General features: G+C 39.2%; 1 protein-coding gene across 1 annotated transcript; it reads right to left on the reverse strand.

The window, feature by feature from the left end:
* Nucleotides 1-342100: 342100 nt before the first annotated feature.
* Nucleotides 342101-346087, reverse strand: SOX11 (SRY-box transcription factor 11). The gene has a single exon (XM_075148022.1). The coding sequence runs from the start codon at nt 346085-346087 to the stop codon at nt 344876-344878; it is 1212 nt and encodes a 403-aa protein (XP_075004123.1). The 3' UTR covers nt 342101-344875.
* Between the last annotated feature and the right edge of the window lie 807346 nt (nt 346088-1153433).

Genomic DNA, 1153433 nt, shown 5'->3' on the forward strand with positions numbered 1-1153433 from the left:
AAAACTTCTCTACAGAGAAGTACCTTGGGATCCTGGTGGACAACAAGCTGACCATGAGCCAGCAATGTGCCCTCGCAGCAGAGGAGGCTAGCAACATCCTGGCTGCATTAGGCAGAGCATTGCCAGCAGGTCAAGGGAGGTGATCCTTCCCCTCTACTCAGCACTGTTGAGACAATTCTGGAGTGCAGTGTACAGTTCTGGGCTCCCCAGTACAAGAGACAGATGGGCATACTGGAGTAAGCCCAGTGAAGAGCCGTGAAGATGATGAAAGAACTGGAACTTTGTTCATATGAAGATAGGCTGAGAGAGCTGGGACTGTTCATACTGGAGAAGCAAAGGGTTAGGGTGGATCTTACTGATGTGTATACATTCCCGATGGGAGAGAATGAAGATGCGGGCCCTTCTCAGTAGAGCCCACTGGCAGGACAAGAGGCAATGGACACAAATTAGAACACATCACATTCCATCCGAACACAAGAAAATATTTTTTTACTGTGAGGGTGATTGAACACTGGAACAGGTTGCCCAGAGAGGTTGTGAATATCTCCATCTATGGAGATACTGGATATGGTCCTGGGCAACCTGCTCCAGCTGACCCTTCTTGAGCAGGGTGCTTGGACTAGATGATCTCAAGAAGTCCTTGCAAACCTCAACCATTCTGTGATTCTATGAATATATAGCATGCACCTATTTCTGCTGTAATCTGTTCTGTACTAATGCCTTTTGGATTTTATTAATTTCCTTTTTAAGTGAAGCAGAGATTTCAAGACTTAATTGAAAACTGGTCATGAAAAAAATAAACGTGAGTAAGAAAGGAGAGTGTGACTGAATTCCTCCTGTCAATAAATAAGAAATGACATCTTTAAACAAGCATCCTTGGACTTGTAACTGGGCAGGTGGCCGGCCTGGTTACCAGGTAGTCCATTGGAAGGAAGTCCATAATTAGATGATATTCAGATGCTTTTTTTTCCCCCAGATTGTTTCCTTTCCAGGTGGTGCCTGTAGTAAGGCTCTCTTCACACACAGGATGAAGCATATAGAGAGGGATGGATGACGGAAAAACGAAGTTCAAACGACTCTTGTTTCAGAATTGTAACAGTACTCTAATTCAATATGAAAAAGAATTATGGTGTCCCAGCAGATAGATTGTTCCAGTCACATCCGATCACCAGGGAATCAATTGCATAATCAAAGACCCTATTCATTTTCTCTGGCATTTAGCCACAGCCATCCATTGGACTCACCCTATGAAGCCCATCAGGAAATACACAGACACAATTGCATATTAGTAATATACAAGCCTATATGTCTCTAGTGTTTCAGACTATTCTAGGAGCAAGTTCCTTAAATGTATTTTCCTTAAAAAATCAAGGATCAAAATCTGGAATTTTACACAGACCGATATTTTATTTTGGTTTTCAAAGGATTCTGATTCATAAAGGGTCAAAACTTACTTGGAATTAGCTAAAGTTAATCCTGTCCTCAGGTGTCTGCCCTATACCTCTGCTGGAGGTCTATGCTCACATACCAAAAAGACAGCTCCTGAATCAGCAGTTCTGGATTGCCATTATTTTCAGATGGGAATATTAAATAAAAAAGCCATTGCAGTTTCTTATTTATTTTGTGGAAGTTATAATTTGGTGGCTGCTATGCAGGCATCTGAGCTGGAGGAGAAATGTGGTGGGCAGCTGGAAAAAGGATATGCTAGGGTCTTCACAAGGTACACCATCCCTGCTTGTAAATCAGAGACTGAAGTCAATGCTGAATGAAAGCTAGCAGGAGGAAAAATGAACGGCATGTCAAAAAAAAATGTCAGGCTCTACTCTGAATAAATAGGTGTTTCTGTAGTTTGGCTGCAGTGCAAGAGACATGTTTTGGAGAAGGCAGTTCCCTATTGGAAATAGGTGCTATGTCAAATCACATTCAGTTCTGAGCAGAAAGGATGAGCAAAGAGAGAAAACAAATGATCCATAAAGCTTTATCATATTACTGTTAATTGGAGGAGATGAGCTTGGAAGAATTTGCTGATTCTTTTTCCACCTAGGCAGAGCTTATTATTATTTGCAGTCACTGAATAATGGATTCCATTTTCAGACGTTGTCTCAAGAAGTGTTTTGATGTGATGTACGCTTGCATGATTTAAACCCTGGACTCTGTCAGGCTATGATAAAAGCTGCCATCACCTCACCAGGAATTTCCTGTAATGTATAAACACTTGACTTCACGCTAACCTTCCCTCCTGCCTCTCCCACATCCTTGCATGCATATCAATGACTGCTGAAAAGGGCACTGCTGTGTACCAAGTCCTAGTCAACAGCCCAAATTGATCAAGGCCTAAGGATTACTGCAGCACTGACTGCTAATCAATAGATATTGAGTGCAATCCCCTGCTCTAAATTCAACAGGGTTAATAAGTGTCTACAGAAAACAATGGTCTGAAACACAATCTCCCATTCAGTGAGGGAGGGGAGGTAGAAATGTTTGCTTCAGCAGCTGCAGATAAAACCTGTGGGAGGCAAAGCTTTAGCTTTTACCCAAATTTGGCCTGAAGCATTCTTGATTTGCTAAGTGTGCTGTGCATTAGAGACAGCTTTGCTGCTGACAAGAGAAATACCACATATGATGACATGTTTCTGAGCTCCTGAAAGTCTTTGTTTGATCTCTTTTACTCAGAGATGGCATGTGAAGCTCCTTATGGTCCCATCTATTAGACCTTTGGTTTTGCCTTTTATGCTTCATATGCAAGACTAAGCACATGCAGGATGGAGGAAAGGAATTCAGTTTAATAGCTGGCCAAATGCCCTTTTCTCTTTTAAATAGGCAGCAATGCTATCTTGAGATGAAAGGTGAGACTTAAGCAGAGAAGCAAAACTGCTTGTAAAAGGTCTGAATTTCTAATAACTTTGCTTGATGGTGAAAAATGAAGCCAATCCCATCCCCCAGTTTTACATGATTTACGGAGTGAACTTTTAGCACAATTTAAGATCCTGAGTGAAAAAGCTAGTGCTGAGAGACAGTGTGCCAAACTATCTGACTAAGCTGGGGTAGTCAGCCAAGTTCAGTATCTGCTAGCTGATGATGAATGGTGATGTCTCAGTGCTTGCTCAACATCTGCCTGCCTACTTTGCTTCTAATTGCACACCTGTGGATAACTGGGAAGAGGGGTACGCTAGATCGCACCGGAGAAGTATAACGTGACCTATGCATGAGTGTGAAGGATTAGGTAGGTATGTCTCTGCTGTGTATTCAAACACACCTTCAACAGATATCCGGCTTGCTACAGGTGGGCATGCCCGGTTCAGGATTATTGTCTGTCTAAACCTCTTTGCGGTAATACATGAGGGTATGCTTTTGCCTGTCACTGTGGTTTTACTGAATTACTCAGTGGGAGGAGTCAGCAGAAATGCTTCTTCTTATCAGCCAGAAGAGCTGCACTTGCTAACAGATAATGGAATATGAAGATAGGTGTACCATGACATGTCTTCCACAGATACCACTCTTCCGCAGATTAAGACAAATATATCACACTATCTGCTGACATATGTAACTGTCACACAACACTTTAAAGCAGAGAAACAACCTTTATTTATTTTTCTTTAGAGTTGTCTGTCATTTTCCTTTTCTGTTATTTTGCCTGTTTTTTGTAACTTGTTGGGTATTCAGTTAATGCTACTTTTAAATGACTACTTCTGTATTACTTAGGTAGAAATCAATTCCCCTGTGTTGGCCTAAAACTAGAGAACACACTTGGTATTCCCTTATTTCTGCTGTGCTGTACTTTTTCCAGCAGTATAGTAGCATTAACAGCCTCAAAATACAGGCAAGGTAAATGTGTAGTATGAAATGGGGTCTGCTAAAACAAGACCCGCTATTATCTGTTACAAAATCATAGGAAACAGAGTAAAGGGACTTCAAGAGGTCATTTAGGACCCTCCCCTTCGCCTCTTGTGCCTTTCATCTCATCCCTTTCCTTCAGCCTTTTACCCCTTCTTTTTTTACCTGTTACCTCTTTCTTTATTTGCTTTGTCTGATCCTCTGCTGTATCTTATTTAAGCTTTGGGCTGTACATATCAAAACAGGCACACAAGAAATCCTGACTCAAAGAGGTAGCCCCTCTGACTGTAATGGTAGCAGACAACTGTGTCTCTAGTTTGTAAATTAATGGGGAGAGGCTTCATCTATGCTTTATTCCCAATGCATAATCCACACTGTGGAGTTATAGCAACGTGGAGTTACAATAAAACAATGATGACAGATTTATAATACTGGTTTTAAGATTTTTGGTTTGCCAGTGTAACTCTGAGTCTGTAAGAACACAGTTTGGTACTATGGGGAATTGGGGCCTTTGTACCCTAAGACAAATGACTTCCAAATTGGAAGACAGCTATGGACTCAGGCTCCATTGTGAGGGTTAATTTTGTTTCACTCAGAAATAATTATTGCTGGCTTATCTAAAGTAGCAGAAGCTTGGAACAGGAGAGTACTTCACTCCTCCTGGCACAAAGACAGTTGTGATAATGTAAGTTATATAAAAGGTGCCAAGCTAAAACAGGGGAGGAAATAAAACCATCAACAGAACAGTGACTTTAGCCAACTTCCCACTGTCCAGATTATGCTTCCTAATTTATTACATTTATATTGACTTTCTATTCTAACCAGTAGCTTGCAGGAAATCTTGCATTGCAGCTCCCCACCAGAGAAGAAACCAGTGACCTAAAAGTGTGGTATGTTTTTTATGACAATTATTAAAATTGCATGAAATGTGCTAGTCCTTGAACAGCAGAAATGGCCTGCAGCAAGGAATCCTCCTTCAGGGAACTCAACCCAAAAGCTAATACCCAGTTCCCAGTCAGCATTAATACAGATTCTTCCCATTTGCCTCAGAAATTCCTTGCTTAAAATTACATGAAAACATCACACACATGAAGAACATGGTAATGTTTATGGAAGGAGTAAATGCTGAGATGCTGGGATACACTCCTGTGTGTGTCTGTGCCATCAGTCAGCTCCTGCACTGTTGTGCGTACCTCGCAATCCCACCTGGAGCTCAGAACTTCCTGGCACTGGCTGATTAACAGGCAGGGGTAAGGACTGAATCATTACATGATTAAAGAGATGACATTATAAAGCAGGATTTAGAAGGGGTACAAAGTGTTCCTGGGAGATAAATGGTCCAGAGCCCTTCATCTGGGTATCAGGAAGCGAGGGAAGAGGATGGTAGTGGAAATTTGGGACAGCCCATCAGCGACCAGTTTAGTCCTAAGCATCTTGCTCAGGAAGGCAAATGGTTGTCAACACACGGAGGAATCAAGTCCCAGTGAAACTATATTGAACAGTTTGGCAGATCAACCAGGATCTGAAGGATAATATTATCATCTTGCCGAGCCAGGTTTACCTCCACTAGCCACTCTCAGTCTACTCTTTGTAAAACACCCACAACCACATCAATCAATCACTGAAAAAAAAAAAAAGCAAGGCAAGCCGGCATCTTTGGAGGTTTGGTCTTATCTTTCCACTCTAAGCAGACTGGAAGCTATTGTGTGGGTCCTCACATTTCCATTCCACATTGAAGCACTGGCTTAAGATGATTACCCCCAAGATTTGCTCTTTCTTCTTTGTTTAACCCCTTTGCTACCTTTCTGATACACCTGTACTCATGAATATAGGGTTTTGGAGTTTTACCAGGTGGTGGCAGTGATGAACTGATGTTATCTAGCTCTACAAATCCTGTTGATATAACAATAATAATAAAGAATGTAGGCAAACAGGTTAGTCCTTCAGGGCTCAATTTTTAAAGCTGTGCATAGGGATTTAGTATGATATTAATTGGAACTGCTTGGTCAAATCCCTCAGCAATGCTTTGACAGTTTATCCTGGACTAGTGATGGTTCAGCTCCAGTCCTGAACTTTGCATAATTTTTAGACAGGTTATAGCAAAGGAGATTGGAATATGTTCTGAATATGTCACGGGTGTATCATAGTCACAGTGAAGGCTGCCCTTGTGCATTTCTCAGTCACTTCCCTCAAGATGTGAAAACAGTTTCAAAAGAAAAAAATGTTACACCAACCATGTAAATGGACAATTTAGTGTATGTTCTGTGTATACTTTGCATAAATAGTAATTACATATAGAAAATTTTGTCATTATTTTGATTCCAGAAATTAATTTGTCAGCTGAGTTGGAGAATAATAGCTCTATTCAAATAATGGATACCTGCAATTTTCTTTGAATACCTTATCTTGCAACTAAAGCACAAAATGTGTAGAATAGAAGTGTCAGTGTAGAAGATGGAGTTCCTCAAGACTTCCACATAATATGTTACACTCTCCTGAATTTAAAACGAATTTAAAATCTTTGGGTTTATTTCTAATTATCAATAAGATTATTTCATTAACCTGACACTACAAAATGCTGACCATTTCACACATTAATGTTGTTATCCCACCTTGACAAATCATTCATAGCGTTGTGTGCAGCAAATGAGAAACACCCCACTTGCATGAAACCATGATTATTTGCTTGCAGAGACAGATATGAGATGTTCAGTGGGATGAAATCAGCACACAACCCCCAGCAGGGCAGCTTGTTGGGCTGCTATCAGCTCCCATTCCAGCTGCCAGTGATCTGGGGCAGCGTCCCATATCCCTCTGAAGGTCTGCCAGTGTGGGGGACCGCAGTCTGTAGGCCTTTCATGTAATTTAATATGAAAGATGTGAATAATATTTTTAGTCTCCATCTAGGAGAGCTAAGTTGCAAGGTGTTCTTGTTGCTGCTGTCTCCAAAGCAACCTACTCGTCCTCCCCAGCTCAATGCTTTTGTCGTGCGCTGGGATAAAATACTGCTTGTAGTTCACTTGGAGCTGCACTACTGTAGATGCAAAAGTGTGACCCTCCCATATTGGCATGTTGGTGACAACCGGACAGACATTTCCTTCACAGCTTAGAAGAAAGATGTGCAGGAACTTCTAGAATACCACGAAGTCTTTAGGCAGGACTTGACAGGTAGAGCTTGAAACATGAACAAATTTCTCTCTGGAAAAAGTAAATTATTGTGAGTTTTCTTTTCCTTTTATTCTAGCAGGGAAAGTATTTTCACTGAAATAAAAAAAAAAAGCAAACCTAAATAAATAAAATAAATTACAAAAAGACAAGCCTCTGGGTAAACACCAGCAAGCTTTAAGAAGATGTGGATCTGGACCACATTGTGCCACATAGCTTTGCAGCTTTCCTCTTTGTCCTGCCCAGGCACAGCAACATCTCCGTTTTTTTTTTCCCCATAAGGGCAAAACACTGACAGAAACAAAGTGCCATGTGACTTAAAAGATGAAATGCTTGTCTTCCTCTCCGCCCCCTCATTTTGGTAGTAGTTAACTTGTCCTATAACCACTGTAATGAGAGACTAGTTACACAGTTCTGCTGATACAGAATATTGCTGGACTTGGAGCGAAGAATTGATTTTTAAGTCCCCAGAGACTTCAGTTATTGGATACAAACTCTGCTGACACCAAGACTAGCACTTTTTCTGTAGGTGGAAACAACACAAGTGAAGGCTGTTTCGGGTCCGTGAGTGAGCACAGAGCAGAGAGGCAGCGTGCCTGGCCACCAGGGCTAGCAAGGACCCTAGGTTTCTTTACCAGCTCACCTTAAAATACATACTTAAAAGTGGTGCAAGGGGGATACTGTATGATGTTTACACCCATCTGCTCTTTGATCATGTCCAAACCTAAGCGGTGGTTTCAAAATCTATGCTCCATTTTGCTTTTTTATGGGTAAACCCCGTCATCCACACAGCATGAGGAGTAACACTGTAGATCTATAGTTTTAAGAGAGGCAAGTTTTTCAGGGGAAGGTAGTTTCTGGAAAAAGCAGACAAGCTTTTGGGCACAGACAGTCAAAATTACACCAGTTAGCCTGAAGCCCTAAGGACTTTTTTTCTAAATCCTACCTGCTGCCCCTCACGCCAGCTGCACCCGCAAGAGGTGATTTCAAGGTGGGTCCCCATCCTACCCACTGGGAGACACAAGAACTGGTCTCCCAGAGCCACCAGGAGGAATTCTGTGGCTTTTACTGCTGCAGGGGGAAATGTGATCCCCTGACCCTTCCCAGAGATTTGGTAAAAATACACAAAAGGCTGACTGGATCCACCTGTCTGTTTAGCACTTAGCCTATTTTTCCACAGTGCAATTGACTGAAACTAATTTACTTGAACCACCTTTCACATAAACACGGCTGTGAACAATTTCATAAAGAGTAAATCATTGTACCCCTCTGCCTTGATCAGGTTGACATATGTCATTCACGTGAAAACCCAAGGCAGATATGGCAGGGTGTGTTTGTATATTTGCCTACTTAATGCCTTTTAAGCTCTCATTTGCTAGTTATCTGGTTCAAATATCTGGACAAATGTAAAAAGAAAACAATAAACCAAGTCAAAAGTGCAAAATTGTTAATCAAGTTGAGCAAACAAATAAATCTTAGTCTGGTGGTTGCCCACAGACACATTTCTAGGACTTGTGCAAATGAAGCCAAGGAGATATATAAGCTCTGTTCCTTATCAGCGCAGTTTATCTCAGCTTATTGTTTACTCTTCATTAGCTCAGCAAAAGATTAAATTGGATTGCAAAGGATGCACTAGGCCCGTCGTGTGCTTTGCTTTTAATTGTTAACACCATTCATTAATCAAACAAAGGATAGCTATGCTTAGAGGTATTGCTGGGGAGCTAGCAGGTTTAGGCCTACCTAGCTGAGTATGCTGATGCCGACCGGCAACTTAATATGCCAGTCAAAGCCACTTCCCCTAATCTGTTGTAAGCAGTTGTGACAGTCAGAACGTAGGGTGACAGCTGGGAAGCCGGCGTGCCGCGTCCCGCTCGCAGGGGCGCGAGGCTTCCCTGGCCTCTCCTGGGGAGCCTGGACACATGGCGGATGGAGTCTGGGAACCCTGCAGCCTGTGCGCTCTCACACCCGGCCAGGTTATGGATTTCAATCAATACTCAGTGGCACGGGGGGGGGAGAAAAAAAAAGGAAAAAGTAAAAAAAGCCTATTTGGGAGTCAGAAGAGCAAGAAATAATTTATGCTATGACTTAATATGCATAATGAACAAAATTGCCAATTTTATGCATGATCTTTAGAAACAAGGAAATAATCTGTACTTAAAATATGAATTATTATTTAAGCTCAGTCATGTCATAGCTCCTTTATCACCCCTCACAGCGTATTCCAAGAACCTCCTAGAAAGAGTACAATTGCTTAAGTGGGCTTATATTTTCTGAAACATTAGTATTTGGTATCTTTGCACATAATACCCATTAGTGTTAATGGAGGGTATGGAGCATTTGCAGTAGCATAAGACTCAAACTGTGGCTAACCTATGACCTTTGCATGTTGGCTCTAGGGATGGCCAAGGTTAGCACACCCTGCTGATGAAAGACCCCCTCCACAAGGTCTTCCCTGGGTAGTGCATTGCTCTTCTAGCACACCCCCAGTCCTACAGGAGCGTGGTGCACTACCAAAGGAATAGCCAGGACCAGGTTACAAAATGATTCAGGTACTTTAGTCTGCTCCAGTTGTTGATAGGTGCCAAGGCCAGAAATTTATTGCAGCCTTCATGACACTACATTAAACTGTAGCTTACATTAGGGATGATGCTGAAACCCAACATCTCCAGGCTTTTGACCATCTCCAAACAGAACAAGAGCATTTAAAAGAAGTTATATGAACATTCCTACTCTAAAAGCCTGGCAAATATATGACTTAATGTATTTGAGCATTAGCTGATGAGTTGCATGGGACTTCTGCACTCTGAGCTGCCTGGACTGCCATCTTAGAAACAGATCCAGCCTATGGATTATTAGGAAAGTTCATTTATTAATAATTCTTTGCTTGAAAACACATCGATCCGTATATAAGCCCTTTTGGGGAAGAGTGGGAGCAGTATCAAATTAGGAGACTTTTTCTTTTTCTTTAGCTATCCCTACCTACCTGTTATCTGGGGGGAGGAAAAATGTTATTTCTTTATTTCATCAAAAAGATATTTCTGAAAGACAGGGAATAAATGGTTGAAATTACTGCATTTTACATTATAAAAGCTGAGCTCCATCATATGATCCATGAAGGCAAGCATTAATTTTTTTCTGTGAATACCTTTGTAAGGCAGGATGGAGGAAACAGGTGCTTTCCTCACTCTTTTCCTATACAGTCTGGTATTACAGAAAAGTCCAGAGGAAAGGGGTTCAACTTGCATGTAACAAATGGAGTACAACTTAGAGTTTTTCAACCTCTAACATTGAGATGCTTATAGGCACAGACTGTATGCTCTTCTGCCTCCCTGCTTCTATTGTAAATTAGGTTTAATCAGGAAAGAGAAGCAAACCTAGTTTTCTATCAGTTTAACTCACATTCTACGACAGCCAAATCACTCCTTCCTCTGCTAGTTTTCTTGCTTTTTCCAGCAGAAAAAATCTGAGGGTTACTGCTGTTACAAGGTACTGGTGTCACTAGCAATCCATATAACAGTGATATGTACTTAAACTCTTCTCCAACATACACTATTGGTATTGACCTGGTAACTGAGGCAGAGCCTGCATTGTTAACATCCTTCTCATTATTTTTCTGTCTTTTAGAGTGGTCTGAAATAAAGAAAGAGAAAATTTAGAAACAAAAGTTACAGTTTTATTTTTACTTCATGATTTGCAGGGACAGAATCAGATTTAGTATGTAAAAAGTTTCCCACCTGAACAGCCAGCTTCTTAAGCTCTATTTACAGAGTCCCTCACATTCTTTCAAGGTCCAGACTCATTTTTAAATAGCTGCGTTCCTATGCAACACCTGGGAGCACTCACTTTTCAAAGGGCAGCGGGAGGTCATTTGTTAGGTAGAAGAGCGATAGCTGGCCTGGAAATCTGGGTTGGCAAGTGATACTTGTCATTTGCAAACAGACCTGCTAAAACGGCAATGGGCAACCAGGAGTATATTTTACAGTGTCATTCTTGCAACTGAGAGCATAGGTGTTTTGCTGCAATGGGAGATCATCCTCTTTGGAAACTCATCAGCTGCAGAGGCTGTACCCATCTATCTGTCCCAAAAAGTCACTTGCTGCTCTTGCACCTCTTCCAGGAGGTGTCACCTGCCCTATCCTTTTCTTTCTTGCTTCCATCATGAGCTCTTAGAAAGCTGGGAACCTAGTCCGATAAGGGTAGATCTGATCAGACGACCTGATGCACTCATACCATCTGAATGCCTTCCTGTGGTATTTGTTGCCCGTGCTCTGGAAGCGAGTGCCCACCACATTGCGTGCCCACCTCTCCCCAGTTTCCCCAGGATGGAGGGCTCCCTGCCTGTGCATGCTGGTGTCAGGGTGCCCACAGGAGACACCCCGGGAGGCCCCTGAGCCACAGCGGAGTAGCATGGTGGTGGCCGACCCAAGCGAAGGAGGCTGGCAGAGGGTGCCCATGTGGCCGCCACAGCCCCTCGTGGGTCAAGTACTCCCCCAGGAGGGAGCTGGCAGCTCTTTGCCCAGTTGCACAAAGCTGGAAGCCTTCAAACTCTCGTCCTGTCACCGTAGTCAGGTCTGTATAATTTCTTTCTTACTTCTGTCTGCCAACCTATCTCTTGCTGTCTTGGTGGTGCCTGTTGCCTTGTTACTGCTATTGGCACTGGTGGTTTATTTCTTATCAGTGCTAGGAGCTGCCTGTTTTCTTTCTGGTTTTATACAGATCTAAATCCTACATTTATCTTTCTTTTATCAGCAGCAAAGCTTGCAGATACTTCTGCCATCAACCTACACTGAATTTGGCTCCATATTCACTTGTCCTCCATTTTTAACCCATGTTTAACTTACTCTAGTATTTTAAAGCAACAACACTGAGAAAATTGACTTTTGAAGTTTTCACAATAGAGCTAGTTTTTCCCTATAATTTTTCCTTGCTTTTTACTTTGGGAGGAAAAAAAAGATATATCATTAGTGGGATAATTATGAAAACCCCTAATTTTTCAAAAGTAATATGATAAAAGTGATATAATAAGATATCAATAACTGTTAAAACCATTTTATTTTATTTTATAAAAATAGTCAAAACATAGAAGAAAAATACCAAAATGATTGCTATACAAATGTGCAAACAATAGTTTAGGAAAAATGCATTTTAAAAATCATATTTATAGCTCTCCATTTCAGTAAAAAATCTTTTCATTGTCATTCTGGGGATGCTCTTTTTGCTGAACAGTTTGCAGGACAAGAAACTCACCTTTCTTGGCAGCTGCCTGAAGACAGATTGAACGTTGAGGGATGCTTACATAAAGAGAAAGCAAGCACTGGCACAGTGACTGATAAATCTACTCCTGCCTCCTAAAAACTGCTGAGCTGAGGGAAAAACCGCCACCAGAACTGCAGTCCTCAAGAAGTAAAGACAGGTCCTAAATACATAAGACCGTATTCTTTCACCACCTCTACCTATGGGCTCCAGAATGCCTGTATGACAGCTGATATTAATGACTCTTCTTTAGCTCATTTCAGTTCACTTTTCATAAACACTTGCCAAGTCTCTCTGCCTTATATAGAAAAAAAAAAATCTGTCTCTTATCTAACTTGTTTCTGCAGTCCCTGCCACATGACTGTGTCCACATTGATTTCAACCACAGGTGTGATTCTAGTAAGAAAACAATGACTTTCTCCCTTGTTTTGGTGTCAGTGCTTCATCGTCACCCATGTGAAATCATTATAATGAGTACATATTTTCTGGAACATGGGTATGAATCAGCTAAGCAAAATGTTTTAAAGAGATTGCATGGACCAAAGCCGACTCCTTTCCTTCTGAGCCGTTACTCACTTACAGAGTGGATACCTGAGGGAGGCCTCCATCTAGCAGGTTACAAATGGAGAAATCTCTCTCCACTGACAGATTCTGCAGTGAGGAGACATCCAACAATATATTCTCTGGTCAAATTCTGTTAATTATTGGACAAGCATCCCAGAAATATCCCGCTCCTCCACAGTGAGCCAAGGACCTGAGTTTGATGTGGCATTCCTTGGGGATGTGTGTCTTCTTGTTCTGCAAGAACTGTAGGGGACTTTAAAGTCCTGACTTGTAAATGGAACATCGTGTTCAGTTTCTTTTCAACTATTTGTTGGCTAAAGAATTCTTATTTATCATAGATAATGCTCATCTGAATTCCAGTTGTAATCTTTCAGACAACTTTTAGACTTTCTTTTAAAAAATTATCTGTTCCTCTTTAGTTAATGTGGTTACTGGAGTATCTTTCATACTGCCTGATTTAGTTTTCCTTTAATGTACCTAGAAAAGAAGTTGGGGTTTCAGTCTCTCTTAGGGGATCTAAGATTAACTGATTAACAGATAATGCCAGTAAATGGAATTTTAAATCCAGCCAGAGGCAATCCAGGCAGGAAAATTTTGATATTTTTATTTGGTTTCATATTTATTTAATCTTTGGTTTTGTTTTTCTTCCTTCTTTTTAAGAAGGTTATCAATGAAGTGGTAACTGGGAAGAAGAACTTGTTCAAAGCACCACTGATGTGCCTAAAGAAGCACAACATTCTCAATAAGTTCTCTGTATAAGGGAACAAGTGTCTGGAGTTCATCAGCATATGGGTGTTCAGTGTTACTGCCAAGATTAGCACCCACACACATACAGGCTATGTCTGCTCTCGTCAGGATATGTCTATTCAAAGAGGCAGGATATATTAACTCCAGGAAAATTTCATGAGGAGGCGTCAAAACAGCTTCTGTATTGATTTACCTCTTGTTGACTTAGAGCAGAGACAGCGTGAACTCATAGTGTTCTGCACCTACGTGGGTAGGTGTGTTTATAGACAGCCTGGTCATCAGCAGGGAATGAATGTAACTGTGTCACCACCAGACATATGAACCTTTTAATGGGTTTCAACACAATGTTAATAATCTGGACAATAAAAAAAATGAATAGAGACATAATTATAGGAGCAGTCAATAAATAGGAATTTTATCAGTATTCCCATAATACCCATTATACTTTGAGGTAGAAATCTATGCATTTCTAAATTCTTTAACACAGCCCCAATTCAGGAAAGTACTTAAATCCATTAAACTTAAAAGCAGCTCAGTTTCACGATTAACTTTGTTAAAGCTCAGTACTGAACTTGAGCACTAACCTGAATGGGATAGAGGATCCTCAATTTAATTATCTCACAATATCTATCGCACTTTAAACCCATGCTTAGTTTAGGATGCTGCTTCACTTGACAACAGGGCATGATGGTGACAAATCAGTCCCCTGCATAGTGCCTCTGTTCTATACAGCAAAGAAACAGAATATGCCTTAAAGCCGATGTTTTACAAGTGACCACATATCATCTGTCAGACACAGGTAAAGAGACGTGGAAGGACCCACTTGAAATATAAACTCCCTATTATGTAAAATTTCCCTTTCAAAACCTAGCTTTGATGAAAACACACTTAGAGTCATATTACACAATGTACTGCAACATAGATGCTGGTTGGAGGTGACAGTTTACTGATCAATGTTGTAATGTCAGCAAAATATATTTCTAAAGGTATTAGTGGAGGCTATAGTTTGGCAGCTCTTTGTGGTGTTGTGTCATAAACCAGATTCTGCGTCCAGGTTTCTCTCCTTTGTACCAGCCCAGCACTGCAAAGCCAGAAGGTGGCTGCCTGCAGTGCACCACTGCTGCAGCCTTTGGGCCAGGGGACCACGATGTTTATACGTGGACTGTGATATTCATTGCTCCTAGACAGACAGAGGCCATCAGGAGTAGGGAGAGTGTGCGCTGATCCCAGAGTGCACATCTGCCTTCCTGATTCCAATCTTCAATCAGGTGAACAAACAAAGAAATAAAAACCAAAGAAATAAAAAACAAAGAATAAAAGAACAACAAAAAGACATGGCATTGCTTCAACATAATATTTTTAGGGTTTTTTTTTTTTGACAAATGAATGAAACTAATGAACTAGACACAATTGGGAGAATGTGTGTTGTTGATTTTAATTAAAAAGGACACCTAGCCTTAAGAGGGAACACAAAGTCAAATCTGATAACCAAAGGCTAGTTCTGAATTATGAACATTTTTTTTAAGACTAAAGATATCAATATTTCTACAGTTAAAGCAAATAGTAATGTCTAAATCTTCAAAGTGTCTTAGGAGGCTTAGGAGGCTGATCCAGTTAAAGGTCATATGAATTGCGCAGCTGAAATCCTGGACCTGACTTTGAAAATATGATTGGGTCAAGGGAGAATGGTGCAGGTAAAAGGAACACTTACACTGAGCTGTTCCTTTTAAAAGTCACTAGAAGTTTTTTTTTTACACCCCCACCTCTTGTCTTCCTACTATGTTTCACTCCCTTGTACACTTCTCCCTCTCAAATAGTAAACATCTTGAAGATGTTCTGGCAAGAAAACTTGAGGCAGAGAAACTATCCATTAAAATTAAGTGGAATGCTTTGATTTTCGCCTAGAGGGGAGGAGGAATCAAGCTCTTTTCTGTATCAGAAAAAGGTTTACAGGTAAAAAAGAAAATTAATAAGGATGCCGCTGGCTACCCAGCCTGTCATTTCAGGTACCTTCCAACACCCACGCATTTTGGTCCTCACAAGTGAAGCAGTAAGCTTTTTCCTCAGACAGAAGCCCCCACCCTTCTAGCACAGATAGTCATCTGGCTAAAGTTATAAAGAACAGCACAATTACCCCTTCTTTTGGGCCCCAGCTATATTTTACAGGCATGCACTTAGGCTAGAAACAGTCCAGCAGGCACACATGATATCAATGCTGGTCGTTGTGTTCCTCTTGTAAATGTGAAAACTAACTACTTGTAAACAAATATGAAATGAAGTCTCAGGGTCTAGAGGGAAGAATGAAAGTAGACTTTAAAAAAAAATGTTTTCTGTGTTCTAGGACAGACTTAGGTGAAAAATTTTCCAGTCTATATCTATGCTTTGCACCAGCTACGTGTTTTTGTTTTCTTGGCTGCAATAATTATCCTTGGTCTGGTGTTTTCTATTCAGGATTAATTTGATTAATTTGTGCTACTGGTGGGAAAGTAGGAGTTGATGACATAATATAAATCTTTTTTACATTGTATAATCTTTTTTAAATTATTTTGTATAGCTGTACATGTGTGTGTGAGAATATACATAAAAAACATTGAAAAGTTTTTCAGGGGAGGAATGAAGACTACACTAGCACTGTGATAAACTCAACTTTCTAGAAATTGCCTAGATTGCAGTTGTCTGAAGGTAGCTCACGTTTGTAACAACAGCAAATTGCAATCATCTGATTGTTCTCAGGTGCTCTTTAGGGATTACATTTGGAGTTCTTGGGCCTATTGCCAGTGGATATATGCCATATCCAAGAGCTTGAAAAAATATAAGCTACAGAAATAGCTCGTTGGCTCACTGGCTGACCCAAGACATAAACCCAAGGGAAAATCATAATGTGCCTAGTTAACTCTTTGATCACAAGACTGTGGGTGCCTCTCAACTTAAAGTCTGATTTGAAGCCCATTGACATCAAAACTGAAGCAGCCAGGCTTTGCATAACCAAATAATGGCACACCGTGAGAAGCCAGAACTGGGGGGGGGGGTTAATTATTTTCATGGAGCAGGAAAAGGGGCTCCCCAAGGACCTGTTGACAGCACCGAGCCAAGTGTGAGCTGCACCTGGAATGGCTGGAGTCTGAAATCAGGTGCTGTTTACTAGCGTTGCCTCACCAAAAAGAGCTTACAGGAGAGTCATTTATTTTGTTTATATTAAACAGTCAACAAGGAAAAGAAGAAAACGTGCTGTTCTGCAGGTCAAAATATTACTTATTACTCTAATTAACTCTTTTTGAGAGAGCAGCATGGGCAGACAAGGGATTTTTTTCTGCAGTGCTTTAAGTCATTCACTTGATTTGTTGCCGTTTACTGCAGTTGTGTAATGGCTATAAAACTGGAAAAAACATAAAACATAAAAGAAAGGTGTTGAAGTCAGCCTTAAGGTACTAAATTCCTGACAGCGGCTTGTAAAGCAGTGGAGATTTAGGTGCTGTAAGATGATGCTGGAGGTTGTGGTAGGTGACGGAAGGTGCTGAAGTGATGAGGCTATGACAAACTGGAATTATGTAACTCTGAAAAGAGGACCTGGCCACCTCCTGATCCCTCCTCATTCCTGGGGGCACCAGTGCTTCACAGAAGCTGTTCATCTGGCACAAGTGTTCTTCAAACATCTAAAAGTCCTGGTTCGGGAATGCGCAGAACTACACCTAAATTCAGTATGAGGCCTGATCTGATAGGCATTTACAGAGCACTCCTGTCAGAGACTGAAAGCATTAAAAGCCACACAAAATATAGATGGGCTCTTTAAATATAAAAAATAATAATAAAAAAGAATTGGTGATGTCCTTTCATGTAGTTTTTCAGTGCGGTCTTACTGCCAGGGCCCCTGAGGCTGAGTCGCATCTGTTGTGTAGACAGCAAGGAGCTGAGCTGTGCATCAGGAAAGGACTCTGCATAACACGTGTTTTAAAATGCCTGGTACCTCCCATGTTCAGTAGTTACATTCCAGTGAGGCATATGTTGAGGAAGCAGGAGATCTTGGTTCAGTCCCTCTCCTTCAGACAGAAGAGACTCAGAGTTTGCATTTCATCTCTCAGGAAGATTTTTCTGCCCACCTGGCTAGAGGCCACAGAGCAACAAAATGCTCTTACTATTGGATCTAATCCACCACAGACTAGCCAATTTAAAATGCACGGCTCCAAAGAATGAGCTTCACTCTTAAGGCTGGTGTATTCAGGTGTATTCAGAGTAGTGCTCATTTTGTGTTCCCAAGAGTCCCTGCTCCATGGATTATTTTGATATGAAAAGTCTGAGATTGCTTGTTAGAGATTCAAGACAAAACTATATCTACATATATAGCTAAAATACACCTAAGGAAGATGTCAGAAACTGTCTCTCCCTTCTGAATGACAGGGAAAAATGGGAATGATTAGTGACATTGAAGTGGAAAAAATCAAAAGGGGCAATAAGAAATAGTTTTCACAGCATGAGGGTTAGACTGCCAAGTCTGTTGCTAACCACAGAAATTGGGATCAAAACTTGGTTATCACAACACTCTCGGAAGGGAAATGAACTCTTGTGCACTGGGATGCAATCTAGAGTTCAGACCAGATTAGCTGAAGGCCCTCATTACTGGATTCCAGTACCTTAAAGTATGTTGTTTGCCACCGTAAGAGGCTGGATGCTAGGCTAGGTAGGACTGTGATTGTAATGCAGGGTGGTCGTGCCTCTACTCCATTAAAATTCCGTCTATTGCTATTATTATAATTCACTGGTGGGCTATATATTTATATACTACACATATTTATACATATATACATATATATTTAAACATATAAATGGAATAGATTAGTTTTATTGTGTCTTGATACTTGATTTCATGAAAAGCACAAGGCAGGCTGTGGTCAGATGCCAGGAATGAGGGGAGTGGGAGTTATAACATGTATATGAAGTGGGCTAAGAAGGATATAAACTTTCCCCTTCCTCCCAGTAGCATATATGAATGCGGTTAGTGATTTCTGTTTCACTACTAGGAGCTACTATGCAACCTTGGCTTTAACTAGCCCTGTCAAAGTCACTCCTTCCACAGGTTGCTCCCCTTCCTACTGCACAGGAGCTCAAGGCAATGCCACATTCTGTCTGATCCTGCATGGCCCCTGCCTGGTCAAGTCAAAAAAGAGTGGGATAGAAATAGAGCTCTAACCGAAACTCCTAGTCAATAAGGGCTAATGTATGTGCCACATCTTTTTTAAATGAAAGTAGATGTGTCTTACACTGCTTTAACTCTCAGCAGTGAGTGTAGCAACTCATCTGCCCAGATGGAGCTCCATGTCCTGTAGGCAGAAGCGAGATTCAGAAGTTTTTGCGTGATTCAACCTTGCATTTTGGTCATTTGAACATAGAATGAATTTCCCTCAGTCCCACTTACTGGATGTTGTTTATATTCCTTGGCTGTGTCAAGTTTCTACATTTATTTACGTCACTATTTTCAACTGCCGTTAACTGACAATTCATTATTAGCAATGCCTCGTAATATGCTTGTTCAGATCAAAGGACATGATGTTATTTACATGAGTGAAAAAACACTGGAACTTCAGGACAGCTTCTTTTTGTAGGACCGTGTCCATCTACCATTGAATTCGATCCTAGTGCTGATACATATACCCATGAATAAGGAACTAATGCACACAGCATTGCTTAAGAGCCTGCTCTAAAGCCTACCAAAGTCAGTGATAGTCTCTCCTGTGGCTTTAGTGGGCTGTGGATTGAGTTTCAAGTGCCAGCAGTTACTCAAGTTACATATAAGTGCTGGAGCAGGGTCTTTAATAATATGAATTTGGTTATTGAGGCCAGAGTTAGGTCTCAGGCTGCCTGCTGAATAACTGAGGTAGAAAAGTGAACTGAAGTCAAGGAGCAAACTTCTGCTTAAAGGACATTACAGTGGGAGAATGGGAGAGTGAAACTGGAAGTCTGCACAGTATTTTCACTATTAGAGACTGCTGTTTGACTGTCCACATTGTTTACAGGCAGTTTGTCATGCAGTATCTAAAACCAAATCTCTTTTCCATAGACTAAGCAAAATGAGAGCATCAGCAATGCAATGTATCCATTAGTGCTACTCATTGCATTCAGTTTACTAAATCTTTCAGGAAAACCTGTGTGACAAAATCCAGTCTGTAATAACCAGCCTCTTGAAATATTATATTTACTGTATAGCAATACTAGGAGAACAATTTAATAATAAAAATTATACTGAGAATGATGGTCAGTTTTAGCTGCTATCTCTAAATCCAAAGACATTTTATCACCATTTTAATTTGTGATTATGGAGTGGCTTAAGAAACTAAACCTAATTAATGATCTGGGTGAGAATTACTACAAATATATTCCATTACTCTCTATCACCTGTGGTCATACTGGTGTTCATAATATGTCATTTTTTTAAAAAAGCACAAAGTCCTCCCTATCCTGAAGTATTGTAGTGGTTCAGCTAAAAGCCAGAAGACCCTAGAAGTGCAGAATTAAGACAAACATAACTGGATGACCTCAGTGGCATCTCAGATGATTCAGTATTATAGTGAAGATAAGAAAATAATGTTTTGTGTAACAACATCAGAACATGGAGTAAAACAGTGAATCATTTCTTGGGTAGATGAGCTCACACTCTAGAGAGGGTCTTTGTTACTAATTTTTCTTTTAAATTAATACCTGCTTCTTTTGGCTTTTGCAGTGATGTGTACAGCACTTAGAAAACTATATCCATCCACATCAATAAACTCTTTAGGTTCAGACAATTGAAGCAGTATAGGAGGTAGGGAATGGAGAGGATCAATTCCAAAGCCAGCAAGGCTCAGAGAGCAGAGATAAGTGAATCTAAGTTACTTATCCTGGCTGAAGTAAATTAGCCCAGACGAAGAGATTCATGCTGAATTGAAGAGGGCAGTGTGCAATGGTGGGACCAGCAGGGAGCAATTTTAAGTCTCCATCCTGCCAGCTGCTTTACATGGGTGGTCCCTAAGCATGCCTGGTATGTAATTAACCTGAATCCCTGGGTAGCATCTGTGGCATACACACTGGTATTGCATGCTACTGTTTCACCCCAGCTTCCCTGCAGGTCTGACAAATGAATGTTGTGTTACAGTTACAGCAGCCTGAAACCAGTCCTACATTTTTCTGCCTCTCTTTAAAAATAAGGAACACTCTTTTCCATTAGCTGCCAATTAAAACAAAATTTACTTTAGAATTACAAAAAAAAAAAAAGACCAGCTCCAGCTGTAAAACACTTGCCTCTATCCCTGAACAGCAGTGTCTAGAGCGGAGGGAGCACAGATTTGCACCCACCGATGCTTGTTATGTAGAACATATTTTCATCACATTCTTAGAAATCTATTAGGTCTTTGATCTGGCAGATTTCTTAACTGATGATCAGTTTTCACTATATAACTAGTGTTACTGTACTCAGGTGCTTCTAGTTAAGTGCTTAACTAGACCAGGATGTTAGTCTTGCCACACACAGTGCGGGAAAACACTTGCGTTTGCATGAAGTCCCAATGACTGCAGTCAATGGTCAATGGGGATTAGAGTCCGTTGACTTGGGACTGAGCAGGACCTAACGTTACGCACAGACAATTGTTTGCAAAAAACCCCAAGCCCCTTACCTTTCAAGATGAAACAGATTTCCTAAGCCAGCAGGGTTATTTTACTGGTCATTAGCTGTCATAAGACATTCTCTCAAGCTGAAAGCACACTGTATATACTGTACAATGTTGACTTTATTATGTTCTGGCTCCACTGGTTGTATTACCATTTTAACTACATTTACCATCTTTTCTTAATTTAAAAAGAATCTGTTTCTCATAGAAATGCTGACAGATTGGTTGGCATCATGAAAGTGTTTGATATGTTATCATAAAATCCTGTGACTTGTGAAATTATGTGATTTAACTAACAGTTACCTATGCCAATTTCAGTGAGGTCTGATTGACAACAGGCACTTGTGCAAAAAATGAGATACTTCTAATTAGAAGCACTGTAAAAACGGCAAAACAATGACAGTGGGCGCTGTGCTATCACCTTCACTGTTTTGGCTTGGTCCTTTTAATATCTAAGTTACTGGAAAAGTTACTCCTTTGTCAGGGAAAACTCATGAGGCGTATCATGTCAGTAAACTCCTCTTTTTCCAAAACATGCTTTGTAGTACAATTAATGTGTCTTGGCTGTGCAGCATGGGATAATAGGATTTTCTTGATGGGAATTCAGGAGGAGTGTTCCTGGAGGACTCTAAGACTATACAGGGAAGAGTACAGCTCTGCAGACTAAGGCTTGTTGTCTAGTAATGCTTTGTCTAATGTTGGCTTGAATCTTTTTGGCTGGAATCAGACTCACAGAGACAATTTCCAGATGCTGGGCCAGAATTTTTTCTACTACTCCAAAGATAGGAGAAAGGGGAATCCACCTATCTGCATCCCACTGATTGCTTAAGCCAAGCACTGAGCAAGAAAGGTCAGCCCTCTGGATCTTCCCAAATTTCCTCAGGGACTTAAGCATGTGCTTTGGCACAGGAAGAGCAGGGTCTGTTTGCCCATGGCCTGAAGGACTCATTCCTGACTGAAGCTGAAGTGTTCTGGCATGCTGTGGCTGCCTGGGAGAGAAACAAAGTCCACCTCAAAGCATGAGCTTGCCTACACTGCTTTTGCTTGCCCTTTCCAAACTTTGAGGGTTTGCAAGCTATTATGTGCATATTTTTGTAATTTTCTGGTCAGCATGTGGATTTACATTCTATGGTGTGTGTACTACATGCTGTCCCTGATGTTGGCTAAGATCACAGCCTTCCCACTGGAGGCATCGCCCATGCTGCAGCATGCATGCAAAGTGCCTGCCTGCATGTATAGTCTGTTGGCCCTGGTGAAGGTAAGTCATGGGGATAGCACAGCACAGAGCTTTCTCCAAGGATTGACTTTTCTTCTTAAAGATGATAGTGGGATATCTCCATGGCGGTGGCAGTGCAGTGTCAGGGGGCTGGAGCTAGCTTCAAATGAGTTCACTTTGGTACTGACAATAGCTCCGTGTGACACTTCTCTCCTGGGTAAATTATGCAGCTGTCTGCAATATATACGTACTCTGTAGAACTGGGGCTGTCTGTTTGCCCTGTTTTGTCTTATTAATATTCCTCCTGCAATAATTCCTTCCCCTTACCCCCCTCTAAAGTATATTTCCTTTTGCTTTTTTTTCTGAAGGAAGAAACATTTTGTCCAATTTTGTACTGTTAGAAAATGGAGCAGGCTTCATTTTCCAAAACCTCTTCTTTTTCTCTTCCTCTCCCAGGATATTCAATTCACTCTTTAAGAAAGATTCATGTCTTCTGAGATAGAAATGATTGGAGTTTGAGTTTTTTTCCACCATTTTTTCTTTTAGTCTTTCAAGGTGGGGAAAAGAGTGGTCCTATAAAGTAAGCATATCCCATTATGGCTAGCTGAAATGCATATTTGTTTCCTAATAGTTTAAGAAGCTGAAATAAAAACCTCAAGAATCCTTGTCTGGCTTTTATTACAATATCTTTTTCTTAAGAAACTGTGGAAATACTCTATTTTAAATCACATCCCTAATGAAAGAGACGATATCAAGTACAAGCTTTTGTATTTTTGTAGAATCTGCACATCAAAACCAATTCTGCATTGGTTCTTTTTTATAATAAGCTTTTTTTTTTCCTCCCACCATAGCCATTTGCTGTTATGATGTGACTCTTTCCATGGCTGTTTTGCATGTTGATTTAGTTGAAAATGACTGTTGCTCTCTTGGATGCTGTCCGCATAATTAATGCCTCCTATAAGTCTCTAGCAGAAGGAAGAAAATCTTTTCTATCTCTGATGGAAATGGTTGAGTGGCCCTCTGGGGCCAATTAGATCACCAAATGGCAGTGACATCCTGGAAGAAACCACCATGATGCATTTTCATCATTCTTTTCAGCTGAGCAGGTTGGAAGATAGGAGGGAGGGAGAGGGAAGGAAAATGTCAGAGTCTCTGATCAGAGCGATAAACTGGCATATAGACCACATCTTATTTCCCAGTTGGAGGTGCTGACATGACATCTCTCACTTTTTCAACCTCATTTCTTTCTGGCTAAGTAAATACATTTCACCACTGTTTTGAAAGCGCAGTGTCTCGATGACAATCTGAATCTATACCATTTAATTCTAGCGTTTCCTGTGTCTCTTGACAGCAAGCAGACAGAAAATACAGCTTGGGGTAAATGACATTTCTGGCCAATTCCAGTTGTAGTGTTTTTTAATCAGAATATTTGAGACAGCATTCAGGGCTATAGTCAAATTGTTTAGGATTTTCTTTTCTCATTCAATTGTGTAAGTGTGTGATGCTTTTTATGACGTTACTGTTATTCCTGGTCCTAGTGATAAGACATTTAGTAGAATTATCAGTTATTTCAACAAAGCCTTAGAATTCAAAGCCATTTAAAATTTTAAGTTGGATCCTGAAATCATCTGTATAGTGTAGTGGTAATAATCTTTAAGTGCAATAAGTTTATAAGTGATACGCATGTCATGCTGTTAAAATGAATGTCTGTGTTGCCTTGACATTTATAAATGCTAAAACCTTTACTTTACCTTGCTATTCAATTCACAGCAGGAGACATTATTTAAAACTGTAACCTTCTCATGCTTATAGATTATTGCTTAATTTTATTAGTCTTCTTTTTATAAAAAGAACCTCACAGTCATCACCATTTCTCCAGTGTCAAGGAGCACAATTGTAAGTTGATGTATGATTGTAAGTTATAAGGAGAGCTAGCATGGAAGAATTAAGCTTATAAACACATACTTCTGATGCTGTTCTTAAATATCAGCTTAGGAAGTGTGTCAATAGGAAAGTGAGATGACATTTCATTAAGAGGACGATCCCAGTGTTGTAAGTAACAATCATTTGATTAATTTCATATTAATTCCTCTTAACTAACACAAATTATCAAGCTGTACTTTTTCCCAAGATTTTCTCCAGATAGGTAGGCCAAAAATGACTCTCCATATAGCAACTTCACATGCTGAAGACCAGATTGTTTTTGTATATAAAGTGCTACTCCTCACACACATGTTGTGCACATGTGTGCTCATCATACAAGGAAGCATTATACTGAAAGTTAACTCTACTTAACAGTCTACTGGGACACATGGGACATCCTTCACCTCAGGGACTGGGTTCAATGGAAGACCCCAAACAGTCTGTGTGGATGTGTCAGTACTGAGGTCATAGATGCAGCTTGAATCCAAAGTAATGAGACAAGTGAGTATACGATAGACCTCATATGCTCAGGACATAGGAACCCACAGGGACCTGAGCAAGCTACTGAGGTCACTTGCTCCTGTCACTCCATCCTCACTCCGTTTCCTACCTGTGAAGCTCTCAGGTATCTGCCCTCTGGGGTTGCAAATTCTGGGGTGCAACCTTATAGTTCGCCCACTCTTGTCCCTCTTTATCATTCACTTTGCAGGCTAGCTTCAAGTCAGCAAATTCTGGAGTTTTTCCTACGAAAAGGGCCAAATGTGGCAGAACTGCCATGTGGCAGGAACGTGCTTCAGCTTACAGAGGGAAAAAGATACTGTGGTTAATTGACAAGACAGTCTTAAATACCAAATCAATGGATTTTGTACATGATGGTTGCTCCTCAGGCTCCCCGTCCCCAGCTGCCCAGACTGAGGAACCAGCAGGAAGGTACCTGCTCCCTTCTCACCGAGTCCCCTCAGAGGTGGCCGCGTGTGCCCAGCTCCCATCCCTGCACAAAGCTGCACCATCCAGGCTGCGCGTGGAGGGGCCAGGGCTGCAGGATGCGCAGCAGAGCGTAATCACAGCTGTACATATTTTATTCCAGGCTAGGGCCCCAAATAAGACAGCCTCTGCAAGTTAAGACAATCTCTGCAAGTTTCAACATTTGCAACTGTCTGTTGATGGGAATTAAAAAGTTGAGAGAAGCTCAAAGAGAAACCTTAAAAGGACTCTTGGATACAGATACAGCTCTTAGAGGCCGTGGGGTCTTGATAACCCTCAGTAAAATCTCTCTTCTTTTTCCCTTGCACTGAATGCAAACAGCACATATGCTAGGACCTCGCCTGGCACCACAACACACAGAAAGCGTCCTTTACAGTAGCCCACAGTGGAGATTTCACTGGCTATCCTCAAAGCTGCAGAGACACACTTGTGGCAACTCTGCATAAGCACAGAAGACAGCACACAGGAGAAAATTAGACGGTCCTGACACCCCAGATGTCCTGACATTTCATTCACGAGCTGAGTGGTGAGAAATCATGGAATAAGTTTGTGGTTTTGCACTCCTTTTAATGATGAAGTTGAAAAAAATAGGGGTTTTTTTTGTGCTGAAAAACATAGAATCATAGAATCATAGAATCATTAAGGTTGGAAAAGACCTCTAAGATCATCAAGTCCAACCGTCAACCCAACACTACCATGCTCACTACACCATGTTCCTAAGCACCTCATCTACATGTCTTTTAAATACTTCCAGGGATGGTGACTCAACCACTTCCCTGGGCAGCCTGTTCCAAGGCTTGACCACTCTTTCAGTAAAGAAATTTCTCCTAATGTCCGGTCTAAACCTCCCTTGACGCAACTTGAGGCCATTTCCTCTTGTCAGAACTCTGACATTCAGGGACCTGCACAGTCACCTCCAGTGGGTTTTTGCTGGCTGTGCCCAAGCTCACAAGCTGATGCCTGGCAGCTTGGGGTGTGTGAAAAGTGGTCATATTGGAGCAAGTGACGGGATCAGTCCATTTTCTCTGTTTTTCAATAGGCAGCAGCTATATATTCTCATCTTGTTAGTATTACCTATATAATGAATAACTTATACTGCTCTTGCCTTGTAAGATATTGTTCTCTCAAATTTCCATTCTGTTACACAGGTATGCACAAAACCACACTCCTACAACAGAATTTTCAGTCTGGATCTCCCCAAAGACAAAATGCATCAGATCCACCATTGCTTAGATAATTTGTTGTGGATATAAACCTTAAGAATAATCACCTTCAAAATTGCAATCTGTTTCATTAAAAAAACCCTTTTTTCCATGTTGACTGCTCTTGAAATAGATAGAAATATCACTGAAATAGTTAATCCTGGTATGATTTTTTTCTAGTGTAATAGTTTTGGGGTCACTTAAAAATCACTGGAAATGTAACCTCTTGCACTTCCTGTAAAACACTGAACTCCGGATGATAATCAAGACCTCCAGAAAATTGTGGGCTGCATAAAAATTGCAGATTTTGCAATTTTCTGACTGCTGTGTAATTTTCTGGCACATTTAAATGTGTGTTTGGTTCAGTGCCAGGCTCCTTCCTCCCCCAGACACCCTAAAATTAACTAGGCGCTTTGGGAATTTCATCTGTCAGAGACAGAAGTGTCCAATCAGCCTGGAGGAAGCATGGCTGACCAGGACTGACCCAAATCCCTTCTGAAAGAAGCAAGGAAGGAGACAGAGACAGATGAGGAAAAGTCTAGCAGAGAAAGGAGAGGGAGGACGAGATCAGAAGAGGAGCAAGAAAAGCTTTGGAGAAAGGCTGAAAACGCAACCTTGTAAGAGAAGGAAAGCAGCAGAAACACTTGGAAGAATGGCTTTCGCTTAGAAAGTTTTTTTGTGCAAGTTCAGTTGGAGATTGGGAATGGGAAAATTTGTGTGCTGAAAAACCCTAGGGTTTCTTCTCAGAAAATTAAAGTGGAGTCCACACTTTTTCTGGCTGGGTTAAGGAAGTGCTGAGATGCTTCAGAAATGTATGAAGCATTGAATTTGCACAGTGAATGTTGAGGCCACAGTGAATATAGAGCTGAACTCAACAAAACTGATGAAAGCTGGGAGAGGATGCCTGGATCAGGGACAGCCTTCATGCCGCGTCATGGAACAGGAAGAGAGCCAGGGCATCCCATGCCAGTGCAGCATCTTAATCACCACATCACCTGACTGCACAGCTCATTGTCTTTCTATTCTCATTTTCTTACTATTCTCTAAGACCTTTAGGTGTTGTGAAGCAACACAAAATGGTTTATACAGCCTGCATTTGTCTCATACATCTACCTAACTTCCTCCTGTTTGATATACCATCATTCTTAGCAATGGTGCCTCAGTGAAAACCAAAAAATCATCAGTCCTTGAAGGTCGGCTCAGCACTCACTGGAGAAATAACACCTCACAGGATGTATTACTGTGACTAATCAGCACCAGCGGTACCAGGCTTACAGTCTTCAGAAGCAACTTTTTGAAAGTCCTGAAGAACAGGGAAGTATTTTAAATAGGAAAGCAAAAGGGTTAAAAGTTAGGAGCAGTAGTTTATTGGAAAGGGTCAAGGAAGAAATTACAGACTCCAGACATATTATGTGACTCTGTATGTAGCCTGTGGTCTTGGGATTGGGCACTTCGACCAGGACACTGTCAGGAGTGTTTCTTGTTATATCGATACAGTAGTTTTGTACTTGGTATTTGGCTTTAGACATTTAATCTCACATCGGTAGAAACTTTATGTAGAGTCACTCTATTCTCAGGTTGAGAAATCACAACCAGGTTTTGGAAAATATACTTTATGATTACAGGCACAAGTGATTTTGAGATTGCTCCAAAAACTGACTCATTCCTAGTTTAAATAAAGGTTAGTAGGCTGAACAAAACATGGAAGATATTCTCTAATAATGTGTGGATAAATCCTCAATTCTCTAGGAATTCTTTCTGTTAGGACTAGTATGTTCTGAATCAAAAGTGCTGTCCTTGTTTAAAAAACATGATTAGAAGCTGTACACCAAATACACCACATAATCACTGTACACATGCAATTATGCACTGCCTCGTATTACAAACTTTCTGACCTCAATGGTGGCATGAAAAGCAGTTCTAAATAGCTTCACAGAAATATAACATTGAAAACAAACCTAAAAAAAATTAAAACACTTTGAGGTCATGTTGTGGTTTAACCCCAACCAACAATTAAACCCCACACAGCCGCTCACTCACTCCCCCCCGGTGGGATGGGGGAGAGAATCAGAAAAATAAAAGTGAGAAAACTCGTGGGTTGAGATAAAGACAGATTAATAGGTAAAGCAAAAGCCACGCACGCAAGCAAAGCAAAACAAGGAATTCATTCACTACTTCCCATCGGCAGGCAGGTGTTCAGCCATCGCCAGGAAAGCAGGGCTCCATCACACATAACCGTTACCTGGGAAGACGAACACCATCACTCTGAACGTCCCCCCTTCCTTCATCTTCCCCCAGCTTTATATGCTGAGCATGACATCATATGGTATGGAATATCCCTTTGGTCAGTTGGGGTCAGCTGTCCCAGCCATGTCCCCTCCCAACATCTTGTGTACCCCCAGCCTACTCACTGGTCGGTTGGGGTGAGGAGCAGAAAAGGCCTTGACTCTGTGCAAGCACTGCTCAGCAGTAATGAAAACATCCCTGTGTTATCAACACTGCTTTCAGCACAAATCCAAAACATAGCCCTATACTAGCTACTATAAAGAAAATTAATTCTATCTATTAACAGCCAAAACCGGCACATTCTCCACCCCTTATTCCATACCATTTATGTCATGCTCAGGTCCCACACTATCCAATACATCCTCATTATCCACCACTCCCCTTCCCATCCTTCGATGTAACACACAGATATCATTCCCTTAGTCTATGGACCACCCTTGTGAAATGTCCATAAAATGTCCACAAATGTCCACAAAATGTCCATTGAGTTCATTCAGTCCATGACTTTGTGCTCCGTCTGTTATGGTGGTCACTCAGGACAGGAGAGGTGGTGTGTTGCGTGGAGTTATTGAGCACCAAAGCCAGCTCAGGTCGGGTCACTGCTGCACTTGCACTAGCCCAGGCTCATGACCATTGCTGTTATCAAAATGTTCCCAGGGACAGCAGAGTAAGGTGATCAGCAGTGCAGCAGTACAGCAAGCAGCGAAGGCAAAAAGCAACCACTAACGAGCACTAGACTCTAATACACAGTAAGGCAAGCGAGCCCCATGGCAGGCACAGGAGCCTGTCAATTAATAGCTAAACAGCAACAACAGCTATAAATTCGATCTAGCACATTCCAATCAAACCTGTTGTTATCTTGAACCCTTCGAGCCCCACGTTGGATGCCCAAAAGGACTGCCATGGTTTAACCCCAGCCGGCAACTAAGCCCCACACAGCCGCTCGCTCACTCGCCCCTGGTGGGATGAGGGAGAGAATCGGAAGAGTAAAAGTGAGAAAACTTGTGGGTTGAGATAAAGACAGTTTAATAGGTAAAGCAAAACCACGCGCACAAGCAAAACCACACAGGTCATAACAAAGTAGACTCAAACATATGTTAGAAACAACAGGCAAGCTTCAAATCCTTTGAGATTTTGAGATTAGAGCCCTCGTGGTTTCATATACTTATCTTAACACTTTCTCAAATTTGTAAATCTCATGAGGACAAGATCTCATGAGATATTCTGTTATTATGTTTCCAGTTTGGTTAGACATATGGCACAGCATGAACAGCTTTCCTTCCAGTGTTTGGTTTCTGTTACTCAGCCATGAAATACACAGTAAAATGACACTTTCTCCAAACTGTAATGCTTAAAAAAGGTTTTATTCTGATTCCAGTTGTGCTTTGGGTCTGATATGATTTTATTTTCAAGATGAGGAGACTAATGAATTGTAGTATGTGATGTACATAATCTGAGACATTTCATCTTTAAAAAAATATCTATCATTGAAAGTCACTGATGCTACACATTTGCAGAAGATGAAGATTTGTCCCTATGCAAAACAGTTCCTTTATTTTCCTTCACAAGGTCTTACTTCTACCTCTGTTGTTTTTAACCAAATTGTTAAAGTTCAACAGCATGCCTCAGGCTCCTCGCTTCCTTCTTTCCTTCCTTAAGTTTCAAATGGCTGAGTGATTTCCAAGAATGAAGCAAGGAAAAGAATGATTGACCCATTCTTTCAGTTTGTGCAGTTGTTTGGTTGAGGTCAGTGAAGATACAATATTCTGCACCTTGCTTTGCTCCTGCCGCAGCGGTGGGGAAAGGAATCTGCCCGCCTGATGCCTGCAGCCGGGAAAGGCACATGCACACTTGCTTTGGAGGCATGGTGTCTGAAGAGTTAAACTGTAAATCTACACGTTTAGTACAGATAGTATACACTGAATTTAGCTGCAAACTTCAACAAGTCCATGCATAAAATTATATCTTTGACATCCGCACAACATATACATCCTTTGCCAATTTTTGGGTCCATCCTTCAAAGCATTGTATTGATAGAGCTTCTCAATAAAACGGTTGTAAGAATTTCTTAGCGTGGATACAACTATATGTATTACCTTTATCCTAGTCTCAAAACCATTATCTACAGCATTTTGTCAAAATTAAAAAATAAGTTAAATAAGCCTAAGGCAGACCTCTAATATGGGAAATTTCATCTTGGATTATTAAAATTTAACAAAATTATGAATAATTGAAACATGGTTGTCTAATCGACAGTGTTGAACAAACATGACTATAGTTGAAGATATTGTTATGGCTGCTAATGCCAGAATACGTATACAAAAACCTATACAGCATCTAAATTTAATACTTTCATAGCAAAAAGCATCAAACATCTCCTAACTAACAGTGATTTCACTTATGCATATCAAGTAAGGTAAGATCTTTCATACCACACCAGCCAGGAAAATCTTTCTCAAATCTTTTTCATGAAAGTAAATTTTTTATTTAGAAGGTCCGAAAAGAGTACTTTTTTTTCTGAAAATATTCTTATGAAAATAATAGAAGAGTAAAAATAAAAATACCCTTGAATATTTCCTTTCATGTAAACTTGGGTTCAGTTTTACTAGCACAGGTTTCTGGCACCACTGCCTATTCTTGGCCTCACCTTGAGAAACTGTCAGATTCTTACTTGCTAAATATTCTCGGAGGTCTCTCAGCTTGTTAGCTGTGTTGTGTGACTTCACAGGTCTAGCTTTGCAGTGACTACAGACATGACAGTGGCTGTAAATCCCATGTCATACTAAAATACTTAGAGAGTATCCATGCACTGCTGAACTTGTGTTTACAGCTTTTTCCTTCATCCAGAAATTGTCTATTAGAAAGCTTATATTTGGCCTATCTATGCTAGAACGGTGGAACGCAACCCACAAAGGCTCTGCTTCAAAGCTCTTTCTAAACAGAGGAATCCTCCTTTCTCTAGTATGGCATCTCCAAGTACATTTTCCTGGAGTCAGTTTAAACTATACTCCGAGGAGTTCCTGCACTAATGGAAACTCTGCATATGTCTCCCTGGCCTACACTGGATGTATGTTTCTATGTTATGTAAATGTATTTTATTCCAAAGGACCAAAAAGAGGCTTGGAAGCATTTATTTGAGCTGTCTGGGAGCAGATGAAAAGAAAATTATTAGCAGGAATGGGGGGGGGATGGTCAGATGGAGGCACTTTGTATGAAGGGTACCACTGTGTTTCGAGCCATGTGTAAAAAAAGGGACATGTTGGGGTCTCTGCAAGGTTTAATTTATACAAAACATGGAGGATAAGAGAGAGATTTCTCGATCTTGCCACTCAGTGGGTCTACCTTCAAGGATCATAGTTTGTCTGTAAAGGAGTCATATACCCCTAACAGAGAAAAAAATAAGACCTAGATTAAACGTAATTTGGATGCAGTCCTATAAACTATTCGCATAAACACATGCGGAGATGTAGGACTCTCAACCTTTTCTGTCTCACTTAGTTTCACTGTTCTTTCCTCTTTTGAAAGAAGAACCCACCTTTCCAGAGGTTCAGGAAGGTCTAGAGAATGCTCATTTTCAGTTACATTTAAATAAAATGAAGATTTATGTAACAGACAGCAAGATATAGTTTCAAAAGTAGGCATATTCCTCTCTAGTCTCATATGAATTAAGATGCACAGAATAATGTATAATAATTCTATATTTATTACAGAAGCTATATACCTTGTATTTTCAAGGTACTTTCCAGATCATCTCTGCGTTGATTCCTATTCATTTGATAAGGGTGTTATTACTGTGAATAGAAAAACTGAACATAAGATTAAAAAAACCAAACTAAACCAAAACCAGGTGAAACACAGACATATAACTTTTTTGGACTTATATCTATCCATGTTTCTGAGGCCCATAACCTGGAACATTTTCTGCTATAAAGTTCTCTTTTTTTTTTCCCTTTATCCTGGCCCCCAATACTTCTTTTCCCGAAAGACCTAAGTGAACTTACATTTTCTGCCTTACATTAAATTTCATAAAACCTTCCCCATTGTTAAATGAACTGTAAGCCATCAAGGTACTGAGTTGGAGACTGCTTTTTCCTGGCAGAGCAGACAATATAGTGTTCAGCATACAATTAGCATACATTCTTTGATTAAATAACTAAATAAGGCTGCCTTGTAGGTCTGCAACCTTCTTACTGCCTATTAAAACTTGGAATGAACTGGAATGGCCAATCTCTGAAGTAATATCTTCCAACAATGAGAATGAGGGGAAAAAAAGAATATTTAGAGATAAAAATAACATTTTTTTTACAATGGTGTAATCATATTTTGGTCACAGTTGTGATTAATATCAGCAACTTTGCTGGGGACATTCAAAGCAAACTCAGGGAAAAAATAAACATAGATAAAAATGCTATGCATTACTTTGTGATACAGAGCTATACATCATTCATGATATCTTTATAATGCAATACTATTTGGATGTTTCAGTCTGGAAAGAAGCCCAAGTGTTTCCAGGCACTCTAAAAGCATATGAAATTATGATCGGGAACCATATTTAAACCACCTACTCTAAATGCCTAATTTAGGCATTGCTACTAATACAGTGTTCAAATTTAAGAGTGAGATGAGTGATCCCGGCTACACAGGCCTGCCAGATCTTGCCTCCACTACAGCTGTCGGGAAAGAAATAGCTGTGACTCCTAATTCAAGCACTGGAGGTGGGATTCATCTCACCTAACTTCTCACACATAAAAAATAGTCATTTAAATCTGGGCTGGCAGCCCTTCTTTCAGTGGAGAGAGGGAGACACCTCCGCAGTGTCTCTCCTGCTGCCACCTGTTTCAGAAGGGCGTGAATTTTTCTCTAGCGGTCCCTGTTTCTATTTGGTAAGCTCAGATTTAGGCAAGTCACTTCTGGATACATGAGATGACTACTCTTTTGGTGGTCAGTCTAAGTGAGAAGTCATGGGTACATCCTGCCACCAGCTCCACAGGGTGCCAGGCCAGTGCCTGGGAGCAGCAAGGTCTGGCCCACAGGGACATGAGAGCCAGGAGTTAGAGTGACAGCCAGGCTGGACGGGCAGGACCTTGCTGTTCCCGGACAATTTGAAAAGTTGATGAGAATTCAGCTTAATGAGTAGATCCGAGAATTTTAAATGACACTTTTAAACCAGTCATTCACGTTTGCATTTAAGGAGTATTTGCAGCATTAATTTGATACTTCCACTGGAAGTCCTGCCACTTTCGCCAAGTATTAGGAAAACTCCTGCCTCTGTGAAGCGTTTGTGACCTTGTCATCAACTTATATCACGAGATAAAAGTGCAGGGAAGTAAGAAGTCTGCCAAAGCTAACAAACTTTCCTCGGAGATGTTATGACCAAGATGCACACTAAATAAATAACATCATCTGTTTGTGACCTGCTCGGCCTCGGGCCAGCATCTGGGCTCTGGCCCCACCTCTGCTCCCAGACAGCGCTGCTTGGCTGCGAGCAAGCAGGGACGCGAGGCCAGCTTCCCTTTTCCAACAAAGCCAGCTGTGGTTAGAAACCTGTGGTGAAGGGACCGATCGAACAATCTGCTTACATTCCCAAGTGTTGTTTGATCTCAGCCACATGTGGATAAAGTTTTTGGCAAACAAGATTTTAGAGAAAAGCAAATAATTGTGTATTCTCTCTGATTACCAGGCTTGCTATCTCTTATGGCAAATGCAAACAGGCAGGTCCTGGATAACAATTTCTTCCTCCTTCAATCTCATATGGGTTTCCTTTGCTCTTGCTGGTTCCCAGTGTTTAGGCTCCACTTTGGACAAACTAGTTAAAGTATTGAAGTTTGCTGGAGCCCACAGTTTTTACATCTAATTGTATCAGTCATACATGAATCAAAAATTTTAATAAAAATAATAAATTCAATAAAAATAAAAATATAAATGTTAGTAAACAAAGTGTAAAACAGTAAACTGGAGCCAAATAAATAAGCAGTAAAGAAGAAGAATGTCAGAGCAGAAAAGAACAATATCCAAAATCCATAAATCACAAATTAGCTTGATGTCTATTACATTTGTGCTTTAATGCTCACTTGAACTAGATTTTGAACTCCTGGAAAGAGAGAGTGGGGGCAATAATCTGTCTTATCTCAGGGAAGAACTCAATATAATTGTCCATGTTATGAGTGGGTTGTGGCCACACTTCTTTCCTCCAAGCTGCTGAAATAACATCTCACAATTACTTGATAACAAAAAAGAATAAAAAAACAATTAGGAAGGAAGGTGTTGAGACCCACATTTTACAAATCACATTATGGATTTCTGGCATGTCTCTTTTTTGTTCTTCCAAGTATTTCAATGGCCAATGAGATTATGGCTTTTAATTTGAGAGGTTTTACAATCATCTTCTTATTTCCATCTCTAACATACTCCTTAATCAGATATTTTCTCTTGACTGGTGAATATTCCCCTTCTCATTTGAGTATAAACTTGTGGCTGGATAACTAAAAGAAGTTCTTATTTTAGTGCTCTATGGAAATGATGGATTGAAAACTTTTATAGCCAAGAGACTCTCCATTTCTGTTGGTTTTATAACCTTTTGGTCTATTATTTTCTAACAGTTTTTTGTAACGTACATGTGAATATTTAAGATGTGCTAACACTAACTTATGCACCTCAATGTGTTATACTTCTGTACATTCAATACTTCATTAACATTACAACTGAAAAGGCTAGCTATAAAAATTTACAAAGTAGTTGACTTCAGTTGCCCTATTTTGCTCATATAGCACCAACAAATGTACTGTCTGTAAATCGCCTCCTCCCCGAGCAACTATGACAGTCACTTAAAATCTGGATCCTTCGTTGGCAGATTTTGAGTAAAGTTCATATTTTGTTCTGAGTGATGTCACTAATAGTATTTTGTGCTAAGAGACAGCTTCTGAAAACATGTTTTGATTAGCTATAGTTGACATTTTCTCCTGTTATAAATGTATGGGTGGCAGTGATTTAAGTAAAATCTGAAGGCTCAGTCTGGTCCTGTCTCATCACTGAAGCTGTCACTCACATGTACGATGGAGGAACCACACTCTCCAGGTGCAGAATGATTGTGAATTGCTGAGATTCCTTGTTTTGGTGGAGGTAAAGCAACTTACGCCAACTGCGGTTCCTTGATCCCACTGTCTCTGACCGTAAGGTGGAAACATTTAACCTTGGAATTGCAATAGCATATTTAAAGCTAAAAAACTATGTGGAGCCTCGTTTAACTTTGGGAAGATCAACACAAGCACAGCTGTCAGATCTGATGGCTGTAGCTTCTGAAGATGGTCTGAAGAAGGTCCCTTTTCAGCAACTTAATCTATTGTAAGTCAGAGTAGTCAGAAAAAAATAACCTGATGGCTGAACTTAGCTTATACTGAATGACACTGAACATCCTACCTCTGGAGCCATAGCTAAGAGGTAACAAATGGATGCAGCAGTTTGTGCAGCAGCTTCTGGTTTCTGCTCTGAGATCTTCTCGGAATTTCTCCCAGGAGCTCTTTGAGGAACACTGAGGTGACTGATGCCACTGGGAAAGGATGGCTACAGTGGGCTGGGATGTCTAGCAAGGTCTAGCGGCTTCAAACAAGCTCTGTCAGCTGTTCTTGATCAAATGGTGCTTTCAGTTTTCTGTTTCCAGCTGACTCCTGATTTTGGAGGGCCAAACACCCTTCCATTAGGTGCTAAGGAGAGTCCTATATAACTATTTATGCAGAAGTACAGAAGGGTATCAGAGGCTCTGCTGTGCACAGTGTACATGTGTGGTGATGGTGACTGTCGTGGTTTAACCTGGCAGGCAGCCAAATACCACGCAGCCGCTCACTCAATCCCCCCACCCCCAGCGGGACGGGGAGAGAATCGGAAGGGTAGGAGTGAGAAAAACTCGTGGGTTGAGATAAAGACAGTTTAATAGAACAGAAAAAGGGAAAATAATAATGATAATGATAAAATATACAACATGAGTGATGCACAATGCAATTGCTCACCACCCGCGCTGACCGATAACCAAGCAGCGATCGGTACTTCCTGGATCACGCCTACCATTCATATACTGAGCATGACGTCACATGGTATGGAATACCCCATTAGCCAGCTGGGCTGGCTGTCCTGATCATGTTCCCTCCTGTCTTGTGTACCTAGCTCAGTCAGTAGGCACGGGAGCTGTCCTTGGACTAGGAGGGCACTTAGCAACAACTGAAAACATCAGTGTGTTATCAACATTCTCCTCATACTAAATCCAAAACACAGCACTAGGAAGAAATTTAACCCTATCCCAGCCGAAACTAGGACAGTGATGAAGGTGAAGGACTACAGAGCATGGTCCCCACCATCCACTGGAGCAGCTCTCCCTGGTGTGCCAAAGAGCTCAACTCAAACGGAGCTCCTGAGGGAGGATGCAGATCTGTGGCCTGGGAGTGCAGGGATGACTGGGTCTTCTTTCTGGGACTGAGGGAGATGGGCTTCTTGCCTGCAGCAGGCGTGCACTGAGGAAGGGTCTGTGTAGTCAAGCAAAGCAGCTGTGGGAGAAGATCAGCAGACAGTGCAGCAACAGGGATGTTGAGAAAGACACTGATTGACTCTTCTTCAAGAGCCTGAACCCCTAACTGCAATGAGTGAGGGGCAGACAAAGTCTGTGCTTACCAAAGACTGCCATGATGGTGAAGGCTGGGATCCTGTGACTTCTTGCACTCCTGGTCCATCTGCAAGTCTGCAACTACAGAGGAGGTTCAGTGCCCAGGTAGCAGATGAGGGGCTAGGAGCTGTGTCCAACGAAGCGTCTGAGCTGGCTGAGCTTAAGCCTTGCAGCAGCATTAGGAAGAAGCAGAAGTATTAGCTGCGGGAGACTCCCTGCTGCAGGGGACAGAGGCCACCATCTGCTGGTCTGACCTGCTGTCTAAGGATGTTTGCTGCTTGCTAGGCTTTTGGAGGAGGTTGCCAAAGTTTGTACGGTCCTCAGACTATTTCCCCCTGCTGCTTTTCCATGTGGGCACCAATGACACTGGCAGGGGAAACCTGGAGTGTAGCAAGCGTGACTACATCCCATTGGAGGTGAAGATCAAGGGCATGGGGGCCCAGGTGGCACCTCCTTGATGAAAAATTGATGGATTCTGTGGGTCAACAAACAGTTGTACAGTCAGTTTTAACAACAGGGGTTTGGCTTTTACAACCAACCTTGGGACCGTCTCTGAGGATTGAGGAAAAGATGGCATCCACCTGACCAAGTGGAGTAAATGCCAGGTGGCAAAGGATCTTTGCCAACAGGCTCGCCAACCTAGAGAGCAGAGCTTTAAACTAGGGATGAAGGGGCAGGGAGGGAAGATGATGATGACCCACAATCAATTGAAGAGGTTGTGGACTGAATTGGTAAGAAAGTGCAGGGTGACGACAGGAGAGACCTTGAAAAAAAGGGTGGAAAGGGCCCCACCTCAAGCAAAGACAGAAGCCCTAAGAGGACGACAGAGCGGGGAAGCTCCCGTACCCTTTACAGGGAATCAACACAACTAGAAGCCCCTCTGAAGTAGCTGTGCAGTAATTCCCACAGCATGGGGAAGAAACAGGAGGAATTAGAGGTCTGTGTGAGGTTACAGGGCTATGGTCTCACTGAGGTCACAGACAAGTGGTGGGATAGCTCACATGACTGCAGTGCTGCAATGGAAGGGTACAGGCTCTTTAGGAAGGACAGGGCAGGACAGTGATGAGGAGGAGTTGTCTTCAATACAGGGATGCATGGAGCTCTTCCTGGGCAGAGATGATGACCCAGCTGAGAGCTTATGGATCAGGATTAGCAAGCAGAAATATGGGTGATGTTGTGATGGACATCTGCTACAAATTGCCTAATCAGGAAGAAGAAATAGACAAATCCTTCTTCAGAAAACTGGAAGAAGCCTCACGTTCACAGGCACTGGTCCTCATAGGGGACTTTAACCACCCCAGTATCTGCTGGAGGTACAATACAGTAAGGCACAAGCAATCCAGGAGGCTTCTGGAGTGCTTTGACAGCTTCCTGACAGGTGTCTGAGGAGCTGGTGAGAGCAGATGTTCTGCTGAATCTCCTACTTACAAACAAGGAAGAACTGGTCTTGAGCGTAAAGGTCAGGAATAGCCTTGGCTGTGGTGACCATAAGATGATGGAGTTCTAAGAACAGAGCAAAAAGGATCACAACCCTGGTCTCCAGGAGAGCAGACTTTTGCCTGTCCCGGGATCTGTTTAGAAGAATCCCATGGGGAACAGCCCTGGAGAGAAGAGGGGTCCGAAAGAGATGGTTGATTTTCAAGCAAAGGTGGCAGGAGACCTGCATGGATGAGCAAGGAGCTCCTCACTAAATTTAAACATAAAAAGGAAGTGAACAGAAGGTGGAAGCAAGGACAGTGCTTCCCTGGAGGAATATGACCCAGGAGGAATACAGAGACACTGTCTGAGCATGCAGGGGTGACGTTAGAAAGCCAAAGCCCATCTGAATCTGGCAAGGGCCATAGAGTAGTGATACTCAAGGGACTAGTCAGACTGGATCTCACTGTGGTAGGTACTGCAAAAACAGAAAGTGCATGCTCTTGAACCTAGGATTGAACAATCTTGAAAAGTTATGGAGAGGTAGGAAAGAAAGAGCTGTAAAAAATATATTCTACTTGGTCATGTGTTGTGTATAGTCCCAGATTCCTTGCATATAAACTCAGACTCACCCAGCCCTGGATGCATTTAAATTAGGGGTTGCCTTAAGCTCCCGCTATGGTCAGCATGCAGTGGTACACAGATATTTTCAGAAGGTGGCTCACATTTTGCATAGACTGAATGGCCATTTTATCCATTGACAACTGGCAGAGCCAACGATGCTTAGACTCCTATCCCTGATGCCTCTGTTAATTTACAAAAGTTAGAGTGGATGTATGTGGTCCTGACTGTATTTCTTTAACAAAGAAAGGTAAATAATAATATCTCTTGGTATTTTCCTTCTGCTATTTTCAGAAAAATTCATAGGGTTTTGGTCATCCTTCACCCACAGAAGGATGTTCACAGAAAAATGAGGAAAAGTACAGCAGCAAGACTGAGTACAAAAGGGATTCGGGGCGGGAGGGGAGGGGGGGAGAAGAAAAAACCAGAAAATTAGTTCTAGGTAGATGCTGCCAGAGGGAATAGAAAATAGGGTTTCTGTGGCCTCAGTCACCTGCAAAAGTATAATGCCATCTAAATCATCCTCCATCTATATCTTCCACAGGGAAATGGAAAGCACTTGCCTCCCTCAGAGAGGATTATGTGTTAAAGGGATGGCAAAGGCGATGATTTCTTCTGCTTTCTCCCACCAGTTAAATCTTGGATTGCACAGCAATAGTCATATTTTACTTGCAGGTTTCTGGATAGTCTGGTTTTGTCTGTCTTCTGCAGCTCAGCATTTCAGAGACATTCTGGAATATCCATGAGACCCCAAAATGTAGGACTCCCAATGTGAGCAGAAGGTTTGGCATGTCGAAAAGTCTAAGAACAAAGCAGCCAACATCCTTTCTCCAGAGACAAAACACATTTTGTCTGTGACATGCTTAGTCTCCATCTGCTCAGGAGAGGGCAAGTTTCCCATATGGCACTGTAGTGGGCTAGTGAGTCACTCCATTGACTCACTCCACAAAATGCACAATTGAATGTTAAGTAACTTAAGTCGGCTTTAATGGGTACAGCATATGTATACTTCATGAATGCAAAATATGTAAACTATTATTATGCCACCCCTTTTTGTGCTGATGGTACTAATTGTGCATTGGTTACTCATTGATTCCTAATTGTTTATTAATTGGAGTTATCATTCTCTGAAAAACTTGCATTTTGAATTATCAGTTTAAAATCAAAATTAGAAGTGCATCCGTTTCTCCCATGTCACCCTCTGGCCAGGCTGGTCCTGCCTGCTCCTGCGGACAGGCTCCAGCTGTACTCACGGCCTTGCTGAGGCAGGAGGGGTCCTGGCCATTTCTGGAGCACCCAAGCAGTCAGCCTAGACACCTGCATTGCAAGAAATCTGACTAATCATGCACAATTTCAGCAGGCGAGGTAAACAAAACAACAACCTGATTCAAGTCTGGAAATTTCCCTCCTCCTGTCACTAAATCGTCTGCAAGCAATGGAGCAGACAGGCAAAACATCGCCTAACACAGGTACTGCGTCCAGCTCTGGAGCCCTCAGCACAAGAAGGACATGGACCTGTTAGAGTGGGTCCAGAAGAGGGCCACAAAAATGATCAGGGGGATGGAACACCTCTCCTAAGAAGAAAGGCTGAGAGAGCTGGGGTTGTTCAGCCTGGAGAAGGCTCCGGAGAGACCTTATTGCAGCCTTTCAGTACTTAAAGGGGGCTCATAAGAAAGATGGGGACAAATTTTTTAGCAGGGCCTGTAGTGATAGGACAAGGGGGAATGGTTTTAAACTAAAAGAGGGTAGATTCAGACTAGCTATAAGGAAGACATTTTTTACAATGAGGGTGGTGAAACACTGGCACAGGTTGCCCAGGGAGGTGGTAGATGCCCCATCCCTGGGAACACTCAAGGTCAGGTTGGATGGGGCTCTGAGCAACCCGATCTAGTTGAAGATGTCCCTGCCCATAGCAGGGGGGTTGGACTAGATGACCTTTAAAGGTCCCTTCCAACTCAAACTATTCTATGATTCTATGATCTGCCTTTGACACCACAGGTCATGAAAACACTTGATGTATACTACCTGACTTGGAAAGTTTTTTTTTTTTTCTTTTTACAAAGAAGCTACAGACGTTGCTTTGAAGGGCAAAGCCTGTCCCCATGCAGAGGTGTGCAGAGGGCTCTGTTGTTCACTCTGGATCAAAAGAAGCCGTGAGGCACTGCTGGGGAAATCAAGAAGGTTATTTGGGTTGTGAGGGCATCTGCATTTAGTTGATGTTTTGCTGTAGCTTTTTAGTAACAAAATGGTCACAGAATTGGGGCTGGGTCAGTGTTTTAGAGAATGGTTGGTTAGTTCAAACGTGAGACAAAAATCTGGTGTCATACAACCAGTTTCAAGAATGATATCTGGAGTATTGAGAAGCAGTAGCTGGGGGAAACTTGGGGAAGGAGGGAACAGACTACTTTTGCCCTGACTCAAGGCCTGACAGTAAATAAGGGAATTTAGCAAAAAACAAAAAAAAATTGTCCTTTTTTTATTAAATGAGCTGAAAGATTTTTTTAGAATAGCTGTTGCACTTCAGTCATTCAAAACACCTTTTTAATTTATATAAGATGTGAAATAATTTCATTTAAAATCTTTGATATTAAGCAGCTGTAATTTCACTAGACCTACAGTGTACACTATATGTATCTGTAATCCTCTTGGGCTACATTATAATGAATATATATACAGGGATGACCTTTTTGTTTTCCTATTTTTCCCCTGGAAATGCTTTTCTTTAATAACTGCATTACAAAATTTGAAGCCTTTCTGATCTCAAAGTCAGAATCTTCTTTTTTGTTTACAAGTCAACAATATTGAAGCTTTCTACTTTCAACTTTTTCCCTTTTTAGAAATAGTAGTAATATATATGTATGTATATGTATAAATACTTTAGAGTGCAGGACAACTCCATTTATAATACAGATATACCTGTCATTCAAAAGTGAAGAATTTGTACTTTGGTTCATAAGCACGTCTAACAGTGCTTCCTTTGTAACGAAAATTATACACAATGTAGTTCTTAAGGAAATAAATAAATTTAGTTTTGATGAACAAATAACTACAACAAATAACAAAATTTTTCTAGGTTTTTTTTTTTGGAATGGACAGGAGACACAAGAACACCTTTCCCCCGCCCTGTCCCCCCCTTAAGTTTCAACATTTCCAGGAGCTGTACTTCTTTAAGAATATGCAGTAGTTTCTCTAAGCATCACTGGTGGGTCCTTTTAGGATTTCTCCTAAGCACCTGGATTCTTGGTAATGTAGTAACGTGAGGTTTCGTGTTTGTGAGCTTGTGCCCGTGTGTGCTCATTTGGGCTGTTGCACACATGAGTACAGCTTGATGGTGGTGGATCAGTTGACCTGGCTCCCACCAACACCAGGGGCTCCTGTAGAGTTGGCTGGAAATCACGCGGTGCTGCCCCTCAGCCACGGGCTCATGGCTCCCTGCTATGGCTGAGGCCAGGAACCCCCCTTATCCCCACTGCACTGGTCCCCCTGGATCTGGGAGCCTCCTCACCCGCCCTTCCTCTCTCTCCTCCAAGAAGAGGATTTAAAACATCTCAAGGAAATGACAGAATACTGTGGACAAAGCATCCAGATTTCACCAGCCCCCGCCCTCTCCTTACCAGTGTCATTTATTGCTGTTGTATTTGTTTCTGCTGAAAAAAGTGTCACACTATGGCTTTTTTTTTGTTGTTCCTTAGTTTAAGCTCCATACACAGATTTTATTGCCACCAGTGGTGGATTCCTATCTATATGTATAAAAAATTTTTGTTCAGAATATCTGGCACTCGTCCTCCCACACTCCTCACTGCAGTCAGATTTTGTTGGGCTCCAAAGTGCTGGTCAGCATTGGAAGGTGCTTACAATTTCACACTCCTATCAATTTATATAAGGTTCAAGTCAGAAAAATCAAATAAAATAATGAAAGCTGTTTAATTCACAAAATCCACTATGTTCCAGAAAGTTAGTTATAAGAGTTCTACCTTATATTCTTAAAAAAATAAAAGCATAGAATAACAAAAAAAACCCCAAACCCTGACCCCTCCTGCTAAACGACAACTACCAGCCCATCGATTTTAACCTGCTGTGTCTCTCTGGGTACAAATGGGTAGAGATAATGGAGGATACGGTTCCTCCAGTATCCCTCAGGCTCATGCTTTGGTGACATTTAAGCTATGCAAAATTATGAGCAGAGCTTTAGAGAATTAAAGGAAAATTAATGCTTGAAAGTTGTCTCTTTAAAATAGCAAACCCTTTGCTTATGTTCTGATGAGCTTTTAGGCTCTGCATCTTGTGTACGAGATGTGGATACTTTTTGTTTGCTTATTTCTGGTCATTTTTTTTTCTATTTTCCTAACTGGCTTCAGGTTTCTGATGCAACAACCTTTGGTCTCCACTTAAAAAAAATCCAAACACCTGACCCAGGCTACACTTTAGGAGGCCTGTTTTGTGGGAAGTGAGTGCTGGAATGTTTCAGCTTTCAAAACTGTAAAGATTCAGATTTATAGTCAGTCTGTTTATACTCTATCATATCATGTGTGGTAGCATAGGATATCAAAGCAAGAAAGCCTACGGGGCTACCACCATTTCAAATGAAAAATAGTTCTTATGTATGGCATAATGCAGCACAGATGGAAAGTTGTGCTTTTCTGTTTTACTGTTTCTGTACATTACTCAGGCAATAAATACTGGACAAATCAAGCAGTCATTTCTAAGGCTCCATATAACCCATTTTACCAGCATCAGCTGCTATAGTTTTATATTCCCTAGAGAAAAGCTGCCTAGGTTCCCAAGTTTTATAAGTCATTTCAAGGAGACCTCACAAATAAAAACGGATGGAAAATATGGCCTGGCTTTTAATAACCATATAGTTAACTCTGCATTTTCACGAGACAGTCAAAGTTCTCGCTAGTGTTCTGCAGCATTTTCATTCTTGAAAGCAGCATTTATTTAATGGCTATTACTTGCTCATTTAATCTGAGGTATTCTAGTGAACTTGGCGTTTTTATTTCAAGGCCACAGCACAACAGAAATATGCTGTAACCGTGTCACTTCAGGTCTGTGCTTCACAAACTGAGAAGCCAAGAAGGGTTACCTAGCTTCAAGTGTAGCAGACGTGCTCCGACACCATTTCTGCAAAGGTGGCCGCCAAGGATTCCCAAAGCAGGTTTGCAAAGCCAAGTAGCCTAATAATAATTAAAGCAGTGCCTGGGAAGTGAGGGACATGGGTTTTAGGAGCACTTTCAGCCTTCACTCTGACCCAAATTCCTAAGGTATGATGTGCTTTAGGATAGGAAAGTCTCCTGCCCTCTCTCCATCACCTCCCCTTTAAGTTAGAGACCACAGACAAGGGGCCAGATCCCCCGCAACCGGGGCTCAGCACCTGCCCTGACCACCGGGCTGTTGTGCTGGCAACAGGCAGGTTACAGTTTTGATGGATGTTTGTCTATTGCTGAACTGCAAAAAGTTGTAGGTGAAAGAAAATCACCTGTTTCTCTAGAGCAGGCACATCTGACTATGGAAAAGTCTTTAAAATTAAGGGCTAAGATATTTTTCAGGAAAATTGACACCCCCAAAATAAATGCTGAGCAAGCTGCTGCTCTCCAGAATGAGACTCGTCACACATGCTCACAGCCACAACACTTTGCACAGCAGGGGGAAGCAGTAGTACCATCTCTTTTGCTGTTTATACTGTAACCTACCAATTGAATACTGGACGCACAATATGGAAAATCAGCTTTCTCCAAGCCTTTTAGGAGTTCAGATCACATCATCCATATCATGCAAGGTAGTTACCAAATTTTTTCTTCTTTTTGGAAATACCAGAGATGGAGTTGTAATAACAAGAAGATAATAAAAATAAAAAGAAAAAGAATTCCTTAGCAATATTCGTTTAAACAGAAGAAACGATTACATAAGGGACTCTGTGCTGCAAGATTTTGTTTGTAGGCTGGGGGAAGAAAACCCTAGATATTTGTAAAGACAAAGTCAGAGCACCTTTAGGCACATCAAGCCTCCTCTTTCGTGATACAAGCTGACCTCTGTCCACCTGGGGTTGTCCACCTCCCCATTTAGCAGTTGTCATATCACTGCTGAAGCCAATTCTGGGGATGAGGATGAAGGAGCATTTTCAGCATCTGATAACAATCACTCCCCTAAAAATAGTTTTTGGTGAGACAGAAAGTAGTTCTTATGTCATTGCTATATTCCTATGTGATAATTTAAACATTTTTTTAACGAATAGAACTTACAGTGACTCAGTTCGGAGTGGTCAAAGGCTAATCAGTGACTAAATATGCATCTTTAGATTTGTTTGTTTGTTAACATGCTTCATATAATAGATTTTTTTTCCTGATTTCCTCCTTTCCTGTTTCAAAACTATGCATTCCTTATGGATCAATTGCCATTTATGATTTTAATTAATGGATTTTTTTAGAATGCTTGGATTCTTCTTTTAAAACGATTTCCAATATTTAAAATTTAAAACATTTAAGCCACAAGACAAGAAGTTCAGAAAAAAAAAACAAAACACTTTAATTACATATTTAGGCAAGTTGCCTTGTGGTTTTTTTTTTTAAAGATAGACTGCAGGATTGTACTTCAGGTAACTTCACATCCAAAGCTGGGTATATAAAACCAACCTTACTTAAAGTCAATGAGCAGCCTATGGAGAATTGGATGTGACCACAATGTTTACAGGTAAACTAATAAACTAACCAAGGTCAGCACATGGGCCTGAGCACAGTATGAATACAGCCATTCATACTGGGAAATTTTTGGCGCAGTTTTGGTCTCAGCCAATTAGTGCTATCATGGGGACAATCCAGGAGCCAGCTCAGGCCAGGAAACACTCTCTGTGGGCATTTTGAGGAAGGGTTAAGAGAGTTAAGCTGTATAGACATGAGCCTTTCTGTACTATTTGTCCTTAGGGCCAGTGGAGCAGCCCCAGCAGCTTTTATTTACCATTACAAATGCAGTCAGTGGCGACAGGGGTGATGGGAGTTTCGGGAAGGGGGAGGTTTGGTAGGAAACTGCTGTGCCAGAGAAACCTAATGTGCTCTGAGGTCCACCAAACGCATCGCTGGCTTAAGGTTAAAATACCAGGCACCATTTTGAAAATGTAAAAATCCAGGAAATTCAGATACGCTTCTTGTTCGAAGTTGGAGAGGTTTTGAAAAAGGTTCTGGTTCCCCAGCAGAAAGGATTAACTCAGTCTCAGTCAGCTCATGTGACTAAGGCATTTTCAACCCTAGCTTTAAATTCCCCTTTTTCCCATGTTTGAATCAGAGCATTACTGTTTTGCTTTAATTTAATTAATGTAGAAGAGTGGTTTTATTGTTGTGGTCTGCTATTTTTATTACAATAGCAAAAAAATTAAAAAAAAACAGTTATTGTTTCCAAGCTCCTGTAGTTTTTACAAGTAAAAAAACCTATAAATGGTGTCTGACTAAAAAACTTGACATGAATAAGGGAGTCTGAGACCCTGCCCAGAGAGGTATTGAGCAGCCTTGTGAAAGTTGGGCCAGATGGCTTTGTTAGGGATAAACAAAAAGAGTGAAGAGAGAGCAAGCAGTAAGAACCATTTAAGGACTACAGAGACAGGAGAGACTTTGACCTCTGGACTACCTCAAACTGAAGAAAAAATATTTTTTTTGTCAGGAATCATTCCGTGACTCAGAAGAAGAAACGATCATAAGAGATACTCTTACCTAGGGCCTTACTACGCCTTTGTGACTTTTAAAGGTTTCTCACAACAAGAAAACCCTTTTTTTTTTCCTTCTGTGTCTCAACTCCTTCTTTGGGAAAAAATCTGTTTCAGCCTCATCCTTACATCATCCTGTCCTAATGCATCCCAGCTGGAGGGACTTCCCCTTCATAATCATAATTTTCCCTTGTTTGAGGCAGATCCATTACCCCTTCTTGACCTGCTTTTCTCCTGCTTTAGTTGAGGTTGGAGTCAGCATAGGATTTTGGCACCTCCCACCATGTCAATGCTATAATGCTTACCTTCTGAGCATCCTGAGGCCCCAGAACAGCATCCAGAGCTCTGAATTACTTAAAAGGTAAACCAACAAAAAACAGCAATAGAAATTCTGCACACTCAATGAAGGTGACTTAACTGCTGACAAAGATAAATATTCAGCACAGAAAGATAAAATTCCTCTTCTTTCCAGTGCTTGAATACCCCATGTAAGGGTTTTAGGCGGGCGTTTGTATCCCCTCTAGTTCAAAACCTTGTTTTGAGGGAAGACACCTACAGCTGCCACAGAGCACAGATCAGTGTTTCCAAAACTACTGCTCTGCATCCTTGTTTCTGCAGTTTACACAGAAAAGCCATCAGACAACACATATCAGCATCCCCTGCAGCAGAGACCAGATATCTGGATTACTTCTTCCAATTCAGTCTCCTAAGCTTGAGTGCTAGCCTTGGCTGCGGCTCACTTCTGGCCCCTTCCACATGCTGTGGATGTTTTGCTGCTTGGAGGTGCAGTCCCACCAGAAGATTGGGGAGATGTCCTACAATCAAAAGTGTAAATTTTCTCCTGGGAATGAGGATGCAAGCATCAGCCCCTTCTTAAAAAGAAATTTTAAAAAGCTATGCAGAAGGTGACTCCTACAAATACCTGTTGTAATTTGGAATCAAAATTTTTGCTCAAAACCAGGCAGAAAATGGTTTTGCATGCAGGTCATGATTCTCTCAGGTGCATTTTTTACTTCCTGATGTAAGAGGAAAAGATCTCCCAGCTGTTTTTTGTTGGGGGTGAGCTATGCTGTGAGCACAGCTGAGGAGGAAAGGCAAGGATGTATCTAGCTGGGGAACATGGTGTATTATCAGTGCATCAGCTCCGCCAAGTATGTGAGTATTGGCATATAAGCAAGGTGCTGCAATATGATTGTCGACACATGGTCAAATATTTCTCTGTAGCCCACACTGATGTTTAAATAACCATTTGTGGCTAACTTCTAGTAAGAGGATACATTGTTTGGCTAGAGCAAAGAGCGTTACCCTACAGACAGAAATGGTACACCTCCAAGTAGCTACATATGTGGTGCTGTACAGAGCAGCATCTCTCTTAAGTCTATGCCATTTTCCTTTGTAGGGCAAGAGACTTTTCCTGACACAGGGGTTGCAGTAAACTAGGCGGACAATGGCGTAGCAGAGGGGATCTACTGTAAAGATTTGGCTAAGCTTTGGGCTGTGAAAATGGCTTAGTTGGGCTTAGGGCATGTTTCATTCCCTGCAGTGGGTCTTGTGCCAGCCTTGTTACTGCACTGCCTTGTGGAAAATATTGGAAATAAACAGACAGATCCTTTGAAAAATGCTTTAGTCACCTTGATGAGATAGAAGAAAAGAAGGGGCAAGTTATGATGGATAGGGATAAGGGGTGCTTGCTGACTGCCTGCAGGTCATTCCCAAATCAGTTAGAACAGCTGCAGAGGGAAAAAAAGCAGGTTAAAAATAAACAAAACAGATTTTCACCCACTGCAATCACTGCCTTTGCCAGGCTTAGCACTGGAGACTGGCTTCCCGGAGTGAAAGAAGAAAGACTTCAGATTGCACAAAGGAATATTAATAGAAGTAATGGATGAACTTAAGAAAGAAAAAGGACTAAGATGAATATAACTTCCTTTTGGTGAGAACAGATGGGTCATGGAATAGTCTGAGGGGTAACTAATGGGACATTGATGCTAAATTGAACAAAATAGACAATTAGCAGCTGTAGCAAAATCTGGGGAACAGTAAATAATGCTAATAGCAGGCCGGTTCTACAAAGTGATCTGAGATTCATTATAAATAGTACTTAGCAACTCACACTTTAATATATTCAACTACAAGGAAATGGGTCACATTTATAGGATAAGATTCTATTTTCACAATCGGTAACGCTGAAGATGATGCAGGGTCACAGTAATCAAACAACTGAGCAGCCATTTTCAGCACTATTAAGTGTGGAAAGAACTTGTGGGAATTTTTGAGTGGAAACAAGGAAAATTATAAAGCAGTAGTAGTGTGGCTCTCCTTGGCATTAATGAGAGCATTACTGTCAGTTCTGGTGTCTGTGCTAAAGGATATTAGAAAAGGCTGACAAGAGTTATATGAACCAGTCACGTTCAGGAAAAACATGTTTTCAGCTAGAGGATAAAGAAATGTGTGATTTCTTTAGTGTATCCAAGGGAGGGCTAAGAGGTGACTTGTTCACAGTGTACAAGGACCAGCTTTGAAAGATTGTTTTCGAGTGAAGAAGGCTCTTTATCCGAACAGACAACACAAAATTTAGTAGCTTGAATTAACATGAAATTTTACATAAAAATAACTTCTTACAGTGGTTAATTACCTAGGCATTTCATGCATTTCTTATCATTTAAGGTCTTCAAATAAAGACTGGATGGCTTTCTAAAGGGCAGCTGCTCTATCTCAACCAGGAGTTATGTGTGTGCTTTATTCAGGTATTACCAAGCAATATTCTCCAGTCTGTGTTGTGTTGGAGGACAGAGGTAGCAGGGATATCTGGCCTTAAAACATGGATCAGCACTGGGAAAGCTCCAAATGCATTGCAAACATACAAGTGGTAGCAATTTCTAAGAATCCTCATTACAATGTCAGTCGTGCATAATAAGCATCTGCCTCCATTGGGTTCTAATAACTTTTCAAGGGCTTAATTTTCATTATTTTGCACCTCAGAGATACAGGATGAGAATCCAGATTTATTTTATACTGAATAGTTCTTCTCTGTTAAAAAGAAAGTGACCCGTGCTTTACTTTTCTGCACAGAATGACACAAGTTTTGTATCAAGTACATTTCTCACATTATTACATGAAATCCCTTGACTAGCCCTTGCAGGTTCAGGAACGAAGCAGTCTTAAAAACCCTTAGAAAAAAAGGAAACCTGGATCCCTATCCTTTGTATTTAGTTGGAAGGGAAAAGCATTCTCTTGTCAAACCATCAAGAACCATGATTTAAGCATTAGCTGTTAAACCAAGTAATGACATGAGCTGAGGTGATTATATACTTGCAGGTACCAAATGCTTATTGTTAAATGTAAGGACATACCTAAGGAGCTGTGTAATCTAAATAACATCAAGTCCTTATGACCATCCACCTGCCCTATTTTTTTCACATTTGATTTTATTTTTTTAATAAAGCTGATGCCGGAGGTGCTACTTAAGAAGGGAGGCAGGAGCTGTGAGTTCCGTCAGCTTTATAATAAATGGGTGTGTAAGAGGAAACCAGCCATAGGGCAAGCATTTGGAGGTGAGATATTGAGAACACCTGCTCATCCCTCAGCACGCTCATGATTAAACATTTTACTTAGCGCGTGAACTCAAATGTGTTATGTTAAACTGGGGTCAGAAGGCACAATGTAATTACGGTTGTTATTAATATTACAGAGGCCACAATGGAAAGAAATCATATTGGGCATGACTATGCGTGAGTGTAAGAGAGAGTAAATCTCCTTGGGGAAGGAATTACATATTGGGTGGAGATTATAAAGAATGTTTTACTGGAATTCTCCAATTCTATAATAGTTACGTTTCTCTTTAGAAAAAAAATATTAATCTCTGTTTCTCTTCTAACTTCTGTCAGTAAAACACAAAAATACATAAAAAAAGAAACTCAGTTCAAATCAACATTCTTCAATGTATTCTGATTTCTTGACATGATCTGAATATTTTTGTGTGAGGCAGCTCAATGCTGAAATATTCCTGCATCTTCCTAAGAAGTTTTGCACCTTTTCTTGAGAAATACCTACAAAGTATTTCTCACATCAGGGCTGGATCACCCATGACTGCTTGTGTCTGAAGAGGAATCATAGAACACACACACACAGAGGCTCCGAGTTGTGCAACTGGCCTGTGCTTGAGCATCTTTAATAAGCCTCAGTCATTTCATTATGCAAAGTTAAAGTTCCAGTCCACTATTTTTAAAGCAATTCATGGAACAAGAATTAAAGATGAAATTTCACGCATTTTTTACCACAACAGCTGCACAACTTGGAGCCAGTGCTGCTCACAAAGCCAAGAAGAAGATTGGGAATTAATGTTCTGGTGTAGTGTTGTGGTTTAACCCTGGCGAGCAGCTAAGCACAACACAGACACTCGCTCAATTTCACATAAGTGTGAAAATTTGTGGGTTGAGATAAAGACAGTTTAATAGGTAAAGCAAAAGCCGTGCACGCAAGCAAAGCAAAACAAGGAATTCATTCGCTATTTCTCAACGGCAGGCAGTTGTTCAGCCATCTCCAGGAAAGCATCATGCATAATGGTTATTTGGAAGACAAATGCCATGACTCCCCCCTTCCTTCTTCTTCCCCCAGCTTTATATGCTGAGTGTGACATCATACAGTATCGAATATCCTTTTGGTCAGTCGGAATCAGCTGTTCCAGCCATGTCCCCTCCCAACATCTTGTGCACCTCCAGCCTACTAGCTGATGGGGTGGAGTGAGAAGCAGAAAAGGCCTTGACTCTATGTAAGCACTGCTCAGCAATAACTAAAACATCCCTGTGTTATCAACACTGCTTTCAGCACAAATCCAAAACATAGCCCTATACTAGCTACTATAAAGAAAATTAACTCTATCTATTAACAGCCAAAACCAGCACATTTTCCACCCCTTATTCCATACCATTTATGTCATGCTCAGGTCCCACACTATCCAATACATCCTCGTTACCCACCACCCCCCTTCCCATCCTCTGATATAATATGCAGATATCATCCCCTTAGTCTATGGACCACCCTTGTGAAATGTCCATAAAATGTCCACAAATGTCCACAAAATGTCCACAAATGTCCACAAAATGTCCATTGAGTTCATTCCGTCCATGACTTTGTGCTCCGTCTGTTATGGTGGTCACTCACGACAAGAGAGGTGGTGTGTTGCGTGGAGTTGTTGGGCACCAAAGCCAGCTCAGGTCGGGTCATTGCTGCACTTGCACTGCTTCTTGTAAGGCTTGTCCTCCACTGGTTCAGGTGGTTCCTGCTACAGTAATTCCTATAACATGCAACTCAAATCATGGGTTACAACAATTTAAAGGTATATATCCATTATAACTTCCATCCCTGGTCCCTTTGGACCAGACCATCGGGTTTAACATTGCAATTAATTCCTTCCCTTGCCCCTGCTCTGGCTTGGATTTATCCATAGACCACAGTTGCTTAGTGTTGTACCTGCTCCAGTGTGGCCTTATCTGAGTCAGATTAGCAAAATGAAACAAATACATTAATTTCATGAATATATTTTTTTTCCCTTAACAAATAAAATAGCAAAATACAGTAATTGTGTCTTCAGTGCTGATATGTTTGTACACTTTTGAACCTATTGGGAAAAATTCCATGTAACATTTCCTGTCTTGATTCAAGACAGGAAATAGATGGGTTTTTTCACAGACTTTCATCAACTTCTAAAGATCCATTTCTAATTCAATCACAGTTTCTACAGACAAATAATTCCTCCACTGAGCCACCTTCCACCAGCTGTTGTGAGAATGGCACCACAGTGTTAAACACATCCTGCAAGGAGTTTCACAAAATACGTATCACTTGGAATTTTTTTTTATATTAGATGAATATTATGTACAAACTCTTAATATTTATAGGGATACTAAACTCTTAAAGTAAATAAAATACAATAAGAAGTAATAAATAAAGCTCTCCATAGATAAGGCAGATAAGTGCAGCTGCTCCCAGCACAACAGTCGAGTGCATCTAAGTGAAGCTAGCAATTCTGGTTCCTTCCCAGAAACTTTCATCAAAGTTCAGGGACAGACACTGAGTACATTTGTATTCTGCTGCCCTTATTTATCTTGAGCAGCACTTTACACCACAGAATTATTCTACAGGACAATTACTGTAAGAGGTGAGATGCCATGTCCCTTTTATCCTGTAATCTGTTTCTGACCGTAATCAGTAGCAATTATTATACAGAAAGGCAGGTATAAAATATGGTACGTATTAGACTCCATCCTGAAATTCTCAAGTCCTGAATCTTTCTATGCCTGACTTAAAAAAAAAGGACATTATAATTAATTTTGCGTGTTGAGCAGTCTTGTTATTGGAATCAGAAAAGGAATTTGTTTCTAAATCTTACCTAAGCTTGACTTTAACAATTCCCCATGGTGATGAGTTACCGAGTCTAATTCCACAATTTATAATTTAAAAAATCTTTGTTTTGAAGCTTAGCCTTTTAAAATTAATTAAAAGGTCACTTACTCCTATATTATAAGATAGGTTGTGATGTCTACAATCAGTCCCATATGCTGTTGATTGAAAGGCTTAGGTTGCTTAAAATTTTTTGACCTTATCTGTTTGCGATGAAAATTTTCCCTGCCAGATATCTGCCACAGTTCGATTTTCCAACAACAAAAAAAAAATCAGTTAAAACAGGGAAGCTGTTTCTTCCAGTGACAACAGAGAAAAATACCCTATTTTTTTATATGAAGTTATTCAAATGACTCTTCAAACTGAAAAGCCTGCATATTGCTCGGCTTTTGAGCAGGAACTGGAAAACTGAAAGGCTGTTGTCTTGGTGTCAAAGGTGTGCCTTTATCCCTCCTGCCATAATTATTCCAGCTATGATCAGGTTTTGAATTTCAAGTTTTAAACCAGCTCTGTAGAGCATAGTAGCTGAATTCTTAACATTCTATCCAGAATTAAGAATTTAAGTACAGAAAGTTGCAATCCAAGGTCATATTTGCAAAAATTCCAAATATACAGGAGTTATGCAATGCCAGAATTGAGATCACACATAGAGTTAACAGTCTCCTTGTGCTTATGTAATAGTCTTTCGTTCTATAACACTCCAGGGTTTTTTTTGGTAACCTTTAAAACATGGAGGAAAAGTAAATCAAAACAGAGTAAACATTTAGCTTGTCTTTTCATTCTTTCAAAGCAAAGACCTTTTGTATGAGTCCCCTACAATCTTCACTCACACTCCCACCATACAAACTTTTTACCGGCTCCTCAGATTTCATAAGGAAGTAGAACTAGGACAGTCTATTACATATAATTACATAGTGATATCCTCACTAAAGAAAATTCATAGACCCATCCTGGCCTGTAGAAGGCCTGACTAATCTAGTGGCCTTCTATGATGGAGTGACTGTGTCAGTGGACAAGAGGTGTCATCTACATAGACTTCTACAGATGTCATCTACATAGACTTCTGTAAGGCCTTTGATACAGTCCCCCACAACATTCTTACCCCTAAATTGGAGAGATATGGGTTTAATGGATGGACTGTTAGATGGATAAGGAACTGGCTAGATGGCCGTGTCCAAACAGTTACAGTCAATGGCTCAATAAACAAGTGAAAACCAGTAGTGAGTGGTGTCCCTCAAGGGTCCATACTGGGACAAATACTATTTAATATCTTCATCAACTACATAGACAGTGGGATTGAGTGCACCCTCAACCAGTTTGCAGATAACACCAAGCTGAGTGGCGCAGCTGATATAGTAGAGGGAAAGGTTCCCATCCAGAGGGACCTCGACAGGCTTGAGGAGTGCACTCATGTGAACCTAATGAAGCTCAACAAGACCAAGTGCAAGGTCCTGCACCTGGCTTGGGGCAATCCCCAATAACAATACAGACTGGGGGATGAATTGATTGAGAGCAGGCCTCACTCCATCATGTAACTGTTTCCATGATCCACTTGAAACAGGTCTTTTTCCTGTAACCAAAACTATGCTGTTCTTATGATGCGTCTGAACTCCAAACTAGGGTTTTGGAGTTAATTTCATCAAGAATTCAGTAGATACCACTAGTGTTCCATCAACATTAGACTGCTAGACTCTGCAATAAATACAGAAAAAAATAACCTATCATATACAACTAACATGTTCAAAAAATCCACAGATCAACACACTTACTGCCAGAAAGCTAGCAATCCTCTAAATAAAACCAATATTCTCTGGCATTTAGTTGAGCTTTCAGATAATGCTGCATCTGTTTTTAGAACAGTCACAACACCCAATTTACCAAGACAAAAAAAACCTCTTAGCAGGGGGATGCTCCTCTTCTGAAATAAATTTTAATTTAGTACGAGATGCTCATGTCATCATATAAGTTTATTGCTAGGAAAGAAAAACTTTAATAACTGTACACATCTGTGGATGATATAACAGCACATAGTGCTGAAATTCACACAGAAAATAATTAAGCAATTTTAATTTACACTGGAGGAAGATTATACCTTCAAAATAATATTATCACAAGTTCCCTTCTAAAATATCTAAATTTAAATAAGGTTCTTATCTAAAATCTCTAAAATCATTGTCACCAGAACTTCTAGTAAAATATCAGGTAGAACCAAGTCTTGCCTAAAATGCTATCACCCTCTATGGTTGAAAACTGAACAGGCCTTCTTGTGGCTGTTGGAGTGAATTCTCATAGACAATGAATAAAGGACATCAGTGCCCAGTTGCAAGCAGGTAAATATGTTTCAGAAAACATCTACTACATCCTTGACCTCTCCGTCATGCTCTTCCAGGGAGACTCACAGAAAGCAGGCACAAGGTGGGTCTGGAAGCTCGAATTCTTAGCTCGACAGTCTGCAAAAGATCTGGACTCAATAGGGACATTGTTCTTTAGATCCACTATCACCAAAGAATACAGTTTCATGATCTATTCAAGCCAATCTGTAACTGTGCAGTGTTGAAAGGGTCAGGCCTATCCCCAACTCTTGTCCAAGCCACATGTTCCTGCTCCTCTTTTGCAGTCAAGCATCAGGATTGTATAGCTGTGGATCAGAGTCTTTTGCAGAATTAATTTTCAGTATTCCCATGAGGTGATTTGAAAATATGTGCCTGTATATTTTTGGGTACTGTTCTGTAGTGTAGGGATGAACCATGTATCTGTGGGCCAGAAGGGAGGGTGGAACCAGCAGCCGGAGGAGTTTAGGTTGTTACAGGCCTCTGTTGCTTCCAACAATGTCATTGCTTCTAACCTGTAGAATTTGCTGTTTCTTCATCCAACGTGGCAAAGGGAACATATGCCCCAAAGCACATCTGCTGTTGCCAGCAATATCAGCTGGAAATTCTTTCTTCCTGCAGAATGGCCAATATTGTACACAGCAAAACAGATGAAACCATGCTGTTTGCTTCTGTGAAGGTATTATCTTATTTTCACCCTCCTATTCCTGTTCCAGATACCATATAAACATCTTGTTTGGCTATTTTTGTGCTGCTCTTGTATCTGGGTATGCACCTAAGTCCAGAAGTGCACCAAAGATGCCTTCCCGACTTGGATTTGTGTTATATCAGAACATTACAAGGTTCTTAAAATGTTTAAAAGAAGGATGTAACCTCCAAGAAGAAACACAATGTCATATTCCGTTGTGGGGAACTTTTTCTATCATTCCACAAATAATTTAAATACTTCTTTCTTTTTCATTATTTGATCAAGTATAGTCACAGGTTTTGGGGCATTTTGTTTTCAGATTAGTCTTACGAATTGCAAGGATGAAATAATGGTCCCATTGGAGCCTAAGAGAATTTTGTCTTTGACACTTAGATTTAACCCTCACATTCTTTTTAATGTGTATAATGATGGCTAGTGTTAAGCAAATTGTAGATGCTTAACAAATACATAGATAATAGTAGCTCGCAATAGTTATAATTAGGGATCCTGAATGCATGGTTCAACGATGCTTATTTTTATAGCTGGTGAACTACTCTACTCAAATGAATAATCTCATTGAATCCAGCGGGACTTGGAGGGGGTTAAATTTAGCATATCACACATGTCTCTGTAGAACTGGAGCCACAGCTTGTATAATAGAACATTCCTAATGTTCCCCAGGACCAGCATGGAAAAGTGACTTGAACAAAACATTAGATGGCCACAGAAAAATGACTTAAGGATGTGACCCTCACAGACCTGATTTCCTGCAGGCTGCAGATGAACAGCAGTGCAAGCACTTAGAATAAAAGCTGTCTGTTTCTCTGGCCTTTGGAAAAAAGTTTGGGACAATTTTATTTTCTTTTGCTTGCATTTTTTACTGGAAGAGGTAGTGCTGAAGGATAATTCTCACAAAAATATCCGTAGGCTTAAACATTTAAAACACTATTTTGGTGATTTTTATAAGGTCTAGTTACTAGAGTAGGATATGAATAGAGAAACAAGGCTTGCAGCTAGTTTCATTTAGTCCTGTTAATGATTTGAAGACTGTGCTGTATAGAAAATACACTGGTGATAAGTCAGTGTCCTTGTAATATTCATAAAGGTGCTGGCTAGGTTCAGCTGTAGTCTGGTATTTGTACCCAGGAGCTATTTTTTCTCCCTTACTGTTATTTTTGCAACTCTAATGTATGAATCATGAAGAGAGTCTTTTTACAGAAGCACATTATTATCCACCAACAGCAGCTCCTTACATTTGCCATAACATTCCCTCAAACCACGTATTGTTATGAGGGCGCTGGTTAAATGCTATTATACAAATAACATTAATCATATGTGCCTGCAGTTAATGTTAATTACCATGCTCTCTGCTTCTCTTCTCCTTTCCCCTATCTTTCCTCCAGTAACTCTCAGCGAGAGGAACTGAAGACCCACTGTTTCTGTGCCCTTCCTGAAGACCAAAGGAGGAACAGAGCAATCCCTCTGCAAGCAGCGGCACCAGCTAAAATGCAAAAAATGTGCTTTCAAGTAAGAGAAACGAGAATCCCTGATAAAAATGTTTTGGGGTTGGATTTACAGCAGGAGCAATATTTGAAGCAGTGTCTTAATTCATTAAAGCACCAAAGCTCACATGAGAGCAGCTGCTGACAATGGCAACACACTGCCCAGTTGGGACTGACTGATGGGTTCAAAGGGTATTGCTGGGGATGTGGGGAAAGGGAACGCTGATAAGCTGCACCATCACACTAAGCCCCATTCTCTCCAGAAATCAGGCTAGAAGTGGTCTCATTGCTCACATTTCCTGATGGTGGTCAGGAGTTGGAGTCCTTGGGCTCACAGCATCACAAATGCCTCTTTTGAATAAAAGAGGACAATCAGACAAAAAGGCAAGTAGTAACTCTACACACCTATGCAGCACGAGGCAAATGCCTATGCAGAATCAGGCTCCAGTATCACCAGGGGTACACACATCCTCCACTTTCTTCCTTGGTGAATGATCTACTGTATCCTTTTCCAAAATTAGACACTACTGCAATCTTTGGCCTATTTTTTTAATTGAGAGTGAGCACACTTCCTGTTCCTTGTGTCCAGATGAGCGCTTTCCACATGAGTTAAGTAAATTCTGAGTAGATCTACTGGATCTGACGCTCTTGGGAAACCCAGGCACACAGACATTGATGGTATGATTCACTGTCTCTGAGTCAAGGAGTCTGCCAGTGTTGTGAGAGACAACAAAAAATATTTTTATAAATATATTAATGACAAAAAGAGAGCCAAGGAGAATTTCCATCCTTTATTGGATGTGGGGGCAACATTGTCACCGAGGACAAGGAAAAGGCTGAGGTACTTAATGCCTTCTTTGCCTCAGTCTTTAATAGTCAGAGCAGTTATCCTCAGGGTATTCAGCCCCCTGAGCTGGAAGACAGGGACGGCGAGAAGGATAAACCCCCCATAATCCAAGAGGAAGAAGTTAACAACCTGCTACGCCACCTGGACACTCACAAGTCTATGGGGCCGGATGGGATCCACCCGAGGGTACTGAGGGAGCTGGCGGAGGAGCTTGCCGAGCCGCTCTCCATCATTTACCAGCAGTCCTGGTTAACGGGGGAGGTCCCAGACGACTGGAGGCTTGCCAATGTGACGCCCATCTACAAGAAGGGTAGGAAGGAGGATCCAGGGAACTACAGGCTGGTCAGCCTGACCGTGGTGCCGGGGAAGATTATGGAGCGGTTCATCTTGAGGGCGGTCACAAGCCATGTGCAGGACAACCAGGGGATCAGGCCCAGCCAGCACGGGTTCATGGAAGGCAGGTCCTGCTTGACCAACCTGATCTCCTTCTATGACCAGGTGACCTGCCTAGTGGATGAGGGAAAGGCTGAGATGTGGTCTACCTGGACTTCAGTAAAGACTTTGACACTGTCTCCTACGAGAAGCTGGCGGCTCACGGCCTAGACAGGTGCACTCTTTGCTGGGTAAAAAACTGGCTGGACAGCCGAGCCCAGAGAGTTGTGGTGAATGGAGTTAAATCCAGTTGGTGGCCAGTCACGAGCGGTGTTGCCCAGGGCTCGGTTTTGGGGCCAGTCTTGTTCAGTATCTTTATCAACAATCTGGATGAGGGGATCGAGTGCTCCCTCAGTAAGTTTGCAGACGACACCAAGCTGGACGGGAGTGTTGATCTGCTGGAGGGTAGGAAGGCTCTGCAGAGGGACCTGGACAGGCTGGATCGATGGGCTGAGGCCAATTGTATGAGGTTCAACAAGGCCAAGTGCCGGGTCCAGCACCCTGGGCTATCGTTATCGTCTGGGATTTAAGCATTTATAACAGCAGTGAGTGCCATCAATTTATTGCCTAGCCTTACAATATTACTGATATTGTCCTCTCTCACACTCTTGACACATCCTCTGCTTGTTTCTTGGACACTGAGAAGTTGTTTTCAGCATGTTGACCACCGTGACATCTGACCAAGGGGTCAGAATGAAATCAGGGATCAGTTCCATGCAGAGTGTTGTTTCTTGTGGGAAGACAGCTTTCTGAGGATCACACCGAGGACAAAGCTTTGTCCTGTGCTTTGTTTCTTGCTGAAGCCTGTGCCTGTGCATGCCCATTTCCCATGCTGAACGTTTGCTCTAAGTTCACTCTTTGGTTAGAGTGTTCATAAAAAAGTGAGGCTTGACAAGGGGGAGATTTAAGGACACAACGAGCTACCTTAATTTGCTTTCTGAAGACAGTTCAGAGCTACAGTTTCACCCTGTCCCTCCTGCCAGGTCTGTAAGGTTTTCTCTCCATCTTTCTGCTCAGTATTTCAGGGGAGGTGGCTGAGGAGCGAGAGACGCATCACAGCCTGAGGACGACATTTATTCCTGCGTGTCCGTGTCGCGTACAGATGGTGAGCTCAGGCTGCTTGTAGCTCTGGTAATCTAGATGGCTCCTTAACTCCATTCTTAAAGGTGAGGGATGATGCCAGTTTTCTGGAGGAGAACTTCCCCCCAAATGATCAAGGTGGATTTTAAAAGCTTGGCTTTTTTTGAATAAGAAGCATTTATTAGCTGTCTGGGTGTTAAGATATGATTAGGCAACAGCAGTGCATACTAGAACCAAACTGATAAGATTCTGATTTTTCAAGCATAGAAGGGAATATTTATTGCTAGCATATAGCTGAGTTGACATAACTGTGGATGAATTAAGGGAAGAGAAGAAACAGAGCTGCTTTTTTCGAAGGTCATCCATCCTCACACTCATTTTTCCCACTTCTTAATTAGTGTGAGGACCTGCTGTGTGAGGACCCCATCTCAATTTCCTTCACCTACTGTACTGAGATCTATTCCACTCCTAGCTATCCTGCATCCATTTCCGCAAGTGTCTGCATAATCGGAAACAGGCATCCCTCCAACCAAAATGTTCTCTGAAATCATTGTGGTTGTGCCAAGAAAATGTTTGGCACAGAATTTTCACAATGTCTTTTTACAGACAAGAAGACATGCTGATAATTTCTTCAGATGATCTAGTCTATTAATACCTGAGGTTGATATTTATATCTGGAAATGGAATATAACCTGTCTGTACATACACAGTCCCTTCTCTAGATAAGGACAAAAGTCAGCTAGCTCCCACCTTCCTCCCAAAATTCCCTGGTTCCAAAGAGTCTGTTGAAAGTACTGGAAGCCAAACAGGTAATTATTTATTTTACAACCTCCCTTCTCTTCACCTCAAATCCACAAAATTTTTAAACTGATTTTTAACAGATAATCAATCTATCAATAAGGTGCTGCTCTCCCAAACAATCGGCTGCAAGAAGCAAAATTGTCCGATAAAAACACACCTTCTTCTGTTACAATTGTATTCTTCTACAGCTTCTTTATGTTTATTAGAAATTATGTTTCTAATATTGCTCCATTTTATATAGGCAGACAACATTTTTTTAATAATTTATTGTATATTCAAGCAAAAATGTTGATCAACAACTCAAATTGTGCATCAAAGTAATTTAAATATCCCATAAACTTTCAAAGGCTGGAATGGTCAGATGTGATTTAGAGCTGTGCCCTTATTATTGCACTCCCGATATTCAAGTTTTGATTTATCAAGATAGAAGAATCTTGACTTACTGTCACAAATATCTGTTCTGCTCAGAGTGGCTTCACTTCGGAAAGTTTCAGCCTAACCTGATCCTGGGGAAAGTGCAGGATGACTTAATGCATATAAGCACTTTCAGCTAGGTGAGATAAAGTCACCAGCATGTCATGCGCCACTGTCAAATCTCCATGTTCAATGAAATGCTTAACTTTTCCAACAAGACAGGTGGCCTTCCCCTGGCTGGTCGTCTCCAGCCCTTGAACAGCGCTAGTCCCTTGTAAAGGGTTCAGCGTGAACCCTCCATCTCTGCTGCTTTGTCTCATCAGCCGGCGTGGCAGGCAGTGAATATTAAAGGACAAAGCTGTGGTGTTAAGGAGTAAGCAAGGAAAAAGGAAGCTAATCTCTTTGTATGCACACTAGTGATCCTGTGGGTTTTGCATGTGGGCTTGATTATTCTGGTTTGATCCATGCTGGTATAAATATTGTTGTTGGCCCACTGAAGTCCTTGGTGGGCTTCATCAGAAAATGAAATGCTCTGATGCTAGGTTCATATTTCTGTCCAAAGCTGGATGCTCTTAGAGATATATCTGCTAGAGAAATTACTCAGGAACCTATGCATGAGGTCGGACAGCAGCTCTGACTAGCGCAGTCCCTCACCACCAGCTGCGGCCAAAAGGACCATGAAGTCCTGGTTAGCACAGATAAACTCTTGCCCAAAGTATTTCCCCATCATCCCACAATGTGAGACTCGCAGGATTTCTGAACTAGAGGTGGTGTCTCCGTTTAACAGTCCTGATCTGACTTAGCTGGCTTAGGAAGCCATGGAGTGGGGCTGTGGCATTGCTGAAGCATTGTCTGAAGGACCCACCTCAAGTCTTTGGTGAGTGCCTGACCGACTGGCCCACACTGAACTCTGATGTTATTTGCAGTAAATTAGTGAGATTCAGGTTGGCTATCTCCGCACAAGCTACAAACACAGTCATACCTCATGTGAGGCTGTGCCAAGGTCCAGAGACAGGTGACTTTGAATAGCAATTTTTGAAGAAATGCAGCTGGAATTGTTGGCTTCAATAGCTCATTAACTTACAGACCTAATTATGACCATTTAAGGTCAGTGTTAACTATCTTTTTGCAGGTTCTTTCAGCAGAAATATCCTGTAATTTGGGGGATGTGGGAAGGGCACAGACAGGATTAGTTTTTTTTCTTTTTCCTTATTACCGCTCATCACTACAAATTTACGTCATACAAAGAGATGCCACTTCATAGCCAAGCACTAACCTAGAATTAGCGTAAGGCAGATGACTCAGTGCTCCCCCACCCCAGATGCCCAGTTAGAGGAAGCGATGGCTTTCCTGAGTACGAATTTGGCTGGGGCAGGCAGGCACCCGCCGGCTGCTGGGTCAGGTTGCCCGGGAGCACCCCGGGCCTCTTACGCTGCCGACTGCCCAGGCTGATGGCCTGCTGGCTGATCACTGCTCTCCTGGCTTTTTAATGAAAAGGTTGAACGCTCTTTGCCTTACGCTACAAAATGAAAACACAGTCTGAAATATTGACATTTTTAGCAAAACGAAATTCTTGTTTCTGAGCCAGGCCTGGGCAGGAGGCCTCACAGTTAATACAACGCTAACCTGAAACTTTACATTTCTACCTTGTGCCATGAAATGTAATTTATATGTCTTTTTATCTTTAACTAATGATTAAGAAAATAATACTTAGAAAAGGAGACACATTTGTTATTAGGAAAGAGCCGTACATTGTGGGTGGCACTTCTGGTTAAAATGGCATAAACCATTTTTTTTCAAGTGGTGATCAACAGAAAAATTAGGAAGTAATGTTCTGGCAAAAAAAAAAAAATTGACTTAATTTCTAAATTAAAGTTAATTAAAAAAAAAAGTTTTCATTTAGAATATTTTAATAAGATATGTTAAAATAAAATGCTAAAATGAAACTTTTCCAAAATTCTCTTCCCCTTTGGATTTTTCCACTCACCGTAGAGTAGGTTCATGAACAGTTGCTGACACCATCATACTTTCAGTTGGTACAACACTAATCTGAAACATTTCACCGAGCTCTCTTCATGACATTTTTACAGGCACAAAAAATCAGAGTAACCTGTCCTGGGGCATTGCAATTTTTGTGCACAACTTGAAACGTGATTTACTTGCATTCGTTTACATAAGTGCAGACTTGATATATCTAAATCAAACTAAACAATGATTTTCAGGAGTGAAGATGATTGGTTTTGAATCTGGAGCATGTGGAGTCAACGTTGTGTAGAAGTGACAGCTTAGTACCTCAAATATACTTATTTTATTTTAGGAACTAACTAATAGCCTCTCTCAGGGTAATTGCAATGTATTTGTCATGTATCAGTGTCAATTTGTCTGGCCAGTTTAGAAATCCGATCCTTTTATTTATCACTGGAAACCTAACATTTGTAATGCTCAAGCTGCTCATATATCATAATCCAATGATAAATAAAGGGGGAAAAAAAATCTTTCCTTTCCTTTTTTAAGGGTTAGAAAATTAAATACTTTAGTATTCATATTTTATTTATACTCTTTGAACAGAATATCAGCAAGAAAATTGCAGTGTTACGTCTTACGATTGAAAATCTTTTCTCCTTTTCCAAGGGCTGTCAGTTATCTATTACTGACTAAGAGCATGTGAATTCCATGTTCATCTTGAAAATACAACATAAAATATTTCACTTCTACTGTGCTTGGATTTCAACAATTAGCTTCTTTCAAAGACACCCTGACAATTCAAATGGTGAATTATTAAGTCTGGGTAACAAGGACAGCATTCACTTTCTTTGTACTGCTCCAGCTAGAGTAGAAGTATCTATTAATTATCAGACCAGAAATGGGCTGGGATTTGCTTTGTACACTGGTAAGCAGTTTAACTGGAAGAGATGGGTTATATATGGCACTAAATGACCTTTCTAAAAGCTTGTTTTTCCACTAACTACTTGTGTTGAAACCAATTGCAGAAGTCATTCAAAATGAGCTGTTTATTGCTTCCTAAATGCATTTACTGCATGCCAGATGTCCATTTCAAAACATTCTGCTGTGTGCCTTTTAACTGACCCTACACTGAGACGCAACTGCCCATATCCATTACTCTGGAAATGTTGCTCACTTAGCAGCGGGCTGCCAGCCCAGCAAGCACTGGGGGAGACCTTCTTCGGTACCACAGAGATTAGGAGGAGCAAAAGCAACTCCTTAGAGGAGATGGGTCGACGTCCCACTCAGAAGGGTGATTACAGCCTGGAGTAAACCAAATTGTCAGTGTTATCTAACGAGCTGGCTGACAATAACAGTGAACACATGGCAACGCAAACTCCCAGCGTGGGATGCTTGAGGAGTCCCTGCAATTGCCTCCTCTCATGTGCTGTAGAGATACTTTTTAACTGAGCTGTGTTTTCTAGCGAGCCTGTTGCCCTGGACACTTTTATTCTGGCTCCTTAAACTACTGCTGCCATGTGTGTCCCTGGCATTTCTCCTCCTGGCCTGCAGTAGCCACCAGTGGCAAGGCTTAAACACATTAGCCCCCACTTGGTGCACACCTTTAGGTGTGTGCTCTCCAGGATGGCATCATCCTTGCAAACACTGTGCTTGGTAGATGTTGGCCAGAAGAGCTTCCTGAGAATGATGAACATGTTGGACCCAGTTCCCCACTTACTTGCATCAATGGACCTTAAGTACAGCAATGTTAGCAGGATCAAGGCAATTTCTGCCTTTAATGTTCCTCAGCAATTTTGTAGGTTCAACACACCTTGAGAACACGCTAAAACTTTCCTTAAATCTTACCTTAAAACGTTCACTTGGTCCTTCAATAAGGTATGATTTGCACATGGAAGTTAGGTGGTTAGTTTGGTCAGTTTTCTTCACTCTTAAATATTTTTGTTTATTGGCAAATCCAGAAGAATTATTTTATTGTTCTCTCCTTGCAGGCAGTTATATATTAACCCCGTCTGCTAACATTGTCTGAGATTTCTTATTGTAAATGTTCTTGTTCCCTTCACAGTACCCTGCAAGTGAGACCTGGATGAAAATGAAAAATAGATGAAATGAAAATAAAATTTCAACCTAAATTAAGATTTTAAAAAAAAAAGAGGTAAATGTTTCCACAGTACAATAGCAAGGAAATTAAAGTCATACTAATCAAAACCTATTAACTTATTTTGAGTAACTTCAACATATAGCACTCAGCAAGAGAAATTACTTTTATGTAACTGATTTCAATTCCATGTTGAAATGAGTATTTTTTTTTCTATAACTGAATGTAAGTACATAACAAGTCAATTTGAAATTATAAAATAGAACATCTTTATCAAATGAGAGGTAATTTAACAAATATGAAAAAAAAAAAAACCTATCATGCTTTTTCTTTAAGGCTGAAAAACCTTGAAATTCAATCCATGATGAAAACAGTTTTGGTTTTGATGAGTGGGAATTTTCAGCAAAGCTTTCAGCCCTACTCCAACTAGTGTTTGTTTAATTTCAGATCAGCCATACTGCAAAGCAAGGAAGCCATCTCCTACTGCCTTAGGAACATAGAGCTCGGATTTGGCATAGCAAAGCCACAAAGAGCAGCTCTGCAAACCTATAAGGTACCTAACGTAACATTTGTTTACACATTTCAAAATATCGCTATATCCTTTGCCACACCTTCCTTGCTCCTGACAAAACACAAAGCAACCTGAAATAAAGCATATGAAAGTAATTAACTACCTCTGCATTTCTCCTGTTTTTCTTCAATGTAAATTCAGTTAAATCCTGAATTTGAAATTAATCCTGGGCTAACTGCAAATACTTTGTTTTTAATTCAGTTTCATTTGTAGTTGTATAGAATGAAGAAGAATGAGAAAAGCAATCATAAAAGACACATGCAGGAAATTATTGCTATATTATTGATTTTTCCATGAACATTAGATATATGTCAGAGGTGGATTTTTTTTAATTTAGTTAGAAATAAAAATGGATACCCATCTGTATCAAATATACCTTAGCTAATGGTAGCACATGGAGCCTAGTTTGCAAAGATAAAAAACAGTTTAAGTGAAATATTCAGAATAAGTTTGCAACTGATTTACATAATTTTAACTTCCAATTTCTGTTAATCTCAGTAAATGTGCAAGAACACAATTCATTTGGTAAATTAGCAGTGTCAGAAAGAAAGCAGTTACACCCACAGTGGTAAATCAGTTGTTCCAGACTGCTAAAAGGAACTAAAATTGTCAATCACTCAAATCAGGCTGAAAGGGCTTAACATTGTGCTGGCATGCAAATAAGAGGAGCCGTCTGCGAGAGTAGATCTGTACTGAAAGATTAACAAAAGTACAGGAAACAGTTTGGAGCTATCATTAAAGTAAAAGCCTTGGAAAGTATATCAAAAGAACAGGGAAAAAAGCACAATGGGAAAAAGCAATGATTCCATGTGCTTCACATTGGTTTCACCATGGCAGGTAAGAGAAGAGGGATATACGATGGATAGAGTGACAGGGAAAGGTCTCATGTAGAGTGAAAATGCAACTGGAAATGTCCTTCAAAATAGTTGCTATCAATAAGCACTTTGACAGTCTGATGAGGTCTCAAAAGAGCTGTTCCCTGACGCACCCTTAAGACACCCAAAATCCAGTTCCGTGGCAGGCAGTGCTTGTGTTTACCTTCAAACGTACTGAAGATTTTGCAAAGTGACTAGTCTTAACATTAAGTGGGCAAAAACCTCTTTACAGCTCAGAACTAGACTGTAATCTCTCTGCATGTTTGAACTACTGAGGTTCCAGTTGAGACTGGAGGGTTTTATCACTTGATCATCACTTTGTTTTCATTCAGTGTAACCTATTCTGAGGTCTGATCATCACTTCAGCTGCCCATGGTTCTCCCACTTTCAGGGCAGACCTGGAGTTTGAAATCCTACGTACACTGACAGCAATTACCCTAGCACCTCTGGCATATCCACCATCTAGATGTTTCCTTACGCTGGGAGCAATAGCAATTACAGCCAGAGATGAAATAATCTCTTTAAAGCAACATATTTGGAACAGAAACATTTTGAAAAAATAAAAAAGTGTTAAAATAATAACAATCTAACTTGTTAGATATCTAACTATATTCCAGGGAGATGCTGGTAGTGCTGAGGTTTTAAAGACCCTTGAAATCTCAGCTGGTATATGCTATTCTTTCAACTCATGAATCTGTTCTCACTTCCAGCATGTATGGATGAGGCTTCTAAAGGTCACCTTCTTTTTATCATGTTCATACTTTCTTTGCCAAGACAAAGTCACTGTTTTAATACCCTGACTGCTTCTGATCCCCAGCTTTAGCAATGAGGCTAGTAATCCATTGGAAATGGAAAGTAAGAGCCTTACAGAAGGTGCTTCTTTGGAGTGGTTTTTTTGAGCACTTCTATGTGAAACCATTTTCTTCCCTTTTGTTTTTACAGCAGTACCCCACAGTCCAATAGATGCTAATTTTACCTCACAAGCCTGGTCACGTGAAGTGGGATTTTCCTCACCTAATTTTAGCTGCCTACAAGTTAATTGTCTAACTTAGTCACACAAGACTTCCTTTTATCATGGACAGAAAGAAGTAGATGTCAACAGAGGATAAATTTCCCCAACCTTTGGAATTTACTTTAGGCTTGGACAACTTAACTTTTAAGTACCTAATGTGGTTGAGATCCATCCGACCTGTAGTATTAATGAATTCTGTTCCATTTTCATAGCCTTTTACCTACTATTTACACATATCATATCTTTAGACGCTTCAGTAATAATAAAGTAACAAAATGCAACTCAGATTCGAGACAAAGTCCTACAGGCCTGCTGGAAATTTAATTATTACTTAATTATTAAACTAATTTTTTGCTGGTGTAACGATTAACATTGTTACTTTGTGATACACGTAGGTCTCAGTCCAGCTAGGTGCCGTGCACTTGCAGCTTATTCATTCAGCTGCATTTTACAGTGAGCAGGGCACATGCCTTCATTGGTCACAAATGCCTTGTAAACCAGACGATTAATTTTAAGATGGTCCTTTGTGAATCAGCTCCGATTTGTAAAACCCTCAACTGTTCAGATAGCTCATTTACTCAAGACATTCCCCAGGTTCTTAACCTAGTAGGTGTACATCTTCTGACACCAGCTGGTACTTTTCTAATTTCTTCTTCAGATAACAGGTCAGCAGGCTGCTACCCCTTTCTGTTGTTGTAAATCTGGAAAACTGGCAAACACTGGCAATTGCATTTGGCCCTCGGGTATATGATGCATTTTGAGAAGCTGAGACTGCGGCAGCCAAGAGTAATCCCCCCAAAACAGGGTATGTAACGCTCCTGTGTGGAACTTGAATCCATTGCAGAAGCTTTATGTCTTCATCATGAGTCTGAAATCTTACCTGAAAAATAGGATTGGTTGGGTTTATCTTCTTTCTTTTCTGTTTCACTTACTTAAAGGATGAGCATGCATGTGGATGTATTAGAATAATCTAATAAGTAGAAATACCAAACAAAACTGTCACATTACTGCCATTAAAGTACAAGGAAGTGCAAGGTGGAATTTTACCTCCATATTCAAATTCCCCCAGAATTCAAATATGTTTCAAAGTGCTTAATTAGATATCATCCATTGAAAAGAAGCTGTTACTGGAGTTGATGGTTGAATACACAAGCTGTGGAGGTGACTGGGTGAAAGTGTCAGGAGGGGGGATTTCCAGTATATTGCTGTCAAGCCTCCAGCATTTCTTTTTTTAACTCAGAGACCTTTTTTCCACTTTCTCTGCACTTCAAACTAATTAAATGTCTGAAGTGACAGCTCCTGCAACACTTCTGTCTTTAATCCTCTGCTGGTCTATGTATTCTAGTCTATGGACGTAAGGTGAGAATACGCAGGTATAGGAAGCCCAAGGCAGCTATTGCAAATACTAGGGTAAAAATATTAGCCACATGGTGGATCATTTAATTGCTTCTTTGCAATATAATCAGGAAATTATAGCGGTAATTTGGGAATGCAATGAATATTTTTAATATTTTTCTACTGGAACTGCAGATCGTCATATCTGTCAGCAAATTGCTGAGAGATTGTGGGACTATTTATAAGGAAAAGAGCTGGTTTCTGCTGCAAACTACCTGAGCATGTGTTTCCTTAAAGCAGCAGAAGCCATGCAAGTGGTGCTGCTCCAAGGGAGGTTGCTGTTAACTCCCTATGACCGCTCGTACTTTGGCAGAAACTCGCATTGGTTGGTTGAGGAAGTGAGAGGGAACAATGGAAAAATAAGCAAACATTCTAGGAGTCGCAGGACTGAAATATAGAAATATAACTTTTCTGGTAAAGTAAGTGCAAACGGCTGAAGATTTATTGATTGCAACCCATATTGCAATGGTCCCTGAGCTAACACTTTAATAAAACCAGGGAAAATGACAGCCCAAAGGAGCCCCAGAAATCATAAATCTCAGTATGTGCTGAATGGTGTGGAGAAAATAATCAGCAAAACCCAATCAACTCCATCTCAATTTGGAAGCACAGAAAGTGCCATTTGGGGAGGACAGAGGGGCAGAAATCCTTGGCTTATTCAGTCCCGCCTGTTTCAGATGGCAGCCAGCACCAGATGCTTTGGAAAAACATGCAGGAAATTCCACAGCAGGCACATGGGGGATAATCTGTCCCCATCTCCTTGCCAGGAAGATCTCATGCTAATCCTTAAAATTTAAGAATATTTTTACAACTTGAAACATCAGGTTTTATATTACTCCCAAAGTTCCATTTAAGTGTTAACCAGTATAACTGGATAGTCAAATTCTTGTCTGAAACCTGCTAAACCTAATTTTTCTTGGATTTTTTTGCAATGCATTAAATGTCCACTTAGTTTTAAGAAATATTCCAGATTTATTACTCTTACTTTTGTAACGACCTGAGCTAATCAAGTTTTATCCAAGCAGCCATTTCTGTGTTCAAAATACCATGTACAAGAATTATAAAAAGAAAACACTCCCCTCATTTTTCGGGTTGCAGCCTACACGTCTTACTCTTGTCTTCTCTCTGTTGCCAGAAAGAGAGTATCCATTTCAGAGATGTGGCTAGGTTTGTGCCTGGGGTAGACCTTCTGCGTAGGATCCAGTTTGCCTAACTTGCCCCTGGGTTTTGAAGATGTAGGCTACATCTATGCTAGTAAGTTAAAAAGTCTGGGACAGGAACTGAGCACTGGGACTTAATTATTTATAGAGTTTAATTGCTGGAATGATCCTAGAAACATTTTCCTCCAGTAAGTAGCACTTTTCCAAACAGCTCCCAGGAAGAGTGTGCATGACAGCACAGCCTACGTGAGAGAAACCTTTGCCATCCGTGTTTTAAAGGAAGCTACCCATTTTGGAGAGTAAGAGAGCTGACTGCAGCATGCACACAGGCTGTGCTCTGTCAGTCAGCCCTAGTGACAGAGAATTGTCCCAAACACATCTAATAAACTGGTACATATGTAGCCTTGAGAACCCATCCTCCACAGGTAAGTACATCCTATATAGTCAATGGAGGCAAGTGCTTTTGAACTCCCCCCAGAGGGGTTGTCTTGTCTAAATTGTGCCAACAGATCTTTCTCTTGGGGATAGCTACTGATCAGACACAGACCTTCATCTGTTTTAGCCCTGACACTTTGTTAGCCCCTGAAATTACAGTGTAAGTCCAGTTAGACAGTGCGGATCTCATGCTTTTTTGATTAGCTCCAATAAACTGGGGATCAGGAACTCTACTGTTATATTTTCCTTTCATTTTCAACCACTTTATATTGAAAGGAATAGGGAAAAAGTAAAAACTAAACCTGAATTCACAGACTTCTATCTAAGCAAAAATGGAAGAATGCTTTTTAAATTAATTTCCTATTTTAAAAAGAACCAACACCAGTGCATTTGTGTTGTGGTAATACCTACAGGTCTCAGTCAGAATTCAAGTACTCCTTTCAAATTCAGATGCCTCTGAGCAAACATGTACAATAAGAGAGTTCCTGTCCCATAGAGTTTATCCTGGAAATGAACCAAATAGCCAAAGAGGGAAGAATAAAACGAAGGCATGGAAACACAGTGATGTGCTTGAGATTAAGAAACTGACTAAAATGTGCTTAAAATTAAGAGATTTAGAGCAACAGAAGACTTCAATTAATCAGACTGTCAGAACTAACTGCCAGGTAAAATATATCTGCTGATAAATGTCTAACTGCTGGTAAAATACATCATTTCAGCAGCAGCAAAGGAAAAGTAAAGGAAGCTCTGGAGGAGCAATGGCTGAGATGTGCTCTTAATTATGCTGCTCAGGCACTGACAGTTGCATATCATATGCTGTACACCAGCGTCACCAATGAGCAACAACTATTTAATTAATATTTGGGAGGATGCATATTCATGTTAATCCTACTCCCTTTGTAGGGGGAAACAAAAGCTACAGTATACTTAATGGTTTCCTTGCCACTGCTGCAAGACACCGCTACAATGTATACCATGCTTGTGCCCATGCATAAAATCTCACCCAGCTACCATCTTTCTGCATCACCTGTTTTTTAATTTGTTGGTTTTGCTTATTTCCATTTTATCTAAAGATCTATTAGGATTTTGAAGGCTGTATTCCTCTTACTCTGAGACTTCGCTGACTGTTTTCACCTGAGGTTTTATTTTGGTTGTCTTTTGTATTCAGAGGCTTTCATGCATGGGTAACCATGTGGCAAAGTTTGTTATTAATTAATCAATATTTTTTTAAAAAAGCACACAGTGGCATATCTGAAATTGAAAAGTAGCACAATCTGGAGTGCACTTTTTTGCTTTTCTTAGAAGCAATATTTTACACTTTTATAGCAACTTGTCTTTGGACAGAATCTGAGGATTCTGCAATAGTACTGAAATTAAGAGTCAATCAATCAAACAATAATTACTTAAAAATGCTTAAGACAGAGAAAGCAAAAAGATCTCAGGCTTAGACCTATACAAGAGGAAAATTTGCTTTGACTAGCAGTTAATGCAGAGAGCAACCTTATCTGAAAAAGCTAAGAAGTTGTCTGTTCCTGAAAAAACTCACACTATATTTTTTTAGCCCCTTTCATACATGGATTTCACAGCCACAATGAGGAATAAAGTTAGCTTCTCAATATTTCCACTGTATATGCAATTGATGTTGATCATAAATCCACTGACTATAAAGTCTGAAAGGACCACGAGGATCACTGTTTGACTTCATGAATAAAAGAGGCTGAAGAATAGACGACACTTCTTTTTGAAAAATTGTTGATCTTGAATTTGAAATTGGCAGCAAATATTATCAAATATCTCTTTTTCCATACAAGTATTTCTTAGAGATGAACAACCTTTTCTTATTAAGACTAAATTCATTAAATCTTCCGTTACAAGTCCAGTTGTCTGATCATTCTCAAAGTTCTTCTCTGAATCTTCTCCAATTTTTCAAGGTGTTATTCCAGTTTTAGCCAGTGTTCCCATAGATTATTCCAGTTTTAGCCAGTGCTTCCATACACAAGTTATCTTCTTGTCCAAGTACCTTTCTCTACACCTTCAAGAGTTGCTTGATGTGCAGCGTTACATGGGGAGCTGATGTGATGACTCACAGCTGGCTCCTCACCAACAAGTCCATGTCCTTTTCAGAAGCACTACTTCCTAGGGCAGAGTTTCTTCGTACAGTGGTGGTCTATATGTTTTACCAGGTACTGAAACAGCTTTTAAGGCTTTAATTGGGGAGGTCAGCAGAGACAAAGCTTTATCTCTTGCTCCTTGGGCAGTGCATTCTCACTATACAATCAACAACCAACAAATGGAAATATATGTCGGAGCGGGATTTGGAGATTCAGGTCTCCTTCCAGCTCAGAAATCTTGCCACTGATCTGTGGATCTGGGCTAACTTTTATTTGTCCTTTTTTCTGCACCCATGAATTTTCTATTCCTCTTCTAACAGCTCAGCTTCAGGATGAGAGATGATGGGTGCTTAGATCTAGATTTACACATACTTTATGGTTAGGAAAATATCCTGTAACAAGGATGTGATTCCCTCTATTTTTAAATACACTCTTAACTGTTACCAAATGTTGGCTACATTTAACAAAAGCAGGTCACAATTAGGGTCACAAATTATGTGAATTGCTTGAAAAACATCAGTGTATGTTGTATTCAGTCCAGCTTATTATTTGAAAAAGATGAAACACCTGTAAGAGAAGTAGAAGATGATGATAATTACCTGAGATGAACAGCAAATCATGGAAAGTTTCTGCAAAAACTGCAATACTCTTCAGCTTGGAGAATGCTTCCCATAAGAATAAATTTGAATCCAGACTACAGAGACATCGGTATCAACATCTGCATATCTTTAAGTGTCTGAATGTTCTGAAGCTTTTAATGAGATCTTATTGCCGAATATCAGAACTGGGAGGGAAAGAAAGAGAGTGAAAAAGAAAATAAAACTGAGAAAAGACTTAAAGCAATGAATTTCTGTCCTGCAAGTTTCCCTGCAATATCTCAGACAACTTAAGTGGATTAAACTATACACTGATTGACTGTAAATAAAATCAGATCCTGCTTCTCCAAGAAAACTCCAGCACCAATAACTTGAAATGAAAATGACTTTTAATTAATTCATGATAAAATATGAAAACAATGAAATCATTATATAATAACAAATTATGATTGTTTACTCATTCAGAAAACTTTTTTCAAGGGAAGCACAGTATTCCTGAAGTTAACTGTAAAGGTATACATATCAGATAAAAGTGATTGCAAAACAAATGCAGAGAAAGGCTGTGTCTGCAACTAGAGGCACAGGGATGCAGTCCCCTGGTCAGAGCTCCCGCTGTCTGTGCTGCTGCAGGGCAGCAGGGTTAAAGTGAACTGCGGAGGGCAGGCAGGATGGGAGCTGAGCTCACAGGGCTGCCATTGTTTGTAGCTGGAGAAGTTTGAAGTGTCCTTTTCCGGCTGTCAACCAGCAGAGTTTCCTACCTGGAGAGAAAGAGTTTAGGGGTCTGATAGATGGGCTCCTGCAAATTTCTCTGCCGTGGTTTATATCTCCATCTGATTGTTTCGCTGGCTTGCCAGAAGTTGCCATCCCTGTCACCATGGTAGCTTAAGAGGATTAGAGTTCACGGCAACTCAAGAAGAGTACAGGGATCTCGTTAGGTCGTGCAGAGAGGAAATTAGAAAGGCAAAAGCCTGGCTAGAGCTCAACCTGGCCACTGTCGTGAGAGACAACAAAAAATGCTTTTACAAGTATATTAATGACAAAAGGAGAGCCAAGGAGAATCTCCATCCTCTATTGGATGCGGGGGGGAACGTTGCCACCAAGGATGAGGATAAGGCTGAGGTACTCAACGCCTTCTTTGCCTCAGTCTTTAATAATCAGAGCAGTTATCCTCAGGGTACTCAGCCCCCTGAGCTGGAAGACAGGGACGGCGAGCAGGATAAACCCCCCATAATTCAAGAGGAAGAAGTTAATGACCTGCTACGCCACCTGGACACTCACAAGTCTATGGGGCCGGATGGGATCCACCCGAGGGTACTGAGGGAGCTGACGGAGGAGCTTGCCGAGCCGCTCTCCATCATTTACCAGCAGTCCTGGTTAACTGGGGAGGTCCCGGACGACTGGAGGCTTGCCAATGTGACACCCATCTATAAGAAGGGCCGGAAGGAGGATTCGGGGAACTACAGGCAAGTCAGCCTGACCTCGGTGCCGGGGAAGATCATGGTGCGGTTCATTTTGAGGGTGCTCACAAGCCATGTGTGGGACAACCAGGGGTTCATGGAAGGCAGGTCCTGCTTGACCAACCTGATCTCCTTCTATGACCAGGTGACCTGCCTAGTGGATGAGGGAAAGGCTGCGGATGTGGTCTACCTGGACTTCAGTAAAGCCTTTGACACTGTCTCCCACAGCATTCTCCTAGAGAAGCTGGCGGCTCATGGCCTAGACAGGTGCACTCTTTGCTGGGTAAAAAACTGGCTGGACGGCCGAGCCCAGAGAGTTGTGGTGAACGCAGTTAAATCCAGTTGGCGGCCGGTCACGAGTGGTGTTCCCCAGGGCTCAGTACTGGGGCCAGTCCTGTTCAATATCTTTATCAACGACCTGGATGAGGGGATCGAGTGCTCTCTCAGTAAGTTTGCAGACGACACCAAGTTGGGCGGGAGTGTTGATCTGCTGGAGGATAGGAAGGCTCTGCAGAGGGACCTGGACAGGCTGGATCGATGGGCTGAGGCCAACTGTATGAAGTTCAACAAGGCCAAGTGCCAGGTCCTGCACTTGGACCACAACAACCCCAGGCAACGCTACAGGCTTGGGGAAGAGTGGCTGGAAAGCTGCCCAGAAGAAAAGGACCTGGGGGTGCTGATTGAGCACCTGGGGGTGCTGGGGGGCTGAATATGAGCCGGCAGTGTGCTCAGGTGGCCAAGAAGGCCAACGGCATCCTGGCCTGTATCAGAAATAGTGTGGCCAGCAGGAGTAGGGAGGTGATCATGCCCCTGTATTCGGCACTGGTGAGGCCGCACCTCGAATCCTGTGTTCAGTTTTGGGCCCCTCACTACAAGAAGGACATGGAGGTGCTGGAGCGTGTCCAGAGAAGGGCAACGAAGCTGGTGAAGGGCCTGAAGCACAAGTCTTATGAGGAGCGGCTGAGGGAACTAGGGTTGTTTAGTCTGGAGAAGAGGAGGCTGAGGGGAGACCTCATCGCGCTCTACAACTACCTGAAAGGAGGTTGTAGCGAGGTGGGTGTTGGTCTCTTCTCCCAAGTAACTAGCGATAGGACGAGAGGAAATGGCCTCAAGTTGCGCCAAGGGAGGTTTAGACTGGACATTAGGAGAAATTTCTTTACTGAAAGGGTGGTCAGGCCTTGGAACAGGCTGCCCAGGGAAGTGGTGGAGTCACCATCCCTGGAAGTATTTAAAAGACGTGTAGATGTGGCGCTTAGGGACATGGTGTAGTGGGCATGGTTGTGTTGGGTTGACGGTTGGACACGATGATCTTAGAGGTCTTTTCCAACCTTAATGATTCTATGATTCTATGATTCTATGTAGCAAGTCCTGTTTGTATTCTGTGTCTTTGTCCAGACTGACTTCCCCAGGCAATGTAAGTTCAGATATTAGCTTGGGAATCGGTGTGGTTGGTGCTGCTACCCCTCAAAAGCCTGAGATAACCTCTGACACACAGGTGGGATGGGCAGAAACATCTAAAACAAGTCCTCAGAGCTCGTTTTTCAGCTTGTTTCAAGGCAATTCTCCTTCCTCTAAGCAATCTCCAGCTCTGACAACCATCAAGAGAACAGTTTCAGACCAGTTCCTGAAGCTGATATGACAGCCTTGCTTGTACTGCAATTGTCTTTGCTCTTTAATACTTATTTATGCATTGCAGGAGAATGTTGCTTACGCACTGATAATAGATTGCTGTGATTCACAAAGGCAAATATTATAGAAGTAGGCAAAAGTTTTGAAAATGAATGAATGCAATAGATGTCAATTCTCAATGCATCACTTAAAAGACGGTGACATTGATTTTTGCTATGTATATCCCATTAGGAGTAATTGGGTCAGGAAGACATTTATGCATCTAATATACATGTATGACTTTCAGTGATGAAACTGGGAGTTGGGTTCAGATTAGAGTGTTATTGGAAGTGCCTCTCCACCAGTTCAACTTCTAAGAACAGCAGAATAAATGTGGATTAATGCTTTGCAGTAAATCTCATGACATCTTTTTATTGATTCTAAAATTCTAATGACATCCAGGAAATGCAGATTGAGAAAAACTGCTGTGATGTAACAAAACCTCTTTCTGTAAACATTATGGAACACATATGCATTAGTATTTCTAAAGTTTTTTTGTTATAACAAAGACACAGAAATTTTTATATTCTCTAAATAGATTTTAATGGACCTTTGAAATTCATTAGAGTGTTTTAGACCTCCAGTCAAATTACAATCTGCTTGAGGAACTAAATCCTGGTGGTGGTTCATATTGCAGTAAGAGTGTGTGTCGTGGTTTAACCCCAGACGGCAACTAAACACCACAGCTGCTCTCTCACTCCCCGCTACAGTAGGATGGGGGAGAGAATCAGAAGAGTAAAAGTGAGAACACTTATGGGTTGAGATAAAAACAGTTTAATAATTGAAATAAAATAACAGAATACTAATAATACTAATACTGATAATAATGATACTAAATTGAAATGAAAAGGAAAATAACAAAAAGAGTGAGAAATCAAACCCAAGAAAGACAAGTGATGCAAATGAAAAACAATTGCTGACCGCCAACTGACCAATGCCCAGCCTGTCCCCGACCAGCGGCCAGCTTTCCCCTAGTTTATATACTGAGCACAACGCTATATGGTATGGAATATCCCTTTGGCCAGTTTGGTTGTGCCCCCTCCCAGCTTCTTGTGTATCTCCAGCCTTCTCAATCAGTAGAGCACGAGAAGCTGAGAAGGCCTTGACTCTGTGTAGGCACTACTTAACAACAACTAAAACATCATTGTGTTATCAACGTTATTCTCACACTAAATCCAAAACACAGCACTATACCAGTTACTAGGAAGAAAATTAACTATCCCAGCCGAAACCAGGACAGTGTGGTAGGTCTTTCAGCTATGTAAACCATCTGTGCCCTGAGTTCAGCGATACAAGAGACTGTTGACCAGATGCAGAAAGGAGCCAGACATACTGCTTGACCGTGGTAGCCTTGGTTTCCAATTTCCAGAATGGTGGTGTGTCAAAAATGCCAGCAACAAAAGGTGAAAGGCAGGAGGCTTTAAGGGGGAAGTGAGACCTGGTGAAAGGAGTTGTCTTTCCCCAGACGGTCCTGTACTGATCATGATGTTATCTTTTTCTTCAGGTGAAGGTATTCCCTGAGAGTCAAGCCCTCGCCACAGCTCTCATGCATCTGGGCTTTGCCCTAGAGCAGGATAAAATGCTTTCAAATGTAATAAATTAAGAAAAAAAGTAGTTTCAGAGTAATTAACAACTGCCCATCAACAGGTAAGAATCAGACCTTCAAAATTTTCTCTCTTTTTATAAACATTTTTAAGAAAAAAAGAACAGAAGAAAGTTTTGAAAATATTGGAGTGTTTTGGAGAAATGCTTTCAAGAGAAAGATCTCTCCTTTGGGTGAGATATTTTGTTTCAGCTTTTCACGAATATTAAAAACAGTGTTTGCATTTTGAAAGTGAAGAGCTTTAAAAATAGAATAAAGAACTCTAAATAATCCACAAATCAAAGTTATTCAATCTGAAGCAAAAATGGGATTTTTTTCATCTCAGTCACTAAATATATCGATAATAACTATAAAACTATTGCTACTACTACTACTACTACTACTATATTGTTAAATAACTAAAATTCTTTTTTAATTACTTGGCCCTAAATCTGGAGGGTCCTAGATAAAAATATTCTGTTTTACTCAGGTCCTACACAGAAGACCTCATAAGAGTACTGCTTCAGCTTGTTCCCAAACATAAGAAAGAACATGTATTTTAGAAGTTTCTGCTCCTCTTCCAAGTAAAGTAGATAACAGGATGTGTTGGCCCAAATCTTATGCTTCCACACATGGCCTGTTAATATCTGCTTCAACTCTTCCATCTAGTGGAATTTTACCTCTATTGTCTTCTCCAAACTGAAATGTCATTAGCACTCTGGGGATTACTTGTTATTCATGTGCTAGTGCTTCAGGGTGGGATTTCTATTGTGTAATCCCATACATCCTGCTCAATCTACAAGAGCTGTCCCACAGCTCCTAGGCTAAACCCGTCCAACTTTTTCTTTCTGTAAGGCAAAAATGAAAAAAATTACAGATTTATGTATCTGTTATTTTGATACATCTGTTTGTTTGTCAGGGTTTGTGACTTTTATCTTCACATGTGATACCCCATCCAGGTAACAGCTGAATGGCAGTAGAGGTGATTACAGCCAGGAATTGCCTTCCTACTGGTGACTCTTATCTTTCTGCAGAACTTAAAAGTGCCATCTGAGGGTGCAGCCTTCCAATTCTTTCTTACCCTTGTGTCCAAACTCCTCTGAATTAATAGGTATCCATTTCCAAATGTAGTGTTAAAGAAAGTGTAAAACTAGAGAATAGAGTAATATTGAGTGCCATTTTAATACTTCTGGGTCAGCAGCTCATTTGTGATACAGAGCAGAATCCCCTTAGACCAGTCCTCTCATAGTCTCAGTCTCCTCCCTGATGCTGTTAGTATCTCACCTCCTTCTTCTTCTGTTGTCAGTCTTTCTTCCTCTCATTTCAATGCTTTTGTTCAGACTGCATCCATGTTTTGGACCCTTTTCCCATCTTGCAATGAATCATCCACTCTCTTTTCACCTGTCTTAGGAGAGTCAGCTGGGTTCTTAATTCAATGACCACACACAGCCTCTGTCAATGAGAAAACCCTGGGCTTGTGGTCTGCTCCTCAGGGCAGAGGTTGCAGCCTCTGTGAGTCATCAGCATTACAACCATCTGAGGGCATTAATAATAATAAATTCCCAATATTGAGTAATTTCTATTAAGAAGGAGGCTGTTTTTTTTCTTTTCTGGAAATGTGTTAACATATTATTGCTGTTAGCATGCAGAAGACAACTTGTTTATTGCTAATTAACCACCTACAGAGAAGATGCTTAACCTGAACGGCACCTTTCAAGGGAATATCCAGAGGCTGAATTTACTGGACATCTTTATAGGTATTAAGTACCTATGTTTACTACTGAGAAGTAGCAAATTATTTCAGAAATGCCCTGGGTGAAGGAAAATAATTTGGGGAAACAAAATGTTAATTAGAGTCAGGAAGTTCAGGGCCGGATGTTTCATGGCAGGGAATCGTGCTGTGTACACGGTAAGGTATGGGAGCTGTGCGCTGTGAATCTGTTTGTGTAAATGGAAGGATCCGGAGGCTCGTAGAGGTGGTCTACTACCCCAGCAACAATGGCAAATTCATTGTCCTTAGCTTTGCAAGTTGCAGAGTGTTTAGGTTGTCATTCAGATGAAGTGACCATACATTGGGGATGTTGACAAAGGCGTTTCTTCTTTTTTTGCCATTTCTTGAGGTTTTGACATTGAATGAAGACACTGAACTTATAACCTCTATAATATCTTATTGGAAGAGCGGCTGGTATTGATATTCAGGAACATGATTGTTAATGTCAAGGCCCAACATTCATTTTTTCTCTATAGCTACAGAATATTAGTGATCCTCATAATTAGGACGATTTCTCATAATCAAAGGATTTATAGTTCAGTGTTGTCCTACAACACTGTTGTATCTCACTCTTGTACCCAAGTGAAATCTTTTACACCTGCTCTCTTTGTCTGTAAGGGTCATAATTTAGATGGCAGAATGCAAAATAACCCTGCAAACAGCACTACTCTTCAGTGCTCTTTTACAAAAGAGAAGAATCTTTTTCCAACAACAAGGCTCAGTGTCTTGAGTTATATTTGCATGTGTAATTTTGTGCTTCATTGCCCCTAATGTGCACTTACAAGGTATTATTTTTGAACACAACTATAACTGATTGGAACACAAACCACTGGGTTTATCACTTCTTGGCCTTGGATTTGTGTCTTATTCTTAGACAAATGCATATGGAAAGCTTTGCTCACTGCATTGCATATTGCAGCTTACTCCCCAAATGTACAATACATAATTCAACAGAGTCTGGTGTAGTTGTCAGCTTTTCCTCAGAAAGAAGCCAGCTGTTTAGAAGGCTGAAGCAATAAAGCATTTTTGGAAGAGCTTCCCCGCATGGATTTCTACAGCTCCTCTCAGCTCATATTACTAAGACAGATACAATAACATATTTACAGAAAATCTGGACTTAAAGCCAAATGAGGGTTTCTGCCTCCACTGACTTTCCCCACTCTTTGACTTATGGCTATACATGTGAAATGGGGGAGAAAGAGGGCAGCCTAGTGCTTCTTATGCTAATGTACACTTTTTGTGTCTAGGGCAGTTCCTGTTTTCTCAAGGACCTCTGTGTGATGCTGCGAGTCACTGAGACACAGACCTAAAAAAGGCATTTCATACATCCATAATGTGTATACCTAGAAGGCGCTTAGGGTATACCTTCACTATCATACCAGAAAGGAAGCCCTGGTCCCCAGGACAGAGTGTCTCATGTCTGTACTGTTCAATGACATTACCTTCTGGAAAGGACTAGCTTTGTTCATGTGGCGTATTAATGACACAAATTTTTGTTTGATGGCTATAGCACAACCCTTTTGTGTCTCTTTGTGCATAAGCCTTCCCAGCTCACATAATTTTCCACATTTGTGTCCTATCACAGTGTGTGGTGGTGCAGTGTCCCATGTATGTGTTCCATGCTGGGATGTCCTGTATTAGGGCACTTCATGCCACACATGCTGAAAGGCTTTCTTTAGTGCTCTTCAGTGTTAAAGTATGACTTTAGTACAGGGCTAGCAAAGCGCAGCCAGAAGCACATTGCTCTAACCTTCACGGCCATCAAATCAGCTGTTAAACACAATGTACGCAAATATGACATATAAGATATAAACAAGCCCTTCTGAAATCTTCCTCACAAAGACAAAGTCTAAAATACTGATACAATTCTTTACCCTCCAACTCCTCCTCCTCCATAAAAAATACAGAAATATGAATTACGTTTCTACTGAGTCTTCCTCTCTCATCTCCCTATTATAAAATACCACACAGATAAAGTGTAAATTAGTTCTCCCAATTCTCACAGCTATTAAAAAATAAATACATGAATTCACATCTCTCTTCCCTCACACACCTATGCAATAAACCATGATATGTCTTTAAAGCATCCATTACATTTGTGAGCCCAGTCTTTCTCATCTATAATATCTGTGGAGTTACAACAGGGTCAGGCATGCAAAATGAAAACCCCCTATAGGCCAAACAGTTAAATTCCCTATGCAGGCAGCCAGTACCTTTCAGCAATTGCTTGCCTCCCATATCTTTATTACCTAGATATGAAACACTAAGATAGTCTGTCCCCTCCACACTGTGTCTGTGAGAGAGAAAAATATGCAAAGAACCCAACCTCTCATGGGCAGATCATTTAGAATGACTAAATTATCATCAAACATAAATATATTTTAGAATACATATATTGGAAAAATTTAAATGAGAGGCCAGTCTGATGTAGAAATAGGTAAATGATCAGCCTGACCATAGTTTAAAGAAAGGCCTTCTCCTGCTCACTACTGTGTGAAGAGGTGTCTTGTTGACACAAAAGAAGGAAAAAAAAAGAGGTACATATGCCTCTACCTGCTCTGGTCAAATAGCCTTACTGGTAAGTTGATCTATGGGGTAAAGAGATAGCATCTTCTTTGGTGGTAGCAGTGGTTGAAGAGAACTCTTCTGGGAAAGTAGGGACTGGGAAAAGAAGGACTTAACATAAGAAAGGCTGTTGGCTCCTTCTGTAGCTTCCTACTTGAGGTGTAAAAACAAATAATAGGAAAGGAAGACCATAGACTATAAACACCAACTGCCAGTCCATGGCTCCTTCTGCTTCTTTTAAAATGGGGTAGTGACATGCATCCTCTCCGCACAGCTTGCGTTTTGGCACCTGAGCTATGCGTCGATGAGCTTTTGGGATACATGTACCTTGTGGAGTACATCCTCCAGAAGAATTTGCCTGGATGATGGTGGCCATACTGTTTGGGACTGGGTAACAACTAGCAATGGAAATGGCAGTCAGGGTCAGGATTTCACCTTCAGATATATCTGTGAAATTACTAAAAACAAGTACATCAGCACCTAGAGACACACAAGATGTTGCACTGTTGTCCATACCGAGCCTTTCAGCAGAATTTCTTCCTTTAGCTCTACAGTAAAACTGTAACTTTGTGCATGGGTACCTGAACTAGATTATTTATTCAGCAATCCTAGGAGGACTGGTTAGGGAAAGGCCACTGCTACTGGTCAATGCCTCTAAATATATTGGTAATAGCAACACCTCATATCTGACAGACCCTCTGGCTATTTCTGGAGACCATGTCTGGGAAGAAAGCTCATGGAGAAGACCTGGAGGAGGATTTATTGATTGTATCCATCTTTCCTTGCTTGAAGACTGAGTAAGCTGAGATAGCAGGAAGCTGCCAGAATCTGTGAGCCTGGTGAGAAGCCCTGGCTCCCAATCATTGGGGTGACAAGCAGAGGGGCTCCATTGTCATCTGTAGTCTCAGAAATCAGACATCCATTGTAACCTGGCATAATGCAGACATGTGCTAATCTGTTCCAGGTCAACAATTAGCACTGTTTGTCATATATGCAGACTTCCTTTTCTTAAATTTAAAGCAGCTTCACTAAATAACAGGATGACTGAAAGCTGCAGAACTGGCTTTTTATTTGTCTTCCTTGGCTTGATCCTGACCTGGCCCCCGTGAGCAGAGAAAAATACCCCATAATCTTGGTTCTTGATCCTGTGTTATTTAATCAACAGGGCCTCTCAACAGTGAAAGTCAAGGTGGCTGAATAAGGCAAAGACAGCTTAGCAACCCACTAGAATTGTGTTTTTAAATCACGGAATGTGTCATAAGTGTATGGGTCCATGGGGTATAGTTTTTTGGGAGCACAGGAGAGTTCAGGGTTTTTAGGGTTAGAATTAGAAGACTCTGAATAGAAGGATGTGAAATCTAGTGACATCTGTATCTAAGTTGTCTCTAGGAATTGGTCTTCAGAGTAATTATTCTCTCTTCTGTACCCTGTTTTTCCTCAGGGAGATAACTACTTTGTTTTCCTCCATGTCATATTGGGAGTGAATAAGGATATCTGTCATGTAGGTGATGGGAGGGAGCAAGACACCAAATGGGAACACAGAATGAGCTAAATGGAGGTTTAGGCTCAGCATTACCCTCCTGGATGTGGTGGTACAGAAGGTACCAAACCATTGGAAGTATCTTCACCCCTTGATTATAGTCTACTGTTTATAACATTCATATAGAACATAGAAAATGAAGTTTTAATCCCCAGCAGAAGGAACTGAACCCAAGTCTACCACATACTGTATGAGAAATCTGGCATCAGTGAGCCTTTCCTTGAAATAAGAGCCCAGTTGTAATTTTGTTCAGAATAGCAGTTGCTCTCTGTCATGGAGTACCAGGTGAATCGTCCGGGGCAACACAGGCAGGGAAGACCCTGACACAACCTAGGTACTAAACGATCTGTTTGGCATTATTAGGGTTTGTATGTACATGTTTGTATGTACATGCACTTCATGCACGTGGTGAGTCATAAGTCAGAAAACTAAGAAACCTACAGACTTCATATTAGACAACAAGGTCAGAAGACAGTAATGTCACAAATGCGCCTTATGACTGTCTCAGGCACCTACATGGAAAGGTAGACAGGACTGAGGGTGTAGTTGCATGAACTCCTCTCTTCCATGCTCCAGATGAACTTGCAGCAAATCCAGCCTCAAATCCAGCCTCAAATCCATTGCTGTGGCATGGGGGTGAACGATATCAAGACCTTTCATCCAGAGATAATGTAAAAATGCAATGCTGGGCATAATATATGGTTTGTTTGTGTTTTGCTTTTCTCAGCTATAAAAATGCAAATACAGTTGAAAACTAAATGTATAGGACTTACCAAGCTGTAACATCACTGCAATGGTTAATTAGTTAATGTTTGTGCAATGTTTTGACTGAAGATTTAAAATATCAAACATTATTGTTGTTAAGATACATTGTTCTAATCTTTACCCACACCCACTTACAGTGATTAGTTTTTATCGGTCTTCAATAAAAGATAACCCATTCTGAGATATTGCTGCCAGTTTTAATATATCAGTAGTCAGACAGGCTCATCAATTACCTCAAAATCAAACAGCTTAACAGAAAAAAATAGAAGTTGCAAGATTTGATCTGAATCCATCCAACCAGGCCCTACCTGGAAAAGACATCCAGCTTTAATCTTTGCCGGGACTTCATCTCTGCTGCTGGCTAGGTTGCTCCTGGAGGGATATATAAGGACAAATTTTGTTTTTCGTTGCTTCATGCAATTCCATTGACTTTAATGGGATTGGAAAGATTACTTAAGAAGAGAATGTGGTTTCCAACTTTACCTTGTTTCCATTAGCAGGCCATATGACTTCAATAAAATATAGGGTGAAAGTTCTTTGAGAATGACAAAGCACCTGGACATTCTCAAACTGTTTTCTCTACCTGGCTGATTTGTTAGCCATTCTCTTCACGCAAATAATACAAATGGTGATGGGATGAATGTGGCATAGTCTGTGTTCTCATGATCTGCCATGTCTACTACTAACTGTTCATGTTAGAATTATCACTTTCTGTTAAACCAACAATTTAATGGTGGTTTTTATCACATCTCTTTTACATCCATCAACATGATACTGCCAATTTCCACTCTTAAATTCAATTTTTGAGATCATTGCTGCATTTCTTCTAGTTCAGATTCATAATTTGCTCGTTTCCTGTATGTATATACAAATTTTTGTTCTCCTTTGTATTGTGTATGAGGCATGAAATACCCTCCATAGCTCTGGAGAATAGCTTGTACACCTTACTATCCACTTGCTAACATTTCTTTTTCATTAAGGCCAGATTAAACATGGATCCTGTGAAATAAAATTCAGTATCAGAGCATAGCTTGTATATAAAGCTATTCTAAATCAAATCTACAGCAAGGATACCATGTTAATACAGATGCACTGAGGAATTATTAATACTGAAAACTGAAATATGCATTTGTAGTGCAAAGTTTCTCTCTCTCTTTCTCATTTTTCCCCTCCTCTCTGCTCCCTGCTCTGCTTTAAAGAAAAATGCCACAGAAGACTTTTCAGCATTCGGTTTGTAGAATCTCATAAAAATTATGTGATTGAAATTCTCCAGACACAGCTTGGCTTCAAGATGTAAATAATGTTCTGATACTGATTTCCAGAAGCTCACTAAAAGCATTAAAATTGCAACTTAACTATTCTTTGACCAAAAAAAAAAAAAAAAAAAAAAAGGAAAAAATAAAGAAATAAAAGAAAAAAAAAGGTGGAAATATAATTCAAGAAGGGATGAACATTATTACTGCCAGCAAGTTCAATCTTGTAAAGCTTCTTCCCTGAAAGACAAGCTTAAGCTTGCCTGAGCATTTCCCCAACTATGATTTATGTTTGAATTTACTACGTGTTGGCAAGATTTTGCAGTCCATTCAGCCCAAGCTCAGGCTCAACTACCAATGAAAGCAAAATAAATACTGCAGGGTGAACCCTATATTTACTGGAGGTCAAAGTAGTGTGAAAAAATAAGAACAAATTTGTTATGTAATTATTTGTTATATAATTACTATTTTTCCTTACACTTGCTGACCATTTAAATAAAAAGGTATCCATTTGTACAGCTGATGCACAAAAGGAGGCTACATGGCTTCAAATATCTGACAATTCTAGGGATTAAGAGAATAATTTGGTTTATTATGACTGTCTGGGTTGCTTGACCTAGCTGACATGTGAAGAAGTATGTGTCAGGTATTTTATTTTCCATAGAAATTACTCTATGTAGGCCAACAGTGCAGCAAGTGTGACTCAGTAAGAACATTCACCACCATTCTCTGGAGCAGCGGGAAAAGGAGAATAGTGAGGAGAGAAAAATGAAAAAAAAAAAAAAACACCAACCCTGTTTTTAAGAGAACTGCATATTTCCTCTGTAATAGATCTCCAGGCACTGACCAAATCTTTTCTGAATGTTTTCAGAGTCAGTGTGGTTACCTATAGAGTTACCCACATCTGTCACCCAGCAGCTGAGATTTTCTTGCTTTGTACGTATAAGCTTATACTGGTATAACTCATTCATTTCACTAATAAGGAAGAAGTTAGGATCACATAAGTGCTTTTTTTCTTGTAGTGGCTCTGTCCTCTCTATGGTGGTAGTACCTGTAGTTCTGTGTGAAGAGGTACACATTTTATATGCAGCCATGCCTTGAGTCAGGAGCAACTTTTAAACTTGGAGAAAAAAAGGTAAAATGACTGTTTACTAAAACAGGTAACAATTATTGCCATATTATATTAGACCCATTTAGGAAGCTGAATCTTTTGTGAAAACATCTCTGCTTATAAGAAAGACCATGGGCACTCCCACAGGTTTATTCTGTGCCAAACACCTCCCCCATCTGTAGAGGAATCTCCCCTTATAGAAATATAAGTGGTGCTGGGGAAGCTCTCTATGCAAATAAATATAGATGTTTACCAATTTGTCTGAATACCTGGGGACTTTGCCCATTATGAGCTTGCCTGTTTTCTCTGGTCTTTCCTGCAGCCCAACTATCTCTAAAGAAGGGACAGGTCAACATCATCCAAAACAGCTCTCTATAGCAGGTTAAGAGTTACCACAGTTCAGCTGTCCACAACTGTCCTTCAGTTAAAATGTAGGAACTGGTGATAGGAGTGTTGACAGTCCATTCCTGTGTGAAATAAGACAAATTTTGTTCAACCACTGCTGCAGAACTGATTGTGTCTGTCTATGGATGTTCCTGTCTTACTCTGGTACTCTTGTTTTACAGGTAAACTGATCCAGCTTTTCATACTATGTCTTTCCTGAACAGTGGAAACCTTCGGTGAATTTTCTCCTTCCTTTTATCCCCTTTCATACTTCTGATTGTTCCATGTAACTCAAGGGAGCACCAAGAGAGAACTATGTGTAATGACATATTAAGACTCTTTTCAAATACGGGGTATTCTGACAGTCAGTGGGATCTGGGATGCACTGAGCCTAGTGCTTGACTCTGAGGTCCCAATTTTCTGTCACATACAATCTTGTTTTATTATTTTCACCAGCGCAGTTGAACATCAGTCACTTGCTTTCTTGCCTGGGAGCTTTCTGGATCCTGTTTTCACTTGCTGTGTAATGACTAACATCACTGATGGGACAGCAATGAACCATGCACAGAGACATTACACTGTTAAACCTCTCTCAGTCTGTGTTTCTACGTCTGTTCCTTAAACTGGGAGGTAAATCTCTGGGATTGGCTACATCTACATTTGGTGAAGATATGAATTCTGGGTTCCTCCTGAAGCCCAGCTTCTTGTGTAGGATTCATCTGACCAATGATTAAAATCTACAATGTTGATATTAATGTCTTGACAAAACCTCCTTACAATACCTTCAGAGTATAGTATTTCCATAGTGATTCACTTCATCTTAACTTACACATCTAAAATAGGTCAGATGAGTCAGTTTTTCTCCACTGCTCAAACAAAAGCCTTCTGCTACGAGCTCATCCTTTTTGCAAGAGTTCAAAGTTAGGCTGCTACAAATCCCACCAGATGTGTTTGCATCTCCTGTATAGGAAGGCTGAACAAAGATTTCCAGAAACTCTGCCTGTCCTTTGGTAGGTAACTGGGACCTTTCTAAGGGGGAATTCAGACCAACTTGTGATGAGCAGGTGATAGAACTGCCATCAGATCTGGCACAGAATTGCAGGGTGCACTCACAGGGTAAGTAGGTGTTGCTCAAAGTGCTCTACAGGGGACAGACTGCCCCTGAATTTTTCCCTTGGGACCATGAATGAATCATCATGGGAGTTGTCCCAGGAGGTAGGTAGCATGAAGGGCCTCCATCTGGCCTTTGTTCAGCAGTGTGGACCCGGGTGTCGCTCCCAGGCAGGGGTCTGCTATTGTGTAGGTTCTTCCTATGCAAGCGTAATGAAGAGATTGAACACAGCAGACGTTACTAGGGATAAGCAATGTTAATACAGAGTTTCTTATCTTAGAACTGTGTATCCCATAAAACTAATGTGTTTAGAAGTTAAGAAGCAGATATCATACTGCAAACAAATTGGTTTAATTTACTCCAGAAATTTTTTTTTGGGGGTAATATTAGCAGAGTGGAAACTTTCATTCACAGTAGAAACTGGAACAAGGTCTATGGTTTTATTTTTTGAAGCAGGTATGTTTTACAATTAATTCCTTCTGAAAGCAAACATCACTCTAATTAAAGAAGAGAAAAAGGATTAAAAGTTGCCTTGCAACTGCTCTTGACATTTGCTCATTGTAAAGGAAGAGAAGAATAAAAGATGGGTCTTGTTCTCTCAATATCCTTCAGTTACATCATTGATATTATTTTTCTTCCTGCCATTGCTCTAATATTAACATGTGTTCATTGCTTGTTATCACCGTATCAATACAAAAGCAACAGGCTTCACCATATGCTTCAGTCCCTAATAGCACTGAAAACAAATAAACCTTGAAAACTTAAGATAATAACAGGAAAAGTGTACATATCAGTTGAATGTGTTTATTGTGAGGGTACTAACTTTTCTTTTTTTTACTAGTCTGTATTTGCAGTTTCTGCACTGGACCACCAGCATGATTCCTCTTTGTTTTACTTAAACTTTCTTTCCCCTTCCAGTGGGCCCAAACATAATTCTTTTCAAGAATCTTCAAGCACAATTCTTCTGCAGTCTGAAATTCAGTATCTGAGTTATATCCTGGGGATTGCAGTGGTATTATATTGTCAACAGGCCTGCAGCTGTTACTATCATGTATAACATATGTTTAAAGTCCTTTTGGTGGGTTTTTTTTCTTCTCCCAGTTTTTTTGTTTCTTTTTTTTATCTTTTAATGGCTTCTTGGGAGAAAAAAAAAAAAGAGGCATTAACTGGAGTCCCCAAAACACTGAAAATAGAGATACGCGGCCTTCAGATGAAAATAAATGGTACTTCAGTCCAGCTCTCAGTGGGCAAAGCTCCATGTTAAAAAAATCCCACCATCACGATAGTAGCCCTACTGAGAAAATGTAAGAAAGATTGAATGAGCCTGGAGATGAACTGTGGACGTATCATTAAGGAGTTCAGCTGAAATGCTCAAGCTGGAAGCATGTTACAGCACTTGGATGTTCATACTTCAGCTCTGTCCACCTTTGAGTTTGTCCCCTCCTGCTTTTCAGTCCAGCGCAGTCAGCATGCAAGCGCTGCCCACGCCGTGCCACCGACCAGCGCTCCTGTGGCAAAGAGTTTGTACCTGGGAACTCGCTCACTTTCAAATGAGAACTAGTACAAATGGAAGTGTCTGCGAAGCCAAGAGAAGGCTCCATTAAAATACTAAGCACGTGCAAAACAGGGACTAGAGGATGACTTAAGATAAAGACAGTGAAATTCTCAAACAGCAACACACTGCTGCTGAAGCGTCCTTATCTTTCTTACTGCGAAGTAGTTTTCAATGTGTGGACTACTAGCAGTCTGGGATTGATTTCTTGAGAGATGTGAGAAGTAACTAAGAAAAGAAAAGGACATTATCAGAAAGCTTACATTGGTTTTTCAGGGATTCATGCTTCAAAAAAAAAGCGTCTGTTAGTTGAAAAAGGCTGAAAATGACTGTTACTCAGAAAAGAAAAGCATAGAGTAGATGAAGTATTGTTATTGTGATGCACTGAAATAAAGTCTCTGGTCAAATTTCCTTTGATTTTCTGATGTGTTTAGTTCTGGCGGCAAGAAATTTCTTCCTGTCATGGAGAACACTTTAGCAGAACTGGTCTGTGACTGGTGAAACAGGCAAGGAATAGATTATTATTTTGCAGAAAAGTGATAACAAACTTGAAATCCTAAGATCAAGTGACTGAACAATAATAAAACAGTAGTGGGGATGTGACTGTTTGTAAAAAAACAAACACAAACTAAAAGAACATCTACCCTTCCAAATTCTGTTTTTGTTTAAACCAGGGTAAAACCAAAATAATTGTTTTATCACAAGTCGTGTTGGATCTCAATCTAAGTGTACAAAACCAGAGTCTATCTCCCTGTATCGGCAAAAATACAGATTAGAATAGAAACACTGTAACATCTGATCTCCTATTTTTTTTCTCACTCTTAGGTAAAATGGCTGAAATTCCAGAAGGCAGTGCAAGAGTTCTGTTGTGATCCCTGAATTTCCAAACAATATCATTTCACTAAGGAGGCTATGAGGAGGAAGACTTTAATAAGCACTAAATTAGTTTTTAAAAGGCTTAAAATAGAGCAACAGTTCCGAGGCATTTAGAATTATAAGAAGAGACTTAGCAGAAGCAGTTATTTTCAAGCGATGCAGATGGATGAGCGAAACTGCACAAATGTAGCTTTATTTTAAAGAAAAGATCTAACCACAGATCTAATCCAGAAGTCCACTGCTCTGTTTGGATTCCCCCAGAACACAGTTCACCTGCAGTGTCCACCAATGCACCACAGAAGAACAACACCTAGGGATAACAAAGCATGTACTTATCTATTAAAACAAATGAACAAACAACCAAACAAAACCAAAACCAAAACCCTAATATTATTTGAACCATCAAGTTGCATACGAAATTAACATACTTAACCATAGGACTGTATTTTTGCTGCTCTCCTTCTCCATCATCTTGAAAACTCACCTTCTATTTATGGACCCCATCTGTCCCAAACTTTTGCATTTCACACCAGTTTGTAACATCCTTGGGAGAGAGATTGTGCCTTTGTCTTTGCTGAGATGGATTAAAAATCCCACAGACTGGGACTCTGATGGGGCTTTTGTGGTCAACAATAGCATGGGTAATAATAATGTATAAGTTACAGGAACTGCCTTGGAAGTTAAACTCTTTTTTTAGCACTTCCTTTTAAAAGAAAAACTGGAATAGTTAGGAACCTTGAAACAGTGTAATGACATATATTCACAAAAGCCACGTAGAAGAATACTTAGGAAAATGGACATGTTGTAATCAGTCAGTAATTGGTATGCATTTTACTTTCATTGAAATACTGGCGATGCCAAAATTGGACAAGGACACTCTTTCAGACAGCAGACTATGTCTCCTTATGGCTCTGAAAGTTGGAGTCAGGAAAAAGAAGTTCATGGTTCAGCAGACTGAGCTGTCTTAGTCTGCGTCCACTTCTCAGCTTTTCCAAAGAATTCTCTTGCCAAATAGGTAAGATAAAACTAGTATTTCTAAACCCACTAACAACTAATGTTTTAATGTAAGTATAGTAACAGATTCAAGCACTTTATTTTTTTCTTTCACACTTTACTTTCTCCATGCAAAGTAGTTCACTGGAGAAATGGTTGAAACAATGGAAAATGAACATCAAGGAGCAATCCTACACTGACCCTGCCTTGCAGCCAAAAACGTAATTGGTCTTTTCCATCTCTGATTCTTTGAAACTTGGCGCTGTCTAAGCGCAATCTGTGATTTTTCCTTGCAATTAATATAATTTCTGCAAACATGGTAATACAGGAGGTGTGTCTTTCTTCCAAGCATGATACCTCAAAGTATTGTTCATATCTTTATGGACATACCTAGCAAATAATCTTTCCAATCAACTTAGGCTAGAGCTTGTATGTAAAAACTTCAATGAACAGACTGTAAAATGACAATAAAGGGGGAACTGGTAGATTGGAATAAGTCTGATACATATTGTACCTGTGAGGTGTTTTCTGCACAGGTTTAAACCCACAAGGGTCTGTCTGGAAAAATAGACAGAAAAGGAAAGGGTAGCCATATTTCATCAAACACTTAAGAGACTCAAGAAAATAAGACTGGCCATGCTAAGCCAGAACAAGAACCCATCCACTCCAGGAAGCTGCTGTTGACTGTCATCAGTAGTGCTCAAGGAAAGGTCAAATCTGACCCTTGCATTCAGTAGCCACAGATAAATCTGTCCTCCATAAATTTGCCTAGTTCCTTTTTAAAAACATTTATTCACTGGGCTTTCACCACATCCTCCGGCAATAAGTTCCACAATTTAATTATGCACTGTGTGAAAAAGTACTTCCTTTGGTTTGTTTTCAACCTGCTACCTGATAATTTCATTGACTGTACCTGTTTTTTTGACAATGCCAAAACTATTAGCTTTGACAATTTTTTGCTGATGTCAGCAGTTTAGGCCTGGGCAGGAAAGGTGTTTCAACACAGACAAAGAAAAGAATCCTGCCTGAATTGGAAAAAGTGCTTTTTCAGATAGATAACTATTTGGGAGAGGAAGGGAGAGGAAAGCCAGAGGTACCTGGACTAATAATCGGGATAGTATGGAAGGAATTTGGCAAGACAGAAATGCATTCCAGTTGCCATTTTGAATTCCTCATCTTGTTGCATTTTGCTTTAAGAAGTTAATTCTTGTTAGTTGACATGAACAATGCTTTAGTTTCACAGACACTGTCTGATCACTACGTACCATTGCTACAGAATTCTGAAGAGCTGCCTGATACCTGAAAGCACATGACTGAACATCATGGTTTCATATCTGATACGGGTCCAGTCTAAAGGAGAGAATTCAAATGTTTTGACTGCCACAGCATGTCCTGGCATTTGACAAGATTTATGGAGAGGAACAAAAGGAGAGAGAGAGAGAGAGCAGCTAGATTTGTTAGCAGAGTAACAACATGCAATGAAGTGTAGTGTAGACTTACATCTGTCCTGTGATAGAGGAAATTTTTATCTCCACTGTGGGTGTCGTGGTTTAACTCCAGCCAGCAACAATAAACCCCACGCAGCTGCTCGCTCACCCCCGCCTCTGGTGGGATGGGGGAGAGAATCGGGAGGGCACAAGTAGGAAAGCTCCCAGGTTGAGATAAAAACAGTTTAATAATTAAAATAAAACGAAGTAGAACAGTAATAATAACAATGAGAACAACAACAATAACAGAATACACAAAGAAGTCGATGCACAATGCAACTGCTCACCGACCGCCGACCGCGTGTCACGAACGGGGGCGAGCCCCCCCCCCACACCTGCTTTTTATACTGAGCATGATGTCACATGGTATAGAATACCCCACTGGCCAGCTGGGTCCACCACCCCGGCTGTGCTCCCCCCTCCCTGGTGCAAGCACCACCCAGCAACAGCCAAAGAATCAATGGGCCATCAACGCTCCTTTCACACCAAACCCAAAACACAGCACACCCCCAAGCTACTGGGAAGAAAGTTAACTCTGTCCCAGCTGGAACCAGGACAGTGGGTTACTATGAACCTGAATACAGTTAGACTTTCAACTGACTCCTGTTTCCTGAGATACAGTAAGGAAGAAGTATCAGACTCTAATGAATTTGCTGCTGACACATGTTGAGATCATAGAATCATAGAATCATAGAATCATTAAGGTTGGAAAGACCTCTAAGATCATCGAGTCCAACTGCCAACCCAACACCACCATGCCCACTACACCATGTCCCTAAGTGCCTCATCTACACGTCTTTTAAATACTTCCAGGGATGGTGACTCAACCACTTCCCTGGGCAGCCTGTTCCAAGGCCTGATCACTCTTTCAGTAAAGAAATTTCTCCTAATGTCCAGTCTAAACCTCCCTTGGCGCAACTTGAGGCCATTTGCTCTCGTCCTATCGCTAGTTACTTGGGAGAAGAGACCAACACCCACCTCGCTACAACCTCCTTTCAGGTAGTTGTAGAGCGCGATGAGGTCTCCCCTCAGCTTCCTCTTCTCCAGGCTAAACAACCCCAGTTCCCTCAGCCGCTCCTCATAAGACTTGTGTTCCAGGCCCTTCACCAGCTTCGTTGCCCTTCTCTGGACACGCTCCAGCACCTCCATGTCCTTCTTGTAGTGAGGGGCCCAAAACTGAACACAGTATTCGAGGTGTGGCCTCACCAGTGCCGAGTACAGGGACATGATCACCTCCCTGCTCCTGCTGGCCACACTATTTCTGATACAGGCCGGGATGCCGTTGGCCTTCTTGGCCACCTGAGCACACTGCCGGCTCATGTTCAGCCGGCTGTCAACCAGCACCCCCAGGTCTTTTTCCTCTGGGCAGCTTTCCAGCCACTCTTGCCCAAGCCTGTAGCGTTGCCTGGGGTTGTTGTGGCTGAAGTGCAGGACCCGGCACTTGGCCTTGTTGAACCTCATACAGTTGGCCTCGGCCCATCGATCCAGCCTGTCCAGGTCCCTCTGCAGAGCCTTCCTACCCTCCAGCAGATCAACACTCCCGCCCAGCTTGGTGTCGTCTGCAAACTTACTGAGAGAGCACTCGATCCCCTCACCCAGATCATTGATAAAGATATTGAACAGGACCGGCCCCAGTACTGAGCCCTGGGGAACACCGCTTGTGGCCGGCCGCCAACTGGATTTAACTCCGTTCACCACAACTCTCTGGGCTCGGCCGTCCAACCAGTTTTTTACCCAGCGAAGAGTGTACTTGTCTAGGCCGTGAGCCGCCAGCTTCTCTAGGAGAATGCCGTGGGAGACAGATGTAACATATGAAGGGATTTTTCATACTTACTTTTTTCTTTTATAGTCCCGAAGACCATGTGTATTGAAATGAACTGCTGAATACAGCAAATGCTGCTCAGAGAGCTGTTCTGTTTAAAACAGAGCTTTCGGATTTTGCTCAGTCTGCTTTTTAAAATAATTTTGAAAATAATTTTTTTGCAACATTTGGTAATTTTTGTTTTTTTTCTGTTTGGGATACTTTTCAAAGGACTTCACAGACATTCACTGAGAGATCTTTATGCTTATTATGGTCTCAGGAATATATAAATGTCAGTGATATGAGTACTTGGGTACAGACAGGCCAGCTAAATTTCAACACTGCTTCTCACTTGGGAAAGGCTCACCACATGTAAAATTATCTGCTGAAAAGTTACGTATTTAATATATGCTTCTTATACAAGATGCACACAGTAATCCTTGCAGAAAGACAGGCATCTTTAGAAGCAAATTCATTCATCTGTTTTAGGCATGTATTTTAAGATGGGATGAACTGTTCTTTGAAAGGGCCCTTTTCTCTTCACCGGCAGTATGGTGAACCCAGGCCACCAGCTTTGGCTGCAGTTAAACAGCTGAAGGTAGTTAAGGTGACTCTTGCCCCTTACTCTAATTTCTCCCAGCTTTGATTTTCCTTACCAAGGCCTCTTAGAATGAGATGTTGAAATCAAACCAGTGAAACAAATAATGAATTAGATTAGTATACAAGTCCCATGCCAACTGCCTTTAAAAATGTCTTTTATATTAAGTGTCTTTTATATCATGAGCTCTAAAGGTTAGGAAGAAATCCACAGACAAAGAACTGGATACTGACTTATTTTGCATGTTACACAAGGTGAAATTAAACAAGCGAAGGAGTTTCAGTTCTGTCCTTGTGCTTAAAATCATGACATGTACCACTTCAAAATCTGTAATCTCTTCTGAGGAGTTCACATGTGAGGTTTTGAAAGGCCTGAATGATCTTTGACTCATAAAATAGGTGACCTCTGCATGTCATGATGGAGATCATTGTAGAAGCCTTCAAGGAGAGTATTGATGATATAGATCTATCTGTAAGAATCTCTACCTGGTTCCATCGCTGGAGGACAGACTTTCTCTCAATAGTCCATGGAAAAGGCTAAATCAAAGTCTTAAAATACTGAAGCAATACCCTTATTAAATATGTTTCTCATGTGTTCTGTTTGGGTGTAGCTTTCTTCTTTTTAAAAAGAAATCTCTTAGAGATGTTACAAGCACAGCAATGTCAATGAGTCCGCCCAACGCAGGCGTACCTCTGTAAAAATATAAGAAAGGACCATTATTATGGAAACATTGCATCTGTGTTTGGCTCTACTCACAAGTCAGAATTCTAGGAAACTAATGCAGTATCCTGAAAGAATCTTTTTATATCTAATGACAAGGCGATGTACCTCGAGAGTAGCCTTTATATATTTTTCATCACAGTTCTGAAATGGTTTCTCTTCTATTTCTGTAATTCCATCTCTCGAGTGGAAGGCACAGACTCATTTCCAGGGAAAGCAGTGTAGTCATGTAATCTATGCAATTATTTATATTTGATTTCTGTCAGCTCAGGCATGATACCCTCCCAGACAAAAGCCGGTGTAGGGCTCCTGCTGCTTCCCTTCTAGGGGAGCAGAGGCTGCCGCACGGACACCGCCACCGAGCCGTCTCCTCTGCATCGCCCATCCTTGGCAAATTCTAGGAAACTGCAGATTGGAAATGTCTGGAAATGTGCACTGTGTGCTATTAAGAGCAGGACTTTTAATCATCTTAGCATTAAAAATGGATTCTGCAAAGCAATCCCAAAGGGAATTTGTTGTATACATTTTGTTCATCGCTTTGAAGACAGGAATATCATTACTGTAAGCAGCCCTTCACGAACAGTCAAGCAGGAAAAGAGGGGGTGGGGACAGAAAGAAGCTATACGAAGTGTGATAGTTACAGACTCGAAGAGACTATCAACAGCTGCAAGGTTAATTACAGATCTTACCAAAATATATTAATAAAAAAAAAAGAAAATGAAAAGAAGGGAAAATCTAAGCTTCAGAAATAAAAGATAAGAAATTCTTTAGAGTAATTATAGGCTGCTGAGGCCTTATGGTAATAATAAAGAAAAACATCTGACTGGATTGATGCTGGAAGAGACAGTGACAAGAAGAACACAGGTTGAAAAAAATAATTAAAATCAGCTATCTCGGGTAAGCTGTCATTCAGTCTCAAGAAGAAAAGAAATGCTAATAAAATATTAATAGGATCTGTTTAAGATTTTTTTAATAACATTCTTTTATACACAGGTAGCACTCCAGTTTGTCAGTCAAGAGCATCAGACACAGAAGTACCAGACAAACAAATGCAGTAAAAGTGGGGAGAAAAGAAAAGCTTTTGGGCAATAGTGTTTGACCTCAGAAAGAAACCACCAAGGCATTCAGGCAGGAGTTGTTTGGAGTAAGCTTTGTGGAAAGTCATTGACTCTGCTTTGTTTTTTGGAGGAAATTATATCAAGGAGGAAAAGTTATTTCAGACTGACAGACACCAAATGTCAGCAATCATGATATAATCAGCGCAGGCTTTATTATATTTAAGTGGTTTGAATGTCTGCAGATTTCAGACAGCTTCAAAATCTAGAGGAAGAATGCGTCTAAAAGACAGTCTTATGAATATTACATATACAAACTCTGTGTAGCATCGCACATATTTTTTTGTGCTAAATTCTCTTGCAACTGTCTCTGCAGCTTCTTCTTCAGTGGCCCCTTTGCATTTAATGCCTTTCTTGAGCTGGCTTGCAAACCCTCTGCCCTCTCTTGTTTCAAGTCTTTACATAAAGCCACTTCTTTGTTTCTGACACAACCCAGCTCTGTAATGAGCTCCAGAGAAAATATACTTTGTCAGTCCAGAAAATCACGGAAGTCACTGTGGTCAGACAAGTTCAAGGCAACTGCTAAATATTAAAGAAATGTTTGGGTTTTTTTTTCGTCCTTGTAATGTAAACTAGACTTTGCTACAAAACTGTATTACTTTAGGGGTAGTTCTCAATCCTATCTGCCTTAAGCCAGGACAGGCTTACTGTCAGCCCTTTTTCTCTCCACAGATAAAGGTTGCTGAGGATGACGCACACCCTGGGCATGTGATGTGGGGTAACTGCACCGCTATGTAATATGTAGCCACGCTACATCTGTCACAGCTATCACAGCTACTGCACACCTCAGTGCAGATGCCATTAATTTTAACTCTACACCCGCAGCGCGCCCAATATCTTAAAAGACCCTTTAACAAGCTCTTTCCTTCCAAATCAGCAGACGTCCAACTCATCCAAAACTGATTATATTGGCAAGTGTTCTAAGAAGATATGAGGGGAAACTGAGGGAAATAATTAAGGTCCTGCCCACAGGAATGTGTCGCATAGTTTGTGATAGTCACTAATGGCAGGTGTGTATCTGTGGGTGGAAAGAGAACGGATACTTATTCATTACTGGAGTAAGTTGCCTTGGATATAATGGCTGTTGATAATAATGCCTGTTTTAGGGTTGTTTGACAGTTCCCATCAAGCACAGAAAACGGTAAAGTCCACTAGGTTGTTTTATTGGGAATGAGCAGGGTGAGGGAGGAGTGAATGTCAGAGCCTGAGAACAAGGCTGGGGGGAAATTGTGTTCCCCATGTTGAAAATCATTGGTAAGCATCTTTTACACCATTGTGATTCAGAAATTTGACAAAGAGGCCATCTTTGTAAAAGAAAAGTGACCTTTACTGTCATCTTGAGAAGCCAATCAAATATTTGCAAATCCTAAAAGCCTATAAAAACTCTCAGGTCAGTTATGATCTGGAGCTAAATATTTCTGAAAATGATACCTTCATTCAGCATGCTTGACTGGTCTGCTTCAGTGGTGACCAGAACATGTCACTGTGCGAACGTGGACTCCCCCTGCACAAACGTGGGCTACGCACATGTACCATCCCACAGCTCCTGCTGAGAACAGCTGACTGTGTGCCCTCCTCCCTAAAAGGTGGAATATATTCCCCTTTTAACCAAGAACTACAAGTATGGCTGGATAGGAAAAAGCTGATGAAAAAAAGCCTTGTCATTATCTATTTTTTTTAAATTGAACCATTTTGCAGAGCTCACTGCAGTCAGTGGAACTGGTCCACCATGTGGCTGTCAAGACCTGTTCTATTCTGATCTCCAGCTTGTTTGTCTCTCTCTGGCATGTGAAGGACAATGCCATCTGACCGCCCTCTCCTCTCCAGCCAGGGAAGATGCAGAGGGCTGCAGTTGGGCTGTGACCCTCCTCCCCTGACTGGTAGCATCTTCCCTCTTCCCAGCCAGGCCCAGAAAGCGAGGCCATACACGTGGAGATCAAAGAGTCCTGGGGGACAAGTAGGTGAGAGAGGGGCTGCAGTGAAAGCAGGCATTGCATGCTGCAGAACAGAGAAGAAGACAGTTCCAGAGGCCCCACAATAATTTTGCATATTTGGGTCCTCTGTGGATGGGGTCACATCTGCCAGGGCCATATGCAAGACCCCAGGGAGAGTAAATCCTCTGGGGAGCAGGCGCTCGGTGTGGTGATAAACCCCTTCCAGTCTGTGGCTCCCAAGAGGGATTAGTGAGTCCTTGTCCCGAAGGCTGAGCAGTGAAGTGGCAGTTGATGGTATTGTGCTACATTTATTTTGGTATTTATATCATCACTTGTTCAAATCATGTTGACCATTGCTTTTGGCTGGCCTGTTGCTGTAATGGTTGTCCTGGGCTGGACAAGGATCCACTGCCCCAGCTTCCTCCTCCCCTGAGACTTCACGGTGCTGAATGAAGGTATCATTTTCAGAAATATATAGCTCCAGATCATAACTGACCTGAGAGTTTTACAGGCTTTTAGGATTCACAAATATTTGATTGGTTTCTCCAGATGACAGTAAAGGTCACTTTTATTTTACAAAGATGGCTTCTTTGTCAAATTTCTGAATCATGTTTGTAGTCTTTACCCCATAACTCATAGTGATCATAAAGGTGATCACAGCTGTGTTTTCCTCCTTAGTCCCTGATTTGTGGGCTGGTGTGCTCTCAGACCTGGAATTAAAGTCAACAGGAGCTGTGCTTTGAACATCTGGAGTGCTGCTATCCCATGCTGAACCTGCTGGGAAAAAAATTCATGTCCTCATCATCTCTGGACACCAAAATTCATGTAAAACCTGTGCTCCAATCTCTATGACTCGCTTCCTCACTCTGTAAAATGAGACTAATAGCATCCTTTACTGCACAACTCAACAGCTATCATGGCGTACTCAGGTTGTATAGGGTAGCAATAACTTTGCACTTTTGGAAACCCCAGGAGAAAACGAGGAAGGCCTAAATTCACAGCTGGAGAACATGCAACAATATGATATTGAGTCATTGCACACTGAAGGATGAGATAGTAATTTCAAGAATATATTGATAACATATTGACAAAAGATTCTATAGAATTTGACAAAAATTTATATGACTTTTTGGAAATGTTGATTAAATGAACCCCGGTTATTCTTACAGGTAAAAAATTACTGTTTGAAACACAACACGCAATAAAAAGGCTTCAAGGCAGCTAAGCACAGGTTGAAGGACCAAGTATTCACATGCAGGCAGCGGGGGAGCAGGCGGTGGGGCTGAGAAACAGCCCCCACAGCTGCTCTCCCAGGCTGGATGCCAACGCAGCAGACCCCCAGTCCCTGTGCGGAGGCAGCTCTTGGCACCTGAACTGCTTCAAATGGCTCCTCCAGCTGTGGTCACACACTGCGCCAGTCTATTTGGAGTTGACACACGGTTCTTCCTCATAATACGGTGAGGGAATGGAATGGCCATCTGTCTGCAGGCGGCTGACAGCGAACTGGCCTTCTGCAGAGGGGTTTGTGGTGCACAAAAAGCAACCTGTGCATAACAGACCCATGTCTACTGATTAGAGGTAACAAAAAAATATTAATAAAGGGGGGGACCAATTTTGGAAAAGACAGTACTGAAAAATATTTTCTTCCTGAACTATCACATGTCTTAAAGATGAATAATGATGGAAAACTATTCCAAATGCAGATGGTAGTTTGGTCAAATTAGATGTCAAGCTGTCATTGCTTTGATTTCTGAAGCCTATGATGTGCTGAAGGTCTACACGCCAACCGCCAGACTGAATCAAACCAGTTCAATGTCTTACTCAGGGTCCTTCCAGTAATCCAGGCCATTTTCTCTTGTTTCATATGGGTGCTAAAAAAAAAAAAAATCAAGTAAGAGATTCTGTGAGAAGCTGCTACCAGGGTCGGGCTCTCCAATACCTCTTATTGGACATTACCCTTTGAAGCTTAGAAGATTAAATATTTTCCAGAATTAGTAGATTTTAAATAACATTTACTGTAACAGTCAATGATGATAAACAAATAACTGACACAATACTTAGTCTTAGATAAGCATATCTAAGATTTTTTAAATGACAGTTGTAAAACAGTATTTATGCTACTGGATGAGCTGACATCCAGGAATAACCTGTGCTGTAGACAAAGCTCTAAAATATTCTTGTCAATTTTTGTAAATGTACCTCTATAATTTAGAATTCTGCTCAACTTAATTGTTATAGCTATGAGAAGCTCAGATGTTGCTTCACAATAATTTACAGTGATGTTTGGAAAGATCACAATAAAGCATAGCATTACTATGATTATCTAAGCAATTAAGAGAGATGATGTTTTGAAACCACCTCGTAAATAGTGTACATATATCATCTAAGTACCCACATCTCATAGTTATTTTTCCATGAATGTGATTAACAAGATGCGCTGGACTCTGCAGTGAGGATTCATCTCTCCATGTGTAGACATTTACAGGGTATACATCTACATCTTAACTATTCACCCTTGGCCACTTTTGAAGCAATGGAAAGGAATTAAAGAATGACTGACCTCATCCTTAAGCAGGTATCTACAGTAGACCAAATTAATTGGTCCCTCAAAATACTTATTTTTTCTTCCATGAATATAAAGGAAGCCTAGGAAATATAGCTCAGATGTCATCATGTACATTGCACGTGTACATCAGACAGTGACCATCTGAAAATAGCCAACACTTATCCCACCTCTGTTCCCCATATACTTCCACAGCTATGAGGTTCATGGTTGTAAGCTCTATGAAAGTTCACAGTTGCTCATGGGATTGGGTCTGAGAGATATCTATAAAAACATGCTTTACAATGTGCAAATGAATGCAGAATGCGATATTTACTTAGTTAATCTCACAAAAGCAGTACTTGGCAGACATTGAACCTGCAGCAATGATCGCACTAGCTGAAAGTAGAAACCCGCTCCAAGTCAGGAGAGGTTCTAATAAAAATGAAACATGTCAAAGCTCAGTACTACCTGGTGAACTAAGGTGTGCATGATGGCTTGAGGTTGCTTGAGAATAGAGACTATGTGGTTTTGTAATGTCTTACCTTTCATAACATAAAATATGATGGTGGGTCTTCTTACTTAGGTGAACCTACAATGTCAGCTATGTAATTACTGAAAACATCTATGGATCTAGGAAATTTCTGTTGCAGGAAGTGGACAGCAATCTCTGAAGCTTTTCACAGCAGGAAGACCCCAGAACCCCTGATTTGCACCCTGGGAAGATTCTCTTCAATATAAAAGGGAAAAAAGCCTTCCAGCCCTCTATGGTAGATGCAGTGCTTGGTAACCTCATGATGAAACACATGATGACCATGCAGAGCAAGCCCCCTGTGGCTGCCAGCTATGTTTTATTCATGAACAGATTCTCTTTCAATTCAGTTAAAATGGAATTTAGGCAAAGCGGTTACAGGTTTTTAACACTTCTTTTTCTTACATGCTTCTGTCTAAATAGTGATCTAAGAGGAACGATGAGGACAGTGAAATACAGTGGACACAGCATATTGCCCTCAGGATACAAAGCATTTCTCCATCAAATAAACTATAAATTTTTTTTTTAACCTCTTCTATGCTTTTTATCCAAAATTCTCAAAGCTTTATAAGGGATAAATCAATTTTTCATTTATAGCGGGAAAATGAGTCACAGATTTAGTGACGAGGTCAACAGCAGTACCTGAGTCTTCACAACTTTTGATCCATCTTGTTTACTTCCACACTGTTGTGCTGTCTTGATCCTCTGCTCATTTAGGCTGGTGAACTTGCCGGAGTGCCTCCAGGCTCCTGAGTGGGAATGGCTGGGCCTCATCCTGCTGCAGAGTCTCAGTGCAGACCCAGCCAAGACCCAGCTCCAGTGTACAACTAAGTAACTGCACCCTCTATAAATCAAGGTGATCCCAAGACTCAAGCCTGGCAGAGCACAAGAGATCCTGATATAATATTCTCTGCTGTTCTTGTGTGGAAGAAAATTCTTCTACTCAGATATATTTTTAAAATATCAGTCAAATTGACAGATTAATCACCACCACAGTTATCTTCAGACTTCTACTGAACTCTCGATCAGAGGAGGTTTTACAAATATATGCGAACAAATTCTGGTGTAACTAAATTCAATGGCATTTCTGTCCTTTTTGATGAGGACGAGTTTCCAGCTGTGATCCAGAGAGGAATTAAAACACCACAGGTAGTTGTGGTATTCGTATAGCACAGAGAACTTGCACACATAAGACATGTCAGAAGAGATGCCACCCATCTGTTTTATAGCTGCTTAGATATTACAAACGACTCTAACAGAATTTAGAAAGATGTATGTTCAAAATGTCAGTTATGCTTTTATCCCTGTTAATAATTATCTCTTGTAAGATTCTTTCACACAGTGTAGAGTTTAAGTTTAAACAGAAGCGAGCTCACTTTATAGAAGTTATTCATGTAACATATTTGTAAGGCTTAACATGTACAGAAGCTATAACAATCCATGCATGAATTTCACCACTTCCCTAATTTTCCATCACTCATTGCAAGTATTGATTGTCCCTACTTTAAGTTGTGCACTTTATTTTCAAATGGAAAGATATTTATATGCAGTGTGGCATTTCATTTCTTAAACAGACAATCAATGTGTGATTCTAAATTGTATATTCTGGATGTGGTAACAAAGCTACAAATCTTAATAAATCTGAGGCACAGAACTCCGAAAGCAAACTGGAGAAAGGAAAACCTTATGTAGACAAAAGTGGAGGAAGCAGATGTGAGAGAAGAAAACTTTCTAAGGATTATCTCCTCAACACATATCTCTGGAAAACTGGGGACTGCAACCTAAGAGGAAAAAATCTTAAACCATCTACAGAACCAGGAGGTTTCCAATGCCACCTATGAGGTTCCTGAGCTATGGCATTGTTGTGGTTTAACCCTGGTAGGCAGCTCAGCCCCACACAGCCACTCGTTGACTCCCCCCACAGTGGGATGAGCAAGACAATCAGAAGGGCAAAAGTACAAAAACTCGTGGGTTGGGATAAAGACAGTTTAACAGGTAAAGCAAAAGCCACGCATGCAAGCAAAGCAAAACAAGGAATTCATTCACTACTTCGCATTGGCAGGCAGGTGTTCAGCCATCTCCAGGAAAGTAGGGCTCCATCACGTGTAGCGGTGACTTGGGAAGACAAACGCCATCACTCCGAACGTGCCCCCTTCCTTCTTCTTCCCCCAGCTTTATATGCTGAGCGTGATGTCATATGGTATGGAATATCCCTTTGGTCAGTTGGGGTCAGCTGTTCCAGCTGTATCCTCTCCCAAATCCTTGTGCATCCCAGCCTACTTGCTTGCAGGGCAGTGTGAGGAGCAGAAAAGTTCTTGACGCTGTGTAATCACTGCTCAGCAATAACTAAAGCATCCCTGCGTTATCAACACTGTTTTCAGAACAAATCCAAAACATAGCCCCATAGTAGCTACTATGAAGAAAATTAACTCCATCCCAGCCAAAACCAGTACAGGCATAAAGACCCTGTGATTTACCAGTCATATTTCCTAGCTCTCATGAGACAGTCATTGAGGACAAATAATACTAATCACACTTTTTGTAAAGCCAGATGGGAGATGATGTGATCCTGCCCTGTCCCCACCTGCCTCAATGTCTCTTTACCTAAGATGTAGACACAAGGTATATCTACAGTACAGTACAACCCTGTATGGAGGAAGTTTGCAATAGGATAGTGTGGATACCTTTCAAATTAGTACCCTTCACCAGACAATTTCATTTAACTAAGAATAGGGTTTATCAGCCTGGCAGGAGGGCTCTGCTTTGGAAATCACTCTCTCTGGAGGACTGGAGCGAACTCTTGCAGCCTGCAGAGCTGAGCTGTGGAGGTCCGCCTTTCTAACATGCCTCAGTGGAGAGCACACCTCTCACCTCACCATCCAAGAGTAAGAAAGACAACAGTGGTTTTTTCTTTTTGTTGTAGTTTATAAAGAGTATTCCCTCCTATATGGCTTTTTGATGGCAATTTCTCTCCCTCCAACAGGAGATACGTTTCGCCTCAGAAATCAATGCCATTACTCTATTGATGGTGGATGTTTTAAGTTTCTCCTTAAGGGATTGATAGAGAAAATCCCTGCTTTGTTCCCTTGTGAATTAAAGGGCTAGAGGATTTCAGGATATTTGTGTCCAAGCCAAGACACTTGCCAAGACACCTTGAACGCTTTTTAACTCATGTTTGATCTCAAAAGAAAATTGTGTGGTGGACTGGTATGTGTGTGCACTTTTGTGTGGGGATTTTTTTCTGTGTGCCAGAGCATATAATGCAACATGTTTAAGAGAACAATATTGTACAACGCAAGAACAGTGTAAGCTATTCATTATCAAGATAATACTAAAAAATGTGAATATGTAGTTCTGTTACCTTATAAAACATTAAAAACTGCCAATACCTTGTAAAGGGCCTTGTACTTTCTCTTATGCACCCCTTTTTAATGCTTGACCTTGCCTATCGCTGCATTCCTGAGTCAGCCAGTTGCTGCAAAGTGCTGCTGTGTAGGCACACAAATGCACAAGAGCTCTGTAGAGCATTCAGGTGAAAGTTAGTGGGGAAAAAACCACAACAGTTGAACTTCATTATGAGTTTTTACATGTTACCTTCCAGTTACATGTTACCTTCTAGTAACCCTATAGGTTGCCTCTCTAGTGTTATAGCATTACTGTATGTCACTGTTCAAACAGACAGTAAAGAAAGATTTTAGCAAGTTTTGTAAAGTTCTGGTAGGGACAGATTCCACTAATCCCAAAGTAAGGACTGCCCCTGCTTATGTGGAGCCATGTTGGTAATATATTTACACTCTTTGTTCTGCTTATAGAAGTGTTCAAGGAGGGAAAAAGGAGATTTCTAAGTTTTTCAGCCAACACTAGCTGTGCCAGTTTTGATTAGATCCAACATCTGTATATTTTCCTCACCAGCAAATCTCTTGGTACATGAGGTCTTCATGATGGTGTTCCTGGTGTTTTCGCAGCCTGATGTCTCCAACCCTTTTATTGATGACCCAGACTGACATTATGTCAGAATAGATGGCAAAGAGCACAAATATTTTGCCGAGGATCTCATCTGAAACACCCCAAACACAGCTGAGACTGAAGTACATTTAATTTGCAGGCTCTGTAGGAAGGGATTGGAAAACTGCCCATAGTGATGCCAGAAGGAGAGGTTGGGGCCATTGCTGCCTTCTCAGCAATTGCATGACAATTATGTCAAGCAGGGATGAAGTACTGGCACTTTTCCTTGCTCCTCCCAGTGCACCTACATGAGAAGCTGGTACCAATGACAGAAAACTGGACAGTGGGGCAAAGCTTTGGAGGGGCAGGGTGCCCACAGCTCCTCTGGCACTAGACTTCTGCAAGAGAGTCTCCTACACACAACAGTTGCACACGTGGAGGAGGAGGAAATACTGGAGCTGCCTCATTTCTGTTCTTACAGTTTTCACTATACACATACTGACTGGCCAGCACATCTCTAGTTTCTTCTTTCCCAGTACTGGGAACATGTGAGGCACAAGCTCATTTGGGGAAAGCATGAGGCAGGACCACACGTATCATCCTCGCAGTCCCTATGGGAGATTTAACAAATTTTCTGGTCTTCTTTATCAAATAGTGACACATACAAGCCATCTCCTGCCTGTGGTCTGCCTGTTTCAGTAATGAAGTTGTCTGAAAGGGCCTATGAGATAACACCTTAGTTCTTGGAATGGAAACAATGTCAAAAAGACACCTACTTTTAAGTGGATGAACTGACACCCTGCTCAAAATGCTTGCCACTGTCACTCAGACAACGTGATTTTTACTCCTAAAATCTATAAGCATATCAATTCTTGCAAAGAAAATAGGTAAAAGCAGCAACTGTTTATTAAATTTCTAAAGATGGAACTGTCTAATTCTATCAGTGAATCCTTACTATTCTGTGATGAGTTTATTGCAGATTATATAGAGTAGCTGAAGTATTCCCACTCTCCCTCACCAACTCTAAACCATGCTTCTGTCCAAAAGATGGCAAGGGAATTAATTTAGGTGCCTTTCTTAGAAATGCTTCAGGAGATGGAGTTTCAGGTTCGTTCTTATTTGAATAAGATTGCTATTTTCTTTTAAAATAACACTTCTTATTTTTGAAACTCCTCAAAGTGCCAGTCATGTCTATCACTTGTCTGTCCCTGCTCAGAGCTTAATGCAAAAGTCTAGAAACTCTTTGTATGAAAATTTCATGCCTCCAGGTGCTCCATTGATTATTCATGAAGCTTTTGGAGCTGTCACCATGGGAGCCAATTGGCTACAACTTATTTAGCATATTAATGACCTATATGAGTTAGTGCATGAGGAGACATATCACGCCACCTGGAATGCAAGTGGCAAGCTGCTGCTGACTCAATCAGCTTTGCAATGGGAAATAAGAAATTGGAAACATTTTACACAGAAACAGCAAAGCTCTTACATGTCCAAATGCATTCGCTCAAATTAGCATGCATGCCTTCAATAGCTTGTTTTCATAATATGTTCCTTTTATCCTCTGTGAGTTTGGCCTCATTACAAGCTCTCTCCTACTGCCAGAGCACATGCCCCTGAAAAGGTTTAATAGGTGAGTCATGTGGTTTGTTAGACATTACATCAGAATGATTTAATACATCAAGGGCAAGACTGTATGTCAGGTCCAGCTGCTGTTACTGCTGCTACAGTTTGTGCAGCAGGTAAGTTGATGGTCTCCAGAAAGCAGCTAGATAATGATAACAATTAATTTTACGGCAGCCAGAGAGAGAGTTCAGCTGAGCTAAGCACCTTTTTTATTTTTCCCCATTCACTGCAGCACTGTTAAACCCGGTCAGCAGGTGAAGCGCTGCCTTAATGTTTTGGCAAAATTGAAATGTTAAAACCAAACAAGGAAATCACTGAGGGGGAGCCGGGAAGCAATGGTGTAAAGAAGCTCTGGCTAAAACAGAGGCAGCTCCATTAAATCTGCAGCGTGCTCGGGCAGGGCTGTGCTGGAGCTTGGGGGCAAGGTGCCTCCTCTCCCCTGGGCACTGCGAACCAAGCGTGGCTGGGGAGGCAGCAACCATTGCCTGGCACCAGCAGAAGGACCTCCTGGTCTTGAACAGCCAGGCTGTGCCTCTCCCGGTCACAACTGCTGTATATTACTCCCCGAGCAGTCCTGCTGCAGTCACAGAGGGAACAGCTACAGGTCAGGGTCAGTCAGAATAGCACTGTCTGACCTTTACGTATTTGAGATACAGAAGATACATTGCTAAAGATTTATTAAAATTGTTTGAGGCCACCTTTGGGGACGTAAGAAATTTGTTATACAGTGCACGGCTTCGCCTGGCTGACAGGGATTTAGGGTTCTTATTCTTATTCTGGAGGACCCTGAATCCCTGGGCGAGGACAGGGTGATGAATGAGAGTGATATGCATGTGTAGCTGTGAAAAATCAGTCTCAGCAAAAGTGGCAAAACACTTAAGCACATGCTCAACTTATTTTCACTTCCTTCATACTTTCTGAATATTTTCTCTGATCTGGTACATTGATTGCTTGAAGATATTGCTTTATATTCACAGTTAATTTATTTAGTAATTAAAACAAGTAAGAAGCAAGGCTGTGGCTCATGGGGATGTGTTACATTCCCACACAACATGTATAACTTGCCAAGAAAATGCATGACCTAATACCCACGTAGGTTCTTCCTTATGACTCCAGCACAGTTATAGTAATCATTTTGCCATGGAAGACCAGTATAGAGAACCACACGTTAAAGTACAACTACAGCTGGGAGACAAACAGGAGGAGGCAAATACAGAGCTGTTCAGACTGATAAAAATACATGTGGGGGAAAAATCCACCACCCGTCGGAGCTCTGTGCTGCCCCAGCCGTGCTATTGCCAGCCAGACTCACCACGTCTCTCTTGCACTAAATTGTGCTGGACCCTTTCAGGGGGTGGGGAGGAACCTGTTGCACAGAACCCCCAAAGGGGAAAAGGGGCATAACTTCTTCCTCCCCATATGAACTAGTAACCAGAGGCTTTACTTATAGGCACTGGGGAGAAAAGCTTACTTCCAGAGATTTGCCAGATTTAGTTGGACACCTGTTTCCTAACCTTGGGGAATATCAGTTTTTCTACAATGACTTAAGTGAGCTTTGTGTGATTAGTTCACACTTTGGTATCTAGTTTTTAGATGCCTACATTTGTCATAGGCATAGGTCCCTTTTAGGGACCCAATACAAATTGACATTTTGGATTTCAAATTTTCCTTATACAAAACTAGGCAGCTACATACCTTTGCAGACAAAAAGTCACTGATTTATTAAGCACAGACGACCCTCAGAGAGGAAGGAATGCACACAGACACCATAGAGGCTCTTGGGTTCTCATGCATCTAAATTTTCTCACACACATCTTTGTGAAACAAGAGAAAGATTATAATTAAAAGCTCCCTTCTGGACTTTTAAGGTTTTATACCATTGTCGAGGATTCTGGATACCTGCTATCCCAGCAGATGGGGTGTGTGCAGCCAGGCTGCCCGCAGGTACAGCAGACCTGCTGTCCCTGCTGCCCACGTGCACTGTGCTCTGCAGTCACACACATTTAATCCAAAACCACTGTGAAAACGTCCGTCACTGTAAACCAATTGCCCATCTAATCTGCCACCATTTCTTCAAAACAACAGGGTTACTTGCACAGAGAAAGAAGTTCAGGGGCAAAGAAGAGACACAGCAACAAGAAGAACCCACAATCCGTCACCCTCAGCCCTTTGTTTTACCAACTAACATCACCACTACCCTGCCAGATAGGAAACATTTGCTGGGAATACTGGAAAAGCATCACTGCAATGAGCTATTGGTGGCCCACCTAAAGATTAGCTGATGGAATTGAAGTGCAAAATTATTTGGGTGTCAGAAGGCATATGGATTAGGAATTTGAACGGATGTAACTATACACATTTTGTAGCTATTTTAAATGAACCAATGCTGGATTATTTGGTGTTCTTAATTGCTGTTGTTTGAGCTTATGTAAAGCCTGCATGTAATCATATTGTTGAATGTCCAGAACTGACTTTGTTCCAGGAGAATAAAAGCTTCCATTTTAATGCTTATTCAGACCTGAGGGAAGATGAGTTAATTTTATATATTATCCAAAGAAGGACCATTTTGTCTTTTTGTGGTGTTCTTTCATGCAGTGATAGCTACAGGTACAGTGTACACCAAACAGAGGCGATGTAATGACATAAGAACTGAAAATAACTGCATAAAATGGTCTACGATGGTACTGATAGCAGTATGCAGTTCAATATTGAAATATTAGCCTGGCAAATAACCCTTTACATCCAAATAAATTCTGATTGCCTATTCACAGCTTAGATTTACATGAGGCCTACTTCATTATAAAATGAATAGCTGCTAATTTATTGCATCTCTAAGTAAAGTTCCAGTAAATTATATTTAAAGGAGTGGAAAAAAGGGCCTTGTTATGAAACAGTCACCAGCTGGCCATATCATTGCAAGTGCTATTTTCTTCTCCTTTTTGAAATTCTAATTTCTTGTAAGTAAGAATTCAACTCTGAGCTTGTAGTGATGCGTATAAAGAAATATGGATGCTGCACTCCCATATACGTGGATTTGCATAGTCAGGGCTTTGGGCTGAGGCTGTCTACAGCAGAGATAGTCTTCCTGAATTTGTACAATGTATTTCATAACAGAATCCTCATTGTGAATATTGTTGCAATATTACCATAAAAGTAATAATTAAGATGAAAATATTTAGAAACAAAACACCTTGAGACCAAATATTGCCCTGTACTGAGGCCTTGTTGACTCTGAATGTTTTTCTGTTCAAGTTTCTCTATCCAAATTTCCACATTATGACAGTATACCTTGGTGCCTGATTCAACAGTAGAGAGAGCTGTTGAAAGGGGCTGCCTGCTCCCCATCACCCTGTGCCTGCAGCCCTCCTTGCCCTGCTCTTATGCTGGAAAGGTGGGCTCCCATCCCTCCTTTGTGCCAGTTCTGTTATCTGTAAGACCTTTTACTGAGTTGATTCAATTCACTAATTTAGCAGAAAACAGCTCAACACATAGAACCAAGAGAAAGTTTTTCTGTGGCACTGAACCACTCAGCTATTACTGAACTATCCCTCAGAAAACTCACCTTGGCACTGAAATAAAATCATCATGATCTTACCTCCTTAATCCTGTTCGAATATACTTATGTCATGTTATCAAGTGATGGAGTTGCCACATGGTGTATGTTTGCTATCAAATATGTTGGTTTATTTACTTGTCTAAGTATCTTCTGTTATCTCTGTTAGAGAGACAAAACCATAATGCATGCTTCAGCCTGCAGCTGCTAAAATGGCTTGGATCTCAGTTGACAGTAGGGTTTCTTCAAGATTCAATTGCCTGTATGTTCCAGTAAATATCTGGTCTGAAGTCCTAGAGATGGGGAACAGGGAAGTATCTAGGCCTCAGACGAGCAAAGACGTTGGGAATAGAAGTGAACATGAGACTTGGATTCAGTTGAGGACATTAGCTACAAATGCTTAACTCATTAGTCAAGGAGGCCACTTAACTGTGCAGTCTGTAGTAGGTGTCCCATCTAGAAAGGTCTTGTCTTCAAAGAAGTTCTTTTAAGTAATACATTTTAGAATCATAGAATCATAGAATAGTTTGGATTGGAATGACCTTTAAAGGTCATCTACTCCAACCCCCCTGCCATGGGCAGGGACATCTTCAACTAGATCAGGTTGCTCAAACCTGACCTTGAATGTTTCCAGGGATGGGGCATGTACCACCTCTCTGGGCAACCTGTGCCAGTGTTTCACCACCCTCATTGTAAAGTATTTCTTCCTTATATCTAGTCTAAATCTATCCTTTTTTAGTTTAAAACCATTCCCCCTTGTACTGTCGCAAGAGACCCTGATAAAAAGTTTGCCGCCATCTTTCTTATAAGCCCCCTTTAAGGACTGAAAGGCATCAATAAAGTCTCCCTGGAGTCTTCTCTTCTCCAGGCTGAACAATCACAACTCTCTCAGCCTTTCTTCATAGGAGAGGCGTTCCATCCCCCTGATCATTTTTGTGGCCCTCCTCTGGACCTGCTCCAACAGGTCCATGTCTTTCTTGTGCTGAGGGCTCCAGAGCTGGATGCAGGACTCCAGGTGGGGTCTCAGCAGTGCAGAGTAGAGGGGCCGAATCACCTCCCTCGACCTGCTGGCCACACTTCTTTTGATGCAGCCCAGGATACGGTTGACCTTCTGGGCTGTGAGCACACATTGCTGACTCATGTCCAGCTTTTCATCCACCAGTATCCCCAAGTCCTTCTCGGCAGGGCTGCTCTCAATCCCTTCATCCCCCAGCCTATATTGGTACTGGGGGTTGCCCTGACCCAGGTGCAGGACCTTGCACTTGGCCTTGTTGAACCTCTTGAGGTTCACACGGGCCCACTTCTTGAGCTTGTCCAGGTGCCTCTGGATGGCATCCCGTCCCTCAGGTGTGTTGACCGCACCACTCAGCTTGGTGTCGTCTGTAAACTTGCTGAGGGTGCACTTGATCCCACTGCCTATGTCGTTGATGAAGATATTAAACAGTACTGGCCCCAGTACAGATCCCTGAGGGATACCGCTTGTCACTGGTCTCCATCTGGACATTGAGCCGTTGACCACTACCCTCTGGATGTGACCATCCAACCAATTCTTCATCCATCGGAGAGTCCACCCATCAAATCCATATCTCTCCAATTTAGAGAGAAGGATGTTATGGGGGACTGTGTCAAAGGCGTTACGGAAGTCCAGGTAGACGACATCTGTAGCTCTTCCCACGTCCACTGATGTAGTCACTCCACCAAATGGAGTTTTTCTAGATGCAGATTTATGTCCTTTCTTGCAGTATGTGTTCTTCTCATGTCATCCTACAGGTGCTAGAGAGATGGAGGGAAAGATCTTCATCACTAGGAGGTGAGAATTTTTTGAAACCTCTATAGCAAAAGCTGTTGCAAGAAATCCTTTTCATCATTCAGCTGGGTTGTTACAGGTGGCAATTTCTTGCCAGGCTAATGGAAAAATGCATCTTGAGTAAAGGATCTCAAGAGGGTGTGTGGTTATTTTCTGGGAAAAATAGATTAATACAGAAGACCGTAGGAGAAACAGGATGTTGGCCTGAACAAGGTGGGCATGGTGGTGGGGCCAAACAGCACTTTCATAAGCAAGGTCGTAGGAAGGAAAGGTCTCCCCCAGACTGTGCACCTAAGGAGGGCTGGTAGGGACATCTGTGGGAAGGGCAGGGAGGGAAGACAGGAATTCATGCTCTGCCTCTGGAATTTAGGTGTTAACAAGGAAATGTCAGAAACCAGCTTGAGAACCTGGACTGGTTAACAAGAATAGGTAGGGATTTGTAAGTTGTGGGACTGAAGATAATAGTTGAAACTATGCGACTGTCTAAGCTCACCCTTTGAAAGGGGGAGATGGAAGAGAGGAGTGTGCCAAGATCATCATTTATGTGCGCAGAAGTTTTATAGTTTGCAATTTTGCTGACAGTGATAGAAAGCCTTGTGTCAGCCTCACCGTACTAGGCCTCTTCTGTAATGAGTTTATCACCCATACCAGGTTTATCACTATAATGAGTTTATCACCCATAATGAATTTATCACCCGCACTGTTTGGTCAAAGCATTCATAAAACCTGGTAAAGATACATCAAAGGGTATCAATTTAATCCTTTTAAAACAATCACACACATTCATCTTTAGAGGAAAATGCGAACATGCTCAAAACATTTTTTCCCTGAGGAATGTCTCTTGGCAATTATATGAGGTGTCCTATCAACCTGTACTCCCCACCAATAACACCCAACACCTTAAGCAGGAGAAATAAAATGTCCTTCAAGATAAATAATAATACCAGACATTATGGCAGGTTTTCTGATAAAAAAGGGCAGAAACCTTAACTGCCCAGTTCCTGCCTCTCTGCTCCTGGTCTGTGCCAGCCCCATTTCGTTCAACTGTCTCATAGGTGCTGTCAAATAGTTTCACTGATCATTGTCCACCTTTGAGAAAATATCTTGAGCACAGCTGCTAATGGTAAGCTCTGATGACCGCATGCTAGAAGCCTGACATCATGTCGTCTGTGGCAGCAGATGATGTTTGTTTGATGTACCCTGGCTGAGGCGCATGTACCTGTTCCATAGGAGTCGTCTTTGCCCAGCTGGGCGTCGTGGATACCTTTGCACAACCAAAGCAGCATGGAGACTTAATACAGGTGGCAATGTTGCCTACTACATCAAGTCTCAAGAGCTGCTCTTAAGGCCATTACAACTTGCAATAGCCAATCTTTGTTTTATTACCTACTTGTATTTGTTAGGGTTTGGAAGCTTTATGAACACAGGTGGCCAAATTCATCTGTTGTATAACTCCCTGGATCCCAATTTGGCCCATAAAGTTGTGTATATTAAAATTTCTTAGCTGAACTTCTTTTGCTGAAACCATTTTTACCTATAAATACTGAGCATAAAAATAAAGCTAGTTCATCATTTCATCTACTATAGCCTCCGCAGTGCCATTTTTCTGAAAACAGAGGGTCTCAGCAATGCATTCCCTTTCTTAGATAAAGAACAATTAAAAGGCAACACAATGTGCTTTTATGATTTTTATTGCTTAGCTAATATCTAAACTGCACTGGCAACTGATTTTTCTTCTTCAAAAAACTGCATACTCATAAATAATTCTATAAAACCCGATCCTTTCATAATATAAAATACAACTATATGAATATACATGCCATCCTTCTTGGTCTGGTTTGTGGGCTAGGTGTTAGAAACTGTAATGGATCTGTCTTTGGTTATTCCAGGGCTGTATTTGACTTAGGAACTAACATCTAACTGTAATTCCTCAATTGTAAGCTTTTATTACAAGGTCTGTGGTGCCACCCAAAATTGCTTGCTAACTTTACCAAGGACACTACGTTTTTTCACATTTTTACATTCTATCACTTTTAATAAAGAACAGTGCACTATAGGTGTAATTTCATAGAGGGAATTTGCACAAAAACTTTAACATACTTGGGACGCCCAGCATGCAAGAATTCAGAGTAAATAGGTTACCCAAACAGCTGTTTTGTAATTTGGGCCCCCCAATATGAAATCATTTACATCTCACCCATCTATCACCAATTTTCAGCTGGCATTTTCTCTGCAAGTAATAACCTGCAAGTGATGTTCGCAGCAGATAAAAACAGCTGAAAAAAAGTGAAAGAAAGAGCAAAAATGAAAATAATAGTTAGTAGAAATGAGAGAAAATAGTATAATTACTTGTATTTCCACAGCATCATGTCTTCCCAGAATTCAAGCTGTGCATAATAGCTTTAGTGCAAGGACAAAACAGAGAAGCCCCTAGGAAAAGGGCTGCAGATAGTATTTTTTTAACCTTCCTGGGGAGCGTTACTCCATGAAGATTTAAAGCTTTATAATCTTCAGCAGGACGTGTTGGCTGGAAAGTAGTGCATTTCAAAATGAAAATGCATTAATTAATGTCTCTTGGAAGAGGACAATCTGAAATATCTTTCTCTGTGGGAGTAACTTGCAAGCTGATTATGTGGGCTGATAGATATTCCATCAGAGAACGCTCAGGGAATGTTAAGGTTGTACCATTAAGCACACAGAATTTAGGAAATGCCACATTACAGGGTTCATGTGCATTCTTAACTCTGCCTCTGGTGTGTATGTGGTATAATATATTCATTACATATAATCTCCCAGACACTGCTATAAATACACATTGTGTTCGCTGATCTTAGATTTTACACACATCATAGCATGCATTAAGTACTGTGTACAACCCTCCGCCATAACCGATTAAAACCTTGTATAAGAAAAGTACATAATAAAATTTGTCGTGAGCAACTAGTGCAGATTAAATATTGTATTTATAATGTAGAAAATGGCAGGCATTTGTTTCAATAAATTATCCTGTAAGCTTGAAAGACTGCATGCTAGATGGGTGTATGCAAATTGGTCATGTAGTTAGTTCCTTCATTTCCTGCAAAGCTCAGGAGGGCTGGCTATGTTTCTGCTTGAAAAGGCACAGCACAGGTACGGCAGCAGACTGAAGCTTTGGCCATCCCCACATCAAGCAGGAAAAATAATGGGAAGGACTCCCTATGTCCCTTCACAGCCAGTCAACCCATCATGGTTTTCTTCCTGATCCAACAGGGCTTCGTCTAATAAGAGCAAGAAAAAATTACTGGTTTAATGTGACCAAAGTTGGAGCAAGGGATGGTTTGAAGAACTAACAGTGGGACATTTGCACACATATGTTACATGACATTGGACATGATGGCATAAAGGGAGTTTGCAAAGTTTAAATGGTATTCGTAATGAACACAAAGCCCATAATTAGTAAGGTTAAGGATCAGAGAATCCAGAGAGAGTTGAGGTTTTACAAAACCCTCAAAATTTATAAAAAACATGTTTTTTTCCATTTAATTGACTCAGAATGCAATGAAAGCATGTTTTTCTAATTAAATAAATGTCTTGTGGTATGCAGAAATAAATACCAATGATTCTTAAATCATGGCCTTTGAGTCTGGACAGAATAGGTTTTTTATTTGGATTTTAAGGGATTTTTTTTAACATTGTTTTTATTTTAGTGAGTATTTCACTTTGTTCTGCTCTTCATCTCTCTCTCCATTCAAGTTAAGTCTAGGTGATTTTCTTCCAAAATTAATCCTGTTCTGCCCTTTTTCTTGCTGGCACAATGAAGGATCAGTTCTTTTCTCCATATCTGCCTGTTGTCCTTTCTCTCAGAAAGCAGACCTCCTCCACAGGTCCCTCTAGTTGAAAGATCAGTTGCCTGTTTGGCACACCCCTCTTCTGTGTGAATCTGCTATTATTTCATCTTCTGGACAGTGCAGGGAAGCTTAACAGACTCTTCTCTGTTTAAGGAAAGATGGTTGTACTCAACAGATCCAATAAGTTTTATCCCAAGATGCGATAGTATTTTTCTTTGCAGAACTTGCCAGCTCTGTGATCAGTGCAGGAGTACGATGGAAGTCACTGCCTTTACATCACATTTCCCCTCCTTCACCATTTCCTACGGAAGAGCTAGAAACAATTTTAATTTTTTTCTGAAGAATATCTTTTTATTCAGAGGAGTACCTAAGTGCAATACTGGAAGGGTCTGCTGTCATTGTTGAATGGTGTTCCCAATAAACACAGGCTGCTATGTAATGCACATTAAGGCCAGAAAGGTGCTCTAAAGTTGCTCCGTTTTGCACATCACTATCTCCAAGCACCTTCACTTCAAAAGAATAAGATTTAGATTCATTTGACTGAAAGTGAAAGTCTGGAATATTTTAGTAATCTTCCTACTACTCCCTTTGAGTACCACAATGTGAGGTGTCATTCATTTCAGCATCTGCAATGGAGATGCCTGAATCTACACTGGTCACCTTATCTGTCTCTGCAGTCAGTGGAGGGAGGTAATGGCTTTCAGGGTGTCATTCATCTCAGTCTGAGCAACTGTAAAGTAGAAAGGTTCACATCTGTCTGATCATCTCAGAGTTACACAGTTAACATCATAGAAAAATTGGGTCAGGTACAAGTCACTAGTTTTCACAGAATTTGAACAACTGCTACAGTAATAGCTAAATTAGAAATAGTGAAATGCAAGCTGCAAGTTACCAGAAATGTCACTTTAACCTCGGCTTTAGAATCTAATTGAGTTTGACTCGGACTTTTTTCCTTGCTTGTTCACTGGTGTTCTTGGAGATTTTAATTGCTCATTGGTTGATATTGTTCCAGTTTACATAAAAAACATGCTTGAGGACTAGATATATTGCAATGTAGGGCAGAGATATTTTTTTTTTATCTTTACTCCAGGATATCAGAACCAAAGATCTGCATAATTTTCAGTACATGCACTGAGAATACACATTTTAACACAGATAAAAAAAATCCAATTTATCAAATGAATTTTAAGGAACGCTAATGAAACATAGGAAAGAAAAAAATTTTCTTTGAGGTAAACCTTTGCTGACTTAGTAGTGTTCAGAGACATCATTTGGATTTTCTTTGCCCTTGCGGTTCTCATACATATGTTAGGTATCCATTAAAAGGATTGCTGCCAGTAATGATCTTAGATCCCAACGGTGGTCTTCTTTATAGATCCATCCTCCATACATATTATAAAAGCTCTGTTTGTAGTAACTCACTCTATAGTCTCTCGTTGCACTTATTACAGACAAGTTCTCCCAGCCTATGCTCAAACAGATACTCTTTTAGATCGACAGAAGTCCAAGTAAAATGCAGTAGAGAAAAAAAGATATAATTAGCTACAATACTTTCAATTTATCAGTTTAATATTTAAATGCTAACCTTAATGGACTACTGTTTGTCAGTTCCTTTTCCCCTTTAATGGAGAAAGTTCTTTAGCTTAAAATAAAACACTATCCTATTGACCTCACTTCTCTAGCCACCTTTAATGTCCAGAAAGCATTCTTTATTTATTATTAAATGCAGGTTTTCCTCAGGATCTAGAAAACCAAGCATTATTTCCATCCCAACCACAGAATATACAAGTCATTGTATTTTCTATTATTAATAGAGATACTGCTCTTCAAATAATGCCTGAAAAGCAGTTGTGACAAAGAGACTCCATTCTTTCAATAGCAAGATGGAAAAATGTTAGAATTTATATCTAATGGAAGCTAGAAAAAAACAATGTCGAAAGACCTAGTAGATGAAGTCAATTCTTAAGAAATGACAGTGAAACAGTAATATGACAGTTTCAGAATTTGTGTCAAAAACGTAGCATATTTGTCTAATATTTTAATTATACTTTATCACAGTAAAAGAAATGACTAAAATAAAAAGCTGTGCAATTGTTGTTACTGCAAACCTTGACCAGTTTCCACCCCAAGCTGCTATGTTAAACTCAGATTGAAATTCCTTTGGTGCCTTTGGTTTTGCTGGGCTCTGATAAATTTTAGATACTGGCTGGGAGAATCTGGACCTGTTAACATAGCAAACCCCATACTTGGCATGCTTGCTGACCTTTGTTGCTGATTCTTTGTTGTTTCTTGATGACAATTGTGGTATGTGCACACAGACATGCACAGGGCGCACTTAAACAGCTCAAGATATATTTAGATCTGCTGGGGTGGAGTGGGTGGGGGGACCAAAACCAGCACTAAAACTCTTGCCTGAGTTTCTACATTGTTCAGATAAACTTTTATGAGTTTTAAGTGTCTTCTCAGTGATTCCAAGATATTTCTGTTTCTCAGCATGCTTCGTCTCAGTCTCAATCCCATATTCTCCAAACATTCATAAAGAAATCCTCTTTCTGATACAATTTCTACAGATGGTCTTTCTCAGATGATTCTCCATTATGATTTCAACCTCATTGTCAAGTATTCCATACCTAAGTTAAAAGCTTATCTTTGTTAAATGGTTCCTCACACTGGAGGTGGCACCTTGTACAGGCCTCCTGGCACCTTGTGGGAGAAAATCCACCTCTTGCTCCTGAGCTTTCACTATTTGGACTGGTGACATTTTTTTTTTTGCAGTATATGACAATTTCTGGAAGATTGAACAAAAAGACAAATGTGTAAGGACCCTCCAGGATAACAATACAATAAAAACAGTGTAGCTAAGGAAAATAGAGGTTATGGTTTGATACAGATACATATAGAAATAGATCAATTTTCAATTTTAGGTTGTTTTACAAAAAGCTTAAGCAGAAACTCTGAAGTGTGGCATCTTCTAAAGTGTCCATTCTGTGGCTTTTTAGGCTTAAGTAGTTCAGAATACAAAACCACAAAAAAACCCTGTTTACTTTAAAAAAAGAAAGCTTCTGGGGAATTTTATGACCAATTCTAGCACAGAAATAATGAGGGACGAAGAGGTGATATTTGACAGTTTAATAGCTGCATTGTGACCACTGTGGAGCTAGGAGGGGAGGGGACAAGGCAGTATATGCACTCAATTTCTGATCTGGTTTGGTTTTGTCTTTTTTAATAGTCCCCCCACAATTCTTTTGTCACTGGAGACGGTAAACCTCCATGCCACTGGTTAACACCTACCCTGTGGGCCCTTTGGGCCCATTTATCTGGCAGGAGGATGGATCAGGTGCTATACGGTCACTCAGCGCCTTTTGATATTTCAGTACTTATAATTTGCTCTAGTTTCCTTCTTTAGGAAGTGATATGATTTTGATATTCACTTAGCGTCCCACTCTAAATAGGCTGTTTACAATCAGTATAAGTTTGTTACACATAACAATTAGACATTAAATTTCTCAGTGGAAAAAGAATGAAGAACTGATTTGACTTTTCTTTCAATCTTTTGTTCTCAATATACATGTTGATCTGTCACTAACAATATAAATGGCTGGATCTGAAAACCATTACTCGTTCGTTATCTTTTGGTTCAACTTGTAACTTCCAAGAGTTATATTTTTCATATGTTATGACCTTGATTCTCACTTGAGATCTACTTGCTGCTGAAGGATGTGGAGACTGCCAGGCAATGAAGCAAATCTCTGTAATTCTCATGGTGCCATGTTCTGCCCATTGTCAACACCAAAAATTACTAAGGTGATTTAGGGGTTGTCCTAGATATTGCTGTTTTAGTTCTATGGGATCTGCTCTGTACCCCACCACATTGCCTCACCTTCTGGTGAGAGATAAAGACAGCTGATGTACAGTCTTGTTGACTAGCTTTATCCCATGGATATTTTCTTATTTTTTATGAATTTTCAGTTGAAAATTTTGCAGTGGTTTGTGCCAGACAATTGAAAGGGAATCTAACTCCATATTCCTTTTTCCTTTCCTTCTAAAATGTTATTCATTATGTCACTAAGAAGAAAATTTTCTGAAGTTAGGAGCATAGCACAACTTGTGGAGATTAACTTGTGCTACCTTAAAGTAGTTGGCATGGGTACCGGGGCAGCCTTGGTATGTGCCTGGTGGACAGGTACATCCTGAGCTCGGCACTGGAGTCACTGCACCAATGGAGGAATTCAGACACTCAAATTTATATCCAACTTGAGTCCATCTCCATGAGCTGCAGTCATACCACTGACAACAGTATGGATATTACCTCCGATGTACATTTCCAGCTCTTTCCCCTCTCCCTGTACATATAACCATGTCTTTCTGAAAATTAACATCCAACAAAGAAGTGGGAAACAACAAAGAAGTACAAACAAGGCTCTGTATGTCTGCAGTTCCTCACAGAATAACTTATTGGAAAAGGATATGTGTGTCAAAAACATCCATATAAACATTTTTCTCTCTTGTTAAAAAAATAAGTCTCAGAAGGCAGTGAGAACTAGAAAGAAATAATGCATCTTTTTTCTTTGCATCTTTTTGTCTCCTCATTTTCCCCATGCAAGATTTTTTCTAAATGGTTTTATCTCTAATGATAATATCATTTTTGCAAGGCTTTTAGCACATCCCCTGCTTAAGCACCTCAGTGGCTGATGAAGTTAGCCAATCAGAAGAACTGATTTGCTTAAAGTCAGAGATACTGTTTTTGATCTAGTGCCACCATCTATTTATAAAGTGATGTGGAAAATGTCACAATAAACTTAAAGACATTTTTTCCCTCTCAAATGTTTGTAGGATGATTAAATAGGACTTACTTTGTGAAAGTGGTCAGAAGGTAATGTTTCCTCTCAAAATTAACTTTTCAAGGCCTCTCTCTGTTTTCTCACAGAAAGAGATACATAAGAATTCCCTTCATCTGGGCTGCAGGTATATACATTTTCTCCTTTGAATAGGAAAACTGCAGAGAATCAACGCAAATATTAAATTCCTCAGGGATCTCCCCTTGCAAATAGAAAGGTGCCCACTGTCCCTGAAATAGTTTGAATAGGGAGAATTTTGCCTCAGTGGATCATGTCTGCAGGCCAATGGTATATGTCCATAGATTTTTGTTTAAGGATGATACATGCATGTTTCATGTTGGCTTCACAAGGTCAGGCCATGGAGGAAAATTCATTCTCTCCGGCTCTGTAAGGGTGCTAAAGAGGGGTGCAGGGAGAGTTGTATGGAGTGTTCCTCTCTTAGAGTCCTGCTCTTCTCTAAAGCTGGCATTCTGCCTTTTAAAGGAAGAGAAACAATAATGAACTTCTGGACTAGTTAGACTTCTCTGCCAGGTAAATTATTACAGACTTAATAATTACTAAAAACAACTCTGGCAAGGACTATCAGGAGCTTATAGTTCAATTTTCCAAGCGAGAAGATCAGAAGGTCAGAAGACACCATGTATAAGCCAACTATGAACTTGGTGATGTGATCTCACCATGTGTATGTAAGAGGAAATTGACTTATAAACCTATAAGCATCACTCCAAGAACAAAACAAAAGGTCACAAAGACCTTTCAGGTCTATCGTATTTCCCCTAGGGGAAATATCAGGGAACAATCCCGCTGTGAGGAGAGATTCTAATCAAAGAGCAAAGGAAAAAAAAAGCTTTCATCAAATAACTCCTTCTACTACAGACCGCTCCAAACACAAACAACAGCACCAGCTGACACTTCCCAGTGCTCAACAGTTTATCACAATGTAGGAAGAAGAAAGAATTAAAAAAAAAAAGACAGGGGATCTTGATGACATCTGCCAAACAAGGTTTTCATAATTGTTGTGGTATTTTATTTGTTATTTATGATTATATTTTACTGGAATAGCTGTAAGAGTCACAGCTGAGCTCAGGCCTCAGTGTGCTGCAGGCTAACGCAATGCATAAAATGGTCAAGGGCTGCTTGAAGATCTCACCTGTCTGAATGAGTTGTTGCTGGACTCTGACTCTGACGGTAATGTTTTATGTGCTCTTGGTCTTCCACCAGTTCAATGCGAAACGTTTTGCATGTGGCGAGAGAAGAAGTAATAAAGATAGGAAAACATATTCTAAACAAATAGGGAAATTCAGAAAAAAAGTCAGAAGAGAAAGGAAAACAGAGAAGTAAAGTGAGTTGCCCCATATCACAGTGACAGTGGGAGCTAGAAGTAAAAATCCCTTTCCCTTCTCTGTGAATCAACCCAGAGCATTGCCAGAGTCCTGGACAGGTATAGCAGAAAGCTCCACATAAAGTGGATAAAGCAGAAAGCTCCATTTCTCTCTCTTTTTATATGTGCTTTGTTAAAGGCACCTAGGCCTAGGTGCATTGGTTTGTAAAGGCTCATCTCTCATTGATACATAAAGCTAATACAGTAGCTCAAGAAAGGCTACACACAGAAACATAAACGAAGCTGGTTCACCTCAGCCTTGAGTCAGGTGGCATACAGTGTTCTGCATTACGTCTTTCCTGTTTGAGAAGTACAGAGGCCCATTAGGCTGCAAGTAAAAGCTGTAGAGCAGTAAAAATTTATTTTAATTAAAAGCTTGAAATTCAGGTCGATAGAAGGATGTGTGTAGAAACTGAAAAGAACAAGGACACCTTTATCTATGGTGCAATTTCACTAAAGCCCAAAGACATACACTGAAGGTAAATTGGACCCAAAACATTTGCATATGGAAACTTGTGGCTTATTTTATTTTTGCAAGAAAAAAGCATTCAGTGAATTGTAAAACAATTTTTATTTTAATAAGACTGAGGTAAACGGTAGCAGTAGCTTTCTCTTGCCAGTCTGCAGCTCTTTACTCGGAGTTTCTCAAAATCTTCAAAGAGATATATTAGGTGCTTTTACAACCTCTTTGTTCTCTTATGGGAAAATAATTATGGTACAATTTCTTCTCATTCAGATTTTAAATCCTGATTAGAGTCATGCAATCTGGCCTTCAAATAAAATATAGAATTTTGTGCATCACATTCATCTTTCTAAATTACAGCAAATTGTCCAATTTTTATTTTGTGGACTGTGTAGTTACAGCAATCAGCTTATCTGCTCTTCACCTCAGCATATGCTATAGCAACCTAAGTGATGAATGTCATTTTAATCAAAAGGCTTGGAGAAATCTTCCGATCTAACAGAACACTTCATCTTAGAAAACATGTTGCCTCAAGAAAGCAATAAGGATTCAGAGACTTTCTTTTAGGAATTTTCCAAATCAGGTTCTAGTTGAGGGGGGAGGGGAAAAGAAGAAAACAAAAGGCTTGACATTTTTTGGACCAAGACAAACCTAGAAAACCTCAAACTAGGTTAAAGTTGAGATCGTAACTTTGATTTTTTTTTTCTTCATGATGACATGAACCCTCAAAAATACCAATACTGCCCCCATCCAAAAAAAAAAATGGAAATTAAAGTTAAGATCTATGTATGATCATTCATTTCTGACCCCACAGAAGGAGGTTTGGATACAAAATTAATGCCATTTAAAAAAAAAAAAAAACGAATTAGTTAATATTTAGTACATTTTTGGTAATATGCACTTTCTCAGACCTCAGTTCTGAAGGCAGAAGAAGGAAAAGGGGAGTGCAGGGGAACAGCCTCCAGCCCTTACTGTCTGAACATCTGGAGATGGCTAAATGGGACTGTGCCGTACTGAAAGAAGAGTTTATTTATATACAAAGGTAAAGTCTAAGAAAGTAAAAAACAAGGAGTTTTGAGAGTATAATGACGGATAAAGAGTTTCGAGAGTATATTGTAGCAATGGAGGTAAACCCAATTAAAGTCACGGTGTGGCAAAGTTGGCCCAATATACAGAAGACAGTGAACCACTGGGATGGTAAACTCCTCTGAAAATTTTGGAAAACCCAAGTTGTTGGTAGAAGCCACAAACTCTTTCAGCCATGCAGTGTTGATGTGTTTTCCTCCCTTTCTTGCCTTTAAAATAATGTCTAAGAAGTTAAATGTAACAGAGTATTTTAAAACAAGGTGGAAGTTGCGGTGTGAAGCACTGAGGACCATATTTTCTGCTGACACGATCCCACTGAAACCAGTTGAATTATACCAACAGATTTTGGCTCTGAAAGTCAGGAAATGCCAAAGTTAGGCTGAATGTAGGGCAACGTGACAGTATTTTTGCAATACAGAAAGAACACTTGTTTTCATTCTCAAATAGCTTGAGTAAGCTGTTGAGGAATTGGAAAGGGTCTCAGCAGTACTTCCAGCTCTCAAGATAGCCAGGGAATATCTCATGATAATGCAAAAGTCACCAGTGTGCATGTACTTAAGTGAGTACAACGTTAAAGGATGAAAATAGATTTATACTATCTAAGAAGAATGCACTGAGAAAACAATATCTGGGTTTCCTACAGGTGTATATATATATATATGTATCAGTATCTGTCTGCAGCTAATTCGTATCTCCATTTCATGAACTGGTGTCATTGCCTCTAAGTCAGTAACCTTAAGCTCAGGGGTTTCCAGCTGGTTGGAAATCAACATGTTGTAGCTACATAAAAGATGTCTTTGTAATAACAGCTTTTTAGAAACGGGAAACTGCTAGAAATATAAAAATAATTAAAACAGATCTTTAGAGGTTTAGGCAGTGTCCAATGGTATCTGTGAAAACCAGTACAAGCATTACTTCCTTCTGTTGTTTCCAGTTCTTTTCTTTGTTTTTGATATTTGGATATTTTTTCTTCTTTTTTTTTTTTTCCACAAGATCATCCCTGAGACAAAATGTCATCAATAAAAGCTACTGAGCCCTTCTAAAGCAATAAGGTTTTTACTGTTGATGCATTCAGTTATGACTGTATATAATAGTTTGTCTTGAAGTGTGTCTACCCTGCTATCCAAAACCATGCCTGTACTCATGGCTGAGGTGGCCGTAAACAAAAAACTTCCAATAGCAGAACAATATAGCTGTGATGCTTCAGGCAGCATAAGCCTCTTGAACTTGCTCTGTGAAAGGGATCATGAAACCAAAATCTGAAGCAGAAAGGCACATTTTCAGACACAGGCTCCTGATGTGCTGTGCACTTCGCCTACATTCAGGAAAAGACGCTCCCTGCGCCTAAGAACATACAAAGGACATGGGCAGGAGAAAACCTCGCTTCTAGCACAAAAGCACTCCATTGAGATACTGAAAAGCAAGGAATGAGAATTTCTTCCTCACCATAATATGCGTGAAGGAGAAAGCACTAATGTATGTTTCTGAAAAGACTAAATGGTGGTTAAGGCCTTATTGTTCGACTGGAGATGAAAGTCATCATCTTACTGCTGAGGATGGAAAGTAGGATGGAAACTGATTGAAGGACACCGAAAGCTCAGACAGTTGCCCATGATTTATGTGATAAAGGTGACATGACAGGGGGCTTTACCTCGAGGATTTGTCCAGAAATGTCTCTTTGTTTTAAGATGAGCTCTGCTTTGTGCCTTTGTGTCATGTTTACATTGCCCTTCCTCATTCTGGCTGTTTGTATTCATTTCTTATGCGAGCTGTAATATTTTTCATAAAGCCTATCACAAAGAAGAATAAAATTTGCCTGGAAAACCTAATCCCAAGAATTTCCATTGTTAATTAAAATGTCATCTTTCTAGCAATTAATTAAACAATTTTTATTGAGAATGTAGAGGGACAGCAGATCTCATGTGAGTAAGGAGACATTGTTTTATAACAGCATTTTAAATTACCTAGGGCAAAATCAGGTGAGCTGCTCAGCGAAGAACCCTTGATTTTTTTAGTATTGCAAGTAAAACCCTTGTCCTCAGTGAAAATTCTTGTTTATAAGGATGTGTCAAGACTTTCTTTATGTTTCCTGCTCAGAATTTTTCCCCAGTCTAGTGTGAAATCGGTTTTCTTCGTTCGCGATCATCCCTGCTGTTATCCTTTCATCTATGTGAGCCTGAACATAATTAGAAGAATAAATTTATTCATGTCATTTAATAATATACGTAATTTAATTGCATTCCCACTTTAGTTTCTTTTTATTTAGAATTTATATTTACAGTAGCTAGCTAGCAGTATCTGTTTCTCATCTTTGTCCTACTGATACACAGGCACCTACTGCCAACTGATACTATTATATCGCTATAAAATAGCCTGTGGAAGCAAGCAGTAGCTAGCTGTAGTAATAAAAGTATAGGTCTTTTCAAGAGCACAATAATGTGGATCATCATTGTTAGATGTGTGTTAGATGGCCAGGAAAAACCTTCCATTTCTTTCTAATCTCTCTCTACTCCTTAACAATCTATGTAATTAAGGGAATTGGTATCAGTAATTAGTAATTAGCATTCTGAAATTCACAAAATTCATACACCTGAATATAAACCAAAAACATATTCCTGGTTGACTGGGAGTTTTCAGCTCCAACTAATAGTTTGCTTGTCTCTGAAGACTGGAACCAGTTTTGTTCTTCCTTCCAGATGAGCTGTGACTTATAACCCGACTTGGTGTTTGGCAGGGTATGGGCCCCAGGCTCTCCTTTTACCAATGTATACAGGTCCTTTCCCTGGTAGCCCACTTAGTCTGATGGGATTTTTGAGGGTTGGGAACCTGGACAATTACTTTGGATGCTCATCCCTAGACTACCTTTGCTCATAGTTTCCTGCTCTTCCTGACAGTTGATTTAGCATTTTGTAACTAATTATAATTTTCACTCATTGTTCGTATCAAATTTTCTGAAATGAGTTTAATATTGGCAAAGGAAAGAGAGAGAGCAGTAACAGAATGAAGGAAAAAACATATTTCTCTCAAGTTTTAATAGTCACATATTTTCCTGTACAATCAAAATGTCAACTGGCGGTTTAAGTCAGCAATCTAAAAATCTAACTTTGCTACAAAATTCCTTGGGTTCAGACCCTTGCAAAAAAAAACCAATCCGAAACAAACAAAAAAAACCAAACCAGGACTTCTATTCCCGCAAGTTCTTCCCATCGGAAGGCTAGTAGGAGTTCTGCCTGTGGAGCACCAAATAAAAGCTGGCAATTTTCAAGTCATTACTTGAGAGACTCGTGGAAGTCTTGGGGAGTACTTATAGCTGCAGATTCTTGACATCTAACATTTTGAAGGCTATTCTACCTCAGCTTCCCATAAGGGCAAAAGAGAGAAACAGAGGGGTCCACATTAAGTTTAACAAGGTGAATGTCCTTTGGTTTCCTCCATAGTCAAAGGGGAAAGAGAAGCCACTGTTGAGGTGCTTCTGGGAAGAAACTTAACTAATACTTGGAATCGCTCTTTGGAGGAGTCTTTCCCATTCACAACATAGAAAATCTTGGACAAACAGTCTCTTTTTTAAAGTATCTTTTTATAATTAAACTGATGTGGTGAGAATGCCCACAATTTGATCCTCCCTATTCTTTTTCGTGGGCTTTCATTTTTATAAAAACATACTTTTTGCTCAGAATTATGATTTAAAGGGCAGGGGAAGACACCCAGGAATTCTTCTGGTTGGAATTTTGTTACACATTGGAATCTGTATGTATAAATATTTTTATTCTATTCTGTGTTTGTAACCAATGACAGAAAATCCCAGTATAATAACTATAGGCCTTGATTCTTAACTGGTTTTCAGCATCTTAAGCCAGAAGAATTTTTTCCCCTAAATTTAATAAAGCTTCACTGGTGCTGAGCCACTATTAATTATATCAAAAACAAATCAGTGGTCTGTCAAAGTAATAGAGATAAAACTATTTCCTATTTTTTTTCCAATGGACAAACCAGATAGATAGCCAAAAAAAATCTTCTGTCAGGGTCTCTGCTAGTCACTGAGAATAACCATATTACCGATATTTTGTCAAAACATCCAGTTTAAGATGTCTCCTAGGAACAGCTGATGAATTGTGACTGAACTGTTCGTTTCACTCTTGAAGGACAGCATTTATAACTGCTTTTTAACATCACTTTATCATAATTGTATCATATTATCACATTCATCACATTTTATCATAATCTTTCAGTCACTGTTTTGCATGTGCAGTTAATGTCCTCAGCCCAAGTCTCAGCTCACATAGGCCCCAATAGTCTCCGAGGGGTTTCAGTGTGGAAGCCTAGAACATGCCAACGTCCTTTCTGTACTAAGGCCAGAATCAGGTCAGAGCAGCAGATGGACATCCACACCATGGACCTCACTGTCTTCTGGGAGAAATTAGAGCACCGGGAGATGAGGTAGATATCCTCTTGGGTTTCATTCTGAGATGGATTTGGGCTTGGAAAGAGTCCATACCTAGAGGAAAGGGCTTGGAAGACTCTTTAATATCCTATCTTATTTAATAGAGCTGGCCAAAATATGTTCCCACCTATGGCATTGTCTAAAGTACCTCAAAATTAGAGAAAAAAACCTAAAAAACTTATGTGAATAATAGTTTGCGAATAAAAATAAACCAGATCAAATGGAAAGTTTTGTCATCCTTCATCATTAATTTAAAAAAAAATTCTAGTTTTATCTTTTTGATAGTTTTATTCCTTTAGAACAATAACAAAACTAGACACAGGAAATTATTTTGAATTGAGAATAAGAAACTTTTCATTTTAATGTGTAGCGCTTAGACAATTTACAAGCTTTGTTTACAAAATTTGGATTTGCAACTTTATTAAAACTGCCAAATTTTGCTTTCAATCGGTTCACTAAAGTGACTTTCTCCAGCAGAAAAACATGCGAACAAAAATTCCCAAGTTCACAGAAGTGCCAGAAGGAGCTATCAGCTAAGAAAAGGCACCAGACAAGAAAGTGCCCACCTCTTCATGGCTTTCCAGCTTCCTGGAAAACACCAGTGACTCTGTAGCGAGATGTCCCCTGCCTTCAGGAGATTGTTCTGGCAGGGCAAACTGGGAAGCACTAAGGGAAGAAGAGTTCCTCAGGACATTGGGGAACGATGTTACACCACCCCTTAAGGTTTCAGTATATGGCTTGTAGCCCAGCTGCGGACAAGAGAGACAATGGAGAAGAGCTCTGTCCTCCCTCACTCCCTTGCGGTCACCAGGCACGCTGGGGCATTGCGGCTCGGGAAGCACCAACAGCAGGATGCTGACAGCCTCTTTTGCAAGCATCCAGGCTTGGGGGGAGATAGGAGGCTTCTCTACTGTCCCTTTGCCCCCTCAGCAGAGGCCAGGATTTGCCCGTTACAATGCTGCATGTTGGACAATAAGCCCTGTGCCTGTAAACGTGAGTTTTCCCATTATCTTTACATTATCTCTGCACTCACGTTTGCTCCGCTGAGAATCACCTCCTTTTGCTGTAGCAAGCACAGAGTAAATACATCCATAATTTCAGTTCCGTGAAAGAAATAGAGCATTGCAGAAAGTGCGTTTCCATGAGATAACTGCATTTCTCCACTAGATTAAATTGTTCTGACTTCAGATTTAAACCTTATACGCTGGCACAACCTAAAACCCAAAGATAAAAGTTGCTCTGTAAAAGATAAGTGTTATTCTTATTCTTATTTTTACTCTTATTCCTATTGTTACTGATTATATAATTATCCAGAAATGCACTACCACAAAGTCCTAAAGGTTTAATCTCTGCCACATCAGAGCTTTATTACTATTGCAGTCACTCTGTGGTACAGTCAGACTGAGTAAGCATTTAATCAGAAAATGATATCTAGTTTCACAGCGGGGTAGGTTTGTGAGTGTGCATGTAAGTGTGAAAGTTTTTTCATTTGGCTTAAGGGGGCCAAATGTTGCTCTTGGATATGTACATGCTGCTTCTACTAATATCTGCATTTTTGCATATATCGAACGTTTCTCTGAAGGGCTCTAAAGAGATTGATTTTCAAGACCTAAATGCTTAAATTATTGCGTTACATCATAAATAGTTCTTTAGAAATACTAGCTTTCTAAGCTTCAAAGCCATCCATTGCATAAGCTGTTGAAATAATGAGCTTCTGGAAAAAAAAAAACAAAACACAACAACAACAAAAAACCAGAAGGGTAACTGAGAAGTTAAGTAGCTTGATCAAGGTAAACAGTGATAGGCAGAGACATAGAAGCAGGATATTTAGGGTTTGGAGGGTGCGTGTGTTTTGTTTTGCTTTTTGTTGTTGTGGGGGGGAGCTAATTGCAAGTTCTTTTTCTTCCCATGTTTATTATTTTCAGCCAATCAGTAGTTACAATCTCTTTTTTAAGCCCTCACAGCAATTTGTAGAGAATTGCGGAGCCAAAACAGCAGTTCAAGGAATCAAAACAGTTGCTACCAGTTCTAGTTTTCGGTTTTGGACAACACAACCTTTCTGGTTTTCTAGACATGAGCAGCCATGGGTGTAGATGATCCCTTCCCACAAGACTCAGTCCTGTGACTCATTCTCCTGTTACCAGATCAAGTTGGGCAGCCAGCCCTTTGCTTGCTTGATTAGGGACAAGTAGTAGGCAGGTAAATAACTAAGACAACTGGAAGAGTTGGTTGGGACTGTCACAGCAAATGCCTCAAAGGCAGTGAAGGGTCTGAATGAAGGGGAACTACCCAGAGATGCCATTCAACTCCAGAATAGACAAGGGACTATGCAGGAGAGTGAAAGCCACCTAGCTTGACACATCAACGTGAAGATGTGAGCTGAGTAGTGCAATGCAGGAGAAAGTGGACTGATTCTGTGATGGAAAAAGGTTTACAAAGAATAGGTGGGTTCATAAATGCATCTCCTCATTTTAAGTCTTGGCTTGAAAAAAGGAAGAAGTGTGAATTAGAGCTGAAGCTTGTAGAGTAGAGGTGCTTATATCAATTAATAGAGATCGTTTTGCTTTATTATCATTTTCTACCTAAATGTGCAAATGGAATTTGGTTGGAGAAACATTTGAAGAAGTCTGGGAGTTCACAGTTGCTGTAGTGTCTTTCTGATGTGTGTTCTCAAAAAAGAATCAGTTTTGCTTTATAAGAAAGGAGGTTTTTTACATTGTGCCCAGTGTGAAATTCAGGAAATTCAGTGCTGTACTTAGTAAAGCTGTCAGTAAGGGAAATGGTACCATTGATACAAGAGCAGCACCAAGAACTGGAGTAAAGAAGCATTAGTGACACCTCCAATCACCAAAAACATACAAGAAGAAATCCAATTTGTACAGGCAGGAAAAAAAAAGAAAAAAACAAATACTGAGGCCACATAAAGGTAACCCTGGGGATAAATAAGAGAAAAAAATAGCAAAAATTTCTAATGGAAATAAAAAGGGAAAGGGGTAAAAGACGTGCCCCTGCTATAAGCACTGCAACAGAGGAGACGAGTACTTAATGCTGTTATGTTGTTTGTCAACTTTTGCCAGAAATGAAGAAATACAAGAGGAAAGATCCTTCAGGTACAGGGTGAATAAGGGTGCCAATATGTCATGTCATAGACCAAGGAAAAAGAACATTTGTACAATTCTGATCTACAGCTGGAGCAAAAGCAAAATAGGAAGCTGAGCAGAAATGGGCAGATAAAGATCGTGATGGGCATCATAATTCCTAGCCTGCAAAGAGGCTGCTTTGAAACCACTGAATCAGCAGCCAAGCATTAGTAAGAAAACATCTGGACAAACTGAGCATTTGAACTGGTTCCAAATAATCAAAAAAGACCCTGAGAAAACACTCATTACAAGAGACTCCTGCTTTATATCTTAACTTTATCTTTCAACGTTTACCTACTTTTAAGGTCTATCTGCTATATCCATGGCAAAAGTATTCTTTTGTTCATGACGTCAGGGTGAACAGGATGGACCATTTAACCCCGATAATATTTGTCATACCGTTGGTCAGGTACCATTTGGCTTGGATGCTTATCCCCCCCCAAAAATCTATAATAACCTGAATAAGGCACTAAAAGGATTCCCAAATATCAAAGTGGTAATGCTGAGGAGACAAGCCCTTTTTTGTTAGAAAGCAAAAACTCATCAAAAGTTATTGTGTCCTGGGAATTAACTGCTGTCACTGGGTTCCTAATCAGTCAGTAGCCAGATTTCATCATGAGCCTCTCCTGGTGTTGCCTGCGCGGTGCCTGGACTCCTCATGGTGTGGTCCACCTCTGGGTGCCTCCAGCATGGGTGGTTCATGCAAATCATGGGCAGTCCTCTCTCGGCTCTCACAGGCTGCTACCCCAGAGCAAACATAAAAAAGGCTCTGTGCCACGAAGCGGCTGGGCCAAATTGTTCACTGCAAAATGACCCAGCCATCTAGAAGCCTCAGTGACTAGAGCAGAAATAAAGAACAGCATTCATTTCATATGTAACCTTTAGGAGCCAAATATGGTGTATTTCTCCCTGATTCCCCTTCTGAAAGAAATCTTAAAAAAGTGTACTACTATCTTAAAAAAATGTTTATCCTACATTTTCCCCAGAATACAAAACCAGGTTTCTTCATCTCTTAAACGACTTCCTTCAGATCCTGTGCCTCCCTACCAGTATCATAACAGCATGCAGTGATATAGCCTTAAAGGTTCGGAGACTGAAATAATAGAAAAGCAAACTGTAAGTGAGGCACCACCTTCAAGCTTCACTGTCTGGACACTAAGGCCTGAGGGCTGGAGAGGAAGCCTCAGCGCAGCATTGATGTGAAGCCATCAGCCCACAGCATTTGCTAGTGCAAGCGTGACCAGGGAAAATTTTAGGCAGAAAGGAGCTGCCGAGCGTGCTCTTTGGGATGGAGCAACTCCATCAGTTCCCCTTCAGGGGAGAGGCGCAGTGCAGGAGCCACCGTCAGACAGCATTAGGGAGAAGCCATCGCTGGCTGCACCTGAGTGACTTCAATTCCAGTTCGTGAGGCTCCAGTGCTGTGAGATGAGGATGAGAAAGCACCCAAGGAAGTCACTGCCAGTGATAAATACACAGAGCAGGTGACATGTCGAAGTGCAGTATAGGTGGCTCAGTGGAACAGAAAACAAACTTTATCAACATGGCACCATCCCGTTGCATTGTTCATGGGAGGCTTGAGGTGGTACAACAAGGGAAAGAGCTGGGTTGCTCTGAGATTTCCAGGAAGGTGTATTCAAAGAGATTACCCCCTGCATCATTCTGTGTGTCATATGTTTTCCTTTTCAGTTAGCCCAACAGATTTAAAAAAAAAAAGTGTGCCATGCCATAGAAGGACGGGTCAAAGAAGACAGGAAATGCATTATTTTGTATTTGTATTATAAATTACACAATGATGAATATCTAACCAAAAACATCCTTGGTACAATGAGAATATGCAAGGAGTATGGGACTAGATAGCAAGGACACTAAACATATTGTCAATCTGTGAAGCAGGGATTTTTCATTTATTTCACACATGTATGACGAGTTCTGTTGAGGAAACACTCTGTTTCATTGTTCAAATGTGTGTAAGCTTAGCAGTGAAATGCAAAAAGTTTCATATATGAGTAGTTTGCATATTTTGGGTAGAAATGTGTGCTTTCCCCCAGTGTCTCGGGGATACTGGAGTGAAAGGAGCTGTTCTCTTCAAAATCCACCTGAGTTTTCTTAATGACATGGTAGAATGTCTTATTTTCCACACTTTTTACTCCAGTATATTAATCTCTGAATTTCAGGCTGCATTTCAGTTTGAAAAAGTCTGCTGCAATCAAGACGTAAAATTAATTACTTCATAAAAGTACTACTCTCCATTCCAGGTTTGGGGCAGTAGTTACATGGTATTCACCCCTCCCCATTGCATTTATGGCTACCTCACTTTGAAAGAAGTACTGCAAGAATGTGCTTCAGGCAATTCTGAAAAAAAGATGTGTTGCAGAGTGTTTGAAGAAACTTAAAATTGAGTAAAATAATGAAGAGATTTTGTAGTCCATCTCTTCATCTTCCCACACAGAACAGAGGATATTATATTTCATTATAAAATAGAAGCGCTCTTTACAATAAAATTTTAATATGCTACTGTAAATGTGGGTAAATAAAAACAAGAGGTATATAAATAAATGTTCCATAAAAGAATAAAGTAGGTGTACACATTCTGTAGCAGGCTACAGCCACATGGTAACCTTGCCTTAAGCCATCACTGCTGTTGTATAAGCAGAGAAGATTTTCCGGGTAATCCTATAAAATATAGCTACTATACTTAGTCAAAAAGTGCTATATATTTTCTCTGAAATGTTGGAATAGACTAAAAAGTAGGTATGATTCCATCTTGTAAGCATTCTTGTGTCTTTTAGTATTTTATTAAAAAAAAACAAAAATATTTTCTGCGGGGAAAATACATTTTTTTCTATTATTCCTCTATGTACTTTATTCTCACTTGAAGAATACAATACAAAAACAACTACAGAAGCTGTTTTATATTTCCAATTACTTTTTGTTTAAAAATAACTATTCAACTAGGTCAAAATATTTTTTCCCAGTTTAGTCAATTTTTTTTTTTTAGAAACTAACTCCAGACATTCCAGTTTTCTACAAAACAATCCATTTTATGTAAAAACCTTGCATATAAATACCCTTCAGTGAAAAAAATGTCAATCAGCCCCAAAGTACATTGTTTGTACTACATCTTTACAGCACAAATGGAAGCTGTTTAAACCTAGAACACAGAAAATCATGAGAACATGTGATCCCATTGCACAATAATGTCATTCTGAAACAAGCAGAAAGATCACCTCATAGAAAGGAAAATCTGATAGTCTTTCCTTGGTCACAAAATGAGCATATTATGAGAAAAATCCTTAAGAATATGAGGTATTATAGAACAAAATCTTTATAACTTCACATTAATAACATCGGCCATGCTTTATGCAGTCTGTCTACTGAGAATATGTAGAGAATCAGAATTTGGAAATGAGTTGAAATAACCACAGGAGTAGCTTTCAGTTTGTTAGAGAAGTAGCTATGAAGATTTATATTATGTATATTGTTATGATGATGTCTAACCAGAGTTCACTGTTCTAGCATATGATAATTCGGACACAGTATAATCAAGGCACTTTTCCTCACTGCAGCAAAAATCAAATTTTCAATGGACCATCATGAAGGACTGACAGTGAGGATTCTCTATGACCAGTGGTAGCATTTACAAGCTTTACTTCTCAGCAATCTCCATTTTTCTTTCTGTGCATTTCCCTTCTAAGTCTGTGTGATGTTTGATGTTCAGCATGTGGAAAGATTTCAAAATATTTTTTTTTCTCACATGATTGTTTTTCTTTCTAGACAGTATTTAATTCTGTGCCTTCCAGGCCAGCTTTTAACTTTACCCCCATCTGCCTAGCAATGTTTAAGTTTCTTCTGCAATAGATGGCTGACAATTTCTCTGTTCATAATTACTTTCATGATGGCCAGAACATGGAAAATATATAAATATCAATGCTATGTTTCCATTCACAGGTAATATGGGTAGTGGAAAGATGGTTTCTATGCTTATGAACTGCTGGCTCACACATTACATGTTTATCCTTGCCCTGTCTATATTAGCAAGGGAATAATCTCTGTTTTATTCTACTGCTCTATTCCTCTTTCCTAATGTTAGATAATTGGTTGTAGGAATGATAGAGGTTGATAAGATGTTATCTGGCCTTTTAGGCCTTTTCTCAAATTTTGGATAATTAAATTAACCTTTTGCCTTGAAATTTGTCATTACCCTTTTCTGTAAAATATAGCATTTTGCAATGCATTATGCATTTTCCCAGCTCTCACCTGAACATGCTTATTATCAGCCTTGCCTGTGTCTGCTTGGGGCCATTTCAGCAGTTCTTGCTCTGAGCAGCTGATCCCGATCCTACAGCGAGTCCTTTGACTGCTCAGGGGCTCAGGGATGCTCAGGGATGTAACTCCCCAGCACCAGCTGCCTAACCCCATCCCGGCCGTACCTTCCCTTGGGCAGTGATCCACTACCTAAAGCTCAGCCGTACCTATGCTGCTGCCTCAATAAGATGTAAAGATCCGATCTGAGAGGTCACTTTGTGCAAATGCCCTTCAAGTGTTCAAAACCTTAAAGCCAACCTTGCAGGGCAGCACAAGGAAATAAAATGAAGTTACCCAGAGGTTGTTTGGTGGTGCTTTTGACAATGTGGCAGGGCTGAATTTTCAGTGCCCATCCACCCACTACAATTCTGACTTCATTCAAATAGCACAGGCCAAGAGAGTGCAGGTCTCAGAGCGTAATTATCCCTTGAGCCACTGAAGAAAATGAGGAAAACATTTTTCTTTTAAACTGCAGCTTTAAAGATGGAAAGCATTTTCAGTGTATGGAAATGTCTTTTAACCTGGCTCTGCTGGGTATAAAATGAACTTTATTTTGAGTGACAGTCTGCTATTTTCTTCTCAGAATCTTCAGTCTAACTCTATTTCATGGTGTGTCGACTCTTTATATGATTACTCCAATATTCAGGTGCAGAGAAGTAAATGTTTCATGAAAGTGATGTCCCTGTCAGTAGCGTGCATATCATCTGGCCCCCTGAGCTGTCAGTGAACAGATTGTAGAATTACCATTAGAATACAGGAGCCCATAGCTGCAGGCAGTAAATGGAGAGCCGGTAAGCATATGTCACCAGCGTGATATTTTAGCTTCGTATGAATTTGTAAAGTGGAAATAAGCCAGCAGTACCACAGCAACTGCTAACTGTTCTGACTATCCATGTTTCCACATTACACCATATGTTCTCAAAATTTGCAGCAAAAAGGAATAAAAACTGCTTTCCACTTTTGTGAAATATAACTTTATGGGATGGGGTTTAAAATTTCATTAGTCTAATGCTTTAGATCTGTGTTTCGCCTGATGAAATTTACTTTTTAAGATGTCACAGGATTTCTATGGATGTCTACCTAGGAAATTACGTTTAGCTGCCAGCAGGATAAAAACAAGGCACATCTGGCTTGGTCCTCTAGGGAGGAAGGTGCTAGATACATTTGGATTTCAAAGTCAAATTATATTTTTAATTGTATTCAAGATGCGGTTGGATAGCAGTCCATCCATGCAGACAGATGCAGAGTTCAGTGTTGGCTATCATTTTTTGTCATTAACCTTGGTGAATTTTGTCTCTCAAATTTTATACTATTACTTTAAATCAAAGGCAAAGGCCCCGGGTCAGTGAAAGAGGTACTTTTACGTTAAATGTCAATCCTTTATATTTAAATGGTCATTTTACAAATTATAGGAAGACACAGTAACGCCACCAGGTCTTAACCCACCATAAAAAATGATAAACTTGTTACATTACTTTCTGTGGCACATATTATACTTTTTCTTATTAGTGGTAACATTTATATTGAAGAAAACCAAGACTCCTCTCTGTAACTCTCAGTACGTAGTGTAAAACAGTAATTGACCAAAATCCTGGTATTTGGACACATATTAAGCCTGAATTACATTCTGCACATATCTGTGCCTAACCAACTACTATGGGGTAGAGAGAGTGAAATGGGAGGGACGCCGCATCTGGAGAACATTATGCTTTTAAGAGCTGCAGGACAGTTAGACCCTAAAATGAGATGGGGTAAGTTTGGGATCTAGAGACCAACCAGATCAGGGTCCCGTTTCTTAGATGAATAAAGCAAATGATAGTCCCTTCAACCCAAGAGCTTATCTGGGGCTATGACAAGCCCCAGAGAGTGAGAAAAAATTTTTTGCACTGTGCTTTGCCACAGAACATTAGCCTTTGGTCACTCATTCCCAGTTGCAATATGCAATTACTCATCACCCATTGTCCTGTAGAGGTTAACAGGTAACATTAACACAACTGTAATTTTTAATAACGACTCAACCAATTAATAAATTTGATTATTTTCTTAGCTGGAACATGATAAATAGAAGTAGTGACATCAGAGAACTTTCAGTCTTGATAGCTGACAATGTCATACCCACTGGGACACATAACACACACAAAAAATAGATATGTGTTTAATTATTCTCTTTATAGCAAAAAAAAGCCCAAACCAAAAAAAAAAAAAACCAAAACCAAAACCCAAAACCCACCCACTCAAATGTTATGACATTCTGAGCATCCTAGAAAAGTCATTTATTTGATAAAGCATTTGGACAAGTTCTCTTTCTTGGAGGTGAAAAAGAAAACACAGTTCTCTGTTGTTCTGATTTATTGGCTAGCTGAGTTAATTTGTTCTCTCTATGGGATTATTGTTATGCTGTTTGATGGCCATCATTTGGAATTGTAAATCTAATTAATTTTATGGGCACCTAGAGTTTTTCTATGGGTGTTTTTATATTGCATAAGTATAGATAAATACATGTATAATAATAAAGCAGGGCTAGGGTGAGCTTACAAAATAAGACGCACTGAAAGACTAAAAAGATGAAATGGAAAACAAAATCGTCAGTCATTGACTGCCCTGTAAGGGAATATTCTCCTTGAAATCTGGATTTTCTTTCTTTTTTTTTTAATTTTGTGTGTGTGTGTGCGCACTCAGGTCCATGATCTATGACTGCACCAAATTTCAAGGTTCTACTCAATGGCATTGTGAAAAATCACCAATGTGCCTGCAGCATACTTGCTTGCTTTCAGCAATTTTCTTGGCTACAATCAAATAAAGAGATCTGGTGACCTTTATTCACCTTAATTTTTCCAAACTGAAGGCTTGCTGCACCTTAGTATAGATAGAAGGGAACTGGTTCACATACCATGGCTAATAAGTTGATGGTTCAGATTTGATGAAAAGAACTGGAAGGTCAGCTTTCAATGTCAGGATAGTTTACCCCTTCTCAGCTCATAATGATTGCATAAATGAATATACCAGATCTCAAGATCCTAACTTGGAATATGGAAACTAATCACCATGAATCATCCCCTACAAACATCTATATTGTATAGATAATAAATAATGTGTGTTTGTTTGCGGTTACATTCTCGGTTACAGTTTCAAAGTAAGCACTAGCAACTTTGATTATAGTCTCAAGAACATAGTTGTGCTTTGTTTGCTCTTCTTGAGCTAATCAGAGCAAATTTGTGGTGTTGGTTTTAGTTAAAATGCATTAGTCCTAGATTTCTCATGCTATATGACAGGAAAACTGTCCATTCAAAAAATCTTGTAATACAAGAGGAGATCAGTGCCTTCCACCCCTTCTTTTCAATTAAACCTTAATGAAGAAAGAGAGGTTTTCAGTGCATTAGATGGCATGAAGGAAACTCTCTATAAAATCTACATTTTGAATCTTAAAATATTCTGTTATTATTACATTTATATATAACGTGGTTATATGACAGCTGATTTTTTGATTTTTTTTTTTATCCTTTTGAGTGTGTATATATATATTTATGGTAAAGAATCACAAGGTTTTTGTGTTACCCTCGTGTTTGAAGTATTCATCATATAGACATTCCACAAAACCCTGGTTGCTGTTGGACTATTGGTTTATCACTCGGTAAACCATCCATTGTCATCAGTACCAAAAGTGACAATAACATGCCAGTCTCAAAGGCCCTTGTTTACATACAACTGCAGTTTAAAATATGAGCTCGCTGATATAATGCTTCTCTCTGTATAGATAATCACATGTAAAGAGGGTAGAAATCTTGACAATACTTTTAGATCAGCCTGACAATAGCCACGTGTAGCTTTGCATTATCTTTTTTGACATATTTCTATTGCCTTTTTCCTTTTTAGACCTTTTTATCCACATTGAGAATAAAAATTATATTTAGTTAAAGCTCATTGGGTTCAAACTTCAACTGTCCTAAGTATGAACATGATGTAATTTTTTTCACCAGAACTTTTGAGGTGGAACTTTTTTTTTCTTGCTCAAAGATATTTGAGGAACTTGATATGAATCTTCATATGTATTAAGTTTAACAATGTTTTTTTTTCCTCACTAAGAAATTCAACTAGCAAAATCGTTCATTTTCACCGTTTCAAAATGAAAATTGTGATTTTCTTCATTTTGAAGTCATAGAATAGTTTGGGCTGCAAGGGACCTTTGAAGATCATCTAGTCCAACCCCCCTGCCATGAAACAGACATCTTTCACTAGATTAGGTTGCTCAAAGCCCCATCCAACTTAACTTTGAACAATTCCAGGGATAGGGCATCTACAACTTCTCTGGGCAACTTGTCCCCAGTGTCTCACCACCCTCATCATAAAGAATTGCTTCCTTATGTCCAATCTAAACCTACCCTCTTTCAGTCTAAAATCATTGCCCCTTGTCCTGTCACTGCAAGCCATAGTAAAAAGTCTCTCTCCATCTTTCTTACAGGCCCCCTTTAAGTACTGAAAGGCTGCAATAAGGTCCCCCCAAAGCCTTCTCTTCTCCAGGCTGAACAGCCCCAACTCCCTCAGCCCTTCCTCATAGGAGAGGTGTTCCAGCCCTCTACCCATTTTTGTGGCCCTCCTCTGGACGCTCTCTAACAGGTCAATGTCTTTCTTTTAGAATAAACTTGATTCATCTACCTTTATTTTAGGTGAAATAGAAATTTCCCCTGTAATATTTTTAGAAGAGATAGGTCATTTTGGTGTATCTATAACTTAATTGCAACTGATTTTTTTTTTTTTAAATCTAGTAAATAATCCCAAAAATCAACTATCTATCTAACTTTGCAAGTGAGAAAAATAAGTGAGAATAAAACCATCACTAAGTAGCCCTACAGCCTCGTACTGGAGCAATGGGTGGTGGTGGTAGGGTGTCTGAGAGGAGGATAGAAAGAGTTGAAGTGAGGTTTGCTGTGAATGACACTGGCCTAGAAGGTGGAAGGAAGCAGAACTTGTTTATTTGAACTTCCCATTATGACCGTGCAATGTTTCTGGCTGTCCCTAAAGCAATGGTTTGGATAATTTCTTTCAGTGGCTCTGCAATTGGACAAGCTCTTTGTATGCAACATGACATCAAGAGCTTCTGGTTCTGCCTAACCTCCCAAACCATGCCTGAAAAGCCTGAGAGCATCTGGATACTTCTTTCCTCTCCAAATGTATACGCAACTCCTTATGTTGAACTAAGCAATGGGATCAGAGGTGTCTTTCTGAGTAGGTTAAATCTTCTTCTCCTTCAGAGTACAGGAAACCATGAAGAACTGGGTGTCCACCAACAGGTCCTTGTCTTTGCACGCCTGCAGAACCAGGGTTAAAGGGGACTCTATGGAGCTCATCTGCCCTGCAGTTCAGCCCATCTCAGTGGAAAGCAGGGCTGAACTGTCCCGCCATGGCATAGCTAGTGCTCAGAAAGCTATTCTCTATATCCTTCCGCTTGCTCTGAGCTGAAAGTGAAGCAACTGTCAAAATGGGAAGACAAACCTTCATCTAAAATTCATCAGAGAAGAGTTCTCCTACTGGGCGAAACTCTTCCACAGGCCATCTCCAGTTGAATGAGGGTCTTTCCACAAGCTATGGGAACACCAGAATAAAACAGAATCTGAGCATATAAACAAGAGTTCCAACAGCAACAAGTCATATTCCCTGCAATGTCTGCAAAGTGTTGAGATATTCATGAAACCAGATTGCTCACGCAACTCCGGCATCTCTGAGGCTTGCAGTGCTTCAGCTGGCGTGCGGTTCTCTGTCCCCTGGAAGCCTGAAACAGAGTCCCATGCTCGAGCCAACTGAAGGAGAGAACAGTAGACCTGATATTTCCTCACTATCATCAGAAAAACATCTGAAACTGAAAAGAAGCAGACTATGCTGGGCAAGACGAGCGGTTTCTTTTTTTTTCCCCCACTTTGGTTTTTTTTGTTTGTTTGTTTTTTTAAATTCAGCATTTCTCTGAGGTGAACTTCAGCTTAAACCTGTGCTTGTTTTTAATTACACCAGCACAAATAAAAACTTTGCAAACATCTGTTTCTGTTTGTGTTTGTATACATTATGAAACATTTCTTTGAAAAAAAAATCTGTAGAAGAATTTGCTACCCAGGCTGAGGCCTCATTTGCCAAATTCTATCTGGGATCTAATCCTATAGCTGTGTAATAAATCCTGAAAATGATGTTTATACTGGAAATGCTGACAGAACTTTCGCCATAATTACAGCATGTTACTATAAATATACATGTCTCTGCAGCATATACATGTAACGTATCCACATACATATGCTGTATGTGGTGTTTTTATTAGTCATGAGGCATTTCATGTTTGACATTTTTTTAGAAGTAGAGATGTTGCAGCCCTGAACATATTCTAACAACAGAGACAATACTAAAATTATTGCTATATTTATTGTGAGGGCTTCACACAGCTGTCACCTTTGATGATGATGTATTGATACAATACATTGCAAAAATAAGCAAATGGCCAATGTATATTGCAAAAGATAAACCTGTGCCAGTAGGAATTTTGCTTTAATTAAGAAAAAATGTTAAAGGAGAAAAAAAGAAATGTGCAGGTGACAGAACTATCTCAATTACACTTTTTCTAGCATCTCACAGCAATCTTTCCAATGCAGGTTTTAACAACCTTTGTGCTTTCTAGAAACTTGGAGGAACAGAAGAAAAAAAACCCAAAAGTTATTTGGAAAGAAAGGAGCATCCACCCAGGTGCCTCAACACACACTACTCCTGTTCTGTGTGCAAAGAAAGCAGTAGCTCCCTTATGGTATGATGCACAATCCCTTAGGGGTATTGTTACTGTTGTCAATCAAAACAAGTTTTTCCCAAACACATTTACTAAGAAAACCTTGTCTTTTTATAAAGGGACACTGTTGAGACTTGTTAAGAGTAAAGAAGGCAAGACTGCTCCCATTTACATTCGACATCAGAAGGATGCACATTTAGCTGTTTCTCAGGCTCAGCCTCTCCAGTGGGCAGAATACTGGAATATGCTGAAACAGAAAAGCCTGATCTGTAAGGACAGGCTTGGAGCGAGTCAGTGAAACATAAAGAGACCATACAGGATAAGGAAACCACAATTAGTGGGGATAGGCAAGCAAGGGGGCTTATTTGTGAAGTTTTCTGAAATACTAATTGCAGTTTCTTTCATGAAGATGAAGACATTTCAAAAGATATGCTAAATAATTCTATATATGCAAAACCATAATAATTCCTACTAGCTAATATTCAGCTTACTGGGCTTATTTCTGTATCTCTAGAAGGGCAGGGTTGATTCCAAATCAGCAGGATTTTTTTTATCTTGAGTTCTAGTAATAATCAGTGCTTAGTCTTAAAGACTAAATCCTCAGAGTCACGAGTTTCTAAGATAATCTCAGGCTTTATTACAGTAAAAAGCAGGATTTTTGTTGTCATGGTCAAAAATTAGCCTTAGAGTTTCCCCAGGGCTCTATAATAAGAAGGCAAGTAAAAAGTGCCGGAAAGCCTCTTGCAGTTTTAAGCAAAATAATAACTTTTCTCATCTTTTTGAATAGGAAAAAAAAAATCATAACTCAGACAGCAAAAACAGAAGAGAAAACTAGCAGAAAGCTATGGGAAAAATATGAAATTGAAGTAATTTTTTTAACTATCCTACCTGTAGAAAAACAAGAGAGATGAGAATGACATTGCTGTCATAGGTAATGCCTGAAGCATGGAACAGCTGAGCATGAAGCATGGAACAGCTGAGCAAGATTTTTGATAACTCCAGACAGAATGAGACTACAGAAATATTGACTAATCAATTTCTTACTGAATCAACTTGCTGCCTTAGATGACAGCATGGTTATTTACAAGGTCTGACCTCTTGATCTCATTCTTATTACCTATGCAGATATCTACAGATTTTCCCCTCTTAACAATACTATTTCATGGAAGAATACAGGGAGGATTATCATCATAGATGTAGAAAACATATAAATGCAGAACAGAAGAAAAATCAGTGCTATAAACCTAATCTTACATGTATGTTCTTCCAAATTCATACTCCTGATTTTATAAAAGGGGTCATATCATCAATAACTACTATACTTCACCTTCAGAGAAACCACCCCTCATAAATATTATCCTTATTCTTTTTTTAAGCATACCTACATTGGAAGTACTTCCAATACTTTACTTAATTATGTAGATCATTATATCTTTGTGTGCAAAGATGGCAAACTGTATTTACTTAAATCTGCATTGATCTTATATCAGTAGATAGCTAAGGCACTATTGCGCCATTGTGGTTGTAACAATTATTATCGATTCTGCATTTCTTGCAAAATTACTTCAGATGCTTGTATCTCATCATTAGAATTAGTAAATGGGAATTGTATTTGTTGGTTACAGTAAACCTAGTACCTTTCTATCCCAGCTATCCTATGAAGATACACTAAAAGATACAACCAGTCTGAGGTCTGGTTATCTTCTATTTGTATTACAAAAAGTTTTACCACAAGTAGATAAGAATAGAGAGCTACTGGGATATTTTTGCTTTGCTTTGGTGGTTTTTTTTCATTTTATCCAGAAATTTGAAAATCAGAATAAGGACTGAACACATATTGAGAACTGAAAACAATATGTGTAACTTTATAGACATTAAAGATTCCATAATTGAACTTAGGATTGTCTCTGGGACAAAAGAGTCCAGTTTGCAGGAGGCATCCTTGAGGGAGACAGATCTGGAGAAATGCCTCCAAACAGCAAGGACAGTTGAATTGTTCAAGGAAAAAAGGGCCAACATAATAATAGCCATTAGCACAGAGCAAGTACACTACTGGTTTGAACTGAAGTGGCAATGCTGACATGGTTCTGTATTGCAGAAAACTACAAAAATCAGAAAGCTTCATACGTAGTCTATGGGGGACGGGGAAGAGAATTCTTTATAGCCTAATCCTATAATATTTCTGAAAGAAATTCTTTAAAACACAGGTTATATCTATGCTGTTAAACAAAAAAGTGCCAGGCAATGAATTTGAGCACTGGACGGGACCGCTAGTCTTCTGTAGTGCATAATTGTTAGCATACTCCCTGGCAGGGTTTTTGCCTGTCCCAGTTAAAGTTCTCCAAGACAATGCCTGGGCACGGTTCAGGGGATAACATGTGCCAGGACCATTCCCAAAAGGCCACTTAGAGAAGAATGCAGCGGTTTGGGTGTCCCCCACCCTACACACTCTTAACTTTGCAGCAGTCAGCACTGTACCCTCAAACACTCCTCATGCCGCAAGACACTCTACGCAACACATGCCAGCAGCTTCATGCTATGAAAATATCACTCCGGTAGATAACAGTCTTCATGTCATCTTAGACCCTACAAGCAAAAAAAGAAATGAAAAACAAAAATAATAATCAAAAAACAGCCCAGAAAAGTTACAGGGGCCAGAGGATACCCCTAGGACCCTCGGGCCCTAGGACTATGCAGTGTGAATGCAATCAATTTATCCTATTTGGCCTTTTGGCCGGACGGTAGTCTCTGGCCTTGTTTTATTTATCAGTATAGACAGGCCAAAGAAACTTTCACTGATATCTATAATGTGTGCTACCAGATACCAGAGCTTTCAATACACATGCAGGACTGAAGATACTGCCAGATATTTTATTTTCATATTTGCAACTGTGCAATTGCATCAGTAGTGAATCCAATAAGACAAATCAGCAATATTTGATGGGAGAAATTTGACAAATATCAATTAAATGCAAAAAGACATTCTGCCACAAGCTTTTAGTAAGAATCCCACAAAGTTCAAGCCATTATCACCCGAGGTCCCTGGCAGCTGACAGATGTAAGGCCATCTCTTCAAGACAGCATGGTGATAAAATCAATACACAGACTCATAGTGATGGCTGTATGTTCACCTGAGGCTACATGACCTGCTGTGTTATGCATAAGATTTCTAATTTCAGTAGCCACTGGCACATAAAAGAACAATGTGGCTAGCAAAAAATTCAATCCTCTTTGATTCCCCAGCTCAAATGAAGAAGAAAGCTTTTCCCAGCTGGTTCAGTTAGGGAAAAGGAAGCAAAAACTCATAACAAGAACTCAAAGAGAGCAAGCCGCAGACTGACATTGCTGAATCTATTGCAAATTTCCTTAACAACTTAGCTACAGCATCTCATTTTACTGCAACACAGTACCAAGCTATTTTCAGCATAAGAAATGCAGGAGAACTAGCACCATGGGTCTTCTTCAGCGTTGTAACAAAGCATACTGATGTGTAAAAAGAAAATAGATACTGCTGAGGAAATATTCACATTGTCTAACTTTAAGTACACTTTAAGTGTACATTTTCTGACTTTTGTACTCTGGAAATTTATATAAACTATCTGGAATATCCAGGGTCCTGAGACAGCTCTCTACAATAAAGCAAAATACTTCCCTTTGGCATCACCTGAGATTAGAAGACAACTTCACCTGCAGCCTGCAAAACTGCAGGAACACAACTCTATTATCTCTGACAGAATATCTTGTGGCAAAGATTAATACTGCAGCAGAATTAACACATTTTTTTCAGCTATTTCCTGAACATCAAAAGAATAGGGAGTTATCTAATAAGAGTTAGGGATTTTTATGTCCATTTGTATTGGGTTTGTGTGGCAAGGTTTTGGTAGTGGGGGGGCTGCAGAGGTGGCTTCTGTGAGTGTCCTGGTTTCGGCTGCTAGAAGCTGCTAGAAGCTTCCCCCATGTCTGATAGAGCCAATGCCAGCCGGCTCCAAGATGGACCCACCGCTGGCCAAGGTTGAGCCAGTCAGAGACGGTGGTAGCGCCTCTGGGATAACGTATTTAAGAAGGGGGGAAAAAAAACCCTGCAACTGCAGCCAAAGAGAGGAGTAAGAATATGTGAGAGAAACAGTCCTGCAGACACCAAGGTCAGTGAAGAAGGAGGGGGAGGAGGTGCTCCAGGCGCTGGAGCAGAGATTCCCCTGCAGCCCATGATGAAGGCGATGGTGAGGCAGGCTGTCCCCCTGCAGCCCATGGAGGTTAACAGAGGAGCAGATATCCACCTGCAGCCCGTGGAGGACCCCACACTGGAGCATCTGGATGTGCCTGAAGGAGGCTGTGACCCCGTGAAGAGCCCGCGCTGGAGCAAGCTCCTGGCCAGGACTTGTGGAACTGTGGGGAACCCACACTGGAGCAGTTCGTTCCTGAAGGACTGCACCCCATGGAAGGGACCCATGCTGGAGCGGTTCGTGAAAAACTGCAGCCTGTGGGAAGGACTCACGCTGGAGAATTTCGTGGAGGACTGTCTCCCGTGGGAGCGACCCCACGCTGGAGCAGAAGAAGAGTGTGAGGAGGAAGGAGCGGCAGAGAAAACATGTGATGAACTGACCACAACCCCCATTCCCCACCCCCTGCACTGCTCGGGAGGAGGAGGTACAGAAATCGGGAGTGAAGTTGAGCCCAGGAAGAAGGGAGGGATGGGGGGACGGTGTTTTAAGATTTAGTTTTTATTTCTCATTACCCTACTCTGATTTGATTGGTAATAAATTAAATTAATTTCCCCATGTTGAGTATGTTTTGCCCATGACAGTAACTGGTGAGTGATCTCTCCCTGTCCTCATCTCGACCCATGAGCCTTTTGTTACATTTTCTCTCCCCTGTCCAGCTGAGGAGGGGAGTGATAGAGCAGCTTTGGTGGGCACCTGGCATCCAGCCAGGGTCAACCCACGACACCATTGCAGGATCTGGACAAGAGTGTCTACTGCTTATAAACTTTCCTGTCACTGTTACTTGGGGCTTTTGGCATTACCTCCCTGAATTTCTGTAGCTCTGACCTTTGCTCTGTTGCTTGCACCTGTCTGCCCTTGCTTCTGCCTTTGGGCAACTGCTGCTCCTGCATCACTGCATGCATCCTTCTTCCAAGCTCCGGTTCCTAATTCTGCTCCTTGCCTTAGTCTCTTACTACTTTCTTTTCCTTTTCTTCCCTTTCCCATCCTTACCTCTGCAACACTGCTCACGTGCCCAAGGGCACTGTGGGCCCTGCTTTCGAGAAAGTCTTATTCAGGCTCAGAAACGCTGGGTGGTTGCAGGGCAGGGATGATCCAGGGACAATCCCCACACACACCAGGAGTAGGTGCATGCTCAGGGGGGACAGAAACCTCAGGAGACATAGCTGTCAGCTTCAGGATATCTTTAAAGATCATCAACAAGCCAAAGTATTTTAGTGGCTTATGATTGGGGCATACTTGAGCAGAGAGCACACAGAGACAGCATAAGGCATAGTTCTGGTGCTGTGAGCAGCTTTCAGTCAACAGCGAAGGCAGTGTTTTCCAGCACCGAGGATTTCTCAGTGAAAAGACTGTGAGAACTGCTTTAATGTGGGTGTTGGAGTGAGGAACAGAGCCAGTCTTACTGCGAAAGCGGGGGATGTACCCTTTCTCCCTGACGTGAGTCACATGGTGGGAGTGCAGCAGGTTGCTCAGAGCTGAAATCCAGGATGGGCAGGAGCACCCAAAACCATGCTCCAACCCCTCCCACCGCACACTACCTCCAGCTCCTATCTATTGGGATGCCTGATCCCCTGCTGCTGTTTGGGGAATCAAGCCTCTGCCCTACCTCCTATGTCCTTCTGTCCCAATGAACCACTGCTCCACAGGCTGTGCTGACATTGCTGCCACAGCCTGGTAAGAGAGCACAACATGGAAGTTAATGAAAGTGAAAAAGACTGCTAAAATTTTCCTAACACTACTTTCTTCATCTTCCCCTTCTCATAAAAAACCACTGCACTCCAGTAACATGTTTGCATAGTAGTGGGTTCACAAATAACTGAAATACTTTAGAAAACATTTTCCATCTTAAGGCAAAGCATGGAAATTTTTAGTGTAAACTGTTAAAAGTTTGAGGAAATTATATGGGGATGCATAATGGAAAGTTTCTGGTTGCTTTAGTCTACAATATACATATATATCACAGAATCACAGCATGGCTGAGGTTGGAAGGGACCTCTGGAGGTCATCTGGTCCAACCCCCATGCTCAAGGAAGGCCACCCAGAGCCAATTGCCCTGAACTGCGTCTAGATGGCTTTTGAGTATCTGCAAGGATGGAGACTCGACAACATCTCTGGGCAACCTGTGCCTGTGCTGGGTCACCCTCACAGTAACAAAGTGTTTCCTGCTGCTCAGGCGGTACCTCCTGTGTTTCTGTTTGTGCCCGCTGCCTCTGGTCCTGTCAATTAAAGAGGATATAATGATCTGCAGTGAACCAAGCAGATGGAAGGTAATTTATGGATTTTGTTCTAGTGCCCAACCGAACTGTGTAGCACAGGACAGTCCCTGGCAAAATCTTCAGTTCATTTTGGGAAAGAAAGACACAAGTCTTGCAGTTCACGCTGAAACATCCTGAGACATGTCAGCCACTCATGGGTTCAGGGTTTGGCATTGGACATCTTTAATTCCAAAGCTGTGAAATATTACCTTTAGTCAATTCAACGAGCGATTTTCTTCCAGAATTAACCTTCATACTCACACATCTCAGCATGAATTACCACAAAAAACTTTAAAATTGGGTAGTGGGTAAGACCTGCAGCTTTTAATTCTCTTTAACCTTTGCTGAGCTGCTGTTCTTTAAATTGGTGTTACAGATATCTAATTTCCCTCCCCAGCATTACCAGTTGTTATTTTTTGTGTTGGTTTTATTAATATTTTTATTTGTTTCTTCTTGCTTGAACAGTGGAAGATAATACTGTGTCACAGTGCTGTAGCACTAACTGTGGGCACCAGCCCTGGTGCTGTCACGGCCGTGGTGGTAGGCAGCCACCAGCTCCTGGCGCCAGCCCTTGGGATGTCATGGATGTGTCACAGCGGGCAGAATGTTGGTGGTGCCCAGGATGGGTAAAAAAAGGCCAGCCCAGTCTGGCAGTGGAGGAAGCAGGTGAACTCAGGAAGGGCTGAGAGGAGAGGGCAGGGAGGGAAGGGCAGGGAGGCAGGGGCTGCCCATGGTAATGGAGAAGGGCTGCTCCTCTGTTGCTTCTCCTGTGTATTGCAGATGGACATGCAAAGAGGGATGAGACCAGACCACAGCACGCTCCTGTCTTCTTCCTCCTCTGCCACTCAGTCGGAGAGTTGTCAGCGCTCTACAGGGCAGGTAAGATAGCACCCAGTCGTGGTCTTACAGGGAGCTGGAAGCTCCCCACAGCCGTAGGCAAAGGCAACTCCACACCCTTTTTCCCTGGGTGGCCAAGAGCTGGCCCCACATGAGCTCCTGGCACCAGCCCTAGCAATGTAGTGGCCATGTCACAGTGGGCAGAACGCTGGTGGTGGCCTTTGTACACTGAGTTTGGTGACATGATTGGCCCAGGATGGATGTCTCCTGGCTGTCAGGGAGACATGGGATGGATAGTTGGCATGAAGCTGGGAGAGCCCCAGGCAGGGAGGAAGGGGCTGCCCATGGTGACAGAGCATGGCTGCTCTGTTTGTTGATTCTCCTGTCTTTGACAGCCGCAGCCCCCGACAGAGACACAACCAGATCATGGCACAATCTGGTCCTCTCCTTCCTCCACCACTCAGCTGGAGAGTGTTGCAACTTGTACAAGGACATCAACCTAAGCTTAAGGAAACACACATAGCTCCATCCTGTACCACATCGTGGTCCTACAGGCAGCTGGAAGTCCCCACAGCTAAGGACGAAGGGAGCTCTGCAGCACCCACCATCTCTGTACCATGTTGTGGTCCTAGAGGCAGCTGGAAGGTCACCAGAGCCATGGACAAAGGGAGCTCCACACTACCCCCCTTTTCTGTGTGAAACTTCTCTGTGTCTAACCTCCTTACAAGCAAGGGAAAACTGGAATTCACTTCATGAAAAAGACAAGTTCTGAACTTCATCAGCATTATTTGTCTGAATAAAAGTTTGTAATGAAAGCCTCTATGAACTACATACTAGCACTAAAATATCTGTCTTAGCTATTTCTTGCTGATTTCCTAGATGTTTGTTTTCCCAGAGAGAGCAATGGCAATTTATTAATATTATTGTTCAGCCCTGAGGACATATTTACACTTCCCAGGAGGGAATGTATGTATATGTATATGTGTGTGTGTGTGTGTGTGTGTGTATACATTTGCATATATATGTTAGGTGCATATTGCATAAAGGGAAAGTCACTATATGGAAACAACGTCAGATTTTGAAAGTAACTCACCTAACAGTTACGAAATTATTGTCCCTGCAGCCTTAACACTCCCCGCTGTGTATGTGGATCCGTTAGCTAAAAGCATGCACAGAATGAGAAAGACTCCATGGTGGAGATCAGTTGTGTCTGTTTATTGAAAGAGAAGATTTCTTTTTCTTTTACTCTTTAATTTTTACCTTATTGATTTTTTGCTTTTTCTATTTGATGAATATTGATTGTACTCATGCAGAGTCGCACTCATACTGGCTGCTTTATTTCTTCCTTTCTTGTTTATTCATTGTGGTAATTTACTTGGGGATATGAAAACTGCTGAGTGTCACAGAATCACAGAATCACTGAAGTTGGAAGGGACCTCTGGAGATCATCTAATCCCTGCCCAGAGGAGGGTCAAATACATCAGATTGCTAAGGGCCATGTCCAGACATGTTTTGAGTATCTCCAAGGATGGAGACTCCATAGCCTCTCTGGGCAACATGTTCAAGTATTTGACCACCCTCAAAGGAAAGAAAAAAAAAAAAAGAGTATATTTAAACAGAATTTACTGTATTTCAACTTGTGCCTCTTGTCCTGCCACTGGATATCACTGAGAAGTTACTGATCCCATCTTCTTTACTCCCCACATCTCTCAGTATCTCCTCATATAATTAGATGCTCTAAGTATTTAATCATCTTTGTGCTGGGCACACTCTGGTATGTTCATGTTTTTCCTGTACTGGGGATCCCAGCACTGGACACAGCATGCAGATATGTCTCACCAGTGCTGAGCAGAGGTCAGCACTCAACCTCCTTGTAATGTTTACTAATACTGCCCGGGACAGCATTGACCTTCTTTGCTGTGAGGGTGCATTGTTGGCTCATGGTCAACCTTTTGTGCACCAGGACCCCCAGGGCCTTCTCTGCAAAGCTGTTTTCCAGCTGGTTGGCACCCAGCATGTACTGATGTCTGCAGTTATTTCTCAAAATGGCTTTGCATTTCCCTTTGTTGAATTTCATGAGGTTCCTTTCGGCTCATTTCTCCAATCTGTTGAGGTTCCTCTGAATGGCAGCACAATCAGAACCCTAAAAAGTCAAGATAAACAACATCCCCTGCTCTCCCCTGGTCCTTTAAGCCAGACATTTTGTTGAGAAAGCTATCAGGTTGGTCAGGCATGATTTCCCCATTATAAATCTATGCGAGTACTCCCAGTCACCTTCTTGTCCTTCATGCTTCTGGAAATGGTTTCCAGGATTAGTTGTTCCATGCATTTCCCAGGAATCGAGATGAGGCCTTTAGTTTCCTATATCCCTCTTCTTGCTCTCTTGAAGGTTGGAGTGACATCTACTTTCTTCCAATTCTCAGGAACCTCCCCAAATTGCCATGAGCTTTCAAATAAAATGGAGAGTGACCTTGCAATGACATGAGCCAGCACCAGCTCCTTCTGCACTCATAGGTGCATCCCATCAGGGCACATGGACTTGTATATGTCCAGTTAGTTTAAATGTTCCCTAATCTGATCCTCTTTCACCAAGGGCAAGTCTTCCTTATGCCAGACTTTCCTATGTCTCAGGGACCAGGTAGTCCAAACTTACCAGTGAAGACCGAGGTGAAGAAGGTATTGAGTACCTTGGCCTTTTGGTGTCCTTTGTCACCAGGTCACTAGCCCTACTCCGCAGTGGGCCCACATTTTCCCTAGTCTTCCCTTTGCTGTTGATACACTTGTAGAAACCCTTCTTGTCATCCTTCACATCCCTTGCCAGATTTGACCTCAGATAGGCTTTGGCTTTCCTAACCTCACCCCTGCATGCTCAGAGAGTGTCTCTTTATTCCTCCTGGGTCATATTCTTCCTAGGGAAGCACTGTCCTTGCTTCCACCTTCTGTTCACTTCCTTTTTATGTTTAAATTTAGTGAGGAGCTCCATGCTCATCCATGCAGGTCTCCTGCTACCTTTGCTTGAACAGTCATCAGGATGCATGAATCTTGAGCATGGAACAAGTCATCCTTGAAAAACAACCAGATCTTCTGTACCCCTCTTTGCTCCAGGGTTGTACCCCATGGGACTGAGAATTTGTTGATGTATGGGCCGGATGACCAGACAGTGACGTGGATTGAAAACTGTTTGAATGGCTGGGCCCAGAGGGTGGTGATCAGTGGCACAAGGTCTGTTTGGATGCCAATGACTAGAGGTCTACCCAAGGGATCAATACTGGGTCCAGTCGTCTTCAACATCTTCATTACTGATCTGGATGATGGGGCAGAGTGTACCCTCAGCCATTCTGCAGATGACACTAAACTGGGAGGAGTGGCTGATATGCCAGAGGGTTGTGCTGCCATCCAGAGGGACCTCCACAGGCTGGAGAAATGGGCTGACAGGAACGTCATGAAGTGCAAAGTCCTGCACCTGGGGAAAAACAACCCCACGCACCAGTATGTGCTGAGGGCCCCCCAGCTAGAAAGCAGCATGGCAGAAAAGGACCTGGGGGTCCTGGTAGACACCAAGTTGAACATGAGCCAGGGATGTGCCCCTGCAGCAAAGGAGGATAAAGGTATCCTGGGCTGCATTAGGCAAAGCATTGCCAGCAGGTCTAGGGAGGTGATCCTTCCCCTTTATTCAGCGCTGGTGAGGCCTCACCTGGAGTACTGTGTCCAGTTCCGTGCTCCTCAGTACAAAGGAAACATAGACATACCGGAGACAGTCCAACAAAGGGCCACAAAGATTATGAAGAGACTGGAGTATGCCTCCTATGAGGAAAGGCTGAGAGAGCTGGTACTGTTTAGCCTGGAGAAGAGAAGGCTCCAGGGGGATCTCATCAATGTATATAAATACCTGAAGGGAGGGTGTAAAAAAAATGGAGCCAGGTTCTTTTTAGTGGTGTCCAGTGACAGGACCAGAGGCAATGGGCACAAACTGAAACACAGAAGGCTCTGTCTGAACATCAGGAAACACTTTGTTACTGTGAGGGTGACCAAGCACTGGCACAGGTTGCCCGGGAACACTGTGGAGTCTCCCTCCTTGGAGATACTCAAAAGCCATCTAGACATGGTTCTGGGCAACTGGTTCTAGATGGCCCTGCTTGAGCAGGGGGGTTGGACCTGAAGACTTCCAGAGGTCTTTTCCAACCTCAACCATTCTGTGATTCTTCCAAACGTATCCCTAAACAGGCCAAAGTCTGCTCTCCTGAAGGTCAGGCTTGTGATCCTGTTTTCTGCCCTGCTCCCTCCTTGTAGGGTCTTGAAGTCAACCATCTCATGGTCACTGCTGCCAAGGCTGCAACTTACCTTTGCATCCCCTTCCTTGTTTGTAAGTAGGAGATCCAGCAGAGCATCTTCCTTCACCAGCTCCTCAATCACCCATGTCAGGAAGTCATCATCAAAACACTCCAGAAACTTCGTAGATTGCTTGTGCCCTACTGTATTGTCCCTTCAGCAGATAACAGGGTGTCTAACATCTCCCATGAGGACTAGGTACTGCAAACTTGAGGCTTCTTCCAATTGTCTGAAGAAGGTTCTGAGCTGGGTCATCACCTGTCCCCAGGCAGACCTCTGTGCATCCCTACTGCTCCCATAAACGGCAACTCTTCCTCTTCACCATCCCAGCCTGTCCTTCCTAAGAGCCTGTACCCCTCCATTGCAGCACTCCAGTTGCGTGAGCTACCCCACCACTTCTCTGTGATCGCAGTGACACCATTAGCCCTGCAACTGCAGAGACACCTCCCGTTCCTCTTGCTTGCTCCCCATGCTGCAGGTGTTGCTGTGGGGGCACGCCAGAGGGGCCCCCACTTGTGCTGATTCCCCATAAAGGGTACGAGAGCTTCCCCCATGTGCCACCCTCTCAGCACATATGTGTATACGCTGCAGGTTGGGCCCTTTCTGCCCTGTTTCATTGTTTCCAAGTTCTTTCCTGCCCACGTCACCCTGCACCCTTTGCTTACAAAGCCGATCCACAACCTCTGCAATTGTTGGTCTTCTCTTCCCCATCTTCACCTTCCCCATCATTCCTAGTTGAAAGCCCTCCACACCAGCTTGGCCAGCCTGTAGGCAAAGGCGGTTTTGCTGCCCCGTCCAGGTGGATCCCGTCTCTGCCTGGCAGTCCTCCGTCCCGGGGACCACCCCACCGCCTCAGCAGCCGAATCCCCGTCGTCGACACCGGCTGCGCGCCGGGCTGTCGAACCGCAGGCTGCCTCCGCTGCCCCCCGAGCCCTTCCCCTCGCCGGCGGGACTGAGGGGACCCCGCCGGCACCCGCCGCTCCCGGGCCTCGCACCCCGGCCCGCGGAGCCGCCCTTGGCACCGGGCGGTGCGGCGGCTGCCGGCGGCCGCGGGGACGGGCGCGCCCGGGCCGGGGCTACGGGGGCCGCCGGCTCCCTCTTCTGGCCCTGCGGCGGCACGGCGGCCGGGGGCGGCCGGCGGGGTACACAGCAGCGGCACCGGGGGCCGTGCTGGTGCCAAAAGACGAAAAAAAAAAACAAACCTGATTTTTTTTTTTTACGAGGAATTCGTATATCCCGTTAATCCCCGGCTTCCCTTCGGTGTGTCTCGCCAAAACAGAGCGCATTTTCTTTGCGTGTATTAATTCACCATAGAGATACTTGGTGTTGAATATATGCTAATATCTGAAGGGAAAAAAAATCTGCTGAGTTGGGCACTCTGAGCAAGTAGAAAAATTGGGTTCAAAACCTCTTGTGAGAAAAAACCAAATGATTCCTCACCCTATGTTTTCTTGATATGTGCGCTAAATGCTAAGCTCCAACAGGAATGTAAACGGCTCCTGCATTTAAAAAGGCTGAACCCTGTTTCATTACGACTGGCCTGAGATTAAGCTCCTGCTTCTAGATCGTAAGTGGGGAGAAGTGATATCCAGTCTTAAGGAACTGTCGGAGGTACAGAGAGGGCTGGCAATTCAGAAAAAAAAATATATAGCTTTCTTTTTTTTAATCAAACCATTGAAAAGATATAGAGAATCAAATTGTGACAAAAGTTTGCAAACTGTCAAAAAAATGTCAGCAATGTTCTCACCCAGCTCTAGTGTAACTAAGCAGCAGATAGTGGGCATTATTTGGTGCATTGAACCCATGAGCTTTATAAAATTTACGCAAGCAAGAAGAGTAATAGTGAATTTATGACAAAAGATTAGGGGTGTGTCCACAGGGAAAACTCAAGAAAGATTCACTTCTTTAAGTGGATTAGCAAAACCTCATTAAGCTCCTTTGAGGATCCCCTTATTCAGTATTATATTGTCTTTACACTTACACTAAAAGTGAGTTTTAACACTTTAAATTTATACCTTTAGTTAATTTGGATTGATTTTCCTCACTGTCTCTGTTTAGGAATGTCCCAAGCAATTGGATTTTAGGCAGTTTGCAGCAGCACAAAAGAGATGTTAAAGACATTAAGACTCATCCTCTCAATCCAGGACCAAGGTCATTACTGCCACTGTGGTGAGGAACCTTCCCTGCACTACCTGCATCGTAATATCAGGTCCTGTCTAGAGACGCAGACTCGAAAGCTGGCTTTCTCTTGGCTGTATGAGTCCTTAGACCACTACAAGACAGGCAAGTGCCATGATTGTTGAAGTTAGTCACTGTCCTGAACTTCTTTGGAAATATAGGAGAATGCAGTTCAAAATTAAGACACCTGGTATAGAAGTCTATAGGGACACACACTATTTATGGTTGTACTGACTGCCTGAGCCTCCACTGTAGTTGCTGGAGCCTCCATAGAGATTCAGACTCTGAGGACTCAGTCCAGGCCTGAACGTGGGGTGTCTCACAAGACAGTCGATTTTGAGACTTATCAATATATGCACGTGAGAACAGCAGGTATGACTGACACATGCTGTATGAACAAACAACATGAGGGCACCCCAGATGGAAATAGATACCTATGTTTAGGTAAGTAAAATGTACTCTAAGTCTTCTATGCTAGAAATAGAAGAAGGTGCTGTTTCGCCTTTATTGACCATGATGGGAAGTTAGACACATTCTGTGCCTTCAAACAAATACATTTACAGGCCTTAGTTTTGAACATAGTCATAAACCTAAAATTAGTGTTGCTGGTTTTTTTTTTATTATTCCTGATCTGAGTCAAATATTTGATATGTGTTCAGCTGAATTTCATGTATAGCAGAGTTTTAGGTAAGACATATGCACCCATGTCCCCTGAACTTGTGTGACCAAGTATGGCAGTCTCAGTCGTGAGGAAGAATCTTATGAATTTTGTGTCTGCAGAGCTAAGCAATTTGTAACCCTATTCTGAACATGAACTAATTTTAGGCACTAACATCCCAGTATAGATGGGATTGCAGTGGGCTGGATCCTCTCCAGTATATGTGTCTTTCAGATTGGCACACAGGACATAGGACTGCTCATGACAGTCCCTGCTCCAACATTCATTTTGCCATTGCTAGAATTTTGGGGATAAATAGAGGCTTCTAAGCACTTCTAAGCACAAAAAGAAATTGTTGAGTGATTTTTTACTGGCCTGTTGTTCAGTTACACTCATATCCTACATAAGCAAATTCCTACATGGACAATAACTGTGAGACAAAAGCCAAAATAGACTTTCTGAAAGGACCTTCTCTTCCTGTGAGTTCTTATTGGATTTCAGATAACTCAGCCTTTTCTTCAGAGACAAAACCAAATATGCTGCATGTCCCTGAATGGTTTTGGGAACAACTTACAACAGTGGAAAACTAGTGGAAGGGAGGGACACTCTCTCGTCTTGTAACTTCCAACACTGCCTTGATTTTGTGACAAGCTACAAAACACGAAAGTGCTGTTATTTTTCTGGTCTGGGGGAAAAAAACTAAGTAAAAGCAAGAAAAATGCCCTTTTTCGGAGTTGTCCTGGCTTCTGTGAACTCGTCCGAGCAAGCAGCAGCTCCCGGCGGGGCAGGGCGGGAGCGGGTGCCCGCCGCGGGGGCGGGCGGACGGGCGCGGCCCCGGCGGCGGGGGCGGTAGGTGGCGCACGGCCCCGGAGCATCGCTCGGGGGGCTCCCGCTCCCCTCCCAGCACCTGGGGGCTCCACCGAGGATGCAATCCTAGAAAGCTGGATGCTGGACAAATCTGCGAGCGTCTTAGCCCGGAACAGTTGCAATCGTTGGCTGCCATCCCGCAAGCTTTTCCTTGCAGGCAGACTTTCACTTCAGCCCCTGGAGCTGCCGAACGGCGCTCACGCAGATCAGGTTTCAAAATTAGGGTCTAATTTTAAATGAGATGTCAAAAACCGGGACTGACAAACGGTGGGAAAGACTGGAAGGAGGCAAACCACAGGTAATCTATGTGAACAGCTCGGCAGCCATGCTGACAGCTGGGAACGGGAACCCCGGAGCGCTAACGTGGGCTTTCAGACTGGCTCCCCTGACCTCGGACAAGCCACTCATGGCTTGTTCCTTCAGGTGTTGAGCTCCTCCTGCAACGCTGCTGGATAGTTTGACAAGGATCAGTGAAGCTGGGAATGTTATTCCGTTCTTGTGAAGCACTCGGTTATTTATGGGACCCATTTCCCTGCCTCAGTTTCTCTGTGTATGAAAGAAAGTACCTCATGGAATAAAAACAGGACTAAAGAGCAAAGTATTGCAGTACTCCCTCACAGAATAAGGCACTTCAGTAGCATCGCTGCACTTGACTGGGGCTTTTGTGTTTTCTTTTCCTTGCTCTCTTTGGAACATTACAAACCCTTGGGAAAGTCTCCAAGCCAGAAGCAGAGAAGTCTGGCGATGCAGAAAGAAAAAAAGTGGCTAAAACCAGCCAGACAGCCACTGTCTTGGAAATACAAAAAGTATTTATAAAAGCATTGACTTAAAATAAGCAGTGTCCAGTATGTTTTATGGGATTAAATAATTTGGACAAATGCAACCACTGGACAGATGTAACTGCACCAGCTCAGAGGAAGCCAAATCATCTGCTGGTTAGAAACTCATCTAGCAACCTTCAGATGGGCAGCTGTGCAGCAAAAAAAGGAAAGCTCTTTTGTCAAGGATGAACCAAGGACTTCTCTTTACTCACCTTTTTCTTTTTTCTTTTTCTTTTTTTTTAGAAATGGAGTTAGAAAAAAGTATGACAGCAGGGACAGTCTGCTTTGCCTGACTACCTGGAGAATGGTTGCCTGAATGCTTCTACTTGAGTGCTAGAGCAGGGAAGGTGAGAGCAGAGTACTACGGGGAGTAGTTTTTTGACAGGGAAGTACCTCTTCTTGGATATTGCCTCATCCATGAATTTTTTCCATAGGCAGTGCTTTTAAAAATAAAAAACCCTGAATGTTTTGTTTTCTGTCTTACTGAAGAAGATGCAGACATCTTAGAAGATACTAAGAAGACCCAGTTAAGAACCAATTTCCTCTGCATCCTCAGCTCATTTCAAATTGCCAGTGTCAGCGCGTCCTTCCTCACCTCACCCCCTCGTAGACATGAGACCAAAAACCAAACTTCTTTCACACATAATTTCCCACAGCACATTCAACTCCATTTTGGTCCACTTTCTACCACCAGACTATTGGGTTATGTCTGATCCATCTTCGTTGTTTTTCTTGTTCTTTGTCTTTGTGTAGGATGAGCGTTTCCATTACATTGGATGCCTAAAGTGGAAGCTGACTTCCAAACCATTCCACAAACCAGGGAATAGAAATCTGGGCTCAGACTGCAATCCGAGAAGGACTCTTTAAGCATACAGGTTTTCCCATTGTCTTCATCTGTAACACTATACAGCATCAACACACCACAGGCACAACCAACTCACAGGTTTTAAGATCACACATGTTAGGGCGACTTGCTGAATCAGAGATCAAAGTATTTGACATTTTATAGGTTATTAGGGTATCTAGAGGTAGAAGCTGTTAGCAAATAGTTAAAAAGAAAAGATTATTGACGATGCTTTCATTAGAGAGAGAAAAAAACAGAGAGAAGCTGTTATCAGTGCCAATCAACATTGGAGACTGAAATCTTGGGCAATTCTGAAGAGAGGAATTTGTTTTCAATCCATTCCTTCTAGCAGTATTATAGAGATAGAAATCCAGGTCCCTGATTAACCCCTGCGTAAAGAATAACCTTCACCTAGAGAGCTCTGCTTTCAAAAGAGTTGGCCCCTGTAACTAGAGCCTGTTCAATTATTCTTCTTCAAAGAGAGCAGGCAACCAAGAATGTCAGCTTCATAGAAGGAGCTATAATTTTGAAGCAACTTCCTGTTTGTCAATTTATTTTTTTGATCTCATGGTGTTGTAAATGGTAGGAAATGGCACAAGGGAGATTTTTCCCTTTTTTTTTTTTGTTCCATGTTACCTTTTGCAATTGCATAGGTTTACAAATGAAGGCTGTTTTCTGTCTTTGTTTATAGGTTAAAAGTGAGCAGACTCTCCATACACATGTAGCTACCAAATACTGGATGAATTTAAATGTGCCAGGTAACATATTACAATCTTCCTGCCCAAAATCAAATAATGACCTTCACTTAAAAAAAAACCAAAAAAAAACAAAAAACAAAGCCAAAACCAAAAAAAACAACCCAAAGTCGCACACTAGCTACTACTCAGAAGGAAAAGACACATAGCTGAAGCTGGGTTTAGACATGAAGTATCTCCCTGGAAGAAGTCAGCCTGTCAAAATCTCTCTTTCTTGGCGAGGTCCCAGAAGGGGAGTATTTTCATAAAGATGAAAAGAGTGTTAAATGCTAACATTCTTCCAGATTGGATATGCATTCCTCCTTATACATATTTTTCTTATGAAACAAATGCATTTTGGTAAATTTAGGGAAGTGTTTCTGTGTTTCCTCCTCTACCGTATATTTTGTGTGATAACATGGCACTGATTTCCTAGCTAATTTAAAACAGTTTAAAATAACTGGTAACATCTAGTAGCTTTCTGTTCTTCCAACCTTTATTTTCTCTTCTGCATATTTTAATGTGGAGCAGGGAGTTGGCTGGGGTTATTTACTTTTTGTTACTTTTCTGTTTTAGAATAATACGACACAGGCTTTGACCTTCTCCCTTCTGTTCCTGACTGCCTCACCATCACTAAGCTTTTCTGTTCAGTGTCCCAAATTACATGGCGGAAAGAAATGTTTGGATTTAAACTCTGATGTTTTACAGTCTGAGATTCAGTTCTCGAAGGACAATACAAATCTTTATCAAATGATACGCTGGTTCCTTTCAAACATTCCTCCAGTATTTGGAAGCCAGAAGATACATGTACTCTGTTCTCTTTGTCACAGTCCCTTATATTTCACAGTGTTATATGTCTGACTTGAAAGGGGCAAAATTAGTGTTTGCCTATGGTCTCCAAAACAAAACAAAAGCAACAACAACAAAAAAAAAGAAGGGAAAAAAAAGAAAAACAAATCTATAATCTTCTCCAAAAATACATGTTCTGTGTAATCTCAGGCCAAATGAGTAGGTTAATGGTATCTACATGGACAGACACTTTCACAAATATCCCTATAAACCTAATGCATGCTCTGGGGTGTACGGGAGCTGTGCAGTATAGGCAGGCTTAATCTCAGAGGCTGAAAAGCTGCAGCCTGATAACCTTCAACATACTCAGATGGTGCTGGATGCATGTAATATATAGGTATCAAATGCTACTCCTATCTCATTAGGAGATTGGACCTTTGTCTCATCTTTTAAACTAGGTTTTTTCTTTCTAGCGGAATACCCTTTGTCAAATGCTTATGCTTCCCAGGGAAATAGGCTGTTTTATTCAGCTTGTATCTTCATGTGTGTTTTCCTAATCCCTCTTTTCCCTACATGGTTATTGCCATTTTAAATAAAGTAATCTTCACAAAATAGTGTCAATGAGACACATCGAGCTTTCACAGATCACAAATATTAAGATACAGAAATAGGTAGGTGGAAGTGAAGGTGAAGGGAAGGGAAGGTGAAGTCTTACCTTCTGGTCTCTGTCTAGAAAACAAGATATGTGCTTTGTTGTAAACAAATTCTAACATTCAATTCCTAATCTGGGAAGGGAAACCCAGCCTCTACCGTGGGTAAGCTTCCACTCCAAGCAAAGCCTCCACCAAGGCAATTGTAGCTGACATCCCCTCAGGATCACGTCTAGCATGTGCAGCCTGCGAGTTTCCTTGGAAACTGCCATGCAGCAAGCATGAGATTATGGCACATGACTGCTAAGCTGTATAGCTTTACCCAGGAAAATAAAGGAATCCAAGAATGGGGACCAGGACTGCAATCCACTTCCCAAGGGTGGTAGCTCCTGATTTTCAACCTGAGACTTCTAATGGCCAATAGATTACTTCTATGCAGTCACAAAAGATAATGAACTAAAGCAAATCTGTTGTTTATAAGCTTATGTTCATTCCATAACAGCCTGCTTTTCTGCTGGGAGGCGGGCAAAACTGAAAAGCAAGTCTGAAAATCACCACACCTCCAAAGAGCTTTTGCAACAAGTCAGCTGTGAGGCCTTATGACATTTTCCTTAGACAGAACTAATCTGGATAAACTACCACATAGGGACCCTTTTTAAAAAAACCCACAGATTTCTGTGGTTATACAATGCTGAAGGTGAGAACTTGAGAATGGCTGTAATGGCACAGCCAAGTATCGACCAAGCTCACCAGCCTGCACCTGACAGAGCCTGTAATAAACAACCTGGAGAAGAATATAAGTACAAAGGAAGCACGCCATTCTTTGTGTTCAGGCACCCTCGACAGATTTGCCTGCCATGGACTTATCCACTTTTGAATGCTCGTAAACCTTCAGACCCAGCCCCATCCTGCGGCAAGCAGTCCCACGGGTTACCTCCGCACCGGGTGAGGGAGTTTTTCCTTTTGTTTATTATGAATCTGGGTCCTGCTGGTTTCCTTTGATGACTCTCAGCTCTTGTATCGAAAAGACAGTGACCAATAGTTCCCTATTCAGCTTCTCCTTCCTACTAATGATTTTATAGCTCCTCTATCACATCCCCCTCCAGTCGTCCCAGTTTGAGGCTGGAGAGCACTAGACTCATTGTTTTACAGTGCACTTTTACATGCAGTGTGTCTGTGGTGATGTCAGCTCGGAGCATGCATTTTCTTGTAGTTTTATTAGGCGAGACTGATTAGCTGTGTCCTCAAATATATAATTTAGCCTGTGGGCTTTGTAGTCTCCATATGAATTTGACCCAGGATATACAGGTCACAGGAAAGCTTAATGATTTGGGTATTTAGATGTTCTGCGGGAGCCTAACTTTGCTGCTGCCATCCCCTCGCAGCAGTAATAATTATACTCGGCCTTAAATTCGTTCATATTAACTTGTATTGCCTTCAAAGGTTCTGATTTAAATCCCACCTCCCCTGGCCGATAACTTTCTGGGAATCTGCTGCATCCCCCCAGACCCTGCCAGCAGCCCGTGGCCCTGGGGCAGCCGGAGCACCCACCCGCAGCCATCTGGCGTCTGCCCGCCGTCCTCCGGGGCACCGGCTTGCTGAAGGACAGCTGCCCAAAACAAATGGCGACCTCTGTCATCTGGGCCATCAATTGTTCCAACATCTGGCAACTGGCTTTCTTATGAGAGCTGACATTTGGCTGCTTTGGATCCAGGATTTTAGGATCCATGGGCCAGAGCAGAAAATGGGACAGATCCCAATTTTTATGTCACCAGAATCCAAATTAGTTGGGTTTTGGTTTTGTTGGGTTTTTTTGTATGTACTTCAAATGGCTTGCAGTGACTTGGAATAACAACATAAAGAACTCGAAGCAAATAATCAAATTATCACAGTGAGAGAATCCCTTTGGCAAATTTTGGCTGGTCTTATCCCATTCCTGCATTGAGTTAATGCCTTACTGCAGCTGCAACAACTTCTTTAAATTCTCTTACAGAGACTTTCCTACACCTTAATGGTGCATTTAACCAAATATAGTTACTAGCGTTATTGCAGTTGTCTCCACTGAACTTAGGTTCTTGGCCAGGTGAGTTTTTATCCAACCTTGTATATGCACCCATGTGTACAATAACAGCTAGCTGGTCTAACTCCCTGCGTTCACTCTCTCTTTTCATAACTTTTCTCCACAAACCAAATGCACCAAAGATAGATGTCAGAGTGCCTCTAAATTTGAAACATTTCAATGTGCTAAAAGTGTGTTTGGTCTTTAACTGCATTCATAAAACAATTTGAAAAAAAAAAAAACCAAAAGAAGAGGAGTGAAAACCTTGAAATCTTGGCAAAGCTAATAGTGGACTCTTGAAACTGCAGACAGGTATTGTATACGTTTTTATTGTGTTACCTCAGTCTCATGGATGGCTACAAATAAAATAAATGTTTAACATGTAATATTTATTTAAGCTACAAAAACCGTCTTTAAAAGATTCTGTCCTTAAACTCCAGACAGATTTGACATAAAACAGAAGGGGAAAAAAAACAAATAACTAACAAATAAACAACTAAAATAAACTTTCAAAATGAAGAAATAAATGTTATCAACCACTAAAACCCAGAAATCCAAATAAAATATAAACGTGACAAACATGTTGGTATAAAGAAACACAGTCATTAAAATGCATAGGACCAAATGTATTATTTAAAATCTACTAACTACGATATCTAATGCAGACTTTTAGATCTAATTGAACTAATCAGCATGAGCAGATACTAAGGTACAGTGGCTGCACTGATTTATCAAAACACCAAACCTTCAAATAGTTGACTCCAGAGGAAGAAAAAAAAAATCTGAGTGGAAATACTTATTTTTCTCTGTGTTGAGGTTTCATCTGGGCTCCCTGTGAAAAATGGAGACGGAAAACAATACTGTCGAGCTACACAGCCCCATTTCAAGCACCTCGCTGCAGCAGTCAATGACGGATTCTGAAATGGAGTTAGGCTTGTTTAGCATGCCTGCAGGGTCACGCGGAGTGACCCATTCCCCTCTGGTTTCACTTAAAACTCAGATTTTCTCCATGAAGATAACATGTTCCTCTGATATTTAGTTACCTGGTCTCCAGAAAGATCTCATTTTTCATAGTGTAATTTTTAACCTTTGCTTAAGATGTCTTTTTTAACATAAACTCTTTTAACCTGATATATTTCCTCAAAGAACATGTGCTTGGAAGGAAAATGTTTGGTTATTGAAATATCTTAACAAATCAAAGTTCACTGTGGTTTTAGCTTGCTAGGTTATAAAGGGGTGTTAAGGCAATCATTGAGTGTTCTTGCTTTTATTTCTTTTGATATTGTGTGCTATAAACATATGACTATTCATATAGATAAACTGATTCTGAACATGCTTATACTGAGAGCTTTTGTACTGAAATAAATCATGAGCTAGCACTTCCATGGCTTGCTTTTTAATTCAGAAACACATGCAATTCATGATATACATGCAAATACCAAAAAAAAAAAAATATGATTTAAAAATAGATAAAATTATGACAGAAATTTTCATGAAAAATGCCAACAAACAGCTCAACCACCTTCTGAGTGTGAAATGCTCCAAAGTATTGCTTTTGTACTGAAGGCTTTCTGAGGCAACTGGAAAAATATCTGGCCAGATCCTGCCTGATGTAAACTGGTATCAGGTGAGGTATGGACTGGCACTGGGAGAAGACCTGGCTGAGGGTATTCAGTTGAGAATGTGCTGCTGTTTGTCTGACAGCTATATTGGATACAATATTGGGTACAATATCTGTGCAAGTACTTTCTGCTTATCGCACAGGGGAATGGCAAGTCACAGACCACCTCCCTCCCCAAGTGCCCCCTTAAGAGGCCTGATTGGCATGTGAGGAATGTGAGGATTAGTGATGTAAACTGCAGCAAATCCGGAGGGCAGAACCTATTTAAATATGTCACTCGGAGCTTGCATTTTCCTATTTTGCTTTCTCCAGTCTTCGGTTCTTAAACCTCCTGACTTCTACTTTGAAAACTCTGTTTGCTGTCCCAGTCGCGGGAACAACCTCCCCTACACTGCTCGTTAACGTCCCCTCTTTGTCCATCCTTCTATGCTCTATCTCTCAACCTGTTTGTTTATTTTTATTTTTAAGAAGGGTAGAGTATAGTGTGTTGTTTATGTGGCAAAGCAGATGTTTCACGCAGTGCGCCTATCCCTGAGAAATCACAAACAATTCAGATCATCATTGCTTGCACAAATATAAAGCCTTTCAACCCAGGACCCCCCCACCCAAATCCCTCCCACCTGCAGAATCCCTCCCTGAGAAAAGCACAACTGATGAAATCAGTGCAGCTACTCATCACCTCTGAGACCATGGTTTCACATGAGGATTTTTGCTGGTGGAAAGCCAATTTAAGAAGTTTCATTCTCTTTTTGCTCTCACCTGCTCATTCCTTTCTCTGCTTCCCCACCTCTGGTGGCGGAAGCTTATCAGTCCTTCAGCAAGGCTAATTCATTCATTGGTATTGCTGCTGACAGCTGGAGTGATGCAGGTTAATAAACAAAGAAAAGCAACACTTGAGGAAGGGTGGGAGAGAGTGTCAGTTAGCTTAGATCATTTCACTGAACCAGTTTTAAGTATGGTCACCCAGACGGTTGAATTGCCACATATGAGTACCAACACAGAGGGGAAGATTGCTCTTAAACTAGCTTTGCAACTTGAAAAATTATAATGTGGAATCTCAGCCTGGTTTCTTGGGTGTGTGGAGTAATATACATTCAGGAATCATGTTACACCTGACTGAAAGGCAACCAAATCTGTTGCACAACTACTGCTTTTGGGAACATAAGATAAGAAATTCTGATAGAACCTGTATGAAGATGTTGGGACTTGTGCAAGGGCTGATTCCTCGCTTTCTGTTCTCAGGAACATTGAGACATGGCAGATTTTATATCCTCCTTACACAGGCAGTTCTGATCCTCCCCATCTCAAAACAGGTGCCAGAAAACTAGAAAAAGTTTAGAGAGGAGCAACAAGGACAACCGAAGGAGTGCAAAGGCTTCCACAGAGGCAAGAACTAAATAAACCAGTTGACATTGCTGTGGAAAGGGAACAATTCTAGAGGGGTAGGAGAAATGCCTATGAAATTATGAGTGGTGTTGAGATGGTATATAAGGATGGTTTGCTCACCATTTGATCCCAATATAAAAATAGTGGCTCGCTAAAATGAGCAAGATGTAAGCTGAATACAAACAAAAGGAAGTATTTTTTCACACTGTGTGTAACTAAGGTGGGGAATTTGCTGCTACAGGATGTTATGGGTGCTCAAAGCTCACTTAGATTCAAGGGGACAATGAACAAAGAAGATAATTCTATAAATGGAAACACTTAGAAGGCAAACTTGGCACAGAAGGCTCCTGAGGTTCAACTAGTGGAGGCTGTTTGGGGAAATATCAATGTATGCCTCCACCTTCCTCTATACTTCCCCAGGCCCTCACCTTGTCACTGCCAGAGACAGGATATCAGACTGGATGGGCTTGGACCTGATCCAAAGCATCTGTTCTGATGTTCTGCAACACTATAAGACTGTATAAATTTGGAGATGGCCTTGTGTTCCTACATGTTGTTATGTTCATAAATCATAGAATCATAGAATGGTTTGGGTTGGAAGGGACCTTAAAGATCATCTGGTTCCAACCCCCCTGCCATAGGCAGGGACACCTTCCACTAGATCAGGTTGCTCAAAGCCCCATCCATCCTGGCCTTGAACACTTCCAGGGATGGGGCATCCACAACTTCTCTGGGCAACCTGTTCCAGTGCCTCACCACCCTCCTAGTGAAGAATTTCTTCCTTATATCTAATCTAAATCTACCCTCTTTCTATTTAAAGCCATTACCCCTTGTCCTATCACTACCTGCCCTTGTAAGAAGTCCCTCTCCAGCTTTCTTGTAGACCCCCTTCAGGTACTGGAAGGCTGCTATAAGGTCTTCCCAGAGCCTTTTCTTCTCCAGGCTGAACAACCCCAACTCTCTCAGCCTGTCTTCATAGGAGAGGTGCTCCAGCCCTCTGATCATCTTCATGACCCTCCTCTGGACTCACTCCAACAGGTCCATGTCCTTCTTATGTTGGTGCCCCCAGAGGTGAAGGCAGTACTCCAGGTGGGGTCTCATGAGAGTGGAGTAGAGGGGGAGAATCATCTCCCTCGACCTGCTAGTCACACTTCTTTTGATGCAGCCCGTGCTGCACACTTCTTTTGATGCAGGATATGGTTGGCTTTCTGGGCTGCAAGCGCACATTACCAGGTCACGTTGAGCTTCTCATCAAGCAACACCCCCAAGTCCTTCTCTTCAGAGCTGCTTTCAATCCATTCTCCACCCAGCCTGTATTTGTGCTTGGGATTGCTCCGACCCATGTGCAGGACCTTGCACTTGGCCTTCTTGACCTTCATGAGGTTTGCAGGGGCCCACCTTTCAAGCCTGTCAAGGTCCCTCTGGATGACATCCCTTCCCTCTAGGTGTCAACTGCACCACAAAGCTTGATGTCGTCGGCAAACTTGCTGAGGGTGCACTCAATCCCACTGTCCTTGTCACTGACAAAGATGTTCTTACATGGGCAAGGCAGCAAAACAACCCTTCGTTGTATCTGCAAAAGAGTGGTGCGGAACTGTGTCCACATCCCAAATTGGGGAGCAGAGAGGAGTGTTCCCTTAATCCTGGAGCCAGGATAGATGGTAACCAGTGAATCTGGCAGTCTGATCCTCATCCTGCCCCATAAAGGAAGGACTTTTAGGGCTTAAGATAACAATCCAGGGCTCAGTTTTGTGACTGATTGGGAGCTAAGGGCATTTGGTGCTTGTTAGGACATACCACACATGCCAGTTAATACATCCAAACAACTGATAGTTCTGGTGTGGTTGGTTCCAGCTATAAACCCTCCAGTGCTTGAGCACTTGTGTTTACAAAATACAGATCCTTTAGAGCTTATTTGAAAAGACAATTTCTCATGAAGAACATTTTGTGACCTAAAAATCAATGTATTTAATAAATGTACAGAGACACTAATTGTCTTAGTCTACTGAGACTGGTAAAGTAATGAAGAAATGGATATATGCAGGTATTTGACTAAACCTTCGGTTCAACCTCCTATAAAAGAAAGTATTAGAAGAAAAGGCTTATGTTCATCTGTATTTTCCTTTTAATAATCTCATCATGTTTAATGTTGCACTATTACATAGTTCTTATTTTGCATAAATACATGATGATTATAGCTGTATAACCTTGGCAACATAGTGTCCTCTTGAGGCAGCCTGAAATAGAAGAGAAATGCAGATTATACTACACAACTGCCCTTTTGGGAACAATATTTTATTATGTTTTATTTCCTTTCCATAAAATTCAAAGAAAATGAAGGTAATTTGGGTTCTACAAAAACCAATGATAAGCTGGTGGAGGGAATTCCTAAATCACCCTCAGGCACAGCCTACAAGTGTAGGCAAAGATGGGTGAGAAGATCAGGCTGTACTCATGAACACCTTGAACACGACCTTCTGAACCTAGAGGTCTGAGATTTCAAGCAGGAACTTGTATAAAAATGATTAATTGTATTAAAATTGTGAGGCCAGAAGTCAGACACAGGAAACAATTGTGTGCTGTAGCCTACTACTGGGTGGAAAATGACACATAGGGGAAAGGAAGTACTAAAAACGGAGGGTCCGGTTGTTCATTAGTTTATACAGCCTGAGAATGTGGCCCAGGGAGTCTCTCAGGCTGGCCATTAGGGCCATTGTAAAAGCCATTAGGACTAGTCTGTGATGTCAGTGATAAGCTCAGCTTTCATTTAATAACACAAAATAAAGGCCTTTTTCATGGTGGAGATAGAATCTCAGTCAGCTTGCCTACCATTGAAAGAAAACAAAACCAAAAACCTTTCATATATACAGGCAATTTGCTATTTTTTGACACTAAATTGACTCTTGGTGTATTATCTGGGGCAGACTGAAATGTCACTTCTTATAACCAAGCCAGTACTCATTTGTTTAGAAGAAGTGTTTTCTGTTTAGTGCCTCATCAGGAGCAGGCTGAAAATGCTTCACAGAGCAATGGTACTGTATACCCTAGACATGCAAATTATGAGTTTTGCCTATGCGAGGAGAAAAGGGCTAAGCCCTTTACTATAGCATGAAAAGGATAAAGCTAAAAAGATTGTTTGATGAATCAGTGAAATAATCTCTGAAGAATCCTACAGGAATAAACCTTTACAGCTAAGGAAGGATGTATCTTCAGCTTCACCACTGAAGAGCTGGTGCTTTTATTCTCTGGCATGGAAAGTGAAAGAGTGCTTCATTAGCATGTGAGTCCATTAATCTTGCATTTGGCATACCAATTCCCATGTGATTTGAACATCTGCCTGGAAGGTACCACTCTAATTAGAACAGATATGTTATTATGGAATTAAAATAAATATCAAAACATATTTCTGTCTTTCAGCTTGCTTTCTTCATACTACCTGTGCTGAAGTAATCATGGATGAAACTTGTCAAGTCCCAAGGGTGCTAATGTTTCATTAAGAAAGCACACGGTAGTAGGGTAATTCAATACTTGTCTATGGGCTGGGTCTCTACAGGGTTATATTGCTGCTAGATCATGGCAACACCAGATATGGCTGGCAAAACCCTTGTCTGTAGCTTACAACGTGGGTGTCTTTAAAATTAAACTTCTGTTTGATGCCGTGCTGTTTAGCACAACAGTTCCTTCAGTGCTGTTAAAGACAACACTTCTAGCCTAAAAAGTGGTGATCGAGTTGTGGGAGGATTTCCCTCTGCCGGCTAGCCTTGAATGGTTCCAAATCAGACATCCAGATTCTGTCTGGAGCTGGTTTGTCTCATCAAAGGACAAATAAGAGACCACCAGATCTCCCATGAATGAGTCCTGGCAACTTCAGTGGGCATCTTCTGTTTGCGCATGAATTTACTGAATGGTTGTTAGCAATCTCCTTGCAAAGACAGAGACTAACTGGAGCCCATATGAGACTGCAGTGCTTGGCAGAGATAAAAATGACACCGCCTCCTGTTTCCAGAGTGGCTTCCTGCACGCACAAGTTTTTGTGGAAATTGCTGTCCTTTATTACAGTTTGTGAGGACTTTAAGTGCAAATATAGGCAAAGATGGGACTCCAGAAAGAGTGAAGGCATTTCTCTGCGATGTCTTTTTGAACAGAAGCAGCATGACCTCATACAGGAAAATCATCTAAGGGGAAGGTTGTGTCAGAAGCTGCAGTCACAGCCACACTAGCAGACCAGAGGTGAGGCTGAATCATGGAATAAAACTTCTGTTTTGTGCACATAAGCCTGAACTGTCATCTGCACACCCACCAAGCTTGAGTCATCCATCCCCAGATAGACATTGACACTATCTGTTCAAGAGGACAAGGATACTAACAGTGACAGTGTGCTAATATTTTCTACCCCCTATATTCCACATATAGTACATTCAATTTCTCTCCCTCTCTAAGGGTCATAGTTTCCCAGATGTGGAAGCATCCTCAGATGAGACAGACACAGGATTCAAGGGGCATCTGCAAGATGCTTTTGTAGAGCAGGACAGAAGAGAGTGCAAAAGGGACTGTACTGTGCTTTCAGGCTTTTGTGCCTGTCCTACCACAGAAAAAGGAGATGAGGGACACAAATTAGAGAAAAGGAGGAAATATACTTCTTGCACTTCCACATGCAAACTCATAGTTGTTGGCCTTATGAGTGACAAGAAGGAAAAACTATTATTTGTAGGATTTTAGTATGTCATTTAATAGGTATATGAGTCTATGCATTTTATTGGCAGTATGAGAATCCATCACTCATCCTGGACATGGTTTGAAATGGACTCATACAGGAATTTTTTATTCTAGAAGTAGAGTGAAGAAAAATACCATTATTGGTGCACAAAATGAGAAAATAAGATGATCAAGCTTAAAAGTAAAACCAGATATCAGTGGTCTCCTGTTCCCTCAAGGAAAAAAGGAAATAAGATATGTGAAGCCTAGCACACCACATACCTTTTGGTTCAGACATGATTCAAATTTCAGAAGGACCGCAGGCAGGTATGCCTGTTCCCCCTGATGTTTCTGACGAAATACACCTAATTCTATGGAGTGACTGGGCTACAGTATTTCCAGCCAGGGGAGGAAGGTGTCAAACATCCAGTCTATTCAAATTTCTGACTCTTTTTTAGCGAGTGGGAAGGAGAGAGGATGTCCTGTATTTTCTACTCATTGTATTAATTCAGAAATTCACTTAGTCCTAAGGATCTTAAAATTTCTTCTTCTCTTTTGGAGGATTTCTGCAGAATTAGAATGCACTCGGAGGTGAAGGACATGTTCTCCATATGGTTCAGTTACAATTTTAGAGCCTCACATAGTGCATGAAATAATACACATTAAATAATGTGCACTCCTAGGTGCAGAACTAAGTTCTGCTCACTTGCCAGATGGGACACTTGGCCACCTCAACAATTTTCAGCAGTATTGGTATTGGTATCAACAGTATACTTCAAATCACAAACACAGCAAAAGGTCCCACTGATGACAGTCAAAACATATGCCTCACTTTCTGAATGAAGGACACCCAATTTGTCTTGCCACCGTTTGGAGTTAATATTAATAACAACAATACTAATAATAATTCAAAGTGTCAGCACAGTGCTAATTGCTTTAGAAGCATATGGAGACAAGCAGTTTATAGTCTGAAGAAATCAGAGATACGGATAGCTAATATTATTGAACAAAGTTTAATAGTATAAGCAGAGCTATATTCTTGTCTGACTCCCATTTCTCTCCTATGCACAAAAACCTCATCTTTTTTTAGGGAGGTATTTCAGGCTGTAGTGTTCCAAGATTGGATGTCCCAGAAACAGAATCTGGGTCAATTATGATAATTTTCTTTATCTGTATTTAAAATTAATTTAAAGGAAATGGTGACACTTAAACACACCTGGCTGATTAAAGCATAGTCTGTAGCCGACTGAAGTTAGCAGAAAGTCTTTTATTGATTTCAGTGGAGTTCAGACCATGCTATTTAATCCATTTTGCTTATCAGTCTCATTTATCCCATGAGTGAACACAAGTTGAAAAAAGAGATTGAATATAAGTGAAAAAGAGCCCAGTGAAATTGTATCTCAGATTCTTTGGGAAAGAAAAAATATGTCTAAGTAGCAGTAGAGCTATCTAAGAATGAGGAAAATATCTCCCTCTATCTCCTTCATCTTCTCTTTTCTTAGACCTTTCCCTTTTTTAGGTAAGGACTGAATTTTCACCTGTACTGTAGAAGCATTTAGCACATTGTGGATTCTTCTGAAATCTAAATAATAAGTAATGATGATGCATCATCCTGAAGACTTATAAGTAGCTACAAAGAGCTAGTAAAGGGACCACAGAACATTATTATGACATCATTTTTCTGGTGGCTATTAGAGCTTTTAGAGTTACTCTGAGATTTGATAATGAGCTCCAAAGGACATTTAGCTTCATTTTCTTTTAGGATTTCTTTCACACAACCATTGCTGCAATCTGGCAATTCTAAAAACATGTAGGAATCAATGAACGTGTTGATTTAATAAGTGTTAGTAGATGAGTTGAACAGTTAATTACAGACTGGACAGGCAGAGCAACGCAGTGTATGAGCTATACCTTCCTGTGAGGTTCTTCAATACCAGACACATACTAACCTAGAATTGTTCTCAGTTTATGCATAAAAATCTAGTCCTTTTATGAATCCCACTGTATATACCGTATCTCAAGAACCGAGCTTCAGTGAAGAAAATACTTGAAACTGTTCAAGAAATTGAACTTCTTACATAGCATTTCAAACTCATAACATCTTCAGGTCTTTTAGGCAAGCAGAATATTTCCCTATTACTTATCAAACGTTTCAAAACACAGCTCCACAAGGCAGAGTGCACCTCTCAGCTCCTCAGCCCTCTGCTGCTCAGCCTTCCCCAATGCTCTTGACAGACAGATTAGACCATGCAGAGCACCACGTTATAGAGCTAGATGGTTTCCAGACCTGGACAGACTTGCTTTGAGTTAGTGTTCCTCTCTGTTTTATGCAGTTTTTGTTTTGTTTGATTCTACATGGAGTTAGAAATGAGATATTGCCATGATTTCAGCATAGCACTAGAAGATACATAGGTCACAGGGATGGTTTTGGAAGGAGACTGGGGGTCAACCTGGGATATATGTGGATCCTAATCACCACCTAGTGCCTACACAGGTGATTGATAAAACTCCCACTGTTTTCATTGGTACAGGACTGAGCTATTGATTTTACTCTGGCTGTTAAAGCTAGAGCAGGCAACAGCGCCTTTTGCATCTGCCATCACAGGAAAGGGGATAAATTTTATCTGATTCTGATCTGCAGTCTGAGTTAAGGCAAGGAAACAGAAAGGATTTGAGAATCACTAAAGCACGCAGACGTTGTTCACAATAGCATGTGATTAAAATATAAGGGAAACAAGATAATTTTCATTTTTAAAAAGTGATCTCTTTCACTCACTTTCTTTTCTCAAAAGTAAATGCCACAGGTTATTCCCCCAAAAGCAGAAATTTCAGAGTTGCCAATAAACATACAGATCCGATACAATTTCAGTAGAAGTTAGCAATCATAATATGTGTCTGTCTGAAGAAAGTAATGTCTCGTAATCTCATTAGCAAAAAACACAACTCTCCACAAGCTCTATTTTTTAAGTTATTTTTATTTTAGTTCAGAATTACTTGGTTAGAAAGTTTGAGAGTTTCTTTTGCTTTTAATTTAGGAAAAATCACCTTTTTCAAAAGGATGTAAATTGATTGGGTTTCCCTAAACTTCTTTCAACACTGCCACTTCACTGGTTCGTTGACCTTCTGGCATTGGGGATAACATACAGGTGGTTTTAGAAAGCTGTCAATCCAGAAAGAATGGACAGATTATAATATGGAGCTCTCTTGTTTGGGGGGACTGGAATCCATTCAAAGCTTTGTTTGCTTTTCTTGTGTTTAACGTTAGACACTTAACTGATGTTCCCCACTCACCCCACAGAGGCAAAGTGAAAGAGAAAAGCACTTACAAGAGACCAATGCAGAACGCAAGATCTCCAGCTGCCTACTTCCCTCCGCTGACTCTTCAGTGAGCCCAAAGCAGTTCCATTCCTCACTTGGGTGCCTCAGACAGGTGCTGAAGGTAAGGTTGAAAGATTCCAGGTTTAGGAACAACAGACCATTGCAACACTTCTCAGGCGACAATGCCACCTTCCTCATCTTTGTGAAAAAGTTTCTGAAGCAACAGAGTTCAGGGATTAGAGAAGGATATATTATCACCTATGTACTGCAATGACTTTGTATCTCTTCTGAGACCTTGCAGACATATTAGCCTTGAGCTCACTGCTCAAAACGTATGCATTTTTCACGTGGAGTAGCTAACATGTTACCTTGCTCTAAAGCAAAACTGCTGGGAAGACATGGTAGAATTTTTTTTACAATCAGTCAGGCAACATGAGTTTGAAGTATAGTGTAACATTGGTTATCTTGTCTTGTGGTGAAACTGCAGTGTCTCATCTTCACAGTGTCTTTATCCTGGGACAGTTCAAGCTTGTTAATGGCTCTCGAATGAAAACCCACCTGTCTTTGACAGTAAAGTCCATGCCTTTGCATATAACAGTCAGCAATAATGACAGCTAACAACTGTTGATTCCCAGATTCTTTGAAACCTAGCAATATTTCACTGGCAATGTTACTCAGGTAAAAAAGACATTTAAAAAGTCATTGCATAAAACTAAAATTTATTATCCTTAGGAAACCTGCAGGAATGGTGATAAGAAGCATAGGAACAGAGTTATCTTGAATTATATCTCAAAACAGTTCCTCTGCAATCTTTCTCTTTCATACCATTTTGCTGCCTCAGTCATACACCCCGCAGGATGTTGGGCGGGAGTGTTGATCTGCTGGAGGGTAGGAAGGCTCTGCAGAGGGACCTGGACAGGCTGGATCAATGGGCTGAGGCCAACTGTATGAGATTCAACAAGGCCAAATGCTGGGTCCTGCACTTGGGCCACAACAACCCCAGGCAACGCTACAGGCTTGGGCAAGAGTGGCTGGAAAGCTGCCCAGAGGAAAAGGACCTGGGGGTGCTGGTTGACAGCCGGCTGAACATGAGCCGGCAGTGTGCCCAGGTGGCCAAAAAGGCCAACGGCATCCCGGCCTGTATCAGAAATAGTGTGGCCAGCAGGAGCAGGGAGGTGATTGTGCCTGGGTACTCGGCACTGGTGAGGCCGCACCTCGAATCCTGTGTTCAGTTTTGGGCCCCTCACTACAAGAAGGACATTGAGGTGCTGGAGCATTTCCAGAGAAGGGCAACGAAGCTGGTGAAGGGTCTGCAGAACAAGTCTTATGAGGAGCGGCTGAGGGAACTGGGGTTGTTTAGTCTGGAGAAGAGGAGGCTGAGGGGAGACCTCATCGCGCTCTACAACTACCTGAAAGGAGGTTGTAGTGAGGTGAGTGTTGGTCTCTTCTCCCAAGTAACTAGCAATAGGACAAAAGGAAATGGCCTCAAGTTGCACCAAGGGAGGTTTAGACTGGACATTAGGAGAAATTTCTTTACTGAAAGAGTGGTCAGGCTTTGGAACAGGCTGCCCAGGGAAGTGGTTAAGTCACCATCCCTGGAAGTATTTAAAAGACGTGTAGATGACATGTCTTAGGGACATGATGTAGTGGGCATGGTGGTGTTGGGTTGGCGGTTGGACTCGATGATCTTAGAGGTCTTTTCCAACCTTAATGATTCTATGATTCTATGATTCTATGTGCCAGTTTACGCAAAGGACATTATCCTCATCCTGTTTAGGTCTGGTCTTCCCTAGCAGAATACAAGGGGATCCCCTTGGCTTCGGCAAGAATTACTACCCTCATAAGAGAAAAATGCCAAATCTCAAAGCTTTCTTGACATCTAATATTTCTACAGTCCTTGATCCCCAGCTATGTGATTCTGAATGGCTCAGGTCCATGTAGATTAGAGCTAACTGCTTCAAGAGCAAACTGGTTGCATCTGAACTGTGTACTACTTGAGCCAGATTTCCGCTAGCACACCTGTGGGGCTTTTGTTTGTTTGTTTTGGTTGATTAGTTGTCTGGCTTGTTTGTTTGTTTGTTTGTTTTCCCAGTTCAAAATGCTTGAAATAATGTGAGAAGGGTTTTACAGCCCACCAGAGCAAATGTTCTCAGAATTGCAAACAAATTTCATCCCAGAAAGGTCTATCTGCTTTACTCTGAAAGAGAGCTTGGGTGTGAAGTTGTACATGCACAGAATGTATGATGAAGAGATTGGGACTTGGAGTAAACAAGGGAGCTGACTTTTATGATAGTATAGACACGCATACACTTAGAAAACATTATAATGGACCTTGTAGAAATATCTAAAAAACCCTAAGAAGATATTTGGATCGAATCACAGATATGATTATAGTTTTCCTTTTACAAACTTCTTATATCTTAGTCCAAAAAATACTTCCTCTTAGACTACAGTCTTTCTACATTCCTTATTCTATTGGACTATCTCAAATACAACTATTGGGCACAAGCTGTCATACAGGAAATTCCATTTAAATGTAAGAAAAAGTTTTTTTACTGCGAGTATGGTCAAACACTGGCACACGTTGCCCGAAGAGGCTGTGGAGTTTCCATCCTTGGGGATATTCCAAACCTAACTGGACACAGTCCTGAGCAACCTGCTATAGGTGACCCTGCTTTTAGCAGGGGGATGATACTGTCATTCTATGTTTTTTTTCTGGAGAAAATTCAGGTTTTTCATACCCTAAGGCTCATAAACTTCTTAATGTAAATAGTGGTCAAAATGTGTCGGTTTATGCCTTTATGCTATGCTGGGATTCAAAGAGATCAATACTTAACACAGCAGAAAAAGAACAAAACTGGGTGGCATATTGGGTCTTTTTCCATCTTCTTTCAGATACTTATTAACTTCCATATTTTGTATTCAGAAAAGTAATTCACCAATTAAGCTACACTTAGTCTAGATGGTCTATGTCAATGTTTCTACTAATGGAAATAAAACAATGAAATTACATTACTAATCGTACACATGGATCACAGTTCTTCTCTAAATTCTGCCCTGCAGTACCGGTAAACATCCCTGAATGTTCCTGTGTTATGCACTGGTTTGCCCTCTGGTGAACCAAGAGTGAACATGGACTGTCAAATGCTGCATGAAATATTTTAATCGCCATAAATAGCTATTCAATTTTTTTTCCTTCTTATAAACTCTGGGATAACATTGATGTTATGCAGTGGACTTGTGGTATTTGTAACATATTGGAAAACTTTCATTTCTGAAAAACTTCTATATATGACTTATTTATTTAATTTCTCTAAGATGCATGTGTTGTGTCTACAAATTATAGATTTGGCAAATAATCAAGAAGTATTTTGTATTGATCTAGATGGATTGAAAAACTCATAACAGAAATAGAAGAGTACTTTTAATTTTCCCAGAATTTTAGAGACATTCAGATGCTAATTCAGATTTTATGGACCTAAAACCACATGAATTCATTGTTAATTAAAAAATATTTAAAATAGCTTCAGTTAAATAAACTGGAAAATTTAAAGAGCATAAAACCAGACTAGTGATATTAGAAAACAAAATTTAATAGTTTAAAACTATCTTCTTAACTTCATACAGGTAGCCGTCCCAAAGGGCAAAAGTTCTTTCCTGCTGACAATGATTTTGTGATCCATATGCAATATAAGGAACTTTCCTTAATTTTGCATTGATTTGAAAACAAATCTTCTTCAAACTCTAGATTCACCAGGAACTTGGAATATCTTCATTATAACAATATGTCCCAGATTTTAAAAACAACACAGGATAATGATATGTAGTGTCCTGGCCTCTGCAGTTGCATTCTGCTTACAAAATATGAGAAGTGTTATTTCAAGGGTCCAGGTCACAACTCTGTCTAAGAAGATCTGTATGGCCCGAGGATCAGATTGTCGCAATTGCACCACCACACAGGTCCACCCCAGCATGTGGAGCATGGCAAAGCTAGACCACAGTAAGTGGTGTAGATAGAATGAGCAGAAGGACAAGCCTTTCCTCACAGGAAGAAAAACAAGTTGACAGGAGAAGTAACAGCTAAAGATAATTGAATTTATTTACTGCTTAAATATTCTTTCACAGAGTCTATTAGTATATTGCAGACTAATTGCAAAATCAAAGCCTTATTTTAACTCTGAATTCCGGGAAACATGTCTTTTTCTCATTCCCACCTGATCCTTTGAAACAGTTTGATTGCTGTCCAGTGGTGAAAGCTCCCAGTGGTGGGATCATCATTTCATATGATGTCTTTGGGATGCAGAGAAACACTTAAGTATTAATCACCCTTTTCTTTTAGACAGGGGTTGAGTGTCTTCTGCTAATGGCTTAGTAAGTTCAAAGGCACTTATTTTCCACAGCAATTAAGTGAAATGAATAATGAACTACATTTATTGGGGTTCTTTCTGCTCTCATACTTATTTTTCATAAGTGTAACTTCATTGATTTCCACAAAGATATTCCTGATTTATTTAGTCTTTGCTCTGATTGTTGACCCTGCTAAAAAGAGAATTAATTAATGTCAGATACAGTGGAGAATCACGGCCTATCAAATGGGATTGACGTCAGCAGCTCCTTTCACCTTGAGTGCAAAACTGTCAAAGAATCAAAATAAATTTTGAGCACTTTCAAGCAGCTCCATTTTCAAAGCAGTGACCTTTTCTGAATCCAGACCAGAGCAATCTATTTTACTTTTTATCATGTTTTGGTTTGTTTTGGTTTGGTTTTTTTAAGTATTTTCATTTCTAAAACCTCTTCTTTAAAAATTAAAATGACAGTATGATATGGCAGGCAAAACTAATCCTTGTATTATATTTATGTCTGAAAGTTTTAAACTTGCTGCCATTCTGATAGAAAATCGATGAAAAATGATGGCTACTTACTTATATTGCTTTGATTGCAGCAAAATATAGTTTCTGTTTCTAAAACTTTTTCACTAGGTACATAACTGATGTGACACATTCATAGTCAGCACTCACATTCTCTGGAGAAAAACCTATAAATTCTTAGTGTCTTTAAACAATGCAACTGGATTTCTCTTTAGAGTTAAGTACAGACACCCTGAATGATTAACATTTTTAATATGCCATAATAGGGAATCATGTGTTCATAAAACCTTATTGACAAATCTTGATGGTTGCATGGTTGTCGGAATCCCCTTATTGGATTTTTAAAAAGAAAAATGGCAAGGCAACCCTTTCAAAATCCTTCAGAGCCTTCATTAATGATGTATGCTTTTTTTTCCTGTGAGAGTCTCTTCTTTTTTTTTTTTTTTTTTGTGCTGCAGCATGTGCAGAATACTGGATGACAAATAATTCCCATCTAGTGTTTTGTTAGCAGTCACCAGCCTTAAAGCAAGGCACAAATTCTGCACCTGTGCTGAGCAGTAAAAACCTCATTTGTAAAGGGAGAACTGGGATGAAGCATGATTTAAAGCTCAGTGAGCAACGTGAGATTAAAATAATGGGAAATACAGTTCCAAAGGGACAGCTTCTGTGTATGCAGATTATCCCCTAATAGATGAAGGAGTGTAATTTGAATTTTTTGCTTGGAAAAACTGGAAGGAGAAGGTGGTAAAAAACAAAAGGGCTGACCTCTGCTGAAAATGTCTATGCAGTGACCACTGCTTGTTATACCGATTGAGAGCTTTACTTCACTTTTTCATTCTGATCCTATTTTGCTCTTGCACCTACTTATTCAATATGCCTGGTATGTAGCTTGTTGCACACTTCACCGCATATAGCCCAGTGGAAGACTTTTTTTAAAACCTAAGCAAATTCCCAGATGAAAGCCTTGATGAGGCAGATTTTAAAGTTAAGAAATATTTTTTTATTTCTTTCAACTAAAAAAAAATAAAAATAATATAGCCATTTCCTTTATAAAAATTGCCTGTAAATTTTACCAAAATTTGCCTGTAAATTTAGCTGGTCACCTTTGACAAAAAAAAAAAAAAAAAGAAGATCAAATTAAGCACACTCCTTTCAAATTTTAAAAACATCTTAATATATAGTAGTTCTCACACAAAAAGCTTTCAGTCTGTCCTCAGTGCAATAATATGGGATCATCCAGAAATGGAGAAATGTTTGTGTCCACTAACGTTACTTCATTTTGTTAGTGACATTTTGACATAATCGTAATATGTCAGTGCACCCTCTCAGAATTTCTGCCTAAGCTTTAGATAGTGGAAGGAATAGCATTAACATTGTTGGAGTGAGCACTGCAGCTAGTCACTGGTGAAAAATAATGTTAATCATAAATATCTTCATATAAGTTTATGTAAAAATTACTTTTTTGCTCAAAGAATCATTTAACAGTTGTTTGTTTTTTCCTTTTTTTTTCCCCTTCATCTATTCTGGGTTATTTATCTTTCTTTAGTTGGCCCATTTTAACAACATTTTTATTAGAACTAGGTGAAGATAAAATTTGCATATCAGAAATTATTTACGAAAAGCTTGAAAAAATCTTAGTCTTACTTAATTTTACATAAACATCAGGCCAGACCCCAAATATTTTCAACCTAGAAATTCTGTCTCAAAAAACATGTAAAGTAGATGGTTTATATTTCTGTTTTCCAGACAGGTCAGGCTCTTTGGTCAGATCTTTCATGTAATCTCAGGATTTTGGAGGGTAAAAAGTACCTCATGGAGGTCAAGATCCTGCAGCCCCACTGCATGCTGTAGTTGGCCATGACCCACGGGGAAGAGAAAAAAAGTAGATCATAACTGCATCCTCAAGCCTCTGAAGCAGAACAGATGAAAACATATAACACACAAAGAACATGCTAGGAAAAAATTACAAATTCTCCATTTGTTTTTCAGTGTAAAAACTTGTTATACAGAACTAACGCTCACTTTGAAACTTAGTCAGCAAACGGCTTAACACCGAAACAGAACGTCGACAAAGTGTTTTCAGACAAAAATCCACAAGTGTATCTAATATTAATCTTTGCTTAAACCCCTTCTAGAGCCTGATTCCTTCTTGGTGCTGACTGCACTGTGGGGTGGTGCTGGATATTGTGCCTGACACCATGATCTTCTCACACAGAAATGAGAGTACTGATAACCAAGCTGTATTTTGTAGGCCAAATGGAAGTAAGTACTGCCTACAGTTTATTCAAGAAACTTATAATAATAAGATAAAATTTTGTCAATGAAAAGAAATCCACATTCCAAAACCAGTTCAACAGCCTGCTTGTTTCTTTGGGACCATATTAGTCATTACAATTTTATCTCACCTCATTTCTGGGACTGAAAATTGCAGTAAGAACAGAAAGAAATAAAAATGGGAATACATGAATTTATTCCCAAAATAAAGATTAAAGGACATGGATTACATCATTTTGGCAGATTATTAAAGATCAAAATGGTTAATTCCTTTCCTTATCATTACCCTTAGAGTAGATTCTGCAATTTTCCAGTTTTTGGCAGCCCCCTCTTTTAATACATATTTGAGCAAATGCCAGCTTGTTCCTCCTCCCCAAAGTCTGCCTGGGATCATGGTACTTCATGTCCACAGAGACAAGAGGGCCACTGCTTCCTAACCTAATGAATTTTTGTGCTCTAACAGGAAATTTCAAAGAGAAAAAAAAACAGTCAGCCTCCTTTAAATTTTCCCTTATTTTTAGGGTTGGTTTGTTGTTTATTTGAAACAAATTTAAACAGGAATTAGAGGAACACTAGGAATATGATTCAGCACTCTTCAAAATGCCGAGGTAGGTTTTGAATCGGAGGTAAAATTTGTCTGAAGATATTAGGCTCTTGGAGATCAATTTTATCATTCAGCCAAGCATCAGCTTGACATATATCCTGCAAACATCAAAAAAAAAGATACAGTGCACTCCCAAAGTCAAAATCAATTTTTCGTTACTCAATGCCGATTCACTGACAATTTAAAAAAAATTAAAAAAAAAAACAAAACAAACTCTTTGATTAGAAATAGTTCTACAATTGGAATTTCTGGGTCAAACCTAGAATAAAGAAATATCAGAGAAAACTTGTCACTAAACTGCTGAACTATCAACTTTCTTGTCAGAAAGTTAAGCTTCAAATCACTGGTATGAATTAGGTTGAACTAGTCTTGGCGTTTCATTCCCACAGATCAGCTCCACCAAGCATCTGATCTGCGGGGCTACTGGCTATTTTGTCACAGCAGCTTTCTCGTTTTCTCTACAGAAAAGTTCTGCAAGGAACTTGTTTTTTGTGCTGAGAACATGAAAAACAATAACAGTTTAAAACAATTTTTCAAGCTGAGTAAACCCAATTCTGTTAGCCCAGCTCCAAGCAAATTGTCTCATATTTAATCTTGCATAAGTGAAAAACCACAGCAGAAAAATCTACAGGAGAGACAAGTAAGAGATCAAAGGAACTGTGAACTAGGACCAATACTACACCTATTCTTACAAAATGACAAGGGGAAGCATAAAGAGTTGATGAAAGAGAAGAAAATGAGATCAAGAGATAGAAAGGGCACAGTTGTGGAAGACTTTAATACGTGAAGACAAGAGTCGAGATAAAAAATTAAAAAAAGGAAAAGTGCAGCCTTTTGGATTTGTGCTTTTAGCTTGTGTAATCAGGTATTTCTCTTCAGGTGTTTGAACAGAACTGCTGTGAGAACAATTATATGTTATTATCACTATCAATTATAATAATTCATGAGAGATGGTAGAGAGTTGGAAGGGACATTACACTTTCTTCTCCTACATGAAATAATAGCAGAAAGCAGTTAAGAAAACAGGAGTACAAAAGAGGCTTATTCCTGAGAATTTTCACTCACAACTCTTCTTCATGGGGAAGATAGGGAGAATGAAAGAGATGTGGTGAAAATAAATAACTTTTAATGTATGCATGTGAGTATGGGTTTGCATTATAAGACCTGGAAGCATTTCTTTTTGCCAGACTTTTTAAAAAAGGCTGATTTGTGGAATCAATAAATACTTTAGCCACTACCTTTCTGCATTTGCTCTGAGAGTTCTGTGCAATTTTCAGCCATAAATGGGCCTTAATCCCACAATTTTCCTAGCAATTTCCTAGTCCCTTTACTCATTACAGCCAGAAAATTGTTATCTCATCACCTTCATCAGATTCTTTTACACAGACACTAACATATGGCAGGACAGAACAATTGCAAGCTTCAATCATCTTAACGTTTAAGCTGACAACTAGCAAATGATTCTTATAATGTTTTCGCCTCCCTGATCTTTTACCAAATGCCTCTTTATTCACTCTATTAAAAAAAAAAAAGACAGAGAATAAGACCCAAAACAGAAAACTTGCTTTAATGTGAGCTGTTACATTTCAAAATCTTTTTTTTTCTGTCTCCATCTTTTCCATCTCAAATTTGAAGATTACCTTTTTACTTAAGTATTTTGTCCAATATCCACATTTTCAGTTCTGTATAAAGTGAGGTTATTTGGTGGTTTGCTTTGTTTTCTTCTGCTGCTGCACTTTAAAGTTTCTTGACCCACTTTATTTGAATTCAGATAATTAATTTCTAGGTGTTTTTTAATTGTCATCATTACAGCATGTTGACATATGAGGAGCATGTGTACATATATATGTGTGATTGTGTGTGGCATTGGAGGTACAGAGAGGGGCTTACAACAGGGGGTCAAGCCACTATTTTCAGCCATCTTAGTCCACAAGGATGTTGCAGGAGGTCGGAAAGCTGTAACATTGCAAGATATTACATTCTTCGTTAAGGCAGTAGCTGCTTTGTTATGCAAACTGAAGGTTGAGAGATTTCAATTAATGATGATTGTGAGGTCTACTAATATCGACTGCTGTCTCCACTATTGATCTGGAGTGCTAGTAAAATTCTCCTAGCCTACAATGCAGGTTTTTGAGAAGTGGCTACATTCTCCTCCTCCTGCTGAACTGCATACTCCCACACATCATTAAAATTAATGATGATTGTGTGTCCAATGATGGCAGGTTGACTTGCAGTTTTGCTGGCTTTGTGGGTAATTTTCGTTACCATGCCTCCTGCAATTATTTCTTAGCTAAGTAATTCACAGCAATCTTACAAAAGTAATAAGCATACTTATTTCTTTTTAACTGGTTTTACAAAAGGAAAAGTAAAAATAAAAAAAAAAAGAAGAAGAAAAAGGAGAAAGGGAAAAGCAGTGTTTTGTGCTTATGTAGGGTCTTTTGGTCTTTCACATCACAAAGACTGGGTTGTTGCTGGGTTGCTTGTGTTAGTCTTGAACACGTCACGAACTGTCTCCTCCCCCGACATTACTACACATCTGTAGATTTCATGAAGGGAAGGATTTTGGATGTCCAGTATTGACAGCCCTGTGTGAGTTATTTTGTAGTTTGAAGCAGATGACTGAAATTAAGTAACTCTGGAATTTTGGAAGTCTTGAGAGGGATTAACAAAAATAAACACATTCAAATAAAAAGACATTTGTAACAGAGTGAGCCAAAAAGCCCTTGGAAAAAAAAGAAATATATATATATTTCCATTTTTATAAATACATTTTTATATATGTAAATGGAAAGCATTCACACAGAACAGATATGCTGTAGGCATGACCTGCAACTCTTGGGAGTAATTTTTCAGATTCCAGTAGTCCTTGGATCTGACTCAACTGATTCTTTAGAAAGAAAAAGATGAACCTAAAATTTCTGCCTTTGTTTTACAGTTCTTTCAAAATTTACCTAATCTAACTGCTCACCTACACATGCACGTGCACCTATGCAGAATCCTACCTTTTTTTTAAGTCATTTGCACAAGACATGGCTGGTCTTTCCACAGGAGACCGTGACCACACAGGGGGACATCAGTGATGGTACTAGAGGTATCAGAGAATAACTGAGCAGGGACATTCTCAGGGACTGTCCCTCCCATCCCTTCATCGTGCTCCTCCCAGTCCCCAGCATTCTCTGCAAGGAAGCTCTCAAAGCCTGCAGGTACAGGATTTCCCTGGCTCACAGCTAAATATCAAAAGCCGAGCAGAGAGAAGGTCTGTGTAGAACATGTTCTCTAAAGATAAGCTGCCTTTTTTCAACCGCAAAAGACAGCCAGGTACGGAGTGGATGATTCTTCAGAGTAATCTTCAGCAGAAACAGCTTTGGAGGTTTCCCATCTTTAGACACTGATAGAACAGATGTTATTTCTCCTCAGCACAGAAGTAAGTCCTGTACTTATCAGGCAAAAAGACTTGTCTTTTTCATAGACATCAAGGAATCCACTAGGCTAGGAATTACACAGTCCTTTAATCATACAGTGGGAGGAATTCTCCAGATATGTGTTTCCTGTAGATATTACACATTTGGATGGAAGCTACCTGGCCTCATTCTCCTACCTTCTTCAGCTAATTCCAAGAACAATGCTCCAGAGCCTTAAAGTGGAATTTCTCTTGGCTTCGGTGGGAATTTCATGAGTACGAAGAGCAATCTGTATAGGAGTCTATTATCAGACCATCCTCAGCAGTGACACCACTGTAATGGGAAGAAAAATGGATTAAGAGCAGAGAGCCAGAGAATACAAGTAAAAGCTTTTTCATAATTTATCTTCCTTTCTTTGACAACTTTAGAACTCCCCAACTTGATTGTGAGATCTTGGAACTATGTTTTTTTCTGAATTCTGTGTTAAGTTATATTTTTTCTTTTTCTTTTGCTGAAAATCCCGTTGTCTTTTGTCATTTTGGCTCCAAAGATTGTATCTGGATCTAAACTATTGTTTTCTGAAATTTTGCAACAATAAGTTTGATCTAGGTCCCAAAATTTGGAACTTAAAATTTGCTGAGCTTAAATCTGGAATAGATTTTTGCAGCTGAGAGGTTGAAAACAAAAGCCTAGACAGTCAAGATTTTACAATGGAAATATAGCTAGAAGCGCTACATGGTGCACAAACAGGAAGATCTGAACCCGTTTATTAATTTTAACAAACCCAGTGACTCACACATTAATTATAAAGGACACATTCCTTTACAAGATTCTTCAGTGTCTGTATCTGATTTAGACAGAAAGGTAATCGTCTTATTTCTTCAAGACACAGAAAGAGTATTTGGCAGAAGTTGAGCAGAAACAGCTCAGAAAGTTTGTTTTTTATATTAAGTTCCTTTCTGTTCCCATTCCAATTAGGGCACATGAGAATTTTGCAAGCTCTGGAAGTTAAAATAGCTTTGTCAAGAAGTACATCTGTTAAGGTTCTCTCATTTTGAAGACCATAATTATTATTTCAAACATTCCTTGGAAAATTGTCTTCCAGGTTTAATTGGGAAGCAAACTACTTAACTCATTACATTAATCTTTTAAGAAATGATACTTCTATATCTGCCCTTCTTCTTACTCATAATTCTCATGGCAGTGACTTTCCTCTGGAAGCCAGTGAAACAAGAAATGTTTGTTGTTAAAGACCTGTATGAAGTTTGTCTCTCAAGGACTTATATTTTGCCCTTTTGTAGTCTATTCACATAAGTATGTGAATGTATGTATGAATGTTCTGCAGAGGTCTCCATGGCTTAAAGAGATGCATAATTTATCTGACCAGCCTTCTTTTTTTTGCCAAAGCTAGAAGTGTATGGCTCTTCTCTGGAGAGGTTCTTTGACTTTTAAGGTTTTTCTGACTGACATCCTCCAGAGTCCCTTCCTCAGATGGGATCCACAGGAGTCCCTCACTCCTGGAGAAAGATGGTAGTCTCTACAGCAATGGTTTCCTTTGCACCTTGCAGCAGAACCTTGAAGCCAATATCGATGAACAAAATGTGAATTTTCCAGGCAACTTCTCTTTGCATATCTTCCAGCATTTTTGTATGGTGATTCAGGAAAAGATTAGTTTAACTGGGCACCAAGAAGGAATTCCTGCCAAAGTAAATAGGTGCTCCTAGAGGAGCTCTGTGGCCAGAGAGGCAGCTCAGGTGGAGGAGCCATCTCTGCAGAAAGCTCTTGTTCCACAGATCTGTTTATGTCTTGCCCTCCAGATAGGATACACCCAAGAAATCCTGAATGTCTGTATCACCTTCATCTCTGGTGGATTATGGCTGATTTCAATGTAGTTGCATAAGAAATTAATGTGGCCTTAACAGATCACTTTTCTAGATTCACGTGCCTTACATTGGTTTAGAAAATGACCATGAATTTTAAAAGTTATTCGATAGATGCTTTCTAAGCTGAAGGAAGAAGACAGTGGATTCTCAAAGCAGTACTTAGATATCCTTGCACTCCTCGTCTGTCCCTTACCAGGCAAGCTGTGCTGTGATTATTAGTGAGTGCTGACATTGTACTGATGGTGTAATTACAACACAGGAAATGCAGGTCAACAACTGACTTCAGAGGAAAATGTCAATGATCAAAATTGCTTTAATCTTATGTAACAGTTTTGTTGTATGTACATTGATTAAATACAAGCAAGTACCGATATCGATTTCTTATCTGATAATGATTACCTCATTAATATCTACTTGGGGTTTTAGAGTGGAATGTTTGTAATAGCATTTATAATCATAGTACCTCCTTAAGAATTAATTGCAATTTCATTTTACAGAAGGAGTTTCACCTTATTTTTTTGTACACAAAGTAAAATATAAGCTGCAGTAGATACGTTATTTTAATCAATTCATGTGGAATTTAGGAAACACAGACCTAGTGCCTTTGTTACAGTAAAGTCACTTTTTGTTGCTGAAGCACAAAGGCATAGAAAGGAAATTTTATTGTGGTGACCAGACTTTTGTGAGAGAAATGATGGAAGGGGGTAGAGAGGCACTGCACTGAATGTAGTGTTGAGTATCACTGAGTGTCACTTGCTTTGCTTTCAGAAAACATAAGCAATTTATTGAAGATTTCCCATTCTTTATTGTGTTGAAGGGTATAAAGTATCTCCCACAGCAAGACAGGTAGGAGATGAGAAATTGCTAGATTTTTCTTTTGCCTTTTAGATCTTCCCATTCAGAAATTAACAATGTAATAATCTTCATAACAAAGAGACTGACCCTGCAGTGCTCTTTAATTCACCCCTCGTTTCCAGAGCTACTCAGAAAACTGTGGAAAATATGTTCTTTCCTTATCAACCACTTTTCATAGAGGAAGGTAACAGCACCTTGCCATCAAAACTTCATGGTTGAAAGCATGTTGATAATCCCATTCTTTCCTTTTCCAACAGGGAAATAAGTACCCATTCCTCCAAGGTGAGTTTTTGCAACCTGACAGGACAGCACTATGAACTTTTTTTTCGCTTTTCATTCAGAAGTCCCACTGTGTTTTGTAGACATTAGCAAACTCTATCTCAGAAGACCCCTAAATCATATAGGGGCTGTATATTTGTGCTGTTTTCAGATGTGAAAGCTGAGACACTGATATTACTTGATCATCTTCTGCCACTTATAAAGGATTTGTAATGCAACTGACTGAGATGCCTGTCTCCCAAGCCTGTTATTCAACCTCGATGTGGAAACTGTTCCCCAAACACCACGAGCAGCGTATTTTAAATCTGAATTATTTCATATGCCACCTCATCTAGGCAAGAGTTTTCTAGCAGCCTTTCAGGAATGGTGTGCCAGATGCATTTCGTTTTCCAGAATTTCATTTGCAGAAACTCGAGAAGGGGAGATACCACCTGATTGTCAACAGGGCACATCATGGATGCCAATCTCCACATTTGGATTATGCCAATTTGCAAGGTGAGAAGACATTCACCATATAGCGGATGACAGAATGGATTAATGGTGGGCTAAAGTCCCACAGTCCTTTTTGCAAGTGCCTGACAAACACAGGGCTACCCATTGAAAGGGAAGATAGTGCAACAGACCTGTGCTGCTATGTACTGTCCTAAAGCTGTCGGGATGTAAATTGTCAGCCCCAGACAAAGGCATCTTTGCCGTACTCAAGCCTCTTAATCAGTAATGCTTTCTGAAATGATAGTAATTAGGAAGAAGTTTTCCCAGGAAACAATACTGTCTCAGATGAGGTACATGATTTTATTTTCTTCAGCAATTTGGTCGGCTAGATGAATAACTGCAGATTCCCACATGAAAGAAAAACAAATTGCTACATAAAAATCTTAAGTTCCTAAGCAAAGGTGAAGAGATTCGATACTGCCCTCTTTTTTTTTTTTTTTCTTTCAAGGGAGAAAATTCTGTGCAAGATCAACAGCCATCCTGTATATTCAGGCAAGCTAGGAAGGAGCAATTGCCCTGTCACACATTTGGTGGTAAATTCTGCAATATTATTTTCCCCAAGATTAGGTCAAAGCCATCTTTCATTCCAATTTCATTTGGTTTATTTGTGAGGCTGTTTTATGTGTTTCTTTGTTTTGCTTCTTTAAAAAAAAAAGAAAGAAAAAAGAAAAAAAAAAGAAACCTCAAAAACCTTAGGACTAGGTTGCTTAGTTTAAAAAAATAAACAGACTGCCATGAGCACCTCAATATCCACCATGAATTAGCTGCTGTGCTGATACACCCTTGAAGGTTTTTTCCAGCTCCCCGGGAAGGGCTCTCCTTTGCCACCTCTCTGAGAAGCACCGCAGCCCTGGCCGTCGGATGCATAGAAGGTGGAGAAAATCTTCACACTCGGAGCTGGTACATGAAATACACTTTTGGTCTGGTCTGTCAAAAAATGTAAGCAGATAATGTGGGTAATAGGCTAATGTCAGTTCAGCCCAGCACTGCAATGGTTCATGGTTTTAACTGCATATGATAACAAATGATCCCCAAACTCTTTGGCTCTGAGAAGATCACTCTGGTGTTGCAGTACCCAGGGCAGTGAGACACTGTCCCATCCCGGCCTTATCCAGGCCACAAATTGCCTGTCTCTGCTGCCCTTATCTGAGTCAATGTTACCTGCATGGTCTCCTTGATCTATGAATAGGACAGTGGAGAAACTGGAGAGAGGATCATTCCCCTCCTTTCCTCCCCAAACAGAGCCAGGATGAAGGATACACAGGATCTGCAGGGAGAGGAATGGTGTGGTGAGGGAGAGCTAAGGTAGAGTCACTGCAGGATGAAAAAGGACACCACCTTCCTACAGCTAGCTGTACCACCCTCCTTTATGTTTCTACCATGTGCTGAAGTCCTTCAGGGAGAACTTCGAGCCCCAAGGGCTACGCCTATACAGGTAAACAAAACAAGGCTGGGATGGAGGTTTGAGCAGTGGTGAATAATTTTCTGTAACTCTTTAATTTTAAGCATATTCCCTTACGTGATTTTAACCCATACCAACAAGCACTGTCCTAGACATTGCTTGGTCATGGGTCACATTATAGTTCAGGCTATAAGAAAGAGAAAGAATTTTACCAGGAGGATGAGAACTAGAGAAGCCTTACTGGGAAGAGTTACTGAACTTTCTATGGCATACCCTTAAACCATAGTTGCCTGCCATGAAAGTTGTGAATTTAGCATCAATAAATCTGTATAGTTCCCATTCAGGAGTTCTGAAAGAGTTGACCCAGCCCTCTCTAGGACACTAAAATTATTTTAAAATAAGTTTTGAAACAGTAATCCAGATGCTTGGAACAAACCCAGTGATGTGTGAATAACTCAAAAAGGATAAATGAGCAGATCCAGGTAATTACAGGTCTGTCAATCTAGGATTGACCTTTGGCAAAATAATGAAAAATCTGCTATGGGGATTGATTCATAAAGAATTAATGCAAGGAAATACAACTAACTCCAATAAAGATGGGAAGCAGATGCGATCAAACTCACTTGATGACTTTTTCAGATCAGACAGGAAGTGTGGTTTGTAGAGGTAAAAAAGGCTGATAGAATAGACTTACGTCCAGGATTGGTATTGCATGACATTTTATTTGCCAATAAACTCAGAATTATATAAAATTGAGTTGGCATGCACCATATAGATTGGAAACAAGCTATTGATCAGTCTTAAATTGTAATCTTACATGAAGAATTATCATTAAGCAATTATGTTTCTTCTGGGAGATCTACACTGCTTAAAACATTTGTCAACACAGTCTGTGTAATAACTTTAAAAATCATTACTAACGAAGTTTGCAAATGTCATCAAAATAAGGGTAGTAAAATAGAAAAAAAGGAAGAAAGGAAACCAATGATTGTTTAGCCAGTGAAGTGCAAACCATTTATGTAAGAATAACTCTGAAAGAACTTGGGAGTCACCAAGGACAACAAGGTGAACATGACCTCTGGAAGTAACACCCTGACCAAAAATGTTAGCACTGTCCTTGGATGAAACTGGGGAGTATCCACTAGGATTATTCAGCATTGGAGCAATATCTGTGGAAAAATGTGTCAGTAATTCATGAAATGGGAAAGGTTTGAAAAGGTATCACTAGAATGATATAATAGATTGGAAAGCTCACCTCCTTTTTAATGCCATGTAAGCTCGTCTAATAACTGCTTCCTCTCATGAACATTTCTTCAGTATATAGTGAGACCGTCACAGCACTAACACTACTTTATGACTTATAGTTAAAACTCAGAGTTCAATCTGCTTAGTTTATCAAAGAAATGTAGTTAACCCAAGAGAAGGATGAGATGTGATGTCTTTAGTCCAGAAACACCTCTGTGGGGAACAAAACTTCAACAATGTTGAGAAAGGAAAGGTTAACCAAATCCAATGTGTGGGAGGCAAAACCAGACAAATTGAGAGCAGCCCTTGTTGCCTGCATTGTGGTTGTTGGAAGAGATGACTGCAGTGGTCCTTCAGACCTTAAGCTTTATCAATCTATACAGACCTTTGGTTTCAGTGTAACAGGGATGCCGAGAGGCCAAATTCTGACATAATTGCTGCTAGTCTTAATGAAATGCAACATATGGTTTCTCCGTAAACAAGAATTTATATTCCTGCTCTTGGATTATTATTCTTCAGACCCTGTTACATTGTCATGGTATGTCATACTATAATGTCACTGTCTACTGTGGCTCTTCTCTCTAAAAATACTGTTAATATGTTACTTACACTATTCTAAGTAAGTGATGAACAGAGAGATTTAGTTTATTTAAGCCAATCTTTATTCACACTCTCCTAGACCTAGCCTGAGATATTGGTGACCCACCGATGATATTTCAATAGCTTTTAAAAAAAGTTTTAATATGAGCTGATAGCTTATTTTTTGTAATATGAAGTGCTATGTTGTTGGGGGAAAAAAATTGCCGGCTATTAACTCTGCATACTTGAAAAAGAACCTGCCTACATAATTCAACTCTCTTTGGAAATGTAACTAAAACCAATAAAGTTGCTGTCCTCACTGATTGTCTTTCAGTGCAATTTCTAGAATACATGTAGCGTGTTTGTACATAAACAGTTGTGTTGGGCAAACTAATACTCTGTCTAGCAGTCAATCCAGGTTATTATCATACAATCATTACTTGTTTGTACTATGGCACCTAGAGATTTCACCTGAAATCAGAGAATCATTGTCGTAGGAGCTGCCTTTGACCAGACAGCTTATGGCTTAACAGTTGAGACAGATGAATGCACTTCATCTCTAGTAAAGAGAATTTTGCAGAGCAATTTACTTTCTGTTACGCTTGATTAAACCTATTATGCCTTTACTGACACTTGTGCAACGCCATTACCCTTCGTAGGTTTACACAGGTATAACAGGTTGGACCTCTAACAGGAATTAATTCTGTGATTTCTGCATAAGAACAAGTAGGGTTCAACTCACTCTCTCTTAGCTGTATTAGCTCAGCAGGATAGACAACAGTGAAAATTACCTGCAGAGAAAATGTATTTTTGGTTCTAAATTATAGGGATGTGACTGGATATGTGCAGAGAGAAGAGGTCTCTGCTGAACTGAACAATGTTTTGCTATACCTTTAAAAATAAAAACAGATTTCAAATAAGAGGAGAATGCTTCAAAAATCTAAAATAGTTTCATTGAGTATCATAAAGTGTAAGCAAAAATTGCTTCTAGTAGACTAAGGAGTGAACCAGTTGGTAAATCTGAGTAGGTAGAACTGGTGTTACAGGCATGGTTTAAACTACAGGATCTATTAAATCTAAAAATAGATATTTCAAGATCTATTTTGTTACTGAAACTGAGAAAGCTATTTTCTTCCTTGCCAAGACACTTGCCATAGCTAGGGAATATATATTTAATTCACTGCCTATTTCTGCTCACACAAACGTCAAATGCAAAACCTTCGACTGTCTTCTATGGGACGAATAACAAGTGGGCAATGTTTAATTATGTGGGATTATATAGGTAAGAATAAATGTGGATTTTTTCAATCTGTACCTCACACTCCCAAATCCTTGTGTGCAAGAACTTAGTAAACAAATCTCAGTGCATCATCACCCTAAGGCAAATGTTTAACCAAATTACTTGACCTATATTAGCTTTGTTAAGAAAATTGGCTTTTGAGCTGTTGTTGTAAATAATCACGTGTCCTACTTTGGAATAGGCTTAGGAACAATACACTAACACTGGGAAACATAGTAATATGTATCCATTTAAAGTTTATTCAATGGAAACAGTACAAAAATTCCCAAGTTCATACTGAATTTTACTGGAAAGGTCAATGTTACTTATCTATGCCTCTTCTTTGCGCAAAATTAGCAGCATATATAATGAAAAGAGCTTTTCAATGGAGAAACAACTGACATGAATAGGTATTTTGCTATTGAATACAGTATGAATAAAATTTCTGCCATGATATTTTGTTGCCCATTCAATACAATTGGTATCATACGGAGGCTACATCTGCCTTAGCAAGCAGAGTGATATGGAGCAGACTGTAGACAAGTATATAGTTTTTGGGACCTAACATTCACATTTTAAGAGCTTTTTATTTACTATTAGACTAGCTCTACTCTGGTCCCAGAGCCTGAATACTTATTTGTGGCTGGAGTGCAGTAGGTGTGCCTCTGGAGCACATTTTCTGGTTTAATTTCATGCAAAATGAATTCAGTTTGGCACTCAGAAACCTCTGCACGCTGTGAACCAGAGCAGGGACTACAGGGAGATGTACTTCAAAAGTACTTTCCTTAGCTGAACTAAACCACTAACATGTACGCAGAGCACCTCTACCCCAAGAACATTTCTGGTCTGAATCAGAATGAGAACGTGAAGGAACACACAAAAAGTGAAAAATAAAAAACCACTCAGACATCAAAGAATACTAAAATGAGCTATTCAGGTTCATCTCAAGTTTTGAAACTGAGGAATTAGTTCTTGTTTATCAAAACTTGTATGTCAGTTGTTGCGGGAGAAACATAGCTGAAAAAATAATCTTTGCTTCACTCACATGTCAGTTCAAATTGATCAAAAGCATTCAGAAAAGAACACTTGAAATTTATAACATGTTTTAGGAAAGAAAGCTGAAAAGAATTAAAGAGTATAAGCATTTAATTTTAAAACTTTACATAGTGAAATTGTTAAAAGTGTGTTCTAAAAAATGAAATTTTGTTTTGAAATGTATCTATACCACCTTTCAAACAGCTATTAAAAATGTTTTGGGTCTGATACAACAAATATTTTCTTAGATCTGTAAGAATTTTTACTTTTTTTAGAAGGATTTATTATTTCAAATACCAGCCTTTTAGTTTAGCTTAAAAAACAACCACAAATTAGAAGATCTTTCTGTCATTTTTCATTGTGCTAATTCATGCTGCTTAGTAAAACCAAGAGTTGGAAACACATAAATAACTCAGAAAGAAAAATATGGAATGGTTGTGGTAAAGCAGCAGTTATAACAGTGTTTTGATTGTGTACAACAATTTTGCTATGAGGAAAAAAAATCCAGGTAAGAAATAAAGTTAATCAAAATAATGTTTTTTTTATGGTATTGTTAAAAGATTTCCGGTTTAACCCTTGATATTAATGTGCACATCACTGTATATTATAAAAAAGGCAAAATATTCTCCAGGATACCTGAGTAAACCAGGGCAGCTTTTGGCAAATAGACATGTCTTATTTGTTTTTCTTTTTCCAACATTTTTTGATTAGAGGAACTTACTATTAGACAAATCACATTGCCTGTTATCTGGTCCCTCTTATCCTATATCAATGATTCATTCTGGCAGGGGAAGTTTAAAGCAACAAGTGAAATATGATAAACAATGTCCATCACCATACAGGGAGCTTGGCTAAAAGCTTTCTGTCACCATTAATAATACTGTTGGGTTTTCAGCCTCCCCATTTATTGCATTAGTGGAAGATGTAAAACACTGCAAGAAGTAAACAACTTTCAGTAGATGCTACCTGTGAAAATTTGGCCTCTAAATGAGGATACTTTAAACTTCCTCTAGATAGTTATGTGCACAGTCTGATGAACAGACCTCAGAGGGAGTGCATATGCAAAAAATATTCATGTAACTAATTCACAGTTTCTATTGTGTTATGTTGTACGACAAGATGCCTCACACTATACCATCAACACAAGAAAATACCACTTTTTTACCTCCTAAGTTTATATCATTTGTCCAGAAGTAGCTATTTTATGCATTACTATTTCATCTTACAGAGGCCTTGAGCCACATACAGTTAAAAAGTTTTCAGCTACAGATTCAAAAATTATAAACAAGTACAGAAGATATTATTATTCACAAGCTAACCTGGATTCAGGAAAAAAAGAAAACAATATGCTTAATTTTAGGCAAATAAACAGGCCCATTGTGGTATATTCATTTTTTAAGTGAAGCACATACTAATGTGCTCTGGTGGAGTGGGACCAGTCTGAGTCCCACAGACGTGTAAAATAACTAGAATCCACATTCTGCACTAACACAAAATTTCTAGAAAATTTCTACACAAACAGTCTTTGGCCATTTTTTACCAAGCTGTAAATGCAATAGTGCAAATAACTAGATTTTTTTTCATTTGTTGGTATATATGAAAAACTTCACATGACTTCTAACACATTTTTCTACAATTATCTAAGAAAAAAATGATAACTATAAGAGAAAAATAAATACATTTTTAAATTAACTGAAATGTATAGATAAACTTCTTTATATAGTGTTAGATAACCCAAAAAATTATTTAAATTTATTTTACTGGTTTTAAACTATAGTAGAAATTTACATTTACACAAATTTCGGGGGAAAAAGTTTGATTTTTCAAAGGTTAAAAACAATTCAAGCAAACTAATGACTGAATTTCATGGATAAGTTTAGTACCTCCACAACCATATTTTTTTTGCAAATGAGCTAGGCATCTAGTAAAATATGCTCCTCTATGAATAGACCTCCAAATTTCCAAAATGTGTTGCTATGTCACTACATAGCTTAAGAGTTATTTTATAATTCTTTCATATCTTTTATAGATAGAAGGTATGTTTCCTATGAATATGACTACTTTCTCTTAAATCCATATGGCTGAATGGGAGAAAAAAACAAACCAAACCAAACCAAAACATAAGCCATTCCTATAATATCTAAAACTGTAGATATTCTTAATTTGTCTTGAAAGAGATCATAATAAACTAAAGATAATTTTAATATCCTGCTACTTCTTTCCTGTGGAAACTTTCATTGGTAATTAATATTAATTTATTATCAAGTATTTTGGGAAATTACATGTCCATTTTAATTAGCAGTCACAGGACTATTCCTGGCTATTTTAATCTGGAGCATTAATGCTGGACCACTTTCACACCGTGTTTTCAGCAGTCTCTTTCTTTCCCTCTCTCTCTCTCAAACACTCATGTGTACATGCACGTGTATAAAGCTAAAAAGACGCGCCAAAATTAATTCCTTTCTACAATTTAACTGAATTTAAACCATCAATGTGTCTTTTGAGAGCACATGTTAGCACTAACCCAGGAGTGAGTGGGGATGGTGCCACTAACATTTCCCCTAGTATGTATATATGTTTATGTATGTGTGTGTGTGTTTTTGAATGTATATCGGTATAGAGAAGTAGAATTGAGACAAGCATTTTAATTTATACATAAATGCTTATGCATAAAGCAAACCTGGAGTCACAGAAACTGTACTACTGCAGAATTCCTCAATTATTTCAGGATTAGTGACATTGCTTAAAATTTGACTTGTTAGGTTTTGTTTTGTTTCCTACAGTAACAAATTGTTTCACCATATTAGCGGAGTCTGTGTTTTAGCTAACAGCTAGACTTCCCTTTGGATGTTAAATTAACACTAAGTGCTTTAAGTCCATCAGTAAAACTCATATCATGAGCCTAAAGCCTGGGTCTGGTAGTGCAATCCTACGGTAAAGTATGAGTGAATGTGGAGAAAAAAATAGGTATGCCCTTGTCTTGGAGCCAGGACGGCTTCTTATCCAATGTTTTGTGTTGTTTAACAATGCCATTTCTTCCGTATCATCTTTGTGATACACACTCTTCGTGTATGGACGCAAAAAAATAGGTCATATAGACTCCCCTTAGCTAATACTTCACATTTCTTCATTCCCAGTTACACAGGGAGATGTAGAGATCCACACTGTAATTTGAAGATATAACGGTGTGTATTTGATAAGAAATATATCTGCCAGTCTGGTGTAAAATTTAATTCTTCATTAGGCCATGGCTGGCCTTAGAAGATGGAGAGTAATTTACAAATGTAAATAGGTGTTTCTGCAAACTCTCAACACCTCCCAACAGTGAAGGAATTCCGACTGGGAATCCCCTTCACGAGGTGCAGGAGCACTATTTCTTCATGTTACCTACACAACAGTGGAGGTCTTGACTCCTTAGTCAAGAGAAATATAAGCGGCTGGATACAGTTGGTAGAAAAACTGTGCCGAGTCCAATTTAGGTATAGAATTAGGTGCAGTTGGTAAAACGCTCTTACTCTAACGGAGAAATCTGGGCAACAACATGGAGGAACTTGAATTTTTGAAGCACTGAATGAAACTTCAGTAATGATGACTGTAGTGGTGGTCATAATATGCTGAAAAAAGATAACATCAAAATAAAAGTGGTTCTCCAAAAATGTATATCCATAATGTGTAAAGAAACAAGAGACAATAAAATGAAACAACACTTTTTTGAGTAAAAACACCTGGGGAGGTAGGATGAAATAAATTCTGGGAATACTGGAAAACTGGTAGGAGTCTATTATTCATCCCAGAATCAAATCTGGACGCTAATAAAGACTATTGCGCTGTCGTTGCAAAGATACATATAACAGAGAATTATCCTGTTGTGAGGAAAAAGAGTACTACTGACTCAAATAGTATTGATCCTTCTGTCTGAAGAAGTATTTTTGTCAACGAGCAGTGCCTTCAGTGTGCGGCATTTAATTTGTTTTAACTGAAAAAAAGAATGCAGTTAAAACTCATTAAAGTTCCTTATTTCAAAAAGACAGATCTTCATCTAAACTAACGACAGCCGGGAGTACTTCTGAGCTCCCGAATCTGGAAATAGGCCTTGGCCATCTCCCAAGCATATGAGGGCAAAACCTTGGCACACACCTGCTCCCTTCCTTTGCTGAACTTTGATTTCCATCAGAAGGAAATCTGGGCACATGAGTCAGGAGGGAGAGGCACCTCGCTCTGACACCGTGCACTATCTGGGGGTCAAGCAACTGTGGCTGCAGGCACTGCGCCGGGTGCGCAAGCTGCTGAGTTTGGATGCAACCCAAGGTAACTATTTAGGGAGGCCGACTGAACTAAGGAACTCGGGGATTTGATTTTGGAGGCAGCCTGGAATGTCTCCACATCAAACCTGCTAAAGCTATCTGGAATCTGTATGCCAGGCAAGGAGAAAAAAATGTTGTACAAGAACTTTCCAGAGCTAACTGGAAGAATAACCATCTTGAAAATGACATTAAGCATAAGTAGGGAGCCTACAAGGAATGGAAAAAAGGACTGATCACCAAAGAAAACTATGAATTTGAAGTCAAGAAATGCAGGTCTAAAGTGAGACTTGGCAAAAACAGGACTTGCTAAAAGTCAAACTGAATCTGACCTCATAAAGGAAATCAGACTAAATAGTTAAAGTTTTCCTCAGGTATGTGTTTAGATGGAGAAAAAGGCAGGAAGTTGAAAGACTTTGCAATGAAGATGAGATACACATGAAGGCTCCACATTTGATTTGGGTCAGTTTATATTTGGCCAAAAAAATCTAAACATTATTTTCAGTTTTCAGTAAGATTCATGTTTTTGAATATGAGATTACACACTGGGAAGCAAATAGAAAAGGAGACATCCACAAGCAAAGTGAACATTATACACAAATAGTTTATTAAACTCAAATTAAGGGTACTCAGATAACCTGCAGTCTCACAAATTTAAAAGAATGGGTGCGTGAAACCCACATTCCCATAGCAATTGGCTGGAATAAACCTATCAACCTGATGACAGTCCTCATAACGGGAATACACAAATGCAGTGTCTGCATTAAGAAAAGTCATCCTAGCACCTGCAGGATCCTTTAGCCTGACCTCAGCAGTGCAAATTTCAGTGAAATTAGGCCTGAAGACTTCAAAGACCATGTAATATGGTTTTGTCATAGGTAAATTATGCCACACTCAATACTGACGTCTGTTTTGGACTTTTTTTAAACAGGTAATGTGAACCTCAGCACAGCAATTGGTACACTACCACTGCAAAAACAGGGTTTACCAAAGGGACTGGGATCAGCAGGGGAATAGCACGGTACACAACGGACTGCCTATAAGGTTACCAACCCTGAGAGATGGAGTGTGGGGCTAGAGGAAAGCTACTGCAGAATCGCCTAAAGTGTGTGTAGGGGGGAATTAATCCTGTTTAATGTTTCCGGAACGACTAAGAAACAAACAATATGAGTATACTGATAAAGAAAGTAAATTAAAGAAATGTTGGGGGTATTCACAAAGACTGACTTAACTCCAGTGGAACTAATTTCTCTGGGGTCTTCCTATGGCAAATGATAGATGAACTCCACCAAGCACAATTCATAGCACGTAATGAGGCTCTTGCTCCAACTAGACTTCTAGATAAGCTCCTCTCCTTCCCTTGGTTACAGAGGCAGCCTGGGAAGACTAACCTTGATAGACTAAAGCTGGTCTCTGCACACACTTCCTCTGTTGCTACACTTTCTTTTTGTGCCCTCCACTTGCACTGTCAATACATTATTAGATTATTATACAGGAAAAACAAAATGACCTTGAAGACTAAAGTAATAGAAATAGGATGAAATTCAATAGCGCAAAATTCAATAACTACATTGCTTTTATAAACTAGGAGACCACTTTTAAACAACCAAGGGGAGGAAGACCTGGGAGACCAGCAGGAAGGCAGCCTAGCAGATGTAATCTTGAGGTATATAGGTAAAAGTATTTACACAGCAGCAGACACTTATGAGATGTCCTCCAAGCCACTGTGTACAATTCTGGACACTCACATTAAGAAAGAAAAATTTAAATAGAAACAACCTAAGGCTGGCTTATGGGAAAATCAAGAAGACAGAGAAGTAGCCATGTGAAAAGAGCCTAAAATTTTGGCTTATTTAGCCTAGCAAAACAAAGTTTGAGACAAGAAGTGATTGCCATGTTAGACATGTTAGGGAAGTAAACAGCAACGAAGAGAAGGCATTGTTCAAACTAAGAGACATCACTGGCAAAGGAACTGATGGGTATAGACCAGCCATTAATAGCTTTAGGATGGAAATTAAAAGGCATCTGACCATTAGAGCACTGAGATTCAGGAGCCAAATTCTGATAGGGGTAAAGGAAAGAAAACATAACAGCTATTTCTGAGAGGGCAGCTGGACACTTCGTGAAATGGTGGCATGTGGTAACTCCCATGATAAAGGTCCAACTCAAGGATGTGGGGTGTCTCACCCAGCCCAAAGTTGCTCTTCACTCCTAGACATCCTCTCTGTTTTAAAGGTAAGATGTGACTTACTCCAGCTGAGACAGGAAATTTGGTGTAACCAGAAATGACACCTGGGCTTGAGACCCTCATTCCCTGATATAAAAGAGATTTGAAAGAACTAGCGTGGGACATCCCAAGTGTTACTGAGAAACTTGCTGGGTCTGCAGTGCCCTTCAGCAATGGAGAGCACAGCTACAGTGCTCCAAGCCCCCTTGGCAAATCCATCCATGCTATGGCTTTCAACCTATCTGTAGCGCTTACTCGCTATGCTTTATTTTATCAATAAGTTCTCTAATCCATTAAAGGATCAGTCTGGGTGCGCATAAATTTTGTGGTTGTTGTACCAAGAATTTCCCAGAACTGAATGCTCCCATAATAGACATGATGTGTACTAACAAAGCAGTGAACTAAGAAAGCTACAGGCCTTAAATAACTTGAACTGGAGCATTTTTCTCACTTCAGCCTTGAAAGAAAACGGAGAAAGAATCATTCAAAATAATTAAGCTTTATAATTTTGGTTTCATTTTAATTAATTAAAATTAAGACATAAAATCCCTAAGGCCTTTGAAGAATTTTTTATTATTATGTCAGAAATTATCTTTAATTGTTCCAGGTGAATAATACCACAATTGTCTCCTTTTCTTATGGTTGTAGACTGCTAGGCAAATTGGCTTCTAGCCAATAGCAAGTATTTTTATATTACTCCAGTCTCAGAGTGGTAGAACAAATCAAGCTTCAAATTTTAATGTTACTCTGCTGTTTCGATTTAAATTTCGTGTACTGCATGGGTTTTTTTCCTTGACTACATTTTTGGCAACTCTTAGAAGTAATGCAGGTCTTTTTTTACCTTATAAGATACGTTGGCATAAATACCACATACAATATATGCCTCTATAATGCATACAAGAGGCACGTAGAATAAGATTTGAAAATTTGAAATATTTGCAAAGGAAAAAAAGAAGAAAATCACAAAAATGTATTAATTATATCTCCCCTAAGACTGTTTTCTTATGTAACTATTATCCCATAGCCTAGCTTGATTTCTTATCCTTCATTGACCTATTCAGTGAATTCGCAGACAAACTTTGGCAGAGGTGTAACTTGATAATTAAAAAGTATGTTATCTCTTGCCAGCTTGTTATAGCCAAGTGTAAGCTGAACGCTAGCTTTCCCTAATCCCATCAACCCAGCCTGTAGGAAGGGTCAGGGGTCAGTAACTGCTTCTAAAAACACTGTTCAATTGAATCCAAACAAGCTCTTACCTACTAAGCAGCTGCTCACAAACAATTCAGAATCTGTCCTCATTACCAATTGTTAGGGGCTCCTGTTGCAAGAAAAGCCCTGTTTTGAATAGGCCTCTAATGCACCAGTAAGTCTTCATCTGATAGGCTAAGATCTAAAGTCAGCAAATTTTTTTACTTTTTTTTTTTTCCCTCCTAGCACAAAGAGAAAAAAATTAGAAACCAGCTAATACTGGCTGGCATATCTACTGGCTCTGGCAGGAAGCAAAATGTTGATTTTCAAAACACAGTGTTGTACATCAAGGAGGACTTCTAGGAACTGGAAAAAAAGGAGTAAATATAACAAAATACGGAATACTGAGAGAGGCATGAACTGTTTTTCAGTGACTGATATAACAAAAAAATTGTCTGTGTTAGGAGAAAGAACTTTAGAATACCACGCAAGGAAAATTGTATTCAAATATTTTAGTCACTATTGAAGGTGAGAGCAACATCATTATGTCCTGTGGACAGATCTAGTTTTGCTAATTATTGACGGGATGCTGGTCCTGGTGCTAGGACTTGTAGACTTTTTTATTTTGTTCTGCTGTGTCATACATCTAGTAAGCAAGAAATGGCTTTGGAAGGAACAGGTGAAGATATTAGATATCTGAAAACTTGTAGAAGGGGAAATATTTTCTTACAGTATAGCTTGCTGCCATGTACAAAAGCAGATATGTGTCCGGACCTGAACATGCACAGATTTATTCCTGGGAGTTTGGTAAAGCATGTATCTTCCTTTATTAAAAATGCAAAAAGTTTGCATCAGTGACCAGCTATTGCAACAGATGGTCACATCCTGAGACTGTGGTACATAGGGTACCTCCACAGCTGTAAATCGGGAGCCTTGTAGTAGTCTCACTAGTTTCAGTGGGGGCAGAATCAAACCCTCTCTGACTGCTCTTATTTTTTATCTTTTAAATACAGTTTTTTGGTTTTGAAATCTTTTTTAGACAGACATGAAAAATATTTACAGGACCATCAGAAGCTTACAAATGAGGGGCTGTAGAGGGGTATCTCATCAGAACCAAACCTCTAGTACAACCCAGTCCCAACACCAGCTTGGTGAAAATGCCTGCAGGCTGGTGACTCAGAGAATGAGGTTGTGGTCCTAGACTCCTGATATTTTTCAGTCTGCTCCTCTTATTCCTGAGGTCAGTAGCTTTTACAAGCCTGATTTGTGGAGCATCTTATCTCTCTTTCCCTGAGGTTGACCGTCTGTCTTGTCCAGGAAAGTGAAGTGCACAGCAAGATAAAAATTAAGGAAGCTTTCCTAACTCAGGTGCAGGGTTCCATTACAGCAACACATGCAGAGAGCTTAGGTGCCTTACACCCCTTTACGTCCCTGTGAAATTGCATTCTAGTTCTCCTAATTTTATATCGCAGTTCTGGAAGCTGTGAAGATCATGTTTCTTTTTCTGTGCTGTTTCTTTTTTTGCTTTCTGCTGTGAAGGTCACAGTTTTTCATCGGAGCAGTTGATTTTCATTATTGTCATTGTTTCAGATGGAGAAACAAATATTTTAGGTAACTTTACCAAGACAGTGCTAAGAAAAGAGACTTGGTCTGTGAAGCAACAGAACAAATCTTGTGAATATTCTTGCAGAAGTTTCTGCACAAATTTATATTGCACATCAGACACTAATACATGCAACTTATTAAATGATAAGTGAAATTGCCATAGAAATAGACATTATTAGAAATACACCACTGAACTGTATTTTTAGTTTTATTTGAAGCCTTAAGGATATACAAATTCCATTTAAGTGGTATAAAATTCTCTGACGTCCAGAGACAGTAGTCATATGCAGTACATAAGAGGACTCAGTATATTAGGAAAATATAGCTAATAATTTAATTAGCAAAAACCGAAGAGGAAGATGAGATTCACTGGTTTCCAGCAGCTATGGCTATGCACGTATGCACTACTGGGTTGGTTGTCTCCGCACCTTCAAATTCCCCCAGCCTCCACAGAACCCTTTCTATGGGTTCATTCTATGGGACTCATTAAAGGCTATTTTTCTAAGGGCTTTGGATGTTGTCTTTTTTATACACTCCCTCAAGAGCAGAGATGAGAGTGATGCCAAGGTCTGAGCTTCCCTCTATGCTGTTTTATCACTGTCCAGCCTCCCTTGCTGACTCTCCTCTGACTCACTGGCGATACGCTCATTATCCACTTTGGCAGGCAGACATTCAGCTATTCCTTCAGAAATTAATTTGTGCAGTGGACTCTGCTTCCAGAATAAGAATACCATAATGCAATCCAAACGATCCCTCTGCTAACTTTGAAAACATCAGCGCTAGCAGTCAGTCTTTGTGGAGCAAGTTCATAGTCTCAGCGCTTTTCTCAAGGGTAGGTATTTACATACCCAAAATGCCATCCAAAATTGGCAGGCTTTTGAGGCTGAGGATGAAGGAGCTGGGACTACCCTCTCCCCCTGCCAGGAAAGACACTGTGGAGCCAGGTTCACTTCTGCTCCCCACTTGGTTACCTGCTGGTATGCAGAGTGATGGGAAAGGGGTTCAGCCACGGGGGCTGCAGCCCCACAGGGTCTGTCAGGGGCAATTCCACAGCAACGTCGCTTTTATGAACTGGTTCCTGCTTGCGTTCTCCCTCGAAAGGACAAGCGCTGCAGAGAGTGCAGATTTTGGATGTGGCTTAAGATACACATTTTCAATTGATCTTGCCTACTTAAAAAAAATTTGCAGGACATTTCATTTTTGCTGTTGGCCATGAAAGTGTCTGAAAGTCAAGAATTCATGGGATTATTTTCTAAAAAAGATTCTTGGGATTTCTTTCCTTTTTTTTCTTTTTCTTTTTTTTCATTTTCTTCCTTTTTCTTTTTCTTTTTCCCTTGGGTTTCTAAACACAACTGCATTCTCTATTCTTAATTATCCCCCTGGAAATGTTTAGCCAAATTATGCTTTCAGCCACTGTGGTATATATCCAGAGTAGCTGCAATGAGTTCAGAGGAAGAAGGCCAGATTTATGTCAGTACAACTAAGAAGAAAATTTTACTTAGGGCTCTGGTATACTGTTCCGCTGTTTATAGGACAGTTCTGATCAAAATACAAGTCAGAGCTTTCAAAGAGATTTTCTGCATAAATCAATATCCTAGCAAGTCTACTCAGTTTAAAAAAAGATTAAAAAAAAAAAAAAAAAAACCTACCCCACTTTATTTTCCTGGTTCTGTTAATCTCTCTTCTTTGAATGTTTCTCTTTGTTTGGTTTTGAGTCCTAAATAACAGCAACTTGCTAACAGCATGGACTTGATTTAAAACTAACAATGACAGTCTAAGGCCCCCTGAAAAAGGGTTAACCATAGACCGTACACTAAAGTATCTGCTTAAAAAAATAAGTCTTTAAATCATTTTATGCTTAAGGAAATTTCTTTGCACCCTTCCCCCTTTCAAAAAAAAAAAAAAGTGAGACCATCTTAACTGTAAGAGCAAGTTTATTCAGGTGGTATGAATCACACAGGGCTCACTGATGCAAACTATAGCCTCAGAAAGCACAGCAGGCTCTGAGTCTCACAGGGCTGCCCCACGAAAAGAAGCATAACAAAAACCAGAGAAGAACAGGCCTGCAGTAATCTCCTTGCCCTGGCTAGAAAACAGGGGTGAAGGAAAGCTGCCCTCTCATTATGGTTTTGGTCTCAAGGTTAGAATTAGACCCTTAGGGTAAGCAGCTGTCAATTAGAGATAACTCCAACCAATGCTGTCTGAAATCTTGGACTTATCTCCTAGCAACTCCCCTTCTTTCAGGGCAGCAACCCTCCGCCCTGCCTTCAGCTCAAGAGTCATCCTGAAGACAGCGAAATAACCTTTTCAATTTGGGCAGATGCATAAAAAATCTAGCTTCCAGAGCCTGCGTGAAGCCTGCGTGACATTTGACTGAAGCCATTTGGGTTTTAATCTAGGTTAATTATATATTTTCTTTGTTTTCCACGCTGCAGATGTTAAGAGTTAGGTGATCGTGCTAAAAGAGTGTTCTCAGATAATACTTAGAAATTCGGCAGGTTTTAGGCACATGGTCGTTTGCTCAGAGAGACACAGGGCTATCGTGTTTGTGCATCTGCTGGTGCATCTTTTGCTCACGCTGCCTTTTACACAGGGAGAAATTTGCCAAGAGTTGAGAATTAGGAGTGGCCATGGTTACAGCAGCAGCTCTGGAGTCCTCTATCTAGCGTGGCAGGGTATACAGAGAGCCGACAAGCATAAATCCTATTAAGAAAAGCATGAGGTTACGCACCATTTGTGTAGGAAACATGACAGAATTTGAGGGGGAAGTTTAAAAGACACCAAAAGCCACCTCTACCTCTATTTCCAGGGTTTCCCATTCATTAGATTTTTTTTAGATCTGTAGCAGCCCCTTTTCCTAACCTGGTGAAGGGGCTGAAAGGAGAGAGGGAGAGGGGGATCAGAGAGAGGAGAAGCAGGGAAAGAGAAGAGGGGTGCTTGTGGAAAAAAGGGGGGGGGGGGAAGGAGCTTATCTTTGATTCAGCTGGGGTCCATATTTACAAAGAGATCGCTCAGAAATTTTGTACAAATGGCAGGAGCAGAATGTGAGCGCAATGAGGGGCCTAATGCAGGCACTTGTCCTGTAATCAAAGATTCAGCTCAACATGAGTCCTTTGTGAGACAACAGCATCATTCTCCACCAGGGCTAACCCCTGAATGCAGAGCAGCTCTCTCAAGCAAGGCAGGCAGGACGAGCCTCGCATTTCTTTGTCTTGTTTGGAAAATATGATTTTTTTTTCCCCCTATTCCTTAGTTGTTTCTCTTCTAAAGAAAACATTTTTCGATATGCCTGTAGTAAGCCAGAGGATGTTTGCGTGAGTGGAGGCACTCTCGGGGCGAGGAGAGAAGCAGCTGGGCTGACATGGTGGAGCGAGGGCAGCTCCAGCCTGCGCTTGGTGAGAGTGCAGAAAAATGGCTGACATTTCCACGCTAGCGAATGCATGATGGGCGGCTTCCTCTGCGTAAGCACAATTCCCCCTTCCTCAGGCTTTACCAGCCCTACATAGATGAAACGTACAGGGATTCCTTTTTTCCTGCTTAAAGCCATTTGGCAGTAGAATTTCTCAACCTTTTGAAACATTTTTCTTTAAAAAAAAAAATTGTTTTAATGTTTTATTAAAATGTAACAGAGAATTTCAATCTGGGTAAATAGACTTTTCAACTGGGTTGTATTAGAAATCCCTTTTCTGAGTTTCAAATGGTGTTTCTGTATATATATATTTAATGTCACTGTAGAAAATTATTTTTAAGTGAAATAGAAAATTTAAAGCAATGTTTATCCGCTTCCTGATACTTTTGCTCAGTCCGAACATTACCTGATGTGATGGGTATAATCTATTCTTTTCAGAATTTGGCTCTGGAAAACTGGAAACAATATGTAGAAAGTAAATCAGATTTGCAATCCTTAAAGCTTTGCACAGAAACAAGACAAAGGAATACAATTAAAGAATTGCCATGTGGAAAGTGAACGTAAAACTAAGCAGCCCAGTTGAACATTTTATTATTCTGAGGCTACATCAGCGTAAACCAGCGTGGCATTGTGGCAAGGAGGCAGGTCCCAAATTCTTAGGAATCCCATTAATTCTTTGTTTTCTTCATTTGCTGAGTGCTTATCTCTATAGAGAATTGACTGCTACCTCTAGCATTGCTAGAGGTATTTGTTGAAAAGGCTACCCAGCAATGGGCTCAAGCCTACATTCCTCACTGATATCACAGGGAGTCTTGGAAGAAAAAGGCCGAATGTTTAAATTTCAAACAGGCTTATTTTAGACACAAACCTGATATGAAATAATCAGAAATGCAATATTACTATTTTAGCATACAACGTAATGTTTAAAATGTTGCTGAACACCCTGGGGTCAAAGGAAAAAGGGAAAACATAGTTTCAAATAATAGACTTTTTGGTATGAACTTAAATGTAAAAGATCGAAAATGTTACTGATAAAATAATCTTATTGTTCATTTAACTGAAAATGTATTTGTGATACCTGTTTGATATGTAGCATAATCTTTTTGCTTGATTCTCCAAGAGACTACTGCAATTCACCTGTGTGCTGTAAGCGTGTGAGTGTGTGTGTATATTTGTTTGGGCATATATCCCTCAGGTACCTTGCAGCTGAAGATTTTGGAAGCCTAAATTGTGTACTTTTCTGTCTGGCTGTGTATGTAATTATGTTTACCTATATTTTCACATCCCATCTATCCAAAATACAGCGAAAGTCTAGTTGCATAGTTATAGCGTAAGGTTCTACCAGATTATTATTTACTATTTGTACACACATTCAAATTTATACTTGTCAAAATGAGCAAATATAAATCCCCAATGGATTCTTTTTTTTTTCATATGGCAGACGTGTGTTTTCAATTTCGTCGTATAAATTTGCGACATTAGATAGGATTGCAAAAAGTTTTGCGTTTTCAAACTAGGCCTGGCTTTAATTCTTGGCGTGATGTAATCACCACCATACCCCTTCTTGCTGGGGAACGAAAACAGAGCGAGCCCTGCAGGCTTTGTGGCCTGCCAGGCTGCCCGGGGCTCCGCCGTGAGAGCTTCCAGTGCGACTCAGCACCCCGCCCCTATTCAGGGACCGAGTAAGAATGTGCTTAAGTGCTTTGTGCTTCGAAAACATGCTTAAACGCTTTGTTGAATTGGGAACTAATTAAATGACTGAAAGTTCAAACTTAATATCTCGGTGTGAGGAATGTGTGAATTTTCCCACAGGAAAGAATAGCATGCTCTGAAAATATGACCAAAAAGATTTTGTTTGTTTCCTTGGTTTTGTTGTGTTTTTCCTTAGGAAATAGGGTATCATTAATTTTCAGGGCCTTCCCTTCTAAATAATTTAAAATACTTTGTAAAATGTGCGCAAGAAAAATTGAAAGCAAAACAAAAAATTACAATTTTACCGAATTAAGTTTGTAGTTAAAGTTGTGTTTTATTTCTGAAATCTACAAATGCTACTTTGTGGCTTTTTTTATTTCTCTTTTCTCAGATGTTAATTTTTACATTTTTTTTTCAAGTGCCTCACAGAAGGTTGGCAAAGTTTCAGAATAACAGCTGGAAGTGAGAAAGAATGAAAAAGTATATCATAGAAATTCAAATGAGAAATAGGATATACATTTTTAATGGGTATGGTTATCACTCATTTGAACAAATTATAAAGCAGGGATTGTTTTTTAGATTTGCAGTTGTCTTCAGTTCAACGTTGGATGCCTTTCCAATAGACAAATTCAAACGATTAACTTCACAGAACCTCTGTGGGTTGAAATTCAGGCAAAGATAAAATGCTACTTTCTGGCCTTCAGAGCTCAAAGCACCGGAGAGAGGAAATTCTGGAATCCTGGACGTAATCTCGTTTGGGGTATGTCCAGAAAAAGGTACTTCATTTCATGTTCTGAAGAGCGACTGCTTTTTTTTCAAATGTGTTTTCTTTTTTTTCTGTTGGCTATGTCCAAGAAAACATACACAGAACATCAGAAAAGGTGGCTGTTAAGATCAGATCTATTGACATAATTAACTTATTTGCAAACAGTTTCATGTATTTTTGTCTGAGTCTGCCTTCTTGCACGCACCAAAACTACCCTGATTCAGCTCCTTGTGAATTAGGGTGTACAGCAAATAAAGGAACAATCATCTAGTCCAAACATATTTGCATTCTTAATATGGTGCACACATTCAGGCAAGCGGCAATTTGCATGAAGACCATGAGCCAAATTCAGTTCTGACAGTAGCAGGCATAACTTTATTCAAATCAGACAAGCAGCAGGCATTTACAAGGGACAAGAATAGGTGCTGTGTACTTGCTGCATGTCCATGCTCCAGCATAATGCATTGCTGTTGCTCAAAACTTCACATTTTCCTTAGATGGACCAGAGCTTATCAAAACTAAATGCAAGTTTCAGCTGCAAGTTTGGCTATATATGCAGTAGCTGGCAAGATATGTAGCTTGCTTGTGTACCTAGGTTTCAGTGTGAATAGTAAACGTACTTTTAAAAATTATTCTCTTTGCAAGCTTTCATAACAGGGACTAGCTGAGAAGCAACATGCCAGGATGCCTCTGGCCACCTTCAAAGCATCCTTATAAACTCAGTCACAAGCAGAATCAACTTCATTTTGTCCAAAGTATTAGCATTTTTTTCAGCGCTCATTTTCTAAGTGTTCTTACTACTAATTTAATGGTGGTTGTATACCCCAGTGCTGTGAAGCTGGCTGATGTGTCTTGCTGTGTTTCAGCGAATGTTGTGAGGAATCTACAGCAATTAGCTGTTCATGCCTCTGCTTTCCTGTTTTGTGCCTTCCCTTTCATGTATCAGATGTTTGTAAGTTTTCCATTAGACATTTCCTGCTTCTAATAGATGTTTGTGAGGCTTTTGCTTTGAGCTATCAAGGCTCCAATTTGTGCTGAGATGTTTGGTTTTGTTTTAGGGCTGAGGGGTCTTTGTACTCCTTTCTTCCTAGAAAACATTATAATCTGGAAAAAATAAATAAATTGTACTTTGCAAAAAGTGAATATGACTCCTTCATCTAAATGGCATGGTTTGCACATGTGTCTTTTGTCAGCAGATCACTCCTAAAATAAAAACACTTAAACTGCAGTTTCTGCCAACTTATCAGACACCAATTGGTGACAACATATATGTATTGCAGTTTCTAAAGGCAGCTTTGTACTCCAGTGTTTTCATCTTCTTTGCCCTGTTTTTTTTCTCTTTTTAATTTGAAACGGTGACTGATTCCTTTTTCTGTTTCCACCAGCTTGATGTGCTGTACTTAACAAGTAAGTAGCTTTAGCTGCTTTTGAAAGAAGAAAATACCTCTTAAAAAGTGTTTCAAATGAGCATTGCCCACTGTGAAGTGGCTGTCAAAATTAGCAGGAAAGGCATAATTGATTCCCTGAGAGTCATACATGAAAACTAGCTTAAATTTTACAAACCCGGAGAGTCATACACGAAAACTAGCTTAAATTTTACAAACCCGCTTCTGACGTGTTTAAATACTTGAAGAAATGTGGTGCTGATCTTTTAATCCCCTCTTCCATGTTTTAACAGCGGAGCAGCATACCCAGGCACCAAGGCAGCCCCAGCCTCTGGGAGGGTGTTTCTGCAGCGAGGCGCTATCTATCATCCCTCCATTCACGTGGTACCAAGGTTTCTGGACCTGTATTTTGCTTATCGAGTCACCAAACCAATGAATCATCAAAGGAAGCTGTCAATTCACAGCACATCACCCGCGCTTTGAACTTAGAAATGAATCGAACATTTCGGAGTTTTATTTATTAAGGTCAAGACTGGATTTGAATTGGCAATGAGGGAAGGGGAGTGGTGAGGGGAGCGGAGGATGGCTGCTGACTCAAGAAACCTGCTGGGACTTTGTGGCCTACTGCTAGGCAACAGCCCATCCCCACCACAGCAAACATATGACCACAAAATGAATGACCTCATCTACAAATCAGCTATTTGATATGCAGATCGGACTGCAGTCCTCTTCAATAATACAACGCTGCACAGGCAGCAGGTGCAGCAGAAAAAAAGTACATGGACTTTCCACGATTTAAAAGGCAGGGCTGGTTTGTGCTCGCTCGCTCCCTCTGGCCCTTTGCAATTCCTGAAGCTCTATTACCTTCATTTTTTATTTAGACCCTCCGTTTAAAGAAAACATGGCTTCTCCTTTCTGTTCCTCGCCGCGCCCAGTCTTAGGCCAAGAGAAGAAGAGGCAGGATTAAGAAGCTGCGCCAGCAGCGTTTATGATTCCTTCAGTATCTGAATACACAGCCTGAATAAACAAGGGGCATTTTAGGAAGGAATTGCGATTTCTGAGGTTTTTCCCCTCTCAGATGTCAAGTCTTTGCAAATGATTATCAAAGTGTGGTTTGTTTGGTTTTTTTTTTTTTCAAAATGGAGCTCCTCTTTGTGCAGAGAGCAGTGCATGCAGAAGGCGGCATTTCTCTCTGTGCACGCGTACTCTCCTGTAATTGTATGGGAAGGGCTGTTTGCATTGTACGGTAGGTGAACTACATGCAGTTTTGAGGGCAGACTCGCAAAAAACAAACACACCGTTTTGTAACAGAATTAAAGTATTTTTCAGCTGTGTGTTAAAAAGAATAAAGAGCTGCTACTCTGGACTATGAAACAGCACTGAGCCTCTTAGTGGGCCTCAAAGAGCAATAAAACACAGTGTAATATAATTTGTATTGTCTGTGGTTGCAGGTTATGTCCTGAAAGTCGTAAACTATTACAGCTTTATAGCTATGCTGCTGGTATTAACTAAATGAAAGGGTTATTTGTTCTAAATCTGTAGTCTGTATGATAGCGAATATTAAATTCATCAAGAGCAATTGATGAAAAAGAAGGTAAAAATGCTGCAGAGCCAATAGAGACAAAGCTATAGCGCAAAGAGGCAAACAACAAAATAAAGGTATGGTGTGGTGTCTGACCCCTCCGAGCTTCTGCCACGTTCTGGGGGGCAGAATTGATCATCCCTGAGACTACAAGATAGATTCAGCTGATGGGCCTGAAGGAAGCCTCGGGCTGCTTGTTACAGGAAGGTGTGAAAAATTCGATGTTTACAATATTGTGTTTAGATCATTCTGAGACTCTAAAGAAAGATCCTGGTTTTGCTGAAACGTAAGAGCTCCTTCTTTTTCCCCCTTAAGAGAGTTTTTATTGAAAAATGCACCTATGACTAGTAAAGACAATGATTTAGAGAGCCAATCTAACACCACCGTGTCTTTTTCCTGAAAGCTGTGAAAATGTCTAGAAGGTTTTTGTCTGAAACCTTGGAAGTTCCTGTTAAAGTGGAATTGTTGTTTTCCACTTGAATCCAGTTATAATGCTTTAGCTTTATTCATTCAGATGTGAGTTTAAACACGGATGAAATGTGTGTCATTAAACTTGCTCAGGACCATGAATTATTTGTCAGATAATTCTGCAGCTGGTTCCTCATAACCTTCCGCTCCTGCATAAGCCATTTGTGCTGGTACCAGGGATAGAGGGTCTGGCTGATCACGAAGGTCACAGGCTATGCTGCTAGTCTTCGCCACTATGAACTCCTTCTGTCAGGCTTACATGGGACAAACAATTTTAATTTGAGTTCGGAATGCACATCAAGTTAACGGTCTCAAATATTTGCTTAAAACTGACCAACCTGTAAATTGGTTTTGACTGTAAACTAACCTACAAGAATGCTCACGGAAAATGAATGCTAATAGGAAGGATGCAACAGCAGTCAAAGGAAATGGGCTTGGACGCTCAAATAAACGTTGATGACACAATTGTGATACTGTCCCATTTCTTTCAAATGGGCTTTACTGCTAGAAGACATTTTAGATGTCTGACTTTTGAACTGATGCCTCAGGGTCCCCAAGATGTTGTCTTCAGGACTTCGTCCAGGATAGAGCCAAAGTGCTGCCAACCTCCACATCTGTCCCCTGCCTGACAGAGAACAAAGGCGGCAGTTCAAAACACTTTGGTCTTTGTTACCAGGGAGCTTGAACAGGCTCTTGAAGACTGACTAGGCCCAAAAGAGGACTGCCCTCCTGATGCAGTGCAGGTGAGCAGCAGGTGAGGGAAGGGGGGAGCAGGACTGTCCCCCGCCCTGCCGCAGCGGTGCTGCGTTGGTGCAGTTTTGTGAGGTGTTACAGTGATGCACCTGCTTTCTTCTGCTTCTCTGAGGACAACTCATGTTGCTTAGCTGGGAGGGTGTGAGCCATTTTAGGGGCCAACACCACTGTCTTCTTCCCAAGGGTTCGAGGCAACTTTTGTTATGCTGGGGGCATGAATGTGAAAATTGCCTGATAGTCTGTTTCCTCAAAGCGAGCTCCCAAAATCTCCTCAACTTTGCAAACCTCCATGTACTTTAAAGTCCTTAACCACTTTCCTTTGCAACACTCCCAGATGCTTGGCCGGATGGTTACTTGAATGTATTTCAAGTTTTTAAAGTATTTGCTTTTGAGAGCGTTAACTTCCGTGCTCCGTTGGTGACCACACCAGCAGAGCGGGGCTGGGGAGCCGGGGAGCCCCTCCAGAACCCCAGCCACGTGCCGACACCCCTGAGGCCTTGGGGCATATCCCAGGCACCTTCCACTCCCAGCTATGGCTCAGCTCACCAATAGCTGCTCCGCAGACAGCATCCTATGTCTGGCATGGGTGCAAAGGTACCCTTAACTCCTAGATTTTTAAGGACATACCATAAGACAGGGAGATTTCCAACTCAAGGCAATATGTTCTGGGTGATAAACATCAGAAAACTTTTGACTACTGTAAACACGGGGATCTCTGGTTGTGGTTTTAATAGCAAATGTAAGTGTCAAGAAGCTAGAGTGGGTGCGAGCAATCTCGGTGTGACCATCCAGGTCTGGGGCTGGCAGAGCTTGGTGGCACAGCTGCAGGACCCAGTGCCAGAGAATGGGAAAATTTTCATGTAATATTTCAATGAAGATTTAAATAAAGATGCCAATAGTGTGTACAGATCACAAAAGGCAAAGCCGTTGGTATGAAAGTGATTTGGGATGAGCACTGGATGCTTGGACAGACTCCCCGGGCAATAGCAAGGAACTGAAGAGCCATTTCTGAGCCAGCTAAGTGGCATCTGTTCAGATTTCTTGCCGAGCGTAGGCTTCCCTCCCCTGTGACAAGGCGAGGCACATTCTCCCTGTCCCGCCTGACGGCACAGAAGCGGCGGTGGCTGCTGCTGTCCCCAAGCCGAGCCGGGGCCCCGCAGGCGCAGACTCTACTGATGTGGAGCTGCTGCTGGGACAACGTGAAAGAGTGAGATTGTTCCTGCCTGGCCGAAATGCAAACAGGGAGTGAGCTGAAGCCCCGCTGCCTTGAAGTCAGGGAGGAGAGCGAGGACGCTGGTGGAAGGAGGACAACAGATCCCACAGTGTTAATGCTGCTCTTGCTGAATGCATCCCACTAAAAAACAAAGCAAGGAGAGCGAGCTCTTGCAAGAATTTGATCCACCGAGCAAGGCAGCTACAGCGTTAACCCCTTCGTGGCGACCCATTTGGGATGTAATTTAGCTGGAATGCCATTGGAAAGCGGCAGACTGCAGGGCTTTACAGGTGAGCGATGCCACAAGCACTGGAAAGGGATCACTGGCTCTAACAAGTAGGCCTTTGCTTTTGCACTTGATTTTTTGATGGGAGGTGCAATTGTGGCAGGCCTGTGGCATTGAAAGAGTTATTACAAACCAGAGGATAAAATGTCAATGATGCCTGGTGCAGAGAAATGTGCAGCGTTAGCAGATATATGCTGCTGATGTGGTAGCAGCTAGCCTTCTCCCCTCAACAATGTGATATTTCTGGGTTTCAGTAACCAGCCCCATAGGAGGTCTTCCTTGATACTTTGAACCAAATTGTGGCATTTGGCTCCTGGCCAGTGAAAGGAAGTGAACAGAGCTACTGGCCTTCAGGAAGGGTTTGGGGAGGGATTGCATCTAAACTGGCGAGCACACAAGGGCCAGCGCACAGGCTCCATCAGGCACTGGTGGGACGTGTTAGCCTTTCTTGCCAAGGCAGCCCTTCTACACATTTTCTAATCCCACTAGAGCAGACAGATTGCACTCAGGAAAGAAATCATTTCCATATCCTTTGAGTGTGAGCGGTGTGATTGTGCGAAGTCAAGCGCCGTGTTTTCTACCGTGTCTATGGGACTCCATTCAGAAAAATAGCAGTGTTTCACGTTTCCCCCGTGCTCACCCTCCCCTGAGCTGCTCTCCCCCACTGCGGATACTCTGCTGCCAGTTCCAGCTTCCTTGAGCTGATAAACTCAGGAGACTGCAGCCACGGTCCTGGCTTGTTTCCGCAGCCGCAGGGTCACAGGCAGAGGTGCAGAAATCTCCAGCCTAGCCCTGCACAAGTCACAGCCAAAATTTTTGCTGGGGTACTTGTACTGAGCTTTGCCAGTCGAGTGTGACTTTGGGATTAGAAATCACTGGACTATAACTGCCTTGCATCATGCTCTGCACTCATCCACGGTGATAGTCCTGCTGCTTGTGGCATCCTTGTTTCTGATTCTTAACTAAAAAGGTCACTCCAAGGCTCCATCTGTGTTGGATGTGATTTGCTCCTATTGCAATAGTGTTCGCAAGCACATAGTACTGACAAGCCATGCTGGTAAACATCAGGTTTATACCAGCAAGACACCTCCCCAAGCGAATAAGCGCTATTACAGGAGCGTCTATGTTTATACTGGAGGTTTTGCCAGTCATCCCCCTGACAAACAAGGGGGTGGTTTCTCTTTCATTTCATTCTCACACACAAAACTTTTAAGAATAAACTAGATTTACGCTGTAGCTGACCAACTGCAGACAACAATACAAAAATTTGCTTCCAGGCCTGAAAGTACTTGAATTTCTTTTTGTAATGCTCTTTCTGCAGATTGTATTGCTCTTTTTTTTCTTTTTCTTTTTTTTTTTTTTTCCCCAGAAAGACCCATATTGTAACACTTTAACAGAGGAAAGTCACTCTGCCTCTGCTTTCCTGCTTGGTGTATATTTAAATAATTGCTGCATTTTAACAAGCTAAATTGCATTCCCACCAGCTGTCCCTCAGACCAAACCCTCAAGGATATGCTAAACAATAATGACTGCAACAACAGTAAACTCGAAAGGCCTCGAGATCTCTTCAAAGATAAGATGTCTTGCTGTTTCGCTTCCATACCCAGGCACTTTCATGCAGATTAACAAGACAGTATGCATATAGCCTACATAGGCAGAGCAGGGCTAAGAATGGCGTGAGTTTGGCCCTCTGCGAATGTAGGGAGGGAAAACATCATAAAAAGCAGGGGATAATGCTCCAGTGCAGAGCCAGGATAACTCTGCTGAAGCCAGGGTGCGCCGCGTCGCCCATGACCTGGCAGGCATTAGCATTTTAAATATTTCTCCCTCGACCACAAATCGCAAGATAGATGTTCTTCTCCACATGTCATCTTTTGTCCTGCAGAGCTCTGACCTATGACTTTCCCGCGTCGGTGGCTTGGTGCCAGGCATTGTCCAGGTGCGCGGGGGCAGACAGCGGGGGCAGGCAGCGGGGACAGGCAGCGGGGCAAGCAGCGGGGACAGGCAGTGGGGCAAGCAGCGGCCGCAGGCAGCGCGGGCAGGCAGCGCGGGCAGGCAGCGCGGGCAGGCAGCGGGGCAGGCAGCGGGGGCAGGCAGCGCGGGCGGGCAGCGGGGCAGGCAGCAGCAGCAGGCAGCGGGGACAGCAGGCAGCAGGGCAGGCAGCGCGGGCAGGCAGCGGGGGCGGGCAGCGGGAGCAGGCAGCGGCAGCTCGCCCAGCGCCCGAGCTGGCTGGCGGCAGATGGGGAGGGCAGGAGCCGGGATTAGCAATTCCTCTTTACCTACCCACCCCTTACCCGGCCCCAGCTGGCTGTTTAAAAAGGCAGCCATAAACCCATTAGTAGAAAGACAAATGAATCTCATACCCTGAGGCATTCCTTCACTCAGAACTGGCCTTAAATACTTTTCCAACCTTCCTCCCTTCAAACCCTCCGTCTTTGAGGTTTTCTTATTGTATAATAGCAGAGATCGGCAAAATGCTCGACAATACAGTCGGGTAGGAGATTTTTAGTAAAACTCTATAATCTCACTTTGTACGTATGCAGGCATATACTCATATATGCATGTGTGTTCAAATAGCTGTACAAATCTCTGTCAGCATGTGTATGTCCAAATATATGCTCAGATATGTCTTCTACATTATTTATATATATATTTTTAAATACAATATAAGTTAGGCACATATAGTGTCAATTAACATTGGAAACTGACTGCATATTATAGCTAAGTTTAATAGGATATGATTTTATGTGTCCTTGATTTTACGTTAATGCTAAGCACATGTGAGCCTGTGGATCTGCAGCCAATGTGAATTATTTCCCCTTGCAGCTACACGGGATGTAGCAAATAATGTAGCAATACTGTGGTAACTATAAAGGACTTGCCACAGCAGCATGGTGGGAAGAGCTTTGAGGAAATTGCAAGTGAAAATAAAAATAAGGCTTTATGGAGTTTTGTTTGTTTTTTTTGTTTGTTTGTTTGTTTTCCAGTAAAAGAAACTGTCAAAGATATAGATGAGATCGTACAAAGTACTGTCTGCTGAATTATATGTATGGTAATCCATTTAGAAGATGCAAATAAATAAAGTTGTTTAAAGGTGAATCCAACTGAATTAAATATGTCTGAACTATACTTCAGGTCTTTTGGAACTGTGCACGTTTGAATGTACTACTAAACCATGAAAAATAAGGCAAAGGGACACTATTTAAGTAACTTCTTTTTTAACTTTCTGTCACGATCAACTACTTCCTATTCAGCTGTAATTTGCAATTTCCTGCTGTTGATTATATACATATATACATAAATGTGTTAACTAGCCCATAGTTTAAAAAAAAATGTATTTAAACTGAGTGAAAGACTTAAGCTTCTTTTGTATAAATTTCATCTGACTTACTCTTGGCAACTCACACCTCTTCCCACTAGTTTTACCACCTTTTGATTTTTCAGAGTTTTTCTTGGAGTTTTTTACTTTCCACATGTAGATAAAATTATGTCCTGCATGTGGTAGATAGTGTTCATGAATCACACGCAAGACTTTCAATCAAAATCATATGGATTATAGTTTAAAACACTTTTAAACTAGTAGGCCCCTTTAGTACACTCCGACCACTGAAGTTGAGCAGCCATCAGCATGACCGCAGGGTCTATCCCTTCAGGGCAGGCGGCAGAATCAAGGGCTAACGCTTGATAGTGACTGGTTGGGTTTTATGAATATGGCCATCTACTCCATTAAAATCAAATGTAGCCACAGAGACTTCCTTATATCACAGCTCTTTCTTAATCAAGGCTCACATCATAGTCAATGAAGTTATAGATTAGTAAAGATTTTGCCCTTAAGTGAAAGTCCTTGTATTTGGTTTATGTAATCTATAAAAATCTGGCCGTACTAGAACACATTAAGTACTCTTCTCCTATGTGAAACCCATCCAAACTCAGGGTAGATTAAGTTAGTTTTGCCTGATATCATGTTGCTTGTCATGAATAATCCTGAAGTCAAGGGTGATAGACACATGACATACCGTTAAACATGACTTGAGGCTTTCCAAGCAGCTGGTGGACCAAGAGGCACAATTGCTGTTAAGGTTAAACGGAGTTCTCTGAGTAAGGATGTGATTTGCCAACACAGCTAAGTAATCTAGGAGCCTAAGTCTTGATGAAAGACTTCTAAATCTTTTCTGTACTTTGGAAAATTATTCCCTATATCCTTTAGTCTTCTACGGATGTCTCCAGCTGCATGTTTGAAACACAGGGTATGCCAAGTTGATTATGTTTTCTAAAACAACCTAGCTTTTCACTGTAAAAGAGGCCAAAGAGGGCAGTGCAGCACAAGGTGACAAGCTTCAAGCCTCAGAATAGTCACAGATTAGCACAAATTGCTTTTGTAAACAGGATTTTGCAGAGACTGGAGCTGTTAATTGTTATTGTAATGCACAACATTTTAATTGAGTTAATCGGCACAAAATGTTTATCTCTATTGACTGAGATAAAATGTCAAAAGCTCTTTGATGGCAATTGGAATTACAGTAGGCAACCTTGACAATAGAAGTCAATGTTTCACAACGTGCTGCTGTTTAGATGTGTTTGCTGGAAATGAAACATAACATTGCTTATCTCCAAGGTATCCATTTTGCCTGGAGAAAGAGTGTCCTAAACCACCACTGCAGATTTTTTTGAAGTTCCAACCGGCTGTAGAGAGAGGTGAAAGATAGGCTGACTTAGGTTAATTCCGCTTCTCCAGGGAAGCCCCATTTACACACTCTTAGCACAGGCCTAAGCTTTCACAAGAACATGCAGGGCTTTGCTTTGTGTATCACCCATAGCTGTGTGCTCTCTCCAAGGGGACAAACAGCTCAGGGGAGCAGCAGAATGGGCAGCAAACAGCCAGGTCCATTCCTCCTCTCACTGCTAAGGCATTGCCTTGTGGTGCTGGGAAGCCACTGAAGAGTTGTGAAAGCGGAAAAAAAAAGTTTAAGCGCCATGCCAGAGACACTCTGCAGGTGGGATCCAAAACCGAGAGTCCTAAGGCCAACGGGAATTTAGCCAGAGACCGTGACGCGCTGCCTGGCTCCCAAGTCTCAGGGCTGCTGAGAAAAGTCTGACTGCTCTTTTTGGAGGTGTGCGATGTCTTCCAGCTCCCAGCTCCCTCCCACTGAGGTTGAAGGAAGTTGTTATGGTCATTTTAGCCCAGCTGCTACATATTAATCCAATGAAGGTCCCCAAGTGAAAAATAAGCCAACTCAATCTGCAGCAAATAGGAGGGCAGCTCCTGACCCCCCAGCAGAACCCGGTTCCTGAACTGTGCAGTGAAGACTCAGGCGGCTTCAGGTGCTGGTGCTGAGTGCAGGTGCTTAGTGCAGGTGCTGCCCTGCGCACCAGGCCAGCACCGGCAGGCGGGCAGGGGAAGGCACGTGTGAAGAGCAGGCAAGGGCACACCTCCTCCTCCTCCTCCTCCTCCAGACAGCACTCACGGCTGCTGGTGCCCACCGGCACCAGCGACACACACAGCCTCTGCTAACGGCGGGCGAGCACACCAAGTCTGGGAAGCTCAAGCCAAAATGTAGCTGTGTCTTTCCCTTTTTATTACGGCATATTGTTTCATCAGCCCAGGGGGTTTCAGTTCTCTTCAAAGTTATAGTTATAATTTAACTTCCAGGAACGCAGCCCCCACTTTGTTCAGAGACAGACGCTTCTCAGCAGTCCTTCGGTATCGGAGAGCACTGGAACGCAGCCACGGGTCAGAAAACGCTGCCCAGGAAAGAGGGTGATGAAAGTACCGACACTTTTGTTTAAACAATTTGCCTTCCTTTTCCCCTTGAGGAATAGTTTATAAATCGTATACCTGTCAAAGCAGTGCCAACACACTACTCAGACAAATTTCTATTTTTGACATGAGCATGTGTTTGGCTGCACTTCCGATAGCTGGCTGAAGCTGGTTATTATGCGATACATCCAGACGGAGCATCTCTGCGTTCCAGCGACCACCGTCTGTGACTGGGCAGGTCACCCACTCAAACTAGAAGTGCTGAGGCCTGATTCTCAGTCCCTTGTTAATTAAACATTAGGAAGCAGCTGAAGGTTTTTTTTTTTTTCTGCTGACAGCTTGCAAAAACTCTTCCAGCAGACTGGAGGGAAGGAATGGACCTGAGAATCAAATGAGGCTGACGTTGCTGCAAACAACAAGCACAAGATGGGTCTATGCGGCCAGGCAGTCCGGCTCCTTTCACTGATGGTGAGGTGGAGAAGCTCTGAGGGTATTCTCATTATATTTGTTTCTGGAGCACCTGCTTTTCTTTATGTATTTTTCATACAGACCACCTAAGGTCATATCTGTTGGTTTGGACACTACCATCTTTCAGGAGTAAGAAGAAAGGAACAGAAGGGTGCCATAAAGCCATCAAAACCCTATTTTCGGGAACCAAAATCCCCATAAAAATATTTTCATAAGGTTGTCTGAATCACTTGCATCTGTTCTACCTATTATTCATTCTTCTATCCTAGGGTGAACTTTTCTGAAAGAGAGGTGCCTGGTGACATATTTCACTGTGTTAGCTAATATAGCATCCGATAAACGAAGTGGTTTAGTAAGCAGAGTGCCAACCAGGCCATCAGTAGTAAATCCACAAAAGGTTAATGAAGCCTGAAACTACCATCATTTTTGTGTAATGGCCTCTCTGCAACTTCTTTGAAGGAGACATCTCTGTGGTGTGAGCTGCAGAGAAACCACTCCAATGGAAACGAGCTATGGCTGGGGAGCAGGGGCAAGCGGGAAGAAGTGATGGTGGGAGCAAAAGCAGGATGGAGCTCCAGGATTTCTTTTGTGGGGTGTTGACCTCCTCTGTTCTGCAAAACCCTGTCTTCCCACAGCAATCCAGCATGGAGAACTTCAGTATGCTTTTGTTCTTTCTCGCTTTTAAGTTTGATTCACATGTTTATCTGTCCCTTGGAAAAGGTCTGGTCTTTCAGTATTTTTTTTAATGTCTGGGAATTAAGGTGGAATGGTTTTTCCACCAGCGAAGTAAAAGGCAGCTCCTTAGGCAGTTTCCTAGGAAGCTTGTGCTTCGGGGTTACACCAGAGAAACAAGATGTGTATACAGTTGGCTTTCACTCATATTGTAGGATATCATGTAGGTGCAAAAGGATGGGTCTGCGTGACCAGGTCAGCTGTAAAACTCAATACAGATACAAGCTCAGTTTTTTATACAGATTTCATGGCCATTTTCAATTATTCTTCTCTCAACCAATACTTTTTATGCTGACTATACAGTGTTCCTTTTTTTTTTTTTAGTATTCTGTGTTGCTAAATGATTGCAATGATTCCTTATTGCACATTACTACAGAGGAGAAAAAAAAGGTTTACATGTAGTTAATTGTACAGGACAGAGCATCACCACGAAGCTTTGCAAAAATTAAATTGATCTGACATCATAGCAGGACAGTCACTTGAGAGTACTCGAACGTTAAAGGCTAGCACAGAAAGCAGGATGGCAGGCAGTTATCCAGGTGAACTTACATTGGCAAAGGGAGGTGAGAGAAAGAAGAGATGGTTTTGCAAATATGTGACAGGAACATACAACAGAGAAAAATATGTTAAATTGTAAAAAAACAGGAGGTGATAAGATTTTGTCAGCTGAGACTTAGAGCTCTTTGGAACAGAGGCTGTCTTCACATGTTACATTTTTATGTATTTATAAAGCAGGCTCTGACCTCAGACAAAGGTCTTTTCAAAGTCTCACCTATCTGCATCTTTGGTTATCTAAATACCTTTCATAAAATGACCCAAAGTCATGTGGATTTAAAACCACCTCAGGTCTATAAATAAAAAATGATGATAGATGGCAGAAAAATGATCCATGGCAGGTAGATGTGCTGTGACCAGAGGGACTGGTTTGTTCTTATTTTGCATCTGCATTAATTAACTAGAAGTGGGAGTAAATAGCATCTTAATAGAGAAATATTACAAAGGGACCTGGAGAAGTTGTAGGGATTAATTAGATAATCTTCATAAGGCATTTCGAATATGAGTACTTCTTTGTATACTTTCACTTAATTAAACATTTATTTCATCTAACAAAAGCTGGCTATAAAGAATTGGTATTTTTGTCAGTCAAATAAGCATGCAAAAATTTAATTTATACCGATGAAAATTTTTCTTTCATTCTCAATGTGCGTACAGGATGTATCTCTGTGGGTATATATCTGTCTGTACATACGGGTGTATATGGGAGTAATAAAATATGTGTGGAAGTATATGCACTCACACAACATCCCTATTGGGACAGAACTAAGAACAGTTTTCTTAGAAAACCAAGAGTTTCCATCATTTATTTTTTATATTCACAGAAGTAGTAAGAGAAATGAAGACTGGACACGTACAGGTGAAAACATTTTCCATTTTACAGTGCTAACTCCTCTTTATTAGAATCTGGATTGGAAAGACGAAAATAAAAATCTATTGTTCATTTTCACTTTGATCATCATACCCATAATTTTATATACCACGTGCTTTCCTCTTCCAAGGGCATATATTATATTTATTCTGCAGCTGCAGTATATTGATTTTGGGCTACTGAGTTCAGTGCAGATGAGTGACAAACTAAATAAGCTGCTGGGTGACTGATAAGTAACCGTGTTTAATCTCTTGGCTCCAAAATGAAATCCCATAACTCATTTCAACAATTTTATTTTTGGTACTCAGTCAAGAGCATACAATCATATTAATTTTTTTCTTATGAAAGTAAAGACCAGTAGTAGAATAGAAGCTTTTATGGAAACTGCTGCAATTCTGCATTCTACCTCTACCAAAGTATACACAGAATTATTCCAGATTTACACTAATGTATCTGTATAATTTCAACTGATAGTTTTAATTAGAGGTAAAGATTAGTCTGCATTTCTTTTGCATTGTATTTATTGTTCAGTAACTGAATAGATTATTACTCTTTTTTAACAGCTGTGGTGTTTCCTAAGCCTTCACCCACTGAATAAACAACAGACTACACAACTTCCTAATGCAGTACTCTGGATTTTAAAATATAGATGTCAGATGTGCCTTCTTGAAGTAACTTATTATTAGTAGTAATAGTAGTGATAATAATTTATCGATATATTTTCTATAAATATGATTATTTTATACTGATATATACATATATTTCTTTTTATTTTTGTATTATTATTTTCTTAAGTCTCCTATCAATAGTAACAATCCAGTTACCTGTAAGTAGTGGTAAACAGTGTAAATCTTACAACAAGCACACTGAAAACTTGAGGCAGTAAAAGTGAGTCTTTTTGAAATGTCAGCTACAATATTTAACCCAAAACTTCATTGAGAGGAAAGCATTATAAGGCTGGAAAGTTCTCCTCTTTCTTGGCACAGCTGGGCAACACGCCCAAGGAGAGCTTCCAAACCGTAACACAGCACAACAGTATCAAATGAATTGTGGCATACGTACTCCAAGGCAACTGAGAGCAGAATATGTTCCATAAAATCACAGCTTGTGCAAGCTCATGCGTTGCAAACCATTAGACTGCTTGAAGCCAGGCTGTGTCTGCAGGGGAGGTGTGACTGCTACGTGGCCAGGCATACTCAAGCTCATTTTTCCCTAACTGTGGTGGCTACGGCACCAGTGAAGTCCTCCAAGAACATGACATCTCTGATACAACAGATTTATTACTGTCAAAACCTGCACTGGCTGAAGTATGGTTAGAGCTGCCCATGGGCACTGGACTCACCCTTGAGTTGCAGCAGAGGCGGACTCATTGCCAGCCGACCTTTTTTTGCTGAAGAGGCACAATCGTAGATCTCCTGCTTGTAGGTGTTTGTATAAATAACCATTTTTAACGTCTTTTTTAACATGATAACAGTTTTGGAATATTGCTGAGAACTTTCATACAGAAATATCTGAATGCCTATAAAATTACCTAAAAAAATAAAAATTTCCTAAAAAAATTGCCTAAGAAAAATAAAAATTTCCACCTGCAGTTGGGAATAGGAATATGTGCAATCCAATAACGTGGCTGTCACCTGACTGAATGGCATGGGGTACAAAGAGGAGAAAGTGTATGCTTCTGAATGACTTATTGAACAAAATCCAGTAAAATGGGTTTGATAAAACTTTAGCTGAAGAGTAATTAGCCAGGGTTTGTTCCCACTTTATGTGTTAATGGAAAAGCATGTTTGAGCACGGAATGGCTCCCTGAAAACCTCTCATTAGGCAAACGTGCAGGGTTTTTTAGCATTTTCTGGTTAGGCAGTCTGTAGGTTATGTAAGCTGAGGCAATAGTAAGCATGTTAAAAAATTATCAAGCATTCCAATAACCTCGGGGTAAACTTGAGTTTGTTCCTAAAGAAGGAGACTGTGATAACAGCACAGTTCAGACAATTAAAATCCACTAAGGTTCACAGCAGAGGTGACTGGCTGTTTGAAAAGTGCTGCAGCACACAATTTATGACATCCTTTATTTTAAGACTGCTCAGTATATCCTGTAAATGCTTTAATGTGCTTAAGCCAGTTTATTCCTTTGTTAATGGTCCGTGATTACAATCAGGCATGCCCCATAGACAGCTTCACACTTCCGTGTAAGGTATTATTTGATAAAAACCCTAATCAATAAATCTAATTTCTTCTCTTGCCAGATACAGTTACATAATGTGTTTCCAATTTGGGCCTGGATCAGTTTCCTGGAATGCTGAATAACCTGTGAGAATTTTTAAGCTTTATACCAAGTTGACATTCAAAATCATTACGACGGGACTCTAGACCTTGTTTTGTAAAAAGAAAATAGGACTGCCCTTGAAACAATCTCATCTTTCCACAATATGTTAAGGATAATTGAAAAGGTTATAGAATTAAATGAGGATAGCATTTGTAATGCGGAGTGTAGTTTCCACAGTTTCCTTTCTAACCACGTTTTTAATATGTCGTCAAATATTATGGAGCTACAGAATCGTAATCTAAATAAATACTATGTTTTGGTCTAAGATTGAGTGGCTACTAGAAGCTGCACAGCTGGATGGCACATTATTTCAAACAGTATGGATTCTGATAAAAAACTTTTCTTACAAAAAGTATTACTGTAAATCTTATGAATCTTCCAAGCTTTGGGGAAATGCCTAGATTAGCCCAGATCTTCATAGGCTAGATACACTGTAGAAATGAAAGCTGCTAAAACCTGAAAATTCCATCCCATGGGACTTGCTTCTATTTGAAAGTTTCATTATTTTATTCATTGTTTTCACAAAATGGAAATTTCATTAAAATGTGTTTGGAAACAAGTTCTTTCAATAAATGTGTTGAACTGAAGTCAACCCTTTAGGTTCATCTTCTGCTCAGTATTGCATCACTTCTGTGTCACAGGATCTTCTATAAATTGCACTTCACTTTCCTTTCCAGCTGCATGACAGGAGTCATGCTGGCAGAGGGCAGTGGCAAAAGGGTATTTCCTTTTTATAACATTACATTTAGAGTCCAGCCATAAGGATTCTGAGTGCTACCCAAGGAAAGAGTAGGATTCCTCATTTTCAGCGCATACATCTGGGCCTGTTCTTGTAGTTTTTTCTAATGACTGCCTACTGTAAAAATACAGAAATAGTCTTTTTGCTGGACAGATCTGATGCTGGCAGCCCCTGGGGGACCCAGGGCTAGCAGCCCACACTGGGCTCCTCATACCGGGTCTCAGTTCTGATTCAGGGACTAGATTTCTAAAAATTGGATATTTCATCAGCTCACCTGAGAAAGAAATGAAAATAAATAAATATCAGAAAAGGGTGATTCATCTTACACTTAAATAGGTACCTCAGGTGGGATTAGTGAATGTCCAGGGATGCCTGTTCTGTCTTAGCTGGCTGTCGGGGGAGTTCAGCCTGGATTTAGGTAAGTAATTTTTAATCTTTCCAGGTAGGCAAAACCTCATTCATCTATCTTAATCTTCATTCCAGCAAACAGCACAAGGGGAAATGCTGAAAGAGGTTTTTTTAAAATTGTTGTTGTAGTAGTACTAGTACTACTAGTAGTAGTAGTAGTATTAGTAATTGTCGCTATTGCTGTTACGTGCACATTTTTACAGGCTGTTACTGTCATAATCGCATACAGAGATTAATACTAAACTCCATAAAAGATGAACAAAAATCATCACTGCTGTGCCCAGGGCTAAAGAAAACTCGTATCTGTGGTACTATTTGAAGCGTTCTGTGCTTTGCTTTTCAAAATTACTCAAATGAGGTTTTAGGTAACACTATTGGACAAACAATTACACGGTGAAGGACCATCAAGACCAACATTTGGTTACAACTGTGTTCCAACCACAGGTGTACAGCAGATCAGAGTGTGTTCAACACACAGCAGATACCCATGTTCAGGGCATGCAAATGAAGTGCAAAACCCTACACAAAGCTGTTTCCATCTGTGATCTTAGTGGTTGGCCAGAAGTTTGAAGGTCTTACAGGTTATTCCCATTGGAGGAAGATATTGATGTTATTCTATCAACAAAAATGTACACAGCCCTGTTTTCTGCAAAAACGTACAGTTTCAAATAACTAGAGGCCATTTCCTGGCCAATGGTATCAGACCTCTTTTCTGCCTGAACCCTCCAAAGACTCTTTCAGGGTCCTTCTTGGGGTCAATGTTATCGTGGATTATCAGGGTATCTTGGTGATTCCTCTGGAGGCTATTTCTGAGCTGAGATTTGCAACTTGATTTTTCTCTCTTGCATGCACATATTTACACACACACATCTATTTATCCTGCTGGAGAGTTTAAAATCCCAGGGAAATACAGTATTTTTTTTCTGCCTGAGGTAAAGATCTGAGTCAATACTTTAAATTTAGAAAATACTGTTATTTCAGCCACCTGCATCCATAAAAGAACTTAGTGGAACTTAAGTGAAAGGTAGTGAAGACTCCTTCAATTAGATTTAAGCCATTCTATAGCAATATTAAACGTATTTCTTCGTAGCAGTCTTCAGAGGCCATTCCAGCGGAATGAGTCATTATTTTGGGCTATATTTGCTCCTACATCATTCTCAGAAGACAAACTGCACCTTTGGGTGATGAATGCTTGCTTATTAGAGAGAAACAATGCTGTAAAGCTCCAACAGCTAGCCATTTAAATATCACATGGGGATGGAATTTTTCTAGATGAAAGCCTGAGATTTTCTGTGGATAATAAGTGTGTGTCCTTGGGAGGTTCAAATATACTCGGAAGAGTTTCTATCCAGCATGATAAAGATCAGAATTAATAAAGATCAAGGGTCACCTCAGAAATTTTGTATTTCAAGATATGGAAAGCACCATGGTTAAATTCACTCAGTAGATATCATCACTAGTCTCAAAAGACTTAAAACAGGAGAAAAAGCATCCCTCAGCAGTCACGTAAATTACCAGTATAATCCAATTAAGCACACTATTTTGCAACAAAACTAGTCTATTTTAAAGAAAAAAAATAACCTTCTGGTGCTTATGCATGTGATTTTATATCCAAACTGCCAATCCTTAGACCATTGTACAAATCATAGAATCAGAGAATACCAGGTTGGAAGGGACCTCAAGGATCATCTGGTCCAACCTTTCGTGGCAAACGCATGGTCTAGACAAGATGGCCCAGCATCAATGATATAGAATGAAAAAATATATTGCTACAACAAGGTTTATTTTTTGCTGACCTTTTTAATTAAGACTGAGTTTCTATTCAGAATTATTTTTTACTGATAGATTTTTTGCAAGTCCAAATTACTTACAGCTTGTCCATCATGGAAAACTTTGTTTTCTGATTCAGTTCAATTCTATTTTATATTGATCCTTATACCACCCTCATTTCATAATATTATGCAACTCCGTCATACCACTGCCAAATATATCCATAGAATGCTATAGATATATAACCCTCTAAGCATAGTTCAGATATTCAGTATGATTTTCTATTTATATAAAATTTTGGAGTAATCTCTTTCTCTTCAAAAACACTATTGATTTCCAGGTATCTATTGATTTCTTTGGGACCTTTCCACAGTGGGCATTTGCTTAGTAAGGTATAAAAGGTGGAGTACAAAAAATAGTTAGGTTTGTAGTGTGAAAGAATGGCATACAGAGAGATGCACTTTGACTTAAAGTGATGACATTAGAGTTAGATCTTTCCAGAGCAATCGAACTTTTGTCATTGCTCGTATAAACTCAGTGTATATGCTAACAGTTCTCCACTTTAGCAAGACTGACAGGAAAAAAGCTATTTCTTGTCAAACATTTTGGGGGGAAGTTAGTTTGCATGACCAATATATAATCAGGATGCATAGACACGCTTTGCCAGCAAATGACATTTCTGAGAGCAAAGACCCTTACAATGAATGTCATACACCATGATATCAAGTTAAACATAATTTCAGGATACTTAATTCTCCCTTACAAAGGCTGATGCATATTATAAGCAAAGTTGCTTGTATGATATAATTTAGTTGCAAGCACACACATACATCAAGCATGGGAACAGGCTGCCCAGGGAAGTGGTTGAGTCACCATCCCTGAAGGTATTTAAAAGACAGGTAGATGTGGCATTTAGGGACATGGCTTAGTGGTGGACTGGGCAGTGTTAGGTTTATGGTTGGACTCGATGATCTTAAAGGTCTTTTCCAACCTAAATGATTCTATGATTCTATATTGTATATCTTCCCACAGTATGGTATGTACTTCTGGCCAGTCTCAGAAGCCTCAGAGACAGAGATAAGAGAACTGGACCTTCAGTGAAGTTTTTGAACCATATTAGGGTGACGCGTGTTGATAAAGAGAAGCTAATTTATGGGCAAGTGGTACCATCCAGTCTCGGAAGCGAAGACAGATAAGAATCTTATCAGTCATGTGATCAACCTCAGACTTCCTTGCACAATCACTCTTATTTGCTCTGTACTTTCCCAGATGCCAAACGTATCACAAAATATCTCATGTAGCAATGAGGTTTTCCCAAATTGCTAGGGCCATAGCTGAACTGCAGAACTTAGGTCCCAAACTATTCACTCTACAGTATGTCTTGGATATAGTATTGCTGCACTCCAATGATCAAGAGGAAAATAGGAGGAAATCTGGTTAAAAGCCCAAGCCTTGTGCTTGTTAAGTCTTTTCTTTCTATTAATTTATTACATTTTCAGTTATATCCTAGTAAAATAATAATATATAATATGTATAACATATTGTCTATATAATATATAGAAGTATAAATATATACATATATAAAAGTATAAACATATAAATATGTATATATATATATACATATCAGATTAAAAATTGTATCGTCTATGAAAACCAAACCCCAAATGTTTTATATTCCACTTAGTGAGAAATTAATTCGCCTAGGTATTGTGTTGTTTGTCTTGCCAATAATTTGATTGGTACCCAGTGTCAGTGTATCTAACTGTTTTATTGGAAAATTATTTCTATAAATCAATTTTACTTGCAGTTCTTTGGCTTTCTAGACACGCGGGCCTTGCATAGAAGTCATTAACATCCTTGACAAATATTTTTCTATTGCTTGTTGTCCTCTGCTTGGTAAATTGAGAGCTCGCTTTTAAGTTACTTGATGCTTACAGTAACATGAGACAATCAGCATCCATCTAGCAGCAGGACTTCAAAGAGAAATCACTATTTCCCCTGCCAGTCCTGCCCCATGCACAGCAGCTCCTGTAAGCAGCTGGGTTGCTTTGAACTCAACTTTAACTTTACTTCAGAGCTAACTTGGGGCTCTGATATAGGAAGTAAATTGGTGTAGCAAGGTGGTGTAACCCACTGGTGAGTGGGTGTTAGAGGCCCCCTCTGTGCAGACCCATAGCATGTGTGAGTTGCTATAATCCCTGACCACAGCTACCTACTTCTTTAGTTCATGCTGGAGTAACTTATGCTTTTGCTTCTGCCCATTCCCAGCTGAACCTCAATAAATAATTCTTACTACAAGCTGCTGGGCCACCTGGGGCTCAGATTTGGGGGAGCCTCACTGATCAAATGAAAGTCCTTTGAGCTGAGAAAATGCACAAGTATGAATACCTGTGGCAAATAATTTCCTTCCTTGTGTTTTTTCCCCATGGGTGCCAGTCCCCTGACCATCCGTGCTCTACGTCTATTGATTCATGCTCCTCTTGAGCTATATTTAGGATTAAACCAGCTCGTTCCTTCTGAGACAAGACTGGCTGTGGTTATATAGATTATTGCCCTGGGGGCTGTAATGCAGTCTTCACCTTACTTCAAGCACTTTGAACTGAGGAAACAGATGGGTGCCAAATGGTAACCAAAAGCGGTCTGGGTCAAGTGATGTGGTGGAGATGCAGCCAGTCCAGTCTCAATGGGGACAGCCATGGGCAGAGCCAGTGCAGACCTCCCATGGTCAGGAGACCAGAGGTCTCTCGAGAGAAGACCTTTAGCAGCACATATATTCAGAGTATCCTGATAATTCATATGGAATCCATATCGTTATGAGGCACGGCTCCTCAGTTTCTCGTGTGAATGCCCCAGGGCCAACCTTTCCTTGTCAGCTGTGCCTGGTCCTTTTAAAGCAAGAAGCCTTTGAAAGCATCCATATGGGATACAGTGAGGGGGAGGGGCAAGGACAGACCTGACTGGACTGATAAATATCAGTTCATAGGAGATCATGAGGAAAAAACACATGTTTTATTTGCTTCTGAGGTCTATAATTAAATTCTTTACAAGTGAGACAATGAGAATTTTCAGCCAGATCCTTGCACAGAATTTTAAACTGGGTATAGCGGCCCAGAGCTCATGGTCTTCTTATCAGCTCCGCCTTTTTCACCTTGTTAATGAGTGCATACCTTCTTTACTAAGTCCGAAAGTAGATAGCTATATTTTAGGCTATAATTGCCAGCAAAAAATACGTTCATCTGACTAATCAGAATATGATTTTAACAGATTTGTTCACAGGCATAATATGATACTGGAAGAAAGGTCCCTTTCTAGCAGAAAATGCTATACATGTTTTATATGCTGTACATATGTAACTCTTACTATCTATTCCCACCAGCCCAGTAAGTGGAAATCACCGCATGGATCTTTAACAAAAAAGATAGCGTTGCTATCTGACCGAAACCCCTCGGGATTTGTTTGTGTAGGAGCTCCAGATGCTAACTAACACCTCCTGGAGGCCCCGCTAAGACAATACAGGACTGTTGCGTAATTTAGCTGAAAAAGAGAGAGACTTTTTCTTAAACAAAGAAAATAATGTTTTAAACTAGAGAAACCTTAGAAAAACAAGTTAAGTCCTTTTCTGTATGTCAGCTGAAATGAACACCTGCTCCCTTAGACAATTGAGTGGGAGAAAACCAACTTGCAGGAAGCATCAGGCAGCTTCCCCGGGGCTCAGGCTGCGCCAGGGCTGACTGAGACACCCAGCAGCAGCGAAGGAGGTGCTTGGGGGGGATTACCCACTTTGCAAAGCCCCCCAAAAACACCAGCTCAGAATTTGGATTCAGACAAACGACTAACAAAGAAGAAACCATCACGTTTCAGCAAATTAATGTCAAGCAGGAAGACCCACACGTTGCTGAGAATCAAGAAATGGAGGTCAGCTCTTCAGGCAAACCTGAATTTGCTCAGTGACTTGAATGCAAGTTCAGGGGGAGCAGGGCATAAACAGAAGTATGAGTAAATACAAAAATAAAGAGGTAGAAAGCCCAGAGCTGAAAGGATCTAGAAAACTAAACTAAGGTCTCCAGTGCACATGGGATGTTTGATTTGATAATTGATCAATTTACTTTTACCTTCACAAGGAAAGCATTACTATTTCTCACATTGTGGACACAATCATACCTAGGCAAAGATCCCATGGGCAAATTGAACTTTTCATAAGCCCCTTATGAAATATTGCTATCATTATTTATATACCATTCAAACAGATCTATCAGATCAAACTGATCTCCCTGAACATGCAACCTCTGTAGCATCTCCCATCTAATATTTCTTGTAATGATGACCATAATTTCTACATTTGCAGTGTATGCCTGGTTTTTGAGGCCCTTTAGTCTGCCAGGCAGCAGCTTGCCATGGGGGGTCAGAGAGCAATGAAGATGCTGCGGTGCTGCAGGGCAGCCCGGTGGGATGCACCTACCAGGGCCCCAAAGGTCCTGCTCCACCCTGTGACCCAAAGGGTTGGATTTGGTGCTGTCACACCAGGCAGCACAGCATGATCCAACACAGGGAAGCGGGAAACGCTGGAGATTCGGCTAAAATGGTACAACTTCTGTGGGTTGACAGGATCTTAGTTGCTTAGATGAAAAGTAATTAAATAAATCGCAATCATGAAAAAGGAAATCTGTCATCTAGTTTTTATTGCTTAACCCAGTTAGGGAAGTGGAATGGCTACGTTGGTGCAGCTACATCATTTTACATGGACTGAGGATCTGGCCATGCGGTAAAATTTAGCAATTTTCCAACCTCTTATTCAGCAGAATGTAGTCTGAGGTGACCTTTTGCGCGAACCTCCAAAGGCCACAGAAACTGAATACTTCCCAAGCTGACCATCTGACTTATCCTTGTGAAAAGTTACTCTGTATTAGAAGGTCAAAAGAAAAAGGAAAGAAAAGGCTCCTCAGCAGGGAGCTGCCCTTTGGGATGTTAGGTAATTTAAATTAACTGGCATCATGCTGAGTAGCTTACATTTCTATATCTGTATGTGAGTGGGAACAGCTAAGGTCAAAGGGTCAGCCTCTTCTTCAGCGGGAAGGCATCCCTTTGCTGCTCCTTCCTCGGTGAGCACGATGCGGAACGTCAGCAGTTTCTTTTGGGGTCTACTCCTGCATTCTGCACGTCATGGCAGGATAAATGGAAATGTTAATGTGACAACAAAAGTCAAAATAGATTTCTATTCCCCCTGATTGTTACTTTCCAGGATTCCTTGTCAGAGGTGCTCAGCATCCTCACATTTCCACTAAGGCTGTAATGCCTAGTCCCTAGAGGTGGGAGATTTTGTAGGAAAACTAGTATTAACTCGTGCAACTACTTGAATAGGGAAGTTTGTAATAAATTGATAGAACAGAAGCTATTAGGAATCTGTTTAATATGATCTCTAGCTATTAAATTAGAAAAAAAATTGCAAAAAGTGAAATAAGCTTTCTGCTAAGAGCACAGTGGGAGTTTAAATGGTCTTGTAGCCTATCCTCCCAGGTCTAGGAGCCAGAGTCTCTGGCACTATGTCAGGCTTTCTCTGTAACGCTGAGTTTCTGCAGGCTCTGCCCATTATAAGTAAAATGGAAGAAATAATAATTCAAAGGGATTTTGCAAAAATCCACTCATTTATTTTTGGAAAAGTACTTTGACGCTCATGTATAAAATCAGCATATTGCTTCAGGAGTATAAGAACCAGTTCCAAAGCTTTTGTTCTCACTCAGATGCAGACATTATTTTCTTTTGATTTGATTCAGTCTGATTCAACTTGATCCAGTTCTGTTCCCATCAGTACATTATTCCCTGCCTAGAACAGATTTTTTGCATGTGCTTTTTCCTTACATCTCTTCTTTCCTGTGGGAGAGGAGGGGGGAGAGTTTGTATGAGTTTTTGAGATTTGGGGATTTGTTTGTTTTTCATTTAGTGTATGAATGATATGCTATGCATTTTGCTAAGGACAATGAAGCTACAGAAAAACATCTTTCACCTGGAAGGAAGGACAGGTTGATATTCAAAGCCAGTATCAGTGAAGTTTGTGATGCTTCATTCCCCATTCATTCATTCATTGAAATTACCATTGAAAGATACACAAAAATGACTAAAACATACAGCTCATGAGTTAGCTACAAAATAACTCAGTAGCCTCTTTACATAGATTTTGCAATTTTAAAAATTTCCTTTAAAGGTTTCTCAAATTATTCTTGTTTCAATGCACTGCCCAAGATCACACAATGTAATATTGCAACTCAGCATACTTTTCAGGCTTTTGAAGTTACTTAGTTCCACTTGGTGTTTCACACCACGTCAGAGGTGTGCATTATCTCACTGTAACACAGTCTTGCCATGTCTCGTTGCATAATTAAGCTCCTGCATACCAACTAAATCAGTTAATAGATTTATTACTGATCAGTTTATTCATAGAAGAACAGGTCAAACTGATTCAGAGGCGTTAGCATATCTCTAAACAGACGATTGTGTTAGAGACTGAAGTCCGGACTGTTTATTTGTGTAATTGCCCTACCACTGAACTATTGACTAGTGCTGTTTTGTAACTCAAGAAATCTTCATATTATTCTTGCCAAACCGAAGACGAGGAAATGTACCATAGACTTCAAAATGCTATATAAATTAGGATTCCAGCCAGTAACCAACTGCAATTGGAACTGGAGCATAGGGAAGTGAGGTTTGAGGCACACCAGAAATGAAATTTATGCCACAATTTTAAATATCTAAAGCGGCTTGTGCCAATCATCTATGTTACCCTTATAGTCGATAAATTGAAGGGTGAGTCATGTCACCTGTTTCTGACACCTATTGTGGAGATGAGGTGAACCACCTTCCAGGGTTGCCTGTTTCTTTCTATCAATGATTAGATGAGTCTTGAGTGGCTAGTTTAGATTTAGACAAATAACATGTAGGTATCGCCATCCTGTAGGTAAATTCCACCTTGTATAGCAGGAAATTATCCACTAAACGTGCTTCTTCCCCATAGTCAATGGTCTACATAGAGTAGGGAGAGGCAGACCTAGGCTGGCTTTCACCCGTAGGCTGAGCCACAGCAGAGAAGGCATGTCAGCACAACTACAGCTTAGTTGGGACACCCTGGACAATTAGGTGTGCGTTTGCTTTATTAGCCTGACCTGAAATCCATGCCACAATTTCTTCACTGCCATTGTTATCCACTCTTGCTGGATTAGCAAGATGCACCCCCATGCTTCAGTCATGTCTTCCCCTTACAGATTAGATGGAACCTAAATTTGTGGCTCACCAGATCTACATGTGTCAGGGAGCGTGGAAAGCTGCTTCGTCTTCCAGTGATCATTACTGATTTTGGTCTTGTCAGATTATAATTTCTTTCCAAACCAAAATGTACTGAAATGGAAAAAAATCTACTGAAATGGAAAACAGCCTACTTAACAAATTGTGCATGAGGATGTCATTCCCACCAGGCTCCCCAGCCATGGGGAGATAGACCTGCTGTTTTCCTAAGTTGTGTGACAACCAGCCCTTGAGAGGAGAGAAGTTCAAACCTCCATTGAACATGTGGCCTCTTCGCCAAAGAAGATGACTGATTTCATTTTTCTGTGATGTTAGACCAGTTTACTTGAAGACTAAGATGAAGCCTGAGACGGACAATAACTCAGTTCAAATAATGCCATCACAGACTAAACAGCTGCCAGCAATTGCCAGATGATTTTACTGAAGTTCCTATCTTGATTTGTAGATGAAAAGAGCTAAGATAAGCGTCTGAAATGTTTATGTAAACCATCACAGGGATCTAAGAGTAAATCTGATAGCCAGACTGCGCTGAGACATTGTGCTAACAGCCCATCTGAAGCCATTAGCAGATTACATTTACCTGATCATTGCATCATTGTATTAAAATACAATTAATCAAACTTCTAACACCTTTTTTTTTTTGGCAGGAGGACAACACTTTTACTAGAAGTTTATCCAAAACCTAGCATGATGGTATTCTAAGTTTCAGCCATCCAGCCATCAGTAAGGCGCACTCTCAGAAAGTAGGTCTGTGTATTTTTCTGTAATTGTCACGCACGTGGTAGCAGAAATTAGGTTGCAGAGCCATTGCATTCACACTGTGGCCTGAAGGAGTACCATTAATGTCAACCATTAATGAAGGGGCTTACTGTTCACCTCATCTTGCTGTCTCACACTACCTCTCCCTTGGGATTTCATAGACAGATGGTTAATATGTATTAATTATCTTGCTATAAATGCCCTCTCACTTTTCTTGCCATTTTTCAAGTGAGTCCAGAAAACACTTCGAAAAGCTTGGGTGAAATCTAAATGAATCTGAACATTGGAGGAAAATCTTCCATTTTTCTCTATTACCAACTTTTAAAGGTTATTTAATTTATGTTGTTGTAAATAAAATAAAGTCAATGAAAATTAATTTCTCCAAAGCAAAAATGGTAGGAGTGAGCCTTCCATTACACTGTCTGTATGGGATATTGAAATAATCTGTTCATATAAGCTGTGACGATTGTGGAAAACTAAACAAGAAAAAGCACACATGATGATGAATGGTAATAACTTCTTATCACTGATTCTAATTTTAGACAATTTTTATGCATTACTATGGGGCACATGCAACTTTTCCATTTACTGTGAATGAGTCCTATAATACTAAACCACAAAACTACATACATGCAAAAGGGGCACACATGTTACATAGCCACCTAAACTTCATTCATATTTACACTCAACTAATTAAAATCCCAATTCCAGGATGTAGCGATTTCTTTATCCCTTTTCCATCATTTGTGATATTAGCTGTGCTATTCATTACATAGAGTAGGATTTCTTGACATGCAAGTGGAGTCAAATACGATCTAGAACAGCAGACAGATTGTCACATATACAAGAGATTGTATGTCCACTGAATTTGAAGGAATTACACTCCCCGGTAGAGAACGAGGTCTTCGAATACATTTTGAATAGATTTTTCTTTCCAATTTGATCTGCAATAGGAAAGGTTTGATCCTTTCAGAACTTGAAAACACACCTTATTCTTATAAAAATGGAATCACTGCATGTGTTTTGCATCCTTTCACTGCCAACGGGAATGCAGCTCTTCTGTACAACTGTGCTTACCTGAAGAGTTCTTGGTTCATTACGAGGTACTGACATGAATAATATTCTCTGAAGGAAGATGTGGATGGTATGTCCATGAATGTACATATGACTCCATATATAAAGGGAGAGACATACAGACAGATTGCAAAGGCTTTGCAGTTACACTGACCTGCATGTTGATTTAAGACATGCTTGCTGAGGAAGCAAAACCAAATGTGCATGTAAGTTAAAGCTAATTTATAACCCACAAAAGATGTAGCCCCACAAGCCCATATGGAGATGTGCTGACCATGAAAACCTTTTCCCTAATAGTGAACATTTTGCTACGTTCTTAGAGAGGAAATGGTGGTACATAGAGGTAATAAGTACTTCTGTAATCTACTGAGTATTCATCTGTGCCTAAAGTCTCAGCTGTGATATTCCCAGAAATGTTACACTGTTCTTTACTTTTCCTATTAAAAAATACCAAACCCCAAAAACCTAAACACAGAGGATGAAAAATGTGCAAAAGACATTATTAAAGATAGTGTCATAATTGGGAAATTATATTTTGAAGAAGGTGCTTTGTATCAGATGTGAAATATATCCCAAATGGCAGTATGGTTTGAAATATTCTTCCCCTCTCCTGTCTGTGAAAATGTCCATCAGTCATTGCAAATTGGTGTAAATGCGAGGAGAATATGCAAGCTTTTTTTTTCAGGCAGTCTGGATCTGTATAGGACTGAAGAGGCTGATGGATTTTTCGACGGGCAGTTTATGTTTTGTATTTTTGAAGATCTTTGTCCATGTATGTCTGTCTCCTCATCTGACCCTTTTTCTCGTTCTGATTCATTCAGAAATGACTGGTCTTTGGAGGCCAGTCCTCCTAGGACAGATCCTGTCCCCTCCCTTCTTTCCTCCCAAGAACGTTCCTACCAAATAAAAGACACTTCTCTTAACTTTGATGTGTTTCCTGGAAGTGCAAGGGTCTGCAGTGAGACTTTCTCCTGTCTTTTTCACATGTGTGTGACTTGGGGGGTGTGTGTGTGTTTTATTGAACATATGGGGGTTTGAGAGATCAGGGACACTTTTCCCCACTGTGTATTCATGAGCAAATTACTCCAGCAAAAATTACAGGCAGGGAGAGATGAAGGAGAGGGTAGGAGAAATAGAAGTGCAGCAGGAGTTAGTTTGGTAGCATGCACGTGTGTGGGGTGTGGGTGTATGTGTTACAGCACAGATTTACTTGTACCACCTCTGGGTGAACCATCAGCTTCAGCAGGAATTGCACATGCAGACGAACTCAGTTCTGCAGAAGGCATGTATTGCCTCTTCAAGGAGATTAGAGCCTTTTGGCATAAAATGTAAAATTTGGCTTTTCTTTACAGAAAGCGATCAGTTGGAAAAACTGAATGCTAATGGTATTTTGAGAATTAAGCCATGGATGGAGACTTGTTCTGAATGAGAATGAAATGTGCCGTCAATGTTTTATACAGACACCCAGGATTCCTGCTTGGTGTCCTCTGTCAACAAGGTTTCTGCAAAGCTGCATTGGTCTGCAGACTTTGTTGGTGTTGGTCACCATGTGTGACGTGTTTCTGCAGTAAAAGCAGTTTAAAATTAAAAATAGTTCATTTGCCTGAAGCAGCAGCCAAAATGGAAATACAAGAGAAGACCTGATTTTTTTGAAAATAGTTGGGGTATTCTGTAATCCACCCGCCTGAGTGTTGTAATGGTCTGATAACTGTGGGGAAACATGTCTGGATCCCAACCCTCACACCTCACCAGCCCATTGCAAATTGAATTAGGTAAATGATAGTTAGCTTAAGCAGATATTGTGGTTGGAGCTAAGTGAGTGACTGACTATATTCAGATGAAATAAAAGAAGATCCACTCCTCTCTAAATTTCTCCTAGTGATACTTATTTTCCTAATAAATGTGTAATGGAAATTCTGAGCCTTCAGGAAAAAGGAAAGAAGGCCTAAATGGAGAAAGTGAGGAGAAAGGAAAAGGAAACCTAAATTTGGGAACCCTGAAGATGCAGAGTTATGATTCAATTCTTGGACACCTCTTGTGCTATATAACCTGAGGATATAATACATTATTGCAGGGGTGAAAATAAGTTTAGAAATCCAGTGGATAGGTGGAAAAATTTTGCTGCAGATTTCACAGATCTAAAACTAAATTCATATCATATCTATACTCATGCAACTCAAAGTAACAAAGTTACATAGTTGTAAGTGTACCAGTATCTAAATTAAAATAAGAATTATATTCCAGTTGTGTCACTGATTTTCAAACAGGTTCTTCTGTTTAGAAAAGGACTGTTTCATATTGCCTGCTATTTTCGCAGTAAGCATAGTAAACTAATTTCTACATATTAGAATTATAGAATCATAGAATCATTCAGCTGGGAAAAGACCTCTAAGATCATCGAGTCCAACCGTCAACCCAACACCACCATGCCCACTAAACCATGTCCCTAAGCGCCTCATCTACACGTCTTTTAAATACCTCCAGGGATGGTGACTCCACCACTTCCCTGGGCAGCTTGTTCCAAGGCCTGACCACTCTTTCAGTAAAGAAATTTCTCCTAATGACCAATCTAAACCTTCCCTGGTGCAACTTGAGGCCATTTCCTCTCGTCCTATTGCTAGTTACTTGGGAGAAGAGACCAACACCCACCTCGCTACAACCTCCTTTCAGGTAGTTGTAGAGTGCTATGAGGTCTCCCCTCAGCCTCCTCTTCCCCAGGCTAAACAACCCCAGTTCCCTCAGTTGCTCCTCATAAGACTTGTTCTGTAGACCCTTCACCAGCTTCGTTGCCCTTCTCTGGACACGCTCCAGCACCTCAATGTCCTTCTTGGAGTGAGGGGCCCAAAACTGAACACAGTATTCGAGGTGCAGCCTCACCAGTGCCGAGTACAGGGGCACGATCACCTCCCTGCTCCTGCTGGCCACACTATTCCTGATACAGGCCAGGATGCCGTTGGCCTTTTTGGCCACCTGGGCACACTGCCGGCTCATGTTCAGCCGGCTGTCAATCAGCACCCCCAGGTCCTTTTCCTCTGGGCACCTTTCCAGCCACTCTTCCCCAAGCCTGTAGCGTTGCATGGGGTTGTTGTGGCTGAAGCGCAGGACCCGGCACTTGGTCTTGTTAAACCTCATACAGTTGGCCTCAGCCCATCGATCCAGCCTGTCCAGGTCCCTCTGCAGAGCCTTCCTACCCTCCAGCAGATCAACATTCCCGCCCAACTTGGTGTTGTCTCTGCAAACTTACTGAGGGAGCACTCGATCCCCTCATCCAGATCATTGATAAAGATATTGAACAGGACCGGCCCCAGCACTGAGCCCTGGGGAACACTGCTTGTGACCGGCCGCCAACTGGATTTAACTCCATTCACCACAACGCTCTGGGCTCGGCCGTCCAGCCAGATTTTTACCCAGCAAGGAGTGTACCTGTCTAGGCCGTGAGCCGCCAGCTTCTCTAGGAGAATGCTGTGGGAGACAGTGTCAAAGGCTTTACTGAAGTCCAGGTAGACCACACCCACAGCCTTTCCCTCATATATAATAATCTGGGCATGTATAGCTCAAAGACACAAATATTTGCAGTTATAAATTCATTAATCTACCTGAGGCAAAAATCCATAAAGTTGTGAAACATCTTCTTTCCTAACATTTGCACTGAACTACGCTGTGGAGAGGAGTGTCAGGAATGTGGATGGGTCAATTTGGAAACTTTATTGTATGGCCCATGTAAAAGAGTAAGACTCCGCTGACATATCAGAAGGCGTACGGCCTTCTATACCCATAGATCACTCCCAAATCTCAGGAGACATATCCTGAGAAACAAACTGGAGTATTTCTTTTTCGTTCCCATCAAGGTGGTCAGTTTTGTAATCTTTAGCTACCAGGGTAAATCCTTGGCTCATATATTTTATCTGAGCATCTCAAATGCATTGCAGAATCTTACTGCTACAGCAGCCTATGAAGCTGGTAAGCATCACCTCTATTCTATAGAGGCATGGGGTGACAAAATAAGTGAATCTCATAAATATGCATAAGAACTTGGAGATAAAGCTCAGAGTAATTCTGGATTTCTTGTACCCGAATTTAGTGTCTTACTCTACCTAGTTCAACTCCATACTTGAACCAGAACCTCAGGCAGTGAAAGCTGGAAATGGTAAGTTTGGTTTTGTTGAGCTGGCCTCTCCTGATCAAAGAGCACTTCAGTGGAAACCCCCAACCAGCCACTCAGGTGGAACTGCACTCCGGCAGGCACGCCAGCTCTGATCCAGCCAGCACATCCCTGGTTCATAGCTGATTCCTTCCGTCTTCCCATCTGAGCTTGAGGGAAGAACATTTCTATTCCTGTCATTTCAAGTCCTCTCCTGGTGGTTATTTCACTGCTAAGAACCATCATTACGGTACTAACATATTTAAAAATCAGAATGGATTTAGTTCATATGGGTCTGAGATTATTAGGGTTATTCTTAAAGCACTTTTTTGAAAATCAAATAACATATGATGTAATATGATAAAGTGAAATAATCTAGGTGACAACTTGGCAAAGAAATAAATAGCAAAGTACATGAACTTCCCAAAGGATTTCACATGTAAAAATTTAAGAGCATGAAAAGGTGGAAAGACAGACCTGCAAAGGACATGACATCAGTAATAACGTCCATAGTTTTGTACATGTACTGTGTAGTATCTTTCAAATTTCTCCAATCTTGCTTAAGTAAGGCAAGAAGCAGTGCTCTCCTAAAGCACTGCCATGATTTTATGAGATTTAGAGGATGAAGTATTTCTTAATACAGTTAAGAACCCAGATCACAATTTGTCATCAAAGCAGAATAAAAGTTATGCACCCAATGCCTTGATTTACCCATAGAAAATTCCCATTTACTTCACCTGGGGTAAGGGTAAAAAGAAGCATGAACTGGACCAAGTAATTTACTTTGGGAAAAGTTGTCTGTTTAAATGGTCAGCTTAGACAAGACACAATTAGAATTATATTGGTCTTTTCTCTTTACTTCCAGTCTCCCATGAGTGTATTTATGAATCTCAAGAGGGATGCTTTTTGTCCTGTTAGCCTTAATTGCATTTTGTTTAGCTCGATGTTTTAAACAAAAAGCTGTCTCCAGCATGGTTGAATTTATGGATCTCAAGTTTCTGTAAGGATGCACAGTTCTTGCTCTAAATCGTCTCTTTATACATGTGAACTTTATTGGATCGGCTACATTTTAACCTATCAATGGGAAATCTGACCTTGCAACTAAGGGGAAAATAACCCAAGTGATCACTCCAAAAAAGTAGGAAAATGTTTTAAAGCTACAGAAGTAGAATCCAAGCTTAAGTAACATTTTCTATCACTTTAATTTCATAATTCAGCCTAAATATGATTCATAAATTAAAGTAATAAAAAGCAGGACAACATCTGTTCCACACTATGTGAATAGGAGGGAATTTGGACATTCGAGAAGTTGTTATGCAGACATTACATTCTACATGGGAACATACAAAGACTGTTTACAGTAAAAATAACTTCTGATGCCTACTTGTATTTCTTTTTAAATGTACACATATGCCTTAAGATTTTAGTACACAAGTACTCACCTTTTATTCTAAATTTAATTTTGAAATTAGACTAAAATAAATGGATGAAGTCATGAAAAAAGACCCAGGTGTATCCTTTTATTTTTTAAATACTTTCATGTATCCTATTTAATGAAATAGCTTTTGCATATCCCCCCTGTACCTCCCCGATTAAAAACCCAGGCTTCCTCTGTGTAATTCAGCTAATATATGTGAGAAATATGTCCCACCCTGGCACTGGTTTTTAAAGCTTCCCAACCTTGTATTCATTGCAATGTTAACCACTAATCATTGCTACTAATAAAATCCCATGGTACATTGATTTATAAGTAGGGATTGCTTAATTCGAGATCAAAGCCAAACCTTTTTATTCATATCTTAAGAGATGAAGGATGTAATTGAGTTCATATATGGGCTGTTAAGTAACTTGCCTATTTACCTCATACTTAAAACTGCTTCCTGAGCTGGTGTGCTAGCCCTTTTATCCAGGGGTATGAAGTTCAAACAGTAACACTACTGAAAGAGAGCTATAAAGAGGGATAGATTGGGAATCCCTGCATCCTGATTACCCAAGATAAGAAGGTACTTGGGAGTGGAAGCAAAGGTGGTGAGAGCTAAATTAGCTGTCTTTGAGATAAAAAGTTAATTTCCTTAAGAGAAGAGCCCAGCTAAGCAACTGTCCTTTTTAAAACTAAATGTTCACAGGTAAGGCAGCAGACAACTTTTACGTTTATTGGAGATAATAATTTATGATTCTGGTGGTGGCTTCTACAGAGAGGATGGCAAGCGGTGGTATATACAAACACTGTAAGAGATAAACATCTGCAGAAGAGTGCAGTCCTTCTCTAAAGCAGTGGGTACTGAAACAGAAAAAGAAAAAAAAAAAAATAATATATGCAAAAAAGTGCTTTTACCATGAAGCTAAAAATATGCAGGATTTTCTTATGGAGCTCCAGAAATTATTATAGCTGATCAGAGCAGTAGCTCAGAGAAATGCCAATTAGTTGCTTCCCAGATTGCTCAGCATAAGTGATCAAGTGCATGCGCAGCTGATAGATCTGCATAGAAACGTTTCGCACACATGCTGCAAAATTCAGACCTTGAATATTGAGACCTATTTGTAAATATTTTGCTCTGATTTAAACAATGCATTTGTCTTTGGAAGCAGCTGGTGTTTTACTGTTATACTGATTTCAATGTTGAGAGAGAAAACAATTTATGATTGATGTTAGCAGTAGTTAGCTATGCAGCCTCGTGCGTGCTTAAAAAGCCCTTCATGGTATTTCTTCATATACAGTATGAGAAAGGAAAAGGCAAGGAGACTTGCAAGTATTTGTGTCAGATAGGATTTTTCTTTGGACGTTGCCCTTTCTTTCTGGTCTGAAATGCCTCTGTATGGATGGAGCCAGCAGGAAGGCTAAGGGAGGATCCCGGGAACAACACAAGGCATTTATGCATGCTTGCTTTCATTTAGAAATGACTTGAGCCTTGAGCAACTCAAGTATTGGAGGCTGGTTTCAAACACCATTACATCCTGCGTCCTCCCTAGCTTCTCTGCCATCTCCAGCTCCTCCAAAGAATCTCAAACCCCTTACCCATCCTAGTTTTCTCCAGTTCTTCCAGCAGGACCTGCCCGGTGGCTGTGCTGGGAGCATCCTGGGGCGCGGTCGGCTCCCCCCTGCCCTGCCAGCCTGGCTAGAGCCCACTGGGGTGCCTGGGGAGCTCTCATGGTGGACTGGCCCTTGGCTGGAGTGCTAGCTCTAGTGCCTCTCTGTCCTTTGGTCATTCAAGTTATTTGTGGGGTTTTTCACCTAGTTCAGAGGCAAATGCATTGCTCAATGTTTACAGACCTATATCTAGGGAAAGGTGCTCATAAGCTTACTTCCAAAGTTGCAGAGATACTTGAAGAGCTTAATTTATAAACAAAAGTATAAGAAAGACCCTATAATTTTCTTTATGTTTGATTAAAAAAAAAGCACGTTAATCTGGGTTGAAACTCAACATTTTCACATTGCCATTTTAGTCTTGGCTGGGATGCTGTTCCCCTTGCAAACACCCCAGTGTACCTCTATGGGCATTTGCCTGAATAGAGACTTCAGTTTGTGCCCTGTCATGTTTTAGAACATATTTTTTTCTATCATCTAATTAAGCAAACTGGTTCATTATAAGCAACGCTAAGGTGTTAATTCAATTCCTGCTTGTGATTTTTTTTTTCAAGCTTGTTTACCTGTGAAGCCATGTGTAACTAAAGAAAATCCCCACAGCAAGTGGTGGAAGATCGAGGGAGAAGAGGCCTCACTACTGCATTTCTTTAAGCTTTAGTCCAAAATCTCCAAGCCCCCAAGGTTTAATTATCGTGTGCAGTCTAGTGTTGAATAGGAAAAAGGGACTGTAGCACGAAGGAAAGATTTTCACACTGATACTCACAAAAGAACAGAAGCATTAAATGAAAAAAAAAATGTTCTGAGGTCCTAAATGTATTTGAAGTGAATAAAAGGGAAATAACTCGCAAGGACCAAGCAAATTATGAATGGAATTATAAATATTGAGTATTTATACATCTCTCCAGCATGAAATGCATCTTTGGGCTTATTGCAGCAGAATAAATAAGCCAGAAGTGTACAAGTTAGAATTTTTCAAGCTTTCTTATGCCTTTTCTTTAACTCATTTCAAGTTAGGTTACTGGCTTAAAAGAACTCAAAAGGTGAAAAAGACCTCACACTATTATTCACTTTAGCACATGTGTGACCTGAAGAGGATTAAAGGTTTGTTCAATCTCTATTCATAGTATTCTTAAAGAGTTTTCAAAGGACCTTTTAAACAAAGGTTGCCAAACAAAGCACTTCTTTTGTTGCTACTTAGCTGAGGCCTATTGTCAATTAATAAGCAGGCTTTCACTGCAGTGTAATTGGGGCTTTCAATTCTAATTATGTTGCATACATATAGAAAATGTGAACATAATATTAATAACAAAATAAAATTGCACATATATGTGTGTGTGTGTGTATACATACATACACATCCTCCACACACACAAGCACACAAATCCCCACGTAACACTATACAATGCACTGTTACAACAGGTGCTATGTTCCACCACAGACTTGGCTGCATTTCAATAGTACCTTTAGTCTCTATCTCCAGAAAATGCTTTGATGTTTTACAAATAGCCTGTATAAATAATAACTTATATTTACTTTATTCCAACCACCAATATATTTTAAACATTTTTAACTAATTAAATTTAATTTTCTAGACCGAAATTTTATTGAGGATTGACTTTCTGGAAAAGCTTGAATTAAAGATGTTCCACTCCATTTTGATGACTTGAAAATTAATGTGTTTACTATCTTTTCAATCTTTTCCTGAATAAGCATGTCTTAAGCTTATAATAAATAGCCTTGATCATAATAAAACAGTCGTCTTTTAGGGTGGGAAGGAAATTACATTTTGATATGACCACATTATGAGATTTTGAAAAATCACATGTTGTACTTATATAATCACACCAGACATCTGGAACTCAACATAAACACACTAATTTTTATGCACTCACACATATGTATGCTTTTATATATATATATATATATATACACACACACACACACAAAATATACATATGTGCATATGCACTATTGTATGCGGAGATAAGTAGACATAGAGGCAGATGTGGATATATAGATCGAACACTCACAAGGGTTCTTGTGGGATTTTGACCCCATTAAATAGAAATAGAAATTATTTATTATCAGAGGAGATATATATGTGATACAGAAGATTATATCCTTATTTGCATAATTAATTTAGCTCAAAAGGGAAGAGCATAGAGGAAGTGGAATAAACTGACTGCCAATGGAAGCAAAAGTACCATGTGCAAGCGTACGAGATTGTCCCGAGCTACAGCCTCACCGTAAAGCAGGGGGGCTGCTTATCTACCAGATGTGGTGAAAGGTACGCCTGCACTTCTTAAGCATTTACAAGAACCAAGCCAATGATCTGCAGGTACTCTGGAGCATTGAAGGCTTAGGGAGGGTGAACTGTAGAGAACTCCACGCAGACGTGGCCTCAGTCTGGGTGGAGAGTATGTACATTTTCTTGGCTATGGCCACAGCATACGGCACCAGATTGGCCTTCACTAGCGGAGGGAAAGGAAACTTTCTCACCATGTGCCTTTTTTCCCCTTCAGAAAATCTGCCTATGAAAATTAAGGTTGGAGGATGGGTTTTTTCCTGTCTCATTCTAGACTCCATAGTATGAATCTCATTCTTCAATTTTTAACCAACTCTTTCTAAGCTGTGGAACTGAATCCTTATTTATATCCCTAATTGTTATTCTTAATTTATTGTGAGCTAGAAGAATTTATAAATCTTTGAAAAGCAAACTCATTACAGAAATCTTTACTCTTTCTTTCTTTCTTTAAAATCTCTAAGAAGTCATGTGTATTCTTGGGATCACTGTATATGGGTAGATATAGAGGTTTTTATGCACACATATGCCATTACTGATATATGTGTGTGTGTAATTCCTGTATTACATGCATAGATATACAATGTGCTGATGTGGGACTTTTTCAGAAGTCCATAACTCGATGACATAAAAACAGAACATATTTGTCATATACAGCTTCTATATTAGAAGGAAGATGTTTATATTTGAGTGGTCCATACAGATTAAAATTACGTGAATGGAGCCCTGTGTTTATATAGTTAGCCTAAAGGATTTCTTAACATTTAAAAGAAATACCAGTATATAATTCTGTTTGACTTCTTTGGTATGATGCAGCTCTCATAAATTGTAGCTTTGGACAAAACGCAACTTTGCCCTGAAGGTTTTGAACCCATTAGAAGAGCACTGTTTTTGTATAATACTCTTGCTGAATATACCAAAGTACTTGAACTGAGTATAAACCTGACAGAAATCCATAGTGCATGTTTGGAGGCAGGCTTGCCCAACAGATCACATGCTTCTTCCATAAAAATTCACCTTTCCATAAAAATTCATCTGCTTTTGTTAACATTGAACTTCAAATATATTTTCTGCCTTAAGGATGGACTGATTTTCCTCTAGGTCTGCACAGGTTCTAGTGTTAGGACTATCCCTGACAAATATCAATAGCAATAAGTAACATGCGGTCATTTGCATTAAAAGATTACAATATACTCTGGATATAGCTCCCACATCAGACCCAGAACTGAAACAGCTCCTACTCAAGAATTCATGGTACAACAGGTAGTAACAATGCCTTATAGCTACTCTTTAGGATGAAATGGCTTGAGTTAAAAATGTGTCAGCTTTTGGGGCACTGAGAGTGTGTACTTTTGTTTGTGCTGTATTGACTTAAAATAATCGTTTCTGACAGAAGATAAAAAATATAAGTGCTGAAAGTTATTTTCCCCCATGTGGTGTCTACAGATCTTGCCCAAGAATGCCAGATGAAGCTTCTAAAAGTTACAAATGTGATATAGTGCATGACATTTAAGCTAAAAAACTAAAAAATGAGGTTAATGACTTCTTCAGTATGAGAAAGAAATGGTGTATGATGAGCTGATGTTTTTTATGGAAGACATATCTGTAAAACAGGCACTTCCTTTGCCTTGGATTTTCTCTGGGATCCTCCTTGCATGGCGAGGAATGCCACCAGGGAAAGAATATCACTGCTGCAGACCTTTTCTGAAGTCCTCAGACCTTGCCTGCAAACCTTTGGTTTTGAAATTCAGAAAAACATTCGAAATTCTGTGTATTCCTTTTCAATACGATCTAAAGCTTGTTGTTTCAATGGGTCTGTAATCATATAAATCAGCTATGTCTAATGACCTGCAGAAGGAGAGATTTGTATTCATACAACCTGTGAGAATGTGTGAGTCATTAAGAACTGCAACATAGGTCAGGGAAAGGTCCAATTAGCCCAACATACTCTATACAGAAGCATAAAAGACAGAGGACTAAAAAAAGAGGAGCTGTAGACTGATTCTTAGTAAATTGGATTTTGAGAATCAGCATGTCCAGGAATTTTTGAACCAGAAGCTGTATCTAGACCTTCATTTAAGAAGTCTGTGGAAGATCTATCTTCTGTGACATTTTCTTGCCTTTTTCCCCTCTGTTTGTACTTTTGAACCCTGCAACATCATGCCACAGTTTGTTCCATAATTCAGTGCATTTCCTTTTCTTTCCTTTGTTTTCAACCTGCCACCTGGGAGCCCCTTAGTTTCTTGTACCACTGCTCTCCAGTCACAGTCTTCATAATGTCAGGATTTTATTTAGCTATAATATGTCTCCCAGTCACCTTTTTCCGACACCTTCTAGCCTTTTCTCCTATAGAAATCACTGCATATCTTTGATCATCTTTGTTGCTTTTCCAACTGCTCCAATGTCCTTTCTGAAAGAGAATGTCTGGAGACACACACAGTGTGTGAGACAGGCAAAAGAGTGTATAAGGCAGTACAATGATGTTTTCTGTTTTTTTTTCTTTAAATGGCCAAGTTTGTATTTGCCTTTTTGGCTACAGCTGAATACTGAGTCAATGCTTTCAGAGATTTGTGCATCCCTGTCCTAGGCTAATTTACAGCAGTCATTGTATTTCTATAAGGAGGGTTATTCCGTTCTCCTGCATACATACATGTATTTGTCTGCTATTTTGTTATTTAACCAACTGTTGTTTTGTTATTTGTTTTGTTTTATTAACTGCTTTGTTATTTAACTGCAGCTGTTTACAATCAGCTTCATGTTTGACCATTCCAAGCAAGTTTATATAATTTACAGTTTTATTGGCTCCTTATATACTGTTTTTTCCATACCATTTGCAAATACACTGAATGGCGTAGATCACAGAAGAGATGACGTTCCTGAAAGTGTAAAGCAAATGTCCAAGGAGAATTCCTCTTTTCTGTGATGTTTTTTTTTCTCTGTTGTAGCTCAAAGATGGAAAGTCAAAGATAGAATCCAGCAAATCCATTGTCCTTTAAGACTTTAATCCTACAGAATCTGAAAAGAAAACAGTGCTTTGAAAATCCAAAATATGGGAAAATGTGACTATGTGGAGTATCTTCAGTCTGTTTTCTGGGAAAAACAACAAACTTTGAGACAACTGTCTCTATTCATGGGGAAATACTTATGTGTTTAGTGATTGGTTGGGGTTTTTTTTTTGTGCATTATATATTATAGATATGCAATTATTAAATAGTTTGTAGCGATCAGGAGGATTAATCTGCCCAGCTATCTAAACTTAGATCTAAGGTAGCAGTTTTCCTATTTGTGTTTAGTCACTTTAAACTCAGGTGTATAGCCAAGCCCTGCAGAGAGGTTCTGTCTGTAGTCAGAGGAGAGATGCACATCCAAAGGATGTTTCAGCCCATCCTAAAACAGGTGTCCCAGAACAGCAGGATGAGTCACCATCTGGAATAGTGCTCATCTTTCTCCACTGACTACAGAGCACACTTAAACAACCAGCTAGGCCAGACACCTGACTTTTAAATGATAACAGATAATTGATATGAGATAATTGAGATGAATCTTACCCCACATAACCTGATTCGTTTAATCCTCCATATAGCTACAGACTGAATTTTTGCAAGTACGAGTAGCGGGGTTGGTGGCTATGGTAAAAGACATCTGCAGAATTTCTTATTTCAGATAGGACCATTTCCTCTGAAAAGGTTTCCAACAAGTCCTGGATCTTAAAGACTCACTTACAGGGAAAAGTAAGTGCATTTGACAACTTTTCCATGTAAGTGGAAATGATGCCAGTTTAATTACACTGATAAACTCCATGTGGAAATTCTTATTTTAAAATGAGAAGGGCTTTTAAACGTCAACTTTTTCCAGAGAAACATTACCAAAATAAGGAAAAAACCCTTAAGCAAATAAATCACCTTTTACAACTTAGTGAAGATGTTTGCTGTTACAACTAGAGCATTTTGATTTATCATCTTACTTTAGACAGCTGCTGTAGCCAAAATAAATAAAAAGAGACATAGAAGTGTAGTACTGTAAATACGTATAACAAATTCAAGGATTTTTTTGCGAACTTGATAGAAATTTCCGTCTTTTTTTTTTCCCTGTGAATCAGAGTACTTCACAATAAAACCACAGTTGTGAATTTTTGACTTTTGGATGACTGATTTCATCCTTCTAGCAACCAACTTATAAGATTATTTTATCTTAGCATGATACTTTTTAATCCTTAACAATATAGAGAGAGTCTTAAGTTTACCTCTGACTTAATAAATTTGTCTCCCCATTAGAAGAAGTTGGGAAGCATTGACAGCTGTTGTTGCAAGCAGCATGCATGCCAGTTTAATTGCTACTCTGTCATTAGACTCTGGTACTCCAAAATGTTTAGGAATACAAACACCTTCTATTTCATGAGATGTACTTCCATGGCCAGATGCCTGGGAAAAAATTAAGGGGAATGGAGAAAGGAGATGGGTATCGCTACTGCCTCAAGCCTTCTGTTTATGAAAACAGCCTTCCAACTGTCTGCAGCATGTCAGTGTATAGTCAAAGTCATTTTTTTCCAATCTGCCCTTGCGATATGTGTTGGACATCAGCGCCAACATACACATGCTTTTCAAACAGGGCTTCTATATGTTATAGAGGGTACCTCTGAGTTGCTGCCAGTTGTTTTTCTTTCCTGCAGCTGCCTTTCAGTTAATCATAACAATAAAAAAAGCCACCTCCAAACCAAATATTTCACATACTAAAAAAACAGAGTTGTAGATACCTTCAAAATGGTAATAATACCTGTTCCTGGCAGTGGAATAACCATTTCAAGAGGAAAGAGGACGGTTCCAAGCTGGCAGTAAGGCTGCAGTGAGTGGAGGTGAGGACAGCAGCAGCCTTTCCCGTCTCACCTTTCCTGAGCTCTCACGTGCTGCTCACGGCTCTTGCAGGAGCCTGGGAAGTGCATGGCAATAAGCTTGAGCCAAACGCTGGACAAATTGTTTACTATCTGCAGCTGCAAAAGGGATTTTCAGGGCCCTGTCAGAAATGCCAGCATCAAGGGCAAGCCACATGTTACCTCTAAAACACTGCAGATGTTTCTCTGAGAGTTCAGACGGAGAAAAGCTTTGCTTCCAGTTAAAACCCTCACTGCCTCTGCTTCTCCTGCTACAGCATCTGGCCAAACCTGTACTGGGGGTACTGTAGCCTGAGAGTGGCTGCTGTGATAAATCAAATCATGGATGCTGTGTTTGGTTTTTTGAAGCAAATCAATCTAAATACATATTATTTCTCATGAAGTCAACTCATAAACTATACGCTGGAATGGTCTAAATGTAGCCAACTGGCCAGCTCCCCTGGAAAATGTCAACTATATATCCTTACATCTGCTCAATTACTCTCAAAGAAAGGATTGATGCCTATTAAAAAACAATCATATTAGCATGCAAGTGATCTAAGATGCCAATATACCATCAGGCACTCATGTGAGCAGTCTCCCCATGCACTGTTGTGCAAATTCCAGGAGGAAATGGATTCCAGGAGGCGAAATTCTGCCCTTGGAGGTTTGCAGGAATTACCCACTGACAAGTAGGCATTTGTTTAGCTCTTTCATTAGATAGTGTGCCACTTCAATGAATCATTTTCCTTGTCTTCCACATAACCTTCCCCTTGCGCAAGCCAAATTCTGAGTCATCATTGGTTGTGCATGCAGAGGTCCAAGTCCTTAGCCAGTAAAGAATAGTTCCTTACACTGGAGCATTAATCTGCTTCCTGAGGTTTATCTCTTGTCCCTTGGCACAGTCACTTTCAGTGCTGTATATGTCACTATTTTATTATTATTCTCTTTTATTTAGTTTGTCAGCTTTCATTCTTATATTCACCATTTTATTAATTGTGTTTTCCATTAATTTATTGTTATTCCTTCACTCCGTCAGTAAAAATAATCTGCTTTCACTCTTCAACCTGTCCCAAATATCCCATGGTTGAAGAAAATCTAAATTCTTTTGCACTACTTTCTTGGTCACGTAGGAAAGATGGTAAGAACCCAGTGGCTTAATCTCCTTTCCACTCTATTTATTGCAAAGAAGTAGCAATCACTGCAAAGAAGTCCTGCAGGACCCATTTTAGCAGTACTAATTATTTCAGCAGAGGACAAAGAAGTCCTAATCAAAGATCAGGGATGGAATATTTTAAGGGGAACAGAAGAGTATGGATGGAGGAAGTCCATGGGAGATTTTATAGCTTGAGCATTATATTGGAAGGAACAGGAGAGAGAAACCTGAGGACGATGTTGAGGCACAGAAATGGGGTGGGATGGGGAGAAGTAAAGCCCCTTCCCTCCTGTCTCTCTTTTCCTTCTACTCCCTGTGGTGCATCTTCTGCTAGCAAATAGATAAAACATTATCAAAATTTGAATTGAAGTAGTTGGAACAGCAATAATGGTATTTAGAAACCTGGATAAGACATTTTCCAGGGTTAAAAAATTTTGGATTTGACAACAGGCAGTCAAGGCTTGAGGAAATGGTATATAGAAAAGGAGAGGTATCTGGTTAAAAATAAAGAAGAGTAATCATAATGTTCTGCTTTTAAACCCTTGTAACTTTGTTTTACCTAAAAGTCATAACATTTTTCTCTAATTTTTTATTTAATTGTGTAATAGAATAAAAAATGTAAAGTGTTTTTTTCACCCAAATTCAAATTCTGTCATGGTTTAAGAAAACTTAAGAAAATAAAAATTCTGAAAGTTTATTCAAAATACACATTTCACCCCGACAAGAGAGAAACTACAGAAATCCTCTAGGTGCTCCATTATTTTTAATAAGTTGGACGTGGAAAGCACTCAGATAATACTGTTTTGAACTGTAGTATAAAAATGAAAAACAAAAATAGAAATAAACACAGGGAGACAGCCTTTTTACTTCCCCTTGTTACAGGAGCAAATAGACATTCAACTGAAACTTAAAGGTGACATATCCAAAACTGATAAAAGAATCATTTCTCCTCTTGACAAGAAGTGCTGTTAACTTGCAGTTTTTGTTACCACAAAAATACAATTAAGACTAAGGCCTTGGGAGGCCTGAATCTGAAAACAGATTGAGAAAAAAGCCACATTAAAGATCTGCCTGGAGAATTTGATTCATTCTGAGCATGAGCAGAAAGAAATTACCAGTGGCTCTATTTATGATTGAAGTGGAATCTGATGAAGTGAACCCCCTAAGTGGTTGCTCACACTGGAGATCAGGAGGAATGGCTAAGAGAATAACAAATATGAGATCTTTCCTGAAACGCTCTTTTTTTAAAAATAGTAAAAGCAATGGAATTTGCGTGGCTGACTCCCAAGTTAGTTTGGAAAGCCTTAATTAGTGGCTATAAAGAATATTATTTTCCTAAGTAGGAAGAACATCAGTTGTTCAGCATTAATAGAAAATCACTTCTTCTGTGATTCTTTACCACTGCCATATTAAAATCCAAGTTTATTGGAAGTGTTTTGCTCCAGCTGTTTATAATGAACGGAGACAGAATATGTGGATCTTGCAAAACTGCCAGTGAATTGCCATGGGTTCATTTTTAAAGAATCCATCAAACCACTAGGTAAGGAGCAACAGTGCTGTCAGCTGCTATCTGAGTTGGAGAAATACATTGAAGGACAGAAGCCATATAGTATAGTCATAGTGTGATGCACAGAAAATCATTATTTGCCTTCCCAGTAGCAACCACTTGCACCTTTTTCCAGGGCTCCTAATACACAATCCCTTCAACAGATCCTAAACATACTGATGTAATGAGTGCAGAAAAAGCAGACACTATTGGTACAAATTCATCACAGGGAAAATGTCCCACAGGAACTCTGTAGTGCATAGCCTCTTCTTACTTTCTTTCCCTCAAGGTTTACATTTTGTGTTTACACAGACTGGGGACCAAAGAGGATTTTTATCTCCCCTAATTTTAACCACATGGAAATTAGACATCTAATTTCGTGCTTTGTGGTCAAAGGAGACCAACATCACTAGAGCATAGTTTATCCCAGCTGTCTTTGACATATGTCTTTGGATGGGACAAATACCCCTTTGTAGGTACCTGTGTCTGCTCATTAATTATAGAGGGAGCCTTGATGAGTAATTTAGACTAGACATATAACTTTTAGAAGATAAAACTAGGTGAGATGGGTGGAACTCTGGCTTCAGTGATCAAGACCCTGTTCCATGTGCAAGCTTTCTATTAGTAACAAGATTCCTAGGAGTCCTTCTGTGCTATCCAGGAGGGTGCACATTGTGGGAATTCAGCCATTTTGGGTATCAATAGGCAATGATAGAGAAGACAGCTAATAAAAATATTCTTACAGGTTATAAATAAATCACACTCCATAAGGTTAGATAGAGTTGAACAAAGAGAAACATTTTCATGTACTTACTAGAATGCTATTCAGTTTTCTAAAACTGCCAATCTATAATTATACTTTAAGAGACTTGATTTATCTCATCTTATACTTTATGGAAATACAGACTTGCTATATTAGAATTGCTCTGAATAAACTCATGAACATTTTTCCCATTAGAATATTTCCATGGTTTTTCCCCTAGAGAAAAATGTATGTGTGAGCAAAAAGTTAGTATTTTCTTATGAGGAGAGTCAAAATAAAATCTTGCAAATATTTCATAACAAAATTTCATAGGGAAGCTTTTTGCTCTTTTCTTTAAGCCTTGACTTAGAATTACCTTTCTGTACTTCAGCGCATCTATTTAGACTGACAAGAAGAAGGTTTGGAATATTATTTCAGAATGTCCGATGATTTGGGTTGCAAATACATTATTTGACATTTCTAAACTGAAACTTAAAGAATATTTCTTCAGTGAGAAATCTATGCTCTTTGACTTCTCGTCCCCTCTCAGAATTCAGAAAGCAATTGCAAAGTGTCAGACGACTTCCTGCGAGAGGGAAGGTCCATTTTTAGAACAGAGGGTCTTAGTATGTTACAACAGGGTTTAGAGTCCCTCATTACAATCAAGGCCCCATTATATTGCTTGCTACAATAGGAGAAGACAGTCCCTACCCAGACAGATTACGTGGAAGAGGATCGTGGGCTCCCCCATTACTTAGACATAGGGTGCAGAGAATACCTGGCTGCTCAAGGTCACACAGGACATATGTGGCATCCCCAGAGCAATGCTCCGCTGCTTCTACCACAAGATCATTTTAGGGTTATGTGGACTGCAAATCACAGTAGAATTTGGACTTAAATACTATTATTATGTTTTAAGTTGTTTATTGTGTTTGATTGCACAACCGTAAGTGGTTACTTGTTTTCTAAGAAGGGCCAGTTCCTTGGACCGCTATGAACAGAAACTTCCGAACTCATGGTTAAATGCAAGATGCCGAATGAGGTAATTTCTAGATGCTTTCTACCACCTGATGACAGTCTTTAGAAATACATGCTTTCAGAAACCTCAGGGTCCTTTCTGGTGGTTCCCTGCTTTAGGAATATTTTCTTGCTGATAAATTAGACGCTGACTCAGGGCACCAGAAAGTTGTTTACCACTTCTTGTAGACAGATATATATTTTTATATATCTATATGTTTTAAAATGATATATATAGTTAGGTCTTTGGTTATATATTTAGAGTTTTTTATATATATATACACATATATATATATTTAGCAAACATATTTTTCAAGTTCTATAATAGTCTAGGAAAGACATCTGGCTAGGTTTTTCCCATAAAAACAGTGGTGCTTGGCAGTGCTGGGTGTGGGAAACCACATCTTAACTTGAAATCCAAAATGCTGACCTGACACCATTAGGGTGTAGCTTGTGCTTGGTTGCTGGCTTCTTTCACATGCAGATTTTAACTCTATCCCTCCTGACATCATACTGGAACATAACCCGACTTGCTTACTCAAGGCCAGGTTTCGCCTTCCTGACTCACATCGGCTTCAGCTGGGCAAAGCCCTTAACTTTAAACACATGCTTGGAAACTCAAGCTTACAGTTAAAGTTCACCACATGCTTATGCAGGTCTCCAGATAGGCCACTGAGAAATGTCGTACTCGTTTTTCTTTTTCCTCGTTCTTTTTTTCTGTTTTTAACAGACTGGATTGGGCCACTCACCAACAGTGAGATATGCTTTACCTGGGACTAGTATATCCCGCTCAGGTGAAATTTCGAAGGAATGCAGTGCATTTACATGACAAAGGTGTAAATTCATCACACATAAATACACTGGAAGTAGATATATTACAATCACTAATATTGCAGTCGCGGCAGGATTTTTCTATGGGCTTTTGAAGGTCCCTTGGGATCCTGAATATGCCTCGGAAGCCCAGATTTTGGCTTCACTGTAGTCCACAGCCAGATGAACTAGCGAAAGCTATCCAAGGTGTATTTATCCCACTTCAGTGACTGCACTGTGAGACATTGCTGCAGAGAGCTTGCTGAACCAACTGCTAAGAAGGATTTAAACATTTTCTTTCATCCTTCTGTCATATTCAAAGTGATATTGCTGGTCTCTTCACCTTTAGGAAGGTTAATGTTCCTGCAAGAAGTTTAGATAATACATAAACCAACAATTTTAGATTCTAAAAGTATTTCCTAATGTATTTTGTATTTTCAAATCACTGTCCAAACTAATCCACACAATCTTTCTCTCAAGTACAAATATGTTATTAGCAAACCCTCATGATTTTAACATGCTGAACTGTTGCATAAATGCATTAGCAAAAATATTTAAAATACAATTTCACCCTCTCTTCCCCTTCCCTTCCCTTCTCTCACAAATTTTTATTGGGTAAAACACAGAGATTTACAAAGTCCCATTAAAGAGGGACCATACAGGTAACCCTGTAATTATATACAGAAGAAAAAAGAAAAAAACAGGTGGGTGAGAGGGATATCTTTATTTTAAAAACAACAGTCAAAATTGCTTTTTCATTTAAGATATTCATATTTTAATTGTTATTTTTGTTTCAATTAAAAAAAAAACAACAAATACCAATAATACTTGTAAAAAGTACTTCTAAAAAGCTAGTATGCTAAAAAGGATGAGGGAGGTGTTCGAGTCGCGGATGATGAACCGGTGAACAGGGAGACGGAGTGACGCAAACAAGGTCACACCAAATTTCTGTGGCAGGGCTCTAAGTCCATCACAGCTCCCAGAATAAGACCAGTTTTAACCAGAAGGCCATACACCTTCCCTTGTGACAATCACTCCCTTCATGCTATGTAATGCATTTCTTCCATTTAAAATATTTGAATTTGATATTCTCTGTGGACCTGAGCTTGCAGCTGCTCTGTTCATGGAAATATATTTGAATTCAAGATTCAAAATTCACTTCATGTTAATAAATGAACTCTGTTTCTCTTGCAATGTTTAATTTAATATTGAAGTCAAAGTATTTTCTGTAGTCTTTCACACTCACACACACACACTCATTGGAGTTCTCAGCTGCCCCATACAGGTTTGCAGGGATCAAAAGGGAACTCCTGGGCTCTGGTGAGGGACTTTGCAGACTCTTAGACAAAGAGACAGAGGAAAATCGTTAGGATTGTGGGGTAAGCACAGGACCTAGAGAATTTTGCTTAAATGGTCAGCAACAACATTAGAATATTGTTATTTCAGGCCTGAAGGGACAGTAGAGGATACACTTAGGAAACTCTTCCTGAGCTGTATGTAAGCTCAAGAGATCATTCCACCCTGGCGAAAGCAGATCACATATTCTCAAAGTAGTTAAATCTGGAATCTACAGTAAATGCCATGACTGTACATTACATCAGCTGTGGATATGAGTAACACTAACAATATTCATATTTTATGTTATCTAAAAGCTCTTTGTTTCTGGACTGCAAGACAAATGGACATTGGGCAAATGGCATTATATATACAGAATTACAGAAATCTAACCTAAGTAGTGTTACATGATTTGTATACAGTTTAAAGATCTACCAATATTATTGGCTGCAATGTCTAATGGAAGATTTTAAAAATAAACATTTCGTGTAAAACTTTAGCATGCCAAAATTTATTGTATTGGCGCCACTAAACTTAACAATATTCTGGCTGCTGACTTCCCTGGGTCCCAAACTTCCCTGTCATACAAATAAGGGGACCTGTCCGCCGCAGGAGTGCAACTTGCAGACTCGGCTGTGCCGTTCCAGCATCCCTTGACCTGGGTTAGGCTGTCTTGGGCTAACTCTGATTAATATCATTTTATGACAGTGAAAGAAGCACAGTTGCACAGAGCTGTGATGTGTCTTTTTTCAAAGCTCCTTTTCATGCTTATAGGAATCAAGACAACGTTAGGAATGACCCAGCCACTCAGCAACAATCACATGTCATTCTGGTTTTGATTTTACAGCACACCAAACTAATTTCTTCTGACAAAATTCATGCAGGATCTTTTCTTAGAATATCCTCTAATTCACCACAGATGGGAGCTGCTATGCTAGCTGCAAAGGAAGGCTACTCATTACTTGCTAAATATATTTTCTCCTATGTGATCTTCTTTGCAGAAGGCAGATGTGTTGCGTGTAAGTTGTATGCATGCGCTTGTTTGCTTACAAATACAGCAATGTGTACAGGAGGCATGCAATAAGCATGTACACGCTTGTCTTTTTTAATGATGTTTTATCTTTGCTTGTGTCTATAAAATTGGGTACTTGAGAAAAGTACTTGGGGCAAGGATGACTGAAGGATCTGGCAGACCCCAAAAATTGTTTGTCTGTGTGAAGATAATTTACAATAAAACTGTTCAGATGCTAAATTTAAGTTTGTGAAATGTGCATGAGAATTTTTTTTTAAGTATAACAAAGATAAAACACAGGGTTAATTAGAACCAAATGTTGCTTAGATTGGCACCTTAATGTTCTCTGATCAGTGTGACGATTAGCCTCAGATATTTTGAACAACAGTTACTCAAAAGATATTACATTACCTTCCATGTCTAAAGGGGCTTAGTAACAATAAATATTCTCTTCAAGATGCTATTATTTTCAGTGCAGATAGGAAGGCTTGACTGGACAACAACTGCAGGAGTGTATCTAATTCCTTGTGCACAGAAGTAAATTTTACAGGGACACATACACATTTAATTTAACATAGCACTCCATTCTCTTGTAAAAAACTAACAGATTATGATGCACAGGAATTCAATCTTATGAATAGTCCAGTTTCTTGAGGATTAACCTACCATCAAATATCAAAATGGGGCAAAAATAATCCTCCATGAAACAAATCCTCTAAAAATTAAGTGAAGTTATGATGATAGTTACCTTGACACTTATGAAAAGAAAAGGATACCTTGTTTTTTAACCTGATGGAAGCTGCCTATTAGCCACTGACACCTCCTAGTTGGTTCAGGTGGGCTCTTCATCCTGGACATCAGAGACAGTGTCCGACCAACACTCACTGCAGGTTAGCACTCACAGCAGTGACAGGATCCTCTGCTGTCAAACTGTGTTTCTTTTAATTGAATTAATTTGTTTGTAAAATGAGTTTGTTTTCAGGGCTACAGCGAGACATAACCACTATAAAAATAGCTCCAGACTAGCCTCTCGGCTGCCTGTAGCTTTACTAGTAAACTAAGAAGCAGGGATTTAGCAAGTGGAAGGCCTGGGCAGAGAGGTGTGGCTTGCAGCTCTTTTAAAAGTAGCCAAGTACATATTTAATTGCATTTCTGCAGGGAATACATTCCAGAAATGTGGGCTTGCTACCAAGAAAAGTCTGTCAGCAATAGAACCGGCTTGTGGTTAAGGCACTGGACTGTGACTCAGGATATCTGGGTGCTAGTCACAGCTCAGCCACAGGCTTCCTCTTGACTCAGAGCCAATTATTTAATCTTATTTTCCCACAGGTAAATCAAGCAATAACTCTCTCCTTTCTTGCAGAGAGGTTGTGAGAAGAAAAAATCATTAGTGTGTGCAAGGTATTCAGAGTCTACTTCTTAGATAAGCATTTTGGGAGAGGGATCGTACAACATCTAGCAAAATGAAGGACTCTATGGGGTCTCAAAGAGTTTCCATAAAATTAGATTCTATTCAAATCATGGTAAGTGGACCAGAAAAGCCAATAAATAAATAATGCTTCATTTAATCTCATGCTAGTTGGAAGATCAAACTTCTCTAAATCATGTTGCTACTGTTTTGCTATCTGCTGGATTACTGTGTTTCGGGGTTTTTTTTTGTTTGAAGAGGGCAAAGAATTTGCTAGGTGTATCAGTGTTGATCTTCAACCTCAAAAAAAAAATCCAAGAATACTTTCTAATGTGAAAATTACCTTCAGAGGTGAATAATATCTTTTTTACGTAATTTTCATAGATGAAAAGTAGAGCAAAGGAAAGTTCTAGGTACACACCAGGAAATGATTGGTAGAAATCATGGTATCCAGCTTTATCATAACCACATCTCTTTGTAAAGTGGTGGTGGAGAACAAAAATCACTTATTAGAGTGAGTTTTCAACACCTTATTTTGTGTCTTGGACTGCAAAAAATGACTAGTTGCCTGTCCTAGCCTGCTGTGCTGGGCTATATCTAGCCAACACCCTGGTCTGCATACACATAGAGCCCATTCTAGGTAAATTGGGACAGAGCCATGGCTTGTGGCAGATTGAGTAAGCTCCCCACCAGCTATCTTGTAGTGCACGTTTCTTATCCAGATAGATATGCAGCACTTGTGTAAGACAAATTCACTCTGATATGAGTAGCCAGTGCCAAACAGAAGGATAAATCACAACAACACAAACTCTATTTTACACCCCTTCTGAAGGTCTCCACCAGACATTTGCTCAGGTTGTAACTCCATCAATGCAGACAGGGTGATGGAAACTTCCTTTGTCCAGAAAGACTGTGACACCCCAGCTGATGGCAGAGGAGGGGAGTTTGTGACTATCAATACTTATCTTTTACCTAATATTTCATTTTGATAGTTGTATCATCAGATGCTGCCCTATTGCTGTGTCCTCCTCAGGCTGCTGGCGGAAAAGGCAGGGAAAAGGAGAGGGTTAGCAGTGACTCTGTGAGGAGAGCATTGATTGAGGACATGGAGCTAATGTGCCAACTCCTGGGCAGGCAGCAAGTGCCTAGGGAACAGTAAAGGACAATGAATTTCAGGGACCCAGATGGAGATGGTGATTCAAACCATAAAGCTTAGGCAGGGTACCAACTTGAAGGTTAAAGTCTTCAAACCAAACCAAACCAAACCAAACCAAGCCAAACCAAGCCAAAACAAATCTACTTTTGTTCCTTCTGCTTTTCTGATTTCTTAGTTTCAGAAACTGAGTGTGGATCTTGTCTTGTAAAGCCTTACTTAGATCTGCTTTGCTCACATCAATAAATCCAGAGAGCCAAATGCTACAGAGCTGAACTGCTATAGGAGGAAAATGATCTGGGTTCGGTGTATTCAGAGGAGGGTGTGAAATTATTGGTGTACATTTCATTCTCAGCAACAGAAATAAAGCTTTCCTAAAACTATATTGCACTCTAATAACTCTAAGAGGCCTGGCTGTGTTTCAGTTCTAATACTCTTCATTCAAAGTCTATGTTTTTCTACAGCATGCCCCTTAAACCAAATCTGCCGTTCTTGTGAACCAGCAGTGAACATCTGTTCCACGCCACACACCTTCCTGTACTGGCTTCCTTGTTCTTTCCTTTTGCATAACCAGAAAGGGCCAAGTTCTGACCCCCCACTCCCACCCCCGCACTGCATGTCCCAACTCCTCAAAAGAAAAATAAAAGCACTATTTTGATTTTATTGCAATTACTTGAATAGGAATATGCTACCCTATCAAAGTTTGCCAGGATCTTAGCTTAGGAGAACAAAGCCAACAAAACTTTGATGAAAATTTCCTGCTCTAATATCTTTTCTGTTCCTAATGGGATATGTAGAGAAACAGAAGACACCAACTAATATTGCTTTTATTACCCTTATTTTTGCTGGTTAACTGATTGTAAGGCCACAGTGCCTGGGACACCCAGCAGGATTCCACTAAAATTCCTTTACTTTTTTTAATAAAACTTGGAATAGAAAACCCTGACTCAAAGGACAAATTCATGCCTACCCAGGCATCTATGGAGGGATTCTTCTATGTCTAAGAAACAGAGTGGGGAAGGACTTCAAGGTGTGTGTTTGAGAGCTTCACAGGGGATATTGGCAGGTCCAGGACAGAGTACCAGGGAAGCTGGCTCAAAAGCAGCGATGAAAGATAAGGAGGTGATAGGTAGCACAGAGCCTTGAAAATTAAGATACTACAGTGTGGTGGAAAAGCAGGAGACCGAAGAGAAAGGAAGGATGGGGAGACACAGGTAATAGAAGACTAGTAAAACTAATAGCCTGAAAAAATACAGTTCAGCCAGAATATAATCAGTGCAGGACAGCAAGAGGAGAGAAACTCTCTCCCTTACAAGTTTGTTTTGAATGGGAGCATTAAACTACCTAGTGTGGCATGTTAATTAATTTTTACATTGTTATTTCATTCTATATTACTGTGCTATTATTCAGGCCTGTATATAAAAAACTGTAAAGAAATATGACTGATTGTGTGTTTGAACTTTCAAACACCTTGTTTGTTTGGTTTTGATTGTTTCTTGCCAGATGGTTAAGCATATGTTTAGCAGTTTTACAGGGGGAGAAAAAAACAACAAAAACCCAACACATGTAGTATACAGTTAAGAGTTTAAAAGGTACTGGCAACTCTTATTAGCTTCTAATGCAAAACTAATGTTAAAAATAGTCATACTGACAAGATACAGTTTAGGGCTGTGAAGACCTACATTTAGTTCCCTCTACCTCTAGAGATACAGGATCCACAGACTTGGAAAAGAATTACCTTGCTTAACTTCAGCAATCTAAAATTTAGCTGTGTAGTCTGAAGTAGTTGCATGAGATAACTTTCTTATCCAGTGACGACAGAGTTATCTCTGAGTTTATTTGCCTGCCCTGTCTGAAACACCTACCTTCAAATGGGAAAAATCACCTTGGGGAGGTGTCTGTTTCTCTTCTTTGATTACTGACAGCGCTAAGCCCTTAAATTGGACTTGACACCCACCTTTTAGATGACTAAATTTAGGTGTAATCTAAACAATCCTATCTCATTTTATAACACTGTCCAGGATGATTGCCAGATATTGCACAATTAAAGCAGAGGAGAACAGAAGCATTCCCTTGTCAGGAGTGAGACACTGGAGTAGATCCTGTTGCTTGTGTTCCCCTTCTTGATGTGTTTTTCTTCTGTCTTTTCAACTTTTTACATTCATTTCCAGCTAGAAACCATGGCCTAGATTAATCCCACCTCATTATAGACACTTAAGCGAGGTATCTAAATTAGGAGCCTGGTTGCCCTTGCTTCCTGTGCAGATGATCAAAAGAAAGAGGCAGACGCTCACGTGCAGAGGGCAACTGGAGGTGCCAGGCTTGCTTTACAGGCTACGGGGGGATCCCAAAGTGATCCCTGCAGCTCGGGTGCTGCAGGTAATTGTTTGAGGTTAAATAGGAAAATATGAGCTTAAGTGACAGTTGCTTGTAGCAACGGGAATTCATCCTCCTCTAAAGGTCTACTCTAATGCAGGTGAGCAGTGAAAGAAGGCTTTTAATCCTTGAAAGAATTAGACCTTTCCTTTAAACTCTGTCTATAAATAGTGAATTAATTATTTCCCAAAGGGAGACATGGTAGTTCATGCTTGACTATGATAACTCAAGGTAATCATCCTGATTTTGCCCTACAGTGTCTAATAGGGACATTTCGAAGTGTAAAGTGATGAAAGAAGAAAAAAATCAATAATACCGCAGAACACAACTTGTCCCTCCTCCACTACAAAATGCAGATGTTTGTATTCAAAATGTACAAGACACGGCAGCTAGGTTGCTATTGGCTATTTCTTTCCTAGGAGAGTTCAAAAAGGGGTGAGGATGCTCGAGGATGAGGAGATTTGTTTGATAGATGTGTGTGTGAACTTGATCTTCCAGTGGAATCATCAGGAATTAAAGTGCACTTTGAGGCAGGCTGTTGCAAAGGAAATAGGTGCCTGGTGTTTGCTAACCCAAATGAAACCTTTCCCTTTTGGTGCAGAGATAAAAGTCAGAGTTTCATACCAACACTCAGCTATCAGGAATGTGCCTTTCATGACTGATAAGTGATGGTTTCTACAAGCAACATACTGCAGGAGAGCTCAGCTTACCCTCTTTCAACTCTTGTGGTTTTGAATCTGTAATGAAGCACTTGCAAATTGCTCCACAAAACTGCACAGGGGTGAGAATTATGGAAACACCTGGACAGTGTTCAAAAAACTGGCTTTGCCAGGCAACCAATACAACCAATACAGTGTATTTTAAGAGAGAAAGAAAAGGACAGGGGAGGAAAGAGGGAGAAAAAGGCTTTCAAAACATATCAAATGAAGCTTGTTTGATAATAATCACTGCAGGTGGGGAAGCTGATTTTAAGTGTGAAAATATTTAACATTTTATTGCACACAAATGCTTTCATAAAGTAGTCGTTTGTGCATGTGTGTGTATGTGTGTGTGTGTGCACGCGCACGCACATGCAGCGAACAGAAATCTATTGAGTTCCACCAGACCAGACGTCTGCATTCTGGAGGGCTCATTGCAGCCAATAAATTTGACTAAAACTTTTTTTTTTTTATTTTATGAATTCTGCTATAAAAGCTAATCCTCCTTTCTAGACTTAGCATAATTACAAGACACTATTCTGAGTGCCAAAAATGTCAACTGTAGGTTGCAAACATGGACATGTTTAAGCAGAACCATATGTTAGAATGCAAGGCAAGACCTGAAGTAAGCGAATCAGTTTACTTTTTTCTGAAGAGTCAATTTATAATGCAACCTTAGCTCTAAGAAATAATAATACAGCCAGTGATAAATTACATTGCTCAATCATTTATTAATAAGCTTCATTGGAAAGAAAGATTTTATCGGTGCTCAAAATTCACTAAGTTACAAGATCACAGATGTTCAGGGTTCTGGAGCCAGAAACTTAATATTAATGAACTCTCATTAATACCTAATCAACTTGCGATATTTTGATCCTGTGAGAAAATTGATGGCCAACAAAAATAAACTCAAGATGTCTTCCTACCAAAAAAAAAAAAGTTATAAACCCAGGAATGCACACAGTAACCAAGATGCAGTAACTAAGGTTAAGCAGCTGGAGGTTAAATTTTAACTTTTTTTTGTACAGGATGGATTTATTCTGTCACCTAGGCAATTTCAGAGTCTTACTTTGTAGGATTTATATAGGCATTCAGACTTAACAGATGTATTCACGTGCAGTACATTAACTATGCAAAACTACTTTCCAGGCTATTCTGGATTAGGGTCTTAAAAACAGACCTCTCTGGAAATGAAATCCTTCCAAAAAAAAATCCCTGTTCATCTCTGAACGTGATTCTGCTGCACTTCAAGTGTGAAATCTACTTAAACACATATGGCATTTGAAATGATATCATATGCATTTCTGTGTAAGAAGAATGTGCTGCGTTTTAACCCCGCAGTGATGACAAAATGAGGAATGCAAGTGTATTTTGGACTTGAACTAGGAACACAGAAATTGTCACAGTAGATCAGAGCAATGATCCATCTGGTCTACTATTCTTCCTCAAAGGTGACCAGCATCAGGTGCTTCAGGGAAAGGCACACCAATAGGTAGAATCAACAAATAGGAAAAAAAATCATACTTAGAGCAAATGTATTTTTAAATAAAATAAATGTATGACCTGGGCCTACATCTTTTGTGAAATTCTAAGCCATATAACATAAACATGCAGAATTGCACCATATTTGTAGTTATCTAATATGATTTTAAACCCCTTTTTGTTTCTCCTAAACTCTGAGACATTTAGAGAAAGGCCTTGTGGCAGCGGGTCCACAGGATATTTACCCGCAATACAAGAAAAACAAAATCCTTTATTCCCTTTCATGTGAGGTAACCATCAGATTCCCTGAGCATCCTCATCTTCGTACAGGTAAATAGAAGTATTGGATCCGCTGCATATTATATTCTTATTATACGTCATTAATTTCCTCTCTGTGGGTTTCGTTCTTTCTGCCTGTTGATAATTTCTTCACCAATCTTTCTTTAGGTATATCCCATTCATGATCCCTTTTCCCCTGCTTTGTTGGGAATCCCTCGGGGAATTACCTGGAGAGAAGACAATAGCCACACTTTGGCATTTTGTGATGTGGTGGTGGCCACATGGATGCTCAGTCCCATCTCTCCTGGGCTTGCCCTTCTCCACCTCAAGCAGTTTAGGGCTGCGATTGCCCCGCTACACCCTCACCTCCCAGGACAACATTCACCCTGTGGTGAACACCATTGCTGCTGTGATGGTTTTTAACCACTTTTGTCTCTCAAGTAGAGTTTTCACCAGTGTCACCACAGCAACAGCTGTCTCTTTCTCCCAAACACTTGCAAGAAACCGGTAGTTGTGAACAGTAGGATTTTTCTCTCTCTGATATCTCGGTGAAATAAGTTCCACATAAACATATGCCTGAGCTTCCACGCAGAGTTGCATAGCTGAAACGATCACGTACACTGAGTGCAGAGCTATAAAAGTGGAAGATTAACATCTTCTTTCATTAGGATAAAGGGAAGTGGCAAAGGCTACCTTTGCAGTTGAATTAGAAGATGATGCTGTGACTACTGGTCTACAAAAAATGATAATAAGTTTCATGAATTTTATAATAACCTGTATCAATTTCAGGTGTTCATGGATAGGGACAAGACATTTTCTCAGGATGTTGACCTTGGAATATTATATTAAATCAATAGACTCATTTTCCAGGTACCTCTAATAATTGAAGAGAAAACTTGTTCTGAATAACTGGACAAATGGAGTTTGTGACCTGTAAGAGTTTGAGAAACAGAGAAAGAGAGAAAGAGATATGAATACAGAGAGAGAGAGAGATGAATCTTACAATTTTTACTAACTTGGACATAAATAGCTCTTTCTGAAGATGGTATAGAATCAAATTATTGAATTAAAGTATTGAAATAAAGAGTTGACTTAGATTGTACAAAGCTCTGTATGGAAGTCTACTATCATGCCGTTAAGAGCACTATTTCATCTCTAAAATAAAAGCCAAATGTAGTAAATAATATGGATATCACTACAGTAGAGGAAAAATCAACTTTAACTTTATTCTAGCTTTGTATCATCAGTCCATTGCCCACCATTAGAGAGGAACTGGCTGCCACCATGCACACATGGCAATGTCAGAAATCTTTCTCAGTTCTGCCTATATGTACCTATATACAAACCTAGACTAGTCCCATTTAATAGGGGAAATCTGCCTTTAAAGATGACAATCCTTTGCAACAGCTTAGTGAAGCCACATCTAGGCACAGCAGAGGCTGAGCACTGATTGCAGCCTGTACGAGAGGAATTTGCCCTACTGCATCTCTGGGCCACCTCCAGAATGAGGTGCAGAAATGCACCTACCTGGCACGAAGGGGTGAAAGAAACTGTATCATGCCTTTACTAGTAATGCATACTATCCTGACATGTACTTGCTATAGAAAATAGGCAGGTGTGTCAACAGCAAAGGCCCTGGAAATTACACAGATGCAATACAAGGTAACATCATAATACACCTTAGACTTCTCCATTTTGCATTTAAATGTACTAAGTGAATAAGATGATTATTCAGCTAAATTGTTGCCTGTTGCAGTTGAACCTCTGTCTGTTTATCAGGTGAGATCCTGGTGGTTTTGTCAGTATAGCTGGTAGAGCTTCAAATCTCTTTCGCCATACTCTTTGGAGTGCCTCCAACGAATATGAACCATTCTGATGTTTTACAACAGTGCAGCAGCTTGTCAGTGCTTTTGTTTCTGAACAGTGTGAGAGGAGTGCCAAATGATGCTATTGTAAAATATAAAAGTGCTTCAGCATGTTGAGGAACACGGAGTGGCTGTCGATGTGACATTGATTAATGACTGTGAAGTGTCAAAATGAGATATTGCACATTCAGTCTTGGATTTTGCATTAATCCAACCAAAAAACTATGCCTTACAGGGTAGTCCCAAATTCCAACCAGCTGCAAAATGGTATCATGTTTAGGTGTCTGGTATTTTGTTAACTAATTCTGGCCTGGTTTTTACTAAAGAAAAAGAAAAAAAATTAAAATTTAACAAAGCACACAAAAGAAAGCCAAGATGGCCTATTGATATGGAGATGGAAACAAAAGTCATAGCTCATGTGATATACTTCTGACTTTTCTGTTTAAGTGAGCTAGATATTTCTTCTATCTGTGTCATCATCTTCCAAATTATAGCACTAAAATTTTATTTACCCATTAGACAAACAAAATGCAATGACACATTATAATCTAATGTTTGAAAGGCTCTGGGAAGATACCGTATCTGATTATATTTATTAAAATATAACCTAGAGAAAAATGGACCCAATGGCACTTTTAAAACTGAAGACTGGAGATGGAAACAGAGAACAAGGAGTGGCAAAACAGAATATTTTATCTGATGCATGTACGAAGATTTTCAAATGTACACAAAATAGCATCATGCGCTTCCAAATCAGTTTGAAATTTGCATACTTAACTGTAAAGATATTGAAAAACATATTTCTTTTCCTTCCAAAACACCTTAAAAAAGCCCAACACAAAACCCAATTCTTGAAAATGCTGGTTCAGTGTGGAAACAGTTCATTTCAGTGCCATAACAAGATATTGTTTTGATAGTGTTGCTTAATTTTGTTTTGAATATTCAAATATCATACATTTTACAGTATATAAGTGATACACCCAAACATTTACAGCAAATATCATATTTTAAAACTCTAAAGGAATTAATCAAAATTATAAAATAGCTGCACAATATTTAATTTCTGCATGTTGGTATCATCGGAATGAAATAAGAATGTCAAATTAATTCATTTTTACTTTGTCCCACTGAATGATTTATTGACATAGATGCCTCCTCATGGATTATATGGTCATTATGCAATTTCCATGGCCAGCAACAACCCCAGACACAAATGCTGCTACCACTACCGTTACTGTCAGCCCCAACTAAGACCAATGTCCTTTTGTGCTAGTTACTGGGCATACAGGCACACCTTATTCCAAAAATGTGGTACATTATGAAAGTAGAAAATGATGAAAAAAGCAAACATCACTGTCCCTTTTCCTTATATGTAAACTAAAGTTAAAGGATTATTAAATTGTTTCACCTAGATCTTTTAGAAATTTTGTGCCAGAACTAAGAATTCATATTACATCTCAGTTGCAAACCAATTGACACTTTCCTTTTCTTCTGCAGGGGAAATATAGAAGTGTAAGATCAATTTAAATATGATGAAATGGTACATTTTTAGATTTGCATGCAGAAAGCACAAGGTTTGCACAGAACCAGCCTTCTATAAGCAGAAGTGAAAACTGTTTAGTAGATACCCAGCTGAAGCTACAGCCATTTATCTATGTTCTTAAAAAAAGTTAATACAGTTAATCTGGCTATAGTCTGGCAGGTCTGTGAAATCTGGAATTTCTGTTAGATAATTGTCACTGTCATCAAGAACTTGACATAACAGTAGTTACCAACTTAGTTTTCATTTATTGATTCGGTCCTTCCTTTTGTCTTCCTGACTCAAAAAATAAAATGCACAGGACTGAGAATTTTAGGAGAGATCAATTTTTATAGGCAAATAAGCACACTTCAGTTCAAGAAAAAATATTGAGTTAGCAAACATGTTTCTGGCAGTAATTAATACGTGTATAAGGCTGAGAGCCTCTTCCAATGATCAGTGAAATATAAACTGTTAATTACTGTCCAAGTTAAGCATATTAATTTTCTTCTCCAACTTGCTTAGTTGTTTTAACATGCTATTCAGAACAGTAAAAAGTTTTAGGAAAAAATGTTTAGAACAGTAAAAGCTTCATAGGCCCCAGAGCCTATCACTGGATTCAATAAAGCTGTGAAGTTAATTTGGATGATGAGAAAAATAAAAAGATGATTAATTTGAAAGTCTCTGATGAGATGAGAAACAACATAAATTATTTGGCATGAGTTAATTTAGAAAAAGAATACTTCCCATAAACATTTGGATAATAAAGTAGGAATTAAACTATCACTTTTCTGAAAGACATTTTTAGAACGCAGAGAAAAAATAGTAATGATTTTGTAGATTAACTAAGGGAGGTCTTTTGCAGAATAGCTTGCATGTCACTGTGAGCTGAGAAGAAATTGGATCATATGTGTACCAAGTAACTAGCTATTAGGTTGGACCTTAACATCATAGATGAAATTACAGGTGTAAAAGAATGCTAGAAAGGAAATTCTTTGCATTGCCTAGGAAAACAAAACAGAAAAAAATATTTCCTCCTTGTCATCTGAGCTTAACTGTGGCAAAACTCTGACAAAACTCTGATTAGGATGATGCAGTCAGCTATGGTGAGGAGCACGGCACCGGGTCTATTCCAGTAAACTCAAAGCATTCAGGTAATTACCAAGATCATTCCTGTTGTTCAGTTGTCAGTCTTGTCATGAGCTACCCAAGCGATGCCCTGGGATAGGTCAGGGGCTGCCAGGGGTTAGCGATCACTCCCAATACCTTGTCTGGACACAACACTCCCTGGTCCCTCTCATTTGCTTTTATGGGGAAAGCCTGAAAGACACAGTAGAGGTATTGGGAAACGTAAGCAGTTTCAAAAGTTAGAGACAGAGAAAAAAGGCTGATGTAGGAGAAGCGACACAGACAGGGAAAGATGAAGAAATGAGGTCGAAAAACTATTCTGGGGGAGATTTCGGAGAAGAAATATTGGAAAATGAAGGAAAACAGCTGAAGGTTTTGGAAGGTTAAAATGACATATTTCTCTCTTCTTGGTTTCTGTAAGGTATTCTATAGTAAATACCATATAGGTGGAATTATATGCCTCTAAGAATTTATGCTGTATAGTCTACTGCTTTCAATGAGTACTGCTTTGTTAAGAAAATATATTGACCCTGGAACAACACAGAGAAGTGGCAATAAGGCATTTTAAAAACCTTTCTGCTGAGAACCAGTTGGACTGAATGGATTACCTTGGACCTGAGCTTAAAAGTGTTCATAAAAGATCCCATAGCTATAAATAACAAAATACCGAATTTTGCTTTCTATAGGCAAAATGTTAGAGAGCTGTGCTGCAAAGGAAAGAAGACGACATTCATGTATGTGCTGTGTCTGCACACTGCATTTTCGTAGCAGCACCTGAGGCAGATGAGAATTTAGATCCAGCACAGAGAGTCTCTATTGTAGCCGGCTACAGAAACGCTGGCAGCAGAGGCCACAGGGCCTATCTAGCTCTGGGCCTTCTGGGCTCTCTGTCCAGGCCTTCGCCCTCATTAGTAATGAACTGGCTGCTTAAAAACGTATTTGGTTTCAGTGAGTTTGAAAAACTGCAAAACATTACAAAATCCTAAAGAAAAACATAAACTCAAATCCCTCTGAAACATAATTTACTTTTTCTGCCAAATCTCCACTAAAGGCACAAACTGCAAACTGATGGATTGACAGATTTATCCCCACAATTCATTTCTGCTCCATGGCTTAAGAAGAATTAGTATGTCTTAGCCAATCAAACAACCTGTAATAATTGTTTCTGTTTCAGATCTGGTTTAGCTTTCATTTTTCTTAAATAGCAGCATTTGCAGCAGTATCTTTTAAAGTCACTTCCACTCAACAAGTATTTCTTGGCAAACAGGATCTTTGTTTCTTTGTTATTGTTGTTTTCTTTAACGAGTATTTAAAATCTGATTTTGAATTCCAAATAGATCTTTAACCAGTAACTTCTGTTTTCAATTTAAAGTTGGTTTCAGTTTGTAGATGGTCCTATTCACATTCTATGTTGTAAAGATATGGAGTAAGTTTTCGTTTAAATTATCTCCACAAAAAATAAGGAAAAGATACCTTTCAAAAGGCAAAATGGCATAGAAGAACTAGCTCATTGCATCACCTGAAATGGGTTTGAATTACCCCTGCCATTCACACTCTCACAGTACTGACCATCTGCGTAAAACATCTCTCTTTTGGCAGTAGTAGACTCCTTGGTTTGGTAACCTCTGCCATTCACCTGATGTAGCTAAAAGAAACTGTTAGTGCTGCTGCAGCAGGTGGCTGGGATGTTCGGGCTCCACACCAAGGAGCCGTCGCTTACGTACAGATGGATGTGGGGAGAAGTGCCAGCTTGTCCAGGCCCTTCGGCAAGGGAGATTTCCAGCCACCTCCCTGTTTCATACTACCCGTCAAAACAGCCCAGGAATTAAAAGATCAAAATTAATTATCGGAACAGCAGAGGAATGTTTGTTTGCTGTTGCACATCTGCTCCTCTGCCAGGTAAGACCTACATTTTGTCAAAGAAAGGAAGCAAATGTTTTCTTTCTCCATATGTCCTTCAAACTTGAAAATTTTCATCTGATATGTACAAGTTTCACAACAGTGAAACTTTGAGGAAAGAAAGAGAAATTTAAAATAGTTTCAATTACTAAAAGCTCCTGGTCACAAATTCTCCATTTCTCTCTACGGTGGTGTTTCAGTCGGCATCAGATTGTGCCAAGAAAGGTTATTGGATTTCCTTGATGCATAGATAAACTTCCCCTCCCTGGCTTGCAAAATCATAATCCTCTTTTTCTTCCATAAAGTTTTTGTGAAATACACACATAAAAAAACCCTACCAAGTGCAGAGAAACAGTAAACATTTCTTATGTTTATTTGTGTTTAAAAACATTTATGTATGTTTCATGATTCAGAAACATTGGAGGCGTTGGAGAAGCCCTCATGACTTCAGTGGGCTTTGGCTCAGTGCCATGGCTTGCTTGTGTAAAGACACATTCATGCTACTTGTCCCCATTTTGATCTCAGATGGGAAAGGGACTATTCGTAGGGTGTCATAGACACTATGGTGACTGCAGCTGAGGTGTGAGATGAGTCTGAACGACGTTCATGGAGAGAGAATGCTTGGAGAAGGAGAAATACATGAGAAGAAAAGACTATGAGAGATGAAGTTAGAATAAATGCATTTTTAATGAGAAAATGCAAAAGCGGGGAGGGAGGTACCAAGGGCAGTAGCAGTAGTCAGGGAGATGAAAAAGATGCAAATTTCTTGATGGATGGAGAAGGTTTCTGTTTGCTGCAGTCGTTCAACACTCAGACCAAATGAGATCAACAGTGAGAGAAGAGCCCTGCTCAGCTGTCTGGTAGAGGAGAGAAGAGAGCTCTTCCAAATCCCTTCCTGTTACAGCACATTGTAGTGGAGACAGGACTGACCTTCAAATAGAAAGCTTTGCTTAGTTTTACCCAGAGAATCTCTCCAAAGCCAGGGCTTTTGATTCCGTATTACCAGTTTAGAAATATCAGAAAAATGGGAGGATGGAGATAGGGGCTGCTTTATTCCAGGTATTTTCTGTGGGGGTTATAATAGATTATTATTTATGATTTTTCCAAAACCCATATTGTGTTTCCTGCAGAAATAAAGAAAATACAATGTTGAAAACAGCCTTTCTCTTGTGCTTCCACTGCTAGTCAGGGATTAAATATTAACTCCCTCAAATAATGCTCCCCCCAGCCGTTCTATTACAATTTAGTTACACCCCAAGTATGATTTTACATTTCCCTTGTTATATGAAACTCTCACTCTGCAGATTCTATATGCTATATTTGGCAATATAATTACTGTTGCCTTAAGCACTTTTTTCCCCATAGAATATTTCCCCCTCATTTATATTATTACATTCCAAGAGAGTTTTCAGGAGCCATAGTGAGTTTCCTTGTATTGCCTCCAAAAAAAGCCTCGCTTAGGCTACAGCTTCTGGACTATAATAGTGACAAGCCACAGATGTTTCAGAATTGTGTTTAGGCAACATATAAGTGTAATTATTGTTGTTGTTGTTCCTATTGAGCCTCTTGGCTACAGTTAGGAACAAGGTCCTATTGTGTTAGACTCTGTATTCGCATGTAATAAAAAAGACAAGTATACAATCCCAGACTAATTAATTTAGGGACTGCTCCTGGCAGGTGCTGAGCAGTCATGCTAGCTAGATGGAGCATTAAGAACCACCTTACACAGCAATAGCAAAGACACGTGCCACCTACAGCAACCAGGGTTACCCAGTGTTCTCCTGTGCTGATGGTATCTAGCATGTATGTGTACACTACTAACAAGTAGTTTTGTAAAGAGAAAAGTCCGTTACTTTTTAGAGTTATTCTTTGATGTATTATTCACTGGGAGCTGACAATATCCTTGGCTCTGCCCAGAACAAAAATTCTGAACACATGCAGAGCCCTCGAAGAGGACGTGACATCTCACCAGGTTGGGATGGGGGTTGCAAGACCCAGATGGCGTATTTCCATTCTACTCTTTCATCTCTCTCTGGGAAGATATGTGCACCCAGTTGGCCACTTTTCTAAGTTTGCATGCAACATATTATATGAACAGTTGATACACTTTTTCTTTGGCATTGGAATATCAAAATGAGAAATGGTTGACAGTCAACTCTTTTATTTGTAAAATAGACCCACATGGCTACCCAGTGTTTCCTGCTTAAGGGATAATGCTCTTCCTTGGTGTCATGTCTACGCTTTCCAACAAAGAAGGTCTCAGATTAACTTTTTGGCCCTAGATCAGCAATGTACTTGAAAACGTGCTTAACTTTAAGCACTTCCTCAAGTTCCATTGAAGTGTACTGTCAGCACTCAACAAATAATAAATCGTAACAACATTTGAAGCTAATCCACTTTCCTTTCAGAAAGCTACATGATAATGCCATAGAGCAAATATTATATGCAAAGAATATTTCTTTGTGAAGTCACTCAGTGGTACTTCAGCAAGGGCTTAAATGATTTGCTGAACCAGGGTTTCAAATGGGTTTATATAATACAACAAGATCAAATTGCAATGTGTGTTTTTCAAAATGTCGGCCTGATCCTGAAAATTACTAGGTGAGTAATTTAATCAGTGTTTTCAGAGTATAAGTGTAGACTCCAGCTGAAGCCAGAAGGCAAAGGTGTCAAATCCCATTAACAAGTATAATAAGTAGTATAGGTGATTACGGTAGCTTGCTGAGTACCTGCTGAGAGATGCTGACCTCGAGGGATTGAATGCTCTGTACTTCCCAGAAGATACTTGCACTAGGCAGAATAAGAATAATACAAAGACGTATCCTAGTCACTAGTCAAATAGATGTTTATTGTTTGTGAAGCTTATAAGGCAAAACTGCAGTTGCGGCTCTTTGCCTCAGTAGGAGCTGAAGTTCCCAATATGCTGCCATGCTGGAAGTTTGGCTGAACAGCCAAGAGTCTGCATTTTTTTCATTTAACATAGTCAGATGACATTTTTAAGGAATGCCTATACTACATAACATCGCCATTGAGAAGCAGGCTGAATTAGCTCATCTTTTGCTCCTGCTGGTACAGCTGAATTGCTAATGGCTCCCAAGCTCACTAGTCTAAAACTAGACCAGGAAAAAAACCCCAACAAACCTCGCACTGTGATGTAGAGTTTTCCTCATTCTTCAGTCTGAAGGACACTGGTGCGTGTGCTGTGAAGCTCACTCTGGGAAGCCGATCCAAGAAGCAGCACTGGCTGCTGCCTGCGAAGAACGTTTGCTTGGCTGCCTGCGCTGCCCAGCTGTGCGGGGCGTGTGGGGGTCCCTCGCTGTGTCTGTGCAGGCGCTGCTCGGGGCGCTGGCGAAACAGCAACCTGCAAAGCACGGTAATGAGAAGTTTTGAACCTTGCTGGGTTATGTTTCCTAGGGAAAGCTCTCTTTGCTGAGTTTCGAGCACTTTTGCCACACAAGACCACGTGTCCCTGTGGGACTGGGAGTTGAGCAGGAGAAGAAAGGGAGGGAGGAGGGATAGGAACAAGGCAAGGGAGGGGAAAAAAAATCAAACTCTCTTGTGGTTTTCTTACACGGTAATTATTTACTTGTTAACAGCAATATGAAAAGCATGCACGGCTGGAGGTTTGGCACTTCCAATAGTATTCAGGGGCCACTTTGGGTTCCTCGGCTTTCCTGGAGCATGTAGAAGAAAAGATGCAAGAAGCCTGTGGGCAAAAGGCCTCCCTCCTGATCTCCGAGCCCTTTCCCTGCAGCAGGCTAAGCGCAGTCCCTGTACGCTCTCCGGGGCAGGGCTATCCAATATAAAACTCCCTGCTGTGCAGGCAGGCTGACGAGGACCACAGCACACTCCTTGCCCTGCACGCCAGTCGGCCGCATCAGCTGAAACAACGCTGTGTGACACAGTCACCTCAGCTCCTGAAAAAAAAGAAGGCTTGCTGGATTCTTTTACATTTCTAATAAGGCATAAGAGAGCCAAGCGACGTTAAACTATCTGCCTCAAGTCTCCGCTGTGCCGGGGGTGGTAGCCATTCCTAGCTCCAGAGTATAATCTGGGAATGCAGCTGCACCCTTCCTCCAAGTAAGTGTTACGACATGCTCTGTCAGCTGTGTCCCAGCTCTGTCCCTTTATTTAGCATTAGAGCATTGTCTGATAGCTCCCAGACATGGTTATGGATGCCCAAGAAAGGCTTTGGGGAAGGCAGGGTACTCTGGTAATCCATAGACATTGCCGGGAGTATAGGTAGGGCTATGCCAGACACCGCTGAGTATAGGTTAGGAAATAAAAGGAGCACAGATGTAGAAAGAGCAGAGCTCAGCTGCTTTGCAGGGGCTGAATATGGAGATTTGGGGAATATTAGGAATTATGAGCCATCCAAAATTCATTGTTACTGAGGATGAACCCTCTGGATACTTAGCTGATAAAAAATATATTATTTCAAAGATGTGATTTGCCATGTTGTGTTGGGTTTCTATAAGGAGGCAAAAGCCAAGCTGTACAGAAAATGGCACCTTTTGGTTAATTTGGTTCTCTTGTCCAAAGCCGGGAAACCCTAACATTGTTTGAAGAATATTGTGTTCAGAATTTTTACTATCAGCTAAAAGCATTTTTTCCTTTGGATTTCTTCTCAGAAAAGTTAAACTTTTGGGGCTGAAGAACAATATAGTAATTTTTAAAAGTTAAAAGGTCGGCTTGAAGAAAATGCCTGGTATGTAAAGGCTCAGTCTAATTAATCAAATTTTTATTATAAGCAAGTTTAGTTATCAGCAACACATAGAAAACTCAGATGAACAAACAATGGATGTTTTGGCTTAGTAGTAATGTCAAAATATTTAAACACATAGTCACTTTGAGTGAAATGAAATAGTTTGCTGGAAAATGTATAATTTAACCTCTACTGAAATATATTAATAAGAATTTGAGCAACTGCACTTCATTTTAAAGAAAGAAAATAGAAGTATTAAGATTTCTTAAATTCTAAAAAATAAAAGACTTTCAAAAAGAATTTCAAAATAACAGTTAATCTTTTCTGTTTAAAATCATGCTCAGTCCTTCTTCCTTCTCTTCCCTTTCCCCTTCCCTCTCCCAAATTAAGAAAATTAACATGAGTTTGTGGAAAGGCTCATTGCCGCTGAATATATGTTTTCCTCTCACATGAAATCCAGTAAAAACTCTTGCCCATCTCTAGGTAAAAAGAGTATCTTTTTTAGAGCATGTCAGAGGAAGCAGCTGAGCCTGCAGGAATTCCCCTCCAGCCTGGGTGCAATCAATAGACCGAGGGGCAACTGCCTTGCAATTTTGGCTCTGGGTAACTCTCTGCCCACTAGTTATTCATGCACGTCTACTTTTAACAAGTAGAGAGAATCTAAAATATGACCCTCAGATCAATTCAGAAGCCAGAAGAGCCTGTGCTGACACATATAGAGCAGGGCAAGGCCAAAGGCTCTTATTGTTGCAGCAAAGCTTCCAGTCTCTCATCCTTACTTGTTATGGAAAAATCAGCACAGATTTAGATTTCCCAACCCAGCATTACAGGGTGGGAGGGATATTGTATGAACACAGATTCACTCTCAACACAATGAGATAGGACCGCACTTTAAGACAGAACTATCTTTTTATTCTGCATCTGTATAGTCCCTTGCACAGTGGGAGTCCCTGGCTGACTCCAGGCCCTACTGTTTTGTGAATAATATCAACAACAATAACCATTCTGGCTATTTCTAGTAGGAGCTGGGAATGTAATTGCCAGTTGCACATTTGATAGCACAAAACTGTTTTGAAAAAGCATAAGAAAAAACAAAAAAAACCCACAAAGCAAATAGAATAAACTCGATTAAAATCAGCTCTGCACCCTCCTGGATAGGTTCTTACCCATCGCTGGCTGTCTTCCTCTGCACGATTCCTCCATCTGTCTGACAATTCTGCATTTACTTTCAGTCTTTATTGAGATTCTTTCTAGTAAAATGCTTTAGCACTTTTGTCAAGAAGATGAAGTCTTAGAAGCAGGCATCTTTAACAGATTTTTATTCTGATAAATCTCTGTATCATGCTGAGATATGATGAAGAGGCCACCATTTAATTTACACGGGTGCATAACTTAGCGAAGTGTGAACAAATACATTTTTATTCTATACTCATGAGCATGCATTAGCTTTGAATACATAATTTATAAGACAGAACCTAGATTTCTTGTAATTTCTATACCTTTTCATAAAACAAAGTGAAATATTTTATTTTGTTAACTTGTGCTGGAAATCTTATTCGCTACCCTTCATTCACAGTCTTCAACTGCAAATTAGTAACAGTTGCGGTGTTACCTTCCTGGGCCATTTTGGGGAGTTTTGAAGTCACTTGTGTGAGATGTTCTGTGTCCCCACCACAGACTCAAGCTGCAGTGTGAAGAAATGCACTGCAGATGAAAACTAAATATTCACCTAATTCCTCTGATTCAAGGGAATTAGATTACTTACCTGAGTAATTAATATGAATGTTTAATTAATACTTTTGCTTTCACATTAGTTATTTTTATTATTTTTTTTTCCTTCAGGAAATGAAGAACTTTAGCAATATTTTCAGACAAACCAAAATGATATTACTTTAAACCTATGCTTTCTCAAAGGATATGCTGATTTAAGGGTCTCTCGCTGACCTCTCATTGACTTTCTCCAATGTTATATTGTTATGTCTAATAGAAGATAAAGACAGATTAATAATAACCAATCACTGGAGTACTGAGTCAGGACCAAAAATAGCAAGTGCCCTATGCAGGTCATGTCATATATAGTGTATGCAAACTGCGAGGAGACAAAGAAGATTAGAGAGCTTAGATAATAAATAAAGAGGAAATGGATCCAGTCCTCTACTTTTAAAGCTGGATTCATATGAAAACTCAAATGTACCAAAAATTTGAAGCAAATCAGATATGGATAGTTGAAATAATCCCAGGTTAGTTCAGGATGGGGTTCAGGGTTAGTTCAGAGAGAGTTCAGAGGAGTTTCCAAGCATAAATTCCCTTTTCCCTTTATCCAGATACTCCCAGCAGGGAGCTCGTGAGCAGGAAGGTCACCAGTCCTAGTCAGAGCCCAGATGAATCTGGTGAAAACTCAGTTCACCTCCTCCGTGAAGGTGATACCACTTTCTCATAAACAAGATGAACAAAGTGTCCATGTCGCTGCACTGAAATGCCCCTTGAGAAAACACAACATTATTCTTACAAATACTTTTTATATGAGATTCAAATTAAGACATGTTGCCTGAAAGGCTTCCCAGCAATTTTCAGCAGCCAAGGGGCTCCTGTGAAAACACTGCGGAGCTGCTATGAATTTCTGCAAGGGGCTGGTGTTGGCTCCCTGGCAGGGAGGCAGGTTCAGGGCTGGTTAGCGAGTCCCTTAGGTCCGCTACCACCAGCACCCCATAACTGCCTCTGTGCAGAGCACAATAGCTTCTTTTTCCCATTCACGTATACAGTTAGCATATGCAGAGTGTCAGCTGTATTTCTGAGTCTGTCAGCTGGAGTTTCTCTGCTGAGAGGGCTCTAACCAGAGCACTATGGTATCTGTAGATACGCCTGCAGTGACAGACCCGTAGGCTGCTTGAGATCAAATCCTAAAATGTGATTTATTTCCCCTGGTGGGTTTGGCATGTGCATTTCAATGTCTGGGATACATACTACATTATTATTAGTGCTCAACTGTGTGTTTTAATAATCTCCTAGGAAACAAGGAAAAGGGGGTGTGTGAAATAACCATAATTGTCTAAAGACAAGTATATACAAATTACAAAGTATTTTATTAACAGGGTGCAAGCAGCTCTAATTATAATGAAGCATAAATTCAATGCTAGGGCTGTCAGGCCTCTAGGAAATAACAGGGTTTTGACTTCCCAAGAAAGAGTTTTGCTCAGTAGTTTCTGATCCTTATACTTACTTGGGTTGTGTGCAGGAAGTGCATGAACAAATCCCATTCATAAATAAAAGGATTTGTGTGCCCGCCTGCTTCCCTTCCCCCCTCCCCTGCAGATGCCCCTTATTCAGACTGTGCTCTTTAAAGTTTAGCAAACATGAAAGGAAATTGTTAAACTCTGGTAATTACCCAAGGATAAAAGTGATGTATCGTTTCAAACAGGATTTCACTCAGCATTAATAATGACAACCCGTGTCATTATTAATGGATATGAGAATGGACTGGGAAAAAGAAGGGTTTTTTTCCTTAGCCATTGTAAGTTTTTATCACTTTCCAAAAAGAAAAAGGAAGTAAGGAAATAGGGAAATACATCTACATTTGTGGAAGCGTTCTCACCAGTCCACGCTCCCCTCTGTCTGAAATAAGGGAAGTCAATCTATTTTTTCCAAAATTGCCAAACTAATTTAAACTCATTTCAGGGGTCATAAATGAGACCATCAATGACTAAAATACCTACATATTGATCACAAAACCCAAAGGTAAAATAAGACAAAAATTGTGTGTAAGTCACTAACAAGGTTACTCAAAATATGCTGGAGCAGTGCAGAACCATTGTAGGTAACAAGAGCTAGTCTCTGCTGAGAGGTAGGAGTTTCAATAATGTCTAGAAAATTTGGGTCTCCTATTCTTATTTGTGTCCAGTGATGAAGTACCATCCTAATCATTGAAATTGCTTTGAAAATACTGACCAGAAGAATAGTAGTTGAATAACTCTGTAGGTGAGGGCAGCAGAGTCTGATGTATAACATATAGGGCTCTGATCCAGGAAAGAGCATAAGCAAGTGCTTAAATCCATTCCTTTTCAGGAAAAAATTTCGGCACATGCTACATTTTAAGCATCTGCCTAAAGTTAAAGTTAAGCATATGGTTAAATGTTTTCTTGAATGGAGGCTTTCCTGATTCAAGGCTTTATAGGGCAACGTATGGCATTTTTGAGGAAACCTAAAACATTCACACTCTTCGCAGAAAGACAGAGAAACTGTATGAATCTTTTTTGAAATACCTGATTTATTGAATTCTATCAAGGAAGGATAAGGGTTTAACATAAAACCTATGAAGTGCAAGAACAACAAAAACAAAATATTAATCTAGTAGGTTCATTCAATAAGCAGTCCCAGATCCCCAGAGTTTTCAAAGAAGAGAAATTAGTCCCTAATGCACTCATCAAAGAGAACAGCAACGTTACCTAGTGTGTTTTGTATTAGTCTTTCACTTTATCTCCTTTACTAGAATTTTTTCGTCTTACCTTTTTTTATGTTTGGTGAGAAATTAGGTCATGGCTGCAGACAGGGTGCACACAAGACATGTAAGTCATAAATCTCTCTACTGCAAGCCATTTTCCATCCTGTTCTTAATTTATTTCTGTTTTGTTAATAATAAGCCTAATTCAGTGAAGTAATGCAGTGCTTGACTGTGACTAGCCTTGAGTGACACATGTGATAAGCTTCTTAGGAAGTGGAAGGAGCCCTTCCTTCCAGCTTCTTCCAGTTGCCGGTGCTGGAGGCTAGCGCAGGTTTACTCAGGAGCACACGTGTTGCTAGACTAGGAGCCACGTACACAGATGCTCATGTGTGCAGGTCAGGCTGTAGCTCCTACCCTGCTGACCAAGCATTGCGACCAAGCCAGTCATTCTCCAGAAATCTCCCTAATGGAGGGGAAAAAGGAGGAAGGGATAGGGGAGTGGTGAGGCAGAGCAGAAGCAGACAGGATCTGCATCACTACAAGCCCTCATAGCTATAGGCTTACTATTATGTCTGATCCTTCCTTTTTTCTCCCTCACAAATCTTTTGGGCATGGCCTTCATATGTCCTTATCCAGAAGATTTGGTTATTGTTAGCATTTTTACATGCTGTTAGATTCCCTTTCAAGCTGAGTCCTATTCAGATAATAATAACTTGGCTATAAGTCATGTGGGTGACTGCGTTTTGGTTTGGTTGAAGAAAACAATCATCTCGTAAAATGTCAGTCCCACTGGATTATTCAAGAGGGCACAAGTTTGTTATTATTCTGTTCATGGCCACTCCAGCTAGCAGAAGGATGCTGTAGTTTACAAGTCAGACACCTCACTTCCGAGTTGGCTTTTTGATTCATCCCAGCTCAAGACAAAAAGGACCACTGAGGAAAGCAGGGAGCTTCTCTAATTATTATCATTATAGCATAAGTCTAACAAGAGACTTAATTTTATTACTAAAAATACTTCTTTTTGACTTGGCCCTTGCAGACTTCAGCTGAGCCATTCTTAAAAACTGGTTATTCAGGCTGACTCTCACCGTATTTATTTGTTGACTCTTTCTTTCTTTTGTCCCCCTCAGGAGATCTACGGAGGTCCTGGGGAGCCCGAGGGATTCAGAGCCAAAGATGACTCAGGGTGTTGTGGGTGGAAGAGGAAGAGAGGAGAAACATGCATCAGGTTTCTGAAATATGCCTTTCAGGACATATTTGTGTAATAATGAAGTTTTTCCCTGTCCCCTGAAACTTATCAACATAAAAAATAAATCTTAAATCCTCACCAATGTAAAATCAAGGCCCACTATGAAGATGAGAACTGTTACCTCACTAAAGACAAATCAGTACTGTTGTAACAGAGGCATCTACCTGAGTTATTAAATATGCAGATTCAAATCAATGTCTCAATTAGAAAAAAGGAGTTGAAGCAATTACCTCTGAAACCTCTAACCAAAATAATGATTATACTGGAGCAGGATGTACTTTTTGAGGGTTTTGGACAAGAATCCCAACCTAGACTGGAAAAGCTTTCCCAATAAAAATGTGTTAGAAATTGATATATTCCTATGAAAACCTCTGGTTTTGCTCCCACCTGTTAGCATTTTCTGATGAAAACAGGAAAACATTTAATCAAAAAACACCCTGTCAGCTTCAGATAATAATTAACATCAATAAATTAATGTTCATCCCTCTCTAATATCGCTCTACCGCCTTCAAATCCGCAGAGCAAAGCACTGCCTGCAGAACAAGCGTATGAATACAAAATACACCCAGCAGTATGTCCTCTCCCACTTCCATTAGTGTGTCGAGAAACAAATTGGCCATAATTTCTGATCACCATTTCACTCACCCTCTTTCAAGCCTGTTGTCTGAGCTCCCTCAGGCAGTGGTAAGGATGCACTGATACCCGAGGTACTTTTTCCTTGAGGAAGAGGGAACTATAGCAGGAAGTGCGGACCTGAGGCCAAAGCAGAAAGAGGAAGACACCGAAAATCATTGTCACCGTCATTCTTCCTCTGCCAGCACTGACTCACAGGAAAAAGACACTGCTCTTCCTTTCCTTTCTCTATCTGAACTGTGGGCTAGTCCTGTTAATGTAAATGGTGGGGTTTGTTGTTGTTGTTCGAGTTTTTTTTTTAATGTTCAACTGCTATCCAACTCTACCTGCTTTGCTGCAGCTTGGGGTACCTGATTATGCTAAAATGAGGCAGGCCAAGTTGCTTAGAGATAAGGAATAGGGTAAAAGGAGATTGCGAGCAAAGGAAAGAGGGAAAAACACCACTGAGACAAGCACGATGATAAAAAAAAAACAGGGCCAGGGCAACTCCATGGTCATCCTGGGGTCAGAAGGACAGAGATGTAATCAGGGGAAGGAACAATCTGAGGAAAATGGAGGCCAGGCAGAAAGAGGCAGAGAAAACTGCACTGAGAGGGCTGTGAGGGGCAGGAAGGGTAGCAGAGAGAGACAAAAGAGAGAATTAGGCAGGGAAGGAGGTCTGAGACTGAGGGAGGCTGCTGGGGGAGCAAAAGCTTGGTGGTCCTAGGATGATCTCCCCAAACCTGTGGGTGCAAAGTGAGGGATGTACATAGAGAGAAATTGGTACAGTAAAGAAATGCCTAGTGCTTTTCTATGCCTTTCCAGCCTATAAACAACTTCTCCACTGCCACAGCCCTTCAATACTCTTTATTACTAGTATAAATAATTTTCACACCAGAATGGGCAGAAGATGACTTTGAAACCAAATATGGCATATTTCTCAAAAGAGGGATGCTTCCTGGGACGTGAAGAAAAGGGAGGGGAGGCTAGGAAGACTCTGTAAAAGAAAAACAGTTACAGGAGAAAGAAAGTAAATACTAAGAGGGACAGATAAAGATAAAGGGAAAAAGATGAAAAAGATAAAAGTGATGGATGAGAGGAAGAAAGGAAATAGAAGGAGCTGAAATAATGAGAACAAAGAAAAAGAATAAGAAGGAAGCAGAGAGGAGAAAAACACACATCTAAATGAATACCTGGAGGTCTTCATGATTAATATCTTTTCTTTTACTGAGAATAAATTTATACTGCACTTAAATAGTACAGTGAGTCACCATTTACACCTTTTCAGAGGAAGATGCCAAATTTGAGCTTTTTAGGGTTAAAGTCTTCAGACTGATTAAGGTCCATTCTCAACAGGGTAGCTATAACCCAGCCTTAAAATTAATACTTCCCTCCACTTCAGTGTACATAAGCAGACATTAAAGTGAGTGGAAGGAAACAAATCTGCTCTCAGTTGTACCTCTATTTTTCAATTTGATTTTCAGAATAATTAATACCCTGGTATTGTTTCACAGGTATAACTAGATTACAGAATTTGAGGGAATCTAACCAGTTTTACATTTGACTCTTTCCCGTTAAGCAGAAGGAAAAAAAAAAGGAAAGAAAAAATACAGGAAAGGAATTAATTATGTGGTATCTTCAGCTATCTATATTGCCCATGGCATGGCTATCAGTCATGAACAATGTATTCCCACTTTATAACCTGAATGTTCTCCAAACAAGTAACACCTTAAAACAGCAAACCAAACAATAGAACAAGCTTTATTCTGTCCTTTCCTTTTCAGCAGTGTGCACAGCAAAGGAGACATAGGAGGAAATCAACTGTAAATGGCATCTTCAGTAATGAAGGAAAAAGCTGGATATCCACAAGTCTGTTTCCTAGGCAACTGAATGGAGGGACAATCAGAATCTCTCAATTGCACCCCATTATAGATATTTTCTACACAGACCAGTAAAAGGAAGAAAAAGGTGATTGGAAAATCTTCAGCAAAAATCCTCTGGAGCACTTTGAAAGCATGGGGGAAGTGAACAGATAATACACAAAATGGCTGCCTACGTGGGGCTCCTGATTGCAATCATCTTCAGAGCAATAAGAAGAGGGATGACAGGAAAATCACTCTTTTAAACATTGCATTCCCAAAGGTCCCAGATTTCATCCCTGACTCCAGAGATGGGGCTGCACTGACAATTATATTTTATAGGAATATCTCACAAACAGACTTTGACGCTGTGTAGAGAAGGATTATTCTGAAAATCTGCATTGTAAATTCACTCTCTATGTTATTCTTTGGCATCTTACCAACCTAATGGTCCAAGATTGTTAATATGACCTGATGAACCAGAGCTGTTGTTGATCCACTAATATCACTTCTCTGAATAATTTATAGAATGCACAAACTTAGGCAAATGAAATAAGCATATGCCAAGGGAGTTAACTTTTTTCTGCACTGGGTAATCTCTTAATACCAAAAGTAGCAGTATATGCTTTATTCAGGAACATACTGGGGGAAAAAAAATAGATATGCAAGCACTTAGAGGATAAAAGTTTTACGAGTTATCAAAGCTAGACAGATAAATGAATGAATCTAGATGAGCCATATGGACTTCTTCCATTCCTAAATGTTAATTTTACAATACTAAGTATCACAGCTACCCTGGCCATCCAAGGAAATACTCTGTGTATAGCCCAGATAAGGAAAGCTTAAGTTGCTTGTTACCATGTGTGCCCTCCCTCTTCTTTTTTGCCCTGTCTCAGTAGATTTTCTGTTTTCACTTCTTTATGTTTTTTTAAAAAATTTATTCATTTATTGTTACTCTGAGCCAGAGGCCTAGTAAGCATCAAAGCAGTTTGCTAAGGCTGACCACATCAGCACAAAGTCTTCATTTCAACACAGATGATAGAATGAATAAGTGCAGCGCACTGAGCTGAGGTGCACCCTATCATCTAACCTGCCAACCTCTTCCTCACTCAATATGTTCTAAGAAACAAAAAAAAGGAGAAGAAAACCACTGCTTCATTTATAAACAAAAGCATTATATTTTCTGATTTGGGCTAAGCGAGACCAAAATACATCTTTTACATTGCAGCAAATATTAGCAGAGTAAGCACAGGAAAAACATTGTCAATCCTGACTGTGTTCCTTTACCAGGAACAGCAACTAGTCCAGCAGAACAAAAGGGCAGAGGTGGGAGGAAAACGCTATCAGACAGGGCTTCTGGATAGTGGGAGGATTCCAGGTTTTCTAGAATTTCAGGGGTTTATACATTTGTGCTCATTTCCTGTCTGACCTGATTTCTCACAGACGTATGGTCTATTTGGCAAGGGACCAAGTTAAATCTCTTTACCCATAGCTTGTCTGAGGCTCTTCAGTTGCAGAGGAGATACATTTTGGTTCATTTCCAGGGATTTTTTATTGCTCTGTAATTGATTGGTCTGCTTTACTGGGTGGGGTTCAAAATATTCATATGTATTAGAAACTTCGTGAGAAGATGGGGACGGCAATTGCAGAATACAAAATTGTCGAGGAAGAACTTATTAAAACTATGTACAGGAAGAGCTCTGAAGGAAACAAATTAGAAGGTATTCGGGGAAGATATTATATATAGACAGTAGCTACATACATTCTTTTGGTGTGGGGAATGGGAAAACTTCCTTAAAAGTATCAATTTTTAGCCACAGCTAGAAATGAACACCAGTTTTAATGAATAATTCTGTATTATTATTTTCTCTAGGATGGCAAATCCATTGGATGGGTAGATGAATTCTGGCAAAATAGCCATCTTCTGAAATGAATAAAAAAATCTTTGTGTGAGAAACTTTTAGTCTGAAAAACTATTCCAAAACAGAAGTACCCAACAGTAGGATTGTAGCTCAACTGATGTACAAAACTTCCACTACTTTCTATCTTCACTACTGAAAAAAAACCCTTATTTAATCTGAAACAGGTGGTAGAAAAACTGGCATTTTGGCAGCAGTTCTATCAGCAACAGCGTCATATCATACCCTAAAAATAGAGAAAAACAACTGATTGAATGAAAACTGAAGCTCTCCTCTCGCAGGTAGACAGACCTTCTCTTGAGTTCTCTGGAACAGCAAAATCCTCTGTATTTAATTATCTTCTCTCAGTAACTGCTATCTTAGTTTCTTTTTCATCTTGTCTAAAAATCCCAAATGTGTTTCTGTTTAGCAGTTTGATATAGTTTTCCAACATCGATAAGCCAGTATTGGTACAGCTTAGACATGTTAGTGATATCCCCATGAAGATTTTCCCCTTTATCCTCATGGAGAGAAAATTCATGCTTAGGGAAGTCCTTCAGCTTTTATTATTTCCTGTTCTTTCTTGTTATGGCACAAACTGGATGAAATCTTGAAGGTGAAGGGAACAATATTTATCCTTCATTTGTGGGGCAGGGGGAGTAATTAAGCTTATGTTTGGAAGTAAAATAGGTGAAAAAACAGAAGTCCATACTCTAAACATGGCTGTGGAGCATGGAGGAGGCTGGCAAAACCAGTCACAGCTCTGTGAGTGGATGAATTTTCTGTAGGTTGTCTCCAGAAGCACAGGGCAGAATAATGTTCATGGAGGTGTGGAAGCATCCAGCGACAATGTAGGTGGAATAATCCAAAAAGCCATCTAGAAAACACTTGTGCCGTGTTCCTGAGAGAAAGCCAACAGAGGAAGTTTTTGGACAGTGAGGTAGCTGGAAAGAAGTTTCAGAAGCAAAGCAAGAGTTTTCAAACGCTAAGGGTGAAAGGGACGTTATGTACATTATTCATAAATAAATAGCTTTGCAGCATGCACGTCACTGATTCACTGAAATCATCAATAGATTTCCCTTAAAAACCCCTTCCAAGCTCCTCGAAGCTGGCTAGGGCTCTGCTCGGGAAGGATAGTGTTATTAGTATGGCAGGGAATGGATTTGTTTCCAGTGTACCTGGCAGGCATTCGTACAGACACACGATGACATCAGTCACAGCCAGGACCACACATGTATATTGACATGTAGATGTAAGTCTGTTGGACAGCCAATACATATGGTTTATACCCTTCTCCCTCTTAGTCAGGAAGGAATCCAGCTATTTTTAAGTCTGGATATGCGTATGGCCAAATATAATGATATTCCTTGTGCAAAGGAAGAAAAGGAGAGACTTAAATTTTTCAACATGCTCTCCTTATTTCTGGCAGTTTTCCCTTCCCATTGTGCTTACTCACTCTTTCCCTGGAAGAAAGAAGGGTCCTCCAGGAACTTCTGTTCTTGTAAAGCTTAGATTAACACCCACAAAGTCACAAAGTTTATTCATTCACGTAAACTGCTGTGGAGTCACCAGCTGGGACAGCTGGATTGCATACATGCAGTGGTGCACACCTCTCAGGTTGGCAACCCCTGCTTAGATAGAGCAATTGGAGGACAATGCCTACAACAAGTAACAAATGTTTGCACCAGACAGATTGCAAACAACCTTCAGACTACTATTCACTCACCCAAGAATTAAGCAGTAATGAAGACTGTGTAAATTTGTAATTCTCACAGTTGTCTTGAAGCTAACTTCTAGAATAGAAAAAATGGCTAATCTTCTGCATAAATTATTACCAATTGTCCATCTAGCTTTTGTTACAATAGGAACTGTGACAAAGACCTTGGAAACCATGATTCATGAATTTTCCAGGAGCAGCCAAGTGCATCATCCTCTGAAAAGAATATAAAGGAGGAAAGCTTACGTTTGTCAAATATTCTGGCCGTTAGCATGCACTTTTCTCACTTCTTTGTAGAAAAGTAGTGGTAAAGCAAAAAGTATCTACATTGAGGAGACAGTGACTGTCAGTCATCAAATGGCTGCCTCTGGTTGTGTCAATCTCATTACAGTATATGACTTTGAGCACCAAAAGAAACCAGTGACAGTTTCAGCATAAACTCTCCTTTAACAAGATATAATTGTACGATATGGAAATCCAGGGTTTGACTGCTTTTTTTTAAATTATTTTTTTAAATAAAGTTGAAAAAGGAGAAGAGTGTGGAAATCATTTAGCTTCACCCTGGATACCCTCCTGATACTTTCTAAATTCCTGAGAAATTTTTAGAACCAAATATGAGCATGCAGAAAGGAGAGTACCAGCTGGTTATATTTCCCATTTCCCATTCTCAAGCAAAACCACAGTGCTTCTAGGCCACCTATTTTAATTCAGATTCGCTTGTTGCATTACCTCAGGGTTTGTTTTTTTTTAATAAAGTGTTTTCATACAGTGATATGGAGTTGTGGCTCTGTATTTGTCACAAGACAGCTTGATTTATATCTCTACAGTTCTCCAGTGATTTTGAAAAGACAATCGTATGACACAAAAAGTGAAATTACCTGTTGATAAAACCTACTCTTCTATTCTGGCACCAGTCAAACGACATAGGCTAGATTAAAAAGAAGGTCACATGGTGACCCGCTTACTGAATCTGTGACTGTTTCTCTTCGAACCACATACTCGTAGATTTCTGTTGCAGGCGAGGTCCTTCAGGCTGGGTCCTGTACAGGTGCTTTTGAAGCTTTTAAGAAAGCTCAGAAATCTTACCACCACAATGACACCGGTGAGAGTCACCCTCAGAGATACGTAATCATATTCCAAACTGCATTTTGTTTGTGCTTCCCCCCAGCAATTAATGGCTGGGTAACTTCTTCTAATTTCTAACTTCTAATGTTCCAGAAACTGAATATCTTTAGAACAGCTGTTATTGTTTCATTTTACTACAGTGTGGTAACTGGTTTTAAATGCCATTATTATTTATAGGGAAATGGGTTTAGATATTTTATCTATCTATAAAAGTGCATTGATTTTTTCATTCCCTTCCTTCCACCAGCCCTCATTGTTTTGCTGCTAACTGTTAAGATATTTAACTTCCCCCCAACACATTCTACTCCATAGACCCTATAAATTAATGAACATTAGAAACTTTCCAGAAGTGAGTCTGATTTTTCTTTCCCAAGAAGTCTTAAGCTAGTCTTGTATTTTATTTGCCTGTATTTCTAGGTTGCTGCTTTAATACACGCTACACATACTCAAACACGCTAGGTGAACACTCCTCCAAATGAAATAAATTGGCAGCTGCTGTTTCTACATTCAGGGGCTTAGTCTTTTTATGTACATTTAAGACTGCTGTCTTAGCAGTTTTCAGGACGAGCAGCCATTCACCTCCAGAGACCATGAATGGATATGCACAGTGTTACGTGGCTGCACAGTGCGTCGGGGGTTATGTCAGCGCTGTAATGTGTGCACACATCATCTGCCAGGCAAGGCAGCTCTGCCAGTATCTGTCTTCGGCATCAGCGCACGCTGCTCTGTATTTGTTCATGAAGCTGGAGCTCTCGTGCATCGCTAAACCTTTTGCCAGATGGATGTGCAATAGCTCCGACAGATCCCAGGGCAGAGCTATTACACAAACACTGGCAGAATCAGCGGCTTCTCCAGTGAGTGGCAAGACTAATAAAACCAGCTGGCTGCTCTGAGCCCAGCAGAGCAGCATGTTATGGGTTTATGCACATCAGTTTGTTGTTCTGCAGTACAAGTCTTCCTATTACGGAAAGCTATCTTGGTGTTTTATATGAAATTAAGATATAGGTTATTCATATATCTCATTGTGATCCTTTACAGAGCAGATTTCCTGAAAGTTCATCCAGATCTGGGGTGGTATGTATGTGATTGCAAATCATTCTATAGCTTTGTTAGCGAATATACCTCTGAACCACAGACAAATATAGTCAGGACAGAAATGAAGCATTTGACTAGCTGGAGCCCAGTGTGCCAGAATTGTATAACACTCTATGAAATACTGCCAGAGGAGGCTTCTGAAACATAAAAAAAAAATTGGGTAGAGTAGTGAATAAAAAGAGTGGCAAAATTAACCTTTAAACACAGAACTGGAAATCAGATACGTAAGATATAACCAGCTGAGAAGCAGAGTCCTCCAACAAGATTGGGTTTTAATCATGTCATGCTTTTAATTATAGTGCTGTGGAACAAAAGCTATAAAAGCAAATCCTGCCTTAGAAGTTACCCACTTTGAAATGTTTCTCCTGAAGATCTTAGTGTATTGGTATCTCATTTGATATGGATTCTGTAACTGTATCTAGGTCTAAGCTGAATCCATCATAATGATTAAAAGGAATCTATATGACATAATTATTACTATGCCAGCTGAGGGTAGAAGTTTATTTAAGCTAAAGCCATATATGCAACTATGGTAATTTGTATAAATTTTAAAACAAAAATTGCCAAATTATCATCCTTACATCATTGATAGTTTGCAAAACCATGATAGGTGAACTGTAGCTGATTCACACAGTGATTTGAAAGAGTATGTCATTTACACAGACAGCTATATTCAGTACAATGATGATGCAGGCAGATGACATTGCCTGAGAACAGAAAATTTGGGAACCGCTGTTTGGGATGTAAAACTCCAAGACTGAAAAAATCACCTTTTCTAAAAGATTAAGGTTTAACCCTAACTAGATTTTTAGTCCTGAAGTTAACCCAGCTTAGAGAAGAAATCTGGTTGAGGTGACCTCTAGAGGTCCCTTCCAAATGAAATCCTTCTGTGGTTTGATCCTGTGAATGATCCTGTGAATGCAAGAGCTCTACCACTTAGTCTGCTGAACATGGTGAAGCTGCAAGAACATGATTGAAGGCCAGATGTATTAGGTGCCAAAATAACTGCTGCACAGCTTTGGAAAATGAAACCTAGAATATGAACCCTGCAGCTGTTTCCAAGGTATGCCTACCATTTAAAAACAAAACCATAAAACTTACCTAGCCGTGTGTACATACCCAGAGCATTCCTGCTCTTGCCTGGTCACTGTCACTTCCATTCTCTATGAGAGAGGTAAGCAAGGGACCCTGCTCTGACCCCAACGAGTGCCCCACAGAGAAAAAGCATCAACATCTGCACACAGTTCCAGGCTAAAAAAGGTTCCTTGGGGATCCCGACATAATGCGTGAGTTACTAACCAGATCACTTTATGCAACTTTTTTTTCATTAATTGAGAAGTTTGAAAAGGACTGACTTGAATATATTTCTCAAAATGTATTAACTGGAATCTGTTTGCTTTTCTTCATGGTCATTCTCAAACTTGTGGAGTTATCTTTGTTTGCAGGTCATGTTTCTAGCATATTTTTATTTGGATGCTGCAATCAACCATTAGATAAATTATGTGGCTTTAAGGCCTGGTCAGTTTCTAGTGAAAATCCTTGAAAAGTGCATTTTTTAACACAAGTGGATTTACCTGAAGGGTAAGGATTGAAGCCCAGAAGCCTCTAGGTCCCTGTTAGTACCTCCTGGCACAGAGCGTGCAGATCCATGACATGGCTGCAGCCTATGACCTGTAACTCTTCTTACATGAAGGCAGTGTCCACTCCTGAATCTCATGTGACTTGAGCATCCCAATCTGGCTGCCACTTGTTCTTCCATTAAAAACTGAAGTGTTTCATCTGTTATTTTTGAACATATGTAACTTCACAACCCTTCTTCATATATAACTTCGCAACCTTGAATACTGTGTTCAGGTTTGGGCCCCTCACTACAAGAAGGACATGGAGGTGCTGGAGCGTGTCCAGAGAAGGGCAATGAAGCTGGTGAAGAGTCTGGAGAACAAGTCTTATGAGGAGTAGCTAAGGGAACTGGGACTATTTAGCCTGGGGAAGAGGAGGCTGAGGGGAGACCTCATAGCGCTCTACAACTACCTGAAAGGAGGTTGTAGTGAGGTGGGTGTTGGTCTCTTCTGCCTAGTAAGAAGCGATAGGACAAGAGGAAATGGCCTCAAGTTGCGCCAAGGGAGGTTTAGACTGGACATTAGGAGAAATTTCTTTACTGAAAGAGTGGTCAGGCCTTGGAACAGGCTGCCCAGGGAAGTGGTTGAGTCACCATCCCTGGAAGTATTTAAAAAACATGTAGATGAGGCGCTTAGGGACATGGTTTAGTGGGCATGGTGGTGTCAGGTTGATGGTTGGACTCGATGATCTTAGAGGTCTTTTCCAACCTTAATGATTCTATGATTCTATGATTCTGTAACTCTTGTTCTTCAGTTGGTTCAAATAAACATCTTTTACATGGGTCTCATTCGATTGTTATTTACTCCTCTTGTTGTTCTCAGTTAGCACATTTCTAAAATTAAAAACAAAAGAATTTACGTATGAAGTGATTGTAATCTCAAATAATCTCAACAGGCAATCATCTCAAATGTAAGTATTCAAATCTGCTGTTCATACCCGACTGTTTAGGTACAAAACTATCCTTGTAGGACTGGCGTTTGTAGATGTATTGTATTCTCTCAAACCAGTAATAGGAAACATCAAAGTTTTGATTTTTTTTTCTGCTGCTTTCAGCTGATCTCTATGGTTTCTCTATTCTATGGTAACAGCTCTTTTTTCACTTTTCTTATACTTTTATTATTTTCAGGGGTAAGAATACTGCCATTGTTACATTTTTCATTGCTCTCCAAGGCTAAAATGCATACCTAGGTTTCATGATACTATATCTAGGCTTCATTGATACTGTATTTATTTGTTGAATTATGTTTTATGTCTTTAAGAAAAACCAGACATGTTCTAACTAACCTGGAAAATAGAGACTTCCTGCAGTAATTCCTAGATGTCATTCAGTAGTCTGCAATCCCTCATTCTGAAATTAAAATTTCTGGCTGCCCTCCCAAAACACTAATCATCACCCAAAAAGTGGGATCAGAAATCAAGGCATGCCAGAGGGTTCAAGAAGAGAATCATAGAATCATGGAATCATACAGGTTGGAAAAGACCTCTAAGATCATCGTGTCCAACCGTCAACCCAACACCACCATGCCCACTACACCATGTCCCTAAGCGCCTCATCTACACGTCTTTTAAATACCTCCAGGGATGGTGACTCAACCACTTCCCTGGGCAGCCTGTTCCAAGGCCTGACCACTCTTTCAGTAAAGAAATTTCTCCTAATGTTCAATCTAAACCTCCCTTGGCGCAACTTGAGGCCATTTCCTCTTGTCCTATCGCTAGTTACTTGGGAGAAGAGACCAACACCCACCTCGCTACAACCTCCTTTCAGGTAGTTGTAGAGCGCGATAAGGTCTCCTCTCAGCCTCCTCTTCTCCAGGCTAAACAACCCCAGTTCCCTCAGCCGCTCCTCATAAGACTTGTGCTCCAGGCCCTTCACCAGCTTCGTTGCCCTCCTCTGGACACGCTCCAGCACCTCCATGTCCTTCTTGTAGTGAGGGGCCCAAAACTGAACACAGGATTCGAGGTGCGGCCTCACCAGTGCCGAGTACAGGGGCACGATCACCTCCCTGCTCCTGCTGGCCACACTATTCCTGATACAGGCCAGGATGCCGTTGGCCTTCTTGGCCACCTGAGCACACTGCCGGCTCATGTTCAGCCGGCTGTCAATCAGCACCCCCAGGTCCTTTTCCTCTGAGCAGCTTTCCAGCCACTCTTCCCCAAGCCTGTAGCGTTGCCTGGGGTTGTTGTGGCCGAAGTGCAGGACCCGGCACTTGGTCTTGTTAAACCTCATACAGTTGGCCTCAGCCCATCGATCCAGCCTGTCCAGGTCCCTCTGCAGAGCCTTCCTACCCTCGAGCAGATCAACACTCCTGCCCAGCTTGGTGTCGTCTGCAAACTTACTGAGGGAGCACTCGATCCCCTCGTCCAGATCATTGATAAAGATATTGAACAGGACCGGCCCCAGTACTGAGCCCTGGGGAACACCGCTCGTGACCGGCCGCCAACTGGATTTAACTCCGTTCACCACAACTCTCTGGGCTCGGCCATCCAGACAGTTTTTTACCCAGCAAGGAGTATACCTGTCTAGGCCGTGAGCCGCCAGCTTCTCTAGGAGAATGCTGTGGGAGACAGTGTCAAAGGCCTTACTGAAGTCCAAGTAGACCACATCCACAGCCTTTCCCTCATCCACTAGGCGGGTCACCTGGTCATAGAAGGAGATCAGGTTGGTCAAGCAGGAAGATCAGATTGGTCAAGCAGGAGAGAAGCAGTGCTGTGGACACTGGTAACCCTAGCTGTATAGATACTGACATTATTGGCTCCTGCAACCATTTTGTTTCTGAAGAGTATTGACTATACCCCTTGTTTTTGCTCCTGTCTCTAGTAAAGTCATAATAATCATTTTACAGGATGGATTATTTCTCCACAGAAATAAAACTGACAGAAGGGGAATGAAAATATGCTGGTTTTTAAAGGAAAAAAAATATTCAGCAAAGTGTGCAGCTCTTGGCCCTTCATTTGGTCATCTGTCACTCAGGGAAGTCAAGGTTGTTAAGCAGCACCAAGGGATTCATGTTCAGTGGGATCCTTTTGACTTTGTAGCCTCTCCACTTGCACTGACACCACACTCCTCCTGTCACTATCAAAGGCATGAGCTATAGAAGAATTTGTTGTCTGACAGTAACATCTCTTAGATGAAAAGACCCCATGTTAACCTTTAAAATGTCGGTCTTGGTAGCCCATGTGTCTTGATGGCTGCTAGGATTGTGAGTAGCACTGGAAGCTGTAGCTAAAACCCTTCTTCTCCACTAAAAGCCAGACTAACATGGTTTCCTTCCCCCTGACAGCGCCCTTCTTTGCTCACTGAGGGTGGGTGAGAGCTGGGCTTTCCGTGGGCAGAGTATACAAATGCACTCCTGCTGAAGAAAGTAGGGAGCAAGAAAAGAATTTAGCCTGAATCACAGTTCATTTCCTGGCCAGCTCCTGGGGCAGCGCTCACACATGCTACATTTTATTTAAGAGAGACTTCAGCATTACATGTTAGTCCTTTATTCAGAATGGCAAGATCACAGCCAAAAGTAGTATGAGATAATAACAGGTATCACACACTGCTTGTGGTTTCATAGTATCCAGATTCTGCCAGACTAGTTGGATTATGGGCAGTTTTAAGTTAATAAAACCAATTTGTTTAAAAAGAAATTACCCATTTGGCTCTTGTTGATCATCCAGTTGGTCTTATTTTTCCAAGAGGCAGAACACATCTGCATCCAATTAGTATATTAGTTGGAGTGCCTCTGCACTGCTACGTTACAGTTCCTGTGCGTGGCTTGAAAAAATATGTAGGATGTAAACTCTTCTCTCATCCTGTTGCAAATCAGGAGAGGCTTTAATGGAGCTATGGAACCCGGGGGGTGAGGGGAGAAAGAGGGGAAGGAGCAGGGCAGTGAATACCGACAGCATTTAGCTCAGCTCCTTGAGCTCCATGAGTTTTTTTTGCATTAAAGGTAGATCTTACACTTGGTTTCTGACATATCAAAATAAAAAGAAAACCTCTGTTTATTTTAATGGAAGTTAGTTTAGGCTTCGCATGATCATAAATAGAGCACCATTAGTGCACTGGCTCTGTGCTTACGTCTGTTTCTCTTCGTCCCTCCTAATCCTGCTGTGGTAATCAGAAAGACATAAATATCAATTAAAGATACAATTAATACAATGAAACCAATGCACAAGCTACTTCAATGATAGTTTGTATTTAACTCTCTTATTTATTGTACAACCACACTCTCTCTTTCCAAATGTCCTGGCCAGCCTGTGAGCAGTCGTTGCAACTGCTCTGGGCTGAAGGTGGGGTTTAACAGGAGTCAGACATCTCATAGCTGTACTAAGGGATGAGCAGCATAATAATAACAACGGAAGTTAAGAGTTGTAGGATGAGGTAAGCTTCAGGCTTCAGAGCGTGTTTGAAATGGAGGAGGTTGAAATGATAGCCCCCGGGGGTTTGGCAGGGGATGAGAAAGAGTTGGAGAGGGGGGCAGCTTCCTCGTGTCGGGTGGGTCTGTCTTCCTTTGCCCAGCAGTAAGCTATGAGCTCTGGTCTTTACAGGGCACATAAAGAGACTGGCGGAGCTGGCTGTAGTGAGTCAACCTGCTTTTACACAGGCAGGGTCTGGGTGCCTCCTTGGACTGGGTGAGGACTTGACAGAAATGCCATTCCCCCACTCTACTTCCCTCCTCCAGCCTCTCAGTTTGGTGAATCCCCTTCAGTGGTTCTCTCTGACACACTGCCCTACCTGCCCTAAGATAAAGATAAATCATTGAATAAACTAAAGAGCAGAGTTCAGTTGTTGCCTGACAGGCACTGCTCCTCCTCGTGTGCTCAGGGAAGGAGGGCGAGGGTTGGAGTCATCACCTCTGCTCTGGTGGACGCCTGTCTGCATCCCGCAGGTGCACAGCGCCAGGAGGGCAGTCCCTGGCAGAGCCTGGCAGTGCAACTCGCCTGTGGAAGCCTGTAAACACTCGACTTCCACGCACACAGAGCATATGGGCTTTTATTGGCAAAGGTCTAATGAAGGCAGCCTCCTTCAGTATGTGGCAAAGAGAAGCCACATCCTTAAGAGGCTCTAACTCAGTTTTTGTGTTAGGCAAAGGCTGGTGTTGCTCAATGCACAACACCTAAAATTCAGATGCTGAATAAAGCGTCTCTCAGACTTCTTGGCTCTCAGTGGTTGTGGAACAACATGCTTTGTCAGGAATAAAAAAAGCACTGGGATGATGCCCTGAATGGTTGAGATTTCTAGGAATGTGGAGATGGAAACACTTAAACAGCGTTACACTCTGATTGTGCAATCTGGATGCATATGCAAAAAAAAAGTACCAGAAGGTAATGCTTTTTCTGACAACAGCTGGTGCTACAAAACTTTGGGAGCAATTCAGATGCTTACACATGGGTGCTTTGTGCTATTTTAGACACTATAGGGTATCCAAGAGTGATCATTCCACGCTGAATCACTCCCTTGGTATTTTTAATATGTTTCGCTTAATATTGGTGAAGGACACCAAGAATGAAACTGCCGGTGCAGTTACAAGCCCAGTGCTAAGCCATACATCATGCGCTAAAAATTACTACATTGCTTTACATACCCAGTCTAGCTCCTTCAGAAGTTATCATGGAAACCCGGAAAGTAGTTCTTTCTTCAAAGCCCAGAGAGAAGGGGTGTAAGAGCATCTGTCCGCAACAGATGAACCCCAGAAAGAACAGATTTACCTGCTGCTCACTAGAAGACCAAGAGAAACACTGGGATGCACATAGCAGCATGGGGCAGCAGAGATAAAGAGCATGTATTTTTGGATGGCGATAAGTCTGAAGATGGTGATCTTCCTCTAGTGACTGCAGACAGGCCTACAATAACAGGCTAATGCTAAAAGGTCTGACTTTTAGATGGTTGACGGTGCGCAACAACTCTCCCACCAAATGAGCACCACTGTACTTTAAATTCTAGATATCAGAGAGGCCACACAGTTTTAGCATTGTTCATTTTTTCCTGTTTCTACCTGAAAGAAGATGATGTGAAAGGCTGTAACTTTGAAGGGCTCCGGCGTGAGGCAGCCGGACCAGCTGTGCTCCACAGAGGCTCGTGTTCTCCAGGGCTGGCTGGAAAGCCGCCACTGCAGGAAGCTGATCTCCATCAGGCTCCTCGCCTCTGAACGGTTACTGAATATGAAAAATGAAACTGAAATCTTGCTTCCTTTTGGTTAGATGAATTTCCTGATAGGTGTCAGGAAATGTCTGAAATGTAAAGTAAACTGTTGCCCTTTCTTTTCTTATAGTTTTCATAACGGACTCTAGCAGACAAGGATATTTAAATATTTTTATAATTACTTTCTTTTCTTTCTTTCAGTTCCCACAGGTATTCACATAGAAACAGGGCCAAAAATTCATTTGAACAAGTCTTCCTGTTCTTTACATGCCACCTGACATGCATTAAATTGTGCAAAGTAGCTCATGTTTAATTCCGTATCTAACCAAATTGTGTTAAGTGTTGGGTCATGCATGCCAGAGTCTATTAAACGCGGTGGTTTGTTTCTTCCTAAATTAAGGCAGTCTGGGAAGATTGAACATAAGAAAAGTAAACTGATTCTTGTGACTCGCTGTAGGCATTTCCACAGAAATCCACCTAACCTACATCTCTGGATTCATCTAATGAATTCTAAAATTACAAACACCCATTAAGTAAGATGGTGAAGAAAAAACATTGAAAATGAAAAGCCGAAAAGGAACATTTCAGCTGCTAGTTAAAAATAGCACCTGCCCCAATCAGCAGCTATTTGTTTGATGGGAGAAATAGGTGAGGCAAAAGCCAAAAGGAGAAATTTTCCAAGGCTAAAATATAATTATTCACTCAGTTTTTACTGTAAGAATATGAAGATTTGACACATGTACCTCAATTGTGCATATACATCTCTTGCCTGAAGTGGACAAGATGCAGGCCAAGGGGAGAGAGAAGGATAGGGGTGGCATGAGCCATGGCACGAGCCATGGCACTAAATCACACCGGGTGTTGTTGCACAGTTTCACAGCCTCTTCTAAAGATCATTGTTTTCTCCAGTCCTAGGAGGGTGAAATAGCTACTGAAAGGTCTAACTAAGCTGTTCTTGGGGCAGAGACCTCGAGGAGGGTGGTCGTTCCCTCTCTGTCCACTCAGAAGATGGCAAGGAGTACTACACAGTACTAGGATTATAGCCAGGTCCCTTGTGATAAGATTTTTAGCAGTCTGTAAGAGATGTAAGGTACAAAGAATACGAATATCTTCTGTACCTTTCCGTACCTTGGTGGCTCCCTTTCCGGTAACTGAAGGAGAAATAAAGGTGCAGAAGAACCATTGTTTCATATCTACAGCTCTGTTGTACAGAGATGTGATGCTTCCATCAAATTCCAAGATTATTCCTGAATCTAGAGAAAACCTATCTTGGCCTTATTAATAAAACACACATCACAAAAATAAATACAGATAAACAAACAAGTAAATAAAAACAAAATTATGTTTCAGAATTTTATTTTATTCTACAAAACTTTATTCTGTATTCTTCCTTTTTAATCACATGAGACTGCATTGTGTTTTTAAAAACTGTCTGGCAGGACATTAGCAGAAAATTGTAGTTTGCAGTTCTACATTTAAAATTTAATATCTTAAAATTATACCATCTTTTTGCTGTTGAATTCTTCCTAACTTCAGAGGAATCTATCTAATCAGAAAGAATGGTTTTAATTAGTTTTAATAGCACTGGAATTTGTACATAGCTTTATTAATAGTATATGGAGATTGTATTGAAATTCCCTGGACATAAAAGTAAAATTAGGAAGTACAAACCAGAGGTTAAAAATAAGTTAAAAGTGCCTGTGTAGAGGCCCGATTTGTTTTCTGTTAGCACCAATGATTCTTCAAATATAAGCATTTTCCTATTAATTGAAGCACCTGAAAAATGCATGAAATTAAAGAGCAATATTGATTTTCTTGTCCAGTGGTCCTCTGAAGGAAAAGTTGTTATGATAACCTACCATCGACCAAAACACATACCCTTAGTGGAAAAAAAAAGAAAAAAAAAAGTCAAATCCAGGCTTTCAGAATGTATAGAAAAGGAAGGTCTATTTGACCTGGTCAAATACCTTCTTGATATCTAAGAAGCAGATCAGTGACTTTAACTGCATCAAGGTGGACAAGTGGATTTCATTACATTTTGCTTTCATCATTATCAGAAAAGCTTCACCCTTTAATAAAAACACTGTGATCTCATTTTATTATTTCCAGGAGCTACTTCTTTTCTAGTTGCCAAATTTAGGGGCAGAATTTGAAATCTGTTTTTAAGTGAAAAATTTGGCTAGCATATCTAGCTGCACAAAATGTTTGTAATGTTCATATATATCCTGGGCTGCCTGGCTGCTCTCTAGAAAATGTTCTCATTATTTGGCTGTTTTATCTTTGCCTACAGATGCTCTGAGTGGTGGAGCGTTATTACATTCTAAAGAAAGGATCTTTAGGAGGTGCAATCAATGTAATATGACTTTGAGGGCTATTCTAGTTTTTAACCATGGAGGATATTGTTCAGAATATGGACCCTTATTAAAAAAAAAAAAAAAAAGAAACTTTTATGATTAAAAGATCAGTGTTTATTTTCTTTCCTGGTGACTACTGTATCTGATGGTTGATCATCCAAGTAGACCATCCATACAGATCTGCTCTTTAGCAGGGTGGTTGCAATTATTGTTGTGGTTGTTATTATTGTGTTGTTGTTGTTATCCACAAGGATTATAATCCAAGGCTCCCTAACAAATGCAAGCACTAGAGAAGCTTACAGTTGTTTGCACATTTCCTGAATTTACTATTATTTGGAACAAAATAGAACTGAACAAACTTCTGTCATAGTCTAGTAATTACAGTAGTCTCTTAGAAAACAAAAAATATGGCTTAAAATCATTGCTCTACAGAAGACTTGAATGTGAGTCTCCAGGTGTGTGTTATAAACATTGTAGCTGGGGGAGCCAGTCCCGTCTCCTTCTTCCTTCAGTGCTGCGCATAACTAGTGGGGTTTAGTTGCCTAATTGCCAAAGGCTCTGAAACCAAACAGACACCAGACTGTTTAGCTGTTGCTCAGAGTTATCCAAGAATTTCGTAGATTTGTTTTAATGGCAGGAAGGTTAAAATCATAAAAATCCTCAGACATGACCAAAGCTGTCTGTCCTGCTTCTGGAATATTGCAGACTGCCCCAGCTGGGCAAGTGGATGGCTTAGTTCTGATGGCTTGTAGCAACATCAGGAATTTCACATTAAGTAGCTTATAGATACAGATGTAGATATATATGTATCCATATATATACACACATATACTTATATATACACATATATATGTATTTACGTATCAGAGGAGAGAGCATTACTTACCTCTGATAACCTGGCTGGAGAGCATCCCCCCAATGTGCAGGTGTATTCTATGCCTGATGTAGATGCAGAGTGTTCAAGCTCACTTTCCAAGAATACTGTAATTATGCACCTTCAATTCAGAGTGGGCAGGGATAACTTCCATCCTATGAATCCTATGACATCTTAGATGTTCCTGCCCATGGCGGGGCATTGGACGAGATGATCTTCAAAGGTCCCTTCCAATCCAAGCCATTCTATGATTGATTCTATTATCCATCCGTTATGCAGCCTGAAATGTGAAAGTCAGGGCTAAGACAGAAAAATGGAGAAAGTTTGCATCTGCTGCCAAGTTGTTAAAGCAGTTGCCCGGATTTGGTGCATGTTGAGTTCAAGCATCTTCTCCTTGTATTTGGTGTGATGGTGCTGTGATGCTGCCTGAGGCGTAATACCATAGCTTAATGTCAAGGTATTCACTCCCAGTAACCCTTGCTCCACATGTAAGCTCTCTCTTACCTTTCTGACACAGCCAGTTCTCCCAGGTGGATTAAATCTGGGTTGTTGGTTTCTCACTGGGGACACACTCTTCTCATATCAGGAACTAGAGTTTCAAACTCAGGCTGGGGAGTCCAGGAGGCAGCGCTTTTGTCCATGGCAACACAGAAGCGAAATTCTCTTGGTGGATCCAGAAGAAGAATTTCAAATGTGAAAATGTCAGTTCTTTATCAGCTCCAACTGAAAGTCTGCCTTTGAGATGCCCTATTATGAAACATTTTCCATTAACAAAAATAAAAAGACCACATAAAAAAGATTTTATTCCTAGTAGTAACTTTCAGATACTGAACATGTTTCTACCCAGTTTAGTCAGTGGGGAGCTATTTCCAGTGGTCTTATAAGATTGAATTAAGTGACCATCAAGACTAGGGCAAAGGGTTCCTAAACACCTTTAATCCTCTGCATAGTTTTATGGGATACCACCACTTGGGTTCTAACAGTGAGGACCACTATCAGCCTGAGAGAAGAGTTCGACAGCAAACTGATAGTTCATCGCAGTTGCACAGTCTGTTTTCCACCCTGCTGACAGAAGTCTCTTAGTCTTCTGAAGTGCTGATATATAATGCAACTGCCTTATTACTGAATATACCAGCAATTTTACACTAATTTTCCTGAATTTCAATATTTCAGCTAGTATTTTCCAAAAAGTTATGTTATATGCACTGTTCTATAATTTTATGATCTGTATGGGAAATGTTAGTCCCTACATGTCCATATATAAACTTACTAATCTCTGTCCTTGCATGTTTTGGTGCAGAAAGCATTTTGTCTCTGAGTAAACAAGCCAGGGAGTTAGGATAGTGCTTACAGTTTCAGATGCCAAAACAGTCAGTTCTCCAAAGGACAATAAAGTCCCAAAAGATGATACTGGCTGGATGATATTTTTGTGCTTCTTGGATATTGCTTTGTGGGATAATGATGGCTGCTAATAACAAACCAGTGTTTCTTCTCAGCCTTTAGTGATTCTTCAAAAGCATCTAGGAAAAAGCCTGGGGAACACATTTGCCATTTTTGAGGCTGGTGCATAAAATCAAAACTTTTGTGGTGATAGTTCTTTCTTTTCTTACATATTCTTATTTCCAAAACAGTTTAACAAGCACCTTGTAACTCTTCAAATGCACTCACTAAATCCCAGCAAATGCCAAAGCTACTCAACCAACTCCAAAGTCCCTCATGTTTGTAATTAACCCTTCCATGACTTGCTTCAGCTCAAAAAGGGAGACACATAGGAAAAGGACATCATCTGTCATTCATCTGTCCATGTAAACAGTGTGTGCATACACCATAGCAAGGAACTATTAAATATGTTAAACAGTGCAATCTTCAAAAGTGGCTGACAGAGTCATCTTGACAACAAAATTCTGAAAGAGTTACCCTTTCCCAGGCCAATGGCTAACAGCCAGTTCCTCATTCAGACTACCTGGTGTTTTCTGATTTGCTGTTATCTACTAGCGCTGATTTGCTTGTGTCTTTATCTGTTATATATCGACATTAGGACCCAATCTTATAGGAATTATGAAGTTTAGTGACAGATTTAGGAGAGTGCTTAAATCCTTGCCTAACTTTAAGCTCATCAGTTCTAAGCGTTCAAGTGCTTAGGAGCAGACATATATTCAAGAACTCTACTGATTCTTGGTGATAAAGCCTACAAGACTTAGCAGCTAAGTTGACTTTTAGCTTAGCTTCAATAGGACTGTGTAAAAGAGTTCTAGAACAACAGAGTCAGATTTCTGTTCTGTATTCTGCCCAAAGTTACCCTGGGTAAGGTGTGACACCTCTGTTTCTCCATCCTTTAAGGAGAGCTAAGATTATATATACATATATAGATAATGTGTACATTACTTAGTATTTGTAATTAAATCAATAACACATTTGATTAATCCTCTGTTGTACTGAGCAGAAGCAAATCTGATTAGAAGTACATACCTCTGAGACTAAAATGAGTTGTTCCTTTCTTTCATTTATCGTCTATTACTGATAAAATATAGTTGTTCCATACTAAAGTAAGGATTATCTGTAGATGATAAAGAATATTACAATTATGGATAATAATTAGAACTGGCATTTTGCTGTTCAAGCTGGCAGCAGAAATTTGAAGTGCCATTATCACTAAGGAATTTAGCAGCAAGGAATGGATACATCCACTTATAAATACTTGAGGCCATGGAATACTTCAGTCAATCTTGAGTCACATACCAAATCTTGGAACATTATCTTTACACATTACAGCCAAAGTCACAGTTGAAGTTGATGCCGCTCTGCTAGATAAATGAGCTAAAATTTCATTGATATTATTTTATTTAGTGAGATTTGCTTTTCAGGAATCTAATTCAAAGAGAAGTGGACATTTGAAATATGCCCTTCTCTACCACCCTTGTTACTATAATTGCTGCAGATTGAATTAGAGCTCCAATCTTATCAAAACACTCCCAACAGCTCCTATTGTGATATGAACATTGAACAAAGTTACTACAGAATCATTGCATCTTGGCAGGAATATTAAAAATAAATCTGTTCTTTCTGTCATGTGTGACCTTGATATTGAACAATGAAAATGTGCTAAGTGACTGACCAGAATATCAGTGTGCTATCTCTTGGCAATATATGAGGGACAGAAAAATATTTCTGTCTGTGTATAAAGTGGTTTTTTAACTACTTCTGAATCAGATGGATAACATTTGTGCCAAAAGGTTTGATATGTCAGCATGGATATGGCTGAAAATGAAAATGTAATGCTAATAACTGCATAATGCTCGCCAAAATATTATTTAGAAGAGACAGAAGCAAAGGCAATGCTCTTTAAGAAAAGTCAGAAAAGCTTTACAACTGCAATGGAAGCTAGAGCAAGACTCGACTTCAGAAAGAAAAGTGGAACATGTTTCTTGTCATGATCACAAGTATTGACAAAGGGGAAGAAAGTGGCACTGAATGGTATTCAAGGTACATATTGGGCTTAGTTTCATGTAAAAAAAACACATTAGGGTAGTATTAACAGCAAGAGGAAAATGAACTCCCTTTATTGTTTCAAATGTTGTTGTTGGGTCACTCTCCCACATTGTATACTGTGTTATTTTCTTCCTCTTTGATCTTGATTCAGCTTCTATTAAAGATAATGCAAACCAATGAAAACTGGATCAGGCTGGGGTGGATAGCAGGGTGTTATTAGCACCAAATTTCCTCCTTCATTTGCAGCTCCCATCACGTGTATACTGAATGTTTCCTTGTCGCTTTGTAATTTGAGGGCACCCGTCTGTTAATTTGCTCCCCAGATGCTGTTTCAGGATGTTATTGCTGTTGCATGCAGCCTGTCATTTCAGAGATGCTCAGACTTCATTTTGGCATCTAAGGAGCTGGAGGAGCCTCTGGAAGCTGTGGAGGTTCACAAACAGAAAAGAGCCTGAGGGCAGGGAGCGTGGTTTCTGGGCAAGCTGGAGGCAGTCAAAGGATGTGGTTTTGTGGATGGAAAAGAAGCTGGATGGAGCTCAGGAGATGGTCCTTCATAAAGAGCTCTGACAAAACCCAGAGCCATGGCTATTGATAGTGCTCCAGTTTTGATGTTATCGCAAATTTAGGCATAGTGGTGCTGGTTTTGTGCTGAAGGAATTGCTTAGTAAAAAAGGAAGAAATAGTAGTAGCAGAGGGATCCTCTCATGAAATAATGAATAGAATAAGTTGGCCCAAAATATTTCTGAAAAAAATCAGGCTTTCTGGGATCTCAGAAAGCTTAATAAAATCACTGTTTGAAATTTGTGTTGCATTAGAAGCATCAAGTAAAATGAATCCTATGCAGAAACTGCAATAGAACTTAAAAAACTCACAGATGTCTAAAAAATGCTGTATCAAAAGCAAACTAGCTCTTTCAACAATAGGATAACTTTCCTAAGCCTTGGCGTAAGCAATAAACATGCACTTCTTTCCACCTTTTTATATGCTAAAGCCACCTGTCTAGCTTTAAAATCTGTTTTAAATCTTCAGTTTCAACAATAGAGCAATGTATTTTCTTTAGAGAAGACATGGTGCTTGAAAAAGAAATGAAAGTATTAAAAAATGAACAGCATTTGTATGTCCTCCCTTGGTCGTTCGCATTAAATTGCATGTATGTGTATTAGAATCAATTAAATGAAGGCATGCCTTCCTTCCAACACAGAAAAGAATTAGGTAATATATTAAAAGTAGATAACCTTGTTTGCCTCCCACTCAACCTTTCTTCATCATTCTTTATAGCAAACATCTAGCTATTGATTAGTTCATTTTAAATGCTACTAAGGTAAATGCCATACTGCTTTGAACTGATGAAAGAATTGAACAAAGACAAATCATAGTAATTGTGGCATGTTGAGGAATGCAGATCACAAGAACTGAATACACAAAAATGCCTAATGTAACCTTTTCTTTCATGTAAAATCTTACAAAGGAAAGAAAACGCATGTTAGGGCAGTCAGAGAAATTTAACTTAACTCAAGGCAGATTCCTCTCATCTCCTTCATTCTGCCTTTGTAGTAAGGACTGCAACTTCATTCTAATCAATACATTTTCTCAGGCAACGTGATTCCATCATAAATCATCATTTGCACAACGTGTTTCTGCTAATAAATCTGCAGCTAGAAGGGATAAAGAGGAAACTGGTTAACAATAAACTGTGCTGTTAAACTAGGGCAGAAACAATATAAAACACAAAGTTATTATTGACACCTGTATCTACAATATGCTCTCTATCTATGTCAACTGTAGAGGAATTAAATGTATTTTGTCCTGCAAATAGCTGTCTATAAAGTTCAAGCTGATGCTCAAGACAATGAAAATGCTGAACCCAAACTATTCATGACGAGATGAGGTTGAATGTGTATAATTTAGCTGCAAACCTGGCCAACTGCATTTCGAGCAGATTTTTCAACAGCTTCTCATAGCAAGGCAAAATTTGACACAAATACATATTTTGTGGCTTGGATGTAAACCTAAGGAACTGATTACCCAATAGACTAAAAATTTCCTTTGAAACCTCAAATGCATGCTCAATATAATCAGTTATAAAACTAAAAACACCAAACTGGGTTAAAAAAAAAAAGGCTCATGGAAGTATGAACTATCGATAGCCCATGGAATCTGGAAGTTTGGGGGTTATACATTTCTATCTGGGGCAGAAACAGGCTTTTCAAATATGTTTACATCTTGTCAATTCCCCCCCCCCCCCCCCCCCCAAATTAGGAATCCAAAATAAAATTGTTAAATCTTAATTTAGGAAAAGATTGTCAAAGACACAACTGAAAATTATGCTCCACTGGCTTTTAGTGACAGCTGAACACCAAATTGCTGGCAAAAACCTGTAGAAATCTGTGCCATTGGACAGGATGGCTCAGAAACCCAGAAAATGGGAAGAGGTAGGTACAAGTCCTTAGACTACACTAACTTCTCTTTTTGCCTTTGAAAACCTGCCTTGTGAGCTAATGTGTGCCGAACAACTTTGCTCCATGCCTCCTCTCCAAAATAAATTCCCCCTCTGACACCTTCCTTCCTGATTATTACCACCCTCACACACTTCCCTGCTTCCAGAACTGTGAGCAAAATTATGCATCAACCATGTACTCCAAAGCAGAAAATATAACTTCTAAATAAGTGGGTCCATTTTCCAACAAGTTCAGCATCTTTCAACCCTAAATTAGTAGAGACATTTCTTGCTTGTGAATCTGAATAAAGACTTGGGAGGTTGTGTTTTATTTAAATCTTGGAAAAAATCTTCTGTCTTGGTCTTTTGATCTGTCAGTTATAAAACAGTGCACATTATAAAGTGGGTGTTCCTTAAGAAAAGACCAGATTCTGCCAAATTTATCCATTTAGGGGGATGGTATTGCACAAGTAAACAGAATGTATTCAGTTTTCTTCATTAAGACTTCTTCTATAGTAGTCAGCGAACAGCGTTCCTAGATTTATTTATTAGTGTTAACATCTCTATTCAGCACATTTCTGTTTTGTTCAAACATTAGGAAAACTGATACTTTTGTGTCTACTGTTACCGTGTCTGCCTGAAAAATCTCTGTGTCAAGGAAATTCTGTGCAGCCCCTACAAACAGTTTCTTTTTCCTTATTCAGGAACCAAACAACAGAAGTCCAGTCCTGGGCCCAATATTGTCCTCACTTGATAAATTTGTTAATCACCTCTCACATCTTGTTGATTCAGTGTCAATCAAAGGCAATACTACTGCTCACATACTTACAGATGAATTGTAGCTCTAAGCGTATGCGTAAGTGCTTTTTTGGATGGATGCCAGAGTTGCTTGGGTCCTTGCCACATCAGGCCCCTTGTGAATATATTTTTCTCATGTGAGCCATATTTTCAGGACCAGACTTGCATCTTTCAGCACACTGACAGCTATGCAACTCAGGGCACAGGTGAGTAGGGGCTCTCCTGTGCCGAGCACCTTTGACTTCTTCCTGTGCACAATGTTGTGGCAGGACCTACAGCTGTTTCAGGATTCAAAGGTCAGTAAGACTGAAGAATCTATCCCCAAGAGAATACAACTGTCTATGTTACCACTAAACATCCCACAGATGCAAAAGAAAATGTATCTGAGCACTTAGAGGAAGAAGCTAAACATGGAGATATTAAAATGAAGAAAAAATGTGCAAAAAGTACTTTGATTAATAATTTAAAAATTGTCTGGGTTACAAAATTTATTAGGCTAATATCAGGTTAAATCTTATCCCTATACTCAGACCATCCTACTGTGTCTGTTTTGGCAATAAATTACAAATTTATCAATTATCTACAATCTTACAGGTTTTGCCTCATGTTTTCTAACTATTTTTGAAGGTCTGGCAGCCTTGTCTGAGCTTCTGACCAAACCAGCCCAGATCACTTCCACATCGTGTGCGGTGCGGCTGCACTGGCCTCCTTGTGCATACGGTATACAGTTGCCAGCAAGTCTGATATACCACAGAGCTGATCTGCACATGCCCGTAAGAGATATTCAGGACACGCCCAAACACTTAGTCATGTCAGGTGTCCCCAGCCACCAGCCCTATATGTTTGGGGAATCACATCTATGGGCAACACCATGCAAATCTGTGTAAATAATGGAAGGGACAATTAAATCTCAAGTTTCAGATCTAGCCCCTGTGGAACAGGGTCTTCGAGCTTCTGGCAAAATATTCTTTCGTATATATATTTTTTTAATGCAATCTGCAAACTTAAGGCTTTTTATATGGAGAAAGCTTGGGGGATTGCCTTTGGTACTAAATCCTAGGCAGTGGGTAGTACAAACCATACCATCTGGTGGAAGAAGAGCCCAACTGAGTCTCCACCTGAGGCATGAATATTGTGTTTTCTTGGAGGGAAGACCCATGTGACATGAAAAATGCAGAAGAAATGGCTTTGGGGTTTGAATGATTACCAAAGAAAAAGCATATTAACATCTTGCCAAATATTCTCCTCCTAGTATGCTCAACTTTTACTCAAAATGGAATATTCTGTAAAATATTTAAACTACTTTCTTTGAGCTGAGGGAGTGATGGTTTACTAATAATGCATTAATTAAGAGACAGGAATGCTATTGCAATACCTTATGGAAATAACACTTATTTTTAGAAAAAGGTCAATATAACTAAGCCAGTAGTATTTCTTAGAGTTTAGGAAGATAAATTTATCCAAATATTGACTGTAATCTTCTTATAAAACATAAAATGTATATTAAGTTGTTTTGCCTACTAATATGTAGGCATTTGTTTCAAGCCAAATTTCTTCAGTGTGCTTTGGACTCATAGGATTCCCTGGTTATTCTGCTTACTCATGAAGAGTTAACAATGCTAGCATTGTCTGGCACAAATCATAATGCTTGTTCTTTATAGTAGAATAGTATCATGAAAGCAAAGAGTGCTGGAGGGCTCTGGAGCTTAGAAAAATAACACCTCACAATAATCTCATTTTTTATTTATTAATAAAATTTTAATTTTAATCATGGTGATGTAAAAAATGACATATATCAGATTAAAAAGAGGATTAGAATGCAGAATATTTCATTTTCAGGATTACAAAATACTCACTAGCTTCAACATGCTGTTGTAAAAGTACAGCAGATACATATGTACTGTAAAGGCATCTATGTGTTTATAGAGTCTAGTGTATAAAAGTTACGGCATCAGAACCCATCCAGATATGCAATGGTGACAATTCCTTCCCACAGGGGTAAATGCAGCTCTAATGTGAATGAGAGGAAGGCAGAACTGCTTGACCAATGCTCTGTCACATGCCATACAGTAAATATGCCACTTCAAAGCTCACCTAAGCTTCCTTCTTCACTGTATCTGTATCTCTGCTGTCTGCTGAAACTGGTGGTTAACAGACTGTGAAGTCTGGGAGTGAAGACTTGCTATTTAAAGAAAAAAGGTTTAAGGTACATTATTAGCATGTGTTAGGTAACAGTAACTTTTGTAGGAGTCTGAGCTCTGACTCCATGTCCTCTGTGCTAGGAAACTGGCATTCCTTCACAACTGGAAGTAACATGTTTGGCAGACTCGTGGCAAGTTGAGTGAACCGTTCAAACCCTCTTACTGGTCATGTTTCATCAGGGCAGAAACATGTTGGGAAGATAACGTGGCAAAGTCTGCCATGCTTCTCCCTCTGATCTGTAGAGGACCTTGACCTATCAGCCATGTCAACTGGGCAACCCTTCTGAAGGTTTGATCTGAAATTTTTGTTTAATCTTTGATATATTTTGTCTCATCTTTGACAATAATGGTCATACACAATACTAGTCGGGATAGGGTGGGGATTTTTTAAGTGTCAAAAGAAAACTTATATTTGAAACACCTCAAAATTGTTTCAGCATTTTAAGGAAGTCCCTTTTGCCCTCTTCATCCCTTGAATCAAAGTTACTTTCCAGGAATTTTCTGCTTTACAGGCAATGACATCCCACATATTTTTAATCAACTTCCAAGGTCAAAACTGAAGTAGAACAAGGCTTCAACAAGCATGAATTAAATATTATGAATTTATTTAAATTAGCTGTAGATCTGTTAAATGAAACAGAAAAAAACATGTTCATTTGTGTCTTAGCAGGAGGGAGAAAAGCTAAGACAATGTGGGATTTAACAATGTTCCTTTGATAGAATGAAATATATGTTAATTTCTCTGAGCTTTTATGTATTTTTCATTGCTCTGCTGGATTTTAATAGGGATTTTCTTTCTTTGTCACTTGTACTGGACAGTGATATGCAGCATATAACTTCATTCAACAAGCCAATGATTCAAGACTATTGAGTTTTATTTTGTGATTGCATTAGATCAGACACAAATTTTCGTTTATTGTATATTTTCTTCTTTTGACTAGCTCTTCTCTTTTTGACAGCACTGCTGTACAGGAGACTTCCACAAAAATTGTCTTCCAGGTTCATGCAGATTAACTATAACGAAGGAGCCTCCCTGACAGGTGCTGGCCCTCCACCCTATTCAGAAAGTTATTTATCTCTTTCTGGTATAACACACCCATAGTGAGGGGTCTGAACCACAGCCATGAATCCAAATACTCCCTAGTTTGGGGTGAACTTGGATCCAAACCAAGATTTGCAGCTGGGACCCATCTGTAGTTCCAACACAATATTGAACAAGTCTGCAGTGGTGTAAATTGGCACAGTTTCATGGACTTCAAAGGAAGCGTGCCAGTTTGCAGGAGCAGAGGGTATGGATAATCTTACCTCTGTGAAGAACAAAATAAAAGAGGCTGAGGAAATCAAAGTAGATAGAGGAAGTATGAAAATCCAGACCAAACCAAAAAACAAAAGCAGGCCTTGAAAGTTAGAAGGCTTAGTATGATGCATTGATACGTACATGTTTGGGATGCATTTGTGGCTTCTAAGTACTTGGCCTTGCCTGCCCTGTTGTATTTTATGCCAAGGAGTCCTCAAGAAGCAAAGAACCCACCATTTCTCTTACTAAAATTCCCACAAAATTATTGCTTTAACCATCATCTTTCCTTGAACAAGAAAAAAGTTCCAAAGCTTCTTTGAGAATCGGTCAATGGTATTCCCTTTCCAGATTAATAATTTAGTCACTGCTTCAGTCTTAGAGCTGGAGTGCATGCTAATACTGTGATCCCCTCCTGTTGTAGGGCACCACAACACTTAGCAATTCTCATCCTTCAAGTAGTTTTGAAAATATTGACTAAATTCCTATAAAATTCTTAGAAAGAAGATGAATTATCTTACCCACATTTTTACAGTCACAAAGCCTGACCAAGGTTAAATAACGTGACTGAATTGAGAGAAACAAAACAGTTCCCCATCAGGGATGGAACTCGGAGGTTTTGTCTCTTACATCTCTTCTGACACCACTGAATTATAGTTTTCACCCTATAAGCCTGAATCTGCATACATATTTTTGTGGTTGAAGACGGATATGTTTAATTATTTGATTTTAAAGTCTTGAATTTAGATTTGGAACATTAAAAAAAATATTTACAGGAATTTGATGTCTCCTTTGCAACAGAATTAAATCTTTATAGGGATAAAGGAAACTGTGTATAATTTTCACACATGCTATTTTACCATGTTATTCATCCTGTGTTGTTTGAAATGAGTAGGCATGCCTTGGTTGTCCCACTATCTCTTAGGACGTGCTTGGATACAAATACTTTATTTCGTGGGAGTCCCTTAGTAAAATTTGTTAATATAAATGAAATCATTTTAATATAAACAAGCCTCTTTCTATTTTTTACAGTATTTTTAAAGTCCTACTCTAAAAGATTTTAGTTGTCTCTTAAATCTTTTCTCTTAGTTTGCCAATTTTAATTTTAATGAAAAATAAGGGAAAAAAAAGGAAACCTAAAACCCAAAAAATGCTTTGGAGTCCCATTAAACCAACAAGGAAGGGACATAAAGTGCAAATATAAACAGTAGCTATATTAAGCCTGACAGGGTTTTTTTTTCCAAGCTTTTTTAGAGCTTTGCTAAATATGAGCTCTCTTATTTCCTCAGTTAAACACTGCCTGCTTGGTTCTTTACATGACTTCTGCCTTGTACGCTGCACCCAGCTGCCATCCCCCTGCCTGAACCATTGCATGTGCTCTGCACCACAGTAAAGTTCACGTGTTGCGGGAATGCCTCGGGAAACACTCATGCCTGCTGCTCACACAGCATCGGTCCTGGTGAGGTCCCAAAGCACACCTTTCACGCACTCGTTTCCTTAAGGGGTGATCCCGGCCATCATGAGAATGCAGCCATATTTTGGCAAGAAAAAAATGTAAACGGCAAAATGATCCATGCTCAGGTGCCTGTGCGCTCATGGCTGAGAGGAATTGTCTAGAGAATCATTTAAAGTTAGACTTGGGTTAAAGGTTTCATCCAAGCACTGTTCAGACACAGTGATATTTAGAAGACGGTTGCTGCTAGAAGATCACAAACAAGCTGGCAAGCGTGTTGGCGGGTGTCAGTGACAGTAGGCAAAATAAGCATGTTCTGCTGAAATAAGTCAATTATAACCTTTTCCTTGTCATAAAACTGCCAGTTGATCTAATTAGGTAGAGACAATGAAAATGCAAAGCTGGGACCATAGATCTATAACAATATATGCCATAGCCTATGTGTCATATCTTCTCTCTTTATAAGGGCTTGATTTGAACAATTTAAGTCTTGGCAAGGACTGGTTTGCACAAAGAGTAAGAAAACATGCTTACGCATCTTAAAATGTCATTTTGCTGTGAATAAAATGTAAAAAAAATCATAAATGATGCTTTCTTGCTCTATAATATCTGCTTTCAGAAAAAAAAAAAAGAAAAAAAGTTTCTGTTGAACTATTGAACTGTTTCCCAAACACTCCTTGAAATGTGGAGACGACTTCTCCCGTTCATTCCTCTTAAGTACATCCAGTCTGGCAGCATAGATAACCTCTGTGCACCTGCTCAAAGCTTAGCTTTTCAGGTTACACTTTTCAGCCTACTTTCCTGGGTATGTGTCTGAAGCGGTGTGCAATGTATGCATGTGCATGCAGGAGGGTTCCAGGCAGCAGTCTTGTGACACAGGTCTACCCTAAATCAGGAGGAAAAATAAGCATTACTTCATTTGTGGCATAAACCAAACTGAATAGGGTGCTGTAACACAGCCCATGGAGTCAAGGCTGGGTAGGGAAAGATGAACTGGATTTTTTCCCTTGTTATGTACCGTCTAGACAGTTTTTCAGCAAGGGCTAGATCCACACACACAAAAAAAAAAAGCTGGAGACATACAGCATCCATAGCTATAACAAATACATTTTAGCTGCCAATTCTGTTTTAAAAATAAACTAATTTTAGACTCCCAAAGAGTCTTAGACATCTAGTTGTCACTTCATCTGCCATTAGAAACTCACATATATATATATAATCATGTCTACAATTACATAAGAAAAATACAGACATCAGCCTACAGCATATTCTGGAAACAAAACTCTCACTCTGCTCTATTGAGGCTGTTCTAGTTTGTGTATCAGAAGGAAGTATCCCCTGGTCTGCCGAATGTTTAGGTGAATTTATCTTAAGGATTCTTTGTAGCTGGGACTAACATGGAGAGATAAGCACGTAAGAAGCCAGTAAGCGAAATGGGTTTGTAAGAACAGTCCCTGCCCCTGCAGAAAGCAGGACTGCCCCTTTGAAGGAAATGGGTAATTCTGGAAGACTACTGGGTGCACTGAGAGTACAAGCACAAAAATATTCCAGTCTTTTCAGTAAATTATCTAGCTAAAGCAGAAGTGGTGCCATATGAATGGTACTGTATTAAGAAAGAGGAAAAAGTGATGTGGCTACAGGACTTGTGAGTCACCTAACTGATATGCAGGGTTTAAGAAAACCAACATTGAGGAAAAAAGGAAAAAAAAATTAAATTCTATATAACCATGTAGAGATAGATGATAGATGATTGCTACATAGATAGATGCATACAGTTAGATCTATATATCTGTTAATTTCATGTATGTTGCCTGTCTTTGAAAAGGCAGCTTTCTCCTTAGAAAAATGTATGTAGCGCAGCTACTTTGTCTTGATCTCAGTTAACCATGTGATACTGTAATTAACTGTGTGATACTATGTTATATGAGAAATTTTTGGTTGAACTGGAGAAAACAGTGATCGCTGACAGAACAAGGGCATAAAAGGGAACCAGCCAAGTTTTGGTGCCGCCATCTTAACTAAGCGTGGGGTGGAAAGTATTTAACTACAGGGAGGTTCCTACTGCTCTTCCCAGGCTGGATTCTTGGCACTGATTCTGTGTGCAGTTTTTAATGCCCTTGGTAAAAAAGAGTCGGTGTGGTGCTGATATTTCCTAGTGATACAGTGTTGGGAGGGAATATGACCCTAAAGGATGTCTGGGAAGAAGCACACAGGAAGAACTGCGTGACGTTATAGGTTGGAGTAACTGAAATTCAATACTACAAAATGCAAGGTCATGCACTTACAGACTAATAACGAAAGCCTCTGCTACAGGCTAAGCGCTCATTTGTTAGAAATGACTGAGGAAGAGAAAAACCTGGGTATATTAGCAAGTCACAGGATAACTATTAACTATCAAAGTAATGCAGTTGCAAAAAGGCCATTGTTAACTGGAGCAGTATTTCTAGTATGGATAAGGAAAAATTAGTGCCATTGAACAAATGGAGATACGGTCAGTTCTGACCTGGGAATACTGCATACAGGTCTGATCAACTCTAAGAGATAAACTAGAACCAAAACTTGGGCACAAAGATGCTGTGGTAGGGGGAAGAGCTCGTGGCTATGTGCAATGGGGAGCAGTGAGCAGGTTCATGCAGTAGGGAACTGGCTCCAGCTCAAAGACAGTGGCAATACAAAAAAGCAGTAGCACACATAACTTTAGGTTACAATTAAAATATACTTAAAATCAGTAGATCAGTGAAGCGCTCAAACAATTTCTGTCAGTAGCGGGATCTGCTGAGATAGAATTTGACCAAATAATGGAAAGATTTATGTAATATGTATAAATAAGGTCATTTGTAGTATGAGGCACCCGGACCTGATAGCCCAGCAAGCCTTTTCCAGCCTTCAGCTCGGAAGGATTTCTTTTTCTGCAGCCCTCATGAGACCTGCAGTAGCTGCCTTCCTTTCCCGTGTTCCTGAGACAGGGTGCACTGAGAAGCAGTGTTGGTGTAACATGATGCAGACCTCCATGGCTCCGTGCCCAGCGCTCTCCCAGGACAAACCCACAAGTCGTCTGTGGCGGCTGCAGCCAGAAGGCTCAGTGCCACAGAGGTGCAGACTCCTGCTGCAACGGCGGGGGGAAAGGTCCTAACACAAGAGGAATCCTCTGCATGTGGGATGCAGATGGAGAGACTCCCCACAGCTGAAAAGAAATGTTCATTTCTGCAAAGTGCTTGCAAAGGTGTGAATGAGATCTCTCTGCTGGCTACTTTACATATATACTTAGTTTACAAGTAATTTATAACATCAAAACAATTATAATTGTATATTAATGTGATTCTGGTCTCTGGTCACAATATTTTCAGAGGAATACTTTACTGCTGCTTTCAGTGTTTCCATTCCTTCTTCATATTTACTGCTATATGTATATTTATATATATATATACACACACATATTTTTTCCTCTTACCACAAGCAGCTCAACTGAAAAATTGTTAGTATATAAGACTGAACATGTTACTGAATTTCTTGCAAAATAATAAGCATTCATTTTAGGTTGGGTATGAGTATGCAGACCTAATTCTCTTGAGTGAGTGTCATGAGTTTTCATGGGATTAAATGTATAAGAAAGTACCGTTCAGAGTAGGTGAGGGTTTTAGACTGGAAGTCATGATGTGAAGTTTGACAAACATCAGCAAAATAAAAGTGATTCCTCTGATACAGGATAATGTTAGATGCCAGACACTGTGAAACATGATTATACTGCCAAGGCATTCAGTGTAAGGTATGGTTTATATGCCTCCAAAGGCAGTTTGTCAGGAAGTGACTGGGTGGGATTAGTGAAAGGATATGGAACATTTTAGCTGTAAGTCACTAGTTCAAATCCTCTCCAGGGCAGAAGTGAATAAGGACCTAAAGCACTGGAATTGATGGAGTTGGGGCTATGGCAGGTCTTAAAGTTATGTATGTGCTTAACAGCTTTGTTGGACTGAGGCTGGAAAGTCAATGTTATTTGTTGGCCCGTGTGAAATAAGTTGATGTCCCTGATTCAATCCCACTAAGTCAGCACCAAAGGATTAAACAGCAATGAAGTGCTTTTGCACATCTGGTGCTTCTCCCACTGGAGCATGGCTGAGTGACAGGCGGGGAAAAGCTGTACCTGCCTTGGGTAGAGATTTTAGACTCTAGTGCTGTAAATCTGGCACCTGTCACAAGCACTAAAGCTCACATTACATAGGACAAACCTGGAGCTTTGTTTTTTCTTAAATGTTTTCACAGCTACATCTAATCAATATAGTCTTCTCTTTGTTGTAGGAAGAAGTAGTAATTAACTTTCTGTCTAACACAAGCACACTCTCAAACTGGCATAAAAGTCTGAAGAAGAGGAAAAACAGTTTTGCCTAAACTAATCAGTGTCCTTTGCCAAACTCATGCAATTACTGAGATTACAAAAAAATCAATGTAGCATATCTTCGTTTTATTACAAAGAAATACTAAGGCAGTAACAGAAAGTCCAGAGAGACCCTGGTCAAGCATTCATCAAGGTAACACTTTCAGGATTACATGGGTGGAAGTATGTTCTCACTGTAGGATTAAACAGCAATGTCACAGTTTTGTGATTTGCCTCTGGAGAAGGAAAGGAGATCAAGAGCTTTATCGTGTTCAGGTGCAAGCCACAGGAAATTAGGCTTGCTTTATAGACCATGATTTCCTGACTACACAAGCATAACAATAATTAGAAATCTTACAGAGGAGATTATATACTGCAAATGTAGTTGTTTACCTCTACATCCCTATTGTGAGATGAGTTTTCCAATACCATTAGTTACCCTGTATATTTTCCCTAGGTGAAACAGGAAGAAAAAAGTCTATGCGTTATGAGACTTCATACTTCTAAAGCTGTATGGTTCATGAAGCAAAATAGATGTCATAGAGCAAGAAAGGAAATTAATTTCCATATAGGCTGGAAAAATCAGCCTATAACTTAATGAAAGTTCAGAAAACTATCATTTGTATGGATATGCCATATATATATAGATATATCTCACTTGTATCTTTGTACCATTTTCTGTAGCTGTTTGACTGGAAAGTTCCTACGGACCAGAGTCACCATAACATCCCAAACTCATGCTGTCCTTGGAAGACAAATCCATAGACATTAAAAAAAATCCCGTAAAAGTCAAAGAAGATATATATGTGAAATTATACTTGGGTTATAAAAAGAAAAAGACTGGGCATGCAGTGGATTTTAAGGTGATGTTATTTGGTTGTGAAGCATCTGAAAAGCTTTTTAGTGACAACCAGAAATATTTTTTAGAGCTGAAGAGATAAAGCAAGCTATGTAGCACCAAACTTGAAGAGATCATGCAAATCATTCACAGATAACTGAAAGGTAAAAGTGCCAAAGGCACATTTCCTGTTTAAGTAGTAGCTACCAAAAGTTTATTGATGACCATAACACTCATGTGTTGTGCCTACCACACGTGGGTATTTTCCGATTTTCATGCTCTGTGTGGCATTGTGTTTTGAAAATATGCAAATACAAAATATCCTTACTGCAATATATCGTGTCCAACAAATTAAGACAGCCTGACAGATTCCCATGTGTTACCTTGCAAGCTTGCTTTAATTCAGCTGAGCCATTAGATTGTTTTAGAAACACACTGTGTATATTATTTAGACACATGCCACCAGCAATAAGACACTTAAGCATAATTGACAGCTGCCTTATCATACAATGGCAAGGTGTGTGTCAGAGACAGACAGTCTTCAACAAACAGAAGTCATTGTACAGAGTAATGATAAGAAGATTTCTACAGAATAAAGGGTATAGTCGTATCAAAATTCTACCTGATTAGATTAATCAGTGATTTTAAATTGAGAAGGTAAGCTCTAATAGTTTCCGTTCTTTTGATTAAGATATCATTAGTTATTTATCAGCCTTGGGTTTGGTATTTCAGAATACAGGTCTCATTGCTCACTATATTTTTCTTGGTTTTAATATTAATTATGAGCTAATCATGATATATATAAGATGGGATTCATCTCACCTTCTTTAATGATCTAATATCTAGACATCCACTCGTGTCACCCCAGTGTTCATTATCACTCTCCAGAGGACAATTTAGGCTATTCACTTTAGGTATCATTTTCTCACATGAAGCAACCCGAGTGATGCACTTTGACAGACCCCTAACTTTTAAATGACTAAAGTGAGACGAATGCTACCCATAGGGACAACCCCTTCATCCTTTGAAGGCAAAGATGAGGTCACCTCTACAAAAAGAACTCATCAGAGTGGTTTAAAGAATAAGGATGAAATAAATACTGGTACCTTCCAAACCATTGGGAGTTTTACTACCATCCTCACTGGAGACAGGAGGTTACCCCGAGCCTCTGTATGAAATCAATGCAGTTTCTATGTGTTATTTCCTCAACTGGATGACCACTTGTAGAAGGCTATCACACACTCCCCATCTTTTCTGATAACAGCATCAGACGTGAAGAGGAATGTGACCGTTGAATCCATTACATTATCTTGGAATAAAATTTTTGATCCCTTTTCGACAACAACAGTTTGTAATGAATGTGGAAGTTGGGCTGCATGGTGGAATTAGCAGTGGTAAGGACTGAGACCTCCCTGAGCCTAAGAGCTTTCATGTGCCCTCCATCTGTAAACAAAGATACATTCATGATATCAAAACTACACAGAGGGTATACTGAACACTGCATTACTGGGAGAAAATGAGGGAAAAGCATAAGCTCTTATAGTGTGTGTTAGTAGATGACAAAGTTTCATGCTGGACTTGATCTGGAATTTATTTGGGGGGGGTGAAAAGAATGCAAATGATGCCTTGTGAACTCATAATATTTTAGGATGAAATACATAAATAAATAAGCTCTGCATTTTGGGATTACATTTTTGTTTTCTTTTGATAGTTCCCAAATCATCTTTCTATGCTTCACAAGAAATAAAATTATTTTCACGTTGGTCCATACTGCAAGCTGAGAGGCTCAAAAATACTGACCGCTGTGATGTACCTGCCTATTCCCTCTGCTGGAAGGAGATCTCTTTCAGTGACAAATTAAATTAATTCAGCTGATTTTTTGCTGGATAAGACAAGGAATACTAAAATGATCTCTGGCAATATTGTTGTAGTGGAGGTGGTAATCTTCACGTGAGGGACAGTAATGAGCAGACAGGTCAACTTTTTAACAGCTGTGAGTAGATCCACAAAAATTCTTTGTCCTTGCCTTGAATTCCCAGAGGAGATTTCCAGCTGTCATATGAGCAAGTTGTGGAAATACTGCACGTTCAGGACCCATTTTCCTGAGAAGCCTTGAACAGAAGAATTAAAAGTCGTGTGAGCAGGACCCTGTTGTGGCGGCTCTGCATAGAGCACTGTGGAGCACTCAGCGCCTATAAAAAGCTGTTTAGCTCTTACGGCTAGGGAAACCATACCTACTTATAAGGAAATTCATAAATCACATTCATTTTAGTGAAAATCTGAAAGTCTCTTTCATCCAATTGTGTAAGGAGTTTTGTACCAGCAGTTTGGTGTCCCAGGAAAGAAAGAAAGGACAAGCATTACTGCTTATTCAGTTAACCTGAGGTCTGAAGCATACCTATAATTATTGTGTTACGTGTGTTTAATTTATTGTCATGATTTTTCATTTGGGTACAACATGTCCGGTTTGGAATAGATTAATTCTTAGCTAAGACAGAAGGATAGAGAGATTAAAAGGGAAGGAAGGATTATCATATTGTCATCACTATCAGTGGTTTTAGTCATTAGATTAAATTTGGTATATTAAAGTTTGTTTTAAGTAGAAAGAGAAATTAGTGATGAAGACAATAATAGTTACAAAAAATGTACATAAACCTGTTTCCTCAAGCATGACAAATCGGAACACAAATTTCACCATTCACAGTCGTTATGGGTTTTAGCCAGCTTCCTACTAAAAGCCCTTACCCTACATCCTATCTGTGCAAGTGGCCCCTAGGGCCACAGAGCAGTGACCATTCAAGCTGTGCCAACCTCTCTTCCCTGCCTCTGTCTGTGCATTTCTCCTGACTTTTCAAAATCCAAACACACCAATTCAGATAAAGCAGATTCCTGAGTCGCCTTGTGTTTGCCTCCAGCTTGGGCAGAGTTTTCTGTCTATGTTTTGCTCTTGGATATTTCTACTACTTCAACTTCCTTCTTCTATAACAGAGGTTAATGACTTTTTAAAGTTATCTTAAATGAAAGGTAGTGGTTAAACCTAATAGTTCCACTGAATTTTAATCCAGGCTATAACAATGTTTTAAAACTTTCTGAAAGTAAGTTTAAAGTTTTACAGAGCTATTAAATGTTAACCTGGCCTTTGACAGCAATAGTGTGGTTTCATCAGCTCACACTGTGAAGAACTAAGGAAGCTGGAGCGCAGCATGAACTTCCCATTCCCACTCACATCCACCAGTACTCCATTTAGGATTTAAATACTGCTTACATATTACTGTGAGATCACTGGAAACCACAGGGAATCCCACTAGCAATCCTGCTGACCCCCAGCATCTCTTCCCCTGCTCTAAAAAAATTGGTAGCAAATGTTTCCTTGTCTTTCTGATAACCTTGACAGATTCATTACCCCTCTTCAGTTCGCTAAAACTCAGAATAAAAGTAGTCATATAAAATTCTTAAGCAGACCATTCAATCTCATTCATACTACCATACAGTACTATGTTAACACACATAGTATTGCACAAATATGCTAACATTTTTTCAACTTGAACTGTTGAAATTAAAGCAAAGAGATGTATTTGGACATGGTTCATGCCAGTAGAGAATGTTCTCCTAGAATAGTTCTCTGTCAAACCCAGCTTTTAATAGAAGTGGTTGTGGAGCTCCCTTCATCTAGTAGGTTGACAGGGCTGGTGTTAAGTTTCATCCTGTCATGCTTACTTATAATCCTTGTGCCAAAATAAACCATTCCTTTCAGTCATGGTATTTCCGTTTTGCAAATAATTGTGATCTGTTACCATACCCATCTTAAATCTCATTTGCTCAATCTAAATATATCTAGATTTCTTCACCTCTTTCCTTGTAAAGCAATTTTTCCAGTTTCTTTTTCCTCTGTATTACATTTTTCTGAATTATTTACAATTCACCACTATCATTCTAGTTTTAATTTTGCCCAAGGGTTTACACAGTTTTTATTAATGGCATACCTAGTAGAGATCTCCACAAATTGTTCATATGTCAAGTAGAATGAGAATTGTTTGTATGTAACATATATGAGCGTATAATACAAATGATCATGGAAAAGCATTAAATTTTATCCTAGTTCAATAATTTATCCCAGAATAGGTAGATAAGGTCATTTTCTTGAGTATGATACAAGAAAAATGTTTATGTCTGTCCAAGTCAGTGATTCTCAAACTATAGGTCACAGCTGTGAGCAATTAGGATTAGCAGGTTCATGAGCCCCACGGAAATGTGATAAGCAGTGGGGAGAGTGGTGGGTGCCAAAAAAAAAAAAAAAAAGAGCTTAGGAATTGTTGATCTAACGTACATACCATGCCTTCCAAAACTCAAAGGAGCACTGCCATACTGCCATGAACAGGGAATGCTTCTCATGGTTCTCTGTTCTCCACCAAACCCAGCCTGAGTTAAGGCAGCTCAGAGTCTGGTGCAGGTCCTTCCTGGTGGCTGCAATACTTGGAGCATCCTTCTGAGCACAGAAAGTGCATGAGGGTCACATCAGTCTTCTTCCACTTCTCACACGCCTTCATCCATTCCTTTCTAACCATTTTCCTCAGACATTTCCTTTCCACTGTAGGCCACAATACTGATTGTGTGGGAACCACCTACTTTTCGTCTCTGCTCTGTCCGACTCGGAGAAGGGACAACAGGATAAAAGTATGTATGACATATGGGAAGGACATCAAGTCTCGGAGTGCCTCATCTAGCTGTTTCTTGGCACACAGAAAAAAATCTGCAGGGCACTTATATCACTTTTCATTATATCCCTCGGGGAACAGGCTCTATTAAGTATGTTAATTTTTTTGCCTGTATAATTGTTCTTTCAGTGCCCAAGTGAATTGTAACATGCATTCCCTTTTATTTTTCTATACTTATGATTCACGTGAGCCCTGAAATCTATCAAAACCTGATTTGTTTTAATTTTCTCTGAAAATTAGGAGGGATCTTCTAGAGGAGGAGTTCTTTGCCTTAGCATTGAGCTCCTGTCCCTTCATAGCCATACATGAGTCCATATTACCAGGATTTCTCCAGAGAGATCACATATAGGGCAATACATAAACTTCTTACCTTCGTCCTTCTCCTGCTGCCAGATCATCTCCAAACGTCCCGATTCCTGAGCGTGCATCAGCTCTGAGAGCCTGTTCTCCTCTCTTTCTACAATCCTTGCCCATGGCTTTGTTCCTCTCGTGCTGACTCTTGCAGTCTTGCTCGTTATACATGTATTTCATCTTGTCTTTAAAAAAATGTTGTTATTCTCCTGATTTTTTCACTTTTTTTTTTAATTTTATTCTTTACCTCCCAGTCATCTTATATGTCAGGTTCACGTTTCTTTTCACTACTTTTAAGTTTATATGCAAGTCTGCCCCATGCACATCCTTCTGCTTAGTTTTTCTAGCCATGCTCAAAAAAAACCCCAAAAGACCGGTACATTATAAGTGGAATTAGGGGCACTTAGAAAGGGCTGGATGAGAGGAATCAAATCCAAAGTATAGCATTTCTTTGCAGGAGAGATCACTTCTATATTTCCTTGTGAGCATTGCCTAGCATCACAGAGACTAGTGAAGACCAGCTTGACAAATATTTTCATTTAAACATTTTACAGTGAAAAAACCTACTTGTTCTTAAAATAAAACTTTTGTACTGTTATTATGCCCTTATTTGTCTAGATATGTTAAAAAATATTTTTTGTTTTTCCTCTTTTCCCTATTTTATTTAATTTTGGTTTATTTATTTCATTTTTCTCCTGGGTGAATGAATGAACGAAAGGGGTCTGGGGTGTTTTCTCACTTTTTCCATTTTCCTTCTGACACTCTGTAACTTTTCAAAATTTCCTCAACTTTGGAAAAAGTAAAGAGAAAATAAGTAAAATGAAACTCAGTAACTTTGTCACTCTATAACTTTTCAGAAAGGTGATTTTTTTTTTTTAAATGGAACAGAGAGACAGAGTTATAGAATTTCAGTTTTTTGTTGCTTTACACTTTTCCAGAGCTAAAGAGGTTTTTAAATTTACAGAAGTGAAAAAAAGCAAAATGAAAAAATAAGGAATAGGGAGAATAGAGGTCACCATTTTTAATGTATGTCTTTTAGAAAGGGAAAGCTGAGGGGCAAAAAGATAGAGCAAAGACAGGATGAAAAGTCAGATCTGAAGTTATGTAAAGAAAATTGCATCACTTTGTGCACTATAAAGTAAAAAAAAACAAAGGAAACAGAATTTCCACTTATTTCATTATTCATGTATTTTTTTAATAACTTCAGTCTTCACTTTGGCTAGGATCTGTGGACCAACTTGAAAGTAGTCTACAAGGTCCCAATTCAGAAAAGTGCATATCCCAATTTATCTTTACATTTACCAGCTTGCAGTCTCTGGCACTTGGTTGGAGGCTGTAAATAGCAGTGAAGCTCGTTTGCGAAGGAGACAGAGCATTCTCAGAGGCCTCGGCTATGAACGCACTTCCCCAGGCACTAAATTTAAACAGGAGTCTCGTCACCCTCTACCCCAAGAGGAAGACTCATTTCTTTGATGCTGCCATGATTTATACAAATAACTGTAGGACAGTTAATATTGGCTGCGCGTATTTTTGCTTCGTCTGCCCCATGAATCTTGTGCTCGGTGCTGATGGCGCAGAGCATCTCCAGAGGCCCCGCTCGAGAAAGGCACCAGAGACAGATCTCTCACTTAGAAAAGCGATCTTGCCAGGAAGGAACTATATGAATGATGTAACTTTGTGCTAAACATAGCAACCTGGTTGACCCCTCTTTTTTAACATTTCTGAATTACCAGAAAGCCCAGACACCTGCTTTCCACGGTGTTCCTTGACCAAAGCTGGGCACGCTCTATGGCCCCTGCATCGGTGTTGGGGGAACCTCCTGTCCCACCCTGGGATTTTAATCACCTGCAGTGATTAGGGCTGAATGGCCTGACACCAAAAGCACTTAACCTTCTCAGCAGGGACCTGAGTGGGTGCAGAGAGTCTGTATGCCACCCCAAATCTGGAAAGTCCAAGAGATGCAGACTTCTAAATCCCAAAATGATTTTTGAGGCCAGTCTCTGGAGAGTGTTCTCAAGGCTGGAAGGCTGGTTTCCCGAGGCTCAGCCTGTGGCCTGGGGGGTTGGGGGTGGTGGCTTCAGGCAGAAACCTTCCTCTTGGACTGCTGGAGCCCGGCCATGCTCAGCCTCTGTGCACCGAGTCCTTACAACCCACAAGTTATTCCATATCCACTGGGACCGGGGGAGTATTTCTACCTTGCATTTGAAAAAAAAACATGGTCATGTTCTATAAAGATGATATATGAAAGCGACTGTACAGACTTGGATTTATTTAACTTCATTGTGTGTGTATGTATGTTAGCTGTAAATCTAAAGGAAGAAATACAAATAAGGGGGTTTTTTTGTTTGTTTTTCAGATGACAATGCTTATTGCCTTTACCTGTGAAACTGGAAAGACTGTAGGAGATGATCCGGATTATTGGGTAAATAATGCATGTTTAAGAATATGGCTCCATATTCTGTTCCTTTTGCTGGTTCTTGATTTTGTTGAATGATTTATTTATAGTATGTCTGTGAATCCAGTCCCTTCTGTGGATGATGTCATCTTTCTCATCTATTACCCATGTTACACCCCAGGGAAAAAGGCAGCAATGTGTCTCACCTTCTACTATTTCTCATTTCTCTTAGTGCATATAGTTTATATACATATTTGTTTCAGCTGTCACTGAGGCATCTACTAAAAAATATACATTTACAGAAAAAGAGAAGAAAATTACAGATGTCTGTTCAAGTTGTTTTCTCTGTTACTGACATTTCAGATAGCAGACAAACTATTCTGTTTGTGTCATTCACTTGCCTGCAACATATTCCCATAGTACTTTACATGTCTGATGGCTAACGCTTAGCTTTGGAGAGGTTAATCAATCCAAGGCTAAATGGTGATAGCATGAAATACAGCTAGTAGCAAAAAGACTGGAGAAGACAAACAATCACAAAAAAACCCATAGCTTCTCCTGCTACCACTTTCCCAAAGGAAAAGAAAAAGAGGAGGAAAGAGGGTTGTTAAGTATCTGTCTGGTTTTCTCAGTCAGAGGTCAATGGTTACATTTTTAATGTTACTTTATTTACTTTTGATTCTATTTATTACGTATGTGAAATATGTAAATTTTTGAATCACATTGCAAAGCTACCAGAAAGGAGGAAGACAAAAAGCAATTAGAATATGTTTCTGTGTTTTGAAGGCAATCTATTTCTCTACAGTGCGCTGGGAAATCCATCCCACGCATGAACCTCCCAGCTGAGCAGGTTACAAGCACCTCCCGGGAGGCAAGGAGAATTTCCAGTCCCTGCTAACTTTTGTGAGCTGGGAATTGGTGCCTGGCCCTTAGCAGATAAACTGTTGTTTCCCTTGGAGAAAATATTTCTTATTTCATTGCCACCCTGCCAGTCCTTACCAGATATTCCCTCTGCTTCAAGGCTTGTCAAAACTTATGATGGACTCAAAATTTTAAGGTTTTTTTTTTTTTCTGCAGCTGTAACATACAAGGCATCACATATACCTGGAACTAAGTGCCTGTTTTAAACTACAGTTGATATAAATTGAATTGAAATTAACTTTTATAATAATATATTTATACGTGGCACCTCAAGTAGCTGCTTTATGTTTCCCACAAAGGACAAGAAATATGAATTCTGGGAATCTTTTCTCAAAAATCCTTTTTGATATATATCAGCTCCAACATCCCAGTTCTCTTACATGCAAAAATGACATTGATATGAATTAAGAGTGATTTGTACAGAGAGGAGACTCTCAGAATCAAGATGCATTAAAAGGTTCTTAAAGGAGAATTTAAGACAGAGAAAAAAAATCATGGAATTATTCAGTGAGTATGGATTTGACTAGACAGTATCCTAATATAACGTATACAGTAAGTAGTTTCTGATTTTTAATACAAGATCCTAAACAAATGGTTGTTGGATCAACTGGTGAATATCTGTTTTAAATCTTCCATACCTGAAAATATTTGAGTTAAAATTGATTAGTATTTTACTTCTTAAATATTCATAACATTTTTTATATATATATATACAACTTGTAATTTTATAAAGTAAAAATATATGTGACAGAAAAACGCATGTATCATCACTGAGGAAAATAGCTAGCTAAGCTTCAGATAAATGTGTAAGTTTCTGTCTGGGAAGCCTGAATCCATTAGTGAACTCAACTAATAGGTCAAGAAAAGTAATAGCCAAATAAATATTTTATTAGCATTTTGTGAAACTTGCTAATGGTTAAGCCTACTAATCCTACACTAGTGGGAATCTTCATTCAATATCAGGTCATTATTCAATAGATATTGTCTCCAATTTCATACAAAGTGACTTTCTGGGAGTGACTGGAGAAAGGTATTTTCACATTAATTGAATTCCTTATTCTAGGATACAACGGAATAAATCTGCTGCTTTAGCTTTTTTGCTGGTTAACTGGTCACAGGGAATCAAGCAGCTGTATCAAGCTGCATCCAAAAAAATATGTCACATTTATTTTTCATCGGTTTTCATAACTAAGTTTTCTCTTGAAATGGTGAATAAGGAAGGGAGGGAGGAATATCCCTCAGGCTCAAGGTCTCATTCTCCAAAAGTGCAGCATGGAGACACAGCCCTCCAAGCACTTCCACTGATTTAGGAGAGGAGATGCCTGCGAATGCCAGCATGGATGTTAGATTGCATATCCCTGTCCTCGTCCCTTGTAGAACCAAGTTTTAACTTCCAGAGGCATCATGTACTCCTTTTACGGCCAACTCTCTCACCACAACAGGCATGGAGACTGGGCTTGCCATGTGTCCCATATGAAGCCAGGGATGACACCAGGCAGCCACAGCACATCATGCTGGCTGTTGCCCTGGGTCCATACATTTCTCAGAAATGCCGATTAACTAGGACTGATCCTGAGAGACCTAGCAGCAAAGGCAGCTCCCCAGTGTTCAGGGCACTTTGGAAATTATCCTGTTGTGGCAGCCCTCTCATAGAGGTGCTAAAAAACAGAGCATAGAGCTCAATGGGCAACTCTTTGTAGGCAAGCTGTCTGTCTTGCTTTTTTCTTTTAACTTTGTTGTTTGTTCTCCTTTTTCCCCAAGTCAAGCCTACTCTACTCTGTTTTTCCTGCTATCCACAGGAGAGTCTGCGTCTAAGTTCAAACTTAGATGGCATTATATCAGCAGAACATGCATGGAGCAAGAAACCACTGAACATCAGAAAAGGCATTGAGATCTGGTGCACTGCAGAGGTACCACTTTGTTTCAGTATTAGTCTAACCCAAATGAGCCTGACACTTGTATCCTCCTTTATGCTTTTCTAGCTTAGTTTCATCTCTTATCCTTAGCATTTAAAAAAGGAAAAAATCATCCGTGTTTGAAGCAGGGACTTTTGTGATTCAGTAATCACCGAATCTAGACCATAACACTCTTGTGCGGATGAAGGGGGCGTTCCCTTCTCAGGACACTAAATCAATTTTACTAAATTATGTTAATATTTAAGCAGGAAAAATACTTAATGACTCCCTCTTATCTAGTCCAGATGGATTGATTTCTTTTCCTAAGAGTGCAGTTTATGAAAATATTGTCTAAACTAACTGTGAGAGTCCTAGAAGAACATACACTGTATGATTCTTATGTATAATTTAAATAGCAATTTCAAGGCTCCAGTTCTACAGCTGTTCAACATATAAAATTCTCACTCAGCTCTGCAGTTGGAGCAGATTCAATAGAAGTGATTCTACAATTGATTTCAGTAGGTGTTTTGACTACAAGGGGAGAACAAAATTGGCCAACAGTATTTGTAAAGTGCTTTTGGATTCTTGGGAGTGAAGGCACCGCAGCGTAAATTGTTATAATTTTTATTAGCTGGAGCACTCTCCCCACCCCAAATTCTATAAGAAATTTCCCAGTTTTAAATAATTTGTAACCATAGTCTCATTCTGTGGTCCTCCTATTAAAGATGAGCCCCCATATAAACAGGATTACAACAGTTGTAGAACTGACACTGTATATAATGAGAGGCAGTATGGATCAGTAATAAAGCAGAAAGGGTTTTAGGGCAGATTCCTTTTTTGCTTTGCTTTTGGCCTCATGACTTTTGCGTTCCAGTTGTAGACAGTGGTGACAACTTCTCTCCAAGACTATTCCATAGATTGAGGCTAAGGTATTCTCCAAAATTATAGGGGCTTTATGGTCAAAGTCCTGCAGAAGTAGGGTTTATAACCTGCAGCTACGTCTATGCTAGTAAATTAAACCAGGGTCTGTTCCCTGGATCTGAGGCCAGCTGGCATGATCTGGCCACATCTAAGCTATTACACTCTCTTACTTTCCGAAACAGAGTGGCTGAATCCAAACTGCCTATTGGGAATGATCTTTGGCCCGTGCTAATTTCCAAATTGTTCCAGTGATTTTTTGGAAGAGTGCTAGCATTCACCAGCCAAAACCGTGTCAGGGATTTTTTTCTAACAATTTAACAATACAAACAGCTGAGTTCCAGTGCCTGTACTATGTGCTGACTCTGTTGTAATTTCTTAGTCTAGATGTGCTTTCTATCCCTTCCCTGTGCTTTCTATTTTCTGAGCAAATGCCGTACCTACAGGATACCATGTCAGTGGAAAGAGTTTGTCATCTGTCGTCAGAATAAAACTATGAACTCACTTGAGATCAGAGTGGACAGAGATGTCTACTGTGAAATCCTGAGTCAGTGTCTCCTGAAAAACACCAACACATCCCATTTTTACAGTCAGGCTGTAGACAGCTCCTCACCCAGCACGAAGGCTGGCCATGGATGGTCAGCTGGAGCCAGGTGCCTAACTTCTAGGTACTGCATCACTTGATACACAGGCTTTCATGAGAGTATATTTATTAAAAAGGATTTGAATAAAGTTGCAAATGCATTTTTTTCTTACATTGTTCCTTAACTTTGCATGACTGATACAGCAGCTTTAGTAATGTTTGTTTAATTATATTTGTGCATGAAAGACTGTGATATATATCAATATTTACATCTGTCCATTTATATATAAAATATGCTCAGGAAAAGGCTGGAGGGAGAACATGTGTGCAAGAGATTGCCATAAGGAAAGCAAAGATAAGTATTTTTGAAAATCTATTGCCACAGTCTTCTCAAATGTTTTTAGTATTATAGTAAATACTTTCCAATTGTATGTTATTTTGTATATATCTTTGCTTGTCTTCCAAATGCATAAAACATTTGTGGAAAAATGCAATATTTTACGTCTCACTGACTAGTGAAAATATGCAAAAATGTCTAGTCACAAAAGCTCTTCTTTGGGGCTGGAGAAGACTCAGGTCATCATGGCTACATTAAGATTCACATTTCAAACAGGCAGTTATCTGGGGGGGTTATTTTTGCTGTTGTTATTTCCCCTTTTACAGGCACTAATACCCCACTATTCTGTTTATGGAGCAATTCACATCAACTTCAGGCAAAATCAGGATGGATAGTTTTAACAGTTTAAGTAGGCGGTTTTCATAAATGTAGTTGACTTCAGATGAATCTTTCTGCCTGCAGAATTATTGGCTTTGATAACCCACAGCTGATGAAAGACCACATACAGCTGAGGAAAGCAAAGCTGATATTAGGCTCGGCTGTCCATAGTCTAAAAAAGAGATAGTAGTAGAAGTTTCCAAGGACATAAATGGGTGGAAGGTGGGCAGTTCTCAGCGATTTTCTACCCTTTTTCTACCCTTGAAAAGAGAATGAATGGTAATGCACAGCAGTGCTACTGTCAGGGGAGCAGTTTGGTTCTGATCTCTAAAGAGTACGAGCGCTAAAATTCAATGAACAAGGTGAATGAAATTAGGTGAATGAAAGGCAGGCTTTACAGAGTTTTAGGGAATATTATTACAATAAGATTATGCAGACAAATGAAGTCTCATCAAGTAAAGGCTAAGTGCAAGCGTAAGCTACTTTACAAACAATTAGACACAAAATAGATGTTCTTAGTTATAGTACTGACTTGAAAAAAGCAATCTGAACACACATAAATTTATTGTAGACTTTTAACTCAATGCATATTTGGTGTCTTAGAGAAAAAAAAAACCAAACTACTTATGCATATGAAATACCAAAATGCCACATTAAAATGAAACTTAATGGAACAATTATAACTGAGATCTAGATTTTATTTTTTGCTATGCATTTCTTGGACTGCCTGCTGTGCTTGCATGCAGATGAATCCTGCCTCATCCCCTATGTACCCTTCAGTATTTGTTAACATTATAATTTGAGAAAGTAAGATTTGTATTTTAAAGTATATACATAAGTCAATTTTGGTTAAAGATAATAATCGTCTTTTAAGTGAATTTAGAGTTGTAGAAAAATTGATCTATCAGAGACACTTCAGCTTATGTAAATGTCAGAGTAATGCCAATAAATGTAAATGTCAGATTTCAAGGGAAAGGACCAAGATCCTTTTGCTCTGACTATGGTGGGAATTGTCATTTCTAGAGTTGGAGATATTTGTGTGGGGTTTTTTTTTTACTATTCTACCAAAATTTTAATAGGCTATGAAAAGATTATCTTAAAACTTATGAAACTCCAGGGATACCACTGTAAGTCCAATAGATGAAAGTTCTGAAGTTCTCGAGGACCTTAAAGTAAAGATTTTAATGGACACTACATTCCAGCCATTTAGAGTGGCTCAGCCAGCAAGCATTTTAATGAAAACACAACCACATACGTACGTGCTTGTGTTAACTCTGTAATGATGCAAATGTGTTTGGGTATCTGCGTGGGTCTATGTTACCTACACCTCATGTTTCCATGCATTTCTTCTAGGGTTAGACCTAACATTCAAACTTGAGAACATATTAATCAAAACTGAAATGCCAAATAAATGTTTTTCTTCTTTACCCCAAACACGTGCTTCTATCCTTTGTTTCATATAAAACTCAGCCAACACCCAGGCTGCATAATACCTCCACAATGATAGTTTTAAGATGCGATAACTTGTGGTTTACCAATCCAAAAACACTTTCAAGCACTGGGTAGGAGAGATTCCCAATGTGTCATGCAGAAATTCCCTCTGGCAATAATAAGACCTGATATAGCAGAACTGAAACTCAACTTTCCAATGCCATAATGACATTTCTCACTCAGGAGGAACCAAACAGAAGATTTCAGCTAGAGACATTTGAGATAGTATCGAGATGACCTTAGTCTCTTCTAGAAGATTTCTAGCTTGTCTTTCATAATATACAATAGGACTTGAATAAACAAAACCTACGGGAATTAAAAAAATAAAGCAAAACAAAACACCATGGGATACTCTCAGTGCAGTGTTTCAAAACCCTCTGGAATACCTTAAAAATGCATTTTGAAACTTTTTTGATATGTACAGAAAGGATAGTGGTATAATGGCTGTATATAAAGATTTTATTTCACTGATTTACAATGACCAGCTTAAACTTCCTATTTTTACTATGACATGTCACATTCAAACCCTTACTTCACATCAGTTACACATCTCCATTCACACAAAAAAATACTACTACAACAGACTTTTGAAATTGTATAGATTGCTTTCAGTGTTCTCAATAGGTTTGATAAGTTAAACAGAAATCATTACTTGTCATCCAAGAAGTGTTTTTTTTGAGAAAGGAGCTATTCAGCTAACTCTGCTGGGTAAGGAAAAAACAGGAACAATGGGAAGAGCTGTGCTCGAGAGTCATACAGAGTTATCTGGAATCTTTTATTTGGTGAATTGACTGTTCCCAGGTTTAAAGGCTTGTATCAGCTACAGCTGCAGTTGATTAGAATTTTTCTATTATTTCCTGGATATTAGGAGTAACCAACAACCCCCCCTGATGGGAAGGAAGGTATTATCAGTTGATATTTTCATCCCTATGTAAACTTGCAAAAGTATAGACATTAAATATGAGCAAGAGAGAGATGTGCTTTGTATGGTTTTTGGAATATGGGAATATGCCTACAGGCAGGAGCTTTAGAAGGTTAATTTCAGCAATAGATGGCTTGTATTAATTGCAAATTTTGAATTTGTAACAATATAATTCCATCATTTCTATAAAACAATATTTAATATACAACAAACTTTCACCACATAAACACATTAAAAACACCTTTTTATAGTTCCAAGAATCGATTACAGGGTTCTCATAAAAACATTTTCATAACTAGAATCTTAATACAGAATGATTTTTTTTCTGTGCCAAAATACATTTAGATGGTAAATTGTTTGTAGAAAAAGATACAGAGAGAAATGGGGTTTGCTGGCATATAATCCATCTTACTTCATTCTTTCATGGTCAACTTTAAAGCAATATCTAAAATGCTTATCATAAAATACTTTATTGTTTTATCCAGAGTCTTAACCAGAAAAAAAAAAAGGAAGTTACTTGGCTTATTCTCTGTTTCAGTGTCTCTCAGGTGTGCCCAGAACAGCACTTACCCTCTGTATATACTACCTTGACCATAACTATGTCGAGGGTTTTTTTGAAAGACATAACATTCCTGTTGACTTTAAGCTTTGGGTGCCCACAAAATGAAGAGTGGATTCACTATAATAGCTGAACTGCATTTACCAAATGCAACACTGGAAAAAAAAATCCACATAAAAACACGTAGGAAGATTGATCACACAATTTTATTAGAGTCTTTTGAACAATTGCATTATGTTGTTCCTTTATTTAAAAACTCTTGCAAAAAAAGACATTGGAGTGGACTGGTTTCAACCCTGAGCATTAACACTGCATATCAAGTACTGTAGTAAAGAAGCTGGTTAAGTTTGTAGCACTAGCACAAGTCACTGATATTAATCCTCTAGGTGATCAGGTTTTTACAAAAAAAATACATAGTTTTCAATAAATAATGCTTAATTTTACAACTTTGATACAGCAATGTCATACACTGTTTTGACACATACTAAACTCTGCATGCTATATAGTCTACTAGAAGACAAAACTTTGCCATGCATTTTCTTTTTCTAGTGCTAGAAAACACTTTGTCCTCCAGTGCATTGCCTCAAGCAGCCTTACCGTCTTCCTTCCCTCACAGCAATAGGCCGTGCACTGGCATGCAAAAACCTCAAGAAAAGGTTTCCCCCCCACCATCACTCAGACTTCTAAACAAAAGTACTTTTCAGCTTTTCCCCCCAAGACCTGGAGTGGCTATGAAAACTAATTTCATGTGGCCTTGAAAAGTCTTTGAAATTACATATTTTAAAAGTGTCATGCTTGAAAAACTGCTCTAAAACATTCAATTTCCCCCACCTGTGGCCATCATGCAACATCATTGAAATGTTGTAACCATCAAAAGTCCCACACTGGAAAACAGGCCTCCATTTTAAAACAGCCCACCAAAAAAATAAAGGGAAGAAGAAAAAAAGTATCACAGCATTTATGTAAAGACTCCAAAACGCCAACATATGTACAAGAGCAAAACCAGATACAAATTGTAAATGAACTAACAATGGCATATAACTCTTCTCCCTGGCTTCGCCAGGAGTTGAGGCAAGTTGGTTTTGGAGATAAGCAGGACGATGGAAACAAAAACAAATTGTGACAATGGGAGTTCCTGGATTAATCATTATTATTTGATCAAATTTCTTCAAGCGGTAAATCAGTGTCTTGATTTTCTTGGAAGTGGGAATTACCAAAATCTAAAGACCCAATTAATGACATGTAATTCTAAATCGAACCTGCTTCTGTGTATTCGCAAGTCTTAGAAGTTCGGCGCCCTTGCGCTTTTTCATCCTGCAAGATAGCACTTCACAGAAAATCCAGATGTTGTAGCTAACCACAAAAGAAGAAATTTGATTAATTAATAAGGATTGAAACCTCCATTCTCACACTTCCAGGTTGTTGTTCATCATTGAAAACCATTCACCCCTTCTTATCCATATTGCTTTAGGGGTTTCCTTGTATCTACAGAAGTCATTCCTTTGAAATTGCTGTCAATCACAATTTTCTAAGAGTTTTTAAAATATTCCTATCTTTGCACTGGCATAAGTATTGGGTTTTCTAAGAGAATCTCAACCCAAAGAAGGTATTACTTTTATACATGAAATATTACGAACTTTTGTTTCCCTTTTTGTAAGTCATTCTACACTTTCTGCACATTTGTGCTTTATATTGAATATAAAAATAGGTCTTTAAAACTCTATTTACTTTAAACTCACTAAAAAACTACTTGCTTGTGAAATTCTCTTACAAATTCACTGCATCCATGTAGAGAAGATAAAACTAATTAGGCAGTTAATTGGTATAGGTAGTGTGCAAAAAAATTAAGAAAAACAAAAACAATCACAGCCTTCGATGTGGGTGAGGGGAAAGGAAATAAATCAAAGGAATACAACTGTATAGTAGGGGAAATGTAAGGCAACTCATTGTATTAAGTTTTCGTTGTTTGTTTTTTTCCTGGCCATGCTTACAAATGAAGGTTAGGAGGAGCTAAGACACCTATCCTGCCAGCAGCCCTTGAGGCAAAAACTCCCATTGAGCTCAATGAGAATTTTTTTTTTTAACCAGTGCAGGTTTAAGGCCTTACTAGGCAACAATTGTGAAGATGTAAAAAGGAACTTCATGAACTGTGTTGAATATTAAACACCTAAAAATTATATGGCCCTGACTTTGACCCCACACCAGTTTTACCTTGGTGTAACAACAGAGTTGCACTTTCCTCGAACAGGCATGAGTGAAGGATCAGACTGCACGCATGCAAAGCACATTCAATAGACTTGAAGAAGTTTCATCTGAACGACAGTGAATGCCTAAAGAGCATGTAGCACTTAAAGGATGCTTGGAATGAGTCTTTCTACCACATTTGTAAAAGACTGCACTTAAAGGAAGAAAATATTTCTTAGTTGTGGTTCTTTTAAAAGGAAGAGAGGAAAAACATAATAAAACCAACAAAAGGGGAAAAATGGTAAGTTTACAAAAATGTTCACTTTAAAATTAAAAAAAAACCATCATGTTTGATTAGGTTTTACATTGAGTTGACATCCTCAGTGTTACCAAGTAAATTGTTTTTCCACATAAAAAAGCTCATTTTTCTCCCTTCTATCACTGAGTCCTATTACACTTAGAATAGTATTGTACAGAGACAAATGCAAAGAACGTGGAAAAAAAGGCCACAGGAGTTACTAAGCCTGCGACAGGACTGCTCTAGCACGTCAACAAGGATTCCTACGTACACTAAAAAATAAAAGGAAAGAGAAACAGAAGGTATGAATATTATTAGATATGACAAAAGCAAAAAATACGAAAGTAGCTTAGCAGATGCCATTTTTCATGATCAGAAGATTGTTTTCTACTCTCACTGAGATCAGCAGGAGCTTAGGCATTCAACAGCATCAAACTTCAGCCCTAAGAGTGTAGTAGCTTAAACAGAACACTGCCTAATTTTTCCTTGAGCAATATGCAACAATAAACTCTGAAATAAAAGAAACTCAACTGTCTGGACAAAAATTGTCTCCCTGCACCATATACCTTCACTCAAAATATTCCTCTGATATAGTATTGTAGAATTCCCATCAAGAAGAAAGAAAAGATATACTTCTGAGTGGGTATTATATTCTTTGACTAAAGTAGACCTGTTGCTCTTTTAAAATATGCCTGACTGCTCTATACTTGGATCCTTTAAATCAGTTGTTCTTGACTAATATTTTAAATGGTAACTTTAGAAACATCTTCCAAAAATATACGCAAGTCAAAACTTTTGTAGGTTGAGACACAGACCTTATTACAATGCAAACTAAATGCAGCCCATATTTGACCATAATCGTTCATAACTCATTGAACATCTGTAAAGCACAAATGTTTAATGACACTGCCTATTATCACTTTAATAAACAAGGATGCATATCAGAAGAAAGGGACTGGAAGAACACGTCCCCATACTCTCATGATAGCTTGAAGAATTACTAAGAGAATTTTGGCTCAGTTTTAAGACTTAGAACCTGATCAACTTACTCCATCACCCTAGCCCAAAAATGGATTTTTGATAGCAGGATAGTGAATGGCTAGGCTAGAGCACTTCAGTGTATCTATTTTCTTTCACTCTTTTGCCTTAGAAGAGATAAATGTCATTTGTTTTCAATCTGATTTCTAAGTTATTACATGGAGAACACACTAATCATTTGAGACCAAAAACTGAAAATTCAAGAAACTCTGTTTTATTGAGGACTATCCATTGCCAAGGATATCTTGTATATTGTAATTAAGTTTGTTTTAAAACACAGTTTCTCATAAAGAATTATCACAATGCAAGACATAAATTTGAGTTCCCAGATATGCTATATCTCTTTTCTGATAGCAAAGATTTAGGCCAAACAACTTTTATTTAGAATCATGAGTGTTTTATTATTATTATTATTAGAAAGAGATCAGATTATATTAATCATTTTACTACCAGTTTAACTAACCTAAAGTAAGATATCTCACCACTTAAATGCCTAAGAGTTGTCTTTGATTAAACATAACATGCATGCAGGTTTTAATGTTATGTTTTATTATGCCTTACAAATGTGTATGCAGGATTTTCATTTCAGCAAGTCTGAAAGCCTGTAGCAGTGGTTGCCACCAAAATACCAGCACAGTGAATTGTCCCTGTAAACAGCTGGATCATTAATTAGTGGAGAAAAAAAAAAATAATTTACCAATGCCTATCAGATAAAAAGTAAACTTCTTGAGAAACAAACTTCCACCTTGTGAGTCTGTTCACGGCCATCAGCAGCTATTTCAGAGCGCGCAACTGAAATCTGATGGCTTCTAAGGTTAAAAAAAGAAAAAATGCACACTGACAAAGTCTGCTCGCCTACAGCAGAAGCTCGTACCCCCCCTTCCTTCCCCTGCCCCTGGCCCTGCCCCTGCCCCCGCCGGGGCGGCGGGCGGCTCTCCGAGAGGGGCCGAGCCGCCCCGAGCGCTGCCCTGGGGCAGAGGAGATGCCGCGCCGCTACTCCGAGCATCTCCGCCTCCGGTCTCGCCCCGGTATCCATCAAAAAAGGGAGAGAGGGGAGGAAAAAAGAGCAGCGGGGGGAGGACCGGAGGCAGGCGGAGGGGGGGCCAGCCGCGTCCCCCGCCGCGGCGGGAGCGGGCACCCGGCCCCGCCGCCCCGAGAAGGCCAGCCCGCCGCGCCCCCCGCCCGGAGCCCTCCTCCCTTGGAATCGGATGCGGGGGGCCAGCGGGGCGGTCCCCGGGGAGCCGGGCTCGCTTACCGCCGGCGGGGGGGGGAAGGCGGGAGAGCCGAAAGTACCGGGGGCGAGCCAACCTGCCGCCGCCCGGCTCGGCCCGGCCCGCAGCGAGCGAGCCCCGGCCCCGCCTGACGGTGACCCCCGCCGCCGGCGGCACCCACCGGGGCCCCGCGGAGCAAAATTGGGGGGGAAAAAGGCGGGGGGTGCGAAAAAAGGAAAAGAAAAGAAGCAGTCCTTACTCTCCTTCCCCCCTAGCTACGGTCATGCACAACAGCCTACAGCTACCGCTCCTCCGCGGGCGAGGGGTGACAACACGGCATCTCCAGCGTTACTTCTATAGACACTAATAGCGATACGAGTTTCTATCAGTTCCAGCTGATTTATTAAAATTGTCAAGATACAGACTTTCAGCATTTAAAAAAAAAAAAAAAAAAAAACAGGCTATGATGTTGACAGTGCACAAGTCTGCTTTTGCCATCATTTGCTACAAAATATGCAGATGGTCTGTACTTTAGATTATATTGCACAACATGAGAAACTTTTTTAACTATGTGCCTTTTTTCTTTTTTTTTTTTTTTTTGCTAAAATCGAGAATCCAGTTTCATACCTTCCATCTGGGGCCCCATCCACATATCACAGCGTATGAGATACATAAAGTCCTACTATAGTACAGTACATATACAATCTTTTAAACTAAGATAACAGCTCTGAGGTCTATATCACCATTTTCAATAAATCTTTACCTACAAATATTGAACAAATCTGAACTATAGCTGTACAAAAAAAGTGTTTGTTCCTTTTTTTTTTTTTAAAACCACAAGGCCTTTAGATGCAAGGATTATTTTTTTAAAATTTTAATCCTTTTAAAACCAGGACGTAACGTACCAACAAACTTGCATGCTAAAAACAGAGAAAAAAAAAGAAAATAAAAGGGAAGAAGTGCCTGAAAAGTCTTACTGAAAAAACACAGCAAGAATGTTCCCTTTTCACTGTACAAAAATACGCCTGAAAATATATTAATTTTTAAAAAAGACTGAGGTCTGTTATGTATCAAAAATGTTTCAATACCTTTTTGTACTGAGGTCTAGGCTGTCTGGTATTCAATCAAGGAGGTATAAGGGAACAAGTTACAAAAAAAAAAGTTGGCAAGTAGAAATCACATTTGTAAAACCATAAACAATTTGATCTGAAAAGTAAACTCTGATCTTAAGTCAGTTCAGTTATTTGTAAGCGTTTGTACAGTCTGCATTTTTTCAAGCTCCCTGCAGCTTTGTTAAGAATCGGATGCATAGAAGACATCAGTTTTCTCCCTCCAAAAAAAGTTGCAATGGTCCCTTTCGGAAAAAGAAAAAAAAAAAAATCAGAACAGTTCTTTAAGATCTCTCACGGGAAAAAAAAAAAAAAAAATCCACAAACCCCCTTGAGTAACAGTTGTGCTGCCAAAAGACTTCTTTGCAGACCATCTTCCAGACTTCAATCAGAGACCGACAAGCTTCAAACAGCGCCTTCTGTATCGTTTTTTCCCCCAGTCCCATTTGCCTTTGCTGTTGTTGTTGTGATCACCAAATGCAATAAAAATTAAAAAACAAAAATAATAAAAAAAATTTAAAATCACAACTCCCGGGCTCGGAACTAACTTCGAGATTTTTTTTTTTTAAAGAAAACAAGACTTTTTTTTTTAATCATCATCATCACCACCACCACCACCACCGGCGTCGCGCCGCTCCGGCTCCGCCGCCGCCTCGCCGCCCGCCCTCGCCGCCGCCCCCGCTCAGTACGTGAACACCAGGTCGGAGAAGTTCGCCTCCAGCCAGTCGCCCGCGATCATCTCGCTCAGCTCCGGGGTGCAGTAGTCGGGGAACTCGAAGTGGGAGCCCAGGCTGCCCTCGCTGAAGGAGTCCAGGTCCTTGTCCACCAGCGAGAGGGAGAGGTTGCCGGCAGCGGCGCCCGCCCCCAGCTCGGCGGCGGCGTGGCCGTGCTGGGAGAAGTTGAGGCTGAGGTCGAAGAGCAGGTCGTCCGCCTCCTCGCTGCCGGCCGACGAGGTGGAGATGGAGCGGGAGGAGGCCGGGGAGAGGCCGGGCGGCTGCTGCGGCGGCAGCGGGCCCTGCTTGGTGATGTTCTTGAAGCTGTAGTAGAGTCTGCTGCCGCCGCCCGCTGCCGCCGCGCCGCCCCGCACCTCCTCGTAGAGGCTGGCTCCCTCGGTGGACTCCGCCGAGGAGCTCAAGGTGGGACTCGCCGGCACTTTGGCCACGTTGTACCGCCGCAGCTGCTGCGGCCCCGGCTCCTCGTCCTCCTCCTCCTCCTCCGCCTCCTGCTTGATCCGCAGCTGCAGCTCGTCCTCGTCCTCCTCCTCATCCTCCTCCTCGTCCATAAAGACGCACTTGACCGTCTTGCTGCTCACTTTCAGAGTGCCGAAGACGTACTCGTCCCCCGCGTAGTCCCCGTGGTGGGCGGCTTTGGCTCCCGGCTTGGGGGGCGAGGAGGCGGAGGAGGCTTTCAGCTTGCTGCACTTCTTGCTGGAGCTCTTGGCGCTTTTGCTGCCGCCGCTGCTGGTGGGTGCGTTTTTCTCCGGACTTTGGCTGGCATTCGGCTTGGCCGACGGGTCCATTTTGGGCTTTTTCCTGGGCCGGTATTTGTAGTCGGGGTAATCGGCCATGTGCTTGAGCCGCAGCCTCTCCGCCTCCCGGATGAAAGGGATCTTCTCGCTGTCCTTCAGCATTTTCCACCGCTTGCCCAGGCGCTTGGAGATCTCCGCGTTGTGCATGTCCGGGGACTGCTCCATGATTTTTCTCCTCTCGATCTTGGACCACACCATGAACGCGTTCATCGGTCTCTTTATGTGCCCCGACGCCGTTTTGCACCAGTCCGGATCGCTCTCGTCCAAAGCGACCGGGCTGCAAGCCATGAACTCGCCCTCTTCTGTGTCCATCGCTTCCCGGGGCAGGTTGCTTTCCGCCTCCGTACTTTCCGCTTGCTGCACCATGGTGCGGTCTCGCCGAAGCGCCGCTCTTCCCGCCGCGCCGCTCCCCTCCGAGCCAACAAAGCCGCTCCAACGCCCCCTCCCACCGCCGCCGCACCTTGCCCCTGCTGCGAGCCGAGCTCTCCGCCGCGCTGCAAGGCGGAGCCCGCGGGGCGACCGGCGGGCGCTTGCTGCCGCCCGCAGCCCCGGCGGCCGCTGCGGCCGGGCCGGGCCGGGCTGGGGCGCGGCTGGGCTGGTGCGCTCGGCGCCGCGCTCTGCCCTGCCCCGGCCTCGCGCCGCTGCCCGCCGCGCCGCGCGCGCTCCCCCTTCTGCAAAACTCCCGGCTCCTCGCCCAACTAGTTATCAGCGTTTCATATGGGTGACATCACTCCCGCCGCCGGCCAATGGCGACGCCCGGCCGCGCCCACCGACACGCCCACCGCTTTTATCAGCTGCCCCCCCTCCCCCCGCCCCGCGCTGACACACCCCCTGCGCAGGGGGCGGCTGGGGGGAGGGGGCCGCTGGCTCTCGCCGCTCGTCCCTCGTCCCTCTGCCCAGGAGGCGGCGGCGGCGCTGGAGCTATGGGGGGGCTTTGCCTGCTGGCTTCGGCTGCCGGCTGCCGCCGGGCGCGGAGCGGTATGAGGCGAGGCGAGCCGAGCCGAGCCGAGTCGAGGTGGGGTGGGGGCCTGCGCCGAGGCCGGCGGCGGCTCCCCCATGGCCCGCTCCCCTCAGGCGGCCGAGGAGCCCCGCGCGGCTCGGGGCGGCGGGCGGCGCCGGCGGCGAGCGGCAGGGGGCGCTGGCGCTCCGCGGCCGCCACGGCCGCGGCGCGACGGCCCCTCCGGCGGGAGCGGGGCCGGGCGGCCGGTGCTGTCCCCGCCGCCTTCCCACCGGACCCGGCTCCGCCGCCTTCCTCTGCTCCTCGCCGGCAGGCGCGTGGGACGGCCCTTGCCGGGGGAGCGTGCTTTTCGCAGCGCGGCCGCGGTGGTCGGCGGCGGGGGCCCGCCCACGGCCGCCTCCCCCGCCGCAGCGGGGCCGGGGCCGTGAACCCCCGGAGGAACGCGCCAGGCGCCTCGGTTCCCTGCCCTCGTGGGCCCCCAGGGCTCGCCTCGGTGACTTGTCGGCAGCGAACGGGGCTGCGAGGCCGCAGGGCAGGGCCGGGGCTCCTGGGGAGGGGGGATCCGGTTGCCTGCGGATGCGGACGGTGTCTCGGCGGCCCCGACCTGCTGGGCGGCGGTGCCCGCTGCTCCTCGGGGCCGGGCCAGCACGGGCGGCCTGGCCGGGGCGGGGGGGAGGTCCCCCTCTCCCCCCGGGAAGGCCCAGACTGCCCGGCGGAGGTGAGCCGAATGAGGGAGGTCATCGCACTCACCTGGAGGCATTTCCCGCGTGGTGTAGGCAGAGGATAAAGGCAGTTTCTCCAAAGTCGGGGGTGAAAACTTGCAGAAGGCATCTAACAGTGCTGATTGTTTGTTTTCCAGAAAGTATCCAGTTATTCAGCAATGTTGTGATTATTGCAGAACGCCGGTAGCGGATCCAGCTATTCTGGATAATACCATGTTTGTTTTCATCGCAGAATTTATGAAATCCAAAGCCGACGGTGTACTCATCTGTGGTCATTTTGCTTTGCAAAACGTGTGCTGAAAATGAATTCACATACTGTTCTGTGGGTCCCTTTGTGTTTTTCTAGCTACCGTTTACAGTTATTAGCAAGGCAAAAGTTTAATAAGTTTTGTGATGGTTGCTGGCTGGATGCAGACGTGATGGCAGTGAGAGGGACGAGCCCTGGCACAGCCTCTCTTCTGTCAGAGCGCATCCTATGAACTGGTGCTAACAGGGCAGCAGGTCCCCTGGTACACCATCCTCTAATTAGCACAGTGGATCATTTTCCTCAGACCACAGCAAAATTACTGTGTTTGGATGATGTGACTATGATATCATAGGGCTGCAGAGTGACTAGTGCTGTTACAGGAACAAAAAAACCCAAGAGTCACTCACCTCTTTTTATGGATACATTAGGGCTACCAGGTCTCAGCTGCGCTTGGCAGGAGTCAGGAGGAGTTTGAAGGAGTAGACGACGCAGATACATAGTGTCGTGTCGGTTCCCCTGCCTGACCCCAGCTGGGTTACAGAGTAGAGGGAAAAGAAAGGGCATAGCTTAAGAAGGTTCAGTTACTTCATTGTAAAGATGCATTTTGAAAAATACCGCTCTGCCTCTCCATGAGTGGCCCCAGGAGGGATTTTTCCTCTGAGTCTTGCTGCCACCTCTCTCTCTCGTGATTGCACTTGGTGGTACAATCTAGCCCCATAATAATGCTTATCCTTTGGGAGATAGGAGGTAAAATGGTAAATTTGCCTGGCAAGGTTCTCAACCTGTCATAACACATTGCAATTTAGAGAAACCACATGAGGATAGGGTGCAGTACCTTTGGGAGTGCCCGAGTTTGTGCTGCAGCTGTGGTCAGCTGTGGTCTCTCTGAGGAGGGCTGCTGACAGGACAGGGCATTCCTGCCGAGAGGGCTGCGAATTTGACGCTTTTTGCCCCACCGGGGTGAGGACTCGCTCAGATCAGGCACACTGTAGAGCCATCTGGGTGGCAAGGGTTTCAGAAAGGGTGAGAGTATGTTTCTCAGTGATGGTGTGGACAGGAGTCTCGGGAGATATGTAGCTGGCTGGCTGCTTCCAGGGAAGGCAGCTTTACTGCTGCTGGGTCTCTGTTACTAAAATGATACCAGGATATCAAGTGTCTAAGTTAATCCTATTTCTTAGTATTTTTCTGTAAATGTCAGTATTCAACTTAAAAGCCAAAAAAAAAAAAAAAAAAGCCCGTCTGAGGTTTTTACATGCGTTTTGAATCCAGATAGCAATAATGGTGTAGTTTTGCAAAACGAAACACTTCAAATGTTTTAATTTGTTGTCGGTGTTTCAACTTTTATGGGAGATTTCATTATGTCATATAATTGCATAAATTTCAAGCTGATGAAATGAAAATTGAATGTTTCCTCAATTTCCTGTGAAATGAATCAAAACAATGAATTTTCACAGAATACTGTTATTTTGTTGAATCAGCATTTTCCAAAAGCCATGAACTATTTTGGAAAATTTTCAGTCAATTCCAATGGAAACCATATAATCAATATTGATAAGACAGTTTGGTGACTAGAACTCCATCCACCAGGATGACAGAATCTGACATTTAACACATTAAGATCAGGAGAGATCATTTTTAATAAAGCTTTGGTATAGACTGAAGCCACCGTCGTTACAACAGACTTCATCTGGAATGTTTCTTCTCCTTCATGTGTGTCCCTGTGAAGAAGCATATTAATACTATGGGCATCACATAACTTTTGTAAATCCCATTTTTCTATTTTTCTGGTAGATCTCATTTTCTGAGGTGTCTTGGCAGCATTTCAATTTTTCCTCAGTGATCTTTTAAATATAAACAGCATTACTGTTTTCTCATGCTTGTTAATGTTATGTTCTGATTGTTTGTTGTTTTATTTTGAAGGGTAGTGCTAGGAAGATAATGAAACTGAAAACAGACTGATAAATAATAGCCACACTCAAGAAAAAATTATCTTGAGGATTTTAGAAATCTGATTAAAACATGTACATGAATAAGTAGGTATTACTGTTAAAATGAAATAATTTACTGTTCTAAAAGCAGTTCAATAATTGTATGTGTGCGTGTGTGTATATTCCTATTAGAGTGCAGCAGTTAGAGCTAACAGCCCACTACCTGTTCTTCTGAAATTCAAATAATCATCTTTCCATTATCTAGGTCAATAGCAGGCTGGGCTACCCCAGAAAGTGAGAGAAAGCAGGTAAAACAGGATTCACTAGAGAGCTTAATGCCTGCCCCCGCCGATGGAGGCTGTTTTTGTGGGTCTGCGTCTGCACAAAGTGCTCCAGTTTGGAGGGAACCTGTTACCCTGAGTGCAGTGCAGCATGAATATATAATTCCACTGAAAGTGCTGAGGTCTCTGAGTCTAGAAGCTGGCGAGATGCCTCTAAAGGCCTGAAGCTAGCCAGCAGAAAATGCTTCACGCAGGAATATAGGTCCTCGAACGTGGCCCCATGTGCTTACATCTGCCTCCATCGGTGTTTAAAAAGGTGAAGTGATCCATCTTTTTAAGAGACTGACCTTATGCCGTTCTTGCAAGGTTTTGACTACCAAACAAGAATTAAATATGGGCAAAAAAATGTTTGTTGAAGAAACAATGTTTTAGAAAAAGCAGAGGATATTCCCTCTACTTATAGTGCCTGCTCTCTGCGTTAGATTTAAATAAACTGAAAAGTCAAGATTTTTACTGTGCTAAGTCTGAAGACAAATAGCACTGTGAGTGCAGTGTTTTCTTGGTTATTTATTTCATGCCTGTTCTGAATTGTGCTGCAGATTTTTGTCTGGAGAGCCCAAAATGACTTTGCATGGGGAACGTGTGGGAAAACTGGAGTTACGCACCTTCTGCAAGGTGTGGGAAGTGGTTTCAATCACAAGCTGTAGATTCAAAATGGAGGAAGAAAGAATTACAGTGTCAAGAGAGTTTTGTCTTAACGGGAAACATGATGAATTCTGAACAGAGGGGTCACAGCTGAGGTTAGATCACAGACACATTTCCTAGGGATCTTTTCTGGAATAAACATAAGTTCCTTGAGTCTTGCAGTCATGAGGAAAAAATAAGCTGTGGTCTTACCTCGTGTTAGCCAGTGCAGGGTAAAATAGTCAAAAGGCACACTGGCTGTGCTTTTTAAGATTTGGTGAATCTTCCCTTCCCTAGAGTTTTTATCTTAAGCTGCTAATTCACGTGAAAAATTCAACTTCCTTGTCACCGCTAGGAAGATGGCATCCTCTCATGTCTTTTCAGCTACCATACGCTGGCTACAGCATGCTCCTGGAGTTGAGATTGCGTAAGACTGTGGTTTCCACAAAGCCTTTGTTTTGAAAATAAAAGTATGTAGGTGCCCAGAGCTGACACACGTAACAACCGGATTTCAGAGTGAGAGGTGAAGTGCACTCATTTAACTGAAATGGAGTAAGCATTCGAGATGATAAACTACTTTAGTCAAAATCCAGAAAAACTCAATTTACATCCCATTTGAAACTAAATGTAGACAAAGGTATCCAGACTTACTTAACCTTTATTTTGTGTGCCGAAATCTTTATTTTGCCAAAAGTACGTGCATCAGCTACAACTGTGGTGAGGGCAGCGCAGGGGGTGGTTTGCTGGCTGACCAGCATAGAGTGTAGCGTCTTTCCCGGCAGTGCGGCCCTCTGCTGCTGGGGGGTTGGTGGAGGGGTCCAGCTGGAGCCCGGAGAAGCTGTCAGCGGGAGCAGGAGCAGCTCCTCCTAGGTCACCCTCTGCCAGAGCTGAGAACTTGCTCATCGGCCAACGTACAACTCTACTCCTGGTCACGTAACGAATCTGACAAAAGAACTGCCCTTGAACTGCTTGCTGCCCGTAAGTAGCTCTAGAAACATTGTTTGACCATTGTTTGTAAAAACATGATAGCAAAGACATGATTGTGTGCATTGGTTGTAAACTGAAACAATTCAGGAGTTAAAAATTGATCATTGAGCAACCTTATTCTTGCGGTCTATGTTGTGTACAAAGTCTATGGCTGGGATTGACTCGGGGTGTCTGAGTCTGGCACCCTGAAGTCTGTTGTTGCTCCATCATCCTCCCCTAAGACATTGTTGGACGACAGTGCTGTCTCACTGGGGCAATATGGATGGGCCGGTTCCTCTCAGCCCCAACATACTGATCTTATACAAGGAGATGTTTTAAGATACCAAGATATATCACCATTTTTCATAATACCATCCTGACAGCAAAGTGCAACTTATTAAACAAAATTCCAAATGTGTTCTTTGGGCATCGTGTACACTGCAAAATCATTTTATGCTCTAAGAAATGGCATAAAAAATAGTGTTGGGATGTTCCATGTACATTGCAACCCTCTTCGAATTTTTGCTTGCAAGACAAAATACTTTTTTTCTTCCTAGCTCTGAGACTAAAACCCGGCTCTGCAAGTCAGACGGGGTCCCTTCCATCCCACAGATCATTGTAGTACTAGTAGTTCTGTTTGGCAGATAATTTCCTCAGCCGCTTGTGTGTAACTCTATTGATTTGAACGTCTGCCCCCAGCAACACCTGTGCAAATTCATGGATGGCAGTGGGATTGCGCAGATGCCATGGAGGGCATATTCTGGCATACAGGATATTTATTACTGGTGGTGATGCATGAGATGGAAGGGATCCAGGACTCAGGCTGAGTTTGTGCAGCTGGCAGTTAGAAATTTACTTGCAAACTGAGCTCATTGGGTAGGAAAATCAGTGTGATAATGAATGCGGAGCCCCCAGTGCCATTTTTACCAAATCACTTTTTAGGGCAGGAGAACAATTTAGAAGAGATGTGTCTCTTATTAAAAGTGTCTAAAAATTGTACTTGAAAAAAAGTGAAGGGAATCCCATAAGAGATTATATTGCAGTCATTTGATAACAGAAATTACTGTTACTAAGCTTGTTTAAATAGAAATGTTTACTTGTTTCTACTGAAAACTTGAAATATGTAAATTCAATGTGTGAATTTAACACAAAAAAAATAATTTTAGCTTTATTTTGATTAAATATTCAGTAGCCAGTTACATGAAATTAAAAAGAAAACAATAATTTTTAACAGGTTTTATTTTGATTGATATGAAATCTTCCACAAAATTCATAACAATTCAAAGTGGCAGAGTTCATTCATTATACTATACATTTATATTGTTGGCCATAGTGTTTTAGCAGGTCTCTTAGGAAAAAGTGTTGTACCTTGAACCAATTATAGACCATCTCTGGTTAAATTGCAGAGCCAGTTTGCTTAATATGGGTAATTTGATGTTGTAAAGTATTTGTCAGTACCCTAGGGTAGTCTCTTAGGGCACACAGGTTTCACTGTATAATATTTCACACTCGTATGTGCGCCAGTTAATCTGCTTAGGTGGAGACTATTTACGACTCATGTAGGATTTGTTACATTATGTACTTAATTTATGCAATATGCTTAAAGCTTCTCTTTATCAAGTCTAGGATGATAATCATAGTTATTGCATTGGATTTGCTTATTATTTTTAAGGGGGGAAAAAAGTCCCCCCCTAAAGTCCAGCAGGCTTCTTAGAATGTGAAAATTTAGCAAGGACATGCCAAAAATGCATAACAGAACGGTATAGCATTAGACATCACACCAATATACCCATTAGAGATATAAAGCATGTTCACAGTTGAACAGACGCAGACCCACAGATTTATCATTTACCTTTTCCTCCCTCCTAAAGAACAGTGGAGGGCTGCAGCTGGCCTCACCCTCACTTACAACCAAATAACATTTGAACCTATAAAATGGACACAGGGTGTTTTCTTTGGCTCCGCGGCCTTGAAGGAGGCAGCAGCATGACCTGAAAGACACTTACCAAGTCTCATGTCCCATGCACTCGCCCGATTGGGATCTGCTGATCAGCTGCCCTTTGTATATGCCATTATAGAGCAAAAGCCACTCTGCAGTATATGCCTGAAAGGTTCTTAATTTACAGGACTCGCGCAGTGAGCAGGATTCTGCAAAATTCTGCAAGAGTTTTGCTAAGAAGGGCCTTGCCCTAAATGCCACCCAGTCCCATGTCATTTCCTAATCACAAAATTGAAGATACTCAGGGGCATGGCCATAATATGTCCAGTCCTATCAGATCAGCCAGGAGTCACCTGCCAGGGAACAACTCGGAGGCTTGCATTAGCCATGCTTTCTCATCTGTGAGCTGTGAAAGCATTGTGGGTGATGTGTGGAGGCCAAGCCGATGAGCTTGGTGGTGTGCGTGCCGGTAATCTCCTTCCTAGATAGCTGTGAAGCTTTGTAGCGTAGGCAGGAACTACTTGGTGCATCGAGTCAATGCATCCGCCAGGTACCCTGGCTGTGTTCCCATCCGAGCTACTTCTGCCCACTTTTGGCAGAGCTCGGCTTGGAGAAGCTGGGGATGCGGGCTTCTTGGGCTGCCCTGGCTTCTCCCTCCAGGCAGACTTTTCTTGCTGGCAATCCTGAGCTTGGGCTTGCGCTGGCAAAATCTGAGTGAGAGAAGTGCAACAGCTGTACAGTGGAAATGGAAATTAGAGCTTCATTACTGAACAAAGAAGCAAACCACATCATATTCCTATTGGTTGTACATATTTAGAGAAAAAATGTTATATGAAGATCTTTATAAAGCTCTTTATGTCCTTGTTTTGTTATGTCCATGTAAATCTTTCTATTACCATTGTTTCAAAAAGAAATAAATTTAACAAATGTTTCATTGCCTATTTTTTTCCAAATGGAAAACAAACAAACAAAACCTCCTAGTAATAAATAATATCAGCAGTCACAAGAAATTTTACAGTAGCTAAACAATGAAGGCACATAGAAATGCTGTTTGTTTTATTCCTACACAAAGCCCTGCTGAATTCACAGGAATGAATTAAAATCTGCTGCATGTGACTGGGATGCTGGGAAAGCAACACTTCAGTTAATACTGTTTCTAATTTTCATTTTTATTAATTTCTTGTAAATTTGGATAATAACCTTAAAATAAAAGCCACTACGGAACTACAAATATATGTGCATATAAAAGTACATTACTAATTCCTATGAATATCACCTTGTATTCTTTCAGTTCCTAAAAGAATATCCAGCAATATTACTAAATATTCACCAAAAATAGGTAACTGCAAAAACCAGCATACCGTTCCCTCTAATAACCTTTGCTTTGTGGTGAAAATGAGAAACATTTACGTATTCCATCAGCTCTTTCTTATTTATGAATATGCTAGGAGGTTCCAGGTGCATGCAAATCCCTGACTGTACCAGTTATTTAATGATGGTGGAGAACACATTAATTTGGAAAAGATTGTTCACCTTAAACCAAAAGCCCAAACTGTCCATCCTTCTCCCTCCTCCTTCCCTTAGGTTGCAAACTGCACACTGTTAGTATTAACACCACCAAGATATTCAATAACATTAGAGGCTTGAAGGTTTCCTGATGCTTTATTACACAATGATGAAAATATCATAACGCCTCTAACTTCATCAAATCAGGCGTTTCATTACAGCATCCTGCAAGTATAGAAAACTGATTGTCTTGTGTCAGCATGGCCCGAATCCAGTTCTTGCATACAAGACATGGTTACTAATGATCTTTGTAAGTCAGCTGAGACTTGATCTTATTTTTTCAGTTTTGCCGCACTAGGAATTGTAAGTCAGAACGGCAAATAGAAAGAGTTTATTAGAGCTTATCATATAGTTTGTTTGACAAAATGGTCAATCAATAATAAACCAGAAATTAATAATTAATTGTATGTGCAATTTGCACAGCAGTGGATATCTCACGACAAGGCGAAATCTGAGTTAAGGAATTATTATCAACAATTTATAGAAGGAAGCTGCCGTTTTGGGGTTCTCCCTGCACCGTCAGCACTAGTTGGAAAAGGATGGTACAGGGAGCTAGAAACCTGTTCTGTTTTCTGCTATACCTGGAAGGGCCTGATTTATCCGATTATGCTACCTAGAGGAATATCTGTGCTGCCAGTTAAGTAGCGTATGGAGGGAATAGTTTTTTAAGCACAGACTTGCCCCAAATCCTGAGTGCATGCCCAAAGCCTTCATTCAGGTACAAACTTAGGCCAGTATATTCCTCACCTTGCAGGGTAGATTCACTATAAAGAATCATATCTCTCGTGAATAAGATTAACAGAGGTCTGCTCAACCCCTCCCGCATACCTTTGCATCTCCTCTCTTCTTCACTTCTCAAACTGCAGGAGAAGAAAGGGGGCAGCTGACCAGCTACACACAAATTTGGAGTGCTCTCCAAGCCCTTCATTTGGCAATTTAGACATAAACAAACCAAAGCAGGAAAGGAAGATCTGAGCCAGTGCTAAGGTGATTTATCTAAGGCTACACAATGAGCCTGGCAGAACAGGAACAGCCCTGAAATCCTCCCCATTGCAGTGCCATGGACTCTTCACCACACAGTCTTGAAACTAAATGAATAAGTACGCCGAGACGTCACGTTTGAAAAGACAGCTTGTACAATGCAATTGCTCCCATTCTGGGTCAGGGTAAAAATCAGAATTGGAGCCAACCCAAGGAGTGAGATACATGAAATGGAAGCATACTTTTTTTCGCATGTGAACAATTTTCTCTTGAAAAAGAAAATTATTTGGAAGAACCATCTACTTCTATTCTCAAGCAGAAAAAAAAAATATTGTCATCTTGTTCCATTTCTGTGTTATTCTGGTATTTTAGTGACTGTATGCATTTCTGATTATTCAGAATTGCTTTGCAGAGAGATTGAATTTACATTTTATCTAGACACCAGTCTTACCCAGAAAGATCTTTTTCATTTCATTGCGTGTTTGAGAATCCATTATTTGGTGTTCATCGTATGCAGGCTTTCATTTCCAGCAAGATTGCTGTGGCAGAAGAAATATAGACAAACTCAATGGCTTCACTAAGTATGAGTTTTCTTGTAATGTAGACAAAGCCTTTCTAGCTTCCCCAAGACTGAACTCGGAAAATGTGGGCCCGACTCTGGAAAATATGTTTTGTTTTTGGAGAGCTGTTTAGCATCCTCACTTCCCGCTTGGAATCTGCCTCTCTCCTACCAGGCCCCCTCCTGACTTTCAGAATGGCTAATATCAGTTCCCCTGAGAAAAGAAAATAATTTTGTATTTAAGTCCAGGATTCTGAATCAACTGGAAGTTCTGGTCCTGCAGCACGTAGTGTAATCTCGGTGATGAGAGCTGCTTTGCCGGCACTGATCCTCATCAGGTCCTTCAACTAATACAAGAGTTAAAGTTGTTTCAAATACAAAATTTTCTTCTTGTAAGAAAGTTTAGCGTTAGCCAGTTCTAGTGGTCACGAGGGAAAACCAGTCCTGATTATACTGTTAAGCCACCTAGTCCAAGTCAGGTAAAGTTGCTGTTTCACTATTTCTCTAGGGAGCCCAAAATATTTATCTATGACCTGGTGCCTCTGTCTGGTTCAGATGCTGGGTAATAGCCAGCACAGTGATGCTTTGGTCCAGGTCAGGGGTCCTTTGTTGTTCCCAGAGTGCAAATACTTGTAGTCACTGTGAATTTTGAAAGAGTGCCCGGACAGAACTGGAACTGCCAGCTGAAATGCTGCTCATGAAGAATATTATGAAAGCTTCTGATTTAGAAATGGCAGCGTGAGAGCATAGATATTTCGATTTGAACACAGGTGATATAACTTTCTGTCAACTGTTCTATCTGAAACAGACCTTTAAATTAAATCAACAAGAAATGTGAATTTTAAGTTTTTCAGGTTTTCTTTATTGAGATTTTCTCATTTGTAGCAGTAATTTCTCACTGCTGTTGAAAATGATGTTTTTCCAGTAGCATTATGATTTTGACAAAATCACGTATTTCTGGATTTTGCTTTGAGAAGAAAATGTCAATCATTCGTATTACACAACAATATTAGTTGGTGACTGTACAATATGCTGGCTCAATTTGGAGACCCCACTATGTTGCTATCAGGATTTAATGGTGAGCTAAGAAGGAAAGAGAGGAGAATCAGGAGCTGATACAAATGGCAAAGAGGGTGAGGAGAAAAGGTGTAACATGGAAAGAGGGAGGGAAATGCATAGGTCAAAATGCACAGAACTAGGAGTTAATTGTCATATTCCACTGAAAAATACTGAATTTTTATAACAAGGCCCTGAGCCGATAAATCACCTTGATAACATTTACTGTATATAGCTTGTTGTTTCTGATCATTCTGCCAAGCTTCCCGTTAGCATCGGCAAGATGACTGATGTAGACTTCAGGGAATATGAGAAGCACACAGATAGCTGGGCCATACGCTGTGATTCCCAGGGGAATGCAGTCCTCTCTTCATATTGGGTTTGGCACTTACAGGCTGGAAACTAGAGGGGGAAAAAACTTGAAGCACGGCAATAGAGGTGAGCTGCCATTAACTGATCCCGTCTGACCTCTGCTCTTAATACAAAAGGTTTCTTAACTGTAATGAAAAAAAACCCCTGTTCAGAATGTGTAAACCCCGTAGAGGGTCTGAGCCATAGTTACTTCCCCTTTTTGGAAGGCAGAGGCAGCAAGCAGTGTTTCACAGCAATTCACTGCAATGTCGTCTTCAGGCTTAATCTGGTAGTGAAATGCTTAAGCAAATAGTTACAAGAAAATGAGTTCTTAGGGCAGCTCCGATGTCACCCACGTGTGCAAGATAAGGTTAGCAACTGCTCTCCTTTTTAAGTGAAGACATTCTGCAGCTCAAATATCAAGTTAAATTGTGAATGCTTCAGCACGGGCCATAAGTACTTATATTTACACAAGGATAATGTACTATTTTGAAATACATGTCTTCCTAGTGGCTTCTTTCTTTTTTATTTTTTTTTTATTTCCCCCCCAAAAAAGGGTCCCTTTTTATGCTTCCAGTCTTTCTGCTTTTCCTGGTTGTGGGCACTTGCTGACAAGGAATGAAATCTGTCACTCTCTCTTTCCAGAAATGCCCCCCCGCTTCTCTCTACTCTTGACAACAACAGCGCAGAAGAGTGCAGCCTTAAAACAAAATTTTCTACAGTGTGTCATGTTGCTGCTGAAATTTAATGATATTCAGGGCTAGGAGAAAAGAGCAGCTGCCCTCCAGGTGGTGTTCCATAAATGCTCCCCAGAACCCAGCAGGAAGCTGTATAAGTTCAATTCACTGAAGCAAATTCAATCATTTGCCCCTTTGTAAATGGAGCATAAGCAAAAAAAAAAAAAAAAATTCTTTGAAGGGTCCTAACACAACAATTACACGTACCTAAAAAGTCATAAATGCATTTTTTTGCTGGTGTCACATATATTTCAGATAAGCTTAATAGGATCTTACCAGCAGCAGTTTCATTTTAGAGTGCTGTGGAAAAGGTATAAGAAATTCCCATAAATATCCAGTATTTGTTTCACACAGAACTCGACAATTAGCGGTGTCTAAAATGCTATAAGGTTAAGAAGTTGTCTTCGTAATGCCTTTTTATAAACATCAAACAGCTTTTCCAAGGAATGAACTTTTTGTGACAAACCTAATTAGTGCAGCATTATTTGATTAAGTATGGACACTGTTGTGGATTTTCAGTTCAGGTTATTATTATTTTGTTATAGACTCTACCTACAAATTAGAAGTACAGTAGTAAATCTTTTGAGCCACAGCTCCTTTTAATACTAATTATTGTGTTAGTGCCTAAGATTCACAATTATCCTTCACAGCCACCATCACAATTTATAACTGGCTTTATTAATACATTATTCAAAATGATATGCAACCATCTTGTTACGGTAGTCTGCCCAGACTATTTACTAGATATAAGTGAATGACAGTATTTTTACCTTAAAATATTTTAGCAGGTTTGAACTTCACCTTGTAAACAACATGAAAGTGAATGTTTTTCCTCTAATTTGCTGAACATTTGGCCTGATCCGCTTTTTATCTTAAACAGGTATGAAATATATTAGAAAGTGATAAAAGACATTCTTTGCCCTCATGCAACTAAATAAGTACAAAAAATAAACAGCTTTGATTTGAAGATAGGAATTTGGCAAATGATTAATACATTATCTCTTGTGGCACTTTGAGGGGGAAAATTGCAGAGCTGAAATTCTGTGTACTGGAAACCTGAATTTCACAGTGCATTTTCTGTTAGTAATGTTTTAGAAAGGTTTTCAAATTCACCAAATGTATCTATGGAGAGGAAGCAGCTGGATTAACCTGATATCAAATTAATGACCCACTTTCAAAGAGTGCTTTTAGGAAGGAAGAAGGCCTGGTTTCATATCATGAAAGGCCATTCAAGGTCTCAAAACCCGGTTTTGGTATTTTTTGAGTGGCACTGCATTAAGATGGCAAACCACAAAATCTGTAGTCCAGTTCTTGAAACTGTTTTCTTCATGGACTATTACGCTGTCAAAACTCTACTTTTATAAGGTGCCCAAGTATGAATTTATACAACAATAAAATTTCTAAAGAAGCCATAAATGTCTAAGGGATAAGTAATGATAGTTATCACAAAAGTATGCATACCAGAGTATGTGTTTAACCAATACGCTCACTTTCCTTTACCAAATCAATAGTCGTATATTTTCACAGCCCTTTTTTTCACACTGCACTATTTTGCAATAACATTAACTCTGCTGGCCAAACGACCAGATGCCAAATTCAAACTCTCACAGGCTATGAGCCGGCTGCCAAATTGCTTGCTGAGCTCCGGTTCCCGCTCCGGCCCAGGCTCCCCCACCGTACCCAGAGAGAGCAACCAGCAGCCCCAGCAAAGCGGGGGGATGGAGTGACTGGTTCAGACTGAGCTTCCCATTACCACCATCTCAAGCCAAGTGCCTTAGTAATTCACGTCCCCGTTCAGCTTGAGTCACAAGGATGGCACAAGATGATAGCATTGGATGCTCTGACTTATTTGTGTAGGCTGGAGAATGCATGTATGGAGGAGTTGCATAGCCCCATCCTGCACAACGGTAGGGATGCTGCAGTAAAGAGATGTCAGACACAGGGATGCTTTCATTAGCTGTCTTGCAATCGTGCTCACCTGGGGTTGTAACAACTTTACCTCATTTGATGGAGAAGGAGTTTCAACCCTTACTCTGAATTTCCTTACCTTTTTTCCCCTAGTTTATTTCCTATTCGTGTGTTGAGTACATATGAGCATACACTACTTTTGCTTGTGTTTTTTTTTTAGGAATTCCCATTTGCAAAGCAGATGGAAAACTGCCAAACAGTAGGAATGCTATCCAGCCTAAAATTGTTTCTGTAGCTGCTGGACCATAGGGTTTCCCTTACTTCTGATGCTGGGAAAACAGCCCTATTTCTTAAAAGAGTATTTCTGAGGCTGTCATAGGAATCACAGGTTTTCTAAATTAAATGGAAAATATTTCGCCAATTAGCTGAGAACACTAAGAACAACTGTTTGAGCATTAAAGCTATGAACTGATAACTTTGATACAAAATTCATGGTCATTGGACCAAATAGTCTTCTCTTACAAATTGTTTTCTTAGAAGATGAACAAGGAGCAGGAACAAATATTTGATAGGATCTGTACCTCTTTGCTTATGAAATTGAGAAGCCATCATAACCCCCACTGAAAAAAATGCTGCAGTTCATTATCTGGCCCCCTAAATTTTCCATCCTTATTGCATGAAAACAGATACACATTTGTAAATATCTCCAGTTTGAGCCTTCCCCTAGTAGGAAGAAGGCAGAACTGTTTAACATAATAAGTAACGTAGTCTGAATACAAAGATGTGAGCTGCGGCTCTGTCTGTGTAGCTGTATTAATTTCTGTGGAACAATTCCTAATGTAAACCATTTTTCAGGAAAATACAATGCTTTGAGCGTTTTGAGTTTTTTTCTGTGTTATCTGGGAAAGCATATGCTCAAAATAGCGATAGACCCCGCTAGAGGTATAGGAAAGTAACTGTCTTTTGAAAAGCTTTTTAAAACTCTGAAGGCTCAGCATGAAAAGTAGAATTGGTCAAGCAATATTATTTTCTGAACCAAAAATTGGATAAATGTTAGCTTTTGAGGAATTTGTGATTCAGCTGGGAAACATTCCCCTTATCTGCAATTTTTTAGCATTTGCTAACTTTTTTTGCATATATGGCATTCCTGACTGAATTACATACCATTCAGACTCTCCGGGATAGTCGACTAATCATTTTTTGTACTCCTTGACTGCATGACTAAAGCTGCATTTGGACATTTGTGGCTAAAATACAGAGGGTCGGTGGTTTTTTTTTTTCTTTTTGTAAAGCAACTTTGCATTGTTTTATAGACTTTAACGGAAAGTGCTTCATTTCCCATTTTTCTCCCCTTCCACGAAAATCATTCATTCTGCTACTCCCAGCTCCAGTGCAGGGTATGGAGACAGTGTGTGAAAAGTGAGGGACTATTTATACCAACACCTCTACAAGCAGCTCTTCAAACCAGTGTGCAGAGCTAAGTATGCCTCTCTCTTTTGACCTTATGCACCGTGCGCTGGCTCGCTCAGCCTTATCTGCAATCAGCGTGCCTGACCCTCCACATCCTGATGGGTCACAGGTATTTCCTTCCACATGGGACCTGAAGGGTACTTCTAATTCTAGTAGTTAAACCACATTTTTTTTCCCGGTGGATTTCAACAATGAAGTTGTGTTGATATAGCTTTTTTTTTTCCCCCAAAATCAGTCTACTCTTTTTTTTTCTTTCCCAATGACTGTTGCTATTTGACAGTCTAAAAAGAATTATTAAGCTTATCCTATTTTCTTAGTTTTTACTGCAAATGTTTTCCTGTTTTGCTTACTATTTATTAAAAGGTTACATGAAGCCAAATGTATTTTATACTAAATAATAGTTCTGAATAATTGATATGTTAAAAAACACATCACCTAAAATACTCACAAAATTCCAAGCAAAGAAATGTCATATTGTTTGCCTGAAGCAATCCAGTTTTGATGTAACTTGTTTGAATTCTCTGCTGATTTTAGAAATGACTCTCATACCTGACTACATTTGCTGATGTTCTCTTCCTGAAGGTCAGGTCGATCAGACTACAGATCCTGCACCTTTTGGATTCAAGTGTCAAGACAAATCATAAACAGAGAAAAATCTCATTGCATTTGGGAGGTGAACATTGCAGGAGATCTGTTTGCCTTTTGCACTCTTTTGTTATATAATCCATTGCATCCTTTGTTGCACCTAGCAAATAAAAATGCCATTAAATGACCTTTTAATATGTCCTTTTGTCCCATTTTTTTTTAAATTGCATTTACTGAGCAGGGTGCAGATAGTAGGCTGAGAGGACAGTAGTAAGAGAGGATGAAATGCTAGCCCCTGTGAAATCAGTGGCAAAGACTGATTTACACAAACAGGAACTCAAGCAGGAACAGGAGAAGAGAAAACATGCGCATGGTAGCTATCATCTCCTGAGATCTCTGCGGATCTGTGCTGCTCTCCTGGGATCTTGCTGCAATGCACACAATGACTAAGGGCTTCTTGGTCTGAAATCTGAGCAGATGCTGAATGCCCTATTCCTCCACCACCTGCCGTAGGTGTTGTTACTGCTGTGCCGGAGGCTGTGATAATGAAGGGTTCGTCCCGGCCACTGTCCGGGCTGCCAGACCTTGGCTTTCTGCGCAGTCAGTGGAGAGATAACGCAGCCGTGTCCCTTATGGTAGATGTTCTGACTAATTTAGAAGAACAGACAAAGATACACAAATCCAGAGATTCAAATATGTCCCTTCCTTTTAATAACCATGGTTTGGTTTGAATTTTTGTACCTTTTCTGTAGCACCAAATCTCTAAGTACAGAGAATAATTACACTCCTGAGCCTCTCTCGCAAGGAGGATAACACCCAGTTACATGCTGCACAGCTCGTTTCCAACGTTAATGTAGAAACAGAGTGGACAGGCTCATTTTCACTTGTGAGCTACAAAGCAAGTACCAAGGAGTTCCAGGCTTTCAGGTGTGAAAAAATGTTTTGTTTTTCAAAAATACGACACCATGACTTAATACGTAAACAAAACAAATCTGCAATACTGAATTTTCCTATTAAAAACATCAGTTAACAATTCAAGTGTCTTCTCTCTGATTTTAAAAAGAGTTTCTGAAGCCAGTACAACATATATTTTTGATAGATAGATAGAAAACTATGGATTTAGGAATAGAGATTTTATACATATATCTAAGTATGTACTCAGTAAAGACATTTATATCTAAATCTAGTATTTTTCTAAATGTCAGCTGAGAGGGATTTTTTTTACGTCTAGGTTATAAATTCCTGAAATTAGGGGTTCATAATGCGGAATTGTTTAGAAACCGTTATTTATAGCAGCACTAGCAGATGCTGCAATAATGAACACTAGCCTGTAAGCTGTTCTCATTCTGGTATTCCAATCATTCATACCAATTTTTATTATGAACCCTCTAATGCAATGCAATGTACAGTGTCTCTGCCACACAATCGACACACACATTTTTCACGTGTATATGTCTTTTCTTGTGAGTAGAGCTCTGTAATTGAAAGCATTTTACCAGCTCTGAAGTAAAAGACATCAGGGATGGGAGGGAAGGGATTTAGGTACCCAGCTCTTGTTGATAATGAGAGCTTCACTGTTACTAAATGTTTACTAAAGATAAGAACAAAATATATTTGTGGCATGAACTTCAGATAATCTTTTACCTGCTCTTTGAGCAGGTAAGCCAAACAAACACTTTGCTCTATCATTTTCAGTAGTGAACTCAGGAATAATTTGCAGAGAGAGAGGAAGAAAAGAAAAAATAGAGCAACCTTGACTCTGCTTATACTATGCTAAATGGTGCTATTTAGACAGGGGCTAAAGCAGGGGCAGGGCAGAGCCATACTTCCTCTGGGAATATTTGGAAAAAGACTTCACAAAGTGCCTGTGATGACAGAGATTGCTCCTTTGTGTGTTCTTGACATGCTTTGGGATGGGTGGGGAAGGAGTCCCACTACTCCCTTTTTCTTGCCCATCCTCTTTCTGAGTGTGTTTCCTTGGAGCTGCCAAACCCTGACTCCTCTCTTTGCTCAGTTGGGCTCTCAAGTCCTTTCTATTCTGTGTACCCATGACAAACATACACCATCTAAATACAAGCATTATTTAGCCCCCTAGTTCTGACACTACCTAAGACAGTCAGTCCTTTAACAAATACTGCAGTCTCCGGTCACTGTGTGTTTCCAGGGAATGCCCTGACAGCTGTAAAGCCCCAGTGTTCCAAGTACCCTCACAGGCGGGTGAATATCAGACATGAGAGCCTTTTTCCCCTGGAGGCAGAAGGGCTAATTTGTCTTTGCCCTAACACCACCTGTGCTGGCACAGAGCACCCATAGACCAGGCCTGGGGCACCCCAGCTTGCTGTTTGAGCTGCTCACAGCCTGCCCCAGCTAGGGGCAGGACCACATTGCTGGCGTGTCCATGAATATCGGGGTGGGGGGGACGTCTCTTCTTTTGTGCCATGCCAACATCTGAATTAGAGATAACAGTGATCTGTAAAGTCTAGTTTCTAAATTTAGTTCAGTCTTTACAGTAGCCCTTCGGAAACGTGGTAAAACCACCAGTGATGAACTTCTCTGCTACTTTAAGTCTCTGGGGAGCCTTCCCTCAGCGTTAGCCGTAGAGGGTCTTCATCTGCATCCGGCTGAGATAGCTGCCAGGGCCTCGCGCTGGGCAGGCTTGTTTACTCAAGCCTTTACCTGATTACTCACATGACAGTGATAAGGAGCGTATTTGTTGGCAAACAGGTGTAACTCATCAATAATGGTAGCAGGAGGTCATTTGATGACATACTTGGACACACTGTGTGTTTGTTTAGGTTTAAAAGTACTCATCTGTCAGGGGAAGGGCAGCTAAAGATGCATGCCACATAAATCAGAGGAAAGCCACTTCAGCACATCCCAAAATCCGATGGATGCTTAGTGCTCATACTGGCCATGACAGTTAGTCACCTTCCCAATTACCAGCTATGTCGGTTTGGTTTGGAAATGGGCTTTGCTCTGCTGTCCTGAGGTTAGCGCAGGTGTGGCTTCTTGCCCAGGGTACCGGGCAGGGGGACACCCAGCTGCTGCCAGCGCCGCGCATCCCTGGGCTGTGTGCTGCAGCTGCCTGCAGGCACCATGGGCTGTGCCTGGAGCCGGCAGAGCCCGGAGAGGATGGGTCGAATGCCGTGGCCCGTCAGAGGTGTCCAATGCCTTGGAGCTGGGCTGGGTTCAAACCTGTGTTTTCTCAGAGTCATTTCTGTAGGCAGATAGGTTAGACTATAGGTTTCTCTACAGGGTATGAAATCAACAAATTCATTATGAATGGTGGTGTCCCATCAACTATTCCAGAATCGTGTCTCTGTAATGGCATCAATTGGATCTATAATGAAAACAAACTCTCTAGATCTTTGCACCCTTTCCAGATAAGTTGTGTTTCGTCTGCTTCCAAAATGCTAGTGGGATTGCGATGGAGCAGGCAACTCTTACTCCTCAGGGCTGATAGAAGGTGCCAGATTTTTCCTTGCCGTAGTATAAAATCCCACTTATTTTCATTCTATGGCCGAAAAGCGTTATGGCTTTGCCCATGTATGACATTTTTCTCATATATACTGACAGTCGAGTCCCACCCTGATTCTGTAGGCAGCTACATATTTAGGATGCTCTTTCTATTAAATGCTGTTGCACACCCCCTTTTCCACATCAGGTTTATGCAAAACCTGTACGATCCTGAAATATCCTTTGGAGACCAAGCCCAGTGCTGGCATCTGCAGAAATAAAGAGGCTATCGCAATGGTGATATTTGTTTTAATCTTGCCTTTCTACATAATAAGCAACTGAGCTCTTCAGATTGAATATTAGAGTTTCTTCTTGTTTTGCTTTTGTCAATGCATTGTTCTCCTTCTGTATGAATATATATTATTGTAGGGCTGTGATGAGGATAATGAGATACTAGCATGGATTTATTTACAATATACACGTGTGTGTGTTTGTACCTGCATATATGTAAAGGAAGGCCATGGAAACATTTTTATATTGGTGCTGTTTAAAACCAACAATGCAAAAATAATCAAGCAATTGAAAAGGGCATCTGCATGCAAGACGAGAGAAAGAAAAAAGCACCAAGTTACATTTTTGGTCAGTATCTATTTTTAGCATTTCCCACTATAGTTTGTTATGTCAGTTGTTCTACAGTGGAGACAGAAAGAAATTATCTTACTGTGTGATTATCTTGGAAGGATGGATGTGCATTAAATTTAAGGATGGTAAGTCTGTATCAAGATACAGTCACGTTTAGTATTTGATTTTAAAGATCTCATTTTAGTATTTCTTTCTCCCCAAATTCCTTTCTCCATTTCTCCTGCCTCCCCTCCAGTTCTAGAGAAATGTAATCCTACTATACCCAAGTATATTAAATCTGCATAGAAGACAGAGGATTTCTCAGAGTTTGAGACATTTTTCGGTAGAAGTAAATTGAATAGGTTATAATTAAAATATGCAATAACAGAACCTTGAAGGAAATACTTAACCATTTGCGCTGGCTTCCCTTTTGCTTAAATAATTCTTTTTTAAAATTCACTTTTTGAAAGTAGCTGTCAAGCTTCCTATCAAAGTTAAAATTTCTGCGAAAAAGTTTTGACTGATTTTCATTTGTGTCTTTTAAGTTTTCCACTGTGTATTTAAGAGGCCCGCTTCAGGGCATGCAATTATATAAACATGCATACATATATACATACAGAGAGAGAGGAAAAAAAAAGAGGGAGAGGGAGAGAGCATCAGTAACTGATCCCATTCAGATTTGTCAAGAAAATGATATTCTTGTCTTATTCGTGAAGTCCACAAATGTGTGCAGAATAATTAACAGAGCTGCAGTAAGCAATTCACAATTGATTCCCAATGTAGTAAGCCAGCATCTCTTTTTCCCCACTGGGGAAGGGTCACAAACTCGCTGTCATTCGTTCGCTCACTTAGTCGTGGTAGGGAAACCCAGCCTCCGAACTGCCAGCACTGAGATATATTTTTGACACTGTTGTTTTAGTTGAGCGAGACCAGCAGCCAAGAAAAAGAAAAGGCTGCAAGCCCAGAACAAAATTACTGTATTTAAGTGTTTAATCTTTTCTTCTTGTGGATGTTGTCATCAAATTTTATAAGCTCTTTCTAAGCTTGTGACCTTGAAGGGATTCCCCTCCTTCATCTTCTTGTTTTGGAAAACAATTAAAAAAAAAAAAAAATAGAAATTGACAGACTACCTTGCCAGGTGTTTACTTTGTTTTTTTATCACAATCCTGCTGATTACCTGAATTTAAATGATTGGCACTATACTTTTAACGTGAAAGCAGATAGTGCATACATTAGGTAGAGCAATTAGCATACTTCTGACAACCACTTGCCTCTTCCTTGCTCAGTCCTTGCATATGCATGTTTGTGCACCTTGCAGCAACAGAAGGTTTGTCAGAAAGAGTCGTGATGAAGCCAGGAAATTACAAGCAATGACGAAAATTTGAGGGGGAAAAAGATGAAGAGGAAGCCACAAACAACAAAAAACCAAAAAGGATCGTGATGTGGATATGCATGGATATTGTAATTTGAACCACACCAAATAAACTGGAATTTGTTGTAATTTTCTCATCCTTTTGTTTGGAGGAAATTTACAGAAATTTAGCCATTATGCATGGCTAAAATCAGCAGCTTTCATATCACACTTCTCTAAAATGCAGTTCAAATTCTCTTAAATTCTTTCATCTTGAGCTGTAATCAGAAAATGAAATGGGACAGTGCAGACATTCTGGTTGCTCACTGCACAGTCAATACAAAATTCTGTTTTAATAAGGGGAGGTGCTGTAATTGCCTCCAGCCCTAAACAAACCTCAGGGATACTATTGCCAAGTTCATTCAAGTTCATGAAACTCAACAGTACCACAGCTAAGGAGAAAACCTTATCACTCATCAAATGTCTGTGCACAGACCCAAAGCATTTGCTCTGAAGAGTCAGTTGTGATGTCTCAGTCAGTTGTGAATGAAGTGTGTGCTATAATTTTCTTTGTTTAGCAAATATAATGGCTGGAATAGACTGCTTTATTTACAATGTACAGGGATTAAATTTTTCTTCCTCTTGAGACCTAATTTAAAGGTCTGTTTTTCCCTTAGTTCTCCATTTACTCATGTTTTGAACAGCAAATTGAAGAACCATTATGTTAACGCATGAAATTCCTAATCTTGAATTAAAATCATCTTCTCATCACTGCTTCGCTCATATAGTAACCAAGGAGAGACTAAAGAGTGGGAATGAATTCAGGATCTCTGTCCTGCTGTTGTTGGAATGGAAAACACCGCAGAGGTAATTCGCTTGGTCCCACCTTCCTAATGCAAGGCTCTCTAGCAGCTGATCACTCTCCAAGGAGACTGTTTACTTGCCCTTGGATGGCATAGATATGAGAGAAAAACAAGAGAAAACACAAGTTACAATTGTAATTCCCTTGACTCCTTCACCCACAGAAGACATTATTTGCTGGCTGGAACTTATTTTCATTAATGGCTTTTGTATTTGAGGAAGATGCCCTCTTGACAGGTTTGGTGACTGACATCTTTCCAGAAGAGATATAGTGCTGATCCCCAGAATGCACGTTTCCTCCCTTTCTGGCTAATGCGTCAACTATGCTCTGCAAAGGCTCTCTAAGGAGTCATTTAGTCTCTGTTCTGGTTAAAGAAAAATTCACTGTTGTGCAAAGAGGACCCATGCACCAAGACCAGAATTAAATGATACTTAAATATCTAGTCATCTATGAGGGATGAATTTCACTTTTGGTCCTTATATTCCATTGAGGCAACCAACAGGGATGACATATTGCACCACTGCTAGTTTTTTTCAGATGTAGTTTTAAACCCAGAAACCCAGTTCAAATTTCTTTTGCAGCTACTACATTGATCAGTACAAAAATTTGTCATGGAAAGGATGATGAAATAAATTTGGAAGACTAAATTGAAATTATCTATTTACAAAACACTGGTCTAACTCTGCAGAAAACCACTGTGATTTGCAAAGGCTCAAGCCAGTTCATTTCTTCTTTCTCAGTGAAACAGAAATATGTCTCAGTTTATAACGAAAGAAATGTAACTTTTCAGTTGAGAATATTCCTAGTATTGATGGGAAAGATTCTCTTTTCTTGCTGGTATTTGTCCAGAAATCCTTAGGAAACAGCAAAAAAAGTCAACTACAATACAATCTGCAATCATCAGCATGACTTACAGCAGCTCTGATTCTACATTAAAAATGTTTCTGCAAGAAATATCTGATTGATATTGACCCTTTTCTCTCCATACCTTATTCCTGTAACATTTTTGGGAACGTTTTAGGCAAGCATCTTCTCAAGAAAGAGGTAAACTTTTACAGGCTGTGCTTAATTAGAAAAGGTATGATGGAGAACAACATAGCAACAGATTATACTTTGTGGTATGATTGCATCTTTCATCTGACGACTTTAAAGTGGCAGTCTAATAGTTAATCTCTACATTGCTCTTTTGAGACAGGTTGTATTTATTAAAACCACCTCACCCACTATTAGAATCCAGAACAGGTAACTTCAGATGCATAACAGTACGTAGAAACAAAGTCCAGTATTTTAAAGTAATGAAAAAAATGGATGACATAAAATTGAAACTTCAGGAGGAATTTACAGAAGTAGAATATAATTACATGAACTGGAAACTGACTGAAACATTGGCTTTAACACCACCTTTTGTGAAATGTCATGAAATATTTAATATCAAGTTGCTAGCTCAAGGGAAGCTATCCCAGGACAAATGCCTAGTCTTATGTTTCTGTCCTGGTTTTGACTGGAATAGAGTTAATTTTCTTCATAGTAGCTGGTATAGTACTATGTTTTGGATTTAGGATGAGAATAATGTTGATAACGCACTGATGGTTTAGTTGTTGCTGAGCGGTGCTTACACTAAGTCAAGGACCTTTCAGCTTCTTATACTGGCCTGCCAGCGAGGAGGCTGGAGGTGCACAAGAAGTTGGGAGGAGACACAACCAGGACATCTGACCCAAACTGGCCAAAGGGATATTCCATACCACAGGACGTCATGCTGAACAAAAAACTGGGGGGAGTTGGCTGGAGGGGCATGGCCGCTGCTCAGGAAATGGCTGGGCATTGGTCAGGGGTGGTGAGCAATTGCATTGTGCATCACTTGTTTTGTGTATTCTTTTATCATTATTATTATTTTCCCTTCCTTCTCTGTCCTATTAAATTGTCTTTATCTCAAGGCACAAGTTTTACCTTTTTTTTCCGATTCTCTCCCCCATCCCACTGTGGGGGAGTGAGCGAGCAACTGTGTGGTGTTTAGCTGCCTGCCAGGTTAATTTAAAAAAAAAAAATATAAAGACAGAAAAGAGACTTTGATTGAAATGTTAAAATATATTTAACACATTTGGCTACAAGATTGAGAAGTCGTTCCTGCTGTCTCTGAACTTGTCTATGCAAGGAAATGGACTGGAATAGCTGTAGTGGAATGAATTAGTCAGCAGTAGTTACTTTGGAATACCTCCTTTTATGGGCAATGTATTTTAGATTAGAATTTTTTTTTTCCAGAATAATTGTCACATTCACAACATTCATCGAGTGATAAAGGAAAAGAAAAAAAGAAAGAGCCTGTAATCCAAGATAGATTGTCCACAGATGAAATTACAACAAACTATTCCAAACAGATATTATAACATAAAGTATTGCGCGACAGTTATTCTGGCCAGTGCCATTATTGGAAAGAAGTTCCCAAAACATGCAGCAGAACAGGCAATGCAGGTGCTGCAGCCAACGTAGCTGTATAAATTATATTGACTCTCAGGTTTTAACTAAATGTTCACATCATCTTCGATTCTCAGAGGTTGTGTGCCAGAAAGCCTGTTTTAGTATTGTCTCTTCTAACACAAGATATTACATCTATATTCAACCCTTTTATTGCCACCGGTCTTACACCATTACAACTCAGCAAATTACTACTAAAGAGTTAAATATAGAAAGATTTAACTCACCATGAAAATTGTCATGTGCTTGACAGTCCTTCAGAGCATGCTGTAATCCAGAATAATGATTCATTATAAGAGCAATAATTCCTAGTCTGCAAATCTTTTTCTCAAAAAGTTAGTGATGACTGAAGTAAATACAAAGAAGTAAGGTTCATAAATATCTTAACTCCACTATTTAGGTACAAAAGAATTTTTTCATGTCTTAGACAAAGATTACACTTTCTAAAAGTGTAACTCCAAGGTAACTAATTGAAATAAATCTTAATTGAATTTTTTCCTATGGAGCCTCTCACCTGGTGCCTGTGAGCAGTTTTAAATACCTGCATACCTTAAATGCCTCTCCACTGAAGGAAGCCACCCCTTGTGTGCAGCTCAGACTGTCCTACATGCAAGAGTAGAAGGTGGCAGAAGCTTGTGTGAACCCTGAGTGTGCATTGACGGCAGAATGATAGATGTACATGTAACAGTCAGCATTCAAAGAAATCACTTAGCTTCATACACCCTACTATTATCTTCTTCCTTCTGCTGTTAAGACACAAATTCTCTGCCATCCTATTTTTAATAGAGTCACGATCCCTTATTTTGCTTACCCTGACAGTCACTTTACATGCTTCAGATGTGCTGTACCAGAATGCTATTGCTTTACTTGGGCATTATAGAAAACTGCCGTTAGCATTTTCACTTTTGGAAAAAAGTCTCTGCAGTCTTCAATAGCCACAAGAAACCAGGATCTCAGTTTTATGTCTCATGAAGGTGATCGCTCCAACAGCACATTGACTCTTGCTATGGTGCTCCAAACTGACTCAAAAAACTTGTTTCCTGAAGTCCTGACCCATTGTCCTCACATTCTGAAGAAGCTCTAAATAGTCATTTTAGTGCAATTTTGAATTACAACAAAACAGAAAAGCTGACTGACTACTTTCCTTTTAGTTCTCTGGGTCTCTTGGTCCATAAAGACCTGAACGCCCTCAGCAGCTTCATGAAGGAAACTGTGCAAACCACAAAGAAAATGCTCACAGCAGTGTGGGAAACAAGCAGTGAATATTTAGCTCAGATCTTACAAGGAAAATCTTAACATGATACCAATCTGAGTGTGAAATAGACTCTTAATGGAATTGATTAAACTTCTATCATCTCGTTTATAATTAAGCATCGCAAAGCATCTAGGAGTATACTATCAATAATAGTCCTTCATTGGAAAGGATGCATAAGTTGAGGCAAAAAAAAAATGTTTCAGTAGAAAGTGCTTGACTTCTGAGAATATCTTTCAATTATTTTAGAGATTTACAGTATAAATGTCTCCATCTGAATAGTTGCTGAGGGTTTTTTAATAGTCAGTAGAAAGTAGTAGATGCTTCTGGGATATTATTCATCAAACATTAAAGTTTTTGTGCTAAAGTCAATGTCTAAAATACATTGGATGATTTGTGTCCAATAAGTGACTCTCTCTTTCGGGCATTGTACTGAGTTTATGTGGCAAGGTTTTGGTAGTGGGAGGGCATCATCACTGAAGTTCAGCAAAAAGTAAAATTCACTCTAAATAGTGAAGTTCAGTAAGACGAATCTCACCTGTTGTGCCTATCAACTTTGTAAGTATATGGAAGGTGGGAAAGTCTACCCCTTCTCTGCTACCTGCAAAGAAGACAAGCACAACTGGAATTCGGATACTGTAGGAAATTTTCCCAGCTGAATGAGAGCAGGCGTGGTCCCATCTTGTTGGCTGGGGAGCTCTTACCTGCTGCATGCTGCAGAAGGAATGGAGCAGTTGATTTGTTCATCCTACACATGGATGAGTTTCAGGATGAATTTTTTCCTCACGCTGTCCCAAAAGAGAGGATACTTTTAAAAACTTTTAAAATACATCTCCATGTATTCTATATGTATAACCAAAAAGCAAGTGCAAAATAAAGAGTTCATTTACACGTGCATTGCTATCTTTTTGCATCTTCTATTTACCCATAATAAAGTCACCGTGTTTGCCTCTAGACTGTTAGATAATTTTAATTCTGTTTCCAGTGACATAAAACATGAATAATTCAATTGTTCAATTTCAGTGATTTGAGCAATGAACAATGACAGGTAAATAATTTTATGAAAGAAAAAAATTATAACACTTGATAATTTTGTCAGATATTTTTCAGAAAGTGTTCTTAAAGTATTTTTTTTCCTTTTCGTATTGAATGTATTCATATGAAATGTGCCTGACATTTTTTGAGAGGGGCCTTTGTATGTTTAGGGTTTTTTTCCATTTTTTATGTTCTCTTTGTACTATTGAACATCTATTCAAAATTTTCTTAACTTGCAGTGGGATATAAAATACAGAAAGAAATAAAACAGTAACTGAAAATCTCTAACTTTTCAGAATTCATTAACTTTTGGAAAGGTAGTTTGGCCAATTTACAGTGTTTTGTTTTATTTTGTTTCCATAACTTTTTGTAAGCAAAGGAAACGTGAAACAGCTGAGAGTGGTTAAAGAAAGTAAAAATGAGAAGTGAGGTGGGAGAACCTAGCCACAACTTAACTCAGTTGAATACAGTTCCTTGATGGCAACCTAAGAGTAATAAATGAAAAGGAAAAAATAAAAGGGAAAAAGTGTATGACAATTTAAATCTCTTCGAACTTAAAATCAACTGTGAAAAGGAACAAATTCATCAGGAAAGTACAGATCCATAGAGGTCAGTTATTCAGCACTATTTTGCAGAAGAGACCATTATGTTTATGCAAGTACAGTTTTGCTGACTGTGGCAAAACATCACTCAGTTCAGTGTTTCACTGATGAGGCCAGGTTTAAATTTAGCTTTAGGGCCTTCACAAGGATTATTAGGAGGACAAAGCCTCCGGGCATTTTCTAGGTCATTGCTGGCCATTTTGCACAACTGCCTCTTCTCTATTGCAGAGGACGAGTGTCTCTTCACAGGTAGTTACTTCTTGTCTGACTTATTTGAAGAGAACATGCTCAAACAAGCAAACCACTACTAACTTCTTTGCTTTGGGGAGGTGTCTGGAAAATCTGTTTTCTTCACTGGCTTCATACTTCTCTGGGGTGGTATTGCGTTACTGGAGAAATGCTTGGGGGAAGCTCACACAAGGGTGATGATCTACAGGATGGAAAACTGCTGTGGGGTCTGTTTAAAAACAACACCACAAACTTGTATGTTTTAAGTTAATTATCTGCTGAATGCCCATCTTAGTCTGGTTATTAAGGGCATTCAGAGCATAATTGCAATCTTGACTGATTCAGTGTTTTCCCCTTTGCAGGTCACAGTAAGCACCAACACATTTTTATAATAATCATCTGCAATTAGTGAAGTGAATGGGGTTTTGAGTGTGACTTCTACATTTGTCTGTTAGAATTGTCTGTTTTCATACAACTATTCATAGAGTTTAGTTACTATGAAAAGCAAGAAAAGATAATTAGTGCTATTTTCACTGATGGAAAGGAGAAATGGCCCTATTACAAAAAGGCCAAGTACATTTATCTACCAGGTGAAAAACATTCCACATCTTAAAGGGTGGATTTTTTTTAAGCACAGGATTTCCTACTGGTCGTCTGTGTTGGGGGTAAAAGGGGGGAGGGTGGGTGAGTGGGGAGGTGTTGCTTTGTGATGTTTTTTAAGTTGAAATTTTTATATAACTACTCTGCAAAATTTGTTGCTTGTCCTGAACATTCCTTGTGCTAAACCCATTTTTTTTTTGTAATTATTTTGAAAGTGAATGCTGCAGAAAGGAGTTGTAGAAACCCTAGTGGCTAATTTTCTTTTGAAAGGCCATTTCTAAAAGAAAGAGAAAAGTGGTGTACATAAATTGACGATCAACTCTAACTCTGCATTGCTAGAAGACTGTGTCAAACTCTGTCTCCCTAGGAGACCACTAGCAATAACTTTGCTGAAGCAAAGTGTCTGCAGTTATGGAGGAAGACATACTCCACCTTAGTGGTTTTGATTAAATTCTGTATCAGTGCTGCTCGGGGCAGGGGCTGTGATAAGTCACCCATTCAGGATCTCTGCTGTACAAATGGGATTGTAGTTTCTGTCCTGTCCATGTGATGACAAGGCATATCTTCCCCACATTGGGATAGCCTTCTGCTGGAGGAAATAATTTTCCACTTTTAGCCAGATGCATGAGGGCTGCTCCTAGGTGGATTCGAACAGCCCGAAGGGTAAAAGGGAGGGAGTGGCTGGCAGCTTTGTGCAAGAGAAAAGCAGGGAAAGAAAAAGACGTCAAAGCCCTTATCTTGGAAAGTGATGAACGCCTCCTATAAGGCATTGAATACCTCTAATTTACAGGTCTGTCTGCATAAATAGTTACACACCCATTACAGCTCTCTATCAGAGTTGATGTTAATTAACATTCCATTATGTTTGTAAGATTTGCAATCGTTGCAATATTTGCAAGTAGGAAACTGAGGCCCTGTAAGAATCAGGACAGGATATATAGAAGAATACAAGTCTACCCCTCTGTGCACTTCAGGGTGTTTAATAAAAGCCTCTCCCAAATACGTTGCTCACACTTTTCATGGGGTACAGCGCTCCTCTGTAAGGCTGATGGACACAGGGTTCTCTTGCGGGGCCAAGAACAGCCTTGTTACTATGGGCCTAAGATACTTCTTTTCTGTTACTTTAGTCTACAGCCATTGCATATAAAAATGAAATATGATTGAAAAGAATGACTTTGGCCTACATATGTTCAGCATTTGCCAATACTTAAAGTGTATGGAGAATCAGCTGGAAGAAGGCTATAAAATCACGTCTCCTGAAAAGCCATAGAAAAACATCTAAATACCAAAAAAAAAAAATTCAAACAGTTTCTTTGTGGGATTTTTTTTTCTTTGCCAGGCTTGGATTGTTTCCATATAAAGTTATCAGGATTGTAACCTGTGTGGAAATGTCAAAGCGCTTTTTATTGCAAGCCTGTTTTATATAAAGCTGTTATATTTTCCACTAATTATGAGAAATTCTGCCTCTGCAAACATGAGGATAGGATTAGCTGACGTGAAAGATATAATGCAAGCAAACAAACACATTAAGTCCCTTAAACTGGGCTTAACATCAGTACTACTTAACATTGGCTGTGTCCAAATCAGCTTTCATTTGCCCTTTTCTCACATTTGCACATTTTCTTATTTTTCAGATTAATTTATATGGTTTTCAAAGTTTTGTGTTTTATTACCTTTAAGCTGTTTAAAGCTTTTCTGAAGTTTCACATGGTGGGGAAAAAACCACATCGCTCTTTGTCTTCCACCGTTATGTGGTGGCATGGGCTGATGATGGGGAGTTGAGGTTACGCTCTGTCCCAGAGGTGACTGTTAACAGCACAAACCCTTTACAGAGAAGCTGTATGTCTGTGTCCAGTGTAGAGTTAAGACTTGAAGCCTCTACTATTATTAGGTTCACAACTCCCTGCTACCTTAATCAATACTATAGGATCCCAGGAGATTGCCAAAGTGGCCATTGCTCATTATTAAATTTGATAGATGAATCATACTACTTAACGTAAACTGGAATGCAATTCTACCAAATGGTCGTATACAACCACTGTAGGTTTTGATCCAACATTTTTGAAGTCAACAAGGGTTTCTTGGCTAATTTGTCCGTGGATGAAGATTTTCTTCTTATTATGGATGTTTGCTGTCTAAATCAAAAACTCATGAGCCATACAGAAGCACATCTTTGCAAGATTAAACTTTCCAGGAATATGTTATTCTTTGCTGCAACACAGGAACTATTTCACATCTAAGATTTATTAATGGGGGTGGATTTTTTTTTCCAAATTATATCATACTTGTCAAACTAAAGATAACTTTATTTTTCCAGAGGCATGTTAGATCAATTTTATTTGCTTATACTTCTATTTAAACTCTTTATTCCATCTTGGCAAAGGCAAATGGTAGGCGCTTAGTCTTTCATTTTGTTTTCAAATAATAACACTTCCAACTGTCCTTCTGAATAATTGGAATAAAGCTGCGATTCAGTAATTGCATACTTACTACATTTAACTTTGTCTTCTGCTAAATTATACTGCTAGCCTGTAGACCATTACTTTTACAAACAGAGTTAAGGCCTCTGTTCCTGTGTTTCCCACTGAAATCTCAGAAAAGGCTGGCTTTTTGTATGGCTGCATTGCCAGTAAAGATGAACACTGTTTTACGTATCTCCAGGTATCTGGAGAAGGAGGAGGTGAGCTAAGAGGAAACGGCAGGGTTTGCTGCTGGGTTAGGTTGTCATTAGGACAATTAGCTGTAACATTATCAGGGGCCCAGCCCTGCAAATACAGCCATGAAGAAAAACCCTGGCTGAATCCATGTTACTGCCAAAAAGACTCTAGCCAGGTATAGAATTCAAATTATAAGTAGGTCAGGGTGACTGTATGACTTGTGTTTACATTTTACATTAACAGAGAGTCCCCACAGCCTAAAAACAGTGATGATTTTAAATAAATAAATATTTAAACCCCAATTTTTTTACTATTGAGGAATTCAAGAACAAAAGAGTAAATTTTAAAAAAAAATCCTTACAGCAGTTTACTCATCTTTATGAAATTAAGACAAGTTCCCGTGCAGGCAAGGGAGCAATTTCTAGTATACACCAGGAGGTCACTACAGAGCATTTCTGGTACCACCAGATGACAGACATGATAATGTCTGATGACAGACATTCTAATAATTAGCTTTTTCTGTGTCTTTGCAAAACCATCTTTGTAGATTCATAGTATCTTTTTTTTGCTCTTCTCCTTTTCCCTCATTAACATTTCAATCAACTGTACTTTTCATTGGAAACCAAACATAGAATGTGGGGAATTAATATTTTTAATGTCTTTTTAATAGGAAAAAAATGTACTCTGGATGACTGTGAGCTGTCTACTGCCTTTTGTTGTTGTCACTATAATTGAAGTTGCACAGTATGGTACAGAGATGTATGATTTTCTTCCTCTGAAGGGACTATGTTTTTTTATTGAGTCTAAGGTAATCAATCTTAAAAGGAAGATCAACACCAAACAGCGTTGGTGTTGATCTTTTTTGTTCAGAAGAAACGTGAAAACTCATCTGTGGAAAGAATAGGAGATTATAAAGCCAATGGTCCGGAGTCTGAGATTTTAGGTGCAGCGTATGGGTATATTTAAAGAGAGAAATCACAGTCTGCTTTTCATACGTGGTAATTTTGATCTCTTTTCTCGTAGTCCTATTTCTCACATAAGATCCGTTCCTAGATTGAGCACTGGCAAAGTACTTCTCTAACACTTTTAATGACGTGGCTGGGAGGATCATGATCTCCTCTTGGTGCCATCCAGTGTGCACACATCCTTGCTGCCACAGGACCCTTCCTTAAACTGTCACCTTCTGCTTCCAATACTCAGGCCACCTTGTTGGTGAGTATGGCTGCATGGTCTGGTGTCTGCCCACAGGCCAAGTCAGAGACTTCTGGCACATGTTCACCAGAGGGTTACAGCTCCAGTTGCTTAAAGGCAAGAGCCAAAACACTGGGACTTTCCATTTTGGCAGTTTTCATACTTAGTAGGTCTCCTATGCTCTTTTTTTTCTGCTCAAAATGAGTTGTGTTAAAGTGAGGGAGATGAAGAAGAGCTCGGACATGATGAGAGTAAGTCTAAATAAATAAATATTGAAGTTATTTCAATTCTCTTTTTCATGAAAACTAAAGCTGTTAAAGTAATTTATTCAAATTGACTCAACAGGGGTCTTGCCAAGGTAGGTCAAGGTGGATTTTCTGGTAGAAAAAACTGTTCTGAAATTCTTAGTGGAACAAATCCCCCAGAAAATGAATTACAGCGCTTTCATATTCACATTAGACAACTGAAATAGAATGGGGAAAGGACTATGGCACATTTATTAGAGATCGGTGGGCCATCTATTAGTTTCACACCCTACTGATTTAAATGTGTATTTCGGAAAAGAAAAATTTGGATTATTCAAAATAAGTCAGTAATTTAAATCTGCCAGTAAAGGGAAATGCAGAATCTTGATTTAATCAGTGAATGCAGTTATAGTAACTGCATACACGTTATATATGTAACATCATATGAACACTATGTGGAAACCCTTTGTTTTAATTAAATGATTATAGGACTGTTGGTTAATTTTAAAATAGTAATAGGAATAGCAATTTTCTTGATCTTTGGTAAAAGGTGGCTGACTGGAGGGGTTAAGAATGTAGAAGATACAGGAAAATGCTAAAATAAATGTGTGTCTCTCCCTGTTTGGCTGTTCCAGAACAGCTATACAAAGAATATGATGAGTGGTAAATAAAATGAAGTATGAGGTCCTTAAGGAGCATGTGGAATTCATTGCCATGGGAGGCTGTAAAGTGGTTGTAAGGTGGTTGTATTTAAAAGAGGATTATTTTACAAGCAATAACACTGAGCTAAATTGTATGGAGCAATGGAGCAACATTCTTCACAAGACCCCTGAGGCTGGCTCAGCATTTTCAGCTATGGCAGCAGAGCATTTCATGCCAGTGGAGAGGAGCCAAAGCGTATGCAGAGGTGACACAACAAAAAGCTAACCAAATGGCAAGGAAAAGCAAAGAACAGTGGAGAAGTAGGAAGACAGCATAATAAAACTACAGCTTGTCCAAATTCAGCTGGGCTTCTGTCAGCGTGCATCTCTTCTCCCTGTGTTTTCTTGTTAACTGACTCAGAGCTGAAAAGGCACTTGGCCAATGGGAAATTAAGCCCAGGAGCCAAGGTGGAAGCCAGGCTGGCTGCATCTCACCATGGTGACTCAGCTTTGGACTGGGAATAATTTACTGATACATTGTGATATTTTATAAATATTTTTTGGGGTCATTTGCTGTTTGGAACTGACTTTTTGCTGAAAATGAGGTGAAAGTGGCCACTTGGGGAATGGGGTGTGGGAGGGCAGCTTGGAGAAGGCATGTATGCAGGAGGAGGAAACTATGTGGACACTAACAAAGAGGGCAGTAAAGCCCACTGCTAAAAGCCTTTCAGAAAATTTGGCTTTCTCTCCTCTGGGAAATATTTGCCTGCACTTTTCCCAGCAGGTTGCTGCTCTTTTTTGTCTTCCACCTCCTTCCTCTGTTCGGGCTTAGAGGCCCTAAATCCTGGTTTGGCCCTTCTTCCAAGTCTCAGCCTCATAGCTTCTTCCTAATTACCTGTTTGGTCATCCTCACGTTTCCCAGGTGGCTTCACACACAAAGTGAGTATATGTGGGTGAGGTGAAAGCAAAATTTTTCTGGGGAAGGAACTGGACAAAATCTTAAATGGAAAACCAAGAACTTTGCAGTAGGTGGGACCACAGAGAGTCAGAGAAGTGATTTGAAGTGTGGGATGGTGTGGGTGAGGAAGATGTTTACTAAATTACAAGCAGGCTTTCCATTGTGTTTTATTGCCAAAACAACTGTAGGAATTGTATCTGTAAGCAAGCAGGCTTCCTCAGGTAAACTAAACTAAGAATTGCTGGCTAAAGAGCTGCAGCATTTTCCATGTGGTATATTGTAGCACAAGGTTAAGGGGAAAAATCTAATAACCAAATATTTTAACTAGGAATATGCTAATTTGCTTTCATTATGAAAAGTAGTGTTGCAAACCCTTACCTTGTTAGATATATGGACTTAGGGAAATAAAATTTCAAAACGCATAATTGTATTGTCAGTTACCTAAATCAACCCACTCATTTTTAACATTTGCCCATATCAAAATTTGCTTGGGTATCTTATTATTAAAAATATAATAGTAAGGTGGTATGATATATGTTACCAGTTAAACATCTATTTTTGGAAAACATTCATGGGATCATCTTAAGATTAAATTCTGTTTGAACAAGTGTAGGCTTTACATGCTCACGTTGCTTATAAGGAACTAGGGAGATAGCAGGTTAAAAATTCATATGAAGAAAATTGCATATGCCTTATTCCCACTTACAAAAAACTGGAGCTATTTTAATGTTTTGGCATATGGAGTTATTGTAGCTCACTGAAAAAAAAACCACTCAGCCCTGTGTTAGATACCAGATCTCTCTTCCTATTACGTAATGCAGGGAAATATACATATATGGTACAGTTATTTTAAATACAAAGTTTAGCAAGAATTATTGTAGCTTATATGGAAATGGAGAGTCTGAGAAGTTTTATAAGTTTCAAAGTTCTGTGACTGATGGAAAAGCTCAATTTATTGTGAATGTATTTGCAGCTGGGGGATCTGCAGGAACTGGAAGAGAAAATGCAGACTGACAACGCAAAAATATATGTGATCTTCCCTGGCACTGATGTGTAAGGCTAATAACAGCAGCTTCACTCCACTCTTTTCCTGTCCTTAACTAAGAACAGATCCAGATGTTGCAAGAACGTCACCACAGGGAAGCAGGAAAAGGAAGGGTGAGTTAAACAGAAAGTGTTTGGGCTGAGAGTGCGCTGGGTCAAACTGCTGAGCTACGTGGGGGAGGTAGTGAGCTGGGCTCAGGTGGGCTGGTGGAGCTTTGCTCTTGGAACGCTCCTACTCCTTCTGTGTCTTTCCGTGAAACAGCCAATCTGTCCCTTAACATGAAATACTTCTGAAGGGTTTTACTTTGCAAGGACAAGGACTGCTGAAGTCCCCAGTCAGCCTTCATTTAGGCAAACTGCAGAGGTGTTCCAATGCTGAATAAGAAGTCAAAGCCAGGTGCTGAGAGGGCCTTGCTCGGGTTGGTGTGTGAGATACGGCTCTTTCTTAGAAGCTAGCCCTTGCTAACCCCAATTCGGAGGACACTGACTAACATCCAACCAGATTCAACAGGTTAACATCTGTACATTTGCCCCATCGCCAGTGTTTTCTGATTTATTAGGAAGTTTTTCAAGAGTGGACATGCCATGCAATATGTAGTCTGTCCTAGGGAATTGGTGACCGCTGGCGTTAAACACTGAGGGCAGTAATGTAACAGACTTATTTCCAGATATTGTGGACTACAGCCTGGAATTAATCTTGGTCCTTAAATATGCATACATTCTTCCCACTGCATCCAGACATTCCAGGAGTACCCTCTCTGTATACAGCACAAAGCTCATCTTGCTGGGATTTTAACTATTCGTACTGGTTCTAGACTCTAATGGTATAAGGACATGGCTGGTACTGTGGGGCCCCGTGCTGTTTCTGGTCCATACATGTCATTACTATTTCATCTTCTTTGCAAATCTTAAGCACTACTGCATTTTAAATGCAGATGGTAACACAAAAATCCTCTTTACTCAAGATGAGTTGATATTATAACACTTCCCATTGTCCCAAGATGTTTCATGCCAGAGGTGAATATCTTTACACATTTAGGGGGTGCTAACATATGGCAGGTTTCACTGTGTTGGGAACAGTGCCCTTGACACTGTTCAAGTGTTCACAAAAAGCAGGCAGGAGCTGAAACCTTCTATCACCCCTCTTGAAATTTTTCCTCTGAGTTCTTCAAATCTGTGAGTATCTCCTGTGGTCCAGAAGTTGGATTATTTGCTAAATCCCGTGATCCCCTGTCAGTCCTCACTTCATAAAGATCATCTCTTAAGTCTTCCACAATATAGATTTGGATATAGTTGATTTAGGCCATCAACCTACTCCTTTATAAGATAGCTGTAAGCTCTTTTGGGTCATATATTTTGCAATGATATTTTCTCTGTAAGGCTCTTTTTTATACAATCTATTTTCCCTGCTGATAACAGTGGCTCTGTTCTTGGTTAGCCCGTGGCTGATGTCAGTAGATTTTTGAAAGATCATATACATGGGGAAATGAACAAGTAAAAACAAATCAATTCAAGCAAATTAAAAACACAACAGCAGTTGTAGAGCAACACACATCATCCAGTCTTGCATAAGAGACACTGGTTTCAGTTGTTCTTGTAGAGTTTATAATTCACTATAAAAAAGTCTAGTGGAAAGTATTTTTATTTTAACCACAACAGCCCAGTGGCTGAATTTTTGCAGAGGAATAAGTAAAGATTTTTCTCAAATCAGCATTCATGATTTGAAGTTATCTTCTTCCACCCTGTTCTCATCCCACACTGACTCATGAAAGTTTTTCAGAGAAATACTGTATATTTAGCTATTAGGTGTGCAAGTAAAATCAATTCCATGAGTCTAAATGCAGACTCTTTTATGATTTTTTTTTTTTTTTCCCATAATGTGTAGTCTCATTTGTTTTCTCCTTCCATTTTCTGTTAATCCATACTATCTTCTCTCCTTTTTGTTTATTCTCTTTCCCCTTGTGCTTTCTCTTCTTTCCTTGGAAAGGCTTTTTTGTTTTGTTTTGATTTTTACAGGATACTACATTTCCTCTGTTTTCTTTTGCTTTTTCCTGACTATTTTCTTGCCCTCTGATCAATTCCGTTTATGTTGCTTTTTTGTAACATAACCTTGGTGATTTCTCTATAAACTGGAGACAGCGCACCTTGTGTGCATTCACCTTGTCAGATGCATGAGCTCTGCTGCCACTTCATCAGAATTGACCATGCTCTGATTTACATATTTTGTCCTTACCAAAAGTAATTTTTGGTATTTAATGAGAATTTGGGTCTACTGTGTATGACTATTCCTAGAAAACAGTGAAAAGAAGGTCTCAATTCTTACCCGTTTGCTTTTGATGTCATTTACATAGTGCATGAGAGGGAGGCTCTTATATTAAAGGATGGCAATCACCTTTCCCTGTTGGCTTCATGGGGAACTTGGTGTTGGATAGTGTAGCAATGTCTGTACTGGCACCAGTGCATTGGTACTGGCTCTGGAAAGCAACTGCCTGTAGCGCTAAATTGATAGAAGAGTCTCTGGCAGGCTTTCAGCCTGTGGCAGCAGACCCCGTACATGTAAGAAAGTTTGCATATGGCCACCCTGATTTGGAGGGCAGTAGGATTTAGAGTGTGGATGTGGCCAGGCTGTGCTAGCTGAGACAGGGGATGCCTTCATTTCCTAGAAGAGATGGAGACTGTGAGTGGGCATCCCCACTGCCACAGCACACTGAAACAAACATAGCAGAGCCTCCAAGTGCCTCCTGGAGATACGCATGAGGAAAAATACTGTGACCCTTTCCTGCAAGAGGTAGCACTCATCTGTGAAGGAGCTGACCTCTTTACAGCCAGGCTGACTCCCAGGAAGAGCATTTCAGAACTCACCCCATTACTAGGACTACAGCTACGATCCCCACCTGTGCAGCTCTTCTCTGTATATTTTCAATGCAAAAATATAACACCTAGAATACTGTGACTGCTCGCTTCAGCACGCACCTCACCAGCGATCTCTGAATCTTCCTTCAGTCACAACTCTTGAAGCACCTCCTTGAAACACTTCAGGACTGGGATTTGTTCCCATGTCTGTTGTCAGGCCTCCGTGAATCATCACGTGTTCACCTCCCCAACATGTATCAATAGATACGTGTAATAGGCATCAAGTAGCAGATGATCAGATATGGTAGCTTCATTAGGCAGTTGCCCATTTCTCAGTGTTAGAAAGCCAAGTTATGTTATAAATACTAGTAAAAGATACCTGCTCCCTGTGAAAGGCACCTGCTCGGGAGTATGGTAAGCACATGCTGAACAAATGGAGCATAAGGAAACCTACCAAGAAAGGCAGGAGAAGCAAATTGAATATTGAACTTGTGTTTTGATTTATTTTTACTTTCTTTACATTCGAGAGAGGTAAACATTAATAAAACTGCTTATTTGTCTCACAGACTGAACCCTTTATTTAACAACAGAGAACGGACTAGCTACTGTGAGCAGCTCAAGATCTTTTTTATATGATTCTGCCCAAGAATCCTGAACTGCATGGATTTTTTTTTAAAAAAGACAAGACCTCTTCTATACCCATACCAGTTCAAGTCTGGCCTTACCTTTTGTGATAGGAAGCATAAGATTTTTTGCAGTTGTTTTCTGACATGTATCCCGTTTGAAGTCAATGGATCACGGAATTTGTTTTAGGTAGTTTCTCGTATAAAATAAAACAACCGTTATTGTCGTTATAACTGGTCTGCACTGGTAAATAGTCCCAGAGCTGGAATGTTGTTTTCTAGCACCTAATGATGCATTCAGAGAGTTCCCAAATCAAGAGAACATTCTCATTTTAGAAAACTTCTTCTCTTAATGGAAATCTCTGAATAGAAACAAATGCACTTATTTACTGATCTAAACTTGTAAAAAAAGAAGTAACTGAATTTTATATTTAGGGTAAAACTGACTGAAGGAAGATGGGATCTGTGACTTGAAAAAGTCATTGAATATTGTCCAGAAGAAGGGCACTTGTAATCTACAATTAACCAAATGATGATAATGAGTGCTGTTAATTGTTCCTTTTGCTTGTCTACTACTTTCTCTTTATTTTTTTGACTTCTTGACCTTAGTGTCCTTCTGATTTGATCTGAATCAAAGTCCCTTTGGTTGCTTCCAGTTTATTTGCATTTTCAGGTGTATAATTAAATGCAGTATTGATCTTAGTGTGATTGCAAACACAGCTGAAAAAATGAAAATCCCACAGTTATAATTTATGGTGAAATATCTCATAAAATATATTTTAAATGTTATAACATGTCCCCTTATAGTCTAGTTAAACTCTACAGTTTTATGACAGATTTAGAGTAATTGCAGTTATTACTTAGGAGGAGCATTGTTACATTATCCAGGACAGAATCTCGACAGTTGTTGTAGATAATGTCAAACTGAAGCAACAGATGTTTTGCTCTTTCTTGATTATAGCTAAGATTTTTACAAATACAAAAGCTTTTATAGGTCTTATTATAAGCAAAAGATTTGTTAGGTCATTATTATTTGTCCATTACTAGTTTGAGAATCATTATCTAGCTGGCTGCCTTTTTACTTCTCAGCGATCCGATGCAGGTTGGTATTTGTCTCTACCTGCCAAAGCAGCACTCTTTCCTGAAGACTTTACAACCCTTAGAGGGAGGTATCAGTGCTGTTAGCTACTTATGCTATACCGTTGCACAGACTGCAGCTTGTTCCAGGAGTTTAAGAAAATGCTTATATCAGCAGCTGAAATATTCTTTGCTCTTAACTTCTTGCAAGAAATTCTCCATTGCCCAATGGCAATTTCACTGCAAGCAGTGGAGCTAGTTCTCGTGAAGCAGTCCTCCATGGTGCTCTACAGGAGCTGGATGTTCATGACGCTTGGGACTGTGACATGTCATCAGTTTGTAACTACAGTAAATTACGTTCTGTTACCTAAATCATTTTTTCCAGCCAATCTGTAGCAGATAACTGTCACCTTTATATCCTACAGACCTTTTCAAGTGTAGCTTCTGATGTGTATTAAGTCAGCCTCTAAAGCCTTTTTGCAAACACTAGCCACTGCAGAAATTGTTAATTCTTGAAATATTAGAAAAGATCAGAAAATCAAAAAAGGCCAGACACAGAATGGAGTTAAACTAACAAGCAATAAAATGTGCAACAATAAAACATTTCATAAGCACACTAGCAGCAAGTGGAAAATGAAGAAAACAATGGGCCTACTATTCAAGGGGACAAGAATGACAGTTGGAAAGAAGCAAAAATATTTAATGCTGTTTTGCTTCAGTTGGATAACATGATCCTCATTTGCACTCAAAGGGTAAGAATTCAAGCCAGAATAAAGAAAAACAAGTGAGAGAGTACCTAGATAAGTTGGTTGCTTTGGACCTGATGAAATCATAGGTGGCTACTTGAGACCATTTTATACAACACAGACGAGGTTACAGAAAACTGAAAAGGAGCAAACAGCTGAAATTCACCTTATCTAGTTTTAGACATCTACAGAGTGGATATCTATATCTGAATAATCAGTGGAAAGAAATTGGCACCTTGATGATGATATTCATATGGCCTGTTTTAGACACGGACTTAAGGATGTTACAAATTGTGCCCTAGACCCCACTGACTCTTGACTAAATCTGCTCTGAAGTGGGTGCACAATTGCTTGAAAAGTTGTCCTTTAATAGTAGTTATCAACTGCTTTTTATCAAACTGAAAGGATGTATCAAGAGGACTTCAGTAAAGATCTGTCCTGTGTCTGGTAAGTTGTTTAGTAAATTCATTAGTAATGGGGATGGTGGAAATTAGAGAGGCTGGTTACTACATTATCAGGGTGACTATAATAGAAATAGCTCCATACACAGAGCAGGATTGTGTCAGAATTCAAACTGATGCCTATAAACCAGAGAGTGAGCCTGGAAAAACATGGATAAAAGTCGTTGAAGACTAGTGCAAAATGCTTTACCAAAGTCAAGTAGTCAACCACACAAATACAAGATGGGGGCCACCAATATCCTACAGTTGTGAAAACAACATAACAAAACAGACCAAAAGCCCAACAGGTTTTGTGCAAATGGAACTGCAGAGTGTAAAACAAGTGAAATTATGCTTTTGATAGATTAAGCCCTAATGTAACTTCACAGTTTTCCAGACTGAGGTATCAAACAAGATGATGTTTCCTTGCATGGGTGTGAGGAGCAGTTGGTATGAGACTGATTTGGCAGAGCAAGTCGGGCACCTCCATCCTGCAGCATTCACCTCATGGGATGGAGAAAGCATTATAAGGCCTTTGGAAATATGGCAGCTAGTGGATGCGTAACACCTACTCACCCATCCCACAGTTTATAGTTAGAAGGCTCAGGAGAGAAATAAAGCTTCAAGAAGCACTCTGCTGACCTGCTGAATTCTCTGGAGGGCTACAGGTAGCCTTGCCTTGATTTTTGGAGGTTTACTTGTGGTTGGTTTTTTTACTGTTTCTTTGTCTTTAGTCCCTGTATGAGAACACACTGGTGTCAACATAAAAATGCAAGGTCTGGTTCCTGTCTTCTGTCCTGGGGGAAGGGAGGGAAACCTTCCCCTTCCCCCTTTTATGGGATGATTTCATCTGCTAAAATTCCACTGAGCAATTGCATTAAAATGTAAATAATATTTTAGCTCATTTTACTTCTCTGTGATCATCTGTTTACTTTCTAGGGCTGCATGTTCGCTCTTAGAGTCACCATTAATCTTAAAATTAGGGTAATTTAGTTTGAATTCACAAATATGTTTTCATTCAAATTTGTCTATCAGTTTCCTAATTCCCAACTCAGAAATGAAGCTGTTGAGTAATCAATGATCTTGTTCACTAGGAACATCTCTCTTTGCAATTTAATGGCCAGGTCCTGCTACAATGAAGGCAATGGCAAGTTTACTATTCATTTCAGTAGGAATCATATTGGACCCTGGATTAAACAAGTTCACCTGAAGCAGGTTTTCTAGGGAGAAGTAATTTATCATTTTTAGACCGATGTATGGTTGGAAAACCAGACAAACTTTGGGACACAGAAGTTCTTCTTTAGATCTGAAAAACATGCGTCAAACTTCAAGAACAGGTTAGGAACTGCTGTTTGTTAATCTGCTTGTGAATTTTTTTTTATTAAACTTTTTAAGACAAAAAGGGTGACAGGCATCAGGGAAAGGAGGGATAGACTAATAAATGTTGCAGAGAATTGGAGATCAGAGTTATATTTTTTCCTCTGCTTTGTATTCAGCAGAATAAATGCTAATTTAATTCTTCAGACAGGGTTTACAATTGCCTGGTACTACTACAGTTTTCATTTTTAGTTTTCTCATAGCCACTGGCTAAGTGATGTTGGGAGTTAAATGTGTGGCTATGTGGTCATCCTTTTTTTATTTGCTGTTGCAAGGACTGAGGTGCTACCACCACCTGTCTGAAATAAGGAGATATTTCATTCAGAACATCCTTCCTCCAAAAATTACTTATAATTTCTCAGTGAAAGAAAATCAGTATTGCCATCATTGTTTATGCTTATAAACTTTATAGTTGTAAATCTTTATCTTACCTAACACAGATAAACAGGACATTTAATCTGTTACTTTGTGGCTCTTATTCTAAGTAGGAATCTCTAAATGAAAATCCCAAAAGCTATTTGGGATGGAAACTATTTTACACAAAGGTCTGTTTGGTGTGTTCCACCCTCTCTGGAGCATATGTAGTCCCTAAAATATACTTTTCAATTGCTGTGTATGTTGAATACCTTAGCTTACCCCAGCTTAATATTTGACCGTTTCAGTTTTTGTTTTTGTTGTTACTGTTCAAATCTGTTTGGAGATGTCTGTAATAACTTTGATATTTTTAGAAGATTTTCAGTGTTGTCTATATTAAGACTTCCTGAGGAATGAAGATTGACTTGAATGAAGCAGCCATGTGGTGGGCAAGATCTTCTTATCTGGGATGAGGATTACACCAATGTGTATTTTAATATCATTATTCATAATTTACCAGAAGTGAAAATTCTCCTGTGGTAAAGATAAAATCTTTCAGCTATTTAAAAAATGTGACTCAGATTGCAACTCCTTTATGTGATTTAGCAAAACATACTTGTTCATAGCTGGGAATCCAATGTGTATGAGGAACATCTCTTGCCACAGAGATTGCTGATCCCATGGTCGACAGCTGGAACATGCATAGCACGTTAGCTAGTAAAATAGCAGCAGACCAGATAGTGACACAGTATAGAATCATAGAATCATAGAATAGTTTGGGTTGGAAGGGACTTTTAAAGGCCATTTAGTCCAACTCCACTGCCGTGGACAAGGACATCTTCAACTAGATCAGGTTGCTCAGAACCCCGTCCAACCTGACCTTCAGTGTTCCCAAGGAAGGGGCATCTACCACCTCTCTGGGCAACCTGTTCTACTGTTTCACCACCCTCATTGTAAAAAAATTCTTCCTTATATCTAGTCTAAATCTACCCCCTTTTAGTTTAAAGCCATTCCCCCTTGTCCTGTTGCAACAGGCCCTACTAAAAAGTTTGCCGCCATCTTTCTTATAACCCCCCTTTAGGTACTGAAAGGCCGCAATAAGGTCTCCCCAGAGCCTTCTCTTCTTCAGACTGAACAACCCCAACTCTCTCAGCCTTTCTTCATAGGAGAGGCGTTACATCCCCCCGATCATTTTCGTGGCCCTCGTCTGGACCCACTCCAACAGGTCCGTGTCTTTCTCGTGCTGAGGGCTCCAGAGCTGGACGCAGGACTCCAGATGGGGTCTCACCAGAATGGAGTAGAGGGGCAGCATCACCTCCCTCGACCTGCTGGCCACGCTTCTTTTGATGCAGCCCAGGATACGGTTGACCTTCTGGGCTGCGAGCGCACATGTCCAGCTTTTCATCCACCAGTATCCCCAAGTCCCTCTCGGCAGGACTGCTCTCAATCCCTTCATCCCCCAGCCTGTATTGATATTGGGGGTTGCCCTGACCCAGGTGCAGGACCTTGCACTTGGCCTTGTTGAACCTCTTGAGGTTCAGATGGCCCACTTCTCGAGCTTGTCCAGGTCCCTCTGGATGGCATCCTGTCCCTCAGGCGTGTCAACCGCACCACTCAGCTTGGTGTCATCTGCAAACTTGCTGAGGGTGCACTCGATCTCACTGCCTATGCCATTGATGAAGATATTAAACAGTACCAGTCCCAATACGGACCCCTGCGGGACACCACTCATCACCAGTCTCCATCTGGACATTGAGCCATTGACCACTACCTTCTGGATGCGTCCATCCAACCAATTCCTCACCCACCGGACAGTCCACCCATCAAATCCATATCTCTCTGATTTAGAGAGAAGGATGTTGTGGGGGAACGTGTCAAAGGCTTTACAGAGGTCCAGATAGACGACATCCATAGCCCTTCCTTTGTCCACTGATGTAGTCACTCCATCACAGAAGGCCATTAGGTTGATCAGGCAGGACTTGCCCTTGGTGAAGCCATGCTGGCTGTCTCGAATCACTTTCCTGTCCTCCATGTGCTTTAGCACAGCTTCTGGGAGGATCTATTTCATGATCTTCCCAGACACAGAGGTGAGACTGACTGGCCTGTAGTTCCCCGGGTCTTTGTTTTTTCCCTTTTTAAAAATGGGGGTTATGTTTCCCCTTTTCCAGTCAGCGGGAACTTCACCAGACTGCCACGACTTCTCAAATATAATTGATAGTAGCTTAGCAACTTCATCTGCCAGTTCCTTCAGGACCCGCAGATGGATGTCATCGAGTCCCGTGGACTTGTGCACCTTCAGGTTCCTTAGATGGAACCCGCGTAAGCAAACATAAAAGACCATTAAACAGTAGCTGGTACCTCAGCTTAGCCAACAGAACCTGTCCCTCTGAGCAATGCAAACCTGCAAACGCGGTTTCGAGATTTGTCACAAGATTTTTAACGAATATAAGAAGTGAAAAGAGTCCTGTGAGAAAGGAAATGCTCTGTTCATGCATTTCAGAAACCTTTGGCTCCACAGGGTGCTGAATCCAATAAATAAGTTTACCGAGTATTGCACCAAAATGGGAAAATCCCCCACATCAACCCGGTTGGGGAGGGAGGTGCCACAAGCAGGGACAACTCAGGGAGGATCTGTGAATGAGCTGGTAAATCCCAACACAGAGAGGAGTTATAAATAAGCAGAGGAGTGTGGGAGTTTAGGGAATCAGCACAGAACCCACACAATGAGCATTTCGAGGCACTTTGCTCTGCAACATAGCTCTGTTTTTGGGTGCAGGTTGTGAGCCGTGCAAGGAGTCCCGTGGAGGTGCTGGGGAAGGGAAAGACAGAGCATAAGTCAGGTTGCCAGCTGGGGCTGCCTTACCTGAAGACAGGGATTCAGTTGAACAAGGCTGAACATCGTGTCTACAAGTAGGACATGGATGATTTCCCTAGTAAAAATTGTTTTTGCTGGCCTGTAGTTCAGTTTAAAAATGAGGCCCATGTCAAGAACATGAGATGTTTTAAGGAAAAGGAAAAAGCCATCTGGCCTCACATGCATGCTTTTTTTTTTAGTATATCTTAAGCCTACTTTCCTTTTTTCACTGTGCTTCTTAATCCTTTCCTCCTCTATAAAATAAAAAGGAGAAAGGAGAAAAGAGAGGAAAAAATCTGCAGAGGTGTCTCTTCAACTCATTTCTGTGCTTTGCTGCAGTCACATTTCCTGCTAACTTATTCCATATGTTTATTATCCTTTACATAAAATAGTTATGCCTGACTTCTTAGTTTCCTCTCTATTTGAAATAATTTGTCATTTTTGTTTAATGCCTAATCAGTTTTGAAACCATACATCAATTTTATCCGTACTTATATGAGTTATATATATAAAATATGTATACAAACTTATACATATATAAACATGATAATATTTCCAGTTGGCTAGGTTTTTGTTGTAAAAGTGACAAAACAGTTTTAACTTTTCATTGTCGGCTAGGTTAGTGAAACCAACTACTACTTTCTTCATTTTGGGAGTTATGTGGGAAAATCATTACTATTATTAACAGAATACACAGTACTAATATTTGATGCAATCATAATGTGCAAACAATATACAGATGATGATTCAAGAAAGAGGAAAACAGAGGTGAATCTGAGAGATTCATGCAGAAAAGTTAGATTTTGAAATAGCAAATGTCAGGTTTCAGGGCAAGGTTTTGATTTTGAAGTTGCAGTAGCAAAATAATGAACTGATTTTAGTATGTTACTCAGAACTGATTTTAGTATGTTACTCAGAAAATGCCTAAACTAGTACTATGTAGAAAATGATACTTACAATTTGGGTAAGAAAAAAAAGAATGAAAGCAGCAAATATGTATTTTGCTTACAGACTTTTTTTTAGCTTTTGTTCCCTGCTTGTTACTACTTCTCTTGGAAGAAAAAACTAAAAAGCAAAGCAATCTCATTCTTTCCGAAGTTGGAAATTAAAATTTTCCAAACATTTTGATTTAACACATAATTTCTATTATGAAATAAGTTACTGTACCATTGTTGGCCAAAGCAGTTTCCCCTCTAGCATACTTCTTGTTATGTTGAACCTAGCAGAATACCAACTTAGAGGCTTCTGGTGAGAGCACTTCCCTGCAACCCTGCCAGCAGGCATACAGTAGGGTTCTCTCTCTGTAAATTACTCCAGTTTGACAGTAGTCATGGATTTTGAAACCAAAGACAGTCATTGGCAAACCAGGCACAGGCACAAATGGCTGTAAAAGAGACTTTCTGGATGTCAGCCATTTTGCTGATGGACAAGAATTATTTTCAGTGTTTACAAGTTCCCCCCAGTCAACTCATATGTGTATCCAGGAGGAGTTTGCCAATGACCTGCACCAAAATTCTTTGGACAGTTTTATATTCAGCTTGTACCAGCTGATGAGGTGAATGCATTGGAATGTTATACCTAGTGATTTATGAAGAAAACGAGTCTGTAATCTTTCCTCTAGAGCCACCTGGCAAGTATGATGTGGTGATCTGCCCAGAACAGAGTCAGAAATGCTTACCCACTGAAGGCATTTCAGCCCTACAAAAACCAAGCAGATCGTGAGTATCCTTCATCTTTTTGAAGCAGAAATGCTGTATTTGTGTGGTAGATTCTTTATGTCTCTTGATATTTTTACTGCCCCTTCTCATCATTACATCACAAATTTTTTGTTTAGCTGGGTTTTGTTTGCTTGTTTATCTTGGTGTATATGAGTGGGTGTGTTGTGTACATAAGGAGATCTGAATTCTTCTCTGTAAATGCCTTTCCATTGACTGCACAGGGAGCCTAGCATAATTATACTTTTAACTTCCGAGAGCCTAGAGTCAGGGAAGCTGAATCTAACATATCGAGACCATTTGTGAAGGCTAAATACACAAAGACTGTGCCTACATTAGGGAACTAAAATGAACCAGGATATGGGTCCATGCCCAGGCACCTGGTTGTCCATACAGTTTACCTTGTAGCGTCGTCCCTGACATAGTTTTGGCCATGGCCAGCCAGGAGTACTAGCCAGTGCTTGGGCACAGGTCAGGAGTTAGCACAAGCCAGGGACTGCTTTCAATGGGTAATTTGAACACAGTCTCCCTGTTTTGGATGAAGGTGGTGGTGGGGAACAAGCAAGAGAGTTTAACTGTATGGATGTGAGTGATGACATGCCAGCTGGCCTCCGAGCTGGAGAAGAGTCACTGGCCCATTGTATTTGCTAGGGCAGATGTAGCCAAAAGGACTTAAGTGTTGCAACCCTTAATTATATCTGCTCTATCACCAAGTGGAAAACAGCAAGGCCCTCTCTTCAAAGCAAAAGGAGTGTTAGCAAACAGAATGATCAAAGAACTCCTAGAGCTATACAGCAGGACATGCTAAGGAGCAGAGTAAGACTTGGGCCAGATCTCCAAAAGTAATTAGATGCATGTTTTCACTCGGGATTTTCAGCTATGATCCCTCTTGCTGAGATAGGCCCCTTAGGATAGATCTTTTCCTACAAAGGGTCATGCTGAATACTTTCAAGCAACAATTTAACTCAAAATAGCAGATTAACCTGAAGACTGAGAATTCAGATTAGTCTCTCAGCCCTTAATTAATACTCATTTATACAGAATGCAGAAGTTTGGACTGAAGTGCATTATGCAGAATGCAGAAGTCAGGACAAGTTTGATGCTGTAACTTGGCAGTTAGAAAAATCAGTAGGTACCCAGGAAAGTCAAATTTTAGTCCCTCCTCAAATGTACTGATGCAAAGGTCAAGAGAACTGTCACACTGGGAATATCTTGGTTTTCCTCAAGCTTTTTTTTTCTGAGGAAAAAAATCCTACCTAAATCAGATAATGCAAAGTGTCTTAACCTAAATGTAAGCTGATCCGTGCAGTGGAATGTGCTAAGATCCTGCTCTGTGGCTCATCGAGACTGAAGATGTGGCAGAAGGGCAGCAGGACTCCTTCACCTGCTTCAGCTGATGATGAGTTTTCCTCCATGGATAATGGGGAAAGGAGGAGATAACTTAGGTGCTTGCCTGGGGTTTGGTCCAGCACAGAAGTAGAAATCACCTCAGACACATTTGGAGTTGAAAAACTAGAGTGAAGTATGTTAAGAGAGAGCCTTTTAGTTGGACTTAAGTCTTGTTTCATAGGTCATAGTATTGCATTTCTGTGCTTGTCCTTTGAGATGGATGCCTTTTAAAGCAGAGAGCATTTTTAGGCCTATTATTTTGCCCATACAAGACATTTGTAAGATGATAGCATTTATTTATAATGTTAGTGCTTTATCCAGCACAGAGCTAGCTCGTGCCGGTACCTTTCTCTTTAGCACTCTGAGTATTTCCAGCTGGTGACACCAAATAGCCTCCATTTCCTCATGTGGAACACTCACCAGTTGTTTTACCCCCTCCTCCTTTCCTTTTTATTTTTGCTGTTGGAAGGATGTGGGTGATGATTTATAGAGCATGTCCAATTGGCTCTGTTTGTCTGTGCTGGCCTGCTTCATGCACACTGAGGTCAGTGCTGTATTTGTAGGTAACCATCCAAGGAAAACACCTCACAGCAGGCAAAAATGCTAACTAAGTAAAACAAACTCAGGAATGTGATCATCTGTTTAGCAAAGTTTTCAGCAGTCTTTTCCATTACACTAAGCTTTCAGTCCGGTTCTACAAACTCAGAAGTGAACACGGCACTGAAATACCTCAGACATCTTCAAGTATGTAGGAGACTTGATTTGTTGAAGAGTGTTTGGTTGGGGGAACAGGGAAACCTCCTTTTAAAAGATGGGATTAGCAATATATATATTTTAGTCCAAAGAAGAAAAAAGGGAAAAAAAAAAAAGATTGTTCATTAAAAACTCTGGGGTTTATTCAAGTTTTAAAAGGCAAAAGTATAATCACAGAAGAAAATCATCTCCTCTTGCGCCATTGTTAACTGCATAGTGGGCCCCATTACCTACTTCTGATGTGATCCCCAAAGAGAAATTTTGCTGACATCAAGGGGAATTTTGATCTCATCTGCAGAGCCGCGAGCTGACCCCAGTCTCATGTTTTCTGCAGTTGTAAGGTCAAAAGTATCTTTCATCATGATCCCGTGCATGGCGAGTGCAAGAATCCCCACTTCTGCACGAGAGCAAAATTTAATTGCAACCCCTCTGCCGGCGAGCGTGCAGAGACAAGCGTGCAGAGACTGCGGCTTGGGGGAGCACCGGGCTGGGTGGGGGGAAGAACTGAAGTCATGGTCACAACTTTCTTGGTGGAGTGGGCTGGCCACAGGCAGAGGAGCAGGCTGTGTTTTTCTAATGAGTGGTTTCCTTGAATGGGTATAAAAAAGAGCACATGGGAGGATAATTATGCGGAAGCATGTGATGCACAAGAGTTTCACAGCAGCCGATCTGCTGCTGAATCCCCTCAGCATGGAGTTACTGGGCCACACGGTAGAAAGACCGACAAAAAATGACAGGTAAACTGCAACAGATACATACCCCTCTGAATATCAGGTGACATATGCTGTGCTCTTTACAAATTGCCTCCCCCAGCCCGGCCAGGCTCCCAGCCCCTCTTTGAGGTATGAAGTCACACTGTGCCCATCTGGCAAAGCCTGAGGCTGTGCCTGGCAGCTTGCTGCTGCAGCGGCTGCGCTCATGTTTGCCTTTGCTGTAATTGGTTTGTATCTGATTTCAGCTCATATAGAAGGGTAGAGGGATAGCAAATTACTTGCAAGTGGTTCGTAGACTCTGTGAATCCTTTTTTTTTGCCCAGCTCTGCTATCCAGCTGAAGATTTATCCCTGCAAAAGCAGAGAGCTTGCTTTTTTTTTTTAGAAAACTACAGCTGCGTATATTCCTCACTGTCATCTCCACCCCAAGTCTGATTTTATACTCACTTCCAACCCTCGCTTTCCTCAGCACACTTGCTTGTGAGACAGGAAAGGCAAACGCATTTGCCCAGTTTTATAAAAGCTCCACTGTTTTTTGTGCAAAGTTTTGACAGATGAATCCATACCGGAGAGATCACGTACCATCGCCTCTGATTCAGTGGTCCCCGGTTGCAACAGTCTAATTCTTAAAATCTTTACGCAAGGCAAACTCCCTCCTAATTTGGAGACAAAACCACTTCAGATAATTCAGAGGAACCTGATCTGATTTGTTAATACCGTGCTCATTTTTTATGGACATTCGGGGAAAATGAATCTACCAGGTCCAGCTCTGCAGCTATGTCACCATTATTTAGGTCCCGTCTATCACAGAGGTAAACTGATCTGGCACAAGCCAAAGGAATGAGCTTTGCTTTAAAGGACACTGAGCTTTGCTTTAAAGGACACTGCGGACCTACATGATAATAAGAGGAGAAGCAGGAAATTGGTAGCTAGTGTCAAAGTCCCCACGCTTTTCTGTGTTAGCTAGCGGTTACACAACCAGGAGTCTTACTGCCCCTAAATGTGTCTGTGTTCTAGAACCAAGGGGTTACATCCTACTTTCAGGCTTTTCATGCCATCGGTTCCTAGATAGGTGGCGAGCAACTGTTAATGAACACATGGCTTTATAGAAGTGTTTCCGTAATCCAATCAATTCTTTTTAGACTTCATTATTTTTGGCCATAGAACTGTAGGTGCTATTGTGCTCCATGAGCTAAGTCTGTTACCACTAGATAAGAAAGACATGGATCAAATTTGCATTTTTACATGTGCAAATGAGATGTCCCCAGCTTCCCCTCCCCCTCTCTTTCTAATGCTTGTCCTTGCTTTTTCAAATCTTTTTTTTTTTTTTTCTGAAATACTTACCAGGTGGTTAAAAAGCTTCTTTTCTCTGTAAACACCATGAAATACAGCACAATGCACTGCTTTATTTTCAATGATATATTGATTTCTACATATTTATAAAAATAGTCATGAGGCCAGAAAAAGCATCTACATGCTGGTGATTTTCTCCAGATTTATTGCATATATTATACTTTTTCTACTTCAGTGGGCTTCTATCTCTGTGCTGAGCAGCGTGAGTGCCTATATGACAAGACCCCTCCTTCTTTTGCACACATGCACGTACATATGAAACCAAAAACCTGCTTTTCATTAGCATAGCCAGCACAATGGAGGCAAGAGTGGAAGCAAGGAGAGAATTTGAGATTTATGGTGTCAGACATCTCATGTGAATGAATGTTCATGCCTTAATGTAACTAGTCGCAGATAGAAGATAAGCCTAGTACTTAAAGGAAAAGCTGCTGTTCCATATTGTGAATATACACACTTACATTGAATTATTTTTTGGGTAGCTTCTTATTTCAATCTAATTCACTACTTACGACATGAATCCCAAAGCACATTGAATCATTCACACTGGATGCAGATGTGCACACACTAAGCACACATGTGGAAAGGTAAAACTTCTGTTATAGATGAGGAGAGATTTGTCAGCATAATGGCTGCAGAGTTAAGGGCTCCAGGCTAATGCACAACACATACAGAAAGCCCTGCACACATTTTACTCTGTTTACAAAAACTGTGTGCGATAATTTGTCTTCATACCAAAAAAATGCATTTTTAATTATATTTTTCTTCTCAGTTTTATTTTAATTTTAGATATCAATTAATAACAGCACAGTATATTTAACAGGAAGAAAATTTTTAGTATTAAAAAAAAGGAATATCATTAACAAATTATTTTTTTCACATTCAGCTACAGAGTAATTTAGAAAATCTCTGATTTCCTGCTGAGAAATTGAACAAAGGTACGGTTCAGTTATCTGAGTACAGCATCAGGAGTCACTGATTCCTGAGGGCTTTTTTTTCTTATGCTAACTTTCCCTGGAACTGTGACCAGGTTGTTTCTCTTCTTTGTTCATAAATGTTTTTTATAATACAGTGGATTATATCCACATGTTCTGAACATCCATGCATTATAGGTATTAAGGAATCAGATCCAGGCTGCATGCAAATGGGTCCAAGCTGATGAAATTCAATGCAATTCATTCAGGATTCAGTGGCATATCCATCATATTTAAGTTTTTCTCAATATTGGCAAAGCAGCTTTGAAGATATATATTGTTAAATACGATTCTTAAATGAAGCTTACAGGTCAGACAATGTCCATTCTTAGTGAACCAAATTAATCACTTGGGTAAATACTATGGTTGTATTAGAGTTATGCCAGCAGTTAATTTAGTTTAATCATGTTCAATGAATGAAAGTTATTGTGTGCATTTCAAAACTAAATAAAGATTTAGAAAATGGGAAGAATTGCCATATTTTTCCCCCCAAAAGTCGATGTTAATAAGCTGAACTGTTGCGGGTTTAATATCTACATTAAGAAATGACTGCTGGACTTTTTCAAAGTTTTGCTACTACAGTATTCTCCTGCTGAGGGTCCTGTACCGCATGGCTTTCAGTCTGTAGCAGCCAGACCTCTTACGGTGGAGCATGAAGCAAGAACTAGTCTGTATGATGAACAAAACAAGTATGGTTTTGGCATATTAATAGAACTGTGTAACATTTTTAGAAAATAGCAAATTCAGCCAAAAATTGATTGTCCCCTATGAATGTGAGTCAAGCTCTCAGCATGGCTCCAGCTGGCCAGAGCTCAGCCGGCTGACTTGCAGGAGAAGTGGAAGTGTCAGCTCATGGAGGAGGTGGGAGCTCGGGTCATCTCCTTCCACGGCTGTGGCTTGGAGCATCTTCTAAACCACTGCATGCTACAGCAATAATTTCTTCCCCTGGAACTTTTCTGCTTTTATAAAACACTGAAAGGATCTCCGAGACAAATTAAAAATACCATGAGAATGCACTAACTATAAGAAATGAATGTCTGTCACCTCCACTTGGGCTGCTTGGGTGCCAGTCCACGTGTTCGTGAGCTTACACTAAGTGTAATGGCATCAGGGGAGAAAGCTGAGAATGTCCCGCCACTGCACAGCCCCTGCCAGCCCAGGGAACAGAGCACAGTCTCGGTGGTGGGAGATGGATATTCAAATTTCTCTAGGAGTCAATGGAAAAGTTTAGCCTGAATCTTTTGTATCCTGAAGTTAACACAGGGAAGCACTCTCTGTTTTCTGTTTTCTGCTCTCTGTTTTCTGTTAAGTTTTATGATTTGAGACTATTTTTTTTTTGCTTTTCTGAAGCAAACTTGATCCTTTCTGTTTTAGGTAGTCTGGAACATTTTTCTTGAATGCAATTTTAGGGGGAAGGGGGAATTAAGAAAACAACAATTGGTTTGATCTGATTTTTTTTTTTCATTCAACAGCCGTAGTGAAAAATCAATTATTTACACAGCACAGAAGGTTAGTGACCCTAACACAGATCCAGGGCTGGAGCAGAACCAGTGCAAAATATGGTGAAATCCTGCATTAGTTTATGTTATTTAGCAAGCACCTCCTGAATCTGTGACATAGAAATTGGGTCTTCATAGGCAAAGTAAACTACCCAGGTTCTCTCTTTTTTTTCCACAATTGATCCTTGAATGAAAAATACAGTAGAAGTGTAATACATTATTATTTCTATTATTATATTTATGTACCAGGCTCATGTTAATGTATGTTTCTTTGCCTTATCTGTTCAACTTCTCTCTATATGTAGGAATGAACTAGCACTACAAACCTGGCAATCAGACTGGCAATAAGAACAGATTATGGTGAACATGGAAGAAAAGATAATGTTCTCTTTCTGGTCCTCTTTATACGTTTTATTATAGCTCATGTATATATAACTATAAAAGAAAGGTATTCAGATGATTTGCAGCAAAGAGAGAAGGGAAACGGAATGCCAGGCAGGAATTCACCAGGTCATGATTTCATGTGGTTTTGCAATACACGCATTTTGTCAGAGAAAGGGGTAAGCTAAATGAAAACTGACCACATTCTAGGTATGGGTACATAGAAGAAATTTCTATAAGGAGAAAAGAAATCTGATTTATTTATAGAAAACTAAGGCATCTGAAAGATGGGGTCACCTTGAAACATTTCCATTTCTTCTTTTTAATGAAAATATGTCATTTTACAGTTCACATAATATTCCATTTTGATCTAGTTGTATCAATCAAGTTCAGAAGCTGTTGATGGAGTTGAATAATCCCTCATTTTTTTTGTTTAAAAGGCTTCCTTTTTATTTATAAATAATGTTGAGAATGACTTTTTGCCCTCAGACATGGCAAGAATCAAAGAGCAGAACACATTTTCTGTAATCAAATTGCTAAACCTCTTCTAACTGGCAGTTTGCCAGTATCCCAACATAGCTGTTCTTCAGCATCATATCACAGGTGTCTCTCCTAGATGCTCTCTGGTCTTCTTTGACTTCCTCTGGTCGTTCCGCTACACAGATACCTAGCTGGACTCAACTCAGTATCACCGTTTCTCCATTCAGTGTTAGATCACTTGGATAGCATAACCTGTTCTTGCCTGCATTTTGTCCTTGGAAAGTAGTTTTCCATTATTTCAGCTGTCACTAAACAAAGGAACAGCTAGTTCTTCTGCCATGTAGCCTCAGCAGAAGTGGTTATAGCCCAGGCCCAACCATAACATGAATAATCTTATACTATATAATCAAGCAAAGATGACCTTTCTGTATATTGTAAGGTTGGAGATACCTAACTGGCACCTAAACCTAAACATCTATTAAAGTACTCCTTTCACATTAATGCCTATTATTCTTAGGTAGTTAATGAGGTTTGTTGCATGTCTTTGAAGATTTCTAATCTGCCAAAGTTTAAGCAAAGTCAAACAAATATGATTTTATTTTAATTTTTATTTTTCCAGAGGCCTTCCAGGGCCTCCACCTCTGTCTACTGATAATAGCAGACACTTCAGAAGGATTGCTTCACGCAACACCTGAACCTGACTTGTAAGCCAGGGGTCTGTTTTAGGCATCCTTACTAAATATATAATTTCAGGGTCATATTTAACCTTGAACCACAGGCTCGCTGTAAATAGTATTGAAAATTATCTCTGAAGTTTAAAATATGATCTTACAACATGATTTGGTTATTCCGAACGCAGATTCCCACTTTGAAAAATGAAGCCTTGGCATTTGTAATCTGATATTTTTAGTTCTGTGGTAGCTGTAACTGCAAATTAAAAAGGGATATTCAGCTTTCAGATCTGTCTTAGACTTTATTAATATGATGTTGCAGATAATGAGGTCTGCCAGATTCGTACTAGATCCCTATGTTTGGCTGCTGAAGTACAAGAAATATCTCTCATGATTTACATCAAAATACTCAAATAATTACCATATTTAGATATGACAACTAAAACTAATGTGGAAGTAAGGCAGAATGTGTAGTAGGAGAGGCCAGTCTTCTGTTTCCCTACGATGTAGGTTTTTTATTTTCCCCAATATGAAAATATTTCTGATGGATAGGGAAAAGAAGAATAATAGGGGTTCAAAGAGGGCAAAAAGAGAATGGGGTAGAAAATTGGGAAGTCAAAATGGCCTTGACAGTTGAGAGATGACTGCTTTGCTCAGACAGCATTGGGCATGGCCCACGCCTTGTAGAAGCCACGTCCTCAGGGTGCTCAGCCAAATGGACTGGGCAGGCTGCTGCTTCTCTTATTAGCAGCAAGACACACAACAAGTGCTCTGGATTACATTTCTCATATAGTGTTGAGCTGATCTTACAGACAGCAACCATGGGCCCTGAAGTTCCCACACACACTCCTGGCAGGCACTGGGGGGTGTAGCTGAGGATGTGGCTGAACTCTCTGTGGAAGCCACCATGGCCACATGAGGCCACATATGCTGTAGCAGCAGTAGTAAAGACATCGTGGATAGTGTACGTGCACTCTCATACCACCAATGTCAATGCTGGCAGGAGGACAGCTCAGGTCACCTCTAAAGACGTGTATGCTACCCAATGCTAACCAATGCCCAAGTCTGTCACGGTGTTACCTTTTGTCATCCCAAAACTAGCGACCTGCTGCTGAAGAAAATTTGAGTTCACCAATGGTGATTTGTAGTATGCGCCGAAACAATATAGGTCTAGGATGAATGGAGATGGCCTGTGGGAACCCATTTTTGTTCTCAGAGGTGGCTAGTGATGATACCAGTTGGTACCAGTGGAGTCACCTATTGCTGTCTAGCCTTTTCCAGACCACTAATTTCACACCCTGACAGAAATGCAGCAGAAAAAACAAGGTGGATGCTGAAAGGCACTGTGGTGGCAGGTCACAGGATAGGTAAGGGGTACAGGCAGGGCCTTGCCGTGCCACCGCAAGGCCAGGATGGTCTTTGGGAGCAGCCAGGGGGATCAGTGTGGAAGTGGCCTTTACGTTGTTCACCGTAAAGTTCCACCAACATCTACTTTTTCTGAGTATCCTTGAAAGATGCTCGTTTTTGACAGGGCTGACTGGCTTGACACCCCTGCCAAGCCTAAGCCACCTCTGGATCAAGCAGCTAGGTGTTATTTTTCCTAAGTCCCCTCATGGACTCCATCTGGTCAACCTTCTTAATCATCAGCTGAAATACATAAATTGCTTCATAAGCATGGGCTGGGACCCACACTTTCTCTGCTTCCATGATTTTTATGGTTAGTGATACTCATGCTTTCCCTTGTGTGCACGTTTTCTCTGACAGTATTAGTCTTTAAATCCACCATTCAAAGTAGACAGCTTCAGTGTGAGGAGCAGAACTTTTATCTTCACCAGAAGATCCCAGATTTTGATGGGTTTGGCCCTAACTCAGAAGGGAGATGTTCGACACTCCTCAGGCAGAGGGCATAACTGAATGGAGGTTTCCTACATTTTGAGAGTGTGCTCAGTACTGTATAAGGTGGTGGAACCCTCTCTGAAAGAAAAACGTGAGCCCCATACTTTATTTGAAATAAATGGTCAACTGTACTAAAGGTGGAATGAACCCTGAGAGGAAAGGTGCATTTTCTGCTTGAAATCTGAGGGGATAAGACAAATTCTAGTGCTTAAGTTTTGGCTTTATGAAGCCAAACTTAAGTTTGGTTTAACTATACTTAAGTTTTGGCTTTGAGGTGCCTGATTTTTCTCAGGCATTGCCTAGAGCCAAGGCTTTCACCCAGAGCTGCAGATGCTGCCATCGGGGTTGCTATTTATCAGCTGAATGCCACGGCCCTTTAGATCCTTTTTTGATCTGGATCTTAGATTGAGTCTCATATGCATGAAACTTGAATTCACTGATTGATACGGCAATTTCCATTTAATCATTCACACTAAGGTATTTTGGGTCTCCTGATACTTCATTCAGCTGAGAACAGAAAATAACTGTTACTGCGATGGGGTGATGCAAGTAATAACTGTTGGTAGATGTTGACTTTAACAGCAATGATAGGCTAGACTGTAAATTAATGGTCTGTGTTGAGCAAGGAACTGAGCCCCTGAAACAGATTAGGAGGGAGCCTGTGCTAAGTCACAGGCTGCCCTAAATGAGACACTTTTCAGAAATCATCTGTGCAGCCTGACTTGATGGGGTGTCAGCAGGGGCCTCATGAAAATCTGGCTCCTGTGGTCATGCACAAAACTGATCGTATTATACTGTCCACAGCCATAAATGAGTACACCTTAAGTACATTTGTGTATCTGTGTCTTGTACATAGAAAAATATTGCCAAATTTCATTACTTTATTCTAAGTCTTGTGATGTTTGGAGGTGGGGCTTCCACTTGGGATCTACATAAGAATGTCACACTGCATATTTATAAAAAAATAAGTTGTATTTATCAAAGTCGAAGAGAAAAGCTGGAAAAGGCATGCTCTAGGTGATCAAATGCTACAAGGTGATAAAACTTGAAAGAGAAAAAAAATGTTTTAAACCAGTTTCAGAAATTTTGGAGACTCAATGATTTTTGAATGTTTGAAATTACAACATTTATACATAAATTTATCAGTAAAAAACTGCTGAGTGTGTACATATTTTAAGATTTTGGTTTTTTATTTGTACCTACAATAAATATATACCGAGTTTGAACTTTACATTCAATTTCACATAAGAGCTAGGAGTTCACAAAATGCTCTACACAAAGAGCTGGTTTACGTCCTTTCTTATATAATGAGGTTTGTATCAGTTGCCTCCGTGGAAATGGATTTGATGTGCAATGATTTACCACTATTGATTTTACGTTCACTTACTGTTACATAGTCCTTGCAGTTTGGTATATTTTCCTTTGCAACTAAAGAACAGATCTTTCTCACATATATTTTTCCCTATTCTATAGTTGTATATATGTATAGTTGTAATTTGAGAAAAACATTTTTAAAGCTATTGAAATTATCCAGCAATTATTTGCAATGGGCTTGTTTGCAAACTGCCTGCTGTAGCTAGTATTACAGGATCCACTACCATGATAGAGCACAAAAACCCATAGAATTATAGAAATCATTTAGGTTGGAAAAGACTTTTAAGATCATGGAGTCCAATTGTTAACCTAACACTGCCAAGTCCACCTAAACCATGTCCCTAAGTGCCACATCTACACGTCTTCTAAATACCTCCAGGGATGGTGACTCAACCACTTCCCTGGGCAGCCTGTTCCAAGGCTTGAGAACGCTTTCAGTGAAGAAATTTTTCCTAATGTCCCATCTAAACCTCCCCGGTGCAACTTGAGGCTCTTTCCTCTTGTCCTATCACTTGTTATATGGGAGAAGAGACCAACACCCACCTCGCTACAACCTCCTTTCAGGTAGTTGTAGAGAGCAATAAGGTCTCCCCTAAGGTTCCTTTTCTCCAGACTAAACAACCCCAGTTCCCTCAGCCGCTCCTCATAACACTTGTTCTCTAGACCCTTCACCAGCTTCGTTGCCCTTCGGACATGCTCCAGCACCTCAATGTCTTTCTTGTAGTGAGGGGCCCAAAACTGAACATGGTTTTGGCGGAAAGGTTTTTTGACAAGGCAGGCATGCCACCAGCCCACCACAATTGCTGCCCAGTTTTCTCTAGTTCTTGGGAGCAGGCAGGCCTGCCTTACACATGCCTTCTCAGAGCTGAAACACACGGCTGGCTGGCTGCATTTTGCTCCTGTAAAAGTCAGAGGTCCCGAACCAGCAGGAGCTGTGAGACCCCCTTGTACTGGGGGACAGTTCCCCAGTGGCAGGGTCACCCAGCCTCAATTTAGCTCTTACTACTGAACTGGGATGGAACTGATCCCACTGGTTGTTGCCCCCACAGCTGAAGATAAGTCTGCCCAGCTGACTGGAGGCATCTTGGCGAGGCAGCAGATACTGAACTGCAATAGCTCAGTCTGACATAAAACTGGAATTTGTAGCTACCCAGGGAGTTGACAGAGCCTTGTACCAACTACAGACACTAGACCTTTTCCAAGGGGGGAGCTATGCCTCCCTCCTCACTTCCTCTGAGCTCTTCAGTAGCCTGCTTCTTGCCGAGATCGGCGTCATATCACATTATTTGGAGCACTGCATGTACACGAAAGGAGCCAGGTTTTCTGCTGCTTTACATCTTGTGTACACCAGCGCAGGGTGGATGAGGAATGCTCCTATTTATCTTTCAATAGCATTTAAAATTCTGCAGTAATATAAATGAGCACACAAGATTGAGGGCAATGGCAAATCCAGTCTGTACCCTTTCAGTGCATGCCTGCTATGTTCACAGATGTTAGTTTGAGTGAACAATATTAATACTTTTTCTTTCTTTTTTGGTAAGCCCTTTCATTAACAGTAAAATAGCATAAGCAGTTCCTTGAGGAATTCAGGGTTTACCAAAGCTCCTTTGAAAAATGGCAAAGTAGTTTTGAATTTCAGAGCTGCAATTAGCTTCACAGATCATCATAAGGCTGATTTACACAAGCTCTGAGGACAGATAGCTCCTATAAGCTATAACTGGAGCCATGGGTTCTTAGTCTGAAAAGTCAGTCCCTTGACTTCTATATTTTGAATATCTAAAAGGTAAAGATCCAAGTTAGAGTATTAACGTAATGTTTAGGAGAATGTATTAATCAAGCAATAGGGAGAAGCAAAAATACTTCCTCACACAAGGCAAAAACTAAAAGCTAGGTATTACACTCCTTATGAAGATGTAAGAGGCCTCCCCCAGCCACTTTTCCCCCTCAGAACTATTTCAAATTAAACTTAAAACAGAACTGAAAGGAACTAAAATTAAAAAGCAACCAAAAGGTTTGAATCCCCTTGTTCACTTGGTTATTGCCTTCATAAATCAAAACTAGACAGCAAATGAATTGGCTGTACTTACTTTGTTGTTTATTTGCCATGCAGTTATGGGGCCATGGCAAAGCAAAACAAGATGATCATTGTTTCAACCAGACCTAGAGCCTTTAGGCTTATCCCCTGCTGCCTGTTCTAGCTTTCTGGTCAGTCTAGCAAAAGCAAGAAGTAACGTGTTATTTGGCCGCTGCTTTATTTTTCTCTCACTCTCAGATCCCTGATTGACTTGACTGTGATGTAAAGGGGTTCAGTTTTGCCGTGGCAGTTTTGAGAGAAAGTCACATAGCGAATGCACCCTCGCCAAAAATGGTAAATGCCATGGAAATCACAATTGTTTTAAGAGCCAGAACTCGCAGGTATTTTTGGAGCCTAATGTATTTTTAAACATTTTCAGCACAAATAATAAAAGCAGGTCTAGCAATAGGCAGTGTTATGCCTTCTAGGACCTTTTTATGACTTCTACATAATGGTTGCTTGACACTTAGAGCTGAAATGAAAGATGGCATGGGCAAGTTAAACATACAGGCAGATAAGATGAATTGCCCTGTCAGAGTGTTCCTCTTCATCATCCCCAAACAGCTCCGCAATTTTAAAAAAAAAAAAAAAAAGCCATTGTTTACTTATGTGAATAAAAAAAGGAGAGACCTTCTGATGACACCATGAAAAACTCTAGTTTTCGTTACGGCTCCAGCCTTCTGCCTATGCACTCTCATGGGCCCTCGAAGTTTATTGAGCTCTCAGTGCAAGATTAAGACCTCCGATGAGCTGCCCTTTTCAATTGCTAGCACCAGTACTTTTTTTGTTTTCTGTATTTGAGTCTCAGAAACATATGGATGGTTTTACTTCGCCATCAGTAAGACCCCACCATGAATGATAGTCCATTACTGTCATAGCTGCCAACCTGCACAAAAAAATTCCCAAATGTCAAATTGTGGCTACTAATACAAATAAACAAATTGAAGAATACAGACTCCTCCCCGTGCCTTGGCAACCCTCCTAAAAACCAGCTGTATTTATAAACTCCTCTGCCTCAGTTGCTCTCCTTTCATGATTGCTTCAATTAATTTTGTTGAGGTTGTGTACCCAAAGCAAATATAAAAATTATGGAAAAAAAATTATCAACACCAGAAATCGCTCTGAGGGTGCCTCAAGTCTATCTCACTTATTGTGTGATTTCTGTATTAAGGGAAAGTGTAATTTTCATAATTGGGCATCTTCAAACAATGGAAGATGTATCGAATAATTGAGAGAGGCACAGGACAGTGCCGTTATTTACTTATTTTTAAAGTGCAAAGTTGGAATGACATTTCAGGAGTAAGTTCTCCACCTTTAACATATGGTAAATAATGTCACTAACTTGAATGGATTCATTGTGGATTTTCAGGTAGTTTAAGTGAAAACACATTTTTCCTTAAATATTAAAACATGCTCATTAAACTTGCTTTTTACTGTGTTTATACCTCTCCCTTTAGCAGTGCCGCACTGTCTGGTGTGTCTTTTTTTCTCTCAAATAGCCAAATAGCTCTGAAAAGGCAGAAAGCAATTTTGCTGTTCAAAACTCCATTATGCCTGAAAAAGAAAAATAAACAAACCTAAAGACAAACCCATTCCCTCTGCATTCAATCACCATGATGAGAGAAAATGCACATTTTTGTAATCAAAGCTGTACGAAGCCTTCAAGTTCTGTGACACGCGGATGGCAACATATTACTGGGTCAATTCACATGATCTGTGTTGATATTACTCAGTGTGATATCGTGCAAACATGTTTTTCTGAATATTTCCACCGCTTGGCAATTTTCACTGGGGTGCCTGCCTATTTTCACCTGGTTGGAATTACCTTAGCAAAGGAGCAAAACTTGCATCATCTGGAGTCTGCCGTGGGAGCAGACATCCTCTTCTGGATCCAGCTGCACAAGTGGTAGAGATTACCCTTTGTGTGAGGTAAGATCAGCTGGCCTTGCTCAGATCACCCGTGGAAGCTGTGGGAGCTAAACCCTTCAATTTTGTCTGAAACAGATTAAGGAACACTAAAACCAACTGCTCTGCCAGCAAAACCATGGGGGCAGTTACTCTGGCAGGCTGAAAAAGGAGAGTAACTGGGAGGTACTGGGGAGAGGAAATCTCTTTCCTTTGCACGGCTGGACGTGGACGAAGACGTTTGCCAACAAACTGAACGACTCCGGAGAAGAGGAGCTGCTCCACGGTGTCGGGAGCGGGAGCTTTCCGGCGCTGCTCCGCTGTCCTCGTAAGGACGAACTTGGAGCAGAACAGTCTTGTTCATTCCTGGTCTGAGACAATACCCATTCAAATATATGGAAATATTCCCATTAACGCAGTGGCGCTGAACAGCCTTTGGCTACTCCTCTAAGACTGTTGACAAGGGCCAGTAGTTACTGTGGGATCTGTGGTTAAAGCTGAAATCATTTCACTGATTTCACTGGGGAGAGAGGCAGGGAGCAGGGTACAGCTGGTGCTGGAAGCAGCCCTGCCGGTTTGGATGCGGAGTTTCCCTTTGCTCCTGGGGGAGCGACGTCCTCTGGGTGACGCGCGGCAGCTGTGGTCCCCTCGCACCCCGCCAAGCGGCTGGCACCCGCTGGGGAAGCCAGCCCCTAATCACTAGCACCTGACACGCACTAGATTTAATTTCTGACTCGGAGGTGAAATGCCACATAATTACCGAATCTGGTTCGAATTATAACCCAGCTTGGGTACAGCCTGCAAACTACAGTCCTCTTTGCTAGGTGTTTGTCCATGACAGCTGGAAAGGCTTAAATAAAGTTGCTGCATTGAAGCGATCCCAGCAACCGCCTGGGAAAATGCTGAAGTAAGGACAGCATAGAGTCCGGCTGTCGCCTCCTCCTAAAACACCACGCAGCAAGGCAGCAGTCAGCTGGAGACTTGGCTGAGGGAAGTGTCCTTCCCACCCGGCAGCGCATGGAATCCTCCCCACGGGAAGAAGGCGTGCATGGGCACCCACACAACCGCAGCACAGAGGCTGCCCGCTGCCACTCCTCCCCTCCCGGTGCAGGGACCCAGCCACGAGGGAGGCTTCGGCGCTGGCTCTGCTGGGCACCGCGGCAAGGCTGGGCAGCATGGGGGAAGCAGCCTCCCCTCCTCTTCCTCACTGTTGGGAGACTCTGATTTTCCTCTCCAGGGCAGGTCGGGTGCTGGCAGAGTGTGGCAGCAACCGGGGGGGCAAGCAGCCCCGGCCCCCGGCCCCGGGGCCATGGCAGAGCTGCGCTGGACCCTCCAATGGGGAGGCAAGATCAGGAAGCGCTGGTGCATTGGCAGCTTTCTCTAAGCAAAATCCCTGAATCCCAGGCAGCATTTGCAAATCCTGCCAGAAGCTGAGGCACGGCGCAGGCACTGCAGGGTATTTATTCCCCACCACCGCCCCGCTGGCTGCTGTCGGCGGGTACCATTTTGGGGAGGTACCCCAGCATCTTGCTGCTCCTTGATGGAAAGTCACAGAGGCACAGCTGTGCTTGAGTAGTAACTCTCTCTGCAGTGGAGGCCCCTCTGCTATTGATTTCTACCCATTCAGCCCTGCTGTGGTATATAAAGTAGGCTTAGCGTGAGCCGTTTGCACCAAGGGTAGATTTATTCTCGGTGAGCACGGTTGTGCCTGACATTAGAAACACATCTTGCGCAGAATCTCATTTTTAACATCCGCTATAACATGCTTTATTGTAGTGCGTTCAGCAAAGGAAAGGAGGATTTTTGGAAACAAACAAAAAATTAACCCAACATGTTACAGCAGTTTCTAATGTAGGATACCTGCAAAACCAGAGCTCACCATATGCTAAAAGTATCATGTATTTCTTATACCTGTGGGAAAGATTTTTCTCTTATACATGAAATGGACTGTATTACAAACAGCTTGTTAAATGTGTGACAGATCAGCTTGAAACGATGGTTCTTGTACTCTACAGGCCTGCACATTTGCTAATAAACTGACTACATATACAAACAGTCTGTTCCAGGGTTTAAGCTCCTATTACACTGGTTCATGTTTCAACATGCAGCCACTCTGTAGTTTGTGTTTTCAGCAGAACAAGTAAGTGGATGCATATGCATTACAATTCCAGACATCATTCCATACCAGATGTGGTGCCTTTATTTTTAGTACTGCAGGAGTGTCTGCTGACCCTTTCTCACCCCATGTCTAATGAAAGATTGACTGCTCTGGGTTTTCTTATGGTGAATTATATATTAGAGGACAGTGGATTTAAAAATTAATTCAAGATTAATTTAGGGATGACTGCACATGGAATTATTTGGCCAACAGATGAAAAATGAAAATTTCACTACAAAGAAAAAAAATTGTAGAAGTGTCAAATTTTAATCCAATTTTCTATAAAAAATGATCATGTTCTGAGACCCTTCTGAGGACTACAATTAATCATTCAGAGTGATACCCCTTTTCCACTTGCTATGCAAGCTCCCCTCTGAGCCAAAGCACCATCCGTGCTCCTCTGAAGCAGGGATTCATGTGCTCAGTCAGTAAAATAAATTAGCACTGTACCAAATGGCTCCAAATTCAGGAAAATACAATGGCTGGAGCACACACTTAGGTGAAAGGAGGCACAGCTATTGCATGGACTGAAAGAGAAAAAAATGTAGTACCACTTCTAGCCAGATTTACAGCTTCTACGAAGGCTTGTAACTTTTTAGGCAAATGAGAAATGCATCAAAAGCCAGAAAATGGATCTCTTTCATTTGAGGCTCTGTTAAATTTTAATGGCAGTGCTAGATGTAATACAGACACCCCTGCTTCACTAAATCAAAAGGAAAACACAAAATGGACTAAATTTTATCTTATATGTTTAACTGTTGTGGGATTTTTATATTAAATAAAATACGAAGAGAAGGCTCTAATGAAAAGCAAGCTAACAAGATGGATGCTAGGAGCTCACCTTACTGAGTAAGGAAACAAATGTTGCAAAAAAAGGAATAAATAATTCCTTTTAACTAGTAAAACATATCAGTGTAAACAAGACTGTACTAAATAAAACTCTCCAGTTGTCATGCCTTCAGTCATCCAGTCCCGTGTTTATTCTCTTTCAGTCTAAGTATTTTAATATTACATAATTTTTATTGTTTGTAATAATCCTTCTTTTCTGGACATAACGTGCATGGAGGATGAAAAGAGGAAAACAGAGAAAATACACTGTATTCTTCAACTGTCAGAATGATCTCCAGAAATAGTTTTTCTGTATTCTCATAGCCACAATTTTTATTTATATCAGTTCTTAAAAATTAGCAATGCCTATTTTTCAAAGTGGTGAATGAACTGTAGAGAATGAAGCCTCACACAAATGGAACTGTAAGCTGAAAAGAATTTAATAAAATTGAATACACTTTCTGTTGTGGAAGATAGAAAATTTAAAGGCCTTGCTGCAACGTATGAATAGTACTGAGCACATAGAATATGTTAACGACAAATTAACTGGGCAACCATGGATGCAGGATAAAAATTGCGTCAAATCAAGGGTTGCAGCCTGCAGGAGCAGAGCAGCTAATCTGCATAAGCTCTCCCCACCCCCCTGTCCGTTTTGTATCTTTCTCTGGCTAGTTACCTTATTAGAGAGGAAAACATTTAAAAAGGGACTCCTGCAGGCTGGCTGATTTCTTGCTGAATCAGCCAGCTTGCTATTGAATTGATTTCTACATTTTCCACCTCATGAAAGCTAGAAAATGTTTCTAATTGAACATGCCCTTAATTTACAGGACATGCTGGTGCAGAAGAGAAAAGGCTGAGAAGGGCAACAAATGCATTCTCTATTTATATACCATAACGATGACGAGGTCTTTTATATATTGGAAATGAATGTTTTTTTAATATGTGTTATTTACCAAAAGACAATGTATATACCATTAAATGTATGTAACAGAAGTATAAATGCAGTAGCATTTAATTCTGAAAAATAAGTAGCATCTAGTATGGGGGGAGGTATTGAATAGGGATGTGCTGTAAGTCTACGGTGAATAAGGACCTGTTCTTCCCATGAACAGACACCAATGACACTGGAAGTTGTTTTGACAATAAGATCGCTAGGTTTCAAATTGATGTGCTGAAGTTCAAACACATTTTCATTATGCTAATAGGAGAAAGGTAATTTTGCTAACTCTGTTTTAATGGATTATATCCATTAAATTATATCCAAAAAAGTATTTTGTGAGTTTTTAAGTAAAAAACATGTAACAAAAATCTTTTCTTGGGTTGTACAAGATGTATAGGAGGTCTATTATTTATAGCCTTATGATTGTTGTGTGGAAGTCAGGAGTTTCCCTATATACCCAAAGCAATTTCTACTGGGAGAGCTGGTCTCCCATACTGTCCTAGCCCAAAGTTAAATTTTAACCAAGACGACCTACAGTTTAGCATTTATTACTACCAAAATTAACATCTTCTGTCATTTTTTGGAAGTGTAGTATTCTTGGATGAAAGCATAGGTACTTATTCAGGAATGTACTGACCTCTGCAAAGTACTCTGGAAAGAAAAAAAAAATTGGGCAAGTGGTCCGTCCTACAAAATTAACATTTACCACATCTTAAATGCTTTAAGACCTAACATCATCTACTAAGAACAGGTCAGGGCGAGGAGCCAGGAGTTCCCAAGTTTTATTCTGGCCCCCGCTACCAACCTACTGTGTAGCCTTAGGAAAGTTTACCGCATGGGGGATAAAAATTACTGAGCGGTTGCCTCATCAACCTAAGCGTTTGTATTCCTTTCTTGCTTTTTCAGTTTTTGCCCCAATCCAAAAGTTTATGAGGCAAGGACAGTACCTGATTTCATAAGCAAGTATTCTGGGAGGGATATAAATCTCCAGGCTTCAGGGCATAAGCCAGCCTGTAATGCTAAACAAGGGAAACTTAGCTTCCAGGCAGATTATCTCCAAACTGCCAGCTGTAATGTTTCTTTGTCTGAAGCAGCTGGTACTGACCACTCTTGGAGATAGGGTACTAGGAGAGATGGATCACTGGTTTGATCCAGTATGGCAATTCCCAGGCTCTTCTACAGTGCCAATTATATTACTGGCAGTCAACAACAATAATAAGATTACTGAGAGGAATTTAACTAATGAGATCAAATAAAGAATCAAAATTTGGTGGGAAGGGAAGGTCCGTCGTATTGCCAGATGTCCAAAACATACTGAATCAGAGGAGGGTGTTTTTTTCCCATGGTAATTTTAAACACAACTTTTCAAAGTTTCTACTTTTGGAGCCTTCTAACGTAATTTTAGTGAGATCGGTGATTGCATAAAATAAAGCTTGAGAAGGAGTGTGACATATAATTAATGGAAGTGAGGGAGAAGTGGGAGGAAGGAGTAGAAAGTTTGTGAAAGTTTGCAGTGTGGAAGTGTGCAGATTGGGAAGTGATGGGTAACACTGAATTACATAAGAAGCCACAAATGGAGAGGCAGGAGAAAGAGAAACCTTGTTGCACTGTCCTTGGAGTACTTTATGCAGTGTGTTTCCCAACAACAGAGTCTGGGAATCAAAATGATGCCAACAGTTAGCAGCCAAAATCTAAAAGCTGCAAAGCACTGAATTCCCTCTGAGAGGAGTGGACCTTTGGAGGTTGTGAGCACTAGAAAGATTTAAGCTTTGATTAGGGGTAGCGGCTTTTGCTTTTCTCCACTTTCCTAATAAATTCTGTTTATGGAAAGGATAGGGAGCCTTGACTCTGCTGGAGCTGCGTTAGACTGTAGGTTAGAGTACTGCGATCCCAGATGGCTGAAGCAACGCCAGCTGGTAGCACTTGGACAAAGAGTTCAGTCTGATGAAACACAGCCTGACAGCTGGTATCAGATGCTGGAGAACCGTAAGTTTCACTGAACGTGTTGCTATTGGAGTCATGACAGAAATTTCAAGGGAGGAAAAAAAAATTAAATTTGAGAGACATTAGTAGAGGATCTTGTCTGCATTAAAAGGAGAGCTCAGCCATGCTTTGCTGATGTTGCCAGCTGAGGAGTTGGCCTAATGTTTCTGAGGGCCTGTTTGCACTACCATATAGTAGGAACTTAGTATGATTTCTTGTTCAGAGGAACCATTGGCAGGTTCCAAAAACAAGCCTAAACTTGAGGCCATTAGCTCATTTGCTAAAAGCTGGATCCAATTGCATCACAGTATTTTGGCAATGGTCCCTTACTTGCTTTCAGTTGTAGTACTGAAGGGACAAAAAGTCAGGATTCAAACTTTATAAGGATTTATAAATTAAAAGCCAACATTTTTGACTGCACCTACAGGTTGACCAGAAAAGCAGGGAAGCATGTCATAAAGGGACTCCCCTGCATGGGGACGCAGCTGCATTTTGTGGTAGCTGAAGTTTGGGCCTCCATCAGATGTAGACTTGAATAAACTGCATTGTGGATAATGAAACTTCGACATGTCTGTGAAACACAAGACAACTTTGAAAGATAAGCCTCTTGGCTAGGCATAGGTGGAAAGACAATCCCACATTTGACTGTCACTGTGCCCTGACCATCAACACTGAGGAATCCAGAGTACCCTTGGGTTACCTTCTTTGCCCATCTGTGTCGGTAGTTTCTGGGTACCTCACACTTAGAGGCCCCTACCCCAGTGCCAATATTTCTGATTTTGGACATATCTTCAAAGAGACTCTGTCTTGCCTAAGCAGCCTATTGCATATTTAAGCATATTGCATATCCACAGCTGTGGGGCTGGGATTCTTCCCACCTTATTTTTGCAGTCTGAAAATTAGGCATCAAATCTAAGCTTGTCATCTGGGTTTTCTCAATAGCTAGTGGAGACAGTAAAACATGATTGGTGTAGGTGGTATGAATTGTCATTGACAAATGCCAATTGCCCTCCTTTAGGTATAAAAGACAGTATAAATGTCCTTCTCAGAGCAGATGTTGTTAGCGTTTGTTTAGTTAAAGTCTGGGCAGGTCAATCCCACTGTGTTTGAGATTTTAAAACATATCCCTCTTGGCATGATTTGTTATCTAGGTTAGGTGTGTCTCCATTCATCACGTCATTGCGGTGACTCCTGTTTACCAACAGCTGAGTCTTTCCTTACATTGTAGGAAAACCAGCACCTGTCTTAGGACTGAGAATCTAGTGGCAGTTCTGAGCCCTGAGATATCTATGACCTTTTGCGGATTTATCTCTAAATACCAAACAAACAGGGCCTAGGAAGTCTTAGAGCAGATTAAGAAACTGGATGAAAAGGGAGCCATAAAAACGGGTGTCCATACTGATGCACCAGGTGCCTCCTTGTCACACACGATGATTTTACATATAAACTCAGTAAAAAAACTGTTTAGAAAAATGGAGTGTGGTGGGGTAACCTCGGCCAAGGGCCAGACACCCATCCAGCCACTCTCTGACTCCTCCTTCCCCTCAACAGGACAGGAGGAGAAAACAGGATGAGAAAGCCCTTCGGTCAAGATAAAGACGGGGATCGCTTAACAATTGCCATCATGGGCAAAACAGACTCAGCCTGAGGAAAAATAATTTATTGCCAATTAAAATAGATTCAGGTAGTGAGAAACAAAGGCAAGCATTAAACCAGCACCTTTCCTCCCCCCTTTCTCAGGTTCAAGTCCAGACTCCTCTCCCTTCCCCGAGAACACAGGGTGGGTGGAGGGGATTACAGGCAGTATGCAGCGCTTCCTCTCTGCTGCTCCTTCCCTCTCCCACCTTTCCCTTGCTCCTGTGCAGGTGTTCCCTGTGGGCTGCAGTCCTTCAGGAAAAACCTGCTCCTGTGTGGGCTCTCCATGGGCTGCAGTTTCCTTTTGGGGTGCATCCACCTGCTGTGGCATGAGATTCTCTGTGGTCCATAGTGTGGATATCTGCTCCACCATGGTCCTCCATGGGCTGCAGGGAAATATCTGCCATGGAGCTCCTCCTCCTCCTGGGCACCAACAGTCAGTACAGGGAGCAACAATGGAAAGACCTTCCACCTAGTAACTGTAAACATGCTCCTGTTTACATGTTTGGCTTTCAAAATTTCCCTTTCGAAAGGTTTTTTCTAATTCATTCTTTCTCTATTTTTTCATTTTTTCCATTTGGCCTCAAAAATAAAGGGTGGAAAACAAATGGCACACCACAAAAGGAGAAAAGCAGGCAACTTATAAAAATGAAATCCTTCAAGTGTTTTGTTTTACAGTTTTGCCTAAAAAATTAAAATAATAAAAAAAATTAAACTTTTCCAGAAAGGATTCTATATTCAAAAGGTTGGTTTCAATGTGTTATTATAAAGAAGCCAGCAAACCAGCCTTACAAAACAAAATAATGGCTGATATTGGGGAACCTTTTATCTCCTTCTTCAAGAGTGTCATCAGATCAAAAGGGCAACCTCATTCTTCTTCTAGAGCTCTAAGGACAAGGATGCTTTAATTTTCCTTAATGGCATCTAAAAGCAATGAGATGGTATCCAAGAGCCAATCTTAGAAAAGCAACAGCAAAACATTTGCTGTCTTATCTATCTATGTTTTACAATTACTCAGAATTACTCTAAGTCAATAATCAATGCCATTTATTGCAGTGAAAATTATTTAATGGCATAGAACCATCAAGTTGTAACTCATTCAGTAAGTTGCATATATTTCCTCTTTCCCCTGTCCCTCTCACTGTTTGTCACATACACCCACTGTGTAATGTTTCAAATTAAAAGGAGAATTGAGGGCAGGAAGTGTTACTTGTACATAAGTTTATTAAAACCCTTATTTTCATTGGTGCTTTTAAATGCTGTCTTGACCGCAATAAAGACCTGTGGCATAATTTTGTTCACTTAAATAAATGAAATATTTATTACTTTAATTACTGAATGGAGTTATTTAACTGGATTTTCCTTATTTTTCACCTTTTTTTCTCTAGTGAAATACGTTTATTTCTTTTTTTTATTATTATTTTTATTTTTCTATTTTTGCTAATCACAGTGACTATATGGGAACCCTTGTGTTACACTACACAGTTTTTTCAGCACAGAAGCCTAGTTGAAAAAGCGGTAACAAAAAATGAGGTCCTAACACAGCAAATCCACACTTAGCAAAGCTCCTTTATTCAGTGCAATTAAAAGAGCCATCGTTTTTCTTACCACTGCTTGGCGGTGGGCATCAAGCTGCCACTTGGAGAGATGCCAACAGCACGCACCATTGACTGCCCTTCCAGCAGATGCGCAATTTACCGAAGTACAGGACTGAAGGAGTGAAAACGGAAGTAAAAGCCGAGCAGACCAAGAGAAATCAGCATTCACCTTTTGCATTGTTAAAGTCCTCGGCAATGAAAGGTGGGAAGGACCCCCAGATCCGCCTGGGAAGGGGACAGGGAGCATGGCAATCTGATATTGCATTATTGGAGGGAAGAGCAGACTGCAGGCAGCAGCAGGAAATTCAGCTTCAGGAGATTTATGAGCAGTGGTGTCCAGAAACCCAGTGAGGAGCCTCTTGAACTGCAGAGCTGTGTTAGGAGAAGCTTATTCCCTCCCTCTTCCCCAGCATGGGCACGCTGGGCAGGTGCTAGGACGTTCTGATGTCTCCCCTTGATTTATTTATTCGATGAAAAATAATGAAAGGGATGATCCTCGAGAGTCCTTGGAGATTCCATTAACTCTGCAAATTGAGCATATTGATAAGTTGGTGATTATTTTGAAATGAACTAGAGAAAGCAAAAGGAAAAATGCTTGTAGGAAGGGCCTGCTTAATGTGCAGAGATTTTAAAGTGTAGGTAATATTTCAAGTGTATCAAAATACAGTAAAAAGACCAGGGGTTAATTATACTGGCATGATAGTTGGAACCACATTATTGTAATTCTCTTGGAAAGCACTATGGAGCATATGGAGTGAATGAGGGGCCTATGTGTGCATAATAAGTTCTGTATGGGGATAAGGTGAAGGAGCAAGAGCTCTCTTGTGTGTAAGAGGCACTAAATAAGGGGAAGAAAATGATTTAACTACTTGATGGACTAACTTTGTACGTAGCAATGCATTCAAGGTGCCCTATCCTGTAAGCAGCAACATACATAAATTCACTCACTGCCATGATTCATCTCCATTTCACACAGCAAATACTACTCCAAATAGTCTACAGAGCACTGCAGACTGGAGAGTTGGCTGTTCATAGACATGCTCACATGGCATCAGAAACTTGATATTTTGTGTTGTGCAAAACTGTTAAGCATTTACATTACAAGTTTGTTTCCCTGCTACAGCATTTTTCCTTTGTTATTTCTGATGGTGATTCCAGTTTGCAAGTCACTGGATTTTTTGTGCAGGTATCCGACCACCTCTTAGAGGATCGCCTCAGTAATGGAGAGCAAGAGAAGACAGAAACCCCCTTGAAGATACTCCTCAATTCCAAAAGATTCTGCTGGTGGCTTTGAAGAGTGGGTGTTTGCTCACTTAGATGAAAACTAATTTTAATGATCTAACAATAACGTTGTAAGAAGAAGTTTAGACATCGAACTTAGACTAGGGGACTAATTTTTAGATTGCTAAAGGTAGGTGTAGTGAATCCAACCCAAAAGACTGCTGCTTATTTAAAAGAGGAGAAATTACACTGGAAAAAGAATGCAGAGAGAATTTACAGAAAAAAAAAACCCAAACATAAAGCAAGTCTTCTGCCTACTTTCCACTCAGTATGGTCTGTGCTGAGCAGAACAGGGCCTTTAGTTCATGAAAAAATTGTGCTACTAATAAATAGTAAATTACTCAGGAGATAACAAAAGTAGCCCAATTCTGTAGGTGAGCTCTGAACTAGGGTCCAGTTCTGCTTTTAGTCCAGTGCACCTAAAGGTTTTGAAATCTGCCAGGGGTGGGATCATATAATTAAATATTCCATGATGTGAGATACAGCAAAAGTGTGGAATTAAGGTAACAAAGGCCACCTGGATATTTTTTTTTTCCTATAGAGTGTCTGATATTGTTTCTCTTATATTGTTTTAGCAGAATTGTTGCATGCACTAACTAATTAGAATAAGGTGTAGAAAGACAGTAAATGCACAGTGTTCGTTGAAAATATTCACTGAGCTTTGCCAAATTAATCTCTTATGCCCAATTTTTAGAATTTATAATACATTTGGGACTAGATTTCCACTTTTCCTTTAATGTCTGCATTTGCTTTCACCTCTAACAAATTAAGGGTACCAATATTAATACTTTAATTGGTAAAATTCTTCATTTGCAGCATTTCTACTATAAATTAGAAAAAAGCCAAATATTTTAGAAACCAAAAGCTGGCACACAAACTCACTGTGTAGCTAATGTCACCTCTAGGAATCTTTTGGTGATGCCTACCTGTAATTAACTTAATCATCCATTACAAAAAAAAAGAAGAACAAGAAACTGAAGTTGTTTATAAGAGTGTACCACATAAAGGAACCATTTTCAGCAGTTTATCAGAGTTGCATCTGGGCACATGATTCTAACAGCCATGAAAAGGCCATTTTATTTTCCAAACTATGTGGCACACATTCACTTCAGTAATAAGATTCTTCATAAAATCAGTCTCAATACAAGCAGTATATAGCCTTAAAAAAATTTCTTTAACAGAAAGTAAAATAACAGTCACCCCTTGGTAGAAGACTTTCAAGGCTCAAGAACTAAAAGTCTTCCTCCAAACTCAGTCCTGTCTCTTGCTGAGAGAACAGGGAAGCAGAAGATGAGGCATAGGGAGTATATTTTAAAACATTTAGGTATTCACAAACATTTAAAAACTAATCACAGACCTAAAAGTTGATGTTTTCTAGGTATCAGCAGTTACAATAATGCATCATTATTTTATGTAAATAGGTCATTACACTTAGAGTTATAGCTACTGCATCACATCAGTACTGAAATACTATGTCCACTGGAAATACTATAATGAATTCCGCAACAGATGGGCAAATAAATTAGAGACTGGAAAATAAGGGGTTAAATAAACTCAACCTGTTCGGCTAGATGAAGAGAAGGATGAAAAGTAACTTGATCACAGTGTATACATACTTATTCTTGGAAACTGAAAATAATTAGGCAAGGGCATTTCAGCCTTACTGACAAATGTATATTTATCTAACCTCAACTTTCAGCCAGTGTCTGGAAGTTGTTCCTTTTGTAAGTCAGAAGCTTTCCAGCGATTGGAAGCTGAAGTTAAACAAATTCAATCTTGAAATAAGAAGCAATTTCTTAACAGAGAAAGTAATTAAAGATCAGAACATGCTGTTGCTTCACATGAAGATGGTGAATTCACCATTAGTTTAAATACTGTAGTAAAACAGGGACACATTAATCCAGCTTCTGAAAGAAATTGTGCAGCCTGTGGGAAATGTTGAAGAGAGAGGACTGGCATATGTATTTGTTACAGGCTTTCTAATGGATTCCTTGTTATTGCAAGGATACAAGGCATTAATGGAAACTTTAGTCTGTCTTGTTCCTCTGAAATGCTTTCATCTTACTCGAGTTCTCAGGCTCGAGTAGATAGGGATAAGAGGATGAAACTCAGTGGCTTCAGAGTATTGAGGTTAGAGTACATCCGTCTGGGCTTGCGTGCAGTGAAACGACAGATATGAGAGGTCTGCAGCAGCTTTACAGGGAATCCCTTCATGCCCAAGCCTTTGCACAAGCTGCATGGTACACTGCTCCAGCAGGCCCACCACTGGTGGTGTTGGCAGATGTCACCTGGACCTTCCAGGTAGAACTGCATTCGGGGTGCCTAAGTTTGTACCAGGTTTCCATGTAATTAATAGACCTACCATTCTTCTTTACCCTGTTCACCGACAGGCATCTCATGGGTGTCCAGCCAGAAACATGCACCCTTGGGGATCAGGGGGGCAGATTTTCCTAAACATGAAAACAAAGATAAAAATGAAAGCAAGGGGTTGGAGAGAGGAAGCTGAAGTTTGTTCTGTTGTAACAACTGGAGGCCAAACAGGAGGCACCCTGTTACATACAGTGAGACTAGTGCTTAGATAAGCAAAGGAAGAAAACAGATGTGAAGTGCCTTTCCCAAGATCACACAGCCGGCCAGCTGGGAGCTCGGCCGACCAGCTGGGGCTCTCCCTGCTAGTCCAGAGCCTATGCATCCTCCAGCATCTCTGGTGCAAGCCATTGAGTTGAAATATATTTACAGTTATGATTCTTGCAAACAGAAGTAGTCAAGGAGAAAGTTTCATTGTTTGCATCAGCTAGTTTCCACACCTGCATAAAACAATCATTACAGGCCTCAGGAAAGATATCCTGACCATTATTAATTCACAGCAATGATACAGTGATGACATAAACACAGGGAAATAATTGATAGTATTTGTTCATATTAAAATTTTGCCCTCCCTACTCCCTCTCTCCGGCATCTTTTGTTTGGCTCTTAGTGTAAATAATTGGTTCTGCTGTCTAAAGCATATACCGTGTTTATTGGGTAGGAGTATAAAACAAGGCTCCAGATGTCAGATCAGGACCTCCTTCTCCTTCTCCCTCCCTGGTTAGTGAAAACATTGAAAAAAAGGCAATACCAACAAAAGAAGAATCCGGCGGAGAGAGCATGTTCAGGGATCCTCTGTACACTCCTACAGTACACCTCTCCTCTCTACACCCCTACTGTAAGTCACATACAAGAACATTTGTAACACATGCCCCTAGCCAAGGGTAGTGACTGGCAGGCATTCCCAATGTGCTGTAATGGGCTACAGCTCTCTGGAAAAGTGAGATTTCATCTTCACAGCTATGCCGAGCCAAAGCGAGAGCTGGAATCAGAAATGCTGTCAGCCGCTCTGAACTCCTCTGCTTTGGCGTGGTAACACACTAACTCGAGGTATTGTGAAAATATTACTTTTAAGTATAAAAGCTTGGTAAGCTGGCTAGAGTAACAAGCAACATGACACGGTCTCACTATCTCTTCTCTCATTATTTTTAGAAACCCCATTTTAGAGATGCAGAAAAACATCTTTAGCCTAAACTGTGAACATTCTGCTATACTGTCCTGTTTGGCACCCAAGCCTTAAGGACAGTCAGCTCCTTAGCTTTTCAGAGGTACATTTTAACTCTACTATTCAGCTTGAGTAAGGAGCCTCCGTAACCACACAAAACCCAGCTAGGGTTTGATCTATACAACCACCTTTCTCTGAGACAGAAGAAAGAAGAGGGAAGTTTAAGGAAGTAAACTTTTCAGCCTATATTGAAATATTAATTCTCGGCTCCTGTGGTCTCACTAATTTGGTAGCAAAGCATGCTGGATGCACCCAGAGAAATGAGCTCTGCTTCCTAGAAGCAGCGAGGGCAGCTGCAGCAGCAGTGTGGGAAGGGGACCGCAACATCTCGGTGTTGCTGTCTGGTGCCGCCCGGGTCGCTCCTGTTTTGCTGTGCCCCAGTGGACTGTGCTGGGATGCACTGGGCTGGGCTGGTGTGGGCTTTGGGGAAGGAGGCTGCATTCCTGCATGCCCGACCCCTGCCCACCTGCTGTCCACCCACAGCATTGCAAGGGCCTGACGGGAACTCCGGAAAAGGTATTAATAGGCTATCTCCGAGTAAGGGTCAACAGAGGAGCATACATACTGCTTAAATTGGTGTGCTATATTTACAGCAAGAGTTGCAAGTTTCAGTCACTGGAAGCCTCTTGAAAAGAAATGTGGCCTCTCTGCCTGTGACAAATCATTATTTCTTTCCCTGAAGTTATAAGCACGGACAACCACAGTGATGAGTTATCAGACATTTTAAACTGGGATTATTTCTGTGCTTCTTTTTAAGGACGTGGTGTAAAACCCTGACTGATCTCAGTAGGAGATTAGGTAGAACAATGCAAAATATTCTGAAAATTCCAAATAAAGTCATCCCTCAGTCATGAATAAGCACATAAGCATGCCTAAGAGAGCAGTTATTTTTTTTGTACATGTGATGGAAATAGTGTTAAATGCAACAAGTGAAAATAGATATAGATAATGAGAATTCAGCACAGAAGTAATTTCAAACTTTTATTTTTCAGATTCCCAGAAAAGCAGAAGTCTTCTAATCCTACTCTATTTTAACACCCAAGATTCAATACTAGAATCTCAGTGGACCTTGTGGGTTTAAAATTAGCTAGAGGAGTGCAGGCTCTGCTTTTCATGCCAGGGCAAACCGGCATCCAAACTGGCAAACATTGCTGCTTCCACAGCTGGGTGAGTAACACCATGGTGAAAATACCATGACAAGAGACATTTGCATGTGAGGAGATACTGTAGCTGCAGTTTTGCAAATAAAACATCAGTATCCCTCTTCTATACCTGCTCAATAACCAGCTCTGGGGGATATGTTTCTAGCCACTTAAATAAGGTTTTTTAGCTCATCAGGGAAACCTGCCGCTTTTGGATGATGTATAGAAAATAGATTACTTGAGATAATCTTTGACCACACTTAAAGTATGGATAAAGGAAAGTAAATGGAAATTAAGGTAGAATGGTAGACAGCTTTCAGTTTGGAAAATTTGAGCCCTTTTTGGTTTTGCCACTGGAATTTCATAAAATAACTTCTCAGTTCTCCAGCATTCTCCATCTGGGCATCTCAAACTTTGTCCACCATTTTGTGGTGTAGAAACATAATAATGTCATCATTTCAAGAGGTGGGAAGCTAAGTTCCAGAAACTCAAAGTTTGACTTATCAGTCTTTGGCAGGATGTGGAAACAGAAGTATAGGGCCCTTATGTGTAATTTCCTGCTTCTGTATCTTGGCCTTTCTCAATGTAAACCAAGAGAAAACCAAGCCCAAATTTCTTCCCACTAAGGAATATGCATGAGCTTATCTGAGAGCAGACTATGCCGCTATTCTTTTTATAAGAAATAGCTCAGGCCACACCTAAATACCAAGCAATGAACATTTGTGGCATTTGAGCAATTAATTTCCCAGACAACATTTCTGATGGTGAATGGCAGAGGATGTTGTGTGGGGTTTTTTCTCTCTCTCATCTTCCCCCGCCCTCCACCCCCGCTGTTGGTCTTGCTGCTGTGTCTTTATGATACTTTGTACGATGGCATGTCTACTTTGGGAAATGATGATTCCAGTGTGGGTGGATGGAAAGAGATCTGCCAGAGGGTGCAAATTTCAAATTGCTGCCACAGATACACCCTTCTGTGCTGTCTTCTCAAGATACCAGAAAAAGTCTCTAAGGAATGCCTGGGGCTTGACTCTCGGCATAAAGATAGACTTCTACACCACGCGTTTTTCTTTCAATATTAAGGAAACAGACAGCGTAAATACAGCTAATGAATTCAAATTGACTTAATCACTTATTCATAGAGGAGGCCGTTATGAAATCCTTACTGGAAGTCCTGAAATATTTGTATATTTATCCTGCTGATCCCATTATTGGGCTCGGAAAATTGTTTAAAATGCTGCTTCCAAGTCAAGGTGACTCACCATTGGTGATCTTTACACTAAAGTCAGACTATATAATTTTAAAATATTGATAAGCACAATGTGTAAGAAGTATTCCAAAGTAAGTTATAATGCTTACCGCTGTAAATATGAGACTCTGCTATGTGAAATATATGAGAAATGGAAACACCAGGGAAGTAAAGAATTTGTGTCTAAAATAATGCTAGTAATGATGACATACCATACCTACCTCAGCAAATAACATGCTTTTCTCAGACGAGAAGAGTGCCTGTCTCTAGCTGGGTAAACTGATTACTCAGTTTCTGGTTCCCTGCATATCTGTCCTTGTTAAAAGGAAGTGCAGAAGTTCAGCTGTTTATGTGCTGGAGCCTGTGCTGCTGACTCGGTTTCGGGATGGTGGGGGGAGCTGTTGCAAGGAGGAAAACATTTCAGAGACAGAATATTTCTGGTAAAGTATTAACTCAAGAAGTCACTTGCTTAGGAAATGTTTTGCTTATATAAAAAAGAAAAAAGTTTTACATCTTTGTTTAAGGTCTTTATTCCCTCTGTGTGGTATAGTACAGACTCCCAAGTGGATGTTTTACCGGAGTTCTGAGTAGCCTACAATGTCTGCGTGTATTTAATGTTTTGTACATGAAGACTGTTGGCTGATGTAACTGCTTCATCTTCCTTGAAGTATGACTAGACCAGAAGGTCTATTCTGCTTTCCATTAGCTTGTATATGTGTGTGTCACCTACCATAGTACTTATAAGAAAACTCAACTAACTCATAGTTTCTGTTCATCAGAGCAAGATGTAAACAGTAAGGGAATAAGCAGGTTTGTCTGTTTATCCTGAACCCTATTGCACACCCAGGCTATGTCACTTAGACCCATCAACCTTCTTTTCCATGGACATTAACTTATGTTATGCCTTCCTCCCAACAGGCACACTTAATCACTGCATATGCATAATGATTAGAAATCATGGGACTTGATAATAAGATAGGATGGAGTTGCTTCCACAAATTACTGCTTGGAGTAGTGCACACTGCTCTAAATCAGTGTATTTATGAGATATAGAAGAAGAAAAAAAAAAAGTGAAGAGATGATCTATGTCAGGGATTTAAAAATAGCATTCTTCTACGAAGAAATCATAGAAATGAGATTCATCAAAGCTTAGGCATCAGTGCTCTATGTTTATTAGCTGAATTAGTGCTATATGCTGAGAGAGAGGGAGAAGCTATATTATTTTCTTTCCCAAAGAACCCAAGGTATTCTGATATCAGGACAGTTTCAAGGCTCTGTTAGAATCCAGAAAATCTCAAACAAGTGTAAAACCCATATTCATGTAAATATGGTGTTCCCCTCCCAAAGAAAATAACCAGAGATTCTGATACTAAGATTGGTATTATATGAACAATGTATTAGGCAGCTGTATGAAGTCTTAATGTTTTACTGACACTTCTTTTTGCTTTATTCCTTTGACATAGACATATTTATGCAGCTATAAATTCTTATACAGTTAAAAAAAAGAGCAAACAAAAAACAACCCCCAAACAAGAAAACTAGTGCAATGTGACTTATGCAGTTACAATCACACCTTTGTTACAGTTTTTACTGGTGTTATCTGTGGTTATGGAGAGATGTCCTCTTTTATACCTAGTTGTACAGTTGAAGATGGTGCTGTTAATAGACTCTTCCTGGTGGAAGAATCACATCAAGCGAAGTCAGACCATTTAGCTCCTACTCTCCTCATCCCTGGAAAAGAGGCATAGACCTTTGAAAAATGAGAATTGCCTATGGTTTATATTAGCAAAAAATAAATAATATTAAAATAATAAATATCATCCTTTTGTCTTTCACAGTTGTGAAGGCAAAACTTTTGAGGTGTGGTCAAGCTTAATATAGGTATGTGAGCTACTGGCAGTGGAAGGGAAAAGAAAAAAAAAGGATAAGCAGAGAACTGATGAGGTGTTGAATGTTTTAAGTGATTATTTATTTGTGAGTTTGTATTGGTGATGAGGTATGATCTTACCAACATTATCTCAGTATTAACAAAGTTGTGTGTGTGTAGAAGGAAATATCTTCATCACACATATCTTTCAGTTTGTGTGCCCATGTAATGTATACGCAGAGTATGGTATCTCAGTTACTATATGTTGACTCATATATATTTGTGAGTATGTATATATATGTATGTATACATATGCATATATATATATACATGCAGCAAGAAAGAGACGTATATTTAAGCTGTTAGAATCAGATTTGACAGTGTCAGTGATACAACACAGCTGTTTTAAAGTGGTTAGCTCACCACTTATCTATTACAGCCAGGAACAATATCATTAGGAACATTATTATTGTATTATACTAGCTCTAGAGTTTCCAAGTAGGGAAAAAAAAAGGAAAAAAAGCAGATGCAAGTAGGTACTGTTTATGAATGGCAAATTGTATTATGGTTTTTAAACATGACAGAGTGAACCTGAATTCTCAATGCAGTGAGGAGGCAAAGATACTGACTCTTCATCATCCCAGTACAAACATCTGTAAAATATCTGTTTTCCGGAAACTGTTTTTGGTCTTCACTGAATAGCCTGCTGTTAGTGCCCTGCTCCTCTTGCATGGAGATACATGAACCATGAAAGCAGCCTGCTGCAATGTTGATTCTTTGGTGTTTAGAAGCTCTCATCTTGATAGACTCAAATTTCAAGGTTTTGGCACATATCTAAGTAAACAAACAAGCTTATATCTAGTCCATTTAAGCAAAACTATGGGACCTTAGGAAAGGCAAATGGACAATTCATATGCATTTAGAGCCTTTTTGAAGGACTTCAGTAGGTGTTTGTGCTCTTACTAAAAGCATGTAGAAAGTCACTGCCAGCAAATCAGATAATCCAAAGTTGATGGAGTTAAAACTAATCTGTTGCTTAAAAATATTGACACAAGAGAACACTACTTCTTCAAGCAGTCACCTGAGTTTGGGATCACTAAGCTTTACTACATATCCCTGAATCTTAAGTTAGTGAACCGTCTGCTTATGAGAACTTCAACCACAGTAAGATGTGAATCTGGAAGGAGCAATATGTCAAAACACTTTTGAACCCTCATGTTCAGAAGCTTTTGAATAATTAGGTTGTCTCAAAGTTTCCTTACTGAGTCTGAAATAAGTATAATACTCCAATATACTGATAAAATCAAACGTACATAATAGCATATGTTCTTACAATTACAAGTAATTCAGTTACAAGTTGGCAAATTATTGCTTATCAGACATCCACAGTACATGAGTCTGTGTGAGCTGCTTGCCTTGTGCCTGCTGCACTTGTGAAATAAAATCTATTAGCATAAACTTCCTCTTTGGTTTCACTTTGGTTTTGCAAGGATGAGAAGCATGCAGATGAGCCATTATTGTAGCTCAGATAACAAGTGGTAACTTATTAAGTTCTGACAACTGGATCACTCACAATGGCTTGAACACATCCCAGATATAACTCTAACAAATCCTTTTATGCTACAAATTTATATTTAAATCTTTTTTTTTCAGTAGAGAATTAACTTTCTGAAATTGTGAGAAAGAAAGAAAGTGAGTAGATGATCTATGTGAGTGAGAAAGAAAGATTTTTGACCTGTTGATGGAAGCATGCTAAGTATTGCCTTTTCTGTTTCACATGAAAACAGAGTTTCTGAGAATGCTTAAGAAAACAGATTTAGAAACTTTAGTGAAATTTCACAATCCCAATCAAAACTTCCCTTCATAACATATGTTACAGCAAACTATTAGGTGAGATGTTCAGGACTCTGGTACAAAGTTCCTTGCTCCGGCTGAAATCCAGTGACACAGCCACATGTTACACAGGCAAGAGTTAGACATAGTACGTTAAATTCTTCTTGCATTAGACAACTACAGGCACTGACCTAAAGAATCTTCTCCACTGAGACATCTTCATTGAAAGAGTGGCAGAAGTAAAGTATTACAAGAATGTCAGCTAGCTACTAAATAAGACTTTGCCTTGATATTGAAACTGTTTGTCATATATCAAGATATTCCACAACGGCTGTTATAAAGTATTTGCCACAGTGCTGAGCCCACCAGGAGACCCTCTGTCCTCATCCCCTTCGGCATGGTTGGCCCTGATACCATGCAGCTGTGTAACATTGGAAAAAGAGCTAAATGTGAGAAAGTGCTATGAGGAGCTTTGTCTGGAGCCACTCCACCTCTGCTCAGGAGCTGCACAGCCCTCACCTTGATTGTTGCCTGAGGAATGGTGGAGGCGTGTTGTGCCTAGCTGTGTACCTTGCTGATTTTGACCTGGCCTTGCTCACTTGGCTTCCTGACTTGATCTTGGATGAGTCCTGCCACTGCAAATCTGCCTGGACATCACTGGGCTCTGAGCTGACCAAGGTTACTGTGAGCCCTGTTCTGCTCACCTTGTTTGAGGGCTGTGAGATGGGGCCCGAGTCAGTGAATACCCTACCCTGTTGGTCTCGCTGGCCTCCCAGGTTCCTGGTGCCTCTGCTCTGGCAGGGAAGCCCCACTCTTACAGCTCTTGGACAGTACTGTCTTCTGGACTAAAAATCATTTTTATTCTGCTCTGCATTGTGAACAGAATAATTGTTCTGGAATAAAGTCACTGTGATGGCCAATTTCTTCATGTAGACCAGACCTAAATGGATTTCCTACTTTTAGAATTGAAGTTTTGATGGAGGTCACTGTCCATAACCTGGAAAATCCTTTGCAGTATGGAAATGACATGTAGAGAATTAGCAATAGAGTTGTGTGAAGCATTTGCAATGAAGCCAGACAGCACAAAATTGACCTCTTGGGGGATTTCATTATGAAGTAAAAAAAATAGGCCTGTGTTGCCAAGAGTTTTCCTAGTGTTTGCTGGCATTACGGGTCAACCTTGCCACCTTGTGTTTTGCCTTGCAAGTCAAGCAGTGTTTGCAATTTCTTGTGGCTTTTATGCAATGTCAGATATAATGTGTTTTTACTACATTTTGCTTTGCATTGCTGAACAGATTTCAACCAAGCGCTTAGGAGAGAGAAAGTGAGTTTAAGTAGCTTGAAATTGAAGGAAAAATTGGCAAGAATCTCAGTGAAGAAATATCAGAATGTTTCTCATAAAAAGTAACAAAAAGCAGTCAGTATTTTATCAAAGACAGCAAGCAGGATAGCTCAGGTGACTACTAGTCTGTTCTCTGATACCAGTGAGAGCAGAATAATGGAAAGGGTTGTATGGAATTCAATTAATAAAGAATCGAAGGATCAGAATATGTTTAATGCCAGCCAACATGATCTAATGGAAAATAGGTCTTGTCACAAAAACCTGAATTCATTCTTTGATGAGATTACAAGTTTGGTTGACAAAGAACCTATGTAGACATAATGTGCTTAGAGTTATGCCAGGACTTTTCCTGGGGTAAAAGAAATACAGCATTGAATTATGTCAAGAAGGCGCACAGTAAATGAATTCATAATTGGTTGACATTTGAAAAAGTAGCTCTCTATGGCAAACCGTCATCAAAGAGAGAGCTTACTGGTAGAGTTCTGCCAGGATCAGTGTCAAACCTAGTTCTACAGAACAACTTTGCCAGTGATTCTAAATATACAGTTACTAATGATAAAGTTTTCCACAAAGATTAGTGGAATAATAAATAACAATGAGAACAAGGCATTCAAACAATGATATCTGCTCTGCAAGATGCATGGTTCTGATTCGCTTATTGAAAAGAAGACTTAAGGTGGGTTGATTTCTTTGCAAACAAATCTTCATGGGAAGAAGATGATAAATCCTAAAAGACAGTTTAATCTGGGAAAGGAGGGTAAAACAAAAATCGATGATAAACCACTTTAAGTCAAGCAAATTCAAATTAGAAAAATTAGGCAGAGACTTTCACTAATCAGGTCGATTACCATTGAAATAAACTGCCAAGAGAAGTATGTTAGTCAAATACTTCTTCCTGGATTAAGTGTAGAAGTAATCCAGAGTAGCTTGTAATGTATAGGATATCAGAAGAGATGTTCTGAAGTTTCCATAAACACAATAAATCTCAGAAGGTTGATCAATTGTACCTAAAATTGTATCTGTCTAAAAAATTTCAGATATGTTCTGAAACTCCACTGTGTAGATGGCAGATCAAGTCTAAAGGGTTCATCTTTTCTTCTCCCTGAGCAACCTTCTCCATGGACAGAAATGGCCATCCTCGGAGATAAGAATGAACAGCTGGGATGGATGGACCAAAACCCTTTTAGTCAGATCTTCTGCCAAAAGAATGGAAATATAGCCTAAAACTGTTCACAGACATTCTTTACCATCCTAAATAGGACTTACATTGTGTTTCTCTGTGCTTGTTCATTCAGATGATTTTTACTGGCGAGAAGAGCTCCTTTACCTGAGCCACAGCTCAGGGCAGTCAACAGGACTTTGTGATCTTTAGATCAGAATCTCAGCTAAGGAATCAAAGCAATATGTAACTAATCTGATATATTTTGACTCCAAAACATCATGAATTTACAAATATAAATATATGAGCTTAACTTTACATGCTTTAAGCATTTCCAGACCTCTCAACACTGATAGAATTGTATAGATCTAAGTGTGATAATAATTAGAATCATAGAATCATACAGGTTGGAAAAGACCTCTAAGATCATCGTGTCAATTCCATCATTAAAATCTCAGAGAGTATCAAGATCCACAATGGGACCTAGTAAAAGTATCCAAATAAATAATAACATAGTAACAAGTTAACCTGATGAGATGCCTGTAGACTTTCGTGGAACATTGGAATACAATACATATTTTAGACTAAAATGAATATTCCGTTGTTCTAAAGAGCATCAAATTAGAAAGCTCCATTCTTTACTGTGACATTAGAAACACAGTTAATGTGGTAGATGCCAAAATTATAATTTTTAGGAGGAAGACACCAAATTCCGGTAAGCAGCTACCCTGCAGGGTTTTTCAAAGATTGACTATGTTGCACAATATCTTCTATTTTTAAATTGCATTTTCCCTGTTGTTTCTGATTTTCATAAGATTTCTGGCAATTAAGGAATACAGATCTATTGTCTGGATGCTTGTTCTCTATTACAATTTTTGTCAATTAAAGAAGCCACTGTATTCATAAAAACGCTGAAGAATGCAATCTTCATCTTTGGTCTTTCCATGCCTTTTAGGAAAGCCTAGCAGTTTATAGTTGGAACCTCTCTGGCACATACACCTCAAAAAACTGTCTCCAAGCGTTCCCTCCTAAATTCCTGTGCCAACACATGCTGATAGTAGGGTGCAGAAGAGCATAAGGGACTTTTAAACAGCCAGGGAAACAGCTGGCTTTTCTCTGAGAGAAAACATGCAAATTTGGAGAACTGGTAGGGTGGCATGATTCCTAATGGATGGTGTTAAATTATATCTGAGTTAGAAGAAAGTTAAACAGAGTCAAGCATTGTCAAAGCCTACCAGAAGCTAAAACCACAAAAATATTAGAATGATTGTACTGGTACGTAGGAACTTGTCATGACATAGAGAGCACACAACCAACCATCTCATGTTTGGACAATTAAGACTGTGAAGCTGCCCATTCCCATTGGCTGGATTTTACAAGACCAGGTATCCTTATTTATACTAAGACTTTCCTTATCATCGATTGCACTGGAGGGAGTGGGTGTCTGTTTTTCAGAGAATGCAGAGCTTAATCCAATGATCAAAAAAATATGGTCTTTATTTATGGGTACCCATGTATTGTACTTCTAACAAAAGTGATCAGTTACAGCTTGTAAACCAGAATAATTATAACAATATAATAATGAATACAAACATGTCTGAGGAAGAATAAGAACAAGAACAAGAAGAACAAAAAAAGAATAAGAATAAGAATAAGAAAAGAATAAGAATAAGAACAAGAAAGAATAAGAATAAGAAAGAATAAGAATAAGAATAAGAATAAGAATAAGAATAAGAATAAGAAGAATAAGAATAAGAAGAATAAGAGGAAGAGGAAGAGGAAGAGGAAGAGGAAGAGGAAGAGGAAGAATAAGATTAAGAGAGACTGAGCCTACATGAATCTGCCTGTTAATATTCTCCTGGCTTCTGACTACTCTTAAATTTGGGGAGTATCTTGAGTCCATTGTAGTTTGTCTGTTTAGTTACCCTCAGTGGATCTTTCTTCCAAGCACTTGTTCAGTTTCCTCTTCAAATCCTGTAAGCTACTTGCATCACAGCACTCTTCAGCAAGGAGTGCCATGGGTCTGCTACCTGTGGAGCAAAGAGCTGACACCCAGCTTCTTAAATGAAGGAAGAAAGAAACCACTCAAAACTGACAGTATCTGAAACTACTCATGCATGACTCATTTGAAATTTGATGGCTTAGGTAGTCCTGTTCCTTTTGTTTATATGTATATATAAAAAGACCAACATGAATGATTCCTAGCATGCAATGGAGCATTCATGGCAGCACCATGACTTCCTTCGTTTGGTAGACTGCCTTAATTATAAATGTTCAGGAAGCGAATTATGCCTGAAGTTTTTCCAGCACCTTACATCCACTTTCACATTCAGCATGATCAATGGACTTTAAGTTTTTTTAATCAGAGTGCTGTTTACAGACAGCTATGCTACCTTTTCACCTGCTCTTACTTGTCTTACATGGATATGCAGCATCTTTAAGAAATATTGACAGAAACCTTGGTTTTAAATGTTTTTGAAATGTTGGTGAGCACTCTTTTTTCCTACATCTATGTAATTATTTTCCTTCTGCTATCAGTGATGAAAATATGTTAAAATAAAATTCAAAAAGATTGGTTTTGAAATTCTTGAAAGTTAGATAAGGACTCTGACACAGCACCTGTAGAAGTTAAGTTACTTTTTCTTTATTAATTTTTAAACAAGAGATTATTTCCTTCTGGGATACCTGAGGACACTGTCTTCAAGGCCTTGAAAAAAATTGAATGTTGGGTCTCATTAGTACTGTCAGGCAGCAAGATAATGATTTGAGAAGTGGCTCATGAATGGAAATCTTTTTAAAGTAATTCCTTTGTTTCATATTTTAAAGGTTATTCTTAACAAAGAAAATGTGCAAACTCTGTCTTTCACAAAATGTATCAATATTAGAATAGGAGACTACTTTGCAATTTAAACTAGAACAATTGGTCTGCCAGCCCAAGAGGCCGTAGTAGAGACCCGGTCTCAGCTCAACTTTTATTGAATCCTGGTTTCTTGGCTGGAAAGGAGACGTCAAATCCAATATTGATTGCAGTCCAATAACCTTTGGACCCCCAAAATCCCTTCAGGTCAGCAATGCAGTGTATTACTGGAGTAGAATGAAAGAGTCAGCACAGAGAGGAAGCGTTCTCTCTCCTTCTGTCACTGCTGCTCTGCTTAGTTGTCTTGAGACAGTGGGGAAATGAGCCCCCCTATTTCAAGTATAACTAGTTCAAATACATCATGATAAAAGCATCAACAAAATGATTGTTTGCTCTTCTGAAACATTACACAAATTTTTCATTTTATATTTCTATCTCTAGCAGCTATAAGGAAAAAACACACCAATACCTGAACTGAACAAAATCCAGGCTAAGTGATGAGAGCCTACGTGCTAAAAAGCAACTAGCAATTTTGCTAGTCTAGCATAATATCCCTTAAAGCAATCTAATCTTCAATATATGCTGCTAAGTCTTGTCTGAAACTGAGGAGTCTTTACAGTCTGTTCTCTGTAGACTCATAAATGGAGGCAACCAGAATTGCTAGCAATACCAGAAATGTAGGTCAAGATGTTTATATCGTATGAAGTCGAAGATTCATTCTTAGTTCTTGATAATAATAATTATTATTAATCAGGATAATGAAATCATTGAGATGTCTGATCTCATACCATTTGTTGAATAAGGCAGTTTAGGAATACTGCCATCTGTTATTATGTACTACAGTCATTAGAGACAGGCAAAACTAAAGTCCTCCTTTTCAGCAGTCTGGAGATCGTGAATATAAGTCATCAAAACATACTGAGCAAAAAAACCTGCATTAATGTGAAGAAAACTGCTATGTTCAAGTAAATAATTGTATAGCATCTCACCACTGAGTAGCTAAGACTAAACAGATCCAGAATATAAAACAGAATCTAATGAACAAACACCTTCACTTATGACAGTGCCATACAGAGTTATGGCAGAATTATGGGGAGGTATAACAGCAATCTATTGTTTAAAAAAAAAAAAAAAGAAGTTTTATTCCCTGCAAACTTCTCAGAAAGTTTTCCTCTCACCTATTTATCTAGACTTAGTTCTCTCTTAATTAACCTGCAATATATCTGGATGGGAGAATGGGTGCATTTCTAATTTAAATATCAGCCAAGGGAAGGTGGAGCCCCTGGTCAGGTTTCTCCCGAGATATTTTTCAATCACACTAAAGGTAGGGGTCCCTGGCTAAGGCTCAACCCAGCCTGGGGTAGGCTTTGGGTTAGGCTTAGGGCTAGGAGGGAGATCAGCTCTAGGGCCCCAGTGGGAGTGGGACTGCAAAGAGGTCACCCACAATCTGTTTTCTAGGAATACACACCTCCTCTTTTTCCACATCACAGCTCATTCCAAAGACTCAAGCTCAGCAAGTCATTCTCACGCCTGCAGAATAAGGCTTCACCCCACAGCGGGTGCAGTGTCCTCTGCGCACAGGGATGTTAAAGGTGCTCAATGCTATCCTTTCACTACAGAGTCCCAGCAGAGACAGAGCAGCATGGCAGAAGATCATTAGCCACAATTTTTGTTCAGATGAAGGACTGCACGGTATTGTTATACTGGTGAGCTACTAATTTTGCACACCAGGCCTGTTTCTCCCATCATCCACACCAACTGCCGTGGGAACTCGAGTGCAGTTGCTACATCAACATGGTCCCATTAAGCACAGAAGGCTAAACCTGAACCAAAACCATTGCCCGGTGGAATGAAAGAAGCAAACCTCAGCAGATTTAGAGAATATTTCTTATGTATTTATTGCCAATGACTGAAATTTTCAGAGCAAGAGAATTTCTCATGAAAATAACATGGTTTTGGAATCACCTTTTCATTTAAAAATGTCACCTTCCTCTGAAATGCAGCCGTTTCCCATTTAAAACTAAATTTACTAGAAACTCTCCACATGACAATATTTTAGTACCTTCTGGGAGACTTTGGTTCTGGAATAAGGCTAAACTGTACCTACGCACCAAGTTTTAGGGCAAACACGAAAAATTATATCTGGCTTATTGTGCTACTTTATGCAGTCCTCAAAAAAAACGGCTCACTGTAACTGTAAGTGCTCAGTTTGAATAAAGAGTCTCTACCTGTTTGGCAAGACCCTATTATGTTCCAAATACATTGTTGGCCTGGTCATAGTCTCTTGATAATGAACTGCATAAAACAAGGATTAATTCATTGTTAACTGCTTTATCTCAAACTATGCAGACATTGCAAATTCATTTGCATTTCAAAGCAGGGATTTGCTCAAAATATTCAGATTGGCTTGAGAACACCTGCTTTTCAGATGCAGCAAATAACATATACACACTGTTTCTGAAAGGCAAGCTTCAATGTTATCATGAAATTCAGTATATCAGAAACTGAAGGATGGAAAAAGGCAATAGTAAATAAAATCAGTTTTGAAATGTGTAAGCAGCATTCTAGAGAATTTTTTTCACTATACTAATGCACAGGCATATATCGGAGGTTGAGGTTTTTGCCAGGCATTTCTGTTCCTTGAGTCACCTCAGCAGTGGGACAGAAGCATCAGCAAAAGGGGAGAAGCGTGGGGTTTACAGTGTTCTCGCACATGACTGGCATCTCATTGTGGAGCCACACAAAGAGCAGCTGCAGAGGAAAGTAAGCGTGCTGCCTCCCAGCTCCTCATCTAGCTCAAACATGAAGGCAGCACATTAAAGGAATATGAAAGAAAAAAAAATGCAAACATAGTATTTCAAGCAGTGCTGCCTGAAATGTGAAAAACAGATGAAAACCTTAAAGCCTTCTACATGGTATGCATAGGATAAAATAGAGGGGAGGTGTGCCAGGGGAATTGGAAGTGATCTGGCCGAATTTTTAAAAGCATGTAAGTAACCATCAGGAAATGTTTGACCGTAAAATGCAGAATGACACAGTGGGTATTGCATTTTTCAAGGATCCAGAAAACATAAATTCTGTCTTTTCTGAGGCGTTTATCTGACTGAACATTGATGTCTACAATGGAGGCACCTGCGTTAGTTGTCTTAGCAATGGAAATAAATAGGTTTTTTTTATTGTGATTAATTTGTTTTAATTCAGATATGTGTTTTGGGAGGTAATGACCCATGACCGAGAGGTGACTGTATCTCTGATATTTGGTCAGAAGAATCCTGTCTCTATCTTCTTGAGACAATGCTAACCTTTTGCAGTTAACCCTAACATGCTTCATTTGTCCCTTGCTAAAGTAGGGATATTTAATCTGTCTCAAGGAGAAAAACAAAGCTTAACCGTTTATTTTTAAGGAATACTAGGACAGAAGGTATTACATGTATATACAGTTCTGTGAGTATAGAGTTAACACTATTTTTAATAACCAAGACAATGTTACAATAGTCACTGCCAACCAAAAGAAGCTACCCACAATGCAGCTGGAAAGACATATGAACATTCATACATTTGATGACATAATCCTTTGTAATAACTTTACTGAATTGAGATAGATGTCTCCAATAGCTTTCTTGCATTGCACACATGAAAAACATTATTTCATGTTAAAAACTTAAATACTATGTGTGTAGAATCATAACATTTTTGCCTTTAATCTGATTGTTCAAATCTAAGATTGTTCGAGACTCATTTCAGCTGATGCCTGCTCAGAAATTTGAAGGAAATTTGAGAACTGGACTCAGCCATCAGGAAAATTTCCCTCACGGAGAAATTCCTCAGGGGTCTCATTCTTTTGTACCTAGAACTTCCACCTGGGACATAAGCTGGCAAGGAGCTTGCAGCTCCAGGAGAAAGGCTATGGACATAGGTTAGACTCGTGCCAAAGTCTAAGGCCCTGTGTTACTATGACAGTCAACCTTGGCTCTCTGGAAGCCATACGTTAGCTGTGGTTCTGCATACCCTTCTGAAAGAGCCTGTTTCTTCAGATACAAGACAGAGAGACCAAGCTGACCATTTCCCATTTTAATCCACTTCATTGAATGGCCCAAATTTTAATGTCATGATTCCAAACCTAAATTTCTGTAGGTAATCCCACAACCACTCCAACCTCCTGAATTTGGAGGCACATTAGCAGAAAAATATGAAAACAAATACTTCTTCAGTCATGAAATACATTTGTATTCTAAGGGGACAAGGGTTTTGTTTGTTACTTTTATTCTTTAATCACAGATATTAAAGAAGTGGGTTGTAGAGGACTTCCTGAGGTCCCTACCAAACTAAATTATTCTGTATTTCTGTTTGAGAACTAGAGTTCTCAAAAAATTATTTTCTGTCTTGTGAGGGGAAAAAATTCGAAAGAAAAAACACAGTTGCAAAAGCTCTTACAAAAAGTCAGAAGAATTTTGTTTTTTCTAAATGATATGTAGGAAATAATTTAGGGTTGCTTGAAAAAGTCCAATGAGATGAAACTATTTTTAAAAGTTTTTCAAGGTAAAACTGTAGTGTTCAGCATTGTTTAAAAAAATCAATTGCAATTGTGATTTTCCAACATAAATTTCCTTTTGATTTGTCTTAAAAAAATTTTCCACTCTCTGAAACTGGAAGAGATTTTTGCTGGGATGAGGTAGACTGCCCATAATGTGGAGCTTTCACGTCCAGAGTGGAAACTTCTCTGAAAGACTGCAGTTCAGGCAGGCATTGGTGCTAAAGAAGGAGTTGCTGGGTGAAATTGTATTGACTGAGTCAAGCAGGAGGTCAAACTACATAATTATAATGACACCTCTGGCCTTAAAAATCTATCTCTTCCTGCATAAATAATGCATCAGGCATTATACATGGTACGCAATAATGATATGATTAATTATCTCTGATTTTCATTACATGTGCAGCTGCTAGTCTATACTTATCAAAGTTACACCTTCATAAAGGTATGATCTTTGAGAAATTGAGGATATGAAGAAAAACATGAGTCAATGTGTTGCTCAGGATTCACATTCATGAGCTGGTTGATAATTTTCTGACTGTCATGTCTTCTCTTTTTCAGATGTTCTTATCCTTTTTTTTTTTTCTGCCTACTGCCAGAGACTAGAATCAACTAATAGAAATTTGTTCATGTAGAAATTCTTGTTTCTTTTCCTCTATGCCAATCTTTCTCCAGATTCTTAAGTTCTTAAAGAGACTCAGTGTTTACCCACCAATGTAATTACCCATGTCCTCAAAAGAGTTCAGAGCTCATTTAATCATGAAACACAAGAGTTAGACTTTCAAAAATATTCTCTTTGTGTAACTCAGGTTTTGAAATTCTTATCTTTATAGACACGTCTGTGCTTTGACTCCAGCAAGGGTAAGGATTAGAAAGACAGGAATTCAAAACATAGATGAAATGCCACTAACAAGAAATAATGATTGTTTGAAGGTATGGGAGGAGGGAAGTTCTGCAGCAACACCACCCCACCAGCAGACTGAAATGCAGAAACTGGCAGGTATGAAATGCACAAGCAAGAGCACTCCACGAAGCTGTGCGGAGGCTGCTGTGAGTGCACAGGCTTGTTTGGGGGCTTGTTTTTATGGAAAGAAAGTGAGCAGCACTTCAGAGGCATCCTCCAAAATTTTCCAATACAGCAAAACCACATTTGGTGTTGTTATTACAGATGAAAAACTAAGTTAGAAAGAAAGGCTGGTCAACTCACAGATACAGAAGTGGAAGCCAAGGGTTTCCATTAAAGCCATTGGCAAAGTTTCGGTAGATTTCAGTCGGAAGACAGGATGTCAGTGCTCACAGTATTTCACATTATACATACTTCAATAGAAACAACCCTTCCCAAAAGATATTTTATTAGAAAATATCTGAAGCCAAATAGAGATACCTGCACCAAGAGCCTCCTGGAAAACTCAGGAAAAAATGTGACCAATACAATAATTTTTTTTTTAACATATCAGTCCACATCACAAAAACTGCTGTTTCAGATAGAAAAGTATAGAAGGACCTCTTTTGGGAAAACAAAACAAAACAAAACAAATCAAAACAAACAACCACAAATAAATGCCAAAAACAAAACCAAAAAAAGCCATCAAAAATTAAAAGGAAAGAAGAAACAGACCATGCTGACAGGGAATTTTAGGAGTTGCAGCTGGAATCTTTAAAACAGTCAAGAGAGTTTTTGATGTATCAGAAGGGTGTGTTACATGGCATCTGGTATGTGGTCTTCCATGAAAATGAGGGTGTAATCTTCCTTCAGGTTCGATATTGATTTCAGTGGGAGTCTGGTAAAAAAGCAAGGTCCAGATCTCCCCCATTCCACCCACAAAATTTAGTCACCTATCTCCAGTTAATGTCACAGAAAGCCAAAAACTTCTTTCTTATATTACCTAACCCTGGAGATGCCTAAAATTTATTGGGACCTTCCTGATGAGCCTGAAAATTCCCAAGGTGCCTCAGCTTGCGTTCCTACATGTTGTTAGGAGCACCTGGCTGGGGAGTTGGCACTGACTCCTGCTTTAGGGCCACTGTGATGAAACGTTCAGGTGGAGAAGTGCCTGGGGCTGCAGCTTTGTATAGTTTTTTGTTTAATTTGGTGGTGCAGCTGGCTGACAAGATTCCTCCCCCATCTGTTGTTCCCACCCCCACATCGCAGTTTTCTTTCTCCTCAGTTGTGCTCTTGCAACAGTCTGTGGGGCTTTGCTGGAAATGGGACTTTTAAAATGACCCCTCTTTGGAAAAAAACTTTAGAAAATAACTGTGTTTCCCTATAGCTCACTCGTGGTCTGGCTTACAGCTTTGCTCCATGTGCAATTACATCAGCGATACTGAGCAGGCAAAAATCTGTGGTGCTAAAGCAGGAATGAGATGGCAGGAGGGATGCAAACATGGTGAACAGGCTTTGTCATGGGAGGGAATTGCAGCACAGGCTCCCTGAGGGACGTAACCCACCAGCTGTGCTCTGAGCATGCCGAATTCCTGCTGTGGACATTTCGACCCAGGCCCACGTTTTGTGCAATAGTCATGAGGATCGATTTTGCAGCCAAGATGTATCCATGTATGGCTTTTAGGCCTTACCTAACATGAGGGGACTTAAGACATATATTCTGGGGAATACCAGAATAACCATAAACAAGTGTCCAATTTTTTGAAGAGAGGCTTTACTGAAACTAGATTCCTTCCTAGTAAGAGCCAGGGGTCAGGAGGAAAGCAGAAGAGAATTCATTTGATTGTTTCTGTTTTTTAATAATGGCTGTGCAGTATAAAGGGGAGTAACAATGAAATGTCAGCCGGGTAGTCAAACCTTGCTGAAAATGAAAAGGCTAGAATATTAGGGTCAAGATAATTTAACTGGGTGGAATTTAAAAAAAACCACTAAGATTCACCTCTGTGAATTGTCATAAAACAAACTCTGCTTTCTGAGCTATTTTCTTCTTGTAGAACTGCTTCTATGGTAAAATTTAAGCCAACATTATGAGCAGAATTGCTATTTTTTAGGTCTGGAATATGAAATTCATGATATTTTAAAAATTAGGCTCATTTATGTAGTTCTGCTCTTTCTATGGCAGCCAAGGATCTTAACAGCAGTAAAATATAAGACCACGTGGGGCCTTCCTTGCTGAAAACTCAAAAATTGCTTCTTTCTGGGGCACAAGAAGCAGTGGAAAGCAGGATGGAAGAGTTGCAATGGCAATGCCTGAAGACAAGTTCTCTGGTGAGTTGCCCTACGCTAAACACAGTCTATAAATCCCTTACAGCAGACTGATTTGAATGTTTTCATGCACTACTGACTTCCAGGTGAATACTTACTGGCACAAAAGTAGGTTAGAAAGAAAACAGATTTGAGGAGCAGGGCCTGTGTGTTAAACATGCCAAACTGTGCTTTTAGGCAAGTATTTGCAGCTCCCAGTTTGGTTCACTTCAAATGGAGATGCACTTGCAATTGGCACAGCAGATGCTGGCACAAGGCAGTAAGTGGTAGCCAGGAATGAAGTCAGGAATTTGTTCACAGAGCCAGCAGTGCACCACGGAAGAAAAACGTTCACCTTAAGGACCAGAGAATTAATGTGATACACCAGACACTGCAGCATTGTGTATCTCTGACAGTTATCTTCCACGCCTCACAGTTGCAAGCCATGCAAACATCTCTGAATGTCATCCTGCTTGTTTTTTTCTTGTGGTGTTTGCCTAAGATGTATGATGTGGGTTGAGAGCAGAGAAAGAGAGAAACGACCCCACTTTTGAAATCATTGAAAATCCTCAAAGCTCTTCAGGATATTGGGTGATGTTATCCATGTGTGTTTGTCTGGGGGGTGGTTGTTTTTCTCAGAGGAAGCAGGGAAGTTAATTAGACTCTACTGAAGTAACAATGAAGATTTAAATCTCCTTCTTTTGCTATTCATGAGCAAATAGACTAAAGATGGTTGGACCTGATCTTACTGGGGCACCTCACACATGTATCTGGTGGCTTTTACTGCAGCAGGCATTTCTTAGTTAAGGTTTTCAAAATTCTTTCAGAGCCTCCTACTCACCTGGATAATCTAAATGTTTATTTACATGTACATATATGTACTTAAAAAATAATTGATTGACTGATGGCATGACTATATGTATTTATATTCTATGGACATATTACAGTATTTTGGTTTTATTTATTTCAGAGTGGCATTACATATTAAAAACCAGCCAACCAAAACGGAAAGTATTGTACAGTATTTTATTCTTTTCTTTCACTTCTTTCTTACAATGCAGAATCTGATTCTAGCCTGGGAAGGAGCTCATGGGTGCCCTGCACAGCATTTTCCACAGGACAAGAGCCTGAGTCATGACATGAAGGTGGCAGAAAAGGCCCTTATAGCACAGAGGAGCATTAAAACAAGTCACCTTTCCTTAATTTCAAGCTAGGGTGCTTTGCTAACCACTGAAGTCCTGCTTCATATATTCGGTGTCTGGAGGACAAACTGCCATGCAATGTAGAAATTACCCCTTTCTCTATCCGATACACACAAAGATAATCACCGCTGGCTTGGAGAGGCTCGTTACTGATGCTCATGTTAGTAACTGGCCAGTCAGAAACTTTTCCGGGAAATATTTTTGTGTCAAAAAAATGCTGATGCACCGAAGTGGAGCCTCTTACAGGGAAATGCTGAGCTAGACAGGAGTTTTGGTGAGAAGGGATGCTCAGGTGCACTCTGTAGTGTCTTGTCAAAATCAAACTTTTGTCCCTTCACTCTCCCTCTCCCTCAGGCCATGGGTTGGCCCCTGCGAGCCACTGTGCCTGCCCTGGCCACTGGGAACAGGGATGGAGCAGGACCCCAGGGCGGAGCAGGGCTCTACCTCCTCTGTTGGTTTGCAGGGTCCGGCCGAGGGCCTTCCCCCTTGCAGGGCAGCTGGATGCAGCCCCAGGGCTGTGGCAGCCTCCTGCACCCCCAGGCACTGACCCCACAGGGAGCCCGGCAGTGTCCGAGCAAAAACGCTCTGGATGTGGCATAAGGAGGAAACCCTCAGCTTTTCCAAAATATTTATAAAACAAGGAAACTGATTCTTGTTCAGCTGTTACCCATAATTTATGGGACAGATTAGCCACTGCAGTTAGTATCAGACAACCCTTCCCAAGACATCCAGCCATGCAGTAACACTTAGTACTGCCTTACATTTAATGAACGCTTTGCACGGGGCTTCTTAGGCAAGCTAGACTTTTAAAATTAGACTTTCAGTCCCCACAGCAGATTGAATAATTCATTTTGCTGCTACATAAATGGCAGTTTACTAATTTCAGTTCCTGAACTTGACTGTCGTAAGGAACCTTCTGGACCATTTCTCAGCAGTCCCTCCCCGCAGAGCTCTGTGGAGGCACGAAACTTCCCTTCCCTGACTGCAACCGTCACAGCCATTTCTTATATATATGTGCCTGTGTATTAATATAGACATACAGCGTACAGGCAGGCACACATCACTACACAGGAACAGCTTGGCATACTGTATGCGGGTGGGGAGTTAAAGTAGCAAAGGGATGGTATTTGAGTCCTTTTAGGAATATTCCAGAGTAACAGTTTTAAATGCAGAGCTGGCTGTGATTTTTGTTTAATTATTTTTTTTACTATTATGATACATCTAGAAGCACATAAAGAATCACAAATAAAAAAAATAAAAATCAGAAAGGTGTGTTTTGTTAGAAAATGGCAACCTGATACTCTTCATTGATACTTCCTACATTCAATGGGATTTTTCTGAAGCTGTAGAGCCTGTAGAGCAAGGACTTTTTCACATTTCCTTCCCACAAAGGACTAACGCTCTAAGATCTGCAGTGCTGTGACATGGACTTGCAACTGGGTCACTGGTAAATCCTCTCTACATCCAGGACCTCGAGGCAGCATGCGATGCAAACTCGATAATTTATGAGCCCCGGATTTGACATGACTGTATCTCCCAGATCTCTAGCAAGAAGGTTAAATCCCCAGGGACCCCCAGGTTGAATTAGGGCTGTTGGGATTTTATAGTCTCACATACATGATCAGGATCTTGTAACCTCTGCTTTTTTCATGTTTTTCAACCTTCTTCCCATGTTTGGAAATCTTGGGTCAGTCTTCCAAAGTTTACAATTCCAGGGTAAATTTGGCAGGAAGATTCCCCTTCTGTGGGGATCATAGGGTCTGCAGACTTTCAGACCAGCTGATCCTCGCCTTTAATAGCAGCAAGATTAGAAATGCAATTTGCAGCAAGGTTTCAGCAGCATGCATTCCTTCAGAACACACAGGTACTTTGGAAATTTAGCTGTTACTGTGTTTTTTTTCAGATTGCTGGAAATAAACATATTGAAATTGCCTAACTGCAGATTCAACTGGCTGGGCTGCATCCCCAGAAACAACCTGGTGTGGAGCAGTGAGGTTTTGAAGTGAAACCCCTGATCAGTTCCACGTAGTGCACACTGGTTCTGTTTCCAGGGCAAGGCCATGAGATTCCTTTAGGAGGAGAGGGCACAAGAAGCCTTGCTGGAGGTATGCACCAAGCCTGCGCCAACCTCTGATGGGTCATAAGGGTCCAAAGTAGCGACTGGGTCTTTGGACAGCTTCAAACCATATGTGTAGTGGTGATATTCAGTTTAGACTAAATTTAGTCCAAAGTAAAGCCCCTGGACCACATGTGGTGCAGATGTAGGGGCCTCAGCAGCAAGGGCTTTGATCCACTGATCTCCTTTTATTGTGCTGAAATGCATACAAATATAGATAAAACCTTAGAGTATTAAAACTTACTCTGCACTGAAAATCTCCAGGTTCGGCAAATCTGATCAGTCGTAATCCGTCAGTCTTTCAAAGCTCATTCATGAAGTGTAGCAGAGAGTTCACATCTTGGAAAAAAAAATTAATGTGATTTTTATAACCCATAGTGTCATTTTTTTTTTGTAGTCAGATGAATAAAAAGGGTCATTCTCCTAGTGATAGTGTTATCCACTGAGATAAATCAGATCCAGATTTTGTCTAACTTTAGATAGAAAACTCTTGGCTTCATTTTTTTATTTTGATTTAAATTAAACTGCTCACCTATCATCTTGGGTAAAAGGACACATATCTTAGTAGAAAATATTCAGTGTGAAAAATCCTTTGTGCAATGCCTGATTTCGTATATTTATAATGAAATATATTGGCAAAATGAGTTTTGTTTGTTAGCTTTTGGGGAATCATGTGGTTCTTGCACTGTACTTGTTACTTTTTATTTACAATCCCTCTATTTTAAGTGCTTCATCATCCATTTTAGAAGTATAAACAAATGCATGTGACTCAAACTGGAGACTGTACACCTTTGAAGGATTAAATTAAAGAAATAAGGAAGAAGGGAAATGCGAGTACCAAGCCCCACAATACTTCAATGCACACTCAAGTTCAGGAGAGTGGCAGTGGCTGATAGATTTGCTAAGCACATGCCATGAGTTACTGACTTTCCTCCACCCTTCCATCTCATGCAGGATGCTTTGTGTGGCCCAGATACTTGGTCATCCCATTCTCCAGAGAGATGGCTGATAGGGGTTGCAATAGCTGAGGCCGCGTGCTTGCTGCAACTGTGTGGTGGGAAAGTTCTGTGTCCCCTCCCAGGTCGTCTGTCTCATGACAGGAGGCAAAAGGCACTGCCACAGACAAGTCTAATGTGTAAGTACAGCATGGCTATAGCCCCATTTTCTTCCGTGGGGGCTGGTGTGTGTCTGATGTTCTGCGTGACCATGCCTTCCAGTTACTTTCAAAGACACTGAAGGGATCTCCATCCTCTGGTGGAGGCAGTGGGAATAGGGACTGTGGGACTTCCCCAGGCTGTTGTTCCCTCACACCCATCCTCCAAGGTTTGCACTGAGTGTGCCAGGTCATTCTCAGATCAGTGGGATATGAGGAAAAATGTTTAAGTGCTGCCCTGAGACAACTGGCAAGCAAATGAGCCATTTACCTGAGTTGTGAATGAGTAAAAAAAAGGATGTGAAGATAATTCATAATTTGCAAATTGTTTGTTCAAAGTCATCACTACCTATTTCTGAATAGCAAATATTTTTGAAAAGATTTGGAACTCTCAGAAGTTACTCACACAACCCAGAAATTATCCATATTATTAAAGAATATTACTGCAACAGCTATTCTAGTCAGCTGAATTTATCATTAAAGCAGTCTGCAGGCATATACAGTGGTTTTGCAGTGTGGGAACAAGAGCAAACAAATATAACATGGACGGAGTCAGCTAACATGTTAGTAATGTGATTTGGTCTCTGAAATCATGGCAACTTGGAGAGCTTTCCAGCAGAAGACCGTACAAAACATAATAATTCTTTCTTATCTGAATTAAAACATGGGGAAATTAATACTTCAGCTATTATATTCTAGGGAAAGACAAGGACAATTATCCAGGAAACTTTCAACAGCGTGTTGTTGTGAAAAAAACTAGTGTTATACTGGAGTGTATAAACAGAAACACGCATAGTCTGTAAGACAGATGAAATCCTCTTGGTACTCTCTGCAGAACTGCTAAGACCTCAGTGAAGCACCTAATCAGTTTTGGCTGCAGGACCACAAGAAAGACAGGTACCCATCACAGACAGCTCACGTGGGAGCAGCAGAAATGATGAGAGTTATGACTATGTTGCACGACATACAACTGTTTCCTGAAAGAAATGGGATTGCTTAATCTGAAAAAGACCTGCTAACAATTTTCTAAAGTGTAATAGGTTGCTGAGAAAAGCAAGAGAAAAATCAATCTCTTTGTGTCCTTGGCAAACACAGTAAAAGGGATATAAGGTTAAGCATTTGGAAAAACCTTCTAGGAACAGAGCAGCATTAAAAGCAATAGGCTGGAAAGAATGAAGAATGCACACCCAGCAAAGGTTTTTAAGAAGGTATTAGGCAAGTGTAGGCTAGGAGTGACTTGAGAAACACATCCTGCCTTGGGACAGGTGAATTGTCTAGATGTTAACGACCTGCTACGCCACCTGGATGCTCACAAGTCTATGGGGCTGGATGGGATCCACCCGAGGGTACTGAGGGAGCTGGCGGAGGAGCTTGCCAAGTCACTCTCCATCATTTACCAGCAGTCCTGGTTAACTGGGGAGGTCCCGAACGACTGGAGGCTTGCCAATGTGACGCCCATCTACAAGAAGGGCTGGAAGGAGGATCCAGGAAACCACAGGCCGGTCAGCCTGACCTCGGTGCCGGGGAAGATCATGGAGCAGTTCGTTTTGAGGGAGTTCACGAGCCATGTCCGGGACAACCAGGGGATCAGGCCCAGCCAGCAGGGGTTCATGGAAGGCAGGTCCTGCTTGACCAACCTGATCTCCTTCTATGAGCAGGTGACCCGCCTCGTGGATGAGGGAAAGGCTGTGGATGTGGTCTACCTGGACTTCAGTAAAGCCTTTGACACTGTCTCCCACGGCATTCTCCTAGAGAAGCTGGAGGCTCACGGCCTAGACAGGTACACTCTGGACATTAGGAGAAATTTAGGCTGGACATTAGGAGAAATTTCTTTACTGAAAGAGTGGTCAGGCGTTGGAACAGGCTGCCCAGGGAGGGCTTTGATTTTTTGTATTTCTGTTCACATTTACAGTTGTGGAAGTTATATATATAATTTCTTTCAAATGCTTCTGAAACTGTTTCCTTCAGCCTTTACAGATTTATATTTTCCTAATGCAAATGTATTCATTCGTTGCTATATTTTTAGTTTTGGAATTGTTTTCCGCAGACTGTCTCTGAAAAATAATGAGCATGCACATTTTATTATTAAAAGAACCCATACCCATTACAATTAACAAAGGAGGTTAGTGTCAGGGTTTTCTGACCAACAGTAATGTGTGAATTCATAACAAGATGTAGTACAGCCAGATTTTAGCATCCTGTCAAACACGTAAGTAGAATTTAATGCATTCAAATCCATGTTTTACAGTGTTCAAGTTTACAAGCTTATTAGCATTAATGGTATGGTTATATAAAGCTTTTCAGCTATTTGTACTGTAAAATAGTGAGAAAAAATATTGGATAATTAATTACATATTCTTTCAAAAAGCTCTCCATCTATTTCCATTTCTCTTTCTGCCCCTGCTTCTGGATAAGATTAATTTCTTTTTTCCTGTGTTATTATTCAGTTCCTACTAAATTACTACTACCACCACCAGTTACACTGAACAGCTGAACCTGAATATGAGGTGACATATTTTTTCCAAATAGGTAAGAGTGCAACTACAGTTAAGTTTCCTCAAAGGAAAAATATAGTCTGTCCACCTCCTTTAGCAGCTTCGTGGATATTCAGGTAGTAAATGCTGACAAATGCTTGTTTCTTTTAATTATGTGTTACTTCATGAAAACTGGAGTTTTCCTGTAAGATGTGGAGCTTGTGACATGTTTTTATTGCCTGAAATATGGATTACTATAATATGCTGCCGTGGTGCTTAGTGTAAGTACATTGGAAAATGGCATTTCTCGTTGGATAAGGCTCCTTTCTTATAATATGATGTTGTACAGGGGCAACATGTTTTTTCTCTGCTCCATGACATGTACTGCCATCAAGATGATTTTTGGGTAGAGTTTAAGATGACAGTTTTGTTCTGTTGTATGCAGTCCTTAACTATCTGAAAGATTAATTTATTCTGTGCAATATTTCCATTGCTAGTACAGTCACCAATGTACCTGCAGTTACTTCCCTTAGTTTAAATGAAAAATATTCTTCAGTCAGGGTCCTGAAGGCTGGGATGCTTTTTTTTGCTGCATTCCAATAAAGCTCTTTTTGGGTGATCAGAAGCTTTTACAAATTTTTATGGGGAAACCTAGGAAGAATGTTGAATAGTCTTTGTGACAAAAGGAAGAAGGGAAGCTTACGTGGTGGTGGGATCAGGTCCTTCATAGATATCTGGGCCTGCTTTCCAGAAATCTGAGTTTGACCTGAGCAGCCTCTGTTGCAGTTAATATACGATTTAGCACATTTCAAGTCCAGGTAGACCTCTCTACAAAATGGCTCAGAAAGGAAAAATGCTCTGCCATCAAAGCTCAGGTCATCCTGTGTTTTGGGACACTTCTTAAAACTAGTGAGCGATTAGTTCCAAGGCACAGAAGGAACATATCCCTAGCAAAGACTTAGCAAGAATCGAGTTTTCCGGAGTGACATTCGTTACGCTGGAAGGACTGGGAATAGTGCTGTCCCTGCTTCAGGGTGTTCAGATCTGGCAAGGCTGTGGTTATGTCCCTTTATATGATTAATGCCCTGTGCTTGCGGGACCAGATTGACTGTTTTGATAAATACAGAAAAATCAATCAATCTCTCAATCTCTCTCCCTTACAGTTTAGATTTATTACACCTAAATAGGAACTAGAATAAAACACACTTCTGTACTAATGAATGACTAAAACAGGCCTACCTGAAAATCTTAAAACTGGGGGATATAAGACAGAAACTAATTTGCAGAGAAACTGCTGGGATCTTTTCCATTTCCATGTCTTCTGAAAAAAGTTAAGTTATTTAATTTTCTTTACAGAAACAGACATTTGTTTGGATTCATATTTTCAATAGGTGTGAATGCACAGAATGCAGGAACTGCAGAAAATTTTGAATAATTTATCATTTTAGAGGAAACTTCATTCCTGTTTCAAGATGTTACTTAATTTTGATCACTGAAACAAGCTCACAACCACATTTCTTCAAATACTTTGCAGAAAAGTTGACTAGCAGATCTCATGATAGATGAGCAGCTTTTTTTCTGCATGTATCCACTGGCTACATCTCTGCCCTTGTTGTTTCTACTCATTTGTCATTCAGAGCGATGTGCTTCAGTACCGCTCTGACCAGCAGGTCACTGGGGTAAAATGAATTTGCTGACAAATAGTTAGGACTGGTATCTCTAAGGAAGGTGGGGCATTGGTCACATCCTTCCCAGGCTTACAACCGTCACAGTTGCAGAAGCTGCTACATAAAGCTGTCATGGAGCAAAACAGCCTTTTCAAGCTAAAGTAAGTTAAACAGTAACAATTAAATGCATCATATGGTAAACAAACAATGAGAATTACCTTATTTAAGGGACTCTTAGCCCTTAAAACACGGTGGTTTAGTGTGTTCCTTCCTGTAATGATTAACTGCAAAATTCTACACATAAAATATAAATTAACTAAAAATAATACAGTGAATCACTGTGTATATGAGTAGCGGAAGTTCAGCTCCATTGATCAATGTGAGCAGGTTCTAGCTAGAGAAAAGGGAGCAGTGCAAAAGTCACTAAAGGCCTTTTTGGCCTGAATTGACTATATCAGTGATGCAAGTTTGTGAAACTAGAAAACTTATTTTTTGTCCACAATGAATTTGGAGGTCAGGGCCCCAGAACTATAAGAAAGTTTACACCAATGAAGACTCATCCTAGAATAAACTGATGTTTTGTGTTTCTCAGCACTGCTCCAGTTCTGAGCTTCTTCAACTGCATGACATTTTTCTGCTTCACAGAATTGGAGAAATTAGATGTGGAAAAGACCTTGTAGATCCCCTCATCTACTCCCATGACAATGCAGAAATGTCCCCACAGAATATTTATTAGTGCATTGTCCAGTCTAGTTTTAAATGTCACAACTGATGGAGCTGTTCCGTTTCCCTTGGGATATTATTACATAGTCTAATAGCTTCTGCTTTCAGGAAGTTTTACTTAGTATTCAATCTGAATTTTCACTTACTCAGCTTGATCCCAGCTGTAAAACCTTGTAACAAAAACCCCAATCCTTCCACCTCTTTGTAAAAGTGAGGAAAAGGAGAACAGGGTAATAAAAATGGTAGCACTTGATACCAAAAATATTTTCTTACTGCTGATCTGGAAGAAAAAAATGTGTGCATATGTACATACCTTTTTATAGTTATAATCCCAATTATTCAGAAATCCAAGGGATTTCTGGCCATTGACTTAAACTGGGCCAAGATTTAATGAGATCTACAGAATCATAGAATCATAGAATCATAGTGTCACAGAATCATACAATCATAGAGTCTTAGAATCATAGAATAGTTTGGATTGGAAGGGACCTTTAAAAGTCATTTAGTCCAACCCCCCTGCCGTGGGCAGGGACATCTTCAATTAGATCAGGTTGCTCAGAGCCCCGTCCAACCTGACCTTGAATGTTCCCAGGGATGGGACATCTACCACCTCTCTGGGCAACCTGTTCCACTGGTTCACCACACTCATTGTAAGAAAATTCTTCTTTATATCTAGTCTAAATCTACCCTCTTTTAGTTTAAAACCATTCCCCCTTGTCCTATCACTACAGGCCCTGCTAAAAATTTTGTCCCCATCTTTCTTATAAGGCCCCTTTAAGTACTGAAAGGCCGTAATAAGGTCTCCCTGGAGCCTTCTCCAGGCTGAACAACCCCAACTCTCTCAGCCTTTCTTCATAGGAGATGTGTACCATCCCCCTGATCATTTTTGTGGCCCTCATCTGGACCTGCTCCAACAGGTCCATGTCTTTCTTGTGCTGAGGGCTCCAGAGCTGGACGCAGGACTCCAGGTGAGGTCTCACCAGAGCAGAGTAGAGGGGCAGAATCACCTCCCTCGACCTGCTGGCCACGCTTCTTTTGATGCAACCCAGGATACGGTTGGCCTTCTGGGCTGCGAGCGCACATTGCTGGCTCATGTCCAGCCTTTCATCCACCAGTATCCCCAAGTCCCTCTCAGCAGGACTGCTCTCAATCCCTTCATCCCCCAACCTGTATTGGTACTGGGGGTTGCCCCGACCCAGGTGCAGGGCCTTGCACTTGGCCTTGTTGAACCTCTTGAGGTTCAGACGGGCCCACTTCTCGAGCTTGTCCAGGTCCCTCTGGATGGCATCCTGTCCCTCAGGCGTATCGACTGCACCACTCAGCTTGGTGTCATCTGCAAACTTGCTGAGGGTGCACTCGATCCCACTGTCTATGTCATTGATGAAGATATTAAACAGTACCAGTCCCAATACGGACCCCTGCGGGACACCACTCATCACCAGTCTCCATCTGGACATTGAGCCATTGACCACTACCCTCTGGATGCATCCATCCAACCAATTCCTCACCCACCGGACAGTCCACCCATCAAATCCATATCTCTCTGATTTAGAGAGAAGGATGTTGTGGGGGACTTTGTCAAAGGCCTCACAGAGGTCCAGATAGACGACATCCATAGCTCTTCCTTTGTCCACTGATGTAGTCACTCCATCACAGAAGGCCATTAGGTTGATCAGGCAGGACTTGCCCTTGGTGAAGCCATGCTGGTTGTCTCGAATCACTTTCCTGTCCTCCATGTGCTTTAGCACAGCTTCTGGGAGGATCTGTTTCATGATCTTCCCAGGCACAGAGGTGAGGTTGACAGGTCAGTAGTTCCCAGTGCCCTCCTTTCTACGCTTTTTAAAAATGGATGCAATGTTTCTCTTTTTCCAGTCGCCAGGGACTTCACCTCACTGCCATGACTTTTCAAATATCATGGAAAGTGGCTTGGCAACTACCTCAGCCAATTCCCTCAGGATTCTGGGATGCATCTTGTCAGATCCCATAAAGTTATGTATGTATGTATGTATAAAGATATGAAGTTTTTTTCCTGTTAAGGCAAGAATTTCATCCTGCTGCTAGGATCTAGTAATGCAGCTTTGATTACAGAAAAAAAAAAAGCGCTTAATTACAGTTAAAACTAAAGTGTTACACTTTTAAGACAATTTAGAATTAAAAAAACTATAACAAAAAAATCCAAACACTCCCCTTCTGATTACCTATCCTGAGTCCAGTTTCATAACAGATTTTGAGGTACTAGACAATAAATTAAGAGTTCATTCCAACTGCAGAGATCAACCATTTCCTCAGTGCGATGTCTTCTTTACTCCCTTTCCAAATTTGGCATCAAGTCCAAGACCCAAGAACACCAGGACTGTCCCCACCCACTGCATTGTACTGATGGGATTGGCAAATAGAATGACGGACGTTAAAATGGTAAAGAACTTGCGGGTTGTGGTGATGATGGAACAAGTCAGAGGTCCAAAGTATACCACAGTCATGAAAATAAAACTCTGACCTCAGGTTGTCACGAACCTGATCTTCTCTTACAGTGGAAGGCACTTTGCTCCCCCAGTCCTTGCCTAGCAGTCCATCCACTTGAGAGGTGTGGGAAGAGAGGTTGCTGGTGAAGACTGAGGCAAAAAAGTTGTTGAGTACCTCAGCCTTCTCCTCATCCGTTGTTGCCAATTTGCCAGTCATGTTCATGAGGGGGCACGCTTTCTTTGACCTTTCTTTTCTGGTTGACATATCTGTAGAAGGCCGTCTTATTATTCTTTGTATCCCTTGCCAAGTTCAGCTTCAGCCGCGCCTTGACCTTCCTGACCCCATCTCTACACAACCGGGCAGCATCCCTATGCTCTTCCCAGGATACCTGCCCCTGCTTCCACTGCCTGTGTATTTCCCCCTTGCCCTTGAGTTTGACCAGCAGGTCTCGACTCAGCCATGCCGGTCTCTTGCCTTCCTTGCCTGATTTCTTACACCTGGGGATCGAGAGATCTTGCACTGTATGGAAAGCGTCCTTAAAGATCTGCCAGCTCTGTTCTGCTCCCTTGTCCCTGAAGGAAGTTCCCAGGGGGTCCTATTGACTAACTCCTTGAACAGCTGGAAGTTTGCTTTCCTAAAATTCAGGGTCCTGACTTTACTCTTTGCCTGACCCATATCCCTCAGGACTGTGAACTCCACCAGTGCGTGATCACTGTGCAGCCCAGGCTGCCTCCAATCTTGACGTGACCAATTAGCTCACTTGTGTTGGTGATCACCAGGTCCAGTATCACATCCCCTCCGGTAGGGCTGTCTATTACCTGGCTTAAGAAGTTATCCTCAATGCATTCCAGGAGTCTCCTGGATTGCCTACAGCTCGCCGTGCTACTTTTCCAGCAGATGTCGGGGTGGCTGAAGTCCCCCAGCAGAACGAGAGCCTGCGAGTACTATGCCTCCTGTAGCTGGAGTAAGAAGGCTTCGTCAATAGGCTCCCCTTGATCTGATGGCCTGTAATAGACACCAACCACAAGGCTCTCTTTGTTGTTTCTGTCTCTAATTCCTACCCATAAGCTTTCAACCTGCTCATGGCTATTCTTCAGAGACAGTTCTTCACACTCTATCTATTTCTTGATGTAGAGGACAACCCCCTCGCCCCTCCTTCCTCTCCTGTCCCTTCTGAACAGCTTGTAGCCATTGACAGCTGCACTGTAGTCATGGGATTCATCCCACCAAGTTTCAGTAATGGCAACTAGGTCGTAGCTTTCTAGCAGCACAGTGGTTTCCAGCTCGTCCTCTTCGTTGCCCATGCTGTGTGCATTGGTGAAGAGGCACTTCAGCTGGGCTGTTGGCCGTGTCACCTTCTTAGAAGAACACCCCTTAATTCCTTTGAGGTATTTCACTGGTGTTTCCCTGTTGGCTCCCATTACCTCAGGAGCTCCTGGCTCATCTCCCTAAGACTTCAAATGTGCTGCAGTGTAGCCAGCATGTCTCGGAGCAATAGGCTGAGGGCCCTTGCTAGCACCCCGTCCCTCTAAACTTGGCATGTCATCCCACAGTTTGTCACAGGCAAGCCTGATATTATTATATGTTCAGAGCTCCACATAAACAGGTAAAGGGCTTCAAATGTTCAATGTAGATGATGAAGGCCATATCCCTACAGATGCTTAGAATTTGAAAAAATAATGAACAATGCAGAGAAGACTGCAAGACTCATCTGGAGGTCTGTCATGCTTGTAATCCTTGTGGTCCATGGCAATTTCAGGCAACTCCATAGGTAATCACCAGGGACAAAATGTGAGCAACAATGGTGAGGAGAAGAGATCTCCCAGCCTTTTTTATCCTCCACTGGATGAGAAAGTGGATGAGGCTGGATAAGGCTGCACCTTGACATTTTTGTTTTCTGCCCATGTCCAAGAATATCCACGAAGGACCATGACCCTCTGAAAAACAGCCCATCTCCTGCCCCAACCTGATCCTGAACTGCTCAGTTCAGTCCTGTCCATCATTGGCACTGGGGGTCACCGAGACAACCTGACTAAGGACTCCCCCATTATTTCCCTTAATCTCCTTTATTTTACTCACTCGCCCTCTATGCTATCTTGAGTGAAGACAGAAAAGGCAGACACAATCTTTTCCTGTCTTTTTAATTTTTTTTTTTATTTTATTTTCTGCATCCGTTTTATCTCCTTTTTCCATGCCTCAGGTTATTTTCTGATTTTGTTTCAGCTTTCCTATTTCCAGCTGAACCAGGAGAGAACTGCACTCCCTTGGACAAGAGTCTGGAACAGAAGTTGGTGGAAATGGGAAGAACTGGCCTACTTTTATACACTTATTTTTTAATGGACAGAAGTTTCAGCCTACAGGTTGAGGATGTGTTTATTCCCAAACACAATGATGTCAGAAAAATGGGAGGAGTTGTTTTTTTTTTTTTTGATGTTTGTTTATTATTCACAGGATTTCCTTAGAAACTTTGTTCCCCTTTAAAGTGAGATTGAAGGGTTTTGTTTGAAGGAACACCGTTTTGATATGCAGATTTTACTGGATATATGTGAGAAAAAACAATACCTTCTATGGAAAACAGGAAGGAAGATACCTATTTACAAAATGTATTTTCTGTCCAAAACAGATTTTGATGGGACAATTTCATTGTTTCATCTTAGCCCCGCAAAAACATTTTATTGCTGCTGTTGTACTTAAATGCTGCTGATTTATATCTGCTAATGTTAGCGGTGAAAAGAAAGAAAAGCTTGGGAGAATGGCTGGTAAGAGACATTTTTCATACATTTACATTTATTTCTTCATTTTATTGGCAATTTAATTAATGTATTTTAACTTTCTAGAACTTTCTGAAGAACATCAGCTGAGCCTTACAAAGGACTCAGGCTCTCAGTTTACTGCACCAAAATTCTGGACTGAGGATTGCCACTACTTCACTTTCCCTGCAAATCACATTAACACAACAATTCCTTTATAGGAACATTTACAGTCAAGATGCATACCAGTAAGGTGTCTGCAATGTGGATCCAACAACAGCAGTTTACCTTCACAGCTAGATTAACTGATATGAAGTGGATGTGACATTTCAGAAGTGCCAGCACATGAAATCTTGTTTGAATTTTGACTGGAGTACTCCACTCTCCCCTTTGAGGCATTTGGTAATGTGGAGCTCACAAAGAGGATTAAGTACAGAAGGAGTTGTTTGAAACAAATCAGGATAAATCATTTTAGGGAGAGGATGGAAATAGCTTGCTGGGTTTTCTGAATCCATACAAAATTATTATCCTTCGGGAATATGAAACCCCTGAAAGGTTATCTGAATCATAAAAGTTTGTGCCTCTCATGTTCAAAGGAATGAAACGGTCTTAATAAAATAAAAACTGGCACCGCACAGGTGTCACAAGCAGCCATCTGCAGGAGCTGCAGCGAGCTTCACCTAAAGCTGAACAGCACAATCTTTCTTACAGTGCCCATCTAAATATGTTTTTTGGACAGGTTTGGGGTTTTACATCGAACACACTTTGAAACCCCCACAACATGTGATAGCACTTTGTGAGGCAAATTCTCACAGGAACCTTACATTACATATTTTACATCCCTAATGTAATTATTACGCCAAAAAATATACATGGGAGCAATGAAGCTTGACCACTCAAACATTGCATTTCCAGTGCACAGTGTTATTCCTGACAGAGCCAAGGAGGGAGAGGAAATGCAGGGAGTGCTGATCTGAATTTCAGAAGCAGATTCAGATTAATGTTGGATCATGGTTGGTTAAAAGTGAACTGCAACCTCTGTTTAGCTGTTAGTGGTCTCTCTGAGGCTACAGCATGAGGACTGCCTGCAGGGCTGCTGGGCATTTTCTATTGCTAATTTATGGTTGCCAGGGATCTTTTGTTATGGCCACATGTTATTTATTCATCCTTATTTTATTTTTATGTAAAATACAAGAGGAAAGCACAAGCTAGCGTGTGCTTTGCAAAATCACTGCAAACAGTCTGAACTGGAGAGAGGACGTACCTAATGATCACCAGCCCTGACTGAAAGGGGAAAAAGGAAGAATATCATTGTGGCTTTTAAATATGACTATCAGTAGTGAAACTCTCCAGCTAGACTAGATAAAACCAGAAACAAAAGGGAACTTGAGTTACACTAGCAGCAGCTTAATAGCTGCAATTATCAGCTGGGCTACCAGTTGGAGTTCCCACCCATCAGAGCCCGAGGTAAAAGATGTCAGGAGGATAGAGTGAAAGGCCTGCCTGAAAATGCAAAACCACAGAGCATTCACTTGCTAAAAGACTTGGATGAGCTACTTGTTCTGGTCTTTGTGCTCTTTTAAATACAACCATCTAGTTGTCTTGGAGACAGGCACGTGGGAAAAAAAAAAAAACCCACTCTATTCCTATCCCTGACTATAATCCTCTGTTATGGATCAGCTAAGTCATAGTCTAAATACAAAATGTATAAAATATTAACCTGACAAACTGCTCTGCTTAAGCCAATGACATATGGATAGAAGATGTGGGTAACAAGAGGTTTATTAAAATGCTCCGGTTCAGCTGCAGCAGGAATGACAGAATAAAAGCATGACTTGTAAAACAGAAAGGGTAGAGAGATATTAACACTGAAGTGCAGTTGAGCAAATCTGGAAATCTCACAGAAGCAAGCAGCAAATGAGGTTGATTAAAATTACTATAATGGTGGTGACATGTTGTATACCACTTGAACACCCTACTGTACGTAGTTCCAGGTGCAAATTTGGGCTCTAATTTGCCCATCCTTGAAGACAGTGGTAAAACTCCCATTGACTTTAAAGAAGAGTAGAAACAGACTCTTCAATTCATAAGAAAGAAATAATTGTCTGACTAACAGGTAAGATCAGCAACTCTAAAATGTACCTTGAAAACATCACTAGATTTTATTGATGATAAAGTCATATTAATTGCTTTTAAGATCTTCAAATAAATTGGAAAACTTGAGTTACTTCTTGTTTGAATATGATGAGTTTGGATCTGTGTAACTAAATAACAGCAAACATTCATATACTTTTCAGGAACAACCAGGAATAAGATCAGCATTTTCACAGGTAGTGGCTCTGGAAAACTCCGCTCAAGCACAGTGCTCGCCTTCAGATATGTTAAAAGGAAGTTACTCTCACACTGAGCTCTCACCTTTAGAAAATCAGTCCTTTTAAAAGGATTTAAAGCAAAGCACTTAGAAGTCATCCAGAACCATTAATCACTTCTAAAAATCTTGGCAAAAGTATTTGTTTTACCAATTTACACTAATGATGTCAAGCTGTGTCTATGTTAATATAGTTCTATTTAATTCTGAGACAGTCACTGTATGCTTCCCATCCTTAAGTGAATGTATCTTAACCTCCCTGAAGAGGACAAATATGTTTTAACATCTGGATAACTGAGGTAGAATTAACAGAGATGCTTTGCCCCTAGCTCGTCCTATTAGAATTGAGTCCAGATTCGTTACCATCAATTACCAGGATATTTTTCTCCTTTATATCCTCCTCCCACAGAAGCTGTGTGCATCACCCCAGCCTTTTAAGTAGTGTTTTTAAACCAACTGTCCGTAGTCTGCAACGTGTTCAAATTCTCTTTAAAAAAAAAATTAAGCGAAGTATTTGCTAGGATATTTTTCTATCATCTGCCGTCAGAAATGATTGCATTAGTTATAAAAGTTTGCACTGTCAAAGTTATGCTGAAATGGAAGAAAAGAAACTGCATTTAAGTTACTGCTTCTGGGTGGCATTTGTGCCTAATCTATTCACTACTTGCAGTGCTTTGAAACTGGTGCACTTCTCTGAGATGTCGTGGCATAACAGGCTGTTTATCCCAGTTTAAACCTACTGAAATTAATGGAGATGCAATTTTCTTTTTTTTTTTTTAGTGATCCATGAATGACATAAGCAATCTTAATCATGTAGAAAGAGTAATAAAATCCTGCCTTCAGCAAGGCCTATGAGATTTGAATGCTATGAAAATATGCTTCCAATGACTGTGATTTTAAAAAAAACCCTGACTGCTAACGAAAAATAGGCCTAAACACAGTTGAAGAGGTATTCAAGCTTGTGGTGAGGTTGATGCCAGATGTTGATGCAAAGGAAAGGGAAGTTGAGGAAATTTAAGAAAAATAGGTACATGAACCCTTAGGATATTGGGTTACCAGCCAGCTGGGAGACACCTGGAAAGTGGCTATTTAAATCTGTTTGAAGTAAGGGTCTCTTGTAGAGGGATTGGCCAGAGAGTCTGGAGACCAGAGGAGGCAGATCTGAAGCCCCTTCTGCTCTCCTGGTGCCTCCGCCTCCCTCAGCCTGCAAGGGACAACTTCCAGAGCCCCACGGTCCCGGCAGAGGGGCGGGAGCCGGCGGGGGGGCAGGCTGTCCTGCGCAGGGAGCTGGGAGAGAGCCGATGCCGCACCGCCTGCCTGCCAAGGGCTAGCCAAGGGCAGGGCAGAAGGGGTGGGCATGGAACATCTGCAGAGAGAGGTGGAGGGACAGAAAGCGGTGGGGGGCGGGGGTGTTATCAACTGGAAACAAATTTTTTTTTTTTGGTACATTAACTTTTTTTTTTTTTTCATTTTTTACTTTACCTTTATGTTAATGCGAACTTATTTTTATGAGTTGTTGATTAGTTGGCATTTATTTCTGTAATTACCTCAAATGTCATTTCATTCACCTATATCCAAAAGACTGCTGCCAACTTTTATAGATTTCTTTTTTACCAGAAGACCAGAATATACATATGCATGCATACAGAAACACACAGAGAAATAGATAAAAATTAATTTATTTCTACTTATACTATTTATATATAGATGTACAATTAAATTATTTTAATCTCCAGTTGCTTGAGTTACAATCTTGCATAAGAATCTAATCTTTCATTAAATGTGTATGATATATTGTGTATGAGATATTATATCTCTCTCTCTCCTAGTTTTAGAATTGCGTAGAAAACATTGAAAATGGAAAATGAATGCACTTTAAGGGCTACAGAAGTCAGAGGGCAAATAAAAATCCATTATTTATTATTTACAGAATTCACCCAAATTCTGTGACCTTAAACCAATCTAGTACTCAAGTAGGATTTATTTTATCTCTACCAGTGATTGATAGTCATGAAGCATAAGAAAGCCAGTTGGTGTTTAGGGAACTTTTTGGAGACTTCATCTCTCTAGGGTACTCATTCTTGTTTTGATCACAGGCTTCTCCTGCCTCAGTTCTCCACCTGAGAAATGGAGATAAACATCTTTTCTGTGCCTGTCATGAGGTGCTCTGAGGAAATATGCATTCAAGGATATTTGGATATTAGTGCAATGGATCTGTATAAACATTTCAGAGGGGGACAAACAGACAATGTGAAGCTAAAGTGCATTAAATGATTATTTTCTTCTTTGCTTTATAGTTTTACTTTTTTGTGTTTGCTTCTTGCCTCTGTCTGTAATTTTGCTGAAGGGGTATGTTTCTAATTAATGAAATGAGAAGTTGAGTTTTTTAGTTGTGGCTCAGCATTTTAAGCCTAACTGTTGCTCTTACTATTGTTGTTCAGAAGCACACTGCAGCCCCTTGGGGAAAGTCTAATTCAGACTTTAAACAGTCAGTTCAGATAGAGTTCATTTTGGCTTAACTCATTTTGGCCATTTCTTCATGAGAAGGGCTTGGCGTGTACCCTGTAAAGCACCCCAGAGCCCAGGTAACACAGCCGTGTGAGGAGTACTCTCTCACTGTGGCAGCATCGCCTTAGGGATTGGGATGTTCAGACAACAGTCTCTCTCCCCCTCTCGTTGCTATTCACCCTTATCTTCCTCAAGGGCATATATATTCGAAGGTACAGGAGATACGGGTGACTCAGTTTTGGGATGCTCTGTTAAAGGGCCTTTGGTTTTTTAAAGGCTCTGCACCCTCTCCCAGTCAATATTATCATTTCCTTAAAAGCCTTCCTTAATCTGTCAAGGCTCCTGGAATGGACATTAAGCACGTGACTGAGCACTGCACAAGGCCATGTTTGCACCCTCCTTCCTGCTTCAAGACCCAGCGGCCTATTCACAAACTTGCTTGCTTTATGCTCCAATCATGACCTCTGCCATGAACCTATGCATCTGTCCCAAACCTCCATGCGTGGAGTATCTGAGCTTGGCATTAAGACATTTATGGCATCTTTGAGATAGCTTCACATTTTGATGCTAAATACAACAAATTAAGAACTATTTTTAATCTTTCTTTTTCTTAATGTAGAATTTGTGTAGGAGGAAGAGAGATGCATTACATTCTCTGCAGGAAGTATTTTTAAAAAAATGCTGTAGCTGATTATATCTGCTTTCTGTAAGCCTTCCTGATGTACACTAAAGGAAGATGTGGCTCTGCTGTAAAGTGATCCAGTTTTGAAAAGGAGCACTCTGATATTAGTGCATTTTAACACTGCTTAATGGGTTTATAATTGTATTCAGCATTTTAACTGGAAAGCAGGAATAGGAAGTAGGTGGGAAAATATGCCCATGGAACCCTCCCTCTTATTGATCATTATGCAACAAAACCCAGAAGATGAGCAGAGGGGTGGGGGATCTTATGTCTGTGGACAGGTAGGAGACATCAGCACATTACCGATCATTCAAAACTTACATTTTGAAACCAAAACAGCTGTGAATCCACTGAAAAGACTGAATATTTTAACACACATATTCTGCTCATAAAAACACTTAGTCTCGCTTGCCAGTACTGTAATTTTATCTGCATTAACAAAAAACATTATGAATACAAGTCAAACTGGCTATTGCAATAAATGAAAATGGCAATTCCATTTATTTAATTGGCAGGTACCCAATATCTTTTTATTCTTACAATGAAGCAGCTGGGATCTTGTGAAAAGTAACAACCACTGTGTAATAGCTGCTACATGATATCTTAGCATTCATAGGAAGAAGACAGAGATTCACCTGGCAGAGAAGAGATGGTTAAAATACACATAATTAAAATTTAAAATAAAAATCAACAATATCTTTTGTGCTTCCTATGCTTTGGGGAATAATTTTCTGGGTAACAGAGTCACTATTTCAAGTATTCACTCCAAGATCCATTCCGTTGCTGTTAGTCCTGATTAATAATATCTATTCCATAAATAGTGTCTCTGGTAGAGTCTGGGATCTTCATTCCTTTCACTTTTCATACTGGCTCATTATTCATTACAAAAAATGCATTATTGATCAAAGAAATTATTTGTTGGGTAAAATACTACTCAAATCGGTGCATAGTGTATTAGAATTTGTTTATATTGGTTAATCTTTTTGTGCTTAGGTCCCCAAGCTTCGTGACCCTGCTTCTGGGTTTTGATGGAATAACTAGAGCTATTTTTAGCAAGACGGCAAGAAAGGATGAATACCAAAAGCTACATAATTAAAGATACTGATGTGCAGATAAATGCAATGTATTTTCATTTTTTTCTTGATATCCCAGCCCCCCTCAAACCCTTCAAGAAAGAAGGATTAGCAGGTTACAGAGGAAGCATGAAGCACAGTCTAAAAATGTCCTGGAAGCTTTTTCTCCAAAGGCTAGTGGCATTTTGGATAGCTGTTGAAATATCTACCATGGCCTTTGTCCAGTCTCACCACATCTTCTTTCTTGGTTTGGAAGCTCTTTGGAGCAGGGACTATGGCTCTGACCAAGGTATTTGTGTATCCCCATAAGTAGCGTCTTTGACAGCAATAGGTAATATCATAATGCTTTCTAAATACCTAGCCAGAGTCAATGCTGCAAGCACCGCCTGCCAATACATTTCTGTTGGTGTCAGGGCAGTTTTGACTGTTTTCTGGAAATGGTTATTATTCATCCTAGGATATTTTTGGCCCACCTGTAGAACCCCAGGCACATGTGTGTTAACAACAACAGTATAATGAGAAGTGGTATTTTAAATAAATTCATAACTTTTAAGACCAGAGGGATTGTAAGGTTATGTGGTCTGACTTCCTATGCATTAGAAGCCATAATGTTTTTCTCATAAAATTCCCTTTGTTGAACTAGTCACTTGTGTGTGAACAAAGCATTTTTTTCATACTTTATTTTTTTCGTGCCTTTAGTAGAACATCTACAAAGCCAGGCTGATATTTTTTTTAATATCTAATTTTGGCATCTACAGTTGGACACCAAAACACATTAAACATTGACTTCTTCAGTCATTACCAAGTGTTGCAGCCAAGCAGGACAGTATTTGCAGAGCAAAACAGATAGTGCTGAGGACCCTGCATCTGTCCCGTACACATTTTGAGGTGGTTACTTTGGACTAGCTCTAATCAGGTTGAATGAATACTCCCTGGCTGTCGCAGCACCCGAGGTGTGCTTCTCACCACGTCTTCCAGGTTTATTTTGTCTAAAAGGGGGGCCAGTTTTGTGCTCAGAGACTTCCCCACAATATAAGCCAAAGTACAGTAAGTGCAGGTGATTTGCTTCAAAAATGCACTTCTGAAGTGAAGGAGAGGGAAAGTGTTTCAAGCGATGAGTTTTAAGACCAGTATTCAGCAGCATGAGTCTGTAAAAGAGACTTTGAGAATAGAGGAAAAAGAAACAGGTTGCCAAGTTACCTAATGCCTGAGCCTCCTGTTCAGGTTTGCATTAGTATAATTGGATTGGAGCATAGAGTTTAATGACTGACAGTCATTTAACTATGATTCCAAACATCATGTGGAATTAAATCAAATGAATAAAATGAATTATCCTACTGGCGGTGTGATCATTTTACTTTTTTAGTGTTAGCTTGTCTGTTTTTCAACAACATAAAAGCCTCCAACAACAAAACTGAACAGAGTGGAGTATAGGAATCCATAATCAATATTCAGCAAAAGTTTTTAAATCCTGTACCTCTGAATGAGAGCATCCAGCTCAAAGTATAAAAAGGCAGGACTGGTTCATGCAAGTTCCTCAAAACATGGACAAGCAATTAGGTTAACATTTGCCAAAGTCAACAAAATGAATGGAACATCTTCCAAAACCAGATAACCACACAAATAAAGCAAAGCCAGAGAGCTGCTTCAATGGGAAAAATGTATGTTTAACTGCAAATGACTTATATCAGAGGGTACTGGACCCCCTGACAATTTGTGTATTCCCAACTGAGGTGAACAAAATAGTCTGTCAGATCTACTCTACTGACAGGAATTGTATTAAACTATCCATAGTGCTGCAAGTAAAACGTTACACTCCCCCCTCCTTTAGAGTTTGGACACAAATTGAGTTAAGGAGGTAAAACAAGTTGTCAGCCGGTGGATGATAACCATAACTGCTCATAAATGTCTGTATTAGTTTTAGTCAGTTTTATTTGTGATGTAACGGGCCTTAATCTAAACTTCAGAGAAAGAGACTAAATTACATTAATGTTCATTTGTCCAGGCTAAGTGCCCAGACATAGAAATTCACTGCAGTGTGTTTTGTGGGCAGTAAAGCCTCTTTAACCCCGTCTTCTGCATGCTCCCCTGTTGTGGAGGAAAAAATCCTCATATAAAAATAGTTGTACTGTATAGTTACAGAAATAGCTTATTCCCCCAGGATGGAAAAAAGCTAAACTTTGTTGGTAATAAAACAAAGGTAAGAAACGTGGTAGCAGTGTACAAAATCGATGCAAAGCAGAAATGTCCGTGCAAAGAAGGCAGGTGAACCATGATCTGGAGGAAAGACGTTTGGGTTGCACACGCCCAGCCACGCAGGCTTGACGAGGGTGGGACTTCAGCACAATATCTGTTTGCTCCTGAGAGATGCCAATAACGTTTTGGGAAAGTCTCTTCTCTTGCGCAAGGAACTGCAGGAAAGCAGGCAGAAGAGACTCAACATTTGGAAGAGGCAGACTTGACTGATGTGATGTTTGTGGGGAAAGCATCCCAAGCCTGAGAGGGAAACAGTGAAGCCCCGTGGCGGCTGCGGGGTGTGTCAGGAAGCGCTGCAGACCAGCCAGGCAGCCGGTGGAGAATGGTGAGAAAACAGAGAGCCAAAGCAGGGATGGGGCAACCCGCAGCTGGGAAGTCTGAGGAAAAGCACTGCCATGGGACTCTTGCAGGTCAGGGACTGCCCTTCTTCCCCAAAACCAAAGAAACACTGTGCTTTTGCAGATATGTAACACTACAGCACCTGATATCACCCCGCAAAGGGCGTGCAAACAAGCTCTGTGCGAGCGCGGCAGGAACAGATGCTGACGCAGCAGCACGTCTCCAAACAGAAGTAGGAGGCAGGTTCCTGCCTTAGCACTCACGAGCTCTATTTCTCTGTACTGGTTGTTCTCACCTGTCACTCTGTCCCCCAGAATTTGCACCCCACGTGTTTACATTATTTTCCTAAAATAACAGCACAACAGTGCATTAATGTCAGGAATATGAACACATTTTTTTTTTTTTTGTATTTGTAGCTTGAAATTTTGCACTTGCAAGTATTTGATGTCTCTAATACCATTGTCTAGTTTAAAATTTTGCCTGAGAACTTTGTCCATTCTTTCCACTCTTACTTATAGCTAGGAGAAAAGTGAGTTTTTCTTCTCAAAGGCTAAAGTAAAAACAACCAAACAAAACTTGTCAACTTACTAATTCTTGTATTATTTTCTCATTCAAAGTAAAAAAAAAAGAAAAAAATCATCCCCTTCCCCCCAAGAATAGGTATCAGGAAGCTTAAAACCACTGAAACTTTTTATTTAAAAATATATCAAAATGAAGTTTCAACTTTTCAGGAATTATTCTCAATTTCTTTTACTTAAAACTATGCAATAAAATAATTTTTCTCCAATTTTGACAAACTCTTCATTTACTGAGTGTTGTATAGTTTTTCTTATTATAATTTTTTAGACATGTTTCTGACAACATTAAATTTATAAGGTAGGTAAATAGACAATTTTTTTCTGAGACCTTTATGTTGTGGAATAAAATCGATCATAGTGCAAGTTAACTAGCTACCTTTATTTGATCTGGTATAATTGTTGGACTGACTAGGAAAAGACCTGGATTAAGGAAACAAGGCTGCCCTGCCTGCTATGCCCAAATAACCCCTTGCAACAGCTGGGAAATGGAAAGTGAGCTCCACATGTAGATTACAAAAAATACTAGAAAAAAAAACCCTGAAAAATACGCTGTGAGATAAAAACTTAGGTGAGGTTCAAATGAGATGGGAGGCCAGCCCATAGACAGTAATCAGGCTGATTTTCAATGATATTTTCATTGTAAAAGAGTTGCCTAAGTCTTCTGTAGCCTGCAAGATCAATTGCTAGATCAGAGCGGTGTGTAAAAGAAGATTAATTACAGCTGGTGTTGCAGCTTGGGGAACAGTGCAGGAAGGTCAGGCAGGTTTGAGAGCAGCCCCGGAGCTCCCCACGGCAAGGCTCAGAGCTGAGAAGGTCCATCCCGCCACTCGTCCTTCACTCCTGGTGGCCTTCGGCTGTGCCAGGACAAGTCAGTGCTGCCGGGATGCCATGCTGCTGTTGCCGGCACACAGTCAACGCAGCCCTGATGGTAAGGAGTGATGCTGCTTCCTTCCCTCGCTGTGGGTCACATCCCCACACCGCGTCATACGATGACTCCCCATTTCCCACTAAGGTCCCAATTTTTAAGCTGCAAAGAAAAGGCTACATAGACATATGCTCACCCTGGCCTCTGCACAGTTCTGCCGTTTCTCTCTGCCTGACTGCCTCTCAGCTAAACCTACTTATTTCTGGACCTAACATAGGCAGAAACATTTCAAGCCCAGATGGCACAGAGGTACCTCAACTCAACATCCTTAAGCAAGAGTGAACTCTTTTTGGTGTTTTTTGGTTCAACGAACTACCTATACATAAACATTCAGAAAAAAAAACCCTTAAAATCCCCTCCTTTCCTTCTTCCAGCTTTTGAAAATCCCAAACCTGGGCTGTTTGAAAGGAAAGGACACGTTGACAGAAGCATAGCCAAGAAATAGTTGTGCCAAGAAGGGGAACGTCACAGTATGATGATTTCATTGCAGCAGAATTAAAGGTACATAGGTGGAAATTCTTCAGGACGACTAAGGAACAGTCGTGAGGAGATATCTGGGTTGGAGGGCAGGCTCTCTAGAAGATGCAGACACCCTGCAGAGAGGGCAAATCATCTGGGCTGAGGTGCTTACAGGCAAGCCTGACCTTGATGAGATGAGATGAGCTATAGGAAAAGCAAATAGGTCAAAGCAGAGGAAATGTTATCTGTATGCCATATTTTGATTCTATTATAAATGTAGTTACCATGGCAGCTGCAAGCAGTTTTGGGGTTTGGGTTTCTCTACAGACGTATAAGCATCTTTTGAACTTCCTTCTTTTTCCACTGCCATATCTGTCCCCAGGACAGTTTGAAAACTCACTCATGTTTTCTTCCATGAGCAATATATTAGTAATGAGCACAACAGCAACAAAAGTAGTATAAAACCTCCCCAAAACCATAATAATAGTATTTTTATCTTTTCTTCCAGAACATTCAACCCAACCCTCCCACTTCAGCCCTCCAGATTTCATCAGCAACAGAATGGTCTCTGCACAGTTTCTGCCACATCCCCTCATGCTGTTCTTCTCCTCACTCATTTTTAGAGCAAGAAGAGAAACCCATCAACATCCATTCATATCTCTCTTAATTCACATCATTTAACTATTTTTCTTACCCATCAGCCCTGTACTTGGGACTTCTCTTTGGACATAGAACAGCTCAGGACCTTCCAACTCTTATGGGTTGGGCTGAACTGGAGGAAAACACTGGATGGGAAGAAGAGAAATTCCCACATGGAGTTATGCCTGGTCAAGCCCAGCTGCAGGCAGGAGAGACTGAGCTTTCCTATTGAGGCACCCAATCATTCTGGCCACCAGCAGGCTACGGCTGTGAGATGTGGGTTATGAACCCCAAAGTTAATACTCAACAATAAGAATCACTGATGCTTACTTGCCCCTAAAAAATCTCTCTTCTAGAGTAAAATCAAAGAATTGTAGTCTCAGCTGCTTTTATCTGGGTGTAAGTTGAAAGAGTAACAAAGGAGAAGTAAAATGTGACAGAGTCTGCTTTCTTTTGTGCTACATCTCAACTGACTACAAGATAATACAATAAACAAGATAATAAGATGAAAGAGAGCTTGAGAGGGCCTCTTTTCCATTCCCTGGTCCCAAAGGAGACTCAATTATTTCTAAACCATTCTTGAAAGATGTTGGACTAATCTGATCTTTACTGTGGATGCCTGGCTATTCTCCTCACTGCATCTATGTTTTCTAGGTAATTTAGGGGGGTTCTAGGCAATTAAAAGCAAAGAACAAAGTAAGAAAGTCAGAATATACTGAGGGCAGTTCAAAGTAGTTAAGTATTTTATTTACTTAGGATTAGACCTAATTTTCATTATATTTTCAATTTATTTATTTATTAATTAGTATGACACATTAAGGCCATGGTGTTACCCTTGCCTTATGCTGAACCGTATCTTTCCAGGGCTTACCCTGTTGTTCCCAGTAAAAAACCCTGTTTTTCAGCAAAGCCCACTCAAGAAAGCACTACTCCCTTCTTTTTGAAGATTCATTTTTGAGTTAAATCACTTTATTTATTTGGTTTACACATGAAAAACATCTCATAACTTACATCAGCAGAAGAGAGGGGATTGTGTTAAAATGCAGTTTGGAGTCAAGAATAAATGGCCGGTGGCTGGAGCTACTGGAAGCCACCGTGTCCTAAAAGAGCAGCTTAAACAAGTGTGTGGGTTTACAGCATCCCACTATGAGCTTGTACTATGTAGCAGAGGAAAGATGACTAACTCCACTTTTAAAGCCATGCAAGCTGTTTTCGCAGTGAGCACACTGCCTTCCTGCTCTCGCACGGGAGGAATGTTTATCCGGCACTTAATGCAGAGCCCTCTCTACACTACTAAGTGCTAATTTCTCTTGATACACACGCCCTCAGAATCCAGCCACTATTAAATAACTGTAAATTGGTAATTTTAATTGCTGAGGACTCAAGCATTGTAGTTCTCAGCATGTTAAAAGGAAAAGAAAAAGCAAAAAAAGTAAATCAACTCTCCTGGGGTCTCCCCTCCCCAGTCAACAATGTCAAGTTTTCAGGAAAAGGAAGCGTGACATTTGCAGACTCAATTAAATCAGCACAGTTGGAATTCCTCATCAAGGTGGTAGGTACTTCTGAGGCTGCAACTCATTTTGAGAAACCACTTCGGACTTAGAGGAATACTCACAGTGCTATTTTACAGTATACTGAAGGTAAGGACCTAAATGTAGCTCGAGGGAACTGTAGCTGGAAGGCTGGTAGTGCTCCTTTATGTTGTATGGGCTCTGTGTGTCACACCAAATGATTTACAGCTGTTGCATGAGGCGTACATGCTCACTGCATTGTCCTTCCATGATCAAAATATTCTTGCCTCACAGCTTTGCAGCCCACAAAGTATTTCCACATGTTTGAAAAAAGGAGGTCAGATATCCTGTGGTGTCCTGCTCCTCTGCTCTTCTAACTGCAGTTCTGGGTTGGTGGTCACCTAAAGACATTTGCATCATATTGGTTGTATACGTATTAATGCAATAGCTATGATGTATAACTGTGAGTCCATTTTGGTCTCTTTCTGACAACTGTCTAAATCTCATCCTTCCTCATCTTTATATTTCCCTTTTTCTCTCTGGATAAGTTCTTTGAAGACAAAAACTTTTGAGCTCTTTTTCCTCCCATGGAGATGAGTTAGACAGTTCCTTTAATGAAAGCACCCACCCCATGGATGCTGCAAGGTCTCAGCTTCCACAAGGAAAAGAAATGTGACAAGCAGTATTTCAACAGCGTTGGCATCAGGCCAACAATAATACGTCCATAGTTCCCAGTGACCTCTCAGTGAGCTCCAAACTAAGATGATTTTATATTATTCTTCTCTGTATGTATCCTTGATGAAGAAAGCAAAGGAAAGGCAGGGATTTAACTTTGGGAAAGACCTTGTAAATGAAACGTGAAATAGAGGCTACTTATCTAACATTTTCTTCATACGCTTGTGGTAGAACTGACATTTAGAAGATGGAGTAAAGCGGGGGGCAGAATTTGTGAGCTGCTATTTGAACATTGCCTCTAACTTTGGAACTTTATACAGCCTTTAGTCTGTTTCTGGAGTGCTGGGAAGTGTTCTGTGGATGTTGTGAGTGAACTGTGCTTTTTGTATTAAACATTTATTGCGTGGCTTTCTGTGTCTGCAAACAGCTGGATCAATGATTTAAGCTATCCCCTCCAGGTCTATGTTTCCATCGACTGCTCTTTTTTTCCTTTGGAGAAGATATCTGAGCCATGGTTTCAAACAGGGAAGAATTCTGCTGAAAATTGCATTAGGAAAACTAAAATGCTAATGTGCAAGGGCAATTCCCCTTCTGACAGAGGGAAGGAGCCATGGACAATACTAAACATGAGAAAAACCTGCACTGTTCTGTAAATTTTGCACAAAATGATCTATTTGAAAAAAAAATTAATATTTTTAATAAATGTAGATTAGTGTGAAGTCTCATCATCTGCCTTGGACTTGTCTTCTTCTGTGTCTGCTAGGACAAAGAGGTCACATAGCTCAATATCGCTGTTGTCCTGGACATCACTGCACGATGGTATTCCTTGAGCACAGTCGTGGGATCTCAGACTTAGGCGTTGATCTCACAAACATCCTCGTATTGCTCAGCCACCACTCTTTTGCACTAGGGAGGACTCCCGTCTGTCCATTTTCTCCTCCGCTCCTTCACTGAGCTGACAGACATGCATCCGTATCTTGCTGGCTGGAGCTCAGCCACGCCAGCAAGCATGGCTCTTCCCAGCGGGCCGGGATGTCAGGGACCTCAGCGTGAGACCGTGCCGATGCACGACACATGAGCTATCAGTCAACAGCCAGGAGTACGATGGGATGCACGAAATTCGTGTGCGCTGGAGTCACACAGGACAGCGCGTGGCGGCGTGCCAGCATCTGCGCCAGGCTCTCGCGCCCGGTCGGGATGACCCTAGAGCGGGAGCGGGAGCGCAGGCAGACAATCCAGTTATCTGGCAAAAGAGCGTGAGGTGCCAGCAGAAGGGCTTGACAGATGCATTCTTGTTCCTATGGGGTAGGGATGCATATCTGTATCAGTTACGTTGTGGGTAAACACGTTCAGCACCTCAGAAACCTCGTTCCAAAGAGGATTCGAGTGTCACACGAGTCACAGCAGACATCGGTTGGGGAAGCAAGGCATCCTAATGTGAAGCATCTCCAGTTAACCTTTCAACAAGTACCAAATGTGGGAGAGTCCAGAACAAACACAAAGCTGAGTGACAGAATAACGTGAATGTAGATGACAACAAGATATTGAACTTTCCAGAAGAGGGAAAATACACATCAAAATTAGACCACCCTACAAGAAGTTCAAGGTTGTTATTATTTTACATGGGGGCATGTTTTTAATGAAAATGTCTCCAGTCTTCAACTACCTGTAATAATTATTATGTGTCTATTTTAAATAAGAAGACAAGAAAACTAGATGAAATTACAAGAAAACTAACTACAGACCTGGCTAACTGTCTTTGATGCCAATGGTAACACCTATATTAGCAAACATGTAAGTGTCACTCCCTTATTCTTGAAATTCAGTGATCTTCTGATAATGTATAAATCCTGTTAGCTCTTTCCCCAGGACTCACGAAGACATCCCTGCCCATATTCTCCCTGTATCAGCCAGCTCAGACAGCCAGCAGCTGCGTAACGAAAAGGAAATGAAATTTTCCTGTTAGCAGCCTCCTCCAATTCGGGGAAACAGGGACAGGCACCGAATCCGCCTGCTGTACTCTCAGGGCTTCTCATCTGTTAAAAGTACTTTCCTGGAGAGAGTGGTTAAATGTGGCTCTTAGTAGGCAGGTGAAAGCATAATTCAGGCTGTGTGGCTGGACCTGTAATATATTCTTTTTGGCTGCTTTAGCAGTTTACTGATATTCAGGTCTCTATTGTTAGTTGTAAAGAGACAGGAAAAGGATGCATTTGCTGAAGTTCAGCCACTACAGAAATAATCTATAAGACCAAGTGATCAAAAGCAGCATGTTTTTGGAGTATACTTGTACATTTCAGAAACAAATAATAAATCTCTCAGTACTAGGATGAAACATTGATAATAAACTTTGAATAATTCAATTAAACTACAACTCAATGATAATTCAAAATCATTTGTAACAAAAAAGAAAGTTTAATATTGTCATTTAAATTAAGAAGTGTGTAAGAGAAAAATGAAATGTAAACTGAATAAAGTGGAATGCTTTTTTTTAGGACTTGCATAATTAATAATAAAATTAGAAGTATTTATGCAACCAGGTCTTGTTTGGATCTTACTGAGGAAAATATTACCAGCTTCCAAACAAATTATTTCCTTCCTATCCTATCTGTTTAATCTGCCCTGGGTTAAAACAGTCCAGTTTAAAGTTGGGTCATGACCCTGAATACATCTGCAAAAATGCAACGCTGGAATATTTTGTTCGAACTCCTTGAGTTGAAATACTACAAATTTACTCCAGAACAAATGAGATGAAGATCCGTAACAATAACTAAAGTCCACTGATAATGTAAATTCCATTGATAATATAATGCTGAGATTAAACTATTCATGACAGTCTAACCCTTGATATAAATAAAAATCGAGTTACGAACAAAATGAGGCATGGCTGAGATGCAGATTTGAGTGTAGATGCTGCTCTACTGTGTCTGCCCACTGGAAATACATTCTGGATCTGGGGCTTGTTAAAAGATACTCCCTGTCCACAACCATTTAGTCTAATGGTATATCAGCTCCAAAAGTGGCAGTCACCTATAGGGAAGAAGGAGAAGAGATGATTGTTTGATTTTAACATGCTTCTTTCTCTACAGTTATTTAACAATCTTTTAAACAACTCTCTACATTTTCAAATTGCACATAAGATATGACCGACTCATCCCGTAACATTTTTCAGGGTAGCATTTTAAGAAGCTAAAATATTTTCCCTGTTAAAATCTTTCTCAACCCAATTTTCCACCCCCTGTAATTACCTTCAAAATTCCTCATTCTGAAGGATTGCACCCTTGCACATATTTCAGCCATTAACCACACCTTCTTCTCACCATCTTTATCTCTGCTGACATTGCGGCTTCAGGCTGTACTAAGGGCCTGCATAATCTTGTTTTCCAAGGTTTCTGCCTTCTCTGTTAATGACAGGGGGAAAGGGGAAGCCAGGTAAGATCCAGAATTTCTTCAAAGATTAAAGCTCTAGAAAGCGTGCAGTAATCCAGCACCTGTTGCCTTGGTCCTGGAGCTGTGAAGCTGTGCTGCTGCTGTGCCATCTGCCAGACAGTCCAGGAGGGGGGGAGGCTGCTCCTTCGCCAGTCCGTGTGATTAAGGTTGTCTATGTGTTTGTGTTTGTATGCAGTGGGGAAAAAAATTGATTGCACACTTTGTGCTTGGGCAATGCCATGCGCGATGTGTCAGAGAGGAGAATGTGGGTCACTTTACTTCTTTGCATCTGGACAAAGCACAGGGAATAAATAAGAAAAGCAAAAGGCCATCCAGTTATTAACATACAAATAGCACCTATGATTCATGGGCAATTCACGCAGAAGTCACACTCTGTTCTGATTTTATACTGGGAGGTGACTAAAGCACGATTAATTCACCACTGAGCTTTAAGGGACTTTCGGTTTGCTCAGCAGGAGTGATACAGACCACTGCACCCCCAGGAAATGTCCAGTCTCAGAGGGAAGCATGAGGTCTCTATGCAGGTTATCAAGCTTCAGCCTAGGAAGATTAGTGATAATTTCTGTACCTCTTGATGACTTTTCTCTGTATTAATACAAAGAATAAGTATTTTTTCTGTATATGCTCTTAAGGCATATCCTGTTTCAGCCTCATCGCTAAAGTCTGTCAGCACACGCTGCCTACATGAGCAGTGACTGTGCAAGATGTCCTTGTGTAGGTGCAAACCTTTTGGATTGACTCAGGCAGTAAATGTGTACCCTGAGTCACACAATGAATGGGTACTGGCAAGAATTTAGGGCATGTTACATGAACGTGCACTTGCACAGGGGATGTGGGAGTTGCTCTTCAGAACTGAGGAGAGAGAGTTCCTGCCCGAAAGAAGTGCCATCTAGACAAGAAGTATTAACATGCCCAAATTACGAGCACTTTCACAAAGAAGGATCCAATACCAAACTTGGTTTCCAAAGTGTCTTTGGCGCAAGCCTTTATTTATCAGTAGGAAGAATCCATGGCTTACATCAGCAACCCACCCAAGATGTACAGAATTGGGTTCATTTCTCTCTTTTGCTTGAAGAAAGGGATTTTAAACTTGCAGTTATTATTGGATCATATATATGAATTGTTCCACACCAGAATTAAATGGTTCTAGATTTTCCTCAAAGCAGATATTTAAATCTTTATGGATCTTTCTCTCTGGAAGTTTTGGCAATCCCAGTAACTGGCACGCGAGTCAGAGATCTGAGCTTCTGTACCTGGAGATCCTGAAGTGACAAGTGGAAGGGACACTGGGCTGTTTGCACTGCAGTCCAGATGTGATTTCTGCTCATGGAAACATTCACAAGCTGGATTTAAACTAGCTAGATCCAGGACCAGTCATAGGGTAGTGGTGGCAGAAAAAGCATCATGTTCCTCTAGGACACTGGTGGCATGTTTAGTAGGCTGGAGAGAAGGCTATGCTGTGACTAGATCTTGAAGTTGCTGGTTCAAGACTGTTGCAGCTGTATTGATAAAGCTGTGACTGTCAGTTCATACAGCCAGCAGCACCTGCGCACAGCAGACAGTGAACTGATTCCAGCTGGGCTACTGACAGTAATAATCTGGCTTGTGAGGGTGGGAAGTGCCCTCGCATACCTGTAGGCTGACATGTGTGGGTGGCATCTCTGTGTTGCTTTATCGTAAGAGCAAACCAGAAAATAAGGCAAGGCCTAATTTGCAGTTTTTCTCTTCTCTTTCTGTTCTTCTGAATCAAATTGCCAATATTACCTTCATGCACCAGCTCACTGTTTTGTGTGCGCATCTGGTGTTGATGAATCGAGGTTTGAGAGCCCAGCTCCTCCTGCCGATGGGTCCTCCTCTTATGGCGTATCAGGTGAGCAGGCTGGATCCTACCTCCTCTTGCCATTTGTTGGCTGGCATCACCCAGGGAGGGGCAAAGAGCAGAATAAAATGGGAGGACTTTCTCCCTTCTGTGACTGACAGCCCTGACAATCTGGCCCTATACTTAAAGAAACACAAGGCATTCAATATGTCATTTTGTTGTTTCTGAATAGCAACTTTCTGGAGATGAAATAGTAATCATCACCAGATTAGCAACTGATAGAAAAAAATAGGCATATCATTAAGCTTACATGCTCCCTTGTTATCTCACCACTTCTCATTCAATCCTTGTCTGCAAACAGAAGAAGGGAATCCCTGCACAGCTACACTGCTGGGCTTGCATATAATCAGGTGTCGAAGCCTGCCTTACTTAGATCTTTTGTTCGGCTGCAGTCCCTACCGGATTTTTTTCCTAAGATTTGTGCTTTCACCCCTGGATAATAATATAACAAATAGCTCTTTGTCTCTTTAGGTTTGTTCATATAACTTGTATTAATATATTGACAATGTAATAAAAGAGACATACAAAGAATCCTCTTGTCTTCCCCAGCTACAACAAAGGCTGTGGCAATTATTGCTGATTTGAAGCACAATCTGAGACTCCAGCGGATAAATGTGAAAAAATGCAATTTTGAAACTCAGCTGTAGGAACAAAATAAACATCAGTTTAGACTTATAAGGATTTGCTTCATGTTCAGTAAAGCCCTTTTTATTAGGGCGTTTATCAGATGGTCTGGTGGTTAAAATGAATAATTTTAAAGGTATTTTGAATATTGTGCTGCTAGCCAAAATCCAGGGTCCTTTATCCTGCTGCAAGTAAGAAGAAAAAATGTTGATAGAGTCAGGTCCTAGTATTTTCTGCTCGCAAGGAATGCAGGATCCCGTCTCCTCGGGAGGACATGAGGCTTCGGTGCAGTGCAGGATGTTCCTTCTACCATCTGATGAAGAAACTCTCTCCTCTTCTCTTCTCTTCTCTTCTCTTCTCTTCTCTTCTCTTCTCTTCTCTTCTCTTCTCTTCGCTTCGCTTCGCTTCGCTTCGCTTCGCTTCGCTTCTTCTCTTCTCTTCTCTTCTCTTCTCTTCTCTTCTCTTCTCTTCTCTTCTCTTCTCTTCTCTTCTCTTCTCTTCTCTTCTCTTCTCTTCTCTTCTCTTCCCTCTCTGTTTCTTTCAGTCATCTTCCAGCCTTGTCCAGGTTTTGCCTCAATCTTTCTTTCTTATATCTTTACTATGCTTCTCACTCTAACAGATAAGTACACCTACTCGATCATACTCAGTGAAGCTATCCTTCCAAATAGGTCAAATTTCTAAGTATATTCATGTATGCCTTTAAATTCTGGTGGTGATGTACACCTGTGTTTTTGTCTCAAAAATTACTGTGACTTCTCAGGAGGAACCTAAATCAGAGGCAACTGTTAATCTCATCAATTCCAACCTATGACAATGTGGTACCTGGTAGGGAAAATTTCTGTAAAACTGGCTAGAAAACTATCCATGTAGAAAAAAGAAGAAAAAAAAAAAAACCCACAAGAGTCAGTAGCTAGACCTTAGTAATTCAAAGGCAATAGTGTGGAGATGTAATCATTCATATTCCCTTTTAATGAGCAAATCTGGAAGTCAGTCATTCAGAGCTCTGTTTCTGGCTCTGCTGTGGACTCATGGTCCTGGACAGTTTTCACAAGCTCTGAAAGACCTAAATAGTATTTACCTGCATCTCAAAAATACTGTGAAACATAATCACCACTTTGAAATGCTTTCAGATCCACAAACGGAACTCTTGTCTGTCTGAACAAGAATAGAAGCGCAAGGAGTAAATTTCAGTAAAATTATGATTTTACTGAAACCAGTGGGAAGTTTGCCATTGAGTTTGTGGGGCTAAAACTTACTCCCTTTGTTGCTTTGATGGTTGAGAACGAGAACAGAATTTGCCCAATAATTGGTGCTTTTTGTACAAGGCATGTGAAAAGCTTAAGGGAGTTAGCAGCCTCCAAGGTTAGTGCTCTGAATGGGCCCTTCTGAAATGCCAAGATTTGTGTTTTCCCTCCCAGACACATCTTGTAACGAGGTAAGATTATTGGAGGTAACTTCCATGGAAGGCTGCTTGTACAACTAGTATTTGTGTATCAAACATCTTTAAAAAACTGATTGGGGGGGTGGGGTGAAGAATGCTGTGTGTATTACCTTGATACCTCATGTCATTTTAAATAACCAGTATTACTGGTCTTGATCGTTCTTTATTTCTTTCATACTGTTTCACCTATTATTTATTTTTTAGTCTGTTAAGTAACCCATTACTTTTATTTTTAAAGGATTCACTTCAGGAAGAAAGATGCTTACCTTAAAAAATACATATAAAGACTCCTAAAAGTTGTACAAGCTAAATTCACTTTCCTTCTCTTTATATTGGCATCATTCAAGGAGAATAAACTCAACAATTTGCCAGTTAACATTCACACGCCAATCCTTAAATTACAGCTCTAGTACATCTTCACTGATTTTTATTAAATTACATGCATCACAGATAGATCTGTAGATTCTCACAAAACCAAAACAAAACTGAAAAAACAAACAACTCAACAAGTTTTGAGATAATATGAATATCATGTGGAGACCAAATATTATTGTTAATGTGAAAAATTTTAAAGTTAATTCAATTTTTCAGTATTCTCAATAAACCTACTCTTTTATTTTCAAAATTTTGAGAGTTTCAACAAAGTCTTTGGAAAAAAATAATAAAGATAAAAATAATCTTAATGAGCTCTGAGCGTTTCTTGGTGTGTGTGGTTTTTTTTTTTTTTAGCAAACAGCAAATTCTCTGAAACTTCAGCTGGAAATGGCTTCCCTCAATTGTCATTTGAATTCATTTTAATTCTTTTAAATAGCTTCAGCTGGAAAAAAAAATACCGGAACATAATCCACAAACCTTGTGAATCCCTGTGTTTTTAACTGATGGTCAAGAAGCTTGGGGACCCACAGAGTTCATGGTGGCATTGGAGGAGAGGCACAGCCTTCCGACTGACAGGGTGACCTGAAGGGAGGTGTTTGCAGCTGATGCTGCTCTATGATGTAGAGGTAGGTCTCTGCTGGCTCAAGGTTCCATTGACCTGCCAGGTGCCTGTCAGGGCCTAACGCAACTTCCAAGGTATGGTGAGGGCTTCTTCACTCTTTTCTGCTGGCGTTGTCCAGCTTCCCTTAGATATTTCCCGAGCAAGACGGGTCTCCTCTGGGAACGAAAGTTGCACAATCACTTTCCCAGACCATGGGGGGCTCAGAAACTGGGCTCCTGACATCATTTTGAGAGAAAACACCTGCTATTTTTGATTAACATGTCAGCTCTCAGAGCTGCGCTTTATTTAATCAATTTTGGCAGCTAACAGAAATGACTAAATTAAAAAGAGGGAAAATCAACACATTGTTTCTGTAAATCTATTGACTGATTAGCATGGGTAAATGAGTTACAAAGTGAATTTCAGCTTCAGGGAGGACATGTTAGCTGCCTCTTACACATCATAATTCAAACTGAAACTCTAGTCGTAGTGTATGCATTTCTTTTTGAAACAGAGACAAGCATTTCATCTTTTTATTTGTTTATAGTCTTTCTGAACACAAAAGCAGGTTACCCAGAGATGTTCTGGAGTCTCCATCTCGGAGATATTCAAAACGAGACTGGACATGGTTCTAAGCAACTAGTCCTAGCTGACGCTGCTAGACAACCTCCAGAGGTTCCTTCCTATCTCAACTATTCTGTGATTCAGTAATTCCCAAGTGCTGCTTGAGAAGAGAAAAAACGAAATTACAATGGTTTAAAATAATGAAACTAAAAATCCTGAGTGCATTTTTGATACGACCATTACTGGGGCAAGAAAGAACTTGGCGGGTCAGACTTTGTAATATTTAATATTCCAAATATAAGACAGACAGCTATTACCTGAGTCACAGCTATCCTGTGCTCTGCCAGTGTATATAGAAGGTTTCAGTCATCATTTCCCTACATCTTACTGCCAAATAAACCTCCTTATCAAACAGTTTCTTCAGACATGGTTTCTTGTATTTATGGCATGTAGCTATTAAGAGCCTGACCATGTGAAGAATTTAATGTTCTCACTGAACCCAGAGCACACTCAGGTCATGAGTTGGTTTCAGCAGTTTTGTAATGTTTTATCACATTGTTAGTTCCCTGCTATTAATGATAACCTTGTGCTCTAAGTCCCAGTATGATCTTGGATGGTTTGTTCAACATTTGTAAAAACATAATAAATGCAAGTGGATGCTTGGCAGGGAGAGCTCTGTCAACAATGCAGCATTGACTTGTAACATTCAAATAACATTTGCATTTCCTTAAAGTGGTTTTGGGGCTTGTTACTAACAAGCTTTTTTTTTTTTTTCTTTTTTTTTCCCTTCTAGTTTTGTCAGTGAAAAAAAAGAATATGGGTTGTCATTTTTGATACTAGGTTTTATGTCTTGGTATAATGTCTCTGTTATATCTCAATTCTATGTCTGATTTGTTCCTTTCAAATTTTGAGTGAAGATGCAGTCAGCTTGAAGGTAAAAAGTTTTCACCAGGAAAATATAACTCATCAAGGGGTGTGTGTTTCTGCAAAATAGGTAATTCTAATAAGATGAGATTCAACTTTCTTAGCTCAAGCATCAGAAAGTTGGTTGCATGTAGTTCTCATCTTGCTACTGGAGAGAAACAGATGCCCATTTTGTTCATGTTAGGCATTTAAGACAAGTGACAAAAAGTCATTCTGGACACACTTCTTCCTCTCCAGTGACTAGAAGAATGACTGGCTTAGGCACGGAAACTATTCTTAAGTGTGTTAAGTTGAATGAGGTAAAACCCACCCCTGGAGACTAAAACAATGATTTTCAGCCATCTCAGAATTTCATACCAAAACAAGAGCCACCTTTTCATAATTTTTAGCCCAATTATAGAATCGCAGAAAAATTAAACTGGAAGGGGCCTCTGGATGTCGTGTGGTTCAACCCTCTTCTCCCAGCAAAGCCAACATCAAAGTTAAATCAGGTTTTGTACAAAGACCGAGAGGTGTGTTATTAAGATAGACGAGATAACATAGGTACTAACAGGGATTCCCTTGCCTTGCCTTGCCTTGCCTTGCCTTGCCTTGCCTTCCCTTCCCTTCCCTTCCCTTCCTTTCCCTTCCCTTCCTTTCCCTTCCCTATGGATGTTTTTGTTAATTCTGTTCAGACTATCACAGTACAAGCTTGTTTTCAAAGAGGGAAGTTACAAAGAAGACAATAGTCTTTCAATCTAGAAATTAAGTAGGAAAGAGACAGCTAGGAGGAAGGCACAAACCTGCCTGTCTATGGGAGAAGTGGCTGGATGCAAGTGTGATCAGCACTATAGGTAGAATAAAAAAACCAAACCAAAACAAAACCAAACTGGCCAGGAGCAGAGACAATGAAGAGAAACAACTCATCATTTCACGAGGGGAGGAGAGGGAGAAAGTGCAATCGCAGTGCGCAGAGAGCGTATATATTTACAGTCAGAACCCTGTGCACAGTACAGCAAAAATTTGGACTTTTCATAAGAAAAATTTTCTTTGAGCAACATACAGCTACAATGGTTCTGGTTTAGCTACTGTCATTGTTACGACAGACCTGAAAAGTCTCAAACTTGAATCAGTGCCTCGTTGTCCTAGTTGCTGTACAGATACAAAGTTAATGAAGGTTCCTCTCCTGGTAAGCTCACAAGGTAAGTGTAATACAAGAGACAATAAAACTGCATGGAGGGAAAAAAATAAAAAAACAATATCATATTAGGCAGTGGTTTCAACATACCAGGAAGCTGTCAGTTGTCCAATTTTGTTTGATTTTTTGGGGCATTAGAACAAAGTAAACCAAGAAATGAAGTTTAAGAATACAAATCTCAAACATGAGAGGAAACATCAGAAAAATATAGTAAAGGGTGAGGTTGGTATCACAGACCAAGTGGAATGAGCCCTAAATGTGAATAAGCTTCAAGATTAGTTAGGGATACAGCGGAAAATGCACAAGGGCTTAAGCTTCCTTTATGCTTGATGCAATAAACAAGAATTTGCTGGAGAAATTCAGAAAGAAGAGAGCCATGGTGAAAAAAGCAGGCTAAATAATGCACAATATAGTATAATAATTTCAGTTGTGTGAATGGACAGAAAAGATCTGCACTTGAGAAATATTCAGGAGCTGTAGAAAGAAAAAGAATAAAATTTGCAATTGAAAGTGTCTGGTATACTGTTTTTAATATGGTATACTGTCCTTTAATCAAATATGTGTGATTATCCAAATTTAGGTTTGTTGGGACACATCTTTATTGCTTTTATGGTTTCAAAAATTCTTTGTGCATTTTTTATGGCTAAAAGTAGATATAAATCAGGTTTCATGCTTTATACTGTACTTTATACTGTTGAACAGGATGCTTTTAAAATTGAGGTAGGCAGCTGATGATGTGAAGGGAAAAGGACAAACTGAGGAAAGTTTACACCTCAAGCTCTTTACCCTGGATTATTTCAGTTGCTGTGAATGTGAACACTGCTTTAGTAACAACGACATCAGATATCCACCAAATTAACCCACATATGTTCATTACATATCAGACCAGCATTTCCCTTGGAGATCTTCTGCTCAAACCTGAATAAAGTTTAATGTTTTTTGCTAGTGAAATTAAAACCTGTCCTAGCTCCAGGTAGCATAGTGGTGGCCAGAAAAGAAGAGAGACGCAGTCATGAAGTTTTCGGGTTGATCTTTTTGGGATAGCAAATGCCAGAGCTGGAAAAAAATTGTTTGGAAAGACCCAGGGAACATGTAAAAGTAAAAGATTTGCTGTTCAACAGCTTCTTCGAGAATATTTTATCTGTTTCCAGGAGAATCAAGTAAAAACAAAGGAAGGATTCCATCCACACAGAAATTCATACTTGTATGGAGACAGAAGAGAATATTCTGCCTTAAATTACCAGTTGAAAAATCAGTTGAAGGGTATGGAGTGAAAGAGTTAGCCATTTACTTCTTTTTGGCATAGAGAAGTTGTGATATCCTATGGAAAATGTCAGCTAAAAAGGTAATTATCTGAGTTAAATATCATTAAATGAAAGCTCTTGGTAGGGTAGGAATACTGATGTTGGTATGAAAAACTGGCTTCCTTTTCCCTGCATGATTTCTTATGTTATATTCATTATTGCTTCAGTCTTGCAGAGTGTACCTACCCACCCCCACCCATCCCACCCCCACACCTCGCAGCTTCAGGAAGACTTGAATACCGCATCTAGATCTTGAAGTGACTTAATGATAAAAATAAGCTGAATGCTGGTAACCAATCTGCATTTCATTCTGGTTTCCAATGTTTACATTATTAAAAAAAAAAAACCACTGAAAATAACACTGATATTTCTGTGCAGCTGGAGATGAAATTCAGCATTGGCCGGGCTTTGTGTGTCTGGGTATTCAGCGCCAGGATGCTCTATAGAAACTGTCACTTTTGTGGAACTGCCACAAAAAGAGCAAGACTGTGCTAAACTATTTTTCATTCTTAAACCATTCCTGCTAAAGTAAGCAATAATCAAATGCTTATAATGATATTGGCCTACTTGTGAAGTGCTTTGGGATATGTATTGTTATTCAAATGCTGTGTTGTTATTATTTTTATTTCATTTTAATTGCATTTTGTCACGTGCAAAACTTTTAAAGCGTCCATCTCCTCAATTTAACATCTCTCTGCTTGTTCTCGGCAGAACAGCACTTGATTTTTGTAAAGGCAAAGCAAAATATTTTCAGTCACTTCTGAGTCAGAATATAATAAAACATACTCGCAGTAAACCAAAGTCTCTTTTTTTCCTCATTGTTAAAGCTATCTGTGATCATGTGGATTGAAAGGGGACAGAGCAAAAACTTGTGAAAATTGACTTGGGAGTAATTCCTATTATGATGAAACACCTTTGCTTGAGCTTGGCAAGAGGAAAACAAGGTTATAGGTGCTCAATCGCATCAGCTAAAATCCGGGTAGAATCCCTTCAATACACTTGCTGTGCCCTACATGATAAGCAGGGTTAGCTGGTTTTCATTAATTAGGCGTTTGGGCAAGGACTGGGGTTTGTTCTTGGTACAATTTGCGCAAAAGACCCAGTAAATGAACCATATTCATAATTCTCTGAGGCTTGAAGTCCTGTCTAAACATAGAGTTTGTATTGCTTTAAATATGCAGGTTCATTTAAAGTAGTAAAACTGCAGGTCACCTTCCATCTTCCCCTTTTCAAACTATAATGATATAAAGCAATTATATCAGGATAATGGATTCCAGTGCAGAAAGGGAAATGAACAAGCTATACTGGTATTATCATACATATAATGGTACGACTCTACCTATACCACAGGTTCAAATGGTCTGTGAACAATGTTTAAAAATAAATCACATTCTTAACTGAAGCAGTTGAACTGATAGGAAAGCAGTTTTGATATAGGAAATCTATTTTAGGCATGGTAAAGGACTGTGGAGGGGATCAAATACGGGACTATTGCAATACCATTGGTACTTCTGGTGAATATACCACCGATTTTAAACTTAGAAAACATTTTGAAAGGGTTTAAACAAAACAAGAAGATACTCCTCTCCCTTCTTGACCCTCCAAACAACAAAGATAGGCTACTAGTGCTGCCTTTAAGAGCTGAAACAATTATTCAGGTTTTTTCAGATCTTCTGTGGACATAGTATTTAACTTACTGACCCATTTCAGTCACCTCAAGACAAGTTCAATATTATGAGGAGTTGTGATCATTTCTCAGGACACAACGTACCGCTGTAAATTTTTGGAAATCACATTGCCACTGATCCTTGAAACACCTAAAGAATGTGTATTACATTTACTGATTTAATAGATTGTGACCAGCCAACATGACCTTCTACAGACCACAGGTCAGAGAATTTCATCCTTGTCATGCCTTTTTTTCATTCAGCAGTTTCTTCTTCATTAGAGGGCATTGTAAAACAATTAAATAGTTCCAGAAAAACGGTATACTAACAGGCAAGTCTGAGGCAAGCCAGCAGCAGAAGCATCAGATCTACAGGTCTGTTTTCTTATATTCAGTCCAAGAGGCTATGTAGTTTTAAAGGTACCACAACATCTTCCTCTTGTTACTTTTGCAAATTCTCACTGCAGCTGATTCAATAAAAACCTGTTGTCTTCAGTGTTGTGATTTTGAATTAAAGGAAGTTCTAGTGTACTAGTTTGTACGTTGCCATATTTATTTCCTTAATATTTTATTGTATCTTTTGTTTTAGCCTCTGAAATGTGGCAAATGACTAACTTGTATGTGTGTTTATTATCAGAAATTGGCACTGGAAGAAAGAACTGCTCAAATTTTAACAGAAGGCTTGTCATTTGTCTTGATTTTTTAAACACTTTTTTCACAAGTGCTGCTTTTCTAAGGATGATTCTGTTCCTGGTTTTTTACGGGATACGTTATTAATATATTTTATGTCTAAAGAAATCAAGTTAATGTGACTGATTGATAGAACCAGACAGACAAATTCTGGTCTTTTCTGTAATGACTCTACAGCCTCTAATGAAATTTCCTTGGATTTGCACTATGAGAACTGGGGGCAGCCTGTTTCCTGGTTCTTGCTGCTCAGGTGTGTGCCCTCTCAATACAGGGTGGACAAAGCTTTAACATTTAATCAACTATTAGACTTGTTGTTTTGGTCATGTCTGTGTCCTCTCCCCCGCCCCCCCCATCTGTTTAATTTGCTTTTGTTTTCTTTATTCTGTTCATCTGATTTAATGACTGATCTTTTCTACAAAGCCTCTTCCCCACCTGCTATGAAATAAATGCATGGAGGTATTGCAGCCGAACACTTTCCTCTTTTTCAAACCTGAAGAAATAGATTAATGGGGTGAAAACCTCTGATTAAAAAATTGCTCTAGCCTTGCTTTTCCTAAACAGATTCACTCATCTGCATCCACTAATAATAGTCCTAGTTTTCCCATCATGCCTTCTTACTATTCCAACCTCTTCTTATCTTGTATACATGTAGGCTTTTCATGCTGAGAGATGGGAATGACTGAGCATTGACATCAGTCTGTGCAAAATAATTTTTTCATAAAAAAACCCAGATTTCATACAGAACTACTTGAGGAGGTGGGAGAACGACAAATCTAAGTCTTGGATTATACTCCCTAAACACAGGGACATTTCTTATTGTCTGTAATGGTCTTATTAAAAGCCTCGAGTTACCCATGTAACCCTGGTTATGGGTATGATCAGGACCCGAATAAGTTAAAACATCAGGGTACACGGTATTTTATAATTTCAAATATACCACTGTGTACTTGCAAAATATACATTTTACAAATACCAAACCCAACAGATAAAATGTACAAGATAGCTATTTAAATAACAGCTTTTCTACCTAAAAAATGTCGTGGTAAAAGACATCTACAAAACATACATTTTCACTTTACATTTTTAATGTATCCTGCTGGCTGCACGTTGCACATCCTGCAATAGCACTTGCATTGAAATCAACACAATGAAATGTGACGTGTCAGCTCAATGAAATGAACAACACTTCTCCATATGTAAATTGAAAAGTTTATGCAGAAATAATTGACAAAACAGATAAATTATATTGTTTGGAGTATCTTTTTCTGTCACTGATAACAAAAGAGCTGGATGGGGCATCAAAGAGATATACATCTTTTTATTTCTTGGTCATTTTTACATCTTGCAATAATCATTGCAGGAAAAAATAGAAAAGATAAATAATTTTTTAGGACAGTAAAAGATTTTGTCTTTTTTTTTTCTATTTTTTTTTCATAGCTGTTTTTCATGGTATCCTTGTTTGCTGCATTATGGTTTTATTCTCTGGCTAAATAACATGGGAAAATATATTCCACACATAAACACTGGCTCTGTTTTCATCTGTTAAAATGAAATGGTAATTCCATTTAATCTATTAACTATGTTTGCTTGCAATTATAAGATATATATTGCATACTTTCTTGCCTTAAAACCACTTCACAATCTGTTACCTTCCATTTTCAGAAACGGAAGTGCTATAGTTATTCTTACTCTCTGCTTACACAGGATTCCTCAAAATATCACCAATGACATCACACTTCCAAAGAAAAGATGATTTAATAGCCATTTTTAGCTGGATATTGTTGTTGTTTTGAAATCTGATATTAAATGTACTTCTTCCTTGGAACACTAAAAAAACATCAAGTAAATTAATCAAAGCATAGGAGCACATTGCTGCTTAAGGCCTTGAAAGCTATTCTATACATTCTGCATACTTGAGAAACAACAAGTAATTAAGTGGTTCGTTCCTTCAAACTGAGATAGTCTTAAAAAAAAAAAAAAAATCACAAAACCGCAGCCCACTCTCTCACAGTAGATTCTTTTATGCCTGTGCACAAATACAGAACTAAACACTTTTAAAAATACTTCTTCCTGGAGAAGGCACGTTGGGATTTAATATTTGCCCCCAACAACGGGTTCACTTGGCTAAGCATCACTGAGCATCAATGTATAAATCGTGCGCTCTCATTCAGAGCCACTGCATTTCCACAATATAAGCGCATGAGACCACATGCTGGTATTCTCCACAAAAGTCACTTGTTATTTAAATCAGAACTACAAACCTGCTCCCTCACCTCCCCCTTTCCAGCCCCTAGAGGGGCATATTCTCATTAACATTCTTAATGTTAATTGGAATTACATGTGCACATCAAGAGGAGAATACACCTCCAGATGCGATATTTGCAAGCTTCATATTAAGCCAGGCTGTGTTGAAATAAAACACATCATTGAACATACAGTCCTATCTTGATATTGAACAGTAATATATGTTTTTATGTACAAAACCAGGTCTTACACACAGAAAAAAATGAATTCAGTATGATAGAACCATAACCTCCATTACTGTAGGATCTGATCTTGCCGTTTCTCACTCATGTGAAAAATCCTACTACCTACGAGGGACATATAGGCTTATGATCCAGCACATTTTTTCTGTAATGGAAATTAGCAGATCTGAACAATTCTAAAATGGTGATAATACAGCATGACTTAGGCTCACTTGTTCAGAAAAGAAGCTGTATTTTTCAGTGCAAAAATTAATTTTTAAAAATTACAGTTTAATGTCCATATTTTCTAACCTCATAAAAAGAATGAAATTTTGTTAATAAAAATCGTCAGCTGTCAAGATATAATCCTTTCAGAAATAAACCTGCAAAAGTATAAAAAATAACCAACACGAAATGCACATTCAAATATTTTTTTAAATTCACTATAATTTTACAGTTTTAATTATGTTTATGCTAAGTTCTCCACAATTTCTCTTTGCAAAATGTAAATGCAGAGTAGGTTAGAAGACAGCGCAATCTGAAATCTGGAAAGCCCAAACAGATCAGTTTAATCTTTGCAAAAAATTCATGCTGGAATAATATTTTCTTTACTGAGTCTTTCCATTTGCACGTAATGGGAATTTTCTATTGTTATTTTTAAGCAATTCACCCAACAAATCATGAGCATCTCCAACAGAATTAAATAAAAGCTCAGTCCCAGAAGCAAGAGGCAGATTTGACTCAAAAGACATAAAATGAGGTTTCATTCCTTTGAAGAAACTCTCCTAATGTTGTTACAGAAACATACATTGAAATAACGTCAAATTCTACTAGAAATCATAATAAATAAAACCATATGCTGAAGCATCTCGGTTAGAATTCACCAAGGCTATAAAACAGATGCATACAAGTCAGACAATATCAAGGAAAATGGGGTTGGAGCTGAGGAAAATATTCATTTAGTAATGATCTTTCTTCATGTAATGACATGCTAGGTTTAAGCCCCTGACATCTTGGAAGTGCTCATGTAAAATCTCATTTGCCTGTTCTTCCTTGCTAGCAAAGATGGTGATCAAAACAAGACTTGTTTGGGAATAAGTAATGCAAACATCACATCTATCTGGCTAGTTTTAGAGGAATACAGAAGAGATGTATATCAGAATATTTCTGAAAAAAGAAAAACCAATCCCCTCCCCACACTAAAATAATATACTGAATGCCAGGTTTCAGGTATGTTGCAGTCACAAATGCATAGAAATGAGAGAGAGAAAAAAAAAAAAGCCGCCTTTCTCGGTCATCTATTCCATCCATCTGCTGGAGTAAGATCACTCCCTACTATATACATGCTAGAGCTTTTCTCAGTCTGATTTTAAATGTCCTGTTTCTATCTGTTCAATTTGACCTTACCTATTTCATCTTGGGTAGTTAAAATGGCTGCTGTATAGTGCAATAATTCAGGGCAACATATAAAAAATTAAAAAAATCAGCATGCAAAAGTCCTCTTATCCTTAGTGCAGCTAATTTTGAAGATAATGTTTACCCACAAAAGATCAAACTGGACAAATGATGCCTATAAGACTGTGCCGTCTGCATGCGAAGCGTCATCTTTTACTGTATCATATGGATTAGATCCTGAGCTAATCAGTCAGATTCAGAGCTGAACTGCTTTGGGTCCATCTTACAATGCAAATATTGGGGGGTGGGGAAGGTTCAACTAAAGTCTTCTGCGTTTAATGAGTTGCCTTTTCCATTCTTATTAACTAAAATACTTTAACCACTTTGGTTTTTTAAACTTAAACAATTATATTAGATGTAATCGCTATTTTATTAACATTTTTCTCCAAGGATTTTTCTTTCTGATTATGAGTACTTTGCAATTTCAGACAGTATGATGGATGCTACTCTTCTATGACAAGAATTTTAACAGCCCTTCTTCAGCACTCAATGCACACCCAATTATGCGTCTGCGCTAGTAACCTTGAATTTATGTTGCCATGGCGACAAACTGGTCATGCATTATGGATTATCATTGAAATTCTACACCCCTACCTAGCATAATGAGAGTTGGGGACTTAATCAAATCAGCCATTCTGTGTGACACAAAGTGAAGAACTAGCTCTTATTGTTCAGCCTGGAGAAAGGAAGCAGGCCTGATGGAGTGGCAGCTGCAGTGCCGCAGCCTGATAGATTGCCCTTATATACATTTGTGAATGTATAGACAGATGGTTTTCAATGCCTGGAATTTCTGGCTTAGGAAGCAGCTGTTCGGGTAACCTCTGCCGTCTCACCTTGTTGTCATGGAGCATTGCATCAAGACTGAGAATGCGGACGGGTACATTGGCAATCTGACCGAATTTAGGCGGTGTGGCACCCCTCTTTCATCCTGGGGCGGCAGGGCTGGGAGGGAGGCAGGGCTGAGGGGGGAGCGCTCCCGCAGGCTGAAGCAGGGTGCTCGGGCATCCTCCAGTCCCGCTCCCGCTCCGCCTGCACAGAAAGGGACAGGCAAAATTGTTGTGCTAAATCGTTTCTGGGGATTTAATCTAGCTTGCGTCTCCTCCACTGTCTTGAAATCATGGTGCGACGTGCTATTCGTATGCAGTTCAGGAATCAGTAAAGGCACCCAGGTTTCAGGTTGCCATACCGTATTTTGTTTGTGTCTGAGAGAAAACACCAGCTTCGCTAAGGTCAGAGCTGAAGAAGGTTCAATGCCAGAACAAAAATCAAACCAAATGGATATGAGAAATCATTATATACTTCTTACCTGCCAGACTCCTTTTCTGCCTTATCACTGAAATTTCTCTCTCCAGTCTGAAATATTGTAGGAAGCTACAGGAACTCCTGGCAACACATTAAATTCTTTTTAAAATAAAATAATAGTAAAACTCTAGCAATTTCTATAAGAATTGGGCCATAATAAATGTTTATAAAGCTTAAATCTGTTTAGTCTAAGTACCTGAGTATTTTGCTCTACAATAAAAGGAACCTATCTACGTAATATTACTCATTTGTTCGTAAGGCTATTTTTAATTATTATAGTCATAACAGCATTATTTTTCTCCACTTGGATCTCCATCCCTGAAAGCTTTAAAAGCTTTAAAGCTTCAAAACTTCTGATTCCTCATAAACATACATCTATTAAAAAATCCTTACTTTTCCAAAATCTTGATTAGCTAATTATTCTGTGTCACCCTTACACTTTGGAAGTTTAGCTGTAATATAGTTTATTTACTTATTTATATGTATAAGGTGACCATCACCATGGTTTCTGCATAGGAAGAGCTGTGTGTTTGTCAGCCTTGCCATTACAGATCCACTAGACCTGTGATTTCAAAGCATGCAATATTCTCCCAGAATAAAATGTGATATGACAATAAAGTTTCAAAGAAATACTTTGTTTTAGCTCTAACTGCTTCATTAACACCACTTTTCTTTCCGCCGAACTGTCTGTGTTTGTGTTTTGATGTATAAAGTGTATAGCATGCATATGCTATAATGAGATTTAATTTTCAATGCATATGCAGGAAGTGAATATTTCAGCAGGCTTTTAAAACAAATCAATATACAGCTTTTCCAGGAGCCTTGAGTAATCACCCTTTATCTATCTATCTATCTATCTATCTATCTATCTATCTATCTATCTATCTTTCTATTCATCTATTTGTATAACTAAAAACAGTCCCTCACCTTCTGTGTAGCTTTTTACTTCAAAAAGAGCCACCACTGTCCTGTATTGACCCATGAGACTGCAGCAGCTCCCTAGAAGGCTTTGCAGTCTGTCCACTAACGATTTGCGAACTGAAATGTCCCAGGAAAGCCTGGGCATGAGAGACTGCACCCACTCGGGGGCCTGATTCTGCAAGCCCGCTTCCAGCTGGAGCCAAGGAGGTTGCTCATGCCCTCCCTTGGGGGTTCGTTCTCCCAAGTAAAGATCCTGTCACGTCAATAAATCTGTCTTTTAAGCACACTCTAATCTTGACAGTGTAGCAGATTTCAATGACTGTTTGGTTACTAAAGTACATAGGGGACTTTCAGAATTTCTCAAATTCAAATACTTTTTTTTATTTTAGAAAAGATACTTCCCAAAAATGATTCATTCGCACAAAACTCTCTTTGACAACATGACTGTTTGACTTAGAGTAAGGAAGAAAATTCAGAGCTGGGGACTGATGGGCTAAATAAATAGACTGATATCATTGTAATCTTTCTCAATGAAAGAATGAATGAACCTTTTTCAACTTTAATTTACAGTGCCTGGAATTTCCTTGTGTTTATAAATTTAAGCCAAACCCTTAAATCTGATGTTAATGTCAACTTTACATTACTTAAATTAAATTTTTTATGGTTGAGTAGCTTTTATTGTGTGGGCATTTTGGAAAAGGATGTTACAGTTGGGTCTAGCAGAGTGAGCCAACAAAAATAACAGTGTGTGCTTTAAATTAAAACCTATGGAGAAAAATAAGAAATAAAAGAGTACTAACATGGGTACAGGGAACTGAGTGTCTTCTCTTTAAAAAGGTTCCACAAGAAGGAAGGGAAGATTTTCAGAACTTTTTTTCATTAAGTGTTTTAAAGAAACAGTTTTTAATGGGGTAGGCTAACTTCAAAAACAGTGTAACAGGATGGTAAGGAAAATGACATTAGGCTAAGAATAAATACTTGGGTCTAGTACTCGATTTATGATCAAATTGTATACCTCAAGGAATAAAGACGTGTCTGTAATACTGTTCCTAATATTAACAGCAAGGAAAGAACTAAATTTAGAGCCTATTTTTGCAACCTTGATTTAGGTTAAGTAGAAGTTTTTCAAGGAAATATTTCAGTTGATCTCAGTAAAATTATTATCAGGAGTAAATTTTTCCTTGGCATAACTTATGCTCCCAGAGAAGAATCTGAATATCAAAAAGTATTTAAAGTTTCTGAAATATAACATTGTCATTAGCAGGAAAAGCTGAAGAATACACTTCTGAGTAATTGTCACTTCATTTTTACGCTAACTTGTGGCAGGCATTATTGACAAACTCCGTAGCTGGAAATAAGCTATAAGCATTTCCTTGGAAACTTTAACTCTGTCAGATTTAAAAGACTACCTCTCGACCTTTTTAATCAAAAAATCATCTAAACTTCCCCCCCCAATAATCAAGGATTAACTATTTCCTTGATAAAACAGCTTTAAAATGACTGGTTGCAGACTGGGTAATTTTTCTCTTGCAATTTACAAAAAGGAGACAGAACTGTAAATTTTAGCTACTCCTTTTATTTTTTTCCCCATGTTATTCATGCACTTTCTTGCAGGTGTAAGAAAATCCATATAAATGTATATTGAGGAGTGTTTTGCAATAATTTTACAGTCTTCCTCCTGCTGTTGTGTGGACTACCAGCAGTTGCCGCAGGCTGGGAAATCTCGCTGGTGTGTCAGCGTGGTAGTTGCAGTTCATCTCTGCGTTGTCTGATCTCCTTGGCTGTGGGTCTTCACTCAGGATAAGGAGGCAGAAGAAAGCGTGCACTTCTCATCTAGCTCCTGTCCATTTTAATGCGGTGACAGCCAAATTGACAGCATTTTAGAGGCTCAAAATCTAACTTACTAAATTCTTAAAAACTTACAGGCTGTTTGAAGAAATACAGGGGAAAAGCTACATTTTAGCCATTTTGGAACAAGGACATCAGTGCTGCAGAGCTGTGTAGGGTAGTACAGGATACAGGTAGTCTCAGAATTTCAGGTTTTGAGCAAAATACTCTTTCCATTTCTGAGAGACCATGACAGTTACTGTACTAGTAATTGCAGGTTTGCTTAAAGACACTGCCTCAGTCTTAGCATGTAAGCCCTCCCGTTTTGCTTAAATTCACCCATTTTGTCACAACCAGTGGAGCCAGATGATATGTTTCCCTTCACTGTGAACTGCATTTAATCACAAGAATCGAATGCCTGTGTAGTGAGAACAGTTTTATAATCCACTGTACCAGTTTGCTCACTTCCAGGATCTGACTGGTGTGCTCATGAAATCTTTTTGCTGTCACACTGAGATGTTTCATTTCTAACTGCAGCTCAGCTGATGAGAAACATCAGAGTTTATGATTACCCTGACAGCAGGACTCCCACAAAAATATAATTAAAATTGTCTTCCTTTGTGCGTGCATGTGTGCAAGACATTTAGGACGGTCACCTGAAAAACTCACCCTCTCCATACCTTTTGAAGGGTAATTTAAAAACTAAGTATTTACTGGTATCGCTCAAACTGCTGCTAAAAGTCTCTCCCATTCCATTTTGCTTGGATATTTGCTCAAAGCCGTGCATGCTCAGGGTCCTGAAGGCGCTGAGAGGCCTGACTGGTCCTGCCCAGCCTCCCTCCGCCCTGCCCATGGCCCCAGGACCCCATTTCAGCTAACCTTGGGGCTGTCAGTCCCTGCCCCAGCAGCATTTGGTCCTTGGCCCTGTTGCTCCCTGAAAACCCATGATCCCACTCTCCCACAGCTCAGCATTCACAGCAATACAGAAAAGTAAAACTTTTTTTTTAGCTTCACAGAATCCTTTAATATCTATATGATGTTCTATGTCGCATATTTACTCACTTTTAGTGTATACGGAGGTATGGCAAATTGAGACACATGAAATTGTGCATAGATATAATTTATTGATTTGGGCATCCTGTGCCTGAATGTGTGTATGCACATCTCACCAATACACGTGAATGCTCTTTTGGACACTTTTCTTCCTCCGCGAATACTCAAACTTGTGTTTTATATAAATATTCTGGAGTTTTGTTCTTCTTTTAAGAGAGTCATGAGCTTAAGGTACAAATATCTGTGTAGTTACATACACAGTAAGATGCTCCAATAAAAGCAAGTGGACAGGGAAAAAACGTAAAGAAGGAGATGCTGTTCCACGGCGTACCCCTGCCTCGGCACTGGGCTTGTGTCGTGGGTGAACGCCCCTGCTTCCACGAGGGGGGCCTGGCTAACGCCGCTGGCTCAGCTCCAGGCACCTCCACCGAGTTACACCCGCTCAGCTTTTGATCTAGAAGGCCAAAAGCAGATTTTCAGAGAAAAGGTATTAGATAGGAGCTAGAGTGTTTGCAGCTTAGCAGGCAACCTCCAGAGGCAAGAGGCCATTCTTTATAAAAAGAAAAAAAGTAATTCTTTGGGAGTAAATTTCTGGCACATGAGTTTTCTGATACTGGAGAACATGTGACAACCTAGATAGGAGGATGAGCACTGAACAGACGGTATACCCAGACAGGCTCTGCACATTTAATGATGCTAATTGGGGTAGCTGAACGGCTGCAATGATGCTGCGGAAAAGGGGCAGCTTGGGATGGTCATTTAATCTGGAAATAGCTTTAAAAACTTTAAGACGTGTCCCTGAGGACAGCCTCTGCCAGATTAACCGCCTGGGCTCTGCAGCCCTCTCGAGGCAGTGTTACTCTTTCACTTTAAAAGTTGTAAGAGGAAGGCAGGCAGGACAAGCCTGGGGACAGTCTGAGGCAAATGCTTTACAATGAACGATATAGTGAAGGCAGGAGAACAGTGTAAGCAACTCTACTTTTTACTTTAAGTTCCTCATTTAACATTAGGAAAATTAGACACACAATTATTTGACTGTGGTTCTTCATTTAGCAATTCTCCTTATGTTAAGGAGTAATTTGATAGAAAACACCTATTTCAACTATTGTCAAAACTTTTATTCTTAGGTAAACTTTCTTCCAATGAAAAAAGGAGAAACTTTCAAAATCACTTCTAAGTAGGCACAGATATAGAGTCTATCCAGTTTTAGCAGCAGTACATACCATTGTGTAATTCGCTGGTATACAAGCGCACTTAGATAAATACATTGACATTGCTAATATTCAGTGTGCACAAAAGAGATCCCTTGGCACACTAATAACAAATAAAGCTGAGTGGCATTAAACATGTCACTTCTACCAGAGCTCAGCGTGTGACACTCATACACATTTCTTTTCACACCACATTATTATCCCTTCTTCCCTGGCAAAGTCTCTCCCAAACAGATGTTAAGTCAAATGGTAAGATACTTTTATATCTCTACAAAGTGTAAAGCAAGCATTAAGAAAATGAAAATAACGTAAACTGTAGAATAAGAATTACCTGGTAGACTAGATTTTAAACATCAGATTTATACAACAGCATTATTGTTTCATGTGAATAGGCAACTAAAAACGGTGATGCAACGAATGAACAAATATAGATACTGGACTTCTTTTGTACACTCTCACTCCTACCTCACCATATATGTAAAGTGATACAATAAAAGCTTTCATTTCGTTTACAATGACAGAGCTTAAACAAGCAGGCCAGTTTTTTCTTATAGACAGCTATCACCAAGATAAAGTTTGGAAACAGATACACAGAGTTTTTCTTGGAGAAATAAAACAAGGAAAGTTTTCGGGAAGAATTGTGAAAGACGATTTTTCACTTTCTGCATAAAATAAATGAAAATTTATCTCCGATATAAACATATTAAGTGTCTCTTCTTTCAATAGATATGGATTTCCTCTAGGAACAGGCAAAAAGAAATAACCCAAGCATTGGCTTATTTACACAATTCAGTGTTTTAGAAAATTAATAGAGATGAGCCTTTGTAGCGAGAAGGAGGCATTCCTAGTGTTGAGGTGTTCAGAAACTGGCTGAGCTCTTTATCAAGGCAGGAGTCACCATGAAGAGCTGGACGATGGGCAATCCTCTACCTGCAGACAATGGGAGAATAAGAAAATAAGGTTCAATAGTTCTCGTGTTCCAGCTTCTTAGACTACAAAACACAGCTCTAGGTAATCTGGGAAAGGGCTTCTGAGTGCTGAAAGAGGGTGTAGCCAAAAACTCGTACCCAATATGCTGGACAGCTCTATGAAGTATGTGGAACACTTAGTGAAGAGGAGACACATGATCCAGCCACTCACAAAACACAAGAGAGAAGGGAAAGCCCAGACTTTACCTCCGATGTACAAGCTAGTGCAAGGGCTGGCCCAGCAAAATGATGGTGTTGCATATATAGGAATCATGGCAGTGAACCAGCAAGTTAAAAATTTGGATTCAGATTTTACACTCCTCTAGATGAATAATGAGCAGAAAGTCTGTCCAGAGCAGCCCCAACATTAGAACTATACATTGGAATGTTGGAATCTATATTGCGCCAAGGGAGGTTTAGACTGGACATTAGGAGAAATTTCTTTACTGAAAGAGTGGTCAGGCCTTGGGACAGGCTGCCCAGGGAAGTGGTTGAGTCACCATCCCTGGAAGTATTTAAAAGACGTGTAGATGAGACGCTTAGGGACGTGGTGTAGTGGATATGGTGGTGTTGGGTTGATGGTTGGACTCGAGGATCTTAGAGATCTTTTCCAACCTTAATGATTCTATGATTCTATGTCAATGTCCTGCTTGAACCCTTTAGGTACGCTGTTTTTGAAGGCATGGACTATAGGAATATATAGTCCCCTCAACAGGGCTATGAAATGCAACTTGGCATTTTATAAACCTACAGAGCAAGCCAAACACTGCTGAAAATGCTTCAGATTTGCTGCAGGACCACAGTGCGTGAGTATCATGAGCATGTGGGCTACCAGATGCAAAGCGAGTGGTAAAGAGCATGTGCATGGCTATCACATTGAAAATCCACAGAAATTTTAGGACTTTTCAACAAGAATAAGACTAATACATGAAAGGAAATCCTGGCTGTAGTTCCTCCAGATTTACTCAGTGTACATCTCTGGGGGGAAAAACAGGCATTTGTCCAGAAAAAAAAAAAGAAGCAGTCAAGCAATAATCTTACTTCTCTAGGCAGTACGTCAGTCAGGGTTTATGGGGTTTTTCTTAAGTGGAAAAGCATCAAGTGTTTGAATGTTTTATGTTTTTATATAATAAATGGGATAAAATAAAGAACCCATAAAAGGAAAGAATGAAGTTTGATAAGTGCCATGCTAACCTTTCTTGCACACAAGTTGCCTGTGACTTGGCCCACCAGTGGTGCCTGTGTCTGGTGGGTTTGGGTCTCCTTCATCAACAGCAATAGCTTGAGTGCAGGGATGCTGGAGCATAGTGTGTGTCAGCCTGGCCTTCAGGGATGCCCACAGGGAGGAAGGGCTGACCTAGACCTCACTATTTTATGTTCTTCTGGTAAAAGAGTTAAGTTTTAAGCTGCTTTTCCTAACTTCTAGGTGAAGTAGTGTTCATATTTTACAACAGCTGTATACCATACATAAATAAAATTCTCCATTTCACACCCGGTTGTCCCCTGGGAGAGGGGAAGAACCACAGTTCTTGGTGGAAGCAGCTTGTGGCAGGTTCAGGTCAGGACTCTATAAAAAAGATAAGCAGACAATACCTCCAGGAGCTATCTTTGCTCTCCCAAGGAGAGAGATACATGTTTACATGCCATATTCTCTTCCTGAGTTAATTTTTTAAAAATAAACATCAGAACCATGGGATTTCTTGCTTCCTTCCAAATATGAAATGTAGCATATAAAAACCCACAGGTCTTTAAACAATGCACTTTGTTTGCACACTTCAGTTAATTGCTACTTATCCTGTCCTGTGAGGAAAAATCTCATTTTACAGCCTCTTTCCACAGTGTTTAACTTTGATATAAATATGTGCAGTCCTCATGTTAGGGTTTTTTTTTCCCTTAACCAGAAACAGTTGGCTGGAGCATAACTTAAATTGATTTTTTTAAAGACATAATATAACATTATGTGCTATTATACAGTAAAAGAATTGGCTTGTGTCTCCTGCCTTATGTTCTTTAGATCAGGACCATCTTACTGCCTCAGTGAGTCTATCTCACTGTGTGACCTGTTTAACTGTAATCATACCTTGCAGTTTTTGATTACAGTAAAAGCTGATGCCATGGTGAAATTCCCTTTAATATTTACATTGTGAGACCTGTCGAAATGATGCAATGTCCTTCTTATCTGAAGTGCATTACCTCAGTGTGTCTGTGAATCAGCATCATTAGATCTGCATGAGTTCATCCTTAAAAAGGATTAAAAAATATTCCCTGTTCTGGGAATGAGGGGAAAAACACTGCTAATAGCAATTCTTGTTTTATTCAGGGTTTATGACATTTCTGTCCTTGTTCTGCTTTTCCTTTCACTTAGGGTATTTAACAGTTGAGAGTAAAACTGGTGATGAGGCAATGGGTGGACAGTTCTGGTGTACACTGCTGTTTTTCTGCAAGAAATTCTTCAAAATTCTTTGTGCAGAGGGGAGTCTGGAGTATATATTTCTTTTTTTTTTTTTTTTCCCCTCTGGTCCTTTCTTATCAAAATTGCTTAGATTGATTTACCTATGTCTGATGTCTGAATGTGCGGGATATGCCTTCTATGGATAGTAGCATTCTAAAAGGCAAGACAGGACAGCAAAAGAATAGTAATATCTGCTATGTTACGGGACTGCCACTAATATTTCTAGTTAAATCTATGCTGAGTTTGTACCGAAACAAGAATTTAAATTTTTGTTGCGTTTAACACAAATTGTTCCGTTTATAATATTTTATTTGGGGCAAAAACAAATGAACATAATATAATTTCAACTACAAATTACATTTTGTCTTATTTGTCTGGGTAGAATTTAAAGTCTATATTATTTTATATGACTTTTCTAGAGGAAAAAAAAAGAAGGAAAAAAAAAAAAGAAAAAAAGTTGTAACCTTTCAGTATTATAAGTCTCCTTTCAAAATATCACAGCTTTCATTGTCCTTTCCACTTGTACCAGCATCCAAGATCATGAAAAAAAAATGTTGTACATTCTTCTCGGATGAATATTATACCATATATAGAAAGGCTTGCTTTATGAATCATAGGTTGAAACAAATTTTATGCCCTCATTTGAATTCGTCGTTACTGGTCACTGTGGATGAACCCAGGAAAAGAAATATGTTATTCTTTATGTGAGCTTTAACAGCTCTTGCAAATGCAAAAAGTATGAATAGCTCTAAATTATTCTCTCATGTTGATCAAGATAACAAGAACCAATTTTCCCCTTGAAGCATTTTGATGAGATTTTGTTTCTTCTAATCAGCATTTTTCTTCATATTCTTTCACTTCGATTATCCAGTTTTGCCAACATCTTGGAGTTTTGGCTATCAAAAATATTAGAGCTTCAGAATTTCTCTGAAAATGAGAATTTTTCAAAAGCATTGCTATTACTCCTGATTTTTCAATTAATCAAAAAAATTCTGATATAACAATATTTTTTCAGAATCCGTATGGCAGTGTTATCAGTCAATGTATTTGTGTCAGCCAAAATGTTAAAAACTAGTTGTATTCATCAATATCATTCAGTTTCAAATCTGGATTTCACATAGACACTATGATTATTGTACATTTAATCTATTCTGAAGCAATTTAAAAGATTAAAAAAAAAACAATCAAAGAAAAAAGACTTTTGGTTATAATGTCTAGACATAGGTTTTGATTCAAGTGTAGTTTTTCTCAAAATCAAGTTACACCAGATTGAATTGGGTACCTCAACATTTGCTGTTTGACATTATCACATGTAATCTCATTCACATTACTGTGAGACTGATAATGTCACTTGCCTGGACTGGCTGGTACTGTAGTGGAAATCCAATGAAACTACTTGTGGAAGCTTTTCAGGAAGAGAAAACTGCACTGGCCGTCTGTATAAAGCACCATACATACTGAATATGTATATACATGCATACAGAGATACGTTTACCTTTATTGAGTTTTGCATCAGTTCTGCTACCATCCATGATTTTTTTCCTGATAAAGACTCAAAATGAAATACAAAAATGTAACCATGCAAGTGAGCGAATTTATTGTACAAGGTATGCATTTCTTATAAATGGGGTTACATGCACATGGAAAATGCAGAAAATATATGTAAACACTACTTGTATTCACTCCACCCTCTCCCTCCTCCCAAAACAGTGATCAAGCTGTAAGAATACAACCTTCTAGGCTGACCAATATTTTATTTCACTTCTATTTATGTCTATAAGTCACTTATCTGTCATATTCAGATGTGATCTCCTTGGGACAGAAACCATCTTTTTGCTCCATATTTGAAAAGAGCATTTTATATTGGAGCTGTGCTCTGTGGTAAGGTCTCTGTGCACTGATACATAAAAATAGTATCATTACAAGGCATTTTGAAGCTAACAAGATCAAAAATGGCATTATGAATGCTCTAGACTTCTTGGCAATGAATGGTTATTGATACAGGTTTAGACAGCCATGCACTGGCTCTTTAGCATTTTATCTAGGAATTACGACAGCAAGAGCAGCTTTCAAGAACTATCTCTTTAGACGAAAGGAGAATCCGACGCCAAGAGACCTTTAAAAAGTCTGAGGGACAGATACTGAAACCTTCACTCCCATTACACAGTACTGGATTTTACATCTGATCTCATTTCTTCTGCTAGAAACGAGATCTTGCTGCTGGCAGCGTACGTGTCTAGTGAACTCATCTAGAAAGAGGAGCAGAACTGGGTCCTGAGCTGGATGGACTGTCAGTACCACTGTGTACTTCCCCACCAAGACACTAGAAAACACTGTAACCTGCTTGTCTTACTGACCATACAGAAAATCCAGAGAAATGTTCTAGGGAAAGGGGTGATTTGTTTTAAAATCTAATGATACAAAAAACTGTTAAAAGACACAGTTTTCTTTATATACTTCTGCAATGTATTAGCGCAGATATCGGTTCATCCACTGAAAGAAACTTCTGTGCAAGTTTTCAATGAGTAACGCAAGGTTTTTTACTCTTCCTTCAAGAAGCTGTATTATTCATTTTAGGGCCTTACTAAATCAGGTATTTAAACTTGGTCATGCTATATAAACATGATATGAGAGAAAGCAATTACTTATTATAATATAGTCTAGCTAAAATTAGACACTGATCCTTCAGTATCTATTTAGCATAGACCATTAATTTTTAAGAACTGTTTTCAGCTTGATGTTGGATGGCGATAAGAAGAAAATGTCACTTCCAGAACAAGTATTACAAATGTAAGGCCATGTATTTAATACATACAGAGTTTTATATCTTCTATATAAACTCTGCAATGGTCCCAGAAAACAAGATGCTGTATTGCTGTTTCTTCATTCAAGAAAACTGAAGCACAATGACTGTAAAGTGCTTACCTAAGTAAATCAGAGAGGCACAAGAGATAAGTGCTATTTGCAAAAATTCCTTGGGTGGAAAAATGTTAATTAATTGAAGACAAACTTCCCCTAGGAATTTGATGAATTTTGATAGTCTTACTATTTGTAAAGACTGTTTAAAGGTGATGGCACTGTACAATAGTGACCAGCTGGAATATCTACCTGGAAAGTGGGAAAGGAGCATAAGAAGTTGTTGAACTTGAAAGTGTTTTCCTGCCTGGGTTTCCATGGGCAAAAGGCAACTGGATCATTTACCACAGGTACTGTCCAGAGCTATTATCTTTAAAGGGAATTGTTTCAAACTCCACAATTACTGGGGAACTGAAGGTAACCTTGCCTCTTTGCCTTCTTTAATCAGCTACCTTTAGGGTTAGTTGTAGATATAGGGTAGGCAATTGCCAGCTTGTGAAAAATGTCACAGCTTCTCTCTGGAAAAACAAATAGACAAAACCCCCATGTTGCAGGTGCATTTGGCAACTGTCTGAAGGTGTGTTAGGCCAGGAAGGAAATGTGGGTTAATTTCAATTTACCCAACTGAACTGATTGGATAAAGAAACAGCAAATAAAAACATCCCCAAAGCAGTGTTTCTTTCCCAAGAAGAAATCGATGCTGTCAACTGGAATTAATTCATAGACAGCCAGAAAGTATCCTCATGATAATGGTGGATAAGAGATATAACGTGTTAGGAAATTGGTCATGCACAACACCAGGAAGAGTTCAAAACACCTAAGAACAGGGGAGTTGCAAAGATCCAAGGAAAGTCGTCTTATCTTTAGTGATGTCTCTGAAAATACCTTTCTGTTAGTATCACTCTTTGCTCTCATTTCCTCCAAGACAGTGAAGATTCCTTCTAAGTTTACATTTGTGCTTACATTTTTGCTGTGGAGGCCAAGAGTTCTTACCATGGCTGGGGCTAGAGTCCATGGCAGGAAAAGACTCAGGTATGTGCTTGTACCCTGGGCTATCCTGAGTCTGATGCAAAAGAAATCCATATTTGTGTGCCAACGTGCAGCCATGCTACATTCCAGTGGATCTCTGTATTGCTACAGCCAGGGTACCAGGTCACGGGACATGCTGGAGAGAGGACCTTTCCTGCTAGGTAGACATGAATGCTCTACAACAGACCATGGCCTTTAGCTCTTCAGAATGGAAGAACCATTGATCTGCCTAACACCCTCCTGGCTGTGAGTTATTCTGAAAATTACTGACAGTATGATAATCAGGAATGGGTAATGCCGTACCAGTAACTGGACCAGGAATTGCACATTTAACACAGAAAAACATATATCTCTTCATCATTGTTACGCTTCCCCAAAAAAAACATTGCATTTTTTTCAGGTGTCCTGTGCCCTGAAACAAGCTCCTTTTGAAGACAAACAGACATAGAAGCAGAAAGAAGTCAAAACATGACCTGTTGTACCAATTCCAGTCCTGGTATTGAAGAAACTGTCTAAATAGCCTTATTTTTCGTGTTCAATCGGGGGGGAAAAAAACTGCTTTTCTGCATCTTAAGTTTCCTTGTCAGTAACTAATTTATTGTTAAAAAGAGCTGAAAACAGTAAAAAGGATCCCTTGGCCAGCCTCCTCAGGGGATAATGAATGTTCAGGTACTTCCACCTTCCACACTGGGAGCTGTGATAGAAGAAAGAGTTGTTCCCTGGTGCTTCTGTGCCTTGGCTGCCTCCTGTTTCCCTCCACTCTGCTCCATCCTCCTGTGAGTTCGCTGCCGCTTCCTCAGCAGCTTAAGCAGTGGAGAGCTTGGCATGATTCAGGAAAGGGGCTGAGCTCCCCCACTGACACCGCTTTCCACGGTCACAAGTTCACAAGCATTGCTAGAGTTTCAGACTCAGAACTTAAAAACAATTTCCCTGTCTGCCTCTGCCGGCTGCTCCCACTCGCTGATTTATGCTCGCGATGCTCAGAGCTGCGGCATAAATCTGGTTATGTAATAGAAACTTGATAGCAGAGAAAGTCAATACAGGAGGGCAACAGAGCTGAAATTACACACTGGCACTACCTTTTATTAACCCTTTCACAGTTCATCTCAGCTGCTTCTCGCAGACAAGTTGTCTGAATTTAGGGAGAGGATTTTCTCGCTATTGTAGCAGCACCAGATTGACCATGTCTTGCTGGAGCCAAACAGAATAATTTTCTTAAAACACCATCCTTTTGCAACAAAAAACTCTCTATATCTTTGCTTCATGTAGTTGTACAATGAAAAATGACCAATTCTTTCACATCAGGCAGAATAGCTATATATATATATATCAAGTTATGTAAACAAACCTAGATATTTCATATCATCAGAGTGTTTCCAACTTGGACAGGTTTTCTGAGGGAAGCTTCTTTGTCAGTTTGTTTGTTTGCTTGTTTGATTTTATGGCACTTGGTTAATTTCTTAGCCACAATTTCACAGCTGAGCCCCGGGCTCTGTGAAAGCAGGAGGTTTGGCAGGTCCACAGAAGAACTCTGACAGCTACAGTCTGCATCATTCCTCAATTTAAGCAATAAAGAAAACTTAAGGTTGTAGTTCTTTAAACCATTCATTCATGAAACTTCCACTTTATGTTCTCATAATCTGATGCCTGCTGTTATTAGAAACCCTGTTGTTATTAGAAACTCATTTATCACAGATCTTTATATTCATGGCTTCATTATTTGAAGTCCTGATGGTGATACAATTTCAGTTTTCCTTTTTTCTTGACTGAAGCTAGGGGATTTGCATATTTGATATCTGGGATGTAGGGAGAAACATGGAGATGAATATGAATAAAATCATTATCTGTTCTTCAAGGTGAGTTTTGCTTCTCATGAATGTAAGTAAAATATGTTTGATTTTATATGCATATGTTCTTTATAAAATTCTGGTAATAACATGATCCTTATGTTACTCAGCATAAGATGACTTGAATCATCAATAACTGAAATATATGTGAAAAACGTTAACAGAGCTGATATAAAGCAATATTTCGTTAGTGTCCCAAGAGCAGTATTATGAAATATGAAGCTAACACTGTTATAAAAACTTGTCTGGAAACCATTACTTGAAGATTGGAAGAAGTCTAAAAATCCCACTTTGTCCAGGTGCTCCTGAAGTTGCTTAGCAACTGCCTCCTTAATCACCTTCTCCAAAAAGGGAGGTTTGTCAGAGGATAGTAATTAGATGGTTTCTTGAGGAGGGTCAAGACCTCAGCATACTGTAGCCAGGATGTCATTTTGCCCTTCAGAAGAGGTGTTAATGAAACGTCCATCCGCTGGGAAAGTGCTTCCTCACTGACTTTTGTAAGCCCTGTGGTTTCCTCATTGGGGTTTTTTGTCCACTCCTGGTACTATCAAAATCAGCCCTGGGTGTGCTCATGACCTCTTGTTCTGACATCTCTGGTTGAAGGCTGACAGCTTCAGATAGGAATGATTTTTGCCCATCAAATATATGAGGATGAATTCACTAATTTCCAATTTCAGAGAAGATGAACTGACAGAGAACGCAACTCTCCTTACTAACTTTGCCAAGCAGCTGTTAACTGTGTACATCACAAATATAAATAATTATTCAGACAGGAATTTGGAGTTAAAGAATTGTAGTGAAGTACATAAGGGAAGGGTGATTAATTTGGGGGGTTACTACTTTGGGAAAGAGTTTCCTGTCTTCACAAGAAATTCCAAACTGTAATTTTATTTATGAAAATACAAGTATGGCCTTTGTTCCCATGCACATGAAAAAATTACTTAAGTCCTGTTTACTAGTTGGAGAAGACTGAGGCAAAGGGGACACTGAGTTCCTTGGTTTCTTCTGTCTCCCCTGGCACTGAATCTTCCTTCCCTTTCAGCACAGTTCCATATTTCCCTTTTTCAACCTTTTACTACTACTGTACAAGCTCTTCTTCTTCTGTACTGATCAAGTCTCAAGTCCAGCTGAGCTTTGGCTTTCCTGACACCTCCCTGCATGTCTAGGCAATGTTTCTGAATTCCTCTCATGCACTATGTCCTTCCTTCCACCTCTTGCCTTTTTGCATTGCAGCTCACTGTAAATATAGACAAAACCTTTTTATTGGTCTAGGAAGGGACACCAAGCTAGTCTGACAAGGTTAATTTGAGCAATGTGCTACATGTCTGCTCATTAAAGAGCCTTTTGAAAATTACCCTTGTTGTTGTTTGCTTGTTTGTTGTTTTTTAAATAATCAGTTACCTTATTAGTGATTAATTGATTCCTATCAGGTTGTAAAAAATGTTAGCCATAGAAATATGTTATTTATTATTATATATTCCTGTCATGACGTGTTCATTCTTGCACTTGTGCATATGTACCTGCTGTGACTGCTGTTCTGTATTCCTTTATCTCTTTTTCACCTTGTTAAAAAAACTGAGTTACTTTTTAATAAGCAGATTTTAGTTCATGATGTTTTTTACTTTGTTCCACTTCTGCTTAAGACTGCATATAAACTTTTTAAAAAATTATTTATTTATCTATTTATTAATTGCAAATTAACATTTTTTTCTGAGTCACTCATAATATTTGAGAGGTTTTCCTTCCTTGAGTTTAAATGTACCGTAGAATCAGCTCTGTTTACACATATACTGGAGGGGTTTTCAGAATATTGCAGAATATTACTGACTCACCTCCGGACTTTAACAAAGGCACTTTCCAGTTTATTTGAGGCCTTAAACTTCCATATCTTTCTCATGTTGTAATTATATTTGTACATGATCCCTCTCTCCCAGTCTTTAACTTTTCATTTCGTTTAGATAAGTGGATATTTGCAAAATGCTTTTGTGGTCTATGTGAGAAATGTATTTTTACCTTGAGTAGCATTATAGTAAAAACTAGAATATTTGTAACAGTCTGCAAAGTAAGGCCCTAATCTGACAAAACTGAAGCAAAATGTGGGTTTCAAAGCTGGATCTGCTTGCACTTTTTAAACTTAGCATGTGTGTTTATGCTGGTTAATCAAATCTAGATATTAATAAAAATACCTAATAGATGTAAAACCACCATTGTTTATTGTAAAACATCCCTCATGTTTAAACTCTTCCCCACTTTCCCAGGTAAATGACTGGTCTTATCTCAAACACATCTAAAACTGAAAGTTTCAAAATAGACCTGCAAGATACTCTTCATTATCATTATTTTTACTATTGCAACCTCCTCCTCTACTCATTCCTGACTGTAAAACCCCTTTAAGCAGATAAGCATTGGCAAGAGGACTAATAGCTGTTTGAGGAGCAAAGTTGTTCTGTGGCAAAATCAGAGTCCTCAGCTGGAGCTTTGAGATGCCTGTCCTGCAATGCAATCAAAAGCCTTGAAAGTTATTTCGCAAGAGTGCTTCTATAAGCTCAGTCAGAACCATGATTCTCAAAATATATGAAGGGAAATAATGTTTATTGAGTTAAAAAAAAGGTGAATGTTTCAATGCTTTGTGTGATTTAGCATGTAATTGTTTACATTAAATTAAAAAGCCCTCTATATGCATCAGTGTATCACTGCACAGCATTAACTTATTTAATGTGTACGATTAAATGTAATCAAAATGCTAGTTCAATTAATCAACAGAGGGAATAATATGTACTCTAATTAGAGTTCTTTACAGAAAATGTTGTTATTCATGCTGTTATTCAGGATATTTTGAATGGAGTTTGATTTTGTAGTTTTGCAGAATAAGAGATTTTGTTGTTATGTGAAAACTGTTCTATGTCTCTTTTCTTTTTCACTTTTTGTTATATTTCCTGTTATCTGGAAATGCTGTATTCCTTTATTTGGGACTTTTGAAAAAATAGATTTCATTTTTGCCTGGGAAAGGACTAAGTTTATAACAGGGTCTTATGAATTTGAAGCTGAGGGAGGTATAGAACAGAAGAGCAAACAACACTGGGAATGTTTTATCCACTAGCTAATTATTAAGAAAATATTAAAAGAAATCAAGTAAAAAGCACTCTGAATTAATTTCTTTTCTGTCCTTTCAAGCACTGAAGATCTTTTAAGTGTATTGCAAGGACTGCAGTAGTATGTTATGGCTGACAGTTCCTTTTGGGTGTAAGAATTTATGGCTACTTAAGAGAAAAATGAATGGGGAAGAGGCGTTGGACATTCATCGTCTACCCAACCTCACCAGAAAAAATACAGAGAGCTGTTTTCCTATGCACCCTTTCTCCCCTCAGTGTCCCCCTTAAAATGGCCAATAGTATCATTTTTCCTGGGACTTGATGGGTTTTCCAGCATCTGCTGGAGACAAAGGAGTTTCCCATGAATGACCACAGTCTTTTGCAAATCTCAGGTAGATGCCAGCCTGTATTGTGAGGAGTCTTCTGTCTGTTCTCCAGGGAAGGTAGCCAGCTGGATCTGACGTTTTTGCATTTAACCCTTGTGCATCAGATCACTTAGCATTGCATCAGGAGCACACCCATCACAATGAATGCTTAGGTGGATAAGGATCATTCACTCATTCCTACTAGCCAGGGCATGATACTCAGAAATGGCAGGCACTTGAGTCAAGGTGGGGTTTCCATTTTAAACGTCGACATTTCCAAGGTGCCTAAAGCGTGCGAGCTCACCCACTGCAGCACTCATCCCACAGAGGTGCTTGAGCTCTCTGCATGGCTGAGGGAGGAAGATGAGGTAAAGGTCTTCGTATTCATTTTTGCAGACATCTTTTTCTCTACATTGTCTGAATGCCTGAGTATCTAAAATAGGTGCCCTGATCTGCCTTGTTGAGATTACTCCTTCATTGGGGTATTTAATTTAAGCTCCTACCATTAAAAATCTAGTCTTAGACACTTTATCTTGGAATTGGATTATTCTTGAAGAATTTAGGAACTAGTACTTAGTAAACTACAAGCATGTTGTTTTTCTTCATTCTGGTCTTCATTAAGACCATCAGTAGTCAGAGCTATCAGCCTCAGGAGGCAATCTTTCATCATGATAATAATCTAATCAAGACATACACAAAACTCTTCAGGATAAATATGTAAAATCTGTCTTTTATTATCCCTGCTTTTCAAAGTATGAGATACTGTATATGTATTCAATTTTGTTAATAATTGTAAGAGATTTTGTTGGGTAACATGTTTACCAGTAATAATTAATAATACATAATAATTTTGATTATGAATATGATAATATTTTTCAAGTTAGAATTAATTCCCAGGAAATACTGGGAATATTGTAATTACACACTTACATTGATACACATTTTGTAATGAGTATCTATGAAACTTCAGAGGTCTTATATTTTCTATTGCATTATTATTTTACTTCATTTGTGGAAAAGCAGTATATTTTAATTACCTGATAATTATCTCTCTCACACAGAAAATCATATCTTGGAACATATATGTTTTATATTTTATTCAAATTTTAGACTCACCAAAAATACCACTTTCATATAAGTTTGAGAGTTACTTTTGGGATACAAGTTACTTTGTGGTATCCTAGAGTAAAAATTACCAGTGGATCAGTTGCTCTTTATTAAATGGTTGAATACCGAGACTATAAGTTTATTATATAAAGAGAATATGCATATGATCAGACACTATTGAGTAACTGACTGACAGCCTATGAATGCATAATGTTGTCTGCCCTGTTGTGGCTTTTTATGTGTCCATAGACTTATTCAAAGGAACATTTAACAGCATGATTAACTTTATATGTGCCTATAATCCAGTGAAGTTAATGAAATAAAATATGGAGAGAAATTCACTGTGTTCAAGCACGCAAAACTTAATGCAATGGTTAAGGAAGTTATTGCTGATTTACTGGAAGTAGTACAGCTGTCCTAAAGTGCAAAAGCAGCTAAATAAAAAAAGGTAAAGTTAAACAAAGTTAAAAAGATGGAAAAAAAAAAAAAAGAAAGAAGACAGGCCAATGTTGCAGACATAATGAAAAGGCAGCAAAAAGCAATACACATTGTGCTCACCTCTTTAAAATTCCTCAGTTCTTAATAGCAGAACTATATGCTCCACACCATCTGCCAGCTGTGAACAGAAAGAAAATCACACATACAGGTACTGTAAAGTACAATCTAATTAGTGTACTAAAGCTTAATATATTTGAGATTTTTTTTTGTAAATATAAAACCAATTATAATAGAACAAATCTATTCCCATGACAATATAGTGAAGAGGCTTATGCTTCTGTAATGAAATGTTTCATTATTTTGCATCATGCCTTACTGAATATATTATATAGTCTCATGTACAACAATTAAAATGGTAATGTACAGGAGCAGACACACAGAATCTGAATCACCATAAAGCACTGAGCAGATTACCAAGATTTACTAACTTCTTCATGGATCTGTCACTCTGAGGTCATAGATTCATAGATTCATAAAGGTTGGAAAAGACCTCTAAGATCATCGAGTCCAACTGACAACCCAACACCACCATGCCCACTAAACCATGTCCCTAAGTTCCACATCTATCGAGGTGTGACTTTCTTGACTTTTGTGACTTTAGATAGGACTCTTCAACAACAACAAGCAGCAAAACCTTCTCAATATATCCAATAGTAATTGTTTATTCACATTAAAGAAAAAGATATTTAGCAAATCCCTTACATGTATAAACAAAGGTATTATTTTTCCAGCATTTAGACCATCCACTCTACAGGCTTGAGGACAGAGCTGCAAAGCCATAGCAAGGAAACAGCAGTGATGCAGAACAGCTATAGAAAGCACTAAATTTTCTTGCACAACTTTCATGTACAAAAGTGTGGCTTTGAAAGATCAACTTCTTTCCCTTGGCCATTGAGGAATTATGGGATGATTCAGCCCATTCAGGAGCCAGCTAACAGGGACCTCAAGGAGGAGGGCTATGCCTAAGCAGGATTCAGTCTCCACGTTAAGCACCACCATCCACTCATCATTTTAGGAGATCAGTAGGAACAACTGTTCTCCTTTTGTGTGGTGGTCCAGTGCAGTGTTTCTGAAAATTTTTAGAAGGCAACTTTCCCTTGGACATTTGTGTTATCCTTTAAGTTCAGTTCCTTAAGGGTGGCAAAACCCAGCTATAATTACTGTAGGGAAATAGTTACTCTTAGCCTCTTGTTTTAGATGAAATGTACCCTTGCTGTCGATTAAAGATAGCTAGTGACTACCACACTGTCTGTGGCACACAACTAGAAACAGCAGTAGAAAACCACTTGGACTCGATGATCTTAAAGGTCTTTTCCAACCTAAATGATTCTATGAATAAACGGGAAGGACCACGGGTCTGGTACCTGGTGGTTAGGTCTTCAGCCAGCACAAGGCATGCCTTGGTTTCACTTAAGTGCTTCTGTTATCCTTGCAAGGAAAATGTATGAATACTCCAAGGACTCATAACCAGAAACATACCCCAGAGTGCCATATTGTGAAATCCACATTAGGGATGTACTGTAAAACCAGTAACAAGCAGTTCTAGAGGATAGCCTTTCCAATGGAGAATTGCTTGATCCCAAGAGAAGAGCAACAATACAGTTTCCTGGAACTGATTTTTAATAACCACTTCAGGAACAGACCAAATTGCCTTTACAACTACTACTATAAAGTTTTTTTTGGAGTTTGGAACCCTAGTCATAAAATTTAGACAATTTCAGCAGCCCTGCAGAGGTGAAGGAACTACGTTTCAAGTGTTGCTGCATTTGACTTAGGTCTCTAAAGTAAATGGCCTGGATAGTTTTCTGCATGTTGCGCTCTCTTGATGCCAAGAGGTACAGCGGCGTATCAGCTGAGATGAGAAAGTACGCACATTGCATACTGCTCCTGTTGAAGTGTTTGCTTTGGAATTTAATCTTGTCTCCTTGAGGAGTCATAGTAACACAGCAGTACAAAACATGATGTATTTTAAACAACACTCACCACAGTTTTTGGTAATGTAACACTAAGATTACCATACCTATTTGCACAATACACTGTGTGAGCAACCTTCTGATTACTCCAAAAGCGACAAAGAACTGTCTATTATAAGCCATACTACATATCTTATGGCCCTAGTGACCAATATGAGACTGAAGCCACTGAAAGAATAAATGAAACACATTCATACTTGTAATTAAAATAAAACACTACCATTGTTTTGTTATAGGCCCAGGGCTTGTAGTCAGTCATAGTTCTCCCGACAGCCACCTCTGGAGTATACTATGTGGTCGTGCCACCTTGTTCTTGTTGGTGCATAAGATGTTTTTCTATGGGTTTATTTTCTTTTACTTTTCTTTTTTAAGCACCCTAAACATGCACACTTGAATGTCAATACATCCTTGATGCTGTGATAGAGAATGTCTGGGACGGTGTTTGAGACTGTTTTAGAAAGTTTTCAGCCACTCATGTCTGCTGTACTGGCCAGCTGCCCCAGAGCAAAACAGATTCCCCATAAATTATTTATGTTATCTCACTACTAATCACCACAAATCAATTTTCTGGGAAAATTTTGTTCCGAATTGGAAAAGGATTTTTAAAGGTTTCACAAATTCTTTGTTATTCAACTCCAGGGAAATACCTTTTTTTAACTCTTTGCAAGTACAAACTATCAATAATTTGATTAATTTGCTGAGAAATGTTTTTAGTGTGCTACTTGACATTGAAAACATTCCCTAAAGAACTGTTGGGGAAAAAGGCAGGGAGAGAAAAAATTGTTGTATAAATATATATAGAGGGGCCATTTTCTCATTCCCAAAATTGGGCAATGCTGAAAAAACTGCTATGAGTGTCTCACAGTGTTAGCAGCCATGGGCCGACAAGACAGGGACAGTGAGATGGAAATAGGACTGAGATCGAGAGGGAACACAGGGGATTTGAATGACCTTGATGAGAGGTGTCTGGGAAGGACATAAGTCGAGATCACGTAGAGGTGGTGGGAAGACACAGGTATTGAAAGAGACATAGAAGGACTTGGAAAAGATGAGCCTGGATCACCATGAATATTTTCCCTCTGTGAAGTGCATAACGTTTTCCATGATGACAGTTCCTTCCTACTGCCAGATCTACTCCCACATCCACTGTCTTTACACTCCATGCAAACAAAATGCTGTATATACACACAATCCTTTGGATTTGCTAAGTTCTGTTTCAATAGCCTTTTGTAAGCTCTACTTAAGAAAGATGTTTTTTTTCCTAAAACGTATAGCAACCTGGTTGCAATGACGGCAAGAACAACAACAACAACAAAATGAAAGCTTCCCTCAAGGAAATTATCAGGATGTAGACTTCTTCAGAAGACTTTTGAAATGTGTTACTCTTGAGAACACTATCGAAAAAGTCTCCACACATTCTGTAAACCAAAAAATTATATTGGACATTAATATCCATTTTCAGAAAAAACAATTTGTTTGAGGTTTTGCCGTTGTTCTGGGTTCTGTTGTGTTTGTGGAATTTGATATAGACCAAGAACAAAAAGTTGATTTACTTTTCTCAAGATTTGACTACATACAGGTCATTTGAAAAAATGAGTACAAGCGTACATTATATTAAAATACGCTATCCTTGTATGGACAGGATAAATTATCTTAGTGTGTTGAAAGAGGGTTAGGTTTATTGGAGTGTGAAAGTAAAAAGAAAACAAAAACAGAATAGACAGGACTCTGAGCCTTTCTAAAAATAAACAGAGCTGTAATATACAGCTTGTTTTAGCTTGGGTTGAAGGAAGACAGGATAGTGGTTAGGGAGAGTGATCACAAGGCTTTTGTGGAAATGAGGTACACCAGAGCACGTTGGAAAGAAGAGATCCAGAGCATAATAAATCCATCGCTCAGTTTCTCCCATTCCCCTCTAAATGCAACCAGTGCATGAAGTCTCAACTCACTGCCACTGTGGTTTGAATACTTTCCAATCTTTGATATGTTCCAAATTATTATAAATTCAGCTTCCCATATAAAAGTCGGAGCAATGTAACATGCTTTTGGTGTGAGACTGAAAGCAGACATGGCTACGTCCCAGCTGGTGGAAATGTGGTAATGAATTTCAAATAAATTTCAAACATTTGTTAAACTCCTCCTGAACAGTTTCACTTGCTACCAGTAAAATATAAATGCCATAACTGAGCACTCACACTGAAGATTTTAATTACACTTAGACTGAAAATAGCGTATAATATTGAAATAGTCTGTCTTCTGTTCCACTAGCCCGCTGCCCTTAAAAATTTCAGAGTAAACTTTCTGTTTCTCTTCTTTCTCTATTTCTTACTTAATTTACTATTAAAATCTATAGTTTCACAGTAGTCATTGAAACCAGGCTGACTTATGTCTGATGATCTGTCTCTGAGCTTAAAGACTTAACTTATATATATTATAAAAACTCCTTTGTTTTTATTTTAGAAATCTCTCAGTAGATTTCTTTGAAAAACAGATTTTCTATTTCCATAGATTTATACACTGCATTTGGCTGTCTTACTGACTCATGTTAATAAAAAATTTAAATAAACATGTGAGGATCAAACAATAGGAACTGTTTAGCAGAAAAGGGCCTGCCACGCCAGCTCAGTTTTTAAGAGTGGGCTAGGAACTCAAGTCCTTTCACTTCAGTGGAATTAAGCTAGTTCCTCCCAAAGGAGGTTTTGCCTCTGCATAGTCAGAGCAAAGCAGCTATCTTAGTAGTTTGTAATTATACTAAGTTTAATTACATATAAAATATGGGAGCTGAAACATCTGATTTTGACTTGTAGAAATAGAATCAGCATGTCCTATTTTCAGTTGTCCACCTCAGTTTTTCACTTCTTTCCTCCTTGTCCTGAAATGAAGGACACTCCATCCAACATCCATTGGCACAGGAGGAATGGAAGATGTGGTAAATGTATGTTATACATTTGGAAAGTCAGTGAATTGTACTAGCTGCCAATGAGTGCAGAAAAGATTCTGCTTTTCATTGCTTCCATCCGCTGGTTTCCTTTTGTGTTGAACTGGCAAGACCAGCAGCATCTCATCCTGTGGAACTGGTGAAAGTCTATCTAACAAGAAAACAGCAGTTTCCTATTTTGCATCATAACCTGCTGTATTTTGTCACTCTATGAAGTTAATATATAGCAAAATGCAAAACCAATTACACAACATTTTAAGCTCCTACCCCTTGTCTAGAATGTAACTTTACTAAAATTTAGCATGGCATTTTTTTCACAGTTTCCCCAAATTTGTTAGCTAAGGACCCCTACACAGGAACCTAATGAATTGGCTCAGTTTTCAAAGGTGTGCTTAAAAGCTTTTGTAGTATTTGAGTATAGTCAGAATTTTTTTAAAAAACTATTTTAATTTAAGACATTAATTAGTTGATTAGCTTTAGTCTGAGACAAGATTAGCAAGTCTGAGACACTGCAGCATTTTCTAACAATTGCAAAAAGTATTTTACTGACTGTGCAAACATACCAACATTTCAGTGAAATCCAACTATTTATTTAAATAATTTGTTGACTGTCCAGAACCATTTCCATGTGAATCATTTGCTTTTGCAATGTATATGATTAACCAATTTCCAATGTTGTTTTTCAGAAGTTTGTAAACTTATTCTTTAGTGCTAAAAAATGCACTACACAATATCCTCAGTGTGCAGACATTTGAGTGATGGAGGTATTCTCTTTAGATGAAGCTTATAAAACTTGAATGTCTGACTATCAATTGGATGTGATGCCTATCCATATACAGCCAAGATTAGTTACCCTATAAACTGGAGAGATACTGGGATGTATCTCTCCCCCTCCCCTTCTGCATTAGTTTCTTAAAGAATAAAAGCAGATCCTAAGTCATCCACATTTTTTGAAAAATAACCTGTAACATATAAGACGTAATTCATTTGACCTAACTATAAACGTTTATAATGAAGATGTCTACATCTGACATGGTCACCTTACATTTCTTCACATGTAATGGGAGGAAAACACTTTGGAGAAGAATTCATCTTAACTATTTTAGATACTTATTTTAAGGCAAAAGGACTTTTTCTGAATAATCCCACCTCCTCTTTATTATCTGTAGAGAGATTGTAGACCACTAGCTCTGATGTAAACACCTAACTTTCAAGCAACTGAATTTGGAGAGGCACATCCTATCCTTTGGATGTAAACAAGGTGGTGCCTGTTGAATCTTCTGTTGATGAGGAAAGTGACAACAAATGGAAAACCAACCATGCATGCCCTTTAAAATGTCTAGATTTTGAGAAGCCAGCACAGTAAATGGGTCGTCACAACTGCAAAGAAAGACGGTGGTGGTTTTTCAGGAAGCTTTGCTTTCACAGTTTCATAAAAGCATGCTGCTGTCTGGGGCCTGAGAACTTTGAAGTTGTCAACCACAGGAGAGCAAGGACAATGTTTAGCCATATTACATAATGTAGTCAATTGACTGACCCAAAGAACTTTCAGGACTTAAAATTGGGCTAGAGTGTGATTTTTTTTTTCTTTTCATTAAAGATATTCATCACCAATTTAATTGCCAAAAATTAAATTACATTCAGTATTCTAATGTTATAACAAATAAACAAACAAACAAACAAAAGAATAAAAAAGTCCTAGAAGAAATTTTGGAAAGATGTTACAAAGCCAGTCCATACCTCTTAGTAAACTCTTCCCACTTCTTCCACAAATATTTCTATTTAATTTAATTATACCCATGATCTTGACCTGTTATTCAACTCAGCCTCATCTGGGATAGTTATGTTGCTAGATGGTTTCAAACTAAACAGACAGATAATAAATCTCACCTGTACCAAAAACCTTCATGCAGGTCTGGACATCCTCAAACTACCTTGTGTTATGGAATCCATAATATCTTGCCTCATTATATGGAGGGAAAAACCACCATTCTCAAGACTTCACAAGAAGAACTTGCCTTTGAACAGGTTGTGATGGGGAGAGACTAACCCTGACGGTCTGAACAACAGACACTGATCATTATGCTGTGGCAAAACTCTTCCTGGATCCTAAGAACCCCAGAGGGACATTACCACAACTCAAGAAGCCTGATATGAATATTTAATCTCTCTAAAATTGGATGATTATGCAGATACTGTGCATCTGGGAGAGCTGTTCCCCCAGGGGCTTATAAAAATAAATACTACATCTAAAATGTAATAGCCAAAATGCAGGTGGTGAATGCTCTCCCCACCGCTTACTTGCAGCTCTACTTGGCTTGTCCTGATGTGCCACTGAAACAAATGGGCCTTCTCTGAAAAACAATTGCTGAGGCACATGCACCATCCACAAGGGATGAAGAGGCTCATCACTGGAATATAAGGTGTTCCTCCAAGCCATCTACTACCGTATGGTTGATGGGTTTGATGATACGGAAGAGAATAGTTTATAGGATTTCTTTTTAGTGCATGGTATATTAGTGTCTCACATTTTAATGAATTCCATAAATAAAAGATGATGAAATGCCAATGTTTTGTGAACTACATGCAGTTAGTTTCATCTTGAAATCTGGCTACTTAAACAATGTAGTAACCAACATTTTTTACCCTGTCTTCTGTGTTGATATTCTTGGAATTACTAGTTAAACAGCAATAGATCACTTTCATTGCCAAAAATAAATTATTGAGCTAGCATCATTTTGTTTTTTGTACTTTCACCTCAGCTTCATCAGTCACACTGAGAGCAATTGATCTGTTCTGGGTAATGGAGACCTGTCTTCATGTGGGAAGCGATTTGTTGCTCTAACTAAGGTCTTCGGCACACTTCACTGTAGTGCTCTAAAACAGTACCTAAAGTGGGGACACTAGGCTCCGTGCCAGTCACCTGGTCTTCTTCTCCACAACATTTGGTACCAGACTTCAGAAAGGTTATATTAGAGAAGAGAGGAACTGAGACCTAAACAAACCTGCAACAAGGGGATTCTAACAGCATCATTTAAAGGAATGTAAGTTCTCCTGGAAATTACCTTTTTTTTTCCTTTTTGGATGAAAATAATAACGAAACATTCATCAGAGATTCTGGTTCTGTCAGGAACGAACAGCAGCTTGATGAGCTTCTACAACTGCTGTTCGTGCACATGCCCTGAGGAAAAACAGAGAATTAATAGCTTATTTGCTTTGCTTAGTGAGAGAGAAGCTGGTGTTTGTAGGAGAATATTTCAGTCAGAGAAATTGCTAATAAATACGTAATTTCTTGCTTATTTTCAGAGAAAAAACATCTACTCTGACTTCAGATATACAGACTGATCTTTGCGAGACATAAAACCATGCAGTGCAACAAGGCTGCTCCTGGTGGCAGAGGATCTTAATCCCATTTAAAAAATAATGCCTGTGCTGTAGAAGCATTTAACGTATTGCCATGGAGAGGGTAGAAAGCTTGAACAGTTTTCTTTCCCCCTCAGGTGGCTGGGCTGGAGCACAGTGTCACACTGCTGATCAAAAGCAGAGTATTTGTTCTTTAACCTCCCTGCACCCACCCCCAGTAAAAGAAACAAAGGTCACAGAGCAGAAGGGTTACCCTATCTGCCACCCCAGCCCAGCAACTAAGCCTCTAGCAAACACATTAGTGTTTAATTTGTCATACCCGATGGTGTGGCACCGGTGTTTGGTCTCCCACCACTCCCTGTGAGCGCTCCGGGGGGCTTTGTGCAGGCAGCGGAGCGAGGAGGAGATGTGCCGGCCAGGAAACGCATTAGCGCCGGGGCTGGGTCCACATTCTTTGAATTTGTTGCCTTACCTTGAACACTGGATTTTTACACACAGCTTGAGGGGCAGCTGGGAAGGGATGGGAAAGCAGCGGCCACGTCAATGAGTGGCAACCGCTGGTTCTTCAAACATCTCCCCCTCTTCTCTCCCCTCGCCTCCATCCTCCACCGCTCCGCAAACAAAGATTGTTTTGATTGCTTGGATGACAGCACAGGAATTTGCCTTTTCAAAAGCACTCGCTATATATGTGCGACCTAAGTACTGTAACCAGAAGCACCTTTAAAAGCCATCATGGGGAATGGAAACTGTAGCAGTGACCAGTTGCATTTTGAACCAGAGTTCCTAATGAACACATAAAACACAAAGACAGGCCTGCACATTAGTCCAATGGCATGATGGGCAACAGTCAGTAAAAAATGATTTAATACGTTGGCAGAATAGTTTTTATTGCTTTTGGTTATGTCTGATTCCCTCCAGTCTCTCTGTTTACAAAGTCCTATGTTTACAAAGCTGTCTCAAATATACCATTTAAATTCATTGCATAATGCACAAAAATCAATTTTCTTGTTCAGCAGCCAAAGGGCAGGAGAACTAATTTTTGTGCACTACAGCATCGTTTCAAACCCATTTGTGACAGGTTTTCAAATGTACTTTATGACAAGTTAGATGAAAGGCACTACAGGGTGATTACATACATTAAAGGTAACTGGGGAGGCAGTCATGATAGCTCTCCAAAAAGGAGAAGAGATTTCTGGGAAGTCTGAGAAGAATGAAAGAAGGTGAGGAAATCCGTGTGCTGCAGAACTGCTCAGTTTAAATGGAATTCTCAAAATTAAACCATATTTTACAAAATTTTTCTCCCTGCAAGTATATATGCTTTTTAACTTGCCTACCTCCTACTCCATATGAAGACCTTGTCTCTGATGTACTCTTTTTTCCATCGTAAAGCTTCCCTTGCCCAGTCCTAATCCTGGTGTTCTCATGCTCTGCCTCTCTATTCATTTGCCAAACTTGTTTTTCAGTCTGTCAATCATTCTGACTTTAACCTGTTCTAAACTTAACTCCTGCCCACCCAATACTCCAGCTCCTGAGGTGCTACTGCCCAGAGCTCTTCTCCAGTCTTCATCTGACCATATGGGCCTTTTGATCCACTTTGCTATTCATTGCCCTGCTCTCTTTCTTAGCTCTGTGGGCACTGTATATTCCTACTCTTGATCTACTGAATGTTCTGGAAAAAATACTCCTTATGAATACAACTTTTATAATTTCATCTCTTCTGTCATCCAGAGTAGGTCTTCAGGTTTCATTTAGGTCCTCTCCTGACTCTTGTTTTCAAAAGCTTTTTACAACTTTCAGTTTTCCTTTCCTTAGTCTAAGATCTTGCTGACATTTCAAAAAGTAAAACTGAAGAGCTTATGCACAGCCTATCCGTGCCTTTGTTATTTACTTCTCTTTACCACATCCTATTCAGTTTCCAGTGCCATTCCCAAATGCCTCCGCTCAAGCCCACTTCCTTGTTTCTCAGTTCAAACTTCCATCTTTTTCCTCGATCCTGACACATTATCAACCACTTCCTTTATCTATTCATTCTTCCTCCCCTATCTGTACCTTGTTGAGCTCTTTGTCATTGCCGCACCTATCCTTGTCCCCTGTCCCTCTCTCGGTCCTCACTGTGAATGGGCTCTCTCTGCCCGAGGACACGACGTGATGCTCTCTGACTCCTTCCTCATTCCCCTCTAGCCTTGATTCTAATCTATGCACTGTATTGAATTTGCCTTTATAAAAGTAAAAAGTTCCCTATTATCTACCTGTAAAAGTCTTTCCCATTATGATTATCTTCAATCTCTCTCCTGAGTTCACTCCCCAGCTCCTCTTAACTAGCTCTTTGTAGAGTAAGTGCCTTTTCAGTTTTTTCCTACGTAGTATCACATTTATTGAATCTTCTTCTCTCTCTTCTCTTCATCCCCATTACTCCTCAGGTGATACTGGCTTATCCTTTTGTTTATACTGATTCCTTCCAGGCAGTGGGTTCTTACTCATGGCATTTATGCTAACGGTTCTTATATATTGTTTAGCATCCACAAACTCTTCCTGGCTCCTCAGTATTTTCTCACAAATATCTCACCTCTTCGTGAAATTAGAGTATGGATGACAAAACCTGAACATCTTATTTTCATCTTCTTCCACCCTTTTTCCTGCTTTACTGGCAACTTCTGTTGAAATTTCAGAATACCTCTCACCTCTCTGTTTCCTTCTGCCCTATTCACACAGATTCTACCAAAATTCATATACTTGCTATTAATACAACATATGAAAACCCCCTTCTGTCCTATTCCTCTTTGAACAGACTTTTCTAATTCTTTATTAGTTTTAGATCACATGTAGTGATGCCCATTAGATCGGCAGAAATAAACTGAGCCATGGAGTTTAGGTATCTCACGCTCTCCATTGAACGTCTAAGGAGAAAGGGAGATATTAGAAGTATCATCCTCTTGTAAAATAGTCCATGGTTAGAAGATCTGCAAATAGAAGTATGAGTAACAGAAGCAGAGGAAGACTAGATGAGAAGGATTTTAGCTTATATAGAGGGATTGCAGGTCTTGTAATATATGCACAGGTCACATCAAGAGCTCCAAATCTTCTCCCTCCTTTCATCAGGATGTAGTTTCGGCCTCTGTCCTATCTACTCTCACTTTCACTCTTTGATTCTTGCAATATCATGGATATCTAGAGAGCACTTCTATTTGGAATATCACTTACTGGTTAGTACTGTTTTCATGTAAATCTCACCTAAATTTCTTTGTCTCCAGGCTGGAAAGAGCACAGAATCAGGGTGGCCTGCTTTCTGTATCAGCGTGATAGGTTGTGATGCACGAAATTTTCCTGCAGGCAATCAGTGATGTTAGCCATAGTCTCAATCACAAAAGGTGAAATCTGTGTCACTGCAGAGCTCTGAGGGTATGGTGAATGCCTGTCTGTGCAAGGTTGCCACATAGGTGTGAATGCATAAAGATGGGAACTTAGGAGAACGTAGGCAACACCATGAGGTACATAACGAGTTTAGGATTGTACAGTATTGAGTAGCTGTGGACACCAGGCTGCATGAATTATTGTCTGGGACTTTAGCGAGTTGTTTCAGTCCCACTGTAAGTGAGAGTTAGGGACAGTAGATTGACCTATGTGGGTCTTTCGTCCTATCTTTCACTGCTTTGCCTAAGTATTCACCTTACCTCCATTTGGTTTTCCTCTTCTAAATTAGCTGTCTGCTACACCAATGTTATGTCTCAGATCCTGACCATTAGGAAAAATTACAGTAGCATTCCTGTTTTGCAGGTAGATGTCTTAACCCTAAAGCCGAACACTGAAGCCTGTAGGCTTCTTCTTCCCACCGATTCTTCTCAGCAATAAACGAACAGCAATTAGCTAAAAAAAAATCTGATTTTGGCTGTACACCAGAAGAAATCTATAACAGATAAAGAAATGGTCCAGGAACTTGGTATGGCAGCCACTAAAAAGCCCTCCACTTGCATATTGTGTTTCTCCAATTTCGATTGCAAAATTGGTTTTGTATCTTCAAAACGTATTAACAATATCATTATAAAATAACAATACTGAGGGGACAATTAGGCTTTATTTCATTGAGTGAAAAAAGAGTCTCAAGCTGTCAAGAATTTAAAAGTGTTTATTCCCCTTTATGGGGCTTCTTTCACATGGGCACATAAACATCGGAGTGTTACTTAATTCTTTGTAAAGGAGATATCATCACATCTCTTTGACCATCAGAATGTAAGCTGGTGTCAACTTACCCTATTCAGATCACATTCAAAGCCCTAATTACCCTGCTGTAAGAACTTTATAGTCATTTGAGATACTGATCGCAGCACATGGTTAATGTATATACTGATTTTATCCTATGACTATTTTAATGAAAAGGAAACCTTTACTAATAGCTGACTTTATTGATACTGTTAGTGCTGCTTAACTGTTTTATTGGTCTTAGAAGCCCAATAACATTAGATATTTTTATTATATCATTTGTGGGGTCTTAGACTATTACATGATAGGGAATGTGCTGTATTCACTAGTGAATGAGATCTGGTGGTACACCAGTGCCGTGGTATATTACACGGTCACCCAGATGCAGATAAAACCAGTTTAGTTACTGGAAGGTCAAAACTAAGAAGATAGTAAAATTTTTTCTATGAAACTCTTGTGGCTTAATTAACTGACAAATTCCAATTTCACCCTGCTGTTTCAAAATGGAAGTGCTTTTATCCTAAACTAATTTCTTGCCCACAATAAATAATAATTTAAATTTCCTGCTAATCTTACATAGATAGCAATCTAGCCTTTCAGTTGGCATTTGGAGGAAAAGGACATCTAATGTTTATAATTGGTTTGCTGTTTTTCAAAATATTAATCTTTTTTGGGAGGACTATATAGCTTGCCAGCAGGATACTGAAGGAAGGTTTGGGGGATTTTTTGTAATCGTTCCTGTGCAGGATTTGTGTTTCATTCTCCCCATGATTTCTTTGAGCTTAACAAAAAACAGAGTTTAGAAGATTTGTTTGGTGTTTAACTTGATTATTTAAATAAGAGATAAGCAATTGCCATTACAGCAGCTAGGCAATAATTTCCTGGGGTCAGGGTCTCTCCTGCCCAGCATACACCCCTATTGTTAATGGAGCTGAACACGCACACACACATTTTTAGAAGGGAATGTTAAACAGTCCCCATTTATTTTACAGTGCAAATACTTACATGACAAAACACAGACAGACTTCAAGAGTCAGTCTGAAGACTTTAAAAAAGAGCTAGAAGAACAAAGAGATTTAACTACCTAACCATTACTTTTTTCTCCTGAGTTCAAACTTTAGAACTGCAAAACCTTACTTAGCCATCATAACCCTACTTAGCCATCACTTAATCCTAGCGAGCTGGGGCCCAGACATCAATGTTTTTCTCAGCATTTCTTCAGTGGACTAGCTGAACTTTCCTTTTAGAAACATAGTACATCTCACTAATTGTACAGGGAGCTTAGGTACAGGTACCTATCAATGAAAAACTAACTCTTATTCTAAAATCCCTAAATGAACATTACCCAGACAGGTTTCTTGTTCAGTTAGATGAGTATCTGTAACAGTATTAAGTGTTAGGGGTCAAACCGTGACTGCTCAAGTATGTTTGCAGGTGCAGTGGGAGCCCAAGAGCAGGAGTCTGTATCAGTCAGAACTCTATCATTATGTCACTCTATGATATAATGACAATTTTTTCTCTTTAATACTGGTATATGCCTCTGGTTGCCTTTTAGCTACCTTTCAACCAGCACAAAAGTGTGTTTTCCCTCACTTTTCTTGACTGGGTTGGCTTCTGCAGCTACCACTGAGCCGAAAGTCAATGTGCAGCAGGTGGTGGATACTATGAGCAAGCCAGAGCGCCACTGAATCCCAGGGTTGAAAGTCTCCCACCCCACATTATGGTCACCACTTCAACCAGAACAATAAACCTGACTGGAGGATTTATTACCCGTGCCTGGGGCCTCACTTAATATAGCTCTTTCCCTATATGCCTCCCCCACTCTCAGGTCAGGAGCAGTTTAGCCCTTTTTACTGCTGGATAGAAAAATTATGAGAAGGTTTTGGTTAGTTCTGAAAGCAACTTTTTTCATTTTTTAGCACCTGTATTTTCTAGACCAGGATGTGTATTTTTTTACTTCGGGCAGAATAGGTTTGCAAGTTGCAGTAGCTGACCACCTTAAAGATGTTTTGCAGACAGTTCTTCAAAGCTCTGTGATCACAGCAGAAGGAGCTTTCCTGAGGAAGTCAACTTTACAATTGCTTTATAAAGAAAGAATATTGCCATTTTGACATTTACCAGTAGTAAAAAGTATGTCTCGGGGAGGAAAATATTGTGACAGAGTTCAATCTGCGCAGCATTCAAATGACACAGATTTTACAAGTGTTCACTGTTTATCAAGAGTAAAGGTTCTGTAGACTTTAATAAGACGTGCATTGCTAAATACCTTGGAAATTTCACCCTAGCGTTTCTTGAGGACAGTCCTTGTGAGAAATTGCTTCTGGAGACTGGCAGTCATGGCTAATCCAATGCAGCTGCCTATTCCTGCTCCTAACCATTCTCTTCAGCCACTGTCCAGAAGTTGTACAAGCTCCTGGCAGGCATGGCTGAAAGACTGCCTGTGCATGGTAAAAACCCAAGCCAGTTTGGTCTCTTCCTTCAACTTTGTTTTTTCTGACAGTTCCAGAGAAATCTGTGTAACTGACATGAGAACAAGCTGCGTAGCTTGGGAAGATATGAAAGAGAAAGTAACGATATTTGGTAATCAAGCAGGAGGTATTTGCTGTAAGGATATGGCAAGACTCTGTGTTAGATACAGTGATATTATCTTTAATAATGGTCTAGAAGAAGCAACAATATGTTAATGAAACTTCAGTTTCATTGTGAAAGATGTTCCCCTGTAAATTGTGAGAGCTACATAGTTGCTTCTGTAGTGGTGAGCAAGGATACAAAGATACTGTAACTCAAGTGCCTCAGGGCATCCCCCCCCTTTCTTAGAAAGTCAAAGCTTCCATTCCTAAACTGAAAAGCATGTTAAAAGCAAAGAAATATTGAAAGGAGCGTAAAACCCCAACAGTCTACCTTGAAAAAGATAATATTCAAGAGATACAATATATCAAGACATAAAGACTTTGCAGAAGCTTTGCTTCACCCTCAGAGAATGCATCAGCTATAAAATGTCATATACCTCAAACCTAATAGTAAAGTTTCTTACCTTGAATACAGAGGTGTTCATCCTTTGTTACGGGATGACTTGTTGAGATGCATGAAGTTGTCACTCCAGCTAGAAGAAAGAGGTATGTTTCATTTTGCATATAGAATATATATGTAAAGAGAATATATATATAAAGAACAGTGAGACTGCTTTATTTGACAACTAAAGTTGGTCTAGAAATAGTGTTGAAGACCTGTGTGTATCTGTGGATTGCTTATCTCAATCTCTGGACAGATTTTGATGTGAGAATTGATATAAAGCTTTCCCACAGATTCTTTTTTAGATATTCCAAGCTCCCTTCACAATATGTGAGCATTGCATTTAAAGTTATAAAGTTTTCCTAGTGAAGAAATTCAATGAATAGGATGCAACACATGAGTGTATTTTGCCTGGTATCTATAGCCCATTGTCTGAAAGATCTTCTGTCTTTGACATAATAGACAACGAACTTCCTTCTGCTTTCAGTTACACTCATATAAATCTGGAGTAACACCTTTGGAATCTGAGATGAGTTCTGCCTCAATCTCTCTCTTTTTAGATGCTGGACCATGGCCAAGCTTTTTACTTCGAATAACTGCCTCCAATGCTGGGATTCTATTCACAAGTAACCCATAGGAGGGTTACCCATAGAAAACACAGCTCTAAACTTAGTGAAATGCAGGGCAATTAAAGTCTGTGCCACATAAATCTAAAGTCTAGCCCATAAGTTTCTAAGCGTGTGTCCCATGCACACAGCTGAAGAGTAGACATGCCCGCACAGGCTCTGCAGCTTGCAAGCTGGCTGGAATGCAAGGCTGCTCCTAGTTTGCAAAGGGACTCAGGATCCCTCTGCTCTTTCCTTTTCATGTGTCCCCCATTTATCTGGTTTTAATATACTTCCTTAAGTAAAATTAAGAAATGTATCTCAACCCCATTTTCACAAGTATTTAGAGATTTAGATGGCCTTGCAAACCACTGCAGGCGATTGCGCATTACATTCATTCATTTATTCTGCCAAGAAGTGACACTGCCACAGTTTTCACAAATCAGTCAGGTTCATATTGCTTTTGAAACCACACTGTAAACCAGGTTAATAAAATAACTGGGTCAAAATGAAGCTGACCGAAGTACTAGAAACAAAAGGTTTGGAGTTGTCATTTTCCTGCCAAATCATTATATGTCCTGCAATAAATTTGTTTAAATTATTACAGAATCTGCTGTTTTACAACTAATTCTTAGAGAAACATCTATGATGTAGAAATCCATTGATATCTGCAAGTCTAATATTGTGCTATAGAAAACTGACTAGACAGGGACCCAGTGATTTAAGCTCTTCATATCAGGATCAGAAACATCCTTCTGGCCTTTCTTGTGCATGTGTGTGGATGTGTATGCACGCTCAGTTTCCCTCCATGATCGTTTATTTTTTGTAGAAAAAATTCACACATCAGCAACACTTTCTTGACCACATGAATTTTTACTGATTTCATATTTTGTTAGGAATACTTCCTGTTCTTACTTGTACACCAAGTCTTAAACTTCTTTTCTTGTATTTAAGAAACAAGTGTACAGTAACTGCATCTCCAGCTACTTAACAACTCATGTGTAATGTGTTTCTCATTTCAACAATTCCCACCACTCAGCTCACAGTTTCATTAATTTTTCAGGTGAAGTTTTGCTGATATGTGGTTAAGGGATTGAAAACATTTAAATCCATTACACTGTATTTCTCTGCTACAAGCTGCCCTTGGAGTAATTTACTTAGTGTTAGTACAACATCACTCCACACCACTCTGTCAAAAACTGAAGAAAAAAATCACACTTCTGAAGACAAGAGCTGGTAAATCAGTTTTGCACTAGCTCAGACAGATTTTCCCAATAATAAACCTATCAATAATATTAAAATTTACATGGGTTAAATTCTCTGCAAAGGTTATTTTTGCAAAGGAAACTGAAAGCATATTGAGCTTCTGTTTCGGGGACAAAAGGACAAAATGTGAGATAATAAAACTGGAAATGCTATTTTTTTAATTAATAATGATGAAAACAGAAGTAAAGGACTTTGTAGTGTCCAAATCATGCTAAAGCAAGGCATGACAAAATCCAAAGTCATGCAGACAGCGAGGACTGCCTTGTAGCATAGGGCAGTGCTCCCATCGGAGACAGACTGCCAGGCTGCCTGGCCAGTTGGCCTGCCCTGGTCTGGAAGCACTTACCTGGAATTAGAAATCACTACAACTTTAAATAGTACTGTTTAAAACAAAAGTTACTTTCTACGAAGTAACCTTCTAGGCTAGTCAGAACCACTGGGCCTAATCCTGACATCCATACGTATCTTAATTCATACAGGATTGTGAAGGAATTGAAGAAAGAAAAGAGATTTAGCCCCAAAATGTTGCCTTAAGCCCTAAACTACCCTATGATCTTAGATTAAATCTCTCTGGGGTGAACTGACTTATTTCTATTTACTTCATTATGTTCTAGATGAGGCCCAAAAGGCTATAAAATTTAAATATAAGAGTAGACCTTTACTTTACAACATGTGTGCACCTGCTGTGGAAACCTGAGTTACTTCCACTTAAGAAGGCAGCAGCTCCCAAAATACTATCAAATAACAGAAAACTTGCAAATCAGCCATTCATACCATGCAGACTAGCACCTGTAGGGGACAGAGAAATGCCTGGATGAAATATTCTGGGTCCAAGGTTATACATACAGCACAAGGGAAGGGTTGAGCTTTCCAACGCCTTGCAGACAAGAAGAAGGGTGGAGAATTTGCTTTGCTCCCCCATAATGCCTAAACCTTGAAGAAAGTCTTGCTGCAAAGTTGTCTTCTAAATGATTGAATTATGTGCCCTGTATGCCAAAGCTTTTGGTGTCTCTAGTGCTTCTGATGTGGAAAAAAACCAGACCATTCAATTTAAAATATTATTGAGAGGTAATTTAGCAAAGAAATCCCGATTGAGACTGCTCAATATTGGAAGTTACTATTTTTTCTTTTTCTTTTAATAGAAAAACAAAGGCTGAATGGCAGATGTTATGTGTGTGTCTTGGCAACAGGATTAAAATCTTCCAGTGAGTTTGCGGAGGTTTTCAATTTCAACGTGGGCATGGCTTCCCTTAGGCCTTCCTAACGCTTCCCGGGCGAGGCCATCCCTGCCCACCGGGGAAGCCGGCTGCCGGGCCACCGCACTCCCGCTGCCGGGGAGGGAGGCAGGGCTGGCGTGCAGATGGGGACTGCTGGATGCTAAAAGGGCGCCATTACCTGCCCAAGTCGCAGCGCAGCCCCAATTATTGCGGGGTGCTGGGTTCATTGTCAATTAGAGTGGCAGCGAAGGCGAGCAGCAGCTGTGACAGATGGCTGGGCTCCAGCCACCTCGTGGCAATGGGATCAGAGCCAACTCAAATCTTTTCTTCTCTCTTAAAAAAAGAAAAAAGAAGCCAAAAAAAATAAAAGGAAAAAGACCCCCAAATCCCAACACATAGTTGTCAGTTAGTTGCAACGTGTATGGGAAAGTATCATATCTACAAAGGTATCGTTTATCTGTTCTCTATTAACCCTTACTTTCAGCTTTTTGAAGTCAAGATTTTGTTTATTTATTACTTACTTCAAGCATGTTTTAGCAGAATGTTCAACCCAGAAGACAGTTTACATTAAACCTTTGTTCTGAGGGGAACTTAAAAGATGCTTTACTCATAACAGAACCAATTTAACCCAGTTGTTAGCTTCTTAATTGGAGAAATCTTTCTCTCAGAACTGTATAGGCTCCATTTCTGAACAAAGCACATTAAAATAAATCCAAGACTGAACCTACTGTCTCTGGTGAAATCTGATTCCATTTATTACTTTTAGATTATATTTGCTCCGCGTTAAAAACTGGAGTCATAGCACCCTTCCCAATCCCATATAGGCAAGACTCAAGGTGCTCTCTGAAGGGCTTTCATTACTTTCATTTCCAGGTGATTTGGGGTGTTGGGCACCTCTTTGTTCTCTAGTTTCACCCACTGTCAGCCTGAACCTGCTCTTGCAGGCACCAAGGAAATGCCTCAAGCTCTAAGTACCCAGTGTGGAGCAATCAACACAAATGCAGCCAACACGGGCCACATCTTGACAGCATTCTGCAGCAATTTAGACCTCCTGAACAAATCAAGCCTTTGACCACAGAGTACAACACTGATAATCTGGTCAGATGTGTACTTGGGGTTTATTGATACCACGTGGGCCACAGCAGTAGCAAAAATATAACTCTCTGAAGTGTAATATTAATGCTCCGTAAGGAGGTGAGAAGGAATACACAAACAGGGATGGTGGGATCCCATCAGAGGAAGTTCTCCTATTTTGTCAGCAGCCAATTTGAAAACAGAAGTGCAGAATAGTCTAGAAATTGAGTGAATGGAGATTGTTTGATTTGAATAAAAGGTGTTGACAGGTGGTAGATATAAATCAAAGAAGGAAACACATTTAGATTCTTTGTCAATTAAATCAGTGATTCTTTGAGAAAGAAGAAGCAAGAGGAAAGCAAAGAAAGGAGTGGATTACTTTCATGCTGACTTGAAACTAGTCTTTCTGCAAGTGCTAGGACAAAGGGCTTTTTCCCTCAAGATCCAAGAACCAATCTCCACCAGAGATTTCCATCCAAAAGACAAAGTATTTTCAACTATCCAGAACAAAGGAAATTTCTTTTCATAGAAAAAAAAAGTTTGGGTAAGCTAGACATAAGCAGAGCTAACAGAATCCGGGCACACAAAATTAGAGCAATCTGTCACAAATGAAAGACTACAAAACAGACTTTCACCAAATACTGAAAAAGAGAAGGAAAGGAAAAAATGAAGCAGAGAAAGCCCCAGTAGCATTATTAATTACTATATATTTTGTAACTTATATTATAATGGTGACTTGAGGCCCTTATCTAGAGTTAAAATTTAAGCTTGAGATATGAGTTGTTGTGTATCTGGTTAGTTAATGCCCCCAAGGGAGTGGGAGAATTGAAAGAAAACTTAATCTCTGATTGTTTATAGTGTTGGCAATTGAGTACAGTCTTAGGACAACACAAAGGCAAAATGTTTTTTTTTGTTACTATTAATTTGAGCTTTGTGATAATTTTTTTTAATACTAATAAAAAATTTCCTCAAGCTGAATTCAAGCGGAAAGGGGCTTAATGAGCTGTTACTGTTTAGTGTTTGTGCTGCAAAGGTTTGATTGACTTACTCAACATTCTCCTTATTCATTAAATAAATAAATGAAATCAAACCAGGTTGTTACTTTATAATATTAGAGCTTTTGTTGTTTGCCTATGGGGAAAGAAAAAGCTTTTCCTTTGCTTAATTTTTGGTGCAGAGGTTGTTTTGTGGATGATGGCAGGACAAGAGAGCACCTTCTCTTCTCAAGTATGTTTAGAATTCAACTCAACCTGTAAAAACCATAACTACAGCTGGTAAATGCTCAGCAATCTGAAATCAGCAATGTATGCAGCGTAGATGATCCCTTCTAGCTTTATTTTTGTTTTTCTATGGACTATTCTACTCAACTGTGCAAACTGTGAACAGCCACTGTTCCTTTTCTCAAAAACTCCAAAAAGTGCTTATACGCCAGGTAGCCAGAAAAAAAACAGAGATGAGGGGGTGAGAGAGCACCTGCTGATTGGGTTTTTCAGATGGAAACAGGATGCACAAAGAGAATAAAGGAAGTGTCTGCACAAGCAACATGGGCAAAACAGGAGAAGAAATGCCATTCTTCCAGGTTCCTTTCAGGCATCCCAGTCATATAATCAGCACTCATATTTTGAAGGACAAGCAGGTCAAAATAGGGAGAGAGAGATGCAAGGCCTTTAAAGAGAGTGAATATTGGCATTTATTTGTGTGGACCTTGGCCCATATCTCATCAAGAAATGAATAAAATTATTTTAACAAAAATAACTTACTGATGAAAATAAATAATTCTAAAATGAAAAGCTTACTGAGTAGCTTTGGATGCAGTTACCTAGATGAGATAAAAACTGAATCAGAAACCCCTTCTTTACCTCCAAATAATAATCCCTGCTCTGTATTTCGGTGAAATGCTTGAATAAATTATTTTGAAAAGTATTGTTAAAAATGGCAAAACATTGTTTGATAATTATTATTCAATCTACTCTGAAATCAAATTTTTGAAATTGCAATAATTTGCAATAATTTTAATGTATCAAAGAAGTTCTCCATTCATTAATTATATCACATCTGCAGTTTCAGGCAGAACAGAAGTTGAGTTCTCTGCAGAGATTAAAGTCAGACTTAAAATGAAAAGATACTTTCAACATTAAGCAGGTGAATAATTTTACACATGAGAACCATTCCATTTGGCACTATTCATGTGTATAATCACATATCATTACACTGGCGTTTAATTCTGCTAATCCTTATTTTGGGTTGGGTCACACTGTTAATTTTTAAAAGACTATTCATCCATTTCGGTGCATCTTTCTGGTTACAAAGCAAAAGAGCTCTTTCATTTAAAAATATTATCAAGAAAAAAATCTCTGAGAAGTAGCCCCTCTCTGACACTAAAGTTACTGTTTCCATTATCAATAGATAAGATAATTTAGTAGTTAATTGATATAGATGATATGCAAATGAATAACCACACTCTGGCAGCAAGGAAAAAACAGATAAGGCAGCTTTTTTATACCAGCCCACCTTGTAGCTCTTTATTAACTTGCAACCTCTGCAATATCTTGTATATTGTTGACATTCCTTAGCTTGGGCTAACAGTAACATGCATACAATACTCCCATCACACCCTTCACTAGCTCAGTCAACCCTATTCATGTGTTACACACCTGTGCATATTTGCAGTCCACTTAATTGTGGTGTGAGAAATATTAGCTTTCAAGGTGGACTCAGTAAAGATGTTTCCCCCCCTTTTTGTACTTCACAGCACAAGCAAGGAACAGTTAGGAAGTCACAGGCCCTACATCTTGCATGATTCTTATGTTTGATGCTATCATGCTATTGTATCAGTTTCACTTCATCAAATAGGTAGGGATAGAAGTACATCGACAGAAACCCCACACCAGACAGTATTTGGTTCTTCTCTGAGCTGTACCAGATAGTCTAATGAGAGGCAAAGTTTCTTCCCCTTGTATCTGAGATGATCACGCATATTAAATTGTCACCACCCTGAACGTTCAAATCATATAGGAGTACCCCAGTACCTTAGAGGTAAAACTTTCAATGGTTCTACATTGCAAGATTGTACCAGAAACCATGGGGAATCTTTTAAGGAAATGATGAGGTTATTAATGGCAGTAATTTAATATTTTATACCAACCTTTTACAGTCAATTCAAATATCTGTATTTGGTTATGGCAGACGAAATGCACTGTATTTATCTTCCTGCACTAAAGTCCTGATCTACATGGAGAACTCCAGTAGATGGAGGGGATGTCACCATCTGCAATCTATTGCAGTCTGCACTTAAATGCAAAACATTCTTATTCCTAAATGCCTGGGTCTCCTGCTGTAGAAATATTGTGGTGCTGGAAGTGTTTGTGTATGGTAACATATGGGAGATATTTTGGCAGTTCACTGTCTTTTTCATTGACACAATGGTTAAATTCAGGCAAAATTTAGTCCCAGGGTTGAATTGAGATTGAGGTTGACCTGAAGTCTATCATCTGACTGCTGCAGTTCTAGCCTCTTCCATCATTAACAGATTATTTCTGCTTGACCTGAATGGGGGCACCACAATTCCAATTTATCTGGAAATTCACCCCAGCCAGAGCCAAGAAAAAATTCTCAATTTTTTTTTTAATGTACATAACAATTATTCTCTAACACAAACTACTTTCTATTGGACAGGGGAAGTAATTGTCATAATTACATAGGACTGAAAGAAAGTTAATGAACAGGTAAGATATTTACTTACAAAAATCTTTTACATAACATCCCACATGTAGTACAGATGCTGTTTAGGTGTCGGTGCTGGAGGAAATAAAATTTCACCTTAAGCTTTGGGTCAAATGATAGGTTAAAAATTACTTTGAACAAAAAAAATGAACAATTGATAGCATCCTCTCTCAAGTGTTTGGTGAATTCTTCCTTCTTATGTTCATTCTCAGATGGTTCAAGGATGCATGTTACAGCTACTGAAGATATTCAAAAGCCCTAATTCCTGTTTTGAAGGCTTGTCCTCATCTGTTTTCTGATTTACCCTTGTGTTTAAAGCCCTTTTAGTACATCTTACTGCACCATCAGAGGATGCTGTGAATGGGTTTACTATTAAATGAATAAAAGCGGAGAATTAAAATGGTCTAAATCCTGCGTGACAAACATGAAGAAAAGTTGTAAGGTAGCAGCTCCTGAATGGTGAATGTACTCTCCCTTTTCTTCTGTTCATTCTAGCAACTTTCCAAGAAAGCAGTGAAATTCATAGGTTTAAAGACTTAAAATAAGGCCTTTGTAATTTAAAATGAGTGGACAAAACATTAAAAAAATGATTATAGACATCAATTCATCAGAAGCAGGCATTTCATTAAATGAATAGATAAATATTTTAGTATTGCAATTTCACTGAATCATACCATAAAGTCATCAAAAGAACTGTCAGAAAACTGCAGTGCAGGATTCTACTGGGGAGATGATGGCACATGAGGCTGTGATATCACAATTCTGCCTGCCTTAAGAATTGATAGAAAATGAATGATTTACACGAAAAAAAACTTCATTTTGCCTTGAATTGGTAAAATGGTTATGAAACTCAGAAAGAAAAAGCAGTACAAAAATGCTGTATAATTTCTTCTGAGATCCCGACTGAAATGCATCCACACCTATAGGTTTTAGAGAGTTGTGGTTCTCCAGTCACTCAAGGAAGAATCACGTTTCAACCCTTCTTTCTCTAGACCACTTATCTCTGCCAGTTGAGATGATAAAAATGAACTCAAAGAACCAATTTGAAAATGATTAATTTCCCCATTATAAGTCTGTAGCCTTACCATGAGGATGCAGAAAGCATAGGAGCTTACAAAATTAAATACTCAATTGTGCCTAGTTAAGTTTGCAGGGTCTTAATAAGAAATTTTTTTTTTTTACTGACTTTTTACAGAAGGAGTCTGTATGCCAGTTCTGAACAAATCTGAGGTCACAGGATATATTATTTTTAACTATCTGGAAGAAAGATATTGTTATAACTCAGTCACTGGAAAGATTTTGAAGTACTTGTGTTGTCTTAAGCTAAGTGCAAACAGAAAAGGTGCAATGTGGTTAAAGAATTCACCAGTTAGTATAACAACATCTAACTGTGTGAGATTGCGCCATCCTCGGATAATTTCCTTCAGAGTCATTGGTGTTAATTGAGTATATCCTTATGAAATCAATAAAGAATTGCTAGTTATGCTAGCTGGAAATTTGGCTGGTAACTTTTAATACTTTTTAATGAAATTGAAGTATGTTTAGAGCAGAATTTTAAAACAATTTTACTATGGTCTAAAACATATAGCTAATTGCTGTAAAGAAAGAAGTACCTCAGAATTATTTCTAAGAAACATAAATAAACTAAACAGTCACACCCTGGAAGGTATCACAGGATTTTAAGCATCTTTAAAACCTGTTGGGTTTGACAATGTAAATGGTACATCTGATTTCAATGAAAACATCCTTATACAAGTACTTGATGCAGTAATTGCAATGTGTAAACTTGGAAATTTGAGGCAGGATTTATGGTCACCTTATTTTGTATTTATAATGTGGGAGTATACCCCAGAGGTAGTCAGTCACCCAGTCACAACTGTCTGGACGGCCGAGCCCAGAGAGTTGTAGTGAATGGAGTTAAATCCAGTTGGTGGCCGGTCACGAGCGGTGTTCCCCAGGGCTCAGTACTGGGGCCGGTCCTGTTCAATATCTTTATCAACGATCTGGACGAGGGGATCGAGTGCTCCCTCAGTAAGTTTGCAGATGACACCAAGCTGGGCGGGAGTGTTGATCTGCTCGAGGGTAGGAAGGCTCTGCAGAGGGACCTGGACAGGCTGGATCGATGGGCTGAGGCCAACTGTATGAGGTTCAACAAGGCCAAGTGCCGGGTCCTGCGCTTCAACCACAACAACCCCAGGCAACGCCACAGGCTTGGGGAAGAGTGGCTGGAAAGCTGCTCAGAGGAAAAGGACCTGGGGGTGCTGATTGACAGCCGGCTGAACATGAGCTGGCAGTGTGTCCAGGTGGCCAAGAAGGCCAATGGCATCCTGGCCTGTATCAGAAATAGTATGGCCAGCAGGAGCAGGGAGGTGATCGTGCCCCTGTACTCGGCACTGGTGAGGCCGCATCTTGAATACTGTGTTCAGTTTTGGGCCCCTCACTACAAGAAGGACATTGAGGTGCTGGAGCGTGTCCAGAGAACGGCAACGAAGCTGATGAAGGGCCTGGAGCGCAAGTCTTATGAGGAGCGGCTGAGGGAACTGGGGTTGTTTAGTCTGGAGAAGAGGAGGCTGAGGGGAGACCTCATCGCGCTCTACAACTACCTGAAAGGAGGTTGTAGCGAGGTGGGTGTTGGTCTCTTCTCGCAAGTAACAAGCGATAGGACGAGAGAAAATGGCCTCAGATTGTGCCAGGGGAAGTTTAGATTGAACATTAGGAGAAATTTCTTTACTGAAAGAGTGGTCAGGCCTTGGAACAGGCTGCCCAGGGAAGTAGTTGAGTCACCACCCCTGGAAGTATTTAAAAGACGTGTAGATGAGGCACTTAGGGACATGGTTTAGTGGGCATGGTGGTGTTGGGTTGATGATTGGACTCGATGATCTTAGAGGTCTTTTCCAACCTTAATGATTCTATGGTTCTATGGTTCTTTTGCAGGCAATGGGTATAGGTGTCTGTTTTAGGGTAAGATGTACCATGTCTTGGGGTCCATTTATTTTTTTGACTCAATCTCCAGATACCATTTCAGCAGCCTCAGGTGACTAACCTATGTTTTGTTAGCTATGTTGTGAGCAACCATGGTTAGCGATATACTACTATCCACTACTATCCATGCTCAGTTCTCTTTAAATCACTGGTAAATTTGCCATTAAAAGTGAGTGATTTGAATTACATCCACACACAAACAAACAAAAAAACCACATCCATTATTTTTACACCTTTAGTGTTAGAAGCAGAAATCCATTGAAAAGTGCCTGTCTTGTGGCTTGAGTGCATGTACTTTCCTACAGAAATTCCCAACTACATTGATTTCCTGGTCCCACCATCACTTAAGCCAAGCGTTACTTCAGGTTGCAATTGGAGCTCTGTGTCTCTTGAACTTCAACAAAACACCTAATCTCTGATTTCAAATGTCTTCACCTCATGCAAGCTCATTGTTCTCTTGCCAGCTAGGATGATAAATTCTAATTTATTCCAAAGTTAAACATATCCATTAGTCTCACAGTTAAGCAAGGTTGCAAAACAAAGAAGGAAAAAGAAAATCACTGAAAATCATGTTAAACTGGCAGGAAACCCAAACAGCTCCAAGCATGTGATGCCGTGAAATGAAAGAGAATAGTGATCTAATTCACAATGGGCTTGCTCCAGCAAGACTGAATTTAACAGGAGCTATTGACATCTGCAGAAGAATCAAGCCTTCTAAAATGATCTATTTGATAATATTTAGAGAAATGGTACAAAAGCGCCTGCCTAGATTTTAAGAATGCCCTTGATACCATTTCAAGAGAAATCCATGTGTAACAATTTAAGATAAATTATTCCTTTCCCTCTAAGCAATTCTGAAATATTAGACTAAGAAAAGCTCTGTTAGGTCAAAGTAAATGTCCTCAAATCCTGCCTTGGAGAGGGTCCAAAAGCAAGGGAAGAGATTAAGAACAGGGCAAGCCTGTAGCAATGCTTCTGCAGTGATTTAGGACTCAGGAACCTCCAGCGGAAAAGGTGTCTTTGCATTTAACAATTTCCAATAGCTATTGCCTCCTTTAATTTATGCAGGTGTTTTTGATCCCTTTTTTTAGCCTTTTAGCAGCCACAGCATACTGTATCAAGGGAGCCTATACAATGTGAGATGAACAACCTTTTTTGTTTGTTAGTTTTGAGTATACAATCTACAAGTTTTATTTGATGCTTCCTAGCTTTCTTTTTTTTTTTTTGCCTTTGAGAAAAATGGAAAGCAACTATTCTATATTTAATATATCCAGGCCACCCATGATTTTCTATTTCTTCTGTCATATTCCTCCTTTAGCCATTTCTTTCTTTTCGTCATAGATCTTAGTCCAGTTAGTCTTTCCTTATACAGAAGACAGTGCATAATTTTGACTTTTTTTGGTCCTTTCCTGAACATTTTCAAGTTAAAATACATATTTTTTGAGTCAAAGGAACCATGGTTCAAAAATTACTCGTAGCTGTAGCCATACTCTAGACTTATTCTCTGTTTTGCTATTTCTCTCCTAATAATTTCTAACATTTGGTTAGAGTTTATTTGGCATTGCTGAGCATTGAGCTGATGTTTTCATAGAATTATTATAAAGTATACATATACACAAAATACAAATATCTACCATAATATTTGCTGATGTTACTTATTTTAGTTGCCTATTTTTGATGCCCTAGGAGCATTTCCTAACATTTATTTTAATCTTGGTTTTCCTCCTTAGACAAAAGAGAAAGCTAGATACTTATTTGGAGTAATCCAGGGCAGAGACAAAACCATCTCTTTCTCTCCACTGGCTGCAGGAGGAATTGAGGGAGACTAAAACACTAATTTAACTGATGTCTAAAACTGTGTAACATGAAAACCACTATAGTCCCTGGTGTGCTGATGGATGAAGATCCCTTTGTTTGTTTGCTAGAAAAGCACTTCCATACTTCTCACAGCTCTTTTTCAGATTTAGGATTAACGTTAAATCAAACTGAGAAAAAGAGTAATTGCAAAGCCTTCAGTGAGTCTCTACATAGTTTACACACAATCATACAATTGCAGGGTTCAACTCCCTGTCTCCATCTCATCTGAAGGAATACAGATCGACCTCAGTCCCTTGTTAATATTTAAAACATTTTCCCTTGCTTCTCTGAGGCACGTAATACAGTTATCTTTGACCTATTGACTAGCCTCATCCATACCAAGAATTGTTCTTGCTGCTTGAGTGTTCTTGTTCAAATCAATAAAGGTAAAGGTGGCATAATCTGCCTTTAAATTGAAGATGTCCTTACAGATTATATGCTCTGTCATGTTGGCTGTATAAACTTATTCTAATTTCACAAAGAAATTATGAATGCATTTTAGTGGAAATCCCCTGCAAGAGACAGTTTTGACTGTAAATTAAAGTATTATTCATAAAAATAAGCAGTTCTCTTGATATTATCTATCATCTGTACAAAGACATGGTATAATACATCACCTGTATTAAGTTTCAACTTAGTATTGATACTTAGGCACCTCTGATTATTGCTTCAAAGATATGTTGGTGTGCATTTGAACTCAATTCATTTTGTTACACTTTGAAGTACTTTAAACAGCAGTGATAACCAGTATTGAAAAGGAGCTGCCTGGAATCCATGCAGGGTCAGATTTTCTTGCAAGGAATCAGTTTTTAAAATCGTATAAAACATATACAGATGTGCTCCTGGCTGAGAAATTTTTATTATTTCTTTATTATTAGCTGAAATTATTTTTGCTTTACAACTACAATTTATGCCAGAATGCCACTTCTCAGAAGCCAAGAAAACATCTAGCAAAATGTGATAAGTTTACAACTATGTTATCAAAAGGCACATGTTTGTCTAAGTCAGCTTGAGTAGGAAGAACCAGCGATAGCAAAGGTGTCACAGCCCGGCAACAAATTGTGAAACCCCTAGAAAAATCAGATAAACTGAGTTCACTGGTGAACTGAAGCGTTGAGGTTAAGATTGTGTAGCCTGCCATAAAATGGTTTGTCCTGTTCCTAAGGGCAGCAAGAAACTGTTCTGGTCTTACCAAAATCAAATCCACTGTCCTTATGACACAGTAAATAGTTAGAAGAGAATTATGAAGGCAAGGAGTGATTCCTTCAAGGGTCTTGGTACATTCTTCAACTGGTCTTATTCTTCAGTTTTTCTGTTTTCCACCTGTAGTTTTTCTTTTGAGTCACAAGCACTCCACTAAAAGAGATGCCAATTTTAATTTGTCCTTGTACTTGAGGGGACTTGAGGGACTTGAGGGGAGCAAGGCTCCCTATTTCCTTCTCCAGGTCAGAATTATTCTCAACTTTGCTAAAATTTCACTTCAACAAAAGCAGCAGGGTTTTGAGGTGCTTTTTGATCCTACAGGCAAAAAGAAAGCAAGGAGCAGGGTGAAAGAGCATTGACAGCACTAGATGGCATAAATCTTGGAGAAAAAAATGCCTTGACACTCTGCTACACTCTCACTTTCTGTCTTCTCTCTGTTTTTTATCCCTTTCCTCAGTTCTCATGAGCCCCAGTGCCATTTTCCTGCTTGCATGCTTGACAGAAATGTCCCTATTAGAGAGAGAAAAATTGCCAAACTCATTGAAGAAAATTTGCAATACCTTGGACCAAACCTACTACTCACCTATTCCTGCTTTCTCTGAAAGAAACATAGGGATATGAATCAACCCATTGTTCCCAGGATACTCTCAAGGAGAGGTGGCTCAGCTTGCTGTAAAATCCTGCCCCAACAACAGCAAAGTTAAATTGTCAGCCACATGCTTATCCCAGACAGGAAAGAAAAACATCAGAGATGGGAGTGGAAGTGTCTGGCTTACTAGCATAACATAGGAATGGGGAGATCACTGTGGTTGTAGTAATCTGCACTGTGCGACTGGGTGATGACCTTCAGGTGTTGGGAATGCTTTACATGAATAAGTGAGAACCTGGCTGTTTATGTGTCTTAAACAAAATTCAGAATATTCTCAAATAAGGTTTTGCTAGCTATGCTTGCTTCATGCACACAGTGCAATGTGCTGCATAAGAAAAGGATAGCCATACATTTTATAAACTATTCATTTATTTTACATTACAGATGTACATACATGTACAGATTGTTTTGGCAAAGTAGCAATGGTTACATCTCATCGAGAGAGCATGTGAGAAGGTTTGTTACACACATGTACCATATCAAGAACAACAACCCTCTCTCATCTGGATCCTTTTAGAGCTACCGTCAAATAAATAATACCGGTAAAACATATTTAATTTATAAGGTTTTTCTCTCTGTGTTGTGGTCCCTAGATCCATAACAATGGACAAATTCATCAATTGGATGAGGAGTATTCAGTTGCATTTTATACAAATGAGTTAGTTTATATCAAATTTCAGTGTAGCTGTTCAAAACATAAGAAGATTGTATTATCTTTATAATTAATAACTGCTTCAGTGATTTCACTGTTTGGGAGACTAATCTTACTTGAAGCTTTTTGATTAAAATCCCAGATCCACCCTGGACTTTTTACATCTGTTTTAAATAGCAACAGCACTATTTCAAATAAGTGGATAATATTAGAGGGCAACACAGATTAAAGTTTCCTTAAGTCATTGTCCCATGAGATTATCTATGGTTGACTCTGTCCTGAAACATTTTTGGAGGGAAACAAAACTGTGTCAATCAAACTCTATTTGCTCTACAAGGTTGTAAAATTAATAATTCCCTTCTGGACCTTAGAAGTGTCTGGCTGGACCTTAGATATCAGGCTTGGCTTCCATTTTATTAGGATGAACTAGCTTTGAAGTACTTCGGCTCCCTACCAGGACACACTTTCACCAGTTACATATAATTACTTATTTACTTTCTCCACCCAGTCTGCTTTTTCTGAAGATAATGGTAACATACTTTCAATTCCAGTACTGGCTTCTTGCTTTGCTTTACAAAAAAAAGTAGGAACGGCCATTAACGGCACAGACAAAAAGGTTCAAGGCTGCAGAGTACATGGCCTTAGTAGAAAGTCAGTCCTGATTATCTCATCAGTGAAATTAAATTAGAAACATTTTCTGTATTCTGTTTTAAGTGCACCTGTCTGTAATCATAAGATCAGATACTGCAAACTTGCATAGTGGATTTGACAATAATTAGATATCTGCTCTTCAAGAACTACTTTTATGAAGCAGATGTGGGGAGATCTGGCCTCTGCCAATCAAAGTTATACATCTCCTCAAGGCTGGTAAGTCACATTTTGAACACCAAGATATCAGTTGTCTTAGCACGTGTAACAGTCTAAAGCAGCAGGATCTTTCCCTAACTCTCAGTATTAAGATCAAAAATATATTTATGAATATATAAGCAGAAAGTACATTCAAGATTTCCACCATCCACAACATCTTTAATACATTTCTTAGTTCCTGCTCCTTTTCATCATCATTCTGATTTTTAACATGTTTGAAACCTAAGCCATGTCTAGGAAGTCTAGAAAACAATCTTTCTAAGAAAACACTTTCATCTGAAGTCAGGCATATGAAATTAAGAAAGCTCAAATTTACCAGATGAATACTCCACCTTATCCAGTATCTTGCCTCCAGCCATGGCCGGTAAAGATAATTCACAGGAAGAGGAAAAATGTCTTGAGAACTAAATGAAACTTTCAGTTCTGATCTGAATGAAAGACAGTACCTATTCTTTGTGCTGTATCTATTTCTTGTTGCATTTTGCTGGAGGCGTGATTTAGCCTTGAAAAACAGCTTTTTAAATTCATTGTCTCAGAATATTAATTCCACCTTGTTCAAAATGGGAGGATATAATGAGAAATTTCTGGTTCTCTTTTTGAAGAAGGTCAGGAGTTCACTTAAGCTCAAACAGACTAAGCATTTTAAAACTTACAGGGGCCAGCAGCATGCACACGAATCATGCAGCTGATGTTGCCTCTCGCTGCCCCAGCTAAAATGACACACTAACAGTGGGGTAGGGGGGAAGGTGGTGAGATGGGGAGAGAGTCTTTGGCAAAAGTCCATAAAGATGCTGGTAATTGTGTCTCTGTAAAAAGAGACTGTAGCTTTTCTGCTTCCACACCTTATTTTTTCTTATGATCCTTCTTGTTATTTTAGTATCACTAGTATCGCATATCTCCCCTTTTGTAACTATCTCTTCTTCCCACTTTGATGTCTAGGTGTTATGCATAGAGTTTTAGGAAAGTGATGAATAAGACTCTGTAAAATATGAAATATTCTTTGCACAAAATGAAACAATTGCAATTGGAAGTGGATCGTGTGTCTCAGAACACGATCTCCCAGAAGTATTGGAAGCTAGAAGTAACTCATGTTAAAGACCCAATTGCAGTATTAAATGATTTCTATTGCGTTGTATTATATTGCATCTTGTCTACCTGTTTTATTATAACTGTACTCTGTATAACATTATGTAATACGTACTGCCATAGTGTGGCCAACAGGAGCAGGGAGGTGATCGTGCCCCTGTACTCGGCACTGGTGAGGCCGCATCTTGAATACTGTGTTCAGTTTTGGGCCCCTCACTACAAGAAGGACATTGAGGTGCTGGAGCGTGTCCAGAGAAGGGCAACAAAGCCGGTGAGGGGTCTGGAAAACAAGTCTTATGAAGAGCAACTTGAGGGAACTGGGACTGTTTAGTCTGGAGAAAAGGACGCTCAGGGGAGACCTCATCGCGCTCTACAACTACCTGAAAGGAGGTTGTAGTGAGGTGGGTGTTGGTCTCTTCTCGCAAGTAACAAGCGATAGGACGAGAGGAAATGGCCTCAAGTTGCACCAGGGGAGGTTTAGATTGGATATCAGGAAAAATTTCTTTACCAAAAGAGTGGTCAAGCTTTGGAACAGGCTGCCCAGGGAAGTGGTTGAGTCACCATCCCTGGAAGTATTTAAAAGACGTGTAGATGAGGCACTTAGGGACATGGTTTAGTGGGCATGGTGGTGTTGGGTTGATGGTTGGACACGATGATCTCAGAGGTCTTTTCCAACCTTAATGATTCTGTGATTCTCTAATGCTATTCTCTGTGATACTTAGCTGTCTTCAGTCTATGGGTATAGATAATTTAGACTGTAAGTGTGCATAGCCTTTTGAACTCTCTTCTTACCAAAAATCACTTTACCCTTACCTATGAAATACCTTCACCATAACACTGTTCAACTGTTTACATCAGCTGGTTTCTTCTTCAGCCTCTCTTGAATTAACATTTTTTGCCACATATATTTTAATTCACAGCAAACTAGACTCCCCAAACTACTGAAAAGTAATTCTAATAAATTGAAAAATCTTTCATTGATGATTCTAGTAACAGAAACCTGTTGGGCTGTAAATTGTTATACTGGTAGAAAATCAAGTTAAAGCAACTGAAGCTATATACAGTAGTCCAGCTGCAATTTATGCAGTGGGGATCAGATTCTGGACTAACATATATAAAATATGTAAGGCTAACCGTTACCTGCTGTATATATGTCACTGGATACCACAGATATATCTTAATCACATCTCTTGCACTGATTAAGGAGGAATATCCTGTCTGGCTATATAACCATCATTTGCCGTCTTGCATACTGATACCTTATTCATGGTAACCTATAAGATGATACAAGGTGGATTTTTCTTCTGTCACTCACCTAATTCTCCACTGCAAGCTAAAGGGAGTTGCTTAAATTGTGTATGGGAAAATCGGTTAAATGGTCTTCATATTTGTGTGTTGGTGCAACTTCCATTGGCTCCAAAGCTGTGTACACTTAAGAGAGATGTGTTTTGCCTGGAAATCAGATTTAAATCCTTAATGGCTTTAAAGTTACCTGAATAGGAATAGTGTGCAGATCTGGGTACCAGATACTAGATGTAAGCCTTCATCCCATTTCCACCATTTCTCCTGAAGACATTTCAGTTTGCTTTGGTGTGAATCTATGGAGAATCAGACCCATAGTCACTGATATATATATTTTCGTTGGGTGCAACATACCTCTTCATTGCCGTCTTTTTATTCTAGGCTACTGTGTAGCTTTATGCATAAGTGTCTGTTTGTACTCCATGAACATTTAAAACTCACAAAAAAAATTACTCAATTTGTAAAAAAAAAATTATAAAAGAAACTGTTACGTTTGTACTTTTGATTTAACACTGGTTGGGATATCTGCCAATGTAATATAGGCACTTTTCTGTGCACTGGAAAACCCAATTAGGACTTGTTCTTAGTTTGATTATCAGTCAGAAACATGCATACAGAAATATTCATTAGAGACCTACTGAGAGCTGTGATAAAGCAGCAGACAGCTGAATTATAGAGTCTGTCAGTATCCCCACTACAATTTTACATTTGCTTGATAAAGGACAAGTAACAAAATATCTAAGATGTAATTTGGTGCCCACTGGAACTGTAGTTCATTATGGTAGATATTGTTCTGACTCTCTTCAGGAGGTTGGTGAGTGTTTCATGACATGATATTGTGCACAAATGATAAATCACCAGGCTAAATGTTGCACCAGCCTTCCATGCACATAAAGGTAACACAGGCGTCAGCTGGCAATCGCCTCTCAGTCACAGCATAAAGCCAGTAATTTGGGGGTTGGAGATGTAGGACAGATTCCAAAAGCTTGGACTCAAAATGGTGATATTTTTTAAAGGATGGTGATTCCACTGGCTTCACTCACCCAAATTAAACAATAGTTCTATACAGAGGCTAGACAAAAAGGGAAGGAAAATAATTCCTTTTGGGTTTTATGTTGAATTTGTGTAATATATTACAGTTAATGTTAGACAGCTTTTTTTTTAGCTTACAGACCCTTTGCTATTGGCCTTAACTTCTAGCAACCAAACCCACTGACAGTACAACACATGATCTGAAATGGTAGCAAGGTTTCAATAGAATGGGAAGGACATATGCATGGAACTGTGATATCAGTCAGCTAACTAGATCAAAGTATCTCATACAGTTTATTTAAAAAGCACTTGGGAAATCTGGTTCCAATAATGACTTCAATGTGTTTTCCTTTCTAAACAGAAACAATATCACATTTGTAAATGAAAAAAAAGACATTTGATCCCTTTATTGCATGTGGCGTTTTAGTAACAAAGTTGTTCAAGATATATAAACTCCCATCTAAAATTAAATTATTTAAATAAATATTCAAAAAATCTAGTAAGAACGGAGAATAAAGGTCTGTTCAATATTCTCAACATGAATCAGAACCATTAACAGTGTACTGGTTGCAGCAATCCATAAATTGAGCAAAAATAGTAGTGGTGTGTATACTTTATTTTGTGATTGAATTTTATTTAGACTAGGATTCCTTAACAGTCTTTATTATACACCATACATTGTATCAGCAAGCCTAAAATAAACACAAGCTAAATCATGTTACTAAACAAAACTGTTGAAATATCAATTTCCCTAAGCCATTCTGGCTATGTGTGTATTCAATAATTGTACAGTATTCTCTGATGAAGGATTAAAACCAGTTCATTGTATGAAAATAAGACAGAGACCCATGCCTAAATGAACCACTTTAAAACATGCACAGTCTTTGAGCAGAGCAGGATACTAAAATATAAGTATTCCATTCTCAGTATCTTAATCATTTTCTAATTGGGAACTATATGCATATTTTTGGCATAGTTATCCAAGATGCTTGACTGGCGCATCTTAGTTCAGTGCTTGAAAGCCTCACAAGATGTTGAAGCATTTTCTCTCAGAATATGTTTCCCTGTCATATAAGGTAATACAGTTTTCCCCAAGTTACCAGACAAAGAGCAGATGCACAGAAGCTATGTGTAGGTGTACATTAACAGGTACAAGCAGAACTGAGCTCGGTCTTCCCGTGCTAATATTGGAATTGGAAATATGATGGGAAAAGACACCAACGTAGGCGTCTGCATCTAAATTTTTGGTCCAGACACAGTTCTAGCCACATGCTGCACCAGAGCTAACATACTGTGCTGAAAGTCTGGGGGCTGACTTTCGCAGCAGAGGATGTGGCTGAAAGGGTAGTTCAGACCTCCCCCTTTTCTGCCTGTGTGTTCCTAACAACTCCCTTTTGCCTGGCCTGAAGTTAGCTCAGCTGCGTGGAAAAACAACTCAGAGATCTTACCCAGCTAAAAATTTGCCCAGCAAAGAAAAATGGTCAGTTTTCCATCAGGTCAAGTCCCTTCTTCAGCTCACTGTGCAATGACATGTTTCCTAGCACTGGTGCAAGGCAAGTAATAGGAACTTGCAGCCACAGCGAGGTGGAGAGGGCTGGGCTACCACTTTTGATAGCACCAATGGTTAAGGATGCATAAAAAAGACATGAAAGCCACACATAGTATATTAGCATGGGTGTAGTACTGAAGAAACACCTAGCGACTTGCCCAGAGGTAGAGAAGATTCCTTTTAGAGCAAGACTCGGAGCCTAGAGATGAAACTTTGTCTTCTCCATTTTAGACCATCCCTCTGCTCTGAGTGATCTCCAATGCGTCTTGTGCCCACCTGCTTGTTGGGAGGTATCGTGATGACATCTCCATATATAGTTGGAAGTTAATGAGATTTCACTTAGGCAAATCACTTTTGACAAGTGTTTAAAATTAAATGTTGTACTGAAGAAGGATGGTCTTAAGTCTGTGGCCATTGGCTCTTCAAATCAAGATCTTCAGCCTTTGATTTCTGTGAGTCTTGGTTCAAAATAGTTCAGTTTTCCAGCACTTGGACACATTTTTAAGTATCATATATTTAGAGCTCAGGAAAATGACATATTGCCAGTAAACTGTTTGTAAACTGTGAGTCTACCCCAATTTTTGTGACTATATTCAGTCTTCTTGTACAAAAGAATCACTCTCAAGATACACTTTTAAACACACACCTGATTATGTGGGGCTTGAGTGGGACTGACTCAAAAAAAGTTAAGTTCTACTATGTAGAATCTAACTTTTCTGTCTCAAACAGGGGGGGTGATCTGACTGCTGGAACCATATGGAGTCTGTAAGGATATTTGCAAACATGGTTGCTTACACACTCAGATAGTTCAAGTTTCTAATATTTTAATGTTATTTAATTCCTACTCTGATTTTATTTTCATTTTAAAGAACCATATACTTTTATAGAACCATAAAGACACATATACATGTATATTAATACTGTATCATATTTTTTTTTCCAGCTGAATTTCATGCTGAAAAAAACAACAAAGCTACAGCTGAATACCACATGAAAAATACTTAGCCTTGCAAGCACTATTTATATATCAAAAATCTTTATTAAAATCATGGGAGCACACTGCTGAGTAAAAACATCTGTCATTTCCCCTCCATCTTCTTTTTTTCCCCTTGAACAGTAACACCCACATTTCAAATGGCTGAAGAGTTTATTTAAGTTATTCTGAGCATATGGAAAGTCCCTGTATCATCCACACACAAAGACAGATAGCAGTGAAACTCTGAGATGAAAAGCCCTAAAACACTGAACATGAAGGGAAAAGAGTGAAAGAAAACACAATCATCATATGCCAGCACTGTACTGGATGTGGTAGGTTTGGTGATACATGTTCAGTATAGTTCTAGGAACTGACCTTTTTCCCTCTGTCATTACTAAGGATTGGGTGGGTGAGCAGTCTTTCTCAAAAGATATATTTATGCTTTGCTGACAATGTTGTTTTTCATGTTTAAAAATAAAAATGTTCCTTATAATAGACATGTAATTATTCATACTCTGGAGGCTCCAGTCTCAGAATGTGGAATACTGGAGGAAAAAAGGATAGTCCCTGCCTTGAATAGTTTATAATCTACTCCATAAATCTGTCATTTGGTATAAATTTAAAAAGCTGGCCCAAGTTTTTACTCTTGTTTGAGCCTGTTTTTGTTTATATTGCTTATACTAACCCTCCAACCTCCGTGGTCTTGCTCCTGATTTATAGCAGTGCACCTGTAAAGGAACATGTCACATCAAATGGCTGCTTGGATGAGTCGGGCTACTTGAATGAGTGCGAGCTGAGCCACAGCACGATGGCTGTAGAGGCGGGAGGACTTATGAGGTGGCACAGCAGCAGCAATGAGAACAGCAGACTGAGGTTTGTCTCTTTGCTGATGGACAGGTTAGGTCACCCAGCTTCCGGGACTGTGTAGTCATTTCTCATGATTTTTAAGGGGAAAATTTTCTTATCTTCAGCAGCTGCATAATTCTTAATCAGACATTACATGACACTTCTTTTTCCAGAACACAGTTAATGACTCTGCCCTGGCCTCCTGCCAGGTATGCGTTTATACGCTGTTTCAGCTTTAGCTTATCTGGAGAATGAGAGCACGAGAAAAATACTGTGCATGTAACATATAACAGAGTTCTCATAGGGCAGTGCAAATGCTATGTATAACCGTGCTCCTAGGTCAGTTCTGCACTGGAAATAAAAATTCTCCTCACCATCTTTTTCTCGACTCTACAGTCAAGTGAAAGTTCTCAGCTTTCTCCTTTTTTAGTTTTATTCTACAAGCCTATTTTATAAACATTTTCTTTTCTCCTTGAATGATAATTGCATGACTAACTCCACATTTCCTGAAGTTACAGAGGTCTCTGCAGGAGCTGAAATCATCTCTCAGACACACAGAGGACTAGTTTGTCTGCTGGAGTAACTTAGTCCGTTCCATTAAGGAAGCAGTCTAACTTTTGTTGTTGCATGTGTTTAAGTTTTAGGAATGTTACTGTTTCTATTTGTGAATCTGGCTGTCAGGCTTAAGGTCAATAAAAGCAAGAATAGTTTTAATCTGGGGACTTCTCTAGATCTCACAAGCAAGATATAGGTGAAAATGAATTTAGGCTGAATTAAGTTAGAGCAATAATTCAGCTACAGCAAACAGTTTTCAATATTTCTTCGTGATCCAGAGACAGTGAAAGAAAACTGTAGATTTTAACAAATGTTGGTGTTTCATAAATATGTCAGATACCAAGGTATTTTCATCTGGTTAAAGTCTGCTGTGAAATTTCTGTAAACGTAGTTGATGAAGTTTGTGGTTTAAGTCCCCATAAGTCGTCTTCTTTTCCCTCCACAGCTGTTTTACTATGACATCCACTGTTTGGAAAAGAGGATACACAGCTGGCTGCTTCTTTAGTGTTGTCATTGACCCTTACCCTGTCCATTAATTGTCCATCAGTGGCGATATCTGCTCTCCTACCTCCTCATCAAACACTTCCGTATCCAGATGTTCCTAACCAGTTCTCAGAGACGTGATTGACGGAAAGTCAGCCACAAGTCCAGGTCTAGGCCATGACATGGCAAAGGAGTTGTACACAGTACAGACGACGTGTTGTCCACCCACTTAAACAAACTCTCCAGCTGCAGTAGTTGGCATCTGTGATGCATTGAACCTGCAAAAGTACAGGATGGAAGGGGAGGGAAGGGTTATTATTCTTTGAAAGATGTTGACAGGGGATGTGCTTTCTGTCTTGGTGTGAAAACCAAAGAGCTAGTAGAGGGGAGCCATGGCGGAGAAGGAGATGCAGAGCTGTCTGCACATTCGAGCAAAACAAGCTGGTCTTGAGAAGAGCCTTATATCACCAGAGAGGAAATAAATCAGTCTGAAACAAACACTCCTGAGGCATTCAGATTTTGCTGCAAACAGTTCAATGATAAAAGGCTGCATCAAGTATAGTAAAAATTGCCAAAGGATCCTTCCAAGACTACAACTCCATTGTCTAAACTTCTGTTTTTAGAACAGCTCTGGCAAAGTCTTGTCCCAGGATAATGAACACTTTCAGAAACAATGCTTGGGTACAGTTCAGGAGTTGGCACTGTCTCTCAATATGAGACATGAATATAACCATCTTGCTCTGAAGGCCAGGGAAGTTTAGTAGTGTGAAAAGGACATACCAGGCAGTTGGCTTCAGTTCCAGAGAGCACATTTAATTTATCGATACAGATTTCCAGGCTCCAAAGTTGTATGTTCCTGTAGTTGTCAATGGTCTCTGAAAGGACAGAAAAAAATTTCTTCAAACTGAAGTGCTTCTTATTGTCTCCTGCAAGCAACAGAGCAGCACACTTCTGCGTATATCTTAATGCAGATTTTCACTGGTAAGACAACATCTAAAACCAGGGTGCAGACTTGTTTGGATCCTTTTTCAGTGCCTCTGAAGAAGCTTAGATGTTAAATCAGACAGGCATAGGTGGGCACTGCCACTTGCAATAGACAGCAGTACACAAGGAGGTCATAAACCTGTGTTCAGATCAGATGGCAAACTAAATGTCCAGTGAACCATTCATAGCTTGATCAGACTTTGACTTAACTTTGTAATTTTAATATAACAAAACTCAAGCTTGTATCACAAGGGATGTTCCACTACCATATCCTGTTTAAACATTGAAGCAGGCAAACTTTCTTTTACCTTGTATTAAATAAGAGTGGATTTAAGAAAATGTAGGAGAACTGATTCCTAATCCAAAGTAAAAACCTCCAAAATCTGCTCCTTCAGCAGCCAGATTTTACTGTTTCCCATTTCCAGTGCAGTTGTCACTGTCAAAGCTGCTCTCTGCAGGTGGCAGTGCCTTGCTGCTAAATGGTGAGAGAGCTGAGAGAGGAATCCAGGGCTGCTGCCAAGAGAGGGGATTTGCTTGCGGGTGCAGGAAGAGGACAGCGAGCAGGATGGATGGTGGAGGATTCTGGCAACATGAAGAAAAGGAGACTGAGGACACACAGACTGCAGGGGTGGGGGGACAGAGGACATACCTTTAAAAGCAGAAGAGGGAAAATCCAGATGAAGAAGCAGAAAAAGTGAAAGCTTCCATTATGGTAGCCACAGAGGAAGGGAAAGAAAAGGAGAGGAACAAAGTGAAGGCTTACATGAGGCTGAGGAATATTTTAAAGTATTTCCCTGCCATGACCCCCTAAAGAAACAAAGGGTGGCAGGAGGCTGATGGCTGGTTTTGCACCTACAGTAGTCATCTGTGTCTCCATGATTCATTAAGAATACACCTACTGCATATTTTATGAGGATGGGAAATCCCAGTTAGATTTTCCCTTAATGGACCATCTTAAGTAAAGCTTACAGATTGTTCCTCAATCTTTTCCCTAAGCACATTCACAGCCCTTCAGCCCTCTCGTATTTTCCAAAAAAAAAGAGTGATTTCCTCTCAATTCACAATCAGCAAGCTTATCACTTTGTTACTGCTCTGATAACATAAATGGCAAAGGACTTAGGGGAGCAAATTAATGGATCTTGAAATGCAAAGATGTGACTTGATCCTAGGTAGCAAAGCAACGAGCACCTGAAAAAAATCTGACTTACCGTGGCAAAAGGAATGTTTGGAGTCTATATTTTTTGTCTGAAAGTGTGGCCCAATTTTTATATGATTATGCAATTACATGGTCATTCTTTGCTGCAGTCTTATCTTTTTTTTTTTTTTTTTGGCTTCAGGGAAAGGAAAAGGGACCAACAGGAGGAGATGAAAAGGGAGGGTGGAGAATGAGCTAAGCAAAGGAGTTGGTGAGTGTTTCCAACTTGGAAGTTCAGCTAGGGTATTGCTCACTGCAGATTTAAAATAATCATATTTCTAACTCTTCCTTATGAAAAAATTAAGAGTCCAAATAAATGGATGGCTGCATTTTATTAAATAGTACCTCTTCTTACGTCACAAATTGTCCTTTAAATATCATTGTTTATTAAATATTAAATAATTCTTTGGGGAGGGAGTTGTCCCACAGACTGTGTATTTATCTACTAGTTCACAACATTTTAGTAGTCAACTGTAAGTTAATCTCACTTTGTTTCTTGTTCTATTCTTTTTTTAATATTAAGAGTTATTATTAAACATTTTAAGCAATTACTAAGCAAAATTCCTCTGCTAAGAATTATGAAATAACTCTTTGCTTCCCAAATTAAATGGCTAATTTCACAGCTTCTTGTAAGGGTAAAGCAATATGTATCCTTCCCAGTGAAGATAGGGAATCGTGGGACTCAGTAACAGACCTCAGGGAGCTGGACAAATTGGCAGTGTACAAAACAGTTGCTCTGAAAACAATCGTGTCTCTAAACCATCAATTCTCATTCATATGTAATGTCATGATCCTGCTTCTACTGAAATAATTGGTAAAGCCTTTCCTAATTCCACTGGGACTAAGATTGGTCTTTTGGGCTTCCATTCTGCAAACACGCATGCACATACTGAACAGACCTATTCACATGATTAAGTTAAGCATGCAAATAAGTCTTTTCACTTGCAGTTTGTACATTATTAATGTTTGGAAAATAGAAAAGTTACTTTTCTTCCTGAAACCTTTGGTGTAAAAAATCCACTTCCATTGATTATAAATGAAAGATATTGACTCATGAGCAGAAAACAGCCCATGTTTTGGGGATGTATGTGTTTTTTTAAATCCTAAATATGAGAAACAGTGGTTACAAAGGGCCTTTGTCCCCACACAAGTTAGCTGCAGGAAGAATTTCATTAAGTTGTTTACTGGCCATGGCCCTTTTCCTTCTAGATGAGTCCTGAAAATCCAGACAACCCTCAAGGTAATATATAAATCAAGAAAAATATATTTGAACAGAATAATAAAAAAATATGTTCTACCAAGATGACATTGTTCAAAATTACTTGGTCAAAATTAATATCCTTCCAGGAACAGACTACTTTTTTGAGGTATCATGTAATATAAAGAAAAAAAAAAAGAAAGAAAAATGATGAAAGGACTTCCTTGCTTTTATATCTCATGCTACATGCTCTTTTCTTGTATCCCTGCTCACAAACCACTCTTCTCTAAAAATGACTCACATCCCGTTTCCTCACTTTGAAACCTAGTGAGTTGTACATATTAAATTTCTTGAATTACATGAGCACTCTGTCCACTAATCCCTCTAAAATAGGAGGATTTATGCTAGCATTCCAAACCTTGAACGAATGTCAATTTCTGCATTTTATCTAAGTAAACAAGGTTGTCAGGGAATTCTTTTTTCTTTCCTGCTTTCCAGGAAATGTGGAATTCCTTTCTTTCAGCTAATAGACTGGCAGATATTGGAGGGGCAAACTAGTGGGAATTAGCATGGTATTATTGCTGCGGGAAAGGTGTAGAGCCAGGATAGATATTGTGCTTTCAGCGATAGCTGGTGTTATTCTACCTGGTATGAGGGCGACTGAATTTGCCATCGCTCCTCTGGAGCCTGCACGTGACGCTGTGTGCGATGCAAGGAGGAGCAAGGTATCGCAGAACTAAACCCTCCATACTCGCTGTGAAGGTCCGGGGAGAGACTGCAAGCTTAAACATGGACCTGTGTTCACAAACTCGGATGTGGGACATGAATCCTGGATTACCCCCTCCCAGTACAGATTTGTTGATACTTTGTCTGTATATTTAATGCACACTGTATATACAGGACTTGGAACAGGGGATAAAGCCATCACCTCCCTTGAAGCACTTACATATGAGTCTGTGATTCTGGTTTCATATTTTCTTTCTCACTTTTCCACTGAAATTAATCTTGGATTCTTTTCTGCAAGATGTCTTAGTTTCAACCACTTTTCGTTGTTGCCACAGTAACATACAGGATGTGAACAAATATTTTCCAAGATCACAAACTTCAGCTTATTCAAAGGTGGATTTTGAGTTGCTTTTGGTCTAATATATATTTGGTCAGATTGGGCTAAGGATCACACAATTTCTGTCTCCTTTGGGGCTTTAGCACTGCCTGGAAAACCTGCTTCTGTTTCACAGTCTCTGATCTTCATAGTTATGTAGGAAGAACAGCTTTGATCTGTACTTCAGATGAGGCATCCTTGGACTTTAATGATAGGACAATAGGTTCAATTTGGGTTTTAGGAAATGGGGAATCTTCCTCTAAACATGTAAAAATTAGTTACAGACAGTAGCAGCACAGAAATAGCTTTGCCTTGCTGACACACATTGAGGTAAACCACTTTCCAAAGTAGGTACAGGTAGATAATTTCCTGTAAGATCAGCAAATTACTATGATTATTGTTTCTGTGCTTACCTCTGTAGCCCAGGGTATGGACTTTATACTGTGGAGAGCCTGAAGTATCTGGCTCAGTTTCCTAGGACATCAGCCTTTCCTGTTTTCTGCTGGTGGCACAAAAAAGCTACAGCTTTATTTATTAAACATAGATTTTAAGAGACTTCTGGGAAAAGTTTTGTGCCTGAGGACTGTATTGAGAATAGTTGTCCTTCCAGCCTTTCTGAACAAAACAACCCCACAAAATTTTCTAAGTTTCCAGAGTACTTCAGTTGATGACTTGAATGGCCTCACCTCTTACTGTGCTTCTCTAGTCACTTAAACTCAGTTGCTGCTTGGGAACTAAAATAAGCCTTTAAGATACAATTACAGCTCAGCTTACAAGAAATTGCTAAGTGATAGCAGTCAAGGTGGATTTATAAAAAAATATTAGCTGCAGAACTTTGCTTCTTGGGACTTTCTCAGTACTGTTCAGTACTCTTCAATAAATGAAGAAAGTCAGAAGTAGCTGTTGCTTAGGAAAGAAAACTAATTAATTATATGTAGAAAGAATTACCTTGGCTACCAAATGGATTATGTTTTTCCCAGTCCATTACATCCCAACAGGTGGATGTCTCCAAAAGGCACCCAAGGGACATGCATGGACTGATGAATTCCCGGTCACTGCGAGGGAGCTGCAAACTAGTGATTTGCCAGGTGCACCTCAGGATAAGCAAGCCTTCTAGACCTGACTTGTTTCTTTAACTGCAAGTAAGCATAAATGATTAAAGACAGCAGATCTCAAACACTAATGTGTTATCCTCCAACTAAGAAGCTTAAGCTTCCAAAAGTGTCAGAAGCCTCTTGGGCTGAGGAATTTTGTGCTGGATCTTTCTGCTGTTACTAAAACAGTGTAGTCTAATGTCAGTCAAAAACACGCAAACAGTAAGAGTTTTCTGCCAAATTTCAAAACAAATTTTTATAGGCTCTTTGTGTACATTCCCTATGTGATTAACAGGATTGCGGATGTCTGATCAGCTTTTAGAGTAGAGGACTTTTTGTATATCTGCTGGGAAAAAAAAAAAAATTCTATTCTTCATTTTTAAGTTGTTAAGAGACCAGGTGGCCTTTTTTACTTTATTTTTTACATGCCTTTGTTGATGTACTTGTTAAAATACGTGACAGCTTATGTCTGGCCTTCCTAGCGTAACTTTAAGGCCAACTCACTAAGAAAGTGACTGAGAGACTCTTATAAGTTGCTACAGACATTGAATCAAGCTGGATCAGTAAGATCATTACTGGATCAGTAAGAATCTACAGCACATGAAGATGCTATTTTTTATGTTTCTGCTGCATCATACAAACACACATTGTAATGTTATATTTTTAGAGCCCCATTTTATTATAATTAAATATTTATTTATATTCTTTTAATGTTTAGATTTATTTGGCTGAAAATGCACAGGCTCATATTAAGGTGTCTGAGCCACAGAAAAGGTTGTTTCATTCATACATTTATATGCTTATATGTATACAGATGTATGTACATGCACACAACCATTTTCACTCTAGGAATTTTAGACACTTAAGCTTAATGGAACTTCTTTTTAATATAATAAACTAATAACTAGTGGCAACCAAGTACTTCTGTGAGAATTTCCATAATCTGTGCGTATTTGTCATAAAGAACAACAAAACACATTCATTTATAACATATCAACCCCTTTCCCTAAACATCTAACCTTATGAACATATCAGATGATATATTTCATTACTCAGTGTAAGATTACACCAATTTTTGAGCTGAAGCCCGACAAGCTAGAGTTTTAAGTGGTAATCAGCAATAATGTATTGCTCGTACCTTAATGTCACTATTGGTGATTTAGTGATTAATTATCTGACTGCTGTGTAGTGCTTAAAATAATCTAAATGCAAAGGGTAAATTAGTTGATCAGGAGAAAAGTCTGCCACGCAAATTCAGTTCTTACAGTACCTTCCTGTCACACTCATCAATGACAGCCTAAGTGGGTCACCAGAGTGGATGGCCCCTGTTAATTTATTTTCTCAGACATGCAATACATATTCATGATATCCTGCTGTTTGTCTGTCACCTCAAAGAAACTCTCCATCTCCTCCAAATTATAATTAATGAAAATATGCACAGTTAGGCTTAGGGGCTTGGAAGAAGAGATACCAGTATTATGTTGCAGGGGGTTGCAAGGTATTGGTATCAGCAGTTGTTTGCTAATGTGGTAGAGGAAAAATGTTACTTTGCCCGGCGCCTTCTCTTTTCCTTCTTCCAAACGACAGATATAAAAATCATGAAATAAAAATAAAAATTAAAAAAAAAAAATGTGTGTATGTGTATATATATATATATAAAAGTATACAGAAACATTATTCACAGAGGAGCTTTTAGTATCATATTATTCTAATTTAAAGTAATTTTTTCTTCCAGGTCACCACAATAAAAAAATCTATATGGAAACGATCCACACACACTCATATTTTTCAAAATTGTACTTGCCTATTTGCCTAGGTTGAGCACTTTTTGATGAGTATGCCTTTTTATCCAGAATTATCCATATTAATACCAATCATTCCCTGTCACCACCATGGCATTATATGATATAGGAAAAGATACATTGTCTGTATTTTTTTATGTCTTACAGACCTAAACAAATGCACCTTGTACCCAAACTAGTGAAAAGACAGAGGTAAAAACATGTAGACATGTATGCACATTACTACACGAGTAATGGCAATAACAATGAGATAAATTGTATAGTCATATGATAAATTGCTAAACCATGCTATAAATAAAATTCATCTCATGCTTCTTTAATTTATCAGTTACCTTTGCCTGTCTCATTTTTTTTCTGCCACTAATCCATCTTCTCTAAGACTGGCTTGAATATTCCACACCTCTGACAACTGTCTGTTAAGTAAGAAAAAATAAAATCCTGCTACCAAAGAAGAGATTGTTCCATATGGAGCTTTTCCAGCACTTACACCTGACAAAAAACCAATTTGTGTAACTCTGAGTCCTGGAAATGTTGTTATTATTGTGTTATATTTTGCTCTGCACTGGGCTGTGTTCTTCCCCCGTTCTTATCAGAATCACAGGTCTACTTTCAAAAAGTTATAGGTAATTTGAGTGTAATAACATCTTTGTTTCTATGTTGTCTTTACTCCCTGTTAATGAATGACAACTGAGTTTAATTTTACCAGATAAAAAAGTTTTAAAATATTAAATTTATGTACATATTTGGAGTCATTTTGAATTCCTTCTGGTCAGAAGGAGGGGCATTGATACAGGAAAATAACAGAAATAATACTTTTTTAACAGTTCTACACATTTGAAAAATAGTTCTTCGCTTCTGTTGATAACACGTGAGAAATTCATGTGAGTGAGGTGGAAGGATTTTATTGCTGACCTGCATGAATGACTTTGGCTTTGACTCTCATAAATAATGTATTCAGCCTCAACTCATGCCACTGAAACATTTATACCACAACACATCATTGTGTATGTTATATAAATATTTATTATGATGAATTATTAAAATGAGCAATGAATATTTATTCTTCTTGCAGCATGAGTATATGCATGTACGTATATTCTGTGTTTATATAGATATGCACATACAAAAATATTTAGGTAGCGCTATACACATAGATATACATATATATAAGTTCTTCCATATATGTGTACTCTCATGTATATACATGCATCCATACACATATGCACATCTGGATGTACACACACAGTTGTAATTCTGGAAGGCTGTAAACATGCTCTTTATAGATGTGCATTATTTATAAATAGAAGCATCCGCATGAAAGGTGGAATTATGTACATTTAATATTTTTTTATTATCTATGATTAATTCTGACAGGATCATGGCTTAGCTGCAACTATCATAACAAAGGCAGGGCAAAGGCCTCAGTCGAACAGTATCCAAGTCTCTGAGAACACGACATCTTTCATTAGCCAAGATTTACAACACAGGAGAACTCTTTCAGCCACTGTTTTCACACGTTTGTCTGCTTATAGCAAAAAAAAAAAATTACTATATAGCTTTTGTGATACCCAAAATACATTTAAAGGAACAATGTTAGACTGTGATTCAGATGGCTCCCTACAACAGATGCCTGTTGAATGCTGGAGCCTGTCCGGGTACATCTATCTAATGGTATCTGATTTCATAGACTGTTGGCACATTTTTTAAAAAATTTGCCAAGAAATCATATGACAGCACAGAGAGAGAGAATACAGAGAAAGCTATGACCAGTGCTAGGGGAACACAAGCGAGGGAAAGAGCTTGGGAACCAGACATGAGATGCATTTTTCAGTCTCTGAGAAACTTTTCATTGCACACCATGACATAAAACATTCCAAAGCGGGATGCACATTTGAAATATTAATAGGAACGCATTGATTTCCATAGAGAGCCGCTTATTTCCCCATTTACTATGTACAAAGCAAAGGATTAACACAACTGGCAATATTTGTGTCAGGCCATACTGATTAATTTAATATTCTGATTGGATGAGCAGCAGAGCTTTAACGCCTGTTAACTTTCTGGCAAGCAGTGCTGAGAAGGTGATAATGAGATTAACATTTGGAGGACCTGATTTGCTTTTGCGCTGTATTTAATTACTACTTTGACACCAACTGGTATGCACTATGGATTGTGCAGATATGCTGATAGATATTCATATTTGCTAAACTATAATATTGGCTTTAAATAAATGTGTTAAATTCTGTGATTTCAAAAATACTTTGCACAAGACATAAAAAATATGTAATGTTATGCTCAATAGCACCTTAAAGAGTAAGCAGAGTGCCTATAGGGAATGAAGAAAGGGATTGATCAGCAAAGTTGTACATTAAAGGTTAGGAAATATAATTATAAAGTAAGGTTTGCCAAAAGTTGACTGAGCTGATCAAGCTGACTTAGATTTTACAAAATCGAAACAAATCTTAAAAACATCCTGAACACTATCAATAAAAGCAGAACACAGAGGAAAAGGAGACATTAGTGCAATCAGGTCTGGGTAAAGATTTTGACATTTCTTTCTTCCTCTAAAAAAAGAAGCATGGTTTGGCTCACTCTTCAGGAAGATTCTGTAGGAGCTTAATAATGTCATGTAAAGCTTAGGCTGAATTTTGAAATACGAAGTAATTAAGAATACAGGGTAAACAACACAGCAAAAATGCAGCCTTTCCCTAAACCAACTTGTAATTGCTTAACCTGGTTTTCTGAACAAGTGGAATGTAGTATTGACCATCCATGGATGAAAGCAGAAAAGACAACACAAGGCTATCAAGTTTGAAGGAATTTTTTACAGAGATGGTCAACAGTTGCTCTTGGGTCTAGTCTTAATGACTTTTTAAATAAGATGTTGCTAAAGGCAGGAAGATGATATTTGCTGAATGAAAATTTAAATTGATACATAAAAAATCAAGTTGTTGTTACTTGGTTTACCAAAAAATTTTACTAGGACCATTTATAAGCAGTTTGGAATTTGAGGAAGCATAGTGTTTTAAATTTATATCTTCTAAACACACAGTTTGTACTTGTTTGTACAAAATCATATACATCATTCTCAGTTTTCACTGGCTGAGCAAACCATCTATTTAGTTAACTTGACCTCCATGAATGAAACTCAAGAGAGCCCTCCTTTTAGATAGCTAGTATTTTGGACCCAACTTCAAGTTGAAACAATTATCGTGGAAAAACCAGCACATTAGGACTGTTAATACATACTGAGTATGTCCTTCAGGACCATTCTCATCTCAATAGCAGGTGTGTTGGAAAGCAGGAAATAGAGAGAAAGAATCTGATTGACATATATACAAAAGCCCATTTTGCTGTTCTACAAATGCAATTTTCACACACTGTGTAAGTTCATTTACACTGTTAGTGCAGTGGAAAAGGCCGTAGGCTAAATGAGAACCAGGTCATTTGCTTCAGGTACTGCTGTCTTTTTGTAATAACTGATTGATAACCCTTGCAGCTCTCTTTTGCTGATGAAGTAAGTGTGGTCTAGGTATCAAAGGTCAGGTTCACCAAAAGAGATCCTGGGATGATTTTATTTCTCTTCTATTGATTACTTGTGTTATATTAAGCATATTATTTATTTTCATCTCACTTACATTTATAATATTTTCCTCCCTTCACAACACTGAAAAATTTACTCACTGATTTGGGACCAATTATACAAAATGACAGCACTCATACTTGGAGTACTAGATAATAGCTAGCAGTGCTGCTGTGAATTGGTGATTTGTAGATCCCCACTACTTTCCCATCAGTTTTGTGGAAACCGATACTTTCCAAAGAGATCATCCAGTTTCAGTCTTTGCCACTGTTTCAGCTTTGATGTCAACTTCACAGAAGCCATTTGTCATAACTTCAAAGCTAAAACAGTCAAATGGGACAGACAGCCCTGAGCCAACTGAAGGAGGATCTACTGAGCCGCTGTGACCAGATATGTAACACAGGAGGTTGTGCTAAAGGCTTCTATGGCATTGTTCCGGAAATCTGCCATCATGCTGGCATGCTGGGAACATGATGTACCTGTTGCACAAGTCCAGCAAAAGGGCGAGAAATCTGATGCTTGTGGGATTCCTTAGGTTTGCTGTGCATATGTCATGGTTTTCATTTATACAAATACAACCACAATTTTTTTAATGTCCATAAGGGTAGAAAATGTCTTAAATCTGAAACTGATTAAGCCATCACTTCCCATACTTCCTTCAAATTCCTTTCTGAATGACCAGGGCTCAATCCTCCTCCAACTGCAAACCTCTCAGGACCAACAAGAGAAATAAATTTCAGCAAGGCAAGAATGAAATTAATAATCAATGATGCTGAATTGAGTTCACTTTGCTAGGTCTTGAACTTTTGCTTCAAATCCGTGGTGCATTCCCAGAAAATCTTAAAACTGTAAAAAAAATAGACTTAGGGAAATATCTACAGTACAGTTTGAAAGTGTCCAGACTGAATTATGGTTCTTTGGCACCATAAAAGGAAAATTGTCTCAATTTTTTTGAATTACTTTGCTGACTGCTCAGAGGTAGAAGTCTTCTTCAGGATTCTTTTACTGAAAGCCCTGCCACGGACATTGCAGAGAGATTTTCTGGGTTGTTGAGGAGACCAAGTAACTGTTTAGTGAAGGAATTGTAAACATCATGAATCTGTCTAGACCTAGCAATCAAACGAAGAAATACTATAAAGAGCAGGATAACAGTGTTACTAATTTTAAGGAAAGATTATTACTCAATAATACACAAAGGATGGGCAAATTTGCATTTGAGTAGTAGTATTAGTTTGTGCTGAAGTATCCGTATTGCAGATTTATATTCCTAACAGTGCTTTCCAGTCACACCCTGGACATTACACATCAGTCTGCCCACTATAAGCATTTTTTTTTTTTCCTCTTTTTGTTTACTTCACTAATATTTGAAATGCAATCCAAGGCATCTTGATTATTAAACTGGAGAGACTTCAAATTTGCTTTTGTACAATCGGAGCTAATTGTCTGAGACAATTTACATCCATCAGCACAGTGTTTTATGGCTTTCAGACTCAGTGTAAAATGAATAAATAAGAGAGCTGAAATCATTATTCTCTTTTATTACTGGAGATGTGCTGGTTAATCTGAGTGTAATTTGAATGCTAGAGGCCCATCAAACACTGGACATCTGTCAAGCTCTAGCTTCAGCCACTAGTTCACAATCTGTAGCCTCCTCTTTTTCTATCCTGAACATTTCCCAGGCAAAAACAAAAGTTGGAGTTAGTTATTTAGCATGTGCATTTTTTTTCCTTTCTTTTTTGAAGAGCTATTTGGAAAGATTTATAATTTTACTTTTTAGTTAAGCCTGGTTAAGACTTAATTTTCATGATGTTGGAGAGCAATTCTCTGGTAAATTTTTATGAGAATTGTAAGATTTCATTGCTATGTTAGCATCATTATCAGATAGAAATCAGAGAAAAAAAAACTATCTATCAATTGCTACTATCTGTTTTCTTCATCTTCACACAGGTTGTAGCTGCAGTACACAGAGCCACAGAACTGTGCAAGGGAAACAACAAATGGAAAGTTGAGGGGGGGGGGGGGGGGAAGGATACAGGTCTAGGAGGGAGACCATAAAAAGTAACTGTGGGGGACAGAGAGACTTAGCAACAGAGGAAACAACATTTGAGGGATATGGGGAAAATAAGAGTGAAAAATAGCCTGGCAAGAGAGAAAAAGAAACCAGAGAGAGGCAATGTTTACAAGTAAGAATTTGGAAATGCTTGGTGAAAACTAGGGGGAAAAAGAGAAGACCTGGGAAAAGGGGACTGTGATTGGGAATGGAAAAGGAAACATGTAGAGAAAATGAGGTGGCTAGGAGTGAGGCATCATAAGAAGGGAAATGAAAAAGGACAGTCTGCAAATCCATACCAAAGATGCAGAAAAGTTCAGGTAGGGAGAAGAATATTATCTGTTACATGAAAAAAAAATCTGATTTTTCGTTCAGAAGAAGATAAACTTAGCATTATACTCAAGGAAATCTCTGAAAAAACACAAGGGCAGATATTACAGTCACTTCTGTAATGCTTAGTGTTAGAAGTTCCACAGCAGACATACATATGCTATATTTTCCCTATTTCTTCCCCACTTTCTCCAGGGCAATAGATGTATATATATTGGAAGACATCCTGACAGGAATTGTCACTTGTGTATTTGGCTGGGATAGAGGTAATTTTCTTCATAGTAGCTATTATGGGGCTGTGTTTTGGATTTGTGCTGAAAACAGTGTTGATAATAGAGGGATGTTTTTGTTATTGCTGAGCAGTGCTTACACAGAGTCAAGGCCTTCTCTGCTTCTCACCCCACCCCACCAGTGAGTAGGCTGGGGGTGCACAAGAAGTTGGGAGGGGACACAGCTGGGACAGCTGACCCCAGCTGACCAAAGGGATATTTCATACTGTATGACGTCATGCTCAGCATATAAGGCTGGGGGAAGAAGAAGGAAAGAGGGACATTTGGAGTGATGGCGTTTGTCTTCCCAAGTCACCGTTACCCGTAATGGAGCTCTGCTTTCCTGGAGATGGCTGAACGCCTGCCTGCCAATGGAAAGTAGTGAATGAATTCCTTGTTTTGCTTTGCTTGCGTGCACGGCTTTTGCTTTACTTATTAAACTGTCTTTATCTTAACCCATGAGTTTTCTCACTTTTACTCTTCTGATTCTCTCCCCCATCCCACTGAGGGGAAGTGAGCGAGGGGCTGAGCGGGGCTTAGTTGCCGGCTGGGGTTAAACCATGACAGCATCCAACACTTTGACATGGTGTTGGGCTATGGCTGCAGAGTCCAGAGAAGGAGCGGGCAGTCAGGAATCACCTGGCGTCAGAGGAGGTTTCCTTCCAGGGCCACAAAACCTACAGATTTCCTCATGTCTGATACCAGACAGCCTACTTAAATTCTGAGATTTCATGCCAAAACTCTGGATATTCTTACCACAGAGATCACTTACATACTGATTAACTGAAGTATGTCTGGGTCTCAGTATCATTTAGCAAGGGTAAATGCTCATTATCGTCTCATGAGGTACACTGAACAGCAGGTCACAATGTATTTTTTTAATATCACTAACTATTCTGTTTAATTTTATCATGCCCCCTTCCATTAACTCCCATCTAAAATAAATCATCTCTTTCTTTTTATGCATGTTATGAATTTCTTTGCACAACTTTAATCATTCTTGCTGCCCTTCCCACATTATCTTTTATTCTTCTGTCTCTGTTTTGACCAGGACTGAACACAGTATTTTGGATACAAAGCTACCATTGAGATATACGTTGTATTATTTATGGCTATCAAGTATTCCTTCTTAAGTAATCAAACTAACCACTTGGAGAATCTGTGATGCAAACGTCCATAAGGAATTTTCACTCTCATGGGTTATGAAACTGCCTTCTGCAGGTTTATTCATATTAGCAAGCTTTTCCATAAATGTCCGTAGGGCCAAACAAATGTTCCTGCCAATCATCAACTTTGAAACACAGGTTATTTTTTCCACATTTAATACCATATGCATCTTTTACTCCTCCATCTAGCAAAGTTTACCTATGCCCATTAGTCATGAATTTTACAAAATTCAGCAAATTTGTGAAACTGAATTTTCTTTAGGAATATGCAAACATGCCTATAACATGTAAAATGAAAAACTAAATTAAGCTGAGCTAGAAACCTCTTTTTCTGTTTAATCTTATAATAGCTAATGTCTTCAGTATACTTTGAATGCAGACTTCTCCCCAAAACTAGAAGATGCTTTACAATGTAATTACTATGTTGATATGGAAAGAACTGAATATTATACTGCCTTGTTCTTAAGGAACTGTAATTAGGTCCTTTTGAATTAGGATGTACATTTCTGAGGACCTAGTTTGATATCTAACAACTTGCTTGGAGATTCTAGGTCACATGTTGGTGTCATTATTATCAATAGTAATGCGTTGCAGAGCCTAATTTACACAAGTGCCTCATGTTTCTCTATACATGTAAACAGTACCAAGAAAGTTTACTGGTGCTGTTCATCCATGGTCTGTAATGTGGAGGTGTTGAGATGGTAGAGCAGTTACTGTGTTTGGATTGAAGCCACCTAATGTTCTGCCAGGCAATTCTGTTGCGCAGTTTGGGATAATTTCCTGATGACTGTCTGCATGATGCTACTGTCTTCTGGAGGGTAATAGAGGGTAGTAGTATGGCTGCACTACGTGTCATCCAGTTGGCTGCAGCACCAGTGAACTGATATTGAAGTCCCAGGTATATTACACCTACTACTATAGATGTAGCTTGTGTACTGGCTGTTATACTACACAAAGCAATAAACAGTTATTTCTAAAAGAGATTGTTGTGAAAAAGGAAGGAAGCAGTAATATCTTCTTATAACTAATAAGGAACTGTGAGATGAGTGACTGATGTTTCCAAAACCCACTAGATGCATCAAAATAAATTGCTTGATTTTTACAGAGCTAAGCTTACAAGATGTATAGCCCTTCTCAAAGCTCATCAGTAAATATCACAAAACAGGAATAGAAAGAAAAAAAACCCTGGATTTTGGATAATCTTGAAAGTAAACAGCCTTCTTGTTGAGGTTTTTTGATAATACGGTCCCAAATTTCTACAAGAAATCATCAGTTGAATGGGGAACTTAATCCTGCTTCCTGGATCCCACAGATGTACTGCTGACATTTGCAAATACAGTCTCTCCTACAAGGTGAATGGTGTTTATGACTCAGATTACCCACTGCTAAAATATAACCCATGTATTTTTTCTAACATATTACAGTTAATGTGCCATAAGGCTTAATTTACAGTATGTTAAATGCTTCGAGATTTTGAAAGATTCAGAAGTGTGACATTGCTTTTTTAACTGCACCTCTTTAATTGTAATCCTTCAGCAGTCAAATTACAATACATAATATGTATGATATTTTTTGTGAACTGTTGTCTTTTATTTTCAAAAGTAGATTGCTCTGTCTTTTGCTGAATAAAAAAGAACAAAGGGAAAGGAAGAGCTTAGTAAATCTATTTTACAGATGATTTTCCACTGAACTCAAGCATTTACACCATTGTAGCTGTGATCAGAATATGACTCAGTTTAAAATTCATTTTAGCACAGATTGATGCTACTTTAGTGACCTATGCAAAGCATGGAAGAGAGATGACTAATAGTAATCTCTAAGAAATGACGTGTCAGGTACAGTATGAAGCAAATGATCGTCTGAGGTTGTACATCAATTAGACATGTACAATAATTGTGCAGGGATAAGGATTTGTGAATGATTTTTAAAATAATCAGGAAGTCTTCAAAACCTGCACAATAATAGACTAGATCCTGCAATTCTCAGTGTTCACTGATCCGTATCCTCAGGTTGTGATCTGACTTTAGTGGATCTGCCGATTAACAGTAGCTGAGGGTCTGGTCCCTAAGCTAAATCTGTGCATGTTTTTTTTCTTCGTCAGACACCAGGGATTATGCAGTCCTGTTTTAGGTAGTGGTCAGGAGCAGATGCTTAGGGAAAGAGTATAAAATCAAGCTGAATGTAGTTTCCTTCTACCTTCTGGCAAACAGAAGGTTGCATTTGAAAATGGACCCTGCGATAAGACTCTGCTAGGTGCCAAGCAAAGGAGGGAGATCTATCTGCTTGGCTGTACCATACAACCAAACTTTATAATGCTGTTAGAATTTAACTGTGCAATTTACTCCCAGGTTCTGGTCCTCCACTTGTCCACATTGCATAAAGGTTAATTTATTCCAATATCTCCGATATTGGAACAAACAGTCTAGTTCCCTCTAAAACAAATCCCAGATTTTTATACCTGGAAACATTTTACATAAGGCTTATCCCAGTATTACCCAGTATGGAAAATACCATACCTGTTTTGGCTCCCTTCACCCTACACAGTCCTCTGAACCATCCCACTCTCAGAAATTTCCAACCACTCTCATGCTGTAGTAGTTTCATGTTATAAAGACAGTAAAAGTGGAAAGGAAAGTGGTGTCAGCAGCGTCTCCACTCCTCAGTATTTGCATCTAATATAGGAATGTGTCTCAACTATAGTTCTACTTACATTTAGAGGAGGAATATTTCAAATCAAAATTATATCTAGGGAAATGCCAAGAGGCTACCTTGGTACTGGATTCTTCGGCTGCTTGGGTTAGAATGATGTCTTTTCATTATCCTTTATTGCATAGATTGGTCTTTTGGCGATAACTAAAGCTGGGGATTAAGGGTCTGGTGTCTACTGATTTGAAAGCAAATCTATAGCTGGATTTTGTGAGGTTCAAGGAGTTAGAGAGGGAGCTGGTGTGAAAAATTCATTACATTCTGGTTTTGTATAGAGAATAGTCCTTATAATAAAAAGTTTCCAGGTTAGGCTAGAGTTTGGGAATATAACCTCTAATTAATCTAATTCATTACTGGGTTCTCCGAGGCCCAAGAACTAGCTTGGTAGTTAAAAGAGGTATTCAGAATTTCTAAAGCCTTCTGGTTTCCTGTAATCTATTGTTAACTTTTACAGGCCCTGGAGAAAGGGAGCGGGTTACTGTTGAAGAGGATCAAAGCTGTTTTGTTTGGGTTTTTTTTTTTCTTTTCCTTTCTTTATCTTTTTCTTTTTTTTCTTTTTGGCATAGTTACCAATCTGTTTGGCATCATAATGTTTGGGTTAGATTTGGAGTTAAGGCTTCGTAAGAGCCAATCACTCTGCTACAATTAACTTTAGAGCTAGGGCTGCAATTTCATGTAGAATTTGGGACTATAAAGCTTCAAAAGTTCAGTTCATTATTGCAGAGTTAGAAGTTAGGAAGAGGGAATGCTGTCCAGAAGAGAGAATTATGTGTTTCATTCACTGTAGGCTGTAAGTAGAGACTGGATTAAAATGTGAGTTTGGGGAGGGACTTGAGAATAAACCTTTAAAATTCCATTTTATTAACACTCACTGAAGGGCCCACAGAATTAGGGAAAGGTCCGACGAGTCATGTTCTCTTTTAAGGTACAATTGATCCTTCAATAATTAAAGTTAAGTTTAATTAGGGTTAAAATTCAGGGGTGTTGCTAGGGTTAGAATTTGAGAATACACACATTCAGAGCCGTGATTACTTCTGGATTCAAAAGTGCCTGCAGGGCTAGGAAGAGGGCATGGTGTTAATAGGATCGAAATAATAGGATCTCATTTAGCTCAGGGATTTATTTCCTGGCTCTAATTACCTTTATAGTAAGGATAGGGTTAGGAATAAAAAGGGCTTGAAAAATCTGTATTTTCCAACTTACTAGTGAGACTTACAAGGACTGCAGAGTCATGCAGGAAGTTGGTCTCTTCATAGATGTGGGTGTTTACATGAACTGTGAAAGTGATTAAGGGTCTTATGAATACAGCTTGATTATCTAATTCATTTGGGAGCTTTTATTTTGGTGTATGCTGCTGCAGAGTTCAATGTATTAGGAAGTTGTTTTTTATCGGACCTATTCTCTTCCTGATGGGCCTTCCCACTCACAGGATGTGAGGGCTCTGCAGAAGCTTGTAGGGTTTGGGTTTGGAAATTATAAGCTTCATTGGTCCGCTTAACCAACATACCTGCCAGAATTTGCAGAGTGAAAAATAGGGTTAGTATTCATAACCACCATGGCCTCATCTTTCTTTAAGACCATGGATAGATACCTTCACCATGGGCTTAGTGTCAAGGTGAGAGTAGTGCTAGCATTCGGTCTGGGTCCTCTCTAGTGGAGAAAGCACATTGAGAAAGATGATGGTGGCAGTTCTTTTACAGCCCTAGTACTGTCAGTGACCATCATGAGGGCTCATTCTGGTGCTGAAAGTGGTAGTGATGATGGTGGTCTCCTTTTCAGGCTGGACAGGAGTGCTGGCAGTGGTGATATATGTAGTTGAGGATAATGGGTAGAAGTGAAGTATGCAGGCAAAAGTGATGATGCAGGGGGAGAACCCCAGACTCCCCTGCTGCTGTCCCACATCACAGGAGGTGGGACTGGTGCTCCTTTCTCTCATCACTCTGCACCCACCATGGAATTGTGCTCTTCAATGCAGGGTTGGAGTCAAGGTCCATGTGAGCTGAGGGAGGCAGCGTGTTTTACAGAGGCCAGTAAGATGTGAAAGGGGCTGATCTTGAAGACTGCCACATTTTCTTCTCATGTGATGGACAAGCCAGTGCCCTGGAGACAGAGGTAGGGGCATGGTTTGGGTAGGGGAATTTGATTCCCAGGTGTGTTGGGGAATGTGTTAGCATTTCAATCATGCTAACTTGAGAAGGAACGTGACTTCTTGTTACAGCTACACCTCCTCTTAACTGTGATGTGGAGGTTCTCTCTGAGCACATAAGACTGAAAGGTGGAGTTGGGGTAGGGTTTGGAAAGCTGCCTCTCCTGAGATCAGATCTGCTGATGTTCGGGATGGTTCTGAGAGGGACTTAGAGGTTAGTTCACCTCTTAACGATAGTCAGCAGGTCACTTTATGTTTATCAGATCTTCGAAAGATCCTGACCACCTTTGATAAGGATTAGTTCCCTAACCTTAAATTATACAAGCTATTGTATTCTCTTCAGACACTCTGAAATAAGATGTGGGTTGAACTTCATGACAATCAGAGTACTACTGTTCAGTTTGCTTGTGTAAAGCTTAACCGTGAAGTTAGGAAGAGGCAAAGGTTGCAGGGAAAGCTGGTGCCTTGTAGTTTTAAGGGAGCTGTGCTTGAGTCACAAAATGGAATATATTGTCTATGGTCTCAACCACCCCATCTACTGAGCCAAGCATTTGTCTCAGGTTGTATTAAGGGCATCTGTCTCTTCAAAAGATCACTGTTTTTTTTTTAAACTCTGAGAGTACTTACAGGGATTTAGAAGATCAGGGTCTGTCAAGCCACTCATCCCATCTTCTTTTATGGTTGGTTGACATGCTATAAGGTTTGAAGGCAAAATTGCTGTTTGTGTTATTAGTGGGCAATAAAAAGATATAGGAACTCCGTATATTGGTATATTTTTGTAAAGGATTTTGAGGTAGGAAGAAGACTGATCTTGAAGGTTGCCATTGCATCACCTTTCAGGTGATGGACCCATCAGGTCTGTATTATAAGGTTTAAACACAAAGGAGAAATAATTAAGGTCAGGACTTGAAATGTAATCCTTTAGGGAACTGGTTCTGAGGGTATGCTAACTCAGAAGAAGAATCACATTACACACCATCAGAGCCACACCTGCATGAGTTCTGGCAGATGGGACCTTCAGGAGGTTTAAGAATAAGGTGAGGATTTGAGATTTTTTGTCTCACACCTCAGAGGGTCTTGAGATTGAGTCAGAAGCTCTGTGTCCATCAATACTCTGAAGACATCTTCTATAAGGAGCTAGTTCAAGTAAGTGGGGATAAAGTGGCCAAAGCCAGATGAAAGAAAGAATTTAATAGAAAAAAATGTTTGATAATTTGGAAATGTGTCAAAACATCTTACTAGATGCCTCATAAGTCATAAGCCCATAATTACAACTTCACTGGTTACAAAACAAAATTTAGTTAAGGAACAGCTATAAAACTAAGAAAACTATAAGTGTTGACAGGAGGAGAAAGTAATGCAATTCAACTGATAAAGTTATAGTAAGTAAGAAAATATGTATCATCAACAGAGTGAAAGATAGTAACTTTAAAAAACTCCTTATAATAATAATAAAAAAGGAATCTTTAATAGGTGAAAAAATGGCAGAATTTCTAACTCTAACAATGCAGGAAAGTTATCTAGGGACCAGATATTATGGACATATCAAATTAAATACATTTTATGTCAGTAGTGTTCTAATAGGAATATAGCATCTACCGAATGGAGTAGAAATTAACAGGGTAAAATATAAATAAGGAGTCATCACTGAGATGTTGCATGTATAATTGGGTTCTATTGGTAGTGCTATGCTATATTTAATGTCTTGGAAAAAAACATGGAAGAAGTTATCTAGTATTACAGATGATGCAATGACTGAGGACAGGTGACCAGTTCAGAACAATCTGAATCACTTGGAGACCTGGCAACAAGCAAAGTGCATGGTGGTATACCCAAACACAAATTCGTGCAGATAATAATAGAAAGGGTAGGCTACCTTGGAAGGACTGGGGGTCTCTCTCTGTGAGACTAAAGAATTGAAAAGGACTTTCGGGACCATGGTAAAAATTTAAGCAAATATGTGCACGTGATGCAGCAGGACCAGCAGGGCTAATGCCAAACTTACAGGGGAATCTAAGGAGCAAAATGTCTTATTTCCATGCTTGTCACACTTTCAACAATTTCTTGCAAAATGTATTAGCTCCCATGTTATCATCATTATGTTTTACTTTATAAACTTATTCAGTTTATATATATTCATTTTGAACAGAGTAAAGTAATACCGATGACTCATGGAGCTTAATAGCTTCCCCTTTGCTGAGATAATTTCAACATTGCTGACAACTTTCTTCTCTAATAGTGTATTTTGTTTTTCATAGAATCATAGAATCATAGAATCATACAGGTTGGAAAAGACCTCTAAGATCATCGTGTCCAACCGTCAACCCAACACACCATGCCCACTACACCATGTCCCTAAGGGCCTCATCTACACGTCTTTTAAATACCTCCAGGGATGGTGACTCCACCACTCCCCTGGGCAGCCTGTTCCAAGGCCTGACCACTCTTTCAGTAAAGAAATTTTTCCTAATGTTCAATCTAAACCTCCCTTGGAGCAACTTGAGGCCATTTCCTCTTGTCCTATCGCTAGTTACTTGGCAGAAGAGACCAACACCCACCTCGCTACAACCTCCTTCCAGGTAGTTGTAGAGCGCGATGAGGTCTCCCCTCAGCCTCCTCTTCTCCAGGCTAAACAACCCCAGTTCCCTCAGCTGCTCCTCATAAGACTTGTGCTCCAGGCCCTTCACCAGCTTCGTTGCCCTCCTCTGGACACGCTCCAGCACCTCCATGTCCTTCTTGTAGTGAGGGGCCCAAAACTGAACACAGTATTCGAGGTGCGGCCTCACCAGGGCCGAGTACAGGGGCACGATCACCTCCCTGCTCCTGCTGGTCACACTATTTCTGATACAGGCCAGGATGCCGTTGGCCTTCTTGGCCACCTGAGCACACTGCCGGCTCATGTTCAGCCGGCTGTCAACCAGTACCCCCAGGTCCTTTTCCTCTGGGCAGCTTTCCAGCCACTCTTCCCCAAGCCTGTAGCGTTGCCTGGGGTTGTTGTGGCCGAAGTGCAGGACCCGGCACTTGGCCTTGTTGAACCTCATACAGTTGGCCTCGGCCCATCGATCCAGCCTGTCCAGGTCCCTCTGCAGAGCCTTCCTACCCTCCAGCAGATCAACACTCCCGCCCAACTTGGTGTCATCTGCAAACTTACTGAGGGAGCACTCCATCCCCTCATCCAGATCATTGATGAAGATATTGAACAGGACCGGCCCCAGTACTGAGCCCTGGGGAACACCGCTCGTGACCGGCCGCCAACTGGATTTAACTCCGTTCACCACAACTCTCTGGGCTCGGCCGTCCAGCCAGTTTTTTACCCAGCGAAGAGTGGACCTGTCTAGGCCATGAGCCGCCAGCTTCTCTAGGAGAATGCTGTGGGAGACAGTGTCAAAGGCCTTACTGAAGTCCAAGTAGACCACATCCACTGCCTTTCCCTCATCCACTAGGCGGGTCACCTGCTCATAGAAGGAGATCAGGTTGGTCAAGCAGGACCTGCCTTCCATGAACCCGTGCTGGCTGGGCCTGATCCCCTGGTTGTCCCGGACATGGCTCGTGAGCGCCCTCAAAATGAACCGCTCCATGATCTTCCCCGGCACCGAGGTCAGGCTGACCGGTCTGTAGTTCCCCGGATCCTCCTTCTGGCCCTTCTTGTAGATGGGAGTCACATTGGCGAGCCTCCAGTCGTCCGGGACCTCCCCAGTTAACCAGGACTGCTGGTAAATGATGGAGAGCGGCTCGGCAAGCTCCTCCGCCAGCTCCCTCAGTACCCTCGGGTGGATCCCATCCGGCCCCATAGACTTGTGAACGTCCAGGTGGCATAGCAGGTCATGAACTTCATCCTCTTGAATTATGGGGGGTTTATCCTGCTCGTCGTCCCTGTCTTCCAGCTCAGGGGGCTGAGTACCCTGAGGATAACCACTCTGACTGCTAAAGACTGAGGTAAAGAAGGCGTTGAGTACCTCAGCCTTTTCCTCGTCCTTGGTGGCAACGTTCCCCCCCGCATCCAAGAGAGGATGGAGATTCTCCTTGGCTCTCCTTTTGTCATTAACATACTTATAAAAGCATTTTTTGTTGTCTCTCACGACAGTGGCCAGGTTGAGTTCTAGCCGGGCTTTTGCCTTTCTAATTTCCTCTCTGCATGACCTAACGAGATCCCTGTACTCTTCCTGAGTTGCCTGCCCCTTTTTCCACAAGTGATAAACTCTCCTTTTTTCCCTGAGTCCCAGCCAGAGCTCCCCGTTCAGCCAGGCCGGTCGCCTTCCCCGCCCGTTCTTCTTGTGGCACATGGGGACAGCCCGCTCCTGCGCCTTTAAGACTTCCTTCTTGAAGAACGTCCAGCCTTCCTGGACCCCTTTGCCCTTCAGGACTGTCTCCCAAGGCACCCTCTCAACCAGTGTCCTGAGCAGGCCAAAATCCGCCTGCCGGAAGTCCATGGTAGCGGTTTTGCTGGCCCCCCTCCTTACTTCACCAAGTATCGAAAATTCTACCATTTCATGGTCGCTAAGCCCAAGCCGGCCTCCGACCACCACATCTCCCACCAGCCCTTCTCTGTTCGTGAACAGCAGGTCAAGCGAGGCATCTCCCCTGGTGGGCTCGCTTACCAGCTGCGTCAGGAAGTTATCCTCCACACACTCCAGGAACCTCCTTGACTGTTTCCTCTCTGCCGTGTGGTATTTCCAGCAGACATCCGGAAAGTTGAAGTCCCCCACGCAAACAAGGGCTAGCGACTGGGAGACTTCTGCCAGCCTCTTGTAGAATATTTCGTCTGCCTCCTCATCCTGGCTAGGTGGTCTATAACAGACCCCCAGCAGGACATCTGCCTTGTTGGCCTTCCCCCTCATCCTTACCCACAAGCACTCGACCTCGTCATCACTACCATCGAGCTCTAGACAGTCGAAGCATTCCCTAACATACAAGGCTACTCCACCACCTCTCCTTCCTCGCCTGTCCCTTCTGAAAAGCTTATAGCCGTCCATTGCAGCACTCCAATCGTGCGACTCATCCCACCATGTTTCCGTGATGGCGACTAAGTCATAGCTACCCCGCTGCACAATGGCTTCCAGCTCCTCCTGTTTCGTTTGCATCTGACTTTACTTTTATGAATTTTGGCAACAGAAGATTCTTCTCTTAGGTTAAAGGACAATTAAGTGTGTCTTCATTCTAGAAAGCTAATCATAGTTGGATTTCTAGTTCACATAGCTGAGGTTGTAAAACATTGGGGACCCTTCCCTTCTGTAACGAGGGTGTGCTTATCAGCTTATAGAATTGGGCATATACCTATGCTAATATTTCTATTTGCTAATATACCTATTTCTAATATTTCTAAGTACAGACAATTTCATCCTTTGCAGAAAGATTCTGTGGTACAATGTGTTTCTCACCATCTCTGCTCTCATTGACTGTTTGGATAATTTCAGTGATAGGACTGTACTTTTCCCTTTATGATTAGAGAAGTCAACCTAAGGTAAAAAACCCCCACAATGTTTCCAAAGGAGGTCATTTGTCTTCACTGTTTATAGTCCACAATAAATACCAACTGCAACTATTGAGAGGATAAAATATCATCTTTCCTTACTTCATGGAAATAATTGTTGCTTTCAAGTGCTGGAACTGAGATATTTACTTTCAGGAGTGCAAATAATGATAATATTACTTTTTTATATTATGCTAAAGTCATATTCTTGCATGCAAGCTTCATTTTTCTTACAATTAACTGTCTTCAACTATCTAAGACATATCAAGAGGGCAGCTGGAATAACAGTTTTACTGGGAGAAATGTTTCTTCAAAAGGATCCCCATGAAGTGAGTTGCCATCTCAGGTTCTTGCATAACATAGTAACATTAAGGTTCAGTGAATGAATATTAAAATTCCTACAGCATTCCTTAAACAAAATGTATAGTGGATGAAATATTTCAAACAGGATTTAACAGATCCCATTCAGTTTTTAAGTGCAATTTCTTTTGTATTGGATGTGTTGAATTTGTAGGACACCTTATTACTTTAGACAATCTGGATGACTTTCATTGAAGAGTGGTCAGTACCTGGCAGAACAGGTTCAAGGAGCAGTGCAAAACATTTTTGTATGTATGACTCATCCAAGAAAATAAGAGTAACCTGAGGATATGCTGACTGCAAGGAGTTTTGACACCACTGCATCCATGCCATGACAGAGGTAAAACTCTCCAGCTCAGCACCGGTACAGTGAAAGGGAACCACAAGTTATGAGGTTGGCAGGATGCCTGAAACTATTAAAGGGAAGACAGCTCTTACTTTTAATAAAAAGACAGAAGCTACAGACAGGTGAATCATTTCAGGCATAGAAGCTCCTTTTCTGTAACTTTTTCCATTTCTAATGCTGAAAGCGAGCAGATTTCTCCCTGAGACTCTGCTATGACCAGAAGAAGTGCTAACCCCTGTGTTTCCTGTTTTTGACATGAAGACAGAGACAAAACTCACTGTTTTAAAAAAGTTTGTGTCTTACTATTCCAAAGGCACTATTTGAAGCACTAACAGTAGCAAGTAAAATGAAAAAGCTTTCATGTGAGGTTTTTGTCCATTTTTGTATACTGTGAAAATGGAAAGAGGCAACAAAAAAAAGGAAACAAATAGTCACACGGAAGAGCATCCCACTTTTGGAGATGTGGGCTTTTGAGCCCTATTTCTTCTAACCTTGGATTCTAAATTTAATTAAAATCTGAAGAATTATGGTGCAATTGACTTATATATTTGATTTTACCCATTAGATTTTGATACAACAGCGAGATGTGAATAGAAAGCACAAATATAGTATTCCAATTTACAGGAGTGATGGTTCCTCTTCTTTTCCTTGTCTTTGTACAACATCAAACCGAGAAATATCTGTTATTTTGCCTGTGCTAGGGACTCTGCAGAAGATACTGACAGTTTGATCCCTTGACATTTAAACGAATAGAGCAAAAGCAGACTTCAGTGATTTTTGCTCTGGCTCTAGTCTTGACAATAAGAGATCAAAGAAGTTATAGAAGTGTGAAATGAAGGAGGTGGAGGGGAAAAAAGAAAGGAAAGTTATGAGTATTGAATATTCAGTCATCATGCATGATTAATACAAGTGATTTAAGGGCAAAATCTACAAAATAATAAAGCTTTGACTGTTTTCCTGATATGGTTGTTATTAAACATGAATCAATAGTTGAAAACATGCTTAGATCAGTCAAAACTTTGCAAGTAATAATAGAGTGTAAGGCAACACATTTAGACTGAATAAGACTTCAAGTACATTCCTTTTGGCTAGTCATAAAAAGAGATCAAAAGCACGAGCCTAGAAGGACTGATAGCTAAATGTTAATACTACACTCAATTTATTTGTAGGGAGGTCAACATTATTTTAGAGTTCTTTATTAGTGATATAATTTATCCAGAGCAGTACAAAAACATTAATATGGAGAAGTGAAAGGGTAGCAAGCAGCCTAGCTGTGCTTTAATCAAAACAAAAGGAAGGCTGAGCAGGGAATGTGTCTGGAATGTACCAAAGGAAACCAGGAAGACCATGACAGACCACATCAAGCCTCCTGCAGATAAAAAGACCACTTTCCAAAAAAATAACTCCAAACCCAAACACACAAAACAACCAACATTTGTTTTGAAGGTTACATTCCTCACCTTATCCTCCCAGAAGGCTATTTCATTCCAAGGATGAAATTTTCTTGAAGCTAAATGATTTTGTAACTGACTTCGATCTAATTTACCTTTTAATTTTCATATGGAAATAACAGCTGCATCATGTCACTTTGTAAATACCCTTTATAAGCAGAATTATTCTGTTGTAATGAATCCTACCAGTTATGAACACAAAACCCACCATTCTCACCCCCACTATTCTGATAAACAAACCAGATCCTGAACTAAAGTTTGCATTGCCCAAGTGACTCCACAGAAAGTGGAGGAGGGAGCTGTATATTAAGGTGAAAATCCTGTTATATCTTTACTGTTGTTTTTTGGTTGGGTGGTTTTTTTTTTTTTTTTTTTTAAGATTCTATTTTTGTGGCATGCTCCAGATGTATTGGATGAATGTCCAAATAACTTTGGACAAAATTACTCATTAAGGATTGTCACAAAAATGTACTTTTTTTAGCAAAAAATAAATCATTAAATTGTTAGGAAGGTGAAAGGAAGAAGGCAAAGTAAAAGGAACGAAATAGAGTGGACATGCTGAACGCTGTTAACTCCCGAGTGCTGTCACTGAGGAGCTGTACAGCACATGTGAATTCAGTTTGGTTTAACATGTTCTATATGTGTGTAGTGGAGCAAATTAGGTTCTGCTGATCTTCAGCTTGGATTACTATTTGCCGCACTGTAAATGACATAAAATGCTCCTGAGTGAGAGAGTAGCACTTAAACTTACAAAGCAGCTACCTAAATGATGGCACAAGATGAACGATGACTGGACAGTTCTGAGGGAGGTGGAGAGCTATCAGGAGAGCACAAAAGACAGCAAAATGGAAGGATAGAGTAGTGAATAAGCAACCCTGGAAGAATTCAGAGTGACTGATGGCTCCCAGTCTGTGAAGGGGACAGGACAAGACGACAACAAAAGAAGATATGAACTTCACTGGGCAGGCAAGGAGTGGGAACAGTACACTGTGCTCAGAATAGTCAAGTTTTGGGGTATCTAGCAGGAAATATTGGTATTTGGATGTTACCCTTATTTGGGAATGGTGCACTCTGATTTACAAAATTCAACTTTTCTTATTTCTGACTACTAAGAATACTACATTTGTATTAATCAGGTAAAAAAAAATTAGGTAAAACAATTATAAGGTGTATATTATTTGCAAAAAAAAAAAAGTAGAAACCAGACACTGAACTAATTTTGTATATCTGCTTTTTAAAAAACACTCATTTTAATGTTTTAAAGTTACATGGATTTTCTAAGACTTCAGAGACATTGCAATAGCAAAGGATGAACATTATTATTTTTTCCAATTTCATTTTAAGTTAAAGCCTTAGCAGAAATATAAAGAAAATATTTTCTTTTTATTCAAGATTTGAAATAGATAGGCTTTTAGTATACACTCAGATATAAAAACGTCTCACAATCTTACAATAAGTTTTTTATCTTATTATTATTAATACTGGTACTGCGGTGGGTTTTTTGTTTCTTTGGGGGCTGTGTTATGACTGCTTTCAGAAAAAATATCAATCCATTTTGTCTGTCATGTTGCTTGTTTGAGAGGAGACTCTAAATCACTCCAAATCAGTACTACATTTTTTTTTTTTGACATACATTGATGTCTGATTAACTTACATGGGACCAAAGAGTAGCATCAAACTTTTATTCTCTTCTGTTGATACATCTCTGTCTGCTACTGAAAAATGAAGCTGTTAACTATTAGAAGTAGTCAGCCAATATAGATAAAAGGATTTCTGGGTGACCTGATCCATTAAGCACTTTCCAGGTAGCTTGCTTACTACCATCAGGGGCAGTGGGAATTTTACATACAGTGACAAGTTGCCATGTTAGTGGCTAATATATTGAAGTCCCTTGTACATGGACAAAAGAACAAATAATTACTTTCAGGATTTTCCCTAAAACTAACCAAATGTTTAAGCTCCCAAAGGTTGCTTTTTTATTTTTATGTACACAACTTTTGCTTTATAAAACATCTGAGTTTATGTCATTGTTTGGATATAAATGCTGGGGAATGTATGATGTTGAAAGAAATATGCCTGCACAAATATTTGTATATAGCATAACCTGCAGACCTTTTGCCTGAAAAACTGTTTGGTGAGCTAAGTTCTTCAACCTATTCATGGCTTGCACATTAAAAGGCAAGATTTTTTGAGCTATTGCTTCAGAATTAACTCAAAATTTGATCTCTGCATAAAGCACAAGTTGTTGGAAAATGCTGCTTCGTTTCAGGATACAAAAGAAAGAAAGACAGAGGTTTGGGGACATAGAGCTTCCTAAGAACATCTGCACATTTTTTTAATCCCTTCTTCCCCTTGAACTTAAATCCTCCAGTTTTATGTTTTATAAAGGTAATTTAGATAAATACATGCAAACTCTTCACAAACTACAAGCAACCACCATGATTTTCCTCAGGATAGACCTATTATTTGTCTAATTTGTTCTTTACGTTCACTACTGACAATTTCATCCTTGATATCACCACTTGTAGGAGCCTTTAGTACAGCAGCACAAGCATCACTCTCTGGCTGTGGTTTGCTCTAGCTGGTACTGCCCAGACAGTGCCGCAACATTAGATGATCTACTTTTTCTAACCTAATGGGTAGGAGCGTTGTATTCCTCTGACCCTCATTCATACCTGAGACAGACTCTTAAGAGCAGAGCTTAGTGACATTTCAATACAGTAAAAAAGGAAGGCTTTTTTGACCTTTTATCCCACAATTATGCTGGGTGATAGCATATGAAAAATAGGCCTGTAGTTTAGAAACAGTATAAGAGTTTCTGGGATACACTGCTTTGCATGTGTATTGATGTATTAGTGTGTTGCATGAAGAAAAGCCTAGTAATGTGATATTATTGACCACCACACCACATTCAAGCTATTTTTTCTTTTGGTGATAGAGCTAGAACTGTTGGCTCTGAGGTCTGTGTGATTAATATCTCCATCTACATACTTGTATAAAACAGAAAATAAGCTGGTTTCTACAATATTTGCCACTAATTTGCCAGTCTTTCACTTAGATTGCTAAAAAGCTGAGTAATTAAAAATGAATCCATGGTTATGCAATTCATGGCTGGATAGGGGAAGGACAAACTGTAAATGTAAAAGTGAATTAAAAAAAGATGGTTTGCATACTATAATGGTTTGTGTGTATATGTTTTTATATATATATATAGTATATGCACACTACTGCAAACTGCTGGATAGAGCTACAACTGTTCTTTTATAAGTTCGTTATGGCTGAGAAATAACAGCCTTCCTTAAGTAAAGGAATGAAGACAAACACAGGCTTTTGCTGAGCAGCGAGGTCCAGCTGCGTGTCCTCCCATCAGCTGTGAGGGTGAGAACAGATTTGTGGTACAGGGCGGTAGCAAAGGAGAACCTGCAGCAGGGCCATGGCTGAAGCTGTCTCTTTGCTTTCAGTGAATGGGGGAGATTTGAAAGCTATGTCTGCTGCGATGAGAAAGGGTGAGTTACTAATGCTGTGTCAAGGGAGCCAGGGCTAACCAGGAGGTGCAGCTTTGTTAATGAGTCCTGGAAAATTTTTCCTGGCAGACTGGTGCTTTCAGAAGAGCAAAACCTGAACCTTTTGGTCTGCATTGCTGGGATGTTCTGACTGACCACTGAGTCCAAGACCCTGTCACAGGCGAAGTCCTCTGTGCCCCAAAATGCTTTATAAATAGACAAGTGAATTACCTATAGTCTATCTTTGGAAGTTATCCCAGTGAGCATGTGCAATATTTCTCCCAGATGGATCTTTTCTCTTGCAAGAAGGCAAGAAGTCGGTGCTGTGCTGGTTCAAAATGTGGAGCTGGGTAGCCCATTATTGACAGGTAAAAAAGAAGGATACAGAATTCATTAGACAGCTTGCTTCTGCTTTGCTTCCTAATTAATCAGGTGATAAAAGCACCTAATATGATAGTTCAGGTAAGACCATGGATAACAGTGATTCCAAGTCTTAAAAGGATTAAATGAGCTGTGCTCTGCTAAAACAAAATGGGGTAGCCTCTGCCAACAGTTATACTCTTGCAGTTGCTTGGAAGCCAGGAGGACTGTGTGATGTTACTGCCACGAAATGTAACCCACTGTTTATAAATCAAAGAGGAATTTTCAGATAACGGCTAAATATCTCAGATGGAATAAATCCACAAAGCTCCATAGCAGCCAAGAGATATGAGCAGTTTTACACCCCATAAGAGTGCTGGCAGCAACGTTTCAAAGGAAGGAAAGGATGATACCTGGACTTGAAAAAAGTCATGGGATAACACCCGCCATGGAGATGTGTGAAGGTTGTGCTCCAGATGAAACCTCTTCTCCCTTTTCTCTCTCTCTCCCCCCTCCTTATTCCTCTCTTCCTCTCTTTCTCTCTTTCTCCTTTCTTTCTCTCTTTGTAGCCTCTTCCTGTTATTTCAACTCAAAATTTTTTTAAAAAAGAAAGAAATTGACCAAGAAATTGGGATGTGGGCTGTAGAGTGAGCAGCAAGGTACCACCCAATGAATCCTTCATTTGCATTTCTACAAAGTCTTTAATCATAACATCTCAAAGATATTTTCTATGACAGGTCTGTGAAGAGACACAACAGCTCTCTGAAGTAGCTATTTTATTAGCACTCTTTAAAATCTGCATAAAGACACATAAAGTTCAGGCTGTATATACATTGAAGTATCATCATGGTGTTCCTCAATGTCTCTGCTTTGCACCTAGTCTTCTCTGTGGCTAATTTGGATCTTAATGCTAATCTAGGTGTGTAATGTGGGGTTCAACATACTTTAGACACCTGAAAATTAGGCATTTAAGACAAATTTATTACTCATGCTCCCCCTGTGGTCAAGGAAGAGAGACACGCTTTCAAAGGAATGATTCCTCCAATCTTAAGATAGGTATCTAAGGGTCCACCTTAGATTAATCAGATTTGTAGGGTGAATTGCCCCCAGAAGATTAATTTTTTTTACTTTAACTACAGATGGAACCTTAGAAAGACAGTTTAGATTTGGGGTGCACATAAATATAACTCAGGCAGACATCACCCTAAAACTCATTGGTCAATGTCTTTATGATGCCCATCTCCTAAATTTGGGGATGAATCTCATAATGTAAAACTTCAACTTCGTACTCCATTTTGGTCATTGATTTCCAACACGCTGTGACGGCATTGCACAACTCTGCTTCCCTGGCAAAATTGGAAAAAATAATCTGAAAGTCCAATGCCTCAGGAACACTAGGAGTTCTATTTTATAAATACCAGAGTAATTTTCAGATCAAATAGTGACGGTAGCAAGACTGACGGCAGAACGCTATAGACCAGTGTGCTACAACCTGAATATGTGTTAGTGTTTTAGCACAGGTACTGGCACCTCCATCCACACAAAATGAGTTCTGGATAAAAGCCATGCAAGTCATTAAACAGAAAAGTAGCAGCTGAAATGCAAAGTTGCATGGGACTGAGTTGGTAAATTCTGCAGTCTCATTTCTGTAAGGTGACCATTTTTACCAACTTTATAAGGCAATTGAGGAAAAAAAAATGTAAGTGATGTTTCAGAGATTGACTCAGCTGAATGAATCAAATAGCATATATTATTTATTGCAGCTCTTGATTTGTGAAAATGTATTGCTCAGACTGTGCTCCCTTCTTCTCTATTCTTTGTATTCTCTTCTCAATTTCTTCAATATTTTAGACATTTAGATGTGAATTTCAATATCTTTCATTTATATAGTATGTTTCATGATCCCAGAGCACTTCACAAATTTAAGAATGGAAAGCAGAAATTCTGAGCCAGATTGCAGCTGGCTTTTCTTACACATGCAGGGCCAGACTTTCCCCCTGAGCATCCCTCCTCCCAGCTGCAATCATGCAATCTTCTGACTGCTATACAAAATACCACCTGGACAAAAAAATGGCCAGAAAGAGGAAATGTCATTGTACGCTGCTTTATTTGACATCAAGTGAGTGCTTCCTGCTCAGGGGAGCGTACAAACAATTCTCTTTGCTGTATACTGGTATCATTTCCCTTGCAACCAGCTCATAAAAAACCCCCAAACAAATCACATATATGTCTGTTTATATATATGTGTCTGTATGTGTATATGTACATATAGATGTGTGTACTTTCTTCTAAGCATCATTTAAAATTAAAAAAATAATAAAATACTAGAGAATTTTCCATCAAGGTCTGCTGTCAATAACACATAGCAGTAACACACAGCAGTTTAGGAAGAGAGTCTTCATTTGTTGTTGAAGCAATCGGGGGATTTTAGAGAGGTGAAATGTAATTACCTCTTACAAACTGGATAACAATGCTTTCATTAATTTCATTTGAATATTATCTTTCATTACAACAGCTCAGCAGACTTTTGAATTTTGAACTACCCACTGGCTGGAAAACATAATATATAACCTTTTAAGGTTAACCTAAACTAAAAGGAACAATACATGTAAGTTTATGCTTATAGGCTTGGAGGGGTTTGAATCTTTCAACGTCGAATAAGTTAATTAGTTCTATTAGCTAAGAAGTATTTTCAGTGCTCATTAAAGGGACATCTAATAGCAATGAAAATTCAGGAGGTTGTATGTGCATACAGTGTGCTATTCATGTGGTTTCTCTGGTAGAGAATTTGTGTATTTCCTGTTGTATATCCCTTTGAACAGCATGAACAGATATTTCTAAATTAATAAATCAACTGAAAAAAAATCAACCAACCAACAGATTCCTTGTGGAAATGAACTTCTGGAACCGTTGAGGGAAATATTTGTTGCATTTGAAGATATGTCTTTGTGGAGCTAGAGCTTTTACATGCATAATGCTTAAGCCAGCTTTCAAGAAGGATAAATTGTCTCTCTTTTCATCTGCAAAACTAATCTGAAATGCATGTAGGTTTCAAAAATAAATAGACTGCTCACAGAGAGTGCTACTACTGCCTGACTATGAATTCTCTCTACTAAGAACACTTCTTTTCTCGGTGAGATTCAAGGGGGAAATGTCCATTTATGCCACTAGGATTTATGTGTCTAAAATGTTTGTTGACATGTACAAAATACAAACTGGCTAAAAACTAAATTCAGAGATGAGGTTCTATGCCATGGGTTTAAAGTAACATTCAGATTGCTCCCATGTCTGAATGGAAAGCATCTGACACATTTTGGGGCCAGCTGTCTGTGAATCACCCCTTCGGTGCTAAGGTACTGTGTGGTCTCTGCTTCACTGCGTCATGCTGCAGCCATGTTACAAAGGCAAAGCTGAAAGCCAATATTCAAATGAGGCCCCAAACCGAAATACTATTTTTCTCCATTAGAGGGTGGTCCCTCCTCATCACGGTTCAATTCCACTGGCAGCAGGAGAAGACCTGCAATGCAGTCAGCTGCGTCGTAGATGACACATGAATCAGGAGATGTCTGCAGCCTTCCTTCTCATGCCTTACGCTCCCTTTTGAACATAGCAATTAAAGAAAATACGTGTACGTGGCCACAGGCCAAGTATGCACAAACACACATGCAGTACCTGTCTTCATGCATGTATTATATATGCACACACATGAGGGCACCTGCACATGTATGTATTTGTACCAATAAAGCAGCTTAAAAACAGCTTACAGCTGTAGTGAAAGGATCTGAATTCACCATTGCACAATTATTCTTCTGTCAATATCTACTTAATTTCAGACATGCTAATGAACTGTACACGTTTTTTAAAACATTCGGCATATGTATATACGTGCACATGAATAATGTATTAGAAATAAAAATTTTATATTAAGATAAAGTTGTGATTAGGAATTTGAAAGCCAGAGAATGCCAAAATGCTACTTGCCAAACAAATCTTGCTGCACTCTCATGTGAGTCTGAACAATATAAAAAGCCTTTCACAACATGATTGCATTCATTATTGTAATACCCTAACTCTGTGCAGGCAACTCCATTCATTCAGCATGTTTTCAAGATTATATATACATGGAGTAGGATTCTGCAATGTCTTTTTACAGCTCAAAGTTAATAATAAGAAAAAATTTTCAATAGAATTTCCAACTGTACAACATACTATGGAATAAGTATTGCAATGAAATGTAAGAAAGAATTGCTGCTGGCATAATGAAACCACTTACACTTCGTATTTCATTAGCTTAATAGTAGTGAACTGTCTCATTCACAGCATTGCCTATTATGAATTGTACATGACATATAAAACCCACAGAAAAGGGCTTTGAAGATTTTTTTTGTAACCGTAAGAACCTCAGAATCCCCTTTAATAAGGGCCAAAATAGAGAAAGTTGATCCCCAAAAGAAGTTTGGACACTGAGCACCCATGAAAGCAGACTGTTATAAACAGATGTAGATGGAAGTACAGGGCAACAACGCTTCTGTTTTAAATTGACATTGCTCCATTAAAGGGACTTTGAACTAGCGGAGGGTCTGGTCCCTCATCACAGCCTGCACCTATGAAGGCATTTAATTCTACAAGAGTAATCTGGCAATGGAACCAGTGAAATAGTGAAGTGCTTTATATTGTGCACATATTTAAATACTTCTGATCAGGAGCATACTATTTATCTCCTCCCAGAAACAAGCTTAATTCCCAAGCAGTCAAACAGATCTATTTGCTGAATGTCAGTTTTACTTCTAGTCTACATCATACTGCTGCAGGTTCTAGGAGTATGTCCCCTATGAACGCTTACATGTGAGGATTTTTCACAAGGTTGTTGTAATCACCTCACCTACAAACAGAGAAGCAAACGTCAATGGTTTTGTTATGCTTAAAAACACCTATTCAGAAAAGATACCAATGGAGAATAGACATTTCTTTTATCACTTTCTCTATTATTCTCCCTCATGTTAATGCTAAAAGAGAGCATTGCATATGAAATATTTTCTAGATCCCCAGCAGCAAAAATAAACAAGAGACATACATTTGCCTCACTAATTCTGTATGGTCAGATTTTGAGAACTAAAGCAATCCTTTCAGGGTTGTTATTCAGCCTTCAGATTTCAAAGATGCACGGCATATGGGCTTGCTATCCATCAGCTCAGCCTGACTGTGAGCCTCAAACTGAACAAGACTGCACTTTAGAAACAGCACATGAGCATTTCCTTGTAGAGAGTACAGCAGAGTAGCAATAATTTGTGAAAAATGTAGATCTGCACAGTGCGTGCTACAAAACAATTTATGCGGTAGAAGTGTAGAGCAGTGATCTTATTAGAATAAGGCCATTCTTATTCAGTGAAAGACTCAGACAGCTGTTGTATGGACAAAGCTTAATATTCCTTCATTTCCCATGCAAGCCTATTTTTCAAGCCCACAATGTCCCCACTCCACTGAGTTACATTTAAAACTACCTGGAGAGCTTTTTCACGCAGAGCTTGTGTTACTCATTCTACATATGGTGTGAAGTTCACAGATGAGAAATGTGAGTGCCTAAAATAAATACTACATGAACCCTGAGATGTGTGAGGGCCCTTGGGAGTTCAGCAAATGAAATGCCTATCAGTCTCTGACACAGCAGACGCTCCCTACAATTGGCAGCTTCATGCTTCATTATGCATGGATCAGATATATAGGTATGGCCCCAGGCAAACTCCCTGGTTTAATGGAGAGGTGCATGCTGGGGAAAGGCAAATGTCATTTGCCCATGAATTTGAAAGATGAGGGGAAAAGGGGAATACAGTTGATTAATCAAATGTATGAGGGGTTTATTTTGTACCATTTATCCTAGAGTTTCCTCACTGAGAGTTATTTTCAGCATTTATGCATTGCACCTTTTATGTTTTGTAGATCTGACAATGTTTAAAAATGCAATTATTCTTGTCCACCCAGCTGAACAGTTCCACGATAAATAACAAACAGCTAGGTTTGTTACGTGCAGGAAAAAATAAAATAAAGAGAAATTTTTTGCTGCCTTTTGTAATCCTTGGAGTAAGACCTATGTTTACAGCACAAGGTCAGCAGACAGACTTGCTGAAATTGTGCAGATTCTGTTAAACATCATTAAAACATATCATGCTGCCTTAATGAATAAAAACTATTCTAGAAACTCAACGACCACAAGATGTTAGTTATGGGTATTCCCTGTATAGCAAAAAGAAAAACCCTAGTAACACCTCAGTTTGCTTCACATACATGTAGTTCTAATTAAAAGAAACAGTGAAAATGGCAAATCCATCCTGATCCACAATTAAATGAGGTGGAAGGGAGGAGAGGGAAAGAATAAAGGAGAAACTCATTACTGACAATCTCTTAAGAAAGCAAAAAAGCCTAAAAGGTTTATGGGAAAGGAAACTGTATTTCGTCATTCCTGAGAAAATTATGACCCCAAGGGATTGACTGAGAAAAAGTGCTACTGGGTATTGGTGTGCCTTAATGAAAACCCTTCTTTCCTTCTGCAGCGTTTTCGTTCTGAGATTTCAATCACTATATGTTCTGTCATTTAAGCTTTAAAATATCATTGTAAAGCTTTTTTCTACCATGCCAGTAACAATCATGTCAGATTTTCTTTAGAGTCATTCATATACATACATATATATACACACACACATTTATATACATACATATATATTTATATCTGTGTGTGCATGTGCATCTTTTTCACTGCAAACTTTCCACAGAAGAATGGCATGGAATTATTTGGAGCCTAAAACATGGATGAAAATAAAGCAAACCAAGTCTATAAAACTGAGAGACTTAAGAAGATAAGCCTTCAGCAGCTGTAAAAAATAGAGTGACAGAGAAAGGAAAAGAAAAAGAATGCCACTAATGTGTCTCAATGCTCTTTCCGTGTGTTCAGACAAGTTATGGCTAGGAATGTAAAACTTGAATTTAAAGAAAGTGCATCTGGTGGAGATTAAAAAGGATAAAGAGGAGAAAATCAGTTTGATGTACACTTCAAAATGCTGCTCATAATATAGTTTGTTCTATTACTTGAAAAGAGGGTATCACTGTTCTTTTATGTCTAGTTTTTAATCCTATGCTTTTAAAGTATCTTTTATTTGCTCCTATTTGAGGTGAATTGCCTCACTTCAAACCTTAAATCTAGTTTGAGGATTTTGACTTTAGAGTGGCTTCCTTTGAATATTCTTCTGAAGTTATATTTTATCCTCCATTTTACCCGTTCTCAGGTTTTACTGGATAGTTGTGAATATGTGATCTTCTGCAGTGAGAACCACCTGCGGGCTCAGGAATGCATGTTTCATACTAAAGCTGCCAATGTGTTGTGTCAGGGTCAGGAGAGAGGTATTTTCTCAAGTTTGCTGAATTGTAAACATGAATATAGTCACACTGAGTCATGTAAACACAAACCCCACTTTATTGCTATTTTTGTATCCCACACCATGAATCTATCATTAGCTACTGGGGAAAAAAAAAAACCAACACCCTAATTTTGGTCAGTTTTGGAACTTTTTAGAATTTAGAAAGGGAACTTCACTATCTAATTATGAACCCATAAATCCCTCTGAAATCAATTAGAATATTTATCTGTTGGTAAACAACTTAGTCTTTTGTTAAGAAGGTGATAGAAAGAATGAAAAATTTGAACTTCTACTAGCACATCAGTAAATGAAGATCATGAAACTAAACTCAAGGGGTGAGAAACTGTAAGCAAAACATAACAACCCTAATGGAATGCATGAAATACTTGCAACAAAAGCTGAAACTCCCTTGGACTCAAGTGGACCTTGGGTATGTTACAATTTTTCATAAAAATTACAAGGAAATTATGAGTTTTCTTTTCAGGACTTTGTGTTCAACTATTGTGGAAGGTCTTTGTGATAGTTCCAATATTTTTTATTCTGTGTTTTAACATCACTTTGCTTGATGACGTATAACGGATGACCGGTGCCTGTAATTCACAGATAGAGATAATAAAACATTAAGAGAAATTATGAAGTCATTGAGGGATGACCATCTGAGACTTGGTGCTTCTCACCACATTCATTTGTAAGTTCAAAATTCAAGATATACACATGTATTGGATATGATTCTCATTCACATTCAAGCAAAGTGGTGCTTGTCTTTCAAGTAGACATAAATTGAATTGAATTCAACATAAAACCACTTTACACTGCCAAAATGATATAAAATGGCCTTAGTGAAAAGAAAATTCAGACTCTTAGAAAAAGCAATTTTTTTTATTTTTTATTTTATTTTAACTGACAAAAAAATTAACTACCTGTAGTCACTCAAACTCCTTCAGCATGTTTCAACTCACAGACATATATGTTAGTAGCATACAAATCTCACTAATCAAGGGAAAAAGGGCAGATATTTCTGGGCTATATGAAGTACCCGATTTGGTTCAGTCAATCAGCTCTACCAGACACTTAGTTAACAGCCAACTGCAGGATATGGACCTGGTGATAGGAACACCAAGAAATTTATGTGCAGCAAAAATACTTCAGATTTCATATATTTTACAACTCCTGATGGAAAATAAAGTGGCCATTTAATATTCAATCTATTTTTTAAACAATAATATTTTTCCCAACCGAAAACCTATCATTCCAGTTTTCTGGATGTAGTCTTTTCTTTCATAACAGAGAGATCAACTGTAATGCTTTATTTAAGTGGACACAACTACAACAGGACACAGTCATCCATGCCATATACAACACAGCATTTTTACAAATTTTAATGCAGATGACATTATGACAATGAGAATTGATTTGTGGAACAGTGCAAGACCTTTGTAACTCCTAGGCTGCCACAACTAGTTCTCCTCTTTGCATCTCTTACTGATGTAGTACTCCCTCCAGTACAGGAAGCCTGGCTACATCTCAGTTGTAGATACTTGCAAGACTCAGCCACATATATGAAAAGAGAGTGTCCTGCAAATAATGCACTCTTAGTCCTTATTGAGTCTTTAAGAAAAGTCCAAATTTGATAAAAAATACAGACACCTAGCTTGATACCTTGATAAATTTTAACCATAACTCCGGCAGAAAATGTTTGAATAGATTGCCCCACGTTGCAGAGAAATTTGCTGTTTGTCCCTGCTTTATGTCCTCTCTGCAAGCAATACCTCTCCTTTTATCTTCCTTCATCACCCTCAGAAATCTTTTTCTTTCTTTTTTTCTGACTCATGCTTTTTTCTTTGAGGTTTAGAGTGCTGCTTGTTCAGACTGATGTGTGAGACTGGCATTGGGAACTGAAATGAAGGATGGTTACACGCTAACGAGAGCACCCCTTTTGCTCCGTGCTTCACACACGACAGCAGCAAGTGATTAATGGAGTGACTGGGGGGGAGGATTGTGCGGATGGGTGAAACTGTCCTGTGCTATTGTCAGGATCCAGGGAGAGCAGCAGGAAAGCATCCACCTATATTTACATCTCTCTGTTCTGCCTCAAACATTTACTGTGTACCCCTTGCCTCAGTTTAGCCCTATTCATTACTTTCACCCTCTCCTAATCTCACTTCTCCTTCAAATACCTGCTTTTCTTCTACCTCTTTCACAAATTTTAACCTTTGTTGCTGCTCCCCAGTGTGCAGATACATTTGATGAGTTGTTGGAAAGATTTCTTTTGTCTATCAGCTAACAGCAAGCACTAACCAGGGAAAATGTCCAGAACTCTTATTTTATGAATGCTTTTGGTTTAGGACACACTGCAAATTGTTCTACTCATGCAATTCCTTTAGCTGCCCCAGTACTACTTAAGGAGAAGAGGAGTAGAAGGGGAAATGGCATCAACCCAGGAGACCATGCATGTGAGGGAATACTTAGGCAGGACATAATGATACTGAAGATACTTTCAGCTCAAAGTCCAGCTGTTTTCCTTGTTCAAAGCTGCAACTGGAACCACTAAAACCTGCCATCCATTGTGAAGGAAAAGATAACTCCCTTTTTTTATCTTCTTCATACATAGTTTGGGAAGTACAACTAGTTTTTTCATTTAGCCGTCATCATCAGTCATGCTGCCCCTGTCCTGTCCCACATCCCTATCCTGTCCCCTTTGCTCTGAGCTCAGCTCAACAACATGTTAGCTCAGCAGCATGCATAAGCACATACTCTGTTGCTCCATGAATGGTGACCACAGCTCTACAGTTCCTGAGTTGCAGATTGCACCACCTCTTTATAATTGAATCAGAAGCAGTTAAAATGAAGTTATTAAATTTCCTAATAAGTAGAATGAACTTGCTTGAGGGGCTCTAACAACTGGATTTCCACTTAATAATGTCTTGTACAAGATAAACTTCCCTCAAACTGGACAAATACTTATTTCCATCCCTTAGTGTTAATAACATGAGTCACTCTCTGAAATGACTAGTTTCACAGTGCGGGCAATACTTGTACTGAGGATCTTCAGGCAGGACATGTAGAACAGTGGTCACAGAACTGCTGCTGAGGAAACTAGACTTTGCAAAGAGGACCTTACCCTGAAACCTCTTGAGCCAGACAGGATTTTAAAGAATACCATCAGAGGTGGCTTGTTATTGTCCTTTTGCAGGCTGACAACCCTGCAAACTCAACAGGCTTGGCAAAATTCCCTCAGGAACTGCAGTAATCTTTGTTAGTGTTAACTTCTGTCTTTCCTGAACAGCTCCAGAGGAAATGTTCTCAATGTACAACATTTTGAGACAAATAAATATTGTTTGTACCAAGTAATATAAATAAAAAACACTGTTCTGCAGAGATTGACATTCCCAGGATATAAAAATGCATATATTTGACATATATATGATATCATATCGATGCCTTTTAATTCACTATAAGAGACAAGCTCTCCTTACAATAGTGTTCAAAAGGTCCTTTCACAGGTTTCATGATTCTTTTCAGATTATGTATCAAAATATTTTAGCTCTTAGTTTCAACCTTGTTCTAGTCACTTTGACATATGATCCCAAACCAGCACAATTTGGCATGTTTTGAACAAAGTGCCATTCAGTTAGGCTGTAAGTGTGGGGTATAATTGGTGAGATTAAAAAAGAATGGAAAAAAATTATATCCTCTTTAATGAGGTGTTGTTTTTCTGTACAAATGACAAGGGTCTACCATGGCAGCTAACATCAGCAGAAATGTCAAACCTCTTTGCTGAGCAAAACTCAGTACAGAATACAGCTTGCACTTCTCATTTACTAGCCTTGTTAAACCTCTCATCAGTGACACATACACTTTAGGTAATAAGATAACTTCTGCAGCAAAAGTTAAATTTCTGCCTCTAGAATGTAGCAAAATACTTTTCATTTCACCTAGTATCAACATGAATATAAATTTAATTTACATAGCTGCTGTGAGACACGTGCAGGGGAATCTGCTTCCAGGTCTTTAGAAACAGCTTTTGTCTTTTTCCTATGATATTATAGTAACTGGAGTTACACTGTGTGTAACATTAGAAATGGATGAATAAACATTAACTCATTAGAACTCCAGAAGGATGTAGTTTTTCAGGGTAGTTTGGAGGCTGTTGCTCATGAAATTGTTTCAGAGTTCCTTACTACAAGAATGCCATTGCCATAGGAAATCTCAGTGTGGTTTTCCTCTTTGTTAATACATCTATTGATACTTCATTAATATATCAGAAGGGTGAATGAGTAGGTTCATGGAAAAGAGATAAATAAATGCTGTTTATTTACATTCTGACCTTGCAGACATTTTTCATCTCTGCATGTATAAAAGATTAATTCCCCAATCACCACCTCTAATATGACAGAAGGTTACCCATGAAAACAGCTAGTCTACTCAGGTAATTTGAGAACCTAATGGACTCCCCTTGAGAAGGGATTTGCCAAAGCCTTCCCTGTAGGCAAGGATTTTTTCCCACACCATGCAGGATAAGATAGGTTAATTTGTCCTGTACTCTGAATCCCCTCAGAGTCTGGGGTAGTGGTGGAGGTGATCTGTTTTTCTGCAGAAACCATCTGCAGAGGCCTCCTGACACTGTGTTAGTGCTGGCATGTCCTGGCCATGCTAAAAAGCCAAAGCAACTGCTATCACAGCACAGAGAAATGGGTAAGACATATGGAGGAAGTCATTTCCATCTATAACTTTCCAGCGCACCCAGGTCCTTTGAGGTGTTTTTCCTGTCTTACCATTAGTAACAGTAGGGGTTACTAATAGTTAAAAGTCAAATAAATAAAAGATACATAATAAAACATACCTGTGATAGAACTGGTATCAACTGGTATAAAGGAGTACTTGTGGGACAGAGCTGTTCTGCATCACTATTGAATTTGCCACAAACTCCTTTCAGTTACTCACCAAGCAATGACAAATCTGCCAGCCCAGGTTAACCCTGAACCACATTAGGGGTCCTTCCTCATCTAAACACATCTTTGGAACCAATATCAAAGACATTTGCATTGTGTTTTTTGCTTTTTGAGCCTAATTACTAGATTTAACTGCAAAGTAAAGATGTGATGGGAGTGTATCAGATCACTTAACTGGAAACAGAGGAGAGAGCAATACCAGTCGATGAGTATGTCCCCACCTTTAAATTGGTAGGTTGCTCACCACATGGTGATCATGAGCTCCTTGTAATCCAGGACCTTTCTGTTTCCTGACCCTTCTGAGCATAGGCTGACTGAAAAATCAAGTTGCTTAGGCAGAGCTGTGATCTCTCTGGTCTTCCTCTAGTGTCCCCAGTCTCTCGGCTTTTGGCTTTATAAACTCTCTATACCCAACTTTTCCTTTCAAATCCTTTCCCATGCCAGATCTTCTATGCTCCACCTTATGGGTTCACCCTAAAACAATTGCTACCCCAGGGTCTTATATCTTTACCAAACGCGCCGTTCCCCTGCTTCAAATCCCTTGCATCCCATCTTCCTGCTCCGGTAACATCATCCCTGAGTCTACCAAGATCCCCATCAGCATCTACAGATCTTTCAGACCCTTTCTTAGCCCATAGGATTAGCCCTCCTTCATTCCTATAGCCTAATGAGGCTTGCTACCAGATACCCTTAAGGAACATGCATGACCAAACCCATTTCACTCAACCAGGATGCTGCTTTCTCAGGAGTGCCACCAGCAAAAGCTGAGTTCTGGTAGAATTGATGATCTTGTGCAAACACAGCCTTTTTAGGAATTAATCTTACGTCTAAGTATCAACAGATAGTAGAAGAGTTAGGACGTAAAAGAACACAAAATCAGGGAAATGAAGCTGGAAATGCTGGTATGGATATCTCTGTCTGTCTGCCTCCCCCAGCACGCAAAGGAATGCTGTGCACGAGGAAAGAAGGAGGGTGGAACGGCGGGCTCATCTACAGACCCTGCTGCTCAGCGGAGTGCCTCTGCTGAAGCTGGACCTGTGCTGGAGGCCACATCAGAAGGCTTGTGAGAACAAGGCCTAGAAGGTCCTGAACCATGGTAAGGTCTTGTATGAAAGAGTCCAAGGCTCAGATTCACAGAAGTGTTTACAGTAAGGCTGAACGCAGATGGGTTACTGTAGATCAGCTGATGTGCAGTAGCTCATTCTCCCAGCGCATTAGGCCCTTAATGAGCCTAAGCACTCACTTTGGGTACCCCTCTTAGGTAAGAACTATTGCCAGACCTTTTATTAAAAGAATTATTGTTTCAGCGCTAGAAACTCTGGTAGTTTTATTATATTCTGGATGCAGTTAATGTATTTTCTTTAAAGCTGGATGAAGGCAAGAAAGAATAATTGTGAATATTTGAGCCTGATTCACCAATCCTCTTCATCTAACTTGTGCTAGCCTGAAGCCATAAAGCAGTTATTGACCAGCCACAGCACAATAGACAGCACAGATTTACTATTTCCTTGCATCACTGGAGTGGCACAAAACAGTCAGGACCTGCCAGTGAATCTCACTCTTTTGTCATGTTAGCATTTCAGTTCAGCTATACCACGTCTGAACATTTCACTATTCACAGAACTGCAAAATTTCAAAACTGATTTGAAGACATTCATATGACACATAGATGTCTGAGGTACCCAGGTTTGAAATTCAGATCACAAATAACAGTGTTAAAGACTTTTCAAATATCCTCATTTGTGTACAATGCTGAGATACACTTCACTTTAATGAATTTCTAAATCACAGGAATGCTCTATAAAAATGAAAGACAAAAATAACAGCATTCTATACCCATAAGTACTGTTCAAACAGCTCTAATTTCTGTATAGCTCATACTGTGGTATTCAGGCTTTATGGGTTTCCAGAGAGATCTTCAGCTAGAATTATTGTTGATCTTTACAGTACATCTCCTGACATTGAAATTGAGTGCTCATATTTAATTTTAATGGGATTGAAGATGATACTTATGTTGCTGTAATAAGTATTGTCTTCAGGACTCACAGAGCTTAAGGTTGGATCGGAGCTCCCATTTAAGCACCAGTGCTAATGCTGCTAATATTGATTTTATTAAACTGCACGTAAACTTCTTTAGACACTTAAAAGATACAAATCTCTTCAGTAATAGAGTTCAGTATTTATTTGGACTGTTGTGTCCAGGAGGACAGTAATATCTAGATTGCTCATGGAATATAATATGTTTGTCCTTACTTTCTCCTGCTTTCTAGGAAAATGTTGTAAATTATTATTCCTTATAAAAGAGAAGCTTTCAGGAAATGGGATTGCTAGGACTGAAAGTTACAGTTCTAGATAGCTGCAGACACTTGCCTGCCAGTTAGTTAAACCTGTTTCAGACCCTATCAAACTTTCTGAAATGGGGTTGATAATGTATCATCTTATAAATAGAAAGTGTAGATTCATACTAGATTTTATTACACTCACTGCAATCTGTAGATGGAAGACAACAATTCTGTAATGCTTCTACTGCAACATTCATTAGTTTATGAATTACATGTGCCATCAAGGACAACTATTTTCAGCACTTGAAGGGGAAGAATATGCAGTGAAAACATGGTATGACAAGTTTTTTTGAAAGAAAAAACAGCTCACCCACCCTAACATTTCATCGGGAAAGGACTGCATTGCTAATACCCACAGGAGCTTAGTGAAAGCCTCTGTCTCATACAGAGGCGTGATATACCTCATTGCTTTCCACTAAGTGCCAAAATGGCAATATCTCGTTTGGCTGAGAGACAGTGGTTTCAGATTCCCCCCTCCCTTTCAGTGCAGACCTCAGTGGGAGCCCAGACCTCTGCATGACAGGGGTGCAAGAACCAAATCCATCACAGTGCAGTGGCTGCTAGCCTATGGGGTTTCCGCAGGAGCCCACAACGCGGCCCCGCCCATCAGCCACATCTTGCTCTGTGACTGCTTTGACTTTGGAACCAGCAGTTCTACTTTATGATATTCAAGCACTGCCCAAATTAAATGAAACTTTGCAGTTTTCCTTCACCCACCTTGAGAAGAATACGAACAAATGACTGAGCAATTGGGCTGGAAAGGTCAGCTCTAGTTTCCTCCCCTTTTTATCTCATTCATTTTGTACCATTTCAGCTGTGCAAGAATATTGGCTGAATTGGGCATGGCCTCAGCAAAACCGTCAGAACCAGAAAGCTGAAGAACAAAACAGCAGACAGCTATGCTGGCTGCGTGGACCAAAGTGAAACCAGTGGTGTGGATGGTTCAGACTGTATTTACTGAGGTCCCGAATATTTTGTGATTACAAATATGAGTGCAAAGTGCGAGTAAACTCTCACGCTTACTGGGCCTGCTTTGGTTGTCTTCTTAAGGTTACAAGCTTCTGAAAGATCCAAATTATGGTCCCTTCTTATTTGTTTCAAAAGCATAGTGAAGAGAAAGCAGTTCTGAAAAACATGATTGCATTGTAGTAACAAAGTAAGGTCACAAGACTGGTTAACATTTCTGTCCCTAATTGAGAAAATGTCAGCTGCACTAATGTCTAAAACTCCAGGTGATGAGAAAAATTAAAGGCATCTGCAGTGGCAGACTGAGGTTTCTGACCAGATTATTTTCTGAATGTTCTGTAGTGAATTTCAAAATTCCCTGTACCTGTTATCCCACATTCAATTATTAGAAACCAGTGATAATATTGAAATGCAAAAACCATATTCAAAGAGTCCCCTTACCTGTCAGTGGTGCCGTATGGAACCCCTAGGAGGAATGATGTAAGGGAATTGTAAATGCATGTCACACCGGGGATACTGAGATGACTGCCATCCTCTGCCTATGGGAAAGTATTTGAACATCATGTGTCAGCACCTTTTGCACCTTTCCAAAATAAGGATACTGAACAAAACTGAACAAACTGCTAGTCTGGGCATTTCTAATTAGATGTGCAGCATGGAAATATCCACACGAGAAAGGGCATCTGAATCTGATTCATAGCAAGCTGCACATATTATTTAGTAAAACTACTTAGTACAGTTAGCTGTGCAATACAGTTATATAACTTCTCAAAATAATTTGGTTGCAGTGTCTCAGCTCTTCAGCAAAGATGCTGGAGCGTAGCAGGGACAAAAATATTAAGGATTTAAATCAGAGAAGACATCAATATCTAAGATAGAAAGGAGATGTATGAAAATTCTAATGTGGGGTACAGCCATCTAAAGTCTGAGAAATCTGAACTCCAAAACCAATTCCGCTTTTCTCTTTTACTTTGAATTTCTCTGAATACCTAGAGGTACACATTTGCAGATGCTCAGAATTCGCTTTGTTCTGGAAGGGATGATCAGAAGGCATTTGGCACATCCTTAAGCCAGCTAGCTGGGAACCAGAAGCTACATGTTCCTCCCTGTGTCCTTGGAGGGGCTCGCATAGGGAAAAAACAACGTCTAAGAGCCTCATGTAACAGCGAAGAAGTCAGGGAACTTAAGTGGAAATAGAAAGATGGTAATGAAATGCAGTTATCACTCCAAAAACTATATAAATATTTGTGAATATTCTTCCCCTTCAAGTGCTGAAAATAGTTGTCCTTGATGGCACATGCAATTCACAAACACAATATTTATATGTGTTTTTCCTCATTGTTTTTTAATATTAAAGTCCAAAATATCCCTAGGATCAAAAATTAGGAAACATAATTGTCTCAAACCTATATGAGTACACTAAGTTGTAAGTCCAGTTACAGTGATATCTCAGCATGCATACATGCATTCCTGTCTGGATTTTGTTTGCTCCTTTCTTCCTCTGTGGCTGCAAAATGAGCATTAAGAATGATACATTTCTCACCTACTCCCATAAAAGGGCTTGCAAAATGACCTTTTAAAACTACTGCTTTATGGGTTACTTCATTCCAGGTTAATGCTTTTAGATAGTCTTTCATCTGGTGCAACGGATTAAGTGGTGTCCCATCACCGGAACATGGAAACGCTTGTTCTGGGAGGGCTTGGGTGGAACCACCACTCTTACACCCTATCCTGCTTTCACCTGCCATAATTGCAGAGATCAGCAAAATGACCCAGAATGAAAAGTAATCTTCCCTGCAGCCTCAGTCTGGTGCCAAGACTGAGAGCTGATGATCCTCCCATAGCCATAGTTGTTCCTACCCACTGGCTGCATGTTGGCTATAATAAAGCTAGGCATCTCCCTACTCAGAAAGTTGCTTTACGCCACTTTCAGAGACACATAAATAAACCCATAATCAAATCTCTAGAATCCCAGACAACTACAACAGTTTTTTTGGTGCAAACAAGAGTCTACAAATTAAAATTTTGGGATACCTCCAGGATGCCCCCTGTGTTACAGGGGTGTCCTTGTGCTACAGAGCTTGCCCTAAACTTCTTTGTCAGAAATGAGATATTTTCCAAATATTATCACTGAGATAAATAACTTTTAGAAATTTTATTGCATTGCTATTTTAGAGCAAAAAGTTGCACAAGGCACTATTTGCATAACCATGTTATTTCTAGGAAGGATACTTTTCATGCCTAAGTAAAAACCATTCTGAAAATGTGCTTATGCATTAGACAGGCAACAAGCAATTTGTAGCTCCCAATTTATCCTAAGCTATCAGTTTTAGGCACCAAAATTGCCTTGGACTAGTTTGTTTTGAAAAAAAAAAAATATTTCTTTTGTTTAACATGCAGCAGGCACATAAAATAATTTGTCTTTAAAAAGGGATATCTTTCTCAATTTTCAATTTTACTGCACTTCCATGCAAGTTGGGAAAAAGCTGAAGCAACAAAGTGAAAGATCCTTCCTGTGGGAGTAAACTATATTTACACCCTCTATCAAACCTTTTTACTGTGCCAGAACAGTCTAGTGTAATCAGAATCGGTTGTTCTTTTTGCCTACTGATTTTGTGCTTGCTCTACCATGCGATTCACTTTTGCTTTTGTGAAATGCCTGAAGATCTCCTAGATAGTAGGCCTGATTCTTTGGTGCTCTGTATTTTCGTACTGATGCATTTTCCTACCATTCCAAATTCTTCATTTATTTATTGTTTAAGGCAAAGTTTGCCTTCCTAGGGCTCAGTGGATGCAGTGAGAGAATGAAAAAGGCATCATAAGAGGAGGGATAAATTGCTGTCTGAAGGTACCTGTCTGTCTTTGTAATTTACAGTAGAAACCTATTAAAATAGCTTAGACCTGACACCTAAATTTTGGACGGCTGAAATTTGGTGAGATGTGCCGCACTCGTGGAATTTCTCTACAACTATTTAGCAATTATAAAAAGAATGAAAATAAACATAAATTTTCACCTATCCTAAGGACCCTAAATATTGCACTCCTAAAACTGTCCTAGGTATCCTCAGGAAAATTAGTCCAAATGGTGGGAATCCCTCAGAGCTAATCCAGTTCTCCCTGCACCATTTTTGGATCCCTGGGGCCATGTGATAGGCTGAACCAAATTCAAAACTCAAGTTGCCTTGCATTCGAGCTGCTCCTATTTACAAAAAAAAGGATCAGGGATTTTAAATTAGGGAAAGAAAATTCCTCTTTCAGTTAAAGAACAGCAATAATACACTTATGGAAATATCTGACACTGGAAAAGAGACCATAGGACTGGCCAGGGAAGGAGACAGGCTGTGACTTCAAATCACTGGAGCACAGGGAACCATTTAGAAAGGAAGACTTCTGTTCCTGTCATTAAATTAAATACTCTGCAAGTATGCAAAGGGAAAGAAGACTTTGTAACTAACATAAATGTTGTAAGTAACTTAAAATGCAGTGAAAAAAAAAGTCCTCATGAGGCCCAGCACCAAAATTTTGAAAGAAAAAGCAAGTGGTTTTTACATTATGACCAATTGATTAATAAATCTCAGCCCTGGCAGGCAAAGGTGAGGGAATAAGTTCAGGAACTACTGATCTGCCACAAAGATAGTCTCAGAAATTAGCCCTTTCTTCCCACTTATTACAAGAGATCTCCAACTGAAGCACTATCCCTGATTACAACAACGGACTGAGTCAAAAATGGAAATTAAACCGGATTTCATTTTCTTCATCAGCTTTCTCCAGAATCTGCTTGGGGAAATGCATGAGACTGCCTATCTGTCTGTGTGTGAAAACTGGCAGGGTAAACAGGCTAATCAGCTCCAACCATGCTTTTTGCAATCAGACTCTCCTGAGAATTGCACACACTTTTTCCACCCTGTTTCTTTTGAAAATAAGCACTCATATTACACAGACAATCTGCATTGAATTAGTGACAGCTCTGGGCGAGCACCAACCCACCCAATTTAGGCAAGTCTGCTTGTCAGCTTTGTTTTTTAAATCTGTGCAATAACACATGTGTGCCCCTTACAGTATTGCCTGGGGCTGCTCTCTTACGTTCCTTAGGCTCTTTGGAATAGCATGCCCACAACATGGCATATTCGAGCAAGAAGTTGTTTAGCTCAAATTATTTTTGTATTAGCATTCAGATCTTGACTTCTTTCTTTCCCGGGTAGCAGAACCTGATAACTAACAAGATACTATGGTACTTTGATGGTGTTTGTCATGAGAAGAAACTGTGAATCTTTGTAGCCAAGACCTTTACCTACAGGGGGACAGTTGCCCAGGGTGAGAGATGCGGGGGGCAGCAATATCCCCTGACAACAGAAGAACTCACTTTCAGGCACTCCATTCCCACTGACTGGCATCCTAACATGTGGCCACATCCTTTACATGCCTCTGCCACTGCTCCATGTTGCTGAGAAACAAGCTTTGCAGGGCCATAAGATAAAAGGGATGCTCCCCTCCAGGGACCTCCACTGAAATACCAGATTCAGCCATTTTAGCTTTATTGATGGTGTCACAGAATTTTGCCTTCCCTGCCAAAAGGTTTGAGGTGATTCTCCTGCCAGTAAACCTTGCCCGGGAAGACATGTAGTTTTGGTGGTTACTTCTGCAACAGAGACAAAAAACAGATCATTCCCTCCCTTTTTTGCTAGTTTGTATGTATTTTATTGAGTTGTGGTGCCTCCATTCTGTATCCTTAGTTAAGGATGTTAAATATCATCGTGGTAAGATTTAGGTTAATCCACACAAGAGAGCAGGAATGTCTCAGGTGGCTCCCACAGTTCTGCTCCAAGGACCTGTGCTCTATCTGTGTTCAAACGTGTGTTGCATGCTGGACAATGGAGTCCTGGTCTTGACTGTTCCTGTAAAGAGACATAATGGAGTGCACACAGCCTGCAAAAGGTCCACATCTGCTTTTCCTCTGTAGGGAAATCCAAGCTTATGGGCAGGTAGAGCCCAGTGCGGAGCTGAGCTGCAAACAGGTTGAGTTAATAGGGTTAAAGGCATGCCACAGGGCTGTCTGCTCATATTGCAGACTCGGCCATATGCATAAACCTCTTGCCTGCCAGTATAAACCCTGCTCCTTTTCTTCTCCATTCCTGATTAACTCAGGTGCCTTTTCAGCCAATTGGGTCATGAAGATCCCCTTCAGAAGCAACCAGGTTGTACTGGGAGCCCAGACAATTAACTGAAGTGGCAGACAATGGAGTGATTTGGTGAGGGCCGTTGCAATGCCTGGCCATCTTTGAGGCTACAGTTCTCAGCATGCAGCAGTGTGATTTTTAATTTATTAATCAACTCAGGTACACATAGAAGCAAAGTGTTTTAAGATTTAGAGAGCCCTATTTCATCAAGGCTTTTTCCTATATCATAATTATAATGATTCTTTGTTGCTGTTAAATCCTTAAATAGAGTTTGCTTTCAACAAGGTTTAACTATCTGTGTTGGGTTTGATTGAGTGTTGTGACTGCAAGCTGACAATGTTGCAGGGCCATCACAGTAGGTGGAGGGATGCTTCTGCACCCCACTATGTTAAAAGGCATCTTTTATATTTATTTCCACCCTGCCCTGTTATTTTACATGTTCTGGTTAGAGACATATATTGAGTAAAATGAAGAAAAAGATTGAATGAAGATGTTTATATGCCATCATTACTCCAAAATCTGAGTATACATACATAAAGAAAACAAGTCAGTCTGTGAACGGCAAAATGTATCCCTCTCTTACTCACTCTTCTTCCATTGAAGAATCACAGCCACCCCAGACAATATCAATGAAAAGCTCTACAAGCAACTTGCAGTGAAATTGTAGAAGCTAGAGATATATCCTAGCTGCTTTTATATATTTATCTTAGGGAACAAATTTGCAGTAAAATGACTGCATGGGCTAGCAATCTGAGAACATGTCTAGCAGGCAGCCCACGAGTTTTTTTCAGGACATAACAGATGCCCCTGCTACCAGTTCTTCAGTGTCAGTCACGCTAGCAAAACCAAAGCTGTAGAAGGCTTCCCTACCTGTACTACTCTCATCTATTGTGGGGATATATGCGTTAGAAACAAATTCAGAAAAGAGCAAAATTGAGTCATACTGAACAACTGCTGTCTTAACATCTGTTAAGACTACATATGAGAAGCGTTCTTCAGTCAAGATGCCACACATATTAAAATGGTTATCCACAGGGGCTGGTGATAGGTACCCATTTGTGAGAGTGAGATAATGTATTACTTTCCCAAAAGTAGACAGACTGCTTATTACATTTAACTTGCCGTCTGTGTCTTTTGGCAGTGCCAGTGACAAAACAAATTGCCTGGGCTTGGGCCATATTGGAAAAAGAAATGAAGTAAACAATGACATTAAAAAGTAATTCTCTGCAATGGTTTTTCTTTTTACTAAGTCATTTTAATATACTATTCTGTACATGTAAATTATGTGTGATAGTCATAAAAGGCTCTTGCCTTGAATTACTTACATTATTTGCTGGTCCTTTCAGGCTGTTAGTATAACTGGTATACAGGCAAGCTGGCAAGCCACAGTCATTTAAGTCGATTGATAGATCTGTCAGGTAAAAGACCCTGAGATTTTGAAGTTTCTGGTGTAACCAGGTTCAGGGAACAGTGTATGGTGGACGTTCATACTACTAGAAAAATACATACTAAAGCAAAATATATACACAGTTAATTTTAATGCAGCATGAGCTGAAATCCAAGCAAGTCAAGAAGGCATCAGCAGCTTTTAGGAAAGTATCACTTTACAACATAAGAACTGGGTCTAAGCTCTTTGGCTCCTGGCACAGTTCAAACAGGATTCAAACACCAGTAGTCTGGAAGACTGCTGTAAGAGAGCTCTGGGGACTGTACTCACTGGTGCAGAACTAACTGATAGACCACATCCAAAAAGTAGGAATTAAACACCTGAATCTAAAATTGGACTTTTGGCACACAAATCCAAAATGACATGGTTCTTGAAGACCTACCTGCACACCAGGCTTTTCTGCTTTAAATAGAGCAGGTTCATATAATCAAGTGACAATAATCAAAAGATTTATGGCTTCTTGTGACTGCACTTCTCAACTCATCACTCCTGCCTAATCTTAATTGGGAAACTCAGTAAAGAAATGCTGTCGATGAGGACCTTAAAGTGATCATTGTAGTAGATATTTTTGAAAATACGTCATTGCTAACATGAGATCAAGAATCATCATAAAGTAAGTAACAGCGGCTGTTTCTTTTTAAAATGTTGGACCAGGGTGTAGGTACTATGTAGTGGCCTAACTGTTGCTTTATTTCCCTCCTCAGATTAAGTCAAATCTATTATACTGTCTATCTCCATTGCTGGAAAAAAGCTAGACACAGCTTCTTCTACCTTTCTATGCTTCTCTATGTTATAACAGCTATGGCAAGGTTGGGGGGAGCAAAGCACCAATGGCTCCACCAGCCTGACTGCTTGACTGCTACCATCAGTGAGAAATTAATAAAGCCATAGCTGAGAAAATAGGAGAAATTCTCTCCTACCTTCCCCTTCCCAAGCCCCTGGAGTAAAAGAAATGTTAGGGTGGCCTGAGACTCATTGAAGTAGTAGTGCATCTGGCAATTCAGCCTAGCATTTGTGATTGGACTCACGACTCTCTCTTCATGCCTGAGCGCAACACACTTTGCCATTTGTGCAGTCATCTACGCTGGTCCAAAGGGGTAGATAGATCAACAGTCTGGAAAATAAGGCTTCATGCCTGTTTTATATTCATTTTGCATAGGTACAAATGACTGTACAAGTGGCAAATGATAAAGCATCGGATCTACATAGGTGTTAAACAACCAGCAAATAGTCCCCACTTTATTTCCAAGTATAATTAGTTTGATCAACTGAAGAAACTTCAGTACAGCTCATAGCTAGTAATATAGGAAAATTAACATCATTTTTATTAAACATAAAATACATACATTTCTATAAAGTTTGAGTTCAATAATGTTTGGGACTGATATAATTTGTATTAATCATAAAACTTTACAGACGTTGAATGTTTTTCTGCAACAGTTAGGATATAGTATTGGTAACTAAAATCAATAGTTAATTGAATTATAACACCATGATTAGATTACATGACAGCTGTGTACTTACTTGTCAGTCAGCTGTAACTTGTGTTAATAAGATTCACTGAGCTCATTATCTTTTGTAGACTGTTAATTTCTGAAAAAAGACCTGTGAACAGAAAGGATGTTGTCTTGTTAAGCAAATGCCAGTATATTGGGTTTGCATGGCAAGGTTTTGGTAGCAGGGGGGGCTGCAGGGGTGGCTTCTGTCAGAAGCTGCTAGAAGCTTCCCCTGTGTCCGATAGAGCCAATGCCAGCCGGCTCCAAGACGGACTTGCCGCTGGCCAAGGCCGAGCGAGTCAGTGACAGTGGTAGCGCCTCTGGTTTTTTGTTTGTTTTGTTTTGTTTTATTTTCCTTTCTCTCAATATTAGAAATGGAAGTTTTTCTTGTACTTGGTCTGCAAAAGTTTGACTTCTTATTTTTCTTCTGTAACATTTCACCACATTTCTGTTGCACTGGCCCACAAGGTAGTCAAGCTCTATTTTTTAGGATGGTCCACCAGATTGCACCAAATGCGAAGAGCAGGCCATCATTTTGGTCATGATCTCTCCTCCAGCCAGCGGGTAGAGCCTTCCCTGCAGCATTGAGTTAGTCACTAGCTGCAATACTAAAAAGCATTGGCCCCAGAACCTTTCTCTGTAGGACGCCTCTATTTTCTGATAACTCCTTCTCAGTACAATCCACTGAGGCCTACCCTAAACAGTTCTTTGTCATCTTTATGATTCTTACATTAAACCTCATAATCAGCTCAGACTGAATTGCTTAATCTTCATCCTAATCTGAATTGCTCGGGGGCAATCCGATATGAAATGAGAAAGACTAAGTCTTATTGAGATCTAGTGGCACCAAGTTTGCATATACTCCTACTCCTATTATTTTCCATTAATAGAAGTTTTGTTACTTCTAATGTCTCAACTATAAGTTCGTAGGACACCATCCACCGGTCTTTCCTAGTGAAGAATCAACTGCTGTGTTCAACCACAGTTTTCCAAACCCTGCCAACATCTTAGATATGCATTCCTGCAAAGTGATACAATCCATTACTGTACTTTCACCTGATTCCAAAGTCTCTTTTTTTGCCTCAGGAGGTGCAGTTCCACATACTGGTTTTGTGTCATTTAATGAATTATCACTCTGAGCTCCATATGTCTTTCTGTAGCAGAACTTTTTTCATGAACTTCTCACTGTAGAAAGCCCATGATGGCAAAGCTACTCACAGAAAACTTCAGTCTGGTGATTTCTGACTGAGTTTAGGAGTAGTAAATTTTGCATCCTCCAATGTGCTTTCCTCAAAGTGTTTTGTTTCACGTACCAACCATAATCTTATCAAGGCCTCTGTAAATTAATGGAATTGCAAAGTAGACTCTTCACCTTCAAATCATTCACACTCTCTTCTATATTTTCAACTATTTTGTGTACCTCTTGGTAAGAAACGTCTCTCTCAGATACTTCATTTCTACAGAGAGAACAGTACCCTTCAGACTGTAATACAGTTTCAGAGTTGCCTTCTTATGACTCAATTAAGTGAAAACTATGAAAACATCTAGTGCTTCAGAACGAGACATTGTTAGAAATAAGGCTGAGTGTCTTCCTTTTGCTTGCATTTGTTGGTGCAAACAGAAATTCAAACACTGTTGATAGGATTGATCTATGAAAAAATGTTAAATCATTTCAGCTGATATTTCACCAAAATTCACCTGATTTCACCCAGCATCAGTATGGGTAGTATTTGACAAAGTTAAAAAGTGATTGAAAGCAGGCTTTGACTGTAACAATGTTTTTTATATACCCGGTGTAACTAAGTTTAGAACCTCAGTCTGAAAATATAAAGCATTACTTACAGCAAAATAAAGATCAAAATTTGTCAAATAAATCAGCATTTCAAAAATTTTCTTTAGAACTTCTTAGCTTAATCTGCACATGGGGGTGTCCTACTCAGCCCTCCGGAATAATATATCTAAGAAACAGTCCATATTTGTAACGAGAAAGTTATACTAAATTAATTATATATTTCAATTTTAGCACTATAAATGAAAACAATGTAAATTAAAAGATTTTCAATGCCAAATAGACCATTCTTCCTCTTTTATATAATTATCCATTTTTAATTGGCACAAAGAATATTCTTTGCCTTTTATAACAAGCACACCTTGATATATTCTTCTTTTTAGAGGCAAACAGGAAACGTAGTACTTATTATTGCAGCAATAATTCAACTTTGCTGTATTTTCTTTACAAATTCTCAGGTGATTTGGGGGTATTTAGTCAGGTCACTGTAACAATCCATCCCAAGTCAGGTCATCAAGTTGCCTGGCAACTGTATTCGGGATTGACAAAGGCAAGCTACCTTCCCATTTTTTTTTACCTCCCCTTTAAAATCAATATGACAAGCTTGATATTGGTGATGTGAGATTAGCTGAGAAAATGCATGAAATTGCCAGAGAAGTGAATTGCTCAAGATATTCAATTTCGAAGGCTAGGTCCAAGCACATCACTCTCTTACAGCTCTGTCATTATGGTTTTCCCTACCAGCAGCATTTGTTAAAGTATTATTTACAGAGACGCTAGTTCATTTAGTACATGTGCTTCATCTCAGCACTGGTTTTTCTTTTTCTTTTTTTTTTTTGAGCTGTTTCATTCAGAACTGAGCAAGATCAGCCTGTTTTTCATAACAATATCATTATGATGTTTTGTACTAAGTAGTTAAGTTTAGTGTCATTAGGAAGAGAAATTGATCATGGAGTGGGGTAGCTTAGATGCAATACTGTTTACATTCAAGAATGCAAGTACCTTCATCTTCTGAATGCAGCAAAATTCAATGGACAGTGTTTGTTCAAGAATCCAAATCGCTTTTCAGCCGTGGAGTTTTCTGCTTTTCCCAGTCACTTTGCAAGGGCCTGTTCAGTGTTTTCATGTAGTGCTCATGTGTTTATCCTCCCTTTAAGCTTCCCCAATCTTTTCATTTTCCATAAGAGCATACAAGATACCACTGAATGATGGCCAAAAAAATCCCCAAATCCTCTCATTAATTTGAAATTATTTGTGCATGCATTTGAAATCAATATTGCTATTTGGGCACACCAGTGTGCATCGTTTTGGGCACCAGAGTTAGAAATAAATCAGGGTCTAAGCCAAAGTCCTAGCCCTAGTTCCAGTTCATCACAGTGTCAGCCACGTACCTCTAATCAAACAACTCGTGTGGCCCTGACAAGTAAGGGCATCCACTGCTACCTTTGTGTATAATGAGACATGACCTTGAATATCTTTACCCCCAAACCAAGGTGGTGCTATTTTAAATTGGTTTTCTTTCAGGAAAATAGCAGAGAATAATGATGTCTATGAGTTGTACAAGTGTAAGAAAACCAAAGTGTGGCAGGAAGAGATTGCAAAAGTCAAGATTTATTATAAGGATTTCAGTATTACAGGATACTGTAGAAAAGCAAAAGAAAGATAATATGATTTTGATTTTAACAAAAATGAATTATAATATCTAGGCATTTGCTGAATTTCCCTGTGTTGAGCATGTAGGTTTTTTATACGTGAACTATGGACTGCTTACCACTTGGTTGCATGATTGGTTATCTTGATCATTAGACATTTTTTCTACTTTTGGTCTGAGAAATGAAATTTGTAAGATAGGAGACAAAAGAAAGACAAGGGATGAATAATGAAGTCCTCATTTTTAATACACTGTTACCCAAGTCTGCAGATAAAGATGGGTGTAGACTTGCTCCTAATATTTTGTGTGAACAAAAAAACTTTTGTGAAAGCTTTTGGCAGTTAGCAAAGAGGCATAAATATAGCCTACATGAGAAGCCATTTGGATTTCAAATCAGTGTTCAGAAATGTTGTTTTAAAGGTTTGGGAAGCTGAGCTGAACACAAAGCTTCAACATAGGTATTTTTGATAGAAAAGTATATTTGTTTATGCTCCGACAGTAGACGTGCTTATATCTGGCTGTCATATACTTGCACATTTCACTTACCTTCTGAGAGACATACAGTGTGTTTTTCAAAATTCTGACAGAATATAGCTGCCCATGCAGAAAAACTGATTTCTAGGCTAGTTTTCTTTTTGCAAACTGCATGGAAAAAAAAACAACCAACAACCCATAACTGCCCCCCGCCAAAAAAACTCCAGGAGGCCCTTTTCAGGGCCTGCTGTCTGACTTCTGAAACCAAGGCTCCCAAGGGAAAGGCTTTTGCTCTCCTAGGAAGACTCTCTTCTCTGAATTCTGTCTAATGGAACCCAAATTCTTCTGATAGCATTGATAAACATTCAATAGAATAAAGAATCAGGTGGAGAATTAATAAAATAGAGGAAAGGGCTCTGGTTAGGGCTGAGCTTTATAGTATAACAAAAGCAGGATAGTGTCAGCATTACATTTGGACATTTCTGTGGCAGTATATGTATTTTTGTAGTTACAGACAAAAACCTTAAATTAGATTTACAGTAATGAACCATTGTTATTTAATTTGTACAAGCAAGAATGAACCATGTTAGACACCATTTTTTGATGCAGAATTGTTTTATAAATGTGTTCAAACTCAATAACTTTATACCATACAAAGTGTTTAGCTTAAGTGATTTAGCTAGAATTACTCCCTCATGTGAAAAGCACAGTTACAGAATATAAAATGCTGGTGAATTTTGAAGACCGGAAGTTACTTCCACATTTCTACTTGCTAGAAATGCCAAGGAAAATCTATCTTGACAAAAGGGGAAAAAAAAAAAAAAAGTTATGAACATCTTTGTCCTTTTTATCACCCTTCTCTTCCTGAATACACCTACTCACATTTTCACATTTTGAACACATTCATTAAATAAATTCAGCACATTGCAGAATTTGCTGCAATTCTTGTTTCGTAAAAAAAAATTAAATAGAAACATTTCAGTCAACCACTCCTCTTTATAGAAACTATGTAACAAAAAATATAATATATTAAGTTGCAATTAAAGAGGGGAGTACACGGCCAAACTAAATAGAGTCTCATGCAGTTGAATATATAATGATTGGTGGCTGAGATTGAAACGTTTTATCAAAGACGGTGGCGAAAACCATATGAGTTATAATCACATCTTTTCCTTTGATCTTTAATCCAAGTGAAAGATTTCTTGAGAGTCTCACAATAACCACTGGAAGTGAGGACATTCAGTGTCTACTAAGTGCAGAAATACAGGGTTTTTTAGCTTATGCCTAAAATACAAGGGGAAAAATGATGACCCACACTTGCAGTAAAATTACATCCATGGAGTCACTCAGTTCTCTATGATGTAGCCAGTGAACTACATACTGAACTCCCATTTATACAGAACATATTACCCTTTAAACATAATATTCAAGCTTCACATGGCAGACAGAAGTTTTGTTAGCTTTCCATTTAATTCTGCCTTGTGTTATTAACTCAAAATGCAGAGATATCAGTGGCATTTCATCGTAAATTGATAGGTATAGATAAAATCTTCTATAAATATTAATTACACCTCATTATTGCAAATTAATAAGTAAGATTTTGAAATTAAGGATAGTCACATTTGGGGATATGTATCGCTTTTCCTATATATGAGACATAAGAAATAAATTATGTTCTAAAGCAAAGTTCTAGTTTACTCCAAGCGTGGTCTTGAGAGTCAGTATATTGTAAATGGGGTAATCTGACTGACTGGAAAGCAAAGAGAGAACTGCTGCTTGGTTTTAGGTATGACAAACAGCTGTCCAGAACACTCGTTTTTAATAGCTGGACCATTTCTTACATTCCTGAGTCTCATACTCAAAATATTCTACTGTGGTATTATGGTTGCATCTCTACCGTTTACAGGAGTGGCTCAGAGGGCATGACTGAGGTCACGGTTGATACTTGATCACATTAGTTAGCTTTGAGAGAGTCATTTAGCTCAGTTCTGGTCCAGCTCAGTTGATACTCTTTGGGGGAAGCCACAAGTCACCAGGTTTTTGAAAGTACACATTTTCCCACCTTGCTTGTGAAATGCAGTATCTTGTGTCTCAGCTAGCAGCCTCCACCTACATCTCTGCATTTGCAGTGATGTTAAGTGACTTGTTCTGATATTCTCTGACACTATGAAAGAATTTGGAGATAATCAGAATTCAGAATGAATATTGGTGGCCTGTAAGGACAAAGTGGACTCATAGTGGTGTCTTTGCAGCACTATCCAACATTGAGATGCCTAGAGAGGTACAGCACAAATACTATGTGGATGCCAATATCTGCACAAGCGCTTAAAAGAGGGCTGTGTTTAGAGACAATGGAGCCAGGCTCCTCTCAGAGGTGCTTATTGATAGAAGCAGGGGCAATGGACACAAGTTGCAATAAAAGAAATTAAAATTAAATATTAAGGAAAAACACTTCACAACAGTTGAGTCAAATACTGGAACAGTTGCCGAGAGAGGTTGTAGCATCTCTGTCTTCAGAGATATTAAAAACTCAGGTGAAAAAGTCCTGAGCAACCTGACTAAAATTGGCCTGGAGCAGGATGTGGAACTAGATGACATCCAGAGGTCTCTTCCAACCTAAATTATGCCATGATTCTGTGACAGCTTGGCTTTGTAAATCAATGGTGGGGACAGCCCTCCAAAAGTGGACTGTCTTAAGCTGGAGCCTTTGATTGAGAAAATTCTTAGCTCTTTAGCATTTAAAGACTGAACAAAAAATAGAATTTTGGGTATGAAGAGGAGAGATTTCTAATTCATGTAGAAATGCTGTTATCACTAGCCCATTTTGAAAAAAAAATATTGTACAATTTTCTCCTAATCTAACCACTTTTTGGAAGCAAATCATAATGCAGATTCCGCCATAATGCAGAATGGTTATTTGGACCCCCAACAGTAGTCGCACCATGCTCCCTAACAGCAGGTCTACTGCAGGACCCCAAGTCCAGGCAGAGAATGTCCAGTATTTCAGAGTATTAGCACTGAAGTCAATAAGCATGCATTCCACTCCTGAAGCAGAGTGCTTCCATTTCAGGAAACCCAGCAATTAGTGTCACAATGTTCAGTGTTCCTTTGGGGCTCCCTGGAAGATACAAAGCTGTTCTCCCCACTTCAGAGCTTGCCATGGACTAGCTCTTGTCTGTATAACTGGTTTTACCTTCCTCTCTGCCTGCTTCTGTCACTCAGCTGACAGTGGCTTTTCTCAATCATCTCCTCATTCCACATCACTGCTTTTGGGTGGACACTTCTGTTGTCTGCAACTTCTGCCATCTGAGGGGAAAAAAACCCACCCTTCTCATTTTCTAGACCCTCCGCATACATTATTTTCAAAACTCAGACAGAGGTTTGCTTAATACTATGTTTATTTCTTCTATCTATCTGCCTTTTAGTTTTGAGTTCACATTGTTATTTAAGTCCAAAGCGTTCTCACAATTAATGTCTAAAAATATAAATAAAACTCCCTTTCCCTCAAATGAGTAAAATAAACTTCGAGTATTGTGAGGACTCATACACATGATAAAATTACTATAGAGCAAATACCTTCACTCATTTATCTGAGATATATGTAAATAAAGTTTGACACGTGTTCTAGGAATGTGGTTTACCTTTGCCACGCAGTAAGAAAGATGAGGGCTTTAAAAAATGAGCTTCATTTGAAAGTGTCCATTTAAACCCTGGAAACCAAGTTCTGTGACCTCTGTTGATAGGATTTTTGCTTGATTAATGAAAGAAAAAAAAGACTGAAATATTTTGCTCAGATTAATATCAGCACAAAAGGTACATTCATTCCATCCTCTGTTGTCAGTGGATACACAGTCAAACCTTTGTTAGACAGTACCCATCCTCCCTTCATATGGGTGATACAAATTGTGTCTTTCTCAGGAGAAAAAAAAATCTTCTGTGCTCTTTCAAAAAGAAAATTCTAATGCATTTTGGAGGGCTTTTTTCCCTTTTTATAGATACTGTTGGCCAAGAAAGAAATATAACTTAGGACACAGAACAGTTTTAGTGTGTAAACTTGCGGTGCTATACAATATGTCTTAATATTACAGGTTTAATACTAACTGCGCCCCAGTAATTTAATAATTCTGTGGGAAGACTGCTGGGTTATAGAGGATATTTGTCTTGTGATTTCTTTGTGGCAAATCAGAAATTACAGCAGTGCTCAAAGGAATAGAAATCTTAGATACTCATGACCTTCACTGAAACCCCTTTCGTCACTTGTCAGTTCTTTAAGGGGCAATTTAATTGTAGCTCTTTGGCGGTGACAAGGTAAGTGCTGGCATTTTGGCACTGTCATTCATTAACCTCATGCAATGTCAGCAGCAGTGCCTCAGACATGTCACCATTTCCCCAGTGATGGCAAGCTGACTTTTAGGACGTATGTTATTCCAGAGATGCCTACTAGACAAGTCTGCATGCTTCACATTCTTAAGTATTGGGCATCGTTTGTGCATTGTTTATGCAGTTAAATAGTTTCAAGAATAAAACCAACTTGTCTAAATCCAGGAGAAGAAAATCTGTCATGTGCCATGAGCAGAAAACTACCTAAATCATTTATGTTGCTCAGAAATTAAAAATAAAAAACAAAAAAACCCAACAAAACAAAACAAGAGAGACAAAAAAACCCCAATCAAAACAACCCTTGAGTATAAACTGATAGGAAACAAAAATCTATTATCATGATACCTGAAGGTTTAATAAAATTCTTTCATGTACACATTTTTTAAAGCATAATTTAATAAATAATATGCCAGAATGCAAAGCACACTGTATACATTATAATTATTATTATTTATTTTGCATTTCATATTCCTGCATGCTTATAAGAAACCAAACTATTAATAATAACTAGATTGAGGAGAAGAATTGGTGCTGAGAACTACTTGCTGATAACAACAATAATTGCCAATGTCTAGAAAAATGGTATATATTTGATTGCACCTTTCCTCTACTACTTCTTCATTTGGGCCTCAGAGTGACTGGGGATTCTGTGCAATACCACAATATAAATGTTAATAATGACAATAATAATAATAAATGAACTTGATTCTCACTTTGCAAAATGCACAGTAGGAGAACTAAGGATCACTCAAAAATAAAGTAGTTGTTATGCTGATTTTATGCATGTCTCAAGATGCAAACACTTGAATCTAGATTTGAAACCCCAGAGATGTACATCTTTTGCATCCAGCTATTCTTTAACCTCTTTTAAAATCTGCATCCAGGTTGAAGCTGGATTTCAATGCGTTCCCTTATTTCCATCCTATACAAAAGCGTATTCTGACTAGTCTGGAGCTTGAACCAGCACGCAGGTATCCCCAGTGTCTGAAATCAGAATGGTGAGACTAGTCAGTTCTGGAGTTCATTGCCTTGTTAAAAAAAGTTTAACAATATTCTTTTCTTTAACCAAAATGAAAGGATTTACACTGAAAAAAACTCCCAAAACAGCAGATAGGAAAGAGCAACCAAGTCATAAAAAATTGATGGAATCAGGTTTACTAGGGATGTCTGAGGAAGAAGTTGAAAGAATTTCTACCAAAAACAACATGCAAAACCTATGAATACATGAGTATTTAAACAAATTTTACACTTTTTTTTTTTTCCCTTAAATAATTTCCATTTTAGGCTACTTAAAAGGTACTATATATGAATATGCCTGTGAAAACATAGATACAAAGATATGGCAAAAAAGTAAGTAAGTTAGGACTAGGTAAACAAAGTGACCTTAAGAAAAAAAATTTGTAAATGACTGAGATGACTTTCTGCAAATGCTAGAGGAGCTTTTTATAAGAATACTAAACTTTTCCTTTCAGCAGAGACCACCTACTGAAGTAATGTGTATTTCAAATGTAGAGATATCACAGTTCATACCCATACAGTTCTGGTATTGAGGTGAAATTGCAGGGAATACCAATCACCTAGATAATTATTATTGTGCATTCAGAAAATGAAAATTCTATCTTAGAAAATTTTTGTAACTTATGTATCTAGCACTGATTTCAGGTAAAATAGCAAACTTTAAGCAAAAAGGAAAAAAAAAGCAAATTTCAGGCAAAATAGCAACACTTTCCTAGGATAAGATTTAAATATATTATTTTGCTGAATTACAAATGCTGCTTATGGATGCTTGCTTTAATATCTTTTAAAATTGTAGCTAAGATGAAAAATCTATCATTGTTAAAATGTTAAAAAGATACCCTTTTATTTTCAAAAGAGTTTCCTTCTATTTTTAATAAATATTGATCATATCAATGTGATTTTATGAAAAAATACTATTTATACAAAGCAGCAGTTTCCAGAGAAAAAAAGGTTTCAATGACTTATTTCTATCAGCTCTACTACTGACTTTAGTAGAAACCATGTAGGTGAAAGCAAGGGCATTGTTGAGAACGTATGAGTGTGGTGTGTAAGCAGAATGACTGAAATTCCAGGCAGGTGAAGTTAAACGAATTGCAGTATAGTGCTGAGGGCCAAAACCAGACATTTCAGTGCACAATTACAGTGTACCTGTAAAGAAACAATAATCATTTCCAAACATTTTACTAGATGAAATGGTATACATTATTAGAAAGCGTTAATGGCATCAGTAGAAAAGCAACAGGGACTGTAGCAGGGACTTTTCCAGTCAAAGAAGTGGTGATAGATATAAATTGAAAAATGAAAAAAAAAAGTTCGATTAGAGAATTAGGATTCTGTCCTGTGAAAGCAATTCCATACTGATATATCAGGCAGTTTAAGAGTCCTCTTTTCTACGAGCAGCACTGTTCTACAGAGCTGCAGCTCAGACCCAGACTGAGAACAGCATTTTGCCAGGAGGGCCCATTGCACATTCACGCCAATCACACTAATTGATCCAACAGTATTTGCTATAGCAGTTTAAGAGAATTTAGATTCTCTCTGGTTTTTAGTCCCCTTTCCCCCCAGGGCTGGCAATACAGATGAGTGATTTCCTTTCATCATACATAAAGATTTGGAGACACAACATTAATTGCTGTCCTGACAGTTTCCAACTTGATGACTAAAAATTGAACCAAAGCAAAAACAAGTGCAGGAACGATTGGATTGAAAGATTATGATGAATCTCTGTGCGTTTTTTTTCTCCCCAGTTTTTCTGACACCTTTCCAGAGCTAAACTCCTTCTCGCATATTAACCACAGCATTACAGAATTATAACATTTTGTAATGGTAAATTAAATGCATTTCTTTCACTGCACAAATAACTAAAAACAAATTCTCAGTGGAAGGAGCAAGTTATAAATATCCTTATAAGAAATGGATAGGTAAAGCTGATCCTACGCTGCCACTGTTTCCTTTTCTTCTAAGTAAAATATCACATTCTGCTCTACCTTACATTTGTATTGCTCCCCATTTCCATGTTATCTCACTTTAGGGGCTTCTCAGATGATTAATCCTCAAGTAACAAAGAGTCAGATGGCTTTTATCAAGTCCTTTCCTCCCTTGAATGGGAAAAATGTGATACTGCTGGCCCTGGAAAGCCAAGCAGGTCAATGTGAGGGCAGAACTGACTCATTGTCTTTACTTTATACACGTTTAACCAAAAAGGTGAGAGAAGTTAAATGAGATGGTGTTCTGCCTGACAGAGCTGGCAGGGCAGGAAAACAACAGACAAAAAGCCTTGCTCTACCAGCTCCTCCCAAACAACAGTACCAATCTTGCTTTGCTTCTTTTCCTGGAAAGATCTTTAAAAATTTAGTGAAAATCAATTCGTTATACAGGCATGTCCACAATAAAATAGAAATCTATATTAACTCTAGGACAAGGAGAAACATTAAATAGAAGTGAATTTGGTCCCCTTCATTTGTATCAGAAATAGTGTGGTCAGCAGGAGCAGGGAGGTGATCGTGCCCCTGTACTCGGCACTGGTGAGGCCGCACCTCAAATACTGTGTTCAGTTTTGGGCCCCTCACGACAAGAAGGACATGGAGGTGTTGGAGCGTGTCCAGAGGAGGGCAACGAAGCTGGTGAAGTGTCTGGAAAACAAGTCTTATGAGGAGCGGCTGAAGGAACTGGGGTTGTTTAGTCTGGAGAAGAGGAGGCTGAGGGGAGACCTTATTGCTCTCTACAACTACCTGAAAGGAGGTTGTAGTGAGGTGGGTGTCTATCTCTTCTCCCAAGTAACAAGCGATAGGACAAGAGGAAATGGCCTCAGATTGTGCCAGGGGAAGTTTAGATTGGATATTAGGAGAAAAGTCTTCACTGAAAGGGTTATCAAGCCTTGGAACAGGCTGCCCAGGGAAGTGGTTGAGTCACCATCCCTGAAGGTATTTAGAAGACATGTAGATGAGGCGCTTAGGGACATGGTTTATTGGTGGACTTGGCAGTGCTAGGTTAATGGTTGGACTTGATGATCTTAAAGGTCTTTTCCTTTAATTTCCTTTCCTAATTGATTCTATGATTCTATAATTTCAACAGAATTAGGTTCAAAGAAATTAAAGCACTTGGTGATAGTCAGGCAAGTGGTGGAATTTCTTTCCAGATTCAAGTGTTTGATTGCTCATGTTTAGGTTGCCTAAAAATAGGAGTCTATAACCATAGTATATCTCTGAGGGTATCTGTATGGGTCTGACAGATGTGACACAAGACCTGCATGAGACTCATGCCTTCTGGAGCAACTCCTGCCAGGCCAAACGAGATATCCCATGCTATCTCAAAAGGTACCAGACAACTTAGCATAGCTAAGTAACCCACATCCTTAAACTTAGCTGTTCATAACATGGTTTTCTACATGAGCCAGATGTAGAAGCATCAGCTGTAGACAAGGGAAATACAGTCAAAGTAGTCAATGGAGAGGAAAGGGGAATTCAGCTTACCCTAAAATACTGGCTTATCTGAATTGCTCTCTAGGCTTCAGTGACTACAGTGATCAGATCTTTATGGATCCTTGGAGAGCTCTGAATATATTCTAAATTATTCTTAGGTGTCTTATAAATATTCTATTCGGACTTTTTCCCCGGAAAAAGCTTATCCTTTCATCCTATTATACCAGGCATCATTTTTCACCCACTGAGCAATAAACAGATTATTTGGGGATATCATAAATATACCAAATATAACAAGAGACAGAGTCTTCCTTTTGCAGGAAGTAACTTCACCATGGAACAAACCAGTTACTGTCATTGCTGTATCCAAGGTCTGGAACAACAGAGTAATATTTAGCTTCCTAACATCTCATTTTCATAGGAGTACCTTGAACTGGGCTAGGAGAACCTGTAATTCAAAATTTCTGCTGAAAAAGAAAAAATTAAGAATGGAAAATCCCCAAAGGTTGAGCAAAAGAATGCTAGTGCATATAATTTTGAGACACTCAAAGAGCAGGTCAGTAAGCTTTAAATGTGAGACAGGAAGCTCAATGTATGTTTTCATAGCAAAATAATCTCTTGTAAATGCAGGACCAGCCAAAATCATAGAAAAGTAATCTGCAGTAAAAGGAGGGAGTGAAAGGACATGATTCAGTGGAAAGAAAAACATTTATAGGAAAGAGGAGTCAGGGAATCTTGAAAGGATGCTGTCTTTGGCCAAAACTCCTGTGAGTGCTGAGACGAAACTGTGATAAAGAAATGTCTGAAAGTGTGCTCATTATTTTCTACAGGTCTGTGCATTTCTTATGCTAAAAAGGTACAAAAACCTCTCAAAGGAAACACATTTTTCTACATGTCATCTTAATCCAGTTAGGAATTAAGAAGTAAAATGGAGTATCTAGAGCCTGTCTGTGCTAGTAGCTCTACTGGGTCAAGGCTTGTTCTCTGGTCCCGAAGCCAGCTGGCACAGCACAGTTCACTTCCACGCAGATAAGCTCTTCTCAATCCTAGAGCAGTGGCCCCTGACCCACTCTGTCCCCAGGCAGCATGAGGTGACCCTGGCCAGAGCCATGATACTGGTCCAGCTCAAGTTGCTGGGCTTGGCCCTGCTTCACTCGTGCCACCCAGCATGACTAGATGACCAGGAAAGTCATGGGAAGGTGCTTGCTCAAAGTTACCAGCCAATGCTAAGCCTTGGGTGTGGGTGGGTGAAGCAAAGGTTGGTCTGCAGCATGTGGTGCTGCCCGCAAGCCCCAGTTGCGCATCCCAACGTAGGGCACGGGGGGCTCAACCTGGGCTTCTGCTGTGCAGCAGAAGCCTGCCAGGGCTCGTGTTCAGGGGATTTGCCTGTTCATGTTAATTTACTCTGCTCATTTCCCCTTTTCTCTTCCACTTCCCTCCTTCTTAGTCTTTTCATTATTTTATCCGACATAAAAAAAAAATACTTAAAAATAGTATCTGGCACTCAATTTCTTCTTATTCTCTAATTCACAGTCAAACTCAGCCAAGATCATATTTTATATACCCAAACAGACATGCAGACACTTTCAGGAATTTCTAATGCACTTTCATGTGTTTTATTACTTGTCATTCTTTCTCATAGTTATAAAAATCTGCACTTAATGTACAAAAATATCACACAGGACAAATAAATTCAATTTAAATGTGTCCCCAGATTTACAAAATGGGTTGAGAACTCATATTTCTGAGTATTGGCAGGCATCAACGTATTTTCATAAATTTAATGAAACTGTAGTCCACTCCAGTTTACCTGCAGTGAGATTATCAATGCAGATTATCCAGGTCACAGAGTGCAGAGCGACCACAGACCCCAAAGTGTTTCTGCTTACAGCACAATACCACATAAGCAAAGCTATACTGCCTTCAGAGCTGTACTGTTCTCTGGTCCAGGATACAAGACAGGATGAAACCTATTTGATTCAAGCTACTTTTACACAAAGCTACTTTTGTAGCTCTTTGTTCCCAGAATAAGGAGGGCAGGCAAACACAGTGCAATATCATTGCTGACTGCGCTAACTAAGCTCAGGTCCAATTAGAGGTATGAATTCTACTTGCGCCAAACTCTTCGTAAATAACTCTGACGTAGTGTTTCAAAAATATCCTTTTCTAATGGTGAACTAGACATGGCTTCATGGATGATAAGGCAGACATCTTGCATCCAGTTCTCAACTGAAGTTAGTGTCTACTAGTAAATTATACAGTGCCAGGGCACAAACCTAGTCAAAAAAACTGTCACCTACTCTGTGAAATTATTAGACTTGTTCTCTAGAACAATTTGACCTTGGTAAACGGCACAGTCCCAGGCGATACTCAGGCATACTCATGAACTACCCCAAATAGGCAATTTAGATGCTAACTTATTCAGGAGAGCTGCACAGTATGAACATACCAAGACAATATCAGCTAGCTTTTGGGCAAGAGAACTGGACCTAACACTTAGTAGTATATACTTAGACTGTAAATCTGGATGCATCCAGGCTCATTCCAGCTGAGGCTTTCTCTAGCAGAGTTGTTGCAGTGTTTCCCTAACCAACTCCTCAAAAGTTCTGGTTTCTGCAAGGTTTGTTAATTTGGCCTCAGGGTGAGATCCTGGAGAACTTTTCCCCATGCATCTATGCCCTGCTCCACTGAATCTAGCGAGCCTGTAGAACCACTGTACTGAGGAGTGGTGTACAGGGAACCTCGGTGGCTGTGTTGGAGCTAGCATAATTTGCATGGCTGGAGCTGAACTGATACAAGTAAGTCCAGCCAGACTAATTCTGGCTGGAGTTTTTCTGCTGCTTTCTCCAACTAACATTTATTATATTTTCTCCATCTCAGCTCTTCTGTTCAGGAATTGGTTACACATGGCTTTACATCAAATGAAGATCTAAAGTAACATATGTAACAGATCTGGAATACCATTGTAAACAAAGTCCCAATCCAAGAGGTAGCTAAGCACTTCTACTCTATTCAAATAGGTAGATAAAATCATTGTGCTGCTAACTTCTTGGCACAATAGGACAGGTCTTTGCTGTAAACAGAGTTCAGTGGCCGTGAACTGTCCTATATAAAACTTCAACACAAACCCTGACTGCACATCCCAAAGACTACAGTAATTGCCGTGGTTTTTTGCCATACCAGTATATTTTATTTTTGTAGTTAATAGATGTGAGCATCTTACTTGTCCACTAAGCCACTGAACACTTCATTCTACAAAAGCTACAGGAACCACAGGTATCAGCCTTCTTTTTATTGCCATTTACCTCTGTGCCAAGTGTAGATGAAGGTTGCATGGGAAACCCTGCCGTTGCTCAATCGATTGGCAGTTTTTTCCTGGACTTCAGTGAAGGGAGTGTCTCACTTTTGGAAAGGAGTGCAGTGGGACTTCTGAGCCAATGCTGTGCACAGTTCCAAATACCAGCAAGAGGGAGAAGACGGTGGAAAAATCAGTAGAAGTAAATTAACTTTTGTAAGATCATCCAAAGCTAGAACCTAGGAGTTCAAACCATCAAGTTTCCACTATAGCTGTAGAAAACCCTGGGTATTTACCAATCTTGCAGTAACTGGTGCTTCAGTTATCCTAGCTGTCTTTGGTATCACGAACCCTGTGAGCAAATGAAGAATCAGAAGCAGGGATAGACTTAGATATTTTCATAAAATTTCAAACACTGCAGTGAAAATATATACTTTTTTTTCTTCAACACTTTCTGTTCATTTCCTTCTTATTTATTCATTGTGTTAGAATAATAAAGAACTTGATCCTTTTCATTTAGAGAAAACTGTATTATAATTTGCTGTCCCTATATAGGTTCCATATGCACATGGAATAATGTGTTTAGAAACTAACGGAAATAGATTTTTTAAAAATAATCTGTCATCCTGTAATATTCTGTATGGTGTTTTGATTCAAACTCAATTCTTCCTGATCTCTCTCATTATTCACTGTTGAACTGTTTAATGCCAGAGTTGCAGGCCAACTGGCAGGAAGAACGCAGGGTAAATATTATTTCCCTGCAATATGAGATTGGATGTCTCACTTTGACTATTCTTTTTCACACCCAAGACAAGTCCTGAGCTCTGTCATAAAGGCCCACATTGATGAAAATGCCAAAAAGATACATAAAAGACAGCAAATGAAAGGCTTCTAGAAAGGCATATTAAGAAAACCAAGGTAATACTTTTCAGCCTTTTGAAATCTTTGCATTGTCTCCTCTTTTGTACAGTTAGAGACATTTTTTAAGAAGACAGAGTGGAATCTCAGTTCTGTTGAAATAAATGGTGAAATTCTAAATAAAGTTGCCAGGGGCAATACTTCTTGCTTTGCTGCTTTTGCTATCAAACCTTGTAATTACCTTTTTGCTAACCAAGACCACTGCCTTCAACAGGAACAGCTTTCTAGAGTTCCCTGGTGAAAGCAGTATTCCTTTATAGAGGAAAGAGAAAAAGTATATGCACACTTGGAAGCTTCACACCAATGGTAGATAAAAATTTGCTTTTGATTAAATAAATAAATAACATCTGCTGAAATCTTAGAACAGACATGACAAATTGCAATCTGAAACACTTGCATAAATTTGATGATTTGCATCAGGCGTATGTAAGCATTACTCTATCAGTAGTCCTGATAATAAGGGTCAAATTCAGATTCCTCACAAGTTAGGATCACAACCAGAAGTGGGAATTATCAGCAGAAGCCTAAAAACCACTGCTATGTATGTTAAGCCTGGCTTATACTTTAAAGATGGTTTTGCATGCTAACCAGCGTAGCTTTCATTCTCCAGACTCTTTCTTCCTGCTTTCGAATTTTTTTCTCGAGTTCTTTAGTTCTAGGCTTTTTACTTACAGGCAATGTTTGACTTAATATATTTGGGAAGCAACTCAGCCTCTTCTCTTCTGATTCACCCAGTTCCCTACACCCCAGGTAACCGAAAGGTAATGCCTTCACAAAAGTATCCCCTTCTACCCTCCATCCAACACTAATTATCAATTTTCTCCTCTTTGTTACACTAAGAAAACCAATTATAGTAATCTTGCCTTTCTTGAATTATATCTCACTGTTTTTCAGAGTTTTTGCATGTATGTGAGAGGAGGCGTCTCTATTTTTTCTCTTTTGTTCCCAGTGTATTAGAACATAAAGATGAATAGTACTGGCATATTCATCTGGATCTATCAAGTTACAGTTACTGGTACAAGTCTTCTGTTGTCTATAGGATACCGACATATGCTATAATTATTGTTCCATCACTGCCCCCAAGAGTGAACATCGGCTCCTACCCTATCATCACAGTTTTAATCTTCTTGTAGCTCCTGTTTCCTTGAAGAGCAATCCAAACGAGACAGACCCTGTCTTTTACTTTTCTCCAGTTTTTGAACAGCTTCCAGAATTTCACCAGAGTGAAGTGAATACCTCGAGCTCCCACCAGTATTCATTTAAATGAAAAACTGAATTCCCTTTAGCTGTGCTTGTGCCTGTGAGCAGATGGAGTGAGGTGGGAATCCAGCTTGCTCACAGGCATAAACACAGTAACAGCAAATTGAATTTGCTGTTCAAGAGGTGGGGGTCACAGTGTTCAGAGAGCAGCCACAGCCACTGTGCAAACTGCATCGAGTGTGGGAGCCATAGGATTTGCATCAATATGAACTGTCCTCCCACCGGCTTACAGGCATTGTGCTCTCTCGCAGCCTTTCCCAACTGTGATGGAGAGCCCCTGTTTGCCCATTCACCTCTGTGGTTTACACACTTTAAAAAATTTTTTGTCTGTACCCTCTGGCCAGGATAAATTTTACCCATTGAAAGCACCAAAGGCAGGAACAAAAATAAAATATTGCCACAGCAGAACTCAATCCAGTGGTTAAGAGTATACACAGGTACACGAAATAATGCTTTTGCATTGATTTACAGTTGAACTTGATAAACGTCTTTTCCGACCTAAATGATTCTATGAGTCTATGATTCTATTGTCAACAAACTTCTGTGGTGACAGTGCATAACCAAACCTGCACACTCATCTTGGCAGTGCTAAGGAGCCTTTGCCCTTCCACCATTTATCCCCACCTGATGAACACAGAAGATACTGCACCAATGACACACAAAAAAAATAGTCTTTAATAGAATGAGTTACAACTTCAAGCAATGTAAAACTGAGTTGAGTCAGAGCCAAAATGCTGAATATGAAAACCGCATCTCCATCAAGCCCTTAAATTTGACAAAAGTTTTCTATTTATTTGAATAAACCATAACTTGGATGAAAACACCCTGGCATATTGTGGTGCATGAAATCCACATCTGAATCTCCCTTTCTGCTTTCTGGTCTGACTCTCCGGAATTTAAAGCTAGACCAACCAGTGTTGTCAAATGGCATTTTCTCCTTTTGTTACTATTCACCAGCCCCATCTCCACTGCTTTGGAAGATGGTTTTGGAAGCAGTCCACACAAGAACTAAGTCTCCTATGCAAATTTCTGCATTGTAACTTTAAATTGTTCTTATACACCAGCAATGAAATGAAGCACCAGTCTCAATTTCAATACCATATATTAATCTTTCTGCTTATTTGAGGGTGACAGCTGTCTGCGCTTGGCAGGTCTTTTCAATGCTACGTTACCTTTCTCTGTCCTTTTTGGAAATACTGTTTGTCTCTTGCTTTACAATAAACATTTCATGATACATTCAACAATGGAAGAAATAGTGCTTTGAATGTTTTGTAATAAATATTTTTTTTTTTTTTTGCTGATGTTAAAGACTGAATCAAAGGTCCTTGCAATTTTAAATCATCAGGAATAACTCTGATGTTGTCTCAGTTTCTGCTGCATTTGCACCTCAGTTATACACAACAACATCTACAAGAGCGTCCTCATCACTTTAATTTAAAATGACCTGAAAAACTGTTTTTGAACAAAATTTAAAAGCTGATTTTAACCTGTTTTTAGAAAAAAGGCATATGTGACTACCTCTCCAAGTCAACCTCTTAGTTTAACCCCTGCTTCAAACCTCTTGGCTAATTTCAACAAACTCTGATAGAAAAGTAAAAAGCTCTGTCGTGATTTAACCCGGCAGGCAGCTAAACACCACACAGCCGTTTGCTCGCTCCCCCACAGTGGGATGGGGAAAAAATCAGAAAAAAGGTAAAACTCATGGGCTGAGATAAAGACAATTTAATAGGACAGAAAAGGAAGGGAAAATAATAATAATGATAAAAGAATATAGAAAACAAGTGATGCACAATGCAATTGCTCACCACCCGCTAATTGATGCCCAGCCAGTTCCCGAGAAACAGCTGCACCCCCCCGGCCAATTCCCCCTATTTTTTTGTTCAGCATGGCGTCATATGGTATGGAATATCTCTTTGGCCAATTTGCGTCAGATATCCTGGCTGTGTCCCCTCCCAGCTTCTTGTGCACTTCCAGCCTCCTCGCTGGCAGGCCAGTATGAGAAGCTGAAAAGTCCTTGACTTAGTGTAAACACTACTTAACAACAACTAAAACATCAGTGTGTTATCAACATTATTCTCATCCTAAATCGAAAACACAGCACTATACCAGCTACTAGGAAGAAAATTAACTCTGTCCCAGCTGAAACCGGGACAAGCTCAAAGGTATTAAATTCCTACTTAGTTCCTAAATGTAGATACCATACAGAGGAAAGACATCCGGATTAGAGTGATCACTGAGGAAAAAGCCATGAGTCAGAGACCAGAGCAGCCACATGGGAAACAATCACACAGCAAAATGCCTAAAGTTCTGTTGCTTGTGGAATTATTTGTTTTTCAGAAGAACTCAAAAGAGTAAAATGCAGTGCATTTTATAGGATTTTGATACAGTAGATGTCATCATGCTCTTCACACACCCAGCATTGAAGGCAGGAGGCACAGCGAAATTAGGAGGATGGTTGAGTGGCACAAGACTGCTCCTGGGGGCAATTCCAGAAAGGTGTATGCCTCAACCTTCCTCTGCTCTCCATCAGAGAAAATTACAACAATCAAAGCCTGTGCCTGTCTTACAGAAAGTCATGTCAGCCCTTCCCCGTTGGGCCCTATCAGTGCTGATTGTAAATGTACATTGAAACATGTCTGAAATGGAACTCCTCATGTCATTCCTTTGTAACCTGCAAATGATGTTAACTGGTGAAGTAAGAGTACTTGTCAAGCCAAGTTTTGATATTCAGATCTGGTCACACTGAATTAACATAGCTATGATTCATGTATAGTACCGCATGTTACTGTAGGTCACATCAAAGCAAGCAGAGGTGTGATGTGGTACAACCTGATATAACATGACACCATTGTAATTTCCTAATAAGAGTCTGAACATTTTAAAAGAAGCATATAGAAATGAACATCTGAGGAGAAATGTTTACAAATCCTAAAGAACAGTCATGGAACACAAATAGTCAGAAGACAGGTTGCTGACTAGCAAATTTAAAAGTTTTTAAATTACAGAGCAAATTCACTGCTTAAATATAAAAGAATGCATTTCAAGTAACTCCTGTGTGACCTCTGTGCTCTTTCATTACACCCTTGCATTGGTTTTCAAACTAATGACGTATTTGCTTTTCCTTAAAAAAAAACCTGAAACAAAGAGTAATTTGCAGCATATGTAGCTGGGTAGACTAGCCTTAGCTACCACAAAGGAGTTAAAATGTATGAAGGATTTGTTGATAACAGGAAAATTGCTGGGTTCTCCTTCCTCCCCCAAGAATAGGAGTCAAGAATGTTCAGAGCAGGGCAAAAGCATCTCAGTAATTCCTTGCAGAAATTTCATATTCCCTAATCCTCAGACCCCCCTTTGCTTTCCGAGAAAAACGTGTTTATCATCCTAAACCAAATAGTCCACAAATGCCAGCATAATGACAAAATTCTGCCCTCATTAATACTGAAATAGGAAAATGCTGCTGGAAACCCTTATTTTTATGGATTTACACCAGTTGCATACTGGTTTAACTTGAACGTTAGCTGTCCCCGTGAAACAGATATAAGTGATTCAGGAAATTTGTTGGAGAGATAGAGATTGCATGCATTTTTAGTATATTAAAAGTTTTCATTTTGAACCAGAAGGGAAAATATATTAAAAAAAAATCAAGTAAAGCAACATTCAGCATGCTCTGAAAAGGCTTTGATTCTGGCCTGATTAAAACATTGTGTTTTGATGGGTTAGTTTCTTGGTGTATTTGTAGTTAGTTGATTATTGTATTCATTGCTTAAAAAGAAAATATTTCCAAATACCAGAACTAAACTTTTATCAAAGTCTTTTTTTTAAAAAAAAAGATGCAGGACATTTAAAAGGTACTCCACTTTAAGATTAATCAATAAGCTTGATTAAGTTCTACCTGAGTGCTGAATCGATGACCAATGGCACCAGCTTTCAGGCAGTGCATGTGCACACATGCAAGGAAAATGGTGGACAAGAGCCACAGGAGCACACAGCACAGAAGACGTTGTCACCAGTGATACCTACTAACAAAGGACAGGATATTGCCCCACTCACAATTTTGAGGGAGAACTACTCCTTTGTGTGATGGCCTCTTTGAAATTGCACGAAACAGATCGACCTTGATGATTCCCCAAGGAATGTAGCAAAGTAAGCAAAAACCAAACAAACGTCCCAAAAGAACAACATAAAAACATGTCAAGGAAAATATTCCTTTCTTCTTTCCTGAATACAAATATATGAACCAGTTTAAGTTGACATATCTAAGGTATTAGTAAAAGCTTACATATTCATTAATTTTCTACCAAAAGCAAGGGACTTTTTAAATAATAAAAAGAAAATCAGTTCAGGTACAAAGTCTTATTTTTAGAGAGTATTTTAAAAACAATAATAAAGGGAAGAGGGATTTGGCTTAGTGACATGTCAGCGATAGTTCCTGGAGAAAAAAAAAAGTACCTGGAGTCAGCTATAGATTATAGCTTTAAAAAAAAAAAAAAAAAAAAGAGAGAAAAAGAGCTGAAAACAAAGATTAGATTTGGTAATTCACTTCTCACCCATCATTTTTTCACAGTTCACATTGGCAAAATACTTTATGCAAGAAAATAAAATTATCCACAATATGCTGAAGCCATTTCATGTTGAACAATCTGGAGATAATTTTTTTAACATAAACAAGCTGGATTGCTCTTTGTTACCTAAATTATAAACTGCCGAAGATTTGCATGCTGAAGTTACTTTTGCGATTGGTGAGGTTTCATGCTGAGCCCTATGTAAAATGACTCCCCTTTATAGTCTGGATGCTTGTTATGACTGTCTTTTAAAAACATTAGTTGTATTGTAAGAACAAACACACATATCTCAAAAGATTATGTGTTGGAGATGAACAGCAAAGATTTGCTAAATTCTTCCAACTAAGACCATTTGAACTTCACTTACACTGTCAGTTGTCCATGAAAACTCTGGAAACTGTGTTTCACAGTCTTGATATTTGCACTCAAAAATCTATTGGATTTTAAAGTTATTTCCATTACACTGGTAGGGTCTTGGGGCAAATTTCCTGTTGGTGTCAACGTCATGATACATTGCCCTTTTCCTAGCTAAGGATCAGAAGTTCATTCTGCCAGGAAGTCCAAAGGATGAAACTAAAAAGAAGTCTGACAAATATTTAAGAACAAGAAATAAATACAGTAGTTTGTGGTCAAATATTAAGATGAGAATAATTCCAGGGCTGAGAACCTGAGTTTTATATGCACACACACATAAATATATGCAAACATACACACAAATACATCTTTCTTTGCAGATACAAAACTTTTGTAGGAGGCCTTTCTGGATCATCTGCAACATAGGGCTTCAAACATTTTGATGGCAGGACTACGATGCAGTGTAGAATATATGAAAATTTTTCCCAGGCAAGCTGTTTAAAAAGTTTCATTTTTTCTTTGGTTTTCTACATGTATATCATTCACTTTAATTGCTCCAGAAACCACTCAAACTGACTGGACAGTACAAGCAATATATAAACAAGTGTTCCCTTACCTTAAAACCCATCATAAAATGTTTGTTCTGTAAGCTGAAGGCTCTCACAATTCAGAGATCACCATGCACGCCATCAAGGTGTAAGAGCAGCAAACGTAAACTGCAAAATTTCTCAGGCTCATGAAAAGTGCTAAAACATTCTCACAGGTCACTGAATTGTCCTGCAATTCAATTGAAATCTAAAACGCACCACCTGCTTCCTCCTTTCCCTGTCGTTTTCTCTATGTGCTGCAATAGGCCTTGCTCTTTTATCTCCAAGAGCATTTCCCTTTTCTATGTTCTTCCTACACTTCAGAGGAGTAACTCCCTTCCCTCCCACATTCCCTTTTTACAATGCCAAGGCTTGGTTTACATTAAATAAGGATGAGGAACACAATTAACCCTCTACTTGCTATAATGCTTGAGCTAACTTGTACCTATTATCTGAGTGAGAATGTCCTCTTGGTTCAAGCAAAAAAAAGGACTGAAAGCTTGGAACATATTTACGTGCTTGCCTTTATTTTTTTCAGTGTTCATCAAACAGGGGCATATTTGGAGAGGTCCTCTTGCAAAACAAGGAACTTTGGGGTTGTAAAAGTCATGATAGATTGAAAGAGACCTGAAAATAATGATAGCTGATTGCTTTTATGGCTTACAAGCACCTTTCATCCAGGAAAAGTACCACATGCTTTGAGAGCAATCATTTTATCCATCAGTGAAATACAGCTGTTTTGAGGGAAAAATGCAGCCAGTGTGTTTTGTGAGTGTTTCTGGCCCAGTCAATAGGCTAGTTAGGGACACTGGAAGCCCAGGCATTTGAAGAAGGGAGGGAAGACCAGGCCACTGTGTACCAGGGTGATCTTCCTTCCTTTATGCTTTTAAAAATTTGGTGCAAGGTTTCTCTTCTCTGTCCTGGAAGACAGCATGGTTTGATTTGTCTGTCTGATGACCAGAATAAATACAAAAGGATTCTTCCCCCACGCCCCTTTTTTTCCTTAGTTATCTTCAAAGGTTAAATCCCACTCCCACTGAAGGCGTGGTGAGCTCTAACTCAAAGGACAAACCTCGCAACCACTGGAGCTGGATTCACTAACTGGTGAGCTCTAACTGTAACCTGATAATGGCACATATGTAACACACCGATTTATGCATGACTCAGGCTGTCCCTTAGCACAAGTGGTCAGTGGCTTAGAAAAAGAGGAGACCTTTGGAGTCAGAGGACTGTGGTTTCATGTTTAAATGAATGTAGGTAATTTTTTTCACATTTCAAAATGTTCTATAAACATTTGAAAATGGAAATATTTGTATTTAGTAAAAGTTACAATGAGGAACTCTATGTTAGAGTTATGTCAATGGTTTTGGTTCTCAGCTAGATATACCCCTAAAATGTACAATAATCAGAAATGCCAAGAGTGTTTTACTATCTGACTTTAGAAGGACAAGAAGTTGTGTGTTGTGTAGAGAGATGTATTCTAGAAACCAGCCAAAATAAGCACCCAAACTGTAATTTCAAAAAGAAACCACAGAACAATTAAAAAAAAAAAAGAGTAATTCAGTTAATAATCCATATTTATTGCAAAGTTCTCTTAAGTTTCCCACCACCCTTTCCTTATTTTCTAATCTCTGATTACACACATGTGAAAGACAAGAACAATTGCAAAGCTGTGTGAAAACTCTGTTGCAGAAAAATCTTGCCCATACTAATAATATTTTGTAGATGCTGCACCACACTGAATGACAGAAAGATAAATAAGAATTTCTCTTTGCATCCACAGGTTACTAAGAATAACCTTCCATTTAATAATACAAATAGTTTGACAATTATGTTTGTAATTAAAAAATAAGCATTTTAAAGGTAGTAGTAACTGCTGATAGAATAATAGATATCTTTCATTATGGTATAATCATGTGACGATACTCTCACAGTTTTAGTAATAGGAAACAAATAATGTTATAATTTAAATTGTTGCATGAAGATCTTTTAAATGCTAGCCATCACAGGTCCATGTGGCTTATAGGAGAACGTGATGACAACCAACAAGCCAGTTCTGCTAATTACCAGTGCAACCTTAGTCAACCAACTTGCCATGCTTTCACTGTTTTATCATATACTGCTTTACAGTTTGTTCTTTCTGTCACCAAACATAATACATGGTGAACAGATGTGATTTTGAAGAACTCTGCCAAATTTGTATTGTCCTTATGTTACATAAATTATTTCTTCCTGTGATGGAGACAGCCCAAGCTCTTCACTTGAGATCATTAAACTTTTGGCTTTGGGAATTTCTGGACCACATCCGACTTTGTTGTCTATATATTCCACTGGTGGAGGGGGTGTGTGAGGAGAATATTCTTGCATCTTTCTTTCTCTGGAAGATAATTTTCCATTAAAAACAATCACAATCCATTTTCTCTCTGACCAAGCCTTGAACTACAGTTGAAAGAAAAACATAGTGTGCCCCTCTTGCCCTGTGTATCTGCTTTTGGACTTCAAGAGTTGGTTAAGTGCCTAGAATGTGGAAGAGCGAGCACTTTTACTCTTCCCACCTTTTCCCTGGAATACTTTACACTGACGAGCTGACCAGTGACACAAAGAAAGCTTCAGAAGATTTGTCTATAATACTGAGTCCTTGCCAAGAAAGCTCTCCTAGTTAAATGACTTAGTCAAAATATTTTTGTCACCTTGGATGTAACGGCAGTAATCAAGAAGCTTTGTAAGTTAGTTTAATGCAATTCCCGGAGGTGATAAAGCTTTATTGACTACAACATTTCTTTTCTGATACACAGCATCTTGTACTAAAGAGTCTTGTTGATCTTTTAACAGCAGGAACACTTCTCTTGCATGAGCAAGCAGCTTGTGCTGGTTTTGGCTGGGATAGAGTTAATTTTCTTCATAGTAGCTAGCATGGGGCTATGTTTTGGATTTGTGCTGAAAAGAGTGTTGATAATACAGGGGCGTTTTCTTTACTGTTGAGCAGTGCTTACACAGAGTCAAGGCCTTTTCTGCTTCTCACCCCACCCCACCAGCGAGTAGGCTGGGGGTGCACAAGAAGCTGAATGGGGACACAGCTGGCACAGCTGACCTCAACTGACCAAAGGGATATTCCATACCATATGACATCATGCTCAGCATATAACACTAGGGGAAGAAGAACGAAGGGGGGACGTTCAGAGTTATAGTGTTTGTCTTCCCAAGTCACCGTTATGCATGATGAGGCCCTGCTTTCCTGGAGATGGCTGAACACCTGCCTGCCAATGGCAAGCAGTGAATGAATTCCTTGTTTTGCTTTGCTTGTGTGCGTGGCTTTTGCTTTCCCTATTAAACTGTTTTTATCTCAACCCACGAGTTTTCTCACTTTTACTCTTCTGATTCTCTCCCCCATCCCACTGAGGGGAAGTGAGCGAGCGGCTGAGTGGGGCTTAGTTGCTGGCTGGGGTTAAACCATAACACAGCTGCACTGACTGGGTGAAAATATCAGCATATAAAAGACTGTATCTTGAGTCTGTTTGGAAAAAGAATAGTCTTTGATGGCTTTTATGATGCACTCTTGTATCAGAGTATCTCAGTTTGATCCTTGTAAATCTAGATGAACTTTTATTTTATTTTACTCCCAATTCCAAAAATACAAGGGTAAATCTGGAGAAACTTTGATTCAATTACCTGTCCTGATTATTTAAAACTATACAACAGAGAAATCAAGACTGATGACATTGTGCAAGATTAACAATAGCATAAGAGATCAGAATCTGCATCTTTGTGTTTTCAATTTTCTTCACCTTTTATTTCATAAAGGTTTATAAGCTGGATTCTCAGGTGGCATAAATCTGCACTGATTTCTGTCTGGCATCAGTTCTAACAGATCCTGCTGTGTGCTCATAGCAGTCTCGTTCTCTCCTATAGAACTATCGTGTTAAGCACGTGTAGTATCCATTTCCTTGAAATGGAGTACAATTTACAACTAAGATGTAGGGACAACAGATTTGAGGATAACGTATTCTATGCAGCAGAGTGTGTGTATTTATGGGGTCGAATTCTGTCATTCTTTTGATCTAAACAGTGCTTAACTATTGCTTTAGACCTTGAGAAGAGGTTTATAGTATGCAGCGGAGCATGGGGTAGAAATCCCTGAATTAACTCCAGTGCAGTGCTCAGCACAGATATGTAGTAGGTAATGTAGATAACAATCGTGCAGAGAGCTGCACATTGTGCTCCATACTAGGGCATGTTATCACCCAGAGATGTTCTGTTTATGAATTCACCTGTTCTCTGTTTCACTAGAAACTCCTGCAAATGAAGAAGATCTCCTTTATGCAGCCAGTTAATAATTTATTGTAATTTTTCCCTAAACTTTCCACAAGTGGCCAAACTTGTCACAAGTCAATCTATGAAAAACAGAATAAAATCTCTGCTCTACAGACTTCAGAATCCAAAAAAATAAATTTCAGATATCTTCTCTTTATCATGTACTGAAGTCCACAAAGTCCCACAGATTACTCCAACACACTTATATACTAAACAAAGAATCTGGTTCTCTCTACTTTGACTTTTCCTCATAAAACCCACATGGAGAAACGGATGAGCATTCTTCAGGACTGTATACTCTTTAGGGTTCATAATCATAGAATCATAGAATTGTTCAGGTTGGAAAAAACCTTTAAGATCATCAAGTCCAACCATTAGCCTAACACTGCCAAGTCCACCAATAAACCATGTCCCTAAGCATCTATATGTCTTTTAAATACCTCCAGGGGTGGTGACTCAACCACTTCCCTGGGCAGCCTGTTCCAAGGCTTGATAACCCTTTCAGTGAAGACTTTTCTCCTAATATCCAATCTAAACCTCCCCTGGTGCAACTTGAGGCCATTTCCTCTTGTCCTATCGCTTGTTACTTGGGAGAAGAAATCAACGCCCACCTCACTACAACCTCCTTTCAGGTAGTTGTAGAGAGCGGTAAGGTCTCCCTTGAGCCTCCTTTTCTCCAGGCTAAACAACCCTGGTTCCCTCAGCCATTCCTCATAGGACTTGTTTTCCAGACCCTTCACCAGCTTCGTTGCCCTTCTTTGGACATGCTCCAGCATCTCAATAATGTAAGATACCGTACATTTTCAAAGGGGTAAGTGCAACAAAACCCCACCTCAGAGAGCATGATATTCATGCTGCCTGGCCTATTTCTCAATCGACCATCATTGTGCAGGATGCTCAGTTAGAAGAAAGAGGGAAGCAACTATTCACAGTCTCATTTACAGAGCATTGGCTCCTTGCAAACGAGACTTTGCCCTATGCAGTAGGTTTCTTTTGGGACCATATGTCGTTTATAATTTAGAGCAGCCTCGAGGCTTTTCTAACTTGCACCAGGCCTCAATCAGTCATAGCTGGGGGAATCTAGAAGCAGCAGAAGCCATTGTATTAACAGATCCAAAGCAAAGGAGCCAACTAGAGAATATTACAGCCTTTTGGTTTCCATAGTGCAGACAACAAAGCTCTTGGGCTGGTGCCCAGTACTTTATATGGGAAAAATGGATAAACTGTTCTTCACAGACAAAACCTCTCTTAGCACAATTCATCTGTTACTGTGCTTCTAAATTATTCATTTTTTTGATTAATGAAAATATGCTAATTAAGAAATTGCTGTTAAAAAGGTATAAACATATTTCATTGCCTAAAGTAATTAGAATGAGTAATTACTTAAACATTATGATTTAAAATTAAATAATTTCTTTGATAGCAAACTGAATAAGGAGAAGATGCTTAATATGCTTAGCCTAATGACAGTCCTTTTAATATTGTTTACATAAGAGATATATATATGCTTCACAAAATCTTAACATTGATACTAGTATTTTTGAAGATCATCTTTTGCTTTGTTCATTCATCTTTTGGCTTGATCTTGTAAGAAATAGAGCACACTAGACTTAATTCAAGCAAGCAATTAGACAGACACCTAACTTCTAGCTTTATAATGGTATATTGACTCCTGTCATGCCTGCATTTACAATTTGCTTCCGTGCTTTGGAAACCATGCATGCATGGACCATAGCCATACAGTACAGGAAGTTCTCTGCTACTCAGAACAATGAATTTTTCTCATTCCTTCCAGGAATCAGCAAAAACCTTCAGATCTTGGTAGGACCTTTTCCTGCAGATGACCATATACATCACGCTGTGTATCTGTGTCCTTGACAGGTCCAGATGAAGGGTTCAATCTTATCCTCAGCAAGGTGTGGCAACTACTCTGGTGCTCTGGCTAAAGTCTCTTGTTTCTTTTTCCCTCCTTCATCTACTTCCTAAGAAAACTAATGCTGCTATATAAACACAGACTCCTACACTTTCATCCTCTCTTCTGGTTTAAATGTTTTTATCATCTCTGGCATTCCCTATCACATTCGCAATGGCTATGTCTTTCAAGCTCATAGACTTTGTCTAAGTACTCCCACTGTGGTGAGGATAGAAATTTCCTGCCGTCAGGTCTGTCTGGTGAGCAGATGAGATACTTCCCGTGAAAATCAAGGGAAGCAGAAATACCATGTAGAGAGCAATGAGCGGGTGATATGGATCATTTCTAGATGAGGCATGGAACAAAATGATTGTAGTAATAATAAAAACCAAGAAAGGCGCTCTCATTAGTCACACTGTTAAGTAATAGCTCCTTTATTGATAGCTCTGTATTTTCCATAAGGCTAGTGTAAGCTTTCTGTCAAGCTTATTCTTATGACTTTTCATGCTGGGAGAGTACAATCTCTAGGAGTAAAACCTGTTATACAAAAGTCAAAAGGAGTATCGCTTCAGTTGCTTGTGTGGTGACCTACTTGTGTTTTAGGATACAGCTACTGCCCGGGAACGCATAGTCAGGTATCAGCATGAAGAGGTCTGGGTCATAAAAGTCAGCAACAGCTTGAGAGAGCTGAAGAGCAGCAGAAAACAGGAAGGTTTTTTAAGGAGTTTTCAGCTGTGACCTGTGGCTGTGTTATCCTGCAAGAGAAAGGCTAGGAGGAAGAAGCATAAGGGTTTTCCCTGATTCTAGATGGCTTGTGAAATATAATCCCGTAGGGATTAAAGGGGCCCCTGAAGATCCTGGGTGAAGAAAAAGGCATGATTGATGTGTTGAACTTACTTGGGAAGAAGAAGTCTTGGTGAAAATAGAACTTGAATTCTGTGGTTAGAGTTTTACAGTTAGATACCCAAACTTAATATATCACCTTATGCTCCTGCACTCCATGGATTACCATTCCATAGGTTTTGGACATCATCAGGACAATTGCCAGGGGTCAGGGAGGAAGGATTGATTAACTCTGGCTATCTAACAGAACTGCCCTGAAGTACTAATTTATGCACCAGTAAGCAAGGGGCTACAGAGCCTGAGAGTTAAGGCACCTAATCAGCTCAGTCAGTGAGTAAATGAAATGATATATTCAAGTCCAAGTATCAGAGGCATTGCAGCAGAATTTTCATGCTCCATCACGGGCTTTGGGCAGTCAGTCAGATCTCTGCGACCCACTGCAAACTATCCATGACTTGGCTGCTGGCTCTCTATTAGAAAGACCCATCATCACTTCTTGCATAATTATTCTCTTAAGATCATTTCCGCAGTGCTTGGTGCGAACAACATTCATAAGTTTGCACCTGTTGATTTGTGGCAACAGAGTCTGATTTTCTCAAGTAATTCAATGAAGTTCTGCCAGCACTAGGATGTCAGAACAAGTGAAAAACCTGAATAGACACATTTGTCAATCACATTAGGTGTCCAAGATGAAATGAGTGAATAAATGAAAGCCATTTTTCTAGTGAGCAGCTGCCCTCATTACTAAAGATCCTGTTAAGATTAAAGCTGTGCTGCCAGCTTCTTTTTTTCAGTTAAGGAAAATAAAAGTAAAAGTTAATACTAACAATGTATAATTTCAAATAAGACAGCTGAAAATACTTTATATGAACCAAAAGCTTAAAAAATAATTTTTTGCTTCACCTGAAAGACAATGAATATGAGAAGCTGCTATTTAATTTTGAAAAATAAAATAAAAATAAAATCTTAAATAATAATGATTAAAAAGGTGTCTTCAATTGCAAAATCAAAATGCTATGATTTTATTACACTTTAAAAAAAATTATTTTCAGTTCACACTAAAACAATTGAGGGAGACCAAGAAAGCTTGCTGAGCCAGCTTGACACTGCCAAAACCAGAGGATTCACTGAAAAAGATGCCAGTTCAGAATGTCACCCAGCTTATATCACCTCCCAAAGCATCCAGGCAAGAAACATAGTTTCTCTGAATGTGCTTGGTTACAAATGGTGGCATCTGCTGGTTTAAAAATTATGTTTAAAGGCAAAATATTCATATTCTCTAGCAGTGTAAATATTTCTCATTTCCATGAGGAGTCAAATGAGGATGAAATTTAGGAAAGTAGAACAGGACAGACCAATCTAACCAGGTGAGATTTTCAAGGATAACTATAAAGCCAACAACAGCAATACCTGTGTAGCTAATGAGGAAACACACCTAAATGATGGATGATACTGCCTTTCCACGCTGACTTGTTATGAACCATAAAGAAAGCTGACCTTGCTCTATAGAAACGAGAGAAGAAAGAAAGAAATATGTTTGTCGTCTATTAAATGTAACGAGCAAAGAAAATTCCTATGAAATTAATCTATAATGGTAAACATTAATAAGGGCCAGATTTTTAGCAGGAGTAAATTAGCAGGTTACTAATGCTACACACAAAATTGTTATAATAGAAGTCTAGTACTGCATTTTGGGTTGTTACAAATAGTGACTGTACAATGATAAAACATGATATACATGTACTTAACTAATCACCTAAACACTTTAATCCCGAACGCATCCACTCTCTCCTTTGCATGCACACTTTCTGCAGCTTTTTCACACATGGACACATTCACTTGCTTATTTACATTTCAGAAATGGATTAAATGTTAACGTGACACCAGAAAAGATAATTTTCTGCTTACAAAAAATATCAAGACTGGGGTGATTAAGGAGTGGATTCCTTCACAAAACTCAGCCAAAATTTGTTACCTGCCTGGAAACCGCTGGTCATGCCGTGGTGTGAGGCCACTGCTCTTGCAATGCTAATGACAGCGAGGGACCTGTTAGATCCCCTCATTTTGCTGATAAATCAATGCCTGCACTAGTCACTGTGCTGTCGTTTTCATTTTTCACTCTGAGAAATTTTCACCGTCTTTCAGGGCCACCTTTAAACTTGAGCTTCCCCATGCTGCTTGTGGGAGGATGAGAAGCCCATTTAAATGACATGCAATTGCTTATGAAGCTGTTCAGAAATACCGTGCTGTGGTACCCGCTTGGCCTGCTTTCTGCCTGTGTGTGTGGTTCTCTTTCATCTTAACAGTCATATTGCAAATTTGTTTAAGCAGAAGCCTTTTCTTTCATGTTCCCCTTCTTTAACATTTTCATTGATTTTATAAAATAATTTTTTTTAGTGCAGCTGCTGTTGTACCATGGTAGCCATGAAAACCTCTGTGGGATTAATGTCTTTGACTAAGAGGCAGAGAAAACATTGTAATTTTCCTTAATCTTCCTTTGAATTTGGAGACTGCTGAAACCTGAAGCCCAAGGCTTCAAGCTGAAAAAGAAATTCATAGTGTGTGGTATCAAAACTACTGGATCTCTCTGAGGTCCAGCATAATTTTCCAACATTTTGGGTGTAATTTACCTCTTAACATACATAATTTAAAAAACAGTGTTGGTGTGTATCTTCCCACAGACAATATTAAATAGATTCTGGAGCCAGTAAAATGCTAATTGAAGATTGTTTCTTCTATCTATGTCTATATCTGGATGACTTATAGAAATTATAAAGACATTGAATTATTAAGACCAGGATTTTTTTGTTTCTAAACGAAATGCAGATAGTATTTACCAGAAATAAAGCAGATTTGAAAAGGATAGTTTATTTCTGCTTAATTATTTATTTTTTATCTCCCTTTGCTAAGTTGCTATAATATATTAAAATTAGAATCATGGTATAATTTAGGTTTGAAGGGATCTCTAGAAGTCCAGCCTCCTGCTCAGAACAGGCCAACTTCAAAGTTAAATGATGAGAGTGTGGTCCTGTCAAGTTTGAAAAATCTTGAAGGGAGACTGTACTGCCTCTGTGATCATCCTGCTCCCTTTTTGTATACATCCAGTTGGAATTTCACTCATTTCAATGTGTGACCAAATACTTTGTCCTTTTTGTTGTGCTCCTCAGATGAAATGCCATCTCTAGCTATGAAGAATTGCTGTGGGTAAAATGACTTCTCCAGTACTGGGGAAGCTGGAACTACTCAACCTGTCCTAGAAATAGCTATAAGAGGCATCAAACAGGGCTGTATCACAGCATTGAAGCCAGCATAGTCTTTGCTAGCTGCAGGCTTTGCGGCTGTCATTCCTTCCATAACCACTGACTCTCTGTGGAAAGACTCTGAAGATTTTCTACTGGAGTAGCTCTCTGAAAAATATCTGAATAGACCCATAGCCAGTTTAAGTAAAAAAGGTACTGACCAGACATGTGCACACTGCTTCTTTTCACCCGTGTCATAGGACCGTAAGGCTAATTTTTTCTGAAAAAAAAAAAAGAAAGAAGAGTCACTCAGTCCATCAGATTTACTGTAGAGACAGACCAATTTGTCCTTCCTAATTTCTAAAAAAATTAAACTGCTATATATTTTTTTTCTAACAGAAGACAGTAAAAAAAAAGTACTATATCCATTAAGCCTTGGCTACTTTTATCTGCAAAAGCAAAATCATGTTCAAGTCAAACAAAATTCAGAGCAAGCTACAAACACAAACCATTCTAGTCAATGAGTACCAAGGAAGCTACATTTTCAAATGTTTTGGCTGCCTGCTTCCTTCAGTGTTTTGAATTGCTTTTCCATTTTGCTCTTGTTCACATTTATAGCTCAGTGTTTTAAAATAAAAACTGGCATAATTGTCTTCTTTCTATTACCCTGGTGCCTTTATCTCTCCTTCTCAGGAGATTTTTTTTACTCTTTGCACATTCAGAGCCCAGTCCAGGAAACCACTGAAATTCTGTTTCATACAGTCAGATGCAAACATGCTGAACACTGAGCATGTGCTCAAGCACTTTGCTGAATTGCAGGCAATGGTCTTCCCTATAAACTGCCTTGTTCTCTCGAATGGGACATGCGTTGCACAGCTCTCGGTGCCTGGAACCCTGCTTACCTGAGTGGTGTGAGAGATAGGGCATTGCCCGACCTTCATCCCCTGACACTTGGCCAGCGTGCCATGGTTCAGCCTGCAAGACAGCATGAATGCTGATACTACCAATGTGAAAGTTGCTTCTTTCCTGAAGTGGTGGGTGAGCAGGGAATGATTTATGTCTTGCACAGGGTGCATCTGTACGACACAGTTCACCACAGTGCAGAAACACCTTAGATAGCTCTCAGCAAACCCGTGTCAGGACCATTTGCCTCCACACGAGCTCCAAGCAGATTCATTTGCCTCTTTCACTGCTCTCTTCTTGTTTAAAGGTTAAAGTGCAATGAAAGCCAAGCTGCATTTAGAGTCCTGACTTAGATTTTACAGAGTCCCTTAAGAGTGTTTATAATATTAAAAATAAAGGTGTTTCTGGTAAGGCTAGAGCTAGGTGGGTTTCAATTTCTCTTTATTCATTGTTTCTAGCAATCTTTTGACAGCAACTCATCTTTCAGCTACATGACATGAATTCACTCCTTTGTCCAAAGAGATGCTATAAACCAAGGAAGTGTTTTATTTTGAATATCAGTGTTCAAATCCATCAATTTTTTATTCTGAATTAAAAGTCCTAGTAGTGAGCTGGAACTTGAACAAGTGCCATGCGCAATTACCACAGCCCTTGATCACTGATACGCTGTGAGATCAGTTTTCTGTAGAAATAAGGCCGTGACTATACTAATAAGCAACAGAGTCTGTGCAATGACACAGAAGCATCCACCCTGTTAGCACAGTTCCTGGCAGACTTTGGCGTGTAAACCAATTAACACCATCCCAAACAGTCCTGGAGCATGATTTGGGGATGGTGTGCTCTAAGGATTGCTCCCAATAGGCAGTTTGGATGTAGTTACCTTGTTTTGAGAGTTAAGAGAGTTTAGCTGTGTAAAAGTGGGTTGTGCCTTATCATTTGTCCTCAGGGACAGAGAATAGTCTCTGGTCCATTTTATTTACTAGTATAGACATAGCTTTTAGAAAAACACCAAACTTGGCAATAATCTTTTTATTTGTATTGTGGTTCCAATAAATCTCTTTTTCTCTCCACTGCATTGTTATTTTTTACTGCAAAGCCATTAAGCTGAACAGTACTTTAGTAATGATTATCAAAACCAGGATTACAAAGGGAATAAAAAGAACCCAAACATTGAATTTTCTTATAAATTACCTCAATGACATGCTTAAGGAAATAAAAGTAATCCCAAGAGTAGGCATGTATGCATATTTTGTTAAATACCTTTAGAAGGAGCATTTAATTAAAATATGATATAAATGGCTTTACAACAAAAATTGTCACATGGGTATAATATGTGCACAATAATTAAGAAACTTCCCAGCTTGTACTTAAATATTTGACTTTCATATTTTCATGTTGCACAAATGGGTTAATTGGACGCAATTATTTCATCTTAAGAAAAACAAAAGAAAATGAAACAACAACAACAAAAAATACCCCAAAACCCAAAACCACATAAAGCAAGAAGACAGATAGTTGTAACATGAGCTTTGTGTATACCCAGCATGTTTTGTTTTACCTCAGGAGGAGGCCTCAAGCATATTCCTCTACACTTTTGCTCCAGAGAGGGCTGATAGCCTGAGTAGCAAATTATTTCCTCTCCTGTTCATCCTAGCAGAAAATTACTTCTTCTGCTGCTGTCTTTGTTGGACAATGTAGGATAGAGGGGTGTGCAGAATGATTACACTTTTCTGGATGCATTCTGGGTCACCTACACTAACAAATAAAGCGGAGGGGGGCCAAACCCTGAGGTAAAAGTGGCATGGGAAATGCTCTTTTCCTCCACCTTCCAAAGAAAGGAGACCTTGTCCAGATTGCCTCCCGGGAGTAGTGTCCTTATGTCAGGTCTGACCATGCCCTAGGAAAATGCCAGCTGGCATGGGTCAAAAACCTGCCAGTGAGCATGTTGATAATCAAGCAGTATGTACAAGCACAGACATCAGACAGGCTCAAACCCATACTTTCTCTGGTCCTATTTAGTTTATTAACATGGATACAGCCATTGGCTGAAGGGCAAGACAACAACTTGACCCTAAATCTGGGAGCACTTGTCTTTTTCTGATGTCTTCCCCATGTGCCCAATCTGACCTCAAACGTAGCTGTTGAACTTTGGGGCCTGATTACAACACACTTACTACAGGACGATAACTTTGTAGGCAAAGGTACCACGTGCAAGGGAATCGCTCATGCAGCCAGGAAGAAGTCAGTACTGATGAGACAGGATGCCAACCTAGAGACTGAAACGATAAATTGAAAGAAATGAGAAGGATGCAGTGGATGGTGGATATACAACATGACAAAGATCATAACACTATAAATTAAGTCAGATAAGCATATTGGTTGTTAGTACAGTTAAGGATAATATACAAGGAAGTTTCTTCTGAATAAAAAGACCATTTAGTCCTAGCATGATTTATATGGTTAATGTTGTTATTCTGTCCTTTGAGCAACTTACATTAGGTTTCCAAAACTCTTTGGATTATCAGTTTTAAAAATTTTGTAAGTATTGTGGGAAGGATTACTAAGGAGGGATTTAAATGCATTAAAAATTTAGTTTTGGAAAGGGCTAAAAGAAATCTTCTGAATCACTATTAAAAAGACAAAACTCTCTACCAATTTTCTTGGACAAACATGTTATTTCTTTTTATTTCTTAACGTTTGTTTTTAATCCAGAAAAACCAAGATGTTTGTGTAAAGATTTTTTTAATGTACTGATAACTGTTGCAACAAATATTTCAAATTTCATTGTAGCTTTTTAGCTAAAAGAATAACAATTTTGAGATAACAAAAGAAAATATATCCCTTCAATCTTTTTGGTCTTCAACTGCAATGTTTAGGAAAAAAACCAGAAGACCAGTTTGGACAGTGACTGGACAGGAGAATTATCACCCTAGTGCCTAGGGGAGAAAGAGTATTAAGAAAGCCATTCTTGATCTTTGTAAATATCAGTCAGACCATAGATTTCAGTTAACCCTTAAATACAGCATGGAGGGTGTGGAAGAACATGGCATCCTGACAGCAAGTGCATTAGCTTCTCCTTCCTTTAAAACAGAGGTTTTCAGACTAAGAGTACACCCACTTCAACAGGGGTAGGAAGCCTTGAGCTTTTACAGGGGTAGGAGCTACCTCTTACACAGGGGTAAATTAACATATTTTCATGATGAGCTCTGTCTGTGTTTTGAACTCAACTGGTCTTAGAAGCAGGAAGGAAAAATCTGTGCCCTGCACAAAACCAGGAGGCAAGGATGCCACTTAGCCTTGTGACAAATGCCATCCCAAAACCTGCAAGACCCCTAGAGCCTGGAGTCACTGCTTCCCTCCCTCCTGCTCTTCCCTCCATAAGGAACAGCCTCCATCTCTGCACAAGGGAGATGATTTAACAGAAAAGTTGAAATCTCTGCATTACAATAATATAGTTGATAAAGTTAAGCATACTTTATAAACTACCTTACTGGTCTTGATATAACTAGTTTTGTATGGTTCTGTGGAGTCAGTGGAGTTCAGGTCCCATCATCCTATCGAGGACACTAGCCCAATGAGGATTGTCACAAGAGGTGAGAGCATACTGGCCCTATGGAAGGAGAGGGCAATAGAGATTGCTATGGGAACTGCCGAACAGGAATATTTAAATTTAGACCTCTAATCCCAATATTAAGGAAACAAATATCAATGGTCTGATTTTCAGAGGTGATATGTTCTTCAAGTCTTTCTGCGGGAAGAGCTTACTGGTCTTTGACAACGGATACTTAATCCCTCCCAGTGGTCCAAGTATTCCATAAAACTTCAAAGAGGGATGCAGAAATGACAATGTGTCCTTAATAGAATTCTCTGCTTTCCTTACAGAGAGGTTTCCCATTGGGGACCTGAGTTTCTGGAGTCACATTGACAGGCTTCCTTTAGATGCCACCAGTTCAATCAGTGCTAACTGGCAGCAGACACATGGCAGTGAAGGAATAGCTGCCAACACAGTCTAATTGACCCCAGAGAATCACCCTGGGGTGACACTATCAGCCCCAAACAGGTAGCAGAATTTATTTTAGCTGCTGTGGTTGTAACGCTCATGGCCAGTTCTGTGTTTCACAGGAGTTTACTTCGTTGTAAGAAAACAACCACAAACCATTATGAGCCAACACCACAAATACTAATCTATAAAAGATTAATTTGATGCCATATGATAGTGAACTTCATCAGAAAAGAATGGCAGCCTCATTTTTATAAAACCATTCTGCATATGTCACTTTCAGTAAAACATATGGTTTAGCTTATTATGAATATAGATTTTCCTTCTCCCTGTCAAAAATCAGGAAAGGTATTAATCCCTTCACATTAGCCCTGGATCAGTACATTACCATTCAATCTGAACTTTCAAAGTGAGACTGCAAAGTTATGAAGCATGGCAATAACTCCTGAGGTATGCATGTATATGTATATACACACATGCATGCAAAGAAATGCACATGCATGTGTCCATTCATATGAATGTGTTTTATTTGTGCACAAGCATATCACAAATCTCCAATCCATACAGCAGCACTGAACAGAAGAATTCAGTAAGCTCACTTGAATGTTTTCGTTTTTCTCCCATATAGAGATGTTCCAATTCACTATGGTAAAACATCAAGTGATTATTTTTGGAAAAGAGTTATCAAAATTAGTATTCCTTGAGATGTTAGTCATAGGTGCTGAACACCAGGAATAATGAAGTTAATTCAGATCTTTTGGACAGTTCAGAAGGCCCAATTTAAATTATTGCAGTTTTCGTAGATAATATCTTGCTTTCTTTTCTTTCTTTTCCTTTTAAGAAGGGAAAGCTTTTAATAACAGTATCCATTATGGTCCTTCTGTCATCAGTTAGACAAGGAACATTTAAGAAAGGGAGTGCAAAATGTGAAAAAAAGAAGAGGTTTGCTATTTCTTAAAGACTTCTCTTTGAACAACTCCATATCCTTTGACAGTTTTTGAGAAGGCAGATCAGTCTGGTCAAGTGGGTCATTGCTGGCATCCCACTTCTAGGTATCAATCTAGACCAATTTCAACTGCAATACATGGTGGTTTTGTTATGGGAGATGGGGTCTCATTTGAGATACACTGTTTGACAAGGCAAGGAAATATGTTTCAGCAGGGCAGAACTTCCAAAAGGAAAATCTTCCAGGTAAGCTATTTCTCTGGTTGGTAGTAACAAAAAAACCTACCTGCCTATTTTAGTCCAAAGAGGGGAAAGGAAGACTGAAAAATAAACTATTGTCTCAGACGTGAACAGCTTTTTGTTCATAATGCCAATACCACGATTCTCACAGAATCCCTACTCATTAACATGGGATTGCTATTCAGCTCAACTGTACTACTCTACATGATGATGAGTAGCCTCTTACTCCACAGGTTGTTCATTTGAAATCTGTGACATTGCAGAGTAATTTATAACTCACTGTCAGAAGACATATTACAGTCTTAAGCCTGGGCAAAATATCTCATTTTGAAAAGTGCTGTATGCATCTGCACCCGCCCAAGTCCACATCCTATACCCACACAAACACAGATATATTGAACAGAAGGTAAATGGAAATGGAACTTTGTTTTCCTTTGGGCACACAGAATTACTGCACCACTCCCCAAGGATGGAGCACATGGAGAAGAGCACCTCTTCTGTGTTCACTGTATAATCCATTTGCATTTTCTGGAGAGCTCCCAAATACTTAAAATGGATTCTTTTAACAAACATGTGTGTGATCAAGGCTAAATTAATTTAGTCAGAGGTTTTGGCCACGAGTTCTCACGACAGAGATCAGACACTGGTGATAACATGAAACAAAGATACTGATTGTTGTCTCTATGACCTCTAAGACATAATTTAAGAGAGCTGCACTGTCTTAAGGGTCCACTGACAAAGGGTCCATCTCCCTGATGTCCTGTCTCAAACAATAGCATTACTGAATAACCACAGAAGAATAAAATCAGAACAAGCATATGTGCTAATTCACCACCTCCCCAATACTCTCCCAACATCTGTTTTCATCTTAGGGGATTTTTTTGATCCCATGCAAGTTTCTCACACCCCCAGGGCTCTTTGGTGATGAGCCTCCCAGGTCTGTTGTCCATTGCAGGAGGAACCACTTCCTTTCTGTTTGTTTCAAGCCCAGTTCCCCTTAGCTCCCTCCATATGGTGGTCCATCAAGTAACTTAATGTTAAATGGACTGAGTTTGTTACCTGTCAATCTCTACACACATTAGAGTTAAGTTACTTCATAAATTAAAAATGAACACAGAATTTAAACAGAGTCTAGGTTTGGTTTTTTTGTGGGAGGAGTAGGAAGAGGAGGTCACACTTAACTTTGGTTCAAAAAACCCCTCTGTCCCTGTCTTGGTGGTAAAGCCTTAGAATAGTACTAGAAACAGTATTTCTTCCCTCAGCTGGTAGCCTGGCAGATTACATAAGAAAGCCTTGCAGCTTCTGTAAGTTTTACTGGACTTTCCTCAGGAAATTGCCCCATCACTTGCTGAAGACAAGATATTGAGCAGGATGGAGCCCTCATTCATAGCATAAAAAAATTCACAAGAATTTTTTTTAAGGCAAGAAGGTACTACTTGATAAACGCATGTTGGCCTACCAAGTACAAGGCATAAGATTTCTTCCTTTTTTTGAAGAAAAGAACTTGTTTGATTAAAGCTGCTTTCTGATCTTATGCTGGACCAGTCCTCCATCACATTCCCAGTGCCTCTGTGGTGACCTTACTCGTCTAAGGCAATGTTCATACGACGGGACTGCGTTTTAAGATGTCATCCCAACAACTGTCAAGTAATAGCCTAGTGATTACTATAAAAGGTCTCATCACCAAACATGAATCATTTGTGAATCTGAAATCCGCACTTACTACACTGTCTAACAATGAGCATCACGGACTCCTTCTGCTGTTCCTTGAGCCTATGGGCATTCTGTCTGTAACTGTTGACCAAACATTTGAAAAAGATTTATTTTCATTACATTTATGGCGTATTAGTCAAACACTCAGCCATTTCCTAGCTTGAAAAACTGTATTGTACATAGGAATGAGGGCACCCTAGGAAATAGACATGATTATCTGAAAGATATTTTCGTGTTTTTCGGTTGAGACATATATTTCTGTCAGAAATGAAGCCATATGGATGGCACACTCCTTAACATTGGGTATCTTAGAGTCGATTCATGCAGCAGAGTATGATGCTATGCAGAGTCATGTCAGCTCTGAGCGTATGAGTGCTGTGTCGGTTCTGAATAAGATCCCAGGAGCACACAGCACATTGGGATGGCACATGCTGGACTTATATTTAGCTATTGTTTCTAGACACACCAGAGACAATTTTGATGACTTCCTAAACAAGCCATGGAAGAACACTCTCTTAGCTGCCCTGACTTAGATAATAGCTGATCACAAAACTAAAGAGCAATAATATCTTCAGTACAGTATTCCTGCCATAATCACATCAAAACACCAAAGTCCTTATCAATAATATTTAAATTTGCTGCTGAGGATAAAATAAATATGTGCAACATCATCAGAGAGGATAGAAAATAATCAGAAATACATGAGTGATAACTGGAATTTTATTGAATGCTCAGCAGAAAAAGGACAACTTAAAAAAATAATAAAATAACTTATTTTCAAGGGGATTACCAATAGCTTTAAAATTTAACAAAATGGAAAAAAGAAAAATACTAGTAGTAAATTCAAATCAGAAAAAAAAAATCAGAAAACTGGATTTGTAGAAAATGGGTGAGAGAATAAAAATAACTCCTGGAAAAATCTATAGTCAACAGAGATAAGAGCAAGAGAATGGAGGGGACTTTTTAGAAACAAAAAAATTCCAACAGTGGCATTAGTTCATTATTAGAGCTGGTAGAATTCTCATTAATAATGGTAAGACCTTAGGAAGAGCAGAAGTGTTCAGTAAATAAATTTCTTGTGCCCTTGGGAAAAGCTTGATGAGATCCGAATGGTGATTATTTCAGCCATTAGTAAGGAAACATGGAACTGTAGTTTAAAAAACATGTGTAGGATCAGCAGGTCTGGAAAACTTGTGTAAAAGAACTTTTAAAGAAGTATCATAGAAAGGAGTTATCTGGACCATCACTGTTCATTTTTAGCACCATTTGGGACACCATGAAACCTCCGAAAGACCTGGGGAAGAAAAAGCATGCCACTACTTAAGTGGTATAGCCTAAGAAATTATAGGTCTGTCAGACTGAAATAAGCAGGCAAAATAATGTAATGAATAATATGGGACTTGGTTAATAAAAAATTAAAGATATGGAAGGCAATTAATGCCCATCAACAAAAGTTTATAAAAGCAACTCTTGTCAAACTAACTTGCTATTTTTGTCTAAAAGGTTAAAAGTTTAGTTAATGAATCACGAGTATTGCTGCTTCTGCCAGCATCTGACTTGGTAATGCAGGACATTCTGATTAAATCAAAGGAATATAAAACGGACATGACAAACCAAAAAAACCCAGGATTAAAAACTTACTCTCTGTTACATTTCAAGGCATGTTACATAATTCCTACTAAATATATGGGGGTTTTAATTTGTATTTTTACATTTAAGAGAAATTTTAGAAGTTATCTGAACTAAAACACAAATTCACTGTTGATAAAACGTAACACAGCATAAAAGTAAATAATGCAGAGGACAAAACCCAGATTTTGTTTAAGAAGTGGTAAGCAGTTCAGGAAATATACTCGGAATCAAACAATGTAAGAGGTAATCCCAGGAAGAAATTTCTTTGATTATATCTGGCATCTAACGTCCAGGAGTGTTTCTGAATTCCCAGATACAGGTGCTGGCCCCTGCCGCATCCTGACTTCCCATTAGCATTCTATCTGGATATGCACCAGCCATGTCCCACATCCCTGTCTCCATGTAGGTGAAATCTAAGCACATGATCTCGTTATCCAAGGAGCAAGCAGGATCTGGGGTGTCTCCTGGTGTTCTCTTGCAGGTAAGCTTAGATGCGGCCTTCAAAAAGGAATTGCTGATGGTAGAGGCAATTGCAATGGTAGGGTCAAAAAGGTGATCCTTGGGTGTATAATTACAGAAGGTGAAGCAGCAGCAGGGAGGTCAGATTGCATCTGCATTTGGCAGCAGTTAACATTGGAATGCTAACTCCTTTTCGTCTGAGCACACTTCAGAGATGTTATAGATTGCAAAGGCCTCACAGGAAAGTTTCAAGGACATACAAAAAATGGAAACGTTCTACTGCAGAAGTCAAAAGATGATCAGTCTGACTTAACGAACTGAAGGACAAAGCATTACTTGATCACATTCCATATACCTTGTTAAATTTCTGTTACCCATGTAGAGCAGAAGTTTAAAAAGAAATCTCCTAAATCTATAAAACCAACTCACAATGAGATTAATAGGCAGAATTTGAAGCTAGACATGTTTGGCTAGTTTTTGAAAGACAGTCTTCAGATGAAAGAGAAATTAATTCATGGATTCTTTATTATAGAGGATGTCATACTAGGTGATCAGAACGGACCTACATATTAATCTTTGTGTATGAAACAGCTTTAAACCAGGTTTGAAACAAAAATTTGCTAGAAGAGCCCCTCCCATTCCCAATCCTTTCACCTGCACATGCCAGGTCATGTGTTGAAAAAATGGCCATTTATTCCTTTGCATCTTCCCCCAATCCTCATCTACAGTACATTGCATATCGCCTCACACTAATAAGCTTACTTAAATTTAACAAATAGCTTAGCCAGTGTTTGAAAGTGTCAAAAAAAAAATTTTAAAAAGCACAAGACATTTTATCCTCAGTTATACCTAGTAATCCTCGTTAAGTTTAATATGCCAGCAAGTATAAGGGAGATCAGAATCTGATCCTACAGTCATCATATATGAACACTACTTCTTGGTACCTAACTAGTTAGAAGTAATTTTGCATATATTATCATAACCTAGCAACACACCTATAAAAAGTAAGTTGTATATGTAGAAAAACTAGATATCAGCACCAGATCTATGATGTCAGATAAGAATAAATCCTTCTGATGTCATATTCTGAAAATTCATGAAGATGCAGACAGCACTATCTATCTACTTCACTGATAGTACTGTTTTCTTGAGTCTATCTAATCATAACTAAATTCAATTATATTATTGCTCAGAAAATTTAGAGTATGGATAGCTTCACACAACACGTATTGTATGATGAACTCATATTCTACAATTTTGCTGCTTTAGCAAAACCAAATGTGATAAGATTATTTTAACATGAGAATGACAGACAAACTGGTCATTTGCATTATATGTTCCCTGCAGAAGTTTGAGATTGTTTCCTTCTTAGTTGATGGTTCAGTTTTAGAGAAGGAGAAACAAATTATGGATAGAATAATAGCACAGTGAAATAACCAAATTGTTTGGGGAAGAAAAAGAAAAAAAAAGGGCTTTTTCAAAACTCTGGAGAAAAATATTGGTTTAAGTGTCATGCTAAAAAAAAAAAAAAATCAGGATTACATTTAACATTTTCAGTATATTCCCACAAGGAGAATACTGACTCCAGGAGCAAGATACATAAGTTTGAATAAAATAAGGGACCATGGGGAACAAAAAGGGTGCAAACTCACCTTCACAAAAAAAGATAAAGCCATCCTTATACCCTACAGGACCACTGTTTTCCAGGTACATCTATCTTCAGCAGGGACTGGGCTTTATAATTCCAGCTTTTAAGCACCTAGAAAGTGAAATTTACGTTCATATTAAATAGTAATAACTAGGAGAGAGGTTTTTTGAGTATATGTGTATTCTTAAGTTTTTAATTATAGAACCCATAGAAATAGCCATGTCTTCCTTTAAACTATACTACATATGTCGGACAAGGTTTAAAACACAACCTGAGCTAAAGAGTAGAAGTCCTTATTTCTGGCACTCTCTCCCCACCATTAATAAGATAATAGTTGAAAGTCCTGGATTAACTATATAGCAATTTTTACTTGAAATTAAAATGGAAAAGTACCTAAGGATGAAACCATTTAGAGTAGCACCTTTGGGTGAGACATTCTCTGTGCCTCAGTAAGTTACCCATCAATATCATGGGTCATAATAACCTTTCTAAAGCAGACAAAAATTCAGAGCAAAAGAACACAGCAAGATCATTTACTTCATTAGGAGTGGATTTTTTTGAAACTATGGTGATTCTGTCTGTACATCATTGAGCAATGCTTACAGTTAGATGAACTGTATTAACTTTCAACAGACAGCAGATAAATGTAATCAATTGTGCATAACACTGTGCAGTGACACCTTTGTGATCTGAATGTCCCTGCTAATGAAAAAAGTTGTATGCAGGAACAAAATAACCTGAAGTGTACTGCTGACTTTTGTTAAATAAATATGCATTCTCGTATTCCATGAAATGTTTTTCAAATGAAGACTTACAATGGTGCTTATTTATTGATTTTAAAGTAAGTCTTTGAGACAGGAGGAAGGAGTAGGAGGAACAGGGAAGACCATGGGCTAGGACTAAAACAATCTTTTGAGCAAAGCTGCTTTCATAGATGAATTTTCTCTTCTTAGCTATTTGACAGCTTCCAAAATTTTGTTGTCACCAGTGGGAAAGAGATTTTTTTCCAACTCAATTAGAGCACATTTTCCTAAAGAGCGCTGAACATGAGGAGAAAAAAAAACCTGTCTAAACAGGCTGCCACCGTTGTTGTATATAAAATATATAATCATACATAATATTTAATACATAATATTTAAAATATCTAATTACAAGTGGAAGAGATTGACTTGTACAAGCATTTGGAAGTGAAACAAAAATAACTGGTAGGGGAAAAGTATTCTTGTTTGTTTGTTTGTTTTAATGTGAATTTTTTTTTCCCATAATACCTATCTCCTCTGTACTTATCATGAAAGCTATAAATACAAAATCATTCAGCTTTTCAAAGTTTTCCATATGTTTTCCCACACATGTTGGGAAAATATCACAACACTTGAAGTTCAGTATTTTATTTTAAATTTGAAATATTTTCAGAAAATTACTCAATACAGCCTGATTTACAGACAGCCCAGGCAATACCAAGTCCTGCTAGCCATACCAGGGTGAAAATCTTGCTGCCTAGCTCTTGTGCCAGAACTGACTTCTGTCCCTCTTGTCTTTAACTTTTTGTTCACTTTACAGTAGATCTTGGGAACAGAGTAATTTGCAAGCTTGAAACAATCAAGAAAACAGCGGCCTAGAGTGAAAAACAAACCAAACTGACAGTAGAATAATGAATTGCAGCATCAAAGTGTATACAGGAATCATTTTTCACCAGTAAAAATTCAGTCATTTCTCTGTTGCATTGGGGAAAGTGTGCAATAACATTACAAACCATTTTTGGAAAAGAAAGAAGAAAGATACATCCTATACAAATGCACATATAGAATGTGGAGAAAGACAAGAAGTTTAAAAGCAGCACAAAATCAGTAAGTTCAAGGAACTATCATCTGAGGGAAGAAAACCACTGTGGAGTCCATTGATAGTAAGATACTGCTTTTATTTCTCTATCAGCTTTAGAGCATGGCGCAATGCGCTCTAATGCGCTACTTTAAATATAAGAAACAATCTTACTCTGCACCATGGAACTGTATAGAGAAGATCTGAGATGGCAAGGGAAGAAACCAAAATTGCATTTTATTCTCACCTTTCCCATAAACATTAAGCAGCCACGAAATGTAATCAAACACACCATATTATATCTTCAAGTTGCACAACAAAATCACATGCCTATCCAACAATCATGGTCCCTTAAGCTCAAAAAGACCTATTTGAATGCATATTCCCTCCAGCATAATCCTGACCTTTATTTTGCCCATCTCAGTTTAAACATGAATCTGGACATTTGCTATTATAGCAGATCATCATCAGGCGTATGTTACCAGCCTGCTTCTATTGAAAAAATATGCCAACTTCTCTGACAGAAAATACTATATAGTTTGAATTAACCTCAAGATATGTGACCCCAAGATTCATTTCCACAGTGCAGAATCACTGTGCAATCAATGAAGCAAGTCACTTAGAAGTGTGCCAAACTAGAGGCAGGAGAGAACAACTGACAACTGACTTCACAGTTAATGGACCATTTGAAGTTGCCACCGGCAGGCCCAGAAACAGAGGCACATTAGTGATGGAAATACTTTTACAAAACAGGAAAAGAAGGGAAGAAAAGCAGGTCACTGCCCACATGTTAGAAAAACACATATCACTGCACATATATGCTAATCCCTGTTAAAAATCTTAATTTTGCAACTTTTGGGCTTCTTTTTCTACTTTCTTCATTTACACAAGGATGAAACAAATATGACCAAGTCAAAACAGTAACATTTTATACTCCCTTTGCATTGATGTGAATACCTCTGTGGTGGAAACTTACACCCCTAGTATTCAATAGAATAACACATGTGAGAGCAAACTAACCAACAGGAGTTCATCCACCCACAGAAGAAAGGCTGAGAGCATGCCTGATAAGAGTGGAAGGCAAAAAGTCAAAAGCAGAATACAAAGGTAGGTAAGAGTTTTCTGACTGCAGAAAGCACCTTCAAAGAGCCATAAATGTCCTGCAATCACTGCTGCTCCCAACAATCTTCCTATATCAGAGAAAGTGGAATTTTGCACTGTAGCTACAGTTCTTCTGACTAATGCTTGATGTGCTTTGTGGAAGGCAGTTTTGCTTTTCTTTTGTCTAAAGATCTCATCCTGTATTTTATTAGCTTTTTCACATTAATGGAATTAAGTAGTTTTGTCATTTATTATATTTCGTACAGCAATAATCAATAATCTCTTTAATGCATAATTTTGAAAAGTGTGTTGTTAAAAAAAATAAGCCACTGGGTTTTGGTCACAGCTCAGAGACATCTGATGAGGCCAGATAGCAGTCCCTGAATGGCTGTCAGACTGCAGATGTCTGAGATTTCCGAACAAAACTGTGATCAGCATGCAGCTCCATTAATCTACTCCTTTCCATTCTTTTCATATGTCATATAATAATGGTAATGAACCAGGAAGTGAGTATTTGTAGACTGCACAATAGACATAAACAATTTATCATTTTCTGTTTAATTAAAGAACAACAATAAAAAGAAAATTATCCATAACGGTCCAGAGTCTGCTGAAGGATTCAAGATTAACATACAGCTAAATGACTGTGAGGCCCACAGTGACCTCCACAGATGAGCACCAGGAGTCTAAAGCAGCCCTGGTGCAAGAAAGTAAAACTTCTGTGGGTGATGCTGATGCAAATTTGAGTTATGATAGAGATGTTAAATGAGTATAACTTACAGATGGAGAACTAAGAGAGGCAAAGAGAAAAAAGAAATAGAAGGATTTTTAGAGCAGTATTTCCTCTGCATACATGCAGAAGCATTCACACGTGTGCGCACAGACTGCATTCTGTGAAACAAATTAACCACTGGAAAAAAAAGAAATCCTACCACATAATTAGCAACCAGTTTAATTGCAGGCACTAACCTGCTCTTTCAGGCAACACCCCCCAGTCATGTTTTTAATTGGGCTTGACTGTGTCTCGTAAGCACAGCCGGAAGCGAGGTGAGGTGCAGAGCGCAGCAAGACTCTCTCTGGGAGCATCGTGCCGGTGCCTGGACCCCTTTTTGCAGCTGGCCAGTGCCGCGTGCTGCCACACATTGGCATGGGATCGTCTCAAACAGCCAGGGGAATGCATTCTGTCTTTGTTCTTCCCAGAAACATAATGTTTGATTTTTCCTCAGGATATGCCACCATAGCAAGAGCAAAGGTTTAAACTGCATTTCTTCCCACACCTATTGGCTAAGCTGTACTTTATTCATAGCTTGCACCAAGTAATGAGACTATAAACTCATGCTGCATGTGAACGCACAGGACAGCAGTCATGCTTGAATGGAAAGAAGCCCCAGGAAATTTAACTTCTACGTGAACTATATTTACCTTTTAAAAAGCTTGCTTTCTATCAAGCTAGAAAACACAGAGGAAGCAATGGAACAAGCTGGGGAAGCAAGGGAAGAGTGTGTTACTTCTTTAGACATCCCTCAGCTTGCAGTCTGCCCTTGGCACACAGGAACTGTGATGTGCCACTTCCCAGAGCGAGCCAGGGAACTTGGGGCAGCCAGCTTCTCAGCTGCAAGGCTGCTGCTTTTGTTGGCTTTGTGCACTCAGTGAATATTCATTCCTAATTCTGCAAAGGAGTGGTCTTAGAATTTAAGAGCAGTCTCATAAAAATATTCCAGAGTGCCAGAATTTCTTCATGCCTCAGTCTCCTTATCTGTAAAATGGGATTCAAAAGATAACATGAGTTTCAAAAGCAAATTTCTTGAATGTCCATGGTTAAGCCAACAGGGTAGCCTACCATAGATATTCCTTCTCCTCAGCCCTGTGCAATGTAGAAATAACCTGTTTTCAAGTATATCAACTTGCAGCCAGCACTGCAATACTAACTAGTTTCTCCTGCTTCAAATATTGGTTTACTTTTTAAATCAGGGTTTAACTGAAATCTCATTATGTATGTCTGTCTCTGACCATTCAGAAGTGTTCCTGATTTCTACTGTGATACTTTTCTTAGTTGCCTGGTTTAAGTTCATCATCCAGACTTACCTATAGTCAGTGAAGTGAAAGAGCCACATCCAGGTAAGTGGCTTGTTCTACCTGTTTGGGATACCTACCCTAGAGTGGCAGAATCACTCTCTGCAGAGGTTTTCCTCTTGCCAGTGACTATTGAAAGTGTAAATATCAAATTTAGATGGCGTGCCTTGCTTAAAGCAACACACAACAGATGATCCTTTTACAGTCTCTGTACATTTGGGTTTTCTCACTATGAAAACAAAAAAGAGCGTGAGATAGTAGGGCCAATGCTGGTGTACAGTAGGATCTTGTGCAACATCTAATGTAACTGAATCCAAGGCATATATCCAGATCCCAAAATGGAAATAGATAGAGCACACCATATATGGGAAAAGAATTAATATCAGGTGACTTTAGCTAAGAGAAAGAAAGCTAAATAACAAAAGATGAATTATAAACTTTTGGTTACGAGCACTCTCTCACGACAAGCCCTCATGCTTGATCAGATCATACATGATTATAATCCTGGGAATCTGTGAATATTTCACACCTCAAACTAGTATAATCCAAATTATCCACAAAAAAAACACCAAACAGATAACATGACTCATTATGGAGTGACAAAATGAATTTCCTTTTCCAGCTAGTGTTAATAGACTGTTTAAAGAAAAGCAGCATGAGCACATTGTTGTGTAATACTGGATCTTGTCATAAAATTAGTAAAGACTCTGCAATCATTAATACAAAATATTACCCATACTGAGAGGAGTATTTGATCATTTTCCATCTCCCTCCCTTACCCTTACCTCTTCATTAAGAGCACACTGACTTCATCTGTAAACTTGGAGAAAGCTCCATAATAATTGCAAGACCGTGGATGACTGGATGTTTCAATTATAGAAGATTTGAAGTTTTGTAAATGCAGCTATAGTTGTCAAAACACAATGGTTAATGGCAAAATTGTGCCCATTTTTTAACCCCATTTTTCTACTAGTCATTGTCACCCTCACAGAAGTGGGTATGAAATTAAGCATGAAGCTGCACTCCACCCAATACAGTTCACAGTCTGTCAGTTTAACCTATAGATGAAGATGACTTTATGTTAAAGACATCAGGCTGAGAACTGCAGCATCTGAGATTTTCCTGACCCTATTCTGGCACAGGACATAGAGGCTTTAAACTGACACATATCATCTACTGAAGCATACGTGCCAGACTGCTCAGATGTACTGCTTTTTTGTGTGACTCCTAGGGTACATGTCAGTGGCAATGACTAGTCATCACAATACCATAGCAAACAAAACAATAAATATTTAAAACGAAAATGTTCATTAGAATGAAAAGATTCACCCATTGTAGGGCTGGACACACCTTTATTCAAAAGTCTTCCAGATTTTAAGAGGGAATGTATCCTAAATTTCCCAGTGTCCAATGCTTATACAGATAAATCCCAATTTCCTTAGCTTGACTGACACAACTCGGTATAAGACTAACTAACAACTAGTTAGCAGTTGCACACGTCTCTGGAATTTCTCTAAAGCCCAAAGCAATATGGTTACCTGAAAACTGCCTTAAAGAAAAAAAAAAAAGGGGGAATCGCCCCCCCACACACACTTTCATATGGAGCCCTCAATTACTCTGTGAAGAGAACTGCATAGCCTCATCAGGCTAGGACAGAATAAGACATCATCTCTAAAATGTGGCTGCTTAATCTTTATTAGTTCCTAAAGAGCACTCCCTAGCTGGAGCAGGTCCCCTAGACCTATCTGCTTTACCACAGTCCTCACCAAGCATTCAGATAAAATATTTTGCTTCAGAAAATGAAAAGCTGTTAGGAAATTTTCTGCCTGGGTGAAACACTATGGAAGCAGGACATTCTTATTACACACAGACTTTTGCTTTCCATGTCTTTACATGGACAGGAAACTGGTAGTGGGAGCAGGGTGAGGAAATAAGTTTCTATCCTCAGAAATCTCCTTTTTGGAAAGTTTTTTCTGCAGAATGGAGAAACAGCAATATGAAATAATATTATAGAATCATAGAATCATTAAGGTTGGAAAAGATCTCTAAGATCATCGAGTCCAACCCAACACCATCATGCACCCTAAACCATGTCTCTAAGCGCCTCATCTACATGTCTTTTAAATACTTCCAGGGATGGTGACTCAACCACTTCCCTGGGCATGGTTTTCCTGGTATTACTAGATTTTCCAATTATCTTACCATTTAAACAAGAAAAACAAAAAAAAAACAACAAAAAAAACCAACAACAACAAAAAGCCTACAACACTACCAACAAAAAAAACCCCAACACTGAAGTGTTAGTAAAAATGTCTCTATATATTTTATTTTTAACTCCAGTCTTCAATATAAACTCCTGCAATTAACATAGTATTCCTTTATAATAACTAACACTCTTCCTTTTTTTCTTCTGTGTTCTGTGAATTATTGTCTTTAATTTTTATAAACAGAAGAAATGCAAAGCTGTGTGCTTTATATACATAAAAAAAGGTTTCAGCAAAGCATAATTATAGCAGTGAAGCAGAACATGCAAATAAATTGGTATTCAAATATGGTATAGTCAATATGGTGCCTTCAGATTTCTGCCTTTCCTAGTTTCTAAACTCTAGGAACACTGTGCAAGCTGAAGCAATATCTTTCACCAGCGTGCTGGTGCTCGTATTACATAAACAGCACTTGGCTGCTTTCTTCCATAGGAGCATCTGCTCAGCTGACAGTCCCTAGCGTACCAGCTTTGTTTTGTCCAAGGCACCAGTGATGAGTAATGGATCTGGCTAATCCTGATAATGTATGATGTAATTGTCAGAGGGGTTTAATTATCAGAACATTACATGTGGGATTATTCTGTAGTACAGTTTTTAGTTCACTTACAGACAGTTCTAAATTTGCAAGACCTGTGATAAGTTGTAGTTATCCAATCAGCCATCATATTAACACATCTCCCCTACCATGTTTAGAAGTACAGAGACAGAGTGCAGAAGCTCAGCTTGTTACTTATGAAAGTAAATGATCTAAATCATTCCATAAAACTATCATCAGAGCACTTTTGTGTCTAAAAACTCTCCTACTAGAAGTTAAAATAAAAATGTTTGTAAGATTTTAAAATCACTAGGCAATCAAGCAGGCAGTAAAAGTTTTTTTCTGTAAGTGAAAGTGATGATTCATCAGTGTTAGCCCTCTACCAGTGCTTTTAAGGTCTGATCCTTGAACACCATTTTTCTTTGTCATAGGAGTCCTCAGACTGAGAAGGGACTGTGAAAGTGAGATTGCTCTCTGCCTGCCCTGTAACAGCACAGAAAAGGTGGTCTACATTTGTAAGCTGTTGTGGGATGTGGTGATGACTGTCATCCACAATGGACAGAGGCAAAGGCAACATCAGCTCTTTAGTAAATACTCTCACACACAGACCAGTGGAGTGCTAGGTAGAAAGAGTATTCAGTAGGGAAACTGGCAGTGCTGAGCACTCTGGGGTCTGATGGGTGACTGGGACCACTAGAAAATGCCAAAAAACCCAGCAGATAGAAGATGTATCTACATATTCTTTTTGCTCAACTGTCCCCCCCAGCCAGCCTGAAACAAATCAGCTGTCTTGACTTGAACAATGAATATTCCCTAAGTTCTTGCTGTCAAAAAATGCAACTTTTTGCCGGTTCTATCTGTGACAGAGCAACTGTAAGTTAGCCCTCAGCAACCCTCTCCACTTCTAATAGGCAGGAGCACAGGATGTAGGAGTACATCTGTGACTAAACAGTTGGAGATGCAGGTCTGGGCTTCTAGCTCCCTCTGTGATATCCCCAGATTTGCCACTGACTTTATATCACATCAAATGAACAACTATAGCTCATATTTTAAAAGAAAAATACCCAACAAACAAACCACACAATCTCTCCTGTATTTTGTTTTTGGTAGTTAGAGGAACCCAGCAATCCCAACTATTATTGGTCACCTGTGACTGTGAATGCTCTTCAAGATTTATACACCTATATAAACCATACACAGTAGCTGGTCCTTCATCCCCAAAATATCAATTTCTTTTGTCAAAGTTTCTATCCTGACCAGTCAACAACTATCAGATCTTGTATGTATGTTCAGGTCACTTCTGATGACTGGTTAAACTTTGTAACATTTTGACAGAGACAACCCTATACTCAGGTACTGTCCTTTTGCTTGACAAGGGATTGCCATCAATCGGTGGAACTGCCAAAGAAAAGATACACAATGTAATAGTGTTTATTGTTTCTCTGTCTCATGCTGGTGAAACTTTAACCATCTCACTGGTATGTATCTCAATATGTCACTCCTGCAATAAGTTTACATAAAGATGAGGCTTATCTTGTGAAGAGAGTAGACAACAGAATAAGAAGGATGCCATGTTATTTCCTCTTAAACTATTTTATTGTTTATAACCCCATCAGGATAGAGACTGCAGGTAAAATGTTTTTACCACTGAAGTTATCAAAAAGGCTGCCTCTGACTTAGAGTTGGGACTCCCTTTTTTGTAATATATACAGTAATATAAAATACAGCATAATGACCCCTGAATTTTTCCTTAGGTCTTTATGCACTTTTCAAATTTATATATTTAAAATGTAACCTCTGAAGATAATTCATTTCATTCTCCAGAATATCATTACACTGCTGAGGAACATTCACTTCACAGCAATGGGCCACTTTTTTTAAAAAAAAAATTTGTTTTCTAAATGTCCACTTTATTTTCCTCTCTCCAAATGAGTACACCAATTGATAATATAAATTCATTCCACAATCAGTACAAAAAGAGAATATGGTTTTTATGTAGAAAATTATATTTGGAGGATTCCAGAAGTGCTTTTCTTAAAATACAGTTAACTAGTGAGGGTTTTCTCCTTTTCGTAGCAGCAAACAAAGCTGAATTTCTTCTAAATGCCTTAGCAATAGTCTTAGGTAATTGTTGCATTTGACTTGTTCTAGGAACAAATGCAATCTGATCAGCTCCTATCTTGAATGATGAAGGCCTCCAATGGAATTGTCTAGTTCACTCACCTTTGTGAAGCAATGTCTTCAAACTCTCACAATCTGTTCATCCTTTGGTCATTTATTCTCACTTTTGCTTATGGAGCTCCTTGATTATAACATCACATGACATAAGCTTTCTCATCAGTCCCCTTAATATACATAGAAATCAGTTTGATCTTTTGATCAGAGATTTATAGATCAAGTCATTGTATCACATGGCAATAACCTAAGGCTATGTGTACAGAATATTTTTAAAAGTTATAATTCCACTATCTTTAATACTGCCAATGTGATTTTCAGCTGCCTCAGGGATCGGCAGTCTGAATTAATAGTAACTTATGAGTCAAAGGTGTCAAAAATTCATCTCTGGAGAGCTGGTTCTAGCATCTTACTATCTTCCAGCACTTTGAGTCCAGTGGCTCTGGGGGGCTTCTGGGATGCTGCTTCTCTACACAAATTCAAAATCTTGAATCTTTTAGCATTTTATTTATACCTCACTGTAACATAGGCTTCTTTCTACAGAAGACTTATGAAAATATTTGAGATATGTGATTTAGATCATAATTTTCCTGCCTTTAAAAATAAACAATAAAGCACAAACAAATAATTTCGAATATCAGCCAGAAAAAGAAGTCTTTAGAATTCTTTCACACCAGATTTTAGTATCCATATTTTCCTAAAATATCTTAAAGGGAGTCAGATGGACCTTTTATCTATTGTGTTATAGCCAACATATCAGATAATTCCAGAGCAATGAATAGGAGTTTTTGCAGCATTTGAAAACAACTCAGAACATGAAGCTTAAAAATTATAATAAAATTCAAGAACCAAAATCAGAGGACTGTTAAAGATGCAGTTCATACTGACTAGTGTAAATTTTCCCTATCATTTCATTTCACAGATCTGCCTTCTTAGTTGGTGTTGCCTACTGAAGACAGAGCTAAATCAGAAACCAGAGCTAAATTTTCTTGATCTATAACTCACGCCATAACTCACACCTATAACATGAGCACAGGACTAGAAGTGACTTTTGATAGAGCTGAATGCAGTCCCCAGCTCTCGCATCCTGTAGCCCCTTCATAAACTTGTCAAGTTTAGTTAAAGAAACAGTTAGGCTTTTCCTTCTCCTCCTAAGGCAGGAACTGAGATGTTCCAGCACATCACTGTTGTAATAGTTAGGGACTTTCTTCTTTTCAAGTAGATTTTAGATCTGATTAATTTATACCCATTGTTCCTGTGCCAGCAGTATCCCTTAGCTTCAATAATTTTTCTCCCTAGTTGGTGCTTAGTCTGCTATAGCAAAACTTGAAAGCATATCATCTGGAGTATATCCATAAATAAATACAGACAGAGACACAGATAGAGAAGCTGACCACTCAGTCTTATCAAATAACCTGTATGCCTCCCTCAGCAGCTTCTTCTGCCTAGGGATCTGTCCTGGTTCCGGCTGGGACAGAGTTAACTTTCTTCTCAGTAGCTTGGGGGGTGTGCTGTGTTTTGGGTTTGGTGTGAAAGGAGCGTTGATGGCCCATTAGTGCTTTGGCTGTTGCTGGGTGATGCTTGCACCAGGGAGGGGGAGCACAGCCGGGGTGGTGGACCCAGCTGGCCAATGGGGTATCCTATACCATGTGACATCATGCTCAGTATAAAAAGCGGGGGGGGGGGGGGGGGGCTCGCCCCCCCGTTCGTGTCACGCAGTTGGCGAGCAGTTGCATTGTGCATCGCCTGCTTTGTATATTCTGTTATTGTTGTTGTTCTCATTGTTATTCTTACTGTTCTACTTCATTTTATTTCAATTATTAAACTGTTTTTATCTCAACCCAGGAGTTTTGTGCCCTCCCGATTCTCTCCCCCATCCCACCAGAGGGGGTGGGGGGGTGAGCGAGCGGCTGCGTGGGGTTTATTTGCTGGCTGGGGTTAAACCACGACAGGATCAAACCCAGAATGTGTCCATGCACATTTGTTCAACATCATATCTAAACCACAGCATCTCTTAGTCAGTTCAAACCTTTTCTGTCCGTATGCCCAAGGTATTTTGTCAGTGTGTGTTTTATCAGTGTGTTACGGTCTGGGAATAGTGTACCAGTCTAGTTTCTTTCCCATACCTATGCCATGGGAAACAGCTACTTGGAGTGACCTGTTCAGTGCTCCACAGGACCGTGACTGTCTCACTTGTGTATCAGTCAGACACAACTATCTGTAATTGGCGCAATGAAGATGAATGAAGATAAACTATAATCCCCAAAATTTTGATCTGCTCACAAGTATAATATTTATTCTGAGTTTATACTAGATTTTGTCCTGAGGAGTATCTCTGTTTACAGGGACAATGTTCCCTTTGTTCTAAGGAGCTCAATACTGGAGAACTCAGCTTCAGTCTGGGTTCAAGTGTTAGGGTCTGTACAATGAAGATTCTTGAGCACAGCTTTTAATCCCACAGCTGCTCAGTTTACCAGTCAGTCAAATGGAGAGTGTGACGTTAACCCACCTTTTAGAACATCAACAGTAAAATATTTTTAATCAGCTGCTTATAAAATCAAATTCTCACTTACTCAAGGTCAATTTCTTCCATCGTAGTACTGCCCACTCTCTCCCAGAAGGAGAGAGACTCTTTTCCATGGCTTCATCCTGAGAGATAATGTGTGTCCTCAGTTTTCAATTAGTTTGGCAAGACATAATAGTGCACATTCTTTGTAACACCTTTTGTAACCCTTTTTACACCGGCTCTTCTCTGGTCATGTCTCATCAGAAGTGTATGTCTGAGAACACATCCTTCATTATCTCTACAAAATTTTTTCTCTACAAAATTGTATTACGAAATGAAAAATCAAGTCTTGCAGATAGAGCTATAGAAGAAAGTACCAGGATTAAACAGATAGATAATAAAATCCCATAAAACGCCCCAGTCAAATACACTTTGCTGCTGCCAATTGCCCTTACTCTCATCCTAGCAATAGAAGAAGGCAGAATAGAAATAAGTTTAAAGATTTTTCTCTTCCTAAACTTTTACAGCAAGCTTTCAAAAGAAACTTTAGAACTCTCAACTGGCAGCAGAGCTCTCTTTATTTACTGTATCCAATGGAATCTAAACAGGTTGTTGTATAAAATCCTGGTAGCTTCCTGAATCAGATTATCTCCTGTAAAGAACAAGACGCCTTCTTAAGAACACAGAAAAGGCTGATGCTCTAAGACCACATCAAAATCAGACGTTGTCATCAGATGTCATCATTATCATCTTCTATATTTGCAGAGGAGATGTTTTTAATAAAAGATGTGTATGCCTCTAATTCAGAGATGTCTTTGTCTAGACACTAGACGTGCCTACGTTACATTGTCATGCAAAGTGGGTGACCATGAGAAGTGAGACTCTGTTGAGTGTACACCATACACTAGAGGACTGCTGGACTTCTCATAGTGAATAATCATTATAATGTGAGCACATACCAGGCCCTGTGGGCAGGCAGCTTGCTGTCTGCTTTGTGTCTATCACTCAGAAAAGGATCGGAACAGACGATTCCTGAAATTACTCTAAGTACGACAATACCATAAATCTACTGGAAATCTAATGTCTGAAGAGGTGGGAAAAACACTTATTGCTAGCTCTCACTTGATATTGTCTAACACTGCACCCTATTTTTTGCTGAATATAATGCAGTTTAACATGATGTGATACAATCAAACATGACATTTCATTTTGGGATCAGGTATCCACTATCACCTTTCGTAGTAGGCATCAAAACATATTTTCTGCTGGAAGCAGTTGACTATTATGAACTGACAGATTTAGATAATGGCATAGAGAATGAAAATTCCAGTTTGAAAAGGATTCTTAAATATTTCTTTATGTTTTCCAGTTAGGAAAATCTTTACAATCCAAAATTCCTCGTTTTCCAAGAAGAAAATTTGATATAGTGGATCATTACAGGTGACTCTGAAAGCTATGCTTTAAGCTGAAAATATAGCATATTGTGTCAACAACACAAAATATAACCTACACAAATGAAAAGTCATTAGAAAAAGAAAAGCATTTCAAAATGAGAAATTAAAATCTGTCCTTTCAAAAAACTCCCATCAAATTGACAGAACTTTGTTTCCCATTATATATACATGTATATATGTCTTGAGATCCAACCACTGAAGTCTTCTCAGTTCAGTGAAATTGTCTCCAAAGTGGTTTTATAAACTAATTTCTTTCCAAAACCTTGTACTGTATGTTCTTACAGAGTTCAGATCTGCAAAATTTATCAACATATCTCTATTATTCAAAGTATCGAGCATACTTTTGATATCAAGCATCTAGCTTTCAGGTTTAGCATGGTCTTAATTCAAAAGACATATTAAGCCCTCTTGAATATAGACACTACTTGTAGTTGTTGCAATACTAATTAAAATATACCGGTTATGCTTTTGACAAGAATCATTGATTTCAAAACAAGTAGACATGTATTCTTCATTAGAATAACATAGTTGCATTCATCGTGCCCTGTAGTCACACTTGAGGAGAGAAAAAGATCATTATCTTTACTATCAACTAGTTAATTGAGGCTCCTAAAATAAGCTTACACAGTCAAATCTCAAACTAAAACAGACATAGCCATTAAAAATAACATCTACCATCATATAACTGGATTTGAACTCAAGCGCTGCTAACAAGGTCACAAATCTATTCCTCTATATTCAGCTAATACAGGAGCATACATCTTATTTTGAAAAGTTGATGTAATCTCCAGAGCTCCTATAACCCAAAAGATTTCAGTAAGATTAAAGATATAGCTATCAGGCCTTTTTTAGGGAGACACAAATTCAGTCTGGCTACACTGGTCAGAAGATTTGTAAACGCACTCACTATAGCTCCAACAGCAGGTAAGGGGTAGGGTTTACCCACTCAGGCACAGCGTCATACTATCAGAGCCACGCTGCTGCTGCTGCTTGATTCAGTAACTGCATGAGTTGTTACTCTGGTTTGTAGAAGAAGACACAGACACACTTTTATGCTGCTAAAGCTGCTTAGACACTGACCTTCTATTCAGGAGATTACACAGCCATACCTTGGCTTTACACATAAGCTTTCACCCATTTGCAGACACAAGAACACTGACTGCTGAACCAAATGTAACGGGGAGAAATCCCTGTGAGAGAACTTACCACAGCAGGGTCTCTAAGGGAGGAGAGCCTTAGAAAGTAATTCCCAGTGCAACATTTCTTCAGCTGGTCCTGAAACTCCACATTCCTGCAGTGAATGAAGCAATCATTTAGCCAAGAAATCAAAACAAGATACTTTTTTTCCTTCTCTGGGTTTTTTATCTGTGCCCACTGAGAGAAAGAGTGAGCATGTGTCTCGAAAGGTTTAATTATGGAAGGGAATTGGGAGCTGTGAAGTTGTGATCGATTTTATTATGTTTTGGTAGTATTTAACAGGAGCACAAGTCTATTTATATTCCTCTTTTCCAATCAATTATTGTTGCAAATTGTAAATCTATCAGTTATTGATCTTTGCATTCTTATCCCAGATTCTGTTCTAGAAGCAAATGGAATTTCAAACAGAGCAGCTGCAAGAAATAAACTTAATAAGTATACTAACACTATCAGCCTGTCTAATTGTAAGTTTCTGAACTACACTGCTTTTTAATGGATTAAGTTTTAACCAAGCTGTCTGGAAAAACATTAAAGATTTAGCAGATTAGACACTAAGGAACAATGTGCTTTCAGTTTAATTTTAACTCTCCTAGTTTAGTAGTATTCTTTACTGCTATGTGTTGCTGCTTCCTATTATAAAACTTTGAATTTATTATAAGAACCATAGAATTTAATTAATGCAAGTCTAACAATGCTACTATATACAATAAATAATGAATTTAAAAGTCTGAACAGATAAAAGCACCCTGGAGTAAAAATAATGTATCAAAAGTAAGTAAAGAAATTCAATAACGAACTACACAGTTAGAATATAATTACCACCAAAACATTGCCATCTGAGTGAAAAAAAATGGAAATGATTGTGTCTACATATCCCATCACACTCAAAGAATACCCAGCTGATCAATGATTTCAAAGAAAGTGAGTAACTTTCTCCTTAATTGTGTTATGGTTTTAAATCGCTGAAGGCAGAAGCATTGCAGGCTTTGAATTGCATTCAGTATTTATACAGATAATGAGAACATTCATGATTCCACTAGATAGAGTGAAATGATTTTTAGATAAGATATAAACCTGAGGGCTTCAGAGCAAAAATCAGCCTAAAAGTAGATGGGCTAGAAAACCTCACAGAGCTAGAAAATGGGAGTATTTTACAATTAGGCAAAAGAGATTCTCCCTAGTACAGTTTGAACACACACCAGTACCCAGCATCAAAATTCTAATCGCAAATATCCTATTTACTTTAATTTTAGAAGCACTGTGTACATACAGTTCCACACATACACAGATAGAAAATAATTTCCACTGTCTCCTTCTAAAAGTACTTATTTCACTACGTGCATTACAACAATTTCCAAATAAGTAAGATATTGGCAAGTTCCTCTAAAAGAACAGAATAATAATATAGACTAAAATAAGAATCTATTTCTTTTCATGTGGTTAGTGTCTACAGGACTAACGAAGACTACAGTAGAAAAGCTATTCTATACAGTTTACCATAGGAAAGGTAATATCTTATTATCTTATATCTTTGTTAGGCAACTCTGAATAATCAAAAAAAAAAAAACAATCATAGTTACTTATACCACTGATCCACACTTTTAGGGAAGCAAAGTGTTTTGTTGTTCTCTTAGTGTAATTTCTGTATTTGGTGAGTTATCAGCAAAAGAAAAATAGGGAGAGAAAATAGCTAACTGATTCCAACAGTTAGTCTTATCACGTGAAAGCCACGTATTTGTTTCAACGGGATGCCTGGTACAGCCAGCCTGCACTAAGTACCACCAAAAATATATGAGCCTTGGCAGGTATGTCTCACTTAAATCCCACTCTGATTTCTGAAAACTCCATTACGATTCCATGTTGTTTGATCTCAAATCCCCAGGATGTCCTCTCAGCCATTACCCAGAATTATTATTTAGGAATAAGGCAGTGGAGTTGAATTACCTGAAGTCCTACACTTGTTCTAATAATAGCATCCTGAGCAACATACATAAATTTATAAAACAGGTTTTCTTTGTCTTGACTGTGTGTGCAAACATATACCCACTAGGAAACTCTTTACTCACCACAGAAATGAAAACACCTGTGATTGATAGGAAACAATCATCACTATGGACTTTCTTTTGGTTTTCCCTCCATATATCTAAGCCTGTCTAAGCTGACAGGCTGAACCATGAAGAGCTTTACCTCCTTCCTCTCTGCCAGTTTTTGACCCAAGAGATTAACAACATTTATGATCTTGTTATGTGATTTTGGTTTTGGGAGTTCTTTTTGTAGGTATGAATCTGAAGGATCCTGAATTAGTAGAATATCTGATTTTCTGGCTCTTATCCATTTATAAGGTTACAAAACAATGGAATATAGAATTACTTTTATCCACTAGTTTTATTGTTATTATTATTTTAATTTAAATAATTTTATGTTGGTATTTACTACAATTGCTATAATTATTTTTAATTACAGTGATTACAATGTCAGAAATTCAGCACATGCACAAATGGGGAACATAAGGAGCAGTATTACATTGACATGTGACACAAGTGTGACACTGGTTGATATCAAAAAGGCTAAGGTAACTTGTAAAATTTAAATGACAGGAAAGTGAGATACCTTTAAAGACATTTACAGAGTATTTTCTGAAGCATAAGGAAAGCTATGAAGAATTTTGAAATTCTATCTTGCATCAGAATCAGTGGTTGGAAATTACATTTTTGATACCAGACATAGGATAACAAGCATTATGAAGAAAAACATGATGGGCCCTGAAAGTGAACACAAGTATCTTGTGTTTAATCTAGCTAAAATTCACAGCTTTTTAAAGTCTCATCTTCAGCAATACTATCTCACTTCAGTGTACTAAAGTATAATTTTTAATTTAAATAATTTTTACTATGAAAATGTCATATAAACATATTTGTTGGAAGAGGAACTTAAGAATTCTGGATTTTTTTTTTTTATTAAATGGCAACAATTTCTATTTCAGCTTTTGGAACAAAAGTCTCCAATTATAACTTGAAATACTACTTTCAAAGACACTATAAATAAATGAAATAAAATGAAATAAATGAAATAAAAATTTAAATTGCTCTGCCACCCCAATTTTTAAAATAATATTTAGTCATAAATTATTTTAGATTTCTTTATAGAACAAAAATTACTTTCTGTTTCTGTCTGATGTAGCCACATGTCTCTTAATTATAACTGTATTTTATTTCTATATGTACCGAGGTATGATATGCAATGAAGTATACAGTACTACTATCTGCTTAGAGGAGTGAATACATATTCAAAATACACAATTTATGAAGGCTCATATATACATTTGCAATGATCTATTGTTTATGTGTCAGAAATGCTGATAGTCTTGGAACTAAATAGAACAATTTTCTATTAACCAATATATAACTTCTTTGCATGTAACAATATACTATTAAAATAAGACTCTTCTGCACAGGACTTTATAAAAGAGCTGAGTAGATCTCGTATTTGCATTTTCATCTTTTGTGTTTCTCATTTAGATTTTTCCAGTTGCTTGTGTTTTATTCTTGTTTTGCAGTTTCTGCTTTTTTTTCAGTCAGTGTAAATGTCTTCATTCCTTGTCTTCTGAATCTCATTTCCCAAGTATCAAAGACAACAGGACATGAAACAGCAGTGTTTTCACTGAGTTAAAACATGAGTTTGATCCTAAATGTGCATTATGAAATTATACACAAGTTTTAGTCCATAGATGTCTTTAACTGGTTTCCTCATAGTTGAAACAAAAGAACGTTTGGGTTTTTTTTTCCCCTCTAATGTATCAGAAGAATTAAATATGATGATTTAATATTACTAGACTGTTGGATGCACTGATGCCTGTGGTTAAACCATTTATGAATTCATCTCGTGTAACAATGATAAAGTAGCATTTAAATCCTTAAATACTGTAACAAACAACAGCTGCAACAATAAGCATAGACTCTGGACTCTGCTGCATTTAAGAATAAATTTGGATTTGTCTATACAACTAGGTGTGAATTTATAGTATTTTAGGTACTCTGCCTTGTTACCTTTCCTTTCCTCTGCCTCCTGTGATTGCCCTTAATGAACTCTGAGGGTACATCTACAAGGACTGATGCAGATGAAGATTTATTCTTTTGTCCATAATCTGAATTGGTTACAAACAAGCCAATTCCATTCCAAATGTTAAACAGGTGTTAGTGCAGGTTATGGCCAGGCTAAAAAGCTTTCCTAGTAAATGGATGCACTTTATCTCTAAAACAATTGCATGGTTTCCAGACTATAGCTCACTCTTTCTGGCTAGTTTGGTGTATCTTTCCATTCCGATCTTCTAAACTAGCATAGTATGATGGATTTTTCTTACCTTATCCTTCTTTGAAAGCAGAGATACCTTACATGTTGCACACTGCACGAGTACCCAGGCACAGGCGCAGACAGTAGCTCAGTGTAGCTAGCCTCCAGTAAATTATCACCTGGGCTTCCTGAGAACTAATTTCCCATGTAGACAAGTCCTGACAGGTTGACAAGATATCAGTAATTTGTAGAAGTTGTTCTCAGCTACCCTCACTGCAGAAATTAAAAGTAAGAATGACTTGTTAATTCACAGGCATATTATACTGTGAAGTCACTCATTAAAGGTTTTAAGATGGTAATGTTGGTGTCATGTTACTGTTAAATCCACTCGACTGTTGTATGAATAATCAAATTTGCATGTTCATTGTTTCACATGGAATATAAAGCACATAAGAAGGGAAGGAATCCAGAAATACAGCCATTTTTTCCCTTTTTGCAGATTTCTCCCACCATCAGAAGCTTGTCTAATGTTTTTTACTTACACACTACGAATATTAAAGCCAAACAAAATTTCTTTGCACAGTTAATGCTACATACCATAAGAAATGGTCTTGGCATTTGTCAATGGTATGTGCATGGAAAGTCGTCATTCTACTTTGCTGCAAAAAATCACTTACCTTTTATGATTTTATTTTTACATCCACTCTTATGTTGACTGGTTCCTCTATCATTTCCTGAATTGAATTCAAGCTCTTCATTCTCTCTTCCTAAGCCAGCATAATATAACAGTTATGGTATATTGCATGCACACTGCTTGTTTCCCAAGATGTTTTTTTCCTCCTATTATCCTCTGCTCTATGCTCAGACCTTGCTCAACAGATACTGGTTCAGTAGCATAAAAAAGCTGGATAGGGACATTTCTAGACATGTGGAACATATTCACAAACCAGTATTACTATCATTTGTATTACAGTAGTGCCTAGAAATCCCAGCTAAAATCAGGACACTGGGAAGAATGACAGCAGGTTACCATCTTGGCACTGACAAACTTACAGTACAAAAGGACAAAGGGTTGGAAGGTTTATAGAGACACAAAAAGCTGGAAAGTGACACAGCAGATCAGGGCCTTAGACAGGAGCTCATCCCTGATTCTCTGTGTCCTGAAGCTGAGTAATATTGCCTTTCTGTATTTAGCAGCAATAACTTGAGACTGAGCTGGCTTTTCTAAGTCCTGAAGCTAAGAGCTCCAGAGATTTTAAGACATCTGAGCAGCTGGTGGCAGACATAATATTTTTGTGACTTCTGCACTCTCCATTCTTATCTTTGAAAACCTTTTTGTATTTAAAACATACTTCAGGATGTTTTTCCATTCCCTGTTTTACTTCCCAGAAGCTACAGCTAAAAATCCTGAACGTGTGTATCAGTACCTTTCTAGACTCTGCTGTAACACAGCTACTCTGAGAATGAGGATTTCAAATAATGAGTAAGTGGTAAAGAAAGTTCAAGGGAACAAGAATCCAATTTCCTGTAAAAGATATGACTATATTACTGGCATAAAAACAAATGTACTTTTTAATGGCCTAAAATTAGCTATATTCTGAGATGCTGTTTATTTAGCATGTCTTGTTAGAAAACTTAAAAAAAAAAAAAAACCAAAATATCTGCATTTACTTAAGGAGTTATCAACTAGAGAAACAGAGATCTTCATGTCTGGTGAGCTCAGAAATATATACAACATGACCAACAGGTGGGTTCATGCTGAAATTATCCTTGAATGATTCCTTCAGGGAGTCATTACTCAGATGTTTGGAAGCTGAATAAGTGTCCCTTCCACTTTAGTTAAAGCCAGGACTTCAGTGTTATGTCTCATGAGAAAAGCCATTAGGATACACAGGAGAATGATATCATGTCACATGAGCCCAGAAATAATTTTGAGAGAATGGAAAATTTGCTCAGTTTTTCTATGTAGAAGCAGCAGACTGATATTTTTAAACCCTAGAAAGAGAGAAGATAGAGATTCCCACCTCATGCAACATTGTTGTGCTTTGTTTTCTTTTGAAATAGGTTTTATTTCTTTTTCTTGTCTTCCCAGGAGTCAGGGCATGGGTTGGGGTTTGAAAGTAGAGGAAAGATCATTTATGATGCCATTGTAAAACAGAGAGTAGTTGTATGAGCCATTTCTTAATAGACATTTAAGGATATAAAATCCAGAGATGATGCTCCTAAACTAAGGATAGTGCAAGACATTTCTGCATACTATTATATAAATGCGTAGTTTATAGAATCATGGAATCATAGAATAATTTATGTTGAAAGGGACCTTTGAATGTCTTCTACTCCAAACCAGTGCTCAAAGCAGGGCCAGCTTTGAAATCAGACCAGGTTGCTCACAGCTTTGTTCATTTGAGTTCTTCATTTCATTCTTTGAGATTATAACACTTAACAGATTTTAAATTGGAATTTTGTAGAAAGCATTCCTTCTCTGTACTGCTTTCAAGAATACAGAGAACCACATTTGCTTTCTTAACATATTCTGAGGGTGGTGGTCTTCAAGCTTTTGAATTTTGAATGCCGTAGTCATTGTGATCTACAGCAGGGTCATAGGGGAAGACAAACATGGTTTTAAACAAACTTTATGGTAGTGTGTTTTGGGGTCAACAAGAGGTTGGGCTGTTCATCCGCTTAGGTCACCTGAACATATATTTACCTTGACACTCTAAGGGGTCCTTCTGCTTGCCCAGGAAATATGTCTCAGGAGCTCCTTTCCTTCCCACAGGGAAGGATGGTAACATGGTGGTGAAACACAGTTATGCTGGCTCTCCTCCACCTAAGGATTCCATCTGCAAAAGGAAAAGGGAAGGAATCTTCAACTCATTCCAGCATTTATCATTAATTAGGAATTAGAGTGTAGTCATTAAACAGTTTTTGGTTTTTATTTACTTATTTATTTATTTATTTATTTATTTATTTATTCTCTCTTTCTCTCTTTCTCTCTTTCCTGTAATAGTAGCATCATGGACTTTCTGAAGCACAGAAGTGATCAGTTTTATCTTCAGTCTCTATTTTCCTGTGTGAATATTAACAGGTACAAAATGCAAGAAAACTTTTCCTCCTGCCATGAATTGCCCAGAAGTGGGACAGAGCACATCTCTAGAAGGTAGAGAACATACTGGACTACTGCTGTTGTCATGCTCCTTCCTGGGGATAGGGAGGGGCAAGATTTACATGTTCTAGAGAAGTGCTGAGAGAGAACCTGGCCAGCATTCATCAAAAATGCAGGGGGGTGAAGAAGAACATTACAACTGGTCTTGACTGGTTTGAGCAATGGAAGAGGGAATGGACAGTCTGGGCTTGGAATGTAAACTTAGAATTTTTATAGTGGGAAATTAGTGACTAGGATTTTAACAGTATTTTAATACTTTTAATAAATGTATTGTTATAAATAAATTGAAAGTAATAAGTCAATACCTTCAATAGTTGCTACAAATATATCTATTGATTATGTTGTTCATTATCGAAGATTAAAAATTATTGAGTTTATGGTATGATTACATTGAAACAAACTTCAATTGAGAAGCTGTCTGTTAAGAGGGCAAATTCTTACCAACCAAATGTCATTTACACACAGGATAAACTTATCTCTAAACATATAAAAACATTTCATAACGGGTAACTATGATAAGAAGTTAATACACAAATTCTTGACTGTGAGCAAAACTATCCATAGGAAAAAGGTTTTGAGGAGAAAAAATAATGGATGGTTATAATATGATCCACTTGAAATGGTGGGTAGAGAGTAGTTTTAACAGTTTTACTGCTAAATGCTCAAACATCAAGACGACATAAATTTGCAGAAAGTTGTGAGTAAATATTAAAGGTTGGCTTTACAGTATAAAATTGATTTTACTAGAGGTGGAGTGACCATTTCCCAATGTTTATTCATCTACAGCTGCCTTCTAAATTGATGCAGTGGTAGAGAAAAGATAGAGTTCAAAAGGTTGTCTGGATCTCTTTTTTTTTCTCTCTATTTCAAGGAATTTATGGAAACTGTCACTGACAATACAAAGAAGCTTTTTCTCTGGGTATGTCTGTGGCCTGTTTTGGCTATTTCTAGATTGTGTGGGGAGCAAAGCAATTCATCAGTACTTTTTAACAGAAGAATAATTAAAGGGTAGTCAAAGAAAAAACAAAGGCTTTGAATAAAGTGAAACGTACCTTAAAGATAGAGGATTTGGTTGAGTATGAAAGGAAGCAATCTTAGGCTCAAAAGGTTATTAGAAGATCTAAGAAGCCCTGCTGCCAAAATCTCTGTAGCACTATTAATAAACATACCTCAGTGGGTAAAATATGAAATAAGATTTTAAGGATAAATGTAAGAGAGCACAGATCCTTTGCAATACCTAGTTTAATTAAAAGTGACATTACTCTTGATTTTAATGCATTGAAGTTGAACATGGAGAAGATTTCACTTAATGTTAGTAAAAGCATGCTGATATGAAGTAGATTTTGTTGGTGTCAGTAACACTTTTTTAAAGAGATGTTTCATGTTAGAATTTAAGACAGAAGTGAGGGAGACTTTGCAATTCTGTTGCTAGTTAGTGAATTTGACTTCTGAAGCTGAGGTTTACATATACTCTGTTCAATTGTGTTGACAGGAGGCTTGATGAAAGCAGAAGCTCTTATACATAAAAAGGGAAAGTGAGGACTTCCTCTCTGTTGCTAAGAACAGTGTATATGTATGCATGTGTGAGAAAAGTAATTCTTTAAACATAATTGAAAATTATACATATACGTAACATATACACAGAGATGTGTGTGTGTGCGCGTGCGCGCGTATGTGTGTTTGGAGCAAATAAGGAGCACAGGCCTTTAACACTCTCCTGTAGGAGGGGCAGATTTGTCCTCTATCTGGCCAACAAGTTGCTCAGAACAGGAAGCCTCAGCCTCCTCTTCCTTTAAGCTAATGCTAAAAGTGCAATGTGTTTAGATGAACACTTGCCATATGCAAGAGGAAAGTGAGGCTTGATGGAACCATTAGCAATATCGGGACTTTAGCAGTACGTGGGATTAATTTATGAACTATGGATATTCTTATCCAAGCCAGTTGTCTATGCTCCCTTTATAGTTAATGGAGAGAAATGAACTGCTTTAGAACATGATTCATCTCACCTGAACATAGATGGATAAAGCAGAAGCACATCACCAGTGCCAAAAATACTTCCCCCCCGCTGCCTAAAAGGAAGCTTAAGAGGACTGTGTTAAAGATGAATGTTTACATTAAAAAATGCCTAAATTCAGGTAAGATTAAGCTTCCGTCTCTCTGAGGGTGAGGTTCAAAGAAATTGTGTCGTTATTGGCAATTCTGCAAATACTCAGTGGTACAAACTAGCCAGACAACACAAAGTAAACTATAATTGTGTAGATTTGCACACATTGTTCTGTCCTTCCACCTGGGTTTTTATGTTCTTGTGATCACTTTTTCTCCCCACTCTTTCAAGTGTGCATTTCTATATCCATGTGTACAACTGACTCCTTCTGTATAGATGTGCTTGACTTGGTACACCTCTGTGTGTGCCATCTGTGCCACTGTCCTTGTCCCTCCATCTCTTTCAGAGGTGTTTCCCTTATTTGCAAGAAGTCACACTGAATTAAGGAACAATGTTCCATGGGTAAAAAACTAAACATATTTAAAATTGGCAGAATCTAGCCTTCAGAAATCTGTTCTTTCACTCTCACCCACATTGTGCCTCTAATGCATTATATGAAGCTAAAGTAGGGTGACAATTCAGGGTAAAATAAGAAAAGAACAAATTCAAATCTTAGATAAACTGAGTCATCTCATAATGGGATCACCTGAGGATATTCATTCCAGTATACTTAGAGGACTGGCTTAAGTAATTTCAGAGCTATTAGTAATAATTTTTTCTGAGAAATTGTGGAAGAAAGAAGAAATTCCAAAGACTGGTAGGCCAGTTGTCCTAACTTCAGTTGCCGGAAAAAGTCAGGAACTTTTCATCAGAGAAAAAAAAAAGTTACTAAAAGACCACAAGGAGGTGAATAGCATCCAGGGTGGTCTTGTCAAAAGCATATCATGTCAGAACAAGCTGATTTACTTTTATGACAGGGTAGCAAGTCTTGTGGATAGGAGAAAAACAGCAGATATCATACATTACTGTCTCAGGCTTTACACTGTTTCAGACGATACACTCATAAGAACAGACAAAATGTAGGTAAGAAAAGAATCTACCGTAAAGTGAATGCACAGTTGTTGGGAGAACAATACTTGGAGAGTAGTTACCAGTAGTCTGCATTTCCAACCAGACAGATGTGTCAAATGGGGTCTAAGGTAGGTCTGGTATTATTCATTATTTTCATTAGATGATTGAGTAGAGACTACAAATAATACATTATGTGAAACATGATAAGTCAAACTGGGAAGGGCTGCCAGGTTAGAATTTCATCTACCCTGAAATAGTGTAGAAAGGGTGCAAAAACCAGGATGAAGTTTCACATATACAAATGAAAACTTTGTACTTCTGCAAGAATAACTGCACAAGTAAAACAGGGAATAGTAGAGCAAGCAGCAATTCTGTAGAAGTAGATCTCGGAGAGGCAGCTGACAACTATAACTCAGAGGTTGTGACTCAGAGTGTAACAAAAGCAAGTCCTTTTCACCATTCTATGACATTTCCCAGCTGGTAAAATGATAAAAAAAATGCTATATAGAGCCATGATTTATGCTGTGCCTTCATTTGAAGATTTGAAGGGGGAAAGGGATAAAACCAGGCCCATTAGAGATAAGCCTGGGGGAGGCACACCAATGTTTGAGGGACAGTGTGCTAGTGAGGTCCTTCAGTCTGCCATCTCAGCGGAGGTAGGGGATGGAGATCCATGTGGCAGAAAAGACACAAGTGTTAGAAACCACGGAAGCGCCTGAGAATGGTCATATAGGAATTAGGGTTTCTCCCCCCAAAAAGGTGGCGGGATCAATTGCCCAACTGAAGTGCATCTACACCAATGCACACAGCATGGGCAACAAACAAGAAGAGCTGGAAGCCATTGTGCAGCAGGAAAACTATGATATAGCTGCCATCATGGAAACATGGTGGGATGACACACACCAGTGGAGTGCTGCAATGGATTGTTATAAACTCTTCCAAAGGGATAGGCAAGGAAGGAGAGGTGGTGGGGTAGCCCTCTATGTTAGGGAGAGTTTTGGTTGTCTAGCGCTTAATGATGATGACAATAAGGTTGAGTGTTTATGGGTAAGAATCAGAGGAAAGGCAAACAAGGCAGATATCATGGTGGAGTCTGTAATAGACCACTCAACCAGGATGAAGAGGCAGACGAAATATTCTATAAGCATCTGGGAGAAGTCCCACAATCGCTAGCCCTTGTTCTTGTGGGGGACTTCAACTTACCAGATGTATGTTGGAAATACAATACAGCTGAGAGGAAAGAGTCGAGGAGGTTCCTGGAGTGTGTGGAAGATAACATCCTGACACAGTTGGTGAGGGAGCCAACCAGGGAAGGCACCCCGCTGGACCTGTTGTTTGTGAATAGAGAAGGACTTGTGGGTGATGTGACAGTTGGAGGCTGTTTTGGGCATAGCGATCACAAAATGATAGAGTTTTCAATTCTCAGAGAAGTAAGGAGCGGGGTCAGCAGAACTGCTACCTTGGACTTCCAGAGGGCAGAATTTGGCTTGTTTAGCAGCCTGGTTGACAGAGTCCCTTGGGAGGCAGTCCTGAAGGGCAAAGAAGTCCAGGAAGGCTGGACATTCTTCAAGAAGGATATCTTAAAAGCACAGGAACAGGCCGTACCCATGTGCCAAAAGACAAGACAGCAGAGAAGAACACCGGCCTGGCTGAACAGAGAGCTTTGGCTGGAACTCAAGAAAAAGAGGAGAGTTTATGACCTTTGGAAGAAGGGGCAGGCAACTCAGGAGGACTACAAGGACGTCGTGAGGTTATGCAGGGAGAAAATTAGAAGGGCCAAAGCCCAACTAGAACTTAATCTGGCTACTGCCCTAAAAGACAGTAAAAAATGCTTCTATAAATACATAAGCAACAAAAGGAGGGCTAAGGACAATCTCCATCCTTTATTGGATGCGGGGGGAAACATAGTGACAAAGGATGAGGAAAAGTCTGAGGTACTTAATGCCTTCTTTGCCTCAGTCTAATAGTAAGGTCAGTTGTTCTCGGGGTACCCAGCCCCCGGAGCTGGAAGACAGGACGGGGAGCAGAATGAAGCCCCCTTAATCCAAGGGGAAATGGTTAGCAACCTGCTACACTACTTAGACACACACAAGTCTATGGGGTTGGATGGGATCCACCCAAAGGTACTGAGGGAGCTGGTGGAAGTGCTCATCAAATTGCTTTCCATCATTTATCAGCATAACCAGGATAACCAGGGAGGTCCCAGTTGACTGGAAGTTAGCAAATGCGATGCCCATCTACAAGAAGGGGCGGAAGGAGGATCCAGGGAACTACAGGACTGTCAGCCTGACCTCAGTGCCAGGAAAGGTTATGGAACATCATCTTGAGTGCTATCATACAGCACGTACAGGACAACCAGGTGATCAGGCCCAATCAGCATGGGTTTATGAAAGGCAGGTCCTGCTTGACCAACCTGATCTCCTTCTATGATCAGGTGACCCACTTAGTGGATGAGGGAAAGGCTGTGGATGTGGTCTACCTAGACTTTAGTAAAGCCTTTGACACCATTCCCCACAGCATTCTCCTGGAGGAACTGGCTGCTCATGGCTTGGACGGGCAAACCCTTTGCTGGGTAAAAAACTGGCTGGGTGGCCAGGCCCAAAGAGTGGTGGTGAATGGAGTTAAATCCAGTTGGCGACCGGTCACAAGTGGTGTTCCCCAGGGCTCAGTATTGGAGCCAGTTCTGTTCAATATCTTTATCAATGATCTGGACGAGGGGACCGAGTGCTCCCTCAGTAAGTTTGTAGACGACACCAAGTTGGGTGGGAGTATTGATCTGCTTGAGGGTTGGAAGGCTCTGCAGAGGGACCTAGACAGGACCGATGGGCTGAGGCTGATTGTATGAGATTCAACATGGCTAAGTGTCAGGTCCTGCACTGAGGCCACAACACCATCATGCACTGCTACAGGCTTGGGGAAGAGTGGCTGGAAAGCTGCCCAGAGGAAAAGGACATGGGGGTGTTGGTCCACAATTGGCTAAATATGAGCCAGCAGTGTGCCCAGGTGGCCAAGAAGGCAAATGGCATCCTGGCTTGTATCAGAAATAGTGTGGCCAGCAGGAGTAGGGAAGTGATCGTGCCCCTGTACTCGGCACTGGTGAGGCCGCACCTCGAATACTGTGTTCAGTTTTGGGCCCCTCACTATAAGAAAGACATTGAGGTGCTGGAGCGTGTCCAGAGAAGGGCAATGAAGCTGGTGAAGGGCCTGGAGCACAAGTCTTATGAGGAGCGACTGAGGGAACTGGGGTTGTTTAGCCTGGAGAAAAGGAGCCTCAGGGGAAACCTTATCGCTCTCTACAACTATCTGAAAGGAGGTTGTAGTGAAGTGGGTGTTGGTCTCTTCTCCCAAGTAAGAAGCAATAAGACAAGAGGAAATGGCCTCAAGTTGCGCCAGGGGAAGTTTAGATTGGACATTAGGAAAAATTTCTTCACCGAAACGTTTGTCAAGCCTTGGAACAGGCTGCCCAGGGAAGTGGTTGAGTCACCATCCCTGGAGGTATTTAGAAGACATGTAGATGTGGTGCTTAGGGACATGGTTTAGTGGTGGACTTGGCAGTGCTAGGTTAACAATTGGACTCAATGATCTTAAAGGTCTTGTCCAACCTAAACAATTCTATGATTCTATAATTCATACATGGATGGAAAAAAATTATGAACAAGAACCTTCTAAATATATTACTGCTATAAATATCTGTCTTTGAAATCAACGTTAGGTATTTAATTTAGCTTTATTTTCTTTGCTTTTGAATGTTGTTTGGTTTTGAATCTTAAAATAGAACACACTAATTATAATCTACATAAGCTTTCTTACTATGGAGCAAATGCAATTTTCTTCCACCTCAAATTGTTAATTCAGCCACAACAAAATGTATAGAAGAACCTCTAATACTTTTCTACAGCTTTATACTGATGTAACCGATTGTACAAGGTGATGGGTTATGAAGATATGGAGTCCATGAGCTTTGTTTACACAGCCAGGTAGGATGCCCAACGTAGCCTCTGAGTTTAAGAACATGAGTAACTGGTAATTGATGGGTTTGCCAAAGAGATGTAAGGCAAGTGCTGTCCTCAGACTGTTATAGTAGTAATTGTGGGATAGATGGGAAGTAATAATAAATAAATCCCAAACATTTCCTTTCATAAGAGAAGTGATTTGTTGCCAGATTAAATAAAACCAAGTCACAAACCAATATACATTACATATAGGACAAGTAGCTTCTTGTTTACGACGTCTTTGGCCAGGTTTCCAATTGCAAGGCAAGAGGGATTTCTGTGACTTGCACAATAGTTCTTCATCCTTCAGTCCCCACCTCACTTGTGTGTATACTCCCTTCGTACAGAGTATTTACTTCCATTAATTACAATATTTTTAACATGCAATTGACTGTGCTTAAATATCCTTGAAAAGGAAAAATACAGGTAAAATTAGTATCTGTATACTTTTTAATTTATTTCTTCATAATATTCTGTCTCTATAACAACTTGTTCAGTATCACTCATACCTTTGGTTCACATTACTCTCATCCACAGTGAATAGGTACCTGAGAGTAAACTTCTACTAGTATGGGAAGAGAACGTTCTTTGTGGGTTTGGTTTCGGTTGGTTGGTTTTTTTTTATTTTAAAGGATCTGAAATGCTTTGAAAGCTGTGGACAGCCCATCCAAATGGTGTTTTTGTAGCTATTTCACATGGCTAGTCATGAGTATTTGAAGGTATAAAGTCTGCTGCTGCTGGAGATCTGGGTCAGATAAAAGAAGACAGATCGCCTTTGTCCAGATTGCCTACCCTGAATCAAGAGTGCTTGCTATTTGGCAGAGGCCAAAGCCATGCCAGGGAAGGTGTTAAAAATTTAACAGTAAGGACTATCACATGTAATTCTAAAAGGCACATCTTAGCCATGGTTTTATTTAACAGTAACCCAGGAAACAGCATAAATCTAATCCCTTCAAAAATCAAAACCTTGATTTGAAATTGAAGGTAATATTCCATGTCCACCACGTGGACACGCCACAATGTATATCATGGTGCGTGAATTTATAATATTACTGCATGTATGTGTTGTGGCACAATATATAGAGAAAAGGAGATCTCAATAGAAATAACTAAAATATTTTATTCTGGGTTGTGTTTGTTTGCTTTAATAAACTAAAAATTTAGTCTAGCCGTACTCAAAATGAACCGGGCCATAGTCCAACTAGGTCAAAGACAACTTAATATTCCATGCCACAAAGCCACATTCATCCACCTATGACAAACATTCAAGAACAAATATGCTGATTTTATACACAAATGCTTTACTACTGATCAGTATTTAAATTATTAAATTTAATTTCGTAAGGAGTGAAACTGAAAGTGAGTGTAGAACTGCCTTTAAGCATGTAGCAGAAACAAGGGAAAATTAAAAATCTTATCTTAACATAAACCTACTGTTTTAAATAGTACAAAGGCAGAAGAAAGCCTCTTTTTTTAGATTCCGTACTGGGATCACTGCCGACTGTCAGACTTCATGCCTCATGCCAGAGTTTTGTTCAGAGTGTTTTCTCCCTTCAACAGTAGAAGAGCTGCACTGTAACTAAACTTTTGCACAATTATTTCAAAGAATGAAGCAGAATTTAAATTACTTGCACACTGTATTTTCAGAGGGGCTAACTGTGTATTCAGTTGGAGGCATTAAATAGATACAACTGCATCTAAAAAGAATGCTTTTTCCTGTGACCTCAGCCGTCAGAAGAAGAAAAACACAGCTGGGAGCAGTATCACAAAGCAGACGACCTAGAGGAAGAGAAGGCTGCAAGCTGTGCCTCAGTAGGGCATGGACAGCTGCAGAAATGGAGCTGTGAAGCAGCCGGTTGGAGAAAGCCAAGCCAAGCAGTAGCGTCGTTATGATAAAGCTGTGGGAAGCGTTTTGAAGCTCTGACACGACTCCCCAAGCAGCGTGGTCAATTGAAAGAGAAGCGCTGCCCAGGGCACGGTGGCCTGTGGAAGCTCTGGGGAGGAGAGGTAAAGCGTGTGCATGCCAAAGGGCAGGAGACAGCTGGGCTACAACAGGCATTGAGAGAACTCACTAACTGCCTGCTGACCCAAATGGCAAAGAAACGAAGCCAGGGCTATGCTCAACCTTAGGGTAAGTAAAGGTTAGTAAGCAGTTTATGCAACTGGTATGAATGGCATGTGAATGCTATAGGATAATGAGAAAACAAGTAAATTAAACTTGGTGTTTTTTGGTGGAGTTTTTTGGGTTTGGTTTTTTTTGGGGGAAGTGTCTCTCCACAGGAGATTGTTAAAGGAGACTGGATAGAGAGACCGAATACAATTCAGGGAGGAAACATGTCAAGACTTAGCAGGGCAGTATCTTAAAATGAAACAGCACCTCTCCCAATATCATCATAAGATGAGACCCAGCCCTGAGCTGACAGCCCAAATCCACTCATAAGCTGAAAGCAATCCTGCCAGGCTGGCTTTCTGCTACAATTTGCTGCAATGGTCCTTCCTATACCTATAACAAAAAAAGGAGAAATGCAGAATGCCTTGGTAATGGACACAAGCAGAAAGACCATCCCTGTGACCACGATGACAAACGTATTTGGACTAGATGAAGTTATTCAGAGATCCGTGGCTGACCTTAGGCTCCAACCACAATGGCAGATACTTAAAAACGTAACCAAGCTGACCATGAAAAGGATAAAATCCAATTCTGGGGAGAAATTCAGCATTAACACAACAATTCAAACAAGAAGTTGTAGCTATTCGTTCTCCTGTAGTACCATCCCTGCTGATTTCTCTACCTCATTTACTGTATAAGCTCTTCAGAGCATGTCACTTCAGGGATTTTTGCTGTACAGTAGTGTTAAGGGGACAGTCTGAAAGCAACAAACAATAAAAATAATATATAAAGGGAAAATATGAACACCTCAAAACAATTTTAGAGCCTTTAAAAGTGTAAAAAGTCTTACTATCTTTCCAACATAAATGAAAAACAAGAGGAATTGAAGTGGTTGGTAATATACCACAGGCATAGGTTTGAATAAAGCTCAGATGAGAAGTGCCTGAAAGTTTCTGCAGTATAAAGAATACTTCAAGAGTTTCCACAAACTCACAATAGTCTTAATTCAGACCAATTAAACAGATGAGCGCATTACAGAGCTACTGTTAAAAATTAGCACTGATTTGTGTTCCCAATTGCCAAACAAAAGAGTGGTCATAAAAAATAGGCTGTCCTCCTGCCCAGGTTGTTATGTCACTCTTGGGCCACACAGGACCCTGTATATGGATAATATTTGAATGACCTCTTCTACTTAGATAACATTTGGAAATTTTTCAGCTAAAGTTTTGACAGCTCATTCTTTGACATAGGGAAAACTGAAGGCTGGATATGCTAGATAGGAGCTTTCCCCTGAATTTCTTTTTTTTTCCTTTAGGTTTTGTTAGAAGATATCTGAAAATGAGACATTCCTTGTTATTTTTGCCTTTGATTAGGAAAGCACTTTATCACCAAATAATTTATAAAAAGACACAAACTTTTTTTTTACCTATGAAGTCATGGGTGAATTGCTTGCAGCAAAGAAATGAAACCCCACATTTAGGAAGAAAAAAGAGGTGGATTTAGACTGTGTAGTGGTTTGTTTCTGGTATTCTCTTTTTTCAGTAGGAACAAACCAAAAGAATCTGCCCTCTTTTCCCCACTCACCTTATTAGCTAATGCCCTGAACATCACTGCAGTTTACAATATCTGTGAGCAACATCCTCTTGAATGTTAGTCATTATGGATTAGATTCAAAAATAAGGATTTAGAGAATGTAGTTAGACCACCTACGAAGTCTGACAAATTTCATTTTTATCCTACTATGTCAACAGAGTTCAAGAGAGCCAAGGGCACTTGAGCTAAATTTGCAACAAATTTTTTTTGGAGCAACATGATTATACTAGTAGACCAAAACAGTCAGTGCTAAGCCATCTTTCTTCATTTACACTGTATGTGTCTTGGAGGTTTTACCTGGATAAGGTTTAGTGTAGTGACCTGAATCTAACATCTCCATCACACGTATGATCTGAAACTATGCAGAGGACCAAACATTGGATCAGACCTTTATAAGGATTCACAATGTGTTTGGTGTGCACTTCAAGCAGTTTCTGACTTAGTTTCCTCTGAAAAGAACATACTGCATACCAAACACATGTGCAGTAAGTAGACACTATTGGGGGATTTACTTCAAAATTATACTGCTAATGGGGTCCAAAATACTAATATACATGCCATCTCAAATCATCTGTTTCTGTGGTTGTCAGGTGTGATTCCCGATACAATCAACAGAGAGAAGTAGTCATAAAGTCTTGAGTGATCCTTTCATAGTGAGCTGTTTGAACACAATCCTGTTTAGGGTTTTTTAGGTTCAAATTTAGAACTTTTGCATGCCAACTCAAGTATTATTTAATCATTAAGCTGTCTGCAGCTCAGTTTATGACATAAAGGTTCTGGGTGGCGTTAACCTGAACACCCTCCGTCAGTGTTTCTTACTGGTTAGCTCAGGTGATCCCTGGCTGTGGATGCTGGCTTCTGTGAATCACATTCATACACACGTTCATTTATCTAGAGATTTTTCAGGGAGCCAATGTGATTACCTAATGTTTGTGGATTTTTCTCTGCTGATTATGCACTTATGTCAGTTACTGGATCCCAGTCTTGGTGTCTCCTGGAGTACTGTATTTCATTTAAAAGCAACCAATTATTCTCCTCATCGTTGGACCATATGGCTTCTTTAATTCTTCAAGTAGCTATGAATTAAGTCAGATTCTCAGTGATTATTGCTTCTGCCATTGGCTTTTTTAAATTTCCATTTTCTTTCTTAAAGATATTATCAGTCAAACTTCAGATATTAAAAACCCCATATTTTTATCCATTGGCTAAAGGTGCAATACCTTTAGCTGAATTTCATATTCCAAGATGCCATCAAGCGAGCAATTAAACTTACCCCATATCCTAGAAAGTTTTAGCAAAGTGAAGGTGAAGCATCATTTGCGGTTCTTAGTTGATGACTGGGCTTCCACAAGACATGAATCAGGGGCTTAACTTAGTGATGAAAGTTTCATGCAAACTCTTTTGAGAAGCAGCTGTCACACATAAATGGTGCAGTGAGTCAATCTTTTGCACAACTTTGGAAATGGAAAAGTCCCTTCCATTCCCATGGTGAAAAATAAATGGCAAAACTGATAGGTGTTACAGTTTAAGTCATGTTAAGGGAAAAAATCCACTCTGGATGATGTAATCTAGTGTTATGTCTAATGAATAATGACAGGGAAGCCATGCCAAGACCATACTACAGCAGCTGAGCAAGGCAGCCAGTGTTTCAGCAGTCTACCTTTATTAGCATGTATCTTATTGAAAAGCATTTCTTCTGTAGTAAATATATATATATATATATATCAGAGTGTTTATTTATTTATTTATTGTAACCCAAAATGGCTAAATACAAGCAAAGTTAAACTGTGATTTTATTGGGGAGAGGAAGAAACATCCGGAGTGTCTACTACTAAATCATTCTGATTATGAATTAAAAAAAAAATGCGGTATTTTTTCAGAGGAAAATGTTTATACAGATTATATATTCTGGGTCCAGAAACTATATCAGATGCTGAAAAGAGGTCTTTATACCATCAGAACTTTTGAAAATAATTAGAATTAATAAAGGTTAAAGTTGTTGATAAACTTGCCTATGAAAGGAATACAGGCAAAGACAGACCTTGCTTAGCAGTGGAGGCAGGCACACATTCTACAAGTGACAAATAATTGCTGGAAATTCTCCACAGTGATCTGATGAACATTTACTTGGGTCTATAAACTGCATGCAAAACTAGTGACCTTTTCACAGTCTATGTGTTGGGTTTTCCAAACCTAAATGAACTAGCTTTTAGGAGATATATAGATGTATTTAAACCTTATTTCACAGAAATTTTGGGGGGGAGGGGGACTTTACTGACAGAAGAAAAAAAGACAACACTATTTTATATTTGCAGGTGTTTTAATTTGCAGGCGTTTTAATTTGTCTTTGTCTTTCAGTATCTAAATCTATTCTAATTGGCAATAAATGAAATTAATTTTCCCCAACTCAAGTCTGTTTTGACTGTGATGGTAATTGGTAAGTGATCTCCCTGTCTTGACCCATGAGATTTTCCACCTTATTTTCTCCCCCGTCCTGCTGAGGAGGGAAAGTGAGAGAGCTGCTGGGTGGGCACCTGGCAACCAGCCAAGGTCAACCCACCACAGCAGCTATTTCTTTAGCTGAATAGTTCAATTTTTCTGTATAATTTTAAAAATACCAGCTTGCGTGGAAGAATCTCTGGAGAGAGGTTATGCTTTAGACTATATGCCAGGGTACAGAAGTAAAAAGATATGTGCAGAAATATATATAAAGCACCTCTTGTCCTGTATGTTTTACACTGATAGTAGATAAGACCTGAAAACGGATGAATGAATAATGTGTCATCATGCTGAGCTCAGCCAGAGAATAAGACTTGAAGCAATCTGAAGGTTAGGACAGGCCAGAAGCAAAATACATGAATAGATATATACGCATGTGCACCCAAAATAGCTTATTCTGTAATTCTCATTCAGAGATATACTTAAAATCGCAATCTTTGCGACTGGTATTTGAAAACATCTATGCATTGAACTCTAGTAGTCCTATTGACATTGAATCACGCTACAGTTCATGAGTATCCACTGTGAGCGAGGTTATTGCTTATCCAGAGCAGGAATGGGAAGATTAACCCACATGACCAACAAGCAAAACCAGGTGTATTTTAAAATTCTGCTAGCTTATATAAATCAGTTTAACACAGTTTCAAAACTGTTTTGACACAATCCAACACATTTGAAGCTGTGCTTTAGCCAAAGCTTTGCACTACACAACTACTTATTGTAATGTTAGTCTGAATCTTGACAGGATTTCTCACGTATGTTCATCTAACACTATTAAAAGAGAAGTTCTACCATCAAAATGCTGTACAAAGGACTCACATTTTTACACCTGACTCTTAAGGTCACAGAATCAGAGAGTTCACTGTGTACTTCAGGGAGAAGAAATAACATAAATATCTAGCTGAGATCCAACCAGAAAGCAAAAAAAGGAGTGTTTAAACTGACATAAAAAAAAAAAAAACCAAACTTGATAAAATATTAATGTACTGATGACTGAGGGATATCACTCACTAATAAGCAAATGGAAAGCTTCCAAAAGTGAGGTTGTGTTGAGAAGATGATGTTCTCATTTACAAGCATTCTGGTCTCTGTTCGTTTTTAATAGATGCAGCAGTTACAAAAACAAGATTACAGAGGCCCTGCGTAGACCCTGTGGCATCTGGTTAAGTGGACCACAATCTGTCTTTTTTTTTTTTTAAGGCCTACATCAAAGATGTGCCCTGTTTATCTTTGTGCATTTGCTATGCAAGTGACCAGACTTACCATTTTAAAACTTGACTGGATATGTGTCAAATTACACCTGCAGGAATCTTTTCACCTCCTGTAGGGACATGTTAAATGGATCTCTAACTTGAAATCTTTCTCCCTAGTTTTTGCAAAACAACTTTCATTTCAAAGGGTTGTAAATGTACTGTAGCAGTCATATGGCTATTGCATTTTTTAGTTCTCTACCTGTCAGTCATTGCTTCATTAAAGGCATATAACCAAACCAAAAATTCACAACAAACTCTATAACATGAAAACACTGTCATCCTAAAGGATTGGGAATTCTGATTTTTCTTTTTAGGATAATTGAGCCATCTAGAGGAGAAAATCTTCTTTCTATTATTCTTATTTCAGACAATAAAACCAATCCATTTAATGGGAAATGATGTGTTTTGCAGCCAACTGGGTAAAAATCAGAACATTCTGAGAGGATTTACTTGGGAAAAACAAAAACAATTTAATCTGAAAACACAGTGCAAATGGAGTTTAAAATGTATAGTATTAATATTGGTATTGAAGAATATATTTAGATTCCTTTCATTATATGTGTTTTCTTGGAAAATGATAGTGTAGGTGGTTAAGCAATAGAGCTTAGCTGTAGCCTTTCAGCACAGCTGCAACAAATAAGTAGTCTACACTCCCTATTAAAAGGAAGTAGATATTGATGTAGGAATATCTGAAGATAATGAGACTGATTTCAGTGGGAGCTGGAGTAGATGATTTCTATGGTTCAGCTGAAATCTTTAATTTACCTCATAAGATGTAAGTTACTCAAAAGAAAAGTAAGGAATGCATTTGAGTATCACATACCTGCTAATGACATTGGAAGCTGTTACTTTTTTATAGCTCAGTTTAGAAGAGAACAAACAGAAAGGTAAAAATGTCATAAAAATATTCAAAGAAACTTAGTCAACCCATAAAACAGATTTAAGGTTTGCTTTTTCTTTGCACAACATTAACTTGTTCTTTCATCAGTAGACACAGGGAATAACTGCTCAATAAGGGCATCTTAAAAGAGAGGTAATCCAGGGGAAAGACAGAGACAACCTTGTGGTGATTTCACTCATCATTTTATTATTACTACTGACAGGTAACTGAATTTCTCCTTTGCCTGAAGCCATACCACCTGAGGTTCTAATCTTGTCAGATTTTATGTGCTAAGCACGGTTGAAAGAGCTCTAAGGAATAACGGGTACTGCAGGAAACGGTTATTCTTCCTCTTGACTAGTGACACTTGTCAGTGCAACACGCTTCCAGTGCAGCTTTCCTTCCCAGTGACTTAATACTTTCAAAAATATTGTAGTAATAGTATATAATAGCTTCTGTGATATGATCCAGGAGATAGGCCAGCAGACTCAAAATCAAAAAATATCAGCTTATCTCACAGTTTTGCCCATTCTGCCTGATTAGAGATGCATCAGGAAAGGACAAATCGGCAGGGTGATCAAGGACAGCCACCCATGGGTCCCATCATGCACTTGCTCAACTCTCTTCCAGCATGCTGCGTAACTCTGCGTAATACACCCACTCTGAAAAGGGGTGATTCTGATATTAATCTGTTCTTTTATTTGGTACCAATTTTAATGAATTTACATACAAATATAGACTCCCTGCACCACGATCAAATTAATCAAAATATTGACAAACAAGAGATCATAAAGTGAACTCCAGCTTTGGGCAAAGGGAAAGAAGATTGAATAGCTGCAATATTGTTTCACTTTTTTGCTGCATTGCTGTGATGGATATTAGAAAAGAGACTTTTAATGATATCGATGTTTTTCCAGTGTGGCAAACAGTGGTGATGTCTGTTTATTTTTTTAAAGGGGTGATTTGTTTGACAAGTAGACAAGTTCTCAGAAACCTTGGTCTGAAGCCAGGGGAAGGAATATGAGGTATTCAGTTTCTTGGACTGGAATTCTTCCTGGAATCATCTTCCTGTGATTTTTCTTTCCCACTTTTGGGTTGTGTTTTTTTTTGTGTGTTCCCCAATTTGCCTCCATTGTCATCTTTGGCTGCCACGCATTTTATCAGGTCCTAGATTCTTTCAAGAAACACAGCATTTCCTGAGAACTGTAACAAATTAATTGCAAGACTCCCATGAATCTTACTTTGGATTTCCATTTAACCTTAACACTAGGTTTAATTTTTACTGGTGGATTATAAGGCATCTGAGAAACGCTCACATGGTTTTTTCCACTAGCTTTGCCTTCAGATCAATAAACTCAGTCAGAGAGGCTGTTATAAACAACTAGAAGGTATTTTAAACACCACACGTTTTCTTGCAACGATTATCTATACTCAGGCATGCCCCACTGCCCCAACTTCTAGGCTTTAATAGGGCGGCTGTAAATCTAGAGTTCAGTGGAGCCAAACCTCAGTTCTACTGATGAAAATGAAAAGTGATCCTGATCCACTGGCTGACTGTATTTTCTCTGGCCTGAGTAGCCCTCACATTTTTAGATCATTTCCTTAAAGCTGATGAATCTTATGTAATCCAGGAAAGGGGACAAATTTTACCAACCTAGTTTTATGTCTCTCCTCTGTTCCCACGTTATTCATTTAATCATTACTTTGTATCTGCCAGTCTCTCAGAGGCAGCCTGGCAGTTACCTAAGATACCTCCACCCTTCCCTTTTCTGAGCTGTCATTTCGGTTAAGTGGTTGACTCAAGTGACATGTCATGTCATTTGGTTACTTGTCTTGTATTATTTGACTTCCTATATTCATTATTCTAATATTTCATGAAAAAATGTGAATTACAAGGTAGATGTTCTGAAATTTTAGAAGGTTTTATTAAAGCATATAAAAAGTAAAGAGTATATGGGTACATGGCAGACAACATACCTTTTCTACATTTGAGGCATAGAATTCGTGTCATAATCTAACCAAAGACACAGTTAGTCTTGGCACCCCAAAGTCATTACCAAGTCAAAACAATAAATATTGCAATCTCAATACAGGAGCCAGCAGTGACTATATAAAATCCACAGCTGCATAACTTGTTGTGCCAAGTTCTAGATATTGAATGAAAAGCAAAGTTCTGCATGTGAGGAGACTCAACACAGGATTTGAAATGCTCTGCATAAGGTTGGAAGAGTATTCAACCTCGATGACTTGCTGATAGAGCTGGGCAGTTAGGAGTCAAAGGTTGGATGGAGACAATAGTTATGAAACTAACATCTATTAAGACAAGAGAGAAATATAACTGCCTGGAGAGAAAAATAAAAAAGAAAAATATAAGGAAAAAAAAAAAAGAAAAAGTAAAAAGGAAGAGGATACGAAGATAAGCCTACTTTCCCAAACTGGGGTCCTCTCTAAGATGGAAAATTTACATAAGAACTGAGTCCCTAGCTAGAAAAGCACCTGAAGGATGTATGAAACAGATCACGGAAAGACAGAGAAGCTTTTCTTGCTGTACGTGTGCAAAAGGTAAATATTAGTAGATATCTATTATTTTGTGCTCTGTTTTTTCCAACATTAGGAAAACTGTTATTTGCATTGAATTTTTTAAAAAGAACTTTCACTTATTTTTACTGACTGACGCCTGTGTTAAAAGTGATGTAAGTGCAAGTGACAAAACCAAAGCTGTGACAATCTTCAGAAATGGGAAGCTGAAAGCACTCAGTGTCACAGTACCCACAAAACACTGTGGTACTCACATGACTCCAAGTGACAGAATTAATCTCATCATCCCATTGTGGCTGGTTCTTTCTATACCTGTATTCCATTTCTCATCTTTCTGTCAAGCACTATCAAATACCTAGGGCTTTGGAAAAACTGGTTATTAATGTAGAATACTTGATGAAGTAACTGAGTAAACACTAAGTAAATTTTGTTTTGTTTAGCCATGCAGATGTCCTTGAACAGGGTTACTTACAAACAGCATACTGGAGAAGCTATTTTCTGGAAATCTTGGCTTTCTTATTATTGGCTGGGGGTAAATCTATACAATATATTAACTGAATATAAAAATTGTAATGAAAGGAAAGTGTGGGTACAAAGCAAAATTCTCTGCTGCCTGCCTCAGTTTCTCCCTCCATAAAGCCTAACACCGCTCCCCTGGTTGAAGCATGTCTTCCCAACACTGGAACCTTGTTCTCCTGACAAAAAAAGGTAGATGTTTATGTAACAGTGCCACCTGGTGCTACCTGCCAAAACAAAAGCTTTAACATGGAATGAAAAAAACCAACGAAACAAACAAAAGGAATCAACATATTTTATGACATTAAGCATATGATAATATGTTGTTTCAACCCTTGTACTCTGCTATGGCCTTCTTTTCCATTTTTTTTTTCCACTGCAATTTACACTGAGATCAGGTTTAATTGTGATTTATTCTGAGATAGAATTTGTACTGAAAACATACAGGAAAATCTCTGAAATTGTGTAAATTATAGACAGTGCTATAAGACTAATAATTATGTTTTGTGTTATTGCTAATATCTGAAATATTTTCATTACAGGCTCTAATATCTAGTCACCAATTTTAAAGTATATAAATGTTTGTGTGCTACTGAAACAAAGGTACTGGAAAAGTGTCTTAGAAGGAAAGCACAGTGTGAACAAATTCAGTGAAAGTCTAGTATCAGCTGAAAACTGGGACTTTAGTTAATTATTCTACTACAGTACCTTCAGAATAAGCCATCCCAAGCAAGGGAATAGCAAAACAATGTGGCATAATAAAAAGATTTCTTTATAAACCATTTTTTGCTATATTTCCTCTTGCAAAGGTGATTTCCTTCTCAAGTCAGCCACCCTGGATTTATTTTTCTCTTGTATATTTATTGTGTGCAATTGATATAGACACATTACACATACATACACGCACAAAATATATGCAAGAAATGACCATCAGCCATTAAAATGTTATTACAACTCCTATTAGCTCGACAACCCTCTTGACCTCACTTGGAAACATCATCTGAACCACAGGAGGTTTTCTTGCTTTCAGCCTTGGCTGTAATAACATGAAACACAGAAATACTTCATTCCAGGCACCAGATGGGCTGGTAAGTTTGTTCTAGTGTCTTGCCACCAGCTTGCAGACACAACAGACTACAGATAACTGTCACTAAAACAAAAATACTTACTGGCTTTCAAACGATTGTACCAAATCTGTTGCTGCAGTATGTTTCTATTTGTCCATAATTGCACTGAACCTTTAGTTCTTGTAATTGCAGAAGCTTGAAAGGATAACATAATAGGCACCTCCTGGGCCATGAGTTTGTACTCTGCTGTCTTTGTTTGTACAGTGTTTGTCTTGCATGGCATCAGTCTGAAATGAGCAGTGCTCATTAGAAATGGTAAACAAGTCATATTGACGTTAAAATAAAAGTTCTTCACAGAGTTATCCCAGCAACTTCCAAGTCCTGAAGGTTGTTTTTCTTTAACCTCTGTGACAATTTTCCCTTGCACTCACTCTGTTGCTTTGTTTTTTTTGAAGACAGGCGCCATTTCCTCACCTATGGTGGGGAGTCTCACTTTTATCCTCATACAGAAGAGTCAAATAAAGGTCTGCTGTGGAAGAAATATCCACTAAAACAGATGGACCTGGGTAGGTTCAGCAGCTGATATAAGTGCTAAGAGCCAAATCATCCAGATTTGATCATGCCGTGTCTGCTATTACCAACTCCCAAACTCAAAGCTGATGAAACAGATTAGAAAGCCACCATTCTTCAAAGAAATCAGTAGCCCATATGCCTAAACTCCCCTTTTTGAGCTCAGGGAGGATAATGATTATAGCATCTTCCCTGGAGATAAAGAATTGGATTCTCCATTTTTCTTCACTGGGACTCAAAGCCAGGAATTCAGTGTCAGGAGAGGCTGACACTGATTATGTATTCTTAACTCCCTCTGGATTTATACCAGCTGGGGTGGCCCAACATCCAAGCGTTTTCCTTTCACTTAGAGGGTTTATTCCTATTTTCTATTTTTTTGGTGTGTCCCGAATTTTCATTATTCCTCTAAATGGTTGTTTGCTGTAGGATTTTTTTTCCCTTTTGAATAAATTCTGGAAAATCACACTTAGTTTTAAAACAACATTAAGAATTACAAGTCACATTTGGTTTATGTGATTATTAAAATGGGCTAGTCCTAAAGCTGAAAATTTAGGGGAAGAGAGAAAAATAACAGACAAGGTTGAAAAATGGGTTATTATTCAGGGATCACAGACCTCTAAGGGCTAATCATTGACTGCTTTTATTATGCAAAACGGCATCTGGTGTTCAGCTTCCACATTTGGAATAAGTGTTGTCTAATGAACCTGCTATTCTACACTTGCTTTCTACTTTCAATATCCTGTTAAGCACACTGATGGCTTATCTGCAGTAAGAATCAGAGTTTTAAAAAGAATTAAATTAATCCATCCAAAGGTACAGAAATGTAAATCCAGTTACTAGTTAGGTTATTGACAGCATTAGACTACCCATTAGTTTGCTTTTTTTAGGAGGAGCAAGAGATGCACAGATGTGAAAGGGGAAAAGTGTCACAGTTTTGACTTACTTTCCTTTCAATCTTTGCAGCATGGCCTGTGGTGCTTTGTACACAGAAAGGCAAGGAAATCCAATCCAATGGGAAAAGCCTAATTAAAGACAAAGACTGTAATGCCATTTTTCTTCAGTGGGAGGGTTTTTTTAGGAGACCTGTCATATCCAGTAGAGCCGTTGCAGGGGAGACAGATAGTGACATTTGTTGTGGATTATGTGATTTGATAACTCCAATTAAGGGCTAACATATTTACCCTGGTTCTGGCTTCCTCGAACCCTTTTCCTGCAGTACAAGGCATTGGAGAGCAGTGGTGAGAGCCAGGCAGGTCTGTTTTGTAGGACAGTAGTGTATGAGACAGATGAGCCAGGGCCAAGGGTTGGAAGAGATATGCCCTGGGAGTTCATGGCTTGCATGTTGCGTGTTGCCAAGAGCACCCAGAGTGTAGGAAATATGGGTGTGACTCCAGCCTGCACTTGCTTGTCTGTAAATGGGATGGCTCTCAGGAACAGTAGAGACAGGCCAGGAAAATGCTGTCAGGCTTCAATATTGTCCTGTGAAAACAGGCAAACTTATCTTTTGCTCACTCCAGGAACAATTCTATTGAGCACGTACCTGATTACTTATTGGCATGGTATGGGTTTCAGGCAAACAAAAAAAAAAGCCAAAAGATACAGTGCACAGCTTGAGTTTGCAAGTTACACCATGTGGGGGAGCAAAACATCTCTTCTCCCCACTGACCAATTTACAAAAGCACCTAGATATAGGTCTTGAACTCTCAGTGGGATTCATCTGACCAAGCGTAGACACCTAAATGTACTCATCTGATAGTGAACTGGTTATTTTAATGGGTGCCCTGCTACCAAGTGACTCAAATAGGTCAGCTGAAACCCCCTTTATAAGTGTTTATATCTCTCTGTTGACTACAAAGTAAGTCTCAAGTGGCTAGTTCAGATGTAGATGTCTACACTGCAGATGTCTAAACTTAATGAGATGAATCTCAACCATAAGCGTCCTACTCACTTGGGAACAGGAAAAGAGTTTGGAAGCAGCTTACTAAAATATACAAATGAAAACATTGTTCACTTACAACACTAATTCCAAGTGCTCCCAGAAGCGAGAATGTAAAGATCTGGCAGAGAAATAGTTTCACCCCTCTTAAAAAGTACTGACAAGTTGACAGTACTGTTGCTACTCTTGTAGCACTTTTGCTACATGCACAGCACTACTTGTAGAGGTGGGACTAGGCTTGGGGGAAACTGTGTGCCATTCTGACAGTCATGGTAATGTCACCTGGTGGGTTGAGATCTAATACATTGTAAAAGAGGTTCGCAAATTAGGTAAAATGCTCAGCATGTAATTTAAGCTAGCAGAATTCATTTTTCCACTACTTCTTGCTCGTTTTAGTTTGTTCAAAATAGAAGAGCTAAGAAATAGTAGGTGCAGTGGGTACTTAGTTTCATTTTAGATCAATTGTTATTGGTTCAAAATTATCTATACACTTGTGTTTTATTTAGTGGCTAACAGCTATTTTGTTCTTAATTAGAATTTTTATTTCATTTCATCAGTATTTCATTTTCGTAGTAAATTGAGAAGATGGCAGATTTGTTATAAATCATTTTGTGCTTTGGGGAAACTGGGCTAAAGTTATATACCTTTCTTTGAAATATATCATAAAAGACAATTCAGTTACTGATGAGGCATGAATGTATCTAATGGCATATTCTGTAGGGTGATTTGTTTTAATTCTCACAGTGGGACCTGTTATTACACCATGGTAGAATGGGTCACTGCATTACAAAATTAAAGCTGATGCAAGGCATTCATTTCTAGCTTATTTGTAAATTCAAGTATTTGGGATAAAAATATGCTGACTATAGAGACAGTGTATGGCAACACGCACAGCAGTGGCAAATGTCTCTTAATAATAAACAGCTGTGTGAGGTCAGATGTTAAGGAAATTCAAGGGAGTGGCACATTGGGATTTTGTCATATGTGCATTAGCCCAAATGAAGTCAAGGGAAAAGTATCTGAGGATAGGAATAATTTCTATTACCAGAGGTTACTCTTCAAGGGCAATTAAATGTGCTGGCTCATATCCATATTGCTGTGCCATAGGATGTGAAAAATAAGCCAAAAAACTGCTTTTGATGGAAAGCATTGCAATAAATTTGCTGGATTTTCAAAGTTTAAAAATTAATAGTTAATTACTGGATCTGTGACAAAAGGATGGCTTTTCTGTTTTTGTGTGTTGGCTGCTTGTGACTTTCATTTCTGCTCTGTGAAGGGATATAACATTCTGCATCTAAAAGCACTTCAGAAGCACGTCTTTTGTTCATGTATACATCTGCTGGTCCTTATCTCGACTGGCAGGACTGCATTCTTCTGAACACCTCTGTTCAGTTTCCACAAAAATGAAAATAAGAACCTCACAGCTCCGCATCTTACATAGTATTATCAGGTCCTGTAAATATCACACAGGAAGATTGTTTTAGGCAATGTTCAAAATTAGTGAAGACACTGACTTAATTTAAATCTTTCAGCTGACCTCAGAGAGACAGATCCTTTGTCTATTTATCCAAATTCAGTCATTTTTTCAATGAATCATGGCACAAGACATTGGAAGAAAGCTACCCTTGGAGTTAATTTTAATTAGTGTCTGGTACAGTACCTTGTCTTATCTGTGTCCTCACACAAAACATAACTTTTATCAGCAGCTAAAATACTGTACTTTATATGGAACAGACAAGTAAACTGAATTCTTGAACAGACTCTCCTCTTTCCAGAAAGTGAATCTTGAATTTAAGTAGCATCATTACTCAGATATTATAGGACAGAGGTTATTCTTTGTCTTCTGTAACAGCTTCCTGCTATTAAATCCTATATTGGGATTGCTAAAACACCAGGAAGCATTCAACTTTTGTTATTAAGTGAGCTCTAGGAATGAGTTAAAAACAAGAAAGGGGTTTCCAGAATTATTTTTTTCTTGCTTTTTTACAACTCTAGGGAAGAAGTAAGTGAAGCTGGGTTGAGAAATGCAGATGTTCCTGTAGTCTGTGTAATATCATAGATACTAGTCCACCAGCATCGTTCTGAGACTGGAAGTAAAAAGGTGAGGGTAAGGCCCACTGTGTACTATTAGATGGCGGTTTTCTACAAGTCACCACGAATTTTCCCCAAAATGGTCATAGAAAATTTGGCAGACTCATCACATTTAAACTATAAATTCTATAATTTCTTTATTTTACATTTGTGCTGGAGCAGCATTTAAAGTCAGCATTTAAAATGTGTTGAAAACATGCTAAACAAAGCTGTAACATTAAAGCCTTTAAAGGCAACATTAGCATCACTCTATTCCACAAGGAATACTATTATCTTACTCTTCAGAAGAGTGCAAGAATAGGACTAATTCTGTAGTCAAAAGCAAGATGTTAGGAAAGAAAAAATCAAATTAACAACTTTCCTATTTTTAGAACTGCTTGATCAATATGTACTGTGCAAGTACTAGCGAGAGAATAGTTATTATGTTGACATTTACCCATTTACATATTATCCTAATTATATTCAGATAATTTAGCTATATATCAACTTGTACACTGTTTCCTTAAGACAAAAAAACCTGAAGTGTTTATTCACCTGCTAAATATTGCTAAACCTCAGAGTAGGTGTGTGTGTTTATATAGACATACCCTTAAACGTGTGTGTTTATATGCAAACATAGATATCCACATATACATAGGGAACCACAATACAAGGTTGTTCAGATTTAGGTCTGTGTCTTTCTGTTCATGATTCTTGTTTTATTCTTTTTTTATGTCCCATAGCAATCAGGACTGTATTATCCTGGTGTGGCTTCGTGTCCAACAAAAAGCTGACTGCTGAAGAACAGTTCAGTAGCAACGTCACTGTGCAATCCAAAGCCCACATGCACTCCTATTTCCTAGGATAAGGAAGTGATTATTTTATGTCAGCTTCTTAGAACAGAATTTTTCATTAATGTCAAACACCAACAAAGTTTTCTCCTCTTATGACACCTATTAAATAGCAATGCTATGTTGGTGGCAGCAGCCAAAATTCTCATGAAAATAGTTTTATCATTAGCATACTGTGCTATTGGGCTCACTCCATGCAGCTGACACTTAACTACTATATTTCCTACTTTTTCTTCTCATTTATCATTACTTCATTATGATAAATCATCAAGTCACACAACTAGAGGTGGGAAAGATCTGTGTGATCATTAGTATAGCAAAATTTTTCTTCCTTTCTTCCACCTAGTTTTAAATAGGCTTGAAAATGAACATTTATCCATGTATTTTGAGAGCTACAAAACATTACCAACTTCTCAGTTTCACTCTTTTAATCTTAGCAGGGGTTACAGTTCTTAGTACTACAAATACTTTACAAATTATCTCTCCCCTTCCACATATGATTTAATGTGTGAGAAGTGAGGTCTATTCTCTTTCTCATCTTTTAATCAGGGGGAACCTGTAGAACAGCTGTGATTTCTTGAATCTGAAAATATATGCAAAAAAATTTCCTTATCTGCAGTCCTTCACTTCAAATACTTCACTTGTCATATTATTTCATTGCTAAAATCATACAAATTTAGGTTTTTTAAATTCTTGTTGAGTTCACTTATTGTCCTATTGATTTCTGCTATTTTGTTTTTCTATGGAAGTTTCTCTGCATCATCTAATCTTTGAAGGTATTATCATCTCTTCTAACATTCAGTATCCCACTTTGCTTTTTCAGTTCTCTCTAATAGACTGCAGAAAATTAAAGGAGGGAAGTTACCAGTGATGACAACTACCTAGGAGCCGCAGATAGAAACACTTTCCTTTCCCATTTTGAATGAACTACCTATTTCTGCCTATTTTATAGGCACCTGACAGCCTGTCTTTCTGAAGTCAGGTCATCTAACAGGTCAACCTGTTACTGCCCTGAATTGAGTCTGCTTTGTGGAATTGTTCGTTGCACTGACATATGCGTTTGCAGTCATTCTCTGTTGCCTCTCCCCAGTTTCACTCACATTTTCTGGAAAAAAGAAAAAAGAGAGAGAGAGAAAAAAAAGATTATTAGGTTTAGATACTCACTGTATCATTTTCTTGCCCAGAGAATGAAAACTGCTTTTGACATTGCAAAGGAGCAATATTGCTTTATCAGGAAGACCTCAAGTCTCTAACTTTCGTTTCAGACTGTTGTGAAAGCCAAAATGGATTGAGACCAGAGCACACTAGAGACAATGCAATATGTGGACAGGTTTTTCTTTTAAGGTATCAACATCTGATCTTTCACTTATCAAGCCCTGGACAGTCTATGGAACCTTTTACAAACTTACTTTAGTTACATATATTAAAGTGTTAAAATAAATATTCAAATATTTTTAATGTGCTTTTCCCTGCTAATAAATCAGATACTATATGAGGTACTGTTTTCTCAACATGATCCTACACTCCATAGTAAATGACATCTGTCCAGACTGAGAAGGCTACAACTTATATATCTATACCAGAACTCTGTAGTTAGTGGTAAAAACCAGACACATGCAAAGTGGGATTAGTTGAACTGCTCTCTAGAAAAGCTTGTAGGTCTCTGCGGACAATAAGGGAAGCTCAAAGGTAGAATTTTACATAACAAATATCTCAAGGCAGATTAGATGCTTCTCATTGTAAAAAGCCATGTGCCTCCATGCTTTTCAGGTTAGTGTTGGATTCTCTACTGTTGGTTCATCCTAAAGATTTCTGTAGCAATCTACTCTTCAAAATTCTGCATCAAGATTTTCTCCGGCCTACTGTATTCTAAAGCAGGTGTTATCTTTTGCTTCAGTTCAATATGCACCATTACAAAAGCTCCAAAGCATAAGCATGGAAGGCTTCCCCCCTCCACCCCTTTAAAGCACAGCTTGTATTGCAAAAGCCTTATCTTTTTAATAAAATAGAGAACAATGATATGTTTAGTACAGAAGTCCCAAGACTGGCAGCTGTAAGGTAAACCAACATATAGCTTGTTCAAATCTTCTCCCTGAAATATCCTCTGGAAGGCTTGATGGGGAATGACTTTTCTGTCTTAGTAGTGCTCACCTCATTTCCAGTAGCATTCCCTCATCTTATTCAAAAAATAGATTAACTCAATTTAGAAAATCGTAAGCCATGAATTTTGCTGTCAACAGCAATGCAGGTAATTGTTAGTTTTATGCCTCCTTCATGGAACCAGATGATTAACATCTGGCTGCAAAAGATCCATACAAACTAAATGTAGATAAGACATAAGTAATTTTGGGCTGACAAAGGTTTCTGAGGAATTAATCTAAACCATTCCTTCATATTGAATGTAATGATCGTGAGGTGATTGACTGATGCAAATGAATAACTCAGTGAACCTTCTCCCTCACAAGACTGAGTTAGTTACCATTTGCCCTTCCCAGATCACAAGTTCCTTCATCCTTAATCCTTTCTCTCTAGCCAGAATCTAAGCAAATTTTTAAAATTCCTTCCTTAAGACTTTTAAAAATATAAAATCCTTAAAAGAAGATTGATAGCATGGAGGGTTCTTCAGTGCTATAATACCCATGTCTTTTCTTCCTGCCTTACACCTTTGGAACTTTTCCCTTATATTATAGGCGCAAAATGTTATGCCATCTCCATCGACTCTGTCCCAGGTAGCCTCACAGTCATGTATTTCCTTCCTCAATGAGAGGTTTTGAGCACTGGGCCATTTTTCACAAAATAAACCTGTCAAGAATAGTGTGAAATAGCTAGGGGGGGGGGTACAACTCTGCAACACTTCATAACTAACATATCTGCTGTTTAGTAGAACTTAATTTGCGATAAGATTTAGCTTGTTCAGAGGAGGGAAAACAGCTAATAGCTGTGCTAATCATCTGAAATAGATACTGAATATGTCCATAGAATGAACATGCATCCTGATACATTGTAGAACATAAACTATGGGTTCTTTGCTTCAGGCCCTTTCTGGCATTTAAAGTAATTGCAATAACGGATATGCTAAGTTTATTCCCAGATGTTGCTCCAGTAAAGACAAATTCTAATTAAAAAAAAAAAAAGATAGCCAGTGGACTTAACACTGTTAAAATGAGCAGAATTTAGTCAAAATCATCAAGACCCAAATTCACAGAAACAGGTAGATGAATGCTGAGTATAGCATGAGCCAAAAGCTGAGCTTTTAGCTGTTAAAGTGGAATTTCCAATCCTCATTGAGGTATTTAAGCTAGAATTAGACTTTTTGCATCTTCACAGCCTGAACCACTGCATAGCCAGGACAGCAATAGGAAGACAAACTGCAAGCATGCCGCAGTTTGCAGTAGTACTCTTCCCATGCAGAAGGGTAGCCCTGGGTTCTTGTCTCTGTTCCTGCTGCTTTTGCACCATGTCTGATGTTTTTTTCTTTACTGCAAAATGCATAAACAGACTGGAGCAAATATTCCTCATGCCTCCCTTCTTCGGTCATAGTTAATTAATTTCTTTGATGTTGGTGAATCAAGTTCCTTCTTGTGTGTTCACTCCCTGACTTCCTGGAATGATAAATTACTTATTCCTTGAGAGACTTGGGCCACATTCAACAGCGGTGGTGGAGGCTGACTGTGTTACGATCACAGCTATACAACATCTGTGTCCGGATCACCAGCTTCAGGTGAACTTCTGATTATAGAGATCATTATGGTCAGTGATCCTTTTTAAGGATGTCATAGTATTTACAATTATAAGCATCTTGTGTGATACTGAGCAAATTGTTTCAGGTCAGCTATTCAAAGATATTTAGATTCTTACTGAAATCAGAAGTTATGTGAGATTTAGGCAACAAAACTGAGGATATCCGTTTTGTCTTTTCTGTGCTTTTTTTTTTCCATGCACAGAGATGGGACATAAAATTTCCTTCCCTTGGGGCAACACATAAAGGATGAATACATTACAAATTATGGGGCACTAAGATATCACAATGATAAAGGTTGTCAAAGAACTCAGCCTGAAGAGCTTTCTAATGAACAAGTCCTGTTTTCATTAGTGACTTAGAAGACAATGTGTAGATTAATTTGTTGTATCTCAACTATCAAGGATAAATTGGGAAGTGTAAGTCAGTGCCTTCCCCCATCACCTTTCATGTTTCTGTCTCTAGACTCATTTTAACAAGTTGTAAAAGCTCTCCTGAAAGGTCATAAGTATTCAGTATGTCTTAGGATAAATCTGGTATTTTGCAAGGTTGCCTTCTCATTAGTTTTCTGACAGTGATGAAACAGTGTCAACCTGGAAGCAAATGCCAAAAATATATAACTAAGAAATGTTTTTGTTGTTCAGTAATCTTGTTTGTTCTTTGCATGTCACGTTGGAGGAAATGTCAGTTCTGCATGTTTACTATTAGCAGCTCTCTGTCTTTTATCTACTTTCCATTTCATGACTATCATTTTCACTTCTCAACTGTGGAGATGCACTAAGTTTCCTTCTCTTCTTTACCAGTCATATGGTATTTCAGCCTCTACACATTATGGCTTACATATTTTCTTTTGTTCTCTGATTTAATGTTTCTGATTTCAAAGCAAACACACTGAAAAACATGTCCTTTCCTCCCTTCCTGCTTACCACTCCCTCCTCTTAAATCTATGACAAAAGTAATAAAATGAAAAAAAAAACAACCTCCTTTTTTTTGGCTGAAAACATCTCAGCAATGTCAGAACAGTGGGATTTTTTTCTATTTAAAACATTATGGCTCTTCATTGCCGTTGATTCAAATTGAATGCTGAATTAATAATAACTTCATACATATCCATTCTTTTTATCTGAACAGAGCTATGAAATAGTCTCTCATACTGCACTTGAAGCTTAAGCCTAACTGATACTGAACGCTTCCTGCTATCCAACACTTTCTACTATCCAACACTTTCTACTATCTCTGCTGATGGAAAAGACGACTATGGAAGCAGTTTGCATGAGCAAGAACTCAAAGCTTGAAAATCAGGGTGACTTTGGAACGCCAGCCAACCTGTTATTTTAGAACAGTCTACCTACTTGTGACAAGTACTCTGTCCATGTTATCATGACTGCAGTTTTAGTCAGGTAAGGCTCTGATCTGAATATTCCTTAATTTAAGAAAGATGGTGGACTGCAGTGGTAGACACCTCACTTGAATTGGCTTCTTATACAGAACAGGATTCTGCTACCAGTTAACAAGACTCTGGCAGAGCTGATCATGATGCAAGACCTGTCTTCTTTTGAGAGGGCTGCAAAGAAGGTCAGACTTGATGGGGGTGACTTTATAAAAGACAGGAGATTATTGAGAAGAATGTCATCTACCATGTCTTTTGGGCATGGAGGCTGCAATTGATTTATTTTGGCTGAATGCGTTTTCTTTAAAAACAACACAAAGTGTTTGCAAATTTAGTTATAATCTCATGCAGTGGAAGAGTAAGTAAAGTGATTTTGTTGCCTCTTTAATTAGTTTTTTTTATTATTATTATTATTATTATTATTATTATTATTATTATTATTATTATTATTATTATTATTATTATATATAAAATGTCTACATATAAAAGCAATATACCTCTAAGACAAAATAAATAAAGTAATCCCCAGCACTCCAGAAACCAGAAATTATAGAAAATGGAGAAGATTGAGCATGCCTTTCCCTGTCCAAATGTCCCAAAAACTAGATTACAGAGTCAGATGCACTTTGGCCAGCAACATCTCACACAAAGAGAGAATTCTGTTCAAGTCATAGTTTGATGGTGTGGTAAATCTGGAGCTATTGCTCTTAGCACCAGGTTAAAAATGCTGTAGTCACATGACACCTATTGTAAGCTCACTCTTGTTCAAGTCTGCATAAAAAAATGTTTGACAATCTTTGTAGCATCAGACTTGATGTCAAATCAGATGTTTTTCATCTGTAACACTAATTTTGTGCTGGATCATTTATCATATGTCTTCTCATAGTTTATAAAATCAGGATGACAGTATAAATATGGAATAAATTATATACTGTGTGTTCTAGATAATGCACCATCTAACAGCCATGGGCCCATGCCTGTTCCAAGTCAAACTTTTACATTTGGGTGATCCAGTAGCAACCAATTCAATAGCAATGCTTGTGGGACTGTGGTCTTAGCTGGCTGCCTCTTCTGAGGACTGAGGATTGTGAATGGAGTGGCAATGGAAATCCACATCAAATCTGAAAAGCAATGAGAGGTCAGAGGGACTCCAGGATCTAATCCACCCTGGTTTAAGCTCTAGAGAAGCCCATTCTCACTGTGCTGAAATCCTGAATCACCCTTGTTAGGCAGCCAGCACTCTGATTTGCTTAAGTACCCCCCATTCATCATGCTGAATCATCTTGCTAAGACAGATGTCTAATTTTTAAGGCATTTCAGTGCCTAAATTGGACACTGAGCTTGCAGGCAGTTTGACTACCTCACTTGATCATTTCTTTAGTATTTATCCCATCATCTCAAAGTCCCGTCAATTTTCAGCTTCCCTCTGCCATGATGATTTAACTCTCCCACCTCCTAATTTTCCCTCAGGCCACAAACGTCAGGAAAGAGTCAAACTTTATTCATGTATTTGATAGTCACGAAGTAGAGAACTGGGAAAGGAACTAGGTGTGATGTACAAGGTACGAGAGGGCTGGTTAAGAGAGGCTGAGGCCCTAGGAAAGGATTGCATAGGAAGAGGGAATACCTGCAGACAGACAGCTAAGTCAAAGTTATTTGTTTAGAGAAGATAAACCTTTACTTGATTCAAACCAGTTCATCTTCTAGAAAATTCATTTTTTATATGGAATATGACTAGATGAATACACTTTCTAACTGTGGAAGGGGCTGGGTCCCGATTTTGCAGAGTAGTTAAAGAAAAAGAAATTAGACTGAAATAATCAACAAGGTTAGGAAATAAGGCAGAAAGAAAGCATACTGTAGAATAAGAAATGGATTTTTCATTGTTTGCCCAGGATCACAAAGGAAATGAGGATGAATTTGAACCTGCACCTCCCATATCTGAAGCTAGAGATCTAACATTAGTACCTACATTTCATTATTCTTTCTTCCTGTTTTATTTGCTAACTAGCAATTACATCATTCCTTTTTTATAATGAAAAGCTCTTGCATATCTTGCTTGTTAAAAAAACTCACTTAGTTTAGTCCCACCAATTGCAAAAGTAATTCATTTGGAGGTTTGTTCTTCTTCATTCTGTTTGAATTTCTGAAGGGAAACAGTTCCTGTATTTGGGCCCTTCCCAATTTACTTATCATAACACCACATAAAAAGCTCAGTTATTAAACTTCATTGTTTTGTGTGAAGATCTCACTCAACTCAAACTATTACCATGTTGGACTCAGATCACGTATTTCTTACTCCCATTGATTATTTCAGTGCATTTGTTTAATAGTCTGCCTTTGTAAAATGACACTTGACAGAATTATTTGATTTCAGGCTCTGGAAATATGTTTCATCTCCTTTTCTCAAATACAGTTTGTTTATAATAAAATTTGTCATTTTTTCCAGACTAAATATTTCTTTTTCCTTTACTGTTGTGCAGAGCCTAAAGAAAAAATTCTTCACACCGGAACAGGTTGTTCAGGTTGCGCCATCTCTCCATCCTTGGAGACAAACAAAACTCACCTGGACAGTGCTATAGGCAATCTGACCATAAATTAGTCCTCCTTTGAGAAGGGGTCAAACATCCCATGGGACCCCTAAAGGTCCCTTCCAAACTAACTGTCCTGTGAGCCTATGATCCATGTTCTCAGTGTGAAGCCAATTTGAGATTTTCGAGTGAATTTCTTGATCCTGTGTGATGTTTACAGGCTAAATTTCTGGAAGCCGAAAAATACAGGCTTCTGTGGAAAATGACTTTCCCATTTTAGACCTTTACCGTTATAAATCCCAGAAATAGTGTCTATGGTGTAAAGTCACTGCCCATAGCTTCAGAAATACTGAACTGAAAGATAGTGCTTCTGAGAATTTAATATAGACTAAACGGAATGAACTTAAAAGGCATAGAATTTTTATCAGAGAGTTGCATGGATTTTCCAAATCATCCTACAAAGATCCACAGTAGGAATGTGATACTCCATTAAGTTCTACAGGACAGACACAGGGGGAAAAAAAAAAAAAAAAAGAAAAAAGAAAGAGAAAGAAACCCAAACAAAAAAAAAAAAATCAAATTTAAGTATACATTCTGCAAGAAAATGGAGGATTTTAAAATAATCACAAGGGAAGGATATAAGACAGTGTTTCCTACTTGGTCCATTTTCCCTGTTCAATTGCCTCATCCCTCCCTACATAACCAAAGTGAATCCTCTTTTTAAAACTTCTTAAACACTGTTTACCAAAGGAGTTAGGGTATCAAAATGAGAAAAGGCCAAGGAAGATTACCTGTTCATGAAGGGACCAGACTCAGAAAAATATGCAGCAGGAATGGATTACAATACAGGAGCTGGGCCATGGTAATGGTTCCCATCCTCAGACTGAGCCTGCAGCAAGGGTAAAGGGATTTACCAAGTCCTGCATACTGCTCAAAGTGAGAACATGCACATCCTCAGCTGAGGAACGGTCATTCACGATTGTGCTACTTAACTATGTGCTTGAGATTGTAAACTGAAATTTTTATTAAAAATCACAAAGCTTTGCTGACACATATGAATAAAACACTTTATTTAAGTTACCTCTTTATAACTCTCCCCAGCAAAAGGTCTCCTGGCTAGGTACTAGGGAGATATTATGGAGGTGTTAAAATAAAACAAACCAAAGAAGTAACCAGTAAAAACAACAATAAAAAATAACCCAAGTATGAGTTGTCTGTATTTTATTTTCCAGTGAGCTGAAATAACATTGTATAGATAAAAACATTTCTCTGTTTGCATCTCTATACCTTCACTCAGAAATTGTGCCACTAAATATTAATTAGCAAAATCCACATATTCACAGCTGTAAACCAGATGTTGCTGAGCATACAAATGCAGCCACAGTAATTCACACATTGCTACCACATTATAGGCTAGTAAATCATTACACTTTAATGCTTAAAAAAATAGTAAGATAATAATAGAAAATCTCTCAGCAGCTGTCACTGTGGCAGGAAAAACACACCATTACTATACAGCATTAGCAATCTACTAAGTCTTAGTGCCTTGGACGACAGCCAAAAAGCTTACATCACCACTTTTATCTGTTCTTATCCTACAGTTTTGTTACTGTAATAATGTAGTTTACAACTCATCAATGTAGGATTTTTTTTTAAATAAAAAAGGCTGAAGCAGCAGTCTCTGAAATCCTCCACACACTATGGCATGGAGTCAGTTAATAATGTGACATGCAAATAGACAGAGCTAATCTAAAGAGACTGTTATTAAATTACACTGCATCCCCTGGTAGTGGGAACAGGTAGATCTGAAGTCCTTATTGTGGTGAATTAAGTTTCATTTAATAAAACCTTCATTATTTCCCAACTTTATACAAAAAGAAAACTAAATAGATTGCTTCTGGACTCGTCACTGGAAGTAATCTCTGTTCCCTGAAAGTGACACTGCCCTGAACATGATTAACATTTTCAGATTTGTTAAACAGCTCCCATAACAAAGACTGAGGTTATTCCCTTGCTATTCCAATATCACTGATGACATTAGTAGTGCAGGACTATTTCAGAAAATAGTCTTTAAGCAACTAGAATGGGTAATAAACATGCTGATTATCAGCTAGAAAGGAATGACTACATTTTATGCCTGAAGATAGGTGGAAACCTCATCAGCCTAAGTAGATTATGACATAGAATTAGGTCAATTTACAGTGAAAGTGTTATAAAGCTCCTTTGTGATCTCTGCTACCAGAACCCATCACAAATAACCTTGCTGTTTCAGTAAGCTTCTGCATTTTCCTCCTGTTGTTCTTCTTCAGGGTTCCATCAATTTTTGTTCCTTTCCTTGATCAAAATAATAATGACTTAACAATTTTCTCCATATTAAAAATTACTATCTATTTATACACAGAAACACACATACAAAGAGAGGGGGATATATAGAGGGATATAGAGAGTTTTGCAGATTTTTCCTTTCAATACTGGAATTCAGTCATTGGCAGTGAAATATAAGGATGATTAAGTTACCACAGCAGTACAATACAAATCTGTGGAACAATGCAGGGAATGCTGATAAATTACAATATGGAGCAGGATTCTAGAAAGGTTCGATATATTTACTTAGCTTGACATTTAGTAAAAACACCACAGTTAATATTTCTTTTTTTTGTTTGCTACAGGAATCAAGTAACTTGACATGGGGTCAAGGTTTATAACATTTTAAGAAAAAAAGAAACCCGTAATGATGTATGGCCATTATGCATCAAGCTTCCAAGTGGCCTGATACCTCCCACCCAGCTTGTGAAGCAATCTAACTCTGATTAGTTACACAGTACAGAATGACATGCACATACAGTGAGATAAAGCAGCTAAATTTACACATTCTGGACATCTTTTGGAGTTGATGAACACCACTAATTAAATCAACTGCTGGGAACTCTTTTTAAGAAGTACTGGACACCCTTCTGAGACATTACAAAGAACGTTGTTTGCAGAAGATCTCGTGTGCCAGAAGCTGGTGGTTAGGTCTCATGTGAGGGAAAAGAACAGCTTTCAACAGCTACATGAAAGCAGTTTCTCCAAGAATACTACAACTGCTGTTGTGACAGAAATGATAAATCCACTTAAATAAAACTGGTGCCCGTTAGGCTGAAACAAAAGGAAAACAAAAACTATTGAGCTGCATTCATTTTATGACTCACTGATTTCTGAATTGTTTTCCATTGTGCTTTTTCAGTGATGAAATCCATGCTGATATCTGTGAGTATATCAAAATTGCAGAAAATATAGCAATAGCGCATAGCGTGTAGACATGGGATTTTATTTCTGAAAAATAAACAGTATCTTACTCAGAAACTTCCCTTAGTGCCTGAAATAGGGCATTTCTATATAAGGTGTTAATTGGCGTAAACAGGGGCATCTGGAAGGGGGCCATAGTTCACAGTCCAAATGAAATTCTGTTTTCTATAAAGTCTGAATTTAAAACAGCAGTTGTAATTCTGATTCTTGCTGTATTCTAGAAGTATCTACAGAGCCGTCACAGTTACTTTTTTATTTTCATTTCTGTGAGCTGACTATCTCTCCTGGTGCGACTTCTAGCAACTCTGCTTTGAAAAAAGACGGCTAGTCTAGGGATGTCCTGAGAAGACCCCCTTCCAGCCTAGATTTTCTTACGGCTGTCTATCTCAGAAGCACTATTCAGGACAAATCATACAACTTTGAGTACCAGAAATTAAGCATGGAAGTGTATTTTTAGGACCAGGATGATGATAACGGTCTTATTCTTCTAAGAGAATATGATGCTTGCTAGGGATTGATGGAAAGATTGAAATGCTTAGCGCTTCACCAGGTCAATCTTAAGGTGTTATGAAAGCTATAAAAGCATTTTCACTCCATATGTATGTGTAAGTATGTTGAGTGTGGTTCACTTTGTTGGAAAATGTTATTATTTTACAATTTTCCATCTGTTTTATTGGTCATATTTAAATAAGTATATTCAGAAAAAAATTCAGCTATTAGCTCTTTAACTGTGTCCCAAAGAGTGGATAAATATCCATAATGTAATGGCTAAATTTGCAATTCACTGCTGTACCTGGCCTTTTTCTTGTGGAGGTAGCAATTTGTAAGTTAGTGGCTGCTTTGCAAAATGGCTCCAGATGTAAGGTAGGCAATCACAGCTTAAACATGAGATATTTTGGCTCAAATTAAAATGAAGTCTTTTGTTATTGTGTGTGGCAGAAGGTAGCATTAGACCTCGCTTGGATTATTTATTTGAGATCAATTTGTTATATTATCAGTCATCAGCTTTATGCCAACTTCTTGCAGAGTCATGAAGCATTTGGGTGAGAGAGTTTGCAGAATCTCATCTCCTGCTGAGATACTTTCTGGAGATGTTGTCACCCATTATGTATTAGAAGATTGCAGTTTTCGTGTGTAATAAAGTTAAGCATTTGTTCCTCAGAGCACGTCTGCAAAGCATTGTGAAGACTTACTCGGTTTTAGAGTTAGAAGCTTTGAAGCATTTTTAGTAGGCATAATCTAACTATATATGGAGTTACCATAAACACATTTCATTTTATTTGGAAAGATTTTTGTCATCAACTATAGGGACATACAGGGCAGGAAAGGCAGAGAGAAAGATCACAGCAGAACTGGGAACACCATGAGCTGCAATTAACAGGCAATAGCCAAACACAGACAAAACTAAACCTCTTTTACATGAACCTGCATCCAACTAAAATAATCAATTCATCTATGTCTTCTTGCTTTTCACATTTCCAGATACTATGAACAAAGTTACAACTGAATGACCCAGAACAAGGCTAGGAAATGGATTGAAACTGGCTTTCCCGTTTTTTTATTACAAGTGTACATACCTAAATTAAGAAAACCCTTTCAATTTGAATTGCTCAAGCAAGAACTGATAGTAGCACAACACATATTTAACTGTACAACTAGAAGTTTCGGGAAATAGATACATCAGACACATTGCTTTAGTATTACATTTTGGTTATGTAATTTAATAGAATTTAATAGATTGCTTTTACAGCTGCCTACATCCCCTCTGATTTCTATTAAGTAGGCAAGTGGAAGCATCTCTGTCAAAGGTAAATCATCATTGTTAGTTTGGTGATGACATTACTTCAGTTTAGAACTCTTATTTGCATCACTGCCCAATATTGTTCATAGGATGTTTTGTAACAAAATGGAGAGTGGACAAAAATTCCTGGTGCTGGTCATATTCTGAGCAAATGCCTGCACAATGTTTGTTCTCACTGTTTCCAGTTTGTTCTCACTATTTCCAATTTTCTTATGTCAAATTGATAGGAATTTATGCTATCTTTGATTGCTGTAAATACCGTGTAAATATTCTGATGGCAGGATCAATCCAAATGAAGTGCAAGACCTGAGTAGCATTACTATCCTCAAAACAAAGCCTAGGTTACTCTTTTCCCTTTTTCCAGGGCGAATGCAATTTGCTTCTGTCTTCTTATCTGTATTTGTTTCTCCTTTACAGTATATACAGATATATGCATTAGAAAGTGGATGAAACATGTATTCACCAACACTTTTTACCCCTTCCCATTTCACCTGCGTCAGAAGAAGAGTGCATCATAACTCAAAATTCTATCCATAGTCCAAATTGCTGTCCACAATCCAAATGTGGATAAAAAGTCAAATTATGAAAAGACAAAGGATGATGGAGAAGAAGTATCTCTGTTTTCTTACTTCAACATCAAGGTTTTTCCTTTTATGCGGCAGAAGGGTCACATGGTAGATATAAAGAAGTTTACACAGGCTGTAAATCTCAACTTTTAGAAGGAGGAACGGTAATAATCAAAAATATAAGAATATCAAACAGCAAAAAAGCAGAACAGTTTAAGCTGCCAGCCTAATTTTGTCTCTGCAACAATGAGAGTAATATTTAAGGAGACCCTGTATGGAGAAAATAATGACTGCTATCGGACGTGCAGTCCTATCTCCAAGTTACCTTTATGACAACCTGCATAAGCAGTAAGCCAGAGGCAGAGATGGACAGAAAAGTGAATGCTCTGCTGGCTGCCTGCCATTCCCTGTACAGTGACTGATAATAATACTTAATCAAATTCCTATCTGGGGTCTTTATCTTGCACCAGTGTATGCAGTCATTCACTTGTTATTTGGATCACGTCTCCCTGTTGCCAGTAACAATCTGAAAATGATAACGTTTGCTGCTATTTTTATTTCTTTTCCAGGGAAAGATAGGTTTCTTCCTCCTTATCCTCCCCTCTCCTTCCCCCAACATACATATATTGGATTATTGGCCTTCAGTTGAACTCTGTAACACTGAACAAGCTCCAGTCTTTTTCTTGCAGATTAACATTTTAACAGAAACGCTTCCTGTTTATGAAAATGGTGAATTCATATACATAGCTGAACTTGGCTTCATAAGGGTTTGAATGTTTAAGGAGAAGAAAAAATACTGTTTTACTCTTACTAAATTGTGGACACAGATAGATTTTGACAAGTAAATATCCCCACAGCACTAGAAATGAGGCCTTAGTCAAAAGCATATGAGGTAAAAGTTCTTGGGTAGCAAACAAAGGTGGATATTTAGGAGGCACATTTAGCTAGGCACTCCAGGATCTATTTAAGGCAGTCACATAAACAGTCTTTTCTTCTCCGCCTTGGTAGACTATCAGTCCAAGTTCTTCTTAATTGCTTTTAGTCATTCATGTGACAGCAATAAAGACCTATCTCAGTTCAGGCCTTCAGTAGGAAAAACAGAACGAACTATTTAATGAAATACAGTGTGAATGTAACCATACTAAGGCTAAGTATAGGTCTCTGAGTGTGTTTAGAGTGAACTAGATATGCCCAGAAGACTGAAGTTTAAGTTAGCTGCTCAGTATGTTTTGTAGAAGTTTTGGATCTGACAGTACTAACTTCTGTTTATCACCACTCCCCAGCGGCATACAGGGACAGATAGCTGAAGATCAAGTAGTGTAAATATCTCAAAGTCAAGGTTTAATGGAGAAATAAGGCTGCAGAAACACCCATTCTGCCTAGGATGGCAACAGCGAACCGTAGTTTGCTCGCTTTCCTTCCATTTCAGTGCCCCTCACTAAACAAAACCGAGGTGGAAAGAAGGAGGCACACAACTTTGCAAAGAAGTCCTTAGTTCCTGAAGGGGCAGAGAGCTGTACTGGGTTAATTTCTGGTGGAAACAAGATTCTGGCCTCCCTTTCCAGTAATCATGTTTTATTCTGCCTTTCAGAGCTCAATCACACAACAGTCCTTTGAAATTCTAGGAAGATTTGCACCAGGCATTTCTCAAACATTTAAGAGCACTGGCTTTGTATCCTATCTCTTTTATGTGAGATAGAGTTGGGAAGGGGATGGTGGTTTGTGTAAGTTCTTACTTTGCTTTCATATGTTTCACAATTAGCTGCATCTTTGGTGGGAACTGGCCCTGACCCTGAAGTTTTTCATGAAATGAGGGGAGGAGAAAACTGAGTACACCCACATGGCATCCAGCAACTGTGAAGAGACGTATTTTTGGCAGGATTGGACAAGCTAGCTGGGAAAGTCAACAAAACAGCATGAATATCAGACTTGCTTTAAGCCAAACATTAAGCTTGTTTAAGATACCGACTGGAGCAAGCTAGGTCCAGAGTCAGATTTTGAATTTTTTTTTTTTCTGAATATAATTCAGAAATTAAGGTTCAAGAGTTAATGAAAGGTCAATCCTGACCTCAGATTAAAGTTATAAAAAATGACTTTTTCTGAAAGATTTAGAAAAGGAAAACAGAAGTCATAAATATCAAAAATATACTGAAGTGAAACAGCTTGTTTAGCTTTATTTGCCAAACTAGAGGAAACTGTGTAAGAGAAACAAAGATTATAAAACCTAAATAATAATAATTGTGTTGTAAACTGCTCATCTGAGTAGTCTTAGAAGAGTAAAAAGGTATGCTCCATCTTTATATGCCCCATAAAAAAAAAAGAAAATTATTCTAGAAAACAACCCAGCATAAGACCAAAAAAATTCTTTGTCCTTTTGCATTAATTTTATATCTACAAGAAAACTATTTTCCATTAGCAACACACAAAGATGAAAGGATCTAATATCTTCAATGTCAAAATAAGGTAGTAGTGCACAATAATAATCTCTCAGCATCAGTAACATGAACAGAAAAATAACAAATTGAAATTAGTTAAACTATAAGCAACATCCCCAATTCAAAGTCTTCAGGTTCTTTGACTGGATCATATCAACAGGTTCCAGCTAAACAATTGTTATTTTTGAAATGCTTTATTTAGCCTATCACGATGATTTTATCTCTGGGGTTGTCTCTAATATTCTATAATATACCAAATGTCATTGGCTGCACTGAGATTTCATGGATCAGCTGAGAAGAACACTTATGGAAGCTGATAACAGGAAAAAGTAGAAATGGAAGTTGATGGAAATTAGCATAGGAGATGGCTGCCAAGTGCTTTGTAAGGATAAGAATCCTAAGAAGGTCATTCAAAGTCCATTGGTGTGACACAAAACAGATGAGTTGGAGGTGAATTCATAAGGTAGTCAGGAGATTGGAGTCAGAGCTCAGCAAAGGAAATGCTACTAAATATCAATGATAAGAATTGACATTCGCATCAATGGAAGCCAGCTGTCTGAGTTCTACTTGAGAAAGCACAACATTTGAAGGGAGAGAAACACCCCTGGAGGCACAGCCCCAAATTTGCCTTCAAAACTAGTTATTTAAAGTACATAGACAGGAAAAACATATAACAATAATTTTATTACATCCAAATGATTTCTACATCTAAAATTAAACTAATACTATATTTTGTGCCTGTATTTCATAACATTTAGGTGAGACTGTATTTAACATTACTGATCTCATCACTTCTAGTCGCAATAAGATAAAAAATGAGAAAGTACATTAAAAGCTCATCGCTATTCATCTCTAATTTCAAGCAATAATTATTTTTGCATGCATTTTAGCAATTTTGCAATAAATTTATTGCAGAAATTGTCATGTGTGTGGAAGAGTGTTCATTACCAACTATATGTGAAATGAAGCTAACATATCAGACATTCCAAAGTAGTAATAACCCAAACATTAAACTTATGGCAGCTTCTCACTCATGTGGTCTCTCCAGCAAGCAAAGTTTTGAAAACACATTGCCTTAAACTATTAATATATTTAACTGAAAAATATATAAATGTTACCTATCTCTTTGAAATTACAGTTTATCATTTTTGTGCGTATAAACTATGTATCTACTTACCCCTCAACTTCTTACTTTGTATCATTCATAGCCACAATATGTCCTTTTTTTTCCTCCATTCTCATTCTCTCTGTATGAATACATAAATTCCAATCCAACCACTCAGATCAATGAGTTTAACACTCGCTAGGGTGCATCTATGTCTTTGTATGGATTCTAGAATAGCTAATGGAAATTCTAACTTTGGTGGTTTTATAAGATTACTAAAGGTTACTAAAGTTAAGTGAGGTGAATCCAAGGCCTAGAGCAATAGCAACAAGAGATCTATTACATTAGTTGTTTTACTCCATGACCATAGAATTCAGTGTGTTAGACTAAAGTAAAAGCAGCTTGAGTGGGTGAAAAAATAAGGCATCAATTAAAAAAAAAATTGCAATAATTTGTCAATTAATTTGAAAAATAAAATGTATCATAAAGAGAAGGTAAAGCAAGAAATACTATAAATAGTGCATGTTAAATAACTATAAAACACTAATCCTGAGAAAACAAACTATGAATTCAAATCTAATTGGATAGATATCAGTTCCCATCACCAGAAACATCCACAGATTTTTAATTCTTTGGCAATACACAGTATTGCAAATGGATTTGATTACTTGTACACAGATTAATCTGACTACATTATCGCTGTGCTTAGGGTCAAATTTTAGAAAAACTATCCCCAAAGTGTATTTCCCCCAAGATGTGTTCCCCTTTACCATATCATTCCCCTGAACGTGTCTTTCCATTATCTTTTTGTGAGTTTTTGTCACCAGTTTATAAAGCCATACTCTGAAGGTAAAGTAATACTCTGGCAATACAAATATCTGCTGGGGGGCAGAAATCTTTTAATAAAAATATAAATGGATTATTTCTTCTGCAAATGATAATTGGTGGATTGGGTTAAGCAATTTAGTCCCAAAGAAATAGATGTCATTTTCCCAATGTATTCCAATGGAAACATAAATTTCTTCACTACGTGGAAACATGTTAATTCATTAATATTATCTAGAGTTAATAGAGATTCGTTTATTCAAAATTTGTAGTAGACACTATATCTTGAAAAATGTACAGATATTATTAGTAACTCTACAGTCCATTTAATGCAAAAGAGCTTTATATACTTTATCAACTTAATATTAAGACGTTACCTCTGTCATCTTTTGCAGTGTTCTCATTTCAAGTAGACAAACTGATAGCTGTGTAGGCTGCTCAGCGATGTAGTGTGGTACAAATAGGAAAAGTAATAGAATGGGCTGAGGCAGAGTGAGAAAAACAACACATCTAATTGAAACAGCAAGAATTAAGCAAGCAGGATGGAATTTATCTCATCTGTGTTTAGCCATTTTAGCCAGGCCATTAGTAAGCATGCTTATTCATCCACGTAGTACTTTGCTCAGAAATAATCAAGTCTACAGTTTCATGCCTCGCTGGAAAATACAAGGCTGATCTGATTTGTGAACACTAGTGTAAATAAAGAATAGCTTCATTTAACCCAGTTGTACTCCAGCAGCGTAAAGCCAAGTGAGACCCAAAGATCTCACTGAGTTAGAGTGTCTCTAACACAGATCTCTGCTGTGAAAAAGCAGGTACAGTAGTGTAACAGTCACTCAAATAATCATGATTATTGTAACCACTTCTTGACCTATTCAGAAATTTCATTTCACATTCCTGTCTTCATGCTCATCAGACTCCAGACTGATTACTGTCAGGTGATTAATATGAGCCTAGACTAAACACTAGCTTTCAGCTCTAAGTAGTCTTCTAAAAAATCCTTTATTTTCTCCCAAAAAACCCTTAGTACCTCCTCTGCCACCAGTGTCCTACTCCAGAAACTTGGTATATGACCTTCTGCTTTGTAGATGTAATCTAACAGCTAATAAAATCTGAGGATCCTTTTTGATAACTATAACGGGAGCTGCAATGATCTCTCCCGCATCTGAGCCAAAGCTAACTCACATCAAATGGCCTTTGGATCAGCCCCTGAAGGAAGAATGGCACAATTCAAGATATCAGTTAATCTAGGTACAATACAAATACTATTGTGCAATGTCTAGTGAGTGAGTTTCCTACTATGCAGCCTAAAATTGCAATTACATTTTCTATAAATTATATAAAATTATATAAATTTTAAATTATTTTACATTATAAATTATAAAAATAATATAAATTTACCACATTTTAAATTATACAAAAATACATAAATTTTGTAAAATTACATTTTATAAGAGCTCTTATAAGGGCTATTGAAAGCCTTCTCAGGAAGCCCTTAGGTAAGAGCTGGCTATAGACTGGATAAGTGTTCTCTGGAAGTAGTGCTATACTCTTGTCTCACTTTTATATGCTTACAAGGCATTCACACTGACCCACCATAGTAGGTAGGCTCAAGTTTTTTACTTTAAGGACCTATATAATTTTACAGTGGAAACTTAGGAACATCTTGTAAGAATAGTGAACCATTGGAATAACAGTTTTGGCCTGAAAGGGCAATTTGGCAACTATGTGTACAGATCCAGCCTTTATACTCTTTGCGTCCATTTTTTCATCTGTAATATTGAGAGATTAATCCTGAACTACTGTTAGTTCACAGAACAATGAGAAAATAATCAGCCCTTTGAAAATTTAAAAGCCTTATGTAACTGTAAAGCCTAAAATGTATTACTGACAAATACCAAAGCATTTAGGGATACATTTTCAATGCTCTGTGCAATGCAATGATTTGAGTAGTAATCAATGAGTAGTAATTTGAGTGATATTTTGAAAGGGAAGTATCTGGCTAAACATTGAAAACATGGCAATGAAGGCAAATTTGGTTGTAAGAAACTTTGTCTATTACCAGTACACAGACAAGAGCTTATTTAACTCTTGTTAAAAACTCTGGTCCTGATTAAGGGAAGAAAGGGTTTTATTTTTTGCGATAAAATAATGTTTGACTATAGACTTTTTCAGGTTAGTTTTTTTCCAGTGATGTTCAGGTATTTAATAATCTAAACCCATACTTGAACAAAGAGTAAAATTATGTCTATATTGATGGAGGATTTAATTCAAACTCTTGTAGATAAAGAAACATATATCTAGTAACTTTTTCTCTGAAGAATGATTAGTAATATTATTTCATTTCGCATGTTTTGATCACACAAAGAAGAAATGGAGGAAATTTGAGATCATTAGGCCAGATTCATGGCTGGTGTTACTCCACAGATTTCAGGGAAAATACACTTGGGGAGAATCTGACCCAGAAAATCTGAATCTTTTTGCATATAATGAAACTGATTAAGGTCAACACCTGAAGGCAGGGCTGCTACACCACAAATGAAATTATTCCAATAGTTTTTTTTTTTCTTTTTTTGAAAAATTGTATTTCCATAAAAGAATCTTCTTAAAGTACTTCCACTTCCTGTTTTCTATTCAATATAAATATAAGGAACCTTTAACTCTAAAGAATTTTATTTCACAGACAGCAGAATACAGATTTTAACTTAAAAAACCTAAGATCATACATGTCACTCTTCAGCTCAGATTATAAGAATTTAAGATGTACAAAGCAGAAACAAGGACATGGCCGAGCAATTTCAGTCAAGCAGCTTTACCTTCCTCTTAACCTGTGTGGGCCAGATCACAGGTTTGCACAGCTGTCCTGAAGCTAAAGGAACCGTACAGCGCTAACTCACCTGAAAATCTGATCTGCATGAACAAACAGGAACACACATGCTGCAGATAGACCCAAAGCATTTTCTTAACTAGTATTCTGTATCTGATGGAAGAAATAATTAAAATTCAGTTCACATTAAATACTAATGGTTTATTAACCATTTTAAGCTGATGCTGCTTCTATTTTTTTGTCCTTCAAAGCTATAAGATAAGAGACACTAAATAACAGACTCTGTAGATAGGACAGGTTTTCTTCCCTTGTAAATTAAATTTTAAGTATTTAAACTTTTTTTAAATCTAAAATCTTTTCTTTAAAGGTGTAACATTCTCATTATAATGGCCCTTTTGTGGTATGGTGCATGGAATACCTAACAGAGGGAATGTTGTTGTTTAATTTACACCTGCTACGTGCCAAGGATATAAAAAGATCTATCAAAGGTATTGCTATATCAGTTTGACAATGCCACATTTTTAGTGAAATGTTACCAGTCAGTTAACAAATTCTATTCCATTTTTCTTAAGGAATACAAAAGCTTTCATTATTAATTATTCATATATAGATGGCTATACCAATGTTGAAGAAAGTAACCAAAAAATTCATTGTTTCCAATGTTATTGTAAAGGTCTTTATTGGACAATTTCTTTTTTTTCCCCTCCATACTGAAGTACTAGTGTTCCCAGAATGATAATAATCTATTTCTCTCCTCACGCTACTGAGCTGGGAGTGACCTCACCTGACCCAATTGAAATTGATTTTGTTGTTGAACTCCTTGCTAGTGCAAATTAATCTTAGATGCATACAAGATCAGGGAAGCAAGACACAGAGTACAAAGACCTCAAGTACTGAGGGAAAAAATTAGTTCTGGAAAAAGTATTTTAAGTTTGGAAAGATAAATGGCTACAATGACTTGCTTTGATAGAACATCTGTAGGATAGGAGAAGAGAATGACAAGGGCTCTGTGAAAAAGCTGTAACTTAATAGCCTAATTTCCTGCCTGGCCCCAAAGAAATATCTGTCTGTTTCTGACAGTTGATGAAAATGCACCAGGATTTGATTTGCTCACCAGTGTGGGACAAGTTCAGTCCCATCTCTCCCTCGGTTCCCTTGAACTATGTGGATACAGCAGACAGGCTCTATTACTGGTTTCCACCTTTTTCGTTATAAAAATACATTACTTGCTTTTCCCTTTTTCTCCTGAAGATATTCCTGCCCCTTTTTTGATCTGTTTCAGTATTTGTCTTGTGCTCACCATAACAGCTGATCTCCTTTCTTAGCCATTTGAAACAATATGCATTTCAATAAATTCTCATGTCTCAAGAAATGTCTAAAAGCAAAACGAAACCTTAACTTTGCAGACATATAATGTCATTCTCACTTAGAGCATCTGTTCTATGCTACATGGGTTCTCCTGTAGTGAATGCCAAATATAGATAGCACATTGGCCTTATTTTTACACTCTGTAAAGGATTCCTCTGAACACTATGGGCTTTGGCAGAACTCAGAGTTATCTGATATTGTAGGGCCCCTGCAGCCTGTATTACTATAACAACCGATCACTAATACCTGATTTATCAAGCTAAATATGGAAAAAACTATGTAACAAATAACTTTGTCTTGAGACTTATATGCTTCTGCTTGAAAAAAATCCATGATAAATGTTATATCCTGAAATAAAATGTTCCAATATTGTATAAATGAATGATAAATAATTCAAACGGAATAAATTAAGACTCAGCCATTGTGCAAAACCATTTATTGTAGCTTTGAAAAAGATCTGAGGTTCAAAAAAGGGGGAGGTGAAGGAGAAGCCAGCAACTTTCCTAATTTCAGTGTGTGAGCTGACTACATCTTGATTTGATAATTTAGGTATTGTGCTTACAGATATAGGCATGAATCCACTTTTTTCTTTCTTTGCTTTTTTTGCAGTGAAAAATTATTCCCACTTTAAAACTAAAACAACTTTACAAGTCACTTCTGATTAACAAGTCATTTTAAAATATGAAACTAGAAATATAATGAGGTTTTAAGTAAAGAACACAACAGCTGAAAATCCATACAGCTTTTCCTCAGACTAGTCTGGAAGGAAGGTTACTTGAAAACCCCATGAGCTACAGAGATGAGCCAAGCAGTCATAGATGAACATATACTGAAATGTAAATCAGGACTGAATTAGTCAGAAAGTTCTATGTAGTCCCAATGTCATGATGGAGAAGAAGTTATGATGTGATACTTTCTAAAGAAACTTTAAATTCTGATCTATGCAAACCTAGTTTATTGAAACACTCATACTGTATTAGATAAAAATTCCTAAGCTCCACTGGCCAAATAGGCAAATCAGTTCATCTGTGTCCCCCTGTCCCCCTGTTGCCAGCTTTTATCCATCCTACTTATTTCAGCATACACTCTTACCGGCACAGACCTGCTATTTCCTCCTGTTGCCTTCCACAGCAGAGTCCTCATCTTAGTCACAGGGCACTACTATGTCTTTCTGTATTGGCCCAAAACATGGGATTAAATGAACATGGACTGAAGAGAGTTCCAGATTTCCTTGAGCATGAAAGGTAGGAGAGAGATGTATAGAAGGACTTCTCCTTTCACGTTACTAGTAGCTGATGTGATGCATACTTGTAGGGCACAAGATGTATTCACAGCTATGTGACTTCACAGCTTCCATAAACACAGTGAGCTCAGAGAACCATATATGCAGCAACGCTTCAGGGATGATGCTGCAGTTACTCAGCTGGAAGTCCTACCTCCATCTCTCTAGTGAGCTCACAGTAACTTCTCAACTGGTAAACATGAGAAAATCAAAACAATCCAGGAAAGACAGAGACAGGCCTTCTGGGCCAACATCATAAACAAACTAACAGGGAAGTCTCTAAGGAACTGGGAAGTGGTACTGTATGATGCAAAAAGCCAACCCCTCCCACAGAACAGGCTTCTTCAGATACAAATGCATACGTACACTCTATTCTCATATGATTTTTATTTTTCAATAGCTTAAATCATATTTTGATTTAAGACAGATTGGGGGCATTATTATGTATTTCTATACATAATGGTGATATATACAACAAATGCAATATGTTAAGAGTTAACAAGAACATCCAGAAATAAATAATCTATGCCAGAGCTAAGGATACACTGGAAAATGTGTTTGCTTTTCATCATGAAAAAGCAATAATTTTAGAAATTGGATAATATTTCATGACAAAAGGGTCTGTATTAACGTTATGGAGTGCAAATTATGAAGCATTTTGCTTGATACATTTTTGTAAAATTCCATTTATTTCACTGGAAATATGCTAGTTTATGTCTAGGCAGAATTATTCTTGCCATAAATGTGTTTAATTTCACAGATTCGAAAACATTACTACTAAAGCACTGTTTATGTGAAGAGTTCTAAAAATACCAGCAGTTAGATGTACCTTAAAAAAATACAATTATGTTTAAAAGAGTTTCAAATACTATACAAAATAGCTGGAAAAGGAAAGACATTTGTAGATGGACATCTCTATTCCATGGCAATGCAGTGCCTATTAAAATACTATCTTTATAAATCACAGAGATGTCTGTGATGACAAATAAAGTATTAAAATTTAATGTAAAATAAATCTAAAAATAAAATCAGTTAATATGAGCCTCCCAAAGATATTTTCTAATGTTTCACCTTTCTAAGGATTGTTTTCATCAGTAGTCAAAACCAAAATGTGATGACTAATCCAGAATTCACTGAACTGCATCTGTTGTCCGAAAAGAGATGAAGTTTAGAATGAGAAGAAAGCACTCACGTATTCGTTATGTCTACAGAAGCACCAAATGATTTTGTATAGGTTATTTTCTAATGAGCATAAATACTAAAAAAATCAGTAAACACTTCCTGATTGTTGATTTAACCAGTCAAAACAGGTTATGTTCACTTAGTCATGGACTAATCATACAGAGTTAATCAATTCTGTAATTAGAATAGATAGGAAAGCAAAGAGGAAAAGTGACAATAAGTTATTGAAAACATGTTTCTGTTTCTCCCGAATATTTCCCCCCAAAATATCATAGCTGTTCCCAAAACAATCTACAGTTTTAGCGTTCAAGACAATAAAGATGTCCAATAAAATCAGAGTAATTAAAAAAATTATTTCATTTCTTATATAGAATCATAGAATCATACAGGTTGGAAAAGACCTCTAAGATCACCGTGTCCAACCATCAACCCAACACACCATGTCCACTAAGGGCCTCATCTACACGTCTTTTAAATACCTCCAGGGATGGTGACTCCACCACTTCCCTGGGCAGCCTGTTCCAAGGCCTGACCACTCTTTCAGTAAAGAAATGTCTCCTAGTGTCCAATCTAAACCTCCCTTGGCACAACTTAAGGCCATTTCCTCTCCTCCTATCGCTAGTTACTTGGGAGAAGAGACCAACACCCACCTCACTACAACCTCCTTTCAGGTAGTTGTAGAGCGCGATGAGGTCTCCCCTCAGCCTCCTCTTCTCCAGGCTAAACAACCCCAGTTCCCTCAGTTGCTCCTCATAAGGCTTGTGCTCCAGGCCCTTCACCAGCTTCGTTGCCCTCCTCTGGACACGCTCCAGCACCTCCATGTCCTTCTTGTAGTGAGGGGCCCAAAACTGAACACAGGATTCGAGGCGTGGCCTCACCAGTGCCGAGTACAGGGGCACGATCACCTCCTTACTCCTGCTGGCCACACTATTTCTGATACAGGCCAGGATGCCGTTGGCCTTCTTGGCCACCTGGGCACACTGCCGGCTCATGTTCAGCCAACTGTCAATCAGCACCCTCATGTCCTTTTCCTCTGGGCAGCTTTCCAGCCACTCTTCCCCAAGCCTGTAGCGTTGCCTGGGGTTGTTGTGGCCAAAGTGCAGGACCCGGCACTTGGCCTTGTTGAACCTCATACAGTTGAACCTCATACACTCCCGCCCAGCTTGGTGTCATCTGCAAACTTACTGAGGGAGCACTCGATCCCCTCCTCCAGATCGTTGATAAAGATATTGAACAAGACTGCTCCAGTACTGAGCCCTGGGGAACACCGCTCGTGACCGACCGCCAACTGGATTTAACTCCGTTCACCACAACTCTCTGGGCTCGGCCGTCCAGCCAGTTTTTTACCCAGCAAAGAGTGTACCTGTCTAGGCCATGAGCTGCCAGCTTCTCTAGGAGAATGCTGTGGGAGACAGTGTCAAAGGCCTTACTGAAGTCCAAGTAGACCACATCCACAGCCTTTCCCTCATCCACTAGGCGGGTCACCTGCTCATAGAAGGAGATCAGGCTGGTCAAGCAGGACCTGCCTTCCATGAACCCATGCTGGCTGGGCCTGATCCCCTGGTTGTCCCACACATGGCTCGTGAGCACCCTCAAAACGAACCGCTCCATGATCTTCCCCGGCACCGAGGTCAGGCTGACCGGCCTGTAGTTCCCCGGATCCTCCTTCCGGCCCTTCTTATAGATCGGCGTCACATTGGCGAGCCTCCAGTCGTCCGGGACTTCCCCAGTTAACCAGGACTGCTGGTAAATGATGGAGAGTGGCTTGGCAAGCTACTCCGCCAGCTCCCTCAGTACCCTTGGGTGGATCCCATCCGGCCCCATAGACTTGTGAGCATCCAGGTGGCGTAGCAGGTCATTAACTTCATCCTCTTGAATTATGGGGGGTTTATCCTGCTCATTGTCCTTGTCTTCCAGCTCAGGGGGCTGAGTACCCTGAGGATAACCACTCTGACTACTAAAGACTGAGGCAAAGAAGGCGTTGAGTACCTCAGCCTTTTCCTCATCCTTGGTGGCAACGTTCCCCCCCGCATCCAATAGAGAATGGAGATTCTCCTTGGCTCGCCTTTTGTCATTAACATACTTATAAAAACATTTTTTATTGTCTCTCACGACAGTGGCCAGGTTGAGTTCTAGCCGGGCTTTTGCCTTTCTAATTTCCTGTCTGCACGACCTAACGCGATCCCTGTACTCTTCCTGAGCTGCCTGCCCCTTCTTCCACAAGTGATAAACTCTCCTTTTTTCCCTGAGACCCAGCCAGAGCTCCCCATTCAGCCAGGCCGGTCGCCTTCCCCGCCCGTTCTTCTTGAGGCACATGGGGACAGCCCGCTCCTGCGCCTTTAAGACTTCCTTCTTGAAGAACATCCATTTTGAAATGTGTCAAAGAAGTTGAGTAAAACAGAGCTATGCAAATTCACGGTAGTAGTAAAAAATTAAAGCACTGTGGAAAAATTCTCAAGACTATGGAAATAAAAATCATTTATGCTCTTAAAAATTCTCCCATTTAGTGTTTCCGTGTCTAAAACACCTATGGCATCTAAGAGGTTTAAAAAAACCGATGAGGACTTTTCCAGAGCCTAGTTGCCATTTGTGTTTTAAAGACAATAGTAAACTGCTAATTTGGGTGTTTCAGTATGTACTTCAATCAAACCCCAGTCCACAGAGCCACACTTTCCCAGACTTTGCCAAGAACGATTGTTCTGGGTATCAGTAAAATCAATTAGTTTGACCTCCTGGGAGTTGTGAGGAGCCCGTATTTCTTTCAGATCTGCCTTTCCTGAGTCCAAATGAGGGCCTTGCACACGGCCTGTGGGACAATCTGATTATCCACACAACCAGCAACATACTGAGCTGTTAATGACATTGGAACAGAGCATTAAGCTGCCAGTCAGGTGGGTTCCCATCACACATTTTCAGGCTTGCTCTTTAAATAGCTAAAAAATCTTGTCTTGAAATGCCCCTAGGATCATCACTTATTTAGACCATAACTGATCCACTGGCTGGCCATCACAAGATGGGAGTGCGTTGCACGACCAATACCAAAACCATCTCTCCAAAGGCAAAGTTAATCCAGTTGTTCAGAAAACAGGGTTTCAGCTTGTCCAACAAAGCCATGGGAAAACTATGTGGGAGCCTCTTCCAGAATTAAAAAAAAAAAAAACCAAACACTAGATCTACCAGTAGTCCACAAGTTAATTTTTTGGGAAAAAGAAGTTCAAATCCTACTGTGGGATAACAATATACCAATTGGCCAAGCAAGGTATATTCAACTGACTGATTGGTAACAAAACAATTATCGTTTCAATTACCATATTAGGGTCCTGAAACATACGGAAGTAGTTTCCAGAACTGGAACTGTATTAGCACCTGATGATATACGTATAAAGTGTTTCTGCTGTTGGTTGCAAGCCGCAAAAAATATAGTCATATGTATTATATAGGAATGACAGAATTTTTTGTTCCCCTGAAATTGTTCTCCATTTTACCTTTAAACTAGTGCTGCTTCTGTACTTACTATATCAAGTGACATGCATATTAAAGCCCAATGGGCATAAAAATGTGAAAATCTTCATATTACTTTTTTCATGAGTCAAAATTTGAATTAGTCTGAGGTCCAAGGACCTGGTCCCTTCCCCTCATCACCCATGTTGGAAAGATATTGGATTAATCCTGGGTTCTTTTGAAGTGATCCCAGTAGTTCTTCCTCAAAAAGCAGCTCAGTATGGTTTTCAGTGTAGCTGATCTGAAGGTTTTTTACAGCACACAATATCGATACCAGGTCTGACTCTCTTTGCCATATTTCAACGAGTATCCCATCAGATTTTTGTGTCCTTCAACTCCTTTACATGCTCTCATGCCACAGGACAAATACCCAGGATATGCAGCATATATGCATGGTTTTGTAATGTATACAAACCCAGTTGTATACCCTTCAGCCTGGTGTTAGGGTTCATTGCCAGAAGTGAACTAGGGAAGATGAAGGCATTGTGAATGGTCCTCATCGAGATGAGTTTAAAGTGTGAAGTACTACACATTGGTAGAGGCACAGTCATGAAGAAACTCTGACACGAGGGAGAACGATCCACAGATGCGTGGCTCTAGGGTACCATCTACCCACCACTGCCATAGTGCAGCATTCTCAACGGCTTAAATTGGCTGCTGAGAAATGGGGATATCAGCTCTTGGGGGATAAAACAGGATGAGATTTTCCCAGCTACTTGCATAATCCACCGCCTTGTGTCCTGGAGACATAACGGTGCTCACCTGTTTCAGGGGAGCAGGACTCCCTTCAGCTCTCTGGTGGGGGGTCGTGGATTCCTTTTTCTTCCATTTGTAGGAATATTTCCATTGTTCTAAAAGTATTCTGGATTAGGCCCTACATCATTGGCCATTTCCAGACACAGGTAGCCCCACTACTATTTACCTGTAATTAAGTGTAGTTGTGTTTGCCCTTCTTCCATATAATCACCATATTTCTATATGGTAGGCCCCGGTGATACTAGATGCCATCCTTAAAAGGGCATGCTCTGGAGTAACATAAAACATGTTTGTTACTGCGTAGCATGTAAGTATTTTTTCTTTACAAGCCTTTAGTGTATCAATGGCTGTTAAACATACTTTTGCCAAGGATCTGCAAGGCATCTAATTTATGGTCATTGCCTAACAGACTGTTTAAATGTTAATGAATCAGGTAGCTGAATTACATGCATGAATAGCTGCATATAGTTATTTTAGACAGGCTGCAAAGGATGGAATTACCAATGCAGCTCACCTGTCACTAATGTTAAAATGTGAAATTTGTTTCTAAGTTACACATACATATATTCCAGCTTCAGCATCAGTAACGTTTGCTAAAACTGTGTGGTTGCCAAGTTAATGAATTTTGTCCTGCCTCTTTGTATAAGCCTTTAATCCTGTGCTAAGAGGGAATTGCATGCAAGGGAAGAAATTGTTTTATCCCTCGCGTTCTAAGATGGAAGCTGTGATCATGTGTACGGGGGGTACACTGGAAATTAATCAAATACCCACTTTTAATAATCTTATTGCACTGTTAGTGTAGGATGTTTCACCCTTACAAATAGGAATCGCTCTTTGTTTCCCTATTTCTTCACCTTTTAAAGCAAATCCCTAAATGGAAGGATATTTTCCTTAATCATATGGAAATATAGAATCAATTTGTTGATGAGGGACCTCAAATAAAAGTTATAAGGTTTATGGTCGATTGATCATTAAAAATATTTCTGCAGATGACTCAGAGGTCCAGAGCAATTATAAAATTCTACAGGATTCCAATTTGAATAGCTATTTTGAGACACAGAATCTCAAAATACTGCGTATTCATTGAACGCAAACAATTGCATTGCTTTTTTTTTAAGCTCAGGAGGAAAAAAGAAAACAGAAAAAGAAGAGAAAAACATGGAAGTTTATGGATTCTATTAAAATAAAATTATTTTTAATATTTGATTTAAAATCATGCAAAATACATAATCACAGACAAAAATAGCCTGTGTACTTAAGTCATCTAAGTATATAACACAAAAGCCTAGAAGGAAAAAAAAAACCCAATACATTCTATATAGACATCAACAGATTAATGAATCTGACAGAGTTCACTCATATTAATCTTCAATTTGCAATCCAAATCAGGCACTTTTTGATATCACTGAAAGGAAACCTCCTTATAACTGGAATAAAAACCAAGCCTAAAGAGCAAGCACTTTATTTACTAGAAAGAAAATCGTAAGTATTTTGGCCTTGGTCAACAGCCCCATCTGTCCATTAAATACCATCCATTAAAGATACACACAACAGAGTGAACATAAAACATGCATGCACAGTTTTCCAGGTTTTTTTTCAGTATTTTGAACGCTTCTGCTCTAGTAGTCCTTTTTCCTTTCCACTCTCCTCTTCTCTGCATCCACTGCTTTGATATATTCCCATATTAATCTATTTCACCACATCTCAAACACTGCTGACCCTTTTGTATTTCCCAGTTGCTCACACATACACATTTATACAGCTATGATGCAATCCCCCTCCCGTCAGACAATGTTTCACTACAGTCTCAGCTCCTCTTCATGCATTTTCATGCCTATTTGCTTTAAAAGAAGAAAGAAGGATTGACAAAACTTACTTATATTTTTTCCACCTAAAGGGAAAAAAAACCCAAAACCTATAACAATAATATAATAAATTTGTTATATTCCAGGTCCAGCTATATACATTTATTGGCTAATGGAGTCTCAATTTCTCTGTGTATATAGAAAATAAATATAGCACCGTTCTTTAGTTATACAAGGAGCCTTTAGTCCTAAAGAAGACCATATTATTGATACAGGTTATGAACATATAAAGTAACAATGCCAGTGACAGCCGCATATAAGATTCCTGAGGAAATTAAGTATCAGATTTTCAGGTAGCTTTTGGAATCTGAGGATCATGATAGGCATCAGCATTTGAAAACCCTTCTTGGTGACAGCCTCTATGTATTTCAAGGGAAGCTAACTATCTAAATCAAGAAAGAACTTTTAAAAATCCTACTATGCTTTAAAAGTCTGATCTTAAAAGTTAGTAGAGGCTTTACTATAAACGTAACACAGACCTTCTGCAAGCAGGTTGGAACAGCATACAGCATGAATTCTCATAAATTTGTTAGTGTAATATTTAAATATTTATCTGCAGAGAGATCTGCAGAGACTGTATGTAATGAAAGCAATCAAAAATTAAATGTTAAAAGATCCCTCTTCACTGACAAAGTCTTACCAGATTTGCCAGGTTTTCTTCTATTCATATCCCTGACCTTCATCAAATACCTAATATTTTCAAATGATTTCCAAGTGAAAATATATGTCATGAAAAAGATCCTTCAGCTGCAAAAAGCAAAACACACTGTACCCCTTGGCTGCCACGCAAAGCTGTTTTGTTTCAGAAGAAAGGAATATACACAAAAAGGCAAGGAACAAGACATTTATCTCACCACTAGCCATTAGTCAAGGACATTTATAATTGCCATACTTTGCAATTTCTCCTTGATGGTGCTGGTTCCTTTGCAGTATCTCTCTAATTCATTTAGGAATTACTTTTAGGTAACTGTAAGCCTCACCAACTCCCATGCTGCTAGTTCTGAAAAAATAATGACAAGCAAAGAAATAACCACATGATTTGTTTTGCTTGCATCTTTCAGGGTTTACCCTTCACTGCAGTGTTAGCCACTCTACTTTCTAACATAACTTTTTATGAATAAGTAGGTGACCACCCAGAAAAATCCTCAGTGACAACGCAATGCCCACTCACCTTTCAATGAATACTGCATGCACAACGTTACTGAGAATGAAAGAAGGGTCTTAATAACAAATATACATGTACTGACAAAACTGAAAAGTCATTCAATCAAAGCATTTTCTGCAGAGAAGTAATTAAGGCAAGATATTGTGATTCTTATTCAGGATTTTTTTAGCCCTTAATTGGGTAAAATCGCCACCAAAATCAATTGATTTGTGGAGGAAGAGAACAATGTGAAACATCATGGGAGGATTCCAAGCCATATGAATAAAATGTCATTGACTATATTCTGATATTTAGTTGTCCATTCCGTACCTAATTAAAGGACCTTCAAGGGTGAAAGGCAGAAAAGTATCTGCAGGAAGGAGCAAAAGGAAAAAAAAGATGTTTGTGAAATGAAAGGGTGCTTGAGTCTTCATCCTCAGCAGGCTGCTTCCAGGATATCAGACAATGGAGAGCTCTGTGCTCCGAATGCCAGAGGGCTTTGCTGTCAGACAGTGCTGGAGGCCTTCATACTGGATTATATGGAATAGAAAAGTTCGTGTGCAGAGTCATGATAACATAATACCTTTCAATCTTAATGTAGCATAAGGTTCTCAAACATCCAGCTGCACCGATAAAATCTTCTCTTTCATAGGTGAACTCCTAAACAGTTCAAGAGTGCTTTTTAAAATGAAGTAAAAATGCTTAGTGTCCATCTGAAAGTTTCTGGTAGGAAAGTACAGAGTGTAAGTGAAAACCACATGTTTATTTTGTAAATAAGTAGAAAACCCACATTCCCACTGATAAGCAAAAGCACACACAAACAGATAATTTAGCACTCCAGGTAGTCATATAATATAAATGTTCATGTGTGCAAGTGCAAATGCACTAGTACATGGCCACAATAATTATATGGACATGTACTCTAGTCACACTTAAATTTTTGGTTTGTATGATATTATATACTGGGACTATTTTACCCAGTTTGCAGCTTTAAACTTGTACAGGTAACTGTTGTCAAAAAAATAGTTCTCTTGTGTGAGTTGGCAATTGTTTCAGGCAGCCCTAGCATATTAGGGATACATTAATAAAAGTTTCTTCCTTAACTTCCACATTTGACTTGTCATTTTCAAGTAAAACTCCTGATTTAACTTTTCATTATTGAGTCAAACACAGCAAGGGACAAGTGTAAAGCTAAAACTGACATTTCCAAACTCATCTCTATTTATTCTGCTACCTTGTCAACCCATTCAAACCCTAACCTATGAGGAGAAACGGTCTTGCAGGCACAGACTTTATTAGTTATCAAGAAACGTCCAGACAGGGGGTTATAATCTGCACTTTTTAGATCCTAGCAGAATAGTAAGTGTTAGCAATCCAGCCTGCCTTAGATCTAGTACCTACTAAAATGTTAGGTATCTAGCAAGGTTCTCCTGAAATAAGTACCCAAGTTTCGTATAATCACCTGAGCAAGTTTGGAAGGTCACATCAAGTCAATACCATAGCACTTGTCATCTATGGACTGAATATATGTGTACTGAAAAATCTAGGTGGTGGGAGACCAAATTTCACCCATAATGCTATGTGGTATGCAAAGAGAGAGCATCTAATATAATTTTCTAAAGTTGATGAAATCGAGAAGGTAGTATGTTCAGCAAAGCAGTGTTCTTACTGTTTGTTGCATATTTTTGGAGAACTGAGCAAAGGTTAGAAAATCTTTTGCAAATATTTACAGACTTGGTCAAGTTTCTCATCAAAGTGTCATTTAATATAGAAATTGCTAAGTATATCGAGGAAAAAATGAAGTATGGAAAGTATATAACCCTTAAAATCTCTCCCTGATCCAATTTTTATCTCTCTTTTCCTTTTGACTGTGCATCTCACTTTTGTTCAGTCTGTAATCAATTATTTCAGTAATGCTTCCTAATTTCACTATGATTCTAACATTTTTATCCTCACTATGCTTACTACACAAGCAATTAATTTCATTCAGATGAACATGGCTGCAAGATTAAAACCAAATGCATATGAATAATCTTACTTGTACCATAAATATTCAAAAGATCAGGCTAATAAATTACACCTTTCTGGAGAAGATGTTTTCTGCCTGATTCTCAGCTCAATAACAATGACATTGCTTCACTATCCTCGCTGGAGATATTTCTAAATTATTTTGGTTTATTCAAAAATTAATTTCCTACTGTGTTACCATATATCAACTGTAATTTTACATAAGAAAAGGTGCTAGAACAGTAATGCATAAAATAAAAATGCTGCAAACAACACAGCAGTGCGACTTGTAGACAGAGGAAATTCTAGTCTGCCATTCTGACCCTTTCTGTCTCAAAATTATTTTTACTATTTACAGTGATAATATAATAACTAATTGTGAGAACTACCATACAATAATTGTCAAATAGAAATTACAGTGTTTTTTAAACACAGATTTATTTTCTTAAATCAGGCTTAACACAGTGTGAAATTAATTCTAGATAATTGTTTCTCATATTTCCCATCTCTCAATGTTTCTTAAAACTAAAGGATACCATGGTCTCCATTTACTTCCTAGTGTGCCTGTATTTAAAAAAAGACACATGCACACACGTAGAAAGCATAGACTCACCTGTAGTCGGCAGGGAGGTCAAAGGGCCCAATGAACAGTGAGTCGGAGCTCCCTTCCTGGTGGTCTGCACTGGTAAGAGCTGAAGTAGTGCAGTAACAAGATCTCCATGTGTACTGGGAGATCACCTTCTTACTTTGATGAGATTTCACTCCCATCCAGAAAGGGGTACAATCACTTCTTTGTACAACCTCTGTGATAAATCCATGCCTGCTTTTTTTTGACCCCTTTCCGAACCCCACATTCAAACTCTAATTTTTTACATTAATAATTAAAAAAATGTGGTGTGGGAGCGGCTTACACTAAAATAGTCATACTTGCATAAAACAGGTACAAATATTGTAAGCATCAGAGGGAAGTCCATGTTGGTGGACTTTGATTGTTAGTGAAATTTTTGGATTAGATAACTGCACATGGTGTCAGTCAAGTTCAAGATGCATAAAAATCTTTCTTGGAAGACTATTTCAGTCCATTTAAACTGTCTGTAGCAAATACAGGGTCACTCAGGGTCAGATTCACTACAGTATTTCAATCTTGCTGCAATGCAATGGTGATGCCAGACAACAATAAATGCAACTTTCTCAGCACTGAAGACATACCACAGATTTTCTTCACACCAGACACGTCGAACAGCCAGGAGTATGTATGAATCCAGCCTACTTGGGGACATATTAACATTAAAAAAATTGTTAAAATGTCACTTCACTCTCACTTATCATCACTCACTTTGCCATCTAAATCACAGAAAGGAAGCTGCTCACCTGATTATTGAATTTTGTCTCCGTATGTCCTTTTGATTCCTCATATTAACCAATAGGCAATTAAAAAAAATCAGTAGAACAGACAAGTTGCAGACAGCCAACTTAAATTTCACACTGCTGATTAATTCTGAGAGAATGAACACTACCAGAAGTTTCATCTTATTGTCATATCAAATCTTCGCATTTAACACTATTATGCATCTATCATTCATTCTGCAAATAAAATGTGCTTGTCCTTTGTGCTTGACTACATGTTTTAAACTTCTGTTTGCCTGCTCAGAGCTACCCATATATTAGTTGGAAGAATATGGGGTGAGCATATTTTGTGTACACAAGTTTCAAGGTCCTATATCATTCAAGTCGATATCTAACAAGGCTTGTCAAATTGCAAATCTTTAAATGCAATACAAGCAGACAATTTACCCGCTGTAGTCAGGACATTTGAAAGAATCAGTCTCTGGCCTTAAAAAGACAACAAAGAAATTTTATAGAGATTTACTGCCTGCTCAGGGGATGACTTCAACTTCTAGTCTTCATTTCTGTTCTAACGCACAGTAAAGAGAAAATATACTGGAAGCAGTCCAAATGTATGGCAAATAGGAGAGGAATCATGCTATGAGTACGAAATAAATGACCCCCTAATCTATCTTAATTGACAGAGGGACTAGGCTGATTCCAAATTAGAAGGTCAGAAAGAGCTCTCTGATGTTACCATGTCTTACTGGCGCAGCAGGCAGATCCCCAAGACAGGAGAGCACTGAGTCTTTAAGACTCAGGCAAAAAAAGGATTCTGCAACAAAGGCAAGAATGGTACAGTTCAAAATCAACATATCGTATTACTAAGTTTCAAGAGTTCAGGAAGAACTAGGAAAAGAGGTCTCCATGCTGTTACAGTGACTTTCAGAAAGCTGAAAACACATTAAATTCCAGACAAGGAGACACCAACAGGATGATATTCTTAAATGGACTCACAGGTGAACAATGCACTTGTAAGACAAGTAACTTAACTTGCAAGCTAAAACCATCAGGTCCCAAGCTGAACACAGAATAGATTTAAGTGGTGAATTATTTTATGATAATTGAGTTTTAGTCAGGAAATATGATATTTTTAATGAAATCTGGAATCTGATTGATAAACACTGACTTTTTTAATTAGTAGTTCATAGTATTTTAACATTTTAAAATAGAGGGGGGGAAAAAAAAAATCAATCAGCAGGTGTTGAGTTGAAAACTCACTGATGTATCTTCAAAAAGTAATTGCATGTAGAGAGTCCTAATCCTATTAGTGTCTTATAACAGTTCCAAAGACTAACCCTCGTTCAACTTCTTCATAAGGTTTAATACAGTAACATGCCACATGTAGGAATAAAGATTACAGGTTACCCCACTTGGTAGATTGCCTTTTGGAAAGCAATGATTCAAAAATATTTAAGAGTTTTGTTGGATAATAAACTTAACGTGAACTTGCAATGGAGTGATTCAGACAGAAAATCAAGTGCAATCCCTCAGTGTAAGTGAGAAATTATATACAGGATTAGAGAGATATGACACCTTTGTATATGGGAAGACCATTACTGGAATGCAGTGTTTAGCTCTGGTATCAGCTACTAGAAAAGGCAATTGACAAACAGGAAAGTCTGTAGAAAAGAGGGGAAAAAAAAGATTATGACAAAAAAATGCCTCATTAAACTCACTTTTTTAGATGAAAGGGATGTCAAAAGGCATCTTTCAAATGCTCTACAAGTTGTTCATAAGGGAAAAAGATGTGATTTAAGAGTCTGGAATCTGAGGGCAGATCAAATCAGATTGGAAATAAACTAAACATTTTTAACATCAATAGTAATCAATCATTAGAACAGTTTACCTAAACGTGTGATGGATTAGCTATCATTTGACATATTTACTACCAAGTGTAAATTTATCCATCTACAAACAAAAAAAAGAGGTCACACAAAGCATGCAGGATAGGGACCCTCTCCTGATATAGGATGGCAAGACTTTTAGGGATCTTCATGGATTATGTGCAGATCTTGAGATGTCTATACAAAATGCTGCAACCAAGAGAGCTAACGTGATCATCAACGGTATAAACAGGACACAAAATTAAAAAATAGAGCTACTACCTCTGTATTTGTCATTACTGCCACGACACAACACTGGAGTGCTTTATCAAAATGGTAAATTAGGGAGAGTTCAAGCGAGTCACATAAAAATTGAGAATCATATTAAACTCATACCCATTCTAAAAAGTAGTGGCACTGTTTTGCACTGAGGTTAAATAAGAATTAAAAATATTCAGTATGGATTTCCATGAATTCTGGGAAGTCTGTTCTGGATTTTATTTTTAATCAAGTAAACATTGTTTCTTTCTAAGAAGGAATGGTTTAGTTCATACACAAATTAATATGGGGAAAATCCATGTCCTGCGTTACACAATATGTCAAACTAAATATTTGTGAAGGTCAAGACTCTATGTTTTCCAAAATAATAGACCTTTAATAGTCATGCATACGACCACCCACATGGTGGAATTCCATATCCAGGTGGTCAGATACATAGCTTTTGGCATCCCTATCTGGCTTTAAAAAAGCAACATTTGTCTTTAAAAAAAAAAAAGTCTTTTTTTTTCCTTTTATTTGTTTTAAAAAAAAATTTGCAGAATTTACCACAATTAATTTAAAATCTTTTGCAAAAATTTCTTATTGATGAAATAAGATTTTTCTCAAATAAGAGCCAAAAAAGTGTCTGTTCAAAACATTAAGTTTCACCACGTATTCAACCACAAAATTGGAAAGTATATGGTGGGGTTTTAGCTGATTTAAAAACAACAATTTTTATAAGAAAACCATTTTTGTTAAAATAAAGAAAGCGGTTGTCATCGAAAAGTCAGCCTTTGCTTGTGAAACACTTGGAAGATAGCTTCTTTGCTAAATTTCTTTTATTTAAAAAAATCAGAGTAGTTCCACTTGTAAAGAAGAGTATGTATGTATTTGTATGAAGAGTATTTTGCATTGTCAGGTGCAATCCAGCACACATTCAGCAGGACCAAGTGAGCTGTGGCCCCAAAACTGCCTGGGTCCTCAGCATGGCACCTTATCATGCCTGCAGTAATATGTCCGTCCTCTCAGGGGACTTCACATCATTTGCGTGTGTGCGTGTATCCCAGTTGGGGCTGGTTAGGGCAGTGAAGGCCAGTTGGTGTCCCGACACTTTCAACTCTCTACTAAAAGTGCCAAAAACAGAGAAGGAAATATGTCCCTGAGGAGCTGAATTAGTTTTGTGCTGAAGAATTTGCAACGTTACAAGCTGTGCCTTATTTAACATGAAATTAGTTCCAGGTTTGAATGTAAAGGTTCATTACCTTTTTTGTATCTTTAGATAAACCCAGCCTGTATTTTCTTTCCTTTCCTTTTTTCTTTTCTTTTCTTATGAAACAAAGTAATTGAAGTTTGCATCATTTCAGATTTCCTTGTGAATGTTTTGAAAAGCTCTTGCTGCTTTCTAGATCAAGATTGAGATGATCTGCCAATAAATAGGTTCAGGAATATTTTAATACATGGCACAAATATGACTAGGGGAAAATAGATTATTTTCTTTGATATATGGTTAAGGGGAAGTCTTAGTCGGTATTTCACTTGAAAGATTACTCTGGTACACATGAAGTATACAATGAGGCTGAAAATGCTTCTGCATCGCTAAGGAGGATAAGAAAATGTTGATAAAATAAAAACAAGTTCATGAAGATTCCTTCTTTCCCCTGATTATACACAGTCAGAAAAATGGATTGAAACAAATTTCAGTATAATGGAGCAGATATTGTTAGAATAGTTTTTAAGGTATTTTGCACCAGCTTTGTAAAGACTAATTTAGAAAGAATAAGAAGATAAAAATACTAAAATGAATGAATGAATACATATGTGAAAATAACTCACAAGTTCTCAGAGGGTCTTAGTATGACAAATAATAGAGGCAGAGTGCTGTTATTTGCAAGGCGTAAACAAGATTTCCCTTTCACTTTCAAAAGTGTGAGGAGAGTACTGCAGATTACATTTTGAGGTTTTGTTTTTAAAATTAAATGAGAAAAAAACTCCAGAACCACTAGTTTCACTAAGAGGAAATGCTTGAACAGCATCTCTAATTTCTTGGTGCCCAGTGTAGGATTAGGCAGTATCAGGCATTCCTAATAGCAGTTAATAGTTATTAATAGATGATGCATTTCAGCCATTTTGCTCAGGTACTTACATGAATAGATTCAAAAAGTCTGGGTTTAACCACATACATTTCAAATTGTAACTTTGACACACTTCTCACAGATGCATCAATTTCCAGTCAAGGCAAGGATTTTCATGATTCTCTGGATGGTTTATCTGGTTACCAGTGAGCCCTATCTAGACAAAACACCTGTAGTTAGTAAAATGTACAATAAATTCTTTTTAGGCTTGCTTTTTTGTTTCCTGTTTGTTTTTAAATATGTCTGCATATTTGGGGGCTGCCAAAGTGGTCAGCATACAATAGCAGAACAAAATCAAAACACTTTATTTGAAGTTTTTAATAAGACTTCTGAAATGACAACAAAAAGACATCTATAAAAACTATTTAACATCGTCTCTGAAACAATTAATTCTTCCAAGTTTCTTCAGAAAATTATGCAACGAGTGAACAAGTGCTTGTCAAATCACTTTGTAATTAAATTCATACATTTGTTCCTGTTTTAAAAATGGCCACATATTCCATCTGCCCATGCAAAATGCTTAAGTATTTTCAGCCAACTTCTCCAAGTAAAGCTGTATACCCATCACATGCAGCATACTTCACTGTTACAAGGGCCATGGCTGTAAAATATCCTACTCAAGGCCAAGTGATTACCTTTCTTTGTCTTTTATTTCTTTTGTTAAGAGCATTTCAGAATGAGAAAGTATCATAGAATCTTTTTACAAAAGGATTATTAGTGTTTCCTGGAACTGGCTGGAACTGGTGCATCAGCTGCTTTGAATGCAATCAAGATTTTTTTCCTGGCCTTTTTCTAAAAGGAAAGCTGATCAGGGAGGGAGAAGCAGAGCTGGTGTAAGCCACTTTGTACTGCAGTGTTCTCATGGTTGTGCGCACTTGTCCAAGGTTTCAGGAATCATAGAACAGTTTAGGTTGGAAGGGACCTTTAAAGTCCAACCCCCCTGCCATGGGCAGGGACAACTTCAACTAGATCAGGTTGCTCAGAGCCCTGTCCAACCTAACCTTGAATGTTTCCAGGGATAGAGCATCTACCACCTCTCTGGGTGTCCTGGTTTCGGCTGGGACAGGGTTAAATTTCTTCCTAGTGCTGTGTTTTGGATTTAGTATGAGGAGAATGTTGATAACACACTGATGTTTTCAGTTGTTGCTAAGTGGCCTCCTAGTCCAAGGACAGCTCCCGTGCCTACTGACTGAGCTAGGTACACAAGATGGGAGGGAACATGATCAGGACAGCCAGCCCAGCTGGCTAATGGGGTATTCCATACCATGTGACGTCATGCTCAGTATATGAAGGGTAGGCGTGATCCAGGAAGTACCGATCGCTACTTGGTTATCGGTCAGCGCGGGTGGTGAGCAATTGCATTGTGCATCACTCATTTTGTATATTTTATCATTATCATTATTATTTTCTCTTCTTTTTCCCTGTTCTATTAAACTGTCTTTATCTCAACCCACGAGTTTTTCTCACTCTTACCCTTCCGATTCTCTCCCCGTCCCGCTGGGGGTGGGGGGAGTGAGTGAGCGGCTGCGTGGTATTTGGCTGCCTGCCAGGTTAAACGACGACACTGGGTAATGTGTGCCAGTGTTTCACCATCCTCATCGTAAAAAATTTCTTCCTTATACCTAGTCTAAATCTACCCTCTTTTAGTTTAAAACCATTCCTCCTTGTGCTATCGCAACAGGCCCTGCTAAAAAGTTTGCCGCCATCTTTCTTATAAGCCCCCTTTAAGGACTGAAAGGCTGCAATAAGGTCTCCCCGAAGCCTTCTCTTCCCCACGCTGAACAACCGCAACTCTCTCAGCCTTTCTTCATAGGAGAGAAGTTCCATCCCCCTGATCATTTTTGTGGCCCTCCTCTGGACCCGCTCCAACAGGCCCATGTCTGTCTCGTGCTGAGGGCTCCAGAGCCTGATGCAGTACTCCAGGTGGGGTCTCACCAGAGCAGAGTAGAGGGGCAGAATCACCTCCCTCGACCTGCTGGCCACGCTTCTTTTGATGCAACCCAGGATACGGTTGGCCTTCTGGGCTGCGAGCGCACATTGCCGGGTCATGTCCAGCTTTTCGTCCACCAGTACCCCCAAGTCCTTCTCGGCAGAGCTGCTCTCAATCCCTTCATCCCCCAGCCTGTGTTGATACTGGGGGTTGCCTTGACCCAGATGCAGGACCTTGCACTTGGTTTTGTTGAACCTCTTGATGTTCGCATGGGCCCACTTCTCAAGCTTGTAAGTTCTGCTTAAAACTAGAATACCTGACGACAAGTCCTTATTGAAGACAACTGTGAATCTTACCTCTTTCTTGACTGTTTTTGGCATTTGCAAATGCAGCTTTCCTACACCTGGTGAAGTTGGAAGGACGACTCAGAAACCATCTTTCCATAAGAGCCCTCACTTCAGTTGCAAATCTTCAGTTATTGTTGCCACAAAAGCTAGAAAAGCACAGAAACTTCAGCTGCCTGTTAAAACTTTCAGGAAGCACATCTGGCAGAGAAGCAGTAACAGCTGGTCCCAGGCAGACCTGTTCTGGTCATTTACAGAGTATCCTCTGGAGAAAAACAAAAAAACAAAGAAACAAGCAAAATATGAAAAGGAATCTGAAAAAAAAAAATCTTAATGTAGTGGTACATGAACTCTGGTGCTGTGAGTAAGAATGAAAAACAACAACAGAAAACCCTGAACACCATGGTGAATCACTGAGGGTTCTCCTCAGCCAGGCAGGCTGAAGTGCTGAGCTGAACTGCTTCCAGATGCTGGTCTGGGTTCCCAGTGGCACCATGGTCTTTCATCCTATGGAAAATCCTTTAAATTTCTGCCCCAGATCTGCTTTTTGCATGTCAACTTAGTTGTACTAAAAGTCTAAACTCAGCATTTCTTGGTGGAAGTCAGGGCAATGACAAAGTAGATTAGATTCACAGCATCACAGTACTACTCAGGTTGGAAAGCACCTCTGGAGATCATCTAGTCCAATCCCCACTGCTCAAAGTAGAGAAGGCTGCCCAGGACCATGTCCAGTCAGTTTTTTAATATCTCCAAGGATGGAGACTCTGCAATCTGTCTTGACAGCTTGTTCCAGCATTCAGCGACCCCCACTGCAAAAGACTCCATCAGCACTGTTGAAGATACAGTCAAAAGAACCTTAAGAGTGAATCAATCAGCTGAGCAGTTACGAGGTTCTGATTAACCTTCTGATTCAAGGTGAACGGATTCACTCTCCAAGCTCCAACAAAGCTTAATACAAATATGGTCTTGAACCTTCTCTACAAAAAAACCCAACAAAACTACCCAGCTGCGTGCTTCATGGCAACACTCAGAGGCCCCTACAAGATCTTTTTCTGTTTGTTATTCCAGAAGTATAGAAGATGGCATCAAGAAATGGAGGTTCACGAGCCCATAAGATTTAGCTTTCCCATGTTATTGTATAAAAACCATTAAGATCTAGAGCTGTAAGAACCTGAAGCAGTCTAGTACATTCTTCTGTTTTGATACTAAATCACTTATATTCAATTTATTTTAATGAGTTTTATGAAATAACACATAGCAAAAGCACAGAACTACATGGAGCAAACCCACTCCCAACACCCCTTTTTTCATAAGTATCTGTTAACCTAGAACAAATATTTCCAATTATGTTTCATTGGCCAAACATACTAGAAACTTTTATCTCACTGGGACAACTGTTCTGTGGCTTTCAATACTTGTTGATGGATCATAAGGCAATTTCTCAGGTACAAACCATTAGGTTGACAAATTGTTGACAAAAACGACTGTGGGATGTAGGGTGGCAGACTGCAGAGGGCACAACAGAATAGGAAACAGACAGGCAGTATGACCTGCCAACTGGCAAGTTTCTGAAGTGTGAAGGTTGGTCTCACACTCATTCTAACACTCAGTGCTGCAAATTCAAATGCTTAGCCCTGGGGTCAACGTTTGCCAGGAGTAGGAGTTAGCCTTCCAATTCAGATTCACAGTAGTAATAGTATAAAGAGGTGGAACAGCCAAAAGAGATGAATGCTTCCAGCACTATTAAGAGAGAGAGAAATAGTGAAGGGGATTCAGAAAAACATAACAAATACTGAAGTAAAAAAAGATGGAAGGCATTTGCATCAGCCTTGATCCCCAGACTATATTAAGGGAAAGAGAGAAACCAGTGATGAAAAATGTGCACATTTTTTCTAATAGAATCATAGTGTGCTGCAGAATTATAATAATCTGATGTGTCTGATAAAAAAATTACATGAGATAAATGCAGAATGGGTAAAAAGTACCTGCTTAGTACAATGGTAATGATTTAAGAAATCAGCTATTAGTTTTCATGGGCCTATTTCCAAGTTCATTAGGGCTGACGGGAGTTCAGTCATTAGTCCAGCAAGCACTGTTGATCTGGTCCTGGATTGGGTTAGACTGGTTATTGCATTAGATAAGGATGTTCAGGTGAAATGTTAAATCAATTATGAGCAAATTTATTTCCTTAATCAAACATATATGGCAATAGCCATGTGTATTTTAAAAGAGAAGGTAATCAATCAGTATTGGGCAGATTTTTTTTTTTTCCCAGTGAAATTATGCCTATTTATAGCACCTTAGGAGCTAGCTCAGAACATTTTTGATGGAACCTTTGAAGTCCTGAGGTAAACAACACTGACTATTTATCAGAAATTAAACACTTGTCTGTAGAGGTCTAAGAAGGGAAATAGCAAATGGATATTTCCTAATCCAGGTAAAATTCTACTTCAAGAGTCTGAGATAACTAATTTCTAAGGTACAATCAAAGGACACTATAACAGGAAGTTCTTCTGGAGATAGGGCTACTTGTTTTGGCTTTAGTTAATGTTTTGCACCATATCAAAACATATCTTCCTCTCTAATACTGTCACTTCTGAATCTTGGATATATAACAAGTTCAATTCTGAGCTCCAAAGGAGGAGTTTTCTAGGTCACCAAACTAATTCTCTCAAAAGCTAAACGAATTTTCATAGGTGTGATTTTCTTTCCTACATAAACATCATCTAAATGTGAATCATATGTGAATATCAGTTAATAAGACCAAAAATACCACACATTTTCTTTTATCATAACAGAAGCAATTTGTATTCAGGCAAGTCAAAAGAAAGACTCCTAATGAAAAGTTGAAAAGGAGAGGCATATGTAAAATAAAGGCAAAATTCTGTCATCCAAGAATATCAATGAGTATGTTTACAAAGCTGTAGATTATTTCAGCCCAAGTTTTTCCAGTTTGGGGAGTGCCTGTCAGATTCAAAAAACTGGGTGATTTTTATTTTGCATTTGCTGTAATTTGAAACTCCAACTTTTTCTGCTCAGGGCACTGAAAGTTCCTTTTCAGGCTGATTGTAATCCTGCTCAGAAGAACAGACATTAAAGCCCACTAACCCTATTCAAAATTAGCTTATTACACATAGGTGCTTTCTGTTACTAATGTGTAACTACCTCTCTCATCTCTTAGTTTGCCCTGCTTTATTCTTATGGTGTAAACCAGAGAATTTAGCAATCCAGTTATTAAAACAAACAAAACTGGAAACAGCAATCCAGTTATTAAAAGATCTCATTTCTAGAAGGAGAATCTCAAGGTAAGATTTGTGTTGTCAAGGTGTTTTCAGGGGGAAAGTGTAAGTCTGATAGCTAAGTCAAATGTGAAAACAAACCCTTCCAGGAATAGTAGAGGGGAGGGAAGCTGAAATAAGGATGGATGCTTTGTTGACACCTGGTTGAGTGAAGAAGAGATAAATAGAAGGTACCAGTCACCATGCCTGAAGCAAACTTGTTTTAGATATGCTGGGCTATTGTGTGAGAGGTATTTCTGTTAAGAGGGAGTCATATTCTAAAGTTTGTAGCTACAATAGTGCATAAACACAATGGTCAACCAACTGCATAAACGTGACTAAGGTAAATGGTAGGCGTAATCCAAGATGAACGGTAAGGAGCAAAAGTTAACACCTGGAAGATGGTGGAGAAAAGCTCAGGGATTTGTACAAAGGTCTCTTGAAAGACATGAGACAGAAAAATCTCTTTACAGGAATTCTGTAATTGGAGAGCCAGGAGAAGAAACTACTTATGAACATCATTTGAGATGGAAAAGTGCTCAGTTTCAGTGCTGACTGTATGTTTCCAAGGGCTGAAATAGCAAAACCAGAGCTGCAGGGGTTTGCTAGTGTGGCTAACAGGGTAAGGAATATCAGAAGGCACAACTACTTGGTGTGGCCAGCACAGGAGATACTGTGCTATGTTCTTAGCAGGAACAGCTAATGGAAAAATAGCCCAGAATGAATCAGATCTTGCTACCCAGGAAATTGTAATAAACTCAAGCAGTGAATGAAGATTAAGCCAGGAAGAGGAAAGTACTTTGCCCAGCCTTCTGGTGGCCTTTCCAAGAAACAGACTGTTGTAGTAGTTAAACAGGACAACAACAAATACTTCCTAAAATGTATCTATAGCGTTTCTATTATCTTATAGTAAAGCAATGGGTGTTAAGCCATATGGTTTATATTTGTTAGTAGGAGAGAATTACCTCGTTGACTACCAGGCAACTTAGTCTGCTGATGGGTACTTAAACTGGTGTTTTGCTGCAATTCTGTTAAACCAAACCACTGCCTCTGCATTGCTCCTGATCAAGTTCTGGGAGATAAGTGGCTGCTAAGCCTCAGTTTCCAAAGTGCTTTTCTGCTTTTATGCATAACTAGCAGCAAAAAGGGGTCGTCTTCCTTTCTTTTGTCATGCTTCTTGACGACTGATGATGCAGTTCAACAACACAGGCTGAGCTGATTTATCAACTAAAAAGAGTTGCCTTCTCTCCTCTGCCCTTCTGCTGATTGCATGATCCTGCTCTTTTCTCCGGCTGCACTAGCTCTACTTGGACTCAGAAGATTCTTTGCTGATTGAATTTTGTTCATTAAGCTAACAGAAAAAATATTCCATTCTTTCTGCTTGGTTTATTTTCTGCCAGCCCAGTGACCTGAATTGGCTTGTCAAAGGGTCAGGCAGTGCCAGAGCAGAATGAAGTGGCAGGAGTATATTGCTGAGAGCAGGAAAAACAACCCTTTTACCAGGAAGAAGCTATTAGGTGAGCTCAGCCATGTCCTCACACAGCACCTACACAGACACTAAGATCCAAATCATAAGCAGGAACAACCTGAAGTAGTACTGAGCTTACTTAAAACATGTCAGGTCACAAACTGCAGCATATCTGGAGCTGATCAACTGCAGCTAAACTGTCTGTACAACTGCAGAAGGCAAACTCTTAAGTCATCTCAGTGTCAGTTTCCTTTGTGGATGAGGCAAACCCCTAATAAGTAAACAAGGAGGAAAAAAAATCCTGTACATCAGCTAATCTTTGCTGACCATCCATGTGTATGATCTCAAGCTTCAAGTTAATTCAAATTGGTTTAACCTTCTTTTACTGAAACAGTATTTGCATTTGCTGGGGCTTAGATCACACACATGGACAGTTACCACAGACCTGCTGACACACCAAAGTTCGTTTGTGTGTCTAAACCCTCAGATTTCATGTTTTGTTTTTCCTATTAGCCTCTAGTTTTTACTTCCCCCCCGCCCCCTGTGGATGCTTCTCTGCTATGCATCAGCTCCTTTCTTGATTTATTTTATGCAGAATATGTATTTAATAACATTATACCTGTCATAGATGAATACTTAAAGGCAGAATGATATAAAATATTCTGAATAAAGCTGGGCAAATATTTTTGGTTGGAACCTTTTCCAAAAACAAGCCCAGCTCAACGTTAAGCAATCCACATATATTCATCACTACTTTCAGCTGATTGAAACAGCAATTTAAACTGTTAGATGAACATGCAATGTTCATGAATGAACATGCAATAGATCCTGAACAAATTAGAGTTTTCTCTTATGGAGATATTAGTGCAACAGTGAACTTGATTCTAGACAGTGCACCTCTTTTAAGCTCCTATAACTCTACTGAAAAAAATACTAGCTGATTTACAGCAAGCTGAGAGAAAAAAAAGACAATCAGTGTAACCTGTGGCTACTGAACAGGTCACTCGCTGTTTTACTTGCTTGGATGCTGATCAAATAACAAAACTGGAACAAGAGGAAAAATATCCTGGTCAGGTAATTGAATGTGTTTGGAAAAGATTAAAAAAGTAAAAAATAATAATAAAAAAAAAAAATCACTGTTGCTCAAGTAACCAAACTCTAAAGGAATGTACAGTGCCATGAAATACAGATTTCAAAATAATATTAGAAGGCTTACATTACTTTCACTGCTCAGCTGAAACTGAAATCCAGATGTGGGAGTCAGTTATCTGTGGATGCTTTTTATGCCATAGAGAATTCATAAATAAAGATTTTGTCTGGATCAGTCATCTATTGCAAGGAGGTAATAAGAAGATATTTCTAATTTCTATTAGATATATATCTTGTAGTTCCCTAGGCCTTATTTAACTGTAGCACACCTTGAAAAAGCACCAATGCCTGTAACAGGTGCCAAAGCTAAGGAATGGGAACATTATACCTGTCACAACCAGTGAAATTGTTCTAAAGTGAGATTCTACCTCTTTCCTCAGTTTCACCCTTCCTTACAAATTAGTTTACTATTGTCTCTAGATTAATGATTTTTCATAACTTTGCAGCACTTGAAAGGCTGTCAGATGCTGTACAGAAAATATACAAATATACAGAAACAAGGTGATGACCCCAGAGCTTGTTACTCAACTACAAAACAGACCCATGCAAGAGCTACAAATAACAGCACAAGGATTACAAAACGATAACAGCATGCTTGCTCACAAGTGACATGGAAGCTGACCAAAACCAGGGCTCCAGACATCATGATGTAAAGCCTGATGGTGCCTGCTACATTTCCTCAAGCTGTAAATTAGAGTGATAGGTTTTCTTTTCCACTAGCTGATCTGCAGCAGGTGCCAACATGCCTAACCTTTGACTAACAGCCAGAGGCTCAGGCTTTCACCTATGCCGTCCAGCTCCCTCACTTCCCAGCAATCTCCTACTTGATTTTGTTTGGTTTTCGTGTTCTTTTTAAGCTTTCTGCCTGCTGTGATAGCCAGGTGGCTAGAGACAAGCAACTGAGATGCTTTGCTTTTCCCTGGCTATTTATTCCATTGCTCCCCTTTTTTGCCAGGAGCTGGAGATAGTGAATGCAGTCTGCGGGAAAATTGTTCTTGCATAGTATCCCCTCCCAAGCTTCATCTCTGCCGAAGGCAGCCCCCTCATCAGTGAGAGAACAGGAGGCACAACACAACATACCTTGAGTAAAATTGGTGTTTGGGGCTGGAAATCTTTATTAAAAACAAAACAAATCCAGTTCAAAATATCAAGAAGTGTAATCTATTTGCCTTTAATAACAGGGCAACATAGAGCTGAAGACAGGGTGGAGAAGAGGGGAAAAATCACAGGCATTTCAGTTTCAGGTGATAAGCAGAAATGTGCAGGTGTTGTGCATTAGATGACCTTCCCTATGTGGGTCACCATACATCAGTACTCTGTTAGCAGCCTTACCTAGGGCAGCTTGATGCCTCTCATTTCTCATGTCTTCATACAGGAATGATTACAATGCCTAAGTATGTATAGGTTGGCTTACAGACTACTGAGTAGGGAAATAAATCTACAAATATTCGAAAGGTGTAAAAGCCATCAAGAGAGAAGAATTATTTATCATAGTGATAGGACTAATTTAATATTAAAGAAACACAGAGTGGAAAGTCAAATCTACCTAGCATTGGTAATAGTTTCTCACTTAACAGTATCTCTGGTCCCTTTGTGATTTTCTCAAGGAAAAAAGGGTGCAATATGGCTACATTTGTTCTTCATTCCAGGCATAGCATATAAGGAGGTTATGGTGACTTGACACTTGTACTTGTATATGCATGCCTGTGTGACTCAGACCTCTTTCATTTTGACAACAGAAGCTGTTAAGTGACCTATAACTGATATTGCTGATTTAGAACATCCTTTAGCTCGGCCTTGCTTTTTTAGCTTTTGTACAACTGAGGAACCCGGGTTCTGCTACCGCCTGGAAATGTTTGTGACCTAGACAGCAAGTATCTTTTCTCTGTGATGTATGACTTTGCACAATATCAAAAAAAATATTAACAGCCTGAGAAATAGTATTACTGCCTTGAAACTGTGTTATATTACTAGTTAACATCCTTTATATGAATATGAAATTAAATTCTTGTTCATATTCTACAACCCATAATTTAGGATTTTTATGTGGAGAAAGCTTGAATTCACTCAGACTTCTGTTTTGATTTTGGACTTAGCTGTCTAATATGAAAGGAACTAAAACAATTGCACTTTAGTTTAGAGTATGTGTTCATGTCTGCTGGAGGAGCAAAAAAAAAAAAAATTCTGAATTAGATGTTAATAAACTTAACCACAGTTGAAATTCTTCACAGAATTTGAATTCATGCAGACATAGTAAAAGTTAAACTTCTAAGCTCCATCTTGCAACAGATGGGACACAGAATCAGGACCTGAAGGTCCCCGGCTATGATATTTCCAACCAAAGAAATAGGAGGTTGTCTTTTAAACAAATGGCTGTTGGCTTTTATGCTGTGCATGTTATGCACACGGCTGTGCAGGCTAGAACTATTAAATTGCAGTACTTATCAGAAAGAATGAAATCAACAGAAACGTATACAGTCCTTTTTTTTTTACTTTTTCAAGATACTGTAATAACCTAAAGAAAAATTCCAAAATGCAGCTTAGCTTGGAAGACTGCAGTAGTTTTAAATATTACTATGTAATAGTAATAGGGCACTTTTATACAAAAGATTTTTTTTTTTTTAACTGCCTGTTCTTCACTCACCTTCTGTGAATACCTCTCTGGTATTTTGTGTTCAGCCTCGGAGTGCAATTCTGCAGCAGTATGTCTGCCCCACCCTGAGGGACTTACGAGGCATGACACTGGACTCCAATCTAACAGACTGAAAAGCGCCTTTGTTTGCCTTTAAGTACCCTGCCTGGAAGCATTAATGTTTTACCACTGATCTCTGTCCTTCTATCCCAACAAGTGCAGGTACAATGCTTCCTTCCCATTCCCTGGAGAAAAAAAAAAAAGAAAAAAATGAAATAAAGCAATGCTAATTTACTCCTGAAAGGTAAGTAACTGGAAACCGCTGGCTTGTATTATCGAGTCTAACATATTATCTGATAAATTCAGCAAGCTAGGTACAATCCATAGGAAATCTGTTGACTGTGTTTATTTTTGTAAATAGAACTGGCTTACTATAGTGGAGAAAGCTATGCAAAATTAGGGAGAACACAACCTTCATTTGAAATTTCTTGCAAAGGCTCTGGACTGGGTTGAATAGAAATATATTTCCAGATCTCTATATGCTTCCAGGATATTTCTGAGCAAGTTAATTATCAACATTTGCCCTGTCTTCCCAGAGAAAGTTTCAAGCCCTTTTCTCACCCTATTTGGAACTGAGGTTCAGCTGCATGCAGAGGAAGTCCAGGATCAGCCAGCACCTCGAGCGAGTACTGTGCTGGTGACAATGATGATACTGACCGTGAAAAGCAGACTGATTTCTGTTTAGTGCATTTAGGGAATAATTCTATATACAGTGAGTAGGTGTTCAGATAACAGCTGAACATTCATGAATATGTTTGTGAATGCTGGCACTTTCAGGAATTTGCAATGGATGTCACTGCCTTCCTATTCACTACAGTCTGTTTGCCAGTCTTATCTTACTGTCTGCAAAGTTTGACAGCCATCAGACAGAAAAAACAATCAGACATTGCCAGAAGTAAAAAGGTGAGGTGAACAGTTCAGAAACAAATTGCAGTCTGGCCAATTTGCTAAGTCTGAAAGACTTAGCAAGTACTTACAAATACCAAGTATATTCTCAGCTTATGGAAATGGTTTGGAAATTATTCCAGAGTAAACAAAAGAAAAGCTGAAATTTCAAACATTTTTTTGGTTTGACAACTACACTTTGAGCAACTCTTACCATAAGTAATCACAGATGTCTCAAGAAAAACAAAAATCACTCTTGTCTTGCGGTTTCTTTATTGTTTTTATTCCCGTCTTTTATAACAGAATGAGAAATGTCAATTTGTCTACTGGATAATTACATAACTTGACTTTGGATTCTGACTTTTAGTTGATGAATGATCTTGAATAAGTCATTTAACTCCCCGCACCTCACTATAGCCAAATAGCAGAGCCTATTCCAGCACAAGGTGTTCAAGTGATGTCTACAAAGGACTTTAAAATCCTCAGAAGTAAACAAGAGGCAAGAGTTGCAAGTTGCAACAGTGGAAATTCCAATTAGTTGTAAGGAAAAAGTTGTTTACATGAGAGTGGTTAAGCACTGTATGCCAAGAGAAGTTTAGGAATTTCCATTCTTGGAGATTTTCAATACTTAGTTGGACAATGACCTTAGCAACCCAGGTGAAGCTAGCACTGTGAAGCTAGCCCTGCTTTGAGCAGGAGGCTGGATTAGATGGCCTCCGGAGGGTCCCCTCCTACTTAAATTTTTGACATTTAGAAATTTAGCATTGTAATGAGATTTTTTGTGTTGTTGATCCTCCAGTGTCATGAAAGCAGACTGGACTAATTGATATGCAAGGGCTTAGAAGTGCCCTAGCACATGTACAGGATGACAGTAAAGGAAATATGAACCTGGATCTTCCTGGATGCCAAAAGAAGCTTCAACATACAACTAGATTTCCACATCTTTAGCTAGAGCTGTGAATTCTCTTTAAAAATCTAGAGAAAAGCATGCCTCCTCCAGCCACCATCACATAATGTCTGTTGGCTTCTATCAGAAAGAGCAAATACAGAGACAAAGAGCTTAGGGAGCATTTTCATTATTTTTTGAGGGTGGAAGAGTTTATATCAAAAGGTCAGGAAGGTATTTGTGGCCAAAGTAAGTAGGAATTGCCCAGAAGAGAGATAGGCTGTAGAATCAGACTCCTATTTCTCACTCCTGCTGTTCACAACAGGTATTTCTGGCATTCAGTCTCTGCTGACTGATAAAAAGCCTCCCGTCAAACAGGACACAGACTAAAATGTGTATCTAATTGGCCCCGTAGACTTGACATTGATAACAAACAGCTCACAACTGAGGTACAGTGTTGCCGTGTTTTCAGGAGTCTTTAGCCAAGGCTGTACTCCTCAACAGACTATGTGTGGCTTTTGTCTGGGATTTAGCTGCTCACCATAGAATAGAATAGAATAGAATAGAATAGAATAGAATAGAACAGACTATTTCAGTTGGAAGGGACCTACAATGATCATCTAGTCCAACTGCCTGACCAATTCAGGGCTGACCAAAAGTTAAAGCACGTTATTAAGGACATTGTCCAAATGCCTCTTAAACATTGACAGGCTTGGGGCATTGACCACCTCTCGAGGAAGCTTGTTCCAGGATTTGACCCTCTCAGTAAAGAAATGCTTCCTAACGTCCAGTCTAAACCTCCCCTGGCGCAGCTTTGAGCCACTCCCATGTATCCCACATATCACTGGATCCCAGGGAGAAGAGATCAGCACCTCCCTCTCCATTTCCGCTCCTCAGGAAGCTGTAGAGAGCAATGAGGTTGCCCCTGAGCCTCCTTTTCTCCAAACTAGACAAGCCCAGAGTCCCTAACCTGCTCCTTATAGGACATTCTTTCCAGCCCTTCCACCAGCTTTGTTGCCCTCCTCTGGATGCATTCAAGTACCTTAACATCCTTCTTAAATTGTGGGGCCCAGAACTGCACACAGTACTCCAGGTGAGGTCACACCAACGCTAAATACAGCAGGATAATCACCTCTTTTGGCCGGCTGGTTATGGTGTGTTTGATGCACCTCAGAATGTGGTTTGCCCTCTTGGCTGCCAGGGCACACTGCTGGCTCATCTCTGCATCCTGCTCCTTAGTCATGAAGACAGTCGTGCCATTAGAAAAGTCGGCTCTGTGCCCTGCGAGGCCTCACGCTGCCTCTGGAAAGGCCAGGGAGCTGGAGGCCATGAGTAGCTTTCTCCTCGGTCAGCCTTTCTGGCTAATAGGAATTACCTCATTGCACAAGTTGCGTTCAACAATACCCTGGCAAGGTCCCTTCTAATTTACGGTCGTCTCAGAAGGACAGAAAAGAGGCTTAAGGAGGCAGACAGACCTAAGAATAGTTAACTGGAAACAGAATCCTGGAGAGGAGAAAAAAAAAAAAAAAAGATAAGTCATCAACCTGCAATTTGACCCTGTTTCACTTCTCTCCTGCAGAGTGGTTATTTACATAAAGGTGTCTTTCTCTTCTATGGGAGAGAAGGAGAGCCCATTAGGAAGGAGGGCATGGCAGGAGGGATCCCTAATCCCATCCATCATATAAGGCTGAATAAACACTTTGATACATTGACTGTGAAGGGGTTATTTTCTTTAACATCTCATAAATGCCTGATATCAGGGCATTTATATATCAGGATGAATCTGACAGACACCACCCAACCTCCACCCGACATACTCCTATTATTATCTCTCTTCTATCCTTGGAACACTCTTTCATTTTGAGGCCAGCCTTCTTGGGATGTATCCTCAGTTCTTCCAGTGCTATAGTCCTTCCTCAACATTAAGAATGGGACTAAAGATTCTTCCTATGTACTTCCCATAGCTTAGACAGGTGACCTTCATCCTGTAGGAAATACAACTAACGCAAACAAAACATGTTTCTCCCTCTCAGGTAGTCAGCTCACTAGCAGCCTTGAGGTGGAGAGTATTTCTACTAAACTCAGTGGAGCTAGAACTGATTAGCACCAAAGTGAGGCATTTTAAAATCAACAACTTTGCAAAGGAGCAAAGGTGGGCAGCCCACCTATTAAATATCTTTACAAGGCAACAGATCTTTCTCCCATTAGGAAGTCACCTTTAGCACAGCCTGAAATTACAACCTTCTGAGCCTTAGAAGTTCCAGAAGGATTGTGTATATTTTTTCTTAGGTACATCCTATCTGCATCCATGGAAATAGCAGGCAAAACAAAGCCCATTTTCTGCATTGGTATCTATCACACATCACGCTTAAGATAGTTTAAATAGAAGTACTTGTTGTTCTCCTTTACCTCCCATATAAGTTAAACCAAAACCAACTCCTTCTAATCATTTCAGTTAGTTGCTAAAGTACAGCGTAAAATACAATTGTGGAGTGACTTCAAACTGACCTTTTTTCTTAGTGTTAAAAATAGAAGGTTAGAATATGACTTTGCTTTTTGGAAAACTGAATATTCCAGAAAAATGAGCATAGGAAATAACTTAGACTTTTGTGTCAAAAGCATTTGCCAGGAGGCTGATGAGAACAGGACAAGAGTGTCACTGTTTCAAAGAGCTTTCATCATTAATATGGTTTTAATGACATCATTTACCAGAAATATTCAAGAAGCACTAAAAACAGAAGAGATGACTGTAATAGTATATGGTACATATTTCTTTTTAAAGCAGAAAATATTTTCTTTATTAGTGGGTTTCTCTGAATTTGTCCCAAGTTCAGCTAATAGGTGTGACAAAATTCCAGTGTAGTCTACAGTGGAACACAAAATCTTCAAGGCATTTTTCTTTTCTAAAAATAATTCCTGTGAAAAAAAATCTATGGTTATGGAAAAAAATCTTTTAAAAGCAATAAAAAAAGAGCACCAGTCCATGCACAGGTCGTATTTTCCTTGAAAACAAAAAAGAACATGGGACTCTGTTACTACAAAAACATTAGTTAGTAGCTTTCTTCACAGAACTTTTAAAACCTAATGATTGAAAGTAGCATCTGAAAAATTACATTTATATATGTATTTTTAAAAATACACAAAAATGAGATTTACTGGACAGTATGACAAATCTGGAGTACTATTTATTTATTAGTGCTGACAATTGGGTCCCAGGTGAAATGGTTGCTCTTAATTAATTAGATGGAGAAAAAGATGCACAAATTTACATTCATCAATTGTTTTCAAGTGTTCTTTAGCATCATCAAAACAAAACTTAGAAAGAAAGAAGAGTCTGAGGCTGCCTAATACTATATATGTGATGAGTGCTGCAGAAGTCCATGACATTACTTGCATGTTTAAAGATAAAAATCTTTTTAAAACATACTTGAATCCACCTAACAGGTTTTAATTGATATACAGGAATTTGTCTATTGATCTACTCTCAGCTTGCTCAACTATGTAATTTGTATGAAAACCTAAGGTGATCTGATCTGACACCAAGACACAGGGTAAAGCATATGTGATACTAGTCTTAAAGACTCCAGTGTCACTGCAGAGTGACACCTTCAAAACTGGCAACTGTAAAAGTCAGTGAGTTTTGCCTTCTTGCTCCAAATTGAAAGAGGATTAATGCTACACAGGTGTATGCATCTGTTAATGATGAAATCTTTGTCCATACACTGCACACGAAGAAACAAACTATGGCTTTGAATAATAATTTGTATGAAACATGGAAGATTCATTAAAAAAAAAGAGATCTTTCAAGACAGAAAGAGGGATCTTTGTGTATGTTAAGGAAGATAAGGGTAGGAAATCGAACTACACACAAGAGAAACTAACAAAAAGACAGTAACAACTAATAGGTGTTGTTTCAAACTCTCCATATTTGTCATCTAACGGGCAGTTAAAGCTTTCACAATGTCTTTAGCAGTCACTCCCTCCCTGTGTCTGAATTGAGGAACAGAAAATAAAACATAATTTAAAAAGTTTAAGAAACAAAGTGAAATGGAAAAGACACTACAATGGATGCTGCAAAGGATTAGGGTTTTTTTGTCTGCACATCTTGAAAAACATTCTCTGAAACCAGAAAGAGATTTTTCTCAATTTTTTTTTAAGTGATCCCTCTTTTATTTCCCTTTTCTTTTTCCTAGCACTCCTGTGCTGTCTGGAGCACTGAAGCTTTGCACAGAAACCACCTGTTGACACGAGCTACCTCTGCCACTATTCACGCGGTTCAAATTACCTGTTCTTCATTATCTGATGTTTTTCTCCTCTCCTATTCAGTCTTCCATGCACACCTCCCCCTCCATTTTTTTTCTTAAAAAAACCCCAACAAGCCAACCTCCTGTCCCTTTCAATTTCCTTCTCTACCAAGAGCAAATCTGCAGGATTACAGGGGAGAATTTGAGAAGAAATTAGAGTAAACAAAACCATTGGACCTATTTATAGAAAGGGAATAAGGAGAGGACGAATCAGCCCACAACTACTGAGTTAGTCCCTCTTGCCTTCCTCAGAAGGCAGGTAGCATAATGATTCATGAGGTTTTGGCCTAAGGGAGTCAGAGCAAAGCTCAAATGCAGGCGCCACAGCCTGAAAAACCTACAATTCTGTAAAATACCTGTGGGAAATATTTTTATAAGAGGTGTCTCAAAAGCCAGTGTAATTGCTTGAAGTCCTTAAAGAGGAAATTGCTGTCCTTTAAGAGCAATCCTGAAAGGCTTAGATAATTTTTTTCAAAACTACAATTCACATATAAGCTAGACTTGTTGGTATCTATTTGCCTTAATCAGTGTTTTCCGGACTTCTCATTTCAGATTTTAAGTTTGAGGGAAACTTCCTATCATAAGTATTTATAACTTTTTACCGACAGTATTAGATGTTTGCATACATCTAGGCAATTTATTTCATCTGTTGAAGCTTCAGTTTAACAAATAAGCAATCTGTGATCTGTACATCATTGAAATATATTGCACACCAAACTATATGGTAAATTGAAACAAAATCAAATGAAAATACAGGCTCATACTAGAAAATTTAAATTAATTTCCTGGTGTCGGGAAGCTTAGGAAGATTCCCAGGCTGGAATCATTCTCTAGAAGAGACTAACCAGAGGAACTGCAAAAGGAAAAACAGAAATATGTTTTTTAAAAAAAAAAATGAAGAATAGAACCAGGAAGGAGTCACCCAAAAACTTGAAGAAGAAACCATCAAACTTTAAATTCTTCTGCGCACATTAACACTTAAAACAGTTTTAGTATCTGAGGACTGGAAGGTAATAAATGTGATGTCAAATTGTAAAGTAATGTCTAGGGAATGGGAACCAATGAAATAAAAACTCTATACTGTCTTGGTTTAACCCCAGTCGGCAACTGAGCACCACACAACCGCTCGCTCACTCCCCCCACAGTGGAATGGGGGAGAGAATCAGAAGGGTAAAAGTGAGAAAACTCGTGGGTTGAGATAAAGACAGTTTAATAGGGAAAGCAAAAGCCGCGCGCGCAAGCAAAACAAAACAAGGAATTCATTCCCTGCTTCCCATTGGCGGGCAGATGTTCAGCCATCTCTAGGAAAGCAGGGCTCCATCATGCGTAACGGTTACTTGGGAAGACAAACGCCATAACTCCGAATGTCCCCCCCTTCCTTCTTCTTCCCCCAGTTTTATATACTGAGCATGACGTCATATGGTATGGAATATCCCTTTGGTCAGTTGGGTTAGCTGTCCTGACTATTCTCCCTCCCAGCTTCTTGTGCACCTGGCCGAGCATGGGAAGCTGAAAAGTCCTTGACTAGAGTAAACATTACTTAGCAACAACTAAAACATCAGTGTGTTATCAACATTCTTCTCATACTAAATCCAAAACACAGCACTATACCAACTACTAGGAAAATTAAGTCTATCCCAGCCGAAACCAGGACACATACCAAGTGAGTTGGTTGAAATTATAATAAAGAATAGAATTAGTAGACATAAAGATAACTATGATATGATGAGAGAGAAATAACTTGGATTCTGTAATGGCAAATCACTTCTTGCAGGTGTGTTAGAGTTCTTGGAAGAAATAAAAAAGCCAATGAGCAACAGTAACTTCTGACATTCCAGTTGAAGATCCAGTTAAATTTCCAAAAAGTTTCTTTTATATCTTGAAAGATTAGTTTTGTTAAGAGTCTTTTTGAAAATCTAATTGAATTAATTCCTGCTTGAAGGATAAAACAGAAGGTAGGGAACAATGGCTGTTTTCTGTAATAGAGGTTCCAGTTAGGTCCCAGTGGGATCTATACCTAGATCTGTTTTTTACTAGAGCTAGAAAGGGAACAAATAGTGAGGCGACAAAGTTTGTTGATATATTAAATTATTCAGGGTGATAAACTCAAAAGTCGTGTGTGGAGATTCCCAGAAAGTTCTCATACTATTGAATGACTGGGCAATAATTTGACAGCCAAGACTGGATGGTGATAAATGTGAAGTAATGCAGAAGGAATAAAACAAGCTTTGACATACATGCAGAGTGGTGGGCTATACACTTACTATTCCCATTCAAGAATGAGATTATAATTATATTAGAAATAGTTCTATGAAACCATCACCTTAATAATCATTAGCAATTAAAAAGTTTAATATTAGGAATTATCAGAAAGACAACAGAGAAGAAAACAGAAAATGTTATTATCACTGCTTAAATCTATGGCACAAGTACATCTTGCATTTTATGTGTCATACTTTTAGCCCTGTCTCACTGATAAGATACAGGAAAGATTAGAAAGATACAGAAAAAAATCAAAATGATTGTCAAAGGCAATAGGGCTTTCTGCAACACTAGGGAAAGCAAGGCCCGATCCTAGGGTAAGCTACTTTACAGCCATTTACCCAATAATTGTCGAAGTGTTTAGCCTCACATAAATGATTTATTTCATTCTATTTAAAATAATTGCATCAGTGTAAGTAACTTCTCATTCCTTGTGTCCTGTGTTGTTAAGGAAGAATGTTCATAGGAAAGGTGGCTGAAATAAGTGCAAACTGAAAGTCCTGCATCTTGTTCCATTCAGACAAGAGATTATCAAGGTACTTTAATGGAGCAGATACAGATGCAAATTTTGAACATTCAGAACAAATGGTAAAACTGAACTTAATTTGCAATTTCTGAATGTCATTAGAGATTTGATCCTGCTGCTACTGCACTGAAGATTGTCATGGAAAATGAGAAATAAAACAAGGGAAAAATGATCTCCTTAAACAAGAACCTCAAAAAGACTTATAATGGGAAGGCCTCCATGAAAAGAGATAGAAAGATCTCAAATGAAAGTTAGAGATTTTACATTCAAGACTGCAAATCAATACTGGATGGCTATGTGGGGTCTGGTTAGATCTTAATCTTGAACTCTTCAGATCTTTCTAACCTGAGAATAAGCTCTATTAAACTGTAAAAGATCCCACAAAAGGATTTGAGACTAAACTGATGGAAGGATAACATGATTAGATCATTGATCAACCTGAATGACTGCAGGCCATTGAGAAGGAAACTAGTGCTGAATGAAAAGAAGCAAAACCCTATAATCACTGATCAAAGATAGAAACATGTCACATGATTGTAATTTTCAGCCATGTATGTACGTGGAGTTATGTCTTTCAGTTCTTTAAGACTTCAACTAGGAGGATGCCCCATAAATCCATCTTCATAATTATATACTTTACAATAAACTTTTCAGATATGTTGATATTGGCTGTGCCTACAGCTTTCAAACTCATCCAGGAGTTTTCAGAGTTGAAAGTTTTAGAAAGATCATGGTTGATTTGCTGGTACTTATACAGTTGTTTTAAAATGTCATGTCCTCATAAACTGCACCACACTTCTAGTTTTAAGACACTACACCATTTTGTGATATAAACCATTAATACCTGGATACTCTGATCATTCAGAACTTCCTAGCTGAATTAGGGAAAAAAATAGTCTTTTTTCTCTGAGTGAATTTATGAACAACTAAGAAGGAAGAAGCAGAAAGGAGAGAGTGAGCAAGTGAAAAAATCTGAATATAAATATTTATTACTTTTGGAACAATGCAAAATAGCTTTCAAGTGTACCTGGATATTCTTAAAAATCAAAACCTCATGAATATTTAAACTTCATTATTTAAAAGAAAAGGACATTTGTACTGGGTGCAGGTGCCCAGGCACTGGCAGCGGGGGCTGCAGGGCAGCCTCTGTGAGGAGAGGCCGGGGCTGCCCCGTGCCAGACACAGCTGGTTCTGGCCGGCTCCAACCGACCCACCGCAGGGCACGGCTGAGCCCCACAGCCAAGGTGGGGGGAAAAAGTATTGAAGAAAGGGCAAAAACACCAGACAGACAGAGAGAAGAGGGGGAAGAATTGCAGGAAACCACCTTGGGAACAACAGTGTCGGAGAAGAAGGAAGGAGAGGAGGTGGTCCATGTGCTGGAGCAGAGATTGCCCTGCAGTCCATGGAGAGACCATGCTGGAGGAGGTATTTCCCTGCAACCTGTGGAAGGACCCACACTGGAGCAGGGGAAAAATGTGAGGAAGGAGCTGCAGAGCAGAGCTGTTATGGACTGACCACAACCCCCATTCCCCATCCCCCTGTGCCGCTTGGAGCAGGGGAGTGGAGGTAGTGGAATTAGTAATGGAGTGAAGTTGAGCTTTACAGGGGGGAAAAAAGGAGTGGGAGGGAAGTGTTGGTTTAGTTTGGTTTTGTTTCTCATTGTCCAACTCTGTTTTAATTGGCAATAAATTAAATTAGTTGTCCCCAAGTTGAGTCTGTTTTGCCCGTGATGATAATTGGTAAATGATCTCCCTATGTTTGTCTTGACCCACGAGCTTTTTCATCTTATTTCCTCCCCCCCATCCTGTCAAGGACAGGGAGTGATAGAGCAGCTGGGTGGGGGTCTGACAGCCAGACAAGGTCAACCCACCATGACACTATACACATACTGAACCTGCAAATCTCAAATCCAGGCAGAGTTATTACAAAATCTGGTCATATATGAAGGCATAATGGGAAAATTAATCTTGAGATGCCACATATAAAATTTAAATCCATATCTACATCTAGATCCAAATGGCATTACATTTGAAGAATACTTGTTTTGAGAATTAAGTTTTGGTGTATAAAATTCATATCGTTGTAATGACACAAACTGAAGAAAACATGAACAATTTTGTTTTGATTATGATAATACATGGCAACACTTAATATTTTTTATTTCAAACTGCAAAATGAAAAAAATGTAGGTAATATATTTGCAGACGACACAAAGTTGGGCAGGAGTGTTGATCTGCTGGAGGGTAGGAAGGCTCTGCAGAGGGACCTGGACAGGCTGGATCAATGGGCCGAGGCCAACTGTATGAGGTTTAACAAGGCCAAGTGCCGGGTCCTGCACTTCGGCCACAACAACCCCAGGCAACCCTACAGGCTTGGGGAAGAGTGGCCTGAAAGTTGTCCAGAGGAAAAGGACCTGGGGGTGCTGATTGACAGTTGGCTGAACATGAGCCGGCAGTGTGCCCAGGTGGCCAGGAAGGCCAACAGCATCCTGGCCTGTATCAGAAATAGTGTGGCCAGCAGGAGTAAGGAGGTGATCATGCCCCTGTACTCGGCACTGGTGAGGCCGCACCTCGAATCCTGTGTTCAGTTTTGGGCCCCTCACTACAAGTAGGACATGGAGGTGCTGGAACGTGTCCAGAGAAGGGCAATGAAGCTGGTGAAGGGTCTGGAGAACAAGTCTTATGAGGAGCGGCTGAGGGAACTGGGGTTGTTTAGTCTGGAGAAGAGGAGGCTGAGGGGAGACCTCATCGCGCTCTACAGCTACCTGAAAGGAGGTTGTAGCGAGGTGGGTGTTGGTCTCTTCTGCCAAGTAACAAGTGATAGGACGAGAGGAAATGGCCTTAAGTTGCGCCAAGGGAGGTTTAGATTGGACATTAGGAGAAATTTCTTTACTGAAAGAGTGATCAGGCCTTGGAACCGGCTGCCCAGGGAAGTGGTGGAGTCACCATTCCTGGAAGTATTTAAAAGACGCGTAGATGAGGCGCTTAGAGACATGGTGTAGTGGGTATGGTGGTGTTGGGTTGACGGTTGGACTCGATGATCTTAGAGGTCTTTTCCAACCTTAATGATTCTATGATTCTATGATTCTATATGTGTCTTATATCCAGACCCAAGTCACCTGGGAAATGTTTGAGCTTTAAAAATCCAAAGTATTTCAGTCAGACTATAGCACAGTTATTTTAACTTGTTGATTTTAAGTTACACTTCTTTTCACTCTTTAGTAGGTAGAAGAGAAATATAAAGTTATAAAAAATCATAAAGATTGGAATAACATTGTAAAACATTCAATCAGGCAACAATGACAATCAACAGCCATACTCACTTAGCTAAAAAGAAATCTGGGATTATAGTACTACACGTAAAGTAAAGACTTTTGATGTCATAAAGTGAGATACTCCAATATTTTAGTAGTGCAGCATTAACTTTGAAAGCTTCAGACTCTATGTTAGTTACTTTTCATGTAGCTGATAGTTATGCTTTCTGATGAATCCTTTGGGGAAGTACATATTAGAGTGGAAAATCATTCTGGATCCTATTACAAGCCATTACATGGCACAAATATTATTAAAATTACATCAAATTTATGGCTGCAGTTGAGAGGATGAAGGATCTCCTCTGGTGTAATTATGTAGGGGGAATGTAGAAAAACTTGAGTGGAAGAAAAGTGATTCCATCTCAAGTCAAAATATGTATGGTGAGAAGAACTTTTTGTCTCACATGGATGATAATAGTTATTTTTAAATTCATTTCAATCAGAACTCACACTTTCAGTCCAATTTCTTATTTAAAAAATTGTGATACTAGCAGGATGAGAGACTAACATATATACATACAGTGGTTGAGTCACCATCCCTGGAAGTATTTAAAAGACATGTAGATGAGGCGCTTAGGGACATGGTTTAGTGGGCATGGTGGTGTTGGGTTGACGGTTGGACTCGATGATTTTAGAGGTCTTTTCCAACCTTAATGATTCTATGATTCTATGATTCTATGATCTGCAAGCTAGATACATTCCCATTTAGTTACTGGCATGCTAGTTACTTGTTACCAGTAAAACAGTCAGAAAAGCACTCCTACTATTCATTGTTTTTAAACATGACCTTTTAGCTTTCATTCTTCATTGACAGCAAAAGTCTGGAAATGATAGTTTTAGTTACATCTTTACTTTCACTTACTGTGAACTATACATACACACACACATAAATTTGTCAATAAGGTCTTTTCATCTTCGTTTAATTATTGAATGCATATGTTCAAACAAAATGAAAATATTCTGAAAAAATCCATTTTAACAATTTTGTGTTGTAAAGAAAGCAAGCTGTGCAGAAAATATACATTTCCACATGAAAGGTGGCAAGAAATACAATCGCCAATATTTTTCCTTCTGATTCAGTACTGGGCCAATGGCCCAGCATACTCAGAGAATACACCTCTTTCTACTGTGTCAGCGCCTTCACAGTGTCAGCGCCTTCCCAAGACTAAATGGGACAAAACAGTCTCTGCTCAACTACTAAACTCTCCAGAACATCTGGTCTGATTTTTTGAAATGGTTCCTGCCCTATGTTAACTCTCAAATTTTGCAAAGAAATTTCTGGGGAGATTGCCTGTTGACTCAGGCCAAAAGTGTGCCAGCAGTCATTCCAGAAATTTTGTAGTACTGACAACAGTACCTGGAAATGCTTCCTGAAACAGTTTAATTTACTAATATAGACATAAATTTTTCGTCCTTCGGTTGTGTCTCATTGGATTCATACTGACTGCTTAAATATATATATACATATATATATATCCAGCACTGATAGGTAGCTGAAGATAACAGATATGGCCTGGGCATTCGGCATAGGTGGGTCCTCACCTCCAAAGGTTCTCACAGATTTCACTTCTACTATGTGATAGGCACTGTGATTAATGTCTATCAAATGTTTGTTTTCTAGTCCTTGGCTGCAAGAAAATAGATTGGTGGGATATGTTTTTGAGTATTTTTTTAGTAAATGCATGCATTTGCTGAAATGTATTCATGATAGAATATACACAAGAAGAAAGGTCAAATTTCTGCATCAGCAGCAGACATGCTGTGCCTTGCTCTTGGTTGGCATCACCCTTTAAGAAAGTTTTGCTTTTCGCACAAGCAAGTTATGCTCTTACAGTTTTAAGTTCTGGAACTGTATGTGGTGGTGCCCAACAGTCACAGTTAATCACCCTGTAACTTTAGTTAATCTTTTGGCATATGTGGGTCTGAGTAAAGGAGTACATTGAATACAAGGACCAAGCAATTGACGATTGTGAATATCTGAAACAGGCAATGCTACTGAGAAGAAAATTATGATTTTCCAGAAAGGCAGGAGTATTCCTGGTACTGAACAGTTTGTATCGAGCAATATTCCTTGGTGGAGTACAGTCAGGAGATATAATCCTAAACATTCACACTGTAGGAATGGTACAGCCAAGAATAGGGAAAGATAACCTAGTCCTGCAGGACCCTGCAGTGACTAAAATACCGTCACTCTGCAGAGTTTTGCCAGCTAAAACGTGGAAAACTTTTTGCCTTAGCTCCATTTTTCCAGTCTTGTCACATCTGGTATCTTACATCCTGATATCCTACCTGTCCCTTGTACAAAGTACAGGAAAAAAGAAAGTTTAACAAAAATATACTTTCCTGACTTTACACGACTTCTGGATTTTTTCCCCAACAATGATGAATCTTCCCTCATTCCTTGATAGCTCTTTTGAAAGCAGTTTTGACACCTGCCTTGATTTGACTTTGAGAGCAAGTTTAGACACTTTGGATAAAATATTTTTGTCATACTTGAAAAATCTCTTTCTTTACACTGTAACCACATTCACACCACCACCCCCCCAAACATCTACCTGTCATCTTCTATTTGTTGACTAATTCCCACATCCTATCACCTTGTAAGCATGGTCAATATTCATGCTATCTTTTAGATTTTTACTCAAGTCAACAATCCCTACAGATAATGAGTTTCCTAGCAATGACCCTTTGAACCTAAAGGAGGAACTTCCACTATTCTAGAATAAACTCTCTGCCTGGGAGGAATGCCTTTGAAGTTTTCAGCAGGGAGGTCTTGACACAAGTCTGCAGTCTCAGCATTTACGTAAAAGTGGAACAGCCCCCAGACCCCACAGTTAGAACCATTCTTCAATTTATTCAAATTACAATTTGAATACAGCCCCAGATTTCAAAATATTTTCTATTTTTATACTTGCAAGCCAAAATTAATAACTGAACTAATTTCAGACATAATTGAATGACCCCACAAGCAAAATAGATTCTGAGAATCATCAGGGACTTCAGAGCAGCTTTCTGGCATTGTTGCAGTTTCTTCCCTTGCACATCAGGACTTGCAGAAAGCATCTCTGGATAGTTGGTACAAAGAAGCAGGAAGTTTGCTGCACACTTGCACATTCCGAGTGTCCACTCCTGCAGAGTGAGGTCACTGAGTCCTGGAAAGACATCTAAGAGAATTAAACTAATCTCATAAACTGACATCATCGGAGAGGAATTAGAGAAAGATGTACAGGAAAAATAGTTATTAGTATTATAGAAAAGCCACATAACACAAATAAAAACAAGTATCTAAAAATGCCTGCAGGTAGCTCGAATGATAGGCTGAGTTCTATTTTATAATTATTTATGGGATGTTTTTTGTTTAATTATGACTTCATTTCATCAAGTTGAAAGCTAGCATCAGTATGAAAAGTGGTAGGAAGCCAGATTTAAATGTTCAACAGGGATGCTGAGAAATATTGTCAGAATCATCAGTTTAAGACTGACAGTCATGCAAACTGAAGGAATTCAAAATGGGTCATGCACTTCAGATGACCTCCACAGGACCCTGTGTACTATATGTACTATATGGCACAGGGCCAAGTTGGGTTTTGTTTTTGGCTTTTGTGTTTTTTTTTTTTTTTTTCTTCAGCAGTACAGTGTATTTATGACTTTAAAAAAGGAAGTTGCTGAGGGCAAATACATTTGCAAAATATCCATGTCATTGGGTTTACCATAAGAAAGGAAAGAGAACTTTAATCTCAAGTCTGAACAAAACAACCATGCTTTCATTTGTGACTTTGTAGCCTAATACAATTAAGAACACATTATATTGGTATAGCAAATCAATTTCTTTTATATACAAAACGACTGCCTGGATTATCATTTATAAAGTAAAACTAATCTCAAAATAAACAAAAAAGGCACTGGGATTATGCCAGAGTTGAAAACAGGGGAAAGTATCTGCACAATATTTGGAATAAATTTCCACCTCTTCTGAAATTTGCATCTTAATTATGATATAGAGAGACACAGATCAGATCCTTCATGCATCTTCATAACAGGAGATACAAATCATGATATATTCCTGGATCAATTGGAATTGAATGGTTGAACAGTCAGGCCTAAACCCAAACAAGATGGACTATATGGAGTCTATGCAGTGATACTCATATTTCTTTTTAAAGCGCCTGCTGAGATGATCCCAGAAGGATATTCTGTAAATGTGATACGTAAACATTACAACAGCAATGTAAAGTATGCATTGGTTTTAAAGATGTTCACAGAGTACAAAAGGTCTTATCTTCCACTTTCCTGATCTTAGTGTCATCTTAGTGTCAGCAAGGTGATACCTAACGCTCATGTAGAAAGCCCTGTCATGTAGAATCAGCTTTAGGTAGAAACCATAACCATTGACTCCTAAGATATCTGGAATTAATTATCATTCTTGAGTGCAGTATGGCATCCATCACCACAGTTGGGGAAGGGCGAAGCATCAAACAAATAGATGTCTAAAATCCTAGACTGAGATTAGGCTTTCTCAAACAGCTATGGCCAATAAGGCTGCGCTGCGCCTGTCTGCATGCTGCTGATAGCTGGATGAGACATGATCTAAGTTCTCCAACATGTTCTATCATCCTTTGAACTGGTGTTACAGAAGGTAATTGTACTGACTGTTGTACCATTTCCCTGGTGAGCTCTGCAGTCTGAGTGGAGACCAGAGTATTGCTCTGCTTGATAAATTTTGCCTTGAAGAAAAACGGATAAATCTAATGGATTAAGTTTGTTAACAACCATTCAGACAAGGATAAACCTGAACACTTACATGCAGCCATGTCAGGACTTTTGTAAACACTGAAAAGGTAAAAGTAAAGCTTCCCTATTGGTAGTGCAACTTGAGAAATTCACAGTCTTGAGAAATTTCTTTATGAAACAGATAAATAGGAAATAATTTGGAAGAAGAGCACTGAAAACTCATCCATAGCATCTATAGAAAAGTGTTATGGAAAGTGGAATGAACATACGAAGCCTGAAATAATGAACCAATAACTATACGAGTAAATCAGGAATAAAAGCCTTTTTCCTTAGAACTGAAAAGAAAAAAACCCACCAAAAAAAAAAAAGAGCACTGTCACATCATACACAGCACTTATTGTACATGCTGTTGGAAGGAACCATTTCAATAACAGCACATGAACTAATAGATGAGGAAGCCCAACCAAGGATAGCAAATCATATTTAAAATAAATGTGCTGATAATTAAATACTTCAGGTTTGTGGGATAGACAGTTTGGGCAAACATTCAGGTTTTTGGAGTCTTTCTCACACTATAGTATTTATGTTTCTTGTGCATTAAAATTTAATTTGTAAGCTATAAAAATATTGTAATTCCATATATTTCTTGGAATCCCATGCAGTTTTTTTTGATATTATTAATATCACTAGACATTATTAGAATAATTTACAAAGTATATCTGACCATTAAGACTGTTTCTTCCGAAGTGATTTCTAATATTATATCCAGGGTACCTTCAGTGCCCTTTCATCAATATTTAATATCACATGAAAGAGAATAATTTTTCAATACTCCTGATATGGGGACAGTTTCTGTCTTTCATAAGAGAGAGTAAAGAATGTATGGGCCCATGTTAGCTAGACTTGCTTTCTGAGGGAAGGTTTTTGAAAGCCTCTTTCTCCCTTCTTGTGCCTTCTCTGGATTCTCTATTTCATTCCCTTTAAGGCAACTGGGCTAGAAGGTGAGGGTGAACGGACAAGAAACTTAGTGATTTGCGGAAAAGGAGGGAAAAAAGTACCTGAGCTCCAAGCTCTAGCTACTTATTCAAATAGCCTTTTCAAAGGGACCAGTGTTGGCTGGTTCAGGTGGAGGCAATGCTGCCTCATGCCTCTGAAACATTTCACTTTGATCCTGGAAAGATGTCCTGTAGTACTATGGACACTTGTTTCAAAATATTAGACATGAAGACATCTGGGGTGGGATTTAGCTTCAGACTTACACACATAAATTTCTTAGTGCAGATCTAGCACAGGCTAGAAAAGCAATTCTGCTCACTGTAAAATAGATATCTCATGGCTGGTCAGCTGAATAACTCCTTAGGATCCACTGACCATGCTGACTAGTTCTCCAGTAATTATGATCAGAGCTTAAGCACCTGGCAGACATGTCAGTTCTTAAATTTAAGAACCTGACTGTGAATCACAGCCCTGGGTCTGTAGTAGCCACCTATACAATAGAGGTTATAGCTAGTATTATAGATAAGAAAGTCTTGTGTTTCGATGAATAGGCAACACCATCTTTTATTTCCTTTTAATTTTACCTTTTACTTCCTTTCAAGATTTTGAAATTAATCTGATTTTGTAACTGGCAAAATGCTGAACTAAATCTTCTGTTCCCTTAAACCACTTCAGTAGAAAAAGAGAAGGCAGAAGGCAATTAACTTCTACTGGAACTGTAATCTGCAATTTATGTATGCCAATTCTGTATGGACAGGAGTTATGGAGAGCATATGTTTTATATAGTAGGACATATGGTCTCAGTTATCATGGCTATTGAAAATAAAAACAAATTGTCTATTCTCTGTTCATATTCATATAAATGACATAGATTTCCAGTTAAGCCAATAGCTTTGCAGTGGTTTTACTCTGTTATAAGATGGAAGAGAAAGAGGCTTCATAACTTAATTCTTCTGTCTTCTATGCTGGCTTTACAGAATCACAGCTTTATTAATTTCAGCTGTATTACTTCTGGTTTACATGCAACTGAGTGGAGAAATTGATAGGGAGACAGTTTTTAAAATAAGATATTAAAAAGTATCAGGTGTAAAAAAAATCACATCAATTGAGTGTTCATTTGCAGTAACTGAGAGATGTTTTAGTAATGTAATATATTAATTCAATTTGTCATTTCAAACTAAAAAAATCCAACCCCCAATTGAAAAGATTTGAAATATTGCTTGGAATGGTTATTGTTTGCTGATTTGGGGGTTTGTTAATTTGAGGTTCATTATACTGAAGCACAAAGCAAATCACTATGGCATAATGTGGTTTTTAGGTTACTCCCTGCATGGGGGAAGTGTCAGAACAATGCCTTACAAGGCATTTGCAGGAAATGCTACATTTTCTTTGCTCATCTTCAGGCTGATTTTACAATTTCAAATAGGTCCATTTTTGCAAATGCATTCCATTGCAGATTTTCACTCTAATTTTCAGTTGTATACAGTTACCATTACTGCTTCTGTCATGATTACTATAATACTGTAACATGAACAGAGAAACCTACAGAAGTGGGACTGCTTTTTAATTCCATTAATTTCATTTGATTCTATTTTCTGACTTACAAAGCACTTAAAACTTCCTTGCATCTCTCTCTTTGCAAATGTAGCCTCTTTCACAAGTCATAGTCTAGATGTGTGCTTTTTTTACTCATACTGTTTCAAACACATACTACTCGTTTCAAACGAGCAACACAAATTTTCACTCTGACTGCAAATCGCTAGCATGTGTTCAAGTTCTGCTTTAGCTGTTCGTTTAAGAATCTCAGAATACCAGCATGAACAAAACAACGCCTTAGACCCAGCAACCTGACCAATTTGTACAACTTGAGAACTTTCTGACTAAAGGATCCTACATCCGTGTTATCAGACTACATACCTGCATAGTTTCCATCTCAAATTACATCTTTTAACACACAAAATAAACCAAATAATGTAAACTTTAAAATATCAGCCAGTTTAAGAGGGAATACTGTAAGAAGATACTTGTGGCAAAACATGGTAGATAATTGTTGATATCTTTAGTTAATTAATGAGGACCACATTACTGTGTTGTTGTTTGCACTGCACAGTATCTTACTGCCTGAGTGCTCCTGTGGTGGTCAGAGGGATTGTGGAAAATCCCTGTCACTGAATTGCTGGGACACTTACCTGGAGCTCTGAAGGCCTCTGTTCTGTTCCTCCTGCTGCCACTGTCCTCCCGGACTGGTCTGTACAAACCACATCACCTTTCTGGGCAACAGTTTCACTCCTCTGGTGGCCAGACAGAATTATTGCAATTACAGGCCTGAAGAAATGCTTTATTACATGTGACAAGGACGTATTTTGTGGCCATAAGGTATTTTTTATTTTTAAGGCAATGGTCATTATTTTAAACTACATTATATATGCTATTTTATTTAGCGGTTGATATTCTGTACCAGTTAACATCTTTCTTAACCTTCTGTCACACTCTCAAGGGTTTAAGTCTCTGGATCTATCTGTCAGACAAATCATAATTTCAAATGACTTAAATATTGTTAAAAACTCTGCAAATGTAGAAAAAAACCCACCAATAAACCACAACCACTCTTTATTTAGAAAGGGTAGTGTGTCCCTATAAGAATCTTTGAATGTCCTAAATTTTGACCCTGCAATGGAATCAACAGATGGAAATGTCTGTCCTATTTAAGAGTTGTTTGGTTACCTTCAGTGTAATTCTAGTTAGACATGTCATCCTGGTAGCTCAGTGGCTCCAGTACTTCTACCCAAGGCCATGATCTGACAAAACAGGCCTGAGAAAACAGAATTTGATCATGAAACAATTTTATAGAGGTTATAATTTCCACTGGGCAAGTCTGCAGAGTGTCCTTGGAAAACTCTGCTTTTTATGCCAGCTGTAACTAAATGCACATGAATTAAGAATGAGCTGCCAGGTGGCTAGGGACATAGTTTTTACAAAAACAGAGCCTGCACTGTGCGGAAAAGTACTTGGCACTAAATGCTGTAGCAAAATGTGATTATTTTGAAATTTATTATATAATATGGGTAAAAGTATTTTCAGTCAATTTAGACAAAGAGAAGAACAACACAATGAAAGTTGACACATAACACCAACAAAGACATTTAAACAGTGTAAGTTCTTTGTACATAATTTTAGAGATGCATTATTGTTTTTTATTAAAACTAGGCTATTTGTCTCCTTATTACAAAGTTATGTTACCAATAAGAAAATAAATTCTAACTCATAACTTTCATTTTAACACCAAAGTAACAAATGTAAGGTACTAGGTACCTGCCTAGGTCACTGCCTAGCCTAAACCCAGTAAAAGAGAGCAAACTGATGCAGTCTTCCTTCACTTGAGATGGTGTCACAGGAGAAGCATATAAGCTCTGCTTACTGCTGTTAACTTTCCTCTTCATTGAAATCAGTGAGACAATTATGCCAGTTTATTGTTCTTTAGCTTCTAGGAAACTAGGAAAGACAGTTTTCTTCCTGGATTACTCTTTGCTTAGGGCAGATTGTGTAGCCACAGCCAGTATTTTGCAATTTACCCAGTCATAATATTTTCCGAAGAGCTCATTTTGTGCATGCAACAGCCAAATATACCTTTAATGAAGACACTTCAAAACTCTACATACAGTGTAATCTCTGCTTCAGGAACACAGCCCGGCTACAGCTGAGAGTCTGAGATTAGTACCCGTTAAGAATGGAATATATTTTTCCAAAATTTTCACAAGCAGCTAAGACTAATACCAAGACATGTGGAAGCAACTCTCTGCAAGACAATCTGGTAGTTTTAGCTATAATTTTTGGAAGTTTGCAGTGATTCCTGATAAGGTCTTTATTTTGGTGACTACTACTGCAGTATCAAAAGAGATTGCATTATCCCTGAAGCAAATGCCTGAAGCTGGGAGCTAGACAAACTCAGGGAAAACATACAAGGTCACTTACTATTATTCCCACTGCACTACAAAGTTGTTGTCTCCTTGGGCACTGTCCTTCACAACTGCAAGATACTCCTGCAGCCAGCAGCGTCTTGGCTCTCTACCACGTCGGGTTTTCAGTACTGCATCCCGAGTTACTTTGAGCTCACTGGAAATCTGGAGACCCATAGCACCCACAGAGTAAAGATTTTGCATTTGGGTGTTGGAGTCACCAGACCCAGCAGAACACAGGAGCACTCTGCTCTCCTTAGCAGCTGCTCTCTCCCCTTGCAGGTGATGTTTTCCCTTCCCATGCAGCAGGACCCACCATGCTGGGATGAGCTCAACAGGGAGGGGAGGCGGCTGTGATCTGGCATTAGCAGTGGACTTGCCTGTTAATTCCAGAGCTGATAACTCGCAGCTGCAGGGCACTGCTGAGATGCTCCCAGCTCCCGCCGAACTCCACTGAAGCTAGAATCAGACCCCTGCTTTGAACACAACATGTTGCTCACTGAAATTCTTCCCGAAAGCCATTCATTTTCCTCTGATTAGCCCAGATTTCATTGCTATTTCAAGACAGCAGATAATTCAAGATTCTTGCAACTATAATGTGTTCTTTAAAGTTACCAGAAATATCTAAAGCAGTGAAGAGAGGAAAGGTCAAAAGCTGTAAAATGTTGAACTATGCTTCCAGAGACCAGCTAATAAAGAAACCGAAAAACCCAATAGCAAACAAACTGTTAAAGTAGTACTTCTGATGCGAGCCTGCTGTAGGTCCCTATTATATTGCCTGACCTTTGTACTGAGCCTAGAAATACAAGGTTTTTAACTCCACAAGCTTCAGTCCAACCTGAGAAGTAGGGTAAAGATGCACCATCATAACATATGATGAGGAGAAATTAGAGAGGAAATTAGAGGAGGAAGAGGAAGAGGAAATTAGAAAGGCAAAAGCCCGGCTAGAACTCAACCTGGCCCCTGTCGTGAGAGACAACAAAAAATGCTTTTATAAGCATGTTAATGACAAAAGGAGAGCCAAGGAGAATCTCCATCTTCTATTAGATGCGGGGGGGAACGTTGCCACCAAGGACAAGGAAAAGGCTGAGGTACTCAACGCCTTCTTTGCCTCAGTCTTTAGTAGTCAGAGTGGTTATCCTCAGGGTACTCAGCCCCCTGAGCTGGAAGACAAGGATGAAGAGCAGGATAAACCCCCCATAATTCAAGAGGATGAAGTTAATGACCTGCTGCGCCACCTGGACGTTCACAAGTCTATGGGGCCGGATGGGATCCACCCGAGGGTACTGAGGGAGCTGGCGGAGGAGCTTGCCAAGACACTCTCCATCATTTACCAGCAGTCCTGGTTAACTGGGGAAGTCCCGGACGACTGGAGGCTCGCCAATGTGACTCCCATCTACAAGAAGGGCCGGAAGGAGGATCCGGGGAACTACAGGCCGGTCAGCCTGACCTCGGTGCCGGGGAAGATCATGGAGCGGTTGGTTTTGAGGGTGCTCACGAGCCATGTGTGGGACAACCAGGGGATCAGGCCCAGCCAGCACGGGTTCATGGAAGGCAGGTCCTGCTTGACCAACCTGATCTCCTTCTATGACCAGGTGACCCACCTAGTGGATGAAGGAAAGGCAGTGGATGTGGTCTACTTGGACTTCAGTAAGGCCTTTGACACTGTCTCCCACAGCATTCTCCTAGAGAAGCTGGCGGCTCACGGCCTAGACAGGTACACTCTTTGCTGGGTAAAAAACTGGCTGGACGGCCGAGCCCAGAGAGTTGTGGTGAACGGAGTTAAATCCAGTTGGCGGCCGGTCACGAGCGGTGTTCCCCAGGGCTCAGTACTGGGGCCGGTCTGGTTCAATATTGTCCTGGTTTTGGCTGGGATGGAGTTGATTTTCTTCCTATTAACTGGTATAGTGCTGTGTTTTGGATGTAGTGTGAGAATAATGTTGATGACACGCTGATGTTTTGGTTGTTGCTAGGTATTGTTTACTCTAGTCAAGGACTTTTCATCTTCCCATGCCCTGCCAGATGTGCAGGGGGCTGGGAGGGAGTGTGGCCAGGGCGGCTGGCCCAGCTGGCCAATAGGCTATTCCATACCATATGACGTCATGCTCAGCATATAAGGCTGGGTGAAGAAGAAGGAGGGGGGACGTTCGGAGTGATGGCGTGTGTCTTCCCAAGTAACCGTTACGCGTGATGAAGCCCTGCTTTCCTGGCGACGGCTGAATACCTGCCTGCCGATGGGAAGTGGTGAATGAATTCCTTGTTTTGCTTTGCTTGCGTGCGCGGCTTTTGCTTTCCCTATTAAACTGTCTTTATCTCAACCCACGAGTTTTTCTCACTTTTACCCTTCTGATTCTCTCCCCCATCCCACCCGGCAGGGGGGGTGAGCGAGCGGCTGCGTGGTATTTGACTGCTGCCAGGTTAAACCACGACAAATATCTTTATCGATGATCTGGACGAGGGGATCGAGTGCTCCCTCAGTAAGTTTGCAGACGACACCAAGTTGGGCGGGAGTGTTGATCTGCTGGAGGGTAGGAAGGCTCTGCAGAGGGACCTGGACAGGCTGGATCGATGGGCTGAGGCCAACTGTATGAGGTTTAACAAGGCCAAGTGCTGGGTCCTGCACTTCAGCCACAACAACCCCATGCAACGCTACAGGCTTGGGGAAGAGTGGCTGGAAAGCTGCCCAGAGGAAAAGGACCTGGGGGTGCTGATTGACAGTTGGCTGAACATGAGCCGGCAGTGTGCCCAGGTGGCCAAGAAGGCCAACGGCATCCTGGCCTGTATCAGGAATAGTGTGGCCAGCAGGAGTAGGGAGGTGATCGTGCCCCTGTACTCGGCACTGGTGAGGCCGCACCTCGAATACTGTGTTCAGTTTTGGGCTCCTCACTACAAGAAGGACATGGAGGTGCTGGAGCGTGTCCAGAGGAGGGCAATGAAGCTGGTGAAGGGCCTGGAGCACAAGCCTTATGAGGAGACGCTGAGGGAACTGGGGTTGTTTAGCCTGGAGAAGAGGAGGCTGAGGGGACACCTCATCGCGCTCTACAACTACCTGAAAGGAGGTTGTAGCGAAGTGGGTGTTGGTCTCTTCTCGCAAGTAACTAGCGATTGGACAAGAGGAAATGGCCTCAAGTTGCACCAAGGGAGGTTTAGATTGCACATTAGGAGAAATTTCTTTACTGAAAGAGTGGTCAGGCCTTGGAACAGGCTGCCCAGGGAAGTGGTGGAGTCACCATCCCTGGAGGTATTTAAAAGACGTGTAGATGAGGCCCTTAGGGACATGGTGTAGTGGGCATGGTGTGTTGGGTTGACGGTTGGACACGATGATCTTAGAGGTCTTTTCCAACCTTAATGATTCTATGATTCCATGATTCTATATTACTGATGTATAAAATACTAAATTTAAAAGTGTCCTGCTAAACACATCTCTTTGCTGCCTCTTTTGCTATAAAATACAAAAAATAAAATAAAAAAAAAAAAAAGAAAGAAAAATAATAGATTCTTCCATGCTTTTATGCATCATTTCTATGCTTTGTAAGAGATTGATTTTTGGTTTATACCAGAATAATAAAATAATGACAAAATCACCAGGTGACAGATAATTCCAACTGTACCCTGTCTTTGTTACAGGACAAAGTCATCAGCTAAATGTGCAGTAGAAACATATATCCACCTTGCAACATCTTGAAGTTCGTATCACTTCCTTTTAGCAATAAGCTAAATTTTTTTTAATGAAGCAGACAAAAAACAGTCTTGGTACTGATTCAAGTTGTAGCCATTTTGTGCAAGATCTTTATACCCTACTATACTGTTATTATGAACACTTTGGAAGGAAATACTGTGGCCAAATATCCAAGCCCCTCATACCCTCACTTGTCAGCACATGGACAGAAATAGCTATCACACTTAAAATTCACACCCTACCCTAATCCAAAAATGAATTCAAACCAACTTTCAAGTGTAGACAAGCCTCTAGTCCTGCCTAATAAACTTTTCACCATACTTATGAATTGTTGTATAGTGATATGTAAAATGACCTGAAGCAATGTATGGGACTCCCCAAATTGGAACATGGATATAAAAAAAGAATATAAACTTCATATATTTTTGATAAGTCTATTCAAATAGAAAATACATTTAACTTTTGGAGATTGCTGAGATGCCAAAAATCTGGAAATTTTTGGCAGCTGGAAATATCCACTGAAATTCATCTGAAAATGTTGCCTTAGTATGTTCTTATAAGGCATGAGAAATTTTGGGTTTAGAAAGAGGTAATGGTCACTAGTCTAGATGTCCTGGAATGAATAAGGCCAAAGTGACCAGAAATGTTTATTTCAGAGTTAATAAGTATATAAGAGATGTGCTGGGGAAAATGGTTTTAATTATAATTTCCTACATTTCTTTAAAAATTCCAGGGATTGTTGTCAGAAAACCAAATGATGGGAGTGAGGAAAGAGGAAAGACTGGGAAAAAAAATTGATTTTTAATCCATTTCTAGATTAATATATATATGTACATTGTTTTCAATTTTTAAAAAAACCTTATATTAATCAAAATTTATTTTTCATTTTTAAAAAGTTGAAAAATAACAACTGATCTTTAGTAATTATTCATGAATTGCAGTTCAGTAGAGTTTTGGGAAAAAAAATGGCATATTACAAACAGATTATGTTGCTCTAAAAAGAAAAATGTAAAGAGACTACAGGAATAAAAACTGGAGCTTTCATAAGAAAACTGGAAAGAGTTGTTGTTTTATTTACTTTAGGTCTGTCAGCTCCAGAAAACCATAAATATTATTTAATAGTAAGATAATTTTACAATTTTACTATATGTACAATATTAAATTACTACAGATAGTTATTTTCAAGAAAACATACCTGCATTGCTTTTTTTTGGTATCCATTATCATCCTATACTAGCAGCAGGGAATTACAGAATCAGACTTTTATATCAAAGTCATTGAAGCAGCATTATTGTTAAACTGCTCATGTAAAGCTCCAAATGGGCAAGAGAAATGCAATCAGTGCACATTTCTACTTGACATGCAACAAATAAATATTGGCCAGAGGCTGATAGCCACAGTGTCCATGAGAAATAATACTGCCAAAATGGTAGATAATGAAGCATTTGGATAAGACATCCAGAAAGCATCTTAGTGACCCACTGTCCACAGGGTATGTATAGCTGCACTAGGACTCCAGGCAGATTTGTAGATGAGAGCTCTTATACTTACAATTCTAAAACTTCCCAACCAATGCCAAAAAGCTGCATAGACGTGCGATGATGTACCTCCAACTGTATTGCCACACACGATGCGCTCTAACTTGTTACCCTCAGATCAATGCATTAAAAAAGGTTCAGTGACTGAAAACAGAGCTAAATTCAAACTTCAATTTAGATGCACATTTTTAAACTTCAAGGGTGATTAAGCACTGGAACAACTTGTTATGGATGCAGTGTTTTCTTTCTCACTTGAGACCTTTCATACCTGATCAGCTGTACCTTTCTCAAAAGATATGCTCTAGAAGTGAGAAGTCGTAAATAAGTCCATGAACTACTTAATGAAATTATGTGGATTGTGTTATGCCAGATATGACAGCATGATCATAACATGTGGCCTTAAGACTTAAGAAATCATGAAACCAGTTAGGGGTTAGTCATGCTAACTCTGCTTTCAAGTTAAGGGATAAAATCTCTCACGAGTACATATAGGTGAAGAAATCATGTAAGGAATAGGTAATCATACTCAAATGAGAAAAAATATTAAAATAGGTTTTTATGAGATTTACTTTCATGTCCTTCCCATGATGAAAATAGCATCTTCATTAATATTCATACATTTCAGATATTGCTATTTGTTGTTTGACAGATGTTAACACAGTGCAACTAGCAGGGAAAAAAGCAAATAAGCAAAGTGCTTATTTTGCAAATAAGTAAAATTAGAGCATGTGCAAACATGCTGTGTAAACAGCTGTTTATTATCTGCATCAAAGCAAAACCTCCTATCTCTTAGCAACTGAGCCACTAGAAGACCTTCACAACCACAAGTCAGATTTTTCACCATGTGGAAATGACCTGCATGTAAACAACTGTCTGGTAATCACAGTGGGTGAGGTTGTCAGCTTCTGTGTTAAGGTCCATCTGACCATCGACTCTGGAGATAATACAGGACTTAATTTTTAATCCTCTGCTGCTATACACTACTTATTAATAATACCTGCATGACGCATTAATGGGGAGGACTTCATGGGACCATCTGTGGGTGATTGGCAGGCAGTGGCAGGTAATGGTCTGTTGACAGCTAGCTGCTTATATGACCTTGTATTTTCAGCTAGTAAATTGAAATTAACAAATTAAATATTTATGTATTTGCAATACTGACATTAAAATGTCATTCTTTAACCATTTTCCAAGATTTGATCTAGCGATTCTGAATGACTTGTGATTAACTTAGAACACAGCCTTAAGAAATCATGACTGAGAGTCAATCTTGGTTGAAAAACATTGCTTTCCCAATGTTGACAAGCTTGAAGTTATTCCGGTTTGAATTGTTTCTAGTGTCAGATAACCAGATGTCAGATTTGGCCCTGTTACTTTCCTGTTTTAAAAAGATGTGCCATATCAGAAATGTTTTTTCTTCTTAGACACAAACACTTTCAATTTCCTAGGCTGAATACTTACATGGCAAGAAGGGAGAAGATTTCCGATAGTAGAGAAAAACACTTGCCATTAATAAGTCACTCTTCAAACCCCAGGAGGATAAATTAAATAGACTGGATTTCCTCAGTTTCTCACAGTAAAGACAAATTTTCTGGATGCCAAATAGTCCTCGTAGCTTTTTCTGAATCCATCCCAGTGTGAAAATTTATCTGAACACTTTTCCTTGTGTGGATGCTGGACCAGGACCCTGAGTTCTAGAAACATCCCCCCTAATGCCCTTGATTATATCAGTCTCAGTAAGAAGATTGACCTACTTCCACTTCATATTTCCCATCTCCAAGCTGCTGTTAGCACAAGTCTCACAGAATTCACTAGAAACGTGTCTCCCAGTTCCTCGTCTGCCTTCCATAATCCTATCAACATATGGTTTCTCATTCAGTCCTTGGTGTCGTTTATCTCAGAAGAATTGTTCCTAAAATGATTCCACCAGCTTGGACACATCTGTCTGCAAGACCACACTCTCCACACATCATCTTTGATGGATGTGAGCCAGATCAAATATCAGAAGCTAGGTGTGCTGGATTTATGTCACCTAAGGTTTCTCCTGTGTTAGTTGAATGGTCTGCTGTCATACTAGGCAATTTACTGATTTTCCATAGGTCTCAACAGCAAGACAGAAGGCCAAGCAGCAGTTTTATTAATGTAGCACTGAGAAACTGGGGGCGGGGGGGGGGGGGGGCAGGAAGGGGAAGCACATACCAAATGAAGGAAAACATGAAATAATTTCAGAAGTAATTTGAGAAATAATTTCAGAAATAAAACAAGGCCAGGTGGCTCAACATACTTGGATTTTGACGGATTAAAGAAGTCTACCTCAGTTCATTCATTCTTGTTCAGAGGACAATCTATGAAAGCTCCTATGTAACCATATTCCCAGTCACGATCAATGATCCTATCTGAAATATTTATTTGTCATGTGTTTTGCCACTCTAAAATAAATGTGCAAGCTCCTGAAATGTCCTAACCTGATGAGTAGCAAGTCGCAAGGTGGGTTATGGGAGTCTAATTTCTGTGAGCCACATGCTTTCAAGGCCATAACCTTCCTGAACAAAATGCTACCTCCCTAACAAGTCCCCTCCCTTCTATGCACAGTGGGCAGGATGGGGAATGTTCACAACACTATCAGGATAAAGACAGACCTGTTCTGGGTGCATCCTACCTATGCTCCTTTCTTAACTCAGCACAGTATGAATATGGCAGAGGGAAGAAAGCTAAGCATAAGTAGCAAAGAAGAATTGTCCTGCAGTAGCTATGTTACAAATGAATTAGTAGTATTCTCAATGCCAAACCAAGATGGCAATATCTATTATTAGATTAAGAGCCTCTAAACCTATTAAAAATTAGTTTCTGACACAAAGGGCGGGGGGGGGGGGGGAAGAAAAAGGTAAATAAGGCAAGAAGAAACAAAATGCAATGAGAAAGAAGACCAGAGAAAACAATAGAGACACACAAATAGTATTTCCTATGGAAAGTTTTTTAACTAGATAATTTCCTCTGTTTCCGTGTCAGGAACTTTCTCTAAAGTTAGAATAAATGAATCCCTGTGAATCTAGGACTCCTCAACTTTGTACCAGTAACCTAAAAACCTGCATTTTCTCTTGTTCACTCTCTCTGTCTCATGCCAAATAAATCTTATGCAATTTGTAGCAATAATCCCACAATTTCACAAGAAAGATCAAAGTATTGCCCATTGCCAGTGTTACCTGTGATTCAGTAGTGTAAGCACCTTGCAGGACAGTGGTAGATGTCATATAATTGTACTCAGGATGAAAAAGGGCATGAATCCACTCTCCCTGGCACATATTACTGGTTGAGTTTTCTCACCACTACAATTGCTGAAATTATTATTATTAATGTATGTTAAGAAAGCTCTGAGTAGATTAGGCTATTGGAGAGCTTAGCTGTAAGGAGATCTACTTGGAAAATCTCAGGCAGCCTTAAGTAGAAGAGAAATACTGTCTCTTGCCCCCCAGGATCATGGCTCACCCAAGCTTAGACAGTTCTGCTTATGGAAACCATGTGATGAAAAATACGATTGCTATGACATTGGAAGAATTTTAATGTTTTTCTGTTACAGTGAGGTACCTACATTCTTCCTAATATGAAATACAGGCACATAACAGCTTGTAAAACTGGGTGCAAGTGGTCAGCACATAAACCACTCAATACTTAACAGTCATTGGCACAACATAAATATTGGCATTAATGTTCTGCAGGTGACAAAAATAATAACACTCTTCTTGTAAGGCTCTTTATGCTATCCTGGCATCAAATGGAAGTGTGTTGTATGTTAACACAGGTGTTCAAAGGGCATAGTTATACAGCTAGGAGCATATTTATCAGAGGGATAAGCCCCAAATTTCAATGCAAAAGGCAGCATTGGAAAGATCACTAAGGTCATTGTCAGTACATTGTCTGGTCTCTGGTGACTTTATTATGCATTGTGTATCCTTTATAACCTGTCTAACAGACCACCTGTCTGCCACAGTTTCTGATTAGGACAATAACTATTCCATGACAATGCCCTAATTAGGACTAAAATTCATCCACTGAGACTGTATGTCTCTCTGGAGAGCCAGTCTTTAAAAGAAATGTTCCCATTCTATTGTTATACCCTCCTGCTCCTCCTTATTCTCACTTTCTTTCACCTAATGCCTTATTTTGGGACTGTAAAACACCTTCATAACCAAATATTAACCCAATAAAGACTTAGAGTGTCAGTGAAAAGAAAAATTTTAATTAACATTAACAACTGAAATTGTCAAGAGCAGATCTAAAACCCACAGCAGAGAAGTCTCCTACAGTATTCATGCAGATATTTAACTGGCGCAAAACTCCAAAACAGTATCGCGTGTTATCAAATGCCATCTTCTGGCACATCATCTGTTTAACAATTTAAGTTAAAGTTGGAGTCAATATTGCTTACACTAGCTAAAATTTTCCACTGTAAAATTCTCGGATTTGGTTCCTACTTTTTGCACTTGGAGTATTCAAAGTAAGATTTCCCATGGAGCCTCAAAAGCAGTATTACTGAAAGTTTTCAGCAAAAGTCAGCCCACTATTTCCAAAACTGAACTTAGGAAAATATAGTGTTCTAAATCCTGTTAGGCTGTGAAAATCATATTCTTATTAAAGTAATGCTACCATGTTTCTGACATATGGATTCAGCGTTTGTCAAGTGTGAGATTTATTGCTGTTCCAAGTGTCATTGTTTCTCTGCTCTCAGCAAAGCACTGTAAAATCCAGTGGCAAAAACTGTGTCATCACCTAGTGGCTGTCAGTAAAACAACGCTTTTAATTAGCTGTAGTAGCAAAGGTCTGTCCTAGGAAGCTGATGGCCCCTCGCAAATTGCAATTCACTCAGGGTATTCCATGTTATCTGGTCTTAGGCTTTTCTGTTTCAACGACATAGAAATTGAACACAGGAAGATGACATTAAATAGCAATATTAAAATAACACAATCATGCTGGCTGAAGTTAAGAAGTCAAGCAGAACCATGATGTCTTATGCAAATCAATGTGAAAGTCTGTATTAAGTCTAACATACTTATCATAATATGTCTTTTAGGACAACTGTCCCACTCCCTGAAGAGTACAGAGGAACCCCAAGGGACTGGGAGAAACCTGAATTCTTTTCCTTACTCCAGGGTCTTAATGTGTTAAGGAAGTATTATGCAAAATCCAACAGCATATTTTTCAGCAATCCCAAAAGAAGAAGCAGATCCTAGAAGCAGACACTCAGAGGATAATTCATATTGGAAGGGACCTTGGGAGGTCATCTAGTTCAAGTGTCTCCTCAAGGTGAGGTCAGCACCAAATTCACATCATGCTGTCTAGAGCTTTGTTTAGTCATGTTCTGGAGACCTCTGAGAACAGAGATCCCGGAGCTTCTTGGGTTACCTGGTGCCTTGTGTAATTATCCTCATAGTGAATGTTTTCCGTACTTACACTCAGAACCTCCCCTTATTTCATTTTATGATGACTGTCTCTTGTTGTCCTGCTACACACCTCACTAAACACTGACCTCTTTGATAACCTCCCCTGCTGGGCTGCTGTTGAGTTCCCCTGAAGCCCTCTCTGCTCCAGGCTGCACAAGCCCAGCTCCCTCAGCCTCGCCTCACAGGGTAAGTGCTCCAGCCACTCAACCATCTCGGTAGCCTCTGTTGAACTCCAGTTTTACAGTGACCTTCTTGAACTGCAGGCCCAAACCGGTTCCTAGATGCAGTCTAACAAGTGGCAAGTAAAGGAAGGGCAAGCTCTACCCTCAATCCACTGGCTGTGTCCATGCTGACACAGCCCAGGATGCTGTTGGCCTTCATTGCTTCCAGGGTGCACCACTAGAATTTAAATCCCAGCTGAAGTGAAACTTGAGAACTAGGACCACAAGTCTGAACTTTGGATTACTAAAACATTGATCCCATACATAGGATGATGTGAGAGAAAACCTTTTTTATTTTATTTTTATTCTGCTTTTTTGATCTTTGGTCCAGCCTTCTGGCTAGTTCCATCAGGTTTTGCTACTGGATAGGATGTTTTTGTAATCTGTAGCACAGGTCTCATTTTCCTGTTTATATTTTAAGCATTTTAGGCCAGAGTTGTATGTCTAAGATAAGAAAATGGCTGGTAATTTACTTTTTTTGCGAGTATAACAACATAAAAGATTTGAGTAAGCATCAAAAGTTACATATTTTCCCTGGAAGCAAAGTCTTGTTTTAGTGTTTAGCTGTATGTCAATCTACTTGTCTTCAGCCTGTAACACTGTGTCCAACACTACTTTACATATTTATGGGTAGAAGTAATTTAAAAAATGTGAAATGGCTTTAAATAATTAGTAAAGCATATGAGCAGATGTTTTAGAGTTTTTCTAGGCAAATCTATAGTTCATTTTGAAGCCATCACAAAATTTCAAAAATAAACCAAAGGATACTGTAACTGCTTCTGGTTTTCACCTGTTCTATTTCAATTTTATTGATTTTCTTTTATTTAATTTTAAAAAGCCAATTTATTCCTAAAGATACATTATGTGCAAATACTGTATCCATACTTTGTATAACTCCGAAAACCTCCTCTGACTATAACCAGGCTTGAAAATTTGCCTTACATGTATAGAAAGTCTATCAGATCCTAAAATATTTTTTAATGAGTGCATTAGGACAATGTGATCATGGCAATTTTGTTCCAGTAACTTTTTACTGATTTATTTGATAAAGAAATACGTATGAACTAATGAAGGAATTACATTATGTGAAGTTTTCTTTCTTCCTTTTTCTGCCTTTATCTTTCAACTCCTACTAATCCCAAGCTTGTGGATCTGAACTTGCATTTGACTCATTGCCACAGGATAGTGCAAAGGCCAGGGATTTAACAACATTTAAGAAGGCATTAGAGATTTATACTGATAGAAAGAAAGGCCTGTGTTGTAAAAGTCCAAATTGAAAACATTAATGGTATTAAAAAACCCTAGCAGGAATGTAAAGCTTTCTGAGTCAAGATTTATTTTGTAATTATTAGTTTGTGAGAAAAAGATCAAATTATCCCATATCTGTTTAGTGTGAAGATTTTTGCCCACCTTACAAATCCTGGACCAGCCACCATCAAATGACATACGGTCATGTATAATAAGTCTGATTCAAAATGGTAGTCTCTAGGTTAGGATGTCTGATTATGTTCCCTCTAACCAGGATCAGGGAAGACTGTGCATTTAATGAGCATGCTGGATTTTTTTTAAACCAAATTTCATTAGTGGCACAGAGTATCTGGAAGCCTGATGGAATGTATATATTGATCTCTGTCTGTCTCTACTCTTTTTCAGACTAATAAATTATCAACCAAAGTCAACCTATAGTGAAAGTGCTTTTACAAAGGCATTTCATTCACAGTGGTTTTGGGGGGGTAAGTGTATTATTCAATTAGAATAATTGAGGCTCTGGGTCACTCAGTGAAAGGGCAGTTCCTTGAAGTCATATAAGCATATACACTCATGTCAGAGCTCTGTTTAAGAGTTATGGCAACTTGAGAAGAGCATCTAGAATTAGAATTTTCCTCACTATTCCCTTTTCTTTCAGGTCATAATTAAGAATTACAGTGGTGGTCACATTGTACTTCCTCACAGCCACTGGGGATACTCCCTTGTGAAGGAATGATGAATGTGATGCCTTTTGAGGAAGATGTGTGCTAGTACTGCAAAATGTAGTGATTAACCCCTTTATATAGTTAACTTTTTTAGCATCTCATCTCGATCAAATATGCATCTCTTATCCAGTCCTTTAATTTACCTCTTTTAAAAAATATCAGATATACTGTTGTTTTTTTTTTTTTTAAGTAAGCAACTTCAAGAGACTGTTTTCCCTTAGAAATGTGAGTCTAAGTACCTAGTTGGCCCATATGAAAACCATGCTTCTCAGCTTCTTTTCAGTAATATATCCTTCAATGTATGTAATTCTCAAACAAATTCAGGAAAGAATCTCTCTTCATCTATACCCCGAGTCTCAGTAAACTCTAGTTGTGGCAGGCCAGCTGTGGGAAAGAGACTTGAGACTATGGGCACATCCACTGAAAACTCCCTCACTGGAGTTTTTAATCACTAGATGTCAAATCCTTATATATATTTTTGTGCCAATATTTAATTGTTCATTAACTTTATTGATTTCTTATGTCAGACCAAATCTAGCTTGTTCTGGTACTGTTTGTGTGAGTCTTTAGGGACCCCCTTTAAAGATCTGTGCCATTATACCCTTGTAGAGCTATAAACTAGGCAAGGCCAAGGGTATTTTCACCAGGAGTATGCCACTCTCTGAGAAACAACTAGTTTTGACACATGGCTGACGAGCCCAATGAGAGGAACAGCACTGGGAAGGGATCAGTGGGGATGATGCCCACATTATCCTTCAGGGAGACAGATTTCTGGAATCAAGCCTAAGAACCCTGGGGAAGAGGTAGAAAAAGACTGAAGAACTCATAGTGATGGCAAAGACTTCTGGGCCTGCCATCTCACTACCCCCAAGCCAACAACCATCCTCTCGCCCTTGTGCTTGGAAATCCTTGTCCCAGTGATGGGGTTAGCCAGCAGTAATGAGAAATACAAGTCAACAGGAGGAATAAAAAGTGCAAGCTTGAGGCACTGTGTTTCAAAGGGACAGAATTAACAAACTGTTGTTATTTGCACCTACAGAACAAATAATCTCCAGCTCTTACCTGCAATGCCTTGGAGAACTTCACCATGAGAATAGATCCAGGGTAGCAAAAGAACCATTGAGACAAAACCCACCAAAGGGGCTTAGTAGAGTAAAACTAGCACTTTCATATGCCCTCAGGTGTAAGCAGGAGGTCAAGAAAACTTGAGGAAGACCGTTATTATAAAAGTGCTTGTTGTGGGTTAACCCCAGTAGGCAGCTAAATCCCATGCAGCTGCTCACTTACTCCCCCCACAATGGGATGGGGGAAAGAATCGGAGAGGTAGAAGTGAGAAAACTCATGGGTTGAGATAAAAACTGTTTAATAGGTAAAGCAAAAGCCGTGCACACAACCAAAGCAAAATAAGGAATTAATTCACTACTTCACATCAGCAGGCAGGTGTTCAGCCATCTCCAGGAAAGCAGGGCTCCATCACGCCTAACGGTTATTTGCGAAGACAAATGCCATAACTCCTCCTTCTTCCCCCAGCTTTTATTGCTGAGCACATCATACGGTATGGGATATCCCTTTGGTCAGTTGGGGTCTGCTGTCACAGCTTTGTTCCCTCCCAAATTCTTGTGGACCCCCAGCGTACTTGCTGGCAAGGCAGTGTGAGAAATGGAAAAAGCCTTGATGTGTGTAAGTAAGTAAGCAGTGTGCAAGCACTGCTCAGCAAGAGCTAAAAATCCCTGTGTTATCAACACTGGTTTGGTCACAAGTCCAAAACATAGAGCTATACAAGCTGCTATGAAGAAAATTATGGAACTAAATGGTGATCAAGAACACATAGCACTGTTCAATAATCTGTGCTTCCTTTGTGCAACTCCCTATACCAACATATGAGTTTACTTTAGATGAGGAATTAGGGCATTAAGGTGTGGGCCCTACCAGAAAAGAAAGGCAATTTCAGTCTTCTTGGCTATAGAGCGCCGCATAATCGGCAGGCAAAGAGTAAAGAGCGTAACACCGTTCCAGGAACCCTGTACTTACAGTAACCTGTCTGGCTGCAAATTAGCTTTCTGCTTACCCGACATCTCTTTTCTCACTGCCACAAACACAAAATGGCTTGTTTGCAAGAAGTCACCATCAAAAACAAAAGAGTTTTTTATTGCTATCACCATTAACAAATTGTAACCTGAATACTAGATTGATGTAAAGTGATCCAACAATCCAAATGGAAGCCAAAGGTTTAAGCATAAACTCCATTGTCTTCTAAGCTCGCCTTTTTGTGCCAGCTCCTTTGCAGCTGTGTTGTTGCAAATGAGGTTTCCAGCGCTTAGCAATGTTAGTCACTGATTAGACACAGATTCTGAGCAAGTGGAAGCTGAAACTAGACACAGCTCCTGCTGAGTTATTATTGCTACTGACCTTAAATGTTTACAAATAGTTTAGCTTTGTTTTGGTTTATTTTTTCTCCTCTTCCTTTCTGGACTCATTTATTACCAATCAGGTTTTAATCTACTAGGACCTTGCAAACTTCTATTTTATAGCCTGAACCTCCCACTCTGATATTTCACAGCAAAACAGGAAAACCTTTAGAAAGGAAGATTTCCAAACCTTCAGGACATTCTCCTGAATTTGCGAATAGTTTCTTAGAAAGCAAAATTATATTCCTATTAGAGCAATCTATTTTGAAGCTTACTGAGGGTGAGACTGTGGCTTTCAGCATGTCCCTGAGCAAAGAACCAAGCATTACTGCAGCACATGGCAGGGGAGAGGATTGATTATGCAATGTTAGTCCTTTACAAACTCTCCAACATGGCAGTGTTTTGAGAAACCAGAGCTATCAAGCTACTAAATCCTTCTCCCTTCCCCAGTACTGACCACATATTAGTTCTCAGGAGGATTATGTGATGTAGTCTTGCTTTACCTCCTGAATGAATATGTCTGTAGCTCCTCTGGAGCCTACAAGCAAGGAATAGGGGAGCTCTTTCCCCAACCCCCTCTTTTCTCCTTTGGCAGACCACTGGCCTGCTGTGGATAGATTCAAAGTGTTCCTGCACCACCTGGGTCTGAACAGGATCAGTGCTGCTAACTCGAGGTCTAAGGTGTATTCTGCTGCACAGAACTTCTAGCCATCCAAGTTTTATGCTTGAGAAAGAATTAAAAATGCAATTTCCAATACAGGCTTCTCACATAAAGCAAGGGATAATGCCAGAAAGAGTGATGAATTTATTGGAAAAAATAGGAAGGTGTGTATATTTGTTTCCTTCTATTTGCATACTGAATAAATTGCACTGTCACATAACTAAGTGGCCTTCCTCTTCCCACTGTTCTCCTCAGTGACACAGAGATCCACAGCTCTGGTTGCTCATACCTTAAAGGAAGTCTGTATATTATTCTGTTTGTGGAAGAAGCTTCCCAACACAATTTTCCCTTTTTTGCCTTTTGACTCATACAATCATTTCTAGTTATGTTTCAGGTAAGAAACAACATGCTTTTCCTCTAGCCAGGCTTCCGCTGTTATGATGGGCTGGTGAGTGAGAATCAAAGTTGCTAACTCTCAAGTACTGAGAACTACTCAGCATATATTTAAAAAGTATTCAAAAAGCTTCATCTGTGCAAAATAGAGGTTATTCCTTCTAAGGGAAGATCACAGAGGTCTTGTAGAAAATGGATAAATAGGTAAAATATGCAAAATTGGGTGATACAACCTATACCATTTTGTAACAGAAACTATAAAAAGCAGCCAATACATCACCTTTTACTATGGACCAGATTGCATCTTTGCCACATACCCTGTGTCAGAATGAGCAAGCTGAGAAGTGCTTTGAAGGTTACATATGTTGTTATTGTGCAGCTCCAACGAACAGTGTTTTCACAAGGATGAACTCTAAGTCTACTTAAATACATGTGCTGCAGTGCTCCCTCTTTCCTGTTGAGCGTATGTCTTAAAGCTTAATAGCTTTATGTCTCACCATGATAGTTAAACCTTGCATTTTTCACTGCAGAGCTTCTTCTATGCTCCAGTCAACCATAGATTCAGACAAAGTCTTTGTTCAGTGTGAAACCAGGAGCAGTAGCCAGAAGAGTAGATGTGGTTAACAGCTGACATCACTGTTTCTGATCTGTGAATCATTGAACACTCACCAACACCAGAACTGTGAAATAAAGCTGATATAGTGCTGTCACATGGTGAACAATACTGATAGTTGTGCAATGAAAGGCTAAGAACAAGCTATTCTCAACGATCACCATCTAAAATCTAAGGCAATGCAGCCCAGATGGCCAATAACTGTTGGAAACAGGAAAAAAACCAAAACAAAACACAGATAAATGAAGAAAGCCTTCTGAATATTTGTATATATACCATCTTGTGTACCAAGTACTGTTAATAAAATGCTTTGGGTATGATATTTCCAAAATTCATGGGCAATAAAAAAAGTGTTGAGTGAAGAATATCTTCAGACAATATACATAGCATAACTGGTACTCAATTCTTTTTCAGAGAACATCCACAGGTATTCTTTACATATATATGGTAACTGTTTGAAAATATTCATCTGTATTGTTGCTATATTTCAATTTTATGGATTCACCATGCAGGGCTCTTTAAGGGTATTTGTTCAACACTCTTTAAGCTCAATATTTATTTTTATTTCCAAAGGGCCAGTCATTTACACAACACTAATGCCATTGCATAAAAGTGCACCACTGCCCCAAAACAGGCCTCTCCTGAAGAAACAAATTCTGGGAAGAGAGTTGAGGTTCAGCATGTTCCTCAGATCTGACTCCACTTGTCCATATTAACCTTAAGGGCAATTTAAATTACCTGAAGTCAGGTTTCCTTCAAATCCCATTTACAGTAGGCACATCTTCTTAGGAAGCTTCTGAGCATTTGTTTTTGCCAGAAATCAGATATGTGGAAGCACCAGGGAGTACATGTAAGATGCAGAATCGTAGAATCATAGAATCATAGAATCATACAGGTTGGAAAAGACCTCTAAGATCATCGTGTCCAACCGTCAACCCAACACACCATGTCCACTAAACCATGTCCCTAAGGGCCTTATCTACACATCTTTTAAATACTTCCAGGGATGGTGACTCCACCACTTCCCTGGGCAGCCTGTTCCAAGGCCTGATCACTCTTTCAGTAAAGAAATTTCTCCTAATGTCCAATCTAAACCTCCCTTGGCGCAACTTGAGGCCATTTCCTCTCGTCCTATCACTTGTTACTTGGCAGAAGAGACCAACACCCACCTCACTACAACCTCCTTTCAGGTAGTTGTAGAGCGCGATGACATCTCCCCTCAGCCTCCTCTTCTCCAGGCTAAACAACCCCAGTTCCCTCAGCCGCTCCTCATAAGGCTTGTGCTCCAGGCCCTTCACCAGCTTCGTTGCCCTCCTCTGGACACGCTCCAGCACCTCCATGTCCTTCTTGTAGTGAGGAGCCCAAAACTGAACACAGTATTCGAGGTACGGCCTCACCAGTGCCGAGTACAGGGGCACGATCACCTCCTTACTCCTGCTGGCCACACTATTCCTGATACAGGCCAGGATGCCGTTGGCCTTCTTGGCCACCTGGGCACACTGCCGGCTCATGTTCAGCCGGCTGTCAATCAGCACCCCCAGGTCCTTTTCCTCTGGGTAGTTTTCCAGCCACTCTTCACCAAGCCTGTAGCGTTGCCTGGGGTTGTTGTGGCCGAAGTGCAGGACCCGGCACTTGGCCTTGTTGAATCTCATACAGTTGGCCTCCGTCCATTGATCCAGCCTGTCCAGGTCCCTCTGCAGAGCCTTCCTATCCTCGAGCAGATCAACACTCCCGCCCAACTTGGTGTCGTCTGCAAACTTACTGAGGGAGCACTCGATCCCCTCATCTAAAATAATTGATAAAGATATTGAACAAGATCAGCCCCAGTACTGAGCCCTGGGGAACACCGCTCGTGACCGGCCGCCAACTGGATTTAACTCCGTTCACCACAACTCTCTGGGCTTGGCCGTCCAGCCAGTTTTTTACCCAGCGAAGAGTGTACCTGTCTAGGCCGTGAGCCGCCAGCTTCTCTAGGAGAATGCTGTGGGAGACAGTGTCAAAGGCTTTACTGAAGTCCAAGTAGACCACATCCACAGCCTTTCCCTCATCCACTAGGTGGGTCACTTGCTCATAGAAGGAGATCAGGTTGGTCAAGCAGGACCTGCCTTCCATGAACCTGTGCTGGCTGGGCCTGATCCCCTGGTTGTCCCGCACATGGCTCGTGAGCACCCTCAAAACCAACCGCTCCATGATCTTCCCCGGCACCGAGGTCAGGCTGACCAGCCTGTAGTTCCCCAGATCCTTCTTCCGGCCTTTCTTATAGATCGGCGTCACATTGGCGAGCCTCCAGTCGTCCGGGACTTCCCCAGTTAACCAGGACTGCTGGTAAATGATGGAGAGCGGCTCGGCAAGCTCCTCCGCCAGCTCCCTCAGTACCCTCGGGTGGATCCCATCCGGCCCCATAGACTTGTGAGCATCCAGGTGGCGTAGCAGGTCATTAACTTCATCCTCTTGAATTATGGGGGGTTTATCCTGCTCATTGTCCTTGTCTTCCAGCTCAGGGGGCTGAGTACCCTGAGGATAACCACTCTGACTACTAAAGACTGAGGTAAAGAAGGCGTTGAGTACCTCAGCCTTTTCCTCATCCTTGGTGGCAACGTACCCCCTCGCATCCAATAAAGGATGGAGATTCTCCTTGGCTCTCCTTTTGTCATTAACATACATATAAAAGCATTTTTTGTTGTCTCTCACGACAGTGGCCAGGTTGAGTTCTGGCCGGGCTTTTGCCTTTCTAATTTCCTCTCTGTACGACCTAACGAGATCCCTGTACTCTTCTTGAGTTGCCTGCCCCGTCTTCCACAAGTGATAAACTCTTCTTTTTTTCCTGAGTCCCAGCCAGAGCTCCTCGTTCAGCCAGGCCGGTCGCCTTCCCCGCCCGTTCTTCTTGTGGCACATGGGGACAGCCCGCTCCTGCGCCTTTAAGACTTCCTTCTTGAAGAATGTCCAGCCTTCCTGGACCCCTTTGCCCTTCAGGACTGTCTCCCAAGGGACCCTCTCGACCAGTGTCGAGAGCAGGCCAAAGTCCGCTCTCCGGAAGTCCATGGTAGCGGTTTTGCTGGCCCGCCTCCTTACTTCACCAAATATCGAGAATTCTACCATTTCATGGTTGCTAAGCCCAAGCCGGCCTCCGACCACCACATCTCCCACCAGTCCTTCTCTGTTTGTGAACAGCAGGTCAAGTGAGGCACCTCCCCTTGTGGGCTCGCTTACCAGCTATGTCAGGAAGTTATCTTCCACACACTCCAGGAACCTCCTCAACTGTTTCCTCTCTGCCATGTGGTATTTCCAGCAGACATCCGGAAAGTTGAAGTCCCCCACGAGAACAAGGGTTAGCAACTGGGAGACTTTTGCCAGCCTCTTGTAGAAAGGTGGGCTGGCAACAAAAATATACAGTGAAGCTCAGAAACAAGACAAGGCTCTCTTTTCCCTGCTCTGAAACCAGTGCTGGCTTCAAGGATAGTCATGTAATTATATCTCAAATACACCTGCAAGATTCTTTCTCCATCAGAGAGTAGAAAGCTAATGTGTCTTAAGGGGTTAATGTAGTATGAGAGCACAATAAATTGTGCTATATGGTTATACTAAGCATGAATATGTGCTAATCTGGGATTCTCTAAAGCTTTAAGATATGTTTTCAACAAATGTTTGTTTATGTGAATTTGAAATTTGCTTAAGTGTCTACACCGGTAAACCTCAGATCTCATAACACAGAGGCATCTTGGCTATATTTTTTCAAAACCTCAAACTAATCTCCAAAAATATTTTCTCCATCTGTTCATTATTAGTGAGACTGCCATTCCGTCATAATTTTCCAGCAGAGGAGAAATGACATCGCATCAGCTACTGGCACTGTGGGATTCAAGAATCTCAGAAACAGTCTCTCAGTCTTTACACAAAAGTGATATCATTCATAGTGCTTAAAAATATACTGGCCTAAATTTTGTTTAAGAGGTACTATCTTCCTATTACTTAAATGTCTAAGACACATCTCAGATCTGCACACGATTTTGCCTAACTTTGCTTTCACATCACATTCAGTATTAACAAACAATCTTCTCTTTTCTTTCTTTCTTTTATTTTGGTATTTCATCACCCGAAATACTTATCACTGTCTTTTCTTTAATCTTGGTTAGTTTTCATTTTTCTAGTCACACATTATAAATTTTGGTTATTAATTCTGTTTCACTTTTAATAAGAAGGTAAAGGACTGTCAATATTCATTTCCTATCTCAATAATTCTAGTACTTGTCTTATTCATACTGTAATCATTTTCTGTAAGACTTATGAAAGTTGACACTATTTTATGATAATAGTAAGTCTGAGTTTGCACATTTTCAGTTTGAGAAGAGGTTGAGCATGACTAGCATCACCCAAAGCCAGCCTTTCTTAGTACAGTTGCAAATATAAGCATATGAAACCCAATGCTTGCAAATAGAAAGGTTCAGAAAAGCTGAGCAACCCTCCTAAGACAGCATCACCAGCAAAACTTGAATTGAGTAATTGCCAGTTCCCAGCCCCATGCATAGTCTATTGAGGCATGTTGCCTGCTGCAAATAAACATTGTTTCCCTATACCAATTAAAGCAACCTGAGTAACAACCGGCAGGAGCAAGCAGACCTTGAAGCTCCCCATGTTGTAAGGAAACCAAACTGGAATATTGAAGATTAAAAAGTAGGTCAGACTTAATAAATGCATTTTTAAGTAATCCACACTTTAAATCCTGATATGAAATGGATGAAATTTCTGCTCTGTTCCAGTAACCAGAGATTCACCCTAGTGCTTTTATTATGCTAAAATTCTTGTGCACACAGAAATGCCTTATGCATATTTGCATCAAAAAAGGAAATGAAAGAAGCTGCAAAATTAAACTCCAAATTCTAAATAAGAAAATTGCACAGCGAAGGTTGGAACAGGGCCAGATGTCGTAAGAACCACCACTTTTACCTAGCAAATATTATATGTGGAAAAATCATGACCTTGCCTCGGAACAGTGGAATTGTCCGACCTACTCCTTCCTTCCTTAACTGCAAATAAAAAAGGATTTCTTCTATTACATGCAGAACAATATCTTTCATTCACTATTAACAGACTATTTTTATGGGTTGTATTTTATTACTGAAATATAATGTATGATCAGCTGCTCCACAGATCTTGCCTTGTGCTGGAAGGGACTATAAATTGTAGCAGTTCTCTGTGCTGAATCTGCCTCTGGGTGTTGACACTGGAGCTGCTCCACCTTTGCTTCTTATGCCAGATATGATGCCAAAACATCCTGCTGTTAATGCCAGATATAGAAGAAGCAGAAGCAGTAGAAGGATGGTAGCACACTCTTACTTGGAAAAGCAAAGGCTTTAAAACATAATTGTGCTCCACACTGCAAAAACAGGATCTGATGAGTCTCCACTACTCTTTCATCTGCCCACATTTACAAACGAAGTCAGCACTCAGGATTTTTTTATACTTAAATACAAGTCCTCAGCACTCTCAGTGGACCTCCCAGGTAGTTTGTGTGGGTGTTCTATGTAATACTTTAGCCCTTGCTTTTATAATCAAACAGACACTGCTTCTAAAGATGCCTACAACTTGTAAAATGAGTGATGTCATTAGGGAAATTCATAGTAACAGCAGCCAGAGGAAAAAACAATCCAGTTGTCTGCCTGTTATTGACAGCACATCAGAAGCTTGTGATGTTTCCACAGGCACGGGAGGGCTGATACTCCCTAACAAGTAGGAGACATCCCTCAGACATTACACTCAACCAACATATGCCCTGTGTCCCCACCTTGACTAAGCTCCTTTCTTAGCTTCCTTATTGCTTTCACCTTTCACATTTCTATACATATGTATATATACATACACACACACACATATACACGAGCAAATCCCATACTACCGAGATCCATAAGAGCACTGGAATTCAATCATCTGCACACCTAAATTATTAGACTGCCACCTCAGATTTTTTTGGACTACTTACACCCTCTCAGACACTTCCCTGGCACATATGGTGAGGTAAGCATGGCCCAAGGACCGTTTTTAGCAGGGATATGCAGATGACTCATATTGTGGAAGGTAAAATAGGATGGACTATGGTAGCAAAGCAATTATTATTGGGGCCAGAGAATAAGTCCAAGGACCATTTGGTTTACTAGTATACAAGTCATATTTGTGCCTCAAAGGGAGCCCAACCAATGTGAACTTCAGGGAGAAGACACTTAACCAAATGTTTTTCACTTTTCCAGATACTATGAGTATGAACCTTTTTTTATGTCATCCTTCCCATGCTGCAGCTCTAGTCAAGTCTTTATTCTTGTCACCAGAATTTTTGACAGTGTTGAGAAATGTTCAGGCAGGCACCTAGCCCCCATAGCAATGGATATAGCATATAGTATGCAGCTCTAGAGACTTTGTTTTTTCATATTTACAATATTATTCCACTGAAATTAATGGAGTTGGGGGGCACATTATATATATATTTATATAAAAAAAATCAATCCAAACATCATTAACAGTCCATACATTGACTTTAAGGGTATTGCAGCAACCCTCCAGTAAGACTCAGTCCCGTGAGGGATAGTTATGCAGAGTTCTGTATAACCTACACATGAGTTCAGATTTCCAAAATCCTGATAAGATGATGCCCAGTTTTTCTCAACAGGGAAATGAGCAATCAGGTATTTAGGGTTTCCAAAACCTTCACAGCCTTTTATAAATATGAGTTTAAGAATTATTAGAATAACTATCCTTTTAGACATAGACAGCTGAACAGGCCTCAGACTAAACTTGTACCGTAGAGGGAAGATCTTGAAATAGATCAGACATTACAGCAGCTATACACAAGAGCAAGTGGGTAAAATATTTCCCATGCTAACAAAGCCTGAAGCGAATCCTTAACAATTTGCAATATTTGGTCAGTGTTAAGCCTCCATTGTTCCATCAAGAGTACGTTGACTAAAATCTTTTATAGAATTTAAGACCATAGATTACTGAAAACATTTGTGAGGGAAGCACGTCACAGTTATCATTTTCACAAAGAAGCCAGTGCTGAGGTGAAGATTTTTTCTTTTGTTCCTTTTTGTTCAGTGTGAAATGGTGGAGGCATTGGGAGGGGATGAAATGACCCACTATGGTTATTATAGCACGGCAATATGCACAGAAAACATACCATTCTCTGAGTGCGGTCTTGAGCAGACCCTTGTCTTTGTTGCTGTTGTCCTGACGCGGTGGAGTGTCCTTGCAGCAGAAAGACCAGCAGGGGCCAAGGACAGAGGCAGCTCTGACACTGCAGGTCGCTGCAGGGTGAAGTGTCATGCCGAGCTCAGAGACCACGGCTGTCACTCAAGGAATCATTAGCAATGAAAGAGAGGCGGTGAAGCTTGTTGTGTTGTCATCACACTGTAAGAAGGTTGGCTGCAGCCCAAATTAGCTTGCTTAGGGAGTGTGAATCAAAATGACATGTAATCTGAATGTTAATGAAAATATTCTCTTGCTTTAGACTTCAGATTCCATCCAGAAAGCTGTCATCTGGAAGACATTACCTCTCTCCCTTCCTCTTGCTCTCTTCTTAGGATATGTATTTGCAAATATATATGAAAGCTGGAACTATTTATTTCTCTTAAAGCCTGTGCTGCTTAGATCCCAGTTTCCAGAGCACTGTATTGTTTCCAGAAACTGCCCTGTGCTATTAGGAATTTTTGAACCTGTGCTGTAGCAAACGAAAAAAGAAAGCAGTACAGAAAACACCTTGTTCTTCAAGCAAGATAATTGCACCAGTTTCATAGGCAAATAATTGTCATAGCTCTAAGCACTGTTGTACAGTGGTGTAGTTGCACTGTCACAGAGAAGGTTCCCATTTACGTTACGAGAGAACTGGACTGTTTAGATGTTATTTGTGATATTCATCCACGTTAAACTACATCAGTGAAAATCACATGTTATTCCAGTCAAGACAATAGAGTTACTCCAATGTGAAACCAGCCTATAGTGATGGAAATTAAAGGGAAGCCTTTAATGTATACAGTCGTCCATTTCCTGACTAACATGCAGTTATATGCCTCACCACTTGGCAAGGAGCATAGTTATTTTTTATTTGTATCTTTTTTTTTCTAACAGCTATTAGAGACCTCTGGGTCTGCTGAATTCAGAGGTCCTCTTCTCTCCCTCATGCATTTAAAAGGCAGCTGGAAAATTGAATCTCCTGTCACATCATGCCCACTACATACTTGTGTTCTTCACATTACATTTTAAAGGAAGTTGCTATACGTGCTACAAAGCAAGTACAAGTAATAAATAAGTATAAAAAACTCTTTCATATCAGAGTCAAAAGAAAATAAATGACTAATTTGAGAGACTTGAAATTATAAAATGGTGAGCACTACTGGTCTAACTTATAATTGAGTCAGTAAGCTATCCAAATGCCCTTTTCAAATCAACAGACGGACAGATTCTGGCTTAAAAGAGAATATGAATGCCTGAACCTAGCAAAAGTAGTCTTAGCAAGTTCAGACAGACATTTCAACACAGAAATGTGAACACAGTGCTATCACTGAGAGACAATTCAACATTTGTAAAAGAATTAGGACAATTTGTGTTTTATAAACATACTATTAGTCCAAAAGAGTTCAGATTTTAATGAATATTAATACTTAAAGAAGTCTTAGTGGACTTTGAAGATTCTGTACTTGGGCTTTTTTTCAAGTTACATATTTACCCTTTCAACAAAGTTGGTTGTAGAAATATTTTTTTCTACATTTGAGACAGTAACACACTCAAGAACGAATGTAAAACAGACTGAAGTCAATCGGGACGATTCCAATCTGGAAAAGATGTCTGTATCTGTTTAAAGTTGAGTTTCTGATTCAGTGTTATGCTTAGTCAGTGTGTACACTGTTGTATTTTCAAATATTGAACCAAGAACTTGGACTGAAATACAAAAAGAAGACTTAGGTAGCTAACTAAAATTTCAAGCATATTAGGTCAAATATTTAGAACGGTAAAGTCTTAAGTTATCCTGAGAGAAACCCACATTTTCATAGGCAAGTAAGGTTCCATGGGCTACCAGACATGCACAGTTGCTCATCTCCTCCACTTTTTACATGGGATACATCAGATGTTCTCTGAACAAACTCAACCCTACAGAAACAAGAATTGAATAAAGAGAAAGAGGCATCATTTTTACATGACCTAATGAACTGAGTTTGCAAATCTTTGAGCACATAGTATAAGTCCTGAGAATAAAATTTCATTGCTCTGCATTCATTTTTTTTTACTAGCAATAAAACTAGTTTAACCCTTTTCCTCACTCCATTGTGATATCTGCTCATCCTGGTGCAATTATTTGTAGGAACACACTATAAACCAGAAGAATGAAATGACCTAAATAAAACACAAACACTTTGGGGAGCTGTTTTTAGCCCACATCATTTACTGAGGCTGTCTCCAGGACAATGTACAGACAGACTTCATCAGCGTAGCAAAAGGCAGCAGTAAACTGTTACAACTGTGCAGAAAATATCAGACACACATTTGTGGGACAATCAGTTTATAAAAAGTCTTTACCTATGCTCTTGATCCTACCTGAGCAAGAGAGAGCACTGTTAAGTGACCCATACTTTCATAAACAGTTTTTTCTACTGAGCACAAACTCATACTACTTCAACTGTGTCCTCCTCTCCTTCCTTTGAAATATATTATTAGGAGGAAAACACCTTTAGTGTCCATGCTGACAACGTATTTCTTAATAAGTTAGCATTTATTTGCTTCTGGTCTCTTAGACCAGCAGTTTTGCAAAATCTGATCAGTGACACCAACTGGAAATGCAGAACACTTGACATTCTTTTTTCGGACAAACTGTTTTCTTGTGATTTCATACCTGACAATTTATTTCTTTTTACTGTTAAAATATGGTCACTAAATGTTATTTGGACCCTGTTACCAAGACCACATCAGTAGCTAATCTGTGAAAACATTTCCGTCCTCTGGTACCTCTTGTGTGTGGGAAGGGCAGGAGTAATTTCTCTATTGATAAGGGCAAACACTGTTGAAAACCCCATGTAGAGTTCATTCTTTTTTGTAGCTCTTGTGCAATGTCTAGATGTAATGATATGAAGCTGAGATGTGATGATCAGATAAATTTGAAAGTGTGCCAAATGAAGAAGTAATGTATAAGGAACTGTAACTCAGGCTTGCTCCCACTTACTTAGGTCTAATTACAGCCACTTTACTGATGTGAAAGGTAGTCTCATTATAATTTACATGCTTAGAAGTCGGAAGAAGGTGTAACATAAAAGAGATTGGTTACTTAATTTCCATCTTCCTATAGCTCCTCAGCATGCCATTTAGACTAACCAAGACTCCTTAACACATGGGTTCATCTGGAGTAAGTCAGTCTCAAATAAGTGGAAGAAAATCTAATCTATAACATTTTAAATGCCATTTTTAGAGCAGGACCACTGCTTTTAATAGATGTATAAAGACCGTGTACAGAAAATGCTATCGTAAAGTTAAATAATTTGTGATGAACGTTGGCAACTTGAATAATTTCTAAGTTAAGGAATGTCAGGGTTGTTTTTCACATAGGCAACATATATGCTCACTTGTACAGCTGTACTGAGCAGAGAAGAGAGTGATCCTGTGGAAAAGATGGTATACGACCACACAGAGAAATTTAACGTATCCAAGTAAGTGAAGCCTTAAAGTTGTACAAAAACTAGAAACATATGCTAGCCTTTATATGCTTGACTATGGAATGTGAGGAAACTATGCATTTTTGTGATTATACATGAATTTCCCTTTTTTTAGTGCTAAGAGGAAACCCTGACTGTGTGAAACCTCATCCCATCCCTGTCCCATCCACCCTACACCTTAATATCCTTCTATCCTGAACTTTCAGCACTGCAAGACAACTATGACAGAAGTCTTGTTGTAGGACATTATCACCCAAAGTAGGTTGCTATTCAAGTGAGAGCACAGCATGCCCAGCTTTCTGTCCTCTGCCTCTTCTCTTGCTCTGGACAGTTATGGATATTTCCATTCCCACACAGAGCTGAAAAGTCATTACACAGGCTGGAGATGGCCATGGCTCTCCGAAGCAGGAGGTAAAACAAAGAATAAAGTTAGCTGTTACCTCTTCTTCCCTTTCCTCACCTTTGAAAGAGCTTCAGCCTCTTATGTTGCCCTAATCAGAAAGAGGGAATGAGCCTTTATGGCAGAGTTTAATGAAAAGAAGTCATTTGCAGTGCATGGAATATCCTGAAACAACCCCTATACCATTTGGTATCTGCAGAGGCTGAATCTGTACTAGAAATAAAATGAGTCACAATCTGTTCTAATGCACTATCACAGCATAGCTTGCATCTCCTCAGCTAAACTATCTTCTCCTCAGAAGGAGGTGGCACCCTTTACACTGCCTGTTGAGAAGAAACTCTGCCCGAAAACCACATCTAAGCTTGGTCTGCGAGGATGGTGAGGGAGCATCTCTGTTAAAAGCACAGATAACCAGAAGGCAAGGGTCAATCTTAATGCTCACTTTTTTTGTTATTACTTAGGACAGATTTAATCAAAGTGTGACAAGAAAAGGAAGAAGAGGTGTCTGGACTTCTCCTTTCTGTAGTCTCTCAGCAAACCCTGGGAACTTTTAATAGTCTGCTATTGCTGCTCCTACTGCTGCTGTGACAGTAATATGACCCCAGGCTTTGAACATTCCTATATTTAGCCATTATTTTGAAACATTGCCAAAGCATGCCGAGGAGTGCAAACTAAAGCAATGCTGATGTAAAACTCAGCAGTAGCTCAGTAAGATTCATGGCATTAAAAAAACACCCCCTTACTTCTTCATTCCTACTTCCTTAGGCCTAAGGGGATTTCTTTTGGCGGCAAAACACTGCATCTATAAGGCTTTCAATGAAAAGGTAGCAAGAATCATTTATGGAGGGGAACAGTAGGCAACTTAAAAAACTACTTGTGTAATCTACACCCACCTTTGCCAGGTAATACACAGATCCTTGACCTATGACAGCTGTCAAAGCATCTTAAAATTACAGAGCAATGCAGGAGAACCATGAATCAATACCAATGCATTAGCTAGCACTGTGCTGCTGCAAGAGTCATCTCTCAGGAAAGGCGTATATGTTCAGTTGGTCAAATGTTTTGCTTTTGATTTTCTCCTTGAGTAAATCAGTAGGCAGAAGTATAACTATGTGACTACCCAGGACTATTGCAGGTTATTCTAATTTATGTACACTTTTTCCAAATTCACCACACCTTCTGGAAATAATTGTGTACTGTGCAGTAATCACTGCTGCTGTCTCAAACCCACACTCATCACACACAATCATTAGAAATATGCCTATATATCATTGTTTCATAGTCTATGTGGAGATAATGTGTAAGGGCATGGGGGTCACATACTATCCGAACTGGGAGCTGCAGGCCAGTTTACATTGGAAGGACATAACTCAGTTGCCCATAATTGCCAGTTTTCATCTCATTGCTGAGACTGTCTTGTTTGCAGAATCTGCTGATGCAGATTCATAAAACACAGGCAAATTTTGCATTTGCAGAAAAAATGAGGTGGAGCTCTTTAGGGCCTCTGTTTTGTCTGCTGTTTCTGCATGCACAATTACAAGTGATAATACTTGGAGCTGAGCAGGCATATTCAGAAACAAGATGAGGTCCCAAACATGATTCGTTTAAAAGCAGTTATACGAAGTTTCCTATAAATTAATAAAAGCTTACTGAGACACCCTGATAGTTTTAGACCTGCTTTTTGCAAAGAATTAAGCAAGGAAGTACTAAGGGCTCACGGGAAGAGGTTGAGCATCCAAACCATTTGCACGTGTTGTCTTAACTGCTTCCTTTTGAAAACAAACAGTATCTCTGAGGCACTTGTGCCAATAATATTTCTAATCTCACTTGAAAGAAACACCTTTCATTTACGAAATATGTCTTCTTGATATAATATTCTGAAATTAATCAGATCTGCTATCAATCTTCTTAAATCAATCTTTGATTGTTAAAATTTAGCCAGTATTTTTTTTCAGTTTTCTTTTCAGCATTCTAAGGAATTTCACTAAATGTGATCTGTTATTTGTGCTCAGATCCAGAATAAACTTCTCCTGTATCTGAAAAGCAAAGGGTTGGGTCCAGTCTCCCCAAATGATAAATCCTATTAAATCTGAACTATGCAATTCACAAATTATGGAGGATGGCTTCCACTCAAAGCTACAAGAGGACTTAATGTTATAGCTGTTCATATGGCATAGGTCATGGTTTTCAGTTTCTGTTTAGTGTTAGTTTTCTTGATAAACATCCCTTTTCCAATTCAACTTCCATTCTCTTACTTAGTATGAATAGCCCTTCCTTCGCTCAAAATATTGAAAATAAATAAGTAAAAATGCCTCAGTTTTTATTCTCCAAAGTTAATTCGGAGCAGCAAAATTTAATTAATTATATCACAAAATGCAAGAAACAATTGCTTCTGTGATATTTAGATTAAAAAAAACCCCACAACTGGATGGTTTGGGGGTCTAAATACACAAACACACCCCCCTACACACACACACACACCCCCCTGCCAATTTATTACCGATTGTGTGTCTGTGTGACAGACAAAAATGTACAAGATATCCTGCAACTTTTTAAACTTCTAATTTCCTGTATTGTTAGAGATTGTGTTCTTCCTTCTTTACTTACTACCAAACATGTTTCTGGCCTCCATGCTCATTTCTCAGCTTGATATATAGAGCAGCTTCATCTGATGTTTTCAAGTGTCTTTGCTCTGAATGTTTAAGAGAAGAGAAATATCTTCTGAATGCTAGAGTAAAAGAGGTGTTTGAAGACACTGTCAGAACTGGGAGCCATTCAACATAGTATCAATTATTTGGGTGCTTTAAAAGAAAGATTTAAGATTGCTAATATGATTTCCAAAGCCCGTTGGTCATTTATGTTGGGTTAGGCTACATTCTGCCTAAAAGTTTGGGAAAAAAGGCTTAAGGTCAATGAGCCTTTATATTCTCCCAGAGTGATGGAAGCCCTTGTGAAGCAGGGGCCGCCGTGCCAAGAAACACGTGGAGTGCTGCAGGGCAGCGCAGTGGGAGACAGCCAACAGGCAGGGTGAGTCTGGGAGAATGAAGTCTTGCATGGGTTGAACAGAGGGGAAAGAAAAACCCACAAGAGCCAAATTAACTTCAATACTTACATTTGTCTTCATCACCAGGTGCAGGTTGCACACACGTCTTTTTCTTACAGGTAAGTGTACCTAAGTAGCCAAATATTTGGACTGGTATGTCTGATAAATGTGACTAGTTACTGTGTTTCTCTCCTGTACTCTTATTATGCAACCTTTCTCCTTAGTAGAGAAGGTCAAGCCGTGTTTTTGTTGCCTTTGCAAATTTTCAAGACAAATATAGCAAAATTTTTTCTTAGGTTTTTTTTTCTGATGTTTCCAAAAGCCAAAAGGAAGTATCACTGATAGTTGTGGTTGTTTGTTGTTTAGGGTTTTTTTAATCCTGAATCTTCTATTGGAAATTTCCATTTAAATAAAAAACTACTGTTAAAAAAGACCCAAACCAAAACCATTTTGTTTTTTTTTGTCCAATTGTACTTTTTTGACCTCAGTGTCGGAACCACTCAGATTAACTTTGAGCATGTCAGTAGCCTCACTTAAATCCAGCACACACAAGTCTGTCCAAATGCAAATTTAATTCACTCTCTCTCAAAACAAAACAAAACCAACCAAACAAACAATAAATAATGATCATGTCTTGTAAAACAGAGTGATAAAGCATAATAACTAGAAACGTTAACAGAGGAGAAACGGAACCATTCTAAGAGTCTATTCTCCTTGACAAGTGGTATTTATTTAAACAGTCTTCTTGCTTCAATCTCCTGATTATTACACAAATATTTTATGCTCTGGTCGTTTTACAAGTGCATTAGCTCTTAGGAGAAGTGTAGTACTTTTATTAGTGTTCTATGAGACTGTTATAAAAAAACCCACCTGGGAGATTTACATTTTATATCTTCAGCTCTACTAATTATTCTCTAAGGGATTAATTAAAGTAACTTTTTTAGCTTTCCAACAATCTTATATGCACATTTATACTGAGTTAAGAAACAGCTTGCACTGTGATCACAGAAAAACTCTTTGTTTCTTTAATATATAAACCTGCTGATAAGGGCTCACAGTAGTTACGGTTAAAATAAATCTACATACCAACAAAACAGTTTTAAAAGGACACATTCACATTTCCATTTGTTTTTGTCCTCTGAGTTCTCTGTGCAAGGATAATTATTTATAAATAATATAAGGAAGAGGTTGAATGCGGTTAGAAGCCATCCATGTTTGTGATATGTTCTGTATAAGAGGATCTGGTTACTGAATCAGTTTGCAAAGGTATTTTGCAGTTATCTAACATTTCGTTAGTGTCTTTCCCTGGATGTTCAATCAGATCGTGCTTTTCAGACTACCACAGAACAGGCCTAATTAAAAAATAATTTCTTATCTTTACCCCTGTGACTGAAGCCCTTAGCCACATTTCAGAAATAAATTGTTGAGATCAGAGTCTTAGGTCTGTATTAGGCACTGAAATATTTAACCCATGGTCTGATATTCACACTTCTAGGTACAAATTTGGACTCCTAGCTCAGAGTCCATATTTTCAGAGAAGCTTGTTAAAATCCCAATCTCTAAAAAAAATTGTTGGCTGCTATACTCATTTGAAGCATGATAGGGATTTAAAGAGGGGAAGATAATATTAACCAAGAAAAAAGATTCAGATATCAACAGCAAAACTGCCTGTTGGAAGTGGTCCCTGCCTGTGCTAGGTCCTAACCTGTGCCCAGCATTAGTTTGGGACTGTGCTGATGGGCCTGGGACAGGACCGTGCTTGGGACCATTCAAACAATTAAACAGTATAAATTATCAAGTTCATTTTTACCAATATCTACGTACACTCTGTGAAACACCATCCAGTCACTGGCCAATCAACTTTCTTCATAGTAGATATGAATAGTTCTTTTTGAGAAGGTAAACTAACTCTACTTTTAGGAGGATTCAAAAGTGAATTTCCATCTTGAGTCCTCTCTTATTTTCTGTTGTTTACTAGAGAGATAGTAGTCAATGTTTGTCATGAGTGAATCCTCTGCCAAACTGAGGGTATCAAGGCACCAACTGATGACCTAACTCTTGCAGCTTTATTGTGGAAAGTTCTCACTATTCCTGGACTTCCTTGTGATCATGGCATCTAGCACTTTGATAGCAATCCATTGCCCTGGAAAAGTTCATCAGTTCTTTGTTTGCCAAACAGGTTTGGCAACAATACAAAATTTAATGCTGAAGTAAAATTAAGTTGATATTCTAAAAATGTGTCAGCTGAAAAAAGCTAGCTTCTACATTTCAAAACAGCTAAAAGTCAATGATAACGGACATTTCTTTATGTCTATCCACATTGTAATTTAACTTCAGGATCTTCTATGTGTTCATTAAGAAATCTGGCATTACCTTAACCATAACAACTATGCATCAGAACAACCGATGAACCTGGATATAGGCTTCAAGGATGGACCACATCTTGGGTAAAGGCATCCTTTATAAATCTCTCTAGTCACTGAGGACCTCACTGAGTGTATATGCATCCCAGGGGATTTCCTAAAACCTTTAATCTTGAAAACTGCTTCAATCAAGGTATGACATCTTAGCTAATGAAACGCTGTCTGTTGCAGTTAGCTTTTGATGAGTAAATTGCTGCTGAAACATGCCTGAAACTTCTCTAGACATGTTTATTGCCCAATACCTGGAGAAAAAATAAATACATGCAAGTGTACCTCTTCTTGTAAAACCGGTGTTCAGTGTAAATAAGTGATTTGTCATGGTCATTTAATTTTTGCATACATCCTATTTAATATACAGTTTCACAATCACTTACTATGCAAATATTTTCAGTAGGGAAAAAATTCTACTCCATTGTTAAGCCCATAAAACATATGACTGCATTGGTAGGATGGTGGAGTGTTTAAATTAAGCAGCACCCCTGAAGTAACCTACTGGATTTCTGGAGGACCATCTCACTTTCTGAGCAGTCACAGTATTTGGAAATTAAAATGTTTGCAATTTTCCACAATGAGTGAAAGTCTCCTGAAAGCAAAGTAACTTTTGCTCACAATGGTTTTGCTATCATGTTGAGACTACTGCGACCAAGAGACAGGAATAAGTGGGTAGATTTTAAAGCAGGTTTTGGTGATGCTTGGTCACAACAGGTAGGGATATCATATGGTTTTTTTAAGTCTAAGATCAGGGTGTAAGTGAGACATGTAGAAGCAAAGTTTCCAGCCAAGGTAAAGTTTACCCTCTAGAGTGGTAACATATAAGACTAAAATTAGTACTACCAACTAAGCAGTAAAAATATGGTTTTTTTTTTAAACTCACGGCTTGATTTCTATGGCTCTTTGCTGTGTAGGAGCGGTTCCAAGGCCAGGCTTCAGATTCACTATCCTTCTACTGCAAGGAGAGATGGGAATTATATGCAGACTGATTCTAGCCTTGTTCAGGAAGGCTACAAGGAAAATATGGCTGGGAGGTAATGATTCGCAAGGAGACACCAAGCTGCAGGGCATTCAGTTCATATAGATTTAGACACAGCCTATGAGAGCAAGGCCAAGTTTATCTTGCAGACTGCCATGTAGCTTGTTCAGATCTAGTTTACATATTTCTAGTCTTTCTGGTGAGTTAGAGGCCAACTCCTCTATGAAGACTTTTCTTTATTGAACAATTTTATTTATCTAACACTTTAACTCTTAAGAATATTTTTTCCCAAGAGGTCTCAGGGGGCTGGTAGCTATGGCTTCAGCAGCTTTATAGAGGAATTCATGCATTGCAGGAAAGTCTCCCTCTGGTGATTCAAACACAGATTTTGGCCTTGATGTATTGACAGGTTCTAAAATAGGAGGCAAAACTTGTTTAGGTAAGAACCTTATTCTGTGGACAGACATTATATTCTGTGAAGTTTTTCAGTATTCTTTAAGAGAGTGCCAAAATGCTTACTCCCCTATAAAAAAACAGACACTTCAAATTATTTCCTCTGAGTTAGAGGAAACACCAGCTGTCAAACGTGAACAGTGTGTAATAAGCAATGGAAAGGCAAGCAAAACAACTCTTTAGATTGTTGGGATTTATTTTTATAAAAGAGATTAGAATCCTTTAAAGTTTTTGAATTATGTAGTAAACATCTACCCACTGGCAAAGCTATGAAACCTTCCACAAAGTTTAATTTCATCATATACTTTAGTACACCCAGCAAACTATTGTAATTAACTCTGCCACTGCATGCAAGAGCAGCAACAAATGCCAATTTTACACTTGGCAAATTTGGAAAACCTAAAGACGATGTACTTTCTGCTTTGCTGTGTAAGAGCTTCCACCCATTGACAGTAAGAGTCATGGTGTTTAAATTTAATTTTCTTTAATGTAATCATTTTTTGCCTGCTATGTTTAAGGCAATTTGAATCAATATCCCATGCAAGTCATTAAGGGTCCATAGCTGTAACCATTGCAAACACTGAATCCTCTGAAGAAAAAATCATCTGTACCGAATTTCCTGCTTTCTCTCACTGTTCATAACAGTATTCACTTTGATTTGATTTGATTTTTAAAAAACAAATAATAATATGTTTAATAACATTTGCATAAAGACAGATGTTTCCTCATCTTGTACTAAACCTTGAATAAAAAAAAAATCTTTATTGAAAGAACAAGTTCTGCTCTCTTGTCCTATTATAAGACATAAGGTAGTGGTTTAAATAGGTCTGTCAAGTCTTGCACTTTGCATTTAGCTCAAGGATCCACTCACATGACACTTCCCAGAATATGGCACATTCCTAATGCAACATCTGTGTCTGCACTTCTGCTGCTTGTAGATATCTCACAAGGTTTTCTATGACATCAGTTGTGTCTGATGAATGGTTTCTCTAAGAAGGAAACACCATGGTACCATGAAGCCATCTTGGAGGTCACATACCTTTTAAGAGGATCCTGCAGCCAGTGCAGCCCCAGGCCAAGGCACAGGCTTAGAGCTGTTTTGTCCCACAATCTCGTGTAATGCAGTAGAGAAGGTAAAAGGTGCCCTCTCACAGAACGCAATATGGGGAAAGATACACACGCTGTACACGTTCTTCAATGTTATTAGAAATTAGAGTATATGTCTGAGATACCTTACCCTATACATACTAGAGAATGGTTATATAGGAGTTTTAGTGTTGATATATAAGCCTCTTCAACAACAAAAACTTATGATAAAGATTTATGACATTTTTACTATAGATTGAGGTTTCCAGTTTTGCTTTTTTCATGGTATTTAAAGAAACATTGGACTAATTAATTTAAGAATACTGATTTGTTATGAATAGGGAAGAAAAATCATATAGCTTTCCACCATTAAGATATGTTTTCCTTGCATATTTCAGTTCTGGTGTGCATATACTTCCTGCATATACTTCAAAATCATAATCTTTTATTCAACAGTCCAAAGTGGGGTCATGTTCCTGCCCTGCCTCTCCCAACAGGACAAAGTGTTACACTCACCCTTCAAAGATTGTCTCCTGTCAGAATCCAGGTGCCACCAAACTGGCAGAAGACTAACTGAAGACTGGTAGGTGATCGTCTCCTTCTATAGAGAAACTGTGTACAAAAAGCAGATCCCCAGGGTATGCTGCTCCACAAATATTGGGAATTCTATGGGTACCAAGGGAAACCAGTCAAGATGTGACCTGACATTTTATAAAGTCGGACGATGACATTTCCCCTTGTATTAGAGACTTTTCCTTAAAGGAAGGATGTGCCCTACATTGTTCAATTTCAGTGAAGGTTTTGGCTGAGGAGCAAAAGGAAGGAGGAGCAAAAGGAAGCTTCAGTACAAAAATGACATTCTGGTAGACCAAATGAGCCAAGCTACCGTTGGCCAGAAGGGGAAACCCTGCCATCAGGACAATCTACAGTGCGTTTTTCATTCTTTTCTGAATGAGTCATTTCAAATTACCCTCCTTTTGTTTAAAATTTTGTTTGGAAAATAAATGTTCAAAGAACATTTTGCAGTGATACAACCCTCAGGGAGACAAAAGAAACTTCTGCAGTATCATCCTCCATCATGGCACATGAGAAATATTAACTTAAACCAAGTTGTTTTTTTTCACTCATGACTCAAAGTCCTCAGTACCAAGTACAGAAGCTACCAAAAATTCAAGCATTTAAAGATGTATATACATGCTTATTCTAACTACTAAATGGGATGACTGGGCGCAAAAAAGAAAAAAAAAAGGCTTATGAGCTGTCCAAGAGAAAGGGACACTACTGCTTTTATTTCAAACAAAAACTGTGAGATGTAAGGAAAGAACGAAAGGACCAATGCCCACGCTTTGCTACTTAGACTTCATCAGAAATAGGGTTAGAGAGACACAGATATAGCTCCAGCAGACAGGATAGACCAAAAGAACCTTGGCCAGATGCTTGGAGGAAGCTCTATCTAGAAGCACTTCAAGACAGTCTAAGTTCTAAGCGCTTCTAGTTAGTCTAAGATCTTATATATGCTGGCTTTGTATATACCAGTTCAAATTTATCAGTAACTGGGTGAAGGGATAAAAAAAATCTGTTACGACCTTTTGACAGACATAGTTTAAATTAGCAATATACTTTTTATTCACTAGCCCTTAATTACAGATATGATATTATCATCCCAATCTTCAAATTTAATATTTTATGAATCTTCCAAAATAAGTCATTTGGTCAGTGAACACAAACACATACAATTAGAATCATTGAGTATGCAAGGTTTTGTGAAAAGGTGTTGTAAATACTGACATGCATTGGAAGACTTTAAAATCTTTTTTACTGCTGGGAAGTAATAAAATTGTTGCATACCTTCTGGTATCTCATCTCTTAATCAATATGAATTCCCAGTAACCAGCAATGAATTCCAACCTAACTGAAACAATTAGCCTAACATGGTTGTCAAGAAAATATACTATTATAAATCATGACATATTAAGTATTAATTTCTTAATCTAATTTGAAGTATGACTGCACACAGCCTTTCCATGATATTCACTGTTGATAATACAAATGTTGGCTGTAAGCCTGCAAAGCGATCAGTGTGAGTTTATATTGGCACATAGGGTCTGTACATTTATATTACATTGTAGAATCTAGTGTACAGGGAAAATGGAAATGAAGAAACACTGCAGAAGTTGTTTACAGTTGGCTCTCCCAATCTGGAAATCTTTTCTGCAGAACTCAAGATCACCTATGTAAAGTTTGGGAAACAAGGCTCAGATGCATGCAGAAATAACCCTGGAATAACTCATTACTAGACAACAATAATAATTCTTAATTTAGTAACTTAGTTGTTGTATTCTTAATAATAATTCTTAACAATTTAATTCTTAAATTAAGTTCTGAAACTGGAGTTCTTAAACAGGAAGACTCCCATAGTTTATTATATTAATTCTTATTTAGATTGAGTGTATGAAATTATTCCTATTATATGAAATATATATACATAATAAAAGACTGCTGCCTCTGAAAAACACATAGTCTCTAAAAAGCTAATATAAAATAATAAAGATAATAAAAAGGGAAGATATTCTTAATACTATTTTAGAGATAGGAGAACTGAGATATGAATTTCAGCAAGATGTCTCTCATTCAGACATGTGCATATAACTTGTCATCTAAATTTCTTCCTAGCAAAAGGAAAGATCTAGACACTTACCTCATATATACAGTTCATCTCACCCTGAGGTAAACCTCAGGGTAAGCATTAAAAGCGACTCAGTAAAGTTGTGCTATAAAAGTGACTGTTAAGGGAAATTTAGTATTGTTAGCTCACACCTAGCTTTGGTGTTCATGACTAAAGATATATCAACAAGGAAACTGCAAGTAGGTTTTCTTTCATCTAATTTTTGCCATTCAAAAAATAGATATCTAGTCTTTGCTAATTTTCTTTGTTCTTTCTATAGTTAATAGAGAAAGACAAGTATGTCCAGAAGGTAATCTTCTTGTATCTGTTTTTGAATGGAATTACTTTCTGGACCTTGAACAATGTATTTATGTTTTACATGTCTTAAGTTAGAGTAGAGAATCTCACACTCTCTGGCTTACTCAAACCTTGCAGAAAAACTACAGCAAATTAGGAAATCAAGCAAAGTGTCAAATCCCAGACGACTATTTCAGCCAAAATAACATTTTTCTTTTCTGAGGTGTCTCTTTTGATTTGCTGCCTGATAAAACAGTAGTGAAATACATGTAAAGGACCTATGTTGTATTAGGAAGATCTTAAAAAAACCTTGACACATAAAGACCTATGTGCACACACCAAGATCACTTTTTGCACACATAAAATATACTCTGCTCTAGAATGATATTTTATATCATATAATAATCCTGGACAGAAATTTAGTGTAGAGAATGGCAAATGTCATTCCCTGAGGACTTTTTCATAAGCCAGTCTACATCTCGAAAGAAATTATATTAAGACCTATATCCTGTCCCTTCTGTGACCACACAGCTTACATTTTATTTTATTTAACAGTCTCACTGGTTATTTTAGGAACCACTTATCTAGAAAAGTAGTAGAAGTAGAGGAGACATTTTTTAAGAAAATGTAGAAAAGAGTTATCATTTTATGCACACAAGAAAAGTCAGTCCCACATGACACGACACATCATATGTCACCAAAATATATTTCTAGACCACAGTTTCATAATCACTGCATAAACAATTACCAGAAAAAATGATGTAAGAATATATGGAATGGAATAATTCAAAGCAGAGTGTTCCTTTGGTTTCAAGGTGCTTTCCAAATTTCTACAAACTGTTGGATTCTTGCGTTATATCAGTCAAAAGATCCTTGATCCTTGATCCAATTGTGCCTAACATCATTAGATGGATGCTGACTTAGTCAATGATCCTATATCTAATAGTAATAATGGTATTACTATTATTACTGTTAGACTCTCTTGCCATTGAATCAATAGCAGCCTAATCTGCCTCTGAAGATCACAGCATTTGCAAGAGTTTACTTTTGTTCATTTGTACATTTGATCATTTGAGATCTATGTAGAGCTTTCATGTCAGTAATGATGAGGTTTGGGACATAAGAAAACAGCCACGCATGTAATTTTATGATGGAGTAGTCCCACAAATGAACAACTTTAAATACAAAGCAGAGGACACAGGAAAAAAGACTTGGCAAAAGTTTTAAAGTATAGAGTCCTAAATGCGTAATTTGGAAACTAAGCAAAAAAAGACAACTGTCAGTGTTGATCTAACATGCTAATGGGAAAGACTTTCAAAGCATCTCTAGGAGCTGAAGCATAATACCACTGTGACTCAATGGAACTGTGATCCTAAGCCATGTAACCACAATAAAAATTGTAGACTGTGTATCACAGAATAACAGAATCACATAATGGTTGAGGTTGGAAGAGACCTCTGGGGGTCATCTGGTCCAACCCCCTGCTCCAGCAGAACCACTTAAAGCCAGTTGCCCAGGACTGTTTTTTTAATATCTCTAAGGATGGAGACTCCACAACTTCTCTGGGCAACCTGTTCCCAGTGCTCCATCACCCTCACAGTAAAAGTTTTTCCTGATCAGATGGCACCTCCTGTGTTTCAGTTTGTGTCTATTATCTCTTGTCCTGTCACTGGGCACCTCTGAAAAAAGTTTGGCTCCACCCTCTTTGCACCCTCCCTTCAGGTTTTTATACACATTAATAAGATCCCCTCTGAGCTTTCTTTTCTCTAGGCTGAACAGTCCCAGCTCTCTCAGCCTTTCCTTATATGCAAAGTTCTCCAGTCCCTTAATCATCCTTGGGTCTCTTCGTTGCACTCTCTCCAGTATGCCAGTATGTCCATGTATCTCTTGCACTGAGGAGCCCAGAACTGGACACAGTACGTGTGGACCACACGTGTGGTCTCACCAGCGATGAATAAAGGGGAAGGATCACCTCCCTTGACCTGCTGGCAACACTTTGTCTAATGGAGCTGAGATACCATTTGCCTCCTTTGCAGCAAGGGCACATCCCTGGCTCATATTCAAGTTGGTGTCCACCAGGACACCCAGGTCCTTTTCTGCCATGCTGCTTTCCAGCTGGATGGCTCCCAACATATATTGGTGTATGGGATTGTTCTTCCCCAGGTGCAGGACTTTGCACTCCTTGTTGAACTTCATGAAGTTCCTGGAGGCCTATTTCTCCAGCCTGTATCCATTACAAGGAATTTATTACTGTGATAACCATTTTGATTCTTGTAACTGAAATTGAACTCTTGTGCTTCTGGATCTTTTTTGTGAAAGAAGACACAAATTCATGGTTTTCTTCTGTTCATGGACAAGCATATTTTCATTTCAATTACTTCCAGTGGGAAATAATTCAAACTGTGAGAGCTGAATACACTCTTGCCTTTGCAACTCTCACACTACAACAAAACCTTCTCAGTTTTCAGGAGATTGCAAGCAGGTCCCCACACACGCTCCAAGAAAATGATGGAAAGGACAATTATATTTTGTTAACAAACAAATGTTAAGACATAAGGTAAAATTATGCCTGAGTGCATGGAATTTATTTTTTCCAATAAAGATCTAGTAATAAAAAAGATGTAAGACTTATTAGTTGTTCTCAGTGGGAAAGTGATTTGTGTTTTTTTATTAGACGATACAGATTGCTATTCAGTAACATGTAGAGCAAAGTACTTGAACAGAACATAAATGTCACGTGAATCAAAATCTAAATAGTCTGTTGGGGTGTATATAATAATTTTCTAGTTGTTTTTTTTATAGAGCAAATATCCAAATCAAAATAAGGCTCCATTAATTTGACTCACTTGAGCTGGACTGGGGCTTCAAGAGGGAGCCAAGGGAGAAGAATAAGCTATTGAAGCTGTTCAAGGCAACAAGCATACCTCTTGATAGTTGAGGTTTTAAATTGCTTTCTTCATCCTCACCTCATTGTGCCTAAGCTATTGAGAGAATTGGCTTCAGCATGTATTCTGGTCTGATTAATTTCCATGGTACTTATAAATTTTATTCCATTATAAATTGCATTGCAAAAATACTGTCTTCAGTTAAGACAAATATCTGTGCATAAACATGCATAAATTCACCAGCACTGACTAGCCCTGGAATGTTTTATTAAAACATGTAGTATTAATCTGTAGGTTCCTAAAGTGGCATGAAAATAGTTCAGATGTTGGCAGATAAGAACAGTCAAAGTCTGCTACAGTTTTTCTTTTTTTCCAGCCAAGACACAGCAATGTGAAAAGATACTAATGGCCTGTTCCTTGCATTTCAGTGTAGGAAAATCAGTGAATTCAAATTAGTTGTTTATCAGTTTCCCCACCTCCTCTTTTGTTCTAAGCATTCTGAATTTAACTCAACTAATTTAGGTATCAATGCTAAAGGATGAAGTTAAATTTGCTTGATGGACTGAAGTTAAATTTGCTTGATGGACTGAGAACCCTCAAAATATGAAAGGAATTTCTAAAAAATTAAACTCTAATAAAGAGAAAACCATCTCTTTTTAGGCACCACTTTCACCTCCTCCTCAGAGGAGAAAAGCTATTGAGTCATAAAAAAGCTTACCTCAAATCAGAGGCAAATTACATCAGGAAGAATTCATCCCCAAAACACTTCAAAATGTAAAGCTACTGAATTTTTAAATACAAATCAGTGTGAGGTTAGTGGAAATAATGTCATGATACATTTCAGGAGTAAGGAGTTCCATATCATTTGTCTTCTCTGAGACACACACCATCCTTTTCATTTATTTATTTAATTTATCCACAGCTGACAAAATTAAGGAGATCTTAGAATTTGATTTCTTAGAATTGTGTTTTGGCCCTCCAAGCTTTGCAGCTGTTAATTTCAATATTTTATTGCAAGCCTCCCTACATTCCAAGGCTGTTTCTTTTTCTTGTTCCATCACATAAACATTCCCCTAGGATACCACAGAGTGTGTTTCATTGCTGGACTTTCCACAGAAAGGAAAATGTACCATGAAGAATACCCAGAAAGCTTCTCATCACAAGAAAGCTCTATTAGAAGTGAATATTTTATATTATTTTTGAGAATCCCTTAAAAAAGAAAAGCAAAAAACACATAAAGAAATAAGTTTTTTTCTAAATATCCCATCACACTACATCTATGTCCAATGTTGTCAAAATGTTGGCTCTTGTGCCAACAAGCAGAAATTTTAGCCTCCATAATTTTTTTTTTGGCATTTGAAGAAGTAGTCTTTTCTGTTCCTGCTCTCTGTGATTGAGAAATCTCCATAAATATATACAATATCACATTGCCATCTTTTGAAAAATCCTTCTCTCAATCTCTCCTTTTCCATGATGTGCAGAGAAGCTGTTAACCTGTTATGCTGATTGATCTTATACCCTCACTTTTCTGTCCATAGCTATCTGTTATCTCATTTCTTATATAGACTGTTCAGGACATGAGACATCTTTTTGTTTTAATATTTGTACTAAACAGATTTCTGTGATATTGCCATTGTAATTCAAGCAACAGAAACAAAACACACCAGTAAAAATTTCTGGAAAAGATCTTTAAGAAGAAGTTGGGTATTTTTTATTGCATATTTAGAAGAAAAAATCTTATATTCTCTGTTGTCAGTGGACCACTGTCTTTATTTCACAATGGGAGAACTGCTCTGGATTTCTAGCATATCTCTGACATTTGAAATGCTGGAAAAATGCTAACTGTCTAACTGTTAGACAGCATTAATAAAGAATTATTTGTAATAAAAAAAAAGAATTATTTGGGGATGAAAATAAGGGGTTTAGAGCTAAAGGCTGCATTTGGGGGAGCTATTGTTGAGAGGATTCCCTCAAGATTCTAGACTGAGACTGGTAGACAGCTATTTCTCCTAATGATCTAAAGGAACCTCAAAGTACAAAATAATAAAATGTATGCCAGGTTCTACTTTAAAAAATAATCTGGAGCTGGAGGTAGAAAGTAGATTGAGTTCCTTCTATTTTTAAATCTTTACAACTATCAATAAATAATACCAAAATTAGTTACACTTAAAACATGTTACTCAATTTGTTCCTAGAATAAGAAAAAACATCTCTAAGTGTTCAAAAACCATCATTTGTGTTTTAAATCTATTAGCAAGCAACAAGATGCTTGAAGTATATTCAAGACTGGGAAAAAGCTAGAACACAATACCACCAGATTTTATTTATGTGCATGCTCAGTTAGGTGAGACTACAACTTCTCATTCATCCAATAATGTTTGTTCTTTTAGTTCCCGCAAAGAATAACTCTCAAGATTTAGAAAGGATAACAGGAATACCCAAGGAATAAGAGGAAAGGGTCAGTGTATGTTCCTCGTCAGATCAGCTCAATTTAAGTGAGCCATAACTTAATTCTATCAAGTGAGGAAATGTCTCAAACCAGCGAATAAATAACATCAAGTTTGCCTATTACACTGGATGAACCTAAATTCAAACAAAAGTTTCTGTTTTGAAGTATAATCTCTCATACAGCGGGATAATTCAGAAATGCCAGTGTTTACCATAAATGACCATCTGAAATGAATTTTGACAGGCAAGGGGGTGAGTATAATTTTAAAGCTGCTGACTACACCATATTTAAAGCTTTCAATTCCAGCAATATTTTCAAAGATTTCAGATAAAATACAAGAATTCGTGTTCTCTCATCTAATTGATCTGAATATTTACGTTGTGTTCATTCTCATAAGATTCATAAGTACAACAATTCACACTTATGAAACATTCTTCCCTCATGTTTCTCTATCTTGGTCTCTTTTGTAAGGTAGCGTGACACATGACTGCTTCATACCTTAAAGCATAAGAATAGTGAGACTACTGGAAGCTGTACAAATGTGAAACTTCATAGGCGACAGCACAACACTTCTTCTTTGCAAGAAATTAAGAAAGTAAAGTTAAGAGAAGGACCTCCAATACTCTTTCAAAAGTCTAACTTAAATTTTCAGGACTGAAACCTTTCTGGTTAGTTAGACCTTGACTAACTGTTACTGCACAGAAAATGGTTGCTCTAGTAAAAACTGTGCAAGATCCAGTACTTCCTTGAACAATCATATGAGGAAAAGGAAAAAAAAACCCAAACTTGAACTGGTACTATCCAGCACAAGTTGTTGCCTGGCATTAAGATAATTTGTTAAAAAAGTAGCTTAAATTACCTTCAAAAGGTTCAACCCTAAGCTAACTCTCTCTATTGAATGTGTAACTGCCTCTGGTCCTTTCCTTGGTCTTGTAAAATCTAAATCTGAAATTACTTTTCCCTCATCTCCGAATAAAGTTACATGTTTTTCTAAGGTAAGTGAGATCTTTCAGTTTGCTGTTGCTCAAGTTCTTACAAAGTGAGAACCTGATTTCCAACATAGTAATGAGCAAGACAACATCGACTTATCTGCCAAACCAGTCCATTTGCATGATGAATCTTTTGACCTCTGTTAAGAAATTCACCAGTATCTTTCTGATTTTTAACATCTTAATATATGGGAGAGAATTCTTAAAGGGTTTATTTAAACCGTAAGAAAAATAAAACTTTTCAATTAAAAATTTAGATTCAGAAAGCCTTAAAAATACATGAATATTTTTTCCTCCATTAAAAAAGAAATTTTCTTGTCAAATAATCAAACTGGAGGGAACAAAATGAGGTATTTGTTAGAACTATTTGACCTGCAATTTGTTTTTCTTCAGATCTAGTTCATATCTGAAAACTTTTGTCTTGTTTCCAAGAAAAAGTATTTTGTCCAGGTTTGGTGAGGTTTAATTAGTTATGGTTTGCATAGCATTTTGAAGATGTGAATTATTCTGTTCAGCCTAAGTTACCTTTATTCTCTCTCATTTACTCTCTGGCTAAACTAAAATAACCAAAATATTATGCTATTTCTTTCTTTTCTTTTTTGATTTTTGTTTGGATTTTGGGTTTTTTTTAGTATTGTTCTAGAGATACGCATCCTAAATACAAGGCAAAATAGTTCAGTGTTTTTGCATGGAGGAACGGTATTGCTTCACAGGTGTATGTCCCTTTACTTACCCTTCTCAGTCATCAACAACAGAAACACCAGGCTTTTCACTGAGTGCCAAGAAAGCCAATATTTTTGTTGGTAATACTGAACCCAATTTAAATCACAGCCCTGTACTAGACATTGCATATACACAATCAGTCCCAACTTGAAAAGCCTGCAATCTAAGCAGACACAATAAATTGAGAGATGTAGGAGAGCAACCGAGGCAGAAAGGTCAGTCAAAAAAGAACACTTGTCCAGTTCAGTCAGCAAGATTTGTAGTAGAACTGAGATTCAACTCAGATTTCTCAAGGTTCAGATCATGTTTTAACATGAATACTTTAGGCTGGTACATATCAACGGCTGGTATCATATCTTTTCTTGAGAAAAGAAGAACCTGAAGGTTTATTGTTAATCTACAACTGAATACTTCAAACAGCAAACAAAAAGTAAGGATGTGCTGAACACAGCAAATTTAATCCTGGGGTGCATCACTAAGAGTATGAACGTGCAAACCCCAGAAGTTCATCAGCTCTAGGGAGACCTCAGCTGGAGTAAAAAGCCATGTTAAGATACTTCGGGAAACCTGTGGATCAGTTAGTGTGGAGTAAGAAAAGATGACAAGGTCAGAAAACATTGAAAACATAACCCACAAGAAAATAATGATGGATGTAGGCTTCTTTAATCTAGGAAAAGAAGACTGAGGTTGTGGTGGGTTAACCTTGGCTGGCTGCCAGGTGCCCACCCAGCTGCTCTCTCACTACCCCTCCTCAGCAGGACGGGTTAGAAAATAAGGTGAAAAAGCTTGTGGGTTGAGATAAGGACAGGGAGATCACTTACCAATTACCATCATGCACAAAAAAGGTTCAACTTGAGGAAGATCAATTTAATTTATTGCCAATTAAAAATAGAACAGGATAGTGAGAAACAAATCAAAACTAAAGACACCTTCCATGACCCTCACCTCCCTTCTTCCCAGGCTCAACTTTACTCCTTCACTCCTGTCTCTATCTTCTGTCTCCCCCGAACAGTGCAGGGGGCATGAGGAATGGGAGTTGCAGTCAGTTCATAACACTTTGTTTCTCCCACTCCTTCCTCACACTTTTTCCCTGCTGCAGAGTGGGGTCACTCCAATGTGAACTCTTTTCATCGGCAGTTCTTCAGGGCATATCCACCTTGCTGCAGCGTGGTGTCTTCCACGAGCTGCAGAGCAGATACCTGTTCTGACATGGTTGCCCATGGGCTGCAGAGGAACAACCTGGTCTTCTCCATGAGCTGCAGGGAATCTCCACTCTGGTGCCTGGAGGACCTCTTCCCCCTCCTTCTTCACTGACCTTGGTGTCTGCAGGGCTGTTTCACTCATACTTTTCTCACTCCTCTCTCTCACAACTGCTACACAGTGTTTTTTACCCTTTCTTAAATGTTATATACTAATAACATTAGATATGTTTTATATGTGTTATGTACTAATAACAGAGGCACCACCAGATTCACTGATGGGCTCAGCTTTCAGCAGCAGTGGGTCTGTATTGGAGCTGGCTGGAACTTGCTCTGTCTGACGTGGGGGCAGCTCCTGATCTCTTCTCACAGAAGCCACCCATGAAGTCCCTCCACTACCAAAATGTTGCTACTTAAACCCAACACAGAGGTGAAATTGTTAATTCTTCAGCTGTATTAAAATATACGTAATGGAAGTTATTAAAAAGATAAACGACACAAAGTTCAGGAAATCTTCTGAAAATGCATGGAGGCTGGGGGATCATTAGGAATGAATTATGGATGCTTGCCCCAATCTCATTCTCCCACATCCCGTACCTACCACTCTCTTATTGAAGGACATACATGCTCTTTAAGAGAGAATACAGGCTAAATGGTCTGCTCTGAACCAGAACATCTCTTCTTATATCCCTTATATATTCAGAATTTTATAAAACCAAAATGACCTTTTATTACTTTTCTCTTAAATGTCACAAATAGAATTCAGCAAGATATGCTCGCTATACCATTAAAATCTGGGGATTTAAAGACAATCTTCTGTATCAGACTGAAGACTTTTCAAAGTACACAAATGGTTGTAAAGGAAGTGCTGTTTAGTCAGAACATCCAGTAATAACCATAAAAGTAGTGATGTCTCAAGATAAATGCACTAACCTAAGGATTGTTTGATGTTCAGGGATAAATGAAAGTCTTCCTTGTTTCAGAAATTCCATCGTTGCTGAAACTGGTAAAATCTTGCTGAAATGCCCTGAAAGTTTAGACTGGTCAGAAATATCATCATTGTTCCCTTAGTCTTCTTCAAGCTGAAATTTTTAAGGAATAGAGCATTTCAAATCTCAGTGGAAAAAAATAAGATGATGAAAATGTCTTGGATTGAGGAAGACATCTGGGCCTTCTTTATTCGCATTCTTAGAATGAAACACATGCTTAAAATGTTCCTGAAGTGTGTCCAACGTAAATAGTGGCTAAAACTTCAACCACTTCCTTAGGTAAGACAAACTATTGTAACGAACAATCTAAGAACAGAGATAACTGAACAAAAGACATGCTTGTACTATGATTATGTACATTGTGCCACAGGCTAAACACTGAAATTTAACTTAAGCTGAAACTTTACTGAAACCAGCAGGGACACATAAGAAAAATAAAAAAAGACTGTAAGTGGTTCAACAGTCAGGTTTTCCACACATTTCATAAAGCGATTTTTCTAAAAGGTACCTGTTGGATAAGAAGGTAAAACAACTTTCCTTCCTACCCTTCCCAAGTAACAGAATTATCGAAGAAGAGCAGGTCAAGCCTCTTCTACTGCAGTATTTAGTAATAAATGGCACTGGTATCCAACCTTTTAGTGCTACTTACCATTTGCTTACCACTTCTATAAGGTAACTGGTCCATGAAGTTCTGTTCAGAGATACACAGGGGTTGGTAGCTCTGTTGCAGGCAGAACAAGCTATCCAGAATGTGCAATTGACATTTAATGAACACAAAAGGATTTAGGAAATGCTTAGCCTGCATTTGGTTGTTTTACTGAAAAAGTAACATAAATAAGACAAATATTTATTTTAACATCAAAACCCAGGATGATTATTTATGGATTACTTAATGGTTATTAAAGAGGCAAACTCAACCCCACAGCAACACATTTTCAAAAAAATCCTATTCCCTCTCTCATAGTATATCCTTTCAAAGTGTCATCATGTTGTTGGCACACATGCAGCAAATGCCAAACACCAGAGCCTTAAATTCAGTCAAATTTTTACATTCCACACTCCCCAAAAGAAATTAGAAGCTGAGATATACCCACTCTCACAACTTCAAGCTTTACTTATTATGCTTCCAGGAACACTGCTGGAAGTCTTAAATCATGTTAAAGTTGGTCTCTAAATAGGATTTTCAAACTTCAGAAGAAATGCATAAGCAGTGTAATGCTCTTTCTTTTTATCTTGCATCACCAGTGCTTACACTAATTTCAACAAAATAATCTCGAAAAGGCAGATTTCATAAATTAGTATCCATTGTAATCCACTCTTCAGATCATCTATAGGCTTTGCATTAAGAAGAGGGAAAAAAGAAGTATAAAGCAACAATGTAAAAGTTAAATCTCTGCCTGAAGCACACAGGATGATGTGAGTATTGATACCAGATTCTGTTTTTAACTAAAAGCAATTTAAGGAAGTTCTTTATAAAATAGATCAGCTAGGGTGCAACTGAATAACATAATGGGCTTTTACTGCACTATTTGCTCCTGTTGCCATACTCTTGACTAGTGTTTCTTAGGATTTATAGGACTTTCTCAAGGGTCTTTTTCTTCAGAGTTCTGGATTTGGGGGTTTCTTTGCTTTACTTCCTCCTGCCTTGTAAATTACTGTTGTCATGTCATGGGACCACAATTGTTTATTGTGAAAAGTCACTAATGAACAAATGACCCTGCCACCTGGAGCACTTACAGCCTCATGTTATACTCCAGCTACATAAAAAAAAATTCTTCCCAGGCTATTGATTCACTGGCAGTGTTTGATTGTACCCTGAAGGCAGGTGACAGCTAGGCAACTGGGTTCTTACTGTTTTACACTCCCTGTTACACCAACTAAATAAATCTTCTCCAAATTAATTCACTTTTTTTCTCACTTCTCTACTATGTGACAGTTCAGTATTGAACAATCTGTATGTTGTCTCCTTCTGGGATATTGAACCAAAAATTTTCATAATCTGCATAACAACAAATTTCTAGAGCCTCAATTTAGCTTTAAGATAGTGGCAGCATTTGTTGTGCTCTACAGATTTTTGAAGCTGTCAGGTCAAAAGCATGACTTCTTTAATACTTATCACAGTTTTCTTGTGTTACCCCGATTATCTCATTTTGAAAAACATTTCCACTAACTAGAAATATAAGCAACACCTACAATGTCAGCTCGCTTGTACTGTGACCATAAATGTAGCAAGCTGGCCTCAGGGGGAATGAAATGAGATTTTAGGGATCAGACTAGTCTAGAATATGAATGTCTTGAAAAAATGCTGCAAGACTTCTTCAAAAAAGATCTTTACAGCTTGACCAAAATTACATTAACGAGCCAACTTCCTCAGGATGAAAAATAACGCCAGACACATACCTAATAACCACAGCAGGAAGAAAAGCAAAGGATTCCAGAGTCTGACTGGATTTATGTACTAAGGGGTGCTAACACAGAACATGAGATTTTGTTTTTTTATTTGAAAATCTCATTCAATTTAGAGTGCACAGTGTCCTTTACTCCCTAATAGTGTGCATCACTGTGGTTTTAAGAGCATAGTCATCTTAAGAAAAAAGCTGCAGGAACAAAAAAGCAGTGATCCCAAAGGACAGGAGTAGCCACAGGAGCGGTCAAATCAGGAATATTTGCATGCAAGACAGGTTCTCTTGAAAGACTTCTCTTCTGATTGTCTGTTTTCTCCAGCTGTTTCTCCACTGTCTTTTAACCTCAGTTTCACTTTGTACCTGCCCTGTGACATTCTGGTCATCTGCCTTCTTTCACACCTTTTCTGTTCCTTTGTCATTGTTTATGTCTTCCTAATTCTTTGCCTCCATATAACCATGTATTTAATGTGGCTTTCTTGGCATCAAGAAGTATGACATTTTTTTATCTTGAAGCCTTTTTTCACTTTGCATCTGTCATCTTTGTTTCTATGACTTGGTATCATTTCTGTCTGTTTTGTTGTTTCTCTGCATGACCAGCTGAGTTTGACGATCAAACACAGGGAATGGCTTCTCTACAAGGAACCGTTGGGTAAGTTAGGATGCTTCAATCTAGATAACAGACAGTTTTAAGTAGGCTATAAAAGAGGGTTTCAAAACTGTGACTGATGTGGGTGGGTAGGGGCTGACTGGTCACAGAATATTCCAAAACAAGGTGCCACCAAATGAGGCCTCTAGGAGCAAGGCTGATCAAAAGGCAGCAGTTCTTCCTACAACTGGCAATAGATCTGGAGAAACCTACCAAGTATACTGTGGGGGGAAAAATGTGTACAGTATCGCTTCAGTTCATAGTCACCATTGGAGACAGAATATGGACCTGGTCACAGCCAAAATAGTTCTTCATGTGTGTAGACAATGCTAACCACAACGGGATCATTCTTAGAGACTAGCAACATTAGAACTTCCCAATAATAATGCTGCCGTGTTCCACTGCCCACAACACAAATGAAACTCAGCTAGTAAAATGGAAAAAAAACCCCCAAAACTAAAAAGATTAATTGTTATTTAATTTTCTGTCAAAAAAAAAGTTTGGTTGAAAAATTTTATGGAGTCCTACTCAATGGACTATAGCTAAATAAATTAATTAGACAACCAAAAGATATTTAGCTGCATGGAAGAAAACACTCTTTCATTGTCTTTTGCAATTATTTCCATGCCTAAGTCCTTTTTCCATATTGTTTTCACAGTTGTAGTATTAGAACTTGTCACCACATTTGAATTTGAGGTTATTTGGACTGACTAGGACATTTAGTATACAATGACAATTTATGACGTGTCATCAATTCTGTCTTAATATTACATATATATTTTAATTCAGCTCTTTGAAGTGCTATTATTTAAAATGATAATAGAAATGTTTGTAATTTCGCTTTTTTATGCACATCTGTCTTTCTATTATGCTACTGTATCATAACAGTTCTCATTTAATATAAAGTAATTTAAACTTGTGAAAGAAAAATATGCAGCTACCAGGATATTGTCTTACTAGAAACAGACAGGTTGCTCATGTTTTTCCCCTTACATTTTGAAGAGGTATCTGCTACAGGAAACTGTGTTAAGTCTGAGGTTATGGTAACCAGAGAATAATGAGGATTTCAGTCCCATGTGCTCCATTTGCCTTCTGTGACTATTCACCATGTCTGTCTAAGATACAGGGTTAGAGGTGAAAAAATGAGAAAGTCCTGACTGGACCCTCACTGCACTTAATTCTAAATAAGAATTACTATCGAAATCCTAATTCTGTTTCAGTAATTTATACTTTTGAAATTAGGCGAGTCCTACCTTTAGTCTATACATGCCATTAACCAATACTTCAAACTCAAATACTGAAGCTTTCTGCCTTGATTTATAATATACAGGAGGCTAACATAAACTCACTGATGGATTGGTACCAAGGTTTCCAGCATTGAAGTGGAAACCCACAGACTCTTTGATTAAGTTTTGGCTAGGTTACCATAGCAAGAAACACTTGTATGTTCAAATGAAGACTTAGAAATTCTACTGGAGCCTTTGAGGCAACTCAAAAGCCTGTGACTTTCCCTGAAGGGAAGGATAAAAGGCAATAATAAAAGTTCTGAAATGAGGACATCCTGTGAAGGGAAGAAAGAGTAATACAGGATTATTTAGGGACAGACTATACATTGCATTGAAGTGTCAGTGAAGTAGAATTAATGTTGCTGAGGCCACTTTATTCTGGATATTCTCGTCATCACAAAGAAATCCCGATACAATACAGAAAGATTTGTAGCTATCTATGTTTACTATGATACACACATATATGTACATGTGCTCAGAAGCATGTATTTATGTTTATACAAAAAGCCAGATTCCATAACCTTTACTCCTGCAAAGAAGTACCTATGCATTTTACTTGAACGGATGAGATTATTTTGCATCAGTATTTTTGAAATAATGGAAGTACTATCTCCTTCTGAACTTCCTATAAACTTGTCCCTTCTTGCATGCAACCGCTAGTCAAGGAACAGGAACATCCAGCAGTTCCTTAGTCCTTTCAGAACGACAGAACAAAAGACTATATGTAACTACTAGTGGCAGACTAAAAGTCTCACTACCCCTCCTCAAGGAACTAAGTTGTGTAGGCATTTAAAAGCAGCTAGCTCTGTTAACTAAACATCTGCAGTCACTTCTCATTACCCTTCTCTGAGGAACTCAGTTGCTCACAGTTATAAATCATCACAATTCGTTTGCAATTTTTTTTTATTTTAACTGCATCTCCAAGTCAATTTTATAATTAAGCATTTAAAACACAGACTTATGCTTTCCTTTTTTCATCCTTCCAGTCTCTTTTTGACCCTTCCTGTGACCCTTGGGTGTTGCAGCCCACAGGGTAAGAAAGCTGCCTTGCATCAATAGAAGTCACTCCATGAGGAACAATGGCTGCAGAAGCTGTCCTTCACTTTGTAGGAGCTCAAGCTTAAGCTACCTCATTTCACGCTTAAGAATATTTGTAAATGCTTACCACGTTATTTTATAAATATCAGTGCATTACAACTTTTCCATTTGTTAAGTTGACACATTACAGAAGAGACACAAACCTCTCAAACTTGAAAGCAGCAAATCTGTTAGCCCAGAGAAAGGGTGCCTAATGGCTTTAGTAAATAACCTAAGCTAACAGGTGTCCTGCAGACTCCAAGAAAAGGTAGCATAGTGCAATAGACTTCTTGTGTAGCAACACAATAAACATTATTTGGCATAATAGGTTTTATAGTTCAGATATATAGACAACAGTACAACTGATAGACAAACATTTCAGAGGATGCATTGCATAACTATACGGTATTCTAAAATTGTCTTTCTTGGAAGAATAACAATTTAAACTCTTCTCATGTTAGGATTAAGACCATTGAAATGTGAAATAGCTAGTATAATGTCAAAATTATGCACTCTTTCTTCATTCCCAAAAGCACTATCCCATTGATTTTTTTAGGGCTGGTGACAGTCTTTTATGTGACATTTATGCCATTTAACTCTACGTGTGTGTGTGTGTCCCTTGTTCTGACCACATAAATGCTTTTTAATTAGAAAGACAGAAGGGAAAACACACTAGTGATTTATGAATAGTCTATTATTAGGTGGCATGAAACTTAAATAAAATTGTCTTGACTTACACCAGCCAGGAATCTAACCCTAAAACATAAAACTACCTCAGGTTTTTCCATAATAAAAATCTTTCATTGTGCCATATGAGCAGTTATCCCGATTTTTGAAAAAATACTTTTAGGGAGAAAAGATGGGCTCATCAAGAGGGCTTTAAACTAGGTTTGAAGGGGGAAGAGGTTAAAACCAGGTTCACTACAGATGAACCTAGGGGTGGTATGCCAACGTTGGGGGTGAAATCGGCAGCGCACTTCAAGTGCATCTACACCGATGCACGCAGCATGGGCCGCAAACAGGAAGAGCTGGAAGCCATTGTGCAGCAGGATAGATATGACTTAGTTGCCATCACAGAAACATGGTGGGATGAGTGTCACGACTGGAGTGCTGCAATGGATGGCTATAAGCTCTTCAGAAGGGACAGGCAAGGAAGGAGAGGACGTGGGGTAACTCTGCATGTTAGGGAGTGTTTCGATTGTCTAGAGCTCAACAATTGTGTTCATAAAGTCGATTGCTTGTGGGTAAGGATGAGGGGGAACACCAACAAGGCAGATATCCTGCTGGGATTCTGTTATAGACCACCTAACCAGGATGAAGAGGCAGATGAAGCATTCTGCAAGCGGCTGGCAGAAACCTCATAATCGCTAGCCCTTGTTCTCGTGGAGGACTTCAACTTTCTGGGTGTCTGCTGGTAATACAACACGGCAGAGAGGAAACAGTCGAGGAGGTTCCTGGAGTGTGTGGAAGATAACTTCCTGACACAACTGATAACTGAGCCTACTGGGGAGCTGCCTCGCTTGACCTGCTGTTTACACACAGAGAAGGACTGGTGGGAGATGTGCTCAGAGGCTGTCTTGGGCTTAGCGAACATGAAATGATAGAATTCTCGATACTTGGTGAAGTAAGGAGGGGGGCCGGCAAAACTGCTACCATGGACTTCCGGAGGGCAGACTTTGGCCTGCTCTCGAAACTGGTCGAGAGGGTCCCTTGGGAGACAGTCCTGAAGGGCAAAGGGGTCCAGGAAGGCTGGACGTTCTTCAAGAAGGAAGTCTTAAAGGCGCAGGAGCGGGCTGTCCCCATGTGCCGTAAGAAGAACGGGTGGGGAAGACAACCGGCCTGGCTGAACGGGGAGTTCTGGCTGGGACTCAGGAAAAAAATGAGAGTTTATCACCTTTGGAAGAAGGGGCAGGCAACTCAAGAAGAGTACAGGGATCTCATTAGATTGTGCAGAGAGAAAATTAAAAGGCAAAAGCCCAGCTAGAATGCAATCTGGCCACTGTAATAAGAGACAACAAAAAATGTTTTTACAAATATATTAATGAAAAAAAGAGAGCCAAGGAGAATCTCCATTCTTTATTGGATGCGGGGGGGGACATTGCCACCAAAGATGAGGAAAAGGCTGAGGTACTTAATGCTTTCTTTGCCTCAGTCTTTAATATCCTCAGGGTATTCAGCTCCCTGAGCTGGAACACAGGGACGGAGAGCAGAATATACCCCCCATAATCCAAGAGGAAGAAGTTAATGACCTGCTACGCCACCTGGACACTCACAAGTCTATGGGGCCGGATGGGATCCGCCCGAGGGTACTGAGGGAGCTGGCGGAGGAGCTTGCCAAGCCACTCTCCATCATTTACCAGCAGTTCTGGTTAACAGGGAAGGTCCCGGACGACTGGAGGCTTGCCAATGTGATGCCCATCTACAAGAAGAGCCGGAAGGAGGATCCGGGGAACTACAGGCCGGTCAGCCTGACCTCGGTGCCGGGGAAGATTATGGAGCAGTTCATCTTGAGGGCGCTCACAAGCCATGTGCAGGACAACCAGGGGATCAGGCCCAGCCAGCACGGGTTCATGGAAGGCAGGTCCTGCTTGACCAACCTGATCTCCTTCTATGAGCAGGTGACCCACCTAGTGGATGAGGGAAAGGCTGTGGATGTGGTCTACCTGGACTTCAGTAAGGCCTTTGACACTGTATTCTCCTAGAGACATAACATTCTCCTGGAGAAGCTGGCAGCTCATGGCTTAGACAGGTGTACTCTTTGCTGGGTAAAAAACTGGCTGGACGGCTGGGCCCAGAGACTTGTTGTGAATGGAGTTAAATCCAGTTGGTGGCCGGTCACGAGCGGTGTTCCCCAGGGCTCAGTATTGGAGCCAATCTTGTTCAATATCTTTATCAATGATCTGGATGAGGGGATCGAGTGCTCCCTCAGTAAGTTTGCAGACGACACCAAGTTGGGCGGGAGTGTTGATCTGCTGGAGGGTAGGAAGGCTCTGCAGAGGGACCTGGACAGGCTGGATCAATAGGCTGAGGTCAATTGCATCAGGTTTAACAAAGCCAAGTGCCAGGTCCTGCGCTTTGGCCACAACAATCCCATGCAGCGCTATAGGCTTGGGGAAGAGTGGCTGGAAAGCTGCCCAGAGGAAAAGGACCTGGGATGTTGGTCGAGAGCCGGCTGAACATGAGCCGGCAGTGTGCCCAGGTGGCCAAGAAGGCCAACAGCATCCTGGTCTGTATCAGAAATAGTGTGGCCAGCAGGAGTAGGGAAGTGATTGTGCCCCTGTACTCGGCACTGGTGAGGCCGCACCTCAAATACTTGTGGTGGTGTATTCACCCACTCGCGACAATACTGTGTTCAGTTTTGGGCCCCTCACTACAAGAAGGACATTGAGTGTGTCCAGAGAAGGGTAATGAAGCTGGTGAAGGGCCTGGAGCACAAGTCTTATGAGAAGCGGCTGAGGGAACTGGGGTTGTTTAACCTGGAGAAGAGGAGGCTGAGGGGAGACCTCATCGCGCTCTACAACTACCTGAAAGGAGGTTGTAGCGAGGTGGGTGTTGGTCTCTTCTCCCAAGTAACTAGCGATAGGACGAGAGGAAATGGCCTCAAGTTGCGCCAAGGGAGGTTTAGATTGCACATTAGGAGAAATTTCTTTACTGAAAGAGTGATCAGGCCTTGGAACAGGCTGCCCAGGGAAGTGGTTGAGTCACCATCCCTGGAAGTATTTAAAAGACGTGTAGATGAGGTGCTTAGGGACATGGTTTAGTGGACATGGTGGTGTTGGGTTGACGGTTGGACTCGATGACCTTAGAGGTCTTTTCCAACCTTAATGATTCTATGATTCTATGATTCTATGATTTGCTGTATGAACTGAAACTGTATCTCTGTTTCACTGGCAGAGGAAGAAATATTCAGACAGGGCATTTTTTTATTGAGTGATTAGTAGAGTAAAACCTAGCCCCTTATAACTGTGACTAGACATGAAATGACAGATAACAGGGAGAGCTTCCCACAAGATTCAACACTTAAACAGATGGCATGCAAAAAGTGAAATTTCCAAGTAGTTTTAAAGGACCATGTAGACAAAACAGTAATCTAATACGGAATTTAAAAAATCTGTTATTTGTTTATTTATTTAATGGAGCAAACCTCATTTTTAGAAAGTATCCCTTCATGGCCACTTTAGTAGGTCAATGTTAGGATAATGAAAAAGTGCATAAAGGATGTAAAAGTCATCTTATTAAAAGAAAACAAAAAACAAAAAAAAACAACAACCACCCAAAAACCCAACCAAACTAACCAAACAAAAAATCCCATTTCTACTATTTTATTATTTTCCTTCCCTCAGTCATCCCAGCCATAGGTATAGTCAGACTGAATTTTGATCACATGTCCTCTCTGACTCAGAGAGTTTTTCTCCAACAAATTCTTCTGGTTCCCTTTTCTACTCAAAGGACAAGGTCATTCAGCTGTTGATTATTTCTGAACTTCCTTTTCCATTAGGTGGCCCATTCCACCCAGGCCCTGGTGTTCTATACCCCCTCAGAAAGAGAATCACATAATTACGTGGTCGTGGCTTTTAATATGGGGTTTGAACTTCAACAAGTATTTTTACAAATGCAGATTGGAATCTCTGAATCTCTCACATTAGTCATATGAGTCTGTTATTAAAAAAAAAAAAGAAAAAGATATGTAGAAGTATATAATGTATATAACTGAGTTTACAACTTGTTCGCACAATGAGGAACAACCAACATGGACATTCTAACAGTGTTAAAATGATATAATATTGTTATAATGCTGTGGTGAGTTGACCTTGGCTGGCTGTCAGGTGCCCGCCAAGCCTCTCTATCATTTTCCCTTCCATCAACAAGACAAGGGGGAGAAAATACAATGAAAAGTTCATGGGTTGAGATAAGGACAGGGAAATTACTTGCCAATTACCATCAGGGGCAAAACAGACTCCACTTGGGGAAATTAATTTAATTTATTGCCAACGAATAACACAGTAGAATAGTAAAAAATAAGAACAAATCTAAAAAACACCTTCTTCCCCGCACCTCCCTTCTTCCCAGGCTCAAATTCACTGACAACTCTTCTACCTCCTCCCCCTGAGCAGCACAGGGGGACAGGGAATGAGGGTTGCGATCAGTTCATCAAACATTGTTTCTGCTGCTCATTCCTCCTCGTGCTCTTCCCCTGCTCCAGAGTGGAGTCCCACCCATGGGAGACAGTCCTTCACGAAATTCTCCAACATGGGCTTTCCCACAGGCTGCAATTCTTCACAAACTGTTCCAGCATGGGTCTTTTCCACAAGATGCAGTCCTTCAGGAACAGACTGCTCCAGCATGGGGCCACAGGTCCTGCCAGAAAACATGCTGCTGCGTGGGCTCCTCTCCACAGGGCCACAGTTCCTGCCAGGAGCCTGCTCCTGCATGGGCTCTTCATGGGCTGCAGCTTCCTTCAGGTCACATCCACTTGCTTCAGCGTGGGGTCCTCCTCCACGGGCTGCAGGTGGATATCTGCTCCACTGTGGACCTCCATGGGCTGCAGGGCGACAACCTGCCCCACTATGGTCTTTACCAAGGGGTGCAGGAGAATCTCTTCTCTGGCACCTGGAGCACCTCTTCCTCCTTCTTTGTCACTGACGTTGGTGTCTGCAGAGTTGTTGTTTTCATATATTCTCACTCCTCTCTCCCAGCTGCTGCTGTGCAGCATTTTTACCCTTTCTTAAATATGTTATCACAGAGGCACTCCCACCGTTGTTGACTGGTTCAGCTTTGGTCAGACGCACCCAGTGGCAGATCTGTTTTGGAGCTTTCTAGCTCTGGCTCTGTCCCACATAGAGGTGTCTTCTCTCAGAAGCCAATGCTGCAACCTCCCCCACTACCAAATCCTTGCCACATAAAGCCAATACAAATACAATATATTATATGTATCATATTGCTGATGTAATCGACTTCATTAATGTGAGATTTCAAAATCTACACTGAAATAACACTAAGTTTTGTCAAAATTCTCAGATATGCTTGTCTTTTTTTTTCTATAAGAATTGTCAAGGTTTTCTGAAGAGTAGTATTTGCATATCATCTCAATTATACCACATGCAGTACCAAACACATGAGGCCAACAACATTTTTTATCTTCATTTGGCTTTCATATAAATGATTTGGCTGCATCACAGAGGTACAGAATTGCAGTGAATCATAGAGCATTTAAGTCAGTGGAAAGATACCTATTGATTGCAATGACCTTTGCATGAGAAATTGAGAGAACTCACCAGTTGTAACTTGGTAAAGAGACTAGGCTGAAAAAAATCAACATCATAGAAGTTAAAATTTCTTCAAATTTTTCACCCAGCTCATTCCTTTATTAGTAATACTGATTAAAAAAAGTTTAATGTAATGCATTTTAACATTCAGTAATTATTTGAAAACCAGATGCTTCAAATAGACAACATGCACTGAGACCAACGAAGAAAAACATGTTCTTTCATATATACACTATAAATTGTCATAATATTCATGTAAAAATAAAATGTTTTAATGCGACTTCATTAATGGAAACATTTTGATAACAATAACAAATCTGGGCAAGCAAAGTTAGCAATCTGAACCCTGGAAAAATTGCTAGTCATATCATATATGTTGCTATTTAATTAGATGGGAAGTGGGCTTGATGATTCAGGCCCTTGGGGTCAATATGGTGACAATCAAATATCCCAAAATTAAAGATCTGGTCTATTGCAGTTGCCGGGTGTTGTTGTTTTTTTTATTATTATTATTTTCTCAGAGAACGTGCTCTGCAATACCTCATGGAATAATTACTAATGACCAGAAAGTAATTATAGTTCAAGCACTAACCTCTAGGGTTTCCATAGTATCCACTGCTATTTATATAAAAAGAGTTACTCCACCACAGGAAAACAATAACGTGGCTTTCCAGTGTTAATGCTGGCAGCATTAACAAGACTTACATACTCTGAAATAGACATAGCCAGTAAAGCCATTTAGATATGCCACTTTATAAATGTTTTCCCACTTCACATCTAAGCAACAATATACTATCAAGCAAAAAATGTTTTTCTATTTTAAAATGTCCAAAGAGAAGTTAGTGCCTTGGAAAGTGCTTCCTATCTTAGAGTTTGCCTGAAGATTAAGTTCTAGCTTACATGAAAATGGATAGATTTAGGCTACAAGTAGAATTCCATTTTATGAAACATTCATTTATTTCAAACTTTGCTTTCATTCTGATCCAAAATGAATCATCAAGCATAGTTTTCTACAAAGAAGACATGTCCCAAAGTGGATTTGGATACAGTTTTAATATAAAAAAAAACTTTCACATTTTCATACTATTCCATTTCTCATTTTAATTTTTTGGGGTTTTTTTTCCAGAAGAATATTTCACTGAAATGGACATATGTCCACAGAATGTTTTATTTCAACCTCATCAGAAAAACTTTTCTACCCAGTTCTGAAAATAACAAGAATAACAACTTAAATAAATCAGTGTTATTTTATTTTGCTTTTCAAAATCTTTTGTTCTATTGCTACTCAGCAGCCCATTTATTTCTATAAAAGTTAATAATATGTTGATTTATTTGATCTGTTTATTTACTTAGTGCTACATTCATGACCTCCCAAAGTATGTGCATAGAATTCCCAAACAAAACTTAAATTCTAATTTTATTTTTCCATGGCTTCCCTGGAACCCAGATCAAATATAGCTTTTTCAGTAGAATTGAAAATTTACAGGAGGACTTAGGAAATGTTAATATATATGAATCTAAGTTGAAAAACAAAGGAGTTCACAGACCCCCTGTAAATTAGGGGTTTGATGAACAACTCATCGAAGTTAATTAAATGACAATTAATTGTTATTGACTTCCATAGGCTTTAGATCAGTTCTGTTGTCAAGGTGTTTGATACTTCTAAAGCAGATGGAACTTGTTTCCCTTTGTTATTTCTTTGAATTTGTACTTTATTAGACTGTATTGTATTTCTAGTACAGCTCTGGATTTTATGAATCTTTGGGTGCCCAAGGATCAAGGACAAGATTACAGTCTCTTAGCAACAGAAGTATTTTGAATTGTGTGCTTTTGAATTGTGACAGAAGAATTTTGAATTGTATGCTTTCCAGTAATGAATATTTCCTAAACAATAAATAGATGTTTCATTCTAATAATGCCAGAAGTGTCATGTTATTACTTTCCAGAAGTTATTTCATATGTATATACATGCATATATACGCACATATATGATATATTCATATTTTAAATGCACACACATAATATATCTATTGTGTTATAAGCAAATTTCCTTATGATAAAAAGAGATTATTTTATTTGTATTTGAACTCAAATCATACAACAATTTTACTTAATGCACTTCATTATTTAATAGAAGACTTGAACAGTTTCAAATGTCTGTTTTTCCCTTTTCACTTATGGTAGATACAATAATAATTTTATTTTATTGTACAAATTGTTATTATATATTACTATATATTGTTATGTTATGATGTTATGTTATTTTATGTTTTATGTTATGTTATGTTATGTTATGTTATTATACAGTCACAGCCCGTCCCTTAAACTCAACCTTAAATCTGCACGTCCCTTAAACTCAACTAAATCATTAGTTTTTTGTTTGTTCTTTAGTAGTTTAGTATTTATTTCTTTAGTATTGCTTTTCAAAAATAGTATCTGTTAGGTTAATGTATAGAAAATGCAATTTTTACTTTAGTTCCCAGTTTTAAAACCTAAAGACTGCATTGTACACATGATTCTTGATAGCCTAAAGAAAGACTTCAGGAGTAGTAATAAAATTTGATTATCAGTTTAAGTCTTCCTTAAAAAGCAATCTTTAGTGTGTCTACCTTGTGTTAATGAGCTATCTCAAAAATTCCCTAATGACTGAGTAAAATCAATTACTATGCTCCTTTTGTTCTCCATCTGTGCTAACTGTATGAAAATTCCAGATTTTAAAAATCAGCAGGACCTACATAATGAGACATTCTTGACAAAGAACAAGCTTATGTTGTGTTAAAGCCACTTCAGTGTAGCTGCTTCTCAGGCAGCAGAGACTGGAAGATGCTGATTCAGAAAGCAGATTTTCATTTAGCTTTCCCTCTTGCAAAAACAGGTCTTGACCTTATCAATACACCCAAACATTTTTGTCTTAAAACTCCTGTTGTCTCCCTTTAGATTTCCCTCCTAGGCTAATAGCAGCGGGTGATATCCATTACTATTCCCATATTAAAACTGTATGGAAAGACAGTTTAAGATGTTTACTTCCTTCTACTACCTGGAAGAAAAGAATGGTACCTCAGCATTTCTGCTGACTAAGAGTCTTGTTGATCACTGCATTGATCACTACTGCCAATCTAGTAAAATCTACAGCTCGAGCTAAAGGAATAACCCACGTTCATGTAAGAGGTTGAGTCTGTGGTAACCAGGAAGTTCGGGCACTTGAGGATCATTCATATACTAATTACACAAGAACAATACTTAGAAGAAAACTATGTGTTGGCTGCCATTTTATTGTTGCTTGGTTTTTTTTTTTTACATAACCCTTGATTTCACTCTTGCTTTGAGCAGAGTGTTGGAAGCTTTGATGAAGAAATGAAGGGAGGGAATATAACACGTAATACCATTTGAAACCAGAGGCTGTGTATTTCTCTTTGGTTTTGCAGAGCCAAGTAGAAGGGATACCAGCTGAGACAGTTATATGTAAGAGCTGTAAGAACTACATTATGAAAGAACACTACATTTCCAAAGTCAAACAATGTGATACTGTGAAATACTAGAAATAAATTTATCTGCTCCCTCTTGGTTACTACACCGGAATCTTGTGGGAATTCAATAGGGAAAAAAAGCTTTCCTGAGGCCTAGGCAAGTATCTTACATAGTAGAGGACTTTTATTTTATCCCTTCTTATATAATTTGCTGCCTGTAAAACCACCAGTGCCCTTGCAGAACTGTTAGTCTGCAGTTAAAAGGCATTGCTGTAATGCATCCACAAGCAGAAGGGAGCTGTCTGCACCAGTTTTAGAAGGCAGTCATGGGCATAACATACACAGCATGCCTGCACCTCATATAGTTTCCTCTCGGACTCCCTATAGTCTGCCTGTGAAAAACTGATGTAAGCTGTTGTGGTTGCCTATGCAGATATTAGACACGCTCAGCTATAAGGAGTCCTATGTTTTCTAATGGGTCTTCTCCAACTGCTTGTGGTTATACAAACTGCAAACACACAACTTGTCTGGTCTTGAGCTCAGCCTGGGTGTAAATCTCAAGATGAAAAGTACACTTAGCTAAAGAAAGATCTCAGAAGAGGGACACAGAGGAGGAGAGAATATCAGCGGATGGAGGAAACTGCTCTAAGCAGAAGGAGAGGATGCCATCAGTTAGAAAAGCCACAGCGACCTCTGGAGCAGTCCAGAAACTGGAAAGTATAAATGTGTTTAGTCATCTTCCCATTCTGACCACACGAAACATTGCACAAAATTTGACCCCTGCTCTGCCAGAAACGATCTAATTGCGATATAAGCAAAATAATGCTTGCTTGCTTTCTAAAATAGCAAGATGTTGCTGTGCTCTGTAAGCCTTATGAAACACATGCAATTGAGGAGTGAGGACTACTTAGATTCCTGCCAATGTCTTGAATTACATCATCTCAGCAGCCAAAGCTTGAATTCTGAGTCCCCAGTAATTCTTGGTTTGTCATGAGAGAATCAACATGCAGCAATAGTGAATTCATTGGAGGAAAACACTTAGACGTTTTAGCAGAAAAGCCCTCACAAATTCAAGTGACACATGTACTAAAATGTTCATGTAAAGCAGTGATGGGTTTTTACAGCTTCATCCAATGGTATCTTTAAACCCTGGACCTCTGACCTATACCTAGGCTCCCATTCCTGAGATTAAATCCAAAGAGAAATTGTAACAACTTTTCTTCCAAAATTTAATTTTCTGAAATGATTACATTACTGTTCTTCACACGCCTGGAACTTCAGCCTGATGTACCAGAAGTGCTAAGCAATGTCAGCTGCAGCTGAGACTCCCATATACAATAAATTCCCATCTCAGTAAAGGAAACAAGCCTTTTCCAAGTACCATTCCTGAAATTCATGCTTCCCGCCTCCCAAAATGATTGTTCAAAACACCTCCCTAGAAAATGAAATTTCTAAATCTTCCAAAATTACAATAATTTCTTTCCACCCCAATTTGGGCCAAAATAAATCAATCACAGGTGTGGAATGAAAGTTCAAAAGTGTCAGATTGAGTAATTCCACCTTTTTAGCATCAAAATTACACATTTAGAAATCATAATTTGTCACAAGCTGGCATTGGGAAAAATAAACACTATTAAAATACAAAAATCAACTTTTTTCTCCCCAGCATTTTTTTACTTCATCAGAACTTTATATTTCATTTAAAAATGCTGGAAATGTTTTCATTGTGTTTATTATTCAGAAATACTTCTGCATATGTCCATGTGTGTGTGGTTCACCAGGGGACTTTCAGAGAATGTTTCTCACTGAACGTGGACATGTGAATGTCCCTATGACTTCGCTCATTACACTCCTGCTTCAACTTTCCTTTCCAACCAGTTTCAAATAAGTTTCTGCAGTATGCAGAAACCATGCTCCGTGATAAGAGTTTTCATGTATTGCCTATTCTTCACATAAGTTTGTAAAAAGATAGTAACTAGGGTATAGTAATTTTACATGAGTCATATGCTTTAGCACCTTAAGTGCTAAATTATTCACTTACAGTAGCATGGTCTTACAACAGTATACACAGAGCAATGCATGATTACCTGAAATTCTGGGGGTTTTTTAGACCTTTGAAGGCACTGTTTTCAACTCCATAGATTTAAGCAATATTTTGCATTTATTTTAATAAAAATACTTTCTCCACCAGTAAGTTAACATAAGAAGCATGTGGAAGTGTGCTATTGTGTGTGTGTGAGTATGCAACACTGATTAATATATTGGCTATCTGCAGAGCATGTTTTGGTTACAACGTCTCATAGTAAATTGTAGCAAAATCACCATCATCCCCTGCCCTCCAACCACTGGGAAAAACTCTTGAAAGTAAGGAAGATACATGCATTAAAAAAAAGGCATTCACCATGCATTCATAAGAATAAGAATGATATATATAAGCCAAGGTTACTAATGACTGTGGCTTTTATTGAGAGGTTGGTATCAGATAGATAAATCATCTGCATTCCATTTTATCAGGCTTTCAAATGTAATTGATATCATCCATCTAGACCACACAGGTTTATACTTCAGGTAAAAATCAAAACAAAGCTGTGTGGTCTAGTTTGTTAGCACTATAAAGGCAACTTATTGTTAACCTTAAGATAAGCCACTGCATTTAAATCTATTTATAGCCACCTTCGTAAGTATGCCTGGATTCTTTTCTGCTTTCCAGGTCAAAGTCACAAAGGCTGCCACAGGAAGGTGTAAATTACACTTTGCATCAGCAAATCCCTTTGCATAAGGGATGGAGTACATTTCAGCTGAAAACTGTGAGCTATTTCACTGCTACCTTCTCTCAAGATTTCCATGACAGAATAGAAGAGTGGGCAATTTAATTTTGATAAAGCTGTCAGTGGAAGTCATTGAAGAATCACAGACCTTGACCACCCCACTTCTATGCCAGAATTGCCTACTTTTAAAAGCTTGTACTAGCTCTTCATGCCAGGTAACAAAGAGAACTATAAAAGGAGATTGCAGCTAGTTTGTGATCTCATTCCCTCTAAGAAAGGCAATTAAAATAGCTTCCATTCACTTCCCATGGAAGAAAATCAGTAAAGGAAGAAGAGTACTGTATGAATCCAGCTATTTAACTGCTCTCATGGAACCAAAACAACCAGCTTGCAAATATAGAAATAATAACAATAATAAAAAATCTATCTCTGAAGGCCTATCTAGGTTTAATTCTCCTGGCATCCACAATAATGTAAATTTATTCTCTGCCCTGCCACCTTAATTCTTGGCATACTATTCCCTAGCCCCAGACATTCACTGTCTGTGGAACTATCCCCAGTATAGCCAATGTAATAACAGAGAGAATCAGGCTTCCCGATGCTTCAAAAAGTCAAAATGGTTTAAATTTAATCTGTATTGTTACAACAGAAAGAGCTTCCTCAAACCACCCAGAGGTACTCAAGACATCTAAAATGATTGCTTGGGAAGGGAGAAAAAGGGACCTAGCTCTAGATCCATCCCTCAGAGCCTTCTAATAAAACAGAATGTCCCTAGCTGAGTTTCCACATGCACACTAGTGTGTTTCAGAAAGCCAAGACAGAGGCCCAAACGCAGTTTACAGTCCTTCTTTCACAATTACAACTGGTCAAGGAGGTTGACTTATGTCTGCTATTTATACCTCATGGCCCATGGCTTCTTGTTAGAGAGAGGGTTGTGCTGCGAGTGGGGTGATTGATAGAGAGTTAATGGTTCCATTGTCTGCAGTAATGCAGAAAGTGCAATTCTCATGCATCAAATTGAACGGGAGCTTTATCACCGAGGCTCTGTGCTTTTAAGTGGTGCTGTCACTAATACTCCTGAAAGAAACAGCAACGAGGAATGGAGGCCCTCGGATGAGTCTCTTGATATCCATGTTATTAATACTTCTCTTAACTCCCCAGGGTACAAAAGTTATCGAAGAGGGCTCGTCAGAGTTGTTGTTATGATGAACACGTTAGGATAGATAGAAGAAGGGCAATTTTTCACCTTGCCTACAGTAGTGTCCTGGTTTTTTTTGCTCACCACTGCAGTTAAGTGCTTACAATCAGTTACTCAAAATAACTGTTACAACTGTTTTAACTACTTTTATTCAATGCAAGAATTGACTTGTTTCCCCCTGCTTTACCAGACCTATAACACTAGACTTCCTCCATGATACTTCCCCTTACTGAAGTGACTGGCAGTGTGCACACCAGTGAGAGTGGCTTAAAATTCACGCATGTCTACTGAAGAAAAGGAGCACCCATCACCCTTCCTAGATCAATTTCAGTTCTGTCTTTAATAGGCGAGGATCTTTAATTTCACTGCCGTCATCATCCTGCATCCCCCTTCAAAAGCATTCACAAACACCAGATCTTCTGGATTCTACAGTGTGTGTTACGTACAAATGAGGAGCTGGAAAGTGGTTGTTGCATTGGCTTCCACCTGCCTGCAGAGATTTCTTCACATGATATGGCACTACTCCTGTTGGAACAATATTACAGCCACTCACACTGGGCCCAAAGTGGTGCCTCCAAGGGTCTGGAAATGTCACTAGCTGTAACCTCAGTGGTGTCGAACTACCCATCTGTCCTACCAAGGGTGCGGTTTGGTGAAAAAGGCAAAAAGCCTCAGCATCCTATATTTTATTGCTCTATTCACAGAATTTCACAGAAATTCACAGAATTTTCCCTGTGACCCTACAGAATTCATATCGTAGATATATGACCCATTATTGTATTTTTTGAATATTTAACTCAGTGACTAAGATGCAAAACTTACTACAGCCCTATATATGAATAGGATTTAGGTTCCAATGTTAGTTTCACATTTTTGACCAAAATAAAGTCAGTAAACTACTGTACAGCAGTCCTGCTCAAACTTATCTTCAGTGTTATTACCTTCTCCCTTAGGCTTCTTCTCTACAAGACTGCAAGGGCTTTGAAGACTCAGAGAATAAATTCACTGGCCAAACAGAAAAAAAAAAAAGAAAGGAAAAAAAGAGTCAACTGAGCTACTATTGACTTCCAGGAGGACACAGTACTTCCAGTTTAGAACCTTCACTGGGAAACGTAACAGCAGAGAACTCCTAGGAAAGACACAGCAAATACATAGAATTTGGATGATGAAGTAATGTTGCCCTACTTCTGCCAAGAAGTCCTGAAAATATTCTGCCCAGGACTTTTTGGACAGAAATATATGGTCCAGTGCTGTATAGAGTGTTGGATTTGCACATGAAATTTCCCATGTGTGCACTGGCCACCTGTGAGCTCAGGCACAGCAGAAATGTTAGATCCAGCGTGCATTTCCCACAGAAATATCCAAAGTTTTCAATTCTGTTGAGAAACAAGTTTCAGACAGGTTGAGGGGACATATTCAGGGAAACCTACATGGATGATGCTCCTAGTAACTATCAATATCACAGTTTGTATTTCACTTTTATTTGCCCATCTGAATTTTACATACAATTTTATCTCCCACTGTGAAGAAAGGCAGTCCTGAAATGATTCTAAAGACAACATAATGTGCAATTGTGTGGGGCATGATAAAAGCTGATCCAAAGCCCCCAGTGTCGGCATTACTGGCACAGCCACATAACAGAAAACAGAACTTTTTGGAGCTGACACTGAAATTTTCATACAAAGCTGGATAGAAGTTATGTCTGAATAAAAACCACAGGATGGGATCCATCATACATAAATCCTAGTGTATTCAGGGTGCTAATCTTCTTAGAACCATATACTTCTGGAGAAGGTGCTGACACAGATTCCCTCAAACTGTGCATTTCACATAATAATTTGCAACAGAGCAAAGTAAATGGTAAATGTTAATTAAACATAATGACAATGGTTATGTTTTTCATAAAGGTGTAAATGGCAGCACATCATACATGAAGAAAAAGAAACTGTCCCAGTTACAATTTTTCAGTCATCACCAGTGGAAGAAAATCAAGTCCTTATTATATACCCTTGTTTAGCTAATTATTACCACTGTTTGTGATGGCAGAGAAAGTAAACCTCAACTTCCTACCAGAAGAGAGGTAGTGCATATATCAGTCAAAAGAAGAACTTGCACGGGACTAAAATAGACAAGAAGGTGGTAAAATAAACACTGTTAATGATTTGTTCTACAAACTTCCTAACTCCTCCCTAAGTATTATTCATCTTTATAACTTGATCTGTCATGTCTGAAATTTATCTATATTTTTCTGCTTTCTGAAGATTCTTACATTAAATCTACTCACTTTACAGAAAAAGTATAACTGGAAGCAGTCTGAGATTTACTTGAACTATGCATAATTCTATAGGAGTTCAAAATCTGGAATGGTTCCTTGAAATAATTACTGATTTTCTTGGTTGAACCTCTATCATTTATAAAGTTTTGATTAATAACTCACGCAGACAGAAACAAGGCTGTAGGAAAAATTATAAAAGGTCTCTTTTCAGAACAGTTTATCCTGATAAAAAAGTTAATTAAGAGGTTTCTTTAACCATGGTCCACTATTAAAATGCTGGTTAGGAATTTAAGAATGTGGAAGCTTTTAGTTCATGTTCAGTGATAACATTAAAAATATTAAATTCCCAGAGCAACAGTATTTCCTTTTACTAATTTGATCATCTGCTGCTGCTTTAGGATGATATGCAGATATATGAGTGTTGAGTTCTCATTTTGCTCCACCATCCAGCTAACAATAACTGCGAGAAAGGTAAGACAACCTCAGTTCTGGTCTAGCTTTCTGTAGCTCCCAAATAAAGCAAATAAAGCAGTGGAAGACTTTCTTTCCCTTCAGAGTAGCTTTTAAAAGTTAGAATAGAGACTTGCCTCTAGTCAGCGCTAGTACTGTTAGGACATCACCTTAGCATAACAACTTTAATTGTACAACCATAACCCTTCACCCCAATTATGTTCAGTCTTGGTTTATTTATTACTGATGCCTTGTGCACTTTCGGTAACGGGCTTTTTAGTTTTGCCTTGCATTTTTTCTAACAAAATTTTTTATACTCCACATATATTATCATTAAAGGTCCCTTGATTAAGGTTCTTTCTCTTTGACAAGTCTAAATGCAATTAAAGTGCAAGAAAGTCCTGAGAGAGCTATTTCTTATTTCACTTTTATTTGTCCATCATGGTTTTTCCTTCTCCCTTCGTTTTATAATGTCACCTCCCACCTGTGAGGAAAAGCAGCCCTAAAATAATTCTACGAAGACCTACAATTTGCTGAGTAAAGTCATTTAATGTCGTATCAAATGACAAACTTAACCCAAGACAGAATAAACTGGTTATACTATGTGACCTTAGTGTACATTGATTACAGATTTAAAACAAAACAAAACACCTTTTCTCAAAACACAGTGGTATCTTCTTCTATTCACTAAGCCTCCAGTGTTACACTGACTTACTGCACTGACTTTAATTATGGTGACTTCAGTATAATTGTTGACTGTATTTATTCCTGAGTTATGGGAAGGCAATGGATGAGCTCAGAACTAGAAAGCATTTACTTACTCCTTACCCTTCTTTCAAGGATGTTTTTGCTATAGCATTTCTAATCTTGTTTGGAGACCTCATTCAATCTCTGAATACAAGGGAGAGAGCACATACTACTTTCCCATACTGTAGGCACAATACGTAAGATCAATCACTGTTTAATGAGGCCCTGTTCCTGTTGTCCTACAATGTGCAGGTAAAAGCTGCACCCACATGGAGCTTGATTTACCTCAGAGGGCTTTTGCACAGGCACAGCAATACACTGTTGAGCTGTAAGTAAGGATATTCGGTCCCTAGATCCCGGTTAATCTAATGTCTGTGCCTATATGCATCAGACCAAAGGCACAGACAATCCAGCATCTCTAACCAGTGTCAGAGAGACCTTTTACTGTCTAAGATGACTATTTTGTGCAAACATCACTGATTTCAAAGGCAGAAAAAGAATACTGCCCTGAAGTTATGAAATTGCAGATGTAGTTAACATAATTTTTTTGGCACCAAGTTTAATTCAAAAGGATTAAATAAGTGTATTCATAGATTTTTAAACCAATCAAATCTAGAAGCCATTTCCTGCATTAATTTTCCAGCTAACTTAATTATACAGCCCCAGGCTCTGGCTCGTGATCAATTAACAGAGCTGTAAAAATCTGGAGCCCAAGTCTACCACATATTAATCACCACATCTGATGTAAGGAAAACAGCCTTTATTGTGGTTTCTGGATTTGAAATCAAACCAGTAACCACAGCTGATGTAGCTGTACCTCACTTTAAAAAAATAAAGATTTTTTTTAATTAATATTTCTCATGACTTAATAATGTGTGGGAATGATAGATTGTCTTATGCGAAACAGGTCTGAGGAATATTTAAAACAGAATAAAGTGTTCATTGTAAACTACTGAGAAAAACTATGCATATCTGCATATCTGGAGGAAAAGAGTTCAATAGTGCTGCCCACCACATAGTATTTTCTCTCCGATACTGCAACTGCTTAATTGTTTTCCTCTTCCTAATGCAAAAACTGTCTAGTTCATGCTCTCCTAGCAAATTAAATTATAAATGCACGATGAGTAACTTAGCGACAGCTTGATTTTGAACATACATTCCCTTTCTGCCCCACATATACCTCAAGTTCAACAGTGGTTTGCTAGGACAGTGGGGCGTGCAATTCTCATTGAGATTTTGTTTATCTGTCTTAGGAAGAGAAGAAGCATGCCAATATCAAAACAGAGTCTGTGGTGAATCACCCAACAGCTGATGAAATCCTGTTAGTTCACTGTAAATTGAGGTGGATTAAGCTTGTTCAGAAGGAAGATGCTACCACTAAGGTACAAATGGACTCTTCTATAAATAGGTAACAAGAGTATAAATAGCTTCAATAACATTTAGGGGGAAAAAACCCCAACCTTTGTGCCGGCAGAACTTTTCTGTGGTCAAGCTGATGCATGCTGTGAATATGTAATAGCTTGACAGCAAATAATCAAAGAAGAAAATCCATGGAAATGAGGGGGAATTAAATAGCTCCAGACAAAGGTTCCAATTATACTGAAGATTTCCTTTAGGAGAATATTTTCAAAGTGATATCTTCAAGGCTTGATTGACAAAATAGCAGTGCCTGTTAGACTGCCCTGATCCAAAAGTCCTTTGGAAAAGCTTCCAGGGATGCCTCTGAGCAGTGGATCAGGCTCATCATTTGCATACATTTAAATGCTGTGTTGAACTGGTGCCACAGACACCCTGTAGAGACCAAAGGCCAAACTATTATATTAGAATACATTATTATGGTACAGCTTTTCTCAATTTACTTTGTTAATGTTGCTTTGAAGTCCTGTGCCTTTCTGGAAGGTGAAGCAGAGTTATGCTTATATCTGAGAGCCAGGAAACAAATTATTAAGCTATATGCTAACTCAATTTTAATTCTAATCTCTCTAGCATTAACCATACATCTTCACAAAAGGCTCACCCCCCTTCCACCTTTGCAGATAATATCATTCAGGTAACAGCATCTGTGTCAATTATAGCACAATCAGTATCTTCTTTCCACCAAAGCAGAATTGTGTTTACATTTCAAGGTCTAACATAAGTTTCCTACCTATGCTCTACTCTAAAAGAACAAGTCCGTTAAACCAGATGCAAAGACATCTATGCCAGGTGTTAGAATCCCTACTCCCCTTTTTACAACCAAATCATTATATTGCCACTGTCATTATACTGTCCTTTCTACTAATTCACCCCCTGCATTAAAACCCATATCCTGCTCTCATATCCCATTTCAATTATAAGGATTTCCAGGGTACACATATACCAGGAATGCCTCTTTAAAACTTCAGTGCTAAAATAGGGACTACCAGACCCTCTTAAGTGCCTCAGAGCTAGATACCTTTATATTTAACTTTCCTTACTCTTTCTTCAGAAGGGGTGAAAAAGGAAGCTAAATCCTATATTTAAGGGTCTACAATATATTAGGGGAATAAGTGGAGCCATGTCCTGAAGATAAAAACCTTAAAAAAAAACATGGTTTGGTTGTTTTCTAAATGACTGGTAGAATGTGTGAACTCCACAAGTTCCTGGGATGGCTGGAGGTTTATATCTCAGAGACCCCTTGCTCAGTTAATGCTAAAGCTTCATAGTTAATATATATTGTGCTCCAGTAGGGCACACAGGATTTTAAGAAAACCTCCGTGACCACTAAACACACATATGTTTTAGAGCACTCCTATGTTTAAACAGGAATGATTGCTTAAGAATAATAATGCTAGTTTTCAGATGCTGTGTGACATTTGAAAGCAATGCCTTTTTTATAAATAAAGACCTCAAGCACATCAACTCAAATGGCCTTTTTTTTGGAGACAGAGGAAGTAATATGCTATGAATCTCAGATGACTCTGAGAATTATGACACGGCCTCTTCACCTGAAGGAGATATTAATACAGCTTTAAAGCAACAGCAAAAGCATTTTGACAAAACTCTCTTTAAGTTGCCTAGAAAATTTTAGAGGTACATAGATGATTGAAAATGATGAGAAGCGACATAAGGAGTCCCAAAGAACTATTTCCAGCGCTTAGGAACATGATCTAACCATCAGACTTGAAACAATGAGGTATGAGGACACGCTCCACCATTCCTACCGATGCTAGACACTTATGCAAAAAGAACAGAAAAATTATGAGAGTTTTGCCCAATTCATACAAGAAGCATGCTCTTAGGAGCCCGCAGAAGAGACATATTGGATCTGGGAGTCATAGATTCTGGGCTCTGGCCCAGGGACTGTTACAAGTGTTGCTTCTGTCTCATAGCTAGGGTACTTTTCTTGGAAGTGAGGTTTGATCTCCCTCTGGAAGATGCATTTCACAAGCGAGTATTCAAACCAAAAGACTATTATAAACTGGTAAGTTTACAACCATTGGACACTACTACTACCATTATATTTTAGGGTTTATTAGTCACCCATTAGAACAATTCGGCACCTTAAATTATGTGAAGGTTTTAGGCTGTGAGTTTCAGCTTTACAGGCACAGTGAAGAGCATAAAACTGAGGAGAAAAGTGGATTGCAGAAACACTTTGGTATTCACCACTTGCTGGCTTAGATGTTCAATCCCATTCAATGCTTGCTGTTGTGAATTCAATTCCTTGGCACCTTACTATCCTATACATTGCTCAGGGACTATAAACACCTAGCCGGGGTTATGAATTCAATTCCACAAGGCAGACATGCCAAAATTCAGCTGAATTCTGTTGTCAAGGATAGCTCTTGGTGAATGTTTTCTTCATTCCAGTTTACAGCTCCTCACCAAGAAGGGTAGGTTTCCCAGATGACAGCTCAGAAGGAAATGTCAAGGTTGACCTGAAATCAGAGATCTCTCTGCCGTTTCAGCTTCAGAGATCTCTCTGATATTTCAGCTTATAACATGTAATAGAGCAAGTAAAATTGAAGAACACCTTGTTCGCTTGCATTTTGGCAGAGATGTGAGAGGAAAAAGAATTTATAAGGACAGGCATCTTGACTCTATTATCCCACAAATCCAGGTATTCAACCCATTCTCATGTTTAATTTCTCTCCCTGTGACCCTTTCTTCATTACTTCATTCTTCCACCTATTTTTCATTATCAACCTTCTCAATCCTGTCTTTTCTCCATAATGTATTTAAAAAGACAACTTGCTTTTCTAGTTTACATCTCTGTTCCCAAACTACTAAACCCTCCCCATCAAACACTTGCATGGGTAATTAATTTCTTTTTGAAACCATCTGAGCAATTTCTGAATTATCTTCTTTACTCAGATTATACCCCTCCCTCGAATTAATCCTGTGTTCACCTTCCAGCAGAAGGAAATTTTAAATGCATGCCTAAAGAAAATTCAGGTTTCTGCCAAAAAAGACTTTCAACCTAAATTGCTTGGGTGTCACACATGGTCAGTGGTCACAGCATATCCTCTCAGAGCCCCCTCACCTCCTCTCCCTTCAGTTGTGTTAACACTAGATGTCAAGACAATCTCCTGGCTGGTAGGTGCGGATAACCATCACAAGCCATCTCATGTGTGAGTGTTTGGCTTCACCCAATCCAAGGACTACACTTCTTTTTGGTGTTTCTTTTCAATAGTGTCTTTTCTGTATGTTGGCTGGAGCTATGCACTAGATCAGATAAAGCATAAACATTTAAAACCATAAGGGAGGTTGTGACCTGAGCCACCATGTCTGTGTAAAACAAAAAATTAGAGTAATCATAATTTTAAAACATACCAGGAGGTTATGCCTCAAGATTCCTTGGTTTAAAGAAGCCCCAAGGTAAACCATGAAGGCAAGTGAGGAAAATACATGGATTTTGCAACACTTAGAAAAATGAATCTTTAAAAAGAAAAAAGTGAATCCAATTTTAACTATGAAAAAGCTTGTAATCTTCTATTATGAACAACACAATAAAAATATATGGACAGAGCTTCTCATTTTATAAGCACTAAAATTGCATACATGAGTTTTTTGAAGGTATTGCTGTTTGGTAATATAAAGCGTTCACTAAGCAAAAAAAAAAAAATCCTTTACTATATTTTTTTTTCTTAGTTATTCAGATGTGGATGGCATCATCCCTGTGTTAGTTCTCAGAAACACAGGAGAATGACTCTTCAAAGACCTTACAGTGCTGCGGCTAGTGCAGGCCAATTCTCCTCTATAGATTCTTCACTTCCAAGCAGGGATCCCAATATTTAGGTAAAATCCTATTCTCTGTTAAGTCTTTGTGTTCTTTAATGTGATGGAATGTCATCATTTGCAGCAGACTTCTGATGGAAATGCTTTCTCTTTATCCCATGAAATTCGACTTAACATTCTGTCAACATCTATGTTTACAATTTCCACTTTCTTGGTTTTGTTCTTCAAGAAAACATCAGATCCTTGCCACAACAATGTGCCAGGTGCCCACCAAAGCTGCTCTATCACTCCCCCTCCTCAGCTGGACAGGGGAGAGAAAATATGACAAAAGGCTCATGGGTCGAGATAAAGACAGGGAGATCACTCACCAATTACCATCATGGGCAAAACAGACTCAACTTGGGGAAATTAATTTAATTTATTGCCAATCAAAAGTCAAGTAGGGTAATGAGAAATAAAAGCAAACCTTAAAAAACCTTCCTCCCACCCCTCCCTTCTTCCTGGGCTCAATTTCACTCCCAATTTTCTCTACTCCTCCCCCACAAGCAGCACAGGGGGATGGAGAATGGGGGTTGTGGTCAGTTCATCACGTCTCTGCTGCTCCTTCCTCCTTACACTCTTCCCTTCCTCCAATGTGGGGTCCCTTCCAGGGGAGACAGTCCTCTACGAACTTCTCCAACATGGGTCCTTCCCAGAGGCTGCAGTTCTTCACGAACTGCTCTAGCGTGGGTCTTTTCCACGGGGTCACGAGTCCTGCCAGCAAATCTGCTCCAGCGTGGGCTCCTCTCTCTACGGGTCCACAGGTCCTGCCAGAAGCCTGCTCTAGTGCAGGTTCTCCACGGGGTCACATCCTCCTTCGGGCTCATCCACCTGCTCCGATGTGGGGTCCTCCATGGGCTGCAGGGGGACAGCCTGCCTCACCATGGGCTTCGCCAAGAGCTGCAGAGGAATCTCTGCTCCGGTGCTGGAGCACCTCCTCTCCCTCCTTCGTCACTGACTTTGGTGTCTGCAGAGTTATTTCTCTCACATATTCTTACTCCTCTCTTTGGCTGCAGTTGCAGGGGTTTTTTTCCCCCCTTCTTAAATATGTTATCCCAGAGGTGCTACCACTGTCACGGACTGGCTCGGCCTTGGCCAGCAGCGGGTCTGTCTTGGAGCTGGCTGGCTTTGGTTCTATCCTTTTCACAGAAGCCATCTCTGCAGCCCCCCCACTACCAAAACCTTTCCACACAAACCCAATACAAATGTCATTCAAGGCTTAGAATGTTGCCACCATGTCAATACAGCAGCAACAATACCACCAACACTGCTGACTCTGTCCTGTGGACATCCAGGAGCTTCCAAAGCTGTGGAGTAAACATCCATAATGCGAAGAAATATTTTTCTATCTCAGTATATTCCCAAAGGGGTAGAAATTTGGATGGTTTGTGTGCCTATGAACCTGTCATCTCTTAAATTTCAAGCATCTGACTTGCTGACCCCAGTAATATTCTTTTAATCTAGTTGATTGTATAATACATGTGAATTTAACATACCTTAAGTGTGCCTTAATTTCTTCTCCTGTTATCTTTCCTATGCTGCTTTTCATCTGAGATCAAAAAGTTGTAAGTCAGATCTTAGCAGATGCCTGGTGATGATAATGAAGAATGGGGACCAAAAAATAAATTTAAGTGTAGGTAAAACTGAAATAAAAATAGTATTCAAAATGTGTTGAAAACCTAATGCACCCTGGTTTTTTTTTAAAGAAAACTGGCATGAGTTTGTTGCATTCAATTATCAGGCTTCAATTCATTGCACTCAATTGGTAAGAGAATATGCTCTCGGGACTAAATGTTGCAAAATGAATTTGTTTGACCCATATGCATGCTTTGAGATCAAGTAGAATTAATATGAGTTCAGAGTTGTACATACCTGTTTTCAAAACCTATTAGCTCCTCTTTTTTTAAAAAAAAAAGAAAATGACCAAAGCAACAGACGTAGAACAAGACTTCAAATGAAAAGGTAGTAAGTAATCTTACAAATCAATCCAGGCAGCAGGTTTTCCTTTCTTTGAAAGCATAGAACAGCGTATTAATATAAAAGAACCCTATTTCCAGAGATTTCATGCTGGTAAATTTAAGTTGTTTTGTTTTGTTTTTAACAGTACCTGTGCACAGGAGAATTAACTGATACAGAGCAGAATGCTGCAAGCTGCACCAACTGCTTTGAACATTGAAAAGTAAAATTGTATTAATATATAGTAAACCTGAATAGTTTTTGTACTAAGGCACTATTTTTAAAAAATAGGTTAAAATTAGCATCATTTTACAAGTAATATATTTCGTTTTCACGAGTTATGTTTCCTTGTACTTGTTCTACTTCACAACAACATACAAAAAGCTTTATTTCAGCATAAAGGAAAAGGACTTTCTTTTGAGCTCAGCAGGAATAGCTTTCTGTAAAGGACCATTTGAAGGATTTTTAAACATGAGTTGTTTTTATTTCTTCTTCAAATGTTTTCTTTGTTTTTATTATATATATATGTATATGTATGTACATATTTATATATAAATTTAAGTTCTACAAATTTTCACTGAAGATTTAAACATGAAACTGCTCAACGGTTTGTGTAGTACAGATTGACTATTGCATTGTTAACCATAGCTATAAATAAAAAAACACCTTCAGTGTGAAACAAATGAGAGAAGTCTGAATGACCAATTAGTCAAACTGTAATATATCACAAGGAAACCTGACTTAAGATTTACACAATTCATTTTTTTTCACTTTGAAACCCATTAAAATCTTTTTAGGTTTAAGAGCATTAGTCCTCCAGACTTCTGTTTTTCCATTTCTGAATGGTAGCTTGGGCTTTGTTTTGCTTTTTATATTTACATCCTTAAAACTGATAAAACATGCTGCTCATGGTAATAATGTTTTACATTCCTCTCAAGGGAATGAAAGACATCTTTAAGGGTTCTCCAAGATTCTGCAAGTGGATCAAAGGAAATCCAAGCAATTGAAACAGTCATTCTTGAGCATTCTGCCACTTGCTCCTGCTGAAAAAGCTATATATTTTTTCTATAGTAAACTCTTTACATTCCGTCTATCACTCTGTAAGTTATTGTGTTAACAAATAATGTGTGCTTTTGGTGGTGCTCTGACACTATATCACTACACCACATGAAAAGAATTTTGTAGTACTGCAGCTGTGCCATATTTGTCCTCAAATTCACCTTTTCAAAATGGTTTGCCTTTAACTACAAAGAAGTCAGCTATTAGAAATGGATCTCTAAGGGATCTCCCTAGCCAGACAGCCCATAAATGTTTGTGCCATCACAGTTACCAGGCTGCTGGGTAGTACCTTGCTCAGCTCACCATTTAAGAAAGACACTGAAGAATAGTGGTGGTCGCAAAAGGAGGCTGGAGGGCCGTTGGAGCAGGAGAGGGGGGGGAGACAGCAAAGTAGAGTAAAAGAACATCTGTGTCCATCAGAAGCAGAGAACTTGTGCAATGCTGGTGCCTGGGAGTGAGGTTAGGGCTGCCTGGTGCTGGTGGACATCAGAAATGAGGTGGATACTGCAATAGTGACAATTCCCATTCCAACAGTGGAGAACAGAACCTGATGAAAAATTGAATGTCTGCTGAGGTGTCCAGTACAGCTCTCGAAGCACAATGGTAAAGTCTGAACTGTTTCTTCCACAATAGCACAACATGTCAGGGAAAGGTTTCTCTGGCTGCTATTAGTCTTCAGGTCCTGCAGAAACAGAATGAAGACTGTCTAATCTTAAATCATTCCTGTTTTCTAAATCTGCTGTTTCCAAACCATATGCATATATCCTTCAGTCTCTGCTCACTGATTGTCTGCCCAGAGCTCTTGCTCTTTAGAGAACCTCTGAAGAAAATGCAGGACCCACGTGGACTTCTGCCTTTCAGACCTGCACCATTCTTCATTTTAGCAAAACTCTTGTAAACAATACCTTCATCTGATCTTTTCCACTTATCACATACCTTTTTTCTGTCTTTCAAGCATCTCAAAAATATCCTTTAACTACACTATTTATGCCCTTCACTTCTTTAAATTTAACCTTTATTGCCTCTACTAAAATGTCTCTCAGCATAGCTGGGAGTCTCCACTGATCTCTTTTTGGCCAAGTCCACAGCATGCTGGGGGAGAGAATTTACACCAACGTTATGCATCTTCTCAAACAGGAAATGGGAAGAAGGAGTGTGGACTGCCCATTCTGTAAATCACGGAACAATCTTTGGAAGAGGCATCCTGATCTGGAGGAACAGACCCTACCTTGAGTCTACTGCTGTTACTTAAAGAAATACATCAAAATATCGATCCTGGATCCAATGACAGACACTCCGCTTTTATTTTCTGTTTATATTTTCAACAGAAAACAAAGGAGTTTTACTAATTCAAGGATGAATTTGGCCCACTGGTTTTAGAATACAAAACTTTCCCATGCAAACATTTGTATGGACATTAAACCATCATTGAAATTTTTTGCAGAAATAATTCTTTTAGTTCATGATGTAATCTTTGCTACTCTTGCTAGCCTTTGCCCCTGTGAAAGAGACAGTGAAACAAATTACATAAATCAGCTAGCTTAGTTTCGCTGGTCCTCAGTGGATTTGTGACAGCAAGTTGGAAAAAGCTTTCTACAGTCTATTCCAACTACAATGAGTTCATGAAAAGAAAGAAAAATTAATAACTTACTGAAAGCATTAGGCACCCATCTCTGTAGCTCCATTAAAAATTCTATTTAAGAATTAAGAATTCTATTTAAGATTGTGCTTGCATAAAAAATTCTACTTAAAATATATGTTTCTTACTATGCCTCTGGTAAAGCAAAATGAAACAAATATTAAAGAACATATTTAATCCATATTTAATGTGATGAATTTTTTAATGCTGTCATTACTCATTTTGCAGAAATCTGTATTGATTTATACATGCAATAGATTCCTCAAGAACTCTGCAATTTCCAGCAATGAAAAATAGTCTTTGTTTACTATATTGCTCTCTGTGAGGATTTAATGTTATTTATTAAGTCTTACCTTGTCTGAGCAAAGGAGAATGTTAATCAGAGACTCTTACTCTGAGGCGGAATCCCAGTAAGAATTTCACCACAAAAGTTGACTTGTACCCTGTTTGTTGCGTTTTATGCACTTTATGCATTAAGAACTTCAGAAAGGGCATGGAGTGAAATCAAAGTTCTGTTTGGAACACAACCCTCTATTTAAGTTTCTGGCCACATCTTCAAAAATAATTCATATACGTCAGAAAAATATTTTTTAAATGCAGTTTACATTGAGACTAGAGGCTCTTGATTAAACATCAAATCAGAGCAAAAGTTCCAGTCTGGTGATATCAAAATCTCACCACTTGCTCATGAGAGAGTTGGGCCAAAAATATTTTAAATGCCATAGCATTAACTCCACTTGATTTCTATCATCCTGACATTTGAGAACAGTTCTCCAGATGAACCTTTCACCGTCATGAGCTGCAACATTATTAGATTCAGAAAACACGCTCTTCTGGTTTTATATCTGATCTGGAACAAATCCTCAAGGGACTAGCAGGATAAAAATGTGAGGATATGATTCATACAGAAGTCTATAAAAATACAATTTGATGAAAGCAGTATGAAGCATGATGAAAGGAAGCAGCAATTACGGGTATTTTGAGTATATGTGTGATCAAAATCACACATTAGGTAGAAAGAAAGAGTAAGTTACCCATTCAGATGCACACATGCCACAATTTCAAAGGAAGTCATGAATGCACAGCAGTACTGAAGACCCAAAATGGCATTTTTCCTCTTATTCATTTTCTTTATAACACACCACTCTTCGGACCATAATTGTTTCAAGGTGTGAAAACATATGTAGAAATGAATATTTTTCTAGAATGTATATAAAATAAATCACATTATGCATACTCTGTCTTTAAACCTAGGCAGATCAAAACCCCAATTCAATGGGCTGACGGAGAATGAGAGAGCTGTAAGCCTGGATTTCAATTGATACCAGAAATAGTTTGCTTACAGAGCTAGCGATTCATTTTTTTTCCTGGAGTCTTGCCCATTCTAGGATTTGCACCCTTCTCTGGCCCCCACAGAGGATTAGCCAGATGTTCAACAGCACATGTGTAACACACCTGCTTCATGCTGAAGCATTTGGCTTTGTTAAGGCCAATGAATGGGAGGAGGTGGGGAGGAACAGTGGGAAAGAAACAAGGATTTTAGACGTTCATCATTCAGGGCCAGGCACCCTGCTGAGAAACCCAGACACATCCAGAAGCAGGAGGTAGTGGTTACTAGACAGAAAACTTACTAGCTCCTGACACTGCACAGGGAAGCTTTGCTGTGGGATATCCAGCTGCCAGTTATCCCTAGAGAGGGGAGAGCCAAGGCTGAAGGCTAGTCAACACAGAGGAACAGCAGAGAGCTGTCAGGATTGAGCCGATGACTGGGGTAGCTCTTGCAAACAGGAACTCTGGATTCCTGTACCTCTGGCATTTGGGGTGTATTTTTGTGCTTTAACAGCAGATCAGTCAACTGTTGAGTGAGGGGCTGAAATACTGCTGGCTGTGGCGGTCCCTAGACTGTTTCCTGAGAGGAAGAAAAAGTGCCATTCCTCCTTGGTGATGGAGGGCCGGGGTGGAACATGCTATGTGTAATGGTCATGCTACCGAAACTGGGAATTCAGCTTTTAATAAAGGATGGAAAGCATATGCATATTTGTTTGCTGAAGTTTGGAAGTATAAGTTTAATGCTGGTATGTTTTAATTAAATATACATAACACCAGAGGGAAAGTCTGGATATAAAACAGCAGTTAATCTGTTGTAGCATTGTTTAGAAAACAGTATTCTTAATATTTAAAATACCTATTAGCTGCAGTATTTCCCACCTACACTAAACATTTATTTTACCAAAAAGCATGACTGAATACCCAAGATCATGCCAAAGTATGTTCAAACTGGAAACGCTTGGTAGGACTGATACTCATCAGCTCCCATTTGTTGCCCATGGAAGAGTATCTAGAATTACTTAAGAGCTGAAAACCTTGTTGTTTTTCATACTCTAGCTACTGGAGTGTTAAACTGAGATATTAAGAAAAATTGCCCTTAACACATCTGAAAAAAAAAAGCATTCTGGAACCCCCGTCAGTATTGGATGACCTATAAAACAAGCACTAAGATAACATTTTAATGCTTTTCTTGTTTGTATCACTGTAAATGCCATACATATTCAGTAATATTTTCAGAAACTGTCTTGTTTGTAGGTAGGAACAGAATCAGCTCTAGCCTGAGTCCTCAACCTTTCATACAAGTGATCAGTTTCAGACTGATTAGCTCCTACCTTTACAAGAAGAAAGTATCTTTTCTACAGCACTTTGGGTGGCCTATGATTCCTGGTACATTGACTGCCTGGCACCCCACACAGTGTTACCAGTCAAGTCCCTGGACCAAATATGCTATTTAGAAACATTTGCATTTTCTGTGCCTTTGCTGAGCAAGTACAGGGCACGATTTATAAACAAAATTACTCTGATCAAAGAAAGATAATGTTATGGACACTCAGAACAGGAATCACGATGTTGCCAGGCTGAGATATTAGCCAGGATATTGGTGCCAAATTCCTTTTCAAAAGCTGAACAACCAAGTGCCTCATCAGTGCCAGAAGTTAGTGTTGCAGGATGTTCCATGCAAAAGGAACATGGAAACTTTCTTAACCAAAAGAAAAAAAAAAAAAAGGAAAAAAAACATTGCAGGCTTTGAAACACAGTCTCTATCCAGCTTGTTATTTATGTACTTAGTCTGCAGTGTATATATTTTGTTCATAGTCTCTATAAGTAATCCTGTCATTGCGGCAAGATGATTTGCCAAATTAATGTTACTCACAGAGGAAAGAAAATTGTCTTGTCTTGTCCTGCCATTCCCTGTTTTTCGCTTTGTGTCTGTCTCTCTGTAGCTGGAGTCTTTCAGTTACCCAAATACTTGTGGTTCTGTTGAAAAATAGCCAGCTGGGTTGTGCTGGCAATTAGCCTGGGGAAAGGCAGACTAATGGCCCAGTGATCATTAGAAGAGCAGCTGAGGAAATTTGGGACTAGCAACTATTTGGAAGGCAATGTGTAAAAAGTAGCTTTTCAGATTTTAGCAGGGTGGTTCAGTGTGAAAGGAAGCAAAGGAAAATGGATTGATATCTTGGGGGCCAGGGAAACTATTCATATTAGGCTTTTGGGTGTTGGTTTGTTGTTTTTTTTTTTTTTTTGAACTGTTTAAAGCTATGCTTGAAACAAAGCCAAATGCTGCTTTTTTGTGGAAAAAAAACCCATAATGTTTTAATTAAATTAGACCCACTGCTCATGTCAGTCTGGTGACAGGGATGTAAAAATTAAGTAACAAACTGAGACAATCTACTCATTTTAGTGTTTGTACTACAAGCAAACTGTAAGGTTTGGTGAAATGCTAGCATGTTGATCTCCCCCAGTTAATATATGGGCTATAACAATTTAATGCCTGAAAATGTTAGAGAAGGGTAGGAGAAAAGACTGAAGCCTTCTGATACTTCCAAAAATGTATATCTGCAGTACCTCCAACCTAACCAGCTGTCTTTTACAGGACATAAAAATAAATAGAACATAATTCACTTATTAAAAGTAGAAGACCTGCATTTTCTGATTAGAGAGATATTTTCTTTTAAAAAAAGAAGGTCTAATGATATAAGTTAAGGATTTCTGTTTCATTAAGTCACCTATTACCTTTGAAGAATAGTCCTTAGCCACTAGGAAAGATACTCATAGATGTACATGGATAGGATGCTCATTCATTTTTATACATATCTACAGTTTTCCCAGACTCTACAGGACTTCAATAATACCTTCTCACCAGGGCTAACTGGGATAGTGCATAATCTGTTAAGCAATTTGTACACCGAATTTGTTAGTCTCAGGATAAAACAAACATGCCTAAGCAATGTATTACAAAAAAAAAAAAAAAAAAAAAGAAGTAGAATGTTGCATGTAAGTGAAAAATAGAAACTGGAATTCTAAAGGTCATTGGTAGTAGATCCATTTCTATGGGAGCCAGAATATCTATTCCATAAAGCACCATTAATCTTGAGCCATATAAAGCACTAAAAAGGTAATTAGTAATCAAATATCTAATTCCAAAGTTGCTCCCTCTTTAACACTTACTGTAGAGGTGGTTCCAGAATTACCTCACCAGAGACAAAATTAGGCTTTGAGATAAGGTCAAATTCAGGGACACTCACTAGTTAGGAGCTTAACAGTTAAGGAGTCAGATGGAAAGCACACAGGAAAGACCTTGATGCTGAAGGCAGTCAGCTGAAGCAGGGAAAACAGGATTTATGACTAACAATATTTTTCTTTAGACCACTTTTATTTTACCCAGCAACAGTTTACTATAAAACATGCAGCCCAGTTGTTCTCTTTTCCAAGTACAATTAGATGTTCTCTTATTTCCTCAAGACCAGGAAAAACTCTGCAGCTTCTGCTGCCATATTCTTTTAAGAGCTTCAGTCCTTTTCCACAAGGCTGGTGTTCTCAGCAGGACAGACTTGATATGTAGTGAAAGCAGCATCTTCTGTTTGTTCTCCAGGTACCAATACGAAGAGTCGGGCTTCTATCACTGCAACAACAGATTCCTCTGTGAGTCTCTCAACACTGATTTTATAAGGAACATATGCTTTATATAGGAACATATATTTTACAAGGAACTTGTCTCTGTGAAAGAGACAATGTTAAAAGTGCAATGACAAACTTTTGTGCTTCAGAAGAAAATGTAGGGAATGACTTATATGCCTGCATTAAGAGTTCTTTAATAATCAGATAATGAAATACAAATCATATGAGAAACAAAACCAAGGAAAATCTTACTAAAATAAAAATATTACTAAAAACTTTACTAAAACTAAAGACTAAGGAATAGCAAAAGTATATGGGAACAAATAAAGAAAATATAACATGGAAAATGTATTACAATTATAAAAGCCATAGAAAGAGTTCTAGAAAAACATTAGATAAAGGAGAAAAATAGAAGCAAGTATAATGATAAAACCGAGCAATTAATGGAATTAATGGACAGTTGAAGGAAACATGAAATGTTTAAAGCTTTCTCTGGTTCAGTCTTCACAAAAAGGTTAACTGTGACCAGATGCTTAACTTAATTATTATTAATGAGGAAATAGGAATGCCAGCCTGAGAATGGAACAATCAATTAAATAAGTTGAATAAATTCAAGTCATTAGGACTTGACAAGGATCACCCCAAAGTACTTACAGAGTTAGTCAAAGCAATTTGGGACCTTTCATTAGGACTGCAGGAGAAATGAGAGAGTTTTGTGGAAGGTGAATAAGTCCTAGAAAGTCAGGGAACAAGCCTGGGAGGATAAAAGGGACACAGGGAACTACAGAAGAGTCAGCTTTCCTTTGATAGAAAGATAACTGAAGCAAATTATTAAACAATCAATTTGTATTCACCTAAAGACAAAACAAAACCAGCATGAATTTGTCAAGAATAACTCATGTCAATGTAATTCAATTTCTTTGACAGGATAACAAGATCTGGGAAAGTAATAGATGTCAGATTCACATGACACTCATAAACCAACTGGGAAAATACGGTCTGAGTAAAACTGCTGTAAAATCTTGCCCAGAAAACTTGTTAATAGCTTGTTGGAGAATGGATAGTATATATTACATAATGCCCTTCACAAGGCTGACCTGATATTATTCAATATTTCAAGCAAAATTTTGGTTTGCTTAGAAAGTTTGTGAATGACAACAACTTGTGAGGGATTTCATTTTGAAAGGCAGAGTTGGAATTCAAGCAGATCTTGAGAAAATGGAAAAGCCACAAAGACAGATCTGAATCAGGAAATACACATAGGACTAAACATGGGAAAAACAAGGACAAATCAAATGCACAAAGAAAGGATGGAAAATAATATATTGGACAGAGATATTTCAGAAAGATGAGATGCTGTGTCAAAAAAGGGGAGATATTACTTCTATGAACATTAATGGTACATAAAGCCACTCGGAAGGCTTGAGAGTTAATTATGTCACTGTATTCTGTTATGGCACACTGAAATGGAGTGCACATCTAGCGTTGGGACACCCAGTATAAAATGGGTTCAAAACATTGGGATGCAGAAGAGAACACCAGATATAGACAAAGAAATGCTAAAAAAATCCAAGATTTATGAAAAATTATTAAAGGAAAGGGGTCCATAAAAGAGAGAACTGAGGGCAGAATATAGTATTAAAGAGGCAAGTAATTGGTCTTTTTCATGTATACTGAATCTGGAACAGGAAACAATTGCTTTCCTTCCAAGCGAGGAAGATTTAAACTTAAGTATAAAAAATTCTGTAATAATAGTTATGTAATGGAACAAGTTACATTGGAAGGTGTTGAAACCAACATCACAGGAGGATTTTGAAAGATATGCATATCACGGACAAACAAAAATAATTGTTGATTCCCATGCTCTGAGACAGAATGACTATTAGATGTCACTTTCCCTCCACATTTCTGGGATTTCTTTAAACATATCAGATGCTGCCTAGAGTTTAGGTTTCTTTATTTGTGACTTTATTTTCAGAAAAGCAATGTAGCCAATTAGTCAACTAGCTGCCTGTGCAACTGGTGGTTATTAATAACCATTCAGAAAACCTTGTCTACTTTTCAGATAATAGTCTGTTAATATATATGGCTAAGAAATGCTTACCTACAGGTTAGGTGATGCTGTGTTTTAGAATTTATGAAGTGCCATAGATGTAGAAGTGACATACACATTGCATTCCTGAAGAGAGTGCAATTTAACAGCTCTGTCTGTTGTACAGACAACAAACAGATTCCGAAGCCTGATTAAAGGGTGTCCTTTCTGTTGAGTTCAACAAGAATTTCCCATTACATGCATGCAACAGGCCTCTGGTTCACTTGAAACTGCACAAATTTTTAGGGAACAGTAAAAAACTTAAATTTAGCAAAGTAAAGCAAAAATCTCAGCATATGACAATAAAAAAGGAAATTAAACTGTCAAAAACTATAAAAAAAGTACAACCAGGATCAGCCAAAGCCGGTATATATAAAGTTAATGCTGAAACACCTTCCAATGGAGTAACGCCTAATAATATTTTAAAAACATTTGTGTGTGGTTTAACATATTTCATGTTTTTGTCAGATTTATGTGGTCTAAAATGCCTCAGTTCAGGGTGGTCTGTAGATTTCAAAGAAATCAGTATAGGAATAAGCACTACCCTCCTTAAAATTCTCCAAATCTGGATTGAGCTGCTGTTGCCCCAAATGCCACTGGTCACTATGCAAGGAAAGGAAAACATCTCAAAAAGGTGCATGTAATCTCTCAGAAATTTTTTGTCGTAGACCGATATCAACTCAATGACTGACATCTATCATGTCTGTAATTCATCTTTTCACAGAAGTCAATCACAGGTTAAATCAGACAGAAACTCTCCAAATAAGAGTTTTGTGGGGTTTTGTTCTAAGGGCCCTGGGATGCACTTCCAAAGAAAACAGATGAATTTAACCTGGATGAATTCTGGATGAACAGATTAATTTCACCTGAAACCCTATGAAATGCACAATGTATCTAAAAATACTACTTTTTCTCCTGTTTACCAGGATGTAGACTGCGCCCTCAAAGTCATGTGCAGAGATACCATACAAAACGATGCTAATCTGATGCCATACACGGTGCACAGCCAGGCTTTTTGGAAAAATGAGTGTTTCTGTCTGGTAAGGAGCTGTTTATGCAAGTGTAGATGCAATTTGCATTTTTGCCTGTTGTGTGAGATTGCAAGGAATGCTGCAGGGAATAGTGAGTCAAATCCTACTTCTGTAACAGGCAGAATCTATTTATTTCACCAGTCTTCTCGGGCAAGACTTCACCCTACAAATTAGTGACTTCAATGACCTGTGTAAATTTAAGAGTGCCTTCAGGTCAGTAACCCTGCAAGTAGTAGACATATGTAAAGCACTGTTCATTCATGCCTAAAACTTGCAGCCTAAACCCGGATCCAATTAGTAATAGCTAAAAGGATTTACTTCTCCAGCTTGTAAAGAAACCGGAACAGAGTTTAAAAAATTAAGAGTAACAGGAGTAGTAAAAACACAAAATAAAACCCTCGGTTAATACTGTTCTTCAGGGTGCAAATCAAATAGGCAAAAAAATCAGGAAATTAGAAACATTTGGTGTAAATTCAGTTCAGCCCCCTTTTACATAAATCATGAATTATATGCTGAGAGATTACTTTATTCAAAGGATCGCTGCCTCAAACAGTGGACCAGACTGGGGATTCTCACTTAACAAGCACACTTTTAATATTTTGTTTTACTGCAATGCTGACTTAGGGTCTATGATCTTCTTCCTGTGTCCTATCCTGAATATAGAAGTATTGAAGTATTTGTGTTGTATTTCTTCCCCTATATAGCTCATCTATGTAATAGCAAGTAGCATTCTCTCCAAAAAGCAGGAATAGAGTGGATTCCCTTTTACAACTATATACATAAATTACAGGGATATTACGATGCAAACTATCAGCATAATCAGAAAATCTAGCATGCAGCACCTTGCTTACTCTCAGGGTGACCATCAACAGGTTTGAAAACTTGCAGTCTACAGCAGTAGATTTCTGCAACTTAAATTAACTGTTAACCTGAATATACTAGGAAAATCAGCATGAAAGGTCACTCACTTTGTCTGTTGGTGTAATGTGCATTTGGTGGCCACAGAGAAGGAAGCTTAGGAATTTCAGGTCCTTTTACAAATTTCTCAAGATCTTGACCTCCAGGTTTCTACAAAGAAACACTAAAAATCCAGTCCCTTTGCTCTAAGGAAATTCTAATCAAAATGGACCAAGCTTCACTCCATAGGAAACTCCCTGGCTCTTTCGTCTGAATCTGTTGCTAGTGTTAATAATAATGAGGAAGATTAGCCTGAGGCAGACACCTGGTATGAAAAAATCCAGTCCAAATTCCAGTTTGAACAAAAAATTATAAGCCATGAAAACCAGGATTTTATTGTAGGAAGAATCAGACTCTCTTAATAATTCTACCTTAAAATACAACTAATGGAAAATAAGGTATTCTGGCTCCAGTTATTCGTGGACAAAATTTGGACCAGTTAGAAAAAAATCCCAGCTGAGTTTTTCTGTCTTTCTGCACCAAAGGCTTTTAAGTCAACAAGAGTGGATCCTATTTTAAATATGAATCGTGTAAGCAGTTAGGAAAATATCTTTAGACCAAAGGATCACAAGCTCATTGAGTTTAAACTGAAGGATAAATACAATGCATTCTGCAAGAAGCTTCTCCACATTGTGAAGGTGGAAACTCTAACAGGACTTTGCTAAGAAATTAGGAATTTTGTTAGTAAAGTCAGCTAAAGGTCTTGGGAGGAGACACTGTTATCTCTCAAAACCCAGGGTGCAAATGATCCCTGAATCATGGTTTCTATGCTGATTAAAGTTTTGCTGAAGACCTCCAGGTCTACTTGAATTTATTTCTGCTCCCAGCATATTTTTGGAATAAAGGGAAATTCTAGGAGAAATGGTAAAAAGGGGTTAACCAGCAAAGAAAGCTACAACTTAGGAGGCTAGAAAGTGAAGGAATAAATGAGAATTGCCAAAAGTCAAGCTGAGGTAGACCTTGCAAAGGAAATGAAAACAAGTAGTAAAAGGTTATTTAGCAATATAAATAAAACAAAAGAAGTTGAGCTAGTAAGAAGTGCAAATGGATTTGAGATTTAAGATTTAATAGGTACAGATCGGAAGCTAAATGAATATTGATTTCAGGTTTCAGGAGGGTAACTATGACAAAAACAACATGGATACTAGGTAGTAGAATTGGAAAAAGAAATTAACACAATTAATTTGGAAGCAAAAATCAAATCAGAACATCAGATTATTTGTGTCACTGAATTTTGAATACTGAATACCAAAAAAACTCAAATCTGAAAATGCAAATATGATAACAAAACTATTGCGATCAGTGAGAACAGAAATTTTACCCTGTCCTGTAGGAGCTAAATGGAGGCAGCAATTTTCAATTTATTTAGTTCATGTCTCCAAATAACTGTTAAATCCTAAGACCTTTTCTTCTAACAAAAAGCAAATGACTCAGTGTGATAGAAAGATATATTACAAATGTAGATTAGAAATTCTTTGTCTTTTTGTGCTTTACTGGACGATATCATTCTTGAAATATAGCTCTCAGAAGTGTTTTGAAAAAAATTTTAAGCTTGCAGAAAGTTCTGTGAATATTTTTGGATTGAAAGAAAATCAGATTTTTATCTTGTTTCTTATTCATGGGAATTCTGTTTTAATGTCAGTGTCACTAACAGTACTTGAAAAAAATTATAACATGGAATTGTAGCTGTCAAATGTCAATGTAAAATATTTTATTTTTTTAAATGAGTTGCTTTTTCAAGAGATACAAATTTGCCAAACCACTTAGTTAAGATCTTAATCTTTTGCTGGTAACCTTGGTACTGTGAGGACATTAGTCAACCTAAGAAATTTGGAAAAAGTGACAGCTAATGATTATCAATGGGTTTCATAATTGGAAGTGCAGAGAAGAATTAAAATATCTCAATTCCTATTGGTATTTACAACGAATTTTGGTAGTGAAAATGAATTGGTGACAAAATGATTTTTCTACTCCCAAAAAAGATGGGACAGACTCAGAAGTGAGTCTATTCATATGGCACATCAGGACTAGATACATCTCCCATTTTAGCACTGCAAGTTAAGTAGTAAGATTTAAAAAAAAAAAAAAATTAGGTAGCCATATTTCATGGAGATATAGCTGAACAGCAATATAGTGAAGGATAAAAACCCAAACCAGAACTCCTTACAGCACATATCTACAAACAAGCAAACAGTGGATGATGCTACTAGAGTATTTTGTTTGAGAAATTTTCCCAATTCTCTTTTCTCAAATCTCTTTTTTGCAATCCCTCCTCTTCAGAAAAAGATATTAAGTAAATTTTATAGCAAAACAAAAAAAAAAAGAACCCCCAGAAACCAGTATACTAAAGTTTAAGTAGAAAAAAGAAAGAAACCAGTGAAATTGCAGCTACAGTGAACTGTCTTACTGCAAAAAGGGATGTATTTAAAAGACAGCGAAAGGCAAGTTAAGCACATATTGATAGACAAACTAAAAATGTAAAACTGCTTCCTGATGGAGACTTAATTGCATGAAAGTTATAGTTAATACACTGAGCTCTAACACGACATACTATAAATGCTTCCTGCTCAGGAATATATATTTTTTCCCAGAAAAAAATACAATCAAAATCTTCTGGGGAGAGGGAGAAGTAATTAACAAGTTTTCATCGATGAAATATGTCAATTTCTTACTATGAGTTGTAAGAAAGATTACACAACACATTTCTTTTTATATTGATATAAATAGAATGAAGTTACACTAAGGCAGAGTTGGAATGAGATTAAATCTATTTGGGAGTGTATCTCAGCCTTACTCCAGCTATCCATTTTGCAAAATTGAAAAAATATGCGTATGCACACACAAATAAATAAAAGAGTTTGATAAAAGAATTGAAACCTCTGTACTGTTCTTGAAGATATTTGAGTCATTTTCAGGATCATTTTGGAGTCTCCTAGAATCAAAAAATGTATTTTTATCTCAAATGAATCAGATATGACTATGCAAAATGGAGCCCTGAATCTGCTGCTGCTTCAGATCAGAAAGATGCAGCTGTGAATTCTGCTGGAGACAAACTTGTTGGTTTCAGACTGCCCCAGGTCCTAGAAACGAGGTGCATAAATGTTTGTAGGATCAGTGCCTCAGATAATGAGGTGAAAGATGTACAATCAAGACATTTGCAACTGTTACGGTAAACATGAAGCCAGAGTTAAACAATCCTGTATGCTCCTCAATTGAACAATGTACACTAGCTGTCGAGAAGTAATTTCTTTCAGAAATTATGATCTAAACTCAGTAAAACTTGTTTATTGTTGTTGTTAAATACAGATAAACAGTACCTTTAATGCAGAAGTAGTAACTCAGAAGCCAAATGTCTTTCTGTTACTAAGAAAGTAGTAAATACACCTAGATTAGCATAACTGTTGCCAGTCAAGGTTTTCTTTATTGCTGTGCCCACAATGAAAAAACATCTACAGCCCCATATTTTGGTTTTCTTAAGACTTATCAGTGTGGTGTGAGTTCCGGAGAGAAACAGAGGGACATTGTTGTGAAGCCTCCCCAGAGAGGGCCAGTTTTCAAAGTAAAATCCTAAGGCAAAGCTTTTAGGGTAATGTTATGTAAATAAGCAATAAGACTGACTGAGGTTTCAGCTGTAGTGCTCTGTGATTTCCCTTTGAAAGTTTTTGCTTTTTGGAGTTCACTGTAACCTCATTATGTTTTGCTGGCACTTTCTCCAGGAGAAGCAACAGCTGCATAACACTGATAAACCTTAGGAAGGCCGAAATGCATGACTGTGGTTGGTGCACCAGTCTAAGTTGACCATATGTAAAAGCTCACACTTGGCACTATTTGCTGTGGTTAAATCTCAAATTCTATCTTGCAATATAAAATGTGGTTAAATAAGAATCATCCATAACAGTAAATCTCTAAAGAAAAAAAAAAAATTAAAAATTCAATGTATTATTCTTCAATTTGTTATACTACTATTATTACCATATATCTCTATCAATATTGACTGAATGGGAAATCATTGCAAGGAAGTTGACAATCAAGCACAGAAACATCTTTATGCATTAATTATTGGTTTTAGTAGTCACAGAAATAAACATATCTAAAACTCCTTTGAATTCATAGCAATGTATAAAAAATATATGGTGAAATGAAATATTTAATCATTCGTTAAATCATTGATAGTCTTGATAATATTCAACATTGAAACATACTATGCTTTTGCCAAATATATCATTCCAGGCCACAATAAACTTCTCTTACTTGAATGGTTTAAACTAAAACATAAAAGACTTTTTTGTTTTCTTGCTAATTCTGCAAATTATAAAAATAATATTTTCCAATTGTTTTATCTTCCTAAATTTCTATGGAAAGAGAAGAAGGAAGTAAAATAGTCCAGTCATGCACTAGCATTGTCCTGTTAAAAATGCTTGGGTAGATCCAGAATTTCTCCCAGTCTCGAGATAGAAGAAAAATAAAAAAGGATGTGGAAAGAAATACAAAATTGAGAGACACAAAGTGATAAAATACCAAGCTTTCCGCACATGTGATTGGTCTGTAGAATTATTACACCGTGCAACTCATTGGTTCTAAGAATTTTACAAAAGTGAAAGAGGGAATTTTCACTTTTAACAATCATGCAGAACTATGATTAAAGAAAATAAATATATAGGAAAGGACATGAAGCCCTGTGCCTCCAAGTATAAACCAATCTCTAACTGATAAACCAATATGGTATAAACCAATCTCTTCCTCTTCCCAAGAGGAAGCAGTTAAAGACCTGTTACGCCACCTGGACGTTCACAAGTCTATGGGGACGGATGGGATCCACCTGAGGGTACTGAGGGAGCTGGCGGAGGAGCTTGCCGAGCCACTCTCCATCATTTACCAGCAGTCCTGGTTAACTGGGGTCCCAGATGACTGGAGGCTTGCCAATGTGACGCCCATCTACAAGAAGGGCCGGAAGGAGGATCCGGGGAACTACAGGCCAGTCAGCCTGACCTCGGTGCCGGGGAAGATCATGGAGCGGTTTGTTTTGAGGGCGCTCACAAGCCATGTCCGGGACAACCAGGGGATCAGGCCCAGCCAGCACGGGTTCATGGAAGGCAGGTCCTGCTTGACCAACCTGATCTCCTTCTATGAGCAGGTGACCCACCTAGTGGATGAGGGAAAGGCTGTGGATGTGGTCTACCTGGACTTCAGTAAAGCCTTTGACACTGTCTCCCACAGCATTCTCCCAGAGAAGCTGGCGGCTCACGGCCTGGACAGGTACACTCTTTGCTGGGTAAAGAACTGGCTGGACGGCCGAGCCCAGAGAGTTGTGGTGAACGGAGTTAAATCCAGTTGGCGGCCGGTCACGAGCGGTGTTCCCCAGGGCTCAGTACTGGGGCCAGTCCTGTTCAATATCTTTATCAATGATCTGGACAAGGGGATCGAGTGCTCCCTCAGTAAGTTTGCAGATGACACCAAGTTGGGCAGGAGTGTTGATCTGCTCGAGGGTAGGAAGGCTCTGCGGAGGGACCTGGACAGGCTGGACCGATGGGCGGAGGCCAGCTGTATGAGGTTCAACAAGGCCAAGTGCCGGGTCCTGCACTTGGGTCACAACAACCCCAGGCAACGCTACAGGCTTGGGGAGGAGTGGCTGGAAAGCTGCCCAGAGGAAAAGGACCTGGGGGTGCTGACTGACAGCCGGCTGAACATGAGCCGGCAGTGTGCCCAGGTGGCCAAGAAGGCCAACGGCATCCTGGCCTGTATCAGAAATAGTGTGGCCAGCAGGAGCAGGGAGGTGATCGTGCCCCTGTACTCGGCACTGGTGAGGCCGCACCTCGAATCCTGTGTTCAGTTTTGGGCCCCTCACTACAAGAAGGACATGGAGGTGCTGGAGCGTGTCCAGAGGAGGGCAACAAAGCTGGTGAAGGGCCTGGAGCACAAGTCTTATGAGGAGTAGCTGAGGGAACTGGGGTTGTTTAGCCTGGAGAAGAGGAGGCTGAGGGGAGACCTCATCGCGCTCTCCAACTACCTGAAAGGAGGTTGTAGAGAGGTGGGTGTTGGTCTCTTCTCCCAAGTAACTAGCGATTGGACAAGAGGAAATGGCCTCAAGTTGCACCAAGGGAGGTTTAGATTGGACATTAGGAGAAATTTCTTTACTGAAAGAGTGGTCAGGCCTTGGAATAGGCTGCCCAGGGAAGTGGTGGAGTCATCATCCCTGGAAGTATTTAAAAGACATGTAGATGAGGCGCTTAGGGCCATGGTGTAGTGGGCATGGTGTGTTGGGTTGACGGTTGGACTCGATGATCTTAGAGGTCTTTTCCAACCTTAATGATTCTACGATTCTATGATTCTATGAAATTGGGGTTGGACTAGATGACTTTTAAAGGTCCTTTCCAATCCAAACTATTCTATCATTCTATGAAAAAGACCACTTGCCTGTAGTTACAGTCCTGTCTGTATTTGTGATCCTGCACTCACTATGAGAAGTATCTTTGTCAATAATATCAATAAGAGCAGGTGATTTTTAGAGAAACTCTTCATCTTCAAATAGAATCCATGATAGTTGGGATCTTTGTACCTTTGCAAGTCAAGGTATAAAGTTTTGTATAAAAGTTTTGTACAGAAAAACTGGTGCCCATGTTATTTCAGGTCAGCAAGAATGCCAGTTCTCAGACAGGACGCTAAAGCTTTATATTTGGTTCATAAGAAGGCATATGCATAAAGACTTACATTTAAAGATCACTAATCTAGTTATGATTCTTAAAAATCTTTTGATAAAACCAGAAAAATTGATAAAAGTCTCAAGAGTAGCTGCAAACTCAGACTGAAGGCAGAGCTTGAAGGTCATCTTAATCCAAGTAAATTTGAGTTAGAAAAGGTATTTGACCTATTGTGAAGAAAGCTTTCTTTAAGTTGAGTTGAACTCAATAGGTCTTTTCTTTAAGTTAATTTCTTTGCAGGATTGCTGTCAAGTATTTCAGGTTTAGTGAATGTTTAACCTAAACTCTGGACTAAAAGGAGAATTCCTATGTCATCAAGATTTTGCTCTGTAGTAGACAAGTTTGATATATAATTCCTTCCATACTCTGATCTCCTTTCCAGCTGTGTGAATCTTTTTTACCTTGTATTTATAGGCAAGCCTGGGGAAGCATTGTCGCATACTGCAGCACCCCAATGCTATTAATCGATTCCAGATGCTCCAGAGAAGACTTAATTAGGAGATGAATGAAGGCTCCCAAATTATGTTTCTTCAATGTCTCTGCAGCTTAGGCATCAATCTAGAGCCTGAAAAAACCAAAATTTAAATATAAACAAAATGTTGATCAGTCTCATGACTAACTTGGGTAGTTCTGAAATCCATACAAAGGCTCTTATTAAGTCTTTGACCTAGCTACTAAATTTTCCATTGCAGGGAATTTACCACTTAATTACATATTTTATAGGGAAAAAAAAGCATTTCCTTTATCTTCAAAGTATAAAAATCCATCTCAGGGAAGATCTGATTGAGAAGGCTTTTGGGGGTGAATAAAGTACATGAGGTTAATAAAATATGCAGACTTTCAAGTGGATTTGATTCAACAGAAAACTTTTTCAGTGTTACTAGCATTTTTTGATGTAAATCTCCATAAAGAGAATGTAACTTGAGAGACAGACAAAGCTTATGTTAGCTAGATTTTTGACTGAGTTGTTGAGATATTTTTGCTAGAGAAATGCACTCATACTAAGTCTGAGGGTGTTTATGTGCTGTAATGTATCATTGTGCAGATATCAGTGCTGGCTGTTAAATCTGCTGCCTGTGGAACTGGAAGGACCCTCCTGCTGTGTCCTGGCTAGTTTTTAGATATCTCTACATGGCACTGCATTATGTAGTACAGACACAGCTAAGAATACAAATAATGACCCTTTTTCCTATCTTTTCTAGCTTACATTTGAAGACCAAGACAAGCCCAGGAAGAGGTGATTTAGGGCACTTTTTGATATTTCTGGTCTAATTATAAATAACAAGTTCCAAAGCATTTTGTAAGTCTGAAATGCAGCACTAGACAACACTAAAGTCTGCATGACACGTGTGCTTGAGGGAAAGACCTAACCAGAAAATCAGGGCCTTGATGTATCTACTAGCTTTAACATGATTTCCACCCAATTTGCTTATGGTATAGGACATAGTTTTTCATTTTGTTTAGTAGCAAAGAGGATAAGAAACAGAGAAAGAGATGGAGAAACAGACAGAGAAAAAGGAGCCTATTCTTAATGTGCTAGGTAGAAAGATGTAAACATGGAAAGACTATGTGAGACTCTTGTAATGGTGCTGTTATGTTTTACAATCAGATGCATTTCAACATATTTTTAAGGGCAAAAAAAAAGGTAAGTACAGAAGAAATTAGAGTAGGATCTCCACCTTTTCAAGGGTGGAGAGGCTGTAAGCAACAAAGCAAATGTGTTCTCCATAATGCCTTTAAAGCAAAGATTTTACACTTCAGACTTGCAAAGGAGATTAATATTATCTTCAGGTTTAAGGTACATCAACTTAATATAATCCACCCAAGATGGAAAATCATAAACTAAACCCCAAACTGTATTAATCCATTGGAATTCCTTTGGCACTGAGCTCAGTAAGGGCAGGATTCTATCCCTGGTTTCTGAGAATGGATTGTAGATACACTGGTTACTAGCTTTAATGTCAGAATAGTGCTTCCTACAGTCATAGCGGTTAAAATAATATCACCCAAATAAACCTTTTAAGGAACAAAAGCTGTTGTGATATTTTTATTTTATCACGGAATTCTCAACAAAAGAAGTTGCAGTAAAAATAGAAATTATTCAGAAACAAATTATTTACATAAATAACCCTGCAAAAAGTAGCATAATTTGTGTACTCTTTATATGTTGTTCAAATAATATTGTGTGGTCTTACCCCTTTCTGTCATAAAAAACAACTTCTTTTATCAATTCTAATCTTCTTACAGTCATATGTTAGTAGTATTTCCTGATAGATTTAAACATCATCTGAATGCAATAATCAATTGCCTAACAACAGTTAAAAATATAAGAGCTGGGGAAATGAGAATATGTTTTTGTCATTGCAGGTTAAGAAAGTTACAGGTCTCCCTTCCATTTACTTCATAAATGTTGGATCATAATTACAATGATGCATACAACAAAATAACTCCTTTCTACAAACGATTCTAAAGTAATACAATAAACTCTCACTTGGATAGCAACACTTATGGGTTTTAACAGAAAATTAAAAATGAAAGACAAAAAACCACCCTAATCTAAGCACAATTTAGCTGAATAGATATGAATGTTCTCTCACAGTTGTCTGACAATAGCTGTTACCTCCTCTAGTTCAAGGACAAAAAAATTAGCTCCAGGTATTTTCTTCATTTTGAAAAGACCAGCAAGTAGTCCTAAGGTACCAAAGGCTGCTTTTTTTTTCATTATAGTTAGACAGACACACAGCTGAAAACTAAGGGTAAAAATAGTAACGAATGAAGGAAAAACCTTTTCTTTTTCATCAGGCATATTCAGTTCATTAGAAATTGGATAAATTTAGTAAATCTGTGAACAGGTATGGAGAGCAAAAAATGTTCAAGAAAATCTAGCCTAGACGTTACGAATTACCTAAACAATGTATCACAAATAATCACTGTCATTTCCTGGCAAGTGATTTACATGTGAGATATATGAGAGGGAGACAAGAAGGAGGCAAGATTATTTATGTCATTTATTTAAAATATTAAGACTGCAATTTAGCATGCAAGCTTCTTCTATAATTTGGAAGAAATATGAAAATCTATGGTCTTTTCACTCTTGAAACACAACACAGTGGCACAAAGACAAGTTGGAGACCAGTCAGTAGTGGTGTACCCCAGAGGTTGAAACTGGGGCCAGTCCTGTTCAACATCTTCATTAATGATCTGGACGATGGGAGAGAGTACACCATGAGCAAGTTCACAGATGATACAGAACTGGGAGGAGTGGCTGATATACCAGATGCTTGTGCCACCATTCAGAGGGACCTTGACAGGCTGGAGAACTGGGCCAAGAGAAATCTTATGCAGTCCAACAAGGGAAAATGCAAAGTCATACACCTGGGGAAGAATAATCCCAGGCACCAGCACATGCCAGTAGCCAACTGCCTGGAAAGCAGGTCTGCATAGAAGGACCTTAGGATCCTGGTGGACAAAAAGCTGACCGCAAGCCAGCAATGTGCTCTCATAGAAAAGGAGTCTAACAGTATGCTGGGCTGCATTAGGAAAATTGTTGCCAGTAGGTCAAAGAAGGTGATCCCCTCTACTCTCTGACGGGACACGTCTGGAATACTGTGTCCAGTTCTGGGCTTCTCAGTCCAAGTAAGATATGGGCATCCTGAAGCGAGTCCAGGGCAGGTCTACAAAGGATTAAGTTACTGGAGCATCTTATGAGAAGAGCTAGGGCTCTTCAGTCTGGAGAGGAGAAGGCTCAGGGGGGATCTTACTAATGTGTATAAATGTCTGATGGGAGGGAATGAAGAAGAGGGAGTCAGACTATTCTCACTAGCGCCCAATGACAGGACAAGAGGCAATAGGCAAAAATTTAAAAATAAGAAATTCACAAGACACACAAAAAAACTCTTGGGCCTCCAGAGGGCCCTTCCAACTAACTTATTTTGCAATCCGGTGATTACAGTAGTGCAGAGGGCAGTAGTGCAGAGCATGACAAGAGGATGAGATATACCTGTGAGTTTGTGTATCAGTGCCCTTTTGGTAACTGGAGACCCCACCACACCTATAATATCACACTCATCAAATATAGTCAGATTTGTTTGGTATGACTGTATAGAAATCATAATTTGATTTCATAGTAGAATGACTGTCAGGAACAAGATTGAGTTACAAGATCTCTTAAAGTTCTTTAGTGTTGGTATGATTGCAGGTGGTCTTAGGGAATTTTAAATGGAAGTGGTTGTAGTTATGTAGACCTGTAGCTACTTTATCTCTCTCCAGCCTTCTCTGTATCCAAGCTAACACCACATTAAGTGATTTTGAGGCCAGTTTATTTAAACCACTGCAATGAAAACAGCCTAAGCTAAATCAACATACGCCCCTTCTCCAACTGCTTTAAGAATGTCTACACAAAAGATTAGAATGTCTACACAAAAGATAACTTATGTTCCTGAGATGTCCACTTTTTACAACTGTATCAGCTAGCCTAATAAGAGATTTTGTTTCTCCCTAAAAACCTTGCAGGTTACTTAGCAGCAGCTTATATATAAGTTGCTCTGTAACCAATGTAATTAATGAAGTATGTGTTCTGTACAGTTTAGATTTCAGAGTGATCTCATATGTGGATTCTCTGATATCTAATAAAGGCTGAATTCAAGCTCTGTTTCTTGTACCCAGCAGCCGGCCTTTCTCAACACTGCTGAAATTTAGTAAATTTAAGACCTCTACCTCTTTCTCTAAATTTAGTTGCTGGCATATACACACAGATATTTGTGACAAAAATGCTACTGAAATGATGTATGTATAGAAGGTGTCTGGTTTTAATCTGAGGGCTTTGGCAAGGCAAACGGAACATGGCATCCACTGACAAGTTTTTGGTGATTTTAATCAGTGTTTTCTCTGTGTATTTCCCAAAGATGGAAAATCTTTTTGAGTTCATGAGCAAAAATAACTGAAAATAAAAGAAATGCAGAGAAAAAAGCAAGGATGGAATATCTGGGGTGGGAAGAATTTGTGCGTGCCGGCATCCTCCAGCATGTTTGGTGTCGTGGTTTAACCCAGCCGGCAACTAAGCACCACACAGCAATTTGCTCACTCCCCCTCAGCGAGAGAGAATAGGAAGGGTAAAAGTGAGAAAAGTCGTGGGCTGAGATAAAAAGAGTTTAATAATTGAAATGAAATAAAATATATTATTATTATTAATAATAATAATAAATATAATAATAATAATAATAATAATAATAATGAAAATAACAAAGAGAAAGAAATAAAACCCAAGAAAAGACAAATGATGCAAATGAAAACAATTGCTCACCACCAACCAAGCAATGCCCAGCTAGTCCCTGAGCAGCAGCCCCCTCGCCAACCTCCCCTCTAGTTTTATTGCTGAGCATGACATCACATGGTATGGAATATCCCTTTGGTCAGTTGGGGTCAGCTGTCCCAGCTGTGTCCCCTCCCAACTCCTTGTGCATCCCCAGCCCACTCGCTGGTGGTGTGAGAAGCAGAAAAGGCCTTGATTGCTCAGCAATAATGAAAACATCCCTGTATTATCAACACTGTTTTCAACATAACTCCAAAACATAGCCCCGTATTAGCTACTATGAAGCAAATGAACTCTATCCCAGCCAAAAGTAGCACATTTGGTTTCCAAAATTCTGTGCTGTTCCCCAATAGGCATACAACATAACTGGATGTTTACCACAGGATATCATTACTATAGGGCAATGTCTCCCAGACCTGAATCCTGGATGTTAGATATTACAACATTTGCATACTTCTGAGCACTATCCTGTTACAGAGATTGTATATAATGAAAAATGTGACATTTTTTGTACTTTTGTCAGAAGTTAGCTAATATATCCATTGAGTTTTACTTGTGTAATCCCTATACTCTCTTTCTCTCCTAGGAAAGTGGGATATTAAGTGACAGAAGACTATCTGTGACTGACAGATTCGCCTTTCCTCTTTTCCTTTGATGGGTAAAGAAAAGATGAGATGCATTTGTTCTGATTAATGTGTCTAATCCTTCAAATGCTTTTAATTAAGCTGAGCTTTCAGCACCGATGATTTTCTGAAGTTGTAATACAGAAACGTATTCCCAAATTCAGGACTGCGCAAATCTCCAGGGCAACACCACAGAAGTCCCTGTTCGGACATGCACAACAAAACTCCTTGGTTTTACTAAACATACCGAAGTATGGTGAGAGCCAACCAGATTGGATCATTGCCCTCCACTCCCTTTTACCTGGTGTCTGCTTAACACCCACAAGATAGATATATTTTTCTAACTACCTTGAGAGAGGATGCAATGGCATTTGCCTTAATCTGTTGCTATTTAATTATTGGTAATTCTTAGTCATAAGGTCCTTGTCAAAATTCAATGTCCACAGCCCAAACTTCTGATGGGTTAAGGCCACGTGACACTTACTAACTCTGAAAGCTGGTTATTTGATTCTGTAAAGTTACTGCAGCGGTTTTACATCACAACACACTCAAATAAATAAATTTCTGATACATTTATAAATTCGAATCTGTAATTTAACTACAATGAATATTTTTCAATATTTCCTGTTTCAGAGAATCTCCTTCCCAGTAAACTTACACATTAAAGTACTTTGTGAATTCTCAATGAGGGTCATGATAAAAGAAGCATTCAATTAAAAGTTCAGATATTTTAAAGACGTTTTTGTACCACTTTATCATATGTTTTAGGAGCAGAGACAGGCAAAGAACTACCTGTGCAGCCACATGCCAGGCTGCATAAAGTTTTGACAGAAATATGAAATGGGGACAAAGAATGATAGTCACAGTTACTGCAGGGAGAGGTGAAAGGAGTGGTGGTGAAGATCAGGGAAGATTCCCAGCAGAGAAGTACAAGCAACAAACAAGAGATTACAGCTATTGATCATTCACGTCAATGTCATCCAGACAAGCTTCATTCTCATGGCTTAAAATTTCAAAATTGTTCTTTGAAAATGTCTTTGACCCTTAATTCAGTTTTCTAAGACATTTTCATACTTGCTAACTATCTAGTTATTTTTTTTCTGAATAAACAAAAGTTAAGAGGCTATAGTCACATATTCGCATATTCTGGATGCGACTTTACAATGAAAAAAATCTGATGTTTGTTTTTTCTTCCTGTTCCTCTGTTCTTTGTGCCTCTTCCCCTCCTCCTGTCTGCTGTTTGGGTTCCACCTTTACTTCTAATTTGTGAAAAAGTCATTTATCATGATCATACACTGCTTTTCAGCAATGTATTTCAAACAATACTGAAAATGTTCACCCTATATGGTCAAAATGTTAGACAGAATGTTAAACAAGAGCAACCGGGACAGAAGAGGCAAAGTAGCCCACTTAAATTTGAACCCTAAATGCCGAAGGCTATGCTTACAGTGGATGTTATGCTGAGGTTTGGCCCTAAGCTTTTGCTAGTACTAGCTACCCACCCACTGCTGTCACATCTGCACCTAAACTCAGATCTTAGCTGGAATTAGTAGCATCATCACCTTGTTAAGTCAAACCACAGAGCTGTGTTTATTTGTCTTTTCCATTTTTGTGAGGTAGGTTTACCTAGTCAGTGGAGACAAAAGCACCTTCAGGTGATAGTAGACATCCCATCTCGAGTGAACTGAGGGGAGGAGGAGGGCTCTGATCAATTCTGCTGCTGGGCGAGAAGCTGATGTCAGCCCCTGGGGTGCACCTTCTCACTTTACAGAGAGGAAGCTGGTGGTCATTTCAGATATGAAATGTTGGTGTTAATTTTAATCTCTGCTTTGAAATGGCAAGAAGCACTTGAGCACATTTTAGGTACAGCTTCAAAACATCTCCTTCTAGATGTGACACACTGCACATAGTGAAGAAGAGCCTGTCAGAAGAGGTTGCCTACTGCATGGCCCAGGGTACGGGACACATTAGCTCAGCATCAGCACTTTCCCAGTTTGAACCTCAGGTGAGTAATGACACAATCCTGCCACTCACTACAGCATGACATGGTAGATAGGCTTAAAAAAAAATCAGGCTGCCTATTTTCATGCATCACTCTCCCCCTGACAGCCCCTGAAATTGATATATATGTCCTTAGAAATATTTTGAGAACTGACCCAAAAAGGGGAAGACCTACAATTACTTCTGATTTTATTCAGCAGTTATCTAATGAAAAATCAGAAGAATCCCAAAGAGGTAACACTTGAGCAGCAGTTCTTAAACGTCTCAGGTGAAGGAACTAAGAGAAAGGTGAAATATTTTGAACCTGTATCTTCCATTTTTTATATTATCTTACCATATCCACACTCCTTACTCTCTCTATACAGAGGAGCTTTTTCCTCATGCAGCTTTCCCAAGCCACTCTGATTTCTTGTGGAAGTGTCTGCCTACTGAGTATATGAGGTCTGGGTGGACTACTTGGGTAGTCTCAGTTAAACCTGGTGGAGCAGGCACCACATTTTTAAAAGGGTAAAAAAGCATTTGGGACACCGAGACTGGAGGTTTCAGTAGCCTGAAAGTGCCCACATAAGACAAAATCTCAATCAGCCAGCACAAACAACAGAATCAATCACTAGATGGCCTCAAGAAATAAAGCTGTATAGACAAGGAAAATAAGTCTCACATTGTACTTCAGATACACTTCAGAGTGTGGTATGATAGTATTATGATGGACCGCAGACCTTGTTATTGCAGACATTACATTTGTCACAATTACTTTATGCTTATTTGTACGTTTTAATCCTTTAATCCATCTTTTATTCATAAGGGAATAAATTGTTATGGAATTAGTCAATCTATCTTGACACTTATCTGGTAGAATTATTCAATTTCAGGATTCTTTCTCACAAGTCCCAATAACATCTCAATAAGTATGCAACTGCAGTTGTCCAGCAGTGAAGGTTCTGAGGTGGCTTTTTTATTACTGTTTATTTTTCCCCTGTCAATTCTGTTAAAAACTTCACAAACAAAATGTATGTTTGTGAATGTCCTGAAAATATACCGAGTGAACACTGGTTCTCCTGCAAGATACATCTCAACAGTGATCCAGTTAGAAATATCTTAATATAAGACAAAAAGAGTTCTTTGTGTCTGCACCCTCTAATGAGAAAAAGATTCAGGAGGGATTTGCTATGGATCTGTGCCATCATCAAACATACAAAAGGTTCTCAGCAATTTGTGGCGATCCCACTGCCTACTCAGCAACCTCTGCTGCTTCCTATAGCAAAGTTGTGTCCAATTTACTAATAAAAGATAACAGCAGAGAGGGTGGCAGTGAGTAACACTTTGAAACAGCTACCAATAGGTGATTTCTCTCCATTGCCAATGTCTCTCCAACCTTTTTTCCCAGTTTCACTGACGTTACAATTGTAAGCGCTATAAGACTGATAAGGAAGCCAACTTGGCTTAGAACTGAGAATCTCACTGAGGTGTGTTTTGAGGCTGTTGAAGTCTTCAAGGAAGTCACTTAAGTATTCCTAAAGTTAAGGATAATTAAACCTGAATGAACCTGACTTGAAGTCTTGATTTTTGTTCTTATAGGTACTACTTATGGACATCCATCCACCCATAAATATATATATCTATGTACACAAGATCCATATATATAGATGCACATGTGTGTTTGTGTGTGTGTGCACACATATATGACCTGAAATGGAAATAAATTATAGGAATCAAAAATTAGGAAAATAAAAGTTGAGTATAATAATAACTGATAGACAGTGTTCTCAGAAACTGTTAGGCAGCAGGTCACAATGCATTAATTAATACACCTGATGGACATTAAAAATACTCCAGGATGAGTGAAAGTTTTTAGGAATAAAACATCAGTGAACCATTTACCTGAGATCTTTGCAACTATAGGGAATAATGAGTTCCATGCTAAAATAATATGGAGTGAAATACTGAACTAAAAAAAGGATAAGCAGACAGCCCAATTACAGTGAAAAAGATCAAGATGACTGTACAATGTGCATGTAGCTTCTGGAAAATCCTATTCTCTATATGTCAAAAGTACTATTAAATGCTGATATAATCAGGTAGTTGTTATAAATTCAGTAAAAGGAAATTTTGCTTTTTTCAGACTAAGTCGTATACCCAGAAAGCTTCTTCAAAAGTCACAATGAGAAGAAAAATGCCAGAAACACTTAGTGTCTGTGATAGCGGCATGATGAGGACCGTGGTCAGAAATACAATTTAGTACAGTGAATTTAGCTTTTCAGCTAAAACTTTTCATGGAACTAGCCAGAAACTTTTTTTTTTTTAAATAATTAAATTTTGTAGTGTCGTCAGAAATGTAAACTGTAGTTACTCTAATAAAAAGAAAGTTATAAGAATTAGAAATACTGTATCATATATAACACCAATTTATTTCACTAGAACCATAGTATTTCAAAGATTTAGTGTAAATAAACAAAGACCAGAAAAAATGACTCTCTGTTTTCCAGTGCTGATTTAGTGGAGTAATCTCTGGTAGGTTTGTACTTCACCAAAATAGGACAACTTCAGTACTATTTACTAACCTGGATCTGGATAATAATTAATGAGCTTTTATTATGTGTATTGTACTATTACTTCAGAGTCCCTGTCACTGATCATTGGCCCATTAAGCAAATTGCTAGTACTACAACCACAAAATTAAATAAGGTTCCTGTCAAAAGTCATTTATCTGTCACGCATGCTTCATAACAAGTTTTGCAATTGCTACAGCCATGAAGTCAAGGTTTCTTTTTCAATCTGGTATGTACCCTTGATGCTGCTGTAGTTAGAGTATTGATTTTAGACCATTGAGGAATGTACCATGGCTCTTACTGATTCCAATGAGTAAATCAAAAAGACATTTCCTGTTGTAGTAGGTCTCTGAAATGACTAAAAATACAGCAAAATTCTTGATATAAAAACCATATGACAGCTATAAACAGCTATAAAATCAGTCTAACATATTAACTATTAATTTAAATAAATTAAAATAAATAAATAAATAAATAAAATTCCAGTCAATGTCAGATCATCTACCTATTAAAGAGGCTGAAGGATTACCTAGTAGTGCCCAGGAGTTATTTTTTCTCCTTCCCTTTTCCTTTCCTCTAAAACCAGGTTTCTTATTTTAAATATAGACAAGCACACATAGGAAAGATGCAATCTAAAGAAAAAAAGTAAGACCAAAAAATCCCTTACTTTCTGTCTTTATAATTCACATTTAAAAAAAAAAAAAAAGAAAGAAAATAAAAAGTGCAATACCCTCGTAGAGAAGCAAACAAACATTAACACTAAAAAGGGAGATCAATAAAGGTCTCCAAACTTCAGTTACCCCTAGTAAGCCTCACAAAGCCCACAAAATATGCACAGGTCTTTAAGTCAGTGCAGGAGCTCAAACTTTTTCCTCTGTAAGAAGTCACACTGGCTATTGATGGAAATAAGGATCTACTGACCTCTGGACCCAAACCAGAAAGAAGGTATAATAAAACTAAATCAACACTAAATACCAGACTTTGTGAAAAGACCCTCAGGTAGTCAAAACCAGGTTTAATCCAACTTTTAACTATTAAACATAAGGCAAAAGCCTTTCCTGGGAGCATGTCCTACCATAAGGGCCTTTCTTGAATCTTTTTCTAGACTATAGGTTTCATCCGGTATAACAATTCCTGTAAATAATATCGCAACACCTAGTTTTAAAATATGTTTCAACATGATTGAGTTGAAGAAGACACACACAAGCTGAACTTTGTCATGTATAACAGTTGGTACTAGTAGGTTCAGAATAAAAATTGTGTGATTTAATGGTTGTACAAGTACTACCACCATTATTATTCCTTATTTCTTCCCCTTTGTGAGGAATTTCACCATATTGTTCAAGGTATTACTATTACTTTCTCTCCAGCAGTGAATGCTGGAGAGAAACTTCCTCACTCATGAACCAAGCCTAAGATCAGACACTTCACAAACAGGCAGTCTATATTCAGGAGTCCTAATGAATTCAGGACTCCTAATAAGCTCAGGAGTTCTTCTGTATTCAGGAGTCCTGTTCAGGAACCCTAATGAAATAAATGAAGCTCTGTGTGTCTGTGTGCAGGAGCAGAGGGAGCTGCTTATGTGGACATCTTTCATTCTTTCATTCATGCCAGCTGTGTACACACTAAACAATTCCAAATTCATTTATATTATTTCTTTTAACAGTCGTAGGAATATTCCAGGTAAAATTGATTTCATAGTCAGTTCTTCACTAAAGTGGACCATCTGTTCCTCGTAAACAAACCTCACAAGAATAAATTTCCTCCAAATTTTAATTTATGCCTTTCAAAATGTCAGGATTTTCTAGTTCTGGGAATGAATAAAACGTTGCTTTAGGAAGAAAATTACTACAGAGCCTTTACCTGCTTAGGGTAAAGGACTCAAGAACAAGTACTACTACTGAAGGCAATAACATGAGTTCTTACAGGAATAAGAATCAATTTAGGGGTTGAATTCACAAATAACACATAAGTTCCTCCCTGAAAATATGCAAAAATGGTGCTGCGGGATCTCTAGTGGACTCTGGCATTCCGCACCAACTTCAGTTTCAGAATGCCTTGATGGTATGTTATGAATGAAAAGCACACTATAGTAGACATATAAGCATAAGTGTAAGCATAAGCATAAACATAAGCATATACATACACATATATGTATATGTATACGTACTATTGAGTTCTGAGGTCAGAACTTGCCTTGCCTTTGGAACCTGTTTGAAAAAGAACAGTATTTAATCATTGTATGTATCATGTATCACTGGTAAATGAAACATTTCAAAACTGTCTCATGCAGCTTTTGCTATTACTTTTACATTTACAGAAATACTGGTCTGTTTTCCTCCTCCTTATACGTCTCCCAACTCTTCTCAGTATTCTGCCTTCTTGATATATTAGGAGTAAAAAATCCTTTATTTATTTGCTATGCAATCTGGTTGTGAGTGTGATGACTGACAGATCGCCTTGGTAGACTAGAAGACTTTGCTGGGTTGCTGCCTCACACAATGAATCTCAATCTTTCTCTTCATTTTTTTTCCATTTCTCATTATACACTACTGCACTCATGTTACTATTAAAAAGTTTGTATCTTATGTTAATGTGGTAGAAATAAAAAAGCTTGTGAATTCCTGCCTCTAGAACAACTTTATATAATTATAGGCTTATAATTCATGGTTACTGATATATTATCTTTCCATTTTCATGTTGTCTACATGCATGCAGACTAGTATTTGGCAGACGTATACTCACAGTTTCAATGGCCATGGGAAGTTTTTGAAGCAGAAGGTGGATATCAGTTTTACATAAATACAATTATTCCTCATATTATGTACTAAAACAAACTTCCAGCTGCTAGCATTATGCAAGTTCTTGGACTCTGTCATGCAATTGTATCATGTTGAATCTTTTTGAAAGCATTTCTACTTTAGGTTCTTCTTGGAGTACACAAAGACTAAGAAGAAATGCTAACAGAAATTTTGCTGTAGTGAAACATTTCCCTAAGTTGCAGGTAAAGAATACCATGTAATTTGTAATGATAACCACAGTAATGAATGCATATAGTAGTCAGCTATTATCAGCAGTAATTGGTGCACCTTTCATCTCCTGTCAAGCAGAGTGGTGCGGATTAGGACCAAAAGGCAGCTATCAGCTCTCTCATTTCCGGACTCAAACAAAAGGAAAAGAAGTGCCTGTCTGAGCTGATAGCTTTTCGCCTTTTGATCAGGCCCTATCAGAAGTCATCCAGACATAGTAACGTGATTTCTCGTCAATGGGCTACCGTCTTTGATGTAGGTAAAGTCCTACTGCAAATCGCATTTATGAAGGGAAAACACCAGGACATAATCAAGAAGGAGTATAGTTACCAATTCACATGGAAAGGTTGCTTTGGCATCCTACTTTCTTTGAGGGAGGTAGTAAAAAAGTTCTACTAAGATTATTGAAAAGATATTTCTATAAACAACCTGCAACACAGTCCTTCAGAAGGTTGTGTTTGCCCTCCCCAGTGTAACAGGAACTTAGGCATGGTTCAGTGTTAATGAAAGGTCCAAGCAAAATAACAGAAAATCAAATTTACTCTTGAAGGAGGGGGAAAAATTCCCTACTTGGAAAGAAATTGTATTTGGAAAATTTTATTTCTAAGTAGTTAGGCAAATGAAGTACATTTCAGAGCAAGACTTTTCAAGTTTCACATTCTTCCGCCATAAATCTAGGATATCAAATACAGACATTTAAAATGGATATCAATTATTTCTCATTTTATTAAAACTTTTGCCAGGAATTATTCTTCAATGTTGGTATTACTCTTACAGTGGGCTATAGAAACAACTTCATCACACATTCAGGAAGATGCTAAACAACATTTTAGATGATGTAAATAACTTTTGGAGTAAGTACAATGAACCCACCCATCTACCAGTATTATAAGGAGACTTTTGAGATAAATCTTCCAAAGTCTTCCTCTCAATTTCACAGATATATGCTATAAATTTAATATAATAGCCAATATTTCCCTCATAACAAGCAGATACTCTCTATTTTCTGAAAAAAATCCTGTTTCAGAGTGGAAGAGTACTGCACTGTATTTCACACTGTGCCCAGTGCTTTTTTGCTAATCCAACCTCAAAAGACCTTGGTCTGTGACATCATAAATAAAAACTTTTTTGCAGTGTCTAAATACTTAGAGGTAAATAACATCCAGCTCAGTCTAAACTGTTGAATAAAACATCTATCACAGTTGAGGAAATGTGATAGAGGTACTTTTGTAGTCTAGCATCCTAAATTTAACTATTATTTGTTTGTTTTCACGGTTACATTACAGTGTCATGTATGGCAAGTTGTATAGAGCAGAACAGCCTGTGTAACATTAAGAAAATATTTCTCTGCTAAGGAAGAAGTTAGCCTGCACAAAATTTCTAAATTTTAAATAATTATATAACCATTTAAATATGAACAATCTAAAGTAAAAGAGTAGAACTCCAACTCTACTAAAGGAGAATGGAATTTTGAATTGATTTTGAAAGGGTTAAGATTTCAGTCATGGTAGTAAAAGTGAAATTCACTTTTGGATTATTTTTAAAAATTATTAAAATTTAATCTAAATTAATTGATTGAAATCTTCATGAGTTCACTGAATACTCATGAATTGTTCAATTTTCCCACTTCAGATATTCATAAGATAAAAACAGAAGATAAAAAAATAGATTTTTTTCTTGCATTAGAGGCATTTTCTTAGTCCTTACCATTTTTTTAAATCAGTGAGAATGCAAAAAATTTACATTTGTGTTTCTGTTCAAGAGCTGATCATCTATTTGAATATGGCCCTAATTTATTTGAAGAATTGGAAAGAGTTCACCTCTCAACATCGTGTATGCCTGGTTTTGAGGCTTCTGCTCCTTGTGGTATCCTCATGGTGACAAGGGGGAGATACGTATCTGAAGGGGAGGAGCAGAGTTTCTACAAAGGCATCATCTGCACAGGGGAGACATCGATAGAGGATATGTACAGTGAGTTCAGCGTTTGGTATAGAGGGCTCCTGGCCCCGTGAGCGGTATGACCTCTTGAAAACAACTTGTTGTATGTGCTGAGGCTTAGAAAGAGGACAGCCTACAGCTGAATACTGCCCTGAGTGATTTTCTTTAATTTGTTCTCACTAAAGAAAAAACAAAGGGACGTGAATATAAATAAGCGATGCTGAGGATCCAACTAACAGTGGCAAAAGCAGTGATATTTAAGCTTAAGTACATGATAATTTTAGCAGTGTTTGAAATTGCTTTTAAAGGTGTTCATGTGTGTATCTAGGTATTTTTAAAGGTATTTAAAGATATACAAAGCTAGAAGATTGGCATTTTCTTCTTCCAAAAACCCAATTCTCTTCTCTGAATGCAAGTCAAATATTTAAATTAATCTATTAAAATATGAGACATTTCTTTTCTAAAAGACAATAATATTCTATCCATTGAGCTTAGTGGACAAAATTATACTGACTTCAAGCTCTTATATAGCTAAACTCATTTCCAATAAATAGTATGGCTGAGACTTAGTCAGGTTTGTCTCCCTCTGTATGTAGTTCTCTAACAGTGTCCCAGCAGGCTTTGCACCGATTAACAGCCAGACATGTAATTCATACCTTCAGTTTCATGCTATAAAAACACGTGCTCCGCAACATCATCTTCATGTTATTTGAGATGCACTAAACTGAAAAATACTGCAGAAAGTCGTATTTTTATCTAGGGGTCAAAAGGGTGCAACATGGAGCCCAGCAGGAACTTACAGACAGGTGCTGTGCTTTAGTACGGGCTTTCCCTAAGCAGTGTGGATGGGAGCCAGTTGATGAATGCTAACTGTGTTGCAAGTGGTGTTCCTTTCGTCTGGAGGAATTTTTGGATCACAGGGTGCCTGTAAGTCAGAAACACCCAAGACGTATAGCACTTGAATTTTGAAAAGATGCAGTCACATTCTTTTCCGGTAATGAGGACAACAACATGGTGATGGTTATGATTTTGGGAGAACCTGTGTATTATTTACTATCACAGTTTAAGAAGCTGTATGGAAACAACAGAATGACAGGGACAATTTAGTTACACTTTTGGAAGATCCCAAACCACCTACATCCCCATATAACAAGTGACACGTAGAATATTCTGTCATACAGTGTTTCACATGTTTGGGGTTTTTTAAAAGACAAAGTTATTTTTCATGTGGAATGGACCGGAGATACCCGTCAGTCCTTACCTGACTTGCTCAGATCCCATTGAAGAATACAGCGCTAGAGAACAAGAACAACATGCTTGCTTACAGTCCTGCCATTTTGGGCATTTAAAGGGCTAGCTTAGATGCTTAACTGATGTTTTGAGGATGGTGGACTACCATTGAACACCTTGCATTTATTTGCAATAGAGATTTTAAAATGTTTGCTATTTGTTTTAATTCTGATTTAAGAAGAATGCTAATCCATATTTAAGAAGAATGCTAATCCATATGACGTATCTACAGCCTGATTAATATAATGAATTCCATTGGGTAATGTTGATTTACTTATTGAATTAGATACGCATTAGATACATATTTAATTGAAAATCTCAATATGTGCTAAAGCATATGCAAGGGGTGTTATTTTTTTGCTGATATAGATTGCTTGCTGACTTTTCTTAAATACTTAAATAAAAACTTTAGACATAGCTTCAGCTTCTCATTTCGTTGGGTTTGCTGCAAGTTCATTTTCCCCAAAGGCCAACCAATGACATTGAGAAGGACGGGATAAAGTGTAAGGATGGGATAAGCTCTCAGTTTCTGACTTGTTCTACACAGAGATTGAAAGGTGTTAGTTTTCCTTTTCATTTGCCTCCTACTACCCAGTTGTTCTGAAAGAGGAGGGAATAGGTTCAGGACCTGAAGCACTAGTGTGATTTCTGTATAGAGGGGCCAAGTAGCTGGAGATTATTCTAAACTTCTGGCTTGTATTTTTTCTTTGAGGTGTCAGCATTGCAGCTGTATCCTGTCCTCTTTCCAGCTAAGTAAGATGGTTTTAAAATTCACTCCTGCTACAGCCAAAATCACCGGACTGGTGTATACACTTCATTAATTGAGTAAGAGTATGCTTTTTTAAAGAGCTAGCATAATTTCAGGACCCTGAGACTGACAGAGTAAGGACTAACTAAAGAGAAAAAAACACCAAACAAAGAGTTATAGCTATTGTCAGATACGCAAAATGGTTGAGAGATAAAGGGTTAGCATACTGGAGAAATGCCAGTGCAGAAGTCTGACTTTTTATAACACGTGCTGGCACACAAATTGTAAATAGACCATATGAAGAAGCAGACACCAACAGAGATGGGTACATACCTTATGCATGGTTGGCTGATGTTGTGGTCCCCCTGGGAAACAACGTTGAGGCTTTCAGAAATAGAACATAGCCAGAATGTAGTCTCCCTGGAGTATAACAACTTCAGGGAGCCAAGGCGTTTCTCAGCATGTATAAGCAAGATAATTCTTTGGTAAAACACCTTGTTTAAATTCTAGACCTCAAAGGAACCATTTATTGTGCAGGTCTCATCAATTACCTTCAAAACTAGTGCCAGTCTTTTCATTGTTTTCTACTAGGGCTAGATGACTGTGTCATCCCATATTCCTCTATTTTTCTCATCTAAAATAAGGTTGTCAATAGAACACAAGCAATTTGAAGTCTAGGCTTTAAAATCAGGAAAAATCATAGTAGGGATATGACTTATGCCCAAATACCCTGCCAACTTTCTGTTTTTTCTAGTAAGACCTATTTTAAAGATATTTATTTTCCCAGTTACCAGAAGATGTGCAGAATAAGAGGAGGAGCACCAGTACTATACTATTAAATACTTAAAGTGATTCTATATCTAGAGTACTCGCAGACTTTCAAAGTGAACAGACTGAGAGTTTTTTTAAAAAAAGTAATTAAAAATAGCCTTCTCTAAGTAATAGCAAACTTTAGTAGTGCTTGTAACCCCAGCAGATTTCAAAAACATTCTGCCAGATGTGATTTTGACAGGATGGCACTCAGCTCTAACAGAACCCTCGTGGCTTTAACCCTAAATCTGTATGTTAAAGGTATAATGAGACTATGAAAAGCCAGAGGAAGTTAAGAGTCTGTTTCTGATCTCACTTAACACCACTTGTATCCTGTATAACTGTTGACTTTAGTGGAATTGTTCCCAACTTGCAATTGTGTAAACAGAAGTACAATCAGACTCTTAATAGCTGGGCTTTGCAGAAGCATACAAAGTATGTTTTATCTCTCCTCTATAAAATCTCCTGTGTTAGTTAAGCAACACATTCCCAGGTCCATGCCAGTCTCACAGATGATACTGGTGCATAAACAAGGTAGATGTTTTGGCAGAAAACCTTAAAAACTGGAAAAAGAAAATTTTGAATTCTATCCAGCTAAAAACATCCGTGGTCTTCAAGGTTATGAAAGGCCCCGAAGACTACAGATGCTGGCTGTTCAACAGGCCAAAATATTCAGAGGCAGGTTGGCCTCCAGTGTAAGGTCAAATAAAAAGTGTCTCTGTGTGTGGTGGAGAAAGTTTAGTAAATGTGATGAAAAGAAATCTCAGAAAACTTCTATTTGTTGACTGGTGACCCAGCTGAAATCAGAGACTCTTTGTGCTGGTCATTATAAGACAGAGTATCACCATATCTTGGTCATTATACAGTTAGTTAACATATATAATAACATAGCCAAGAACTTCAAAACTTTTAAAAGTATGTATTCTCACAGCATCCCCATTAGGCATAGGAACCCAAAAGAAGGCTCCAAAGCCCAAACTCATCACACCTACCTTGAGGCATTTGTCTGGGGTGATGAAGACACAAACCTTAACACCCAATAGTCAGTGGTTCAGTCCATCTAAATTCTAAATTTCACTGGCCCTGTGGAGGTGTTTTTTTCTCCATTGACAGTCTAATCTTCTGTTAGGAAGATTACGCTAAGCTTTTAAATTCAGGCTCATAACTGAAGTGCCTAAATTTAATGAGAGGAATCCAGACACTGGTGACTTTTCCCTGACTTAACCAGCTATAGCAGAGACTATAGCAGAGCAGGAGTGACAGGTCAGATCTCCTAGGTCTCAGGCCTTAATTACTGAAATATTCTGCCATTCATCTTCCATCTAGACACGAGGGGAATAGAGATATTGGGCGACTATCCTAAGATAACCCACATCCTATATGTCTCCTATATGTATTCTGCTGGTTTTCCTGTTTCCCAGCAGTGCCCCACACATGAATTGGTATTTCTCATATTTTGTCCCATGGTTGAAACTTACTTGTTCCTTTTACTTCTTATTGCCCAACCAAGGCCACATAGTTTGGTGGGAGCCACAGCATCTCTGTCAGGGAGGTGCTGGAATCTTCTTTCCCAGGTGATCGTTTGTGTCCAGAGTTTCCTTCAGGTTCTAAGGAGTCTCTCTGGCTTCATGAAGCAGTAACACAAATGTGAAATATTCCCATATGGGATGTGGGGTGAGAGTTTGTTTTGATGTCTGTAATAAAACAGCTTTGTAAGTATTTTTAATATAAGAGCGTAAGTGCCATGGATAGCAAAGAAATGCATTTTAAGTGTAAGAAACATAGAAAAGAGTGTGGTGTTGACACTTACTCTCTATGCTCCAAACTCCCATGCTGGTAGTCACCTAGTCATAGCAGAACAGAATTTGCAAAGGGAGCATTTGTTCTTTCATTCCAGGCTGCTACAAGCTCTCTATTGGTTGTAGAGATAGCTTACATGACTTCCTTACATTTTTCCAGAAAAATGCTATTTATCTCATCTAACTTAGACTTCTAAAATTCAGCTCATTAAGTCTAAACTAGTCACTCTATGTGCTGTACTCACCAGCCAGGAATGAACATTTGTAGGTGGCAATGCATCATTGCTTTATCTTTAAACCTATGTTGGGACATTGTCTGCAAATGTCTGTATCTTTTTTTATGTCTATATAGGGAGTCCCAGGGTAAAGTGAAATCTATCCCAGTACATCAGAATCTGGACCTCAGGCATCTGTACAAAGCAGAGGAGACATATGGAAACATAAGCAGAGCACCACGGATCATTGTTATCTGGACAATTGACTTAGTTGAGCCACCCCATCTGTACACCTGCTGAGGACTTACAGATTGTCTCAAGTGTCTAGCTGAACAAAACTGGTCAGGAACAAAGGCAACACAGGACTGATCAGAGTATATTTTCAGATGCATCAGGTATTTTGATATTTCAAATGTACTGAGACCTTTTTCCTTGGAAAAATAGAACACTTAATCTCACAACCCAAGACGGAGGAGTCAGGACGTAAAGGAAGGATGCCAATCCTTTTACCAGATTCTTGTCCACTGACTTGAACAAAATGAAGATCTGTGTTGATTCCTGACGCATTTTTAATATGCACATTTCTTCGGAAAGAAAATATGCTGGGCAGCTGTGTGTTATGTAAGACACACACACATCACAACTAAAGATTTGTTTGTCTTAAAAGCAGGATCTGGATTAGCTGAGAACTGAAAAGTGTAAAAACAGTCAATAGTTTTCTAATTAACATATTTATGGGATTACTGGAGCCCAGAAAAACTACTGGGAATTTGAATAGTACAGATTTGATCAGGAAAATAAAGTTTCATTGTTTGTGTGGCTGTAGTTATTTACAAAAACCTTTAAAGACACATTTCTCTATTTCTTCTGCAACTGCCTATCCTCATAATATTTACAACTAGTTTCATGTCTACCTGTTTATTTGATATTATATTTCTGATTAAACAGGACAGAATTCCTAACTATCCTGAAACACCTTACTGTCAATGAGGGCTCAGTGATTTCTTCTAGCAAATCTTTTTCTTTAAAGCTATGTTTACTACAGCTAGAAATGTTAGAAATGTAGCTATGCTTGATAGTCATTTATTTGCTACTATAAAGGGTCACTGTATTTTAAATATTAATGTTATCAATTTCAAACAAAGTATCTCGAATCAGAAAACTTCATCCTACCTACTACTCTTCATTTATGGCAGACTGTCAACTTATATTCAGCCATAAAATCAAAACAGTCCATTTCTTAGTTTATTTTTCAGCTGTAGAACTACAGAGAGGCTGAACCATTGAGTCATAGGATGGGAACGCACTTCTTTAGATGTCTAACTCGTGCCTAAAATATAGGAACTTCATGCCAAAACTCAGAAAAAAGTGTTTTATGTCTACATGTGGATCCTTTAAGAGCCCTAATATTCTTCTAAGGCAACGTTATAATGCAGATTGAGTTTCTGAAAGGGATTCAAGTTCTGTACTTGAGTTCTGACGCAACAAAACAAGTCAAACTGCTTTCATGTAAAACCAAAAAGGAAAGGAAGGTCAGACTTCTGAAATAACATAATTTTTAACATCATGGTTAACATCATGATTATTTATATGAAGGGAAATAAAGTATCATTCTTTCTGAAGTCAACAGTTCCCGTAATGTTTTTACTGAAATGATAACTGTACCACCCAGAAGCTATGAAAGTGTATGGTGATACTCAGAGTCTCTCAAATCTTCTGCTAAAACACAACTTCGAAGGTCATTGAAGGAAATTGTTCTTTTGCCAAGTTGGCGAGAGAGAGAAAACCTGGATTACGGTCTCTTCTCTTAGAGACTCCTTGTGCATTTTCTGTTTAACAGTCACTTGTAAGAAACATAAGCAGCTTTAGGAACTGGGACAGAGGCTAGAATTCCTCCACTACTTCAGTACAGATAGAGGTTTAAACTCGGGTGTGGAGGGTGTGTCACCTGAATTTTATAATCTCTTCTTATAATGGCCCAGATTCAGTAAGAATTATGGAAACATCACAGATTATGCTTTAATCTTTTGTTTAGAGAAGGTTTTGGAGGACTAGACATCATGTTCAAACCACTTTGGGGGAAAGAATGAGGAAAGACTAAAACCCAGATCTTTTCTTTCCTAAGCATTGTTCTAACTTTTTATATTTGCACTCTCTCTTTTGTGGTTTCTGAGAAAATGAATGGGTGTTCTGGAAGCTAAGAGAACAAATCTTTATTACGTCTCGGTTCTAGACCTAATAGTTTTCACCAGTTGCATCCTGGGTGTCTGCTGCCCAGGAGCTCTGCAAAAGATACATAACACTAAGGAAGCCCTCGTTTGATCTGGGCTCTCTAACTTCAGAGGCACCTTCTTTTTTCAATGACAATGGATCGTCATTGACTGTAAAGACTGGTCACCTAACTCAGGTTGAAAAACCAGAACTGGCTGCCTATTTTTAGGGAGAGAAATAAGCTACCTTCTAAACACAAATGATCTGAATCAAGCCCAATAACAAGTAATGAAAAGATGTTTTTAAAGTTTCTCCTGGCCAGAAGAATATTTCTCATCCTAATATGCTTTGACTTAGGAGCTTTGACCCCATGAATTCATCACTTAAGGACTCAAATATGGGAGTTCTAATGTAAGAATGAAGCCACCCACATAAAAACGTTCCAGCTAATTCAAGCACAGCAACCCATGGATTTAGTAGTACACCATGAACAATATACACAAAGCTTATTTTAACCTTGGAAAGCTGGTTTTCCATGGCTCACCTTTCACCTAGCAGAGAGACAGATACAGCCTGAAATCCTTGCCAGTGTGATTCTCCAATTCTCTATCCATTCTCCAGAACTCGGCTGCCCTATCACTTCATATCCCAACTCAGAGTCTCTATCACGAAGTCCTGAAACTTCCCTAGTATCTGTGCCAGTGTGAGTCTAACCAGATAAATTTCTCCAAAAGCTGTTCAGCTCTTATAGAAATGAGTGAATCGCCTGTCTGAAATTTCAGAGACATAAAAACCCGTTGAAAGCAAGATTTGAAGGATACTTCACAGACTTTATAGTCAGCACACACCATTGTGACCCTTTCTAGCCTGTCTTCTGTAACTCATAGAAGCTTTCCCACCACTTCCTTCATCAAGTCTGAAACTAAGGAGAGATGTAGGGAGGGAAATATAGAGAAATACATTATATTCAACACAGTGAAGGATCATACCCTGCTAATTCAAAAAGTACCACAAAGTTAATGGTGGTTCTGATTTTTACATCTCATTCAAAAGGTAGAGTGCAAATCTCAGCAGAAGTCCCAACCAAATTAAAGGTTCATGTTTGATAATTAGAACTGCTTAGATTTCAGGTTACTTTTTGTTAATATGCTGTGCTGTGATGAAATTTAATGTAAAAGTCCCTGTTTCATCATATTATAGTAGATTCCACAAATAAAACATGACAGAAAAGAATGCAAATGCTTCAAATATAGATTAAGAAAGAGTCCCTGCTTCATCACATCATAGTAGATGCCACAAATAAAACATGACAGAAAAGAACACAAATGCTTCCAATATAGACTAGTAAAATGGGAAAATACCACCAACTGGGCTTCAATATTCATCAGATTAAAAAAAATCAGTTGTTTCCCCCTCAAAACAAATTTTTCCAAAAGTGTAATTTTCTGAAAGAATTTATAGTAAGCATGAAGTATGTTTAAAATTTTAGTCTGTTACTTCACTTAATCCCTGGTATTTTGTAATTCTGTTTAGAAAACTAAACTGTCTCTGCCTTAGTTTCTGAAAACAGATTAAATAAAAATGGCTTTCTGGCTTTCATATTTCAGAAACTTGTGAGAATCCTTTTTTTTAAAGCCTTTTGTATTGCACAAGTGGGAAAAGTTTGTTGGTGCTGCTGCACCTTTTAAAAAACTATTTCAAACTTTTTTATCATTTTTGTGCAGGGTTAACTCTGTGTTGGCCTTTTTTATATCAGCAAAGCTGAGTTAATAATCAGCAAGCAATATTCATGGAAACTGTCCCTTGAAATCATACTCATAGAGCACAGATACCCAATAGTATCTCAGTTTCCCTTCATTCCCATTAGTGATGTGATCTCACTTCTGATTATACAGAAATTTCATTATTCCCAAGGCATCAAAAAAACCTTCAAAGTAAACAGCATATGGCCTTTGACCTGTGCTGGTTTGAGGAACGAAATGGATGAGCTGCCCTGTGAGGTTTGACAGACCTCACCCCAATTCTCATTCTACAGTGGAGCAAAGAATTTGCTTCTCACTGATTCTGAGAATTTGAGCTTGGGAATGAGCCCTGAGCCCCTTTTTCTTACTGCTAGGCTGGACTGTCCTCTTCCCATTTTTCAACACAATGTTAATTTCGCAATGTGTGTTTTAACCTACTTTGTTCACTCCTCCTTTGTTCTAGCCCATAGAAACTCGTTCCTTTCTTTTGCTTTACAGTCCTCCTCCTTGACCTTCAGCCATAATAGCTTCTTTTAGCTATTTGCCTTGCTTAACTTTTACCCCTTAGAAAGGCCAACAATACTTGAGAATTTGTCTTGCCTTTTTTTCCCCTAGCATGTTTTGCTGAAGTCTACAGTTTCCTGAGTCTGTTTGGGAACTACCACTCATGAACACCCTTGTCCTGAACTGAAACCAGGAAATACTTTGAATTGGGGTATCTAGCTCATTTACTGATCCATAAAAAGATATCACTGATTTTAATGAACAGAAAATGGATAGAAAATTGAAATACCAGGCAACATGTCATAAAGTTTAATAATGAAATTTTCCTGAAACCACATTTAAGCTACTGTGAAAAAAAGCATGAATCAAAAAAAAACCCGCAACAAAATAAACTGGTCTGACACTGATCATGATGCCACAATATTTATCAGATCGTTTGACAAATCAACTATTTTCCATTTATTTGACTAATCTTTTAAATGGTGTGTGTGGTCTATTTAATATAAGTATTAATGAATTATTCTGTATTCAACTAGTAATTAAAACAATAGTCCACGGCTTGGAGAAATCCCTGTTAAAAATGTATTAACAGTAAATAAATTAAAGCAATTAATGGTGCAACAACACAAGAAAACGTGTTAAAAGAATGCTAAAGATGAAGAACATGGGCACTATTTTGGACATCCAGCATTTTGCAGAGGATATTTTATTAATTAGCAAAACTTTAAATTTCCTTCATTGTGAATCTTCACAACAGGGCAACACTGTGTTGAAATATTTCAGGCAGATTTACATGGCACAGGAAAATAATCTGATTTTTTATAAAATAGGCTGCGTTTTGTGGATTGTTATATATGCTCATTACACCATAAGATTCAGTTCTACCCCTTCAAAACTAAAGTTAAAGATTTCTACATGGATTCTGTCTGCCATAACATGAACTGAGCTCTTTTGCTTTGCTTCACATAGAAGCAGAGTTTTTTGGGGCCATGGTATCAAACTGTCAGCTGGTGAGTTTCAGAAAAAAAACCACAGACTTTGAAGTATTCTAAAAAGTATTCTTGGAGAACACAAGACATAATCCCACCTTCACTTTTCCCAAAAGTAGTTTCCCTGCTATGCCTTTCTGCCACAACTCAATTTTCTCTAGATATCTGGATCCAGAATAGTACAGACCCAGAACTGTACAAACCCAGCAAGGAGAGGAAAAAAAATTACTTGAAAGTATATGAAATATGGGCTGTGAGCAGCATGGAGAAGGAGAATAGGTAGTAAGTGTTTGTTTGAATTAGAACTGAGATGCACCAAAATAAACTAACAGCTGAAAAATTAACAAGAACAAAATCCCCAAACAAAAATGGATATTTCTTTACATGTTTAATAGTCCAACTGCAAGTCATTGTGAGTTTTGATAATTACCTACACTCACAGCATGATTAACCAAATTCATGGATGAAGAGTCCATTAGGGATATTACTGGTGTCCAGGAAATCCCAAAGACACAAATGATAAAGGCTGGGACAGTGCACCTGGGAAATAATGAGATATTCCTGCTACATTTTTATACTTTTCCCTAAGGATCTGCTTTCAGCCACTGTTGGTGACAGAATATGGGCTGGGTGGAGGCTGGTCATGTCCCAGTCTGACTGCTGAGACCCTTCTATTCTAATCAGATTTTTCTCACCACCCCTTTAGGCCAGAAGGGCCAAGTCATTCTTCCTCCACAATCCCACTGCAGGAGTACAAAATGATTAGATATTTGTGGAATACTCTAGAGGTAACACAAATACTTCTGCCTTTAATTCTTCTATGGCATATAGCCATCTTCTTCATCCTAGCTATTGTAAACAAGTTCTGTCCAAAAGTTTCAGCCAAATGGTATTCATGGCCTCCTTTTGAACATAAGCCCCAGCTGGCTCATTGAGTCACTTTCCTAACAGAAGGCATTTCCCTACTTTTCTGGAGTATTAATCATATGTTATTTCTTTCATCTCAGTTTATTATTGGAGGAGCCAGAGATATGTAGCTTACATTCCAGATCCAGCTATAAAGTCAAGACCTTCATTACCAGGGACTTGTCCTTAACTTTCCTTTAGTATCTAATAGTTTGGGAAATAAAAGTTTAAATTTGCAAAACACACTACAATAGCTACATCTCCCATGTGATACTGTAAAGAGATGACAGTATTTCAGCATCTATTATGCTGAAGTATCCTTCTATGTGTTTAATATTCCTAGCACATAAATGTTATTGTAATGTTATACCAGCAGTAAACTTGACCCAGTACGTCCCAAGCTGTAAAAAAAAACCTCTCACTGGTATTGCTTAAGCTGGAAATGAATTGTAAAACTGGGGACATGATAAAGGTATGTAAAATAATGAGCAGTTTACAGGAAGCAGAAGAGAAGAATATGTTCTTCTTGTCTCAGAACACATGAAACAGGGCACATTCGATGCAGTTGGAAGAAGAGAAAATAATATCATAAAAGAAAAATACTTTTTCTCATAGTAGCAAACAAGATGTGAATTCTTTACCGCAGAAAGACATTAAGGAGTTGTCCTGGTTCCAGCTGGGACAGAGTTAACTTTCTTCCCAGTAGCTGGGATAGGGTGCTGTGTTTTGGGTTTGGTGTGAGAGGAGCGTTGATGGCCCATTGATGCTTTGGTTGTTTCTGGGTGGTGTTTGCACTGGGGATTTTTTGGCCTCCTCTGCCAAGTGCAGGGGAAGCTGGGGAGTGGGGAGCATAGCTGTGGCAGTTGACCCAGCTGGCTAATGGGGTATTCTATACCATGTGACTTCATGCTCAGTATAAAAACCAGGGGTGTGGGGAGACTCTCCCCCCGTTCGCGACACACGGTCAGTGAGTGGTGAGCAGTTGCATTGTCCATCACCTGCTTCGTATATTCTGTTATTGTTGTTGTTATCATTATTATTATCACTGTTCTACTTTGTTTTATTTCCATTACTAAACTGTTTTTATCTCAACCCACGAGTTTTTCTACTTGTGCTCTCCAGATTCTCTCCCCCATCCTACTGGAGGGGGGCGGTGAGCGATTGGCTGCGTGGTGTTTAGTTGCCGGCTGGGGTTAAACCACAACAGAAGTGCAATTTAACAATATCCAGTACGTAATAGGACATGTATATAGATATCAGAAATCCCAAGAATTATTATTTTAATTACAATGAACATTTTAGAATGGGTAACTAAAATGTGTGTTTCAAGGCTTCAGTCATCTTCTAAACTATTGTAGTTCAGAATGTGCCTGTGTAGAGCAGATAGTTCTTCTGCTGTCTGCTGCAGTGTTCTTACATTATCTTCTAACTCTGGCTCAAGACAGCAACAAGATCCAGATGGTACAGATTATTCTTACTATGTAATATAACAAGAGCTATCATAGAATCATATAATCATAGAATTGTTTAGGTTGGAAAAGACCTTTAAGATCATCGAGTCCAACCGTTAACCTAGCACTGCCAAGTCCACCACTAAACTATGTCCCTAAGCACCACATCTACACGTCTTTTAAATACCTCCAGGGATGGTGACTCAACCACTTCCCTGGGCAGCCTGTTCCAAGGCTTGACAAACCTTTTGGTAAAGAAATTTTTCCTAATGTCCAATATAAACTTCCCCTGGTGCAACTTGAGGCCATTTCCTCTTGTCCTATCACTTCTTACTTGGGAGAAGAGACCAACACCCACCTCGCTACAACCTCCTTTCAGGTAGTTGTAGAGAGCGCGTTGTAAGGTCTCCCCTGGGCCTCCTTTTCTGCAGGCTAAACAACCCCAGTTCCTTCAGCTGCTCCTCATAAGACTTGTGCTCTAGATCCTTCACCAGCTTCGCTGCCCTTCTCTGGACATGCTCCAGCACCTCAATGTCCTTCTTGTAGTGAGGGGCCCAAAACTGAACACAGGATTCGAGGTGCGGCCTCACCAGTGCCGAGTACAGGGGGACCATCACTACCCCAGTCCTGCTGGTCACACTATTTCTGATACAGGCCAGGATGCCATTGGCCTTCTTGGCCACCTGGGCACACTGCCGGCTCATGTTCAGCCGGCTGTCAACCAGCACCCCCGGGTCCTTTTCCTCTGGGCAGCTTTCCAGCCACTCTTCCCCAAGCCTGTAGCATTGCCTGGGGTTGTTGTGGCCCAAGTGCAGGACCCAACACTTAGCCTTGTTGGGTGCACTTCCCACATGTGTGCTCACTGCTGCCAGCTGGTACTGGCGTAAGAGCAGGGCACAGCCTACAGCCTGACACCTGGGTGCCAGCATGCTCCCGCTGGAGCTCTGTCTGGGAAGCTGCGTCAGTTGTGTAGGGTGCAGAGCTTAGAGAGGCCATGGCTTTCTGCCGGGTGGATACCATTGCTCCCTGGTGGAGCCAGCAGAGCTACAGCGCCCTGCTGCACAAACTCCCATGCCATGCCCTGTTGGCAGCGCTCCTGGTCGCTAAGCGCTCCTTAAGGGCTTCTTTTATACATGAAGGGGTCTGGCCGCCATTGCTCCTGGCCCCGCCCAGGTGTTGTGGTTTAACCCGGCAGGCAGCTAAGCACCACACAGCCACTCGTTCACTCCCCCCTCCAGTGGGATGGGGGAGAGAATCAGAAGACTAAAAATGAGAACACTGATAGGTTGAGATAAGAACAGTTTAATAATTGAAATAAAATAATATAATAATAATAATAATATGTAATAAAAAGAAAGATAACAAAAAGAGAGAGAAACAAAACCCAAGAAAGACAAGTGATGCAAATGAAAAAAAAAAAAACAAAAACAATTGCTCAGCACCCGCAGACCAATGCCCAGCCAGTCCCTGAGCCACGGCCCTCTGGCTAGCTTTCCTCTAGTTTTATGTACTGAGCATGATGTCATATGGTATGGAATATCCCATTGGCCAGTTTGGGTCAGCTGTCCTGGCTGTGCTCCCTCCAGCTTCTTGTGTATGTCCAGCCTTCTCAGGCAGTAGAGCATGAGAAGCTGAGAAGGCCTTGACTCTGTGTAAGCACTTCTCAGCCATAACGAAAACACCTCTATATTATCAACACTGTTTTCAGCACAAATCCAAAACATAGCCCCATACTAGGTACTACGAACAAAATTAACTCTATCCCAGCCCAAACCAGCACACCAGGTCTCATCAGCCGCTGCCGCACGAGATGCGGCTCCCTGCAGCTCTCTCGGCTCCCCTGAGGTTCCCCGGGTTCGGGAAACGCCCCTGTGCACCACGCTGGAGTGGTCCGCTCTGGATCCTGCCAGCACCAGAGCTGCTCGCCTCAGCGACTGACTGACAGTCAGACAGAGAAAAAATGTCAAACTTGTTCCAACGTATTTAATACTTAATGATGTATCCATAGTACAGATCTACCTGAGTTAGTTTAGCTACTTCTAATTCTATTCCCTGACTTCAAACCAGCCTCTGCTTATATTTTTATATAAGCTTCCCAGTATATTAATGGGAGAGGTTTAGTGAAATTGTTGTATTCCCTGCTACCATCCTTCAAGAAGCCATACTCAGGCTCTGAGTGCCAGGGACTTACATCTGTACTTCTACGTATAGTAGGTTTTTACTGGAGGACATCAACCAACAAAATGTAGCACACAAATTCCAAGAGCATGGGCAGATGCTTGAGCGAGGAACTGAAGAGCAACCAGAAAAGTTTTGAGAGACTCCAGAGGAGTTGTTGAGATAAAATGCACCCTGATACACCATTATAGCTTTGACTTTCATTGTTAACCTCAAGGCATCCCTACCTATAAGAACATGCTTTCCTGGTCATGTGGGTAGGAGGTAAGGTAGTGATATTTAGATACTCTTCAAAAACATGATCCTTGCCAGTGAGGAAATGCCTAAAAGGAATCCCTGACACAATCCTTCTTTTCAAAACCCTCATTTCTGGTAGAGCAGTGGAGGAAGAATAGGAAGAAGTCTGCAAACCTTGTCTTAGGTTGTTTTCATTCCTTTCCAGAAGTACATCATATCCACCTGTGGATGTGAACATAATTTTTATATCATCCTTAATAGAAACAAAGATCAGAAGGACACACATCTCTTGCACACAAATAGGTTGTTAGGCACCCATGGCTAGAAGGTTTTTTGTCTGTCCATGTATTTGCCACAGCTACGTTAATATAATACAGGCAGGATTCAAAGTTGTATTTATATACAGCTCTTATTCCCCCTTCTTACAGCCGGTATTGCCAAGTAATTCCTGATGGGTAATAAGAGCTGAAAAAATACATTTTCAACAGAACGTTGCTTCAGTTTTCCGAGAAGGAAAATACAAGAATCTTATTTCTTTGTGCACAGGTGTACTCAGATATACAAGAAAATTGAAAACCAATTTAAAAGGCAATATTGGAAACAATCTGAGCCGTTTTCAGATGCTGCTATGGCTAAAATAACTCACAAAATGACTTGGGGGTCTTTCTTTCATTTCTCAAGCCAGTCTATATGACTGAAGTCCATCACTACACATTGAAGTGGAAAGCAGAAATTAAATTCATTGCTTGTGTCGTTTCAACCATAACACGTGTAGAATTTTTTTTCAACAAGGCCATTTAAACAAAGCACCATACTTAAAAAAGAAAAATCAAGAAAAAAGGAATCTGCTTTATAAATATAACATTAAAAAAGCATGAACATAATCTGCATTGACTAATGGAGTTACACAGCAACAGTGTGTTTTTTCACTTGTGTCCTAGTTCTTCCACTGCTAAATTTATAGAACAGATCTGATTTTTAGTAAAAGCAGAAGGGACATCTTATATAATCTGTTATATTTTTATATAGGTACCTTCTTACTTTTGCATGTATATTTTGTTTGGTTTGAAGACAGTATTCTTGTGTCAGAAAATGAACAGAATACACATAAATTCATAGAACCATAGAGAATGATATATTTAAGTGGAATCTACTGAATATACTTTATGGTAAATGAAGAAATATAATCCAAAACATATGACACTATCTCATGAATACTAACTTTATAAAAAAAGAAAACATTTGGAGTGATTTTTTGCTATATTTTTAGTGGGACAGTATAGTATATGCATCAATACAGAGTTGCAGCTATTCTGAATACAAACGTCATCATTCTAATTTCAATTATATTTGTGCCCTGTAAAAAACACAAAACAAACAAACAAACAAAAAAACCCACACCTGCTTACATGAAGCCAAAGATCCATTACAGCTGGTTGTTTTTAGACAAAGAGTGAATTATCATTTCTTTCTGCATAGAAACAGGAAAAAGTGACTACTTAAAGGTATAAAATTAAATTGGATTAGAGCATTCAGTCCAACCAGAGCAGCCCACTAAAAAGTATAAATAATAGAAATAATTTATTTATACTTATGTATAATTTTATTCTGAATATTTCTTCATCTATCTTTGCTGTTACTGATTATTAAAAGTCATACGTTTGGTGATGTTCATTCTGTGGCACTACTAACAGCTTGTTGAAAATGAGGACAGATAAAAATGCTTATAAAAATGCAAAATATTATTCTCTTTTAATGTCTGTTTCATTGAACTCTATAGATGAGCTGCTTCAGCTAAACAGGTTTCTTTATGCATTAATCAAAAATAATTCATCTGAGTCTAGGCAGACTTTGAGCTTTTTCTCTTCATTGGGATCATAGAATCATAGAATCATAGAATAGTTTGGGTTGGAAGGGACCTTTAAAGGTCATCTAGTCCAACCCCCCTGCCGTGGGCAGGGGCATCTTCAACTAGATCAGGTTGCTCAGAGCCCCGTCCAACATGACTTTGAATGTTTCCAGGGATGGGGCATCTACCACCTCTCTGGGCAACTTGTTCCAGTGTTTCACCACCCCCATCGTAAAAAAATTCTTCCTTATATCTAGTCTAAATCTACCCTCTTTTAGTTTAAAATCATTCTCCCTTGCCCTGCTGCAACAGGCCCTGCTAAAACGTTTGCTGCCATCTTTCCCAAACAACTGGAGGCTTGCCAATGTGACGCCCATCTATAAGAAGGGCCGGAAGGAGGATCCGGGGAACTACAGGCCGGTCAGCCTGACCTCGGTGCCGGGGAAGATCATGGAGCTGTTCGTTTTGAGGGCGCTCACGAGCCATGTGCGGGACAACCAGGGGATCAGTCCCAGCCAGCACGGGTTCATGGAAGGCAGGTCCTGCTTGACCAACCTGATCTCCTTCTATGACCAGGTGACCCACCTAGTGGATGAGGGAAAGGCAGTGGATGTGGTCTACCTGGACTTCAGTAAAGCCTTTGACACTGTCTCCCACAGCATTCTCCTAGAGAAGCTGGCGGCTCACGGCCTGGACAGGTACACTCTTTGCTGGGTAAAGAACTGGCTGGACGGCCGAGCCCAGAGAGTTGTGGTGAACGGAGTTAAATCCAGTTGGCGGCCGGTCACGAGCGGTGTTCCCCAGGGCTCAGTACTGGGGCCAGTCCTGTTCAATATCTTTATCAATGATCTGGACAAGGGGATCGAGTGCTCCCTCAGTAAGTTTGCAGATGACACCAAGTTGGGCAGGAGTGTTGATCTGCTCGAGGGTAGGAAGGCTCTGCGGAGGGACCTGGACAGGCTGGACCGATGGGCGGAGGCCAGCTGTATGAGGTTCAACAAGGCCAAGTGCCGGGTCCTGCACTTCAGCCACAACAACCCCAGGCAACGCTACAGGCTTGGGGAAGAGTGGCTGGAAAGCTGCCCAGAGGAAAAGGACCTGGGGGTGCTGGTCGACAGCCGGCTGAACATGAGCCGGCAGTGTGCTCAGGTGGCCAAGAAGGCCAACGGCATCCTGGCCTGTATCAGAAATAGTGTGGCCAGCAGGAGCAGGGAGGTGATCGTGCCCCTGTACTTGGCACTGGTGAGGCCGCACCTCGAATCCTGTGTTCAGTTTTGGGCCCCTCACTACAAGAAGGACACTGAGGTGCTGGAGCGTGTCCAGAGGAGGGCAACAAAGCTTGTGAAGGGCCTGGAGCCAAGTCTTACGAGGAGCGGCTGAGGGACCTGGGGTTGTTTAGTCTGGAGAAGAGGAGGCTAAGGGGAGATGTCATCGCGCTCTACAACTACCTGAAAGGAGGTCGTAGAGAGGTGGGTGTTGGTCTCTTCTCCCAAGTAACTAGCGATAGGACAAGAGGAAATGGCCTCAAGTTGCGCCAAGGAGGGTTTAGACTGGGCATTAGGAGAAATTTCTTTACTGAAAGAGTGGTCAGGCCTTGGAAGAGGCTGCCCAGGGAAGTGGTTGAGTCACCATCCCTGGAAGTATTTAAAAGACGTGTAGATGAGGCGCTTAGGGACATGGTGTAGTGGACATGGTGTGTTGGGTTGACGGTTGGACTCGATGATCTTAGAGGTCTTTTCCAACCTTAATGATTCTATGATTCTATGAGTCCCCTTTAAGTACTGATAGGCCGCAACAAGGTCTCCCCAGAGCCTTCCCTTCTCCAGGCTGAATAACCCCAACTCTCTCAGCCTTTCTTCATAGGAGAGGCGTTCCATCCCATTGATCATTTTTGTGGCCCTCCTCTGGACCCGCTCCAACAGGTCCATGTCTTTCTTATGCTGTGGGCTTCAGAGCCTGATGCAGTACTCCAGGTGGGGTCTCACCAGAGCAGAGTAGAGGGCCAGAGGATATAAATATTGAAATCCTAGGGCTTAGGATAAATTGGAATTTGAAGAATCAGCTCCAAGCTGAAACTTGTTGAGGTGAGGCAAACTATTCCCTAGTTCTTTCATCGTGTTTCATCACTTTCTTTCTTCTCGAAGTTCTGGAAAGGAGCTGAATTGGAAAGGAGCTGAACTGGTATCCAACCAGGAGGCGAAGAGTCTTTGCAGGAAGTCAGCATGTACTCTAAAGCTAACCTCTTGGAGTGAAAGAATAGACTTAGTCTTCAGGGACTAAGTATTAGGTTATTCAGCAAGCTCTCTTTAATTTAACTTGTCTTTTTACCTATTATTCAGTAGACAAAATTCCCATGACAGAGCAATAAAAAAGGTCAGTATGGTCGCCTGGGTCAAAATAAAGTTGTTTTTTTTTTTCTGGGTTATATAACAAAAAAATCCAACAAGACTTGAAACATGGAAAGATGAATAATCAGTGTGATACAAAAGAAACAGGTATATAAAGATGAAGTACAGTGAACTAATTATTGTTAACTAGTAATGACAGAAGATCGTGTAAGGACAGACTTCTGGTATTCCGGTATACAGTCTTATGATTTAATGAGTATTAAAAAGAAAAACATCTGCTAGACAATACTGAACATATCTCTTATTCCTTTTAAATCTGATGTTTACACATGGGGTAGGGTAAGTGATTCTGGAGATTTTTAGACAGCTTCTGTTTCCTAATATTAGTGTATAGCTCTCTTTTTATTATTAATAATTTTCAAGTTTTCAACTTTGCAAGTTTTGAGAATTCAGAGGGGAAAAAAAAAGAGTGTTACTGATGCTAGCAGTATATGTATAGTAATTAATTGCTAGTTATATCAGTAGAGTAGTAGGTCTACAATCTCATCTTCAAAACAGCATATTGTTGTGTGAATATTGTACAGCGTTTTTCTATTAGTATTTGTATTTGAGCACAGTATGGGTCAGTTCTTTCTGAATTTGCTTAAGTGACTTTACATCTAAATAAATCAGGGGCTGTATTTTTCAAAAAGTGGAAGTTAGTCAAAGATTAAGAGATCAGGAGAGATTTAGATCAAGAGAGCAGGATATGCTTATTTTGCTGAAAAACAATTACCTTTCATTTTATTTCAACCAATTTTGCCTACTTACTTCAGAAGAGATTATTAGACATTTACCTTTATCTCTTGTTCCTTTTAAAAAGGGGAATAAATTTCCATACATTACTAAAAGTTGTCTTAATTTGATTTCATTATTTATCAAAATAAAAGTTAGCTATTCCGTAGGATGACCTTTCCTATTAATAAAGTGATGGAATTTCTCATCATTCATTATGATCCAGCTAAAGGGCCTTTGATTATGTGTGAATTTTTTCTTGCCTCCAGTTAAAGAAAAATACTCCTGTAGCCTATAAAGTCTCTTTAGTAATATGGATTCTTCTTACACATGATGTATTGGCAGGCAGGCAGAGTTTCAACTGAACCTCAGTGTGGCTTTTTATCTCCAAAGAAAACTGATCTACCTAAAGAATATTCTTCAAAAAACACTGACAAAAATGCACATAGCAAACAAAGAGAAAAAAACACTGTATGTATGTTCTTCCACTTGCATCCTTAAACAACACACATAAGAAGAAGTGCTGGTTTCAATACTGTGAGGACAATATTGGGGAAACTCTTATACAAACAATTTAAACACATGCTCAGGCAATCTGTACAGGTTATCAAACAATCTGTCCTTGAAACTGAAGCAAATTGGAAACATTGCCTGAGTAAGAACAGCAGCATCCAAATCCTTGTTTTCCAGTTCAGCATCATCTTGTGTAGCACCTGGGTACACAGAGAAAAAGACCAAACAAAAACCTGATAGTCTTAGTATTCAAGAGGAATAAATGTAATTGGAAACGGAATCAAAGGGAGAGATGACTCTGTTCTAAACAAAAATATAGCTTCCTTTCTCAACAAAACAGAGTCAGAATTTCTAAGGAAGTCTACATGAGCTTGGGACACGGGAGCAGGGAGACAACAGAGTGTCTGATTTGTATTTCTGCTCAATTTACTTGAGCAGGATGAAATCCGCCACTGGCAGACCAGACTGTGGACACTTTTAGTTCCCACCTAAATCCTGTTTGCAAGACTTAAGTGAGGCATAGACCTTTACTGGCTGTCGAAACAAAGATGAATTTCATCGTTTATGAGTAAACTAGCAAGAAATGCAGTAAAAGACATAAATAATTTTTCTAAGGCGTAGTTTCAAGTGCAGGATCATTTGTACTGATGCAGAAACTATCACGGGAGACAAGAAGTTCTTGTCATTAACCTGACATTTCTTAAAAATTAAAGGATAATAGTTTTTTCCCTTATGATTCTGCTGTGCAAATATTGGTCTCCTTCCATTGTTTCTGCAGACTTTTGAAAACTGATTTTAGTGGTTTACAAATTCAAAATAGCTGCAATGTGGAAATGGAATAGAGTGTTTTCTTGGAATTAGCTTTTTGACTACTCGGGATAAGGCTGAATAGTAACAGCAGTATCAATGCTATTTATGTTAGTATAAGATTCCAATCTTACAACTTTTCATAAGCATCCATAAACCTATTTGTCATTTCATAGAATCAAGTGGCAATGCATCGTCTGCCCTAAGAAGTTATAAACTGGTGCCCCAATATTTCAGAAGTAATAAGTGATCCGACAAAAAGCAGAGATAAGTCTATTTTGCATGCATGTGCGTGCTTTAACGCTTCAGTGTTAGCAGCCTGGCACCTACGTGTGTAACTTGTGGGTTACGCTGCCACTTCTATTTTATTTTTATTTTGTAGCTCTTTGTGTGCAAAGAAAGGGGGAGAGGTGGTATGAGTAGGATAGGAGATACGAATTTCTATGTAATCCTCCATGTTTATGCAAACACACAGAAAACAGGGCAAGTCGATTTTTGTAGAAGAACCCCATAATCTCTACATGTGTAGTAAAGAAGTAAAACAAAAACTCCCAAAAAATCTTGAACTAGACTGAGGTTTTCTTCTCTTACCTTGACAACTCATAATAATCAAAGATCAGCAACACCCACACCCACACACCCCCCCAGGATTACAAAATGGGATTTGGAGACAGTCTTGCAGATGTCTAGTCATGCAACAGAGGTTTGGGGTGAACACCAAATCCTAGTACTTGCCATCTCTTTTAGTAAAAGCTACAAGGCTCCACATTTTTATGGAAACTAAAGCTTCATGAAGCTATTTAGCAACAGCTAAAACACTGGTGCTTTAGCAACACTGTTTTAGCCACCAATCCAAAGCACAGCACCATATGGGCTGCTATGAAAAAATTAACTCCATCCCAGCCAGACCCAACACATATCCTATGAAACCGGGTAGTAGGTCCACCTGTGTGTCCTAACATGGAAAAAAACTTGAGTGATCTGGTATAACCATGCTGCCATACACGTAACAGCAGAAAGAAGGAAAACACTAAGTGTAAAGAACTCCCAGAGGCCTCTTGCTTCATTGGTTGATTTTGAAATGTTATTTAAAAGTGTGCCTGATACTATGTGCAAATGTTGTGCTAATGCTCAGTGTCTGCTAATGTAGAAAATTGTACAGTCCTCTGTCCAAGAAACTTATTGGCACCTCCTATTACTGCCCACATTTGTGATACATCATGTGGCTCTTAAATATAACACTGTAGAGCATTTTTCCTCAAAAAAGTATGTCAGGTGTAAGGTTCTGGTCTTTAATTAAAGTTGAGATGCAGAAAAAAACGGTTGAAATGGATTTCTTTTTTTAAAAGAAGTCCTCCCAACCTAACAGCCAGTGATCTGTGCATGCATTCCTGACCAATGCTATCACCTAGCTGGTTTGCTACCACAATGTAAACCTGCTGCTCCCATTCCCCACATCCACTGCGCAGTCCTGCAAACAATTATGCTGTACATTACTTCAAACTGAAGAACAGTCTCAATGAATTCAGGAAGCTCAGAGTTATACAGATCAGGGCTCCAGTGAGATATCAAAGAGAGATAATACAGGAAAGGAATGACACTGGCATAATAGCAAGGAAGTAAAAAAACTGTTAGGAAAAAAAAAAAAAAGAAAATACAAGCTATTTAATCATTATTTGTTTATTTGTTACTGTTGCTTAAAGGAATATTCTAACTAACACTTAAGGCAGACAAGAAGCTGCCCGAGACAAGGACAAAAATGCCTGAAATACCAAGTGCGCATTCATGTGCAACAAAAAGTTCAGTAGTTTCATTTATAATTAGCTCAATGGTGGATGCCATCTTCAAATTAAGCCCTTCACATTTTCTGTTGCAGTTGCCCAATGCTTATAATTAATTTGGAAAGTGCATTGGTTAACCTCTGATCATCAAGGCTTTCTTAAAGCGTCAAGATTTTCTTAAAGTTCAGCAATCGCTGTGAATTCAAGTTACGTTCTGAAAGTTTTTAAAAGTGGAAACTACAAAGAAATACTTAAACTAGACTGTCCTCCTGCTGGTCTGTATATTTTGATTACAAACTCAGCCTGAATTTGTCCTGTTTTGGAATTGAAGTTTTTTATATTGTAATATTCATGTCTTTTCACTGTTAATGGCAGGTGCCATTCTAGGCTTCAGGAGTTATGCATTTGTACAGATAGGATTGGCACATGCTGCAGGTTCCTAGATTATATTTAGTTTGAATAGAAATAATTGTTTAAGTTGTGCTCATTTAACTGCGTATGGAATCACCGTTCTTTTCTGTGGAGTAGGAATTTTTACAAAAGGAAATATATATGTCCTATTAATGTAAAGACAAGTAAATAATCATATTAAGATCACGATTCTAGTCATCACAAATCTTTCACATATAATAACAAATAACACATCACTCTGGGGACATAGTCTAATATAATAGCTACAGGATTTTCCAAAATATAGTCCTTTAAAAAAATCCACCTAATTATATCATAAGAATTTCCAGTGATGAAGAATCCAAATCATAGAATCATAGAATTGTTTAGGTTGGAAAAGACCTTTAAGATCATCAAGTCCAACCGTTAACCTAGCACTGCCAAGTCCACCACTAAACCATGTCCCTAAGCACCACATCTACATGTCTTTTAAATACCTCCAGGGATGGTGACTCAACCACTTCCCTGGGCAGCCTGTTCCAAGGCTTGACCACTCTTTCAGTAAAGAAATTTTTCCTAATGTCCAATATAAACTTCCCCTGGCGCAACTTGAGGCCATTTCCTCTTGTCCTATCACTTCTTACTTGGGAGAAGAGACCAACACCCACCTTGCTACAACCTCCTTTCAGGTAGTTGTAGAGAGCGAGTTGTAAGGTCTGCCCTGGGCCTCCTTTTCTGCAGGCTAAACAACCCCAGCTCCTTCAGCCGCTCCTCATAAAACTTGCCTTCTAGACCCTTCACCAGCTTCGCTGCCCTTCTCTGGACATGCTCCAGCACCTCAATGTCCTTCTTGTAGTGAGGGGCCCAAAACTGAACACAGGATTCGAGGTACGGCCTCACCAGTGCCGAGTACAGGGGCACGATCACCTCCCTGCTCCTGCTGGTCACACTATTTCTGATACAGGCCAGGATGCCATTGGCCTTCTTGGCCACCTGGGCACACTGCCGGCTCATGTTCAGCCGGCTGTCGACCAGCACCCCCAGGTCCTTTTCCTCTGGGCAGCTTTCCAGCCACTCTTCCCCAAGCCTGTAGCATTGCCTGGGGTTGTTGTGGCCAAAGCGCAGGACCCGGCATTTGGCCTTGTTGAACCTCATACAGTTGGCTTCCGCCCATCGGTCCAGCCTGTCCAGGTCCCTCCGCAGAGCCTTCCTACCCTCCAGCAGATCAACACTCCCGCCCAACTTGGTGTCATCTGCAAACTTACTGAGGGAGCACTCGATCCCCTCGTCCAGATCATTGATAAAGATATTGAACAGGACCGGCCCCAAAACTGAGCCCTGGGGAACACCGCTCGTGACCGGCCGCCAACTGGATTTAACTCCGTTCACCACAACTCTCTGGGCTCGGCCGTCCAGCCAGTTTTTTACCCAGCAAAGAGTGCACCTGTCTAGGCCGTGAGCCGCCAGCTTCTCTAGGAGAATGCTGTGGGAGACAGTGTCAAAGGCTTTACTGAAGTCCAGGTAGACCACATCCACAGCCTTTCCCTCATCCACTAGGCGGGTCACCTGGTCATAGAAGGAGATCAGGCTGGCCAAGCAGGACCTGCCTTCCATGAACCCCTGCTGGCTGGGCCTGATCCCCTGGTTGTCCCACACATGGCTCGTGAGCACCCTGAAAACGAACTGCTCCATAATCTTCCCCGGCACCGAGGTCAGGCTGACCGGCCTGTAGTTCCCCGGATCCTCCTTCCGGCCCTTCTTGTAGATGGGCGTCACATTGGCAAGCCTCCAGTCGTCCGGGACCTCCCCAGTTAACCAGGACTGCTGGTAAATGATGGAGAACGGCTTGGCAAGCTCCTCTGCCAGCTTCCTCAGTACCCTCGGGTGGATCCCATCCGGCCCCATAGACTTGTGAACGTCCAGGTGGCATAGCAGGTCATTAACTTCTTCCTCTTGGATTATGGGGGGTTTATCCTGCTATAGTTAAGGCTCTAACTAAAAAAAATTTCCTACAAGACATTTCCTTTAATAGTGATCATAATGTACCCAAATTCAACATTGTCTCTTAGAAATAGATAAAAACCAGACCAAAACAATCAAACAAAGAAACAAGACCCTCAGTATAATATTTTCTTTCTTGAAAAAGTGAAACTACATAAAAATGAGAAAGAAATGTTAATTATAGGCCATCTTGAGTACTGTGACCTGTGTTTTTTAACATACTAATAAATTGTATGGCAAAAATAGGCAAACAGTCGAAGGCTTCTGTTAACAAAGCATTTTTTGTAATTGGTTTAGGCTTCAGTGACCAGCATCCCAACATTCACACCTTCTGTAACTTCTGCTCGGGCTTTTACAGGAGTTTACAACTTACTTTCGCTCTGCCCCCTAAGGATGCCATGCCACCACACACATACATCTCAGAAAGCATAACCTGATGAGGCTTAAGGGGAATCTGTCATCTACCATGAAGCCTCAATATCTGAAAACAACAACAAAGCAGGAAGATTGAGTTCTTCATTGATAAATGCAAATAAGAAATGATCTGCTGATTAACGACCTTACAACAATGGGCTCTAAATTAGGTTTTACCAGTCTGGAGAGGGATTTTGAAGTCACTGTGAGTAGCTTTCTGAAAACATAGAAAGAATACTTAATGGCAATCCACAGGAAAGAATTATGTAAAAGGGAATAGAGTCAGACCAAAAATATAACTATGATACTGCTGAAATATATGGTGTGGTGCACCCACACCTTGAACGGTGTTTGTAGTTCTGATCACTTTAGTTAAGATAAGTAAATGACACAGACAAGGCCTGAACGGATGACCAGAGATACTAGAAAGGATGTTTACACTTAGAAGACAATGACTGAGGAGGAGCACGTTATACAGGTTTATAATATCATGAATGGAAAAGGTGAACATGGAGTGAACATTTACTCTTTCAGCTAGAAAACATCAATAAAACTGTGAGGCAAAAGATGTAAAGAAAAAAATTAAGTTTTGAGTTGTGTTTTTTTTTAATATAACACTGAAGTTGAGATGCCGTGAAGATTAAAACTACAGAATTAAGTCCTTCAAAAAACCAAAATAAACTTAGTTGTGGAGTACAGATTCATTTGTGGCTATTAAAAATCAGCCATTTTCTACATCATTGGTTGCTGGAAGATGGAAGGGACAATTGCTACTCAGCATATGTCATGCTTTTAAAGAATACTGTACCCAGCTTTGGGAACCCTAAACTAGAAGAATTATTAATAAAGTAGAGCAAATCCAAGAGCTCCACTAAGATGGTTGGGGGATGAAGCACTTGCCCTGTGAGGAGAAGTTGAAGGAGCCTGGAGAAGAGATAGCTTTGAGGGGATTTAACAGCAGCCCCCCAGTACTTATAAGGAGGGCATGAACAAGATAGAACCAGGCTCTTCACAGTGGTGAATGGCAGGAGATGAGAGGAACTGGACAGAAACTCAAATAAAAGAGGTTCAGACTGGGTATAAGGGGAAACTTTTTCACCACAAGAACAGCCAAGTAGTGCAGCAAGTTGTTCAAAGCAGTTGTGCAGTCTCCATTCTCGGAGATTTTCAAGACCCAAATAGATAAAGCCCTCGGCAACCTGGTCTGATATCACAGCTAACTCTGCTTTGAGCAGAAGGTTAGAGTTGAGACCTTCCATATTGAATTATCCTATGAATTTATGATCTCATGATCTTCTTAGTTTCCACAGTGTTGACACAATACTTCCTCTAGTTCGTCTTGGTAGTTAAATGAGAGAATGATGATCCCGACGTGAAGATAGTTAAACCTTTTGACCTAATAAAGAAGAAGTAAAAGCCTGACTTTCCTGAAATAACAGCAAAATGCCCAAGACTTTGTGGCACTGATATTCTACTCATTTCATTAAGTAGTACTGATCTGCTTATTTCAGTGGTAATTTGTCAGACAACACATTTTTCCACATTGCAGCCCCAAATTAATGAAGCTTATAACTCTTCCTTATTTGAAGGAAGTTTAAACATAAGCTACGTAAGTCACAGTTAGATTCTCCTGGGAGATCATAAATGGGATTTGAGTTGTAAACACAGATCTATGGACTTCTTGCACAGGCAAAATTTAACCCATACACAGTTTTTCACTGACATTGCTCATACAGAAAAGGTTTTCAGGACTGATAATTAACCTAATAATGGAGAAAGAGTGAGTTCTAGGTAATTTAACCTCACAAATACACTGCAAAAGCAAGTCCATATATATTATTCCTCTCAAAAGAAAGCCACAATCTTTTGGTTTTCTGTTTAGATTAACATCAACATGAAGAAGAGTGCTAGTTGATAAAAAACACTTTAGAGAATGAAAACTGAAACCAGAAAACTAGACATGATAAGAATAGTACATGATTAGCTATTGTACTAAGAAGGGTTTAAATCACTTTTAACAAAACTGTAGTAGAATGATCTGCCTGGGTAAAACCATGTGACCTGCCTGGGTTTTCTAACAGACTATGACTTTCTATTCAAAATATGTTGCAATTATAATTCACCCACCTTCATCTCTGTGCTCAAATGCTCCCTGTAAGGTTGGTTAAGCTGTAACAGATGATGAAAGCAAATTAATTTAATTTCTAGATATCAGCTGCTCCATCAGTAAGGAGAAAATCACAAACATAAGAGATGAAATGAGCAATGTGATTAAAATGCTATTTGTGTGCTTGAAAAAATCCTAGTGATTTTAGGAATGTTAGAAGTATTAAGACTGTCTCTATCCTCAGACTAAGGTGGTAAATCCATGATATCTGTAAAAGCAGAATGAGCATCCTCAGACTGCTCAGTGTATAACACCACCATTAGCATTTTTATAGCACTTTTCAATGAAAGTGCTTCAAGCATTTTAAACAGCAGACTATGTTTCATTAGCCTTATTTCACAGTTCATGGAAAAAACATACAGAGAAAGTGGCAAAAAAATGATGGGAACAAGATCACTACTGAAGTCTTACAATTCTAAAGTCCTAAAGAGCTACCTTTTATTACGCTGTTCTTAGGCTGCCTTTTAGCCATCCCGAAGATGTAGACTCTCCATAAAGGAGAGACATACAACTTTATGTGCTTCTCTCACGACTTCAGGAGGATATGTATGCAGTAGGTTCAGTGCAAGTGTGTGCATGTATATGGGAATCCATAACAAAATTGCTGCAGTGATGAGAAGTGGATTCAGTATTAGCTGATGTTCTCACCTACTTCCCATTCTGACTCACTCCCACACTAGCCCTACAGTTCAGCACTCTGTAGACCACAGCCAGCACACTGCATCTAGCTTTGGGACCCCAGTGTGAGAAGGAAATCAATAAACAGGAGTGAGTTCAGTGGAGGACTACCAGGATGGTCAGGGACGAGAGCACTTGCCCTGTGAGGAGAGGCTGAGGGAGTTGGACGTGTTCAGCTGTGATTTTGTAATGGGAAATATTCTGGTTTTATTCAGGACAATATTACCATATACACAGGCTGTGTGGAATGTTACCATCATGACACTGTTAATTAATAAAAATATGCATTCCTTTACCTACTCTGCTCATAATACGTAAACTGCTATGTTACTACGTCAGCAACTTTAGCTACTAATGACTGTGGATTTTAATGGCACTTAGAAAATCAGAACCTAGAGCCTGAAGTAGATTGTCTGTTAGCCTGTAAGCAGAGATTTTCATTGTAAGGAAAAAAAGAAAAAAAGCATTAAATTATTCATATAAGCTTATTGCTTACAGTAGAAATTACAAAAGAACAATAAAGTACAAGAATTAAAGTACAGAATTAGTAAATTAATATCTATTCAGTGTTCAAGACTAAATATTTCAGTGCTATTGAAACTACAAATTCTAAAACAAAACAAACCAAACAAAAATATCTGCTCCTAAATGCTTCATTATTACAAATCTATGGATGATAAATATAATATACAGTAAGTAATTGATAGGTAACGTTTAAAATTACATGCTCTAAAGCAAAGTGTTTAGAAAGGCATTTATGCAAATCTTGTCTAGACCTTAACCTTGAAAATACTAAAGCACATGTATACCTGTAGCTGTGAAAAATTGGTCAGATAAGTCAAGCTATTAAGCTTACAAGAATGGATTAAAAACAATACAGAGAGGACCATTTATATTTAACAGGAATCAGAGGATAAAGTAATGATGTCTTTAGACTAAACTGACTTAGATACCACACTCCATTAATTTCCACGAAAGTCTGCAGTAGAATACCTGCATATGGGTGCAGTTTCATGCCTGAAACCTCACTGCTTTAAAAGAAAAGAAGTTTACACGATTAGCAATTAATAAAAACTTGATAAATCACATACTTCTAATGGAAAATATGTGATTTCTAAGAAGAAATGGAAACTTAAAATGGGGTCTCAGCATGAAGGGGACTGTGAAAGTCCAATATCAGGTATGTTGGACTTACTGAATGTGTGCAGTGTAACTGTTCTGAGTATATGCAGCATTGGTGAAGAATCTTCTTCTATGCATGTGTACAGACACTCCACATTGCACGTGTACCATTTCAGTTTTCTATACCTATACACATTTGCACCCCCAGTCTGTGGCTCCCTCAAGATAGCTCTGCTTGTGAAGATGTCCATGTCGACTCCTGGGTAACTTACTCAGTGACTTCATTTCATTAGAGAGAATCGTTTTAGAGAAATAACTAACACAGTGGTTTAGACTCAAACCACAAGCCTATTGGCACACAATGCTAATGTAGAAAAAAATTAAACATGTATATGCAGTTTATTAGAATGTGAAATGGAGTATCGAATAAGAATTTTTTTTGGTATTGTTTGGATTATATAGGTTGTTAAAACTTATGATTATTCTCGTGCTTAAACAACAGGTAAATCATTAAGTAGATAAAGAGGACCAACGAATACACCATATAATTTTTACTGCACAGTGGATGTAAGTTAAGAACCACAGTCTCAGAAACTGTATTTGCATCAGTTGCAAATGCAAGGATCCTGTAACTCAAGACTGGATCAGCCATCTGACCTAGGGAGCCATTGCATGGTACAGCAGTCATCTGGGTAATTATGGTACTGGTTGCCCAGATTTTTCATATGCTTTGTTAAAAAAAAAATCTTTTATCAGATGCTATAGTCTCATTTATCTAGAATCTGATAGGATCCTATTTGAACTCCTGACTGGAGATAACGACAGGATACAACCTAACCTCAGTTCCCTATAAAGTAACAGAACAAATAATTAGAAGGAAAAACATAAAACACCAAGAGGAACTTATAATAAACAAGCAAGAATAATTTATTAAACAAAAACAAGCTGCCTATGATTATGAAGACTAGAAGAGCCAATCATTTTTTTTTTTTAAGTTTTAGAAATCTACTGGCTAGAGAAAGAGATTTGATAGGTGCGTTCATTAGATTCAGCAACTGACATCTTATATCTTGGAAAACTTCTTAGAAGATTCAAATTGAATTGTGCACACATTCAAACCAGTGATCAAAAACCGTTCAAAAAATTGGGTAACATTTCAGATAAACTGGAATCCTTCTGAATATGGGGGTGTTCCTGTGGAAATTATAATCTTGTAAAAGTTCTGCTATCCAGCCTGCGGTCCATGCAGACCTAAAGCATGTTTACATACTTGCAGGAACAAGGCTGTAGTCATTCTGTTGTCTTGGTTGCTGTTTGGTTGAGGGTTTTGAGACTTTTTTTGGAAGAGTTGTGCTCATGGAGTCTATTAGTCAGTCTTCCCCATTTTTGCTGATGATATCTATGTTTATCAAATTATCTGTTGAGGCATATGTGTGTGTCTTCTATTGTGATGAACTCATAGGAACCTGCCCTCAAGTGACAAGTATTCTAGTATCACGAATGGTAAACAAAGATGATACACAAAGGTAAATTTTCATCACCATTGGGAACAGGCAGAAACTCACTATTTACCAGCTGAGCCTGTACTTCCTGATATTTTGTGTTAAAACCATAGCTGCAAGTTGCCCACATTGGTACATTGTCAAAATTTTCTTATAAAAATGTGTTTTCCGACAGTTTTGCATGTCATTCTCTGACATATGACAGAGGGAAGTGATATTTTTTTAGCAAGAAATACTTTGTAGAACACTCTCATCTGGATTCAGTGGATTGTAATTTACCTGCAAAAGCAGAGTTATCCTATTTCATACCTGAAACCAATATAGAACTAGAAGGATTTCAAACCCTATCAGGCATTCAGAAGTGTGTGGCTCTGATTTTATTGCCAGTATAGAATAGTTATGGAAACATGAATTAGTTATAGCTTGAGACTTGTATTTCATATGAATAGAACTGCAACTTTTAAATGTGATACTGAAGTGTGACTGACTGTCCCAAAAGACTGTCAAAACATGGTATGTCAGATTCAGCTCCTTTCCACAAACATATCACAATCTGTTTTGATAGGGAAGGGATATAGTTTAATTATTTGGTTTTAATCTGACTCCAGACCTGACATATGGCACCTCATTAAGGTCCCTTCACTTTTTCTGTTGAAAACAACCATCCACAAAGGAGGCATGCAATTTCTAGTACAAAAGATAAACTCAGAAAACTTTATGCCATCCTACAAGGTCAGCCAACCTGAACTGAACACCCGACTTCTGGTTTTGAAGGATAACTGCCATTTAGTACCACAGCACATGTAACAGCCTGTGAGCACAGAAACTTTTCATTTATGCCTCAGAACTTTTCCCCTGCCACAGAGTCCAATAATCTACCAAAATCAAATCATAAATTCACAATCCACTACAAAAATGCAGGTCAAAAAAAAATCAGAAATCAAATCAGAAAGAAAAGGACACAGGTAAGTTGTTTTCCAAATTAGACAGTACCTTATTATCATACGGTGAGGTTTTTGAATCCCAGAAATCCATTCTACGGCATGTAGAAATTCAAGACAGATACAGCAGCTATGACATTATTTGAAATGGAGAGAATATGACAGTACTTCATCAGCCTCTCCATAACACAACCAGTCATTCAGCATGTAGGCTAAGGATTTCAGGGGGGATGAATGTCCCCAGTAAAGCCCAACATTCTCTGCAAGAATGCTACATAAAGCACAGAGTTACCAGCAGGTACATCATAGAGCGTTAGGGTAAAATAATGGTATCTTGAACATACCTTTCATTTGTGGAACAAAAAGTAATCTACAGGCATGTGTTTTAGGCCCTGCAAAGGTTTTCTGCCTATGGGTCTTTAAAAGGTGTATTTTCTCTTTCTGAATTTCCATTTATATTGTTCTTGGTGACCTTCTTTCCCTATGGAAACAAGCAAGATTTCAGTCCCTGAAGTACACAACAGTCCAGGGAAATAATATTTTATCCTTCAGCCTTTCTGTCTGATACAACATCTCCCCAGCCTGAGCAAGAACTTGGGTTTTCTAGCAGCCATGTTCCTATCACCTCCAACCCGAAACCATACCCAGAGGAGTATCAGAAGAAAAGCGTCCTGGTTAAACCACTTTCTGTCAGGGGGAAACCAGAGTTTGAGGCATTCTTCAGCTTAAGGAAGGATCTTCCATTGGCCATCCTTCTTACTATATTGATACAGGTCAAGCACCACTCTCCAGTCTTCTCTAGAAGCTGCACAACAGAGAAACGGGTGATTTGCATGTCAAGGTAGAGCTTGGATCTGTTTTGCAGTGGGTCAGATATTATGATTACAGTGATATTTAAGCCCTTATGTACGTGCTGAAAAGCCAGTTTACAGCAGCAGAAAAACCTATCCTGCTACAATTTTCCTAACTGTCGTTGGGAAAGAATATTTTAATGGAATGTTTTTACTGTTACTTGAGAACAAAACATGTGTAGCTTTCCTTAGGAAGCATGTTGCATATTATCAGACAAAAGTTCCTTTATACTAAATGAAGGAGCGTGATAGGTACAATTGTCAACTCAAAACAAAGAGTGAAAGGGTTTGAGGAGCTCTTCAGGCATCTAGAAATCTCTCTCTCATGTCTTTAAGATACCAAAAGCTCTGAGTCCTCAGTTGGTGATGTTAAAGCTCTGAAGATACCGACAAATTTGAGAGGAATGTGTTATAATTTAACACAGCGAGTTCCTGTAACTCAGAGTCTTCAACCCAGAGAACTGACATGTTTTGCCATAGGGTGAATATCCTGCTGGTTTTTTTCTGTAGTCCAGCTACACAATTCTTTGTCTCATTAAAAAAAAAAAAAAGAAGAAAAGATTTTGTTTTCCCCGAGGCTGTTTTGCTTCCATTTTTTGAAATACCTTCCTTAGTGTTGACAGATACTCAGTATAACTTCTGCTTGTGCTGCGAACATTGTCATTCCTCCCTAAAGCATGAGGATACTTTTCAACAAATTTTGTGGCCCTCTGAAAATTTTCTCGCACTGACAATATCCCATATGGCAATCTACTGTGATGGCTTAAGCGGCAAATTTCTTGCATTCCTACTCCAGACTCAGTGGTTACTATTCCTTTAGCATCCTATGGGTTTTACAGCCCTCTCACACAACCCTGCAAAACCTGCTATGCAAAAAAGGGATAACCAATCTAGAAAACTGAGCCACAGTGACTTTGCAGTCATCTCAGGAGCAGACAGCCATGTCCCAGGAAACCACAGGCACTGGGAAACTGCGTTCAGAAAACTGCAGTGATAATCCAGTGTTCTCTTTTTTTAACTCATCTATCTTGGTTGCAATTTCTTCTGTCATTTATATCTTAGAGGGCCAAACATAGAGCTTGCCATCTAGATGGATTAAACTGTCCCGTCCAAGTAACCAGAGTCGCCCTTGCATTCGTTAGTGCATTTGTACTGCTGATAGTTACAGTCACTGATTACAGCCACTATAGGCCATGCTTTGTGCTCCTTTTGACCCTACGTTAGTACATGGAAGGTTCCACTTTCCTCCAGACAGAATGTGATATTTACATGATCCTCCTTTACATTCTTTCCTCTGAAATTAAGAAGCTCTCTTCTTTTTTCCCTTTTTCCTACCATTTTTGGTTCATATTTCTGCACTTCATAGAATCATAGAAAGGTTCAGGTTGGAAGGGATCTTCGAAGACCATGTAGTCCCACCCCCCTGCCATGGGCAGGGACATCTTCCACTACATCCTGTTGCTCAAAGCCCCATCAAACCTGATTTTGAACACTTCTGTTGATGGGGCATCCACAACTTCTCTAGGCAACCTGTTCCAGTGTCTCAAGACCCTCATCATAAAAGATTTCTTCCTTATATCTAGTCGAAATACTCTCTTTCAGTTTAAAACTGTTGCCCCTTGTCTTATCACTACAGGCCCTGGTAAAAAGTCTCTCTCTGTCTTTCTTATAAGCCCCCTTTATATATTGAAAGGCCGCAATAAAGTCTCCCCGAAGCCTTCTCTTCTGCAGGATGAACACCACCAACTCCCTCAGCCTTTCTTCATGGAAGAGGTGTTCCAGCCCTCTGATCATCTTTGTGGCCCTCCTCTGGACCCGCTTTAATAGGTCCACATCTTTCTTGTGCTGGGGACCCCAGAGCACAGTACTCCCGGTGGGGTCTCACCAGAGAGGAGGAGTGTCCTGGTTTCGGCTGGGATAGGGTTAAATTTCTTCCTAGTGCTGTGTTTTGGATTTAGTATGAGGAGAATGTTGATAACACACTGATGTTTTCAGTTGTTGCTAAGTGGCCTCCTAGTCCAAGGACAGCTCCCGTGCCTACTGACTGAGCTAGGTACACAAGATGGGAGGGAACATAATCAGGACAGCCAGCCCAGCTGGCTAATGGGGTATTCCGTACCATGTGACGTCATGCTCAGTATATGAATGGTAGACGTGATCCAGGAAGTACCGATCGCTACTTGGTTATCGGTCAGCGCGGGTGGTGAGCAATTGTATTGTGTATCGCTCATTTTGTATATTCTATCATTATTTATTATTATTATTTTCCCTTTTTTGTTCTATTAAACTGTCTTTATCTCAACCCACGAGTTTTTCTCACTCTTACCCTTCCTATTCTCTCCCCGTCCCAGTGGGGGGGCGGGGGGAGTGAGTGAGCGGCTGCGTGGTATTTAGCTGCCTGCCAGGTTAAACCACGACAAGTAGAGGGGCAGAACCACCTCCCTCAACCTGCTGACCATGCTTCTTTTGATGCAGCCCAAGCTACGGTTGGATTTCTGGGCTGCAAGCGCACATTGCTGGCTCATATCCAGCTTTTCATCCACTGGGACCCCCAAGTCCTTCTCCGCAGGGCTGCTCTCAACCCAATTAATCTTCCAGTCTGTATTATTATCGGGGATTGCCCTGACCCAGGTGCAGGACCTTGCCCATGGCTTTGTTGAACTTCATGCGGTTCGCACAGCCCCACTTCTCAAGCCTGTCAAGATTCCTCTGGATGACATCCCTTCCCTCTAGCGTATCAACTGCACCGCTCTGCTTGGTGTCATCCACAAACTTTCCGAGGGTGCACTCAGTCCCCCTGTCTATGGCACTGGTGAAGATATTAAACAGTATTGGTCTCAGTATGAACCCTTGAGGGACACCACTCGTTACCACTTTCCACTTGGACATTGAGCCATTGACTGTAACTCTTCTTTTAACTCTTTTGTTAACCCTTTTTCTCCCCATGAAGAGCTGGCAAAGCTGTTGGGGGCAGGAAAGAACACGGGGAGTCCCCACATTCCTTCCTAGGAGACACACAAATTGAAGTGGCCAGACCTGCGTCCACCAAACATAACTGACCATCCACCGGCCATAGCTGACTGCCAGCCCTGGGGCAGCCACCATGTGGCCCCTGGGCCCCCCCGATGCCCCGGCTACTTCAGTCATTCATCTTCCCCAAAGCCTTCTACACCAGAGGTAAGGACCAACCCCGACCCTGGCAGCTAGGGACACACTTTGGGGAAATTCACAGTCCTTCTTCCGTTGCACCTCTCCCTCCTCCTTCTCAGTCCCCTTCTGTGCCCTCCTGCTCCAGCTTGGGATGTGACCGCCAGTGTTTGCTCATGTCTCTCTTTCAGGATCAACCAACCTCTGCCGACTGCCTGGGCAGGAGCGGCAGCCCTTCTCTGCACCCTGGGCACCCCCGGCAGGTATGGCGTCCCCATCTGCCCTGGCACGTCGCCACTCCCATCCCTCCTAGCCCCCCCAGCACCTCCAGCACCCCTGGCTCCCCTGATTCCTCCGTCCCTCCCCAGCACCCCTGTGCCCCTGGCACTTGTAGCATGTAGGCTCAGCAAGGCACGGTGAGCATATCTGCCATTGCCTGGGCAATGCCTGCCCAGTAATTTAGGGATAATTTCCCAATATCTTGGGACCATCTCTCCCGTTTCACCTCCCCAGTTTTCAAACTCCATCCCACTGCACAGCAGCTCACCCCGCAGGGATCGTCCCTGCCGCAAGCTCCCCACTCACCTGGCGTAGAGCAGGGGGACGTCCATGCTTGGGGCTGGCTCGGCGGGTGCCCCAGGAGACTGCCCCCGGCCCCCAGCCCAGCACATCTCCCTCTCACCCATGCAGGTCTGCAAATGGCTCCGTGTGGCGGCTGCTTCAACCTCCCCGTCTTCTGCTTTGAGTGCACGAGCCCTGACTGGCCTCCATCAGCCACCTTTGCAATCAGCCACAGCATTGCTTCTCCACCAGGCGCTACCCTGTGCGGATCCTAGGGCTGTGGGCTCCCCCAGACCAATGGGCCCCCCCACTGCCAACCCCCCACCTCTTCCTGCCCTACAACCTCCAGGGCAGAGCTATGGCCGTGCTGACACCGTCCCTCCCCAACTACTACCACCTTGAGGGCCAGCACACACAACACAGCCTGTCCAGCACAGACAACCCCTCGAGGGCACCCCTGGGCAGTGGCAGCCCCCCAGGCAGTGATGATCACATGGATGATGGCACCTCCTCAGGCGGTGACATCCCCCTGGGCACTGATGCGTCCATGGATGAGGGCACCCGCTCAGCTGCTGACACCTCCCTGGGCAGTGATGTGCCCATGGAGGAGGGCACCCTCCTGGGACGTAACATTCCCCCATGCAGCAACATCCCCCACAGCCCCTCTGCTGCCCTCCATGTCCAAGCCACCAGGGACCCCGTGGTGATTCCAGCCAGCAACATTGTGCTGCCTGAGGAGGTGCTGCTGGAAGAGGTTATGAGGCACTTGGATTGCTCCCTGGGGGCAGTGGGGATCAGCCAGGATGTTCCCAGCAGCCTCCCCATGCCTAGGGACCCTACCATCCCGGACCACAAGATCAGCTCACTCTGGCTGCGCGAGAAGATGTTCTCTGCTGGCTACAGAGTCCCCAAGACCTCCAAAGCCATCCTGAGTGTGGAGCACTTCAACACCACCAGGATGAAGCCTGAGGATCCATGGCAGGATGCAGGGACAGATGTGCCACCACCGTGGGGCAGCGTGTCCCAGCATGACATCAGGCTGGAAAAGCGAGAGAAGAAGCAGCGGAATGGCTCATTGCCAAAAAGCAGCAGCAAGCGCAAGGCTCCCACAGCCAGTGCTGGGGCAGGAGGCTGGGATTAGGCCTGCTGCAGGGATGAGATGGTCATCCCTGCAGAGTGATGAGGGTGAGAGTGTGTGTTTTGGCAATGTAGTAGCTTTGTTGACTGTTCTGTTCTCAATTTTTCCATTAAAAGCCATTTATCCAGAACCTCTCCGTGCCTGTATGGGATGGGGAGGGAGTACAGGGGGCACCAGGAAATGGCACCAAAGAGGTGCAAAAGCATGGCTGAATCCCAGATCAGATCCACCAAGCCCCAAAGGGCACCACGCCGTCCCCAGGGGTGAGTCACCACCAGCGATGCAGGCAATCATGAGGGGTGACTGCCCTGTCCCCTTCCCCAGGGGAAGCAGCCCTTTGGTGGGGGAGTCAGGACAGATGGGTCCATGCAGGACTCACGGACACAGCCCCACCCATAAAGCAGCACTGACCCCTGCAACCCTGCGCGCCATCCTCCCACCCTGGGGCTTTAGCAGAGTGCTGTACCTGCTCCCCCTGACCCCACCATGTCCCCATGCATCCACTCCAGCCCCAGAGATGGCTCCTCCAGGCTGCCCTGGGGCAGTATTTAACAGGGGCAATAAGCCACCGGTTCTGCTTATAGTAAGGCAGAGGTAAGAATGCTGTGGGGCACCATATCAAAGGCCTCACAGAAGTCCAGGGAGATGACATCCATAGATCTTCCCTTGTCCACTGAGGCAGTCATTCCATCATGGAAGGCCACTGGGTTAGTCAGGCACAATTTGCCCTTGGGGAAGCCATGCTGGCTGTCTCTAAAGGGGTTGCTGAGCTGTTGTCTTGCCATTTTCTAGCTTTGCAGTCACCAGTTGTGAAGCATTTATGACTCTCAGATGCTCTTAATTTACAAGAGCGTAAAAATGAGCTCTCTAAAGCAGAAACATCCTTCTCAGTAAACTGCCCTGGTGAAGGGCCTGGAGAACAAGTCTTATGAGGAGTGGCTGAGGGAACAGAGACTCTTTAGTCTGGAGAAGAGGAGGCTGAGGGGAGACCTCATCGCACTCTGCAACTACCTGAAAGGAGGTGGTAGTGAGGTGGGGGTCGGTCTCTTCTCCCAAGTAACTAGCGATAGGACAAGAGGAAATGGCCTCAAGTTGCGCCAAGGAAGGTTTAGATTGGGCATTAGGAAAAATTTCTTTACTGAAAGAGTGGTCAGGCCTTGGAACAGGCTGCCCAGGGAAGTGGTTGAGTCACCATCCCTGGAAGTATTTAAAAGACGTGTAGATGAGGTGCTTAGGGACATGGTGTAGTGGGCAAGGTGGTGTTGGGTTGATGGTTGGACTTGATGATCTTAGAGGTCTTTTCCAACTTTAATGATTCTATGGTTCTATGATTCTATGATTCTGTTTGAATCAGGTTTAGTTCTCCTGCTAGGTGTGCGAATCTTGTAAATTCTTCACTGTTGTTTCTGTCTCTGCTGTTAATGATATTGCTCCCAAAAAATGTTCAAGTTCCCTTTTGCCTGAAATCACTTTTGAATTCACTCACTACTATTACATGACAAACGGATTTGCTGCACACCATATCTCCTGCAACATCTCTAAGTAAACACTCTACAGTTGGTCTTTTTCAATGTGCCAAGCTAATAGCTCTTGTTTCATGTTGCACTTTTCATAATACCAGGGAAGGTGAAATACTCTTTTTCATTTTTCATATATTGCTGCCTATCCTCACTTTCTGCAATAATTTCGCGGATTTTCAGTATGTTTCTGTTATTATTTCTTTTAATCACCAGATTTTCTACAGAATTTACAGCCCATTTCCATCAATAGAATCACTATGACCAGAAATGTCAGGAGAGCTCAAGAAGTTCCGATGTTCAAGTGTGCATAACTTTACATTTTATATACCCTTGCCTGGTTTGGAAATCTGATTCCACATGAGGAGCTAGATGCTGAACACTTCTGAAAAAGTTCATTTTGTATACAAAATTCACAAATTCTCTTGAATAGCTAACAATGCAGACTTAATGTGCTTTTTATCTTGATGTAACTTACACGTTTGTTCCTGTTGTCCACAGTTGTCTTCACGTGTAATTGAGAGCAGTGAAAAACTCTCCAATGTAAGACCAGACCTGCAAATGATATGTGGCATCAACTACTCAGTCTGAGTGAGGGGCAAAGCTTACGGCACAGGCACAGAAACTGCCCTAACATTGCTTCTAGGATGATGTGCTTGCTCCAGAATCCTTCTCTGTGGGAGTTTTTGTTTGATTGATTGGTTGGTGGTTTGTTTGGTTTGGGGTTTGGGCTTTTTGGTTGGTTGGTTGTTTAACTATTTTGGTTTTTTAGTTTGTTTTGTTTTGCCGAGGATGATTGTGCCTGGTGACAATTACCTTAGATTAAGCCCAAAACAATTTAGTGAAGAATGATCATTTTATCTGAAAGTTCATTACTTCAGTTTTTGGAAAGTAAAACCATATAGGTCAGCAATTTAGGTAATATTAAAATCTTTGATCTGTTATGTCCAAGTTTCTTTAGGCCAAAGGAGTTGTGGCTACTGGTCCATTATTATAATTTTTTTAAAAGATCAGAATAAATCTCATTTAATACAATAATAATACAAATATTACTTGAACTTTAAAACTGCAATAATGTTTTAAAGTCTTGATCTTGTAAGTCAGCAAGCAGTGAAACATGCAAACCATAATCTTGCAATGGACAACTCAGTAGTCAAAGGTGAAAATATGTGGTGCAATAATCTAAAGAACCATGAAAACTTCACTCTAGATGAATTTAACTGAAGACACTTCTGCATGAAGGTGAATTTATCAATTGTTGTACATCAAATTTTATGGCTTGTTAATACCACTACCAACAAAAGTATTTAATCAGTTTCCTTTAGGCTCTGAATACACCATTTACAAATGTGCAAAAGTGTTTTCCAAAATAATAACTGGAAGATAATTGAAATGATCCTGAAAAATAATATTTTCTCCAATAAATGTTGTTTTTTTCCTCCTGAAGTGCAACTTCTTGTTTAAAGTGCCATCCAACATTAGTTAAAAAAATATATTCTTCTTGTCTAACCTACAACTTAATGTTATTGAAATGATGGTCAAAACTACCATCAAATTTACATTTTGCATTTTTCATCTACAATAAATATGATTTTCAGGAAAAGACTATGTTCTTTAGCAAAGCAAAATCTTTTAATCATGACCTGGAAAACAATTTTAGTTAAGGAACAGGTAACATATATGAAAAATTTCGCACTGCTGACAATAAAATTTCAATCAAGGTTGTCCCATTTTCTTTAACATTTGAACACTCTTTGAAAAGCAAAGTTAACTGCAACAGTTTTAGCTGAAGGGTAAAATTTTGATGACAACTGGAAAAAAAAGAATCATAATGGAAAATTATGTGCTATGTAAAAAAATTGAATTGCATGAACAAGTTTTGAAATCTTTCAGTAACTCCCAGATAAACTGCAGCAAACGTAAATTAGGCTACATAATTTGTAATTAATTTACCAGTGTATGATGTTACTTATATAAGTAGGGTGTAGTTTTATACCTTCCTGTATTTACAAAGATGCATCCTATTCAAAACTGAACAGTCAACACACGAGACTGACACATAAGAACGGATTAGAAACCAAAACTGCTCTCTGTCATACCCTGTGTGCAATTACGGTTTATCTATCTAGTAATGGCAACACCTATGAAGAAACTGGAAAATAATTTATTACAAAGAGCAACAACCTGATTACTTCAAAATATGACTTTTTTTCATAGTCTGGAGTTGCAGTTCAGAGATAAGTAGTTATGGTATAGTCTTCCATGGTGTTCAGCTGTGGAAGAAGAAAAGTGACTCCTTATGTTGGCTTGTTGACTTCTGTATTAAAACCAGATATTCGTTACAATTTTTTGTGAGCATTGTCATTCAGAAATAGATCACAGATGTTTTTTTGAGGAGATGAAGAGGAAAAGCTATTACTTTTTATACAGGAACCTAAAAAAATGCAAGATTTTAATGGAAACCATCAAGCTGGTCAAAAGTTTTGTTCAATATTTTGGAGTTTTTGTAAGCTTACATATTTTGAAAATCATAAGTAATGTGTTCTTTTTTATTTTACCACTTCTGCTTTTGTTTTACTCAATGTGTAGAACACCAGAAGCAGGATTATGCAGCTATTCAAATGCCTACAGGAGGAGTTTCTCCTGCTGCCACAATTTTAGCACAAACCTGAATGGCATTACCTAAGCTGACAAATGTTCGCATCTGTCAGTGAAGATGTTTCCACACATTAGGCTTTTCCACCATAGCACGTTTAATATGGTGTGAAAGTAAGATAAATTAATATTTTTTTGCCACCAGGGTGACAAGAAAAGCTCTGTGTAACCTTTCCCTCATCTGGGGAAGTCCAGTGCAGAAAGCTGACCTGCTGCACTGATCCTCATTCTTTTGAACAGACACAGAAGTGACCAGGGACCTGGCATCATAAACTCAATTTTTACATTCTTTTTTCTGATTTCCATTTTGATTATAATAAATGGTTGCAGTGCAAAAGTGTAGTATGCTGCCCCCACACCTATCAGTGGGTAGAGAGTTCTTCCTCTGATTGGCATTTCTAGTCCTTAATAAAGGAGGCAGACAGGGTAAGGTGCTTTATAGTCACTGGCCTGAATATTAGTCAAACTGCACCAAATACCAATACATGATACCTGCAAAGAGCGTGGCCTTTCGGGGGACTTGCAGGGTGATGAAGTACTCACAAGCAACAGTTGCATTTTGGGTGAAAATATAGAACCTGAGTGATGAGTTGGTGCCTAATGCTCTTACCTGTGACTTTGCTTTTCCCCACTAGGAAACCACTTCAACCATCAAAATCGACAGTTACTGACTTGGCTGAAGTAAAAGCAGATTAAATGGAGTTTAGTCTTAGACAAATCACCCAAATAAGCAAGTTAGGGCCATGGGATTTGCTGAAATACTAATTGTAACTGCATGATTTTGTGTTGGCATTTTGAAGCAGTACAGTGAATTGAAATTCTGGCCTCATGTAAGTAATCATGAGAAGAGTGGATGAAACGGTACTTCCACTGAAGTCAGCACATATAGTTTGATCCCAAGTGTGCATTTTTTTGAAAAAAAAAAAAAAAAAAAAAAGAGTTGGAAATACTTATTCTTTGAAGTCTATTTTCATTACAACTGTCCTAAGACATGCAAACAGCTATATATGTTATAAAAAATGCAGTGCAAAGCTACCTGGCTTTGCTGACATCATATTTTGTGCTGAGATTTCTGCTTAAATCTTGAAATGCACTGAAATATTTCAGGTGAAGTATTAAGCAAGAATATTAAGAAGAAGGAAGCTTCCTCCCAATGAAAGTCACAAGAACCACAAGCCCACATGACCAGCTTTATCTGGTCGCATCAGAACTTTTAAACCTAAACCTTAAAAAAGGAAGAAAAAGAAAACAGACTGTGTATCTGTAGTATTTGAAATTGTTATGATGATACCTGAATGTAATGAAGAGTACAATATAGTATTGCTATGGTATTGCAGCATGGCTCTTTATCCTGATTCTTCTCCACATGGGTGATACTATAGTTTTGCACAGACAACCTTACTATTAGCAGGACATATGTCACAGAATCACAGATGGATAGAGGTTGGAAGGTATCTATGGAGGAGGTCTAGGCCAAACCCCCCTGGTCAAAGCAGCATCAATGTCAGGATCATGTCCAGTCAGACATCAAATGTCTCCAAGGATGGAGACTCTACAGCCTCTTTGGGCAACCTGTGCCAGTGTTTGACCATCTTCACTATAAAAAAGTGGCTTTTTATATTTAAGGGGAATTTCCTGTATTTCAGTTTGTGCCCATTGCATGTTGTCCTTTCACTGATCGTCGCTGAGAAGAACCTGGCTTTTTATGAATCTTTATTTTTCATTAGGTATATTTCCCCCTGAGTCTTCTCTTCTCCAGACTGAAGAGTTCCAGCTCTCTCAGCCCTTCTTTGTACATCAGATGCTGTGGTCCCTTAATCATCTTTGTGGCTTTTTGCTGGACTCACTCCAGTATGTCCGTGTCTCTCGTACTAGGGAGCCCAGAACTGGATACAGTACTCCAGGTTTGTCTCACCAGTGCTGAGTAGAGGGGAAGGATTACCTCCCTCAATCTGCTGGCAACACTCTTCTTCAGCTCGGGAGGCTGCTAGCCTTCCTTGCTGCAAGCACACATTGCTGGCTCATGGTCAACTTGGTATCCGCCTAGACCTCAAGGGCCCTTTCTGCCAATCTGCTCTTCATCCTGTTGCCCCCCTGTTGGTACCAATGCATGGAGTTATTCCTACCCTGGTGCAGGAATGCATTTCTTTTTGTTGCACTTTGTGTTGGCCCATTTCTCCTGCCGGTCGAGGTCACTCTAAATGGCAGCACAACAGATATATTTTAACATATACTTGAATATATTTGTGTTAGGGTAGAAAAAAAACCCCATGATAAATGACAGAATTCTGCATACTGTGCAAAAAATTTGCAATCTAAGTGGACAAAACATATTGAAGGTAGATAAAGAGGGCTCTCCTCAATTTAGAGAGAAGAGCAACTGAAGCACAGAAGTTAAACAATCATCTATAGTTAAAAAGGAAGTCTGTGGTAAAGAATCTACGTAATATTCCTTAGTCCTGAAATAACCAGGTCATTTCTACCTCCTGAATACCTCAAAATAAACCTATCATGCAGATAATGCTGTGCAATGTGCAACACCAGAAAATTTAGTGAAGTAGACCTTAATTACACAGAAATCAGAAAAAATTATCAAAGACACAAAACATTATTGGTTCTCTTGTAAAAATGGCAAATGAATTAACACAGCAATCCTGAATGTACTTCCTACAATTGTTTTCAATATTTGTAAATCCAAACATAGCTCAAAAGCTAAACCCAAATCTCTCTTTCATACAGCAAGTGGTAATTTCTGTGAAAAATTACACAAATAACATTTAAGGTCTAAAATAAAACCCATGCTCACAAAATCTTCAATTTCATGTCTGATGCCAAGTTAATACATTAGCCTATAGCTCAGTTCATTATTGTTTAAAAACCATTCAGGGCAAAATTTGTTACATGTTTTCAGGCATTTTAATTGCCCTTGCAAAATCTCTGTTTGATACTGGATGTATCAAAACCACAATACACATTACTCCTCACTCTGTACTATAACACTTATATAAGAAAACATTTGGAAATTATAAAAAATATTTGTCTCATCTGAATTTTGTATGCAAAGCATGTGTATTCAATATTATTTAAATAACAGCAAGACATTCCAGATATTAGCTATTACTTACATTAACTTACAGAAAAAAAGATAGCCCGAGAGGCTTCTTTATTCACTGTTTCTAATCTTTCAACTGTTACATGAGAATGAGGTTCTTCATATTTTAAAAGCCGAATATCCTATATCATAAACATTATTTTTTTTAATCTTGTATCCAAACTGTTCAGAAGCACATTTCTTATCAACTGAACACATGCACTAAGAGCACAGGATTTTATATTGTATTTTGCATACACATACTTCATCTATATGCTGAAATCAAACGTCCAAGATTGTTTTGCACTTGAACTAGTATGTTCCAGAGTTTGTGTACATCCATGTCCATTTTTTTGAGCACCCACATATATCAATATGAATGTACTTTATATATATTTATATACACATCAGGGAATTTCTTCTTGTATGAATGAAAGAAGCAAACCTCTCTCAGAAGAATATAGTATGGTGTTTAAATATATATTTGCAAATTTAAAGAAATGCTGGATTGTACTATGGTGCACTGCAAAAAGGGCTTGTGAAAATGATAAGGTTCTTGTTTTCCATAAGTTTTTACACCAAAAGGCTGCAGCTGACATGCTTATCAGAAACGAGCTTTGCTCTGCTCTTGCCAGTTAAATCCCAAAGACACTTCTGCCTCTTTGCGACTTATTTTAGTTAAGTGTTATCTGGTGGGATATTTCCATTCTTTGTTAAAAAAGACAAACACCCCACAGAAATTTAATAGGTAGAAACTTTGCAGTGGCAGGGTTTCTGCTGGGTACCATCCTCTGCCTTTGGGCAAAGGCACTGTCTCTGGCCATAGATCTTTGTGCCTCGAGAAGACAAAAGACCAAGGGGCACATAACAAATCAAAGGAGTGTGTTGTTCACAACTGAGGAAACAGTCTGCAGGCCATGAAGAAAGTTTTTAATTATTTTTGGAGACGTTCAGCGTGACTCTATTACCCTACAGTGTATGAGCTGAGGAGTCAGTCAAGTTACATCACATACCTGAGGACCTAAGAGGTGGCTGTGTTTAAGTAGCAGAAGTAAGAAAATAGAAAAGAAAAGAAAAGAAGCCAAGCAAAGGCAGGGTGAAATGAGATGCATTTTTGCACATTCCCTCACTTGAAATCAAGCTACTGTGCTGAGCCATCTGTTGTTACAAAGGTGCACCCTGCTACCAGGCCTCCACACATAAGAGGGGTAGGACACAGCAGAGTAAAAGAGGCATATAATTCACATCACTGTCTGCTCTGGTCAATCAGCATAATTAATCCAGCTCTGCAACTGGCGTTAATGAAGATAAGGCACCTAAAATTGTTTTGCTGAAGCAAACAGTTGCCCAGGAAATGAAACCAATTTTAATCTAAATCAGAGCCCACTGCAGTCAAAATGTATTTGATTATCTCTCAGCAGAAGCCACCAGAACCTCTGGAAGGTGTCAGTAGCCACAGGAAAAGTAGGATACCCAGCATCTTGAAGAGCCTGGATATATAAAAATGTTTTGCAGTAGATAGTGAAACTTATATTAACCAGGAGAAAAAAAAATCTTATTCTGTGCTGAAATATGTCTCTGTCTTATTACAATCTTTATCTCTCCAAATAAAGTTCTCCAGTAGGCAGAATCCTAGTTTCTAATCTGACTGAGTCAATGACTCAGTCTGTGACCTTGGGCTAATCACTCGACCTTCCTCTGAATCAGTCAAGCCAGCTGGAAAATTGGGTGAAAACATCACGTCGCTGAAAATCAGATTCTGTACCTAAAATGAGTTTTTCTTTAGGAAAGAGAAAAACCTGCAGAGAAGAAAATAAATTATTATTTATCCTGAACTCTGGACTAGAAGGCCAAACCAATAATTTCCAGTGTTCACTCTGTAATGATACAATGCTTGCCCCATAAATACCATGACACTGTGTAAGACTGTCCATATAAATAAACTGTCCTCATTTACTCTGTAAGCAAAGTTTATTCATATACATGTGAATTTTTAAAGAGTTCTGTCAATTCGACATTTCAGCATTTAAATAATCAGTGTTCTTCTCAGTGTCTGAAACAACCTTGCAGAAGGAGGGAGAAAAGTTAAAGCTCATTAAAATTTATGTAATTCACAGTAAGGTTCCAAACATTCCCATTTCAAACCAATGAGGTTCAAATTAGTATAAACAGTTTTTCAAAATTCAAAATGAAATCAGAAAAAAATTTAACTCCCCAAAAAATTCTTTTAATATGATTAATAAAGTCTTGGAAAATAATATGTAATGTATGCAAGATTATGTACTTTTCAGTTGTTATCAATTATTGAACTTTCTGATTGAAAAAAAAACCCCAGATTTTAACATGTTCTGTTCCAAATATGCCCTGAAAGTTTACTATTTTAATTTGTGAATGGAGATTCTAATGTAACCTGATTTTGTTATGCATATGTATGCATATGTTGTCTGAGATGACAATAGTTAAGCAGAGGGGTATAAACATAGTCATAGAAAGCAAATAATATTTCAAATACCCATAACAGACTGAAAAATGGACTGTTCTAGCCAACAATAGCTCTTGTTCTTTTATTTTGCTTCCTTCATGTGTCATATTTTTTTTTCTTTCATTTTCTGGTAATAAAAAGTGGAAATATTGAAATTTTCAGCAAATAAACAAAACAGTATTGTTTTGAAAATTCAGATATGAAGTGTGTAATACCCCCAAAACAAGAGGGCTTATTTTTATATTGTGGGCCTGAAATGAAACACTTCAACTTCTGACACTTTAGTTTCTGACAGTATGGCAGTTAAAAGCATTTCTAGTTCCTTTGTGCTAGTATGGGTGCAGACACTTGGCTAGATGATATTTCTTTTGAACAAGTGCTGATAAGTTACTAAAATCTACAATAAAAATATAGGAGGTTTGTCCCCAGGGGAAAAAAAAAAAAAAAGAAAAAAAAATTTCTGCTGAAGAAATGGTTAACATTTTCAATTTGCCTTGGATATACAGACTAGTTGAAAGCAAAACACATCAAAGTTTTAGAAGACAAACCACTATCAACAACATTGCTGAGAGAAATACTTGAGAATTCAACTTATACCACAGACAGAAATTGTGACTCAGAAGCCATAGGTAGGTGGCCTAAATTCTACCTAAGTCAGTCTAACTCAAATGTTGATAAAATCTCTGGCTAAAATATCTGAAAATTTGTATGGAATTGATGAAAGACAGTAAAGGAACTCAGGTGTAATTTAAGGTGATCTTAGGTGGGATGTAAATATGGCCATTCATCCACTACGTTCATTCCAGTAGAGGTTGAGAAGAGAAATGGTTTAGTGAAGCTTTTAGAGCAGACATCCTTATGCTCCTGGCTAACTGATACTGGAGTTCTTTATACCTCCAGAAGTTCACTTATGCTCTTTTTCAAGACTAAGATTCAGCTTTCCCTGAAGTTAATGCATTCAATCACTATGATATGAGAAGAACCATATCCATGGGCAAAAAAAGAAGATGCTCAGGATCTCCTCGCCTGAGCTTCATAGGACAGGACTAGAAGTGTGAACATTCAACAATCTCTTAAATAGTTTGTTTTACAGTTTTAATATTAATCTTATTCCAGAAGTAGTTTGTTGAACTAATGCGTAATTTGAAGTATTGGCCATTCTTACTGAAATTTATTGACCATAACAGCCTAATATTTACAAAGGCTTTGCCTCCCTCAATAATAATCTCTTACTTTAAGCAATAAATCTCTATATTGGTCTCCTAACAAGTCAATATCCAGTTATTAAACACAGATAAAGTGCCTTGAATTATATACCTTTCTACTACCTTCATTTGCCAGCTAAGCAGCTGATTCTGCCCTGATTATATGAAGTGGAAAAGCTATGTTGCTTTAAAAAATTTTTTAGAGAATTTGGAAAACTATTCCAACTAGTTTTATTTACCTTTGTATTGAAAGAAACATAATTCAATTTCTACTTTACTTAAAGGAATATGCTTCATTAAATGGGAGAGCTTATTTTAGTATTTTAAAGAGATGACTTTCATTACAAAGTAGAAATTATTTACAACTTGTCTTGCCCTGTATGCAATAAAAAATGGACCTGTATTTAATACTGAGAAGCAAAAATTCTTTAATGATGTGTTCACAGTACTTTAGCAACTGAATACTGTCTTACCAGAAAAGTTGATTTTGTACATGTAAAACCACTGAATAGTACTTTCCTCCTTTCCTATACATTAGAAAATAATGATTACATCTTGATTAACCTTTCTATAATTTTATTCCATCTCTCAGATATGTTCACAGGAGCCTAATAAATAGAAGAATGTAAGTCTGACCCCAAGTGACCAAAACCAATTCCAATCACTTAGATGCCTCAAGGTATCTAAAAGACGTCATACGTGTGACCTTTAAGAATTGAAATGGCGTTTCTTACCAGTGGTTGCTCGCCTAACATGCACACACTTCTTTGTGTCTGTATGTGCTGAGGAGTTATATATCCACCTAGTCCATGCTCTCTGTTGTGATATTAGGGGAAAAAAAATGAAAGAGAAAATTTTGGCTTATCTGCACAAAAGAGAAATCTAAGAAATGTCTCCTTCAAATCACAAATGTCGGGGGAGTAGTGCCTCTGGTGTCAACTGCTGAGAACTACACTGTCATAGCTTGCTCAACAGGTATTTTCTTGTCCTCCCTCTATTCACTTCAGCTCGGGATGTGCTCTCTTCTGGCCTTCACCTGACCTTAGGAAACATGCTATTTGCATGTATCTCAGTTTCCTGCACTGCTGCATGTATGTAAGACTACTATTCATTGGCTAGGCTGGGGCCCAAGGCACCAGTGTCACCAGAAGACCCATCATTACCTCATTCCTGACCCTTCCTTCCAGGTGCTATTTGTAGAGAGAGAAGTAGCCCCAGTCCCTGTGCTATCTAGTGTACATGACTCACGTGGCTTGGTATTTCTTACAAACTGACAAGATTTGATTTAAAAAAAAAAGAAAAAAGAAGATGAATATATTCACAATTAATTATGAAAACTGACAGATTAAGCCTTTCATGCTAGGGGAATATGAGAGCAATCGTGATTACAGAAAATATATCATTTGATATAATTATTTTGGGGAATACCTTAACTCTGTAGTTCAGTCCCTAAGTTCTCCACAAGTATTTGATATTCCATATCAATAGTTTGTACTTGCAAGCCATGTTTTGTCCCATGTTTCAGCAAGGTGTTATGCAGGTACACATCTTCATGTAAGTAAGTTATCTCATTAAATATAAATGAGAGTTTGCATGTGTTTAAATTCACTTTACAGAATCAGACAACCGTTTAGATATGACTCTTCAGATATTAAGTAGTGTGAGGAACTTTTGATAAAAATAATCTGAAATGAGTGACATCAATATAGTCAATCCAGCGGAATACAGCAGAAAGAATAGTTCATTCTCCAAGTAACAGAAGAACATCTCCGTAGATTCTCATTGTTGTTGTATCTGCCATTCTGCCACAAAACAGTGAACATCAGGTAGTTTTTCATTATTCAAAACTTAGGTCGTGGAGCAGCTTTTATTGATGTTACCCTTGTTTACTATTGTAACTTATCTTTCACCACAGAAGACTGTTGCTATCAGCAAATCACTTGGAAAGGATCAGAAAGAAGGCTTGAATTATGTTGATGACAGAGAAAATAGCTTGAGAGTGAGAAGCCGTACTTATCATCATTTGCAGTGGGAAGTATACATCTTCAAATTGTCAGGTTAGTATGTATCCACAATCGTTGCTCAATTTCTCATTGATAGTAAAGTCTGGGGGACCATCCCTGAGAAATATTTTCAACACTCCCAAGTCCTGTTGTTTCCACCAGAAAGCAGTGACCTAGTGTTCATCACTTCAATTTTATCATTGTTCAACTGAACTAGAGCTGCCCACCTGGGCTTGTGGTCTTTGGCACGTACCAGACTCCAGCCAGTGCCGAATTGGCAGCATGTGTCTTCACTGCTCATGGCCCTATGAACAAACCCCAACTCCTGACCCAGTGCACCTGAAGAAAAAAGTTCCAAAAGTGCCATAACCCTTATCTTCAAGATCTCAATTGATCCCTGTATTTAGGGGACCAAAACACTGATTTAAGTACAGTGAGAAAGACAACACAAAATCACATTGATCCTTTCACACTAAGAAATTTTCTGTATTAAAAAATTATTGGTGCAGACTTCTGTGAGCTTGGTCTAATATTGCAGAATGGTATCCCAGGGAAATTAAGGACCATCAGACACCTCACTGCCTTCCCCTCAAGATGCACACTGTGCTCTGCTTCCTCGATTGTGCTAGCCCAAACCTATTACTCCTCTGGATATCTTTCAAACTAAACACACCACTCCGCTCATTTTCCCCCAAGGAGAAGACAAGAGGGAAAACACAAGACAGATGTTAGTCTTTTTGTTTAATTCAGTACACAGGTACACTAAGAGTGTGGTATAAGAACCTATACAAACATTACAGACTACACAGTTACTAATGAGTCTAATTTTATGGCACCTTAAAAAAACTGGTTTAAGTGCTCCACAGAATAATAACATTCCTCTTATCCATGCCTTTCACTTGGTGGCTCAAGAAGTCCAGGAAATAAAGTAAATGGAAGTGAGATAACAGAAGTTTCATACCCTCTGTACCAATTTAAAAGCTATTGAGAAGTTCATGCATTTTCAGATTATGTCAGGGTGTCATTTGTCTTTGGCACCAATTCTCCGTTAAGCTTGTCTTTTCACCATATAAATGTGTCTGATGCTGTATTAGCACAAGGGACTAAGCAGAAACAGCTGTATAGTACTACCCATGCATTTAAAAGCACAACCTATTTCAGTTGATGTCAAAAGAGTTTTTCCACTATCAAAACTGAAGCAGGATCTGACCATAACAGATAGCTATATTCCATTTGTAGTGAGTAGAAATAAATCTACAGCAATGCCATTATCAATACATTTCGCTCTGAATTTACACTGTTGTCTCTGAAAGCAGAGTTTTGTTCTGATTATCCTCTGTTTCAGTTTATTTGCAGTAGTGAAAAGCATGGTTGAAAGAATTTTATACAGCTAGGACCACTGAAAGGAAGGTACATTTCAAATGTTTAAATGCTTTCACATAGAGGTTTTCTTTCTCAATTTATTGTGATAAGATTTGTTTCCTGAGGTGGAAGATGTAATTAACAATTAAACAATTGACAATTAAATCACGTGCAGATGACTCTGTAGAATGGAAGATTTTTTTTCTTTCTTTGTTTCTTCTCCTGGCCATCTTTTTTTACTAATGATAGTGAAAGGAAGAGGAAGTACACATTAGACCTTTCAAATATGAATGTGAATCCACCTTTTGATTTTGAGGCCTATTCTCATTTAGTGCAAATATGAGAATCCTAGTAACACTCATCTGAGTTCTGCACCTGTCTGGACAGCCGGGTGGTCTTTTTTCATGATTTAGTATATATAAGACCAGGCCCAGCACAGTTATAAAGAGCTAGAAACTTCATTAAAAGAAATCTAACATTAAAAGGACAAAATCATGGGTTTTGTTTTGCAGTTTTCATCAATAAAATTGATGTTTGAACTTATTGAAAAGCTTATTCCCTTCAGCCAACCAGTGTCAGCATTATTAACAGTAATGTTTATATGGGACAGACTTACTGCAATGACAAATGATTTCATTCATGGTAGTGTCCAGAAGTTCCCTTGTTATAAAAGTTACAAATTATGTCAATTATTCATCACTTGCTTATAATACTTTCCTGACACACAATTTCCTGACCCACCCCTCCACATTTCATTGAGAAGGTGACATGACTGTGGGTAATGATTATGGGTCCTAGGTTTTTGCAGCTGCGAAGTGTTCACACTGTAAGTAAAGCAGGGAATTAGAGCTGTGTCTGGGCAGTCTATAAAATCTGCATATTAATATTTCAGCACTGATTAATGCCATTCTGAGAAATGCAGATTTTCCAGAGGGGCCTGTACGCTGAAACTCCTGCTCCCAACAGAGTTTTACACATATATTGGAAAATGAATGCATGCCACTGAGTAGTGTACATGTTTCTCATTCTCTGAAACAGTGTGGTGGTCTAGCTGAACCTCACAATACCTATCCCAAACAAATTACATTACTTTAACAGTTGCTGTGGGTTAACTGGAATTTGGGGAGTTTCCCAGGAGGCTGAGTTTGTGAGCAGATGTTTCTGCATTTCTCTGTACCAGTGTCTTTCGTAAGGATGGAAAGAAGAGACAAGGACTAGTAGCTGTCCTAATTTTGGGACATACATGCTGCAAATAAGTAAGGCAACACCAAAACCCAAAGAACCATAATGATTCTGCTCTTCCATATCTCTTCTCCACCTAACATAAGTAATTCAGCTAACTGCTGAGATAAGGACATAATGCTCATGCAACATATAGATGGGCTCATGATCGAGGGGTGGACTTGACCATGGACACTATTGCACAGATTATCCATGAGTGTGAAACATGCACTGCAATCAAGCAAGCCAAGTGAGTAAAGCCTCTCTGGTATGGAGGACAATGGTTGAAATATAAATATGGGGAGGCCTGGCAGGTTGATTATATCACACTCCCACAAACCCACCAAGGCAAGCGCCATGTGCTCAGCATGGTGGAAGCAACCACCAGACGGCTGGAAACATACCCCGTGCCCCATGCCACCACCCGGAACACCATCCTGGGCCTTGAAAAGCAAGTCTCATGGCGACATGGCACACCAGGAAGAATTGAGTCAGACAACGGGACTCATTTCTGAAACACCCTCATAGACACCTGGGCCAAAGAGCATGGCATTGAGTGGGTCTATCACATCCCCTACCATGCACCCATCTGGGAAAACGGAACGATACAATGGACTGCTAAAGACTACGCTGAGAGCAATGGGTGGTGGGACATTCAAGCATTGGGATATACACTTAGCAAAAACCACCTGGTTAGTCAGGATCTTTCCTGATCCCAGTTAGGGGATCTTTCAATTGAGCTGGCCCTGCCCAATCAAAACCCTTACATACTGTAGAGGGGGATAAAGTCCCTGTCGTGCACATAAGAAATATGCTGGGGAAGACAGTCTGGATTACTCCTGCCTCTGGCAAGGGAAAATCCATCCATGGGATTGCTTTTGCTCAAGGACCTGGGTGCATTTGGTGGGTAACGCGAAAGGATGGGGAATGTGTACCTCAAGGGGATTTGATTTGGGGTGAAAATAGCCAATGAACTGAATTGTATGATATTAATTGTTATATGATATTGTATGTCATCACTTCTATGGTTGCTATCAATGATATTGCAGTAAAAATCACCCAGATTAATGAAGAATGAACTCCGATGAAACTGAGCAAAGTGCAACGACGATAGAACCGGACGAGCGCAGTGATAATGGAATCAGAACCGGCTTCAGGATGCAAAAATCCAACACCACACACCATCTCTCCTGCCCTGAAAGACTGTTATGACAGATGGAGCCCAAAGTCATGGACTAAATGAACTCAATGGACATTTTAGAGGGATGGCCCATAGACTAAGGGAATGATATCTGTGTGTGTAAATATCGAAAGACAAGTGGTGATTGATTGGAATGTATTTGAAAATGTGAGACCTAGGCATGATGTAGATGGTATAGAATAAGGGGTGGATACTGTCCTAGTTTCGACTGGGATAGAGTTAAATTTCTTCCTAGTGCTGTGTTTTGGATTTAATATGAGAAGAACGTTGATAACACACTGATGTTTTTAGTTGTTGCTAAGTACCCTCTAGTCAAGGACTTTTCAGCTTCCCACGCTCTGCCAGGTGCACGAGAAGCTGGGAGGGAGCACAGCCAGGACAGCAAGCCCAACTGGCCAATGGGGTATTCCATACCATATGATGTCATGCTCAGTATATAAATAAGAGGCGAGTTCTAAGAAGTAGCGATCGCTGTTTGGGTATTGCTTAGTGGGTGGTGAGCAATTACATTGTGCATCATTCATTTTGTATATTCTATCATTACTGTTGCTGTTGTTGTTGTTATTGTTGTTGTTGTTGTTGTTGTTGTTATCATCATTATTTTCCCTTCCCTTTCTGTTTTATTAAACTGTCTTTATCTCAATCCACGAATTTTACTTTTTTTTTTTTCTATTCTCTCCCCCATCCCACTGCGGAGGGGTGGGGGGGAGTGAATGAGTGTCTGTGTGGTGTTTGGCTGCTTGCCAGGTTAAACCACAGCAAATAAATAGCAGGAGAAGTTCTCCATTGCTAAACTGGAATTATGAGACCAGATATGGAACAGTAATTTTACATATTTTACAAGTTTTACTCTGTGATGGCTGCTTTTCCTGCTAAACCCAGAGGTCCTAGTTCCAGTTCCCACAAAATTCTGCATAGCTGTATTATAGATGTCTTGCAGGCAACTGTGGTTTACAGATTTTGAAGACATCTCTTAGTCAAGAAGATTTTAATTCTAAGGGTGCTGTGCTGTTTCCAAAGGTAAAATCTTTCAGATTTTAATGGTGATGAGGTGTACACATTCAATGGATAAGTTGTCAAAATACAAAGAATGTAAGATAAATATGAAAGCACAAAGCAGCACGCATTTCTAAAACGGCACTAAAGGTGAAGAGGTAGGGCCTGAAACATAAGCTATGGAGTACTATTAAGTGGCTGAATAGTCCCATGACATGACCACTTACTGAAAGGTCTCAAAAGAATACCCCTTCAGTAAAAATTAGACCATACCCACGTATGTATGGTGAAGTATGACTCCACGACACCAGTTTTGCACATTGTTAAATGGAAGCATGACATAAATGAGCTACCTAGCTAGGACATCCAGTAGCAAAAGAATGAATAAAACTCTGTTGTCCTACACCAGAGTAATCCAATTTCAATATATGACAATGTTCCTTTGTCACTTCTTCACAAAAGACATAAGTTCTGTGTAATAATGTAGTGTATGCAAATGTAATGATGTAGGAAAAAAAATAATTAATTAAAACCAAGGCAAAATCGGTATGTTTAAAAGTTGTGCCAAACTTTGGATTTTCTTTTTCTTTTTTTATTTTACATTTACTTTTTTATTTAATTTTACATTTATTTTTATGTTGTTACCATGAATTATTGAAATAAACTTGGCACAAATAGATTTATTCAAATTGCATTTTTAGAAAAAAGTTGGTATATTATGGTCTGATCCAATGATACTGAGGACACTGGCAAATCATCCTTTCATTTCAGGGATACAAAATCAGACCTCTGGTGAGTAAAAGAAAAAAATCTATCTACTAAAGATGATGTACTGCAGAGTAATTACATGTTCCTGTAAATGATCCAATAATTATAGCAAGTAACTCCAAAAATAGTTTCACTTGCAGTTTCAGATCCCACGATAAAACCCGTCTTCAAAAGCAAGAAGTAATCAAGAATATATCCCATACTTTCACAATACTTATTGCATTGTCCTTAAACTTGCAATATATATATATGTTCTCACCAAAACTGAGCAGATGCTGAAAGAAAATTCTCAGGAATATTCCCTCACAATTTATTAAAATATATTCTATTACATTTATGTCCCTTTCTATGTTGTATCTTTTATATATATCTCCTTAAGTAATAACCTTAATACAAGTAGAACTTTAATTACTAGCTGTTGTCACAGTTTCATGCATTTTTAAATTAATATGCTCCATTGTAATAACAGATAAATGTTCTAGAAGTGGGTTTAATTGCTGAATTCTGAGGAAAAAATAAATTTAAATAAATATGCTATTTTAAAATGTCAATAAGGAAAACAGAATTAGACCATTTAGTTATTGAAACAGTTGAGATGATATAATTTCAAAAATGAGTTGGTTTATGGGTTTACAAGAGACATACAGACTTAACCTCTACTTCTAAACTTTATCTTAGCCTCCAACACAGGATGGCCACATCTGAATTACTTTTGGAAAGAGTCTCCAGACTGAGTTAATTCTGTGCTTGGGATGCATTTAGAGAGTGCTAGGTGACTCATGCCAAAACCCTTTAAATAATTTAACCATTTAACGGTTGAACCATTTGAATAATTTAACAATTTAAATGAGAAAGTTCCAGTAGCTGGAGGCATGCCCTGGTGGTGTTTAATTTGCCAGAACAGACTGGCAAATTAAGGTTCACAAACCTGCATTCACAGACGATGACCAAAGAGCACTACTGTGAGTTACCATAGCCTCCTTGGGAAGTGTCAAATGTCTTTTAAAATAGATAGAAGTGCAGAATGAATGTCCTAGCACTTCACAAGCTAAAAAAGATATTAAAAGGAAGATACAGAAGAACTCCCATTAAATATTCACGTACAAAATCATACTGGCCACTCTACACATGGAAGAAAGGATGATCTAAGAGATCTGAATTATAAACAACCTAAACATTGCTTTATTTGGCTGTGTAGAAGTTACCATGGATTTAGAATCTGATATTAGACTGTGGCTTCCCAAATTATATTCGCAAACATGGAAACCAGAGAGAAAATACTCTTCACCCTGTCAAACATCTATCAGTCTCTCCCATCCTTTCTTCTTGAATGGAAACACATAGAGAGCAGATTGCTTTAATTTCCAGAACAGAAGTTCTCACAGCTGCATTTCATTCCAGTATGAGAAAAGTATGGAAATGAAAGGGTAAGGTTTGGATCTATGTGGATGTATCAAGAACAATGACAATGTCTGCAGCAAGTGAAATGCACATGTATGCACTCAATACGTTCTGTCCGAGGAACCGCTGGTGATTACTGCTGATCACCACATCCAGCAGCTTGTGTACCTTGACCTACTTACTGATATACCGCTGTGCAATACACATGTTAAAAGATAAATCCTTGTCACCACCTGTGTTTCTGAACATTTTAGAGGACAACTGCTCAGGGCTACAGCATGCATATACCTTATTAATCACTAAAAAACCTGCATGAGAACTCCTGAAGGATGGAAAACAACAAGCCCATGAAATGTCACAACTGATAACTATGTAGGTTGTACAGCCTCTCAGAAATCAAATGACATTAGACTGTTTCTAAATGGCCCACAATGAACCAAAGGTCTGGTGCATACATCCAGAGGAAATCCTTGACAGGAACACCAATACTTTACCAGGGGGGACAACAATGTGAAAATCCACATCAATATAGGCAAGGAGCTAAACACTTTGGTTGATGAGCAGTGGTGATGAAAAAACGTAAGAGATGACTTCTTACCAGAGATTTTTCTTTTCTCTACAGGGCAAGTAATGGCAAGAAGGCAATGCCTGACTTTTTTTGTTTGTTTGCTGAGCAGTATCTGGTTTCTACTCCTGATTTCTCAGAGTAAAGCAGCTGTTTCAAACTCGATCAGACATGTGGATAGAATAAAATCTCTTCCCAGTGTGGGATACAAACAATCTTTGGAAAAGATTTTCAACTTTTCTCCGCAGACTTTAAAGTGAACGCCTAAAACTACAGTTTACTTGAGTCATCTTCAGCCTTGTGGTTTTTTTCTGAGCTAACAGTGAAGCATTATATGCAGTAAAATTCATCTATCTCCTTAGATTCTTCTCTTATTCCTTTATCCTATTTGTAAACACAAATAGCACACTGTGTCCGTCCAACGGATAATGTATTAATGATAAGAAATCTGAGGTCCATTATTCCCACCATCACCTTTTTCCCAGTTGCCTCATTTTTTTGCTCCTGGACCTACTTCCTGAATCTACAGGAAGAGAGATCAATATAACGTTTGTCAAAGGGAGGACTTTGGCAGTTGTGATAAGAATTTTAGAGACTTGTATCTCTGTAATCTATACTATATTTGTGCAACTGTGTTATTGAAAGCTATACACAACAATTCATCTGACACTTTTTGACAAATCAGAATTACAGAAGCAAGTAGCATGGACCTGCTACACAGACATCAAATTTGCTCTTGGTTAATCATAATCTTCAAAATGGATTCAAATCTTTGAAGACTTGGCAATATGAGTAAATAAAAAAGACAGATGTGGACTTTAAGAAAAGTGTTGATGTATTAGCAATAAAGAACTAGTGTATGAGATTGTAACAATGAAATGGTGATTTTAGAACTTTGTTCTGAGGCAAACTTGAAAAAAAATGAGAGACAATAACAGCTTCATGATGAACAGATTTTGTAGGTAGGATTAGTCTCATTTTACTTCAGACATTTATATCTTAGCTATTTATTTGATGGAGATAAATATTTTTAGCATGCAATTCATCTGACACATCTTAGGCATCTACTTTAAGATACATAAATACATACCCAAATGTGATCCTTCCTCTCCACTGCCCATAAAGACAGTCTAAGTTGTCTAGGTATCTAACATCACCTTCATTTGATTAAATGTAGGTAGTTAAAAGAAGTCAGAAAGATCCTACCTTACATATCTGTGGATAAAAACTACTCAATGACGTTATAAAACACCCAACATTCAAAACATTTCTAGGAATTTCTGTAGTGATTTCAGCATCTTAGTGTATTTTACATTAAGACTTTTATTGTCTCAGCTCAGAAATTTGTATAAAGAGGTAGATCTTGACTTCCTTTTTTCCAGGGAAAGAAAACTTTTTCGACTAAGAAAATGTACATTCAACATTTGTTTCCTTTGTCTCCCAAAGATCTGCAAAATATCTGGCTGACTAGTCATTCACTACTGAAGAATAAGCTAATTTATCAACCTGTGAGAGGTCACTATACTAGCAAACAATCAGAAAAAAATTAATAGGAAGGTAGAATTAACTGAAAAAGCCCACCAGTTCTGGTATAGATATTTTTTGTTTTGCTTTTTTTTCAAAACTCGTTAATATTCTCATAAGGTACATTTATTCTAATACAGTTGGCTGTGATTTCACCTCAAAACAATATTTTACATTAACGGTAATGTACACTGCAATGGTGGCAATGCAAGTGTTGATATTATTTTTATGATGCCTTCATGAGGTTACCTTATGCATTGACATCAGTATGGAAATCAAAAGCAGCAAAATAATGTTGATCGGCTGCTTTATATGAATGTCATGCTGCACTTATGGAGAGGAACATTAATGTCAATGCCAAAGCCACATTGCATATAATATCAATATTGATGTTCCTGTGAGCCTTGTTTCTTATTCGTGTTGCAAATGGCATGTTCAGAAAAAATAAAATACTGTTTACAGTGTAGCCATAATGACTAAAAAGAAAATAATAATGATGTGAGGATAAGTAACACAGCTGTAACCATGGTAACATTGCAGAGTGAATAATTCACAGCAAATAACATACTTGATGAAGTTAGCCTTCTTTTGATGCAGTGGAATGACTGCTAGCAGATTGCAATTTTCTCCTCAAATGTACTTCTAACTCAAAAGTACCTGGCACATACATGAATATTTTGTATGTGATCCTCAATATCTTAAAATTAAGTTGCTTTGGTAGCTGTGGCTGGAGACCAAACTCTATTTTTTATGCTGCCTGATCAGATGAGTATCTATTCCCAGTAATTTAATCCAAGTTCCATTAAATTCAGCAGAAAGATACGTATTATATTTAGTTGGAACTGGATCAATGAGGAGAATTTGAATGCATCTGTTTATAATGAATGATTTTTGCTTACAGAATTGAATAACCAGTCATAGAACTGTGGGCTCTCTATTCAGGAAAGAACTTACCTTTATTTCTGTCTGTACATAGGCAAGAAAGGTATGTTCTGATTCTTTGACATGGTTAGGAAATATCTTTTCAACACACCTCTGGATCCAAAAGCTAAATGTGAAGTGGATTGGGAATGGTGGGGTCAAAAATCCACCAGCTGCTGTTGGCCTAGCATGCATGATTAAGATGCATAAGCTTCAGTAGCCAACAGCACACCAGGAGCAGTAAAGTTAGCATCACGTTCAGCTGTCTTTAAGTCCCTAGCCCACACAGGTGTTCATTTACAGCTGGGTCAGCTCAGGCAGTGGGATTTACAACACTAGTTCACTGCAAAGTCCTCGTTCACATCTGTGGATCTCAGCCAGAAGGCTCAAACACTCTGCTATCATGCTATCCCTCCCTTCTTTAAATCTATCTTTCTGGCATCCCTCGTGGCCTGTATGCAACCTCAAACTAAGGAGTGCTAAGGCCATCTCAGAGAGGCAAACTACTGCCCAATAAAGGACAGATGAAGTTTTGCCCTGGTTTCACCATCTGTGTCTTTTTGCCCTTCCTTGCTTTCTCCTTCCTCACCCTCCCATACCTCCACTTTCTCTATCTCACATCGTTTGCTAGAAATGACAGAAGGGATTGTGCTTCACTGGATACTGGTGGGAGAATCTTGCTGAGCATTTTACTCCAGCACATGCCAGAGTCTTTAAAGATACAATGTGACCTAAATAAAAATTAATTTGTTATGTGATAAGACTTTGTACAATTCCTTTTGCAGTCGCAGATCAGCTATTTTCTGGTACTGCATAAAGAGATCCTCAGAAGTGTCTAGGCTGTTTTATTTTACTATTAATGAAAAAAGTTTGCTTGTTACAAGCCTAAAATAGTGGGAAATATTTTCCAATACACAATTTCAAAATTCACATGCTAATGATTTGCTGAAATCACATCTTGCTTAGGTGACAATCTTGATTCAGAGACATATTGATAGAAATAAGAGAGGTGTAGTTTAGATGTATGGAAATTTCAGGTATTGGATTTGGGGATTTCTGAGTTTCTTATTTGCTTGCTTGTTTTTAACTTTCATTAACAGATTTTTTTTGTCTCCTAAAACCAATTTTAAGATTTCTTTGAAGACGATTTTCAGCTGGCCATTGAATAATAAATCACTTAATTCCAAATTCCAACTTATGTCCTATAGCCTTATGAATCATTCTGCATGCTTATTTTAAAATATAACATAATTTTAATGAGTCTTATTCTGCACTGAAGTAGATTCTGAAATGCAACTACATATGAACAGATTCTTTTTGAAGGCAGAATAACTTTATTGTTGTATATGTCCCCAAAAGATTCTGGGCAACCACACATTTAGCCCTAGTTACAATCAATGTTTCATATTGTTTATAGAGCTTTTTCAAAATCACCCAAGATACCTACAAGCACAATCCAAATATCCCTTGTAGTTTACATCCAGAAAATCACTTTTGTCACACTTCATTTTAAATACCCAAATGGTAACTTGAGTCACAAAAACAATGAACCTATGAATAAGAAGACAGAGAAAGACTTATTTTAGCGGTGTTCAGTGACAGGACGAGAGGCAACAAGCACAATCTGAAAGACGCAAAATTCCATCTGAACAAACCAAAAAACTTTTTTACTGTAAAAGTTGTTGAACACTGGGACATGTTGCCCAAAGAGGCTGTGGAATCTACAACCTTGCAGATACTCAAAACCCACATGGACAAATTCCTGAGCAATTTGCGCTAGATGAACCTGCTTTGAGGAGAAGGGTTGGACGAGGTAATCTCCAAAGATCTCTTCCAACCTCAGCTGTTCTTTGCTTTTGTGATTCTGTGGCTAAAAGGATGTTGGCTGATGTATAATCAGCATTGCTAACTCTTCTAGTTTATTCTAGCAATTTGGCAGTTCTTAGTACTATTATATAGCTTATTTTTCTCTTATTTCATTTGTAGAATTAAGAATACTGGAAGAAATATAGCACACAAGAAGTCTTTTTCAATACTCATTGTCCAAGCAAATGCTTCCCACTAATAGAAGGATTAGCTGGATCTCTCAGAAGAGCTTGTATAATGCAACACTTAGGGTTCAGAGTTAATAAACCTATACAAATTCCAGACAGAAGTGCATATTCATTAAAGGACATAAATGAAAATCTTTTAAAAATTTGAAGTCTTAAAGGAAGGATTTGAAATTTCATAGTATCATTAGGGTTGAAAAAGACGTCTAAGATCATCAAGTCCAACCATCAACTCAACACCAACATGCCCACTACACCATGGCCCTAAGGGCCTCATCTACACGTCTTTTAAATACTTCCAGGGTCGGTGACTCAACCACTTCCCTGGGCAGCCTGTTCCAAGGCCTGACCACTCTTTCAGTAAAGAAATTTTTCCTACTGTCCGATCTAAACTTCCCTTGGCGCAACTTGAGGCCATTTCCTCTTGTCCTATCGCTTCTTACTTGGGAGAAGAGACCAACTCCCACCTCGCTACAACTTCCTTTCAGGTAGTTGTAGAGCGCGATGAGGTGTCCCCTCAGCCTCCTCTTCTCCAGGCTAAACAACCCCAGTTCCCTCAGCCGCTCCTCATAAGACTTGTTCTCCAGGCCCTTCACCAGCTTCGTTGCCCTTCTCTGGACACACTCCAGCACCTCCATGTCCTTCTTGTAGTGAGGGGCCCAAAACTGAACACAGGATTCGAGGTGCGGCCTCACCAGTGCCAAGTACAGGGGCACGATCACCTCCCTGCTCCTGCTGGCCACACTATTTCTAATACAGGCCAGGATGCCATTGGCCTTCTTGGCCACCTGGGCACACTGCCGGCTCATGTTCAGCCGGCTGTCAATCAGCACCCCCAGGTCCTTTTCCTCTGGGCAGCTTTCCAGCCACTCTTCCCCAAGCCTGTAGCATTGCATGGGGTTGTTGTGGCCGAAGTGCAGGACCCGACACTTGGCCTTGTTGAACCTCATACAGTTGGCCTCAGCCCATCGATCCAGCCTGTCCAGGTCCCTCTGCAGAGCCTTCCTACCCTCCAGCAGATCAACACTCCCACCCAACTTGGTGTCGTCTGCAAACTTAAAGAGGAGCACTCAATCCCCTCGTCCAGATCATTGATAAAGATATTGAACAAAACCGGCCCCAAAACCGAGCCCTGGGGAACACCGCTTGTGACGGGCTGCCAACTGGATTTAACTCCGTTCACCACAACTCTCTGAGCTCGGCCGTCCAGACAGTTTTTTACCCAGCGAAGAGTGTACCTGTCTAGGCCGTGAGCCACCGGTTTCTCTAGGAGAATGCTGTGGGAGACAGTGTCAAAGGCTTTACTAAAGTCCAGGTAGACCACATCCACAGCCTTTCCCTCATCCACTAGGCGGGTCACCTGCTCATAGAAGAAGACCAGGCTGGTCAAGCAGGACCTGCCTTCCATGAACCCGTGCTGGCTGGGCCTGATCCCCTGGTTGTCCCGGACATGGCTTGTGAGCGCCCTCAAGATGAACTGCTCCATAATCTTCCCCGGCACCGAGGTCAGGCTGACCAGCCTGTAGTTCCCCGGATCCTCCTTCCGGCCCTTCTTGTAGATGGGCGTCACATTGGCGAGCCTCCAGTCATCCACGACCACCACTGTTAACCAGGACTGTTGGTAAATGATGGACAGTGTCTTGGCAAGCTCCTCCGCCAGCTCCCTCAGTATCCTCGCATGGATCCCATCCGGCCCCATAGACTTGTGAGCATCCAGGAGGCGTAGCGGGTCATTAACTTCTTCCTCTTGGATTATGGGGGGTTTATGCTGCTCTCCATCCCTGTCTTCCAGCTCAGGGGGCTGCGTACCCTGAGGATAACTGGTCTGACTATTAAAGACTGAGGCAAAGAAGGCATTAAGTACCTCATCCTTTTCCTCATCTTTGGTGGCAACGTTCCCCCCCACATCCAATAAAGGATGGAGATTCTCCTTGGCTCTCTTTTTGCCATTAATATACTTGTAAAAACATATTTTGTTGTCTCTTATGACAGTGGCCAGATTGCGTTCTAGCTGTGCTTTTGCCTTTCTAATTTCCTCTCTGCATGACCTAACGAGATCCCTGTACTCTTCTACAGTTGCCTGCCCCTTCTCCACAAGTGATAAACTCTCTTTTTTTTCCTGAGTCCCAGCAAGAGCTCCCCGTTCAGCCAGGCCGGTTGTCTTCCCTGCCTGTTCTTCTTACGGCACATGGGGACAGCCCGCTCCTGCGCCTTTAAGACTTCCTTCTTGAAGAACGTCCAGCCTTCCTGGACCCCTTTGCCCTTCAGGACTGTCTCCCAAGGGACTCTCTCAAGCGAGGCAGCTCCTCTGGTAAGCGAGGTCAAGCGAGGCAGCTCCTCTGGTAAGCTCCCTCACCAGCGGTGTCAGGAAGTTATCTTCCACACACTCCAGGAACCTCCTTGACTGTTTCCTCTTTGTTGTATTGTATTTCCAGCAGACATCTGGTAAGTTGAAGTCCCCCACGAGAACAAGGGCTAGCGATTGTGAGACTTCTGCGAGCCTCTGGTAGAATACTTCATCTGCCTCCTCATCCTGGCTAGGTGGTCTATAACAGACTCCCAGCAGGATATCTGCCTTGTTGGCCTTCCCCCTCAACCTTACCCACAAGCACTCAACCTTTTAATCAGTATCATTGAGCTCTAGACAGTCGAAGCACTCCCTAACATACAGAGCCACCCCATGTCCTCTCCTTCCTTGCCTGTCCCTTCTGAAGAGCTTATAGCCATCCATTGCAGCACTCCAAACGTGAGACTCATCCCACCATGTTTCTGTGATGGTGACTAAGTCATAGCTATCCTGCTGCACAATGGCTTCCAGCTCCTCCTGTTTGCCGCCCATGCTGCATGCATTGGTGTAGATGCACTTGAGCTGGTCTACCGATTTCGTCCCTGACGTTGGCATGCCACCCCTAGGCTCTTCTCTACTGAGCGTGGCTTTATGCCCTTCCCCCTTCGAACCTAGTTTAAAGCCCTCTCAATGAGCCCCGCCAACTCATAAGCGAGAATCCTTATCCCCCTATGAGACATCTGAACTACATCTGTCGCCAGCAGGCCTGGTGCCGTGTAAACCTCCCCATGATCAAAGAAGCCAAAATTCTGCCGATGGCACCAGCCCCTGAACCATGTGTTGATCAGGTGTGTTTTCCTGTTCCCTTCAGTATTCTTCCCTGCCACTGAAGGGATTGAGGAAAACACTACCTGTGCTCCTGATCCTTCCACCAATCACCTCAATTTGTCCCAAGGACTCACGACTTAGACCATGGTAGACCCAGCAGTAAAAAAAAAAAAAGGTGTTTTCTTTGCCCTGCATAAATAATATCATTATCCCTAAAAACTTCAGCTGACTTAGCCTGAATTTTGTGGGAGGCTCGCACTAGCTCTTTGCATATGGCGTGGAGCATGCCAGGGAGCACAGTAACGCGCCTTACCCATGGAAGTATATGACCTTGGGAAGGGGTTCAGCTACCAACCAATGCACTTTTAAACTCCTTTGAGAGAACTGGCTCTATGAGGATTGTAAGAAAAAACAATACCTTCACAACTAGCACTAGGCTAGACTGTTGCAGAGTTTAAAGGATTTTTAGGTGAATACCTCCTTTTACAAGGATAATATACCTGAGCTCTCAAGTTTGCAACTGTTCTGATCAGCAAACTCCTGCATCTACACGGAGGCCAAAGAAAGCTCTGATCGATGGGGGACACCAGCTGGGCTAAATAAATCATAAAATTGGAGTCTGGGATGGAGACAGAAGCAATGTTTATAGATATTTTTGGCTCTGCTTTTAATTAACCTACAATTTTACCTGATAAAGCACTTTGTGAAATTTTGTACTGATTACTGAATATCAACAGATAGATTTAATTTAACCAACATTTGAGATTTTCAATTTATTTTAATAAATAGATAGTCTGTTTACTGGTTTCATTAGTGACTAAGCTTTTGGCTAACTTAAGAAAAGACTGTAAAAAATTGATTGACCTAAATTTCTTGCAAGATAGATTTTTTATTCTTTCTTTTTTGTACTTGCAAAAGGCATCAGAGAATTTTTCATTTGGCAAACTGAATAGTAGTTTATAATTAAATTAAATTTTCTGTAAATATATTATTCTTTTTGTTGCTGCACCATGTGAAATGACTGAATATCACCCACTGTGAGAGATATTCTTTTGTCAAGGTAGCCTAGATTTCTGGTAACTAGGCAGCTAATTCTTTAGAGGTAGATACCTAGATACTTAGGTTAAAGAAAATCTTACCCGAGTATTCCTTTGTGCTTTCAAAATGCTATGCAAAAGTTCGTTCATTTCTTTTGCACTTGGGAACTATATTAGCTAGCTTTCATAGTATGCAACGTCAGTTCTCAGGTGTCATTAGTACCAGTGCTACTGCTTCATTTTTATCTTCTTTTACAATCATGATAATAATGCTGAAGCTTACAAACATGGATTTACATTAGACATCAAATGAAAGCCCCCAGTGAGTGGATTAACATATCAGGATGGTTGGCTGATGCATTTCAAGCAGCCTCTGAATTATATATGGCCCCCAGTGCCCTTATCATTAAGCAAAAATGTACTTACAGTTCATTGAATGGGACAGGATAAGTGAAATAGGACAGCTTCACTGGGTGATTGGTAAAAGCGTGTTATGCAGCTAGATGAAATGGATTGTTGATGACATTCTGTTTTAAAGTTCAATAAATTCATCCCCAGAGCATAGAATGGTGTTACAAAATAATGGATTACTCAGTTGGTGGACTGTCATGGTTGAATTTAATATGGTAGAAGCCTTTATGAGATGGTCAATAGTCACAGATTTATACAGAAAGGGAAAATAGCCTTTCACTTAACGGGAAATACTTTGTCTATGCAGTATTTTAAAACAATCACAAACTTTCCTAGCCTGAATAGATTGCTGATTGCTGAAGTCTACTGGTCCTCTTACAAAAACAATGGAAATGTAGATCAATTAAAGCAAAACACTAGGCAGAGAGTTCAAAAGAATGGGCAAGAAATTTAAAACTCAATATACTGCTGTTTGGGGTCTGCTCATGCTTCCTTAGGTAAGATTGAATTTTCCTTTGATTTCAATCAGGAATTCACTCTTTTTGTTTTATATGACGAATATAGACAAACTTATCTTTCAGTCTCAACATTCAACTTGCGGCACTTACTTTTTTCATATGGAATAAGTTTCCTGAGAACTAACAAGATAAACTTTTCTAAAGTCATTACCTTCAGTTTATTAGAAGTATTGCATGATGGCTTTCTCTCTGGGGTTCTAGTTCAGTCATTTTACCTTTTTTTTTATATATAAGGACATATTTAAACAAGTGGAATTAAAATAATGATACATATTCCCAGCTTTAAGAGTAAAATCCCTATAGTGTTGTAATTGTTATGAAATCGAGCATTTTAAATCCAGGAAATTCAGTATAACTGCACACAAAAGACATCCAAACATGTATCAGTAAGAAACAGAGACTTAAGGTATTCTAGCAGCTTTAAAAGTGTCCCCCTTTATGGGACAGGAAGTTAAACATAGGAGAAAAAAAGGAAGGTAAAAATCTAAAAATAATCTAAGAAGCAATGAGTTCTATTATTTCTTCATGGTGTAGCTACAGAGAAAAGATTGTGTGAGTATCAGTATACCTGAATGTTTTTGCTTTTTATATGAATATGCTAGATTTTATCATGTCAAATTTGTGGATAAGTGCAACATTCTTTTAAGATCCCTAGCCCAAGACTACTGACATACATTTATGTAGAGGGCAGATCTGTAAGGAAAGATAAATATTTTGTTAAACAAACCGATACACCTATAAAAATGAACAAGCACATACAGATCTAGATAGGCTCTTAGTAACATCAGATTGTCAGCCAGACTTCTGTGTCCAAAAACTTGTTTTCCCCAGTAAAATTAGTTAGCCTGTTAGAATCTGTTAATCCTTAATAAACCTTATCTTCCTATACTCCTAAACAAAAATTACTTCAGTAATATTATCACTATATATTAGCTATTTCTGTCTTGAAAGAAAAGAATTGCATTTATGACAATCATTGAATTTCAAAGAAAGGCACATTCAGCAAACCTAAAAATCATCAAACATAAAATACTGAGTATTTTGTTAACATCGGCAAAATCTTGGCTTTTGCTGATGAAACTGGGGCAACAAAAGATGCAGTAAGTACTGCTGTCACTGCCGATAATCAAAGGACCTGACTTTTATGTCCTCACAGAAGATGTACAGCACTGACTGGAACCCCATCTCCAGCTGCATGTTCTGCTGTATTTTCAAAAATGACATACAAGAAATATTAGCAAAATTCGTATGAACACAAACAACAGATTCTGAGTATATTTTTTCCATATTTGAGCCCAGAGGGAAAATTTATCTTTATTTTGCATTAATGTTTTTCTTCACTGTTTTAGTTCCTCCTGTTTTCCCTTTGTTAAGAGGGTGAAGAGAAAATGAAGTGCTGACCAGTAGCTTCCACAGACTACATCAGAGATGTTCAGTCAGCCACTAAGTAGGCTGATGAGCAAAGAGAAGGAAAGGCAGTGCTATTGTCACTGTTTTTCTCTAACAGTTCAAGAAGTGTTTCAACAAACTACTTGTGGTATTGCTTGTTGCTCATAGAATCTGCACCTTGTACTTTTGTGTTGCTGCAGAAAAAAAGAAGGGAAGGAAATGAAACTCCAAACACAACCCAAGGTCTTCCAATGTTTCTTGATTGTAGTAGCTTGATTTTATGATTCCCCAGTATCTGAGAAATCATCATGTGATTAGGTTGTTGCTACTGCAAGAAAGGAAGGAATGTGAGATTGCCTGACTCCCTGGACAAAAGAGGCAACTGTCTTTGGCATCAGAGTTGTAGGGGTAGCAAACTGGATGAGATTTTACTGCCTACTTCACCTTTGGCATAGCCCTGGGTATGCCAGTGAGATTCTGTTGCTGCAAACACCAAGAGGACAACATAGCTGCAGCGACTGCTGAGGGTGGAGAGGAAGGTGCTCCACTGAACCAAGGCAGCAGTATTACTTTCCTTTGTCCTTACCTCTGACAGCGGGAACAGCAAGCCCTATATAAATGGTTCTTCTCCTAGCTTTGTCCTTTGTCTTTTCCCATGACAGTGGCAGCTAAGTCCTGGCCTAGCCCTCAACCTTGGAGTGACAAAATTAACATTTGCCTACACTTTTCTCTACCTGATTTAGGTAAGCTGCACCATGGGGATGAGAGAGACAGGTTGTGCATCTGCCTTTACCTATCAGGTTGATTCTCTGAGTCTCTCCCCCTTCTTAAAGCCTGTCATTTATACATTCCTAATAACCTGTGTTCATATACCCAAGCTTCATGCCTATGGTGAAGCTGTGAGCAGTCAGGCAGGATGTTCAGAAAAAGGAAAAAAAAAAAGATACCCTGAAAATTTTGGCTGTATTCTTTCAAGACTGGATGTATAGTCCTGCCTACCTGCATGACTGGTGCTTGAATTAAAGTCAGGTTTAATGTGCACATAACCTTTAAGATTCCAACAAGCCATAACTTATATTCCTATATATTACATTATACACATATATGATACGTGGACAAAAATATGTTGGAAACACTTACTGCAATACAAATATAAAATCTTGTTATTATTAACAAGAAAAATAAAAAAAACCCTGAAACATCCTCCCAAGTTTTTACATTAATATTTCAGCATGCGGCTAGTAACTATAAAGAAACTGAAGATGCATAGTCACAACTGACCATAAAACAAAATTCCGGGAAGTTACCAAGCTAATCTTCTCTTTCAATGAAGCTCACCCTATTATAAACACAAATAATAAAGCAAACAAAAATATTTCTGATGGAATTTACACAGAAATAAAAGCTGCTAGTGAAGCAAACTCTAGTTTGAAACCTACTGCAGATTTTAAAAACTTGATCAAACAGATGAAAGGGTAAATGAACTTCTAACCACTGAAGGATGAAATGGAGAGTGATATGATCAGTATGTGCTAATTTTTGTAAGACGTGCATGCATTGTGATGACTTAAGCTGCAGTTCCACAAACAGGACATGGGCAACAGGCAATGGTTTCAGGGCATAAAAAGCCATAGCCACATGACACAGAGTGCCGAACAGGCAGAATATCAGCCTGACATATTCATGGTTACTGAAAAAATGACTGAGGGCTTTATTTAAGTTTAGGTGAACTTAAGGTTCACTTAGTTTTGCCAGGTAGTTAGTCTTGTATCTGGTCTGTTTCACCTGGATCATCTACAATTTACAGTCCCATTTGCTTCCTTTTCAGTACTGCCTTGTAGGTCAATACCCTCCTTTATATTTCCTCATTTTCAAAAAGCTGTTGGTTTTGTTCACATATTCAGGACCTCTCTTTACCTTCTGTAACACCAGCTTGATTCCTGACTCATCCACTTCCAACAGCAAGCCAAAGTTAGATCCTGATCCAGTGACAGATATCAGGAGCCATCCACACTGAAAGCCATGTCCCTCACAGTCGTGTGCTGCAGACCCTCTTCACTACAGACATACCTGAACCAGAGTGATCTGTTCAGACTGGGAACAGAAATGTCTGTGCGAAGAACTATTGTTGGGAAGTCACAGAACAATTGTCACTATAAGGCCATGCAAATATGTCACGGACTTGAAAAGGTATAGAGTCTGCAAGAAGGCTAGCTACAGCTCTCTACACGCATTTCTATACGTGATGGAAACAGGACACAGGCTTAGTCACTGTCACAGTCACCCATGCTGTTTAATGTTAGCACATTCCCTGACACACTCTTGGTCCTTTCTTCCTGAAAAGGGTCTGGCAAGACAGCACAACCCAGCAACTGTTCCCAGTAATCAATATAAATAAGATCTCTTTGTTTTCTGGAGCAAAAAGAATTTAATTCTATGGCTGTGAGCCACACTGTGACACCTGCCCTGAGGACCAGATAGTGAGACCTGATTCATTTAACTCATGAAGAGGGTTGGTTGTACCTCAAGTTTCCCTAACACATGTCTACTACCAAAGAAGTTGTTCAGGGTCTTGGAGCACTCAGGAACACCTTTCAGTGCAAAAGCAAATAGTCCTCAATACCTTAGCATGGAACTGCAGCTGCAACTCAAGTCCCCACAAGGACTCTGCTTCCTAACCTCCACCATCCTCATTTCAAAACTCTGCATAATTGAATAAATGCTGCACACTTTTTCCTATAAACTCTATTCTAATTTCCTATCCTATTCTGTTCTGTTCTGTTCTGTTCTGTTCTATTCTACTCTATTCTAAAACCAGATGCAGCTACTGAACCATCAAACAGATTTACCTGTTAGGATGAACCAACAATGCTGAAGAAATACTTCTGTAGATTATTCTCCCCCTTAATTTACAGCATAATTAGGGGAATACATGTAAACTCAGACTGAGATTTTCAAAGTTGACTGTGCATTTATAAATCAAATTTCTACAGAAATAAATGGAAGCCTCTCAATTCCTTGCTGACTCTCAGTGGGCAAGAATTATATGATTTCCTCCAGATAGTCACAGCGCTAACATTTTAATAATGCTTCTAAAAGCCCTAGGACACATACCCCAAATACCAACTTTCTGTGTTGAATGGACATGTACCAAGTAACTGTTCTTCTTGACTTGGGAGGAAGAAACTACATAACCCTTAGAAAAATTGTTAGCTACCATATTGTTCTAAGGTTCACTTGTTGAAGTTAATTGGGATTTTTGGCACTTACTTATCTTCGTTGAAATCAAAGGGACTCATATGATTGGCTAGCTTGACTTCCTGCACAAACAGGCCTGTGAGCCACCTCTAGTAATCTCTGCAACAAACCTGTAATTTCTGTTTGAATTATACTACATCTTCCATAGATACATTCAGTTATGATGACTTTTTAAGGTTATGAGTTCACCCCATCTCTTGGGTAACGGTTCCAGTTGGTAAATATATTTCTGCACAAAAATTTCCCATGTTTTAAATCTGAATGGGCTGTGGTCAGCTTTCATTTACAGGATCTTATATATACTTATATGTTCCTTTTGCTAAATAGAATATCTATGGCCTTAAGACTTGAGTCTTAATTTATTAGACCCTGAATTGTTCTCGTGGCTCCTTTGGGAACCACATCCATTTTTTCAACATTATGTTATGTAAAGCAGTGATAACCTCTCTTAAACCCTACCTGATTTCCTTGCTATCTCCCAAGAAAGTCCCAAGAACTCTGATTTCCAGACAGTCTTTTAGGTATTGCATCACACAGCTCATGTAAGGCAATGTAGCACTATTCGTACTTGGACATTTACTACCACTGCATATTAAAGTACTTTTCAACCCCAAACCAAATCTAAGTCAAATTTAGCTTTGTGAGAAACATTGTATCAATTATTTATGACTAAAATATAGATACTGATCTCATGTCTTCATTCAAACTGTGTAATTTGCCTGTCATTATTATTTGTCACTAACTGGTGAATTTTTCATCACCAAGAAAAATACTTCTAATAATATTTTTTTTCTTCCAGATCGTTCATATTGTTAAGAACTAAATACCCACTTAAGCCACATTTCATTTCAAGCAATTTGCTCTGAAGGTTATTACAGTTTAGCTCAGTTTTGCTTTACAGAATTTCAACAATATTATGCTCAATATGCTGAAAGATACCAATTTTGTATTACAATTAGGCAACGATCACATTACATGAGAGATTATCCTTCCCTATTTACAGTAAATAGCTACAAGTTACAAGAAAATAGAAGCTCTATTCATGAATGATTTACATGCTGCTGCTTCTCAAGGTTTTGTTTTATTCAAGTCGAAATTTGTGCCCAGAATATTAAAGACATATTCTAATTTGGTGTATGCAACCAAAGCTGGCTGCATGCAGTAGTTCTTTTTGAATCAGTCTTACCATGGCTGTAAATTCCACCCTCTCTCTTACTTTGAGGGTCAGATAGAGTAAATCTTATTTAGAGTAAATGTTATTACATTCCAAGATGCATGGTATCTAAGGTACAATAAGATGAACATTATTTTTGGTAGACCATGTGACAGTTTCTTTGGTATCTAGGAATGATTTAATTTCCCTATAACTTAAGGAGCAAGTAACTGTGATTGTTGTCATGTTATTAATTCCTACCTGAGGGCAAAATAACTTTTTAAATGTGCTTAATAAAAATTTAAAAATTTGGTTTTCTACATTTAAAACAGTCTGTTTTATTGAGGAGTTCACAGAAGGAATTCATTGAAGCCACATTTCAAGAAAAAGTAAAGGATTTTGAAAGACACTTTGCAAACTGTTCAGCTGTAAGAACGATGGATAATACAGTCTTTTTCCAAGGACTTGGAAACAGAATCATGTTTGATACCTTGGCTGTCTCACTAACTCTGTAATCCATTAGTCTGTCCATAAATTACAGAACTGTTTATCAAATTAGCAAACATTATGTGATTTGTTTTTTGCTCCACCTCCCCCCACTTATGTGTGCAAAGGAATGAATTACCTTGGCAAGAAGAACAGAAAGAACTGTGCGATAGTGACTCACCAGTGACAGCCACATTGTATTTATTATCTCAGGATCTTTTAGCTCTCAGGAACATTTTGAGAGAAAAGCTTGCAGAGGGAGTTGAAAGCAGAGAAGAGAATGAAATCTGAATTTTTATTCTCATGTCACTACACAAACCAGTCCTTCACATTTTTTCTCAGCCTAACAGCATGTAACAAGGATTCGATGCACTGCAGTGTATTATCTGTACTATAACACCTTTTCACCCTGGTAAAGATTTGAAAAGTAAAGGTGAATAAGGATGACTAACATGTTTCTTAAACAATCTCAGTAGAATATTTTAGTTGCATTGATCTGATATTCCTTTAGGGTTTTGGAACTAAATACTTAAAAGAAGGAACAATGTCCTAAATCTTTCTTTCCTTATGGAAATTTTTGAAATTTGAAATTTTTCTGTACAAAATATAACAGCAGGATCACCCCTAAGGCAGCTGATCAATACTGTAATTTTTGAGGGGCTATTACACAGTTACCATTGCGTAGCTCCTATCTTCACTTAAATGTGTTTTCTGAGTCTCTAATATTTAACTGGTGGTGAGCAGGGAAAGTGAACACAGAGTTAGCATTCAGTTATGCTTCACTGTACGGTCACAGATTTGTTAGAACCTTGAGCTCTCTAACCAGCAATGGGAAATGTAAATAAACTTGTTTTTAAATGGCTTATTGATGTATGAAGTAATAATGTAGCACAACAGCACAAAATTACCTTTAATGGGTTTTTTTACATCTTAGCAATAGAGAATGAGATGTGATCTAGAGAGGAAACCCATCAAAAACACCTGTGTAAACAACTGGAACATATATAACACAAGAAAATGAAGTTTTTTCCTTGCAACATATGCCCGCTTCTCATTTTTTAATCCCCAAACAGAAAAATAATTAAATAAATACATAAATAAATAAGTAGAAGGCAGTGTTATAAGTATTCATTCTCTAATAAGTTTCACAGTATTAATGGAACTTATTTATGGCCTCCTCAAAACTCCTTACAAGACTTCAATCAAATTCAATAGTTCAGGATTAGTCTCTTGAGTTTTGACTGTACTTTTATTCCAGTATTAGATTAACAGAATTTAGCTAACATGATTTTCCACTAAGGAGGGTGGTGAGGGGTGGGGCGGGTGAGAGAGGAAGGAAGGAAGCAAGCAAGCAAGCAAGCAAGCAGCATTATATGGGCATAAAACAAGAAAGTCATACAAAGGAGTAGAAGTGTGAGCTCAGATGCATTGTAAATTGCTGATAAGCCAAAGACTGTAAAAGTCTCTACATGATAAAAAAGTATTACAGTGACGACTGAATTACAAATGTGTTTTGTTTCCCCATATATCTCATATTTAGCTCTCTAAACAAATCTGTTAAAAAAATCAAGGATATTTTCAGTAAAACTGGATAAAAGTAAATTCAGTCCATCTGGCTTTTAACAAAATCCTGACAAATAGAAGAGAATGCATATGTTTCTTTACTGTTAAGTCTCCAGGGCAGATTTTTGGCTGCTTGGAGATTGCTTTGCCCCATACTGCTAAAATATTCTCAGCAGTGATTTCTATAATGGACCTTAGAAAAATACTGTCAGGTTAGGAAACCTTCTATAGTCTCAGAGCTGGGACAAGAGCTCTTTTGGATCCTTCGGCAATCAGCCTAATTTGGAGTAGCCTTTGTAATGCTCTAATTTAACCTGATGACTTGTATGTTTAAATATGTTTCTCGCTGCCTTCTCACTTGATTGTTTTTTTAGGCAAAGCAGCAGATATCATCCCTTTTGAACCAACTGCCCAAAACCCAAATATTAGCATTCTGCAGTTGTATAAGAATAATAAAAGCTTCCACAAAAGATGAAAGGGGAATAAAATGCTGTATTTTGCTGTGAGTCCTGAGGTATTTTGAAATGATCTTTCTTAAACCTTTTCATTCTTTGAAGTATACTGTTTCTCTCTCTTCTGAAAATATCTAACTCCCTCTTCCATAAAGTACTACCCATTGATCTATTGGCTCAAGAATAAAGAATATTTTTATTATAACAGTCTTGTCTAAGATAGAATAATTTAATTATAGTTTCATCATAATGAGCATCTTAACGAAAAGGAAGGTTACAAAGAAAGACTAAGGTACAGAACACCACTGTTTACTACGGATTCCATACAGGTTCTCATGCTTGGCTTAGTGAAATATCAAGAGATTTTTGACATTCATTAAATGTCAAAAGTTTCCTCTTGGAAAGAACCTTATTTAGTTTATTTTTTCTTGCTGCAAACAAAGTAAAAATGAATTTTCTAATAAAAATGCATTTTATTTACCTAACTGTATTGAATGGTGTAACCGTATGCAATCTGGAAATAAGGCAATAACAGTATGTAATCTGGAAAACCTCCGACAAAGAGTAGGAAGTTGAAGCTAGATTTTTGGTCATAAAGAAAATGCCACAACCTTCCTCCCAGAACTGTATTTGAAATACCCTGCTAAATGAGCTAAACCAGAGAAAAGGATAAAATAACCACAAATGCATATTGAAGCATTCCTATTCTGCATGTTCTCAAAAGCTTCATAACAACATTTACTGCTAAAATAGTTGTATGTCTGGCTATAAAGACTGAGTAAGAGAATGAACACTTTTTCTGTTTGAAGAATCGTACCTCTGTATGCCACATGAGCAAGGAAGTGTCCAACACAACTACTCTGAATAGTAATTAAGCTCATAAGGATAGTTCATGTGATCAGAAACCCTGATTTACAGAACATCTGTACAGTATCTGAAATTTATAGTCCTGCTTTCCTTTTGAAACTGTTGTGAAAGGTTAAAGCGGGGAAAAACTGAGAAGATGTGTAACAGCCAGTCCAGTATAGCTCTCTCCCTTAACAAAAAAATCAGTAATGTCCGTAGGCATCAAAACCTTATCTAAACCAATCTTCTCTTAATTTTCCTCCTATTCCAAGGTTCTGTTTCATTTGCTAACCTCTGTTTTATATGTACATCTATTGTGTGTCACCACCATTCCCTATAAAACTCTTTCCTAGAAGTTATACAGACGTAAATCTGGCAACAAATACTCATGTATATTTTTTATTGAGAAATAGCAACACAAATTCGATGGAAAGTAGAATTATACAGTTGTATTTACTAATATTTTATCTAATCGTATTCAAAATACTTTTCATTACCAAGAACCCTCTGTACAGCTCTTTGTCACAAAGGAGAGTAAACAAATCTCTAAGTACACATAGGGATGGCATCTTTGTTGCATTTTCATGCATGGCTGGGGGGAGTTCACAGCATTTGTATGATCCTTAATTTGGGCTAGGCAATATTTTCTTCATTAATTATGTTTATAAATGTTACTTCCAAAGATCATGTCTGCATGTTCTTCTCACAAAGAAAATGTTATATTAAAACCAGACTATCCTTAACACCATACCTCTTTTCTTTTAAAGGTGACACAAACTTACCACTGTGAATTAGAGTTTAGTATGAGTGAAAACTATATTGTTATTCACTGCAGTTTTTGTAAAAGCTGCTTTGCAAAAGCGATTGTCTCTTACACATTGTGTAAATATAGAATTACAACTTAATTATGAAACTATAAGGAAATTGAGTTTGTAAATCACGGAATTATTTGAATGATGAAATGTTATAAATCCATGCTGTTCGCCACTAAGCTTACAGATTACTATGTCTCTGTCAGAGGCATGATCTATCATGCAAGATTTTTTTTTTTAAATAAAGCCTGTTACAGCCATTAAGAGCAAAGGTCTCAGATGTTGGAACTTAGAATTATTGGTGTGTAATTTCAGCCCTCCGCCAGGAATTTGTTCCTGATCATTATTTCGGTGTTGCACCTCGAATTTTCAGCTGCTGACCATACTACCAGCTCTGTACAAAACAAAATAAAAATATCATCCTTTCCATGAAGAGTTTCCAGTTTAAAAGAACAGTCATAGATGAATAAACACAGACTGATGAATGAATTAGGGAAAAAAAAAAGAAAACACCTCAGGCAGCTTGACAGTGCAACAGAAAATTATATCCACATAAAAGGCACTGATTCCCTTCACCCTTCGCTCACCTGTACATAACTACCAAGCATGTGTAATATCTGATCCACTCACCCTATGTTCTCCTCATAATAAAACTGAGAAATGTGTAACTTTAGAGTGCAAGTATCTGACTTGGATTAGATGTCTTTTAGATGCCTTTTGAATTTGAATACCCATTTCTTTATGCTCTTTATAAGAAAATCAAGACAACAGAGAGGCAACAGCCTAATTGTTATCAAAATCTTTGGGTTTTTTATTACACTTGTAGTCAGAATAGCAAAGGAGAGTTGTTAGGATGTCATGAAGAGGTTAATGAGTTCCTTTTCTGTATACATGCTCATATGAAACAATGAGCACCAAGAAGTAAACTTTCTATGTGAATGAGAAAAGTGTATGGTATAAGTGGATCCTGAACGATCTGCAAAGACAATGATTTGCATTAAACATAAGCTACTTAAGAAACAACACAGAAAGATACAGATACATTTACTAATGGGAATGTCCAGAGTTAACAAGTGATAGAAGAAAAGTAGGCCAAGGATGGGAATCTAGAGTCCTCATTGCTTACATGGGAAAGAGACTGTAACATTTTACAATTAAATGGACCTAAGTAGAATCGATGTAGTGCAAACTGTGTAGATCTAGAATTAATATATTTTATAAGAGTGTAAATTCACTGGAGTTTTTATTTTATGTTGGTTTTATCTAATACAGAGAAATTTCCATTTCATTGTATGTTCTGGCATCTGCAGGTTGGAAGGACACTAAGCTTTTCCTGTACTATTTTATCCTAAGTTTATCTCATGACCTGTGAGCTCTCTAGTGTCACCATTGTTTGTATAACATACCTTGGACCGGGCTAATCTGTCTGTCTGAAAGAATTTCCCACAGTGAGATAGTGTTTGATTTATTCCCAGTGTTTATACTACTGAGAAGTGACCTACACAGAACTGGGGCCTCATACTAGGTATTTTATTTGGCAGTAAAAAAAATTGCATAAAAATTCACACTTATTTACCTGCATATTGCTACAGTCCTACACAAGATCTGATAATCTCATAGTAGCAAATACAACATGTCAGTGAACTTAGTTTTATCCTCATCAGTCATACCAAGCTTACACACATCTATTTTCATAATCTGGCACTTTTTCCTCTCTTTTTTCCCTATGTTTCTATGAAATTAAAAGCCTATTTTATTCTCCTGAGGTAAATCTGTTTCTTCTGTCATAATTCTCCCATCAGAGAAATATCTTCTCAACTTAAGACACAACATAACTCTCAGTTGATATCGACATGTAAAACATACCACATATTACTCTTAGAGATCCAAGGAAATGTCATTAAAACTTTTTAAAGGGTTTTCTTTCATTAACTGAGTTTGAATTCAGTGACTAGGGAAAGCACCTAGATTTAGCAAATGAAAAGCTACTCAAGATGAACCGCTAGTGCAATGCAGTGCCAGAAAAATCAAACAACTTCTTTGTTGAAAGATTAACATCACATTTCTCTGCTATGTACAAGCCTTGTAATATAAATTACACTCACTCAAATTTAGTAGTATTTTAATAAAACTGACGGCCTGTTTCTTGGTTTTTATTGTGTGGAAGTTCTTTCTTTTGTCCCTTAGTTTCTTGTTTATTTTTACCCAATAACGATATTAATTTTGACTGAGTTACATGATATTTCTAATAAGTATAGGTGAGATCAGAATAAAGACACCCGCTGTAACATAATAGTTGTGCAAGTAGTTTGTGCCCATTATAAATCAAACACCGTTGTTACATAAAAATACACAGTTAAAGATCTTATCTGATTTGCAGTTAAAGATTTACATTGGCAGTGCAGCCTGCAAAAGCTACTAGCTGTATTTTTCTTGTTTCACTTAGTAAATTCTTCATTTAAACTTCTTCTAAAGGTTGAAGATGATGATGTCTATGGTTTGAAAGAAACAAATCAAAGAATAAAATTCTGAAATTCATCTATCCACTTTTATGTATCCTGGTAGCCTATGTTTTCAGAATTTGAAAGATATATATAAAAAAAATTTAAAAGGAAAGAAAGAATAATATGTGGTTCAAAAACACTTGTTTTCATCTCAACTCAGCAAGACAGAACTTGACCTCAAATTGATCTTGCTGCACATAAAATGAAAGGGACCATTATGTGATAGAACACAGCTCTAAAAGTGAAAAGTAAAAAAAAAGAAAAGAATGAAAAAAGTAAGAGATGAGCCAAACCGACAGGCATGAATCCTAGTCAAATGAGTGAAAGATGTATTTATCATTCCACTAAAGATGAGTATCATGCTGGAAATACTGAAATAGAGGATGAAGAATTTTGACTGCTTTAGAATTTAGAAATCCATACAGCCTCCCCAATGCTAGCTGTTGATAGAGATTCTTGCCAATTTATGATTATTCACCTATTACTTAGATTGCTTTCACAAGGCAGCCTGACAGGTGGCTAGTGCTCCCAAAGTCCTGGATAAAGCCTGAATGGGAGACTTCATGAGGACTTCTAATTGAAATGGAAAGGAAAAAGAGAGAATCTTCATCACACTGAAGGGCACAGTTGGCTCTTGCAAAGAGGAAGCAGAGGTGGGAATTTCCTGCGTTGTCCAAGACATGCATCTGAAAGCTTATACCATAGTAGGTGCATCTCAATGAGGCACAATTGACAACTTTTATCTGATTACACTGTCTCTTCATGACCACATTGCTATGCTTCAGATCCCTTACAGATGGAATTCCAAGTTTTTGTATAATCCAGAGTGCAACAACAGTAAATAGGAACGTAAGTTATCCTTCCTTTTAGTGATCACAGCAAGTACAGATCTAAACAGACTGCAAGGTTTTTGTCAGCAATGGGGCTTGTCTATTCCAATGGCTATGCTTTGGACATTCTAGCTTTTCCACAACTCAGCATTTCTTCTGCTTGTGGTAGTTTTCAAAATATGTTTGGTCCATTTTTTCCCATTCTCACCCATACCTGTTTATTTAGAACTTATTTTTTTCAGAATTTGGCCCTGAAACGGTGATCAGTCACTAGGCTGGTCTCCTGAAACTAAAAATAACCACATCTTCAGGGAGAGCATGTATCTTAGTATTTTGATGTATTTTCGCTATGGTATTTAGAAGTGTTGTCCTTTGCTTTCAACCAATGTAAGTGTTTTAGACTTCATTCACTTCCTCGGTTAATTGTTATTTATGTTTTATGAAAGGCAAGATTGGGTAGACTTGTTGAGGTCTGCTCTTTAGTGACCTTGTTTTCCTGAGAGCTGTTGAAAACATAATAATGTTTAATATATCTTCACATATAACCAGTTTTCTAGCATGAGTACACTATGGATTTTACAGTTCTACCCTATGACACTTACCTTTAGGTTTTATTATTAGCAAGGGTGGGTTTTTTTACCAAAAACATATATAAAAATCGAATATATCTAATATTACTGTCTTTGATGTAGTGCACCTATTGTCATTGTCAACATTAAAGCTTTCCTTTAAAAGTGAAATTAAAAAAAAATGTTTGGTTAGAGTAAATCCTCTTTTCAAAAATTTGTCCATTTTTTCATTCTTCCCCTCTTTTGTTGAGATTTTCCTAAGATTTTAGTAAATGAATCAGTCTTCCAACAGTTGACCTTTTATTTTCTTCTTACAAATAGTGATTACATGTAAACACAATTCCTTCCTAAAGGGGGAAGTGGATTGATTTAGGGTTTTTTTAGCTCGTGGCCCTCCATTATGACTTTGCTTCTTTCTTTTTTATCTGATATCTATCCATTCAAAAATGAATGTGGGGCTCTCCATGAATGTTTTAGAAATACTGAATGTACCCTGAATTCCTCCTCTCTTTGGTATTTGATCAAAGGCTCAAATAAGTTTTAAAGTTATCATGAATGTTCAGGTATTTATTTTGAACTACATGTTTCTCGACTGTTGTGGCTGTTTTTATTTCTCTCAGGATCAAAATAATGGATAGACTCATTTTCTAGGTGGGTAATAAGGGGGAGCGGGGTGGGGTGGAGGAACCAAACCCAGAGTATTAAGACGGACTTTTAAGCAGAAATACTGGACAAGATAAATAAAGAAGAAAAATCAATAATGAATCTAAAATGGCTATCCTACTGTCCTATATTTTTAAATATAGTATTTCAGATGATGAATAAAGAAAAGTGCTATAAATAGGTAGGAAGTAATTTCAGTAGAGTTTTTCATTAAAAAGAAAGTATATTGGGAAACGTAACATATACACATAAGAAGACCTGTCCACTTCTCATCCCATACTTTTAAGGGAATTACTTAAAATACATTTATTAAACTACTAGCAATTATTTTGGAAAAGTCACAGAGGCTAAGGAGATGCCAGGAAAAAATTGCAGTAATGATGTTTGAAGTATGTAAATAAGATACAAGCAATTACTATCTCAAAGTTTCAATTGAAAATCCTAGTAAAATAAATCGTCTACATTTAAGAGAGAAAAAAGTACTGGTACCAAAGACAGTAATGAAACTTTGATCACTAAACAAAAGAATAAATCTTTCCATTCAATAACTTCTTTGATCAAATTAAGTGATCAATAAGTGAAGTGTAAATTAGTGACTAGGATAGAAGATTGTACCCTAGATGTATACTTTCAAATCGCAGCTCACTTCTGTGTGACAGAAGTTATTTAACCTTGTAAGTCAGGGTCTACTCTATCTCCATTCTTATTGTTTTAGAGCTCATTATGTCCCTACCTTTCAGGTGCTTAGTGAAGATAAAACCCATTAATGATTATAAGATGCCCAGATACAACTCTGACAAGGGCCATAAAAGTGCCCAGAAAGGTAATTAGAAGAGAATGCATTATCACACATTAAAGCTGAATGTAATATAATATAGATAAATGTAAACATAATGCCTTACCATAGCCTAATGTTTCATTTGTATCTATCTTGCCCTTTTGAAATTAACTGAAAATTGTCTTGTGCAGCAAACATGAGTAAATACACCTTTGGCCCTTAAAAATTCAAAGTTCTCCATGAGGGTGGGTTTGCTAATATGTCAGTCTTGTTGGGAACAACAGGAAACAGTACAGAACTAAAGCTTAATTAATCTAGTCTCTAGTTGAGAACATAATGCAGTATGTTGACATGCTCAGCTGTATCGAATAGTTCCTTTGTTTCAAAAGGACTACCTGTGTAAAGTAGAAAGCATTTGCTTGAGAATAAAACAGAATCAGGGATACAATTATTAATGATGTCAGGAGAAGAAATGAGTGGCACATTACCTGAACTGACATGTTTCATTCAAAGGTTTTCCATGTATTAAAGGAGATCATGCAAAGCAGAATGGAGCTAAGGAATTTAAAAGCAAGACCAAGCATAAAAAATTCAATTCATTACAGGCAAATATAATTATATTTCTTTATCCTGCAGATATTTCTGTGTATGCTAGGCATCATAAGTGGTATTTTTAATTTAATGGGTCACAGAACATGCGTATAAGAATATGGCCGATGTTATACAATAGAGAAGTATGGTTAAAATCTATTACTATATGAGCTTTGAAAATTATTATGAAACTAAGATTAATTTTCAGTATCTAATGATACTTCAAACAAAATTCATTTTCTGTGTTGTTTTTCTTTAGAACAGCACTAAGCCAGTAATCACTAAGCAGAGGAGATGCAAAATAAAAGGTGCAGGTCCACAGACACTGAGCTCATATCACTTCCTTATATAACATTTTAAATGCATCCACAGTCTGGAGGCTCACCTGGAATTTCATGTTCTACTATAGGAAACTGAAATTCAGACTCAGACAGCATTACCTTTGCCCTGCAGAATAACTGATCTTTTCATATAGTGACTAAGAAACCAGCTACTTAAACAGAGTGACGGTTCACATCATTGAATCAATGTGTTTCTGTAGGCATTCAAAGAAAAATATTAGTGACTTTGGCAATGATCCTTCCTTATTTGATGAGCTTTCCATAAATATTCTAACAATAGTTTACTGACCAAAAATGTTACAGCAGCAGCAAATTTTCAACAATTGCTGAAAAATATCAACAACAGATAACTTTTGATCTTATAACTGAAATTATTAACGAATACTCTCATTCGCCAAATTCTCACTGTCAGGCATATATTGGCAGAGATAAGAAGAAATAGCTGCATATCAAATCAGAAAAAATACACCCCATAATAATGCACTTCATAAGCAAACTATGGGCCCTGAACTGTTCTGGAAAACCACAGAATCACAGAATCAATCACAAAATCCTTAAGGTTGGAAGGGACCTCTGGCAGTATCATTGGTTCCCACATGGAAGAACAACAGCCTCGAAGCCACCGAGGCGAAGGGCTCCGGAGCGGAGGATCGCGCCGGGGACCCTTCCTGAAGCGGCAAAACCGCGGCAAAAACCGCGAAGGCAACAGCGCAGGGAGCGAGAGGGCGCCCCAGCCCCCCTCCCCCGAGCTCTTGACGAGCGGCAGCTCTGACTCAGCGTGGGCGGGGCCAGGAGGGACAGCGGCCAAACCCCCTCGGGTACAAGAGCAGCCCCCAGGGAGCGCGAGCGACCCGGAGCGCGGCGAACAGGGCGTGGCGCGGCACGACACGGCGCGGCACGGCACGGCACGGCAGTTCGCGCCGGCAGGGCGTGCGAGCAGGGCGCAGCCCCCCTCCAGGCTCCAGCGGCTAGCTCAACTCGTGGTCGTCGCCCTCCCAGAAGAGGACCTGGCCATGGTATCCACTCGGCCGAAAGCCATCGCCAGGAGAAACGTGGCAACCCAGACGGAGCCCCTATGCAAACATACACCTGTCCAGGCCTCCGGCTGCAGGGAGTGCCTGAGCCTGTCCCTTGTACAGGAGGGCAGCAGGGACAACGCCTGTGTGCGCTGCGACCAGGTGGATGATCTTCTCAGCCTGGTGGCAGAGCTGAAGGAGGAAGTGGAGAGGCTAAGGAGTATCAGGGAGTGCGAGAGGGAGATAGATTGGTGGAGCCGCACCCTACCATCCCTGAGGCAAGGGCAGCACATGGAGGCTCCGCAAGAAGCGGAGGATCCCCTGCCCTCTTGCCGCCAGGCAGAAGGAGGGGACCCAAGCGACGGGGGGGAATGGACACAGGTCCCTGCTCGGGGTGCCAGGCGAACCCCCGCCCGGCCTCCCTCACCCCAACCTTCCCAGCTGCCCCTACACAACAGATACGGGGCTCTGGAACTTGAGGGCCAGACACACGAGGACGCAGATGAAGGCCCATCCAGGGGGTTGCCCGAGGCAAGGCAGCCAGTCCCACACATTACGACTGCCTCCGCTAAGAAAAAAAGGAGGGTAATTGTCGTAGGTGATTCCCTTCTGAGGGGGATGGAGGGCCCAATTTGCCGGCCAGACCCATTCCACAGGGAGGTCTGCTGCCTCCCTGGGGCCCGGGTGAAGGACATTACTAGGAAGCTCCCTAGTCTCGTGCAGGCCTCCGATTACTACCTGCTACTGGTTATACAGGCTGGCAGTGAGGAGGTTGCAGGGAGAAGTCCCGAAGGGATCAAAAGGGACTTCAGGGCACTGGGGCGACTGGTGGAAGGATCGGGAGCACAGGTAGTGTTTTCCTCGATCCCTTCAGTGGCGGGGAGGAATACTGAAGGGAACAGGAAAACTCATCGGATCAACATGTGGCTCAGGGGCTGGTGCCATCGGCAGAATTTTGGCTTCTTTGACCAAGGGGAGGTTTACACGGCACCGGGTCTGCTGGCGACGGACGGAGTTCAGCTGTCTCACAGGGGAAAAGGATTCTCGCGTATGAGTTGGTGGGGCTCATCGAGAAGGCTTTAAACTAGGTTCGAAGGGGGAAGGGGATAAAACCAGGCTCACTAGAGAAGAGCCTAGGGGTGGCACGCCAATGTCAGGGGCGAAATAGGCAGCCCAGCTCAAGTGCATCTACACCAATGCGCACAGCATGGGCGGCAAACAGGAGGAGCTGGAAGCCATTGTGCAGCGGGGTAGCTATGACTTAGTTGCCATCACAGAAACATGGTGGGATGAGTCTCACGATTGGAGTGCTGCAATGGATGGCTATGAGCTCTTCAGAAGGGACAGGCGAGGAAGGAGAGGCGGTGGGGTAGCCCTGTATGTTAGGGAGTACTTTGACTCTCTAGAGCTCAATGATACTGATGATGAGGTCGAGTGCTTGTGGGTAAGGATGAGGGGGAAGGCAGATATCCTGCTGGGAGTCTGTTATAGACCACCTAGCCAGGATGAGGAGGCAGACGAAATATTCTACCAGAGGCTCGCAGAAGTCTCACAGTCGCTAGCCCTTGTTCTCGTGGGGGACTTCAACTTTCCGGATGTCTGCTGGAAATACCACACGGCAGAGAGGAAACAGTCGAGGAGGTTCCTGGAGTGTGTGGAAGATAACTTCCTGACGCAGCTGGTAAGCGAGCCCACTAGGGGAGGTGCCTCGCTTGACCTGCTGTTCACAAACAGAGAAGGACTGGTGGGAGATGTGGTGGTCGGAGGCCGGCTTGGGCTTAGCAACCATGAAATGGTAGAATTCTCCATTCTTGGTGAAGTAAAGAGGGGGGCCAGCAAAACCGCTACCATGGACTTCCGGAGGGCGGACTTTGGCCTGCTCAGCACACTGGTCAAGAAGGTCCCTTGGGAGACAGTCCTGAAGGGCAAAGGGGTCCAGGAAGGCTGGACGTTCTTCAAGAAGGAAGTCTTAAAGGCACAGGAGCGGTCTTTCCCCGTGTGCTGCAGGAAGAACGGGCGGGGAAGGCGACCGGCCTGGCTGAATGGGGAGCTCTGGCTGGGACTCAGGAAAAAAAGGAGAGTTTATCACTTGTGGAAGAAGGGGCAGGCAACTAAAGAAGAGTACAGGGATCTCGTTAGGTCGTGCAGAGAGGAAATTAGAAAGGCAAAAGCCCAGCTAGAACTCAACCTGGCCACTTTTGTCGTGAGAGAACAAAAAATGCTTTTACAAGTATATTAATGACAAAAGGAGAGCCAAGGAGAATCTCCATCCTTTATTGGATGCGAGGGGGTACATTGCCACCAAGGACGAGGATAAGGCTGAGGTACTCAACGCCTTCTTTGCCTCAGTCTTTAATAGTCAGACCAGTTATCCTCAGGGTATGCAGCCCCCTGAGCTGGAAGACAAGGACGGCGAGCAGGATAAACCCCCCATAATCCACGAGGAAGAAGTTAACGACCTGCTATGCCACCTGGACGTTCACAAGTCTATGGGGCCGGATGGGATCCACCCGAGGATACTGAGGGAGCTGACGGAGGAGCTTGCCGAGCTGCTCTCCATCATTTACCAGCAGCCCTGGTTAACTGGGGAGGTCCCGGACGACTGGAGGCTCACCAATGTGATGCCAATCTATAGGAAGGGCTGGAAGGAGGATCTGGGGAACTACAGGCCGGTCAGCCTGACCTTGGTGCCGGGGAAGATCATGGAGCAGTTCGTTTTGAGGGTGCTCACAAGCCATGTCCGGGACAACCAGGGGATCAGGCCCAGCCAGCACGGGTTCATGGAAGGCAGGTCCTGCTTGACCAACCTGATCTCCTTCTATGACCAGGTGACCCGCCTGGTAGATGAGGGAAAGGCTGTGGATGTGGTCTACCTGGACTTCAGTAAAGCCTTTGACACTGTCTCCCACAGCATTCTCCTAGAGAAGCTGGCGGCTCACGGCCTAGACAGGTGCACTCTTTGCTGGGTAAAAAACTGGCTGGACGGCCGAGCCCAGAGAGTTGTGGTGAACGGAGTTAAATCCAGTTGGCGGCCGGTCACGAGCGGTGTTCCCCAGGGCTCAGTTTTGGGGCCAGTTTTATTCAATATCTTTATCAATGATCTGGACAAGGGGATTGAGCGCTCCCTCAGTAAGTTTGCAGACGACACCCAGCTGGGCAGGAGTGTTGATCTGCTCAGGGGTGGGAAGGCTCTGCAGAGTGACCTGGACAGGCTGGACCGATGGGCCGAGGCCAACTGTATGAGGTTCAACAAGGCCAAGTGCCAGGTCCTGCGCTTCGGCCACAACAACCCCAGGCAACGCTACAGGCTTGGGGAAGAGTGGCTGGAAAGCTGCCCAGAGGAAAAGGACCTGGGGGTGCTGATTGACAACCAGCTGAACATGAGCCGGCAGTGTGCTCAGGTGGCCAATAAGGCCAACGGCATCCTGGCCTGTATTAGAACTAGTGTGGCCAGCAGGAGCAGGGAGGTGATCGTGCCCCTGTACTCGGCACTAGTGAGGCCGTACCTCGAATCCTGTGTTCAGTTTTGGGCCCCTCACTACAAGAAGGACATTGAGGTGCTGGAGCGTGTCCAGAGGAGGGCAACGAACCTAGTGAAGGGGCTGGAGAACCAGTATTATGAGGAGTAGCTGAGGGAACTGGGAGTGTTTAGTCTGGAGAAGAGGAGACTGAGGGGAGACCTCATCACACTGTACAACTACCTGAAAGGAGGTTGTAGCGAGGTGGGTGTTGGTCTCTTCTGCCAAGTAACTAGCGATAGGACGAGAGGAAATGGCCTCAAGTTGCACCAAGGAAGGTTTAGACTGGGCATTAGGAGAAATTTCTTTACTGAAAGAGTGGTCAGGCCTTGGAAGAGGCTGCCCAGGGAAGTGGTTGAGTCACCGACCCTGGAAGTATTTAAAAGACGTGTAGATGAGGCGCTTAGGGCCATGGTGTAGTGGGCATGGTGTGTTGGGTTGATGGTTGGACACGATGATCTTAGAGGTCTCTTCCAACCTTAATGATTCTATGATTCTATGAACATGAGGTAATAGTCAATAGTGTCAGAGAAGCTTTGGCAGTATCTCCACAACATCCCAGATCCAAGCCCTCGGCAAGCAGCAAGCTTCTGTAGATGACAGGTTGGCAGATGGGTGCCTCTGTCCCCCGCTGTAGGGAGTCGCCCACTCTGCTGTCACTCTCCATTTCTTCCTGGTGCTCCTACACGGCTCAAGGCAAGTCAGCCCAGATGCTACACTTGAAAGCACCCGCAGCTCCTCCTCAACTTTGAGGGAAGTGAGCCTCTCCTGTAGCTGCAAGCCTTCAGGTGGAGCAGGAGCCTTCTTCCTGGTGCCAGAAGTTACTAGCTTCCAGCCTTCGCCTTCCTCATACAATGTTTGATAGTTGCTTTTGAATAGCAAAGGCACTGAGATAACCATAATATGCTGAAAAATGTGTAAATGAAACCCAGAAAACTCCCAGTTCTATAGGATGTCGTCTAAACATTTTCTTCACGTATGTTGCAATTCCATACATATATATGGAGAGAAAAACAGAGAAAGAAGGAATGAGGCATGGACAAAGGAAGAGAGTTTTAGGTAGCACTGGAACATGGGTACCATGCCTAACAAACAGGTCAGAACAGCATGAAGATCATCTGCCCAAATATCAAGGACTGCTCTCAAGTAACTCTCCATATAGAAAGTATTTGTAATATAGATCTCAAATTTGCACTTGAGTATCTCAGATGTTTTTTAAGATTTGTCCTCACAATATCCTTGGGATGGAAGTGCCAATATCCCTACCTCATACATGGGCACATGTGCCATACAGTAATGAAGTGACTTCATTCAGAGGGTGGTATGTCATGGGGTGAGATCAACAAAAGTGGTGACTTCCCACAAAGTAAAAAATAATTATTTTCTTCAAAGAAAGTGATTAGTAACCTGCTTTAAAAATCTACATAATGCTTAACCACTTCTGAAATTCCCAGGATTAACAGTCTTTCTCATACTGAAATATTTAAAATTAATCTTACATATTTTCCTACAGATGTCCCAACTAATTTTCAGTTCACTTCTGTCTAACATACAGCATCTGAACACATGGAAAGGGATTCCCTTGGTTGCAGACAAGGACAAACTGTAGGCATTTGTAAACTAGTGAGTGTATCTACTATAGTCTAATCTAGAGAGGGCAAAATGCTGGAAAATGGCCACTGTCAGCACACAGAGCTGAGGACATGAAGAACTGAGCTTGTCTCCTTCTTGTCCTCATTTGTAGTGTCTTTTGCCCCATTTGCCTAAAGCAAGTAGTTTTCCAAATGGTACCATTACTGTGGTAATGGGGGATGTCGACCCTGGCTGTGGACGCCAGGTGCCTGCCAAAGCCACTCTATCACTCCCCTTCTTCAACTGGACAGGGGGGTGAAAAATACAATAAAAGGCTCGCAGGTCAAGATAAGGACAGGGAGATTACTCATCAATTACCATCATGGGCAAAACGACTTGGGGAAATTAATTTAATAATCAAAACCAAAGTAGGGTAATGAGAAATAAAATCAAATCTTAAAACACTGCTGCTTTGCAGCAGTTTTTCCCCCTTCTTAAATATGTTATCCCAGAGGCCCTACCACTGTCGCTGACTGGCTCAGCCTTGGCCAACTGCGGGTCCGTCTTGGAGCCAACTGGCATTGGCTCTATTGGACATGGGGGAAGCTTCTAGTAGCTTCTTATAGAAGCCACCTCAGTAGCCCACCCGCTACCAAAACCTTGCTACGCAAACCCAATACAAGTAATTGCAGTATAAATTAAAACTGTGCAACTCTTTTTGAATCTTAGGCAAAATCAGGGCATTTTAAAGCCTGCTGCTTTCCTCAGACCAGCTGCCTATCTGCAATGGGGAAAATCCTTTCTTCCCTAAAAAAATGTTTCAAAAGACTGGTAAGTAAAAATGAATAACAAACCTATTAAAAGAAATACCTTTAAATCTGTACTCTCAGTTTTCAGGGTGTTACTAGATACTTCCTCCAAAGCCAACTCTTTAATATTTTTGAAACTTTAAATAAACAAAAATAGTAAGTTCAACCTTAATCCCAGGTGAGTCTTCAGTATTACTGTGGTTGCCTAGAAAATGGATCTATGGCTTATTCTGAGACCAGTCTATTACTAAGAAAGGAAAAGCAAGAACAAGGTTGTCTGAGCTTCTTGCTTGTACTATCAACTCTAGTTACTGAGGTTTGTTTATTTAGTTGAAGATTACCTACAGTATACGTGAAGCGGCACTTTAGCCCCAGCTGTTTGTGTCCATCTGTAGTTCAACAATGGCATTATCAGATGTAAGCTGGTTCCCCACAGCTGGGTGTCCGCATGGCACTTCCCAACATTTGAGGAATACGTACTATATAAGAGGCACCATGTTGGGTCTGGCAGTCAGTGTCCAGGACAGAAATTCTGCCATCCTGAGTTTCTTCACTGCAGCAGCATGTTCTTTAGTCCTTATGTTACCTGTGCTTTTCCATAATCTGTGGTATTCCAGCAGCCCTTGGTCCCTGATAGTAGAAAGCTGACATCATTCCTTATTCTGCTATGCAGTTACAATAGGGGTCAGTCATGGAGCTTTATTACACCTCAGTTTATCTGTTGTATAATTGAAGTAATAATATCATTGCATTTTACTCCCAATGAGATGAGCTTGAATGACAATTAATGAATGTAAAACCTTTCAGATCCTATATTTTATACATTATTTCTTCTGTCATTTAGTATGTCATGTATCCCAAATACAGCGCTTAAGCATATGTATGACTTTGAAGATATGAGTAATGCAGGTATTAAGCAAGTAAATATGTTATTATTTCAATCTATCTTCCTAGCATTTCTTTTGTAAAACAATACTGAAAAATCTCTTTGAAACTGGTAATCAGCAAGAGTACTTGTTTAAATAAACTAAGCATGTCCTTTGATGGTCAGCATCTGGTATGATCATAATTTGCAGATATTTGAAAGATAAAAGGAATAATTCAAATAGGATATTTTAAAATAATGCCATTTTCATTATAAAAAATACAATATAAACCAGTTTTTTAATATTCACTTTCCATGTATAGTTACCTGTCACAGATATTAATTACCAGGTGTCCCTATAATGACAAAGTGGTACATGACAAAGCCACATGGTTACTGAAATACATGGCTATCTTATAAATACACACAGTTTTAGCTGTACTTCTGATTTTCTTGGTAAGTTTTCATCTACCTTTTTTCTGATTTTTCCAATATGACCATCAAAACCGTGTTTACCTTCCTTATCTCTCATACATTTGATCTAATTCAGGCTAGTTCTCTTGGTTAAGCCAAAAGTTTGTGCGTGGGGAAGGGGATGTTGAGTTTTATACAGAGGACAATCACCTGTTCTGTTAATTTTTTGACAGATACTGTGTTGGATTGAAATATCCAATGCTTCCAGATGCAAGTATGAGACACATGAAAATGTACAACTGTAGGTATAGTAGATCATTGGGGTCTACCGTGAGCCATAAAGTAGTTTGGATCCATGACAATACATAAAAGAGATATAAATAATAATAATAATAATAAAACTCAGACAAACACAATATTTTTTGTAGTGAGGTTATAAGGCTGTTCTAAAGCAGAAGATAAATAATATGTTTCTTTTCTCACAGTTAGCTGTGTACTTGAGGTACAGCCATTCACCCCTAATTCCAACCACTGAACGTAACTTACCATTCTTCTCTCATCCACAGATGAATAATTGACTCCTTTGCCTGAAATTGAGTGCTGTTTTGACAAAGGAACAGTGGTACCAAAATGCTTGGTACCTCCAACTCTCACAACAGCTGTTAAAAGTTCCTTTCCCCCCCCCTCGGTATGTCTCTAGGAAAGGACAATGAGCAATTGGCAGCATTCTGCTGTACAATGGGTTTCTTTACACTGGTAATCCTCGAATAGTCCATATTTACTGAGGTTAAAGAGAAATTTTTCATGTATAATTTTTGTTTCACTTTGTGTACAGGTGTTAAAAAGATGTGCAATAAATGATGGTCAGTTTACAGGCATAAGAGAATCTGAATTACATGCTGGATTTCAGAATGTTTAACTCTGTTTAATTCCATCACACAAACATTGGGCATCTTCTTGATCATTGCTAATTAGATCTCTAAACACTCTGCAAGGAAAGGTAGCCATGTCAATGCAAGCAGAGAAAACACAAATATTGCATACTGTTTTTGTTTTCTCTTGTTCTGCTGTTCTCCATCTAAAGCAATTGTCACCTACAGTTAAAATGTTGATTCTTCTTTATACTAGTTTTGTGTTGAAGTTAAAACAACATCAAAAGTTTTAAAAATAAAAGTATGGTAAATTGAAGTGCAGCAGAGAGAGCTTCTTTGTGATAAATGCTGAGAAACTTTGGGGAAAGCTCAACATAGCTTAAACTGCAACTGCATGTAACTTGGAAAGAATTGTCAGCAGAGGGCTCAAGATCAAAAGTGCATCAAGGCACTGAGAACAAAAACCGTTTCCAGTTTGATCCTAATGCTCAGGGTGAGAGGATATTATATTTCCTTGCAAATAAATAAGATTGTGTTTGATACATGGCTTAACTATAATTTCTTCTTAAAGCCAATCTACAGGAGATGAGTTAAGCTAACTTGTGTTGCCAGAAAGAATGGTATAGTGGCATATGAATGAAATCATTATGATTTCATACCAATCAATATGGTGTCCATATGGTTACTCCTATGGACACATTCCTATCATGATACTTTTTGTCCATGTTTTCTGAGCTGTTCCATAATTATTAGAAAAAAATACTGTTTATTTAAATGTGAAATAGTGACAATGATAGCAATAAAACAGTGATGTGAATCTAATAAAAGTGAGACAGACTCATATTATCCATCAAATATTCACACTCTGTCTGGAAAATAAGCTAATTGGCCTTTTTCTGTGAGAAAGAGAGAATGTTAGGACTTTTCAAACATGTCCTAACAAATACAAGTGGTATCTAGGAAAAATACAGTACCAATGGAATATCACTCTACTACCCCAAACTGACGGAAAACTAGTTTGAGTGGATCACTCCTCCACTACAGTATTCTCAGAAAAATTCAGTATATTCAGAGTGCAATATTAACTAGAAGATCTAACTCATGGTGTTCCATAAGGTCACCTTGACATTTTGGCTCCAAAAGCTTTCATTAAGATTAAGGTCCATTTTTAAGGTGGAGACATTGTCTGTCCTCAGAACCACGTACAAAGAAAATATTTCTAGTCAGTACACTAATTTAATATACTGAATTCAGTTACTACAGTACAGAATATAAAAACACTCACTGAGATGTCTTATTTGCCTTGGATGAACATGAATTAAATATCAGTTCTCAGAATATAAGTAAGATGAATACTCTTGGACATATCTTTATTTTTTATTAAACACAGAATACCCCAGAAGTACTGGCAAAAGCACTTGTTGTGAGTATTTGTCAAATTTTGTGTGGAAATCTATCATGAGAAGGGAGGTTCATTAAATCTACAGTGTTATCTTCGCAATGCCCTCTTATAGAATCATAGAATCATAAAATCATTAAGGTTGGAAAAGACCTCTAAGATCATCGTGTCCAACCGTCAACCAACACACCATGCCCACTACACCATGTCCCTAAGGGCCTCATCTACACGTCTTTTAAATACTTCCAGGGATGGTGACTCAACCACTTCCCTGGGCAGCCTGTTCCAAGGCCTGACCACTCTTTCAGTAAAGAAATTTCTCCTAATGTGCAATCTAAACCTCCCTTGGCACAACTTGAGGCCATTTCCTCTCGTCCTATCGCTAGTCACTCGGGAGAAGAGACCAACACCCACCTCACTACAACCTCCTTTCAGGTAGTTGTAGAGCACGATGAGGTCTCCCCTCAGCCTCCTCTTCTCCAGGCTAAACAACCCCAGTTCCCTCAGCCGCTCCTCATAAGACTTGTGCTCCAGCCTTTTCACCAGCTTCGTTGCCCTTCTCTGGACACGCTCCAGCACCTCCATGTCCTTCTTGTAGTGAGGGGCCCAAAACTGAACACAGGATTCGAGGTACGGCCTCACCAGTGCCGAGTACAGGGGCACGATCACCTCCCTGCTCCTGCTGGCCACGCTATTTCTGATACAGGCCAGGATGCCATTGGCCTTCTTGGCCACCTGGGCACACTGCCGGCTCATGTTCAGCCGGCTGTCAATCAGCACCCCCAGATCCTTTTCCTCTGGGCAGCTTCCCAGCCACTCTTCCCCAAGCCTGTAGCATTGCCTGGGGTTGTCGTGGCCAAAGCGCAGGACCCGGCACTTGGCCTTGTTGAATCTCATACAGTTGGCCTCGGCCCATCGATCCAGCCTGTCCAGGTCCCTCTGCAGAGCCTTCCCACCCTCCAGCAGATCAACACTCCCGCCCAGCTTGGTGTCGTCTGCAAACTTACTGAGGGAGCACTCGATCCCCTCATCCAGATCGTTGATAAAGATATTGAACAGGACCGGCCCCAAAACTGAGCCCTGGGGAACACCGCTCGTGACCGGCCGCCAACTGGATTTAACTCCGTTCACCACAACTCTCTGGGCTCGGCCGTCCAGCCAGTTTTTTACCCAGCAAAGAGTGTACCTGTCTAGGCCATGAGCCGCCAGCTTCTCTAGGAGAATGCTGTGGGAGACAGTGTCAAAGGCTTTACTGAAGTCCAGGTAGACCACATCCACAGCCTTTCCCTCATCCACTAGGCGGGTCACCTGGTCATAGAAGGAGATCAGGTTGGTCAAGCAGGACCTGCCTTCCATGAACCCGTGCTGGCTGGGCCTGATCCCCTGGTTGTCCCGGACATGGCTTGTGAGCACCCTCAAAACGAACTGCTCCATGATCTTCCCCGGCACTGAGGGCAGACTGACCGGCCTGTAGTTCCCCGGATCCTCCTTCCGGTCCTTCTTATAGATGGGCGTCACTTCTGAATCATCAAATGCAAGTAGAATTATCCATGAGAAACAACTGTAATCTGGCCAAAAATATTGCAGTAGTGAGGAACAGCAGTTCACACCTGAGAGATTTTATTATATTTCAGATCAATTGCTTTATTTTTATCTAAGATTTTTCACTTCAGAGTTAATTGTGTGTCTTACTTGTGCACTGTTTCCAACATAGAAACACCAGGCCCAGAGAACGAACAAGTTCTCCCATAGAGAGGGTTTCTAGAAGTTTGTTTAAGGGAGGAAAGCACATACACAGCCTGTCTGACCTGACTCAACAGTACTACATCACCAGACAGAAAATGCCCTTGCCTTATCTTGAAGCTCAGTAACCTCTGTACACAAAAGGAAACCTGAATTTGGGCTTTCTATATATTCTAGCTGCCTTGGAGATGTCAAGGGCCCCATGGTTGCCTTTTCTACCCATCATTAGCAATATGACACCAACATAAGGACACGTTAGATATCTGGTGGCAGACTGAGTTGACACATGCATTGCAAGGCCCAAGTGTGTGGACCTGAGCAGAGGGAACCTGAGCAGATCAGGAACGATGTTTTGTCCTTTGGTACAGTAAGGAGCTTTCAGCAAGCCCACACCAGAACAGTTTGCATCCAGGGCAGCAGTCAAAGCACAGTTATATGCTGATGAAGCCAGTGTCTCACAGGAACATCTGCAGATGACTTTCCAAACCTAGCCTCATTTTCTTAATACCAGATCTGCTTTTATTAGTGTCATATAATTGAGATGGTATTATAAAAATCTAGATGCTAATTAATTTGCTGAAATTAATGATATTTCCAGGAATGTTTTATTGTAAGCTTTCTTAAAAAGATTTTTTTTTTTACATTTCAGATGAAAACAGCAAGAAAATTGATATTTCTTTTTATCCTTCTGATTTACAACACTCTTGTGAAATGCTCTTCTGAAAACACCTTCTTGTACCAAGAAGTTGTACTCTTGAAACATTGTCTCGGAGGATGTAGACGTACGAGTGGTGAGCGTTGAAGTTATTAACTCCCAAATGCTGTTTTCCAGTCAGGACAGTTGTATAACTGATTTATTCCACCTACTAGTGCCATTTTGGAACCAGACTTCTTGTCTTTCTTAATCTGTAGCCCTAGCTGCCCCCTTCTACACAATGACTATCAATGGCCTATTTTATTAGGGGACCACCTCGAAGTTCAATCCTGCAGAGTACCTAGCCCATTGAAATTTCTTTTTTCATTAATGTATTGGCATGCATTAGGTTAAACACATGTTTTAATGTTTTGGAATTAGAAGATCCTGTACCATGGAGGGCTGAGTCTCTATGCTAGACTGAGGAGAGATGGATGTGATAGATATCTCTTTGCTATGCTTTCCTTTGTGCAAAAGGGACACACTGAATTTTTAGGAGTTTTTAATTAGGTGGTCTAGTTCCTTCATGCAAGCTGAAAGGAAAGAAAGCAGAGAAGCAGCACAGGGAGTGCTTCTAGGATCACAGGCTGATGTGGTATCAGCACTTTGCTTGCAGTAATTGAAGTGCAGCAGGCACAGAGAGTGAAGCCTGGAGGGGACTGATGACTGAAAGAGGGGGTGGACCTAGACGTTACAGAAACGTGGTCATAGAGGAAAGCCCCCACTCCTGCCAAGGGACAGATGGATTTTTTTGAGAACTTATAGCTATTTTGATCATGAATTTGAACACTTGAATTAAAACAGTTAAATTGGTTATATGAGCATTTTTTATCTTGCTTCCCATCTGGGAATAGTTATATCCGTTCCTATCTAATCAAATACATCAACAGTAACATTATTATTCCTGTTTAACTAAACAGGTTCAAGTCCTTGCATTTCAAAATGAGCCAACTCTTCCAGCTGAATAATATAACACACTACTTCACAGCCAGGCAGGACAAGGGACACAGTAAGTCATCTAATATATGATAACTCATTAACCGGCAGTAAATCTGACCAGTTTCACACACGTCACCATGTCTTCAAAGTAACATAACTGTAAAGTTAGATTGCTCACTTCTGATATATATAGGTACTTACAGTACTCTTTATAAATATCCATATGTAACATTGTGCAAGAAACCAGAGATGAGAGAAAATGGTTGGCAGTTATGTGAAAAAGTGCCAGCACATTCAGTTTTAGAAATATAAATGATGACCCAAAAACCCCACAGAACTAGACACTGGTAGTGGACAGACAAAACTGCCATCAAAAGCAGAGCAAACAGAGCAGAAGAACCCTTGAAATTAAGAAAAGATAGAGATAAGCAGAAATAGAGAAGATTGCAGATTAAGAAGTTAGATCTCAATCTACTCTTAGTCAAGCAAAAGGCATAATTCGCACAGTACACAAGCAAAATGAAATTCAAACCAAGGAAACCTATGATATACTTCCAGTTTTTCAAAGTGTAAACTGTAAAGCAATATACTTAAACAAAGCATATATATTTATTACAATCAAGTCTAAGTATTTTTATCTATTTATAGAGCAAAATGGTATATATCTTCCTACATATATGCAAAATCTGTAGAAGTCTGAAAACTTTTCCAGGACATCCCAAAAATCTGATTTTTCCCAGCTGTAGATAACATTCCATTTGCATGACAAGAAATCAATTGCTAGAACCAAGCAACTGTGAGGGCTGCCTTATTCAAAGTGTTACTTTATAAAAATACTCGAATGTCACTTGGTTCAAATATTTGGCTTATCAAACGCTGAATGCCAGGGTTATTTGCTAACAAGATAGTGACCTGGTGTTAATGTGCAATGAGAAGCCTTTATGTGAAAGTTGGGGTAACTCGTGGACATTTAGCTTCAGAGAACATGACAGCGCCTGCCAGAAAATAGTGTGTTGGCCCCCTCCAGTGTCACAGCAAACTAAGTGTGTCAGCTGTGGTATGACAAATCAACATGCCTCCTACTGACTCACCATTTTACGTTACTCTGATCTTATGGTTCCACCACAGCAGATAAAAATATTCTTCAGCAGCAGCTAGACTTAAAGAAATAAAAAATCTATGTTAAAAATAGTAGACAATGTTCAGGGGTCAATCTACTCTTAAGAAAGGAATGTAACAAATAATTATTCTGTGACATGCAAGATCTGGCCAGGGTTTGAGTAATTCTTTCTTTCTCTCCTCTTGTCCTTCCTTGTTTCTATTTTACAGTGAAGCATTTTCTTCTACATCTGAAAACTCTTTTGAAATATTTTTTTAAACTTAATAGAATCCATTCATTTCAGCTTTCTACCTATAAACTGTTCTACCTACTTCTACTCCCATCTTCCCTTGTACAATGAACAAAGTACTGAATTATGAAGAAAGCAGCGCACATCTTCGTGAAGAGGCAAGAAAAACACATTACCAAAGCACTTCCCTCTCAATCTCAGTCCCAATAAGCTCATTTCACACAGTGACAAAGCAGTGGAGGTTACTTTAGAATATCATGCTGCTTCCTGGACCTTACTGAGAAGGGTATCATTGAGAACTTCAGGCAACTGAACCTGCCTCAGTAAGCTGGAATCGTCTCCTGAGTTTAGTGCACCAAGGCTTTGAGAAGAGCTCCTCAGAAAAAGGTAAATATGTGTCCTTTCTCACTCATTTTTCTCTGAAATTCTTGCCGCACACTCAGAACAAATGCTTAAGGGAGACTGCAAACAGGTTTACACTACCCTAAAACACATACCTCTTACTCAAGGCTGGGAAAACCAGAGAGCTTTCCCACTGCTCGTAAAAGGGCTGGCAGAGTTGTGCTGAACGCCTTTTTACAATATCCTTCTCTAGAGCTGTCGTTGCTGACTCTAGCTACCGGTGGACAGAGTTTGCACTTCTGGAAGTCAAGAATCACCCAAACTCAACTGGTTGCACATGACAGTTTGACAAATGACCTAGGACCATCCCTATCTCTTTGTACAACCTAGAACATTTCCCAGCACCAGGAAAACCTGGCCAGCATATGCAAAGCAGCAACTGCAGAAAACAAGATATGGCTTCCCAAGGTCCTCCTAGCACATCTGCAGGCTGACAATAGATTTTTGGGGGAGCAATTTCTTTAAAAGGCTCAAACATCTGGTCAAAGATTGGAAAGTGTTATTTTCAAGACATAACACGCTGGCGCAGTTTCAGTAATAAGTCACCCAATAAACTTTTTCCAGAATAAAGACTGTAAAGTTTCAAAGGATTTTCACTTAAGTTTACACTCAAGTCTCTTCCCTTGCAATAGGCCATGAAGTCCAGCTGTCAACCTCATTCCAGAGTGAAGAAGAAGATGGAGACTTTTTCCACAAAAACAAGCCCCACACTTAGTGTAGTTATATTAATGTGGCAACCTAAGCCACCAGCAAGACCTTTGATCTCCTCTGTTCACATCCTCTGATATGTTATAATTATGGCTTTTGTTCTTTCAAGTTGCAAATTCAATACAGGTGTTGGGATGACTTTTGTGACTATTGCTGTATTGTAATGGTATATGAAATAGGGGCACTACGGCTCTGTCTAAGCTAAATGCGTATTAAATGGGCACCTGTTATTCCTTCTAGTCTTGTGGTCCTAAATACCAAACAGATTTTTGTCAGTAAGGAATGGATGAAGTGAGGATTTCTTTAGGGTGTTCCAATGCTGTACTGTTTACAGCTGCAGCATTAACCTGTACCACTTGGATCTGTGCAGGCTGCCTCCCAAAGGAGCTGCTGCCAGACCTGGCAGGGGGCACCAAATGAGGTTGCCCATGGTTATTACTGTTTTGTTGGTTTGGTTAGTTGGTTTGCTACACAGGTTTTAAGTCAATAGCAGCCTGAGAAGAGAGGCTGGTAAGCAAAGTAGCAAAACTGAAACCAAGACCAAATTTCAAAAGCATCAGGCATGTCTAGTGACTTGACTTCAGCTATTTTGGTGGATATCCAAAAGATTGTATTCAATTGATAAAGATTCAATCCCTCTTCCAATGTTATCTTGGGTTTTGGCAAAGGACCTCCCCCTAGGCTGGTATTTCCTCCAGCTTTGAATGGGTCTTTGCAGAGATTTTGCAGAAAGCCGTAAGGTGTAGAGAACAGAAAGCATTTGTCTGATACGGAGTTTCCCCTCAAAAGATTTTGAATGAAGAGGATAGTAAGAAATAACTATCTAAAAAATCCTACCAAAGAGTCTGTAGGAAACAGGGATTACACCTGACTAAAAAAGTTGGCAGGCTTTCATTGGCCGAAAGATAGACTGGTTCTGCAGTGCCCTGACTGCTGCAGCCAGATGGATACCAGCTCTACAGGCAAAAAACCACTAGGTTCTGAGAAATACTCATAATTGGCTGACATCTGCTGGCTGCAACTGTGCATTGGTGTTACAATCCCACCACTAACTCCACCATGTGTCAGAGAACATACAGCAGGCTTTCATGGTATATTTATATTTATATATAAGACAGTTATGTAAGGTACAGAGTGCTTCAGGGAAAGGTAAAATGCTATTACTTTTCTAAACAAGTGTTTTAAATTTATTAAAAAAAAAACCTCCCAAACTAATTCTAGCTTTATAAAATCATATAATTGGCTTTATATTTTCTCATTATCCAGTAACTAGTGATTTTTTAAAAGACACTAACAATTTAAGGGAACTATAAAGCACAGACTGAATATAGAAATAGGTATCTTGGCAGAAATATGCAACTTCTCTAGCACTTGAACTGATTAATTGGCAATAAACTATCATCTAATAAAACCATGTTACGTCCAATAATATAAAAAATGTTCTACACAGAAATGTAAAAAGCAGGGAAAAATTGAGAGAGTCATACCTGAAGGGAAGCAAATATGCATTTTAAGAGAGGTTTTTTAACAGTCTGCTTTATTTTGATTGATTTATTATTGTGCTCAAATACTTCAATATTATCTATGTTCCTGTGGTAAGTAAGAATGTGCAGTGCGTTACATAACTGATTAAACCCATTAAAACCTTACGGAATAGTACTATTTTAGAATATGAATTTCAATAGGTTAGTTCCACTAATAGTGCTTTGACTTTGATTTTTTTTGCCAACATCTCCCCGACGACCCATTCACAAAATACATTGAGCCATCATCCTAATGAAAAATCCTGCAAACAATAGGAACACATATCTGATTTAATTCATTAATATTGCAACTATTGCAAAAGATAAAATGAAGACTTTACCTTATGCCTTTAGAATACTTTTACTGTATTTATTACTGCTATTACTCATTGATGGGTTACTATTATTCAGTGATAGTTAACATGATTTAAGATAACTTCCATCCTTAATAGCATTTCCTAAAAGAACCATTATTACTATTAATGTCTTAAATAATACTTAGCCAATGCAGTTCTATTAAGTGAAGAGCTAAAGTAAGTTGGTAAAGGAGTGCTTTGAATGTTTTACAGTTTAAAACAATTTATAAGGTAGATATATTGATACCTAACATCAAAATACTTTTTAAGAAGCAGCAAAACTGATAAAATCATTTCTGAAAACATCAAAAAATCTTTTGAAATGCAGAATCTTGTGGTGATTATGCAATACTTATATAATTAAGTATACGGTTAACCTTGGCACATTACAATATGAGTAATTTAATTTTGCCTGCCTGAATTTTGCCTGCAATTTCCTAGCCTGTAGAATTTTAATGATACTATGCTTTAGGCTACTTTCCACCAGTGGGTGACTTCAAGGACATAAGAAACAGCTTCCACAGGGGTGATGATGGCATCTGTCCCCAAGCAGCAGGAATGTTCATTCACAAAGTCTGTTTTACAGCACTGAGGCCCTAGTCAATAAAACACATTGGAACCTTTTAGTAGGAAAGATGCACTGCAAGTGTAGAAAGGTGCAGTATAATACCAGGATTAACTTCACCTTCGTAACGCTTTTATTTAATATCAATGGAGGAGAATTATAATAGATATCCAGTGTGATTTATTATGATTTATGATCATGGACAGACATCAACATCAGGCTTCAGCCACTGCCTTTTTGTATTTATTCCCATACAAGATGCAGAGAAAAAACTGCTACTTTTGCTGTATACAAAGATCTGCCAAGTCTCACATATGCAGTAAGATGCTTTTTCTGTCAACCCACTCTTTTCACATCCCCAATATATGCCTCCTGCACTGGTTGTATGGCATTATGTCTCCCTCCTGCTCCATTATCCCTTGCGCCAGAGGCAATTGACTGGAAACTCCCCAGCTGGTGGCATCTAGTACACAAAGTCAAGGAGAGGTAAAAAAGGCAGTGAGGCTGTTCTGCATCCCAGGAACCACACAGTCCTCTGCAGCAGAGTTGGACCATGGATCCCCCAGCTTGGAAATCCCTCCTGCCACATGACTGTGCACTGTTGGGTTAGCCCCAGCCACTGAGAAGCTGTTAGCTTAGAGTCCCACAAAAAACACAGTGCTGTTGCAGATATTGATGATTTTGCAGATTTTGTCGTTCATTGTACATTCCACATCTGTATATTTTGATGACACGCAGTGACCACAGAAGCCAAGGCTCAGAACTACTATTTCCCTTAGGCAGGTAGTCAGTGAAACCTCTCAGTCTCAAAGACTAGGACTACAGTAACGAAGGAGCCAGCCAAGCCGTGCCTGTGCCCATCCATCCTCCCCAGACTTGATGGGCTGGCCAGCATGGCCCTGGCTACCACCAGTGACTACCCTCTCAGGCTGCCCAGGCTGGCGGCACACCAAGAACCATTCCCAAAGGATATTTGGCCACAGCCACCCTGCAGAAGGAGTGAAAGACTTTAACTGTATGGACATAAGTTGTGCCATGCCTCTTAGGCTGGGGACCAGACTCTGATCCTGGGACAGTTTTATTTACTAGTAGCCAGCAGAAGGTGTGTCCTGTTTTTTAACTACAAACCCACTCTTCTGCCAGGTGGAGTATGACAAAAGGCCAGTGATCACTATTAAAATACTTACCTTGCTGTAAAAGTTCAAGCTGCTTTAGGTTTCTGTTGTTCCTTTTAAAGGCAGAACTTCACATAAGGAGTTGTGTGCTGCTGCCTTTCCCCAGGCAAACCATGTCAATGCTGCTTCATCTGTGAGGCAGCAGCCTGTCTCTCATGTGCCCTTCAGTGCTGCTGTCCACAGATACAGGGAAGCAAAGTCATCTCCCTTCTTCTGCCCCCACTTCTTTGGCAGTATGATTTTCATTAGCAACACATGGGAGAATTGAAAAGAAATCCTACTGGTAAACAGCAGGATCAGAAAATACTCTTCCTAATACTCTCTGGCACACCCAGAGAACAACTGGTCATGTGCCAGGTTTTTACCACAAATCCAAGTTCGGTATAGTTTGTCCCTACTTTAAGTTAAATGGACACATTTACTGTTCCAAATTTTCCAGGTGAATCTGTATGTGCAGCAATTGAAATAACAGCAAAAGTTGACCAACGTAAAGTACTCAGGCCTGAGGTGTGCTGCAGGTGAATATTGCTATCGAAGGACATTGAATATCTGTCCTTTGGCTAATTGTACAGACAGCAGACAAATCCAATGCAGGTGGTGTTTGACACTTGGATGGAAGGAGAGAAGGGAAGAAAGTCCCACTCAGCCTGGTACTTGCCAAGAGCCACATGGCACAGCTTAGGTACCAGACCTGAAATCAGGAACCAGCACCAAGAACCACGATAAAGATAGCTCAGGAACTGACCCTGTTGAGCAGACACTCAACTACTTGCAAAAAGGAATCAGATGAATTAGGGAAAGTCACCTAAGACTTGCTAGAACAGGGTGGAAAACCGGCATAGTGTGTCATCAGTGAGAATACAGTCAGTCATTACAAACATACAGTCATTATTGCAAACAGGTTTTATGATATATGCAAAGACAGAAAAATCCACAGTCACCTGAGACAATAAACTATGTGTATTCAGGTGCAGTCACTTCCATGACATTCTGAATGCATGAATCTCAAGGTTAAGTAGAATTTTAGGTACAAAAATGTTTTGGTACTTCAAATGGTCTTTCAAGGCACCCCTGTGTATCACCTTCTAGAAGATAGCAGGTCAAATAATGCTTGTTATAACTCATTTTTCTTTCTTTTGTTTGTTTTTTTCATGTCATGAAGTCAATATTCATTATTGATGTGTAATAAGAGTTAAGCTTTTCATTGCTTCCTCTTTCCAGCACTAACTTGCTTCAGATACAAATTAAGTGCTATTGAGCTAAATTGTCCTTTCAAATTTGCTATAAGGCGATTTGCCATTCTCCCAAATCCAGAACAAAAGTAGAAACAAGGTTTGTGTTTCTTGCAGAAAGCTTAAAAAAGTCTATTCCAGGCTGAAAGGCATGTGCTGAGAGTTCCTGTGTTTTATAGCGGCTCTTGCCAAATCACAGTAGCATCTCAGAAGCAACCTTCCCACTCTTCCCTAGCAAGACGTATTTCACATTAATATAGAATAAGCTGTATGAGAACTGCAGCACTGCCAAGAGGAAATAGTAGAGACTGTCACAGTTGAGCAAATATATTATACTTTCATATTAATATATACTTGTTCACTTACTTTCTTTGCACATGACCTGGCTACAGACAAACACATCAAGAATAACTCATAACGAACTGATAGAGTCCTCTCCTAATCACAAAAAATTGAAAACATCGATCATTTTCCCTTCAATATGAACATTAGATTTAACTTTTAAAGCCTAGGTAAAATTACATTCCAGTTAAAGGTAACACTAAGAGTCCTTTCCTTTTAAATTTACTTTAAATTTTTACACTTATCAGACTGGAAACAATGTTTGATAACTTTCAGTGAGAAAATGTTTGAAATTCTCAATTTAAGCTTACTTTTCTGAAATACTGAAGGTCAGAAGTTTTTTTTTTTTTCCTTGCAAAAACAGGTTTTCATTTGTTAGTTAAGACTGATCACATTTAGGAATGCAGTACATATTCAGATAAATAAATAACTGTTACTAGCAATGTATAAGATAAAAATAGTGGAAGAAATTAAACTTGAAAGTAATTTGCCCAAACGTATTTATTCATAAAATGTGAAAAATAAATTTTCCTATTTGTAATAACCTTCCAAGTACTCTAAACATACTTCTGGGTAGATTTATTAGAAGATGGTCTATTACTATAAACAAGCAGTTCCAGTGTTTGGAAATCAAGGGTGTCACTGCTTTCTTCCTAAATTGTTGTTGATTGACTTGAGAGCTGAGGTCACTATCTTGCCATCAACTCATGTCTTCTAGACAGATGGCAACTACAGATATTCTTGGGATGAAACAAGGCACTGATGTAAGGCATAATGAATATGTGACAAGAATGATACCAGATGCCAAGAAAATTCACAAGATACAGTTCTAGAACTGTTTCTCTAGGGAAAATAAATAAAAGACTTTGCTTTAAATCTCATCAAAATCCCAGATGGGGTGGCCAAAAGAGTTTGTGCTTCATTTTAGCTCGTGGGGGTGTTTTCTGCTCAGACTACTTCTGAAACCAGCACGAGCTGTGGATATAACAAGTGAGACCACAGTACAATAACATATTCCAGTTTGAAGGCAAAGGCCCGTCATCTTATAATTCACTGTCGGACTGGGACCAGGGAGTGGGAATAAGTGAATTTGAGGTCTGCAATTCAACAGAATGGCTTTGCTTTACCTAGCCGTAAACATGCATTGGTTAGCTTTTCTTTCTAACCTATCTCAGTCTTGCTTAGTCTATATGTGTACTGAGGAGTAGCTTCAGTGCTGTAAACACATTTTATCACTATTATCCCCTGGGGAGTTCCCTTGGACTCCTTTATATAAAACCACTATCACTGCTGTAAACCAGGATGAAGTCTAACATGCCCAACTTCAAAGCAACGAAGGAGATGAGCTTTAGGCCTAAAAAATTTAAGCCCTTTAAAATAAAGGTTAATTTAGTGCCAGAAAATCTAATTCTGACTAATTTATTTTCGTTTAACGCATGCCTGGAGGCTAAGCCCAGAGCTAAGGATGGCACAACATCTGAGGCTCACCCCTTCCTTGCTCTTGTCTTGCTCCAGGGAGTCAGTGAGTTACTACTTGCACTTCAAAGGCCGAAAGTCACCCTACCCCTTAGGCCAGGGAACGGGGGGAGCAAGGCTTATCCCTTTCTTCTCTGCCTCTTCACAGCCAGCTTGACCCTAGTAAGAAATGCCTTGAGAGCGTCAAGATCCAAGAAAAGGTACTATCTAAACAGCTGTCAGTAGGATCCAGTGGCAAAGAGGTCCTCAGGCTATTTCACTTTTTCTGACTTTACTTACCTCCAGCACAGCAATAGCATGCCAGCATATACTGGCATACGCTGGGTGACCAGCTTACACTTAGTGGCGACAACCTAACACAAACAGCATGATTGGAAAACAAAAGAATTTGTGGTTCAGCATATTTGAAGCATTTTCTTTGTTCACCAACGGTAGAAGGAAGAATAGTTTGCCATGATGAAATTTTAAATAATTCTAATTGCCCAGATGAGTTTGAAGACTGATTTGAAATCTTAACCAATATATGTTTATATTTTCAATTATTTAACTTGATTTTTAGAACTTTTGCAGAATTTTAGGAAATGGAAGGGAAAGGACATAGTGATACTGAGACCTTATTTCATCTAATAAATTTCTGTCCTTGCTTTGATTGCCGCTGTTGACCTTGAAACATCTTTTATCACATTATATCCATAAGTTTGTTTTATTATCTTCACTTGGTCTAATTACCTGCGTCATTCTATACTGTTCCCTGCAGGGAAATGTACTGCTGAAGTTTGGGTTTTTAAATACTAATTAAAAAATTCATTAGTGTGTGAATTAATTTCCACTCTTTGTATTTTCCTCTCCCTCTTGATAGCCATCAGAATCTGATAGCAATGTAGTTGTTGCCATACTTTAATTATACTGGTAGGATTCCTTTATCCACCTGTGGTATAGGGAAATAAACTTTGTTACACCCAGCCTAAATACAAAACCATCTAAACTGTAGATCTAATAGGTTTAAATATAAATATAATTTGTTTGTGTTGTAAAAATAGTTCAGCTGTGTTCCTAAATTTCATTATGTGTTTAATATATGTAACAATATTTTAAAACATCCTTCTTAAAAATGTTCTTGGGCAATATATCGAAGGCTGGGTTCATAAATCTTATTTGTTGTGATAAGTTATATACAAATGCACTGCAAACAAGAGTCAAACTACTTCCAGTTTCTTACCTGAGGCTGGTGTTCATTTAGGTTTTACATGCCTCGTACACACAGTTTCATGAAAGTGACATCAGTGGCAGCTTTTTGTTCCTATAACTGATATGTGCAAGCTAGTGTTCAGTGACTGAACTAATTGGACAGGTTTTAATGACATGCGATTCAGATTTTTTACAGAAGAATTTGGGTATGGCATGGTTGCTGTAAAAGCAAGATCCAGAGAGAGGTTATTTTGTAAAATCACATAAAAATACTGTAATGGTACAGTGGGAACATCCATGCCTGTTGAGCCTCAGAAACACCGATATGTCCTGTTGGTGACTGAGGTACACCTGTTCATGACATTATTTAAAATGCTGTTAACTACAAAAATAAGTGTCTAATCAGTTATGCATTCATCTTCCTCTCTGTAACTCAACTAGCCATGCACCGCTTCATTTAGTTTTGTCCTTTGTTTTTCCTGTTACAAAGTTGAATGAAAAAAGCATCAAAAGAGTTCCTTTGTGCTGTAACTCATTAAGATCTTGTCCAGTTGACCTCTTATCAGTCTGTATTAAATTTAATAGAAAAAAAATGTGTCTTTCTAGATTAGGTCCTCCATGAAAAAGAGAAATGGCTGTCGTAATTCTTGTTCCACTAAGGCTTTTAATTTAAATTACAGCCTTACACGTTGCAGAATAGAAAAGTTCTTCAAAACTCACCTAGGATGATAGAGTCATATTGGTGCAACAACACAGCCTAACAGTAGTAACTCAGGTCCATATTGAGAACACTGAGATGGTATTGTTTCTGAGTTTGACGGGATGAAAGTATGGAATTGCTACTGCTATTGCTTTTTCTTACTCTGATTCCTATTTCTTGAACTGCTTTCTGCACATTTACAGAGCCTTAGTAGAAGAGGTGAAGATGCAGATCCATTGTCCCGAGAAGTACAAACTAAAGATACAGATCTCTGACTGAAGGAGGACTAGAGCCTGGAGTTTTACATTCCAGATGACAACTGCATTTGTCAGGAGGTTATAGGCACATAATTACAAGAGTAGTTTCCCGGCTGCAGATCTCAGAGCAAATCTAAAAGGCGAAGGATTTCAGTCACATCTCTTTTCTCCTGGCACCTCCTGTATGCAGTTTAGGCATATCTTCACCACTGCCACCTTTTTCAAGTACTGGGTGAATTCCCTTTGGACATCCCTAGCTTGCTCTATGAGACACATTAAGAATTTAGAGAAACATTTTGCATTTTAGGTTCAGAGCTACCTAGATGAGGAGCTATCTAGATGTTTGAATGTTATGTATGACAATACTAAATGTCAACGTTCCCAAGTTCCTTTGTATAACTGACTCCATATTCTTTTACAGTTGTGGTTCAGCTCCCCCAAAGAGACTACCGTTTTCAGAATTAAGTAGCTCTGAAGTGTCTCTGTTTTTTTCGGAATCTGCACTAACACATTCTGAAAACTGGCTGCAATGAGATAATTTCTATTTTTTGACCACAAATTCAGAAAAGTCAAGATCACTGGTCATTTCTGAAAATCCACAGATATATGCATATGTATACACATATACATCTGTACAGAAATATCCCCAGGTTCACACAAATATAACATCACATGCTTAACTCACTCTTCCTAGCAAATAAAACATTCAGTGATTTTTAATGCCAACACATATCATGCAGAAGATCACGAGGAAACAAAGTGAAGGATCAACAATCTGATCTTTCACACTCTTATTAACAAATTACAAAATTAAGGTTTCAAAGGAGCAGACTGTCAATGATATTCCTTCTTCTGCTGTCTCTAAAGTACAGAAAAAAAAATAACTGTAAAAGCACGTTTGCATTCATTCATATCAAGTAGCATTCCCACTATCACATACAAGATACGCAGTCTCCTCTTATGCTGAACACAAACTGGTATGGTTCAGTAATGAATGTATGCAAGTCTAAAGAGATAATTTCAGCTGGTTGTTATCTAGCTGGGTCAGAGTTTAGATAGGGAGGCACAAAAGTCAAAAGAGACAAGCAGCATAGGTGGCCTGTGGATAAAGAGGTTCATTCTTCTGTGCAATCAATCACCTTCAGGGGCAGAGAGTTTGCTTCATGAGCAGAGAAAACAAATACATATATGACTGAGAGGGTGAAACCAGCTTTGAAGAGACATGATTACATTTGACTGAGTAGTGGCACACCAGTTTCATCTTAATCATCCAGTTTAGATTACACCACAGAAATACACACTCAAGGACCAAGTATGTGCTAATTTCCCTTAACTTTACACTGGTACTTTTCCAATTTCAGTGAAAAATCCTATTTACAGCTAATTAATATTCAGGCAAAAAAAATTCCTATTCTCATAACAGGAAATTAATCAATTAAAAGTTACTAAATGAAACAGAAAATATGTACTACATTGTTCTATTTGCATAAAATATTGGGTTGGGTGAAAGAAATACAAATTAAATTGATTAACTAATGGCCAGATTTTTACCAGGGCTTGGGCACAGCATTCCACTTGAACTTCATGAGAATAAAGCACTGAAACAGATTTTTAAAAAATGGCCCTAATACTAACATTTTCAAATCTGATTATTTAAGGGTAGAACTTGTACTGAGGTCCTAAGCTTGCACTGACAAATGCGTGAACAAGCAAGCCCCTCTATTTTCTACAAGATTGGAGTCAGACATCTGTTGCAGAATCACAGCATGGCTGAGGTTGGAAGGGACCTCAGGAGGTCATCTGGTCCAACCCCCCTGCTCAAGCAGGGCCACCCAGAGCCAGTTGCCCAGGACCATGTCCAGATGGCTTTGAATGTCTCCAAGGATGGAGACTCCACAACCTCTCTGGACAACCTGTGCCAGTGTTCCATCACCCTCACAGCAACAAAGCATTTCCTGGTGTTCAGAAAGCACCTCCTGTGTTTCAATTTGTGCCCATTGACTCTGGTGCTGTCCCGGGGCACCACTGGAAAGACCCTAGCTCCCCAGGTCATTTTTTTTGCAAAGCTGCTTTCTAGGTGGGCAGCTCTCAGCATGTACTGGTGCCCAGAGTTGTTTTGCCCCAGGTTCAGGACTTTGCACTTCTCTTTGATGAACTGCATGAGGTTCCTGTCAGCCCATTTCTGCTACAATTTATAGATGAGTATGAGGATTCATCCCACTAAAGAAATCTGGGACTGGTCAACCCTTCCATCTGACAAAAGGTGAGGAGAAGATGATCCTTCAGTAAGGAAAGGATTTAGAAAGAGATGATTTGGGAAGAAGCCACAGACCTAAGAAGGCAGATTTATACTTGAGTAAAGACTGTGGGACTGTTTTTTAATCAGTAAACAAAATCTCAATCAATCATTCCAAAACCAGGAGTCAATCCTGTGCCTAAAGAACTGAGAAGGAGGAAAGGAAAATTATTCTAGTTGGTGTTTATATATGATTTTCACTGTTGTTAAACATCTGCAGCTCCAGTTAAACACTTGGCCAAGAGTTTAAAATGCAATATTGCAACACATACTCCATAGCTGGGGTTGCCACCATTTTGTTCCATTGCAAGTCTGGAACCCCTGAAGAAATAATTAAGTAAAACAGAGAGAAGGTGATGTTTTAACTTCAGAAGCTGATTACCACGCTGTACTCTTTGTCAGAAAACGGGTGATGTGGTTAAAGAGAAAAAGAGAAAAATGGAGCACGTGTTTTTATTCTTGTGTTCACTGTGTTCTGCCTGCAAAGATGCACAAAAGGTCACATATAACTTTGAACGGGAGATGATTGCTCTTGACGTATAAGTCAATATAGCTTGTAAAGCATGAGGAAGTATGACATGGCACAAAGCTCACTCTGAGTCTCCCTCATTTCCTCTCTAATAATGTGAGGTGAAAAAATTTCCTTCTCTTACCTTATATACTTTGTCTATTTGAATGTTAGGATCTTTTAATTTATTTGCCTACCACAATGGAAAGTATCTTATTTGGTATCTCTAGAGTTTAAAAAACAACAATAGTGAACATTAGTTCTGAAGTGACGGCCTTCATCATATTTTTGCTTCCCAGAATATGAGCAGATGAACTTTGTAGCCTATCTGGACTATTTTGGCTATTTGTGAAAATATATTTTCAGACTTAAGACTTCTAACAGGAAAAATTCTGCTGGAATGCTTCTCACATTTATACTAGTGGCAATATGGATCTTTCCTAGAGACAAGTCTTAAAGGAATCTCTTTTATTAAAACTAGAAAGAAAAATGAGGGTATACCTAGTCTAAAAGGAAAGTGGCAGAAAAGTTTCTGTAGGTGTCTAGAGTTTAAAACTTGCACAAAGGGCTAACAATAATACCAAGATTTTCCTCAGTTATTAACATGAAGCCACTTGGAAATGGAATTTTTACCTACTTCAATTTTAAATAACCAAACAAAAAATGCAATAAAAAATAGAATACTATGTTAAACGTAGTACAAAACTTACTGGCAACAAGCACAGTTCAAGTAAAATCTTGGCAGCATGAATAGACAATTTGATAATGGAGTCACTGCTTTCCAGACTAGGATCAAGTTTCAGACTGACTTAGAGTGTCACCAGTTGTACAATGCACATAGTCTCCTGAATGCCAAAAGGGTGGATTTTACGATAGCCAAGTCCCAAATAAACCAATGCACTCTCCTGGCCTACCAGGGACAGAAAAAGCCTTTTTGATGACTATTTTTGCAAGACCACGTTACAACATGTGACACTACAATATCAGCTAGAAATAATTGCCTGTGCTTGTATATTGCATGGAAACACACTAATAAAAGCAGGCCCAGACATAATCCTTAATAGATTTTCCAGTACTAATGTAGTTCCATCTATTCTTGGTTCTCCTCTGTGATGTCACTAACTGCACATGGCTACAGCATTCATAGCAGTGCCAGGGCTGAGCAGGACAGAAATATAAAGGCAAACGTCAGCAATACACCAAAACCAACACTTCAATAAGGAAGTATTTGAAGAAAAATTGACGCATAAAATCAGTACACATATCCCATTCAAACTGCAAAATGAGGAAGGTCATAAGAAAACATAAACACAGTACACAAAATGAAATATCTTTCTTAGAGTCAACAAGAGAGTCAAAAATACAGACTTCAGATATCTTCAGATATCTCACTGATAGTATAAACTGTCACATTATGATTTAAGAACGTGGTTCTACTTCAGTTACACAAAATCCTTTTTCATTTTCTAGGATATAAAAAATAAAATGGTGTCATAAAGATCTATTGCAGGAGGGTCCTATCAGCCAGTCATTAAAATGCAGAGCATCTGAAGGGTAAACTAAGACCAGGGGTTTTAGCAAAAACAAGAAGCACTGTGAAAAAATCCATGCAGCTATAGAGGGAAACATTTAAATCACTATAAATTTATTATAATTTGCTTGTTCTGAATATAGTTAATATTTGATTAGGTAGGGGCTTGGAGTTAATGTCCTTCTTAATTAAATCAGACTCCTCCTTCTCTACCCCAAGAGAAAAAAAAGATTGATTATGCTTTTTTTCAAATGCTAATTACTATAAGCAGGGAAAATCTTAAATCAGAATGTTTTATTCAGTCCTGCTGCTTCATCCATTTGGATCCTACTCACATTTCCTTGGGAGGCCTGCTCTTTTGTATCTGTGAAAATAAGCACAGATGTTGGCTCCACCTTCCTCAAAGCAAGTTTTGCCTAATGACCATTTTGAATGTATCCCACTTGCACCTGTTCAGCATTTTAAAATAAAATAGAGCACTTGATTGACTCCAAATATCTTGTCCAGATTTCCTTAACTTGATTATGTTGCTATAAAAGCCAAGAGATGATTTGAGCAGCAGCCACAGTATCAGCTGGAGTAGGGCCAAGTTCATCATTCCTGGAAGCATTTTCTGTTGCTGTTGAAAGTCTGACTTGGAAGATATTGCAGATTAATTAGAACATTAGATGTCACTACTACTGCACTGAGGTACAAAGAAAAGCAAAGATAACCATATGCAATTATTTATAGTGCACTAAGTATACAAAAATGCTAATATTAAAATGGTCACATTGATCTCAATATGACATTTCTGCAGAACTGCTCTTTATCAACAGAATGTGCTAGCTCTCTTATTTGCTACCTCCTCCTGCGACAGAAATCCTCATACTTATTTTCCTCTATTATACTTCCTTCCTCTTCCATTACAAGTGTCTGAGTTGCAAAATTATTCTTTCACAGAGTTCACCAAATCTTACCATCGTTAAATTTCTTGTCAGTTTCCTAAGGTTTTCAGCAGTCTGGAAAAAATTGTTTCATTTACACTTTCATAAATATGAATAAACTTTTCTGAAATCTATAGATCTACTTCTGGTTTTACAATACTAAATCGAAGAGAATTTGGCCTTTAACACCTAAGAATGTGTATTTTCAAGTCATTATTATGACCATTTAAATTTACACAAAACCATTGTTTCATAGCAAGTAAGACATCATTCTATCAGTGATTCCTTTGCTCCAAAATTAAATAAAACCTTGATGTTCCACAGTTCTCTTTGAAAATGAATTCCCTATATGAAGTGATGGAAAAAAATAACACATGATGAAATGGAAAAAAAAATCAATTTGATATTTTAAGTATGTATGTTAGTATGTGACACAAGATTTAAAAAAATAGAACCAGAAAGCCATTCTGCAAAGAAGTATTAACATTTTGTTCAAAAAAATGTGAAACCAAGATATCTTGTTATTACCAGGAGGTATTTTCTTAACTTTTCATCTCAATTATTTTGCATCAATGTAAAATTGTGAAATGTTACAATTTTTACTATATTATACTCTCCAATGGAAGATGGTTTTGTAAATCGGTGGTGAGGCAACAGAGGAGTTGCTTGACTTTAGATTTTATACCTCTAATTAGAAGACCTTGATTGCAGTTGCTTAAAATTTCATAATCACATTTTTTCCCCACAGCATCTCAAATAAAGGAATCTCATATCTGTTTCTTGATTTTGTAACTCCAACCATTTTCTCCTAACAGAGTCCTGTAATATGAATTTTATGTTGCAGAATTCTGTGTGTATGTACGAATTATACATATATATATATATGTATGTATGTTTCCTATGTACATAGCAAGGAAAAAAATTATTCAATATCATATCAGAGAAGGATTATTAGATAATAAGGTATGGACTACTAACAGATTCACAACTTAATTTGCTTATTTTTTTTTCTCATGAGAATTGAGCAAGGCAGAATTCTTACAGAATTCTTAACTATTACATAATTAAAAATTATATCCTAATGCAAACATACAAGGAGAATAATGAAGTCCTTACAGAAAACCTACATTCTAGTGTTTCCTGACTTGGTGTTTTCTTTGGTATTTTTGGCATCCTCCCTAAAGTAAATTAAATGCCCATTGGTACACACCAGTTTTACATGAATTATCTAATATTTCATAAAGCATCACATATTTGAATTAACTGCTGACATCTCATTATTAAAAAAAAAAAAAAGAGAAGAGATGCTGTTCTTTAGGTGATAAATGGATAATAGTGTGATACTAGGACACTTCTGTATGCTTCTCTAAATCATGTCACATCTTAATGCAAGCCAAAATCAAATTACTTACATTACAAAATGGTATCATAATGCAAACTATAAAAATTAAAAAGATTTGTTATTGATATCAAATATCTGGTAACCAATGCCGTCGCTTGTTACAATAAAATATCTGACCATCACAGTGAATATTCCTACTGAAATTCTCATGTACAAAGAAAGATATAGGATGTGTTGTCATTTGGTCTTCCTGCGACTGTACGTAATTTAAAATATATCTGCTGAAAAATAGTAATGATGCCATTAAACACAGAATAAATGCATTATACTGGCTAAAAATCATTCAAAAGTACACTGATCCAGAAATTAAACTGTCACTGACAAAATATCAAGCTGCACCTTAGCCAGTCAGATGAACATAATGTTCAGTAACACAGCATGGTATTTCATACTAGACATTTCTTTAAATTAGATATGTTGCATCTTCAATCTTCTGTTAGCTGACCTGACAATAAATATGATGAATTACTAATAGTACATAAACCCAAGATTATTACACAAAATTATTGTCCCTTTTTTTTGTCTTCATGCTTAAGTGAACTCATATAGACACACACTATTATAATAAATATCAAGAACTTGAAATCAAGATTTTCAAGTTATATTTCAAAATTAGTTTTGAGTACAAATTTTTTTTATTCAAAACCAAACTTTAAAAAAACCCAAACAACAGTGCAACATAAATCATAGAGAGAGAGGTTATTTTAAGGCATTCCTAAATTGTTACAGTAACCCAACAACTGCAGCTGCAATTTAAACCTCAAAGGTGAAGCACATATCATACCACTTCCTTACCTACACAGATGAGTACATAAGGCAGCCAGATTCTTGACTGGAGTAGGTTGGCATAGCTCCATTTTAGTCAATAGGACTAAATAGCTTCACACAAGCTAAGGATCAAACCCAGAAAACAGGATTACTAAGCAAAGGAAAATGTAATAGTTCCCTTACTTAGCTTGGATGAAGGACAGTTTCCAGAACTGGTGCACCTTTTCCGTTCTTATCGATCTCTCCCCATCCTTCATTTCAGTGCATATCCATTATATTTTCTGAATACAGACAGTTTCCTCCACACAAATACAAGTTTGAAGACTATCATATTCATAAAAACGCTTGATAGGCAGGGTTACACAGTAATCATATCAGGTTATATTCTCAAATTATCACTCCTCTGCAAAAGTGAAGTCATTAGCATCAGCCATTTGTGTTCCATGACTTTTTGGCAACAATTGATTCCTGGTTCTACCCAGTTAAACTATACCTCACTTGAGGGAAGCCCTCTTTGGTTGGCTTTTCAGCAAGCTGACATGTTAGGAAATGTCTAAAGATAATGAAGTCATTAATACGATGCAAGCAAAAGTTGCATGTACATAGTAGCAGTTACATGTGCAGCTGGTACAGTCTGTGATTTCTGTCAGCTGGATTGCATACAGAATTGCAATTTTAAGGGTCTGATTTTAGAAACATGACTTTGTATTTTTATTTTTTTCTGAGACTGTATTTTGATTATTCGTGGCCCTATATTTAGGATTCTGAGTTCCATGCAGAGAATCCTGAATTTTCCTAAAAAGCAGTCTTCATGTGTACATGACAAAAAATCTATATCCGTGCCAAAGAGGAATCACTACATATTTGTAGTGGTGATATCTACAATTTGTTACTAATTGGTATAACTCTATTACATAATTACACCAATTATTCATTGCGGATATGTTTCATACTTTAGTAGAAACCTCTAAGAGAAAACTTCAGCTGTGATCTCTGAGCTGAAATGCCTTTGTAACAACATTAGCTGAAAAACCTTTGAAACAAATCATCCTAGCTGCATTTTCAACTAATTGGATGATATAAAGGTAACTGAAAGTAAATCATCCTATTCACTCTTTACAGAAACAGTCGAAAATATTCCTTTCAGATTGTACTGAGATGCCTTATCAAGATAGGAACACCAGTTGCTGTGATTCAGCTTATAAGCCTTGACCAACTAAAATAAAAATACAGATATTTGACGAATGAATAAATAAATAAATAGATGTAGATTCTTAAAACTTAATGGACCATTCAGTCATCTAGTCTGTCCCTTTCATATGCCATAAAGATTGAATTGTATCCCGCAATTCTTTTATTGAACATGATACTTTCTGTTTGCAAAAGTATATCTTCCGGTAGGGTATTCGGGTTTGGTCTGAATTAAGAAATACAAAATGCAAATATAAGCTTTGAACTGTGACACCATAATTTGTAATATGTTTTCTTCTGCAATACTTTAAATAAGATGTTTGCATTTTGTGGAGATATCAAACGTAGTGAAAAATGTACATATCATTAAATTATGCAAGTATTTTGCACACATTTTAGAATTAATGTTCTCTGTGGCAAAACAGAAAAGTCAGATCTGCAAACGGAACAGATAAGAAAGAAGAAAGATATATTATTGGGCCAAAACAGCCTTCCAGCAAAGTGTTAGGCAAAATATAATCTCTACAGTGTAGCTGGTTAGGTGAGCAAACATACAAAGAACAAAAGGGCCATAATCTCCCAGAAAACATTACTGTCAGCTATGTCTTTCTTGTCTCTTAAGAGCTCTTTCCCAGGGATTCCTGAATTACAAATCCTAATTAGATATGTTATTAATCTTATTCACATGAGAAAAGTTACACGTGTGCACAAATATTTGCTGGGTTAGAGCCATAATATGCTTCTGGTGGGTTTTGGAGCATAAGCTCCTTTTAATTTTCTAATTCATTGAATGCACTCTATTTCAATGTTAAAAATCTTTGTTCCTAGTTGGTTTTATGATCTTTTTTAAGCATTTTTAGTTTCATTTTGCCCATAATTCAATAAATATATACAATGTTGCCCAATGATAGTGAAGAAAATAAGTTTAAGTTGGAACTACAGTAATGCTGCCGAAACAGATGTTGCTTAATAACTAAGAAAAGGTCTTCAGTCGTAAGGGCTGAGAAACTTTTGCCTTTTGCCAAATAATAAAACATCTCCAGGTGGAGGTGGGAAAGTTTAAAAGCTAATCAAATACTAATGAGAAAAAGGTGGGTTTTAATCATAAAACTAAAAGAGACAACAGGATCCGCACGTGTGAGAAAAGTTACATTTAAACTAGTAAAATGCTGCGACTCTGCTCCTGAACCCCAGTGTGCATATTAGCTTCATCCCAAACTGTAATAGGACAAAATCTAAAATAGACAGCAGCACTCACACACCCTTCATTACTCTGTGCACCGATTTCCATAGAAATTAAATATTGGAAAGAAGTCATGGTAAACCCCAGTCTCATATCTGATCTGGACAACCATGAATCAGGACCCGAGTAAGAATCTGACATGCTATGAAGTCTAGTTGTATCCAGAGACACCTACAAACAGAAGAGATCATTGTGATGGTACAAAACGGAAATGAAGGAAGTGTGATGCAGAAGCAGCTCTGTACTTTTTATAAACTTATGGTAGTAAACTGGGAGTTCTTGTACTGGTTCTTAAAATCAGGAAGGTCAGAGATAAAACTTTTGTAAACCACCTATCCTTATTTATATGACAATCTTGTGTACTTTAATACTCAGTTCTGTTTTCAGATACTTGTACAAATCTTCCTTTCACTCTGCTAGGAGTGGCATATGACTATGTGAATACAGGGCGATCATCAACTATGAGCAACTATTGTCCTTTATAATTAAGAACCTTTACACTGACTTATATCTGAATTACGAATCTCAGCAAAAATACTAAATATAAATGCATTTGAAGGCAGCAATGGAATTTTATTTCATGGTAAACTTGAAATCAGCAAGCACAGCCTTTAATGTTTTGAAATAATTAAAGCAGACCCCAGGAAAGGACTATTCACAAGAGTTCACAGACAAGAAATATATTCTAAGCATAACCAAACTTCAGTAGTCTAACCTATTAAAACAGAAGGAAATGTTTTTCATTTTCTGTTTAAGAGAAGCTTAATGCTAATGTACATGCAGCAGAGACATTCGACAGGAATCTAGTTTTTATGTCAACAAGCTATCATCAACACGTTACTAATTTTTCTTACTATGCTTTCCTTACTGGGAAAGCCCTGTAGGCATAGCCCAACAAGAGTGTAGTAAGACGGTGCTTGTTCAATAGCTTAAATATCACAAACAATAGTACCAGATGGACCTTTAAAAATTCCATCCACCCCCCTTATTTTCTTCCTTTCAGATACCGCTTGCTTTCTTTCTTCCTACTCCAGTTCCCACAGAAACAACATGGATGGCTTCCCCCATTGTGAGCTCTGTTGACCCTGACATTTGTGCAACCAGTCAACAGTACCCACTTTCTAAATACAACCTTTCAAGATCCACTTCTTCTGCCATCGTTTTCTTAGAAGAATTCAATAAAACCCCTTTTCACACTTAAAATTTCTGCCCCTTCAGGCAACTCCAGAGAAAAACAGCAGTTCTGTGCTGATTATTTACTTGTTAATGAATATGGCATTTAAACCACAAAGAGTGAAAACTCAAAACATAGAAATCAAATGGATGTTGACCACAGTATCAAAAATGGGATGTAGACAAGTTGCTTTATAACTGTTAAGTATATATATGCATTTATATGTATGCATATATCTTTCCAATAATGAATATGAAGAAAATCTCTCCATATTCAGGATCAAAAGGGTGCTAGCAAGACTGCAGAATCTGGGTTGTAAGAGATTAGATATATATTTGCAAATACACACACATCATTCCTCATTTTTCTATAAATACAGCCTTCAAACATTTTGTGGATTAGAAATTATTTTCCACATTTCTGCATATGAAGATTGGCTCAGGCTTTCTAATCTTATTAGTATTGTATCATTCCATTTGTTGAAGATGCATTTTAATTGCTAAATTGCTTGTCATTGGCTACTCTAAATATATTCTCAATTCCATTATAACAATGAAAGACTTTCAAAGGTATTATGAAACTTTCTCTACGATAAAGGTATTTGCATTTCAAAGTAAACCTTATGTCTGTGTATTTCACAGGACAGACGATGTTAGCTGAGAGAATACCACTTACTGCGTATGATATAGTAAGGCTGATACATGGGGCTTTGCTGTCAGCCTGAATATTGTCTACCACGTATTTCTCATTTTAATGTTAACTTCATGTATAGCCTCTGCTTGCCTCTATGTCTTTCTCAGTTCTTGTAAAGGCATCATGAGGCACCAAGTAGAACCAAGCTGGGACACCAAATGGGTATTTCTGGTTAGACAGATGTCAGTGCTACAGCCTTAAGGATTTGGCTAGAGATACACTGCGAAGAGCAAGGTCAACATATCCAAGGCATGGTGTATCAGCTGCTGAAACCAGATTTTGAAGCAATCTTAACTCTCAGACAGAAGACTTTGCCAGCATGCCAGCAGGCCAACTCTTTCTCACTTGATTTTCCCCTTGACTACCAAAATACCTAAGAACGGTATAATATTAAAGGGGAAGATCTGATTCAGGAACTGATACAAGACTTAGACACACAATTTAGATTCAGGTGTCATGATATTTCTCACTACAGTTCTTACTTGTACCAGTAAAGCTCACATCTCCCAGACTGTGCAGGGAGCTGCCTAAGACAATAGGAAACAACGAAGTGTGGGAGCATGTCTTCAGTTTCACGTGTCTCTTCAGATTAAGTGTTTTATTAAGCTGAATGACAGTTTCTCCTTCTGCTCAAGATACTCAGCTCAAACAATTGGAGGAAGGGCCTATCCTTTCTTTCTCAACATGGCCAGAAAATAAGCTTGCTCTCTTCCTGTCTGATAGCTCAATACCTTTGGAGATCTAGCTCAAATTTCTGGTCATACTCAAGCACTTACAACTTGAATCACTAATCTTGAAGGAAAGTAATGAAATGAGATTATAAGGTATATTGAAATGCATGTCAGCAAGTAAAATGCTTCTGCTGAAGTCATTTTACTTCATGGGGAATAATTAAGTATGCATGGAACTCATTTCAAAGCTTTTGATTTGCCATACTAGATTGAATAAAGATGACTGCCCCCTCCCTGGAAGTGTTCAAGGCCAGGTGGAATGAGGCTTTGATCAACCTGATCTAGTGGAAGGTATCCCTGCCCATGGCAGGGGGGGTTGGAACTAGATGATCCTGAAGGTCCCTTCCAACCCAAACCATTCTATGTTTCTATGATTCTATGACTAACATCCATTTAAGACTCTTTCCACAGTCAAGCTTCAGCTGGAATACTTTATCTGGTTTAGTCAATGCACTTCAAGAAAGGTGTGAAGATGTTGGAGACACTCCAGAAGAGAGCAATGAGAACAATCAGAACTTTAGAAAATATGGCCCATGGGGATATGCTAAACAAACTGAGGTTATTTACATCAAAAAAAAGTGAATTAAAGGTAAAAATTACAACAGTCTTCAAATATGTAAGAAGTGTCAAAAGAAAATTATTCCCCATGGTTACTTTGGATAGAACATGTAGTTCAGAAATTTTCAGAAATGTGGACTTAAGTGAGATGTGAAGGGGTATGAACCAACTTCAGCTTCACACACTTACATTTAAGTGATGAAAACACAGGCATCCACATGTAAGCTAGGTAGCGAGGTTACCATCATATTCAGTGGAGCTTAGAGAGCTGTTCATCTTAGCTAAAACTTGGCACTTACGCTTGGTCAGCTGAATAAGTCTTTGGACTCCACTGGCTCTATTGACTAGATTTTCACTGAGTATAACAACAGCTCAGATGCTCAGCTCACATGCAGATGTCTCCTTTGTACATACCTAAATTTACATCTGAAACTCAAGATGAACCCTGTTGTAAGAATAACTCTGTAAGTGAGGATGGTGAAGTTCTGGAATAGATTGCCTGTGTATGTTGTCTCAACCAGTAGCAGCAGAGAGTGGTTTATACAGAGTTGATGTTTCCTTGGAGCAAAGGCAAAGCTGTTCTGTAAAGTGGAATAGCCTAGCTCAATAAAACTTGAAATTATAGCTTCTGTACTGCTGTTAAACACTGCCTACAGCAAGCTCTGCTCATTGTTTCTTCTCTGGGGAGCCACACAGCATGTGGCAGAAATCAGAATTTTCTCCCTGTGCATGCCCAAGTAGGCATAAATGCAGATGACACTACATCTCCCATTCCTGGGACTGATTGTATTAACTAGGCAGCAACTCTCGGGGCAAAGGAAAGAATTAGGTTCTTCCCACGCATGGCTCTGAAGGGCAGCAATGGCATCATGTGCAATTCTATTTGAGCGGAATCCAGTTGCCAAATCAGGAAACCCCTAAACAAACCTCTTGTAGATACAAGTAGTAGAAAGACAAGGTTGTGGATCTTGGTAGAGTTTAGGCACATACTCATTAACAAACCACTCAATACTGTTAAGGTTGTCAGGTTTATTTTTTAATTAATTCATCCACTGTAGTTATGTATGTTCTGCAATTTTACACATCTTCATATTATTAATTTTAAACTGTCCTTATTCAACCTGCTGTCTATACTGTGTTGCACATCCATTCCCATGTTTAAACACAACCTATGTGAATCTCATTTTCATTTTGTTAAGTCTAAAATCATTTATGTCACCTTGGAGGACACTTCAATGCCCAGAGAATAATAAAATGGCAGACACCACCTTGAAATGTAAATTTCACCTCATCTAACTCGAGGAAATTAGACTAAGAAATCCATTTGGCTTCACCCAAATGGAAGAGAGAGAGGTCTCTTCGGCATCCATACTGAATGTCTAAGATCAGTAGGATGAATGTTACCAACACTGCTTTACACAAGTGGAACAGGAGACTTGGTAACTGTTGGGAGTCAATTTTTCACTAAGACTGTTCAAGTGCATACATCAAATGCACAATCACAAATTACAAAATTGCCAATGGGTTTGATGAAAACATCCTCTTTGATGCACTATTGACTGCTAGACAGAAGAGTTTGTATATTTTTGCTTTGATAATGAGTGCCAACCTGTGGTAAAATGACTGATGACTGTGGATGGAATTATAGACACAGATCTGTGTATTCTCTTATCTTGTTTATGTTTGTGAATTCAGTCTTTTCATATAATTATCGTATTATGGACTGCATGCCAAACACAGTGGTGTAACCTCCCAGTATGAATAGGTGTTGAGTCAGAAAAGTGTCTGTACAAACACTGACATTAATAGTCTTCTGTTCTGTAGTGATATACTGTACCACATGATTTAGACAAAAAGCAAAATCATAACAAGTTATTTTTCTGTGCTGACTTCCTTTTCAACTGACTGAATTGGTTTTAATTAATCTTTCTAAAAATAACTGTGCTAAAGAGAATATCTTTTCCTTGGTTAACTTTCAGATTATACTATCAGTTACATATGAAAACACACACCATAGTTCACTAACGGATTCTGTGCAGAATATCTGCAGTTCAGTAAAGTATATCCTATTGTTTTTACTTCTAAGCTGCCTTTTTAAAAACTGTAGGTAAGTGGGTTAAAATACAATGTTAAATATCGTAGTTAAGTTTCATAAATAGTAATTTAAATAGTCATCAAAGCACATTTTGAAAAAAGTAGTTTAGAATTAAATATGTTAGTATTTTGCTTATATTCTCTAATTTGAACAGTCAAAATACCTCTATTATAATTTTCCTTTCTGTTTTTTTTCTTTCTTTATCCTGAAAAGTTAATAAATATAATGAATGAAGAAACAAAGCATACAGAAACAGCTGAATTTTCACAGTAAAATATTCTGTTAGTCAATACATTTATGTTGCTCAAAACGTGTTGTTTTGATAGTATTAGAGGAAATTGGGGCTAAAATACCCTTTAAAAAAAGGAAAAAAAGGCCTCAACATGTAATATATAATTGCTGGTACAATGGGCTCTGAGTCACCAATTAGCACTGCTTTTTTTTTTTTTAATTATCATAGGCTTAGTCTATCAGCTGGACAGTAAACAAGACTCTGCCATCTCTGCCTACTGTCCAATGTAGTTAAATCATTTTCTAGAAACAACCTGGCCTGAAGGTCAGGAAGGACACTCATTCCAAGACTCTAAGTGGGCTAATTGAAGCTAACTCCGAAGAAGAAAGATCCTCTGTTAATTTGGTGTGTATGGGTGAGTGCACATCAATACCACAAAGGGCTCCATTATTGCTGTATCAAAGTAAATAGCTGAAAAAAAGTGAGTCAGGGAGATGAATGATGAGTTAAGTGTTAAGCAGACACTGAGTGCAAACAGTAAGTAGCATACAGTTGCTCTCAGAAGGAATGTGGCATCTGTTAACTCCTTCATTTCCTCTGTGTTAGAACAGTTTTTCTGCAGGTCTTTTTTTATCCTGCAGGTCTTTTATTACCCAATTCAAGGAGATTTTGCGAAACACTTTAATGGATTAATTTAGCTTGTGGGGTCTGGGAAAAACTTTCCCACATTAAAACTCATCTTAAATAGTGAGTATTTTTCCATTCGAGAAGTTATATTCATTGCCAGAAGGTAACGTGTCTTTGACCAAAACCAGCCTAGGCTTTGAATCCTGTTTACAGGCCAGCATGGGGCTGACAAGAATTGTGCCTCCAGGTGTGCTTGGGAAAGTTCTGGGTCCTGGCAAAAAGGAATACCTCACAACTTCCACTTGCACCACCTTCTTGCCTACCACTTTTATGACAAGGTGAAATACAGAAGAGAACATTTTTGTCCAAAAAGTACAGGAATAACAATTGTTCCTGACATTGCATTGCTTTTTTACTTTATTTCAACACGCTCAGCAATGAAAGGCCAAGAACAATCTAGCCCTTGTGACTTTTCTAGATCAGAAAATTAAGCTAATAAAAACTGAAGCTAGTACTTGCTAACTCACCTTTTCCAAAAGTCTACTACAGCCAAGGTAAAATAGATGTTAATCTGGTCAAGACAAAAATCTATAGAGTCCATTGAAAATTTTTACATGATAGTTGTCCAGTGTTAGTGCATGTGCCCTAGCACACTTAAACACTGTCTAGTTCAGTTACTAATGCTAGATATTCTATAATTCGTACGTGAGGGTAATCAACATTAGCAATTCTAAAAGAGCTGACTTCCAAAAAAACATCAAAATAATAAATTATCTTTGAGCAGGTGTATATCTTTCTTTGAGAATATAATTGATCTTTATATGCCAAAAAGATAGATCTCATTGGTTTGGATTTTCATAAAGCACATGATATGGGGCCTGAAAATCATTAGTTAAATATAAAGAATGCAAGAAACACAAATCGAGTAAAGAAGATAAAGAAATGTAAAGTGAGTGAAGGGTAGGATAGAGGGACACTATTTGTAAGAACTGAGATGGAACAGTTATCACTGAAAGTCTTAACTATTTTTAAGACTTAGCATACTTAATTTTATCAGTATTTACCTTTGCAGGAAAAGGGAAATGTACTTCTGAAATACATTGATAGCCTACAATGTAATTAGATAAGACAGTTAAGTATCATCCAGAGAGAAACTTGATGTTGAGAACTAATATAATAAAAATGTAAGAAACACGCTGGAGTGCACTGGGGACTAGAGATAAAACTTCTGTGTTAAGTAGGGAACTCAATCAGGTGCAAAGGCAGAAGGGAAAGCAGACCTGAGTGCATGAATTAATCGCTGAAAGCACCCGTGAAAAAAGGCAATTTTTGCTCTGATGCATCAGGCGAGGTATTTCTAGTCATACCAGAAAAGTAATAGTACCATTTTACAAGGGATGGATAAAAAATAATCTAGCAAGTGTTGTTGTACACATTTGATCACAAATATTGAAGAAACGTTTATACAAATAAAAGTGATAAAGAAAAGGGCTACTGAGGTAAAATATAGAATGGAATGCCTGTCATAGAAGAAGGACTGAAAGAGCTTGACTTCTTGAGTCTAGACAGATAAACAGTCTGTGACTATCTTCTTCAAGCAATCAGGATGCAGGTTAACACAGGAAAAGAGTGGAAGAGAATATTACATGAGACAGTAAGTTTAAAGAAATAAGTAATACAAGCTTATACAAGCAATACAAGAAAATTATTAAATACTTTTAAAGCTTTAACTTATATAATAATTAAGAAATATTTGAAAACATTTTTTAGAAAACACAAAAAGGGTCCAAAAGACCTCCAAGAGGATCCTTTTCAAATAATTCAAAATTGTGCTCTATGGATGTGTGATTGCTATCTTTAAATCTTGCACTTCAGATAAAGTAGAGAGTTATCAAAAGTGTCTGTTAATAGAAAAAGCAGTCTCAGAGGTATGGTATTCCTTAGGGGACAGACACCAAAAGCGAAGAGAGACAGATTGCAAAGAGTAATACCTTACATACCTTAAGCAGTGATCTACAAATTACAGCTGGATGCACTGATATACAGTATTAACATTTCCAGGCAGCTTATGGGTACATCAGAGTTCTGTTCACATAGTTTTTAGTAAGCCTTTTCAATTCTTTCCTTTCAATATTCTGCTTCAATATCAGAAAGTGAATCTATGATAGTTGCTCCATATTGGACTAATCACTGAATCGAAGAATAATTCCCTTTGGAAGGGACATAAAAAGGTCTCTAGTCCAGCCTCATGCTCAAAGCAAAGTTAGCTCTGCGATCAGACTTGGTTGCTCATCCGAGTTCGTCTTGGAAAATCTCCAAGGATGGAAACTGCACAACTTCTTTGGGCAACCTGCCCCACTGCCTGGCTGTTCTCATAGTGGAAAAGTTTCTCTTTAACTCTAGTCTGAACCTCTCTTGTTTCAAATTATGCCTGATGCCTCTTGTCTCCTGCCATGCACTGCTGTGTGAACAGCCTGCCTCCATCTGCTCAGCCACCTCCCTGCAAGCATTGGGGCTGCTGTTAGTCTCCCACAAAGCCATCTGTGCTCCAAGCTGCGTAAGCCCAGCTCCCTCGTCCTTTTCTCATAGGGCAAGTTCTCTAGCCCCTCGACCATCTTGGTGGCCCTTCACTGAATTCACTCCAGTTTATCAATGACTTTCTTGAATTGGGAGTCCAAAATTGGATGTAGTTTTCCAGATTCAGTTTAACAAGTTCTGAGCAGAGGGGGATAATCACTTGCTCTGGATCTCCTGGCTCTGCTCCCGCTAACACAGCCCAGGACACTTTTGGCTTCGCTGCTGCCAGGTCTCACTGCTGGCTCAGCCTCAGTTCACTGCCTACCCTGACCCTCAGGGCTTCTTCAACAGGCCTGCCCCCTGGGCAGGCTCCCGCCTGTATCATTGCAAGGGACTCTTCCTTCCAGCGTGCACAAATTCCCTTTTGTCCTTATTGAATTTTGTGAAGTTCCTGTCAGCCCATTCCTCCAGCCTCTCTACCTCCCTCTGAATGGCAGCCTTGCCCTTCAGTGCATCAGCTGTCCCCCTGCTATTTGATCTCATCTCCAAACCTGAGGAGCAAGCACTTCATCAGCTCCTCCAAGTCATGGATAAAGATATTAAATAAGCACACACCACTGTGGACTCCACTTTTTTACCAGCCTCCTGACAAAGTACAATCCATTAACCACTAGACTTTACTGAAATAATTTTTTTAAAAATTATTTCATTTAATTTTCTGGAAATAAAATCTGTTTCTGAAGGCAAATACAAGTAATTTACTAAAAAATCGAAAACTCCCAAATGAGGAAGAATTGCATCATGGGTCTAATTTTCTGATCTGTGACTAAACTAGTCATTTCAGAAGTATACTTGTTCCTGAAAAAAGTCTGGCAGTGAAGAGTTTCCAAACTACGTCCAAAATTTTTGTCTCTTTCAAATTCAAGTTGAATTTGCAATAATGCTAGACTATTGCCTCAAAAGTAAGCTGATTAAAAAATGTGGGTCTCAGTCTTTCACTGAAGCACAAACATAGCAATAAAGGATAAGAAAGGAAGACGTTGGATCATTTTATTTAGATTAAAAAGAAGTATGAGAGAGGGGGAAAAATATAGGAACTACCTGGTCTTCATTATGCATAAAGATAGTAACATCTGAACAAGGTGACATCTGGATAAGGTTGGCTATGCCATATTCAGCAGATGTTAAATTAAAAGGTATTCTGAGAGAAAAGGGCAGGTTGGAGACCTGCTCATAAAGGTCAAGCTGGTGTAATCACTGACAATTTGATCTATTGCTAGGTATAACTGTGAAAGCTGGATCCTCAAGGCAGCAAATGTGAAGTCATCAAAGTCCTTTGAGATTCTGTGTGGCTGATATACATTGAAGACATCAGAGCAGGAAAGAAGACAAATGAGCGTATATTGCAGCAGTGCAGAAAGAACCATTTACTGCTCCCAGAACATCAAGGAGAGCAAGCTGAAATATTTCAGGGACATACCAAGGAGAGATGGAGATCGATCAGCAAAAACAATAGTGCAAGGCAGAACTGCAGGCAAAAATGTAAGCGTGGATTGGGTCAGCAACATAACAGAAGGGAAATTTCCTCAAGCAATGAGGGGATGTCAGCTCTTGTGAATCATGATGCAAAGGGCCACTGACCTCCAAATTTAAGGCAGAGCTTGATAATGATGGATATAGGTAATTTATCAAACAATAATGTCAGCTGGTAAGCAGCCTAGTTAAAAGACATATGAAATGTAGCCTCATGATTCTGACCTTTCAAGCACCATACAAATAAGATGATGCTTTTTTCTAATAGAAGATGTAGATTTCACATATCAAAATTCTACTTCATATGAATTCATAAAATATATCTAGACACTCCTCATATGTAAACAGACATCATAACCATTCTTATACTATGACAAATACAAAATTATATAAATTGGCTAGAAAATTTTTATAAATTCAGTTTAAATATTCTACTAATGAACAATTCTTTTGGCATTTAATGTTACCCCATTATTGCAATAAACACATTTAGCACGGCAAACCATCATTAGTTGTTCTACAAGGTTTTCCTCATAATTAATAAGCTATGCCATTATTTGTGAAATCCTCATGTCCTTTTCAAAAGAGATTTTTCAAGAACATCTTTTTTTTTTACTTCAGAAGCATAGTAATGCTGAGACATGCTGCAAGAATCTCTTTTGAAGAAAAGTATAGTGATGAAAAAAGGGGAAGAAAAAGGGAAATGTTACATGTGTACACATGGATTTTGCTACAGATCTATGTGTTCCTATATCAGGAGTACAATCATACAACATATCTGGAACAAAAACCATTGCCGACACTTTGTAAATCACAGTTACCCTCAGCGTAAAGACGACTGTGAGAATGAAGTGTTTTCCAATGGAAAATACCCATGCTAGAACACAAGTCTGTTTAACTGAAATGGATATCCTCTGAGTGAGAACCAATCCACCGAGTTGGGATCTTAGGCACTTATACTAGAACAGCTTCACTAAGCACCCAAAATGTAAATGGAAGATAGATACCTGAATTAAACAGAATGAATACCACATACTGCTTTTATAAATCCCAAGTTAAAAAACAAAAAAAAAAAGGGAAAAAAAAAAGAGTCAATATGATAAAAAGCATTAATGAGTGCTAATTTAGCAATAAAATGAAGTTTGATTGATGAAGTACTGGAGGAAAGAAAAATGGCAAATCTTTTTGTGTACATTGCAACTTCTAGTAGTCTGGAGCCATTTCAAGGTTTCTGTACAGACATTTTTACTTCTCTCTGCCTATTACTACATTTAAAAACATCTGTTACTTTGTTCTAAGCTGGCCTTTTTCAGCCTAACATTTCAGTATCTATCTGGACCATGTTCATTCCCTTTGCACCATTCCGGTACCTCTGAACTCAGTGTTTCCCTGTGTGACCAAAAATCAGCTTCTTCAAACCATCACAAGTAGCTTAATAGCCTTAAATAGAATTTAATCCACTAAAAAGCCTGTTTATGTAAACCTTAGTTAACACCAAACTTCTTTCCACACCATGTTATTATTACTTCTTTCTGCTCCACAGACAATCAACTGGGCATATTCTTGTGCTGTATCTGTGCAATATCTCTTCTTTGCCTAGAATAATCATTGTTCTATCAAATTTATGCTTACTCTCTTCTGCAGTCTTCTGAATCATTATCACACCCAGCATGAAAGAAGATCTAAAACAATAAATTGGGTTATATATGCATGATTTCCACACTGAAATAATCTCCTACGATCAGATTTGTTACAGAGAGGTTATGTAGAACAAAACATAATGAATTGTGTTGGGGAAAAAATGCAATTGATTACTTACAGAAAATAAAAATAATGCTTTATTATCAGACTTAATAAACTGTGAAAAAGGCTTTTATATGTGGCAAGTATTTTTTCACCCATAATCTGGCATTACAGCTCTGTAAAGTAGGATCAGGTTTAAGAAGAAAATAAACTTTTTCCATCTGATGTGCCTACTGCAGTGCCTTAAATAGGAAAATCCTCTGGGGATGTGCTAGTTCCTCTTCTCATCTAAAAGTGACAAATTACAGATACAAAAATTGCTGATGCTCCCAAATATTGTAAATCTGTAGCTATGAGTTACTGCTGTATATGCCCTTAGTTAAAAGCAGCCTGAATTGGAGAGGATAACATTCAGTTCAGTGCATTAGCTGCATCAAGCTAATTTCTCTATATACGTTGCACTTGATATATTACGGCTTCTAAATCTGAATGAACGGCTTAAGCTACCTCTGTCTACATGTCGTGACTCCTTGAAAAGCAAGATATATTACTTCAAAGATTTTTGTGTGGTTATAGATCAAAAATAAATAACACTATCTCATTTAGTTAAATAAAGTGAGTATCTATATAAATCAAGAGTCCTGCCATGCTTTCCGGAGACAAGCTGGCAAGGCATATATAGTCCTTTATGATCAGAGTTCGTAAGTTCATGCACTTAAAACAAGCATGTCTTGGGAAATACATAAAAGTCAAACTACAATGTATTCTGCTTGGAAAATATTTGATATCACAGAAATTTGTCAATAATCAGCAAATCAAATTTGTGAACAGATGAAACAATGTGTTTAAGCCATGTTCAGTGTTGATGGCAATAAGACAATCACTGAGATTTTCTACACTCAGTGCTAGCCAGCAAGTTCTAACTCCCCCAACTCTCACTACATAAGACAGCTTTAGCCTTGAGAGCACTTCTAGACTATTCATGCCCAACAGCATATTTTTAAATCACATCGCAAAACAAACTGTAAGGGGTTTTGGTTTTCTTTAAAGAGGAATCTGTAACTAACAGAGAATTCTTGGGAAACACATGGCTATATTGTCTCATCTCACATCACTTCACTGTCAGCATCTTTGAACAGGTAATAAAAAGAGTACAACAAAAGTAGTCCTAGGCACTGTAACAGTTGGGAAACAGAATAAAGACGTAAGTAAGGTGGAGCAATGTTAGTTTATATGAGTTAATGGCTTGCAATAATCTTTGACATGCATTTCCATATTTTTCATTTCCACATCTCTAATTTTCTTTTTGTTCTTTGCATTGAGTGACATTGTTTTTAACTTATAATTGGCTATGCAGATACATAATTACTGTCGGCCTAATCACATAATTAGAGCACATATATTTACATAATTGCAATATTTTATTAGAAAGTGTAGTTACAATGTTAATGGAATTATGCTTAATGTCATCCTAAAAGTCCCCATGAAACTCTGTGGAAAAAAGACATATGAAAAACCACTATAAACAGTGTTTAAAGTTTTCTATCTTAGCCCTCCCTCTCAGTGTTATATCACCTAGTACACATTAATTTCAGTATTATAAATAGAGGTGGCCCAAGATTGATACCATTTTTAGAAGTCCACGTCTGAACTGTGAAAGTTTGAGATAAAAATAACTTAATACCATCTATTTATTTTACTAGGGATTACTCTTCTGAGGTGGAAGAAGAACAGTAATCACTCTTTATATATACCTCTAGAAGATTCTGCCCTTACTATCTCAACACAAACCAATAAGACAAATTGAACTCTGCAAAGACCTCCTAAGTAGAAGAATCTAATAGACTGAGGACTGCTCTGATGGATTATATTGATTGTATTTTATTTGAAAGAGGAACCTAAAATCCTATTGAAAGCCCTGTAATCAGCTCAATCTTTCCTGCAGTCTTAATAAATATTTGACTTCTCAACTCTGGATACTTTTATAGTAGTTTCATTCCTCCATTGACTTTAAAGGTAAATAAAAAACCTTTGACTTTTGCCATTGATTGCTCAAACAGTTACCGGACAGAGTTACACTAAAGCTGTCTTTCTGTCTTCTTCCTCTATATTTTTCCCAAAAACACAATTGTACGAAATGTACAACTGTCCTGATTTTCAAAGAATACACTTGGAAAGAAGATGCCCTAAGATTAAAAATAATGTGTGTGTTTGTTTTTTTTTTTTTTTTGTGGAAACTTGGTGTTACTGAACTAAATTTAGGCATAGGAAGGCATACAACAAATATAATTTTTCCTATTCAAGTATACATGTACAAATATTAATTATATTCAAGCAGAATTTTGTGGTTTATCCCTAAATTTAAAACTTTAATTTAAAAGCGGCGTTATTGTACTAAGTATTTAGATGCAGTCAAAATGCTCTTAGAAGAGCAGGTTGGGCTGAATGCATATAAAATATTTTCCCATATGGCAGCACTTTCTAAGTTTACATGCCTGTTACAAATATATTAAAAATTACAACATTGCAGTGTGACTCCTGTGACCCGTTCACTGAAGCGACTATCTGTGCATATCCAAGAATAGTTTATAATGATGGGCTTTGTCTTCAAGAAACTCTACAATTTGGCCTCTCCTTATCTGAAGGATTCTCATCTTGCCCTGTAATGAGAAAGATGACCCATTACAGCCATTGTTACTTTCTTACACAACTGATGGAAGTGGCTCGAGCCATGTTTCAGAGCTGGAGCGGATAAAAAGGCATATCCTGACAATACCATACCAGCAGGATGTGCTTTCCTCCACTTTGTGAGGAGAGAGAACTGATTTTTTGAGTTTGCAGAGATTAAGATCTACAGCCTTACATTCCCTGAGAGACATAAAAAGGAGACAGAGTAAAAGTTGGAGGAGGTTTTACTGCAGTATATGTACACGCTATAAATGGATGCTGAAATTGCAAGTGTATAAGCAGTGGGAGGCAGCAAATGTGTATATATGAGATCAGTGTTTGAATTTTTTTTTTTTAGGTCATGTAGAGCATGGGACAGGACACTGACCAATGCAAATATTTATTTAGCAGATGAAATTATACGATTCAGGCTTAGGCAACATTCCTTTTTTTGACTACTTGTGCACACTTGCACACAAATCACCCAAGCTGAGATTTGAACTATGCCTCTGGCAGGGCGCAGTATTACATTTGTAGCACAAAAACTGGGATAGTCTGAAGAGTGCTAATGACTCCAGCGACTACTTTGCAGGTGGTGATACCCGTGAGAATATGTCTGTAGTTTTCCTTCTTCAAATTTGGTATCTCGCATTTTAAAGCCTGCAACATTTGTCAGAAAAACAGAGAGGGCCAATCTGATCTTTACCGCAGATGAAGTCTCTTCTGACCGCTTCAGCATGTATAAATGGATTAGCTTTGAAGGAAAAAATGTCCTAGATATTAACCTCTCAGTCAGGGATCAGCATAGCGGGGCTGCTCCCGAGGAAGAAACAGGCAAGAGCGGAGGGTGGCCACAGCACAGACCGTGGGATGCCCTCCCTGACCAGGGCGCAGTCCCACAGGACCTGACCAGGGCCAGGCTGGTGGCAGTGGCAGATCCCATCGACAATCGCAGGCAAGGAGAGGTGGTGAGGCAGGTCCAGGGTCCAGTCAGGAGCAGCAGGAGGCAGGGCAGGAGGCAGGACTGGAGGTAAGGCTGCCTATAACACCAGTCTGAGGTCCTTCCGGGAGACAGGGCCAGAGAGAAGACTGGAGACAAGCCTAGAGACAAGGCTACCTCCAGCATTGACCCGCGGACCCTCCAGGGAGGCCAGTCAGGACTTCAGGATGGCAGGGACAGAGCTGGGCGCAGTGCTCAGGCCAGGGCTCAGGCCAGGGCTGAACTGGAGATGCTGGCCTCATGGGGAGGGGATTTGTGGGGGGCTCCTGGGGGAAATTAAGTCTCTTGGTGCACTCTTGGGCTTGACTATCTTTTTTTAAAATCAATTGCATCATTAATTAAATTTAAGCATGTTTTTACCAGTTTTTACATTATAATTTTTAAAAGCAGTCTACTTATGACATTGTACAATCCATGACCTAAATTAAGAACTACATTTACTATCATCAATTAACATTATTTACATTATTTAAGGCTACTATTCAAGCAGCATTTTTTAAAAAATTAAATGACTGCACTTGAAGCAGTTACTGGTTAAGTACTTGAAGCACAAGTGTGCTGAGATGATAATTCAGCTGAAAGCAGCAGCAGCAGCAGCCTCTCCTGCCAGGCAGAGGGAAGACCTTTTCCACGTACCCTCCAGCTACTCCTGCAGCACTCCTGGGCTACTTCCATGAGATTCCACCATCTCACTGAAGAATATTGGCCAAAAAAATTTTTAATATGGCCTCAAAAGACAGTCATGGGCAAGATACTATGCCTCTGGTACGCCAACAGCTACTCGAACGAATGCTCTCTATCTTGGCATATAATTGCAGCTCTGGGGAAGTGTTTCTTGCACCACGCCTGCCTGACAGCATTTTTTGGCTCATTCAGAAGAAGCACACAGCCTGGTGTCACTAGAGGATAAACCAGGCAAGACTAGGAAATTGGAGGATATTCATAGATTCCAGTGGTCACTGGTTCAGCTGAGATCCTAATCACTGGGTGTAGTCCAGTTGATGAAGTTAAACACAGGCAACTTTGGGTCCCGTTTCTTTGAACAAATGTGACATAGCATGAAGAGCCAGAAAAGGGCTACATCAAAAGTAGATCTGGACAATAAGGACCGTCCAGCTTTAGGATATGCATCTGCATAGTTACTGCAGCTATGGCATTATCATTATGCAGACTATCAGAAAAAATACCAATATCTTATTTAACCAGTACCATTTAAGAAATAAATATATTTTATCACATTTTTTTGTTCCAATACCTCACCTTGCTTAATTGCTTAACTCCATGTCAAAAATAAAGTTATATATCAAAAGTGTCAGTATTTAAATTTTTATCCACATACTTAAAAAGACTCGCCATTGTTTTGCTATTTATTGACCATGATCAGTGCTACAAATTCAAATTCATGTTGCTATTTGAATGTATCAGATTTTACTTTAATGTATCCTATATCATTCAAGAAGGAGTCAATGGGGCAGAAGCAATTTACATAATGATTGCATAATTTCACTGACTTTTTGTGCCATGAGAAAGAACGTTGAACTTAACTATTCATATCACGAGTCGAATATGAATGTTTCTGAAAAAAAATCTTTTAATTCTCTCAACATACGTGTTTTGTGTTGAGGAGGAGAGTACCTGCTCACCTAGGAGAAATAACACCATGATGTCTTGTTAGAATATTAAGCAGAAAAGAATCATAGAATCATAGAATCGCAGAATTGTTTAGGTTGGAAAAGACCTTTAAGATCATAAAGTCCAACCGTTAACCTAGCACTGCCAAGTCCACCACTAAACCATGTCCCTAAGCACCACATTTACCTCCAGGGATCGTGACTCAACCACTTCCTTGGGCAGCCTGTTCCAATGCTTCACAACCCTTTCATAGAATCATAGAATCACAGAATCATACAGGTTGGAAAAGACCTCTAAGATCATCGTGTCCAACTGTCAACCCAACACACCATGCCCACTACACCATGTCCCTAAGGGCCTCATCTACACGTCTTTTAAATACTTCCAGGGATGGTGACTCCACCACTTTCCTGGGCAGCCTGTTCCAAGGCCTGACCACTCTTTCAGTAAAGAAATTTCTCCTAATGTTCAATCTAAACCTCCCTTGGTGCAACTTGAGGCCATTTCCTCTTGTCCTATCGCTAGTTACTTGGCAGAAGAGACCAACCCCCACCTCGCTACAACCTCCTTTCAGGTAGTTGTAGAGCGCGATGAGGTCTCCCCTCAGCCTCCTCTTCTCCAGGCTAAACAACCCCAGTTCGCTCAGCCGCTCCTCATAAGGCTTGTGCTCCAAGCCCTTCACCAGCTTTGTTGCCCTCCTCTGGACACGCTCCAGCACCTCAATGTCCTTCTTGTAGGGAGGGGCCCAAAACTGAACACAGGATTCGAGGCGCGGCCTCACTAGTGCCGAGTACAGGGGCACGATCACCTCCCTACTCCTGCTGGCCACACTATTTCTGATACAGGCCAGGATGCCGTTGGCCTTCTTGGCCACCTGGGCACACTGCCGGCTCATGTTCAGCCGGCTGTCAATCAGCACCCCCAGGTCCTTTTCCTCTGGGCAGCTTTCCAGCCACTCTTCCCCAAGCCTGTAGCGTTGCCTGGGGTTGTTGTGACCCAAGTGCAGGACCCGGCACTTGGCCTTGTTGAATCTCATACAGTTGGCCTCGGCCCATCGATCCAGCCTGTCCAGGTCCCTCTGCAGAGCCTTCCTACCCTCCAGCAGATCAACACTCCCGCCCAACTTGGTGTCATCTGCAAACTTAGTGAGGGAGCACTCGATCCCCTCGTCCAGATCATTGATAAAGATATTGAACAAGACTGGCCCCAGTACTGAGCCCTGGGGAAGACCGCTCGTGACCAGCCACCAACTGGATTTAACTCCGTTCACCACAACTCTTTGCGCCCAGCCATCCAGTCAGTTTTTTACCCAGTGAAGAGTACGCCCATCTAAGCCATGAGCAGCCAGTTTCTCCAGGAGAATGCTGTGGGAAATGGTGTCAAAGGCTTTACTAAAGTCCAGGTAGGCAACATCCACAGCCTTTCCTTCATCCACTAAGCAGATCACCTTGTCATCGAAGGAGATCAGGTTAGTCAAGCAGGACCTGCCTTTCATAAATCCATGCTGACTGGGCCTGATCACCTAGTCCTGTACGTGCTACATGATGGCACTCAGGATGATCTGCTCCATAACCTTCCCTGGCACCGAGGTCAGAGTAGCTTATGGCATGATTTCAAGTGATCACAAAATTTGTCTGGACACAGGCAAAATGTAGATACCTAAGACTCAGAGAGACAAGATTAAGAATGATTCCCTTCTGATGTTCTCTAAAGCTGGAGGTAACTGGCACCTCCATTTTGAACCAAAAATTTCTCTACTTGGCCACACTTGCACAGAAACACATAGACTGAGTACATAGCCCATGGTTAAGCTTTGCTGCCATTCAGAATGGGAAAACAACTTGAACTTCAACTCCAACCACATGTAATGCAGATATTTGACATAGCACAAAGCTGCATACCCCTGTAGCAAAGACTAAAGGTCTCCTTGTTTCAGGAACATTGCTCTAGGAAAAGTATAGTGTGAGTACTTTTCTCATAACAGCCTAGTGCCTAGAACAATTTTTGAGGAAGTGGGGAGCACGGCTTGCAGGTCTCTTCCATCTAAGAGATTCATATCTGCAGGCACTTCAACAAAAATTATCTGAACAGGTTGGTATAAGGAAAGTGTTTAGCCACATTCTAACTATTGCATTTAAGCTGGGCACCATAAAAAGGAAAGCCTGACTGTAATTTTGTGAGAAGGGCAAATCAAACTCACTGGGCAAAGTGAAAAACTGCAAGATGTGGAAATGCAATAAAGTCACTTATTCCAATAATATGTAGCTTTTCACAAGCTAACTAGCCATCAGAAATTGCCAGTTAAACACTAGCATCAATGATGTGATTTTTCTAATCCTCTAATTTCTAGTCTATCTTCACAAGGCAATACTGCTGGCTTACCGTAACTAAGGAGGTAAAGATCCTTCCAAATTACAGCACTGCCTAACTCAAGAGGAGATCTGCAAAGCAGCATCAGCCAGCCAGCATAACATTCCAACCGAAATAAATTGGGTCATTGGGTCAGCAGTAGCTGAGAGGCTAAAAATGCAATTTTAGCTTCTAATGGCTTCTTTCTACATATGCTCCCTGGTTTGTCAATGTTTTTTTTTTGTCTTTTGCCAGTGCCCTTGTACAAATACTCTGGGAGAGATATTAGGCATAAACTTTTACCACCAGGTGTAGCACATATTTGTCATATCATACATTATGTATTTTATATATATCATATATATTCTCTTCTACGACTAAATTTGTTCTATTTGGACTTGTAACAGAGCACGGTGCAATATAACTGTACAATGCAAATTGTAGTTGCTATTTGCAACCTGATTTTGTGAGGTCAATGTTGCATTTCAACTTCTACATATTGATATGTAAGTCAATGTATGCCCGTTCACGCATAGGGGAAAATGTTATTCAACCTATAAAATACACAAATAAAACTCAAAAACAAGTATTCACCTAATTCAATGGACTTCTCTTCATAGATTTAAATCATTTCACAGAGATCTTGGCTATTTTTGAAAATCTCTTGCTTCAGTGTTGTTTCAAAAGTAAATTTAGGAAAAAATCTAAATATTGCTAGATAGAAATAGAGAAATTCTTCACCAACATATAAAAGTCACAATTGAGCAGTTTGGGTGACCTGAGGCAAATCAAAGCCAAACAAAAATTTAACAAATATTGAAAGAGAATAGGACTGTCATCTTGCCAAAATCATGACCATGAGATTATCAGCGTGTTCTTCTCATTATGCCGACTCAAGTATGTGATTTACTCAAATATTTGATTTGTCACAATTCTGGCCAAGAAGAAAGTTATTTCAATGTAGTACAAGTTTGGCATGTCTTATGTTTTGAGCAGCCAGACTTTGAAGTGTTGGATGTCAATCAACTGTGTATTCAGTAAGGATTTGTAAACAAATTCTAAATCTGCACATTTTGCATCTAGCCATGTACAGGAAAAATAACGAAAGCATATGTTTTCATGTCACAGTGCTCTAGGTTAGGATTTGTAGCAGTATTATTTCATCATGAAGAAATGCACCACCAGAGCCCATGGGCACAGATTTAAATATTTCAGAAAGTCTTAGGCTAAGACATGCTGCCACCATTATAGTATATCCTGAAAGAGGAACTGCTTCCTCTACTTCTCAAGTCTCTTCTCTGAGGGATGTTAGAAAAAGGTTAACATGGTAATAAGATTCAAGTAATTATTTTCATTCTAACAGAAAATTTCTGCAGATAGCTTACAGAGCCGACTAGCTATCGATGACTGATTTGGCTTTGTTGTTTCTACACGCGAGGATTCATCAGAAGGTCTGTCTTAAACTGAAGTTTCAGTTGAAGAGCAGAGTAGGAAAAAAAAGACAAAATTAATTGTAACTGCCTCCGGATGTAGGAACTCCAGGATGAAATCCTTAAACAATAATGTGCAACCTCTCCTCTAAAACTTCCTTGGCACCAGATTCCTGGATGGCAAACTAATTCATTCAATCTTTAAAAAGAGTTTCAGGGCAATCTGTAGCTGGTAAGCTGATTTCACCTGTCCACATTAGGTGAAACTATAATAAAGAATAGAATTAGTAGGATTATGGATGATATGACAGAAGGAGGAAAAAAATTAAAACATCTTTTCTACATGAAAGTTACAACTCAGCAACCTACTTGAATTCCTTGAAAGAGTCAATGGCAGAGAGACAGAAGGTGTCTGGATTCCAAGTGTTCCAAGAGTTCCCATCCTCGCCCAGCCTTTTAAAGAAAGTAGAGCTGCTATATGATAACAAAGAAAGTCCACACATAACTAAATACTTAGTTAAAAGATAGGAAGCAAAGAACAGAAGTAAATGATCAGTTTTCCCAGTAGAATGGCATTACCAGGGATGTGTGATAATATTAATCATATCTTATTGATTTTACTCTACAAATCCATGAATGATCCAAAAAAGTGTAACCAGTGGCAAAGTTTTCCAATGAAACTAAGTTATTAAACACAATAAAGGCAAGGTCCAATTGTGAAAAATTGTAGAAGGACCTAACATGAGTGACTAGATGACAAAACGACAAATGTAATTTAAAGTACCTTGATATAAAGTGAAGTACATGAAAGAATAGATCCTAACTTTGCATATAAAAGGAACTGACTATTGCCAGTCAGGAATGAGATCTTGGGACTAAGATGCGTGAAAATGCCAACTAAACAGCTGTCAAATAAACAAGTCAAATGTTGTACATTTTTAGGAAAGAAAGAACCAGAGATCATTATTATACCAATATATAAATACATGGTGTGTCTACATCTTGACTACAGATAATTTTAGTTCTTCCCACCAAAAAGGGTGCAGGGATGATCAAAGACATGGAACAGCTTCCATATGAGGAATAGATAGGTTTCTTCAGGCTGAGAGAGACTGTGATAGCAGCCCATAAAGATCATAGAATCATAGAATCATTAAGGTTGGAAAAGACCTCTAAGATCATCAAGTCCAACCGTCAACCCAACACCACCATACCCACTACACCATGTCCCTAAGCGCCTCATCTACACGTCTTTTAAATACCTCCAGGGATGGTGACTCAACCACTGCCCTGGGCAGCCTGTTCCAAGGCCTGACCACTCTTTCAGTAAAGAAATTTTTCCTACTGTCCAATCTAAACCTCCCTTGGCGCAACTTGAGGCCATTTCCTCTTGTCCTATCACTAGTTACTTGGGAGAAGAGACCAACACCCACCTCGCTACAACCTCCTTTCAGTGGACACTGAATGACATGTGGAAGGAGAGCAAGAAGCAATTGTTTCCTGTTTTCTCCAATAAAAAACTAGGAAACTTCAAATGAAACGAACTGGACACAAGCTCAAAAACCAAAGAGAGGGCATTTCACACAATGCTGAATTAACCTGTGGCACTCTAACACATATTTTTGTAGATACTAAATATTTTTGTCAAGGAAGAAAAATCTACTGAGGGCTATTAAAGAAACATCACATCAGACTCCTGAAGTCCCAGAGCCATAAACTGAAAGATTTTTTTTTTTTAAGTGTCACAATATGTTGTATGCTTGCTCTGTTTTTATCATCTTCCTAAGGATGGGAACCACAACAATGCCTAGAAGGACATTTACTCTAACCTAGTATATCATTGTTGTATTATGTTCAAATCAGTTTTACATTTAAAGAATGTTTACCAATATGCCAAAATGCTGAAATAAATTTTTTAAAAATGATAATAAAAAAAAAAATTCCTTTCCAAAAAGATAATTTTTTACTTTTTGTCCTCACCACTTTGAACTCTGATTATTGTGTTGCAAGAACGTTTTCTTTCAGCATATCTAACTCCAGATTTCTCATGGCAACAAATCTGAAAATGTCCTGAGAATTCCTTAATCATGTGACCTCCAGCCAAATTTGGGGAGTTTGAAGCTACCTATGCTTATTTACCAACTAAGTGCTATTGCCATAATACTCAGTACCACACATATGTATAGATAAAAAGTAGAGGACAAAATCCACCAGACTGCACCATGCTAATTTTAGCCAGGGATTATCCTGATCCTGCAAAGAAAGTATATTCTTATTGAATCCTAAGATTGTCAGCAATACTGTGAAGTAGAATAAAACTGAAGATTTTTTTAATAGGCTGTTTCAAATAGAATTAATTCATCATAAACTTATTTCACATTGACCACAAAACATCCATTCAATCATTTTCAGACTTTCTGCTGTTTGGACTAAATCAGAGAGAAAAGGCTGGAAGCACTGAGTATTTAAGCCATCTAATTCTTCCAGTTGCCATTATAAAAATCCTTTTACCTATCATTAACATCTAGCAATTGCATTGATCATCCTGCTTTCCTCGTTAATCATAATAAATTTCAATGACCAATGAGTTATGACACACAGCGTATTTCTGTTCATCTTCCATGCCAAGGCATGGTTTGAATTTTGGGCATGAACTACATGGCTCCTGTTATCACTATGTTTAATTATATCTTCTGAGTCTCTCCCATGAATTTTTATTTTTACTATCATAAAGTAGCAACTAGATACAAAGACTAAACTATTTTCTTCAATTTTCTGCTTACATCATTGTTCTTGAGCATTAAAACTGACTTTGAAAACTGCTTACATCTTTAAAATTAGTAAAGTCGAGGTTCTCCCAGTTCTCCTATCTATCACAGCAGTGATAACAACACTTTAATTTGTGCAAGACCTGGAAAATGGAAGTGACAGCTCTGTAGTTGAAGTATCTTGACCAATAAAGACTAAAGTTCATAAAGGAATGAATGCTTCACATCTCCCGGCTGTAGCTCCCATACTCCAACAGCTTTAAAATAAATTTTTAAATGAAACAATTTTGTGATCTGAATATAAGAATATCCAAGGTGATTTTTTTTTCCTATACAACTATGAAAAGGACAAATGCAATATTAGGAGATATATTTCCTTGCAGCTGTTAATGCCAGGCTTCTTGGTATTGTAGGCAAAATCAACCTTTGCTCTCAAAAAGATGAGGAGCTGGCACTGTGCCCTCCTGCTGCAGGCTGGGGAGAAGGAGAGAAAGGACAGACTGTCTGGGACAGACTGATCTATAGGGCAAGGGAGCCGGGAGCCAGGGTGACAGCCAAGCTGGATGGGCGGGGGCCTCACTGACACACGCCCTGTCCCACAGCCCTCAAATGCGGTGAGCAGAGCAGGTCAGTGATAGTCACCAGGATCAGCCAAGAGCCCAGTGATCTCCAGAGAAGTTCATGGTGACAAGGAAGGTCCAAGGTCCAGTCAAGGAGTCAAGTCATGGTCAGGATCAGTGAGGTCCAAGGTAGGCACAGGCATCTGCACCAGCAAGAACCATGGGCATAGACATGGTCCACGGGCACTGTAGCTTAGGTGAGGTCCAAGGATGAGGGTCTGAGCTGATACACAGCTCACAGTTGAAAGGGGAGTCCCCAGGTTCTTCCAGGACAAGCTACCCTTCTCTGCAGGAGTCTGCCCTTGCCCCAGTTGTCTTTAAAAGCAAAATAAACATAGTCAGGGCTCAAGTGTGAACATGGCTCACAGTTGCTCAAGTGTGAACATGGCTCACAGTTGTCCCTGCTGCAAAATTGCTAGAGCTGTCCCTGGGCATGATTTTTGCTCAGATCAAACAGCATTGGTGTGCCCCAGTCAATGGCCACAGAGTTTAGGAGCCAGTTTAGGGTCACATAGGCCAGTGACCATTCCCCACAGCTGCTAACTTTGGGGGTTTACTGGTTTGGGGAGGAGGAATGGAAATAGAATTTAGTTGTATAAACACAAGCTAAGCTGTGCCTGTCAGACCCATGGCCAGAAAACAGGTCCTGGACTTGTTTTCCCTTCCAGCATAAACACCTGTGATTTTTTTTTTTTTTTTAATGCCAGGAAGTGACATTTCAGGCTACAATATGAGCGTTTGAACAGCAGCCTTATGGGCAATGGTTTGGGGTTGTCGGGTTTTTTCCTGATATATTTTTGCTAGCCATAAGGGCATAAATCCTGCAATTTCTTATCTCAGCTGCCTTAGGGAGGGCTTACAATGGGAGCTAATGGATGCAGTCCCAGGAACCTAGGTCTGAAGGCAGTACATACACAGCCCACCTGCATATAGCAGCCCATCTTCTGGATTGCTCTTCATCAGGAGCCAAACTTATTTTGTGGGACTCAGAGTCCTTAATAATCGAGGATCATGGTTTGCTCCTTATTTCATCTATTATATGAGGCCTTGAAGTTTTGTCCTTTGAGCTTTACAGAGAGCTGCAGAGATTGTCAAACAGGAATTTCACTGTAATGTAAGCATTAGAAGATTATTCTAGATGTCTCTGAGAAAGTAAATTCTGCCAGATTTGCAAGAAAATTGCACTTCAACTAGCAATACAATGTTATCAGGTATTAATGATTTCTGTGTGGGTAATATGTATGCAAACAAAATGCACGGTATTAGCTTACAAGAATAAATTAGTAGAATTTCAGTAGGCAGTGCATTAGTAGGCACTTATGTTTCTCTTTAATATCAATGTGCTTTTGAAGAAGCCAGCATTTATAGGGCTCAGATTGTGAGCATTTAGATGTATACAATTGGATATGAATTAATATAAATCACAGACCTGATCAATTTATTTTTGCTTGAAAGCTACCAATGAAATTTGCTCACTATCTCTCAGAGTGAAAATAGCTGTGGAAAATATACTTTTTAACAATTTTGGTTCTTGTCGTTGAAAACTCAAAGACATTCAGTTTCCTATATGTGGCAATGCGTTGAAAAATATAAAGGGGTGTTCAAGAAAAAATGAAATTTGTGGGTTTATTTAAACTTAAATACACCTGAGCAGCCCTAATAATGTATTGTTTTGTACATGTAATAATTTACTAATTTACACATTTGAGATTAAGAAATAAACTTCTCGCATGCAAATGTTTGGCATCAGTTATGTTAGCAAACAATTTTAAGCGCTATGTGGTATCCTTTAGCTGCCACACTAAAAACGTGCAGGATGTGCAGTGTCCTGGTTTTGGCTGGGATGGAGCTGATTTTCTTCCTATTAACAGGTATAGTGTTTTGGATGTAGTGTGAGAATAATGTTGATGACACATTGATGTTTTGGTTGTTGTTAGGTAATGTCTATGCTAGTCAAGGACTTTTCATCTTCCCATGCCCTGCCACATGTGCAGGGGGCTGGGAGGGAGCGTGGCCAGGATGGCTGGCCCAGCTGGCCAATGGGCTATTCCATACCATATGACGTCACACTCAGCATATAAAGCTGGGTGAAGAAGAAGTAGGGGGGCATTTGGAGTGATGGCGTTTGTCTTCCCAAGTAACTGTTACGCGTGATGGAGCCCTGCTTTCCTGGAGGTGGCTGAACACCTGTCTGCCGATGGGAAGTAGAGAATGAAGTCCTTGTTTTGCTTTGCTTGCGTGCGCAGCTTTTGCTTTCCCTATTAAACTGTCTTTATCTCAACCCACGAGTTTTCTCACTTTTACCCTTCTGATTCTCTCCCCCATCCCACCCAGCGGGGGGGTGAGCGAGCGGCTGCATGGTGCTCAGTGGCCGGCTGGGGTTAAACCACGACATGCAGCCATAGATCTGCCAGCCTTGTGCAGAAATTTATGAAATCCAAACGGCATGAGCAACCTACCCTACCTTAAATGTCTGTCTTGAATGCTTGTCCACCAGTGAATGTTATACTTTAGGTACTCTCAAGCTACTGGACTCCGATACATAAATAACTGTATGAAACTGTTAACTAGTCTAGAGATGCTACTTACATTTTTTTTTCCTGATAATTCTGCATGAATCTATGCACTCTAGAAAAGGCAGACACACAAAAGTAATAAATAAAATTTAAAAAATATTGAAGGGTAGTTTGATTTTGTGGTATTTTTTTTAACCATATTTATGGTAACCAAATGGTATGCGCCCAACCAAGAAAACGACAGCTCTCAAAAGCTATCTCTTCAACTGAGAAGCAGTCATTCAAAATTACCTCAAAAATCTTTTAATAGCATTTTATAATAGTTTAAAATTTGCAAATCAAACTTGACATGAAGAGTAAGCATTTAATTTCTTTCCAGATTCAAATCAATAATCTACAGCCATTTTTTCACTCTCATCTTTCAAACCAATTGGATCTTAAATATTGTTGCCTTCCACCCTATAAGAAAAATAATTTAATTTTACATCACTTCTGTTTGAGAGAGAGGTTTTTTCATCATTTGGCTATAAAATCTAATATGCTTTTCAAAACATCTTGGTTTACAGTAAGGTCCCCCAAATTAATGAAAATTCTTACAAATTAATTGGTTAGAACTGCCTACTTACACACAAAAATTGTGAAATATTTAAAAGGGTAGAAATGATGTTGCTAATGTTCTTTATGAGTACATTAATTCTGTCATCACTTATCAGCTTATCTGCAATGTCAGATTTCAGACTGCAAGCCTTCTAGGTACTCAGTATACCACTGTAAAATATTTTCAGAAATATGTTGAGTTTGCATTTCCCTGTTTCACACCAGAATATATTTGCACAGCACAAAGTGGAAAAACATTTCTTCAGAAGAGATATCCACAAAAAAAGAGCAGAGTTTTCTCTCAAACCTGCTTGCTGAAGCAGTACTGTTCCTGCTAGAAATATTCTCTACTTTTCAGCAAAAGAAAAAAGACAATTTGTGTATATATATTATATGAATAATATAGAGTACTACTCCTAATAATAATACGCAAGGTATTTCTCTGAATTTCCCAAGCCCCAAGGAGATAAGGAGTTACAAAGTAATTAAGCCACCATGCCCTTCTTGCAGGTATTTTGAAGGTAATTCGTTATGAAACACAAATTATTGAGCAAATCAGGTATGAAGAATGGGTTTCATTAGATAATCACCAAAGATGTTACCATCAACAATAAAGCTACACTAACTAAAAATTTCTTTACATTAAAACTTTGGTGCTTATAATCAGTGTGTTGCAAGCTGGAATTTTTTTCCAACAAAAAAATTAAAACTGGAGAGTAAAAACAGAAGGTTTACTACCCAGTAAGGAACACAGGACACTTAAATGAGGTAAATTTATGCTCAGTTAGGAGAAAACATGAATGTCAAGGATATTGAAAGATTCATTCCAGTGAAGTCTAGATTTTACCATTATTACCATCACAGGATAATCACTAGGATACCCAATACATCAGGTGCTATAAGAACAAAAAGGTAGACCAGGTGAGCATGTGATCTACAATATAAGCAAAACATACAGAATTTGGAAAATGGGAAAACAAAAAAAAAGCAAAGCCTGGAAATTGAACAGTATTATATTCCTTTACATACACAGTTTGAGGTATTTTATAATAAATATATGTATGTACTTAGGACAAACAGCATAGGATCCTTCTCTAAATTAATTGCCAACCAGTTTTCAAAATGTAAATAGCTTTACACTATTTGGGTATTTTCTAGTAAATAGCTCATCAAAATCTCATACGGTCTGATAAAATTAAACCCTCATATTTCATTCCTATTCTTCAGTCCTACAAGAAAAGGTGTACTGAACCAAATATAAGATCCATCCCAGTCCAGTAAATTTCCCACAGCAGATGCTTAAAGAAAGCATATAAGAACAGTGTAGGTATATTTTCCCTTTCCTTGCACCCTTTCTACATCATTATGCAGCAGTAGTTTATGGATTGCAGTTATTGGTGGATGGAGCACTTAGAAACCAGCTTCAGGGATCACTTTTTTTAAAAGACCGTTCACACCATATGGAAGAGTAACCAAGCATATTTTTGCCTATTTTGTCATAATATAAACTCAAGTTATTTTTAAAATTTTTTTATAAACTAATTTAAAAAAATTAAAACCAGAGCATTACTAACAGTAATAAAACCTTAGACTCACCAAAACGCATCCATTACTGAACACTTTGTTAACACTTCCATGCACACATACGTATTTTGCTATATGATTAACTATTCAAGTTTTCCTTACAGGAACAGATGAGTTAAACAGAATTAATAAGAAGTCTTGAGTCTTGATTTGCATAATCCTTAGATAATTTCAGTTATTCTGCAAGCAGAATAAAGGTTCACAGAAATGGATGCATGTTTCCCTCCATTAAAAGCATTGAAAACAAAACACCCATTGCAACAACAGGCAAATAGCAATTTCTGAACATACTGTAAACCAATATCCATTTGCGTTTCAATAACCAGGTATGCATTTTTTTTTACATAGCAAAGACAAAAACCAAACCCTCTTGATCTTCCACTTAGATTATTGCCAGAAAAGAAGTTGTATGATAGATAAATCAAGACTGAAATGTAAGTGCAAAGATGAAAGGATGGTTGGATGCTTAAGACATGTACCTAGGACTTTGAAAGTTTACATTTAAAACCTAGCTCTGCAGCAAGCCTCCTGTTGCTTAAGCAACTAACTTTGAGTCTAATTCTATGAAAAGCACTGGAGTCATTATCAGAACCACAACGCTTCCTGAGAGAACAGACTGAAAACGTGTCAGATGTGCTCTTCTGAAAATGAGGGCAACCAAAATGGAAGGCGGTGAACACAACACCATGCTTAAGAGACCTCCTGGATCATCAGCTGCAGTCATCTGCTAATGAAGGTAACCTACAACACAATTTTTTTTATAAACTGCTACAATTCCATTGAAACAAATTAAGATTCTGCCTTCTTTCTTCTAGAAGGCTGTTCCAAATTTTCACAGCATTCACAGCATTTCAGTTCATGAAAATCCCAGGTTTCTTCTAATTTCCCATTTAAATTAATTTATGTCCTTGTGCCAACACTAATTTAACTCAAATACATCTTCTCCCTTCCCCCCACTGGTGATTAATCATACCTTTTTCAGTCTCCATTTTGCAAGACTAAGCGAGCGAGCCTCCTTTTCCAACCTCTCCTCAAATAGTTTCCAGACGTTTGGCAATCTTTCTTTCCACCTGTTCCATTTTTATAAATGTTATCTTTCTCAGTCCTGAGCATCAAGGCTCAGAAGCCTTATGAGACAAGTACCTCTCTACCTCCACTAGAAACACTTTGCTCAAAATGTGCTTGGGTAGCATTTGCTCTTTCCATGACCACATATGTGCACGTTTTATTCTCTGTCTTGTACAGATAAAGAGCCATTACCTTAGCAAATTTCAGTCCCTAATTCATGACCACGTTCCCCATGCTCTTAATATTCTTTCGTAATAATATTATTACTCTCAGTTCTTATGGTCATTCAGTTTTCCTACCCAATTATATTCTGATCTTCCTTTCCGTTAAGGTTATTTTGTGACCTTAGTCATTTTTACTAGCATGTGTCTACTTCTGCCCATTTTATTTATGACAATATTAAACAAAATGGTCTGAAGATGGATCTTTGAGAAATTTCTATGTAATGACTTCCTTCCAACCCAACAGTTCCCCTTTCAGCTTCACCCAAGATAGCCTTTTTTTATCCAGATCTTTACACCCATAATAGTATTTGTATTAATCCTCAGCTTCTGCTGTTGAACTAATAACCTCTCATGAGGCACTATATTCAACGACTGCATTGTGTTCTAGATAGATGAGATCTGTTGCAGTTCACTTGTCTGGAAAATCAGTTATCTTCTCTTAGGAAAGTATCACATTAGCCTTGCACATTCTGCATTTGGTAAAACCATGTTGTACGTTACCTCATTTTTATTTACTTCCACATCTCAAGCTCTTCTTTACTTCTGTAACTGTTCCAAAATATTGTGTATTATTAAGGTTACATTAATAAGTCTGTGTCTGGTAAATCAGTTTTTTGTTTTCTTAAATGTACACATATACATATGCTACATTTCTTACTTTCCAGTCATACTGACCACTTCCAATTCCACAGATACTACAATAGATATTCTTGACAGCAAATGAGCAATTTTATGCGCAGACTTCTTCTATGTTCCAGCCTAGAGGCCATCCAGTCCTAGACACAGAAGTATGACTCTAAATCAGGTATGTAAAACAGAAGAGATCTTCTTCTGAAAATCTGACCTTGACTATCTATGGTGAGTATTGTACTCGTCTCCAAAATGGGCATACTTCCTCTGCAATAGATTTCACCCACCTATAAACAAGAAAATAGATAATAAAATAAGTCATTTTATGTCTGAATACATCACTAAAGTTTCCAAATCCCCATGTATGAAGGATGTTAGAAATGTTTCTCAAATGGCTTCAAAAATTATTTGAGGTTTGAAGAAAATACCTCAAAAAAACTGAATGAGGTCAGCCTATATATCATTTAAAAAAAAAAAAACACAACAAAAAAACACAAAACCCCCTCCAAAAAAAACCAATACAAAAACACTGAGAGGAGACCTGATTACAGCGCTGAAGTACAGGAAGCATTTCAGACATTGACATACTTAAGCAAAGTAAAAAATGGCAGTGACTAAAAGTCAAAGCAGATTAATTTAAATTAGAAACAAGATGCATATTTTTAACAATGAAGGTGGTTAACGAGTGGAACAAAGCCTCAAGAGAGGCAATGAATTTTCTATCTCTTAATGTCATCAAATCAGAAGCCTCTTGGTATGGCAGAGTACAGCAGCCGTGGCTCTAGCAGCATGTTAAAATGATTGTACAGCTTTGGAGTCTCTAATCATGTTAGCATACTGCTAGTGCCAGGGCTGGTGAGTTCTGTCGCACATTTGGAGAGCCAGCAAGGAGAGCTGTAGTGATCAGCACTCCCCAAGAGATGTACCTACCTAAAACTGCTAAAAATCGTACTAAAGAAAATTGTTCAGGAAAATCAAGGTAGAAGGAATTTCAGTCTAGATAGCATAGGAGCATTTCTCCCTAAACTTTTCTAGATAAACTTCTGAAAACTTATGGCAAAGCAGCACTTGTCTTTAATTAAATATACAGTAATACACTTATTAAATATACAAAAAGCTGAAAGATCAGAGATTACCAGCACTGATGGAAGAAAACAAAACAAAAAAAATGCAATCTCAGCTGAGCGTTTCAGAAACAAAAGAATCCAGTAAAGTACAGGTGTTTCAGAAACAGCATTATAAAAAATTAAATGTGTTTGAAATAAAGCATCAGAGAGCATGAAGGAAATCAAAACTCAGATCTTTATGAAATACAGTTCCTTCATGTATCAGAAAATAGAAACAGTTTTTAAAAAGGCTTTAAAAATCACAGTGTGTGTTGGCAATGTCTATCAAGAAGAGCGACATTTTAGAGCATTGTGTCGTCAACCTGAAAGAGGTACTCCAGAGCACAGAGACATGACGGAAAAAGAACCCCATCTACAGATGCATTTCAGCCCATATGACTACCTGTATGCATGTAAGACGCCACACCTTTTCTGTTGTATAAGGAGGTAAAGGATTACCTGTCATAACTTTAACCCACACACCCACCCAAACAATTCTTGGGCACAGTTTGATAGTGTGGGCCAGGGACTATTTCCAGCCAGGGATCATTCTCAATTGATAGTCTGGAGGCAGACAACCTGCTTTGGACCGACAGAGATTCTGACAGCGTGGACACAGACTTTTCCCTGCTAGTTTGTCCCAGTATCCTATCTTTAGTGGTAAAGGGACACAGACTTTGCTTAATTGTTTCTAGTTCCTTTTCTGCTAAAAGGTAATGAACAGGATTGAGCTGGTCTTAGATATAAACATCTTTGAAACACAAAGGGAATTCAGAGTAACATCTGAACTGCACAGATAGCTGTTCTCTAAAGCAAAAAGCAAAACGAATATATAGACACAAGTAACAGAGAACTCAGAAAACAACCTCAACAAGGAATTGCTACATTTTAATATAAATTAATCTAATAAATTTTCTGTACTACTGAAAGAAATACTGATGAGGATGCAAGATCTAAGATATGTAGGAGGTGTGTACATTTATGTGAAATGGCATAGTAATAGAAGAATTTCAAACTATTAATTGCACTTTACTTATGCTAAGGGGATGTCAAATACCCGATGTGCTTAATACCTGAATCAACATCTTGAACACTCAAAGGATGTACTGAAAGCATAACAGATTTAGTGATATTTTGATGTTATGGCTTAGGTTCCATCTGTTTACTGGAATCCCTATAAGATTGCTCTTTTTGTTATCTAAAAAATACTCCGAAGTTCAAGTTAGATACTTTCAAAATATGTTCAAATGTTCTAATTAGAAGTTAAAGCAATCACTTTAATCATATACAAAAATACCCCCTCTATTAAAATTAAAGCTGCACTGCATCAGTGGCAATATCTTAACTCTTTTTCCATTGTTGTTTATTCTACCATTCACCACAGTTTTTATTCAACATAGAGAGGCTTTCCAATGGTGGAGTTTAGTGTTTGGCATGGAGAAGGCAACACACTGTTGCTAAGACTCTGCTCAGAATTGATAAAATCCCATTTGATCACACAGCCAGCAGAACACAGCAATCTCCCCATTTTTTTCACTCCTGCAAACTACATTGCTGTGGCAGCTGCCCAGCTCAGTTGGGAGCCCCTTCCTGGGTCGTGCTGCTGGGATAACGCACAGCACGGCAGGTAGCAAGCGCTAGAGCAGGGGCCCTTCCTGGCAGGCCTCTACCAGCAGCTCCATCTCTCTAATTCAAGACAGCTTGATGTTGAAGGTCTCTAGGTCATCCATAGTATAGTAAACAGGGCCAAGTCATAGATTTGAGACTTATTTTGCAGTCATCCATACTGTTTAATTGTTAGCAGGCTTCCTCGCATAGATATGGCATATGCCATGCCAGGCACTCAGGAATAGCTTGTGAAATAGCAGGGGCAAAAGATTCATCAGGGAACCATTTGCAAGAGGCCGAACAGATTAATTCACCCTGTTCTGGGGAGGAAAAGATTTTAACTGTATAGGTATAAGCCTGACCACAATGCTTAATCTTAAGGGCAGAGAACAATCCCTGCCACACTCTATCCACTAGCTTACGTGTAGTTCTACTGCTTATAACAGTAGCAGTTCAACAAGAGGGAAGAAGTAGCCTCACTGCAAAAAGGAAAGGTTTTCTGCATGTTTCCTTCATGGCTGATACTTTGCAGCTCCATTCACCGGTTTGCTGCTGTCCCTCCTGGTGCCAAGGTCTTTGGCTGCCAATATAAGCATAACCACTATTCACAAGGACATGCTGGTAACATATGCAGAAAAGTAACCTGATGGCCAACAGCTATAAATTTATATATAGGAGTAAAGTAATAGGAGAGAATAGGTGCTTCCATTGCTCTGGACCACTGTTTTAGCACAGTGCTACACTGGATGCAGCATTACCACAATTATCATTCTTCATCACGTGTATCCAAAATAATGCTTATGCCAGTGGTAGATGCATCCCTCTATGTAAAAGCAACAAGCTAATGCGAGAATAGTACAAAGAGTGGATTACCCAAGGCTGTTGAGGAGAGCAGGTAAACGGTCACACATGCCAAGACACCTGTGTTGTAAAAACCTCTCCTGAAAAAAAAGGGAGAGAGAGAATTGACCTTTAGGTTCCCACCTCTCCCACTGCAGAAGACAGCACCAGGCAGGGTGGCTGATTGAGTGAGCAGGAGTATTCAATACCAACATAAAACCTAAAGCTTACTATATTTTCTAGATGTGGGCAATATATGTAATTTATTAAAGTGTTATAGTGTCCTTTGCAGCTGTTCTTCAACTCTGCAGTTTAGTAACTTCCACTGTAGCTTGCTTAACTGCAAAAGTTCAAAGAAAGGAGGTTGTTAACAGTGCAAGCCAAGTGGGTGCTGCTGCTTCACTGGCCAACAAAGCTGACCATTCTCACTCCCGAGTCCAGTAACAAAAGCGATAGATCAAGAAAAAACACCCCCACCCCCAAAAAAACCACACACACAAAAAAAACGTATAAAGAGAGTCTCAAGAAGAAAGCAATAGAAAGCAGTTTACATACAGCTTCAGCAGTAACTGGAGATGAGTCCTTGACAGAGAGGCACAAATTACAGCAAGCAGGCTGTCTTCCCCAGCCAAGGATACAGCTGACAGCGCTGACCCAAATTAACAAAATCTTGCAGGGAGGTGGGGAAAAAAAAAAAAAAAAGAGAAAGAGACTTTCATAAAGGTAAGCCCCATGTGAATTGGTCTGTTTTCATTTTATTCCTTTGCTCCCTGTTACAGAACTTCTTGGATGAATTAATAATATTTTGTTTTGAAGATTTTAGCTTGGAATCACTTTAATCAAACACTGTTGTGGTCTCCCGGAAGAAAAGGACTTGCAAGTGTATGAGGCACCTAGGCCTAGCAGAATAACAGACGGGGCGGACTGTGAGAGCAAAACTACATGTACTTGGCATGCAAACACGATGTCACTTTGCGTATCAGCTGAGCAGATACACGCTCTCACTGTCCATGTCCTGAGCTGTGTAGCTGCTCTCATGCAGGCCTGAGCTCCTGCTGTTTTCTCAGGCTTATTTCCTCAGCCGTGACACCGCACAAACCCAGTATGCCTGCTGGTGGTGTGAAGGATGGACAAAATAAGCTGGTATCTGCCTGCAGAATAGTGCATTGATGTACCTCACTAGTGACTGGGCTACATGCTTTAGCTCAAAGGGGAGAGAAGATAGCAAAACCTGCCCTGAAAGAGATGTACTTAGAAGCAACCAACAGGAGTTTAAAGTGTTGCTGCTGTTCTTGCTATGACATGTGAACTTTGAGTCACTGTAAAGAATGGAGTTACAATAAATATCTCAATGGACTTTTTAAAAGAGAATTTTAGAATATATCGTTCTGATTCAAAATTTATAATGTTGATGTATGAAAGTTTTCTCACAATAATTACTCACAAATTCAACCATTAAAAAGACAAGGAAGAGCACAAAGTGCAACTCTCTCTCATGTCTACAGTGTACAACAGTTCATCAAATAAATTGTATTTGTTCTGTGGTTAGTATGATAGAAGTCAGTAAGAAACCTGACTTTAGCTTGAGAAACCATTATTGAGATTACATCATTAGCCATTGGAAGGGGGGTGTTCTGGCTTTGCATACGGTCTGTAATTATCCTGAAATGCAGTATCTGTCATCAGGAAGCTATCTGCAGTATACCCTGCTTGCAGGTGTCCTGTGGCAGTCAGCACTCCGTTGTCCTACTGATGATTTGCTGGCTGGCCACACTCACAAGCATGGCTGTTCAGTCCCACTCCTTCCTCTTTGCACTTCATATATTTTACTCTGAGTCTGATTTCCGAGTGCAGGGACATGGTTCATCCTGCAGAATTTCCAGAGCCCACAAGAATATCTATTCTCTCTCCACAAATGTGCATTGTAAACACTGTGCTGATGTCTTCAAGCTCTAGCATAAGGCTTAAATGACATTTTTGGGAAGACAAAGAAAATAAAAATTCAGAGTCAGGGTGAGGGCCTGGGACCCTGATCTGGGCTTCTCTGTCCAATCCAGGAGTAGAAGGAGGATGAGGAAGAATGTTCTCCAGCAAGTTCATTGACTCCATGGAAAAGGCATGTTCCCTGGAAAGGGGCGAGGGGAAGAAGGAAGAAGGAAAAGGTCAAGTTCAAAGGTCAGTCCCAAAAGGACTAAGAAGATTTCCTTGAGACCTAAAGAATATGGCTATAAGTTAGTGTAGGGCATAAGGGAAGGGCTTTGCTTAAGACCTACTTTCTATCTTTGGAATAAAACTCCATCTTTAATGGTTTGCATCTGTACTTCTGCCAGGCCTGAAAAGAGAAAGATGGTATGTTCAAAGATGAGGTCATACTTGTGATCAAAACTACCTGTGAAGCAAGAAAAAACTTTCTGCATAAGATGAAGACTTTGACCAGAACTTCCTCAATGATTCTTGACTCCTTGTTTTTGACGGTTGCCAATAAACCCCCGTTGTCTTTTTCCTTGAAAATGGATGGATCCTGAGAAAGACAGAGGGCACTACAGGAGGGAGGCACTCAACTACCCCCAAGATGTCACTGGTGCAGAAGGTGGAGAAAGATTAAGAGCATCTTAAGGAAGTAGGTGCTCCTCAGAGTTGTATCCCTGCTCAACACAGACCCAGCTCTGACTACGCAGCCACTTGAGGAAGCCTTCTGTAGTATATCATTCTGCAGAAAACATTTTAGGTTTATGTTATTGAATCTTCTGTTTATGCTGCTGAGAAATATGGAATTTTAAAAATATTACTGCTCATAGACATTACAATTAGAAATATGGCATGTATACTGAATAGTTATTATAAGAATTCACCACTGATTCTGTATTTGAGTGAGAGAAGCAACAAATGCGATGAGACTTATGGTCTAAATGATGCATTAATATTATTTTAATTCCTGTTAATTTGGTTCCTAGTCATAGATCACAAGCCATTTACAGTAGACACTATCAAAACAGAGAACAAAACGCTATTCCAAAACATTTGCAATTTAAACGTAAAACAAATCATAACAGACAGACTAGTAGTGACAGTGATTCAGAAGGGTCAAAAAGCCCCACAGATGGTAGATGAGAAGTCATTTGGTCCCAATACAATATCCACACAATCCTTGTCCTGTTCAGTGCAAGAACTGAAACCTATGATCTATATTTATCTGGGTGCTATTTTGAGAATCATTTATAATGTTGGATATTTTGTTCAATCTTTGTTTACAACATGTCATATTCCATACTGTGGGATGCTTCAAAATCAAAACTCTTTTCCTTCAAAAAAGCGTTGTTTCAAGAGCCCCCATATTTGGACCAGGAGCTTGTTCTAAAAAGGGTAGTGTAATCAAAAGGACCCTAACCTTTTCCTTCTGGAACCGGCATATGGTGTAGAAAAGTATAAATGTAATCACTTGCAGACAGTGCTGCCAAAAATTATCTATCAATTAAGACAGGGAAAGGGAGAAGGGGTTAGAAATTAACTTGATGAGACTTAAGCTCTGACCAGGAGTCATTCTTGGGAGATAGCTGCCACTTTCATTATATGTACTTGTAACATCAGAAAGTACTTTAGCTCTCATTATTGTATTATTTTAATAAAACAATTAATTTTAATGTATAAATATAACATATTGACATACCCTTTGCAATATTTCACTGCTCTGTTATGAGATGAAAGGGTCATCTTGATTTAGACTACAGCCGTTCATCTGCAATTTTTCTTCAAGATCATGAGACAATAACCAGATATCTTTAGATAGCTTTTACTTAATTGTCACATGCATGCCTTTGAAAGTATGTTGACAGAAACAGCCAACTTAAAGTACAGTTTTTGAAAGTATCACATAAGAATTCAAGCTACATGTTAATTAAATGAGTAAGAGGATCTGGATCTTTTCCGAGCCCGTGGAGCAGTCTGCTACTAAATAAAATGGACCAAGGCCCATTTCCTGGCCTTTAGGCAAAGGGCACAGGGTGGCTTGAGCTCTGATATTACATTCTCCTTCCTCTCCTCACCCACAGAAAGGGTGGCCTATCCTGCGCCAGAACTGTCAAAAGCATGCTAATGGATAGACCATATGGTCAATCATGTGCCAGTTCTCAAATTTGTGCCCTAGCCTTGTTTACTTCTCTAGTCCAGATATAGGTCATATAGAAGTACTACCTTTCTCAGTGGAAAAAAAAAAAGCAGATTACAAAACTTTTTGACTTTGAGGCAATTTTTTAGCCAAATGAGTAGCTAGTCTTCCTACAGCCTTATGCTTACCTCAACAAGTACAATCTAGTCTTTTCAAAACCAAACAAGACATTAAAGGTCTGTCTCTAGAATACCTTTTGAATAGTATCTTTCCACTCTAACAGCTTTTCACTAGACCTCACATTTAAAAACAAGTACACAGAAGCAGACAGAGAAAAATGAGCAAACTATAGAGCTATGAAGTGGTAATAAAAGCAGTACAGCTAGTTCCTGACATGATTATGTCTCTTCAGCACAGTCAATTGATATTTCACCAGCCCTCCACTTTCAATTTGATAGCTGCCACTGGAAGCTTCCAGGAATCAGAAGGCTGGCAAAATATTGCATCATCTTCCACTCGTGTGTTCACATCATCTAAGATTGGGATTCAATCCATTATCACTTTATGTTTCATAGATTAAAAAAAAGAAAAAAAGAAAAATAATAGTAAAACCAGAAAGAACACATGAGTAATTGTAGTTGCTTCCCTGTCTTAGTGATCTTCTTGCTATTTTCTTGTATAACTTGAATGTTAAAACTCCTTATTTCAGATAGAACCCAGACATGGTAGCCTGGCACAAATTGCTACCCATGGGGCCATCAGACATGTCAGTTCACATGAAAAGGCAAACAGCATGTGGCCAAATTAAGTGTGGAGCTTTATACACTGACTGCACATGTCTAATGTCACCACTGATTTACTTATGTGTCGTCAATCTATAATAACAATATATGAGAAGTAGGAAAACTTTTGGAGGCAGCTTAATTTGGAAGTTTGTGGTACTCTGTTTACTTATATACAAATAAACAGTAATAGAAGAAGCGTGCATATTTCCCGTGCTGATTAGCTTCCCATGGGCTTGATCCAATTTCAACTCAAGTCAGTGGCAATCTTTCCACTTTCTTCAATGGTAGTTGGCACACATCCTCAATAAAAAGCATACTGCCCTGAGCAGCAGTGGTTCTGCATAAGAAGAATATTGAAGGATTAGAGTCCACAAGGAAAAAATGGGCATAAGATGTCCTGCAAGCATGCTGACAAGATAATCACAACAAGAAATGAACAATTTGATAAACTGCAAGACACATTTGGTAATTTGGAGACATAGGAATTCAAATTTGCAAAGTAAAATACATCACTGAAAAAATAATTACTGTGTTGGCAAATTTAATCCTTCAGGTTAGATGAACCTTGCCTGTTCCAGCTTAACAGTATCTTCACCTTATTGATCAGGTAATTTCAGTGGGTTGTTTATTCACACAGAGGTTTTAATAGTGAAATTGAGTTTGTCCAACTAGAAAGAGGTGGGGGTGCACTTTGGATTCATCTAAATTGGAATGATAGGAGTTTTTAATCACTGAAATTATGAACAGTAACAACAATTGTGGCTGGGAGTGGAAGATTGATTTTCATGTGCCTTTAGTTCCCAAATGTTACTTTGACAAGAAATAATTCATGTTCAGAAAAATGCTGACAAAACCTCTTTTTATTTAAATTTTTGGTCAATATAATTCACAATATTAAAACCGTATGTTTTTCAGCAAACTAATTGTCTAGAAAATCATCCACCTCTAGCCATAACAGATTAATCATTAATATTTGTTCACTTGCACTGTCTTAATATTAAAAGGAAAAAAACCTACCTCTACACCAATAAATGACTACCACAGAAGACAAACAAAATGATGATGCGGTGTAGTTCTATGGTATACTGAAAATTAGTTTAGAAGAGTTATGCACCCAAGCATAACTAGTAAGGAGCAGAATGCAGGCCACCAGGTAATACCCTAGGTCTGAAGTCTGTGTATACCGTACTACTCCATATATTATGGTATAGAACAGCAGCAAAAAAAATATTTGGAAGGCCATCTAGTGTCATTCAAGTGAAATGCAAGATATTTAATTGTTTCAAATGCATGCACCTGTTCTCTTGTAGAACAACTAAAAAATTCACACAAGTATTGACTTTTGTTTCAAAATAAACTGATCATCACCACCTCCGGAACATCACTGACATTTTGCAAGGAAATCGTATACAATTTAGCTGTCACAAATATATGAGACTTTATATCAGAAAATTATGGAAGACAATATTACTAAAAGGAAAATACACACAGAAAGCAAAACCAGTGAAATTGCTGTCATTGTAAGACTCTGGCAACTAACATTAAAATGTCAAGATGTAATGAAATATAACTTTACAAAATAGGAAATCAGGAAGATGGTGTGATACCAAATTTGAGTGAGGAAAGACAAATTCATCCAGTCACAGTGTAGCAACATAGCAATGGAAATGTGTTAACTGTAAATGTGTTCTGAGCCTAAAAGAGTGTTCATTTTATAGCTATTACAAATGTGAGTGAATGAAGAAGTAAATAAATGCTAACTATTATACCTATCTTAATTTCTTTCCACTAAACATGCATACACAAATACTCTTACTCACTATAAGGCCAGAAGAAACAACTCTGATTACCTGCTCTTATTTTATAAAATAATACAGGCTGCAGAACCTCAATGTATTCATCATACATATGGCATGTATAAGAAAATAAAGATTTTCATGCCCATCTTTATCGTTGTTTTATCTGCACATGAAAAGAATTTCATACATGTGATAATTTTTCTGTTTTTCAGATAAACCATTTTATCCTAGTAAGAAAATAAACTGAAAGAATCATTGTAAAGCAGTAATAACTGTGCTTCCTTTGCAGCATACTGCTCACTTTTGCTGTAATACTACACACTCTTTACTTCAGAAATGCTGGGAGGCAAACAAATTACCTTTCTATTTATCTGAGATTATACACCAGCCTAATGGCTACATCAGCCTTATATTTAAATTAAGGATTTAAAGTTTACAGCTCCAGGCCTATGATGGTATACAAAAATTTTAATAAAAATATTAAAAAGTACGACTGCTTTCTGATTTGACTAATGAACTCACAGTGGGATTTACAGTGTCTGTAAAACTTCTTTTTTCATGCATATTTCATCATAAGTCATAGCAAGAAAAAAACAAATACAGCTTCATTAGTCAGTACCACAATTTACTGTGGTGTCATTTACTCCATTTAACTTTTTCTGTTAAAAATTAACAAATTCACACTGCTTTATCAGTAGCATTGCTCAAGTATGACAAAATTTGAAGATGGGAAGAAGAGTTCTGTGATGCTGATGGCGTGGTAAGGAGGTTTTTCCATTAGACTGTATCTGTGAAGATCCTTTCCAGCCATACCTTTGTTACAGTGGTGGACTATCATGCTTGTGCAACAGCCACCCAGACCAACTATCAACAGATACAGCATCCAGCTCCCACCCACCTTTGGCTTAGAGGGACAGCTTGGACTCCCAGAAAGGGTCCCCACTGCCACTAATGACAATAAGCCAAAACCAGGGTGCAACAATCAATTCTGCATATCTTGTGCGAGTCCAGGGCAATACCAACCAGTTGTGCCAGGTGCTCTGCTTAGTGACACATGCCTACGTTCCTATCACCTTGGCTGTAACCTGCTTCCATACACCAACGGGTTCTCTGCCTGCTCAGTAGTCTTTGCCCTCTCCCACCAGCTGTAAAGATGAGATCCATCAGTGTCACAACTCTGTTCTCTGCTACGTATGAAAGTAGTCACCTACTTCTAGAGTAGAGACTGAATGCCAACAGGAGTAGTTCTTTGTATCCAAGTACAAAATGCTATCTCCCCATCCATTTTCTCCCCTGTCTTTCTCCCCACTTTTATCTAGATAGTTCTCAGCACCTTTCTTCATGCTCACCAGGTGCCTATCATCTCGGAAGGCTTTGGCTGTTTGCCACAATCGACATAAAGTCCATTCCCAATGAACAATGAGGTAGGGAGATAAAAAATTTGCTATGCAAGAGAGTGACCTCAGGGGTTCAGGACAGAAGAGTCTTCAGGGGACTTCACCAAAGCAGCTAGGGAACAGGCTTAAGACTGTCTCACACGAGGACATCCGCTTCTGTGCTGTATAACCAGTGCTACATGCCAAGGTACAGGTCTACATCAAAGTGCCACTTTCAGTAGCTTCCTTAGTGCTTCAGAGCAGCAAGGTCCTGCTGGGAGAGAGCTTCAGCCCTCCCTGGGTGTCAGCTTAGCAAATGCAGTATTTACCAGACTAGCCAAACCATGCCGGGGAGGGACACAATACTCTGGCAACCATCATACCATACCAAACCCTGAGAGAGCTGGAACTGCTCAGAGGTCAACATCTCTTCCCAGGACATGACTGAGATTACTAGGCTTATTGCTAGGTTGAGTCTCAGATGAGGGAACCTGGGAATTATTAGTTTTTAGACTGCCTCCCCAGGAGACAAGGACTATTGTTACAGAAACAGGGGTTCATGAACCACTAGTCTTCTTCATTTAAGGTTTCCTAGTCCTGCCTTTTCTTCACCTGCATCTTACAAACTAGCCTTTCCCTCTTCCTCTGCCCACAGAGGCAGTCAAGCAGTCTCTGGGGCTAATGTTCCTGATTTTAATTCCAGTATCCCTTATCCTCTGTCCCTGCAACATACCAATGTTCGTCCCACCAAACTATAGAAAGGACTGCCATTCCAAGCTTATTTCAAGCCCCTGGAGAAAGAATGATCCTAACATACTGTGGTTAATAAAGTCCAGAAATGATGCTTTATCTGGCAGAAAAATACAGGATATATCCTTCTACTCCTGAGACACTGGAGCTTAGAAATTCTAGCAGTGATTGACATGCCTGTCTTGTCTCAAGCACAGCCAACTCCACTTTGGTTTTTCTTCAATTCCACCTCCAAAAAGCGATTAGGCCACACAGATAATCTAAGTGGTGGAAAGACCTGCTGTGGAAAGCAGTAAGCAGGGATGCAAGGAGCAGGCACAGCGATTCTGAGGTGATGTTTTGGACATGAACTTTCTAGACTGCTTTCTACAGAGCAAAAGAAGATGATGCAGTCAAATGAGTGCTGGCTAATCAGCGGATCTGAACTATCCTGAAGGACAGAACAGGTAACATCTTGTGGGGGGTTCTTTTTTGTTCTGAGTCAAAAGTATGGCTTCAAAAACACACTTAAAACCTACTGACAGAGTAATATCAAAAGAATCATGTCTTTCCCCAAAATGTTTGGGGGCCATGTTCTACAATGACTGACTATTTTCAGAGTATTTTAAGTTTGCATCATAAACAGAAGCATTTTGAGGTTTTTATGCATCACACTGGGAAAATGAAGCCAAGCAGTAATTTCTTTCCCGACCTCTTCGTTTGAGAAGGGCACATATGATATCTCAGATATTTTAGTATACTTAGCGTGAATAATGTTTCTTGCATCTGACATGCGTCTTATCATCTTCTGTTGGAGAAAGCCCTTTCTAGTGGTATCATGTCTGGGCTATGAGTTGAGCATGGAATCTGTGTTCTCCCTTACAGGCAAACATACAATCGGACAACTTTTGAGGAGCACACAAGGATGTATTGTATAAGTGAACTTTGGAGATAGGTAAGATCTCCAAAGGTAGATCTCCAAAGATCTTCTTGGCAAACCATGGATGTAATGTGGTACTCTGTAGGCTCAAAACGGTTTACGCAGACAGGAGTACCAAGATTGGGACCACTCTTACCATTGCCTTAGTGTTGCACTGCTAATACACAATCTCGTTGCCCAGTAGGCTTTTAAGGTAAGACCAGGAGCCAAACCACTCGTGATGTTCTAAGCAACACAGACAAATCCAAGCTGTGTAGCTTTCTAAATTCATAGTGTATAATGTATCATTATATGCAATAAAAGCAAATGGATGTATAATTAGTTTAACAATATATGTACCATAAACATAATCCATAACTATAGCCTATATTTCTTTCAAAGTTGCACTGGGATTTTACTTCTAACAATAGCTAATAAGCAGAGGTTTGCAGGTCTGTACATTGGTCTCTTCCACCACCATAAAACATTGTTTAATTCAGGAGAGAAGTGAATGCATTGTTCAGGTGACAGATCTGCTCCACGGTCATTTAAACATGCTTGTGGACATTCATGTAGTATTAGCAGCAACCCAAGCAGTAGCTGCCCATGCAAATGAGCAGACGTTTCAGTCTCTGGTACCCACCTATACAAGACAGGCTTGCGGCAATATCTAGCAAGCCTCTTAACAACCCTTCAAGTGCCAGTCCAGGGCTGCAAACAACCGCATCACGGTGTCTCCCACGACACAAGGGGCAGCAGTGATCCCAGCTAATGCCTTTCCTAGCACCAGACTTCTTTGAAGCAAGCAAATAACTGAATCCAATTGCTGACGCAACTTCTGAAGTTGTGCTATCACTTTCTTTGAGCTATTTATATATCATGACATTCTTGAGTACTTGGTGTTCTGCACTTCCCTTTGATCATGTTATAAGGAAGTAGTTCCTGGTCTGACGTAACTACTTTATCGTCGCATCGTCAGAGAGTGTGGAAAAAGCAAAAGTTCCAAAGATTTTACTAGTCAGGCGTATACCAATGTGCATATATACACAACAAGAGAGACATTAAATCAAAAATTATGTTTGCATTATTTGCAAAAGAGTAAGTTCTCATTAGGAATTATCACATTGCAACATATTTCATTTCATCCTTCATTTTGAAGGATGTCTTAGAAATAAAATTTTATTTTAAATGTACATACAATATATATCTTTATATTTATATAAAGTACTTGTTTATATATTATATAGATTTTTTTTTTCTATATTTTACATATGAAAAGGCACAGCCACACCAGGCCAAACACTAATGTGTCATATACTTATATAAGAACTAAATCTTATTGCAAACATTTTCTTAGCACTTTTGGAAGCAGGAAGTCATTCACATTTAACTGCAGAGATGAAACTCAAGGCTGGAAAGGAGAAACACTTTGGATGCACCACTAAACATTTTATAGAAAATTCTTTGTTTTATAATATTACTACTTATTTCTTATCTCTTTTTCCATGATTTCCCAGGATTAAAGTTGTTTAAATGCTACTATTCACCAAAAATGAAAATAAGGGAGAAGACTAGTTGCTATGTGATTTATGGTCTTTTATAAAAACAGATATACATGTAAAAACAGATATACAAGTAAAAATTCATGAACAAAAGGATTTTGAAACCTTTTGGATCTTGGTAAAAAAAACCATGATTTTAAGAAATTGCAATATTAAACTTCAGTTTTTCTTCCATGTTGGACAAAAAAAAAGTTAAAATATCAGCATTTGTCATGGAATGAAGATTACTGCAGTATTTCAATTTAGACATGATAGAACAGTTTAGGCTTCTCTGAGTTTTGATGGAAATAAACCATTTCAACATTCATTAATCAATTTTTATTCAGTGTGTTAAATAAAATAAAAATCTTCTCTCTCCAGCTGATTGAAGTGAACAGTAAGCTTCATTTGCTATAGTGCAGTGATGCTTCCTAGGACTGGTAATTTGGGGTTTCATGCTTTTACTGTTCTTCCATGGAGAATGTGCTTTCTGGTCACCCTTTAAAAAAATCACTGATCTCACCCAGAAAATAGAAAACGCTCTCTCCTCATTCCTTGAGCTTTTTTTGAAACCCACTGAGAGAGTAATATCTCTTTGAGTTGATGTTTAGGATGCTACTTTGGGACTTTCAGTCTCCCCACCCTTTCTGGAGTACACAATCTACCTTAGGTGAGTAACCAGCAATAACAGCCATCCCCAGAAGAGCCTGAGTGGAAAAAGGCACCTTACAGGACATACAGCCTACATGGAAAGAGGTGGATTTAGGTGGATTGGATGTTCTTTGAAGACTTTCCAAGCCAGTCAAAGGAGAAAAGGCAGTGCTTCCATGAAATGTCCTGAGTCTCCTTTTGTCAGCCTCACAAGTGTACTGACTGGTTAGGAAATTTAAACAGTTTTTTTTTAGGTGGACTTCATTGACCTGCTCTGCCAAAAAACAGGCAGCTAAATTGAACAGTCTAGATTACACCTCCTGTAAAAAGAGAAGGAAGCCCTTCTAATAAAAGGAACAGTCCTAAGGTTCTCTCTTAGTAGCCTATTAGTACTCATTCCAGCTTCAGCTGGAGTAGGAAGGAAAGCATGTTGGCTACTTTAATGAGAAAGAGACAGAGATACTAATTACTAGCAGGCAAGTGATGCTTTAGATCAGATACATGAGTCAGAGAGCAAGACAATAACCTAATGAGTCAACAACCACCGTGCACAAGAAAAGAAAGCAAATCTAGGTAAAATTATATACCTCTGCCAGTCTTTTCATTTCCAATAAAGATCAAATATGACTACAAAAAATTGGCAATTGTCTTTCTTAAACTTCTCTCCTATGAGCGCCATGTCAGACATGTATGTTCAACACGTATGTGCAGACTTCACCAGCACGCAAATTTTCTTTCAGTGTTGTTACACTCTGAAGAATAGTGCATATTACTTTTTTTTTTTGAAAGTAATAACTAGAGATCATTGCACTGGAAATGAATGATCTGTGTTTAGGAAGCAATCCTAGCTGAATATAGAATCACAGAACAGATTATGTTGGAAGGCACCCCTGAGGATCATCTAGGCCCCATCCCTGCTCAAAGAAGTGTCAAGGAGAACAGGACTGCATCCAGTCAAATTCTGAATATCTCCAGGGATGGAGATTCCACAATTTCACTGGGTAATCAGTTTCAGTGTTTGACGACCCTCATAGTAAAATAGTGTTTTCTTATATTTAAGTGGAATTTCCTGTATTTCAGTTTATCTTGATTGCCTCTTGTCCTTCCACTGAGCAACATTGAGAAGAGTCTGGCTCTGTCTTCTTTATACCCTCCCATCAGGTATTTATACACATTGATAAGATCCCCCTGAGCCTTCTCCTCTCCAGGCTGAACAGACCCAAATCTCTCAGCCTCTCCTCATATGTGAGATGCCCCAGGCCCTTCATCACCTTTGTAGCCCTTCTCTGGACTTGATCCAGTATGACTCTCTTGTACTGAGGGGGGGCAGTACTGAACACATCACTCAGATATGTCTCACCAGAGCTGATTAGAGGGGAAGGATCACCTCCCTCAACCTGCTGGCAATCTTCCTAATGCAACCAGGAGGCTGTTTTGCCTTCCTTGTTGCAAGGCCACATGCTGGCTCCATCAGGACCACTAGGGCCTTTTCTGCAAAGTTGCTTTCCAGTTGGTTGACTTCCAGTTGCTTGAACTGGTGCATGGGGTTATTCCTCCACAGGAGCAGGACTGGCATCTAGTGCATCAACCACTTCTCCTCATTTTGTATTGTCTGCAGACTTACTGAGGGTCTATTCTGTCCCATCATCTAGGTCATAAATGAAGATTTCAAACAGTATTGGCCCCAGTATCACTCCCCAGGGTCTACCTCCAGTGACCAGCATCCAGTTGGTCTTTGTGTCACTGATACAGTCTTGAGCCCAGCAGTTCAGACAGTTTTCAGCCTACCTTGCTGTCCTCTTACCTAGTCTATACTTCATCAGTTTGTCTATGAGGATGTTATGGAAGACAGTATTCAAAGTCTTGTTGAAGTCATGATAAACAATATCCACTGCTTCCCCCTTGTCCAGTGAACTGCTGACTTTGTCATGGAAGGCTGTCAGGTTGATCAGACATGACTTCTCCTTCATAAACCCCTGCTGATTATTCCCTGTCATTATCTGATCCTTCATGTGTTTGGAAAGTTTCCAATATTATTTGTTCCATCACCTTTTCAAGGATTAAGGTAAGGCTGAGAAGCCTGAAGTTCCCCAGATCCTCCTTCTTCAAGCCAGATATGACCTTTACTTCTCCCAGTACTTCGGAATTTCCCCCAGTGGCATTGAGCATTTGTATCAAAATCAACTGCTGCTGTGATTTCTAAGTTTTTAACCTTGACCTTAAAAATATCTTGTATTTTAATGCTTTGGCAGAAATACCATGGAGATTAAAAAACACCCAAAAAGATGATTGCAATTACATACTTAGCAAAATTAATTTCAAGAAAGCAGTACTGTAGAGGCCAAAATAGGGAAAGAAAAAGTTCAAGTAAGAGAGAGATATTCAAATTTACAGGCCAGGAGAAAACTCACCCTACAGTGCTTAAGGAAGTAGCCAAATATCTCAATTCTCAGTAGTTTTACTGAGGATGATGTGGAGGACACAATTGATCCCACTGGAGTAGAGAAGAAAAAAAAAAAAAAAGATTCGAAGAGGACCCAGAACATTACAAAACTCTGAAATAACACAATGAATGAAAATAGTCAACTATTAAGAACAGAGCATAGTTTTTCTTTGATGGTGTGGTTTGGTTGGTGAATAAGGGGAAAGGAGTGGTTGTGACATATCTTGACTTTTGTGGAGTTTCTGACACCTCATCTCATGACATTATCACAAGTGAGTTAAAGAGACACGATCTAGCTTTAATCATCTATGAAAACACGAAAACTAGAAAATTCTTGCAACAACCCACAGTCTGTATGTGGCTGCTTCTGGAATGTTCCCAATGCCATTTTTCTGTAAGGTCATGTTGCAAGAGGGAAAATAGTAGCCTTATGAGGATGGCTTTGTACATAGCTCTGGATGTAGAAGATGACTTAGAACAGATATTCCGAATTTGAAGGCAATTTTATTCCTAGTCCTTTCAGCACAGCAATTCCTGCTTTGGCTGTTTCTGCAGTTCCTCCTACTGGCTAAAATCTCTGGCTCATTCCATAATACGGCAGAAGAGATTTATGCATAAGTATTTTCAGAATTAGGCCTTTGTTCACCTCACCAATTTAGCAGGATTCTAAGGTGATTCATACCGATACAGAATTTTTTCAAATAGGAAGTTAAATTATTTAGATATTGAAAATTAATCACCGTTGCCTTTTTCAAATTTTCATTACAGCATACCACTCTATCACTCAAACTGCTCATCCCTCCTAAATGTCATCTACACTCAAACTTTCAAAACACCGATATCTTCCCCCATGCTCACCTTCCTCAAACTTTCTTCCATTCTTGGATCAGAGCACGAAGCAATGGCACAGGGCAACAACAGATCATGAGCCATCTCTCTTCTCAATCCAGCTCAACAGACAAGCATCAGTGAGCTTGCCATTTGGAAGTATTTGTTCAAAGCAGTTGTTAGTAAGTGCACAGCTTGCTGCAACTCTAGGAATTACCTCCAGGACATCTGGCTTCATGCCCAACCTCTCCATGTGAACTTCCCTGAAAATAAAACAGCAGAAAGTATAAGAATGTATTGACTTGTCTGCAGAAAAGATTTGCAGGCTGTTTGCTTTCTTGTAAAGTAAAAAATAACAAGGTTGATGTGAGCAAACAGAAAGACATAAAGAAGCTAAGACCTGTCAATAAAAAGACAAAGCAGTATTCAGCTGAAAGTCATTCCACTGGGGATTATCTCTAAAAGCAAGCTTTGGTTTTGACACCGTGTTTTAAAAAGTCGCTTGAACTTTTCTTAAAAAAAAATGTTATTATTTACAAGACTTCATGAAAGAGAGGATCAGAGAGCATCTCACAGAAATTATTATTTCATTATTTGAAAAATCATCCAGTAGTTGTGCATGTGTGAAGAACAAAACATGCCTGTGATGCTTACATCCCTGGGGAGCCCAGACTTGAATTGCCCAAGTAACTACTAATTTGTATTTTCTTATAGTTCCTGTGCTGGGGAAACAAGTTTACCCTTGCAAAGAAAGCCAAACAGTGTTTCTGCATTGGAGTCATTTTCTGCTCTGTATTCAGTGCTCCATCTGCCAAAGATTTTAATCCTAAACAATAGCTCATATTGCTTAAAAGTAACCCAGTAAATGAAAGTCAATGCAGCTACATTTCATGCATTGCCTTTGGTTAAATTGGGTTCCCCTATGTTAAGAAGATATTACTAACAACTTGAAGTGGACAAAGCCATAGCTCTAATTATGTACAATAAAACCCTTTTAGGTGTGATTCATATTTCGTATGGCAGGCATCTTGCTTTGCCTTATGGAAGTAGAAAGATCAAAATTATTTAAGTATCTGAACTTAAAAAAACTGGAAAGAGACCTGATACTTGCCAACATGGGTTTGAGTACCTATATATAACTGCAAAGATACTGCTGGATTTCAGGAGTTATCAGGATAGTGCAGACTTGATAAAACATATAAGCTACTCTATACAAATCAGCAACCAAAACCTACAGAACCCAGAACAAACATCTGAATGATGGAGTTTTAGTTCTCAGAATTTCCAAACTTAGTTCTTTGGAAAAAAAAAAATCTTTTGCCTTAGGATTTCTAGATCACTGTAAAGGTGCTGAGTTTACTTACCATGAGGAAGTGGTTCTTTGAAAAAGCTGCTGTGAATCTTTTCTTTCTAACCAAAGTTCCAACCTGTTACCTTAGCTGTTTTTCCCAAAATGTGGCAAAAGAGAATAATCCCCAAAAGAGTGGGGAATCTTCCAGGACATTCTGTATGACCTCCATAGGTGCCTCTGCCCCTTGGCAGGTATTATCTGCAACTTCTTGACAGCATTCAGCATCATGACCTCTCCTGTGAAAGAGAATAACTAAAGCTAGGAACAGTAGAACTAGCAGATACCAAGGTATTGGTACTTTTCATGACAAATATCCAAACCAAAAAAAAATAAAATGGTCCAACTGACAAGAAAATAACCTGAACATTTTGTGCTTCAAGAAATACCAGATCTCTGGTGTTTGCTTTCAAATTTCAGTAACTACCTAGTTATCTGGTTTTGCCTTTATCAAAAACAAAAATACAGAGAAACTGTAATTAAAGACTGTTTTTGCAATCTTTTAAATAGGTTATTGACTAGAAGGCAGCAGAAATCTCATGAGGCAGTAATATCTGTTTAACTTCTAGTCTTACTGGCAATAAAGCATGGTTTGATAAATCGAAAAACTGGAATGCAGGAGATTACCTTAACAATAAACCACTATTTGAGAATAAATGTCTTTTAGAAACATGATAGCCCTTATTCCATAATCATTCAAAGGATAATCAGTATTTTTGCCTTCAAATATTATAAAGAATCTTCTGTTATAATTAGTGAATGAACTAGATCATGATTCTACAAAGAATTTTGTCTCTATTGCATGTTGTTCCATTAAGGTCAGCTGACTTACAAATTAAATGAACCATGCATGTAATAGTATATTTGGTAAATGTATGTTACAGTTTATTATCAACACATTTAGAAAATATATTAATAAATTGTCTGTTAGAATAGATTATTTTGCATGTTATTAAAAAAGTAATTAAGAGTAATCTGTGATTGGATGTAATTAGTATTATCAAGAAACTATTAACAGCATTAAGAAGGCTATTGTTCTATTATAAAGTCAAGATTTCTATTCTTTTCAAAGGAGAAAACCTAGAAGATATGATATTTTATTCAAAGTAATTACATGTATATTAGAGAATATCTTCTCATTGTAAAGACAATTTAAATCAGAGACCTCAAATTCAAATTAAGTGAAAAAAATATTGCTACTTTCAGGCAATTTATAGCCAGTCTGCACTGCCCAGAAAGTATTAGCTGGATGAGATCCTAAAGTTGTACACCACTTTTCAGGAAAGCCATTCCTCCTTTTGCACTCCAGGATGTTACACACTTGTTTCCTTAGCGATTAAGTTAATGCCCAGCAGAAGCTGGCTGCTATTGACGTCTTGAGCTAATCTGTGCCCGTTGTTGTTATGACCACAGTCAATGTTTAATTTATGGCCTAATAATACTTAAAGGGTACAAACAGATGGGAGCCCATTGTACTCTTTGAAGCATATACTCATAGACAGACAGTCCCTCCGCTTAAGGTCATACAAAAATGAGCTCCTTATTCATAAGGAGATCTTAGAAGGAAGACTGCAGTGTTTCATAAGGCCTCATTAAAGCCAGTGAAGGTCTATCTGCATACAGCTCACCATGGCTGTTTGATAGTAGAAGAAGAAAAGTGGGGTGAAAACAACCATATATATCTTTACTATGACAAATAACAGAGTCTACTGTCAAGGTTACCCAACACTCCTCAGGTAAAATGTTGAATTCTGTTTGTGTATAATTTCACCACATTTTAATAATATTTTCCATCTCACATTGAAATCTTCTGGGAAAAAAAAATCAGTTTAAACAAATTCATCCAACTCTGAAGACAAAGAAAAGGGAATCTGAACTGCTATGTTTATTCCTGAATCTTTTTCTTTCAAGAGATCTGTCCACCCCACGATTTGAGGCAGGGATTCAAATTTCAGTAGTGTTGGATTTTCAGTCAGTGGTGTACATTTAACTATCTCTGCAAAAATACCAATAAAAAATACCAATACCAAAAATGACCAGCAGACTAGGTAATCAAACCTATATTCCTGCAAATTGTAGGACCCCTTCCAGAGACATCAACATAAGAGTGAGCAAGACCTTTTCTGACTGAAAATACAGAAAGGAAACCAGTTAGCCATGAAGATACATGGAGAGCATTAGAAAAACATAACTGGGTGAGGAAGAGAGAGACCGGAAACCAGAGGGGTAAAAGGAAAGCAACAATGATAGAAACAACAATCAGTAAGCTTCAAAACACGCCAGAGTCTGGGGGACTTAATCGGCATTGGGAGTAGGGGAAGAAAGCAGGGAAAGTGAATGGTGCTAGGGAGGGATCAGAGAAAAAATGAGGAATAACTGTGGTAGTGCAAACAAGGGAAACACTAAATAAAGAAGCTTGCAAACAAAGATCCTGGAAAGAACTGAATAGGCAGGCTGGGAGCAGGACTGTTCTGGGATTTAGGATCAGGATGAGGGAGAAGCTGGGAAAGAAACGGCAGAACAGGTTTGTGAGAGTAGGAGATGCAGGATGTTTAGGACTTTTTCTAGGACAAGGGAGCGGGAGAGAGACACAGCTGACAAGTTCTTCCTGCTTCTTTGTAAAAAACCAGGGGCTTCTACAGGAAACCAGAAACACTTGTCCACCAAGGCTGGGTACTTAAAAGATACAGATCTTCATACCACATCATCTTTGAAATATCAATACTAGCTGTTACCAGGAATCCCAATGTGCGTTTGCAGGGGAAATGTTAGGTTTCAAAACTTTCTCAGGCAAACTGCATTCAACATCCTTTCTGGAAGTGGGAGGGAGGAGGTATGGACATGTATTTCTGGAGTCACAGTCTCGTATGAGTCTGAGGCAGACCTGTGTGACCTGCTTACAACAGCAGCTTCGTCTCCCAGAAATGAACTTTTCATTTTTAAAAAGTAGCAGTTGTCCATAGGCCCAAAATTAAATATACTTTCTTTATAACTTCTTCCATTTGTCATCAGTATCTTTTGCAGCAGGATATTGTCAAAATCCTTCATTCTAGTTTTTCCTAAAGATTGAGTATTTTGTTTTGAACACATAGAAATATCTATTTTTGCTGGGTTTGTGGGTATCTACATCCATATTGCATGTGTATTCAGAGGCCCCAAACAGGATTCCAGTGCATTAGCATCCACACAAACAACTGGATTGTTCAGTGAACACCAAAAACTAGGGAATCCTGGTTTCTGGTGGACTTTTGTTGTTGTGATTAACTGACTTTAAAATTTAAGAACATGCAAGCCCCACTCATAGCTGGGACAGTAATAAGGGCTCTTGCTAATAACAGGTGAATTCATTCTTCCCATAGTCCGGGAAAGACTTCTCCTCTTTACCATGCTGCCTATTTTCATGAAACATTTGGAATCTTAACGATCTTACCCTCCTTGCCAGGTCTGAGTAAAGCAACTCTAAATTTACTAAGAAGGAATGGTATAGAATAGGACACCTGAGCAGCCGGATTGCCTGAGCTTTGTTTCCATAGGAAAAAAGTGCTGAAAAGCCATGGCTTGTATTCAAAGGCTGTGACAGAAATTTAGATGGCGCCTAGGATATTTTTGCTTTTGAGGTAGACCATTGAGATTTTACAATATAAAGGTCAAAGTCTGATTTTGTATGGAGCTACTGGTAAAACAAGAAAAAATGTTTTCACTAAAAGTACAACGTAACAATTTCTGTTTGCTGAAAGCTTCAGGAATGATGCTGCATATATTCATTTAATGACTTCAGCTTTGGCTGCTGTCTACCTAAAATACTGGTTCCAATAAAAAAGGACCAAACAGGTGGAAAAAATCTAGTAACCTCAGGTTCTTTTTTTCCACCCCTCATTATAGTCTCAGAAAGATGCAGAATCCATATGGAGCTGCTTAAAAACCTCAGATTTGCCAGGTTTCCCATGGGGGTATGATAAGGCATCAGGTAAGACAGACATGCATGCAGATTGTTGTTTTACAAATCTCTTTTCTTTAAGAGTTTTAGTTCCAGTCTTAACAAAAAAAAAAGATAGAACAAATTTATAATGCTCCTTAATCATTACACACAGTTTCTTAGTCTCTTAGAAATAGGAACAGGTGTTAGTATTCAAATCCAGAATATAAATAAACACTATTCAAAAGAATACAAACTCATGGGGAAAAAAACAACAAGCTCTAACATTTCTAAACTTGGATAAGGAACAAAAACAGCTAATCAAAAGGATATAGTCAGAGATCAGGAAGGTAATAAGGGTACAAGTATCCCTATTGCCATCTTCAAAAAGATGATGTAAAAAAACAAATTACATCTAATATTTGTGATTTATAAAACCTCACAGGGCCATAAAGTCTTGAGATTCACTAATTCCAAGCCTTTCCAAAGCAAATCAATCATATTTAAATAAAATTGCAAGGAAAAGCTCTACAATCCAGAGAGATTTGTTATCAGGATGTTAGTCTGTTTCTACAAAAAGATGAAGAACTATATAGCAGGAAAGTTCACTGATGTCTGTTTACATGCATTATTAAAAATTAATCCTTTGATACTCATTGTTGTTGATAGCATCAAAGAAATTAAGAGAAGCTAATAGCCAGGGTTTTGTTCTTCAGAGCAGTCTATCACTGAAAACAAACTCAAAGACAGGTTTAAACTCATAATATGCCTTAAGATATTTGTCAAAGTAAATAGCAGAGACTGACATATTTAGCTAATTCCTGACTAGAAAATAATAACTTTAAGAGAAAATGGTAAGGAATAAGTAATGCAAACAGTCAGATTTTTGCAGCAGGTTGTTTCTTAAGGACTGCCTGTTTGAAATGGGAAGTAGTCCTGGAAGCAAAATTCAAAAAAGGGTGTGTAACACTCTCAAACATACATGAATCGTAGACTTGTTGGTAAGTAAAATGTGTCAAATATTACAAATATAATATGGCATCAGTTTATTATTAAACTTTGCCCAAATCACATGATCTTTTTCTCCTTGTTTTATTATTATGAACCATGGTTTGTACTGGGATAATGTAATAGTTCTGAACAAAGGCCACTAGTAAGGGCTGAACAAAAGTACGTATGGTACAAAAAAATTCTAAGCTAAACTAAGTAACTGGCTTCCTTGAAACTGTTAGTAACATTCACTCCCCATGAGCACCTAGCATTAACCACCATTTCAAAATGATCTACCAGGAAAAAAAACCCTGGAAACCAAAATATTTGTCCATAACAACTGAAATGGCCTGTGATATAACCTGCAATGCATGAGGAATGTTCAGCTCTACAGCAATGAACAGTACACAGCCAAGTATCTTGCAGTCATATATGACTATGAGGAATTACAAAGCCTGTATATCTGGACCTAGTGTACTGTAAAGCCATTTGTCATATAATGACTGTATTGGTATCAGAATTATTAAGGTAATAACTGAAACGTTCAGGAGGATTAGGAATCTACAGAAAAAGCAAGTGCTGTCTCTGCCATCCTCAGACTTCTATCCGAATGTCTGTGTCTAAATTAGAATACAAATTAACTGGACAAGTTTTAGGGGAAAAAAAAAAGCAACCAACAACTCTTAAGGCCATAATAATAGTCAAAGTTATTCTAAGTTCTTTTATTTCAGAAAATCTCTCTTTCCCAGAACAAATTTTCCAAACGATACACATGACCATAGAGAGATTTCTGCTCTAATGCCACAACAGGAAAAACAGCTGGGATTCTAATGCAGAACCTCCAGATGCAGCAGGATGTAGTAGTAGTAGTTCAAACTTGAGATCTTGAATCTAGATCTCAGGCCCTAATGAGAACTCTCTTATTAGCTGAATTTACTTTTATGAGATATCAGGCTATTACAAACCGGTACTGGAGTCTGTTCTTTTTTTCTTCATATTCTAGATTGTGCAGATTCTATTTACTTTTATTATTTTTTCCTAGACACTGGATTTGAAACAGAAAGGTGCTGTATGACTGGCTGTGTTTCAATAATTCACTTTGTGATAGTAACTACCAGTAAAGAGAGAACTTTCTGTATGTAATGGCTAAGGTAGCACAGACAGCCTATATTTTATCCAAGCCACTGTATTGTAATGTATAGATAAGCTCTAAAAGGAATTTCATATTCAGATTATCCAGTGAAGCTAATCAAGGCACAAAGCCATCTTGTGCTTACCACTGTGTACCAGCTAAGAAACATCTCAAAACCGGGACCAGCGGGGAACAGTTTACAGGTCCCCAGTGGCTCTGTACAGAGACAGCTCAGGTCCTGAAAGTGATTCCTCAGGGGAGCTCACCGGGGAATAGAAAAATTGTGTTCACATGATACCGTACCTGAGCTTAAACATTGCCAAACCACTCCTGCAGTGAACTGATAGTGGCTGTGATGTTTCTGCAGCCAGAGCACAACTCCTCTGAAACCCAGATGCGTTGCTTGCAGGTAATTCAGCTGGCTGTGTGTGAAGTACAAGAGTGTAAAATTTCACTGTTCCTTGCCCAGTTTATTTCTCAAATGTGTCCTCTTCCTTCTTACTGTAGGTAACCCCCACACACAAGTTTTTGATGACAAAACACAGAACAGAGCTTTCCAGCTCTTACAAACTGTTGTCACACTCACTTTCCTTTCATTTTCCTTTTCCTCATTCCTTTACTTCCCTTTCTTTTGTTGACTGTTGTCTGCTTGCTCTCTCCTCTGCTGTTCCTCCTCTGCTTCCACTTAGAGAGATACTATTACACTAATAGAAAAGTGTTTGTATGAATAGATATTATCACCCTGCCTGCAGGAATATGTATCAGAATAAAATCCATTTTATCAGGACCTTTTGCATCTGTACTAAGTAAAAGTGTTGGCCAATCAATACTCTTCTCCCTCTCCCTTGCTTCTCTTCCCTTTCCTTGCTTTCAAATTTCTCCCTGTCTCTCTCCTTTCCAACACCCATCAAAATACCTGGAAAATTCTGTGTTTGGCAGTTTTGTTCTGCATAGCAGAGGTCAGATTAAATTGCTTACTCAGTGTAGAAACCTCATGTTGCCCATCATTAGCCCAGGATGAAAGAGAGGGCAGGACCTATCCAATGGACCTTTATGAAGGGAACGGACTTGTATGCCAATTACGACCTGTGTTATTCCCTTTCTTATTCTCTTTCTCAGCTTGCACAGATCATATTAACTCTGGCTGATCTTCCACATTTTTTCTAGGTTTAATTTCCTCTGGAAATTTGCAAGAACGGTTAATTGTTGCATCCAGATGCAAGACTGACAAAAGTAACACTGCGCCTGTAAGCAGGATTTGGAAACAACAGGCTTTAAGTAAAAACCCAAACAGAAGCGAAGCCCAGGAAAAAAAATGTGCAGATTTTATGTTTCATTAGCCTCATATTTTTTAATACTAATGCAACATGTGTGTGTATGTTACACAAAGTCTTACAATGCCCCAAAATTTTATCTGAATGAAGACAGGAATTGCATCCAATAAAAACAAGGATTTATGTATTAATTACACCAAAATATGTGAATTAGAAGAACTTAATTAAGGTTGCAGACTGAAGTGCTCCAAAAGATACTAAAAGTGAGGACCGGGGTTAACTAACAGTCTTATTTTGACTTTCTTGAGGCTTCATAGCAGAGCTTTCATTCAGTTAACCACTTGCTCTGTTTTCCCCAGGATCCACTCCAGGGTACAACTGTGCATGAAATAGGACTCTACACAACTAACTTTATTTACTGAACAAGAGCCTGGGCATGACCCTAGAGGTTGGAGGTTAAGGGCAATCAAAAGAGAAATTTAGAATTTCGTTCTTAATCCTACTATTATTTCAAGTTCTGTATAGAAAGTGGAAGAGCTTCAATAGGACAGATTGAAATACACTAAGACTTAAATACACTCTCATTTCTTGGGTTGGAAGAGCTGTTTCAAAAGGATTTCAATCCAAACTCTAGCCATTCTAACTAAGCATTCTACCCATTGGGTTTTTTGGGGAAAAAAAGACAGCAGGATTATCTCCTTCACGTTCTAAAAAACATCAGCCTTTTCTTATGCATCTTTCCAAAATATGTGGAGATATATATATGTCTCATTTCAGGAAGACTAAAATGTACTGTATACTAAATTTGACCTGAAATTACCGTTTCCATCAATCTCAGCCTGAACTTTTTGCAAATAAATAGCTTGCTGAAAAGTATTTTCCCAGTCCTGCAGGGACTGGAAAAGTATAGGTTTAAAATCTGTATAAGCTAATCAGAGAATCTCTGTTTTAGTTGACAGTATCTGGTAAAAAGCAACAGAACCTTGCTCATATAATCTTAATCTGGATTTTATAGAATAGTATCCCCCAGACTTCATGCCACCATTTTAACTCATTGTGTACTAAGCAAAAAAAAAAAAAAAAAAATTACCATAATATTTACTTCTCTCAGAATGGTCAGTCCTGCAGGTGATTTCTAACAATTTCTTTCACTTAATGTTTGTCCTGCCTATTTGTAAGCCCCAACGTGCACTCTGTGCTTGCACAGACTAATATAGGAGGGTCCTGTTCTCAGGAACTTCTAGTCACTAACTTAATTAACATAATTAACAATAATAGTTCCATGAATCCCAGAAAAATTAGTCTCTCACTCTGAAAAATGGTAGTTTGCTCATCTTACTGTAATGGATATATTTTAGCTTCATTTTTAGGCTCAAGCTATGAAGTTTTACTCATTAAGATTTTAAAGTATAAATATTAAGGTATGCAAAAACCAGGGAGTTCCTGACTCCTGGTCCTCTAAGAATTGCTTTCCTCTGTAAAAGAATATTACCAATTGGAAAAGAACCCTTCACTCTTCTCTGCATTTCCTTGAAATAAATAAATAGAAATTTTAATTGATTTGTGCCATACTGGAATAATTCAGGAGTCTAAGGAACTGAGCATGTAGTTGATTTAATTAAAACACACAAATTATACAGTATTGCAATCAAATGAATACAAAGTATGCTGTATAATTTCTGAGTTACACATATGTATATGTCAAATCAAATAAACCTCAGTGGGAGAACACAAAAGCATATCATGCTGTGGACTTTTTTCCATTCAAATGTTAGCTTATGACCATATTTTAGTATTAAAGCTAATATACAATTTTGGAAAAAAACATCCACTCATTAAAAAAGTTTTCATAATATTTCTTCAAGCCTGCAAAGGAAAAAATTCCCTCCTTGCCCTCTTTTGGTTTCATCTTCCTGGATGAAACCAAACAGATAATCTAAACTGTTTAAAAACACAAAGATCTAAAGTAAGGGGACCTTTATGCAACCCAGTAAGACAATCTTAAGTACACAAACCAGAACTATACCCCACTACAATGCAGAAAACATTCAATAATGTCACCTATGGTTGTGATCACAGTTCTGATTTGTTTTTTTCTTAATGGCAGAAAAATAAACCAAAGGTGGCCAGGAAATCAGGCACAAAAATTGCGCAAGGTTGGTTTTGTTTTTTTGCTGGATTTTTTTTCCTTTAGAAATATTATTTGTCTTCATTTAAATAAGTCCTTCTGTATACTAAAGAAAGGTCAGGTCATCCTCTGTTAGTTTTTGGTATGGAGTGCATGATAACTTGTCTCTTCCCTCAGAATTGTCAGCCTACACGAAAACATGAGAGTAAGGAAGCCTTTGTGGTGAGGTGCCTCACCAAATCCCCTTTTTTGCAGGTGTAAGTGAGACTATGCAGCTGCTTCAAGCTTAAAACAGATCCCTTGATTCTGCATGGAATTTCCCAGCAGCTTCCACGTCCTTATCAGTACTCACCCTTAGAGTCAAGCCCTTCAGCCAGGGGATGACAGATTCTGAAAACAAAGAGATGATATTGTCATACCAGTAATGACCCTGTGAACAAAGAACGAAATGGCTCTGGGTTGCATTTTGAAGGGTGGGTGGGAACCGACCCGTGTAATTTTCTTCCGGTTTCTTGGGGGGGGGGGGGGAGTGACTCCTCTGTTCTTTTACTTAGCCTAGCCATTATGTGGTTGGCTAGAAAATATGCTCTGCACTAGCACTGCACAGAGCTGCCCTTACTGGTGTTCTCTGTGTTCTCTGGGCAGTCCATCTCTAACCATTCTAATAGCCAACAGATAATCACCAGGTAAGGTGTTGCTCAATTTGCACACTAGTGGTAGATTTTTACCATACAGAGGGAGAACAGGATGGAGAAGAGCAGCAGATCTGGTACAAGAATTGTAATCATAGGAACACCCTAGCTGCATGTCTTTAAAAAGTGAGAATCAATATTCGATACATTGGTTTGAAGAAAGTTTCACTATAAATTTTTTTTTAAAATGTGATATTACAGTTAGATTGTCAGCTTATCATGGGTCTTCAAGAACTTAGATGGAAACAAAATGCTATCACTGACTAACTAGACACTGACATTACATATCTTGCTCCTTCTTAATACGTATCTGACTCTGTCAAATGCTCATAACCACACAAAAAATTTACCAGTGATTTTTATTTTTAATCGGTCACATGATCAGATGGAGTAGTTTTTGCAAAATCATGTATTATTGTACATATTTATTACATAGTATTTTAGAGATATATAATGTATACTTACATTGTATTATCCTTTTTCCATTTACAGTTTGGAATATTTCCTTTAAATCAGAAAGGGTGTCATTTACTAAGACAGGAAATGTTAAACTGCAGCAAAAAGACCTGAGGCTTAATTCAGTAATAGATGAAAGCCATTACGTATCAATAACAGGTTCTTGGGTGTGTACCCGGAGAGCTTTCAGGTCACTAGAAATTTTACTTATTACCAGGAAAAATGACTGATCAGAAATAACCAAGTAAAGTAACCAAAGCTAAAAGTGACTTCACAAATTACAAGGAAATAATACTTTGAAGATTTTTTTTTAAATAGCTCCTAAAACTCACTGTAGATATTTAAACCTCTAAACATTTTACAATGTCTTTTGGATTTTGGTTTTGGTGGTTTTTTTTTTTCTGTGAAAAGACATTTGAGTGTTCTATTTGATAAAAAGTTTTATAGTGAAAACAATAACAGACACTAGTTAAAAGCCATGCTTCTATGTCTCACCAAGATTACTTAACGTTTCAAAGCCTGGCCAAGGCTTTTACTTTCTCTTCCTCATTATAATATATTTCAGCTAGAAAATGTTTCTACTATAAGACTTTAACCTCAAGCTCCAGCAGGAACTGTATTTCAGAAGTCAATATTTATGCTACAAAAACAAAAGTTGTTACACTGATCATTTAAATGTTTCACAAATTTCACAAATCAATCTCTTTGCAAGTTATCTATTAAAAATAGAACTTCATTTTTTTTTTCCTGTGAATGGATTTTGTTTATATTATTTTACTATATTGTAATTAACATGACAAAGTGATTGCGTTTCTTTTTATACATGTGTACTTTATATAACATTAAACTTTAATTTCAAGGCCATGCAAATTATCTTTTTTAGGGTAAGAAACAAGCACTGAGGTACAGATAAAAGTGGTAGAAGAGATGAAGTCTCTGTTTAGACTGTTTCAAGGAAACATTACTCTTACTGAGTCATACCATATCTCTAATAATAAGGGTACATGCAAACCAGTAATTAAACACTTTCATATGATTATTTTAAATCAATATAATACAGAAATTCAAAGCTGCTGGTGCAGATGCAGAAGATGTACCAGAATCTTTCAGTTTCTTATACCCTGACTCCTGTGTGTTAAGCAAAGAAAATAACGAATTTCAGCTCTGTATTAGAGATCCACATTTTTTGTCATCAAATTTCAATTATCCAAGTGTCTTTCTTTTCCTTATGTCAAGAGCAGCAATTTTAAAATTGTATAAATTTCTTTCCCCGACTGGTCACTTCAAGTGTGAAGTGTCCAATTTGGAGAACTGAAAGGCATCCAAGGTCAGCAGTTTATTTTATCAGATTGTAGTTTATAACTCCTGCATAAATGTGTGTCAGTTGACAGGGTGCAAAAATTACATTATCTATTTTCCACTTCAACGTGGCAAGCCATCTCCTATGAAATTAGTTATTTTTCACAGGTGGTCATAGTTTGTACACATGTGTTTTGATCAAGGACAGAGATTAGAGTATTACTGACTCGGCACAGTAGCAGAAGATAGAGCCTGCCCTTTTTGCTGCCCATGCAGTACTTAGAGAATGGCTAAAAAGGCATCAACCCTTACACTTTCTTGTGATATACAGCATTATCTGCCTACTAGTTTTATGGTGTGTCAGGGTCTGGTGAAATGGCTTCAATCTTTTTCTGCCATCCATTGAAGAAAAAAAGGATTGTAAGCATTACTACTAGAAGGCTGAAAATCTCCATATTTATAAATAAAGGATTGATGCACAAAATGAAAACTTCTGTTTATTGATCACAATCTACTTTCTGTGACTAGAATGGCTATAGGAGGAAACTATTGGAATGAACTTCTCAGCAAACAAGAGAATGCACCATTGGGGGTCATGTTAATATTCAAGGCAGTTAAAGGGTGGACAGCTACCAAAATAGTGTTTCTATATTGAAACTTCAGGTTTTTGTACTGTCCTAGTTTCGGCTGGGATAGAGTTAATTTTCTTCCTATTAACTGGTATAGTGCTGTGTTTTGGATTTAGTATGGGAATAATGTTAACAACACACTGATGTTTTAGTTGTTGTTAAGTAATGTTTAATAGTCAAGGACTTTTCAGCTTCCTGTGCTCTGCCAGGTGCACAAGAAGCTGGGAGGGGGCATAGCCAGGACAGCTAACCCAACTGGCCAATGGGGTATTCCATACCATATGATGTCATGCTCAGAATATAGGGCTGGGCAAAGAAGAAGGAAGGGGGGACATTCGGAGTGATGGCGTTTGTCTTCCCAAGTAACCGTTACGCGTGATGGAGCCCTGCTTTCCTGGAGATGGCTGAACACCTGCCTGCCGATGGAAAGGAGTGAGTAAATTCCTTGTTTTGCTTTGCTTGTGTGCGCGGCTTTTGCTTTCCCTATTAAACTGTCTTTATCTCAACCCACGAGTTTTCTCACTTTTACCCTTCCGATTCTCTCCCCCACCCCACCGGGGGGGGGGGGAGGGGAGTGAAAGAGGGGCTGTGTGGGGCTGAGCTGCTGGCTGGGGTTAAACCATGACACATACAGACAGCATTGTTCAAATCCTATTATCTCGCTTGGGAGAGCTGTACCACTGACCTGACCAACAGTCCTTATAGAAACTTCTCATACCTGGAACACTCCATATAACTGAGATGGAGCCAGAGCTCACCTCTCTATCCCCTAGAATTGGTATAATCCTAGCAATAAGGCAAAACTGCAATACAACAAGCCCTCTAGCTCTACTGAAACTCAGTATCATATTTTTCTCTTCCGAACAGACATCTAACCATGGCACGCAAATTATGTGGCTCCAAAGAACATCTTTACAGAGAATAAAAATTGTTTGTAATATTTCGACATCAGCCTGACTTTTGCATTTTAAGCATTAATATGCTGTTTTAATCTAAACCACATCATCTACAACATTAAAGATAAGAAAGATAAAAGGCCAATGAAGAAATAATAATGGAGAAGTACCTGATACAGAGGTGTCCTGGCTGGTTGAGCTAGAAGGAAAATACTGTAAGAAGTATTATCATTTACATAAATTGATGTCTACAGAGATTACGTTCACATAAAATTGAAGATTTTTTAAAAGAATAGAAGTGATTCCATTTATTATGCATTGTAAGAAGAACTGTAATGTCACTCAAAATGTATTTTCAGCAGCAGCAAAATTCAAACAAGCTTGGTATGACTCAACAGATAACTGGTTTATATATTAATATTCTGGGGAAAGTATTCAACAGACAATTGTTTATTTGCAATATATATTCTGTTCTCCTCAGGATCTCAAAACATCATATATCTTGCTTTGAAAATTTGAGTGGAGTCAGACTAATATAAATTGATCAAGTAACAACCCAACATCCTTTAACAATTCAAGGTTGGAGATAATGGCCATTTCTGTCAAACTAGAAACACACCACAAGTGCAATCTTTCAGCACAGCAGAAAGAGATGAGTGGATTCAGCCAAGGTATCCTCTCCATTAGCATGCCCAAGGAAAGGATATTTTGTGTTGGTTACAAACGTGGTATAAGAACTGGGAGAGCAACAATTCATCCTGTAAGTCAACAAGATTTTTCTGTGCTTGCAAGCCAGCAATCTATTTGCCTGTAAAGCCATTCAATACACATTTAATACTTTATAAATAAGCACAGTAATATTAATGTACAAGTTAAAGGGTACTACAGATTGGACTGAACATCCTGGTTCTCACTCCTTGACACATATTCCTGACTTTTCATCCTGTTTACCAATACATAAAAGAAAATTACTTCAATCTGGAGCATTTGTAATTGCTCCCTATTCTCCACATTTAACCTGCTTCATTTCAAGCTAGGCAGACTGTTTCAGCCGTATTTACTTACCAAATGCATTTTTTTTATAGTGAAAAATGGTGGTATCATGCATGAAAGTGACTACTTCAGCTTGAACAAAAAGGTTCAGGCTGTATTCACAAAATTGTTGGTTTGACGGTTTATTTCTCACTTGGTAATCACCTTTTTGGCTGACTATCTCCTTTTGTGAGCAAGGGCCTAGTTCAAGTCACTCCTCCAGCTAACAAAAAGTAAGTCACAGAGTATTATAACTACCATCACAATCTATAAACATAGCATCAATGTAGTCCTGAGAAGTACTAAATTTTTGTATTGTAAATTGATATTAATTTTCTTGTAAACTTCAGGGTTCTATTAATTTGTTGCCTGTACAATGGATTAGTGAGTAGAACTGAATGGATTAGCAAATTCAGTCAAATTAAGACATGTTGGTTCAAGTTTTATGATGAATGTATATACACAGACAACATTAAACATCATGACTTAAGCTGGTCTAATCCAGACATAAAATATAAAAAAGCTGTCTGCTGAAGAGACATCAATACGTGTCATCTCTGATGGCAAAATAATTATTAAGCCACTTAACTCGTCAATATGCCTGACAAGAGATTAGTAGAGAACAGGGTCACTGTAGACATGCTTTGACATTTTCTACAATTTTTCTGGTTTAGAAATTCACAGCTATTTTCTACAAAAGCAGTAAATACTTGCAAAGCTTATTTAGAAGCCTTCAACCTTCTACTGTTTCCCATAAGCCTTCTCTGACATTTGACCTACCTCTCACAGGTCAGGACATTTTATCTGAGTTGGGCATAATTACAACTGACAGCAGCTCATAGCTTTTTTTCCTTAGTCTTAGTTATAGAGAAAGAAGAACAGAGACAACAGATTAGAGGATTGTTCAGCAATCCAATTTGTGGCCTATTAGAGTCTTGAGCAATCTTTTACTCTTGCTGGATGGGCTCATTTATAAGTTTATCTCATGGAAATGTTGGTCACAAGGACAATCATGTGATAAGAAACTTCATAAACCATTCTTAATGAATTACAGACAGAAATCACTTCCATGGAATCTGATTCCTTATCAGGGAATTCAGTATCAAGGAACAATGCTGGTACTTTTACAAGTAGGCATTTTTAATGTAATTCTAAAAGCAGACATTGAACAATTTTGAAGACTTTCATTATACCTTTTTCCTGCACAACTGTTTCATCTCGTCTTCAGATGGTCTACTAGAGGTGGGTCCTGTCATTGCTAATTTAAAAATGATAAATACAAGTTCTGTGACTTCATTGTCCAATTATTCCTTATAGCCAGAGCTTAGCTTTAGGATTTAGTATGGCCCAAATCAAAATAAATTCATAAGACCTAGGCATTCAATTAGCAAAATGGGCTGTCACAAAAGTTCCTGGTAGTTCTTTATTCCAGGATAAATTTCCCCTTTTTTGGGAGAAATTTTTTTTAGTTGTTTCTTATTTAGTTACTTATATTTCTCCTTAGAAATAGTAGTAAGCATCTTAGTAGTTCAGCATCTTCTAATCCTTAGTGGTTTTGTTCTAACAGAATCCCTGCAAGACACAAAAATATTAGATGAAGGTGTTTAAATAACAGCATGATACACCTCTCAACGAAGAAGAACTATTCACAAGTCTATTGTAAAAGATTCTGTTTAAACTATATAAATGTGTAATAGCACGAGCGCCTCTCCAGCAGCATCCTCCAGCCTCTTGCAGAACCAGTGCAATCGCTATCAGATAGCCACCTCACCCTCTCCCTCCCCACCCCAGTTTTAATAACCTTAAGAATCTGCCCTGGTTTCGGCTTCCCATGCTCTGCTGGGTGCACAAGAAGCTGGGAGAGAGCACAGCCAGCTGGCCCAATTGGCCAATGGGGTATTCCATATCATATGACATCATGCTCAGTATATAAATAAGAGGCGTGGTTCAGGAAGTAGCGATCGCTGTTTGGGCATTGCTCAGCAGGTGGTGGATGAGCAATTGCATTGTGCATCACTCATTTTGTATAATCTATCATTATTGTTGTTACTATTATTATTATTATTATAATTTTCCCTTCCTTTTCTGTTCTGTTAAACTGTCTTTATCTCAATCCACAAATTTTACTTTTTTTTTCCCCGATTCTCTCCCCCATTCCACTGGGGGGGGGGGGGGAGTGAGCGAGCGGCTGTGTGGTGTTTGGCTGCCTGCCAGTTTAAACCACAACAACTATATAATTTCACCAAAGCCTTGACTAAATTTACTTAGTAAGAAATATGGCCAGTTAAGAAAAGGGGAAATGTTCACTAAATAGCAGCAAAATAACTGTGACTAAAGATGTAATGAAGAACCATAAGGAAAGAAGCATCTCACAAAAACAGAACAACTCATAAGTCTGTAGTGCATGTTCTATTTATTGAATTCTACTTATTCATACTATTAAGTGAATATAAAGAACACCACTCATTTTCCATATATTCTATTGGGGGGAAGGTTTATTATCACTGTTAAGACTGTAGGATATAAATACCTTAGTAATTTTGGAAGAAACTCATATTTTCTTTCTGTCTCTCACCAGGTGGGAAATTACTTGTTTGTTTGGGTTTTTTTATCTGTTGCATTACTGAAGTAGATTTTCTTGGGAGTATTGCAGCTTGTTGCTGCTCTGATGAAGTGTGGAAGTGAATTCAACACTGAATTCTACCTCCACCTTCTAGCACCCACTGGGGCTAGTAATTCCCCTTCTCGAGGGGATGATAGATGTTGATGATGATCACAGCCAAGACAGGTGTGCTAGCGTAGGTAGCTGAAGCTGTTTCCATGGAGACCTTTGAAAATCACAGTTAAAGCTTTAAACATGGGCATATTACATGCAGAGCAAAAACCAAGGGAGCCATCTAAGCTGGGCAGTAGGAACCGCTAAGGATGCTTGGGCAAGTATCTAAGTGTGCTTTTCTAGCACACTTAGGTAGCTAAATCTGAGGCAGAAGGAAGCACCTAACTCCTCTGGGGATTCACAACTATGCATCCTCCTTTGCAGACAGACAACTGTACAAGGCTATTTCAGGCATTTGCTACAGCAATGCTGCTCTTTTCCCTTCCCAGAAGCCAGCAGACAGAGCAATTACAGCACATGTGCAAGGCACAGGTCCCCGCCTTCTCCTCTGCCAGATGCAGAACACAAATTTAAAGCAGAAGTCACCCCTCCATAAATACTGCATTAATACCTTAGGGTATTTGTAGGTTCCTCTTGTGCACCTGCTCTTGCTTATAGAAACTGGAGGTCTCCCAGAGGACTATCTACAACACCAGGTTAGATTTACTTTTCCTTCCTCAAACCCACAGAAGTATAGGAGAAAGTTTTTGGAGCTCTGAATCCAGTTCCCTGCTACTTCAGTCACCAAATCTTTTAGTAACCTGCCATTTTTTATCTTAACAGTGCTTAAAATTTTACTTGCTCCTGGGAGCCTCTGCTTCTGGGAGACAGAATTTTGTCACTCTAAAGAGTTAGAAACCTTCAGATTTCCAGCCTGTATTTATTCCTGTCTGCTATTTACACTCTGTTGTTCACGTGCCAATAGCTTCTCTCGTCTTAGGTACTCCTTTTCCCTCTCCAGCATTCACTGCCCAGCATATTTATACTTGGCAACCCTATGTCTTCTTAGCCCCCATTCTGTTAGGTTAATCAAAGTAGTCTTTTAGGTGAGAACAGGTAGGGCTAAAACAAATTGGAATTGTTCCTTTTCCTCTTTCATTAAAAGCAAATAATAATTCCCTTTTTTTTTCCTGTTCCCACAGCTCCCCCTCCCGTTTCCATCTATTCAGACCATTGGGAAAAGGCAACACCACCGGAAGCAAATTCCCTTTCCCTATCACAGTACGGAATTCAGTGTGAAATGCAATCTGTCAGTACGTCGTGAGTTTAATTATGCTAATATTCAATTAGGCTCATATACAATTGAGGACTAAAGACATCAGGCCAAATCCAGCCCCTTTGTTCATCTGTGAAACCACCAGGCCAAATTCTGTTTCCCGCATATGTAAATATTACTCTCGGTGAGAGTTTGCATTGATATGAGCAGAATTCACCCTCTGACCCAGCTATGTAGGCTCTCACACCTCTTGCAATTATCTCACGTCTGTTCAAAAGAGAGCTGACCTATGTGTGGGTGAAGGTCTCTGCAAGCTGATGTATTCCCCCAGGAGAATATCATGTCATGTCATGCTGGTGTGAGACACAGATGCAGGGATGCTTCCATTGTAAGATCTGGTGAGAATCGCTTTCTTTAAATTTAGCCTTTATCGTAAAACCTAAAAATTCCAAGAACTTAAAAAATATTTTCATGACTTCAACGTTTAATACCACAATTTTCAAAGCCATGTCTGCTGTTTGGATGGTTGTTTTCAAGTAAAAGTAGCGAGAAATAGAAGGTCAAAACAAATTTGAAAAATCTCAAGCTAATATATATTTTAAATGTTATGTTTTTAATGCTGTAAATGTACGGTTTTGAAGTGATTGATATAAAGAGATTAATTTACAACATATACCTCCAGTGCTTACAAGTGAATTTTTGTACCTGTAAGTAAATACAGAGTCACTGCATAGCCTGTGATTTTCATGCTTTTTACATGCACCTGTATATCACAGTTTCCCATCTGATACAAAATGTTCTAGAAATAATGTATTAGTACATATAAGTGGTTATAGGGATGCAATAGCATTTCCCAGCTATTATTCTGCAAATCAGGATCTAAGTATCTATCACCTTGAAAATTCAAACCTAATTTATTAATGGATAAATTATTTTAGGGCCCTGATGTGCTACAGAAAAAAGAGAGAGAGAGAGAAAGGAACTGAACAGATAAAAGAGTCTAACTCAGCTGCAGACCTCCTCAGTTTAACATACTTCCATCAACCTCCATTTCTAAAATTGAGAGCACTCCCCTGTTGCAATATTTCTGGAGCCAGACCGATTTCTGACAAGCTGTAGAGGATACCAGGAGAACTAGCATCCAATTCAATAACAAACATATTAGAATATATGACTTTCTTCCTTTTGGAAATACCAGCAGTCCAGACTATCAGTTAAGTGACATGCATCCCTACCCACATAACTGTACCATTTTTCTGCTTTGGGCCTATATGTTAAAAGCAAAAAGGCACTGTTACGAGCAAAAGATGTTTATTCAAATCCGTAACACATGTATGACAATGAGTCAGTGATCAGGAATACAACTGCCAATGTTCTCCACTCCTACAGTTCCACTCCCTCATCCTCATCTCACAGATGCATTCTGCAACCTACAAATGCCACACATCCCCAACATTGTTCCACCACCATCCATTGCAACCTCTACGCCAAGCTACCCAGCACAATGACTGCCCCACATTTCTCTTTATTGTTTACTAGGTCCTCACACATCTCATTAAGTTTCAACAGCACATTTCCTCTAGCCCACCCCATCTACTACGGCAAAAACTATTTTTTCAGGATGCACTGCTGGCCAACACTCTGCTTATCAGCAGATAAATATGCAGTTTGCAAATCTTGTTAAACAGCAGCTTATCTCCCTACAGTACTCTGTGGGATTTCTGTAGCCTTTTCGTACATTAAATGCATTTGCCAGTTCCCCTAATGAAACAGTGGCAGCCTTAGAGTAAGGAGTGTAAACTAGTAAATAATGACAGGCAGCTTCTTGATGTTGTATAGGTTACTATATAACATGGCCTGTGGCAAACCAGTTTGCCACCACTGGTTTGGCATCAGAATAATCTGGAGAAACCATCAGCTGAGGCCCAGAAAAACTATCTCTGATGAGTCAGTTTAGAAAGAGGCCATAGAAGGGCAGGTCAGGAAGTCTCTGTGGAGGAATCAGGATAGCAAAAGATGTTGGGCAGACATAAAGTAGGAAAGGTAGGCCCAAAACAGTCCTATGTCTGGTGGTCTGAAGTAATCATACAGCTTCACATATACTGTTCTTAGTACCTGGAAGACACTCAGATTCTTCACATTCACAGCATTCATAGATATTACCTAGTAAGTTAAGCTAAAAGGTTTTAGAAGCTTAAAAAGGGCTTACACACAAGGAGTGGGATTCATCTCACCTAGAGCCTACTAAGAAATTATTCTGTTCCGGTTTTCTAGGTTCTGCCATAGTCAAGAGGGAGAGACAAGAACATCCATAGCCTGATTTAACCCGTCTAGCTAAGATAGATATCTAATTGCCTTAGACAGACAGGATCGGGGTCCACTGCCTATAAGAGACCATTACCCTAGGGTAAGTGCACAGCAGGTGACTAGTATCAGGACATGAATCCTATGCTATAGGATTGTTTCCTGAAGGCATTGTGAGTCCCAATGTAACTAACTCCTATTGAAATCAGTGGGAACTAGGCACCTCAGTAGCTGAGGACCTCAAACACTAAATGTACCTTTAGCTAAAACAAAGCAGAAGTTATAACATTGTAACACCAAATATTGGGAAAGGTAGCTCCAATACTACTATATTGTTTCAATTAAATCCTTGCTTTACTTGATAATGCATCCAATGCATCCTATTTGGGAATAACCAAGTACAGAAATATAAAAGACCCTAAATGCATTGTGCAGAAATGCAGACTTCAGATTTTTTTTTCTTTTTCCATCTGAGCCATTTAATACACATATATCATAAACACAAGGCATTCAAAAATTGCCAACCTTCCAGATGTTCTCAGCTTCCTTTGTGGACTATGCTATTTGCTAAAATAGACTTCTTCAGGAAAAGTCTTTGGCCTACTTAGTTGACAATTCACCACTATTTGAAGGATATCATCCCTATCTAATGGATACTAAGTACAAATGAATAAATTAATCTTTTTCATAAATAAACAGAACATGCAAGCAGCAATCATAGATCTAAATGTTAAAATATGGACATCTTTTTGTGGTCACAGTGCAGTGCTTCTAGGTTAAGGCCTGACTTATTAAATCACCATCAAAGTTTACTATTTCAGGCTCATCATCTGTCAATAAAGAGCAAATAAATAATATTTTATTTCCCAGGTTAAGTAGAATTCATGAAGCTGAAATAATACTAATTTCTTGTTCTCTCAAAAAGAAGCCTTTGCAAAGAAGAGAAAGAAAAGGAAAGTAAAGTGCATGGAAAAGAACTTGTGATAATTATATGTCATTAATTACACATCCAATCTCTAAAAAATAGTAGGTTAATGATGGTAACCTACATAACGATGCTGCTGAAGACTTCCTCCTACACACGTGTACACTCTAAGAAACCTTTCAACTCCAGCTTCCACCTCAACATGGCAGCACGTCTCATTGTCTGGCAGATGCCTGGGGAACAGTTGTGAGGCAGAGGAAGAAACAGTTCTCAACCTGGTAAAAGCCATTTAACTTGATGTCATTCCAAGCAAAATTTGGACAGTCAGAAGGAAAGATTTGTTTCGGAGAGCCAAGAAAGCAGACAGTCCCATCAGGGGAGCGACATATAAATGCTGCTGGCATTTATATGATCTCAGATTACTTGCACTGCCAGACTAAGAAGCTGCTGACTTAAAACTATCACCTCTGTTGTCTCTATCCAACATAGGAAGGGTTCAGCAGCATCTAGGGTTTGGTGGTTGCCAATGGACCAGGGGCATCATAATGCACACCAACCCAGCAACTTGGAGGAATGGGAAGTAGTCATCGTATCACCAACAAGAAATAAAAAATTACAGTTATAAAAAAGTGGAGAAATATTGAGAAGTATTTGTATTTTCCTCCTTGTAGAGTGTCCAAGTGGGGAACAGCAACTGAAAATCATGAAAGAGAAATCTTTGGCAACTTTTCTGAAATGGCATATGTACAGTTCAGCAATCTGTTACTCTCAGAGAAACGGACATGGGATTGGCAAGTGACTGGCACGAATGCCTCTGGCATAATTGTGGCAGAGTAGTATAATAGGCATCAAGGGAGGATTTATTGCAGGGTGGTACTTAAAAAACCAGGAAGTGTCCAGTATGGAAAAACTGCATTCAGTAACCTTTTCCAAGCAGTGTAGAGAATGGAATCCAAGGCAATGTCAGCAGTTTTAGCAGCTTCCAAAATGGGCAATACTTACAGATCCTAGACTCAGAGACTCTGAGACCTAAATGGACTGTTCCGATCATCTTCTCTGCTTGCCTGCATGACACAAGCTATAGCATTCCGCCTAATGACAACTTGTAGAATTAAAACATATGTAACTATTATATCTTATTTCACACTTGACTTGACATGCTGTAGGTGTTTGGAAAGCAGCATGCAGTAAGATGAACAGGAAGTGAAGACACAGGCACTACCAAAGCCTATAGTAACCACAGTGCCAAGACTTCCACAAAACATGGGTAGTTTAGCTGCTGACTTCTTACATGTGATTTTAATGCATATTGTAAAAGTAATGAAAAAAGGTACAAGTACTCACAGTACATGGCACTGAGTCTCTATATAAAATGTAGGGACTTACGTGAAACTCCCTAAAGGGAATGGGACACTTTTCCTGCACTACAGAGGGATTTCTCTCTATTACATATATACAATGTTGCACATAGGCATGGATCTTATATCCATATTCTCTTGTAGATGAACTATTTTCATAAAGAAATAATTTAAGTACTACTCTAGTAGTAGTATTACTACTCTGTACCAGCTAGAATTTCTTTTGTGAACATAAGAGAGACCTCAGAATCTACCAAGTGAAGGAGCATAAAAATTAATTTTCCATAATGATGACTAGATAAAATGCAGGCACTTGGCCTAAAATCAACTGCCTTTTTTTATGGCAAATAACTATTTTATGACTTCAGAGTAACACCATTCACATGCAAAACTCCACTTTGAGTTACTATACATCACATAGTAATAGTCTTCACATCATTCACCCAGGAAATAAAACACTTACAGCCAACAGTAGGAGTGGTATTCTGTCCCCACAACATTAGGGGTTTCCACGCTGTGGGTGGTTTTTCTTCTCCCCTTTTATTTTGCATTGTCTTTTGCTACTTTAAATAAAGCAATGGATCTGCACATGTTATCACATCTGAATAGATACATGTTTAAGATCTAAAAGCACAGATGGTATTGGAGGTAAGCCAACTTTGAGGCTTATTTTGTAGCTCGAAGCTTTTTGCACAGCTGAGCTGCGTTCAGAAGCCACCATTGGTCCCAAGAAGCAAAAGACCCAGAATATTCACAGGCATAGGGAAAGATTTTTTTTCTCTATGTAGGCTGACTTAAGATCTATGCTGTAGTTTTGCCAGATTTCCAGCATGTGGTTGGTATGCAATGACACATCTGCTCTGACTGAACGGAAAGGAGGGTAATGCATGAAATGGCTACTATTTTAGTTGCTGCCTCAAAATTCTGTCAACATCATGCTTTTCTGGGGCAGAAGCAGAAACTGGCTGATACAAGAGATATAGAATTTAGAGGAAGGATATCCAAGTTAGTGAAAGTAAAAATAAACATGCAAAATGGCTTTACTATTTGACATTCATTGAACTTCGATATATCAAACATGAAACATTTCAGGAGATTAAATGATTTCTTTCTCAGAAAGACTCTCCTTTTGTTCTCTTTCATTTAATTTTCTGACACCTTTACAATGACAAGCCATCAGCCAGCATCCTCAGCACATATCTGCTGTAGGTTCAACTTTTCCTCAGAGGACATGTAGCACAACCATTAAAAAGATGCACAAAAGAACTAGAAAAGCTCCATTTCTGTTCTGCTACTGCCACAAATTATCTGAGAAACTAAACCTACATAAAATAGTCTTTCTGTGCTCTCCTTATGCTTCTGTAAAATGGATGTAATTCTCACTTCATTTTCAGTGCCTGGGGGTTCAACTAAAATTCTTCCAGGTAAAGGACAGAAATGTAGAAACAGACAATTTCTGTTCTAAATCGATCATAATATTAACTGATAAAGTACTAAAAAGGGGGGGGGGGAGAAAAAAAAAAGAAAAACGCATTTCCCAGGGTGCAGGAAGTTATGTAATTTGGCCAAGGCAACATGAAATCCTAGGAACTCGATCCAGATTGATTACCTGGAGGCCAGCTGGGTGCCTGTGTCTTATGCACGAATAAAAACCTCTGATTCACTTACACGGATATTGTGATATTAAATGAATCTATGTAACCAAGAGAAATAAAAGCATATACAGAAATGTTGCAAAGTATGTTAAATTCAGCCTTAAGCAAAGACTTGGAATAGAAATCTCTGTGTCACAGAATCCCCACGAATCCCACATAAGGGACCTTGGTGTTCCAATACCATTCTCCATATGGGAGAAACTTGACAGTCCAATTGTTCCCTTAGGCAGAACAGCCTTACTAGTGAAAAAAGGACCCCAACACAGAACAGAAACTCTTGTCTTCACTTTGTGCATCGACATATCCTCTCCTTCCAGGTAGATAAAGTCCAACGTAGTTACATGGTATCCTAATTCCAGTTTTCTGAATGTCCTGCATCTTCAAAGCTTTTAAGCACTAATTTATGAACAAAGAAATATACCTCACTGCATAAAGAAAAATGCATTCCTTATTAGTGCTCTAAATATTGAAGCTAATGGAAATTTACGTGGGCCTAGAAACCAAACTTCATCTCTGATTTTTGTTTCAAATTAATCAGTTTTGCACACCTAAATGCACAGAACATTTGTCAAAAAAAATCAAGGGGTGACAATTTTTGCTTACAACTCACAGACCTCCAATTTTATTAAGTATTATTATGAAGCTACTAAAACAAATCCGCTATAATTCACGCTTCACTCCTCTCCTCATTGACTCCACTCTTCTTGTAACATTTTCTTTTTCTGTCGTCATGCGCTATCATTGCTGCTTTGATTTAAGAAATAGCTGACTAATATCTCTTTGCATTTCATCAACTCTCTACTGATTCTTAAATGTCAATTAAATGCATTTTCAGCCTCACCTGTATTTTTCAGCTTCCCCATCAGTGTCATGTTTTTTTCAGTCTATAATAATTTAATTTTGGAAGGCATTTTTACATGTAATACTTTCTACAAAATGCAATTTATTGCATTTCAGTGATATTTAAGAAATAAAATTTTCATACTGAAATATGCTACAAATCATCTGTAGCTAGCTTATAGCTGCTTAGTTAACCCTATGTCAAATCATTCATTTCTATCTCAACTTGGTAAATTTGGTATAATAAAGCTGTTGAAATGTATGTTCTTATATCAACTGCACACCAAATAACTTGTAGATCAAATGTACAAAGACAATAGAATTCAAAGGATGCATTTGTTATGTCACCATAGATCAGTTAATAATGCAGATGTCTAATTATGTAATTAGATTTAGCATTCAGATGCCACACAGGATTAACTTAATTACGAAATTGATTTAAAAATCAATCCTGCAAAAAGTAAACTTTTATTATGGGGCTGTTCAATATATTTTTCAAATATTGTAAATGAAGATATAAAGTATTTAAGACACTCTAAATGGAAATTAATGGAGAAATACTTTGTGTGTGTGTTTCTTCTTAACAGAAACATACTCATACATCAAATTTATAGTCCATTACTTTGTCTAGTAGATAGCAGTAATAATGAAGCTAATGCAGAATTCTAATTGTATCTGGAATAGGATATAAAGAAAAGCAAACAACGTTGTGCTAAACAAATGTAGCCTGCTCAAAAATCCCAGTTGGACAAGAAAATGCACCACGTTTTTGTGATAATGACCTAGACAATATGCATGGTAATGCTGATTAAAACATGAAAGAGCTATTTCAAGTCATGTAATTCAGTCATAAACTGAAATCATAATTTGTCTAAACTCCAATAATCAGCAAGAAAAAGAAATAAGATGGATTGAATGATTTCACACCAGTATTTCAAAATGACCAGGGAAATCTTCAAACTCTGATCAGAATTTGAACCCAACCTGTTACAAAAACAGACTGGTGAAATCAAAAGTCTGATTGAGTCTACATTTTATTAAAGGGTTCCAAAGCTGTAGAGTAGAAATATGCTTCACTCAGTGAGAAACCAAGTGGCTCTCTACACACATGGTGCATCAAATGCAAAACCTATTAGAAGTTAGAGGGAAAACTCACACTGATCTCTGTGTGCTTCAGATCAAGTACTGTCAGGCTCCCTCAGCAACCATAAAACAATCATTTAACAATTGTTAGCTTAGAGTAAAAGCATTGGAGTGAATAGTGTATGGCTACTGCTTCAGTATGGGCTATGCAGAACCAGGACCTTGCTTGAGGCAGTTTGAAATGGCTCCATAGACCTAGCTATTAAAACCACAACTGGTTCCTACATGCAGTTTCGATTGGTCAAAGACCTGCTTTCTGTCCTCGATCCTCCCAGAAAGAGGAATCCAGAAAACACATCAACTGGGACAGGCTCAACTAGTGATTCTTTTTTCTTGTCTTTTCGCACTTGCCCAAGCTAGGCCCCTAAGAAGTTCTGATCATTCATAAGGTTCATAGCTTAAGGTACACAGAAGCAGAAACTAGCTTTTTTGATTAATGAATAAAAATCACTGACATTTTAAGGCCTGATGATAGTTAAGGATAGTTAAAGATTCCCCGTAATTTCACTGGGCATTGAAATGGCGCTAAAAGAAATACCTGAACTGGAAGAAGGCTAAGGCAGGTGGGTGGCAAATTTATGACTTTTCCTACATTCACAATACCACATCTACCCGAAGGAAATTTCAGAATCACAGAAATGATGGTTGGAAGTCATGTAGCCAAACGTTCTGCCTGAAATGGAACTAATGCCAACTCTAGATCAGGTCAACTACAGCTTTGGCTGAGTTCTCTGCGACATATACATTTCCTTACTGGTGAAAATTTTTTTCCTAATCTCCAGTCTGAATCTTCCAAGAGCAATTTATGCTCATTCCTCTAACCAGCAGTACACTGACCCAAAATAAGTGTGACAGGGTGTTGCCTTAAGAGGGAGTTGTATTTGAGGTATGTTTCTGTACAACATTCACTTTTCCTTCCCAACTATTCTCCATGTGGCAATGAAGAGTGCTATACGTGGCAATAACAATTCAGCAGAACCAAATCTCTAAACTATTTTTACCAATTCACTTTGCTGAACAACACAATGGGAAAAGGGTTCATCTGCTTCTTCCTATCCCCTGTCCTTGCCGTTAATCACTGCCATCTAGAGTATGGAGGAAGTAGGCCTGCAATTCATATTTGTTTAGGCTCAGTTGTAGGTGACCTATAGAAGAAAGGGGATATTTGTTTCTCTGCAAGGGTGCAAAGCCTAAGCTCCAAGCAAGTTCACAGCAAATTTCAGCCCATTTCAGTACCCCAGTACAAAGAGCCTGCTTAATAATAACTTGTTCATGTTCTAATTGTGGATGTTTCCTTGTTAGACGAGATTGTCTTCATTCTTTGTATACTTTGCATACCTTTTTTTAAAATGGCTTGCATTATTTTTTATACTTTTTTCTTTAAAAAAAAAAGAGTCTAAATAAACAAAGGGTATTCAGACAGATAACTGTCTGAAAATCCCTCAGCAGTATAATTTCCTACAAAAACATCAGTTCATGAAGTTTTAATCGAATTTTACTTTTCGGAAGAACACACTGACTTGACAAAATTTTCAAAGAAAAGCTTTGAAATAAAATATGACTGTCATTCCTTTTTTGAGGCTAATTGGTTCATTTCAATCTTTATATTAACCTTATATATACTGTTAAAGTAAAAAATAATCAAAATGATACATTTGAAACATCTTTTAACTGCTTTAATTCAAAAAGTAACACAGTCAAAGAACATGCTGTGAGATCACCAGGCTGAGAGGGGAGTGGAAATTCCTGCTTCCCTTTGATTCATAATGCAATTAATTTTTAGGTTGTCAGAATTTCTCTCCAAACAGAAATGCCAGGTCCTGACCAGCTGGGCTGATTAGGGCAACAATATTTATTTCTGTAGTTTACTGTCTGATTTTACTATCTTTTGAGTGTCAGAGTGAAACATCAGAATAAATGATCAGTAAAGGTCATTCAAAATGAGTTAAAGTTTAAAAAAATCTGCACAGTTATAGCTGAGAATCTGCTTCTTCTGTAGTCACATCAGTTGCATGTTTACCTTGACTTCTGCTCATGCACACACACACTCCCACTGATATGGAGCTGGCCACCTGCCAAAGCAAGAAATACATAAGAGCACAAAAGGACCTGTTACTATTAGGTACACGATAAGTACTGCCAGATGTGCACATGCCATAAATTTAATTCAGCATGTAGCTTTTTGCCAAATTTATGATTTAAAAAAAAAAACCCAACATAACAGAAAAAAGCTTTTTTGTGTTGAATTTAACAGCTAAAATGCTGATGGCCAGCACTAATGCTGTCTGGTGTGTTAGATGATTTTAATTTCCCATGCAGACGTATTCAGAGTGGCAGAAAATGCCGACACAGTTAAGATGCAAAAAGGAAACCTGTGCTGTTTATGACCAGCAAAAATGTGGCCCCTGTAGGACAGGCACTCTGTCCCTGCAGCTGACACTTTCAGTGTGAGGACATTGATGCATCTTGCCACCACTCTGCAGAGATGAGATGGAGCTCAAGACCTGCCCAGCTGCCTCTACACCACTATTTAAGTGGTAAAATTAAAACCAGCTGTGAGTTGCTTCATGCTGTTCTTTGTGGAGCACCTCTGTGTGGACTAGCCAGGCACAACCAGTCCCTGCCACCACAGGATATTGGGACCAGGGGATGGTTTCCGACAAAGATTTGTGAGGAGTCTAAGCCAACCAATTTAAGCGATTCTCCTTTCATCAGAAAATTAGATTAATATAGAAAATGAACAAATATTTTGTGGATGGCTGTTTAATGAGCCCATGACAGGGTACCATTCATTTTAGTCTTACGTGCCGACCAGTCCCATCCTGGTACTTCTCCTTTCTGACTACTAACAATACTCTTTCTCTGATCAGCTCCACCGAACAAAGTTTTATCCAAACAGGATCTTTAAATTCCCCAAACTGTAAATCTCCTTCAGTATGACAGCATCACCATGCCATCTAGCACATCCTATCAGCATGTTAAGCTTAAAGTAGTGTGTTGGGAAGCAAGCCACAAATTCCTGCCTTCTTTTCCTCTCCCACCATTTTGCGGCTCCTGCTCGTTCTTTCGCGCAGGTACAAACCGTCCCAGTCCTCCAGCCCTGGCTCACTCACCAGTGCTATCTGATTCCTGCTTACTGCCGTAGAAATGCTACTCTAGGCAGACCCCAAGAGAGCGGCTGCACATTCAGCTAACCCGAGTGAATTTAGAACCCCTGTCAGAAGCCTGGACAATTCTTAGTACCTGATACAAAACAAAGTAGCTGCCAAAGTGCACTGTGAACTTTTTATCAGAAATAATCCTAAAACCATAGCACAGGGAGGACCAAACACTCTATCTGTTTATACAGACTTACTGGATATTTTGCAATACGGAGATCCAAACCATCTAAACTGGCACCCTTGGCCTCCGTGCCAAAAGAAGGTCTACCATTCTAAGCAAAGAGATACTTACAATTGTCATAGGAAAATATAGCCTTAGTGGTATTTTGAAGCACCTATCTGTCTCTGGAGCTCTCCTAGCCCAGTGATGTGAAATCTGGCATTTTCTGAGGGTCAGCACTTCACACTTCTTTATGGAGGTGAAAAATTACATGTGCTCACTATAGGAGAGCTTAATGGTAAGAGCATTTCCCTCAGGTGACAAATATAGTCTTCCTCAGCTTCAGATGGTTTAGAGCTCATCCTCTCCCTCCCATAATCGCTCAATCAAGGCAAGCTCCCTTGAACTCCAGGTTTTAAGTTATCCTTGATAAGAATGCTCTTCATGTCCCATATTGAAATAAGGTCAATTTGCAGCTGGGAATACAAGAAATGTAGACAGAGAGAGAGGACACAAGTAGGTGATATCTGTATAGCATGATGGAGAGGAAACCAGAGTTCTGGCCCTTAATTTCAGAAGTACTTTAATACTCCAGCCAGCCAGGATCCAAGCCTAGCTCTCCCTGCTGTTACCCAGTAGGAGAACTGGAGCATTCTTCCCAGAAGATGTGGTGATTAGGGCTTTCTAAGAGGAAATAGGATGACAGGGTTTAAATCTCTTCAGACTGAGGTAGGCTTAGAGATGAAGTTTCCCTTTTTCAGGGTAAATGCTGCGATTACTCGACAATATGCAAATGGTAGGCACCACACGTTCCTCTGGCTGCCTTTCTGAATTAATTCAGATCTGTCAGCACTTATTAGACAAGCTCAGCTAACAGTTGCTGGATCAAACTCCTGGGGACACTTGGGCAAAGTGTCTCTTGCACTAGAGAGGGGTGCCTCACTCCCCTGCCTAGGATTCATCTGAATATGGATGGTAGCCCAAATATATGTGCTTAAGGAGACTTTAGGTTGGCTGGCAAAGCACCTACCATGTGTATTAATAATTATTAATTATTAATTAATTAATAATTATTGGGGCTCCTCTCTATAGGGACTGGGGAAGACTATACATGGCAGGCAAGTATTAGCAGCTGGCCTGCCCTCTGAGCCAGTGGAAGATAATCCAGGTGGGATCAAAGGCAGGACTTTGTCAGACTCTTTCCCATAGCACTGAGCCCTCTCCATCACATCCTGCGTCTCAGCAGAGCTCAGCACTGCGCTTCCCCACTCGTATCACTTCCATGTTAGCACTGCCTTGCATCCTAACAACCTGGGACAGTTTGCTCACACACCTGTCTGCAATCTACCTAACATTCAAACTAGCTGTTTAACAGTGTATAATAATTTTAAACCAGCAGTGAAAGAGAATTCATTCCACGACCCAAAGAGACTATTTCACAGCCATTTTTCTTGCTTTATGTACAAATGACCTGGGTACAGAAAAGCATATTCCCTATTTTCAAAAAGCCTGGTAGTGAGCTTAGATCTGTTCAAGGCCAGCATTAACTTTTGCACTGTTATTTACATGAATTTGTGGTCTTTTAATTACTGCTGGGTCACCCACAGAAAAAGTTGCCCTCTTCTTTTTAAGTAATGAGTGGGTACAGGAATTATTTGTGGGTTACTGAACACATCTCTAGTCATTAGGCTACCATTCATTTCAAAAGAAGTTGATTCTATTAACAATCCAACCACCACAAGAGACCTAGAGATGTAGTAGTCATTTTTTTTTAAATAAAAAACTCACACCAAAAATAAACCAAATGTAAAAACATGCATTCTGGATTAGTACAGGAGTACTATCTTGAAGGATACCTGAAGAAGAAAAATGTTTCCTTAATATCAACTTGTGTTAAGGAAAAACTGCAAACAATTTTATGTACTTCTATATGCAATCTCCATAAACAAAAAAACGAAAGGAAAATCATAGTGACAGCGCAAAGGAACATATTAAGTGGAATTTGAGACTAGTTCATTGATTTGCTTCATATACATCTTTCCTCTTTTTTTCATTGCTCTTTAGCATCTTGCGTACAAAGATGGAAATGCACGTGTCTGCAGCATGTCACAAGCTCCTCTTTACTGTATATTCACCAATCTATATCCATATAAAGCACACTTATTGATTTCTTATATTAAAGACATAGATGATATCAACAATTCTGTACCGTGAATCTCTTGGGATAATCTGGTACTCCTGTGCAGCCTTCTATTCAAGAGCTTCACCTCTATCACACTGGGGTTAACACAAGAGATTGTTTTCAACCCTGTATATCACTAACTTCATTCTGCTGTCTTCATGTTGAAATAAATGAAAAACAAATCCTGTGAAAGCATTAACAAATTGGTAAGATAATTGAAAAACTGCAGAAATCCGTCCTTTTTTTACAAGATTCCCCATTCTCCACAGTTTCTTCTCAGATTGAATGGGCCACTTGCAGCACATACAGATTACATTTTCCCAGATGTCCCTGCTTAAGTACTACCTTTTCAATACATTATGTAAACTTTCACTAGAGCAAATGAACCTATTTGTTGCCAATAGCTTACTGGTTGGATTTGGCATTTTCTTCATTAATGACTCACCTAGGAACCAAAAGTGACCTTTATGGATTTACTTATTATATATGATTTGCACTCTAAATGGTATGATTTTTCAAATTTTCTTTTAGTGTTCTTCATTATCTCATCAGTGTTTTTGCAGTATTAGTAACCTTACATAAGATCACATTTTTTCTAAAAGTTGAATTATGACCAAATGCAAAAGAATCCCTAACTTAAAATACCCATTTAAATTACTTTCTCTAGAGAATATTTGCTATATGTATTGTATAACCAATGAGTTTCCTTGATGCTTAACTTTTTAGCTCTCTAAAAATTGAGAGCAAAGAAGCAGCTCACTACATATGTTACAGGAAGCTGGAATAGCTGTAATCTAAAATAAACAGTTTAATAAAAAGGGCAGTTTCTTAATTGCCCTTTATAATCACAGTCAAAGTCTTTTAGAAGATTACTCAGGAATTTTACAGATAGAACCACATATAAATTTGACCCTTTGGTAAGGAAAGCGAATGTTGTATGCCACAGATATGAAGAACGTGTTCTCTGTTTTGTGTTACGCTGTGAATGGAAGCCACAGCACAGACGCTTTCTCAGAAGTTGTGGGAGGGTAGGAAAGGGTTGTCCTGGGGCAGGGGGGCACAAGGCAGGCAAAAGGGTTATCATGGACCATTCTCTTCTCCTCCAACTTATGTGTCATACACCTCTAAAAGGTGTATCAATCACATTTGTTAGATTGAATATATTGTTAGAGTGATCAATTAAATATTTAAATATTTAAAAAGGTGATACACAATGACTTACTATAATAATACAGTCAAAACCTTTTCCAACATTTAATCTTTAGCCTCACAGAAGCAAGAGTCTGTAAAACCCATTTTTCCCCAGAAGCATCTTAAAGAGTCTGCGTTGATACAGCAATCAGCTGTACACTGAAGACTTTATTTTTAAAAGACCAAGATCATAAGAATTTAACACCAAACAAGAAATTTTACTCAAACATCTTAGTCATTCAAGCATGGCAATCAGTAATTAATCAGTAAATTAATTAATCAGTAAAAGCCTTCATGTTGACTGGAGGAACTTTGGCTCGCCTCTCTGTGGGCACTGTCACCAACTCAAAAGCAAAAATATCCACAGACGTTAGCTCTGTGCGAGTTACAGCACACACATTGTATATACATTTCACAACCATGTTAACCTTGTTGTGACTGTGAAAGAGAATGCCCTTATGTCATGAATAAGAAATTGGATCAAAACACACAGGCATTTCAATAAAGCTTCTTCCTGAGTACTGCAGTTTGAATTAAATCTTACTTTAGTTTGCACATATCAAGGTGCAGAGCTTTCCCTATCTCTTTTTGTATTGTGCCAGCTAGACTGATCTTTATGCAACTCTCAATGGCTATCCTCTGATTTGAAGAGAATATTTTTACAGTTTTTACTTCCCAGTTGCTTTAGTATTTGTTTTACATAATTGCAGCAGATTTTATTGTTGTTGCTCTGACCAAGGTGAGTTACAGAATCAGAGGCCTCTGAACATGACATTTTTCAAAAGAATGTATTCAGAACAGTCATTAGGAGGAGTTTTATTCACAGCTTCATTGTACCCAAACTGCCTTTGAGAAAAATGAACCGTAGGTTTAAATTCTTGGCCCCTAGACAGCAGCAACGTCTGACTCTTAACATTGCTGAATCAGAAACGAGAGGTCATTCAACTTACAAAGCCTATAAATTCAAAGCTCCAATTAAGAAAACACTTACAATGCAAGAGATTGTTTCAAACCAAGGAGAAATAAATACAATTTAATATCAAGAGCACTATGAAACTCAACAGGGAAAGTGATCAGGAATACTTACTTTTCAAAAACCCTAGTATATAATGGAGAACATCTTAAGATGCTGGAGTGGAGAAGCAACGTGCTGCAAAGTAGCATCATATCACCCCATGAAACAAAAAGAAAGGTGAGACTATAAGCAGACAACAGAAGGCAATGTTCATCATATCTGTTAGAATAAGCTGAACTGCCTTAAGAAATAATGCACTGGCAATTAAGGCTGAATAGTTTAGTGTCTCTCTCTCATGATGTGTGGATATGAATATTCAGGAGTTAAAACACAGTTTTAAAAAATTCAGGTTGCTAAGTGGCAACATACTTTATCACCTCATTTACCATTTCTGAAGAGTCATATTGAAGAAAACCGATAACATTTGTGCCCCCATTGATTTCTGAGCAGTCAAAACTTATTCTTCACTGGTGCAAAAATTTAATTTTAAAACAAACTAATGTCTGTGTTTATCTGGCAATAGAAGTGCAATTGTTCATTTCCATGCTATAACGCATGTGAATTTGACAGGTAAATACATTGTTAGAAGAGCCTCTCAGTAATGAGTTTGGTTCTCTGGATATTTTAAAAAACACATTTCACCTTTTCCATTTTTTGTTATCAAGGTAATTGTCACTATTGTACCAACAGTATAGGCCACTGTGCTCTTAAACTGCAGATACCCGCATAGATTTAAACACTCTTTTTCTTTAGCCTTGTTGGAAGCTTTCTAACTCATAGCTTCCAGAAACAGTGCAGCTGCCTTAGGTCTGATCAGTCCCTATACACTTAACCAGTCACTAACAGCTCAAGAGCATTATCTCAGAATATTCCAGCTTGTACAAGAGTTTGCAGTTCACAGTTCAGCAACATGTGAAATCTTCATATGTGTTCCTAAACTCAAGCACAATTGCCTCAGCACAAAACCCAATTATTTATTATTTAATTTTATTTAAATTAAAACAAAAATTAAAAGCCCCATATGCATTTCCCTGTCCCAGCTTCCTCTCTCTTGTGAGCACACTATAAAACAAAGTTCAGAATCCTCTAAATAAAGTTCAGCATAAAGTTTCTGCTCTGAATCTTTGCATTTCTCTCCCTTTTCTCAACAGCCAGGATTATATTTCCTGAACTTCTGAAACATCTATCCTTCCTTATGTGAAAGGATGTCCTTCTCTCTGGCTTAAGTCCCAGGTATCTGAGATTTCTTCCTCAGTTTCTGCTCCCTTACATTTCCAAAGAGCAATACAAACACTTAGGTTTGTTTGTGCTGTCTCTAGGAAGTTTGCTTCTCTAGATTCCAAAACAAACACAAAAGTTGGAAAAAAACTTGTTTCCCTAGGCTTTAGCATGCCAAGAGGTTTTCAGCTCAATAGGATCTTCTGGATTTAATAATTAACCCTTGTTCCTGCCCTGGGGATTTCATCAGCATGCACTCATACATACTTATCTCTAGCCCACACTTTCAGGAAACATCTCTGGAACAAAGTTAGCCCCTTAAATTCATATAGCAAGTAGCACAAGATTGAACAAGTATGTTGAGACATTTATAACATTTCATTAAAATAATGTTGAAATCTCCAAAGTTTGTCTCACAGACAAAAGCAGCAGGGCAGACCCTGAAATCTTGTAAATAAGAGTCCTGCAGCTGTAGCCCACAGAGCTTCTTTGATTTATGCCAGCTGAAGATTTTGTCCATAGTTAAACAGTTAAATGAATGAGGTGGAACAGATCACCATATTGTTAAATTAAAGAAATGAGCAGAGCTGACCCAGCTAATGCAAAAAAACTAAAATCCATATTCTCCTTGCAGCTTTGAAACAGAAGCAGGGGAAAAAAAAAAAAATCTGTCAGTGGAAGTGTACTGCTTAGTAGCAATACATCACCCCAATATGTTAGCATAGCTTGCAGAAGGCACTCATCAATGAAAGCCCATTGTCTGTCTCTGATACATCACCTCAGTATCTTTCCAATTGAATGAATATGTTCCTGGCAACAACAAATGATTTTGTCTGGTTTTTCTTTCTTCAATCAACTTCCATAATGAAAAATCTCATCCAGTTTTCAAATAGCAATAGTTTCTTAAATATTTACTACTCATGCTTGGAATACTAACTGGTTTTAGTCACTGCTTCTGCATGTTATATACCTCATAATACAAGTAACGGTAAGTGACTATATATTCTATGAAAAGCTTGAAGAAATAATAAGCAAAGATTTTCCTGAGATGGAGGGAAATGTTAAACAAAAGTGAAAGGTCAGACCAAAATATCTGCTCATGATCTGTAGTTCAGACACAGTCAGCTGTCTTTGCAAATTTGCCTTGCATTCCTTGCAGCCTTCAGGACAGGACTGGCAGCTTTCAGGACAACCAAATAGTGTAAGACAAACTGATACAAAAATGGGGTTTGAGGGGCAGCTGATTCCAGGCTACTGATTCTTCATTTTAACTCATTTACAGAGATATATCTATGGAAAGGACAGCAACAAAAGTTTTGTGTCACTAAGAAGCAAAGCAGAGTTTGTAGCAATGCTGAATTGCACAGTATTGTTATACAACCACTTTGTCCATGTCTTTACAGAAGAGGTTGGTGATGAACCAGATCGGGAATCAATATCCCTCGGGTCATTAGAGCAGAAGTATACTTAGAAAAGAATTGGCTATAGAAGTATTAGATGTACTTAAAGTAGACAAAGCTGCAGGACCACATAATATACATCAATAAACATTATCAGACATTTGCTAGGAAACTGGTGAACCTTTAAATTATATTTATACAAGTTCACTAGCTTCAAGAGAGATTGAAGAGGAACCCAATTCCCTTGTTTCTGAAAGCTATAGAGACAACATAAGAAACTAAATAAGGTGATTTAATATAAGAACTGTTATGGAGAGAGAAAATCTTAAGAAATAGCTTAAAGAATAAGAAACCATATAAAAAGCATTTCAAAATGTTTTAAGGGGATTGAGAAAAGGATATTCATTATTAACTCATGAGTTTGGAAGCTAGAGTTGTTTCTCAGGATAGACAGAGGAAAAAATATACATACATTTTTCAATAAACATTAAAATGTTTCACCACTAGATTAATTGCTATGATAAAAAGTGATGAAGCAGTCAGGGATAGGTAAACAGTCATCACTTGGATAAAGTTTGTAATCAAGTATAGTGAGATAAGGGTTCTTTGGTATATATCACTCTGGGGCATCTTAGTCTCAGCATATTGAAGAGAACCCGCAAGGGGTCTTGGACTTCAGCTGTCTAGAATTGGTGGGTTCACTTAGAATCATAGAATCATTAAGGTTGGAAAAGACCTCTAAGATCATCAAGTCCAACCGTCAACCCAACACCACCATGCCCACTACACCATGTCCCTAAGCGCCTCATCTACACGTCTTTTAAATACTTGCAGGGATGGTGACTCAACCACCTCCCTGGGCAGCCTCTTCCAAGGCCTGACCACTCTTACAGTAAAGAAATTTCTCCTAATGTCCAATCTAAACCTCCCTTGGCGCAACTTGAGGCCATTTCCTCTCGTCCTATCGATAGTCACTCGGGAGAAGAGACCAACACCCACCTCGCTACAACCTCCTTTCAGGTAGTTGTACAGCGTGATGAGGTCTCCCCTCAGCCTCCTCTTCTCCAGACTAAACAACCCCAGTTCCCTCAGCCGCTCCTCATAAGACTTGTTCTCCAGGCCCTTCACCAGCTTTGTTGTCCTTCTCTGGACACGCTCCAACAGCTCAATATCCTTCTTGTAGGGAAGGGCCTAAAACTGAACACAGGATTCGAGGTGCGGCCTCACCAGTGCCAAGTACAGGGGCATGATCACCTCCCTACTCCTGCTGGCCACACTATTTCTGATACTTCTGAGAAAAAAAGCAAAACAGCAAGACAGTTCTAATTTTGGGGATGAATTTTGGCGTTCAGAGCAAGGGATTCAGACCTCGCTACCAAATGAGAAGCTAAACAAGGATGCATGAAGAATTTCCTTCTTCCTGAATCCATTCAGGTTCTTAGAGGTGAGCCTTACGGTGCTATGGGAAGAGCTCTGCTTCACCTAGTAGAAAACTACAGAAAGAAGACTTGTTTATTCTCACATTTTAATAGATGGTGTCAGAACTGATGGGATCTGGCAGACCTGATGTACTACCACCAATAGCCAAATTTGCAGAAAGAAAGAAGTAATGAGTTGAGCACCAGAGTGCTCTTTATTTGTAGTTACTTTTACTTCCATGTGGTTCCTTTGGAGAGTTAAGGCAGTCATTACAGGTTGGCTTAGATGAGGAAAAGCTTAACTAGGTGAAATGAGATTTAGTTTATTTAGAGGACGCAGTCAGTTTCAAGAAGACTGTGTTGGGAGAAGCAGTAGAAGGAAGGATGAAAAATGCTATCATCAAAACAAAAGGAGAGGACTACAACCTAAACATAGGTTTTCGATGTGATGCAGCAAAGACTGATGACTCTGATGACTAACGTTTTGACAAACGAGACAACTAAGTATAGATCAAACTTTAAGCCTAATTTATTTCAAATAGTAATACAAAGCACAGCATTAACTCATAGTAGTATAATGGCTGGTGATTGGGAGAAAAAACAGAAGTAAAAGTTTGAGATCAAAAGCATTGCCCATAAGTTCAAAGACACAGAGTGGTTATTAATAAGGCCTGTCTCTTTCTATCTTGTCTCAACATAATATTTGTGAAAAAGAAATTAAAGCAAAATGGAAAATATGTGCATCATAATTGAAACTCCTGACACTAGATTCAATTTTTTTATATAGGTACTTGAAAAATTCAATTCTGACCAATTAAAATGTCACTAATATCAATAATAAACCAGGTTTTCTCTCATAGTTTTATTGGGAGAGATGCTTATTTCCAGATAACTTTTTTTTTCAACGTATTCTTTCCTGCACTATAAAATAGAAGATACTAAAACTTCTTCTGAGTACAGATATTTTAAGCCTATAAATAACTGACTACTATATCTATACAGTGAGATAAGAAGTTAAAGTGAAAATAACATATTTCTCAGTATTTCATGTTATACTAAGCTCAGTATTTTTAGTATGCCTAACCACAAACATAAGTATCTTATTTCTATACACTATATGGAAAAGCCATCACTTCAGAATGCATGATTGATCCATCTATTGCACAGTGAAATGGTAAGTATGGGTTTCTACATTATGCATTTTTAAAATAATAATAATCATATCACCAGCAGTATCAGAGGTCAATTGTTAACATCTTTGTTGATATTCAACTGTTCCTTGGGCAAACACTAGTGACATCAAGCCATGTCATATTAAAAGGAACATTTAAAAAAAATACCATTAATATATGATATTTTAACACATACAGAACTTTTGTTTATAAAACATGGAGTATGTTCACATTAACAAGGTTATAAGAGCTACAGCTTCATTTAAAACTTCTTTCTGCTCTTTGATGTTGCAGAATCACCAACTGCTCCTTTGAAATGCAGCAGCAGCTGAACCAAATCACTCTCAATCGACATTAGTGATAACCCATTCAATCTCCTGTCCCACGGTTGACCTCAGTCTGGTTTTGATCAGAACTAGTTTGGGTAAAAGAGCATTCACCTTCACAGGCTGACAAGGAGAGTCAGGTCAATTGAAAGCTATTTATGCCAGCATTTCAATATTGTATAGCTATTACAAATATCTATATAATCAGCATTATATAAAGTAGATTGTATGCTATCTGAACTTTCAGTTGATGAGCAGTTGATCAGAGATTAATATTTTAATACATGGCTAAACAAATTCATCAACATACACAGACTTTTTTCATATCCTGGGTTATAAATTGACAGCAGCAGCAGCTTTCATGCCAATGGTATCAAATATATGATCAATGCCTGTGAGAAATTCAAAGTCACTTTAGATAGCAATGTCCTAAGCTACTTTACTCAGCCAACTGTTACAAGATTGTGGATTTGGATATGCATTTTAACTTGACCTTTTACAGCCACATTACACTTTCACCAATGGTTTTCATCTTTCCTGTGCTTGCTCTGGATTCTGAGTAGCCCTGTCTAAACCTAGGAATTGGGATTACCTAAATTCACCACTATTTCTCAAGTGCTAAATGTTTCTTGGGGGGGATGCCTAATCAAAATATGTGAATATATGGCAAAAGAAACAATTATGTTACAAACAAATTTGTCTGGAAAAGACTTAAGATTGATAATGAAAACAGTATTTTTCCATGCAAAGTTGGGGGCATTCTATCCAGGCTGCAAACACACACAATTTGTTTCTCTGAAATGTTGACATAAATAGCTTTCAATTTACCTGACTCTTTTTGGAAGAATATATTCCAGTTTCAAAGGTCTAAAACTTAGCACATGAAAACAATGTGTTTTCAGAAGCACACCATGTAGAGCATTTAGTTTTCAGTAAATCAGTTTTGTCATATAAGATATGGCATTACACTTGTACTAAATTTTTTCCCTCTGTGCCATCCACCAATAGAAACTAGATTTCAAAGACAAATAGAGCAAATATCAGCCATCAGTTATGGCCACATGTCCCTGCTGCCTTTAGATGGAGTTGCAATGAATGGCAGAATTTTGTTAATTTAGGCAGACAGCTACACTGGCTTGGTGATTACAGGAACTTTTTCTGCAATTACAGATTCCAGTTTACATAATATATTTAGAGGCTGTCATAGTCAACTCTGACTGACGAATGTAATAAATGTTTAGTTGCATCTAAGTACTGTAACCAGGAACAACGGGCAGAAAAAAAAGCAAAACATTCAGAAATTAAAACATCAGAAATAAAATCTAAAAAAGACCTTAACAGGTTATTTAATGGCCTGTCCCAAGGCCAAATCAACTACACCTGCCTCATACCTGGGAGACTTTTGTGTAGATTTTTCTTAAAGACCTCCAATGGTAAAGACTTTATAGTTTCTTCCAAGCAATGTATTGCAGTACTTACCTAATCCTGCTGTTAAAAGATTATTCCTGATGTCTAATCTAAATCTTCCTTGCTTCAGCTTAAGCCCTCTACTCCTCATCTTTTCCACCTCTGGTTAACCAATGGACAGCTCTTGACTGACAATACTGGTGACACAAGTAGGAGGGAACTGGGCACAGGAGGAGATGTTGGTTTAGAACTGGACCAATTACGGGAACTGGAGGCAGGAATGGTTCACCTTTGAGGCAGAAGGCGACCTTTGTTCTGTCAATTCTGTTACAGATAAAACAGTCTTGTCGTATGTAAATTTGTTGAATGTGTGTTTAGAGAGTGGAGTATGTCTTTCACAGTAGGACATTTGTAAGTTTGTGCTCTTCTGCCATAAAGAATCTTGAGCAGATATCTATATACTCACGTCTATCACAATGATGTGAAAAATACAGAAATAAGTATAAATTAATTGAGGTTTAACCAAAACTAGGAATATATGTAACATATGTAAAATATTTTTATATTTTAATTAGATTATTTGGTTTTCAAAATTCATATAGCAGCCATGTCAGTATCAGAAGCCTTACAGAAGTTGACTCATGAAATATGTTCCTTGTTCTTTGAGTGCAACAAGTGCTACACTGCTGTGAAAGGAAAAGTTATTGGCTTAATACACAAATTAAGGCTTAACTGGCCTTACACAAATTCTTGCTGCTCCTAATTCTCTCCGTTTCTCTTTAGGTGCTTACAGAAACTTTGATTAAGTATGACAGTTGAAGTTAAGGTAGTTGAGCTATTAATTTTCCCGCTCCTCCCTTCCTTCTTTCTGTTTTGATGATAGAGGTACATTTGCCATTTCCTAGCTTTCCAGTACTTTAGCTGTCTTATACAAATTCAAGACAACTTCTGATTTTTATGAGACTTCCTCAGTCAGTCTTGAATACCCTGGGAAAAAGTCTTTTAGGCCCAATGATTTGAATGTATACAACTTATTCAATTTCTTTCTAACAGTTATGGAAGCGACAAAACCAAAGGTAGGCTTGGCAAAGTGCTAGACTAAAAGTAAACTAGAGTACACAGCATAATATCTTCCCTGGATTACAAACCATGAAACAGTCGGCCATCAGGCACTTTCTGCTTCTGAAAATATCTTGTCAGTAGTGTATCACTGTGGTTTCTTTAGAAGCTTCTCAGAAGAATCTAAATTCCTTAGACTTGCAAGTATTTAAGCCTACATACATTCACATCTACCATTTATGTTATGGCATTTCTTACATGTGATGGTGAAGTATCCCTGGCAAAGACATCATAACTGAGGCTAGAAACAAATATTTATTAGGCAGGCTGACAGGTATTATGGGAAAGTGGAGAAGCTGAAATCAGGCAGCAGGGGAGCAGGTATTTCTGAAAGTTCTAATATGCAGAGGAGTTTATGATTCTTCCTCCACAAACTGTGCTAAGAAAGATTTACCAAGCATTATGATGGTTACAAGCAATCTGAAAGATATGAAACAGTTATAACTTCCTTCTCCTTAATTTTTATAAAGTCTTATACTGATTAACGTTGTGTGAGCAACAAGCCCTCAGAGAAATAGGATAGACAACAGTCTTTAAAAGAAAGCATTCAGGCCACAGCGCATTGGCCTAAAAAAAGCAGATATTCAAAGTTCTTTTACCATCCAAAATGATCAGAAATTTTATTTCAAAAAACTTATAGACTCTCCATTTTTCTTTTGAGTTCTTAGCTTAATTTCAATAAACAAAGGGACTGGGAAAGCCAACTCAAACAGAAGCGACTTTGATAGATGCAATGAAATTCAATGCCTCAGAAAGAAGCAGTTTCCCAGACATCAATAAGAAAAATATTCAGGAAATTATTTAAAATTCCTCACTCTCCCAAGTATCAATAACCAAATGAATAAAGCATTTCATTTCCGCTTGGCTAGAAGTCCTGGATATTCTGAGAGGCTGTTAAGCAGATAGCTTTAGCACATGAAAAATACATGCTTGTCATTTTGTTCTTATGTCAGTTATTTAACACGTTGTATATAAATCAGCTTGCAAGATATAAAGTTTAATCTTTTCTGATTTTATTGCTTTACCATTTCACTGTATTTATCTTGCATTCTGTGAAGATGGAACTTTGATTTAAAATTTTGCATTTGTAGGCCTGAGTGTCAATACTGCACGCACAACTCCAATGGGAATCACATCATTAGGCTTTACAGATATCATCCCCTCTATGGATCAGTATAATTGGTAGCCCCCAATTAATTCACGGTGAGTGTGCATACAGGACAGTATGTCCTTTGGGCGAGGGCTACTTCTCATTGTGCAATATCAAGCACAGTGTAACCTCTATCATTTTCAGAGCCTTTAGGTGCTATTATGTAATTTATGTTAATTTGTTTTCTCTACTGATAAGAAACAGTAATTTATTCATCAAGTATATAGCTACCTGTTTTATATTCAGTTTTCTTTAAACACAGCATAGAAACTTACAATGGAAAAGCCTTCTTGGGAAATGGGGCCCACTGTCCTCCCAGTGCAGGCACTGAGTCCTGGAGCCCTCTTCAGAAAATAAACCAGACAGGAAAACCCCTTATGGTCCACTTTATTAGTAGGCAGTGATATTTACTTTCACTACGTTCATTTCTGTGCTGGTTTTGTTCTGTCTTCCATGTTCACACTTCCCTTTCCTTTTACTACTACATACAGATGTCCCATCTCCAATTCTTCTTACTTACTTTCTTATTCTCAGTCTTCATCCTAGTTTCTCTCTCCTAGGTCTCTCAGAATTTCTTATCTTTTTCTCCCCTCCAACTCTCTAAGCACCATCACCTCTCTAATAAACAACGTTTTGTGTTCAGATGATACAGATGCAGTAATCACAGAATCATACAATCATAGAATCATTAAGGTTGGAAAAGACCTCTAATATCATTGAGTCCAACCGTCAACCCAACACCACCATACTCACTACACCATGTCCCTAAGCGCCTCATCTACACGTCTTTTAAATACTTGCAGGGATGGTGACTCAACCACTTCCCTGGGCAGCCTCTTCCAAGGCCTGACCACTCTTTCAGTAAAGAAATTTCTCCTAATGTCCAGCCTAAACCTCCCTTGGCGCAACTTGAGGCCATTTCCTCTCATCCTATCGCTAGTCACTCGGGAGAAGAGATCAACACCCACCTCGCTACAGCCTCCTTTCAGGTAGTTGTAGAGTGCGATGAGGTCTCCCCTCAGTCTCCTCTTCTCCAGGCTAAACAGTCCCAGTTCCCTCAGCCACTCCTCATAAGGCTTGTGCTCCAGGCCCTTCACCAGCTTCGTTGCCCTTCTCTGGACATGCTCCAGAACCTCCATGTCTTTCTTGTACTGAGGGGCCCAACACTGAACACAGGATTCGAGGTGCGGCCTCACCAGTGCCAAGTACAGGGGCACGATCACCTCCCTGCTCCTGCTGGCCACACTATTTCTAATACAGGCCAGGATGCCATTGGCCTTCTTGGCCACCTGGGCACACTGCCGGCTCATGTTCAGCCGGCTGTCAACCAGCACCCCCAGGTCCTTTTCCTCTGGGCAGCTTTCCAGCCACTCTTCCCCAAGCCTGTAGCGTTGCCTGGGGTTGTTGTGACCCAAGTGCAGGACCCGGCACTTGGCCTTGTTGAACCTCATACAGTTGGCCTCGGCCCATCGATCCAGCCTGTCCAGGTCCCTCTGCAGAGCCTTCCTACCCTCCAGCAGATCAACACTCCCGCCCAACTTGGTGTCGTCTGCAAACTTACTGAGGGAGCACTCCATCCCCTCATCCAGATCGTTGATAAAGATATTGAACAGGACCGGCCCCAAAACTGAGCCCTGGGGAACACTGCTCGTGACCGGCCGCCAACTGGATTTAACTCCGTTCACCACAACTCTCTGGGCTCGGCCGTCCAGACAGTTTTTTACCCAGCAAAGAGTGTACCTGTCTAGGCTGTGAGCCGCCAGCTTCTCTAGGAGAATGCTGTGGGAGACAGTGTCAAAGGCTTTACTGAAGTCCAAGTAGACCACATCCACTGCCTTTCCCTCATCCTCTAGGCGGGTCACCTGGTCATAGAAGGAGATCAGGTTGGTCAAGCAGGACCTGCCTTCCATGAACCCGTGCTGGCTGGGCCTGATCCCCTGGTTGTCCCGGACATGGCTCGTGAGCGCCCTCAAAACGAACCACTCCATGATCTTCCCCGGCACCAAGGTCAGGCTGACCGGCCTGTAGTTCCCCGGATCCTCCTTCCGGCCCTTCTTGTAGATGGGCGTCACATTGGCAAGCCTCCAGTCGTCCAGGACCTCCTCAGTTAACCAGGACTGCTGGTAAATGATGGAGAATGGCTCGGCAAGCTCCTCCACCAGCTCCAACCAGGGTTGAAAGATCATATCTTATAGGAAAACTTACAATCTTGATTTTAAAATCTCCTGCCACAAAGAATCTCCCCCACTGTTAAAGCTTTCAGCCATTCTCTTTTCTGTTTTAACAACTATCATTTTCTTTATCACACTACTTTTTTATCATACCTTGAAGTCAATTCTCTCTTCTAACATGAACTTTGCATTTCCTGATCTGTGAACGTATAACCTTATACCTTTGGTTTTGTCATCGTATTAGTTTTCAGTATTATCAGTTGTTATACACAAATATGTTGCCTGGCACATAGAAGGCCCACAAAGACCTTGGTCTGAGTGACACATAGAAAAAAGATAGTGCCCATTTCAAGTATGTATAGTTTCCACAACCTGTCCCATTTTTAAACAAAAGCTGATCTATCTTTATGCACCTAAATGCATGACTTCCATGACTAATTTACAGACTCTGAATCCCCTTTGACAGAGATGCCCAGCAGCCCTGAACTGTAACCTCAGTTTCAGACAGACCCCTCTCTCCTGCATTCTCTCCCAGTTGCCTGAAACATCCTGCTGCCCAGGGAGTTGGATGCCGTGAATCTTCTCCACTCACAGCGCAAGGAATTTATATGCCTACCAGCACCATGAATTCCACCCAACTCTTAGGCATTACATTGCTAAGCACCCTGCCTCCCAAGTCTCCTTTACATTTGGCCTTAAGTGTTTTTTCATAGAGATGTATTTAGTACAGATGGCAAGCCATAAAACTGTTAGAGAGATTATTTATTTTAAAATATTTCATGAGGAAAAACTCACCAAGATGACTCAGTTCATTTCCAAGGCTATCCCAAGGCAAAATATGTTAGTAGAAAAGTCAAATAAATAATATATACAAAATACAATTACAAACAATTGTGGGTTTTGTGGAGAATAGGGTTTTAAAAGCTGTAAAACTAGGACCTAAAGACTTTTTGTATTAAGGATTGTTTACATATTCCCATCCAGGGCAGCTGTCTAACACGAAAAGCCTATATCTTTCATAATCATTAGCTCTATGCACTGAAACATATTTTTTCAATCCAGTCAGGTACCAGATTACCCTTTTTTAATGTTGGAATATTAAAAGTACAGGCCCAAATTCTGCTAAGACATGCATGGCTCTCAGAGCTGTATTCACCCATAGGAAGGCTGCATTGGCTTCACATAGAAAAGATATGTCAAGTAGATGATAAGTGATCCTTGTGTAGATATGCTAATAGTTCTCAAATGTTCTTCCTCTGTCCCTGCAGTTTACATTCTTTGCCTCTTGTACCATGTCGTATGAGAACAGTTTCTTTGTGAAAGGCACCATACAGAATATATCTGGGAGGAAACAGAAGGTGATTCACAGGAGAAGGATGGGCTTGGATTTACCTGCCCCAGTCCTCAGATATGTCCTATCCCCATCTTCAGTAACTTCTCCTCAGTTAAACCCTCTGCTCTAGCCCCTGGAGATTCCCTAAAAATTATCTTGCCATTATGTATGTAGGCAAGTGAGCATTCCTCCCAGGGACACTGCACTACCTCCAGGGTAGACAGTACAACTATTCTGAGATGATTATTTGCACGAGGGGTACAGAGAAGGCTTAAGATACAACAACTTTACTTCCTAAAACGTTTTCTATCCCAAGTAAATCTGAGTTTATCATTTCATGATGAACAAATTGAGACCACAGACCAAGGCAGCAGCAGCATCAAGGCTGTAAGTCAAGACAAGCATTCAGAAAAGCTGGAGCCAAGCAAGGAAGGAGAGAAACTAATTTCAGGATAAGAATTCCGGTAACAACTGGATATAGACAAACCTGGAAAAACTGAGCAGTCTGGCCAAATGCAGCAAAGAGGAGTAATGATGCACATAGCACTCACATTGATTATTACCACATAAACAAAAATACCCAGGCTGGTGTGGAAAACCTCATTCCTCCTGGCATGTTGTTGGGTACCCACCAGAATGCCCAATAAAGGCAGGCTACTTCTACCAAATTCCTGAGGCTCATTTGGAGACAAGCAACATCATTGTCTCCCTTTATGGTCATTTGAAAGTAATAGGCACCTTTAAAGTATGATTTATCTAGCCTATTTTAAGTGTCTGTTTTAGAATTATGTGAATGACACTCTACAAGTGCCTATTTCTGCATTCTCTATAAAGGGAAACTGCGATGACTAGCTCAGAGCTGAATATTTACACTGGAGACATCTGCATTTGGTGAGATGTATTCAAGCCTTAGAGTTTAAATAGACAAGACAAAGAATAAAGTGTTTCAATAGCATGAACAAAAACATGGCTTGCATCAGCATCTTGCCCTACATCCTGAATTTTTATCTTTGCAGAAAGAGGGGTTACCAGAAGTACTTGGCCTTTTTAAAATGTTATTGGATATGTGTTTGTTAAGTAGAGGGTGAACAGGAAAAGAAAGGAAAGGAATCAGAGGTGAGGGACTAATGAATACAGGACAAGGACAAACAACAGGAGAGCATTCATGACTGACATGAAGTCACCAGTGTGGGGGGAGTGTGGTGGGGCATGAAAAGTCAAAACCAACAGCCAGGATGCTTAGGGTTGATAGTATCCAGCCAGAACTTCAGAGAGCACCCTGATCACATAATCACTGCCTGATGAGCCCAAAATTGCTATTCCTGCACTTTCATGGATCATGAATCCAAACAAAAATGTTTTTACAAGTATATTAATGACAAAAAGAGAGCCAAGGAGAATCTCCATCCTTTATTGGATGTGGGGGGGAACGTTGCCACCAAGGATGAGGAAAAGGCTAAGGTACTTAATGCCTTCTTTGCCTCAGTCTTAATAGTCAGACCAGTTATTCTCAGGGTACTCAGCCCCTTGAGCTGGAAGACAGGGACAGCGAGCAGGATAAACCCCCCATAATCCAAGACGAAGAAGTTAACGACCTGCTACGCCACCTGGATGTTCACAAGTCTATGGGGCCGGATGGGATCCACCCGAGGGTACTGAGGAAGCTGGTGGAGGAGCTTGCCAAGCACTCTCCATCATTTATCGGCAGTCCTGGTTAACAGGGGAGGTCCCGGACGACTGGAGGCTTGCCAATGTGACGCCCATCTACAAGAAGGGCCGGAAGGAGGATCTGGGGAACTACAGGCCGGTCAGCCTGACCTTGGTGCCGGGGAAGATCATGGAGTGGTTCATCTTGAGAGCGCTCACGAGCCATGTCCGGGACAACCGGGGGATCAGGCCCAGCCAGCACGGGTTCATGGAAGGCAGGTCCTGCTTGACCAACCTGATCTCCTTCTATGACCAGGTGACCCGCCTAGAGGATGAGGGAAAGGCTGTGGATGTGGTCTACCTGGACTTCAGTAAAGCCTTTGACACTATCTCCCATAGCATTCTCCTAGAGAAGCTGGTGGCTCACGGCCTAGACAGGTACACTCTTTGCTGGGTAAAAAACTGTCTGGACGGCCGAGCCCAGAGAGTTGTGGTGAACGGAGTTTAATCCAGTTGGCGGCCGGTCACGAGCGGTGTTCCCCAGGGCTCAGTACTGGGGCCGGTCCTGTTCAATATCTTTATCAACGATCTGGATGAGGGGATGGAGTGCTCCCTCAGTAAGTTTGCAGACGACACCAAGTTGGGCAGGAGTGTTGATCTGCTGGAGGGTAGGAAGGCTCTGCAGAGGGACCTGGACAGGCTGGATCGATGGGCCGAGGCCAACTGTATGAGGTTCAACAAGGCCAAGTGCCGGGTCCTGCACTTCGGCCACAACAACCCCAGGCAACGCTACAGGCTTGGGGAAGAGTGGCTGGAAAGCTGCCCAGAGGAAAAGGACCTGGGGGTGCTGATTGACAGCCGGCTGAACATGAGCCAGCAGTGTGACCAGGTGGCCAAGAAGGCCAACGGCATCCTGGCCTGTATCAGAAATAGTGTGGCCAACAGGAGTAGGGAGGTGATCATGCCCCTGTACTTGGCACTGGTGAGGCCGCACCTCGAATACTGTGTTCATTTTTGGGCCCCTCACTACAAGAAGGACATGGAGGTGCTGGAGCGTGTCCAGAGAAGGGCAATGAAGCTGGTGAAGGGTCTGGAGAACCAGTATTATGAGGAGTGGCTGAGGGAACTGGGAGTGTTTAGTGTGGAGAAGAGGAGGCTGAGGGGAGACCTTATCGCGCTCTACAACTACCTGAAAAGAGGTTGTAGAGAGTTGGGTGTTGATCTCTTCTCCCAAGTAACTAGCGATAGGACGAGAGGAAATGGCCTCAAGTTGCACCAAGGGAGGTTTAGATTGGATATCAGGACCAATTTCTTCACCGAAAGGGTTATCAAGCCTTGGAAGAGGCTGCCCAGGGAGGTGGTTGAGTCACCATCCCTGCAAGTATTTAAAAGATGTGTAGATGAGGCACTTAAGGATGTGGTTTAGTGGGCATGATGGTGTTGGGTTGATGGTTGGACTCGATGATCTTTGAGGTCTTTTCCAACCTTAATTCTATGATTCTAAGACAATGACATGGACTTGAAAGGCAATATGTAAATATCCTGATATTTAACAGGATAAAAAACAGTATTTATCCATATTTTTGTGAATCTGATAGCACATTCTTGATCTCTTTGAGCTTTTCCTCAAAACAAAGAGAAGGAATTAAACCCACTGTTACAAAAAATTAGGATCTCTAATTTTTTGGCGTTCTTTGTACAATAACAAAGCTCCTAACACAAACATAAATATTTGCCAGATTTGTGTTAAAAATTCTCAGAATTAACAAAAGACCTGTTCTTTCAAACCATTCCATGCCTGTCCTTATTTATTCAAATTTGTAGGACCTCAGGCTAGGACCTCTCTGCAACTTCTTTATTACACAAGCCTGCATGATTTAGGTGATTCGAAGATGTCATATGGGCTCTTCTCCTGTGACAGCTGGCAGTTAATCTTGACGTAAGTATCTCCAGCTTAGTTCTTAATTGTGAATCATCTGAACAGAAAGGAAATAATGTTTCTGGTATTCTCTCATAGGAGCAACAAAAGATCAGCATTGTCTGAACACAGACAAGAAATAGACAACTTGCACAACTATTTCCTTCGGTATGGTTGCTGCCTTGGAATCTTTCCCTTGCTCGAATTCAGGCTACTTCTACTGTGCATGTGGGACTGAGGTCCCATGAGCAACATCAATACTCAAGTGCCTCATGACCACTTTTCCCTTGCAGGCAACCCATACCTGTCCTGAGTGGAGAATCACTACAAATCCTGTCTTCTCTTGTGGTTAGCAAAAAAACACTCTGTCCTGGTTTCAGCTGGGATAGGGTTAAATTTCTTCCTTGTGCTGTGTTTTGGATTTAGTATGAGGAGAATGTTGATAACACACTGATGTTTTCAGTTGTTGCTAAGTGCCCTTCTAGTCCAAGGACAGCTCCCATGCCTACTGACTGAGCTAGGTACACAAGATGGGAGGGAACATGATCAGGACAGCCAGCCCAGCTGGCTAATGGGGTATTCCATACCATGTGACGTCATGCTCAGTATATGAATGGGAGGCGTGATCCAGGAAGTACCGATCGCTACTTGGTTATCGGTCAGCGCGGGTGGTGAGCAATTGTATTGTGCATCACTCAATTTGTATATTCTATCACTATTATTATTATTTTCCCTTTTCTGTTCTATTAAACTGTCTTTATCTCAACCTACGAGTTTTTCTCACTCTTACCCTTCCAATTCTCTCCCCATCCCATCAGCGGGGGGAGTGAGTGAGCGGCTGCGTGGTATTTGGCTGCCTGCCAGGTTAAACCACGACACACTCCAAGATTCCTGACCATGCTCTGTGATGTAACTGCAGGGACAAATGGGATAAATAGAGGCTTCTGGGATTGCTGAAAAATGCCTATGGCAGATAAGAGGATACTCTGAAACACGGGGAGTACCTGGGGTTTGCACCAGAAGTACTAAAAAAAGCCACCTGGGATGCTTCAAAAGAAAAGAAGAAATAGTGAATGAATCAGGCCTCTAGCCAAGTCTCCCACCCAGAGTGCAAGTCTCGTCAGCAAGTTCACAGAATTGAACAAGACAAGGTACAGCCACGACTACAGACACAGTTCTTTTGGACTTTGTTAAAAGACGGAGAAGTGTCTTGTTTTGCTATTCAACCTACAGAGCACATGGCTGTATGTCAATGGTCTCCCACCTGAGTGAAGGAGAATTTCTTGAACAGCAATAGCACTCAGCACAAGCAATCTGAGAACAAAAGGGCGCTTTAAATCCTCAGTGCTTAGTTACAAGTACCACAAATATGAAAATGCTTCTTTGTGGCAGATTATTTACATGTTATAAATTTATATTATACAAACATTTTCTTATATTATCATATGTATTACAGACAAATTGTTTCATGTGGCATTAAAATTTGTTAGTTTCCAAAGGAATAAAACCCTAAGAATGATTAATTCTTTGTGTTTTGGAAAATAATTCTAAGGAAATATTTAACTTTAATTTTAAAAATTTATGAAGGATTCTCTCAAATATGATTTACATCCCTCAGTGGGTTGGCTTTTGTTCCTTATTTTTTGTACAAAATACAGATCAAAGCTTTTTATGTTCTCTTGGATAACAACACAGCTTTCATGTAAACACACATCTTACGTATCCTACTTTTTCGTACATACTGGGTTAAGTCCTGAGGGAAATAAATGCCACAAAGTTGATTTACATTGGCTGATATGGCAACTTACACCATGTGGTGATTTAAACTGCTTTAATTATTCTGAATCGTTTCATTTATACTGCACATCCATGGAAAAAAAAAATAAAAACACAGGAAATACCACTTCCACCTCCAGCCTCTTTTGACTCTTCTGTACTATCTTGGTTTGCCTGTGGCGAAGAAGGTTGTATCAGATAGGCTAAGGATGGATCAATACAGGCAGACTGACTTACCTGAACATTTCATTCCCATGATGTTTGACATCACACAGTTCTGTGTCACACCTCATACTTTTGCCACGCCTCCTGTAAGGAAGCATAAAAGATAGCACTTGGAAACACCAGAAGAAGTGAATACAGCAGGGTTTTTTCCTCAAGAGTTTCAATATTAAAAAGCTGAATGAAATAAGAATATATTGGCTAGCCACTTGTGTGGTGTAGATCAGTCTACCTCCCTTAGTTTTAGTGCTGCCTTTCAGGTACATTATCTTCACAATTTGGCTATCAAATGGATTTGATCTATTTTGCTCTGATGTGAAATTTCAAACATGACCTCAAAGCGATTTCCCAAATAATGTTCTCAAAAGTAGCACCTCCCTGAAAAAAATTTCAGTTTTGACAAATCAGAATTTTCCAGTGAAGAAACATTCTCTCAAAAATTCTTCCAAAAGTTTATCAACAACTCACTGAATCTTCCCTTTGCCTTCCTTCTTGAAGGTAACTGAGCATTTCAGAGGTCTTAATGTCGGGTTTCAAGAAGAGGGTTGCGCTGGGAAGGATGGTCTTTGTCGACAACAAGCTGACCTTGACCAGGCTGAGGGACACTTCCCACTTACTAATTTCCCCATCATGCTTGCAAGCAAACTTGTAATATTCTGTGAAAACATTGAATTATTTGTGTTGCTCCAATTCTTCTTGTAATCTTGGCCTATGCATTCAGGCAAGATGAAAGCACACAGACTGATGGAGTGGGACATGTTCATTAGGAAAAGAGTCCATGTAACTCCCTTACTCTCCAAAGCACTCAATGCAATGTGCTGACTATCTGCAGATACACCCTTAAAAAGGAACATGAATTCAGCACAGTAGAATGAGTTTGTTTTTTCAGTGCCAATGTGAAACTAGTTTACATGATACAATGTTCCTGTGAGAGAATAATTGTGTCGGGATGGTGTTAATGCCATTTACTTACTCATTTGGAACCTCTAATGAAAACTGTTTAGGAAACAAATAGCTAATTATGTTCTACATGCAAAATAATTAAACATTCAGAACATGATATTTAGCAAGGCTGGATATTAGTATTAAATAATGATATTCAATTTTATCTAAAAAGACGGATTAGGCCAATTCAGGGAAAAAAAAAAAAAAGAAAAAAAGATCACCCCTGAGGTAAAAAGCTGCTGGGGAAGGAATTTACTAGCAAAAATATTATGTCTGGAATAGCTCCAGAGATTCATGGGACTCACACTTGTATTTCCTCATGTATACTACCAGATATTTATCAAGCATGGATGCTAATGTAGCGGATGAAGTTCATTCACTTAATATTCTGAGTTTCTAACCTTCACAGCCATAATGTACTATTTGACTCTAGCCCACCTCTCCTGAAAGAAGCGAAATTATGCCAGAGGGAACAGACCCTCCCTTATTCTTTTAGGGCATACTTATGCTACATAATGCAGTGCAAGACAGAGATATGCCAACGAGCTGCAGTGCACACCAAGAGCAGTGTAGTTGCACCGCAACATTACTCCAGCTGAGCTGAGTAGCTCTTCTAATACACCAATACTCTTCTGGGACTGGAACCTGCTCTTTCAGCCTGCACAGTAGCTAACATTTATTATTAGCAGCGTCATAAGCATTTCTGAATATAAGCTGAATATTGGTCCTAGTATGTAGTCCCTACCTCCCAGTTCTTACAATCTTGGTAGCTCTTAAACCCTTCACAGGGCTCTCAGAGGTGCAGACTAACCTTGGGATCCACTGGTACTTCATGTGGCCTTAAAGCCAGTAGGCAATGCTGCTGTAAGGTTGTTGACTCCTATGTGATGTGACCTAACCTTCACAGATGGAGAAAACATGCCACACTGAAAGGACATAGTTTATGCTTAATTTAAAAGCTCAAAAAAGAGCCTAAGCATTTTCCCCAAATTCCTTATTTCCAAGTGCTTAGAAGAAAATATGTTTGTATTCTGTGGGCAGGGAGGTTTGGGGTTTTGGCCTGCACATGTACAAGAGACTAAGATTTCATCTGTATTTCGATTCTGCTTAGCTGCCACAATGTGAATAATAAACATATGAGTATAAATGTTCCCAAAGAAGGCTAAGCAAAAGGAAACACTTGCGGGCAACCTTCAGCAGGAAACAATGGCTGGGCCAACAATACGCTCTGAATGCTGCTGCAGCAGAAGCATGCTGTTAATCATCATTTGTTCTCCTCTGCCCCTTCTACCATTTCTTTGTAGAATAAACAGCAAAGAAGTTAAGATCAGAATGGTAAATAATTGTTTTAGCATTAGTAGTGGTTAAATAAATAGCATCCTCTGTGATATGCAGGAATAATTATTTTCTCCCCTCTCCTTTTCTTAATTTATCTTCCAAATATTTTTATAAATTGTGGACTTAGCAGGTGGCTTCTTAAATGTGGTTTCTGTTTTCTTCTATAAACTTCTCAGAAGAATATTTTCTAACACTTTTGCTTTCCCAGGCTAGCTGAAACAAACAGGGATATTTTATATTAGGTTAAAAATGAAATACAATAAAAATATTGTATAATCCTAGATGTTATTACTGGAAAAGGCTTTCATCATATCATCTGTGTCAATGCTTTGCTACTGTAGAACCAAATACTGGTAAGAAGATAGGGCATTTTTTAAAAATACAATAACAAACCCAAAATGTGTCCCCATTAAGCAATGATGTTACAAGTCTAGACATGACCTGGTCATCTTCATATAAAACCCAAGATAAAAGGTTTTGCCAAAGAGTTAAGGGAGAATTGGCTTGAGGAAAGAGCAGCCCGTAAATGGTATCGTGTTAGACGCCATAAAGCAGCAGGATCTAGCTGGCAGTCTCCAATAGGCATGTTTCGTTTGGTCTTCCACCTTTTTCTAAGAGGCAGCAACACTTTGGACCAAGAATATCCAGGCCCAGAGAATCTGAACCAGTGATATTGCACATAGTTAGAAAGGAGAAATTAGGGCTGGCCCTTTTCCTGAACAAACAAGGTCCCAGCACAGAGTTAAGAACTGTTAATCCAAATCTCCCAGCTCCAGAAGCTGCACTGTCCTGGTGAAGATGACTCTTCCTGATTACAGTCTACTATATCGCTGTGATCTTCATACACCTGCTTGAAAGCCACCAGGAGCTTAATTTCAGCACTGGAGCTTGGTTCTTACCGGAAAACCTGAGAAGTCTTTTCGAATGGCTTCTCTGCTCCCAGTGTCACTCACTGAAAAAAATCTGCAGTTCTGTTACACATACTTCCTCTGCAGCTCCATGAAGCTGCATATTAGCTATAAAATGTGAGAACTACTGGACTGTTCACCAGTTTCGGCAGGCTACAGAAAAAGGCATTCCTGAAAAGGGGATGCCACAGTATTCTGGTCCCTAATCTCATAACTGTAACTATTTATGTCCTTAATTAAAAGTGTATTTTCTTTCCTTTAAGGCACTTTAAAATTTTAGCATATTTTTTAGGATAAGAGAATGGGGGAAACAAGGGAAAGATAATCCTGCTCCCTAACCACAAATGAAAATTAGAAACTAGGAAAACAAACAGTTACTTTTCTTTCCAGGTTGAGTGAAAAACAGACAGACAGCAAAAAAATGGCAATTCTGGGCCTCCATCTGCTCTCTGGCCAGATATTCTTTTTCCATCATTGTCTATAAAGGGTGGGTATTAATAGAGACAGCAAAGGCGAGGACTGAACTAGATATTTCAAATAATTCTGTTTTCATTTATCAAGCTGACTACCAGCAATCAGGGAATTTTGTTAGAAACTCCAATGATTTTTATCTTGACAGCGCCTCTTTAATAACTAAATGGAATCTATATTAATTATTTATCTCCTTTAAAGTGCACTGAATAGCTTTGCTGAAAATTACCACGTTTATATTTATAGAACACTAGCACATGTATAGATAGGTTCAAAATTCATTATTTATACAGTGCTGGCTTTATTTGTAGGAATCAAGCTCAGTAATTAGCATCGTGTACAAGATGCCACTCATTGAGCTTTAGTGGAGTGGGACAGGGTGGAAAACAAATGCTAAACAGAAAGCTCTGGTAGGTTCAGAAATCAAACAAACTACTCTCTAGCCTAGTGGTTAGCAAGGAAATGTCTCTAGCAGTGATGGCAAAGTTGATGGAAATAATACCATTAGGTCTGCTTTGTCATTCCTGGATTTTTAGTGATTTAGTTCTTTAGTCTTTAATTTAAGTTTTTTATTTAATTTAATTTAAGTGTTCTATCCAGCATAGTTACTCAGGCTTACTTTGTTTTTTTTAAAAAAAGAGAAGAGTTCAAAAAGAAAAAGTGCAAAAAATACAGTGGGCCCAATCTTGTATTCAAAACTACTTACTTCTAAGGCTGCACAAGGACAGCAGTATGAAAACAATATGTGGAGCAATTTCTTCTAATCATAGTAAAAATACAACCCTTCTACATGTCAGTGAAATGAATTACCTCTCTGTTACATAGGATTTTTGATGTCGTCAAGGTTCTGAAAAACTCCAAACAACCTTCACCCTATATTAACAGGTTATATTGAAATTGGCCTGCAAAATACAAACCTTAAACATTCAGAGGTTTACAGAATAAAAGCTTAAGGCTGTAATCCTGTGGCCTTGTACCTAGCAAGACTGAATGCGGTCCACTTTTATCACCATCATGTAACTAATGCACCATCAATATTTCATGCATGTAATTTCAAATGAGTAAATAGCTTTCTGCAAGTTGCATAATTTGCTCATAATCTCAGTGCGTCTTGTTCCATTTAAAGCTAAGTGCCACCATTTTAAAAATGCCCCATCAGGAATGATTCAGTCTAGCCAAGAATGATTATATCTTACAAAGCCCCCAACCTCACTCTTGCTACCACCCATCTCTACTGCTAGGGTGAACCATTCATCCCAATGCAAACACCAAAACAAAGCCAGGCAACAGACCCTACCAAATATTTAGCATCGTGAATATTTAGTCACTAAGGGAGAGACAAGAGAGCAAGGAAAAAACTAAGCTGTGACATACGAGGTGTGCTACGTTTAGGGAAGCTAATGAAACTGAGGGCTCAGCCATTAACCTTCAAGGAAGAAAAGCCAGGCCTACTGCTTTAAAAATTGCTGGGACCAATCTTTCACCATGACAAGCATTAGTAATGAATAATTAAGCATTTAATATAATGTTGCTTTGGTGAAAAATGATAATTTTACAATTGATGGCCCCTAAACCTATTCAGTGTTATTATGGTGCAGTAAAAGCACGAAGAGAGCTTTGATGAAATACATGTTTTTCAGTGGAGGGGGGTTTTTTCCTGTGGTTTTTTTTTTTTCCTGGTGGTTGGACTGAAGCAGTTACAGTTATTAGGTTCAAAATCTTTTCAGAGAACAGTGGCCCTGCTGAGAGAATTTCATGAAAAATTTAAGAAGGAAAATTCAACCTGGAACAGTCTCACGTCTCATGCCAGCTCGCCTGAGGTCGAACTGTGTTTTCCCCCATGATATTCAGCTGATGTCAGGGAAATAAATCATTCAGCAGATGCAAATGCTGAAACCCTCCAAAATGAAACTTTAACAACTCAAGAACCTATTTTGATTAAGTGATATCGTTATTTAAAACAATTTAACAGATGCTGTCTTAGTTAGCTCCCTATAATCAAATGTTTATTGCAAAAGAAATATTTGAGTAGTAAATTGTTTGAACTGTACTCTAAGATCTCTCTTTGCAGTTAAGAAAACTGGAGAACTAAGCTGCAGCAACTCCTCACAGCCATTTCTCTCTTCCTCAGAGCCTGCTGCTGTTAGCAAGAATTTTAATTGTAGATTATCACAAAATACAAGTTTTTGTGGGTCTTATGAGGAGACAGTGCATTTTGTCATCATATATCAGACCAAATGATATTGGTCTGGTTTAAATTGGTTCAGATATAACTGCTTTAGAATCTACTTTCTAATATAGCACAAAGGTGTTAAATAAAAAATGACACCTTTTATACCATAGCTAAGAGATTATGGGAAGTCTTCTCTCTTTACAGTCTTTACACTTAAGTATGACATTTGCCAATAACATTCAGTTCATTTGGTTCGACTCCCCCTAAACAGTCACAGGCATTGAGAGTTTTCAGTGTATCATGAATTATCTTTGAGAATTAAAAGGTTAAAAAAAAAGTATCTAATCCTTCAATAACAGTATTTAAGCTATATTTTCCTCTCAGTGGAGCTGATTATTCTCCTAACCTCACAAAGATTGAATTACCTCGCATCTATGGTAAATGTCTCCTTCTGACTTTATAAACCACTGTGGATTATGAGCAGTGTGCATACGCGTGCGCACACACATGTGTTTAGAGGTACCAATCCCTCAGAAATAAATATAAATCATGAAAACATACAGTTAAAGTATTCTCCAGATAGATTGCAGTCTATAGCAGTTGTGTAGAAATGGCCACTAGCTGGTTGCAACAGCTTCTTTTCCCAGGGTTTAAAAATGCATCAGCTACAGGAAAATCTACTAAACAGATTACTGCTGAAAGCCTGACCTTGAATAGTTCATAAATGAATGATTAATCCCAGGCTCCTAGAAAGAGGTGAACTACAGCTTTTTCTAAACACCTAAAAAGCTTTCTAGAAGACTATCTGAAGTAACCAGAGTTACAGCATTATGAATCTCTGAAATATACTATTTTTCATTTCTCCTGATAGTACATTTTTCAAATTAAAAAAAAAAAAATATGCTGGAGTGGGTTTTTTGTTTCAAAGTTTGTTCTTGAAAAGCAGACACAGTAACTCCACCATGATTTTAAGTAGCTCTTAACTATCACTCTTCTACTTTGCAAATACAGAAACAGAGATACAGAATTTGGGGTGACGTTATCAACGGAGGCACAGCTAGCAGTGCTACCTCATCTCCCCTTAGTCCCAGCTCCCTTGCTTCTTTTGTCATCTGACATCATCTGTGTCTTATCCTCAAAGTTTATCACCATCATGATACCCCATTCCACCTACGCATCTTGAAAAGGAACATCTTAGGACTGACTCTGAGTGCATCATACAAAGTCTAACAATTTATGTTCTTAATTTAAGAGAATTGATACAACTTTTAACCTCACATCAGTCAGTCACTGCTGCAAAACAGTAAGTCATGACCAAGTTCCTCTCTCCCAAACAATGAAATCAAATGAAATAAAACAGAGTGGAGCTAATAGTTGGAATTTATTTTCTGCATGTTTCTATTCAGGTTTCTTTTTCCATAGGTGTTTTTTATCATATATAATATCGTTACTGACAGAATTCCATTACTTCAGATACACTAAAGGGGAAATTCTGCCTTTTTCTCTTAAACTGATTACAGGTAACCAGATTGAAGCCATACAATCCGCATATCACATATTTTTTGTACTTTCACTAGTTTAAAAATATTTTCTGGTGCTATTTTCCAATTCTTTTTATAAAAGAGTAAGAAACAATATTTTAGGGCTATTTACTGGACCTTATTGCAGGAAGCATCAGTCAAATCTATTCTTTTTTCTAAAAAAGTTTATTCATTTATTGTATTTCTATGTGCCCATAGCTAAAGGATAGTGTTGATAACAGTAAAAGATTATTCCCAAAACAATACTTGATCCTGATCCTTTCTTTATATAGTTAGGATGAATTCTTGACTCCACAGAAATCAGTCAATATCTAGGAGTCAGATTTCACAGACGCGGTTACCTTGTGTGAATATATTTAAGATGTCTATACACAAGTGAGAAGTATATTGAAGCTCATTCTTTCTATTTTCTAGATAGTTCAGATAAGAGCCAGGTCTGTAGTCACATTGGCACAGCACTCAATCCAAGCCAATACACGCTACTAAGAGACATAGTATATCAGCTTAGACAGTATCATAAGATGTTTCTGACTGGCTTTGCTCATAAGCTGGGCAAGATGCCCACAAAAGACCAGAGACGTTGTGTTACTAACTTCAGGGCCCTGCACCTCTCCAGATTCTGATTCCGCAACAGTTTCTTTAAAAGGTAATATTCAGGAGCCCTGAATACCATATTTTGCCAGAGTGGGAACAGTATGCTTAGTGTGAGTCTGTGCTCTGGACCTCAGCTTAAAATGCCCATTGTGCCTTTCATATGAATTAACCAAGATCTTAACATGCAGTTTTAGAGTACAGCACAATTCAGAATGAGATTTATTGCAGGGAGCTGTCTCTCTTCTATCAGGAACAAAGCTCTGGCAATAACAGGGACTGGGCTTTCATCTTCTCACTGAATATGCTTCATGGAAAATGACTGAAGTTTGAAAATCCCAGATAAGAAGGAAGCTCAAAACTGAAGACATTAAACAGTATCCACCCTATTAGTAAATAATACTGAAAAGTACGGAAAACTCCAGGGAGGGAAGGAGAAAGTCAATTGTATATAGAAAGAGAGGTTAAATTGCTCTCGATATCAGAAATAGAACACTGTAACACACATTGAATCTACAAAAATACCTCCAGTTCACTTCTAACATGAGTTCTCAGGTTTGGGCTGTGGCTGACCAGGAATTGTTGGGGACAGCTAGAATTACATATTTTGTTACGGACACCAAAATAATACTCAGACCTAAATAGAACGACCTGCTGACTGTACTGACACCTGGAATGTAGAAACACAAAGGCTGTTTCCAGAAGTTTTCTCTCCAGAAACATCTTAAGATCCAACAAAGAAATGAAGCTTAGCTTTCATTCTTATTAACCCAACATGTATATCCATGGAGGATGACCAAAAAAAAAGAGATCTTTTAGAGTGCTTCCTCCATGTATAGAATCATCTCCAATATGTATACACCACCAATAATTTCAAAGAACAAAAACACAGATGGAAAACTAGCATATGTAACAGGGAACAGGAGGGGATATAGGCTCATATAAATGCAATCCAAAATTCTTTGGAACTGCTTAAAGTTTAGGAAACCTGGTAGGTTTCCTATGAGGGCATTTTTCTTGCTTCTCAGCAGAGACACCACCAACTGGATGAGTTTACTGTTATTAACACCAGAAATCCCTATAGACAGAAATTACAATGGGGCGTCAGTACCTCACCCTGAAGACAAAAAATTCCCTAAACTTCAGCAGCACAAGCCTTAGCGAGGGAAAGACAGACCTTTGAGAGGGATCCAGCTGCAGGGCAGAGTCAAAAGAGTCCAATAAGACAGCAACCAATAAGCCTCAGAGAACCTCACCTGGGACTAGAGAGGGAGCAGCAGGCTGAGGCAACCATCAGCCTTCCTATCCCTGTATTCCTCAAGATTTTTCATTGACTTTTACCCAGTCAGTGAGTAGAACGAATAGACAGATTTGCCTGGGAAAGCTATTTCTGCACATGACATGGGCTTCACATATTATAAACTTTATGGTGCGAATTCAAACATAGACATGCATACCCTTTCACTGAACACGCTTTTGACCCAAACCCAAGCCAATGCTTTCAAAACGTGTATCTGCATCCTTGCTGGGAGAGAGAAGCCTGGTGTTCTCAATGCACGACACCCTACGGAGAACACACCTCTTCTAATTATAAGCTGTCCAACGTTGTTTCCCGTTATGCATCTCCCTGTCTTTTTACAGAAAGGTCTACACTGTCACACAAGGCAACACTGTATTTTGCCTGAATCCAACACTGGATTACAAACATAAGATGCAGTTTGACTCTCTTCCATCCACATTTTTAGTAATTTCCAGTAAATATTCGCCTTTTTCCAATAACAATTTGCTTTTGGAAATGCTAATGTACAAAATATAATTTATCTAAGACAATGGGAGATTAGATTACTGGATAGAGCTTTGGACCTCAAAGACTTGCATTTTGGTCTTAGTCAAACCACACTCTTATTGTGTTACCTTACCAATTACTTTAATCAGTTCCCTGTCAGTAAAATTGGCTAAGACATTGCTGCCTAAATTGTTACACATATTCCAGGGGATCAAAGCCAGGACAATCGTAGATGGATCAGTTACTTTGGTGAATATAAGCAAAAAGGTATCTAAATAGAGAGACATGACTACTGGGTAAAATTAGGATATATATATAGCATAGGTAATTTGGGACTTGTTGTTTTATAAATACATTTATGCATCTATAAAATAGTAAACTGTATGAACAAACAGCATGAAACAGCAGCTTCTAATACACATCTCTAATGCAAATTATAATCCTTTCCAATCACAATCTTTTCCAATTGATTTCCTTTGTTAAATTGACCATAATAGATCTAATACATGAACAAAAGGATCCAAGGAACAGCTACTGAGGTTATACTCAGTCTGCATGATTCACTGTGTTCACTGAAGCAAACCAGCAGTATTTTGAGTGTCTTTCATTTCATCCATATAATTTTCACTATACATTTTATCATGTCTGCAATATCTTTGGCAATAGAATCTGCTGGAATTTGCAGGAGGTATTTGAGAAATTGCTCCTTCCACCCTCACTCCCAGAAGATAAAAAAAAAAAACACTTTGGTGGTCTAAGTATATGTGAAATTGGGTGCATTGTAGAATGTGCTTAGATTTCACAGGACAAAAGATTTCTGCCTCAATACAGGGACCATCCAACCCTGAGATCCCTGTGGATGAATCAATACCTTGAAGTGTAGCCATGACAACCATAGAGATCAAATAGGCTCAGCACACACAGTATTCACAGTATTGATTTTTCAGCACAGGACAATACAGTGCTCTCAGTGTCTGAATATGGATGAGGAGAAGCTGGCTGAGGCAGACTTCTCTTGCGAAGTCTGAAGTGATGCTGCTGAGGAGAGAGCAGCACTTCAAGGAATTTCACACCCCTATAGCGAGGGTGCCCATTCTCTGATCATTAGACAGACTGCAGCCTTTGAGTCCACAGCTCACAGCCCTAGGTTTCTGAATAGCTGGTTAGCTATGATCATGAAAAAAAACCCTTTACTATTCCCTTTTGTTGGAAATAGATATCACTGACACGCTACATACGCTTATGACCAGGGCTTTAGATCTACAACTCTCAACATTTTAAGTATGAAGTTATTGCTCTTTAAATAAATTAATAAATAAATACTGTCACCAGCAATTCAGAACAGCAGTCCATCTGCTCAACAGAGGCAACAGCAGTGCATCATTGCAGTGTTCTGCTATATTCTGCTCACGTTCTGTAGGGGCTAGATTCAGAGATTTGATGTTTGCAGTGTTCTCTAAAACCATCAGTATGACTATGATCTTGAGTGATCTGGAATGTTAATGCAGTTAATGACAACCACACCCAATGATCATGTCCTCTGACAGTTACATTTAATTGGAACTACAGAACAGTCAATTCAAATGTGTCAGAAAAAAGCACTCAAGAATATGGAACATATTTCTAGAAAGAGCCATAATGACTGTTAACGTAAAAACTTACTCAGAAAATGTCATTTTCCTGAATTATTAGTAAAACATCTACAGCTACAAACCAGGATAAAAATCATTTTTCCACAAAAAGTCATGAAAATTATCTGCTTCCATCAAAAAACCCTCAATGTGTATTTCAAAATAACGGCCAAAAAAACCCAAATGAGTTTCAACCAGGGTGCAATAATTTCCACCTGTGTGACTGTAATGCTTCATAAAAGCTCTTGTTCAGCCACCTCCCAGGTACTTACTCAATGGCCTAAAATTCCTACCTAAACTTGTGCCAACACCTACCAGAGAAGGGTTTTTACAACACCATGCTGAAGGCACAAGCTGCCTGACCTAAGGCTGGCAATGAACGTGCATGTGGGTGTTTCCGAGCACAAAGCTCATGGAGCCAGGGCCACGAAACTGTGTAGAGACCCAAGCCCAGTACAGACTTTTCCATGCTGCCTAGTGGGAGTGGTCCCTGAATGGACAATCCCCAGAAGCACGCTTGAGTTTCTCTGAGAAAAATTGGTTGATTTAGACCAAGAGACCTCAGGAGTGAACCACCATAGCCACAGTGCAGATGATCTCAGGGAAGGAACTTGGGCCAAGAACCAGGTAGGGAGCTAATATATTTGACAGTTAAAGAAAATTGTTAAAGAAAATTTTCAGCAGAACAGTTCTGACTAAAAATGTTCTAACTTTGCTTTGTCATTAATTTGACATTTTCTGTCAGAATAAAAATATATTTGTCTTTTGAGTGGAACAGAATATATTTACACGTTTACTCCTTAACTTCAGTGCTACACAATTACTATGGCTAGACACCATGTAAAAAACCAAACTAAGTTATTGTTAATATCATGTGCCAATTAATAGAGGAAGAACTTGCATCACGCTTACTGTGTTGCTCCTCAAGCAAGACTGCATTTTGAAATTGCGGTTTTAGAGAGCTACAAAACTTGTTATCCTTCAGCTTGATTTTCTTCATCATTTGTTCTTTGTTTCTAGAAAGCACGCTTTCCTCTTTCTGAGAGTGTGTCTTCAAAAAAGAGACATCTAGAGGAGATGCAGATATCCCAGAGCATGTTCATACTTATTGGCTGTTTATATCAATCATCAATATCTCCTTTATGTCAAAAAATACAGTAATGATAGTCACTATGAAGTAATTGTGAATACACAAATGAACTTCTAGTGAGCCAGCAATAGTTTAAAAAAAATGCAGATTGTCTAATTATTTTACGAATATTCACACTGGGTATTTCCTCTCCAGACTTGTGTTGTACAGCTGCAAATCTGCAGCTGATCTTCATTTCTGCTAGTATTAATCCAGCTCTTTGTTGCCTATGGAATTACGTCAATTTGAAGCAAGGAATCAGGCCAAGCTATTTTGTAGAAAAAGCACTCAAAATACTAATGCCTAGGATTCCCAGAGTCACATTTAAATAAAATTATAAATTGCTTTTTACCAAGCAAGTAGCACCTACTGTAGCACCTTATTTCTGTATAGATACTCAAAAAGCAGCAAGAACATGTGTGTTTGCTATTACAATTAACAAAACTTCTGCTGTATCTGCTGGCTTTCATTCAGCAGGCCATACAGGAGACGTGCATCTTGCTCGCTCTTCTCAGTCACTGCCAAACAAGGGGCTGACATTTCCCATCCTAACCTTTGAACCAAACTGAGCTGCTGGGAAATCATCCACTAGCATCCAAAAGAGCTGGAAGAATTATGTCTAACCATCAGTTACCATATCGGAAGCTATGGCTAGGTTCAGAGATACATCTCTAAAGATAAGTAAGACCTGTTGGTTAGATATTAACTGATATCTCATAGTCTCAAGCTACATAGATAGTACATGCTACAGAACACCATCTGAGTAAAAAATGCTCAGCAAATTGAAATATTAGTGTTATTATTAAGGAGAAAAATTCATGCATATCCAGCAGTAAAAGTTTTACTTGTGGCAAAGCTATTTTGCAAAAGTATTGCCATATTCCATACTATATAATAACAAACTGATTGCAATCTTTGGTGAATGAACTTGGCTTGCTTCTCTACATGCTTCATAATGCACCTGTGATAAGTTTTAATGGTCCATGACATTTATGCACCTGTTCCCTTGCTGTTGATTTGCATTCCTTTATTGAAAGTAATGTGGACTTGTTTCTAATTGCATGCATCTGTCCACAGTTCAAAGACTCTAATTCTTCCTAATTAACAGATAACTGATTATTTAGACAACCTGTCTAATGAATTCATGAATGCTCTGTAAGTTTATGATCTCTGAATATGCCTATATCAGAATGCAGTTTTATTCGATGACTTGCCTTTGTCTGTATATTTTTATTTTCCATGTTGCACACTATTCAATAGTAGTAAACAAGAACTAACAGAAGAGGATTGTTTACTTAAGCACTCTACCATTGAAAAATATTCAGCATAGGCAACAAGCCAATTGTCACCAAAAACAGATCTCTGAAAGACGTGGTCACCCACACAACCATGTTATCTGGCTATGTTTGTTGTGACCTTAGGGAAACTGATCCAAGTGATATCTCATAAAGAGTTTGAAGAATAACACAAGGGCAGAGACAGCTGTTCTCCTTCACTTGTTTTCAGTCACTAAAACCATAGAGAAGCGAGCTGTCTGCACTAAACCTGATGAAGTAGAGGAAACACCGATATTCTAACAGACAGACTTCCCACAACTTACTTCCAATGAAAGGATGAACTAGAACAAGGAAGTTCATTGCCTTTTTTGTAAAGCAATATCAACTCCTGTGTTTTTTCTTCAAAAAAGTAAAAATATGATAAAAACTGCTGAAACCTTCATTCTGTTCCTTTATGTGTTTCTTCATATCCTATGCTAAAAAAATACATTTATGAAACACCACAAAAAGATTCTAATATCTGTAGAGACTGTGAAAAAAGGTGTTTAAGATGTCTTCTCAATTGTAAGGTCAGACACTAGGGACAACATTACAAATCCATTGAATTTCACTTGGAAGGAGTGTTCAACTATGCCTTTCTTTATACACAGCAGCATTGTGGGGCTTTTTTTTTTTTTTGCAACAGCGATTGGCTTGGGTTCAACCTTGTGAATCATTAACCTTCTCTAGAATCCTCACCACTTTCCTAGCCTGTATTTGTCCATTTAATAAACCTTTCCTATAAATAGTTCTGATTAAGCAGCATTTTTCCTCAAATACGTATAGTTCAGTTAAGGTAATTCTGAATGTCAGTTTTAGACTCCAAATTGCTGAAAAATGTTTCACTGAAAAGTTTCTAACAAATTCATAAGTAAGCATGTGTAAAGTCCTGCAGATTATTTACTGTATACATATACCTTGTATAAAATATATATTAGTAGTTTTAAGGAGTCAGAAACCAAAAAAGTGTACACAGGATAACATAGTAAACTAGAACTCAACACAATAATTATAAATAATGCATTTTCTAGCATACTGTGATAGCAGTAGAGATCACTCTGCTTAAGAGGCTACACTGCTTATGATGGTCAGTGAAGGCTTTTAAGTCCTTTTAGTAATGAACCTTGATAAATCTATTAGTTTAGCTACTAAATACTGATGCAAGACAGAACTGGTGATAAAAACAGAAGCTGCGAGGCTGAGTTATGGCACATTTTTGCCAGTTAAAAAAGGAACAGTTTCTTAAAACATTTCTAAATCACATGTTTCTCCCCTGGGAGACAGCAACTATTAGCCTAGAAAATTAGTGCAAACTGACCTGTTTGACTCTATTTGCCTACAAAAGGACTACCAAGAGCTAAATTCTATGTAATGGTTATGAAAGGACTTTTGTGTGGAAGAACAATTAGCTGGCAACAATGAAGGAAAAGTTTTCAAGGATTTATAGGCAAAACTCACCATTTGTTTTGCTGACCAGCAAGATGCCTTGAGGGTACTTTCCTAACATCATCCAGCAGTGGAGATTCCTGTAAAAATGGAAGTACTTGTTACAAATGACAAAGTATATACAGCTTGGTATAAGAAAGAATTATTTAAATAATTAGTTTATTCCCTTCATTTTAAAGTTCTTTGCCTCCTTTAATGGCTGTGAGGAAGGATGAATTGATTTACAAAAACAACTCACATTTTTATGACATGAATAGAACTTTCTCATTTTGCCAATATGCATTAGAGTCCATTTGAAAACTTAGATCAGAAACTTTGGCCTGGATTTTTTACTTTTAATACAGTAAGACCTCGGTGTGGTCTGTATTGTTTTGATATTCTGTGTACACACCTTTTGGGTCTCTGATCAGAGAATTTTTGTGCAGAGGAAAAGTGGAAGTGTTAAAATAAACAAAGAGATACTTTGTGCCTGGGGGCAAGTGCCCCAGCTGTTTGATAAGATTTGCAGGCTCAAAAGATATTACTTGCTGTTACCCCAAATGTCAGATGCATGGCTACAGTAGGCATATATTTAGTGGAGGAGCTTAATCCTTTCTGCTCCATCAGCACTGAAGCTGCAAACATTTCTGGCTTATGCCGGTGCAAAGTCAATTTAAAGGATACCAAATACTGATGAGCCAAGTACAGTAGATGGACAGCGGTAGTAAACCATCCATAACAGCTTCAGACAAAGTGCTGAGCCCTGGAAAATTATGAAAATTAAGCCTGAATTCTTGAATATTTTCATTTTCACCAGTCACTGTTAGCTATAACTCTAATCACATAACAGAAAAGTTGTAATAGCGTGACAGATAAGGAGAGAAAGAAAAAGAAACCTTAAACCTGTTTAGAAAATGGCTTAAAGTTTTATACATAAGTACACATACACGAAAGGCATTTCTGTCAGCAGCCTTTGCACACCTTTGCTTACATAAAGCCTGCACAATCATCCAGGAACAGCGAGGTCTGTCTGAAGTGCCCTGGGGGCACCAATAAGCCTTAATGGCCTTAGTGATCATGGGGTGTGTCTGACCCTGGTTACCCTCACCACGCCTGATCTGGACCTGTAGTCTCATTTGCCAGCTTGACCTTCCTCATTACCATGAACCTGCCTTCTGATTTGGGATCTTGGCCGAATGTGGCCACGGTCTCAGGTCTGCTCTGCTAGCCTTGCTTGCATGGGTCTGGGTCCCGGCTGGCAGGGCCTCTGCCCTGTGTGCCATCTTATCCCCCTGCTTGGTCCTCACACCCCATCCCTTGGGGTCAGCTGGCCCTTGCTGCTCCCCTTCAGTTACTCAATTAAACATGCTCAAGTGGAGAAAACAGAAATAATCTAAGTCTCTTTGTACCCATTATTCCACATTTAAATTTCAGATAATGACAAGCATTTTAAAAACCTGTCAGAATGTCTCCATTGTGCTTTACAATGGAGGAAAGGATTTAAAATTATTTTATACTCTTTTGCAATTTTCTTTAAACGTTTTTGAAAAGTTCTTTAATTTACAGCCCTCACCTGGTGGTTGGCTAGAATGTCTGCTAAACCATAAATTTGGTTTTAAAACTCCATTTTCTGTAACCTTGGAAGTGAACTCACATCAATGAGACACCATGAAAAGTGGCACTGTAATGAAGACAGGAATTTTCAACGGCTGGGAAGTCGGGAAGGCTGACAGTCATGACTAGTGTGACTAGCCCAACTTTTCAACTTGTCTTGTTGCACAAAATCTCTATTCAATCCTAGGTGACAATCTTGGAGTAATAGCCCACAAGGTCTGTTATTCTGCTACTAAAAGGAAACTAAACTAGGTTGGTTCAATTCATTTTTGAAAAGGATAGATTGCTATTAATTTTCTTATTATCTTCCTAGTGATTACAAAAGCTTGCTTGGTTATTTGTTCCAAAGTTTTTTTCTAGAAAGTTTAGCTAGCTGATCTATGATGCCTTGACTCTCCTTTTTCCTTTTCAAAAGATAACATACTACATCTATTCAGTTTTCTGCCAGGTATCCTTCACAAAATAACCAGTAAGAACCATTATTCTTTTTGTAACTAGCCTATGAACCTTGTGAGGAGTTGATAGAAAATATCTACATCATCTATCCACACTGTACTGTGTTCTTGCCTGTGTTCTTTCAACTTTGTGGTAATAATTGTACTAACCTGCTTCTCATGACTGAACTTTGCATTTCTTTTTGTGAAAATCAATACAAAAAGCAACCATTAAACACTACTATTTTTCAGCATCATTGGTCATCAGTGAAAATGAACAGATTTTCCTCAAAATTCCTTTTGCTGATAGTATAGTCACATAACTATTTCCTTTACTCTTGATGTCTCCTGCTAGTTGTCCTATACATTTCTTACATTCTTTTATAATTTGCTTATACACATCCTTAATAATTTGATTTAGTTTATACTTTTCACATACTTTTTCTCCTTTGATGTTAGTAATGAGTTCATGATTTTGCCAAGTCAGTCTCTTTCTACTCTTCTTACTTCCTTTTCTGCATCTAATACCATATTTCTGAGAAGTTAAAAGCTTTTCCTCACATTTTTATATAAGATTTGCCTCCGAGATCTCACCTAATTCTCTCAATTTAATTACATGGGGTTTTTGTTTTCCTGGTTTTTTTTCCCTTCGTAAGGATCATAAACTTAAACATATCTTAGTTTCATTAACCAGACTGTTTTCCTCTTCCAATAAATTTATTCCTTTTGAGTAAAAACTGTAGATTTTGCTTTTTGGACTAAGGAAAATTAAGAGGAGGGCTAAACCCATTCTTTACCAGTTACCTACGCCTCTGCTGATATTGTTCTGTTTGAAATTTTCAGAGAAGGCTTATGCAATAAGGAGTCTTTAGCATCAGCCCTTGGAATCAATAAAGAAGTTGCGTATAAACCCACAATATTCTTCATTTTAAAATATGCTGGGTATTGTATTGTATCATATTCAGAGGTGTAATTCTTTGACTAAGAAACCAGTGAAAACATCCATCAATATATATACTGCCATCTATGTCTACAGTACACTGTATATTACTGAAATTTTAAATTTACATTTGCAGTAGTGAATTACAATGGTGTTGGATGTTGTCTTAGATTTTGGTCAGGAGCTGTGAATCAAATATAGGCAGCAGGGCCCACCACACAGTCAAGAACAAAGGGAGTCACCAGGCAAAGCATGACAGATGGCAAATCCAACAAATGGTGGAATACTTGAACAAAAAGAATAGACTGACAAAATATCCCTAGGCCTGGCATCTGCCATGACACCTCCTAAGTCTGTTGTACCTGGACTTCAATCAACTGAACAGCATTCCATTGATATAGGTAGAGGATGGGGCAGGAAATGTGGCCCTGAGGTCAGACACAGATATTCTTCTAGCAGAGGAATATCTAGCAGAGCAAGTATTGGTCTGGTGAAGAAGTGCACATGGATTACACAAATATTCCTTATTTTTAAAAGCACATTTTGGAAGTGATTTTGTCCTCTGACATAAGAAATAAAAAGCACAACATAAGGTAAAAAGCTGGTTTCCATCCAAATTAAAATGGTAAAAATATGTAACAGCTTGGCTTTAAAAGGATGTCCATCTGTTACTAAACTAGTGATCATACCATATCCACAATGGTCTAACAAATTAACAGCCAAAAAAATTACTGCCCACACCCACAAGCTCAATAAATATTTAGGGCTGTGTTTTTGTTTACAGCAAGACCACTTTAAATGATTAAGTGTAAGTTTTCCCATTTAAAAATGTCTTTAAACTTCTGAAGCCTTACAGAAATATGCAATTGAAAAATGTTCTGATAGACAAAACTCCTCTCCTCACAGGTTCTAGTGAGAATACAGCAAGCCAATTTTTTTGCCTTGGTAGGAGAATCTTGGTCTGAATCCTGATCACGGTATTTAAAAGTCAATGCATGAGCCTGTGGAGGCAACAGTCTTCCATAAAAGCATACTGGGCTAGAAATGATGTTTTTTGACTGACTGGTTGGATTACAAATGAAATAGCTGCACTATCAATTTCAGCAGATTGAAGATTGCCTGCTTAGCAAATACGTGCCAAGGCAGCTTCATACTTGCCATACCTGAGCCAGCTAGATCTAAAGCTAACTTGGGCATAGTATCTAAGCTGAAACCATGCTCCTTATGTACACAAGCCCTTTAAGGCTTTATTTTTCATGTCGCTTCAAAAATTTTACACTTTACACTTGTTAAAGAAATATGGCCAGACACTGGGGGTACTTCAATTTTCTTAGGTTTTAGCATCTCCTGCTTGTTCCACCAGAGCTGTGTTTGAAAATGAACAAAGCTGAAGTCTCAGAAAAAGGGGTGTTTATATTTGCTATACTTTATGTGGCACAGTCCCTGCACTGATGCACCATACAAGGAGATGCATGCAACATGTGTACAGCTGTTCAGCTGAAATGTCATGATAAGAATCCGTTCCCACTGCTTCATGTTATGAACCTAAATTTCACAAGGCTGGAAATGGGGCAGCAACTTTTAAGAAACAGTGCAAACAACAATAATTATTAAAATTACATTATGTGATATATTTTTGTTTGACTCTCCATTTATCAATGTTTTTTAAAAACGCATGAAGAATATAATAGCATAAGCCTTGTATCACAACACACAGAGAGTCCTCCTCTTAGAATGGTTATAATGATTTACTATTTTAAGTTTGGTGCAAAAACATTCCATTTGGATCAGCAGAACTATAATTCTGCTGTCACTGGCTACTTAGCAAACAAAACCCTTTACAAATTAAAACCTCTTAGATGCCTGGCCCGTGAATGTGAATGAACACACTGGAAAACAAAAAAGTTTATTCTATAATACCGATCCAGAACAACTTGCTAATAACATAACCTTTGACCTTTGAAAACACACGAACACTTTTCATCTCAAACACTGAAAAATGCAAAAAAATCAGAAAGATTAATTCATAGATATCTATAGCCTATCAACCTTCCTTGTGAGAGTCATTTCAGAGGCCTTCAGCTAAGCCAGGTGTAGAATAGTGCATACTATACACAAAGCTAGTCATACGCAGCATATTCTGTATGCAACAGGTTTTTTTTTTTTATTTTAGCATGTAAACATACAGTGTTCTACTCAGAGAAGTGCAACTGATTACTCTCTGGTCTTAGTATACGTTAAAATGGAATGTTACACTACTTTCTACTGTCCTCATTTTGGACATCTAATCTTGGCTACCAACCCTGTCCCCTGCAGGAGCCTGCCTACAAGGGACAGGTTCAAACAGACACAGACTTTTCTGCCAGTGCCCTGAGCTGGGCAGATGTGCCCATACAAACCACAGTAGCATGGCACCCAGCTAATAAACGTCCCAGCAGGACTCAGTAAGCCCCGAAGTAAGGCTGCATTAGTGTGAGTAATAACCAACAGGAACTGGGACAGATCCCATCTGCCCAACTCCGAGCATGAACTTCCACTCTCCTGCCCGGATAAGCATGCCCACTGGCTCTTTCCTGTAGCCCCTGCCCTGCCCTCTCCTTTCTGTAGAAGTAGTCCAAGTCATTTGGAATAAAAACTTGTCACTAAAATGAATTTCACTAGTCATCACCCTGCTTTTACAAGACTTTCCCCCTGAGCGCATGCTTCCAAGCACAAGGACTGCCCTCAGCAGCTCCTTGAGAGGCTCAGGCTTTAGATTCCCAACATAACGGGCAAAATAGTCTAGAAAAAATACTTTAGCACTTCATTTTCCCCCACTCTGGGGCTACCTGAGCCAGGACAAGACAACTGGGATTCCGAGTGCCACATGGGCCTGCAGAGGATAAAGCTTAGCCTTTCTTTGGTTTGCTTTGCTGTTTTAAATTGAGCTTTCCTAGCCGCAGCTAAGGAGAGCCCACCTGGAAGCCAGAAGGCAGACTCCTTGAACTTTGTCCATGATGTACTTTGCAACAAAACTGGTGCTGTTTTAAATGTTAGTGACCTTCCAAATGGTACCTATTTTTAAGGAAATGTTTTATGGTATTAGTTTAATTTATAGAAACATGAGACTAGAAGGAACCTGCATCATTGTGTTCAATCCCCTGCTATTACAAGCAATCACGTCATATAATCCTTCTAATAAACTGAAGTGCACTTGGATACCATGGTGATGAGTATTTCATAAATATGTATATTTGTAACCGTGCAGAAAATAAAATTACAAAAATGTGCAGTGGATGAACAGGAGGATTATGAGTGACAAAGGTGAGTACAGCACAGCTCTAAGGGTATTACTTTTTATTTTTTTCCTAGAGACTAATGAAAACTTTACTGAAACCTTCACACCATCTCAAGTCAGAGTTATGTCAACTAAGGAAGGGGTCAGTTTCAAACACAGGACTGAAGAGAAATACAATAGCGCAAGAAAGACTATAAGAAGGACAGTAAAAAAATAAAAAGACCACTGTCAATATCAAAAACTTACTCCATTCTTCCCAGTGAATGGTGCAATAGCAGTAGCTCAAGAGAATAAGCCCACAGGCATTTACAGATTTATCCTTAAGTTATTTAGTCAAGAAAGTTTATAGGAGAAAAGATGTACCATTTTTTTAATCATTTCCTTTCCTTTGTATCTATTAGAAAACTAGGCACCCAAACCAGACCTAATTTAACATTCTTCATCACGATAATTAATTGTGCACTTCTAGTTTATTTTCCTATGCTTGGCTTTCCTACACTTGCAGCTTAGTTCTAGAAGATAACTCTTTTTTTTAATCAAGGAATTTTGGTGTGTTTAACAGTTGTGATTTTTATTTCAGTGAGGTTTATCAGTTTCAGCATAAAATTGAAATCTTCTCCTATATATCCTTGATTCAATCTCCTTCCATTTAGGAGACACCCTCATTTAGCAGCCACACCTTTATCACACAAGCTGCCAGGAAAAGGAATTAAATTTAATAAGAGACACCTTCTATTTACAGCCACAGGGAGAAGTAATTAAATTTAATGGAAGCTGCAGCTCTAAATAAAGGCACAGAGAACCTCTACTCCTATCCTGCTGAAAATGAGGTTACAGGTTATGCACAATGAGTAACATTCAAACCCTTTGCAACTCCATTATCTCCAATGGATTTACAACATAGATATATTTGGCATACTTTTCAGAGTATGCCAGACAGAGGACATGGGGAGCAAAGTAAGAACTAATCATTTTCATTCTTGCAAGTGCACCAAAGGAAGAATGGAAGCAGATGTTATAACATGATTACAACAGAGTAAAAATAAATGCATCTCTTCTCCATTTGTTTTTTTTAACAATATGATACATGGTTAGGTAAAAAAGTGAAAAATGAGGTTACTTGCGGATTTCCTAGAGAACTCCTATGAGGAAAAATGAAGGCATTTACTATGGGAAAAAACTGATCTCCTAATTTCTTAGCCAGTGCAAAATTTCTGTTGTAAACAAAGGAAGAAAAATAAATTTAAGCTCTATCAGATAGGGCACATTCTCCATTGATCTACAAAGGGCAGGTATATATTCCCTTGAGAAATTAAACAGATCATTCTGGTGACTCTCCAATGGAAGATGTAATTAAAATTAATTATTACTTTTTTCCTAAAGCCATTGCTACCTCTCCTTTAGTTGGCTGGTTTCTGAAAGAAGAAAGTTGAGAAGCTTATGCAAGGGAATTCTCAGTATGGTCACAATACATCAATTATTTTAAAAAAACATGTACCTTTATGAAATAAAGTGATTTGAGCAGAGCAGCAAATATTTTCTATTCAAACTGTGTAGGTTTTTCAACCAGATATTTTTTGCTGTAAAAATTGCTTCCTATTTTGTGAGAAAAGTCAGGTTAATTCAGTGAAGGAGTCTTCTGAAAACAAGAGAAGATTGGCCAAAAAATTGAAATGCCTTGGTCTTATTATGAAGTCTTGTTGTTTACACATCTGTTGCTTGCACATCTGCACTGTCCCTTCTTGACCAAGCCCACCGCTAGGATACAGCCTCTGCTACATAGGGCAACCAGAGACTTTTGTGAGGCATTCCTTGTCAAGAGTTCAGACATGTAGTTGTAGCAGAGGAGTCTTTACTCTTTGTCAAGAATAACCAATAAAAGAAAGAAAACCTCCAAGAGGTCATAAATTTCAGATTATATTTCCACTTATCAGGTTCTATGTGGCAAAAACCAACAGTCTGGCCAGACTATTGAGGCCTCACTAACAGGCTGCATTTATGGAAGTATAATGTGACGGCCATGAACACTCTCAGCAGAAAACAGGACCCAACTCAAGAGTACTGGATCTTAAAGCATGTTCTTAGCTAAAATACTGGGACTAGCTCATGAGATGGACTCCGTGGCTATAGCTATACTAAAAAACTAAACAGAACAAGGTCATTCCATTCCTCATTGTCTTTGGCAAGTGGGATGGAACAGCTTGTGCCCATATGACAAAATCTTCTGTTCATGCACCCAGAACAGTGCAGCTTCATTCATAATGTCCGGAAATAGCCCCTGACCTGCACTGTTCCCTGATACATACCCAAGCATTACGTAGGAATATGCTATTTAGTACAAGTTAAAACTGTGCCAGGGAGCAGGCTAGCTGTACTAATTCTGCAGTCTGGACAGTCACAGCAGTGCTCAAGACTGTGTACCGCTGAGTTTAGTGGTTTGAGGTAGCTATAGCTTATAATTCCTGCCACCAATAGGAAACTGAAGTCTGAGGGAAGTGAGGCATAGATTAAATAAATAAATGCATAGGTCCTACATAGCCTAGAAGACCAACACAGTAAACAGTTACATACATACTTAATACACATGTGCAAGTGCACCAAAATTTAATCACTGTGGAATTTCAATATCAGGTCCAAAGCTGCAAAAAAACTCATTCCGATGTCTGAAGATGAGTACCAAGAACTTCTGCGAGCACTCAGCACTCTCAGTTTAAGAAAAGTAGGAGTCCTTAAACAGTCCTAATAATCACTGCACAGGATCAGTCCAGTGCTGCATGTTCCTCTGATTGCACAGGTTTGTGGCACAAAAGCATTCCTTGTATTTTAATTAAAGTCTTCCCCATTCTTTCAGGACATTTTTATGCCATTGTCATGTATTTATATAATTAGATCTAATTTATATAATTAGATCTAATTACTTAATTGTTGTAGCATGCATGATGAAATAATGAGAATGTGTAATTAAGATGTGCAATTACATAATTACAATGTGTAATGACATTAGGTGTAAATATCCTAAAATGTTATGGGAAAAATATACTGTTGAAATAGAAGCATTTTTTTTTAGGTTCTGCTTCAATTTTAAAAAAGCAGACCGAATTATGAAATCATTCCTCAAAACTGAGGAATTTTCTTCTCATTGTTAACTCCCCATAGTGAAGCACTACCCATTTATAGCAGCAAAAATCAGGTCTAATGCAATTTAAAAGGGCAGGAAATCGTAGAAAAAAAATATATATTCTGGGATAACCGAGGTTATTTTTATTCTGCTATATTTTTAGAACACCAGGCTCCAATTTCCACGTGTCATCTTTGTAATCTGGAGCAAAACTGCAAGTTTAACTGATGTATACAAACATATTTAAGACCACATATCAAATAACACGATTTTAGAATTTAGTATGGCTGTGAAGCCAGTGAACTACCAAAGTAATAAATGAAGTAACTAATTCTAGCCTTGCTCTGAAACCTGGTATCACCTCCTCTCAAAAATACACAAACTGAAAAGTATCGTGCCCTCAGGCACTTCCTAAAATATCTGTTTCATCTGCCCAGGATTTGGGACCTCCCCACTGTCCCTCCTCCCCGCCAAGAGCTCCCATAGATCCCCAGGAAGATGTTTTACTGCATTCTCAATGGTGTATCTCAAAAGGCACTGGGATAGAAAAAAGCCTGTCTCACTTAAAGGCTGTTTACTAATTAAAATTAAATTTAATTCCTGTAAGCATTTAAAACCCACAGAGATACAGAAAGGTGAGATGGATTCCACTGTAGTTTTGGCAACTTCATTGCTGTTGGTAACACACAAGCATCCCAGGCTGATTTTGAGCTCCTTACAGTGCTGGCAAGTAGAGCAGCAATAATTTTACAAGTAAAATGAGCAACAGTGATTAGAATTTTTCTTTTCTTTAGAAAAAAAAGATGTTGACAAAAGATTTTGACCAGCTATATTTGAACTTCCCAAACACTTATTTTGGCAATATTTCCACTCTGAAAATTCAAAAATGAAAAACTATTTTCACCTGCCAGTTCAATGTGATACTTCATGTTTATTTAAAATGCTTATTAAAATGTTTATTTAATATTTCATTGTAATGTATTAGTACTGAAATCTTTTCTTTTTTTGTTCTGGGAAGCTTTATTTTCGAGTATCTTCCCATTACCCATTAATTTCACTAGAAGAAGGAAGGGGGGGAAAAGAACAGCATAAATAAAACTTTGGTAAAGTTTTCATGGCCAAAATACTAATGTTAAAACCAACTAAAAGCTGTATGACAATTTCTACCATCAGTATCTGAAGTATAATATCTGAAGAGTATTTGAAATGATAGAAAGGTAGAAATTATTTCTCTATAAGGAATACAAAGACGAATTCCAAGCAGCTTTAAGTGGGTAGGCAGGTAGGAATAAAAGGATCAATGGAAGTAGATGGCTGGAAGATGCTTGCAGTCCTAAGCTCTAGACCTCCAGCCCCAAGACATGGGGAAGTTGTACCAAGTTGGGAGCCGAGCTGCCAGAGTTACAGATGTGCATTTCACTCCCTCACAGCTGGGTGGTCTCTGCGGAGGAGATGGTGAACAGGTAATTAGATTGGTAATTTGGACCTCGGATCATCTGTCAGTTGCAGTTGTTCCTGAGGCAACAAAGCTTCCCGTGACATACCAATATATGCAGCACCTACATGGAAGTGAAATCCCATCTGACCATATGCCTTGAAGCTTAAGGTTTGTAGGATTTGAAATTTTATTCTGAGGGAAACAACTTCAGATGTAGTTTTTACAAATCTTCCACAATGTACCTTTCTTTAGAAAGGTAATTCTCTTTCAAAGCAAGTTATAAGTAACATTATTTCTCTTATTATAGTGTTCTCAGATAATAGCACACTATACTTAGGCTCCCCAAAATGTTCTTCCTCCTTTCTGAATAATTCAACTCCAGTGACTCTCCAATGTCACACCTGAACGCCTGTCTGAAATCCAAAGATAGTTCTATAACAAGTAAAGTGTGTACCGCAGGTTTAAAAAATGCTCTGCCTTGTGCTGCTAGTTCAAACTTGACTTGTCTGATGCTTCTTCTCCATTCTTTGTATGGCTGCACATCTCAATATCAGATGCAAATAAATGTAATCCCCCCAACCCTTTAAATGTAGATCTAAACAGTTTTCGTGATTGAGATTATGGTGGCAGAACAGTTATATAAATGGGATCCTGACAAGAAATGTAGGGCTGCCAAATTCTCTCTTCTTCACTTTTTTCCATTTCCTGACAGACAAATCCTTATAAAAGAAGAACATGAGGAAGAAATATTTATCTTGTGTTAATAATTCCCTTGAAAATCCTAGAAACACTAGCAATAACAAAGACATTTTGGCTTTTGACATTTAAAGAAAGACTATGTTTTTATATCTGTCAACTTTGTCAAATGATAAAGTGATTTTGTGTGTCATCTGATCAGAAACTTTCTCATGGGGGAGGTTTGCATTTTATGTTAGATTAGATTATTCTGATAAGTCTCTCTCTTTTTATTTTTTTGCCATTTATGATAACACTTGTTATAAAATGAAAATTAAAGTGAAAAATGGTCCTTGGCTGAGAAATTTATTGGCAAACATAAATACTACCTCAAATGTGATAAAGTCATATAAATAACCTGCTCATAAATCCTGCTCTGTAATCCTCTAAAATCTATCACGGGTCTTTATTACAACCTTCGTATTGTACAGTGTTTCATCTGATGTGAGGTTTGAGGAATTTTAAAAAATATATCAGTAGTAAACCACTGTTCATGAAAGGTTGCAGGGTGTGTAAGAGTTAACTGCACTGTGTATTTTACCCTATAGTTGATTTACAACAAAGCCAATCATGCTCTGAATACTGTGGTGGAGAAGAATACATCTTTCATGCAATTAGCTATTATACGGATGCTTGGGACCACATGGACTGTGCCCTAGAAAGCAATCACACTGCTCTCAAAGAGATAAGATAATGTTGGAGAGTTTAGCTGGTCTCATGTTTATACTGTGAGTTCACATAGCCTGAGTTCTTGGGGCTGCTCTGTCCTGGTTTTCACCCCTGAGCTGAGCCAGCTGTCAAAAGCTAGCAGGTTGTTCTGTTTCACATGCTTTCCTGTTGAGCACCTTTGAAGGCACGTCTGACAACAGAGCTAAAGAGTTGGTTTGGTGAGGTGGAGTTACTACACAAGTATCCCACCCGAGCTTTTAAATGAGACCTAAAACACTCATCGGGAGATTTCACTGTTCAGGAAACAAGGTAAAAGATGAAAATGTATTTTCTTGCTTCTTTTTAAAGAGTCAAAACAAAACAGAAACAAAATTTGCCTTTTGAATATCAGCTTTCTTTGGTGTAGAGTTTTTACATTGCTGTTTTACATTCTAAACTGAGTATATCTCTACCATTACAAGATGATCCAACTGCTGGCTACAGCCACAAGGAAACTGTGAGTGCGTGCCTTCCACCCGCTCTGGGGTTGTACATTCACAGATACGGTCCAGCTTAAACCACGCCAAATCAAGAATGCTGCAGCACCGCTCTCCCCACTAGTCGCAGGCACACCTTACCAAATACTCCATCTCATCAAAATAAATCAAGAAGTCAGCTGGTTGGAGGAGCTGATCCAGTCAAAATGTAACCCAGCAAAAGAAAGTTCTTTCCATGCCCTGCAGCTTGATGAAGGTAGAGCCAACACAGGGAGGCTGGGAATACAGGACCAACACTTTCATCTTAAGCTGTTTGTGAGACAGCAGGGTAAGGTAAAGAGACTGTAAGGGCTAAAGAAAAACGTGCAACATTTGGAGCCTCTGATGGCAGCGAGTTCTTTTAAATGCTGATCAGCATTTGACAGTACTGGCAGTCTGTGGAAATACTGCAGGATTGGGCTTCTATTTAACATTTACAAATTAATATTGCACTCAAGAAAATGAATGGCTTGAGCACATACGCTTTCACACACCACCTGTCCATTCCCCTCTCACTTCTGTTATTTCTTCTCACTCTGAAGATAGCTTGCTAATTGCTATGCTGGTATATAATATGACACGGCCACAGGGAACGAAGAGATGGGAGGGAGAGAAAGAGAGAGCGCTTGTGATTTGAGTAACTAATTCATCTTGTCTCTGGTGGTAAGAGTTTATTGTTCTAACCCCTTGGTCACCTCTTAAAATATATGAAAGGGCAATGGCAACAGTAGGCACTGGTGTGGCAGACCTGTGATGTATAGCTACATACCACCGCCAGTCTGATCCAGTCAACTGCTCCCTTTGCTGGCATTCACAACTGAAACAACTAAATGTGTCTATTAGCACTCATCAGACTAGCACTTAAGCATTAACCAGCGAGACCCACATGTTACAGAGCAGGATCACAGCTTTGGAGTATGAAAATAACAACTCATTTCTTAAGCTACCATCATCAGAAGGAAGAAATGATGTAAAACCAGGAAGGTTTTTGCAGTAAGATGCAGCAGCCAGATGGAAAATAACGTGGCATCAGTAGGGAATTTTGAAATACCCAGAGTGGTTCTTGGAAAGCTGCAAAATTTCTGGGGAAATTGATAAGTATGCGCTTTCTAAAGGTGCATATTCTAAATGGTAATGCTGTATGTGAAATTTATTTCCAAAAGAAAGCACATTAATGTTTCTGCTTCATTGATGCTAATGATGACAAACTCTTCTGCTACTTTCAGAATAAAAACTTTTTCATTAAAACAATGCCATTTCCATGATCTGATGCTTTTCTTCCAATCTTACTAATGAATAAGTATTCAACATAAAGAATATTAAGTCATTTTTAAGCTATTTGATCAGGAAGTAGCCCCAACGAAGAGTATTTGTTTTGGAATTATGTCCTGTTAAGAGCACACTTCAATCTGTGTCACAAGATATTTCCATCTCAAAACATCTGCTTTATAAAAAGAAGCAGCAAAGACAAAAATCAAATTAGCTCATTTATATCAAAGATAAGTTTATATAACTCGGTATTTTGTCAGTTGGGACCTAACCAGTTTTCCAGTTGCATTAATCAGTTTTTTCATAGGCAGTGTCAAAACAAAAAGGTATCCTGAGCACACACTGTAAGTTAACCATTACATGACTACCACATTAAATGGCTGATACTTTTATTTATTACCCAAAGTGTTCCCTATACAGCCTTAACTCAATACTTTAGTGCACTCCCTGATCCACACTGTCCGTAATAGGAGAGGATACAATTCAACATGTCTCAGGAATAACTAACAACATGTGCACTTAGTCCTTACGTGCACACTAAAACGAACACTGTCTGGCCCTGAGCCACAGCAGCTAAAACTTTTATTTATGTCTATATAAACTGAAATATATGCTTTCTGTATATGTTGCACAGGTATTATACACGTAAGTTATAACTAGCAAAAACAATACAAAAAATTTAAGTGTTTCTGTGTGAGCACTTTATTTTTTCTTGCAAGCTGGATTTAATTTAATACGGGTACTAAAAAGCAAATCCTGCTGAGGTTACTAAAATCAGGTAATTTTCTGGTGTATCTGTAACATATTAATTACAGATTTGGATTCTGATTTTTTTATTGCATAGAGTTATTGTTTCTCCCCTGCGATAAAATTGACAGTTACTAGAATTTTCCCTTTCTGTCTCCCTGTGAATGTCTGCTGGCACTCCAAAACCATTAACACAGCAGCATATTTCCTGTACTTTTATAGAAGACTGGAGACCTGAACAATCAGTATTAGAATTTTATACTGCTGTTTGCTTTACCACTTGTGTGCTAACCCGATTAAGATAGTAAATGTCAATTTGTTCTTCAGATAGAGTATGCCCATGTTCTTTAGGAAAATTTTTCACAGATATGTCCAATTTTTACATTCACAATTCTTAAAGGTTTGAGATGTTACTTTTTACAAACTGTATAAGAAATGGTAACAAACAGAAAACCTCAGCCTTGCCACATTTATTTATGTTTTTCTGTGATACTTTCTCACTCAAATAAATGAATGAATTTATCTTCATAATACCCTTGTGAGTTCAACACTGCATTTCCATTTTTCTCTGTACGCATACAGATGTTAGAAGCTTCTTGGCCTGGGAGAGTAAGCAGAGGTATTCATTTGCTGAGTAGATTTTAGTTTCTGCATAAAGCAGTTGGAGAGAAACCTGTATTTTAAAGTAAAGGAAAGCCCAGGGAAATGTACCGTACTTAAATTGCAATATATCAAAGCTGACAGTAAGCATGCTCCCTTCATTCTCCACCACCTCTTTGTTCTGCCCCACCCCCATCTTATATACCTTTCAGCTTTAATTATTTTTATTACGTACCATTTATGCTGCTCAAAATATGCCAGGTATTTTTTTGGAGACAACCCTTGCCCTGAACAGCATAATACAATAATCACTGTGTAGTACCAGAATGCCATTTCTCCTTCTTTTATAGCCCTATTACTGTTCTATTTGAGCAGCTCTGAATTTAATGCATTTCACCTCATCTCCCTGTGCCCTAGGGAAGGGCCACCATCTCCATTGTACAGATGGGAGACCCAATACATCTATAGTGTACACTGAGTACAGGTCTCAAGCCAGATTTTCTCGTCTGTAGTCTCACTCTAATGTGGTCCAGTTGAAAAGTCTACTGGGTCTTGCCACTGCCATGCGTTCCACCTGCCTTAGCAGCAATACTGTGTCATCCTCAGATAATTTTTAGAAGGGTCCTGGTGTCACCTGTCTAAAGGGCATGAGTGCTTATAGAAAAGTTGATTTTGTGGTTGCTCTCTTAAATAATCAAATTAAGCCACAAGCATTCTGCAGATGCTTAGACTCTGAGTGAGTTAAAGGAGAGAGTCAGATTTTAGCTCCCCCAGACAGTGTGTCTGTCCCCAGAGGTTAATGGACAGATTCTTAAAGGCAACGGTGCCTAATTCCCACTGATTTAAAGGGGAATTAGGTAGGCATCTATCTCCCTTGAAGGCTGAGCATAAATTATTTGGGCAGTCACTGGATGAGTAGTAGCAGGTGGATTTCAAAGCCTGTCTTCCAAGACGTAGGTACATTAAGAAGCCAATGAACCATCCCCACTTCAAGTCTCTAGGACACCCAAACAAGGAGGATCTACTTTGTAGAGTTTTAATACTCAAACCCATTTGCACAGGCCACTTCCCTTTCTTTCCCCATTCTCCTCTAAGCAGTAACATGTTTGGTCAGGCACTGCACAGCCACAAAACTGAGGTATTCACAATCTTTGGAACAGCTGCCTTTTGAATTTCTCTTCCTTAAATATGTTCCTCTGCCACTAGAATCTGAAAGTGTTGCTTTTGATTATAAACACCTCCTACATCCCTGCTGAGCAGATTGCCACTCTCCCTCCCAGACTACCTCTGCAAATACACCAGGAAAACTGCCAGTATACAGAGCTCCCCTCCCTCCTTCATTGAGGAAACCCTATCCTGACAGTATGGTACAGATGCAGCATTCATACAAAACAGCCCCCATAGCCAATTAAAAATACTCAAGTCAGGATAAATTGGAGTCGTCTTGGGGATTTTCCCTTATTTTCTGAAACCTTGATAACTGTACACAAACAAATAAAGTTCCAACCATTCCATCTGTGATAATTGAGCATACAATAAGTGTGAGCAAAAACATTTATATCAAAAACAATTTGATGAAGAACACCTTATATAACAATATCATGAAAGAAATTTGCCCTGTTTTCCATACTATTTCCCTTTTACTTAATAGTGGGGAAAAGGAAGAATAGAATGATGGAGAGAATAAACAAATTACAGAAAAACATTATTGGCAATTTCCTGGGATTTTTTTTTCCAAATATCATCACACTCATCATTAAAAATGCTATCTTCCAAAAAGACAGACCCGTGTGGTCACATTCTTGTAAACTCACAGTTCTCATGTACTTTGTTCTCTCATTTGTCTGACATTCATCTGGATTCATACTGCCAAGTCTCATGCAATGAACATGATAATAAAACGCATTCCCTCCTACGCTCCAGCTTAGCTGGAGATGCCTTCCATATGCATGTGACACCAGTGTCTCCCATACAAATATGAAAACAATCTTTTTTCTGCTCCACAGCCACCTCATCTGGCTAGTGCGTTTAGCAGGGCAATGTGGCCCACTGACGAGATATATTCAGGGTGGGGGGGAGGTTGCAGAATAAGGACAGGACCATGGCATTGCTCTGCAGTCAAGAACATTTCATCGAGCAAGATACCAAACATAAGGAACTCAGCTGGACAATGTAATGCCCAGGAGGGCCATCACCTCTGAGATACAAACCTCTTCTGACAGCCTCTGCAGTACATGCAGCTGATATTCCCGTATGAAACTGTAGTCCATGCTGCAGCCCAACAGCACGGTCCTTCCACAGGCAAGTGGTCTAATGTTCAAGAGACTAGAATAAAATACAACAGCAGGCGACATAAAATAAAAAGTGTTGATATTGGCTAGAAGTTGAACATAATACAAACAAAAACACAATCAGCAACTGGTGCCAGCCCTCTGCACTTAAAGAATCGCTATCAGCAATTGGAACCACTTCCAGCCGTTTTTCTCCATCTGTTGTGGCAACGTACTCGTTCATATTACAGCACCATCTCTCACACAATAAAACTGCCCCATTTCTCTCTGCTTCTTCAATTTAAATATCTATATATATCCTATTGTATAGCATAATCAGTTACTACATAGTGTAATATAACACATGTAACTGTGTGTTGCAGGCAGAATTCCTCTCGGGAAATTTCACTTAATTTAATTCACTACCAATTTTTAACATAAAGTTTTAATTACTGATTCAGGTATTGAGAAAAACAAGAAAACAATCAATTAAGCAAACACTTAGGAAAACACCTTGCCTCCCCCTTCTCCAGGCTCAACTTCAGTCCAACATCTCTCTTCCCACCTTCCTAGTCTCACCTTCCCTTCCTTTGCCAAACCCTTCACTGTGGTGTTGGGTGGCGCAGGAGGTCAAGGTCAGCGCATAGAGGTTTATTTCTGCTGTCCCCTGCTTCTTACTGGTTTTCCTCCACAGCTTCTTGCTTCTTACTGCTCCTCTGCCCTGGTGTGGGACCCTCCATGGGCCCCCATTCACTTCAGGGGTGTCCCTGCCCCAGTGTGGGGATGTGTATCTCCAGCGGCCATCCCAGCAACGTCCCCTTCCACACAGCTTGCCCGCTTCTCCTCCCTTTTCTCCAAGTGGGTCTGTTCATGTTTTTCTCCACGTGCTCCCTTTTCTGTGTCCTCTCGCACATCTCCATTTGTGTCTCCTCACACGCGTGTCCTCCCACCCCCCCAGGCCGCGCCTCCCGCGCCCAGTGGCATGCCCGGCCTTCAACAGCCCTGAGCTGAGGCCCATGCGCTCCTCTGATTGGCCGAGGCTCTGGCTGGCAGTTCAGAACTGTCTGGAACCGGCTGCGGCCGGTACAGGGCGGTTCATGGCCTCCGCCCACACAGGGCACCCTGCTACCAAACCCTGCTGCTGATGCCTGATAGACTAAATAGCCTCATTACTGGTAGCACTTGTTATGATATTTTCTACATATTTCTGATTCCAGGAATGTTCACGAGCGTTCAGTAGTCCCACTGAAGTCAACAGGACTATTAACATGCTGAAGTGCTCTGCTCCGTATTTCCAAAGGCTATTTTACGTATTTCCACTATTCGGAAAAAGAGGCAGTAAATTTTTTTCAGGAATTTTACATTTGTTAACTAAACATTTCGTTACCTTAGTCTACCCTGAGTTTATGTGTTTCATACCAAAACAATTATTATATCAAAAAGAAATACAATTGAAGTGACAACCAGACAGCCCATCCTAGTAAAATGTCTGCTGAAAGCATTTTAGTGCTTTGGATATTAAAACCAAATATATATCATGCCTGGCTTTGTTTGGGGAATTTTTGAGGCTGACACTGCAGGACCAGTGACCATCTCCATCTCCCAGTTACTGCAGTTACAGCAGGAAAGACTACGAAGTCCTGAAAAAACAGATCTCAAACATCAGCTGTCCCAATTACAGCCTAAATCTATTATAGTTGATGGCTAGGCGTTTGGACACAATTAATATTTTTCTTTAATCCTGGATTGTAACCCTTCTGCAAAATGAAAGATTCCTTTTTCAGAGTGGAAAAAAGAGTTTGTCTTTTTCATCACTGGAAAAAAAAAAAGAGTTTGTCGCCATCTGAAAGACAATTTTCATTTCTCTGGACTAATTAGATGACTTGCACAAAAATATGGCAAAAAATTGAAAGAGATCTCTGTTTACTTTAAATCTTGCACAAATGAATTTGAACAAGGTCAAATTACATACTGTGAGGAGAAACTGTAGTATTCCCTCTGAAATAAATATCCCTGAACTGTGTTCTGCACCTAAGAGCTACTTTTAAGAGTCACTTACTAATAATGTGTGTGTTCAAATCAACAAAGAACTTTGTAGAAAGTATGAGCATGATCTTAGTAGTGTTAATAACTAACATTACATTTGTGATGCTAATAATGAATGGAAAGCATATGGTCAAGCAAAAGAATGAAGAAAAATTAGCTACTTTATCTTAGGCTATGGTTTTCAGAAGCCAAAACCTTTGACCATTATTTTTAATGAAGCTTTTATTTTACTAGTTCATACCAGAGTGAAATAATAGATTCATTTCTACATGAAATTTAATTACATCCAAACATTTGAAGGACAAACAGTAGAAATTAGTCAAATTTGCAAAGGTAGGATGAAAAAAATATGATGAGGACTAAAGGAATACAGTTAGAGAAAAGAAAAAAAATAAATATCAGGAATCAAATCAAATACAAAATATCAGGTCCAATCAGATGACAGAAGGAATCAGCAAAGTTCTGTCCCAAGACTTAGCTGAAACAAGACTGACTAAAACACCTCGTTTTGTAAAATAATCCTGAACTGGCAACAGAAGGACCAAGATATTCCAAAAGTCTTTTTTATCCATTAGAGATAATAATTCTCTTCAACTGGAAGACCAGTATGGTATTCATAACTCCTCCAGTTGAACGTAGTTCAACAAATCTTCTGACAGGCTGAAAAAGTGTGAACTGAACATCTGTTATGTTTAAGTACACATATGCTATAGCTATAACAGTTCACTAAATAGGACCAGAGCACAGGCTCAACTTCAGCTTGGTCCCACCTATAGGAGCATATATCAGCTATCATGCTTCCAGACAATGTCTAGGCATGGTCTCGGGAACAGCGTAAGCCAAAGACAGCTTCAAATAGACATCCTGCTTTGGGTGGGAAGAAAGTTTAGGTGTAAGGATACAAGCTATGCCAGCTAGTTATCCTCAGGGCCAAAACGTTGTTCCTGGTCCATTTTATTTACCAGCATGCATGTAGCCGTAGAGTTATTTTCAGAACAATAAGCCAACAGAAGTAAATCAGTGCCCTTCTATTAAAGTCCATTGCAAATCAGGTTTGAAATCCATAAGACTTTTCTGATTTGCTAGAGAGACAGGAGGACAAAGCATCCTGAGGAATAATGACATGAACAGACACTCAAAACAAAGAAAAAGAGCGCTTTTTTTTTTTACTAGAAAGCTTAAGCTTTACTAACTGTTACTAAGAAATTTACTAAGAATGTGTGGTACATCTCTCAGGAATGACTTGGCTGATTTTTCATTCACTTATGCTAATGTTTAATTCTGTGTAATGCTTTCTGAGAAGGCAGAATTTTATTTAGCCTTTAGTGAGGAAGTTAAGCTAGTGGAAGAAGGGAATTTTAATAGTTATATTCAGTTAACTTTGTTTAGAAGGCAGTGTTAAAATATCAGTAGCTTCAGGAGAGATACAGGCAATGGAGAGCTGTAAAAAACAGATTCTAATGAGTCGTTTTCAGACTAGTCTAAAACAAAATTGACTCTGGATTTACACACAAAATTCCCTGAGCAGCTCCACCGACACAATAGCAGCTTTGAGCTGGTAATAGCTTAACACAGCTCACAAAACAGCCCACAGGACAATCTGAACATCCCAGCTAAACAGTAGGAATGGCATCCTGCTGAGTAAGGCTCTGCATCATGAGACCTAAACGTTATTTCTAGTTCTGCCACTGACTGACTGTTTAACCCTGGACAAAACATTTAATCTTCCTGCATTTGTCCGGTGTTCAAATAGGATTTCAGTTCTTATCTACTTTAAAACTATGCATAAAAATATATATAATACCTAAATATTACTAAAACAAACAAAAAAAACCCCACACTTTTATATATTAACTTTAGGCTGGGTCAGGATATTGTCATTTAAACTCATGCAGTGAGCTTCTGTGACCAAGGATTATGTTTACTTTAGAATAAATCAACACCACAGCTTTCAATACTCTAGAATCTTGAGGAAGAGTTTGGACCAATTTGACCAGATCTGAGCTTTGCTGGTCCCTATTTACATTAAAAATAAGACTCAGCCGACCAATAACATGAGATTGCAGCCCCTCCTCTAATATGTATTAACACAAAGCTAAATGGCTGCCAACATGAGCTCTGTAAAGCTTTTTCCCATTCCCTGCTAAGCCTTCATTTAGTCACTTTATAGTATTTGTAGATCAAAAACAGCTCTCCAGCTCCGCCTTAAGCACTGGATAAAGCAATTTTCTTTAAGAGTTTTAGGGTATTAGACCCAAGTGCATTTCTGAAAAGTCTCAAATGGAGCAGATAAAAGGGCAAGCAATGGATATAAAAAGAAATAATCTCAACTTGATGTCTGGCAAAAGGGGGTGATTTTTGTGGCTGTTGATTTCACAAATCATTAAACATAACAGCAAACATAAAATAAATGTTTCCTGCCCATTTTTTAAATGTAGAGGCATAGGGGGAGCTTGTAATGTTCCCCTATGTGAGTGGTCATTAGATTGAGCATTACATGGAGGGCAACTGCATAAGTGCTCTTGCAGTATCATCCTCAAATAGCAGATGCAGCTGGTTATAGCCCCAGGGTCAGAAACCACAAGTACTTACTGTGATTGCAGTCAAAGGTCTTATCTGTGTCCAGGTTATTCTTTTCTTCTCCAGGAGAAAACATCAGTGATTCAGCTTCAATAAAACTATACAGTGCTGATATAGAAGGAGACGTGGCTTACTTTCTCTACATTTATGACAGAAAATCTCTTTTTAACCCACCCCTCCATCTGCATTGTTGGGCCACTCCTCAGCTGATACAAACAGCTGCAGCACAGGGTGGACCTTGAGCTGCTTTTTTCAGCTCTTACTTCAGCTACCCTGTAACTACCTGACAAGGAGCTATTTTTACAGTTGTTTATCCAATAACTTTCTTTATTCTGTGTGCAGCCTTCACCAATGGTGTAGTACAGTAGAGATCTTCTTTAGACTGTGCTTCAACAAGGCAGACAAAGTAATGAAGAATAGGTCCTGGATTCAACAGCCCACGTTTAAGAATACCCCACCCTACCCTACCCTACCCTGCCCTACCATGACAGTGCACCATATTACTGCAGTGAGGTTTAAGCTTTATGTCCAAAACTGGCCTTAGCTCCTTGCCCTCTAGGTATCTGCTATGAAGACACTAGGTTTCTCATATTTATAGCTTTAGATGTTCATCATGTTGATCCAATCAACAATCTTGATGCATTAAGGAAGAACATCATAATTTCTAAAAACATCAGTTCCAATGCTTCAACAAAAAAAGTGCAACACTGAAACAGAACTAAAAATATATTAAAAGAGGAAAACCAGGATACAAGAGTTTGGACTCCTCTATAGAAACATATTTTAATGAGTTTAAAGTTGAGCCCCACCTTTGCCATTTTTTGATTAGTACATAATAATTTCCTCATGTGCTTGACTAAACAAGGGTGAGACAAATCGGGACCATCATGTTGGTTCTAAGAGAGAAGCTTCTTTTTTCCTGAAGAACAAATAGGAGTGCCACACTGTTGAGAAATTCATTTCTTCAACTGCTTGCACTTATACCAGATCAATCAGTAATGAAAAAAAAAAAAACCACAAATCCAAAATCTCTTTACCCTTGATAGTTTTGTTTTTCTTGGCAGTCTTCCAGATTTACATTTCCTGGTCTTCTATCAATGATCTTCCGACAAGAATAGTTTTGGCAGACTGAATAATAGAAAACAGTGTATGCTGACAGTCAGACTTGAAATAATGGACAAGTATTGATACTTAAAGCTTGCTTTTAATACTAGCTCAGACTTGTGTTACAGCACTGAAATCCAAAATCATTGCAGACAGGAACAGAAAGTAGACTCATTGCTATCACATCGTTTCATAAGCTTTAAGACTTGCATTACTTTCCTCTTTTAAGAAATATCAAGATCCTGTATGTGATATTCCAGTAATTAAGGATATGTTTTACAGAAAAATTCCCAGCTATTATGGTGATCATACCAGATTAAGTACTTTTGTACTTCATTTGTACTTCAAAAAAAAAACCAAAAACACACAAAGGGACATGTGCTGGAAAGGACTGACTGCCTTGAGTTAGTCATTTTAAGACCATATCCTGAAAGCACTTTAACCTTGAATCACAATAGTGAAGGGAAGCAGATATACTCACGAGCTTTTGATTCAGAATTTGTAATTCAGCTTTTACTCAAGACTTGATTGGGAAAAACTGTTCCTGGGACTGATCCAGAGAAAGGCTGAATTTTACAGAGAACCCCATAACTCACATTGACATTTGTATTAATGTCAGTGACAATTTATGGTGTGGGCTCCTCTCAAGATCACGTTTAATATGAAATATCAGTTCTCATTGGGAGTCCCAAATGCCAATGCCCTTTCACAATACAGTCCACTGATTTCCCAGGATTTGGCCTATTAAAAACAGACTAAGAAATTATTAAGCCTTATCTCAAAGTCCACATTGTCCTTTTTTATTTCCAGTAAGTTATTTGATTATATGAAAGACAGACCATAAAATCAATACTGCCTCAAGTAGCAGTACTGCACACAAGGGGTAACAGACACTGCAGGCTGTTACGCATCTTCTCACAACTGGGCAAAACACAGTGAGGAATAAGCAGTCCCTTGAATCTGGCAAGCTAAGTGAGCATTTGAAAGGCATCACAAACTTTTTTCTTCCTGCAGCAGCAGTCAGGCCAGTGCCCCTAACACCAGGCAGATTACAAACTGACAAGTTACACACTACTGAGTAGCCTCCATAGCTAATTCAGTCGGCGACGAGTTTGGTTGATTTGCACTCATAATCATGCAGGCTGTTATACAGCACTAGTAATATGAGAGCTAATGAAGCAGCAGTTGCTTTGCTCAAATTATTCCCCATACTTTCCCTCCCGGTGGCTGCTTGACTTAAAAAGGGAGGCCCTGAAGGCACAGAACGTGCTGGATTCCCAAGGCCCACATATCAGGGCAGTCCCTTACGCACCCTTCATCCTTCTCTAACTGTTGCTACAACATCCAGTAAAATGCACAGTTACTTCTGAAATATTTTGGCATACCACTACCTTTACAATACAGCTTGGATTTCAGGCACAGGTTTTAAGCACAGGTCAAGTTATAGGCATAGAAGCATATGTTTTTTCCCACCAAATAGGAAACAACTTGATTTCTTTATTAATCAGCTAGTCTTTCCAAATAAGTTGTTGAGATGTAACTAAATAATTCACTACTGTATCAAGGCGTAAGAGAGTACTGAAGGACTGGAGGCCTCTTTTCTAAAAGAAAACTGCAGCTAGGACCTGAGGAATCAGACATAAATTTAATACATATTTTGATAACTTGAAGGAAAATTAGGTTTCCTTTGCAAATATTGGCTTACCAAACAGGCATGCAAATGCTCTAGGGTAAACACTCAGTACAGCACATGGAGAGTATAGCTATGATTATACTTTCCCTTATGAAATAAAAGGGGTACATGTGTATCACTGGTGTGTTCATTGGAACAGTGAGCCTTCTGCCTGCAGACATGCAGCCCTTTGGACATTTTCAATGTGTGCTTAGACCACTGAAAAAGCACAGAGGGAAGGAAAGAATGGCAAGTGAGTGCACAAGGATGAGACAAATGATGCTATGAGCAACACCCATGTGCACCAGGAACAATGCTTGCAGCCTGAAGGAGGTACAGGTTTGCATAATTTCCGGCCAAAGCAGAGGATATACCACACAAAGCAATGAGTGAAAAGCAGAGCATTAAAGCAAGATGTCAATGTGTTATGTGCTGTCTCACAAAGATTTGTCTGTATATTTCTTACGCCATCATCTGTTTCACCTCTGAATTTGGCCTTCTACGTCTGTGACCACAGAACAGAGGATGATTCTTAGACTAAAAGACCAAGAGGTGCATTTCTCCCTGTAAACCACATAACAGCCCCAGATTTAGTAATTCTCTCCTCAACCCCAATAACTTGAGAATAAACTTGACTTACAGTATTTTTGACTAACATGAATTTTACCAACCAAAATCTTACTGAAGTCACTTAAAAAGCCAGTTATCCTAGAGGTAGTAGTTGCGTAAGCCCTCTAATCACCTAGCTAGCAAAGACCTCCCACACCTACACATATCAACCCCTTTCAAGAAGTTTATGATAGCACGCAGGACTCTTACATTAGGCAGGAGCCTAATAAGCCCTTACATGCTGATGTGCCTTCATGTGTCATCACGAAATCTTTTAGGCCAGCTCTTTAAAGTAGTTTTGTATTACTGTTATTAAACTGTGGCTGAAAAAAACTCAGTATAAAATACCAGAGCTGGGACTTCAGCAAGCATTCAATCCAGTGCCACACAGGATATCCTGGAAGATTCACAAGGAAATGGTTTAAGCTGTGCCTAGTAATGGTCCATAAACACAAAATGGTTATAACGGTACTGTATCCAACAGAGAAAGAGTCTAGTGAAAATCATTCTTCCTTTACTGTTTTCAAAATGGAGCTGAAGTAGAAAGTAACAGGAATATAAGCTAGACACTATTAAGATAAAAAAATACTGAAAGAAAACAAAAGAAGTGAAACTAAAAGAAAGGCAAAGTAATATGAAGAATAATTATTATTCCAAGTATTACCTGGAATAAAACAAGGACAGTATGTTGAATGAAAATAATTTTAAACAAAGGAGTTGGATTGTAGGTGAAAAAGCACTAAAGTAGTAAGAAAGTCAGCATGACTTGGGAACTTACCTACAGCCACAGCCTGTCAAAGGTTTGTAAGCAATGGGTCCTTTTGTGCATAGTGAGATTTTACCAACCTCATGTGCTGTTTTCTTACTGTATAAGTATATCTAATGAGTCTAGTGTGGCTACATACAGGATAAAATATTTTTCAGTATTCTGATCAGATCCAAAACATTCCAGTGATCAAATTTGGAGTAATCTGTGATAGGAAAGAAACAAATTGCAAAGGAGGCCAGAGAAGGAGAGAGAAGGATGATAGTCGGCTCAAAATAATTTCCAAGGCAAAAGTATTACCTATCAATGTTTAACTAAAAGCTAGACAACATGTACTCGTTATCTATACTACAAAAAGAGTAAAAATATCTTTAAATGTTTGGGAAGAGAAGTATCATATGAATGATATGACATGAATTAGTCAAATGAAGACTCCATTCTTGAAAAGTGAAAACTCCATTCTTTGAGACTTTTCATTCTTGAGAAGTTTCCAAGCGTTTCTCAACATTATCGACCAACCTCCAATGTCACAGAATTTTGTGGCTTTTGTTTCGGTGTTTTTAAACTTTCCTAAGGAAAATTAAACAAGACACTTCAGAATATAATGAAACGCAGAAAATAAGAAGAGAAAGCCTACATAACGGCTCTATCCTAGTGGTGAAACAGAAGTTTCACATTTTTAGCATCTTCATGTTGATTAGCATCTGTGTAGTGTTAGTATTCATGTTGTTAGCACCTTCTTGAAAATGCTGGGTAACGACATCTGTGGTTCTCAGGGAATTATGTGCCCAAGTGTTCAATACTGGGTCCAATCCTGTTTAACATCTTCATTAATGATCTGGATGATGGGGGAAAGTGTATCCTCAGTAAGTTTCCAGATGGAAAATTGGGCAGAGTGGCTGATGCACCAGAGGGTCGTGCTGCCATCCAGAGGAACCTCAACAGGCTGGAGAAATGGGCTGACTTGAACCTTATTCAGTTCAACAAGGGGAAGTACAAATGCCTGTACCTGGGGAGGAAAAAACCCATGCACCAAAATATGCTGGGCGATGACCAGCTAGAAAACGGCTTTACAGAAAAGGACCTGGGGGTCCTAGTGGACACCAAGTTGAACAAGAGCCATGTTGTGGCAAAGAAGGCTAATGGTATCCTGGGCTGCATTAGACAAAGTATTGCAGCAGGGCGAGGGAGGTGATCCTTCCCCTCTGTTCAGCACTGGTGAAGCCACACCTGGAGTACTGTGTCCAGTTCTGGACTCCCAAGTACAAGGGAGATGCAGGCATGCCAGAGAGAGTCCAGAGAAGGGCCACAAATATGGTTAAGGGACTGGAGCATCTCTCCTATGAGGAGAGGCTGAGAGAGCTGGGACTGTTCAGATTAGAGAAGAGAAGGCTCAGAGGGCATCTTATTAATGTGTATATATATATAATGTGTGTATATATATATATGATGTATATATACACATGAAGGGAGGGTGCAAAGAGGACAGAGCCATGCTCTTTCCAGTGGTGCCCAGTGACAGGACCAGAGGCAATGGGCACAAACTGAAACACAGGAGGTGCCATCCTAACATCAGTAAGCACTTTGTTACTGTGAGGGTGACGGAGTACTGGCACAGGCTGGCCAGAGAGGTTGTGGAGTCTCCATCCTAAAAGATATTCAAAAGCCATCTGGACACAGTCCTGGACAACCAGCTCTGGGTGGCCCTGCTTGGACAGGGGAGCTTGGACAAGCTGACCTCCAGAGGTCCCTTCCAATCTCAACTATTCTGTGGTTCTGTGGTTCTGTGTGATTTATTTGTATGTTAAACAGTGATATATAACGAAAGGCAGGATCTTACAAATATAATGGGGGAAATATTTGGAGAGAAAACAGTTTTATGAAAAAATGCAGAGATAAATGAGCTTACAAAATTCAGGGTATGAAATTCCTTAACACATATTAGTTTAAAAAATATATAATTGAGTGAGCTTTATGCAATATACAATCTGAAAATGAGCAGAGAACTGTCATATAAATGTACTGGCCTTTCTGAATTTTAAAGGAATATACTAGTAACAAAAGACCAGTATTACCTGAAGAAAATTAGAAAAAAAACAGTGTAATATCAATTTTAAAAATGGGAAAAAAAATATGTACACAGACAACTGTTGTCCCTTAAATATAAAATAGCAGAAAAACTAGCAAAAGTAAAATGATATTTCTAAAATGGCTGGAAGAGAAATCTACCACATGAAAATAAGGACAGAGTGAAGGGCAGTGAGGCCTATCCCTTCCACAGCCATAAATGAACTGAACGAGTAAGTGCTTTTTGATATATTTTAATAACTTACCAGGAAATTTAGAATCCTTTGTTTTGAAGCATTTGCTTCTTCCTATGATTTATGTTGGCTGCAATGTTTCTGTGAGGTTTTGACACTTGTTTGTAACTTTATGTCTGATTTTAAAGCTTTGGGGCTTTTGTCTCCAAATATTTATTTTAAAGCTTTTGCGAACTGATCAGTAATGCACTCTGTCAAACATTCTGGGAACATGTAATTAATATAAAAGCTTGACTCTAATGTAAAAGCTTGATACTTCAGAGACACACTTCCACTGCCTTTTGTTGTACTCAGGTAGTTGAGATCCATTCCCTCCTCCTCCACATTTAAAATGTTTTCTTAGATTTGGTAATCTTGTCCATGTTTCCTTATGCCATCCCTGATGACTTATTAGTATTTCTAGGCTCCATTACGCTGGTTCGTGAACAGTATTTTCCAGTGATCATTTTTTGAACTAGGCTGACCAGTGCAAACAATGTCAGATTATTATTGACAGTGCATCTACTGTACATGGTGGCTACTAACACCCTGACAGGAACCTGCACAAATCATCTGCAAAATTATTTAACCTTGGCTCCCCTAGTCCTGCCATTTCTACAGGTACCTGCCCTGAACATTAGCCCCTCCTGCCTCCTCAGTTCAGGATGCACAGGTTACCTGGCTGATGCAGATGGACCTCTGCCCTCTCTTGGCAAAGCTCCACTGCCTTTGCCCTCTACCCTCTCTGTCCTGTTCTGCAGCACAGTGACCAGTGTGACTTTGCAGGCAGCTGCACATGCCACAATCCTATGATGCCAATATAAAATATACACTGTGAACTATGGAGTGGCTCCTCTTGGGGCTGGTGTGTTTGTTTTGCCAGGTGATGCACATTTGTGGCATTAATCGAACATTGGGAGGCAGTAACCTTAACCTTCTGGGAAATCATGCAAGAAGGAGCGCTTTTTCTCATCTTGAACTTTGCGTTGTAATAATGTTTTTTTCATTTACCACAGAAACTTTAGAACCAACTGGGAGAAGATTTTAAGATGTTTGTCTTGTCAGAGTAGATTTCTTCAGTGAGTTTATAACCAGTGCTGCACTGGACTGTTATAAGCAATATAAGCTTACCTTTGACTGGCACCTGAAATTTGATGTAAGTTTTTTTTAATCAAGATCTTTTACACTTACAGATTTGCTATAAACAGCATCTTATTTCTCTCTTTTTCTAGATCAAAAAGATTTAAATTAAAGAAACATTTGTAAAAAGAATACCAAATTTGACTTTGTATTATAGCAAATAAAACATAAACAATATCCATCCATTCTTTACACTTCAAGGCAAAAAAAAATTATTCTTATTTCAGATTTAAATTGTGGTGGTGCTGTCCAGCCAGAGATCTAAACCTTCTCCTTAGTTTTAAATTTAAAAAAAAAAAAAGCAATGTAACTGTTTCTGAAGGTAGTAAATTAGCATATTTAGTCTTTTTCCCATTAGCTGATTGATGAAAGGCCTTGCTTGATAGGAGACAGACATACCTCGACTTTTTGCAAGATCTGTATTTCTACCCAACATTATCTCTATGGAGAAACAGTGGCACCTAGCTGTCAGTGAGGCTAACCACTCAAAGTGCTCCTGGCCAAGACATGCTACGCATCCTCCAGGCATCACCCAAAATTACATGCTGACATATTTTAACAGTTCCCAGTTAGTCACAAAACAAAGAATAAGATACTACAATCTTTACATGACAAACACCAGTTTTCAGAAACACCTCATTTTGATTCTCCATTCTGACCTATGAGAAAGCTTCACTTTAGTCTCAAAACTTGGATAGGAATTTGGTCTCTAGTTTAGGAAAGCATATTAAGAGTTGGAAGAACCCTGGAAATTTCAGCCTGTATCTATCAAATGGCACAGGAAATTAATTATTTGTGCACATACAATAGAGCTGGCAATAACATTGTTTACCCAGTCATTATTAATATCTTTGTTTTCATAGGGCTTGATTACATATCCTACTACAGCACACTGCTCCGAGCATTTAATGGGATAAGGGTAAGCATTCTGTACCCCTTTATAGTTTTTCTTAGAAAAACTACTTTCCCCCTGCTCAGTTCTTCTGTTGTCCCACTTCTCTGTTCAGTGAGGTCTCAAAATTTGCTCATGGAAGCTGAATTCCTCTTTGACTAATTGCATTTTTTGACAGAACCGAGCTTGCCAGGCTGTCAAACTGAAGTAGCTGGGATGAGGGATGTTTCAAATCTTTTAGGAATGATACATAAATTGTCTCATGAAATAACATCATATTGATGCATAGCATTATGATATATAAATTCTCATGAAATTACAACAGTGCAAGCACTCTTACCTGAGAACAGTCTTGAAAATTTTAAATCTAGCCCAGGTTGGAAACTAAACATATTTGATCCCACTCTAGTTTAGCTTCTGATGGATTCTGAATGATAATACAGAAAATCACACTGAAAATGCCTGGATTCCTATAAAACACAGCTTTATATAACATATAAAAAGTCTTTTATAATGTTTCTTATGCTTAGCAATCACACTTAGCAGTCACACAGCAGAATTCACTGAAGGAGCTTTTTACAATCCCTCATAAACAATGAAGGAAATTAAATATTTTAATGTTGTTATATGAATTGATTGTCCTCCATCAGCTGGAAAAATGCTCCCAGTTCTGGTCATCTAATTTCATTAGATACAGCAGAATTTTATTGGAGCTACACTGACAACGGAAGTCTTTATAGAAGTTGGGATATTCAGAGAAATCAGCCTTATAAAACAGTAAATTATTTCACAGATCCATGTTGAAACTAAAGGTTAAATACCACCACATCAGGTAACAGCATTCTAAAACCCGCTTGGCACAGTTGGAACTCATACAAGGCAGAAACTACAAATATCAATTTTTAGAGAAGAGCTGACATAGGTCAGGGAGTGTAGAGGAATACCTAATAATGACCACTTTAGACAGGCAGATCTAGGGCTCATTTCTCATCGTACAACATTAAAGGGCAATCAGTGAAACCAAAATGCAAGAAATGGGTAAAGGGATTGTTTCACCTGAAGTAACAGTACTCGGAGGGCTACAGCCCAGAATACCATGCATACGTACTTTACACTGACTGGGGGGAAGCCATTTTGTTTCAAAGCATCAACCAACCACTAGCTAACAGGATTTAGGAAGAAATTTCCCCATGAGCAACTATTTGGAGAATTCTAGCACTTTCAGCTGAACCCTCTGGTACCAGACACTGCTGAAACAGGACACCACATCTTAGGTTTGACACAGTATAGCAGTTCCTACATTCCTAAAATTCCTGTTTAGTCAGTGCAAATTAGATCTAACTGAATGCTCCTGCTGGGCTTACAAAAATAAGGGTAAAGATTAAAGTCTAAATTAGGTGGAACATTACTACTAGTAGTTTTACTAGAGTATATGTTACAATGGCTGTATTTAAAGGTGAGCTATGGGTAAGCTCAAAGCAAAATTCTGCAAACCAGTGGAGCTTCTGCTGTCTTGGAAGAACATATACAGCTCCAATGGTCTGTATAGGCACTGTTACAGAATTCTGTGAAATTGTTTATCGGTGCAGCCCCAACTAAAAAAAGCATACCAATGACTCTATAATATTCCATGTAGTGTTCAAAATGAAAGCCAGTAACTGTTCGTACTATCTATACATTTATCTATGTATACAGAATTCAAAAGTTTCCTCTACAAACTAGCCCGTCGTTTCAAACCACTAGAAATGAGACTCATGAATGAATAAATTATATGATTATACCAAGAAGACTGAGACGTAAGTCATGTCAATACCTGTATCTACTATCTGTGTCACTCAGAGAATGAGGAAACGCTTGAAATACAAATCCCAAAAAATTAATTACATGGAGTACAAAACTCCTTCCATTTTTTGTCAAGCTTAAAGAATTTCAAATGTGAATGAAATCTTAGGGTATACACACTGTATCTATAGCATATATAGAACTAAACTGGCTGTGTGACAATTCTCACCAGGATTCAGGGAAATAGTATTCCAGGCTAGTACTACATCCGTACACTTTCTTGGGATTTTTTAGTTATTCAGTTGGCAAATAAGTAAGTAATGCAAGGGATATATTCTGCATTCCCTCCTTGTAGAAAGGCTGGCTCATGTGATAATACCTCTTAACGTGAATATAAACATAGCGTGGGCAGGGAATTCTCCCTGTGTTACTTAATACTCATTATTTGAATATTATAATTAATGATTCTTACTTATTATTTGTTCTGTGATATACCTACAAGTCTTACTATTGGTCATTATACCAGGTACCGTACAACTGAGGAATTACAAGGCAACTTCTGCCCTTTCAACGTTTACTGTTGAAGACTGAAATAAAAAAAAAAAGGTTAACTTCATTATGTATCTCCAAAGCATCTTTATACCATATACAAAAAGAAGAAACAAAAACAAAGGAATGTGTTTTGTAACTATCAAAAAATAAATATTTGTATACATTTAATAAATGTAAAAGAGGAGCCTGCAACATAGTTTTGAAATGGCTGTGACATATTCTTTCTTCTTTGTTTATATTGGTTCAGTTTCCTTACCTCTAAGGTGGGGAAACTGTGACTCCTACTTTCTTTATCAAAAATGGAAAACCCATCTTTGGCTCATATTATTCTTTTTGAATCATTTTGATAAGTTTGTGCAAATGCCAGTGTGGGCAAAAACTAAGCATTTATTGTTTTTTTTTTCATTTTTTTAAATGCAGCTTTTATGTGAATACTTTCACTTAAATACAAGTGGAGAGCCAAGATTTTCCACAAAAAGCAGATGGCAAGCAATTAGCATAAACATGGCAAAAGTTTGTTATAGATATATATATGTGCAGCAGCTCCATTACAGGTATCCTGTGATTTTCCAATACAGACTATCTTGCAAATGCTCATAACAAGGAGAGCAGACTGCTGCCATGTTTCCATTTTCTCCTAGTGCTCTTTTATCAACTGTTGCAGGTAATTTTTTCGTGTTCCCTGCACAACATTCTTTTCTTCCTAGTTAGAGAACCAACTTTAAACCCCAAAACATTAAAGCACTGGAAGGAAAAGAAAATGGTATGAAAATGTCTTCTAAAATCTTTTTAAAATTCAATTCCAA

The sequence above is a fragment of the Calonectris borealis genome, chromosome 3 (assembly GCF_964195595.1).
Source record: "Calonectris borealis chromosome 3, bCalBor7.hap1.2, whole genome shotgun sequence".
Classification (NCBI taxonomy): Eukaryota; Metazoa; Chordata; class Aves; order Procellariiformes; family Procellariidae; genus Calonectris; species Calonectris borealis.

Bases quoted from the DNA above. Each gene is read 5' to 3' on its own strand.
- SOX11 (XM_075148022.1), bottom strand. From the start codon at position 346,087: ATGGTGCAGCAAGCGGAAAGTACGGAGGCGGAAAGCAACCTGCCCCGG.